The 964,868-nt window shown below is 23.3% G+C and overlaps 21 protein-coding genes, 1 long non-coding RNA gene and 1 other non-coding gene across 41 annotated transcripts; 10 read left to right on the top strand and 13 right to left on the bottom strand.

Annotated features, from left to right (window-relative positions):
* Window positions 1–6,289: 6,289 nt before the first annotated feature.
* On the bottom strand, window positions 6,290–16,780 carry LOC122498790 (prolactin regulatory element-binding protein-like). The gene is made up of 4 exons (XM_043606701.1): window positions 16,276–16,780; window positions 12,281–12,657; window positions 9,169–9,863; window positions 6,290–6,767 (listed from the first exon to the last, which is right to left on the bottom strand). Exons 1-4 carry the CDS (start codon window positions 16,411–16,413, stop codon window positions 6,682–6,684), a joined length of 1,296 nt encoding a protein of 431 aa, XP_043462636.1. The 5' UTR covers window positions 16,414–16,780; the 3' UTR covers window positions 6,290–6,681.
* Window positions 16,781–16,995: 215 nt separating this feature from the next.
* LOC122498788 (NADH dehydrogenase [ubiquinone] flavoprotein 1, mitochondrial) lies at window positions 16,996–27,303 on the top strand. Its single transcript, XM_043606700.1, has 6 exons — window positions 16,996–17,264; window positions 17,441–17,508; window positions 20,064–20,732; window positions 23,578–23,810; window positions 24,542–24,745; window positions 26,822–27,303. Exons 1-6 carry the CDS (start codon window positions 17,216–17,218, stop codon window positions 27,006–27,008), a joined length of 1,410 nt encoding a protein of 469 aa, XP_043462635.1. The 5' UTR covers window positions 16,996–17,215; the 3' UTR covers window positions 27,009–27,303.
* Window positions 27,304–35,996: 8,693 nt separating this feature from the next.
* LOC122498765 (RNA pseudouridylate synthase domain-containing protein 2-like) lies at window positions 35,997–522,410 on the bottom strand. Of its 2 annotated transcripts, XM_043606677.1 has the most exons (9): window positions 522,242–522,410; window positions 512,260–512,436; window positions 195,525–195,629; window positions 161,793–161,880; window positions 131,743–131,965; window positions 74,535–74,622; window positions 44,622–44,798; window positions 41,669–41,978; window positions 36,001–37,467 (listed from the first exon to the last, which is right to left on the bottom strand). In XM_043606677.1, exons 1-9 carry the CDS (start codon window positions 522,353–522,355, stop codon window positions 37,001–37,003), a joined length of 1,749 nt encoding a protein of 582 aa, XP_043462612.1. In that variant the 5' UTR covers window positions 522,356–522,410; the 3' UTR covers window positions 36,001–37,000. The 2 variants fall into 2 exon arrangements, with proteins under 2 accessions (XP_043462613.1, XP_043462612.1); XM_043606678.1 differs by lacking the exons at window positions 512,260–512,436; window positions 522,242–522,410 and adding an exon at window positions 407,345–407,952 and having other exon boundaries at window positions 35,997–37,467.
* LOC122498766 (pre-mRNA-splicing factor CWC25-like) lies at window positions 59,160–61,626 on the bottom strand. The gene is made up of 2 exons (XM_043606679.1): window positions 60,265–61,626; window positions 59,160–59,194 (listed from the first exon to the last, which is right to left on the bottom strand). The coding sequence occupies exon 1, from the start codon at window positions 61,512–61,514 to the stop codon at window positions 60,267–60,269; it is 1,248 nt and encodes a 415-aa protein (XP_043462614.1). The 5' UTR covers window positions 61,515–61,626; the 3' UTR covers window positions 59,160–59,194; window positions 60,265–60,266.
* Window positions 339,434–340,504, top strand: LOC122498767. The gene is made up of 3 exons (XM_043606680.1): window positions 339,434–339,564; window positions 339,648–339,810; window positions 339,920–340,504. Exons 1-3 carry the CDS (start codon window positions 339,514–339,516, stop codon window positions 340,192–340,194), a joined length of 489 nt encoding a protein of 162 aa, XP_043462615.1. The 5' UTR covers window positions 339,434–339,513; the 3' UTR covers window positions 340,195–340,504.
* Window positions 486,183–486,256, bottom strand: Trnai-aau. Its single transcript has one exon. It is a non-coding gene; the product is annotated as a tRNA-Ile (tRNA).
* LOC122498770 lies at window positions 509,390–509,733 on the top strand. Its single transcript, XR_006301255.1, has 2 exons — window positions 509,390–509,540; window positions 509,612–509,733. It is a non-coding gene; the product is annotated as an uncharacterized LOC122498770 (long non-coding RNA).
* A 3,006-nt stretch (window positions 522,411–525,416) lies between the features above and the next one.
* On the bottom strand, window positions 525,417–529,836 carry LOC122498804 (oxygen-dependent coproporphyrinogen-III oxidase). Its single transcript, XM_043606719.1, has 2 exons — window positions 529,552–529,836; window positions 525,417–526,703 (listed from the first exon to the last, which is right to left on the bottom strand). The coding sequence occupies exon 2, from the start codon at window positions 526,690–526,692 to the stop codon at window positions 525,538–525,540; it is 1,155 nt and encodes a 384-aa protein (XP_043462654.1). The 5' UTR covers window positions 526,693–526,703; window positions 529,552–529,836; the 3' UTR covers window positions 525,417–525,537.
* Window positions 529,837–530,118: 282 nt separating this feature from the next.
* On the top strand, window positions 530,119–548,900 carry LOC122498798 (phosphatidylinositide phosphatase SAC2). The gene is made up of 12 exons (XM_043606709.1): window positions 530,119–530,331; window positions 531,368–531,744; window positions 533,845–534,108; window positions 534,304–534,458; window positions 534,835–535,007; window positions 535,243–535,435; window positions 537,464–537,791; window positions 537,884–537,954; window positions 541,503–541,724; window positions 544,394–544,707; window positions 544,885–545,094; window positions 547,604–548,900. Exons 1-12 carry the CDS (start codon window positions 530,235–530,237, stop codon window positions 548,569–548,571), a joined length of 3,372 nt encoding a protein of 1,123 aa, XP_043462644.1. The 5' UTR covers window positions 530,119–530,234; the 3' UTR covers window positions 548,572–548,900.
* An 11,284-nt stretch (window positions 548,901–560,184) lies between these two features.
* On the top strand, window positions 560,185–637,571 carry LOC122498829 (actin-binding LIM protein 2). 8 transcript variants are annotated; one of them, XM_043606781.1, is made up of 16 exons: window positions 571,872–572,350; window positions 597,501–597,661; window positions 600,249–600,414; window positions 600,738–600,966; window positions 603,922–604,240; window positions 607,846–607,917; window positions 608,229–608,415; window positions 610,812–611,071; window positions 611,191–611,452; window positions 614,580–614,663; window positions 618,435–618,539; window positions 622,219–622,316; window positions 622,467–622,536; window positions 629,389–629,429; window positions 630,364–630,567; window positions 635,501–637,571. In XM_043606781.1, exons 1-16 carry the CDS (start codon window positions 572,245–572,247, stop codon window positions 635,612–635,614), a joined length of 2,478 nt encoding a protein of 825 aa, XP_043462716.1. In that variant the 5' UTR covers window positions 571,872–572,244; the 3' UTR covers window positions 635,615–637,571. The 8 variants fall into 8 exon arrangements, with proteins under 8 accessions (XP_043462713.1, XP_043462716.1, XP_043462710.1 ...); XM_043606778.1 differs by lacking the exons at window positions 571,872–572,350; window positions 622,219–622,316 and adding an exon at window positions 560,185–560,379 and having other exon boundaries at window positions 618,435–618,535; window positions 629,389–629,471; XM_043606775.1 differs by lacking the exon at window positions 622,219–622,316 and having other exon boundaries at window positions 618,435–618,535.
* On the bottom strand, window positions 636,416–664,195 carry LOC122498827 (26S proteasome non-ATPase regulatory subunit 2-like). The gene is made up of 15 exons (XM_043606772.1): window positions 662,900–664,195; window positions 662,693–662,749; window positions 660,281–660,639; window positions 659,864–660,040; window positions 658,475–658,661; window positions 658,085–658,390; window positions 655,346–655,428; window positions 655,029–655,264; window positions 654,146–654,284; window positions 653,953–654,073; window positions 651,481–651,716; window positions 651,278–651,368; window positions 641,794–642,081; window positions 641,319–641,513; window positions 636,416–637,953 (listed from the first exon to the last, which is right to left on the bottom strand). The coding sequence occupies exons 1-15, from the start codon at window positions 662,945–662,947 to the stop codon at window positions 637,744–637,746; spliced, it is 2,733 nt and encodes a 910-aa protein (XP_043462707.1). The 5' UTR covers window positions 662,948–664,195; the 3' UTR covers window positions 636,416–637,743.
* Window positions 664,196–665,845: 1,650 nt separating this feature from the next.
* On the bottom strand, window positions 665,846–701,409 carry LOC122498830 (facilitated trehalose transporter Tret1-2 homolog). Its single transcript, XM_043606782.1, has 6 exons — window positions 701,145–701,409; window positions 680,472–680,670; window positions 678,626–678,797; window positions 677,894–678,166; window positions 673,358–673,666; window positions 665,846–667,189 (listed from the first exon to the last, which is right to left on the bottom strand). The coding sequence occupies exons 1-6, from the start codon at window positions 701,392–701,394 to the stop codon at window positions 666,761–666,763; spliced, it is 1,632 nt and encodes a 543-aa protein (XP_043462717.1). The 5' UTR covers window positions 701,395–701,409; the 3' UTR covers window positions 665,846–666,760.
* A 24,470-nt stretch (window positions 701,410–725,879) lies between these two features.
* Window positions 725,880–734,459, bottom strand: LOC122498831 (facilitated trehalose transporter Tret1-like). The gene is made up of 5 exons (XM_043606783.1): window positions 734,160–734,459; window positions 730,951–731,480; window positions 727,977–728,282; window positions 727,527–727,729; window positions 725,880–726,831 (listed from the first exon to the last, which is right to left on the bottom strand). The coding sequence occupies exons 1-5, from the start codon at window positions 734,239–734,241 to the stop codon at window positions 726,540–726,542; spliced, it is 1,413 nt and encodes a 470-aa protein (XP_043462718.1). The 5' UTR covers window positions 734,242–734,459; the 3' UTR covers window positions 725,880–726,539.
* A 12,226-nt stretch (window positions 734,460–746,685) lies between these two features.
* On the bottom strand, window positions 746,686–786,935 carry LOC122498833 (protein Star-like). Of its 3 annotated transcripts, XM_043606789.1 has the most exons (7): window positions 786,743–786,935; window positions 769,587–769,770; window positions 762,123–762,311; window positions 755,757–755,976; window positions 752,367–752,531; window positions 749,099–749,293; window positions 746,686–748,170 (listed from the first exon to the last, which is right to left on the bottom strand). In XM_043606789.1, exons 3-7 carry the CDS (start codon window positions 762,275–762,277, stop codon window positions 747,985–747,987), a joined length of 921 nt encoding a protein of 306 aa, XP_043462724.1. In that variant the 5' UTR covers window positions 762,278–762,311; window positions 769,587–769,770; window positions 786,743–786,935; the 3' UTR covers window positions 746,686–747,984. The 3 variants fall into 3 exon arrangements, with proteins under 3 accessions (XP_043462724.1, XP_043462723.1, XP_043462725.1); XM_043606788.1 differs by lacking the exons at window positions 769,587–769,770; window positions 786,743–786,935 and adding an exon at window positions 768,681–768,819; XM_043606790.1 differs by lacking the exons at window positions 769,587–769,770; window positions 786,743–786,935 and adding an exon at window positions 762,508–762,664.
* Window positions 786,936–787,198: 263 nt separating this feature from the next.
* On the top strand, window positions 787,199–843,614 carry LOC122498832 (serine/threonine-protein kinase 32A). 3 transcript variants are annotated; one of them, XM_043606784.1, is made up of 10 exons: window positions 799,095–799,188; window positions 799,719–799,806; window positions 806,185–806,522; window positions 819,731–819,786; window positions 821,212–821,380; window positions 824,532–824,729; window positions 837,005–837,094; window positions 839,190–839,637; window positions 842,311–842,514; window positions 843,142–843,614. In XM_043606784.1, the coding sequence occupies exons 3-10, from the start codon at window positions 806,474–806,476 to the stop codon at window positions 843,305–843,307; spliced, it is 1,380 nt and encodes a 459-aa protein (XP_043462719.1). In that variant the 5' UTR covers window positions 799,095–799,188; window positions 799,719–799,806; window positions 806,185–806,473; the 3' UTR covers window positions 843,308–843,614. The 3 variants fall into 3 exon arrangements, with proteins under 3 accessions (XP_043462720.1, XP_043462721.1, XP_043462719.1); XM_043606785.1 differs by lacking the exons at window positions 799,095–799,188; window positions 799,719–799,806 and adding an exon at window positions 787,199–787,349; XM_043606786.1 differs by lacking the exons at window positions 799,095–799,188; window positions 799,719–799,806 and adding an exon at window positions 798,763–798,821.
* Window positions 843,615–847,041: 3,427 nt separating this feature from the next.
* LOC122498795 (methenyltetrahydrofolate synthase domain-containing protein) lies at window positions 847,042–857,191 on the bottom strand. The gene is made up of 5 exons (XM_043606707.1): window positions 857,051–857,191; window positions 854,708–855,102; window positions 852,021–852,367; window positions 851,368–851,599; window positions 847,042–848,570 (listed from the first exon to the last, which is right to left on the bottom strand). The coding sequence occupies exons 1-5, from the start codon at window positions 857,097–857,099 to the stop codon at window positions 848,139–848,141; spliced, it is 1,455 nt and encodes a 484-aa protein (XP_043462642.1). The 5' UTR covers window positions 857,100–857,191; the 3' UTR covers window positions 847,042–848,138.
* Window positions 857,192–857,752: 561 nt separating this feature from the next.
* Window positions 857,753–863,434, top strand: LOC122498803 (isocitrate dehydrogenase [NAD] subunit beta, mitochondrial). Of its 2 annotated transcripts, none has more exons than XM_043606718.1 (6): window positions 857,753–857,850; window positions 858,439–858,498; window positions 858,987–859,196; window positions 861,671–862,062; window positions 862,272–862,461; window positions 862,756–863,434. In XM_043606718.1, exons 1-6 carry the CDS (start codon window positions 857,809–857,811, stop codon window positions 862,984–862,986), a joined length of 1,125 nt encoding a protein of 374 aa, XP_043462653.1. In that variant the 5' UTR covers window positions 857,753–857,808; the 3' UTR covers window positions 862,987–863,434. The 2 variants fall into 2 exon arrangements, with proteins under 2 accessions (XP_043462653.1, XP_043462652.1); XM_043606717.1 differs by having other exon boundaries at window positions 857,755–857,850; window positions 858,439–858,516.
* A 747-nt stretch (window positions 863,435–864,181) lies between these two features.
* LOC122498815 (vesicle transport protein SEC20) lies at window positions 864,182–888,879 on the top strand. The gene is made up of 5 exons (XM_043606746.1): window positions 864,182–864,343; window positions 864,769–865,183; window positions 867,617–867,800; window positions 868,707–868,907; window positions 888,451–888,879. The coding sequence occupies exons 1-4, from the start codon at window positions 864,263–864,265 to the stop codon at window positions 868,714–868,716; spliced, it is 690 nt and encodes a 229-aa protein (XP_043462681.1). The 5' UTR covers window positions 864,182–864,262; the 3' UTR covers window positions 868,717–868,907; window positions 888,451–888,879.
* Window positions 868,214–872,172, bottom strand: LOC122498814 (Kv channel-interacting protein 2-like). Of its 2 annotated transcripts, XM_043606744.1 has the most exons (5): window positions 872,015–872,172; window positions 869,787–869,912; window positions 869,164–869,494; window positions 868,697–868,895; window positions 868,214–868,372 (listed from the first exon to the last, which is right to left on the bottom strand). In XM_043606744.1, the coding sequence occupies exons 2-5, from the start codon at window positions 869,902–869,904 to the stop codon at window positions 868,322–868,324; spliced, it is 699 nt and encodes a 232-aa protein (XP_043462679.1). In that variant the 5' UTR covers window positions 869,905–869,912; window positions 872,015–872,172; the 3' UTR covers window positions 868,214–868,321. The 2 variants fall into 2 exon arrangements, with proteins under 2 accessions (XP_043462679.1, XP_043462680.1); XM_043606745.1 differs by lacking the exon at window positions 869,787–869,912.
* On the bottom strand, window positions 888,720–909,611 carry LOC122498811 (phosphoinositide 3-kinase regulatory subunit 4). 2 transcript variants are annotated; one of them, XM_043606736.1, is made up of 17 exons: window positions 909,474–909,611; window positions 908,874–909,054; window positions 908,067–908,210; window positions 907,707–907,861; window positions 906,391–906,584; window positions 904,784–905,484; window positions 904,278–904,586; window positions 901,211–901,594; window positions 900,612–900,935; window positions 900,075–900,404; window positions 897,590–897,743; window positions 897,281–897,418; window positions 896,871–897,063; window positions 896,618–896,783; window positions 894,217–894,487; window positions 893,517–893,847; window positions 888,720–890,251 (listed from the first exon to the last, which is right to left on the bottom strand). In XM_043606736.1, exons 1-17 carry the CDS (start codon window positions 909,563–909,565, stop codon window positions 890,026–890,028), a joined length of 4,293 nt encoding a protein of 1,430 aa, XP_043462671.1. In that variant the 5' UTR covers window positions 909,566–909,611; the 3' UTR covers window positions 888,720–890,025. The 2 variants fall into 2 exon arrangements, with proteins under 2 accessions (XP_043462671.1, XP_043462672.1); XM_043606737.1 differs by having other exon boundaries at window positions 897,281–897,394.
* Window positions 909,612–909,779: 168 nt separating this feature from the next.
* On the top strand, window positions 909,780–936,049 carry LOC122498812 (shootin-1). Of its 4 annotated transcripts, none has more exons than XM_043606738.1 (11): window positions 909,780–909,930; window positions 912,517–912,826; window positions 919,035–919,526; window positions 923,808–923,921; window positions 928,087–928,181; window positions 928,342–928,495; window positions 929,507–929,635; window positions 929,735–929,880; window positions 932,063–932,600; window positions 932,886–932,944; window positions 935,680–936,049. In XM_043606738.1, exons 2-11 carry the CDS (start codon window positions 912,646–912,648, stop codon window positions 935,821–935,823), a joined length of 2,052 nt encoding a protein of 683 aa, XP_043462673.1. In that variant the 5' UTR covers window positions 909,780–909,930; window positions 912,517–912,645; the 3' UTR covers window positions 935,824–936,049. The 4 variants fall into 4 exon arrangements, with proteins under 4 accessions (XP_043462673.1, XP_043462675.1, XP_043462677.1 ...); XM_043606740.1 differs by lacking the exon at window positions 909,780–909,930 and adding an exon at window positions 912,285–912,425; XM_043606742.1 differs by lacking the exon at window positions 909,780–909,930 and adding an exon at window positions 917,195–917,521 and having other exon boundaries at window positions 912,695–912,826.
* Window positions 936,050–936,314: 265 nt separating this feature from the next.
* On the bottom strand, window positions 936,315–941,385 carry LOC122498813 (protein BCCIP homolog). The gene is made up of 3 exons (XM_043606743.1): window positions 941,040–941,385; window positions 939,042–939,302; window positions 936,315–936,909 (listed from the first exon to the last, which is right to left on the bottom strand). The coding sequence occupies exons 1-3, from the start codon at window positions 941,154–941,156 to the stop codon at window positions 936,367–936,369; spliced, it is 921 nt and encodes a 306-aa protein (XP_043462678.1). The 5' UTR covers window positions 941,157–941,385; the 3' UTR covers window positions 936,315–936,366.
* Window positions 941,386–956,075: 14,690 nt separating this feature from the next.
* Window positions 956,076–960,265, top strand: LOC122498802. Its single transcript, XM_043606715.1, has 3 exons — window positions 956,076–956,969; window positions 957,056–957,235; window positions 959,044–960,265. Exons 1-3 carry the CDS (start codon window positions 956,076–956,078, stop codon window positions 960,040–960,042), a joined length of 2,073 nt encoding a protein of 690 aa, XP_043462650.1. The 3' UTR covers window positions 960,043–960,265.
* Window positions 960,266–964,868: the final 4,603 nt, after the last annotated feature.

Raw genomic sequence — 964,868 nt, 5'->3', positions numbered from 1 at the left:
TTGTCTATTGGGCATTTGGGCGTGACAAAACTTATCACCGCATTGCGTTGGGAATATTATTGGCCCGGTATGTGGTATGACATTCAACAGTTTGTCAAGGGCGTGTGTCGATTGTCAACGTTTTAAAATGTCTCAGGAAGGGCCAGTGGGTTTAATGGGCCAACGGATTGTAGGAAAATCCTGGACGTGGTTGCGGTGGATGGTATGGAGTTTCCACCCAGTAAATCGCGTTGTAACATTTAGTGGTTTTTCAAGACCTTTTTACTAGATGGATTTGAAGTCAAAACCTTTGAGGGCGGCTGACGGAAAATCAATTGCAAAAGCATTCGAAAATTAGTTATTTTTCGTTGGGGTACGCCTCGTTATTTATTGACTGACAATGGTAAAGAATTGATAATCGTGTTTTAAAAACTACTTTAGAAGAATATGGAGTACAACACTTGACCACCCCCCCCTATCACCCCCAAGCTAACCCTGTTGAGCGTAGTATAGAACATTGAAGACCATGATAGCGACCTTTGTGGGACAAGATCATAGAGACTGGGACAAGCACGGTACATGAGTTTCGTAATGCGGTTAACACTGCAGTCCAAGCGAAGGACTAAGGTGTCACCGGCATTTTTAACATTTCGGACGACAACCATTACCTGTTAAAAGCTTGCGAAGAGAGTTGGAAGGTAATCAAGAGGTCATGCGAATTATGCCGGAAATTTGGATAGAAGAATGAAGAGGACTTGATGCGTTGAGAGACCTAGTTTCGCGTTTTATAGACCAGCAAAGAGAAAAACAGAGCCTTTATTACAATCGTAATAAAAGAGTTGCTTCTTTTAATGTGGGTGATTTGGTGTGGTGGCGTGCTCATAAACTTTCTAACGCGGGTCGTAAATTTTCAGCAAAATTGGCCCCTAAATATGAGGGACCATTTGAAATTTCGCGTTGTGTTTCTGATAATGTTTTTGAATTGATACGGACAATAATCGCCGTATTAATAAGGTGCAATATATCCGACCTTAAAAGATTTGTGCCCCCTTGTGGTCAAAAACATTAAGTTTTTTTATTTTGTTTTTGTTGTTTATTTTAGTTAGTTTCAGTTCTCAATGCCCAAGGTGTCTAAGACTGCGGAATCAGAGTCCAAGCCTCGTATCCGTAGTGTGGTGGTGTTAAAGGATTCCAGTTGTATGATGAGACGCGTGGTATAGGACGTGGTAGAGGCAGACTTGTGAGGGAACAGGTGAACGCTATGAGGGAGTTGGCTGACAATCCGTTCAGAGTCATCGAGCCCATTGATAATGCGGAGTTTGATGCGTTTGTTCGATAGAGTTATGCGAACGGGAGAGCGTATGACCGGAGTGAGCACATGGAAGTAATGATTCAGCTATGGCGTCTACATCAGGGTTTGTTGAATCTTTGTCGGTCAGACCTGACCATTGGGTGAGGAACAGCCTTTCATTCCATCTGAAAGTCAGGAGGAATTTGAAAGTTGGTTGGCAGTACGTGAATTGGAAGATACGCTTGGGGAACCAGTTGGTTTAAATAGTCCGGGTTATGCCGCCCCCCAGGCCTATTTTTAGGGAGAATCGTCGTCGGATACGAGATTGGGACTATGTTAGTTCTCAGACTAGTAACGATCTTACCCCAATGGTTAATTCATCATTTGCCCGCCAATGCACCTCCTCCGGAGTCGGTATTGTTGAGTTTACAGACTGATTCTGTTCTTTCTCAACCTTCAGCCCCCCCTTTGGTCAGCGACCCCCCAACCTCTATCAGCGACTCCCCAATCCCTATCAGCGACCCCCCGATTACTATAGGTGATTCTCCGTCCTTGATCAGCGACGCCCTTTCCTTGTCTGGTGACCACTCATCTTTCTCCCAAGATTTTTCTTTGGGACCATGGCGACCTTTTTCCCTCCTTGAATTCATTATCTGTAACAACACGACCTTCTCCTTTGTTACCAAACATGGCAGTATCACCGTTACCGGTGCGTTTAACTGGCCGTATGTTCGGTGGTTTGGATCCTATTCCTACGGATCCATCTTTGGATCCTCCCCCAGGAGCTTGCTTTAATTGTTGGCAGCGAGGGCATAGGTTGAAGGATTGTCGTCGTCCACTGTGTATGTTTTGTAACAACTGTGGACGTTTAGGAACAACCCTGCTCAACTGCCCTCGTTGTTCGAGGATCCATAGGGAGATATGGTCCACCGTTTTGGTGAGGTTGGTTATGCTCGTTTTCGTGAGCAGCGTGCCCGTCGTCTTGACAGTGTACATCAAGTTGTTGCTGCAAGTTCGTTGTCGTCGACTCTTTCACTCTCAAGCAGTTCTGGCCCATTGCCTGACACCGGTAATGAGACTTTGGAGGTTGGTTCATTAATTGAACAAATTACGAGATTGGAAAAATTTATTTCTGATCTTCCGCTTGAAATGGCTAGGGAGATTAAGATGCAGTTTTGGCGCGATAGAAGAAATGTATGAATTTAATAAATTTTTGTTTAAATTTAATTTTCTTTTCTTTTTCTTTTTGTTTGACCTGAGACCTATTATCGGCAATATTAATTAAATTAATATTGGCCTAGGGAGGGGGTTTGTAACGAAGTAAATCGTTACTTATATTTTAATTCTACTATCGTTTGCAACGTGCTATAGTGAGCGAGTTCTGTCTTCGTTTGCTATAGCTCTGTCGCCTTTTTTCTAATTTGGCTATAGTGCGATCATTCAGCGACTTGTTTCTGTTTCACGACCGCCAGCGTATTGTTAATGCGCATGATTGTAGTGACGTTTAGTTGTCACATGGTTTTAGCGACCCTTTCCCTCTTTTAGATTTAGGCTCGAAAATTGAAGAAGGATGGACTCATGGAAAATTCGTTGGTTTGATAAAGGAAGAGTTTTCACGAAAATTCGACGGTGATTTACTTCAGATGCAAGGATTCATTAATCAGTCGTTGACGAATATCTGATCACCTCGGTTTGGTTTTGAAACGGTTCCGGCGTTATTGTTTAAAATTAATTAATTTAATTTTATTTCTAAGTTTTCTTTTTGTTATTTTAAAGACTATTTTATTATAGTAATTTATTAAGTTTGCGTTATTAAGAATAAATATTTTTTTAAAAAGGTTTTTTTCTTTGGTTGTTTATTTAAAATCAATTGTGGAATTTGTCCGTTGGATTTGGAGAGGCGTTATTCCGTTGGAGTTTTCATCAAAGGTTTGATTTTAATTTTGAGACCACTGGAGATCGTTGCATCGCGATTTATTCTCAGTTAATTCCCCTTTAATGAGATTAATTGTTTTTTTTTGGAGTTTATCGAAATATTGAAGTTGTAATTTAAGCGTTTCGGGTAACGATGCATTTATTTGGAATTTTTTTCTAGTTGATTAAATTTAAAGTATAAAACACCCGTCACAAAGGTTGTAAATTAAAATTTAAAAAAAATTTAAATTCCTGTGTAAAAATAACTTTTTTCACGGATCCTAAAGCCAATTAATTGAATATTGTATATTAACAATAAACAATTAACTATTTATTTTATAGGAAATTATTGATGTTTGGAATAGGTGTATTCCACGTCAGTTCAACACAAAAAATTTTATTAGGTTTTGGGATTCGGTTGAAATTGGGTAGATTATATCCTCTGGTGGTAATAAATAAATCCCCAAGCGATTTTAAAAAATTTCAAAAATTGGCGGACATATTGGATTTTTAATTTTTTTGTACCTTTTTTTTTAAAAATATATATCTCTGCTTGTTCTTAACGGATTTTAGTTTAGGACCTCTTAAATTGTTCGTATTGAAATATAAATTTATTTAAAAAATTAAAATTAAAAAAATTATTTAATTTTTTTGTTTAAAAAATTAATTTAATTTTTTGAAATCCATAGAAAAAAATATGCTACCTTCAATTTTGATCATTTTTTTACCATTTGTAGCCATAAATGTGTTGAACTTGTCCTGAAATTTTCATCGTGGGACAGCCAGTAGTTTTTGAGAAAAAAAATAAAACGTAAATCCTCGCATAGCGCTGTAGCGCTCAGTTTAATGCCGCACGATTGTAAATGGAATTTTAATGAAAGTACGAGTTTTTATTAACCCTAGAACTAAAATATGATTTTTTTATAGACTAACGAAAAACTGGGGTGGTTTGGTACCCCAGATTTGAAACAATTGTAAAAGGTTACCTTTTTTGTAATTTTTTAATTTGTCAACAATGTGGCTAATTTGAAAAAATTAAACGGATTTTAAAAGGTAAATAAAGAAAAACTGTAAGACCTCGGAAACTCCCCCGTAAAAAATAGAAACCTCCTTTGCAATAAATGATTTTTATTCTATTTTAAAATCATTTAACATTTGTATATATTGTAAATAATATTTAAATTTTCAAGTTGCCTTAATCAAAATAAAATTGTCTCTATTTACCTTTGAAAATCCGTTTAATTTTTTCAAATTAACCACATTGTTGACAAATTAAAAAAATTACAAAAAAGGTAACCTTTTACAATTGTTTCAAATCTGGGGTACCAAACCACCCCAGTTTTTCGTTAGTCTATAAAAAAATCATATTTTAGTTCTAGGGTTAATCAAAACTCGTACTTTCATTAAAATTCCATTTACAATCGTGCGGCATTAAAACTGAGCGCTACAGCGCTATGCGAGGATTTACGTTTTATTTTTTTTCTCAAAAACTACTGGCTGTCCCACGATGAAAATTTCAGGACAAGTTCAACACATTTATGGCTACAAATGGTAAAAAAATGATCAAAATTGAAGGTAGCATATTTTTTCTATGGCTTTTCAAAAAATTAAATTAATTTTTTAAACAAAAAATTTAAATAATTTTTTTAATTTTAATTTTTTAAATAAAAGTATATTTCAATACGAACAATTTAAGAGGTCATAAACTAAAATCCGTTAAGAACAAGCACAGATATATATTTTTCAAAAAAAAAGTACAAAAAAATTAAAAATCCAATATGTCCGCCAATTTTTGAAATTTTTTAAAATCGCTTGGGGATTTTATTTATTACCACCAGAGGATATAATCTACCCAATTTCAACCGAATCCCAAAACCTAATAAAATTTTTTGTGTTGAACTGACGTGGAATACACCAATAACTTTACAATATTGAAAATATTCACAAATAAATATAAATAAAAATATAAAAATAAAATTTATAAATTTTAAGAGTGTATTAGAAAATTTTGTATTTTAATGGGTAAAGTTTTAAGAAATTTTTAATATAGGAAACAATTCAATATTTTTAATGGATTATCATTATTTATTTTATTATTTTAATTTTTATTATTTATATATTCAATATTTGAAGACCGTTTTTTTCTAATTGTAATGAATTATATATTAAGTAATTTTACCTTTTTTATTGCAGACATCCTTCTTGATATGTTTGCAATGTTATGTGGATCTAATAGAAAAATTGAAAAATTTTCACGAAATATATAGGAGTTCCTATATTTCCCCTTCTTCATACTTTCGTGACAACTCTTTTGTCACAAAATTTTTTTTGCCACGTCTTTATTAGTCATAACAAAATATTGAGGGAAAAAATGTGCGATATGACAATTTTTTATGTTTGCAATTATTTAAATAATATTTTGAAAAATAATGTATTTTTTAAGCAAAATTTATTGTAATTAACACAATTACCATTTTTAAATATAAAAGTATTTTTAAGGAATAAACTGAATAATGTAATCAAATAATGATTGTAAAAGAAAAATGAAAAAATTTTAATATATTAAAAAATTGTAATTATTGGAATCTATTATTGCTTAGAAAATTAATGTACAAAATTGGAGAGGTGTTCAAAAAATGAGGTTAAGTTTATTTACATCCAGAGAAATGTTTGTAAGTTCAAGAAATGTTTATTCATATAAAATAGGTTTATATTTTATAAATCAAATATAATATATAATTTACATTTTTATGTTAGTGACCGTTCAAAATTAATTTTTGAATAAATTATTTGAGGCTCTTCGGTCGATTTAACATATTTTTGTCTAAATTTTTTCTCTCTTGGAAAGAAAACCTATAATTTAAGTAAAATTTCGAAATAAAAATTGTAATTATAATAAGAATTTTTCGAATTATTTTATTAAAAAAAATTTTTGTTTAAAGATATTTTAAATTGCAAAAATTTGTGTTTGAAGAAACTCTTTATTACTAATTCATTACTAATAAAAAAGACTTCTCTTAATTTACTTTTCGTGAACAAAACATTAAAAATGTTTTTTTAAGTATAAAATTTATAATGATAAACTGGTTTGGTCGAGTTTGTCTATTAAAAAATATTTTTATTACTAAAAAATATTTCTATTTTCTAAACATAAGTTTACAAAATGCAGTTTCAGATATTGACACAAAAAAAACATACAAGAAAATTCCCACAAGAAGCATAAATATTTTTTTTTTTAATCGCACACTTTACGAAATTTTTTAAAAAGAATTTTATACAGAATAATAACAATTTAACTAGTTTTTTTTAAGAAAAACAAATTTCCACAAATTATTTTTCTATAAATACCTAAAAATTAAAGAGTTTTTAACTCTCTTATTTCACCATTATTTAATCTAATAATATTTTCAATTTCTAAATTTTAATAATTTTGCATTTTTTTATAACGACAAAAAACTATTTTTAAAAAAAGATTTGTCACTATAAATAATTATAAACTATAAACCCATGTAACTGCAGAATATAAATGCACAGCCAATACTCAATATTATGAGGACTATTACCACCCAAATGGGAATTGTATCTGAAAAGAAAAATATATTTAATTAACGATAATTATAAATAAATTAATTAAATATTAAGTTTTAATACTGCAGATAAATTTACTTTGCGAAATAATTAAATTAATTTTATTAATTTAAAAAAAACTTAAATTTTAATTTCATGCAAAATTTGAATATAAAAGACAAAAAGAAATTTGGTTTTTTGAAAAATTTGCATGCCTCCTTTTATACTGTTTTGAAATTTAAAGTATCGAATTTCTATTAAATGAAATTTTTCAAAGTAATTTCTATCAATAATTAAAGCTCAAATTGTTCAAAATTTGGTCAATTTTACATTTAAATTAAAATCAATTAAAAATTGCATTACTTTTATTTTGAATAATAAAAATTATGATTAAAAAAAGTAGGATCACTTGCAATTAAATTTATCAAGAAAATCATTTAAATATTCCATAAAATTGTATTTATAGTAATTTTTGAGAAGCATTCAATGGAAAATGGATTTTTGTTAAATATCTGATAGAAAAATTAACATTTTTTTTTGTCATTAAGGTGTCATTTTTTTCAGAGTTCAGGCCTTGGATCGACTTTAACGATAAAAAAAGTCGCTTTAGTCGATTTAAAATAGAAAAAAAGTCGAAATAGTCGTTTATTTAATTCAGTGTCATCACAAAAATTTAATTTTTTATTCTTCTGATCTTTCACTGATTTCTAAATTTAATTATTTAAAACTTGAATCATTTCGTTAAATAAATATTTAAATACTTCTTGTTTGTTTTTATACGGAAATAAAATTTAAAAAATTTCTATTTAAAACCTTCTGAAATTTAATAACTTAAAAATTACAACTTTAATTCTCTTAAAATTCCATTATTTTCTACAATTTTTAATCAAACTTCTTCTTGAAATCAATTATTTTTAATACTTTTCCGAAAGTTCTTAAAGAATTCAATTATTTAAATACAACTTAGAATGTTTTCAGGACCTTAATTTTTGTCAAATAAATCTGTTCATATTGTGACAATAGGCCACAATATAAACAGATTTATTATTTAAATACAAAAATCCAGTTCTTTATAATGATTCTAACTGTTCATGTTTTTTAAGTTATTAATTAATTTTCAAAAAATTATAATAAAGAAATTCTTAAAATTAATTTTTCAAAAATATTTTTAAAATAATTTGTGAAAGATAATAGTTTTTCAATTATATAGAATTGAAAAATTTCCAAACAATTGAGATTTGGTAAATTCTATTAAAAAAATAATTGAATTTTTAAAGAATTTTAATTATTAATATAAACACGATTTCTCCAAAATTTTAATAAATCTAAAAAGTTCATATGTTGTTAAAATGTTAAAAATAATTGTAAAAAATTCTAATGTTATTATTTTTTGTACGTATTTGAATTTTTGGAAATTTGTATTTGAAAATATTGAAAATAATTGAATTTTAAAAAAATTAGAATGCAAAAAATTCTAAGAATTATTTTTTTCAAAAATATTTTAATATAATTTTTTTGAAGCTAATTTTCATTAATTAACATTTTGAAATTTACACTCGAAGATTTTTCATTAAAATTTTTGAGAAATCAATTATTTTCAAATATTACAATTAAAATTCTTTTAAAGTTTATTTTCAAAAATTTTTATCAAACACTTTGAATAAAATCAATTATTTTCAATTAAATTTTACAAAATTTCAATTATTGAAACTTTTTTTTATTGCAAATTTTGAAAATTTATTTAGTATTTATAAAAATAGTTGAATTGTGTCGAAGAAATTATTAAAAATTTTAGGAAATAATTGAATTTTATGGAAATATTTGAATTCTTCCGAGAAATTCAATTAAATATGTTTTGAAAATAATTGAATTACTGCAAAGAATTTTACTATTTATAAAAATAATTTAATTCTTGCGAATAATTTTGCCATTTATAAAAATAATTGAATTGTTTCGAAGGATTTATTAAAATTTTAGAAAATAATTGAATCTATTCGAAATATATATTAAAATTTTTTTAAATATTAAATTCTTCTGAGGAATTCAATTTCAATTATTTTCAAAATTTGCAATTAAAATTCTTCAAAAGTTGACTTTTAAAAATTTCTATAAAACACTTTTAAAAAAATCAATTATTTTCAATTAAATTTATTACAAAATTTCAATATTTATTGAAACTATTTTCAATGGTAAATTTCGAAAATAAGTTGCATTTTATATTAAAAATTATTGCAATATTCGGAAGAAAAGTCGAAAAAGTCGAAAATGGTATAATATCCGAGGCATGTAGTCATGAAAAAAGTAGAGGTCGCACTATTACCGTCCGTAGTGTATCGTTTTTCTTTGCAAGGCAGTTTTAAATCTTGAGAATTATTAAAATTAATCCCCTTTCGCCTGTGATAAAAATGAAAACTTACATCTATATGGCAAGCTGTGAATGCAAATCCGGTTATCAACGGATATGCTGACAACAGCCGCTTCAGCGTTGCTCGTTATCGTTGGACCATCATTTTTGGTGGGTAAAAATTCAAGACCAGTGACGAACATACTGTGCGCACCAGGAATATGAAGAACTCTTTGTAAACTAAATGCAATGAACATGTCGACACTGCCAGAGAACATTGTTCCCACAGCTACCAATCTTCCATTATCGGAAACTGCCAGCGCTGACAGTGTCTCTTGAAATGGCACCGACTTCATAATAACACCGGCATCGACATTCCAAAGTTGAAGGAAACTAGGATTTTTCCCAACTGTTGCATTCGACAATGTTAATAATTGTGTTTTAGGAACTTTTTCATCGGGATCCCTGAATCGACATCTTTTGTATAAATATTTCATATTTCCAGGCACATTCCAAGTGAGTTCTCTTTTTTTCATTTCACTTTTTATATCCCAAACAAAGGCTTTTCCATCTTTGGCTATTGACACCAGTAAATTACCCTCGGCATTAAAATCTATATCGTCGATTTCTTTTGTGTGAGCTTCTAAATCGTGGAATTTGATAAGTTCAGGGAATTTCCAGAGTCTAATTCGTCCGTCTGTGCCTCCGGTGGCCATTAATTCTCCTTTTGGACAAAGTCGCACGATTCTTTGCAGTGGTTCCGGTTGTCTAGAAAATAATTCTTCAATAAATACGAGTAAAATTACATATGTTCATTAAAATTCCTATCTATATGAATAAAATCAGATTTTTGTCTATGAATTGCTTACAACTAATGTTATGGTACCTTTTTAAAAATTCGCAAATTCAAAATTTTCAATTTTTTCATATATTACAATCAATTTTACTCAAACTTGGTACAGGGTTAATTTTAGTGTTTGTTATCAAGATTTTGTCGCCAAAATAGTAAAATTGCGAAATACAAATTTAAAATTTAGGATTCAAATATTTAAGGGTCAGAAAATCTAAAACTCAAAAATTGTTTTTTTTGTACTTTGGTACATATTGAAATTTTAAACTTATGAAATTTTTGAAAATAAGATTTTGGTTCTAAGAAAAACACATTTATTTTTTTTATTTTTATTTTTCAAAATTTTTTGGTGAATTCTTCTTGTGAGAAATTTTATTATTTTTCAAAATAATTGAATTCTTGCAAAGAATTTTATTAAAATTTTTGAAAATCCTAATTAAATTTTTTTGAAGAATTTCTTTGAATTTTTTTTTAAATAATGGAGTTTCTGAAAATTTTGAAAATAATTGAATTTTTTAGAAAAATTTTATTAAAAATTTTTAAGAAATTGAATTGTTTCGAAGGATTTATTAAAATTTTAGAAAATAATTGATTTTTTTCAAAAAATATTATTAAAAACTAAAAAAAACTGAAGTCTGTCATGAAATTTTATTAAAATTGTTTTAAAAATAATTGAATATTGTTGCAAAAGAATTTTACTATTTATAAAAATAATTGAATTGTTTGGAAGGATTTATTAAAATTTTAGAAAATAATTGAATTCTTTTGAAAAATTTTATAACGAATGAAAAAAAAAATTGAATTCTTTCGTAAGATTTTTTTGAAAATTGAATTTTTCCAAGATTTTACTATTTAAAAAAATAATTGAATTGTATGGAAACATTTATTAAAATTTTATAAAATAATGAAATTCTTCCGAAGAATGTTATTATTTATGAAAATAATTAGATTTTTGCGAAGAATAACATTAAAATTTTTGAAATTCTGATAAGAATTAATTTTAAAAAATTTTCAGTTGAAATTTTAGTAAATAATAATTGAATATTAGAAACGTTATAACAGGAATTTTAACAAACAACAGTTTTTAAATGTTTTTATATTGAAATCTTTGAAAATTTTAATCGTTGTAAAAGTAGAATAATATTTAAGTGTTTATTATAAAAATAAGAAATATATTATTTTCCTCTAAAAATTATTAAAGTTTTGAGTAATTTTATTCAAAAATTTTATTAAGAGTTAAATTTTGAAAGAATTGCAGTTGTAATTTTTAGAAATAATTAAATTTGAAAGGGTTTTGTTTATTTGAAATTTTATTTCTATGGAAAAATTAATAAAAAACAATAAGTAACAGTTAAATATTGATTTGACAAAAATTGTATTAAATTTCTGAATAATTTAATTTAAAAATTCTGAAGAAATTCGATTTTTTTAATAATTAAAATATTTTTGTTTTAATTTAAAAAAAAACAACGCAGAAAGTTTTTTAAAGTAACAATGGCCATTAAAATTTTACGCACGTGTAGTTATGCTAGTCTGAATGATAAGAGAGAAATTTAAAAAGAATTCAAAAATTTTTAAAATACAATCAATTGTTTGATATGAAATATATCACATTTTATGATAAAACTCCTTGATTTCAATTTTTCTTTAAAAGAAATGTATCGAAATGACTTTATTTGAATGAATTTGAAATTAATTTTAATTTACATTCCTTTATTGTCAGAGTTTTAGTTTTGTAAAAGTCATTTCCATACATTTTTAAAAAGAAAAATTGAAAACAAGAAGTTTTATCATAAAAAGTGATATATTTCTAATTAGTGTAATTAAATGACAATTCCACGTGAATCGATCAAGTAAAAATGTTTACTTTCTAGAATTAGCCTGAAACTCTGGAAACTTGTTTTTTATTCAAATAATAAAATTCTAAAATACTGTTAACTTTTTGATAAATAAATTATGTAAATTATGGAGAGCTAAATTTTTATTTTCAAATCCATATAATTTCAACAAAACTTTGACAGATTTTAAATTTTATATAGTGAATTTTAAACCATTTTTTGTATAGTTTTTAACGATAAATATCTTTTGTCAAAAAATAATTTTTTAATCTCACTTTTCAAAAATAAATCTTATTTTTCCATTTTTACAAAAACTACCAATATTTTAAATTTTTTTATTATTTTGATTAGAAAGCTGAGACTTTCTTTAATAAATTATCTAAAATTTAAAAATGAGACAATGCGTTTTCAAGAAAAAAATTTTTTTTTAAGTTTGTTTTATCTTTTCAAAAGTATATTGTTATTCTATTTTCAAAATTTACATAATTATTACTCACCCGAAATCTGTTTGTATACTGTCCATGGGTTTAATAATTAATTGTAATCGTTTACTTTTGAAATTTGAATTATTGTCTTTAACTTCTTCTATTCTTTCGTGATTATTCGATTGTTCATCACTTTTTTCACTCTGTTTTCGTTGCCTAAGACCTGAATTAAAATTAGCAGATTTTTTCGGAATTTCGCCATTCTCGACAGTGATGATTTTCGAATGTACATTGTATAATTGACAGTGACTCTCCTGACCAGCTGCAATCCAGGATCTTTTCTTATCACTGAATGTAGCACAATTCATCACAACACTTGGTCCTGTTTCATGACGAGTCACTTCTTCGGCAATAAATTGATAACCATCGTGTGACAATTCAAATATTTCCTGTAAAACATTTGGTAACTTGTAAATTTTCGGTTTATTCAACAAAATTCAATAGAATTTTAAAAAATAAAATATAAATCAAACTTCTTGATTATAATTTGTAACTATATTGTATTTTTTGTTATTAATCTTTGTAAAAATATTTATTCAGGGTTGCCACAAAAATTACTTACGAATTTCTTTAATTGTAAAATTATTTAAAAACATCAATTACTTCTTTTTTAAATAAATATTTCATCATTTATTATTATTTTTCCATAGAAATGAAGATTTTAGAAAATTTCAAATTCAAATCTTTTTGAAATTCAATAAATTAGGTATAAGAATATTATTATTAAAAAATTATTATTTTCTGCAATTTTTAGATAAAATTCTTCTTTAAATCAATTATTTTTAATAATTTTAAAATAAATTTGTTTACAATTCAATTTTATGAAATTTCGATTATTCGGAAAATAAAAATAAAAATAAAAATAAAAAAACTTCAAAAGAAACTAAAAACTTCAAATAATTTTAAAAAAATTTAATTAAACTAAATAAAAAAAACTTAATTCTACAAAATTGATAGTTTTACAATTCGATTTTACGAAATATACATTAGAAAATAAAAACTTGAAATAATTTTTAAAAATTTGGATTAAGCTTTTTGAAAAAAATAGTTTCATAGAATTTTTAATTAAAACTATGATAATAATTGAATGTTTCTTAAAATTGAATTCTCATAAAGCATTTTATCAACAAATTTTTAAATAATTGAATTCTTTCCACAAATTTTAATAAAAATTTTAAGAATCATTACATATTTCGAGAAATTCGATTAAAATTGTATTAAAAGTAATTGAAATCTTGCGAAGAATTGAATTTTTTTTGAAAATAATTGAATTAATGCGAAGAATTTTATAAAAAAAAGTTGCAAACAATTGATTTTTTTCGAAAAAATTTATGCAAATTCTATTTTTAATAATTGAATTTCTGTAAAATTTTCATTATTTTAGAAAATAATTGAATATTCGTGTAGAATTTTGTTAAAATTGTTTTTTTTGAATTCCTTTGAAATTACATATTATTATTTTGAAAAATAATTGAATGTTTGTGTAGAATATTATTAAAATTTTTGTTTAATAATTAAATTCTTTTGGAAAATTTTATTAAAATAGTAGAATAATGACAATCATTGAATAAAGAAAATTTTTTGAGAATAATTGAAATTTTGCCATAAATTTTATTAAAACTTTTGAAAATAATTGAATACTTGTGATGAATACTATTATTTATGAAAGTAATTGAATTTTGTAATGAATTTGTATTAAAATTTTTGAAAATAATAATTGAATTTCGGCAAAGAATTTTGCTATTTATAAAAATAATTGAAATGTTGACGAGAATTTTTTTTTAATTTTTGAAAAAAAATTTTGAGTTAAAACTACCTAGCGTTGATTACACAGTTAATATTGTATAATATAAGTTGCGGTTTCAACTTTTAGATTGTAAGAGTACTATGTACGAAAGGGCTTGTCCCGTATACTTGTTAAATAAATAAATAAATAAAATAATTGAATTTCTACGATGAATTTTATTAATTTTTAAATATAATTTAATTCTGGCGATGAATATTGTTGTTTATGAAAATAATTGAATTTTGTCATGAATTTTATTAAGATTCCTGAATATAATTGAATTTCGGCGAAGAATTTTGCTATTTATAAAAATAATTGAAATGTTGTCGAGAATTTTTTCTAAAATTTTTGAAAATAATAATTTAATTCCTGTGAAATTTTCATTATTTTAGAAAATAATTGAATATTCGTTAAGAATTTTGTCAAAATTGTTTTTAAATAGGGTAAGTGCGTCAATTGCTGCGGGTGCTTTAGTTTCTGCGGCATTTTAATAATTTAAGTGAATACATTTGTTCAGGGCACAAATAATTTTGAAATTTTTTTTAAAAATTACTTAACGATGTAAGTTTTAAAATAGATATAGGAAGTATATACCAAAACATAATATTTATGTATTTAATTTTAATTAAAAGTTGACGTGTTCAAGGTTTTATTTATTTTCATTGCTAACTTTGCTGGCGGTGCAAAAATACCCACATAAAAAAGGCTTTATTATTGTTTTTAGACTTAAAGTGGTTATTATTATGATGATTTTAGATAAAGAAAACCTTGTTTTAAAAGAAAAATTAAACTTTACTTTATTTTTGTCTGTTATTATATTTTATTTTTAAGAGTAGTAATTAACACAGAATTTGGGCTTGATTTAATTTCTGCGCCCTCAGAAAATCAACTAAGACTGGTTACAATAGACTATCTATTTTGAAAAAGAGCAAGAAAAAATTATTAAAATGAAAGAAAAAATGAAGATTATGGAGGAAAAACTGAATAAAATTTAATAAATACATAAATTAATTAAGGAAGAATTCTGTTATTAAGTTTTAACTAAATATGTTTCAAAAATGTGATAATTCAGAAATTATTTGTTACTTTTGTTAATATATGATATATATTTATTTTTAATAAATTTATATTCTATTCAATTAAACATTGATTAAAATCATTGTCCCATTTTGATTTCATAGTAGTTTGCGGTATTATACACATAAACACGAAATTATGCGCAGAAACTGACCCACAGGAATTAAATTCGCGCAGCAACTGATGCGCAGCAACTGACTCAAACGCGCAGAATTAAACGCATTGAATATTATTTTTAATTCATTAAATTTATTAAAATAAATTATATTTTAGAGATGTTATTTATTGTAAACATATCTTAATAACACAAACTACAAATTTAATAAGACATAAGTTCAATTTGATCAATATAAAAATTATATTTTATAGTTAAAAGACGTCTTGACCAAAATACCGCAGGAATTAGTACACTTACCCTAATTGAATTTTATTACTTTTGAAAATAATTGAATTTTGTAATGAATTTTATTAAAATTGTTGAAAATAATAGTTGAATTCTGTCGAAAAATTTTGCTATTTATTTATAAAGATAATTAAAACGTTGACGACAATTTTTATTAGATTTTTTGAAAATAATTGAATTTCTGGAAAGAATTTTGATATTTACTAAGATATACTTAGTTGAATTCTTTCAAGGAATTTCGTTAAAATTTTCAAAATTGAAATTAAAATTTTTCAAAAAATACTTCATTAAATGAAATCATTTAAAATTATAAATATAAGTAATAACTTTATGGCATTTCTTCAATAGAACGAAGTTATTTAAAAATAAATTACGAATTCGAATAAATTATTGTCAGAAATAGAAAAAATTTATGGTTTTTTTTAGAATTCGTGGTAATTTCATAGTTTATGAGTCAAACAAAAAGACACGAAAATTCAGAATTATCTTATGAGTTTTAAACATTTAATTTTTTCCAGTACTTTTAATAAAAATCCCTGACCAATTCTACTTTCCCTGACTTTTTCTTCAATTCCCTGATTCTCCTGATCTGTGGCAACCTTGTTATTTAAATTTATATTATTTTATGCGAAATATTTATTATATTTACATAAAAATCAAATAAACAAAAAGTTGGAAAATTTGGAGCAATTTGACAATTTGACACACTTTTTAGAGGTTATGTTTAAAAAGACAACTTACAAATCCATTGGCAACTCCAGTTTTTGCGGAACCACCTCCACCTCCGACGAGAATATGTCTATTTGTTAACATTTGTACAGAATATAAGGGAAAATTAACCCTGGCCAGCAGGCCACCTTTATTTTTTCTCGGTGGCATATTGGAGTTGAAAAATCAACGTGTCACTCTTGTAATTTGCTCTACTAATTTTTTTCCACTTTAATCACAAACTTTTTTAGTTTCTTAAAGCACCATACGAGTAAATATTAAAAAAAAGATTGGATATATCAACCTCAGCTTCCACGTATCATGTTTTGAACTTTATTAAAATGTTTCCAATTGTTTAACATTATGTATGTTAGTCGAGAAAATCTATACGACCGTCTTTAGGTGAACGAAATGCTAAAAGCATTACACCTACTAACACACATATACAAAATGCAATTAGAATGAACACCAGCAATAATAAATAAATGAAGGTCTGGGAATTTTTCCTCATCATTTATTTATCAAGTTCAATTGTTATTGAATTTACTCACCTGTCAATTCGACCGATGGTAATAAGTCAATTCTTATGTCGATAAAACAGATTATTTATTTTTATTTCTTTTTTTATAAAAACAGGCAATGGAAAACGTATTTTTACTAGTAAATATCTGTCAATAATCTATTTTTTAAGAATAAATTAGAAGAAAATTAATTTAAATCTAAAATTCCATTTATAAGTTTAACAGATTTCCTAACCTCACTTTTGATTGTGACTTTTGCGATATAAAATTTTGTTGTTGCAAAAAAGTCACATTGTTATTATCCGACTAAATTCACTATAGTTTAGATTAATTACGTTTAATAGCAGAGGAAAATATATATAACTGTTAAATTATACATTTGATTGCATCGTTTTCTGGGTTTTCTGTAATAATTTTGACGTCACCGCGCAGTGAGCGGCGGAGTAGAGAAAATGGCAGGAGCGATAACTCGTTATTTTCATGTTCCAAAGAGACAATTAGGTGAGTTATGGATTTCTTTTATTTCCCTAAACCCTCCTGAATGAGTAACAAAACATTACGTATTTTTAATTGTTTGAATATTTGCCGTACTGTCAGTAAACAGTGAGACTATTCAACATTCATTATTTTGACAATCAAGGTTATGTAATTGAAAAAGTGAATTTTATTGTTAAAAGGACTCCTTGCACCTTATTTAAATGGCCAACAAACGAGAACACTTGCTGATGCTGCTCCGGAAGGAAAGGTAAATAATTTTTCTTTAAAAAGTACCTTTGACTATTGTTTTTTCTCACTACTGTCTGTTGTCATCGTTTCTTACGTGCCTTTTTTTTAGTGCTTTTTTATAAAAATATCTCTTTCTGCCTCTTTTTATTTCATTCAACATATTTCATTTAAAATCAAGATTTTTGTTGCTAAGTATGAAAAGCATTATTTATTAATTTTTCTATAATTTTTGAAAGACAAAATTTTATATGTTAGAAGTTTTCTTTAAAACCGAAATTTCTTTTCTGAGAATTTTTATTTACTACCTATGCTATATTTTATTTATTATTCGTATTTAAACGAATTTCCATAGTATAACATTTTTTCATAATCAAAATTGTATTTGACAGAATTTACATTACGTCGAATTTTAATTTATCGAAATTTTCATTTGCTAGAATTTTTATTGAAAAGAATGTCATTTATATGACATTTTAATATAGAGATAAAAATATTCAGGCCTCGGATATTTTGATTTTTTCCAAATATTTAAAAAAAAATGTGCCTTTTTCGACTTTTCTTCCAAACATTGCAACAAAATTCCACATTTTTAGTATAAAAAGCAACTTATTTCGATTTTTATAGAGTGGGAAAAATAATTTTAGACAAATCTTTCAAACATTATTTTTGAATTACTTTTCTAATTAAATTTTCAACCTACAATTAAAAAGATTTTGAATAATTGAAATTTTGTAAAATTTAGTTGAATGTCATTCATTTTTTTCAAGTATTTTATTATGTAGGCAATATAATTATTATACAAATAAATTATGTTGCAAATTTTTAAAATAATTCAATTCTTGAAAATTTAATTCAATGTTTTTCAATATTCTACTATTTTAATAAAATTTCCCAAAAGAATTCAATTATTTAAAAACAATTTTGATAATATTCTACACAAATATTCAATTATTTTCCAAAAAATAAAAATTTCACAGAAATTCAATTATATAAAATAAAATTTGGATAAATTTTTTTAAAAAAATCAAATGTTTTAAAATTTGGCATTAAACTCTTCGCAGTAATTAAACTATTTTCATATATTTTTAAATTCTTTTCAAGGATTTAATTATTTTCATAAATAATAAAATCATTCTGAGGAGGTCAATTATTTTCATAAATAATAAAATTATTCTGAGGAGATTAATTATTTGTATAAATAACAATATTTATCGCAAAATTTAATTATTTTCAAGAGTAATGAAATCCAATTATTTTCAAAAATTTTAATAAAATTCATTGTAAAATTTCAATTATTTTCAACAAATTTTTCTTAATTCAATAATTTGTATATCTATTATTTTAATAAAATTTCCCAAAAGAATTCAATTATTTAAAAGAATTCTCTACACGAATATTCAATTATTTATTTTTAAAATAATGAAATTTTCACATGAATTCAATTATTAAAAATAGAATTTGCATAAATTTTTTCGAAAAAAGTTTAAAACTTTTTTATAAAATTCGTCGCAATAAATTCAATTATTTTCATAAATAATAAAAATTTTTCTACGGATTTCATTATTTTCAAAAATAATAAATATTTTACAGAGATTCAATTATTTTCATAAATAATAAAAGTTAACGCAGAATTTTAGTTATTTTTAAAACAATTTTAATAGAATTTCCAAAAAATGTAATTATTCATCTTAATTTTCTTTTAATTTGTCAAAAAATTCAGTTATTTAAAAATTTGTTGATTAAATTCTTCATGAGAATTCAATTTTAAGGAACATTCAATTACTCAATAAATTATTTATTTTTGTATTTAAATAATTGAATTCTCGTCGAATTTTCTAATAAAAATTGATTTAAAAATGAATTTTTGTTAAAATTTGAGATAATAATTGAATATTAATTAATATTCAATTAAAATAATATAATATATTAATTAATATTTAGCATGAATTTTTAGAAATATTTGCATTTTCAAAAGATTTCAAATTAACATCTTTGAAAATCTGAATTTTTCATAATTTTAATTAAAAATTCTATGGAACTAATTTTTTTCAAAAATTTTAATTCCAATTCTTTTGAAATTATTTAATGTTTATATTTTCTAAAATATTATATTTAATTGGAGAATTTCCAAATAATCGAAATTTCGTAAAATTGAATTCTAAACAAATGGATTTGAAAATTCTCAAAAAACTTTTTGAAAAATTATGTATTGAAAATAATTGATTTAAAGAAGAATTTTAGTTAAAAATTTTGGAAAACAATAATTGAATTAAATTGATGAAAGTAATTTTGAATAAGTTACAGTAACAATATTCTTATAATATAAAATAATGATTTTATCGCTCGGTCATAATTAATTATTATCATAAAACATAAAGAAATCGATTACTCCGAGTCTTCGACTCGGAGTGATCTGTTTCTTCATGTTTTCTGTTAAATATTCTTATAATTTTTTGAATAAGTTTGAATAAGGGAAAAGGCAGAGGAAAACAAAATAATTTTTTTCCTAGCAACCCTGTAAATATAATTAAATATCACAAAATATGAAAAATAATTTTTTTGGTTTTTCGACAGAAATTCGGAAGTCCTCTGGCAGACCAGGACAGAATATTCACAAATTTATACGGCAGACACGACTGGCGATTGAAGGGTGCCCTGAAACGTGGAGATTGGTACAAAACAAAGGAAATCTTGGATAAAGGCGCCGACTGGATTATCAATGAAGTAAAAGTTTCTGGTCTCAGAGGACGTGGAGGCGCTGGTTTCCCCTCGGGAATGAAGTGGTCCTTTATGAATAAACCGTCTGATGGAAGACCAAAGTATTTGGTGATTAATGGCGACGAAGGAGAGCCAGGAACTTGCAAGGATCGTGAAATTCTACGTCACGATCCACACAAACTTGTCGAGGGCTGTTTAATCGCAGGACGTGCAATGGGAGCGTGTGCCGCCTACATTTACATTCGGGGAGAATTTTACAATGAATCTTCGAATGTACAACTTGCCATTGCCGAGGCCTATCAAGCGGGCTTGATTGGCAAAAATGCTTGTGGTTCGGGTTATGATTTTGATATTTTCGTTCAACGTGGAGCGGGAGCTTACATTTGCGGTGAGGAGACAGCTCTCATTGAATCGATCGAGGGCAAACAGGGAAAGCCAAGATTGAAACCTCCATTTCCCGCGGATGTTGGTCTCTTTGGTTGTCCAACTACTGTCACCAATGTTGAAACCGTTGCTGTGGCACCTGTGAGTTTTTCTTTATTTTTTTCTCTTTCATTTTCAAAACACCTCATTATTATTTTCATTGTAAAATAATTTTTCTAAATGAGGGTTGCCACAGGTCAGGGAAGTCAGGGATAACTCAGGGTAATCAGGGAAAAGTCAGAGATTTTTATTAAAAGTACTGGAAAAAATTAAATGTTTAAAATTTATAAGAAAATTCTGAATTTTGGAGTCTTTTTTGTTTGCCTCATAAACTATGAAATTACAACAAATTTTTTAAATTTTTTCTATTTCTGACAATAATTTATTTTTAAATACCTAACTTAATTTTAAAAAACTATTCATAAAATTATTATTTAGAAATTATTTAATGAATAATTTTACTTAAATATTTCAAAATTAATTCAATTTTAAAAGAGTTGCGTTTAAAATTTCCATAAACAGAAACTTCAAAGGGTTTCAATTTGAAATTTTAGAAAATATCAATTTTTAATGAAATTAAATAGAAATTTTAAGATTTCAAAGTTTTTAATAAAGTTCTTGACAAAATTTCAATTATTTAAAAAAAAAAAAATTATCCGAAATTCAATTATTTTAAAAACTTTTATTGAAATTCTTGTCAAAATTTCAATTATCCTTATAAATAATAAAATTCTTCTTCGAAATTCAATTATTTTCAAAAATTTTAATAAAATTCTTGACAAAATTTCAATCATTTTCAAAAATTTTCCTCATTTCAGTTATTTTTAATATCTATTTTAATAAAATTTTCCAAAAGAATTCAATTATTTAAACAAAATTTTAATAAAAATTTCACAGGAAATGAATTACTTACCAATTTTTTATAAATTGCTTCGAACCAATTCAATTATTTTTAATTCTTTAATGAAGTTTCTCGAAAGAATTCAAATATATTCAGAGAATTGAAAAAAATAGTTCTGAGAAATTCAATTACTTCGAAAAATTTAAATAAAATTCTTTTAAAAATTCTATTATTTAAAAAAATGTTGACAAAATTCTTTACAAGATTTAAGTAATGAAATTGCAATAAATTTTAATAAAAATGTTTCTTATACAATTCAATTATTTTCAATGCCATTCTTCTTAAGAATCCAATTATTTTCACAAATAATATTATTATTATAATAATTATTTTCATAAATAATAAAATTTGTCTCGAGAATTCAATTATTTTAAAAAAATTTTGATAAAATGCTTTATAATCTTTATTCTTCTCTTTTTATACGATTTTAAATAAAATGATAGAAAATTGTATTTATTCTTAAATTTTTTTTAAAATTCTCCGAAAGAATTCAATTATAATTACAATATTCTTATGATATAAAATAATGATTTTATCACTCTGTCATATTAAATTTCTCATATTCTCATAAGTTATTGAATTTCGGAAGGTTTAAATTTGAAAATTTTAATTCCTATAAAAAAATAATAATGATTAAATATTTATTGAAAAAACAAGTTATTAATGTTTTCGAATAATTTTACATTTAAAGAAATTCGTAAATAAATGTAATAGAACATATTTTTGAGTATCTAATAATAATTTTTGGAGTTAATCTGAATATTCTTCAGGGTCAGAGAAAAAGTCAAAATTTTGTCATTGTAAAATAATTTTCTTCTAATTTTTGTTATTTTTTTAATTTTACAAATTTTGTTAAAGTTTCTAAATTGTTTATAAGATTTTACTAGTTTTTATTTATTGTTATTTTAACTATTTTATTTTATTTTCTAAAGTTATTTAAAAACATGTATAAAGTGAAATTAATTTTTGGACTTTCTCCCAGTATTTTCAAAAGAGGATATTTTTTTCCAATTATTATCAAAAAATGCAACTTGTTCAATTTTTCATTCAAATATTGTAACAAAATACCACTTTTTTGGTATAAATTGCAACTTATTTCGATTTTTATAGTGTGAAAAATATAATCATATTTTTCCAAAATTATTTTTGAATAATTCTTTTAAGATAATTTAATTTTCGAAATATATAATTAAAAAGGTTTTAAATAGATACTTCTAAATCTTTGAAAATCTGAATTTTTAATAATTCTAATTAATAATAATTCTGTCGAACTAATTTTTTTGAATAATTGTAATTCAAATTTTTTTGAAATTATTTCAATTTTTTATTTTCCAACAAATATGTAATTGAAAAATTTAAAAATAATCGAAATTTAGTAAGTTGAATTTTAAAGAAATTAATTTTAAAATTCTCAAAGAATTTTGTCGAAAATTATTAAAAATAATTGATTTAAAGAAGAAATTTAGTTAAAAATTCTAGAAAATAATAATTGAATTAAAAGCATGAAAATAATTTTAAAGAAGTTAGAGTAACAGTATTCTATTAAGTTACCTATTGAATTTCAAAACGTTTGAATTTGAAATTTTTAAAAGTCTTAATTCCTAAGGACAAATAATAATAATTATTTATTTTAAATAAAGGTATTGATGTTTTCGAATAATTTTATATTTAAAGAAATTCGCAAATAAATGTAATAGAACATTTAGAGTTAATCATTTTTAGAGTGAAAGTGAAAATTTTTTAGAGTCAGGGAAAAAGTTAAGATTCTGTCTGAAGTTCAGGGAAAGAGAAAATTAAATTTTTGTGGCAACCCTGTCGTAATATTTCAAAAACTAATTAGTTTTTCAAATTGTATAAAATTCGAAATTCAATTATTTTCGAAAAATTACATTACAATATTTTCCAAAACTTAATTCTCAAAATTTTGTTTATTCTAATTTTTTATAATTAAAAATTATCTTCAAAAGAAGTAAATTACGGTTTTTAAAAATTCATGATTTTTAGATTTATTTAAATAATGATTATTAATAAGAAATTTGGTTCTAGACGATCTGCCGACGAGGAGGTTCTTGGTTTGCGTCATTTGGACGACCTCGTAATAGTGGAACTAAATTATTCAACATTTCCGGTCATGTAAATAATCCTTGCACTGTTGAAGAAGAAATGTCTATTCCTCTGAAGGAATTGATCGACAGGCACGCCGGTGGCGTAATCGGAGGCTGGGACAATCTTTTGGGTGTGATTCCCGGAGGATCTTCCACGCCCGTTATTCCCAAGAGGTGAAAAAATTAATAACGAATAAATTAATCAGAGTTGTTAAAAATCATGATTAAAAAGTAATTCGATTTTTTTATTTTAATCGAATATTTTTTATTTAAATCAAATTTTTTCTGGAGCCTAGTTTTTTTTAGTAATGATAAAAAAAATTAATTTTATAATAGAAGCAACAAAAAATAGCAACTTTTATTTAAGAAATTATTTAACTGAACATGTTGTGCAACAATTTAAACAATTAAAACTTGCATTTGAATAATAATTACAATTTTTTGACAATAAGAAATATTTGTTAAATATTAGGTAGAATTTGTTATTTTTATTCAAATGCAACTTTTAATTGTTTAAAATGTTGAAAATTTAATTCCGATTCTTTCAGATTCTATGTTGGATTCTTCCTGAAATCAAAGTTGATTAAAAAACCTATTTTTATGTAAAAATTTGATTTAAATAATGATTTGAAAAGAAACATGTCTTTGATTTAAATCATGATTAAAATAGAAAATTGTCTTTGATTTAAATCATAACAGCCCTGAAATTAATAATTAAATTTTATCATCTAAATATATAAAAGTAACATGGAATAAATAATAAACAACAAAAAAGATTTAAAAAATAAAAATTTAATGCATTTGTAATTTTTTGTTGTTGAAGAGAGTTGTTAATAGGAACAGCACTTAAAGTAATGAAAACCAAATGGATTGAAAAGTAACATTAACATTTTGATTGTTTTCAGTGTTTGTGACACAGTTTTGTTGGATTTTGATGACCTCGTGAGGGTGCAGAGTTCTTTCGGCACAGCTGCCGTAATTGTCATGAATAAACAAACAGATATAATTAAGGCGATTGCTCGTCTCATTAGTTTTTATAAACACGAGTCCTGCGGGCAATGTACACCGTGTCGTGAAGGAATTGGCTGGATGTACAAAATCATGAAGAGGTATTTTATTTATTAATTTCATTATTTTCATTTCTTGATTTACCATTTTTTCAATTTTCTAAGTTTTTCTTTGCATTAGACCGCAACGACTTTATTCAAACTGTAATGCAGGTTTCGTACTCATCTACTAAAGCCTACTATTTACTACTTTTTTTTACGATTTACTACTATTTGGATACTATTATTTTAGATTTGTGATACTAAAAGCTACTTTTTTCTATGTACGAGAATTTGCACTACTTTAAATTCGCTAAGAGTTGGAATAAAAAAATTATTCTAAAAAATTCTAATAAAATTCTTAGAAACAATTCAAAAAATTCTAATAAAATTCTTTCAAACGTTTCAATTATTTACAAAACTTTTTCAAAATTCAATTATTTTTTTAACTTAATAAAAAATTTCTTAAAAGAATTCAATTATTCAAAAACAATTTTTATAAAATTCTTCTCAAGAATTCAATTAATGTTATAAACAGAGACCGACACGGAATTCATTTATTTTAAAAAATGTTAATAAAATTCGGTGCAAAAATTCATTATTTTCATAACTAATAAAACTAATCACAGTATTTCAATAATTTTTAAAAATTTTAAATGAATTCCTCAAAAATTGCAATTATTCTTAAAAAAATGATGTTAAAATTCTTCAAAAAAAAAAAAATTAATTATTTAAAAAATTTTGATATATAATTTGTTTATTAGAATTTAATAATTATTTTCAATGCATTTTTAATTAAATATCTTGAAAAATGTAATTATTTTCAAAATTTTTAATGAAATTCTTTATAAATTCTTCGTAGAATTTTATTTAAAAAATTTGTCGGAATTCAATTATTTTCAACATCTACTTATTCAATAAAAATTTCCAAAAGAAATCAATTATTTAAAAAAAAAATTAAAATAAAAATCGTCGCAAGAATTCAGTTGTTTTTAATATATGTGACTGTCCGCGACAAAAGGGACCTTAGCTCCTATGTATTTACATGGAGCTAAGGTCCCTTTTGTCGCGGACAGTCACATATACAATTTGAATAAAATTTCTTTAATAAAATTTAATTATTTTTAAAAAGTTTAACAAAAATTTGTTGATGGAATTCACTTATTTTTTAAAATTGTGATAAACTCTTTAGAAGAATTAAATAATTATATTTTCAGTTCAATTTTAATTAAATTCGTCGAATAAACTTAAATTTTCTTTGAAACGATTGAATTTGTATTTTTACAATTTTTTTTTCTTTTTTTTATCTTTTATTTTCATAAATAATAAAATTTTCTCAGGAATTCAATTATATTTAGTTAATTTAATTTAATTTCGATTATTTTTAATACAATTTTAAATAAAGTCTTCGAAAAATGCAATTATTTTTACGAATTTTCACAAAATTCTTCGAAAGAATTCAATTATTTAAAAAAATTTCGATATAGTTCTTTATAAGAATTTATTTTTAAGAAATATTTAATTGTTTAATAAATTATTTATTTTTGTATTTAAATGATTGAATTCTCATAGAATTTTCTAATAAAAATTAATTTAAAATTGAATTTCAGTTTAAATTTTAGATAATAATTAAATATCAGAAGCATTTATAGTGTAAATTTTTAGAAATATTAAAATTTTTATTTTCAAATGAAGTGATTAAAGTTTTGAATAATTTTGTTTAAAAATCTCATCAAAAAATGATTATAAAAAAATTGAGTCGTTAAATTTAATTTTTCGATAGCTAAGTATTCTTTTACTACTTTTCTCACTCTGAAAACTAGGTTTTGCTATTTTATTAAAATTCATTATCGAGTACGAAGGCTATTAATGGTTTGAACCAATTTTTAAATGTCACATTAAATCTCATAAAGAAATGTTATTTTACTCTTGAATTATTCTTTAAATATTGTGAATTTATTTCCACTACATAATTTCCTTTAATTATTCTCGTTGAGAACGGCTGTGCCGTTGGAATTTAAAGGTTACTGTTTTTAATTTGATTATTATCTGACCCGGAATGAACGACATCGTCTATTCTATTCTAATTATTAAAATAAGTGTTTTATTATTTTTCTCTTTAATTACTTTTTTTTGCAGATTTATCGAGGGAAATGCAGAACCACACGAAATCGATATGTTGTGGGAATTAACAAAACAAATAGAATTACACACAATTTGTGCGTTGGCTGATGGTGCGGCTTGGCCAGTTCAGGGTCTCATTAGGCATTTTAGACCGGAAATTGAGGAACGAATGAAGAAAAATAAGAGTGCAGCATCTGTTTAAAGAAGATGGATAAAGTAGAATAAATAATCCCTAATTAAAAATTACATAAAAGCATCTAGAGAACTGTATTTATTTTCAGTGTATATAGAGGAGACTAGATAAATTTTTTGATTTCATTTTTTACACCCACAAAATAATTAATTAATTAATTAATTCGCGTTTTTAGTCCTTCTTGGACTTTGAATATTATTCCAATTTCCGAGAATTGAACGAAAATTATAGGAATATATGTTTCTTTGTAAAATGTACAGCAAAATTAGTTTTATTTATCTTTAATACATTTAAGTAAAACAAATTATTTGTCTTTCTCTTTTGAGTAGTAAAACTATTTAATATTAGTTTATAATTTAAAAAAATTTCTATTTTCTGAAAATAAAATTTAAAATATATGAAAGAGATTTTAGTAACTTTTTGATAAGTTTAATAAATTTGCAATTGTGATTTTAACTGAAGTTGTTGATAAATAATAATTAATTATAATTATAGGTATTTAATTCTCAGATAATACGCCTCTTTTCTTTTTTAGATCATTTTTCAAAGCTCAACTAATTTCAAATTGTTCATATGATCAAATTGAAGAATTTTTTAAAAATATAGTTTAAACTCTGTAAAATAAGTGTTTACAATTTAAATTCCTTATTAAAAATTTTAAAATGTAGATAAAATGCTTTTTGCAAAAAAAAAGTGTTAATTATTGATTTTAGTTTAAATCATGATTGAATATTTATTAATACCGCTTTATATTGTCAAAAATGCGGAAAATTTCTTTCATTCATTTCATGAATTTTTAAACAATAAAAATAAATTATATTTAAAAGCGTTATGAACGTATTCAAAAATTTATTTGTTATAATCAAAATTTCTAATAAATGTTTCAAATAGTATATCAGCGGGGGTATAAATTTCTCTACTCTTGTAGTTTTTAATTACGTTTCAGTTTGCCGTTTAGCTCAAGTGAACTTCAGAATCAAGGAAATGGAGAATCCTATTCGCTTTGAAAAATACAACACTAAACGTTTTTGAAAAACCTTTGATCTCTTCTTCAAGGAATTGTAAAAAAACCAAGAAATCGATTATTTAAAGGGAAAGTTCGCCTATATTTTTAACTATATTATGAAAATGATTTAAATATTCCATAAAATTATTGTTTTTATAGTAATTTTTTGAGCAGAATTCAATGGTCTGAAAATATTTGGACCTTTTTTGAATTTGTACTTTTTATAAAAATTAATAGATTTTAAAATCTATCAGTAATTTTGTAGAAAATATGATTTTATATCCACAAACAAATTTCCAAATGAAAAATTGATTAATAATAATGAATTTATAGAAGAATTTTAATTAAAAACACTAAAAAAAAATTGAATTTTAGAGAAGTTACAAATTATTGCAGAAATTCAATTATTTATTCAAAAGTAATAAAATTCTTCACAAAAATTCAATTATTTTCAAAAATTTAACAAAATTCTCTTAAAAATTTCAATCATCTTTATAAATAATAAAATTTTTCTCCAAAATTCAATTCAAACATTCTTCGCAAAAAATGCTATTATGTGGAAAATTTTTTTAAAATTCTCATCAAAATTTCAATTATCTTTATAAATAATAAAATTCTTCTCCGAAATTTAATTATTTTCAAAAAGTTTAATAAAATTCTCGTCAAAATTTCAATTATTTTTAAAAATAATAAAATTCTCCGAAATTCAATTATTATCAAAACTTTTATTGAAATTCTTGTAAAAATTTCAATTATTTTTTAAATTAATAAAATTCTTCAAAATTCAATTATTTTCAAAACTTTTATTGAAATTCTTGTCGAAATTTCAATTATTTTTGAAAATAATAAAATTCTTCTCCAAAAATCAATTATTTTCAAAATTTTTACTAAAATTCTTGTCAAAATTTCAATTTTTTTTAAAAATAATAAAATTCTCCTAAATTTAATTATTTTCAAAACTTTTGTTAAAATTCTTGTCAAAAAATTTCAATTATTTTTGAAAATAATAAAATTTTTCTCCGAAATTCAATTATTTTCAAAACTTTAAAATTCTTGTCAAAACTACAATTATTTAAAGAAATTAGCCTCAATTAAATGATTTTCAATTTCTACTATACTTTAATAATATTTTCCAAAAGATTTCAATTATTTAAAAAGAATTTCGATAAAATTATTTTCAAAAATGATAAATATTTCACTGGAATTCAATTATTTAGAAATTTCTTAACAATGTTATTTTTATAAACAATAAAATTTATTACAGGAATTCAATTATTTTCATACATAATAAAACTCATTGCACAATTTCAATTATTTTTAATACAATTTTAATCAAATTCTTCGAAAAATGTAATTATTTTTAAAAATTTTATTAAAATTAGTCATAAGAATTCAATTATTTCAAAACTTGTTAATCAAATTCTTTGAGATTTCAGTTTTAAGAAAAATTTAATTATTCAATAAATTATTTCTTTTTGTATAATTAAATATTTGAATTCTCGTAGAATTTTTTAATAAAAAACGGTTTAAAAATTAATTTCAGGTAAAATTTTAGATAATAATTGAATAATAAAAGCATTTTAGCGAGAATTTTTTGAAATAATTAAATTTTGAAAAAGTTTTAAATTAAAATCTTTGGAAATCTGAATTTTTATTTATTTTTTAACTAACAATTCTGTAGAATTAATTTTTTTGAAAAAGTTTAATGGAATTTTATTTGAAAATATTTGAAGCTTTTATTTTTTAATTTAATATTTTATTGAAGAATTTTCGAATGATCGAAATTTCACGTAAAATTGAATATTGTAAACAAATGGATTTGAAAATTCTCAAAAAAGAACTTTTTCGAAAATTATTAAAAATAATTGATTTAAAGAAGAATTTTAGTTAAAAATTGTAGAAAATAATAATTGAATGGAAATGATGAAAATAATTTTGAAGAAGTTAGAGTAACAATATTCTTATGATATAAAATAATGATTTTATTACTCGGTCATCTTTAATTATTATTATAAGATGTTTAATTTCAAAAAGGTTTGAATTTGAAATATTTAAAAATCTTAATTCCTATGGAAAAATAATAATGATTAAATAGTTATTGAAAAAGAAGTTATTGATGTTTTCGAATAATTTTACAATTAAAGAAATTCGTAAATAAATGTAACAGATCATTTTTTTAAGTAAAATTTTTTCCTCTATATTCTAAAAAATCAGTAACTTAAATTTCATTTTCAATTAAAATTTGTAATTTGACAAAAAATAGAATTTATAAACATTTTTGTTCTTTTTTTTTTAAAAATCTTTGAATTTTATTAAAACAATATTGTAATTAAGAAATAGAAATGCAGCAAATTATTTCCTTATGAAAATTGAGAATTTTCTACAAAAATGTTAAAAAAACGGAAATATATGTAACGAAAACAATTTTTCTTATAAATTTTCTATTCAAGAAAATTTCGTAAACTTTCCAAATTCGTAATATTTTTAAGAAATGGGTAAAAGGAGTAGAAAATAATAACTCGAGTAAAATATAGCGAACGATAATTTTTCATTTCGTTCATCATACAAGAAAATTCTCTATTTCTATCGATCCGTCGACTACAGCTCAATTAATACAGTACAATGTGCGTATACAATATATACAAAAGCGCTCGCTGAATTTACAGACCGATGTCTTCTTTGTGCCTCTAATCGGGACTGTCTTTTTTTTCATTTAAATATCGTTTAGTACAATAAATTATACAAATCTCAATATACAAAAACTTTTAATTTCTTGATTGCATTTCTAATTAATAAAGTCGAATTTTTGCAAATGTACTAAAAAAAAATAAAATGCCGAACAAAGTTGAAAAAATTATTTAAACACAAATAAATTGAAGAACTTTTGAATTTTCTTGAATAAATAACTTGTCATTTTTTATTCAAAACGAGTCAAGACAAAACTGTTTAATTGGTGTATTTGAATAAAAACTTATAAATTATTTTCATAATAGTTTATAAATTATTTTCTCTCGAAAATTTTAATAATAATAAATTATTCGCAAAAATATAAATTATAAAATATTTGCAAAACAATTTTTAATATTTCGAGTAAAAAATATATTTGCTCCGAAATTATTTTAATTTGTTAATTTTATTTCTTTCAACTCTGAATATACAGTTGAAAGAAATAACGAATTAAAATATTGAAAAAAGTTATTTTTAAAAAATAGGAGAAAATAATTTTAAAAATTATTAAATCTTTACAAATTTTTAGAAAAATTGAAAATTGTTGAAAAAAATTAAATAAAATTCGTAGTTTGAAAAAATAGTAATTGCATTAAATCATTAGAAAAACTAATTTTAATACAATATTGCAAAATTCCTCTTCATTTTTATAATAATTAATGAAGATAAACATATGTCTAGTAAAAAAAAAATTCTAATCACTTAGAACAATAAAAAATCGTTAAAATTTAGTTGATAAATTCGCATTCACATATATTTGAAAATTTTGACATTAGAATAAAAATTTATCAATTTAGAGAGAATTTATTGTACCACGTGAATTACTTACAATTAATTTAGCCATTACAATTGATGCTTCTTTATGAAGTATCATGTAGGTTAGTAAGCACACACACTGTCTTTTATAATAGGTCCGTTATTAAACGAGCATTATTTATTTATTTATTTATTTCTCTCTTTTCTTTTCTTTTCTTTTCCTTCCTCTTTCTCAAATAGTTTCGCTCTTATACAATTTCATAATTCTTTTCTGCCAACCGTAAAACTCTGATTTTCTTTCTAATAATCTTTTAATTTTATCAAGACGAACACGATTCATAATAAAATAAGATATTTCTAGAATAAATCTTGTAAATTCTAGGGGTACCTTTTTTGTCGCTTTCAAAAAATTGATTTCACTCGTAAAAAATTTCGCCGCACATATACGCAATCTCTAAAATTGGAAACAAAAATTTTACATCTATCCACTAATTTATTGAAAAGCTTTACAATTTTTTTTTGTCTGTGTCAAAGGCAGTTGAATTAATTTTGTCAGGAGTTCATAGATTTTCCTCATTTTTTTTTATTCTTTTTAGCCAGTTTTATTCTTCTTAAAGTGGTGTCTTTATTTTTTCAGTTAGAAAAATAACGAGAAATAAGAATTAAAAATATTAATTTTTAAATTAAACAGTTACTGTTTTTGTATTTATTTGAATTTTTTTGGAATAAATATGAGTTCCTCCTCTTTGCCGAAAATAAAATTGAAAGACGCGTAATTATTATTGTTTTACATTCTAGTAAAAATCTAATTAATCTTATATACATTCTCAAGTTTCATTTTAACTGATTAACGACGAAGCCAAGAGAATAATAATAAAATGATGAAATTGAGAACAAATAGTAGATGACAGGTGATTTTTTTAAGAAACTGCTTTTTTTATAAGCACTCAAATACTTTTATTCGTAGCATCTGATCGTGACGAGTAGAAATAACTATCAAACCTTTGGAGTGCAAATGGCACCTTAAAAATAGTCAAATCTCTTTTTTATCCTATTATGTAATTGTGAATGAATAACAAAAATTCGAGTCGATTTAAAAAATTTGTTTCTAATGGAGCAAAAAATAAAAATTACGAAATAAAATAATTTTAATCAATCGAGCGCAATTATTTCAACTGAACCTGAGAAATTTATCAAAATTTTCCATATTTCAATGAAATTCAGTTATTAAAATTTAATTACATGAAAATTTTTTTTAATTTTTCTGAAATTTAAGTATAAACTAAAAATTCGAAAATTTTTTAACGAAGAAATGAATTTGAATTTATTTTTGAGTTTTTTTTTAAAACACTATATTTATATTGAATCATGAACTTCGTGGAACAAATTTGGGCTAATGGATAATATTTTCTTTTTTTGTTTTAATAAAATGTACGCATCATCGAATTCATGGTGAGAAAGACCTTTTGCATTTTTTCTTCTTTTGAATTTTAAAGGTACGCCTACGATATGATTGGGCATGATCATTAGCTTACTATTTGCACGATCATGCTGATTGTTGCGCCATTAGTTCCTGTACATCTGCCATAAAAATAGATGCGGTTCTATCGCACAGTTTCGACGTCAGCTTCCTGCGTTTACTCGAGAAGCAATTTTTTTTTTCAGCCGCGGGTATTTTCGGTTCAATGGACATTTCAAAAGAATTGCAAAAAAAAATGTAATAATAGTAATAATAGTAATAATAACAATGATAATAAAAATATAGAAACTCTCAGGATTGACAAAATATTTGGTCCTTTTTTACAACAATTTATATTTATCTATTTTCAATATAAATTCGTTCATGTTTTTTTTTCTGAAATTTCTTTCTTTTAAGGTGATTTGCAAAACTGGTCATCGTACATTTACAATTATAATTTCAAATTAGAAAAGTAGAAAATATTTTTTAGTGAAAATTAAAATATGTTTAAAACAACTAAATTATTTTTTTATCTTTTTTCTTTTTATAAGAAATTCATATAAAAAAAAGATAAAAGAATGATTTAGTTCTTTTTATAAGAAATTCTTATAAAAAAAAAAAAAGATAAAAGAATAATTTAGTTGTTTTAAACATATTTTAATTTTCACTAAAAAATATTTTTTGTAAAAATACATTATTATAATTTCAAAGCTATAAGAAACATTTCTTACAATTTTGTATAAAGTTATGAATATTTCTTGTCATTCTAAATATAACATATTTTCAAAAAATTAACTATATAACAATAAAATAATAATCGACATATTCTGCCCTCACGTGAAATAAGGGTTTTTTGATTCGAAATTGTTTTACAATTAAAAATTGTCGTGTCAAAAGTTTGACAATTAATTTGTAAATAGAGTGATTAGTGTTTTAGTGCAATTAATTCCCCTTGAATTTTGCCAATAACAGGATTTTCACAGAACAGTAAATTAAGGAAATTTTATCAAAAGTATTAAAAAATTATCAAATTATTCAAAATCTTAAATACTAAATCTATGAATTTTTTTTCGAAAATTCAAAAAAAAAATCCGTAAGTAGTTACAATTGCAATATTTAAAAATAATCAATTATTTATTTTTGTACTTAAAAAATTGAATTCTCGTACAACTTTTTGATAAGAATTTATTTGAAACAGAATTTCAGTTACAATTTTAGAAAACATTTCAAAAATTGTAATTTTAATTTTTAGAAATAATTAGATTTCAAAAGGTTTTACATTCAAAGTATTTTCAAATTTTCATTCCTGCTGGACAAATAAAAAATAATAAGTATTTTAATATTTATTAAACAAAAATTAAGTAAATTTAAAAAATTTTATTTAGAAATTCTGAAAAAATTATATTTTTAAAAAATCGTAATCAAAACTTTTTGAAAATAACTGAATTTCCGAAAATAATTTTTAAAAAAATGAAAATAAGAAATTTTCTGTAATTTCATTAAAATAAATTTTATGTTTCAAAGAATTTTATTCTCTATCTTTCAAAAATTATTTTTAAATACCTATTATTGTATTTTTTTGAGAATTGAAACTAAAAATAAGAAAAATTATTTAAAAAATGTTTGTATTTAAATAATTCAATTATCGTTCAATTGTAATGAGAATTACAATTAAAATCTTGAAAAAAATTTAATATTGAAAAAAATTCAATTATTTTCATAAATAACAAAATTCTTAGCAGAAATTTAATTATTTTTAAGAATTCCTTTCAAGAATTCAATTATTCTCATTAATAATAAAAATGTATTCAGAAATATAATTATTTTCAATAATTTTAATAAAATTCTTGGCAAGAATCAATTTATAAATAATAAAATTCTTCTCCAAAATTCAATTATTTTAAGAATATTTTATTTATATTATTGATATTTAATTTTAAGAAATAATTAAATTTTAAAAGGTTTTTAATTGAAATCTTTTTAGCATTTTAATCGCCGTAAAAGTAAAATAATATTTCAATGTTTATTTAAAGAAATTATTAATTGTTTATTATTTTCCTTTAAAAATAATTAAAGTTTTGAATAATTTTATTCATAAATTCTAAAAACTAATTAAAAGTCAATTGACTTTTCAAAAAGTTTTACATTGAAATTATTTTAAATTTCAATTAAAAGAAATAAAAAGTTTTGTCAATATTTTTTTAATAAAAATTATTAAAGTTTTGAATAATTTTATTCATAAATTCTAAAAAATAATTAAAAGTCAATTGACTTTTCAAAAAGTTTTACATTGAAATTATTTTAAATTTCAATTAAAAGAAATAAAAAGTTTTGTCAATATTTTTTTAATAAAAATTATTGAAGTTTTGAATAGTTTAATGTAGAAATTCTAAAAAAATTAGGTTTTTGAAAAATTCTAATTAAACCTTTTTTTGAAGATAATTGAATTCCCGAAAATAATTTGAAAAATTGAAACAATTAAAAGTTGTGGTAAATTTAATTCAATAAAATTTGCCAAGAGTTTAATATTATTATTTAAAAATTTTTTTTTGAAATATAATCGTATTTTTGAAGAATTATATTTCGAGAAACTATATTTTTTAAAAAATAATAAATATTCATTGAATTTCAAAAAGAAAGTTTTTTTTAACTAACAATCGGTTTTATTAGTTACGCTAGTGAAACGCTAACAACTAGTTATGTTAGTTATTAGATAATGTAAAAATTTTAAATACATTTTTTTTTATTTTGAAAATGGCAAATCTTTGCTTCCTTCTTAGTAAAAAAATAAAATTATTTGATTTTCTACAAATTTTGAAATAAAATTTCCTCTAAAAGAAGTACGGAGTTTGCTGATATTCGTTAGATCGATTCTCTAACAATTATTTTCAAATTAGGAAAAAATATATTTCGTATGTTTTTTTTTTTAATTTTTGAATGTTTGAATACAGAAATATTTAGAATTTCGTTGCAATGATAAAAATTAACTTTCTCTGTTTTGAAATTACAATTTTTGCATGAAATTACATTGAAAAATTTTATTTTTATATTTTAAAGCACATAGAAATATTTTCTTCAAATTTGAAGAATTTGTCCATTCTTTTATCGATAAAGAAATAATTACATAATTTTAAATCTCTACCATTTCTTAGCCTACAAATTACAATTTATGTTTCTATCAAATAATTTGTCTAATTAATTTTATAATTAAAAATTAATTTTAATTTGTATACGTAATATTATTTATATTACTTGTTAATTTATAAAATATTTTTATTCTTAATTGAAAATTTTTAATTTTACCGTAATTTTATAGATAATAAAATTTTCAAAGTTAAATGGCTTTTAGTTGAAATTTAATTTATTTGCTTTAAAATTATTTCTCCAGTTAAGAGAGAATTGCAGCCGAATCACCTTAAAATTGAAGAAATAAATTTTATCCATTGAAAAATGTTTCACTTGAAGTTAAATGCTTACTCGAATTAATCCCACGGCAATAATTTTATGTTCTCGAAATAAACGCGGGTGCAATTAAAATCCTTGATTGCTTGTGTAAATTTCTTTACGACAAGTTTTATTATATTATTTTTTTTGTCATTCTTTTTTGTTTATAAAAAAATCGTTAAAATCACTTTTTTCCGAGTTTATATATGTAGTTATTTAGCTAAAAAAGAGAAATATATTTCAGTCTTTCGCCCTTTGCATTGATGGGGGAGAAAGAGAAAAATTTTTTCCGATTTTATAGTTATTTAGCTAAAGGAGAAATATATTCAGTCTTTCTTCTTCCATTGTTGGGGGAGAAAGAGAAATTTTTTTTTCCGATTTTATAGTTATTTAGACTGAATATATTTCAGTTTTTCCCCTTTCCATTGATGGGGGGAGAAAGAGAGAAAAAAAAACGGAAATTTCTAAACACGTATTGTATTAAAAGAAATTCGAACAAGCAATTAAGGTTTAGCGTGACTCGCGAATTGATGGAAGGCACGGGGTAGGATATCAAAAGGGTCAGAGGGTTTGTAATTCTCGACAGCTTTCGGGAATTAATGATTGGAACTATCGCTCGTCACCAATCCAGTCGCTGGACGCCCACGCCGGCAGGGGGGTCTCGTACTCCCAGCCGGGGCCACAATAGCGCCACGCGTGAAGATACATCACCAGATCCGAGGGCTTTGGATCTCTGTATTTGACTTTGCACTCGTAACAATGTGGATCGACGGTTATCTTATCGTTTGCGAATGTACTGTCTGGTGGCTCGGAGCCTGTCTGTGTGCCGACAGTAACTTTCAGAGATTGTTGAATTTGCGGCTGTTGCTGCTCGGGCGTCGTCTGTTGCTGCTGTTCCTCCTCCGAGTGGCCGGGAGTTGAAGAGGGCGAACCTTCTTTGTCGCCTGGCGTTAAAGCACGCTCTAAATCGAGTTTTGGCTTGAAGAGACTCATGTCTGAATCACCGTCCATTCCCAACCAATTCTCTGCGTTGTGAATTCCTATTAGATCTCTCACCAATTCCTCGTCTGTCTTGCCTAGAAAATAAGAAAAAATTTACTTTTTTTCACTATTCAATTTCAGAAAAAACACCTTTCAATTACGAAGAAAAAATGTGAGTAACTAATTATAAAAACCAAATTCAAATTGTTGAAAACTTCTTAACCAGAAATTTGAAATACATTTACAGAAAATACACCAAAATTCAGAATTTTCTTATGAATTCTAAAAATTTAATTTTTTTGGAGTAGCTACATTTCAACATTTTAATTACAATTAAAAATTGAGAGGAAAATTTTATAATTTTTATACTCTCTTATGACGTACATAATAAAAACATCAATAAATCAGGGTTGCCACAAAAATTTAATTTTCTTTTCCCCTGCTTCCCAGACTAAATTTTGACTTTTGCCCTGATCCTAAAAAATATTCTGCAATTCACTCTAAAAATTATTAGATACTAAAAAAATGTTTTATTACATTTATTTACGAATTTCTTAAATTATCAAATTCTTCGAAAACATCAATAACTTTTTTTAAAATAAATATTTAATTATTATTAGTTAAATAATCATTTAACGTCCGAGATCCTTTAGAAATTAAGGAGTCTATCCAAAAAAAATATACAAAATTAAAATAATAATAAAAATTATATAGGTATAGTAAAATAATAATAAAAATAGTTTAACAATAAATAAATAAAATAAAAATTAATGGATAATTATCTTACCAAAAAATAATAATTAAAATATACGAAGAATATACGAAGAGGAAATCATTTAGATTACGAAACGTTGGAGTAAATAAATATTTTATTCATTGTCCAAATGCTTTCGTTTAATTTGCCTTAATTATTATTATTTTTTCACAGGAATTAAGATTTACAAAAATTTCAAATTCAAACCATTTTTAAATTCAACAACTTATAAGAATATTTTATTATAAAACATGAAGAAATTGATCACTTCGAGTCTTCGACTCGGAGTAATCAATTTTTCCATGTTTTATAATAACTAAAGATGACAGAGTGATAAAATTATTATTTTAAATTATAATTTTCACCATTTCAATTCAATTATTATTTTCTACAATTTTTAACTAAAATTCTGAAGAATTTTAGTTAAAAATTGTTTAAATCAATTATTTTTATTAATTTTTGAAAAAGTTATTATTTGAGAATTTCTAAATCAATTTGTTTGCAATTAAATTTCACGTAATTTCTATTATTCGAAAATTTTTCAATTACATAGGCATATATTAGAAAATAAAACTTCAAATAATTTAAAAAAAAAATTGAATTAAACTTTTTGAAAAAAAATATTTCTTCAGAATTGTTAGTTAAGGGCATTTGAACCATGATGACGTCACAGATTTAAAACTAATGCTTTGCACAAACTGTGACGTCATCAAGGTTCAAATCCCCTTAAAAGAATGTAAATTTAAATTTTAAAAGATTTTAATTTGAAACCTTTTCAAAATTCAATTATTTCTAAAAAATTCACGCTATAATTCCTCTAATATTCAATTATTATCTAAAATTTCAACTGAAATTCATTTTTGAATTAATTTTTATTAAAAAAATCCTAAGAGAATTCAATTTTATTTAAATAGAAAAATAAATAATTTATTGAATAATTGAATGTTTCTTAAAATTGAATTCTCATAAAGAATTTTATCAACAAATTTTTAAATAATTAAATTCTTTTGACGAATTTTAATATAATTTTTAAGAATAATTACATTTTAGAAGAATTCAATTAAAATTGTATTAAAAATAATTGAATCCCTGTAAAAAATTTAATTATTTCTGAAAACAATAAAATTATTACGAAGAAATATATAAAAAGTTTGCGAATAATAGAATTACTATGAAATTCTTGTTAATTATTATTATGAAAATAATTCAATTTTTTAAAATAGTAGATATTGACAATCATTAAATTCAGGAAAATTTTTTAAAATAATTAAAGTTTTGACAATAATTTTATTAAAAGTTTTGAAAATAATTGAATTTTGGAGAAGAATTTTATTATTTTCAAAAATAATTGAAATTTTGACAAGAATTTCAATAAAAGTTTTGAAAATAATTGAATTTCGGAGAAGAATTTTATTATTTTTAAAGATAATTGAATTTCGGAGAAGAATTTTAGTAAAAATTTTGAAAATAATTGAATTTTGGAGACGAATTTTATTATTTTTAAAAATAATTAAAATTAGGCCAAGAATTTTATTAAAATTTTTGAAAATAATTGAATTTCGGAGAAGAATTTTATTATTTTTAAAGATAATTGAATTTCGGAGAAGAATTTTATTAAAAGTTTTGAAAATAATTAAATTTCGGAGAATTTTATTATTTTTAAAAATAATTGAAATTTTGACAAGAATTTTAGTAAAAATTTTGAAAATAATTGAATTTTGGAGAAGAATTTTATTATTTTTAAAAATAATTAAAATTAGGCCAAGAATTTTATTAAAATTTTTGAAAATAATTGAATTTCGGAGAAGAATTTTATTATTTTTAAAGATAATTGAATTTCGGAGAAGAATTTTATTAAAAGTTTTGAAAATAATTAAATTTCGGAGAATTTTATTATTTTTAAAAATAATTCAAATTTTGACAAGAATTTTAGTAAAAATTTTGAAAATAATTGAATTTTGGAGAAGAATTTTATTATTTTTAAAAATAATTAAAATTAGGCCAAGAATTTTATTAAAATTTTTGAAAATAATTGAATTTCGGAGAAGAATTTTATTATTTTTAAAGATAATTGAATTTCGGAGAAGAATTTTATTAAAAGTTTTGAAAATAATTAAATTTCGGAGAATTTTATTATTTTTAAAAATAATTGAAATTTTGACAAGAATTTTATTAAAAATTTTGAAAATAATTGAATTTCTGCAATCATTTGTGAACTTCTCCAAAATTTAATTTTTTTAGTGGTTTTAATTAAATTTCTTATATAAATCCATAAATTTTTTAATAACTAATTAAATTTTCTTTTTTCTAATATAAATCATTTTCTAAAAATTTCATTTTCTAATAAAAATACCTACATTTAAAAATTTTTTTTTCTAGCAATATTCAATTTTTGTAATTAGGTATATTTGATTAAAAATAAAATTTATGAAAATTTTTGAATTATTCAAAAAAATACTTGAGATTTCGTTAAAAATTGTAGTAAGAAAATAGAATTTATGGAAATTTTTTAACAAAGTTTTAAAATAATCTCGTTAAAAATCGTAATTAACATGTAGAAATTATAGGGATTTTTTCCTAAAAGATGTTTAAAATTTTCTAAAAAAAATGTTTTATAAATATGTTAATTTTGGAAATATTGGTATAAAAATGATGCAAATTATTGTTTTCTTTTTTCAAGAAGAACAGAATTTTGTTAAAAAATTGTGATTAAAAATAAGAATTTTGCAAAGTTTGTTCTCCTTTTCGAAAAGAAACTCATAATTTTGTGAACAGAATTGTGATTAAGAAACAGAAAATATGCAAAATAGTTTCTATGTATTTCCAAATCTTGATTTTTTTAAACAATTTTCTAACTTTTATCAAAATTATAGAATTTTACAAATTTCAGGAAAATAAATATTAGAGATCATAACTTTTAGGAAAAACTTTTTTAGAACTCAAAACTTGTTAGAAAAACTTTTTTTAGACAACAGATTTCATTAGAAATCGCTTTTTTTAGACAAAAAGGATTAGAAAATATTTTTTATAAAAAGTCACCACATCTTTTTAAATATTTAAGTTAAATTATTCATTAAATTATTTATAAGTAATAATTTTTCGATACTTCTTGAAAAATTAATTTACTTAAAAAAAAATTATTGTCAGAAATAGAGAAAATTGGAGATTTTGTAAAAATCTAATTCTAATTCTAATTTTGTAAAATTAGAATTGATGGTAATTTCATTGTTTATGAGGAATAGAAAAAAGGCAACACAATTCAGAATTTTCTTATAAATTCTAAAAATTAAATTTTTTTGGAGTATTTTTAATAAAAGTCCCTGAATTTTCCCTGATTTCCCTGACCTCTGGCAACCCTGATATATGTAATCTAACTTTAGTCTTTTTATGCTGTCCCCAAGAGCCACTTTCGGTGAAAAGCTGAAAGCCGTAACTATTACTGTTTAAGAGACACTGTAGGACAAACATTTATGGTCCCATCCTCCCTATTATACTCATAAATAATAAATATAGTATAATAATAATTATACGAAATATATTACCTATATTGCCACCCTTTCCTTTCTGTGGACCAAAAACTACGTGATTATAAAGAGGATCGTTAACGACCGGATAACCAAGGTATTGAAGATGGACTCGAATTTGGTGCATTCGCCCTGTTTGAGGTTTACAAAGGACCACGGATGATTTTCCATTGTAACTGAGACGTTTGAACCTTGTCATGCAGTCCTTGCCCTTCTCGGATACTTTACAAACGCCTATTTTGTATGAGACGACCTCAATTGGCTCCGAACAGACAACCTCGTCCTCTGGGAATTCACCTTCAACTCGACACACGTATTGCTTGTGAACCTAATAAACAGGAAAATTTTATTATAAAAACATCATTGGCTAATCAAATCACCATCATTTAAAGTTCATTTTCTTTGTTTATTTTTAATTCAGACTTTTAAAACGTAATCTATAATTTTTAATAATTACAATAATTAGGAATAAAAAATACATTCAAACTGAAAATATCAGAAAACAAAACTTCAATGAATGAAGAATTAAAAAATACAAAAATGCAATTGTTTTGATAGAAAAAAAAATTTTTTAAAAATAAAGATTTAGATAGTTGTAATTAGTGTCGGGATAACTCAAAACAAATTCTTTCTATGTTAATAATCGTTGTATTCCGGTAATCTGTTCGCAGTTTAAAGTTAATTGTTGTTTGCTTTTTTGTTTCTTAACTTTTTAAATAATTATTTAAATATTTTCAATTTTAAAATTAATGTATTGAAAATCAACGAATTAAAATTTTTTAAGATAATTAATTTTAATGAAGAATTTCTTTCAAGTTTTTAAAATAATCGTGTTTGTTAATAATTGAATTATACATTTAATTATTAGATTTTATTAAAATTGTAGAAAATAATTAAATTCTTTTGAAAAATGTTAAATGTTAATATTTTAGAAAATAATTGAATTTTTTCGAAAAATAGGTACTATTAAATATTAAAAAAAATTGAATTCTTTCATGAAATTGTATTAAAATCCTGTTAAATATAATTAAATTTTTTCGAAGAATTTATTAAAATTTTAGAAAATAATTGAATTCTATTCAAATTTTTTAAAAAGAATTAAGAAAAAAATTGAATTCATTCGTCAAAAATTTTTTTTTGAAAATAATTGAATTTTTGCAAAGAATTTTACTATTTACAAATATATTTGAATTTTGCGAAGGACTTATTAAAATTTTAGAAAATAATTGAATTCTATCGAAAAATATTATTAAAAATTTTTTAAAAATTGAATTCTTTCATGAAATTTTATTAAAATTGTATTGAAAATAATTGAATTTTTTCAAAAAATTTATTTAAATTTTAGAAAATAATTGAATTCTATTCAAATTTTTTAAAACGAATTAAGGAAAAAATTGAATTCAATCATAGAATTTTTTTGAAAATAATTAAATTTTTGCAAAGAATTTTACTATTTATAAATATAATTTAATTTTGCAAAGGATTTATTAAAATTTTAGAAAAATAATTAAATTTTTTCGAAAAATATTATTAAAAATTAAAAAAAATTGAATTCTTTTCTGCGAAATGTTATTAAAATTGTATTGAAAATAATTGAATTTTTTCAAAAAATTTATTTAAATTTTAGAAAATAATTCAATTCTATTGCAATTTTTTAAAACGAATTTAAGAAACAAATTGAATTCTTTCGTGAAATTGTTTTGAATATAATTGAATTTTTGCAAAGAATTTTACTATTTATAAATAAGTATAATTCAATTTTCTCGAAGGATTTATTAAAATTTTAGAAAATAATTGAATTTTTTGGAAAAATATTATTAAAAATTTTTTAAAAATTGAATTCATTTCTGGAATGTTTGTATTGAAAATAATTGTATTGAAAATAATTGAATTGTTTCGAAGGATTTATTAAATGTTTAAGAATAATTGAATTTTTTCGAAAAATATTACAAAAAATAAAAAAAATTGAATTCTTTTCGGGAATGTTATTAAAATTTTAGAAAATAATTGAATTTTTTCGAAAAATATTATTAAAAATTAAAAAAAAATTGAATTCTTTTTCTGGAATGTTGTTAAAATTGTATTGAAAATAATTGTATTGTTTCGAAAGATTTATTAAAAGTTTAGAAAATTATTGAATTTTGTCGAAAAATATTATTAAAAATAAAAAAAAATTGAATTCTTTTCTGGAATGTTATTAAAATTGTACTGAAAATAATTGAATTGTTTGGAAGGATTTATTAAAATTTTAGAAAATAATTGAATTCTATTGAAATTTGTTAAAACGAATTAAAAAAAAATTGAATTCTTTCGTAAAAATTATTTTGAAAATAATTGAATTCTTGCAAAGATTTTACTATTTTTTAACAAAAATAATTGAATTTTTTTGAAGGATTTATTCAAATTTTGAAAGTAATTGAATTCTTTCATGAGATTTAATTAAAATGTTGTTGAAAACAATTGAATAATTGAATCTTTGCAAAAAAATTTTTATAAAAATAATCGAATTCCTACGAAGAATTTAATTATTTATGAAAATAATTGAATTTTTGCGAAGAATTTTAGAAAAATTTTTGTAATTAATAAACAAGAATAATTAATTAGTAAATTAGTTAATAATTGAATTTTTTGAATTTTTTAAAAGTTTGAATTTGAAATTATTTGAAAATAAAAAATGTTGTAATCTACATAATAATAATAATAAAAGAAATATCGCGTTCCGCGCGCGTAACATTTGCTATTTAAATAATAATTTCTTTCTAATGTATTTATTGACAACTAAGAATAAATTTAAATTAATTGTTAACCTACTTTCAGTGACTGATAGTTATAATAAAATTCTTGACAATTTAAGATAACTTTGACTACTTAATTATTATTTATCACCTATATATATTTGAATAGGTGTTTAAACTGTTTACATAATTATCTAAAGTGCCTACATGTGAGATAATTTGTTTAATGGAAATACCTGTCGATTGCGAATCTGATGTTCCATTTGCCTTGCCTTCTTGGGTGTTCTTCCAAAGAGAAGAATACCGCTGGTTAGTCTGTCAAGCCTGTGAATTGTTCTGAGATTCTTCAAATTGTACTCCTTGGCTAGAATGAAGACCACGGTATTGTGCCGATATCGACCGCACGGATGAACCTGTAATCACAAGATATCTCTCTGTCAACATAAATTCCCACTTCATTATTATTATTATTATTAACTATTTATTGCCAATAAATCTTATATCAAAATAATTAACTTTTCTTCAAAAATTATTATTTTATAAATGTAATAAATATTTAACATAATATTAATTAAGTCTTTCAATTATAATTTTTCTATAGAAAAACTTTTTTCTCTACGCTTTAAAAGTAGTATATTTCAATATGTCCTGATAATCTAGACAATTTGTTCAATAATATATTATTATCTTATTTAAATTTGCGACATTTTGATAAATTATCAAAATTATTGAATATACTTAACAGAATTCTTTCTTTTTTCATTTTTTATCCAACAAAACAAAAAATTGAACTAAATTGGTTTAGATTCAAAAAATTCAAAATGGTGGATCTAATATGGCGGACAATTTTAAGATTAATGCGATTCAATCGAAATTAATTTCTCGGGGGTTTATTTGAGGTCACTAAATCCAAATTTGATGTCAAAATTAAAAAATTCAAAATTGATGTCGATAATATAGTGACAAAAATTTTAAAAATAAATTCAAATTTGATGCCATGCGTGACAAATTCAAAATGGTTTGTAAAATATATAATTATAATTAGAAGTGTAGCGTACCTACACGGTTCAGTAATTGAGAAAAAGAAAGAGATGCAAAAAACAACTTTTACAATTTACATTTTCACATTAAATTCGAATTTTGTAACTTTAAAAACTGCGAAGTAAATATTTTTAGAGAATTCCCTCACTTTTAAAGCATATGGTCGACATTTTTAATTTTGAAAATTTCGGTCGAAACGCATCAATTTAAAAATTATCCGCCATATTGGATCCGCCATTTTGAATTTTGAAAAACTGACCTCAAATTTGAATTTAGCGACCCCGAAAACCTTCAAATATATGATAAAATCATATTTTTTAGGAAACTTTTTTTTGGACGTTTTAGGCTACAAGTGATTTTTAACTGGACGTATACTGTATTTTTTTAACTCTAAAGTGTGTATTAATTAAAATAGATTATCATGTCTGGATGTATGTGAGTTTCAATTATACAATGTAAAAACGATAAGTGAGGTGAAATATAGATCCTTCTAACAGGTTCTGCTGTTGGGTGTATAATTATAGCAGATTTAACTCTTAAGTGCTGCACGTTGAGGTTTATGCACCAATAAACAAATTTGTAATTAATTATATAATTTTATTTCCTCTTATATGTCTTATTTGTATTGAATCTTAACACATTTAAAGTTCCAAATTATTTTAAATGCGACAAAGAATAGAACAAATTTATATATTTTATGTAAAAAAGATTTTATGTTATAAAAGAAAAAGTATTTTTTTAAACTTTTATATTATGTGTATAAAAGTCTTAGATATGGACGGAAAGTGGGTTACCTACGGAAAATTTTAATGTAAATATTTCTTAAAATTGCGATTTTTACTTTTTATTATTTTCAGTATTTAATAATTCATGTGAGAAATAATTTTATCCCTATATATATGAGAAAGCAGTGCGTTTACAAAATGAACCCCAATATGTAACACACATAACATGAACGTTAAGGTAGTACCACTTGGCAGCGGTTTTATTATTTATTATCGTGTTCACGGACAGTTTTCGCGAAATTTATTCATTTGTCATAAAACTTGACGTTGTGGCGTAAAACTGAGTTCAGATTCAAATTCAGCGATCCAAAAATAATAAAAAAAAACATAGTATGGTCAATACTTTCAAAACAAAAGGCTTTTGTGGTCGTGTCAATATTTTTACGTAATTGTTTTTTTTTTCATAATCATGGTTGTCACAAAAATTAAATTTTATTTTTCCCTGACTTCTACATGATTTCCAGACAAAGTTTTGACTTTTTCCCTGACCGTAAAAAATATTCTGATTCACTCTAAAAATTATTAGATACTAAAAAAAAATTCTATTACATTTACTTACGAATTTCTTAAATTATAAAATTATTCGCAAACATCAATAAACTTCTATTTTAAATAAATATTTAATCATTATTATTTTTCCATAAAAATTAAGATTTTCAAAAAATTTAAATTTAAACTGTTTTGAAATTTAACAAATATTATTATAAAACATGAAGAAATTGATCACTTCGAGTCTTCGACTCGAAGTAATCAATTTCTTCATGTTTTATAATAATTAATGATGACCGAGTGATAAAATCATTATTTTAAATTATAAGAACATTGTTACTATTATTTCTTCAGAATTATTTTCATCATTTCCATTCAATTATTATTTTCTACAATTTTTAACTAAAATTCTTCTCTAAATCAATTATTTTGAATAATTTTTGAAAAAGTTTTTTGAGAATTTTCAAATCCATTAATTTGTTTACAATATTCAATTTTACGTGAAATTTCGGTTATTCGTAAATCCTTCAATTCTAATACCTATATATTAGAAAATAAAAACTTCAAATTAATTTTAAAAAAATACAATTGAACTTTTCGAAAAAAATTAAATTGTTAGTTAAAAGTACGAAAAATTCAGATTTTCAAAGATTTTAATTTGAAACCTTTTCAAAAGTCAATTATTTCTAAAAATTCATCCTATAATGTTTCTAATATTCAATTATTATCTAAAATTTCAATTAAAATTAAGTTTTGAATTAATTTCTATTAAAAAAATCCTAAGAAAATTCAATTTTATTTAAATAGAAAAATATTTTATTGAATAATTGAATGTTTCTCAAAATTGAATTCTCTCAATAAAGAATATTATCAACAAATTTTTAAATAATTGAATTCTTTTGACGTATTTTAATAAAGTTTTAAAGACTTATTAAATATTTTCGAGAAATGCGATTAAAATTGTATTAAAAATAATTGAATCTCTGTAAACAATTTCATTGAATTGAGAAAAGTTTTTGAAAATAATTGAAATTTTGCCAAGAATTTTATTAAAATTTTTGAAAATAATTGAATTTTGGAGAAAAAGTTTATTATTTATAAAGATAATTGAAATAATTAAATTCTTGAGACAAATTTTTTAATAATATTTCTTTTTAAATACCTAATTGAATTCTATTGCGAAAATTTCATTAAAATAGTAGATATTGAAAATAATTGAAATTTAAGAAATTATATTGAAAATAATTATATTTTCACGAAGAATTTTATTAAAATTATTTTGAAAAAACATTGAATTTATATTGTTAAAGATAATTTCATTAAAATTTTTGAAAATAATTTAATTCTTTCAAGAAATTTAATTGAAAATAATAATAAAATACTTAAATTCTACCAAATAAAATTATAGGAAGGCTTTTTAAAATAATTGAATATCTTTGATGAATTTTAATAAAATTTTCTAAAATAATTACATTTTTTGAGAAATTCCATTAAAGTTGTATTATAAAAATAATTGAAATTCTGCGATGAGTTTTACTATTTATGAAAAAAATTGTATGCTAAGAATTTTATTTTATTCATGAAAATAATAATTGATTTATTGCGAAGAAATTTATAAAAAATTTGTAGATAATTGAATTCTTGTGAAATTTTTATTATTTATATACAATAATAATATTGATTTTTGGAGAAAAATTTTACTTTTTATAAAAATAATTGGAATTTTACAAATTTTTGAACATAAGTGAATTTCTGCGAAGAATTTTATTATTTTTGAAAATAATGGAATTTTTTGTATTTGTAACTTCTTTAAAAGTCATTTTTTTAGTGGTTTTATAGAATTTTATGAATTTTTTTTTTTTTTAACTATTGAATATTCTTTTGGACAGTTTTATTAAAATAGTGGATATTGTAAATCATTAATGATTTTTTTTCTCAATTTATATAATTAAATTGAGAAAAATTTTTGAAAATAACTGAAATTTTGCCAAGAATTATATTAAAATTTTTGAAAATAAGAAAATAATTTCGACGAACAATTTTATTATTTATAAAGATAATGATTTTTTTAAGTTTGAGTAAAGTTTTAAAATTATATTGAATATTTAAAAGCAAAATATGAAAAATTCAAGGACAATAGTTGAAAATCCAGGACATTTAAGGACATTTCATTTTTAACTTTTCATTTTTTGTTTTAATATTTTATTATCTATTTCGTATTCTTTTTAATTTTTCAATTTCTTCTTTGATACTTTGTATTTTTATTAACCCTTGAAGTACCCTATAGGGATCTCTCAGACCCTGTGTTTTTCTATAAAAAGCATTTTATCCATATTTAAATATTTTTAATAAGAAATTTAAAGTGTCCTACATAGACTTATTTTACAGTTCGTTTAAATTGTATGTATATTTAATAAAATTCTTTAATTTGATCAGATGAACAGTTTAAAATTGGTTGAGCTGAAAAAAATGATCGAAATAACAGGTGTGTGCTCCGGGGGTTAATTGATTTTCTTTCTAATTAGATTATATTTTTTCTTTCTTTTTGAATTTTTATTATTAGTTAATTAATTTTTTTTTATTCAATTCTCAATAACAATAATTTTTAATAATAATAATAATAATAATAATAATAAACATATAATTTTTTTTATTTAGTGTTTTTAATATAAACTTCTTTAAAGTTTTAAGAGAATACAAATACAATAATAAAAGAATATTTTTTATTTATTAATTTATATATAATTTTTTTCTAGGTCTCCTTGAACCTTGTGATAAACTTCTTAGCTTATGTTGGCTTTAAAATTTATTATTCATTTCTTTTTTTTTTTTACAAAATGACACAGTGGCCTTGATAAAAAATGCATTTCTTCTTGTGCAATAAAAAAGCTAGCAATATTTCTTCCTTTTTTAGAGAATTGTCATGGCCATTTGAGCAAAGAACATAAAAATGCTTATTTTCTTATCTACTAATAACCTGTCTTATACTCGAAGATTTTTTGTTGTTTAGTTTCTCTATACTATGTAATATTTTCAGCCGACGTCATACAGATAATAAAATTCTAAAAGTGAAAGTTGTTTAAACTACTATTTTCAAATGACCCGTTAAAACTAATGCGAAAATTTTTTTGCAACATTATTTTGTTACAGCAAAACCGTAAATTTTCAATTTATCCCCTTTTTTTGTTGAGAAAATAATTTGTTAACAAGTAGCAAAGAAAAAAATCAGTTAGGTTTTTATTTATAAATTACTAATATACGAAGTGTTAAAAAATGTATAATTTCTTTTAAAAAAAATTTTTATTTCTTTCTTTTGCAGAATTATTTATGAAACACGGTTTTAGATTAAAAATTAAATTTTATGAAAATTCATCAAAGAAATTCAATTATTTTAAAAAGCCTTCCTATAATTTATTTATTAGAATTTATTGTCAATAAATTTTCAATTTAATTTCTTGAAAGAATTAAATAATTATTTTTAAAAATTTTAATGAAATTATTTTTAACAATTCAATTTTTTTAAAAATAATTTTAATAAAATTCTTCGCGAAAATATAATTATTTTCAATAATTTATCAAAATTCAATTATTTTCAATATCTACTATTTTAATAAAATTTTCGCAATAGAATTCAATTAGGTATTTAAAAAGAAATATTTTTAAAAAATTCGTCTCAAGAATTCAATTATTTCAATTATCTTTATAAATAATAAACTTTTTCTCCAAAATTCAATTATTTTCAAAAATTTTAATAAAATTCTTGGCAAAATTTCAATTATTTTCAAAAACTTTTCTCAATTCAATCAAATTTTTTACAGGGATTAAATTATTTTTAATATAATTTTAATCTAATTTCTCCAAAAATGAAATTATACTTAAAAATTTTATTAAAATTCGTCAAAAAAATGTTAATTACTAATTTAAAAATTTGTTGATAAAATTCTTTATGAGAATTCAATTTTTTTTTGTATTTAAATAATTGAATTCTCGTAGAATTTTCTAATAAAAATTGATTTAAATAATAAAACTCATCGAAAAATTTCAATAATATTTTTAATAATAAAATTTAAATCACACTTCTCGAAAAATTTAATTAGTCTTCAAAACTTCATTAAAATAGGTCAAAAGAATTCAATTATTTAAAAATTTGTTGATAAAATTCTTTATGAGAATTCAATTTTAAGAAAGATTCAATTATTCAATAAATTATTTATTTTTCTATTTAAATAAAATTGAATTTTTTTAGGATTTTTTAAATAAAAATTAATTCAAAAATGAATTTTAGTTGAAATTTTAGATAATAATTGAATATTAGAGGAATTATAGCGTGAATTTTTTAGAAATAATTGAATTTTGAAAAGGTTTCAAATTAAAATTTTTCAAAATCTGAATTTTTCGTACTTTTAACCAACAAGTGGAATTAATTTTTTTGGAAAAGTTCAATTGTATTTTTTTAAAATTAATTTGAAGTTTTTATTTTCTAATATATATTTAATTGAAGAATTTCCGAATAACCGGAATTTCACGTACAATTAAATATTGTAAACAAATGGATTTGAAAATTTTCAAAAAATAACTTTATAAAAAATTATTAACTATCACAATAAATCAATTATTTTCATGAATAATAAAATTCTTTTAAGAAATTCAATTCAATTCAATTTTCCAATTCAATTATTTTCATAAATAATAATTTATTTAAAATTACAGAATTTAAATTATTTTTAATATAATTTTAATCGAATTTCTCGAAAAATGTAGTTATTCTTTAAAACTTGATTAAAATACGTCAAAAGAATTTAGTTATTTGAAATTTTTTTGATAAAATTCTTTATAAGAATTTAAGTTTAAGAAACATTCATTTATTCAATAAATTACTAATTTTTGTATTTAACTATTTTAATTATTTGCAAAAGTAATAAAATTCAATTACATATATTAAAAAATTTAACAAAATTCGTATGAAAATTTCAATTATCTTTATAAATAAAAATATTCGTCTTCAAAACTCAATTTTTTTTGAAAAATTTTATTAAAATTCTTGTCAAAATTTCAATTCCTATTTTAAAAATTTTCCTGAATTCAGTGATTTTTAATGATCTTTTTATTTATAATTTAATAAATAAAAATTTATAAATTTCTTCGCAATAATTCCATTATTTTCATAAATAATACTTTTTTTTTACAGAGATTCAATTATTTTCGTAAATAATAAAACTCATCGCCGAATTTTAATTATTTTAATACAATTTTAATCGAATTTTTAGAAAAATGTAATTATTCTGAAAAACTTTATTAAATTTCGTCAAAAGAATTAAATTATTTAAAAATTTGTTCATAAAATTCTTGATAAGAATTCAATTTTAAAAAACATTCAATTATGTAATAAATTATTTATTTTTGTATTTAAATCATTGAATTCTCTTCGAATTTTTCAATAAAAATTGATTTAAAAATGAAGTTCAGTTTAAATTTGAGATAAGAATTGAATATTAAAATCATTATAGTGTGAATAGTTATAGAAATAATTGAATTTTTAAAAGGTTTCAAATTAATTTTTTTGAAAAAGTTTAATTGAATTTTTTTTAGAAATTATTTGTTGTTTTTATTTTCTAATATAATTATATTTAATCAGATTGTAGAATGTTCCAATAATTAAAATTTTTTAAAATTGTATTTGAAAATTTTCTCAAAGAACATTTTAAAAAATTATTAAAAATAATTGATTTAGAGAAGAATTTTAGTTAATAATTGCTGTAGAAAATAATAATTGGAAAAATTGAAAATAATTAATTTTTATTTTATCACTCAGTTTTCATTAATAATTATTACAAAACGAAGAAATTGATTACTTCGAGATCAATTTCTTCATGTTTTATAACAATTTTTTATAAGTTGTTTAATTTCAAAATCAAACGATTTTGAGATTTTTGAAAATCTTAATTGTTATGGAAAAGTTATGACTAATTATTTAATTTTGTAAAATATAAATGTAATTTTAAAAACCAGGAAAATATTCCGTTTTTTAACCTGGAAAACCTGTAAATGGCAGGTAATTTGAAATGGGCGAAAGCGTGGCAACCCTGAGTTAGACATTTATATTTTAATGAATGAATCAATTAATTTTTTTTATATAAACTCTTGGGTATAATTTTTTTTCTTAAACATCAAGTTTAATTACTTTTCTGACAAAAAAAAAAAAAAAAAAAAGTAAACACGAAACACGTAAAGCAAGTTTTTATTGTATCTATAACGGTTGGTATTTTAATAATCTACATAGTCGAGAAACACGAATGTTGTACCCTGCGAGTTTGAGAAGTAACACCCTGTCTGTCTCGAAATATGAACAGTTATTTCCATGTAAAAGGGGATGGTTATAACGCAACACGCAAAGTAAGATCGTGAAGAAAACCTGTCTTCATTTTTTTTCCAACTGTTTTACTTTCTTACAGTTTAATGAAATTGAAAAAGAAAAAACAAAAAAAAAAAGAAAAAGAAAAAGAAAATAAAAAATAATACATTCAGGAAAATAAATACAACTTGAAAATTACTTGTTCTTTCTTAAGATCACTTAACAGCACCTTTTCATATTTTCATATGGGTATTTTCATTTTCATTTTCATTTTTTTTTTTACTTTTCGCATCTTGTGTATACATAATATTATATTATAAAAGAAATATTGGCATTCATATATATGAAACGGAAACTTCACAAAGAAAATTTAAATTTTACTGAAACGGAAAATAATTTAACGCAAAAAATATATAAGCAAAGAAATTTTAATAAAGAGTTTGCATATAAAATAGACAATAAAATTTTTTGGAAAATAAAATTTTGTAAAATGAAACTTTTTTTCTTTAAAGTAAACTACCTATTAACAATTAAAAAGAAATTATCACCCTTATAAACTATATATTCAATTAATTATAAATTATAAGTTTTATAGAAAATCGAAACTTCTTGTATAAAAGTTGAAATTGTCAACTTTTTGAGAATCAAATTTAATTTGATTAATTAAAAAAAATAATATAAATCGGTATTTACTATTTTTTTAATTTTATTCAACATTTTTTTATTATAAACATAGATCACAGTTAGTCCCCCTTTTATTCCATATCCCCCTTTTTTGTCGAAAATAATTTTAAAAAATTGAAAATTTTTGTCAAATTTCATTGAAATAAATTTTATATTTTAAAGAATTTCATTTTTTTTAATTTTAAAACTTTTCCCCTTTTAAATTAATAAAATCCCCTAATCATACATTCCCCCCCCCTACCTTATTACCTTATTTTTAAGGAAAATTTTTAAAATTACCATTTTTTGTAAGTTAAAAAAATGTTTAGTTTTGCTTGAAGAAACAAATTTTCACTTTTCGCAAAATTTGGAAAAATTTTATTTTTTTTGAATCTTAAAAATCTTTTTATATTATTTCTCAGAGTCTTTAAACTCAGAAATTTTTTTATAAAAGGAAACAAATATGTAAAATAATTTTTACTTTTATGAAAAATCCAAATTGTTTGTAATTTTTGACAAATTTTACTAATTCCAGAATAAATTTTACTAAATTCAAAATATATTTTACTAATATTCAATATTTATTACGGATATTAAAAAATTTACTCTGGAAATATCGATTTTTAAAAGCAAAATTTACTATTTATAAAGTTAATTTTTTTTTTATAAAAATTATTCAAATTTTCCTCGAACATTACAATTAGGTATTAAAAATTCTTATTTTTAGAGTAAATTTGACTATTTTTGAAATAAATTTTTCTAATTTATACAAAAAAAAATTGTCTTTGAAAATAGTAATAGTTATTCCGGAAACAACAATTTTTAATATTAAATTTTAGCATTTTTGAAGAAAATTTTAGCAAGTCCCAAGTTAATTTTACTAATGTTTTTCTGAAATTTACTACTATACGTATTATAGTAAAATTAATGAAATTTTAAAATAAAAGTACCATTGTAATAAAAATTTTGATTAAAAATTTAAGAAAAAGTTAGACTACGGAAAAAGATGAAAAAATATCAATAATTAACTGAGAAAGTTTAACAAAAAAAAAATAATATAATTAAAATAAGCTGAAAGAGAAATAAAAGTAGAAAGAAAAAAAGTTAAAAAATCTTTAAAATAAATTTTTCATTTTTATAAAATTATAATACAAAAATGTTGACTTAATTTAAAATTTCCCCATTTTTAAAACTGAATCCCCTTTTTTTGCTAATATTACATAAAAAAAAATCACTATGATCCCTGTTATAAGAAAAAATTACTAAAAATGGGTAGTAATTTAAAAAGTTTTAAGTAAAATGTGGACGTATTTCCACTAATTCAAATTTAGAGAAAAATTAAATTAAAATAACTAAAATGCAAACAAATAATTTTTTAATTTTAATTTTATTTTTTAATTGAAAATTTGTATAATATGCAAAGAACAGTTTTGTAAAATGTTTCAAAATTTTCAGTATAAATCTATTGAACGCAGTTTAAAGTTACTTTGAATAATTTTGCACTTTGTGCTGAAATTTTCGAACATTTTATACGAAATTGCTCTTCAAATCAAACGAATCTGAATATTGTAAATCGATATATATTTTATACAGTAGAACTATATTTATCAAGAGTAGAAAAAATTGTGAAATTAAAATTAATTTTTTGTACCTTTTGTATTGAGAATAAGACAATTGTTAATTTGTTGAAACTATTTTTAAACATTTTTTATATGGCTAATTTAAATAGAACAATTGTTTCTGAAATGACGAGTCAACGAGGTGGACTTTTTGTTAATTGTTACTGCGGTGTTAAATTTAATAAACAAAAAGTTTTATCATCCGGGGAACAACGTTGGAAATGTGCAACTTCCAAATGTCCTGCATTTATTAGAACTAATTTAACATCTTCATACGTTTTAACATTCGAGTCATTAATTCACATGGAGAAAAATATAAAGTAACTTTTACTACTTTCATATAGTAAAACATTTCTGGTAAGAATTTTTAACTAAAACTCTTCTTTAAATCGATTATTTTGAATAATTTTCGAAAAAGTTCTTTGACAATTTTCAAATCCATTTGTTTACAATAGGTATTTAATTTTACGTGAAATTTCGGTTATTCGTAAATTCTTCAATTAAATAAATATTAATACAATATATATATTATTATATATATATTTTATTATGTTTTTATTAGAAAATAAAAACATTAAATAATATTAAAAAAATTCAATTAAACTTTATCAAAAAAATTAATTTCAAAATTCAATTATTTAAAAAAAATTTAACTGAAATTAATTTTTAAATCAATTTTCATCAGAAAATTCGACTAGAATTCAATTATTTAAATACAAAAATAACAATTTATTGAATAATTGAATGTTTCTTAAAATTCAAATCCCATAAAGAATCGTTATCAACAAATTTTTAAATAATTAAATTCTATCAACGAAATTTAATAAAATTTTTAAAAACATTTACATTTTTCGAGAAATTCTCGAAATTCTTCTTCGATTAAATTTGAATTAAAAATAATTGAAATTCTGCAATAAGTTTTATTATTTGTGAAAATAATTGAATTATTGTGAATAATTTTATAAAAAAGTTTCAAACAATTGACATACTGCGAAGTATTTAATTCCAAAATTTAAAACATTTGACTTTTTCGAAAAAATTTATGCGAATTCTATTTTAAATAATTCTGTGAAATAATAATCCTGTGAAATTTTTATTTTTTTGAAAAATAATTAAATGTTCGTGTAGAAATTAGAATATTATCAAAATTTTTTGGAAAATTTTATTAAAATAGTAAAATGTTGAAAATTATTGAATTCAGAAAATTTTTTGAAAATAATTCAATTTTTGTCATGAAATTTATTAAAATTTTTGAAAATAATGGAATATTATTACTTTTGAAAATAATAGAATTCTTGTGATGAATCCTGTTATTTATGAAACTATAATTGAATTTTGCAGTGAATTTCATGAAAATTCCTGAAAATAATGGAATTTTGTCAAAGAATTTTGCTATTCATTTAAATAAAGATAATTGAAATGTTGACGACAATTTTTTTTAGATGTTTTTAAAATAATTGAATTTCTGAAAAGAATTTTATTAATTTTGAAAATAATTGAATTCCTAAGAAGAATTTTATTACTTTTAAACAATATTTAATTTTTGCGAAGAATATTATTACTTTTGAAAATAATTGAATTTTTGCAATAATTTGTAACTTTTGAAAAATTTAACCAAACATCTTCAATAAAACCATTATTTTTATTAATAATTTTTGAAAAAGTTCTTTAAGAATTTTCAAATTCATTTGTTTACAATTCAATTTTACAAAATTTCAATTATTCTCAAATAATTAAAAAAAAACCGCAATTGAAGTTTCTTAAAAAAAAATTAATTCCACAAAATTGTTAGTTAAAAACATGAAAAATTCAAATTTTCCAAGATTTTAATCCGAAACATCTTCGAAGTTCAATTATTTCTAAAAATTTACTCACTAATGCTTTTAAAATTCAATTTTAATCTAAAATTGTAACTGAACTCCATTTTTAAATCAATGGTTATGAGAAAATTCTACTATAGAATTCAATTATTTAAATACAAAAATAACAATTTGTTGAATAATTACATATTTCTTGAAATTCAATTTTCATAAAGAATTATATATATATTTATATATATTTAAATAACTGAATTCTTTCGACGAATTTTAATAAAATTGTTAAGAATAATTACATTTTTTGCGGAATTTGATTAAAATTGTATTAGAAATATTTGAAATTCTGCAATGAGTTTTATAATTTATGAAAATAATTGAGTTCCTAAAAACAATTTTAATATTTACGAAAATAATTGAAAGATTGAACGAACTTACCTAAGTGAAGTTCAATCAGAATTGTGCTAGCTGCCTCGTCCGAAGAGATCAATTATTTTGTAGTAATGGAATTACTATTCGTTTCGCACAGATATTTTAAATTCAAACTAAAATAAAAAGGATAATTCCCTTGCCACTCTGTAGATGTCGTCTCTTCGCCGCCATAACACTTTCATTAATTTCAAAGATATTGTATCATAAATCGCAACCTGGGATGTGGGTGATTTTGTTTACATGATTTGGGTGGGTGTGATCTCTTCGGACGAGGCAGCTAGCACAATTCTGATTGAACTTCACTTAGGTAAGTTCGTTCAATCTTTCAATTGTACTACGCTGCCTCGTCCTCGAGATAAATTATTTTGTAGTTGTTCAAAGATATAATGGTTGTGATTTTGTACTCTATGTTACTTTATTTGGTTTATACAGATTTGTACTTTCGTTGTTTAACATTCGAACAGAATTGAGAAAATTGGAAATAACTGAATTTTTTAGCTCGATTTACGCTTAACAAAAATAAACTTGATGATTTAAGAAAAAGAGAATAAAGTGAAAATGATAAAGAAAAAAGAAAAGTTAGACATGTTATTAATCTGAATCGCTTTCTTCAAAAATCGCTTCTGCAAACGTTTTTTCTTGCCTCAGTGGTAAGTTATAAAAGTTCGCATAAGTTTTCGATTGAGCAGTCCATCCAGCCGCTTGTCTTATCGTTTCAATGTTTGCTCCATTTCTGAGCGCTGCCTAGGTCGATGCATGTCTTGTCGAGTACGCTGTGAATCCCGAGTCCACTCCACCTTCGTCCAAGATTTGTTTTATCCACCTGCTAATCGACTGCACAGTGGCTTCCTTGTGTGGCTTTTGGTAACATAAAAATAATTTTTGGCTGCTCGTATTTCCTGTCCTCAGTGCATTTGTCCTTTCTATATATGCTTGGAGCGTTGATGCCACACATATTTGTGGTTGTTTTTCGAAAAACGGTATGTTGAGCAGCGGCTGCTTCCTGTTTCTGCCCGAAGTTTTTATTTTATCTGGTATTTTTATTTGTATGATATTTTCGCGAGTTACGTTTATGTATTCCAATCTGATTTTATGCAATGTTTGCAACCTCTGTCCTGTGATTAAAGCCATAGATGTTGCTAACTTTTTTGTTAAATTTTCCAACGTGATATTTTCGTTGGGATATAACGTTATCAAATGATTTAATACTAACTGCGGATTCCATGTTGTGTCGTATCTCGGTGCCTGAGGTTTTATGTTGGACACTCCTTTGAAGAACCTGACTATTTGTGGGTTTTTGCTGTGCTCATTATTCATTATCAATGACAACGCTGCCCTATATACATTCAATGTACTGTAGGATTTCACTGACTCCAGTGTTTCGGTGAAGAATCTCAGAATCATTGGTACTGGGCTGTCGTACAAAGAGTTGTTGTTTAGTTGGCAGAAGCTCCACCAAAGATTAAGTCCTCTATTGTACTGGTTCAACGTTCTATCGGATAACGACGACAGCATGATGTTGGCGGTCTCTTCCGTGTGTCCTCTCATCTTGAAGCCTTCCTTGATAACAGTGCGGCCACCTGGATAAGTTTGACCGCGAGTGGGTGTTGCTCTCTGTATGGACATGACAACAATTTTTTATTAGGCTCAAAATGAATGACTTCGGACGCTAAAAAAGATATAAATAACGGATACCAAGGTCGTGATGGCCAGTAGGGTACCACCACAACCCCTTCCGCCTGCTCGCTTTGGATTTCGGATAGGATTACTTGCAAATTCCAATTTCGAAAGCAACCAATTTAGGTCAGTCCGAATTTTAATCTTACATTTTTTTTTTTTTTTTTTTTTTTTTATTCGAAAATCTTTTATTAATTTAAACGACCCTTGTCTTTTTTCGTCCGGTAATACTACACTCATTTTTATACTATCTATAATTGAACCTAGGAATCTGCATTGAGTTGAAGCGACAAGTTTACTTTTTTTTCGATTAATAACTAAGCCAAGAGTTTTTTAAAAGTTCTAGGGTTTTTCGAGCACTTTCGTTATACTCCGTTTCAGTTTCGGCAATTATTAGTATGTCATCTAAATAAATGACGAGTGTGATACCTAATTCTCTTAGATTCTGAACTACCGGTTTCAGTAATTTAGTGAACGTGTATGGTGCAGTGCAAAGGCCGAAAGGCATGCACTAAAACTCAAATATGTTCCCGTCAAATTCGAATCTGAGGAATTTTTTGTGTTTACTTGCGATTGGAATGTGCAAGTATCCGTCTTTCAAATCAATTAAAATCATATAGTACCCTTTACTTATTAAATTTAAGGTGACTTTCAAATATTCTAATTTAAAGTGGGGGGGATTCAAAAAAATTTTTCAGTGATTTTAAATTCAAGATGAATCTGTCACTGCCATCTTGTTTTTGACGCAAGAAGTACGGGGACAGAAACTGTTTTTTGTCATAAGGTTTTTGCATTACTGCTCCCTTTTCCTCTAACACACAAATTGCCTTTAACATCTTAGTCTTTTCCTCTCGTGACATTTTTTGTTCACTGGGTTTATTTGACTGAGATGGTTTGTTTACAAAAGGCAATGCGTAACCGGTGACGCAATTCAAAATATGAGGGTCCGATGACAACAGTTTCCATGAGTCTATATGATATTTTAGCCGACAAGCAATTTTTCTTACCTCTATTTCCTGGGCGCTCGCTGATGGTAACTCCGATTCATCATTGGCCCTCCTTGTTGCTGTCTGTTGTGACTGCGCCTGGGAGGGCCCCGCCAGTTTAAATTGCCGGACTTGAAGTCGTTCCTTCCTCTCGTGGTGTTGGTGCCTTTTTTGACAGTCGAAGTATTCGTGGCTTTGGTGACATCCTCTCCTCTTTTCTCCACCTCCTTTGCGGCTCTTAACTTCTCGGAGAAGGTTTCCCCGAACAATAGGGAATCGACTTCTGTAGTTTCGGCCACTTCACTGACTACAACATTTAAACATGGTTGAATAATGGCCCTTCTTGCCATTGAGATGTTATGATGTAATGTTGCCATTATTTTTCCCGCGTCACTTAATGTTTCGAATAGTTCTTTGTGTTCATTGCGGTTTTCGGCATTTAATATTCGAGTCAATCCCGTGCCAATTGCCGCCAAAGCCGCACTCACTTGATTCTGGTAACTGGTTTGGTATGATTCTCTCTTCAAGGTTTTTGGGTGTTTTTTCAAAGCCGTCTTTATTTCCGGATTTAACTTTGGTGTGGCCATGAGGGTACAGTTTTCCGCTGGCGGATATTTTTCGAGGAGTTCCTTCTCTCGATCTTTTTTGAAGCCTGTTTTGAAAATGTTCGACCACAACTTTGACACGGAATCATTCACGGGCGCCCCCGTCGCTTTTTTCTCGAACTCCGTAGAGTCCAGTTGGCTCAACAGGGGATCTGCATTATCGACTTCCACTGACGCCTGTTTGTCAATTTTCTCCTCTGTTCCAGGCTGATTTTTGCCGGATTGTGTCGTTTCGTGAGCAGGTTTTTCTGTTTCATCCCGAGGCGGACTGCTCGAGCTCCGCTCATCGGGTGTTCTGTGTGATGATACAGAACTCTCACTCACTGAGTCGTATCTGTTCCTGTCGAGGTTAGAATCATTGTACCTGCTTCGTTTGCGTGGCGCACCGCGTGGGTGACGCTCGCCGCTCCGACTTGCAGGTAATGTTCTGCGTGGCGTTTCTCTGCGTAAACGCTCACTATTTTTGGTTCTTCGGCTGAATTCCCTTGATCCTCTTTCTGTAGAAGATGAGCTGCTACGTGAGGATGTGGATGGGGGTCGTTTTCTTGAACGACTTCGTCGTTTCACTTTTTCCATTGATTTTTCCCGTTTTTTCGGAAAACGATCACCGCTGTGTTGTCTCCTCCGTTTCCCAGCACGCTGATACTCATCCGATGATGAATTCATTCTTCAAGAACACTTAAAAATCACTTTAAATATAACTTTTCCGAGACGAGAATTTTTCGCGATGTGCACGAAACACACAGAAACTCCATAATGAAAGTGTCATGGCGGCGAAGAGACGACATCCACAGAGTGGCAAGGGAATTATTAGAGGTGTGCAAAAAGCTCGAAAAGCCGAGCCGAGCCGGGTCGCAATTTTTTCGAGTCGAGCCGAGCCCGAGCCGGGCTCGATGTATCGGGTACCCGAAATTTTCGAGTACCCGAAACATTCGGGTACCCGAATTCACTCGAGTACTCGAATATTTCGGGTACTCGAATGAATTCGGGTAACCGAAATTTTCGAGTACTCGATTTAATTCGAGCTTTTAAATTAAAAAAATTTTTTTTTTGAAAAAAAAAAAATTAATTAAAAATTAATGTAGAAAATTTTGGATTTTCTCAAGGGCTCGAATCAAATCGAGTACTCGAAAATTTCGAGTACCCGAAAGTTTCGGGTACCCGAAAAATTCGAGTACCCGAAATTATTCGAGCTTTTTATAAAGCTCGGCTCGGCCCGAGCTCGGCTCGAGCTCGAACTGAATAGGCTCGGCTCGGCTCGGCTCGAAAAATGAAAAGCTCGAAAATACCCGCTCGAGCTTCGGGTTTCGAGCTTTTTGCACACCTCTAGGAATTATCCTTTTTATTTTAGTTTGAATTTAAAATATCTGTGCGAAACGAATAGTAATTCCATTACTACAAAATAATTGATCTCGAGGACGAGGCAGCGTAGTACAATTGAATCCCCGTAAAAATTTTATTATTTATGAAAATAATTGAATGATTGCGACGAAATTTAAAAAAAAAATTTGTAAATAATGAAATTCCTGTGAAATTTTTAATATTTTTTAAAAAGAATTAAAAGTTTGTGTAGAATTTTATTAAATTTTTTTTTAAATAATTGAATTCTTTTGGAAAATTTTGTGAAAATAGTAGATATTGAAAATAAAAAAATAAAATAAAAAATAGTAGATATTGAATTGAGGAAAATTTTTGAAAATCATTAAATAATAATGTTAGTGTAATCGTGGAAAAAGAGTATTTTTAATTGGTGGTTTTAGGTTTAATTATGATAAGGACTTATCCTTTCTGGGTAAAAAAGATGAAGATGTACAACAAGAACTGTCTCGGCAAATTTGCATACTTCAAATCAATCTTCATTTACAATAATTTCTTCTTCTTTAAATCATAATCATGACGAGTTAAGTGAAAATATTATTCAAAGAAAAAATATTTCTTAAAGTGTTAAACAAACAGCAACAGAACTTTTGAGTATGAAACCTTACTTCTAAAATTGTACACAACCACATTAGCAATAAAATTGACAAACTGTAGTCGACACAGCTGCCATATTGATATTTTTATCAGGGCCAAAACTATTGTTAATCTTTAAATTTAAACAAATAATATTTTTGAATCAAAGAAAGTTTTTTTGTATAGTTTAACTACACGGAGAAACTTTTAATACCAATAATTCTTAAAACTGGTGAGACATTTTAGTATGTTAGGTTAGATTCAAGGGAAAAACGACATAGGTTATAGAAATTGCTATTGAGACTATCAAAAACACTCATTCAGTATATATTTTACAGTTCTTCATAAGGAAACTAACGAAAATTAGTATGTTGTTTTAGAAAGAAAATAATAATTTTTGCAAAGTTGGGAAAGCCATGAATTAAAAAGAAACACAACAAATTAATTGTCTATAGATACTCATAGAGACGATAGTGATACTTGGATCTGATGGTAGATGGCATTAGTGTATGTCACTGTAACTGTAGGTAAATATATTTAACACGACGTAAGAACCTAACCTATATTAATAACGCACACACGCACACGCAAGTAAAGACACGACGATTGGTCACGGAAACCGAAAGATCGCACGATTCGTTAGAAGTACACAGCTGAATCGTCCTTATATATTAAACGAGTGGAAAAATATGTGCCTTCGAGAGAGAGCATTTTTTAAAATAACTTACTAATCAAATTATGTAAATAAGTAAAAGTCGTGAAAAAAATTATGTTATATTGAGGAACAGTTCTTGAATTTAATTTGGCATGAGGAGACATTCACGTTTATTAATAAAAGGTTTTTTTCTTTCATACACGTGTGAATTTCAACTTCGAAAACATTAGGGTTAGTTCGCGACGTCAGGTGATGGACTCGGTGATGCTCGGGCGAAATCGGTTAAGTCCGCCCGCAGTCCTTCCAAAATTGGTATGTTACGTTAGAATGTCTGGTATATATTCTATCTATATGTGGAAAAAAGGTTAGAATTACCGTATTATTTCACAAACAAAAACTAGCATTTTATTCTTTTCTAAAGAAAAATAAGACTATTTCTAATGCAGATAGTAATTTTTGTACACCGAAGGTTGCTTAATATATAACGAACTTATCATATTTTCGTATTAATGTTGAAATTATTAGCACAACGCACGAAAAATCCTCACATTCTAACGTACTTTTAGAATAAACATAACCAAATATATTTAATATTATAAGAAAAAGTTTCTCCGTGTATACAAAAAAACTTTCTTCTATCTAACTAAATAAGATAAAGATGAATTTAATCTATAAGATCAATAAAAAATTCTAGAAAATGGATTAATTTTTAGAAGTGTAAAGTGGTATGAATCCTTAAAAATTTTGAAACTTTGTAAACTCGGTCAGAAAGAAGAAAGAAATAATAAAGCATGAAATAAAATATACGACAGTAAATAAATATAATTAAAGTGAATTTTTCTATATAGACGGCAAGTATTTCACTGGTGACCCACAAGTTATTTCACCTGGTAGGATATTAAAGATAGTCATTGGTTGTCCCATGGGATGAGCAGAAAGTGTGAGTGGAGGAAAAGGAAATGGTCGAAAAAGAGTTGTAAGGACGTGTTTCAAGAGAAATATGAGTATTTGAGAATTTATAAATGTGTGTGTGTGTGTGTGTGTGTGTGCGCGGATAAACTCATAAGTATTTGTGTGTACACTCGACCCATTTCTTCTGGCCATTCGAGGAAAAAGCAATCGTTTTGACAAAAGACAACCGATTTGAACCCAAGTGTTCGAGGATGTTTTCCAGACTACAATGGATTTTGCTTTCATCAGATACGGATACATTCACCAAAATCAAAAAACTCTCTCTCTTTTACAATATATACAATAAATTATATTTTATTCTATGCAATCAACATTTAGGTAAAATTTTTTTACTTTTACCCCAACTTCAATTCTATATAATTAACTCCTTCGTCAGTCCAGTTAAAAATCGCTTGTGAGCTTAAAACGGTCCGAAAAAAATTTCTAAAAAAATACGAATTCAGGTTTTTGGGATCGCTGAATTCGAATTTGAGGTTAGTTTTTCGAAATTCAAAATGGCGGATCCAATATGGCGGATAATTTTAAAATTGTTGCGTTTCGATCGAAATTCATTTCTCGGTGGTTTTTGGGGTCGCTGATTACGAATCTGAGGTCAGTTTTTCAAAATTCAAAATGGCGGACCCAATATGGCGACCAAATTTTTTAACAGTTGACGGATCTAAAAATATTTACTCGGGAGTTTTTAAAGTTACTAAATACAAACTTATAATGTGAAATTGTAAATTGTAAAAGTTGCTTTTTGTTTATTTTTCGTTTTTAAATAATTACTGAACCTTACGCTACACTTTTAATTAGTTATTTTACAAACTATTTTGTATTTTTAAAGTCCGACGTCAGATTTTAATTCTTTTTTAAAGTGTTGATCGTCATATTGACATCAATTTTTAATTTTTTAATTTTGACATTTTTGGATTTATTTACCCCAGAAACGCCCAAGTGAACATTTTAGAAAAATCTGGCAACATTAAAAAAAAATTTGGTCGCTAAGTTTGTAGAAAGTAGAAAGTAATAATTGAATTTCAAAATTCTATTATTTTCATAAATAACAATTATTCATCACAAGAATTCAATTATTTTCGAAATTAATAAAATTCTTTTCAAAAATTCAATTATTTTTAAAAAATCTTAAAAAAAATTGTCGCCAACTATCTTTATCGCCAATAACTATATCTTGTCGACAATTATCTTTATAAATGAATAGCAAAATTCTTCGACAAAATTCAATTATTTTCAGGAATTTTAATGAAATTCACTGCAAAATTCAATTATAGTTTCATAAATAACAGGATTTATCACAAGAATTCTATTATTTTCAAAAGTAATAATATTCCATTATTTTCAAAAATTTTAATAAAATTCATGGCAAAATTTGAATTATTTTCACAAATTTTTCTGAATTCAATGATTTTCAACATTCTACTATTTTAATAAAATTTTCCAAAAAATTTTCATAATATTCTACACGAACATTCAATTATTTTTCAAAAAAATAAAAATTTCACAGGAATTCAATTATTTAAAATAGAATTTGCATAAATTTTTTCGAAAAAGTCAAATGTTTTAAAATTTGAAATTAAATACTTCGCAGTTATTCAATTGTTTGAAACTTTTTTATAAAATTATTCACAATAATTCAATTATTTTCACAAATAATAAAACTTATTGCAGAATTTCAATCATTTTTAATACAATTTTAATCGAATTCCTCGAAAAATTTAATTATTCTTAAAAAATGCTACTAAAATTCGTCGAAAGAATTCAATTATTGAAATATTTGTTGATAAAATTCTTTATAAGAATTGAATTTTAAGTAACATTCAATTATTCAATAAATTATTTATTTTTGTAATTAAATAATTGAATTCTCGTAGAATTCTCTAGTAAAAATTGATTTAAAAATGAATTTTAGCTAAAATTTTCAATAATAATTGAATGTTAAAAGCATTACAGCATGAATTTTTAGAAATAATTAATTTTTCTCATATATATTTAATTGAAGAATTTCTGAATAATCGAAATTTGATTACAGGACAAGAAATCCAATTCAATAAATCCAGATCGGAAAGTCCAAGAAAAAAAGTCCAAAGTACAAAAAATCCAAAATAAAAATGTCCAAAGTCAAAAAATCAATAAAAACGTCCAAAATAAATAATGGAAAATGTGAAAAAGCCACGTTTTTACTTTTACGCTATAAAATCGGAATTATTTTTAACATTTTTGATAAAATTCTTTACAAAAATTCAATTATTTTGAAACATAAAAAAATTCTTCATAATAATTCAATTATTTTCATAAATGAAAAAATTTCCAGAAGAATTACAATTATTCTATAAAATTTTTAAAACAAATATTCCAAGAAATACAATTATTTTCAACAATTTTCATGAAATTCTTTTCAAAAATAAAAAATTTCTAGAAGAATTTCAATTATTCTATAAAATTTTTAAAACAATTATTTCAAAAAATAATTATTTTCGACAATTTTCATGAAATTCTTTACAAAAATTCAATTATTTTCAAAAATAAAAAAATTCTTCACAAAAATTGAATTATTTTTTTAAATAAAAAAATTTCTAGAAGAATTTCAATTATTCAATTATTCTAATTGTTTTAAAATTTTTAAAACAATTTTTCGAAGAAATACAATTATTTTCAACAATTTTCATGAAATTCTTTACAAAAATTCAATTATTTTCAAAAATAAAAAATTTTTTCAGAAAAATTGAATTATTTTATAAAATGTTTTAAAAAAAGGACTCATTCAAGGCAACCATCTAAGTTTTTATATCTGAATTTTTTTCATTGGATTTTTAATTTTTTTGTACTTTTTGACCAGGACAAAAAATAAAAAAAATAAATAAATCCGAAGTGAAACTATTTTTTTTACTTTTTTAGAATTTTTGGTTTGGACTTTTTGTTTTGGACTTCTTGTCTAAGTTAATTAAAAAAAATTTTTTTTTTAAAAACAAAAATTGAAAAAAAGAAAGAAAATAATGAAAATAGTTGAGAAAAAACAGTGTCAACATCTGTTTATAACAAACATTGAAAATATTTATAGAAATATTATCATGGAAAATAAAAAGATGAGGTTTATTAAAAAAGGAAGAAGAAAAAAAATTATACATCGATGCGGCAAGAGTCGACTTTGCAGTCGGGTAATTTTTAATTGCATCTGTGCTTAAAAAAAAAATCTTGTCAAAGGAAATTGCATTTTCATTTCTCTGCAAGAAATAATCAAGGTTCTTCTCCAACGTTATTTAAAAGAAAACGCATCACTTTACGGTATTAATGAGGGGAAATAGAAAAGTGAAAATTAGAGAGAATTTCAAGAGATTTAATTAAAAAGCTCTGTATACATTATATATATATTACTTTCTTGAATCAATATTTTAACGCATTTGCACATATATTTACGTTTTTTTTTTATTCGTCCGATTTTTAAAAGAAGTAATTTTTTGAGAAGATGAAATAAATGCACACGAGAGAAGCTAAATCCAATTTAAATTAATGCGTTTCATGCTTTTAGCACCTGTTTTAATTCAAGGTAATTAAACCACCGAAATTGAAAGTGAGAAAAAAAATATAATCCCGGATAAAATTACTTTATATTCCTTTTTAAATTGCTTTCTTTATTATTAAAAATTTAGATTTGAAAAATGGTTTTTAAATCTTTTAATTGTTAATTGTATAATAAATTAATAATATTTATTCTCATATTTATTAATATTTATTTCCATAAAATTCATTAACTTAATTAAATTATTAAATGTATTAAATTCATCAATCAGTGTTTCCGTAGGAAATATTCATTTTTTTTAATTTGAAAAAAATATTTACCGAAATAAATTTTGAACAGAAAAGAAATCATTATTTTGCTATATATATAGATCGCAATTTGTACTTTTTTCCACGAAGTCGAAAAATACGAAATTTTCACTGAATAGATCATTATATACTATAGGAAAACCGAAGAGTAGCTTTTATCTGAATATTCTGAAACATCCCGAGTTTCTTTTCGCTTTTTTCTTTTATTTTAAAAAAAGAAAAAGAAGCAGAAAGAGAAGAGATGGAAAAGTGAAAAAGGTACTTAACGGGAATAATATCAGGAGTAGAATACGTAATAAAAGTCAATTTTCTATGATCAGATTTATAATTAATGGCAAATAAAAATGAAACATTTCATTAATAGATTCATTTAGTTTGCAATTTCCTTTAACGAGTATAATAAAAGAAAATACAGTTTATAATTGGGTCTCGCGAGTGAGTTTTATTTATAATTTTATATTTTAATATTCCTCGCTTTGTAACTAATCATTTTAATATTGCATAATGTTTCAAAATATCTTTGAGAGAAAAAGCAAGGAGGAATAAAAATTAATGATAAATGAAAGCAAATTAATGTAAAAATATGTTTAGAATTACCTATAAATTTTACTATTATTATGTGATAAAAAGTAAATTTTACGGTTTTTTATTTGTAAATATTACGAACTGGAGATTTTTATGTACGAGATGTTTTCTTATTTTTCTCTTATTAGTTGCTAATAAATACATTTTATTAATGTTTTGTTGCCTTTTTTATTTGTTTAAAAGTTGTTATTAATAATTTATAACCTTACCAAGTACATAGCATTTGCAGATTTCTAGTTTTAAAATGGATTGTTTGAACAAATAATTATTGATATATTTTTTAGCACTTATCATGATGTTCCTAGAAAGTTTCAGTTAATAAATAGTATAAATTATAATTATTTATTTTTTTTTATTATATTAGTATAAATTATAAAAATCGAGACATAAATATCTACACGGAGAAACAAATATAAAGTAATAAAAATATAAAAAATAATAATAAATATAAAAAAAATAATAATAAAAATAAAAGAAAATATATAACTTTTACAGGCCTCATATCGACTGTAAGGTGCAAAAAAAAGTCGCTTTAGTCAATTTAAAATAGAAAAAAAGTCGAAAAAGTCGTTTATTTAATTCAGTGTCGTCATAAAAATTTTATTTTTCATTCTTCTCATCTTTCACTGATTTCTAAATTTAATTATTTAAAACTTGAATAATTTCGTTAAATAAATATTTAAATACTTCTTCTTTGTTTTTATACGGGAATAAAATTTTAAAAATTTCTATTTAAAACCTTCTGAAATTTAATAACTTTTAAAAATTACAACTTTAATTCTCTTAAAATTCAATTATTTTCTACAATTTTTAATCAAACTTCTTCTCGAAATCAATTATTTTTAATAATTTTCTGAAAGTTCTTAGAGAATTTAATTATTTAAATACAACTTAGAATGTTTTCAGAATCTTAATTTTTGTCAAATACATCTGTTTATATTGTGACCTTAAGGCCACAATATAAACAGATTTATTATTTAAATACAAAAATGTTTTTTAAGTTATTAATTTTCAAAAAATTATAGGTAATAAAGAAATTCTTAAAATTAATTTTTCAAAAATATTTTTAAAATAATTTATGAAAGATAATAGTTTTTCAATTATATAGAATTGAAAAATTTCCAAACAATTGAAATTTGGTAAATTCTATTAAAAAAATAATTGAATTTTTAAAGAATTTTAATTATTAATATAAACACGATTTCTCCAAAATTTTAATAAATCTAAAAAGTTCATATGTTGTTAAAATGTTAAAAATAATTGTAAAAAATTCTAATGTTATTATTTTTTGTACGTATTTGAATTTTTGGAAATTTGTATTTGAAACTATTGAAAATAATTGAATTTTAAAAAAATTAGAATGTAAAAATTCTAAGAATTATTTTTATCAAAAATATTTTAATATAATTTTTTTGAAGCTAATTTTCATTAATTAACATTTTTTAATTTACACTTGAAGATTTTTCATTAAAATTTTTGAGAAATCAATTATTTTCAAAATTTACAATTAAAATTCTTTTAAAGTTTATTTTCAAAAATTTTTATCAAACACTTTGAGAAAAATCAATTATTTTCAATAAAATTTTAGAAAATTTCAATTATTGAAACTCTTTTTTATTGTAAATTTTGAAAATTTATTTAGTAATTTATAAAAATAGTTGAATTGTGTCGAAGAAATTATTAAAAATGTTAGGAAATAATTGAATTTTACGGAAATATTTGAAAATATTTGAATTCTTCCGAGAAATTCAATTAAAGATGTTTTGAAAATAATGGAATTCCTGCAAAGAATTTTACTATTTATAAAAATAATTGAATTCTTGCGAATAATTTTACCATTTATAAAAATAATTGAATTCTTGCGAATAATTTTACCATTTATAAAAATAATTGAATTGTTTCGGAAGGTTTTATTAAGATTTTAGAAAATAATTGAATTTATTTGAAATATATTAAAAATTGTTTTAAAAATTAAATTCTTTCGAGGTATTTAATTTCAATTATGTTCAAAATTTGCAATTAAAATTCTTCAAATAATGTTGATTTTCAAAAATTTTTAAAAAACACAAAAAATCAATTATTTTTAATTAAATTTTACAAAATTTCAATATTTATTGAAACTCTTTTCAATTGTAAATTTCGAAAATAAGTTGCATTTTATACTAAAAATTATTGCAATATTCGGAAGAAAAGTCAAAAAAGTCGTAATTTTTGAAAATAAGTCGAAAAAAGTCGCATTTTTTGAAAATTGTCGAAAAAAGTCGAAAATGTTATAATATCCGAGGCCTGCTTTTACTGCTTTTATAGTAAAACATTTCTGGTAACTTTTACTACTTTCGGAGTAAATTTTGCTGCGTTCAAAGAACATATTTGTAAAAAATTAGTAAAATTTACTTTGAAAGTAGTAAAAGTTACCAGAAATGATTAACTAGAAATGTTTTACTATAAATAAATAGCAACAAATCTGTTTAAACAAAATTGTAGAATTAATAATTTTCAATTAAAACTATACCTGTCGTTTCATATTCAGCTTAAGAAATTGCAAAATTATAGAAAAAACTCCATTTTTTTCTAAATGGACTAAAAAAAGTTATTAAATAACGAAAATAAATTTTTTTAAATAAATAAAAAATGCAATTTAACATTTGTAAAACATATTAATTGACACCATATAGAGCACCTACTGATTTCAAATCTTTTATTTATTTATTTATATATATTTAAATATTCTATCGGTAATTATTATTTGCAGTATATACCCCAAATTAGTATCTACATAAATTCAAAAATCAACAGGTAATTCTAAAAAAATTATATATAAAAGAATTTGTAAAAGAGTTATCGAATTATAAAACTCTAGCTCTCTGTTTATTTTGATTTTATAAAATAACACTTTGACGAAGTCCATAAAGTACATGATCAACAATTCCGAAGAAAACATATTTTTCTATGCAAATTTTTGTAAATTTTAGTCTGAAAATATTATTCAACAAGTTTCTTTATGAAACATTTTTAAAAGAAAAATTTTTAAACAAAAAATTTTGTTTTCTATTTGAAAAATAAATTTTTTGTCATTTTTTAAAAATTTTGTTGAAAGAGAAATAATTTTAAAATCGAAACTTTCTATTTTGGAGAAAAAACACTTTTTAAGTTTAATTTTAATTTTTCGGGCATTTCCATCCACCATCGTTTGTGATCATATATTTGGGATGGATTAAAATAATTTTCATTTAAGAAAAAAGAGAGTTAGCATTGGTTTCTAACACTTCCTTACCTAGAAAAAAATTTTGAAAATTTTCCTTTTTTATTCTAATTTCCAAAATATTTTAAATCATAAGTTTCTTGAAGATTTTTCCAAGACACAAAAAGTTTTTAATTCTTTATAAGGTGCCGTTCACAAACGTTAAAAATTAATTAAATTATAATATAATTATAAGAATATTAATCACAGTAAATCGTGAGGTATTAAAAAGTGTTGCAGATTAAATTAACACCAAAAAAGATTAAAATAATCAATTTTGGTGTTATTTTTTACAATGAATGAAATTTTAGTTCATTAAATTTTTTTATAACTATAAAACATGAAGATATCGATAACTCCGAGTCTTCGACTCGGAGTCATCGATTTCTTCATATTTTATAATAATTAAAGATGACCAAGTAATAAAATCATTATTTTATATTATAAGAATATTATACTTCTTCAAAATTATTTTCATTTTTTCAATTCAATTATTATTTTCAAAAAATTTTAACTACAATTGAACTTTTTATCAATTATTTTTAATAATTTTCGAAAAAGTTCTTTGGCAATTTTCAAAACTACTTGTTTACAATATTTAATTTCACGAAATTTCAATTATTCCTAAATTCTTTAATTAAATGCATATTAGAAAACAAAAACTTCAAATAATATAAAAGAAAATTCAATTAAACTTTTTCAAAAAAAAATTAATTTCAAAATTCAATTATTTCTAAAAATTAACACTAATTGCTTTTAATATTCAATTATAATCTAAAATTTTAACTGAAATTCATTTTTATAAAATGAAAATAAATTTTTATTAGAAAATTCTACAAGAATTTAATTATTTAAATGCAAAAGTAAATAATTTATTAAATAATTGAATGTTTCTCAAAATTCAATTCTCATAAAGAATTTTATTAACAAATTTTTAAATAATTGAATTTTTTTGTCAAATTTTATTAAAACTTGCATGAACATAATTACTTTTTTCAAGAAATTCAATTATAATTGTATGAAAAATAATTGAAACGCTGCGATGAGTTTTATTATTAGTTAAAATAATTGAATCCTTAAGAAGAATTTTATTACTTTTGAAAATAATTGAATTTCTGCAATAATTTCTAACTTCTCTAAAATTAAATTTTTTTCTAGTGTTTTTAACTAACATTATTCAATAAATCCATTATTTTTAATAATTTTTAAAAAAAGTTCTTTGAGGATTTTCAAATTTATTCGTTTACAATTCAATTTTACAAAATTTCAATTATTTGGAAATTCTGCAATTAAATATATTTATTAAAAAATAAAAACTTGAAATAATTTCAATAAAAATCCTATTAATTAAACTTTTAAAAAGAATTAATTCTACAGAATTTTTTTTCAAAAATATGAAAAATTAAGAATTTCAATGATTTTAGTTTGAAACTTTTTCAAAAATTTAATTATTTCTAAAAATCCACGTTATAATGCTTGTAATATTTAATTATAATCTAAAATTTTAACTAAAATTCACGTTTACATAAATTTTTATTAGTAAATTCTACGAGAATTCAATTATTTAAATACAAAAATAAATTATTTATTAATTTTATGTTTCTTGAAATTAAATTCTCATGAAAAATGTTATCAACAAATTTTTTAAATCATTAAATTCTTTGGACGAATTTTAATAAAATTTTTAAGAATAATTACATTTTTCGAGGAATTCGATTAAAATTGCATTAAAAATAATTGAAATTCTGCAATGAGTTTTATTATTTATGAAAATAATTGAATTCCTAAAAGAATTTTATTATTTATAAAAATAATTAAATCCCTGAAAAAATGTTATTATTTATGAAAATAATTAAATTATTGCGAAGAAATTTATAAAAAAAAAAATTGAAAATAATTGAATTCCTTTAAAAATTTTTATTATTATTTATGAAAATAATTGATTGTTTCCGTAGAATTTTATTCCATTTTTTTTTTAATAATGGAATTCTTTTGGAAAATTTTATTGAAATAGTAGATTAATAATAGGTTATTTTAATCTTTTCTGGTGTTAATTTAATCCTAGAGGGATTAAACTGTTGCAGATTATTTTAATCCATTCTGGTGTTATTTTAACACCTCACGTTTTACTGTGTATAATTATTCAAATTAAGAATGAATTATTAAATAAATCATTGCTTTTGTGTCTTAGAGTCGTTCATTGGCCTGTAATAAAGGTAATAATTATTCAATAATTCAGTGTGAGTTATTAGAAAAAAAATCATTCAATACACCCAGATGGAAAATTTGTAGAAGAAAAGAAAGTATATTAAAAGAAAAGAGCGAAGAAATGGTTAGTAAAAAATGAAGAGCATGCAAAAGTAGAAAGAAGGGAAGAGAAGAGAAGAGAAGAGAAAAAGAAAGAAGCAAGAAATATATAATTGGCAGTACAGTGTCCTGGCAGTACACCACTTACAGGGATGGAGGCGGGCTTGTTGACCACAACGACGTCCTCGTCCATGTGTATCACCGTGATCGGCTCCGAGGTGACAGGCACCTCGTGTCTGTAACACACCAATCGCAACCAGCTTAACGTGGCGTTGTTCTATAAGGCTTACGTTCATTGTACCTTTAGATACACTCTCACACACACTCAGACTTTTCACTACATGTATCAAAAAATCACGTCATTATTACTTCTTTTCTTCATTTTCCTATATTATATCTCTAAAATTCATTTTGCATTTATTTTTACAACTTCACTCAACTTTACACACTTATTGTCTAAATCTTTTTTCAAAAGGTTAAGGTGATCAGAATTTTTTCAAGTTGAAAATAAATAAGAATCGAATATTTGTCACCTCTAGCTGGAAATTGATGCTATTATTAAAATACGTTTTACATACCTAATAAATATGCATTATTTTTTGTTCCATACCATCTTTTCTGAACAATCAGCTTGCTTTCTATTTTATTATTATTATTATTATTATTATTATTATTATTATTATTATTATTTCATTTCAATAAATAACATTCCACTCTCGTTACTATTTCAAACATTTTCGCTTCTGGGTTTGCTTTTAAATGTTTGCAATTTTAATTAACAATTGCTTATTTTATTGAGAAAAAGGTTCTCCATAACTTTTCCGCCATGACTTTCTCAAAAAGTTTACTATTTTTAAAATATATGTATTTTACAAACGAGAAAATTCTTTTTCAGTTTTTTTTAAAACAAATATTCATATTTGAAAAATAAATTAAAAAAAATTCAACGCGATAAAGTTGTACAGAACCTTTTTCTTAATAAAGTAAGCCATTAATAATTAAAATTGCAATCGAGATTGCAATATTATATATAGCATTATATAATTCACCAAATTGGTCATATTTGTAGGCACTGTGTGCCATTAGTATTAAGTGCTTCTGTACGAAAGGGTTTATTTATCGAAACCCGTTTATGATTTAAAAAAAAAAAAATTAAAAGAAGACTCGGAAGGGAGAATATTAGACACAGTAATAAAAGTAAAATGTTATTTTTCCCATTGAAATGAAATAATAACCGAAAGCAAGCTAATTATTCAGAAAATAATAAAATAAATAATAGTAAAATAAAATACTAAAATAAATACTAAATAACACAGAGCGATAAAATTCTGGAACAAGATAATATTAACATCAATTTTCAGCTGGTAGTCACGCAACAAATGTCTTAAGTTATTTAAATTAAATTGTTATTTTGTCTCAACTTCTATGGTTGTATTTTTGATTTAAAAATTTAGTAAATTGTTTAAAGAAACCTTAATTATCAAAAGAAGCAAATTGCGGTTACTTTTTCCTGTTTTGGTATAATGTTTCCTTGAATATACTGCTGAAAATTCCTTTATTCCTTACAGTTGTCCTATGTATGATCCTATATATAAAGGATATTATGGAGGATCCTACATATGACAACTGTAAAGAATCTTCAAAGGAATTTTCAGTTTGATATTTTTGACATATTTAATAAAATATATAAATACTATTACTAATTATTAATTGTTAATGAGACTAATAATTTTTATAAGCAATCTACTTAATCAGTTAATTCACTGCAATTACTAATAAATACCCAGTAGGCACAGGGTCATGTGATGTCTAGATATGGATGTCTATGTAGGTTCAAAGGATCTTCTAAAGATAAATTATAACCTAGAGACATCCTTAGGACATAAGATGTCTTTCGGATGTCTTTCGAACGGACATAGAAGTCCTAAAGATGTCCTAAAGACATCCCATGTCCTAGTATGTCTACAGGGATAGTATAATATTATAATTTATAAGTATACTAAGAATAATAGTACTAAAATGAAAAATATTCTACATTTTAGAAAATGGATAAAAATAAATGAAGATGAAACAAATTAAAGAAATTATACTAGCTATAAGTTTGTTAATGAAACTGCAAAACAACTTGATCTGATTAAAATAACATTTTACTTAAGTAGCGTGGGTAGACCAGGTTTTTTAGGTGCAGCATATTTTTTAATTTTTCATACTCGAGTGTTTTCCAATGTATTTTTGTCTGCTGAACATGATTCCAGATCCCAAAATTATGCTTAGTACGTCAGGATTTTTTTTAGAAAAATGGAGATAAATACTTATTAAAAACATGAATTTGAAGATCGATCAAAGAAAAATAGAGGATTTTGATTTTGAGAAAAGTGGGGGTAAAGACTTTTAAAAACACGATTTCACGGTCACTATGACGATATTTATCTCAAAATCCTGACGTGCTGGGCAATTTTAAAACTTGAGATCATGTTCAACGAACAAAAAAAAAAAATTAGAAACCAGTTCGATATCACAAATAAAAAAAGTCAACATCGTGACTAAATGAGTCGATATTGAAAATTTCAGGCATATGGACCTCTATAGCTCAGTGGAAGAGCAATCAACCAGCAATTGATAGGTCCTGGGTTTCAATCCCCAGCAGAGTTAATCCCCCATTTTTTCATAGTTTTAATTTTCAATTTTTATCAAAGTCTATATAGTTGACTATCGCTTGTAGGACTAAAAAAATGTAAAAATATGTTCCGAAAAAAAGTTTCCAAACAATATGGTTTCATCATATATAAGGTTTTTAGGGTAGCTGAATTCAAATTTGAGGTCAGTTTTTCAAAATTCAAAATGTCGGATCCAATATGGCGGGTAATTTTAAAATTGATGCGTTTCGACCGAAATTCGTTTCTCGGGGGTTTCCGGGGTCGCTGATTATACGAATCTGAGGTCAGATTCTAAAAATTCAATATGGCGGACGAGAAAATTAAAAATCCAGCGGATTTGCTTAAAACTTGTTACTCGGGGGATTTTCGGGTTCGCTGATCATGAATCTGATGTCAGATTTTCAAAGTTCAAAATTGCGGATCTAATATGGCATCCAAATTTTAATATTTGATGGATTTATCTAAAACATTTCATTTCGGTTAAAAATGACCATTCGTTAAAATGTCATTTCGTTATAAGTTCAATTCAGCTGAACGACAATTCATTAAAATGGCAATAGGTTAAATGCAGTGCTGATAAAATGTCAGTAGTGTCAAATCTTACACTATAGCAGATGTAGCATTTGGTGTTAGTTTTTCAAAATTCAAAATGGTGGATCCAATATGGCGGTTAAATTCAGAAAATTTACAACTGATAATGAAATTAATGAAATTAATGAAATTTCAGGTTTGATTTTAAAATTCATGACTTTTTCGGGATTTCCAGGTTCTGCACAGCAACCCTGGATATATCTATATACAAAGACCGTGCCATGTGCACATGTGAGATTTGACTAATTATAATTACATTATATAGTGACAATGCGAGATGGGAATTTTTTGATAATGAGAAGGAGGAGCTAATAAGTGATCGAGATTGATCGTAATTGATTGGACATTGAAACTAGTTGCGTGATAATGGTTCCGCGATTTGAAATCTATTTGATCCCATTGTGATTCGTGAGTGTCATTTTGGTGCACCACAAAGCCAATATTGTCTAATTGCAGCAATGCATTTCAATAAAGCCTAATTGAGCCATTTCAATTGACTGACCACAATTGACAAAATATTGATTTTATCGACAGATATGTATGTATGTATATATATATATATCTTTTTTTTTCTTCTTCAATATACTTTTATTTGCTCCATTGAAACTTGATATGCTTCCCACAACTGAGCTCTCAGCGGGTATTCATTAATTAAACGATAACAATTCTATCCTATACGTAACAATTATTAAATTTTAATTAAAAAACTTTTCTTCAAACAATAGATTATGCTTTATTAATCTTTATTTTTAATTTTCGTTTATTCGAAAAAATATATTTATTACCGATAAAAATACTTTGTGAAAAGAGAGTGAACTTTGTAAATGTTTTATACTAATGTAGATAAATGTAAATAAAAAAAAGTACAATTATTAATAAACTGAAAATGAAAAATTCCACTTTTGATGATAATGTAATGAATTTATTTCGCCCTATATATTATTGTAGGTTCTTTGTCTCGTAAATGTTTGCTCCTGGAGGAAGCAAATCGCATTTGTTACACGAGAAAGCACAAGACTAACAAACTTACAATCAAAGTTATTTAATTCACATGAAGTAACTGTAACTCAAATTTGTTTATTTTAGCAAATAAACGCCAAAACAATGTTTCGAATTAGATTTATTGTTTCTATACCTTATCATACTATAAAATCATCCTTAATTAATTATAAAAATAAAATTAATAAATTCAAGAAATACGAAAATTATACAAAATTATTCCAAGAGCTTGCAAATAGAAAAAAGTTGCAAATAATAATAATAATAGAAAAAGAAAAATTATATAAAAATTTAATTTAAAAAATAATGAATTTAACAATTAAGAAAATAAATGCGAAACAGTAAGAGATATAAAACTAAATATAGAAGACTATAAAAAGAAGAAAAAGTATAAAATAATATAAGATTTGAAATTAAGAGGAGAAATGCATTTCTATTCTCTCCGCAGTGATATTTAAATATATAAATAATATTCAACCTCTATTTTAAAAGAATATAAGGAAACAATAGAGCCAGATATAATAGTCTTTTTAATTTGCTCTTTTGCAATCTCGTCTGGCCTTTTAGATCTATATATATAATGCCACGGCTATAAAAGTGAACTCTCGAACCTGCCGAACGGCATTTTCCGACAGGTGTCCGAGCAATATCGATTACGAGATTTCTTGAATCTGACGTCGCAACAAAAAGTAATATAAAAAAAAAAATAACAGACATTTTAGCTTTCTATAGAATTCCAACCAAAATTACTCTTTCATTGAAAAAAAGCAACAACAACATAAACTTTCATTTCAAAAATTTTTTTTTTAAATCATTTTTTTTTTATTCATTTTATGTAAAGTTTGACAAAATCCACATTAACGGCGTAGAGTTTGGAGAAATTTCATTTAATTAATTACAAGTAATTTCGACTGTTCTGAATAAAATCGTGCTCAATTTTACAAAAAGAAAATAATTAAAATCTATATGAGGCATTCTATTTCAAAACCGTACCACCTACAAATGACTATCGCGGGTACAGCACTTTTCATATCTGATTTATTTTTTTTGAAAAAACTTTAAACAATGCTTTTAATAGAGAATTTGTCAACCTTTACGATGGTAAGAAGCTTTTTTTTTTTAATGTGTCGGGTTTTTCTGTATAACCCAGCTGGTCAATAAAGTACCCATTATAGCCCTAGGGCAATAATGAGTACTTTATTAACCGCTACTCACAGACCAATAAAGTACTCATTATTACCCTAGGGTAATAAGGAGTACTTTATTGAAGTTCTGAAAGCCCATAACATTTTATGCAAATTCTAATTTAAATAATTGAATTTCAGAGAAATTTTTATTATTCATGAAAAGAATTGAATTCTTACCAAGATTTTTACAAAAATTTTTTTAAATAATTGAATTCTGTTTGGAAATGTAATGAAAATAGTAAATATTGAAATTCACTGAATTGCAAAAAGTTTTTGAAAATAATTAAATTTTACAAAGAATTCTATTAAAACTTTTGACAATAATTATTGAATGTCTGTGTGTCATTTTATTAAATTTTTTTGAAAATAATTGAATTCCTAAAAAGCATTTTATTATTTATGAAAATAATTGAAATTCTTTGATGAATTTTATTATTTATGAAAACTAGCTCTACCGACGGCCGCAAGCGGCCGTCTACGGTGCTAATTTTAATATGTCCATTGTCCGAGTCCATTATTTCATTAATAATAATATTCAAATTTTTTCAGTTCATAATTTGCTTATTTATATTTGAAATGTTGACGTTTTTTTGACAATGCAAAATAAAATTTATTATGAGTACTTTCTCTTAACAAAAATAAAATTTATATATTCGCGCTCTTTTTAAATAACATACGACTGCAGCGCCACCTTCACATGTACAAACAATTTTAAAAACACCCTTCTATTAAGATTTTACATTCTCATTGCCCATTCTTTACTTCGATACTTTTCGATACATTCGACCTTTCCACTCCATGTCTTTTTTAAGAAAGATAATTGAAATTCTTTGATGAATTTTATTATTTATAAAAATAATTGAATTTTATTAAAGAATTTTATTAAAAATTTGATTAAAATTTTCAAAAATAATTGAATTCCTGACAAGAATTTTATTATTTATGAAAATAATTGAATTATTGCGAAAAATTTTATTAAAATGTTTAAAAAGAATTGAATTTCTGTGAAAAAATTTCTTATTTTTGAAAATAATTGAATTTTTTATAAGAATTTTATAAACGATATTTTAAATAATTAATTTTTTCGAAATATAATGAATATTATGAAATTTTTTTTTTTTAATTATTGAATTCTTGTGGAAAACTTTATTGTGAAAATAATTGAATTTTTCGATTAATTAACTTAAAATAGTATTAAAAATAATTGAAATTCTTCGATGAATTTTATTATTTATGAAAATAATTGAATTCTTTCTGAAAATTTTAATAAAAATTTTTTTAAAAAATTGAATTTCCATGAAAAATGTTATTATTAGTGAAAGAAATTAAAATTTTTTCAAAATTTTTTCAAAATGCTATTGTAATTTTTGTAAACAATTGTATTCTTTCAAAGAATTTAAAAAAAAACATTTTTTAAACAATTGATTTTTTTGAGGAATTGAAATCAAATTTTTGAGAATAATTAAATTTTTTGAGCAATTCTTCTTAAATTGTATTAAAAATAATTGAAATCCTGCGGTGAATTTTATTATTTATGAGAATTATTGAATTATAGCGAAAAATTTTTAAAAATTTTATTAAAATGTTTTTAAAAAAAATTAAATTTTTGTTAAAAATTTTGTTATTTTTAAAAAGAATTGAATTCTTTATAAGAATTTTATAAACATTGTTTTAAATAATTAATTTTTTCGAAATACTTGAAATATGAAAATTTTATTTTAAAGAATTGAGTTCTTGTAGAAAAGTTTATTTGTGAAAATAATTGAATTTTTCAATTAATTTAAAATAGTATTAAAAATAATTGATATTTTTCGACGAGTTTTATTATTTATGAAAATAACTGGATTCTTGTCTAGAATTTTATTAAAAGTTTTTTTGAAAAATTGAATTTCCATGAAAAATGTTATTATATTAGTGAAAGTAATTGAATTATTGTGAAGAAATTGTAAAAAAATTTTTTCAAACAATTGATTTTTTCGAAACTTTTTTGAAAATGTTATTCTAAATTAATTGAATTCCATGTAGAAATTTTATTATTTATGAAAATAATTTAATTTTGGATGAATTTTATTAATTTTTTTTTAAATAATTGAATTCTTTTGCCAAATTTCATGAAAATACTAGATTTAATTAATTTGTTGTTACTTATATTATTAATATAATGATATATATACCAAAGAGATGCATAACTAAAAATTTCTTTTTTTACCAAGAAATTGGTTATAAAAATTGTCATTGTTAGTTTTTTATAAAAAAAAATAAAAAAAATAAAAAAACTATTTTTAATAAGACTTAGAGAAATAATTTTTTTTATTTTAAAAGAGTCACTAAAATAAAAATTTTTGTTTAAATGAGTAAAATTTTGCTACAAAAAAGAAGAAAGAAGGAAAAATTTTGTTCGCAATTTGTGAAAAGTGTGATATTCCTATTTTGTGGAGCATGAGTTATAATGATATTTAGTTCAACCCCCTTGGGTTTGAAAATGACCTTACTCTGGTTATTTGACTTGTAGAAATCAGAGGCATGCACAATCAAGGCGTGACTATCACTCATAAGTTGCGACTAAAGTTGTTGTTAACCGAATGGGTACGCGAATTTACTTATACAAAGACACATATGACTGGTGCACACGCCAGTCTTTCCTTCAACAGTTCGTTATATCGATTATGTGTCCTCCAACAGTCAAATTTCCCTCCACAGAATATCAACTTTCATTCAACTTCCAAAATTCTTCTCTAATTAAACTTTTATTTTTTTATTTTTTTTATTTTATAAATTTTATATTATAGTCCCCATCGTGGACAAACGTGGATTTTTGACAACCCCCTTCCCTTTCCGATAGCTGTCCGCCTTTCACTGATTTCTAAATTCAATTATTGAAGTTTTTATTTGTTTTTCTATTAAAAGAATTTCAATGTAAAACATTTTGAAATTTAATAATTTTTAAAAATTACAACACAACACTTCTACAAATTCAATTATTTTATACAATGTTTAACTAAACTTCATCTGTAAATCATTTATTTTTAATAATTTTCCGAAAGTTCTTTGAGAATTTAATTATTTAAATACAAAAATTGAATTTTTATTATAATAACAGTAACTGACAATCTTTGTGGGATGTTTGTTTTAAAAGTTATTAAGGTATAATATTTTCAAAAAATTAATAAAGAAAATTAATCTTTCAAAAATGTTTTTAAACAATTTTTGAAAGATAATAGTTTTTCAATTATATACAATTAAAAAATTTTCAAACAATTAAAATTTCGTAAAATTTTTTAATGATTGAATTTTTGAAAAATATAAAAAAATTAAGTTTTTGAAACTTAATTTTTTTTTTAATTAAAAATTTTGAAAGTGATTGTTTTCTTCAAAATGTTAAAAACAATTCTAAAAAATTGTAATGTTACTTATTATTTATTGTATGTATTTGAATTTTAGAAAATATATTTTTATTATTTTTTTTATTTTTATTAGTTTTAATAGGTATTATTATTATTTTTAACTCTCGCGTAGCTGGTTAAAATTATATTCAACTTTTTAAAAGTTTCTCAAAATATTATTTTCCGCGAAAATTTGTTGAAGAGTAACAATTAATATACGAATTGTATAAAAGTGTTTTACAATTTCTGGTATATGAAAAATACTAAACTTTAAAAAAAAACTAATGTGAAATTTAGTACCTATAGTTTACAAAATATCGAAAACATTAATCAAATTTTAATTGTAAAATATTTCTACAAAATTTTATACTTATTTCCTTTCTGTGTATATAATTGAATAAAATTTTATTATAAGTATGAATAAAAATTTTATTTTTGTCTTTTATTTGTTAGAAAAAAATTTTAATATTGAGTTTTGTTAAGAAAAGATTTAAAGTTGCGTAAAGTATTTATTTACAGGAGTAAAGGTGACTATTAAATTTTTAAGTAGAACAGTCAGAGTTGCCAGCAGACAAAACTCGTCTTTTAAGGAGAAAAATATCGCTTTGTCAGACGATATCAACGATTTAAGTAGAAAAAACGACATTCTGTCAGACAGTGCACACTACTGACAATAAGCACAACAAATTCTTCTGCACAAGTACTTGAATATTAACTCTCGTTGGGAATTCACTATTAAAATTAAATTTTACCTTAAATTTACTTAAATACTTCATTAAACTTTTTGCTACTGGAGAGTTATTTTCTAAATTTTCTTTCTAAATTGTTTTCTACATACAAAATTCTGTCACATCAAATTAAATTTAATATTCCAGTGATTGTTGATGATCACAGTGATTTATTCATGTAGTAATAGAAAAAAGGGGATTTTATTTTTCAAAAAAGGGATTCAGTTTAAAAAAAGAAGAATTTTTAAATTAAGTAAAAATTATTGTACCTATTATTGTGATTTTTATGGTCAATAATTATGGATTTAAAATCACAGTAAATCGTTTAACACGTGAGGTGTTAAAATAACACCAGACTGGATTAAAATAATCTGCAACAGTTTAATCCCTGTAGGATTAAATCAGTACCGGAAAAGATTAAAATAATCTATTTTGGTGTTATTTTTAACTATGAATGAAATTTTACTTTAAAAATAAAACACCAAAGTCAACGATTTGTAAAAATTCAACGAATTCAGCTTCTCCAGGGAGAATAATAAGTTAGTAAGTTAGTTACTAACTTAGTTACTAACTTACTAACTAACTTAGTAACATCGTTACTAAATTCAATTGTGTTCAAAAATTTAAAAAAATTCTCGTCAAAATTTCAATTATCTTTATAAATTAATAATAAAATTCTTCTCTGATATTCAATTATTTTACAAAATTTTAATCAAATTCTTGTCAAAATTTCAATTATTTTCAAAAACTTTTCTAAAATTCAATGATTTTCAATATCTACTATTTCAATAAAATTTTCCAAAAGAATTCCATTATTAAAAATAATTTCAATAAAATTCTACGCAAACATTCAATTATTTTCATAAATAATAAAATTTTTATAGGAATTCAATTATTTACAAATTTTTTTATAAATTTCTTCGCAATAATTCAATTATTTTTATAAATAATATTTCTACAGGGATTCAATTACTTTTATAAATAATAAAATACTTTTTTAGGAATTCAATTATTTTCATAAATAATAAAATTCATTGCAGAATTTCAATTATTTTTAATGCAATTTTAATCGAATTCCTCGAAAAATGTAATTATTCTTAAAAATTTTATTAAAATTCGTCCAAAGAATTTAATGATTTAAAAAATTTGTTGATAACATTTTTTATGAGAACTTAATTTCAAGAAAAATGAAATTAATAAATTATTTATTTTTGTATTTAAATAATTGAATTCTCGTATAGAATTTACTAATAAAAATGGTTTTAAAAATGAATTTCATTTAAAATTTTAGATTATAATTAAATATTAAAAGCATTATAACGTGGATTTTTAGAAGTAATAAAATTATAAAAATAAATAAATAAATAAAAAAATAAAATATAATAAAAATAAATAAAAAGTTTCAAATTAAAATCATTGAAATTCTTAATCTTTCATATTTTTGACAAACCATTCTGTAGAATTAATTATTTTTAAAAGTTTTATAGGATTTTCATTGAATTTATTTCAAGTTTTTATTTTTCAATATAATTATTTAATTGCAGAATTTCCGAATAATTGAAATTTTGTAAAATTGAATTCTAAACGAATGAATTTGAAAATTCTCAAAGAACTTTTTTTAAAAATTATTAAAAATAATGGATTTATTGAATAATGTTAGTTAAAAACACTAGGAAAAATGTAATTTTAGAGAAGTTACAAATTATTGCAGAAATTCAATTATTTTCAAGAGTAATAAAATTCTTCTTAAGGATTCAATTATTTTTAGTAATAATAAAACTCATCGTAGCGTTTCAATTATTTTTTATACAATAATTATAATTGAATTCCTTGAAAAAAGTAATTATATTCATGCAAGTTTTAATAAAATTCGACAAAAGAATTCAATTATTTAAAAATTTGTTAATAAAATTCTTTATGAGAATTGAATTTTGAGAAACATTCAATTATTCAATAAAATATTTACTTTTGTATTTAAATTAATTAAATTCTTGTAGAATTTTTGTAATAAAAATTTATTTTCATTTTATAAAAATAAATTTCAGTTAAAATTTTAGATTATAATTGAATATTAAAAGCAATATAGCTTGAATTTTTAGAAATAATTGAATTTTGAAATTAATTTTTTTGAAAAAGTTTAAATTTTTTTTATATTATATTTGAAGTTTTTATTTTCTAATGTATATTTAATTGAAGAATTTAGGAATAATTGAAATTTCGTAAAATTGAATATTGTAAAGAAATGGATTTGAAAATTGTCAAAGAACTTTTTCGAAAATTATTAAAAATAATTGATAAAAAGTTCAATTGTAGTTAAAAATTTTTGAAAATAATAATTGAATTGAAATAATGAAAATAATTTTGAAGAAGTATAATATTCTTATAATAATATAAAATAATGATTTTATTACTTGGTCATCTTTAATTATTACACGGAGAGAAATTTATAGTAGTGGGTAACATAATTGTGGTTAGGGTGACCATCTTTAATGCTACGTATACAGACAGCTATCTAGATAGTCACCGTTACCATCAATATCATCAGGAGTAACATCTTGGTAGTACGGGGTAGCATAACTATATTTTTTTTAGGATGTGTGATGGTTGGGAGTAGCATAATGATAGTATCGTGTAACATCATCTTTTTAACATCAAAATCTGACTATCCATTTCTCTCAGTGTATAAAATATGAAGAAATCGATCACTCCGAGTCGAATCACTCCGAACTCGGAGTTATCGATATCTTCATGTTTTATAGTTATAAAAAAATTTAATGAACTAAAATTTCATTCATTGTAAAAAATAACACCAAAATTGATTATTTTAATCTTTTTTGGTGTTAATTTAATCTGCAACACTTTTTAATACCTCACGATTTACTGTGATTGGATCATAACATTGATGATTTGCTATGAGAAACGTAAACGTATCACTCAGCTATAACAGAATATGATTATTTAATTGAAAAGTAGTTGTGAAATCATCAATAGGTAATTATAATGAAATTATTAAGGAGTGCGAACTTTGAATTATTTTGAACTTTAAGTCATTTAAGATTTAATTTCATCCTCTAAGCTGAAAATAAGATTATTTCATTTAAACAGCTTTGTTAACAAAATGTCGTAAACATGTTTATTACTTATTTGAAGAGCTTTATTTCCTGAGTTGAATGCAAAACACAAAACTCCATTATCCTTTAATCGTTTAAAAGATATGAACAATTTAAAAATTTTCAGCAACTGTTGTATCTTATATAAAATAAACCGTTATTTTGGCTGAAAAAGTTGATTTTTTGAAACTTTATACGAATAAATGTAATGAAATTATTCTCCTTGTTAGGTTAATTAAATGAGAAATAATAAAGTTGAGGGAGCAATATAATTATATATATTTTGGAAAGAAAAGCAAGAGAACTAACGAAGACTCGACGAGCAGCTCTTGAAGAATGGACAATCGATTTTAGTGAAGACATGTGTGCCTATTTTGCATTGCATTGGCGTGCTGCATGGCACTAGTGCGTAAACGAAAAGAGACAAGTAGACACGCAAACATGTAGATGAAAGTGAGAAATAGAAGGTGCATAGATTAACCAACTAAATGCAGAAACGGAAGTGTGGAGGAAGGAAGAGAGAGATAAATATACACAACGTGGAAGATCAACAGATTAGGGGTCGGGTCGCAAAGAGAAAGGGGCAAATAAAAAGAAAAGGAAGGAATTAACAAAGGGAATGATAATATGCTAAATTATTTCGTTTATATATTCAAACAAATACATTTTATCCCCTTCTCTCTCTTTAATTATTTAACAAACAATTCATTGAAATTTTACTTTTTAAAAATTCATAAAAAAATGACAATTTTTTTTTTTTTTAATATTGCTTTTAAATTGTTATTCATTCATAATAATAGTAAAAACCTACTGTATATCTACAAAAGTTTTCCATAAATTGTAATCAATTTTACGCAAACTTTGCACTAGGTTAATTTTTAGTGTTTTTTTAAGATTTCATCGTTAGATATTAGTAATATTTCGAATTACAAATTCAAACTATGTCGGATTCCAGACTTCGAACTCAATAATTAATTTTAAAAAAGTAGCTTTCAAACTGAAAAAGTAGCTAATCGACTAATTTTATGCAAATTCTAATAAAAATAATTGAATTTCAGAGAAATTTTTATTATTCATAAAAAAATTGAATTCTTGCGAAAATTTTTACAAACATTTTTTAAATAATTGAATTCTGTTTGGAAATTTTATAAAATTAATAGATATTAAAAATCATTGAATTGCGAAAAGTTTTTGAAAATAATTGAATTTTACAAAGAATTCTATTAAAATTTTTGACAATAATTGAATATCTGTGTGGCATTTTATTACATTTTTTTTTTAAATTAATTGAATTCCTAAAAAGCATTTTATTATTTATGAAAATAATTGAATTTTTGTGAACGATTTTATTATAATTTTTAAAAATAATTGAATTTCCAAGAAAAAATTCATTACTTTTAAAAATAATTGAATTCTTGTGATGAATATTGGTATTTATGAAAACAATTATTTAATTTTGTAAAGAATTTTATTAAAATGCCTCAAAATATTTGAATTTTCGGGAATAATTTTGTTCTTTATCTTTAATAATTGAATTCTTTCGAAGAATTATTTATGTAAATAATTGAATTCTTGGGAAGAATTTTATTAAAATCTAAACGAATAATTGAATTATTTCAAAAAAATTTAATTAAAATTGTATTTATTCTTTCTTTTGTACAATTTTATGAAAATATTTGAAAATAATTGAATTCCTGTGAAAAATTCTAATATTTTTGTAAATTAATTAAAATGTTTCAAAGAATTTAAAAAAAACATTTTTTTAAATAATTGATTTTTTCGAGGAATTGAAATTAAATTTTTAGGAATAATTACATTTTTTGAGCAACTCATGTAAAATTATATTAAAAATAATTGAAATTCTGTGATAAATTTTATTATTTATGAAAATAATTGAATAGTTGCAAAGAATTTTATTAAAATTTTTCAAAATAATTAAATTCCTGAGAAGAATTTTATTATCTATAAGAATAAATGAATTATTGCAAAAAATTTTATTGAAATATTTTAAAATAATTAAATTTCTGTAAGAAATTTTGTTATTTCTGAAAATAATTGAATTCTTCATAAGAATTTCATAAACATTGTTTTAAATAATTAATTTTTTCGAAATATAATAAATATTATGAGAATTTTATTTTTTAAATAATTGAATTCTTGTGAAAAACTTTATTTGTAAAAATAATTGAATTTTTCGATTAATTAATTTAAAATAGTATTAAAAATAATTGAAATTCTTCGATGAGTTTTATTATTTATGAAAATAATGGAACTTTTGCTTAGAATTTTATTAAACTTTTTTTTTAATTTGAATTTCTATGAAAAATGTTATTATTAGTGAAAGTAATTGAATTATTGTGAAGAATTGTATAACAAATTTTTTTAATAATTGAGTTTTTGGAAAATTTTTTGAAAATGTTATTCTAAATTAATTGAATTCCCGTGAAAATTTTATTATTTATGAAAATAATTGAATTTTGGACGAATTTTATTAATTTTTTCTTAAATATAATTGAATTCTTTTGCAAAATTTTATGGAAATATTAGAAATATTAGCTTTTAGTGGCTGAAATATAAAAAAAGTACCCAAATACCCTGAGATTCTAATATTTAGGGGTCGAAACATAAAAAATTGTCATTTTTTTATTCTCAACTTAGTTTAGTAATTAAAAGAAATTATCTTTTTTTAATAAACAGTTACAAAAGAATTCGAATAAGAAAAAAGAAATTGAAAAGGAAGAATTCAGAAACTTTAAAAATACAATCAATTGACTTTGGATTATAAAAATCATTTGAAATTAATGTCATTTGTCTTCCTGGTATAATATCTGATTTGTTTCTATTAAAATTCGCGCTAATATTTTTATGTCAAATGAAATTTATATTAAATAAATTTTATGTCAAATAAAATGTACGCCAAATTAATTTTATGTCCAATGAAATTTATATCAAATGAATTTTTTTAATATCCAGTGATATTTAAGTTAAATGAATTTTCTGTCAAATGAAATTTATGTTAAATGGTTTCATGTCAAATAATCATTGAAATATTTTTAAAATCTTTTTTCAAAAATAATGTGAAGACAAAAATTAAATTTTATTAAAAGTTACTAAAACCCGTCCAATACAGATACGACAGCTATTTTTTTTAATAATAATAAATATACAGATAAAAAATTAATTTATCATTTTATTAATTTACTATCTTCTAAATTACATAATTATAATTATTTTTTAAATTATTCATAAATTTTCTTTCTAATCACACATTTAGATTAATAAATTCAATTTATTCAAACCGCAGTAGCTTTCTTTAAAAAAAGTCCCCGACAATTTCAGATCAATTTAAAATAAATTACTATAAAAAAAATCACCTTGAAATACCTAAAATAAAAGAAAGTTCCCTTTAAAAAGAAACGATTTATGAAATACACTTTTATTTCAATAAATTCTTTTTTTTTCTATGAATAAAAGTACATTTTGCAGGTTTAGAATATTTTGAACTGGAAAAGCTTTTTCTGGTATGAAAAGCATTTGCGGTAAAGAAAAAAAGAATATGAGGAAGTGTGAAATAAGAAAAAAGAGGACTTTTGAGATAAAAGAATAGGGGTTATATAATAGTGAAGAAAAGAGAGAGAGAGAGAGTAGATATGCTAAAGGAGACAATGTGAGTGACTCAATGTATTAGAACCATTTCTCCCTTTACGATAAGCTTTGACCTGATACACGCATTGCAAGGTGTAACCGTGGTGCAAACTTCCGATATCTCATGCACTATGCTCCGAGGCAATAAATCAACCTGCCATCTAAAACCTCAAGAAAACAACTCCACCTTCTCAACACTTGTGTGCAATTTTCTTATATATAATTTCTAATTGAAACTCAAAACTAAAAACAAGTTTCATTTTCAATTTCTAATGTTTATATGGAAAGTGTGTGGAAAAACTTTCTTTTTATTTTATTTACATTTTTAAACAAAGATTAACCTTAACATTCATTTTCAAATTTTCCAGGAATTTTACAAATTACAAAAAAATTATGAGGCGCATGATTATTCCCAAAAATGTCATTTTACCGAACTGTCATTTTAACGAATTGCATTTATTCGAATCGACATTTTTACGAATTGTCACTTTTACGAAAAGTCATTTTTTCGAATTGTCATTTATGCGAATCGACATTTTTACGAATTGTCATTTTTACGAATTGTCATTTTTACGAATCGTTATTGTTCCGAAATGTCATTTTTTCGAATTGTTATTTTTACGAAATATCATTTTTGAGAATTGACATTTTTACGAATTGTCACTTTTGCGAAAGGTCATTTTTGCAAATTGTCATTCTTACGAAATGTCACTTTTGTGAATCGTCATTTTTACGAATTGTCACTTTTGCGAAAAGTCATTTTTGCGAAATATCATTTCTACGAATTGTCATTTAATGCGAACTGTCATTTTTTCGAAACGTCACTGTTGCGAATTGTCATTTCGTAAAAATGACAATTCAAAAAAGTGGTAGTTCGCAAAAATGACAATTAAAAAAAATGACTTTTCGCAAAAATGACAATTCGTAAAAATATCAATTTGCAAAAATGACATTTCGTAAAAATGACAATTCGAAAAAATGACATTTCAGAACAATTACTATTGGTAAAAATGACAATTCATAAAAATGACTTTTCGCAAAAGTGACAATTCGTAAAAATATCAATTTGCAAAAATGACATTTCGTAAAAATGACAATTCGAAAAATGACATTTCAGAACAATAACTATTGGTAAAAATGACAATTCATAAAAATGACTTTTCGCAAAAGTGACAATTCGTAAAAATATTAATTTGCAAAAATGACTTTTCGCAAAAGTGACAATTCGTAAAAATATCAATTTGCAAAAATGACATTTCGTAAAAATGACAATTCGAAAAAATGACATTTCAGAACAATAACTATTGGTAAAAATGACAATTCATAAAAATGACTTTTCGCAAAAGTGACAATTCGTAAAAATATTAATTTGCAAAAATGACATTTCGTAAAAATGACAATTCGAAAAAATGACATTTCAGAACAATAACTATTGGTAAAAATGACAATTCATAAAAATGACTTTTCGCAAAAGTGACAATTCGTAAAAATATTAATTTGCAAAAATGACATTTCGTAAAAATGACAATTCGAAAAATGACATTTCAGAACAATAACTATTGGTAAAAATGACAATTCATAAAAATGACTTTTCGCAAAAGTGACAATTCGTAAAAAGATCAATTTGCAAAAATAACATTTCGTAAAAATGACAATTCATAAAAATGACTTTTCGCAAAAGTGACAATTCGTAAAAATATTAATTTGCAAAAATGACTTTTCGCAAAAGTGACAATTCGTAAAAATATTAATTTGCAAAAATGACATTTCGCAAAAGTGACAATTCGTAAAAATGGCGATTCGCAAAAGTGACATTTCGTTAAAAGAACAGTTCGGATAAATGCAATTCGGTAAAATGACAGTTCGGTCAAATGACATTTGGGGAATAATCATGCGCCTCAAAAATTTTTAGAAAATAAAGGAAAAAATTTTACTCATAAAAATGTTCTGTTACATATTTATTTACGAATTTCTTTGCTTGTAAAATTATTCGAAAATATCAATAACTTTTTTTGTAAATAAATATTTAAATATTATTTTTCCGTAGGAATTAAAATTTTTCAAAACATTCAAATTCAAATTTTTTTAAATTCAATAAGTTATAAGAGTATTTTTATAAAACATGAAGACAGCGATGTCTCCGAGTCTTCGACTCGGAGTGATCGATTTCTTCATGTTTTATAATAATTAAAGATGAGCGAGTGATGAAATCATTGTTCTTATATTATAAGAATATTATTACAGTAACTTTTTCAAAATTATTTTCATCATTTCAAATCAATTATTATTTTCTATAATTTTTAATTATTTTTTTATGAAAATAATTGAATTCGTTAAAAAAAATGTTTGAATTATTGCGAAGGAATTTATAAAAAATTTGTAAATAATTGAATTCCTGAGAAATTTTTTTATGAAATGACACCTTCCATTTACTATAAAAGAATAAAATAAAAAATTTTTTTATAGAAGTAAAAATAGCTTATTGGAAAATTCACAATCAACAAAATTGAAAATTTCAACTACAAATTTTCACTCTAACGATTCAATTTCCGCTTTCAAAGAATGAAATAGAATTTTATATATATATATAAAATCCCTTGAGAATCGATTGAAAAATTGAGCTTCTAGTGTATAATTTAAAGTTAGCCAAAAAAAAAAGAGAATGACATTTTTCTTTTTGTCATTCTATAAATAGTCATCAGAAAATGCTGTGTGGTTTAAAATTTCTGTCTCAAGAAAACTGAAACTTTACATTTGGTGAGTTTCTGAAAATTTTACATAAAGGAAATGAATTTATTTTTAATCATTTTTTGTATGTATATAAATAGTGTTAGTTTTTTATTCTATATTTACTTGCGTTTATAATAAACATTATTATAAATAATATTGTTTAGTATTAATTTAAATTAAAATAAACAAATTTTTTAATAAATAATGTTCTTAAAAGGTTTAAAAATTTATGTTCCCCGCTGAAAAAGTTGCTGGATTTTTAGTAATTAAGTAAGTAATGGAAAAAATTGAATTTTTAAAATTCATATGAAAACTCTGAATTTTGGTGTCTTTTTTGTTTGCCTCATAAATTAGGAAATTACCACGAATTCTAATACAAAATCTTAAAATTCTTCTATTTCTGACAATAATTTCTTTCTAAATTAATTAATTCTTGAACAACAAACTATCATAAGATTATTACTTGTAAATTATTTAATGAATAATTTTACTTCAATATTTCAAAATTAATTCAATTTTAAAAAAGTTACGTTTACAATTTTCATTAATAGATGAACTTCAAAAGGTTTTAATTTTAAATTTTGCAAAATTTCAATTTTCAATGAATTTAATTAGAAATTTTAAAGACATTTAATTTTTGGAAAATTTTAATAATAAATTTAAATTCTTCTCAAATTAGTTACATTTTTTAATATATATTTAATTAATTATTAAAAATAATGAATTTTTTATTAAAATTCGTCAAAAGATTCAATTATTTAAAAATTTGTCTTCAAAATTCTTTATCAGAATTCAATTTCATGAAACATTCAATTATTCAATAAATAATTTATTTTTGGATTTAAATAATTGAATTCTTTGTTGAATTTTCTAATAAAAATTAATTAAAAAATGATTTAAAAATATTATAAGTAATAATTGAATTTTGAAAAGAATTCAAATTAAAATCTTTGAAAATCTAAATTTTTTATTCATTTAACTAACAATTCTGTATAGAATTAATTTTTTTGAAAAAGTTTATTTGAGATTTTTTTTGAATTATTTAAAGTTTTTATTTTCTTAAGTTATAATATATTTAATTGAAGAATTTACGAAAAATCTATTTATTATTTATGAAAATAATTGAATTCTTACAATCAAATTTATTACGTCTTCATTTTTTTTTTTAAATAATTGAATTCTTTGAGAAATTTTATTAAAATAGTAGATTTTGAAAATATTTGAATTTCAGCGAAGAACTTTATCCTATTTGTGAAAAATAATTAAATTTATTCTTGCAAACATTTTTCCATAAACTTCTCAAAAATAATTATACATTTTTCGAGAAATTCATTTAAAGTTGTATAAAAAATAATTGAAATCCTGTGAAAAATGTTATTATTTATGAAAATAATTGAATTCTTACAACGAATTTTTTTTTTTTTTTGAAAAGTTTTATGAAAATTGTATTGAAAATAATTGAATTTCTCAGAAAAATTTTATTATTTATGAAAATAATTGTTGCTAAGAATTTTATTATTTATGAAAATAATTGAATTCTTGCAAAGAATTTTACAATTCATAAAAATAATTGAATTGTTTCAAAGAATTCGATATTGTGAATTTTTGAAAATAATTGAATTTTTTTTAAAGGAAATTTATTAAAAATTTTGAAAATAATTATTTTTTGAAAAGAATTTCATTAAAATTGTCGAAAATAAAAATAAATAATTGAATTTATATTAAAAAATTCTTGAAAATAATCGAATTTAATTAATATTTTTTAAAATAATTGTATTCTTTCGAGAAATTTTATTAAAATTGTATTGACAATAATATACATTTTGCTCTAAAAAATATTATTTATAAGAATAATGAAATTCTTGCGCAAAATTTTAGTAAAATTTTTTAATAATAATAAATTTATTTCGTAATAAGTGAATTCTTCAAATTTTGAATCTGTTATCATTCAAAAATTAATTTTTATTTTTGAAAATATATGAAGTTTTTTAATTTACAAAATAATATAATAAATTGAATACCGCGTTCCGCGCTAGTATTTTTTATAATATTATAAAATAATAATATTACCATAATTTAAATTTATATAAATGTAATTTGATTGTGTTTTGATTATCCAAATGCAAAATATTGTGTAGAGCTGGTGAAAAATAAAATAAAATAAAGTCGGATTGAAAGGTGCGAGAAGGGTAAAACTTAAACCTTGAAGTCGATTTATCCGCAACAACGTGGCGTTCATTATCGAGCGCTTAGCGTCGAGACGCCTCGCATTGAAACTCCTTTTAAGTTAATAAATCAACCTGTCATGAAACCCTCGAAAAGCGGCGTCTCCTTTTTAAACTAAAACCTCCCTCCCTCTTATATATATACACCATATCCTTTCACCCTTTTCGTATTCTTCATTCCCGTGTATATTTCCCTTCTTATTCTCTTAAAATCGTTTGTACGTCAAAAATCTCTCATAATCATCGCGTCTAAAATTCTTCATTCTCAGAAGGTTTAAACGTAACCGAAATTTTTTTTTCGTTAAAGAGAAGAACTCGGAGAAAAATATTCTTTTTGCTATATAGTAAAAGTTCGTCTTACGATGAATAAAAAAAAAAGAAAAAAAAACTATATACTTGGAAAAGAAGGAGTTTTTTGCTTAAATGACGCATTTTCCTGTTTCTGGCAAATTTAATCAGCAAAATGTCTCGAAACTTTTCTTCAGCTATTTCTCATTGAAAAAAAAGTTGTCTTTTTTTTAAAACTTCATGGCGAAAGGAATTTGATTTTGTGCGGAAATATTAAGTTTCGATTCAAAATATAGGATAACTTTTTTATACTGAATTGTCACTTGAAGAAACTTAAATGTATGATCAGTAATGTAAGGTTTATTTTCTTCGTTTTTACTGCGAAATTTACGTGATTTTCCTATTATCAACTCTTCGTATTTATAGATTGTAAATTTATTTAAAAATTAAAAAAATAGTTTTAAATTATATAAATTATCCTCAATTGAGAATTAATTTTCGTTGGTAAATTTAGTAATTTAGTTCTTAATTTACCTAAAAAAAATTTTAACTATGTTTTCTGTCTTAAAAAATTAATTGCAAATTATGCAAAAAAATTATTGCAAATGCTTCAAAAATACGAGATTCTATTTCTAAATAATTTTTAAAAGCAATAAATTCAAATTCTTTAAATTATAAAATTTATTTCAATTAAATCTAACAAAATTTACAATTGTTTCAATTTTTTTGTATTTTTTCCAGAAAAAATTTTTTAATTTAATTTTTTTTGCAAAAAAATTTTAATTACAATTTTTCAGAAACCAATTTTTTTTTTTTAGAATTTCTACATTAAATTACTCAAAAGTTCAATAATTTTTGTTAAACAAATATTTAAAAACTTATTTTCAATTATTTTAATTGAAATTTCAAATAATTTAAATGTAAAACCGTTTGAAATTTAATTATTTCTATATTTCTAAAAATTACAACCACAATTTTGTTAAAAGTCAATAACTTTTTAAAATTTTTTGTACAAAAATTATTCAAACTTTATTCATTTTTAAAGCAAAATAATTCATTAACAATTTTTTTAAATAAACATTTAAATATTATACTTTTACAGCAATTAAAATTTTAAAAAGATTTAAGTTTAAAAACCTCTTTTAAAATTTCGAATTAAAATTTCTGTTCTGCTTGCACTTCTAATAATTAATTATTTTTCTAAATTTTAACTTAAATTCTTTTTTAAATAAATTTTTATTGGAATTCAATATTCAACGATAATTAAATTATTTAAATAGAACAATTTTCGTAAAATTTAATATTTTTCCAAATTTTTAGTTACGATTCTTCGAAAAATACAATTATATTTAAAAATAATTTTTTAAAGTGAGAAAAGAAATGAGAAAATTTCCTATTTTTGCAATTTTGAAAATTATTCTCGGGAATTCAACTTTTTCAGAAACAATTTAATTACGATTTTTTTAAAACATCATTTTTTCAGAATTTCTAAATAAAATTTTTCAAAGTTCATTAATTTTTGTTTAACAAATTTTTGGATTCTTATTGTTATTTATTTGAGGAGAAAGTTTTCAAAATTTAATTAAAAAAAAAAAAATAGGACGTTTAAAATATAAAAACATTGTTATAAAAATAAATTATTACAAATTTTATATTTTAAAATTATAAGTACAATGGCTATGTGAAAAAAGTCAATTGTTTTAATTTCTCATTTTCTCGAAATAAGAAAATAAGGATTTTTTATATGTTTTGAAATAAACTTGCTCCAAATTTATCCAGCAGGAATTAAAATTTCAAAATACTTTCAATGTAAAACCTTTTGAAATTTAATTATTTTCAAAAATCTTAAATTGCAATTAATCAAATATTTTCTAAAATTTTAAGTCAAATTCTTTTTTAAATCAACTGTTAAATATATAGAAATAGGTGATGCAATAATTTATTATTTCTAAAAATTGCAAGTGTATCTCTACTTTATGGATTTTTTTTTAAATTTAAGAAAGAAAATTCATAGACTATTTAAGATTTTTAATAATTTGATATTTTTTTTTAATTTTGTGGATAAAATTTTCTCACTTTACAGTCCTGTGAAAATCTTATTATTGTAAAAAATCTAGGGGAATGAATTTATTTTTAATTTAATTTAATTTAATTTCAAATTAATTGTAAAACTTCTGACATGACAATTGAAGCTGTAAAACAAAAATAATTTATAATTTATTGCAGAAATTCAATTATTTTCAAAAGTAATAAAATTCTTCTCATAAAATTCAATTATGTTTAAAATTAAAAAAAAATTCTCGTCAAAATGACAATTATCTTTGTAAATAACAAAATTTTTCCCCAAAGTTCAATTATTTCCAAAAATGACAATAAAATTCTAGTCCTAATTTCAATATTATTTTCAATATCTACTATTTTAATAAAATTTTCCGAGAAAAATTCAATTTAACAAAAAATTTAATAAAATCGTACACAAACATTTAATTATTGTCAAAAATAATAAAAATTCCACAGGAATTCAATTATTTACAATTTTTTTATAAATTTCTTCGCAATAATTCAATTATTTTCATAAATTTTTAATTATTATAAATTATTATAAAAAATGAAGAAATCGATCACTCCGAGTCTTCTCTTTCTTAATAATTGAAATTAAGCTTGAATTTTTGGAAAATAATTGAATTTTTTTGAGAAATTTCTTTAATTTATTGAATACAATCGAATTTTTTAAATAATTGTATTGAAAATAATTGAATACCTGAGAAGAATTTTATTATTTATGAAAAATACTTTAATTCTTGCCATGAATTTTAATAATATATTTTCTTTTTAAATAATTGAATTATTTTGTGAATTTTTATTGAAATAGTATATATATATTAAAAATAATTGAATTTTGATATTATTGAAATTAATTTAATTCTACGAAGAATTTAATTCAAATTATTTTGAAAAAAAATTGAATTGTTAAAAATTATTTCATTAAAATCTTTGAAAATTAATTTTAATAAAAATTTTAAGAATAATTACATTTTTCGAGAAATTCCATTAACATTCATTGTACCAAAAGTAATTGAAATTCTGCGATGATTTTTATTATTTATGAAAATAATTGATTTCTTGGTAGAAAAAAATTTTATTCTTCATGAAAATAATTGAATTATTGCGAAGAAATTTATAAAAAAAATTTGTAAATAATAGAATTCCTCTGAAATTTTTATTATTTAATTCATTCATTCAAAATTGTCATTTCCTAAAATTTCAAATTAAAATTTTTTTTAAATAATTAAATTTGTTTTGGGAAATATTTTATTAAAATCGTAGATATTGAAAATTATTAAAATTAGAAAAATTTCTGAAAATAATTTAACTTTGGAGAAGAATTTTGTTATTTATAAAGATAATTGGGATTTTTACGAGAATTTTTTTTTTAAGATTTGAACATACTAGTTGAATAGAATTTTATTTTTTTAAAAGAATTTTTGCAATTATTTTTAAATTCTACAAAATTGAATTTTTTTACTATTTTCAACAAAAATTTAAATTAGAAAATTTTCAAATTTTATTATTTTTAAAATTGCTAATTTTATTTAAAAAAAGGTAGCAAGAAGTTAGCCGCGCGCTTTAGCGCGCGATTTGTTGCTAGTTTTTTTTTAAAGAAAAAGAAAACAAAAGAATACACAAAAACTAACTTCAGGTGTGGACAGAATGAAAGAAAGAATAAGACGATTATTATAGTTCACTATTGTACAATATATATAATATATTATTTTCTTTAAAAATTGCTAAAATTTTGGCCGAAATAAAAGGAAACTCGAGGAAATTTTACTAATTTAGGATTTTAATTAACTAAATTTAAAGTAATTTAAAGAATTTTCTATAATAATTGTTTTGAATAGATATTCATTCGTGAACGTAGGCCAATATTGGTAATAGGAGACATTCCAATATGTAGCCAATGTCAGTTTTGGCAATTTTCCACGGCGTATATTTGAAGATGCACGAAATGTCTATTCTGATTTAACGGCTAGATGCGTAAATATATTTTTGAGAAATAAAATACATTTGTTGTATGTGTAAACTAAAAGCAACTAAAAGTAAAAATCGAAAAATGTGAATACCCGATGTCAAGAATTTGCTTCTCAATGAGACAGGCAAAACAGACTTCCGAGTGATATAAGGAAGAGGGAAAGGTTAACTGTTAACATATATGAGGCATACGGAATGAAAGAGGCACGTTAGATTTGTAAAGTTCTCGCCTCCATGGACCATAATCTATTTAGAGAATGAAGAGAACCTCCCTCTACGATGCCAGTCAAGAACTCAAGATTTCTACAACTCTTGACAGAGTTGACGTAAATAACTGCTTAAGATGGAAGGCTAAAATTAAGGGATTTTAATCATATTTTAGAATATGCTTTATGGGAATTAATTTTAGCCACTTGTCTAGTAACTGGTAACTTTTTCAAACTTTCATTTCATTGTACGGCCTCCTTTGAAAATTCAACGTCAAGATGATGACATTTACAAAATGTATTCATTCGCACATAAACTTTAGACATTAGAACACGTACAACTTCTCTTAACAAACTTATTGTATTATACACTACATTAACATCAATTAAGTTGAGATTTAATTTATATCCGACTTCTTCTAACATGTTTACACATGATGCATTCTAATAAATTATAATCCAATTGGATGTGAATCTTCAGCTTCGTTAGTCTCTACTTTCTAATAGGTTCGTTTTTTAATTTACTTTTTCGAACTATTATGTCATTGTTGTTATTTAAATTCATGTACAAGGCTTAAAGCAATTCTTTATAGAGCATATGTGTACCAAATTTTAACTCTAGCTTTATAAAACTACGAGCGCTAGGAGAGGAGAAACACAATATAAAAATGATGATGGACAACCGAGATTTCAATAAAAATCCCATAGTTGAGTAATTTTCTATAGAAAAGAAGTTGTTTCCTCGGGTTTATTATAAGAAAGTATTTTTAATTATGCCAGAAAAAAATAATCAAGAGCAAGGGGAGGAAGCTAATATCGAGTCAATTCTGTAAAAAGTAATTTAAATTCTCTATAGATACTAACGGGCATCGCAGCATCTCTTCACATACATTTTTTTTTTTTTGACTTCGCTACTGAATTACTCACTGGCACTCTGTGTAGGTTGTGTACATTGAACACAGGCTGAAAAGTACGTAGGGCAAGTGGCCGTCGATGAGCTCAAGAGGGTTGCGGCCCTCAATATTCAGTGTGAGTTCATTTCCCGTTACCTTGGAAAATTGTTTGTAGAAAAGCCCAATTAGTCGTTGGGCAAATTTTTAATCCGATGTAGCAAAAAACCGTACATACATATATGTATGTTTGCAATAGAATGAGAGGTGTACTTACATTCGTATGTATATAGTATTCAAACAAAAAAAAAATAAATAAACGAATCCAAAAAGTTCTTTCATTTGTAGAAAATTTTTTTTTCTCTTTTTGGTAAATTCTAATGAAGCTAAATTTTACAAGTGGAATATATTTTGAAAGAAGAGTTTTTTTTTGGTAAATTCTGTAGTATGACTAAAACAGAAAAAAGGGAAATTTAATTTAAAAAGCCGCATTGAGAGAAATTAATAATATAATAGAGCAACTATTTATTAATTTATTAATTATTAACTACAATAATCTTCGTATTTCATTCTTTTATTCTGTCTGTACACTTTGAAGTTAGTTTTTGTGTATGCTTTTCTTTTTGTTTTTTTTTTTTTTTTGTTTAACCAATGTTGTTTGACAGATAGAAAAAATGCCGGTATTTTTTCATGATTTATAATAAAACAATATTTGAAATTAGAAAATATAAAAAAATTATGATTAATAAATAAATTTTGTTTATTATTTGCTTTTTTCTATAACAAATTTCGTTTGACTGATCTAAATAATTATGGAAATTTTTCTCCTGTTTATTTATAAAAAATAGAAAATTGTTCATTTTTATAAAAAAATTATTATTAAGAAATAGGAAATATTTTATGCATAATTTATATTTTTCAATAACAATATTGTTCAGAAACTCATTCTTTTCTTTTGGAAAAGAAACATTACATATTCTATTCTGTTTGTCAGTTACAAATTTTAATTGAAAATGAAATTGAAACTTTCTTAAATTTTTAGAAAATAAAGGAAAAAATTTTACTCAAAAAAATGTTCTGTTACATATTTATTTACGAATTTCTTTAATTGTAAAATTATTCGAAAACATCAATAACTTTTTTTTTTAATAAATATTTAAATATTATTTTTCCGTAGGAATGAAAATTTTCCAAAACATTCAAATTCAAATCTTTTTAAATTCAATAACTTATAAGAATATTTTTATAAAACATGAAGACAGCGATTGCTCCGAGTCGAAGACTCGGAGTGATCGATTTCTTCATGTTTTATAATATTTATAGATGAGTGAGTGATAAAATCATTGTTTTTATATTATAAGAATATTACAGTAACTTTTTCAAAATTATTTTCATCATTTCAAATCAATTATTATTTTCTACAATTTCAGGCCTCGGATCGACTTTGACGAGCAAAAAAAGTCGCTTTAGTCGATTAAAAATACAAAAAAAGTCGTTTATTTAATTCAGTGTAGCAACAAAAATTTTATCTTCTTGTTTATAAATTTCAAAAATATTAATAAAACTCTTCGCAAGAATTCAATTATTTTCATAAATAATAACATTCTTCGTAAGAATTCAATTATTTTTAAAAATTGTAAAATATTTTGCAAAAATTCAATTATTTTCTAAAATTTTAATAAACTTTCACGAACGAATACAATTATTTTCCAAAATTTTAATAAATCCTTCGAAACAATTCAATCATTTTTTTAATAGTAAAATCTTTGCAAAAATTCTATTATTTTCAAAAAAAAAAATTTTTGACAAATGAATTCAATTTTTTTCTTAATTTGTTATAAAATATTTCAAAAGTATTCAATTTTTTAAAATCCTTCGAAACACTTTAAACTATTTTACTATTTTTATAAATAGTAAAATTATTTAACAAAAATTTTATCTTGTAACTGTAATTATTGTCCATGTTTTTTTTAAATTTATTACTATTATTTATAAAATTTTTAAAAAATTATAATAAAGAAACTCTTAAAATTAATTTTTTAAAAATATTTTAAAATAATTTTTTAAAGATAATAGTCTTTTAATTATTATATATTATACAGTTTAAGTTTCCAAACAATTGAATTTTAGTAAAATCATACAAAAATAATTGAAATTTGATAAAATTTTTTTAAAACAATTTTATTTCGATAAAATCGTTTAAAAATAATTGAAATTTGACAAAACCTTTTAAAAATAATTTAATTTTTGAAAAATATAAAATAAATAAATTTAAAAAGAAATTTAATTTACTTTATTCGATGATAAGTAAATATCTTAAAACATTATGACAAAACAATTCTAAGAATTAGTTTTTTAAAAATATTCTAATGTAATTTTTCGAACATTATTGAAGAATTTTTGTATAATTTAAAAAAAAACTAAGTAATTTTTTGAAGAATGTTAATTAAAAAATTTCATAATGATTGTTTTCTCCAAAATGTTAAAAATAATTCTGAAAAATTTTAATGTTTGTATTTTTTTTTATACCTATGTATTTTGAATTTTTGGAATTATATTTTTGAAAATATTGAAAATAATTGAATTTTTTTTAATTTATAATAAAAAAAATTCTAAGAATTACTTTTTAAAAACAAAATTTTAATATTATTTTTTAGAAGCTTATTTTTATTAATTTTCATTTTAATAAATTTACACTTGACGATTTTTCATTAAATTTTTTTGAGAATTCAATTATTTTCACAAAATTTGCATTTAAATTTCATTTAAAAATTGATTTTCAAAAAATTGTAATAATAATACTTGAAAAAAATCGATTATTTTCAATTAAATTTTAAAAAATTTCAATTACTCCTAATCTTTTTAATTGTATATTTGGAAAATGTAATTAGAAAAATTATACAAAAATAATTTTTGACAGATTTGTCTATAGTTATTTTTCACACTAGAAAAATCGAAATAATTTGCAATTTATAATAAAAATGTGATATTTTGTTGCAATATTTGGAAGGAAAGTCGAAAAAAGTCGAAAAACTCATAATATCCGAGACCTGCAATTTTTAATTATTTTTTATGAAAATAATTGAATTCGTTAAAAAAAAGTTTAGTATTTACAAAAATAATTGAATTATTGCGAAGGAATTTATAAAAACTGTGTTAATAATTGAATTCCTGATAAATTTTTATATGAAAATAATTAAATGTTTGCTTACTATTTTTGGGAATTTGAAATTGATTTGAAAATAATTGAACTTTGGGGAAGAATTTTGTTATTTATTTTTATTTTTATTTTATTATAATTAATTTTTATTATTATTTATAAAGATAATTGGAATTTTGACGAGAATTTTCTTTAAATTTGAAAAATAATTGATTTTTATGAGAAGAATTCTATCACTTTTGAAAATAATTGAATTTCTGCAATTATTTGTAATTTTTCCAAAATTTATTTTTTAGTGTTTTCAACAAAAAATTGAATTGTAAATTTTTAAATTCTATTATTTTTAAAATTGATAATTTTATCCTAAAAAGTTAGTCGCGCGCTTTATTCTGTGTTTATACACACGTAGAATTCTGAGGAGTATTCATAATTAGAAATATACAAAATAAAACTAAAAGTCGGAAAAGAATGAAATTTTCCAACTATCGAGATGTATTATTTTAAATTTTAAAAACTCTGTTAAGTGTTTTAAAAATACTTCAAAGTCGGAAGATTTTCGTACGTTCTAGAAAAAGAAGTGCATTTTTTTATTTCCTTACGCATCGTAAAAAAATTAGCGGCACAAAACTGTTCAGTACAAAATACAACGATGAGAGCGCATCACAAGTGTAATAAAATTCTTGTCAATAAAATTCGTCATTTTTTTATCGATACTTTAGCATATTATATCTGTAAAATCACACTGGGGTATAGCTATCGCACTGATTTTTTTTTTTTTTTTTTATGAAATACATTAAAAGTGCTCAAGAGGACATTTTGCATGCTTTTAAATAAACGCATAAACTATAAAAATAATCTTAAAATTGCATTTCACGTGCAACACTGTGAAATATGTTGTCGTCGTCGATAAATTACAGGGAACTTGACAGAAAAACGCTAATTTTATCAAGTATTTTGCATTCGATATTTTTTTCAATCGCTGGGATAAAAAAAAATTTTACAATTTTTTTAAAATGAAATTTTATTCCAGCCAAATTTGAAAATTATTTGTTTGGAGTAAAAGATAATTATCTATTTTAAATGAAAATAAGTATAGAAAAGAGTTATATTTCAAAATTTTATTTTTAAAAGTTCCTAATTGGAAATTTTTTAAATTAAATATTTAGTTTAACTAATTAAATAAATTAAGTTTATTTGAGAAATTCAAATAGAGTAAAAAGCTATGCGAGTGAAAAATTTCCGAGACTGATGATTGACTAAATATTGAATCAACTCTTATTGGTTGTATTGGCCTATATTCTGGCAAGTGTACAAAAAATCTTTTATTGAACTAAAAACGGTCTCTATTGTCACGCGATGAAAATTGTCTATACGAATTTCAAAAATATTTGCATAAGTTTGACTCCTCAAAATAAGCAATGGAAAACTGCGTTCGACTTCTGTCTAGGACCATTTCGTAGAGGATCGAAAAATATTTGATATACGTATTTTTTACTTTATCAGAGAAAACTTCGCACTTGATAATTAATTTTAAAAATTAGCAAAAAGTAGAGATAAAAAGTAGCGTTAAAAAAAAGTACTAAAAAAGTAGTTATCGAAAAATTAAACATGACGACCAAAGAAACTCGTTTCAGACACTTCACAAATCTGACAAAAATTCCATTCTATATTTTATTTTCCTGACTTTTTCCTAATTTTCATCAAAAACATTTACTTCTTTCTTAACCTGCTAATAAATTGAATTCCTGCAACGAATTTTATTATTCATAAAAGAATTTAAATATTTATAAAAGAAATTTAATTCTTGCGAAGAATTTTATAAAAATTTTTATATAATTGATTTCTTTCGACTAATTTCATGCAAATTCTAATTTAAATAATTAAATTCATAAGAAATTTTTATTATTTGTGAAAAAAATTCAATTTTTACAAAAAATTTTTTAAATAACTGAATTCTGTTTGGAAGTTTTATAAAAATAGTAGACATTGAAAAAAAAATTTTTAAATTTAAATTTAATTATTTAATTAAAAAATTTTTTTTTTCAATTTTTTAAAAATATTTATAGTGAAGAAGAATAAAACGAATTTTACAAAGAACTCTATTAAAATTTATGGCAATAATTGAATGTCTGTGTGGTATTTTATTAAATTTTTTTGAAAATAATTGAATTCCTGAAAAGCATTTTATTATTTATGAAAATAATTGAATTCTTGCGTACGATTTTATTAGAATTTTTAAAAATAATTGAATTCTTGTGATGAATATTGATATTTATCAAAATAATTGAATTTTGCAAAGAATTTTATTAAAAGACCTCAAAATAATTGAATTTTCAGGAAGAATTTTGTTATTTGTCGATATCATTGTATTTTTTCGAAGCATTATTTATGTAAATAATTGAATTCTTCGAAAGAATTTTATTAAAATCTAAAAGAATAATTGAAGTATTTAAAAAAAATTTAATTAAAATTGGATTTAAAATAATTGATTTCTTTCGAACAATTTTATTAAAATCTTTGAAAATAATTGAATTCCTGTAAAAAGATCTAATATTTTTGTAAATAATTTAATTCTTTTAAAGAATTTAAAAGAAACATTTTTTTAAATAATTGATTTTTTCCAGGAATCGAAATTAAATTTTTAAGAATAATTACATTTTTTAATCAATTCCTGTAAAATTGCATTAAAAATAATTGAAATCCTGCGATGAACTTTAATATTTATGAAAATAATTGAATAGTTGCAAAGTATTTTATTTAAGTTTTCAAAAATAATTGAATTCCTGAGAAGAATTTTATTATTTATGAAAATAATTGAATTATTGCGAAAAATTTTATAATGTTTAATTTCTGTGAAAAATTTTGTTATTTTTGAAAATAATTGAATTCTTCATAAGAATTGTATAATCATTGTTTTAAATAATTAATATTTTCGAAACATATAATAAATATTATAAAAAATTTTAATTTAAATAATTGTATTCTTGTGGAAAACTTTATTTGTGAAAATAATTGAATCGTTGTGAAGAATTTTATTAAAATTTTTAAAAATTAATAATTGAACTCCTGAGAAGAATTTTATTATTTATGTAAATAATTGAATTATTGTGAAAAATTTTATTAAAAAGTTTTAAAAAAATTGAGTTTCTATGAAAAATGTTGTTATTTTTGAAAATGATTGAATTCTTGCTTAGGATTTTATCAAAATTTTTTATAAAAAATTGAATTTACATAAAAAATGTTATTATTAGTGAAAGTAATTGAATTATTGTGAAGAATTGTATACAAATTTTGTTAAAGAATTGGATTTATAGAAATTTTTTTGAAAATATTACCTACTATTCTAAATTATAATTGAATTCCTGTGGAATTGTATTATTTATAAAAATAATTGAATTTTGGATGAATTTTATCAATTTTTTTTTAAATAATTCAATTCTTTTTCAAAATTTTATGAAAATATCAGATGTTGAAAATAATTGAATTTTGAATATTTTTTGAAAATAATTGAATCGTTTTAAAGAATTTGATTATAGTTTTTGAGAATATTTTGATTTCTAGTGTTAGCGAATTTAAAGTAGTGGAAATTCTCAAAAAAATAGAAATAGTAGCTTTTCGTATATTATAGTAGCCTAACGTAAAAAAGTAATAAATAGTAGGTTTTAGTTTTTTTTAGTAAATAGCTATTTTAGGGGTTGAAAATAAAAAAAATTTTTGTTAAAAACATTCTTGTTTTTTCCCACGATTTTCTAGATTTTGACCATGATTTGCATTTTAAAAAAAGCCTGGGTTCAAAATATTGGTGAAATGTTTAATTTCAAGAGTTGATATTCGCAATATGGCTGGATCTATATCTAAGCTGGCATTTAAGATTTGTCCAGTACTTTTTCCATACTGGATTTAATGCGCGGCTCATTTCAATGCCAAAAATAAGTGCATGCATGCATCTTTGATAATAATGCGTTCACTGTCAGTGAAGAAGAAGTTTATGATGAGATTTTAACGGGGTCAAAAGTCTATTTTGTAACCAGACTCAAACCTATTCTTATACGACAATAAATGTATATTAGTGTGCAGGTTATATATTTTCTATTAAGATTTAAAGCACATTGCGTGGGTGAGTGGGAATAAATTTTCGCAGCGACAATCTCGTCCTTTTGTTGTATTATGAATTACCGTGCATATAATTTGTACGAGGGAATTCTAGTTAAAATTACATATTTATAAAGGAATTGCTATTCACAATAATAACTGAGAAAATAACGAGGTAATTTAAAAAAAAAAATGAGATGCCTGGCCATCTGTTGTTCTTTTTTTTTATGCTTTAAAAACACAAAATATAATTAATTGCAAAGGGAAATTTCGAGTTTCAACGAAATTTTAAGTTTTCATATAATTATTATTATAAAAGTTTAATAATAATAAAATAAAAAAATAGTTTTATCATTTCTTCGCTCTGATTATCGGCATCTATAATAATAATTAGATAGGTATACAAGAATCTTTAAATATAAAACGTGAAGTTATTGAAAGTTGAAGGAACTCACTGCGAGCGAAAGCTTATAAGAAGAAAATCAATGTAGACTCAATATTGTGTACTTGACTGAAAAGTAAAATATACACTTGGAATGTTGTTCTAGCTAAATTAATTTTCTCAAGCTAACACATATATACATTCTCGCGGCTCCTATATAACAAAGCTTGTAACCGACTAATGAAATCCTTTTGATTCCCTCTCTATAAGCTACTTATGCTCATTTGCACGTTATTTCAATTGTCTCGAGTAGCTTTTCGAACGATGACGTATATATAAGCGTTAAAGGAGATAATAAACTTCGTCCCAAAATAATGCATTGCGCAAATATATCTCCTCAAAAACTTTTCAACGGAAATTCACTAATAATAATAATAACAATATCAGAAAAGGGAATTTCTATTCGTCTCTACATTTCATCAATAAATTCAGACTAAATAAATAAAAAAATCGAATAAATTTTTTTTTTCTATAAATTTTACGATTTTCTTCTATCAAAAATCGCAAAATAAATATTTGTTGAGAGCAATTTAAACTTCTTTTCAAGACAGAAATTTTTAAATAAAAACCCAATATTAAAGTCCAATCGAATTTTAAATATATATTATTAAAATTTATTAATAATAAATAATATAATAATAGTAATTAATACAGGGCTTGAACTAGGTCCGTAAATCCTGTAAAAGTTTAAAGTTTTTGTTTAAAGTCCGTAAAAGGCAGATTTTTTTACAAAAAAATCCGTAAAGTCCGTAATTTGATTGAAAAAGCAAGAAAAGTTCGTAAATTTAACGATATAATTTGGAGAATTTATGAGAAGTTACAAATGATTGAAAAAAAATTCAATTATTTTCAAAAGTAATAAAATTCTTCGTAAAAATTCAATTATGGCCAAAAGTTTAGAAAAATTATCGTCAAAATATCAATTATCTTTATAAATAAAATAAAATTCTTCTTCAAAATTCAATTATTTTCAAAAATTTTAATAAAATTCTTTAAAAAAATTCAATTATTCAGAGAAGTAATAAAATCTTTCAAAAATATTCAATTATTTTTATAAATAGTGAAATTTTTTGCAAAAATCCATTCAACTATTTTTAATACAATTTCAATGAAATTTCATGAAAGAATTCAATTTTTTTAAAAATTCAATTACTTTGAAAATTTTTATAATTAATATTATTAAAGAAACTCCATTATTTTATAAAAAAAATTCAAATTCTTCAAAAGAATTTAATTAGGATTATCAAAAATTTTATTAAAATTCATTCCAAAAATTCAATTATTTTCATAAATAATAACATTCTTCGTAAGAATTCAATTATTTAAAAAAATTTTGATAATATTCTCGGCAACATTAAATTTCAATAATTGTTTTCGAAAAAAAATTTCCTTAATTCAATGATTTTCAATATCTGCTATTTTAATATAAATTTCCAAAAGAATTCAATTATTGAAAAAAAATTTCATAAAATTCTACGCAAACATTTAATTATTTTCATAAAATAATAAAAATTTCATAGGAATTCAATTTATTTTTTACAAATATTTTTATAAATTTCTTCGCAATAAATCAATTATTTTTCATAAATAACAAAACTTTTACAGAGATTTAATTATTTTCGTAAATACTAAAATTCTTTAAAGGAAAATTAATTTTATTGAAAATTTTAATTCAATTTAATTTAATTTAAAATTTTTATTTAATTCATTCAATATTAAAAGCATTATAAAGTGCATTTTTAGAAATATTTGAAAATTTGAAAAGGTTTCATATTAAAATTTTTGAAAGTCTGAATTTTTCATACTTTTAAGTTTTATCTATAACAATTCTATAAAAGAATTAATTTTTTTGAAAACATTTATTTGAATTTTACTTGAAATTATTTTTTTTAAGTTTTTATTTTCTAAAATATGTACATTTATTTGAAGAATACCTGAATAATTGAAATTTTGTCAAATTGAATTGTAAAATTAACGAATTTAAGAATTCTCAAAGAACTTTTTCAAACATTATTAAAAATAATGGATTTATAGAATAATAAAACTCATCGGAGAATTCCAATTATTTTTAATACAATTTTAATCGAATTTCTCGAAAAATGTAATTATTCTTAGAATTTTTTTTAAAAATTGTCCAAAGAATTAAATTATTTAAAAATTTATTTGATAAAATTCTTTATGAGAATTGAATTTTAAGAAATATTCAATTATTCAATAAATTATTTATTTTTGTATTTAAATAATTGAATTCTAGTAGAATTTTCTAATAAAAAATTGATTTAAAAATTAATTTCAGTCAAAAATAATAATAATTGAGATAATAATTGAATATTTAAAGCAATATAGCGAGAATTTTAAGAAATAATTGAATTTTAAAATTAATTTTTTTGAAAAAGTTTAATTAAATTTTTTTATTATTATTTGAAGTTTTTTTTTAATATATATGAAGAATTTACCAATAATTCAAATTTCGTAAAAATGAAGATTGTAAAATTGAGAATTGTAAAATATTGTAAATATTTGAAAATATTTGAAAATTGTCAAAGAACTTTTTTGAAAATTATTAAAAATAATTGATTGAAAGAAGAATTTTAGTAAACATTTTTTTAAAATAATAATTGAATTGAAATGATGAAAATAATTTTGTAGAAGTTACAGTAAAATAACTTATAATTATAGTTTTGGAAAAATTTAATATATATAGTTTTAAGTAAAATGTTCTCTTATTTGACTAGAACTGCTTCTGGTCCGAATTTTTCATTTTTGGTCCGTAAAGTCCGTATTTTTAAATACTTTCACTGGTTAGAGCCCTAATTAATATTAATTAATTATTAATTCTGTTTTTTGTCTTCACACGGTAAATCGTTAGGTATTAAAATAACACCAAAATGGATTAAAATAACACTACATTGGATTATTTTAATCCTTTTTGGTGTTATTTTAATACCTAACGATTTACCGTGCATTTAACAAAAAAAAATGAATACAAATAAAAAAAAAAGAAAAAACAATTGAGGAAAGAATAATTACTATTTGAATGAATAAACAGAAAATTTGTTCCCACTGACATGACGAAGTTTGTTTTAAATTATAATATTCAGACGTTGAATCAGATTTGGTCCATATATTAAAATAGTCATTCAACAAGTTGATATCTCCTTGGCCTTATTTTAGTCTAACGATTGTTTGTTAAAAATAAGTGAACTATTATAATATCAAAAGCAAATATTTGTCAGAAACTATCTACTTCCACCTTTAATTGTTTTAAAAAGATGGGAAAAAAAGTTTTTTTTTCTTATTTATACAAAAGACTGCATTTCAGAATAGCATAATCTTTCAAAAGGTATTTTTTACACTTCATTTTTTTTACTTGAAGGAAAAAATTTATTGAATAAAGGTGTTGCGGGAACTGTCGGAAATAATATACAATTATTGATTAGTCAAATTTTAGTATTTTACACGCGACGCTGAGACCGAATAGGACGGACAATTTGAAAGCTAAGCGCGAATAGCCAAAGACTGGTTACACTATGCGGCTATTGCGTAAGAATATATCTTACGTAAGAAACACATGTTCTCCGCTCGCACTTTGAGTATTCAACCGAAAATGTTGTTTGAAGTTTATTTTTAATTATTTTTCATAAAAATTTGGTTCACTTCATGAATTAAATTAAAATAATTATAATTAATAATTGATGAGAGTTAGAATAACGATAAAATAATAAATTTCGTGAGAGTAATAATACAATTTTTACTTCAATTGAATATTCATTCAATTTTAGCTCGCAACTTAATAAAATTTTAAAAGAAAAATAGTGGAAAATTTGTTAAAATTGAAACGCCTTGGGTAAAATATTTTCAAACTGATTGCTAAATACGCAATAATATTTCTATAACAATATTTGTCTTCTATTAACAATATTAATTTATTTATTTATTAAAAAACAATAAAGTCAAGCAAATAATAATAAAATAAATAATAAGTTTAAAAATTGTAAACAAAAACTATAGTAATTAAAACTAGTAAACTATACATATAGTAAATTGAAAAATAATAGTAGCGACCAATTGATAATCGTTTCTTGTTCATAATTTTAAAAAAAATGTTAGGACATCTATAAAAATGTTTCTTTACTTTTATAAAGTTTTTTCAAACGCTTTTTTCGACTACCTTATTGAACATTTTTCGTACATGTTAGCCTGAGATATTAAATTTTTAAAAATATAAAATTTCGAAAAATAAGACTTTTGAAAATTTTGTTAAAAAATGTAGAAGTAAGTTTAAAAGTTTCAAACGCTTCGATTGAACTATTTTTGAACCTAATTCGTAAGGAATTCAATCATATGATCATAAAATAAAATGGGCCATAAAATATTGTGATCCTTTTTGAATTTTTATTTTTCTTACAAAGTGGATTCTGAAATCTATGCGTAATTTTGTAGAAAATATGTTTTTGAATTCATAAAGAAATTACCAAAAAAAAAAAAAAAATTTGATTTTCATAATTTTTGAAGCCTTTTTTTTGACAAATGTCTTTATTTTTAGGCTGAAAATACTAAAAATATTATTTTTATTCAGTTTTTTCGTATGAAAATTCATTTGTTTATTTTTTTAAACTAATTTTTAATTTTTATATATAAAAATACAAAAAGATGAGGATAAAATCTGAAATTAGTTAGAAAAATAAACAAATAAATTTTCATATGTATGAAAAAATTGAATAGAAATAGTATTTTTAGTATTTTCAGCCTAAAAATAAAGACATTTGTCAAAAAAATGCTTCAAAAATTATGAAAATCAATGATTGGAAAATTTATTTCTTTATTTTTCTAACTAACTTCAGATTTTATCCTAATTTTTTATTGTATTTTTTATTATATAAAAATTAAAAATTAGTTAGAAGAATAAACAAATGAATTTTCATATTAAAAAATTGAATACCTAATAATAGTATTTTTTAAGTATTTTCAATCTGAAAACAAAGATTTTTTTTCAAAAAAATGTTTCAAAAAATTATGAAAATAAATTTTTTTATTTGTCAATTTTTTTTGGTGGATTCAAAAACATATTTTCTACAAAATTACGGACATGGATTTTAAAATCGACCAATTTTTAAGAAAAATAAAAATTTAAAAATGGTAAAAATATTTTCTGATCGATTTGATTTTATCACCATTGAATTCCTCTCAAAAAATTACCTTAAAAATAATTTTATGGAATATTAAATAATTATTTTCTTAATACAGTTAAAAATAACGGTGTACCCTCCCCTTAAAAACTTTAGTTTAAGTTTAATCAAAATTTTTCAAATTTTTTTTTTTTTGCATACTATTAATTTGTTTTATGAGGAAGCAAAGTATTTATGAAGTGTACACAAAAACCTATAGTTTAATTTGTTAACGGTTTTTTTATTTTTTTTAATCATAATATTTAAGTGTTTTTAAAATTTAACACCACTTTTGGGAAAGTTGGTTTTTTACTTTTAAAAGTGTTATCGGATTCTTTAAATATTTAAAACATTTAAGATTAAAAGCAATTTTTAAAAATAATTAAGATAAAAGAACATTTAATTCCATTAATAAAATATTAGATACTTTACCATTTGGGATGTTAAAATTTCATTTACTATTTTAAGTGATTTAATGAGAATATGTGATTTTCATTGTTTAAATAAATATTCAGAAAGTTAGAAATATATTATAGGAAATGAAAATTTAAAAAAATTTTTAATTATTTAAGAGTTGAGTCGAAACTTTATGATAAGTTGAAATTTTAATTTTAAAAGTTTTATTTAAATATTAAAAATATATGGGATTAAAAGCTTTTTTTTAAAATAATGTAGGTGAAATTATTGTACCTACAATGTAGAATTTTGCATTTTTAATTATACTCTCTAAATTCGAATCCATTGCAATGGACTAATTTAATTTTAAATTTAATTTTTTTTAAATTTTAAATTTTTTTTTTTTTTTTAATTTAATTTTAATTTAACTAATTTAGAAGCAAAAAGTCATTCACTATTAATACTTATTTTTTTAATTTTGAATATTTAAATGTCGCTTAATAATTTATGTGGAGAAGAAAAAATTATTTTTGCATTCAAATGGAAATTTGAAAAGTTATAAAATTCATAGGTACAAAGAGATGTGAGGAAAAAATAAATATGAACTTTCAACCTCTCACGTCATTGTAAAGGCATCGTATCGTTGATTTCGAGAGATCATCATTTGGCCTTGACTACATAATCAAGGCGTACACTGCTTATTTAGCAAGAAATTTAGTTAATCTAGGTAGCAATTAACTATGCAATCTGCCTGAAGAGATCTCTCGAATAAATGTTAATTTGCAATTCATTTTTTCTTCTCGCTTCTTTATTTCTATTTACGTAAAATTTTAAAGGTCGCACCGAACACTATAAAGATTCTACTATAAAAATACATTTTAAAAAATTGTTTAAAAAAGTGTAAAATTATTTTAAAATAATTGTTTTAAAATTATTTTTAAATTTTATAGTTTTAAATAATTTTTTTAATATTAGTTAATTAATTACAATTATTGTTTAATAAATTTTATTAATAAAATAGATGAATTATATCATCAAAAGAAACGAAAATTGAAAGAAATTTCCAAGTCTAAATTTATTTAAAATGGAATAATTTTATTTAGTATTATTTTAGCAATATAAAGAATTCAATTTTCTCCGCTATTACGTTCCTTCAGTGTTTTAGAGAGAAAAAAAATTAGCTAGCAGTTGTATACGAAATAAACAATTTCGTATTTTAATAGAGTATAAAATAAAACGACTTAAACTTGTTTCTACAATTCGTATCAGGTTCCTGTAAACAAAGAGTTTTTCCGTCCTCCAATTTCAAATGAAAGAAAAATGAGAAAAGAAAAAAAAGGAGGGAAATATCATTTGTATGCTTGTCAGTAGCATATCGATTTCTTAATAAGTAAACGATAGGTTTGACAGCTAATGTTTCCGTATTTGAAAATCCGTCAATTTAACATTGAATAAAATACATTTTTTTTCGGAGAAAAAAAAGTGGAAGTTAAAATATAAGTGCTCTACTTTTAAAATTTTTTTTGTTTTTTGTTATAAAATTTAATAGAATGAAACTAAATTGGAATATAGTTTCTTTGGAGAAAATATATTAAGTTTCTTTTTGCTAATTCACTGTATTTCTAAAATTCTCAAATTGAGACCATTATAATAATTAAAAACCTAATAACATATAAGATGGCCAAAAATATTTAATTTTAATTGAATTTTTTTCTTCTCACCTATTGAATATTATTGAAAATCCATGCGAGAAGTTGTTTTAGAAATGTAAATTGTGCATGGAAAAAAATTGGCGTTGAAAAATATTGTAAACTGTAATAGAAAAACGATTTTTAATATTTAAATCTTTAAATTTAGCCGAAATTTCGAAAATCCTGAACCTACAATTTTTTTCAATTTGATGCATTAATTTTTATGGTTTTACCTTGAAAATGAGCTAAACGTCAATTTTAAGTATTTTTTTTTAGAATCAGCGCATCAAATTGGAAAAAATTAAAGTTTCAGAGATTTTGAAATTTCGGCTAAATTTAAAGATTTGAATATTAAAAATCGATCTTCTGTTACAGTTTTTAATATTTTTCGACAACAATTTTTTTCCATGCATATTTTACAATTTTAATTAATTTACAATTATTAATCTTTATAAAGAATAAAATTCTTCTCCAAAATTTAATTATTTTCAAAAATTTTAATAAAATTCTTGAAAAAATTAAATTAAAGAAATAACAAAATTCTTCAAAGAAATTCAATTATTTTTATAGTGAATTTGCAAAAATTCAATTATTTTTATAAGTAGTAAAATTCATCGTTAGAATTAAATTACTTTTCATAAATAATAAAAATCCTTTTCAAGAATTCAATTATTTTCAAGACAATTATTAACAAATTCGATTGTATTCAATAAATTTAAGAAATTTTTCGAAAGAACTTAAATTGTTTTCTAAAAAATTTAATAAAATTCAAGAATTAAATGTTTAATTTCAATTATTAAAAAAGACGATTATTGTAAAAACTTGAAAGAAATTTTTCATATAAAATTCAATTACTTTGAAAATTTTTAATTAAAATTATTAAAGAAACTCCATTATTTTCAAAAAAGAAAAAAATTCAAAGAAATTCTTAAAAAAAATGTAATTAGGATTAACAAAAATGTTAATAAAATTCTTACCAAAAATTCAATTATTTTCATAAATAAAAAAAATTTTTTTAAGAAATTCAATTATTATCAAATTTTTTGATAAAATTCTTTGCAACAATTCAAGGATTTACAAATTTTTTGTATATTTTTTTTGCAATAATTCAATTATTTTCATAAATAATCAAATTTTCACAGAAATTTAATTATTTTCAAACACAATTTTCATAAAATTTTTCGAAAAAAGTCAATTACATATTATTTATAATGATTTTTATAAAACTCTTCGCTAAAATTCAATTATTTAAAAAAAATTATTAAAGTTTTTCGTAAGAATTCAATTATTTTTGAAAATTTTAATAAAATTGGTTGCAAGAATTCAATTATTTTTAAAAAATTTGATAAAATTCTCGGCAAAATTTCAATTATTTTCAAAAAATTTTTCCAATTCAATAATTTTCAATATTTATACCTACAATTTGAATAAAATTTTCCCAAAGAATTCAATTATTTAAAAAAAATTTAATTTACAAATTTTTTTATAAATTTCTTTGCAATAATTTCATTATTTTCATAAATAATATAATTTTTTATAAAGATTCAATTATTTTCATAAATAATAAAACTTATTGCAGAATTTCAATTATTTTTAATACAATTCTAATCGAAATCCTCGCAAAATGTAATTATTCTTAAAAATTGTATTACAATTCGTCAAAAGAATTCAATTATTTAAAAATTTATTGATGAAATTCTTTATGAGAATTCAATTTAAAGAAACATTCAATTATTCAATAAGTTATTAATTTTTGTATTTAAATATTGAATTCTCGTTAAATTTTCTATTAAAAATTGATTTAAAAATGAATTTCAGTTAACATTTTAGATTATAATTGTTTAATAAAAGCATTATAGTGTGATTTTTTTTATAAATAATTGAATTTCGAAAAGGTTTCAAATTAAAATCTTTGAAAATATGAATCTTTCAAATTTTTAACTAACAATTCTGTGAAATTAAGTTTTTTTAAATAAGTTTAAATGCGGATTCTTTAAAAATTATAAAAAGTTTTTATTTTCTAACATATATTTAATTAAAGAATTTCCGAATAATTGAAATTTTGTAAAATTAAATATTGTAAAGAAATAGATTTGAAAATTGTCAAAGAAATTTTTCGAAAATTATTAAAAATAATTGATTTAAAGAAAAATTTTAGTTAAAAACACACAAAAAAATTGAATTTTGGAGAAATTACAAATTATTGCAAAAATTCAATTATATGTTGAAAAATTTTTAAATATTCTTCTTAGGGATTCAATTATTTTCTCAAATATTAAAATTCATCGCAGAATTTCAATTATTTTTAATACAATTTTAATCGAATTTCTTGAAAAATTTAAATATTCTAAAAATTTTTATTCAAATTTGTCAAAAGAATTGAATTATTAAAAAATTTACTGATAAAATTCTTAATGAGAATTTGAATTTTAAGAAACGTTCAATTATTCAACAAATTATTTATTTTTGTATTTAAAATTTTAAATATTAATCGAATTTTAGTAGAATTTTCTAATAAAAATTTATTTAAAAATGAATTTTAGTTAAAATTTTAGATAATAATAATTGAATATTAAAAGCAATATCGCGTGCATTTTTAGAAATAATTGAATTTTGAACTTAATTCTTTTGAAAAAGTTTAATTGAAGTTTTTTAAATATTATTTGAAGTTTTTATTTTCTATTTATTTTATTGTGAAGAATTTACAAATAATTGAAATTTCGTAAAATTGAATATTGTAAACAAATAGATTTGAAAATTGTGAAAGAACTTTTTTTTTGAAAATTATTAAAAATATTGATTTAAAGAAGAATTTTAGTTAAAAATTCTTGAAAATAATAATTAAATTGAAAGGATAAAAATAATTTTTAAGAATTTGCGGTAACAATTTTCTTATAATATGAAATAATAATTTTATCAATTTGCCATTTTTAATTAGTATAAAACATGAAGAAAGCGATCACTCCGAGTCGAAGACTCGGAGTGATTGATTTCTTCATGTTTTATAGTTATGAAAAAATTTAATTTACAGTTTTAAGTAAAATGTTCTCTTATTATATTTTTGTCAATAATTGGTCCGTAATTTTTTATTTTTGTTCCGTAAAGTCCGTATTTTCAAATACTTTCACTCGTTCGAGCCCTGAATATCTTTTACCATCTTATATATATTTTTAAGTTAAAAATAATGCAGGAAAAAAATATTACCTCGTTTCTTTAACAATTTAATTTACAGAAATTTATTTTAAAATTTTATTTTGAAATAAAATAATTATTATTATTTATTAATTTATTATTATTATTATTAATTATTATTAATTATTTTTATTTTTTTTTAATTTATTTAAAATTTATTTTTTTAATTTAATTTTAAAGGGGTCAAAATAAAGGTGGTGGTGTCTCTCCTTATAAAAGATCAGGAAAAGTTCAATGCTAAAGTTCAAGCAAAGGCGTAAAGTTTTGGAAAAAATTTCAAGCTCCACACATCGCTTGTTACCGAAATAAATTTTCAAAATGAAGTACATGGAAGATAATAAATAGTGATGCAAGAGGGTAGGGAAATTCATGGAGTGGGTAATTCAATAAAGCGAATAAAGCTGAACGCTTTGGTTGGCACGATTGATTTGGAAATACGTGACTGGTCTGATAGCAGTCTTGCTTTGCAGTATATAAGGTTGGATGAAGTTGCTTTCAAGAGCAAGTAAAGGCCGACGAGATTACACCAAGTACTTCAAGACTACAAGTTAACCGAATCATCCACTCGATATAACGAATAAATAGCGAAGAGCGAGTTTTCAAAGAATTAAGTCAAGATAAACAGAAAACGAAAATGAGACACTCTAAACGAACAAGAAAAGCAGTTCACAAAATTTATAGGAGACTAATTTTTTCCTTTTAAATCCTATTGCCAGAGATATAATTTTGCCTTCCTTTTTAAATCTACATCATTATCTCATTTCTCTCTCTCTCTCTCTTTCAACTCCTCTTTTTTTCCCTCTTCCACTGAACTGACAAATTCATTTATTTTTTAAACGAAATTAATTTTTCAATTTAGTTTTTTAATCTCTTTTCCCTGCTATAAACACTTTTCCGGAAATTGTTTCTGCATAAAAAGGGGAAAATATTTCATTAAACTTTTATCATCTTATGAATAATTGTAATTTTTTGTACATATTGTCTTTCGCTTTATTTGAGTATTTTTCGAATAAGAAGCAAATTGTTATAGGGATGTGATGATGAAGAAAAAAGTCATTAATCAAAGCGTAAATGATCAGATTTGAGTCAACTAGCCCTTTGAAAAATAAACTTCAAAGTATTTAAAAAAAGCTTTGATGTTTAAAAGCTTTCAATTATACGTTCTTTTTCCTTCCCGTTTTAAAGAACTCGAGTTGAAAAACTTTTATTTTATGTGATGAAATTAAAGTTCACGGTATTAAAACAAAAAAAAAAGAAGGTGAAAAATTTATTATTTGGAAATAAGGTTTATTATACAAGCAAAAAATTAACCACTAAGGTATCAATTATTTTGAGTCTCTATCAATAAAAATTAATAAAATATTGTTACACTTTTTCGTAAAAAAATATAATAATAGAAAAAATTATTTTATGGTGTACATAAAATACACTACTTTTTTCATCACTGAAACAAATAATTAATTTTTTGAAATTTATTAATTAAAATTGAAATTAAAATATGTTATTATATTATGCAGATTATACAATTTTTTATTTTCAAATATGAATTTTTGAATAATTTCAGATTCAAACTTCAAAAAAATTTAATTATTATAATTTACCAATTAATTATTCTTGTTTAATAATTTCAAAAAAGTTTTAATAAAATTCTTAGCAAGAATTCAATTATTTCCATAAATAATAACATTCTTCGTAGGAATACAATTATTTTTAAAAATAGTAAAATTTTTTGCAAAAATACATTTTTAAACAAAATTTTAATAAAATTTTAATAAAATTTTACGAACCAATACAATTATTTATTTTCTAAAATTTTAATATAAATCCATCGAAACAATTCAATTATTTTTTTAAATAGTAAAATCTTTGCAAAAATTCAATTATTTTCAAAAAAAAAAATTTCACGAAAGAAAATTTATTTCTTAATTCGTTACAAAATCCTTGCAAAAAATCAATTATTTTCAAAAAAAATTTCACGAAAGAATTCAATTTTTTTCTTAATTCGTTATAGAAAAATTTCGAAAAAATTCAATTATTTTCTAAAATTTTAATAAATCCTTTGAAATAATTCAAGTATTTTTTTAAATAATAAAATCTTTGCAAAAATTTAATTATTTTCAAAAAAATTTCACAAAAGAAATTCAATTTCTTTTTAAATTCGTTATAAAATTTTGGCAAAAATTCAATTATTTTTAATGCAATTTTAATAACATTTCACAAAAGAATTCAATTTTTTTAAAAATTCAATTACATTGAAATTTTTCAATTAATATTATTAAAGAAACTCCATTATTTAAAAAAAAAATCAAAGAAATTCTTCAAAAGAATTTAATGAGGATTATCAAAAATTTTATTAAAATTATCTCCAAAAATTCAATTATTTTCATAAATAATAACATTCTTCGTAAGAATTCAATTATTTTAAAAATTTTTGATAATATTCTCGGCAACATTTCAATTATTTTCAAAAAATTTTCCTTACTTCAATGATTTTCAATATCTATTATTTTAATAAAAATTTCCAAAAGAATTCAATTATTTGAAAAAATTTGATAAAATTCTACGGAAACATTAAATTATTTTCATAAAATAATAAAAATTTCACAGGAATTCAATTATTTACAAATTTTTTAAAAAATTTCTTCACAATAATTCAATTATTTTTTCATAAATAATAAAACTTTTACATTCAATTATTTTCGTAAATACTAAAATTCTTTATAGGAAAATAATTAAAATTATTAAAGAAAATTCAAAGCAATACAAAATTTACTTAATTAAAATTTTCAAAAATTTTAACAAAATTTTTCTCGACAATTCAATTATTTTCTTAAATAAAATTCTTCGAAGGAATTCAATTATTCTCAAATTTTTTGACAAAATTATTTGCAAGAATTCAAAGATTTTCAATAGGTACCTACATTAATTTTAAAATTGAAAATATTTAAAAAGAAAAATTATTAAAAAAGTTAAGAAACAAAAAAGCAAACTGCGAACAGATTACCGGAATAAAACGATTATTATTAGTGTAGATTTTTCTCTAGCTCTAATACATTCATTAAAATATTAGAAAAATTTAGCAAAAAATGTGCTCTAGTGAAAAGAATTTGCTTTAATTTTTATAAAAAATTGTTAAATTCTCATGTATAGAAAAATCTCTTGAAAAGTGATCCCTGGAATTTCTATGGAATCTCCAATGAAAAATTCTATAATAGAAATATCATAATTCTGTGGAAGAAAGGCATAACAGCATAACTGCATTTGTCATGATTTTGAGATAAATTAATTTTAATGTTCTCTCACTTCTGTCAATTCAGAAAATCAACAGATTTGTTCGGTCTTTTGCATTTAGTATTATTATTTAATATATTTTCAAAATTCTTTTATAAAATTTAATAAAACACACGATTTGATATAAATTTTGATAATTTCTCATCGGAATCATGAGTTTTATTGCACTTATGCGGTTATGCAAGTTCAGATTGTATATGAGTCCAACTTCAGACACTTTTAATGACACAATTTGTTTTGGTTTGATTTGTCATAATAAAAAAATTTTTCATACAAAGACAAATTAAACTATTAATTCGTTAGAAAAAATTATAAGAGTTTATTTAGTTATAAAATTTATTTTTTTATAAAATGTTTTTAATTTATTGAAACGAGAAAAAAATTTACTTTACTGTTCAACTTGAAGAATTTTTCAATTTATTTTTTTAAATACTTTCCAAAATTTTTTAGAATAGAAATACCCTTAAAAATAAGTACATAATTAAATGCACAATTTATGCTATAAAAAATTTGTTCCAGTCTTATTAAAATAAATATATTTAATCTAAAGTACAAAAATGTATTTTACTAAAAACATTAATTTTATTGCAACATTCTTATTGTTTTTATTCATAAAGGTTATTTTCATTTTTAATTATGTCAATTGTTTTTTAAGCTGAATGCAGTTATGTTGTTATGCTGGTCTCCTTTTGTCAAAAACGCAATTATGCGATTATGTTTTCCATTATTTTCTACATTAATAACCATTTTAATGATTTTTCAGCTATTGAACTTTGAAGAGCAATATTAAATATATACAAATCTGATGTTATCTCAAATTTGATAAAAATGTCAGTTATGCTGTTATGCCTTTCTTCCACAGAATTTATGTACATGAAATTTTCAATTTTGGTAAAAAATTTAAATTAACAATTTTGCAATGCGCAATATATAAATTGTTAAGTTTCACATTGCAGCATGTGAAAATTTTTTTTACAATTTTCAGATTAATATACTTACGAAAATTTCAGAAGTCAGTTTCAAAAAAATTTTTCAACATAAATTTGAATTAATTATTAATTAATTATTAAGATTTCAAAATTTGTTTAAAAATAATTAATATTTTTTAATGTTCTTAGGATTTTATTCAAGCAATTTTTATACCAAAGAATATAGAAATTTTAAGGTTTTAAATTATTTTTGTCGTTGACCATAGTTTGCTAGATTTTGATGAGAAAAAAAAATATAGAAATTTTGAGGGTTTAAAATAATTTTGTCATAGTTCGTCAGATTTTTTACCAGTTATAAAATATATAAATTTTTAGGTTTTTTAAATATTTTTGTCGTTTGCCACAGTCAAAATAAAAAAAATGTTAAGCTTTTAATTTATGTTTGCCTTTGCTCTTTTATTTTAAAGAATATTTCACATTCTTGTTTTTTCAATGATTTCTCAGATTTTGGTCATAATTGAAAATTGTAAATTTTGAATATTTAAAGAACCTAAAGTTCTGAACGTTCAAATGAACGAAATTTATTTATTTCTTCTCCAAATTAAATTTTTATTGCAATTATTTTGCGTTACTATCCAAAAAATTAATTACTGAGTTTCTGAACGTAAATATTTAAGTTTTTAAATTTGTTTGTAATAAGTAATTTATTAAAATATCTTCAATAAAAAATATTTCGTTCATTTGAACGTTCAAAACTTGGGGATCATAATATTTAAAAGTATACCTACTAGAAAATTGAATAAAAACATAGATTAATTATTAAATTATAAATGTTATATTTAATACTATTCAGTATAATAATTAGTAAATTATGAAATGTAAACGAAATAAAAAATAAAAAATTGAAGAGTTTATAACAGTGAAAGAGATAAAAAACAAAATTAAAAATTTCTAGCACAAATATACCAAAATGAAGTTAAGTGTATAATTAAAATGCTTTATTTAAACTGAAAAAAAAGAAATAAAATGTTTTAAAGCTTCTCACTGTTTTTTCCCAATTGCAAATTCATTTTTAATGTAATAAAAATGAAATTCTTTTTTCTCTCGTACACACATAATAGCAATTATAGAAAAAATGCATAGCTCGTTTATCTAAGAGAGTAAAATCAACACAACCTCCACATAAAATGCAAAAATATGAAAATTAAAGGAACACAATTAATTTTCCTTTTTTTCGAATTACGAATATCTTTCTATAAAATTTGAACTTTTTAAAATTAAAACCCAATTGAAAATTATCCGAGAAATGATCATTAAATGAAATTGAACTACATATTCAAAACACTATTTATATAAAAAAATATATAAATATAGAGGGAGAGAGTTGCAATTATGAAATACAATTTTGATCCAGAATAATATACAGTGTAATATTTTTTCATGTTTTCTGGTGAGATTAATCTCGTAAATTACTCATGAAATGCGAGGGTAATATACGAGACGTAAATAGTGAGTTGCATGTAACATTCGTTTCAATAATATACTTTTTCAAAATAGTACAATCCAAATTATATTTGTATAATGACTATATAAATAATTTATATATATTTGTGTATAAATTATTTTTAAAGGTATTTTAATATAAACATAATTTTAAATTCATCTTTATTGATTTAATTAAGGTGAGAGTACATTGACATTTTTAATTATATCAAGAAAATGATATAATTTCAATCTTCTGTAAAATTATTTTTAAAGTAATTTTTTCAGAGGAATTCAATGATTATAAAATAAAATCGGGCAAAAAATATTTTGATCCTTTTTGAATTTCTATTTTTCTTAAAAATTAGTCGATTTTAAAATCCATAAATTTTTATTTTTCTTAAAAATTTGTGGATTTTAAAATCCATCCGTAATTTTGTAGAAAATGTTTCTGAATCCACAAAAAAATTTCCAAATGTAAAAAAATGATTTCTACAATTTTAGAAGCATTTTTTTTTTTTTTTTTTGAAAAATGAAACTTTGTTTTTAGGCTGAAAACGATAAAAAATACCATTATTATTCAATTTTTTTATTTGAAAATTCATTTCTTTATTTTTTTAAACAATTTCAGATCATAATTTTTATAGGATAAAAATAAAAAATACAAAAAAATTATTATAAAATTATAATCTGAAATTAGTTAGAAAAATAAACAAATGAATTATTAATTATAATAAACTTCGTAGTTCATTCTTTCATTCTGTCTGTCCACACATTGAAGTTAGTTTTTGTGTATGCTATTGTCTTTTTGTTTTTTTTTCTTTAAAAAATATTGTTTGACAGATAGAAAAAATGCCGGTATTTTTTCATGATTTATAATAAAACAATATTTGAAATTAGAAAATATTAAAAAATTATGATTAACAAATAAAAAATTTATCCATTTTGATTATTATGCTTTTTTCTATAACAAATTTCGTTCGACTGATCGAAATTATGCAAATTTTTCTCCTTCATATTTATAAAAAATAGAAAATTGTTCATTTTTATAAAAAAATTATTATTAAGAAATAGGAAATATTTTATGCATAATTTATATTTCTCAATAACAATATTGTTCAGAAACTCATTCTTTTCTTTTGGAAAAGAAACATTACATATTCTATTCTATTTGTCAATTACAAATTTTAATTGAAAATGAAATTGAAACTTTTTTAATTTTTAGAAAATAAAGGAAAAAATTTTACTCAAAAAAATGTTCTGTTACATTTATTTACGAATTTCTTTAATTGTAAAATTATTCGAAAACATCAATAACTTTTTTTTGTAAATAAATATTTAAATATTATTTTTCCGTAGGAATTAAAATTTTTCAAAACATTCAAATTCAAATTTTTTTAAATGCAATAAGTTATAAGAGAATTTTTATAAAACATGAAGATAGCGATTGCTCCGAGTCGAAGACTCGGAGTGATCGCCTTCTTCATGTTTTGTAATAATTAAATATGACCGAGTGATAAAATCATTGTTTTATATTATAAGAATATTATTACAGCAATTTTTTAAAAATTATTTTCATCATTTCAAATCAATTATTATTTTCTACAATTTTTAATTATTTTTTTATGAAAATAATTAAATTTCTTAAAAAAATTTTTTATTATTTATAAAAATAATTGAATTATTGCGAAGGAATTTATAAAAAACTTGTAAATAATTGAATTCCTGAGAAATTTTTATATGAAAATAATTAAATGTTTGGGTAATATTTTTGTGAATTTGAAATTGATTTGAAAATAATTGAACTTTGGGGAAGAATTTTGTTATTTATAAAGATAATTAGGATTTTGACATGAATTTTTTTTTAAGAAAGATAATTGAATTTTATGATGAGAATTTTATCACTCTTGAAAATTATTTAATTTTTGCAATTATTTGTAATTTTTCCAAAATTGTATTTTTTTAGTGTTTTCATAACAAAAATTTGAATTACAAAATTTTAAAATTGCTAATTTTATCCTAAAAAGTTAGCCTTTTTTTTGCTAGTTTCTAAATGAAAAAGTTGAATAATAATAGTGTTTTTTCATTGTCAGCATAAAAACAAAGATTTATTTTCAAAAAAATGCTTCCAAAATTGTAATATCAATTTTTTCATTTGGCAATTTTTTTGTGCATTCAAAAACGTATTTTTCTTTACAAAATTACGCATGAATTTTAAAATCTATCAAGTTTTAAAAAAATAAACATTTAAAAAGGGTTAAATTATTTTCTGATCAATTTTATTTTATAATCATTGAATGAAATTAAAAAATATTCGAATTAAATAAAGAATAAATTAAGAGAAACCAAATTAAAAAATCCACTTTTTAATTATAAATTACTTTGATAATTAAATATCAACTCAATATTCTTTTAATTTTGTGTTGAAAATTAATTATTTTCAATATTCTTTGGAGACTCAGAAAGAGAATTATTTTTTGCAGATAAAATAACGATTAAATATTTACTATGCATTTCAATAATGAACAAAATTTTTATAAGAGGGAAACAAATTGTATAAATATTATTAATTTTCTGTGCACAAATCCTTTTTTTTATTTTTTAATTATAATTTTGTATTTATTTTGTATTTATTTTTTACTCATTTTTTATTCGTTTTTATTCATTTTTTATTAAGTTTTTATTTCTTAAGAATTAAAAGAATAACTTTTTCAGAACTTTCACTCGTTTTTTTTTTTTTATCAAAACTCTATTTTGTGTATAGTATGCAATGGAATACATTGAAAATTGAGCGTCTCGTTGAGTGACGTGTATGAAAGCGGTGAGACGATATAAAATTTTTTATCAGAATTTAATCCATGCCAAGGATACTCTGTGTGGTTCTATTCAGAAAGCTTGCTCTGTGCGATAGACAGGTCGACCTAGACCTACCGGAGAATCAACATTTAATTATTTCTCATCACGATGTTCTTTCACCTTTCGTCTCTTCACAAGGAGAAAATAAACTCAATTATAATATAGAATAAAAGAAAAAAAAATTACCACAATTTGCATAAATATTTCACCTATTATAAAACAAGTTGCAATTCTTTTACGTCAGCGCAAGATTTTTCATAAGTTGCGAAATTATTTAAGAAGATGTCTATTTAAAAGATTTACTCCAAAGCAGAAGTCAATTTTTTTATAGTGTCAAAATCGGTAATTACTAAATAAATAAATAGGTAGAAATTCTTGAAAAATGAAAAATTTTGAAAGTAGTTATTTAAAAAAGTAAAAAAATGTAAACCTTTGCGACACTGAAGTCAGACTTTAAAAATTTTAAATGGCCGATCCAATATGGAGGACATTTTTTAAAAAATTGTTTCAATTCGATTAAAACTAATCACACTTCTTTTACTTTTAGTTTTTTTATTCACACTAGTTTTTTAAATCGTTGATTACGAATCTAAAGTCGACCCCGAAAATTACTGAGAAACTAGTTTCATTAGCAAATCAATTGAATTAAAAATAGTGCTCCATATTGGATCAGCCATTTTAAATTTTACAAATTCAGGGTTGCTACAATAATTTAACTTCCTTTCCCCTGATTTCCAGACCGAATTTTAATTTTTTTCTCTGATCTCTATAAAAAAAAAATTCAAGAGAACTTTAATTACAAAAAAAATAGTTTTTATAAGAAAAAATGGATTAAAAATTTTTAGGGTGTCTACTTTTTTAACCTTAAAACTAAAATTAGTTACTGTGGCTAAATTCTCTAAATTATTTTTAAAAATTTCAATAAAATTCTTTAAAAATTGAATTATTTTTTATATAATTTTAGGGAACAATTAATCGTGAATTGAGTTTTGAAGGTGGAAAAAACCCTGAAATTTGACTTTAAATTTATGTTAACGGCGACCCTAAAAACCCTTGAGTAAATTGTTATTCAATTGTTTCAATCGTTTATAATCAGTTCCCTTATAAAAATTCGTCCGCCATATTGGATTGGCCATTTTGAATTTTAAAAATCAGACTTTAGATTTTTAACAGACTTTGCAATCAAAAATTAATTTTTAAAAATTAGCAAAAAGTAGCTTTCGAACGAAAAAAAAGTTGTGAAAAAGTAGCGAATGATTTTATTAGAATTTTTGAAAATAATTGAATATCCAAAAAGAATTTTATTACTTTTAAAATTAATTGAAAATTTTGTGATGAATATTGTTATTTAAGAGAACAATTGAATTTTGCAAAGAATTTTATTAAAATGCCTCGAAATAATTGAATTTTTGGGAATAATTTTGTTATTTATCTTTAATAATTGAATTCTTTCGAAGAATAATTTATGTAAATAATTGAATTGTTGGGAAGAATTTTATTATAATCTAAAAGAATAATTATATTCTTTCAAAAAAATTTAATTAAACTTGTATTTAAAATAATTTAATTTTTTCGAACAATACCTATTATTAAAATATTTGAAAATAATTGAATTCCTTTGAAAAATTCTAACGTTTTTTGTAAATAATTCAATTCTTCCAAAGAACTTTAAAAAAATATTTTTCTAAAAAATTGATTTTTTCTACAGAAAAAATTAATTATTTAGAAAAAAGTTTTTTTTAAATTCTATGGAAATTCTATAGAAATTTGAACAATTTCTGTAAAAATATATTGAAAATAATTCAAATTCTATGATGAATGTTATTATTTATGAAAATAATTGAATAGTTGCCAAGAATTTGATTAAAATTTTCAAAAATAATTGAATTGTTGAGAAGAATTTTATTATTTTGAAAATAATTGAATTATTGCCAAAAATTTTATTAAAATGTATCAAAAGAATTGAATTTCTGTGAAAAAATTGTTATTTTTTTAAATAATTGAATTCTTGTAATGAATATTGTTATTTGTGAAAATAATTGCATTTTGTAAAGAATTTTATTAAAATGCCTCAAAATAATTGGATTTTCGGTATTCCCGAAAATTATTGATTTTGTTATTTATCGACATAATTGAATTCTTTCGAAGAATTATTTATGTACATAAATAATTATTGAATTCCTTGGGAAGAATTTTATTAAAATCTAAAAGAATAATTGAATTATTTCAAAAAAATTCAATTAAAATTATTTTTAAAGTAATTGATTTCTTTCCAACAATTTTATTAAAATATTTGCAAATAATTGAATTTCTGTGAAAAATTCTAATATTTTTGTAAATAAATTAAATTCTTCCAAAGAATTTAAAAAAAAACATTTTTCTAAATAATTGATTCTATTTCTATAGAAAAAAATCAATTATTTAGAAAAAAGTTTTTTTTAAATTCTATAGAAATTCTACAGAAATTTGAGCAATTCCTGTAAAAGTATATTAAAAATAATTGAATTTCTATGACGAATTTTATTATTTATGAAAATAATTGAATTCTTGAGAAGAATTTTATTATTTTAATAAAATAATTGAATTATTGCGAAAAATTTTATAAAAATGTTTAGAAAAAAATTGAATTTCTATGAAAAAATTTGTTATTTTTGAAAATAATTGAATTCATCATAAAAATTTTATAAACATTGTTTTTAATAATTAATTTTTCGAAATATAATAAAAATTATGAAAATTTTATTTTAAATAATTGAATTCTTGTGAAAAACTTTATTTGTGAAAATAATTGAATTTTCTGATTAATTTACTTTTTAATTGTATTAAAAATAATTGAAATTCTTCGATGAGTTTTATTGTTTATAAAAATAATGGAATTCTCGCTTAGAATGTTATCAAAAATTTTTTTTAAAAATTGAATTTCCATGAAAAATGTTGTTATTAGTGAAAGTACATAATTGAATTATTGTGAAGAATAAGTATACAAATTTTGTTAAATAATTGATTTTTTTCGAAATTAATATTGAATTCCTGTGAAAATTTTATTATTTATGAAAATAATTGAATTTTGGATGAATTTTATCTTTTTTTTTTAAATAATTGAATTCTTTTGCTAAATTTTAGGAAAATACATACTAGATATTGAAAATAATTGAATTTCAAATATTTTTTAAAAATAATTGAATCGTTTTAAAGAATTTTATTGTAATTTTTAAGAATAGTTTTTTTATTTCTAGTATTAGCGAATTTAAAGTAGTAGAAATTCTCAAAAAAAAAACAGAAATAATAATCTTTAGTGGCTAAAATCTAAAAAAGTACTCAAATAGTATAGCATAACGTGAAAAAAGTAGTAAAAAGTAGGTTTTGTGGATGAGTGCGAAGCCTGTTTTAAGTAACGACTCCTAAAATCTGATGTTTTCTTGATTTCAGATTTAAAAAATTTTTCTTAAAAAATAATTAAATTGAATTTTTTTGTACTGCATTATATTAGACAATTGTTGTTTATTTATTGCAGTTTTTGAGCAAACGCGGTGTTGGAAGCTATTAAGAAACTATTGAACAGTATTTCTCTAGGTAAAATGAAGAAAAGAATTTTCAAAAATGAAATGAATTTTAAAAAATGCCAAAAATTGTTGAAGAAGAAAATCATTTCTTGTTAAAAATAACAAGAACATAAATATAATTTAAAAAAAGAACAAATTTTTGACAATAGATGGAAGAACTATCTACAAATAATTATTATCTAATGATTTATTAGTAGCTACGAATAACTTATCTTTATAGAAACTATCCTCGTTTGTTGTAAATATAAAAAAAGCTTAAGAAAGAAATTCTAATGTAGAATTTTCCTAAATCTCATCGCTATATATAAAATAAAAAATATATAATACACTCTCTGTATATAAATATAGAACTGAAAGTCTCTCTCTTAAATAATTTACAATCGTAGGAGGAGAAAAAATAGAAGAGAAAAGAATTCGACTCACCTATGCACTACGTTCGCTAAAAGGTCATTGTGTCTTAATCTGTAGTCGACATCGACCTTTTGATAGTTGACAGTCAAGGTACCAGCTCGAATGCATCTCTCATATTCTTCAGCCGGATGTGCTCTGAATTCCCTCGCAAAAACCTCAAGAATTTTTTCGCCGACCCATCGACCCTTCGTGAATGTTGTGAAAGTAAAATAATATGGATATACTTTCCGTAGACCTGCAAAAAAAAGGAGAAAAAATTCCACATTGTATATATTTGTATTCGATATATCGAATATTTTTTTATAATTTTAAACTTTTTTTCATTCAATCGAGAGTTTTTAAATTAAATTATTGAAACTATATTATAGTATTATATAGGTTTTATTATTTTTCACATTTTTTTATTTATTCAACGAAATTAAAAACGTTATTTACATTTTCACTGAATTAAAAATTTTAATATGCATTTTCTTAATTTGACGACCAAATAAAATAGTTTTAGATACTTCACAAACCTGACAAAAATTCCATTCTATATTTTATTTTCCTGACTTTTTCCTAATTTTCATCAGAAATATTTACTTCTTTCTCATCCTGCTAATAAATTCAATTCCTGTAACGAATTTTAGTATTCATAAAAGAATTTAAACATTTATAAAAACTGTTTAATTCTTGAGAAGAATTTTATAAACAAATTTAAATAATTGATTGGTTTCGACTAATTTTATGCAAATTCGAATTTAAATAATTCAATTTCTGAGGAATTTTTATTATTCATGAAAATAATTTAATTAAATTATTGAATTCTTACGAAGATTTTTACAACAAATTTTTAAATAATTTAATTCTGTTTGGAAATTTTATAAAAATAGTAGATATTGAAAATCATTGAATTTAGAAAATTTTTTAAAGATAATTATATTTTACAAAGAATTCAATTAAAAATTTTGACAATAATTGAATTTTTTCAAACGATTTTATTAGAATTTTTTAAAATAATTGAATTCTTGTAAACGATTTTATTAAAATTTTTAAAATAATTGAATTTCCAAGAAGAAATTTATTACTTTAAAAAATAATTGAATTCTTGTGATGAATAATGTTATTTAAATGAAAATAATTGAATTTTGCAATGAATTTTATTAAAATGCCTCAAAATAATTGAATTTTCAGGAATAATTCTGTTATTTATCGACATAATTGAATTCTTTCAAAGAATTATTTATGTAAATAATTCAATTTTTCCAAAGAATTTTAAAAACATTTTTTTAAATAATTAATTTTTTTCAGGAACTGAAATTAAATGTTTAAGAATTTTTTTAAAAAATATTGTGAGCAATTCCTGTAAAATTATATTAGAAATAATTGAAAACCTGATATGGATTTTATTATTTATGAAAATAATTGAATAGTTGCTAAGAATTTTATTAAAATTTTCAAAAATAATTGAATTCCTGAGAAGAATTTTATTACTTATGAAAATAATTGAATTATAGCAAAAAATTTTATTAAAATATTTTAAAATAATTGAATTCCTGTGAAAAATTCTAATATTGTTGTAAATAATTGAATTTTTCTAAAGAATTTATAAAAAAAAATTTTTTCAATAATTGATATTTTCGAAGAATTCAAATTAAATTTTTAAGAATTCTTTTAAAACATTTTTTGAGCAATTCTTGTAAAATTTTATTGAAAATAATTGAAATCCTGCGATGAATTTGATTATTTATGAAAATAATTAAATAGTTGCTATGAATTTTATCAAAATATTCAAAAATAACTGAATTCCCGAGAAGAATTTTATTATTTATCAAAATAATTGAATTATTGCGAAAAAATTTTATTTAAATGTTTAAAGAAAAATATTTATTATTATTAATTAATAATAATTTAATTTAATTTAATTTTTTTTTTTTAATTTTTCGTTTTAATTTATTTATTTGAATTTCTGTGAAAAATTTTGTTATTTTTGAAAATAATTAAATTTTTTATAAGAATTTAATAAACATTGTTTAAAATAATTAATTTTTTCGAAATATAATAAATATTATGAAAACTTTATTTTAAATAATTGAATTCTTGTGGAAAACTTTATTTGTGAAAATAATTGAATTTTTCGATGAGTTTTATTATTTATGAAAATAAATAAAATTCTAAGCAAGAATTCAATTGAATTTTATCAAAGTTTTTTTTAAAAATGGAATTTCCATGAAAAGTGTTATTATTAGTGAAAGTATTGAATTATTGTGAAGAATTGTATAAAAATTTTGTAAAATAATTGATTTTTTCGATATTTTTTTTTTTGAAAATGCTATTCTAAATTAATTGAATTCCTGTAGAAATTTTAAAATTTATGAAAATAATTGAATTTTGGATGAATTTTATCATTTTTTTAAAAATAATTGAATTGCTTTGTGAAATTTTATAAAAATACTAGATATTAAAAATAATTGATTTTCGATTTTAGATTCACTTTGATTTGCAATCTGTACGTTTGGCATAATTTTAATTTGAAAACTTTTACGTTCAGGAGCAAAAATAACATGAAAAATTGATCCATAAACAAACAAAACCTAAAAATTGTTATTTAATTTTTTTGCTAACTTCTTCCCTCTTTAAAAAAATTTTTTTTACATTAACTGTTAGAAACGTAAAATTAAATTTTAATATCCAATGAAAAAAATTTATATCAAATTGAATGAAAAGTGTTTTCTCTCTCATTTTAAAAAAGAGTAAAATGAATTGCATTTCGAAATTGAACAAATCGTTATTCGTTGAAGGAAAACCATATACATATGCACGAGAGGATTTTAACAATGAGATAGGAAATCTTAATATCGTTGGGTGTAAGTGGAAAATATATTTTAGATAAAGTCACCTTTGTCTAAATTTGCATATTATCCATTATACACGCAATCTAGTACAAAAAAAAAGAATGTGGCTAGAAAATTATATCGTAAATTAGACACAAGTAGATATAAGTTTTTTAGCAACACCTGAGAAAAGTACATTAATAATTGTCATTATATTTTCAAGAAAAGTGAAAAAAAAATTAAATCTCCATTGCAAATGAGCCATTAGAGACAAATAATGTTAGGGGTTAATTTTTCATTTTTTCATTTTTTTTTTATTCCTATAAAAGAAAAGTCTGTAAAGCAAATGAGTTTATGTAATTATGCATTCGTTTCGTGTCGAATGAATTAGTTTCTTACCTGAAATTCTAAATGTAGAAAATGTACGGGATAATTTAAATTAAATTTTTATGTATATATTTTCCGGCCACTTTAAATAAGAATAACAAATTTCAGTTAATCTCTATTTAATAATCAATCTGTTCTCTCATTTTTCGTGCATATCAATGAAACTATCTATTAAATTAAATGTTTAAGTATTAATTGCAGAAAATTGAAATTCGATTTTAATATAGTTAAATATATTGTTATCAGATTTAATTTTATTAAAAATTAAAATTTTATATTGAAGCTTTTATTGGATAAGAATAATTCAATAACGTTTCTGTTATAATTAATTTTCCTATTTATAGAAATTTAATGTAACTTCACACTGATTAATTTTGAATGTGCAAATTTGCAATTTTGAGATTATGTTCGCATTCTAACCTGTAATCAATTTTTAAAGGTCACCTTAGTATCTTTATTTATAATTCTTACCTAAACATAAAATTGATAAAATTCATACCTTCACCTAAAAAAAATAAAAATTTTTAAAAAATAAATATTTTTAAATAATTAATTAATAATTAATAATAATAAAAAATAATTAATAATAATAATAATAATAATAATTAATAATTAATTTTTTTTTATTTATTTAAATAATTTTTTTTTTTTTTTTTTTACCTAATTAAAACCCTCACTTTTGTCACTTTTTACCTAAATTTCAAGGTTATTTTACTTCTTGAACTGTGATTGGTAAATTGGCATATCATGAAAAGGACAAAGACAAAAAAAAATTTCATTTTCATTTGGCTAAAAATGAACTAATTCTATACTGAATCATGGAAATAATATTTAATTGAACTTTGGGCAAAAACTTTAAAAAGGAAAATGGTAATAAAAATGGTAAAAGTAAAATTCTTCCCCTCGATAAAACTTTTCGCTTTTATAAAGAAAATTTTCCTTTTTTTAAACTGTGGACAGAAACTTGAAAACAATGAGAGAAAGAAAAATTCTTCCTTAAATTTTTTGACAAATTTTTAGTCAAATAATAATCAAATTTTAAACAATAGATAAAAATCTAAAAAAAATCAGGGAGACAAATATAGTATTATAAGATTGAACTGTGACGAATTTCAAATTTTTTTATCATATATTGAGATCGCAATAAAAAAATTAATCATTTAGTGTCAAAAGCCCCATGTTATTTAAATGGAAAATTTAAATTTTTGGTCAATTTTTCCCTAATTTTCATCAAAAATATTTACTTCTTTCTTATTCTGCTAATAATTTCAATTCCTTCAACGATTTTTATTATTCATCAAAGAATTTAAATATTTATAAAAATAATTTAATTTTTCCGAACAATTTTATAAAAAATTTTAAATAATTGATTTCTTTCGACTAATTTTATGCAAATTCTAATTTAAATAATTGAATTCCTGAGAAATTCAATTCATTTTTATTACTCATGAAAATAATTGAATTAAATTGAATTCTTACGAAGATTTTTACAAAAAATTTTTTAAAAATAATTAAATTTTACAAAGAATTCTATTAAAATTTTTAACAATAATTGAATGTCTGTGTGGTATTTTATTAAATTTTTTTGAAAATAATTGAATTCCTAAAAAGCATTTTATTATTTATGAAAATAATTGAATTCTTACGAATGATTTTATTAGAATTTTTAAAAATAATTAAATTTCCAAGAAGAAATTTACTACTTTTAAAAATAATTGAATTATTGTGATGAATATTGTTATTTATGAAAATAATTGAATTTTGCAAAGAATTTTATTAAAATGCCTCAAGATAATTGAATTTTCGGAAATAATTTTGTTATCTATCTTTAATAATTAAATTCTTTCGAAGAATTATTTATGTAAATAATTGAATTCCTTGGGAAGAATTTTATTATAATATATAAAAGAATAATTGAATTATTTCAAAAAAATTTAATTCAAATTATATTTAGGTATTAGGTTATATTAGGAACAATTTTATAAAAATATTAGCAAATAATTAAATTCCTGTGAAAGTTTCTAATATTTTTGTAAATAATAATTTGAATTTTACCAAAGAGTTTTATAAAAACCATTTTTATTTAAGTAATTGATTTTTTCGAGGAATTGAAATTAAATTTTTAAGAATTTCTTTAAACATTTTTTTATCAATTCCTGTAAAATTGTATTAAAAATAATTGAAATCCTGCGATGAATTTTATTATTTAGGAAAATAATTGAATTTTTTTCAAACGATTCTATTAGAATTTTTTAAAATAATTGAATTTCTGAGAAAAATTTTATTATTTATGAAAATAATTCAATTTTTGCAAAAAATTTTATTAAAATGTTTAAAAAGAATTGAATTTCTGTGAAAAATGTGTTGCTATTTTTGAAAATAATTGAATTCTTCATAAGAATTTTATAAAAAAATTTTAATTAAAATTGTATTAAAAATAATTATTGAAATTCTGCGATGAATTTTATTAATTATAAAAATAATTGATTTCCAGAGAAGAATTCTATTATTTATGAAAATAATTGAATTCCTGAGAAGAAGTTTATTATTTATGAAAATATTTGAATTATTGCGAAAAATTTTATTAAAATGTGTAAAAAGAATTGAATTTCTGTGAAAAATTTTGTTTATTTTTAAAAATAATTGAATTCTTTATAAGAATTTTTTTTATAAACATTGGTTTAAATAATTAATTTTTTCAAAACATAATAAATATTATGAAAATTTTAATTTAAATATTTGAATTCTTGTGGAAAATTTTATTTGTGAAAATAATTGAATTTTTCGTTTAATTGATTAAAAATAGTATTAAAAATAATTGAAATTCTTTGATGAATTTTATTATTTATAAAAATAATTCAATTCTGGCTTAGGATTATATCAAAAATTTTTTTTTTAAATTAAATTTTCATGAAAAACGTTATAAGTGAAAGTAATTGAATTATTGGGAAGAATTGTATAGAAACTTTGTTAAATAATTGATTTTTTCGATATTTTTTTTAAATGCTATTCTAAATTAATTAAATTTCTGTGTAAATTTTATTATTTATGAAAATAATTGAATTCTTCCAAAGAATTTAAAAAAAACTTTTTTTAAACAATTGATTTTTTCGAGAAATTGAAATTCAATTTTTAAGAATAATTATATTTATTGAGCAATTCCTGTAAAATTGTATTATAAATAATTGAAATCCTGCGATGAATTTTATTATTTATGAAAATAATTTAATAGTCCTTAGGAATTTTATTAAAATTTTCAAATTCAAAATTGAATTTCCGTGAAAAATGTTATTTTTGAAAATAATTGAATTTTTTATAAGAATTTTGTTAACAAAATGTGTTAACAAAATGTGTGAAAATTTTATTATTAATAAAAATAATTAAATTTTGGATGAATTTTATTAATTTTTTTTTAAATAATTGAATATTTTTTAAAAAGATATTTTTATACATACATAATAATTATGTATGTAATATAAAAGTAAAAAATATTTATTAGTTGACAAAAATGAAATGTTATAAAAGAATTCAAAAAAGAAATTTTTTGACCACATTTTTTTTATATTAAATTTCAATAACAGAAAAGAACTGACTAATATGGTGAATTGTTATTTTTCGACTACATAAGAAAATACATTTTATTTCAAGTGTTTGGAATAAACAATAGAGTGCGAGAGATAAATAAGGATATTTGGAAGTAACTTGTGAGATGAAATCTTCTTGATAGAAAAGAGGGACACTTGCAGAATCAAGAATCGGAATATGGTTGATAGGAGGAAAAAAAGGGGACGTGTTAAGAGTCGAGTGAGAGTGGGTGGAAGAAGTGTTTCCGATAGGTTTTGTAGAAGCTTAGGGAGACAATACGTCGACCTGGTTCTCGCCAGCTTTTCAGGGAAACTACCACGTTTTTCAGTTAGAAAAGAATTTCTTTCCAAGGTCCAGTAGATTTTTTTTTTCTTATCAGCATCCCTTTCGCAAAAAGAATCTTTCTTTTTTCATTCTAATTCTCTATATTTTATTCTATTTCCCTCTCTATAGGTAGGTAGTAATAAAACATTAAACTAAAAAATATTTTCTAAATTATTTGAAAGAAAAATAAAAATTTAAAAAAAGAAATTTAAAAAAAATTAAATTTATTTTTTCATTTCTCGCTTGATACGGTGAAAAACTCAATAATTGTGAATATTGCCTGTGGTGCAGGAAAAAATTAATAGAGAAGAGAAAAAAAGAGAAAATATCATGGTACAGTAATTTTTTTTCCCAAATATTTAAAAGTAGAAATTTTTTTTGCGTAGAGAGAAAAAAAATTGTGTCACATTTTCTGATAAGGTCCAGTTATTATTATCGAATTTTTAAAGTTTCCAGCAAAACGAAAGTGTGAAATAAATTTTATTTTCATTACTTAGTCTTATATTAAATCTAAAAGCGTCCAACCGTGTCTAAAGCTTTCTACGTGGAAAGAGTGTGAAAGAAGTTGCTTTAGTTTTGTCCTTATGAATGAAAGGTCAATAAATCTACAACACTCACACACGTATACAGACGCTCAAGTCTAGTTCTTGGTTTATAGTCTGGAAAATTCTAGACGAACTTGTGACTGCATTTAATTGATTTTTAATTACAGTATATATATATATATATATATAGTAAATTAGAGAATTAATATTCACAGATTTCATTCGCGTATTGGAAAACACTTATTTCCGTAGGAAAAATAGTAATGCATAAAATTCGAGATTTCCGAATGTTTTTTTTCTGATTATAACAAGAAATTCACTAGAAGCATTTTTCAATTTTTTTTCGTTTCAATTACAACATCCTTTTTTCGAAGCAAAATTAAAAATTTCGTAAATAATTCATATTTATCTAAACTGTGATCCTTCTCTTGAACAGTGATTTTTGACCCAATTTTAAGGCTATGTTTTTGTCCTGATAAAAAAGTTAAAATCAAAATTTAGGTCAAAAGGTAAAAGAAATATTTAAAAGTGTAGATCAAGTATCTAAACAGCATTGCCACAGGTCAGGGAAATCAGGGAGAAGCCAGGGATTTTTATTAAAAGTACTAGAAAAAATTCAATTGTTAGAATTTATAAGAAAATTCTGAATTTTTGTGTCTTTTTGTTTGCCTCATAAACTATAAAGTTACCACGAGTTCTAAAAGAGAAACATAACATTTTTTCTATTTCTGACAGTAATTTATTTTAAATAAATTAATTCTATTGAAGAACTGCCATAAAGTTAATAATTTATAAATCATTTAATAAAGAATTTTTTTGAAAAATTTTAATTTCAATTCTGTTAAAATTAGTTTCAATTCTAAAAATTTTAACGCAATTCTTTGCAAGAATTCATCTTAATAAATATTACAATTCTCTCAAAAAATTCAATTATTTTTAAAAATTTGAAAAAAATTCTCGTCAACATTTCAATTATCTTTGTAAATGAATTGCAAAATTCTTCGACAAAATTAAATTATTTTTAGGAATTTTAATAAAATTCATTGCAAAAGTCAATTATTTTTATAAATAATAGTATTCATTACAAGAATTCAATTATTTTCAAAAGTAATAAAATTCTTCCCAGAAATTCAATAATTTTTACAAAACTAAAAAAATTTGTCAATATTTCAATTATTTTCATAAATGAATAACAAAATTCTTCGACAAATTTCAATTATATCCAGGAATTTTAATAAAATTCATTGCAAAATTCAATTATTTTCATAAATAATAGTATTCATTACAGGAAATCAATTATTTTGAAAAGTAATAAAATTCAATTATTTAAAAACAATTTTGGCAAACTTCATCAAGAATATTCAATTAATTTCAAAATTAATAATATTTTTCGTAGAAATTCAATTATTTTTAAAAATTCTAAAAAAAATGGTCAACATTTCAATTATCTTTATAAATGAATAGCAAAATTCTTTGACAAAATTCAATTATTTTTAGGAATTTTAATAAAATTCATTGCAAAATTAAATTATTTTTATAAATAATAGTATTCATTACAAGAATTCAATTATTTTCAAAAGTAATAAAATTCAATTATTTAAAAACAATTTTGGCAAACTCCTTCACGAATATTTAATTATTTTCAAAATTAATAAATTTCTTAGCAAAAAATTCAATTATCTTCAAAACATTTAAAAAAATTGTCAACATTTCAATTATCTTTATAAATGAATAGCAAAATTCTTCGACAAAATTAAATTATTTTTACACTGAGAAAATGATTTATTTGATTCAAATATATTTTGTTTAAATCAAACTTAAAATATCTTTGCTATATCCAGTCAAACATATTTAAGTTTAATTGAAACATATTTTTTGGTTCATTTAAAGAAATAATATATTTAATTCAAACATAAGTTATGGTTGATTTTAAATTATTTATAATCAACTTTTAAGTTTGAATTAAAGATAAAATTCTTAAACATAATTTTTGTTTAAATCAAAATAGAAAATATATTTAAATTAAACATAATTCTTCAAACAAATAATATTTTTAAATCAAAGCAGTACCTAGATATTTTCTATATATTGGGATTAAGCTTACAAACTAATTTCAATTAAACAAAATCACTTAAAATTATTTTTCTATTTGAATTAAGTATAATGTTTTCTCAGTGTAGGAATTTTAATAAAATTCATTGCAAAATTCAATTATTTTCATAAATAATAGTATTCAATAAAAAAATTCAATTATTTTCAAAGTAATAAAATTCAATTATTTAAAAACAATTTTGACAAAATTCTTCACGAATATAAAATTATTTTCTAAAATAATAAAAATTGCACAGGAATTCAATTACTAAAAATAGAATTTGCATAAATTTTTTTTGATAAAAATCAATTGTTTGAAACATTTTTTATAAAATTCTTCGCCATAATTCAATTATTTTCATAAATAATAAAACTCATTGCAGAATTTCAATTATTTTTAATACAATTTTAATCGAATTCCTCAAAAACAGAATTATTATTCTTAAAATTTTATTAAAATTCGTCGAAAGAATTCAATTATTTAAAAATTCGTTGATAAAATTATTTATAATTTAATTCTCGTAGAATTTTCTAATAAATATTGATTTAAAAATTAATTTCAGTTCAAGTTTTAGATAATTATTGAATTTTAAAAGGTTTCAAATTAAAATCTGTGAAAATTTGAATTTTTCATACTTTTAATTAAAAATTTTATGGAATTAATTTTTTCCAAAAAGCTTAATCGAAATTTTTAAAAATATTTTAAGTTTTCATTTTCTAACTTATATTTAATAGAAGAATTTTCGAATAATTGAAATTTCATGTAAAATTAAATTGTAAACAAATGGATTTAAAAATTCTCAAAGAAAAACTTTTTCAAAAATTATTAATAATAATTGATTTAAAGAAGAATTTTACTTAAAAATTGTAGAAAATAATTATAATTGAATTGAAATGATGAAAATAATTTTAAAGAATTTGCAGTAACAATATTTTTATAAAATTAAAATAGAAAATAATGATTTTCTCACCCGGTCACTTTTAATTATTATCAAACATAAAGAAAGCGAAATCGTTATCTTCATGTTTTGTAACAATATTTTTATAAGTTGTTGAATTTCAAAAAGGTCTGAATTTGAATGTTTTGAAGAATTTTAATTCCTATGGAAAAATAATAATTAAATATTTATTTAAAAAAGAATTTATTGATGTTTTCGAATAATTTGTCATGTAAAGAAATTCGTAAATAAATGTAATAGAACATTTTTTATTGAGTATCTAATCATTTTTAGAGTGAATCAGAATGTTCTTTAGGGTCAGGGTAAAAGTCAAAATTTTATCTGAAAATCAAGGAAAAGTCAAGGAAAAAAAAATTAAATTTTTGTAGCCACCATGTATAGGTTTAAAAATACACCGTAACCTGATACTGATACTGTCGCCGATTACGAATCTAAAGTCACATTTTCGAAATTTAAAAAATTCAAAATGGCGGATTCAATATGGCGGATTTTTTTAAAAATTGACCACATTCGGTTGAAACTTGTTACTCGGGGGCTTTCAGTGTCTCTGATTACGAATCTGAAGTCAGATTTTCAAAATTTAAAATGGCGACTCCAAAAACCCCCGGGGCGCATGATTATTCCCCAAATGTCATTTTTCCGAAATGTCATTTTACCAAACTGCACTTTTGCGAATAGTCAATTTTGCGAAAAGCCAATTTTGCGAAATGTCACTTTTGCGAATTGTCATTTTTTCGAAAAGCTATTTTTGCGAATTGTCATTTTTGCGAATCGCAATTTTTACGAATTGTCAATTTTCCGAAAAGTCATTTTTGCGAATTGTCATTTTTACGAAAAGACATTTTTGTGAAATGGCATTTTTGCGAAAAGAGATTTTTCTGAAATGTCATTTTTACGATTAGTCATTTTTGCGAAAAGTCATTTTTGCGAATTGACATTTTTGCGAATTGTCATTTTTAAGAAATGTCATTTTTGCGAATTGTCACTTTTGCGATTTGTCAATTTTTCGAAAACTCATTTTTGCGAATTGTCATTTTTACGAAAAGACATTTTTGTGAAATGTCATTTTTGCGAAAAGCCATTTTTGTGAAATGTCATTTTTGCGAAAAGCCATTTTTGCGAATAGTCATTTTTACGAATTGCCATTTTTGCGAATTGTCAATTTTCCGAAAAGTCATTTTTGCGAATCGCCATTTTGACGAATTGTCAAATTTCCGACAAGTCATTTTTGCGAATTGTCATTTTTGCGAAAAAAACAATAGAAACTTGTAGGTATCTATAAATTCACTATTGTATTTTTCGCAAAAATGACAATTCGCAAAAATGACTTTTCGGAAATTTGACAATTCGTAAAAATAGCGATTCGCAAAAATAACTTTTCGGAAAATTGACAATTCGTAAAAATGTCGATTCGCAAAAATGACTTTTCGGAAAATTGACAATTCGTAAAAATATCGATTCGCAAAAATGACAATTCGCAAAAATAACAATTCGTAAAAATGGCAATTCGTAAAAATGGCGATTCGCAAAAATGTCATTTCTTTAAAATGACCATTCGCAAAAATGGCAATTCGTAAAAATGACTTTTCGCAAAAATGACATTTCACAAAAATGTCTTTTCGTAAAAATGACAATTCGCAAAAATGAGTTTTCGAAAAATTGACAAATCGTAAAAATGTCGATTCGCAAAAATGACAATTCGCAAAAATGAGTTTTCGAAAAATTGACAAATCGTAAAAATGGCGATTCGCAAAAATGACTTTTCGGAAAATTGACAATTCGTAAAAATTGCGATTCGCAAAAATGACAATTCGCAAAAATAGATTTTCGTAAAAATGACAATTCGCAAAAGTGACATTTCGCAAAATTGGCTTTTCGCAAAAATGACTATTCGCAAAAGTGTAGTTCGGTAAAATGACATTTCGGAAAATGACATTTGGGGAATAATGATGCGTCCCAAACCCCCGAGTAATAAGTTTCAATCGAATTTGATCAATTTTGAAACCAGAGCCAGAGGCACGAAAGGTTTAAAGAAACGTTAATTTAGATTTTTGGTTTCATATTCTTTTTTCAAATAATTAAATTTCTATTAAAAGTTTTCTCTTGTTGCTATAATATGTATTTATATTGTTCTACGAGGGAAACTCTCTTTTACGCTTTTTATATGAAAAAACAAGAGTAATTAAATAAATAAATAAAATAAATAGTTAATAATGATTAATTATTAGTCAAATTCACTTGTATGTTATGTCAAAGTAGCTAAAATGTTTTGTATCCAATTCAATTAATTAAATTTGACTATTTTCGTAGTTATATTTATTTACTAATAATCATTTAAATGAATTACTCATAATTTGCAGTCTTTAGTTATTTTTAGACAGTGTACAAATATAATTATTATCTAGATAAGAAACAATAGTTGTAAGTGAGAATAAGCATTTGTTTGCTTGAAACTAACGAAATTCAATGTCAATTAGGAAAATTTTGGTAAAGCAAAGTTATGTATATACAGGATGGGTAGGTACAGCATTAAAAGTTTTCGTTTAATTATATAGATACACAGTAAATATTAGAGGGTTACCTCCTATAATCTAAGCAAGGTTGATAATTACGTAGGAGTAGCACGTATATATGTATAGGAAAGAGCATGGGTAGTTATTAGTACAGTAATTGCTGCTGCCATTGAAACTTCTTTTGCGATCAAAGCCACCCTCGAGTCCTCTTTCTCTCTTTTACGCCACTACATACCAACCACCTTAATCAATCACAATTTCAAAGCAAAATTATATTAAATATATAGGTAATAAAATATAAAACCCAATTGCTTTCTTGTTTCCAGAATTAACACTCAATTTATATCCCAGCAATTTAACACTTATTTCATTAGCAATTTATTTCATTTCTTTACATCGAGAGAAGGATATTTTATTATTTTTAGATTCTTTATCGAAGCGTCATTGTTTTCAATTAATTAATTTTCATTGATAGTTATTGATTCAATTATTATTATTCAATTGGGGAAATGCGGACGAAGCGGCGCTTAATTTTCTTGACAAAAATCGAATAAGTCAAAACATAACTAAACTTTTGTTAATAATGCGCCTCGCCGCTTCACCCCAACGTCCCCTGTTAATTAATGATTCCTAAATAATAAATTATTAATTAATTAATAATTATAATAATTAATTAAAAACGGCTAAAACTAGAGGACTCGATCTCGCATCTTAAAAGATTCAAATCACTTATGATGATTTTACATTTACAATCATATTAATGCTAATATAATCGAATTAAAAGAACATAACATGGTTGCCACAGATTAGCGAATTCAGGGAAAAGTCAGGGATTTTTATTAAAAGTACTGTAAAAAATTAAATTTTTAAAATTCATACGAAAATTCTAAATTTTTGGTGTCTTTTTTGTTTGTCTCATAAAATATCAAACTTATCACGAATTCTAATACGAAACATTCAAAAAATTTTTTATTTCTGATAAGAATGAATTTTTTAATATTATTTAATTATTTCAAAAGTTTGAACGCAATTCTCTTGATAGATAACAAAATTCTTCACAGAAAAAAAATTCTATTCCAAAATTCAATTATTCTTATAAATAACAATATTCATCAGAAGAATTCAATTATTTTCGAAAATAATAAAATTCTTCGAAGAAATTCAATTATTTTTAAATATTTTAACGAATATCTAGCAAAAATTCTAGAATAGCAAAAGTTTTCGCCAAAAATTCAATTATTTTTAAACATTTCAATAAAATTCTTTGCAAAATTTCAATTATTTTCAAAAGTTTTCCGCAATTCAATAATTTTCAATATTTATTAATTTCATAAAATTTATCAAAAAATCTAATAATTGAAAAAAAATGTTGATACAAATTCTACGAAAACATTCAATTATTTTCATAAATAATAAAATTTCATTTAGGAATTCAATTATTTTCATGATAAAATTTCAATTTTTTTTAATACAATTTTAAATAAATTCCTCGAAAAATGCAATTATTTTTAAAATTTTTATTAAAACTTGACGAAAGAATTCAATTTTAAGAAACATTCAAGTATTTAATAAAATTTGTTGCAATAATTAAAATATTTTCATAAACAACTTTTAATTAACAACGTTTCGTCGCAAGAAATCAATTTATTTAAAAAAAAATTTTAAGTAATAATTCTTCAAAAGAATTTAATTATCATCATAAACAACAAATTTTTAAAATATTTTAACGAATATCTAGCAAAATTCTAGAATAGCAAAAGTTTTCACAAAAAATTCAATTATATTTAAACATTTCAATAAAATTCTTTGCAAAATTTCAATTATTTTTAAAAGTTTTTCGCAATTCAATAATTTTCAATATTTACGTATTTTCATAAAATTTATCAAAAGATTTTATTATTGAAAAAAATTTTTGATACAAATTCTACGAAAACATTCAATATTATTTTCATGAATAATAAAATTTCATTTAGGAATTCAATTATTTTTATGATAGAATTTCAAATATTTTTAAAACAATTTTAAATAAATCCCTCGAAAAATCCAATTATTTTAAAAATTTTTATTAAAACTTAACGAAAGAATTCAATTTTAGGAAACATTCAATTATTTAATAAAAAGAATAAAATTTTTTGCAATAATTCAAATATTTTTATAAATAACTTTTAATTCGTCGCAGAAACTCAATTATCATCAAAAATTTTTAAGTAATTCTGCAAAAGAATACAATTATCTTGATAATCAACAAAATTCTTTCCATAAAATCAATTATTGTTTAATAAAAATTTTTTCCGAAATTCAATTATTTTCATAAATATCAAAATTAATCAGAAAAATCCAATTCTTTTGAAAAGTAATAAAATACTTTGCACAAATTAAATTCAAGTCAAGAATTAAATTATCCTTATAGGTAAATAGAAAGATAGCGAAATTCTTCTCAAGAATTAAATTATCATCAAAAATTTTTATAAAATTCTTGTCAAAATTGCAATTATTTAAACAAAATTTAATAAAATTCTTCGCATGAATTCAATTTTTTTTTTATAAATTATTATTTAAATTCTTCTCAGAGGAATTTAATTTGCATTTTTAAAAGAATAAAATTCTTTAAAAAGTTCTCATTTATTTTCATAAATTGTTATAAAATTCTTTAATACAATAAATTTCAGTAAAATTTTAATTAAATTCCTCAAAAGAAATTAAGTATTTTAAAAAGTTGTTAAAAAAAAATCTTCGTAAATATTAAATTTTAAGAAACATTCAATTATTGAATAAATTATTTATTTTTGTATTTAAATAATTAAATTCTCGTAGAATTCTCTAATAAAAATTGATTTAAAAATGAATTTCGATTAACATTTCAGATAATATTTGAATTATTAAAATCACTATAGCATGCATTTTTAGAAATAATTGAATTTTGAAAAAGTTTCAAATCCAAATTTTTGAAAATCTGAATTTTTCGTACTTTTAACTAACAATTCTGTAGAACTAATTTTTTTTAAAAATTATTTCAAGTTTTTATTTTCTAATATATATTTATAATTGAATAATTTCCTAATAATCGAAATTTCGTAGAATTGAATTGTGAACAGATGAATTTGAAAATGCGCTCAAAGAACTTTTTCAAAAACTATATATTAAAAATAATTTATTTAAATAAGAATTTTAGTTAAAAATTCTAGAAAATGTTAATTAAAATTTTAATTGAAATGATGAAAATTATTTTCGAAGAAGTTACAGTAACAAAATATTTTTATAATATAAAATAATGGTTTGTCACTCGATCAACTTTATGTTTTATAATAAAATTCTTAGATCTTAGGAGTTGTTCAATTTGAAATTTTTGAATTTGAAATTTTTGAACATCTTAATTCAAATGGGAAAATAAGAATTATGAAATATTTATTGAAAAAAGAAGTTATTGATGTTTTTGCTTAATTTTACAATTACAGAAATTCTTAAATAAATGTAGTAGAACATTTGTTTCAGTATCTAATAATTTTTAGAGTGAATCAGAATATTCTTTAGGGTCTAGGAAAAAGTCAAAATTCTGTCTGGAAATCAGGGAAAAGCCAGAGAAAAATAAAGTTAATTTTTTGTGGCAACCCTGCATAATCTCAAAAATAGTTTATAGTTAAAGGTAAAGAGTAGCATCTTAAAATTCTCTTATATCAAAAAGGGAAAATTGTCATTAAATTGTGGACGTACCTACCTAATATCCCTCTATAAAAATAAAATTTATTTTCAAGTGCCTAAAAGTAATATTTTTAATTTGGCTAGATATAAAAACGATAAGTACCAAAATACCAACAAAAATAAATTTATGTAAATTAATTGAAGCGAAAAAAGTTTCTCGATCAATATCACGATCTTTATATAAGTTTGTCCACTGAAATAGCCGCAATGCATTCATATAGGTACATAGAACGAAAAAAACAAAGGTAAAGTTATTTGAAAAAATGGGTTTTAGTGTGTTGGTTTTTCTAATTTGTGAGCGTTCGTGCGAATAGTCTGAAAACTAAACTGCTCCATATACGCGTCCATCAGTCGATGGATTGTAAACGCAAAAGGATAGCAATGGAACATGTTGTTTTACGATGTGAACAACAACCCCCCTGTAGTGCTGTGCTCATAAAAGAAAGAAGAGCATTTTCTCCCGGTTTATTTTGCTGTTTCTATTATCAGAAGAGTGAAGGTGACTACTCTTTTCTCTCCCAATATATATACAATATGGGCAATTGAGAAAAATTAAGGAGCATTACATGTTCCGGAATTTTCCAGCATAAAACTCTTCCTTTATATATACAATATAAGAGTTTGAAGGTGAATTTATTTTTATTCGAAAACGATGCGATATAAAACTGAGCCTCAAACCAATTTCTTTAAGCAATTTTCAAAAAAGAATTCCACCAAGTTTTTCATAATAAATAATTAATTTACAGCTACATGAAACTTTTACAATATTGTGTGTGTGGTTTGGAAAAAAAAAAAATTTGAGCAGCTTTTTGCGAAATTAGAGGAGAATGTTTTATTTATTTGTTTGGTCTAAATAAAGGGTCAAAAGCATTGTTTTCATTTTAAAAAAAGTTTGGTATACTTTTCAATTAAAAAAAGATGACTTTTTTTTGTTTGCAAAAGTGAAATCAAAATTGTCTGAAATATTCGCTAATTTCTGATTATTTTCTGCTTTAATTTTTATTGCATTATCGGAGTAAATTTTTTAAAATTATAACTGAAATTTACTAGTGCAATGTACTCAGGGCTCGAACTAGGTCCGTAAATCCCTTAAAAGTCCGTTTTTTTGAAAAAAAGGTCCGTAAAGACCGTAATTTTATTGCGAAAAGACGAAAAGTTCGTAAATTGTAGGATATAATTTAGAGAATTTTAAAGAAATTACAAATGATTGCAGAAATTCATTTTATTTTCAAAAGTAATCAAATTCTTCGCAAAAATTCAATTATGTTCAAAGATACTTAAAAATTCTCATCAAAATTTCTATTATCTTTAGAAATATAATTAAATTCTTCTCCGAAATTCAATTATTTTTCAAAATTTCTCTCAATTCGATGATTTTCAATATACTACTATTTTCAAAATATTTTTCAAAATATAATAAAAATTTAACAGGAATTTCATTATTTACAAATTTTTTCTATAAATTTCTTCGCAATCATTCAATTATTTTCATAAATATTAAAATTTTTACAGGGATTCAATTATTTTCGTAAATAATAAAATTTCTTTTATGAATTTAATTATTTTCTGAAATTTTAATAAAATTCTTGTAAAAATTTCATTTATATATTCAAAAATTGTCCACAATTCAATGATTTTCAATATCTACTGATTAAATAAATTTTTCCGAAAGAATTCAATTATTTTTAAAAAATTCCGATACAATTTTACGCGAACATTTCATTATTCTCTTAAATAATATAAAAATTTCACAGAAATTCAATTATTTACAAATTTTATTAAATTTCTTCGCAATAATTTCATTTATTTTCATAAATATATTCAATTTTTCAAAAAACTATTTATTTTTCTGTTTAAATAATTGAATTCTCGTAAAATTTACTATTAAAAATTGATTTAAAAATGAATTTTAATTCAAATTACTAAAAAAAATTGAATTTTAGAAACAAATTACAAATGATTGCGGAATTTCAATTATTTTCAAAAAGTAATAAAATTCTTCGCAGAAATTCAATTATGTTTAAATATTTATAAAAATTCTCATCAAAATTCCAATAATTTTTTTAAAAGCAATAAAATTCTTCTCCGAAATTCAATTATTTTTCTAAAATTTTAATAAAATTCTTGGCAAAATTTCAATTATTTTTACAAGCAATGAAATTTTTCTCCGAAATTCAATTATTTTCTAAAATTTTAATAAAATTCTTGGCAGAATTTCAATTATTTTCAAAAATATTGATAAAATTCTATGCAAACATTTAATTATTCTTATAAATCATAAAATTCTTTTTGGAAATTCAATTATTTTTGTAAATAATAAAATTCTTTTTAGAAATTCAATTAATTTTTATAAATAATAAAACACATTGCAGAATTTCATTTATTTTTAATACAATTTTAATCGAATTCCCCGAAAAAATTCTTAAATATTTTATTAAAATTCGCCAAAAGAATTCAATTATTTAAAAATTTGTTAATAAAATTATTAATAACAATTCAATTTTAAAAAAAATTCAATTATTCAATAAATTGTTATTTTTGTACTTTAAATCTTGGAAAATTGGAATTTTTCATATTTTCAACTAACAATTCTGTGAAATTAATTTTTTTTTGAGAAACTTTAATTGCAGATTTTTTTTTATTATTTAAAATTTTTATTTTCGAATATATGTTTCATTAAAGAATTTACGAAAAATTGAAACTTTGTAAAATTGAATTGTTATGAATTTGAAAATTCTTCAAAAACTTTTTCAAAAATTATTAAAAATAATGGATTTATAGAAGGTGTTTAGTTAAAATCACGAAAAAGAAATTTAATTTTGGAGAAGTTACAAATTATTGCAGAAATTCAATTATTCTCAAGAGTAATAATATTCTTTGCAAAAATTGAATATTGTTCAAAAATAATAAAATTCTTCTTAGCAATTCAATTATTTTCACAAATAATAAAACTCATCGCATAATACAATTCTAATCGAATTTCTCGAAAAATGTAATTATTCTTAAAAATTTTATTAAAATTTGTTGACAGAATTTAATTATTTGGAAATTTTGTTGATAACGATTCCTTATGGGAATGGAATTTTAAGAAACATTCAATTATTCAATAAATTATTTATTTGCATTTTTGCATTTAAATTTGTATTTAAATAATTGAATTCTAGTAGAATTTTCTAATAAAAATTGATTTTCATTTCATAAAAATGAATTTCAGTTAAAATTTGAGATAATAATTGAATATTAAAAGCAATATAGTGTAAATTGTTAAAAATAATTAAATTTTGAAATTAATTTTAATTGGTCCGTAATTTTTTATTTTCGGTCCGTAAAGTCCGTATTTTTAAATATTTTTTCACTGGTTCGAGCCCTGAATGTACTTGAAAAATAGTGAAATTTGACAGAAGGTTAAGGTTTTACTATAAAGTATAGTAAAAGTTACTTTACTCAGTTTTTCCCATATTTATTGGCATATCTTAATTGAATTAGCTCTCTAGAGTGATGAAAAATCAATTTTAATTATTCAACTGAATGAAAAGAGAAAGAATTGATATTTAATTCGCTCAGATTTTTTTTGGCACCCAGCCGTATATCGAATTCTCGAAAACCACGTTTCAAACAACTGTTGCTTCTAGAATTTGGCACAGACTCTCCTCTTAAATTACCTTAAAGTGCTAAGAGATCTTTATCGACATTCAAAGAGATAGCTATGAAAGAATTATAATAAAAGAAATCTCCAGTTTAAAAAAGAAAATCCTACAAAAGACATAGTTCCTCTCAAATAGGAATAGAAAATCAATATCGATTTTAAATATGGACAAGCTGAATTTTAAATTTATAGTTTCAATTTTCAATCGTGCAATTTAATTTATTTTACTTATTTTAATCTTCTTATTATTATTTGCGTACCTATATTATTTATTTATTCTGTTATTCAACTTTAATTTAAACTAATAACTTCTAATTTATTGACAATATATTAAAAAAATAGTTTACTAATAAAAGAAATTAAGAATTAACTAATACGATTTGCAAAATATATAATTTCAAATTAAAAAAAAAAAAATTACATAAAATACTAAAAATTTGAGAAAAAAATGTGAACGAAATAAATGTGAAAATATGAAAGTATTTTCCTTCAAATGTTTCGCATACAGTGACGCGAAAATTTTTAATGTATTGATTAAATTGGCGAACGTGTAGGATTTTGTAGAATTAATTAACAAGTGAAAAGGCTTTACGTAAAGGAAATAAAAATGTAAAAGCTCCAATACTAAGATTGCCGCCATAAATTGCGTCCAGAGACGCAGCAATAAATTATTTTTCACTTCGATAAGACCTCGTAAATTTATTTATTGTTTTTTCTTTTTTAGATTAGCGAACTGTTTCAACTTGTTTAATTTAAACAGATAATACTCAGCGAATGGAAAAAGAAAGAAAGTCATCCCTTTTTTCGCTTAATATATAGATAAATGAAAATTATTTATCAGTCTACATTCAAACATCATTCTACTTCATATATCTATCCTCTTTTTATGTTTGTTTATCTTTATAGATTTATTTTTTATCCATTCAAATAATATAGAATTATTTATGTAAACTATATAAGACATTCACGATTTAATTATTATTAATTTATTAATTTAATAGTTGGTAATTAATTATTTCCTACATTTCCTTAATTTTTTTTTATATTTCTTTACATTTCCTATGCAATTCTTTCTTATTCTGCTAATAAATTTAATTCCTGCAACGAATTTTATTATTCATAAAAGAATTTAAATATTTATATAAAAATAATTTAATTCTTGCGAAGAATTTTAGAAAACTTTTTAAATAATTCATTTCTTTCGACTAATTTTATGTAAATTCTAATTTAAATAACTGCATTCCTGAGAAATTTTTATTATCCATAAAAAGAATTGAATTCTTACCAAGATTTTTATAAAAAATTTTTTAAATTATTGAATTCTGTTTGTAAATTTTATGGAAATAGTAGATATATTGAAAATCATTCAATTGCGAAAAGTTTTTAAAGAGAATTAAATTTTACAAAGAATTCCATTAAAATTTTTGACAATAATTGAATGTATGTGTGGTGTTTTATTAAATTTTTAAAAAAATAATTGAATTCTTGAGAAGCATTTTATTATTTATGAAAATAGTTGAATTCTTGCTAAAGATTTTATTAGAATTTTTGAAAATAATTGAATTTCCAAGAAGAAATTTATTACTTTTAAAAATAATTGAATTCTTCTGATGAATACTGTTATTTAGAAAAATAATTAAATTTTGCGAAGAAATTTATTAACATGGCTCAAAATAATTGAATTTTCGGGAATAATTTTGTTATTTATCTTTAATAATTGAATTATTTATCTTTAATAATTGAATTATTTATGTAAATAATTGAATTCTTGGGAAGAATTTTATTAAAATCTGAAAGAATAATTGAATTATTTTTAAAAAATCTAATTAAAATTGTATTTAAAATAATTGATTTCTTTCGAACAATTTTATTAACATATTTGCAAATAATTGAATTCCTGCAAAAAATTATAATATTTTTGTAAATAATTGATTTTTTCGAGGAATTGAAATTAGATTTTTAAAAATTTTTTAAAAATTTTTTTAGCAATTCGTGTAAAATTGAATTAAAAATAATTTAAATCCTGCGATGAATTTTATTATTTATGAAAATAATTGAATAGTTTCTAAGAAATTTATTAAAATTTTCAAAAATAATTGAATTTCTAAGAAGAATTTTATTATTTATGAAAATAACTGAATTATTTCCAAAAATTTTATTAAAATGTAAAGAATTAAATTTATGTGAAACATTTTGTTATTTTTGAAAATAATTAAATTTTTTATAAGAATTTTATAAACACTGAAGTAATTGAAATTAAAGAAAATATTTTATTAGTGAAAGTAATTGAATTATTGTGAACGAATTGTATAACAATTTGGTTAAATAACTGATTTTTTCGAAAATTTTTTGTTAATGCTATTCTAAATTAATTGAATTCCTGTGGAAATTTTATTATTTATGAAAATAATTGAATTCTTCTAAATAATTGAAAAAAAAACTTTTTTATAAATAATTGCCTTTTTCGAGAAATTGAAATTCAATTTTTAAGAATAATTACATTTTTTGAGCAATTTCTGTAAAATTGTATTAAAAATTTAAAAATAATTAAAATTCTGTGATAAATTTTATTATTTATAAAAATAATTGAATTCCTGAGAAGAATTTTTTTTATTTATGAAAATAATTGAATTATAGCGGAAAATTTGATTAAATTGTTTAAAAAGAATTGGATTTCTGTGATAAATTTGGTTAGTTTTCAAAATAATTGAATTCTTTATAAGAATTTTATAAACATTGTTTTAAATACATAATTAATTTTTTTTAAAAATATAATTTATTATATTTTTAAAAAAAATTAAAATTTTATTAAAATTTTTTTTTAAAAAATTGAATTTCCATGAAAAATGTTATTATTAGTGAAAGTATTTGAATTATTGTGAAGAATGGAATAAAAATTTTTTATAATAATTGATTTTTTCGAAAGTTTTTTAAAAATTATATTCTAAATTAATTGAATTTCGGTGGAAATTTTATTATTTATGAAAATAATTGAATTTTGGATGAATTTTATCATTTTTTTTTTAATACATAATTGAATTCTTTTGCGAAATTTGATAAAAATACTAGATATTGAAAATAATTGAATTTCGAAATTTTTTGAATATAATTGAATCGTTTTAAAGAATTTCATTATAATTTTTGAGAATAGTTTTTTAATTTCTAATTTTAGCGAATTTAAAGTAGTGGAAATTTAAAAAAAAACAGAAATGGTAGGTTTTAATGGCTGAATTATCAAAAAAAAGTGTATCATTACGTAAAAAAAGTAGTAAATAGTAAATATAATAAATAAAAGGCCTGTTTAAAGTACTTTTTAAAATTTTATAATGAAATTTTAAAACTTCTCTTCATTTAAAATTTAATTCCTTATTCCTGGCTAATCCTTATTGAATTGAAATAATCGATTCTTTGAATCAAAGAAATCATGATTAAAAAAAATTCCACATTAGCATTGCTATAAAAATTTTCTTCATTCAATTAAATTAATTCTTTAAATTAAAAGAAACAATTATTTTTGTATTAAACAATTATGATTTTTCTTCGAATCAACGAAAAAATATTTTGTTTTTGTTTAAATAAATAAAAATAATTAGTTTTCTGAAGAAACGAAAAATATTCTTTTTCTAGAAGTATTATATAAAATCTTTCTCTGCGTATTATGGAATAACGATAAGAAGAAAAATTGTCAAAGATTTTATTCCACATTGTGCCATTCATTAGATTTTGCCTATTTGAGAAGAGAGAAACGTCTGGAGTTGGAACGACAGTGACAATAGCCTTAATGGGGGATGTGCTAGAAACTGTATTTTATGGTAGATATGCACATAAAAAAGAATATATATATATAAAACTCTTTTTCACTTCCCCCATACAACGAAAGGATAGAAGCTATTCGTTGTGACTTCCAACATTGCTCGTGGCTACACGACCGAATTACGGAGGCCCAGGATTTCTAGGCCGATAACACACGGAGCTTCTTGACTTGGGGCTCAAGAGATAGCATCGAATCTAGATTTGAATCACGTAGCCCTGTTCTATCCTGGAGTTAGTGGAAGACAAGCTGCCTACCACGCATGATTCTCCCTTTTCTTCCCTTTACTTCCCTTTCTCACCTTTATACTTTATCCAGACTCGGATTCTCGAGCTGGAAAATATTTTTAAATCCGCTCTACTTTTAAAATGTAAAATAGCAAAAGAACCATTTTTCCACTTGATAGCGGAAAAAAATCCTTATGTCTTACTTGTAAAATAAAAAAGGAGAAAAAATAGAAAAAATTAATCAAAAAAAGAAAAAATGTACGTAAAGTTTTTTTTTTGTGTGATAAGGTGAAATTGACGAGCATTTCTCGAAAGCATTCAAGAGAATAGCGCGAAGACGATTGAGTCACTCAGTTCAACTCTAAATTTCTTTTTAATATTTCAATTAGAAGTGGTGTTTTAAAACAAAAATTACAATTTTCTGTCAATGACAAATAATTTATGGAAAAATAGCCAAAAAGGTTTAAATAGATAGTTTTTTAAAATTAAAAACAAAAAATTATGAAGATGGAATAATTTTTGTTTTTACTGCCTGTCAAGTATTTACATAAAAATTCTCTATTACAATATAAATATAAAGTTTCCACAAAATGATACTATAAATAAATAAATAAATATTATTTTAGTTATATATATAAGAGAAAACACCTTTTCACATATTTTTAATAAAATTTAGTTCCACACGGAAAGAAAATAAACACAAAAAATCGCTACCAAAGTTAAAAGATAAATATATATTGTGTTCATTTCATGAACACTTTGCTTCCTCATAAAGATTATTTTCGATTAATTTATTTTATTTTGTTTATTACATAAATTTTTATTACGATAAACACTTCTGCTTTTATGAGATTTTTTTTAACTATAAACTAGCAACCATTCAAGGCTATAACTTGTTAGGATGAAATTAGCAATTTTAAAAATAATAGAATTTAAAAATTTTGTAATTCAAATTTTTGTTGAAAACATTAAAAAAATCCAATTTTGGAAAAATTACAAATAATTGCAGAAATTCAATTATTTTCAAGAGTGATAAAATTCTTCTCATAAAATTCAATTATGAATTTTATCTTTCAAATTTAAAAAAAAATTCTCCTCAAAATTCCAATTATCTTTACAAATAACAAAATTCTTCCACAAAGTTCAATTATTTTTAAATCAATTTCAAATTCCTAAAAATAGTACCTACACAAACATTTAATTATTTTCATATAAAAATTTCTCAGGAATTCAATTATTTTTTATTTACAAATTCCTTCGCAATAATTCTATTATTTTTATAAATACTAAAAAAAATTTTAAGGAATTCAATTCGATTTTAATGAAAAATAATTAAAAATTGTAGAAAATAATAATTGATTTGAAAGGATGAAAATTATTTTAAAAAGTTATATTCCATTATTATAAAACATGAAGAAATCTATCACTCCGAGTCTTCGACTCGGAGCAATCGCTATCTTCATGTTTTATAAAAATTCTCTTATAACTTATTGAATTTAAAAAAATTTGAATTTGAATGTTTTGAAAAATTTTAATTCCTACGGAAAAATAATATTTAAATATTTATTTTAAAAAAAAGTTATTGATGTTTTTGAATAATTTTACAATTAAAGAAATTCGTAAATAAATGTAACAGAACATTTTTTTGAGTAAAATTTTTTCCTTTATTTTCTAAAAATTTAAGAAAGTTTCAATTTCATTTTCAATTAAAATTTGTAATTGACAAATAGAATAGAATATGTAATGTTTCTTTTCCAATAGAAAAGAATGAGTTTCTGAACAATATTGTTATTGAGAAATATAAATTGTGCATAAAATATTTCCTATTTCTTAATTATAATTTTTTATAAAACTGAACAATTTTCTATTTTTTATAAATAAAAAGGAGAAAAATTTGCATAATTTCGATCAGTCGAACGAAATTTGACAATTTGTTATAGAAAAAAGCATATAGCAAACAAAATTTACTTGTTATCATCATTTTTTTATATTTTCTAATTTCAAATATTGTTTTATTATAAATCATGAAAAAATACCTGCATTTTTTCTATTTGTCAAACAATATTTTTTAAAGAAAAAAAAAAACAAAAGCCTACACAAAAACTAACTTCAAAGTGTAAACAGAATGAAAGAAAGAATATTTTAAAAAAATTTTTAAAATAAGATTTTTTTTACAATTTTTGGTTTTTAAAATTCTAATAATTTTGTAATTTCTAATTAAATTAGGTTCAAAAATAGGTCAATCGCAGCATTCTTTAATGCTCTACAAGTTGGTTATGCGACTTTTAAAGATAATTTTACATTTCTTAATAAAATTTTTAAAAAAGTTTTATTTTCAAAAATTTTAGATTTTTAAAAGTTTTATATCTCCGGCTAATATGGACGAAAAATGTTCAATTAGGGCTCAAAAGATGCGTCTAAAAAAACTCTATAAAATTATGGAAAAACATTTATAGGTGTCCTAACATTTTTTTTAAGTTATGGGAAAAAAACGATTTTTTGGAAAATTAAAAATCCAAAAAAATATAGTTAAACTTTATTAATCTATCTCAAAGTACTCTTATTTTATGTCCGCACGTAAGACCTATAATTTAAAAAAAAATTCATTCCCAAAGCTCTTCATCATCTCGAGATATTTATGAAAATGTAATGTTTGCATACTTATACGGAATGACATTTTTTAAAAATGTGATTTTTCAATTCCTGAGGTCAAATAACAATGTGGCGAGAAGATGGTATAAAAAAAGTAAACCAAAAAAAAAAAAATGTAAAATTTTGCTGTTGTTTAAAAAAATATAAACATTTTTTGTTAAAATTTATTTATTTATTTCGAATTTTCAAAACATTTTGTATTCGTATGAAACTCGTTACTTGGGGATTTTTGAGGTCGCTGATTACGAATTTAACGTTACAAAAAAGTAGTTTTTTTTCAAAATTCAAAAAAGTAGTTCCAATATGGCGAAAAACTTATTTGAAAATCTAATTTAGGTAATTCACTTGAAATTTGTTATTTTTCAGTTTTTTGAGTCGTTGACTGCAAATTTAATGAAACTGTCTCAAAATTCAAAAAGGCGGATGCACCATTTTGAATTTTGAAAATCTAACATTAGATTCGTAATCATCGACCTCAAAAACCCCCGAGTATCAATAAGTTGCAAGCTAATTCAATGAATTTAAAAAACATGTTCGTCAGATTGGATCCGCCATTTTGAATTTTGAAAAACTGACTTCGAATTCGTAATCAGCGTTCCTATAAACCTTTAAGAACATTTGTGGTTTTTAAAAATTTTCCCCTCCCTTTTAGGGGGTGTTAAAGGTTAAAGGGTAAAAGTTTGATTAATATTTCTGAATAAATAAATATTCTTGATATTTGACATAACTTTACGAAATTTCACATAAGTTTTTTTTAAAGTTTAATATTTTTTATAGTAAAATTTCTCATTGTCGAATTTTTTTCCTAAAATTTGTAAAATACTATCATAAAATTTAATATTTATTTCCTTTCCGTGCAGGATAATATTTTTTTAACAAATATGAAAAAAGTTTTATTACAAGAAAATATTTTATACAAAAAAATTGAAATACTTCCTCTAAATTTAAAAACAATTCATAATTGGAAAATATTAAATTCAAAAACTAAGGAAAAGCAGAGTGTAAACAATGAGAGTGAGAGAGATAAATCTATATAACATCATATCTACGTTATACGAAGTTTTACTTTTTTTAACTTACATATATTTTATTAAAACAAAAACAAGCGAAAAAATATTGCTTTTCTCTTTAAAAACTAATATAATAATTAAAAAAATAACAAACATTGCTGGCACTGTAGAAATAAAAGTCTTAAATTAAAGTAATTTACAACTAAAAAAGTAGACTAGCCCTCTGCCCGTCTTTTCATGCTCTCAACTCGAATGCGTGTTTGTATGTTTTCACATTTTTGTCTGTGAAAACTTTAAATTTCTGCTAGATAACGCTGTACTTTATTATGCAAAATTCTTTCTTCTTTTTAGATGAAGAATTCTGAATTCTAATGATGAAAAGGGAGGGTATTTTTTAATTTGTTTTCCTTTGTATAAATATAAAGTTAATTAATTTGACATATTATTTTTTAATCTAAAGAAATGAAAAGTTTATTTGAAATTCAAAGTATTTCGTTGTAAAGTTTCTAATTTTTTCTTCACTCTATTGCCCTAAATTTCTAGTAAAATGAAGTCAGATTGTGTTTCAGTTTAAATAAGAATTTGTAAGACCCATTTTGTTTTAATTTAAAATTTTTAAATACCGAAATCAGCTATAATTTAGAATCTTTTTTTCACAGTGTGACTATAAAAATCAAGTGAACATTATAAGATTTCAATGTTAATGTAATATATATATATATATTTATTATAATTACTTTATGTGTGAATAACAAAATTTTTCAAACTTTAAAAAATTCAAAATGGCGGATCTAATATGGCGGACATTTTTTTGTAAAATTGCTCAAATTTGCATAAAATTTGTTACTCGGGGGTTTTCTGTGCCGCTGATTACTAATCTAAAGTCAGGATTTCAAAATTTTTAAAATTCAAAATAGTGGACATTTTTTTAAATCTGCTCAAATTTGCTTGAAACTTGTTACTCGGGGGTTTTTGGAGTCGCCATTTTGAATTTTGAAAATCTGACTCCAGATTCGTAATCAGCGACCCCAAAAACCCCGGAGTAACAAGTTTTCTGCAAATTTGAGCAATTTTGAAAAAAATGTCCGCCATATTGGATCCACCATTTTGAATTTTGAAAATTTTGAAAATCTGGGTTTAGATTCGTAATCAGTGACTCCAAAAACCCTTAAGAAACAAGTTTCAATAAAATCCACTGGCTAGGGGGCACGAAAGGATTAGAATGAAAAAAATATGTATTTTTATTTGGCTTAGAATAAAAGTTTAAGAGATTATTTTTCTCCCCTACTATTAAATGATGCGGCAAAGGCTGTTAATGCAGGAAAAAGTGATAATAGTCATTCATAATCGCTTACTTGTTTCAAATAAATTTTTTTTATTTTACGTTTGAAAAAAAATAAACCTTCGGCCCTGTATTTCTATACCCTTCCTTTAAATTCTCAAGCGCACCCCTTTCTAAAGCTCGTATCTAAGCTTATTAGAAACTGGGATTTTGGTGAGTTAACATTTTCAACGAAATTACCAGATAAGCAGAAAACAAAGTCGAAATAATTTTCCCAATTTAAAAATATCAAAAACTTTACCTAGATCATAATTTTTGAAAACGTCGCAAACCATAGAGTCTCATTATTTAATAATACATTTTTTAAATTGTTTCCTATATATACGTGGAATACCTAAAGATTTTTCAAGTATGAAATAAACCATTTTATAAAAATGAAAAAAATGAGACAAACTTTATCTAGATAAATTCTCCGCAGTTTGTCGATGAGAGAGAGAGAGAAAAAAAATGATACTCACCATTTTCCACGTAATAACTCGTCTCGTTGTAACGTTCATCTGTGAAGCCTGGCCTTTTTGCCTTAAGCGCTTTGGTTTCCAATTTCGCCTGAAATCAAAAGTGCTGATGAATTGATGAATGAAATGATTGTTTTTCAATTATTCTTTTATTTTCTTATGGCTCGAAAAAAAAGACGAAACAAAACTCAGTCTCAGTAAAAATGAGAATTGCGAATTTGCATTTGAATAGGTACGTTCAATATATATTTTAACGTGGACTTATAACGTTTGCAAAAGCCGCAAATAAATAGATTATTAATTAAATTGGTTTAAACAATATATAAGAAGATAATTTTTAAAAATGATTTTAATAAAAATAATTATTAAATTAAAAAATTAATTTTACGTATTAAATTAAAATTAATAATTTTTTGAAATTATTTTATTTATATATTCAGGTATAACAATAGAAAAAACTATTTTTATACCAAGGGCAGAAAAATGTCGGTTTTTGAATAGCAGACGACAGGGATTAAAGCCATTCTTTTTAAATTTTTGGGATCGTTGATTTTGAATTTGAAATTAATGTTAATTACAAACTTTCTTCGTAGAAACACAAAACCTTTTAATTTCTTAAACCATGGACTCAAAATATTTTTAGATTTACTAGAAACAAGTTATTTCACAAAAAATGGAATTTTTCGGTCAAAAGTCAAAATAATTCTTATTTCCAAATACGTAAAGGCCCAACATTTTCTTTCAAATTCAAACTTGAAATTCAGAAACTTTTTAGTGCTGCATTCCGTCACTTCTAAGAATTATGATAAACAAAATGGCGGCGGACAAATAAAATAGCTGATCCACTTGAAATTTTATAAATTCGTCTAAATTCCAAATGAAACGGAATTAAATGACAATATTTTTTTGAAACAGTTTCTCCCAATGGCATAAATGTGTTTCATGTGTAAATAGCATTATTAAATATAATTAAAGTTAAATCATTTGATAGGATTTTATTTATTAAAAATTTACTATTTCATTAATATTTTTTATTTTAATCATTTAGTTATTAATAACATGTGCTATACTGTTAATAATTATTGGGGCGCATGATTATTCCCCATATGTCATTTTTCCTAAATGTCATTTTACCGAACTGCACTTTTGCGAATAGTCATTTTTGCGAAAAGCCAATTTTGCGAAATGCCACTTTTGCGAATTGTCATTTTTTCGAAAAGCTATTTTTGCGAATTGTCATTTTTGCGAATCGCCATTTTTACGAATTGTCAATTTTCCGAAAAGTTATTTTTGCGAATCGCCATTTTTACGAATTGTAATTTTTTCGAAAAGTCATTTTTGCGAATTGTCATTTTTGAGAAATGTCATTTTTGCGAATTGTCACTTTTGTGAATCACCATTTTTACGAATTTCCATTTTTGCGAAAAATCATATTTGCGAATTGACATTTTTGCGAATTGTCACTTTTGCGAATCGCCATTTTTACGAATTGCCATTTTTACGAATTGTCATTTTTGCGAAAAGTTATCTTTACGAATTGTTATTTTTGCGAATTGTCATTTTTGCGAAGAGTTATTTTTACGAATTGTTATTTTTGCGAATTGTCATTTTTGCGAATCGCCATTTTTACGAATTGTCAATTTTCCGAAAAGTCATTTTTGCGAATCCACATTTTTACGAATTGTCAAATTTCCGAAAAGTCATGTTTGCTAAATGTCATTTTACCGAACTGCACTTTTGCGAATAGTCATTTTTGCGAAAAGCCAATTTTGCGAAATGCCACTTTTGCGAATTGTCATTTTTTCGAAAAGCTATTTTTGCGAATTGTCATTTTTGCGAATCGCCATTTTTACGAATTGTCAATTTTCCGAAAAGTTATTTTTGCGAATCGCCATTTTTACGAATTGTAATTTTTTCGAAAAGTCATTTTTGCGAATTGTCATTTTTGAGAAATGTCATTTTTGCGAATTGTCACTTTTGCGAATCACCATTTTTACGAATTTCCATTTTTGCGAAAAATCATATTTGCGAATTGACATTTTTGCGAATTGTCACTTTTGCGAATCGCCATTTTTACGAATTGCCATTTTTACGAATTGTCATTTTTGCGAATAGTCATTTTTGCGAAAAGTTATCTTTACGAATTGTTATTTTTGCGAATTGTCATTTTTGCGAATTGTCATTTTTGCGAAGAGTTATTTTTACGAATTGTTATTTTTGCGAATTGTCATTTTTGCGAATCGCCATTTTTACGAATTGTCAATTTTCCGAAAAGTCATTTTTGCGAATCGACATTTTTACGAATTGTCAAATTTCCGAAAAGTCATGTTTGCGAAAAATACAATAGAAAACTTGTAGGTCTATAAATTCACTATTGTATTTTTCGCAAAAATGTCATTTCTTTAAAATGACCATTCGCAAAAATGGCAATTCGTAAAAATGACTTTTCGCAAAAATGGCTTTTCGCAAAAATGATATTTCACAAAAATGTCTTTTCGTAAAAATGACAATTCACAAAAATGAGTTTTCGAAAAATTGACAAATCGTAAAAATTACGATTCGCAAAAATGACTTTTCAGAAAATTGACAATTCGTAAAAATGGCTATTCGCAAAAATGACAATTTGCAAAAATAGCTTTTCGCAAAAATGACAATTCGCAAAAGTGACATTTCACAAAAGTGACAATTCGCAAAAATGACTATTCGCAAAAGTGCAGTTCGGTAAAATGACATTTCGGAAAAATGACATTTGGGGAATAATCATGCGTCCCATAATTATTATTGTTAATGTAATAATATATTTTTTATTTACTGATTCTTTTCAAATTAATTCAATTTTTATTATGTTGTCACTTACGTGTATTTTGAGATTTTCAACATTGGGACTTATTTAATTTTGGAACAACATACTTATTTGTTATTTTAGAATTTTTTTAAATTTGACATTTTATATATTGGAACTTTTGGATTGGAACTTTTAGTTTGGAACTTCCGATTTCGAACTTTTGTCCTACAATCGAATTTATCTACTTGGTTTTATGGATATATTGTTCAATTTTCTTTAATTTAGAGAAAATTTTATGTTTTTTTTTTGGCTTTAGTTCTTGCAAGTATTGCATGTTTTTTCCAAATTAGTTGACAACCATCTGCTAATTCAGATTTAGGGTAAGTGTACTAATTCCTGCGGTATTTTGGTCAAGACGTCTTTTAACTATAAAATATAATTTTTATATTGATCAAATTGAACTTATGTCTTATTAAATTTGTAGTTTGTGTTATTAAGATATGTTTACAATAAATAACATCTCTAAAATATAATTTATTTTAATAAATTTAATGAATTAAAAATAATATTCAATGCGTTTAATTCTGCGCGTTTGAGTCAGTTTCTGCGCATCAGTTGCTGCGCGAATTTAATTCCTGTGGATCAGTTTCTGCGCATAATTTCGTGTTTATGTGTATAATACCGCAAACTACTATGAAATCAAAATGGGACAATGATTTTAATCAATGCTTAATTGAATAGAATATAAATTTATTACAAATAAATATATATCATATATTAACAAAAGTAACAAATAATTTCTGAATTATCACATTTTTGAAACATTTAGTTAAAACTTAATAACAGAATTCTTCCTTAATTAATTTATGTATTTATTAAATTTTCTTTAGTTTTTCCTCCATAATCTTCATTTTTTCTTTCATTTTCATAATTTTTTCTTGCTCTTTTTCAAAATAGATAGTCTATTGTAACCAGTCTTAGTTGATTTTCTGAGGGCGCAGAAATTAAATCAAGTCCAAATTCTGTGTTAATTACTACTCTTAAAAATAAAATATAATAACAGACAAAAATAAAGTAAAGTTTAATGTTTCTTTTAAAACAAGGTTTTCTTTATCTAAAATCATCATAATAATAACCACTTTAAGTCTAAAAACAATAATAAAGCCTTTTTTATGTAGGTATTTTTGCACCGCCAGCAAAGTTAGCAATGAAAATAAATAAAACCTTGAACACGTCAACTTTTAATTAAAATTAAATACATAAATATTATGTTTTGGTATATACTTCCTATATCTATTTTAAAACTTACATCGTTAAGTAATTTTTAAAAAAAATTTCAAAATTATTTGTGCCCTGAACAAATGTATTCACTTAAATTATTAAAATGCCGCAGAAACTGAAGCACCCGCAGCAATTGACGCACTTACCCTAGTGAATATTTTTTAAAGTTCCATCAACAATTAAGGAATTTGAAACATTATATTTGTGTTTCCAGTTAATTATATTTTACAATTCCAAAATCACATTACAAACTGAACTATAAATGTTGCTTTGATTTATGTAATTGAGTTGAGAGAAAATTGTACATTGGTTAATGGTGAATGTAATTACCACTAAATCATTAATTTGTTGTGATACATAAGGGGAGGGATTTGATATGCGGATTATGAGATTACTTCTCATTGATGTAACAATGTTGAAATTGACAAGAACAAAGGAAATATACACGTATGTGAATTTTGATAGATTTAACTCTTACTAATACTATTCGTTAAAATTCATGAAATTTCGAAATAAATAAAAAAGAAAACATTGAATTAAATTTCCAATAAGAAATTAGAGGGGAAAAAAATTTTTTTCTAAAATAAGATATGGACGAAGATTTTCTACTCCTTCATTAAATTTGATGTTCGGTAAAGAAATTTTTTTGATTAATATTTATGAAACATATAGAAAAAAAAATGTGAATGTATATATGAATATTTATTAGAGGACTTTTCTTTATTATACAGAATGAAAAAGGGGGATAAAATAAAATGTCATGAAAATGAATAGGGGGTTGAAAATGAGGTAAAATTATCCTTGGGGAAATTTTCTCTTCTTTCGTTTATTTATTTTTCTTTTTTGAAATGTGTTTTAATTGTCATCATTCAACGCCGAGAAGATTTTAGAGGGTAGCGGAAATGTGACCCAGGACCAGGTGTATTATATGATAATGGATCCAAATGCACGTACCGACCAGTACGTTTTAATTAACACGATGATAATTAGTCGAAACGACCGACGCCAACGGTCCAGTGATTCCAATTATGTTGCTGCGACAAAGCGTTCGGTAAGTGCGACGCACATACAATGCTGCTTGTCGCGTAGCACCAACGCTATAAAAGAAAAGAATTTCGAATAAACTTTCTTCACATCATCCCCTTCTTTTTCGCTCTTTGGTCAACTTCTTTTTCTTTAATTGCATAAAAGGGGCGAGAAAATAGTCTGTATTACTGTTAATCCTGCCCACCTCCCCCTCCACCACTCTCTTTTCTTTTCTTTTCTTTTCTTGCTAAAAAAGGGTTGAACACTAAATGGCACAATTAGGAGACGTCAAAACTTTTCTTGAAACGCTCCTCAATTTCGCTCCGGCTCGAGTTAAACAAAGTTGAACTAGTTGAAGGAATTTTACGAATTATTAATTTTTATAGTACAGTGCCGTCCACAATTGTTGGTCTATTAAGGCAAAAATCGTTAAATAAAGACCTAGTTTACGTGGAAGAAACGAGTAAGGATAGTTTTAGTATCTTCATAGTAAAACATTAACTGTCTGCAATTTCCACGAATTTCTACTATTTCTATATAATTATTACATTTTAGTATTTGTGAAGTTAATCTCAGTACAAAAAAGTAATTAATTCGTCTGAATCTCACTTACTAATTCTTCCGACGAATTAAGGTCCTATAATTAAGATAATTGCTAACAATAAATTATTTTTAAAAGTAATAAAAATCTTCGCAGACATTTAACATTGTTCAAAAATTTTAAAAAATTCTTGTCAAAATTTCAATTATCTTAGTTTTAGAAATGTTAAAGTAATAATATTCTCAGAGTTGTTGAAAACTCAACATTCTAGGTAAAAAGGTAATAAAGTAATATAATTTAGGAAAAACCCAAAGTCTAGACAGGGAGTACGAATTTTATTACTCAGGTAAATGATGATCGGTTCACCGAGGTCTGTTGTAGGCAAAGGGCTTGGTAATAAGTTAGTTGGTTTTGGCCACTCGTTCGAGATTGTAAGAACGTGTGCTCACTTGTTCCAGAATATTGAATAAACATTTATACTTATATATCTAAACATAATAATTGTTTTCATTTTTAAAACATAACCCTTCAACAGGTTATGGGCCCAGAGTGACCGTGCTATAGTTTTGATATATATATAAAAGTTTTTTTTTGTTATAAGTTCAGTGCAAAATGGATTCGATGAATCTGAAAGTTGAAAAGCTGCGTGACAAAGATAACTGGTTACAGTGGCGGTTTATTGTTCGGACATTACTTGAAGATGACGAAGATCTTTTGCAAGTTTGTGAAGGTGATTTGGTTCGCCCAGTGGAAGGTGTTGCGTCATATAATAGTGATTTAAAAAGATTCTTGAAAGCGGACAAATCTGCAAGGAAGTTGATTGTCACGTCAGTTGAAAGAAAACCATTAGATTTACTTCTAAGTTGTTCAACGGCCAGAGAAATGTGGAAGAAGCTGAACGCAGTGTATGATATGAAATCGGATGAAAATTTGTCGATGGTGCAAAAACAGTTCTTCGATTTCAAGTGGGAACAAAGTGAAAGTGTGGCACACAATTTGTCGAAAATTGAACAGTTGTCGACAAAAATGAAAAATCTCGGTAGTGAAGTTCCGGAATCAATGTTAATGACTCGCATCCTGTCAATATTACCGAAATGTTTTAATCATTTTCACAGTGCGTGGGATTCCGTGGAAGAGAAGAAGAGAAATTTAGAAAACCTGACTGCAAGATTGATGTCAGAAGAAGTGAGAAACATAGATAAAGACGAAACTCAAGATACGACTGTAGCTCTTATGATGAAAGCTAAGTCGGGGAACAACAATTTTTCGAGGCAAGGACATCAACAAAAAGGAGTCCAGAACAGTGAAAAAAGAAATCGAGACTTTGTTTGTTATAATTGTGGCAAAAAAGGTCACAAAAAGAGAGACTGTTTCGGGTGTTATACGTGTGGTGCAAGAGGACACATGAGCAGAAATTGTCCCAAAAAGGATGGAAAATCAGACGACAATAAGGATACAAGTACATCGGGAAAGTTGGCTCTAGTGGGAAGTGACAACATTGGTGGCAACGATTGTTGGGTGATTGATTCAGGTGCATCAGATCACATGTGTCATCGAAAGGATTGGTTCAGCGTTTTTCGTGAGTTCGAGCAACCAATGAGTATAAAGATAGGTAACGGTTTTGAAATATTTGCGTATGGTAAAGGAGATATAGAAATTGAAACCTTTGTAAAAGAAGAAACAATAATAGGAACTATGCATGATGTATTGTTTGTACCAGAATTAAAACAAAATTTGTTTTCTGTAAAAGTTGTCGCGAAAAAGGGGATAAATTTCTCAATAACAGATACGGGGAAAAATTGTTATTTTACTCGCGAAGATAAAATTGTAGCAACGGGTTCTGACAGTGGAAATTTGTATAAAATTGATTTGAATGTTTTATTACCGAAATTTTGCAATTTAGTTAACAAAGAAAAGCCCATGCTCGAGTCAGATAAATTAAATTCGCTACAATTATGGCATGAGAGATTTTGTCATCAAAATAATAAGCATGTTAAAAATGTTTTGGGAAATTTAGGGATTCAAGTCAAAGATGATAATTTTTTCTGTGAAGGTTGTGTCTATGGTAAGCAACATAGAATTGTTTTTCATAGAAAAATTGAGCGCGCGACAAATGTTTTAGGGGTAATTTATACAGATGTTTGTGGTCCAATGGAGCATGAATCTCTTGCAAGGAAACGGTATTTTGTTATATTTAAAGATGATTTCTCAAGTTTTAGAAAAATTTATTTTTTGCATCGAAAGTCTGAAGTAATTGAAAAACTAAAATTGTTTTGTTCAGAAGTTGAAAATCAATTTAATGAAAGAATTAAAGAGATTCATAGTGACGGCGGAAAAGAGTTTAAAAATAAGGATGTTGAGTCTTTTCTGAATAGTAAAGGTATCAAACATTCTGTATCGATACCTTATACTCCTGAACAGAACGGTGTAGCAGAACGAGAAAATCGTATTATAGTGGAGGCCGCACGATCAATGTTATATTCAAAAACAGATTTGCCTTTATTTTTGTGGGCCGAAGCTATGAATACAGCTGCTTATGTAATAAATAGAACAGGACCGACTAAACAATCAGGTAAAACTCCCTATGAGTTGTGGTACGGAAAACCACCGAATATAAAGAATTTAAAAATTTTCGGGACTGAGTGTTATGTTCACGTGCCAAAAGAGAAAAGAAAGAAACTTGATAAAAAAGCGATAAAGGGAATTTTAGTTGGGTATGTTGAAGATTACAAAGGCTATCGAGTTTACGTGCCGAGTTTGAGAGATGTCGTTTTAAGTCGCGATGTAATATTTAAAAGTGAAGAAATTTCCCCAAATTTGGTCGATATAAATAATGTCAGCGTTAATTCTAATGAAAAAGAATGTAAAGAAGCAGTGTGTGATGATGAAACAAAAGAACCACAAGGACCGTTGCACTCTTCAAGTGCAAATGAAAGTGGTAGACAATTGCGTGATAGAAGTCAAATTCGACCTACGGATTTCTATGGTTGTCCAATCACATATCTGGCTGAGGCATTGCCACAAAACTATAATGACGCGATTAATTCAGATGAAAAGGTTAAATGGACAGAAGCAATGCAGGATGAAATTAATTCCTTGAACGAAAATAAGACGTGGGTTTTGGTTGAACTGCCCCGAAATCAAAAGGTTATAGGTAGTCGTTGGGTTTATACGCGAAAAATTAATCCTGATAATTCAGAAAGGTTTAAAGCTCGATTAGTAATAAAAGGCTGTTCACAAAAGGAGGGAATTGATTACAATGAAACTTTTAGTCCAGTTGTACGATTTGACACTGTTAGAGTTTTGCTAAGTATCGCAGCCAGATTTGGATTGAGTCTCGGTCAATTTGATATAAAAACAGCATTTTTATATGGTAGTTTAAAGGAAGATGTTTTTATGAAACAACCGGAAGGGTTTGACGACGGGACTACACGTGTATGTAAATTGTTTAAAAGTTTGTATGGATTGAAACAAGCTCCAAGATGTTGGACGGAGCATTTTACTACCTTCATTGTAAACTTTGGTTTTAATAAAACTACAGCTGATTCTTGTTTATATGTGTACAACGAAAATGGTAAAAGAATGTTTTTGGCAATTTATGTAGACGACGGACTTATAGCAGCAACGCATGCATGTATGATTGATAAATTGTTTGATGCATTAAGTAAAGAGTTTGAGATGACATCTACGAAAAATGTGAAAAGTTTTCTAGGATTAGAAATTTGTCAAATGAATGATGGTTCTATTTTTGTGCATCAAGCTAAGTATGTGAGAAAAATTTGTGAAAAATTTAATTTGTTTGAAGCAAATTGTGTTTCAACACCGATTGAAACAAATTGGCATGCGAATGACTTTGGAAAAACATGTATAAATGCACCTTATCGAGAAGCTGTCGGTAACTTAATGTTTTTGCAAGTCGTAAGTAGACCAGATATTAGCTTTGCAGTAAATGTAGTGTCAAGAGTACTTGACAAGCCAAGCGAAGTTCACTGGATGATTGTTAAAAGAATAATAAGGTATTTAAAGGGCACTGCAGATGTTGGTCTATACTATTGTAAAGAAAATAACTTCGAAGTTTATAGTGATGCTGATTATGCTGGTGATAATGTAACGCGAAAATCAACTTCGGGTGTCGTTTGTATGCATGCAAATGCGGCAATCATATGGCAAAGTAAAAGACAGCAGTCTGTTGCTCTCTCAACGACAGAAGCAGAATTTGTAAGCGCGGCTACAGCAGCCAAAGAGGTACTATGGTTAAAGAAATTGTTTTCCGATTGTGAGTTGAATGATATGAATTATGTATTGTTCATAGATAATATGAGTGCATTAAAATTAGTTAAGAATCCTGAGTTTCATCAAAGAACGAAACATATAGATGTAAAATATCAGTTTATACGCGATTTGTATGAAAAAGGTACAATTAATGTAAAGTACGTTAAAAGCGAAGAACAGGTAGCAGATATATTAACAAAAGCGTTAGCGAAACCAAGGTTTGTGTATTTGAAAGAAAGATTAGGACTTAGGAGCAAAGCAGAAATTGATAATTCATCTTCATAAAATGTAAGAACGTTGAGTTTTAGGGAGAGTGTTAAAGTAATAATATTCTCAGAGTTGTTGAAAACTCAACATTCTAGGTAAAAAGGTAATAAAGTAATATAATTTAGGAAAAACCCAAAGTCTAGACAGGGAGTACGAATTTTATTACTCAGGTAAATGATGATCGGTTCACCGAGGTCTGTTGTAGGCAAAGGGCTTGGTAATAAGTTAGTTGGTTTTGGCCACTCGTTCGAGATTGTAAGAACGTGTGCTCACTTGTTCCAGAATATTGAATAAACATTTATACTTATATATCTAAACATAATAATTGTTTTCATTTTTAAAACATAACCCTTCAACAAGAAATAATAAAATTCTTCTCCGAAATTCAATTATTTTCAAAAATTTTCTTCAATTCAATGATTTTTAATATCTGACATTTTATAAATATCTTCCACAAGAATTTAGAGCTATTTTAGTGTGTCTAACATAACCCTAAGAAGAGTTTTCCGAAAACTATACCATACCCTTAAGGATATTTGAACCATTATGGCGTCACAGCTTAAAAATACATGCTTTGCACAAACTGTGACGTCATAATGGTTCAAATGCCCTTAACTTCAAAAAAAAAAAAAAAAAAAAAGTAAAAATTAAATAAAATTATTTTTTGTTGCTTTAGAATTTGATTTGATTTTTTATATTTTTGTTTTAAAAATCTCTTCCACATGAATTTAAATCTAATTTAGTGCTTTAACACAGCGCTAAAAAGAGTTTTCCAAAAACTACCATTTACCTCGCAAAAACTACCACTGAAAAATTAAAAAACTAATAAATGTTTTAAAAATTTCTTACACATGAATTTTTTTCTATTTCTGATAATAATTTATTTTAAATAACTGAATTCTTGAAGAACTGACATAAAGTTATTACTTATAAATTATTTAATGAAGTTCTTTTTTGAAAAATTTTAATTTCAATTATGTTAAAATTAGTTTCAATTTTGAAAATTTTAACGCAATTCCTTCAAAGAATTCAATTATCTCAATATGTAAATATCAAAATTCTGTCCAGAAATTCAATTATTTTCAAAAATTTGAAAAAAAATTCTCGTCAACATTTCAATTATCTTATATAGCAAAATTCTTCGCCGAAATTCAATTATTTTCAGGAATTTTAATAAACTTCATTGTAAAATTCAATTATTTTCGCATAAATGACAATATTTACCACACGAGAATCGAATTATTTTCAAAAATAATAAAATTCAATTATTTAAAAACAATTTTGACAAAATTCTTCACAAATATTCAGTTAGTTTCAAAATTAATAAAATTTTTCGCAGAAATTCAATTACTTTTAAAACATCTAATAAAAATTGTCAACATTTCCAATTATCTTTATAAATGACTAGCAAAATTTTTCGACAAAATTCAATTATTATTTTCAGGAATTTTAATAAAATTCATTGCAAAATTCAATTATTTTCAAAACTAATAACATTCAATTATTTGAAAATAATTTTGGCAAACTTCTTCACGAATATTCAATTATTTTCAAAATTAATAAAATTCTTCGCAGAAATTCAATTATTTTCAAAAAATCTAATAAAAATTGTCGTCAACATTTCAATTATCTTTATAAATAAATAGCAGAATTAAAAAAAAATTAAATTATTATTTTTTGGAAATTTAATAAAATTAATTGCAAAATTCAATTATTTTCATAAATAAAAGTATTTATTACAAGAATTCAATTATTTAAAAACAATTTTGACAAAATTCTTCACGAATATTCAATTATTTTCAATGAGAATAATGAAAATTTCATAGGAATTTAATTATTAAAAATAGAATATGCATAAATTTTTTTGACAAAAGTCAATTGTGTGGAACTTTTTTTATAAAATTCTTCGCAATAATTAAATTATTTTCATAAATAGGTAATAAAACTCATTGCAGAATTTAAATTATTTTTAATACAATTATCGAATTTCTCGAAAAATATAATTATTCTTAAAAATGTTTTTTAAAATTCAACAAATAAATTCAATTAAAAAAATAATTTTAATTTGAATTTTAAAAATTTGTCGATAAAATTATGTAAAATAACTTCAATTTTAAGAAACATTCAATTATTCAATAAATTATTATCTATGTTTGTATTTAAATAATTGAATACTCGTAGAATTTTCTAATAAAAATTGATTTAAAAATTAATTTCAGTTCAAGTTTTAGATAATAATTGAGTTTTGAAGAGGCTACTGATAATTGAAATTTTTATAAATAATTGGATTTTATGAAGGTTTCAAATTAAAATCTTTGATAATCTAAATTTTTCATAATGTTAATTAAAAATTCTATGAAACTAATTTCTTTCAAAAGCTGAATCGAATTTTTAAAAAATTATTTCAAGATTTTTTTTATTTTATTTTATTTATTTTTATATTTATTTATTTTATTTTATTTTTCTAATCTATATTTAATTTGAAAACTTCCGAAAAATTGAAATTTCGTAAAATTGAATCGTAGGTAAACAAATGAATGTGAAAATTCTCAAAAGAACTTTATCAAAAATTATTTTTAAAAAATTTATTTAAAGAAGAATTTTATTTAAACATTGTAGAAAATATAATAATTGAATTGAAATGATGAAAATAATTTTGAAGATGTTAAAGTTTGACAATATTTTTATAATATAAAATATAAAAGAATGATTTTATTAGTCGGTTATTTTTAATTATTTATAAAACATGAAGATATAGATTGCTCCGAGTCGAAGACTCGGAGTGATCGATATCTTCATGTTTTATAATAATATTCTTATATCTAAGTTATTGAACTTTAAAAGGTTTGAATTTTGAAAATTTTATTTCCCATGGAAAAATAATAATGGTTAAATATTTATTTTAAAATAAAGTTTAAAAGTCAGAGATACCAATTCTTTTATTTTTCTGAAGTTATTGTATGAAACGAAAATAAAAAAAAGTTTCTCGTCATAAAACTTAAAAATGACTTTAATTTTTTTTTTTTTTGCTGCAAAATATAAAAATAATACTCTTTACGAGAGAAAAAATAAATATTGTCCCTCCTTATTCTTCAAGTGTTGAATAGAACCAAAAATCCCCCGGTGAAATTCTCCTCGCACAGTGAAAGTAGAAATACGGAGAGTTTATTCCGACAAGTGCATTAATCTTAGTTCCAGAACGATGAACTAAATTGTAAAAGGAAAGAGCAAACGCGGACATAATCGTTTATCAATGAATAAGAGGCGTTGGAGTGCACAAGAGAAAAGAGCTCCATTGTCAAGAACATAATTAGTCGTTATTCCTTCTGGGATTTTCTCCTCTTGTATATATGTATATTGCATCTGACATTCTCGACAGGAAAGAAATAAATTAACAAACAATCTATTCGATTGCTTTTCTTTTTTTGCATTCTTCGATTTCGACGGTTGACAAAAAAAAAAGAGGGGAAAAAAATGCCCTGTATTTTTTTTTGTTTTCTAAAACGTCGACCTCGAGTTTCGGGCTGTATTGACAAAACGTGAAAAGCATCTATATATTTCTCTTCTATTCACTTTTCTTCTAATACTTTTTTTTTTATTTTTCTTTCTCCTATAAACTTCATTTTTCGAAATTCATTCGAATATTTTTAAATTTATTACTTTTCAAATGCTTTATAATATTATATGTAAAATTTGTTTGTCTAAACAATTTGGAAGCGTTTTAATTTTAGTAATTAAAAAAATATAGTTATTATAACTAAAAAACAAATTATAATGAAATTTTCAAATTATTTTAAACTTTAAAGTTTATATAAATTTTTATTTTACATATTTCGAGGTTATTATACCCAGTAAACGAAAACTAATTGAAATGAATTAAAAAGAATTCACAAAGAGCTTTCGTGAATCCCGCTTTGTGACAAATACGAATTGGAGCCATGATGCAATTTTCCTGAATTCGTGAAACTGTATTGAACTTCCGAACCTTCTATCCGTACCAATTCACTGGACAAGTTTTGAGCCTTTAATTTTTTTCAATTCGTTAGCACGAATTCAATGCATTCCTTGGCCATTTCTTTCGAATGCGAATTCGTTTGGACAAATTGGTACATATTGAATTAAATTCAATTGAATATACAAAGAGCTTGAGTGAATCCCGCTTTGTGACAAATACGAATTGGAGCCTACCAAAAATGTTAATTCGTTTCAATTCATTTGAATTAGTTTTTTTTTACTGGGTAATAAATTACAAATCTAACATCAGTTTTTCTACATTCAAAATGCTAAATCGAATATGGCAATAAATTTTTTGAAACTTTGCTAAATTCACAAAGAAACCGATAAATGTTAATAATATTTTATTATACTCTTAAACATATTTTTTGTGCTGGAAATAATTTTTTTCGCAAACATTTTTATTTGATAAAATTCAAGGTGGTCACAAGTTTCAGTTTATCAATTTCCCTGACAATTTACTGACATTAAAATTACTTTCCCTGACAAAATTCTTTTTTATAGGAAAATATTAATGTTTACGGAAAATGAGTAAATGAATTTTAATAATTTCTAAAAGTTACAACTTACAATTATGTATAACTCTTCCTGAATTTAATTATTTTCTACAATTTTCAAGTAAAAATGGTCAAATTTTTAAAGAATTTTAATTATAAAAAAACAGGACTATGATTTTTAAAAAATTTTAATAAGTTCAAAAAGTAAATTTTCATAATTTTGTTTTCTACATCGTTTAAAGATAATTGAATCTTAAAAAATTATTATAAAACAATTTTAATAATTAGTTTTTAAAAATATTTTAACATAATTTTTCGAAAATAATTGAATTTCTTAAAGGAATTTTTGTATAATTCAAAAAAACTAATAAATTTTTTGATGAATTTTAATTAAACATTTTAAACATAATTTTTTTCTCCAAAATGTTTTAAAAATAATATTTTAATGGAAATATGTAGGTAAAATTGAAAATACTGAAATTATTGAATTTTAAAAAATTGAAAGCTAAATTTCATTAATTTTCATTTTTTAAATTTAATTAAATTTTTCATTTTTGATAATTTAATTATTTTCAAAATTTGCAATTAAAATTCTTTAAAAGTTGATTTTAAAAAATTGTAACAAAATACTTGAAATAAATAAATTATTTTCAATTTCAAAATTGAATAGTTAAATTTCAACTATTCAAAAAGATTTTTCATATATAGTTATTTGAAAAATTTAATTATGTTAAAAAATGATTCAAAAACAATTTTTGAAAGATTTGTTGCTTCAAAGTTAAAATAATCGTACATAATAATTTTTTTAGATTTTCTATTGTTTAGAAGAATTAAAGTTTTTATTTAAAGATGTCATTTTTTTTTTTGGATTGCTCTAAATTAAAGTTTTTGTTATTATAATTACAAAACTTGTAATTCTTCTAAACAATAGAAAAATTAAAAAAATTATTACATTTAACTTTTTAAACAAAGAATTCTTTTTTCTATTAAAAGTATATATAATAATTGCAACAAATTAAATGAATTTAAGCAAAATATAGTGAGAAAGTTAAATAACTAATAAATTTTTGCTTGCAATTCTATAATTCAATTGTATCTGAAATAAAAAAAACTGACTGTAATTTATTGCATTAGTCATTTTATTGTAATTTGTATCTTAATTTTTAGAAAATAACGGATTTTTTCTTAAAAAAAAAATAAAATTTAATAATTTTTATTAGATTTTGAAAATTTATAACTTTAAAAAAATTTTTTTTTACATAAAAATGTAAAGTTATGGTATGAATTTTGTCATCATTTTAAATTCTTTAAATTATTCAAAATACTCCTCTTTTTAAGGTAAATTTGAACACTAATTACGAATTTGAAGTTAGATTTTAAAAATTAAAAATGGCGGATCCAATATGGCGGACAAAAAAAAGTTAATAATCAAACGGATTTGCTTCGAATTTGATTAAAAAATTCGTAGAAAAATTGTAAGAAATATGGTCATAAGGGTTTTTTGTTGAACTAATCAAATTGTTTTAAAAAAAAAAATTTCGATATATTGGATCCGCCGTTTTAAAACTGTAAAAATATGACTTCATATTTGTCATCAGCGACCCCAAAAATTCCCTAGTAACAAGTTTAGTTTCAAGCTAATCAAATTGATTTTTTATTTTTTCGTCCGCCATATTGGATCCGCCATTTTAAAATTTGACGTGTTCGAGAAAATCTAATGAAATTCGATAGAAAAAAGCAAAAAAAAAAAAAAAATAATATTTGATTTTAACATAACCGTTAAAAAGTTTGACGTTTAAAAAAAATAAAAAGTGGCAGTAACCAACAAAATTTAATTTTCAAAACAAATAAATGAGTGCAAATAAATTTGCGAATGGAATTTGAATTTAGAATGTTTATATTATAACATTTAATAATATTTTATAACATTTAATAACGTTTTATAACATCTTATAACATTTTATAACATTTTATAACATTTAATGACATTTTATAACATTTAATAACATTTAAATTTAAATTGTAATATAATTTAAAAATTTAAATTCCATGCAAAAATTAATATTGAGGTAATAAAAAAAATGCATTTTTTTGAGATTTTAATTGTTAAAAATTCGCAAAAAAAATTAATATCTTAAATTTTATAAATTTAATCCAAACGTAGGAATTTTTTTGTTTAAAAGCTCAGAATATAGGCGAGCGCTCACATTGAAAGAGGGAAACTGTAGATAAAAAATTTCCACGTTTTTCACTCGCAAGGTTGTTCAACTAATTGAAATAAATTTAACACAGAAAAAGATCTATTTAATCAACTCAAAAGTTCCTCGAGAAAAATGTACGTAAAGCTTTTTATAAACGAATCGTTACAGATGCAAAGAAGAGGATATTTTAAAAGTATTATGTTTAATTTAAAAGAATTTATAAATTTACAAAACTAGTTTAAATTTTTTTTTCCCACAATTTCGCATGCGAAAGTAGATTATGCGCAAAGATTAAAGTTTACAGTGTAAATAATTATAATGAATTTGGATTGAGATTGTCAGATTGCGGGTGCCGCGCATGTACTAGTGATAGTAATGGTGAGTCAAGTTAATTATAAATTATATACGAAAGTAAATTTGGAGAAAAATTTTAGTTACTTTTATATACATGTACATTTTATTCGTTTGATAAGAAGTTGAAAAATGTTGTCAGTATAAAGTAGGAAAACGGAGTGTAATAAAACTCAGCATAGCATGGCTAATTTATGACAGCCACTATACGAATAGCAAAGCTCAGAAACTTTCTGCGAAGTACCCACGTAGGAAGTTTCTACCTAGTAATTGGGCCATCATTGGCTAACTTGATATAAGGTTATTAGATTATTAATCTCCATTTCCTTTTCTTTGTGAGATTAGAAACTTTTTAATAATAATTAGAATGTTAAGTAACAAATTTTAAGGGTCATTTACTTATCAGTCACTGTAAATTTTAGAGAAAATCATTCAAAGTTCCTACAATATCTGGAAATCATGGAAAAAATATCGAATATATTAAAAACTTTCTGGAAAATCATGGAAAAGACTTAGAATTTCAAAGTTTTATGTTTTCTGCAATTTCCAATTAATAATTTAAATTTTTTTCTATTCCTAATATTATTGCACATACGATTCGGCATCATTCTCAACATAGTTTCATTTTAGTATAAATTATTCAATAATGATTTTAAAAAAATTTATAAAAAGAAAATGAATAGGACATTTTCAAAAAAATCAATTATTTAACAAAATTTTTATACAATTCTTCACAATAATTCAATTACTATCCCTAATAATAACATTTTTCATGGAAATTCAATTTTCTAAAAAAGTTTTTGATAAAATTCTAAACAAGAAATCAATTATTTTCATAAATACCAAAACTCATCGAAGAATTTCAATTATTTATATTACTAGGTATTTTAAATCAATTAATCGAACAATTCAATTATTTTGAAGAATAAAGTTTTTTAAAAAATTAATTGTTTAAAACAATGTTTACAAAATTCTTATGAAGAGTTCAATTATTTTCAGAAATAACAGAATTTTACAAAAAAATTCAATTCATTTTAAACATTTTCATAAATTTTCACAATAATTCAATTATTTTCAATTATTATTATAAATAATAAAATTCACCGCAAGATCTCAATTATTTTTAATACAATTTTACAAGAATTGATCAAAAAATGTATTGAAAAATTCTTAAAAATCTAATTTCAATTCTTCGAAAAAATCAATTAATTAAAAAAATGTTTTTTTGAAATTCTTTGGATGAATTCAATTATTTACAAAAATATTAGAATTGTTTACATGAATTCAATTGTTTGCAAATCTATATTAATAAAATTATTCAAATAAAACAATGATTAAAATTTTAATGAAATTTTTTTTGAAAATAATTCAATTATTCTTTTAGATTTCAATAAAATTTTTCCCAAGAATTCAATTATTTAGATAAATAATCCTTCGATATAATTCAATTATGTCGATAAACAACAAAATTATTTGCGAAAATTCAATTATTTTGAGGCATTTTAATAAAATTCTTTGTAAAATTCAATTATTATCATAATTAACAATATTAATCACAAGAATTCAATTATTTTTAAAAGTAATAAATTTCTTCTTGGAAATTCAATTATTTAAAAAAATTCCAATAAAATCTTTCACAAGAATTCAATTACTTTCATAAATAATAAAATTCATCGCAGGATTTCAATTATTATTAATACAATTTAAATACAATTTTTTTAAAAATAATTCAATTATTCTTTTAGATTTTAATAAAATTCTTACCAAGAATTCAATTATTTACATAAATAATTCTTCGAAACAATTCTATTATTAAAGATAAATAATAAAATTATTCCCGAAAATTCAGTTATTTTGAGGCATTTTAATTAAATTCTTTGCAAAAAATTCAATTATTTTCATAAATAACAAAATTCATCACAAGAATTCAATTATTTTCAAAAGTAATAAATTTCATTTTGGAAACTCAATTATTTAAAAAAAATTCAATAATTAAAATCTTTCGCAAGAATTCAATTATTTTCATAAATAATTTTTGGAAAGAATTCAATTATGTCGATAAATAACACATTTATTTACGAAAATTCAATTATTTTGAGGCATTTTAATAAAATTCTTTGCAAAATTCAATTATTTTCATAAATAACAATATTCATCACGAGAATTCAATTATTTTTTAAAGTAATAAATTTCTTCTTGGAAATTCAATTATTAAAAAAAAATCCTAATAAAATCTTTCGCAAGAATTCAATTACTTTCATAAATAATAAAATTCATCGCAAGATTTCAATTATTTTCAAAAAAATTTAATAAAATTCCACATACACATTCAATTATTTTTAAAAATTTTAATAGAATTCTTTGTAAAATTTAATTATTTTTTAAAACTTTTCGCAATTGAATGATTTTCAATATCTACTATTTTCATAAAATTTCCAAACAGAATTCAATTATTTAAAAAGTTGTTTCTAAAAATCTTCTTAAGAATTCAATTCTTTTCATGAATAATAAAAATTTCTCAGGAATTAGAATAATTAGAATAATCGTTTGAATTGTTCCTAAATTAATCAAATTAACGAGATTCTTAAATTTTCAAAAAATGTAATCAAATGTTTTTAGAGGCTATAGCTACTGTTTAGTCATTTTGGTTTTAAGATGTGAACTGGTTCAGACTTTATTCTTTTGTGAATGGAAAATTCTATTCATGACGTAAGCATTTTTATTTTGATAAACGATTGTGATTCACTATCATTTTTTTTTTCTTTGAAAAATGTGAATAACTATTCATCACATGCAAGAATTTCCTGAAAGTTGAAATTAGCTCGCACCGTGTCATTTGGAGTCTTCAGTTGAGAAGCTAATAAAACAGTGAGTCGTTAATAAAGTGTCCACACGTGAGAAAACGTTTAATGCAAAAGTTAACTGAAAATAGTAAAAATTGAAAAAAATATTCGTTTTTTTATTATTAGAAAAAAATTATTATATTCATTTAAGATTCTAAGTTTATTCTTGAACTGATAAATTGCTTAATTATGCATTTGTAATTTCATAATTTAATAAATTTATTGCTTTCATTAATAAATAAATAATTACGAATGAATTATACATAAGCCACGAGAGAAACATAAATTATTCTTAGATGAATACTGACCCTGAGAAAATAATGCCAGTATGTTAAAAAATTAAAGGTATATTTAACTTATAAAATTATAAAAAAAATTAAAAAAGATAAAATTAAATAAAAAATGTTTTGAAGAAGGCACCTAAAAATATTATTTTTCTCTAATATTTACTAGATTTCGAAAGAAAAACTTTCGAACTGAAATTTTTTTGCACCTGTTTTTTGATTCTCATATATATATTATAGGTATGTTTGCTATTTGATTCAACTTATATCTTGTGTGTCTTGAGTGTTTGGTAATTTAACTGTTAAAATAGTGAATACCCACCGATATGAGCAAGTCTTGCGATCAAATTTTCAATAAAAAAAGAAAACAGAAAACGAGAGGAATATAAATAATGAAAGCCATTAACAAAAAATTCCTTATGACAATGATAAATATTATGAACATTTTGTCATCATTATCATCAGAAGAAATTAGTTGAAGCTCGTTGAATTTTTTAATTAAATCCATTTCAAGTTATAATAAAGCCAGATGTCCGCTATTAATTTGCACATAATTTTTATACCAATTTAACATTACAAGACTTTTCAAAGAGGAAGCAAAGTTAATTATGAGAATAATGAGAATACAGAAGCAAAATTTTTGAACTATATATAAGACTCTGTTATTATTATTAATTAAAAAAATTGTATGAAAATGAGTAAATGGACTTAAAATTCGTTTTGTATATATACGTTTGTGTTTAACATCAAAGAAAAATAATCTGCTACTGACATTTGTAAAATTATTATTATTATTATTAGTATTATTATTGTGAATTCTTTAAGAGCTTTTGGGACAACAATTTTTTTAGTCATCTTTCTATAAATAGAAAATTGCGAAGAATTTTATAAAAATAATTAAATTTTACAAAAAATTATATTAAAATTTTTGACAATAGTTGAATGTCTATGTGGAATTTTATAACATTTTTTTTGAAAATAATTGAATTCCTAAAAAGCATTTTATTATTTGTGAAAATAATTGAATTCTTGCGAACGATTTTATTGGAATTTTTTTAAATAATTGAATTTTCAAAAAGAAATTTATTACTTTTGAAAATAATTGAATTCTTGTGATGAATTTTCTTATTTATGAAAATAATTGAATTTTTTGAAAAGAATTTCATTAAAATGCCTCAAAATAACTGAATTTTCGGGAATAATTTTGTTATTTATCTTTAATAATTGAATTGTTTCGAAGAATTATTTATGTAAATAATTGAATTCTTGGGAAGAATTTTATTCAAATCTAAAAGAATAATTGAATTATTTTTAAAAAAATTGTATTTAAATTGTATTAAAAATAATTGAAATCCTGCGATAAATTTTATTATTTATAAAAGTAATTGAATTCTTGTGAAAGATTTTATTGGAATTTTTTTAAATAATTGAATTTCCAAGAAGAAATTTATTACTTTTAAAAATAATTGAATTCTTGTGATGAATTTTGTTATTTATGAAAAAATTTAATTTTTTGCAAAGAATTTTAATCAATTTTTATTCAAAATAATTGAATTTTCGGGAATAATTTTGTTGTTTATCGACATAATTTAATTGTTTCGAAGAATTATTTATGTAAACAATTGAATTCTTGGGAAGAATTTTATTAAAATCTAAAAGAATAATTGAATTATTTTTAAAAAAATTGTATTTAAATTGTATTAAAAATAATTGAAATCCTGCGATGAATTTTATTATTTATGAAAGTAATTGAATTTTTGTGAAAGATTTTATTGGAATTTTTTTATATAATTGAATTTCCAAGAAGAAATTTATTACTTTTAAAAATTATTTAATTCTTGTGATGAATATTGTTAATTATGATAATAATTGAATTTTACAAAGAATTTTATTAAAATGCCTCAAAATAATTGAATTTTCGCAAATAATTTTGTTATTTATCTTTAATAATTGAATTATATCGAAGGATTATTTATCTAAATAATTGAATTCTTGGGAAGAATTTTATTCAAATCTAAAAGAATAATTGCATTATTTCAAAAAAATACTATTTGAAATAACTGATTTCTTTCGAACAATTTTATTAAAATATTTGAAAATAATTGAATTCTTCCAAAGAATTAAACAAAAAAATTTTTTTTTTAATAATTGATTTTTTAAAGGAATTGAAATTAAATTTTTAAGAATAATGACATTTCTTGAGCAATTTCTGTAAAATTGTATTAAAATTAAAAATAATTGAAATCCTGGGATGAGCTTTATTATTTATAAAAATAATTGAATAGTTGCTAAGAATTTTCAAAAATAATTGAATTCCTGAGAACAATTTTATTATTTATAATAATAATTGAAAATAATTGAATTATTGCGAAAAATGTTATTTATTATTTGTTTAAAATGAATTGAATTTCTTTCAAAAATTCTGTTATTTTTGAAAATAATTGAACTCTTTATTAGAATTTTATAAACATTGTTTAAAATAATTAATTTTTTAGAAAACTTTATTTTTCAAAATAATTGAATTTTTCGATTAATTAATTTAAAATACTTAGTATTAAAAATAATTGAAATTCTTCGATGAGTTTTGGTATTTATGAAAATAATTGATTTCTTGTTTAGAATTTTATCAAAAACTTTTTTAAAAAATTGAATTTCTACGAAAAATGTTATTATTTGTGAAATTAATTGAATTATTGTGAATAATTGTGTAAAAATTTTGTAAAATAATTGATTATTTCGAATTTTTTTTTGAAAATTTTATTTTAAATTATTTGAATTCCTGTGGAAATTTTATTATTTATGCAAATAATTGAATTCTGGATGAATTTTATTTTTTAAATAATTGAATTGTTTAGCGAAATTTGATGAAAATACTAGATATTGAAAATAATTGAATTTCAAATATTTTTTGAAAATACTTGAATCGTTTTAAAGAATTTGATTATAATTTTTGAGAATAGTTTTTTGATTTTTAATATTAGCGAATTTAAAGTAGTGGAGATTCCAAAAAAACCTGAAATAGTAGCTTTTTGTGGCTTAAATCTAAAAAAGTACCCAAATAGTAGCATAACGTAAAAAAAGTATAGTAGTAAATAGTAGGTTTTAGTTGATGAGTGCAAAGCCTGAAATTAAGAGTCTTCATTTTTAATTCTTTTTCGTGAATGAAGAAGAATGTTTTCGAAGAAAAACTTGATTCCCTTTGCAGAGAGAGAAAAGTTTCGGAAAGAAAAACTATTTATTTTCTCTCCATATACAAAAAAGAAAGAAGAAAAAGAAAAAAAGAAAAAAAATTTGGTGAATTAAAGCGAAAACTAGGAAGTGCATGTTTTGAAGTACATCAGTGGAATAAACCAACACCCTAAAGACTGTTCGTCGCCGAAACTTCTGTTTTCCACCCGTGCCCCCCCTTCACCCCCCTTACTTCAACATTCTCTCCCGCAAAAACGAGCGTGGCTCTTCATCTGTTGCTACAAGTTTCCAAGAGGAGGAAAGATAGTTTCCACCACATTTAGGAATTCGACATTTTCAAGAATGCGGGCAGAATTTTGTATATAAACGAACTGGGTCAGATAAAAGAGCAAAAGAAAAAAGTGGACAGTTATTTTTTGTTGCACTTCTAATTTAACATAAGAAAATCACGCAGAGAGTGGCATTACTGTCTATATAGTATGTATAAGACAGCTAGGTTTCTTTTTATTACATTTCCCCTTTGCGCAGCTCAAAAACCTCTTTGCATAATTCTTATATATTCTTTCTGTATATGAGAAGAGAAGAGATGCAACAAAAATAACATTTTTAAAATGTAAAAATGGATATAATAAAAGTTGCAAGTTGGAACTTTAATGTAATATTATGTGCCACTCAAAATTACTGTCATTATATTCTTATTATTAAAACAAAGAGACGTGGCCGTTTTAGTTAACGAAAAACATTTCCTGTCATTTTGCTCTGTAACTTCATTGTTTTCTTTTTCTCCGCTAATGAAGAAAAATTTAAATAAAAAGTCCATTTACCTTCAGGAAAATTAACGAATACATACTTGACTTACTTATCTTAAATTTTTCTATTAGTCTAAGATCCCACTGATGCATGGTTTCTACCCTTATATAATATGTTTTATATGGATGAAATTTATTTTAAATAAAAGAACTATTCATTCTGTTAAAACTTAAAATTAAAAAGCAAATTAAATCTGTTGGGTTCAATATTCAGTGTTTAAAATCAAGAAAAATATATAGATGAGTTAACAAACAAATGTTCATGTTGTTGTTGCATGAAAGCATCATAGTCCTCAGGATTAATATAATATGTAAAATTAAAAAAAAGAATAAAAGCTTATAAATAAATCAAAAATACTCTTTACATTTTATAAAAATAACCTGACCATAAATAATTGATTAAGAAAAATCGGAAATTCAACTATGAAATTATGAAATAAGAAGAATCAACTATCAATTCTATTATAGTTTTAAGTGCTAATCGGTATTTTTAAAACATTTCAAAAAATTATAATATATGTGACTTGTATTTTTAAGCAAAACGTTTCTTTATACTTCCAAGTTATGAGCTTACTTTGCATTATTAATTTTTCATAATTAACAAATTTCGCATTACAAATAACCATTTCGAATTAAAAATTTAAACTCGCCTTTTGTAATTTATTTTGAGTTCACATGTTGCGCTATTTTTGCTATGCATAAATGAATATTTTCAATTTTATTGTCTGGAAACAAATTTTCCAGACCATATTTTTTTTAAGCAACCAGAATTTTTTTTTTATAACCACTTTTTCTTTGCAGTATTTTGTTTTTACTTTTATTTTCACTCTCATTTCCATTTTAATATATTTTTATCTTTCTTCTTACTTTTCACGTATTTTTATTTTTATTTCTTAAAAGAAAACGAAAAAATGAAAGTGAGAATAAAAATCTATCAAAATTAATGAGAAAATAAGAATAAAAATAAAATGTCAAAGTGTACTTGAAAGTAAAAATAATCATACCAAATTTAAGACAAAGAGTGCAAATGAAAATGGAAATAATGTGTTATAATAGTGAAAATGAAAGTGAAAATCTTTCATAGTGAAAGTAAAAGTGCGAATAAAATGAAAATAAAATAAACGTCTGTCAAAGTGAATGTGAAAATGAATGTGAAAGTGAAAATTTATAATTGTCAAAGGTAAAGTGAAAATGAAAATCTGTCATAGTGATAGTAAAAGTGCCAATAAAATAAAAATTAAAATCCGTCAAAGTGAAAGTGAAAGTAAAAGTAGAAATTTGTCAAAATGAAAATGAAAGTAAAAATATAAATCTGTCAAAGTGAAAGTGAAAATGAAATTACGTAATCGACCCCCAATTTAAAATTTTTTACTATATTAATCATGTCACCATCGTGCTTTATTTTCCATGTCAATGTAAGTTGTATTATGTAAAATAATTTTAATATTCAGAGAAGTATTTAATGTGATTAACAAAATATACATTTTGTTAACTAATATTCTAGTGTTACTGGAGATGATCAACATTATGTGATCGAAAAGCTTCTACCTAATAATTAACAATAATAATTTTCGTATTTCATTCTTTCATTCTGTCTGTCCACACTTTGAAGTTAGTTTTTGTGTTTGCTTTTGTTTTTTTTTGTTTTTTCTTTTTCTTTAAAAAATATTGTTTGACAGATCGAAAAAATGCAGGTATTTTTTCATGATTTATAATAAAACAATATTTGAAATTAGAAAATATAAAAAAAATTATGATTAAAAAATAAATTTTGTTTATTATATGCTATTTTCATAATAAATTTCGTTTGACTGATCTAAATTATACAAATTTTTCTCCTTTTTATTAATAAAAAATAGAAAATTGTTAATTTTTATAAAAAATTATAATTAAGAAATAGGAAATATTTTATGCATAATTTATATTTTTTAATAACAATATTGTTCAAAAACTTATTCTTTTCTTTTTGAAAAGAAACTTTACATATTCTATTCTATTTGTGAATTACAAATTTTAATTGAAAATGAAATTGAAACTTTTTAAATTTTTAGAAAATAAAGGAAAAAATTTTACTCAAAAAAATGTTCTGTTACATTTATTTACGAATTTATTTAATTGTAAAATTATTCAAAAACATCAATAACTTTTTTTTTAAATTGAATATTTAAATATTATTTTTCCGTAGGAATTAAAATTTTTCAAAACATTCAATCGCTATCTTCATGTTTTATAATAATTAAAGATGACCGAGTGATAAAATCATTGTTTTATATTATAAGAATATTATTACAGTAACTTTTTCAAAATTATTTTCATCATTTCAAATCAATTATTTTTTTCTACAAAAAAGTCGTTTATTTAATTCAGTGTTGCAACAAAAATGTTATCTTCTTGTTTATAAATTTCAAAAATGTTAATAAAACTCTTCGCAAGAATTCAAATATTTTCATAAATAATAACATTCTTCGTAGGAATTCAATTATTTTTATAAATTGTAAAATTTTTGGTAAAAATTCAATTATTTTCTAAAATTTTAATAAACTTTTACGAACGAATACAATTATTTTCTAAAATTTTAATAAATCCTTCGAAACAATTCAAATATTTTTTTAAATAGTAAAATCTTTACAAAAATTCTATTATTTTCAAAAAAAAATTTTTGACGAATGAATTCAATTTTTTTTTTAATTCGTTATAAAATATTTCAAAAGTATTCAATTTTTTTAAATCCTTCGAAACATTTCAATTATATTTATAAATAGTAAAATTTTTTCACAAAAATTTTATCTTGTAACTGTAATTATTGTTATGTTTTTTTTACAGTTAATACCATTATTTATAATATTTTTAAAAAATTATAATAAAGAAACTCTTAAAATTAGTTTTTTTTAAATATATTAAAATAATTTTTTAAAGATAATAGTTTTTCAATTATTAGATATACAATTTAAAAGTTTCCAAACAATTGAATTTTAGTAAAATCATTCAAAAATAATTAAAATTTGATAAAATCTTTTTAAAACAATTTAATTTTGATAATATTGTTTAAAAATAATTGAAATTTGACAAAACCTTTTAAAAATAATTGAATTTTTGAAAAATATAAAATAAATAAATTTAAAAATAATTTAATTTACTTTGTTCGAAGATAAGTAAATCTTGAAAAATTATGACAAAACAATTCTAAGAATTAGTTTTTTAAAAATATTCTAATGTAATTTTTCAAAAATTATTGCAGAATTTTTGTAAAATTTAAAAAAAAAACTAAGTAATTTTTTGAAGAATTTTAATTAAAAATTTTCATAATGATTGTTTTCTCCAAAATATTAAAAATAATTCTGAAAAATTTTAATGTTTGTATTGTTTTTTATACCTATATATTTTGAATTTTCGGAATTATATTTTTGAAAATATTGAAAATAATTGAATTTTAAAAATTTATAATAAAAAAAATTCTAAGAATTACTTTTTAAAAAAAAATTCTAAGAATTACTTTTTAAAAAAAAATTTTAATATTATTTTTTAGAAGGTCATTAAAGTTGACCGAGTGATAAAATCATTGTTTCATACTATAAGAATATTATTACAGTAACTTTTTAATAATTATTTTCATCATTTCAAATCAATTATTACTTTCTACAATTTTAAATTATTTTTTATGAAAATAATTGAATTCGTTAAAAAAAATTTTATTATTTATAAAAATAATTGAATTATTGCAAAGGAATTTATAAAAAATTTGTAAATAATTGAATTCCTGAGAAATTTTTATATGAAAATAATTAAATGTTTGTGTACTATGTTTAGGAATTTGAAATTGATTTGAAAATAATTGAACTTTAGGGGAAGAATTTTGTTATTTATAAAGATAATTGGGATTCTGACCAGAATTTTTTTTAAATTTGAAAGATAAAATTCATAATTGAATTTTATGAGAAGAATTTTATCACTCTTAAAAATAATTGAATTTTTGCAATTATTTGTAATTTTTTCAAAATTGGAATTTTTTAGTGTTTTCAACAAAAATTTGAATTACAAATTTTTAAATTCTATTATTTTTAGCGCAAGAATTGTTGCTAGTAAAGAAGATAATTATATATAGACTTGAAAACATACTAATAAAATTTAAACCCTTGCCGAAAAAAAAAAATTTTCTATTATGTTTTTTGTGAAAGACAACTAACAAAAATCGGTAAAAATTGTCTTTCCTTAACCTAAATCAAAGAATATTTCAAAGTGTTTATTCTCTTCATTAAAATATATGTATTTGTACAAAGAGGAGTTTAAAAGGTTGCAAGCAAAAGAGAGAGAGAGAAAATAGTGTGAGAGTGATGTTGACATATAGGAAATTGAAACAAAGTGCAATGCCGGAAGCAACGTCGGTAGCGCGTCAGAAGAACGTCGTCGTAACGCCCATCAAATATCGACGACGAGACCAAAAATAAATGCCTTCGATTTTCTTCTATATACCTTTTCTCTTTTCTCATACTCTCTGCTTTTAAATACTTTCGGCCCTGTCAAGAGAGAGAAAGACTTCTTTTTCCCCAAGACTACATTTACGTCTCGGGGAAAAGCATTATCGTGGAACGCTGACGGCTTTAATGACGATCATTAATCGAAAATAGGAGCGCGCCAGTGTGCACGTCAGCAAACTGAACAAGCATGTCGAGTGCTACTCAGTTTGCGATTTCAATTTTTCAATACACGTAAACTACAAACTCTAAAAATATAAATAAAACTTTTTTTCAAATGTCAATCACATAAGATTTCATGAAATAAAATTAAAGATCGCGCTGTTTTCTCGAAAATGTTAATAAAAAATTTTGGGTTGGTTCTAATGGTATTAATTATAGAATTATAGAAGAAACGATTAAAAAAGTCAAAAAAAAAGCGAGACTTCAAAAAAAAAAAATTGTTCGGATCCAAGTTTAAACGAGTTCTCTGTCTTTTTTTGGATTTTTTGAAGAACAGAATGATAAATGAACTGTTTTAATTTAAACATGTGCCTTAATTGAATTCTTTGTGAATATTGTGTATAAGCTGAGCATTTAGGGAATTAAAAAATTTAAAGTGCGATATCCCTTCGGGGTGAAGGGGAGAATGAATTTTCTTTTTTTTTTTTTGCACAAAACTAGTGGGAGTACATGTTCGGGAGTTCAATATTGATTGTTTTAAAATTTTCAGAAGCTCTTTTGCGACACGTCCATTGAGTGTCCTTGGGCCAAAAAGAATTTAAATTAAAAGATATAATATCTTGATACATATGGGGTATAAAAGTCCGGGAGAGATGATCCGCAATTTAAATATTTTACAGAATTTGCGCAGGAAAATATCACTTATAATCAGGTTTTTCTTCTTCCTTTCGTGACTATAAATTAATGTAAATTTTAAGATTGTTTCCATGACAATATTTTATTTAATTTTTCGTTCTTTTAAAGTTACGTGATTAATGCTTAATTACCAATCAAAGTTTAGAAAAAAAATCACTTATTTAAAATTTTTACAATCCTCAAATGTTGACAAAAAAATTTTCGTTTTTCCCTGACTTTTCCCTGATTTCCAGACAAAATTTTGGCTTTCTCCCTGACACTGAAGAATATTCTCATTCACTCGAAAAATTATTAGATACTCATAAAAATGTTTTTAAATAAATATTTAATCATTATTATTTTTCTATAGGAATTAAGATTTTTGAATTCAAACCTTTCGAAATTCAATAACTTATGAGAATAATATTACAAAACATGAAGAAATTTAAGATAGAAAATAATAGAATTCTTGCAAAAAATTAAAAATTTTTTTAAACAATTGAATTTCTATGAAAAAATTTATTTCTGAAAATAATTTAATTCTGGAGAAAAATTTTATTATTTATGAAAAAAATTAATTTCTTGTGAAGAATTTTATTCAAATTTTTTAAAATAATTGAATTTCTCAGAATTTTTTAAAACTTTTTGAAAATATTTAAATTCTATTGAGAAATTTCATTAAAAAATTGAAAATAATTGAAATCTGACAAAGAATTTTATATTTTAGGAAAATAATTGAATTGTTTCGAAGATTTTTACAAACATTTTTGACAATAGTTTTATTCCTGGGAAGAATGTTATATTTCTCGAAAATAATTGTATTCTATGATCAATTTTATTATAATTTTTTCAAATTTATATAATAAAAGAATTTTATGAAAATTTTGTAAAATAATTGAATTCTCGAGAAAAATTTTATTATTTATGAAAATAATTGATTTCTTGCAAAGAATTTTATTCCAATTTTTTTAAATAATTGAATTCTTAAGAAGAATTGTATTAAAAATAATTGAATTGTATAGGAAATTTTTATTAAAATTGCAATTTTATTAACTAAATCTTGTAAAGAACTTTGTCAACATTTTTTTTAAATAATAGAATTTTTAAAAGAATTTTATTTAAATTTTTCGAAATAGTTGAATTTCTCAGAACTATTTTTTTTCAATTCTCTAAATATATATTTGAATTCTTTCGAGGAACTTTATAAGGAAATTAAAAATAATTAAATTGGTTTGATGAAATTTATAAAAAAAAATTGGTAAGTAATTGAATTCCTGTGAAACTTTTATTAAAATTTTGTTTGAATAATTGAATTCTTTTGGAAAATTATATTAAAATAAATATTTAAAATAATTGAAAGGAGGAAAATTTTGGAAAATAATGTAAATTTTGCCAAAAATTTTATTAAATTTTTTGAAAATAATTGAATTTCTGTGAAGAATTTTATTACTTTTGAAAATAATTGAATTCTTTTTTAGAATTTTATAAAAATTCATAAAAATAATTGAATTCTTGTGAAGAATTTTTTTTTAAAATGATATTCAAAAGAATTAAGTAAATCTGAAGAATTTTGCTATTTATGGAAATAATTGAATTCTTGAGAAGAATTTTTTTACAGTTTCTAGAAATAATGAAATTCTTTCGACAAAATTTAATCAAATTTTTAAGAATAATTACATTTTTCGAGAAATTCGATTAAAATTATTGTATTAAAAATAAATGAAATTCTACAATGAGTTTTACTATTTATGAAAATAATTGAATAAATATTGCGAAGAAATTATTTAAAATAAAATTATAACTACGTTGACTAACTTCCCTTGATTATTTTTGAAAAATTTAAATAAAATTCTTTAAAAGAATTTAATTATTTTCAATAGAATGTAAAGAAATTTCAATTATTTTAAAAATTTTCAATTATTTGTTTATAAAAATTCAATTATCTTGAAACAATAGAATTGAAAAATTGTTAAAATCTTATTTTTCAGAATTAAAAAAAAATTTTGCGAATATTCAATTTTATTTAAAAATTTTAAGTGTGTATTTTTTTAAATTAACTTATAAAAATTTTAATTATTAGCTATAATCTTCGCTCTAAGAAACATGAATACATTAGAATGTCACTCTTTATAAAATTCAATTATATTTATCAATAATAAGATGTAAAAGTTGTTGATCGGTGTTAATTTTTAAATAGTCAAAGATGTATATTTTCTCATATTTTATTCGTCTAATCATGAAAATAATATTATAATAAATTGATAAATATTTATCAATTATTAAATTCAGATACTTTGAAAATTCGATTTGTTAAAAAGTTTTTAATGAAATTTTTTAACAAATTTATTTATTTTCAGTTGAATTTAAAAAAAATTTAAATTGTTATTCGATAATTTTTTTAAAATTTAATTATATACTTTATTTGAATCAGTGACTGATTTCTTACTATAAAATTAATTATTTTTGACTAATTTAGAGAAGAGTATAAAATATCTATAAAAATTGGAATTTAAAAAGCGATTGTTTAAAACAAAGATTAAAATAACAGAACTTTTTTAATTTGGTGAAAAAATTCCCGGTTTGTCATAAAATTCCTGGTTTATTCCCGGCTATTTCCCGATTAGTAGACACCCTGAAATCTGTTCAGAGAACAAAAGAAAATATTTCAACAACAACCGAAATTTGTTTCGTCAAAATTAACAATTCTTTTTTTTTCTTTAGACACAATGAGTTTGGAATCAATTTTTGAACACAAGATTCTAATATAAAATGTTATCAATTCTGCTTACAATTATTTTATCAGTTCAATATGTTTGGTAAGTATATATTCAGAGCGAAGCAAGAACAGATGCCGAACCCAAGAACAAGTTTACCGATTTTTAACTCTAAAAACAGGAAGTCAGAGTCGCAGGCAAGGATAATGCATGATAAAATGATAAAAAGGAAAAGTTTCGTACGATATACTTGGCGAACCTTTATATGTATGTTTCGAATTAAGACATTTCTGATTCGTATATTATTAAAACTTTCACTAAAGTACATATTTTTTTAAATATACCAAGAAACGCATAAACTCGAAAGTATTAGAGAAAATATTTGGTTTACATTTACGAATATTTCAATATTCATGAAATATTAAAGAAAATCGAAATTTGCTTCTTTTATTATAAGATTATAATTACGTGGGGTTACTATCAATGTTATAATTACTTGTAACATATTTTTTTAGGACTTACACCCTAAAAAACAATAAAATAATATAAATTGCAAACAATAATTGAAATTGACATGTTGATTGCAGCTAAGATGCTAAAAATAACCGAAACCACGAAAATTTTTCATTACCATAATCACCTCTGGAAAAAAAATATCGTTTCTAATTATCATCAATCAAAAGTACAACTATAGTTGAAACTACCATTAATTATGAATACAAACATCATTCGTTCAAGTTATCAATTTTCGGAAACATTATCGTCATTAATTAAATCTATCACGTGGAAAAATGATTGGTTGTACTGTTAAATTTGTTAGACTATGGAACAACTGACGTTCAAGTGTGATGTACACATAGAATAACCTAACAATAAAGTGTTACGCGATACAAATTAAGTTAACTTTGATTTGATGAATAGAAGTGTTGCACGTCGGGCAACACTTGTACTCTAAAAACCCTCTAGTACCAAGTCTCAACCAAATCTGATGAATTTATATGTTCTTTTGTATTGATAATTTCTTACGTTTTTTAGCCAATTTCGTTCATCTTTGAAGTGTGTTTGTAAAAAATCTAATCTAAAGCGTTTGCTGTTTATTTTGTTCAAAAAAACACATCTCCTTCTGTATAAGAATCAATTTTCTTCAGATTTAAACTTACCAGGTCACATATATTTACAAATTCTTCTGCTTCAAAAACTTGGAAGAATGATATCTCAGGACCGAATAAAGGTTTATTTTTAAAGAAGAAAAAAGTAATTGATGTTTATATGACTTGAAAAATAACCAAAATGTAATATGGACTTGAATAATAAACAGAAAAAAAGTAAATAAACAAGAGAAGCAAGTTTACCTTCTTCAGGTCTTTGCTGGCGTCGGCTTCTTCGATCTTCCTCTTCTCTGAGACCTTCGGTGTAAGCACAGCAATACTGGCTTCCCGCAAAGGTTTTAAATCCACCTGAAACACGGAAATCGATCGGATGGTTAGTCGGCTATTAGAAAGGAGTCGATGACTGTGATATCCTATATCTTTAAGACACGATAGGTACGATTATTGGGCGAGACTCTCGCAGACTTGGGAGTTTGACCTCCTCCGTTATAGTGCAAGTGGCAAACTATAAGGGTCACAAGGGTCGCCCTGACAACGCCCTTACCTGCAATGCAGTGCCCAACATCGTCTACTATATGGTTTTCATCGTTTCCTAATTTCATCAAACATCAACCGATATAGTAGTTATTATAGCGAGACTTTAAAACATCGACCCTGAATTTTAGAAATTCGCGCTCCCGTTCCAAAAGTGACAATTTATTTTGCATGACATCTTATTTCTCAACACGTGAGGAATAAATTACATCAACTATAGGAATTAGATGTCCTATAAAAAGTAAAGAAATTTTTTTTTTCAAAATATAAAAACTGTCTGGAGAAATTTTATTTTTTGGAATTTTAATGATTAGAGTAAATTGAAGACCTCCACTGAATAACGATCCATGGTACAATTAAAAATACTTACAATTTTCATCTGTGATACGATCTACACCTGGAAAGTTACAATATGTATTTTATGTAACACAAGAATGATTACGCATCTTTTAACGACTGTTTTTAATGTGTAAAGCAGTGCAGAATAACTAAGAGAAAAATGTCGAACCGTTAGTGGTTATAAAAGAAATTTATAAACATCTTTTTAAAAAGTAAACGAATTCAATATCAATATATTCGTGATAAAAATTTATAATTAAGTACCTACTAGACAGTTTTTAGGATTAGCTCTAACGCATTTTTTATTTTCGAAGTCTGACATCAGATTTCAATTCATTTTTAATATTTTGGTCGTCATATTATTGACGACATCAATTTTTAATTTTTTGACATCAAATTTGGATTTAGTGACCCCAAAAACCCCCGAGAAATAAATTTCGATCAAACCGCATCAATTTTGAAATCATCCGCCATATTGGATCCGCCATTTCGAATTTTGAAAATCTGACATCATATTTGTAATCAGTGACCCCAAAAACCCCCGAGTAACGAGTTACAAGCGAATTTAATATTAAATTTTTTAATTTTTGTAGTCGCCATTTTATCGCAATTTTTAGTTAATTTTCATTAAATTAACTTTCGTGAAAGTAAATAAACATGTGAGGCGCATGATTATTCCCCAAATGTCATTTGACCGAACTGTCATTTTACCGAATTGCATTTATTCCAACTGTTATTTTCACGAAATGTCACTTTTACAAATCGCCATTTTTAAGAATTTGTAAAAATTGCGATTTTTCAAATTGTCATTTTTACGAATCGTTATTGTTCCTAAATGAAATTTTTGCGAATTGTCATTTATACTAAATGTAATTTTTGCGAATCAACATTTTTACGAATTGTCACTTTTGCGAAATATAATTTTCACGAATTGTCATTTATGCGAACTATCATTTTTTTGAATTGTCATTTTTACGAAATGTCACTGTTGCGAATTGTCATTTTTGCGAAAATTGCTGTAGTAAATCTACATATGCATACAAGTTTACTATAGCAATTTTCGCAAAAATGACAATTCGCAACAGTGACATTTCATAAAAATGAATAATTCAAAAAAATGGCAATTTGCATAAATGACAATTCGTAAAAATGACAATTCGCAAAAATAAATTTTCACAAAAGTGACAATTCGTAAAAATGGCGATTCACAAAAATTACATTTAGTATAAATGACAATTCGCAAAAATGAATTTTCGCAAAAGTGACAATTCGTAAAAATGTCGATTCACAAAAGTGACATTTCGTAAAAATGACAATTCAAAAAAATGACATTTCGGAACAATAACGATTCGCAAAAATGACAATTCGAAAAAATGATATTTCGCAAAAATGACTTTTCGCAAAAGTGGCAATTCGTAAAAATGTCGATTCGCAAAAGTGTCATTTCGTTAAAATAACAGTTCGGATAAATGCCATTCGGTAAAATGACAGTTCGGTCAAATGACATTTGGGGAATAATCATGCGCCTCGATGGAAGCAACGAAGTCGACGAGGCGACGCTAGCGAATTTTTAAAAATTCAAAATGGCGGATCCAATTTTTCAACCGAAAAATTCAAAAATTATCGAGATTTGCTTAAAACTTGTTGGCCAGGGACGTTTACAGTTGGCAAATTTAATTAATTTTGTCCGACTACATAATATATTTAATGGTGTCACTAAAAACTTAAATTGGACATTGAATATCTGTAAAAATATTGAACCAATCAAAATTAAAGAGCTGTTAATAAAATGCATCAAGAATTTTTTTTTAGAAATAAATTTTTTATTTTCATTTTCACTTTCTAGATTTTGAGGGTATTAATTTTAGAAAACAAAAGCTGTGGAATGCAAATTAGTATTTTATATTTTATTTGAAAAATTACCCCCTTACAAAGGAAGGTAACAAAATATAACTTTTTTTTTTGAAAAATGTTGACGGACGAGTATATTATTTTAATGTGTGCTCACAACGCTAGATAAAATTTGCATTGTCGCATTATTTCCTCGCATTTCAATTAAAGTTTATAATGCAAAGTTTACATTCAATGCTCTTATCACTGAAGCACCAGCTGAACAATATTAAATTTATATGTAATTTTTAAACAATTATTTTTTGGCATTTATGGTAAATATTTAAATTAGCTTCAAAGAAAGAATTTTATTCATTTTTTTTTGTTCAATTTTCGCAATTACACATTTCATTTTATTGCCTCATGTAAAAAATAACAGAATTATGAAAGTATTTTCGTGTTATAAATTTTTCCCGGAGTGGTTTATTTATATTAAATATATGCCCGTGTTGCAGTTTTAGGAACAAAAGGGAGAATATCTTTTTATACCTTTTTTTGGATTTAAATTTAATGTAGTCAACTGTGAAGGTATTCTCGCGATTCAACAAATCTTGGTATGAATATTTTACTGCTGAAGTAGTGCGCTTATACATAAGGGAAATATTTTAAGAATATCATGCGGTTAAGTGTTGTAAAAAATGGAAATTTTTCCTATATATGTCAGGAAAGATTGTACGGTCAGTATTCGCGGTATAATATCCGCCGCGAGGATAAACGTATTTGCCATGTCTCTTCGTTTTTTTTTTTACTGCGTTCCGCTATATTTGTAAAAACTGAATGTCAAATGCAATCGATTTAATAGGTGAATACACATTTTTGAAGAATAAGGGGGAAAAAAAGTGTTTTGACACTCTGCCAAAAGTTGTTTTTTTGATTCTTTTTTTGTTGTTGTTGGTTTGCGAGTGTAGCGTTGGGGAAGCTTCCGCATATCACCATAACGTCGAGCGAGATTTTGTCGTGGAAAATGAATAGCTCTGGATCGCCGACCCGTAAGTTCCGGATATCCTGGAGTGCGGTATAGGCATCGCTTTCGAGGACCGCAGTATGGAGTGCATGTAATTTTGAACAAAATGAATACATTCTCACACGCTAAACTGCAAATACTGCAATCTCTCTCTCTGTATGTATAAGTGTACACAATGAACCTATAAATTACGGTAACACAAACTCTGCGAAATTAAAGTATCTTTTCAAAAAATTGTAAAACCTAATGGCATTTTTTTATTTACTTTTGTAGGGGTGAATAAATAATAATAATTTATGCAAGCAAAAGTAAAAAAAAGAATTGTCCGCTTTTAAATCCTTTGCAGTTTAGTTAAAAATCGCTTATGGGCCTAAAACGATCCGAAAAAAAAGTTTCCTAAAAAATATGAATTCATCGCATATAATTAGGGTTTTTGGGGTAGCAAAATTTATATTTGAGGTCAGTTTTTCATAATTTAAAATGGCGGATCTAATATGGCAACCAAATTTTTTAAAAGTTGACGAATTTATCAAAAATATTCACTCGGAGATTTTTAAAGTTACGAAATTCGAATTTAATGTGAAATTATTGTAAATTATAAAAGTTACTTTTTGTATCACTTTTTTTTCCAAATTACTACATTTCTAATTACAGGGTTGCCACAAATATTTTATTTTATTTTTCTCTGACTTTTCCCTCATTTCTAGACAAAATTTTTACTTTTTCCCTGACCCTAAAGAATATTCCAATTAAAAAAAAAAAAAAAAAAAAAAAAAAAAATTTCTCAAAATTATTAGATACTCAAAAAAATGTTCTATTACACATATTTACAAATTTCTTTAATTTTAAAATTATTTAAAAACATCAATAACTTCCTTTTTAAATAAATATTTAATTTTTATTATTTTTCCGTAGGAATTAAAATTCTTCAAAACATTCAAATTCAAAGCTTTTTGAAATTCAACAACTTATAAGAATATTATTACAAAACATGAAGAAGGCGATCACTCTGAGTCAAAAGCTCAGAGTGATCGCCTTCTTCATGTTTTGTAATAATTTAATTTACCATAAAATTTTTTTAAAAAAAGTTAATTATTTACAAAAATCCTAAAAAATCCTTCGCAAAAATTCAATTACTTTTTACAAGTTAGTAAAATTTCTCAAAAAAATGCAATTATTTAAAAAAAAATGTAATAAAATTCGTTGCAATAATTCAATTATTTTCATAAATAGTAAATCGATTATTCGGTAATTCATTTTTAAATCAATTTTTATAAGAAACTTCTAGAAGAATTCAATTAATTAAATTAAAAAATAAATAATTTATTGAATAATTGAATTCAATTCAATTTTCAATTGAAAATTGAATTCTCATAAAGAATTTTATCAATAAATTTTTAAATAATTGAATTCTTTTGACAAATTTTAATAAAATTTTTAAGAATAATTACATTTTTCAAGGAATTCGATTAAAATATTGTATAAAAAATAATTAAAATCCTGCGATGAGTTTTATTATTTATGAAAATAATTCAAATTTTCCCAAGAATTTTATTAAAATTTTTCTAAAATAATTGAATTTCGAAAAAGAATTTTATTATTTATAAAGATGTTTGAAATTTTGACAAGAATTTTTTTAAAAATTTTCTAACATAATTGAATTTCTGCGAAAAATTTTATTACTTTTGAAAATAATTTAATTCTTCCAACGAATTTTATTCAAGTTTATGAATATAATTGAATTTCGGAGAAAAATTTTATTACTTTTGAAAATAATTGAATTCTTGAAAAGAAATTTGTTAAAATTTTTTAAATAATTGAATTCTCGCGACGAATTTAATAAAAATCTTTTTAAATATTTTATAATTTTATCGAAAAGTTTTATGAAATTTTGTACTTTTAATAATTGAATTCCTGTGAAAATTTTATTACTTATGAAAATGATTGAATTATTTCGAAGAAATTTATTTAAAATTTTGTAAATAATTGAATTCTTGTGAAATTTTGTCAAGAATTTTATTAAAATTTTTCTAAAATAATTGAATTTTCGAAAAGAATTTTATTATTTATAAAAATACTAGAAATTTTTATAAGAATTTTTTTTTTTAATTTTTGAAAATAATTGAATTCTTTCAACGATTATTATTAAAACTTTAAAAAATAATTGAATTTCGGTGAAGAATTTGATTAATTATAAAAATAATTGAATTTTAAGGAACAATTTTATTATCTATAAAGATAATTGAAATTTTGACCAGAATATTTAAAAAAATTTTTTAACATAATTGAAATTTTGTGAAGAATTTTTATAACTTTAGAAAATAATTGAATTTCTGGAATCATTTGTAACTTTTCCAAGAGTATTCTCATGAATTTTAAAAATTCAATTCTTTCCAGTACTTTTTTTTTTATTTTTTCCTGATTTCCTTGACCAATTTTACTTTCCCTGACTTTTCCCTGAATTCCCTGACATGTGGCAACCCTGAATTAGTTATATATTTTACAAACCATTTTGCATTTTTGACGCTTGACAACAGATTTTAATTCATTTTTAAAATTTTGGTCGACATGTTGACGACATCAATTTTTAATTTTTTAATTTTCACATCATAAATCATAAATTTTTTAACTTTTGTAGTCGCCATTGAGCTGAAATTTTGTACGAAAGTCTAAAATACAATATAGAAGGGAAGTGATACTTATTACTTACATTAATTAATAAATTTATTTACTTGTTTCTTTGGCTTCCGTTCAATATTTTTGACATCAGAACCTCAAAAAAATTGTCTTGTTTTATCATTAACCACCAAAGAATAAAAATATTCTAAATTCAAATGATATACTTTTGTTTTAAATGGAAAAAAATGATAGGATATTAGAAGAGGATTTTTCCTCTAAGTATGAGCTTACTTTTTTAATGGTGAAATATTGACAAGTTTGCAAAGAAAGGCAGACGAAAGAAGGAAGAAAATACTTAACAAATTAAAAGAAGTCGATCTATGAAGACTTTTTATTCGACTTTTTTTATTTTAATAATAAAAATTCCACCAATTGTTTTTGACCATAAATAATTTATAGACTTAAAAAAAAATAAAAAATTAGCTTTAGAAATACTAACCACAAACGATGAAAGGTTAATTTTATTAAGCCTATCCAGCCCTGACGTTTAAATTTAGAATCACACTGAAAGCTTGTTTCTCTACCTTTCAAACCACATTAGTTTACTTTATTTTAATTCTGGATTTATCTTAATTTGTGCTTTTGGTAAGAAACACCTGAGTCACTTTCGTTCTGTCGCTTCCAATCCTCAACATAATTTAAAATTAAAACATTTTATTATGTTATACTAAAATTAATCCATTTAACTTTCATTACTTTTCTTTTCTCTAAAACTATATTAAAGAAATAGGATTACTAATCCCTAATATACTACTAAATCTAAAACTTCAAAAGTAGTCACATTTTACAAATAAATGTCATATTACCGAATTGCATTTATTCGAACTGTTATTTTAACGAAATGTCACTTTTCCGAATTGCCATTTTTACGAATTGACACTTTTACGAATTGTCATTTTTGCGAACTGACATTTTTTCGCATTGTCATTTTTGTGAATCGACATTTTTACGAATTGTCATTTTTGCGAATCGACATTTTTACGAATTGTCATTTTTGCGAATCGACATTTTTACGAATTGTCATTTTTGTGAATTGTCATTTTTACGAAATGTCATACTGTTGTGAATTGTCATTTTTGCATAAATGACAATTCGCAAAAATGACTATCCGCATAAGTGACAATTCGTTATAATGTCGATTCACAAAAGTGACATTTCATAAAAATGACATTTCGGAACAATAACGATTGGTAAAAATGACAATTCGTAAAAATGACTATCCGTATAAGTGGCAATTCGTTATAATGTCGATTCACAAAAGTGACATTTCGAAACAACAACGATTTGTAAAAATGACAATTCGTAAAAATGATATTTCGCAAAAATAACTATCCGCATAAGTGACAATTCGTAAAAATGTCGATTCACAAAAGTGACATTTCATAAAAATGACATTTCGGAACAATAACGATTGGTAAAAATGACAATTCGTAAAAATGACTATCCGTATAAGTGGCAATTCGTTATAATGTCGATTCACAAAAGTGACATTTCGAAACAACAACGATTTGTAAAAATGACAATTCGTAAAAATGATATTTTCCGTAAAAATAACAATTCGAAAAAATGACATTTCGGAACAATAACGATTCGTAAAAAATGACAATTCGAAAAAATGAATTTTCGCAAAAGTGACAATTCGTAAAAGTGACATTTCGTTAAAATAACAGTTCGGATAAATGCAATTCGGTAAAATGACAGTTCGGTCAAATGACATTTGGGGAATAATCATGCACCTCTATTTTGATTTGTAGTAACAATTGCTCAAAGTAGGTAATAAAAAAATAAAATTGCAATTGTCTCAAAATCCTGACATGAATTAAAAAACTGATTGTGTATCTCATTGTACTGACGAAATTTATATAGTTATCCGCTTATGGTCCTTAATAGACTGCGGAGATATGCATCAAATAAATAAATAAATTGATTATATACCATAAATTACATAGTTTCGGTGTGGGGAGATAGTTTTTGGTGTGATCTAGAGGGAGGACCTCTTGGAGATTTATTGTATTTGTGTTTATTGAGAAGAGGCTACGTGCCAAAATTCAAAACTGTGGACTATCTCCAAATAAATCGCAGATTTACTCCGCCTGCTGCTCACAACACATATATATAAAGAAAATGTATGTCTGATACTCAGCTTTTATTTGTAATTTTTCAAGTAAAACATTAAAATTTATTATGTTTTGTGTTTTTTGCGAGAGTCATTTTATTCTTCGTTGCAGTTTGTAAATTTGATTTGCGTGCTTTTCGATTATTACACATGGAGTTTCATCGCTAATTCTTTAATATTTGTTATAATTTCTATGGTTGAATTTCAAAATAACTATAATGTCAAAAGAATTGATAAATTATTTCACAAAATTTGAATAAACTATTAATTTGAGGTAAAGAAACCGATAAAAAAAACTGTAAATTTTTTGCCGTTAAATCTTTTGGAAAAAATTTTATCTAGGCTTTTAAAATAAATTGAACAATGTATCATGTGAGTAGACAAATAACATTTTTTTGTTACAATTATATGAAATATCTTTTGATACAGTGTTAGATGAAATATACCTTTGGTACGTGTTAGGGTACAATAAGTGCAGATGGTCTTATCTCCTATTGTTATTACGAACGTTGCTCAATATTTCTCGAATAAAATATTTTCTCTATAAATTTATGAATAATCTGATAAAATTATTTGCCTGGCATTTGCGTATTTATATCTATAGATATGAATGTTATACTGATAATAGTCTCCGCAAGATAATTTTTGAGAGACTATTAACACTGCGCTTAACTGCTCTTCGCCGTCAGACTTTCGAGTTTTCTGTTTATTACAAACAGCATAATTAAGATCTTTGCGCATAAAAAAATAATCAGCAGAGTTACGTCTTCAGTGGTAAAGGAATATGACAATGCCGTGGTTGAAAAGGGGAAAAAAAGGGAATCAAGCACGTTCACTGAGAACGATATGCCACAATATCTACCTCTACTTATACATTTAAAGGGCTCATTGTTTCAGGTACTCTCTCTTTCTCCCTCTTTTGCTTCCAAATCGTAGTCGCCATTTTCCCGCATAATTTCACAAAGTAAAGAATATCAAGTCTTATCAGCGACACAATGAGCTATGTTACTTTGTAATAATTATTTCATTTCAAATTTTTATAAGTACTTTTTATTTTTTAATTATGTGTATTGTACAGTTGAAGAGATAAATGGTTGATAAAGTTGTAGATTACAAAGTAAAGCCAAAACTGTCTGGAACTTCTGCGAATTTCTGTCTACTTTTACTATTTTCAAAGTGAATTTTGCTACGCTCGAACTAATTTTTACAAAACTCTGATTGAAGTGCACTTCAATCATAGCAAATTTTAATCCAAAAATGGTAAAAATTGTCAAAAAATGCGCAGAAGTAAACAATCACCAATTTTGTTTTTCTTTTTAACTCTCAGAGTACACACTAGGTCAATTTGATCTACAAAAAATTTTTGAAAAAAAAATTTCGTGTGAACTATTTCTATTTATTCTTAAAGTATACACTAAAAAATTTTGAGAAATCTACATTTTCTCAGGAAAATGCTTTTCCTTAAAAAGCTGGTGAAAATTACCAAAAAATTTAATGAAAATCACACAAAATTCTAATGAATCTATTTTTCACAAAAAATTGGTGGATATCATTTAAAAAAAGTTAGGGAAAATTACCATGAATTCTAATGAAAATGTTTTTCCAAAAAAAAAATTAGTGAATATTATTTCAAAATAGTTAAGAAAAATTACAAAAAATTTTAATGAATATAATTTTACTCTCAAAATAGGTGAATATCACCCAAACATGAATAAAAATTTCAATTTTTCAATTTCTAGGGATATAAATATAAGATTATTGTTAGTGTGAGTTATAAATTAATGTAATTTAGATACTATTTTATTAATGTTCTTCATAATTGTTTATTATGGTTTGTAAACAAAATCTTGTAAATTAGATTTGTAATCAAACATATTTTGTGAAAGAAAAAAAATCTCTATAGACTAAAATTATTTTCTTCAATCTTGATAAATATTCATCATAAATTGTAAAATTCACAAAAAAGAAGGAATTCCCAAATTATTAGGGAATATTTTCCCCTAAAAGTTTAGTGAATATTGAAATATTTTCTCAAAACTTTCGGGCAAAATTCAATAAATTAAAGGAAAAAATTTTTCCCCAAACCGATTGGGGAATATTTTTAAGAAATTTTTGGAAAAAATTTTCTCTAAAACAGAGTTGCCACAAATATTAAATTTTATTTTTCATTGACTTTCCCCTGATTTCCAGACAAAATTTTCACTTTTTCCCTGGACCATAAAAAATATTCTAATTCACTCTAAAAACCATTAGATACTCAAAAAAAATGTTCTATTACATTTATTTACAAATTTCTTTAATTGTAAAATTATTCGAAAACATCAGTTATTTTCTTTTTTAAATAAATATTAAATCATTATTTTATTATTCCGTAGGAATTAAAATTCTTCAAAACATTCGAATTCAAATCTTTTTGAAATTTAACAACTTATAGTCGAATATTTATACAAAACATGAAGAAAAAAAACGATGAAAAACGATGAATAAAACGATGTTTTGTAATAATTTAAATTACCATACAATTTTTTTTTAAAAAAGTTAATTATTAACAAAAACCCTTATAAAATCCTTCGCATGCGAAGGATTTACTTCTTGCAAGAATTCAATTATTTTTAGAAATAGTCAAATTTCTCAAAAACAAAATTCAATTATTTAAAAAAAATGTAATAAAATTCGTTGCAAAAATTCAAGTATTTTTCATAAATAATAAATCGATTAATCGGTATGTAATCCACTTTTAAATAAATTTTTATTTGAAAATTCTAGAAGAATTCAATTATTTAAATTAAAAAATAAATAATTTATTGAATAATTAAATTAATGTTTAAATTTTTAAAAAGAATTTTTAAAGAATTGAATTCTTTTGACAAATTTTAATAAAATTTCTTACAACTAATTACATTTTTTTGAGGAATTCGATTAAAATATTTTTAAAAAAAATAAATAAATAAATATAAAAATATAATAAAAAAAAAATATAATAAATAAATATCAAAAATAATTAAAATCCTGCGATGAGTTTTATTATTTATGAAAATAATTAAAATTTTTCTAAAATAACTGAATTTCAGAGAAGAATTTTATTATTTATAAAGATACTTGAAATTTTGACAAGAATTTTTTTTTAATATTTAAACATAATTGAATTTATGCAAAGAATTTTATTATACTTTTGAAAATAATTGAATTCTTGTAATAATTAAAATTTTTCTAAAACAATTGAATTTCGGAGAAGAATTTTATTATTTATAAAGATAATTAAAATTTTGATGAGATTTTTTTTAAATTTTGAACATAATTGAATTCTTGCGACGAATTTTATGAAAATCTTTTTAAATAATTGATATTTTTCGAAAAATTTTATGAAATTTTGTATTTTAATTTGTAAATAATATAGAATTCCTGTAAAAATTTTATCACTTATGAAAATAATTTAATAATTTCAAAGAAATTTATTAAAAATTTTGTAAATAATTGAATTGCTGTGAAATTTTACCAAGAATTTTATTAAAATTTTTTTAAATAATTGAATTTCGAAGAATTTTATTATTTATAAAGATAATTGAAATTTTGACGAGATTTTTCTTGTAAATTTTGAACATAATTGAATTTTTGGGAAGAATTTACATAACTTTTAAAAAAATAATTAAATTTCTGCAATAATCTGTAATTTCTCCAAAATTAAAAAAATTTTTTCGTGTTTTTAATTAAAATTCTTCTATAAATCTATTATTTATGAAAATTGTAACAATTATTCATTAAATAATTTATAAGTCATAATTTTATGATAGTTCTTAAAAATTACGTTATGTAAAAAGAAATTATTGTTAGAAATAGAAAAATTTGAATTTCGTTCAACCGAAAATTAAATATGGCGGTTTTAATTTCAATAAACAAAAAAATTTTCACTTTTTTAAGTTTTTTAAATTTTTTTCCTTATAAAACGTATGTGAATAAAATTTAATTCTCAACCATAGGTGTATAAAAATTGTATACTTTTAGGAAACCTAAACTAGAATTAAAAATTTTAAGATGGCGGATCAAATATGGCGTCAAATATGAAGTGAAATTTTAAAGTTTTGGTCACTATATTTCAACATACCAAAATGTTATTGAATTCGCTTAAATTTTGTTACTCAGGGATTTTCGCAGTCGCTGATTATAAATTCGATATTATTTTTCAAAAATTCAAAATGGCGGATCCAATATGGCGGAAAAATTAAAAAATTTATTTAATTGACCTGAACTTCACAGCGGAATCGAAAAGAGGACACTTAAAACCTATAAGAAACATACTTTTGGTATAAAATACATCATCCGTTTTATTCATAAGAGCATAGGCCACCATTTTGATTTTCGAAAAAATTAAAATGTCTAATAATGCCTAAATGAAAGGTCATTCATTTTGGACGCGACAATTTGTCATTTCAAATTTTTTCTCAAGCAAATAAGCGATTTTCAATCAAAAATATAGTTTTGATGGAAAAAAACCCAAAAATGTGTTTTTTTTAAACAATCATAACTTCTAATTCTTAAGTCGAAAGTTAGATTTTCTTGCAGATTCTGAAAGAGGACTAAAAAATACATAAGAAGCACTACGTGTAAATTTTTTTCATCCCACCTTCTTTGAAAATTGTAGGTATACAAATGTAAAGTGAAGAAAACGGACTTCTCTTGGGTTATGGTATGCTTTTTACTTTTTTATGTTGGTGTATACTAACAGACAAAAGTTTATTACATAAATATATCATTTAAATATCGTGACCTCTAAAGATTCATTGAATAAATTATATACTTTATTTTGACTAATTTTTCCTTTGTGTAAAAAAAATCAAGCATTTATTATAAAGTTCTTGGTGACAAACTTTTTCAGCTTTTTGTGAAAACTTGGAAAAAAAGAACTTATCCGAGAAAAGATGAGAAAAAAATGTATATTGTTTCAGTTGCAATGCATATAATTTCTCATTAGTCGCTATAAAGGGGGTAGTGTTTGTTTTATCTCGTTTTTCTGAAATTTCGCGAAACTTTATGTATATACAAAAGGCTGGTATTTACTCCTCGACGTTGAGAGCAGGAAGAAGAATAAAGTTTGTACTAATGAAATTGCCAAATTAACGGGAAAAGTACACTATATACTGTCACATGTTGAGAGAAAGAGAGAGAGAGTCAAAGTCAAATCTTTTCCTACTATATATACTACTACTTTTTCCTACTATATTCGTGAAACCTACTCTCCCCTATCTAAAGGCTTTATACAAGTTTAATGATACACTTTATAAGCTCCCGAAGTTTCGAAATATGCGCACACAGAACAAATTTTGTGTTCACGGTTCACTTGATTTCACGTTTTCTGAAATGAGCCTTATAAGAGAAAAGCAATTAAAGAACATTTCTCTCTATCTCTCTCTCTCTTTCCATATTATACAACAGAAGATAAGATAGAGTCGTAAAATGTCTTCGTTCATCTGATATTCAGACAATATAATACATCTCGTCAGTTTCATCTGCAAATTGCAACTGATGTCACACATTTATCACTAATGAAAGTTCAAGCCAAGATATTTCTTGTAAATGCTAGAGGGTAATTTTCACCTTGCAGAAAATCTAATTCCATCATTAAAAATTTACGCTTGGTACGATGTTTCATTAGCCACAGCCAAAATTCTCCTAACGCTATATGGCTATTAACATATTTTGCATTGCACAGATTTATATTATGTACTTTCTCTGATACATTCCGAAATATGTACTTCTAGCTTTTACTTGAAATTGCTTTTCCGACGGAAAAATTAAAGAAAGAAAGAAAGGTTACTAAAAGTTATTAGAATTGTTTCAAAAAGCGTTCTTCTTGTACCCAAAATCAAACTGTTATGTTGGTCAATTGTGTTTTTGATTTTTAGTTACATACATGTGAAATGAGCAAATTCGAATATGTGTACAAATGTAATTTATCGATGACAAACAACCGAGTGACGGGTTGAAATTAAAAGTACATGAGAAAAAAAAAGATTTACAAACCGTTTATATATATACATGTAGTGTGTGCGATGTTAAATCTACAGTTCCAATATTGGTCGATCAGAAATACGCGCATGAATGCATTTTCCAACAAAATTCGTTTCGAAAACATATTTGACACGAAACAAAAATTGCTCTACGCGAACTTATATTTCCTATTAAAAAATACAGTTGGAAAAAATTTCATAAAAATATTTCATAAAAATATTTCTCTCGAAAAAAATATTCCTCTCGTTCTTTTTCACTTCCAAAAAGAAGTATATATTATAATAAATATAATACTTTTCCCAAAAAGTCTGTTGACGCAAAAGACACTATACCTTCTGTTAATATTCCCCACAAGTATAGGTTGAAATTGATTAAAGAATTTTCTTGTTTTGGGCGTTAATGGGTTAACAATATTTTAAACAATTTTTATAAACAAATTGTTTTTTAAAAGACACAAACATTGAAAAAAAGTTCGTTTCCATATGGCTCTTATTTTTATATTTGCAAGATGTGAGCTGAAGATAAAAATTCTTTAACATTATAATTTAACAATTTTATAAACAAGTTTATAAACAAATTAAGAATTGATAACAATTGAAGCTGAAAAATAGTGTCTTCTTCCACCGATTTTTTTCATTGTTCTCTTAATGAATCTTTGAGATAAAAATTATTGACCATAATCATTTAACAATTTCATCTTTCAGATTTATATTCATTCATTTTCATTTTCAATAAACTTTATAAACAATTGTTATAAACAAATTCCAAACTAGCAACAAGTAAAGGTGTAAAAATTTCGTTTTTTCTTTTAATATTTTTTTCTAGAGGATTAATGAATCTTGAAACTTTAATTTACCTATTAATATTTTTTAATAACGTTTTAAACAATTATTGTAAACAAAGTACATATTATTAACAATAATTGAATTTAAAAAAATCTTTTTTCTTCCAATATCCTTTTTCCTGCACGGTTAATATATTTTGAAACTTAAATGTAATTTTTAATATTTTCCAACAAAGTGATGAACAATTCTTTTAAACAAATTATTTATCTACAATAAATAGTAAAATAAACAGTGAAATATTTACACCTTTACTTGTTGCTAATTTGGAATTTGTTTATAATAATTGTTTATAAAATTGTTAAATAATTGTGGTCAATAATTTTTATCACGAAGATTTATTAAGAGAGAACAGTAAAAAAGTCGGTGAGAGATGACACTATTTTTCCGCTTCAATTATATATTGTCAATTCTTAATTTGTTTATAAAATTGTTATATAAACATATAACATTGTTAAATTAAAATGTTAAACAATTTCTATCCTCAGCACACATTGCAAATATAAAGATAAGTGCAATATGTAAAGAAAAAAATTTTTTTCAATGTTTGTGTCTTTCAAAAAACAATTTGTTTATAAACATTGTTTAAATTATATTGTTAAATTAGTCATATGGATAAAATTTTATCATTGATGCCAGTTTTATACTAATTTTAAACATTTGTGATGAGAAAATGTGTCTGCAATTTGTTTTTCAGACTATTAAAATTTTTAGATATTTTGTCCGACATTTTTAAGCCGCCATTTTGAATTTCGGAAAAATTACAATTTCTAATAATGTCTAAATGAAAGGTCATTCATTTTAGACGCAATATTTTGTCATTCCAGATTTTTCCTGAAGCGATTTCCAATCAAAAATATAGGTTTAATGAAAAAAAAACCAAAAATTTTGTTTGTTTGTTTGTTTAAACAATCATAACTTTTAATCTTGAAGTCAAAAGTTAAATTTTCTTGTAGATTCTGAAAGAGGGCTAAAAACTACATAAGAAGCACCAGGTGTAAATTTTTTTTAGCCCACCGGTTTTTTTTCATTTCTAAAAGGGAAAAAAGGGACTGCTCGGATGAAATGGGTAAAAATAAAGTAAAAAGAAAATAATAGTAAATTTTATAAATTATAATTGGAGACATTATTTAAATATTTATGATGGTATTACAATTATTTTCGGCAAAATTACAAAAAGTCGTACAATTTCGTATCATATTTGAAAAGAGCCTTTGAATCAATTAAAAACCCCTTCTCATCATTCACCGCTTCTATTTATCAACTCGTTTATCTCTTATGAAAACGACAAACAAGAATATAATGTTGCATATTTATGAATTAATGAATTTCACCGCATTTAATTCAAAATTCCCGTCAATTTTCTCAAATTGTTAAAAAGCATTTTCTAAATTTAAAAAAAAAACTGAGATTTTGAAAAAGAAGATAAAACATCTAATTACAAATTCCATTTACAGTAAAAAATTGTACATTCTTGCTAAAAGCAGATCAAATATTATATTTATAACTAACATACATTGAAAAAAAAAAATTGTCATTAAAAAGAAAAAAATCATTACATTCAAAGCGATTTACCTTTATTAATTGACTTTTTCAATCTTCATTTAATGCCACAGCAATTAAAAGCATTCGTTTCTCAATGAGAGAGCTTTAAAAGTGAAAACGTTTTCATCAGTCATCACAATTAGTGTTGATTAGAATGGAGAGAAATTTTAAGTGAGCAGAATATAATGAGATGGAAAAAATGTGTGTGTGTAAATATAGAGACTGTGGTGAGAAAAAGTTGAGGGAAAAAAATTTGAAAGATATGCCCGAGTAAATGAGAAAACAAGAAAATAGAAGATTTAAGAAGGCAGAGTGTGATAATAAAAAGTATAAAAAAAACTTATAGTGTTGTATGTGAGAATTTTTCATTAACTAATGGTTTATATATCTTACTAGATTTTGCCTTTTGATGTTTGTCTTTTTCCAATGTATAATGTTGTTCCAAAATACTCCTCCTTTTAATTATATTTACACATGAAAATGTTACGTTTCATTTTTGCCTTAATTTCATCAAATTAAAATCCAATTTGACAAAATTATACGTTCAATTGGACAAATTTGTACACGCACATATTAACGTTACAATTAGCAATTTCAGATCAATTCGCGTGAATTAATTGCAAAAATAAATGACGAAATAGAAAATAATTTTTTTTTTAAAGGAACTTCATAAAAATATATTTTAGCTCTTAAAAGGTATAAAAAAAAATATTTTCAACATCAGTAAACATTAATATATTTCAAAGAAAGCAAAATATACATTTTCAAATACCTACTCAAAATATAGGTCAGGACCGTAACCGAGCGCACTTTCAATATATTTTGAAAGAAGGAGAGAGAAAGACAGGCCAAAAGTTTAGAGACTAACTTTTTGTAACGAAAACTATATGTCTTTCAAAGTTATTAGTTTTCTTTATACCTGTATATTAGATGTGACTGACATTTTTCCAATTATTAGAATGTATTTTTTCGCATTCGTTTCATTGGATTTTCTTTAAATTTGAAAAATGTTATGTATACTATTTACTACTTTTATTACGATTTGCTACTATTTGGATAATTTTTTTTTATTAGTTACACTAAAAGCTACACCGAAAAAAACAAAATCTCAAAGTGAGAAGAAAATTCCGCGCTTAACAATTATTTTTACATTTTATTTTTAATATGCGAATATTTATTTACAAAAAAGAGGAATTTTTGTTTATATTTAAAAGTTTTTTAACTAAAAGATGAATTTTAGTTAAAAAAATTTCTTTCTTTCTTCTTTGATTGGAATTATTCCTCTCAAATTGAAATATATAAGAGGAAAAAATGCTGCAAAAGAAGAGGAATAGTCTAAAATTGAAATTATTTTTTTTTCGGTGTACTTTTTTCCATATTTGAGAATCGAATATACACTACTTTCAATTTGTTAACAGTTGAAATAAAAATATTACTTTAAAAAATTTTAATCAAGTTATTAGAAAAAATTCAAAAAATTTTAATACTGTTTGTTAATTGTGGCCTTGGGTCCTTAAACCCAAGGCCACAATTAACAAACAGTATTCGACAAAAATTAAAGTCCTTGAAAAAAATACCAAAATTAAAAAATATTTTTAAAATTATTTAATTATTTTCACAAATTTTTCGTAATTCAATGATTTTTAATATCTACTATTTTAATAAAAAAAATTTCCCAAAAGAATTGAATAATTTAAAAAAAAAAGGTTTATGAAATTCTTCGCAAACATTCAATTATTTTCATAAATAAAAAAATTTTCACAGGAATTCAATTATTTAAAACAGAATTTTCCTAATATTTTTCGAAAAAAATCAATTATTTAAATTGAGTTTCATAAAATTCTTCGCAAGAATTCAATTATTTTTTATAAATATAATAAAATTCTTCTCAGGAATTAAATTATTTTTAAAAATTTTAATAGAATTTTTTGAAAGAATTCAATTATTTTCATAAATATATTAAAACTCATCGCAGGATTTCAATTATTTTTAATACAATTTTAATTGAATTCCGCAAATAATGCAACTATTCTTAAAAATTTTAATAAAATTTTTTGAAAGAATTCAATTATTTTCCTAAATATATTTAAATTCATCGCAGGATTTCAATTATTTTTAATACAATAAAGTGAATTCCGCAAAAAAATTTAAAAAAATTTTAATGAAATTCTTAATAATAATTGAATTGTTTTCAATATAATTTTAATAAAAATTTTTGAAAAAGAATTCAATTATTTTCATAAATAATACAAAATCTCCAAAGAAATTCAATTATTTAAAACAAAATTTTCATAAAATTTTTTGAAAAAAATTATTTCATTAAAAAGATTTTTTTAAAATTCTTCTCAAGAATAGTGTTATTTTAAAAACTTTACTAAATTTCGGTGACAAAAATTCAATTACATTCATAAATAATGAAACTCATCGCAGAATTTCAATTATTTTTAATATAATTTTAAATAAATTTCCCTAAAAACGCAATTATTCTTAAAAATATTATTAAAATTCTTCGAAAAAATTCAATTTATATTTAAAAAAATTTAAAGAAATTCTTTATAATAATTGAATTGTTTTCAATATAATTTTTTTAAAGAATTCAATTATTTTCATAAATAATAAACAATTTTCAAAGAAATTGAATTATTTGGAACACAATTTTCATAAAATTCTTTGAAAAAAATAATTTCTTTTATAAAGATTTTTTTTAAATTCGTTCTCAAGAATGCAAATATTTTAAAAACTTTATTAAAGTTCGGTAACAAAAATTCAATTATGTTCATGGATAATGAAACTCATCGCAGGATTTCAATTATTTTTAATCTAATTTTAAATTTAATTTAAATTTAATTTAAATTTTTTTTTTTTTTTTTTATTCTTGAAAATTTGAATAAAATTCTTCGAGCAAAATTCAATTATTTAAAAAAATTTGATATAATTTGTTTCTTAGTGTAATAATTATTTTCAATTCATTTTTAATTACATTGACTGAATGAATTTAGTTATTGGCAAAAATTTTACTGGAATTCTTCGAAAAAATTCGATTATTTAAGGGCATTTGAACCTTGATGACGTTTCAGTTTGTGCAAAGCATGTGTGACGTCATCAAGTTTCAAATGCCCTTAAAAAAATGTTAAAGAATTCAAATTTAAGAAATATTCAATTATTCAATAAATTATTTATTTTTGTATTTAAATAATTTCATTCTCGTAGAACTTTCTAATAAGAATTGATTTAGAATATTGACGAGTAAAATAAAATGATTAAAGTTTTGAATAATTTTATTTATAAATTTCAAGAAAAATGAATTGAAAAATGATTGAATTTTGAAAGAATTACTTTTGTAATTTTTATAAATAGTTAAATTTCAAAAATGCGTTATACATTGAAATCATTTGAAATATTTTAATTCCTGTAGACAAAATAACGAGGTATTTAAATATTGATTTTAAAAAATTATTCTAATTTTGAATGTAATTAAGAAATTATCAAAAAAATGAGTCGTCAAGTTTAATTTTTCTTTAATTTAATTTTAATATTTTAATTTTTTTTATACTTTTTTATTACTTTTTTCTGTCTTTAAGAAACTTTTTGGTACTTTTTAAAAATTAATTATTGAGTACGAAGCCTATTATTTTTTTTATTTAAAGAAAAAGAAATTCAGGATGAATTGTCTGTTGAAAAATTGGACCTAAATAGTTATTCTTGCAAAGAATATTTTTTACTGTCATCCTACAGTTTTATTTATTATAATATTATTTATATTATTATCATTATTATGTTATTATATAAATTTCAAAAGTTCAAAATGTCGGATCGAATATGGCGGACGAAAAATTTAAAACTTAAACTTAATTTTCTAGGTAATTTTATAAAAATTTAAATTTACCGTAATTGCCAAGAGTCAAAATCGAGGAAAAAATTCAGAAAAAATAATTAGTGTATTTTTAGCTTTGTAACAGAATATTTTAAAACCTATTTAAACTTTTTTTTAAATTGGCAACGTTTTTTTCCAAATTTAATAAGCTTTCCAACGCTATAAAGATAAAGTCTCTAGCTTCATTTTTGTCGAAGTAATCTCCATTTTAATACGAGCATATTTTTCAATGTCACGCAGTGTTTGCACAATTTCCGCCGGTAGTTAAACACATTATAGTATATAAACGTTAAAAAAAATTCGTCCAACATACTTTAGCTCCGCAATTTACATGTTTATTTTTATTGTTTCCTACTTAATTGTAATTATTTACAATTTTACAAAATTTTATTTTTTAATTATATTTTTTAAGTTTGACAGTTTATTTTTTAATTTTATTTTTTAAGTTTTACAATTTTATTTTCTAATTTTATTTTTTAACTTTTTCAATTTTATTTTCTAATTTTATGTTTTAACTTTTTCAATTTTATTTTTATATCAATAAATAAATTAAAAAAGATAACTTATTTATACTTTTTCAAAATATAATTTCCAATTTTTATAATGAAAACCTAAAAAGAAATCTAATTATGCATTAATAAAAATGCACATGTTAGTAAATATTTTTATCCCTTTGCGAAAAGTACACATCACGATTACTGTATGTTGAAAAAAATTGTTTAGTTTGCTTATACTTTTTTTTTCCTTTTGTGTGAATTTCACATCAGAAAATTCTACCATGAAATATATGAGAGTTTAACACAGCACGGCGCAAGAAAATGATTTCTAAAAAGGAAGTTTTCAAGAGAAATACGAACGTTTGATGAATAATAAATCTGACTGCTTTTTGGTGGACTATATAAAGGAAAGTTTGTAATGTCTGAACAGGTGAAATTTCATGAATTTCATGTAAAAATATAAGACTATTGAGAGCGAAAGAATAGTTATATTTATGCGTAAGGGCTTTCAGTATTTCGAAAATATACGTATTTTCAAGAAATGCATAGTGATGTCAGAATATGCAAAAAAAAAAGTTTGAATTTCAATGCATATTTTGCAAATTCTATTTCTCACGCGTGAAACTTCAATATATATATGTGAAGAGTTTGCAAACATTTATATAAATTATACAGAAAGCGAAATTAAAATAAATGAAATTCACATTTTCCGATTGTAAATGAAATTATACCTTCTGTTTATTGTGGAAATTAAAATCGAAAAAATTGTAACAAAAAAATAATCAGAAAATAAGTAAACAAAAATACCTTCTCGCATGTGATGAGAATGTAAATATAAAAAGGAAAAATGATAAATTTTAAAATTAAATGATAAAAATAATTAATTGAGAAATAAAATATTAATAAAAAAAATATCTAATTATATAATTATAAAAATAATAATTATATGCATTTTCAAGCATGGTGACAGATAATAATTTTTTTAACAAAAATGCCGAAAAAAGCATTGAGAGAAATTATTTTCCAATATTCTAGAAATATAAATGGAACTGAAAGCAAACCCATTAAATCTGAAATTTATTTTTTCTGTTATAGATTTTTATTGCTTTTCAATTTAAATTGCAAATGACATTAAAAATTCATTGCAACTCTTAAACATCAAGTAAATAATTTGTTTTTTTGTACAATTAATATTAATAATTTTGTTACAATAAAATTTTGTCTACATAGATAAATTAATTTTGGAAATGATGGAAATGATTTTTTTTTCAAAAATGAACAGAATTTTGTTAACAAATTGTGATAAATAGTAATTTTATAGAAAAAAATTCTACTTTTTCAAAATCTACTATTTTAATAAAATTTTCCGTAAAGAATTCAAATATATCTAAAAACATTTAATAAAATTGTACACAAACATTTTAATTTTCAATAAAAATTTCACAAGAATTCAATTATTTACAATTTTTTTTAAATAAATTTCTTCCCAATTATTCAATTATTTTTATAAATTTTTAATTTATAAAACATGAAGAAATCGATCACTCCGAGTCTTCGACTCGGAGCAATCGATATCTTCATGTTTTCTAACAATACTTTTATAAATTGTTTAATTTCAAAAAGGTTTGAATTTCAAATTTTCGAAAATCGTAATTCCTTTGAAAAAAAAATAATATTTAAATATTTATTTAAAAAATAAGTTACTGTTTTTGAATAATTTTGCAATTAAAAAAATTCGCAAATAAATGTAACAGAAAATTTTTTTCAGTAAAATTTTTTCCTTTATTTTCTAAAAATTCAAAAATTTTCATTTTCAAGTAAATTATAAACATTTTTTTCCTTTATTTTTAAAAAAACTTTGAATTTTATTAAAAACAATTGTAATTAAGAAATAGAAATTATGTAAATTATTTCCTTAGGAAAATTGAATATTTTCTTCAAAAATATTTAGAAAAGGGAATATGTAATGAATTATTTATAAATCATTTAATGAAGTTTTTTTTTTAAATTTAAGTTCAATTTTGTAAAAATTAGTTTCAATTATGAAAATTTTAACGCAATTCCTTGAAAGAATTTTCCAACTTTTATCAAAATTATGGAATTTTACAAATTTTAGGAAAATGAATATTAGAAATCGTAACTTTTTAGAAAAACTTTTTTTAGAAATCATCATTTGTTAGAAAAACAGTTTTTTAGAAAACAGATTTCATTAGAAATCGCTTTTTTTTTAGACAAAAAGGATAATAATAATTATAATTTAATTAATAATAATAATTAATAAAATTTTTTTTAATTTTTTTTTTTTTTTTTTATTTAATTAATTAATTAATAATTAATAATAATTATAATTTAGTATATAGTATTCAAGTATGTATAGCTATACAAAATAGAGCTGATAATGTTTATTTAGAGCAAAAAAAATAAATGAATATAGTAATAGTAAAAAGTCGCTTTGGAATGTAGTTGCGGTGGTGAATCGTTTCCATTGCGCAAGGAAAGCAAAGAAAGCAAATAAAGTGAATATAGGTAGAGAGAAGAGCGAGAAGGGTACTTGTTTGTCGGGTGCATATAATACAACCATTACCAACTCACAACGACAAGTGGGAAGCTTCGTCGTCGACGTCATCGTCATCGTCTTGTTCCTACGGGAGTTTTCGTCGCGTGAGTGTGGTAATATTTCAGGACACCGTTTTCACGCTAAATTACACAAGAATAATTATCAAACAGGCGCTCGTCTTGAGAACGCTCTCATCAAATTCCCTCATCACGATATAGGGAAGTGTAGCTTTTATCATTTTTCCATATCGTCAGGAATCAAAGTTCCCTCACTGTACATTTTTTATTCATAACTTTTATTCACATTTCTATCAAGTATTAAAAGTCATATTAAATATTAATTAAATTAATTAATTTTTAATTCAATGAAATTAACCTACTTTACTTTACTTTACTTTCAATATTGAAGTTGTAGGTTTTATTCGAATTGTCATTTTTACGGAATGTCACTTTTGCGAATCGACATTTTTACGAATTGTCACTATTGCGAATTGTCATTTTTGCGAATTGTCATTTATGCGAACTGCCATTTTTTCGAATTGACATTTTTACGAAATGTCACTATTGAGAACTTGTATGCATCTATAGATTTACTATAGCAATTTTCGCATAAATGACAATGCGTAGAAATGATATTTCGCAAAAATGACTTTTCGCAAAAGTGGCAATTCGTAAAAATTGCAGTTCGCATAAATGACAATTCGCAAATATGACTTTTCGCATAAATGACAATTCGTAGAAATGATATTTCGCAAAAATGACTTTTCGCAAAAGTGACAATTCGTAAAAATTGCAGTTCGCAAAAATGACAATTCGTAACATTGACATTTCGTAAAAATGACAATTCGCAAAAATGTCAGTTCGCATAAATGACAATTCGTAAAAATGATATTTCGCAAATATGACTTTTCGTAAAAATGACAATTCGTAAAAATGATATTTCGCAAAAATGACTTTTCGCAAAAGTGGCAATTCGTAAAAATTGCAGTTCGCATAAATGACAATTTGCAAAAATGACAATTCGAAAAAATGCAATTCGGTAAAATGACAGTACGATCAAATGACATTTGGGGAATAATTATGCGCCTCCCTTTTTTTCATACATCAAAAACACTCAAAAATTATTTTAATAGATTTTTTGATTAATTAATTTTCTTTGATTGTTTATTTTGTTTTTTTTAATCAATTTTCATTCATTGATTAATTTTCTTAATCAATGACGATAAAAAAATATTTTACGATTTTTTTAAAATACTTATTGTTATTAAAAAATGTTTAAAAATAAAAATTTAAAAATCGGGCTCGAAAAATCGATAGAGAATTTAATTACCTACGAAGATTTAGAAAAAAAAAGAAAAATCGTTTCGTTTAAAAATTGTGGCCTGTAGAGTGATTTGAAACAAAAAAGAAAATTTTTTCGTCACTGTGGAGCGTTTGCACGTCGCTTTTTAAAATTATGTCATTTACTCAATTTTTAAAAGTTCTAAATTTTTTTTTGTAAATTAAAGTGTAGAAAACATAGATTTTTGTAGTTTTTGAATTGTTTTCATAATTATTCCAGAAGTCAGTTAAAACTTTAATTTGTTTAATTAATTAACAATTTATTTTGCATATAAATAATCATGAATTTTTAAAATTCTTTCTTGTTATTAATAGAGGCATTATTTTTGTACATTTTTTTTACCAAATATTATTAAATTTTATCAAAAAACAACGAAGCAATAGTGAATTTTCTAAAAAGGTGCTTTAAAGTTAAATTGCTTATAACTAATTGAAAAATTCAAACCTTTTCAACATTTCCAAAATTCAATTATTTCTAAAAATTCACATTATAATGCTTTTAATATTCAATTATTTTTTAAAATTTTAACTGAAATTAGTAAATAATTTATTGAATAATTGAATGATTCTTAAAATTGAATACTCATAAAGAAATATAACAACAAATTTTTAAATAATTGAAAAATAATTGAATAACATTGAATTTATTCGACGAATTTTAATAAAATTTTAAAGAATAATAACATTTTTCCAGGAATTCGATTAAAAATGTATTAAAACTAATTGCAATTCTGCGATGAATTTTATTATTTATGAAAATAATTGAATTCCTAAAAAGAATTTTTATTATTTATCAAAATAATTGAATCTCTGTAAAGAGTTTTATTATTTATGAAAATAATGAAATTATTGAGAAGATTTCTGAGAATAATTTTGATATTTGAATTCATTACAAGAATTTCATGAAAATTTTTAAAAATAATAAATTGATTTGTGAGAAAAATTTTATGAAAATTTTTGAAAAAATTTAATTCCTGATACAATTTTTTTTTTCTTTGGAAAATAATTAAATTTCAGCTTAGAACTCAATTACAGTTTTTGAAAATAATTGAATTCATGTTGAAAATTTTGTTATTCTTGAAAATAATTGAATTTCTGGGAAGAATTTTATTATTTATGAAAATAATGAAATTGTTGTGAAGAAATTTATAAAAAATTTGTAAATAACTGAATTATTTATAAATTTCTATGTGGAATTTTTATTATTTCTGAAAATAATTAAATGTTTGCGCAGAATATTATCAACATTTTCTTTTAAATGTGTGCTTGTCGAAAATTTTATTAGAATAGTAGATATTAAAAATTACAAAATTCAGACAAATTTTTATGAAGGATTTCTGTATTCCAGACAAGAAAATTAAAATTTTTCACGGAGAGAAGAGTTGCAGTAAATGTGACAGAACGCGTTTAGTAAATCATTTAGTGCACCGGTTAGTGGCGCCAACTGTATGTTTAGTATAATACACTACGACACCTCTCTGTTTAGTAGAATATACTGTTTGCTCAGTGTATCTTACTATCTTACTAAACAGTGCAGTAGATGGCACTCTCTGTACCGTCAGTCCAAACCTAACGATTCTGTTTAGTAGATTTAACTGCCATGTCAGTAGAATCTACTACGCCCTTCTCTCCGTGTTTATAATAATAAAATTTCTGAAAATAATTTTGATATTTGAATTCATTCCAAGAATTTCATGAAAATTTTTAAAATTAATTGAATGTGTGGGAAAAATTTTATGAAAATTTTTGAAAAAATTTAATTCATGTTAAAAAGTTTGTTATTCTTGAAAATAATTGAATTTCTGGGAAGAATTCTATTATTTACGAAAGTAAATTCTTTTCAAGAACTTTATTTAAATGTTTTGAAAATAATTGAATTTCAAATAAAATTTGATAAAATTTTTGAAAATAATTAAATTTCGGAGAAGAATTTTATTATTTATATAGATTTTTAGATAAACGGGAAAAAACCCAACTATATTTTGTAAAAAAAATTTTTTTTTGTTGATTTCCAAATGAAAAACTAATTAACTTAATTGAAAAAAATATCCAAAATAACGAAGGATTTATCTCTTTTTAAATTTAATAACTTTCACGAACTATAAATAAAAAAAGAGGAAATCCTAAAATCAGATTATACGGTAATGAATAAAAAATAGAGGAAAAAGCGAAAATGACACAATATTTTTTTATCTGACAAAAAAAGTAAATAGCAGAGGATTAATGAAATTGCAAAAAAAAAAAAAAAAGAAGAAGAAAAAAGAAGAAAAAAGAAAAAAAGAATGAAAGTAAAATAAAGGTTTGAATGATGAAGGTAGGTCACGTTATATGATTTGGTGAATATTTGGCAAGAGGAGGCGCTTCTAGTTTACAAGAAATATAACGATGAAAGTGGAAGAGCAATATATCGGTGTTACGTTGGCGCTTAACGAGTTCAACCCCTTATTATTACAATACTCGTGCAGCCGCATCGCAGAGTCGGGAGGAATGCATAATAGCTTAATAAAGTAAACCTCTATACGGGATGAACAAGAGGTAAACAATTGTATTTGTCCTATATCTTTTCCAACGAGCTTCTCTGGAGAGAAGCAGCTTATAAATTAATATCCATACACAGAAGAAATTTTCAAATTGGTATCAACGAAATAGAAACTCAACACACACTATCATATATGTATGATGTATAAAATTCGCAATTTCCATTTATTCGACAAAACTTTCTCTTCCCGATATTTGTCGATTAACAAAATTGCCTCGCAAATGAAAAATATTTAAAATAAATTGAAATCATTTCTTTTGCACAAAAAAACAAATAAAGATACTTCTTTTACTATATAAATACTTGAAAGGTAAAATACCTGTAGTGTTCGAAATTTCTGTGTATTTTCCTCAATTTTCATTATATTATTGAAAAATATAATTAGAACTACTAAAAAATAAAATTAACTTTGTTATTGAAAAGTTTTATTTTAAATAAAGTTTTACTAAGATTTACTCTTCGGTCGTTATAGTATGACAGGAAAATAAAGGATCAACTTTTGGACCCGGAAAAGTAAGAACGTTTTTTAAAGTATTTTTTTACCCTGGATAAGAATCTGTCGTTAGATTTTCGCTCACACATCAAAATTCAAAATGGCGAATCCAATATGGCGGGAAAAAATAAAAATCAATAGCATTTGCTTGAAACATGTCACTCAGGGATTTTCGGGGTCGCTGATTACGAATATCAAGTCATATTTTTACAAATCAGACTTCGACACTCGATGATTAATTTTAAAAAAGTAGCAAAAAGTAGCTTTCAAACTAAAAAAAAGTATTAAAAAAGTAGCTTTAAAAAAATTAAACTTGATGACCAAAAAAACTCGTTTTAGACACTTCAAAAAACTGACAAAAATTCCATTCTTTTATTTTCCTGACTTTTTCCTAATTTTCATCAAAAATATTTACTTCTTTCTTATCCTGCTAATAAATTCAATTCCTGCAACGAATTTTATTGTTCATGAAAGAATTTAAATGTTTATAAAAATAATTTAATCCTTTCAAATTCTTTCGACTAATTTTATGCAAATTCTAATTTAAATATATCAATTTATAAGAAACTTTTATTATTCATGAAAAAAATTGAATTCTTACGAAGATTTTTAAAAGAATTTTTTTAAATAATTGAATTCTGTTTGGAAATTTTATGAAAATATAGTAGATATTGAAAATCATTGAATTGCAAAAAGTTTGTAAAAATAATTAGATTTCACAAAGAATTCTATTAAAATTTTTGAGAATAATTGAATGACTGTGTGGTATTTTATTAATTTTTTTTTTTTTGAAAATAATTGAATTCCTAAAAAGTATTTTATTATTTATGAAAATAATTGAATTCTTGAGAAAGATTTTGTTAAAATTTTTTTAAATAATTGAATTCTTAAAAAGCATTTTTTATATATTCTTCCAAAGAGTTTAAAAAAACATTTTTTTAAAAAAATTGATTTTTTGGAGGAATTGAATTTAATTTTTTAAGAATAAATTATAATTTTTGAGCAATTTCTGTAAAATTGTATTAAAAATAATTGAAATTCTGCGATGAATTTTATTATTTATGAAAATAATTGAATAGATACAACAAATTTTATTTAAATTTTCAAAAATAATTTAATTATTGAGAAAAATTTTATTAGATATTTTTTTAAATAATTGAATTCCTAAAAATCATTTTATTATTTATGAAATGAATTCCTGTGAAAAATTCTAATATTTTTGTAAATAATTGAATTCTTTCAAAGAATTTAAAAAAAACATTTTTTTAAAAAAATTGATTTTTTGGAGGAATTGAATTTAATTTTTTAAGAATAAATTATAATTTTTGAGCAATTTCTGTAAAATTGTATTAAAAATAATTGAAACTCTGCGATGAATGTTATTATTTATGAAAATAATTGAATAGTTAAAACAAATTTTATTAAAATTTTCAAAAATAATTGAATTATTGAGAAAAGTTTTATTAGAATTTTTTAAAATAATTGAATTCCTGTGAAAAATTCTAATATTTTTGTAAATAATTGAATTTTTCCAAAGAATTTAAAAAAACATTTTTTTTAAATTGATTTTTTGGATGAATTGAAATTAAATTTTTAAGAATCAATTACAATTTTTGAGCAATTTCTGTAAAATTGGATTAAAAATTATTAAAATTCTGCGATGAATTTTATTGTTTATGAAAATTATTGAATAATTACAAAGAATTTTATTAAAATTTACAAAAATAATTGAATTATTGCGAAAAATTTTATTAAAATGTTTAAAAAGAATTGAATTTCTGTGAAAAATTTTGTTATTTCTAAAAATAATTGAATTTTTAATAAGAATTTTATAAACATTGTTTTAAATAATTAATTTTTTCGAAATATAATAAATATTATGAAAATTTTAATTTAAATATTTGAATTCTTGTGGAAAACTTTATTTGTGAAAATAATTGAATTTTTCGATTAATTAATTTAAAATAGTATTAAAAATAATTAAAAGTCTTCGATGCATTTTATTATTTATGAAAATAACTGAATTATTGTAAAGAATTGTATAAAAATTTTGTTAAATAATTGATTTTTTTGAAATTTTGTGTTTTTAAGGGTTTTTCTAAATTAATTGAATTCCTGTGGAAATTTTATTATTTATGAAAATAATTGAATTTTGGATGAATTTTACCAATTTTTTTTTTATAATTGAATTTGTTTTACGAAATTTTATGGAAAACTAGATATTGAAAATAATTGAATTTCGATTTTGGAATTAGCGAATTTAAAGTAGTGGAAATTCTAAAAAAAAACAGAAATGGTAGTTTTTAGTGGCTGAAAACTAAAAAAAGTACATAAATAGTAGCATAACTTAAAGAAAGTAGTAAATAGTATGTTTTAGTAGATGAGTGCAAAGCCTTCAAATTTAAAATGGCGGTCCCAATATAATGGACATTTTTAAAGAAAACAATTTGAAGCAAATCCGTTTGATTTTTAATTTTCGTCCGCCATATTGGATCCACCATTTTGAATTTTTGAAATCTGACTTTCCGCACGGTCTTAATTCAGAAGCAGTTTAAAAATTTTATTGACAAACATTAAAAGTAAAAGCAAAACCATTTAGAAACAATAGGCAGTATAATTTAATAAAAAATCTCTAAAATTATGATCTGTAATTTAATAGATAAAGCGGAAAACATACATTTAGTTTAATTATTTTTGCAGTTTATCTTCTTTGCACTGATACATAACGAAAATTATTTTCCGTCACGAGAAAGCATTCAAATGAAGAGTGTAATACAAGAACAAAGAGTTTTGTTTCTTAATAAACAATTTTACGATTTTCAAAGAAGAAGAGAGCTGATAAGAAATTAAAAAAGCACTCTAAACGAATTGAAAATCCCCAGGAGCATCGACCGCACTTTTATACAATATCCTGGGTGTGGAACGGGTTGGGCTAATTGAAATGGAATAAAAAGCAAAGGAACAGAATGGCCTAACAACACGCGATGTCCTTTTGATCAGTCGGCGTTTTGGCTCGCGTGCTTGACGGGCATGTATGTTTGGATTCATAATTTTCACCTCTAAATTCAACACGCACGCACAGTACCTTCTGCAATGTTAATCATCTATATCCTATTCAAAGTTTACTTCTAATTCTTATTTACAGCCCCCAACCATTAATTGGCAAATTTTCTACGCTACTTGGGGTAACATTATTTTTCTTTTTTTCTCTTAAAATAATGGTGGCGAGGCAAATGTAAAATGCAAATGAAAAAGCGCTGCCCCGCCGACTCACAAGGAAAATAGGGGAAACGAATGCATTTCTGGAATTTCTGGATCTTACTCAAGAGATTGGAGCTTTCATGCTCTGACTCTTTTCATAAAAATTCCGAATAGTGGTCACTCACTGGGATTTTTTTCATTAAGATGAAGGATGTCTGAATATATCTCTTACATGGGACTACTTAATAGATTCCACAACAGGAATGAACTTGTAATTTCAAGTGTAATTTTGGAATAGGTCCAACATTATCTATATATCTGCTGTTACTTTTAAGGTGTTCATTATAGTTCCACAAAATCTAATTTTAACATTTATCGTTTCCGTAACGTGTGAATATTTGGTGGTAAACATTAATTCACATATAATCACCCAGTGGGCAAAAAATACATTGACGTTTAAAGAACGTTCCTAAGATGTTTCATGTCTGCCAAATTAACATTTTAAAAACGTCTAATGTTCTAAAAACGTTTGTCGAACATTAAACGTTTTTGAAATGTTAATTTATCAGACATGAAACGTTTTAGGAACATTTTTTTCCCCCACTTGACAGTCTAGTATTAATTCAAAGATGGTTCTATTTTTAATGATTGGTGTAAAGAAAACAACTTTCCTAAATGCAGTTTATCAAATTTTGGCTCACAATAATTTGTTCGTGGAAGTTGTAATAATGCTTAATTAAACTGACAGTCTTGTCATGTCAATGTATGTCCCGTGTGGAAAAATTTTAGGGCGCTGACCAAGCGCTTAATAGACTGTCTAACGTCTTTCTAGACCCAGGGCAGACGGTCTTGTCGAGCGGCTGTTCAGAATTGAAACGAAACTTCCACGCTATCGTCTAGAATAGACCAGCGTTTCTGGTCTGATCAGCAGTGCTAGTAAATTCTAATCTACGTCTATTCAAAATTTCTCATTATATGTTATGACAACTATTCTTAGAATGATAAAACTTAATTATATTTGAAATAATTTTAATGACTTTTTTTTATATAAAATTATTAAAAAATATTTTAACTTTCTGTATTTTTCACTTCAACTTTCTTTAAGCGTAAGGCTTTGTGTCCCTCCTAATCTTTGGCATTGGAGATAGTAGTCTTTTTGTAAAATAAAATTTACTGCAAATCAAAACAGCCGGATGAAACTAGCAGTCGTACTCAGCACCAATCTTTAGGCGTCAACCACTAATTAATGAAATTATTAAATTAAAACTTACTAAATTTGCTATTTAGTGGATATTGATTCTCAAATAACAATACTCGATGGTTTTTTAAATCATTAAGTATTACAAAATTTGAAGGAGAGGCATATTGGTAGATGACACCTAAACATTTATGCTGAGTACGACTGATAGCTTCAGCCGACTAGTCAAAACACATAGAAACACATCAAAATCTATTTTTTTCAGTGCACATTTAAAATTAAATTATACAGAAAACAACAACAACATAGCACATTATTATTCACGTAAAACAGAAACCACAACAAATACTATAATTCACAAACAAAATGCATCACACACTGACTGATCTAACGACGCCAAACGACGCGACGCCATTAGGCGCCATGTTACTTAACAGCTGGGCATTCATCGACGCATGCGCATATAACATCCTAGACCAAATCTAGACGGTTTTAATAACACCGTACTAGACGGACATATTTGACTTAGATTTTTTCTAATAAGCCAATCTGTTAAGTCACTGATTCGGGACTTGATGGACCGTCTAGAATTAGACGGACTTGATGATTGCTAATCGGGAAATCATTGGACTCTAGACTGCCACAATATTTTTCCACACGGGGTGGAGGGCAAATTATAGTAAGGCGCAAAACATACTAAATCTCATTTATAGAAAAGTTTGACTAACTTTAACTTACATAAACTGTATTATGCTGTCCTGAGCAAATAACAGATGTTGTGCCTAATTTTTCGATAATATCGGTTAGCCGAAAAGACAGTTATTGGCCAAAAATTTTTGGTTAGCCCACAACACGAACATCCTGCTTAGAAAATACGAAGAAAAACTTGTTTGTTAATTTACCATCATCCTAAATAAATGCACTTTTTAGTAACCTAACGAGTACGTGCATTGAATTTAACAATAAAATTAGGAACTCATGGCAACCAATTGTAACGAACCCTACACGAAAAAAATGGTGGACCAATAACATAAAGCAACCGTTTTTTTTTTAAATCACGATATGGGGGAATGGAGAATCAAAACAAATATCCACGTGAACACAGTAAAAAATCTCTTAGGTTTTGTTTAAAAAAACAAAAAAATTAAAATTTTGTACCATTGTTTTATTTTACCTTTAGAGGGCCGGTAAGTTTGCACAGATTTTAATAGTTTTTTATTTAAAAAAAAATAAATAATACGTCAATTCAATAAAAAGATTCGTCAAAATAAATGGTGGCCACTCGGCCCTCTAAAGGTTAAAGTGGTTCTCTGGCTGCCACTCTTGAAAAAATCGATTTTCTTCGAATTTTCTTTGAATTTTGAGAAAATGTTTCTTCGAGTGCGCTTTAAATGTGGTGAAAAGTTCAAAACCCTTTGCCATGTTTAATTTTGAGTTATTCAAGTTCAAACTTCAACTTCTACATAATTATACTTATGCAATTATGTTATAAACATTAAAAATGTCAACCACATTAATACCTCGTTTTTTGACATATCAAAGGGTTCTGAAATTTTTACCACATCACAGTTTTCTTAAAACTATCAAATTGATACTAAAGTGAGATCAAATTCATGCCAAACATTTGGATTAATTTTTGATTTTATCCACATTTTTGGTATATCAATTCGTTGCAATTTGATACTTTCAAGTTAACAGTGATTTAAAGTGTACACAATTGAAACATTTTTTTCAAAATTTGAAGAAAATTGATAGATAATCGATTTTTTCAAGAGTAGCATCCGAAGAACCTCCTTAATTATAAAAAGATAAGTTATAAAAAAAATTCTCGAATAAATATTTTTAATAGTAACGATTTTTGAATATTATGACTTTCTCGAGGCGCATGATTATTCCACAAATTTCATTTGACCAAACTGTCATTTTACCGAATTACTTTAATCCGAACTGTTATTTTCACGAAATGTCACTTTTGTGAATCAACATTTTTACGAATTGTCACTTTTGCGAAAAGTCATTTTTGCGAAATATCATTTTTACAAATTGTCATTTTTACGAATAGTTATTGTTCCAAAATGTCATTTTTTTGAATTGAAATTTTTACGAAATGTCACTTTTGTGAATCAACATTTTTACGAATTGTCTCTTTTGCGAAAAGTCATTTTTGCGAAATATCATTTTTACGAATTGTCATTTTTACGAATAGTTATTGTTCCAAAATGTCATTTTTTTGAATTGAAATTTTCACGAAATGTCACTTTTGTGAATCAACATTTTTACGAATTGTCACTTTTGCGAAATATCATTTTTACGAATTGTCATTTTTACGAATAGTTATTGTTCCAAAATGTCATTTTTTTGAATTGAAATTTTCACGAAATGTCACTTTTGTGAATTAACATTTTTACGAATTGTCACTTTTGCGAAAAGTCATTTTTGCGAAATATCATTTTTACGAATTGCCATTTTTACGAATAGTTATTGTTCAAAAATGTCATTTTTTCGAATTGACATTTTTACGAAATGTCATTTTTGTGAATTAACATTTTTACGAATTGTCACTTTTGCGAAAAGTCATTTTTGCGAAATATCATTTTTACGAAATGACAATTCGCAACAGTGACATTGGGGCCGTCCATAAATTACGTAAGACATTTAGGGAGGAGGGGGGGTCAGCAAGATCTTACGAACAATAGGAAAAATGGCGCTAATGTATGTAAAATATCTTACGAGGGGGGGAGGGGGGGTCAAATTTACCCAAAAAATGTCTTACGTAATTTATGGACAGCCCCATTTCGTAAAAATGACAATTCGAAAAAATGACAATTCGCAAATGTGTCAATTCGTGAAAATGGCGATTCGCAAAAGTGGCATTTCGTTAAAATAACAGTTCGAATAAATGCAATTCGTTAAAATGACAGTTCGGTAAAATAACATTTGGGGAATAATCATGCGCCTCAAAGATGTGTACCATTGGAATAAAAATTTGTAGGTAATTCATTTTTTAAAATATTTGTTTCGCAATTCCTCCTCTGTAAAATATTAAAACCAGTGATTTTTTTTTTTTTTTTTGAAAAAAATATACATGTCTAGCAGAAGAGGAGAGAGAAAAAATATCACTGGGTGGGTAATACCACAAATGCGAGGAGCATCTTTTTCGTACTTTGTTGCACGGAATTGAAATGCAAGAAGCAGTACTGGTTTTATCTTGTTAAAGCGGTAGAAACTAAGAAGATCAAAGAAGTATGCTTTAAGTCTTTACCAGTGCAGCGTATATACGATCTTTCTGACATACAGTCATTTTTGGAGCGTTGCGTTGCGTTGATGTTGCGCGGGTGGTTTAGTCTCGGAACATCACTACGACGTTAATTAATGCAGCTAGTCGCTCCTGGCACCGTTACTATTACCAGCGTTAAAGGTCGTTTTCAAAGGGTAAGAATAGCTGTCGAAAACAAAGGGACGAAATCGTATCCAAGGTTTTTTTGTAAGTATTTTCAAATAGCAGGATACGCAAAAGGAAGGACTTGCTCGTTTGAGTTTCATTCTGGGAAATTTTTTTTTCTTTTTTTTTTCATTTCCAAAGCCTTTTAGCACTGCTAATAAGTAGAGAAAATATCCTGGTAATAAGCTACTTTTTAATTAGTCAATTTATTTCATGCTCAGAGTTGATAAGTTTATGTTAATTCCATTTTTACACTATTTTTCCCGTTACGTAATTTTTAATAAATTAAATTAATAAATCAGTTTTGCAGTCATTCACCCAAGAAGTCAAAAACTCAAAATAAATTATTTATATTTACTAAAAAGGAATAAATTTTCTTCGAATGTATTTTTTATTCCCAGGGCTCGAACCAGTGAAAGTATTTAAAAATACGGACTTTACGGACCAAAAATGAAAATTTACGGACCATTTGCGGACCAATTACTGATAAAAATATAAACGCAGTCCAAGTCGAATAAGAGAACATTTCAAAGAACATATTCGAAAATTCTTTATAATTAAATATATTTTAAAAAATAACAACTTCAAAAAATTTCAAAAAAAAATTTAATTAAACCTTTATAAAAAAATTAATTTCACAGAATTGTTAGTTAAAAGTATAAAAAATTTCAATTATCAAAAATTTTAATTTGAAACCTTTTCAGAATTCAATTATTTCTAAAAATTCATGCTATAATACTTAATTAATATTCAATTTATTATTATCTATAAAATTTTAACTGAAATTCATTTTTAAATCAATTTTTATTAGAAAATTCTACGAGAATTTAATTATTTAAATACAAATATAGATAATTTATAGAATAATTGAATTTCCATAAAAAATTCTATCAACAAATTTTTAAATAATTGAATTCTTTCGACGAATTTTAATAAAACTTTTAAGAATAATTACATTTTTCGAGGAATTTGATTAAAATTGTATTAAAAATAATTGAAATTCTGCAATAAGTTTTATTATTTATGAAAATGATTGAATTCCTAAAAAGAATTTTATTATTCATGAAAATAATGAAATTATTGCGAAGAAATTTATAAAAAAAATTGTAAATAATTGAATTCTAGTGAAATTTATATTATTTTATGAGAATAATTAAATGTTTACGTAGAATTTTATTAAAATTTTCTTACATAATTGAATTATTCGTAAATTCTTCAATTAAATATATATAAATTATAAAATAAAAAACTTCAAATAATATTAAAAAAATTTAATTATTTTAAAAACTTAACGCTATTTGAATAAATTTTTAAGAATAATTACATTTATCGAGAAATTTGATTAAAATTGTAATTAAAAATAATTGAAATTCATCGCAGAATTTCATTATCTATGATAGTAATTTAAATGCATTATTTTTAATAATTTTTAAAAAAGTTCTTTGAGACTTTTCAAATTCATTTGTTTGCAATTTAATTATACAAAATTTTAATTGGTCAGAAATTCTTCAATTAAATATTATATTAGAAAATAAAAACTTCAAATAATTGCAAAAAAATTCAATTAAACTTTTTCAAAAAAATTAAGATTCTCTACAGAAATTAGTTTATTAATTTTAATTCTCTACAGAATTGTTAGTTAAAAGTATGAAAAAATCAGATTTTCAAAGATTTTAATTTGAAACCTTCTTAAAATTCAATTATTTCTAACAATGCACTCTATAATGTTTTTAATATTCAATTCTTATCTCAACTTGTAATTAAAATAAATTTTTAAATAAATTTTTATTAGAAAATTCTACGAAAATTCAATTATTTAAATACAAAAATAAATAATTTATTGAATAATAGAATGTTTCTTAAAATTGAATTTCCATAAAGAATTTTATCAACAAATTTTTAAATAATTCAATTCTTTCGACGAATTTTAATAAAATTTTTAAGAATACTTACATTTTCCAAGGAATTTCATTAAAATTATTGTATTAAAAATAATTAAAATTCTGCATTAAATTTTACTGCTTATGAAAATAATTGAATTCCTAAAAAAGAATTATATTTACGAAAATAATTGAATCCCTGTAAAAATTGTAACATTTATGAAAATAATTGAATTACTTAGAAGAAATTTATAAAAAAATTTGTAAATATTTGAATTCCTGTGAAATTTTATTATTTTATGAAAATAATTAAATGTTCGAGTAGAATTTTACTAAACATTTTTTTAAATAATTGAATTCTTTTGAAAAATGTTATTAAAATAGTAAATCTTGAAAATCGTTAAATTGAGGAAAATTTTTCGAAAATAATTGAATTTCGGAGAAGAATTTTAATGTTTCTAAAGATAATTGAAATTCTGACAAGAATTTTTTATAATTAATGCAAAAAATTTTCACTTTCACCAAAAAAATGTTTACTTTTCCTGTCAATTAAAAAAATTTTCAATTTTACCCAAAGAATTTTCACTTCTAAAAGATTTCTAATTTCAATTTTGCAAACAAATTTTCACTTTCAATTTCACGTAAAATACTTTCACTTTCTATAAAAATATTTTTTCTTACAATTTCATACAAAAAATTTTCACTTTCTTCTAAAAGATTTTTAATTTCAATTTCGTCAACAAATTTTCAATTTCATTCAAAATATTTTGACTTTCAATTTAATATAAAATATTTTTACCTTCAATCAAACAAGTTTTCACTTTGAATTTCACGAAAAATATTTTAACTTTCATTTTTTATAAAAAATTTCTTCAATATATGAAAAAAAATTTCCACCTTCAACCAAAATTTTTTTATTGAAAGTGAAATGTTTTTTTTGGGCGAAATTGTAAGTGATAATTTTTTGAGTGAAGGTGAAAATTTTTTGTTTAAAAGTGAAAATATTTGAGGTCTAATTTAATGTGAAAATTTTTTGCGTTAAAGTGAATATTTTTTTGGTGAAATTAAAAGTAAAATCTATTTTGACAAAATTGAGAGTGAACATTGTTTGAGTGAAATTAAAAGTATAAATTTTCCGCGTGAAAATTTGTTGAGTGTAAGTGAAAGTTATATTTATGATCCTACCTCAGTATACATTTGAAAAAATGTTCTCTTGACTTTTAAAGGAAAACTATATTTAATTCAAAAATATTTCTACATAATTAAAAAATAAATCTTTTCCTAGTTAAAAAGAAAATTTTCTTTTCTTTGTCTTACAAAAGTAGAATTTGTTAAACGAATAATAATGAGTAACATTCCTCAAATCTCATTTAAAGATTAAAAATTTTACCGAGCTGAGAATTTTAAATACCCTATTATCAGTGCGAGCTCATACAATTTGTCACGATTCTCTTAAAAAAAAGAAAAATAAAAAAAATAAAAACATAACGAGAAATATTTGAAAATCTTAATTAATTGCTGGTAATTTGCAATTTAAAAAAAAAATTATTAACGGCAGAAACATAAAGCAAAACACGCAGTTTCGCGAGAAGACAGAAAAATGTGTGAAATAATAAATTAACAGTTTCAAATCGCGTGTAGAATGCATAATGCATCTTGTCCAGTTTCTAAAGGGGAGCAAATTTAATGCGGTTTGTGGTCAACCTCCGAAACATGCAACGCAGATATTAAAGTCCAAGATTATTTGCCATTCACGGGGTGAAATAAATTATAAAAATATTTGACATGATATGTGTTACCTTTGCGCTCAATATTAGTTATGTCGCTTCCTCTATTTTTTCATGAAAAAAAACATCCATAAAGCAAAAAAAAAAAAAAATGAGAATTTAAAAAAAGCTTGTGAAAATTCGCAAAAACAAAATATATAATGCGATTCTTTATTTCGTAAGTAGAATTTGCGTGCGGCAACCATTACTCTCATTACAAACGGGAATTTTCTCTCATTTGTTTCTTGTTTTTTTTCTTTATTGTATACGTGTAAACTGAAAACACTTTGGGTAGGGAGCTTAACACGTTAACTGGATTTTGCTTAGTTTGCGTTTGTAGAAATATTTTTGAATTTTTTTCTTTTATTTTTGTCTATTATATAAAGGTACTTTTATATAATCATCTCGTCATTCTTGTTAATTTCTGAAGAGTTTAGCTCGAGTCTGTGCGGTTTTGTAAATTTGTAAAAAAAAGAAAAATTATATTACGAGTCGTAATATATATCCCTTGACATGCATAAAGTCATGCTAATGTGAAAAGATGACGTTAATACGTATAAAGTCAAACGGTGGGAAAGTGTGCCTTCGGGAAATTGAACGTAGGACAGTAAAATTAAATTAGAAAAGCCGTCTATCTCGAGGGAATTTTTTACTTATTATTAGAAGTACCACTTTCTTTTCCACTGACCAAATATTACTTTTTCTAAATTCAATTGTGGTTAAATTTTCAGACAGAATTTTTCAAGTTTAATTATTCTTTAATTATTATTATTTCTAATTTTTAATTATATTTTTAATTTTTAATTAAATATTCTATTTTTATTCAAAAATATGTATTAAGCAAAATTCCTTTTTATTAAAATTTTGAAATTTAAAGTAAAAACAAATTTTTTTAATAGAAAATTACACAGGAAAATAAATTTGGATCAACTTTTGAAACCTAAAAAGTTAGAACGTTTTTTAATGTATTTTTTTACGCTGAATTTGAATCTGTTGTTAGATATTCTTTAGGACGTCTAATTTAAAAATGGCGGATTCAATATGGCGGAAAAATTAAAATAATAGCATTTGCTTAAAACATGTTTTTCTCGGGGGTTTTCGGAGTCGCTGATTACGAATTTGAAGTCACATTTAAAAAAATTTAAAATGGCGAATCCAATATGGCGGACGAAAAAGTAAAAAATCAATTTTCTTTAATTGTAAAATTATTCTAAAAGACTAAAACACCAATAACTCCTTTTTTAAATAAATATTTAATCACCATTATTATTTTCCATAGGAATTAAGATTTTCAAAAATTTCAAGTTCAAACCTTCTTTAAATTCAACAACCTATAAGAATATTTATTATAAAACATGACTGAGTGATAAAATCATTATTTTATATTATAAAAATAATTTTACTGTAACGTCTTCAAAATTCAGATTATTATTATTTTTTTTTATTTTTATTTGAAACCTTCTTAAAATTTAATTATTTCTAACAATTCACTCTATAATGTTTTTAATATTCAATTATTATCTAAAACTTTAACTGAAATTCATTTTTGAATCAATATTTTTATTAGAAAATTCTACGAGAATTCAATTATTTAAATACAAAAATTAATAATTCATTAAATAATAGAATGTTTCTTAAAATTGAATTTCCATTAAGAACTTTATCAACAAATTTTTTAAATAATTGAATTCTTTCGACGAATTTTAATATAAAAATTTTAAGAAAACTTATATTTTTTAAGGAATTCCATTAAAATTGTATTAGAAATAATTAAAATTCTGCATTAAATTTTATTGTTTATGAAAATAATTAAATTCCTAAAAAAGAATTATATTTACGAAAATAATTGAATTCCTGTAAAAATTGTATCATTTATGAAAATAATTGAATTATTTAGAAGAAACTTATAAATAAAATTTGTAAATATTTGAATTATTTTCATCAGTCCAATTCAATTATTATTTTCCTAGAACTTTTTAGGTAAAATTCTTCTTTACATCAATTATTTTGAATAATTTTTGAAAAAATTCTTTGAAAATTTTCAAATCCATTTCTTTCCAATTCAATTTTACGAAATTTCGATTATTTGGAAATTTTTAAATTAAATATAATTTAGAAAATAGAAACAGACAATAATTTGAAAAGAATTAGAATTAAAATTTTTCAAAAAAATTTGTTCTACAGAATTGTTAGTTATAAGAATATCAAAAATTCAGATTTTCAAAGATTATAATTTGAAACCTTTTCAAAATTCAATTATTTCTAAAAATCCATACTATAACGCATTTAATATCTAAAATGTTAATTGTAATTAATTTTTAAATCAATTTTTATTAGAAAATTCTACGAGAATTCAATTATATAATTATAAAAATAATTTGTTGAATAATTAAATGTTTCTTAAAATTGACTTGTCAACAATAATTTTGTTATCAAATTTTTAAATAATTGGATTCTTTTAACAAATTTTAATAAAATTTTTAAGAATAATTATAGTTTTCGAAGAATTTATTAAAATTGTATTAAAAAGAATTGAAATTCTGCCATGCGTTTTATTATTTATGAAAATAATTGAATTCCTAAAAAGAATTTTGTTTATGAAAATAATGGAATTATTGCTAAGAAATTAAAATCGTAGATATTAAAAATCATAGAATTGAAGAAAATTTTTGAAAATAATTAAAATTTTTTTAAGAATTTTAATAAAATTTTTTATAATAATTGAATTTTTGTAAAATTTTTCTAAGAATTTTAATAAAATTTTTGAAAATAATTAAAATTTTTCTAAGAATTTTAATAAAATTTTTGATAATAATTAAATTTCTGTGAAATTTTTCTAAGAATTTTAATAAAATTTTTGATAATAATTGAATTTCTGTGAAATTTTTCTAAGAATTTTAATAAAATTTTTTATAATAATTGAATTTCTGTGAAATTTTTATTATTTGTGAAATTCATTAAATGTTTGCTTAGAATCTTGTTAAATTTTTTTTAATAATTGAATTCGTTTGGAAAACTTTATTAAAATAGTAGAAATCGAAAATTATTGAATTGAGGAAAATTTTTCGAAAATAATGGAATTTAGGAGAAATTTTATTATTATTAAAGACAATTGAAATTTTGACGAGAATTTTTAAAAAATTCGAACACAATTGAATTTCTGCCAAGAATTTTATTACTTTCGAAAATAATTGAATTTCTGCAATCATTTCTAACTTCTCCAAAATTCAATTCTTTTTAGTTTTTTTTTAACTAAAATTCCTCTATGAATCCATTAATTTTAATAATTAATTAAATATAAATTGACAACTAATTTCAAAAGAATTTGAATTATTAAAAGTTTTCAAAAATCTAAGTTTTTATTTATTTATTTTACAAATTTACGGGCAGTGCCCTTTCGTACAGAAGTTTTTTAAAATTTCTAATTAAATTCATTCAAAATTGAAATTTTACAAAATTTCAAATTAAAACCTTTGAAGTTCATCTATTTATGAAAATTGTAAACACAACCCAGGCGCGAAACATCAAGTCCTTTTGATTTTTAATATTTTCGTCCGCCATATTGGATCCGCCATTTTGAATTTTTAAAATCCAAGTCATTTACCTTAGAAACAGGTTTTCGTTGCTCGGGTCCAAAATCTTGTAAACTTTGTGTTATTTTTTTAAATGATTGAAATTTTTACGAAAAAAATAATTTCTTTTGGAAAAATGAAATAGTTGAAAATTTTCTATATTTAGAGAGTAAACAAAAAGAAGAGGTAAAGTGCCTTTAATGAATGTATAAAATTTCCAAGTTTCTTATAATATATATAGTGATAGGTTGATTAGTAATACATTGACAAATAGGCTTTAAAGTAAGAGCTTTTGAATTTTTATGCTGAAAGGAAAAGCTTTAGAAGATTTTGCGGAAAATCCGGGATCTGTACTTTCTTTAAGACAGGAGTATATTTAAGTTATCCTAAGCCAGCATAAAGTTAAAGCTCGTTTCATTAATTCTGAAAAATGACTTCAGTAAATATTGACTTTAATATTTATAACAAAAAATAATTAAATTTAAAAGAACTTTTTTTAACAGTGTTATTAGATTCTACTTGGAAAATTAAAATTAAATTAATTGCAAAGAAAAAAATCAATATAATCTTATTTCGCATTATAAAGATAAATATCTTATATTATTTGAAAAGTAGGTTTAAAGTGGAAGATTTACTACTAATTATATTGTTAAAATGAAAATAATTAATTAATAATAATTAATAAAAATTTATACATACTTATAAATATAATATTCATTATACTCACAATAATACCATGATGAATGTAAGTTAATGGAAAATCATACCTGGAACAAAAATAATAATTAAAATTTTTATTATGATTATTAAATAATTAATTATAAAAATTTTAAAATCTATAAATAAAATTATATAGATTTGTATTTGTTAAAAAAAGTTTCGACAAAAATATTTATTTGAAAAATGATTATAAATTTTGAAAATATTTAAACTTTGTCGGTATATATATGTAAATTAATTGAATAAAATTTGAAAATATTTTCTACCTTCACACGTGAATCGAAAATGTTTGTTTTTTCATTGACGATTATAATAAAATTTTCAGCACTCGCAGTTTATATTGTGAAATACAATAATTTGATAAAAATTTTATTGGAAAAGAAATTTTATACCAGCCGTATTTTTAAAACAGTAAAAAAACAAGAACAATAGATATGCTTTTTCACCTATCATTTAAAAATTATTTTATGAATAGAGAATCACTAGAATTTTTTTGTGAAGAATTTTTTTTTTTCTAAAAACATTTTTTTTTTTCAATAAAATATTTTCTCGTCAATAAAATTTATATGAATGCTTGTATTGTATAAGTAGATTAATCGAAGTTGCTATATTATATTTAGAAGAAGAAAAAAAATCAAAATGAAACATGAAAATTAATGGAAATTTTTATTTAGTGATTTCGTTCAAAGGTTTGAGAGAATAAAAAAAATTTACAAAATTCATATACAGATAACAAGAATATCTAGAGTATTGTGCGATAGGAATGAAAATTTATATGCTCAAAAGTATTTTATTCTATTAGTCGAGTGAAACTCGTACTTTTAATTAAAATCGTGTTACTCAAAGAGAAAATATATTATTAAACGAATCTTAACTGTTTGAAAATCCACCAATTAAAATTATTAATTGAAAATTATTTTTAGATTTCAATTTTGATAAAGGAAACAATTATAAAGATATAAATTTATATTTTTGTAGAAAATTCTTAATTTTTCATAAGGAAATAATTTGTATCTATTTCTTAATTACAATTTTATTAAAATTCAAAGATTTTGCAAAATAAAAGGAAAAAATCTTTATAAATTCTATTTGTCAATTATAAATTTTAATTGAAAATGAAATAGAAAATTTTTAAATTTTTAGAAAATAAAGGAAAAATTTTACTTAAAAAATGTTCCATTACTTTTACAAATTTCTTTAATTGTAAAATTATTCGAAAACATCAATAACTTCACAAATATATAATTATTATTATTTTTCCGCAGGAATTAAGATTTTCAAAAAAAAATTCTATTAAACTTTTTCAAAACTTTTTACAATTCTACAAAATTGTTAGTTAAAAGAATATCAAAAATTTAGATTTTCAAAGATTTTACTTTGAAACATTTTCAAAATTCAATTATTTCTAAAAATTCATACTATAACGCATTTAATATCTAAAATTTAAACTAAAATTTATTTTTAAATCAATTTTTATTAGAAATTTCAAGGAGAATTCAATTATTTAATTGCAAAAGTAAATAATTTATTGAATAATTGAATGTTTCTTAAAATTGAATTCTCAAAAGGAATTTTATCAACAAATTTGTAAATAATTGAATTCCGGCGAAAATTTTATTATTTTTGAAATTAATTAAATATTTGTGTACAATTATTTTATTACAATTTTTTTAAATAATTGAATTCTTTTGGGAATCATTTTATTAAAATATATAGTAGATTTTGAAAATCATTGAATTGAGGAAAATTTTTGAAAATAATTGAAATTTTGACACGCATGTTATCAAAATTTTTGAAAATAATTGAATTTTGAAGAAGAATTTTATTTTTTATAAAAATAATTGACATTTTGACGAAAATATTAAAAAAATTTTGAACATAATTGAATTTCTGCGAAGAATTTTATTACTTTTGAAAATAATTGAATTTTTGCAATCATTTGTAATTGCTTCAAAATTCAATTTTTTTTAGTGTTTTTAATTAAAATTCTTCTATAAATCCATTATTTTTAATAATCAATTAAATATATATTGACAAATTTAATTAATTTCAGAAGATTTTGAATTATTAAAATTTTTCAAAAATCCAAGTTTTTCAAAAACTTTTAACTAAATTCATTTAAAATTGAAATTTGATCAAATTTTTAATTGAAACTTTTTGAAGTTCATTTATTTACGAAAATTGTAAACCCAACTCTTTTAAAGTTTAATTCATTTTGAAATATTTAAGTAAAATTATTCATTAAATAATTTACAAGTTTTATAATTTGTATGAATTTTATATTTGTAATTTTATAATTTGTATGATAGTTCTTGAAGAAGTAAGTTATATTTAAAAATAAATTATTGTAAAGTCAGGGAAATGTCAGGGAATTGTTTGTAAATCATTTTTTAATATAATTAAATTTTTCAAATATTTTTATAATCATAACCTTTTTGAGTAGTTGAACTTTTGTAAAATTTAATTGCAAATATTTAATTTATTTCAAGTATTTATTTACAATTTTTAAAAATCAATTTTTGAAGAATTTTAATTGCAAATTTTGAAAATAATTAAAATACCCAAAATTTTAATGAAAAATCTTTAAAGGTAAATTTAAAAATGAAACTAAATAAAAATTAGTTTCTAATTTTTTAAAATTTAATATTTCCAGTATTTTCAATTACATATTTCCAAAAATTCAAATACATACAAAAATAATAACATTTTGAAAGAAACAATCAAGTTTAAAATTTCTAATTAAAATTCAAAAAAAAAATTAATTAGTTTTTGAAATTATACAAAATTTGTTTTAAGAAATTCAATTATTTTTGAAAAATTACATTAAAATATTTTTAAAATCTAATTATTAGAATTGTTTTTATAATAATTTTTTAAGATTCAATTATCTTCGGACAATGTAAATAAAAATTTATAAAAATTTACTTTTTGGACTTATTAAAATTTTTGAGAAATCATGGTCCAGTTTATAATTAAAATTCTTCAAAAATTTGATCATTTTTATTTATATTTTTTAAAAATTCAATTATTTTTAAAAGATTTTATCAAATTTCAATTTTTTGGAAATTTTTCAAAATTAAAAAACTATTATATTTACATAATTACAATTATTATAAAAAATTGAGTTTTTGTATTTAAAATTTAAATAATTGAATTCTAGAAGAAATTTGTGAAATTATTTAAATTAATTAATTCCAAAGATGAAGTTTAGTTGAAAATTGTAAAAAATAATTGAATTCAGGAAGAGTTATAATTGTAATTTTTAGAAATTATTAAAATTCATAAATTTTATTTATTTTCCGTTAACATTAATATTTTTCCTGTAAATAGAATTTTGTCAGGGAAAGTAATTTTAATATCAGTAAATTGTCAGGGAAATTGATAAACTGAAACTTGTGGCCACCCTGAACATTTTTTCTTTCATTATTCTCATATCCTGAGGTTTTTAACGAATTCAGGAATTTATTTATTTATTTATTTAAATGTACAGACGGGCATAAAAAGCCCTTTACTAATAAAACTAAATAATGCAGACTAAAATTTTGTCTACAATTAAATACAGAAATGAGTCTAATTAATACATTAAGGGTTCATACCACTTTGTCATCTTCAAAAAAGCAAAAAAAAAAAAAATTCATTATGGATTTTGAAAGTAAAATATGTCAAAAATGTGGTGTAAAATTTTTAGAAAGATCCCAGCACTCAAAATATATTTTTTTCAATACTATTTGAGCGCGTACATGGTTATGTAAGTATAAAATACAAACTTTAAACGCGTTTTTCTCAAAACCACATTTTTCCATGCTGCGGGATGGTTTTCTCGGAAACTACTGGACCGATTCTCAAAATTTTTTTACGAAAATCTTTGTCACATGGGTGGGTATCGCCGGAACTAGAATTATTTAAAAATATTAATTTTTACTATTTTTTTAAACCGAAAAACTGCCAAAAAAAACTTTGATTTTCGAAAAAAAAATTTTTAATTGCCGCCATTTTGTTATTTTTGCATAAAAATTAAAAATTCTAGTTCGGGCGATAGGCACTGTCCTACTGAAGATGAATCAATTTGAACTTTGTGTTTTAGATTTTTCTAACCTGAGAAATCAATCCCGCAGCTGGCATCGGTATTTTTAGCAGTTCTAAAATTATTGTTAAATTTTAAATAAACAAATAATATTTTTTAAATAAAATAAGGTTTTTTATAAAGTTAAAGAGTGTATTTATTGAACTAAAAAAATGCAGATTAATATAATCCATAGGAATCGTAAAAAAAATTCTAGAAAATAGCTTCATTTTCAAGCGTGTAAAGTGGTATGAACCCTTAACAGTTTTTTATATCAATATTTAACATTTATCTTAAGACATGTGCGCAATCTGTGAATAAATTGTGCCAAACTAAAATAAATAATAAAAATAACATTTTTTCGTGTTGTATTTCTTTTATTACCATTAACATTTACAAATCGTATTTTTGTTCCTTTTCTTTTCTTCTTGGAGGAATCAATACAAATAAACTGAATTGCGATGGATAAATTTAGATTTATTCGAAAGCAATATTAGAGGCTAGGCGCAGATGAACCGGACGAATAGAACTGAGAACATGAGTTAGTGTTTCTTTTTATTCTCCTTTTTTCTTTGGTACAATGAGAGTGTGGCATTAACTGGATCTATTAAGCTGGCTCGGCAGGGAGATAAGAAAACGTATAATAGGAAAGTTGGGAGCGTATCAAGAGACCCAAGGCACGTCATGTCATTCAGCGAGAGAGTGTGTGGGTGGTTCACCGAGAGACGAGAGAGAGAGAGAGAGGCTCCTAAGGGGGTAGTGTAGTCATTTCCAGAGGCTGAATACGTGGGAGGACACTCTACGCACAAACAGCCGATCGATAAGGGCCTGTTGCTGCTCTCAAAGCGAAACGCTGCTTTATACATTTAATAAGATTACATTACGAAGAGGGGCGCATGAATATTTCACTTTTAGCAATTTTTGTTTGCTGTATCTAATTCCTAAATATCGATTTTCAATTTAACTGATTTCAGGCCTCGGATCGACTTTAAGAAGCAAAAAAAATCGCTTTAGTCTAGGGGCCATTCATAAATTACGTAACGCTTATTTTTGGTCATTTTAGACCCCATTCCCCCATGTAACAAACCTTTACATACATTAGCGCCATTTTTATAATGAATGTAACAAATATCTTGACCCCCCACCCTATCCCCCTGAAGCGTTACGTAATTTATGAACCGCCCCCTATCAGGGTTGCCACGCTTTTGCTCATTTCAAATTCCCTGACTATTCCAGGTTTTCCAGGTTAAAAAACGGAATTTTTCCAGATTTTTAAAACTACATTTAAATATTTTCAAAAATTTTTAATTCAAACCTTTTTGAAATTAAACATCTTATAAAAAATTGTTATAAAACATGAAGATATCGATGACTCCGAGTCTTCGACTCGGAGTTATCGATATCTTCATGTTTTATAATAATTAAAAATGTTGGACTGATAAAATCATTATTTTATAATTTTATATTATACCTAAGAATATTGTTACACTGTAAATAATTCAAAATTACTTTTATCATTTTAATTCAATGATTGTTTTCCAAAATTCTTCTTTAAATTATAATTATTATTAATTATTACAAAGCTGTTTAATGTTGTTGTTCAATAATTCACATTTTTTATTAATTTAAAAAGCGAAGCTTTTCATCCATACACGATGGACCTCATCAGGCATTTCATTCAATTTGTGGATTACTTCCTTCACATACAGATTTTATACATCTCAAACATAAAAATTAAAATTAAAAACAGAAAAATACATTATGGTTTGTTTAGAGATGAGCGTTTGAAATTTCAAACTCAGAGCCATGGTTGAACGTTGTAAAATGAACATAAATATAAACCATGTGCCCTTTATGATAAACGAAAAAAAAAAATTAATTATTATTAATAATTTTTAAAACATTTCTTTCAACATTTTCAAATCCTTTTGTTTACAATTCAATTTTACGAAATTTCGTCGATTATTCAGAAATTCTTCAATCAAATATTAGAAAATAAAAACTTTAAATAACTTAAAAAAATTCAATTATTCAACTTTTTCAAAAAAAAAAATTAAATCTACACAACTTTCAGTTAAAAGTATGAAAAATTCAAACATTCAAAGATCAAAATTCAATTATCTAAAATTTTAACTGAAATTCATATTTGAATCAATTATAATTAGAAAATTCTACGACAATTCAATTATTTAAATATAAAAATAAGTAATTTATTGAATAATTGAATGTTTCTTAAAATTCAATTCCCATAAAGAATCGTTATCAACAAATTTTCAAATAATTGAATTCTATCAACGAATTTTAATAAAATTTTTCAGAATAATTACATTTTTCGAGAAATTCGATAAAAATTGTATTAAAAATAATTGAAATTTAGCAATGAGTTTTATTTTTTATTATTTGTGAACATAATTGAATCCCTAAGAAGAATTTTATTACTTTTGAACAATATTTAATTTTTACGAAGAATATTATTATTCTTGAAAATAATTGAATTTTTGCAATAATTTGTAACTTTTACAAAATTGAATTTTTTTTCGTGTTTTTAACTAAACATCTTCCATAAATTTATTATTTTTAATAATTTTCGAAAAAGTTCTTTAATATTTATAAAAATAATTAAATATCTGTGAATATAATTTAAATCTTTTTGAAAATAATGGAATTATTGCAAAGAAATTTATTTAAAAAAATTGTAAATAATTGAATTACTGTGAAAATAAAATAATGAAAAAATAATTCATTTCTTTTGGAAAATTTTATTAAAATAGTACATATTGAAAATCATTGAATAATTGTGAAGGCAACTCTTTTAAAATTGAATTAAGATAATTGAATTAAAGAAAAATTAGATTTCAAGAATAAGCACAATAACTTTAGAAAACAATAATTTTCCAGGATTCCAATCAAAATTCCCTGACTTTTCTAGGTTTCTTAAGGTCACAAGAATTTTACATTGTACTCTCCTGATTTTTCCCTTTCGTTGATTTCTAAATTTAATTTTTCAAAACTTGCATAATTTTGTTAAATAAATATTTAAATAATTATTATTTGTTATTTAACGAGAAATAAAATTTGAAAAATTCCAATGTAAAACCTTCTGAAATTTAATAATTTCTTAAAATTACAATTATAACCGTTCCAAAATTAAATTATTTTCTACAATTTTTAACTAAACTTCATTTCCAAAACAATTATTTTAAATTTTTCTTCCAATTATTTAAATAAAAAAATTCAATTTTTCATAATAATTGTAACTGTAACTGTTTATGGTTCTTTTTTACAAAAGTTATTAATATTAATTTTTGAAAATATTTAACCAAAAATGTTAAAAGTATTTAATTTATTTTTAAAGAAATATAATTTAAAGAATTATAATAAAGAATTCTTAAAATTAATTTTTAAATATATTTTTAAATAATTTTTGAAAGTGTATCAGATTTTTAAATTATACAATTAAAAAATTCCCAAATAATTGAAATTTGGTAAAATCTTTTAAAAATAATATAAAAAGAAATAATCAAATTTTAATTTTAAAAATGAAAATGATTTCTCTAAAATTTAAACAAGGCTAAAAAGGGGAAATTTAAAAAAAATTTATTTATTTTGTTTTCTTCTTTCGTATTTTTCGGAATCGAAAGCAATATTCTCTTATAAAAAGTGTATTTTTTATTATTTTACCATTTTTTTTCATCTTGTTTTTAGAAATTGTATTTTTTGCAAAAGTTAAGAATGTTTTAAAATTCATACGGTTATTTGTTCAGAACCATGTAAAAATTCTAAGAATTTGTGTCGATTCTCAATAAAGCGGTCAATAAAGTACTCATTATTACCCTAGGGCAATAATGACCACTTTATTGACTAGCTGGCTTTATATGGGGGAACCCAGCATACACCAGCACAGGTAGCATAGAGTGACCACAATACGCCTTTGTTCTGGTAAAACCTTTATTCTTTAAATAGGCCAATTTCTACACCAGGAGTTGTTTTTTTCTTATTGTTATTAGATTCGATATTAAATTTTAAAAAGAAATTTTAATTTATAATAGAATGAGGGGAAAAATTCTTTTTAATTTAAAAAACTTTCTGAATCAATTATTAAAATTTAGATTAAAAATTTTATATTTATTAAACTTGTATTCCTTAAATTTCTCTGATAGAAAATAACTTGTATTTCTTAAATTTCTCTGATAGAAAAAAACTTTAATATTAAGAAAGTTTTGAAAAATTTACATCACATAAACAATAAAAAAAAATAAAAGTGTTTCCGATACATCTTTTTTATAAACTTTTCTATTACATCGGAATGTTGTAGCCATTTAAGAAAGTCGATCCAAAGAAATACGGTCATTAAAAATAAACTGCTGCCAAGTTAAGAGATGAATTTATTGTGTTCATTTTGGTTCATTTCATGAATACTTTGCTTTCTCATGGAGATTTTTTTCTATTAATTTACTTTATTTTTTTATTATTACATAAATTTTTATTACATAAATTATATTTTATTAAACATTTCTGATTTATAAAATTATTTTTACTATAAATTGTGAAAATGATATTTTCCGCATAAGTTTTGGTTTTTAAAATAATAATTTCGTATTTCTGCGGTCGAGTTAGGGTAAAAAATAAGTGAATCAATGCGATTTGTAAAGTTCTACAAGTTATTTATAAGTCATTAAAAGTTACTTTAGCTATTTGAAAAAAAATTGGAAAATAAGACTTTGTTTACAATTTTGGTCTTTAAAATACCAACAATTTCGTAATTTCTAGTCGAATTAGGTTCAAAAATAGGTCAATCCAAGCGTTTTTTAATGCTCTACAAGTTGGTTATGCAACTTTTAAATTTACTCAGCTACATTTTTTAACAAAATTTTTAAAAAAGTCTTAGTTTCCAAAATTTAAGAACTTTTAAAAGTTTAATATCTCTGGTTGATATGGACGAAGAATGTTTAATAACGGCTCAAAAGATGCGTCTATAAAAACTCTACAAAATTGGAAACAAAATTTATAGGCGTCCTAACATTTTTTTAAAGTTATGGGCAAAAACTTTTTTTTTGCAAAATTAAAAATCCCAAAAAAAACTATATAGTTAAACTTTATTAATCTGTCTCGAAGCACTTTCATTTTATGTCCACATGTGAGATCTACAATTTTAAAAAAATGCATCCCTGAAGGTCTTCATAATCTCGAGATATTTATGAAAATGTAATGTTTACACACAAACATACGGAATGCCATTTTTTAAAAATGTAATTTTTGAATTCCTGCTGAGGTCAAATTTACAGTACTTCCTCCATGGGAAAGCAATAATCAATTAAAATTTAAACAATTGAAATTTTATTATTAATAAAATGTTCTGGAAGAATAAATTAAAGTTTCAAGAAAAAATATTTAAACCTACAAAAAATTATTTGTTTATACAATTTCTATAGAATTTTTTGAAAATGATTCGATTTCAATGCAAAAATGTTTATTTTCTTCAAAAAATGACTTTAAAAATATGCTTATTTGTTTAAACAAAGTAAAAAATTTCTTTTAAACAAAAAATAAGCATATTTTCAAAACGACATGCTTCTTGAAAAATCTGAGCGGTAACGTTGTAGAAAATTGTTTTTTTTTTTTGAAGAAAATACGTAAGTACCTAATATTACATTAAAATCGAAACATTTTTAAAAAATTCTATAGAAGCGATATAACACATTTTATGATTACACTTTGAAGTGTATTTCACAAAAAGTGAAAAACTCTTTTACTTTTTATTAGAAAAAGGTGAAAAAGGGGACAAATCAACAAAAAAAAAGGGGAAAAAAGGTGACAATTCATCAAAAAAGGTGAAAAAGGTGAAAAAGGTGACAAAATTGAAAAAAGGGGTCAAAATGACCCAGTGTGCCAACGGAAGGTTAAATAAATAAGAATTGATTAAAGATCAATTTTGTAGAAATTCGCTAATGTGAAATGAGATAACCAAAAAAATAAAAATATGATATTTTGTTGAAAAATAGCACTTTCTGGACTATTCATGCGCGGCCAATGACAAAAAAAAAAGAAAGCAAATTTCACACAAGAGAAAAAAGTAAGTCGAGGTCAAAATCTGTCCTCTCTCAATGCTATACACAATATTATATTGCGAGGAGGATGATAAAATGGAATCAAAGTTTGAGTGGGGGCTGTATTTTTTGAGGTAGAGAGAAATTGAGGTTTACGAGCGTCTGCTCACTTACTTTCGACGATACGTGTGCGTATAACTATCAAGGGAAAGTTGGGGTTGAAGACAAGGTTAGAAAACCTTTTTTGGTAATGCCTTGTCGAGGAGCAATGACCAGACACGAAAAGGGGATGCTCCGGGAACAAAGACAATTTTGGCATGTGTGGGTGTAGCCCACGCCCTTTTCCAGAAAAAAAAATTTCCTCTATAATAACACATGCAATATAGGGATATCCACTACCCAGTGCTACCCAGGGGTGATATTTGTATTATAAAGCATTTTACCAACTTCGATCTTATGAATCACGTACCTATATATATATTTTACAAACGCACAAGACAAAGGGAATCGAAACTAAATTCATTTCAAACTATATATATACGTAGGGTGATTTTTAATATCATTTTTATATTTTTTTCACTTTTGTAATAAACATAAATTAGCAGAAATCTGGGGAAAATGTTTAATCAACTTTTAACAAAACTATTTGATTGATTAATTATTTGCTTTTCTTAAAAGAAATCCATGAAATCGACAAACTTTTTTCATTAAAATTGCTTTATGTTGCCATTATTTATTTATTCACTTATTTTCGAATTTAACTGATATATACATTTCGACCTTAATAACACAGTTTATCTAAGGATATAAAATTGAGACAAAAAATGTATCAAAACTATTGCGGTGCAACGTTTACATATGCTATAATGGTCTCAATTTGGAAATCTTAGAAAAACTGTCAAAAAAATTCAATTAGAATAACCATAAAAACAATGCATTGTTTCTTTTGTATTTTTGTTAGACTTATGAAAAATGCAGACTTCGCACTCGATAATTAATTTTAAAAAAGTAGCAAAAAATAGCTTCTAAATTCAAAAAAGTGGTAAAAAAAAGCTATCGAAAAATTAAACTTAACGACCAAAAAAACTCGTTTTAGACACTTCATAACACTGACAAAAATTCAATTCTTTTATTTTCCTGACTTTTTCCTAATTTTCAGCAAAAATATTTACTTCATTCTTATCCTGCTAGTAAATTGAATTCCTGCAACGAATTTTATTATTCTTAAAAGAATTTAAATATATATATATATATATATAAATAATTCAATTCTTGCGAAGAATTTTAGAAAAATTTTTAAATAATTGATTTCTTTCGACTAATTTTATGCAAATTCTAATTAAATAATTGAATTCCTCAGAAATTTTTATTATTCGTGAAAAGAATTGAATTCCTACGAAGATTTTTACAAAAAATTTTGTAAATAATATTGAATTCTGTTTGGAAATTTTATGAAATTAGTAGAATTGAAAATCATTGAATTGCGAAAAGTTTTTAAAAATAATTAAATTTTACAAAGAATTTTATTAAAATTTTTGACAATTGAATGTCTGTGTGGTATTTTATTAAATTTTTTGAAAATAATTGAATTCCTAAAAAGAATTTTATTATTTATGAAAATAATTGAATTTTTGCAAACGATTTTATTAGAATTTTTTAAAATAATTGGATTTTCAAGAAGAAATTTATTACTTTTAAAAATAATTGAATTCTTTTGATGCATATTGTTATTTAGGAAAATAATTGAATTTTGCAAGAATTTTATTAAAATGCCTCAAAATAATTGAATTTACAAGAATAATTTTCTTATTTATCTTTAATAATTAAATTCTTTCGAAGAATTATTTATGTAAATAATTGAATTCTTGGGAAGAATTTTATTAAAATCTAAAAGAATAATTGAATTTTTTAAAAAAAATTTAATTAAAATTGTATTTAAAATAATTGATTTCTTTCGAACAATTTTATTAAAAAATATTTGCAAATAATTGAATTCCAGTAAAAAAATTATAATATTTTTGTAAATAATTGAATTCTTCCAAAGAATGTTACAAAACATTTTTTTAAATAATTGATTTTTTCGAGGAATTGAAATTAAATTTTTAAGAACTTTTTAAACATTTTTTGAGCAATTCCTGTAAAATTGTATTAAAAATAATTGAAATCCATCGATTAATCTTATTATTTATAAAAAAAAAGAATAGTTAGAAAGAATTTTATTAAAATTTTCAAAAATAATTGAATTCTTGTGATAATTATCGTTATTTATGAAAATAATTGAATTAATGTGAAGAATTGTATTAAAATGACTCAAAATAATTGAATTTTTAGGAATAATTTTGTTATTTATTGACATAATCTAATTCTTTTGAAGAGTTATTAATAATTGAAATAATTATAAATAATTATAAATAATTATAATAATTATAAATAATTGAAATCTTAGGAAGAGTCTCATTAAAATCTAAAAGAATAATTGAATTATTGCAAAAAATTTTATTAAAATTGTATTTAAACAATTAATTTATTTCGAACAATTTTATTAAAATATTTGCAAATATTGGAATTTCACTGAAAAATCCTAATATTTTTGTAAGTAATTAAATTGTTCCAAAGAATTTAAAAAAAACATTTTTTTAAATAATTGATTTTTTCGAGAAATTGAAATTAAATTTTTAAGAATAATTATATTTATCGAGCAATTCCTGTAAAATTTTATTAAAAACAATTGAAATCCAGAGATGAATTTTATTTATAAAAAAAAGTATTTATTTATGAAACTAACTGAATTATTGCGAAAAATTTTATTAAAATGTTTAAGAAGAATTGAATTTCTGTGAAACATTTTGTTATTTTAGAAAATAATTGAATTCTTCATAAGAATTTTATAAACATTGTTTTAAATAATTTTTTTCGAAATATAATAAATATTTTGAAAATTTTATTTTAAATAATTATTGAATTGTTGTGGGAAAACATTATTTGTCAAAATAATTGAATTTTTCGATTAATTAATTTAAAATAGTATTGAAAATAATTGAAATTCTTCCATGAGTTTTATTATTTATGAAAATAATTTAATTCTTGCTTAAAATTTTATCAAAAAATTTTTTAAAAAAATTGAATTTCCATGAAAATTGTTATTGTATGAATAAATTGTATGAAAATTAGGTTAAATAATTGAATTTTTCGAAATGTTTTTGAAAATGCTATTCTAAATTAATTGAATTCCTGTGGAAATTTTAATATAATTTTAATTAATTTTAATATTTTTGCCAATACCTATAATTGAATTTTGGATGAATTTTATAAATTTTGGTTTTAAATAATTGAATTCTTTTGCGAAATTTCCTACTCGATATTGAAAATAATTGAATTTCGAGTATTTTTTTAAAAATAATTGAATTGTTTTAAGGAATTTGATTATTTTTGAGAATAATTTTTTTATTTCTAGTATTAGCGAATTTAAAGCAGTGGAAATTCTTAAAAAAAAACAGAAATAGTAGCTTTTAGTGGGTGAAATCTAAAAAAAAGTATCCAAATAGTAGCGTAACATAAAAAAAGTAGTAAAAAGTAGGTTTTAGTAGACGAGTGCAAAGCCTGAAAATGGGCAAAATGATTCGATTAATAAAAATCTATTAACAAATTGTTTAATATTAATATAATCAATTTTTGGTTTCCATCACTTAAATAAAGAAATAGATAAAAAATTTTACATTACAGGACGTCGAAGAAGAAAAAATGTGTATGTAAAAAAGTCTGGAAAATTTAATAAAGAAAGTTGAAAGGACCCTAAAAAATGCAACAGCGCTGATGTAAACTTTAGAGGCATTTAAGAGGTCTTTAAATTTTGGTGGTAAAATATAAAAGAGAAATATTTCCATAAAACTTGACATTGCATATGTAATATATGGTGTCCTCCTAATTATGTGTACCTTTTATTATTATAAAAATATATATTATTATAGAGATTTAATCTGAAACGACGAGCAATTTATCATAAACAAAAGGTGACAACTGTACACACAGTATCAAAACGAACAGTAATTATAATTAATAAGACACTATATATAGTGTTATGCTGTAGAATCTGAACTTAATCTGGGACTTTACCCCCAGAAAATAAACTCGCGAATTTACGGAAGTAAACGGCAACGAGGAGCTCATAAAGGGATTCCAGACACGTATGGACGGTTTATTACCGAAGGAACTTCATAGAGCTGAAGCTGAAGGAACCATGAACGAAGAAATAAACCTCCGTTTGAGTTGAGAGAAATGGTGATTGCTTCTGATGATACAGGCCGGAAGACAAAGGATAATCACCAATATTTGTGCGACAACAGAAAGTGCAGTCGCAAGCAAAAATTGCATATTTCATATACTATAGATAATAAATTAACATTTTTTGTTTTTCAATTTTACAAGAAGATTTTTTAGATAAATGTACAGGAAGAAAAACAAATTATCTTATAAAATTCAACTATGTTCAAAATTTTTTTTTTTATAATTATGTTCAAAATTTGAAAAAAATTCTCGTAAATATCCCAACTATCTTTATACATAACAAAATTCTTCTCCAAAGTTCAATTATTTTCATAAATGTCAAAACAATTCTTGTTCTAATTTTAATTAATTTTCAAACATTATATTATTTATGTAAATAATTGAATTCTTGTGAACGATTTATTAGAATTTTTTAAAATAATGGAATTTCCAAGAAGAAATTTCTTACTTTTAAAAATAATTGAATTCTTGTGACGAATATTGTTATTTATGAAAATAATTAAATTTTTCAAAGAATTTTATTAAAATACCTTAAAATAATTGAATTTTCGGGAGTAATATTCTTATCATTCTTTAATAATTGAATTCTTTCGAGAAATTATTTGTGTAAATAATTGAATTCTCAGAAAATTTTTTATTAAAATTTAAAAAAATAATTGAATTATTTCGAAAAAATTTAATTAAAATTGTATTTAAAACAATTAATTTCTTTCGAATAATTTTATTAAATTTTCGAAAATAATTATTCAATCCTTCCAAAAAATATAAAAAAAAACATTTTCTTACATAATTGATTTTTTCGAGGAATTGAAATTAAGTTTTTAAGAAGTTAACAATTTTTTAAATTTCAGTCTTTTTTTAATTCTTTTTTAATGTCAAACTTTTCAACGGTTAGGTTTATAAAATTTAGGAGCGCATGATTTCACATGATTGTCATATAAATTTCGGAATTTGTCTATAATTTAATGTTCACATTATTATAATATTGAGAATAAATATTTGTTATAAATTATTTTTAATCCAATTTTTTTATACATTTTCTAAGTATTATAAATATAAATTACAATAATTTACACACTATTTAAATTCTATGTATAATAAATTTTTTAAGTATAATAATTATTTTTCATAATTTCTATGGAATTTAATTATAAAGGAGCATAATTTTTAACTTGTGAAATGGAAAGTAATATTGTTAAAAATATAATATGTATTTCTATTATTTTTTATGAAATCTAATTATTATTTGAAATAATTCATGTTTTGAAGAATTTCTTTCAATTTAAAAAAAAATGGTATTTCTTTAATAATTTTAATTAAAAAATATTGAAAATAATTGAATTTTATAAAAAAATTTCTTTCAAGTTTTCAAAAAAATCGTGTTTGTTAATAATTGAAATTAAACATTTAATTACATAACAAATTTTATTAAAATTTTAGATAATAATTGAATTCTGTTAAATTGTTTTATAACCAGTTAAGAAAAAATTGAATTCTTTCGTACAATTATTTTAAAAATAATTGAATTTTTTGAAAGGAATTTATTATTTATTAATACAATTGAATTGATCATAATTGAATTTTAGACAATAATTGAATTTTCTCGAAAAATATTATTAAAATTCAAAAGGAAATTGAATTTTTAGAAAATAATTGAATTCTATTGAAATTTTTTTCAAAGTAATTGAATTTTTGTAACGAATTTTAAAAAATTGAATTCTTTCATGAAATTTTTTTGATAATAATTGAATTTTCACGAAGAATTTTATTATTTATAAATATAATTAAATTATTTTAAAGGATTTATTGAAATCTTAAAAAATAATTGAATTTTTGTAACGAATTTAAAAAAAATTGAAGTCTTTCATGAAATTTTTTTGAAATTCTTTTGAAGTAATTTAATTTTTGTAACGAGTTTTAAAAAATTGAATTCTTTCATGACATTTGTTTGATAATAATTGAATTTTCAAGAAGAATTTTATTATTTATAATATAATTGAATTATTTCCAAGGATTTATTAAAATTTTGGAAAATAATTGAATTTTTGTAATGAATTTAAAAAAAATTGAATTCTTTCACGAATTTTTTTTTATAATAATTGGATTTTCACGAAGAATTTTATTATTTATAAGTATAATTGAATTGTTTGTCCGAATATTCTTATTGATCTAATAAACTTTTATCCGAAATGCCATTTGACATAACTTTCAAACCTTTGAAATATTGCAAACCATAAATTTCATTTTTCTAAATTTTATTTTTCACAATTTTTATTTATGCGAATATTCTCGCATGACCTATAATTTGACATTTGACTAAATTTCAAAACATTTGAAATATTGTTTTTCATCAATTTCTTTTTTATAAATTTTATTTATCATTATTCTCATTTGTCTGTATGCTTACATAACCCAAAGTTTCTTTTTACTGAAATTGACATTTTTGATAAATTCTAATTTTTCAAAATCTTGTATTTTATTTCCCTTTTCTGAATTTCATTTGTATTAAATTGTATCATGGCACTATTGATGATCGACTGTTTCATCGTTTAAAAAAAAGTTCAAATTATTAATAAATTAATAATGCAACTAATTAATTATTAATTATTTTTACTAAATTAAAGTGTCGATAAAGTATTAGTTAATAAATTAAATACACTCATTGTGAACTAAATTTAAAAATTAATTTAATTTAATGAAAAATAAAAAAATCAGTATTTCTAAATACACAGTATTTTGTTATAATTTAATTCTCTTTTTGTAGTTATTTTAGTTCATGTAATAAATTTTTATTGGGAAATAATTTAATTTGATTGTAAAGAAAATAAACTCCGTTGACAAATTACTTTTTAATGAATTACGAAACTAAAAGATTGAATAGAACTTGGGTATAAATAAGAAGGACAAATATTTCCTCAATCTACACGACTGTCTGACCACACGTCAATTTTACTACTTAAAACTTTTATTAAACGCTGATGACCTGATTTTTGCAGTATTTCCCAAACTTATTTTTATTTCCCTTCCAAACAAATTCAACTTTTTTCGAAAATTCAAAATATTTTATTATAATAGAATATTTTAAGTTTAATAATATATTTAAACAGAAATAAAAAAAGGTAATGAAATTAATAATATTGAGTGGAAAAAATATAAAAGACAAAAAAGTTTTCATTACAAAAAATCATTATAGAAAATCTTAAAAACATCACATTAAAAAAATATTAACTAACAAACTATTTGTTTAGATAATTTTGATTGTTTAAATTTGAATTTAAATTTTTTAGAAACTTTTGTTCAAAAAAAGTTTATAAAGTTCAAAACGTTTAGAATGAACGATTTAATAGAAAAAATATTTTTCCTTTCAAAGTTTTGATTGAAAACTTTTCAGTAACAATATTTCTTCATCAACAATTAAAAAAATTAAAAATTTGTAAACAAAAACTATTGATTTCGGCGTAAAAAAAATATTTCTTTATTACAATCCTCGTGTCATAAACATTTTAAACTTGACCCACATTCTGTTTTTTTTTAATCTTTTGATTGACCAAATTTTTTATAAGACAAGAAAAAAGTTAAAAAGAAGAAAATTCAGTCTATTAAAGGGGAGCCTTAATATTTCATAAAGCAATTTTTTGAAAAAAAAAATTGTATACACAATTTTTGAAAGACAGAATTTTATATGTCAGAAGTTTTCTTTATAAACAAAATTTTTTTCTGAGAATTTTCATTTACTATAATTTTTATTTAAACGAATTTCCATAGTGTAACATTTTTTCATAATCAAACTTATATTTTTATTTTATTCGTCTAAATGACATTTTGCATAAAAATTCTAGCAAGTGAAAATTTCGATAAATTAAAATTTGACATTTTGTAAATTCTGTCAAATAAAAGTTTGATTATGAAGAAATGTTGTACAATGGAAATTCGTTCAAATGAAAATTATATATCTAGTGAATGAAAATTTGTATAAAAAAATTTCGAGTAAAGAAAAATTCTGACATATATAAAATTGTGTCTTTCAAAAATTGTAAATAAAAATTGCTTTCATGGAATAATAAGGCTTCAGAGAAATAATAAGAATAATTAAACTTATTTTTTCAAATAAATACAAACGTTTAATTTGAGATTTTATTAAAAAATTATAATAAAAAATATAAATTATGCAGATTTTGTAACAAAATTTTAATATAACCTAGTTAAAAATCATAACAAATAGAAATTATAGGGTTTTTTTTCCTGAAGATATTTAAAATTTTCTAAAAAAATATTTTATAAATATATTAATTTGGGAAATTTGTGTATAAAAATATTGTTATAAAACATGAAAATATCGATCACTCCGAGTCTTCGACTCGGAGCAATCGTTATCTTCATGTTTTATAATAATTAAAAATGTTGGACTGATAAAATCATCATTTTATACCTATTATAAGAATATTGTTACTGTAACTTATTCAAAATTACTTTCATTATTTTAATTCAATTATTGCTTTCCACAATTTTTAACTAAAATTCTTCTTTATAAAGTGTAAATTAATTATTATTAATAATTTCTGAAAAATTTCTTTCAACATTTTCAAATCCTTTTGTTACAATTCAATTTTACGAAATTTCATCGATTATTCAGGTATTCGGAAATTCTTCAATCAAATATATATTAGAAAATAAAAACTTTAAATAACTTCAAAAAAATTCAATTCAACTTTTACAAAAAAATTAAATCTACACTTCTTTTCAAAACTCAATTATTATCTAAAGTTTTAACTAAAATTCATATTTGAATCAATTATTATTATTAGAAAATTCTATGACAATTCAATTATTTAAATACAAAAAAATAATTTATTGAAGAATTGAATGTTTTTTAAAATTCAACTCTAATTTAAAGAATTTTATCAACAAATTTTTAAATAGGTAATTAAAATTCTTTTGACGAATTTCAATAAAATTTTAAAGAACAATTTCATTTTTCGAGAAATTAGATTAAAAATGTATCAAAAATAATTGAATCACTGTAAAAAAAATTTTATTGAATTCAGAAAAGTCTTTGAAAATAATTGAAATTTTTTTAAGAATTTTATTAAAATTTTTCCAAATAATTGAAATATTGCCAAGAATTTTATTAAAATTTTTGAAAATAATCGAATTTTAGAGAAAAGTTTTAATATTTATAAAAATAATTGAAATTTTGACTATAACTTTTATTAAATTTTTGACTATAATTGAATTTCTGCTAAGAATTTTATTACTTTTGAAAATAATAAATAATTTATTGAATAATTGAATATTTCTCAAAATTGAATTCTCATAATGAATTTTGTTAACAAATTTTTAAATAATTGTATATAATTGTATTACTTATTTATAAAAATAATTGAATCTCTGTAAACATAAGTTAAATATTTTTGAAAATAATAGAATTATTGCGAAGAAATTTATAAAAAAATTTTTAAATAATTAATTTCTTTTGGAAAATTTTGTTAAAATAGTAGATATTGAAAATCATTTACTGGAGGAGAATTTTTTTAAAAAAAAATTGAATTTATTAAAAAGAATTTCATTAAAATTTTTGAAAATAATTGAATTTTGGAGAAAAATTTTAATATATTTATAAAGATAATTGAAATTTTGACGATAAATTTTTTAAACTTTTGACGATAATTGAATTTTTGCGAAGAATTTTATTACTTTTGAAAGTAATTGAATTTCTTTGATGAATTTTAATCAAATTTTGAAGAATAATTATACATTTTTCGAGAAATTCCATTAAAATTGTATTAAAAATAAAATTGAAATTTTGCGATGAGTTTTATTATTTATGAAAATAATTGTAAATCTATAAATTTTTTGATTATTTATGAAAATAATTGAATTATTGCGAAGAAAAATTGTAAAGGAAACTCTTTTAAAATTGAATTAAGAAAATTGAATTGAAGAAAAATTAGATTTCAAGAATAAGCACAATAACTTTAGAGAACAATAATTTTCCAGGATTCCAATCAAAATTCCCTGACTTTTCTAGGTTTTTTCAAGGTTTATAAAAATTCCCTGACATTTCCAGGTTTTCCAGGTTTCCAGGTTGCGTGGCAACCCTGTTAATATTAATTTTTTAACAATTTTCCAACTTTTTTCGAAATTATGTAATTTTACAAATTTTAGGAAAATAAATACATATTAGAAATCATTACTTTTTAGAAAAACTTTTTTTAGAAATAAAAACTTGTTAGAAAAACTTTTTTTAGAAATATCAAAACTTGATAGAAAAAACTTTTTTTAGACAAAAAGGATTAGAAAATATTTTTTAGAAAAAGTGACTTGGAAATCTAGGGTTAAAAAAACATTCTTGTAATCATCAAAATGAAAGATAGTTCAAAAATTTTATTTTCTCTAGCAACGTTTAATAAATTTCCAATATTGTATTGCAACAACTTATTGAAATCACTGGGTATGCTTTCTTCCACCCTATATACGCGTTAAAATAAGGCCTACGATCTACAATTTTTTTTAGCCTTGAATTATATTTCGCGTATATTTTATTAGTTCGTTTTTTACGTTAAAAAATATACCAACAAAATAAAACCCGACACTTATGTCCATATTTTAGTGCATTATTCCCAGTTTCTTGAAAACGAGAATGAGAGTAAAATTTAACACGTAACTGATCAATGATTTGTGGCGAAAACGTTTTTCGCTTCTGCAAAGCTGATATTGAGTGGAGTTTTGTGAAAAAAAAAAAATGTCGGTACTAAAAGGTTATTGATCAACCAGACGGAATTCACGATATTGAACATGCCATAACACTTTACTGGAAAATATGTGTATTGCTAGTTTTACATTTATATACATGAGTTTCATACCCCGCATTTCTACTTTCAAGAAAATTTTATACACCTGAAATGATAGAAATAGCGTCTCAAAAGGAACGGCTCTTTTTTTAATATAATATTATCATTAGCAATGATCAAATAGAACCTTTGGAAATTTTTATCATTTCTCACATTTCTTTTTTTCTCATATCGAATAACTATAAATAACGTTAACAAATTCGATTGATTTTTTTTTATATATCTTTATAGCGGAGAAAATGAAGGCAAAAAATGGTATATGGCACGTGACGGTAAAATGAATTTCCACAACTTTCGGGAGTAACGTGAAATACTCTTTATGCTAAAATATGAAACATTTTAAGCCCTTTGGCGAACAGTTGCGAAAACTTTTTGCATTTAAATAGCTGCATCACGCATAGCAAACACTTGACTTCAAACCGTGTTTCGAAACAAGTTTAAATTAAATATAACTCACAAATTATATCTTAACACATACATATAGCATGGATATTTTCCTACAAAAACTTTCTTCTTATTCAAATCTTTCCAAGAATAAGAAACAAATCACAATGTAATGGAAACAATACAGACGAGATTCAAATTTCATTTCATTTCATTTCACTTTATTCATTTTCATTTTTCAGACTAAATTTTCATTTCTTCGAGTTTTTCTTTCATTTACTTTACTCTGTAAATTTTAATCAGTAAAAATATTTGCTAATCTCTTTCCTTTCCTCTTCTCCCCTTTTTTATTCCCTTAAATTAATAAAATCCCTAAAAAACACCTAAAATCGTAAATTTTTCCCCTTATTTAAAAAAAAAACTTGTAAAAATTGTTATTATTACTTCTCAGTTGTTAAACTTGGAAATTTTTTTCATAAAAGGAAATAAATGTAAAATAATTTTTACTTCTACGAAACATTCTAATTGTTCGGGATTTTTGACAAACTGTATTAATTTCAGAATAAAGTTTACTATATATTCAAAGTACATTTTACTAATTTTCAACAAAATGTGGATATTATAAAATTTACCTACTCTGAACATAACGATTTTTAATAGCAAACTTTATTATTTTCAATGTTAATTTTTTAATAAAAATGATTCAAATTTTCCTTGATCATTACAATATTAGCTATTAAATATTCTTATTTTTAAAGTATAAATTTTACTGTTTTGATAAAAATTTGTTACTTTTTGTAAAAAAAAATTGTCTTTGAAAATACTAAAAGTTATTCTGGACATAACAATTCTTAATATTAAATACTTTATAATTTTAAAGGAAATTTTTTCAAGTCACGAATTAATTTTATTAATTTTTTTCTGAAATTTACTTCGTATATCATAAAATTCATGTAATTTTAAAACTAAAGAAGCGTTGTAAAAAAAATTTTTTTTTATTATAAATTTAAAGAAAGTTACGGATTACGGAAAAAAATATGGCAATAATTAATAGAAAAAGTTTAACAAGAAAAAAATAATAATAATTTGATTTAAAAAAGCTGAAGTTAAAAGAAAAAGGAAAAATATCTTTAAAATAAATTTTAGGCGCTACAATTTAATAATTTTTACTCAATTTAAAAATTTCCCTTTTTTTAAACTTTTTGAAAAATAAAATCCCCTTTTTCACCTAATATTACATGAAAAGTCACTGTGATCCCTGTAATAAATATAGTAATCTCTACTAATTTATTATTAAAATTTTTATTACATAAAAATTCTTTTAATAAAAAATTTGCTCTCTAAATTTGAATTAGTAAAATGTTATTAATAAATTAATAGAAATTTCTATTCAATTAGTAAATCTTACTAATAAATTAGTAGAAATTACTATTTATTAGTAAGATTTACTAATTCAAAAGCAAAAAGTCAGTCACTAATTCAAATTAGTAAACGTTTTTACTATTTCAAATTTAGAGAGAAAATTTTTTATTAGAAGAATTTTAATGCAATCAGTAATTTTTTACCGTTCAAGTGAACAAAATTTTTTGCCTAACTAAACTAAATATTTTCAAAATTTTAATTTTCTTCAAGAAGAAATAAATAATTTCACAATTAAAATTTTGTTTTAAAAATATATTTAAAATTTTTATTTTCAATGTAAAAGAATTCACATTCAACTGAATTTCTATATCTAAGTATACTTGAATTTTTAAATAATGTAAAAATTGCCATGTCATGGAATTTGTCCCAGTGTTTTTTTTACGAATCGCCATGTTGAAAATAATAATTATGAAATGTGCACGGAAATCTTTGGATCATTTACAATTTCAATCAAATGAAAATTCGAGAATTTAAAAATTTAAAAATTCTATCAAATAATGATTACGATTAGTAAAAGTCGAAATTCGGTCAAGTGCGGATTCGATGGAATGAAAATTTTGACATTTAAAAACTCGACTTACTTAAAAAAAAAATATTGAAAAAATGGATTTTTTATTGACTCTAACTGGTCATTTTTATTTTCCATCAAAAAAAAAAAAAATCGAATTTTAAAGAAATTTATCGAAATTAAAATCAGTAGAAATAAACATTCCGAGAAATAAAGATTTAATAAAATGAAAATGATGACATTTTAAAATTCGTCTAAATATAAATTCTATAAAATGAAAATTTTTTCAAATAAGAATTCGTTTAAATAAAAATCCCTGTACATAAAATGTTGCTTAAATAGAAATTATATTAAATAAACATTCTACAGTATTAAAACATTTTTTAAGCAAATATTCGGGTTAATTTAAAGTTCAAAGAAATTTAAAAAAAAATTAAATTAAATTACATTTAAAAATGTTTAAAAGATGAAAAAAATATTTTATCAAATGCAATTTAATCAAATGAATATTCTCATAAAAGAATTTTACACTGGAAATAAAATAATTTATTTGATTCAAGTAATGGTTTTCTGGACAAGTAATCAAATAAATATGTATTTACAACAAATAGTTTTTGTTCAATAAAACAATAAAGGAAACGATCACTTCCAGTAAATTGTAATATTATTAAAAATAATTTTTGCATTAAAATAAAATTACATTTAAATACATAATTTAATTTTAAATTATGAATTACTTTTAATTGTTTTATGTGTTTTTAACCGTTATATCATAATTTAAAATTTAATTATTTTAATTCATTAACACTTGATTAATTAATTAATTAATTACTTTAAAGATATAAATTATTAGATTGAAAATAATCTATTTAATTGAAATAAATTCTCTTTTAGTCTATAGGGCTTATTCGTATACCCCATCAAATGGACAAGTACTCGAAAAACAGTAAATTAAAACAAATTATGCAATTATATGTATCGAAAGAATGTAATAAAAACTTGAAAAAAAACATCTATTTACACTTTCATTTGTGACAACTTTTTAGTTCATTTAAATTCAGAGATTACAAGGTAAAATCTCTAGAACAAAAGATAGTAAAGAATAAAGCTTCGAGTCGTAATCCGATCAAAGCATCAACTTTCAAAGAACTCGGAATAAAACTCTAATTTGAATATATGTGACGAAAAAAAAAATTTTTTTTCCAGCTACGAGAAAAGGATTATTTTCTTAATAAAAATGAAAAATGCGATTCATTTTTTTGTATTAGGAAAAAAAATTTAATATATTTCTTTCACTCCTCGCACAAATAATAATAATCAATTTTTCTCTCACAAGCAGAGGAGAAAAAATTAACTAGCTTTTTTGGAGATTTCACGTTTCCTTTTTTTTGAACCTAGCTCTAAAAATATCCATTAAATTTAAGGTCGTTTGGTTTTGTTGTAATGGAAACTAATTCGAAAAAATTGTCAAAGGAAATTCTTGTACGTGCAGATTGAAAGTAAGGAAAAGTGCAAAAAGGATACCCTTGTGGCTCTTCGGGAGGAGACTGTTCAATATAAATGTAGCAAGTACTTCGGTAATTGGATTCGAGACCCTCTGCGCTGCTCTTCTTCTTGAAAATAAAACGAGTAGAGTGAGAGTGAGAGAGAGAGAGAGAGAGCGTCGTTCAGCATCCCAAGGTAGTTGCTCACAGCAACAGTGCAGAGTCTGCGATAATGAGAGGAACAGTTGAAATTAGCGTAGTTAGTAGTTACGGGGTAACGAAGATTTCGAACTGAATGTGGCGCGTCACGTCGATGGAGCGTCGTTCGCTCGCCATTTAGAGTTACCGCGAGCTGTGCGGACTTCTCTCTCTCTCTCTCGAACCAGAAATTGCTTTCAAGGAGTAAAATATCTCGAGAGAAACTAAACCCTCTTAGACTTACTACTACTACTGTTATCCACTACTACTACTACTACTACTACTACTACTACTACTACTACTACTACTACTACTACTACTACTACTACTATATAATGGACACGATAATAGGTACTCTATTCTAATCTTTTCTTCTGACCCACAGTTGTCAATTCTTTGCACTTTTACAGAGAGAAATTTTCATTGTGTTGGTCCAACTTTATTACAAGGATTGTGTTATCAAAAGATTAAAACTTTACAGCATAGTCTCCGATTTCGAAACACTGTATCTTTTATGTGGCAACTTCATGGTACTTTCTGTATAGCAATTTTAAGATGTTTTCAAACTGCGTTTTACACCATTTTTATTAAAGTTTGTGACAGTTTAAAAATGTCACCAAAATCATCGAAATGATCATTAAAATTAGGTAAGATGTCCCATATACCAGAATGCTTTTTGCTATTAAAGAAAAATACAACAAAAATGTAACAACAAAACTTTTGTAAAAGGATAAAACCTAATTTTAATATTTAAGGGGCGACCCCACCTTAATTTTGACCCCTTTAAAAAAAAATTATTAAAGGAGGTAATATTTTTTTTCTTGCATCATTTTTAACCTAAAAACATATAAGATGGTCAAAAATATTTAATTTTAATTTTTGAAGAGGTTAGAATTTTTTTTCTTCTGACCTATTGCATATTATTGCAAATCCATGCGAGAAGTCGTTTAGAATGGTAAAATATGCATGGAAAAAAAATTTCGTTAAAAAATATTAAAAACTGTAAGAGAAGATCGATTTTTAATATTCAAATCTTTAAATTTTGCCGAAATTTCGAAAGCCGTAAATCTTTAATTTTTTTCCAAATTGTGTATATTTACGCAATTGCTATTATTCAAAAAACATTGTTAAAATTTATATTTAGCTCATTTTCGTGGTAAATTCCATAAAAATCATTGTCCGAAGCTTTTATGGTATACTTTATATATATACCGAAATAAATGCAAAAAGCCATGATTTTTATAGTTTTTACCATGAAAATGAGCTAATCGTCAATTTTAACGATGTTTTTTCGACTCAGAGCATCAAATTGGAAAAAAATAAAGGTTCAGGACTTCCGAAATTTCGGCAAAATTTAAAGATTTGAATATGAAAAATCGATCTTCTCTTACAGTTTTTAATATTTTTTAACGAAATTTTTTTTCCATGCATATTTTACCATTCTAAACGACTTCTCGCATGGATTTGCAATAATATGCAATAGGTCAGAAGAAAAAAATTCTAACCTCTTCAAAAATTAAAATTAAATATTTTTGACCATCTTATATGTTTTTAGGTTAAAAATGATGCAAGAAAAAAAATATTACCTCCTTTAATAATTTTTTTTTAAAGGGGTCAAAATTAAGGTGGGGTCTCCCCTTAAATTTCAATTTAATTATCAAAACAAACTGTTAATTTCAAATTTCCTGACTTTTCCAGGTTAAAAAACGGAATATTACCAGGTTTTTAAAACTACATTTATATTTTACAAAATTTTTAATTCTAACCTTTTTGAAATTAAAAAACTTATTAAAAATTGTTATAAAACATGAAGAAATCGATTACTCCGAGTCTTCGACTCGGAGCAATCGGTATCTTCATGTTTTATAATAATTAAAAATGACCGACTAATAAAATCATTATTTTATACTATAAGAATATTGTTACTATAACTTATTTAAAATTACTCTCATTATTTAAATTCAATTATTGTTTTTCAGAATTTTTAACTAAAATTCTTCTTTATAAAGTGTAAATTAATTATTATTAATAATTTCTGAAAAATTTCTTTCAACATTTTCAAATCCTTTTGTTTACAATTCAATTTTACAAAATTTCATCGATTATTCAGGTATTCGGAAATTCTTCAATCAAATATATATTAGAAAACAAAAACTTGAAATAACTTCAAAAAAATTCAATTCAACTTTTTGAAAAAAATTAAATCTACACAATTTTAAGTTAAAAGTATGAAAAATTCAAACATTCAAAGATTATAATTTGAAATCTTTACAAAACTCAATTATTATCTAAAGTTTTAACTGAAATTCATATTTGAATCAATTATTATTAGAAAATTCTATAACAATTCAATTATTTAAATACAAAAAAAAAATAATTTATTGAAGATTTGAATGTTTTTTAAAATTCAACTCTAATTTAAAGAATTTTATCAACAAATTTTTAAATAGGTAATTAAAATTCTTTTGACGAATTTCAATAAAACTTTTGAGAATAATTTCATTTTTCGAGAAACTAGATTAAAAATGAATTAAAAATAATTGATTCTCTGTAAAAAAATTTCATTGAATAGAGAAAAGTTTTTGAAAATAATTGAAATTTTGTCAAAAATTTTATTAAATTTTTTTTTAAATAATTGAAATATTGCCAAGAATTTTATTAAAATTTTTGAAAATAATCGAATTTTAGAGAAAAATTTTAATATTTATAAAAAATAATTGAAATGTTGACTATAACTTTTTTTAAAACTTTTGACCATAAATGAATTTCTGCTAAGAATTTTATTACTTTTGAAAATAATTCAATTCTTGAGACGAATTTTTTAATATTATTTCTTTTTAAATACCTAATTTTTAAAATAATTCATTTCTTTTGGAAAATTTTATTAAAATAGTAGATATTAAAAATCATTGACTGGAGGAGAATTTTTGAAAAAAAAATTGAATTTGTTAAAAAGAATTTCATTAAAATTTTTGAAAATAATTGAATTTTGGAGAAAAATTTTAATATTTATAAAGATAATTGAAATTTTGACGATAATTGAATTCTTGAGACGAATTTTATTAAAATGTCTTTTTAAATAATTGAATTCTTTTATGAAATTTTATTGAAATAGTAGATATTGAAAATAATTGAATTTTGATAAATTATAGAAATTAATGAAATTTCTACGAAGAATTTTATTAAAATTATTTTGGAAAAAAAGTTGAATTGTTAAAAAGAATTTTATTAAAATTTTTGAAAATAATTTAAATCTTTCAAGAAATTTAATTAAAAATGTATTGACAATAATACTTATATTCTAATAAATAAATTATAGGAAGGATTTTTAAAATAATTGAATTTCTTTGATGAATTTTAATAAAATTTTTAAGGATAATTATACATTTTTCGAGAAATTCCATTAAAATTGTATTAAAAATAATTGAAATTTTGTGATTAGTTTTATTATTTATGAAAATAATTGTAAATCTATAAATTTTATTATTGTAATATATGAAAATAATTGAATCTTTGTAAAAAATTTGATTATTTATGAAAATAATTGAATTATTGCGAAGAAAAATTGTAAAGGCAAGTGTTTTAAAATTGAATTAAGAAATTTGAATTAAGAAAATTTGAATTAAAGAAAAATTAGATTTCAAGAATAAGCACAATAACTTCAGAAAACAATAATTTTCCAGGATTACAATTAAAATTCCCTGACTTTTCCAGGTTTTTTCAAGGTTTATAAAATTCCCTGACATTTCCAGGTTTTCCAGGTTTCCAGGTTGCGTGGCAACGCTGATAAATAAACCTTTTTTGAGTGTAAATAAATATGGTCTATGAGGATTCTAGGATGAATAGAATAAAATTCTTTATAACAGGCAATGCATGAATTGTACTATTTATAATTTAAACTACAGTCGATATTAAACTTCTCCGCTAATTATTTATAGAACATAATCTATGTTGCAGCTGGTATTTAAGTACCATGTAGAATATAAATGGTGAATGGCTGGAGGAGAAAGGTACCAATTTTAGAATGATTTACAGATAATGCTGAACGGATTGATTAGTGTAAAAGCTAATTTTCGTTTTGTACTATGAAAGGACCGATATTTTTAATTGATGTCATAGGAAGTAAATATAACAATAAATTGATTTCATGATTTGAAATTTTAATCGTAAATGACGCAAAAGGGTAATGTTTCTTGGAACCATCTTGAGTTGTATTTATAAATACAAAACGTGGTCTAGAGAAATAATTGTATTGTATTGAATTTATTGCTAAAGGTGTGACATGATGTATAAGAAAAATCGTTACGAAACAAACAACATTATTAAAAATAATCTGTTTTGATAAATGACACTAAACACATTACACTAAACGAATTGTCCAGCACAAAATCCGAAATGTTGATGACATTGAACAGGTGGTACTATACATACATAAACCTAATCTACAATGTAGACTAAATGAATTTCACAATTTACAATCCATTTTGCGCACGGCATTCACATAAATACACCGAAAATACAATTATAACCAAAATAACCATTATAACGACAAGTGCTTCGAGCAAATGTAACCAAAAATAAAATCAATCACATGCTTCAAAGCACTTAGAAATTCAATTTTATGTAAATTAGTATAAATACTATATTCGCAAAGGCAAAGTAAAACTAATTTCTCAATTTGAAATATAAATAGGTTTTTGATGACTAGAATTTCTTGTGTGCATTACTAGCTCTATAGATGCAACGCAATTATCAATAGAGATTAGAGTCGAAACTAGATACATCTTATAGTGATGGGAACGGATGGTTATATGTCTCAACTAACAGTTCCACATTTGCTGTAACTGGTTTGTGGTACTGTAGCTCTGAGCAAACTGTCATGAAGAGAGAGAGAGAGAGAGAGAGAACAAAGTTTTGATATGTCGGCGGTGGAGGAGGACTATTCACTCTCATGGAGTTGTCTTCATGAATGGTGTATAACTCCAAACCAAGTGTACTATGTACAAAGTATTTTAATCAGTACACAGAATTTCTGATAAAGCTTCTAGACATGACTAAGATTACAAAGAAGGACAAGTTGGAAGGATATATACCTACAGTGATGTGTAAATTTGCCCCTGGGAAATAGAAATTTGGATGTGTCCTATAACTAAAAGTGAATGGACTTTTGCCAAAGATAAACTGATTTCAAGTGACACGCTCTCATTGACGATAAATATCATATGCTATATAATGTTGATCAAACATTTTTCAACCCACAATTTTATATTCACGCGACTGATATCAAACCATATTCGAGATGTGACGCTTCCAAAAAAGATTGCGAAAAGTGGGAGCATAGCCAAATAAAGATTTTTATATTTTTCACATGCATTTTCGAGCAGAAGTCAGAAAAAATGAAACTAGAGAAAACAGGGTTGTGACAGGTCAGGGAATTCGGGAAACAGTCAGGGAAAGTAGAATTGGTCAGAGAATTCAGGGAAATGTCAAGGATTTTTATTAAAAGCAGGGGGAAAAATTAAATTTAAAAAATTAAATTTTTAAAATTCATAAGAAAATTCGAAATTTTTGCGACTTTTTTGTTTGCCTCATAAACTATTAAATTACCACTATTTTTACCGCTAATTCTAGTACAAAACCTTAAATTTGTTCTACTTTCTTAAAAACATTTCTTTTTCAATAACTTCATTCTTGAACAACTATTATCATAAAATTATTACTTATAAAATATTTAATGAATAATTTTACTTAAATATCTCACAATTAATTCAATTTTAAAAGAGTTACGTTTACAATTTTCATAAATAAAATGAACTTCAAACGGTTTCAATTTAAAATTTTATAAAATTTCACTATATTGAATGAATTTAATTAGAAATTTTAATAAACTTAGATTTTTGAAAAATTTTAATAATTCACATTCTTCTAAAATTAGCTAAATTTTTTTTTAAATATTTAATTAATTATTAAAAACAATGGATTTATAGAAGAATTTTATAGTTAAAAAACATAAAAAATTGAATTTTGGAAAAATTACAAATATTTTAAGAAATTCAATTATTTTTAAAAGTAATAGAATTCTGCGCAAGAATTCAATTATGATGTTCAAAAATTTCTTAAAAATTCTTGTCAAAATTTCAATTATCTTTATAAATAATAAAAATATTCTCTGACATTCAATTATTTTTAAAAAATTTAGTACAATAATTCTTGGCAAAATTTCAATTATTGCCAAATGAAAAATTTTCCTCAATTCAATGATTTTCAATATTTACAATTTTAATAACATTTTCTGAAAAATTAAAAAAAAATTTTTAATAAAAAGTCACCCAAACATTTCATTATTTTCATTAATAATAACAATTTTACAGATATTCAATTATTTACAAATTTTCAATAAATTTCTTTGCAATAATTTAATTATTCTCATAAACAATAATTTTTTTTTGTTAATTCAATTATTTTCATAAATAATACTTTTTACAGGAATTTTTTTACTTTTATAAATACTAGAGAACAAAGTGCAGAATTTCAATTATTTTTAATTCAATTTTAATTGAATTTCTCGAAAAATGTAATTCCCTATACTTAAAAATTTTATTAAAATTCGTCAAAAAAATTCAGTTTTTCAAAAATTTGTTGCTAAATTCTTCATTACAATTTTGAGAAACATTCAATCATTCAATTAATTATTAATTTTTGAATTTAAATAATTGAATTCTCTTAGAGTTTTCAAAGAAAAATTCTTTTAAAAATGAATTTTAGTTAAAATTTTAGATAATAATTGAATATTAAAAGCATTAGAACTTGAATTTTGAAAAGGTTTCAAATTAGAATTTTCAAAAATCTTAATTTTTCATACTTTTAACTAAAAGTTCTGTATAATTAATTTTTTCGAAAAAGTTTAATTGAATTTTTTAATGTTTTCATTTTGTAATATATATATTTAATTGAAAAACTTCTGAACAATCGAAATTTCGTAAAATTGAATTGTAAACAAATTGATTTAAAAATTCTCACAGAAGATTTTCAAACATTATTTAAAATAATTAACTTAATAAAGAATTTTAGTTAAAAACACAAAAAGAAATTTAATTTTGGAGAAATTACAAATGATTGCAGAAATTCAATTATTTTCAAAACTAATAAAATTCTTCACAGAAATTCAATTACGTTAACAAAATTTTTTAAAAATTCTCGTCAAAATAAAATTCTTCTTCGAAATTCAATTATTTTTCAAAATTTTAATACAATTTTTGGCATAATTTCAATTATTTTTAAAAATTTCCCTCAATTGAATAATTTTCAATATTTATTATATTTTAAACAAATTTTTCAAAAGAATTCAATTATTTAAAAAACAATTTTATAAAATTCTACGCAAACATTTAATTATTCTCATAAAATAATTGAAATTTCACAGGAATTCAATTATTTACAATTTTTTTTATAAATTTCTTCGCAATAATTCAATTATTTTCATAAATAATTGAATTATTGCGATGAAATTTTTATCTATCTTAATAGAAATATTAAAATTCTTTTTCGAAATTTAATTAAATTTCAAAAATTTTAATACAATTCTTGGCATAATTTCAATTATTTTCAAAAATTTACCTCAAGTTAATGATTTTCAATATCTATTATTTTAATACAATTTTCTAAAAGAATTCAATTATTTAAACAAAATTTTAATAAAATTCAACGCAAAAATTTAATTATTTTCATAAAAATTTAACAGGAATTCAATTATTTACAAATTTTTTTTATAAATATCTTCAAATAATTCAATTTTTTTCATAAATAATAAAACTCATCGCAGAATTTCACTTATTTTTAATACCTTAAAATTTTAATCAAATTTCTCGAAAAATGTAATTATTCTTAAAAATTTTATTAAAATTGCTCAAAAGTATTTAACTTTTTAAAAATTTGTTGATAGTATTTTATGAGATTTTAGTTATAATTTTAGATAATTATTGAATATTAAAAGCATTACAGTATGAATTTTTAGAAACAATTAAATTTTGGAAAGGTTTTAAATTAAAATTTTTGAAATTTTGAATTTTTCATACTTTTAACTAACAATTCTGTAGAATTAATGTTTTTGAAAACGTTTAATTCGATCTTTTTTGAAATTATTTGAAGTTTTTACTTTTTATTTTCTATATTATATATTTAATTGTAGAATTTTCGAGTAATCGAAATTTGTTAAAATTGGATTCTAAAAAAATGGGCTTGAAAATTCTCAAAGTACTTTTAAAAAAATTTTTTAATAAAATAATAAAAAAATAATTATGAAATAATTTTAATCAAATAATCGGTTTAATGAAGACTTTTTGTTAAAAATTGTAGAAAAGAATAATTGAAATGAAATGCTGAAAATAATTTTGGAAAAATAATAATGATTGAATATATTTGGGTGATTCTTCAATCAGTGGTCACTTTTGCTTCCCCACTGTTCCCTATTTTATATCTTGAAAAATTGTTATCAAATCTACTTCAACCTTTTGCATAATTAATCTTCAATATGTTTTTTAGTAATATCATAATCGAAAAAAAATTTTATTTTAAAACAAAAGTTGTAATTCAATTGCAAATGTTTAAAAAACGCACATTTGTCGTTTCTCCACACATGAATCATGAAGTTTAATATGTTTTATTTTGCACAAACTTTATTTTAAACGTTTTTTTATTTATTCTATTCGAAAGTTCATCTCAAAAACTAAGTTTTTGTGTGTCGTTTTCTAATTTCCATTAACAAATCTGTGTAAAAATAATTTTTTAATATTTTCTCCACTTTTTTTTATTTGGAACTGGAGTTTACAATTTCATTGATTTTCATTAATTTTATTCCCTTTTTTAGTGCGATTTTATTTGCCATTAATATTATTAAGTTAATAAGTTGTATTTATGTTAAATTTGCAAAAAGAAATATAATTTTTAGATTTAAAACTACAAAAGTTACTATTATTTTATAGCGTATTTTAATGGTATGTAAACTCCAGTTCCGCCAAAATTACCGAATTCTAAATGTATAAAAAAAATAAAAATAATAGTGATTTAGAGTAAGCAAATCTCTTTAATAATCTGCAAAAATTGTTTATTTTTATGAATTTTTACGGTTTTAATGAATTTTTTTCTTTGATTTGTAAACTCCAGTTCCTGTAAACTCCAGTTCCTAATTTCGTTTCGCGTAATGTAAGTGTTTTGTTTTTTTGAATGAATACAATTAACCTCGATTAACCTGTATCAAAACATGTAATTTCAATAACAGGTATGAGTAAAAATATTATTTATTGATTAATTAAAGCAGTTTAAAGTAATTATTTGCTTATTTACACTATTTATAATTATTAACAGTCGAAAATTAACTTTTTCAAATAAATTATTTAACCTTTAAATTACAAATTTTTAAATTGTTTGTATATAAAACTAAAGAAAGAATTAAGCTCAAATATCTATAAAATAATCATTCTCAAGCTTTATTAAAAAGATCTAAATAAAAAATTTCCAAAAAATTTAATTAAAAAAAAAAATTTTAACATATTCAAAAGTTACCACTTTGTGGAGAATCACCCATTTATATAAGATGTTTTTGTCTTTTGGATTAAATATTTAAATATTTATTTAAAAAAAAAGTTATTGATGTTTTCGAATAATTTTACAATTAAAGAAATTCGTAAATAAGAAAAATAGAACATTTTTTTTGAGTATCTAATAATTTTTAGAGTGAATTAGAATATTTTTTGAGTATCTAATAGTTTTTAGAGTGAATCAGAATATTTTTTAAGGTCAGGGAAGAAGTCAAAATTTTGTCAGTGAAAATGAGGGGAAAAAAATTAAATTTTTGTGGCAAACCTTTGGAGAAGAAAGAGCGAATCTGAATAAGTAAAATCTATCCAATTAAAAGTAAATAATTTTTTCGTGGGTTCGTGTAAAATTAGTCAAACGAAATTTTTTCGGAACGACCTATTCAAAAAAAACGCCTGTTAACTACCCGTTATAATTTTCTGCTTGGAAAAATTTATACCTGAAGAGCACTTCATTTAATAATTAAAGAACATTTTTTTTTGAATACTTATGATAAAAAGAAATTTTTGCATATCTTGTAAAATTTAATGACTAGGTTTCTAATCTAGATATACAAAACAATCAATTACATACATTGTACCATGGAAATTATATTTAAACTATAAAAGGAAAATATTTGCGAAAAAAGCAAGTAAGCAGGTGGAAATGCAAATAGCAGATAGAGCAGAGTAATCAATAAATCCTAAAGTAACCATAGTATTTAAGGGCACTAAATAATATAATCAATATTCTCTTCTTAGCTACTTGAATAAGCCAACCTGATTATAGCATCCTAATTGGGTAGTGGCCTTGACTACAGCCAATTCTAAAGGTGTGAGAATCTCCAATTAAATTTCGCCAATTAATTTACTCAAGGGTTTCGATCGTTTAAGCAAATCGTGATAAGGATTATTTTCCAATATCCTTATTCAAATATAGCAAGCAATGTTATTACCAGCAAAAAAGGAAAAAAAAGCATAAAACACTGAATGAATGAGTAAAATGTACTTTTAAGAGTGTGCAGTTACGTGACATTCATTTACATTTTATCGACACACAGCCGCCAGGTGCTTTTGGATGAAAAAAAAAAAGAAGTCACAGTCTCTGGTCTACCTTGACTCTCTCCATGTATTTTAATTTATAATAAACATTCGAAACGAGAGATATAAATCATTGAAGTCCCATTGCAAAATCGTTTATTCTTTTAATTGATGATAAATTGACGAGTTTCTCAGAAATATAAATTGACATTTTTTTTTATGGAGTAAGAGAATTCTTTTAAAGTAGTTGTAGCAAAAGCGTAATTATTAATTAGTTTTCCACAAGGGAAAAAAAAAGAAAAGAAAATCAATGAATCGCGAGTCCATTCCAGTAATAAGAATTGACCTAAATGTGGAAATCTTTATATTATACAAATATAGCCTTCAGTATTAGTAGCACGGATTCAATAACAAAATTGAAATTCTGCCAACTCTGGAATCTCCGATGCAAACAGTAAGAGTTGCGTTCGAGACCCAAATATCTGCCATCTGGCACTCAGTATATCAACCCTAAAATATCTTTAAACAACGTACCATAAATCGTTTCTTTCTTTCTCTCCCGGAAAAAGAATCGAATTTTATTAAGAGAATTTATCTTTACTGTTTAGATATAATTTATTTTAATCTTGGTTCACAAATATCCATAAACTTCTCGAAACTTAACCGCAGAATACCAATAATGAGGGCATATAAAAAACCAACGAAACGAAAAAAGAAATAATTTTCAAGAAGGGTTCCTAAAATGGAATTTAAAATTCCAGCATTGTTAACATAAAAGTATCAATTTGATCCAATCTGGTATCAAATAAAATACCTTCAAGAAAATTGTGAGGCATTTTTACAGATTCTCCAGGTGCAATGTTCAAAATCATAAATCATCTATAGCTAGTAAATTTCAACCGAATTTTATTTTTATTTTATGGAAAATGCTAGGCTAAAAATTCGTAAAATTATTGTGAATTTTTAGAATTTTAAGTATTAAGTAATTAACACCTAATAAAAAAATGCCTTTCTCAAGTGAACCTAAAATTAGCAAAGGTTAAAAATTAAAATTTATCAATGTAAATGTGCGCAAAAAAATAGTTCACCTCTAGTTACAAAAAATCTGTAAATTTCATTGAAAAATAATCAATTGTTTTATAAACAATTGATAAATGTTTACAAACAATTAAAATTTTATAGATAACATTTTTCAAAATTGCATAACTTCGATAATAATTTGATGAAACAAGATAATTTTTTTTCTCTGCCAATATAAATTCAAACTATCTATTGAATTTTAAGCATTAATTAAAATTCATGTGCCTTGAAAAATGGTATTTTTATTTGGAGCTTTTAGAAAACAAACAATTGAATTTAAAACAAATGATATAAAAAAACTTTTAAACTGATAAGAAGTTTGCACAATTAGTCAAAACAAAAATATATAAAAAAAATTTGTTGCTACCATAGTTAAACCAATTAGGAAAATTGAAAGTGCAATTAGATGGATTTTACCGATTACGTTCTTTTCCCGCACTAACTTGGGTTATTTTTTCGGCACAAAACAAATCCCTTGATGAAGATTAAATTTTTTTTTTTTTTTGCTTTTTCTATATAAACATCAATAGATGTTACTGTCAATTATCTGTTACATTTAGAAAATCAATTTATTAAAGCAAATGAATTTTTCTATATAAATTATAATAAATTTAAAATTTTCCAAACAATTAAATTTTGGTAAAATCGTTTAAAAATAATTGAAATTTGATAAAATCTTTTTAAAACAATTGAATTTTGGTAAAATCATTTAAAAACAATTGAAATTTGACAAAATCTTTTAAAAATAATTGAATTTTTGAAAAATATAAAACGAATAATCAAATTTTTGAAGAATTTTAATTATAAAATATAAATATATAAACATGATTTTTCTGAAATTTTAATAAGAATCTAAAGCAGTAACGCTAGAATTAAGGCAAAAGACGAGTGTATAAATAAATAAAAATAAAAAAATAAATTAGTTTTTTGAAAATATTCTAATGTAATTTTTCGAAAATAATTAAATTTCTTAAAAGAATTTTTATAGGGTAAGTGTACTAATTCCTGCGGTATTTTGGTCAAGACGTCTTTTAACTATAAAATATAATTTTTATATTGATCAAATTGAACTTATGTCTTATTAAATTTGTAGTTTGTGTTATTAAGATATGTTTACAATAAATAACATCTCTAAAATATAATTTATTTTAATAAATTTAATGAATTAAAAATAATATTCAATGCGTTTAATTCTGCGCGTTTGAGTCAGTTGCTGCGCATCAGTTGCTGCGCGAATTCAATTCCTGTGGGTCAGTTTCTGCGCATAATTTCGTGTTTATGTGTATAATACCGCAAACTACTATGAAATCAAAATGGGACAATGATTTTAATCAATGTTTAATTGAATAGAATATAAATTTATTAAAAATAAATATATATCATATATTAACAAAAGTAACAAATAATTTCTGAATTATCACATTTTTGAAACATTTAGTTAAAACCTAATAACAGAATTCTTCCTTAATTAATTTATGTATTTATTAAATTTTCTTTAGTTTTTCCTCCATAATCTTCATTTTTTCTTTCATTTTCATAATTTTTTCTTGCTTTTTTCAAAATAGATAGTCTATTGTAACCAGTCTTAGTTGATTTTCTGAGGGCGCAGAAATTAAATCAAGCCCAAATTCTGTGTTAATTACTACTCTTAAAAATAAAATATAATAACAGACAAAAATAAAGTAAAGTTTAATTTTTCTTTTAAAAAAAGGTTTTCTTTATCTAAAATCATCATAATAATAACCACTTTAAGTCTAAAAACAATAATAAAGCCTTTTTTATGTAGGTATTTTTGCACCGCCAGCAAAGTTAGCAATGAAAATAAATAAAACCTTGAACACGTCAACTTTTAATTAAAATAAAATACATAAATATTAAGTTTTGGTATATACTTCCTATATCTATTTTAAAACTTACATCGTTAAGTAATTTTAAAAAAAAATTTCAAAATTATTTGTGCCCTGAACAAATGTATTCACTTAAATTACACAGAAAAAAGTGAGTGTCATTTTAACACTGAATTCGGTGTTAAAAGTGTCTGCATCAAACTTTAGCTCGGAAGTGTTATTTTAACACCGAAAATAAGGTAAATTTTCTATTATAGAAAATTTATCCTCACTAAAATTACCCTACCAAAATTTACCCGCATCAAAAACAACACTCGCTTTTCTCTGTGTATTAAAATGCCGCAGAAACTGAAGCACCCGCAGCAATTGACGCACTTACCCTATATAATTTAAAAAAACTGAGTAATTTTTTGAAGAAAAAAAATTAAAATTGTTTTCTCCAAAATGTTAAAAATAAGTCTGAAAAATTTTAATGTTTGTATTATTTTTTGTACCTGTATTTGAATTTTCGGAATTATATTTTTGAAAATATTGAAAATAATTGAATTTTAAAAATTTATAATGAGAAATATTTTAAGAATTATTTTTTAAAAAAAAATTTTAATATTATTTTTTAGAAGCTAGTTTTTATTAATTTTTTATTTTTATAAATTTACACTTGAAGACATTTCATTAAATTTTTTTAAGAATTTCATTATTTTCACAAGATTAGGAATTAAATTTCTTCAAAAGTTGATTTTCCAAAATTGTAATAATAATTATTTGAAAAAAATCAATTATTCCAAATCGTTATAATTGTATTCTTCGAAAATTTAATTAGAAAAATTATTCAAAAATAATTTTTGAATGATTTATTAGATATAGTTATTTTTCAAACTAGAAAATTTGAATTATTATTTTTATTTCTTAATCACAATTGTTTTAATACAATTCAAAGTTTTTTAAAAATAAAAGCAAAAAATGTTTATAAATTCTATTTGTCAATTATAAATTTTCATTGAAAAAGAAATTAAAAATTTATGTATTTTTAGAAAATGAAGGAAAAAATTTTACTCAAAAGAAAGTTCTGTTACATTTATTTATAATTTCTTTCATTGTAAATTTATTCGAAAACATCAAAAATTTCTTTTTTTTTAAATAAATATTTAATTATTAGTATTTTTCTGCAGGAATTAAAATATTCAAAAATTTCAAATTAAAACCTTTTTTAAATAAAACAACTTATAATATATAATAATAAAATTGAAGATGATCGAGTGATAAAATCATTATTTTATATTATAAGAATTTGTTGACTGTAATTTCTTCAAAATTATTTTCATCACTTCAATTCAATTCTTATTTTTTATGAAAATAATTGAATTTTTTTAAAAGAAAATATTATTTATGAAAATAATTGAATTATTGCAAAGAAATTTATAAAAAAATTGTAAATAATTGAATTCCTGAGAAATTTTTATTATTTATGAAAATAATTAAATGTTTTCATAGAATTTTATCAAATTTTTTTTAAAATAATTGAATTCTTTTGAAAAATTTTATTAAAATAATAAATATTGAAAATCATTTAATTGAGGGAAATTTTTTAAAATAATTGAAATTATGCCAAGAATTGTATTAAAAATTTTTGAAAATAATTGAATTTCGAAGAAGAATTTTATTTTGACGAGAATTTTTAAAAAATTTTTTAACGTAATTGAATTTCTGCGAAGAATTTTATTAGTTTTGAAAATAATTGAATTTCTGCAATCATTTGTAACTTTTCTAAAATTAAATTTCTTTTAGTGTTTTTAACTAAAATTCTTTATTAAGTTAATTATTTTAAATAATTTTTGAAAAAGTTCTGTGAGAATCTTTAAATCAATTTGTTTACAATTCAATTTTACGAAATTTCGATTGTTCAGAAGTTTTTCAATTAAATACCTATATATATTACAAAATGAAAACATTAAAAAATTCAATTAAACTTTTTCGAAAAAATTAATTATACAGAACTTTTAGTTAAAAGTATGAAAAATTAAAATTTTAAAAAATTCTAATTTGAAAACTTTTCAAAATTCAAGTTCTAATGCTTTTAATATTCAATTATTATCTAAAATTGACATTTTTGAAAATAATGGAATTTTATGAAAGAATTTTGTTATTTATAAAGATATTTAGGATTTTGACAAGAAATTTTTAAAAATTTTGAACACAATTGAATTTTATTACTTTTGAAAATAATTAAATTTCTGCAATTATTTATATTTTCTGCAAAATTCAATTTTTTTAGTGTTTTTAACAAAAATTTGAATTAAAATTCTTTAAATTCTATTATTTTTAAAGTTGCTAATTTTATTTTAAAAAAGTAAGTAAGAAGTTAGTTATTGTTGATAGTTATATAAATAATTTAAGAGATATTTGTTTAAAACATTTTTAATGTTTATAGTATCGATTTTGGAATTACTCGCCACTTTTGGAAATGGCAATCTCAATTTGATGAAAAATGAATGCAAATGTGGTTACTTGAATGTTTAAAAGGTACATTAAAAAGCGGAGGAAAATGGTGAACTATTTTTATATTTACCTACATACAGAAAAAGACGTTGGTCTCACTATGAGAAAACAATGGTACACTGAGAATGTTAGAGGAAACGTCTAGTGTATAAGTCAATTCAGAATTTTCATTCACGCGATATATGCGAGCAGACAACGCCTACCCGTTTTATGCAGCGCAGTCACACATCAGTTATAATGTCTTGGCGTCACTTTAATCCAAGACTAACAACAGTAACGTCAATTACGACAGTAACTGTTTTCAAACTCGTATTTCTAAATTTAACAAAAATTTATTTTTGACTCGTTTCACAGCTTTAATTTTTTTAAATTGAAACTTAGTAATTATTTATGCAATTACAACAGAAGAAGAATTAACGTATGTCACTTTTGTATGTTTATTTATAGAAACTTCGATCTAAGCTACAATATGTGATTTACGTTTCTTCTTCTATTCTGTTGTAGAACAGAATTAAAAAAAAAAAAAAAAAAAAATTAAAAATTTTGAAGAGAATAAATTAATATTAATAAATAAAATATTTTAAACAAACAACTTTTTCTCCAATTAATAAATTTTCATTTTTAATTCCTTTATAATATTTATTTTTAAACCGAATGTACTGTAATTAAACATCTCTATTTCACCAAACTCAAATATTCGTCTGACCGAGAAAGAAAATAAGTTATTAAAATCTACTTTTATATGCACGTGGAAAAAAAAGTAAATACATTTATTAAAAATTTAACTCTTTCCCGATTATTTTCTATATATACAAAAGTAGGTAATTTTATGTAGGTACACGTTTACACTAATTCGATAAGCGCATAAAATAAAATACGACAAAAGGTCAAGTCAGGACCCCACTCGTAACTCTCATTCCAACATGACCTAAATTTTCTTGTCACGTATTATAAAAATGTAATATGCAAACACGTTTATTCTACACTCTGTTCATAATAATTATGACAGTTTTCCTTTTTTTACCCCCAAAGTTTACTCTACATGAAAAAAATAAAAATTAAACAAAATATTAATTTACTCGTTTGAAAATCTACTCGTTAAAATTTTAAGTTTCACATTGTGCCATTTTTTTATTTCCTAAATTTGCAGGTTCCTGATAATGTGCACCTATACGTTAAATTTACATATATAAATTTACATAATTGTAAATCACTTTCTTTTTAACAAAATTACTGGTGTAAAATTAAAACATTAAATATTAATAAATTAAATTAAGGGTTAATTTTTATACGAAAAATTAAATGACAAATAAGTAAATAAATATAAATTAATAACAAAATTATTCATTTTTCCTGATATTAATTTTAACGAATAATAAATAAAATGTTTAATACGATTCCGAATTAATTAACAAATTGCAATTTAGAAACATTTCGAAATAGTAACTGAATTTGCAGGAAGCTTACGGCAAGCTTACCGTGCAATATTTTAAAACTTACAACGCAAAATTGCCCCAAGCTGGAATTAGTAAATTTTACTAATAAATAGTAATTTTTACTAATTTTTTTTAATTTTTATTAAGCGCACAAAAATATCTCAGACTTCGCACTCGATAATAAATTTTAAAAAAGTAGATAAAGTAACTTACAAACATAAAAAAAATTGTAAAAATGTTGCTATCGAAAAATTGAACTTGACCAAAGAAATTCGTTTTAGACACTTCATACAAATCTAACAAAAATTCCATTCTATATTTTATTTTCCTGACTTTTTCCTAATTTTCATAAAAAATATTTACTTCTTTTTTATCCTGGTAATAAATTGAATTCCTGCAACGAATTTTATTATTCATCAAAGAATTTAATTATTTATAAACAGAATTTAATTCTTGCGAAGAATTTTATGAAACTTTATAAACAATTGATTTTTTTCGACTAATTTTATGCAAATTTTAATTTAAATAATTGAATTACTCAGAAATTTTTATTATTCATGAAAAAAATTGAATTCTCATCAAAATTTTTAAAAAGATTTTTTTAAATAATTGAATTTTCTTTGGAAATTTTATGAAAATAGTTGATATTGAAAATCATTGAATTGCGAAAAGTTTTTAAAAAATAATTAAATTTTACAAAGAATTCAAGTAAAATTTTTGACAATAATTGAATGTCTGTGTGGCATTTTATTAAATTTTTTTGAAAATAATTGAATTCCTAAAAAGTATTTTATCATTTATGAAAATAATAGAATTTTTGCGAACGATTCAATTACAATTTTTTTAAATAATTGAATTTCAAAGAAAAAATGTATTACTTTTAAAAATAATTGAATTCTTGTGATGCATATTGTTATTTAGGAAAATAATTGAATTTTGCAAGAATTTTATTAAAATGCCTCAAAATAATTGAATTTCCGGGAAAAATTTTGTTATTCAGCGACATAATTGAATTCTTTCGAAGAATTATTTATGTAACTAATTGAATTATTGGGAAGAATTTTATTAAAATCTAAAAAAATAATAAAATTATTTAAAAAAAAAAAATAATTAAAATTGTATTTAAAATAATAGATTTTTTTCGAACTATTTTATTAAAATAGTTGAAAATAATTGAATTCCTGTGAAAAATTCTAATATCTTTGGTATTAATTGAATTCTTCCAAAGAATTTTAAAAAAACATTTTTTTAAATAATTGATTTTTTCAAAGAATTGAATTTTTGAGCAATTCCTGTAAAATTGTGTTTAAAATAATTGAATTCTTGCGATGAATTTTATTATTTATGAAAATAATTGAATAGTTGATAAGAATTTCATTAAAATTCTCAAAAATAATTTAATTACTGAGAAGAGAATTTTATTATTTATGAAAATAATTGAATTATTGCGAAAAATTTTATTAAAATATTCGCTAATAATTGAATTTTTGTCAAAAATCTAAATATTTTTGTAAATAATTGAATTCTTCCAAAAAATTTCAATAAAACATTTTTTTTAAACAATTGATTTTTTCGAGAAATTGAAATTCAATTTTTAAGAATAATTACAATTTTTTAAGCAATTTCTGTAAAATTATATTTAAAATAATTGAAATCCTGCGATAAATTTTATTATTTATGAAAATAATTGAATAGTTGCAAAGAATTTTATTAAAATTTTCAAAAATAATTGAATTCCTGAGAAGAATTTTATTATTTATGAAAATAATTGAATTGTTGGGAACAATTTTATTATTTATGAAAATAATTGAATTGTTGGGAACAAATTTAATTAAATTTTTTAAAAAGAATTGAATTTCTGTGAAAATTTTTGTTATTTTTGAAGATAATTGAATTCTTTATAAGAATTTTATAAACATTGTCTTAAATAATTAATTTTTTTTTAAATATAATAAATACTTCCTCTATGAGGAAGTAATATTATAAAAATTTGATTTTAAATAATTGAATTCTTGTGGAAAACTTTATTTGTGAAAATAATTGAATTTTTCGATAAATTAATTTAAAAATTAAAAATAATTGAAATTCTTTGGTGAGTTTTATTATTCATGAAAATAATTGAAATTTGGATGAATTTTATCAAATTTTTTTTAATAAAAAAATTGTTTTGCGACATTTGATAAAAATAGTAGGTATTGAAAATAAATGAATTACGAATATTTTTTGAAAATAATTGAATCGTTTTAAAGAATTTAATTATATTTTTTGAGAATGGTTTTTTGATTTTTAATATTAGTGAATTTAAAGTAGTGAAAATTCTCAAAAAAAAAAAAAAAACAGAAATAGTAGCTTTTAGTAGATGAGTGCGAAGCCTGATACCTGTACTTGATTGACAAAAAGCATTTTTTATTATTAAAATCATATCAGAATTTTCTATCTTCACTAAAAATATAATATTAGGTACATACAGTCACAAATTCAAATTCGTAAACTTTTTTTTGAATTCAAATTTAAAGAGTGTAATTGGGTATAATTAAAATAAAAAATAAGTGTAATAATTAATACGTGATCCAGTAAAAATTAATACTATATTTTTAGTAAAGATAAAAAATTTTTTATGTTTTTAATAGTAAAAAATTTTTTTCCATCAAGTATACGAATTTTTTGTAATGAATGAAGAAGATAATTAATGAAATTCCTTTAAAAAGCTTTTCCTTAAGAAAATTATGATATGTTTATATAATGTATGATAATATATTGCTGAAGTTGTCACAATATTATTCAACTATTAGTATTCTGGGGTGTTGAATTTTCATCTATAATATCCCAATTGCGGTAACTATTGTAGTGTGAAACACCAATGCATGTTGAAAACTGATATGCCAGTAGTAACAGTCAGTTATGGGTTAGACGCCCAACTCAAACATCGAGAATTGAGTCTTCTCTATAATGCACCACAAAACTTTCTACCTATATATTCAAGTATAATTTATTCATACTAAACCTTAATGAGAAAATGACGTTAATTTTATCTCCGTACTGGTACAAAATAATTCTAATAGTTCTCCTTTAGAAGCTATAAAGTTAGCCCTCTACTTATTTTCCAAAATTTGTTTAGTAATTAAATTATTAAAAAAAAAAAATCCAAGTTCTCCAATGGCTAACGACCGTATAAAATTTTACCAGAGTTCTTTTTTATAGAAAAATGTAAAAATTGTTTTTTAAACATATTAAACGATATTTTATTAGTCATCAATACGATTATAAGATTAATTTTACAATCTTCTGAATATGTTTGGAAAAATATTATAAAATCGAATGTATTTTCTTTCGCTTCTCAGTATAAGCCCCATTATAAGCTTTAACTGCAAATGAGTAAAATTCGCCCTTCAAGTTGCATAAAAAGGAAATTCGAAAATTATTGCAGAAGCCATTTTTTCCCACTATATATTTGTCTGCTGGCAAAAAAAGGCAATAAGCATTTTACGAAGAGATCGCAAATTGCCTTGAAGGGTAATTTTTTACAGCCCTGGAACTTCAATAACTGCGTGAACTCCCGCGGGGAAATGGAAGTATGGCAAACTATGGGAAACTATGGGGTGAAGGATGTCAAAATTTTTGTCAAATCAAATCAAATGAAATAAACACAAAACACAGTAAATCGTGAGGTATTAAAAAGTGTTGCAAATTAAATTAACATCAAACAAGATTAAAATAATCGGATTACTTACTAACTTAGGTAGTTAGTTAATCCCGTGTAGAAAAATTTCTTGGCGCTAGCTAGCAGTGCTAGATACATGGTAAATTTACATGCAGTCTAACGCTGCTAGCTAGCGCCAAGAAATTTTTCTACACGGGATTAGTTAGTAAATATGTTACTAAGTTAGTTAGAAAGTTAGTAACTAAGTTAGTTAGTTAGTAAGTTAATTAGTAACTAAGTTAAGTATAGTAACTAAGTTAGTTAATTAGTAACAGGACTTGAACCAGTGAAAATATTTAAAAATCATTTTTTACGGAATTTACGGACGAATTACTGACAAAAATATAACCAGTCAGAGTCAAATAAAAGAATATTTTACTTAAAACTAGAAATTAAATTTTTCCACAACTATACACTCGGAGTGATCAATTTCTTCTTTTTCAAAAAAATTAATTTCAAAATTCAATTATTTCTAAAAATTCACGCCATATTGCTTTTAATATTCAATTATAATATCTAAAATTTTAACTGAAATACATTTTTAAATCAATTTTTATTAGAAAATTCTACGAAAATTCAATTATTTAAATGCAAAAGTAAATAATTTATTGAATAATTAAATGTTTCTCAAAATTCAATTCTCATAAAGAATTTTATCAACAACTTTTAAATAATTAAACTTTTTTGTCGAATTTTATTAAAACTTGCATGAAAATAATTACTTTTTTCAAGGAATTCAATTAAAATTGTATGAAAAATAATTGAATTTCTGCAATAATTTCTAACTTCTTTAAAATTAAATTTTTTTTCTAGTGTTTTTAACTAAAATTCTTCAATGAAACCATTATTTTTAATAATTTTTAAAAAAGTTCTTTGAGAATTTTCAAATTCATTCGTTTACAATTCAATTTTACAAAATTTCAATTATTCGGAAATTCTTCAATTAAATATATTATATTGAAAAATAAAAATTTGAGATAATTTCAATAAAAATCCTGTTAAACTTTGATAAAAGAATTAATTCTACAGAATTGATTATGAAAAATTAAGAATTTCAATGATTTTAATTTGAAACTTTTTCAAAACTTAATTATTTCTAAAAATCCACGTTATAATCAAATTCTTTAAAAGGCTTCAATTATTTTCAAAAAATATTCAAAATTCAATTATTTTTTGAAAAATTGATAAAATTCATAAAAAATTCAATTATTTTCATAAATAATAAAATTTCCACAGGAATTAAATTAATATAGAATAACATTATCAAAAAAATTTCGAAAAAATCAATTATTCAATTAATAATTCAATTATAATCTAAAATTTTAACTGAAATTCATTTTTAAAACCATTTTTATTAGTAAATTCTACGAGAATTCAATTATTTAAATACAAAAATAAATAATTTATTAATTTCATGTTTCTTAAAATTAAATTCTCATAAAAAATGTTATCAACAAATTTTTTAAATCATTAAATTCTTTGGACAAATTTTAATAAAATTAAAACTGCATTAAAAATAGTTGAAATTCTGCGATTAGTTTTAGTATTTATGAAAAAAATAATTTAATTGTTGCCAAGAATTTTATAAAAAAAGTTTCACATCATTGATTTTTTTCGAAAAAATTTATGCATATTCTATTTTTAATAATTGAATTCCTGTGGGATTTTCATTAAATTTATAAAATAATTGAATTTTCATGTAGAACTTTGTCAAAGTTGTTTTTAAATAATTTAATTCTTTTGGGAAATTTGATTAAAATAACAGAATACACAATTTATTAAATTAAAAAATTTTTTTGAAAATAATTGAAATTTTTCAATAAATTTTACTAAAATTATGGAAAATAATTGAATCCCTGTAAAAAAAGTTATTATTTACGAAAATAATTGAATTATTGCGAAGAAATTTAGACAAAAATTTGTAACTAATTGAATTCCAGTAAAAATTTTTATTATTTATAAAAATAATTGAATGTTTGCGTAGAATTTGATGTAAATTCTTTTTAATAATGGAATTCTTTTGGAAAACTTTATTGAAATAGCAGTATATTGAAAAGCATTAAATTTTTAAAATCTTTTGAAACACGGAGAGAGAATATATATTAAATTTTGTAAAAGTATTTTACAAATTGGGGAAAAAGTGCAACAAAGCGAAATTTTGATATAGAAAATACTAAACTTTAAAAAAAGTTTTGTGAAATTTCTTAAAGTTATATTAGAATTTAATTAATATTCTTGATATTTGATATAATTATACTAAATTTTATATAAGTTTTTTTTAAGTTTAGTATTTTTTATATCAAAATTTCGCTTTGTCGCACTTTTTTCCCAATTTGAAAATATTTTTACAAAATTTAATATATATTCTCTCTCCGCGAAATAATTGAAAAATTGACAAGAATTTACTTAAAATTTTGTAAAATAATTGAATATCAGAGAAGAATTTTATAATTTATAAAGAGAATTGAAATTTTGACGAGGATTTTTTTTTAAATTTTTGAACATAATTGAATTTAGTAACTACGTTACTAAGTTAGTTAGTAAGTTAGTAACTAAGTTAGTTACTTAGTAAGTTAAATAGTAACTAAGTTAGTTACTTAGTAAGTTAAATAGTAACTAAGTTAGTTAATTAGTAACTATTTTACTAAGTTAGTTAGTAAGTTAGTAACTTGCCCATAGTTTGAAAACATGAAAATATTTTTTTTTTTTGATTTAATGAAAAATTAATTTTTGTTGTCGCAATTCATTTAACCTGGGATTATTGAGAACTTTTCTCACAGATCAAAATTTCTCCAAATAAATATAATGAAAACGTTTATTTAATCGCTTGACAAAGCAAATAAAAATATATTCCTGCTTTAAAGAAATACTTTTTGAATTAAAAAAATTTTTCTTTTCCAAAATGTCCTAAAGCACGCTATATGTAGGTTGAAATTTATAAGGGGGGAAAAGAAGGAAATGAATCCAATGACGTCGAGTGTTGTACTTGAAATTGCAATAGAGTAGGTATCGGATAATCTCATTACTATTATAAAAAAAAGATAAGTGGATATAAAGCAATCACGATAGCAACAGGAGCAGCAAGCAGAGGAAATGAACAACATGATCAAGTAAACCACTTTACCTACATAATCCAATCGCATTTCGTAAGCTCGTAATAACCATTTCGTTACGGCAGGTGTATATTCCCGTTTCGATACTATGCGAATACGTCATAATCCCTGCCCTGAATTATGTAAAATTCAAGATAAGAATAAAAATAAATTTCTAGCCATGTAGGTGGGTCAAATTTCATAAAGCTCCTACATGATAATCTAACTTCAAAATTTATACTTCATTTATTTTAAATGTAATGTTATATTGTAAATTTTGTTTTCCTTATTTACAGTAAGAACTGTTTGGTATCTGCAGCAAAAATTTGCTTTTCCTGATTCTCACACAGCACCGCAAATTTTCTGAAAGTTGAAATTAACTTGAGTGCAAACTTCTGAATCTTTAGCCCCGAAGCTCATGAAAATTGAAATATATCTTTAAATGTCCGCATTTTTTAAAATTGGGCGCAAAAGTTGACTGAACATTACATGAAAGTTAAAAAAGTTTTTTAAAACTTTTTTTACTGTTCTTTAAACTTACATTTTTGATTAAAAATTCATTTAAATTTAAAAAACATTTTTAACTTTCATGTAATGTTCAGTCAACTTTTGCGCCCAATTTTAAAAAAAGCGGACATTTAAAGATTTATTTCAAGTTTCATTAGTTATGAAATTACTTATGCTACTATTACGGTACTTTTTTTAGATTTCAAACACTATAAAAGCTACCTACTATTTCTGTCTGTTTTTGAAAATTTTCACTATTTTAAATTCGCTAATACTCGAAATCAAAAACTATTCTCAAAAATTATAATCAAATTCTTTAAAAGGCTTCAATTATATTCAAAAAATATTCAAAATTCAATTATTTTTTGAAAAATTGATAAAATTCATAAAAAATTCAATTATTTTTATAAATAATAAAATTTCCACAGGAATTCAATTAATATAGAATAACATTATCAAAAAAATTTCGAAAAAATAAATTATTTTACAAAATTTTTATAACAATTCTTCACAATAATTCAATTACTTTCACTAATAATAACATTTTTTATGTAAATTCAATTTTAAAAAAAAAATTATAATAAAAATCTTTGCAACTATTCCATTATTTTCATAAATAATAAAATTTATCGATGAATTTCAATTATTTTTAATTAATTTTAATCGAAAAATTCAATTATTTTCAGAAATAAAATTTTCATAATATTTATTATATTTCGAAAAAATTCATTATTTAAAATAATGTTTATAAAATTCTTATGAAGAATTCAATTATTTTCAAAAATAACAGAATTTTTTAACAGAAATTCAATTTTTTAAAACATTTTAATAAAATTTTTCGCAATAATAAATATTAAAATTCTTCTCAGAAATTCAATTATTTTTGAAAATTTTAATAAATTTTTTTGGAACTTTTCAATTATTTACATAAATAATAAAATTCATAGCAGGATTTCAATTATTTTTTAATACAATTTTACAGGAATTGCTAAAAATATGTACCTAATTATTCTTAAAAATTTAATTTCGATTCCTCGAAAAAATCATCTATTTAAAAAAATTTTTTTTTTAAATTCTTTGGAAGAATTCAATTATTTACAAAAATAATAAAATTTCTCACGGGAATTCAATTATTTGCAAATATTTCAATAAAATTGTTCGAAAGAAATCAATTATTTAAAACACAATTCTAATTAAATTGTTTAGAAAAAATTCAATTATTATTCTTTTAAGTTTTAATATAATTCTTTCCAAGAATTCAATTATTTTTTTAAATAATTCTTCAAAAAAATTCAATTATGTCGACAAAGAACAAAATTATTCCCGAAAATTCAATTATTTTGAGGCATTTTAATAAAATTCTTTGCAAAATTCAGTGGTTTTCTTAAATTACAATATATACATCAAAAGAATTCAATTATTTTTGAAAGTAGATAATGAATTTTTGCTTTGAAATTCAAGTATTTAAAAAAATTCTTTATAGCATTTAATTATTTTTAAAAACTTTTTGCAATTCAATTATTTTTAATATCTACTATTTTCATAAAAGTTCCAAACAGAATTCAATTATTTAAATTAGAATTTGCATAAAAATAAGTTCAATTATTCTTGAATTATAATAAATTTCTTCCCAAGAATTCAATTATTTACATGATTCCCATAAATAATTCTTCGAAAGAATTCAATTATGTCGATAAATAACAAAATTATTTCCGAAAATTCAATTATTTTGAGGCATTTTAATAAAATTCTTTGCAAAATTTAAATATTTTCATAAACGACAATATTCTTCTTTGAAATTCAATTATTTTTAAAAGTAATAAATTTCTTCTTGGAAATTCAATTATTTTAAAAAATTCTAATAAAATCGTTTGCAAGAATTCAATTATTTTTAAAAATAATTTAATAAAATTATGTTTCTATGTTATGTTTCTAAAATAAATAAATAAAAAAAAAAAATTCCACACAGACATTCAAATTATTGTCAAAAATTTTAATTGATTTCTTTGTAAAATTTAATTATTTTTAAAAACTTTTCGCAATTCAATGATTTTCAATATTTACTATTTTCATAAAATTTCTAAACACAATTCAATTATTTAAAAAAATTTTTGTAAAAATCTTCATATGAATTTGATGCTTTTCATGAATAATAAAAATTTCTGAGTATATCAATTATTTAAATTAGAATTTCCATAAAATTGTTCGAAAAAAATAAATTGTGTATAAATTTTTATAAAACTCTTCAAAAGAATTAAATTATTTTTATAAATATATTTAAATTCTTTAATGAATAATAGAATTAGTTGTAGGAATTCAATTTATCAGCAGGATAAGAAAGAAGTAAATATTTTTTATGAAAATTAGGAAAAAGTCAGGAAAATAAAAAATGTGGAATAGAATTTTTATCAATTTTGTGAAGTGTATAAAACGAGTTTTTTTGGTCGTCAAGTTTAATTTTTTGATAGCTACTTTTTTACTACTTTTTTTAGTTTGAAAACTACTTTTTCATACTTTTTTAAAATTTATTATCGAGTGCAAAGTCTGCTACATTGTTTTTTTTCAACAGAAAATTGTAGTTTTAGCCAATCTATAAACAAATTAGCAAAAAGTTGCATAAAAGGAAGAAGATAAAGAGATAATATCTAAAGTCGCAACTCGCAACAATATGTTCATTGACAGGAAGCTTTTACGAAATGCATGAAATATTTAATCAAAAACAGAATACACTATTGCTTAAATGTCAAAAGTTTTCGAAAATATACAAGTAACTTATGGATTAATGTTTATTAATATTCATTATAAATTACAAACTCATATTAAATATTCAATAGTGAATTTTCATTCCACTAAATGTACAATGAGGATATTTATTAATTACCTATCTATAGGTATGAATGTATACCTAATAGTAATTTTTCTCCTTTAATAAATTTAATGAATTTTTCTTTTCTAGGTAATAATATTTTAAAGTGATTTTATAATGAAATTTTGTGGCTTTATAAAATATATGCGAATAGTGTTGAAATAGTAATCAGCTGTAATTTTGAATACTATTGGTGCACTAAACCCTCACGTTATAAACTCTCGCGTTGATTTACGGCTGGCTACATATTCATGTGTGTAGCGACCAACAATGCACCGAAAACACTTCACTGTCCATATAAATAGAAGGCAATAGTGCGTATAAATGGAAATCTTTCAATAAGATTGAGCCAGTCAATCCCCGTCAATTTATAAAATGGAAAAATAAAAAAAAAATTGTTTATTTAAATAAAGGAATTGCATTATTTTTCGAAAATTATTGAATTTTTAAAGTGCAAATTAAAATTTAGATAAATTCAAATATTCCAAGACAAAATTTTTATCAAACGTTGATAACAACAAGCATAGTATTGCATAGTATTTACTTTTGGTGTTAAAATAAACACTTTCTTCTTTCTGTGTAATATATAATATTAGAAATCGTTTTTCGATCATGTGCAAATAAATTATCATTCACAAAATAATTCCACAAAATACAATAATGGCAAAAGTAAAATACAATTTATTTGCATCGAAAGAGCTTGATTTACTGTCACATTTCTTTAAATTATGAATAATGATCAATAATTTATTCATGAACACGTTCGTTTCATAGCTGATACGAGAATATACGGATAGTTTTGTTTAAGCACTCAACCATTACCATAATAATAAGTATATTATGTTTGTAGTAAAGAAAAGCGTACACAAGTCAAAAAAGTATGCAAATTATAGATTTTGTATAATTTTACGAAAAATTCAAAATCTCTTACTCGAAAAATGCGCGTAAAAATATTGCAAACAATATGTACTTACATGCGCATGTTTGCAGTTCTTTTGCCTTGTTATTTATAATTATACTCGTATATTGCTCAAGACTCACCTGTAACATAAAAAAAGAAAGTTTTATTAGTCTCCCCAATATGTACCTGTAAATCTTAATTAGTGAACAATCATCAAATAATTCAAACATTTCAAACTATAGAGAAAAGTTCTTTTAAACTAAAAAAAAATAAAGATAGAAAAAAAACAAATTCAAATCTTTTTTCGAGAGAAAACTAAAATATTTACAGGTCTTTGATTGAACTGTAACACATACAATAAGAAAGAGAGGAGAGAGAACAAGGATTATCACACACGCCATCAAATAAACGTTATGTAACTATATCAAAATGCAACTATGTTATACCCATCGACGGCAAGTTTGGCAAATTTCGAGGAATCATTTGAAATGTAAATACAATCGTGCGTTTGAGTAAATTTCAATTTTCACAAATTCTCTTAAATTCATCATTTGAATTTAGAAAACAATGGTATTGAATTTCATTTATTGTTATGAATGAAATTCAATTTTTGAAAATAAATACAATTAAATATTATATTACAATATATTTAATTGTTTTTATTTTCAAAAATTGTATTCTCTAAATTTGAATTGATAAGAGTTTTAACTGATTTGAATAATTAATATTCCATATAATTAATTTTAATTTAGATAAATTTTATCATAGTACAAAAGAATTTTATTTATTAGCAACATTTAAAATAAATCGAAAGTAAAAAGTCAATCACTGGTCCAAATATAGTAATATTTCCAGTAATCATTTAATAAACAATACAAAATGACGGATAATATTTCAAAATTAAACGGATTCGCATGAAAAAGGTTTTCGAAGTCGCTGATTATAAATTTGACATTAGTACTTTAAAGTTTTAAATGGCGGATGCAATATAAAAAGCATATTCTGGTGTAGAAAATTAAAAAAATTTTAATAAACAATAAAATGTAAATTCACCAACTAATGTCAAGGAATTTAAATAAATTTGATTTTATAAAAAGCATTAAATCAGCTATTTTGGATTTTTAAAAACTGATGTCAGATTCGTCATCAGGGAATTCGAAAACCTCCGGGTGACAAGTTTCTAGCCAATCCGGTTAATTTTAATTTCGTAGTCCGCCATATTGGATCTGCCATTTTGAATTTTGAAAAGCTGATGTCAAATTCGTAATCAGCGATCCCGAAAACCCCCAAGTATGCAATTTTCTCAGTAAACATTTTATCTCAAAGAATTTTTACTAACCCAAGCGAATTAATTCTTCCTCAATTTTTTTAAAATTCTTATTTTATAAAAAGATATTGAAATAATCTCTCTTAATTTGAATCAGTTAAACTTAAAAATCATGGTTCTAACTGACAATCATTGACTGACTTTTTGCTTTTGAATCAGTTGAAAATAACTTATTTTAAGTGAGAAAAATAACTGATTTTTAGTCAAAAATAACTGAAAAATTAGATAAACTTGACAAATTGATTCAGTCAAAAAAAAAATTTACTAAAACATCAGTTATTTTTAACTAATTGTCAGTAGAAATATTAACTATTAAAAATTAATCACTGACTTTTTGCTTCTAAATCAGTTATTTTTAACTGATTTATATTTAGAGAGACAGTTTTTAAAAAGTTTATTTGTCTTCAGTCCGGAGAATTATGTTTGAATCTGAATTTAATTAATTTAATTTTCTCCCTGTGAATTAACAGTTTTTAGAATAGCTAATAACTTTAAAAGCGTGAAAATTACTTTATACATTAGGGGTATATTAAAAGCAATTTTCATTCACATGCTGTAAGAATTATATGAATGGAAAGAATATTATTGTTTGAGTTTAAAGGGACATTGTCTCCAAATTTAACGATTATCATACAATGGAGCACGTGCCAAACTATATCAACAGACAAGATTGTGTTTTCAAAATATTGCGTTAAATTCTTATTAATGAAAGTACTTGAATGAATAACCTAAAGAATTAAATTTTTTTCTTTATTACTTTCATTTTCATTTTTAAATATTAACCCCCTCGTAATCCAGCAAACATAAATTTTTTGTCACAAATGTTGAAAACAACTTTTTTTTATCTACAACGAAACCAAGTTTCATTAAAAATCTATCAGTTCACAGTAAATTGCGAGGTAATAAAAAGCATTGCAGATTAAATTAACACCAAAAAGGTTTAAAATAATCAATCCGTTTTGGTGTTATTTTTTATTATGACTGAAATTTTACTTCAAATCAAAACCAAGTCAACGATTACTAACTAACTAATTAACTTAGTTAAAAACTAACTAACTAACTAGCTAACTACCATACAAACTTAATTACTAATTAATTTACTAACTAACTTACTTAAGTTAGTTACTAAATAACTTACGGTTTTATTAACTAACTTTCTAACTAACTTACAAACTTAATTACTAATTAGCTAACTTACTTACTTAACTTAGTGACTAACTGACTTACTAACTAACTAACTTAGTTATTAACTAATTAACTTACTTATCTTAGTTATTAACTGACTTACTAACTAAATTAGTTACTTACTATCTTACTAAGTTAGTAATTTGATAAACTAGTTAGTAAGTTAGTAAGTTAATTAAGGTAATATTAATTAAGTTTGTAAGTTAATAAGTTAATAAGTTAATAAGTTAATAAGTTAATAAGTTAATAAGTTAATAAGTTAGTAAGTTAATTAAGGTATTAGTAATTAAGTTTGTAAGTTAGTTAGAATGTTATATAGTAAGTTAGTTAGTAACTAAGTTGAGTAAGTAAGTTAATTAGTAATTAATTTTGTAAGTTAGTTAGAAAGTTAGTGAGCTACTTAGTTAGTAAGTTTGTTAGTAAGTTTGTTACTATTGTCTCTGGTGAAGCTAAAGTCGTCGAATTTTTACAAATCGTTCACATGGTGTTTGATTTAAAGTAAAATTTCATTTAAAGTAAAAATATGTAATACCAAAATGGATTATTTTAATTCTTTCTAGTGTTAATTTAATTCTAGAGGGATTAAACTTACAGGTTATATTAATCCATTCTAGTGTTATTTTAACACCTCACGATTTACTGTCCCGTGTAGAAATCACCATGCTATGCCTAAAATGATTATTGGCCCTAGCTTGGACCTAACTTGGCAACCCCTTTTTATATATCCTGGGCTGGTCCTAACTTGGTACTAGCTAGGAGATCCAGTTATGACTTAGAAAAATTTTTAGGAAAATAAAGTGTCAAAATTGATACATGAAAAACATGTAAAAATTGATAAATATTTTCAATTAATATATTTATAAAATTAATTGATAATCATATTTGTTTAAACAATTTATTGTTTGACATAAATCAGAAAATTAGACAAATACTATAAAATAAAGTTAATTTATTAATTTATTAATTCAGCAATTGTTTAAGCAAATAATTGTTATTTACTAACTTTTTACACAATCAACCTAGAAACTAGCAGTTTTTTCTAATTTTGCAATAAGTAAATACTCAGATTAGTTAATTGCAAAATTTTAAAAGACTACAAGTGTCTAGACGCTTTATTGTCTTAAGAATTAATAAATAACAACAATTTTTTGTTTAAACAAATGCTGAATTGTTAAAATTATAAATTATCTTCATATTTCACTACTCAAGTGTAATAATCGCGAAGTTAGATAAAAACTGCAAATTTTTAAGTAATTTGTTACAAAAGTTAATATAACAGCAAAATTTATTTATTTATTTAAACAGATACAGACTGCAATATAATTATCATTAGTAAAATATATTTCTAATTTCGTTCGCTGATTTTCAGTTTCGTTTAAGTTGGTGCTAAACACTAAGAGATATTGCAATTCGAATGTGGGCTGACCCACCCAGGTCCAACCCAGGATCTACCTGGGCTTCCTAGTTTCATTAGCAAAAAATTCTAAGTCCAAGTCTAAAAAATTTTTTGCAACAAAAAATAAATGCTTAAAATGATTTAGAACAATGAAAAACGTGTTTTTAACATAAATTTTTTTGACATTTTTTTAAAAAGTGGATCACCCGCTTAATTAATTAGAAAAAATTTCCAAGTCCAAAAGACGAATATTTTTTTTAGACCAAGAAATTAATGTTAAAAATGATTGAGAACAATGAAAAACCTGTTTTTAACGAAAATGTATAGATATTTTTTTTCTTGATATAATATAAAAATATTAATTTTTGAATTTTTATATTTGGATATTATTTTATTATTATTGTTGTTGTTGAACTATTTTTTTATTTATTATCGTGTATTAGTGTCAATAATTACTATATTGAATCATCAAAAGCAAGTCCACAAGTCACTGACAATAAAAATTTTGATCTCAACTAGTTTAGCATAGTGGTTAGGGCGTTAGTCTCGTAGTCCGTAGGTCGTAGGTTCGATTCCCGCGTGCGTTAGATTTTATTTACTTCTTAGGTTTGCGTTTATTCCGATTTTTCTGCATTGTATTCGTATTAGTATGCAATTTAATGATTATATATACTGTAAAATAATTTAATTAACAAATTTCTAATTTTTTTATAATTTTTAATGTATATATTAGAGGAATATATATTAATCTCTACATATACTAACATTATTTATGAATTCGCTTTTGGTCATCATTTAATTGAAAAAAATAATAATTAATTAAAACTAATACTTATTATTAATAATTTAGGTTATTTCTTTAGCAAATATTATAAACTAATCAAAATCATAATAAAGTATATAAATAAACTGGTCATAACTAGGCTCCCAAGTTAGGACCAGGCTAGAATCGCATCACCAGCCATTGTTGGTCCAATCTACACTGCCAACCTAGGACCAAGCTATTAACAGGGCAAAATAGGTAGGACCTGGCTAGGACCAATTTTCATTTTCCACACGGGGTGTTAAAAAGTATATGTATATGTCTGCCATCTTAATTCCGACATTTTGAATTTTAAAAATCTGCCTTGAGATTTGCAATTGGATATTAATTATATTATTTAATATATTATATTTATTTAATTGGATATTATTATATTATTATTTATATTATATTGCTTATATTTATTATAAAAATCCAAAACCCCCTATGTACCAGGCTAAAAAAAATCTTAGCGTTATGGAGCAAACCGGACTTTAGATTTGTATTTAGGGCAACCAAATTACATGGGGGGTAGGATATTCCGATCTAAGGTACAAGACCCTCTTTTTGTGGGGCTTTATTAATATTTTCACGACTGATTTAATATAGGTATTTACCATTTATTTATTCTATCGATGTCGCAGTTTGTTTGCCAGGTATTTATATTCTTTATTTAAATTCCATCTGAATTGCATTATTTGTTGTACTTGTAATATAAAATAGCTTATAAAATAAAATATTTACTCTACATTGAATATTTTAATTTTCCACAACTTTCTTTAGTTATCTCTAAAATTTAATTAATTCACTCTTTTAATAATAAATTAATGCAAGTATTATGGTTATTGTGTTTTTTAGCAGAATACAATAAATTAAACAACTTTTATCCATTTCCTCCGTTACAATTTATGCATAACTGTTTTCTCCATTTCCTTCGTATATTACATTTACGTATTTATTGGAAATTATATTTAAACTCCAATAAATGCATTAAATAATATATGATGATGTAAGAAAAAACAATAATTGTTATTTAATGAATACCATGTAATTCATAGTATTAAGTATATAATTAAGTATTTATTCATTTTTATAATTTCTACCTTGTTCGACGTAATTTGATTTTATTAAAATTAATGTTTTATTTATTTATTCAGTTGCTTCCATACATATAGAGATGATGAAATTTGCAATTAATAATGCAAACCTCATAATAATTGTAATAAAAGATGTGTTTTTAACTTTTTACACATGTAAAAAGCTCACTAAATGTCGCTAATGATTAAACAAGTTGAGTCACGTAAAATCGGATTCAGGTGTGGCTCTCTCCCCTCATGACAAACAATCAGGCTTGAAAGGAGTAAAGGGTATACAGAGTCATAATAGGGGTGTGTCATGTTGTCTCACCCCAATGTAACCTTTCTGACTCATCGTTTTTATGTCACTTTGTTAATAAATGGCCGTATGAAAGCGAGATAAGGTCAGACATAAAAGACAAATTTAATTTTCATTTAGATAAACACAAATGTTAGGTACCTCTCCCTTTATACTAATGTATTAATTGGTTTATCGCAGAGAGTGTTGAACAAATAATTACGCTTTTGTGGAAAAATAATAAAATATACTAGAATTTAGTTGATAATGATTTTCTTCTTTTTTTACATCCCTAAGCACTGCATAAAATATAACTATTAAAATTAAAGCATATTTTTCAATTTAAGAATACTGAGTGTTAAAAATTAAAATATCAATAAAATTAGTAATTGCAACTTTTAAAAGAACTTCTATATGGAATTTAGTGAAGTTTTATTAAAGTTTAACAAAGTATTTAAAATTAATTATTAAATTAACACCAGAAAGGATTAAAATAATCCATTTTGTTGTTATTTTTGACTATAAATGAAATTTTACTTTAAAAATCAAAAACCAATTCAACAATTTGTCAAAAATCGACGATTTTAGCTTCACCAGGGACAATAGTTAGTTATAGCAATTAACTTACTAGCTAATTTACTAACTAACTTACTAACTTAATAACTTTGTAACTAACTTATTAACTTACTAACTGACTAACTTATTAAATTACTAACTTAGTCAGTTAGTTCGTAACTAAGTTAACTAGTTAGTTATTTAGTTAGTAACTAAGTTAAGTAAGTTAGTTAGTTAGTATCTAAGATAAATAAATAAGTTAGCTAATTTCTAAGTTAATTAGTAAGTTAATTAGTAATCAAGTTTGTAAGTTAGGGGAGTGTTCACAAATCTCACGGTTTTCGGGGTCGCTGATTACGAATCTGATGTCAGATTTTCAAAATGTCGAATCCAATATGGGGACCAAATTTTTAAAAAGTTGACGGATTTGTCAAGAAGGAGTTTTGAAAATTATGAAATTCGAATTTTGATGTGAAATAGTAAATTTGTTTTTTCTATTTTTCCAATTACTGAACCGTACGCTACACTTCTATAATTAATTATATATTTCACAAATCATTTTGCATTTTTGAAGCCTGACATCATGTTTTAATTCATTTTAAAAATTTTTTTTTGTCATATTGACATCAATTTTGAATTTTGACATCAAATTTGGATTTAGTGACTCCACAAACCCCCGAGTAAACATTTTAGACAAATCAGGTAACATTAAAAAAATTTGGTCGCCATATTGGATCCGCCATTTTGGATTTTGAAAATCTGACATCATATTCGTAATCAACAACCCTGAAACCCCCCGAGTAACGAGTTACAAGCAAATCTGGTAATTTAAAAAAATTTTGTAGTCGCCATTTTAAATTTATTAAATCTGACTTCAAATTCGGATTCAGCTATAAACTGTCAAGGGGTTAAATAAAAAATTCTGTAAATATTCTAAGTATAATTCAATATTTAATTATAAATGAAAAGTGAGAACATTTGTCATTGTAGTTAACGTTTGTTGCAATTAAATATTTATTCTACTTAATTTATTCATCTTAAAAGTGGATATTGTATTAACGTTTACAAGCATGGTATAAAATTAAAAAAAATTTTAAATATTAAATTTATATTTATAGAAAATTCGTTTATTTGAATGTTTAGAGTTTATGGATTATTTGTTTGTAATATAGTATAAAACCTTACATTTAAGAAATATTCAGGAATCACAGTTGAACCCTTTTTCTTCCTGATCCTGTTTTTCCCCATTTTCCGTTTCTTCTCCCCTAAGTTCTGAAAATCATTGATTTTCTCTTTTCTCTTTTTTTTTTAAATTCACTAAACATTTTTCAAAAAATATTCAGTTACGTAAAAATTTTAAAGAAATAAGAAATTAAAAAAATTTAATAAAAATTTTTAAAAATAATTGAAAACTTTTTCAAGAATTTTAATAAAAATTTTTTAAAATAATTAAATTCCTGAGAAGAATTTAAATAATAATTTATGAAAATAATTTAATTCATGCGAAGAATAAAATTTTATTAAATTTTCACAAGAATTTTATATTATAATTTTTGACAAGAATTTAATTTATGAGAAGAATTTGACTATCTATTTATAAAGATAATTTAATTATTCCTTAGAATTGAAACAAAATTTTGAAAATAATTTAATTTCTGCAAAATATTTTATTACTTTCTAAAGAATTGAATTCTTCTGATGAATTTTGATAATTATAAAAATAATTAAATTTTGGAAAAAGAATTTTTTTGAAATTTCTTAAAATAATTGATTTTATGGCAGAATTTTGTTGTTTATCAAGATAATTGAATTCTTTTGCAGAATAACTAAAAATTTATGGAAAATAATTGATTCTATGCGACGACTTAATAGTTACTTATTAATTATTAATAGTTTCTTAAAATTGAATTCTCTCGACGAATATTAATAAAAATTTTTAAGAATAATTGCATTTTTCGAGGAATTTATTTGAAATTGTATTAAAAATATTTGAAATTCTGCGATGAAAATAATTAAATAGCTATATAAAAGTTTATTATTTATGAAAATAATGGAATGTTTTCGTAGAATTGAATCAACAACTTTTTTCAATAACTAAATTTTATGATAAATTTTATGAAAATAGTAAATATTGAAAATCATTGAATTGCGAAAAACTCTTTTGAAAATAATTGAAATTTTGCGAAGAATTTTATTTAAAATTTTGAAAATAATTGAATTTCTTCGAAGAATTTTATTACTTTCGCAAATAATTGAATTCTTGGGATGAATATTGTAACTTATGAAAATAATTGAATTTTGCAATAAATTTTATTAAAATCCCTAAAAATAATTGAATTTCTGTGAAGAATTTTTGTAATTTATCAAGATAATTGCGTTAAAACTTTTTAAATAATTAATATAATATTAAAAAATTCATTCTAGTCAGAAAAAGAAAAAAATTTTGAAGGCTTTGTATTAAAATTCATAAGTAGTTTCATAGTTTATGAGGCAAACAAAAAAACACCGAAAATTCAGAATTTTCTAATGAATTCTAAAAATTTAATTTTTTCCATTACTTTTAATAAAAATCTCTTATTTTTCCCTGACCTGTGGTAATCCTAAATTAGTTAGTGTTTTTTTCAGAAGAATAAATGGATTTCTCAAAAGGAATTAAGTAGAAAGAGCATAATTTTTGAAGTTACGAAATTTATAATCTCCAAAGTATATAAAAATCCTAGAAATTCTAAATTGGAAGAAAAGCCTATTTAGCTTATTTACTACGAGAAACACAATTTGTAGGGTTAACTAAGTTCAATTTAATTTTATTATTAAAGAAAGAGTTACGACTTTTAGTATATGGGTCCCTCAAGGCTTTGATAATTTTTCCAATGTCTGATAAAAGATGTATTTTCTTAAAAGAATAGAGTCAAGTTACACAAGTAACAAATAAAAAAATAATTGTTTTTCATAAAAATAAAATTGTATGTCAAGAAATTAGAGACGTACGCAAGCAACTTCTGTAAATTTTTACTATATTCAAGAGAAAACAAGGTGCTTGAAAGAAAATTCACTTGTTGAAAAAGTTTTTTAGATAAAAATGTTGTTTTGTTCGAATATATATATATACATATATAGCGAACTTACCGCTAAAGCTGGAAAAGTTACGTCCACGGACAAAGTTTTACGATATTATGGTGTCTGGCTGAAAAGTACTTCTATGCTGAAAATTTTATACTTTTTAAAAACGAGAACTTGGATCGCGCACATCAAGATATTGGGACGTCATAAAAAAAGAACCAAATAGAACGTTGAGTATTAAACTTTTTCCCACAAATGTTTGTTACTTTTAAATTTACCAAAAAAAAAAAAAGAAACTTATTAACAATTTAATTTAAAAACTTTTATCAACAAATTTGAAATTATTCATCGCGATGATGAGTTTTTGAAATTTATTATTATGGAAAAGTTTGAGAATTTTAAATGTGTAAAAGTTTCTAATTTTATTAGGTAAATTTTATTAGGTAGTGTTTTTAGTTTAGAAATTTTTTTTTCAGCCAAATATAGAGTACTAATGAACTCAATTTTTTTTTTTTTGAACGAAAATAAATCTGATTGTGTAAGGGAAAATCGTTAAATGATCTATGTTTGGGAATTTGTGTCAATATCCATAAATGTAAAAATTTAGAAAGTTCGGTGCGTGTATAAAAAAAAGTGTGCAATTTCGTACGTGTGGTTTTAAAATTATTTCATGATAAGTAATATATAAAATAAAAATGATTGACTTTCGCTTCAATAAGCAACAGTTTGAGAGTGAAATTATGATCATTAAAGTCAGATTTACTCTGTACTAGTATCTTGTTCGTGATTATTATTAGCCATTAAATTGTGCATTAGTTGTTTTCATAAAGTCTTAAATGAGTCGATAAAATTTTTAAGAGAGGCTTTCCCTCTGGAAAATCATTTTATTGAAGAATATTAAAATCGTTAATTATTTCTAAAGTTATTAGGTTTATAATTTTATTATAGATTCTTAAAATCAGTTTTATCACTTCGTGGAAATTAATATATTATTTAATGCAATATGAGTCCACTTATTATTCATTGATATAATGTGTATTTTTGACAAATTGAGATTTTAAGTGTAATTTGTTTTGGTACAACTGGTTAAAAATGTATTTTTAAAAGAAGCTGTCTCATTGTCAGCCGATAAATTTTGTACGCAAATTTTCCGATTGCATGACAGAAGAACATTTATAATAAAAAATGTAAAATATGACAAAATAGCATAAATTGTATAAGGAGATAGGTCACGGATTCCATTGTGAGTCAAAATAAACTTCCTTTTTGCATGTTCTTTCAAAATATTAAATTTCAAACCGTGAAATGAGTACCTAATTGCAATTATAGAATTAAATTTATATGATCAATTTTATAATTTAAAAATTTTTTTTCCTGTTTTAATAGAAATTAAATTGTTGTTTATCAAATAGGGAAGAATTTTCTTTGATAAAAATTCAGGGTTGTCACAAATATTTTATTTTGTTTCTCTCTGACTTTTCCTTGATTTCCAGAGAAAATTTTGAGTTTTTCCTCAAACCTTAAAGAAAATTCTGATTCACTAAATAAAATAAATATAAATAAATATTTAATCATTATTATTTTTCCATGGAAACTAAGATTTTTCAAATTTGTAATTCAAACTTTTCAATTTCAATAACTTGTAAGAATATTATTTTCTAGAATTTTTAACTAAAATTCTTCTTTAAATCAATTACTTTTAATAATTTTAGAATTTTTTTTTTTTTTTTTTTTAGTCTTCGACTCGGAGTAATCGCTTTCTTCATGTTTTATAATAATATTCAATTATTATTTTCTAGAATTTATAACTAAAATTCTTCTTTAAATCAATTATTTTTAATAATTTTTGAAAAAGTTCTTCTTGGAGAATTTTTAAATCCATTTGTTTACAATTCGATTTTAAGTAAAATTTCAATTATACGAAAATTCTTCAATTAAATATATATTAGAAAATAAAAACTTGCAATAATTTAAAAAAATTTTGATTAACATTTTTGAAAAAAAATAGTTCCATGGAATTTTTGATTAAAAGTATGAAAACTTCAAATTTTGAAAGATTTTAATTTGAAACCTTTACAAAATTCAATTATATCTAAAAATTGGAATTATTAGTAACTTCTCAAAAATTCAATTATTATCTAAAAACTTTAACTATGAAATTAATTTTTAAATCAATTTTTATTAGAAAATTCTACGAAAATTCAATTATTCATAATTTTATCAACAAATTTTTAAATAATTAAATTTTTTCGACGAATATTAATAAAATTTTTAAGAATAATTACATTTTTCTGAGGAATTCGATAAAAATTGTATTCAAAATAATTGAAATTCTCCAAAAAGTTTTATTATTTATAAAAACAATTAAATTATTGCGAAGAATTTTATAAAAAAGTTTCTAACAACTGATTTTTTTCGAAAAAATTTATGCAAATTTTATTTTTACTAATAATTGAATTCCTGTAAAATTTTTATTAAATTTAGAAAATAATTGAATATTCATGTAGAACTTTGTCAAAGTTGTTTTTACATAATTGAATTGTTTTGGAAAATTTTATTAAAATAATATACATAGATATACAAATTATTATTGAATTAAACAAATTTTTTTAAAATAATTTAAATTTTTCAATAAATCTTACTAAAATTTTTAAAAATATAATTGAATTTTATTACTTTTGAAAATAATTGAATTCCTGCGAAGAATTTAATAAAAAATTTTAAATCATTTGCCTTTTTTGAAAAAATTTATGAAAATTCTATTTCAAATAATTGAATTCCTGTAAAATTTGTTATTATTTGATAAAAATAATTGAATGTTTGCGTAGAATTTTATTCAATTTTTTTAAATATTATTGTAATTCTTTTGGGAAATTTTATTAAAATAGTGTAATATTGAAAATCATTGAATTAAGAAAGAATTTTTGAAAATAATTTATTTATTTGAAATTACAAAGCCCAACAGTATAAACCAATTATAGGGCTACAAAAATGATACATAAAAATTACTGTAGATTGTAGGCAACTAATCTTACAAACTATTTTGACTAACATAACTCCGAACTGCTTTTATAAATTCATTAAGTGACATAAAAAATAGATCAACATTATCATCTTCCATTTGGAAGTAGAGATTATTTACAAGAGAACACATTCTGTATATTGGTGACTGTTTATTGAGAACTGATGGTAGATAAAAAGGAGCATAATTTCTTATAGTATATTGCGGAACATTAAATGGAAGTAATTGTAATATAAACGGGCAGTCAATCATACCTTTTAGAAGCTTAAAAATAAAAATAATATTTGAAAATTTTTGTCTGTCTTCCACTGACCAAACTCCGAACCTATTCTGCAAAATTTTAAAATCAATTCCTCTAGGAGGGTTAACTTTATCTTCTCTCCAAGCTAAGAATTTTATAAACTGCTTGTGGCATTGATTAATTGCATCAATATATTTTTGAAAACTAGAGAACCATATAATATTAGAATAATTAAATTTTGTTAGAACCAATGTTTAAAAGAGTACAATTAAGGTCGATTTATTCTTAAATTGTCTACATGATCTAATTAGGAATCCTAAAGTCTTATCAATTTCACTAATATGGTCCTTAAAAGACAAATTAGGTAAGAAAGTGACTCCAAGATCCTTAATTCTATAAACCCTCTCAAGCACAGTATCATTAATTTTATACTGGTATTCCAAAATTGACAAACTTCTAGTAAAAGATAAAATCTTGCATTTAGTAGCATTTAGATTAAATTTATTGTCACAACACCAATTATTAAAAATGTTTAGGTTATCTTGAAGAGATAAGCAAGAGTTTAAATTAGAAATAGGTGTATATAATTTAACATCATCTGCATAAAGAAGATGAGGGCAGCCTAAATGCATTGATACATCATTCATATAAATTGAGAACAAAAGTGGTCCCAAATTGGATCCTTGAGGAACACCAGATGACGGGAAAAATGGTTTTGAAATATGTCCATTATACTGTACTTGATTAGGTCTATTTACTAAATATGATTTTATTAGTTTTAATAGTTTATCAGAAATATCAAAAGTAAGAAGTTTATCAAGCAACAAAGTATGATTAACTTTATCAAAAGCTTTTGATAGATCTGTATAGATTACATCAACTTGTTGGTAATCATTCAATAAATTAAATAAATCTTGCGTGAACACCAACAAATTTGTAGAGGTTGATCTTTTTGAAATAAAGCCATGTTGATATATTGATAAATTAGCAGATACTTTATCAAGCACAAAGTCATAAATGCACTTTTCAAATATTTTGGAAAAATTGTTTATAATAGAAATTGGACGGTAATTTGTTATCTCTGATTTATTGCCACTCTTATAAATAGGACAAACCTTTGTACCCTTCCAAACAAAAGGAAAAATGCCATTATTAAGAGATTTATTAAAAATTATCAATAATGGTTCAATTAGCGCTTGAGAAAGTTTCCGTATAGCAAAGGCAGGAATTAGGTCAAGTCCAGATGTAGTTTTGAGAGAAATTTTAGTCATTGCCTTTTTAATCATACTCTCATCAATTCTCAAGAAGTCACCTAAAAGCTGTAAATTATCTGTATTAGGAGATACTGTAGATGCACATGAGACTTTATCATACACACTATCAAAATATTTCGCAAAAATATTAACTATAGTAATTGGTTTATTATAAGTTATTTCCTCAAATTTCATTACACCTGGAATTCTTGATTCACGTTTTAATCTGTGTATATAATTCCAAAATGTTGATGGCATTTTAATTAAATTATCTTCAATAGACCTATTATATTTTTTGAACGCTACATCAATACTTGTCTTAATGTTTGATCGAAAATTCTTATACATTTCATTAAAATAACCATTACCAGATTCAATATATTTTTTTCTATATTTATCTTTTAATCCAATGTTCTTAATAATATCAGAAGTATACCATATTGGATAATTAACAGTATTCCGATTATGATATTTTGGAGTATTTTCAGAGATCAAAGAAAAAAGAATATCATAAAAAATATCACAAGCATTATTAACATCAGTACATTCATTTAAAACAGACCAATCCATATCATACAATTGTACGAAAAGAGCATTCCAGTTACAAAGTTTCCAATTAAATCGTTCAAATTTTAAATTACTAGTAATGAAACTTTGCCACGAATTTTATTAAAATTTTTGAAAATAATTGAATTTTTGTGATAAGTTCATTTTTAATAATGAAAATAATTGAATTTCGTCGAAGAATTTTGCTATTCATTTCTAAAAATAATTTAAATGTTAACCATTTTTTTCAGATTTTTTTGAAAATAATTGAATTTGTTTGAAGAATTTTTTAGTTTTGAAAATAATTGAATTTGTTTGAAGAGTTTTTTAGTTTTGAAAATAATTGAATTTGTTTGAAGAGTTTTTTAGTTTTGAAAATAATTGAAATCTTGTGATGAATTATTTATGAAAATAATTGAATTTTGTCGAAGAATTTTGCTATTCATTTCTAAAAATAATTGAAATGTTAACAATTTTTTTTAGATTTTTTGAAAATAATTGAATTTGTTTGAAGAGTTTTTTAGTTTTGAAAATAATTGAAATCTTGTGATGAATATTGTCATTTATGAAAATATTTGAATTTTACAATGAATTTTATAAAAATTCCTGAATAATAATTGAATTTCGACGAAGAATTTTGCTAGAATTCTTAAAAAATAATTGACATGTTAACGATAATTTTTTTCAAATTTTTAAAAATAATTGAATTTTTGGATAGAATTTTAATATTTATTAAGATAGTTGAATTCATTCAAAGAATTGTGTTACAATTTTTAAAATTGATATTAATTTCAACTGAATTGAAATGAAAATTTTTCAAAAAAAATAACTTTATGGCAGTTCTTCAATGGAATTAAGTTATTCAAAATAAATTATTATTGTCAGAAATAGAAAAAATTACAGTATTTTTTTAGAATTCCTGGTAATTTCATAGTTTATGAAGCAGACAAAAAAGACACAAAAATTCAGAATTTTTTGATAAATTCTAAACATTAAAATTTTTCAGTACTTTTAATAAAAATCCCTGACTTTTCCCTGATTTCCCTGATCAATTCTAATTTCCCTGACCTGTGGCAACCATAAAATTTGAATAATTTGATTAAAACTTGATCAATGAAAGTTTGGAAGAAACATATGTTTTTTATACAAACATTTTCATAAGTATAAACGCTTGCATCATGTATGTACTTACAAACCATTTGGCACAAGTTCACCACCTCGCATTCATCTTTCGTAATCGAATTAAATCACCACTGGCCAAAGCGTTCAATTCATAGACTCTTACCCTTCAACCAAGCTATTTGTTTGGCAATTAATACATGCCATCTTGTTGTCTTACATCTGGACACAATGCTAAATATGCGACATTAAAATTACACTCGCTATATATTTATTTCACATTGTCTATTTCATTTTTAATTTAAATAAATAATATCTAAAAAAAACTTGATATACAGTAATAGGTTCAAATTATTCTGAAAATTACAAAAAAATTGTTGCCAGTACTTTCACACTTTATTCTCTCAACTGGAAATTTATTATCAACCAGACTTTCTTTTGAAATTTCTGGCACCTTTACTTTCAATTTTCATTGTCTAACATATTTAAGATTTTACTTTTGAAAAATTAAAAAATATAAAGTTTAACTTATTTTCTCTCAACCGAATTTAAAATCAATCAAATTTAAATTTTGTGGTAAAAACCATAAAAACACTATAAAATTTTGGTCTTTTTAATTTTTTTATAGTAAAGTTTAAAATGATTTTTTTTTAATTTTTTAAAAAAAATTTCATCAAAAGTAGAATGAAAGATATTTTTAATTTTTTTTTCATAGTAAAGTTTAAAATGTTTTTTTTAATTTCCTAAAAAAAATTTAATCAAAAGTAGAATGAAATATATTTTTAATGTTTTTATAGTAAAGTTTAAAATGTTTTGTTTTTAAATTTAAAAAAAAAATTATATCAAAAGTAGAATGAAAGATATTTTTAATTTTTTTATAGTAAAGTTTAAAATGTTTTTTTTTTTTTTTTTGAAAAAAAATTATGGTCAATTCGAAAAATAAAAAATTTGATATCAAGATCATTCAGTTTTTTTTTCTGTTAACTTTTCTTAGAATTTCTTTTCATGATTATAAAATAAATTATGTATATGAATGAAATAATTACGTTTGTGAGCATAATGTATAATTATTTTTTAAATTGAATATAGTAACTGGGCATTTATTTCTATATTTAAAAATAGAACATTGTTCGCAGTTAATTATTTTCCCATTGTCTCGCAGTCCAAGAGTACTTAAAATTATTAAAAGACATTTACCAAGAGCTCAAAGTTACTTCTGGGTTTAAAAAGTGTTGAGCTGTTATGCCAATTGTCTCTCTTCGCGATAGTGTTAGTAATGTTGAATACAATTTGAAACAGCTCCAAAATTGTTTGATTTTAACTGCTACAATTTACTGCTTGAAAGGTTTATTGCTGTCACTTCTGCGGGCGAAAGGGAATGTGACACTTATTATTTTATGATATATTTGGTGTCAACAATGCACATCTATAAATACATTCTTTTTAGAGCGAAAAATTCGTTTTGTTATTTGAAACCTACCATAGAGTGTCCGCCGCTTCTCAAATTTAAATTGTCGTTTATGGCTTTTTCAAGTTATTATTAACAATTAAAAATACAATTTGAATAATTCTTTGGAAAATTGAAGATTATTTCAATTTTAGAAGTAATGTGCAACTTGTTTTCGAATAAACCGAGTTCGTACGAAATAAATAAAATAAAAAGTCGCGAACGTGCAAGTATTATTAGGTCCAATTTCGCCAACGTTGATTAAAAGTTAATCAATGATTAAATCCTGAACTGACCAATATAGTTAGCTTTTAAATTGACATTAATCAATGATTAACTCTTAATCACGGTTCGTGAAATTGGCTCTTAATTTTTAGTATATCAAAGGTTATAGTATTCAATTTCTATTCTGACAAATTTAGTCACAGACGTTATACATTTTTCATTGAAACGATTTTTTATAAATTTTTGAACATTTTAGGGTTGGCACAAAAATTTAATTTTGTTTTTCCACGAGTTTTCTCTGATTTCCAGAAAAAATTTTGACCTTTTCCTGACCCTAAAGAATATTTTGATACATTTTAAAAATGATTAGATATTTATTAAAAAAAAAATGTTCGATTACATTTATTTACTAATTTCTTTAATTGTAAAATTATTCGAAAACATCATCAATAACTTCATTTTCAAATCAATATTAAATATCATAATTATTTTTCCATAGGAATAAGATTTCAAAAAATTTCAAATTCAAACCTTATTGAAATTAAACAACTCATAAAAAATTTTTCAGACGACTGACGTCAAAATATAATAATAATATAGTAATAAAATCATTAGTTTATATTATAAGAATATTGTTACTGTAACTTCTTCAAAATTATTTTCATCATTTCAATTATTATTCAATTATTATTTTCTAGAAATTTTATCTAAAATTCTTCTTTAAATCAATTATTTTTTTAATAATTTTTGAAAAAATTTTTTGAGAATTTTCAAATTCAATTATTTACAATTCAATTTTACGTGAAATTTTGATTATTTGGAAATTCTTCAATTAAATATACACTAGAAAATAAAAGCTTGCAATAATTTTAAAAAATTTCGATTAAACTTTTCGAAAAAAATAGTTCCATAACCTTTTTAATAAAAAGTATGAAAAATTCAAATTTTCAAAGATTTTAATTTGAAACCATTTACAAAATTCAATTATTTCTAAAAATTTGCAATTATTAGTAACTTCTAAATAATTGCAATTATTATCTAAAACTTTAACTATGAAATTAGTTTTTAAATCAATTTTTATTAAAAAATTCTACGACAATTCAATTATACATAATTTTATCAACAAATTTTTAAATAATTGAATTTTTTGACGAATATTAATTAAAATTTTTAAGAATTTAATTACACTTTACTGAGGAATTTGATTAAAATTGTATTAAAATAAAAATAATTAAAATTCTGCAATGAGTTTTATTATTTATGAAAATAATTCAATTATTGCGAAGAATTTTATAAAAAAAAATTCAAACAATTGATTTTTTTCGAAAAAATTTATGCAAATTCTATTTTTAATAATTGAATTCCTGTGAAATTTTCAAAAAATGTAGAACATAATTGAATATTCGTGAAGAACTTTGTCAAAGTTGTTTTTAAATAATTGAATTATTTTGGGAAATTTTATTAAAATCAAAGAATACACAAATTATTGAATTAAAAATTTTTTTTTTTAAATATTTGAAATTTTGCAATAATAAAAAATTTCAATTTAAAAATCTTTTGAAATTTAATTATTTCTAAAAATTCACACTAGATAACAATTCTAATATTCAATTATTATCTGAAGTATAAACTAAAATTAATATTTAAATCGATTTTTATTAGAAAATTCTACAAAAATTCAATTATTTAAATACAAAAATAAATAATCTATTGAATAATTGAATGTTTCTTAAAATTGAATTCTCATAAAGAACTAAATCAACAACTTTTAAAAAATTAAATTTTTTCGACAAATTTTAATAAAATTTTTAAGAAATAGAGAAATTTGATTCAAATTGTATTTAAAAATAATTTAAGTTCTGCGATGAGTTTTATTATTTATGAAAATAATTGAATCCCTAAAAAAATAATTTAGTTTTTATGGAAATAATTGAAAAGCTTTATTAAAATATAGTAGACATTGAAAATCATTGAATTGAGAAAAATTTTTGAAAATAATATTGAATTTCAGAGAAGAATTTTATTATTTTTAAAGATAATTGAAATTTTGACGAGAAGTTTAAAAAAATTTTGAAGTTTGAACATAATTCAATTTCTGCGAAGAATGTTATTACTTTTAAAAGTAATTGAATTTCTGCAATTATTTGCAACTTTATAAAAATTTAATTTTTTTGTGTTTTTAACTTTAAATTTCTTATTTTGAATAAATAATCAAATAAATATATTAAAAAATTTAACTAATTTTAGAAAAATTTAAATTATTAAAATATGTAGATTGAATTGATCACTCGGCAGTATTTAATAATTAGGAATCAGAATTTATCGATCCTGTTGTTCAGAACGTTTGAAAATTTACAAAAATTCTCAGAATGTTATACTTTTAATATTTGAATAATTTTTTTGTTTTAATTTTCTTTTTTTGTTATAATTTTTGGAAATTTTTTTTTTTTTTTTTTACTGGTAATTATTTTTATTTTACAATTTTTAATTTTGTAAAACGTCATAATTTTATGTATATATTTGTATGCAAATTGTTTATATTTTTTTTCAAAATTTGTTAAATAAATTTCTAGTTTCTGAAGAGGAACTCTTTTAAAATTGAATTCATTTAAAAATATTTCAGTAAAATTATTTATTAAATATAATTATTATTATATGTGGTAATTTTATGATAGGTCTTCAAGAATTAAGTTATTTGAAAAGAAATTATTGTCAGAAATAGATGAAATTGAAGATTTTCTATTAGAATTCATGATAATTTTATAGTTTATGAAACAAAACAAAAGAAACCATAATTCAGAATTTTCTTATTAAAAATTTGATTTTTTTCAGTACGTTTAATAAAATTCCTGACTTTTCCCTGATTTCCTCACTTTTCCCTGAATTCCCTGACCTCTTGCAACCCTGTATTTATCAAGATTTATTATTGCACTGAATTTTTATATCGCTGAAATTTTACTACACCGACTTTTTGTTTAGCATTATTTACAAGCAATCAACATGTTTTATTTAAAAGGTTAGAGGCAGCCACAATTTTCAAAAATTCGATTTTTTTTAATCATTTCCTGAAAGTCGTTCATCTAGAAAATATGTCTTGAAAATTTCAAGTAAATGTTGATTCAGTAAATAAAAGATGATTCAATAAAAACTTGTGATGGTCATTTCAAAGCAGTACACGTTCAATAGGGTCACACAAATGTGCATAATATAATTTATTTAAAAATAAATATTTTTGTCTCCACGTGCCCCATATACTTTACTATGGAAAAATGTCACCTTACATATTAAAAATATTATTTAATTCATTTTATGAAAAAACTCACCTAATATCAACAAATAATAATGGAAAAAATTATTAAAATTGTTTATTTTTCATTTTCTAACCCTTTAACAAACAATTTTCATTTAGTTAAAATTTTTGCCTAATTGAAATTGAAGTCCGTAAGAGTCCGTTTTTTTAAAGGTCCGCAAAGTTCGTAATTTGATTCAAAAAGGATGAAAAGTACGTAAATTGTACGACATAATTTGAATAATTTTAAAGAAATTACAAATAATTGCAGAAATTCAATTATTTTCAAAAATTAATAGAATTCTTCGCAGAAATTCAATTCTGTTCAAAATTTTTTTTAAATTCTCATCAAAATTTCAATTATCTTTAGAAATAATAAAATTCTTCTCCGAAATTAAATAATTTTCCAAAATTTTATTAAAATTTTTGGAAAAATTTCAATTATTCTCAAAAATTTTCCTCAATTCAATAAATTCTCAATATCTACTATTTTCATAAAATTTTTCAAAAGAATTCAATTATTTAAAAAAAAATTAATAAAATTCTCCACAAACTTTTAATTATCTCCACAAAATAATAAAACTTTCACAGAGAAATTTCATTATTTACAAATTTTTTTTATAAATTTCTTCGCAATCATTCAATTATTTTTATGAATAATAATAAAATTTTTACGGGCTCAATTACTTTTCGTAAATACCCAATGGGAAATTTACAACTGGCGTAGTACTGCGCCAGCACTGGCAGCACTGGCGGCAAGGCTGAGAGCCAGCACTGGCATGGCACTGGGATGATAACGCCGTCTGGCGCTGCCGAAGTACTGTCTGTCAGTGCTGCCAGACAGCGCTGGCGCAGCACTGGACCAGTGCTGGCTGAGAATATTGCTGCAATAAATGCCGTATTGTTATTAATTAGTCGTAAATTCATAATTATAAATAATTTAACAACAAAATGGTAAATAATATTAATAAATAGTTATTATTCATCAAATATTTCTCTTCTTAAAGAAATTTTATTAAAGATGGAGACTAACAATGGATATAGTAAATGAAGTAGAAAAAAATTGTTTATAACATTTAAAAATTAAATAATAAACAATTACAGTAAGTGTGCATTAGATTTTCATATTTTAGTACCTAACGATTGGAATCTAGAAATATCGCAAACCTATGAAAATAAACAAAATTGCTGACTAGGGGAATCGAACCTACGACCTACGGACTAACAGACTAACGCTCTAACCACTATGCTAACGACACACGTGTACAGTAAAGTATTAATATCCCAGTATCATTCAGACATACAATTATTGAGTCAAAGATGAGAAAAAAATAGGGATACGTTAAAAATAATAAATTGAAATAAAATAAATTAAACTAAATTTTTAATAATTAAATTAAATTACTTTACTTATTGCATTTAACATTTTACGTAATTCTTAAATTACGTGGTAATTTTTTAATAATTTTTTATTCATAGTAAGAAGTATAATAGTATTTTAATAGGAACCAAATTATTATTGAGATTAAAGTTAAAATTTTGTTTATAATTTTAGTTTGTTTAAATAATTTATTATTTACAAAATTAGACAATTGTGTTAAATTGTTATTATTAAATTTAATAAGAATAAAAAATGAACAACTGAAAAGTAAAATATTAATTTGTTCAATAAATTTATATTTATAAACATTTATAAACTTTTTTTATAATTTTTTTCAAGTTTATGTCAAAAAAGCAATGTTGGCAAAGAGCGTTGTGAACAATTTTTCTATACTCAGCCAGCACTTGCCGCCGTGGCTTGTCCAAGCTTTGGCGAAACAAAAATTCTGTACTGCGCCAGCACTAATTGTCGAGGCTCGGCTAGACTACGCCGAACAATCGTCTGAGTACTAAGCCAGTGGTGAACATCGGCACTACACTGGCATTTCCCATTGGGTAATGAAATTCTTTTTAGGAATTCAATTATTTTCATTAATAATAAAACTCATTGCAGAATTTCAATTATTTTAACAGAATTCAATTTTAATCGAATTTCTTGAAAAAATTCTTAAAAATTTTATTAAAATTCTTTAAAAGAATTCAGTTATTTGAAAATTTGTTGATAACGATTTTTTATGTACGGAAATTGAATTTTCAGAAACATTCAATTATTCAATAAATTGTTTATTTTTGTATTTAAATAATTGAATTCTGATAGAATTTTCTCATAAACATTGATTTAAAAATGGATTTCAGTTAAAATTTTAGATTATAATTTAATATTAAAAAGCATTAGAGCGTAAATTTTTAGAAGTAATTGAACTTTGAAAAGGTTTCAGATTAAAATCTTTGCAAATCTGAATTTTTCATATTTTTAACTATAACAATTCTGTGGAATTAATTATCAATTAGTTTTTTGAGAAACTTTAATTGCGTTTTTTCTTTAAATCATTTAAAGTTTTTACTTTCTAATTTTTTTTTTTTTTTTTTTTTTTTTTATTCTTAAAAATTTGATTAAAATTCGTTGATAGAATTTAATTATTTGAAAATTTGTTGATAGTGATTCTTTACGGGAATTTAATTTTAAGAAACATTATGCAATTATTCAATAAATTATTATTTATTTTATCTAAATTTTTTCATATTTTTAACTAACAATTCTGTGGAATGAATGTTTTTGAGAAAGTTTAATTGCGAATTTTTTTTTGAAATTATTTGAAGTTTTTATTTTCTAATATGTAATATTTAATTGAAGAATTTACGAATAATTGAATTTTTGTGAAATTGATTTGTAAAAAAATGAATTTGAAAATTCTCAAAAAACTTTTTCAAAAATTATTAAAAATAATGCATTATTACATTTATAGAAGAATTTTAGTTAAAAACACGAAAAAAAATTTAATTTCGGAAATTTTACAAATTATTACAGAAATTCAATTATTTTTAAGAGTAATAATATTCTTCGCAAAAATTAAATATTGTTCAAAAGTAATAAAATTCTTCTATTAGGGATTCAATTATTTTCACAAATAATAAAACTCATCGCAGAATTTCAATTATTTTAAATACAATTTTAATCGAATTTCTCGAAAAATGTAGTTATTCTTAAAAATTTTATTGAAATTCGTCATAAAGATTCAATTGTTTAAAAAAATTTTCATAACATTCTTTATAAGAATTCAATTTTAAGAAACATTATATCATTCAATAAATTATTTATTTTTGTATTTAAATAATTGAATTCTAGTAGAATTTTCTCATATAAATTGATTTAAAAATCAGTTTCAGTTAAACTTTTAGATAATAATTGAATATTAAAAGCAATATAGCGTCAATTTTTACAAATAATTGAATTTTTAAATTATTTTTGTTGAAAAAGTTTAATTGTAGGTATATTTTTTTATTATTTTAAGTTTTTATTTTGTAATATATATTTAATTTAAGAATTTACAAATAATTGAAATTTCGTAAAATTGAATATTGTAATCAAATGGATTTGAAAATTGTCGAAGAAATTTTTCGAAAATTATTAAAAATAATCGATTTTGAGAAGAATTTTAGTTAAAAATTTTTTAAAATAATAATTGAATTGATAATGATTTTATTACCCGGTCATCTTTAATTATTATAAAACATGAAGAAATCGATATCTTCATGTTTTATAGTTATGAAAAATTTAATTTATATTTTTAAGTAAAATGTTCTCTTACTTGACTCATATTACAGGAGAATTAGAAATTGGATTTGCAAACTTAAAAATACGTCTTGAAGCGAATCTGATAAACTTTTATAATTTTAATCCTCACATTAGATCCGATATTTTCAATATGAATTTCTGTAAATGAAATTTCGCTACGTAGAACTTTGGATAATGAGCAACTTTATTACTTCTAAATGTGGGTGAACAATAATAATTTATCACGTCGAATATATTTAGCTAATTGAAAATTCCACTGTAAATTCCACCATATACCCTAGTAGAAATTTGTCATAGTATCTTTAAGGGCACTGGACAGTTCCACTGGAAAATTTCGAGGCACTTTACAGTTAAACTGGCTAAAAACTATAAAGTGATGTCACGCTAATTTCTTCAAGTTATTGTCCAGTCAAATTTTACAGTTTCTGATCATCAGTCCTGTAGAAAAACTATACAAAATAATTCACTTGGAAATGTCAAAACTTTCTTTATATTGACGTTACGTATTAAACACGTACAAATTTGAAAATATAACGTTAAATTTTTTTGTCAACAAATTAAATAAATTAAAATTTTACGAAACTATATTTTTACTGTTGGTGTATCTATTGTTCCGTATAATAAATGATTTATAATAAATTATCTGTAAAATTATTTTTAAATAACTACATAATTAAAAAAAAATATAAAAATTACTGATTCTTGAACACATGTCATTTTTTTACATTAAACAACATTCACTTTTTCCTTTAATTAAGCACAACACTGAAATAAATATTATTATTTTATCACACTACAAACTTATAAGTAAACCCTAATATGAAGAATTAATTCAGTTCAAACGAAAAATATCTAGCGGTTTCGGGGAGCGAACTCGGGTCACACTGGGACGAAATACCTAAACGCACGCTTTACGCATCACGGCCGTTCTAGTCGATGGACGATTCCGGAAAAATAAGAACCATACTCTACCGGCAGGTAAAGCAGTTCCCTTTTTCATCTTTTCTAGCTCAACTGGCGAATTACTGGACAGCTACTGCATAACACTCTAAAGTTGAACTTATTGATTATTACTGTATAGAAGTTCTGTCTGTCCAGTTATTCTCATGGTACTGTCTAGGCGTTCCGTGAAATTATGTTTCAAAGTTTGTCGTGGCGTTAGCGCTACCGTCAGTCCAGCAACTGAACAGTGTTGTGTAGACATTTTCCATAAATACATCAGAGTATACACTGAAAGAAATAATTCGCGGGTGTAACTAGAATTATGTCTATTTTTTCCGTAAGGAATTAGTAATAAATTGTTACTGTCTACTGTCATTAATTATAGACAGTTCTGTTATTCAGATCGGAGAGCTATACATATGTCAACGTCAATTCATCAATGTAAAACATAACCTCACTTTATTGGACCAATTCTAACTTTTTGTATGTAACAGGTTTGTTAAATTAATATTTATACATATAATAAGAGTATATAATCTTGAAAAGAAATTGTCTTCTGAATTTAAAAAATTAGTTATTTTAATTAACTCAATTAATTGAAGCGAATTTTAAAAAAATTTTTTTTTTCTAAAGGAATTGTCATTAAAAATAAATTTTGATTGAAAAGAAATTTTTATTATTAAATCAAAATTTTAATATTAAATAATTTAAAAAATTTGTTATTTAGTTGTCAACAGTAAAATAAAAGAACAAAATTAAAATTATAAAAACTATAAACTGTAAAACCAAAAGATTTATTTTATAGAAAATATTTCGAAAATGTCAATACACAACTGTTTAGTTACTGAAACTGGCGGTAGCGCTAACGCCACGACAAACTTTGGAACATCATTTCTCGGAACGCCTCGACAGTGCCATGAAAATAACTGTACAGGACTTCTATGCAGTAATAATCAAGTTCAACTTTATATTTTCTTTAACAGTGTTATGCAGTAGCTGTCTAGTAATTCGCCAGTTAAGCTAGATTAAACTTCCATGACTAAAACTGTACAGTAACTTGAATAAATCTAGTCATGCCACGACAAATTTCTACTAGGGTAGAGGAAATTTCGGCACTAAATGGAAGTTTGGCAAGATAAATAAATCTCCCATATGTTGGTATTTAATATTAATATTCTATTAAATAAATATTTAGTAAATTCTTCCACAGTTATTTAATAAATTAATTTTTTCGATTTTTTGAAAACGTATATAAAAGGTAAAAGAAAAACACTCTTTTATATACGTTTTCCAAAAATCGAAAAAATTAATTTATTAATATTCTATGTCTATGCACTCGAAATAACGTACGATACATTGTTTAGAAAATTAGCGAAGTTACAAAATGTATAGAACTGAAAAAAAGAGCGCAGAGGAAAAAGAAAATTAAAATAACTGAAAATTTTGCAAAACTACTTTTTGAATCTTGAGAGATAATCAGGAGTTAACATCTTCATTACCGCAGAAGTTTCGGCGAAAAATACTCATCTTGGATTTTCAGCATCGTCAAGTCGGTTCATACTTAGGATTTAACAAATCCCACCCAACCATCAGTGTCGAAATTCTAGACTCAGCGCGCGTTTAGCAAGCTGGCTAGATTCGTATATGTATGTGTATAGCGTGTATAGTAAAACTTGTGGCCCTTATGCTATCGTAACCTCTAAAGTTTTGACTTTCACTATATAGATGATATGGCGCGATGGGAGGAATCTCGGGCTTTGACTCGAGTTTTCGCATTTAGTGGTCGTCAGAGGTAGGTGGAAGGCATGGAAGGTTTCGTATAACAGTTCGCGACTATGACAGCGTAGAGGTTTCCCGTCGAATCGTATTATCCCTACGTGGCTGTGTAAAAGAACTTTTTTGGCCATGTGACTCGTTAAACTCGAAGAAATCACCCCGTTATTGGATCAACTCGATATTGCTGGAGGCAAGAGATATAGGGATGATTATGGTGCCTACTTTTTTTCCACGCCCTCTTATTCTCTCCGAGAAACCTACTTTTCTCCCCCGTTTTCTTCTTCTTCTTCTTCTTTATCACGTTCGCACGAAAAGCCTTTAGACATGTACGTAAAGGGAGTTCTAATTTGCCATACTACGCACAAGTATTCATTTCGATAGAAAAAATAAAATAAAGTCGATATACAGGGTTGCCACAAAATTTTAATTTTGTTTTTCCCTGACTTTTCCCTGATTTCCAGAAAAAATTTTCACTTTTTCCCTGACCCTGAAGAACATCAATAACTTCTTTTTTAAATAAATATTTCATCATTATTATTTTTCTATATAGAAATTAAGATTCTCAAATTCAATAACTTATAATAAATTTAAGATGGCAGAGTGATAAAATCATTATTTCTTATCATAAGAATATTCTAACTACAAATTCAAATTTTCAAAGATTTTAATTTTAACCCTTTTCAAAATTCAATTATTTCTAAAAATTCACGCTATAATGTTTCTAATATTCAATTCATATCTAAAACCTTAACTGAAATACATTTTTATATCAATTTTTATTGGAGAATACCCCAAGGATTCAATTATTTAAATACAAAAATAAATATTTTATTCAATAATTCCATACTTCGTAAAATTAAATTTTTATGAAGAATTTTATCAAAATTTTTAATAACAATTGAATTCTTTCGACAAATTTAAGAAAATATTGTAAAAATAAATGCAATTTTTTATCATTTTATTTAAAATTATATAAAAAATAATTGAAATTCTGCGATAAGTTTTGTTATTTATGAAAATAATTGAATTCTTGCAAAACGAATTTTATTAAAAAATTTTTTGAAGAATTGAATTCCTCTGAAGAATTTTATTTGTGAAAATAATTGAATTTCGGAGAAAAATATTATTATTCATGAAAATAATTCATCTTTTGTGAAGAATTTTATTCAAATAATTTTAACAGCATGTGACTGTTACAGAAATCAATGTTAATTTTTTCGACCATTTTTCTCTTAAAATATTAAATAAATTAAGCTAGTTTTTTGTGAATAACTCTAAAATATAATAAAGAAGAGCAGTGATGTGCAAAAGTTTTAATAATTCTAAAATAAATTATAAAAAAATACTTTGAAATCGGAAAAGACGAGAAATTGATTAAAAGTGATTTTGAGAACTGATAATTTTAAAGTTATTTTTTAATAAATAATTTTAAAAATATTAAAACTTTTTCACATCACTGCCCTTCTTTATGATATTTTAGAGTTATTCACAAAAAACTAGCTTAATTTATTTAATATTTTAAGAGAAAAGTGGTCGAAAAAATTAACATTGAATTCTGTAACAATCACATGCTGTTAAATAGTTGAATTTTTCAGAATTTTTTAAAACTTTTTAAAAATAATTTAAATTAAATTTCATGAAAATAATTAAAATCTGACAAAGAATTAAAAAAAACATTTTTTTAAAATAATTGAATTCCTGTGAAAATGTTTATTTTTGAAAAGAATTTTATTAAAATTTCTTAAATAATTGAATTGTTTTAAAGAATTTTTATTTTTTACGAAAATAATTATTTAATTGTTTCGAAAATTTTTACAAAGATTTTTGCCAATAAATTGTATTCCTAGGAAAAATGTTGTATTTTACGAAAATAATAATAATAATAATAATAATAATAATTGTATTCTATGACCAATTTTATTATAATTTTTTAAATTTATAAAGTATTTTATCAAAATTTTTTTAAATAATTGAATTCTCAAGAAAAATTTTATTATTTATGAAAATAATTGATTTCTAGCGAAGAATTCTATTCAAATTTTTTTAAATAATTGAATTCCCATAAAAAAATGAATTATCTGTGCAAATAATTGAATTCTTAAGAAGAATTGTATTGAAAATAATTGAATTGTATAGGAAAATTTTATTAAAATTACAATTTTATTAACTAAATTTTGTAAAGAATTTTGTCAAAATTTTTTAAAATAATAGTACTTTTAAAATAATTTTATTTAAATTTTTTTAAATAATTGAATTTCTTGGAACTATTTTTGTCAATTCTCTGAATTGAAAAATTAAAAATAATTGAATTAGTGCGAAGAAATTTATAAAAAATTGGTAAGTAATTGAATACCTGTTAAATTTTTATTAAAATTTTGTTTTTTAAATAATAGAATTCTTTTGGAAAATTTTATAAAATTAGTAGATATTAAAAATAATTGAAATTTTGCCAAGAATTTTATTAAAATTTTTCAAAATAATTGAATTTATGCGAAGAAGTTCATCAATTTTGAAAATAATTGGATTTCTGTAATCAGTTCTTCTTCAAATTTCTATATTTAAATTCAAACAAAAAAGACTCAAAAATTCAGAATTTTCTTATAAATTCTAAAAATTAAATTTTTTCCAGTACTTTTAATAAAAATCCCTGACTTCCCTGACTTGTGGCAAACATGTACTCTTTTCAATGAAGTAAAAAATTCGAGAAGGTAGAAATTTACAAGAATTTCAGGCTTCGTACTCAATACTTAATTTTAAAAAAAGTATCAAAAAGTAGCTTTAACAGCATCTTTCTGTTAGACCTAATTTTTCGACTATTTTTCTCTTAATATATTTAGAGCCAGATTTACCAACTCCAATTAAAAGTTGATCAATGATTAAAGTCATTTTAACCGCCCATGATTGGTCGGTTAAGGATTTAATCGTTGATTAACTTTTAATCGGAGTTGGTGAAACTGGTCCTTAATAAATTGATCTGAAATTTTGTAAGATTGTCTAAATTATAATAAAGAAGGGTATAGATATTCCAAAGTTAAAAAATTTTTTTAATTAATTATTATAAAATACTTTAAAATTTGTTGAAAAAAGAGAGACTTGAAGTAACCGCCTCAACTGGTAACTTTAAAGTATTTTATATTAATTAATCTTAAAAATATTAAAATCTTTGCACTTCACTGATCTTCCACATAACATATTTTAGAGTTATTCACATAAATGAATTTTATCAACAAATTTTGTTTAACTTCTTTAAAATAATTAAATTTCATCAAGAAATTTAGTTAAAAATGTATTGAAAATAATTGTTAAATTCTATAATAAACAAATTATATCAAATTTTTTTTTTAAATAATTGATTTCTTTAGAAGAGTTTTTATAAAAATTTTAAGAATCATTACAATTTTCGAGGAATTGATTTAAAATTATATTAAAAATAGTTGAAATAAAACAATTTTTAAATAATGAAATTCTTTAAAGAAATTTAATTAAAAACTAAAATTTCAATAAAAATCAAAAACATTTTAATTATTCCGAAGAATTTTATTACTTATGAATAAAAATTTCAACTATTTCTAATATAATTTTAAATTCCTCGAAAACTTAAATTGTAATGATTCTTAAAATTTTTATAAAAACTCTTGTAAAGAAATCAATTATTTAAAAAAATGTTGATATAATATGTTTATTATAGAATTTAACAATTATTTTCAATACATTTTAAACTAAATTTCTTGAAAGAATTTCATTATTAAAATTTTTTTTTTTAAATTTCGTCGAAAGAATTCAATTATTGTCATAAGTAATAAAATTCTTCGGAATAATTCAAATGTTTTTAATAGAATTTGAATAAAATTTCTTGATGAAATTTAATTATTTTAAAGAAGTTTAACAAAATTTGTTGATAAAATTCACTTATTTTCAAAAATTGCGATAAACTCTTTAGAAGAATTCAATATTATTGTTAGTGCAATTTCAATTAAAATCCTCTCGTAAGAACTTACATTTTCTTCAAAACAATTGAATTTCTATTTTTATAAAAGTTATTTTGTTTTATTAGTTATGAAAATAGTTGAATTTTTGCAACGAATTTTATAAATTTTTTTTTAAATATTTGAATTCTTTTGGACAATTATATTAAAGTAGTTAATAGATAATGGAAAATAATTGAATTTCGAAAAATTTTTGAAAATAATTGAATCATATTTGAAAGAATTATATTAAAATTTTTAAAATTTTTTCGAAGAATTTTATTTAAATTTCTGAGGTTTTTGCCTTTTTGAAGTCGCTAAAAATAAGTCTGGTATCAAATTCTTAAAATTCAAAATGGAGGATCTAAGATGGTGGACAAAAAAATGTAAGTTTTAAATAGATTCACTTGAATCATTTTGTAAGTTCATCAAATTTGTTTGGTGCTCGTTTCTCAGGAGTTTTTGGGATCGATGATCATGAATCCTAATTTTTAATTTGGATTTTAATTTGATTTATCAAATCTGATAAATTATTTAATTTTATCCACCAGTTTGAATTTTAAAAATCTTATACCAGATTCGTAATCAACGATCAAAAAAAAATCCGAGTAACAAGTTTCAAGCAAATCTAATCATTTTTAAAAAACCCCTCCGCCATATTAGATCCGCCATTTTGAATTTTAAACATCTGATACCAAATAAAAAATTATCAAATCGAAGAACCCCCAAATAACGAATTTCATGCTATTTCCACAAAATTATCCAATTCTTTTCGTCATGATATTTAAAGAGTTGTTTTTATAAAATTTTGCAATATTTCTAGAACATTATTTTTATCGTCGGTAAAAAACCCATTCTTTTAACAATAGCTTTTGAAATGTTTAAAAATAAATATACAATATTGCTAAAAATTTAGATAAAAGTAATCAACCTGTTTTATAAAAAAGTGGAACGAAAAAATTCGTGAATCGGTAGTTAAAGATATAAAAGCAACTGAGTGATTAGTTGAATAGTTAACAACCGTGCTGGCAAAATAATGGTTCTTGCACGTTTCCATTTTCTAAGTTGATTACAAGGCAAGCTATATTGAAAACGGTTAGTCTACAATTTTAAATTGCGTACTTTCATCGTCATTGACCACCGCGCGAGTTTCAAATGCAAATTATCCGTCAGCTACTTAAACTATTATTTTAATTTTCTTTTTTCATTGAAATATATATATTGATAAAATGATGATGAATAATCATTAATTTTCTCCTTCTGAGATGTAGTTATTTAATAGAGAGAATTAAATAATTCTCTCTCGTGAATAAATATTAAAATATTCTTCACGCCGAGAAAACATTTATTCGAGAAATTATTCTTTTCGTCGACAAAACGCTTCTTATAATATAGTAATTAGCTTTTAATTAAATTGAAAAATTACCTGATGTTTTTTTTTTATTATGAACTATGATATACGGTGTCAGGTTTTAATATCTATGTCCAACTCAATGAGAATTGATGACCCGTTGCTGTGATGTGGCAACAGTTTTTTTCAGGATTAAGGAAGCATTTTATCATGATTTTTAATTTACATTCAATTGCGATGAATGAAATTTTCGTTTGATTCGAAACATAAATATTTTTGATGTACGACCAAAGACATGTTATTGGTGCATTTAAATTACAAAAAGTATGGAAAATAAATCTTTTCATTTTTATATAGTAGAACAACTTTTCTAAACAAAATGTATCGTACAGGCATTGACAGAAATAAAAACAGCATCACTAGAATAATAGATTTTTTTAATTTTCCCACAATTTTTCAATGAAACAATTGTCAATATTGGGTTATTTTGGTAGAGTTATTTTTTTACAGTTTTAAATTTATCTTTCAATAACAAATTTTATTTTTAAAACGCATTTACATGTATTTTTAAATGCATGCTTAAATATACATATGGCTAAATCTAACTTCATCACCAGTTGAGAAAAAAAAATTTTTTATAAACTTGAAGCGATACTCTCTCGTGAGAGAATGTCATTAGGCTTCTTGATAATATGACCAGTTCGTAGAACATTGGCGTGTTCAATCATCGAGTCGATAAAATCAATGCGAATGATCAATTATTTGAATTTCACAATGTATATATTTTTTTATGATTATGACTGATTTTTTTCTGACACTAATAATCATTTTTGAAATGTAAAAATAAATAGTAAATAATATAATAAAATAAATAAATAGTAAACCATATTCCATACATAGTTCACAACAGAAACAGATATGAAACATTATATCGCACTTCTGTTTATTTGCTTGAAAAATAACTTTTAGTTATGATTAATAAACCCATTAATAATATAAATAGGAAATAATTCCATTCATACTGAGTAACATAATGATTGTAACAAAAACCATCTTTACAGACACATATACGCTCAGCAATCAATATTGTAATGGTTATTATCAAATAATTGTAAAAAATTCGATTCTACAGGTGGTCTTGGATGTAAAAGTTTATTTGCGAATTCGCTGACGTTATTTATAATTTTCATTGTACCGGACTCCAATCATTAGCTAACATATTTTTGTGGCCTTTGGTAACTTGTATTGGATAGTAAAATATTGATAGATTATAATCAGTTGCATAATGATGGTACCCTATGGGATATTTCTTTTCACTTTCCATTTCTCTCAGTGTTGCAATCTGCGAAAAAGCCTTGGCAACATGACCTTGACTACGATCGATGGTATTACAACTTTAGGAAAAATACATTTTATATTCTAGAATTTTAACAGTCAAAGATATTACCATCGTTCTAAAATTTGAATCTCAACTAGGAAACAGTTGTAAACAGTCAGTAAGAAATTTTGACAATTAACTAACACTTCGACTGAATAATAGTTATATAGATGAAACAACAGTTCTGCTAAATGGCACTTTAAATATAAATAGTAATTCGGTTTACGAACAATTTGGTTAAATATGCTATTTATATTATAAAGTTACTGATAATATTGTTAAGTACTACTGTTAGTGTCGTTAGTCAGAATTTATACATTATTTCGAGTGTAGACATGAACAGGTACTTTATTCGATAAGTAGCCTATTACCCAAAGTTATATAGTTGACATCGTTACTTGAATGATTGACTAAACAGTAACTAATCCTTTGACTTCTAGAAACTTATTTTTATCAATAATTAGTCAAAATTCAAAGCATTTCTAGATTCAGGGTTGCCACGCTTTTACTCATTTCAAATTCCCTGACTTTTCCATGTTTTCCAGGTTAAAAAACGGAATTTTTCCAGGTTTTTAAAACTATATACATTTATATTTTACAAAATTTTTAATTCAAACCTTTTTGAAATTAAACATCTTATAAAACATGAAAATATCGATCACTCCGAGTTTTCGACTCGGAGCAATCGATATCTTCATGTTTTATAATAATTAAAAATGTTGGACTGATAAAATCATCATTTTATACCTATTATAAGAATATTGTTACTGTAACTTATTCAAAATTACTTTCATTATTTTAATTCAATTATTGTTTTCCACAATTTACAACTAAAATTCTTCTTTATAAAGTGTAAATTAATTATTATTAATAATTTCTGAAAAATTCGGAAATTCTTCAATCAAATATATATTAGAAAATAAAAACTTTAAATAACTTCAAAAAAATTCAATTCAACTTTTACAAAAAAATTAAATCTACACAATTTTAAGTTAAAAGTATGAAAAATTCAAACATTCAAAGATTATAATTTGAAATCTTTACAAAACTCAATTATTATCTAAAGTTTTAACTGAAATTCATATTTGAATCAATTATTATTAGAAAATTCTACGACAATTCAATTATTTAAATACAAAAAAAATAATTTATTGAAGAATTGAATGTTTTTTAAAATTCAACTCTCATTTAAAGAATTTTATCAACAAATTTTTAAATAGGTAATTAAAATTCTTTTGACGAATTTCGATAAAATTTTTAAGAATAATTTCATTTTTCGAGAAATTAGATTAAAAATGTATTAAAAATAATTGAATCTCTGTAAAAAAATTTCATTGAATTGAGAAAAGTTTTTGAAAATAATTGAAATTTTGTCAAGAGTTTTATTAAAATTTTTTTAAATAATTCAAATATTGCCAAGAATTTTATTAAAGTTTTTAAAAATAATTGAATTTTAGAGAAAAATTTTAATATTTATAAAAATAATTGAAATTTTGACTATAACTTTTATGAAACTTTTGACTATAATTGAATTTCTGCTAAGAATTTTATTACTTTTGAAAATAATTGAATTCTTGAGAAGAATTTTTTAATAATATTTCTTTTTGAATACCTAATTATTTTTAATACAAAAATAAATAATTTATTGAATAATTGAATGTTTCTCAAAATTGAATTCTCATAAAGAATTTTATTAACAAATTTTTAAATAATTGCATTATTTTGACGAATTTTAATAAAATTTTAAGAATAATTACATTTTTCGAGAAATTCGATTAAAATTGTATAAAAAATAATTGAAATTCTGCAATGAGTTTTATTATTTATGAAAATAATAATTGAATCCCTGTAAAAAATTGTATTACATATTAAAAATAATTGAATCTCTGTAAAAATAAATTGAATATTTTTGAAAATAATAGAATTATTGCGAAGAAATTTATAAAAAAAATTTTTAAATAATTCATTTCTTTTGGAAAATTTAATTAAAATAGTAGATATTTAAAATTATTGACTGGAGGAGAATTTTTGAAAAAAAAATTGAATTTGTTAAAACGAATTTCATTAAAATTTTTGAAAATAATTGAATTTTGGAGAAAAATTTTAATATAGGGTAAGTGTACCAATTGCCGAGGGTGTTCCATTTGTCGATGTTACCATGGTAATAACCAAAAAATATTATCTAAAATGTCTCATTTGTTTGTTTATATAATATTAATATATGTTTTTCACATTTATAACGCATAAAAAAATTAATATTTATTACTTTTTTTCATTTACAATGTGCTACACTGTTTAAATAAAATTCAAAGTTTGTTTACTCGACAACAGGAACCATCCTCGACAATTATTGGTACGTTTACCCTATTTGACGGGTTCCACGTCAAGTGACCCAGGTCCAAATTTTAAATATTTGGGATCGGGTTAAAAGTTTGCACAAACAGTAGTCCTATTCGATACAATTAAAAATACCAAATATTATTAATTTATTTAAACAAATATAAAAACTGGAGGGGGTCAAAGTTTAAATTTTTGGTCTAACATGGAATATTTGAAAAATTTGTAGTTTCTTTAAAACAAAACGAAAATACATTTTCTATTTTGGGTTTTTCTGCTGTTTTTCAACACTTTCTAATGGTGTAAACAAATGTAGAAAAAAAAAAATTTTGACCTTGAAAAATTAAATTAAAAAATAAAATTTCATTTTTTCATCAAATGGACAGTTTTTATTTTTTTAAAAAAAATTTTATCATAAAGGTGAGGTTTTTTCCTAAAAAAAAGGATAGGTCAAAACGTGGGACAAGAACTTTTAACTGGTCAAAATAAACATTTACTTCTGCAATCCACCGCCCCTGCGCGTTGTTGGGCTGTATATTGTTTATAACAATTAAAATAAATTATTTTATGCTTTATTAATTATCTGGTGGTCATATTGGATGAATTTAAATTGATTTAGATCATGTGCATTAACGGAATAAGAAAATAAACGTCCTTTTTTAAAAAAGTGTATTAATTTGTTAACTTTGATTTAAAAAAAATTATAAATAATTAAAATCCCCAAAATCGGCCTCAAAGGATGTCTTAAGAATTTATTCCCCTTTAATTTAAGACAAAGAACACTTAAATCGGTTAAAAATTGTAAGCTATAGACATTTTTTAATAGGAAATTGTAAAAAAAATTCCACTGTGGGCCGGTGCAGTGCAGATGTAAATGCTTAATTTGACCAGTTAAAAGTTCTTGTCCCACGTTTTGACCTATACATTTTTTTTAGGAAAAAACCTCACCTTTATGATAAAATTTAAAAAAAAAAAAATAAAAACTGCCCATTTGATAAAAAAATGAAATTTTATTTTTTAATTTAATTTTTCAAGGTCAAACAATTTTTTTTCTCTACATTTGTTCACACTATTAGAAAGTGTTGAAAAACAGCAGCAAAACCCAAAATAGAAAACGTATTTTCGTTTTGTTTTAAAGAAACTACAAATTTTTCAAATATTCCATGTAAATTTTTGACCTTGGTCACTTGACGTGGAACCCGTCATTTATAAAGATAATTAAAATTTTGACGATAAATTTTTTAAACTTTTGATCATAATTGAATTTCTGCGAAGAATTTTATTACTTTTGAAAATAATTGATTTTCTTTGATGAATTTGAATAAAATTTTTAAGAATAATTTTACATTTTTCGAGAAATTCTATTAAAGTTGTATTAAAAATAAAATTGAAATTTTGCGATGAGTTTTATTATTTATGAAAATAATTGTAAATCTATAAATTTTTTGATTATTTATGAAAATAATTGAATTATTGCGAAGAAAAATTGTAGAGGAAACTTATTTTAAAATTGAATTAAGAAAATTGAATTAAAGAAAAATTAGATTTCAAGAATAAGCACAATAACTTTAGAAAACAATAGTTTTCCAGGATTCCAATCAAAATTCCCTGACTTTTCCAGATTTTTTCAAGGTTTATAAAAATTCCCTGACATTTCCAGGTTTTCCAGGTTGCGTGGCAACCCTGCAGATTTCATCAACACACTACATAATTGTAATCACTCATATCCAACGCGTATGGATAAAAAGTAATCGCAACCACTTTACTTATCAACAACAGAGGGACGATACTTCGATAAATTTTCGATGAAAAAAAGTTATAAAATAAATTATTGGCGTATGAATTCATTAAGAAGAAAATAAATTATGTACATTAGAATTGGATTCAACAAGTTCCAAAAGAGTTGTAAAAAGCTTCCCTATGACAACAACGTAAAAACTTGATGAATTTAAATCGTCTTTGCAATACATAAACAGAAAAACTTTTTTCATAGTTCTTAGTAGTTCACGTCCACAAAAAGTAGCCGGTAGTGCGAAGGTTAAAAGAGCAGAATTGGTTTGATAAATTTTGGATAAAGAACTGTTGTTAATAAGGAAATCATACCAAATAAGGAAAGATACCTCACAAGGTACATTTACTGACGTGGATTTTACGATTCATATATTGACTAATTGTAAAAGTTTCACTTTGAAAAAAGTAATAAGCTACTTTTCTGAATTGCAATTTTATATGTAAAATTATTTTATTAGTATGACTTTATTTTATTATTACTCGAACTTGTTTCTGTACATACACATACAAATACACATTAATATCAAATATCAACATTGGATTAATTTCAAATAACATAACTAAAGCTGATTGATTTCATCATATAAATTAAAGTCCGTAATGTCATAAAAAGGGATTTTATTACATCTCTCTCTCTCTCTCTACTTATTAGGAACAGTTAATTTCATTATGTTAAATAACTATTGTATTTTCATACATTATAAAATCAAGTCATTATAAATATTTAATTATATCAATCTTATATGTTCTAGTTTCTTGGGGAAATTACAAGTTTAATAAACTGGAATTCAAGCGTACTCTTATTTTAACAGCACTTTATTACATTATCTGTCACACAACTGTTTAAGCTTCTTCGTTCATTTTAAATAGAAGTACCGCTTACTCGAAATTATTCAACTGTTAATATCTGAAGAAAAGATCCATTACCTATTAAATAAATTTTTATTGACAAGCGAAAAATCGGGTTTACTAAGGGTTAATTACTTTTAAAATTTTTTAAATAAATTCCATGTTTAATACTTAAACTGAAGAGGAAATCTGTGGATTTCGAAACGTTGGAGTAACATTAAAAGAATCTTTGTCTGAATGTCTTCGTTTTTCTGTCTTATTATTAAAACCACTCGGACGTTAAAGAATTTACTATATAAGAAAATTAAATTATAAGTCTAAGATCACGTTGTGGGTCAACGAAGTAAAAGCATGACATCTCTGAGGTAAAAAGATTACAAAAAGGTTCGTGCTGGTGGTGAATGTTTCGTTCAAAAAAGAAAAAACTAGACATGGGTTTTAGAACCTAAAATTTAAAACAAATTTAAAAGTAGAGCATGTGATTTTGAATGTAAAAAATAGAAAAAATTTCTTGTTTTACAGTGAAATACTAAAATGCTTAGCAAAATGTTCGTTCTCGAAGCCTATTTGAAGGTATATTAGAAATAAAATATTTAAAATTTATTTGCACATTTTTGTACGAAAAATTCTAATATAGAAATACATGCGTCACGTGAATAAATAAGTAATAACGAACCTACGTTGTTATAGTATAGAAGTACATAGAATTTCTTGGTTTCCCTTGCACATGTAAATATGTATATACACATATAATAGTATTCATTCAAAGACCTGAGTACAAACAGAAACCTTTAAAATCGTTGTCACCGGACGTCTTACAAATACTTAAACCTCCTTCAATACCTGAGCATGAAAATATTATCACATCGGATTTGTAATCAGTGACCCGAAAACCCCCAAGCGACGAGTTTTAAGATGGGGAGAGGGTAAGATATTTAAACATTTTTGCATTTCTTAAAACTTTTTTAAATGAATGCATAATATCTCCAGAATATTGTGTTAAAATTTCAAGTAAATCGGAACAAAATTGACGGAGTTATGAGTAATAATTGACCAATCGTTTTGCGAAAAGTGACAATATTCGTAAAAATGACGATTCGCAAAAGTGACATTTCGTTAAAATAACAGTTCGGATAAATGCAATTCGGTAAAATGACAGTTCGGTCAAATGACATTTGGGGAATAATCATGCGCCTCTTACCTTGTCTAAAATCATTAGCAATAGTCTGCTAGAATTTTACATTTTTCTATTTTCACCCGGGGGTGACATCAGCTTCGTAATCGGCGACTACTAAAACTCCCGAATAAAGAGGTTCCAGACGATTACTTTATGTCCTTTTTTCGATTTGGTCCCACTGTGCTCCGCCTACTCAAGTGACAGTTACCGCCAAAAAACGACAATTCGGTCGTCCGGTGGGGTCTATGGGAATTACATTTAAAAGCGCTAGACTGGGGTAGACAGAGGGTTAAGATATTTAAAACACAATATCCTTAAAATTGGTACTCAACGTTTATTATTAATTGTTTAGTATGATTAGATTACGATTTTATCATACAGTATGTGTGAAAGATATTGAGGAATTAATAAGCAATGTTCGCCAAGGTCCCTGGGAACAAAAGTATTAAACCGTATTTGTATTAATCTGTATAGATTAAAGCGAAATTAATTAGGAAATATGTTACCTTCGTTGACAAGAGAGATCTAAAATGACGATCATAATTTCCTAGGGCGCACATCTCTCTCGCATCTATCTCCCGTGGGTAAACCGATAGCATAACCAGAGAGGCGTCCTGCCAGCCGCAAGGTTGGGTTATAGACAGTGTCGACGTGTTATGGCGACGAGATGTTGTACATTCTACACTGTCCCACACACGCTATACACGTTCGGCCTGTCTAGGCAATGTAAGATTTCCTCGGGGGCTACTAGCAGAACTTAGAGAAGGAAATGGAAGTTGAAAGGCCCAGAATCGTATCAAAGGGATCAGTACCACGAAAGTCTATCCTCCTCAGCTTCACATACAATCAACAACTCCAAAATTCCCACCAATTTTTGTTTTTCAATTCAATGTCAGTTTAAATTTCCATTCTGCATGACATGTAAGAAAAATTGATCTAATACCGTCAACTTGTGCCTGGCGTAAATATTTAATTTATGATTATAGCTTTGGAACCTTAGGGGTTAGGGGCACTAAGACATATAGAAGCGGGAGACAAAATTTCCTTTGGGAGATACACAGATTATGTGATGAGGAGCCTGGAATGATAAGGAGAATAAGATGTGTCAGAATCTATCAGATTCGAGAATAAGGATCCTTTAGAATCCATTTATCATATTCAAATACGCGAGGGACATGAATAACATTTCTTTCTAATGTAAGTTCAAATTCATTCATATATTGAGATATGTCTCTGAAATGCTACATCATTATGCTAAAGTATCATCTTTGGATACTTTACTGAATTCAGGAATAAATGCTGGAAATGCGACAAAATATAGTTTATATTTCCTGAACTAATTTTTAATTTCCCTCGAATATTTTTACTTTCTTTTTTTTATTTATTGTTTGAATAAAGTTTCGTCTCTAATCGAATAAGGGACGATCCGTTAAAAGGCAAGGGACTCGTTTATCGATTAAAGTTTAAACCGTCAACGGTGCTTACAAGTCACGCCCTTCGGTTTGAAAGTACACCTTAACTGACCCGGAATCGATTTCATTGAAAGAGAAGGAGAGAAAGAGAGAGAGAGAGAAGTAAAATAAGAGAAAAAAAAACGTTTAAGGGATGAGAAACCGCTCTTGAACAAGTCGTGAATCCGATTGCAGCCTTTCTCGACCGACACAGAAAATTTCTCTAGAAGAACAGTTTACTGTTAAAGCTTGTAAGCTACTTCTCTTACAACTTCTCGTCAGGTCTGAATGAGATCTCATATCCAAGAGGACGCATTGTGATTTTTTTTTTAACAAGTCGCCAAGTTGGACAAATTTTCAATTTTTACAGCAATTTTTTTTTTTTAAATTCGAACCATTCTGTTTGTGTCTATTTTAATCAAAAATATTCGCTTGTGGTCGGAGCATCATTTAACTAAATTGACATTTTTCCAAATTGTCATTTAATCAAATTTTCATTCAAACAAATTGTCGTTCTATCGAATTTTGGTTTTTTTCAGAATTTTTATCTCGTGGACGGACAATAATAAATTTTTAACTAAATAATTGTTTCATTTATTTTCTGTTACATTTTATTAATGTGATTTTTAGAAATATTTAATTAGAACATAAATTCTTTCATTGAACGTTCAAAACTTGAAGTAAAATTGTCAAATGACGATTCGTACAAACATGGCTCGAAGCAGTGAAAGTATTTAAAAATAAATATAATACGGACTTTACGAACCAAAAATTAAAAATTACGGACCATTTTCTTAACAACTCAACGGCCAATCAATTCTATATTTTAGTAAATGCTGTATTATCCTATCGTTTAAAATATATTAATTTTTTGCAAAGATCTGTAAAGCCGTTTTCTTTTAATCAATAGAAACATAGTCATTTTGCATGTTTTTTCACTGTCCCCATTGAAAACTTCAAACTTTATAAATTTATATCTTGAAAACGGTACGGTTAAATTCAATAAAATTTTAACCACACATGTAAAATAAAGCTATGAATATGTCTTTAAAATTTTATAAGAATCTGTAGAAAATCGATTTTGGGATAAACCTCCTTAAGCTAAATGATGGATTTTTCTACTTGCCTACATGGAAATTGAATTTACTGCCGACGCAGAATCAAATGATTCAAAAGGAACAAGAGTGAGGCATCAGAGAGTATAGCAATAGCACAGAATGTAAACTTAAATGAATTTCATAAAACGCAGAGGAGTTTAAAATGTACTGATACATCAAAGTGGATAAATGGTCGACAGATTTTACATATAAAAGTAAAGGGTACAGTGAATCCATGGGGAAGCTCAGAAAGGATATTATGAACACCTCCTTTGGGAAATACCGGATACGTCTGTGTTCCGGTGGCAAACAAACTCGGTTGTAATATTTACAACGCAATTAATCTTAATAGCAATACTTTATAGTTCCAGCACTCCTGGGTGGTTTAACTTATGGCGATACTTTTATATTATTTGCTAAAAATCTTTTCATTTCTTTTTTAATATGGTATGTGAATGCGTTAATGCAACTCTTGTGATTTAACTCGCTGGAAATTGGATTCAAAAATAAATTTCAAGAACTTTAACTGAATTCCCACAGAAATATGTATATTAAAAGTTTAAAAATTTGTTCTTTTGTAGGTCGAATTTCAGAATAATGCAGTGAAACTTAAAATATAATTTAGGCTTTATCTTACATTCGTACTTTAGTGATTAAAATTTTAAAAAAATTTTTTAAGGATTAAATTTTTATTTAAAATTTTGGCCAACTGTCATTTTTTTTTGTAAATTAAGGGAGCTTTTATAAATGATGTATCACGCACTTTCTCATATTTTCAAACCCCTACCCCCTTGTCACACATATTTGCTGACTTTCGCATGAGGAAAATTCCTTGTGTCACGTTTGGTGGAGACCCCCGTCCTACCCCAAAAACGTGACATCATTTATAAACGTTCCCCGAGGCAACAGAATTATTTATATATTGATTCAACTTTTTTGTATTGAAGTCAAACTTCTTATTAGAACTCTCGTAAAACTTTAATACTTTAAACTCATAAAACTTAAAATTTTCAAAATTTCAAACTGCTGTAATAATTATAATATCATAGTTTGAAGAAGGCTGCTTATAAAATGAAGAAGAAATAAAGTCGACTATTATTTAGGTACCTAAGCAAGACGTAATAACGATGGCTTCCGTTCATAAAGTGCGCTAACTTAAACAAAACAATTCTATTTGGAAAATAAGTGCAATATCAAGATATCTAAACGAGTTGTGCAAGAAAATTCTATTTCAGTATATTCACACGGAAAAAAATTTAGCGATGCGAACGAGCGATTTTGGAAATAAAGCTAAAATGAAAATACATATAACTCATTTTTGAAATCAATTCAGCTATTGTCAATAAATTTTTTATAAAGAATTGGCATTCTTGATGTTATTGCTGAAACGAAAAATTTCATATATTAAGAAATTACGCATTATTTTTAAATAGTAGAAATAAACAAGACTTTCGAATAAAGCAGCTAAATATACCTCTAGAAGCGCCATACGTATAATCGCTTTGATTTTGTGAACATCAGTGATTTGGCGATATTCAAAATCCCTGATATATATAGTGCATTGATATACAGCATAAGTTAAAATGGCCGTCATCAGTCGTTAGTGGTCGTTAATGTGACACTAATAGCTTGTTTTTTTCGAGATGTGATTGTGGATTAATTTTTGTGATTTTAAAGAACAAGTAAGTGTTGTGTTTTGTAATGCAATAAGAATACTATTTTTCTCATAATAATCAGTGCATTCACAAATATTGACGGAAAATAGTGTAATTATTTCTTATGTTCAGCACGTGATTTCCATGCTTTTAACCTTTTGAATAATGCAATATTTTGTTCTAATTATTTGAATGTAAAAAATGTTTACAGAATTAAAAATTAAGATGGATTCTTTCGTCAAAAATATTCTAATTGCCTGGAAATTGGAAAAGTATATACCGGCTTTTGAAGGTTAGGTTAATATATGTCATGCACTTTATTATATATTGTGTATATATATACTTGTGTGTATATGTATAATTAAAATATCCTAAAATATTAAATTTTAGAAAAAAGAAAATTAGTTTAGATAAAATTTTACAGAAGAGGAAATAGACGAAGAATCATTTCGAGTCATAAGTCCGGAAACAGTCGAAAAAATTTTTCCTAAGCATGGCCCACGTGATAAATTTTTTGCTAATTGGAAAAGAGAATTTGCAGTTGTAAATGTCATTATATCGGGTGATCATCAATTTGTAAGTAAAATTTTATATTATGAACTCATTAAAAGTATTTATATATTTATAGGTTATGTAATATGTTGCGAAACCAAAACATTTTGTTTATTGTTATTATAAGATAAGCTATAACTGTCAAAACTTTTTTTTAGTCTTTCGAAAACGAAGAAATAAATGAAGATAATAATTTAAGAGCATCGAGTGACGCGAGAAATCAAGCAAATTCGAATGAGGCTGAAAAATCCAATGATAATTTAAGTAATCCTCTATCAGGTATAAAATTTTTACTCTTATTAAAAATAGAAACAGTTATATCAATTATAATAAGGCAGAGTTATTTTTATACAGCTAAATATATATTTAGAATAGAATAATACTTTTGCACCTAATTTTTACTAAGTTAAATTTTTTTAAAGTGAAATTTCATTTTCATTTATTTAATCAAGTGTTTTTAACAAAAAAATTTACCTATAATAAAATTCTCATTACATAAATTTTTATTGCATTCAATTCTTTTAATAGTTTCTGCTTAGTAAAATTATTAAATTAAAAAATTTCTAATTCACCAAATCACTTGTGATGCAGTCTCTTATTATTGTCATACATTGTTATTTTTTTGGAACTTTTTAATTTAAATTTTCATATGCTAAATCTTTTAACTGTCAAAATAAATTGACAGGAATAATATTTAAGTACAAATCATATTATTAGACCATTAGAAATGCAATAAATAATACATACAATTTAATATTTAAACGTAATTGGTTTAGATACTAACATCGAAAACATCTTAAAAAATTCTTTGGAGGGGATTGCTGCATTAAAGTATTACAAGGAAAACAACATTTTGACAAATGAACAACGTCTCGACATTGCAGACATTTTAATTCGCAATGAGTTAAATGCTCAAAATGATTATACGTAATTATTTTTTATTAAAATGGTTTTAAGGTTTAATGGCGAAACAAAAAAGCATACAACAGAATTTTCAAGTTAATCTTTGCCTAATTCCATTTTAAACTCTTAAATTTTTTTTAATATATATTAATTATTTTTTTAGCATTCATTCGAAAAGATTAATTGAACTTGCTGATTGTATTGTCAGCACGTTTCCTACTGAAAACGCTTCGACCTTTTACATACCATTTAAAATTAATTCCGTCACAAGACAACCATCCTTAGCAAAAGGAAAGCTTCAAAGTAAATATTATTCGTTGAGAACTAAATTAAAAAGGTCTGGAATTACAATCGGTAACATTAAAAGTATTAAGCCGCCAGGAGTAGAAAATTTGTTAACGAGATCACGTAATGCTATATTAGCAAACCCTGATGAACTTCAATTGCAAGGTATATTGATTAATTAGAAAATACTTTTTGATATAATTGAAATTAAATTGCACTAGGCCTACACGAAAAGAAAAAAACAATTATTATTTAGGTTATCTCTATAATTATTCTTAAATGTATATTTTATTTTATAGAAACAGAGGAATTAAGCGCATCAGTGCAATGGTTGAAAAATCACATAGGCCCTTGGGAACAAGTAATTGAACAATGGATTTTAACCTCAAAATTAAGAATCAAAAATCTAATTGAAAGTGACCTAACGAATGTAATGTACATGTCTGTGTACAAAGTACTACAACAGCCTTTAGGATTTCAATTAGTGCGTAACGTATTCTTATTAAATTTTTTAATTTGCAATTATTTATTTTATAAAGTTAATTATTTTTTGTTTATGATTTTTAGATCGATGAGGATTTTAAACAAATGCATCAAAATAAAAGTGATGCCTTGAACAACGAGTGGGACTCTTTTGAAAAAGAAATAATAGGTTGCGCGAAAACTAGAAAAAGTTCTGAAATATCTGCTTTGCTTGCCGTGTACAATTTGATCAACGATGATACTGATGGTTAAATTTTATTTTTATCAAAATTTGTTTTATAAAACTTCCTAATATGTTACATTTTTAACTACTCTTGTTTGTGTGTTAAAGATTATTTATTCTATTTATTTCTCAGCTTCAGTGGCTGTCATCTTTAGACTAATCCCTTTACTTCTACCTACTTTAAACGTAAGAGGATCGTCTAAAAAACGGGTGTGGAAATTAAGTAAACCAGAAGTTCAAGACGCTTTTGTAATGCACATTACTGTAATAATATTTTTAATAATATTAATATATTTTTTTTCATATGTATTTAAAATTTATAAAATGTTTAAGTTTTCATTTAATAAATTTCATTTACTTTTTACAGAATATAACTCAATTACAAGGCAGATTGGAAAATCGTCGTAAGAAACTCGAAATGCATGGTCTTACCGAGCAACCATTACTTGTTCTTGTTGGCGAAACGTTACTTCAAATAACTGCATCGTATGTATGTATAAATGATATACGATATCATTTTGACTCACCAAAGAAAGCTTTCGACATCACATTCAAAAGTTTTTATGCTTTGCAATTAAACTACCCAAAGGAAGCAGAAAATTGTTGGTTAGTAATTCAGAATAGAATTTATAGTATAATCGACAGAACTGAAGATTCTTTAGGAGAATCTGTTTTGACTCTGCTCGGAGACATGCGAAACCGTGGTACATTAAACATTGAACAGTCTTAAATATTGTTCAATAATGTGATATTTAAAAGTAAGACATTTCTTTTTTTGACGAAACTGTTATATTTTAAAAATATATCAACTAACTAAAAGACTGGTAGTAGTCTGTGATACGAAGAAAATATTGAAGTATTAATTAAAGTAAAATAAATATATACAATATATTTAGAGTGTATAAAAAATATATTTTATACAATTGTAATACTTTAAAAATAATTAATCTTTTTTAAATACAAACAATTTGTCACCATGCCGACGTGCTTTTTGTGCAAAAGTGTTATTGTAGATCTCGAAATATACAAGAGTCACATTTACGTTGATCATGGGTTCGAAAAAAGAGGTTATATATTCTGCGGTGAGTTAAATTGTCATCGACAATTTTCGTCATTTAAAACATTTAAGAGACATTGGGGTACAGAACATTATAATTTACATGAAATTAGTAGCAACACATCTAACACTCAATCTCAGCCAATTGAATCTGCAAAAGTTAATAACATCCCTAAAAATAGTGCATCTACTTCCGATACAAATGAAGCATCTACTTCCGATATTAAAGCACAAAAACACTTATCTGATTATCGTTTAGATTTAAAAAACATGTTTGAAATAGAAAAATTAAAAGAAGAATTGCATTCAAAAGCATTAAAAAAAATAACGGAGTTATACGCAGACTCTACTTTATCTAGAAATAAAGTGGGAATTTTTATTAATATGTTCAATACAATGGTTAGTGAAAAGTCAGAAATTTATTCTTTGATTTTAGATCGTTTGAAAACTTTAGGCGAATCCGAAGAAAATTTAAAAAATATTGCAGATGCTTTAATTTGTACTCAAAATCCGTTTCAGAAACTCGAAACTGAATATTTAAGGTTCAAACAATTGGAAGATATTGGTGTTTTAATTCCTCCTGTTAAAAAAGAAATAGGCTGTAAATATGTGCCTTGTGCTTCTCACAATTTAAATGTTATAGAGTCTCATAAAGAAGTCCACGCAGAGTTCATTCCATTAAGACAAGTATTAAAATCTGTTTTTGAAATGAAAGGGGTTTTTCAATCAGTGATGGCATATAAAGAAAAATTAGAAAATGAAAATAGTATACTCTCCAATTTCATACAGGGAACTTTATGGAAAAATTTAACCGAAAGATATTATGGAACAAAATTGGTCCTACCACTGTTCTTATTTTTTGACGACTATGAGACGGGAAATTGTTTAGGTAGCCACGCGGGAATGTACAAAATAGGTGCTTCTTATATTAATATTCCTTTATTTCCTCCAGAATTTGGATCTTCCTTAAGGAATATATATCTTGCTGAGTTATTTTATTCCGACGATAGAAAAATTTGCGGTAACCATTTCTCATTTTTACCCTTAATTGAAGAATTTAAATTTTTACAAGACACGGGCATCGAATTAAATCTCCCTGACTGTAAAGTACAAGTATATTTCCAACTTGCATTAATTACAGGTGATAATTTAGGATTAAATTCTATTTTCGGAATGACAGAATCTTTCAATTCAAATTTTCTTTGCCGAATGTGTAAAATGTCCAAATCGGAATTGCAATATTCAAATAGAGAAGATTCAAGTAAATTAAGAACAGAAGAATCCTATGATGCTGACTTAATACTTGATGACATTTCTAAGACTGGAATTAAAGAAGAGAATGTTTTTCACAAAATTAAAGGATTTCATATGACTTCAAACATTGTTGTGGACATTATGCACGATCTGTTTGAAGGTGTGTGCGACACAGATATGGCGGAAATTTTGATTTATTTTATTTTTGAAAAAGAATATTTTACTCTTAATGACTTAATTTATAGAATGCAATTCTTTGATTACGGGGCAATAGATAAACAAAATATTCCTCCTCCGGTTTCCGAAAAATTTGGACCTAAAAACACTTCTATTAAAATGTCAGCTAAAGAGATGTGGATCTTTACACTCTCTTTTGGTCTCATGATGGGTGACGTTGTACCTCATGACGATCCAGTCTGGAGGTTTTATTTAACTCTTCGTCAAATTATCTGTCTTGTAACTACTCCAAGTATTCAAAATGAATGTACTTACTTACTAGATACTCTTGTCGAAGAACACAATTCTTCATTTACGAAGCTTTTCAAGAAACCTTTAAAACCAAAAGCACATTTTATGACACATTACGGTAGAGTCATTAGAAATTGTGGTCCTTTAGTCTTTTTTTGGGGGATGAGAAATGAAGCCAAACATCAAGAGTCAAAAACGACAGCTATTATTTCATTCTGTAAAAAGAATCTTTTATACACTCTTGCTCTCAAACATCAATTGAAATTAGCAAATATATTATTGTCTAATGAAGGTCTTGTTGAAAAGTTTGAAGTTGGTCCAACAAAATCAACGAATTTACAAAATTTAATTATTTTATATGAAATCAGCAATTATAGTTTTCCGTCCATTCAGGAACCAATATTTCAATGTAATTGGGTTAATAAGTCTGGCGTAAAATACCAAGAAAATTATGTAATATTGTTAGAAGAAGCAAATGAATGTTTACAGTTTGGCAAAATCCAACTTGTCATTATAGATAACGATAATAAAATTTTTTTTCTTTGTAGAAAGCTTCAAATCCTTGATTTTGATGAACATTTTGACGCATATGAAATAGAATATTCGAATGCAAAATGCATTGTGAACTATGATTCTCTGTTAAGTCCTTTCCCGTTGAACATAATAAAAGAACATGGTAAAAAATATATTTCGACAAAACACTTACCGTAGAATAAATAACTTTCTTTTCGAGAGAAATATTAAGTTAAATATACGTATTTACTGATTCGAAACTTACTTGTAGTAGATATGATCTACAGCTTTTGTACGACAATTAAAATTGTATATCGCATAATATTTTTTATTTCCATCTGTTATAGTACGAATAACAATTCATAGTTTTAAAAATTGTTAAGTTTCTTTCGAAAATAGTCAATAAGTTCTTCAATACTCTTGTAATAATTATAATTTTCACGACTAAACAATTCCTGAATTTTACTTTTATATTCCACCTTTTGTATAAGGAGAAGATTTATAAACTTGTATTTTTTGCAATTCTAATTATATTATAATTTAATATATTTAAAGTTTTCAGATTTTTAGTTTAGTATAATCAGAAAATGTTCGAAATGTGTAATTGCAAGACTATATAGTGATAAAAAGCTGTTTTAAAAATGGTATTTAGACTATTTTAATTTTCGATGCAAAAATTGTTTAAGTTAAAGAATAGTACCAATGATTATTTCCAGTTTTATATTCGACAGCAAAAATTGTATTAAATATATTCCGATTATTCATGCATGTTAAAAGAAATTTTATGTTTTTCTCTTACGTTTAAGTAAAAAAGGTTTTGTATTATTTGAAAAAAAGAGTGTAAACTTTTAGAATGTAAAATGACTTCAAATGTTCACATTTTTTAAAATTTGGCTGCTACAATTGTAGACCAAAATCTGTTCAAGTTTTCAATACATTTAATGTATTTTTGTTTGTATATTCGTTCATTGTCAATAAATTTTTTCTAAATACACAGAATGTAAATCAAAGTTTATTTTTATTATAAGAATTAATTTCCAAGGACTTTGTTAATAAATATTTTTCAGCCTATATTAATATTTAAATATAACAATACAATATGATAATAGTTAAATAATAATAATAAATAATATAAAAATAAAGTACAATTATAATAAACTTTTTATAGATTACATATTACTTATTAAGATTTAATAATTAAATATTATACTCTAAAAAGTTTCCACATATTGTAACAATTATCAGAATGTCTATTATTAAAAGAAAATTTTTTTCTAAAAGCATTTTTGTGCGTTATCAATAAAATTATTACAAGAAACTTGAACTGACATATTAATCATTTTTTGTTTATATTATATTTCCCACACCGATTCTAAATTAAATTTTTTCAAATTTTAATTAAATAATCAGGGTTGCTACGATTTCAGCATTTCAAAATTCCCTGACTTTTCCAAGTTTTCCAGGCCATTTTACTTCGAATTCCCTGACCAAATTAATAGTTGTTGTTTGCTTTTTTGTTTCCTAACATTTTTAATATTTTTTCTTTTAAAAATTAATGTATTGAACATCATTGAATTCTTGCAAAGAATTTTATAAAAAAATTTGAGAATAATTCAATTCCTTCGAAGAATTTTATTATTTACAAAAGTAATTTAATTTTTGCGAAGAATTTTATTAAAATGATTGATAATTCTAATTAAATTCTTTGAAGAATTTCTTTTAATTTTTTTTTAAAAATGGAATTTTTTTAATAATTTTAATTGATAATTTTTAGAATAATTGAATTTCATTCATTCTTTCGTGAAATTTTATTATAATTGTATTGAAAATAATTGAATTTTTGAAGAGATTTTTACTATTTAAAAAAATAATTTAATTCTTGCAAAGAATAATATTACAATTTTTGAAAATATTAGCTTATATGTTCTTAGGAAGAAAATTGAACAATATTAGGCAATAAAACATTTATATAGTTATTTCCAGGTTTTCCCTGACTGAGAAAAAATTTCCTGACAATTCCAGGTTTTCCCTGTACTGACCGTAGCATCCCTGATAATATTAAAATACGGAGGAAAAGTATCGTATATTTTCAGTTCTTTAATTACTATATAAATTGTGCCTCTTTTTAATCATAAAACACTACTGATAAACAAAAAAATGTAAATAACATAATCTCAGATTTTACAATCAGTATTAGATTATATTTCGTAAACACAAAAGGTGTGTTTTAATAAAATTGAAATTCACAATTTGGCATTACATGATCATTTAATTAAGGGGTTACGCCACCCTGAAATTTTCAAAAAAATTTATTTTTTTTTTTTGCTTAATTTCAAAGTTTATATTCTAACGAATATTTTGAGATGTCGCCGAAGACAATGTCTCACTAATTACAAAAGTTATGGTCATTAGAAGTCAGCGCGGTGGGGACGCGCCGAGAGCTGCTGGAAGCAGCGACTTTCTATTTTCGAATGGTCTAGGGGGCCCTTTCATGATTTAGGAAGGGTCCTTTTCATTGTATCCCTTCCATTCTTAAATAAAAAAAATTATGGCCCAGGAATTGCTGATTAAATAGTAAATTGAAAAATTTTCAAGTTATAATACACTAAAGTTCATTTTTTTCTTCTTTTGCGTTTTTCTCGAAACCACAATTTTCGAGACGGTGTACACGATAACTCAAAAACTATTCAATCGATTGACTTGAAAATTAATATACATCTTCCTAAATAGATTTTCCACAGAGTGACGTGGGATTTTTTTGATTGAATAATTTGAAAATTTTTTATCCAATTTTTTATACGGTAATTTTAGCCAAAAAAAAAATGTCAATTTTTGAAGTGCTTCCATTTGCGTAAAAAATTTTTTTTTTTAAAATGGCTTCGTGACTCTGTTCAAAATTTATCACTTTTTAAGAAAAATATTGTTTTACTTGTTTCTGACAAAAATTGAACTGCCAATCATGTACACCATCAAGGAGTGCTCCGGAAAAATTGATCCACGCCAATAGTTATATCTCCGCCATTTTTAATTAAAAACAATTTTTTTTTAAATATTTATAAAGCTCAATATATGTACTAAAGCATCAATAAATGTAAAGAAGTCCTACCTGAAACAGTTTTATCAAAAAAATTCCTAAAAAACCATCCGATTTTCATGCGTTCAGGGTGGCGTAACCCCTTAATATATTTTGTGTTTTACATAATTTTATAAAAACTGCACAAATTTTATTTGCTTTTAGTTTAACTTTTATAACTATTCACCAGAATTATGATTTTAGCTATACATTTTGAATACTTAAAGCGAAGAATTTCAACATCTTTCTTTTAAACTGACATAAAGTATAGGTTAGCAATACACTTTCCCCAATATAGAGATATTGACCAAAGATTTTCACTTTAGCCAAAACAGAGATATTGACAATATCGCTCGCTCGTTTTTGACGAAATGTTTAGTTATTTTGAAGAAAAAATTCTCTGATGTAGTTGAATTTTTTTTTCCGTGCAGTGCAAGATAATTCTATCTGAAAAGTGCGTGCAAAATAATGCTTATAGTTAAGCTGCTTATAAAATAATTCTGTCTAATACTTGAATATAATAGCTCACGTTGAAAAATATTGACTATCTCAAAGTTTCCTCATGGCTTCTCTTCAAGGTGACCTTAAAGCTAGCTGAAGGGTACATCATAAGGTTACCCGTACGTACTCTTCAACTACTCTTCAGCTTTACTCTCGAAATTTGAATGAGTAAAATTTATTACTAGTTTGAATTAGTGGCCGACTTTTTGCTTTTGAATTATTAAATTTCACTAACAAATAGTAATTTCTACTAATTTCTTAGTAAAATTTACTAATTCAAAAGCAAAAAGTTATGGTTCTTAATTGGGCGATATTTCCAAATTTTTGCTCTTGGTTAGCAGTTATATAATAAATTTATTACGATTTTATATTAAATTATAAAGTGTATATTAATCAATTATATTTATATTTTTATTTGATGCATACAGTCTGATGTTTTAGTCATTACCTACAATTTTTCTAAAAATTCTAAAAAAAAACTTAGGTAACTTATTTATTTATCTAAAATTAATGATTTTTTAAAATTGCTTATAATTTGAGTTTTTAATTGTCATAAAATGATGTTATTATTTATTATACAAAATTAGCCTGATAATCCTGATGACAAACCATATCATCCAAACATTGCAATTTTAATTTTAGTCAATGAATGTTCAAAAGAGCAACATAATTAATTTTATGTTATTTTTTTATCTTCCAAGGATTTCAATTCCAAGGAATTCAATGTAAAACAATTATTCAATAACTTAAATATTTTGCTCATAAATAACTTTAAAATTAAACAATTAAACGTTTAAAAAATAATATTTTTGAAAATATATATTACAGATCGCATTATTTCATTAATCATTAATATTATTTTATAAGACAGTAAATTTACTTCAAGTTCGCAATGAAATGTACTATTTTATAAGAATTCTAACTAGATTTTTATAAAAAAAAAAAAATTAAAAACAGAAATTTAACTTATAAAATATAAAGAAAAGTTTCTTTTCTAAAATAATGATAATCGTTAAGCGTGTACCAAACTTTTAATGTTTCATAAAATTAATAAAAATTAATTTAATGATTTACTACTAAAAATAATACGACACGCATTTATAATTGTTACATATTAATAAAAAATTCTATCATATTAGTCATAAACACTAAGAACAAAACTAAATCTTTGAGGTTCAATGAGCATTTTTTTACCATTGTTGCATTAACCCCAAAGCTAAAATTATCTTTCATTGAAGAGTTTTTGATAGAATTGTTTTGCACAACTTTTTTAGTTATAACTTGTTATTGCACTATTCTTTTGCAAAAAAAAATTATTTTCCACTGACGTTTAAATTAGCATTTAATGACCCGAAGGCATCGATAAGATGTCAAAATAATAGACAAGAAAAATAATTCTTCAAAGTACACGAAACATTTTATACTCTTGGATATATCCGGATTTAAAAAATTCAGATTTGTATAATATAGAGAGCCAGTAAAGATTTTTGTAAAAAGTTCTAAATTCTCAGCACAATCCACTAAATAGTTTAAAATTACTTTTGAATAATTTTGCACTTTATGCTGAAAGCTAAAATTTCTCAACATTTTACGAAACTACTCAACATTATCGCATGAATCTAAATTTTTCAAATGAATATCAATATATCCAAGAGTACAAAAAGTTATTTATTAAGTTTAAAACAAAAATTGTATGTACTTTTAAAAGTTATAAATTGGATAAAATAATAATTTGAGAATATAATGAGAAAACACTTGAAAAATTTAGAAACTCTCTAAAAATTCAAGGTCCATTTAATTAATTTAATGATTTGACATAAGATATGAAGATGAGTTTATAAAATATTATTGTTATTACTTATATATAGAGAGGAAAAAACTTCTGCTTACATAATACTTGAATGGTCTTCTAATGATGAAAAATTGACTTTCGTCTAATTTAAGATCATTAATATTGTGTACTTACGTGTGAGATTTTGATAAGTGGAAAACTGTGCTTACCTGCAACAAAAAGAGAATATTACTTTTAATAAGCATTGCAATAATTATTATTCATTAATTTTATTAGAAGTAATTTTCTACGTGGGAATAAAAAATAAATTAAAATAACTTTTACTTTTATTAAAATAACTTTTTTTTAACTTATTAAAACCGAAACTGACTGAAATTTCTAAGCATCTTCATTTGCCAAATTTTACTATATGAAAAAATTTGTTTTTAAAAAATGAAAGATTCTTATCAAAATCTTTGAACATTTTTACCCTTTAAAAGGAGAATATTTTGTCTGTAAATGAAAATATTTTCCATATCTCTCATATAGGATTCATTAGGGTGCTCTTGAGTTTTCTATTTCAATAAATAAATATAGTAAAAATTGTATAAATTGAAAACATGAAAATTTTTATTCTAAATGCCAACATAATATTTCCTGACATGTAAATTTGAAGATAAGAAGAAAATTTGTGAAAGGGATTATTAAGGAAATAAAGAATAGAGAAGCTATCAGACCCAGGTGTTTTTATGGTTCTTTTTTCTCCCTTTTCTTCCCTGTTTTTGCCGGACGAGGATTAAGCTTCTTTTTCTTTCTCGCCCTGCTTGTGTCACACGAGAAAAGGAATCTTGAAGACTTTTCTAGTCTGGGGCTTGTAGAACAAGATCGAAAAGTTGGAACTCTTTCAAGTCCCTGTGGATCATCGTTCGTTTTCGTATAGTTTGAACTCGGGGGTTTTCTTCAGCATGAAAATTGCAATGGACGGAATATACACTTTTAGATGACCCATCCATGTGAAAACGGTTCTCGGGTCTATAGTTGGAAAATACCACGCGGCAAGAGAGAGAGAGAGGGGGAGGGGCAGGCTATATGTACGTATACAAAATTTGAAATCACCAACAGGAAACTAACTTTACGCGAATGGGTATTTGGTGCATCGCGGTGGCTTAGAAATTGAGAGAGTTAGTTTCTCTCTTCGATCGTCCGCAAGACGCAATGGAATGCAGCTTGTGTGTGACTCGAAATTGAAGTTTCGAAATTACTTGAACGGTAATTTCTGCCTAAAGTGCAAAGGCGAGGGGTCCACTCATGTCATGCACTTCAAGTACGCAACTAAACTACTTCCGTTTATATCATAATATTTCGTCCGTGAATTACTCGCCATTTCGAATTATGTTATTTTATGGTTTACACTAATATTTATTAATTGTAATGAATTTTACTTTACAGATATAATGTACTCTCTAAATCTGAATTAGTGCGGATTCGTTTACCAATTTAAATTAGTAACATTTTTTACTAATTTTTAGTAGTTTTTTACTAATTGCTAGTAGAAAATTACTAATTCAATTAGTAAACCGTATTTTTTACTATTTCAAATTAGTAAATTTTCTACTAATAATTAGTAAAAAAAACTACTAAAAATTAGTAAAAAACAGTTACTAATTCAATTGGTAAACGAATCCGCACTATTTCATTAGTAGAAAACTACTAATTCAGATTTAGAGAGTATAAATCTATGCAAAAAAAAACCCGAGTCGAAATATAAACCCTCTTTTAAGCCTTCTAGTAAAATTATTCGAAAACGTCAATAAATTCTTTTTTAAATAAATATTTAATCATTATCATTATTCCATAGAAATTGAGATTTTCAAAAAATTCCAGATTCAAACCTTTATGAAATTCAACAACTTATAAGAATCTTATTATAAACATGAATCATTTTTTATAATAATTTAAATTTCCATAAAATTTAAAAAAAATTAAATTATTTCCAAAAATTTTAATAAAATCCTTCGCAAGAATTCAATTATTTTTACAAGTACTTTCTAAATTTGAATCGCTTAAAAATAACTGATTTAGAAGCAAAAAGTCAGTCACTAATTCAAATAATAATATTTCTACTGACAATTTGTTAAAAATAACTGATGATTCAGTAAATTTTTTTTGACTGATTCAATTAGTAAAGTTTAACTGATTTTTGAGTTATTTTTTTTACTGAAAATCAGTTATTTTTAACTGATTCAGAAGCAAAAAGTCAGTCACTGATTGTCAGTTAAAACCACGATTTTTAACTGACTCAAATTAAGAGAGTAATAAAATTTTTCGCTGAAATTCAAATATTTTTAAAATCTACTATTTTAATAAAATTTCTCAAAAGAATTCAATTATTAAAAAAAAAAATTATTATATATTTAAAAAAAATGTAATAAAATCCTTTGCAAGAATTCAATTATTTTCATAAATAATACAATTCTTTTACAGGATTTCAATTATTTAAAAAAAATTGAATAAAATTCGTTGCAAGAATTCAATTATTTTCAAAAAAATAAAGTTCTTCACACGATTTTAATTATTTAAAAAAAAATGTAGGTAATAAAAATTCGTTGCAAGAAATCAATTATTCTCCTAAATTATAAAATTCTTCACAGAAAGAATTCAATTATCAATTATTTTTAGTAATTTTTAAATAAGTTCCTTGAGAATTTTCAAATCCATTTGTTTACAATTCAATTTTACAAAAATTTTGGTTTATTCGGAAATTCTTAAATTAAATATTTAGAAAATAAAAACTTGAAATAATTTTTTTTTTAAATTCAATTAAACTTTTAAAAAAAAAATAATTCTATAGAATAGTCAGTTAAAAGTATGGAAAATTCATATTTTCAAAGATTTTAATTTAAAACACTTTTAAAATTCAATTATTTTTGAAAATTATAATGATTTTAATGATTTTATGAACTATAATGATTTTAATATTCAATTATTATCTAAAATTTTAAATGAAATTCACTTTTAAATCAAATTTTTTTGGAAAATTCTACGAGAATTCAATTATTTAAATACAAAAATAAATAATTTATTGAATGATTTTAATATTCAATTATTATCTAAAATTTTAAATGAAATTCACTTTTAAATCAATTTTTATTAGAAAATTTTACTAGAATTCAATTATTTAAATACAATAATAAATAATTTATTGAATATTTCTCAAAATTGAATTCTCATAAAGAATTTCATCAAGAAATTTTTAAATAATTGGATTCTTTTGACGAATTTTAATAAAATTTTTAAGAATAATTACATTTCTCTACGAATTTGATTAAAATTGTATTAAAAATAATTGAAATTCTGCGATGAGTATTATTATTCATGAAAATAAATGAATCTTTGTCAAAAAAATTTATTATTTATGAAAATAATTGAATTATTGCGAAGAAATTTTGTAAAAAAATTGTAAACAATTGAATTTCTTTGAACTTTTAATAATTTGTGAAAATAATTAATAATAAATGTTTTGCGTAGAATTTTATCAAAACTTTTTTTAAATAATTGAATTTTTTTGAACAAATTTATTAAAATAGTAAATATGGAAAATAATTGAATTCAGGAAAATTTTTTAAATTTTGCCAAGAATTTTATTAAAATTTTGTTTGAAAATAATTGAATTTTGGTGAAGAATTTTGTTATTTTTAAAGATAATTGAAATTTAGACGTTATTTTTTTTTTAATTTTTAAACATAATTGAATTTCTGCGAAAAATTTTATTACTTTTGAAAATAATTGAATTTTTGCAATCATTTATAACTTCTTAAAAATTCAATTTTTTCCAGTACTTCAATAATAAAAATCCCTGACTTTTCCCTTATTTTTCTGACCCGTACCAACCCTGAAACTCTAACCTTTAATAAAATTTATCGTTTTTAAAAAAAAATTTTCTTTCTTCCAAATTAAAACCGTATATAAATATTTTTTATTTATTGGGATTAAGATCAGAGATGTTAAAAATGGGTCTCAAAACCTATTTAAAATGCTAAATACTAAATGGTATCACAAAAAGTATTTCAAATATAAAATAGTTTTCAAAAAGTTATTTCAAATGCAAAATAGAAAATACGCATTTTCAAAATGGTTTTACAAAATAAAATGCTTTTTTTTAAATGAACTTTATTTTTACGTAACTTTTTGACTTTTCCATAAAATAAGATTGTATCCCTTATGAAACTGTTTTATATATTATTCTATTAATTTGACTTTATACAATAAACTGCTTTTTTGAAAAAATTGTAAGAAAACTTTTTCAGCAATTAAATAAAATATCTCATTTTCGAATGCTTGATGTGAAATCCTATGTAAATATTAAAACTTTGAACCTGAAAATTTCTGTTTTTAGTATGTAAAAATTTTCTTATAAAGTTTGGTAAAATTTAAAAGAAAATGAATTAGCCGAAGAATCTCCTTAAGGGCATCCGGGAAAAATCGAGCCCAAAAAGTGTTTTCCCGCGTGTCGTCTCACTCCTAAATAATTAGAGATATTTAGTTCGGATTTATCATGATAATTAGGGGAATTCGTGATGATAAAGAATATTCTCGAAATTTGCAAGTAATTTTTGAAATAAATATTGAAAAACGAAATTACAAAAGTTGGATTTTGGGCGAAAGTGAGAGACAATATGGCGGCGAGCACACAGACAAGTGGATCTATGTGTCAGTGGTCAAGGAGGTGGCGCCAATTCTCGGAAGTGGTCGCGACTTGAATTAAGGAAATGTATTAAACTCAAATTACTCCACTTTCAATCGTTAATAAAATAATTTCCTCGCAAAATTATTGCAAAAACGGAGAGGGCCGCTCCTCGGAGAGTCTTCCTCTATCACCCCTCCAAATATGAACCCGAAATATTTTATCCTCTCAAAATGAGACCGTGATACTGAACCGTAAAAAACACCTTTTTCCGTATATTTAAACAATTTTTTTCTATAATTATTTATCAAAATTTCTCCAAATTCCGAGAGGACCGCTACTCCCAGAGCATTTCTCTATATTTACCAAAAAATCCCGACTCAAAATATTCTTTTCTTTTTAAATGAGACGTCTATCACGAAACCAGTATTATTTCCCGGATGCCCTTAAAAGAAAAAATTGCTACAATATAAAAAAAATTTTCTTGTATTTTGCATTTTCAAATACAAAATAATGAAAAAAACCATTTCAAATCAAAATGCAAAATGGTTTTCGGCAAATGCATTTAAAATGTAAAATGAAAATAGGCATTTTGCATTTTCTATTTTGCATTTGAATATAAACAAAATCTAAAACTATTTTTGTATTTCATAATTAATTATATTTTTAATGTAGCAAATAATTTTACAAAATTACCTGACACAAAATTCTAGTTATTCCTTTTATCAAAATTTCATTTAAATTAAAAAAACGATTGTTTTTGATATAATAATTAAAATTTTGACTAGAGTTTATTTGAAATTGCGCAATATATTTACTGCAAACGGTTTTACAGAAAAAAAAATTATTCTAGTTAATTTAACTTTGTAAATAATACTGGTTACGGTAATCAACGTTGTGGTTAGGGAATATTTAACTTAGCCACTCTAATTAAATTAGCCAGAATTACTTCAAGTAAATTACGGAATAATTAACTGCCTTTTTGGTATGAAACAAAATAATTATATTTTCAATTTAGTATTTTCTTAGAATTGTAATTTTTTAAAAACAACTATAAAATTATCTTTAATTTTTTATAAAAAATACCAGTATTTTGTTACTTAAAAATTAGAATGTTTTTAAGCTTTTAGAATTTCTAAATACGAGTTCAATAATATTTTAAAAAAAAATTCTAAATGTTGGTGCCAATTTAGTGAATCAGTTATTTTTAACACCGATAAAATTTGTATAAAACTAATTACAACTAAAAGTTTTTAGGATGGTCAAATTGAAATTTAATGTCAAACTCAAACTTATCAAAAACTAAATAAAAAAATCAAATCCTCTCTGTAGATTATTTGACAGTAAACTTTTCCGTATAAAGAAACAAAAATTTTAATAATTCAACTAAAATTATAGATTTAAATTCAACTGTACAGATTTAATTATTTCATAAAATGGGCTGCAGAATAAGAAACTTAATTTTAATATAACACTATACATTCAAAACAGAAGGAAAACAATATATCTTCTAATTAACAATTTTCCACATACAATAAAAATAAAAAGAATAAAATACAAAATTATATGTTCTGTTATAGGAGATAATGGTAAATACAGATGATACTATCCCATATTGAATTGATTGATAATTATAGACTTCATTCATATACTGTAGTTAAAGAATAAATCACCAGCCATCAAAATCTTTGATCATAACAAGATTATTATTTTTCTCCGCGTGAGGAGATGAAGTGATGTCTATCTTTAACATCCAAGTTGAGATTATATGTGAAACCTAGTGAATTACAAAATTACCACCTACGTAACTCGAGTACGTATTTGCCCTTCCACTTCACAGCTCATAAAAAGTTTCACTTCCATTCATTTCGTCGCTAATAATAATTCATCAACAGGCAATACATTAACTGTCGACTCTTATAAAATATACGTATATATATGGGTGATTAAATTTAAATTGTCATTTTCATGTCCTGCCCAAAAATCTGGAATACTAGTTCATATATAAAAGTTTTTCAAGTCAATTAATTTTCTTAATCACTCCTTCTACTTAAATTAATAATTCTTAGTCGCTAGAAATTCTCTGAAAAAATTTGGCAGAAGAATTAGAAGCAAATTGTCAGTGGTGTCCCCTCAAAATTCTGTTTCTTGCAGCTTATTATTTTATTTTTAATAAATTTGTGTTAAATTTACTCCTTATATGCAGTTAATGAAGATTTGATACTGGATTATAATTTATAAGCTGATTTTATTCTCACTATTCAAAAAAAATTATCAGTGAAATCTTTCAAAAATGTCAGTGGTGTCCCTCAATGTTCATATATGTCTTTTTGGTCTTCAAAAGTATATTAATTTATGGCAGAACTCATTGCAAATATTTTTTAAGTCATGTTGAAACATTCATTATTGTAATTTGAAATATTTTAACTTTTTAAAGTTGTAAGAATTTATTTGAGAAAAGAATAAACGAAAACAGAAAATTTCTTATCATTTCTGCCTATCGTTTTTCACCTGGTGAAAATTAAAATTTGCTTCCACCTGCTCGACCACTATTATTTTTGTCCATCATATATTCTAGTCAACCAAAATAGAGTATCGTTAAGTTCAAAATCCAACATCGAAAAATCAAAGTTAGTAGGATCAAAAATGACATTTTAAATTTAATCACCCATATAAGTTTATAAATTTCATGCATGAAGCTAAAATCATAACCATGATTGACAGTTTCGTGAGCATTTAATTGAAAACCTGTTTCGATCGAAACATGTATATTTAAAAGTATGGACATCGCTATACGTATAAAAAGGGATTTTGTTAGAATATTCCATTTGAGTTGTGCAAAATTATATAATGGATTTTATTTTTACCGAGGAAGTAAAATTTAAGAATAAAAATACCTACACTGTTACTATATTCGAACTGTATAACAGACTGGGAATAAAAATATCTCTTTTTTATCAATCGGGTAAAAACTGACGAGGTTGAAGACAATTAGCTACATATTGGACAAATGCTTGCTACTAATGTAATATGTAGCAAGAAAGTATAAAGGTTTTCGTTTCCGGTGCCGTTGAATTGTGCACGCGTTCGCAAAGGGTTAAGAGTTTTTGACAAAATTTGAAGTAATTAACGAAGGGTAGTTAGTGCAGTGTTTGAAGAGCGAAAGGAAAAGAGTTCTGGTGCAAATAGAAAGAGGGTATGTGAAGAAGAGAGTAGGTATGAGTGAGAAATGGTATTAAAGTGAAGCGTGATTTGTGAGGTTAGAATTTGAGAGCGTAAAGAGAAAGCAGTGAGAGAAAGAAATAGAGTGACAAGCGTGACAAGTAGCGTGAATTTTATGCGGATAAGGTAGGTAACTGGAATGTCTGATAAAAAGGAATCAAGTAGCTGTGAACATGAAAAAGCAAGTTAGAGGGCGAATTTTTAAAAGATGAATCGAAAAGAATGGAAAGATTATGCAATGTGAGGACTGTATGGATTTGATAGAGTTAATCGAGATGAAAACTGAATCAATGGACGATTGTTTTAGCCCTTTAACGGCCAGTGCGGCATATACGTCGCACCAAATTTAAAAAATCATAACTTTCTTAAATCTCCAGGGTTGCCACGCTTTTGCTCATTTCAAATTCCCTGACATTTCCAGGTTTTCCAAGTTTAAAAACGGAATTTTTCCAGGTTTTTAAAACTACATTTATATTTTACAAAATTTTTAATTCTAACCTTTTTGAAATTAAACATTTTATAAAAAATTGTTATAAAACATGAAGACATCGATCACTCCGAGTCTTCGACTCGGAGCAATCGATATCTTCATGTTTTATAATAATTAAAGATGACCAAGTAATAAAATTATTATTTTATATTATAAGAATATTGTTACTCTAACTTATTTAAAATTACTTTCATTATTTTAATTCAATTATTTTTATCCACAATTTTTAACTAAAATTCTTCTTTATAAAGTGTAAATTAATTATTATTAATAATTTCTGAAAAATTCGGAAATTCTTCAATCAAATATATATTAAAAAATAAAAACTTTAAATTAACTTCAAAAAAATTCAATTCAACTTTTATAAAAAAATTAAATCTACACAATTTTAAGTTAAAAGTATGAAAAATTCAAACATTCAAAGATTATAATTTGAAATCTTTACAAAACTCAATTATTATTATCTAAAATTTTAACTGAAATTCATATTTGAATCAATTATTATTAGAAAATTCTACGACAATTCAATTATTTAAATACAAAAAAAAAATTATTGAAGAATTGAATGTTTTTTAAAATTCAACTCTCATTTAAAGAATTTAATCAACAAATTTTTAAATAGGCAATTAAAATTCTTTTGACGAATTTCAATAAAATTTTTACCAATAATTTCATTTTTCAAGAAATTAGATTAAAAATGTATTAAAAATAATTGAATCTCTGTAAAAAAATTTCATTGAATTGAGAAAAGTTTTTGAAAATAATAAATTGAAATTTTGTCAGGAATTTTATTAAATAATCTTTTTTAAATAATTAAAATTTTGTCAGGAATTTTATTAAATCTTTTTTAAATAATTGAAATATTGCCAAGAATTTTATTAAAATTTTAGAAAATAATTGAATTTTAGAGAAAAATTTTAATATTTATAAAAATAATTGAAATTTTGATTATAATTTTTTTTAAACTTTTGACCATATATGAGGGCTCGGATCGAAGAACCGACGCTTCGCAATGTTCTGTGCGTTTACAAGCGTCGGTTCTTCGATCCGAGCCCTCAATTGAATTTCTGCTAAGAATTTTATTACTTTTGAAAATAATTCAATTCTTGAGATGAATTTTTTAATAATATTTCTTTTTAAATACCTAATTATTTTTAATACAAAAATAAATAATTTATTGAATAATTGAATGTTTCTCAATATTGAATTCTCATAGAGAATTTTATTAACAAATTTTTAAGCAATTGCATTACTTTGAAAAATTTTAATAAAATTTTAAGAATAATCACATTTTTAGAGGAATTCGATTAAAATTGTATATATTAAAAAATAATTGAAATTCTGCAATGAGTTTTATTATCTACGAAAATAATAATTGAATCCTTGTAAAAATTGAATTAAATAATTATAAAAATAATTGAATCTCTGTAAACATATATAATTTGAATATTTTTAAAATAATTCATTTCTTTTGGAAAATTTTATTAAAATAGTAGATATTGAAAATCATTGACTGGAGGAGAATTTTTGAAAAAAAATTGAATTTGTTAAAAAGAATTTCATTAAAATTTTTGAAAATAATTGAATTTCGGAGAAAAATTTTATTATTTATAAAGAAAATTAAAATTTTGACGATAAATTTTTTAAACTTTTGACCATAATTGAATTTCTGCGAAGAATTTTATTACTTTTGAAAATAATTGAATTTCTTTGAAGAATTTGAATAAAATTTTTAAGAATAATTAAACATTTTTCGAGAAATTCCATTAAAATTGTATTAAAAATAATTGAAATTTTGCGATGAGTTTTATTATTTATGAAAATAATTGTAAATCTATAAATTTTTTGATTATTTATGAAAATAATTGAATTATTGCGAAGAAAAATTGTAGAGGAAACTTATTTTAAAATTGAATTAAGAAAATTGAATTAAAGAAAAATTAGATTTCAAGAATAAGCACAATAACTTTAGAGAACAATAATTTTCCAGGATTCCGATCAAAATTCCCTGACTTTTCCAGGTTTTTTCAAGGTTTATAAAAATTCCCTGACATTTCCAGGTTTTCCAGGTTTCCAGGTTGCGTGGCCACCCAGAAATCTCTATAGATTAAGCTTAAATTTGATATTAATTTTTCAAAAAACAAAATGGCGGATCCAAGATGTCGGGCGACTTCTTTTTTTGCAAAATTGGTCGAATTTGTTAAAAAATGTTTACTCGAGGGCAATCGGGATCACTGATTACGCACTTGATGTTATTTTTTCAACAAAGAAAATAACGGATCCAAGATGCTAATATAATGAATTACTTTTTCCAGAGTTCAAAACAAATTCTACACAGAAAAAACGATAATCTAATTTTAAGAAGTTCCTACTTAAACAGGAGCCAAGAATATTCCCTACCAACCCCGAAAACCCCTGAGTAATAAATTTTAGACAAATTTAATCGATTTTGAAAAAACTTGTCCGCCATATTGGATCCGCCATTTTGAAATTTTGAAAAGTGACTTGGATTCGAAATTATCGACTCCAGTAGCCTTTGATGATTTTAGTAACTTTAGCGCCTAACTTAATTTTACTGTTTGCATTTTTGCTGCAAATATTGAAGGAATATCTCGAGAGATTTCATTTAGATCGAGTATTACTATCCGGGGGTAAGTATCTTCGTTAAGAGTAATTTTAAGGGGTGGAAATTGTTTAAAATTTTTTTTTCTTATATTGAATACTATAGAATAATTAAACTTGCTATATATTATATTTCTAAATTAACATTATAAAAAAATTTGGTCGTTAAAGGATTAAGGTAGTGATAGAGAATTTAAACAGAAAAAAATGCAATTGGTAAAAGTTTTTATAGGTTATTACAGCTACAATTTGTTACTGACGCCTCCTAGAACTACAAGAAATAGTAAAAAAGTAGTCAAATTTACCAGGTTTTTTTTTGTGTGTGATAAAGATGATGAAAGAGATAAAGAGAGTAATTATGGAAAAAGAGGGTAAAGTAGATGAGATATAGTGAGCAAGTGGATAAATTGGAGAAATATATAATAGAGAAGAAGGAAGAGAATGGAAAGTGACAGGACAGAAATGAGGAAGGAAGAGAGTGAAAATAAATATTTAAAATAAGAAATGAGTGATTTAGAGATTCGAATAGAAAAAGATAAAAGAAAGAGCGATTATAACGGTATGAATGCAGGACTGATGGAGAGAAGGAAAGAGGTGAAGAGGCTGCTTGCAAGAATAGGGGTTAAAGTTAACATCAAGCGGCTGCAAGTGATGGAAAATGATGCGAGAAGGATTCCGAAGATATGGTGTTCGTAGAGCTGAGAAGTGATGAGGAAAAAGAAGAAGTAATGAGGTTGAAGAGAGAGAAGGCATCTGATGAAAAAAAGAATGGAACAGAGATAAGAATGCTGGCGTATAAGGTAAAAAAAAGTCTATAACTCATTTGTTTTTAGGCTGAATTTAGCTTCTGAAATTACAGGAAAGAGAACCTTTAAAGCAAATGTTAGTAGTAGACGTTTTTACTAGCTTGACAGAATGGGTATGGATGAGAATAAGTTAGAATAAGGTTTCGAATAAGTTTCAACAAGATATTTCAAGTATAATTAAAAAGGCTGGGTATTAATGGCGATAAAGTTAGTATGGATCACGCTGAATTTTAGTCTTATCTCAAAATGAGACATTCTTTTACTTTGTAATTAAAATTAGACCGAAAAAATATAGAGTACCTTTTGTTAATTAGCATTTCTGTCAAGTTTTACTATTTCCGCAGTAAGGGCCAAAGTGATTACTAAATTTTGTTAAAATTTACTTTGCAAACGTAATATAATCATGAGCAGTCAATCTTATACCACGCCCATATTATCTCGTTTATGACTTTTATGAGAGTTTTCACACCATCTAAACGGCAATTACTGAGTTGTATTGGCGCGAAATTCAAAAATTAACGAAGCAAGAAAGCAAATCTAGGTAAAAATACTTCCTGAGCGCTAATATTTGAATTCAAGACCTGGAATTGGTTTTCTAGGTTATAAATACCAAGTCCGTATGTTTTCAAAAACCATGTTAATTCATTTCCAGTTTTTATGTTGCAATCGCTGTTAACTTAAAAATATCAAATTGCAATTAATTGTTACCAAAAATGTGGATTAAATCATAAACTGATTCAAATTTTCGATATCAATTTGATACTTTCAAGAAAAATTGTGAAAGTATTTAAAAATACGGACTTTACGCACCAAAAATGAAAAATTACTGACAAAAATATAACCAGTCCAAGTCAAATAAGAGAAAATTTTACACTTAAAACTATAAATTAAATTTTTCATAATTCTATAAAACATTTTATAATAATTAAAGATGACCGAGTGATAAAATCATTATCAATTATTATTTTCAAGAATTTTAAACTAAACTTCTTCTTTAAATCGATTATTTTTAATAATTTTCGAAAAATTTCTTCGACAATTTTCAAATCCATTTGTTTACAATATTCAATTTTACGAAATTTCAATTATTCGTAAATTCTTCAATTTAATATATATAGAAAATAAAAACTTAAAATAATATAAAAACAATTGAATTAAACTTTCTCAACAAAAATAATTTAAAAATTCAATTATTTCTAAAAATTCACGCTATATTGCTTTTAATATTCAATTATTATCTGAAAGTTTAACTGAAATTGGTTTTTAAATCAATTTGTATTAGAAAATTCTACATAGAATTCAATTATTTAAATAGAAAAATTAAAAATTTATTAAATAATTGAATGTTTCTTAAAATTTAATTTTCATAAAGAATTTTATCAACAAATTTTTAAATAATTGAATTCTTTTGACAAATTTTAATTTAATTTTTAAGAATAATTACATTTTTCGAGAAATTCAATTAAAATTATATTATAATTTAAAAATAATTAAAATTCGGCAATGAGTTTTATTACTTGTGAAAATAATTGAATCGCTAAGAAGAATTTTATTATTTTTAAAAAATATTTAATTTGTTCGAAGAATATTATTACTCTTGAAAATAATTAAATTTCTGCAATAATTTGTAACATTTCCAAAATTAAATTTTTTTTGTTGTGTTTTTAACTAAAATTCTTTTATAAAATGCATTATTTTTAATGATTTTCGAAAAAGTTTTTTGAGAATTTTCAAATTCATTTGTTTAGAATTCAATTTTACAAAATTTCAATTATTCGTAAATTCTTCAATTAAATACGTAGATATTAGAAAATAAAAACTTCAAATAATTTCAAGAAAAAAATCCGCAATTAAACTTTCTCAAAAAAATTAATTCCAAAGAATTGTTAGTTAAAAATATAAAAAATTCAGATAAAATAAATAATAAATTCTATCAATAAATTTTTAAATAATTGAATTCTTTTAACAAATTTTAATAACATTTTTTTTTTTTTTAAATAATTGGATTCTTTTGAAAAATTTTAATAAATAAGTAAATGTTGGAAATAATCAAATTTCGACAAATTTTTGAAATTAATTAAATTTTTACGAAGAATTTTATTAACATTTTTTGTAAATAATTGAATTGTTATGAAGAATTTCATTAAAATATTTGAAAATAATTAAATTTTTTCAAGAAAGGTACTAAATTCAAAATGAATTGAAAATAATTATTAAATTCTAATAAACAAATTATATCAATTTTTTTTTTTTTATAATTGATATTTTTTAAGAATTTTAATAATATTTTTAAGAGTAATTGGAATTTTTCAGGTATTTATTAAAAAAAATTTTCCAATTTTTTAAAATTGAAATCCTGTGATGAGTTTTATTATTTGAAAATAATTGAATTTTGGCAACGATTTTTAATAAAATTTTTTTAAATCATTGAATTCCTTTGAAGAATTTTATTATTTATAAAATGAATTGAATTTTTATTAAAACTTTTGAAAAATTTTAATAAAAGTTTTAAAAATAATTGCAATTTTCTAGGAATTCATTGAAAATTGTATTAAATATAATTGAAATTCTGCATTGAGTTTTATTATTTATGAAAATAATAGAATTCCTAAGAAGAATTTTTATTATTTACGCAAATAATTTAATCACTGTAAAATTTTTATTATTTATGAAAATAATTGAATAATTCCGAAGAAATTTATAAAAAAATTTGTAAATATTTGAATTCCTGTAAAATTTTTATTACTTTTATGAAAATAATTAAAGGTTTGCGTAGAATTGAGAAAATTTCTTTTTGGAAAATTTTATAAAAATAGTAGATATTAAAAATCATAATTGACTTGAGGAATATTTTTGAAAATAATTGAAATTTTGTCACAAATTCTAATAAAATTTTTGAAAATAATTGAATTTTGGAGAAGAATTTAATTATTTCTAAAGATAATTGAAATTTTGACAAGAATTTAAAAAAAAATTTTGAACAGAATTGAATTTCTGCAAAGAATATTGTTATTTTTAGAAAATAATTGAATTTCAGAAAAAAAAATTTGTTATTTTTAAAAATAAATAATTGAATTCCTGTCAAGTAGTTTTAGTAAATGTTCTGGAAATAATGGAATTTTTGCTAAAAATTTTGTTATTTTTTAACATAATTGAATTTCTGCGAAGAATTTACTATATATAGTTAAAATTTCTTTCTGAAACCAGTTGAAAAATGGAAAAGAAATTATTTCCGGCTTATAAATCTGAAAAGTAGAAATGTTTACATTAGAATAGTAAAATGAACCGTGAATATGATTATATAAACACGTGCGGAGTTGAACTTGAAGAATTGCGTAATACGCGAATAGTTCGCGGTTCAAAAGAAGAAAAATGTAAAAAAAGAGAAATAAATGAATCAGAAAAATGGCGTAGGTGATTGGCGTATACGTGTGCGTATCTCACGCATATAGTCGAATTCAAATATTGTCTATAGATATGTATATATAACCTTGTTCTGGCAACGAAGTAGACGCTTCTATCATCAGTCAACGGCGATGTGGTCTGTGTATTACGTAAACTCGTGTAGGTGCCGGAAAACTGTGTCTTGCCAATACGATCGAGTCATTGTATAGAGATAATTGAGCGCCCGGAATAACCTGTCCCTGCACTCTCCTATACCACTAATATACATATTTACATACACAGATGCGAATGTGTGCGAATGTGTGCGAATGCGTGAAACGCCCAAACTACTGGTCCCTATCTCTCCCTTCGGAAAATTATCGACGAACGAAATGCCGACAATGCGAATATAACTCGTGACAATATTGACTGAAGCTCAACCGCAAAGCAAAGATTATGCCCTCGATTCACTTTATTTCCTCCTGATGAACAACAGTTCAGAAACTGATTTCATCACGTGGATCTACTGAAACTACTAATTAATGGGATTTGCAAAATCTGCAATTTTTTTTTATTGCGGAAAAAAGATCTAATTATGGGCATTTTATATTTAATTGGAGAGAGGAAAACAAGCTTAACAACAAGACTAACAAAAGTTAGATAAATAGGTAAATGAGAGAAAAACCATAACTTTTATTCGGCTGCTTAGGTTCGTCAAATCGTTGAAAAAAACCTGGACTCATTTTTGTTGCAACCTAGCGATGCGTTCGAGCGAAAAATCTGTCATCTGTCTTTTTCTCTTCTTCTATGAAAGGAGAGATTCTCAAATGCAACACTAGTTGCAACTCATCTTGAGATCGATATCAAATTGAGTAAATAACAAACTTCAAGTTACACAAAATGAAACTTGCTGTGAAGAAAATTAATGGGTTTGACATTTGGGACGTATGCGTATATTCCATAAAGCAATTCTTCTATAATTTTTTTTTTTTTTTGAAAGATAGAATTTTAAATGTCAGATGTCTTTTTAACCGAAATTTCTTTTTTGCTAATTTTTATTTACTGTGATTTTCATTTAAACGAATAACCATATACTTCAAAAAGAAGTATTTTAATATTTCCAAGATGTTTTGGTAAACACAGGGCTCGGATCGTCTTTAAGACTCAAAAAAAAGTCGCTTTAGTCGCATAAATTTACAACAAAAGTCACAAAAAGTCGCATAAAATTTCCAAAAAAGTCGCATGAAATTTTAGAAAAAAAACGACAAAAAGAAAACAAGAAATTATCAAAATTATAAAAAAATCACATTTCTCGACAACAGATACATTAATATCAAACAATCAGGAATAAAATTTTTAAAAAATTAATAAAATTCATAGCAAAATTTTAATTAGGTATTTTTAACATTTTTTTAAAAATTCTCTTTAAAATGTCAATTATTTTTATAAATAATAAAATTCTTCCTTAAAATTCAATTATTTAAGAAAAATTTTAATAAAATTCTTGTAAAAATTTCAATTATCTTTATAAATAAAAAAAAAATTTCTCTAATATTCAATTATTTTCAAAAGTAATAAAATTCTTCGCAGAATTTCAATTAAATTAAAAAATTTTTTTTTAATTTTTTGTCAAAATTTTATAAATAAAATTCATCATAAAAATTTAATTGTTTTCAAAAGTTCTAATAAAATTCTTTGCAAAATTCAATTATCTTCAAAAGTAAGAAAATTCTTTACAGAAATTCAATTATTTTCAAATTTTTTTTTTAAATTCTCTTCAAAATTACAAAAAAAATCTGTTCAAAATTTCAATTATCTTTGTGAATAATAAAATTCTTCCCTGAAATTCAGTTATTTGCAAAGACTTTTAATAAAATTCTTGTAAAAATTTCAATTATCTTTATAAATAATAAAATTCATCCTAGAAATTCAATTATTTTCAAAAAGTAATAAAATTCGTCGCAAAAAATCAATTATTTTCAAAATTTTTTTTAAATTTCTCGATAAAATTTTTATTATCTTCATGCATAATAAAATTCATCAGGGGAAATTTTTTTTTTTGAAAAGTTCTGATATAATTTTTTGCAAAATTAAATTATCTTCAAAAGTAAGAAAATTCTTCACAGAAATTCAATTATTTGCAAAATTTTTTTTTTAAATTCTCTTCAAAATTTTAATTATCTTTTTAAATATCAATATTCTTCTGCAAAATTCAATTACTAATGTTTTATAAATTTCTTCACAACAGTTCAATTATTTTCATAAAAAATGATAAAAAAAATTTTTTTTTTTTTATAAAGTCTCTTATAATATAAAATAATGATTTTATCACTCGGTCATGTTTTATAACAATTTTTAATAAGTTGTTTGATTTCAAAAAGGTTTGAATTTGAATCTTTTGCAGAATTTTAATTACTATGGAAAAATAATAATTAAATATTTATTTAAAAAAGAGGTTATTGATGTTTTCAAAAAATTTGAAAAAAAATTTGTAAAGAAAAGAAACAGAAAATTTTTTTGACTCGAACTTTTTTCTTTAAATTGAAAAAAATTTTTTAATTTTTTTCGCATTTTACGAAAAAAATCTCGAAAAAGTCGATTAGTTGCATTTTTTCACAAAAAAGTCGAAAAAAAGTCGAAAAAGTTGCACAATCCGAGCCCTGTAAACATTGTTTGGTTATTTGAAACATCTCAATTTAAGATGTTAAAAGTATCTTCTGTCTTATCCGAATGGCCGCTGCTACAATTAAAAAAATAATAAATTACGTAGTACGATTATAATTATTATAAACAATAGATAAAATATTTATAGGAAAATGACGAAATCTAATTTTTTAAAATTTCCTCAAATTCGCTTAAAACTTCTTACTCAGGGGTTTTTGGGGTCGCTGATTACGAATCTGAAGTCTAAATTTTCAAAATTCAAAATAGTGGACATTTCTTTTCAAAACTTAAATTTGCTTGAAACTTGTTATTCAGGGGTTTTCGGGGTCACTATTTTGAATTTTTTAAATCTGACTTTAGATTCGTAATCAGCGACCCCAAAAACCCCCGAGTAACAAGTTTTATGCAAATTTGAGCAATTTTCAAAAAAATGTCCGCCATATTGGATCCGCCATTTTGAATTTTCAAAATTATAAAAATCCGACTTCAGATTCGTAATCAGTGACCCCAAAAGTCCCTGAGTAACAAGTTTCAAAAAAATCCTATCGCTGGGTTTCTTGGAGGCACAAAAGGATTAATAGGCATAACAAATATTAGAAAGAATTATTTCTTAACCGAATATTCATTTCTAAAAACATATTATTTAACAGAAATTACATTTATGAGCAATTTTCTAAATTGCATAAATTTCACTTTACTAAAGCATTTAATTGGACAGAATTTCTATTAAATGCAATGTTTACTTGTCAGAACGTTCATATGCTAGAAATTTTACTTGATAGAATTTCTATATATGTGACTGAATTGTCATAAGAGGAAATTTTCACTTTACCGACATTTCAAAATTACGAAAGTATATTGGACAGGAATTTAATTTGTTCGACAAAGCTCTATTAAAAAGACAAGGACAACATGTCAATCTATTTAGAAAAGTGAACGAATTGAATAATAAAGCAGAACAAAACAATTTAAAACGTAGAATCAAATATAAGTAAATGTAGAATGTAGTTTAAATTTTAAAAAAAGTTACAAGTAGGTTTTTATTTATTTTTGTACTTGTAGAGACTTTCTTTAAAAGTTAAGACATTTTCCTCTGTTGTTCTTAACCAAACATTTTGAAAATGAACAACTTTTAAGTCTAAGTAAATATAAATAAAATGGTTTTTTTATTAAGTTTTGATACGTTTGGTAAAAGTGGAGAAGAATTTGACTTCAATTTTAAAAGAGAGATTAAATATTTAAAGATCCAGTGAAAATCCTCCTGTAAAGTTTTTTAATGTTCAAAATAATATTTCTATATTTTTACTTACTTGATTTTAGAATTTGCATTTAGTTTTGAGTTAAATATATAAAGTCAATGCAATTTATTTCGACTAAAATCCTTTTCAACTAATTTAAAAAAAAATATTTTATTTTGCAGGAATAATTTTAAAAGTATTATCACGAAATGAAAAAAAGGAAATTGAGACTTTTTTCGACTTATTTTCAAAAAATGTGACTTTTTCGACTCTTCTTCCAAATATTGCAACAAAATACATACCACATTTTTTTAAATCACTTTTTTAAGATAATATAATTAAATTTTATAAATATATTTGTAATAAAAATTTTTTTGAATAATTCAATAATTCAAATTTTCTAAAATTTAATTAAAAATAATTAATTTTTTTCCAGTATTTTGTTACAATTTTGGAAAATCAACTTTTGAAGGATTTTAATTGCAAATTTTGAAAATAATTGAATTATTAAAAATGTGAATAAAAAATCTTTAAATGTAAAATTAAAAATAAAAATTAGCTTCTAATTTTTTAAAATTCAATATTTTCAATTACATATTTCCGAAAATTCAATAAACACACAAAAAAAATAATATTTTAGAATTATTTTTAACATTTTAGAGAAAAAAATTATGTTAAAAGTTTTTAATTAAAATTCATTAAAAAAATAATTAATTTTTTTAAATTATACAAAAATTCTTTTAAGAAATTCAATTATTTTCAAAAAATTACATTAAAATATTTTTAAAAACTAATTCTAAGAATTGTGTTATCAAACTTTTTTGATTTAATTATCTTCGAACAAAGTGAATGAAAATGTTTAAAAATTTATTTTTAGACTTATTAAAAAATTATAAGTATTTATAATTAAAATTCTTTAACAATTTGATTACTTTTGTTTATATTTTTCAAAAATCCAATTATTTTTAAAAGATTTTACCAAATTTCAATTGTTTGGAAATTTTCCTATTGTAGGTAGGTATATAATAATAAAAAAACTATTATCTTTCAAAAATTACTGAAAATTATTTTTAAAAAAATTAATTGTAAGAATTTTTTTATTGTAATTTTTTGAAAATATTTTACCTTTAATAACTTAGGAAGAAAACACGGATATTTACAATTATTATAAAGAATTGAGTTTTTTTTTATTTAAATAATTGAATTCTAGAAGAACTTTCGAAAAATTATTTAAAATAATTGCTTTAGAAATGAAGTTCAGTTGAAAATTGTAGAAAAGAATTGAATTCACGTAGGGTTATAATTAAAATTTTTTCAATTTATTAAAATTTATAAATTTTAGTCATTATTCGTAAACTTTTATATTTTCCTCTAAAAAGAATTTTGTCAGGAAAAATAATTTTAATGTCTGTAAATTGTCAGAGAAATGTCAGGGAAATTGATAAACTGAAAATTGTGACCACCCTGAGTAAACATATAATTTACTATAAAATTAAAAAAAAATTATTGGAATTTATTAAAAATGTCTTAACTTATTTTTATAAATTAATAAAAAACAATTAAATATAAGAAATAAGATAAGAAATTAAGTTTTTCTTAGCACTTTTCTTCTTTCATCTTGATAAATGTAAAAAAACATTAAATTAATTTGCCACTTTGCTGATTTTCACGATTTTTAAATGAAATTAACACTCTTGCAGAAAAATAAAAGATTACAAAACTCATCGGGGAATATCTAAATGAACAATAAATTCATACACAACAAAAAAATTCTTGTTGGTTCCGAAGCTACTTTTTGAGGTAATGTAGTTTAAAATTTTCATTATTTTCATCAGATTAATATGACATGTAATGTTTTTTAAAAATAATTCACTAAGACTAAGAGAACCTAACTTTGTTCTTAAAAAATTAAATGAATTAACCTTATGAAAATAGTAACAATTTTAAACTTCATTATCTCGAAAAGTAACTTTGGAACTAACGCAAATTCTTTTGCAGTGTGTGTAGGTATTTAGTGTTCATTTAGACATTCCCTGATGAGTTTTGTAATTTCTTATTTTTCTTCAAGAAATTTATTTCTATTTAAAAATCGCGAAAATCATTCAAGTTAAAAATTTAATTAATTTAATTTATTTAATTTAATTTAATTTTATTTAATTTAATTTATGGAAATTAGTGACATTTTCATCTCTAAAAACACCAAATAATAGTTTTCAACGCTAACTTCAGGGTCATGAAATATCTAAAATTTAAAATCAAATTTCTCTGTTCTTACAAATGAGGTTCGTCTTTACTTTCCTAAAGTGAAATATTTACTTTTTTCTGTCACATTCTCTAAACCGAGATACAATTATACAGAAAAACTAATAAAACACACCTTTTTGTTTAAAGCTGCTACTACTTTTCCAGAAGCAATAGCAGCTAGAGAAAATGTACACGCTGGGGATGAGTGAGGAATAAATGTAAAAACATGCAAATTACAAGTTTGTCCGCGTAACAGTTGTGCAGTTGAAATTGAGCAAATGGACAATTTCCTTTTGTGATGAAACGAAAAATTGCAATCGTAATTGCAGCGAGTGAAGGACGAAAATGATGAGTTTCCTAGGCAATATGGACTTGGAATCTGTACACTTAATTGAGACATGTGGAACACAAGTTACTCCATACAGTCCCTAAATCAGTAATATCCGTTGGTTACAGTTCGATGAACTGTTTTCATGTGTCAGATTTAATATGACTATGTTGTACGGCATAAGCGTATGTATAAAGGGGGTTTTAGCATATAGAGTACTGTCCATAAACTACCGATATACAGAGAGAGTTAGTGAGTGAGTATACACACATATTGCGGAACACCACCTCCAAGAAACAAGTATTGAACTAGTGTTAAAAAAAAGAACTTTCCAAGTAATAAATTCCCGAAGCAAGCGAGAACTCGGCACACAAGCCAGGGTCTTGACTCTAAATTACTCCGTGACTCTCTAAACGGCATCAGGAACTTAATAATGAGCTTTCGAGCGAAAAGAAATTGACTAGTATCGAGTGGCGCATACATAATGCTTCCTAAGTATATTTCCTTCATTTATAAACTTTTTAACGATTATTGAGGCATTCGCAACTACGTCCTTTGAGAGGAAGCTTTACGTTCGAGATGAAGGAGACGCGAAGGTGGAAGAAAGAAATTCTCTTCTCTTCGAGCCAAACACAAAATAAAAAAAAAAGTTCGATAAGTGAACATTTTCAATAAGTAGATTAAGCTTGTTTGCTTTAATCATACGACAGGAGTTGAAGATTACTTCAAGTTAATTTCGCTGATGGACTCTTCGAATCTCTATAAGTGAAAACTAAATTCTCCAACTTTTCAATTCATTTCAAACAATTCATAAACTTAAATTTTCGAAAATGTTTCTTATTTGTATTTTTCTGACAACTTTTGGAAGATTTCTGAAAATGACACTCGAGACGAGCGAGAGTTTCATCTTGAACGTGTACTGTACGCGATTTACGAGTTAATGCGGTAACGTCACGCATGGTATAAAATTCCGATTGTGGATCTCCTTGAGCCAAATCCTTATTCGTTTTCAGCGTTTGGAGCAAACGTTTGCACTATCGCAAACGATTCTCGCGGTTTTTCTTATCTCACGGTCTCACGAGGGCAAGTAAATTTTCATGCTGTCGCGCGAAGAAAAACCCCTCTGGTTTAAATGCAACGAAAATTCCCAACTCATATATATAAGAGTGCTTTCGAGTTCGAGAATAAAGAATATATATTTCGCGCTGATAAAACTAAACTACCTCTTCTCCTTAATTCCGAATAAGTGAAATTTCACTAAAAAATAAAAAAAAATCCACTTATTGACTAACTATCAAGATTTAGAGATTGAAGTGTCAATTGATTATTTTGAAGAACTTTTGGATTCTTTACATTCTATTAGGGAAATTGGGTCAAATAATGCAATTATTATTGGTGATTTTAATATCCCAAACTATATATTGTATTGTGAGGATAATACTTTTATTGATGCTAAAATTTTGCTACTTAATTCTTTTTTACAGACGTTAGAACTTAAACAAGTTAATAATGTGCCGAATTTATTAAATAGACTCTTGGACTTAATCTTTGTGAATTTTAACATTGACATTGAAAGATGCCTGTGCCCAATTTTTCCGGAAGATAAGCATCACCCATCACTAATTGTTCATTTGGAATTAAATCATAATAAAAAAACTACTAATACCTCGATTAATCAATCTTCTCTTCGTTATAACTGGAAACATTGTAATTGGAAGTTACTTTACTTAAAAATTTTTGATTTGGATTGGACTGTTTTTACTAGATGTAGCAGTGTAAATGATGCTTGTGATGTATTCTATGAATCTCTGAATGGTGCTATGTCTGAGTCTGTATCTATATTTTCAAATGCAGTAAATTGTAAATATCCAAATTGATTTACACATGATATTATTAATGATATTCGTTTGAAAGAAAAATATAGAGTTCGTTTTAGGAGGTATCATGATTTATATGATTATGAAATGTTTAAGCGCCTTCGTACGGATATTAAGAGGCGTGTTGATATTGCTTATTCTAATTATATTGGTCGAGTTGAGGACAGCATCTTTTTATCTCCAACAGTGTTTTGGAATCATTTTTATCGTTTGAGATCTGAGTCTAGAATACCTGGAATTATTAAATTTAATGGTATTGAATTTAATTCCCTTACTGTCATATCAAATTTATTTGCTGACTATTTTAATAGTGTTTATGAGAAGAATACTGTGGGATTATCTGATGCTTCCTCAACTAATGATCATTATCGATTTTTGGGTGTTGTTCTGAGGATTGAGGAGAGTGATGTAAAGAAGGCTATTGGAAGAATATCTGCTAAAAATACATCTGGCACTGATCTTATTCCTGCTTTTGTAGTTAAAAAAACTTTCAAATTGTTTAATTGAACCGCTTACAATTATTTTTAACTTAGCTTTGTTGTTGATCATAAGTTATTAATTGATAAGCTTCTTACATTTCATTTTCCTAATAACTGTATACAATTTATCAAGTCTTATTTGACTAATAGACCAAATTTTATACAATATAGTGGTTACGTTTCAAATCCTTTTTTTCCTTCATCTGGAGTTCCTCAGGGATCTAATTTAGGACCATTACTTTTTTCTATATAATATGAATGATGTTTCTCTTTTCTTAATCTGCTACCATCTTCTTTATGCTGATGATGTCAAACTCTACCTTCCAATTTCTAATGTTGAGTCATGTCAAGTTTTGCAAGATAATGTAGAAAATTTTTATAATTAGTGTAAAAATAATAAATTAAAATTGAATATTGGTAAATGCAAAGTAAAGACAATTGTGAGAGGGAAATCAATTATTCCATATCAGTATTCTATTGAGGGTCATGTCCTTGAAAGGGTAAATAAAATTAAAGATCTTGGTGTAACTTTTTTACCTAATTTATCATTTAATGATCATATAAGTAACATTGTTGACAGCGCTAGTAAAACCCTTGGATTCTTAATTAGGTCATGTAAACAGTGTAAAAAAATCTCAACTATAAAAATTCTCTTCCAAACATTCGTAATCTCGAAATTCATTTATGCGTCTGTTATCTGATCTCCGAACTTTCTCAAGTATTGTGAGGCAATTGAATATTGCCATAAACAATTTTTAAAATTTTTAGCTTGGAAAGAGGATAAAGTCTATCCTCCTAGAGGAACTGATTTTAAGATTTTACAAGCTAGATTTAGTGTTTGGTCGCTTTCTTTTTAAGATAATTCGTAATCTGACTGACTGTCCTTTTATTTTGCAATAACGATACCTTTCAATATACTCGGTTTAACCAAAAAAATATTTATGTACTTTCAATTTCACAAAAAAAAAATTCACTTTAACTGAAAAAAATTTTACTTTAAATTATACACATAAAATATTTTTACTTTCGAACAAAAGATTTTCAATATCACTTAAAAAATGTTCACCTCTATTCAAAAAAGTCTCTCTTTCAATTTCTTCAAAAAACATTTCACTTTCAATCAAAAATTTTATGTGAAATTTTAAGCTGAAATTTTTTTATAGAAAGTGAAAGTTAAAATATTTTGAGTTAAAGTGAAAATATTTTGGGTTAAATTAAATTGAAAATTTTTTCGAGTGAAAGTGAAAATATTTTGCGTGAAATTCAAATTGAAAATATTTTGGGTGAAATTGAACATGTTTTGATTGAAAGTGAAAATATTTTTTTTGAAATTGAAAGTGAAAATATTTTGGGTAAAATTGAAACTAAAAATTTGTTGGCAAAATTGAAATTGAGAATCTTTAAGAAGTGAAAATTCCTTTGGTATAATTGCAAGTGGAAATTTTTTCATGGAAAATGAAAGTATTTTGTGTGAATATGAAAATTTTTTAATTGACAGTAAAAGTGAAATTATTTTTTTTTGAAAATGAAAATATTTTAGGTGAAATTGAAAATGTTTTAATTGAAAGTAAGAATTTTTTGAGTGGAGGTGAAAATTTTTTGAGTTAAAGTGAAAATTTTTTGTGTTAAAGTAAAAATTTCCTGAGTAAAAGTGAAAATGTTTGCGTGAAAGTAAAAGTCAAAGACTCGGAATGATCGTCTTTTTCGTGATTTGCTATAATTTAAATTACTACAAAATTTTTGAAAAAAAAGTTAATTATTTACAAAAATCCCAATAAAATTCTTCGCAAAAATTCAATTATTTTTACAAGTAGTAAAACTTCTTAAAAAAATTCAATTATTTACAAAAAAATGTAATAAAATTTGTTGCAAGAATTCAATTATTTTCAAAAATAATTCATTTTTAAATCAATTTTTATTAGAAAATTCTAGAAAAATTCAATTTATTTATAATTTAAAAAATAAATAATTTATTGAATAATTGAATATTTGTTAAAATTGAATTCTGATAAAGAATGTTATCAAAAATTTTTTAAATAATTGAATTCTTTTGACAAATTTTAATAAAATTTTTAAGAATAATTACATTTTTCGAGGAATTTGATTAAAATTGTATTAAAAATAATTAAAATCCTGCGATGAGTTTTATTATTTATGAAAGTAATTCAAATTTTTCAAAGAATGTTATTAAAATTTTTCAAAAATAATTGAATTTCGGAGATAAATTTTATTATTTATAAAGGTACTTGGAATTTTGACAAGAATTTTTTTTTTAAATTTTTAAACATAATTGAATTTCGGTGAAGAATTTTATTATTTATAAAAATAATTGAACTCTTAAAAAGAACTTTGTTAAATTTTTTTAAATAATTGAATTCTTGCGACGAATTTTATAGAAATCTTTTTAAATAATTGATATTTTTCGAAAAATTTTATGAAATTTTGTATTTAAAAATAATTGAATTCCTGTGAAAATTGTATTACTTATGAAAATAATTGAATTATTTCGAAGAAATTTATTAAAAATTGAATAATTGAATTCCTGTGAAATTTTTCAAAGAATTTTATTAAAATTTTTAAAAATATTTGAATTTTGATGAAGAATTTTATTATTTATAAAGATAATTGAAATTTTAGCCATAATTTTTTTGAAAATAATTGAATTTCTGGAATCATTTGTAAACTTTCCAAAATTCAATTTTTTTTAGTTTCTGTAACTAAAATTCTTTTATCAATCTAGTATTTATGAAAATTGTAAAAATGATTCATTAAATAATTTATAAGTAATAATTTTATGATAGTTCTTGAAAAATTAAGTTATTTGAAAAGAAATTATTGTAAGTTATAAAAAAAATTGAAGGTTTTGTATTAAAATTCGTGGTAATTTCATAGTTTACGAGGCAAACAAAAAAAAAACATCAAAATTCAGTTTTTTCATGAATTTTAAAAATTCAATTTTTTCAGTACTTTTACTAAAAATCCCTGACTTATCCCTGAATTTCCTGATCTGTGTCAACCCTGTTATTTTAAACAATAGGACATGTTTTTCAAAATTTTTCATATTCGCTTGAAACTTGTCAATAGAAGTTTTTCAGGGTTGTCATTTTGAATTTCGAAAATCTGACTTCAGATTCGTAATCATCAACCCTGAAAAGCCCCGAGTAACAAATTTTATCCAAATTTGAGCAATTTAAAAAAAATGTCCGTCATATTGGATCCGCCATTTTGAATTTTGAAAATTTTGAAAATCTGACTTTAGATTCGTAATCAGCGACCCCAAAAACCCCCGAGTAACAAGTTTCAATAAAATCTACTGTCTGGGTTTCCGGGGGGCATGAAAGGGTTAAAGAAAAAAGGTTTTTGTACTGTCTAATTTTTCACTTATAATAACTAAAATTCTTGTTTAAAAACAATTAAAAACAACTGTAATTACATTAGACTTGTAATTTTTTCTAATTCATCAGAATTTAACTAAAATTCTTATTATTTTAACTATAACTTTTGTTAATTTTACAAAACATTTGAACTACTTTTCAAAATTCAGTGAAAATTGACAAAATTAACAGCAATCACGGTTCTGGTATATTTAGGTAGCCAAAATTCAAAACGTAAGCTAGGATTTTGAATTATTTAACTAAAATTGCGATAGAATTTCTACATGAATTCTAGTAAATATATAATATTATGTATTAGATCTAGAGAAATTTACACAATTATTTTTTATAAATATTAATTCTTCTCTGTTATTTTTTCAAAGAACTGTAAATATATTTAAAGTAGATGATTTCACTTTTTATAACAAAATTTCATGTGCATTTTGATATTTTCACATGTCAAAGCCAATAATAACTGCAGAAAATTATATTCAAAATTAAATTAATCCCAACAAAAACATCTTCCACGCATAAAGTTCGTCAAATAAATATTATAACTAAAGGTTTTGTATTGTTTGATTTTATTATGACTAATTACATTTCAAAATGGATTAAATGTTTGACATTATATTTTGAATTGTGGCAAATATGAAACGGAATTTAATGATTAACATAAGTAATTAATGAAATCCTTTACAACTAAATAAAAAATCTGAACTTTCGTCAATTGTAAAACTATGGCATCAATGCTTTTTTCAATTATAAGTTATAGTAATTTTAACTTTTCAAAAAACATTTTGGCCTTTAGTCTAATAATTAAAAATTCAATTCAGAGTTGTATAAAATATTTAATAGAAGAATATAATTCTTCACATTAATTTTTACATAGAAAAATTTATTCTCTACGCTTTAAAAATATTATATTATTATGTACTGATTCTTTAGGTTATTTATTTAATACTTTATTAACTCCTTTATTGAATTTTTTTTATTTTATTTTTATTTTTTTTAACAGTGTTGTCAAAATTAAAGTTTTTCGTGCCACAATGTGCTAAATTTGTTTTCTTTTGTTAAACATAAAATTCTTATATTGTATTTTTTAGGTCACTGAATCAAAAAGGATAAAAAGTTTTTGAAAAGTTTAAAAAATTAATTTATCATGTGTAAAAATAGACACTACTTTATATTAAAATTCTGGTTGCCTACACTTTATAACTGAAATTTCCTCTTGCCTCAGAAAACGATTTGGTCAAATATGTAAAAAATAAAATGCTAAATATACTTTAACGAGATTTTAGTTAAATCAACTAGAAGTGTAGGCAATTCAATTATAATAGAGTTATAATATACATTATCCGAGTTCTAGTCAAAATAACCAAAATTCAATTTCCAGAGACCAAATTTCAGGTCTGTTTTATCGCATCAAAACTTATCTAGATATAATTTTGGTTCAAAATTCACACTTTAACCATATATAGTAATTAAATAAATCGCAAATTTTGTTGCAATAACTGTTTTATTCTTCATTTAGCTTCAACTATATTTTTTTTGCAAATAAGAAAAAATGGAGCTGAAACTGGCATTTAATTTTGGAAATTAAATTTTAAAGTTAAATATTTTTTTGTTTACAACCGACATAATTTTCAAAAATTAAGTGCGTAACGATAACTGGATGATAGTTTCAGCTTTATAAAAAATATTTAACTTCAAAATTTAATTTTCAAAATTTAGTGGGTATACTAATAACTGGGTGGTTGTTTCAGCTTCATTGATTAACTCAACAAACACTGAGGAATTTCTACAAACAATGTTAAATGTACCCTAGAAGTTTCTATTTAAACAGAGCGAAAATCTGAATGTAATGGTAATCAAAATACAGTTTAAATTATTATTTAACTATATTTATATATTGATACTTTAAAAACCAAAAGTTTGTTTAATTTATTTAAAATTTACGAGTTAAATATTCTCTCTATCAAAATTAGTTAAAGTATTCCGGAATATTCGCTAATACTGAAAATCAATAAACTATTTTCAAAAATTATAATCAAATTCTTCAAAGTTTAAAACGATTCAATTATTTTCAAAAAATATTCGAAATTCAATTATTTTCAATATCTAGTATTTTCCTTAAAATTTCGCAAAAGAATTCAATTATTTAAAAGAAAATTGATAATATTCATCCGAAACTCAATTATTTTCATAAATAATAAAATTTCTACATGGAATTCAATTAATTTAGAATAGCATTTTCAAAAAAATTTCGAAAAAATCAATTGTTTAACAAAATTTTTTTACAATTTCTTCACAGTTATTCAATTACTTTCACTAATAATAACATTTTTCATAGAAATTCAATTTTTTAAACAGATTTTGATAGAATTCTAAGCAAGAATTCAATTATTTTTATAAATTAATAAAACTCATCGAAGAATTTCAATTATTTTTAATACTATTTTACATGAATTAAATTCAAAAATTAAATTATTTTCTCAAATACAGTTTTTCACAAGAATTCAATTATTTAAAATAAAATTTTCATAATATTTATTATATTTCGAAAAAATTAATTATTTAAAACAATGTTTATTAAATTCCTATGAAGAATTCAATTATTTTAAAAGATAATAAAATTTTTCACAAAAATTCAATTCTTTTTAAACATTTTAATAAAATTTTTCGAAATAATTCAATTATTTTCATAAATAATAAAATTCATTGCAAAATGAAAATGTTTTCCTATAATTTTACAAAAATTGCTCAAAAATGTAATTATTCTTAAAAATTTAATTGCAATTCCTCGAAAAAATAAATTATTTAAAAAAATATTTTTTTTAAATTCTTTGGTAGAATTCAATTATTTACAAGAATATTAGAATTTTTGAAAAGAATTCAATTATTTACAAAAATATTAGAATTTTTCAAAGGAATTAAATTATTTTCAAATATTTTAATAAAATTGTTCGAAAGAAATCAATTATTTTCCTAAATAACAATATTAATCAGAAGAATTCAATTATTTTTAAAAGTAATAAATTTTTTCTTGGGAATTTAATAATAAATATAATAAATGAATACAATAAACAATTCAATAATTCATTTTCATAAGTAGTAAAATGCTTTTTAGGAATTCAATTATTTTCAAAAAAATTTAATAAAATACCACACGGATATTCAATTATTCTTAAAAAGTTTAATACAATTCTTTGTAAAAAATTATTTTTAAAAACTTTTCACAATTCAATGATTTTCCATATTTACTATTTTCATAGAATTTCCAAACAGAATTCAAGTATTTAAAAATTTTTTTATAAAAATCTTCGTAAGAATTCAATTATTTTTATGAAATAAAAAACTTTTCAGGAATTTAATTATTTAAATTAGAATTTGCATAAAATTAGTCGAAAGAAATAAATTATTTAAAAAAAAATTTATAAAATTCTTGTCAAGAATTAAATTATTTTTATAAATATTTAAATTCTTTCATGAACAATAAAATTCGTTGCAGAAATTGAATTTATTAGCAGGATAAGAAAGAAGTAAATATTTTTTGATGAAAATTAGGAAAAAGTCACAGGAAAATAAAAAATATGGAATGGAATTTTTGTCAGTTTTGTGAAGTGCCTAAAACGAGTTTTTTTTTTGTCATCAAGTTTAATTTTTCGATAGCTACTTTTTTTTAAGTTTGAAAGCTACTTTTTTAAAATTAATTGTCGAGTTGCGAAGTCTGCAAGAGCAGCAAGGATCAGGGTTTGATTCTTGGCAACTGCGAATTTTGTTCCGCTTTGAAATTTCTTTAACAAATTATTAATTAAGTTTAAAGAAACTAAAAATTTTTTCAAATAGAAAACCAATTTTTAAAAAATCAAAAAAAGGCTAAAAATATGATAACATTTAGAAAAATTGTATCATATTCTAACTTCAGTTATAAATTTTTACTCTCAACATTTAATTCTTTGCTCTTTAATAGCCGCAAACTGAATAAGCTTTATATATGAAATTTAACGGATTTTTCGCTCCACTGAACTAAATCTAACAAAAAAGAAAAAAGAATGAATGAAATTTACCGTACCATATAACAAATTATGTCACACGTGAAATGTTTAGCTATTTTAAATAAATCCAAATTTAAATACAGACGAACGAAAATATCTTTTATTAAAAAAATTGAATTAAATCTATAATGAAAAATATCGTTTTTATATTCGATATATTAATGAAGATATTGTTTCGCGCGCGAGAAGAGCATTTTCAATTACCGCACTGCTATACACGTTATAATGATTGAAAACTTGAAAAACAATTTTAATGGATTTATGATACACCTTAACTTGGGTAAAATTTGAAAATTTTCATCAAATTCCCCGCTATGTATGTATATGTGCATATATATATCGACGTTGGTTTTGTTCGCACACCTCAAGTAACGTTGAGAAGTAATTGCATCGAACAAAGACGCGTTGGTTAAATTCAAGAGCTGCTTCATACCCTTCTTGTACTACCAAGGAGTGAGAAAGTCAAAGGATATTGATTTCATTCTCATCCAAGCCAAACTCTTCCCGCAATGATCCTATACATATACTTCGCCTTTCGATGAAATTGTATTACATTCCAGAAGCCCATGTACATAGTTCGATGCCGAGAGAGAGAGAGAGAGATGTAAACTTAAGAACAAATATAGAAGAGGAACACAATGTAAATGTTAAAATGAATCCGAATTTTTTAAACTCATGGTTCTTAAATGTATCATTTGGCAAATGGTGCGTGTTATATGGAAATGATGATTTTTTATTACAGGCATCACAGAACCTTTTTTTTTTTTTTTTTCGAGGCCTCGAAAAAGGTGAAAAGCGGAATTTTTATCCTCAAAAAGGGGATAAAAATTTATTTGTCTATACAACTTGCATTGATTCAAATTTTTTACAACATAGGGTAACTGCACCAATTGCCGAGGGTGCTCCAATTGTCGAGGATAATAATTTTCTTTTTTAGATAAATAGTATAATATATAATATTTAAGAACAAAAAAAATTTCTAAATAATCTTTGTATTTTCAACTGTATATTTATATATACAAATTTCGTAGCGATTCTACTGAAATAATTATTTAATTAATATTATAATTCACTGCTGTGAAATTTACACGAATCTCCATTTTCTTAATACTTCAGGTTGATTAAAACAGATTTTTATAAATGCAAATTAAACGTATTTATAATGACTTTTTGTGTACAAAATTATTATTATAATTTTGTACACGAACTAAATTAATTTTGTATGCATGTTTTTTTGTTAAAAAAAAATATTTAATATTTTTTAAAAGCAAATCATCGGTATTTGGTTCCTTTTTTTTGACAGTTCCATTTTTCGAGGAAATGACTCGAAAATTGGTGTAGTCACTTTTTTCGCTGATGCACCATTTATCGATGGTTAAGTGTTTATTTACTAAACGTCAAACATAAATGCCAAACATTTATAGGTACAGAGAAAAAGAAAAAAAATGCTCAAAAAATTTACAACCAACAGAAAATAATCAACCAAAAAAACGAGGAAAAAAGACCGAAAAAAAATTAATAAAAAAATGCATTATTTAAAACTAAAAAATTTTGTACTATAGTTTAATTATAATTAACCATTATATTTACAGTTCGTAATAAAAGTTTATTTTATTCGTTTACAAATTTAATGTGACTTAAATTAATTTATTTTTTCAATTAATGTCTGATTAACAAAATTGATTAAATTTAATTAACTTATATTTATAAAAGTTTAAAAAACAGTTAAGTAATTTTCTGTCCTGTATCATCTACTATAAAAATGTTTTATATCGATATTATAAATTATTCAATTATAGTTAAATAAATATATTTGTTTTCTGGTAATGTTCTATAATATTTTTATCGAAAAAATAAATATCTACTCGATTTTCTAATATCTGTACAGGTTAATTGTTAGGTTATATTGGGTTATATGTTTAAAAATGTCATACCCTCGACAATTGGAACAGACCCTCGAGAAATTAGCACAAGACCATCGACAAATGGTGCTTTTGCTCGATTGACTTTTAAATATATTTTTTGCTTAACAATTTAGTTTATATTAAAAAAATAAATATGAATATTAAACATTATTAGATCCTTCGTCCAAATATACAAAAATCAAATTTTAAAGTGCATTTACTTCCGAGAAAAAAAATGTCAAAGTCACATGTTGCCTAAAACCCTCGACAATTGGTACAGTTACCCTAGCTAACTTTTTAAAAATGATTCAATTTTAATCAGAGTTGCTACAAAAATTTAATTTTTCCCTGATTTCCAGACAAAGTTAATTTTCCATAGGAATTAAGATTTTCAAAACATTCAAATTCAAATCTTTTTTAAATTCAATTTATGAGAATATTATTACAAAACATGAAGAAAATAATCACTCCGAGTCTTCGACTCAGAGTGATTACTTTCTTCATGTTTTATAACAATTAAAAATAACCGAGTGATAAGATCATTATTTTCTACTATAAAAAATATGTTTACTGTAACTTCTTAAAAATTACACAGCCACACAAAAAAAAAAAAGTTCTGATCTGGGGGTCTCACTACCCGTGTGGAAAATGAAAATTGGTCCTAGCCAGGTCCTACCTATTTTGCCCTGTTAATAGCTTGGTCCTAGGTTGGCAGTGTAGGTTGGACCAACAATGGGTGGTGATGCGATTCTAGCCTGGTCCTAACTTGGGAGCCTAGTTAGGACCAGTTTATGGGTCCATTTTAGGACCTAGAAAGGACCATCTCAGACAGTATTTTCTATTTCATTATAATTTTAATTAGTTAATAATATTTGTTAAAGAAATAACCTAAATTATTAATAATAAGTATTAGTTTTAATTAATTATTATTTTTTTCAATTAAGTGATGACCAAAAGCGAATTCATAAATAATGTTAGTATATGTAGAGATTAATATATATTCCTCTAATATATACATTAAAAATTATAAAAAAATTAGAAATTTGTTAATTAAATTATTTTTCAGTATATATAATCATTAAATTGCATACTTATACGAATACAATGCAGAAAAATCGGAATAAACGCAAACCTAAGAAGTAAATAAAATCTAACGCACGCGGGAATCGAACCTACGACCTACGGACTACGAGACTAACGCCCTAACCACTATGCTAATGAAACTAGTTGAGATCAAAATTTTTATTGTCAGTGACTTGTGGACTTGCTTTTGATGATTCAATATAGTAATTATTGACACTAATACACGATAATAAATAAAAAAAATAGTTTAACAACAACAATAATAATAAAATAATATCCAAATATAAAAATTCAAAAATTAATATTTTTATATTATATCAAGAAAAAAAATATCTATACATTTTCGTTAAAAACAGGTTTTTCATTGTTCTCAATCATTTTTAACATTAATTTCTTGGTCTAAAAAAAATATTCGTCTTTTGGACTTGGAAATTTTTCCTAATTAATTAAGCGGGTAATCCACTTTTTAAAAAAATGTCAAAAAAATTTATGTTAAAAACACGTTTTTCATTATTCTAAATCATTTTAAGCATTAATTTTTTGTTGCAAAAAATTTGTTAGACTTGGACTTAGAAATTTTTGCTAATGAAACTAGGAAGCCCAGGTAGGTCCTGGGTTGGACCTGGGTGGGTCAGCCCACATTCGAATTGCAATATCTCTTAGTGTTTAGCACCAACTTAAACGAAACTTAAAATCAGCGAACGAAATTAGAAATATATTTTACTAATGATAATTATATTGCAGTCTGTATCTGTTTAAATAAATAAATAAATTTTGCTGTTTTATTAACTTTTGTAACAAATTACTTAAAAATTTGCAGTTTTTTATCTAACTTCGCGATTATTACACTTGAGTAGTGAAATATGAAGATAATTTATAATTTTAACAATTCAGCATTTGTTTAAACAAAAAATTGTTGTTATTTATTAATTCTTAAGACAATAAAGCGTCTAGACACTTGTAGTCTTTTTAAATTTTGCAATTAACTAATCTGAGAATTTACTTATTGCAAAATTAGAAAAAACTGCTAGTTTCTAGGTTGATTGTGTAAAAAGTTAGTAAATAACAATTATTTGTTTAAACAATTGCTGAATTAATAAATTAATAAATTAACTTTATTTTATAGTATTTGTATAATTTTCTGATTTATGTCAAACAATAAATTGTTTAAACAAATATGATTATCAATTAATTTTATAAATATTAATTGAGAATATTTATCAATTTCTACATGTTTTTCATGTATCAATTTTGACACTTTATTTTCCTAAAAATTTTTCTAAGTCATAACTGGATCTCCTAGCTAGTACCAAGTTAGGACCAGCCTAGGATATATAAAAAGGGGTTGCCAAGTTAGGTCCAAGCTAGGGCCAATAATCATTTTAGGCATAGCATGGTGATTTCTACACGGGTATGTAGACTTTATGGTTTTTGGGTCGCTGAATCCGAATCCGAGGTCCATTTAACCCCATCAGATCAGGATTTTGACATAACCTCAAAAAACCAATATGGCGGACACATTTTTGAAAAGTTTATCGGATTCGCTTGAAATTCGTTACTCGGGGGTTTTTGGGGTCGCTGATTACGAATCTGATGTCGGTTTTTCAAAATTCAAATTCGTAATCAGCGACCCCAAAAACCCCCGAGTAACGAATTTCAAGCGAATCCGATGAACTTTTCAAAAATGTGTCCGCCATATTGGTTTTTTGAGGTTATGTCAAAATCCTGATCTGATGAGGTTAAATGGACCTCGGATTCGGATTCAGCGACCCAAAAAACGTAAAGTCTACATAGTGAGACCCCCAGATCAGAACTTTTTTTTTTTGTGTGGCTGTGTTATTTTCATCATTTCAATTCAATTATTATTGTCTAGAATTTTTAACTAAAATTGTTCTTTAAATCAATTATTTACAATAATTAAAAAAAAAATTCTGAGAATTTTCAAACGTATTTGTTTACAATTTAATTTTACGAAATTTCATCGATTATTCGGAAATTCTTCAATTAAATACATATTTGAAAATAAAAAACAATCAAACTTTTTGAAAAAAATTAATTCTACAATATTTTTAGTAAAAAATATGAAAAATTCAGATTTTCAAAGTTTTCAATTGGAAACTTTTTCAAAATTCAATTATTTCTTACAATTTACGATATAATGCTTTTAATATTTAATTATTATTTTTATTTATTTATTTATTTAAGATTCCTATACGAGCAGAGCCCTTAATATTAATTATTTATTATGTGAAATTTTAACTGAAATTCACTTAAATCAATTTTTATTAGAAAATTATACGAGAATTCAATAATTATTTAAATAGAAAAATAAATACTTTGTTGCATAATTGAATGTCTCTAATATTGAATTCTCATAAAGAATTATATCAACAAATTTTTAAATAATTAAATTCTTTCGACGAATTTTAATAAAAAATTTTTAAAAATAATTACATTTTTCGAGGTATTTGATTAAAACAGTACAGAAAATAATTAAATTATTGCGAAGAAATTTATAAAAAATTTGTAAATAATAGAATTCCTGTAAAATTATTTTATTATTTATAAATATAATTAAACGTTTGCGTAGAATTAAGAAAATTTTTTTTAAATAAATTCTTTTGGAAATTTTATTAAAATAGTAGATATTTATTATCATTGAATTTCTTAAAATTTCTGCAAATAATTGAAATTTTGTCAAGAATTTTATTAAAATTTTGGAAAATAATTAAATTGCGAAGAAGAATTTTATTATTTATAAAAAGAATTAAAATTTTTACGACAATTTCTTAAAATTTTTGCAAATAATTGAAATTTTGTCAAGAATGTTATTAAAATTTTTGAAAATAATTGAAATTTTGTCAAGAATTTTATTAAAATTTTGGAAAATAATTAAATTGCGAAGAAGAGTTTTATTATTTATAAAAAGAATTGAAATTTTGACGAGAATTTCATAAAATTTTTTTAAATACCTAATTGAATTTCTAAGAAGAATTTAATTATTTATAAGAAGAATTGAAATTTTTACGAGAATTTTTTTAAAATTTGGAATATAATTAAATTTCTGCAAAGAATTTTATTATTTTTGAAAATAATTGAATTTTTGCAATTACTTGAAACTTCTGCAAAATTCAAATTTCTTTTAGTGTTTTTAACTAAAATTCCACGCTAATTTCTTTATTTTTAAAAATTAATTAAATATACATATATATTTCCAAAAATTTAACTAATTTCAGAATAATTTAAATTTTGAAAATTTTTGCAAAAATTTGACTTCTTTAAAATTTCTAATGAAATTCATTCAAAATTGAAATTTTATTAAATTTGAAATTAAAATCTTTTGAAGTTCATCTATTTATGAAAATTGTAAACGAAACTATTTTAAAATGAAATTAATTTTGAAATATATAAATAAAATTATTCATTAAATAATTTCTAAAAAAAAATTTTCTTCAAAAAAAAAAAAAAAAAAAAAAAAAAATTTCTTCAAGAATTAAGTTATTTTAAAGGAAATTATTGTCAGAAATGGAAAAAATTGAAGATTTTGTATTAGAATTTTTGTTTTTTTAGAAAAAATTATTAATAATAATATTTTAATTATTTGCATGTTAATTAATTATTTTTCTAGATGTCTGCATTCTGTTGAATGAACCACCTTATAATTTATAAAACTCTTTACAATATCTAAAATAAAACAAGTTGTTCATTTTATGACCATTAAGCTTCCTCAATATATAAAAATTGCGGTTTTGCAAACTTTTGAAAAATTATGTACAAAAGGGTTCGTCCAGAAGATTGGTTAAAAATAAAATTATATAAATCATTTATAAGTTGTTGTATAAATATTTGGTGAAATTTACACTTTCATTTGCCAATTGCTTCTATTTTATGATAGAATAATCATTTCAAAATATTAATATTAATATTAAATTAATTATGAAAAAAATACCAAATTTGAATTTTTTGTGAAAAAGAAAAATATTTATTAATTTTATAAATTTTGATAAAATATATACTTTGTATACATCAATCGATTCGTTTTCTTGCCAGGAATGTAATTCTGAGAATAATTAATAAAAATATTAACAAATAAAAAAATTATTTCAGAAAATACAAAAAAAAAATTTTCTGAATTTTAAAAAAATTGTATAAAAAAAAATTTTGTACATATTTTTGAAAATCCTTGTGTCAGATTTCAGGTATTAATGACTGCAATAAACCTGCAAAATTTCAGGACAATCCATCAAAATTTGTCTGAGATAATTTGTACACAATTTTTGTGACATACACACACACACACATACACACACACATACACACATACATACACACACATACATCTGGACATTTGCTCATAATTGAATATACATATGTGACTGTCCGCGACAAAAGGGACCTTAGCTCCATGTAAATACATAGGAGCTAAGGTCCCTTTTGTCGCGGACAGTCACATATGTTCTAGATGAAAATGAGTCCATATAACCTTGTTTTGAAAAATTGAAAATCGTCACCAATGCAAAGCTTCCTCATGAGGAAGCAAAAAACATTTATATTATGTTGTAATGTTAATAATCTTTATAAAAAATAAAATTCACTGAATTCTATAATATTGAGTCTAAATTTTATGATTCTTTTTGAAAAAGATTTCAAAAAAAAGAAAAACTTGTTTAGTTTTGATTAGAAAAAGGTGAAAAAGGGGAAAAATCAGCGAAAAAAGGGGAAAAAGGTGACAAATCGTCAAAAAAGGTGAAAACGGGTATAAAATTGAAATAAGGGGACAAAAGGGGACCAACTGTGATGCCTGTATATTATTTCACTCTTGGCGGCAGGAAAAATTGTTTCAAAGAGATATCGTGAAAGGAGCACTTAAAGGTAGATTGTACTGATCTTTTTATTCGAACCATAGGAGAGTTTGATCTTGAGAAAATTGGATGTACCCTTATTCCACATCATCCAGAGTAAACAATGTCGAAACCAAAGTACTCAGCGATTTTTATGTACGCAAAGGCATGCATTAAAAAGATTTGATAGAAACCATCACACACAAGATTCAAAATCCTGTTTCACTTTGAATTCAATTTCGCCTGGGAAATATTCACTTTCGGTAGAGAAATTTTCCTACCTTCTATCGATTTTCCCGAATGGCGATATTAAAAACATCTGCCTTACGTTTACATAAATAGAAACAGGATTCTCAGCTGCTCTCACTATATACATTTTATTGGGCTAAGTTAATACATTTTCGTTTTTCCTATTGTATTAGATTTTCATGTAATTCTGATATGGTATCTAATACTAATTGAATTTTTTCCAATGCCATAGGTACACAATTCTCCTCTGTTTCAACAAAAATTAACACTGAATATTGTAAAAATTGACAGGAATGCTAAAGTTAACTGAAACAATTAACTTTATTCGTGATTTTCGTGCTAAAATTTTATTAAAAATTATAAGTAGATATTTGTTTTAACGCAGCATATGACTGTTAGATCTCTAATTTTAATTTTTTAAATCATTTTTCTCTTAAAATATAAAATAAATTAAACTAATTTTTTGTGAATGAATAACTTTAAAAGATGATGAGAAAGGGCAGTATAAGGTGCAAAAGTTTTAATATATTTGAAATTAATTATTATAAAACACTTTGAAATATTATTAGTATGACGGTCATTTTTAAACTTATTTTTTACAAATTGAAAAGTGTTTTGTAACTATTACTTTTTAAAATATTAAAACTTTTGCACATTACTGCCCTTCCGGATTATATTTTAGACAGCTCACAAAATATCAACTCAATTTATTAAATATTTTAAGAGAAGAATGGTCGAATAATAAGCATTCCAGATCTGATATAGTCATATGCTGTTAAATTGTCTGAATTTTATTTTTCACCCTAAAAACTACTACAAAAAGATTTAAAAATTAACTATTTGAAAATTATTAAAATAATTAATTTAGAGAACAATTCTAGTTAAAATTTCTGGAACATTAATTGAATTTGGAAAGAGTTATAGTCTCTAAATTTAAAGTAGTAAAAATGTTTACTAATTTAAATTGTGAATAATTTAAATTAAAAATTCTGTAGAACTTCGTTATTTAAAAAATAGTAATTCAAATTTTTTTTTTTAAATTAATTAAATTTTTGAAATCGTATATAACATTTAAAAGTAATTATCATAGAACTGACTAAGGCGAGAATGAGATCTACACTAGGATTTGCAGATTGGCAAATATTTATTGTGGTAATGTAGATTTTTATAATTCTTCGTTGCACTCTTTTGTCACAATATTACGATCATTAATTCTGAACACTTCATAATTTGTTTAACTAGCATATTTGTATTTTTTGTAATTTAGACTAATGTCTAAAATTAAACAATAAATTATTATACTATAATTTAAAATTCTTCTTTAAATCAATTATTTTTAATAAATTTTTAAAACAGTTCTTTGAAAATTTTCAAGTCACTTTGTTTACAATTCAATTTTAAGAAATTTCGATCATTATTCGGAAATTCTTCAATTAATTATTTAAAATAGAATTCTTTATTTAAATACAAAAATAAATAATTTATTGTATAATTGAATGTTTGTTAAAATTGAATTTCACTATCTAGTATTTTAATAAAATTTCCCAATAGAAATCAATTATTTAAAAAAAAAATTAATAAAATTCTACGCAAACCTATAATTATTTTCATAAAATAATAAAAATTTCACAGAAATTCAATTATTTACAAATTTTTTATAAATTTCTTCGCAATCATTCAATTATTTTCATAAATAATAACATTTTTACAGGGATTCAATTATTTTCGAAAATAATACAATTTTAAGTAATCGAATATCTCAAAAAATGTAATTATTCTTAAAAATTTTATTAAAATTCGTCAAAAGTATTCAATTATTTAAAAATTTATTGATAAAATTCTTTATAAGAATTCAATTTTCAGAAACATGCAAGTATTAAATAAATTTTTTTTTGTATTTACATAATTGAATTCCAGGAGAAAAAATTCATTTAAAATTTTAGATTATAATTGAATATTAAAAGCATTAGAGCGTGAATTTCTAGAAATAATTTAATTTGAAAAGGTTTGAATTTGAAACTTTTGAAAATCTGAATATTTCATTTTTTAACTAACAATTCTATGGAATTAATTTTTTTGAGAAAATCAAAATAGCGGATTTTTTTTTGGAAATTGTAAACAAATGAATTTGAAAATTCTCAAAGAACTTTTAAAATATTATTAAAAATAATGCATTTATAGAAGAATTTCAGTTAAAAACACGAAAAAAAATTTAATTTTGGAAAAGTTACAAATTATTGTAGAAATTCAATTATTTTCAAGAGTAATAATATTCTTTGCAAAAATTAAATATTGTTCAAAAATAATGAAATTCTTCTTAGGGATTCAATTATTATTTTCACAAATAATAAAACTCATCGCAGAATTTCAATTATTTTTAATATAATTTTAATCGAATTTCTCGAAAAATGTAATTATTCTTAAAAAATTTTATTAAAATTTGTCGAAAGAATTCAATTATTCAAAAATTTGTTGATAAAATTCTTTACTGGAATTGAATTTTAAACATTCAATTATTCAATAAATTATTTATTTTTCTATTTAAATAATTCAATTCTGGTAGACTTTTCTAATACAAATTGATTTAAAAATGATTTTCAGTTAAAATTTTAGATAATAATTGAATATTAAAAGCAATATAGCGTAAATTTTTAGAAATAATTGAATTTTGAAATTCATTTTGTTGGAAAAGTTTAATTAAATTTTTTTTATATTACACTAAAAAAAATTAATTGATTCAAATAACAACCGATTAATTGACTATTAAAAAATTAATATTTAATTGATAATAATCAATTATTTGTTTATTTAAATCAAATAAATTTTCTTTTCAGTGTATTTGAAGTTTTTATTTTGTAATATATATATTTAATTGAAGAATTTACGAAAAATTAAAATTTCGTAAAATTGAATATTGTAAACAAATGGTTTTGAAAATTGTGAAAGAACTTTTTCTGAAAATTATTAAAAATAATCGATTTAAAGAAGAATTTTAGTTAAAAATTCTTGAAAATAATAATTGAATTGAAAATGATTTTATCACTCGATATTTAATTATTATAAAACATGAAGGAATCGATGACTCCGAGTCGAAAACTCGGAGTTATCAATATCTTCATGTTTTACAGTTATAAAAATTTAATTTATAGTTTTAAGTAAAATGTTCTCTTATTTGACTCGGACTGGTTATATTTTTGTCAGTAATTGGTCCGTTATTTTTCATTTTTGGCCCGTAAAGTCCGTACTTTTAAATACTTTCACTGGTTCGAGTCCTAAAATATTATTTCTACAAAGTATTATAATTTTTTAAATATAGTTTGAAATTAATTTCAACTTTGTTCGAAATATACTGGAGCGACTATTTCTTTTTTCTTTTACATATGTGGGACATTATTTCTCAGCAGTTGAGTTTATATCGTTTCGTTTGTTTAAAGATTTATGGTATAAAAGGGAGAACACGCGTTGATCGAAAAACTGATGAAATTAATCATGAGCTGCTCCGTAGCGAGATATCGAGGAAAAAAGAGAAAGAAAGTAGCAAGATATGTAAATTAATAGATTGTAGATGAAGGCCAATCAAGATGAAGTAAAATAGATTGAAGAGAGTACAGTGACAGAAGTTATTTGGCCTATAGCCATCTTTTCTATATGTATCTCTGCAGATACGCAATAACCACGTATCAGTCGATTGCACTCTATTATTCGATGTACCAAATCAGGTCAGTAGGAGTGAAATGAAAAAGAAAAATGAACCGTGTCGCGCGCGCCATTATTTGTTACCTCCATTCATTGGATTATAAAGGCGATAAAAGTCACTATCGAAATTCTAATTGTACCATATGTATAGGTTTTTTTTTTTGTTATTTTCGCTCTTTTACTCTTTTTCCTCTTTTTTTTTTTTTATTGCGACGCGCAATACATTTCAAAGGTTGAGGGCACAACGAGATATGAGTCATATATTAAGTTCATAAACGCTCAGCATTCAGCCGGTTGAAACTCTGTTGAAAGTTAGTTTAATGCTTTGGATCTCATTTTTTGAACTGGCGCTTTTTCATTTCCTCTCGCAGACATTACGAATTAATTCGTACACCGCGCGACTTGGCGCACGTGCGCCAATATGTACATTTTATACTCTACTGAAAAGTGGACGTGTTTCTAGTATTTTCCCTGTGGGTCTAATTTTCCATAAATTTTAAACACGATATTCACTTTTGACGCGGCGACTGGCTAAACGCATAAGAAGCATTTGACACGCGTTAGTAATTAATTGCGATATATTTTCGGTAAACAAAATTACTGCCCCGGTGGAAATTAAATTGCTGGATATTATAGGTTTCCGCATAGGCGAAAGCTTTCCAAAAATAGAGCTTTCTTTTATTATTCGGGGAATTTAGAGAACTTTCAAAATAAGATTTTCTTAATATTTTACAAACACTTTTTTATTATTTTTACGCCGAAAAAAATATTCTTGTTTGTCACGCTTTTGCTCTTTTCAAATTCCCTGACTTTTCCAGGTTTTCCAGGTTAAAACCGCTGCCAAGTTGTACATTTTTATAATTTTGGTGTTCATTTCATGAACATTTTGCTTCCTCATAGAAATAATAATAATTGAAATATAAGAATTACTTTTTATAAAAGGGTTAAAAATAATTAAATCTTGGTCCAAAAAATGTGTTTTTATATATTCTATAAGATAGTTATAATAGTTTAATAATTAGTAATTACACATAAGTTAATAAACAAGAATGTTGAAAAAAATGATATTTTCCACAATTTTTGATTTTTCAAATACCAATAATTTCATAATTTCTGCCCGAATCAGGTTCAAAAATAGGTCAATCGAAGCGTTTTTTAATGCTCTTCAAGTTGGTAATAATTTTTTGAAGTTACTTTTACATAATTTAAAAAAAATTTTTAAAAAATCTTATTTTCAAAATTTTAGACTTTTAAAATTTTTATATCTCCGGCTAATATGGACAAAAAATGTTCAATGAAAGCTCAGAAGATGCGTCTGAAAAAACTCTATAAAACTAAAGAAAAACATTTATAGGTGTCCTAATAAAATTTTCAAAAAAAATTATTTTCCAAAATTTTTGATTTTTAAAAGTTTAATATCTTCGGTTAATATGGACGAAAAATGTTCAATTAGGGCTCAAAAGATGTGCCTGAAAAAACTCTACAAAACTAAATACAAAACAAAACTAAACTTCTACATTTTTCAACAAAATTTTCAAAAAAGTCTTATTTTCCAAAATTTTTGATTTTTAAAAGTTTAATATTTCCGGTTAATATGAACGAAAAATGTTCAATTAGGGCTCAAAAGATGCGTGTGAAAAAACTCTACAAACCTAAAGAACAACATTTATAGGTGTCCTAACATTTTTTTAAGTTATATGGCCAAAAAACGTTTTTTTACAAAAAGAAAAATGCAAAAAAATATAGTACACACACACACACACACACATCGGCACAAATTTTTAAAATCCGTTTTTTGGACATCGGAGGTCAAAATACGTCGAAATTTTTTTTTATTTATTTAGAACATTTATACGGGCAATGCCCTTCGTATATAAAGTACTAAAAGATTAGGTATAATGAAAAAAAATTTATAAATATGTCAAAAAATCGCAATCGAAAATTTTGCTAATACAATCCTTCCTCTATGAGGAAGCAAAAACGAAATTTTTCCAGATTTTTCAAATACATTTATGTTTTAAAAAATTAAATAATTCCCTGATTTCCTGATAAAACTTTCACTTTTTTCCTGACTCTGAAGAACTTTATTTTTAAATAAATATTAAATTATTATTATTTTTTCATAGAAATTAGGATTTTCAAAAATTTTAAATTCAATAACATATAAGAATATTATTATAAAACATGAAGATAACGATCACTCCGAGTCTTCGACTCGGAGTAATCGCTTTTTTCATGTTTTATAATAATTAAATTTTGCTACTTTATTACTATAACTTCTTCAAAAATTATTTTCATTATTTCGATTATTTATTTCCAGAATTTTTAACTAAAATTCTCCTTTAAGTCAATTTTTTAAAAATAATTTTTGAAAAAGTTCTTTGAGAATTTTCATATCCTTTTTTTTACAATTTAATTTTACAAAATTTTGATTATTCTGAATTCTTCAATTAAATATATATTAGAAATTAAAAACCTGACATAATTAAAAAAAAAATTCATTAAACTTTTTGAAAAAAATTAATTCTGCAAAAATTCTTAATTAAAAGTATGAAAAGTTCAAATTTTCAATAATTTTAATGTATAACCTTTTGAAAATTCAATTATTTATAAAAATTACAATTATTAGTAACATTTCCCAAATTCAATTATTATCTAAAATTTTCACTGAAATTCATTTTTAAATCAATATTTACTAGAAAATTCTACGAGAATTCAATTATTTAAATACAGAAATAAATATTTTTCCAAATAATCGAATGTTTCTGAAAATTAAATTTTCATAAAGAATTTTACCAACATATTTTTAAATAATTGAATTGTCTTGATAAATTTTAATAAAATTTTTAAGAATAATTTCATTTTTCGTGAAATTTAATGAAAACTGTATTAAAAAATAATTGAAATTATGCCAAGAATTTTATTAAAATTTTTGAAAATAGTTGAATTTCGGTAATCATTTGTAATTGCTTGAAAATTCAATTTGTTTTTGTGTTTTTAACTAAAACATCTATACTTATGAAAATTGTAAAAGAAACTCTTTTAAAATTGAATTAATTTTGAAATATTTAAGTACAATTAGATTTTAAGAATAAATACAATAAGTTTCCAGGTTGCGTGGCAACCCTGAAGCGAATTTCTCTTATTTTGATATTTTCCACTGAAATATGGCTCAAAAAACGTTCTCTTATTTTAAGAGAATTAGTTCTTAAAAAAATGCATCTCAGGTATCAATAGGATACTTTAGAAAACATTTTATTTTAAGAATAAATATTTTAAATATTTTAAATATTTTAAGATATCAAGAAAGACACCTATTTTTGCAGTGTAAAAGAAATTTCCATGATACCTTAAACATTGTTTCTACAAAGTATTTTTAAAATTATTTTAAATTTTTTAAATTAGTCTCCAAGGACTTTGGTTGAAATATAATGAAGTCTCTCAAATGATTACTATTTATATTCAACATACGAATTTAAAAATAAATTCCACTTTAAAAAAACTGAGCACATTCGATGATTAAATTGAATTTCTTCGATAATAATCGATCCAAATGCGGAACTTTGATAAATATAAAAGCCGCAAATAAAGTTTTTTTTTGGCAATATCATGAGGAGTCGGTCAACAGTAATAAAAGCACTTTTTGAAATGAATTTCTTTTTGTGCTAACTTCTCAACTACTCTATGTGCGTAATATTCATCATCTCTCTCTTCTTTCAAATTACATACAATATCGAGAGGAACCTGTACCAAGCGTATAAGTATCTAAAAAATTAAAATTTCTTCCCATATCTTTTTAATTATTCCACATATTTCAAATATTTGAAAGTGCAGTATTAATATATGGGAAATAAATGACAAATAAAGTTTGCCAATTTATTCATCCGTAATGATGAATATCTCGGAATGAAATTGTAAAATATTTCCCCATAAAAAAAATCAATGATGGATTCAGTTGAATATTCATAAACTTAAAATTTTAATAATCTGCATGATATGTTGCAATTAAAATTCAATGCATTTTTTTTTTGAGATTTTTGCGATATTAAAAAAATGGGAAAATTTTTATGTTGGATTTGAAAATTTGAAAAAGCTTAACATGTGCTCAGTGAAGTGTAAGCCGCATGGAGTAAAGTGACTGCATTGTTAACACATGACACGCTATGTTAACGTTTGAGAGAATTCTAATCTGATTACGCTTATTTTGCAACAATTCACTTGAAAATTGTCAATTTATTTCAAAATGTCCTAATTCATTTTCCAATTTCGTTAAATTGAGGAAAATTTCATAATATGTAAATTCAAAACAGAAAGAAATGCGGAAAATATATATTGTAATTAAAGAAAAAATATGAATATTCAATAGTTATGAAATTTTTCATAATTTCAATTAGTAAACAACTTTGTACTCTTTCAAATCAAGTGGTATACATATTGTTTCTCCAGATTTAGAAAAGATAATAAAAAAATATACAATTGAACAAAGTCAGGGTTGACCCAAAAATTAATTTTTTCCCCTCACTTCAAATAATTAAGAAAAATTAATTTTACAGAATTATTATAGTTAAAAGTATGAAAAATTTAAATTTTCAAAGATTTTAATTTAAAACCTTTTTAAAATTCAATTACTCCTAAAAATTCATGCTATAACGCATTTAATATTCAATTATTAACTAAAATTCATTTTTAAATCAATTTTTAATAGAAAATTCGACGAGAATTCAATCATTTAAATACAAAAATAAATAATTTATTGAATAATTGAATGTTTCTCAAAATTGAATTCTTTCGAAGAATTTTAATTAATTTTTTTAGGAATAATTGCAATTTTGAGGAATTAATTTCAAATTGTAAAAATAATTAAAATTCTATGATGAATTTTATTATTTGTGAAAATAATTGAATTCTTGCTAACTAATTTGATGAAACATTTTTTTTTTAATAATTGAATATCTGTGGAGAATTTTATTAAATCTTTTTAAAACAATTTAATTACAATTGTATTAAAAATATATGAATTTTTATAAACAAATTTGATTAAAATCATTGACAATGATTATTATAATCGACTTCTTTCAGAGAATATTATAAATATTGTTTTAAATAATTAATTTCTTTCAACAAAATTTTCGAAAATTGTATTTTAATTTTAAATAATAATTGAATTTCGGTAAAAATTTTATTTTTTATTAAATTAACTGAATTTTTGGGAAGAATTTTATTAAATTTTTCTTTACAAATAATTGAATTTTGTGAAATCTTATTAAAATAGTCAATATATTGAAAATAATTGAAATCTGGTGAAAAATTTTCTTTAAAATGTTAAAAATAATTGAATTGTGTCAAAGAATTTTATTAACAATTTTAAAAATAATTACATTTTTCGAGAAATTCGATTAAAATTTCTGTTAAATAGTTGAATTCTTTTGAAAAAATTTATTAAAATAATAGATATTGAAAATCATAGAATATTGTGGAAAATTGTTTAAAATAATTGAAATTGTGGGATAATTTTTTACTATTTATTTATGAGAATAATAGAAAGATTGCGAAGAACTTTATAAAAAATTTGCAAATAAATGAATTTATGTGAAATTTTTATTATTTTATGAAAATAATTAAATGTTTGCTTAGAATTTTATTAAATTTTTTTTTTTAAATAATTGAATTCTTCTTGGGAAATTTTATTAAAATAATAGACATTTAAAATCATCGAAATAAGGAAACTTTTTGAAAATAATTAAAATTTTGCCAAGAACTTTATTAAAATTTTTGAAAATAATTGAATTTCAGAGAAGAATTTTATTATATATAATAAAAGATAATTGAAATTTTTAAGATAATTAATAAAATTTTTGAACAAAATTGAATTTCTGCGAAGAATTTTATTACTTTTAAAAATAATTGAATTTTTCCAAATATTAATGTAACTTCTCTAAAATTTAATTTCTTTATGGTTTTTTACTAATATTCTTTTATAAATCCATTATTTTCAATAATTGATTAAATAATTTGTTTAAAAAATATAACTTATTTCAGAAGAATTTGAATTATTGACATTTTTCAAAAATCTAAGTTCTTTCTAATGAATATATGAATGAATTTATTAAAAATTAAAATTTTATAAAATTTCAAATTAAAAACTTTTGAAATTTATCTATTTAAAAAATTGTAAATGCAACTGTTTTAAAATTAAATTAATTTAAAAATCTTTAACTAAATTTATTCATTGAATAATTTCTAGGTAATAATTTGATGATAGTTCTTGAAGAATTAATGTTATTTGAAAAGAAATTATTGTCAGAAATAGTGAAAATTGAAGGTTTTATGGTAATTTCATAGTTTATGAGGCAAACAAAAAAAGATACCAATATTCAGAATTTTCTTATGACTTCTAAAAAATTTAATAATTTTATCCAGTACTTTTAATAAAAATCCCTGACTTTTCCCTATATTTTCCTGATTTCCCTGACCTGTGGCAACCTTGAAAGTGTTAATTAATTTATTTTAAAAACAAAAAAATTGGCTCATTGAATTAGTAAAATTAAAATAAATCTACTTCAAATATATATTTATAGAGAAGTTTCACGCAGAATATTTGAGGAAGTCACCAGTTTCTTAATATCATAAACACCAACAATTAATTTAGAGAAAGTCTATTGTTGCAATGTAGTCTTTTAGTATAAAAATTAATTGCCCGTAACAATCTTGTATTTCCACATGAAGTTTTACAAAGAACTTCGCACTTCCATTTATAATATTTTACGCACAAAGTGGAAAAAATTATTTCTCAAAAATCATACCAAAAAGCTGATAGAGTTTATAAATAAACCAAAAAATAGTAAAAAAAAAAAACAATACCAATTGTAATGTGTATATTTATACATTTACACGATTTATATATGTGTCAAGGAGAAAATGTTTCCGCACTATTTGTGCGCGAATAAAAGAGAAGATTCGAAAAGTCAATTCTCATGAGATTAAATTGAACATGAAGTCTAACGAGTTTTTACAATATTTTGAATTTTCTCCAGCTTTGCTTGTAATATCTTTTCATGCAACAAGCATCCTTCTGCATTGCTGGATATATTGAAAATATTCCCCGAGAAAAATCTGTGTTTTCACTACTCTCACGATAGAATTCCTATTGTTGTAGTATATCGCGCCTGTCACATTTTACAATCATATACACACTCACACTCACACATACACAAACAACAAAACAAGAAAAATGAAAAAAAGTAGCTGAAATGAATTTGTGAGCACGACAAGTTCATGATAAAATAAAAGTAAATAAATTCTATACTTTTTTTTATAATACATAAGAAATTATACGAATCTTTACAATAAAGATAGTGATTGAAAGGATTTTTAATGGGACACTTTTCTCAAAATAAGATACTTTCAGATCCATTATAAAAATTGCAATTTGATCAAGTGTGTTAAATTAAGAAAAAAAATTTACTCTCTCTCTCTCTCTCTCCCACTCTATTATAGAAAACATGTAATGCAATTTTTTATAGTCTTCTTTACAGCATTTCCTTTTGTCATTAAATCGATGAAAATTGCAAACAAAAACATAAAGTTTACTACTTTAATAATAATTTCATTGAGTAAAAATAATTTATCGGATTTTTCTCAACCCTCACCAAATAACTTGAAACTTTGTAATATATTACATTTTATTTGTCTAAAGTTTCAGAAAATCGACATTTTGAGCCAAACGAATTCGTTTATTTACAAGATACAAATACAACAATTGATCACATCTTTTAAACAATTAAAGATAAACAAATTTTGTTTTTTGCATTCAACTCAGGAAATAAAAGACTTTAAATAGGTACAAACATATTTACCATATTTTGTTAATTAACATAGTTATCTAAATTATGAAAATTTTTCTCCTTTTTATTTATAAAAAAATAGAAAATTATTAATTGTTAAAAAATTATGATTAAGAAATAAGAAATATACTATTTTATGGATAATTTTTATTTCTCAATAACAATATTGTTCACAAACTGCGATTATTCTTTTCTTCGGGAAAGAAAAACATGAGATATTCCCGTTTCTTAATATTTTTGTAGAAAATTCTCAATTTTCATAAGGAAATAATTTTCATCATTTCTATTTCTGAATTAAAATTGTTTTAATAAAAATCAAATTTTTTTTAAACTAAAGAAAATAAAAATGTTTATATAAATTCTATTTGTCAATTAAAAATTTTAATTGAACATAAAATTGAAACTTTTTAAATTATTCGAAAATAAAGGAAAAAATTTTACTAAAAAGAATGTTTTTATTACATTTATTTACAATTTTTTTTTAATTGTAAAATTAATTGAAAACAACAAAAAATTCTTTTTTAAATAAATATTTAACTATTATTTTTTCACAAAAATTAAGATTTTTAAAAATTTCCATGATTCATTAAAGATGACCGAGTGATAAAAACATTATTTTATATTATAAGAATATTGTTACTGTAACTTCTTAAAAATTATTTTAATATTCAATTATTATCTAAAACTAAAAACTAAAAACTAAAATTCATTTTTAAATCAATTTTTATTAGGAAATTCTAGGAGAATGCAATTATTGAAATACAAAACTAAATCATTTATTTATTTAATAATTGAATATTTCTTCAAATTTAATTCTTATAAAGAATTTTATTAACAAATTTTTAAATAATTGAATTCTTTTGACGAATTTTAATAAAATTTTTTAGAATAGCTTAGTTTTTAGAATAGTTTATTCGTTTCAAATTGTATTTTAATACAATTTTAAACAAATTTCTTGAAAAATGTAACTACTCTAAACATTTTTAATCAAATTTATGAAAATTGAATTATTACGAAGAAATTTTTAAAAAATTTGTAAATATTTGAATTCCTGGGAAATTTGTATTATTTATGAAAATAACACAGGCACATTGCATTTTTCGAGGAATTTTATTAAAATTGTAGTTAAAATAATTGGTATTTTGTGATGCGTTTTATTATTTATGAAAATAATTAAATTATTGCGAAGATATTCATAAAAAATTTGTAAATAATTGAATTTCTGTGAAATTAAAAATTTTCTTTTAAATAATTTGAATTCTTTTTGGAAAAATTTGAAAAAAAACAAATGAAAAAAAACAAATGAAAAACAAATTTGAAACAAATGAAGTTGTAGATATTGAAAATCGTTTAATTGAGGACAATATTTGAAAATATAATTAAAGATGAATTTTATTATTTATAAAGATAATAATTGAAATTTTGATGACAATTTTAACTGAAATTCATTTTTAAATCAATTTTTATCAGGAAATTCTAAGAGAATTTAATTATTTGAATACAAAAATAAATTATTTTATTGAATCATTAAATGTTTCTTGAAACTTTATTCTCATAAAGAATTTTATTAACAAAATTTTAAATTATTGAATTCTTTCGACGAATTTTATTAAAATTTTTAAGAATAACAGGGTGTCTACTATTTTCGTTTAACAAAATTCCCGGTTATTTCCCGGTTTTTCCCGGCTATATCCTAATTTTTTCCCGGTTTTTTTTTCTTATCAAATGTAAATTTAAATTTGATTTTAAACATAAATAAATCATTAAATTTTCTGAAAATAATGTTTTTTTCAATAATTTTAATTAAAAACTTGGAAAATACTTGAATTAAACAAAGAATTTTTTCAAGTTTTTAAAAATAATCTTGTCTCTTTATAATTATAATTGAAAATTGGATTTTTCAATTTTATTAAAATTACATTGATAATAATTGAACTTCTGCAAAGAATTTTACTATTTATAAAAATAATTGAATCCTTCCAAAGAATGCTATTATATTTATGAAAATAATTTAATTTTTGTGAAGAATTTTATTAAAATTTTTAAAAATAATAAGCAGCAATAATTAATTATTTACTTAATATGTAATAAACATTTAATTTGCTCAAGGAATAAATAAATATCATTTATTTGAACATTCAGAAATTTAAAATGATAAAAATTTAAGAGAAGTTCAATAATTATAATTATTAAATAATAATAGAATAGTATAATTTTTAGAAGCAAAAAATTGATTTAAAACTGTAAGAGGGACTTAAAATTTTAAAAATAAAATTATAATTATGGTCACTAACTTCCCTTGATTATTTTCGAAAAATTTAAATAAAATTCTTTAAAAAAATTCAATTATTTTTCAAAAAAAGTAAAAAAATTTCAATGATTTGTTTAGAAAAATTCAATTATCTTGAAACAATAGAATTGAAAAATTACAACAATTTTATTTTTTAGATTTAAAAAAAATTTTGCGAAAGTTCAATTTCATTAAACAATTTTAAGTATGTATATTTTTTTAAATTAACTAATAAAAAATTTAATTATTAATCTTCGCAGTAAGAAACATGAATACATTAGAATTTTACTCTTTATAATATTCAATTATTAATCAATTATTAAATTAAAATACTTTGAAAATTCTATTTGTTAAAAAGTTTCTAATGAATTTCTTTAACAAATTTAATTACATATTTTCAGTCGAATTTCACAATATTTCTATTAACTCCATAATTTTTTTAAAATTTATTTACATAATAGGTATATTTGAATTGGTAACTGATTTTTTATCATCAAATTAATTATTTTTAAGTAACTTAAATTTAGAGAACAGTATAAATATCTATAAAAATTGAAATAAAAATTGATTTTTTAAAAACAAATTAAAATAATAAAACTTTTTTAATTTTTGTGAAAAAATTCCCGGTTCGGTATAAAATTCCCGGCTAATTCCCGGTTTTTCCCGGTCAAATAAAATTCCCGGTTATTTCCCGGTTTTCCCGGAATTCCCGGTTAGTAGACACCCTGGAATAATTACATGTTTTGTGGAATTCAATTTTATCAAAATTATTTTCATCATTTCAAATCAATTACTATTTTCTAGAATTTTTAATTATTTTTTATGAAAATTGAATTATTACGAAGAAATTTATAAAAAATTTTGAAAATAATTGAATTTCTGCAATTGAAGCTCCGGATCTTAAAAGGGCACTTTCCGCATAGACTTTACATGGTGAAAGTGCCCTCTTATAAGATCCGGAGCATCAATTATTTGTAACTTTTCCAAAATTCAATTATTTTTGTGTTTTCAATAAAAATTTGAATTATAAATTTTTTAATGCTAATATTTTTAAAATTGATAATTTTATCTTTCAGACTTCGTTTTTCCAGCATATAGAACAAATTTTCCTTCCCTTAATTATATTTCCCATAAGATATATCAATAATTTAATATAAAAAATCAAAAAATGTGGTTCAATATTTAAATGTATAAAGTTTGAAAATTGAATTTATAACAACATAGAATAAAATCGAATACAATTTTGTTGCAGATTCGCGCCTTTACTCCACCCCTTATATAAATTTACATAATAATAATAATAATAATAATATATACGTGAACGTCAAACTTAATGGGGCTATAGATCAAAAGCTTTATGGGCTAAATTTCGAAAAGTCATTCATATAAAAACGAATATCCTCAATAGAATAATATATATTAATTTTATTTAAAAAAAATAAAATACATAACGAAAGTTTATCATTAAATTCTTTATAACCATTATACATCCAAATATGAAAATTTTCACTGTAAAATTCAGAGAGAGAAAACATCGTTTCAATAATTAGGGAAGAAAATCAATGTTCATAGTTTACGTGCACAAGTATATAAAACTTGATTAATAAACTTCGAATTTTAAATATTTACCCTTGATACAGACAAACTTGTTCTAATAAATGCATTATAACCGGAAGAAGTTTGTAACTTTTATAATTTGATACACTCTCGTTTCATAATCTCGTAATGTTCATTACGGTTTCTTGTAATCTCGTTACATAATCGGATTTGCATCTATAAATATACTCATACTTTTTTTTTTTTTTTATTAACTAAAACTTGTCTAGGAAATTTAATCTTTATTTATATTCGCTAATTTTTAAAATAACAAATAAAATTTGTCATAAATGCATTAAATATCATATTTCGTCTACAATTTAATACGCGCGACTAAAATGAAAATTATTCTACTTTAGCATTTTATTAAATTTCTTTAAATAATGAATTCAGAATTTTTATGAAAAAAGATATGTTTTACTTTTATTTTATTTGTTTTTATTTAAAACAATTTGAATATGTATGAAGTTAAATATTGTTTAATATTGAAAAATGCATTGAGAGTTCTCTAATTTAATAAACTATAATTGTATAGCATTATTGGGAAAAATTTTACGCCAACAAGATAATATTTTTTTGTATTATTTTTTTTAAAACTTATAATTCATAAAGTTAGAAGGTTTAAATGAATTAAAAACTTTGTCGATATAAATTTCATATTTTTAAATTTGACAAACTCAATTATTTCACTGCAATAAAAAGGAGAAACTATTGAAATTTAAGTTGAATTAATTATTAAAATCATTATAAATTTATAAGTAAAAATATAATTATAAATAATAATTGTTATAAGTAAAAATATAATTATAAATAATTGTTATAAATTATAAACAATAAAATTGTATTTGTAATTCAATTACCTATAATTATAATGTAAATATATTTTTTGCATAATAATTTAAAAATTAAAACATCCCAGATAACCAGAGTACTAGTGCACTTTATTATTTCGTACTTATAGTATAAAATATGAGTATGATGCCAATGTGCCGTACTAAAAAATAACGATTATTACGCTTGGCTATCTGGGATAATTTAAAGAAATAAATAAAAATTTATTATTTTTTTATTATATTATTATTTATTATATGAAACAATAATATTAGAATAAAATTTTAATTTAGAATTAATTGCTATTTGATTTAAAAAATAACAATAATTTTGATTTTAGCTGTATTTTTTTTATATTCGCATACAGGGCTCCAACAAAAAACCTAATTTAAAATTGCAGGCTATTTCCAGGTTTTCTAGGTCAATTCTTCAGAAAATTCCAGTAAAATTTGAATATAATATTCATGTCATTTAAATTATAATTTCAAATTTATAATACAGGAGTACGTTACGCATACGTTGAAAATTTGATTTTATGTTGTTTTCGTCCGAAATTTAAAAGATTGCGGTAAAAAGTATAAAAATTTCAAAAAATATGAATCTCAAAAATTTCAAAATAATTATCAAAGAGAAAAAGAAAAAAAAATTGAAAAATTTGTAAACATTTAAAATTTTAGACTTTTTTTATGATTTAATTTCAGAAAACTTTTAAAAATCTCATGTCTTTTCCATGAATTCCAGGTTCTGTACAAGAATCCTGATATTTTATAAAAAATTGCAAAAAATGCATTGTATATCTAATAGTAGAAGAAGAGAAGTTTTTCTTGTTTTCATAATTAAATTTAACACTTTATTAAAAAAATCATTTTGAAACTTTATAACTTTATATTTTTTATGCGCGACATGCAAGGCGCAATATTACAATATATTACAATATACAATAAAATACAAAAAAATTTTAATCTTGTCCCTTGACATATCTTTTTTTTTAACCTCAAAAACTGAAAAATCCCATTTTTAAAAAATATCATTTTGTATGTGTAAACATTATATTTTTATAAATATTTTGAGACTATGAAGAGCTTTAGGGAAGATCAATTATACTGATTGCAACGAAAATTAAAAATTTAACTTTTACATTTAGAAACTTCACAATTAATTTTTTTATAGAGACGTAAAATATTATTCCAATACAAATTTTAGAAACATAACCTCTTATTAAACATTTTTCGTCCATAATAGCCTGAGATATTACATTTTTAAAAATCCAAAATTTTGAAAAATAAGACTTTTTTGAAAATTTTGTGAAAAATTTTGTTAAAATTACGAAATTATTGGTATTTTAAAAACCGAAAATTATGAAAAATCTTTCACAACTTTTTAAAAACTTTTCTTTCTGGGTGTCTACAACTAACAACGTTTGTCATCGTCGATTTGAAGAAAAAAAACGGTTTTTTATTTTTACTCAAAAAACATTTTACGTTTACAAAATTTTGTTTTTAACTTTTTGTTCAAAAAACACTGTTAAAAGTTTTATTAAGACAAAAGTTTGAATAAAAAAATTTTTGTTTTTCTAAATCGTTGTAAATGTCACCAACGTTATAAATGATGAATATAAAATGAAAATTTGTAAAAAATTATGTATTTTAAGAACAAATGGACTTATTTTAAGAAACGAATTTTTTCAATGCAATTATTTCTGCTTCAATTCATGCAGATTGGTAGCTTCATCTATATGACACTTTTCTTTAGATCTTTCAGAATTTTAAGTGGTCAATCTTTTTCTATTTGATTATATGTCTGTGGTTTATATTATTTATCAAAATAGAATAGAAATGCACTATTAATTTTATTATTACTATTAATTATTAATTTTTTTTTACTTTTTTTTATTTTTTCCTACTATTAATTTTTTACTAAAAATTTAAAATACTAATTCTAGGCATTAAAAATACTATGTTTAAGAGTACATTTGAAAGTCATGATGAAACAAATTCACTGACTTTCGAAAAAATTCCCTGACATTTCCCGATTTTCCAGATGTTGTAGACACCCTGGTAACTTTTCTTTAAGCAAAATTTTTCAAATTCAATTTTTTGGCATATTTTTATATTTTTTTCCTTGAGGAAGCAAAGTGTTCATGAAATGGACACAGAAACGTACGGCTTAACTTGGCAGCTGTTTTCTTATTATGTTTTAAAACAAACAGCAATTCAAAATTTTACTAACAATCATGTAGTCAATTTTCAAGAACTCAAATGTAGGGGAAAATCTTCAGTTTCAAAATTTTGACTTTTTCAAACTTGCTCCGAACTTTTAATAAACATTCAAATTTAATAAATTTAAAAAGTTAAAACTAATTTATCATCGTTTTAAAATCTGTCATTTAGAAGCACAATTTTTATCGTAATTTACTGTCATCCATAAATTTTTTGTTAGCAGTAAATATTTTATATTCTTATCATTTTCCAAGTTTAGAAAAAAAATCAATTTTACTTTTATGTGAAAATTTATCACCATTTGCAAAAATATTTGTCCCACTCAAATTCGCAAATAGAGACACTTTCCTATGGACCAACAAAAAGCAAATATCCCTTTTAAAGTGTTATTACTTTAAAAAAAAAAAAATCGCCTGATTGTAAAAACAAACTCTCCGAATTCCGCACGAGATCGAGTAGCTCTTTTTTTTTAACCTACATGTTATTTTTCCGAGTCGAATAAATCTTTTTCCAATTGAAATTTTGTATTCATAGTAAAATGAAATTCACCAGTATACTATTACACTGTCGCACAGTGAATATTTTTTTTTCCAGATTATACTGCGCCTTCCACTGATTTGAACAAAACAGTGCCTAGTGATATTCAGAACAAAACAGTGCTGATCGAATGTGCACAACAATGCACAAAACACACCGAGAGCAACTTGTGGTTATGTGTCTGTGTGTGGATGCGGAAGGAGGGGAGGGGGTGTCTAACAAACAAAAGCGAGTACATCAAGTGAACGAGAGAACAACTCGAATTCATCGCGCGCGCTTATTTCAACGGTTAGCGAAGCGAGCAAAAACGGATTTCAATTTCAAGAGTCATTTTCGAAAATAAAAACCCTTTTTTTTGTCCTACCTTGCGAGGCTCCGGTGCATAAATCCCCGGCAATGGTGTCAAAAGATGCAGTGGAGGATTTGGTATTCCGGAAGCCGGATGTCCAGGTGGTATCGGCAACGGTACCAACTTCAACCCCCAGGGCAAATACCAAGGCGCTGTATGATGCATTTTCAAAATAAAAACAAAAACACTAGTTTTGGGAAAATTATTCTTTTCTTCAAAAATTAACTATCTTGTGAGACAAGCAAAAAACTTGTATCATGAATCAAATGTTTCTTCCGTCTTCTTTGTGAAACAGATCCATAAAACTCAAGAGACACACAACACTTTTTTTTGTCTTCTTTTTTTTTGTAGAGACAATTGTTATTCCTCGGACATTTTTCTCACACCAAGGGATAGAAATAATTTTTCAAGAATAACACTGGAAAACATGGGAAGGGGGCGTTGCGACGTCCTTGCTAAAAAAAACTTTTTCCTCTTTTTGGTTTTATTCAAACATCACGAGAAACAAGAGGAAATAAACTTTTTTATGAAATTTAATATATTTTTATAAATAATGAAAATTCGTAATTATTATTATTATTTTTGAAGAGACACAAAAAAATTGACCCGACGTGGCCGCAACGAGCGCGCCGCGACGACTGAACGTTGATCGAGCGAGCACATGGCGGAGAGTCCTTTCTCTCTCTTTCTCTCTGTCTCGCTCCTCGTCTCCCCCACGATCATTTACCATCTTCCTTTATCTCTATGATATTCTAGTTGGAGGACCCTCCTCTGCTTGGAGCGTTTGCAACCCTAGCTCGCGCACGTGTTTCCCCCTCCTCTCTCTCTCTCTCTCTCTCTCTCTCTCTCTCTCTCTCTCTCTCTCTCTCTCTCTCTCTCTCTCTCTCTCTCTCTCTCTCTCTCTCTCTCTCTCTCTCTCTCTCTCTCTCTCTCTCTCTCTCTCTCTCTCTCTCTCTCTCTCTCTTATATTCTCAATTCCGTCACTCCTCTTTTTAATCATTTCTTCTTTTCCTCCTTATTTTCTTTCCTTATAGTAGGTACCTACACTTGTTTTCTACTGCTATTTTCTCAAAGCCACTATCTAACGTCTTTTTTATTGCTTTGACTTCTTTTTCCTCGCGGTAAATTTTACTTCTCCCTTATTGTATAGGCATACACACAACGCAACGCCAGTCGAGCGAATATCCAGATCGCGTGTTATGTGTAGACTGTTGCGATTGTATTTTTGATTGAACGTTGCACACGTCAGGAGAACAGATTTTTTTTCTACATGTATAAAAAGCTGAGTATCTAATATTTATGCGCATTTGTTTTCTCAGACTGAGGGAATATATAAGAATAAAATTGTGCAGATCTTATATACGCCATTAGGGAAAGAAAATAGTTCCATTATATTTTTAAAACTAGCTTTTATTGAATCAGAATATTAGGTACTTGAATCGAAGAAATTTTTACTATTTCTGAAACTAAAAATTGAATGTACTTGGGCGATACTAACACATTTACTCCAAAAACGATCAAAATTACTCCTAAATAAATAGTAGAAATTGTTAGAAATTAAAAACAATACAGATTTATACTATAAACGTTTAGTAAAAGTTACTACACAGATAGCACGTAATCTTGTATTGTGGCAATGTGTGCTATCTGGGTATGGATTTATAGTTTGTTTCTGTGTGAATGTGTAAAGATTTTTGGTTCAGGTAGAAAATTAACTTTGTAAGTTAGTTAGAAAGTTAGTTGGTTAGTAACTAAGTTAAGTAAGTTAGTTAGTTGGTAACTAAGTTTGTTAGTTAATTAGTATTTAAGTTAGTTAGTTAATTAGTGATTAAGTTTGTAAGTTAGTTAGAAACTTAGTAAGTTAGTTAGAAAGATAGTAAGCTACTTAGTTAGTAAGTTAGAATGTTAGTTAGCTCGTTAATTAGTAAGTAAGTTAAGTAATTAAGTTAATTAGTAACTAACTATTGTCCCTGTTGAAGCTAAATTCATCGAATTTTGACAAATCATTGACTTGGCGTTTGATTTAAAGTGAAATTTTATTCATTGTAAAAATAACAACAAAATGGATTATTTAAATTCTTTCTGGTATTAATTTAATCCCAGAGGTATTAAACTGTTGCAGATTATTTTAATCCATGCTGGTGTTATTTTAATTTTAACACCTCACGATTTACTGTGAAGTTGTATTTTTTACTAAAAATTAGTCAAAACTGTGACAAATTCAATTGGTAAAGGAATCCGCACTATTTTATTAGTAGAAAACTACTAATAAAAAAGATTTATAGAGAGTGTTAATCATTATGAATTATATTAATAAAATAGTAATTTGCAGCGCGGAAAATATTTCAGTGCATCATTGCACTATTTGTGGTACAAACGTTGAACTATATCAGATCTACTAATACTATATAGCTATGGCCAACCGCTCTCCCCTCACATGCTTTCTATCCCCTTTCACTATTAACCAGACAGATGAAAAACAGTCATTTTTGTTAGCACATTATTTTCTTTAACATCATGTGACTGTCAGACCTTCAATGCTAATTTTTCGACCACTTTTCTCTTAATATTATATTGAATAAATTGAGCTGAAATTTTGTAGGAATACTTATCTAAACTATAATGAAGAATGTCAGTGAAATTCCTATAATTTATTTATAAGAATTTAAGTATTATTTTCAATACATTTTTAATTAAATTTCTTGAAAGAATTAAATTATTTTCAAAAATTTTAATGCAATTCTTTTAAAAATTCAATTTTTTTTCGAAAAATTTTTAATTAAATTCTTTGTAGAAATTTCATTAATTTCAATAATTTATCAAAATTCAATTATTTTTAATATCCTACTATTTCAATAAAATTTCACAAAAAAAATTCAATTATTTAAGAAGAAATTTTAATAAAATTCGTCTCATGAATTCAATTATTTTCAAAAGTAATAAAATTCTTCGCAGAAATTCAATTATGGTCAAAAAATTTTAAAAATTCTCTTTAAAATTTTAATTATCTTTATAAATAATAAAATTTTTCTCTAAAATTCAATTATTTTCAAAATACTTTTTTCAATTCAATCAAATTTTTTACAGAGATTCAATTATTTTTAATACATTTTTAATCTAATTTCTCGATAAATGAAATTATTCTTAAAAATTTTATTGAAATTCGTCAAAAGAATTTTAATTACCTTTACCTATTTAAAAATTTGTTGATAAAATTCTTTAAATGAGAGTACAATTTTTAAAAACATTCAATTCTTCAATAAATTATTTATTTTTGTATTTAAATAATTGAATTGTCGTAGAATTTTCTAATAAAAATTGATTCAAATATGAATTTCAGTTAATGTTTTAGATAATAATTGAATATTAAACTCTCTAAATTTGTATTAGTAAAAATGTTTTCTAATTTGAATTAGTGACTGACTTTTTGCTTTTAAATTAGCAGATTTTACTAATAAATAATCGTCTCCACTAATTTAATAGTAGAATTTACTAATTCAAGAGCAAAAAGTCAGTCATTAATAATTCCAATTAGTAAACGCATTTTTAATTTTTTCCCAATTCAAATTTATACAGAAAGCATTAAATCGTGCATTTTTAGAAATAATTGAATTTTAAAAAGGTTTCAAATTATAATTTTTGAATGTTTGAATCTTTCGCACTTTTAACTGAAAATTGTGTAGATTTAATTTTTTGAAAAAGTTTAATTGAATTTTTTTTAAGTTATTAGAAGTTTTTATTTTCTAATAATATATTGCAGAATTTCTGAATAATCAAAATTTCAGGTAGAATTGAATAGTAAACAAAGGGATTTGAAAATTTTCAAAGAAATTATTGAAACATTGCTTTAAAAAATTATAATTTGAAGAAGATTTTTAGTTAAAAATTCTGGAAAACAATAATTGAATTGAAATGATGAGAGTAATGAAAGTAATTTTTAATAAGTTACAGTAACAATATTCTTATAATATAAAATAATGATTTTATCACTCGGGCATTTTTAATCATTATAAAACATGAAGATATCGATTGCTCCGAGTCGAAGACTCGGTGTGATCGATTTCTTCATGTTTTATTAACAATTTTTTATAATTTGTTTAATTTCAAAACGGTTTGAATTTGAATCTTTTGAAGAATTTTATATATATAAAAATAATAATTAAATATTTAGTTAAAAAAGATAAAAATAACAATGCGGAATACAGAGTTCCATGTATTTGTAAAAATTTATTGGAATTATTTAATTTTTGTAAAATATAAAAAATGTAGTTTTAAAAACATGGAAAAATTTCGTTTATTAACCTGGAAAACTTGGAAAAGTCAGGAAATTGAAAATGAGCAAAAGCGTGGCAACCCAGATGATGTATAAAATCCATTTTTTAACAGATTTCTAAACTTCTTTTTCATTTTCTGTTTATATGTATTACTTCAATCGAACAAATTTGTTGTGATTGTCGCAGGGGTTTGAAAAAGCCCTGGATTCTTTTGATAAGAAGAAACTAGAGCAAAATAAAAAAATATATTTTACGTATAAATGTATTGCAACTTTAAGGCCAGAGGAACGAGAAACCTTACAAAATTTCCGACTATTATTTGAGTCAGTGGCTTTAAATGAAGAAATCTTTTTTTCTTTTTTTTTTTTTTGAAAAAGAGAGTAAAAAAACATGGTTTTAAAACTTTCAATCTTTGGTACAAATATTTGAATATTTTTTTCATGTATAGCATCCGGAGAATATTCAATTTTCCATTCTTGAAAATTATGCGCCAAAACAGAATTACCTTATATTCTATATAGTTGGATTAAACAGAATGCGGTTCATAGCGCTAATAAAAAGATACACCCTCACTTTTTCCTAAATCAACATGTAAATTAGCCAATATAAAAGTTGATTTTTGAGATATCAGTTTTCATGGCATCATAAAAGATATTCATTAAAGGAGATTGATCGCACAAGCTCCCGCATCGAAATCTTTCAAAGCTGCGTTTCATATTACCATAAAACGCTATCAAAATTATATCCATATATAAATTCAAAGTTATATCGAATATTTATATGCGTACACATTCAACAACATTGCATCAAAATCACTTAAGGGTAAAAATGAAAATGTCTGTTTGGTAATAAATTTTCAATACCTTGTAATAATTATACATATATAGTGTTATTCTTATCTGCGAAAACGTTTCCTTTCCATCTACACAGTAATAATAGTAGTAATGTAATAATGTACTTATACATTTCATGCACTAATTAGGAATAACGCAAGTAGACAACTAAAGCTTGCGAGAATATATTTATACCTTGTATATGCGGGTTTGCGATTAAACCTAGTGCGATTATTCTCTAAAGTCGGATGCAGTACTCAGGAGTGACAAGAGGCTATATTGTAACGGGCCAGTAGCCAATTACATGCAAGCATAGATTTCGAAAATGTGATGTACCTCACTTGTCGGCTAAAAGTAAAATCGTCTCTATACTGCGGATTAAAACTTTATTTTTACAGCATAAATCATTATTCTTCTAAGTTACGAATTGCGTTGAACCAAAATTACATACCATTTTAGGCAAACAAATACTATTGCTTTCAAGTTTTCCTCTAAATTCAATCCATTCATTTGCAACAAACAAAATTCACTTCAACAGAATCCAATTAATCAAATTACATTCGTAAATTGTTCACATTAGATTGTTCTCGTTTCTATTATCCATTCAACTAAAAATGAAGGGATTTCCAATTAATGATTCAGAACTCGAATAAAAATACGGACTTTATACGGAACAAAAATGAAAAACTGCGGAACAATTACTGACAAAAATAAATAAACAGTCCGGCGATTCAAATAAGAGAACATTTTACTTATAACCATAAATTAAATTTTTCAAAACTATAAAACATGAAGATATTGATCACTCCGAGTCTTCGACTCGGAGCAATCCCTATCTTCATGTTTTATAATAGATAAACATGACCCATTTGAAAGCAATTGAATTTTATTAAAATTATATTGAAAATAATTGAATTCTTGCGAAGAGTTTTACTAATTATAAAAATAATTGAATTGTTCCAAAGAATTTATTAAAATTTCAGAAAATAAATGAATTTTCTGTTAATATTAACATAAAAATTTGAAAAATTAAATTCTTTCGTGTAAATTTATTTAAATTGGATTAAAAATTATTTAATTCCTGCAAAGAATTTTAGTATTTATAAAAATAATTGAATTTTTTCGAAATGTGTTAAATTTTTTTTTTTTAAATTTAATTCTTCCAAGGAATTCAATTAAAATTGTTTTGAAAATGCTTGAATTTTTGTAAAGATTTTACTGCTTAAAAAAATAATTTAATTGTTTAAAAGGCTTTATTAAAATTTTAGAAAATAATTGAAATCTTTCGTGAAATTTTAGGTATTAAAATTTTTGAAGATGTGAACAGTAATAATTAATTTTGTACTTAATAAGTGAATTTTTTAAATTTTAATTATATAATATAATTAAAATAATTATAATTAATTATTATATAATATAATATTTAAAATTATTTTCATCATTTCAATTCAATTATTATTTTCAAGAATTTTTAACTAAAATTCTTCTTTAAGTTAATTATTTTTAACAATTATCGAAAAAGTTCTTTCACAAATTTCCAATCCATTTGTACAATACTCAATTTTACGAAATTTCAATTATTCGAAAATTCTTCAATTAAATAATATATATTAGAAAATAAAAACTTCAAATAATTTAAAGAAACAAAATCCACAATTAAACTTTTTCAAAAAAATTAATTTCAAAAATTCAATATTTCTAAAAATTCAAGCTATATATATATTGCTTTAAATGTTCAATTATTTCAACAAATTTACATTATATTGTTTTTAATATTCAATTATCATCTAAAATTTTAACTGAAATTCATTTTTAAATAAATTTTTTATTAGAAAATTCTACGAGAATTCCATTATTTAAATACAAAAGTAAATAATTTATTGAATAATTGAATGTTTCTCAAAATTGAATTCTCATAAAGAATTTTATCAACAAATTTTTAAATAATTCAATTCTTTCGACAAATTTTAATAAAATTTTTGAGAATAATTACATTTTTCGAGAAATTCGATTAAAATTGTATTAAAAATAATTGAAATTCTGCAATGAGTTTTATAATTTGTGAAAATAATTGAATTATGGCGAAGAATTTAAAAATTTTTGAACATGATTGAATTTCTGCGAAGAAGTTAATTATTTATGAAAATAATTGAATTTCTGCAATAATTTCTAACTTCTCCAAAATTCAATTTTTTTAAATTGTTTTCAACTAAAATTCTTTTCTAAATCTATTATTTTTAATAATTTTTAAAATAGTTATTTGAGAATTTTCAAATTCATTTGTTTGCAATTCAATTTTACAAAATTTCAATTATTCGGAAATTCTTCAATTAAATATATTTTAGAAAATAAAAACTTCAAATAATTAAAAAAAAAACAAAATCCGCAATTAAACTTATTCAAAAAAATTAATTCCGCAAAATTGTTAGTTAAAAATTTTAAAGATTTTAATGTAGGAAATTATTTGCTGATTAAGAATTTTAATTAAGGAATTAAATTATCACTAATTGCTGATATAGTCGAAATCTTCCTTAATTTAAAGATTTTAATTTGAAACCTTTTCAAAATTCAATTATTTCTAAAAAAAATCACTCTTTAATGTTTTTAATATTCAATTATAATCTAAAATTTTAACTGAAATTCATTTTTAAATAAATTTTTTATTAGAAAATTCTACAAGAATTCCATTATTTAAATACAAAATTAAATAATTTATTAAATAATAATTGAATGTTTCTCAAAATTGAATTCTGATAAAGAATTTTATCAACAAATTTTTAAATAATTCAATTCTTTCGACAAATTTTAATAAAATTTTTGAGAATAATTATATTTTTCGAGAAATTCGATTAAAATTGTATTAAAAATAAATAAAAAATTGAAATTCTGCAATGAGTTTTATTATTTGTAAAAATAATTAAATTCCTAAAAGGAATTTTATTATTTACGAAAATAATTGAATCTTGTAAAAATTTCATTGTTTATGAAAATAATTTAATTATTGCGAAGAAATTTATAAAAAATTTGTAAATAATTGAATTCCTGTGGAATTTCGGAAAATTTTATTAAAATATTAGATATTGAAAATTATTGAATTGAGGATAATTTTTAAAAATAATTGAAATTTTGCTAAGAATTGTTTAAAATTTTTGAAAATAATTGAATTTCGGAAAAAAATTTTTGAACATAATTGAATTTTATTACTTTTGAACTTAGTTCGAGCTTCGAGCCCTGATGATTTCACAATGTCTGAGTAACATAACTCTTTTAAATTATAAAACTATTTTCAAAATTAGTTTCAAAGCTTATAAGAGTGTACGAAAAAACTTTAAATTTTACAGGCCTGTGTCTGAAATATCGTTGTATTATTGTAAGGTACATTTATAAATGATTGTATCTAATGGATGAATGTCGAACGTAAAGAATTTTTAAGGAGACTTTAATTATTTCAGTTCCGTTGCTCCACTTTTTTTCCCTGTCCAATATTCATAATATCTAATTTAAATGCATTAATACAAAGTTGCGACAAATATTTAATTTCTTCCTCCCCTGATTTTCCGGATAAAATTTTCTCTCGCTTATTTTAAACCCTATGATAAAAAACAGGCAGATATACATTTCATTAAAAATTTTATATTTTTATACTAATAATATAATAATATATGAATCTCATAGCTATTTCATTTTTCTAAAAATGAGACATTTACTTTTACTTTATTTTGAAACTATTCTAACTTATTTTTTCGAATATGGCAGAATAGTCAGGGTTCGAGGAACGTTCTTAAAACATTTCATGTTTTCCAAATTAACATTTTAAAAACGTTTAATGTTCAAAGAACGTTAAAAACTTATTTTTTAACATTAAACGTTTTTAAAATGTTAATTTGAAAACATGAAACGTTTTAGGAACGTTCCTCGAACGTCAAAGTATTTTTTTTACCACTGGGATGTTAGTTTCCAATCCAATCATTGTTCCAATAATGCCAAAATATGCATTGCCAGACGTTGCGCGCATTACAGAATCTCCCAATCAAAGAACCGTTATAATTTTTTTAAGCTCAAAATCATTGCCCCTGTAAATCAAAAATTAAAGTTTTCAATCCCAATTTTTAGAGAACTATTTTCGGTTATCTTTATACAATTACGAAACGTTTTCAAGAAATTGAAATTTTAAATCCTTTTTTATTTAGAGGTCGAGGATTTTGAGTCTTAAAAACTTTTTAATCAGGACCCTCAATTATGAAGCGTTCTGCAACGGAAATTTATTTTCTCACTTAAAGGAAGTGTAAAAAAATTTATTTCCATTGGAAAGAAGGAAAATACAAATATGCGAGAAATCACGAAATTCGGCCTACAGAAGAAGTTATATAGAGAAAAGTTCAAACTATGCCCAACACTGACTACTCTCGCCCCTACGAATAAATGAGGAAATTGATTAAAATACATCGCGAAGAATTCGTCAACCATCAATGAGCTTTGCTCGCACACCTTGAATCAATGAACAGGAGTTTAATAGAATTCTTTGCATTTGTGGCAAAACACCTGTGTGAAAAGAAATCCGGAGAAATTCCGGAAATGACATTCGAATAAAAAAAGGCAAATATATTCGATAACTACTGTCTACTGGGGCGTAATGGATCGTTTTTCTAGGGGTGTGGTAGCTCGTATGTTTATATATAAATTGATTCTCAAACTGACTGTTTTTAAAATTCCAACCCCTCTCACAGTCTGGTAAAAATCGTTTTTTTCACCAATGACGATTAAAAATTAAGTTTTTAAGAAAATTCAATTTAGTTACATATATATATTTAAGGATTTTTGGGTTATTGAATACGAATTTAATGTCAGATTTAAAAAATGCAAAATGACGGATCTAATAGGTTTCACCATGTTTTAATAGTAACTCTGGATAATTATTATTATTAAAATTTTTGGTTGACATAGTAGATCAGCCTTTTTGAAATCTGAAATCAAATTCGAACTCAGGGATCCGAAGAACTTCGAAGTTTCGATTTTTTTCGAATTGCACAACATACTGCATACACAACATAGCACAGTACATAGCAAATCGATAGTAAAAACTTCGAATTTAAAATTGGATGATTCGAATCGAAAGTAGACAGAGTCGAATTGTGCAATTCGAAATTCAAAACGCCGATTTCCGAATTGACTAGTTTGAATCGAATTATCTCCGATTCGAATTTTCTGTTGCGTCGAGTCGATTAATGTTCGGTTTGACTCGATTAAATGCACACCTCTAAGTTCCAGTCTAGATTCAAGGAAGTTCCAGTCCAGTTGAAGGAAGTTCTACCCATAAAATATTTGGACCTAGTTTCCAGTTCTTTAAGGACCTTTAAAGTCATTTTGGTGGAAGCAATCTACTTGGCACGTATCCAACTTTAATTATACAGGTAAAATACTTGTTCAATATTCATTTCTGTGTAATATCTCCTTAAAGCTTATTGATGGTTTGTTTCTAGTTACAGTGGGACTAACGGATCAATTCAGAAGAGAAAGCCTGACAATTTTCAAGAAGAGTGTGTTGCCCTTTCATTCTGACAAATAATAATCAATAAAATAATTCTTGACCTAAGTTCTGACCATTGATTTTCTTTGCTTTTCCCTTAGTTCGGAGCCTTCCGCTCCGTAAATAAAATAGGAATTTTTAAATTAGATTGGTTAATTACAATCTACTTCTGAGACGTACCTAACAATAAATAGTATTAAAAAGTAGGTATATGATCTTCTACGCCCCGGTCTTTCATATACATATTCAGGCTTTAACCTGTAAAGGGCCGGTAAATTTGCATAAATTTTAGTAGTTTTTTTTATTAAAAAAAAATTATAAATAAGAAGTCAATTCGATAAAAATATTCGTCAAAATAAATGGCGGCCACCGCGGACCACTAAAGGTAAAAGGTCAGAAGTTTAATAAAAATGTTTACAGGGATACAAAATCAAATCAATCAGGTTAGTTATGCCTATTTTATTTTTTATACTTTATATTTATTTTTCCTATTCTTAGTTTTTTGATACATTCCATTTTTCTGAATTTAATTTCTGAAACTGAATCCCTACATATGTGCCAATTTATTTAACTCTATATATAGGTAGAAAAAAAGGTGGACAAAAACTAAGGAAGAAGGAAATTTATTTAGAATTTTTCATTTTTGATTAAAAACGACTATTACAGTCAATTCCAATCACGTTCAATCTATTTTTTCTGTAACCTACATGTAAAATTGAACCTGTGTAACAAATTTCAACACTCCCGATATTAAAATATATAGCTGACCTCTAGGAGAAAAACACAATTTTTCAATGACTTTTTAATTTTTCTCTTCTCACATCGTTACATTGTTAAAACTGATCGTAAATTTAGTATTCACGTGTACCGAAATTAAATTCCAGTCACTAAAGATATGGAATTAAAATTCACTGTATGTAAAAAGATATACATATAAACATTTGTTACTATGACACTAGCGAATCAAAAGAAATACCACTAACTCCGCTTGTTGATATATATAGCAAATATTTAAAAACTTTAAACATTTTAATATAATCAGGGTTGCCATTCTTTTGCTCATTTTAAATTCCCTGACTTTTCCAAGTTTTCCAGGTTAATAAACGAAATTTTTCCAGGTTTTTAAAACGACATTTATATTATACAAAATTAAATAATTCCAATAAATTTTTACAAATTCATGGAACTCTGTATTCCGCATTGTTATTTTTATCTTTTAAAAAAAAATATTTAATTATTATTTTTATATATATAAAATTCTTCAAAAGATTCAAATTCAAATCGTTTTGAAATTAAACAAATTATAAAAAATTGTTATAAATAGAGGTGTGCAAAAAGCTCGAAAAGCCGAGCCGAGCCGAGCCCGAGCCGGGCTCGATGTATCGGGTACCCGAAATTTTCGAGTACCCGAAACATTCGGGTACCCGAATTCACTCGAGTACTCGAATATTTCGGGTACTCGAATGAATTCGGGTAACCGAAATTTTCGAGTACTCGATTTAATTCGAGCTTTTAAATTAAAAAAATTTTTTTTTTGAAAAAAAAAAAATTTAATTAAAAATTAATGTAGAAAATTTTGGATTTTCTCAAGGGCTCGAATCAAATCGAGTACTCGAAAATTTCGAGTACCCGAAATTATTCGAGCTTTTTATAAAGCTCGGCTCGGCCCGAGCTCGGCTCGAGCTCGAACTGAATAGGCTCGGCTCGGCTCGGCTCGAAAAATGAAAAGCTCGAAAATACCCGCTCGAGCTTCGGGTTTCGAGCTTTTTGCACACCTCTAGTTATAAAACATGAAGAAATCGATCACTCCGAGTCTTCGACTCGGAGCAATCGATATCTTCATGTTTTATAATGATTAAAAATGCCCGAGTGATAAAATCATTATTTTATATTATAAGAATATTGTTACTATAACTTATTAAAAATTACTTTCATTACTCTCATCACTTCAATTCAATTATTGTTTTCCAGAATTTTTAACTAAAAATCTTCTTTAAATTATAATTTTTTAAAACAATGTTTCAATAATTTCTTTGAAAATATTCAAATCCCTTTGTTTACTATTCAATTCTACCTGAAATTTTGATTATTCGGAAATTCTGCAATATATTATTAGAAAATAAAAACTTCTAATAATTAAAAAAAAATTCAATTAAACTTTTTCAAAAAATTAAATCTACACAATTTTCAGTTAAAAGTGCGAAAAATTCAAACATTCAAAGATTATAATTTGAAACCTTTTCAAAATTCGATTATTTCTAAAAATTCTCGATATAATGCTTTCTCTATAAATTTGAATTAGTAGAAAATTAAAAATGTTTAGTAATTGGAATTAATGACTGACTTTTTGCTCTTGAATTAGTAAATTTTACTATTAAATTAGTAGAAACGATTATTTATTAGTAAAATCTGCTAATTCAAAAGCAAAAAGTCAGTCACTAATTCAAATTAGAAAACATTTTTACTAATACAAATTTAGAAAGTTTAATATTCAATTATTATCTAAAACATTAAAAAATTCTTTTTATCAGAAAATTCTATGACAATTCAATTATTTAAACACAAAAATAAATAATTTATTGAAGAATTGAATATTTTTCAAAATTGAACTCTCATTAGAATTTTAGCAACAAATTTTTAAATAGGTAATTAAAATTCTTTTGGCAAATTTCAATAAAATTTTTAAGAATAATTTTATTTTTCGAGAAATTAAATTAAAAATTACAAATAATTGAATCTCTGTAAAAAGTTTTTATTGAATTAAAAAAAGTTTATTTGAAAATAATTGAAATTTTGCCAGAATTTTATTAAAATTTTTGAAAATAATTGAATTTTAGAGAAAAAATTTATTATTTATAAAGATAATTGAAAGGTGGAAAAGAATTTTTTTAAACTTTTGACCATAATTGAATTTCTGCGAAGAATGTTATTACTTTTGAAAATAATTGAATTTTTGTGATGAATATTGTTGTTTATAAAAATAATTGAATGTTGCAAAGAATTATTAAAATGCTTCAAAATAATTGAATTTTCGGGAATAATTTTGTTATTTATCGACATAATTGAATTCTTCAGAAGAATTATTTATGTAAATAATTAAATTCTTGGAAAAAATTTAATTAAAATCTAAAAGAATAATTAAATCATTTAAAAAATTTAATTAAAATTATATTTAAAGTAATTGATTTCTTTCGAAAAATTTTATTAAAATATTTGAAAATAATTGAATTCCTGTGAAAAATTCTAATATTTTTTGTAAATAATTGAATTCTTCCAAAGAATTTTAAAAAAACATTTTTTAAATAATTGATTTTTTTGAGGAAATGAAATGAAATTTTTAAGGATAATTACATGTTTTTGATGAATTCCTGTAAAATTGTATGAAAAATAATTAAAATCCTGCGATGAATTTTATTATTTATGAAAGTAATTGGATCCTTGCAACGATTATTATTTAAATATTAAAAAATAATTGAAATCCTGCGATGACTTTTATTATTTATGAAAATAATTGAATTCTTGCAACGATTATTATTAAAATGTTAAATAAGAATTGAATTTCTGTGTAAATTTTTTTTTTTTGATAGTTGAATTCTTTATAAGAATTTTATAATCATTGTTTTAAAATTTAAATAACTAATTGTTTTGAAATATAATAAATATTATGAAAATTTTATTTGTGAAAATAATTGAATTTTTCGATTATTTAATTTAAAATAATATTAAAAATAATTGAAATTTTTTTATTAGTTTTATTATTTATGAAAATAATTGAATTCTTGCTTAAAATTTTTATCAAAAAATTTTAAATAGATAATTAAAATTCTTTTGACAAATTTCAATAAAATTTTTAAAAATAATTTTATTTTTCGAGAAATTAAATTAAAAATTATATTTAAAATAATTGAATTTCTGTAAAAATTTTTTACTAAATTGAGAAAAGTTTCTGAAAATAATTGAAATTTTGCCAAGAATTTTATTAAAATTTTTGAAAATAATTGAATTTTAGAGAAAAATTTTATTATTTAAAAAGATAATTGAAATTTTGAAGAGAATTTTTTAAAACTTTTGAGCATAATTGAATTTCTGTGAAGAATTTTATTACTTTTGAAAATAATTGAATTCATGAGACGAATTTTATTAAAATTTCTTTTTAAATAATTGAATTCTTTTGTAAAATTTTATTGAAATAGTAGGATATTGAAAATAATTGAATTTTGATAATTTATTGAAATTAATGAAATTCCTACGAAGAATTTTATTAAAATTATTTTGAAAAAAAACTGAATTTTTAAAAGAATTGCATTGAAATTTTTGAAAATAATTTAATTCTGTGTCAAGAAATTTAATAAAAAATGTTATTGAAAATAATACTTAAATTCTTATAAATAAATTATAGGAAGGCTTTTTAAAAAAATTGAATTTCTTTGATGAATTTTAATAAAAATTTTAGGAATAATTACATTTTTTGAGAATTTACATTAAAATTTGTATTAATAAAAATAATTGCAATTCTGCGATGAGTTTTATTATTTATGAAAATAATTAAAAATCTATAAAGTTTTTTTATTATTTATGAAAATAATTGAATCTCTGTAAAAAATTTGATTATTTATGAAAATAATTGAATTTTTGCGAAGAAATTTCTAAAGAATTTGTAAATAATAGAATTCCTGTAAAATTGTTATTATTTAATTCATTCATTCAAAATTGAAATTGTAAAAAATTTCAAATTACAAACTTTTGAAGTTTATCTATTTATGAAAATTGTAAATGAAACTATTTTAAAAATGAATCAATTTTGAAATATTTAAGAAAAATTAGATTTTATTTCAAGAATAAGCACAATAATTTTTGAAAATTCAAATAAAACTTTAATAAAATTTTTGATTAGACGAAATTCAATACTAATCCAAGCTAATTGAACTTTGAATTTAATTTCCATCAATAAAAAAAGTTTTATACGACAGAAATAGCATTCTTTGAGAGCAAATTAGACGCTAGTAAAATAAAATTCTCAACTAAAAGGAAAATAAAAATTTAATCTACAACTCTAATAAAATGGACTTAATATATTGACAGCTCGAAATAAAAGTAACTCGAAAGCTGTATTAAGGTTTGCTCTTCGGGTATTAAAAGCACTTCATTCGACTCTTAGTTGATGAGCTTTAAATAATGCAAATGCAATTAAATTCTGTAACTCTAAGGAGAGAATCAGTTACAATCTTCTCTCGTCAAGAGAATTTCAAGTAATTTAAGTATTCACAGACGGTTTGATGCCGACGTTCTGCAAATACCATGGTTTGTTACTTCAAGTTAAATGCACAAAGTGTACGTCAGCTTTAATCAATTTGAATCATACAAAATCCTTTCGATTTTAGAAAAAATACACTTTCATTGTACACATCAATTCTATACATATATATATAAGAAGTGGTTGTATTTTTCCACTTTTAAAAATTTGTTTTTCCGATAAAATTATTGTTATTCTCCGTGTTAGAAGATGTTTGAGACAAGTTATAAAAGAAAGCCATCGTATACAACTTCTCTCAAAGCTATTTTCGTAAAGTGGAAAAATGTTATTAAGGGTTCGAGTACAATATGCCCTGGGAGAATAAGGTTTTCGGCCACTTTCATAAGTTTGACTCATCTTTTTGACTGTTCATACGCGACGAGAAATACATACATTCACATCTCTTGCGAACCATTTACAATTGTTTCGACTGCAAAAAATAATATTATAGAATAAAATCAGCTGACAAGAAGTATGAATACATCTTCAAGGAGGATGTATTTTTTATTCAAATACAAAAGAGTTATTTTAACACCGAATTTGGTGTTCAAATAGTATGCAAAAAACTTTATACTCTCTTAGATGCGCGTTCTATGGCTAATTTCACGTGAAACAAAAATTGAACAATTGAAAAATTTTTATTTTACAATAATTCCATGAGCAGACTTCGCACTAGGGTGTCCCAAAAAAATAAAAAGTTTTTTTTATTGGGTCTCATCCCCTAAAAATCTTTTAATTTGTGTAAAAATAAGAACACAATATTTGGAAATAAAATTTTTTAATATTAACCCGTAGTTCAGAGCCTTTGAACCATAAAAACGCTAAAAATGTAGTGTTTTTTCATTTTTAACATAAATATAAATGTCAAAATATAATGATTAGGGTGTCATTGTAAAGATAATTAAATTACCTTTCGATCCATATGTCACAGTATAAGATTCAATGAAAATTAAGAGTGTTACAGTCGATTAAAGATTAAATTTCATGGAAATTTTGATGATTATTAGACACTTAAGTAAATAGTACTTTTTTCACATTGAACAGTAAAAAATATTTAGATTTTAATTTTTTTATTAAGAGTCTAACATTACAAAAATCCGTAATTTAATCGTCGATTAAATTCGTCTCAAAATCCGTTACCCGATTTTTAGACGAATTCGATCGACTTTTATGAAGTTCTTCGCCATTTTGAAATTTGAAAAACTGACATTGGACTCTAAATCATCGACTTCAGTATTTCTTAATCACTGATTTTAGTACGTTTAGTGGTTATATCTAAACTTATTGTTTCAATTTTTGCTGCAAATGTTGAAGGAATGATAAAAATTAAAAAAATAGTTTCGTTCACTAAATCTAGTGTATAATTGTCATATTCAATCAAATCGAGGTCCACAAGGGCTAAAAATTTTCGTAATGTTAGACTCTCAATAAAAAAATTAAAACCTAAATATTTTTTACTGTTTAATGTAAAAAAAAGTATAAGTTACTTAAGTGTCTAAAAAATAAAAATCATCAAAATTTTCATAAAATTTGATCTTTAATCGACTGTAACACTCTTAATTTTCATTAAATCTTAAACTATGATATATGGATCAAAAGGTAATTTAATTATCTTTACAATGACACCGTATTCATTATATTTTGACATTTATATTTATGTTAAAAATGAAAAAACACTACATTTTTAGCGTTTTTATGGTTCAAAGGCTCTGAACCACGGGTTAATATTAAAATTTTTTATTTCCAAATATTGTGTTCTTATTTTTACACAATTTGAAAGAATTTTAGGGGATGAGACCCAATAAAAAAAAACTTTTTATTTTTTTGGGACACCCTACTTCGCACTCGATAAATAATTTTAAAAAAGTAACAAAAAGTAGCTATCAAACTAAAAAAAGTAGTATAAAAGTTGGCTATCGAAAAATTAAACTTGACGACCAAAAAAACACGTTTTAGAAACTTCTCAAAATTGACAAAAATTCCATTCTATATTTTATTTCTCTGACTTTTTCGTAATTTTCATCAAAAATATTTACTTCTTTCTTATCCTTTTGCTAATAAATTGAATTCATGCAACGAATTTTATTATTCATGAAAGAATTTAAATATTTATAAAAATAATTTAATTCTTGCGAAGAATTTCATAAAAATTTTTAAAGAATTGATTTCTATCGTCCAATTTTATGCAAATTTTAATTTTAATAATTAAATTCCAGATAAATTTTTAACATTTATGAATAGAATTGAATTCTTATCAAGATTTTTACAAAAAATTTTTAAATAATTGAATTTTGTTTGGAAATTTAATGAAAATAATACGAAAATAGAAAATTGAAAATCATTAAATTTTAAGTTTTTAAAAATAATTAAATTTTACAAAGAATTCTATTAAAATTTTTGAGAATAATTGAATGTCTGTATAGCATTGCATTAAATTTTTTTTTAAATAATTGAATTCCTTAAAAGCATTTTATTATTTATGAAAATAATTTAATTCTTGCCAGCGATTTTACTAGAATTTTTGAAAATAATTGATAATTGATATTGTTATTTATCTTTAATAATTGAAATCTATCGAAGAATTATTTATGTAAATAATTGAATTCTTGGAAGAATTTTATTAAAATCTAAAAGAACAATTCAATTATTTCAAAAACAATTTAATTAAAGTTGTATTTAAAATAATTGATTCTTTTGGAACGATTTTATTAAAATATTTGAAAATAATTGAATTCTTCTAATTCTAATTCTTGTGGAAAACTTTATTTGTAAAAGTATTTGAATTCTTACTTAGAATTTTATCAAAAAAATTAAATTTCCATGAAAAATGTTTTTAGATTTATTAGTAAAAGTAATTGAATTACTGTAAAGAATTGTATAAAAATTTTGTTAAATAATTGATTTTTTCAAAATTTTTTTTGAAAAGTCAATTTTAACTTATAATTGAATTTTTGTGAAAATTTTATTAGGGTAGGGTGGGGCATTACTATTCGCGGGGCGTAACTATTCTTTGTCCTGGAGAGAAAACTATTCATCCGATTAAAGTTTTTTTTACACTGTATACTTGTCATGTGAAATGAACATTGTACGCCACATTTGAGCTTCTGGCGCCATCTATCATTGGAGTTAGGTACCCAAATGTGATTTTGATATACTCGCTTACTTGTTTTCACTCATTTAGTCTGCCATTGTAAATAGTGATAAACGGTCGGAAAAATTATCGGAAAAATTATTTCTAAAGTCAAATTTAGTGCTGAACACGAATATCATAATGGATTTTTGATATTCTATTGTTCAAAAATTTTACAAGTGTTTTTTCAAAAAATGGGCGGATGGGGCGTAACTATTCTTCCACTGATGACAGCAAAAACTACAAAACAGTGTATTTTTTTGTGTGTGCTTGTTTCTAGGTTAGAATTGTAAGAAATTGGAAGAAAAAAACCAGAAAAAATCCTCCAATTAACAAATTAATTTATATATTTTTTTAGTATTATATCATTAATAGCTGCAAGAATAGTTACGCCCCTCGTTTTTTTCGACATCAAAAAAATTTTTTTTTCGTAAAATCGCTGTAGTTCGGAACAGAATCGAGTTACAGCAAAATGATACATGGCAAAATTGTAGCTAAGAAGTCAAGCTTTCAAACGGTTCTACTCATTTTTTTATTTTTTTTTATATACATTTTATAGACTCAAAAATCCAAACAAGAATAGTAATGCCCCACCCTACCCTACTTCTAAAAATAATTAAATTTTTGATGAAGTTTAACAGTTTTTTTAAAATAATTGAATTCTTGCGAACGATTTTATTAGATATTTTAAAAATAATTTAATTTCTAAGAAAAAAATGTATTACTTTTGAAAATAATTGAATTTTGCAAAGAATTTTATTAAAATGCCTCCAAAATAATTAAATTTTCGGAAATAATTTTATTATTTATCGACATAATTGAATTCTTCAGAAGAATGTTAAATTAAAATCTAAAAGAATAATTGAATTATTTCAAAAAAATCTAATTAAAATTATATTTAAAATAATTGATTTCTTTCGAACAAATTTTATTAAAATATTTGAAAATAATTGAATTTCTGTAAAAAATTCTAATATTTTTTGTAAATAATTGAATTGTTCCAAAGAATTTTAAAAAAACATTTTTTTAAATAATTGATTTTTTCGAGGAAATGAAATAAAATTTTTAATGATAATTACATTTTTTTTTATGAATTCCTGTTAAATTGTATTAAAAATAATTGAAATCCTGCGATGAATTTTATTATTTATGAAAATAAATTGAATTCTTGCAACGATTATTATTAAAATTTTCAAAAATAATTGAATTCCTGAGAAGAATTTTATTATTTATGAAAAGAATTGAATTATTGCGAAAAATTGTATTAAAATGTTTAAAAAGAATTGAATTTCTGTGTAAATTTTTTTTGTCTTTTTAAATAATTGAATTCCTCATAAAAATTTTATAATCATTATTTTAAATAACTACTTGTTTTGAAATAAAATTAATATTATGAAAATTTTATTTTAAATAATTGAATTCTTGTGGAAAATTTTATTTGTGAAAATAATTTTCGATTATTTAATTTAAAATAGTATTAAAAATAATTGAAATTTTTTTATTAGTTTTATTATTTATGAAAATAATTGAATTCTTGCTTAGAATTTTATCAAAAAATTTTTTTTTAAATATTGAATTACTATGAAATATGTTATTATTGGTGAAAGTAATTGAATTATTGTGAAGAATAAGTATGAAAATTTTGTTAAATAATTGATTTTTTTGGAATTAATTGAATTCCTGTGGAAATTTCAATATTTATGAAAATAATTGAATTTTGGATGAATTTTATAAATTTTTTTTAAATAATTGAATTCTTTTGCTAAATAATTGAAAATACTGTAGATATTGAAAAAATTGAATTTCGAATATTTTTTGAATATAATTGAATCGTTTGAAAGAATTTGATTATAATTTTTAAGAATAGTTTTTTGATTTCTACTATTAGCGAATTTAACAGCATGTGATTGTTACAGAATTCAATGTTAATTTTTTCGACCACTTTTTTCTTAAAATATTAAATAAATTAAGCTAGTTTTTTGTGAATAACTCTAAAATATCATAAAGAAGGGCAGTGATGTGAAAAAGTTTTAATATTTTTAAAATTATTTATTAAAAAATAACTTTAAAATTATCAGTTCTCAAAATCACTTTTAATCAATTTCTCGTCTTTTCCGATTTCAAAGTATTTTTTTATAATTTATTTTAGAATTATTAAAACTTTTGCACATCACTGCTCTTCTTTATTATATTTTAGACTTTCTTACAAAATTTCAGCTCAATTTATTAAATATTTGAAGAAAAAAGTTGTCGAAAAAATTAACATTGATTTCTGTAACAATCACATGCTGTTAAAGTAGTGGAAATTCTAAAAAAAAACAGAATAGTAGCTTTTAGTGGCTGAAATCTAAAAAATGTACCCTAATAGTACCATAACGTAAAAAGTAGTGAATAGTAGGTTTTAGTAGATGAGTGCGAAGCCTGTATGAAGAAGCAATAAAATTTATCAATTCAAGAGAATTAGGTTCTACATTGTACCTCAGAGAATATTTTCTAAAACCGATTCTGTTCCCCACAGTATTCACAAACTGAAAAAAGAAAAACCGCCCCTAATGATGCATGCAGGAAAAAAGAAAAGTCAATTTTGTGAATTGCATCAATTCGTATTGTCAAATTACAGCATCTCGGTCGTTTGGTATCTGAAAAGGAAAATCGAGACTCGAGAGGCATGCACAATTGTTCGTGCTGAATGTACAGATACTCATCAACTATTTACTTTAATTATTCGCAAAGTGAAATTTGTGGGGGAAAGTGTTTTTTCGTTACGTGAAACATTGTGTAAAATAAACAATAACTTCATTTTCCTTCTGATGCAATAAAATCTACATTTCCAATTTTGAAGATTTGATTGCTATTAAAGCAACAAAAAATTGATCCTCTTCTATTTTGTGTAGATAAAATTTTACACACAGAACAGAATAGAAGAGGTCCCCAAAGTAAAAATCATTTACAGGTGAAATATGCAGTTAATTTTTGGACGACACAAAATTAGCATAGACTTTATGCAAATAGTGTGATATTTTGAGAATTATTCTAAAATTTTCTACATAAACTCTGAAGATAAATGTAAAGTGCTTGTCAAAAATTTAGAACAAGATGACTCTTCCGTAATCGTCACGTTCCAGTTCCAGTTGGTGTGGCCAGTGTCAGCCAGACAATCTGGCTCGGACACGCACGGAACACTCATTCCTGCGCGAAATGCGAATGAAAGCGATCAGAGATACAACATCGAAATTAAAGACAGGAAAGAGAGGGACTTGCAGCAGCTGTCGTCGCTATGTCAGACGAACAGAAATTCGACGGCACTATGCTCCGCCGCAGGTAATTTACTACAGTTCGCGAACAGTATGCAGCAGCAGCAGCAGCACAAGTACAAGTTGCGATTTGCGATTTGCGATCGCTTTCTGCTCGATATAGCAATTTGTTCGATAAAGTGTCCAAATGCATTGGAGCCAATTCCTCCACTTCCAAGAGATAGACGTTGGGCGAGGCGAGCATAGAAAAATGTTTTATGTCTTGGCTGCGAATTCATTGAAAGAGCGAAGGCGAGAGAGAAAGAGAGAAAACTCCGCTTATCAATCTCAGAGGCGCCCTTCCATCGAATCTCAGAGCTGGATTTAGAATTTAGACTTGCACGTCTGGGTCAGTCGGAACAAAAATAAATACAAAGAATGATAAACGAAGATTGATGCGCATCACTAAAATAACACTACCGCTACAACGTGTCTCAGTGTATATTGTATATTGCGAAAAGAAAACTGTCAATTCAATTCATTCGTCATATCCATTTTAACAATTTTCAACCATAGAAATCATCAATATACCCAGGAATCGAACCAGTGAAATTATTTAAAAATATGGACCATACGGACCAAAAATTAAAAATTACGGACCAATTGCTGACAAAAATATAACCAGTCCAAGTCAAAAAAGAGAACATTTTACTTAAAACTAGAAATTAAATTTTTCATAACTATAAAACATTATTATTATTATTCTATTATTTTCAAGAATTTTTGAGACGCATGATTATTCCCCAAATGTCATTTTACCGAACTGTCATTTTACCGAATTGCATTTATTCGAACTGTTATTTTAACGAAATGTCACTTTTGCGAATCGACATTTTTACGAATTGTCACTTTTGCGAAAAGTCATTTTTACGAATTGTCATTTTTACGAAATATCATTTTTGCGAATTGCCATTTTTACAAATTGCCACTTTTGCGAATTGACATTTTTACGAATTGTCATTTATGCGAACTGACATTTTTTCGAATTGTCATTTTTACAAATTGTCATTTTTACGAAATGTCACTTTTGTGAATCGATATTTTTACAAATTGTCACTTTTGCAAAAAGTCATTTTTGCGAATTGACATTTTTACGAATTGTCATTTATGCGAACTGACATTTTTTCAAATTGTCATTTTTACAAATTGTCATTTTTACGAAATATCATTTTTGCGAATTGCCATTTTTACAAATTGCCACTTTTGCGAATTGACATTTTTACGAATTGTCATTTATGCGAACTGACATTTTTTTTGAATTGTCATTTTTACAAATTGTCATTTTTACGAAATGTCACTTTTGTGAATCGACATTTTTACGAATTGTCACTTTTGCGAAAAGTCATTTTTGCGAATTGACATTTTTACGAATTGTCATTTATGCGAACTGACATTTTTTCGAATTGTCATTTTTACAAATTGTCATTTTTACGAAATGTCACTTTTGTGAATCGACATTTTTACGAATTGTCACTTTTGCAAAAAGTCATTTTTGCGAATTGACATTTTTACGAATTGTCATTTATGCGAACTGACATTTTTTTTGAATTGTCATTTTTACAAATTGTCATTTTTACGAAATGTCACTTTTGTGAATCGACATTTTTACGAATTGTCACTTTTGCGAAAAGTTATTTTTGCGAAATATCATTTTTACGAATTGTCATTTATGCGAACTGTCATTTTCTCGAATTGTCAATTTTACGAAATGACAATTCGAAAAAATGACTTTTCGCAAAAGTGACAATTCGTAAATATGTCGATTCGCAAAAGTGACATTTCGTTAAAATAACAGTTCGGATAAATGCAATTCGGTAAAATTTACGAAATTTCAATTATTCGTAAATTTTTCAATTAAATAAATATAATATTAGAAAATGAAAACTTCAAGTAAAATTTAAAACAAATTTAATGAAACTTTTTCAGAAAAATTCATTTCAAAATTTAATTATTTCTAAAAATTTATGCTATATTGCTTTTAATATTCAATTATTATCTAAAATTTTAAGTGAAATTCATTTTTAAATAAATTTTTATTCGAAAATTCTCCGACAATTCAATTATTTAAATACAAAAAATAATAATTTATTGAATAATTAAATGTTTCTCAAAATTGAATTATCATAAAGAATTTTATCAACAAATTTTTAAATAATTCAATTCTTTCGACAAATTTTAATAAAATTTTTGAGAATAATTATACATTTTTCGAGAAATTTGATTAAAATTGTATTAAAAATAATTGAAATCCTTCGATGAGTTTTATTATTCGTGAAAATAATTGAATCCCTAAGAAGAATTTTATTATTTTTTAACAATATTTAATTTTTGCGAAGAATATTATTACTCTTGAAAATAATTGAATTTTTGCAATAATTTCTAACATTTACAAAATGGAATTTTTTTCGTGTTTTTAACTAAACATCTTTCATAAATTTATTATTTTTAATAAGTAATTTTTGGAAAAGTTCTTTGACAATTTTCAAAATGAAAAATTCAGATTTGCAAAAGTTTCAAAAAATTTTATTACTTAAGAAAACAATTGAATCCCTATAAGAGTTTTATTATTTATGAAAATAATTGAATGATTGCGAAGAAACTTATAGAAAATTTATAAATAATTGAATTTCTGTGAAATTTTTATTATTTCATGAAAATAATTTAAGGTTGGCGTAGAATTTTATTATATTTTTTTCAAAATAATTAAACTCTTTTGGAAAATTTTATTATAATAATAGGTAATGAAAACCATTGAACTGATAAGAATTATCAAAAGAATTTATCACAAAAATCAATTTGCTAGTTAAAGAAATAAAAAATTCCGATTTTCAAAAGTTTCAAATTTAAACCTTTTCGACGAATTTTAATAAAATTTTAAAGAATAATAAATTACATTTTTCGAGAAATTCGATTAAAATTGTATTTAAAATAATTGAAATTCTGCAATGAGTTTTATTATTTCTGAAAATAATTCAATTCCTAAAAAGAATTTTATTATTTACGAAAATAATTGAATTTCTGTAAAAATTTTATTATTTATGAAAATAATTGTATGATTGCGAAGAAATTTATTAAAAATTTGTAAATAATAATTGAATTTCTTTTGGAGAATTTTATTAAAATGGTAAATAATGAAAACCATTGAAATGAGAAGAATTTTTGAGAATAATTGAAATTTTGCCAAGAATTTTATTAAAATTTTTGAAAATAATTTAATCTTGTAGAAGAATTAAATTATTTCTGAAGATAATTGAAATTTCCATGCGAAGTTTTTTAAATTTTTGAACATAATTGAAATTTTTATGAAAAGTTTTTAAAATATTTTGAACATAATTGAATTTCTGAGAAGAATTTTGTTGCTTTGGAGTTTTGGACAATTCACCTATATTTTTCTCCGCCACTTCTAATTTAACGGAAAAAAGTCCACTGCACAGTATTATCATTTTCACTCATAAATGAATGCGCTCTTCATAATTTGATATACGAGCATGAAGTGAGCAAGGCTATAAACTTCTCTCAAACCTTTTGAAATATACGAGAGTATGCATTTATTTTATATAAACTCAGAACTGTCAGATTTTATTGACATTTTCACTCAGAAAGAGTTGAATTTCTTGAAAATTCAGTTCAGTTTTCATATAGGCACCTATAAACAAAATGCACATTGATAAATATTTACAATTTCCATAAAGTGGATCAAAATAAAATAATAAATTAAATTGAAAATAATATTTTACTTTTTGTGATTACGATACGAAAAAAAAGTAATTTCCATACTATTTATGATTCTTGTGTGGAAGTTTTCTGAAAATTTTTCCACGTGGATCGATTTTGATAAAGGGGTCTTTTATATAGAAACTGTACACATATGAAAGTGTGATAAAATTTTCATTCTCACGTGGCCTATAAACCAGTGACAATGAAATTTAATATTCTGAAAAATATATGTAAATTTCTGTGTTTGAAGACAAGGTCGCTGAGAACGAATCTGAAGTCAGATTTAAAAAATTCAAAATGGCAGATGTTGGGCTTTTTTGAAATATCATCTTAGACAACAAACTCAGATATCATTTTTTACACGAGATTACCAAAAGTTAAGAACTTTTGTTTGTTTGTAAAAATGATTCAATTAATCAAAAAAATCATACTTTTAATGTTTCTGAATACGAAAAACTATTTTTTTCAAATAGATTGAAGGTTTTACTTAAAAATTAATATATATCTTATATCATTTTTACAAAAAATACCTGAACGCTACCGAACTCGGAGCATCACTGCAATTTAAAACAAAAACTCAATGTGTGAAGGCCGCAGAACCATTCTCTTCCTGTGGTGTAGCAGACTAAAAGTAAATGAATTATGACAATGATTTTTAATAAAAATTATTATAATTATAAATTAACGAATTTCTTCACTTTTCAATTTTTTATTGGTCGCCATTTTGAAGCCGACATTTTAAATTTTTGACCACGGATATTGATTCAGTGACCCCAAAAACATACAATATGACAATATCATTTAAAAAAAAAAAAAAAATTTTCAACATTTATGGCACAAAAACTTCATTTTCACTGGACTGTGAAGGGGTTAAAGGTGACCGAGTGATAAAATCAATTCAATTATTATTTTCAAGAATTTTTAATTAAAATTCTTCTGTATAAATCGATTACTTTTAATAATTTTTGAAAAAGTTCTTTCACAATTTTCAAATCCATTTGTTTACAATATTCAATTTAACAAAATATCAATTATTCGTAAATTCTTTAATTAAATAATATATATAGAAAATAAAAACTTAAAATAATATAAAACAATTCAAATAAACTTTGTCAAAAAATTAATTTCAAAATTCAATTATTTCTAAAAATCCACGCTTTTAATATTACATTATTATATAAAATTTTAACTGAATTTCATTTTTAAATTGGTGGATTCCACATCAGTTCAACACACTTATTTTCATGACTTGTTGGGATTTGGCTGTACTTTTGTAAATTCATTACTTTTATAGTGATAAGCAACTCCACCAAATATTTTTTCAAAATTTTGAAAATTACCAAAAACATGTCATTTTCAAAATTTTTGTCTTTTTTTTGAAAGTGCTATAACTTTGGTTCTAATTAACTGATTTTGGATTTAAAAAAAAAGATTTCTTTGGTTTTAAGTATATTTTAAGTTAAAATTAATATAAAAAAAAAAATTTAAACAAATTTTTTTTTTGAAATTTTGAAAAATTAAAAATCCGTTTTTGAAAAAACATCATCTTTGATTTTTTTCAAAATTTTACTAAATGTTAGGGCAAATGTGCTTTACAAGTCCTGTAAATTTCATCTTGGGATCTCAAAGGGATTCGGAGTAAAAAAATAAAACGTAACCACAAATTACGAACATATGGGGCAAAATTCCTCAACTGCCCAGGTAAAAAAATGAATTTTCTCTAAACTTTGCTAAAATGTTACTATTATTAGTAGAAGTGTAGCTATTAATTTTTTTTGAATTTGATAAAATATTTCTTGAGGTATGGAGTTTCAAACAATTGATTTTTTTCGAAAAAATTTATGCAAATTTTATTTTTAATAATTGAATTCCTATGAAATTTATTCATTAAATTTAGAAAATAATTGAATATTCGTGTAGAACTTTGTCAAAGTTGTTTTTAAATAATTAAATTCTTTTTGGAAATTTTATTAAATTAATAGATATAAAAATTTTATTGAATTAAATAAATTTTACTAAAATTTTTGAAAATGATTGAATTTTATTATAATAATTAATCTTATGATGAATATTGTTCTTTATGAAAATAATTGAATTGCCCAAATAGAATTTTATTATTTACGAAAATAATTGAATTCCTGTAAAAATTTTATTATTTATGAAAATAATTGAATTCCTGCGAAATTTTTATTGTTTTATGAAAATAATTAAAGGTTTGCGTAGAATTTTATTAATTTTTTTTTTAAATAATTGAATAAAACGTTTGTTTAAACGTTTTGTATTATTTTTAATATACGAATTTCTTGCTGCAATACTATACGGAGAAAAATATAATGTAACTTTTACTAGTTTTATAGTAAGACATTTCTGTTAAAGCATTTCTGGTAACTTTTACTATACTTTTGGAGTAAATTTTGCTATGTTCGAAGTAATTTTACTAATTTTTTATAAATATGTTCTTTGAAAGTTTAAACGTAGTAAAATTTACTTCGAACGTAGCAAAATTTACTCCGAAAGTAGTAAAAGTTACTTGAAATGCTTTATCAGAAATATTTTACTATAAAAGTAGTAAAAGTTACTTTACATTTTTCTCCGTGTACAGTATTACTTGCTGTAAGCTTCCACGCTATCTGGGAATTTTATTTTGAAATTTGACAATTTATAAATATTTTTCAAGTATCATATATGATTTGAATGTAATATTTAATTTTTCTAAAACACTTCCAAAAAAATTCAGGTAATAATCTATAACAAAGTACTAATAACAATAAGGATTAAATGAAAATTTACTGTAAAATTTCTGACGAAGAAGAAAGTAATTTCCTAATGTTTTATGCAAAGTGATACTTGAGAGAGACATCAGCGATTCGCATTCCGCAATTGTCACGAATTAAAAGAGTGTTTTTTTCAACAAGTGCTGTAAACGCCTTTAGACAAAAGCGACGTATATGTATACAATGTTGGAAAGCGACTACTTGGAAAAATGGTCTATATTCACGGACAATTGAAAAATGTCTTGGCTACAGTCTTGGCGAGAATGGTTTATCAACGCTTCGTTGAAGCTCCGCCTACGTGGATGCTGCAGAATGGATGAAAAGACTATACACATAGACAGTCTGCAAGAATAATGAATTTCCTCTCAAGACAAAAGGTATAATTACATCACTTGTATTATTAATTTAATCAACAATTTATTCACCTTCTAAATATTTTTACTCGCCGCCTCACTATAAAATCATCATTAATTTAACCGCTCCACTGATATTTTCACCTCGCGTAAAAAAATTACAAGTTATTTAATACTTCAGGCGTAATTAACTTTTCTTGTCGCGTGAAAGTGAAAATAAAACAAAATAATCTACAAAAATTAGAAGAAACAATTTTTTTAGTTACACATTTTTACATTATTTTAAAGAAAACAAATTGAGAATTCACAAGACGAAAACTTAAATTTTTATATCTTTTTTCCCCTGCGCTGTTTTATGTGTTCCTCCATTATAGTCGTTTCAAATAAAACAAATTCATTTTTCATGTCTATTCTCAGCATAATCCTTCGTGAAGGTTCAGTACCTACAGTGACAATTCAAAGAGCATAAAATAAATGCATTGTGCTGCATTCAAGTAAAACACACACACACACACACGTGACCAAAGTTTGTGCGAAATAAAATAAAGTCGACAGGGGAGCTACATAAACAGCCGCTACGAATTATCCACGTTAAACTGACCAGATATATTCACGGTTTGCACCTGAATTTTAAGTGGAATAAAAAAATACTTAAAATACGGTTTTTAAATTATGTCACTTCAAAAAAGAAAAGAAAAAAAAAGAAAAGGAAAAGATTGATGTAACGTTCTCGTTTATAAAGCTGAATTTTATTACGAACAATGTGCGGAGACTATTCTAAAAAATCTATGCATATTTATTCAAATTTTTTCGACCGCAATATTCTCTCCTGTCATTGAGTAAGTAAATATCTGTGACGCTAATCAAAGCGGATAAAATTGTGAATCATGGTAGAAAATTTGACACGAGTACACGAATCACTTATATAACCACAAAAGTTTATTTTTCATTTGAGGAATATAGCTGTACCGATGTAATATTTGTGGTTTGTTATTTACTAATTGATAGTATAATGGAAAAAAGTAAACAGAGAGGAAAAATTGTAAAATAGAAATTGCAAAGGAAACAAATTTTTTAAAAATATTGTTACCATATCTCTTAAGTGAATGTCCCTCACGAGCATACAGCAGGGTTGTCATAAAATTTTAATTTTCTTTTTTCCTGATTTCCAGACAAAATTTTCACATTTTCCCTGACCTTGTAGAACATCAATAACTTCTTTTTTAAATAAATATTTAATCATTATTAATTTTCTATGGAAATTCAATAACTTATGAGAATATTATTATAAAGCATGACGAAATCGACCACTATGATCGATTTCCTCATGTTTTATAATAAAAATATGACAGAGTGATAAAATCATTACTTATTATAGCATAAGAATATTGTATAACTATAAATTCAAATTTTCAAAGACTTTAATTTTAAACCCTTTTGAAAATTCAATTTTTTCTAAAAATTCACGCTATAATGCTTTAAATAATCAATTATAATTTAAAATTTTAAGTGAAATTCATTATTTTTTTTAATCAATTTTTATTAGAAAATTTCCCGAGAATTCAATTATTTAAATAGAAAATTAAATAATTTATTGAATAATTGAATGTTTCTTAAAATTCAATTCCCATTAAGAATTTTATTAACCAATTTTTAAATAAATACTTTCGACAAATTTTAATAAAATTTTTTAAAATAATTGCATTTTTCGAGAAATTTGATTAAAATTGTATTAAAATTAAAAATAAATGAAATTCTGCGATGAGTTCTATTATTTGTGAAAATAATTGAATCCCTTAGAAGAATTTTATTATTTTTGAATAATATTTAATTTTTGTAAAGAATATATTATAACTTTTGAAAATAATTGAATTTCTGCAATAATTTGTAACTTTTCCAATATTAAATTTTTTTTCGTGTTTTTACCTAAAATTCTACTATAAATGCATTATTTTTAATAATATTTGAAAAAGTTCTTTAAGAATTTTCAAATTCATTTCTTTACAAATTCAAACAAAAAAACCGCAATTAAAATTTCTCAAAAAAATTAATTCTACAGAATTGTTAGTTAAAAAAATGAAAAATTCAGATTTTCAAAAGTTTCAAATTCAAATATTTCTAAAAATTCACGCTATTATGCTTTTAATATTCAATTGTAATTTAAATTTTTAACTGAAATCCATATTTAAATCAATTTTTATTAGGAAATTCTATTGGAATTCAATTATGTAAATGCAAAAAAAAAATTATTGAATACTTGGGTCAGAATTCGTGAAATTTTCACAGAAAATAAAAAGTATTTTTTTTAAATCGAAATGTTGAAAAAACATTTCTATTTGGCCTTAAGAATGTGTCCACCAAAAAACAGAAAAAAAAAAATTTTTTATAAAAGTTTTTGCAAAATTAATTTTTTTGCAACTTTTTAAACAAAATTTGATTTCTCCTAAATGAATGAACCGATTTAAATGAACCAAGCGGGAATATCAAGGGGATAAAATATACTTTCGTTTAGAATTAGAAAATTTTTAAAAAGTTTATTTTTTTATTAAATAATTATTTAATAAATTTTTTATAAACAATTAATTTTTTTTAATGTTCTACGCCTTTTAAAAATTTGAAAAAAATATTAGGGGAACATAGTCTAGGTCGGCCACCTTTTTGACTTTTGTTTATAACTTTTTTTTAAAAATAAATTTGGACAATTGAAGTATATGGTTGGAAAGTCCTGTTTAATAGGAACATTTTTTCTGTACAAAGTAAATTAACAGGTTTAAAAATGAAAAAGTTATAAAGATTTAAAAAAAAAAAAATTTGTAGTCCAGGTTGGCCATTACAGTCAAGGTCGGCCATGTTTAAAATTCAAAGGGCATTAATCGTTAAAAAATAAAATAACATGTTTGGAGTTACGGAAAATTGATTCTTTATTGTTTACAGTTTGTAACTTAATGAAATAACAAAATAATAACAATAAACAATATAAAAAAATAAATATAAATAAAAAAAAGTTTTGCACTAAAATATTAATAAAATTAAATAAAAATATTAATAAGATGATCAATTATATATTATGAGTTATACAGAATTGCAGTTTTTGCAAATGAAGTAGCTCGTCCTCATCTTTGCGCATTTTAAACACATAGTGGCCGACCTTGACAGTAAGTAACATTACCGAATTGTTGTAACCATAAAGAAATACGTTTCGGGATTCGATTTTTTACTTTGTTTTCCTTTCAACCATGAGTCCCACAAATTTTCTGCATACTTGCCTTGACGATTCAATTTGTTTTTTATCTTTTATTAATGGTTTTTCACATTATGCACAAAACTTTTTTTGAGCTTTTTTTGTACCGACGTCACAGAAAACACAATTTTCGATTCTCCGAAAATGTAATTGAACAAAAAGTTAGGTTTCACTAAGACAAGCTTCGACAAAAATGCGCGTAGGTGGCGCTAGTGAACTTGACAAAAAAACGCGAGTGGCCTACCTAGACAGTAGGCCAACCTTGACTACATTCCCCTAACATACACTTAAAACTATAAGAAATCAAAATCCGTTGAGAATATTTTGGAGCGACAATTATTTTAAAAGTTATAAACAAATTATATTAGCGCGGTGTTGTGCATCAACGCTGAACTTAGTTTTTGATCATTTTTATCAATTTTTATGGTTATATAATTAAATAAAAATGTTAATTTGACAGTGTTTTGTTCATTTTGTAGTTAAAAATAATGTTTTAATTCTTAAAAATCATCAAAATCGCATCTCCGTTCAATATAATTTGTTTATAACTTTTAAAATAATTGTCGCTCCAAAATTTTCTCAACGGATTTTGATTTCTTATAGTTTTAAGTGTATGTTAATATTTTTTTTAAAAGGCGTAGAACATTAAAAAAAATTAATTGTTTATAAAAAATTTATTAAATAATTATTAAAAAATAAACTTTTTAAAAATTTTCTAATTCTGAACGAAAGTATATTTTATCCCCTTTATATTCCCGCTTGGTTCATTTAAATCGGTTCATTCATTTAGGAGAAATCAAATTTTGTTTAAAAAGTCGCAAAAAAATTAATTTTGCAAAAACTTTTATAAAAAATAATTTTTTTTATGTTTTTTGGTGGACACATTCTTAAGGCCAAATAGAAATGTTTTTTCAACATTTCGATTTAAAAAAAATACTTTTTATTTTCTGTGAAAATTTCACGAATTCTGACCCACTTGCATGTTTTTTAAAATTGATGTCTCATAAAGAATTTTATCAACAAATTTTTAAATAATTGAATTCTTTCGACGAATTTTAATAAAATTTTTAAGAATAATTTCCTTTTTCGAGAAATTTGATTAAGATTGTATTAAAAATAATTGAAATTCTGCGATGAGTTTCATTACTTGTGAAAATAATTGAATGGAGGAAAATTTTTGAAAATAATTGAATTTCGAAGAAAAATTTTTTTATTTATAAAGATAATTTAAATTTTGACGAGAATTCTTGTAAATTTTTGGAATATAATTGAATTTCTGCGAAGAATTATATTACTTTGGAAAATAATTGAATTCTTAAGACGAATTTTATTGAAATTTCTTTTAAAATAATTGAATTCTTTTGTGAATATTTTTTGAAATAAAAGGCATTGAAAATAATAGAATTTTGACAAATTTTTGAAATTAATTAAAATTATGAAGAATTACATTTTTCGAGAAATTCGATTACTTAAAATAAAATCGATTTCCTCATGTTTTATAATAAATTTAAGATGACAGAGTGATAAAATCATCATTTTATATCATAAGAAGATTGTGACTTTTAGAAAATTTCCCGAGAATTCAATTATTTAAATACAAAAATAAATAATTTATTCAATAATTGCATATTTCTTAAAATTAAACTTCTTTGAAGAATTTTATCAAAATTTTTAATAATAATTGAATTCTTTCAGCGAATTTAAAAAAAATTGTAAGAATAAATGAAATTTTCTATCATTTTTTTTTTAAATTGTATAAAAAATAATTGAAATTCTGCGATAAGTTTTGTTATTTATGAAAATAACTGAATTCTTGCAACGAATTTTATTAATAAATTTTTTTAAAAAATAGAAGAATTCTATTTGTTAAAATAATTGAATTCCTGTGAAAATGTTTATTTTTGAAAAAAATTGAATTTTTAGGAAGAATTTTATTAAATTTTCTTAAATAATTGAATTGCTTCGAAGAATTTTCATTTTTTACGTGAATAATTGAATTGTTTTGAATATTTTTACAAACATTTTTGACAATAATTTTATTCCTAGGATAAATGTTGTATATTTTACGAAAATAATTTTATTCTATGACCAATTTTATTATAATTTTTAAAATTTATAAAGCATTTTATCAAAATTTTTTTTAAATAATTGAATTCTCAAGAAAAATTTTATCATTTATGAAAATAATTGATTTCTGGCGAAGAATTTTATTCAAATTTTTTTAAAGAATTGAATTCCCATAAAAAATGTATTGTTTGTGAAAATAATTGAATTCTTAAGAAGAATTGTATTGAAAATAATTGAATTGTATAGGAAAATTTTATTGAAATTGTAATTTTATTAACTAAATCTAATAAAATATTAACTGAAACGCAATACTCTTTTGAAATCCAATTAATTAAAAAAATTTTAAGTAAAATTATTCATTAAATAATTTCTAAGTAATAATTTTATGATAGTTCTTGAAGAATTAAGTTATTTAAAAAGAAATTATTGTCAGAAATAGAAAAAATTGAAGGGTTTGGATAACAATTCGTGGTAATTTTATAGTTTATAAGTCAAACTAAAAATACACAAAAATTCTGAATTTTCTTATAAATTCTAAAAATTAAATTTTTTCCAGTACTTTTAGTAAAAATCCCTGACTTTTCCCTGACTTGCCTGACCAATTCTGACTTCCCTGACTTGTGGCAACCCTGATACAAGAAATTAATAATGAAATTAATTAAATTCATGAAATTTACATGAGAGACATTTTACCTGACAATATAGAACGGACATCTTGGTTACATGCCCTTAAGGAACTAATATGCATGAACTCCAATTTCCCATTACACATTTCGTTGACCACCGCAGCGGTAACACAATTTCGCAAAATCGTCGTGACATAATTCTACTAAATATTCATCATCATTTTGTCAACTTGGTCGCATATAAAACTTAACACATAATAATAACTTGTATAGTTTCAATGTGTGATATGATTTCATGAAAATATTATTGTTCGGCATAAAACTAAAAACATTTAATATAATGATGTTGATTAAGTGGCGGAGTAATTCAAAATTAGAAACACATGCGGTGGAGAATTAAACTAATAGAGAGAGGGAGAGCGAGAGGTCTAAACTAATAAAGAGAGATTGAAGTAAAGAGGGAAGTTTGCAGACTAATTTAAAAGTATTTTTCATGTACCTTATTATAACCATCGTGTTATCATAACATATTCTATGTTTCAACGAAATTTAGCAGCTGCGCGGTTTATTAGGTGTCCGAGTATTACAGTGTCTGACAGTGAAATGAAATAATGAGTGCTTTATAGTCTATGCTCATCTTGTGAAATCAATCAAGTCAATCTGAAGCAGTACTCGAATAAAGAGGAATTTTAAGTAGACGAAAATTAATGAGAACTTATTACGTGTATCAATGTAAAACGCATTACGTAAAATGAGAAAGGCATTTAAATATAACATTGTCATATAAACTTGCTTTCTAAATTCAAGATTAGCGAGGAAATTTTAAATTTCTTTCGGCAGTGCCACATTGACCTTTGTTTTTGATATTTTTAGGTTATGTTCTCATCTTATGTGAATTTCGATGCACTTCACGAAATAGTATAAGGTTATTATTTTTAAGATATTCTTTCGAAAAGATGTAAATTGGTAACTTGAAAATTTGTTCCACTAACATAACACAGGCCGACAAAATTTTGGGCCATCTCAGAATCAAGAACCGAAAAATACTTTCCCGAAACTTTTTTTATTTTTTTATTTTATCCTAAAAGTGAAAAAATTACGTTTTTTGACCATATTTGAGGTCATATAACATCGAGAGATAATTTTTTCAAAATTCATTTTAAAATTGTTAAAAACCTGTATCTTGCACTGAGTTATCGTCATTTGAAGTTTTTGAGTTTGGTACCTTTTGTCAGTATTTGTAATATTAAGGAAAATCTGATAAAGTTTAAAAAAAAGCATAAAAAAGCACAAACATTTAAATTTAGAATTTAGGTATTGCAAATTTTTATTATTGACGATCAAGAATTTGAAGTCAAAATTGAAGCATTCAAAATGGCGGATCCAATATGGAGGAGGACTTTCTTTAAAAAATGTTACTAATTCAAATTGGTAAACGAATCCGCACTATTTCATTGGTAGAAACTTACTGATTCAGATTTAGAGAGCAGGATAAATGAAGAGTAAAAAAAACCATAGAATATCACCAAAAATTAAAGCAATGTTCGCTTTCAAAGGAGGATAATATAATATAATATAATTCTCTTTAAAATGTCAATTATTTTTATAAATAATAAAATTAGTTCTCCGAAATTCAAATTATTTAAAAAAAAATTTAATAAAATTCTTCTCTGAAATTCAATTATTTTCAAAAGTAATAAAATTCTTCGAAGAAATACAATTAAATTCAAAATTTTATAAATAATAAAATTCTTCATAAAAATTTAATTATTTTCAAAAGTTCTAATAAAATTCTTTGCAAAATTCAATTATCTTCAAAAGTACGAAAATTCTTTACAGAAATTCAATTATTTTCAAAATTTTTTTTTAAATTCTCAAAATAAAATTCATGTGAAAATTTCAATTATCTTTATAAATAATAAAATTCATGATAGAAATTCAATTATTTTCATAAATAATAAAATTCATCCTGGAAATTTAATTATTTTCAAAAGTTCTGTTAAAATTCTTTGCAAAATTCAATTATCTTCAGAAGTAAGAAAATTCTTGACAGAAATTAAATTATTTTCAAAATTTTTTTCAAATTCTTCTTAAAATTTCAATTATTTTTATAAATATCAAAATTCTTCTGCAAAATTCAATTATCTTTAAAAGTAATAAAATTCTTCTCTGAAATTCAATTATTTGCAAAGAATTTTAATAAAATTCTTGTCAAAATTTCAATTATCTTTATAAATAATTAAATTCATCCTAGAAATTCAATTATTTTTAATTTTTCTCTAAATATCTCGTTAAAATTTTAATTACCTTCATAAATAATGAAATACATCCTGGAAATTTAATTATCTTCAAAAGTTCTGATAAATTTCTTTGCAAAATTCAATTATCTTCAAAAGTATACTTTTAGAAAAATAAACATGACTGGGTACTGTCTAGACAGGAGTGGTTCCTGTCCAAAAAATTTTTGTAATTAGACAGTACTCTTTGCTTTCTGGACAGGAACCATTCCTGTCTATAAAGGAATCAGTAATGTCTGGACATTAATCGTTCATGTCCAAACAGCACTGACAGCTGCCAAACTCAATTGTTTTTTTGGACAGGAACCATTCCTGTCTGGACAGCACCCAGTCATGTTTATTTTTCTCAGTGTACGAAAATTCTTTACAGAAATTCAATTATTTTCAAAATTTTTTTTTAAATTCTCAAAATAAAATTCATGTGAAAATTTCAATTATCTTTATAAATAATAAAATTCATTATAGAAATTCAATTATTTTCATAAATAATAAAATTCATCCTGGAAATTTAATTATTTTCAAAAGTTCTGTTAAAATTCTTTGCAAAATTCAATTATCTTCAGAAGTAAGAAAATTCTTGACAGAAATTAAATTATTTTCAAAATTTTTTTTCAAATTCTTCTTAAAATTTCAATTATTTTTATAAATATCAAAATTCTTCTGCAAAATTCAATTATCTTTAAAAGTAATAAAATTCTTCTCTGAAATTCAATTATTTGCAAAGAATTTTAATAAAATTCTTGTCAAAATTTCAATTATCTTTATAAATAATTAAATTCATCCTAGAAATTCAATTATTTTTAATTTTTCTCTAAATATCTCGTTAAAATTTTAATTACCTTCATAAATAATGAAATACATCCTGGAAATTTAATTATTTTCAAAAGTTCTGATAAATTTCTTTGCAAAATTCAATTATTTTCAAAAGTACGAAAATTCGTTACAGAAATTCAATTATTTTCAAAAATTTTTTTTTTTTCTTAAAATTTCAATTATGTTTATAAATATCAAAGTTCTTCTGCAAAATTCAATTACTTTTAAAAAAAATTTGTTCAAAATTTCAATTATCTTCGTGAATAATACAATTTTTCTCTCAAATTTAATTGTTTGCAAAGAAATGTAATAAAATTCTTGTGAAAATTTCAATTATCTTTATAAATAATAAAATTCATTATAGACATTAAATTATTTTCATAAATAATAAAATTCATCCTGGAAATTTAATTATTTTCAAAAGTTCTGTTAAAATTCTTTGCAAAATTCAATTATCTTCATAAGTAAGAAAATTCTTGAAAGAAATTAAATTATTTTCAAAATTTTTTTTCAAATTCTTCTTAAAATTTCAATTATCTTTATAAATATCAAAATTCTTCTGCAAAATTCAATTATCTTTGAAAGTAATAAAATTCTTCTCTGAAATTTAATTATTTGCAAAGAATTTTAATAAAATTCTTGTCAAAATTTCAATTATTTTTATAAATAATAAAATTCATCCTAGAAATTCAATTATTTTTAATTTTTTTTTTAAATTTCTCGTCAAAATTTTAATTATCTTCATAAATAATGAAATAAGGTCTGGAAATTTAATTATTTTCAAAAGTTCTAATAAATTCTTTGCAAAATTTAATTATTTTCAAAAGTACGAAAATTCTTTACAGAAATTCAATTATTTTCAAAATTTTTTTTTAAATTCTCAAAATTTCAATTATGTTTATAAATGTCAAAATTCTTCTGCAAAATTCAATTACTTTTTAAAAAATTCTGTTCAAAATTTCAATTATCTTTGAGAATAATAAAATTCTTCTCTAAAATTCAATTATTTGGAAAGAATTTTAATAAAATTCTTGTCAAAATTTCAATTATCTTTATAAATAATAAAATTCATCCTAGAAATTCAATTATTTCTAATTTTTCTTGAAATTCATCCTGGAAATTTAATTATTTTCAAAAATCTGATAAAATTCTTTGCAAACTTCAAATATCTTCAATAGTAAGAATATTCTTGGCAGAAATTAAATTATTTTCAAATTTTTTTTTTAAATTCTCCTCAAAATTTCAATTATCTTTGTAAATATCAAAATTCTTCTGCAAAATTCAATTATTTTCAAAAAAAAATAATTAAAATTTTTTTTTATAAAGTCTTATAATATAAAATATTATGATTTTATCACTCGGTCATCTTTAATTGTTATAAAAGTTGTTTAATTTCAAAAAGGTTTGAATTTGAATCTTTTGAAAAATTTTTATTCTTATGGAAAAATAATAATTAAATATTTATTTAAAAAAGAATTTATTGATGTTTTCGAAAAATTTGAAAGAAATTTGTAAATAAATGTATAACAAAACATTCTTTTGACTCAAACTTTTTCCTTTAAATTTAAATTTTTTTTTAAATTTCAGTCGCATTTTACTAAAAAAAATCTCGAAAAAGTTGATTAATCGCATTTTTTCACAAAAAAATCGAGAAAAAGTCGTACAATCCGAGCTCTGAATCGGTTAGCAATAACAAAAATTTAAATTATAATGGGAAATATTCAAATTAATAAAAGTGTTACTATAGATTAAATCTATAAAATCGTCTAGAAAAGTGAAGGGTGACCAAAAGTATAAATAACAAGACTATAATAATTGTGTTCTTAATCAAGAAGAGAAAGGATTGTAGAAGTATAATGCCAATGAAACTTATAAAGTGTATACGCGGAAGTAACAACAAAGAATTAAGGAGTGTACAAAAAGGACCAGTTAGTAGTGTTTGAATAATAAACGAGAATGACCTTCACATAACCAGAAGGAATTTAAAAAAGTCACAAGCCCAATAAATCAAATGATCTGAAATAATTAGATTAAAATAAGAGAAAATACGATTACTGGGACGAGAGATTTTTTGCCCCAACAGGATTTGAGTTTAACGAAAAGGATGTGAGTAACCACATGAAATCTCCTCGCTAGTTTGAAACAATAAAGCTGAAATGTACAAATTTGTATTCTTTCAACGATCTCGTAGAATTCGTGAGCGTTGTAGAGACATTAAATTTTGTCCGACTATAAAACACGGGTATCGAAGTTTGCTCGCTGTGTGGGGGGGGGGGGGTGTGCACGTGCTTATATAAGGTGCATGGCGCATGGTGCATGATAGGCGAGCAGGAAGTGAAATACGAAGAGACGAGAAACGTAACAGTGGCACGCTTAAACGCTAAGGATTTTAGCCACTGCATTGCAGAAACCCGTGAATTTTGTCTTGTCGACCTCCGCACTATATACATTGCTCGACTCAAACAAGTTAAGGTAGGTCGTCCGCACGACAGTCACATCTGGAGACAGATGTTTATTTTTAAAACATAAAGACTTTTTTTCTCCCCGACAGTATTTTACTCCTCGAAAGAACACTCAATAAATATATTCCAGCGGTTATGCGCTCACACTGCGTCTGCAAGTGTCTGCAAGTCGCTGCAGACAATTTTTCAGCATTTTCATCATTTTCATCGCAGATCTTGTGAAAGAGATTTTGTGTCACCATATTTTTTCCCAACTCGAGGGATTTTATTTTCCAGTTCTTAATGTATGCCTATAGTCAATTTAAAGTCTTACACACATTCGTCAAAATCATTTGAGACTTTGCCAAAAATTTATTTTTAAAAGTTATGTAATTCGGAGAAAAAAAGGGAAGAATCAACTACAACATAAAATATTCTCAATTAAGAATCGATCATTTATTGTTTTATAAAAGAAAACCCCTATTATGTATCGTAAAATCTTATTTTATTTTAATCTTAACTAAAACACTTTACTGCTGAGACAGACAAAAAGATCTTATTTTAAGATACAGATAAAACGTGTTCTATTTCAAGAGTGCAACCTTTTAAAAGAAAAACAAGTATAGTTTCTAAATTTTGAAAGTTTACACAATATTTTGAAAAAGCTGGGAAAATTTTATCATATGAAACTGTGACAGACTTTACTGGATACGTTACGGAATATATACATTTATGACAATTGTGATAAATTTATGAAAACAGTGTGACATAAAATAGAGAAAATTGTGTCACAGTCATTATAATTTTTCAGCACATTTATCACAATTTTCTGTCACATTTAGCAGAAATACCTGAATGTGTGACAGAATTTTCTATACACTGGAAACTGTGGGGTATTATTTTAACACCAAAATGGATTAAAATAACCTGCAACAGTTCAATTCATAAAGGACTAAAATAAGCTGTATTGAAAGATAATTTCTTCAAAATGCTTACAAATGATCTGGTGTTGATTTAGAAACACATTTTTATCACAGGAAAAATTAATTCAAAAACGGATCATTTCAATCTTCTTTGATGTAAATTTAAGCTATATATATATGCGAAAAACAAGCTAAAGCTCTGAATTTGAATTAGTATCACACTCTTTAAAAATTAAAGCGTTGTTATATTACCCTAAAATTTAAAAAATGATTTTTTTTCATAATTTTAAAACCTACATTCTTAGGATTGTTTTCAGGCGTAATTTTTGAAAATATCTCAATAAATATAGAAGTTATATAGTCATTGGAAACCGGCGCTGCAGAGGAAACCCGACATCTGTTTTGAGTCTTTTGGCGCCTCCTAATGACCTTAGACTTCTGAATGATCCTGCTGGTCCTTTCATGATTCCTAAAGATTCATGACAGCCTAGTATTGCAGATTAATTGATTAGTTACAAAAATTCCGAGGTATAATACCGTAAAGTACTTTTTTTTTAACTTTTTCGCGTTTTTCTTAAAACCACATTTTCGAAGCTATGTACAACTTCCCTTTTTAAAACTACTCGACCGTGAGTGTTTGTTAATCTTTAGATACTCCAAGGTTATGAACTTTTGTTTCTTGTCATTCATTAATTCAACTCTTTATTAATTACAATCATTACTTAAAAACATTTTTAATAAGTAAAAATTGTTTTTTTGCAGAATTTTCAACAAACATTTTCTAAGATGTGTAAATCATACAGAAATCACATTTTCAAAATTCCTTGTATTTGGGTGATTCTTCACTCAGTGGTTAATTTTGATTCTCCATCACTTATCCCTATTTAATGACTTTAAAAATTACTAGCAACAATTCGCGCGCTAAAGTTTAATTCTCCACTTATCCCTATTTAATGACTTTAAAAATTTTAATTTATTCGCGCGCAATTTTAAAAATAATAGAATTTGAAAACTTTCTAATTCAAATTTTTGTTTAAAACACTAAAAAAAAAATTCAATTTAGGATAAATTACAAATAATTTCAGAAATTCAACTATTTAAAAAAAATAATTAAATAAAATTCTTCTTATAAAATACAACTATGTACAAAATTTAAAAAAAAATTTGTAAAAATCCCAATTATCTTTATAAGTAACAAAATTCTTCTCCAAAGTTCAATTATTTTTCTAAATGTCAAAAAAATTCTTGTCCTAATATCAATTATTTTCAAAAATAAAATGCATTTTTCTAATTTCAATGATTTTCAATATACACTATTTTAATAAAATTTCCCAAAAAAAAATTCAATTATTTAAAAAAAATCTTAATAAAATTGTATGCAAACATTTAATTATTTTCATAAATAATAAAAATTTCACAGGAATTCAATTATTATTTTTATGAATAATAAATTCTTTTTAAGGAATTCAATTATTTTCATAAAAAATAATTTAAAATTCTAGAAAATAATAATTGAATTAAAATGATGAAAATAATTTTGATGAAGTTACAGTAACAATCCAGTGGGCAAAAAACCATCATTGTTTTAAAAAAGTTCCAAAAAAGTTTTTAGAACGTTTCATACCTGCAAAATAATGTTCCAAAAACGTTGCATTGTTTTTAAAACGTTTTAAAATCATATAACATTTTTGGGACATTATTTAGCAGACATGAAACGTTCTAAAAACGTTTTTAAAACAATGATGGTTTTTTGCCCACTGGGAATATTCTTATAATAATATAAAATAATGATTTTATTACTTGGTCATCTTTAATTATTATAAAAAATGAAGAAATCGATCACTCCGAGTCTTCGACTCGGAGCAATCGATATCTTCATATTTTAAAACAAATACTTTTATAAGTTGTTTAATTTAAAAAAGGTTTAAATTCGAAATTTTTGAATGTCTTAATTTCTGTGAAAAATCCTGTTCCAAAAATAAGATTAAAAGAATAAGAATTTTGCAAATATTTTTCTTCTTTTTCTAAAACAAAATAATAATTTTGTTAAAAAAATTGTGATTCATAAACAAAAATAATGCAAAATAAATTGCATTATTATTAACTTTTTTATAATTTTTCTTTTCAAATATTTTCAATTTTAAAATTAATATATTGAAAATCATCGAATTGTTGCAAAGAATTTTATCAAAAAATTTGATGATAATAGAATTCCTTATCAAAGAATTTTATTATTTAGGAAAATAACTGAATTCTCACAAAGAATTTTATTCAAATTTTTTAAAATCCTAATTAAATTCTTTTGAAGAATTTCTTTGAATTTTTTTTTAAACTAATGGAGTTTCTTTAATAGTTTTAATTGAAAATTTTGAAAGCATTTGAATTTTATGAAGAAGAATTTTATTAAAAGTGGATTGAAAATAATTGAATTCTTGCGGAGAATTTTACTAATATTTATAAAAATTGTTTCAAAGAATTTATTAAAATTTTTGGACATAATTGAAATTTATGGAAATATTAAAAAATAGTTGAATTCATCCGAGAAATTCAATTAAAATTGTTTTAAAAATCATTGGGTTTTTGTAAAGATTTTACTATTGAAAAAAATAATTGAATATTGTTTAGAAAGATTTTACTATTTATGAAAAATAATTAAAATGTTTCGCGAGAATTTAAAAAAATTTTAAGAAATAATTAAATTGTTATGAAGAATTTTATAGAAATATTTTAAATATTTAAATAATGCAATTTTTTCGAGAAATTCAATTAAAGTTGTTTTGAAAATAATGGAATTTCCTTAAAGAATTTTATTAAAATTATGTATATTCAAAATCATTGAATTCATCACAAGAATTTTATTACTTTTTTGAAAATAATTGAATTCTTTCAATTTTTTTTGACGAATATATATTTAAAAATTGCATTGAAAGTAATTCAATTTTTATATGGAATTTTTTTTTTAATATTTTGAGAATAATTGAATTATTTTTGGAGAATTTTAAATTCTTGTTGAAATTGCATTTTATGGAAATTTTTGAAAATAATTAAATTATTTCATGTAATTTTATTTAAATTTGATTAAAAATAATTTAATTGTTGTGAAGAATTTTACTATTTATAAAAATAATTGAATTTTTTCGAAAAGGATTTATTAAAATTTTAGAAAATATGAACAGTAATAATTAATTTTGTACTTAACAAGTGAATTTTTTAAATTTTGATTATGAAATTATTTTAAAAATTTTCAAATCTGCTTAAAATTTTTTTTACAATTAATCTTCATTATGATTTTTAGTAGAGGGTTCATTTAGAAGTTCTAAACATTGTGGTAATTTGAATGAATATCGATAAAATTTTTTGATAACTTTTAAAAAATATCGTTTTGGCCCTAAGTTGTCCACCATGCGTTTTAATGTAAAATCACTTTTGAATTTTTTACAATGTAATATTTATCAAAATGTAAATTTTATCGATTTGGAAAATTTTATAATGAATAATAAAATAATTTAGTTTTCAATGTATAAAATAGGATAAACAGTTAATAATATTTTAGAATGTCTTTTTATAAGCAAAAAACAGAATAATGCAACTATTGATTCTGTGATTATTATATTTTATATTATATTTATTATATTTATTATTATATTTCAAATAAAATTACCTTAATATTTTTGCAACTATTTTTTTAACTGACATGTTTAAATATTTGATTTTTAAATATATAACTAAGAGACGTCAGCACTATCCAGTTGTCTCCGGGTAGTATCTTTCTGTCGGCTGCAGTTAACTTCTTTACACGATTAAATGCATAAGGCAAATTCAGTCGTAATATGCTGATAGTTCACTTTTATCATTTTTTAACAAACTTTCACAAATCCTCTTTGCACTCGTCACTTTTACACTTCAAAACACTCATATGCTTTTAACTTCTATTGTGGACTCTGATCATAAAACCTCTATTTAAACGTTACAAAAGAAAAGTATTCAGGGCAAGCAAAAAAGTATCGGCGTAAACCTCACAGTGCGGTTTAGTGTTGAAAACGCATTGAGAGCTTACAATTCAAAACGGCTTAGCCGAATACTTTTTTTTTACTGCGGGTAATTTGAAATGAATCAAGATTTGTTTTGAATAGCTACTAGTAAGAGTTTCTCCTGTTGCATATTGTCCAAAGGGGAAACTACAAAAAAAGTTATAATTCTTCTATCTATTAAAAAACTGTTGAACAATGAGGAACAAATGTGTTTGAAATGACGTCACTAAAACATAATGAAAGTAATAAAAGAGGCAATTTTATCAACTAATATGTCTTTTACAGCTGTTTAAGCATGTAACTACCCTCAAAAACTACGATCAGAGAATTTAGTTGACATATCGCGCATATAGAATTTTAGTAGAATATTTTACGGGACATCAGCGATTTTACGATATCACAAGAGATTTAACGAGAATTCAAGGGGGTATTAGATGTGAACTTTCCTTGACTTTCGGTTTTACGCACGAAGATGACGGAGAGATATATGTATACACACACCTACATTATATCGATCTTAAATATCCATCCGCATTTTGACGAGTCTCTGGAGGGCCTTTGACCGCGCGTGTAACGGGTCATCCATTTCATGCGTCTTTGAAACGCGACTGCCACACTTTGCCGCTTGCAATTGGCAAGAATGATAAATGTGGCGGTGCAGAAATTGGTCGTGGTATCGTCGCTGGAGCGAGCAAGAAAGAGAGAGAGAGACTGTTGAAAAGGGGGTGAAAAAGGGGGACGACGTGACAAAAGAGGGAAAAGTCACGAGTATAAGGATATCACGGAAAGTTGTGCCAACATAAAGTTATTCGAATAGTCTCGTCGTCTCACTTCATTCCACATGCCAGAGCCGACAGCTACGCCTGCGATGTGGTCCTATATTCATAGAATAAAGAGGCGAAACCGAAACATGAAGATAGAATATAACATATATATAGAGAGAAAAGGGGCTCATTATATGAGATGTCTACTGATTGAGTTCTGTGCCCGGCATGAGTTCATCTCAAAAATTGAACACGGTATATGAATAGACATATATATGAGCAAGTGTTATGTGGAAAATCTTCAATATTCTATTGGAAATGTTCCACACTTTTTCAATATACTCTCAAAACTTATTTTAAGAGACGAGGATTTCACAGCACGTATTTGTATTATTTCGTGCAGAAACACGATTTTGACAAATCGAGAATAGAAGAGAAAAATAGAAAATGTCTTGATTAAAGTAAAATAAAAAAAAACATTTCCGTCAATTGAGAAGAATATTTTCTCATTTTATCATTTTTAGTATAATTTTTTAATATTGGTAACTTTTTTCGAATAAATTTATTGGAAATAAAATCAAGGGTTAGTTTAGGGATTTATGTCATATGTTCTAAATAGGTTAGGAAATCATATTCGGATTGTGCGACTTTTTCGACTTTTCTAAGGAAATGTGACTTTTTTCGACTTTTTTGTGAAATAATGCGACTAATCTCTAATCTCGTGTTTCTTTTTTGTCGTTTTTTCTAAAATTTCGTGCGACTTTTTTCCAACTTTTTTTGGAAATTTTATGCGACTTTTCGTGACTTTTGTTCACTTTTGTTGTAAATTTATGCGACTAAAGCGACTTTTTTTGAGTCTTAAAGACGATCCGAGCCCTGCATTTTTAATACCTACAGTAAATAAAAATTTAAAAACTTAGGACATAACACTTGATTGGAACAATTTTGTCCTTACCTTTTAGAAGACATTTGACAGAATTGAGACTCACCTGAAACAAATAAGAAAAATTTTATTCCATTATAATTGTATGACATCAAATACATAGTTAAAATGCATATATAGTAGGGTGGTTCTTATTTTGGAAAAGTTGGAATTTCTTAGGTCGCCGGCCGGAATTTGAATTAAAATGTGAAAAAAATGAGATTCCCAAAAGAAAAGCCCATTTGATAAATTTTATCCCGTGCCGCAAAAGGGTTAAAGTTTAAATGGGGTTTAACATGGGTTTGGTGTACTTCTGCAAACTTTGTATTATAACTTTTACATTTTTTAAAAATTTGACTTGGGTCTATGTATTCCCATAGTTTTTCGTACGCTGAACACGAATATGATGTCAAAAATAACTTTTGACAGCTACCAGTTGTCAAAAAAGCTGTCAAATTTTGAAGATGAGAATTTTCTCGACTTTTACATTAATTTCTACGAATAAAAAGGTTTCTTGTGAATATTTCAGTTTATATTTAGCAATTTTATACCCTTTGACAGTTGCCAGCTGTCAAATGAGTTGTCAACTTTTATAGAAATCAGATTTCAAAGAGTTTTATAAATCAATTATCACAAAAAACTTCGAAAATTGCTAAATGAATATTTTTTTCTAAAAATAATTTTTTAAAGACAAATAAACTTTAAAATATATGTAGTATAAAAATATTAATTATTACGTGCCACTTGGGTACAACTTATTATATGTATTTACATATTTGATTTTCATAATTTAATTAATTAATTAAAAAATTATATTTTGTATTAATTTGTCTAATACATATATGTTTTTAAGTTTAATTTTTTTAAAAATTATTTTGAGGAGGAAATAATTTTTTATAAATTTTAAAATTTATAAGAAGTAATTGGGAACGTCTTAAAAATCCTATTTAATAGAAGTTGACTACTAAATTGACAGCTGTCAACTGCCAAAATATATTAAATACCTATATATGAACTAAATTTACCTACAGAACCGTTTTTTTGATAATTCATTTAAAACTCTTTGAAAACTGATTTTTATAAAAGTTGACGACTCATTTGACAGATGGCAACTGTCAAAGGGTATAAATTTGCTAAATATAAACTGAAATATTCACAAGAAACTTTTTTATTCGTAGAAATTAATGTAAAAGTCGTGAAAATTCTCATCTTCAAAATTTGACAGCTTTTTTGACAACTGGTAGCTGTCAAAAGTTATTTTTTACATCATATTCGTGTTCAGCGTACGAAAAACTATGGGAATACTTAGACCCAAGTCAAATTTTTAAAAAATGTAAAAGTTATAATACAAAGTTTGCAGAAGTGCACCAAACCCATGTTAAACCCCATTTAAACTTTAACCCTTTTGCGGCACGGGTTAAAATTTATCAAATGGGCTGTTCTTTTGGGTATCTCATTTTTTTCACATTTTAATTCAAATTCCGGCCGGCGACCTAAGAAATTCCAACTTTTCCAAAATAAGAACCACCCTAATATATAGTTTAAATTTACTTCCGAACGTAATCTATAAATTGCCAAAATGTAATGGTGCCTTTAATGTAAGTTCTTTCTGAGAAGTATTTAAAGTGGCAGAGTTCGGAAAACATTTCAAGTTCTCAGTAAACCTATATAATAGTCTGAGATAATAGGGGGAATAATTTGTGAAATTCTCATGCAATAAAAATAACTTAGATTATTATTTATTTCCAATAGCTTTCAAATATGTTTAAAGTTGCAATAAAAATTAGGAAGGTAATAGATAAAAAGATTATAGTGGCATTATGACTCCGCAAGAGAATTAAGATTTGTTAGCGACGGAATATATTTATACTTGTTGGATCTATACTCTATTCATTGATGAGCAAAGATAGCTTTTTATTACCAATTGCAGGGTATATTTTCTTTTCTAAGTCTATATAGTGAATCAGTGATTTACTGAAGAAAACATAAAAATTTTTGCTCAGTGAATAGAGTTAGCGATTCACCAGTCGTAAGACATCAGAAAGATCCATTTTGACGCTTAACAGTTCAATTTTTTTACATAAATTGATATTAAAATATTAAACTTCAATTTAAGAATCATTGTTACTTGAGAACAAAAATTAAAAATCAAAATTATTCCTGTAAAATATTACAATTTTTGAAAATTAGTAGTTAACCAGTTTAGCCGACATATGATAGATTGTTCCAAAAAGGAACAAATAATTAATTTTTATACTCTAATAGAGTCTATAAATTTTTAATCGTAATATTTTGCAAGCACATATTAAAATTAAATAAAAAATTATGTTTCCAAATTCAATTCAGAGAATTGAAGTCATTAAACCGTTTAAAAATGTGGAAATGTAGAGATTATGCCCACAGCGAGGAAGAAACTGAAGACAAGTGAAATTATATTTAGCGGCAGCACGTGGCAAGCCCGGGACGCGCGTGGAACAAAACCTTACGTATATACATACACGTACACAAGTCGTCAAATGTATAACCTGTTGCCCCTTCCTTCTTTCCACCACATCCATAATAATAATATTACAATAATGAAAATAAAAAAAAAATTATCTCGTCATTTTCCTCCACTTTCTTTCCATTATATTATTTTCCTTGACTCCCAAAAGCACTCTCCATTTGATTTAATTTTCCTTCTCGAGCATAATAATCCAACATCCCCTTTTTGAGAACGTGTGCTTCCGCATTTGCCTTCTGCGAAGGCGAGGAGGCAATAGCGCACATATGCAGCTGGCAAAATTATCCACATACGAATTCATCGGGTCAGAGCACAGACCGTTGGCCATGATCCAATTTACAAGTTTCCCGCGGGATTTCAAGTTGCATTTTGAAAAGCGCATGATTTTCTCTTTACATTATTATAATGTCAAAGCATTTTTTTCACGTTCTGCTTAACACGAATTGTCTTCAAAAAATCGCGACAAAAATAGGGGATTTTATTTTTATACTTGTCAGGATTTTAGACGAAGCTATTTTTGGAAGTGTATTTCAAGATGTATTCTTTAAAAATTAATTTTCACACTCAACTCTCCATTTCTACACGGAAAAAATTAATTTAGTACATTTTACGAAACTAATTTTGGAATAGCGGATACGGAGAGGAGTTTAGTATAAGATAAAACAGAATCAATAGTAATATATGATGACTGCGTTTCTCGAAAACTCAAAAAAAATTCTATGGAATTCACAAATGATCGGTTGGACGTTCTAATTCAAGAGTTTTGTAAAATGTTTAGCCTGAAGCGCATGCGCCACGGAAAAAAATATTCACGGAGAAAAAGCGAATAAAGCAGAAAAAAGAATTTCTTAATGTACCAATGAGCTCTCAAGACCATTTTTTCTCGTCTTCTATAGGAGATAGATGATTGGTTCGACACATGTGACTGCACTCTACAACGCAATGGTTCGCTTGGATTGGCTTATTTTATTCTGACACTAACTTAACGGAAATACGCATACATATAAACGAATTCTGACGCAACGCACATACAATATAACTCGCACTTGTAGATTAAAGAATTGAGTTTCTTTATATACTAACTGAGGAGATTAAAACTGCGCTTGCGAGAAATGTCAATATACTGAATATTAATTTTTAAAAAAATCATTTTTTTAAAAGTTATACAAAATATTTTATGGTTTTTAAAATAACATTTTTTGATTATAATTAGTTATAAAATCTCTATAAAATTTTTCAATTTTTAGAAAATAATTTTATTCTTAATTTTAAATTATAAATAAATTGACAAAAAATTTTCAAAATTAAATTCAAACTCAAAAAATGTTTATATTAAATTGTCTAAAATTTGAAGTAATAACAGTTAAAACTTGAGAAATTAATATATATATTGTCATCGGTAAATATTATGATAAACTATAAAATTTATTGGACTGTAAATTAAAAGAAATTAATAATAATTAAAAGTTTGGATTACAAAAGCACATAAAAAATGTTACGAATTTGGAACAATGAAATGTGAAATACGTAAAAGAAAACAATTATCCAAATGTTACCGGCAGGTAAAGCAGTTCTCTTTTTCCTTCCACATGATCTCTATATACAGCAGACAAGTTAATACCGACGCGACGAGACAAGCTTCAACATATCTATTTATAACGCGACTTTTGGTACACCCCGTATAGAATTTTACGAAACTTTGTGTTCGAGAATTCACGATAGACAGCGAAGTGGAAACTCAAACCACGCGTTTTTAGATTGCACGAAACATTTTTACCATTTTCTGATAAAATGTTCACCAGAAAATACGAAACATTTCTACATTCAAGCTTGTTTTATAAATTACAACACTGGTTGCAGTTTCTCGACAATTGTTCTGCTTAAAGTAGTGAAAGTTTCTGGGTTTTTGAAAAACTTCGTCTAGGAATCTTAAATATCCGCTAGTGCGAAATTAGTTTCGTAAAATCTGCTGAACTTATTTTTTCCGTGTAATGAATCTCTTCAATTTATTATTTCTCTTTGGGGAAAGAACTCGTTCAAGAATACTCGTTCAATCAAGCGAATCACTTTTCAAGCTATGCAAAAAAAAGTTTTAGTAAATAATCAAACTATGAGAATACTTTAGAAAAATAAATCGAAATTGAAGAGGCAAAGAATTACTTCAAAATTTAAGTTAAAGTGAGAGGTCAAGAGTTGAATATTATCTGAAAATTTTTAACAAATACACAGCTCAATAAGCAAAAATAACTTTTGAAATTAAGTATTGGAATATTAATATTAATATTGGATTTTTGTAACTTTTAGTAGAGATTTTATTTTGGTATAGAAATTTCAACTTGCAGGTGAAAATAATGACAAACAATCCAAAAATTAATGTTAAATTTCACAATATATGCAAAATGAGGTCATAAGTTTAAACTTTACATATTTTAATACAATATACGACGTATTTATACTTATAATTATTTATAAAATAATAGCAGATACGAAATATAGACATCTGTATTTTGTGACCATTCTATTAGGTCCCCACTTGTCTGATACAGATAGTTAAAATTTTGTGAGGAATCCATACACATTATTTTCATTAAGAGGGAAATTTCTAATTGATGAGAGAGGTGGTTTCACCAATTGGGCCCGAGGCTGGGAGGAGACTTAATGACAAAGAGGGGAATTTCTAGAGACACTGAGAAAATTTGGCACTATCATTTTACCTTTTGACAAAAACACAATTTTAATTCGTATGTACAAAAATTAAAAAGAACATTTACTTTTACTTGCAAGTTTTTCTTTCTATAAAAACAATTTTCGCCAAGCTTCGGCAGTTGTTTAATTTATATTGTAAAGTGGATCCACGTGACTGATCTTTGGATTGTTGTTCCAATAATATTTGTGATTGTGGACAATTTATGTGCTTTTTTGGATAAGTCTCTTTGTCTCTCACCACGATTGATTACCATCCTGTTGGTTGTGATATTCTCGAGGGACGCCTCGCACCATAATTTTACCTTTGAAGGAAGAGCGCTTCGATTACCCTATTGGAAGGAAGTTTAATCGTCACCGATCCGAGTCGCATCATCTACACCAAGGCCTCATCAAAATTGAGTATCATTTGAATATTGTTTTTTGTGAATGTGTGTTTGGATGTATGTGAGTCGAGAGTGTTGATCGAGAAATTTATGTATGTTTGTAGTTTGGTTTGATGACGCGTAGCCCTAGTCAAATTCGAGTCAAGGAGATGATTTCTACTGCAAGGCACATTTCTACTTTTCTAAGGACTTCATTACCTCGACATCATCGTCAAATGAATAATTCGGTCACTCCTAGGCTAAGGGGAATTTTATATAATTTACATCGACACCTGGACTCAGGACCTTCCATTTTGGCTGGCCCGAAAACAATTTGAGGGAAATCTACTGCATTCTTTGTTTTTGCTAGACAAAGTTATTTCCTCGACCTCGCACAAAAGCTTGTTGGGCCTACGACTCTAAGAATAATTTTAAAAGTTAAGTAACTAATACTTTTAAATTTTGTTCCCATTGAAATTCTCGATTGATTCCACAAAGTTCTAATTTTGTTTCAGTGTACCTGAAGACATCTGGATCTACTCTTTCTCTCTCATTCTAATTGCACAGGATTCAAATAAAAACTTTAATAATTTAACTTCAATTTAACAGTTACTCTTTCATAAAACCTGTACTTTAATACCAGAGCCTTCCGCTCTGTGAATAAATCAGGTATTGAATCACCGATGCCGGACAATTTAAATATATATAATTTGGGATATGTTTAGTTTCTTTCTGAGACATAACAGTGATTAATAATAAAACAAAACAATTTTTTTTGAAGCTCTGGATGTTAAAAACATTGAACTAAAATGGTATAAGTAGGTAAATCAATTTCTTAATTAATGTAAGTAATTAATTATATTTATTTATCTAATTAAAAACATTTAATTTATTTGACCATATGCATGAACAAAAACGTTATATACATTCAGACTATAAATAGCATATTTATGTATTAAAATAATAAAAAAATATTTCCTTTAATATGCATTTAATAGTGGGGTAAGTGTCCCAATTACCGATGCATTTAAACTTTTCCACTTTTTAAAAGCATTTCTATGTAACTATTTGACACAAAAAGTTGATTTTCATTTAATTTCTATTTCTGTGTATCAAACAGTAACATAAAAAATTTTTTATTGTGCTTAGGTCTTAAAACAAATCTAAAAGAATTTTTTCAATACAAAAAAAAAAATAACAAAAAACCTGACACCCCTTGATATTATGTACTCTAATAACACCACATTTGATACTCCGTCGTCTATTGTTAACGCCTTCGCTGACTTATTTTCTAAAACATTGTAAAGCTACTAAATAGCCTAGTAATAACATCACACATTAAAGCCAAATTTTGAATCAGAGTCAGATAACATCTCCAGTTTTATAATTAAGGACTGTGAAATGTCTTAGCTGATCCTTTAACTACTATTTTCAACTTAGCTTTAAAAACAAAAGTTTTCCCTCAAGAATGGAAGAATGTTAAAATCATTCCTGTCTATAACGCCGGGGAGAAATCTCTCGTGACTAACTATAGACCAATTGCTCTTATTCAGAATTTTGCAAAAGTTTTCGAACGTGCTGTACATAGTATAATTCAAACTTCTTTATCTACCATTATTATTATTGATGAGCAACATCATGGCTGCTTTAAAAATCGATCTATACAGTCACTAACTTAACTATTTTTACGAACATAGTCAATTCAACATTACAATAAGACTTACAAATCGATGTTGTTTATCTGGACTTCTCCAAGGCTTTTGACAAGATAGATCATGAGATTATTTCAAACAAACAATTTCAGCTTAAATTGCCTCACAATCTTAAAGATTTAATCCTAAACTACTTATTAAACAGGTCACGCCAGGTCACGGAGGGTGACTTCTCTTCCTACAAATTTTTTCCTCGTACGGGTGTCCCACAAGGCTCCTCTCTTGGTTCTCCACTCTTCACCGTCTACATAAATGACATTACCTTAAATATCGACTCCTACATCCTACTTTTCGCAGATGATGTGAAACTTTTTCATATAATAAAATCCTTCGACGATACCACTTCTCTTCAAGATGATTTGCTAAAAATCAACTCATGGTCCACATTTAACCTATTATCTCTAAATGTCATGTCCTTTCCTTTACTAGAAAAATCAATCCTTTTTATAGCACCTACAAAATCAACAATGTTGAACTTGAGAGAGTGTTTTCTACTTTTGAGTTTTGGAGGCATTATATAGGATTTTAAATAGAGATAATGAAGAAGCTCAAATTGGGTTATTAAGAACGATTTTATTGGGGTTAGTATTTTCAATAATTCAGTATACATATAGAATATTATGAAGCTTCTTTTTCTATAAGAGATTCAGTTTTTGGCGATTTTAGCTCTATTTTTTTAACTACAGGATTTCATGGAGCCCATGTTATTATTGGGAGAATAATAACAAATTATTTATTTTATTTCCAAAAAAATTGCTTTTGCGGTGGTCAAGATATCTTTTGACTGCTTCATCTAAAATCAAAATACAAAAAATTTTCTGCTAGTGGGTAAGTATATCTCGTGACTGAACGAAGGGTTTTTGAAGAAATTGAAATTTGGATTCTTGACAGTGTCTTTTGTCAAAAGTTACAATATTTAGAACCATTAAGACCATGTAAAATCGGTTTTAATTAACAAAAAAATATTCATTCATTCAATCACGAGCTATACTCATCCAACAACAGAAAATATTCGGTTTTTGATGAACCGGTCAGAAGATATCGTGACCACCGCTTTTTGGGAGGGTTCTCAAATTCACAAAGTACCTGTTGGTACGGGCCTCATTTTAAATATTTAAACATGAAACCTGATTTAGATTTATTTTTCTATTCTTTATCTAAATCTACTTCTACAGTTGAGCACTACATCGATATCTGCCTTAATAATTGTTAAATGCGACACTATGACAATATTTCTTCTATAATTAATATTTCTTCGTTTTCGTTATAACTTCAAATTATTTTTCTTGTAAACTTATCTCGTTACCCATGTATGGCCCAAAAGGACTGCGGGATCTTGATTTATAAATAAATAAATTATTTCTTATCACAATTGTTTTAATTATATAAAAGTAATTAGACCATCGGTGATTCGGTCAAGCTCGGTAATAGGGACACTTAGCCTACATTAAAATAAGGAAATAATCTGAATATAATTAAAGATGATTAAGAGAATGTTATCGAGCTCAATTAATATACTAAAATTATTAATAGCAGCATATTTGGACAATTGTATAAAATTACATATATAGAAACATTATATTTATCTTAATATATTATCGTGGAATCAAATTTTGCAATGGAAATCCGATTGCATCTGTTATTGCAAAATAAAGTTTGTAAATGATACACATGTCGGTAAAAGGTCGCAAAAAGTGTATCATGTTTGATAGATTTATTACGAAATACCCAGCGCGGTAACGCGTGTGTAATAGCACATTCCGTAACCTAGTGTGTAAAATGACTCGATCCTTAATGGTTTAACGAACTTTAGGCATGCACATAAATGTAAAATCATCGTCGATTTATGGACGCGACGAGTAAATATAAAACAAACACTATTACACACTCTATTAAAATAAGTCGAAAGTCATTACCAAACTAATTATCACTAATACTGTATATTTACACACTTTATTTTCATATTTACTTTTATCTTTCGTAATTTTTTAAACGTTTTAATATGTATTGAAATTTTTTAAAAATAAGATTTTTATTTTTTAGAACTAAATTTTTATGTAAATATTAAAAAAATTTCAAGGAAATTATACATAGGTAGTAAAGTAGTACAAAACATATGGTCATGAGAGAGAAATTAAAGAAGCGTTGCAGTTTTAGTTTACCATATCGCGTACTCTTGATGATGAAGCGCAGAGAGTAAACAAAAAAGACAAAAAAAAACCACAAGAATGACAAAGAGCACTTTTCATGTAAAAAGCTTTGTGCGGAACGTTACTGGCAAATCAACCTACGAGGACCAACAACTATTTCCGGAATATACTTTATTTTCAGTTTTCAATTTCACCTCTATTGCTTTTCACAGTGTATTGTGCAATCTGCAATTTTGAAAGTCTACCAAATGTTGTAATGAAAAAAAAATACTTAAATCCTGTTTTTTATGGTATCTTCAACAATGTTCTTTATGTTACAATCGACAGTAAATGAAATTTATTTTAAGAATTTTGAAAAAACTACAATACTTCGTTAGTTGCACTTTGCATAAATGGCAAGATTTTGTTCAGAAACTGATTATTTTTTATATTATTTTTAAAAATTAAAAATTCATTGATTATTTGATCAAAAAAGTGCGGTTTTAACTTATCAATTAAAATCGCACTTTTTTAAATTATTTAAACAATTTATGGTTTATGGGTTTTAAATTATTCTAATTTGAAATTAAATAATAGCTAGCTTATCATAAACTAAAATAAAAGATTTTCATGAAAATTTTTTCTGCATTAATTGAAGATCGAAAGTAACACTAAATAATAATAGACCTAATAAATAAGTACTGCTTATTTATTATGTAAAAAGTATTTTAATAATAGCATCAATTTTCAGCTATCAAACACGAGACAACTGTTCCATGTAAATTTTTAATTTAATCAAATATTAACATTATCGGTAAAATTTTGGTAGCATAAAACATGTATAAAACATAAATATTATATAACATTTTATTTTATCCTTAATTTACAGTATGTAAATAAAAAAAATTTATAATTTATTTTCTATTGCTGGAAAATGTTTGGGGGAAGTTTCTTAATTAATTACGTTCGTTTACTAATAAATATTGTAAATTTTACAAAAATTATTCTTTGTTGTATGAAAAAAAAAATTTTTTATTTTTATTAACAAATAAAAAATTTCAGACATTTTTTATGAAAAATCTGCCTCGAAGAATTAATGCGCAATTTAATAAGCTATAATTAAAAGAAAGTTTATTAAATTTCGTTAAAAATTGAGGCCTTAAACTTGTTTTTTCCAAAGTTGATTGATTTTTGTTAAACTCAAGAAGAAAAAATGTACACAACTCCTTGCGTACACAATATATGTTTCAAGTACTTGACTACATACTCTAATACATAAAATAATAATAAGTTTACACAGAAAAAATTTGATGACAAATACTTACTCATAAAACAAAACGTTTCTTTTTCCAAAAAATTTAATCATTCTTAACATTATGATGAGGCTGAGGTCCGCAACGTTTTTAAAAACGAATAAATAATGCGACAGTTTTTTTTTTAATTTTGAATTCTGAATCGCACATGAAAATTAGAGATGAATTTAACTTGAAAACAAATTCATTTTTCGTTTTTAAAAAAGTTGCGGGCTTCAGCTTCATACAATAGGATGACTCTTAAAATAATGGGTTTAATGTGCAGCAAAAAAGCGAACATTATATAACGTAATCAAAGATGAAAAAAGAATGCAAAAAATGTATTAAATTATATATTATAATTAGAAAAAAAAATTAAAAAAAAAAAATAACGCGTACAATATTGACTGTCGGCAAAAGTTCATACAAGGTAAATGTGACACAACTTTCCCAGACAAATCGACAAGAAAACACTTTTGTAATATCTATCTTTTCAGGACATGTCCTAAAAGAGTCAAAACGATGTATAAGATGAATTCTTCATGGAATAATTAATCAGAACCCAATTGCAACAGGTTAAATGTTCTTAATTAATCAATTTGCGGTTAAAGGTAAATTATAAATGAGAAGAGAATAAAATTTCTATTTAAACTTTGTTCTATAAATTTGTCATCACTTTAAATTTAACATCTAGTAAAATTAAAATTTTTCCCTTTTCGACATTCGCCACAATTATTAATTTAAAGATAACCAACAAAAAAAATTACAGAAATAAATCTTTTATATTTGAGCAGTTTCATTTTACCAATTTAAAGAAACAGCTGACTCAACAAAACAAGCAGAGAATATAGCAGAACATTTCACAAAATTTTCATGCGCGCGATTTCTATGCTTGAGAGGGTCACTTATATAGCAATCTCAACAATTCGTTTTTGAAGCGGAAAGTGTTGATAACAATAGTTCTATTTATATACAGAATTTGATATATTTTTCAAAAAATATCTTTAAAATAATAATAAAAAAAGTAGTAGTTCTCTTTAATTAAGAAAATTTGCATTTGCAAACAAGTATTAATTACAGCACTACACTTAACATATTCCATAAATTATGAATTTTTCATTATTTCACAAAACAAATATTGGGAAAAGTTAATTTATTTTTGCATGAAAAGCAGACTTATAATGGAAAGATGTTATCTGAAAGGTGGGTTATGTATCTCGTGAATCGGATCGACATTCGACTAATGGCATGTCGTCTTTCTGGTTCAAGGTCAAATTGTCGTTATTGAGGATCGAGAAGAATGACAAGACGTCTCAAGCAAGAATTGCGCAAGAAATGGTATAGACGAAGATCAAATGCTAGCCAAATGTAAAGAAAACTCATGCATCTACATACCACGACCCTGACATATTCATAAAAAAGTACAAATAACGATCCACCAGTAGCTAACTATAATTTTGACACATAGAAAATTATGCATGTCATTTTTTACGAACATATTAACTTTTTCAATAAGTCACCGGCCAAGAGGCAGATATGATGTAAAAATTCAAGTCAAAATCACAAATCATCATATATAACGTCATTGTTTAGGTCAACTTACTCAGAAAATGTACAAAATTTCGTAAAGTAGGTCCAAATTTAAAAGAAAAATCGAAACATCAAAATGCAGTTGAAATTCACAGGTCAAAAGTGATGACTAAAAATTAAGTCACCTAAGTTAAGTTAAATTAAGATGATTTTGTTTTATTTGTTGTTATAATTAAAAAATTGTTAATTCTTTATTACAATATAAATTTTTTTCACAAAGTACACGGAGAAACTTTTTCTTCTAATATTGAATATATTTGGTTATCTTTATTCTAAAAGTACGTTAGAATGTGAGGATTTTTCGTGCGTTGTGCTAATAATTTCAACATTAATACGAAAATATGATAAGTTCGTTATATATTAAGCAACCTTCGGTGTACAAAAATTACTATCTGCATTAGAAATAGTCTTATTTTTCTTTAGAAAAGAATAAAATGCTAGTTTTTGTTTGTAAAATAATACGGTAATTCTAACCTTTTTTCCACATATAGATAGAATATATAACAGACATTCTAACGTAACATACCAATTTTGGAAGGACTGCGGGCGGACTTAACCGATTTCGCCCGAGCATCACCGAGTCCATCACCTGACGTCGCGAACTAACCCTAATGTTTTCGAAGTTGAAATTCACACGTGTATGAAAGAAAAAAACCTTTTATTAATAAACGTGAATGTCTCCTCATGCCAAATTAAATTCAAGAACTGTTCCTCAATATAACATAATTTTTTTCACGACTTTTACTTATTTACATAATTTGATTAGTAAGTTATTTTAAAAAATGCTCTCTCTCGAAGGCACATATTTTTCCACTCGTTTAATATATAAGGACGATTCAGCTGTGTACTTCTAACGAATCGTGCGATCTTTCGGTTTCCGTGACCAATCGTCGTGTCTTTACTTGCGTGTGCGTGTGTGCGTTAATAATATAGGTTAGGTTCTTACGTCGTGTTAAATATATTTACCTACAGTTACAGTGACATACACTAATGCCATCTACCATCAGATCCAAGTATCACTATCGTCTCTATGAGTATCTATAGACAATTAATTTGTTGTGTTTCTTTTTAATTCATGGCTTTCCCAACTTTGCAAAAATTATTATTTTCTTTCTAAAACAACATACTAATTTTCGTTAGTTTCCTTATGAAGAACTGTAAAATATATACTGAATGAGTGTTTTTGATAGTCTCAATAGCAATTTCTATAACCTATGTCGTTTTTCCCTTGAATCTAACCTAACATACTAAAATGTCTCACCAGTTTTAAGAATTAGTGGTATTAAAAGTTTCTCCGTGTAGAATAAAGTTGTGGGTAAGGAAAAAAATATCAACAATTTAAAAATATGCAAAAATTAAAAATTTACCAAGAAGCTTTCTTCAATTAAAATATGTTAAAAAATATATTTTCTATTTAAAAGAAATTTTAAAAGAGATATGGTTGTTAATTTACATTTTTAACGTGCTTTTTTCAAGGTTGGACCACATAAATTTTTTAGTTTTTAAACTAACAGGGTGTCTAGGTCCTCAAAGTCCTAGAATTCCTGGAAATGTCCTGGAATTTGAAAAAATGTCCTGAAATGTCCTTACATGTCCTGGATTTTGAACTTTTGTTCTTGAATTTTCCACATTTTGCTTTTCAATATTCAATAATTAAAAAATTTTACTTAAATTTAAAAAAATAATTTTTTTGATCCATCAAAAAATAATTTCAATTTGTCATTTGATTAAAGAAACTGGTATCTACAATATTGATTTTTAACTCTTTTTATAATAAAATAAATATTTCTGTTCGAGTAGGTTAATTTAAATTATGTTAATCGTAATATGAAATAATATTATGCGCAGGGTTGCCAAAAATTTCAATTTTGTTTTTCCCTGACTTTTCCCTGATTTCCAGACAAAATTTTCACTTCTTCCCTGACTCAAAAGAACATTAATATAACTTCTTTTTTTTAAAAATATTTAATCATTATTATTTTTCTATAGAAATTAAGATTCTCAAATTCACTAACTTTTGAGAATATTTTATAATAAAACATGAAGAAAATGATCACTCCGAGTCTTCGACTCGGAATAATCGATTTCCTCATGTTTTATAATAAATTTAAGATGGCAAAGTAATAAAATCATTATTTTATTTCATAAGAATATTGTAACTAAAAATTCAAATTTTCAAAGATTTTAATTTTAACCCTTTTCAAAATTCAATTATTTCTAAAATTTCACGCTATATGTTTTTAATATTCAATTATAATTTAAAACTTTAAGTGAAATTCATTTTTTAATCAATTTTTATTAGAAAATTTCCCAAGAATTCAATTATTTAAATACAAAAATAAATAATTTATTCAGTAATTGCATGTTTTTTAAAATTGAATTTTTATAAAGAATTTTATCAAAATTTTTAATAACAATTGAATTCTTTTGGCGAATTTAAAAAAAAATTGTAAGAATAAATGTAATTTTCTATCATTTTATTTAAAATTTTATAAAAATAATTGAAATTCTGCGATAAGTTTTGTTATTTATGAAAATAATTGAATTCTTGCAAAGAATTTTATTAAAATTTTTTTTAAAGAATTGAATTCGAGTGAATAATATTTTATTTGTAAAAATAATTGAATTCCAGAGAAAAATATTATTATTTATGAAAATAATTCATTTCTTGTGAAGAATTTTATTCAAATTTTTTTAAATAATTGAATTTTTCAGAATTTTTAAAAATTTTTTAAAAATAATTAAATTCTATCTAGAAATTTTAATAAAAAATTAAAAATAACTGAAATCTGACAAAGAATTAAAAAAAAATTTTTTTTAAAATAATTGAAGCGTTTTCTGCAGAAACAGCATAAGTCCGTAATTCGCGAAATTGTTCAGGAATCAATAAAAACTGTTTTTCTCGTAAATGTTAAGATTTTTTTTAATTCGGCTTTTTGCATTATATTCTACTAACCTATAAGTTAAAAAATCCAATATGATTAATTAATTATCTACTTAATATAAAAAATTAAAAAATAAATTAACATTTGGACTTATGCTGTTTCTGCACAAAATGAAATGAAAAACACAGAAAATTTATTAAATCTAGTGAAATATCAAAGTTTTATGAAATATTTAATAACATTTATTTAAAATATTAAATTTGGATAATTTTGAGTAACATTTTATAAATAATAAAATTGTTTTAAGAATAAATTTAACCAATTTTCAATATTTTATAATTTTAAAATAATTCAGTCACCACTGTCACTTTTTGCTTCCCATGAGTGTTTTTATTTATAATATAAACGGTTTAATATAAATTATTAAAATACGTCAAAAATATCACAAATATATATAAAACTTATCATGGATTTGTGCTGTTTCTGCACAAAATGATATTTTAATTATTTTTTTTAAGGGTTTAGAGTTTAGTTACTTACGCAATATTTTACCAGATTGAAAAGCTTCATTTAAAGATAAATTTTCAATAAAAAAGTGATTTTCGAAAAAAATTGACTTTTGCGGTTTTTGCACAAAACGCTTCAATTGAATTTCTGTCAAATTGTTTATTTTTGAAAGAATTTTATTAAAATTTCTTAAATAATTGAATTGCTTAGAAGAATTTGATTTTTTACGAAAATAATTGAATTGTTTCGAAGAGCTGTTTTACAAACATTTTTGACAATAATTGTATTTCTAGAAAAAATGTTGTATTTTAAGAAAATAATTGTATTCTATGACCGATTTTATTATAATTTTTCAAGTTTATAAAGCATTTTATCAAAATTTTTAAAAATAATTGAATTCTCAAGAAAAAAAAATTGATTTCTAGCGAATAATTTTATTCAAATTCTTTTAAATAATTGAATTCCTATAAAAAAAAATGGATTATTTGTGAAAATAATTGAATTCTTAAGAAGAAATGTATTGAAAACAATTGAATTGTATAGGGAAATTTTATTAAAATTGCAATTTAATGAACTAAATCTGGCAAAGAATTTTGTCAACATTTTCTTAAATAATAAAATTATTAAATGAATTTTAATTACATTTTTCGAAATTTGAATTCTTTGGAGAAACTTCATTAAAAAATTAAAAATAATCGAATTGTTGCTAAAAATTTATAAAAAAAAACTGATAAGTAATTGAATTCCTGTTAAATTTTTATTAAAATTTTGTTTAAATAATAGAATTCTTTTGGAAAATTTTATTAAAATAGTAGATATTAAAAATAATTGAAATAAGAAAAATTTTTGAAAATAATTGAAATTTTGACAAGAATTTTAATAAATTTTTTGAAAATAATTGAATTTAGGAGAATATTTTTATTATTTATACAGATAATTGAAATTTGGACGAGAATTTTTAAAAATTTTTGAACATAATTGAATTTAAGCTTTTGTTTACAAATTCTTGGTTAGACATATAATGTGAAAAAGTGTAAAAAGTGTGTGTTTTATTTATTAAATAAAAGTGTAAATTATTTTTTTTATTTATTTACATTGCGAATTGTCACTGAAAAACACGAGTTTACTGTCTAGTTAAAAAATTGAAATGCGGTGGAAGTCAAAGTCAAATCAAAATCGAAAAAAGTTTAAAACGATAAAGTTGTAGAGAACATTTTTCTTAACAAACTAAGCCATTATTAATTAAAATTTCAACATAGTTTTAAAAACAAATTATAAGCAAGGATGTTAGTAAAAGTAATTATAGTGTTTGTTAAATTTCCAATTGAAATGAAATAATAATCATAGAGAGGAAGTTAATTACTCAGAGAAGATCGAAAGTAACACTACATAATAATAGACCTAATAAATAAGTATTGCTTATTTATTATGTAAAAAGTATTTTAATAATAGCATCAATTTCCAGCTATCAAACACGAGACAACTGTTCCATGTAAATTTTTAATTTAATCAAATATTAACATTATCGGTAAAATTTTGGTAGCATAAAACATGTAAAACATAAATATTATATAACATTTCATTTTATCCTTAATTTACAGTGCTTTACTGTTTGAATTTTTTTTTAATGAATTTATTACGCGAGTTTTGCTTTTGTGGATGAAATCTTTTAAATCTTCATGCAATTAAACTTAGCTAGTGAAAGTCGCAATTTAACTTTGATTTAACAGCAAATTACTTTGTTAACTAGAATTAAAATTTATTGCTAAAGTTATCTGTAACTTGAAATAAAAAGAAACCACCGAATTTTTTAATACATACATATACCCACATACATTTTTATATCGAACGGAATATTTTATTTATTATATATTTTATTTCATATTTTCAATTTAATTTTCATTTCTTCGACAAATTCTAAATTAAATTCTTCATTAAAATTTAATTAATTATTGAAATAAATCATACATCGAAGAATATTTTTTATAACACTTTTGATGAAATTGTTTTAAAAATGAAAAATATTTCACTCTGACAATAAAAAAATTTGTGATAAATGTTAACAATTAAAATATAAATCGAGAGAATAATTTTTTGCATATATCAGATACAGTTTGTTGTCAAGCTAAAAATTCACATCAGTCAATTAATTTTTCAACAAAAAAAAAACAATATATAGAGTATATTTTTATATTTATAAAATTTCTTCTTGAAATAAAAAATAATTATATTAATAAAACATATTCGGTATATTTGAAAAAAGTTAATAATTAATTTTGTTAAAGAAGAAAAGAATTTCCGTATTCAATAAGTAATTAAAACGCTGATAAACAACTCTTAGGTGTTAAAAATGACATCGATTATGATAATAGTTGGAAACCTATTGAAATATTCATTATATTAAAGAAAAGTGTTTAAATATCTACATCAGATTATTACTGAATGTTATAAGTTATAAAATAAAATGAGCAATATGACTTTCAGGAAATGCGTTCTAGGTGAATGTTTCATTTACAAGTTATAGTTGTGTATTTCGTGATTGCTTTGCCTAACGGGTTCGAGGTCCGACGCCCCGGATATTATGCTATAAAAAATACAAGAAAAGTGAATAGTGCATTACTCGATCACTGCAACGACCACTCACCAAGGGACTTTCACTTGAAAACGGCACAACGCGACGCAACGCAAGGCTGACCGGCACGCGTCGAAATCGAACTGTCCAAAAATCAATGCCTATTTTCACAAATAGCGAACGCTGAGTGCACAACTCGTTTTTCTCCATTTCCTTCGATGGAAATTCTAGGCGATAAAAATAGTTTTATTTTGAATCAACTGTCCCTTACAAGGTTAGAAAAAATCAATGGTGTTTATAAACTGCTAAACAAGTCTTGCTAAACACTATTAAAGTATATATCTCTAAATAGCAATTCGGGTATATTTATTATTTTTGCATTAGAATAATCAGAGAAAATTGAAAAATTATCAGAATGGTCTGACTTTTACTATAAAACCTTATTTCTGCTTTCTTGGGACAAAAATAAGGCGTTACTGTAATATTTAATAATGAATTAATATTATATTTATAATGATAGTAACAGATAGTATTTGCAACAGTTTAATCCTTCTAAGATTTTACTAACACCAGCAGGGTTGCCGCACGCTTTTGCTCATTTCAAATTCCCTGACTTTTACAGGTTTTCCAGGTTAAAAATAGTATATTAAGCAACAAGGTACGTAAAGGCAGCCATTAAGTCCCGTGTTACTTACGATATTTTTTATTCCAAAGGCACAAAAGTGGCGATTTCAGATAGCAGACGACAGGGAGTAAAAGTCATTCACTTGTTCGACTTGTATAAAAATGGCGGCCTTTTTTTCCCATGAGCACAAATAACGCATGGAACTAGCTGTTTTTTTTGCCCATGGAAAAAAAAGGTCGCCATTTTTATTCAAGTGGACAAATGAATGGCATTTAGTTCCTGTCGGCTGCTATCTAAAAGCGCCTATTTTGTGCCTGAGGTATGAAAACGGAATTTTTACAGGTTTTTAAAACTACATTTATATTTTACAAAATCTTTGATTCAAACCTTTTTGAAATTAAACAACTTATAAAAAATTGTTATAAAACATGAAGAAATCGATCACTCCGAGTCTTCGACTCGGAGCAATCGATATCTTCATGTTTTATAAATAATTAAAAATGACCGACTAATAAAATCATTATTTTATACTATAAGAATATTGTTATTATAACTTATTCAAAATTACTCTCATTATTTAAATTCAATTATTGTTTTCCACAATTTTTTAACTAAAATTCTTCTTTATAAAGTGTAAATTAATTATTATTAATAATTTCTTAAAAATTTCTTTCAACATTTTCAAATCCTTTTGTTTACAATTCAATTTTACGAAATTCCATCGATTATTCAGGTATTCGGAAATTCTTCAATCAAATATATATTTGAAAATAAAAACTTCAAATAACTTCAGAAAAATTCAATTCAACTTTTACAAAAAAATTAAATCTACACAATTTTAAGTTAAAAGTATGAAAAATTCAAACATTCAAAGATTACAATTTGAGACCTGCTTTTCAAAACTCAATTATTATCTAAAGTTTTAACTGAAATTCATATTTCAATCAATTATTATTAGAAAATTCTACGACAATTCAATTATTTAAATACAAAAAAAATAATTTATTGAAGAATTCAATGTTTTTTAAAATTCAACTCTCACCCAAGCAAAAATTGACAACTGGCGCAGTACTGCGCCAGTACTGCCCAGTACTGGCGGAGTACTGGCCGCCATGGTTGAACCAGTACTAGCATTTGACCGAAATGATAACGCTTTTCAGTACTGGTTCGATGTTACTGGCGCAGTACTGCGCCAGTACTGCCCAGTACTGGCGCAGTACTGGCAGCCAGTACTGGTTTAGTACTGGCGCAGTACTGGTTCAGTACTGGTTTAGTACCCGTGTAGAAAAATCTTCTGGCGCTGGCCTGAATCAGACCAGACCGTCTATTTTCCAATCTGGTGGAAAATTTATTAAAATTCAATATAAATATAATAAAAAAAAATTAATTTATATTTGCAAACATGTAATAATCCCCAACTTTTAACTTTTAATCAAATTAATGTTTACAACGCAGAATAAACGCAAACCTATAACAAAATAAAATTTGCCATTGTGGGGAATCGAACCCACGACCTACGGACTTTTAGCCTAATACTCTAGCCACTACCCTATCGAAGCTACAGGATAATAAATTTTAATTTTCGACACCTTTGACACTTACAATTAATAAAGAGCGTTTAACTGCGTAATTAAGTTAAATTATTATTTAATTGAATTAAATTCAAAAAAACCAAATAAGTAAATTACCTAATAAATTTCCATAAATTACCTCTAAAATATCCATAAATTACCATAAATTACCGACATTAAATATTTTAGGTCTAATTTGTGTTTTACATATTTTAATAAATTATCGTATAAATTTTCATTAATTACCGCATAAATTTCCATAAATTACCGTAAAATTTCCATAAATGACTGAAATCCAAAATTTTAATAATAATTTTTGCTTTACATGTCTTTACTATATTATTGCGAAAATTTCTATAAATTACCGCAAAAATTTCCATAAATTGCTAAAATAAAAGTTTTTAATTGTAACTTATGTGGAACATATCTTTACGAATTATTGCGAAAGTTTCTATAAATTACTGCATAAATTTCCATTAATTATAATTCCTAACTGACTATTGTCAGTTTGCCGTGTTAGCAATACTGGCACAGTACTGGCGTAGTACTGGTTTGCCAGTGTTGTTTTCGCAATACTGGCACAGTACTGGCATAGTACTGGCATACCAGTCTTAAAGGGCAGTACTGGCGTAGTACAGAAATTTTAATGAAACCAGTACTGAACCAGTACTGGCAAGCTAACTGCTGGCATGCCAGTACTGGTGCAATACTGCGCCAGTTGTGAATACTGGCATTTGACAGAAATTTTTGCTTGGGGCATTTAAAGAATTTTATCAACAAATTTTTAAATAGGTAATTAAAATTCTTTTGACGAATTTTAATAAAATTTTAAAGAACAATTTCATTTTTCGAGAAATTAGATTAAAAATGTATTAAAAATAATTGAATTTCTGTAAATAAATTTCATTAAATTGAGAAAAGTTTTTGAAAATAATTGCAATTTTGTCAAGAATTTTATTAAAATTTTTTTAAATATGTAATTGAAATATTGCCAAGAATTTTATTAAAATTTTTAAAAATAATCGAATTTTAGAGAAAAGTTTTAATATTTATAAAAATAATTGAAATTTTGACTATAACTTTTATGAAACTTTTGACCATAATTGAATTTCTGCTAAGAATTTTATTACTTTTGAAAATAATTGAATTCTTTTGACGAATTTTAATAAAATTTTTAAGTATAATAACATTTTTTGAGGAATTCGATTAAAATTGTATCAAAAATAATTGAAATTGTGCAATGAGTTTTATTATTTATGAAAATAATAATTGAATCCCTGTAAAAAATTGTATTACATATTTATAAAAATAATTGAATATCTGTAAACATAAATTGAATATTTTTGAAAATAATAGAATTATTGCGAAGAAATTTATAAAAAAAATTTTAAAATAATTCATTTCTTTTGGAAAATTTTATTAAAATAGTAGATATTGAAATTTATTGACTGGAGGAGAATTTTGGAAAAAAAATTGAATTTTTTAAAAAGAATTTTATTAAAATTTTTGAAAATATTTGAATTTTGGAGAAAAATTTTAATATTTATAAAGATAATTGAAATTTCGACGATAAATTTTTTAAACTTTTGACCATAATTTAATTTCTGCGAAGAATTTTATTACTTTTGAAAATAATTGAATTTCTTTGATAAATTTGAATAAAATTTTTAAGAATAATTATACATTTTCGAGAAATCCCATTAAAATTGTATTAAAAATAATTGAAATTTTACGATGAGTTTTATTATTTATGAAAATAATTGAAAATCTATAAATTTTTTGATTATTTATGAAAATAATTGAATTATTGCGAAGAAAAATTGCAAAGGCAACTCCTTTAAAATTGAATTAAGAAAATTGAATTAAAGAAAAATTAGATTTCAAGAATAAGCACAATAACTTTAGAAAACAATAATTTTCCAGGATTCCAATAAAAATTCCCTGACTTTTCCAGGTTTTTTCAAGGTTTATAAAAATTCCCTGACATTTCCAGGTTTTCCAGGTTTTTCCAGGTTGCGTGGCAACCCTGCACCAGAAAGGATTATTAAAATAATCCATTTTGATGTTATTTTTTACTATGAATGAATATTTACTTTAAATCAAACACCAAGTCCAAAGATTTGTCAAAATTCGACGAATTTAGCTTCACCAAAGACAATAATTAACTAACTAACTTAATTACTAACTAACTTATTAAACTACTATCTTAGTTACTGACTAACTTAGTAAGTTAGTTCGTAACTAAGTTAACTAGTTAGTTAGAAACTAAGTCAAGTAAGTAAGTTAGCTAGTTAGTAAAATAGTTAGTTAGTAAGTTAGCTAGTTAGCCAGTTAGTTAATTTGTAATTAAGTTTCTAAGTTAATAACTAAGTTAAGTAAGTTAGTTAGTAAATTAATTAGTAATTAAGTTTGTAAGTTAGTTAGTAAATTAGTTAGTTAGTTATAGTAAACGATGACTTGGTTTTGATTTGAAGTAAAATTTCATTCATATAGTAAAAAATAAAACCAAAATGGATTATTTTAATCCTGTTTGGTGTTAATTTAATCTGCAACGCGTTTTAATACCTCGCAATTTACAGTGTTATGAAACTGTAACTGGCACCTAGTTATCAGCACCCACTTAATTTTGAGCATTTATTTTTAAAGTGAAACATTTTTTAAGAAGCTATAACTAGCACCCAGTAATCAGCACCTACTAGTTAAAAGTGCTTATATAGGCCTAAAACGGTCCGAAATAAAAATTTCCTAAAAAATATAATTTCATCAAATTGTTACGTCCGAAGATAAAACATAGTTTCTATTTTTTATGAAAAATTAATAGTTAAAAAAAATGAGTCAATGTAAGTGAAACAATGAGTTAATTGTATAAAATTTATTTATTATTAATCACAGTGGTGTGATTCTACTTAGGAAAAAATTTAACTACAACAGTTAAGAATATTGCAAATTAAAACAAAGTTTAAAATAAGTCTTTCTGACTATTTTATAGCGTTAATCTTTTATATTCAAATTGTAAACAAGCAAAATTTTAAGGTTCTCTTTGTTTTCGTACATATACTGAAATGTAAATTCTTGAACAAGCAAGTTGTGTAGACCTATATGGCACTGAGTCTGTAGGCTTTTAATTTACATACGGTAGGCACATACTAGAATATTAAAAATATTTATGTGACACTTTTACTCTTATAAAATACATATTTATGTGCAAAATAATTTTAAAAAATATATAAAAAGAAGTGCAACAGAATTAGAAAAATTTAAATATATATATAGGAAAATGGCAAGATAAATGAAGTAACTAGTAATAAATAAGAATTCATAAACTAATTCCTATATAAAACCACACTATTGCAGCTGGAATAAATACCTATATGTAAACATCATCCGTAACTGCGCTTTTTTTCCTTCACGTTTTAATAGTTCCTAAAGACAATGGCAAGAAATAATAGATTGAGCAATAACAAGCTATTTTCTTTTCTGCAAAAATATTTGGCAGAGTCAAATGTGAGCTTTGTGATGCCAGAATGGTCATCACATGTCTAAGAGGAACTTAAAATCATTTTCTTCTGTTCTCACACATACATTCCCCCTTCTATTATAACTCACATTTGTGTATGTGTGTGTGTGTGTAAATAGAGACTGGAATCGAGCAAATTAGAGAGGTACAGAAAACCAACTAAGTTTATAAATAAATTACTGAAAATAATTGGTCACATACCCATTAATCAGTCAGGACATGTTGCCTTTACCAACTTTTACTGAAAGTTATTTCCACCTACATATTCAAGTCTCCCAACACAATTTTCATTATCAAAACTGTAGTATATTAAATTCCCTTTAATTAAATATATATAAATACATATTGTATAATATACTGATTGACCCAATTTTAGAATTTGTACTCGAGATTATTTTTTAAGATTAAACACAAAACAGAGAGAGGGTGTGTGAAAAAGAAAAGTTGGTCAAGAGCTATTGTAGCTTTAAAATAGAGTCAAGTAAAATTCTAATAAGTTGTTTGATATCATTTTCTAAATCAGTTTGATCGGTTAGCCAAAAGCGATGAAACTGATCCGTTCTTATCCTTCCATCACAGAATGGCTCTTGATCGCAATTTCAACTTGATCACACCGTCCGATAAACTTTAACTGGCGTGGAGCCGTTTCATAGACCACAAAGATGATATCGTAAAACTATATTTGGAAGAGTAAGGAGTCTAGCAAAACTATATACACGAAGAGAAATTTCTATCGAAAATTATTGTACTGCCACCTGAAGACAAATGCAAAAAAATACTTCTTAATATTTTCATAAACTTTTCTTTACTTACACGAGGATGAGTGAACAACTTCATTCCAAAAATAGGTGACACTTTTGATATCTTAAAATAAGGAGTGAGAGAGGAAAACAGTATCTTCCATTTTAGAATAAAATTGATTAATTTTGATACTTTTTTAAATTTTCTATAGCGCAACATAATTTCAGATACTGAAATATTTTTTCACCATTTTGAATTTTTTAAAACAAACTTTAGATTCGTAATCAACAGCTCCTTGTTTTAAAAAGAAATTAATCACAGGAATTTAAAAAAAGACAAAAGTCTTAAGGTTACAAATTAGATTAAAATTTTCATTCAGTGCTGCTATGGTAATAAATAAATATCTATTTTAATATTAATAATTTAAAATAGTACATTGGAATGTTTACCCACGTGACAAAGTTCCCGGGAATGATACCGAGAAATTTGAAAACGAAAACCAAAAATTCTTGGAATTCAATAACTTCTAGATACTTCATGTACTTCAAAATAATTTACGACATTTCAAGTACATTTCTAAATACTTTAATTACGAGTGTTTCAAGAAGCTTCAGGATATATTACACAGTAAACTTCAGATAACTCTAAATTCTGTTCAGAACAATGTATACTACAAGACACTTAATGTGCTTTAAGATATCTTAGAATATTTTAAAATAATTCCTAGTATTTCAAGGTAGAATATAGAGTGGGTCAAAACCGCCAAATTGCTTTTATTTTCGCGTCGTACGTTTTATAAACATTACGTTTGACATGAATGTTAGTTATGACAGTCTGAACATGTGTCTTCAGCCATTCGCTATACTGGCTACTATTACATTGTTATATAATTGAAAGTCAAAGGCTCCTTGGAACTTATTATTTCTCCTCAAATCTACTAATAAGAAGAAACAATTAACGCGATCCTAAAAGGAAAGAATCAACAAATTTCTGCGCCTTTCAATTTTTTTTCGAAATTTTTTTTTATTTAATTTAAGAAAAAAATATAATTACTTCCGAAACATTTAAAAAATTTCAAATAATAAAAAAATTGTTAAACTTGTTTCTATTTCACTTATGAAACTGTTATTCGGCAGTCCTTTTGGTAAACAGCTTGAAACTCCTAAGACGGGCGGAGAATGTCAGAACTACCATTCACGACGAATGTTTGGTCGTTAACACGTACAACACGAAAATAAAAGCGAATTGGTGGTTTCACTCCACTCTACTGTACTTTAGAATTATTTTCAATTATTACAAGTTAACCCACGGAGAAAACGCTGGATGAATTTGACCCATAACAAATTTTTAACTGATAAATTTGTAGATAAATTTGAAACAAGTGTGGTCCATTAGGCTCTGATACACAGGAAAAAAAAGTCTGACTCCGTTTACACCTTAAATTCAGCCCATGTATTTCACATAAGTCTGTCCTTGTTTAACGGGGCTGACTCCGTTTACACCTTAAATTCAGCCTCAAAAATAGGCTGAAAGTAAAACTTTTTTTTTAGTGTGTATATAATATAGTTAGAGTCTTAAACTATTGTGAATATGCCTTCTTTTTACAGTGATATTGGTAAAATGTACACTTTATATACGTAAAATCGATTCGTTTCAAATTTCAAAATAAATTCTCAATTTTTTAAGGAACGCTAAAGGACTATGTTTTTAATATTCTAGAACATATGTTTTGAGAGTATTCATTTAAATTTTTGGCTCAAAATATTAAAAATAAAAAAGTTACCATTTTCTTAATCCGAAAACAATTTATCACGTCAAAGAAACATCTCATAACAGGGTTGCCACGCAACCTGGAAACCTGGAAAACCTGGAAATGTCAGGGAATTTTTATAAACCTTGAAAAAACCTTGGAAAGTCAGGGAACTTTGATTGGAATCCTGGAAAATTATTGTTTTCTAAAGTTATTGTGCTTATTCTTGAAATCTAATTTTTCTTTAATTCAATTTTCTTAATTCAATTTTAAAAAAGTTGCCTTTACAATTTTTCTTCGCAATAATTCAATTATTTTCATAAATAATCAAAAAATTTATAGATTTACAATTATTTTCATAAATAATAAAACTCATCGCAAAATTTCAATTATTTTTAATACAATTTTAATGGGATTTCTCGAAAAATGTATAATTATTCTTACAAATTTTATTAAAATTCATCAAAGAAATTCAATTATTTTCAAAAGTGATAAAATTCTTCGCAGAAATTCAATTATGGTCAAAAGTTTAAAAAATTTATCGTCAAAATTTCAATTATCTTTATAAATATTAAAATTTTTCACCAAAATTCAATTATTTTCAAAAATTTTAATGAAATTCTTTTTAACAAATTCAATTTTTTTTCAAAAATTCTCCTCCAGTCAATGATTTTCAATATCTACTATTTTTAAAAAAAATTTCCAAAAGAAATGAATTTTTCTATAAATTTCTTCGCAATAAATCTATTATTTTAAAAAATATTCAATTTATATGTTTACAGAGATTCAATTATTTTTATAAATGTGTAATAAAATTTTTTACAGGGATTCAATTATTATTTTTATTGATAATAAAACTCATTGCAGAATTTCAATTATTTTTTAATACAATTTTAATCGAATTCCTCGAAAAATGTGATTATTCTTAAAATTTTATTAAAATTCGACAAAATAATGCAATTATTTAAAAATTTGTTAATAAAATTCTTTATGAGAATTCAATTTTGAGAAACATTCAATTATTCAATAAATTATTTATTTTTGTATTAAAAATAATTAGGTATTCAAAAAGAAATATTATTAAAAAATTCGTCTCAAAAATTAAATTATTTTCAAAAGTAATAAAATTCTTAGCAGAAATTCAATTATAGTCAAAAGTTTAATAAAAGTTATAGTCAAAATTTCAATTATTTTTATTAATATTAAAATTTTTCTCTAAAATTCAATTATTTTCAAAATTTTTAATCAAATTCTTGGCAATATTTCAATTATTTAAAAAAAATTTAATAAAATTCTTGACAAAATTTCAATTATTTTTAAAAACTTTTCTCAATTCAATGAAATTTTTTTACAGAAATTCAATTATTTTTAATACATTTTTAATGTAATTTCTCGAAAAATGAAAATATTGTTAAAAATTTTATTAAAATTCGTCAAAAGATTTTTTATTACTTATTTAAAAATTTGTTGATAAAATTCTTCAAATAAGAGTTGAATTTTAAAAAACATTTAATTCTTCAATAAATTATTTTTTTGTATTTAAATAATTGAATTGTCGTAGAATTTTCTAATAATAATTGATTCAAATATGAATTTCAGTTAAAACTTTAGATAATAATTGAGTTTTGAAAAGGTTTCAAATTATAATCTTTTAATGTTTGAATTTTTTATACTTTTAACTTAAAATTGTGTAGATTTAATTTTTTTGTAAAAGTTGAATTGAATTTTTTTGAAGTTATTTAAATTTTTTATTTTTTAATATATATTTGATTGAAGAATTTCGAATACCTGAATAATCGATGAAATTTCGTAAAATTGAATTTGTAAACAAAAGGATTTGAAAATGTTGAAAGAAATTTTTCAGAAATTAATTAATTTAAAGAAAAATTTTAGTTAAAAATTGTGGAAAACAATAATTGAATTAAAATAATGAAAGTAATTTTGAATAAGTTAGAGTAACAATATTCTTATAATAGGTATAAAATAATGATTTTATCGGTCCAACATTTTTAATTACTATAAAACATGAAGATATCGAATGCTCCGAGTCGAAGACTCGGAGTGATCGATATTTTCATGTTTAATAACAATTTTTTATAAGATGTTTCATTTCAAAAAGGTTAGAATTAAAAATTTTGTAAAATATAAATGTAGTTTTAAAAACCTGGAGAAATTCTATTTTTTAACCTGGAAAACCTGAAAAAGTCAGGGAATTTGAAATGAGCAAAAGCGTGGCAACCCTGCATAAGTTTCCAAATAAATCTCGGCAAAAATTATTATTTCACTTAACCCTCCTGTTATACTCTACTTCAAATAATTACAGACAAACGGTTAATTTTGTAAATTTATCAAATAAAGAATTTAATGTAAAGAACAACAAAATGTATTTTCCATTTTGATATGTTACTGCAAAAAATCTTTGCTTTATCAAAGATATATTCATATTGAGAATAAACATAATAAAAACCCCTATAAATATGTATGATGTAGATGTAAATAAACTTAAATCTACATAAACGATAAGGGGTAAAGAATCATTAAGATTTCCTTCAAAGTATATTTTTTCTTTGCAAAAAAGTAAATATATGGAAATATGGCGGAACGTAATGTCAATTTCGAGTTATTAACTGGTCACTATATACCAAACGAAAGATAGCTGAATCAGCGCGAGTACATTCTGCCGGTTGATAATAAACCGGGTTTCACTCCCCACTTTATATCTATATACACGTATATAGATCCAGAACTGGATCAACTGTTCGACGGGAGACTACCAGTGTGTGTAAGGGAAGTTCTTCGAAAGAACGATAACGGTTAGCAAAGTCGTTAAGCGAGGATGACCGCACTTCTTCCCTGGAGCGTTAAACCATGTTTCGCGAGATTCGCGGAGACGTAAAACGATCCAGAACACGGCTTTACAACTGGATATGTGCCACAACCAATTCTCTCATTCTATTGATTATTCAGAAGCAGATGATTGCAATCTACAAATGGTTTTAAACACATTTTTTTTCTCTTTTCAAATTTCCTATATAGAAAAAATATTTCCATCCAGTCAGTAATGAATATAAACAAAAAAATCACAATCAAATAATTATAAAACAAAAAAAATACCAAATCTTCAAAAAATGTAATGTATCTTTGAGTTAGAGATGAAATTTATTAGAAATTCTATAATCAATATGACTATTATTTGAAAACAAGATGATTGATAACTTCCTCTAGTGGAAAGACAAAGCATGTGTCACACATGGACTTAAAAATAAAGCTGCGGACAAACTATAACACTTGTCTCAAGAACTGTGTTATTTTAAAGCGTGGAAAAAAACAGGAATGAAAAAGGTGTCAAAAACAAAACACTTTCCGTTAAATTCTGTAATTTAGAAAATATCTCTTTTCAAATCCATCATATTCCATATAGTGAAAAGTTCCAGCTGAGAAAATATTACCAGCCATCGTGACATATTGTCTCCAGCTTGGTTAAAAATGAAAATAGACACGTCTTTAAGTATTTATGATTTATGGAAATCTATATGGTTCTTTGTATTCTTCTACAGAAAAACGGTGTAATTTGAGAAGGAGAGGACTCCAGGACTAGGTATTTTTGTGTCGTCGATAATGGACCACAGTTCTCTCTCTCTCTTCTCTAAAGTGGTAACGACTTGTTAATGTATAATATGGCTAACGAGCTTTGCTCTTTAACTTTCCCACAAAAAGCTCTTTAAGTATTAATATGACAGTAAACGTTGCGAAGTAAAACACGTAGCGTACGATGATATAAGGTATTTGCATAATTATGCAAATAAATATACACCTTAAATAAGATTTACTAAATAATACAAATTTTAATACAATTACACTGTCTCTTAAAATTTTGCTTCTTTTTATATTTGTAACTTAACCAAAAAATAATGATAATAAATGTTTTTTGTTTTTCATACTTGAAAAAAATTTGCAACATGCAGATAATCATAGAAAAAACATTGTACTTTCTGAGACTATTTTTAAAAAATGTCTAAGAGTTTGAAAAAAAACCATAAAAATTAATCGAGACATCAAAAATATCACTTTCAGAAGAGTCACCCATATATAAGAGGAAAATATGCATTCAATTTAGAGGAATCAGCATGAAATCAAGATTACTTTTTTTAGGGTGTATATTGTATGCTTCAAAAGTAAAGGATTTTCCTCTTGGAAAATTAGTAAATTACTAAATACTCTCTCACTCTTCAAGCTTTGCTTGAAGCAAGAACACTCACACATGCATTTGGTCGGCCACAGAGTACGCATCCACGAACTCCTCTGGCTGTGAGAACAAACACAGCCAAGCCTCTACACGTTACCTCGTCTCTTCAACTGAAACCTTCCCTTCTCCCCTTTGGGCCTACAAGCCTAGGGACTAGAGCATCATAACAAATGCACATGCATCTTGACGGCTGACTCAACGCTGTAAGATATATGTATATACATCTTTTATTTTGTTTCATGCATTATTCGAAACCTACAGAAGCATCAGTTTGACAAGAGCTTTAACAGTTTGTTGTAATTTCTCGTTTGCAATAAAATGACTAAAGACTGTAAGTTAGATACGTATATGCATATTTATATACATGCAAACCACATATGTATACCAGTACCTTACATTAATGTAGGTCAATTATAATCTTTATTTATTTACAAATTTTACAATATAATTATAATTTATATCTTTAGTTATTAAACAAGTTTCTGAAATGTATCAAATTCACAATTCCGTTCTCGCAAAAACTGCATTAAGTCAGAAACGTCAGCAAAATGCAATGTTCATTGGTCCCGAAAGATTTTCCCTACATCTAATTCTAAAAATCCTTATTAGACAAAATTACCCTACTTTCGCATCAAGGCAGAGAGAAGAGGCTTGTCACAAAATTTCAATCATTACTGTACAATTTTCCTCTTCAAGCGATGAACACCTACCCGCTTGTTCCCCAACCAGTTATCTTACAATAAATATAAAAATACAAGAAAATTTAATAAAAATAATAAGTTCTTAATTTATTGATTAAATATTTTTTAAAAAAACGAAAAAAAATTGGCCCGTGGGGGGATCGAACCCGCGGCCTTCGCGTTATTAGCACGACGCTCTAACCAACTGAGCTAACGGGCCTGGAGAAGTGGCCCGCACATGCTCTACTAGCCAGAGAAGGGACAAACTTATGTTTATAAACCAGATTTTATCCAGCTGTAATGCAAGATACAGAAAATTCCGATTGATGAATCGACCTACAGAAAGTATTTTATAATTATAATTTAAATTTCAGTTTTAAGATGCCGCGTACAGACGTTTGTAATGACTGTTTTGAAAGTGAAAGACATGAAGTAGAATCTGAGGAAATAGCTTATCACAAAAAAAAAGTTAAAGAATATCATAAAATGAATGAAAGGTTTTTGTGGAAAATATTGTTGCAAGTTCGATTACACAGTTATTTGATAATCACCCATAAAGTATTGAGAGCGAAAGGAGTTGTGTGATGAATTGATGAACGAAACTATACATATCTATTTTTATTCTACTAACCACTTTGGATGTATATTTATATGATATTTTTAAACTTGAATATTATAAAATTTCTTGATATATGAATTTTGAACTTAAAAATATTTGATTTTTAAAATGAAATTAAAACTTACTTATAGAAGTTTATGTAGGTACCAAACATTATTATTAGAGAAAAGAAATTGATTTGCAAATAATTTAAAAACTAATGTTGTTCCTGTAGTTCAGACTTTGCCTTTAAGACTTAAAATTTCTTATGCTTGATATGCTTGATACTATACTGCTTTTCATATATGCTTTTCAAACTGGAAGCTACCATACAAAAATGCGTTAATCACAACTAATCTACCATGTTCTCTCCGATTATACTCATTTATTTTGATCCTAACTTGAGTCGTTTCCACGCCATTAATTGGATAATGCTATAAATTCAAATTTCGTGTTAAAGTTGTTACAAAATTTATATTTTGAAGCAAACGACAAAGTGGAATCTCTATCTGTGTTATAAATTACAGTAATGCATTCGAGCGAGAAATTCTAGAATAAAATTTTCTAAATATCAGAGGTAATATAAATATTTCATATTTATCATATAAAAAGTATTTTAATAATAGCATCAATTTAAAACTAGCATCTACGCGAGAATTCTTATACAATTAAATTTTATAGTCTTATATCCCACTTCTTTTATGAAAGGAAAAAAATAAAAATTAGTACACCACTAATTATTTTCCCGTAAAGTTTAGTTTAGGAAAAATGATTGAAAAGATACGATCAATCTTAGTAAAAATTGTCTTCGGCTTCTGTTAGAAAATATGAGACCTTCAAGAAAAATGACCCCAGTTCTAAAAATATTTCCATTGAGCTGCGTTCAGTCAGAATCATTACATCGATGACAGACAACCAGGAAGCGCACCGATTCTATGTATTTGACGAGTCTTTTTGGCATTTGAACCAACAAAAATCGACTGTCTTAGTTTTAAGTTGTGACTCCTGTTGAATAACGAATCCGACATTTAACTCGAAAGAGTTAAATAACAGAAAGAAAACCTCACTACAATTCTTACCTTCAATTGAAAAAAATCAAACGATACATTTTAATGAAAAAGTAAATTAAAACTTACTCTCTCAAGTTCTTCGAATATTAATGCGGAATGTAAATTCGTAAACAGATTATAGGCAAAAACCTGGAATAATTTAAACGTTCAGAGAACTTCACCAAGAAAGAATCCACTTTAAAAAAATATTCTTTTCGCCATAACGTCGAGATGAAATCTCAAAATGGAAAAATAAGGCTTATAGATAATTTACACGTGGAGTTGTAAAAAATGACATAACACGTTGTAGTTTATGGGATTCTGGAGTCCTGAACTCGAGCAATGTTTCTTTATAAACAATTCCGTTCCATGGAGTCTCGTAAAGGGATAAAGTCAAGATTTATCTAGTTTCTTGAATGTCGACATATGAAAGATTAAAGGCATCGTTTTGGTCGACAAAGAGAGAAAGAGGAAAGGGGGGGATTGAAGAAAAGGACCGGGGGGGAGGCGGACCAACACACATCTGACGTACTTGACGCGGCGCGGCGTCTAGTATACAGAAATAGTCGCGTGGAACATAAGCGTCAACGCTCTTTGTGATGGACTGTATAACTGTGTATTATAGTACATTAGTGCACTATAACGTAACGGCCGGCACAGACTCGACTCGGGGATAATTATAAACGGCGAGCATTCAGAATGCTGCGGCAGAGGGTGCCACCCCGACAATACCGCAGAATTCATTTTGCCTATCGGTGCACTGCCATGCCGCGCGGCACGATAGATCATTGTGCTCCTGTCTCTGTCATGTGCGGGCTATTGTTCGCCACGCGATCGTCGACTTAGATTTTCCAGTCTCAATGGCGTCACCGTTTATATGGGCCATTCGCAAAACATTAAATCCACTTAACCTTCTGTCAAACAATGTACATTTCGCGAAAAAGACCGAGGTAATTTTACTCCCTTTTACAATCGCAACAGTAATGAGGGTTTTTTTCGATCTCATTTGGATCTTAAGATAATCCTGTTTTGTTTTCATTTCAAGATTTTATGAAATAAAATGAAATTACGAGCAGCATTTTATTTTGATTTAGAATATTATATAATCATCATCATCATCATGGAATTCTAATTCGATTTAGAAGCAAAACGAAACAAGTATATTTTACAGAAGACTTGGTTTTGTTAAAGAGCCGCAGTCCTTGAACAGGGTTGCCACGCTTTTGCTCATTTCAAATTCCCTGACTTTTCCAGGTTTTCCAGGTTAAAAAACGGAATTATTCCAGGTTTTTAAAACTACATTTATATTTTACAAAATTTTTAATTCTAACCTTTTTGAAATAAAACAACTTATAAAAAATTTTTATAAAACATGAAAATATCGATCACTCCGAGTCTTCGACTCGGAGCAATCGATATCTTCATGTTTTATAAATAATTAAAAATGACCGACAGATAAAATCATTATTTTATATTATAAGAATATTGTTACTCTAACTTATTTAAAATTACTTTCATTATTTTAATTCAATTATTCTTTTCCAGAATTTTAAACTTAAATTCTTCTTTATAAAGTTTAAATTAATTATTATTAATAATTTCTGAAAAATTTCTTTCAACATTTTCAAATTCTTTTGTTTACAATTCAATTTTACGAAATTTCATCGATTATTCAGGTATTCGGAAATTCTTCAATCAAATATATATTAGAAAATAAAAATTTCAAATAACTTTAAAAAAATTCAATTAAACTTTTACAAAAAAAATTAAATCAACACAATTTTAAGTTAAAAATATGAAAAATTCAAACATTCAAAGATTATAATTTGAAACCTTTTCAAAACTTTATTATTATCTAAAGTTTTAACTAAAATTCATATTTCAATCAATTATTATTATTAGAAAATTCTACGACAATTCAATTATTTAAATACAAAAAAAATAATTTATTGAAGAATTAAATGTTTTTTAAAATTCAACTCTCATTTAAAGAATTTTATCAACAAATTTTTAAATAGGTAATTAAAATTCTTTTGACGAATTTCAATAAAATTTCAAAGAACAATTTCATTTTTCGAGAAATTAGATTGAAAATGTATTAAAAATAATTGAATCTCTGTAAAAAAATTTCATTGAATTGAGAAAAGTTTTTGAACCCCATCCCTGAGGAGTAAAAGATGTGTTACCATCTGTGAAAAGATACTGTCGGCGCAGAGATCGATAACAACGCGTATCATCTCTGCATATAAGACGGTATCTACGAGTGCTGTGCAGGTCCTTGCAAGTGTCCTGCCAGCAGATCTCTTGGCGAGGGAAAGGGAAGAAATGTTTCTCTTTTCTAAAGAAAGCAGTTCCTGGGATGAGGAATTAAGACCAAGCAAGGGCCTGATCCGCAAAGAAGCGAGGCACAGGCTCATAGAAAGATGGCAGGAAAGATGGGATGGTGAGGGAAAAGGTCGATGGACCTATCGCCTTATCCCGGCACTCGCCACCTGGATAAATAGGAAACACGGTCAGGTTTCCTATTATTTGACTCAGGCGCTCACAGGTCACGGGTGTTTTAACTCGTACCTGTGTCGCTTTAAATTACGCGAGAACGAGGTGTGTGCATATTGCCAGTTCCCTGAGGACAACGCGGAGCACACCCTCTTCTCATGCAAAAAATGGGACTTGGAGAGGCGGGCCATGTTCGAAGGTGTAAACAGTCAAGTTACACCGGAGAATATGGTATCGCTGATGACCCAGTCGGAAGAGAATTGGCGGCAAGTCGAGAACTTCATAATCTCGGTTATGTCGAGGAAGGATCTCGACGGCCGCCAAAAAGCGTAATTTAAACAGCTTTTAATTTGTTTGTTTGTTTTTTATTAATTTATTTTGTGATTTATTTGTCCCTATACATTTTTTTTAATTTGTTTTGTTTTTTTTATTCATCTTTTTACAATTTTATGTTTTCAATATTTTATACGCGTTTATTTTTATTTTTTTTTATATATCCGTTTATAATTTTATCTTTTGACTTTTTAAACTTCTTAAAATTTTTGTTTTTTATTGTTGTTGTGCTGTTAATTCCGCTTTTATATTGAAATAGTTTTAAATTTTTTAACTATTGACGCAGGAGAACCGCAGACACAGAACAAAGTCGCAGCAGCGATAGAGTTGGAGCGCCTCCCTCGAAGGCTAAAGTCTTACGACAGTTCCGAGGGAGGGTAAAGGGCTCCAAAAGAAGGGTTACGGGTTTTAGTGGGTCGGGCTGGTAGTAGGTCGCCAGTTTATTAAATTTATTATAACATTTATTTATTTATCCTTTTTTTAAATTCCCTTTTTTTTTTATTTTACCAACCCCACATAACCTTGGAGTGCGGAATCCAAGTGTTACGGCCGAACTCCGTAACTTTTTATATTGTTAATAACTTTTTTAATTATATTTAAAACTAAAATTACATACAACAATCACACACAACATGAGATTTTGTTAAACACCACAAAACATTTACACAAAAACAACAACAAATTTCACAAAAGGGACATTCTTCTCTTTGAATATCTTAATCCAGAATATTCTAATTGGAAAAAGATCTAATTTTATATAAATAATATATATTTCAATAGATTTAACATTCCTTTAAGTTTCACAATTTGAAATGAAAAGCCTAAGAATAAAACACGGTATTTCTTAATAAATTCCTTTTCTTGGACAAACAGTTTATTGACCCTTTTGAAAATTAGTTAGAAAATATCAAAGTTAAATTGCTCAATATAAGGAGTGGTGCATCCAAGTCACTGAACTCGGATCACACCACTGCTTAAATCTGCAAGGTTGCAGAAATTGACTTGACAACAGTCGAGTACAATGAACTTAACATACGATTTCCCCACTAAATCGTCTTTCAATAAAATTGATTGACACTGGGAAATCTGGGCAGTTTAAGCCAGGCCGTTGTAGCCGGCAGTTAGCCCGGGCAGTTTAGGCCCGCAGTTTTAGTCCAGGCCATTGTAGCCTGAAGTTCTAAGTCCGGCATTTAGCCGTGTTAATCGTATCGAAAGTCTAACGGTTGAATAAAAAGTTTGTTTAAAGAAAGTGAATACAATTGAGAATAATATAAATAAATGAAAGTTAAAGAAGATTGAATTGAAAATATATATATTTGAATATAAATAATTAAAGTGTGTAATTAAAGGAATCAAAGAAATATAAGAAAAATATTGAAATATAGTGAAAGAAAATAAATAGAGAGAATTTACGTAATAAAAATTAAATATAGGGAATTGAAAAGAAATATTAAAATAAAAGAAGTGAAAATAAATTTAAAGAAATCATAAATTATATTAAAGAGTAAAAGAATTGAATTCTCAGCATTGTGCATTATCTAAGGAATATTAAAGTTCATAGTAAAGAGGATAAAAACAAGATTCGTCATTGGATTCGAATTTCGAAGTACAGAATACCAAGTAGTGAGTAAAAACATCTTACATTTTACGACACACACGATTATCTCATTCACACGTACAGATTCACACGTACTTTTTACACACGTAAAGATTAGTTTTATTTGTATTAGGGACTCATTGGGAAAATATATATCTTATATTGTTTAATCTTAATTTTGATGATAATTTAATTATTCCTAAAACTATCCTATCTTCTCCAAATTCAAGGGATAGGATTCTCACCCCTTGGTTGAACCAATAACCAAGTAGAGGGAAGAATCCACTACCCTTTACAAATTATTTTGTCCGAAGGACACGTTTAGTTAAAGTTTCTTTAAAAATTTGATATTATTAAATTAATTTATTTAATTTTTCAAATTCGGCTCTAACAAACTGGTGGCAGCGGTGGGATTTTTCCCCTTTATTCTTTGAAGGAAAGAGAAGATAGAAAAAGTAAAAAAAATTAACAATTAAAAAAAAAAATTTTTTTTTTTAAAGACATATATAAAGTTAAATTTTTACATACAGGGTTACACTAAGCACATTAACACAAAAGGTTAATATATTTTATGGGAAATTTATATATATATATATATATATATATATATATTGATATACATTGATTGTCTATTTTTATAAAAATTATCTATCTGTTTCTTCACAGGAGAAAATATATGCGAATTTTAAAGTGCGGTAAAAGAGATATTTTTTTTGTTTGTTTTGTTCACTAAAGTTGAACACAGGGAACAGTAACTACCCTTGCAACGGCATGCTCTGGTTTCTTTAATAAATCGCGCCCAATTCCCTGACATAACCTTGCCGGAAGTGTGTAGCCACTTGGGCAAGTGAAGGGATAAAAAAAAACCAAAAAATACAATCGCGTAAAACAACAATTTAAAATAAAAATTATCTTATTCGGTAATATAAAAGCTTTTACTAAAAAAATAAATAATACAATTTTTTATGTTTAAAAATAAAAAGAAATCGAAAATATAAGGGTATAGTAGAAATAAAATCGCGAGTAAATATTATTTAAAAAAATTATTGTTTTAATATAAGTAATATAAACTAAACAAAATTGATAAACGAGAATTGACATAAAGAATAAAAACCCAAGAAACAAAACGAGGTTCAAAGTTCGAAGAAATCCAGAAAAGAATCCTCCGTCTTGAAGAGCAACAATGAAGATAAAATTCGGGAAATGACAAAAATTATTTGCGAAATTAATTAAATTTATTTTTATGAGTAAATAAAAAGAATAATTGGAAATAAAATATAGAGAGACAATGTGCTAAATTAGATAGGTATACGAACTCAGTTACGCGACACTGTGTCAGGTTACACTTCAGGTGTGTAGGTCAGTAGGAAGTAGACATCGAAAGAAATGCTTATATAGACAATTAAAAGAAAAACTCATTTACTTCTGTATAATTTAAAAAAATATATACTTTTTTATTGTTTCTTTTTAATAAAATTCATATTTTTTACAAATAACAAATAAAATTTTAACGAAATTAAAAAAAAACCTAAAATTACAAATTGAATAAAAATCCTAGTTAAAACGGATAGAAAAAAATGGAGGAAATTTCAGTATTTTATTAAACTTCGAAAATTAAGAGAACTTAGGCATTTTATTAAAAATATTATAGCACAAAAATTTTGCAGATCATGACCTTAGTGAAATCAGTCTACGAAATAGAAGAATGAAAAATAACATATTGAAAATAAACTTTCATCAGTTGGAAGAACAATAAATAAATCATGCTGAATTAGCAGAAATACGCAAACAGAGGAATAACGTTTAAAAAAATGTCGGAAGTAAACCGTGAAGAAGATTCTCGAATAGTCAATCAAAGATTTAATCTTGCATTGTCTTTATCACTATTCGAAAAACAATTAAAATTTTTTGATGGATACAACATACCAGTTGAAGAATTCATAGAACAAATAACATTTGTAGCTTCACGAATGCCAATTACTTGTGAAGCCCTTATAATAACAATTATACTAGATAAATTAGAAGGTACCGCAAAAGCTAGCACTGTTGGCATCAAATTTAAAATTTTGATAGACTTATTAGATCATCTAAAAGAAAATTTTTCTCCAAATTTTCTATTCGACAACTCCTCTTCCTCTAACTACGATTTTTCGAGAACAAATTACAATGCCATTGACCATTACAACACGTATCAACCAAGGAACCAACGACAAAAATGGGGTCAACAACATAGAAGAAAAAATAGAGGCTACAATAAATTTAACAATCAGAATATGGACAAGAGTTTTAGAAAAAATGGACAAAACAGGAACATGGATTGGCAAGATTATGGAAGAGAAGACTTTTATAACTATGATCGGAATTTCGACGAGTACAATGTCGAATACGGAAATTCACAACACAGATTTAGAAACGAATATAAAAGATACAAGGACGTCCAGGATGGTTACAGTAGAGATGATCAAAAAGACCACAGATATAACAACTACGAAGGGTCTTATACAATGAGCTTTAACGAAATATATTCTAATATTTATAATTCAATGTGTTTGCAGAACTCACTCACAGACCAAAACTCCTTTAGGGTTGAAAATCAATTAAATTATAGTGTCTCAGCCCCAGCGAATGAGCCACAAGTTGTAAGCAAAAGCGAAGAATCAATTAACAAAAAGACCATTCAAAAAATACAAAAACCTGTGGAAGAAGAACAAACAGCAGTATATATGGATCCTATTATAAGTACTTTCGACGACGACAAAGAAGATATCAACATCAATGAAAAACCACCAAACAAGAAAAAGATGGACATACATGGAGATTTAGACAGAAAAATCAGTTTATCGTTAGAAGAAAACCAAACTTGTATTTTGGACAACAAAATGCTGGAAAAAGAGGAAGAGAATAGAAAGGAAACACTACAAATGCCAAGTTCGGAGAAAAGCAAAAATATAATCAAATTAGAAGAAGATAATGACTTAAAGAATTATAGTTGTTATCATCACGAAACTCCACAGCGAGAAAACAATTCAAAACCATCTGAAATTAGCCATGAATTGAATGAAACAAAATCAGATAAAAAAGATGAAGAAAAAATTATTGAGAAAAGTGAAGAATTTTTAGATATTGAACAAGCAAACAATGAGAATGTCGCAGTCATGGTTGATTCAAATTCATTAATACAACAAATGAATCCGGACAGCCCTATGAAAAAACTAAGAAAAGGAAAACCTCCTGGTAAAATCAAATCAAGAACTCAAGAACAATTAAGTGTTAAAAATGAAGAAGGAAGAAAAGAAGAATTAGGCGATCAGGTATCAAATGAAGACGTCATCATTTCAACAAATACTTATGCTGAGGTAGAAGAATTTGTCGTAAAAAAGATTCTATCATCTAAAAAAAGCTTAAATCGAGAAATGTTAGAAATGGTAGAATACTGTGTCTCATTACATAACCAATTATCAGGAACACATCAAAAATATTTTTGGGATACATTTTTACTTGGGACAAACGAGAAAAATGAAGTTATCTACAAATTCAAAGGGAATGAACTACTACAAAATAAAATACCTAAAATAGTAGTAACAAAAGTCTACTCAGAGAGGTTAGGAATAGGTTAGACGTATGTAAAATCAAGCAGGAGACAGAAATAATAACAGTGAAAGCACAAAATATCTTCAACGATTTTTTCCGGGTAAAATAGTTAATTTACTCAAACCTTACAAGTCTCAAGGACTTAAATGTAATATAAATATTAATTAATTGAGTTTATCATTCTCTTTCCATTACACTATATCTTTATTTTATGTTCTCATTTAGAGTAAAATATCTAATATACTTATAAAAATAAAAAAATAACATAAGATCGATAAAGTAAAATAATAACTAGAAAACACACAAATAAAAGATTAAGAAAATATCGAATAAAACAATAGTCCAAAAGAAAAAGGACATACAATGTTAAAAAAAAATATCGCCAACTAAATTCAGTAAAAAAAAGGAAAACAAGTTATTATAACATATTTTATAAATAGTAGATTACTAACATGTAAAAAAAATGTAAGCTTAATAAATGCTTTTAGTAAATTTAAAAAATATGATACGCTGCTAAAATAAATGAAAATTATCGTCATGAAGAGACGCATTAAAATGTCAAACTAAAATTTTTCTGCCTAATAAATTACAAAAATAAAACTAAGAAAATTCCAAACTAATAACAATAAAAATAAAATGATAAATAAAGTAAAATGATAACTAAATCAACACTTAAGTAAATGATTAAAAATATAGAATACAATTATCAGATTAAAAAATGAGACATAAAATGCTAAAAAATTCTCGCTTACTAATTTAGTAAAAAAAATAAGTTTTTTTTAATGCATTTAATAATGCCTGGAATACTAACACCAAAAATATAAGTCTAGTAAATGCTTCTAATGGAATAACAAATTTAATAAAATGGGATATATATGTTATAATAATAAACTAAAATTATAGTAATGAATGAAAACATTAAAATGTCAAACTAAAAAATATTTACTTGAAAAACAAATTTCAAAAAGGAAAGTTACAACATTTTTATTTAAAAAAAATGTAATTGTACATAATTTTATTATTATTAACCAAATTAACTAGATCCCTAAACAAATAGTATTTCAAAAATAAAAGTACTGCAATGATTTAAAATAAATAATAGTATTCGTTGAAATACTCAAAAATTTTGTTTCATTGATGCTCGAAACATGAAATTTCTAATTAAAATACGCTTTAACTACTTCTAGAATCTGCGACTATTTTTCTTATAACTCCTTAAAAAGACATGATGCACTAAATAATATTAAAGGGAATGCTTTAAAGTTCGAGCACAAATGAAACTGTTGTAACACCAATAATACTAATATAAATTAACAAAGTTAACACCCTTAAATTATAAATATGAATAAAATACACTTTGAAAAGATTAAAAAAAGAACAATTTATCTTAGAAAACGTAAAGCCATTTTTAATGTTTTTTTTCTAAAAAAAACATAAAAAACATGAATCAATGGAAACATAAATATTGAAAGGCAAATTCTTAAAAATATTTTAAACAGCCATTTTTGATTAAAAGTGCAGTTTATTTCTTCTTTTTTTTAAAAAAAAGTTAAAGTATGATAAATAGCATTTTTTGTAAGCATTTTTTTGTTATGCTTTACATTTTCTTCGTCTAAAAAAAAAGAAACTTATTCAATTTACACTAATTCTAACATGAATTTATATAAAAAATTTTTAAAGAATGAAAATTTTCAATACAAAGCACTATATTTAAATGCTCTAAATAAAATTTTAAGACGGATAAGCATAATAAATAATTTGAAAAGTTTTGCTTTATCAAAACTATTTGACCAGAATTACTATTAGTAATGAAATTAAAAAAAATCAGAATGTTCCGTTTTTCTATAATTTCTCAATATTGTTTACCAATTTCTATTTGATACTGCACAAAAATGTAATAAGGAAACAGAGTTAAATTAATACAATTTAACATTTTTTTTTCTTAAATGTTGCACATCTTTTAAAAGAACTACAAAACATTCACAAAAATTTTATAGTTAAAAAGACATTTTAAAAAAAATCTATTTTTGTTAACCACATATTAAAATCATTAAATTATATAAAGATAAAAAAAACATGTTATTACAATTCAAAATAAAATATTTTAAATCGAATTTTTTCAAGAAAACTATGAAAATTTACAATATTCCAAACTATGAAAGTATTTTTTTTGCGAAAATAAAATTTTTATCTTATTATTGTGTAATAAAAATATTCTGCAACCTATGCAAAATTATTTAATATCAGCATTAAGAAAAATTGAAATAATAAATAAATTTATCAATCTTCGTTAAAAAAAATTTATAATTATAAATTTCTAGCAAGAACAATTTGTTATGATAAATTCAAATTTTGATACTATGAAATTATGTTTTTTCAAATCATTAAAAGTAAAAATATTTAATGTATTCTTCGTTTGAAATTAATAGCACCATAAAAATTTGTATACTAAAATTAGCTATAGGTTTTGTAATTTACAATATACATTTAAAAATAAGGATCAATAAAAAAATACTTAAAATAATAAACGTTGTCACTCAAAATTAATAAAAAGTGAAATGAAAATTTAGAAAAATTACATATCTTGAAATAAACAAATGCCTACATTGGTTATATTATAGTTAAAAAGACAAGTTTAAGGAAAAAAATATAATAAAGCAGTTTTTTACCACTCTAGACCTTAAAATACTTAAAAAAACATCATAATAAATACAAAAATAATTTGTAAACCATCAAAAACCAGTTTTGTTTTTGCTTCTATTGTAAACTAAACTTGAAACTAAACTAAAACTCACAACAATAATTTACCTCTATTTATAACAAATCTTTACAACGCGAAAAGATTTAGAAAAATTGGAAAGAAAAGAAAAAACATAAGCATTTAGAAATGGCTGCCAAGGGACGTCAGCCTAATAAAAGGGGGGCATGACAACAGAATTGTCGTCACATTTTTTTTTTCTTCTCTTTTCGAAAATTAAAAAAAATTTTCTTTCATTATGACTATCACATACAATACAACTTAGGTAGACATCGTTACGTTAATTCATATGATACTAGGGGAAGACGTTGTCAGCGCTTTAAGTCAAATTCGACAATATTCTTTTAAAATTATATAACTGAACTAAAAATACCTTTATCAACGATAAAAAAAATTATAAAGAACACTTTAATCAAAGAACTTAGGCATACGGCATGTTGAATCGCATTTCATTTTGAACATGTTCTATAAATGAAAAAATATTAAAATTTGTAAGGCTAGTTTTTAAGAAAGATTAACATAATTACTCTCCAACATAAACTTTTGTAAAGCAAGATAACCAGGATACGATTTTTGTAAAACTCAAACGAGTTATATCTACAAATTTTAAAAGAGGATCTTCGATAACGCATTCATAGCAGCTGACAAGGGACGTCAGCCTAATAAAAGGGGGGCATTTGTTACGGCCGAACTCCGTAACTTTTTATATTGTTAATAACTTTTTTAATTATATTTAAAACTAAAATTACATACAACAATCACACACAACATGAGATTTTGTTAAACACCACAAAACATTTACACAAAAACAACAACAAATTTCACAAAAGGGACATTCTTCTCTTTGAATATCTTAATCCAGAATATTCTAATTGGAAAAAGATCTAATTTTATATAAATAATATATATTTCAATAGATTTAACATTCCTTTAAGTTTCACAATTTGAAATGAAAAGCCTAAGAATAAAACACGGTATTTCTTAATAAATTCCTTTTCTTGGACAAACAGTTTATTGACCCTTTTGAAAATTAGTTAGAAAATATCAAAGTTAAATTGCTCAATATAAGGAGTGGTGCATCCAAGTCACTGAACTCGGATCACACCACTGCTTAAATCTGCAAGGTTGCAGAAATTGACTTGACAACAGTCGAGTACAATGAACTTAACATACGATTTCCCCACTAAATCGTCTTTCAATAAAATTGATTGACACTGGGAAATCTGGGCAGTTTAAGCCAGGCCGTTGTAGCCGGCAGTTAGCCCGGGCAGTTTAGGCCCGCAGTTTTAGTCCAGGCCATTGTAGCCTGAAGTTCTAAGTCCGGCATTTAGCCGTGTTAATCGTATCGAAAGTCTAACGGTTGAATAAAAAGTTTGTTTAAAGAAAGTGAATACAATTGAGAATAATATAAATAAATGAAAGTTAAAGAAGATTGAATTGAAAATATATATATTTGAATATAAATAATTAAAGTGTGTAATTAAAGGAATCAAAGAAATATAAGAAAAATATTGAAATATAGTGAAAGAAAATAAATAGAGAGAATTTACGTAATAAAAATTAAATATAGGGAATTGAAAAGAAATATTAAAATAAAAGAAGTGAAAATAAATTTAAAGAAATCATAAATTATATTAAAGAGTAAAAGAATTGAATTCTCAGCATTGTGCATTATCTAAGGAATATTAAAGTTCATAGTAAAGAGGATAAAAACAAGATTCGTCATTGGATTCGAATTTCGAAGTACAGAATACCAAGTAGTGAGTAAAAACATCTTACATTTTACGACACACACGATTATCTCATTCACACGTACAGATTCACACGTACTTTTTACACACGTAAAGATTAGTTTTATTTGTATTAGGGACTCATTGGGAAAATATATATCTTATATTGTTTAATCTTAATTTTGATGATAATTTAATTATTCCTAAAACTATCCTATCTTCTCCAAATTCAAGGGATAGGATTCTCACCCCTTGGTTGAACCAATAACCAAGTAGAGGGAAGAATCCACTACCCTTTACAAATTATTTTGTCCGAAGGACACGTTTAGTTAAAGTTTCTTTAAAAATTTGATATTATTAAATTAATTTATTTAATTTTTCAAATTCGGCTCTAACACCAAGGTATCTGTAAACAGATTTCCCAAAATTCCCTAAGCAAAAAAAAAAAAAAAAAAATTTTTTTTAAATAATTGAAATATTGCCAAGAATTTTATTTAAACTTTTGAAAATAATTTAATTTTAGAGAAAAATTTTAATATTTATAAAAATAATTGAAATTTTGACAATAACTTTTATGAAACTTTTGACCATAATTGAATTTCTGCTAAGAATTTTATTACTTTTGAAAATAATTAAATTCTTGAGAAGAATTTTTTAATAATATTTCTTTTTAAATACTTAATTATTTTTAATACAAAAAGTAAATAATTTATTGAATAATTGAATGTTTCTCAAAATTGAATTCTCATAAAGAATTTTATAAACAAATTTTTAAATAATTGAATTCTTTTGACGAATTTTAATAAAATTTTTAAGTATAATTACATTTTTTGAGGAATTTGATTAAAATTGTATAAAAAATAATTGAAATTCTGCAATGAGTTTTATTATCTATGAAAATAATAATTGAATCCCTGTAAAAAATTGTATTACACATTTATAAAAATAATTGAATCTCTGTAAACATAAATTGAATATTTTTGAAAATAATAGAATTATTGCGAAGAAATTTATAAAAAAATTCATTTCTTTTGGAAAATTTTTTTAAAAATAGTAGATATTGAAAATCATTGACTGGAGGAGAATTTTTGGAAAAAAATTGAATTTGTTAAACAGAATTTCATTAAAATTTTTGAAAATAATTGAATTTTGGAGAAAAATTTTAATATTTATAAAGATTATTGAAATTTTGACGATAAATTTTTTAAACTTTTGACCATAATTGAATTTTTGCGAAGAATTTTATTACTTTTGAAAATAATTGAATTTCTTTGATGAATTTTAATAAAATTTTTAAGAATAATTTTACATTTTTCGAGAAATTCCATTAAAATGGTATTAAAAATAATTGAAATTTTGCGATGATCAATTCTATTATTTATGAAAATAATTGAATTATTGCGAAGAAAAATTGTAAAGGAAACTTTTTTAAAATTGAATTAAGAAAATTGAAATATAAAATAAAGAAAAATTAAGTTTCAAGAATAAGCACAATAACTTTAGAAAACAATAATTTTTTGGGATTCCAATCAAAATTCCCTGACTTTTCCAGGTTTTTTCAAGGTTTATAAAAATTCCCTGACATTTCCAGGTTTTCCAGGTTGCGTGGTAACCCTGATTGAATTTAGTCAACTTTCAGAACTCAAGAACCGAAAGTTTCACTAAATATCCCCTCGTGATAGCAAAATATAAATATAATGCTTTTAAGAAAATATTAACAAAATACAAATATCCATGTTAAAAACAATAACAAAACAAACTTAGTTCATCTATTCGTTATAATCTCGGTTAAAGAGGGTTAAAATTTAAGTATAATACAATATATTGAATATTAAAAGAAGGAGGCTTCAGATACTAATGTAGTTTAGGTTAATGAACCAAGATCATTTTATTTTACAGTGGTTCAAAAATGACTAAAAATGCGATTTTTTCACACTTTTAATCTCGTTTTTTGCGGGACTGACCAAGTGAAAAATATTTTTTTATCATATTCTTGTTCAGTGCCACCTAAAGTTTCAATAAACACAAGAATTTTTAAATAAACACTATACATCAACATTTTTTTGTAACCCAGAATTTTTGGAATTTTCTTGTAAAAAATCTGAATAATCAAATCGAGCAAACATAATATAATGAAATACTTAGTATATCGCACTAAACACTGTACATGTAATAACCAAAATGTTCATTCACTTTTGTTTTTGGCACTATACCTAATAGAAATTCATTTACGAAAATAAGATTTTCTTATATAGTTTTCAATAAATCAAATTATATTATAAGGGTTCAAACTTTTTGTATAAAAAAAACTTGTGGAAAACCTAGGATGTGTACCATTTTTTGAAAAATAAGATTTTAAAATCAATGAAATCGCAAAAAACCATGAATGAAGATTGTATTCCTTAAAAATTTTATTTATTTAAAATAAAATTTCAAGTTATCGACGTTAATTTTTGAAAATCTTGCGAATAGCAGATACAATATGATGCAATAGAAAATTCAAATACTGACTATTTGAATTGTAAGCTACTAGAAATCAGTTATAGTTATAGATAAACACAGTTATAGAATTAAAATTTGCTAACAAATGATCAAGAGCATTGCAGCAACAAATGGTACTTACAATAGACACGCTCAATAACAAGTTACAAATACTGAAATACATTCGCAGTTCAGAATAGATCAGAAAATTCGAACATCTCTCTAAAAAGAAAAACTGATAAATTTGAAAAGACATTTTCGTCCCACTTGTTTTGACGTGGCCTCTATATCTTCTAACATGTGTCCACTAGTTTAAACATCTATTAGCCTTTGAACGGCCATCAACAGCAAAAGTTAAGATCGACGCCTACCGTAGATCAGAAATCTTTGCGACGGACGATGCGGAAACGACAGAATAGACTGAAAGAGACATGAGGGGGTTGCAAACAAGTATAGTAATACAAAGTGTACACTATCCTTGGACCGCTCCAGCTGCCAGGTTTATTTCGAGCCTCAAACGACTACACAATCAATGTAGCGTGCAGAAACTGCACTTGGATAGAAGAGGGAACGTACACCTTCTTAAAGTCTATTCTCTCTTTCTCTTTCTCTCTCTCTCCCTGTCAGTTCTAGTCCCAATGCCACTCACAGTCCCAGACTGGATAAATAAAAAGCCTTCACTGGAATTACTCTTTTTCTTTTGTATATATACACACGCGACATTCACCTTGCATGAGACGAGAGTTCAATCAAAAAGTTCACTGCACAACTATACACACTCCTTAAGTGGAATCGTTTTCCACCTATAAAACATTTTTGAGAGAGTTGTAACTTTTCAACAAGTACAATGGAGGAAAACTTTGTGATGCCATTTTTTGATGATAAGTGAAAAAACTATATACATTTTGTGATTGGTCAAATCAAGATTTATAAACTGTACAAAGAATTTTGTCTTTTTAAATACATAAAAATAAGAATTTAACAATTTTTCCTCTTTGTAAACTAATAAAGACCATACAGAAGAAAGAAAGAATAATAAAACCGCTTACATCTTAAAATCGATATTATTGAAAAGTAGCCTATTTTTTATTATTCAAATTTTGACTTTTTTCCTGACCCTAAAGAATGTTCTGAATCACTCTAAAAATGATTAGATACACAAAAAAATGTTCTATATTACATTTATTTACGAATTTCTTTAAGGGGTTACACCACTTTGAAATTTTTAAAAAATTGAAAAAATTTTTTTTTCCTTAAAATACTCCTTATGGTCACCAAAATGATATGTCATTAGTTATATATATATCGATATCTCAATTCTCAAGTAAAAAGAAAATTTTCGAACTGTTCAAGCAGGGTCGCGCGCCAACGTTTACATTGTAATGAAAACTTTAAACGTGTTTTTCTCAAAACTGTATTTTAAAAATCGGTGGACACTCTGGATGCCACAAATTTCAATCGATCCTCTTAGTTCTTTTTTTATTTTGTTTGTGATATAATTATCTAGCGAAATACGTACATATTTTTCGAAATATTAATATTTAAATTTTCTAGACAACTTTAAATAATGAAATTTAGGCAAAAATATGGACTTTTTCCTTCAAATCGATGCCATTTTGCGAAAAATAAATTTTTTTTAAAACGGATACGTATTTCGCTAGATTTTGAGCTACAGAAACTAAAGCATTTTTACTTTTTGGTCTAGCTTAATTCTGGACCGAGTTATATAGTGTCCACCGTATGGCGATACATTTTTAAAGCACATTAACATATCATCTGTCAAACCGACAATTTAAAAAAAAAATAGAAATTTATATATATTTTTTTGTAGTTCAAGAGTAGTACAATACCCTACTGTAATTTAATTTTCCTAAAAAAATTTCTACTCTTCAATAAAAATTGTTGAAAAAGCTTATGTTTTGAACGGATCAAAGTGGTGTAACCCCTTAATTGTAAAACTATTCAAAAACATTAATAACTTCTGTTTTAAATAAATATTTAATCATTATTTTTCCATAGGAATTAGGATTTTCAAAAATTTCAAATTCGAACCTTTTTGGAATTCAACAACTTATAAGAATATTTTATTATAAAACATGAAGATAACGATAATCGCTTTCTTCATGTTTTATAATAATTAAAGATGACTGAGTGATAAAATCATTATTTTATATTATATAAGAATATTGTTACAGTAACTTCTTCAAAATTAATTTCTTCATTTCAATTCAATTAATATTTTATAGAATTTTTAACTAAAATTTTTCTCTAAATCAACTATTTTTAATCATTTTTCGACAAAGTTTTTTGAGAATTTTCAAATCCATATGTTTACAATTCAATTTTACGAAATTTCGATTATTCGAAAGTTCTTCAATTAAATATATATTAGAAAATAAAAACTTTAAATAATCAAAAACAAAATTTCGATTAATTTTATTTAAAAAAAAATTAGTTCCATATAGAATTTTTAATTAAAAGTATGAAAAATTCAGATTTTCAAAAAATTTAATTTGAAATCTTTACAAAATTCAATTATCTCTAAAAATTGCAATTATTAGTAACTTCTCAAAAATTCAATTATAATCTAAAACTTTATCTGAAATTAATTTTTAGATCAATTTTTATTAGAAAATTCTACGAGAATTCAATTCCTTAAATACAGAAATAAAAATTTTATTCAATAATTGAATGTTTCTTTAAATTGAATTCTCATTAAAAATTTTATTATCAAAGTGTTTTGGGGGTTAAGTGTGCAAAAACTGCCCCTGCATCTATTTTTCTTAAATTTTCTTAAATTCAATTATTTAAAAACAATTTTGACAAAATTCTACACGAATATTCAATTATTTTCTAAAACAATGAAATTCTCACAGGAATTCAATTATTAAAAACAGAATTTGCATTTAAATTATTTCGAAAAAAGTTTAAAACCTTTTTCCTTAAAACTTTTTTTCATAAAATTCTTCTCATTAATTCAATTATTTTCGTAAATAATAATAAAACTCATTGCACAATTTCAATTATTTTTAATAGAATTTTAATCGAATTCCTTTAAAAACTGCAAATTCTATTTTTAATAATTGAATTCCTGTGAAAATTTCATTGTTTTAGAAAAAAGTAGAATAAAAAAAGTAGAATTTTGTAAAAATTGTTTTTAAATAATTGAATTCTTTTTGATATACAAATTATTAAATTACTAAAAATTTTTGAAAATAATTGAAATTTTGCAATGAATTTTATTGAAATTTTTGGAAATAATTAAATTTTATTACTTTTGAAAATAATTGAATTCTTGTGATGAATATTGTTATTTTTGAAAATAATTGAATTTATGCAAATTTTATTTTAAGTAATTGAATTCCTGTGAAATTTTTATTTTTTTGGAAAATAATTGAATCTTCGTGTAGAATTTTATCAAAATTTTTGTTTAATAATTGAATTCTTTTAGAAAATTTTATTAAAAATGTACATAAAATATAAAAAATCATTGAATTAAGAAAAATTTTTGAAAATAATTGAAATTTAGCCATGAATTTTATTAAATTTTTTGAAAATAATTGAATTCTTGTGATGAATATTGTTAGTTATGAAAATAATTTAATTTTTTAATGAATTTTATTAAAATTCCTGAAAATAATAATTGAATTTTGGCGAAATTTTTTTGCTATTTATAAAGATAATTGAAATATTGACCATTTTTTTTTAGATTTTTTGAAAATAATTGAATTTTTGGAAAGAATTTTGATATTTTTTAAAATAGTTAAATTCTTTCAGTAAATTGCGTTAAAATTTTAAAAATTGAAACTAATTTCAACAGAATTGAAATCAAAATTTTTAAAAGAAATACTTTATTAAATGGTTTATATAAGTAATAACTTTATAGCAGTTCTTCAATAGAATTAAATTTTTTAAAATAAATTATTGTCAGAAATAGTAAAAATCGAAGGTTTTGTTTTAGAATTCGTGGTAATTTTTATAGTTTATAAGGCAAACAAAAAGACACAAAAATTTAGAATTGTCTTATAAATTCTAAACATTTAATTTTTTCCAGTACTTTTAATAAAAATCCCTGACTTTTATCTGAATTCCCTGACCTGTGGCAACCCTGTTATTATTATGATTTTTTAAACTAATTTCAAATTATTGAATTCTCTATTTCCCCTGATACAAAATTATATTTTCCTTGACAATATCCTTGACACATACAATTATTATAAATTACTTTTTATAATTATAAACGGTACATATTAACGAACCATAGAATCTTGACGATATGCTAATTTTTATACTTCATAAACTTTATTTCGTTTATCAACAAGAATATTTTCCTACTTAAATTTTGCATTAATAAAATCACGTGATAAAATGCATATTAATCACATTGTATATATTCTGTATTTGTCTTTCGAAAGGCTTGAAATTTAACTTTCTTTATTACATGCGAATAATCGTGTTTTTCTATAGAAAATTTCATTTTCGTTACTATTTTAATTAATATTAAGGGGGTAGGGGAAAGTGAATATTTTATGCATCATGTCATTCTCAAGATTCGATATCTGGCAAATTTGTCGCAAGTAAGAAGAAATGAATTTGGAAAAGTAAAGAAAAGTAGATCTAGTTTCAAAGATGCATGGATGTCTTTTAGGAAAGACTGATATGGCCTCCTGATTTGGTGAGACTCAGAGGGAAAGAGTGTTGATAAAAAATTACTCTATTTCCTGAACACGACAAAGAAAACGACCACAAAAGACTCGCGTTCCACGTTCCCCTATACACAATGGTCATTTTTATCAGAATGAGTACTATATACGACACACATACAAACATATATTTATTTATTTAAGAGCTATGCGAAATATTAAGAAAATTAAACGCGAGTATAAATTGTGTCAACAGAAATACAAGAGTTAAAAAAAATTCCAAAAGAAATAAAAATAGAAATGAAGTGGAAAATATATATTTTTTAATGCAAAACGAGGAAAACAGAAAAAAATTATATATCTGGAAAAATCCTCCCTTAAAACGGAAATCACAAACATTTATAATTTTATTACTACCCAAAAGATGAAAGACAAACAAATGATCAATATTTGTCTGTCTATCAAACTTTATTTCAATGAAAAGTTACTTCATTTCCGTGGAGTCTGTAAAGTTTTGATCACTATATTTATTCAGTGTGTTTCAAAGCAATGCACCACTCGTACGAATACGATATACTGAATTCAGTGCTAATTTATGCAAAATATATTTTTATATTTTACCCGCACTGAATTTCAACACATTTTCTTCTTTTTTAAAAAAGCTTGTAATTATTATTATTATTATTATAAATAATTAACCACAAGGGTTGTCAACTCCTGATTGGACCTATATATGAAGAATATATTTTCCAAAGGCATAAATAATAATTCGTCAATACAAACTTCGCACTCGATAATTAATTTTAAAAAAGTATAGCAACAAAACTGACAAAAATTCCATTCTATATTTTATTTTTCTGACTTTTTCCTAATTTTCATCAAAAATATTTACTACTTCTTTATCCTGCTAATAAATATTGAATTCCTGCAACGAATTTTATTATTCATGAAAAAATTGAATTCTTATGAAGATTTTTACAAAAAATTTTTTAAATAATTGAATTCTGTTTGGAAATTTCATAAAAAAAAGTTTATATTGAAAATCATTGAATTACGAAAAGTTTTTAAAAATAGTTAATTTTTACAAAGAATTCTATTAAACTTTTTATGAGAATAATTGAATGTCTCTGTAGTATTTTATTGAATTTATTAAAAAATAATTGAATTATAATTCAATAATAATATAATTATAATTGTGATGAATATTGTTATTTTAAGAGAACAATTGAATTTTGCAAAGAATTTTATAAAATGCCTTAAAATAATTGCATTTTCGGGAATAATTTTGTTATTTATCGACATATATAATTGAATTCTTTCGAAGAATTATTTATGTAAATAATTGAATTCTTGGGAAGAATTTTATTAAAATTTAAAAGAATAATTGAATTATTTCAAAAAAATTTAATTAAAATTGTATTAAAAATAATTGATTTCTTTCGAGCAATTTTATTAAATTTGAAAATAATTGAATTCCTGTGAAAAATTCTAATATTTTTGTAAATAATTGAATTCTTACAAATAATTTGAAAACAACCTTTTTTAAATAATTGATTTTTTAAAGGAATTGAAATTAAATTTTTAAGAATAATTACATTTTTCGAGCAATTCTTGTAAAATTGTGTTAAAAAAAATTAATTGAAATCCTGCGATGAATTTTATTATTTATGAAAATAATAATTGAATTTTGGAATAAAAAAAATTAATATATACAATTCGTCAAACATTTTAAAATATTAAAATTTTTACACATCTCTATAAAGAGTGTTTAGTCAAAAATAGAATAATTTTTTAATTATTCTGTAAGTTTTTAATTTGAATAAATTAAATTTTTTTAAATTTAACTCAATATTTTTATTAATTACAAGTGTACAATGAAATTTTTTTTAAATTCTTTCAATTTATATAATTATCTATACAACCCAATTTTAAAATCCGAGATAACAATGAATGGTTTTTTCAACCATCCATTGCCTTTCTTTTGAAAATCGTAAATATTTTATGTACACTAAATATAAACTCGATAAACTAATCTGTGTAAACTTTTCTGTTCATATTTTCAACTAAATATAAACTCATTAGAGTCGTATTTTCGTCATAGCTAAAAGAATTATACCCAAAAATGACTTTTAATGCCTTACTAACATAAGACATCAGCAAAGTAACTGTTGCACAGCACGGATATATCACTCTCTGTCTCTTTATACATACACATTACACTAAGAAATGTATTGTTTAACAAAAATTATATTTTCCATTGTAATTATAAGTTTGTTAATGTTTTCAATAAACGGTCAAGGTTGTATGCCGATGGGAGGTTATTGTCAAAAGGGTCTAGCCGAAAATTGTTGCTATCCAATGACCTGTAACGCTGAGTCAAATTCGTGTGAAGCCATGGGTGGCGTGATATTTTAATTTTATGCAAGTATAATTTAAAAAATTTTTACATTATTTGAATACATTTTTATGTAAAATAAGCTACAACTTTTTTAATTAAAAAATTTTTAAATTTCAGAAAAACAGTGATTCATTCATTTTCAACTTATTGAAGAAATTAAAAAGTTATTAAAGTGATAAAATTAAAAAATTTTAGTAATTTAATATTAAATTTTTCTTCAAAAAAAGTAAAATAAAAACGACTTTTTAAAATAATTTTTGATACATTGTTTAAGTTCGCAAATCAGTAAAGAATATTATTTAACATTACAATTGTTATTTAATCTTCTAGTTGAAAATTATTTTACTTCCATTCAGTAAAGTGATAATAAATAAGACATTTTATGAGTGAATAATAGCTGCTACAAAAAAAAAGTTTTGTAACAACAAAATATACAAAATATGAAAACGTGTCAGTTTTAATAAAATGTAATTAACTACTTGGTGGTAAATACAGAAAAAAAACTCGTAAGGAATGATTTTATATAATAATTTCTTTAACGCAAGTTTAAAATGAGAAAAAAGATCTTCAACATTTTAAATTAAATTAACAGAATGAGTAAAAAACTATCAAGGTATCGACTTTAATATTATATCGCGTCGGATCGAAAAATGCACAAAAAAAGTCGCTTTAGTCGATTAAAAATATAAAAATGTCGAAAAGGTCGTTTATTTAATTCAGTGTTATGACAAACATTTTATTTTGTATTTCCCTGACCTTTCATTGATTTCTAAATTAAATTATTCAAAACTTGAATAATTTTGTTAAATAAATATTTTAATTCTTCTTACTTGTTCTTCCACGAGAAATAAAATTAAAAAAATTTCAATTTAAAACCTTTTGAAATTTAATAATTTCTAAAAATTCAATTACTTTGCTCAATTTTTAACTAAACTTCATTTTTAAATCAATTATTTTAATACAAAAATTCAATTTTTTACAATTACAACTGTAACTGTTTATTTTTTAAAACCTATTAAGGTATAATATTTTCAAAAATTTTTAATAAAGAAATTCTTAAAATTAATTTTTTTTCAAATAATTTTAAATAATGTTTAAAAGATAATAGTTTTTCAATTATACACATTGAAAAAATTCCAAATAATTGAAATAAAGTTGAAATCTTTTAAATATAATTGAACTTTTGAAAAATATACAAAAAATGATGAAATTTTTAAATAATTTTAATAATAGATAGATATGAACATGATATTTCTCCGACATTTTAATAAGTCTAAAAAAGTAAATTTTAAAACATTTATATTTACTTTGTTCGAAGATAATTTATTGAATCTTAAAAAATTATGGTAAAACAATTTTAAGAATTAGTTTTTTAAAAATATTGTAATGTAATTTTTCGACAATAATTGAATTTCTTAAAAGAATTTTTGTATAATTAAAAAAAACTAATTTTTTTAAAGAATTTTAATGCAAAATTTTAAACATGATTGTTTTTTCCAAAAAGCGAAAAAAGTTTCTAAAAATTTTTAATGTTATAACTTTTGGTGTGTATTTGAATTTTTAGAAATATGTAATTGAAAATAAATGAATTTTTTAAAAAAAAGAATGAAAAAATTCTATAAGAATAATTTTTATCTAAAATATTATAATTTAAATTTTTAAAAGCTTATTTTCATTTTTAAATTTACACTTGAAGATTTTTCATTGAAATTTTTGAGAATTTATTATTAATTTCGAAATTTGCAATTTAAATTCTTCAAAAGTTGATTTTCAAAAATTGTAATAAAATACTTGCAAAAAGTCAATTATTTTGAATTAAATTTAACAAAATTTGTATAATAGAAAATCTTTTTAATTGTATATTTCGAAAATTTACATAATTAGAAAAGTGATTCAAAAATAGATTTTGAAAGATTTGTCTATAGTTATTTTTCTCACTATAAAAATTTTAATAAGTTGTATTTTATACTAAAAATGCTGTATTTTATTGTAATTTTTGAAAATAATTCGAAAAAATCGCATTTTTCGAAAATAGCAAAAAAAAAAGTGGAAAAATTCAATAGGTATATCCGAGGCCTGAAATTTTCAGTCCAACAAAAAAAAAAGCTTGGGCCCATTTTGAAAAACCCTTTTTTTCGATATTTTGAAAATAATATAATAAACACGTTTTTTATGAAAATAAATAATAATAATAATAATGTTGTTATAGGTTTAAATCGTGAAAAGGTTACTTTAAGGGTCATAACTTCGGCAGTTTTAAAGACAAATCGTTCAATGTTTTTTAATTTCCAGAAAATTTTATAAGTTCTGGTGCAATCAATTCTATTGATATTTTCAAAATGTCGAAAGAATAAGTTTTTTCCAAAATAAATATATTTTTAGAGTCGCGCTGAGACTTTTTCTAGTAATCTATTTCACTTGTTGTCTTGGGCAACCAATAAACTATTATTATTATTATTAAATACGTTGCATAATGAGTTGACATAAATAAAAAATCTAACTAAAGATTCTCAGAATACCTAAGAATCGAAAGAAGAAGAAAAACTTACCTCTTCATCTGATGCTGGTTCTTCGTAGTCCGAATTGGTTTCCTTGAAGACAAAAATGCTATCCGATGGATCCAATTGACGAGAGTTGCCAAACTGCGTTTGTCCGTCGGTGGAATTTATTACACTGTTCGTTTCAACCATTTTTCTTCTTTTTATTTCACACAATGCACTCCGGTTCTGTAATTACAATTAAAAGTACATGTTTTTAATTATTAATAAATTATTATTTTTACTTTAAACGTTTTAAACAATTTACAATTAATCTTTTTGTAATAAAAGCATTTCATTTGCAGGCCTCGCATTGACTTTAACGAGCAAAAAAGGTCGCTTTAGTCGATTAAAAATAGAAAAAAAGTCGAAAAAGTCGTTTATTTAATTTAGTGTTGTGACAAAAATTTTATTTTGTATTTCTCTGATTCTTTAATGATTTCTAAATTCAATTAATCAAAACTTGTATAATTTTGCTAAATAAATATTTTTTAAATATTTTTAATTTATTTTTTTATAATAATTGAAACCGTCCATTTTTCTTTTTAAAGATATTAAGGTAGACTATTTTCAAAAATTTTAATAAAGAAAATCGTAAAATTAACTTTTTAAAAATATTTCTAAATAATTTTTGAAAGACAATATAGTTTTACAATTAAATACAATTAAAAAATGTCCAAAAAATTGAAATTTGGTAAAATCTTTTAAAAAATAATTTAAATTTAGTAAAATCTTTGAAAAATAATTGAGTTTTTAAAAAATATTTAAAACATATTCAAATTTTTTAAGAATTTTAATTATAAATGATTTTTCAAAAATTCTGAAATAATAGTCAATTTTTAAAATTTTAATTTACTTTGTTCGAAGGTAATTGAATCTTAAAAAATTATTATAAAACAATATTCTAAGAATTAGTTCTAATTCTAAGAATTAGAATGTAATTTTTTGAAAATAATTGAAGAATTTTTGTACAATTTAAAAAAAAACTAATTTTTTGAAGAATTTTAATTAAAAATTTTGAATATGATTATTTTCTCCAAAATGTTAAAAATAATTCTAAAAAATGTTAATTTTATTATTTTGTGTGTGTATTTGAATTTTCGGAAATATTGAAAACATTGAATATCGAAAATTTTGAAAATAATTGAATTTTAAAAAATTAGAACCGAAATAATTCAGAGAATTACTTTTTTCAAAACTATTTTAATATTTATTTTTAGAATCGAATTTTCATTAATTTTCATTTTTACTAAATTCACACACTTGAAAATTATTCATTAAAATTTTTGAGAATTCAATTATTTCCAAAATTTTCAATTAAAATTCTTGAAAAGTTAATTTTTAAAAATTGTAATAAAATACTTGAAAAAATTATTTTTTTTTCCAAAATTTAATTAAAAAAATTATTCAAAAATAAATTTTTAAAGATTTGTCTATAGTTATGCTTTTCACACTATAAAAATCGAAATAATTTGCATTTTATACTAAAAATATGGTATTTTGTCGCAAAAATTGTAAAGAAAGTCGAAAAAGTTGCAATTTTTTAATATAAGTCGATAAAAGTCGCATTATTTGTAAATAGTCGAAAAAAGTCGAAAAAGTCATAATCTGGAGCCTCATTTGTAAAACAAAGGAAATCTTTTATTTATTTATCGGTCAGTTTTTTTTTAAAAACTTTTTTTGAAAATGAATTTTTGGATTAATTTTTTAAAACTAACTTTGAATCATTTGAATTCAATTAAAACGTGTTCCAATTAATAATATAACTAAATAAGCCGATATTAAGTGCTCGATAGCGATATACTTTATATGTAGCATCCTGAGGTACGATGCCCTCAGTGTCGTCAAAGGTACTTCATATCAAAGTGAAAGACGTAAGTAAATGCCAACATGCAATTCCATAACGGAAATTAACTTGAGATAAGTAATTACGGAATACAGACATGACTTTGAGATGGATTTGAATGTTCGAAAATTTGATTAAACATTAAACATACGTGGTACATAAGCGTGAATTTCATCACCTTCGGGTTCATCATTTTAAAACCAAATTTACAAGCATAACAAATAATTTATAAAAAAAACTGTTTTAATTTTTTAATTTTCATTATTAATAATTTTTTTACCTTCCTTTGATCGTTAAAAATTTATCATTAATAAAATAATGAAACAATTTTTCATTTTTATATTGTTGAAATAATTAATATTTTTTCAAAATATTGAGAAATGTATCAAAAATAAATAAATGTTTTTATCCTTCCACAATTATTTAATAAATTATTTTTGCGTTTTTTCTATCAGCTTTTACGCATAATCCAAAAATCGAAAAAATAAATTATAAAACTTCTAAAAATTTAATTTTTTTTCCATTTCTGAATGAAATTTAAAATTAAATATTTAATTTCTATTCGATTTCGATTAAAAATTTCATTCATTTCAACATTCAGAAATTATGGATTATAATTTCCTTTACTGAAAATTATGCTTTTTAACCCATTTCTCCAAGACCATTAACTATTTCGCGAATTTGCGAATGCAATAAAATCGTAATTTGATATTTTCCTACCCGTGTGTATATATTGGCACGAGTGATTTTCTATATTCATCTTCAAAGCCTCGTTATTTACTAAACAATAAAACACTTTCAAATATTATAATCATCCATATCAATTTTATGTAGAGCTAATCAAATTTAGTTCTGTTTTTATTTCAATTTTTTCCGTCTCTAGGTCCAAAAGATGATAAATATTATTTTCGTTTAAATAGTTAAATATATTTTTTTAAACTAATTTCAGACTTCGCACTTAATAATTAAGTTTAAAAAAATAACAAAAAGTAAGTAGCTTTCAAACTAAAAAAAGTAGTCAAAAAGTAGCTATCGAAAAATTAAACTTGACCAAAAACTGACAAAAATTACATTCTATATTTTATTTTCCTGACTTTTTCCTAATTTTCATCAGAAAAATTTACTTCTTTTTTATCCTGATAATAAATTAAATATCTGCAACGAATTTTATTATTCATTAAGGAATTTAAATATTAATATAAAAATAATTTAATTCTTGATAATTTAATTTTTTGAAATTTTTAAATAATTGATTTCTTTCGACTAACTTTATAGAAATTCTAATTTAAATAATTGAATTTCTGAGAAATTTTTATTATTCATGAAAATAATTGAATCCTGTTTGGAAATTTTATGAAAATAGTAGATATTGAAAATCATTGAATTGTGAAAAATTTAAAAAAAAAATTACATTTTACAAAGAATTCAATTAAAATATTTTGACAATAATTAAATTCTTGCGAACGATTTTATTAGAATTTTTTAATATAATTAAATTTCCGAGAAGAAATTTATCACTTTTAAAAATAATTGAATTCTTGTGATGAATATAGTTATTTATATGAAAATAATTGAATCTTACAAAGAATTTTATTAAAATGCCTCAAGAAAATTGAATTTTTGCGAATAATTTTGTTATTTATCTTTAATAATTGAATTCTTTCGAAGAATTTTTTATGTAAATAATTGAATTCTTGGGAAGAATTTTATTAAAATCTAAAAGAATAATTGAATTATTTCAAAAAAATTTAATTAAAATTGTATATTTAAAATAATTGATTTCTTTCGAACAATTTTAATAAAATATTTTTAAATAATTGAATTCCTATGAAAAATTCTAAAATTTATGTAAATATTTGAATTCTTATTCAAAGAAATAAAAAAAACATTTTTTTAAATAATTGATTTTTTCGAGGAATTGAAACTAAATTTTTAAGAATAATTACATTTTTTGAGCAATTTCTCTAAAATTGAATTAAAAATAATTGAAATCCTGCGATGAATTTTATTATATATGAAAATAATTGAATAGAGTTACAAAGAGTTTTATTAAAATTTTCTAAAATAATTGAATTCTTGAGAAGAATTTTATTATTTATAAAGATAATTGAATTATTGCGAAAATTTTTATTAAAATGTTTAAAAAGAATTAAATTTCTGTGAAAAATTTTATTTTAAATAATTGAATTCTTGTGGAAAACTTTATTTGTGAAAATAATTAAATTTTTCGATTAATTAATTTAAAATAGTATTAAAAATAATTGAAATTCTTCGATGAGTTTTATTATTTAATTTATGAAAATAATTGAATTTCTATAAAAAAAAGAAGAATTGTATACAAATTTTGTCAAATAATTGATTTTTTCGAAATTTTTTTTGAAGATGCTATTCTAAATTAATTGAATTCCTGCGGAAATTTTATTATTTATGAAAATAATTGAATTTTGGATGAATTTTATTAATTTTTTTTTAAATAATTGAATTCTTTTGCGAAATTTTATGAAAATAATTGAATTTCAAATATTTTTTGAAAATAATTGAATCGTTTTAAAGAATTTGATTATAATTTTTGAGAATAGTTTTTTGATTTCTAGTATTAGCCAATTTAAAGTAGTGGAAATTCTCACAAAAAAAAACAGAAAAAGTATCTTTTAGTGGCTGAAATCTAAAAAAAGTACCCAAATAGTAGCATAACGTAAAAAGAGTAGTAAATAAAAAAACTAAAAACTAAAACTTGATTAGTTTGAAGCCTATAATTTTCAACTTTGATATTAAAAATATATGTGGAAAAAGTAGAAAAAAAAGTGTTTTTTTACTGTAAAACAGGAATTAAAAAATAATATCACCACTTTTAAAAAAATGATCCATATTTTCATTTTTAATGCAGCTTTCGAGGAGTTTTTAGATTATAGATTGAAAAGTACAAACTTTTTAGAATTGACTGACGAGATTTTTTTAAAAGTAGAACATCTCCGAACAGTGTATTATCATAAATTGACCCATTTTACAAAACTGTTTACTAAACATTTTATAGAGAAGGGGGACGATACTTTGAAGAAGATTTATTAAACTTATAGTATAATCGGTGCTGCATGTCTTATAGTATTCAGAAAGTAATATATCAAGCTTCTAGGTCCCTTTAAAATTGAGTTAAACTTTACACCCTAACTTTGTACATTTTTTTCGATAAATAAAATAATATGTTTCACGATACATATATCAGTTATTTGAATATTAGAAAATATTCCGCACAAATACAAATATTGTTAATTTTAAATTACAAAATTACAAAAATTGTAATAAAATTCAGTTTTGAAATTAAAGAAACTTTGAAATTTTTGTTTAAAAAAATACGCTTATCTCGTATGTAATTAAATGTCAAGTACTTAAGAGATAAGTTTTAATACCAATAAAAAAACATTTGGATAGACACCAATAAAATCGAGCCTTGAAAAACAAACATGTTTTTAAAGTTATTAAAGTATATAAAAATTATAGAACAGAAAGATTCATTTAGTTTCTTTCCTTTGCCTACCTATGATGAAATAGATAAAAATAGAAACTTAATTTGTTTTTAACTCGCAAAATTTAATATATATATATATATTTATAGAATGTTTTACGCAAGTAGGATAAAAACGGAAGTAGCAAAACACTTGAGGATCGTACAAAATAAAAAAAAATATTCTGATTCACTCTAAAAATGATTCGATACCCAAAAAAAAGTTCTATTACATTTATTTACGAATTTCTGTAATTGTAAAATGAATCGAAAACATTAATAATTTCTTTTTTTTAATAAATATTTAATAATTATTACTTTTTCATAGGAATTAAGATTTTCAACAATTTTTAAGAATATTATTGTAAAACATGAAGAAATTGATAACTCCGAGTCTTCGACTCGGAGTAATCGATTTCTTCATGTTTTATAATAATTAATGAAAACGAGTAGTAAAATCATTATTTTGCATTATAAGAATATCGTTACTGCAACTTCTTCTAAATTATTTTCATTATCATTTCAATTCAATTATTATTTTCTACAATTTTTAACTAAAATTCTTTTTTAAATCAATTATTTTTAATAATTTGTGAAAAAGTTCTTTTAGAATTTTCAAATTCATTTGTTTACAATTCAATTTTACGAAATTTCCATTATTTGGAAATTCTTCAAGCAAATATATTTTAAAAAATAAAAACTTCAAATAATTTAAAAAAAGCCCAATTAAACTTTTTCAACAAAAATTAATTCTACAGAATTTTTAATTAAAAGTATGGAAAATTCAGATTTTCAAAGATTTCAATTTGAAACCTTTTCAAAATTTAATTATTTCTAAAAATTTACGTTATACTTAATGCTTTTAATATTCAATTATTATCTAAAATTTTAACTGAAATTTATTATTAAATCGATAAAAATCGAATATTCAATTATTATTTTCTAGAATTTTTACAGAGAGTGGTCACAAATTTCAGTTTATCAATTTCTTTGACATTTCCCTTACAAAATTCCTTTAACAGAAAGTTCCTAAATTCAATTATTTTTGACAATTTTTAACTAAACATTATCTCTAAATCAATTATTTTAAATAATTTTCCGAAAGTTTTTCGAAAATTCAATTATTTGAAATACCTATGCAAAAAATTCAATTTTTTATAATAATTGTAACTGTCCATATTTTTTTAAGTTTATTAAGGTATAATATTTTCGAAAAATTATAATAAACAAAATTCTTACAATTAATTTTTTAAAAATATTATTAAATAATTTTAGAAAAATAATAGTTTTTTAATTACAGGATATATACTACTTAATTTCGAAGCTACTTAATTGCCAATTGCCTATGTGTCCGTGTGGATGGTGTTTACTCTGAGATGTTTACGGCAACTTCTGGTGTCCCCCAAGGATCTCACCTGGGTCCCTTATTATTTCTTTTATTCATTAATGACATAAATTCTGCGTTTAAATTCTGTTCTTTTTTACTTTTTGCCGATGATCTGAAATTATATATGACTATTGGTTCTCATGATGATTTTATAAATTTTCAGTCTGACTTAGATCGTCTACATCAATGGTGTATTAGTAGTAAATTTCATTTTAATATTAATAAATGTTCTGTGATTTCTTTTTCTAAGAAAAAAGTTACTATTAAACATGATTACAAGCTTGATAATTTCTCTTTAACTCGAGTGACCCAGGTGAGAGATCTGGGAGTTGTCTTCAGTGATGATTTGACCTTCTCTAACCATATTACTGTTGTTGTAAACAAGGCTGTTCGATTATTGGGTTTCATTATACGAAATGCATCGGATTTTAGAAGTTTGGTTTCCCTTAAAGTTCTATATTATTCCTTTGTTTTATCAATCCTTGAATTTGCTTCTGTGATATGGTCTCCTTTTTACCTCATTCACATTGTTAGACTTGAAAGAGTTCAAAATCGTTTTTTGCGCTTTGTTGCTAGGCAACTTGGTATTGGTTACGATTTTTTTTCCCATAACTATGATGCTTTACGTTCGCAGTTAAAAATTCCTAAGGTGCACACAAGGTTTCGATATAATGACTTGCTTTTTTTGTTTAAAATTATAAACGGCATCGTGTACTGTCCTAGAATTCTCTCTCAGGTTAATTTTTATACTCCGGTTAGAGTCTTAAGAGGCTATAATTTGTTTTATATTAAAAAACATAGAACAAATTATGGGAAGAATTCTATTATTACTAGACTCTGTAGGCAAGCGAATCTTTGTCCTAGTAGCCTTGACTTTTTTGATATTAAAATGGAGAGATTTGTCGCCGCTTTACGAGCAATTGTTTTAAATGAAAATTTTTAATTACAATTTTCTGTTCTGGCCGATGTTTAATTTTTAGTTTCTAGATTTTACTTATATGTATATTATATTATGTAAAGGGTATTTTTCACCCGTTTATCTACCAAATAAATAAATAAATAAATAAATATACAATTGAAAAATTCCTAAACAATTGAAATTTGGTAAAATCTCTTAAAAATAATTAAACTTTTAAAAAATATAAATAAAAATGATTGAATTTTTTAAAAGAATTTTCGTATAATTTTAAATAACTAATTAATTTTTTATGAATTTTAATAAAAAAATTTTCAACATGACTTTTTTTCTCCAAAATGTTAAAAATAATTTTAAAATGTTATTATTTTTTGTAAGTATTTGAATTTTCGGAAATATGTAATTAAAAGTACTGAAAATACAGAATTTAAAAAAATTAGAAGCTAATTTTCATTCATTTTCATTCTTAACGTTTATTTAAAGATTTTTTATGAAATTTTTGATAATTCAACTATTTTGAAAATTTGCAATTAAAATTCTTAAAAAGTTGATTTTCAAAAATTCTAACAAAATACTTTAAAAAATTAATTATTTTCAATTAAATTTTACAAAATTTCAATTATTTAAAATCTTTTTAATTGCATATTTCGAAAATTGAATTAGAAAAATGATTCAAAATTAATTTTTTTTTAAATTAAATTAAAATAAAAATTAAATTTTTAATAATTTTTGAAAAAGTTCTTTGAGAATTTCTATTTGTTTATAGTTCAATTATTCGAAAATTCTTTAATTAAACTTTTTAAAAAAAATTAATTTTACAGAATTGTTAGTTAAAAGTATTAAAAATTCCGATTTTAAAAGATTTTAATTTGAAACGTTTTCAAAATTCAATTATTTCTAAAAATTCTTGCTATAATGCTTTTTATATTCAATTATATTATCTAAAATTTTAACATAAAATTCATTTTTAAATCAATTTTTATAAAAAAAATTTCACGTGAATTCAATTATTTAAATACAAAAATAAATAAATAATTTATTGCGAATAATTAAATGTTTCTTAAAATTGAATTCTCATAAAAAATTTTATGAACAAATTTTTAAATATTTGGATTCTTTCGACGAATTCTAATAAAATTTTTAAGAATAATTAAATTTTTCGAGGAATTCGAATAAAATTGTACTAAAAATAATTGAAATTCTGCGATGAGTTTTATTATTTATGAAAATAATTGAATTTCTGCGATGAGTTTTATTATTTATGAAAATAATTGAATTTCTAAAAAGAAGTTTTCATATTTTTAAAAATAATTAAATGTTTGCGTAGAATGTTATCAACATTTTTTTTAAATAATTGAATTCTTATGGAAAATTTTATTAAAATAGTAGATATTGAAAATTTTTGAAAATAATTGAAATTTTGCAAAGAAGTTTATTAAATTTTTTGAAAGTAATTGAATTTTAGAGAGGAATTTCATTATTTATAAAGATAATTGACATTTTGACAAGAATTTTTTTTTAATTTTAGAACATACCTAATTAAATTTCTGCGAAGAATTTTATTACCTTTGAAAATAGTTGAATTTCTGCAATCATTTGTAACTTCTCAAAAATTCATTTTTTTTAGTATTTTATCTCAAATTCTTCTATAAATCCATTATTTTCATGAATTAATTAAATCTTACATATTAAAAAATTTAACTAATTTCAGAAGAATTTGAAGTATTAAAATTTTTCAAAAATCTAAGTTCTTTCAAATTTCTAATTAAATTCATTAAAAATTGAAATTTTATAAAATTACAAATTAAAACTTTTCGTTTTTATTATAGTTCTTCGAGAATTAGGTTATTTAACAAGAACTTATTGTCAGAAATAAAAAAAATTCGTGGTATAATTTCATAGTTTATAAGGCAAACAAAACAAACCAAAATTCAGAATTTTTTTTATGAATTCTAAAAATTTAACTTTTTTCTATACCTTTTATAAAAATTCTTGACTTTGTTCCCTGATTTTCCTGACCAATTTTAGTTTCCCTGGCTGAATAGAAAATTTTGCAATTCAATGAATAACAAAAGATTTTGCAAAATGCAATTTTCAGAGGTTATAATTTTCTGCCAACCATGTGGTTGCAATATATAAAGTGCGTAGTGTAATGTGATAAAAACTAATGCAAACACGTTACTGCTCGAAATTTTACATATAATCAACGAAACACAACAATTAAACAATTTGCCGGTAAAAACAAATAAAAACGTGGATTCTCTGTACAATCGTGTGATGTTCGTATAGGTTAGGTAAGCTGATGGTCAGTGGTGTATTTTACTAATAAATATATAATCTTACCAAAAATTTGAATAATGATGATGAATGCACGGATCTAGACGAAACTATAGCACTACAGAATAACTTTAATTGTGTATTCAAAAGACAACAACCAACTTTTTGATAATTAAACATTCAGAAAATATATCAGAACTTCCCTTGTTTTGTTTAGTTGCCGAAACGAAATTGATCCGCCATCTGCCTTACAACTCGTGAACTAATGACTCAAATGTGTGCGGAATTCAAAACAGCGAATCAACGATTTTAAATTTTTAAAGCAATGAAAAGTGTAAAATAATAATAATTTTAAATATATTTGAGAATAAATAAATTTTTAGTAGAAAACGTAATATGAGGAAAATTGCTTTTGTATTAAAATTTGTTTTCTGTCAGCAAAATAAATACCTGTATGAACACAAATTTTTTTCAATCATTTTTGTTTTATTCTTTTATTCAAAAGTAGAATCAAGTTTGATCTTTTGAAAAATATTTACAATATTTATAATTTTAATTGTCACTCACTTTATTAAAATTTGTCAACTGATTAATTTTTATTTACAATAATTTCAAGTTTCCAAATAATTTGATAATTTATTGATTTATAAAAATTAAGAAATGGGTAAAATGCAAAGATTATTGTGTTTCTTTTTATTATATGGAATTAATACCTACTAATATTAAAATATTTTATAAAAAACTTCTGTCGGGCTAAATATGTCGACACTTGATTTAGAAACAAATGTTTTATTTTTATAGTAAATGTGAAATTTAATGAAAAATTTTTTAAATGTATATAAATTTTATTATGTATTATACAAAGAATTGTGAGCTAAACAAATAAATAAATTAATGAAATATTCACAAAAAATGTGCCTTATTTTTAAAATGACACAAAGCACGAAATTTAAATGCTTATAATATAAATTGATGTGAAAGTAAATTATTAAATAGAAAATTCAAAATTAATAAAAAAAAATGTTTGTTAATAAATATTGGAATTACAAAATAGCCTCAATTTTTATTTACAATGCAGTGTCAATTAAAAAAAACAAAAAAAAATCGAAAAAGTGGTTAATTTAATTCAGTGTTGTCACAAAAATTGAATTTTGTATTTCCCTGATTTCCCCCTTTCACTGATTTTTAAATTCAATTATTTAAAACTTCAATAATTCTGTTAAATAAATATTAAAATACTTCTCATTTATTTTTCCAGAAAAAAAAAATTTTTAAGATTTTAATTTAAAACCTTCTGAAATTTAATAATTTCAAAAAATTACAACTTTTTCTTCTTCCAAAATTAAATTATTGTCTAAAATTTTTAGCTAAACTTCATCTTTAAATCAATTATTTTTAATAATTTTTTGAAATTTCTTCGAGAATTCAATTATTTTAAAACAAAAATTCTATTTTTATAATAATTGTGACTGTAAGTGATAAAATAATTTTTTAATTATATTTATACAGTTGGAAAAATTTCAAACAATTAAAATTTGGTACAATCATAAATCTGTTTTTAAAACTAATTGAATTTTTGAAAAATATAAAAAAAATAGTCAAATTTTTGAAGAGTTTTAATTATAAATATATGAAAATGATTTCTTCGAAATTTTAATAAGTCTAGAAAAGCAAATTTAAAAGAATTTAAATTTACTTTGTTTCAAAAATAATTGAATCTTAAAAAATTATGATAAAACAATTGTAAGAATTAGTTTTTAGAAAATGTTGTAATGTAATTTTTCAAGAATAACTGAATTTTTCTTAAAAGAATTTTTATTAAAAATTTTGATTATATGATTGTTTTCTCCAAAATGCAAATAATGTTTCAACAAATTTTAATGTTATTATTTTTTGTGTATTTGAATTTTCGGAAATGTGTTATTAAAAATATTGAAAATAATAATTATTTGAATTTGAAAAAATTCTAGAAGTATAATTTTTGTCTAAAATATTTTAATATAATTTTTATAAGCTGATTTTCATTAGTTTTCACTTTTCATTATTAAATTTACACTTGAAGACTTTTCTGTAAAATTTTTGAGAATTCAATTGAGTCGTGAATTTCGAAAAGGGCTCAACTCTAAAAATCGTAAGAGTCATTTTTACTGTCATTTGTTATGTAAAAATGACACTTATGGTTTTTAGAGTTGTGCCCTTTTCGAAATTCACGATTCAATTATTTTCAAAATTTGCAAATTTGCAATTATAATTCTTCAAAAGTTGATTTTAAAAAATTGTACACAGAGAGAGAGAATATATTTTATTAAATATTGTAAAAATATTTTACAAATTGGGGAAAAAGTGCGACAAAGCGAAATTTTTATATAAAAAATGCTAAACTTTAAAAAAACTTATGTGAAATTTAGTAAAGTTATATTAAAATTTAATAAATATTCTTGATATTTGATATAATTATACTAAATTCCACATAAATTTTTTTGTAGTTTAGCATTTTTTATATCAAAATTTCACTTTGCTGCATTTTTTCCCCAAACTTGTAAAATAATTTTACAAAATTTGATATATTTATCTCTTCGTGTATTAAAATACTTGACAAAATCATTTTCTTTTCAATTAAATTTTACAAAACTTCAATTATTCACAAATCTTTTAATTATAGGTATATTTCTATATTTTAAAAATTTAATTATTTAAAAAAAATTAATAATAAATAATACTTGAAAGACTTGTCTGTATAGTTATTTTTCACACTATAAAAATCGAAATAAGTTGCATTGTAAACAAAAAATGTGGTACTTTTTTTGCACATTTTTCCGTTTGTAAAATTCAACTTTAGAGGTAAATGTTGTAAATAAATTTTTTTTTCAAAACATTCGAGAACTTTTCTTAAACAATTTAATAATTCCAATTTTTCCTATCAATTCAGATTAAAATTAATAAAATGTACCATTTACAATTTTTTTTTTCACTTTACTTCACCAAAACATCCGAACTGTAACATTTTATTTAATACAATCGAACATTTGCAATAAAATCTAAACACAATTTATCATTAGCCAATATTGATAAAGTAGTAAAAAAATATGTCGAGATTACGAAAAAAACAGTTCGGTTGTTTTAACAAAGTGAAAGAGGTTTTTTTTAACAAGGTATCTATTTCCTTTTTATACAAAAAAATGAACAAGAATGCTATTAGGACACTTAAATATGTCTTTAAAAAATTGAATATTTTTGCGAAGATATTTCAAAAATAAATATATCTATTTCCTTAGAATAACAATAAATTCTCCAAAACCCTATAGCAATTCTCTCAGCAAAAATTATTTCAATAAAAAAATCTATAATTACAAAATTATTATTTACTTTCTAACCCATTCTTTAGGTTTTTTTAAAACTTGTAATAATTTATCCTCGCTAGAGTCAGGTTTTGGTTGGTGCATATACTCCCATTTCGCCGTTGCGGGAAGAGACATCAATATACTTTCGTATCGTGCCCCCGGTGTGTACAATCCAAATTTCGTGCCACGATCGTATATCAAATTAAATTCAACGTAACGTCCTCTTCTCAACAATTGCCATTGTCGTTCAGCGTATCCATAGGGTTTATTCTTATTTTTCGTAACCAGCGGTATATACGATGGAACGACAGATTTAGCGCACGATTTAACAAACTCAAAAGCCGCCTCCTGATTGGGAGTGTCTAAATCGTCAAAGAAAATTCCACCCACACCTCGACTCTCACCTCTGTGAGGTATGAAAAAATATTCGTCGCACCATTTCTTAAATTTCGCATAATACGAAGAATCGTGTTTATCGCAAGCTCTCTTCAATGTCTCGTGAAAATGTGTTGCGTCCTCTTCGTTCAAATAATATGGTGTCAGATCAGTTCCACCTCCGAACCACCATTGCTTCGTTCCGTCTTTATTTTCAACCTCGAAATATCGATAATTGAAATGTATCGTTGGCACCATTGGATTTCGTGGATGAATCACTGCACTTATTCCAGCGGCAAAGAATGGCAACGACCCCTCGGCTAAGGACTTTCCTCTGGCTCGCATTTGTTGAATGGCTCCTGGTGGCAGTGTACCCGAAACCACGGAAACATTTACACCGGCTTTCTCGAAAATATTGCCATTTTGTAAAACGCAAGTTATCCCACCACCACCTTCTTCTCTTGTCCATCGATCGACTACAAATATATCGCCCATATCTTCTTGCTTCTCCAGCTGATTGCAAAATTCCGCTTGTATATTCAAAATGAGGAGTTCCATTTTTGTTCTCATGTCATCTTTGTTTTTTATTAAATCCTCTTCTTTAGTGATTGGTTTTGCTTTGAATCGAGCCCTGTCTATTCGCAATTCAGCGGCAAATACGGAATTATTTGATGTCTTGTATGTTACAATACCTGCTGTTATTATTCCTGCACCAACGAATTTCACCAGTGGATATTTTGTTTGATGAGTCACTAAAGTGTATAATCTGTTCCATCCCCGGAAGATTGTTTGGGAAGACATGATTTGTAAATCTGAAAAATAACAAATGTTTATCAATTTAAATGAATAATAAAAATGTTGATTCAATTATTGATTTAATCAATTCATAGAATAATAAACTAACAAAAATAGAAAAAAGCTCATTAACACAAACAGTTCTTAAAATTGAATTTTGTATTACAAAATAACAATAGTTATTATTAACCTCAATTTTTTATTATCAATTAAATTTAATTTTTCCCTAATTTTCAGACTTTATCTCTAAGCATAAAAAATATTCTGATCCACTGTAAAAATCATTATTATGATCATAATAAAAAAAAAATTATTTTATTACATTTATTTACGAATTTCTTTAATTGTAAAATTATTCGAAAACAACAATAAATTTTTTCTAAATAAATATGTAATCATTATTATTTTTTCATAGGAATTCAGATTTTCAAAAATTTCAAATTCAACAATTTATAATAATTAATGTTAACCAAGTATTAAAATCATTATTCTATATAGATATAATAAAAATATTGTTACTGTAACTTCTTCTAAATTATTTTCATTATCATTTAAATTCAATTATTATTCTCTACAATTTTTAACTAAAATTTTTCTTTAAATAAATTATGTTCAATAAGTAATTTTTGGTAAAGTTCTTTGAAAATTTTCAAATTCATTTGCTTACAATACAATTTTACGAAATTTCGATTATTCGGAAATCATTCTAATCAATATTAGAAAATAAAAACTTAAAATAATTTCAAAAAAAATATTCAATTAAAATTTTTCAAAAATATTAATTCTTGAGAATTATATTAGTTTAAAGTATGAAAAATACAAATTTTCAAAGACTTTAATTTGAAAACTTTTCAAAACTTAATTTTTTCTAAAAATTCACGCTATAATGCTTTTAACAATTAATTATGATCTAAAATTTTAACTGAAATTCATTTTTAAATCAATTTTTATTAGAAAAATTCTACGAGAATTCAATTATTTAAATACAAAAAAATTATTGATTGAATTTTTCTCAAAACTGAATTCTTTTAAAGAATTTTATTAACAAATTTTTAACTACTTCCTTCCTTTAATTAAATTTTTAAATAATTAAATTCTTTCAAGGAATTTTGATAAAATTTTTAAGAATAATTACATTTTTCGAGGAATTTGATTAAAATTAAATTAAAAATAATTGAAATTCTGCAATGAGTTTGATTATTTATAAAAAATTATTGCATTCCTAAAAAAAATTATATTATTTATGAAAGTAATTGAATTCCTAAAAAGAATTTTATTATTTATAGAAATAATAGAACCTCTGTAAAAAATATTCTTTTTTATAAAATTAATGGAATTTTATTGCAAAGAGATTTATAAAAAAATTTGTAAGTAATTGAATTCCTGTAAAATTTTTATTAGGTATGAAAATAATTAAATTTTTGCGTAGAATTTTATCAACATTATTTTAAATAATTGTATTTTTTTGGAAAATTTTATTTAAAAAATTGAATATCATTAAATTGGGGAAAAATTTTAAAAATAATTGAAATGTTTCCAAGAATTTTATTAAAATTTTTGAAAAATAATTGATTTTCGAAGAAGAATTTTATTAGGTATTTATAAAGATAATTGGAATTATTACAAGGATTTTTAAAAATTTTTGAACATAATTGAATTTTTGCGAAGAATTTTATTAATTTTAAAAATAATTAAATTTCTGCGAATATTTATAACTTCTTCGAACTTCAATTTTTTAAGTGCGTTTTCCACTAAAATTCTTCTATAAATTTATAAAAAAAATTGTAAATAATTGAATTCCTGTGAAGTTTGCATTATTTATGAAAATAATTAAATGTTTGCGTAGAATTTTATCAAAATTTTTTTTAAATTATTTAATTCTTTTGGAAAATTTTATTAAGATAGTAGATATTGAAAATCATTGAATTGTGAAAAATTTTTGAAAATACTTGAAATTTTGCCAACTTTTTATTAAATTGAACTAATTTCAGTAGAATTTGAATTAATAAAATTTTTCAAAATTTTTAGTTCTTTAATATTTTCAATTAAATTCATTGAAAATTGAAATTTTATAAAATTTTAAATTGAAACTTTTTTGAAGTTCATCTGTTTATGAAAATTGTAAACGCAACTCTTTTAAAATTTAATTAGTTTTGAAATATTTGAGTAAAATTATTTATTAAATAGTTTATAAGTGATAATTTTATTTATTATAGTTCTTGAAAAATGAAGTTATTTAAAAGGAAATTATTGTCAGAAATAGAAAAAAATTTAAGGTTTTGTATTAGAATTCGTGGTAATTTCATAGTTTAAAAAAAACCGGGTTTCTTTTCTTCGAAAATTTAATAGTTTAACCCTTTTTGATATTAAGAGGAAGACTACTATTTATTGACATTTATAAAATTTATTTAGATCTGTTTGAATATTTAACAGAATATTTAAGATCATCAGCAAATAAGTTTTCATTTTTCAATTTAAATTATACATAATTATATAAAAAATTTGTAACATTTTGATTTTTCATAATAATATTTATGCATAAATTAACCATGGTTAATTCTTGCAACGTGTTATAACCTTTACAACTTTCTATGATGAAATATTTCAAGAAAATTTCAAGATTATACTATAATTATTCGTTTTAGATATTTTTTGAAATTATTTATCGAATTTGATCCATTTCTTTTACATGAATTACGAAAATACATTAAGAAAATAAAATAAAAAATTTCGAAAAAGAAAAAGTGAGGTTAGGATTCAGAAATTAAAGCATAATTATAGTATATTCTATAATCTACCAACTGTAGTAAGATAAACAAAATTGATTCTAATAAAAAATTCAATTCCAATAATAAATATACTTACAATAAATATTTGTTTCCTTAAAATATACGAATTCAATATTAATGAAAAAGATCTACTGAAGAAGTGTGGAAACTTCCCATAAAATATGTAATATTACAGGAAAAAATTGAGAAATCTACTTCTTATTGTCTCCATACAATTACAAAGCATATTTTTTCTAACTGAAAACTCAAACACAAATACTTTTTCACGTAATTATTTTTTAATGATATTTTTAATGATATTATTACTGAAAATATATTATAGCAAAGTATTTTGCAGATTTGGGAAACGTCAGTAGCATGCAAAAAGTAAACAACACACGACATAGATCAAAATAAAAATAATTTTCTAAAATTTTGTTAAATTTATAAAATGTTTCTTATATTATTTCTTTATGGAAAAATACAATTGAATTCAAATTAAATATACCTATGTAATTTCGAACGAAAGTGAAATAATTGATTATTAATTTTATTCATTTTATTATAATTATTGAAAAGAAAAATTGATCAATTGACTAGCATAGTACAGAGATAAATTTCAACTCCCTCTGCTGAGTAACTTAGAAAGTAGAAAATAAAGATGGCGAAATGTCATCTGATTCCGTAAACGGGTAGTTTAAAATAATTTTAAATGTCACTCATGTCAGACGTTAAATTAAGTGAAAACGTTATAAAAACGTGTCACAGGATTGTGCAAAAATGGAGCTATTTCGTACCGAATCACATTACATTTTCGTAAAGGAGAGACATAGTCTGTGGTGTGAAAAATATACTGGAGAACTCTCAGCAAAATCTGGTCAGTTTACATAAAATTAAATTTCTTTTTCATATTTCAAAGAATAATTAAACTCTCGTTGTTAGTCTTCTTTTACAATAATATATTCTCTAAGTATCCTTGTTTTTTATCTAGTGTTTAGTTGAATATTTTATGTAGCAACAATGGGCGTATATAATTGACATTTTATTTATTTATTTCTATGTAAATATTTATTTTTCTCTTTAAGAAAATTTTTTTTTAATTATATTTTTGTTTTCTTTGTAATGCCACCGCCACAATTTTTAACGAACAAAGTCAGGAAGTTCAGGAAGGCGTTTCATTTGCATTGTACTGTAATATACATTTGATTTGTCAAGCACATTTCGTTTGACGTTTCCGTTTTACAGATATCCCTCTTCTCATGTGTATAGAACAAAAAATATATTTAAAGATTTAAAATATAGTCTCGAGATTTGCGTAATAAATTGTGACATTATTGAGCTTTAGATCCTATTATATTCGTATAAAATTCATTTAAATACGTAATTAAAATGTTTGAGAAAAAGTCAATCTAGTTCACATTCCCATATAAAGTAGATTCCTTTGTTTGTCTCTTGTGCTCCAATTCCCAATGACATTTTCCTTGATGAAAAAATACCTGTTTAATTAATATTTACATAGGAATTCTATTTCTAGGAAGCATTACGTAAAGTCCATTTTATAATCCATCTCTATAATTATTCATTCTGTCTTCAATTTATATTAATATTTTTTTAATTTAAAGCTCCTCGTAAAAAATTAATAAATTTAGAAATTCATTGTAATAGAAATTTAGATGTTACTAGATTAGTGAGAGATAATGATAATATAAATAATAAATCAGTTGACTTTCTGACATTATGATAAAATGTAATAATGATCCGAAATAATGGAATTTTAATTATTTGATGATTATTTTTAAATCTGTCATCATTTTCATTATCAATGTTATTCATATATTTAAGTATTATTGTGTGTTTATATGATTGTTAAGAATAATATTTGTTGAAATAAAATGAAAATTGTATTTTTCTAGATTGGGAATGGGCAAGTGCTATCGATTTAGAATGCCTTGGATTCTTTTACGGAATTGTGGGAAAAATCGAACAAGCCTCGGTTCTTGAACCTCGTTTGATGCTAATAAAAGAAGTTGCCCCCGTTGGAGAACTATATGGTGGACATGTGGTGTATAAAATAAAATCCATAGCACTTTTAAATTTATTATCCGATAACAACGATATAGGATTGCTTCCTTGCAAAAAACATCAAAATGTACCGAAAAAGAAAGGAATGGGTGGCATGTTTGACGTCTCTCAAAAAGCTGGTTTCGCCAAAACTTGGGGTACGATTAAAAGTGCCACGAACACAATTAAAAATACGACACAACAAGCCGCTGCTCTTGCCACATCTCAGGTAATTTAATCAATAAAAATTTTCAGGGTTGTCACAGATCAGAAAATTCAGGAAAAAATTAGGCAAAGTAGAATTGGTCAGAAAAATCTGGAAAAAGTCAGGGATTTTTATTAAAAGTACAGGAAGAACTAAATGTTTAGAATTCATAAGAAAATTCTGAATTTTTGTGTCTTTTTTCTTTGCCTCATAAGCTAAGAAATTACCATGAATTCTAATAAATAAAACCTTCAATTTTTCTATTTCTGACAATAATTTCTTTTTCAATGACTAAATTCTTCAAGAACTATCATAAAATTATTACTTATAAATTATTTAATAAATAATTTTATTTAAATATTTCAAAATTAATTAAATTTTCAAACAGTTGCGTTTACAATTTTCATAAATAGATCAACTTCAAAAGGTTTCAATTTATAAAATTTCAATATTCAATGAATTAAATTGAAAATTGTAAATCTTAGATTTTTGAAAAATTTTAACAATTCAAATTCTTCTAAAATTAGTTAATTTTTTAATATATATTTAATTAATTATTCAAAATAATGAATTATAGAAGAATTTTAACTACTTAAAACGCTGAAAAAATTCAAATTTGGAGAATTTACAAATGATTGATGCAAAAATTCAATTATTTTCAAAATTCTTTGTAAAAATTCATTTATTTTCAAAAAATTTAATAAAATTCTTGGCAAAAATTTAAATTATCTTCAAAAATTTTCGTCCATTCTATGATTTTCAATATCTACGATTTTAATAAAGTTTTCCAAAAGAATTCAATTATTTAAAAAAAAAATTTTGATAAAAATTAATTAATGGAAATTAATTAAATTTTAAAAGAGTTGCATTGAAAATTTTCATAAATAGATGAACTTCAAAAAGGTTTCAATTTGAATTTTTATAAAATTTCAAATTTTAATTGATTAGGTTCAAAAATTAAAAAAAATTCTCATAAAAATTTCAATTTTCTTTGTGAATAATAAAATTTTATTAAAATTCTAGGTAAAATTTCAATTATTTTCAAAAATTTTTCTCAAAATTATGATTTTCAATATCTACGATTTTAATAGTTTTCCATTAGGATGCAAATTTTATTTTTTAAATTTTGATAAAATTCTACGCCAACTTTTAATTATTGTCATAAATGATAGAAATTTTACATGAATTCAATTATTTACAAATTTTTGATAAATTTCTTCCCAATAATTCCATTATTTTCATAAACAATAAAATTCTTTTTAGGAATGAAATTATTTTCATAAATAATAAAACTCATCGCAGAATTTCAATTATTTTTAATACAATTTTAATAGAATTCCTCGAAAATTTTTTGAAAATTTTATTAAATTTCGTCAAAGGAATTCAATTTTGAGAAATATTAAATTATTATATATATTTTTTATTTTTGGAGTTAAATAATTGTATTCTCGTAAATTCTATTTTAATTGAATTCCTTTGAAATTATTTGCTGTTTTTATTTTCTAACATAATATATTTAATTGAAGAATTTTTGAATAATAGAAATTGCGTTAAATTTCATTGTAAAAGAACGGATTTGAAAATTGTCAAAGAACTTTCGATAGAATAATAATTGAATTGAAATGATGAAGTTAATTTAGAAGTTACAGTAACAATATTCTTATAATATAAAATAATGATTTTAATACTTGGTTAGCATTAATTATTATAAAACATGAAGAAAAATAGTCGAAAAATAGTAATGATTACATATTTATTTAAAAATGAAGTTATTGATGTTATTTCGAATAATTTGACAATTAAAGAAATTCGTAAATAAATGTAATAGATCATTTTTTGTGTATCTAATCATTTTTAGAGTGAATCAGAAGTTTCTTTAAGGTTTGAGAAAAAACTCAAAATTTTGTCTGGAAATCAGGGAAAAACAGAATTAAATTTTTATGGCAACCCTAATTTTGAAACTTAACATTGTACTGAATAAAATAAAGAAGAATATGTAATTCCAAAGAAGATTTTTTACATTATCATCGTTTTGAACAAGAATGAAATCGAAAGTTAGGAATTTGTTGTTTTATTGATACTTCTATGGAATAAAATGAATAAGAATCTTTTTCTTTGTATCAGGTGAAGTCAACAGTAACAAAGCGAAGCGGAGTGAAAGACAAGGAAAAATTTGAAAAACGAATTTTGGAAGAATTAAATAAAATATTCACAGAAACAGATTCGTTTTTCTTCTGTCAAAGCGGAGATATCACGAATTCTCTGCAAAGACTTTGTTTTAAAGAATCGGAAGCAAACAAGGCGGATAAAAATCAACCTTTATGGAAGAATGTTGATGACAGATTTTTTTGGAATAAACACATGTTATTAGATATATTTAATTTAAAGGTTTTTATAATTTTCTATGAATACTACTTTTTCAATTCAAATTAATGTAATTTAAATAATTGGATTTTTTAATTTTATTTTTGTATTAAAAGTCGATTTTTATTTACTTTCATTTTTGCCCTTTTTGGACTTCAAATACATTTTTTTTCATTTTAATAAACAATTTTTAATTATTTGTCTTTTTTCATTTTTTAGACAGAAAAGGCAGATTGTTGGATATTGCCAATAATTCAGGGATATGTACAAATTGAACAGTGTAAAGTAGAAGTAGGATTCGACGTACAACCACAACATGAAACTTTCAATTTGGCGATTATATCCAGGAGAAGTAGATTCCGCGCTGGAACTAGGTAAAAATTTAAACAATTTTATCTACGATTTTAGAAAAATGCGACTTCTTTCGATTTATTTCCAAAAATTGCGACTTATTTCAATTTTTATAACATGGAAAATGACTATAGACAAATAAGAAGTATTTAAATATTTATTTAACAAAATTATTCAAGAATTGACTTTAGCAATTAGTGAAAGGTCAGGAAAGTACAAAATAAAATTTTTCTGATGACACTGAATTAAATAAACGACTTTTTTGTAGTATTAATTTACTGAATTTGAAAACAAAAATTTTAGATTTTTTACTGTGCTTTTAATTTTAAAAATCTTAATTTTTCATTGAAATTGAAAATTGTATAATTTGTGGACTTCATCAATGATTATTTCTTTTAGATACAAAAGACGTGGTGTGGATGAAGATGGAAAATGTGCAAATTATGTTGAGACTGAACAATTAGTTTGGTATCACGATCATCAAGTTTCTTTCGTGCAAGTTCGTGGAAGCGTTCCAGTATATTGGTCTCAACCGGGTTATAAATATAAACCCCCACCGCGAATAGATAAAGGTATTGTATTATAAATAATAATAATAATATTACAAACTTCCTCTTTTTTTAAATCAATCGAAACATTGATTAATTAAAATTGTAATTGCTCTAAATTTAAATTTATTCTAATTCTAATCAAACTTAAATTTAATTAATCAGAAATTGAAATCTGATCACAATTTTAATTGAAATAAATTAATTTTGGAATATGTAAAAGATAAGAAGGAGATAATATTTATTTTTCTTTTTGCAGATGAAGCAGAGACACAAGTTGCGTTTGAGAAACACTTCACCGAAGAGCTCAATTGTTATGGGCCTATTTGTATTGTTAATCTAGTCGAGCAAGCTGGCAAGGAGAAAGTAATTTGGGAATCCTACTGTAATCACGTACTTAATTACAATCATCCTGATCTCACATATGCTACTTTTGATTTTCATGAATATTGGTAAAGTTTAACATTATATTTTACAAATATCAGGGTGGCCACATGTCAGTAAAGTCAGGGAAATGACAGGAAAAAAATTTTTTGTCAGGGAAATTTAAAAAATTGAGATTTTTTTCGACTTTTCTTCCAAATATTGCAACAAAAAATCACATTTTTCAGTATTAAATGTAACTCATTTCGATTTTTATAGTGCGAAAAATATCTATATAAAAAAAAATAATAATTGAAAACAGGGTGTCTACTAACCGGGAAATAACCGGGGATTTTATTTGACCGGGAAAAACCGGGAATTTTTTCACAAAAATTAAAAAAGTTTTATTATTTTAATTTTTTTTTTTAAAATTACTTTTTATTTTAATTTTTATACATATTTATACTGTTCTCTAAATTTAAATTAGTTAAAAATAATTAATTTGATAGTAAAAAATCAGACAAAACATATCATGCAAAAAAATTTAAAAAAAATTATGGAGTTAATAGAAATATTGTGAAATTCGACTGAAAATATAAAATTAAATTTGTTAAAGAATTTCATTAGAAACTTTTTAACAAGTAGATTTTTTAAAGTATTTTAATTTAATAATTTATTAATAATTGAATATTATTGAACTTCTCTTTAATTTTTATCATTTCAAATTTCTGAATGTTCAAATAAATGATATTTATTTATTTCTTGAGCAAATTAAATGTTTATTACATATTAAGTAAATAATTAATTATTGCTGCTTATTATTTTCAAAAATTTTAATAAAATTCTTCACAAGAATTAAATTATTTTCATAAATAATAGCATTCTTTGGAAGGATTCAATTATTTTTATAAATAGTAAAATTCTTTGCAGAAGTTCAATTATAATTATAAAGAGACAAGATTATTTTTAAAAACTTGAAAAAATTCTTTGTTTAATTCAATTATTTTCCAAATTTTTAATTAAAATTATTGAAAAAAACATTATTTTAAAAAAATTTAAAGATTTATTTATGTTCGAAATCAAATTTAAATTTAAATTTGATGAGAAAAAAAACCGGGAAAAAATTAGGATGTAGCCGGGAAAAACCGGGAATTTTGTTAAACGAAAATAGTAGACACCCTGCTAAAAATACTTAATTTTTTAAAAGTATTTTATTAGAATTTTTGTAAATCAACTTTTGAATAATTTTAATTGCAAATTTTCAAAATAATATTGAATTATCAAAAATTCTAATGAAAAATCTTTAAACGTAAATTTAAAAATGAAAATTAATGAAAATTAGCTTTCAATTTTTTAAAATTAAGAATTTTCAGTTCTTTCAATTACATATTTCCGAAAACTCAAATACACACAAAAAATAATAATAATTTAGAATTATTTTTAACATTTTAGAGAAAAAAATCATGTTCAAAATATTTAATTAAAATTCATTAAATAATTAATTAGTTTTTTAAAATAAAAAATTACATTAAAATATTTTTAAAAACAACTTAACTCTTAGAATTGTTTTATGATAATTTTTTAAAATTTAATTACCTTCGAATAAAGCAAATAAAAATTTACTTTTTTGGACTTATTAAAATTTCGAAGAAATCATAGTCATATTTATAATTAAAATTCTTTAAAATTTTAATTATTTTCATTTTTTTTAAATATTATACCTTAATAAACTGAAGAGAAAAACACGGACAGTTACAATTATTATGAAAAATTGAATTTTCGTATTTAAATAATTTAATTCTCAAAGAACTTTCCAAAAATTATTTAAAATAATTGATTTAGAGATGAAGTTTTGTTGAAAATTATAGAAAATAATTGAATTCAGGAAGGGTTATAATTGTAATTTTTAGAAAATATTCTATTTCATAAATTTTACTCATTTTCCGTAAACTTACGTATGTTTTCCTGTGAAAAGAATTTTGTCAGGGAAAATAATTTTAATTTCAGGGAAATTGATAAACTGAAACTTGTGACCACCCTGAATATTTCAAGTTATCTATTTATTATTATTTCCAGTATAAGAAATTGAATTGAAAAATGAATTTTCTCCTTTACAGTCGTGGAATGCATTTCGAGAATGTATCGATATTGATAGGCGCATTGGCGAGTGTCGTGACTGACATGGGCTATTGCTGGCGAGATAAACAGGGAATGATCTGTATGCAAAAGGGAATTTTCCGAGTAAATTGCATAGACTGCTTAGATAGAACGAATGTCGTTCAGACCGCATTGGGAAAGGCTGTCATGGAAATTCAATTTTCCAAATTGGGTTTGATTCCTCCTGACGGCACATTGCCTGCGAATATTCGACAAACTTTTCAATCACTCTGGGCTAATAATGGAGATATCATCAGCAAACAATACGCTGGAACAAATGCTCTAAAAGTAAGCACGAACAAATTTTAATTTCTCGGAAATAATTCACTTGATTTAAAATTTATTTGAATTTATAATTTATTCATTTTTTATTCATTTAGGGCGATTATACGAGAACTGGAGAACGAAAATTCACTGGTTTAATGAAAGATGGAATGAACTCTGCAAATCGGTGAGTTTAATAAACTATATAAAATTATCTTTCATTTTTACTTCCTCATAGAGGAAGTATTTTTTTATTGAGAAAGCGCCATTTTTCGAATTTAGTACATTTTTTTTAGTTACACTACACTTTGCGAATTATGATTTTCAAACAGACTGAGTCTTTTTTAAAAGCTCATAAAGTCTTCGTTTTCCTTTTTCAAATAGAAGACGTAATTTTGGGCACAAATCCCACAAGAAGTCCCTGACACTTTCCTCTCATTGTCCAATTTAGATATTATCAACAACACTTTTTGGATGATATACGTCAAGCGGCGATTGACATCTTACTCGGTTATACAGTCAACACTGACCAGCTCAACATCGATTGGTCACATTATTTAGATATTCTCGATAATTGTTGTCTTGAACTTATACCCGCGAAGCCACCGAAAATTGAGATTCAACTTAATACTCACGCGGATATTCTTTATGCTACTGCAATGTTTAATATGACAAGGTTCGTCTTTAATATTGAAAAACATGCAAGTTCAAATTTCTATAATTATTCACTCAATCATTTTGTTTTCTATTGTAATCTCTTTAACAATCAGAATTGTTACATTTCTCATTTTGCAACGTTTAATATTCACTGGCGGTTTAATTTTTTTTTTAAATATCAGTTTTTCTCTCTAATTACACGAAAACTTTTGTTTCACGCGAATAAGTTTTGAAAACCATTTGACCATTTTTTTAATGATCGATTTCTTTTTATGAAAAAATTTTAAAATGTTGATTATATCAAACAGTTTAGAGGTGGCATAATTTCTTCGAAAAATCATTTTTTCTAATTTCAATAAGAGCCAACCGTTAGAATTGTTATAATATTGTTGTAGTTTCAAACTTTTTTTTAAGTTATTCTCAAATTTATCTTATCCAGGCCTCGGATAATATGACTTTTTCTACTTTTTTTCTACATATTGGAACAAAATGTCACTTTTTTGACATTAAATGTAATTTATTTCGATTGTCATAGTGTGAAAAATAACTGTAGTTAAATCTTTTCCTGTAAAGAGTCTCACTTTTTTCAGGGTTGCCACAGATAAAAAAAGTCAGAGAATTCAGGGAAAAGTCAGGAAATTCAAGGGAGAGTCAGGGATTTTTATTAAAAGTACTAGAAAACTAATGGATTTATAGAAAAATTTTAGTTATAAACACTAAAAAATAATTCAGTTTTTGAGAAGTTAAAAATGATTGCAGAAATTCAATTATTTTTAAAACTAATAAAATTCTTCGCAGAAATCCAATTATTTTCAAAAAGTTCCCTCAATTCAATTATTTTCAATATCTACTATTTGAATAAAATTTCTATAAAAATTCAATTATTTAAAAAAAATGTTTTATAAAATTCTACGCAAACATTTATTTAAAATTGGCATAAATGATTCCTAAATATTTCACATGAATTTAATTATTTACAAATTTCTTCACAATAATTCAATTATTTTTATAAATAATAAAATTCTTTTCAGGAATTCAATTATTTTTAATAAAATTTTAATCGAATTCGTCAAAAAATGTAATTCTTAAAAATTTTATTAAACTTCGTGAAAAGAATTTAATTATTAAAACACTGGTTGATAAAATTCTTTATGAGAATTCAATTTTGAGAAACATTGAATAAATTATTTATTTTTGTATTCAAATAATTGAATTCTCGTAGAATTTTCTATTAAAAATTGATTTAAAAATTAATTTCAGGTAAAGGTTTAGATAACAATTAAATATTAAAAGCATTATAGCATGAATTTTTAGAAATATTTGAATTTTGAAATGGTTTCAAATTAAAGTTTTTAAAAATTGGAATTTCTCATACTTTTATTTAACAATTCTGTAGAATTAATTTTTTTCAAAAGGTTTCATTGAAATTTTTTTAAATTATTTGAAGTTTTCAAATACAATTTGACAACTTTTTTACAGTTAAACGTTTTTTAAAGTTTTTTTTACATTTTTTTTTAAGTTAAACTAAAAAAGAAATTTAAAAAGTTTGGTTTTAAATATTTTTAAAACTTATGTTTGAGTTAGACTTGTTTTTAACATTTTTATCAGATTTTTATGAATTTTGACAATAACAGAGTTGTCGCAGGTCAGGAAAATCACGAAAGTTAGAGAACTTTATCTATAAATGCGACAATAGTTCTGTTTTTTGATGTCATTTGGAAATACTGGTGAATTAAATTTTGGAAGAGTTGTAGTAAAATTTTTGAGAAATAATTAAATTTCAAAAGGTCTGAAATTAAAATTTTTGAGATTTTGGAATTTGAGTGATTTTAATTAAAAACTTTAGAGATATTAGTTCTTTTAATAATTTATAGCAAATTATTTGAAATTAGTTGAGTTTTTGAATATATATTTATTTAATTAAAACACTTTTTAAACTATCGAAATTTCGTAATTTTGTAAAAAAATTTGATTTTAATCGAATTATAAGTGAACATTATTTTTTTAAACAATTAAACTCTTGAAGAAGAATTTAAAAATCATTAAAATAATAGATTTAGAGAATAATTTTAGTTAAAAATTTGACAAAATAATTGAATTTTAATTATATTTGTTTAATTTAGAATTAAATAAACAAATATATTATTTTAATACAATTTTTATAAACTTATTTTTTGAAGAAAAATTTAGAAAAATGTCAAAAATATCAAAAATTGATTTGCAAATAATGAAATTTTACAAAAATTTAGAATTGAAGTTATTATTGGATTAAGAAAAAAGTTAAAGTTTTCTGAATACTAGGGAAAAGTAAGGAAAATTGAAAATCAAATATCTGTGACAACTCTGAATAAGATACGACTTTTTAGAGTTTTTTTGTACTTTGAATCGACTAAAACATTTTTTGCTCCTTAAACTCGAAATCCGATGCCTAATGGTTGACCTAAATTATAAAATTTGAGGCAATTATTATAAATAATTCTGTTATTTAAGAAATTTTTTGTTTGCAAATTCTATGACAAAACATTGTTTAAATTATTTCCCTTGACTCTGAGATTGATAACATTTTATGTACACTATACTATGTTTATTATTATTTTCTTTTTAGTTTTAAGTAGGTATTTAATAATTATCAAGATTACTTTCAGTTATTAGTGATATTAAATAATTTCAATGAACAATTTTTTTAATTATTGATAATTTCCTAAGTTAACGGTAGCTTCATTATCATTAGTAATTAAAATGTATAATATATATATTTTTGTTGTAAGTAATGGTAGTTTCAAATAATGGTTGTTTTTAGCAATGGTGTTTATTTTAAATTGAATGTTTTTATTAATTGTAACATAATAAAATAGTAGACCAAAATATTGTTAGTATTGATAAATAATAGTAGATCTAATTAATCTTATTATTACCAAAATAATATTTATATTCAATTCCTGTATAACGTTGCAATCATTATAAAAAAAACAACTCTTTTTCTTCTCTTGTCTTGCTTACATGTTTCTTAATTGACTTGTAACATTTGTGTATCTAAAAGTGATTAAACTTGTATTATTTTTTTTTTATTATTTTCAGGTATTATTTGAATAGATTCAAGGACGTTTATAGACAGTCAACAATCGATATGATGTTGGGTAATCCAGTTAGCGAGGACATATTCCAAGAGCGCACTGATGAAGAAGATAATGCAGCGACGGCAATTCATGTCAAGCTTTTAATTGAAGATTGTAAAAAGTTATTAATACCGGATCTAGATTCTGTTCTAGGAAGCTGGGGACTCATTGACGCTGACCCAATGTACGTTCTCGTGTTTATTTTTTCAAAATTTGCTTTCTAATTATTTTTTTATTTTTTTTATCTTCATTTTATCTTATCTTCTTTATTTCTTTATTTCTTACCTTCGATTTTTTCTTATTTGCCGTTTCTGTAATTTTTTCATATTTTATTCTTTCATTTTTTCTTAATTACTCTTTTTTAAATTTTCCACACATGAAAAAGTATTATTTTATTTTCTACCCCCTTTTTAAAAAACGTTATTATTTTCTATTCTATTAATCCTTTTTATTGTCTCATTTTCTATTGATTATTTTTGTAATAGATTTCTATTTGTTAATTTTATTTATAATAACAAGGTTGCCACGCAACCTAGAAACCCTGGAAAACCTGGAAATGTCAGGGAATTTTATAAACCTTGAAAAAAACCTGGAAAAGTCAGGGAATTTTGAACGGAATCCTGGAAAATTATTGTTTTTTAATTTGAAATCTAATTTTACTTAAATATTTCAATATTAAATTTTTTAACAATTCAATTTTTTTTCAAAATAATTTCAATAGAATTCTACGCAGAAATTTATTTAATTTCAATAATTTATCAAAATTCAATTATTTTCAATATCTGCTATTTCAATAAAATTTCAAAAAATTATTCAATTGTTTAAAAAGAAATTTTAATAAAATTCGTCTCAAGAATTCAATTATTTTCAAAAGTAATAAAATTCTTGGCAAAAATTTTAAAAAATTCTTTTCAAAATTTCAATTATCTTTAGAAATAGCAAAAAAAAAATCCTTCGCCAAAATTCAATTATTTTCAAAAATTTTAATAAAATTCTTGTCAAAATTTAAATTATTTTCAAAAAAATTTCTCAATTCAATCAAATTTTTTTACAGCGATTCAATTATTTTTAATACAATTTTAATCTGATTTCTCGAAAAATAAAATTATTCTTACAAATTTTATTAAAATTCATCAAAGAAATTCCATTTCTTGAAAGAATTAATTTATTTTCAAAAATTTTAATGAAATTCTTTGCGTAACAATTCAATTTTTTTTTTAAAATAATTTTAATAAAATTCTACGCAGAAATTTATTTAATTTTAATAATTTATCAAAATTCAATTACCTATTTTCAATATCTGCTTATTTCAATAAAATTTCAAAAAATAATTCAATTGTTAAAAAAGAAATTTTAATAAAATTCTTCTCAATAATTCAATTATGATCAAAAGTTTAAAAAAGTTCTCTTCAAAATTTCAATTATCTTTACAAATAAAAAAAATTCTTTTCTGAAATTCAATTATTATTTTTAAAAATTTTAATAAAATTCTTGGTAAAATTTCAATTATTTTCAAAAACTTTTCTCAATTCAATCAAATTTTTTACACGCATATATTCAATTATTTTTAATACAATTTTAATCTAATTTCTCGAAAATAAAATTATTTGTCAAAAGATTTTTAATTAGCTATTTAAAAATTTGTTGATAAATTCTTTATGAGAGTTAAATTTGAAGAAACATTCAATTCTTCAATAAATTATTTATTTTTGTATGTAAATAATTGAATTCTCGTAAAATTTTCTAATAAAAATTGATTTAAATATGAATTTCAGTTAAAATTTTAGAATATTTTTAGAATTTATTTAGAATATATTTTTAAATATTTAACTCTCTAAATTTGAATTAGTAAAAATGTTTTCTATTTTGAATTAGCAACTGACTTTTTGCTTTTGAATTAGCAGATTTTAGTAATCAATAGTCGTCTCTACTAATTTAATAGTAAAATTTACTAATTCAAAAACAAAAATCAGTGACTATTCCAATTAGTAAACATTTTTACTAATTCAAATTTAGAGAGAAAGTATTATAGCTGAATTTTTAGAAATAATATTGAATTTTGTAAAGGTTTTAAATTATAATCTTTGAATGTTTAAATTTTTCATACTTTTAACTAAAAATTGTTCAGATTTAATTTTTTTTAAAAACTTCAATTGAATTTTGTTTAAGATATTTGATACTTTTATTATCTAATATATATTTGATTGCAGAATTTCCGAATAATCGACGAAATTTCGTAAAATTGAATTGTAAACAAAAGGATTAGAAAATTTTCAATGAAATTTTTCAAAAATTATTAAAAATGAATGAATAATTAATTTAAAGAAAAATTTTAGTTAAAAATTCTGGAAAACAATAATTGAGTTGAAGTGATGAAAGTAATGAAAGTAATTTTGAATAAGTTACAATAACAATATTCTTATAATATAAAGTAATGATTTTATTAGTCGGTTATTTTTAATTTATTTATAAAACATGAAGATATCGATTGCTCCGAGTCGAAGACTCGGAGTGATCGATTTCTTCATGTTTTATAACAATTTTTTATAAGTTTTTGAATTTCAAAAAGGTTTGAATTTAAATCTTTTGAAGAATTTTAATTATTATGGAAAAATTATAATGACTAAATTATTTAATTTTTTAAAATATAATTGTAGTTTTAAAAACCTGGAAAAATTACGTTTTTTAACCTGGAAAACTTGGAAAAGTCAGGGAATTTGAAATGAGCAAAAGCGTGGTAACCATGTAATAATAATTATTAAAAAAATTAATAATATCTTTATATTTTTACTTAATATGAAACTAAAATTTTTCAGAAATAATATTATTGATGAATTACAATTGAATTTACAGAACTGGCGATCCTACGGAAACAGAAATAGATACGATTCTCATTTTAACACACGATAGTTATTATGTTGCTGATTATGATGAGCAAATAGATAAAGTTACCAATTATCAGAGAGTACCTTTGACTGACATCGTTTTAATGGAATGCGGACATCCTGAAAGCACTGTTTCTCTTTTTAAAAATAAGCAGCACTATTGCATCAGAATTCATTACAAATTAAATAATGACTATGGATATTATCACATGTTTCGCAGTTCAAACTTGAGGTTTTTTAACAATATGGCAATAGTGATAAAAAGCGAGGAAGAAACTATAGGTAACGATTTAGTTACTTTAAAAATAAATAAACTTTTTTATTTTTCTTTGTAATATTTTTAAATTCTTAGAATGATGATAAGAAATCAAGATTTAAATTGATTTCTTATTTATCATAAAAAAAAGAAAATACATAAAGTAAAAACTGAAAAAGCAATAAATATTTGATTTGTTTCAGAATCTTTGAAAGCGATCGGGGAAGCAATCACTGTAGCGATGGAAATATCAGCTTTACCAAAAGTACCAATAGCAATGAATGTAGCTTTAGACAAACGAAAGAGTAAATTGGTTAATTCAAAGGGTCACACTGGACTTTTGGATATTTCCACTTTTCCAGACTTGACACGAAACGTCTCGGAAACGCAATTGTTAGCTCTAAAAAATGCAGGTTTGTGTAAATATTAACATACATTTTTTTTACTAATTTTTAAATATTAAAGCGATTTTTAAAAAAATCAGACTTCGCACTCATATATTAAAAATTATACTATTTGCTGCTTTTTACGATTTGTTACTATTTGGATACTTTTTTTAGAGTTTAGGCACTAAAAACTACTTTTTTCATTTCTTTTTAGAATTTACATTACTTTAAATCAGCTAATAACTGAAATAAAGAAATTATTCTCAAAAATTTTAATAAAATTCTTTGAAACACTTGAAAAATTTTTAGTAAAATTTGTTTGAGACGATTTAACTATTTTCCAAAATTTTAACTAAATTCTTTCCAAGAATTCAATTATTTTCTAAAAAATAATGAAATTCTTCGGCAAAATTCAATTATTTTCAAAATCTACTATATTTAATAAAATTTCACAAAAAAATTTTAATCATTAAAAAAAAATTTGAATAAGATTCTTGTCAAAAACTTCAATTATTTTCATAAATAATAGACTTTTCACAGAAATTCAATTATTTGAAATACAATTTTCATAAAATTTTTTGAAGGAAATTAATTATTTAAAAACAATTTTATGAAATTCTTGAAATAAAATCAATTAATTTTAATAATTTTGATAAAATTTGTTTATAAAAATTAATTTATTATCAATGCAATTGTAATTATTTTCCTCAGGAGAATTTAATTATTTTCAAAATTCCTAATAAAAAATGTTTCTAAAAACTACAATTATTTAAAAGCAATTTTATGAAATTCTCCGAAAGAAATCAATTATTTTTAATAATTTTGATTAAATTTGTTTATAAAAATTCATTTATTATCAATGCAATTGTAATTATAATTAATTATTCTTGTTTATTATTTTCAAAAATTTTAATATTTCGCAAGAATTCAACTATTCTCATAAATAATAATATTCTTTCAAAGAATTCAATTTTTTTATAATTAGTAAAATCCTTTGCAAAAATTTAATTATTTTCCAAACATTTTAATAAAATTTAACAAAAGATTTCAATTATTTAAAAAAAAAAATGTTAATAAAATTCTTTGCAAGCATTCAATTATTTTCACAAATAATAAAATTCTTGACAGGAATTCAATTATTTTCAGAAAAAATAAAATTCTTCGTAGGATTTCAATTATTTTGAATACAATTTTAAATGAATTCCTCAAAAAATACAATAATTCTTACAAATTTTATTGAAACTCTTTAAAAGAATTCAATTATTTTAAAAAAATTTTGAAAAAATACTTTATAAAATTTCAATTTTAAGAAACAATCAATTAATTATTTTTTCATTTAAATAATTGAATTCTCGTAAAACTTTTTAACAAGAATTGATTTAAAAATTAATTTCAGATAAAATTGTAAATAATATAATTAAATAATATTAGTTGCATCATAATATGAATATTATAATATGAATTTTTAGAAATAATTAAATTGTAAAAGATTTTTAAATTGCCTGTCTTTGAAAATTTTAATTGTTGTAGAACTGCAGTAATTTTTAAATGTTTATCATAAAAAATTAACTATTTATTATTTTCCAAATAAATTATTAAAGTTTAGAATAATTTTGTTTAAAAATTCGAAAAAATTATTGATTTAAAAAGAAAATTACAGTTTTGTAATTTTTTTTTAGGAAGAATTAAATTTCAAAGAAGTTATACATTATTGGAATAATTAAAAATATTAATTCCTGTGGAAAATAAATATTTAAGTTAACAAATATTATTGAAGTTTTGGCTAATTTAATTTAGAAATTATGAAATTAAATCCTAATTAAATTTAATTTTAATTTAATTAAATAAATTAGCCTTTTGGAAAATTGTAATTAAAATTTTTTGAAGTTAGTTAAATTCATGTAAATAATTTAAAAAGATTAGATTAAAGCAATTAATTGAAGACTTTTTCAAATTTAATTACAATAAATTTTATATTGTAAAGAATTTTATTTTTTTTACTTTTAATAATTATTTTTAAATATACCTAATTGTATTTTTGGAATATACTAACAAAAAATTTGGAAAATAATTGAAATTTAGAAAAATTTGGAATTTAAGTTATTACGAGAATAAGAAAAAAATATATTTTTTTATAGAAATCAGGAAAAACTCAGGGAAATACTTAATAAAATTTTTGTCAATCAACTAAAACGAATTTTTTTCGTCTCAAATTTAATTTTTCGATAGCTACTTTTTGATATTCCTGAAGTTAGCGTCGAAAACTATTTTTTTTGGGTTTTTAGAGATAAAAATGTCACTAATTTCACTCTTTTTATTCACCTAAGAAATTGAAAAAAGCAGAGGTCAATTTTTTATTTCTAAAACTTTTGAAACAATTCTTTTTGATTTAGCGAAAAAAATGGTTTTTGACGTTCAGGGACCTACTTTTTGATACTTTTTTAAAATTAATTATCGAGTGCAAAGCCTGTAAAATTAAAAAAAAAGTTTGTTAATAAAATAAGAATAATATTAAAGTAAATTTTTTCCTATTCAGGAACAAAAGCCTTGAGCAATGTGTCCGAACAATTCAGCAAATTAAATAAATTCGGCCACAGCATCACTTCAAAGAATCCAATGAATTTGGCGAAAAATTTAAGTAACAAAAAATCTGATTCCAATAAACCAACATTTACCGTTGGCAGTCGTGACATTGCGGGGAATTCAACGAGAAAATCAAACAACAGTAGCAGCAGTAATAGCAGTAATGAAAATATTGAACTGGTGCCCGTACGTTTTGAGAAGCCCGACAATTTCGAGCACGACAAGAAACTCATGGAAGGATACACACCAGTCATTGGAATCATAATGGGCGTCAAGAACGACGCTCTCGTCGAGAATGGCCAGCAAAATCAACTAAAAATGGATAATTCAAATAATGATTCTAATCTAGCGGAAAAGACAAATCAGCATCCCATTGGTTTGAGTCTCATTCCACATTCACAATCTGGCTCTCACATTCTCGACAGATGTGACGCTGGTATATTAGCAACAACGCCTGAAATTACAATCCAAGGTGTTGACACTGCTACTTATGAAAATACACCGTCGAGTTTGAATCTTCCAAAGAACATCAGTCACTCGTCGGGCGAGGTTGACGGTCAAGTGGTGTCGTCAACAACATTGAAGGGCGCTTCATTACAGGCGGAAGCGAAATTAGATAAGAAGCGATCGACTTCGGAGCAAGATTTAATTTTGAGTATATCGTCATCGCAGAGTGAGTCTGCTCTCAAAACGATGAAGTCCGACATTACCAGTCCCGCGACCGCAGCGGCGAAAGATCTTTTCTCACCGTTCACCAAATTGGCCAAGGGTGTGCAAAATTTGGGCGCAAATCTAGATCCAAGAAAATTGAAGTCGGGACAATTGGGAATGACGAGAAATCTATCCGATCATCATTTGGAGCAACGGCAGAAACTTCAAGAGCGATGGGTAAAGTGTAAATCCAAATTAATAGCTCTCTAAAGAAAATACGTCAGAGGTTTGTTAAATAATTCCTTTCTTCTCCATACTTCTCGTTTTTAATTGCAACGTGGCTATAATTTTTCGTGAGCAACGTGTGTAAATATTTCCTAGATCGTATTGGAAAAATAGCAACAAAAAACACCAAGTTTTAAGATAGTTTGGAAAATTAGGAATTTCGGAATTGAAGATTGTTTATTCATATTATACAACGATTTTAATTACATTTCAGCAGGGTTGCCACAGGGTTCCCTGGAATTCAGGGAAAAGTCAGGGAAAGTAGAATTGATCAGAGAAATCAGGGAAAAGTCAGGGATTTTTAGTAAAAGTACTGGAAAAAATTGAGATTTTAAAATTCATAAGAAAACTCTCAATTTTGAAGGAATTTAATTAAAAAATTTTAAAGAATTTAGTTTTTTTTTAAAATTTTAATAATTCAAATTCTTCTGGAATTAGTTACATTTTTTAATACATATTTCATTAATTATTAAAAATTATGAATTAGAAGAATTTTAGTTAAAAACACTAAAAAAAATTTAATTTTGAAGAAGTTACAAATATAATTGCAGAAATTCAATTATTTTCAAAAGTAATAAAATTCTTCATAAAAATTCAATTTTCTTTATAAATAATAAAATTCTTCTCCGAAATTCAATTATTTTCAAAGATTTTAATAAAATTCTTGGCAAAATTTCAATTATTTTCAAAAAATTTTCTCAATTCGATCAAATTTTTTTACAGCGATTCAATTATTTTTAATACAATTTTAATCTAATTTCTCAAAAAATGAAATTATTCTTAAAATTTTTTTATTAAAATTCATCAAAGAAATTCAATTTCTTGAAAGAATTAAATTATTTTCAAAAATTTTAATGAAATTCTTTGCGTAACAATTCAATTTTTTTTAAAAATAATTTTAATAAAATTCTGCGCAGAAATTTATTTAATTTCGAGTAATAATTTATCAAAATTTAATTATTTTCAATATCTGCTATTTCAATAAAATTTCAAAAAATAATTCAATTGTTTAAAAAGAAATTTTAATAATATTCGTCTCAAGAATTCAATTATTTTCAAAAGTAATAAAATTCTTTGCAGAAATTCAATTATGATTGAAAGTTTAAAAAAGTTCTCTTCAAAATTTCAATTATGTTTACAAATAAAAAAAATTCTTTTCTGAAATTCAATTATTTTCAAAAATTTTAATAAAATTCTTGGCAAATTTTCAATTAATTTCAAAAACTTTTTTCAATTTAATCAAATTTTTTACACGCAAAGATTCAATTATTTTTAATGCACTTTTAATCTAATTTCTCGAAAATAAAATTATTCGTCAAAAGATTTTTAATTAGTTATTTAAAAATTTGTTGATAAATTCTTTATGGGAGTTAAATTTTAAGAAACATTCAATTCTTCAATAAATTATTTATAAATAATTATAATTATAATTATTATTATTTGTAAATAATTGAATTCTTGTAAAATTTTCTAATAAAAATTAATTTAAATATGAATTTCAGTTAAAATTTTAGATTCTATATGAATATTAAACTCTCTAAACTTGAATGTAGTTTTTTAAAAAATTTTAATAATTGAAATTCTTTTAAAATTATTTACATTTTTTAATACATATTTTATTAATTATTAAAAATTATGAATTTACAGAAGAATTTTAGTTGAAAACACTAAAAAAAATTGAATTTTGAAGAAGTTACAACTATAATTGAAGAAATTTAATTAATTTCAAAAATAATAAAATTCTTCACAAAAATTCAATTATGTTCAAAAATTGTTAAAAATTCTCGTCAAAATTTTAAGTATCTTTATAAATAACAAAATTCTTCTTTGAAATTCAATTATTTTCAAAAATTTTCCTCAATTAAATGATTTTAAATATTTACTATTTCAATAAAATTTTCCAAAAGAATTCAATAATTTTATTAAAAATTTTATTAAAAAAAATCTTAATAAAATTCTAAGCAAACATTTAATTATTTCCATAAATAATTAAAATTTCACAGTAATTCAATTATATTTACAATTTTTTATAAATGTCCTCTCAATATTTCAATTAATTTCATAAATAATAAAACTCATTGCTGGATTTCAATTATTTGCAAATTTTTTCGCAATAATTCAATTATTTTTATAAATAATAATATTGTTCTGAGTAATTTAATTATTTTCATAAATAATAAAACTGATTGCAGGATTTTAATTATTTCTGATACAATTTTAATCAAATTCCTTGAAAAATGTGAAAATTTCTTAAAAATTTCATTAAAATTCGTCAAAAGAATTCAATTATTTAAAAATTTGTTGATAAAATTCTTTATTTTGAAAAATTTTATGACAATCTAAATTATTATAAAACATGAAGAAATCGATTACTCCGAGTCGAAGACTCGGAGTGATTGATTTCTTCATGTTTTATAACAATTTTTTATAAGTTGTTTAATGTTAAAAAGGTTTGAATTTAAAATTTTTGAAAATCTTTATTTCTATGGAAAAATATTAATGATTAAATATTTATTTAAAAAAGAAGTTATTGATTTTTTTCCGATTTTGCACGTTAGTTTCGTTGAACCATTAGAGTAATTTTGTATTTAAATGTATATTGATTATTTCTTTTTATTCAACATTATTTATTAAAAGTTATAGATGTTTTCGAATAATTTTACAATTCAAGAAATTTGTCAATAAATGTAATAAAAAATATTTGTGATTATCTAATAATTTTCAGAGTGAATCAGAATATTCTTTAGAGTCAGGGAAAAAGTGAAAATTTTGTCTGGAAATCAGGGAAAAGTCAGGGAAAAACAAAATTAAATATATTTGTGGCAACCCTGTTCAGTAGTTGTAGTTCCCAAGGATTCTATATGTAATTCAAATTTACGATAGTTACCAAATTTCAAATTCACCTCAACGTTAGTTATTTAAGTAATAAAATTAATAAATTAATTAATTAATTAGAATTAATAAAATTAATTCTAGTGTACAGTAGCTGCAAATATTGGTATTTAGTATCAATTTTTTAACACAATATTTGCAAAAACAAACAAATTTTGCTTCCCATTTTAAATAATTTTAATTTAAATTTTAATTTTCTATTCTCCTCAATGTCAATTTATAAATTGAAAAGTCAATACGCCGATGGAAATTTATTTTCCAGAAATGAAAAATTTTCTGTGCCTTTATTTTTATAAGTGTCAGTTATTTCTCAATACAAATTTGCATATCTATTTCTTTTTTTTAAAAGAAAATAATTATATCCACGTTGCGTGCTTATTGATAAATGAGCTGACTTTTACTGAAAAGATTTTTTACTTTTCTAAATGCATTGAAAGAAAAGTACAATACAGTCAATATTGTTCCATTAAAGACGATATTTTACGTTAATTAATATTCCTCTATTTTGAAATTTTTTACCAATTTTTGCAAAAAAAAAAGAACAGAAAAAAATGAAAACTATAAATTTACCTGGAATTTCAGATTATAAAACAAAAATCTATTTTTACATTCTGTGGAAAGAAACGGGAACATTCTTCGAATTAAAAAGATAATTTTTTTTTTTTCGAAAATGCAAAATCTCTGCATTAAATATGGAGAATGTTGTTTATGAACAGCGCAAATTTCTTGCTGTATATTTAACAGATTTTAAGGATTTTTTTCTTGAATTGTAAATAAATAACTGAAATGATTTTTCATTGTTGGAATCTACATAATGGATAGATTCTAGATGTTAAATTTTCTTAGTTCCATTAAAAACTCTTTTTATTCTTACTAGGTATATGTATATGTTTAAATTTATATTATGCAAATGTTACGCGAGCCATCGCGCGAAACGTGGTATTCCATTCATTATTATTTTACAATTTACAAAATTTTACATTTTCAAATATAAACATCAATTTTTGAATTTAATTTAATATTCAAAATTTTTTAAATTCTCTTTTTAAGTGCATAATTAATTATTCTCATAAATAATAGCATTCTTTGAAAGAATTCATAAAATTTTTTGAAAGAAATTAACTATTTAAAGAAATTTTTATAAAATTCTTCGAAAGAAATCAATTATTTTGAATAATTTTTACAAAATTTGTTTATAAGAATTAATTTATTTTCAATGCAATTGTAATTATTTTCCTCAGAAGAATTCAATTATATTTCTATAAATAAGAAAAATTCTTCGCAAAAATTCAATTATTTTTCTAAATAGTAAAATTCTTTTCAGGAATTCAATTATTTTCAATGCAATTTTATTAACATTTCTGGAACGAATTCAATTATTTTTAAAAATAATTGTAATAAAGCATTTCTAAAAAATTCAATTATTCTCAAAAGTTTTTACAAAATTCTTTGTAAATTTCAATTATTTTCAAAATTTTCAATTCAAATTTTTAAAAAATCTACATTATTTAAAAAAAATTAACCAAAAAAATTTAATTATAATTTACCAAAATAATTTATAAAAAATTTAATAATAAAATTATTTATTAAAATTTCTAATAAACAGGATTATTTTAAAAATTTTAAATAAATGCTTTATAAAATTAAATTACTTTCAAAATTTCCAATAAGAATTAGTAAAAAAAAATTCATTATTTTAAAAAAATTCAAATAAATTCTTTAAAACAATTTAATTATTTTCAAAAAATTTAATAAAAATTTTGATAAGAATTAAATTATTTTCAAGAATGTTAATAACTTTCTCTGAAAGAATTCGATTATTTCCATAATTAATAAAATTCTTTTCGAAAAATAAAATATTTTCAATGTAATTTTAATAAAATTCTCGAACGGGTTCAATTATTTTTGAATATTGTAATAAAGTTTTTTTTAAAAAATTCAATTATTCTTAAAAATTTTGATAAAATTCTTTCTAAATTTCAGTTATTTTCAAAATTTTCAATTAAAATTATTAAAGAAAACTACATTACTTCCAAGAAATTTTTCAAAAAAATTTAATTATTTACAAAAACTCTAAAAAAATTGTGTAAAAGAATTTAATTTTCTATCAATAATTTGTATAAGATTTAATTATAAGATTATTAACTGCAATTACTAATAAACAGGATTATTTTCAAAATTTAAAATAAATTCCATTATTTTTTAAAAATTCAAGGAAATTCTTAAAACAATTCAATTATTTTCAAACATTTCAATAAAATTATTGCCAAGAATTAACTTATTTTCAAAAATTTTCATAACATTTTTTGGAAGAATTCGATTATTTTCACAAATAGGTAATAAAATTCTTTGTGAGAATTCAATTATTTTCAATGTAATTTTAATAAAATTTCTCAAACGGTTTCAAATACTTTCAAAAATTGTGATACAGTTTTTCTAAATAATGCAATATTATTCTTAAAAGTTTTGATAAAATTCTTTGTCTTCAATTATTTTCAAAATTTCCAATTAAAAATATTAAAGAAAATTACATTATTTTCAAGAAATTCATCAAAAAAATTTTATTATTTACGAAAACTCTAATAAAATAGTTTAGAAGAATTTAATTTTCCTATCAATAATTTTAATAAAATCATTTATTACAATTGCTAATAAACTCGATTATTTTGAAAATTTAAAATTAATTTTTTATAAAATTCAATTATTTGCAAATTTTTCAATAAACATCATTTTAAAAATTCAAATTAATTCTTCAAAACAATTCAATTATATTCAAAAATTTTATTAAAATTATTGTCAAGAATTTTAATTATTTTCAAAAACTTTGATAAAATTCTCCAAGAAAATTGAATGATTTTCAAATTTTTTGATAAATACTTCACAAGAATTCAATGATATTCAATAAATTAATTTTAAAATTCAAAGCATTTAAAAAGAGAAATTTTTAAAAAAAAGCAGATAATAATTAACTTTAAACTGCGAACAGATTACCGGAATACAACGATTATTAATATAAATTTAAAAATATACATTTATACAAAAAGCACAGAATATTCAAAAAAATTTCAATTTTAGGACCAAAACTCATCTCTGTAGAATCTAAATTAAACTTGTTTATTTATACAGCAAGTGGAAGAAGCAAAGCTTTGTAGTCAATTATGTAAATAAAATAATTACCAATTACTGAAAACTAGCCATAAATTACAAAGAAATGACAGATTCACTACATAAAAGTAGAGAAAAACAAAAGTTACCACTTTATATATATAATATAAACATATTGACTGCTTATCAACTTTTTATTTCTTTTAAGTTAAAAAAACTTAAATTTTGCTGTTTCATGAATTTTAGTAAAGAAAAGATGAGTGATACTGACAAAAATATGTGCTTTAATAGAAATTAAATATTCAAGAAAAAAAAATTTTTAGCCTATTTGAATTGTAAACATTGAGAATCTTTGCTTAGGTGAAAAATTGTATTCATGTTTAGAATAGACATATAAAAATGTAAATTATTGACAGCGTGGTATTAATATTTAAATTGTTATTCTGTCTTCGGTTCATTAGTTTATTTTCAACTTTCCTCAGTTTGTACGTTTAATTAATTTACAATAATTATAGTTTATTATTTTTATATTACACTTGATTTTTAGTCTATTTTTAGTCTCATTGTTTGTACTCGGATTTTTTTTAATTACATTCTCACCAGAAATGAGAAGATTTTGTTTTTAGTTTCATTAGTGGATGAAAAAGTAAAAAAAAATTAACTTGTTTTTTGGTTAATATTTTTATTTTGTCAACTATTTTTAATTATTTAGATTCTAATTTTTATTCACTTCGAATTAGTACTTTTAGTTTTTTTTTCATTTAATGGTTCTTTTTATCTATTCAGTATTTGATTCACTTTATTTGCAATCACACTACTTTTAATTTCTTTTTTTTTTTACAACGACAGAAGTATTACGATACCATAGAATGTATTTAATTGCAATCGAACTCTGCTATCGTACTTTTAAAAGAAGCGACAAAAAATAATTTCGCTAAATTGTCACGCGCCTTTTTCTATTGTTGACACTTTAGAAAAAAGTGATTATTCGACACAGGGAGATCTGGAAAATTATTTTCGATAATAACAATAACAATGATGATGAGAATTATTATCATTACTGATATTTTTATTAATATTGTTATACTAAAAATTACAGAAACAAATATTTATGTTTATATAATTGTTTGATGAATTTAAATAATTGAAATAATTTTACCTATAAAATGTGGAACGTAGGATCGCCCTGTAAAAATGGTTTTTAGTATTATAATTGAAAAGACTTGAGAAATTAGTTTCTTCCTTTAAATGCTTTGTTATACTTTTGAAGCTGAGAAAAATTCACTTTTGTACATTTTTGTTTTGATTTTGATTGATAAAAATAAAACAAAAAGGAAAAGAAATTTTGTTCTATAAAAGTATTATTATTTTTCGAAATAGGCACACAAAGTAAAGAAGGTAATTTAAAAAATGCTTTCATAAATATAATTTAATTTTTGATTTAACAAATCGTCGACATGTTTCTATAAGATGAAATCTGTGATAATTTTAGTAGGATATATATATATAGAAAGAATATATATGAGTGCTACGAAAAATTCTGTAATTCCTGCATTCCTATATAGATATTATCATTACCAAAATGTGATTTTTGAGAATTTATATGTGACGCGATCTGAAGAAAGGGACCTTAGAAGCAAATCATTTTAAGGTTGGGTTAGAGTTACTTTTTTCTTGTTTGAAAGTTTCTTTTTACTTATTTCGAATTAAAATCAGTGTTTATTAAATATTTTAGTTTTAATAAAGACTTAAACATCAATGATTTATATTGACAGTTGATCCTTTTTTTGTATTTTCATTTAGAAAATTTCAAACATAACCTATAATTTTTTGCTTCTAAGGTCCCTTTCTTCAGATCGCGTCACATATAGATGCGTACCCAATATTTATGCGTTATTGTATAATTATTTTAACAAAAAGTATTCATTCCTTAAGCTTTTTACGCCAATAGAATGTAATATTAAATTATTACACTTGTATAATTTTGTTTGTAATATTATTATTATGCAAATTAAGGTCCAAAAATAATGAATAAAGACAGACATGAAATGCTTATCAGAAAAACTCTTATCAATTATATAAAATATAATATAAAATAAAATACAATGCGTCTACAGTATTCTATATAATAGCTGAAGATGTAAGATAACTGATAAAAGGTATTAAGTCAACGCATGAACAATAATTTTAGTGTGTATTTTGTAGCCTAATAGGGGCTTTGTATGCCTTATAAAATGGAAATTCTATAGTTCGAATTATAGATTGTAAAAATTTCATTGACGAATATATGACGAAAAGAACAAGCACTTGTAGAAACTCGGCAAAAATAAAAAATGCATTCACATTATTTATGCAATTTTTAATTGGTTTTTTTTTCTTAAAAACAGGCCAAGGATATTGTGATATTTTTTTACTTTTTTCGACTTTTTTCGACTTATTTTGATAGAAAATGTCTTTTTCGACTTTTTCTCCAACATAGTTTTTCTAAAGAAATTAAATTGAGACAAAAAACGAATTAAAAGTGTTGCGAAGCAACATTTTGATTCGTTTTTTGTCTCAATTTGATATCCTTAGAAAATCTGTGAAATATTGCAACAAAGTTCCATTTTTTTGATATAAATAAATTTTTAAAATTAAGTTTTAAAATTATATTTCCAAATTTTTTATTGAACCTAGTAAATGTTACGCGCGCGAAACACAGTATTCAATTTATTTTTATTATGTAAATTACAAAATTTTTAATTTTTAAATATAAACTTCAATTATTTTTGAATAATTTTAGATTCAAAATTTAAAAAAATAACTTATTAATTCACATAATTAATTAGGTATTAATGTTTATTATTTTTAAAATTTTTAATTTTTTTAATTCTTATAAATAATAAAATATTCTTCTCAGGAATTTAATTATTTTCCAAAAAGATGAATAAAATCCAATAATCAAAATTTTTATTTTATTAACAGAAACGATTAATTTTAAAAAGAACAATAAATCTTTGTAAAATTCAGTTATTTTCAAAGTTTTTAATTAAAATTATTTTTAAAAAATTACATTATTTAAACAAAAACTTGAAGAAATTCTTCCAAAAAATTTTATTATTTACGGAAACTAATAAAACTGTTTAAAAGAATTTAATTTTCTACCAATAATTTCAATAAAGTTTAATAATAAAATTTTATAATAATTAACAAAATCGCTTATAATTAAAAAAAATTAAAGAAATTCTTCAGAAAAATTCAAGTATTTTCAATATTTTAATAAAATAAATTGAATTGATTTTTATAAAAAAAATTTTAATATAATTCGGAGAAGAATTTAAATATTGTCCAAAAATATTTAATAAAATAAATTCAATGATCAAATCTTTAATTACAATTATTAAAAAACAGATTATTTTATAAACTTTTAAGAAATTCTTCATAAAATTCTATTATTATTAAAATTATTAAAAAAAACTGAATTGTTTTCAAAACTGCATTGTTTCAAAAAATTCAAAACAATTCAATTATTTTCAAAACTTTTAATAAAATTCTTAACGAGAATTCAATTATTTTCATAAATAATAAATATTTTTGAGAAAATTTAAGTATTTCAATTTTATTAAAATATCTTTAATCCAATTCAATTTTTGTACTTAAAAAAAGTAATTGCATTTTCAAGTAATTTAAAAAGTGATTTTTAGAAATAATCAAATTACTATAAAGGTTTCAAAATTAAAATTTTTTGACATTTGAATTATAAATAATTTTAATTAAAATTTTTGATAAGACTAAGTTTTATGAAAAATTTTAATTCAAAATATTTTAAATAATTAGTTAAATTTTTTACTTATTTGAAAAATATATTTTAATAGGAAAATTTGTATTTAAAAATTTTTGAGAAATGAGGTTTTTGAAAAATTTTAGGAAATTAAAATGTTTTTTGAACATAATTGAATTTCCGAAAATAATTTTAAAAATTGAAACAATTAAAATTTTTGTCAAATTTTGTTGAATTAAATTTTATATTTGAAAGAAATTATTTTATTACCTTTAACAATTGTTTTGAAATATAATCGTTTTTTTTGGTGAATCATATTTCGAAAAATAATATAATATAATAAATAATTTAATTCTCAAAGAATATTCTCAAAATTATTAACAAATTTTAGTTAAAAATTCTAAAAAATAATTGAATTTTGGAGAAGTTGCAGTAGTAAATTTTGAAAAGTAATTAAATTTTTGAATGTTTCAAATTAAAAATTTTTTTAAAATTACAATTACTGTAGAAATTAAGTAAGATTTAAATTTTTATTTTGAAAAATTATTCAACTTTTACATAATTTTAATTAAAAATTCTAAGAACATAATTGAATTCCAGAAGAATTCAAATTGTAATTTTTATAGGAACAATTAAAATTCAAAAGGTTTGAAATTGAAATTTTTAAAAATTCTAATCCCTGTGGAAGAGCAGTAAATATTAAATTATTATCAAATTTTTGTTTATCAAAAATTATTAAAGTTTTGAATAATTTAATTAAGAAATTTAGAAAAAATTAGGTTTCAGAATCATCATTTTTTTTTTTTTAGAAAATATAATTGAATAATAAAAAAAAAATGATTGAATCATGAATTTCAAAAAGGGCTCAACTCTGAAAACCTAATTATTATTATGTGAAAATGACTCTTACGGTTTTCAGAGATAAAAGCTCTTTTCGAAATTTACGATTAACTTATGATTGAAAAATTTTTAAATTATTAAAACTTTTAAATAATTTTAAATTATATATTTAATTATAATTATTTAATATTTTAAATAATTTTTATTATTTATTTAAACAATAAAAAGTAATTTCGTCAAATTTAATATTAATATAAATTATATTTTTTTTAAAATTTTATTACAATTTTTAAAAGTAGACGTATTATTTTTTTGCTAAGAAAAATGTTAAAAAATATTAAAAATCTATTTGAAAGAATTAAATTTAACATAAACTTAAAATTGAAATTTTTATTCGGCCAAAGAAAAAAGTTAAAATATTTTCCGCCTTTTTTTTGTTCTTTGAATCAACGACTTTTTTTTACTCTTTATGGTCGATTTCAGGAATAAAATAATTACCGCGATATATTAATAAATTAATATATTGTATTAATTAATTTAATTATTTAATTATTTAAATAAATTTAATTTATGCTAAATATTAATAAATATTTTTTAATTACTTTTGTTTATTAACAATTAAAAAAAATATTAAAATATTTGTTAGAATTTATTTATTAAATAATTATTATAATTATAACTTTATAAAATTATTTAATAGTTAGCTCGTCTGTATTAAATAAATAAAAGAGATAAATAATTTTTTTATTTTTATCAGTAAAGAAATACATAAATTGCATAACAAAGTAATTTATACTGCAAGTGGAGTCAGGAATTGGAATGTGATTTATGGATTAATTGTACGTGACATCTATTTTGACCGATGTTGAATTTTAAATAAATAATTATTATTCATAAATGGAAGAAATTTGAATTCAAAGAAGCCCGCGCAAAATACACTTGCTGTTTTGGCGCGTGCGCACTCGTCAAAGCGATCGTGCACATGCGCATAACCTCCATGATCCACAATGTTCGCAGAAGCACTTGCTGTTCTGCAGATAGTTGTTCGGTTTTTCGCATTTTCCTAACAGAAGGAAAACTAATTAGTGCATCTCAGTGCCTCGATTGGAAACGTAATATGTTTGACCGAGTGTAAATCAAGAATTCAGTGAAGGAAAATAGCTTGCAAAAGAAAAGCATCAATCGAGAAAAAATGGGTGAGTAGAATTTTGTGATTTACTGCTGAATTCTGCCTCTCGCGGTGCCGGTTACCTTTTTCTCCGAATTCATCACTTTATTATATGTGGCCTCAACATTTGTCTATTTGCATACGTCTATCCGTAAACAGTAACAATAGTACGATGACAGATTTAATGATTCCAAGCGGTATTTGCCTTGGATTTTTCATGTGGGTTATAATGTGAAATTTTTGCTGCTCTCGATGGCGGACCAATGTTTTCGAGACGGTGGGAAATAGGGTGCAACGCGCCTCCTATACCTATAATTAGTCGTATCGTTGATTTGACGTTTTCTTGGCCGACGGTGGCTCATTCTTGTCTTGGAGTTTTGTTTTTCATTTTCATTTTGTAGTTGCGCTTTTCCTTAGCGCGTTGGTGTCGCGCTATTTGAGCGTGACCTGCATTTGCCGGCTTGGGCTGGGCTGCTTGGCTCGACTCCTCGTCGTTGCACTGACCGTATCCTCCTTCACAGCCCATGCACCGATCGTTCGATTCTCTTTGCAAACACTTTGCACTTGATTCACCCCTCGAGTCAGCGTTATGGATGGCCAGATGGCCTTTCAGTAAAAAAAAAAAAGGGAGGATTATCTTTGAAGAAACCTTAGCGAATTCTGAGCCAAAGTAAAATCCTCCTCGAATTATGTTTCTTGATATTTGAAATGCACTCCTACTTTTATAATTATTTCCTCATCAGGGTTGCCATAGGTCAGGAAAAAATCAGGGAAAGTAGAATTGGCCTGGGAAAAGTCATGGATTTTTATTGAAAGTACTGGAAAAAATTCAACTCTTAGCATTCATAAGAAAATTCTGAATTTTGGAGTCTTTTTTTGTTTGACCCATAAACTATTATATTACCACGAATTCTGATAAAAAAAATCCCTTCCATTTTTTCTATTTCTGACAACAATTTCTCTTTAAATAAATTTATTTTTCAAGAATAATAATTTTAATATTTCAAAATTAATTGAATTTTAAAGGAGTTGAATTTACTTAGAACTTAGATTTTTGAAAATTTTAATAATTAAAATTATTCTGAAATTAGTTAAATTTTTAATATATCCTATTTAATTAATTATCTACTAAAAATAATGGATTTGTAAAAGAATTTTAGTTAAAAACACTGAAAAATGGAATTTTGGAGAAGTAACAAATGATTGTAGAAATTTAATTATTTTCAAAAGTATTAAAATTCTTCGCAAAATTTCAATTTATTATGTTCAAAAATTTAAAAAAAATTCTCGTCAAAATTTCAATTATCTTTATAAATAATAAAATTCTTCTCCGAAATTCAATTATTTTTCAAAAATTTTGTATAAAATTCTTAGCAAAATTTCAATTTTTTTAATAAAATTTTCCAAAAGAATTCAATTCTTTAAGAAAATTGTAATAAATTTCTACGCAAACATTTAATTATTTTCATAAATAATGAAAATTTCACAAGAATTCAATTATTTACAAATTTTTTATAAATTGTTCTGCAATAATTCAATTATTTTCATAAATAATAAAAATCTTTTTAGAAATTCAATTTATAAATAATAAAACTCATTGTAGAATTTCAATTATTTTTAATACAATTATTTTAATCAAATTTCTTTTTAAAAATTTTATTAAAATTCGTCCAAAGAATCCAATTATTACCTGCCTCGAATATAATTTTACTGCTTTTTTTGATTTATTTTCAAAAATTGCGACTTTTTCCTCTTTTCTTCCAAATACTTCAACAAATTGAAATTAAATTTTCGAAATAAACAATTAAAAAGATTTTGAATAATTGAAATTTTTGTAAAATTCGTAAGTGAAAAAAATGGATTTTTTTCAAGTATTTTATTATACAATTTTTAAAAATCAACTTTTAAAGAATTTTAATTGCAAATTTTGAAAATAATTGTATTTTCGAAAATTTTAATGAAAAATCTTCAAGTGTAAATTGAAAAATGAAAACCAATAAAAATTATTTTCTAAAAATTATAGTAAAATATTTTTGAAAAAAGTCATTCTTACAATTTTTTCATTCTAATTTTTTTAAAATTCAATTATTTTCAATTTTTTCTCAATTACATATTTCAGAAAATTCAAATACATAGGTACAAAAAAATAATACAAACATTACAATTGTTCAAAATTATTTTTAACGCTTTGAAAAAAACAATCAAGTTAAAAATTTTTAAATTAAATTCTTTAAAAAATTAATTAGTTTTTATTAAATTGTACAAAAATTGTTTTACAAAAGTCAATTATTTTCGAAAAGTTACATTATACTATTTTTAAAAAAACTAATTCTTATAATTGTTTTATCATAATTTTTTAAGATTCAACTATCGACGAAAAAAATAAATTAAAATTTTTTAAATTTACTTTTTTAGATTCATTAAAATTTTAAAGAAATCATTTTCATATTTATAATTAAAACTCTTCAAAAATTGGAATATATTTTTATATTTTTCAAAAATTCAATTATATTTTAAACAGATTTTACCAAATTTCAATTGTTTGTAATTTTTTAATTTTACATGATTGAAATTTTAAAAATTCTTTTATCATTTTTTGAAATTATTATACATTTTTTCGAAACAAAAATCAATAATTTAAAATTTGTTTATAAAATTCTTCGCAATAGTTCAATAATTTCCATAAATATTGAACTACTTTTCAGGAATTAAATTATTTTTTAAATAATAAAATATTGTTAGGAATTAAATTCTCTTAATTAATTCATATTATTTTAAAATTTGTTGATAAAATTCTTTATAAGAATTGAATTTCAAGAAACATTCAATAATTTATTCAATTTTTTATTTTTGTATTTAAATAATTGAAATCTCGTAGGATTTTGTTTTAAAATTAAATTAAAATTAAATAAATAAATTATAATTAAATTAAAATCAAATTGATTTAAATTTAAATTTTAGTTAAAATTTTAAATAATAATTGAATATTAAATGCTTTATTAAATAAATTATTAGAAATAATTGAATTTTGAAAAGGTTTCGAATTTAAATCTTTGAAATTTTGAATTTTCTATACATTTTACTATAACAATTCTGTAGAATTAATTTTTTGAAAAAGTTTAATTGAATTTTTTTGAAATTATTTCAAGTTTTTATTTTCTAATAATATATTCAATTGAAGAATTCCCGAATAATCGAAATTTTGTAAAATTAAATTGCAAACAAATGAATTTGAAAATTCTCAAACAACTTTTTCAAAAATGATTATAAAAATAATTGATTTAATAAGAAGAATTTTAGTTAAAAATTCGAAAATGATAATTGAATTGAAATGATGAAAATAATTTTAAAGAAGTTACAATAAGAATATTCTTATAATATAAAATAATGATTTTATCACTCGGTCATCTTTAATTATTACAAAACGCATGAAGAGATTGATTACTCCGAGTCGAAGACTCGGAGTGATCGATATCTTCATGTTTTGTAACAATATTTTTATAAGGTATTGAATTTCAAAAAGGTCTGAATTTGAATGTTTTGAAGAATTTTAATTCCTATGGAAAAATAATAATTAAATACTTTTTTAAAAATTTAGTTATTGATGTTTGCGAATAATTTTACAATTAAAGAAATTCGTAATTAGATGTAATAGAACATTTTTTTTAGTATCTAATAATTTTTCGAGTAAATCCGAATATTCTGTAGGGTCAGGGAAAGTAAAAATTTTGTCTGGAAATCAGGAAAAAACATAAAAAAAAACAAAATAAAATTTTTGTGGTAACCCTGATGATTAATGATGAAAAAAACAAGTCTTCCTTACGCAATCATATTCACCGGCAATTATCTCCTTTAATCAGTGTCAATTAACAGACTTACCTCTCCCTTAGAGACTAGAAAACACTCTCCAACTGAATGTTATACCGTTACACCTGTTTTTTTTCATCACATTTTGATTAATCTTAATAATAGTATAGTATTTAGTATTTTCTAAACTTAAAATTACCTGGAAAAAATCTTATCTAGAAAGGTATATTGTTTTTGTTTCTCTTTTCTTAGAAACTCTTCTATAGGTAATAGTGTTAATTGTTTTTTTTTAACAAATGTACATTTCATAGAAAGCATCGATTGTTTATTTTTTAAAATAAAAAGAACGTTGTTATTTTATACATAGGAGATGTTTTGTAATTGGTGTGATACTACTCTCTTAATAAAACGCTTGTGGATAATTACTCCGTTCTTTCAATTCATTTATAGTTGGCAGCTACTTTATTTCCGCAACAACAGCTTCTTCTCTAGAGCCAATAAATTCAATATTGGTGCAGTCAAGTTTGTATAGTAGCTGCACTGACTCTCATCCGAAGTCGTCGCTTTAATCATTCAGGCAAAACAGACGGAAGATAAGAAAGAATGACGACTATTGTACTTTGAGTTCAATGAAACTTTTACGCACGTTTTGAAAAATAGAATTTGCAAGTTTTTTTTAACATAAAGACAGATTGGAATTTTTATAAACAAAAAAAATTATTTAGGTTCTTTGTCATAATTTCTTGGTTCCAACTCCAATTTTTAAGAATCGGAATTTTAATTAGTTTTAAACAAATAGAAGGTTCTATTCATTGTTTAGTTGCTTATTTTTGACCTATTTTTTTCAATCCACATGATGAAGAAAAAGAGCTGAATATCGGAATGAAGAAAGTAATTAAAGTTGTGAATAAATTTTTGTTTTTTACTTTTTTTTAAAAAAAAAGACATATGGCATATTTTGTATAGAGATGAAAGGAGAAAATTACCAAACAATTTCGTGTAAGGATACTCTGAAAGAACTTCAATTACATGGTTGATTTGATATTGATTTTTTCTAGCTATATACATTGGAGCAATAAACATAAGGGCGACTCCCTCTTAGAGTCATTCTCTTGATTGCCTTTACTTCATCCGATGATGTGCTGCATGCTTTACAACCTTGCAACCTTGGTTTTCGATTGGCTTGTGAACCTCTTGACCAAGCTTGAAAATTATTCACGAGTGCACTCTCAGTTTCTTTTTTCAAATTCCAACTAGAGCAAACTCTTTAAAGTTGATATCATATCTCTCTCATTGGCACGTTTGCTGTATTTTTTTTAGGGGAAAAAGATTTATTATTCATCTAAATTTTTTACTGTGGAAAATTTATAATATTCTAATCAGAAAAAATATCTACAACTTGAATTGGGACTTAATTTTGAAATAAATATTTTTAAAGCAGCATTTCTTTACGTAATTAAAATTTAAAAAATTTTGTGGCAACCACTGTATAATAAATTCAAATGTAACTTCATTATTCACAACAGTATTAATCTACTTATGTATTCTTAATTTCATTTCATATTTTTATTATTTTTGAATCGATTATTAAGGTGTGTGGTAGTCAGAAATGATCTTTAAACATTTGTCTAATGATTCATTCAATGAAATAAATTAATAAATTAATGCAGGTTTTTTCTCGCATCGTGTTTATTAATAGCAATAAATTCCTTAAGTCATGCTATCTTCACTTGAAAATAATATAATTTATCACTCAATCGAGAATTTGTAAATGGCACTTGACTTCTTAATTATTACCAAAGGTGAAAATTTCACATCTGCAAATGCTCCAAAGTTCTTATGTAATAGTCGAAGAGAACCTTCTTCTTCTTCTACTTCTACTTCTACTTCTTACCCAGAGATAGAATTAGATTAAACGAATTCCAGATTGACTAACGTATATATAGCTTAAAATACGTTCCATGTATTGAAATTATAATTTAAAAAAAGAAATAAAATATTAAAATACTGTTAATTTTTCAATATAATAATGATGAATATACAGATATAATAACTTTATGGTGAATTTTTAATTCAATAAATGACATTATTTCTCGATCTTGTACATTAAAATTTATACAGTAAGTGGCCCATAAATCAAATTCTTTTCTGGTGTATTTAACTTGACTTCTTACACATGTGGCCTGTTAAATTTCATAGTGGAATCAAGGCCGAAACGCACACACCTTTGTTATCGTCACATTGAAACACGTGTAAACAATTCGTGATAAAATCTTCTTAAAAATTTTCAAAATTAAATTATTATTGATCGTGTTGTTTTTCTTTAAATGTTGGAAAACTTGGCTTTCTTTAAAATATTATTCCCTTGAATTTTAATACCTATGACAAATTAAGAAATATTTAAAACTAGATCGTAATTAAGATAAAGATTTTGGTGCCTTTAAAAAGTATTTAGTTGATTTTTTGTCTTTGTTATTTTTACAGTTAAAATTAGTCTCTGAAAATTGTATTTTTCTACAATTTTTTCTATAGTTTTCGCCACCGTAAAAATTTTAATTAAAAATCTTTTAAAATTGCATTTTTGAAAAATTATTTGTAAAATATCTCATGAATTCATCTTTGTCAGATGGAGATTTAAGAGAAACATATCGCAGTTTCGAACACCGAATTGAAAAGCTTATCTCTTTTTTTTAAAGATAGCATTAGACTGTCTTCGCAACAAATCGCTTATATCAATATTAACATCATGTTGAACGTTTAATTTTTAATATTAAAACAGAAAAAACATGTATCGCCAAAAATATATAATAAATAAACATAATATAGATACCGAGTTTTTAAATTGTAGTAAAAATTTTAAACTCTAATCTTGTCAAAAAGAATTTATTGGAATGAGCAAACAGAAAATGATCAAGGATAATCTAAATTTAAAGAATTAATATAATACTGTGAGTTGTACAATTATTTTTATTCATTTTTTTGTTATTTAAATCGAAATCAGATTTCGAATCATTGTGAATCAGATTATAGCTTATAGCAATTGGAGCGAATCTATTAAAAATAAGAACTGTTTCAGTGTCAGATTATCGTTTATTTAGTGAACAGCATATATAATAAATAATGAAAAGAGCAATGCAATGCTGCTCGTACTCTCTAAATCGCGATCGAGAAGGGAAAATGGTTATTTTTGTTTGTTGAAAAACGTTGGAGAATTGATGCCAATGATCATTTAAAACTTGAAAGTCTGCTAAAAGCGAACAGACAACTGTTTTTGAGTTTTTATTTGTTGATTTCCCTCGATTACAATTCGAAAGTAATGAAGAACTACGTGCAGATCTGGTTTCCTTGTTTATTGCAGCAGTGAATGCTATGTATAGATAATAATGAATAATTCTAAAAGTTTTTTCATTAATTTGCAAATTTATAAACTGTGTTTGTTAAGTTATCAACAATATCAGATAATAGTGGGTTTATTAGCCAATAATGTTCTATTTATTATTAGTTTGAAATACAAATTGTTAGCATCTATATATTAGTATTGTTTTAAATAATCACTATTTGGAAAAAGTTGGTTGTACTTGTTCTAACTTACCAATGATAGAAATTAGGATTATTTCTTTGTGTCCACAAAGATTTTGACTGTTAACTCTAAAGTATCAAATTGTATCTAATTGATACAAAAAGTGTGGATCAAATAAAAAATTGAGTCAAATTTTTGGTATCAATTTAATACTTTTAAGAAAACTGTGAAATAATGGGTATTCAGAAATGACTTGTCAATTAATTATGAAAGAAGATTTCGATTAATTTTTTTGGTATAGTTTTCTATACATGTTTAAGTTTATCTGCTGAAACTTATGAGTTAGATTTGGGAAACAAATTATTAATGAAAAATGAAGAAAAGGAAAACGAAATCTTAGCCGACTCTGAGTATAAAAATGAGGTTGGAGTAGTGCACGTTTTTAAAAACGAAAATTAACTTACTTTTCTTTTATGTGACAGTTGTCCTCGAATAACTTGAATGACTTGAATTTATAGCCAAAATAAAGTATATTATTTTGGCATTACTTTTTTTATCATGGCATTACTTTTTTGTTTCCGTTTTTAAAATCGTTGCAGACTTCAAACTCATATACCATATATACCACTTTATTTATGTCCCAAAAAGAATTTATTAAACAGAGCTGTTAAAAATTATGGTTTGTTTTTTAAAATACCAAAAAAGATTAAATTAATTTTATAATATAGAAGCAACAAAGAATGGCAACTTTTATTTTTTTTAAAAAACTATTTCACCGAACATGTTGAAAAAAATGAATTACTATACCTTATTCATAATTAACAGAGTCTTTATATTTATTGGTTTTTTTTTATAAGTTTTTTATCTTTTAAATTTAAAACTTTAAACAAGAGTACTAGTAGAAGGAGAAAGAATTTAATTTCCAACAATTTAAACAAATAAAGGTTGCATTTGAATAAAAATTACAATTGTTTGTCAAGAAATATTTGTTAAATATTGGATTATGTTACTTAAATTATTTCTTATTGATAGAAAATTGTAATTTTTATTCAAATGCAACTTTTAGTTGTTTAAAGTGTTGAAAATTTTATTCTTTATACTTCCACTAAATCGAATTTAAAATTTATTAATTATTTTCATGTAAAATTTTGATTTAAATCATGATTGAAATGGAAACATGTATTTAATTTTTAAATCCTATGATTCAACTAATAAAAGTCATTGCTATTAAACAAATAATAGTTCGAAGTTAAAGCAATCAAAAATGCTAATTTGATGGGCCGAATTTAAAAATATGGAATTTCAAATTTGCTATGATATTTCATTTCTGTGACAAAAAAGTAGAAATTTTCTTGACGAAACGGTTAGCATGTAACTATAAAATTGACTATAAAATTAACACTTTTAAAGACCGTAGTTTTATAACTTATAAACTTTTATTGCATGAATAAATATATGTTTCAGAATATCAAAAAGACATATTTTCACGCATATCAACAGTAATTTTTCATAATTATCCGGCAAATCGTATAAATTCTTGCTTTGAAACAAAAGGAAATAAATAAGTTTTCTTTCATGAAGAAAGAGTAAAAAAGAAAACAGATAAGAAATTTTAGAAAATATATATCAAAGTTAATTATCCAAAAGCTTTAAATTTGAAATTTCTTATTAATAAACACCACTATTAGTGACAAATAAAATTATTGAAACTTATTTTAATGATGGGACATCGAAAGAAAAACATCGACATCGAAAATTCATAACATCTATGTTTCGATGATGATAATAATAACATTTGAAGTAGATTTTAAAAAGATTTAAGATAAAATGGTAATGAAAAAAATTGAATTCTATCAGTTAAATAATATTAATTAATATATTAAGACAGATATAGCATTTTAGGTCCGTAAATTTGCTTCAAGTCTGTAAAAGTCCGTTTTTTGAAAGAAGAGGGACAAAAAGTTCGTAAATTGTACGATATAATTTGGAGAATTTTAGAGAAATTACAAATGATTGTAGAAATTCAATTATTTTCAAAAGTAATAAAATTCTTCGCAGAAATTCAATTATGTTCAAAAATTTAAAAAAATTCTCGTCAAAATTTCAATTATTTTTAGAAATAATAAAATTCTTCTTCGAAATTCAATTATTTTCAAAAATTTTCCTCAATTCAATGATTTTGAATATTTGCTATTTTAATAAAATTTTCCAAAAAAAATTCAATCATTTAAAAATTTTTTAATAAAATTCAACTCAAGCATTTAATTATTTTCATTAAATAATAAAAATTTCACAAGAATTCAATTATTTTCATAAATAATAATATTTTTACAGGGATTCAATTATTTTCGTAAATAAAATTCTTTTTAGTAATTCAATTATTTTTATAAATAATAAAACTCAATGCTGAATTTTAATACAATTTTAATGGAATTCCTAGAAAAATGTAATTATTCTTAAAACTGTTATTAAAATTCGTCAAAGGAATTCAATTATTTAAAAATTTGTTGATAAAATTCTTTATGAGAATTCAATTATTTAATAAATTGAAAATAAATTTCACTTCAAATTTTAGATAAAAATTAAATATTAAAAGCATTAAAGTGTGAATTTTTAGAAAAAAAATTGAATTTTGAAAAGGTTTCATATTAAAATCTTTAAAAATTTTAATTTCGCATTCTTTTAACTAACATTCTGTAGAGAAATTAATTTTTTTGAAAAAGTTTGTTTCAATTTTACTCGAAATTATTTTTTTGAAAATTTTATTTTCTAATATATGTAATTGAAGAATTTCCGAATAATTGAAAGTAAAATTGAATTGTAAACAAATGAATTTGAAAATTCTCAAAGAACTTTTTCAAAAATTATTAAAAATAATGGATTTATAAAAGAATTTTAGTTAAAAACACTTTGAAAAAAGTAATTTTTTGAGAAATTACAAAATATTGCAGAAATTCAATTATATTTTTGTATTTAAATAAATGAATTCTATATGTAGAATTTTCTAATAAAAATTGATTTAAAAATGAATTCATTAAAATTTTAGCTAATAATTAAATATTAAAAGAAATATAGCGTGAATTTTTAAGAAATAATTGAACTTTGAAATTAATTTTTTTGAAAAAGTTTAATTGGATTTATTTCTACATTATTTGAAGTTTTTATTTTCTAATATTTAAATTTAATTGAATAATTTACGAATAATTGAAATTTCGTAAAATTGAATATTGTAAACAAATGAATTTGAGAATTGTCAAAGAACTTTTTCGAAAATTATTAAAAATAGTTGATTTAGAAGAATTTTAGTTACAAATTCTTGAAAATAATAATTTAATTGAAATGGCGAAAATAATTTTGAAGTGAGTACGATATTTTTATAATATAAAATAATGATTTTATCACTCGGTCATCTTTAATTATTATAAAACGTGAAGAGATTGATTAAACTCCGAGTTGAAGACTCGGAATGATCGATATCTTTATGTTTTATAGTTATGAAAAAATTTAGTTTATAGTTAACCAATTTTTACCAATTTTAACCAATTTTTAGTAGAGTTTCACTTTATTATATCACTGTTAACTTGAAAGTATCAAATAGTAAAGATTTGTTACCAAAAATATGGATCAAATCATAAATTGATTCAAACTTTTGGCATCAATTTGATCTACATTTGTATCAAGTTGATACTTTTAAGAAAACTTTAATTTGGTTTCAGTAAAAATTAATTAAAACTAGGAAACAATTTTAATAATTTAGATTAAGGTATGACATTTCTAATTCAGATTTAATGAGTGCTTATTGGAATAATATACATATTGCATATCGTAAAAAATTGGTTTATTATGTACAAACGTTTTAAAATTCAGCTTAGTCTTAATATTATTCCGGGAGTGTAATGTAATACTATGTCATTATAGACAGAATCTTAAAAATTTACATATACTATTTTTTTTGAAAAATAATTTTCTAATAATGGCGGTACCTCGAGAAAGAAATTGCTTTTTATGTTTAAAACAATAAAGCTTAAATGACCAAATGAATTCAGTAAATGATGCTCATGCAGTCAGATAACTATCCCTCTAGCAGTTTATTCCTGGAAACGTCATTTCGAACCAGTGACATCATACAACAGCACTTGAAATATAGTGGGGGGATCTACAGTGTCATGAATCTACCTTACTTTCTTATTAGTGTCGGTTCGCGTTTCAACTTATGAGGATCATTCAGTTCTTCCGTACAAACCAAACTCAATTCAAAATTAATCAATCTCAATTATTAATTTTCTTTCCACGCGAGTCTAAATTTCCACTTAAGGAAGCGTGGTTCATTGGAAAATTAATTATTTATCGAAAAATAAATTTATAAAATAAATAATAAAAATTTGTAAATTTTTAAATTTATCGAGTCAGTGATCTATTTATTATTTTCATTTTAAAAAAATTGTGAGAATAATTTCGAATTTTTGATTACAAATTATATCGTTAGTGATAATTGTGTTGTGTGCAAATTCAGCGTGAAGAATTTCTCAATTTGTAGTAAGCCTATAAATTTTTTTTGGTGGAATAATGAAGCCGAAAAAGAATGAAGGCTTTATAATGAGTGAAAAAAATGGGGTCATGAGCGATCCCGGCCCCGAGACACATCTTAAACAACAGAAGCAAATAAAAAGGGGTGAGGAGATGAAATTTTAATTAGATTATGTATTTAGTGGCCGAAGGGTTTTTAATTGATTACTCAGACCCACATGCGCAACACACCCGGAAATCAAAAGACAATTTTATATTTACAACTTCTTTTAATTTTACGACTGAAAAATAAATTAATTATTTGTTACAGAGTACAAATTTCTAAAAAAAATCTTGATTAACAGAACTTTTTCGTCACCTTGAATTTAAAAAATCATTTTTTTTTTGTCTTTATCGGTACAAAAATCTCATAAGTAAGGAAATTTTATTCTTTTCCGAACTAGGTCCTGCCTGAATTTTTTCGGATAAATCGAGGTTCCACCACTAGATTTCAAAAATATTAAAAATTTATAAAATAACTGTAGTTTTTCATTAATTAACTTGGATTATGATTAGAATTTTATTTAAACCCCCGTACCCTTGAAAGTATCACATGCTTTATGGATGACTCCTTATAGTTGATTATATAAGAATAAGAGCAAAAGTGAGTGTCGGGCAAAAATTATTATTGACGTGTCAATTATGACAATCTTTATTTTCGAGTGCCAAAGATAAGGTATGGCAGAGGTATTCATGAACCGCGCATAGCACGATAAAGAGTTAACCACAAAAAAGACGGTTCCATTACTTGCATAAAATCATTGAGGTTTCTATAATGTAACTTTATAGTAATGTCTATTTTTAAATCCTGCAAATTATAAATCCGGATTTATGACCACTAACAATTATCTCAGTCAGCACAAGAACATGATTAATTATTAACTTTTTACGATTTTTATTTTCTTGCTCTCGTAAAATAGGAAAAAAATTTTAAATTATTGTTTTTAAATATAATTTTGAATATTTAAGAAATGCAATTTTGTAAAATTATATGTTTTATGTAATATTTGAATTTTTTTACTAAAAAATTTTATCTTTTAAACTATGTAGGTACCTGCATGTGGTACAAAAACAAGTATTTTTTTTCTTTTTATTTAGTTATTTTATTTATTACTTTTTATTATAATTTTATTGTTTATTATTTTTATATAAGTTATTACATATAAGTTTTAATTTCATTGTTCATTGTTTATCAGTTTATTACTTTGATTATTTCTTTGAAACAATTTTGAGGCATATTTATATCTTATGAAACATGTCTGCGCATATATTTAGAAAAAAAATGTAAAAGTAATTATATGAAAACAATAAAATACGGTTTTAAGGACAAATAAATTCTTAAGTTTTTATAATAATATGAATAAACATTTAGTGATTTAATTGTTAAATTAAGAATATTAGTATGAGAAACAGTAATAGAGAAGTCAGGGATTTTTATTAAAAGTACTGGAAAATATTTAAGAATTCATAAGAAAATTCAGAATTTTTGTGTCTTTTTTGTTTGCCTCATAATCTATAAAATTACCACGAATTCTAACATAAATCCTTTAATTTTTCATATTTTTTTAAAAAACTATCATAAAAATATTACTTAGAAGTTATTCAATGAAGAATTTTAATTAAATAAACATTAATTTAATTTCAAAATGGTGCGTTTACAATTTTCATTAACAGATGAACTTCAAAGATGAGTTTCAATTTGAAATTTTATAAAACTTCAATTTTCAATGAATTTTCAATTTTCAATAAAATTTTAATAATTCAAATTCTTCTCAAATTAGTTACATTTAAAAAAAAGTATTTTTCATTAATCATTAAAATTAATGGATTTATAGAATGAAGAATAGTTTAGTTAAAAACACTTAAAAAATTAAATTTTGGAGAAGCTACAAATGATTACAGAAGTTTAATTATTGTTAAAAGTAATAAAATTCTTCGCAGAAATTGAATTTGTTCAAAAATTGAAAAAAATTCTCGACAAAATTTCAATTTTCTTTATAAATAATAAAATTCAATTTTTCAAAAATTTTTTATAAAATTCTTAGTAAAATTTAAATTATTTTCAAAAATTTTCTTTAATTCAATGATTTTCAATTTTTTTCATAAAATTCTCAAAAAGAATTCAATTATTTTAAAAAAATTTTGATAAAATTATAACGCAAACATTTCATTATTTTCATAAATAATAAAAATTTCACAGGAATTCAATAAATTACTAATTTTTTATTAATTTCTTCACAACAATTCAATTATTTTCGGAAATAATAAAACTTTGTACAGGGATTCAATTATTTTCAAAAGTAATAAAATTCTTCGCAAAAATTCAATTATGTTCAAAAATTTTTAAAAATTCTCGTCAAAATTTCAATTATTTTTAGAAATAATAAAATTCTTCTTCGAAATTAAATTATTTCCACAAATTTTAATAAGATTCTTGGAAAAAATTTCAATTATTTTCACAAATTTTAATAAAATTCTTGGACTAAATTTCAATTATTTTCAAAAATTTTCCTCAATTTAATAATTTTTAATATTTCCATTATTTTAATAAAATTTTTCAAAAGAATTCAATTATTTAAAAAAAAATTGATAAAATTATACACAGGCATTTTAATATTTTTATAAATAATTAAAATTTCACAGGAATTCAATTATTTACTATTTTTTTTATAAATTTCTTCGCAATAATTCAATTATTATCATAAATAATTAAACTTTGTAAAGGGATTAAATTATTTTTATAAATAATAAAATACTCATCGCAGAATTTCAATTATTTTTAAAACAATTTAATTTCAATCCAATTTTTTGAAAAATCTACTTAGAAAATTAAAAATTTTATCAAAATCCGTCGAAAGAATTCAATTATTAAAAAAGATGTTGACAAAATTCTTAATGAGAATTCAATTTTAAGAAACATTTAATTATTTGCAATAAATTATTTATTTTCGTATCTGTTTAAATAATTGAATTCTCGTAAAATTTTCGAATAAAAATTGATTTAAAAATGAATTTCAGTTAAATTTTTAGTTAATAATTGAATATTAAAAGCTTTAAATATCATGAATTTTTAGAAATAAAATTGAATTTCGAAAAGGTTTCGAATTCAAATCTTTAAAATTTTGAATTTTTCATACTTTTAAACAATAATTCTGTAGAATTTATTTTTTTGAAAAAGTTTAATTGAATTTTGTTTTAAAATTATTTGATGTTTTTATTCTACAATAAAAGTTTAATTAAAGAATTTCCTAATAATCGAAATTTCGTAAAATTGAATTGTGAACGAATGCGGATTTGAAAATTCTCAAAGAACTTTTTCAGAAATTATTAAAAATAATTGATTTAAAGAAGAATTTTAGCTAAAAATTGTAGAAAATAATAATTGAATTGAAATAATGGAAATAATTTTGAAGAAGTATAATATTCTTATAATATAAAATAATGATTTTAATTACTTGGTCATCTTTAATTATTATAAATCATTGAATTTCAAAAAAGTTTGAATTTGAAGAAAAGTTTAAAGGGGAAAAAAAGTCAAAATTTTGTCTGGAAATGAGGGAAAAGTTAGGGAAAACCAAAATAAAATTTTTGTGACAACCCTGTTTCAGCTGCTGATTAAAATTTAAAATATTTAAAATTTATTTATATTTACAGATTTAATATAAAGTGATAAAAAGAGTTATGATTTAAGAAAAGGTAGAAGATATTTTAAGATTTTAACTTTTTCTCCGGTTTTGAAAGTTTAATTTCAAAGGAATTCTATTTAACAACAGGATTTAAAAATCGCATAATACGAAAAGCCGTTCCTGAATGCAAAATAGCGTTGACGAAATTTTTGTTATCGTTGTGCGGCAATTATTTGTGAGACATTCTATTATCTTTTTTTTTTAAAAAAGCAACAGAGTCAATAACTATGTAACACGTACCGGCGTATTATGTAATCGATGAATGACGACTACCGCTTCCTTGCCCAGTGACTGATTAACATAAATGTAAGCGAAATTTATTCCTCTCGAAACAAGCGGAGCCCAAAACCTGTTACATTGGTATATTAGGACGGATATTATCATCATCATATTGCGACTATTGAAATAGTATAATGATCCATTGTTTCCGATTTGGGTTTTTCTCGTTTTCCTCTTCTCTGGCATGGCGCCACCCAGACTAAAGGCGACACATTTTATACTATTAGTGCGTGGAAATATAGTGGAAATATAGTGATGGAAGCTAGTCTAGTAGCAATTAGTCGAATTTGTATAAAGACTTTACTTCTAAACATATATATTCATTTACAGTGTCTCCTTCTCTCTCGAACTGCATAGAGCTTTGGGTCGTCACGTTTGACCCCACTTTGCGACATCCTATTTAACCCACTTTATGAATCACATTAACATATCGCACGAATACCACTTGGGGCATTGACAAAACGCCTACTAGGATCTCTGTCTCGTTCTAGAGTTTCATAGCTATTTATCGGATAGATTTTCTCTCAGTTCATGCTACTACTGTTAAGAGATTGCAATCGATAAGATTAGTGCTGAAGATTGCTTCGTTTAAGAGAATCGAACAAGTTTCGTACGTTTATCGCTTCTAATGCTATCAAATTCTTGAAAATGCCGAGAAGTTATTGATGCTCCTAAAAATTTATTTATTTCTTTTCAATCAATTATCAATTATTTTTTTAAATTAATATTACGTTACCTATTAAAGAATTTATTTTATTAATTAAATTAAAAGTTAATTTTAATTTTAAAAAATTAAAGAATCTTATTTTATTTATTTTATTCCATGTATACCTAGAAGTAAGTAAGTTAAAATTACATTAAATAAGATTAATTAAATTAATTTAAAATTACTACTATTTCAGTTTTTTTTATTTCCACTACTTTAAATTCGCTAATACTAGTCAATAACTAATCAAAAAACTATTCACAAAAATTATGATCAAATTCCACATACAGGAATTTAATTAATATTTAGAACAACATTTTCAAAAAAATGTCGAAAAAATCAATTATTTAACAACACTTTTATACAATTCTTCGCAATAATTCAATTACTTTTACTAATAATAACGTTTTTCATAATAAATCAATTATTTTCAATATCTTGTATTTTTATAAAATTTCACAGAAGAATTCATTATTCAAAAAAAAAAAATTAATAGAATTCATCCAAAATTCAATTTTTTTCACAAATAATAGAATTCCCACAGGAATTCAATTAATTCAGAATTACATTTTCAAAAAATTTTAGAAAAAATCAATTATTCAATAAAATTTTTAAACAATAATAATTCAATTATTTTCACTAATAAAACATTTTTCATAAAAATTAAATTTTGTAAAAAAATGTTTGATAAAATTCTAAGCAAGATTTCAATTATTTCCATAAATAATAAAACTCATTGAAGAATTTCAATTATTTTTAATACTATTTTAAATTAATTAATCGAAAAATTCAATTATTTTCTCAAATAAAGTTTTCCAGAAGAATTCAATATTATTTATAATAAAATTTTTATAATATTTATTATATTTCTAAAAAAAATTATTTAAAAGAATGTTTATAAAATTCTTTTGAAGAATTCAATTATTTTTAAAAATAACAAAATTTTTCACTGAAATTCAATTCTTTTTAAACATTTTAATAACAATTTTCGCAAGAATTCAATTATTTTCATAAATAATAAAATTCTTCTCAGGAATTCAATTATTTTTGAAAATTTTAATAAAATTCTTTGGAACTATTCAATTATTTTCATAAATATTAAAGTTCATCACAGGATTTCAATTATTTTTAATGCAATTTGACAGGAATTGCTCAAAAAATGTAATTATTCATAAAAATTTAATTTCATTTCCTCGAAAAAATCAATTCTTTAAAAAAATGTTTTTTAAATTCTTTGGAAGAATTCAATTATTTACAAAAATATTAGAATTTTTCACAGGATTTCAATTATTTGCAAATATTTTAATAACATTGTTCGAAAGAAATCAATTATTTTAAATACAACTTGAATTAAATTTTTTTGAAACAATTAAATTATTCTTCTAGATTTCAAAAAAAATTCTTCCCAAGAATTCAATTATTTACATAAATAATTCTTCAAAAGAATTCAATTATGTCGATGAATAACAAAATTATTCCCGAAAATTCAATTATTTTCAGAAATTTTTATAAAATTCTTTGGAACTATTCAATTATTTTCATAAATAATAAAATCCATCGCAGGATTTCAATTATTTTTAATACAATTTTATAGGAATTGCTCAAAAAATGTAAATTATTCTTAAAAATTTAATTTCAATTCCTCGAAAAAATCAATTATTTGCAAAAATGTTTTTTTTTAATTCTGTGGAAGAATTCAATTATTTTCAAATATTTTAATAAAATAATTCAATAGAAATCAATTATTTCAAATACAATTTTAATTTATTTTTTCTGAAATAATTCAATTTTTCTTTTACATTTTAAGAAAATTCTTCTCAAGAATTCAATTCTTAACATAAATCATTCTTCGAAAGAATTCAATTATGTCTATAAATAGCAAAATTATTCTCGAAAAATCATTTATTTTGAGACATTTTAATAAATCTTTGCAAAATTCAATTATTTTTATAAGTAACAATATTCATCACAAGAATTCAATTATGTTTGAAAGTAATAAATTTCTTCTTGGAAATTTAATTATTTTTAAAAATTCTAGTAAAATCGCTGGCAAGAATTAAATTATTTTCATAAATAATAAAATGCTTTTTAGAAATTCAATTATTTGCAAAAAAAATTTAATAAATTACCACACAAACATTCAATTATTGTCAAAAATTTTAATAGAATTCTTTGAAAATTTTAATTATTTCTAAAAACTTTTCGCAATTCATTTATTTTTTAATATCTACTATTTTCATAAAATTTCCAAACAGAATTCAAATATTTAAAAAAATTTGTTGTAAAAATCTTCGTAAGAATTCAATTCTTTTCATGAGTAATAAAAATTTCTCAGGAATTCAATTATTTAAATTAGAATTTGCATGAAATTATTCGAAGGAAATTAATTATTTAAAAATTTTTATAAAATTCTTCGCAAGAATTAAATTATTTTTATAAATATTTCAATTCTTTCATGAATAATAAAATTCGTTGCAGGAATTTAATTTATTAGCAGGATAAGAAAGAAGTAAATATTTTTGATGAAAATTAGGAAAAAGTCAGGAAAATAAAATATGGAATGTAATTTTTGTCAGGTTTGTGAAGTGTCTAAAACGAGTTTTCAGTCAAAAGTTTAATTTTTCGATAGCTACTTTTTTATTACTCTTTTTAGTTTGAAAACTACTTTTTGCTATTTTTTTAAAATTAATTATCCAGTGCGAACTCTGCTAGTCCAACTCCCTATTTTTAAATCAAAATGTTGAAAATTATACCTCTTTATACCCTTTCAGTAAATCGAATTTATAATTTATTTTATCTTTTTCTGTTAAAATACGAAATTATCACATTGGACTCTATAATTTTTGTTTTGACTGTCCGTCAGATTCATCTTTATAAAAGCGCGCATTTCTTTTGTTCTTTTAGAACATAAAATGGAAATGAGAAATTCCAGTAAAATATTTGCAGCAAATTGGAAATATTTGAAAAGTTTATTTTTGTAAATTAAATACACGAAAATTTCTCTGTTATTTTAACTTAATGGAACAACTATTTTTATTCTGCTTAAAAACGTAAATTGTTTGAGTTTTGAGAAAAATTCCATTTTAGTTTTGAAAAGTTTAAATAAATCATTTATATTGGTAAAAAGGAAAATAGTGAAACTGTTTTAAATTACAAACGTGAAAATGAAATGAAGTTTATCAAAGAACAAAAAATAACCATTTATTATTCAAGAATAGACGCACGCAATCTTGAGCAACTTTTTTTTATTGTACTTTCGCAGTTCAAGGAACTTTTTTTTTACTTTAAAAATATTGTATATAATCGTTTCACATTTCCACGAATTTCATCACTGTTTTCCATAAATTTATAAAAATAATTTCATTAATTGTTCTCTTTATAGTCATTTGGTTCACAGCTTCCTTAAAAAACACTGTATTTACAAAAAAAATTACAATTACCTTATTATTAAAATGAAAAATATAACAATACTTTTGTCACTTTATTTATGTGACTTGGTTTTTTCAAAAATTTGTGTTTTTTCCTTTGTTTACATTTTTTAAAATCATGACCTGAATGTAAATATATAATAATTAATTTACACTTTATTTCTGTTACTTTTGCGTAAGAAATGTTTAATTATATTATAATTACACTTGAGTAATTGAAAAATACGGAAATTTTGAAAAATACTAATAGCGTAATTTTATTTTCTTTGTTTGTAATCTAAAAGATTTAGATAACAATATTTTTTCATAGAATTTAATACAGTTCGATCAAATGTAATTTTTGTTATTATTTTTTAATGGTATCAACTTTTACGTAATAGTTAATTAGTGTTTTACTTCTTTATAATACCACATCTCTAAACAACAAAAGATTTTAAAAAATTAAAGGAAAATTGTAAAATTTAATAAATATTTTCAAATCACTCTTAAAAATTGTAAAACGTGCGATTTTTCAAAGTAGAAAAAGAAAATTTTTTTATTTCATTAGAATTTGAATTTCCTTATATTAGATTGTAATATAATCAATAAACAAGATGAAGTGATTGATTTGAATGAAAATGAGATTTATATTCAAGTTGTTTTAATTCTGAAGTATTTCAAGGTCTTGATTTTTACATTTTTTCCTCGTTTCTATATATTTCTCAGACAATTTACAATATTATTATATAATAATGCTGTAGCACATCTATAAAGATGGCAATGTTGTACCTATATATAAATTTACAAATTCCTCTCTTTTGCTTAATTTATTAACCGAAGGACCGTGGATTTCAAATGCTAATCATTTGTAACGGGGACATGACATATTTTCTCTGCAGAAAAACTAAAGCTGGAACAAAAGTTGAATTTATATTCTTAACATGAAGATAAATAAGTTTTTTGAAAAACATTATTTCATAAATCTTTTGTGGAACAAAACAATTTTAACTGTAATAAGAATCAGTTTTGTACGAGTGCTTCAAATAATGTTGTTGAGTTCAATCAATACAGTTATTTTATAGCATCAGGGGTTTGTTATTAGTATTTTGCCTTTTCGGTATGTTTATATATATTGTAAACAATAAACATAATAGTGCTTTAAAATGACTAACTTTTATGCTAAATTTATCATGAGACAAAGAATGAATGCGAATGAATGTGGAAATGGTGACTTTTAACATTATCGAGTTTTTATTTTTAAAAAGTTTGTTGAATTATTGAGTGTATTTTAGTGTATAGAAATTTTTATTTTTAAAGGCAAAATAATATAGTACAAAAAATTTCCCTTCTGTTTCCAATGAATGGCGAATTCTGTTTCTGCAAATTTCATCAAAATTCAGGCAAAGTAGTTCAAATTAGGAAACTCAATTTTATTATATTATTATCGCAAAGCTATTCAAACGTTTATATTTTTATCGCTTCATTCATCATTAGAAAAGCATTTTTATTTCAAAGAGCATAAAAAATTAATAGATGTTTTCTATATAGATTTTCGGTTTCTTAAAATATCCATAAATAAAAAGTTCCTATTTCTATCAGTATGATAAATTTTTGAAAGAAAATTGTGTTGAAAAATGATGTTGATGCATGAGAGTGAAGTTCGCAGCATTTTTAAAAACGAAAACGCAAAAATAATGCGACGATTTATTTTATTTTAGTTTCAAATTCATGTTATTTTTTACCATTTGTCTTTTAAATAACAGTTATTGAGTAATAATTTCTTAAAAACTTAGGAACATGAGAATTAAAGATGATTTCAAAATTTGAAAAAAATTCTTTCTCGATTTTTCGTTTTTACAAACGTTTCGAACTTCAGCCTCATATTGATGCTGGTCAACAAAACAAGACGTGTTTTAGCCAATATTTTAATTAATTCATCTGTCTTGCACTATAACTGTACTCCAAATCTGAATCAGTGGTTTTATTAATTCAATTCAGTATAGACTTTTCTTTGATGAATTTTACTAATATATCAAAAAATATAATTGATTCATTAAAAAATGGGGTCTGTTGAATAAAAATTAATGAAATTTTCACTCATAGAAATTTGGTCTTGGAGTAGAAAAGATGTTACAGTAGCATACTTAAATTATCTAAAAATGGAACTTTGGACCTTCTACAAAAATCCAGTATAATGTTACTTTAAGACCATGAGCTCAAGGTCATTGGTGATATCATTTTATTTATGGTCTAGCCAAAACATAAATTGGTAAAAGATCGAGTACCTTTAGCAGAGAAAGCGAAACAATCAAAACTTTTAATTTAGATTTTAAAATATAATTTGAAGCACATAATTTGCAATTCCTACAAAGGTTAACTTAGCTCCCCCACAGAATTTACCTAACAACTTCTAGATCTAGGCAGATTGAAAATATTTAACTTTTAATATTAAATTAAAATTCGAATAACTTTTCTGCTTCCATTTATTTTGTTCTCAAATAAATTTTCATTATTGTAACATGGTACATCAGTGACATTCTGCTCAAAAGTCTGTAAAATTTTTCAGAGTATTTTTAATCACTAGAAATTTTTAATTTGAACAAAAAATTTATTGACTGGAATTTTTTCGATATATAAGTTTATAGTTCAGTTTTTCGGTAGGACTGCAAAATTGCATTTTAAATTTAAGCACTCGTATAAAAGTTTTGTAGAAGCTTCTTTAAAGGATGTCGTAAAGGTTTAAAAATGTATTTAGGTAGGTTAAAAACGACTCTCATTGACCTTCAGTTCATGATTTTGAATTGACCTTTCAAGAGATTGTTTTTAAAGGTTCAAGGTTCAACTTAGAGCCAAAGATGTTCTATCGCCTTCCAGAGTTCATTAAATTTAAAACCCGGTTCCGCTGCATATATGTAAATAATTTGTTACTAGGCAACATTGATTAAACGAATGTTAAGTTTTAGTTATTAATATTCATTAAGTATGCAATGTTATTGTAATTAAAGTAATGGAATGTAAAATGTTTAGAGTAGTCAGTTATACAAAACGAAATCGTCGCGTTAATGATTGATAGTTTGACCCAATCAATTCGATCAAAAAGTTGCTAATTATCCTCTATTCTATTCTATTATTCTCTGAATTATTAATTAATAACAAGTTAGCTATTAAATTATTTGAAATCAATTCAATACATGAAACTGTCAGTTCAATACAATGGTAGTTTGCAAGAGAAAATGATACAATTTCTGCAATTCAAGGATGGTTTTGAGTTTATATATAGAAATGTACTATGTTAATAGTTTAAAGAATCTATTTCATTCAATTCTAATTTATGAATGGTTTTTTTTGTATTTTTTTGCAAATTTCGCAAAGAAAAATATTAAAATTCAATTAGTTTAGAATTAGTCGTACTGATTCGAATTAAGAGAGTAAGTTACTATTGATATAGGTATAAAGCGGTACTGAAAAAAGGAGAAAAAAAAATTGTTATCTTTTTTTAACATCGCAAACTACAGACTCATAAAAGTTTACATTTGATAGTATCTTTTATGATTATTGCTTTGAACACTATTCATGTTTCATATTTAGAATGTAAGCAGATTCTTATACTATAGCATTTCGTATAAAATTATTAGTCTGCATCGACTATATCAATGTGATAATAATTGGTTTAATATTACAAGATAATATTACCATAGTGTAATATTATTACATAACACAACAACTACACTTTTTAGAGAAAAAAATACCTGTGGTTTCTCTCTCATTATTATATATGAAAATAATTAAATAAAATTTACCTCAGACCTTAGATTTATTTTCATGTGATGATTATTTTAAAGGTTTTGTCTTTCATTTATAAATTAATTGAAATAAGTTAAGTGCAAAGTTATAATCAAAGGTCAAAGGAATGAGAAGTTTTAAAATATTTTAATCTTACAATCTTTTAATTACTTTTGATCTTTTAATCGTTTCGTTTTAATTTAATCTTACAGTTCTTGCAGATATTTTCTGCTATATTCAACAAATAGGTGGTTACACGAAAGTGTTGTTTTTAGAAAATTGTCCTAGTTTCATTTTGCTTGTTTAGAAATTTTGTACTGTTGTTTAGTCCTTAATTAATTTGTTTTGTAATAGAGCTAAGGTTAAATAAATTTTAACAAGCAGCAGATTTCTTTAAACCAAAAGTTTTTCCCCTTGTCTGTTTTACGGAAGTCATGGAAGAAGTATCGTACTTTGGGTAGAGAAAAGAAAAAAGTTTGAAACTAAAATTAAAAATTGGAAAGTGAAAAGTGCGACAACCAACTTCCTACTCTGAAGATGCCCACGTGCCTGCATCCTAATTTTAAAAGCCCATTATCCAGCAGCCACCCCTGATAATCTTCCTCCTCAAAAAATGATGAAACCTTCGTGACTTGATAGACATCAAGTAAAATGTGTATATCCGAAGTCTACATTGTATATGATGTCACAGAATATTTTTAAACTCCCTCATCGCATCGTCACGAGGGTTTTCAAAGTGCTTGCTGCTTCTGTTTACGTTTCTCAATCTTTTTTATTAAGTAGATAGACACGCATTGAAAATGTCTCTCGTACACATCAAGTCAACGAGGTTCAAACTTCAACAAAGGTGCCATTACCGTCCTCATTATAATACAGTTTGTGCATATAGCGAACCGTTATATAGATGACATCTCGAGTTACTATCTTTCTGGTTCTCGTCATTACTATACTTAACTTGTCTCTATCATTATGTCATTTTTCGAATAATACCAACAATATCCCGAAACAGAAAAAACTTTTATTCTTTTAGTCATTGTTTCAAAATATACATTTTTATTTGGTTCAATGTTGGTATTTATTTGCGCCAGATAAGTTTTTATTTAAATTATTTTATATTCGGACCAATAATTTTTGTATTTTACCTTTTTCACCTTTTATCAATTTTGGCAACTATTTTTCAGTTACTCTGTTAATTTTCGCCTTTATCTCTAATATTTTGTACCTAAACTATTCTAATATTTTTAATACACACTTTAGTTGCTCAAAATTTTAATTCATATTGTAACAAGTCATTTAACTTTAAACTTAAAATATTAACTTAACTTAACTTTAAATTTTGAATTTAAAATTTTAAATATTTAATCTTGTTTTATTATTAATGAAAATTTCAATTTTAAATACAAAAACCGCTGCAAAATTAAAACTCCAATTTTTGCGTTTGTTATAAACACTTTGCTTTCTCATAAAAATTTCATTTTATGAATTTCATAAATTGCATTATTGTCATATATTATTGTAAATTTAGAACCGAGAAAACACACAAAGTTATTTTTTCCAAAATTTCTAATTTTTCAAATGTCAAAAACTTTGGGTAACGTGTCCAAAAAATTGTCAATAAGAGGTCAAAGTATACGTCTTAAAAAGTACTAGAAACTTAAAGAAAAAGAAAAATAATTACCAAATGACCAAAAAAAGTAACTTTTTTAAAAAGAAATTTGATTTTTTAAAATATTAATAACTTTGGCTGTTACCGAAAAGTGTTCAATAAAGGTTCAAAAGATGCTTTTTTCTCAAAAAGCGATGCAAAACTAAGAAAAAAATATTTATAGGTCTAGTAACATTTTTTCAAAATAATAGCAAAAAACTTTTTTTAAAAAATTTTAAAACGTGACTAAAGAGGTAAATTGTTACAAATTTTTATTTTAAAATTAAATATAGTGGTTTATAGAAAAGTCATTTGCTTTAATTTCTTGAAATAAGGAATATGCATTTATCAAGTTAATATGCCTTGGATATTATAACTTTTTCGACTTTTTTCGATTACTTTCAAATAATGCGACTTTTATTGACTTATATTAAAAAATTGTGACTTTTTCGCCTTTTTTTTTACAAATTTTGCGACAAAATACCACATTTTTAGTATAAACTGCAACTTATTTCGATTTTTATTAATGTGAAAAGTATACCTAACTATATAGACAAATTTTTAAATAGTTACTTTAGAATAATTTTTCTAATTAAATTTTCGAAATATACAATTAAAAAGCTTTTGAATAATATTGAAATTTTGTAAAATTTAATTGAAAATAATTAACTTCTTTCAAGTATTTTATTAAAAAATTTTGAAAATCAACTCTTGAAGAATTTCAATTTGTAAAATTTTGAAAATAATTTAATTCTCAAAAATTTTAATGAAAAATCTTCAAGTATAAATTTAATAAAATTGAAAATAGTTTCTAAAAATTATATTGAAATATTTTGGAAAATAGTAATTGTCAGAATTTATTCATTCTAATTTTTAAAATTCAATTAATTTTCAATATTTTCGATTACATATTTCCGAAAATTCAAATACATACAAAAAATAATATTACAATTTTTTAGAATTATTTATTTAAACTTATTTTATAAATTTAATTATTTTCGAAAAATTACATTAGAAACCTTCGAACAAAGTAAATTAAATTTTTTTTAGATTTTTAGATTTATTAAAATTTTGGAAAAATCATTAATAATTATAAAATTCTTCAAAAAATTTGATTATTTTTTCATAGTTTTTAAAAACTCAATTATTTTTAAAAGATTTTACCAAATTTAAATTATTTTTTAAAAGACTACCGAATTTCAATTTATATAATTGTAAAACTATTGTCATTCAAAAATTATTTTAAAATATTTTTTAAAAAAATATTATAAGAATTTCTTTATTAAAATCTTGGAAAATATTCTACTTTAATATCTTTAAAAGGAAAAATTGAAACTATATAAAGTCGATCCGAGGCCTGAGTTATTGAAAACTTGCTCCTCAAATATTTTTTTAACAATAGTCATGTAATCAATTATTTGAATCATACAAATTTTCTCTCAATTTTTTTTTTATTTCAAAAACTATATTGATAATAAAATATCCAAAAGTTGAAACTTGTATAAGGAATTTGAATCCTTAAAAAGTCTTATAACTCTTGAAGATTCATATGATTTGAAATTTATAGCATTATTTAAATAAAATTACATTATTGTGTTAACTATATATAAAATCGTTTCATTAATTTCGATGATTTTATGTCTCTTACCCATATAAGTAATAATTTTGTATTATCTTGATATTTCCTTTGTTTGACTCTACAAGTTCTATTGAATGACCTAACGGTATCTATTTTTAAAGTGGAGATTTTTTTCTCATGGAAAATTGAAAAGTCACATTAGTCGTTAACGATCCAATAAAAATATTTTAGATTTCCTGAGAATTTCCTTATCTCTACCAAAAATAATTTCAAATAATTTATTGAACTCTTCCGCTTTTTGTCTTTATTTAGAAAAATATGTCTTCTTTCTACATTTGTATTCTTTTCTATTTCAAATATCATTCTGAGATCATAAAAAGAATTTATTTTCTATTCTATTTTTATTATCTTGAGCGTGTTCTTTATTAAATAATTTATTTGTTTATTTAAAGCATAAATAACGGTTTATAACAAAAAAATATTTTGTACGCCACGTGAAAAGAGGCGAGAAAGAAAATATAAAAATGACTAATTATAATTATGATTGGATTTTATAGATTTTGAAGAAAAAATTTAATTTTCTGTGTTCACACAAGGAATGTTAGAAGAATAACAATTTTTATGAATGTCATGAAAATTCATAAATTGATTACATATATAAATTGAATTTTTGATAAATACGATAAATTGTTACTTATAAATTATTTAATGAATAATTATTTTATTCATAAAAATATGAACTTCTAAAGGTTTAAATTTTTAATTTTATAAAATTTCAATTTTGAATGAATTTAATTAAAAATTGCAAAGAACTTAGGTTTTTGAAAAATTTTAATAATTCAAATTCTTCTGAAATAAATTACATTTTTTAATACATATTTCATTAATTATTAAAAATTATGGATTTATAGAAGAATTTTAAAAATTTGTTTTTGTAAAAACACTAAAAAAAAAAATTGAACTTTGAAGAAGTTACAAATATAATTGCAGAAATTCAATTATTTTCAAAAGTAATAAAATTCTTTACAGAAATTCAATTATGTTAAAAAATTATTAAAAATTCTCGTCAAAATTTCAAGTATATTTATAAATAATAAAATTCTTCTCCGAAATTCAATTATTTTCAAAACATTTCCTCAATTCAATGATTTTAATTATCTACTAATTTTAATATTAAAGTTTTCCAAAAGAATTGAATAATTTTATTAAAAATTTTATTAAAAAAATCTTTATAAAATTCTAAGCAAACATTTAATTATTTCCATAAATAATTAAAATTTCATAGTTATTCAATTATATTTACAATTTTTTATAAATGTTTTCTCAATAATTCAATTAATTTCATAAATAATAAAACTCATTGCAGAATTTCAATTATTTTTAATTTTAATAGAATTTTAATTTCAATTCTGTTGAAATTAGTTGAATTTTTTAATATTTTATTTAATATTATTTCCAAAATTTTAACGCAATTCTTAAAAAGAAATCAATTATCTAAGCGCGCTGAAACTAGCAGTCGCAACCAGCAGCCTCCCATAGGCGTCCACCGCTCATATTTCAAGCATTTGCCCCTCCACTTAAAATAGCTAAAAAAGTACAATAAACATACGTCAAACCTTTTGAAAATTACACAGGGCATATCCCTAAGTAAAAAAAAATAATAAACAATTATAAACAATCCTAATTGTTTATTATAATGTACAACAGTTGAGATTTTTTTTCCAAAAAAATTCTACATTCACAGAAAAGTCTAATTTCTGAAAAATTTAGGCGGGTAGAAAACGAGAAGATAATTTTTTTCTTACTCTAGATATGTCTATCAGTAATAAAAAAAATATAAACAATCCTATTTGTTTATAATAATGTACAGCAGTTGAGATTTTTTTTCTGAAAAATTATAAGTTCACAAAAAAGTCTAATTTCTAAAAAATTTAAGGGGGTAGAAAACGACGAGATAATTTTTTTCTTACTCTACATATATTTCTCAGTAATAAAAAAAATATAAACAATCTTATTTGTTTATAATAATGTACAGCAGTTGAAATTTTTTTGAAAAATTCTAAGTTCACAAAAAAGTCTAATTTCTGAAAAATTTAAGGGGGTAGAAAACGACGAGATAATTTTTTTCTTACTCTAGATATGTCTATCAGTAATAAAAAAAATATAAACAATCATAATTGTTTATAATAATGTACAGCAGTTGAGATTTTTTTGAAAAATTCTAAGTGCACAAAAAAGTCTATTTTCTGAAAAATTTAGGGGGGTAGAAAACGACGAGATAATTTTTTTCCTACTCTAGATATGTCTATCAGTAATAAAAAAAATATAAACAATCTTAATTGTTTATAATAATGTACAGCAGTTGAGATTTTTTTTCTGAAAAATTCTAATTTCACAAAAAAGTCTATTTTCTAAAAAATTTAGGAGGGTAGAAAACGACGAGATAATTTTTTTCCTACTCTAGATATGTCTATCAGTAATAAAAAAAATATAAACAATCATAATTGTTTATAATAATGTACAGCAGTTGAGATTTTTTTGAAAAATTCTAAGTGCACAAAAAAGTCTATTTTCTGAAAAATTTAGGGGGGTAGAAAACGACGAGATAATTTTTTTCCTACTCTAGATATGTCTATCAGTAATAAAAAAAATATAAACAATCTTAATTGTTTATAATAATGTACAGCAGTTGAGATTTTTTTTCTGAAAAATTCTAATTTCACAAAAAAGTCTATTTTCTGAAAAATTTAGGGGGGTAGAAAACGACGAGATAATTTTTTTCCTACTCTAGATATGTCTATCAGTAATAAAAAAAATATAAACAATCATAATTGTTTATAATAATGTACAGCAGTTGAGATTTTTTTTCTGAAAAATTCTAAGTGCACAAAAAAGTCTAATTTCTGAAAAATTTAGGGGGGTAGAAAACGACGAGATAATTTTTTTCCTACTCTAGATATGTCTATCAGTAATAAAAAAAATATAAACAATCTTAATTGTTTATAATAATGTACAGCAGTTGAGATTTTTTTGAAAAATTCTAAGTGCACAAAAAAGTCTAATTTCTGAAAAATTTAGGGGGGTAGAAAACGACGAGATAATTTTTTTCTTACTCTAGATATGTCTATAAGTAATAAAAAAAATATAAACAATCTTAATTGTTTATAATAATGTACAGCAGTTGAGATTTTTTTTCTGAAAAATTCTAATTTCACAAAAAAGTCTATTTTCTGAAAAATTTAGGGGGGTAGAAAACGACGAGATAATTTTTTTCCTACTCTAGATATGTCTATCAGTAATAAAAAAAATATAAACAATCATAATTGTTTATAATAATGTACAGCAGTTGAGATTTTTTTTCTGAAAAATTCTAAGTGCACAAAAAAGTCTAATTTCTGAAAAATTTAGGGGGGTAGAAAACGACGAGATAATTTTTTTCCTACTCTAGATATGTCTATCAGTAATAAAAAAAATATAAACAATCTTAATTGTTTATAATAATGTACAGCAGTTGAGATTTTTTTGAAAAATTCTAAGTGCACAAAAAAGTCTAATTTCTGAAAAATTTAAGGGGGTAGAAAACGACGAGATAATTTTTTTCTTACTCTAGATATGTCTATCAGTAATAAAAAAAATATAAACAATCATAATTGTTTATAATAATGTACAGCAGTTGAGATTTTTTTGAAAAATTCTAAGTGCACAAAAAAGTCTATTTTCTGAAAAATTTAGGGGGGTAGAAAACGACGAGATAATTTTTTTCCTACTCTAGATATGTCTATCAGTAATAAAAAAAATATAAACAATCTTAATTGTTTATAATAATGTACAGCAGTTGAGATTTTTTTTCTGAAAAATTCTAAGTGCACAAAAAAGTCTAATTTCTGAAAAATTTAGGGGGGTAGAAAACGACGAGATAATTTTTTTCCTACTCTAGATATGTCTATCAGTAATAAAAAAAATATAAACAATCTTAATTGTTTATAATAATGTACAGCAGTTGAGATTTTTTTGAAAAATTCTAAGTGCACAAAAAAGTCTAATTTCTGAAAAATTTAGGGGGGTAGAAAACGACGAGATAATTTTTTTCTTACTCTAGATATGTCTATAAGTAATAAAAAAAATATAAACAATCTTAATTGTTTATAATAATGTACAGCAGTTGAGATTTTTTTTCTGAAAAATTCTAATTTCACAAAAAAGTCTATTTTCTGAAAAATTTAGGGGGGTAGAAAACGACGAGATAATTTTTTTCCTACTCTAGATATGTCTATCAGTAATAAAAAAAATATAAACAATCATAATTGTTTATAATAATGTACAGCAGTTGAGATTTTTTTTCTGAAAAATTCTAAGTGCACAAAAAAGTCTAATTTCTGAAAAATTTAGGGGGGTAGAAAACGACGAGATAATTTTTTTCCTACTCTAGATATGTCTATCAGTAATAAAAAAAATATAAACAATCTTAATTGTTTATAATAATGTACAGCAGTTGAGATTTTTTTGAAAAATTCTAAGTGCACAAAAAAGTCTAATTTCTGAAAAATTTAAGGGGGTAGAAAACGACGAGATAATTTTTTTCTTACTCTAGATATGTCTATCAGTAATAAAAAAAATATAAACAATCATAATTGTTTATAATAATGTACAGCAGTTGAGATTTTTTTGAAAAATTCTAAGTGCACAAAAAAGTCTATTTTCTGAAAAATTTAGGGGGGTAGAAAACGACGAGATAATTTTTTTCCTACTCTAGATATGTCTATCAGTAATAAAAAAAATATAAACAATCTTAATTGTTTATAATAATGTACAGCAGTTGAGATTTTTTTTCTGAAAAATTCTAATTTCACAAAAAAGTCTATTTTCTAAAAAATTTAGGAGGGTAGAAAACGACGAGATAATTTTTTTCCTACTCTAGATATGTCTATCAGTAATAAAAAAAATATAAACAATCATAATTGTTTATAATAATGTACAGCAGTTGAGATTTTTTTGAAAAATTCTAAGTGCACAAAAAAGTCTAATTTCTGAAAAATTTAGGGGGGTAGAAAACGACGAGATAATTTTTTTCCTACTCTAGATATGTCTATCAGTAATAAAAAAAATATAAACAATCTTAATTGTTTATAATAATGTACAGCAGTTGAGATTTTTTTGAAAAATTCTAAGTGCACAAAAAAGTCTATTTTCTGAAAAATTTAGGGGGGTAGAAAACGACGAGATAATTTTTTTCCTACTCTAGATATGTCTATCAGTAATAAAAAAAATATAAACAATCATAATTGTTTATAATAATGTACAGCAGTTGAGATTTTTTTTCTGAAAAATTCTAATTTCACAAAAAAGTGTAATTACTGAAAAATTGAGGGTGGTAGAAATCAACGAGACAATTTTTTTCTTACCCTATATATTTCCTTGAGTAAGAAAAAAATTGTATAGTCGTTTTCTACCCCCCTAAATTTTTCAGAAAATAGACTCTTTTGTGAAATTAGAATTTTTCAGAAAAAAAATCTCAACTGCTGTACATTATTATAAACAATTAGGATTGTTTATATTTTTTTTATTACTGATAGACATATCTAGAGTAAGAAAAAAATTATCTTCTCGTTTTCTACCCGCCTAAATTTTTCAGAAATTAGACTTTTCTGTGAATGTAGAATTTTTTAGAAAAAAAATCTCAACTGTTGTACATTATAATGAACAATTAGGATTGTTTATAATTGTTTATTATTTTTTTTTACTCAGGGATATACCCTGTGTAATTTTCAAAAGGTTTGTCGTATGTTTATTGTACTTTTTTAGCTATTTTAAGTGGAGGGGCAAATGCTTGAAATATGAGCGGTGGACGCCTATGGGTGGCTGCTGGTTGCGACTGCTAGTTTCAGCGCGCTAATTATCTAGATAAATATCAAAATTCTTCTCAGAAATTCTATTGTTTTCAAGGATTTTATTAAAATTCTTTGCAAAATTCAATTATTTTCATAAATAACAATATTAATCACGAAAATAAAATTATTTTCAAGAGTTAGAAAATTCTTTTCAGAAATTCAATTATTTTCAAAAATTAAAAAAAAAATTCTCGTCATGATTTCAATTATCTTTATAAATAGCAAAAATCTTCGCTGAAATTCAATTAATTAAAAATTTTTTAATAAAATTCTGCGCAAACAAATTGTTTTTATAAATAATAAAAATTTCCCAGTATTTCAATTATTTACAAATTTTTTCGCAATAATTCAATTATTTTTATAAATAATAATACTGTTCTCAGTAATTTAATTGTTTTCATAAATAATAAAACTCATTGCAAGATTTTAATTATTTTTGATACAATTTTAATCAAATTCCTTGAAAAATGTGATTATTCTTAAAAATTTCATTAAAATTCGTCAAAAGAATTCAATATTATTTAAAAATTTGTTGGTAAAATTCTTTATTTTGAAAAATTTTAGGATAATCTAAATTATTATAAAACATAACAATTTTCTATACCTAAGTTGTTTAATTTTAAAAAGGTTTGAATTTAAAATTTTTGAAAATCTTCATTTCTATGGAAAAATATTAATGATTAAATATTTATTTAAAAAAGAAGTTATTGATGTTTTCGAATAATTTTACAATTTAAGTTTTGAAATAAATGTAATAAAAAATATTTTTGATTATCTAATAATTTTCAGAGTGAATTAGAATATTCTTTAGGTTAAGGGAAAAAGTGAAAATTTTGTGTCTGGAAATCAGGGAAAAGTTAGGGAAAAACAAAATTAAATTTTTGTGGCTACTCTGTCAGTACAATTAATATTTCTAAACTTTGAATTCTATATATGGTCAGTTTTGTCAGAATCAATTTCTAAAAGTAAAAAAACATTTTGCGACAAGGTTCACAGACACGAAAAATGATTTCCGTTCGGTTAATTTATAAATAATTGTACAGTAAATACACTTTGAAGGAAATATAAAAAAAACAAGACAGCAGAGTAATTTAGCTTTAAAATATTCAACCGCTGGTTGTAAAAGCTGTTACTTTCGCACAATAAATTCCTTTGTATTAGGCCCACGTCCGGCCACTGACATTGAGATGCAAAAAGCGGAATTGCCTATAAAGAAGTGAAAAAGACTATTTTTTGTTTGTAACTTTTACATCACTATGTTGGAAACATAAACAGCACTCTCTCTTTTTTCTTGTCGCTTATTTATTTACGTGATCGTTTTGGTCGGAAGGAAATTGTAAAGAGTTAAACTGGAATGTCGTGTGATATGACTCATGCACCTGGCTAGGCTGACCGTGCCCAGTCAAGAAAATCATCTTGCACTTTTTATGAGATTGCCAACTGTTACGTGCTCTGCATGCAACATTCAATCGATGATGCATGAAGACAATAGAGGATTGACCTTAATTCGAAAACACTTTTTTTTTTTTTGACAAATTTTTACTTTTTTCTTGCGCGGAGTGCCAAATTGAAAATATTTAATTAGGAGTCATTTTAATTACGCGATTTGTACCCATATTATATCTCGCTTATTCGATAATTCAATTATAACTTTTCTCGCTTCGAGTTATTGCACCATTACAATTTTCATCTCCTCCACTTTTGACTAATTAAATTAGTATCTCTGCCATTTGCTGAATACCATTAATCTAAAAAAAAATTATTTTCAATTGTATGTTTCATTTTTAAATTTTATTAACGTCTGTGTCAGTGAAAAATAACTTAATTCTATTGAAGAACTGCCATAAAGTTATTACTTATAAATCATTTTATAAAGTATATATTTTGAAAAATTTTAATTTCTGTTGAAATTAGTTTCAATTTTTAAGATTTTAACGCAATTCTTTAAAGGAATTCAACTGTCTTAATAAATATTAAAATTCTTTCCAGAAATTCAAATATTTTCAAAAATTAAAACAAAATTTTTGTCAACATTTTAATTATCTTTATAAATAGCAAAATTCTTCGTCGAAATTCAATTATGTTAAGGAATTTTTATAAAATTCATTGCAAAATTCAATAATTTTTAAAACTGAAAAAATTCTTCGCAGAAATTCAATTATTATCAAAAAAATCGAAAAAAAATTGTCAACATTTCAATTATCTTTAAAAATGAATAGCAAAATTCTTCGACAAAATTCAATTATGTTAAAAATTTAAAAATAAATTCTCGTCAAAATCCCAATTATCTTTGTAAATAACAAAATTTTCCCAAAGTTCAATTATTTTAAAAAATGACAATAAAATTTTTGTCCTAATTTCAACTATTTTCAAAATCTACTATTTTAATAAAATTTTCCGAGAAAAATTCAATTATTTAAAAAAAAAATTAATAAAATCGTAGACAAACATTTAATTATTGTCAAAAATAATAAAAATTCCACAGGAATTCAATTATTTTTAAAAGAAATAATTATACCAAAATACTTTTATAAGTTGTTTAAGTTCAAAAATGTTTGAATTTGGAATTTTTGAATGTGAAGGAACCCGAACATTTTTTTTTAGTAAAATTTTTTCCTTTATTTTCTAAAAATTCAAAAATTTTCGTTTTCAATGAAAATTTGTAATTGACAAATAGAATTTTTAAACATTTGTTTCGTTTATTGTTAAAAAAACTTTGAATTTTATTAAAACAATAATTGTAATTTAAAAATTGAAATAATGTAAATTATTCCCTTATGAAAATTGAAAATTTTCTACAAAAATATTAAGAAACGAGAATATATGTAATGTTTTTTCCCCAAAATAAAAGAATGAGTTTGTATACAATATTGTTATTGAAAAAAAAAATTATGCATAAAAAAAATTTTGATAATATTTTACACGAACTTAGATTCAATTACTTTCCAAAAAAATTTAAAAATTCACTGGAATTGCATTATTTAAAAAAAAATTTGCATAAATGTTTTCGTAAAAATCAAAAGCTTTAAAATTTGGCATTAAATTCTTTGGAGTTATTCAATTATTTTCATAATTTTTAAAAATTCCTTTCAGGGATTTAATTATTTTCATAAATAATTAAATCATGCGGAGAAAGTCAACTATTTTCATAAATAACAATATTCATCACAAGAATTCAATTATTTTCAAAAATTTTAATAAAATTCATTTCCAAATTTCATATTTATTTTCTAAAAGTTTCCAAAAGAATAAAATTATTTAAGAACAATTTCGACAAAATTCTACACGAATATTCAATTATTTTCTAAAATAATGAAATTTTCACAGTAATTCAATTATTAAAAATAGGATTTGCATAAATTTTTTCGAGAAATATCAATTGTTTGAAACTTTTTTTTTTAAATTCTTCGCAATAATTCAATTATTTTCATGAATAATAAAACTCATCGCAGAATTTCAATTATTTGAAAAATATCAAAGAACTTTTTTGAAAATAATAATAAAAAATAATTGATTTTAATAATGTAGAATTTTAGTTAAAAATTGTAGAAAATAATAATTAAATTGAAATATTCATTATAAGTTATTGAATTTCAAAAGGTTTGAATTTAAAATTTTAAAAATCTTATTTCCCATGGAAAATTAATAATGATTAAATATTTATTTAAAAATTAAGATATTTTTTATAATTTAAAAAAACGAAAAATAACTACTTACCTACAGTGTTTATAATTTCGAAAAGAATAAGTTTTCAATTGTAAAAATTATCTGGTTATATATTAAAATTTACAGGAAAAAAATATAAAATATTCAACCATCGCCCGCGTGCTACCTAATAACACAAATTTCAAAATAAAATGACAATGCTTAGATAATGTGAATATTTTTTTTCTTTAATTTAACGTTCATATTATTTTGTATTACATTCATTACGCCTTAGCAGACAAACACGTTGAGAATTTTAATCATATTGTGATTCATTCATTGAATCGCAAATGCAAATAATTACACTTGCTTTATAATGTGAATTAACGAGTGACAAGTGTTTTATTTATTTACGAGGATATTTTTATTTTTTAATGAATTTTTCTCTTCTTTTTCTAGCGTTAAAATTGAAAAATAATAATCGTCTCCTTGTGAAATTATTCTTTTTTTATCTGATATATTTATATATATATATTTGACATCTTGAAATGTATCGTTGAGTTATTATTTATGATTTTACAGCTATTTTCAGTCATTGTTTATCGGAATTATTGTTGATAACATTGTTTCTGTTTCAGGAAAGACCTTCTGTCAGTCTTGCAAGAAGAAATGCAGCGGGGAAGTGTTACGTGTACAAGATAAATACTTTCACATCGCGTGCTTCAAATGTGCGCAATGCAATTCGAGTCTCGCGCAGGGTGGATTTTTTGCAAGAGAAGGTTCCTATTATTGCACCAAGGTACTAAATTGCTTTTAAATTGCGTGTTGAATTGTTAAAACGAAGCTATTTCTTCAAAAAAAAATATTTTCTAACATTTAAGATAAAGATAAAAAATCGAATAATTTTTGGTTTTTTAAAATTGGTTTAGTAGATTTCGAGAAAAGTGTCTCCCCGTTTTCAAAAAAGTGTTTTCAAGAAAAACGCGTTTAAAGTTTTCGAAGCGTTTTACATTCTATTTATAAAAGTTGCTATAACTTTTTTTTTGCATATTTCTTCAAAAATGTTTTCGGACAGTAATTTTATGAATATTGTAAAGCAAAGAAAGAAAAATCGAATTTTTTACAATCCTTGACCAGAAAGTCCCCTTAAACTTTCTTTTATTTAAAAAAAATTAATTCTTAATTACGCAAATATTTCATTCCCATCATTTTTCTTTTTTGTATAGTAATTTTTAAAAATGTTTAAATAGAAAAAAATGACACTAAAAACTACTTTTTTATGTTTGAGACTTTGCACTACTTTAACTCCTCTAATGGCTAAAATAAGAAAATTCTCAAAAAATTTTATAAAACTCCTTCAAACGATTTAATTATTGTCAAAAATTTTCGAAATTCAATTATTTTAAATATCTACTATTTTAGTAAAAAAATTACTAAAGGAATTCAATTATTTAAAATAAATCTAACAAAACTCTTCGCAAACATGAAATTATTTTTACAATTAACACAATTTTAACGAGAATTCAATTATTTACGAAAGTTTTTATTTATGTAATTCTTGGCAAAAATTCAATTATTTTCACAAAGTGTAAAATTTTTTCAGGAGAATTCAAATAATTTGTAATTTTGAATAACAATTTAATGACAATTTGTAATAAAATTCTTCGCAATAATTCAATTATTTTTATAAATAATAAAAAAACACTTCTCAAAACTTCAATAATTTTCGAAATTTTTAATAAAATTCTTTGCAAGAATTCAATTATTTTTATTAATAAAAAAACTCATTACAATATTTCAATTATTTTTAATACGATTTTCAATAAATTTCTCGAATAATGCAAATATTTCTAAACATTTTATTAAAATTCTTCAAAAGAATTGAATTACTTTAAAAAATTTCAATTAAACTCTTTTTGAGAATTAAATTATTATCAATACAATTTAAATTCAATTCAAAAGAATTTAATTTTTTTCAACATAATATAATTTTCGTCGAAATTCACTTATTTTCGAAAATTTCGATAAATTTCTGGCCAAGGATTCAATTATCTTCATGAATAGTAAAATTCTTTCTAGAAATTCAATTATTTTTAAAAATTTTATTAAAATTTTTAGTAAAGATTCAATCACTTTTATAAATAACAAAATTTTTCGCAGGAATTTCAATATTTTTAATACAAATTTTATAAAATTTGTTTACAAGATTTAATTCATTTCTAAAATTTTAATGAAATTCTTCGAAAGAATTCAATTATTTTTTAATACAATTTAAATTAAATTAAATTAAAATTCTTTAAAAATATTTAATAGCAATTAATTTTTTAATAAATAAAAAAATTCTTTGCAAGAATTGAATTATTTTCCTTAATAATAAAACTCATTGCAAGATTTCAATTATTTTAAACACAATTTTAAATGAATTTCTCGAAAAATGCAATTATTCTTAAATATTTTATTAAAATTCTGCGAAACAATTTAATCATGTTAAAAAAATTTGATTGAACTCTTTGTAATGATCCGATTTTCAAAAATATTCAATTATTCAATGAATTATTTACTTTTTGTGTTAAAATAATTGAATTCTCGTAGATGTTTCGAATAAGAATTGGTTTAAAATTGAATTTCAGTTAAAATTTTACAAAATAATTAAATATTAAAAGCGTTATAGTGTGAATTTTTCGAAATAATTAAATTTCAAAAGATTTTTAAATTGAAATCTTTAAACTTTTTTAATTGTTTCAAAACTGTAATAATATTTTGGAAGATTATTAATTTACTATTTTTTATAAGAATTTATTGTGAATAATTTTATATTTCAAAAATTTCAACCAAAAATATGATTGAATTTTGTAAGAATTGCAGTTGTAATTTTTAGAAACAATTAAAATTTATTTGTTTTACTTTTAAAAAATATTTTTAAATCGTATTGTTGAAGAATTTAAAATTATTATTTAGAAAATAATTCCATTTTGCAAAAATTTAGAATTGAAGTTATCAGCAGGATAAAAAAATTATAAATATTTTTTATGAAAAGTAGGAGAAAGTCAGGAAAATGAAATAAGAAATCAAATTTTTGTGAATCATCTAAAACGATTTTATATTTTATTTTATAAATTTAATTTTTCGATAGTTACTTGTTACTGCTTTTTCTCAGTCTTAATGCAACTTTTTGCTGAGCTTTAAAATTAATTTTCCAGTGCAAAGCCTGTGTTAATAATTTATAAATGCTCGAGTAATGAAATTGAAATAGTTGATAATACTACAACAGTGATAAAAGTGATACATAGTAATAAAAATAAATTATTTATTAATAGCATAATGGGTCATAAATATTGCAACAGGGAATTGACGCTAAAAATAACTGAAATTATTTTCCCTTTCAGGATTATCGCGAGAAATGGGGTACGAAGTGTGCAGGCTGCGGGGAATACGTTGAAGGCGATGTAGTCACTGCAGGAGAAAAACATTCGTTTCATCCAAATTGTTTTCACTGTCAGAGATGCAGGAAGCCTCTTTTAGGACAAGGAACTAAAGTAACTTTAGTTCAAGGTGAGATGAACGAGAATAAATTTTTGTTTTATAGTTATTTTTCGTCTCGAAAGAGAAAGAAAAGGAGAGAAGAAGAAAAAGAAAAAGTATAGTTTGAATTTTTTTAAGATCTATTTTTTAATTTTGATTGTCATTAATTGGATGACAATCTAAATTTGTTGTCACTTTAGATTCAAGTGGAAAAAAATGTGTGACAATGAAAATTGAATTGAAGGAAGTAATATTATAGATGGCATTGAATTTGATTGTTTAGAAATTTGATACTAATCGATACGTAATTATCGTGCAGGGGGTGATTAAATTTTGTTGATTTTTGTTTGTAGGACAAGCTCTGTGTCATCGATGCGTTAGTATTCCAATACGTGAAGCATCAACTCCAGTAGGTAATTCGCAGGCTACAGGTAATGGATCTAATGATCCTGGGGCATGCGCTGGTTGCAGGCAACAATTACGAGAAGGTCAGGCCTTGGTTGCGCTTGACCGACAATGGCACGTCTGGTGCTTCAAATGTCACAGCTGCGATACCGTTCTTCACGGGGAATACATGGGAAAGTAAGTTTCAACCCTCCATCAACGTCTTATCAAACACATTCCTCTTCATTTTTCCTCCTCACATTTCAATTTTCCTGTCTGCTAATTCTCACTTTATGTACGGAAAAGATAAAATAACTTTTACTATACTCACAAAATAAAATCTTTACTGTTTGAAAATTTTTATAAACTTTGACTATTTCCGGAGAGTGAATTTTAATCAATCCAAAGTTAAATTTAGTATTAAAATTTGATAAAGTTTCCACAATAATTAATAATAATTTATTTTCATTCTATTTCTTACAAGGATTTTTCAATATTTTGTTAAATCTATTATAGTTGAATTCTCCATCTTCTAGCTAAAATGCTTGATTGCTAAAATGGATATTTTTTCATCCTTAGTAAAAAGTGATAAAAATCCCAGACCGTTCAGGTTTTTCTTTGGAAATAGTAAACTTACTTTATATTTTTTTCAATTTACTCAAGTTTTTCCTCTTTGGAATGTTTCTCCATTTAAGACAAATATTACCCTATTTTATAAAGTTTATTTAAAAAAAAAGTCTTCAATTTGGAAAATGTTTTCCAAGTTTGTCCACTTTCTTTTTGTCAATTATATCAAAAAATTGCGTTATTTTAAAATTACAGACCTCGGATAGTGTTACTTTTTTTTGACTTTTCTTTCAAATATTGCAACAAAATTGATTTTATAAAGTGTTTCATTTAAATGTTGTAAAATCAAATTTTGAAGAATTTTAATTGCAAATTTTGAAAATAATTGAATTCTCAAAATTTTTAATGAAACATCTTTAAATGAAAAGTTTTAAATTTTAGAGAAATTTTATTAAAAGTGTATTGGGAAGTAATCGTTACAAACGATTACGAAAATAATTTTTAAAACAGTAATTCTTAGAATTTTTTTATTCTAATTTTTTAAAATTCAATTATATTTAATATTTTCCAATATATTGTCAAAAATTATCTGTTAAGAAAGTTAATTACTTTCAAAATAATACATTACAATATTTTTAAGAAATAAATTTTTAGAATTTTTTTATCATATTTCTTAAAAATTCAATTCCTTTCAAAAAAAGTAAATTATAATTTTTAAAAAATCTACTGTTTTAGATTCATCATTACAATTTCAGAGATTTTCATATTTGCTGTTAAAATTCTTAAAAACATGATTTTTCTTAATATTTTCCATAAATTCGTTTTAATAATTCAATTATTTCCATAAAATTTAGATAAATATCAATTATTTGGATTTTTTTTACTTAAATATAATTTAGAAATCTATTATCTTTCAAAACTTATTTTTATATATTTTAAAAAAATTAATTTTAAGAATTTTTTTTATTTTAATTTTTTAAACACCAACAATTTTTAAACTGTTTCAATATTTCTGGTTATATATTTTTAATAATTCACTTTAACAACTTCAAGAAAAAACCATGAAGAGTTGCAGTTACAATTATTATAAAAAATTGAATTTTTGTATTTAAATAATTGAATTTCTTGAGGAAATTTGAAAAAATTGTTAAAAATAATAATTATAGTAAAAATCTATTTGAGTAAGAGTTTCAGAAACGTGCCACCCAAAGCTTGAAAATTGTTATTTTTTTCTAAATGTTAATTTTCATGTAGCATTTTATATGAAAAATTGCTATGTAAAAGGATTTTGCAAAACAAAATTTTTTGCTCGTGTTATTATTAACAATTAAATAATTTTACTACTTTAAAAAAAAAAAAATTTAAGAAAAAATTGTTGACCGATTTCAATTTTATCCATGAAATTTCAAGTAAAAAAAAATTCTACTTATTTTTTAAACCTTTATGAATATTATTCCGAAGAGAGGAGAAATAGCACGCATTGAGAAGTAGATAAAATAAAAATTTTTTGATTACCGCGTATGAAATAATTCACACTTAATACATTTATTCGCATTCGCCAAGAAAAATTAGACTTTTTTTCAACTGTAAATTTCGTAGGTAAAGAGGTTTTTTTACATATTTTTTTTTTATAAATAAACAACTTTTTTGTTTATTAAAATTCAATATTTTTCAACAAAAAAATTTTCTTTTAAAATTAAAATCGGCCAATAATTTTTTCTAAAATTTATTTTTTAAATAAAAGTATTAAAAATATTCAATTGTTAATAATACGAGCAAAAAAAAAAAATACTTTTTTTTGTCGAAATCCTTTTACATGGTGATTTTTTATATAAAATGCTACATGAAAATTAACATTTAAAAAAATAATAATTTTCAAGTTTTTGGTGGCGTATTCATTTAATAAAAATTAATTAATTATTTATTAAATTTATTTGTCAAAAATAATTGATTTAGAGGAGAAGTTTAATTCTAGAATATAATGAACAAAATTTTAAAAAGGGTTATAGATGTAATTATTAGGAACAATTAAATTACAGAAGGTTAAAAATTGAAATTAAAGAAATTTCAATCCCTGTGAGAAAAAAGGAGTATTTAAATATTTATTTAACAAAATTATTGCAGTCTTGAATAATTGTATTTAGAAGTCAGTAGTAGGTCAGGGAAATATAAAACGAAATTTTTTGTGAGAATACTAAATAAAATAAATGACCTTCTGAATCTCTTTTTTATATCTTTAATCGACTAAAACGACTTTTCTGGCGCCTTAAAGTCGATCCGAGACCAGAAATTGAGATAAGAAAGTAATCGAATAAGAAGTTCGGAAAATGATAATGAATAATATACCCACCTATGCTAATTAATTAAATTAAATATTTGATTATTGAGTAGAGTTAAATCCTTCCATAATTTAGTTGATATTATTAAATAAATGATCATAGGAAGGTGGAAAATTGAATAAAAAATGCAATGTTATATTATTTTATTAACGACAAAATTGAATAAATTAATTACTAAATTTGTTAAAAAATATACTTTAATTGATAAATTTATGAATTTAATTACAAAAATGAAATGAATTTTCAGAGATGGGGTGCCTTATTGTGAGAAAGACTATCAAAAGCAATTTGGCGTGAAGTGTGCCTATTGCAATCGTTATATTAGTGGAAAGGTACTTCAGGCTGGTGAGAATCATCATTTTCATCCAACATGCGCGAGATGTACGAAATGCGGCGATCCTTTCGGCGACGGAGAAGAAATGTACCTTCAAGGTGCTGCAATCTGGCATCCACGCTGCGGTCCCGGTCCCACCGGTTCCAATGGAATTGTCAATGGTCATGGCGAACCTCACACACCACAGCACAGAGAATCCGAGCGTATTTCTAGCAGTGCTTCGGAAATGCAGGTAAGAAATACCACGAAGGTCAGTTTATTTATTGTAAGTCACGTTTTTTTTTCTTTTTTTTTCAACAGAATTTCTAAACGTGCTTCTTTATGTCATATTATTATTATTATTTTTTAAGAAGTCAATCACCTTCTCAAGAAATACCCTTTTCAATATTGAATGGCAATTCCTTTTATTTAAAAAAAATGGATTAATTTATTTACATAGTTCTTGAAATAAGATCAAAAACGCTTTTTCCAATTTTTAATATATGTTGAGAATTTTTATATCTGGTAATTTTATTATTCCTATATTTTTTAATGTCAACATGTTTTAAAATTGTGAATTATTTTTTGAAAATTAGGTTTTTAATTATCAGATTCTAGATTTCAATTATTTAAATATTCAAATATTAAGTAAAAATTAATTAGAAAATCAATTTTAATCTCAGCTAAATATAAAAAATTTTTTGAAATTGGAATATCTTTTTGAGAAAATATATAAACCTAATAAATTTTTATGAAGTAATTTAATTGTGTAATTTATGGGGAGATTCCACTGACTTTTAAGTTTTTTTCAGAGATTTTTTTTCATGTTAAAAAAATATCTATTACTAACATTTTTTTATAATAAATCATAAGCATTAAAGTAAGCGAAAAAAATTGTTTTTCAAAATGAAGTCTCAGAAAGTAGTTGCCGAAAGTGGTCCTCTTTAAAAGTTTGTTCTCAATTTTTCTCTGCAACGATTAATCAAAAACGAAAAAATTAAAAAGTTTCTTAATCTGTACCGTTTTGGCTATCGTTTTGGCTAGAATCAAAAATATTTATTTAGAAAAAACCGAATGACTGACTTTTTAATTTTTCGACCATAATTTTGCAACTTAAATTGTTCATAGCTTTTTTCAATATTACTGGATTTTTAAAATCCTAAACGACTTTGAAATCACCACGAATTCTTATACAAAACCTTCAATTTTTTATCTTTCTGATAACAAATTTCTTTTGAAATAAATTAATTCTTGTAGAACTATCATAAAATTATTACTTATAAAGTATTTACTCAATAATTTTACTTAAACATTTTAAAATTAATTGAATTTTAAAACAGTTGTGTTTACAATTTTTCTAAGTTAATTATTTACAAAAGGTTTCAATTTTAAATTTTAGAAAATTTGAATTTTGGATAAATTTAATTAGAAATTTTAAAGAATTTGGATCTTTAACAAATTTTAATAATTTAAATTCTACTGAAATTAGTTCAATTTTTTAGTATATATATTTAATTAAATATTCAAAATAATAGATTTATAGAAAAAAAATTGAATTTTGGAGAAGTTACAAATGATTGCAGAAATTCAATTATTTTCAAATGTAATAAAATTCTTCGCAAAAATTCAATTATGTTAAAAAATTTTTTAAAAGTCTCGTCAAAATTTCAATTATCTTTATATAAATAATAAAAGTCCTTCTCAAAATTCAATTATTTTCAAAAAATTATTATAAAATTCTTGGCAAAATTTCAATTATTTTCAAAAATTTTCCTTAATTCAATGATTTTCAATTTCTACTATTTTAATAAAATTTACCAAAAGAATTCAATTTTTCAATAAATTATTTATTTTTGTATTTAAGTGATTGAATTCTCGTAGAAATTTCTAATAGAAATTGATTTAAAAATATATTTCAGTTAAGGTTTTAGATATTAATTGAATATTAGAAGCATTATAGGGTGAATTTTTAGAAATAATTGAATTTTGAAGAGGTTTCAAGTTAAAATCTTTAAAAATCTGAATTTTTCATATTTTTAATTAACAATTCTATAGAACTAATTTTTTTTGAAAAATTTTAATTCCAATTCTGTTGAAATTAGTTTAAAATGTTAATATAGTATATTTAATTATTTAATTACAATTACTAAATATAATTGATTTAGAGAAGAATTTTAGTTCAAAACTAAAAAAGAATAATTGAATTTCGGAGATGTTACAAATTACAGCAATCTTTAGAAGTAATTTTATTTTTATTTTATTTATTTTTATTTATTTTTATTTATTTTTATTTATTTTTTTTATTTTATTTTTTTAGTTTTTATTTATTTATTTATTTTTTTTATTATTTTTTTATTTTTTTATCTTTGAAAATCTTAATTTTTCATATTCTTAACTAACAATTCTGTAGAATTAATTTATTTATAAATTGAACTGAATTTTTTTTCAAATTATTCAAAGTTTTTGTTTTCTATATTTGATTGAAGAATTGAAAATTGAAGAATTTTAAAAAATTGAAATTTCGTAATAATCGAAAATTCGTAAAATTGAATTGTTAATAATGTAAATAAATGTAATAGAATATTTTGTTGTGTATCTTATCATTTTGAGAGTGAATCAGAATATTAAAAAAAGTCCATATTTTTAAATACTTTTGCTGGTGCGAGCCCTTTAAAAAAAATGTGTGACAAAAGTTTTAGAGAGGACCGAGGCAGACATTTTCATTTTGAAAAAAAAATATTTTTCGATTACTTTAAGACATGTATTTTATTATAAAAAAATTTTTAGTAATAAATATTTTTTTTTTGCTATTAAAAAAACATCTCTGAAGAAAACCTCAAAGACAGTGTAATCTCTCCGTAAATTCTTATAATTTTTTTACTTTCCAATTAGCTTGAAAGATTAATCATATAGGTGATAAGTCAAATACTAAATAAAATTGTCGCGTTTAGTAAAATATTGAATATTACTAAAACATGTCAGAAGAAAAAAAGTCTCGATTTCTTAAGTCGCTAGAAAATCCCGAATTTGAAATATAAGCTTATCAGCTTCATTTTAATTACTTTTGTAGAATATTGCAATCGCGATTTAAAAAAAACTACATATATGTAAGTGTGTGTAAATAAAAATAAAAGTGTGTGCACTTTTATCAAAATCAGTAATTGGCTTCTCGAATCGATGCAATGACGATTTATTTATATTGTCAAAGTGCCAAGCTGTAAAATAAAAGCCTCAATTCAAATATTTATAATATGAATTTTTCGAAACGCGTCTTTTCAAAATTCACAATTTGAATCAATAAGTGCACGTTACTGTTTTTTTATTTGATTTTCATACATGTATTTTTCAGTATTTTTCCTTTTTTTTCACCCGGTTTATTTTTGAATATACATATCTTTAATTTTTATACGTATATAATATGTTTTCCAAGTATTTTTGAGTGTATTCTTTTCTCAAGTATTTCGATTTTTTGTGTACAATCTTCACCTAAGGGTAATTTTAATTGTTTTATATGCATAGAGGAGAGTGTATAGCACGCTTTTTACGAGAGATTTTTCACAATTGAAGAGTTGGTAATATTTTGTTAGAAAAAGTAAAATTTCCTTCTTTCTTTATTCAAGTTTGAAAACGAAGTTTTTAAAAGTTTAAAAAATAGTTTCTGTAATTTTTCGGTTTTATAGAAAATTAAAATTGATAGTTTTTGAAAAAATGTTTGTATCTATATTTGAATTTGCTCTTCAATTGCGTTACATAAGAGTTTATTCTTTTTTTTGTTGATATATTATATTTGATTTAATTTATGTTATTTATTGCTTTGTTAATTTATTCGTTTATTTTTCGCATGATCATTGTGTATAGTTTTCATTGAGGTCACGCACGCCAAGCCTGAATGGATCTCTGTGCAGCCCTTACAGCAGCCTCAGTCGCAAGGTATGCCATTGTGCCTATTTTTTATTTAAGCAAAAACTTGGAAAAAAATATATGATCACCAGTTCACACTGCTTTTCTTTGCGTTCTTGGTTACAAAGTTTTGTCGATTTATATATATATAGAAAGAGAGCGCGCTCGTTTGCTTTTTAGTTTTCATTTTGCGCAGCCTAGTCTTTGAACTAGTATTTGAAAAGAAAATAGTAGTAGTTTTTCAATATAATTGTTTTTTTATTATTATTGCATTTAGGGAATTCTTCTAAGCGGAGGGTAAATTTTGAATGTTTTTTTGTTAATTGCATTAATTCCCTCAGTACTATCCAGCGAGAACCGGAAGTCCTGGCTTGATTCTACGAGAATATGGACGCGGTGGTCCCGAAGATGTTTCTAGGATTTATACGTACTCGTACTTGACTGAAACTCCTAGTCAAGGATATTTGAGACGTCCAATTCAACCGTATGATAAACCTCCCACGAGTCCTCATTTTCACAGACCAAGCTGTAAGTATTTTTAATATTTATTAAATTATCAACAAACTTCAGACAGTTTTTGAATATGATTTTGCAAAAGATGAATCTATTCGAAAAAACTAATTTCTTTCTATGAAATCTGAGTTATTTTTTGTTTGTTTTTGTATCTAAACAACGTTACCACAGGTCAGGGAAAACAGGAAAAAGTCAGGGATTTTTATTAAAAGTACTGGAAAAAATTAAATTTTTAGAATTTATAAGAAAATTCTGAATTTTTATGTCTTTTTGTTTGCCTCATAAACTATGAAATTACCACGAATTCAATTTTTTTTTCTGTTTCTGACAATAATTTCTTTTTAAATAAATTTATTTTTCAAGAATGATCATAAAATTCTTATTTAGAAATTATTTAGTGAATAATTTTACTTCAATACTTAAAAATTAATTGAATTTTAAAAGAGTTGCGTTTAAAATATTCATAAATAGATGAATTTAAAAAGGTTTCAAATTCAAATCTTTGAAATTTGAATCTTTAATACTTTTAATCAACAATTCTAAAGAATTAATTTTTTTTGGAAAATTTTAAATTTAATTTAGTTTAAATTAGTTTAAATTCTATATTTAACTATTTTTAAAATTTAATAACGCAATTCTTCGAAAAAATTCAATTATATTCATAAATAACAGAAATTGATCCAAAAATTCAATTATTTTTAGAAATTTTAATAAATAAATTCTTTGCAAAATTCAATTATTTTTGCAAATAACAATTTTCTTCAAAAGAATTAAATTATTTTTAAAAGTAATAACATTCTTAAGAGAAATTCAATTATTTTAAAAAATTTGAAATAAATTTCTTGGCAAAATTTTAATTATTTGCAAACTTTTTCGAATTCAATGATTTTCAATATTTATCCTACTATTTTCATAAAAATTTTTCAAAAGAATTAGATTAGTTAAAGAAAACTTTAATTAAATTTAAAATTAATTAATAATTATAAAATATTAATAACATAACATTAATTATTTTCATAATTGATAAAATTTTCACAGGAATTAAATTATTTAAAACACAATTTTCATAAAATTTTCCAAAAATAGTGAATTATTTGGAAAAATCTAAATAAAATTCTGTACAAGAATTCAATTATTTTCATAAATAATAAAATTTTTTCACTGGAATTCAATTATTTAACAAATTTTAATAAAATTCTGAACAAGAATTCAATTATTTTCATAAATATTAAAATTCTTCTCAGGAATTCAATTATTTTCATAAATTATAAAATTCTCATTAGGAATTTAATTATTTTCATAATTCATAAAACTCATCGCGAATTTCAATTACTTTTAATACAATTTTAAATAATTTCCTCAAAAAATGCTACTATTCTTAATTAATTTTATTAAGATTCGTCGAAAGAATTATTTTAGAAACTTGTGATAAAATTCTTTATAAGAATTCAATTTAAAGAAATATTCAATTATTTAATAAATTTTTTATTTTTGTATTTAAATAATTGAATTCTCCTTGAACTTTGAAATAAAAATTTATTTAAAAATTAAATTTAGTTAAATTTTGTATGATAATTGGATATTAAAAGCATTATAGCATGAATTTTTAGAAATAATTGAATTTTGGAAATGTTTCAAATTCAAGTCTTTGAAAATATAAATATTTTGTATTTTTAATAAACAATTTTGTAGAATTAATTTTTTTGAAAATTTTTAATTCCAATTTTTTTGAAATTATTTGAAGTTTTTATATTCTAATATATATTTAATTGGAGAATTTTCGAATAATCGAAATTGTGCGTAAAATTGAATTGTAAACAAATGGGTTTGAAAATTTTCAAAGGAGTTTTTCAAAAATTAAAAAAAAATAATTGATTCAAAGAAGAATTTTAGTTAAAAATTCTAGAAAATAATAATTGAATTGAAATAGTGGAAATAATTTCGAAGAAATTTCAGTAACAATATGCTTATAATATAAAATAATAATTTTATCACTCGGTAGTCTTTTATAATAATAAATTCTTTTATTGAATTTAGAAGTTTTAAAAATCCTAATTTCTGTGAAAAAATAATATTTATTTAAAAATAAAGTTATTGATGTTTTCGAATAATTTGACAATTAAAGAAATTCGCAAATAAATGTATTCGAACATTTTTTTTTTTGAGTGTTTAATAATTTTTAGAGTGAATCAAAAAAAGGGAGAAAGTAGGATTAGGGAAAAAGTGCAAATTTTGTCTGAAAATCAGGAAAAAGTCAGAGAAAGACAAAATTTAATTTCTGTGGCAACCCTGTTAAATTTAGCTTTGGAATTTTAATTCAAAGAAGATTTTTCGTATTATTTGTGAATTTACTTGACTGTCTCGTATAAAAAAGTACAGAGAATGATAAAAATGAATCTTGATATGAATAGCCTCGCGTTCGATAAGAAGTAGCGGTGGACGTAGCAGTCGATCGGGAATGAGAGCTTTAGTTGATGCACTTAGCGATACGAGACCAAAATCACCCGTGAGCCAAGTAGATAACGAAGAACCAATCGAATTGGCGCATTATCCTGATGCAATGAAACCGTCGCCCGGCTCTCAACCGCCGATCGAAAGAGATGATTTCCCGGCCCCACCTTATCCTTACACTGATCCTGAGAGACGAAAACGATGGTCGGATACATATAAGGTATTATTTCCTTTTTCTTCTTCTTTATACAAATACATTATTATCTACAAATAATTTAGACTTCAATTTAGATATTGAAATACCATTATTTATTGAAATGAGTGTTTGTATTATTCAAGGGCGTACCTGAATCTGACGATGAAGACGAAGTAGATCATAAAAGTTACATAAAGGAAGTGGAGCAAAAATTGAAAAAGGAGCATGACGAGTTGAGCAAAATTGACACGGGAATTGCTAAGGTCTTTTTACAAGATCGAGAGAAAGATCGGGAGAATCTTAGACATAAGGCGGCTAATGTTGATCCTAGAAATGCCTCGAGAACGCCATCAGCTGCTCGCGAACCGACCTATCGATTGCGATACGAGAGTCCTGTTGGTGCCTGTAAGTATTTTATCAGTTTTTTTCTTACATTTCTACTCTTTTCTTCATTTCTTGTATTGTTTTAATGTTAAACAGGCCTCGGATATTATGACTTTTTCGACTATTTTCGAATAATGCGACTTTTATCAACTTATATTAAAAAAAATTGCGACTTTTCTTTCAAATTTTCCAACAAAATACCACAATTTTTATATGAAATGCAACTTATTTCTATTTTTATTTTTATATAGTGTAAAAAGTATAACTATAGACAAATTTTTAAAAAGTTATTCTTGATTCATTTTTCTAATTAAATTTTTAAAATATACCATTAAACAGATTTTGAATGATTGAGATTTTGTAAAATTTCATTGAAAATAAATCATTTTTCTTCAAGTATTTTATTAGTTTTTAAAAATTATTTTTAAAGAATTTTAATTTAAAATTTAGAAAATAATTGAATTCCTCAAAAATTTTGATGAAAAATCTTCAAGTGTAAATTTAATAAAAATTAAAATTAATGAAAATTAGATTGTAAAAATAATATTAAAATATTTTTTTAAAAAAACTAATTCTCAGAATTTTTTCATTTTAATTTTTTAAAATTCAATATTTTCGATTACATATTTCCGAAAATTCAAATGCATACAAAAAATATTAAAATTTTTTAGAATCATTTTTAACATTTTGAAAGAAATAATCGTATTCAAAATTTTTAATTAAAATTCTTAAAAAAATTAATTATTTTAAATTATACAAAAATTCTTTTTAGAAATTAAATTATTATTTTCGAAAAATGATATTACAATATTTATAAAAAAAATGTAATTGAAAAAATATTGTCTAGTGTCTTTCAAAAATTATTTAGAAATATTTTAAAAAAAATTAATTTTAAGAATTTCTTTATTCAAAATTTTGAAAATTTTCTACCTTTATTAAATTTATTAAATATTCTATCTTTAAAAAAAATTTACAGTTTCAATTATTATAAAAAAATTGAATTTTTGTATTTAAACAATTGAATTCTCGAAGAAATTTCGCAAAAATATTAAAAATTAAGAAAGATAATTGATTTAGAGATGAAGTTTAGTTAAAAACAGTAGAAAATAATTGAATTTTTGGAAAGGTCATAGTTGTAATTTTTAAAAATTAATAAATTTCAGAAGTTGAAATTTTTTTAATTTTATTTCCCGTGAAAAAAGAAATAAAAGAAGTATTTAAATATTTATTTTGCAAAATTATTCGAGTTTTGATTAATTAAATTTAGAAATCAGGGAACTCTATTTTTAATCGACTAAATCGACTTTTTTGACTCATTAAAGTCTATTTGAGGCCTGTGTTAATTTTGATCTAAATTTCAATAAAATACAAATTTCGATCGCTTCTACATAATTAGTTCGAAAAAATTTAATTTTTCAATTCTATGTTTTTGATGATTTAAACTGCAATGAATCTACTTTTTCATATTTTACTACATGGTTCATTCATCTAAATAGTAATGTTCATTGACCTTTTCATAAAGATAATAATTGTTTCTAAATCTTTTACAAATGACGAAATAGGAATTTTTTTCGAATATTAAATTCCAATTAAACTTTAGATTTGACTTTTCTTATTTTTGATTTGAATATAATAGCTATTTAATATTCTGAAGAAAATATTCTTTAACTAAACTAATTATATTAAGTGGATGTAAATTAATTGAGAAATATCGGAATTACAAATTTTACATTTTTCTTATGTGAAAGAATTAATTGATTCATAAGTTCTCATTTGTCATTGAATTAAAGTTTAATTCATCAAAATTTCAATCAATTTCAATTTAAATTAATTAACGCATTTTATTGATTAAAAAATGTCACTTTAATTTTTATTGGTCGAAATTCCTTTTATTTTATATTTTAATTAACTAATTTTTTTATTATCAGATATCACTAAAATTTTCTATTTTCTATGCATATTAATGTATTGAAAGTTTATTGAATTATTTGCTAAGAATTTTAAGAAAAAATTTTAAAGTAATAAAATTTCTTATAAGAATTTTATTATTTATGAAAGTAATTTAATGCTTTTGAGAAGAATTTTATTAAAATTTTTGAAAATCCTAATTAAATTCATTTGAAGAATTTCTTTAAATATTTTCAAAATAATAAGTAGTGTTTCTTTAATAATTTTAATTTAAAATATTTGAAAGAAATTAAATTTTATGAAGAATTTTTTTCAAGTTTTTAAAATAATCAAGCTTGTTAAAAATTTAAATTAAATATTTAATTATTAAATTTTATTATACACTAGCAAATGTTACGCGCGGAACATGATGTTCAATTTATTATTATTATGCAAATTACAACATTTTTTAATTTTTGAATAATTTTAAATTCAAACTTTAAAAAAATGCAATTATTAACTTATTTACTAATTAATTATTCTTCTTTATTAATTTAAAAATATAATATTAAAATTCTTCGCAAGAATTCTATTATTTTCATAAATAATAACATTCTTCATAAGAATTCAATTATTTTTATTTAAATAGTAAAATTTTTTGCAAGAATTCAATTATTTTTAAACAAAATTTTAATAAAATTTCACTAACGAATACAATTATTTTATAAAATTTTAATAAATACTTCGAAAGAGTTCAATTATTTTTTAAATAATAAAATTTTCAACAAAATTTGACGAAAGAATTTTTTTTTATTTAATTATGTACCTAATAAATGAATTTTTGTAATTTTGAATCTTAAATTATTCAAAAGTTGAAATTTATATTTGAAAATAAAAAAGTTTGTAAATTGCATAATAATAAATTGAATATCATATTTCTAGTGTATCATTCGCTAGTGTAAATAATATTAGGCTTTAATAATATAATTCAATAAATCCTAAAGCCCACGGATATGATTCCAATGCAGTATTTTAAATTGAAAAATGAGAATTTTACATTTATGTATGAACTTGAATTTAAATTTAAAGAAATATTAACTAAAAATAAAATTGAAATTTAGATTAAACAAAAGTTTTTCTTTAATAAATCTCGGATTTGTAAAATTTTGTTCAGACCAGATATGTAGAAGTAGAAAAATTATAAATAGTTTTGAAGTATATAATTTTCTTATCTTAATAAACAATTTTTTTTTACTTTTAGCACCATCAAGAAATATAGATCACGCTAGACCCTGGGAAGAAGAAGATGGACTTAGTTATAAATCAAGTGGGCCAAGTTACAATGGTAAGTTTCTCTAAAAAGAAATCGAATTGACAATTCTTTTTATCATTTATAAACGTGTCATCTCATACATGTCCACACGTTCGCACATGACACTAACATCTCACTCTACTGATTTATATTACTGCCATCGGCTAAGCTCTCGAAGGATAGCGGGGTCTCTATGGGTCAAAAAGCACGTTTTTTTCCCAACCCTACTAAACGAAATTGGCTTTCTAGTGGTTTGTCAAAGTCAAGCAAACAAAACAAATGGGCAAAATCAAGTCGCGAATTGGAAAGAACCACATTCGTTAAGTAAACGATTTCTAGATGCTGTTCTTGACAAGGATATATAGTTTTTTTTCAAAAACAAAAGAGAAAAGAAAAGAAAAAAAGTAGCATTATTAAATCAGTCACTCTGGAAGTTGGAAGAGAACAGGTGACGTATCTGGCTTTTTGCATGATTCTCCTGTTATGGTACGTGGTTTCATCTTTTGTTTTTGTTTCTTTTTTTTTCATAATTATACTGAAATTAAAAATTTAAAGAAGGAAAAAAACATAACAGGACAATGTTAACGATGAAAAATTGTATTTTCTGATGTTTCATTTAGCGACCGAAATGGTTGCCCTAGACGCACCTTGCTATCTCTTTGCATGCTGCACCAAAATTTTTACGTCACATTCATGACACATACACGTTTTTAATTATTCCACTAATTTCTTTTCAATGTTGGAAGATATTTTTAATTTTTGGCCCTGTTTGGTTTTTCTATTTTTTTCCTACTATTTCTAAAAGAATTTTTTGACGTTTGAAAAAGGAATGAAATTCTATAAAGAAATTTTAAAAAAGTGATTTTATTTTGTCAAGGTTGCCACAGGTCAGGGAATTCAGGTAAAAGTCAGGGATTTTTATTAACAATACTAGAAAAATTAAATTTTAGAATTCATAAGAAAATCCTGAATTTTGGTCTTTTTTGTTTGCCTCATAAACTATGAAATTACCACGAATTCTAATTCAAAACCTTCAATTTTTCCTATTTCTGACAATAATTTCTTTTTAAATAACTTAATTCTTGAAGAACTATCGTAAAATTATTACTTATAAATTATTTAATTAATAATTTTACTTAAAAACTTCAAAATTAATTGAATTTCAAAAGAGTTGCGTTTACAGTTTTTATAAAAAGATGAACTTCAGAAGGTTTCGATTTGAAATTTTAAAAAAATTTAATAATTTTCAATGGATTTAATTAGAAATTTTTAAGAAAATTTTAATAATTAAAATTTATCTGAGATTAGTTAATTTTTAAAATTCATTTAACTAATTATTAAAATTAATGGATTTGCTTGTAGAAGAATTTTAGTTAAACAATGATTTGCAATACCTATATACTCTTTTAATAAAGTTTTCCAAAAGAATTCAATTAATTTAAAAAAATTTTAATAAAATTCTTCTAAAACATTTAATTACTGTCTTAAATAATAAAAATTCCACAAGAATTCTGTTATTTACCAATTTTTTATAAATTTCTTCGAAATAATACAATTATTTTCAGAAATAATAAATTTTTTTACAGAGATTCAATTATTTTCATAAATAATGAAATTAATAAATATTGATAAATAGCAGAATTTCACCAGAAATTTAATTATTTTCAGAAATTTTAATAAAATTCTTTGTAAAATTCAAGTATTTTCGTAAATAACAATATTCTTTACAAAAATTCAATTATTTTCAAAAGTAATAAGATTCTCAAGAGAAATTCAATGATTTTAAAAAAACTTGATAAAATTCTTGGCAAAATTTCAATTATTTTCAAAATTTTCGAATATTTAATAATTTTCAATATTTACTATTTTTATATAATTTACTAAAGGAATTCAATTATTAAAAAAAAATTATTAAAACTAATAAATTAATTAATAATTATTAACTAATTAATAAATTAATTTAATAAAGTAATTCTACATAAACATTTAATTATTTTCATAAATAATAAAAATTTTACAGGAATTCAACTATTTAAAATCGAATTTGCATAAAATTTTTCGAAAAAAGTCAATTATTTAAAAATTTCTAATGACATTCTTTACAAGAATTCAATTATTTTCACAAATAATAACATTTCTCACTGGAATTCAATTATTTAAAAAAATTTATAAAATTCTTCTCCTAGAGAATTCAGTCTTTTTCATGAACATTAAAATTCTTCTCAAAAATCCAATTATTTTCATAAATTATAAAAATCTTTTTTAGAAATCCAATTATTTCCATAGAAGATAATAAAACTCATTGCTGAATTTCAATTGTTTTTAATACAATTTGAAATGATTTCGTTGAGAAATGCAGTTACTCTTAAAAATTTTGATTAAAATTCGCCGAAAGAATTTAATTATTTGAAAATTTGTTGATAAAATTCTTTACAAGAATTCAATTTTAAGAAACATTCAATTATTCAACAAATTATTTATTTTTGTATTTAAATAATTGAATTCTAGTAGAATTTTCTAAATTCTAATAAAAAATTGATTTAAAAATGAATTTGTGTTAGAATTTTAGATAATAATTGAATATTAAAAGCATTCTAGGCGTGAATTTTTAGAAATAATTAAATTTTGAAAAGGTTTCAAATTAAAATCTTTGAAAATCTGCTTTTTTCACACTTTTAACTATAAAAATTCTGTAGAATTGATTTTTTTTTTAAGTTTAATTGAATTTTTTAAAAATTATTTCAAGTTTTTATTTTCTAATATAGAATATTTAATTATTGAAGAATTTTCTAATAATCGAAATTTCGTAAAATTGAATTGTAGACAAATGGATTTGAAAATTCTTAAAGAACTTTTACAAAAATAATTAAAAACAATTGATTTAAAGAAGAATTTTATTTAAAAATTCTAGAAAATAATAATTGAATTAATGAAAATAATTTTGAAGAAGTTACAGTAACAATATTCTTATAATATAAAATAATGGTTTTATCACTCGGTCATCTTTAATTATTTTAAAACATGAAGATATCGATTACTCCGAGTCATCGATTTCTTCTTGTTTTATAACAATTTTTTATAAGTTGTTTAATTTCAAAAAGGTTTGAATTTGAATCTTTTGAAGAATTTTAATTCCTATAGAAAAATAATAATTAAATATTTATTTAAAAAAGAGGTTATTGATGTTTTTGAATAATTTTACAATTAAAAATAAATTTATAAATAAATGTTATAGAACATTTTTTTGAATATCTAATCATTTTTAGAGTGAATAAGAAATATTCTTTAGTTTCAGGGAAAAAGTGAAAATTTTGTCTGGAAATCAGGGAAAAGTCAGGGGAAAAAAAAATTAAATTTTTGTGGCAACCTCTGTTTTTGTTGATTTTAAAGAAACTTTTTGTTTTAAAAAATATTTTTAAAAAACGTTAAAAATAAATTTTTATCAATCATTAAAATTGATTGAATAATATTGCTTCATTATCAAAAAATTAAAAAAATGTTGTCACCCTTTTTCTTAATAACTATAAATTTTTGAAGTAACAGTTTCTAAATAACAAACTTTAAGTTATTTTTTGCTTTGTGGAGAATTTTTCAAACGTCGTAAAATTTCGGGATTGCATGCTTTTATTTAATGGAGTTTGTTTGAAAAATGCATTTTTTGAATTTTCGTTGTCTTCCAACATTGCATTTAACAGTATTATCAATAATTATTTTTTTCTATGAAATTCAATAAAAAAGCTGTCTTGTATCACCGTGTTTCTATTTGTGTATTTGTATTTGTGTTGTGATTGCGTTGGGCGTCAGCTGGGAGATCATCGACTCGTTCCCCGGCTCCCAGAAACTATCCAACTATTGGTTCACAGCGCGCCTTCACTCTTCCGAATACTACTAGAGATTATAATTCGGTGAGTTCACCAAAACTCTCCAATTCTCATCTACCGTGTTAAAGCATCGCAAATTGTCATTTTCTTCATTTCTGTATTTTGACAAAATAATTTTATTAAAATTATCATTTATTTTGTGAAAATATTTGAAAATTAAAATGTTTGCTTTGCCAGCACGGAAGATGATTCTTTTTAGTCCCTTGGTGCTGGTTACATTGGATTATTTCTTATTAAGCTACTATGCTTTTTACATCTTATTTTCTTAGAATTCCAGGACTGAGTAATTTTTCTTTTGCAATAATAGTATTCAAAGGAGTGGATAATTTTTCTATAAATTTGATTCTATTATTTTTTTTGTTTTGTTTTTCTTATATTGACTGATTAAAAATTCAGTTTTAATTGGGACTTTTAACATAAGATAATATTAACTTTTGAAAAATTAGTAAGAAAATATTTAATACATTATCACAAAAATTGAAGAATTATTTGATATTTGCTGTAATGGTGTTCATTTTATTTTTGCATCTTTCTGTGGTTATTCCACTTTTTTCTACCAAATTATTTTTTACTGAATGTATTTAATTTTCTATGTTTTCTAATTCTCATTGTCTTTTATTTATTAATCTCCATTATCACAGGCTTCGTACTCATCTACTAAAAACCTAATATTTACTACTTTTTTTTAGATTTGTTGAATTAAAAGCTACTTTTTTCTTTTTCTGAAAATTTGCACTACTTTAAATTCGCTAATAGCTGAAATAAGAAAATTATTTTCAAATATTTTACAAAATTTCTTAGAAGCAATTCTTCCACAAATTTTTATAAAATTATTTCAAATAATTCAATTATTTTCGAAAAATTTTTGGCCTGATTTTTGTCATTCAAAAGTTTTTCGAAATTCAATTATTTTCAATATCTACTATTTTAATAAAAACTTTCCTAGAGAAGAATTCAATTATTTAAAAAAAGTTGTTTATAAAATTCTTTGCAGACATTCAATTATTTTCATAAATAATAAAAGTTTCACAGAAATTCAATTATTTAAAATTAAAACACAATTTTCATAAAATTAAAAAAAAGTCAATTATTTCAAAAGATTTTAATAAAATTCTTCGCAAGAATTTAAGTATTATTTTCATGAATAATAACATTCTTCGGAAACATTCAATTATTTAAATCACAATTTTCAAAAAGATTTTAGAAAATAATCAATTATTTTAAAAGATTTTGATAAAATTCTTCGTATAAATTCACTTATTTAAAAGAATGTAATAAACTTCTTCAGAAGAATTCAGTTATTTATGAAAATAATAAAATTCTTCTCAGGAATTCAATTATTTTTAAAAATTTTAATAAAATTTGTTGCAATAATTCAAATATTTTTAAACTATAAATAATAAAATTTTTATAAGAATTCAATTATTTAAAACACAATCTTTATAACAGTTTTTAGAAAGAAATCAATTATTTAAAATGATTTTGATAAAATTCTTTGCATGAATTCCAAAATTTAATAAAGTTTTTAGGAAGAATTCAATTATTTTAGAAAATAATAAAAATTTTCTCAGAAATTCAATTATTTTAGAAAATAATAAAAATTTTCACAGGAATTCAATTATTTTAGAAAATTTTTATAAAATTTGTTGCAAGAATTCAATTATTTTCATAAATAATAAAAGTTTTATAGAAATTCAATTATTTTTAATACAATTTGAAATCAATTTCTTGAAAAATGCAATTATTCATAAAAAATTCATTAAAATTTTTCGAAAGAATTCAATTATGTTAAAAAATTCTGAAATTTATTAAAATTTAGTGATTATTTTAAATACATTTTTAATTAAATTCCTTGTTGAAAGAATTTAATTATTTTCAAAAATTTTAATGAAATTCTTCATAACAATTTAATTATTTTACAAAATTTAGATAAAGTTCGTTATAAGAATTCCATTTTAAGAAATATTCGATTATATTCAATAAATGATTTATTTTTGTATGTAAATAATTGAATTCTAGTAGAAGTTTCTTATAAGAATTAATTTGAAATTGAATTTCAGTTAAAATTTTAGATAATAATTGAATATTATAGAAGCAGTGAATTTAATAGAAGCGTGAATTTTTAGAAGTAATTGAATTTCGAAAAGTTTATAAACTGAAATCTTTGAAAATTTTAATTGTTGTAAAACTGTTTTGCTACTTTTTTAAAATTATTTATTGAGTACAAAGCCTCTTATCACTATAATATTTTTGTTTTATATATTGCATCCTAACACTAATTTACAATTTCCATTGTTCTTAATTTTTCAAGTTTCAAATAATTACATTTTATAATTTTTAGAGAACTATCCACTAATTTTTCTATTTTCTAATAAATATTTTTATAATTGTTAATAATTTAAAATTTTTGTTAAATTTCTCCTTCACTCTTGTCGAAAATACTTTGTAGAAACTCAAAGAACATTAAATACTTCATAAACTTGTTATGCTTTTTGTTAATATTTAATTAATTTTTTTGTAGAAATTATACTTTTCAGTTATTTTCTCTCAAATTTTCGAATTCTTGTCAACTATGATTTAAGAATTGAAAAATTCAATAGTATTTTTAGTTTACTTTCTTGTTACTTTAATAAATTTATTTTTTCCAAATTCATAATTTTTAGTATAAAAAATTAATGGTTCGAAAAATTAGGACTAGTTAATAATTTAAAAAAAATGGTATACCTTAATTAGGAAAAATTTCAAAATATAAAAATTAGTAATAAATTCGGAAAATTGATTTATAAATTTTTAATTTCTAATTTCTAACTTATAAAATTTCGAATGAAAAATGCCAAAGAATTAAAAAAAATTTATATCATGAAATAAAAGAAGATAAAAAGAATTTGCTTTATAATTAATAATGATAATAATTCGAAAACTTATAAATTAGTGAATAATAAAATTCAAAAAAAAAAAAAAAAAAAATTTGGGAAACGTTACAAATTAGAACAAAAATTTAAAAACCCTAATTTAGTGGTAATGGAAATTTTAAAAGGAATATATTATTATTAAACAAAATGTAAAAGTAAAAATTGTCAACAAAGATAATTGAAAATATTAATTGGAAGATATTTAAAAAAAATGAGATGCAGAATTCCGTAAAATGTTAATATAATAATTTATTTCCATTTCATTTTAAAAGTGTTGAAAACAAATGAATTTTGAATCAACTAAATCTCCTCATTTTTGTACGAATTTAAAATTATTATAATTAATATATAATTAATTAGAATTAATTATAATCATAAAACATTTTTTCATTAAGTTCCAACTCGTTCTCAGTCCTGCTCCCTTTTTTTAAAAAATTACTAAAAAAATGACATATATGCTTAAATCCTAGTAACAATATCCGGCAAGAATTATGTGCGTTCAATGCTTCCAAATTGCAGCTTGAAAGCCCAGAAAAATAGCACGTTGCGAGACCTATATAAATATGTATTTATTTATATAAACTAGAAGAAAATGCTCATAGAAATGTTGAATTTAGCGAGAATAGTCGGCTTGTCTTTTTTTTTCTTTGAAAGCAAATTAATTTACAAACAGAAGGGTGGTACGGTGTCTTCTGCGAACGTTGGTCAAATACACACGTATGGGAAATGAAAACGTGAGTTTTGCATTTGAAACTAATCAGTAATATTGTCAATTTGACATGAATTTGAAACCAGTTGTGAGCTCTCTTCGGCACATCCCAAAACCGGGATATGGTCTGGCACCGCGAAGTCACACCTTCTCTTCGACTGGCGGTTCAGTTTCTGCTCTCCCTGTAAGTCTTGCACCGCGTCTCAAGCGAGAATAATTTTTGCACCTCTTTATTATATCTTTTATAAATAATATATTCAACTATTATCATTTTTTTTGTCTCCAAATTTTTTCACTATTTTATTAATTAAAAGAATTAATTTTTGTCGTCTAGGGCGATTATTCGTTCAGCGGGATGGGAGACAAGACGCACAGCACTGACTTCTCTTCTGGCAAGTCTGATAGTGAGTAGAAAAAAGAAAAAGCGAGGAAAGTCGAAATTTCTTTTTGACGCCTTGCTGAAAAATTGCTTTTTTAATATAAACAATTATTACTAATCTCTCCCTCTTTGCACTGCACGGGGCGTTTTGGAAGCCCTGATATATACGGTCAAGTAACTTTCAAAGACAAAAAAAAAGAGGCATCAACTTTTATTATTCAAGAATAATTGAGTCTACCTGCAATTTTCTTGAGCATGCTTTACTAATTACGAAGAGCTTTTTTATTTTCATTTTTCGTTGAAATGTTTAATATGTATAGTCTTTTCTTTTTTTGTCCGAATCTATGATGTCTAAACTTGAGCCGCCGAAAAGTAATTCAAATGATTAAATTTGTGGTATCCAGACAAGAAGTCCAAACCAAAAAATCCAAAGTAGATGAAATCTAAAAAAGTAAAAAAAAAAATAGTTTTACTTTGGACTTATTTTTTTTGAATTTTTTGTCCTGGTCAAAAAGTTCAATAAAAAAAATTGAGATATAAAAATTTAAATGGTTGCCTTGAATGAAATTGTTCTTTTCAATGACTGTGAATCGAAAGTAGATGAACTTAACATTTTAAATTTCTGAAAATAATTAAATTAATCGAGCAATTAAATTGGAATTATATTGAAAAAAATAATTGAATTTTTGTAAAGAATTTTATCAGAATTGTTGAAAATAATTCATGGTTGCCACAGAGTCTGAAAATTCTGGAAAACTTGGAAATGGAATTGAATTTAGAAAAGGGTATGGAAAACCTGGAAATAGAATGGAATTTAAAAGAAATTACTGGAATTTCGCCTGTTTTTAAAGATTTTTAACAAAATTTTAATTCAAAATTATTATTTAATGATTTTCCTAAATAATAAAATTTTTTACATGGTTTCAATTATTTTCATAATTTTATAACAAAACTCATCGAAGACTTTCCATTTTTAAAAATTTTTTAATACAATTTTAATGGAATTCCTCAAAAAATGTAATTATTCTCAAAAATTTAATTAAAATTCAGCAAAAAAATTCTTCGTAGAAATTTAATTACATAATTTCAAAAATTTGTGAAAATTCAATTATTTTCAATGTCTACTATTTCAATAAAATTTCACAAAAGAATTCAATTATTTAAAAAGATATTTTAATAAAATTCGTCTCAGGAATTCAATTATTTTCAAAAGTATTCTAATTCTTCGCAGAAATTCAATTATTTCAATTATTTATTATTATTCAATTTCAATTATTTTTAATACAATTTTCATCGAATTTCTCAACAAATGAAATTATTCTTAAAAATTTTATTAGAATTTGTCAAGAGAATTAAATTATTTAAAAATTTTGTTGATAAAATTCTTTATATGTATTATGAAAATTCAATTTTTAGAAACATTTTATTTAATAAAATATTTATTATTGTAGTTAAATAAATTGAATTCTCGTAGAATTTTGTAATAAATATTGATTTAAAAACCAATTTCAGTTGAAATTTTAGATTATAATTGAATATTGAAAGCATTATAGCGTGGATTTTTAGAAATAATTGAATTTTCAAAAGGTTTCAAAGTAAAATCTCTGAAAATTTGAACTTTTCATACTTTTAATAAATTAAAAGTATTCTGCAGAATTAATTTTTTTCAAAAAGTTTAATGGACTTTTTTTTAATTATTTAAAGTTTTTATTTTCCAATACATTTAATTGAGGACTGTCAGAATAATCGAAATTTCATAAAATAAAATTGTAAAAAAAGAAATTTTTAAATTCTCAAAGAACTTTAATCAAATTACTCGAAAAAAGATATTATTCTTAAAAATTTTTATTAAAATTTATCAAAGAAATTTAATTATTTTAATAACCTTTGCTACAATTTATTTATTAGAATTTAAGTATTATTTTCAATACATTTTTAATTAAATTTTTTTAAAGAATCAAATTATTTTCAAAAATTTTAATGAAATTCTTTGCGTAATAATTCAATTTTTTTCAAAATAATTTTAAAAAATTCTTCGCGGAAATTAAATTATTTTTAAAAGCTTTTTTAAATTCTTCTCAAAATTTCAATTATTTTTATAAATAATAAAATTTTTCTCCGAAATTCAATTATTTGCAAAACTTTTAATAAAATTCTTGGCAGAATTTCAATTATTTGTAATACAATTTTCATCAAATTTCTCGAAAAATGAAATTATTCTTAAAACTTTTATTAAAATTTGCCAAGAGAGTTCAATTATTTGAAAATTTGTTGATAAAATTCTTTATGAAAATTCGATGTTAAGAAACATTTAATTGTTTAATATAATATTTATGTTTATAGTTAAATAATGCAATTCTCATAGAATTTTCTAATGGATATTGATTTAAAAATAAATTTCAAATTAAAATCTTTGAAAATTTGAACTTTTCATACTTTTAATTAAGAATTCTATAGAATTAATTTTTCTCAATAAGTTTAATAGAATTTTTTTTAATTATTTAAAATTTTTAAATTGTAATATATTTAATTGAAAAATGGCAGAATAATCAAAATTTCGTTAAATGAAATTGTAAACAAAAGAATTTGAATATTCACAAAGAACTTTTTCAAAAATTGACTTAAAGAAGAATTTGAGTTGAAGTTTTGAAGTTAGTTAGTTTTGAAGAAATTACAATAACAAAATAACATTTTTTATAATAATATTCTTATAAGTTAATGAATTTCAAATTTTTGAAAATTTTAATTTCTGTATGAAAAAATAATAATGATGAAATATTTATTTAAAAATGAAGTTATGGATATTTTCCAATAATTTTCATATTAAAAACCTGGAAAAACTGGAAAAGTCAGGGAATTTGAAAAGAGCAAAAGCTTGGTAACCATGTAATTGTATTTTTTGGAATAATTATCTAAAAAATTTTATAGAATAATTGAAATTTTTCTAGAAATTTTCTTATTTATAAAAATAATTGAATTTTTATGAAGATTTTTTTATTTTTGAAAATAATTGAATTTTCGTGAAGAATTTTATTATTTATGAAAATAATTGAATTTTTATGAAAATTTTTTTTGTTTATAAAAATAATTGAATTTTTGGGAAAAATTTTATTATTTATGTAAATAATGAAAATCCTGCGATTTCAAAAATAAGATTTTAAATTCCTATTTTATAGCGTAAAAAGTAAAAACGTGGCTTTTTCACATGTTTATTTATTTCGGATTTACTGTGTACTTTGGATTTTTTTTTTGGATTTTTCCGTCTGGATTTTTTTTTGGATTGGATTTTTTGTCCTGTAATTTAAATTTGTACAGGCATTTTCATTGGTCCCTGATGCCTGGAAAATCAATGTGCAAAATACAAATTTCAGTTTAATTTATTTTTTCTCTTTTCAAAAGATAAATTTGACTAAAATTTATATTTGAAACATTGATTTTTTAAATATTATTACAGACCAATGAAAACGAGTGAAAAAATTTTATAAGTGGTTTTACTTTCTGGCGGCTCATTTATAGAGAAAGATTTTAAAAATCGATAATTTCAGTTCTTGGAACATTTGCATGATTCGTTAAGCTACTTGAAGATTCTTTTTTTTAATTATTTAGTTTAACGAATTATTCATTCGAAATGATAGATTATTAGGATTTTTCTGTAGCAATCAAGGATATGCTTACGTGATTTTTTAAAATAAGAAATTAATAATTTGAGTTTTAACAAAATATGTTTTAATTAACCACAGTTTTGTAATTGTTAACTAATAATTTTTGTCGGATTCAAAAATGAACGTATGCAATCCTGCGCATGATGTCTATATTTAACTGGAAAGAAAACTTTTTTCATACTCTTCTGAACTTTATTTTTTTAAAAATAATTTTCACATTCACTTGTAAATAGAATGGAATTTTCATTGATTGACTGTTTTCCAGTTATAATAGCATCTTGCCAATTTTCTGCTCTTGCTTCGAATTATTCATTTCTTTTGATTATAATTCTATTTTACTGAGTAAAATTTTTATTTCAGATAGAAAGGAAATTTGTATTCACTTTTAATTGAAGTTTCTGGGGGAAATTTCGTCTTATAAAAACTGTAATTTAAAGTCTTGTATATTTTAATTTAAAATTAAATGTTTAACGAGTAATAATTTTAATTATTTATTATTATTACCAGGGATCACATTTTCACTCACCTTTTCACTTTTTTTAAACTTTCTCACCTATTTCACCTATGATGTTTATTTTCACGTATTTAATTTACTATTTTGTAAATTTTTCAAACATTTTTAATCCAAAATTTATTTTCTACAAATTTTTAATTATGTTATTTATTTATTTAATTTATTATCGGGACAAGCTGATTTTTAAAGCCTTAATTACTTTATATTTTGATAAATCTTAATTTTAATTCGACAACAATTTTTAATCTCTTCAAATTTAATTTTTCTTGTTTCTAATTAAGGTCAAACTCAGTTGGTCTAAATTTTAAATTCTAATAATGTTTTCTTTTTATTTTCTTAAACATGATTTTTATGAATTATATATTTTATGCATACGAATCATATTTATATGATTTATTCATCTAAAATAAATGATTAAACGAACTTATCTGTACAGTTCAATCGTTATTATATAAATGCATTTTTTCGAAGATAATGATAATCATAATGAACAAGTTTTAAAAATAGATTTATCAGTTCTTGTAACTTTGCTATTTTCCGAAAATTGTAATTTATTCTCAGCGTAGTATAAGAGAAATATGTTTTTGAACTTGTAAATATTTTCAAAAATTATTAAACAAAAAAATCAATCAAAATCTGTTATTAATTAAAATATATATCGATTGATATGAAATTAATATAAAAGTACCTTAAAACGAAATTATTCCGCTCGTTGTGGGTAAATTCGTTTACCGATTTATCTACTTTAACTATGCTTTAAAAGTTTAAAGTAAAATTTGATACTCCTGTTAACAAATTCAATATTTGGACTTGCTAATAGGGGTATTAAACTTTATTTTAAAGTTAATTTAAAGCAAATAAATTGGTTTGCGAATTTACCCACATTGAGCGAAATAATCCCGTCTTACACTACTTTGTTTTTTTAATGAATTATTATTATTTAAATTTAAAGTAAAACAAATGTTAATTAGATATTGAAAATTAATTTTTTTTATGAAATTCCTTCATGAACAAATTAGTTTTGATTCAATTTTAAAAATTTAATTATTCGGAAGAATTCAATATTATTCTTATAAATAGTAAAATTCGTTGTAGGAATTCAATTATTTTTTAAAAATTTTTAATCAAATTTTTAGAAAAAACTTAATTATTTTCTAAAATTTTTAAAAATTTTCGAAACAATTCAACTATTGTTATAAATAGTGAAATTCTTCGCAAGAATTAAATTATTTTTATAAATAATAAAATTCTTCTCGGGAACTCAATTATTTTCAGTACAATTTTAATAAAATTCAATAATCAGTTTTTTTAACTATAATTATTAACAGACACGATTATTTTAAAAAGTTGAAAAAAATTCTTTTTTTAATTCAATTATATTAAATATTTTGATTGAAATTAAAAAGAACATTATTTTCAAAAAAATTAAAGAAATTCCTCAAAAGAATTTAATTTGTCATTAAAAAAATAATTGTAATAAAATTTAATAGTAAAATTTATTTATAAAATTATAATTATTTATAACGTTTAAAAAATTAAAGATTTTTTTGAAAGAATTCAATTATTTTTAATATTTTAATAAAATTCCTTGAATTAATTAAATTATTTTCAAAAATTGTAATGAAATTAAACAATAAAATGTTTAATTTCAATTATTAAGAAACAAGATTATTTTAAAAATCTAAAAGAAATTCTTCATAAATTCTTTCAAAATTTTTAATTAAAATTATTTAAAAAAACGCCATTAATTTTAAAAAAATTCAAAGGAATTCTTTAAAAGAATTTAATTAGGATTTTCAAAAATTTTAATAAAATTCTTTAGAAGTTTTTAATTATTTTTGAATCTAAATAATAAAATTCGTCGAAGGAATTCAATTATTTTTAAATTTGTTGATAAAATCTTGCAAGAATTCAATGATTTTCAATAAATTAATTTTAAAATTGAAAAAATATAAAAAGAAAAATGATTAAAAAGTTGGGAAACAAAAAGGCAAACGAATTAACTTTAAACTGCAAACAGTTTTAGCGAAATACGATTATTAATATAGAAGGTTAATTAAACTTTCACTATTAAAAATTTGTAAGTCTTGACACATTTTTTAAATATTTTTATTTTTTTTTATTTATTATTTATTTTTATTAATTAGTTCGTGTAAAAAATTTTAAACTTGAAGATCTCAAATTAATTATGTACATTAAAATGTATAATTGAAAACGATTGATAATTCATTCTTAATAACAATTTCAACCTTTGTGTTTAAAATAGACCGTAAACAATAACTAAACAAAACATTTGAACTGTAGTTGGAAATCGAGAATTTACTGAATTAATTTAAATTATTAAATTGAATTATTTTAACTGAATTTGTTACTATGTAGGTAATTATTGGAAATTAGTAATTCATCGTTTATTCCACGTTTTTATAAAATAATTTAAATAAATTCTCATGAACTCTCTCGTTCAGGTACAAAATTAAAAATTACTTTTAACAGTTTTTATATTTAGACGAAATTTTCCTTAAATTTCCGCTAGTAATAATTTAAAAGATTTTTGAGGAAAAACATGTTTTGTTAATTAATGAAAAATTTGAAATGCAAGGATGAAAAAAAATTGTTATAATAGTCTCTAGTTGTTAAAAAAAAGATGGTTTGTGCAAAACAGTTTTGACATGGTGTTTACCCGTTTTTCCTCCAAATTTAGTATCAACAGGCAGCATCACGGATGTGGACCGGCGGGCACTGGTATGTACCACAGCCCCGTACTTCTCCCAGCGAATTAGCATGGTTTGTAGCTCGCACTTGCATCTTTATTGCAATTTTGCTTTTTTTATATTTCAAAACTTTTCATTTTAGAGTTTTCAGTTCAGTAAAAAAATCAGTAATTTCATTAATGTAAATTGAACATTATCATTTTTTTAAAATGAACTTTTGTGTAAATTGTATCGTAATAATTTTGTACAGAAAAAGCTTTTTTATTAAGTTAGTGATTAGAAAAATTTGTCTACTTAATTTGATATTTTAGTTCAAATTTTGACACGTTACTAGAACGCATGTACATTAGCTTATTTATTTCCACAAGAAATTTTTATTACACTTGTCATTTTTGATACAGAATTCACTTGTGAATTACAGTTTAAGTGAATGTAAATAGCACTGTAAATTTTTCGCATGGACGCTTTACTGTTAATTCATAAGAATATTTATTTTCTCACATTAAACATTTTTATTTCATGTATTTCTTTATCTTTTTATTAATTTATTTATTTGGAGTGAGGCATTTCACAGATTTGGCACTAAAGTAACACTGACTGTTTTGCCAATTTTCTTTTTCTTAAACTCTACCTAAATGTTTGTAATTTAATTTTTTACCTGGCAATTGTTTCGCTATTTATGAATAAAGAAAATAAAATTTGTTGTTCTATTATCGTGAAAAATATTGAGAGGCAGTTTATTTTTTTATTTTTTGCTTGATTGCGTTTTGCATATATATTTTTCTAAATTAATGTTTCTAGTTACGTGGTTATAATTATATACTATATGTCGAGACGAGAATGAAAATAAATTTTTGTTTTTAATTAATTTTATTAATTTGATATATTTAAAGTGTCTTCGTGTTTCGATGTTAGGAATTTTGTGATGTGAATTGGCGGAAAATTGATTTTTATTATTGGTTTAGAATGACGGTGGAATCCTGCCATCGTCAACCACCTATACAGGCGGACTGGGATCGGTAGTAGTAGGTCACAGTGGTCATCATGTGAGACGTTCTCTACCGGATATGGGTGCAGCACCGACCGAACCTCCAAAACTTTATCCTTATCACCTGCTCACAATCACAAATTATCGATTGCCCGCTGACGTCGATCGCTGCAATCTTGAGGTAAGTCCTAGTGAATTCTTTTTTTTTTTTTTTTTGAACTTGAACTCTTTTTTTAACGGAAAATATATTTTCACTTTTCTATTTGATCGAAATGGAACCATGTGAATTTTCATCATTTTCACGTGTGTTGGAAATCAAATTTTCTCGAATTTCCAATTAACTGACATTTCATTTGTCCGGAAAATCATTTGTCATTCGCATTTTTAACGTGAATTCAGACATCATGCAGATTAATACCTTTTCTTCTTTTTTTCAACTATTTTAAATTTTACTATCATTTTTAATAATTTGATGAAATTTTCTTCACTTATTTGAAAAAATTTAAATTTAAATAATTTCATTTCATAATTCGTAAAGGTATTTCTAAAACAGTTTTTTTTTTATTGAAGAATAATTTGAAGTAAAATAATTAAAGTAAAATTTATGTTAACAATAAATTCCTCTCGTTGCTTTACAATCAAATATTTTTTAAAAATACAATTATTTCTACAAGTGCTATACTACTTTTATTAACAAAATTTCAAAAAATTCACAATGTAGATAGAAACAAGGTCACTTTAAATATTAAGTTTTTTATTTTAAGGAAGACTTCGACAAAATTTTTAACTATATCTAGAAAATGATTTAAATCTTCCATAAAACTATTTTTATAGTAATTTTTAGAGAGAAAATGAATAGTCAGAAAATATTCTGTCCCCTTTTTGGATTTATATTTTTCTTAAAAAATAATTTTTAGTACCTATTCTTGAAGTATTTTTTTGAAAGCAACATTGTTTTTAAGTTGAAAATGCTAAAAAAATATTGTTATTCAATTTTTTTTTTATGAAAATTCACTTGTTTATTTTTCTAACTAATTTCAAATCAATTTTTTTTAAATAAAATGTATAAAGTACAAAAAAATTATAATAAAATTATGATCTTAAATTAGTTAGAAAATTAAACAAAGAAATGACTTTTTTTAAAAAAGAAATGCTTCAAAAATAATAAAAATAATTTTTTTCATTCGGCAATTTTTTGGTGAATACAAAAAACATATTTTCTACAAAATTACGGATGGATTTTAAAATCTGTCAATTTTTAAGAAAAATAAAATTCCAAAAAGGTTCCGAATATTTTCTGACCATTGAATTTCCTCTCTAAAAATTACTATATAAAAATAATTTTATAGAAGATTTAAATCATTTTCTTGATATATCTAGTTAAAAAATAATGTAGTCGAAGTCTCCCATTAATCAAATTTGAAATGAACAGAAAATTTCAATTCATTCTATTACACAAATTCAATCGGAAGAAACATAAAATATCACCTTCTTGTCATTTATTTTTGAAAAATAATAAACATTTTCATTTATTTTTAGGTGAAGAAGTATTTTTTTCTAAATAAAACCTAATTCCTTAAAATTATTGAAGTTTAAACCGATTTATGTTTTAATTCATTCAAATTCAATTTATCTAAATTTTTTATTTAAGTATTTAAATTTACAATTTTAATAATTGATTTAAATTTGATTCATCTTAAATCTATTTGAACTTCAAATAAGCCGCTGGATCATAGGACACGTAAAAATTTTTCTCAACCGAAATCTAAGTCAATGATACAAAAAAGTTATTTTCTTTATAAACAAAATTGGTATTAATGAACTTTTTTCTCTTTTTATCATTCGTAGAATATTTTAAGACGTATTTTCTTGTTTGTTTCATTGAAAAATTTTAAAAATCTTCGAGTTGAAGAGAAAAATGTCATTAAATTTGCAGTTTAAAAAAAACACAGTTTTTACCAAATATTTCAAAAACTGTAATAAATGAAAAAAAAATTTATAAGAAAAAAGGATGCGCAATGAAATTTTCTATAAGGATAAGTGTTTAAAATATTTAAATTCAGAAGTTGAATTTTGAGTGTCCGGAGGACTTAGATTTCGGTCGAGTAAAATTTTTAAGTTAATAAAAACATTACAATGAATCAAGTTTTTAATTAATAAAAATTATTTTTTCATTAAAAAAACTACTTTAATTTCTAGGAGTATTAAAATTGACCCTTTACAATGTTCTTAATTGGGTAATTTCAAAATTCAAGCTAAAATTCCTTGTAACAAACGATCGTTCGATTGAACTAAATTTTGGGCAAATAAAATTCCTGCTATAGATAGATGCAAAATCAACTGGAAATTTGGATAAATTTAAATTCAAATAAAGGAAATATGTGATAAATTTAAATTCAAATAGAGGAAATATTTGATAAATTTAATTTCAAGTGGAATAAAAAGTGTAAGAAAAAAAATTTTACATTTCGTAAACTTTGGAAAATTTTAGTTTTTTGAAACTTAAAAATCTTTCTCTATTATTTCTCAAAGTCTTTAAACTTAGAAATTACAAATTGTATTATTTCCAGAATACATTTTACTAAATTCAAAGTATATTTTACTAATTTTCAATAAAATTTACGACTGATGTTATAAAGTTTACTCTAGAAATGACGATTTTTAATAACAAAATTTACTATTTTCAATGTTAATTTTTTTGATATAAAAATTATTCAAATTTTCCTCGAACATCACAATTAGCCATTGAAAACTATTTTTCAGTAAATTTTAGGCAGATACTATTTTTAAAGTAAATTTTTCTTATTTTTATTAAAAATAATTTTCTTTAAAAATAGTAAAAGCAATTCTGGAAATAACAATTTTTATTTTGAAATTTTACTATTTTTGAAGGAAATTTTTCCATGACCCAAGTTAATTTTACTAATTTTAAAACAAAAGTAAGGTTGTAATAAAAATTTTGATTAAGGGGAGACTTTGTACTACATTTTTGACTATATTAAGAAAATGATTTAAATCTTCCATAAAATTATTTTTATAGTAATTTTTTTAGAGGAAACCAATGGTTAGAAAATAAATTAGGTCAGAAAATATTCTGACCCGTAATTTTGTAGAAAATATGTTTTTGTATCTCCAAAAAAATTACCGAATAAAAAATTGATTTTTACAATTTTTGAAGCATTTTTTTTAAAAAACTTTTCCAGATTAAAAATCGGAATTCTCCAGGTTTTTAAAACGAAAATTATTCGAAAACATCAATAACTTAATTTTTAAATAAATATTTAATCACTATATTTTTTCATAGAAATTAAGATATTCAAAAATTTGAAATCCAATAACATATAAGAATATTATTATAAAACATGAAGATATCGATCACTCCGAGTCTTCTGAAATATATGGTTTTTGAAAATCCGCGTAAAAAATCAAAATTACTGATTTCCCCGACTTCGATCTTTTGAAATTTTTTTAAAGGGGTTCTAACATTAAAATAAATAATTATCAAAAGAAAAGATTGTCATTGGATAAACGTAGGTATCTTCAGTTTCATAAAATGTTATTAAAATGTTTAAAATACTTGGTTAATTGTGAAAAATTCTGAACTAAACTAAATTTTTAAATTTAAAGAGATTTGCTCCTCACCTTTCTTCGGAGCGTTTCTCAAATAATCTCACAAATTTTAACTTAAATTTTTGTTATTAATAAAATTAAAAATTAATAACTTATTTTATTAACAATTTACTTGAAGGAGTTTATATTTTTTGTCGTAATTAGCTAAAAACATACCAAAACAATTTTATTTTTGGGTCTGGAATTTTTTAAAAAATGGTCTGGAAAACCTGGAAAAGTCATGGAATTTTAAAATCGATGTTTTGTGGCAACCTTGTTAGAAAATTCTACGAGAATTGCATTATTTAACTATAAAAATAAATATTATATTAAACAATTAAATATTTTTTAACATTGAATTTTCATAAAGAATTTTATCAATAAATTTTTCAAATAATTGAATTCTCTTGACAAATTTTAATAAAAGTTTTAAGAATAATTGCATTTTTCGAGAAATTTGATGAAAATTGTACTAAAAATAATTGAAATTCAGCATTGAGTTTTATTATTTATGAAAATAATTGAATTCCTGTAAAAAATGTTAATATTTATGAAAATAATTGAATCCCTGTAAAAAAATGTTATTATTTATGAAAATAATTGAATAATACATATGAAAATACTTTGTAAATAATTGAATTCCTGTGAATTGATGTATAAATTTTTAATATGGAAATTCACTTATTTATTTTTCTAACTCTTTAAATCATAATTTTTTAAAATATAAAATATGAAAAAATTATGATAAAATTATAATTTGAAATTACCTAGTTGGAAAAATAAACAAGCGAATTTCCATATAAAAAAATTAAAAATAATGGTATTTTTTATCACTTTCAACCTAAATACAATGTTTTTTTTCAAAAAAAGCTTCGAAAATTGTAAAAATCAATTTTTTCTTTCAGTAATTTTGTTATTGACACAAAAACATATTTTCTACAAAATTACGGATGGATTTTAAAATCTGTCAATTTTTAAGAAAAATAAAATTCTAAAAAGGTTATGAATATTTTCTGATCATTGATTTCCTCTCTAAAAATTACTATAAAAATAATTTTATGGAAGATTTAAATCATTTTCTTGATATAGTTAAAAATGTAGTCGAAGTTTCCTGTTTCCCCTTAAAAATTTAAAGAAAGTTACAGACTACGGAAAAAGAGAAAAAAAAATATCAGTAATTTATAGAAAAAGTTTAACAAAAAAAAAATATTTTGATTTCAAAAAACTATGGCGAAGAGAAAAAGCAAAAAAAAAAATTTAAATAAATTTTGTACGTTATCCTAATACAATAATTTTTACTTATTTTAGAAATTCCCCTTTTTAAAACTGAATCCCCTTTTTCTGTCTATAATATTACATGGAAAAATCACTGCGATCCCTGAAATCAAAATTTAGGTTAACTTTCGATAAATATAAAATAAAAAGTACAAAAAATAAATATTTAAAAATTTACAGCAAAATGATAAAAATAAAAAATAAAAAAAATAAAATTTTTCTATTTTTAGCGGCATTTATCCGACGCTGAATTCGAAGCTATTTTACAATGCTGTCGTGCTGAATTCTACAGACTGCCACAATGGCGTCGCAACGAAATCAAAAGGCGTGCACGTTTATTCTAACTGCTTTTCTCGCAGTTGTTGTTCTCGTTTCAATTACCAAAAGCGCCGTATCACGTATCGGTACAGGGTAAACATTCCTTCAGAAGCAGTTATCATTGTTTATCACTTTTAAAAACATTGTTCGTCGATTCACACTTGTCACGATAAATAATTTTTCATCACTGCGCATTTGTTGCTAAAATGGAAGAATGAAAAAAAGGAAATTAAAAAAAAAAAGAATAGAAGGAAACCCCACTCCGAATAATACTGCCGTTTAATATTTAAAAAAACAGTCGAGTCAAAAGCGTTTGTCAATTTTAATTGTTTTACCCTTTTTATATAAATATTTATAAAAAAAAATTGAATACTAATGCTGACTAAATTTTCAGCAAAGCATGTAGAATTTTTCTAAAAAAAAACAATAGGGAAACTTTGTCTCCTTTTTGAGCAAAAAAAAAAAGGAATTAGCTTTTTCAAAATTTCCTAAACAAGCACAAGTATCAAAGTGATGTTTAGATATTAAAATTTGAGAACTATATTTATATTAGAAATAAGATTCTAATTGCCTAAAAAATTTCATTTTAGAATATTGTCAAGAATCAAAAAAAAAAAAAAAAAGAAAGGTAAATAAAATTACCTTAAAATTTGGACAACGCATGTTTATTATTGATTACTTTGAAAAAATGAAAATAGAGTGAAAGAAACGCTCATTTAGAAACTAAATCTCATCATTCACATTGAGCTCGAGTTTTTCATTTTTATGACTCGTTTTCTATAACTCAGCTGATGATGATGTTTTTGACAATGGCAGAAAAGGGGACGTGCTTGTTGCAATATATTATTGTAAATAAGAACAAAAGTATCAAAATAAAAACAAACAAACAAAAAAAAGAATAAAATTATTAAATAGAAGTTAGGTGGACAAAAAAAAATATCTATCAATTTAATGAGCGAAAATTCAACACTTAAACATGCTTAGTTCAGTCACGAATATTCATACTCTATGAGATGTTTATAACTTCGTTAAACAAATTTACAACAGTAAATTGTATTTGAAAAAAAACTACTACGATTTAAACATTTTAATAAAACTATTATTGTATTATTATATTTTACTATAAGCGAAAAAATAGCATGTAAAATTTAAGTAGCTAGGAGCCGTGTAGCTTTCTGAATGAGAATAGTTTATAAATAATTATTAATATCTGTATGAAATTCATTATATTATAATTATCAGCGCGCAGTTTACATCTTTTAAGAAGAAATTAATTGTGCCCTTGTTTCTTTGAAATGAGCGATTTTTAATTAGAAGAATAACTCAATAATTTTTTTAGATGCATGAAAAATGGTAAATTGATTTTTAAAATGGAAAAAAATTAGTGTGTGGAGAGAAAGAGAGGAAAAATAAATAATTCGTATGGAATCGATTTTTGAGGTGAGAGGAGATAACGAAATCAATTTTTTTTTGCGTGGCAGCTTGATTTGATCTTTTTTTTTGAACGAAACTTTCCAACACTATTTCATTGTCTTTTTTTAATGCCCCACCGTGCCTACGCGTAAATGTCTCCGGGCATTTAGATAATTTTTTCATTTTTTGAAATTGTTTTCACGCAATTTTCCGTAGTAAGACCTTGATGAGAAAAATAGTGAATTGAATGTTTGAAAAAAATACTTCCGCTTTCCTGCATAAAAAAAACAGCTAAAGCATGCATTGTGTTTTTGGGAGGTGAATTTCTGTGGTAGATAAATAATAATCAAAGTATAATTATATTTACCTGTAACATAAAACAAGCTTTGAAAATCTGTAACTATCACAGATATTGTAAAAGAAAACTAAATAACGATACACGGTGCAAAGTTTTAGCTTTTTTCTCCCAAAATTTAAGATTTTTACCTGTGTATTTTTTCTGTTGTATAAAGCACATCGCTTCCGCTAGTCCCTATAAAAAGAAATAAATGCAAACTACTGAGTAGTAAATTTAACATTGTAATTTATTTATAGAGTTGAAATTAATTTCGACGATAAATTAATTTTAGTTTTTAATTAAATAAACTTAATCTAAAATAATGTTTTTTGTATATTTTAAAGGAGAACATTCACGAGATAAATTGATTTATGGAGAAGAAATATTTCATAATGTTTTTTTTTCTTAAGGTTTGTTAACTTTTTTGCGTAAAATAACAAATCCTTCCATAATACTCGAGAGAGGTTCATATTCATCGGCTACAAGTTCGGCTCTTTCGCCGACGGACATTAATACCGGAGTTGTGTGAACGTGACCACCAGCGATGCACTTGGGATTCCCGACTTTACCAATTGTGTCCACAGCTTGGCCGACACGAACTGATACTGGAAGAGTCTGAATCAATTTCTTTTTTTGATTATTTTTATTTTATTGGTACGTTCTTTTTATTAAAATAATTCTTTCTTTATAGAAATTTAAATTCTACAAATTTTTTATTTCTGTATTTTAAGATATGTAATTATTTTTGGTACTGAAAGTTTTTTTCTGGGCAAAAATATATTCAATAACACGATTTATAAAAATGAATATTTTTATTAATATAAATTATTAATTAATGAAACGATCATGTAGAAATTTTTATTTTTTGAGATTAGCTTGAATCTCTGGTAAATTCTTGTATTTAAATTTAAAAGTAATAAAATCCGAAAATATCAACTTTTTTTAAAATAAGTTGTATAAATTATGGGGATTACAGTTATGTTAATTAACTAATTTATTAAAATTGTTAATTTCAAATTTGTGCAATTTCGAAAAAATTTGACAAATTTTATTTTTTATAATTTTAATCAATTTTAAAGGACTTTTTGTCTATTTATACAAAATACTGACTTTATGGACCAATTGCTGACAAAATAAAAATCAGTCAAATAAAAGAACATTTTACTTAAAACTATATAAATTAAATTTTTCATAACTATAAAACATGAAGAAATCGATAATCGGAGTTATCAATTTCTTCATGTTTTATAAACTAAAAATGTCCAAGTGAGAAAATCATTATCAATTCAATTATTATTTTCAAGAATTTGTAACTAAAATTCTTCTTAAAATCGATTATTTTTAATAATTTTCGAAAAAGTTCTTTGACAATTTTCAAATCCATTTGTTTACAATATTCAATTTTACGAAATTTCAATTATTCGTAAATTCTTCAATTAAATATATATTAGAAAATAAAAACTTCATATAAATTTAAAAAAAAATCCGCAATTAAAGTTTCTCAAAAAAATTAATTCCACAGAATTTTTATAGTTAAAAATATGAGAAATTAAAATTTTCAAAGATTTTAATCTGAAACCTTTTTAAAATTCAATTACTTTTAAAAATTTACGCTGTGATGCTTTTAATATTCAAATATAATCTAAAATTTAAACTGAAATACATTTTTAAATCAATTTTTATGAGAAAATTCTACTAGAATACAAAAATACAAAAAAAAATAATTTATTGAATAATTGCACGTTTCTTAAAATTGAATTCTCATAAAGAATTATATCAATAAATTTTTAAATAATTGAATTTCTTTGCTGAATTTTAATAAAATTTTTAAGAATAATTACATTTTTTCGATGAATTCGATTAAAATTGTATTAAAAATAATTGAAATTCTGCAATGAGTTTTATTATTTATGAAAATAATTAAATTCCTAATAAGAATTTTATTATTTACCAAAATAATTGAATCCCTGCGAAAATTTTATTATTTATGAAAATAATTGAATGGTTGCGAAGAAATTTATAAAAAAAATTTTTAAATAATGAAAATAATTAAAGGTTTGTGTAGAATTTAATTAATTATTTTTTTTAAATAATGGAATTCTTTTGGAAAATTTTATTAGAATAGTAGATACCTATTAAAAATCATTCAATTGAGGAAATTTTTTGAAAATAATTGAAATTTTGACAATTTTATTAAAATTTTTGAAAAGAATTGAATTTTGGAAAATAATCTAATTATTTATAAAGATAATTGAAATTTTGACGATAATTTTTAAAAAATTTTTAACATAATTGGATTTTTGCGAAGAATTTTCTTAATTTTGGAAATAAAAAATTTAAAAAAGAAAAATAATAATTTTTATTACTATTTTTAAAAAACTTGTTGTTGAATATATTTTTGTTCAAAAATAGTATTTAAAATGAGATCATTTAGTAAATTTATTAGGTTTGCAGGTAAAATTTAGAAATTATTAAACTTTTTCTTACTTAAATTAATTTAATTTGTTGCAATTATTTAAGTTATAGAACAAATTTCTCTGTTCAAAAATTTAAATATAATAATTTTTTAACATTTCAATTTTTTTCGAATAACTACAATTTTGGTAATTAGAATTATTTTTAATTTCGTAATTATTTTGTAAATGATATTATCAAATAGTTTTCCCAGGACAAAAGTAAGTTGAACAGTAATAATAGTAATAATAAAATTTATCGGATTTTTTGAAAGTCGTTTCATTATTCGTCATAAACGAATATAACTTTAAATTTCATAAAGTCGGAATGAAGATTCCAATTTGAATGTGACTTGAAATTTAGATTTGGAGACGTTCTAAAAATCCCTAAATAACTAGTTTTAAGGGAATTTGGTAAAGTTTTAAAAAAAATTATTGACAAATTGAATTCGCCATTTAGAATTTAGAAAACCTGGTGTCAGATTTGTAATTAGTCATCTCGAAATTTGTTAAAGATTTTTTAAACTTTACAATTTTAAATAATTAAAAATTTAATTTTAATTAGTTTTTAGTTATGTTATATAATAATTATTTTTTGTGAGGAATTCAATGGTCATAAAATAAAATCAATCAGAAAATATTTATTAGAATTTATTATTATTTATTAGAAAATCTATTTTTGAATCCATAAAAAAATTGCCAAATAAAATAATTCATTTTCATGATTTTCGAAACATTTTTTTTAAACTGAAAATACTAAAAAATACCATTGTTATTCAATTTTTGTATAGGTATGGAAATTCATTTGTTTATTTTCCTAATTTAGTTAAAAAAAAATATAAAGAAGTTGAATAATAATAGTATTTTTTTAGTATTTTCAGCCTAAAACAAAGATTTTTTTTCAAAAAAATGCTTTAAAAATTATGAAAATCAATTTTTCATTTGGTAATTTTTTTGTGGATTTAATTTCTACAAAATTATGCCAGGATTTCAAAATCTACCAATTTTGAATAAAAATAAAAATTCAAAAAAGATCAAAATATTTTCTGACCAATTTTATTTAATGACTATTGAATTCTCCACAAAAAATTACTTACTTTAAAAATAATTTTGTGGAATATTTAAAATTATTTTCTGGACATAGTTAAAAAATAACGGTGATAAAAATTACTTAAATTAAAATGGTTCCAAACTGTTTAGAAAAATAAGTGCAATATAACATTTTCACTCGCTTGCACGTGAATAATTTTGCTAGTTTATAATAATTTTTTTCATGATAAAATTTCTGTATAATAAACAACATTGATTTATGCAAAAATAAAAATGTTTCAAAGGGTTTTAAAAATATTTTAAAACTGTTAAAAATAGTAGGTATAAGTACTTTTAATATTTCGAAAGCATAAAAATTGTTTTTAGAGCATTTTGAAATTATAAAAAAATACTCACATTGGAAATGATTTTTTTAATTTAGAATAAAATAGATTAGAATGTCAATTACTATAGAGGATTTTAAATTGAAAATCGCACCTTTAAATCCTCGTCGAGGGTGATAATCCATCGGGGTTCAATCGCAGTAGCCAAACAGTACAGCAAGTAATGCGATTTGCTTAAAATTAGATTTCTGCAGTCCAAAAAGGCGACGAAAACAACCATTAATCCAGCCAGTGCCGTGTAATCCAAAACTTTAGAAGCAAATCTCAAAGGACACAAAGATAATGTTCCCTGAAAGAAACAAATAAAATGTACCAAAGAAAATTAGTTTTCCCAAAAGTCTCGTAAAATTTATCTTCATTGTTAACTTTTAAAAGTATCAAATTGCAACGAATTGATACCAAAAAAGTGTATCTCAAATCAAAAATTGATCCAAATTATTTTAGGCATCAATTTGATTCGCTTTAGTGTGAATATTTGATACATTTCATAAAATTGTGATTGTAAATTAGCATTTTTATTGAAAATTTGAAAAAAAGGAATAATTTTGCTGGGAATTAATTAATTTTACTTTTCCAAGATGAATGAGTCCTTGGGATATGCGAACCAAAAATAGATGATTAGAATTTTTCGCATGATAGGCAGCAAGTTGTCGCAACATTGTCGCTAATCGGGCATTATTCGTTCCAGCGCCGACGAGACCTAGTCCAAATATTGCGTTTAATGACACTTCTGAATCGTTATCGTGACTGTATTTGTTTAATACGTCGACTAATGCTGGATCGGGATTCGATATTGATGACAAAGCCAGAGCAAGGGGAACGGCTCTTCGTGCCTGAGGAGGTCCATACCTTCCAACCTGTTCCAAATTATTATTATTATTCTTATTCTTATTATAAATTTCCTTCAATTTATTATTTTTCTTCATTATGAAATGTTTGCAAAAAATTTTATTTTTTACCATTTCAGAATAATTCACACAGTTTTTTAATAAATTATATTATTTTGTACTAGCAAATGTTACGAGCGCGAAACATGATATTCAATTTATTATTATTATGGAAATAAGAAAATTTTGTATTTTCAAATATAAACTTCAATTTTTGAATAATTTTAGATTCAAAATTCAAAAAATTAACTTATTAAGTAGATAACAAATTATTAAAATTGTTTATTACTTTCAAAAATTTTAATAAAATTCTTAGCAAGAATTCAATTATTTTTTATAAATAATAACATTCATCGGAACAATACATTATAGGTAATAATCGTAAGTTTCCTTTCCGTTAGCAAATTATCTGCATTCATTTGTTTGTTTTGAAAATTTAATTTTGTGGGTTAAGTATTGGCATTTTTTATATATTTTTTAATGTCAAACTTTTTAATGTGGAAAATACTTTACTTATTAAATTGTCTCCACTCTTTGGTAAAAAATCTAAAATTATCAAAAATTCGAAAAAATTCAAAAATCCGATTTTCTTAAAATTCAACATTTTTTCTTCTTTTTTATGGGATTTAGCTTCATTATTTTTGTGCTTTTGGAAAATACTTTACATATTTAATAGTCTCGACTCTTTGGTAAAAAATCTAAAATTATTAAAAATTATCAAAAATCCGAAAAATTGAATTTCTTAAAACTCAACATTTTTTCTTCTCTTTTATGGGATTTAGATTCATTATTTTTGTGCTTTTGGAAAATACATTACTTATTAAATTGTCTTGACTCTTTGGTAACAAATCTAAAATTATCGAAAATTATCAAAAATTCAAAAATCCGATTTTCTTAAAATTCAACATTTTTTCTTCTCTTTTATAGCATTTAGCTTCATTATTTTTGTGCTTTTGGAAAATACTTTACTTATTAAATTGTCTCGAGTCTTTGGTAAAAAATCTAAAATTATTAAAAATTATCAAAAATCCGAAAAATTGAATTTCTTAAAATTCAACATTTTTTCTTCTCTTTTATGGGATTTAGATTCATTATTTTTGTGCTTTTGGAAAATACTTTACTTATTAAATTGTCACGACTCTTTGGAAAAAAATAAAAAATTATTAAAAATTATCAAAAATCCGAAAAATCAAATTTCTTAAAATTCAACATTTTTTCCTCTCTTTTATAGGATTTAGCTTAATTATTTTTGTGCTTTTGGAAAATACTTTACTTATTAAATTGTCTCGACTCTTTGGTAAAAAATATAAAATTATCGAAAATTATCAAAAATTCAAAAATCCGAATTTCTTAAAATTCAACATTTTTTTCTCTCTTTTATAGGATTTAGCTTAATTATTTTTGTGCTTTTGGAAAATACTTTACTTATTAAATTGTCTCGACTCATTGGTAAAAAATCAAAAATTATTAAAAATTATCAAAAATCCGAAAAATCAAATTTCTTAAAATTCAACATTTTTTCTTCTCTTTTATGGGATTTAGCTTCATTATTTTTGTGCTTTTGGAAAATACTTTACTTATTAAATAGTCTCGACTCTTTGGTAAAAAATCTAAAATTATCGAAAATTATCAAAAATTCAAAAATCCGAATTTCTTAAAATTCAACATTTTTTCCTCTCTTTTATAGGAATTAGCTTCATTATTTTTGTGCTTTTGGAAAATACTTTAGTTATTAAATTGTCTCGACTCTTTGATAAAAAATCAAAAATTATTAAAAATTATCAAAAATCCGAAAAATCAAATTTCTTAAAATTCAACATTTTTTCCTCTCTTTTATAGGATTTAGCTTAATTATTTTTGTGCTTTTGGAAAATACTTTACTTATTAAATTGTCTCGACTCTTTGGTAAAAAATATAAAATTATCGAAAATTATCAAAAATTCAAAAATCCGAATTTCTTAAAATTCAACATTTTTTCCTCTCTTTTATAGGATTTAGCTTCATTATTTTTGTGCTTTTGGAAAATACTTTACTTATTAAATTGTCTCGACTCTTTGGTAAAAAATCAAAAATTATTAAAATTTATCAAAAATCCGAAAAATCAAATTTCTTAAAATTCAACATTTTTTCTTCTCTTTTATGGGATTTAGCTTCATTATTTTTGTGCTTTTGGAAAATACTTTACTTATTAAATTGTCTCGACTCTTTGGTAAAAAATCTAAAATTATCAAAAATTATCAAAAATCCGAAAAATCAAATTTCTTAAAATTCAACATTTTTTCTTCTCTTTTATGGGATTTAGCTTCATTATTTTTGTGCTTTTGGAAAATACTTTACTTATTAAATTGTCTCGACTCTTTGGTAAAAAATCTAAAATTATCAAAAATTATCAAAAATTCAAAAATCCGATTTTCTTAAAATTCAACATTTTTTCTTCTCTTTTATGGGATTTAGATTCATTATTTTTGTGCTTTTGGAAAATACTTTACTTATTAAATTGTCTTGACTCTTTGGTAACAAATCTAAAATTATCGAAAATTATCAAAAATTCAAAAATCCGATTTTCTTAAAATTCAACATTTTTTCTTCTCTTTTATGGCATTTAGCTTCATTATTTTTGTGCTTTTGGAAAATACTTTACTTATTAAATTGTCTCGACTCTTTGGTAACAAATCTAAAATTATCAAAAATTCGAAAAAATTCAAAAATCCGATTTTCTTAAAATTCAACATTTTTTCTTCTTTTTTATGGGATTTAGCTTCATTATTTTTGTGCTTTTGGAAAATACTTTTCTTATTAAATTGTCTCGACTCTTTGGTAAAACATCTAAAATTATCGAAAATTATCAAAAATTCAAAAATCCGAATTTCTTAAAATTCAACATTTTTTCCTCTCTTTTATAGGAATTAGCTTCATTATTTTTGTGCTTTTGGAAAATACTTTAGTTATTAAATTGTCTCGAGTCTTTGGTAAAAAATCTAAAATTATTAAAAATTATCAAAAATCCGAAAAATTGAATTTCTTAAAATTCAACATTTTTTCTTCTCTTTTATGGGATTTAGATTCATTATTTTTGTGCTTTTGGAAAATACTTTACATATTTAATAGTCTCGACTCTTTGGTAAAAAATCTAAAATTATCAAAAATCCGTTTTTCTTAAATTTTAACATTTTTTCTTCTCTTTTATAGAATTTAGCTTCATTATTTTTGTGCTTTTGGAAAATACTTTACTTATTTAATAGTCTCGACTCTTTGGTGAAAAATCTAAAATTATCAAAAATTCGAAAAAATTCAAAAATCCGATTTTCTTAAAATTCAACATTTTTTCTTCTTTTTTATGGGATTTAGCTTCATTATTTTTGTGCTTTTGGAAAATACTTTTCTTATTAAATTGTCTCGACTCTTTGGTAACAAATCTAAAATTATCGAAAATTATCAAAAATTCAAAAATCCGATTTTCTTAAAATTCAACATTTTTTCTTCTCTTTTATGGCATTTAGCTTCATTATTTTTGTGCTTTTGGAAAATACTTTACTTATTAAATTGTCTCGACTCTTTGGTAACAAATCTAAAATTATCAAAAATTCGAAAAAATTCAAAAATCCGATTTTCTTAAAATTCAACATTTTTTCTTCTTTTTTATGGGATTTAGCTTCATTATTTTTGTGCTTTTGGAAAATACTTTACTTATTAAATTGTTTCGACTCTTTGGTAAAACATCTAAAATTATCGAAAATTATCAAAAATTCAAAAATCCGAATTTCTTAAAATTCAACATTTTTTCCTCTCTTTTATAGGAATTAGCTTCATTATTTTTGTGCTTTTGGAAAATACTTTAGTTATTAAATTGTCTCGACTCTTTGGTAAAAAATCAAAAATTATTAAAAATTATCAAAAATCCGAAAAATCAAATTTCTTAAAATTCAACATTTTTTCCTCTCTTTTATAGGAATTAGCTTCATTATTTTTGTGCTTTTGGAAAATACTTTAGTTATTAAATTGTCTCGACTCTTTGATAAAAAATCAAAAATTATTAAAAATTATCAAAAATCCGAAAAATCAAATTTCTTAAAATTCAACATTTTTTCCTCTCTTTTATAGGATTTAGCTTAATTATTTTTGTGCTTTTGGAAAATACTTTACTTATTAAATTGTCTCGACTCTTTGGTAAAAAATATAAAATTATCGAAAATTATCAAAAATTCAAAAATCCGAATTTCTTAAAATTCAACATTTTTTCCTCTCTTTTATAGGATTTAGCTTCATTATTTTTGTGCTTTTGGAAAATACTTTACTTATTAAATTGTCTCGACTCTTTGGTAAAAAATCAAAAATTATTAAAAATTATCAAAAATCCGAAAAATCAAATTTCTTAAAATTCAACATTTTTTCTTCTCTTTTATGGGATTTAGCTTCATTATTTTTGTGCTTTTGGAAAATACTTTACTTATTAAATTGTCTCGACTCTTTGGTAAAAAATCTAAAATTATCGAAAATTATCAAAAATTCAAAAATCCGATTTTCTTAAAATTCAACATTTTTTCTTCTCTTTTATGAGATTTAGATTCATTATTTTTGTGCTTTTGGAAAATACTTTACTTATTAAATTGTCTTGACTCTTTGGTAAAAAATCTAAAATTATCGAAAATTATCAAAAATTCAAAAATCCGATTTTCTTAAAATTCAACATTTTTTCTTCTCTTTTATGGGATTTAGATTCATTATTTTTGTGCTTTTGGAAAATACTTTACTTATTAAATTGTCTCGACTCTTTGGTAACAAATCTAAAATTATCAAAAATTCGAAAAAATTCAAAAATCCGAATTTCTTAAAATTCAACATTTTTTCCTCTCTTTTATAGGAATTAGCTTCATTATTTTTGTGCTTTTGGAAAATACTTTAGTTATTAAATTGTCTCGACTCTTTGGTAAAAAATCAAAAATTATTAAAAATTATCAAAAATCCGAAAAATCAAATTTCTTAAAATTCAACATTTTTTCCTCTCTTTTATAGGATTTAGCTTTATTATTTTTGTGCTTTTGGAAAATACTTTACTTATTAAATTGTCTCGACTCTTTGGTAAAAAATATAAAATTATCAAAAATTCGAAAAATTTCAAAAATCCGTTTTTCTTAAAATTCAACATTTTTTCCTCTCTTTTATGCCATTTAGCTTTATTATTATTTGAATTTTTATTCAAGAGAAAAAATGAAAAACTGAAAAAATTTAGAAGCCTTTTAAAAATTCCATACTATTTCCATGATTTCCATGATTTCCAGATTCTGTAGGAACCCTGCTTTTGTCTGACTTTCTTCTAAATTATCGTATTCAGTGATTTCTGGGGTGAATTTGGTTAAGTTGTAAAATGACTAATTTCTTATTGAATTCGTTTTTTTTGAATGTAGAAAATCTGATGTTAATTTCATTCTTTTTTCGTTATGCACGGCAAAAAATATTTAGCTGGATGAACTACAGATTTCACTTTAGTATAGCGAAATTTTTCAGTGCTTCAATTAATACTTTCCTTATTCTAGAGAAACTTATCGCTATTTCAAGTAAAACTTTTTTCATTGTGTAATAATTATTATTTCTTTGAAAAGTATTTAATTTAAAATGGCTTTATAAAATAAGCAATGCAAAAGATGACCCAGATACTAATTGTAATTGTTCTAGCCATAGTTTAAGTCTAGTAATGTAAATTCTATTTAAATTGAGACCATTGAGTGAAATTATTTAAATTTTAGTTAGTTAAATCTCTTTGTTATGTAGGTTATAATAATTATTTCTTTAAAATTTTTTAAATTGTTTAAAATAAGCAGCCCCATACAACATTCCCGCGCGCTTGCGCGCGGATAGTTTGGCTAGTTTAATTATGTTTATAAATAGCATAATTATTTGCAGAAATTCAATTATTTTTATAAATAATAACATTCATCGGAAAAAATTCAATTTATAGTAAAATTTTTTGCAGAAATTTAATTATTTTTATAAATATAGAAAAATTGTTTGCAAGAATTGAATTAGGTATTTTTATAACTAATAAAATTCGTCCCAGGAATTCAATTATTTTTAATACAATTTTAATAAAATTTAATAATCAAATTTTTTATTATAATATTATTAACAGACGGGATTTTTTAAAAAGTTGGAAAAAAATTCTTTGATTAATTCAACTATTTTCAATTAAAATTATTCAAAAAACTACATTTTTATCAAAAAACTGGAAGAAATTTTTCAAAGAATTTAATTATTTACAAAAACTCGATAATAAAATTATTTAAAAGAATTAAATTTTTTATCAACATTTTTAATAAAATTTAATAGTAAAATTATTAATTTCAATTGTTAACAAAGACGATTATTTTAAAAACAGTGAAATTTTTCGCAAGAATTAAATTACTTTTATAAATAATAAAATTCTTCTTAGTAATTTAATGATTTTCAATACAATCTTAATAAAATTCAATAATCAAATTTTCAATTCTAATTATTAACAAACATGATTATTTTAAATATTTGAAAAAAATTCTTTGTTTAATTTAATTATTTTCAAAAATTTTAATTTCAATCTACTTATTAAAAACACTTAAAGAAATTTTTCAAAGAATTTAATTATTTACACAAACTAATAAAATTGTTTAAATGAATTCAATTTTCTATGAATAGTTTTATTAAAAGTTAATTACAATTATTGACAAAATCGATTAGGTATATTTAAATAATTAAAAAAATTTGTTGAAAGAATTTATTTACCTAATATTGTCAAAACATTTATCATTTAATAGTATGTATTAATTTTTCGCAATAATTGAATTATTTTCTTAAATAATAACATAATTCTTTGTAAGAATTCAATTATTTTTATAAATAATACATTTTTTTGCAAAAATTCAATTACTTTTATAAATAATAAAATTATTTGCAAAAATTCAATTATTTTTAAATAAAATTTTAATAAAATTTCAAGAACGAATACAATTTATTTTCTAAAATTTGAATAAATCCTTCAAAAAAATTCAATTTTATTTATAAGTAATAGTAAAATTATTCGCAAAAATTGAATTATTTTTAATACAATTTTATAATAACGTTTCATGAAAGAATTCAATTTTTCAACAATTTTAAATAATATTTTACGAAAAAATTCAATTATTTTAAAAATTTTTAATTAAAATTATTCAAAAAACTCCATTATTTTCAAAAAATTTAAAGAAATTTTTCAAAAGAATTTAATTTGAGTTTTCAAAAATTTTAATAAAATTCTTCGCAATAATTCAATTATTTTCAATTTTTTTTGATAACATCCTTTGCAAGAATTCAACTAATTTTAATATTGAAGAAATCTAAAAATGAAAATGATTAAAAAGGAAGGAAACAAAAAAGCAAATAAAAATTAACTTCATACAGATTACCGGAATACAACGATATAGAAGCTAAAAGATTTTTATCATTTTTAGTTGTTTTAAATTTTTAATGAAACTAATTTTCATTTATTCAAATTATTATTTGCTCCAGGTTTTATTAATTATGTTTAATTTACATCGAAGTTTCACAGTTTTTCAATGAATTGTGAATTTTTTGAATAATAGAATAGAATTCATTTCTTGGAGCTATACAAATTTTGATATACATTTTTTATTCAATTTATCAAGTTTATTTTTTTGGAATTTGTAATGAAACCAGTTTTAATTTTTTTTAAAAGTTATCTATTGCTTCGAGTTTTAATAATTATGAATTAATTTTCAATTAAATTATGGCTAATTTAAACTCTAGGTTCATTTTATAACAAATTCTCCACTTTTATGAACTTTTAATTGTTATGATTTTTTCTCTTTGTAATTTTTATTACATTTTTTTTAATTAATTACAAGGCAATTTCAGGATATAAAAAGTCAGAAATAACTAAATAATAAATTAAAAATTGTTTCAAATTACCGTAAGTGAGGCTAAATTCGCTCATGTAGGGTAAATTCGCTCAACCGATGTCTCTTTTTAAAATTCGATTAACATACTTTTTAGACAGAAATATTTAAGATTTACAATTGTTTTGGTTAATATAAATGGTAAACTTTAATTTAAAATTTATTTGCAGCAAATTCATTGGTAACTTTCAGTAGAAATTATATTTAAAACACAAGTGAATAATTTTCATATTGAACAAGTAGTATGAAAAAGTAGGAAATAAAGCTTTACTTCAAAGTTTTTAAGTTGAATACTTCTGAACAATACATTTCCTGTATCTCCAACATGATTTTCATAAAGCACAAAAATTAAAGCAATAAACAGATTCTGCAAAAAATCAATTTAAAAAAAATTCAAATTTGTTGTGTAAATTCGCTCAGGAAATAAGTCTACAAAAAAGATGTTTGGGCCTGGATATTTTAAGTATGTTAATTACTATAATTTATAATTCGATTTTTTTAAATAATAGTACTCTTATAACTGAAAATTAAACGATTTAAAACGGTTTAAGCACTAAACTGTCAAACTTAACCTTGTTTTTTATGGTTATGAGTACGTTTGATTGAATGATTGAATCTAATTACTTATTGATAAAACAATATTAAATATTTATTCCAATAACTTTGTATATTGTTCTTAATTTTTTTCTTTATTGATTCTAAAGAATATTTAGTTTCATTTTTGTAGATTATAATATATTTTGCCAGAATAATAATGGTGAGCGAATTTACCCATCATTTAAAGGTAAAGTCGCTCACAAAAAAACGGCTTATAAATAATTTTCTGCAACATATTTTAATTTCTTTATGCAGTAATAGGAAAGATAAAGGGTTAAAGATTATATATTTTCAGTGCCAATGTTTATTTTTATCGTTTCCCGAAGTTATTTAAAAAAGAATTGAAAAATTGAGCGAATTTAGCCTCACTTACGGTATTATTGAAACTTTTGTGTTTTTTTGACGATCTTTTTATCAAAAAAAAAAAAAATGAAAATTGAAAAAATTTTTTTTGTCAAAAAAATACAACAAAAATTAAATTCGATGTGATTTTTATTTTGAACTTTCGATAAGATAGAAATTATGTGAAACAGAAATTCGGAAATTTATCAAGACCTCATTTATTTTATTCATATTTCCATTCATATAATTATGATAATTTCCTTTCGTTCAAAAATGAAAATGAATAAAATCTGAGGTTGACTTACTTGTCCAAATATTCTTGAATTTTCTTTCCCCTCGGCTAAACCGACAACTCCAACTCCCAGTGAAGCAATGGCTTGAGAAAGACCAATGAACCTGAAAATTAAATTTTCAATTAAATTCTCCTTCTTTTTTTGTATATAAATTTTTTGAATTTTACTTTTGAAAATTAATCTTTTCAAGAAGATGTGTAAGTTAGTTTGTTTACGATGAAGTCTCTTCTTTATTGGTTTCAGAGGAAGTTTTGCTTTTCGAAGAATTACTATTGTCATTGCTTCCTTGAAAGTTGAGACTCAAAGGGAGAGTGGGCGCATTACAGCAATTATCCGGTGTTACACTGTTTGTCGATTTTGTCGAAAGTTTATCAGTTCCCACTGGTTCCGAGCAAATTTGCAATAATTCCTGAACTATCAATACATCACCAGTACCGGCGTATGAGCAAACCTATTTAATAAATTAAAAATAATCATTTTTTTTTAAATTCGATTTTTAGTAAGTACATTTTATCACGACAATAAAATCGCTTTTTGTGTAATTTTCTGCAATTTTTAAAATGCATTTTTAAAAAATTCTTTCACTACACTGTAAAAAAAAGTGCTATACATTAGCGCTGTTTTCGGTATTAAAAATTTAAAATAGAACAAAATTATGATTTTGTACTAAAATTGGTACTACAGAGTTGCGACAAAAATTTAATTTTGTTTTTTCCTAATTCACAGACAAATTTTTGACTTTTTCCCTGACTCTAAAGAATATTCTGATTCACTCTAAAAAAAATGTTCTATTAAATTTAATTACGAATTTCTTCAATTGTAAAATTATTCGAAAACTTTAATAACTTCTTTTTCAAATAAATATTTAATCACTATTATATTTCCATAGAAATTAAGATTTTTTTCAAAAATTTCAAATTCAAATCTTTTAAAATTCAATAACTTCAAAAAGTTTCTATTTGGAATTTTATAAAATTTCAATTTTGAATGAATTTACTTAGAAATTTTTAAGAACTTATATTTTTGAAAAATTTTAATAATTCAAATTCTTCTAAAATTAGTTACATTTCTAAATATATATTTAAATAAACATTAAAAATAATGGATTCAGAAAACAATTTTAGTTAAAAATACCAAATTCTTCACAGAAATTTAATTATGTTCAAAAACTTTTTAAACATTTCTCGTCAAAAATTTCAATTATCTTTATATTTAATAAAATTCTTCTCCGAAATTCAATTATTTTCAAAAAATTTTAATAAATTTCTTCTCAAGAATTTAATTATTTTTACAAGTAATACAATTTTTCACATTATTTCAATTATTTAAAAAAGTGTAATAAAGTTTTTTTTGTTAAGAATTCAATTATTTTCATAAATAAATAATATTTTTAATATAATTTAAGTAAATTCTTCGAAAAATGTAAAAGTTTTAAAAAACTTTATTAAAATTCTTCAAATGATTATCAATTATCAATTATTATTTTTAATAATTTTTCCAAAAGTTTCTTGAGAATTTTCAAATTTATAATTTAAAGGAAGAAGTTAACAATCTATCTTCCTTTAAATTAAAAATGAATTCCGAATGATAAATTCCTTTCCTTAAATTTTCAAATTTATTTGTTTACAATTCAGTTTTATGGAATTTTAAATATTCGGAAATTTTTCAATTAAATATATATTATAAAATAGAAAATTCAAATAATTTTTAAAAAATTAATTCTACAGAATTGTTAGTCAAAAGTATGAAAAATTCTAATTTTCAAAGATTTTAATTTGAAACCTTTTCAAAATTCAATTATTTTTAAAACTGAAATTCATTTTTAAATTAATTTTTATTAGAAAATTCTACGAGAATTTAATTATTTAATTACAAAAATAAATAATTTACTGAATAATTTAATGTTTCTGAAAATTAATTTCTCGCATAAGGAATTTTATCAACAAATTTTTAAATAATTGAATTATTTTGACAAATTTTAATAAAATTTTTAAGAATAATTCTTCTTTTGAGGAATTCAATTATAATTGTATTAAAATTAAATGAAATTCTGCGATGAGTTTTATTATTTATGAAAATAATTGAATTTTTAAATTTTTATTATTTATGAAAAAAATTAAATTTTTGCGTAGAATTTTGTTACAATTTTTTTTTTTAATAATTGAATTTCTTAAGGATCATTTTATTAAAATTGTAGATATTGAAAATCATTGAATTGAGGAAAATCTTTTGAAAATGATTTAAGTTTTGCCAAAAATTTTGAAAATAATTGAAATTCGGAGAAGAATTCTATTGTTTATAAAGAAAATTAAAATTTTTATGAAAATTTTTAAAAATTTTTGAACATAATTGAATTTCTACAAAGAATTTTGTGGATAGTTCTTGAAGAATTAAGTCATTTAAAAAGAAATTATTGTCAGAAATATAAAAAATTGCAGGTTTTGTATTAGAATTCGTAGTAAGTTCATAGTTTATGAGGCAAACAAAAAATACACCAGAATTTAGAATTTTCTTATGAATTTCAAAAATTAAATTTTTTTAGCATTTTTAATTAAAAAAAAAAAAAAATTTTTTTTTAAATCCTTGACTTTTCCCTGATTTCTATGACCTGTGGTAACCCTCTACGAAATTAGTACTTTTTTTAGTGTATATTGTCTGTAAATAAATTATATTAAAATTAAAAATACTTGAAGCATTGTTTGTGAAGCTAATTTGTAAGGTTCTGGTAAAACTTCAAGAGCCGCTGAAAGTGTTTCAATGGCATCGCGACGACCCATGTAAATTAATCCCAAAGACAGTGGAAGAAATCTGGAAAATTCAACACAAAAGATAATAAAATTGTAAAAAACTTTTTCTTCTCAAATATCAGGGTATTCGAACCTGGAGTGTGTGTCTGATAATTCTTGAGGTGTAGATTCCAAGAGTTTTTGGAGAATTGTCGAAGAAGCTTCGGAATTAGTCGAGCCAACATTTATTAAACCCAATGAAATAGCGGCAAGTGATACAATTTCCCTAGAACCTATAATGGAAAAAATAAAAAATAAATTAAATAATAACACGAGTTCAGATTAAATTTGTTTAAATCAATTGATTAATTGATTAATAATAAATTGATAATAAATTAATAATTAATTGATTAAGATTAATAATTAATTGATTAATCAAATGATTAATTTTTAAATAAAAAAATTTAATAATAATGGTATTTTTAACATTTTCAGCCTAAGAATAAAGTTTTCATTCAAAAATCTGCTTTAAAAATTATGAAAATCGATTTTTTTATTTATCAATTTTTTTGTGGATTCAAAAACATTTTCTACAAAATTACGCATAGATTTCAAAATCTACCAATGTTTAAGAAAAATTAAAATTCAAAAAGGGTCACAATATTTTTCGTCCCCTTTTATTGTATGATTATTATTGAATTCGTCAAAAAATTACCTTAAAAATAATTTTATGGAATATTTAAGTTATTTTCTTGATACAGTAAAAAATATCGGTGTACCCTCCCCTTAATTGAATATCCTTACGGAATATACTTGAAGAATATTAAAGAAATCTTCGTAAAGAATATTATTCGAAAATTTAAAGAATATTCTTGAAAAATATTTCCTGAATGAATACACTTATTGAAGTACTGGAAATTGGACAAATTACTTTTGCAAAATTATTCTGTGCTTTGTGCATTTTTACTTTTAAAAAAAAAACCTCTTTTTTTTGCTAATTTAATAATTAGATGAATAAATAGAAGATATAAAATTACTTTGCCTGTCCAGTAATACATTGATCATTAATTGCGAAACGTCTGATCTTTGGGAGCCAGCGTAAGCTAATCCAAGACCCAAAACGGCACCAATTCGCAATTTTTGATTTTGATTCATCACATATTCGTTGAGGAGTGCCAAGGCTGGATCACATTCATTACGAACGCCACAGTTCACCAAACCAATTGCCAACAGAGCTCCAGATTTGATAAAGTCTTCAGTTGAATAAAGATATCTGTAAAAAATAGATAGTCAAATTTCACTTTTTTCCATTTCACTATTTACGTCCGTTAATTAATTAGTTTTAAAAATTAACTTGTCGATTGGTACGAGTCCTCCATCAACGTCCCACATGTGAATCAAGCCCAAAGAAGCTGTTGCCGACAGCATTCCATGTTCCTTGTCGAAAAAGGTCCAATAATTATTTATAATATTCAAAGAATCTGGTTTTCGTTTATTTATTTATTCTTTTAACAAGAGGTTTATGAATTCGGGGTTGCCACATATCAGGAAATTCAGGGATTTTTATTAAAAGTACTGGGAAAAATTAAATTTTTAGAATTCATAAAAAATATGAATTTTTGAATAATTTCAAATTCAAACTTTAAAAAAATTCAATTATTAACTAATTTACTGATTAATTATTCTTGTTTATTAATTTCAAAAATTTCAATAAAATTCTTCGCGAGAATTCAATTATTTTCATATAAATTTTAAAATTCCTTCCAGGGATTTAATTATTATTTTCATAAATACTAACATTCTTTGTAAGAATTCAAAATTTTAAGAATTAAAATTTTAATGAAATTTCAGGAACGAATATACAATTATTTTCTAAAATTTTAATAAATCCTTCGAAACAATTCAATTATTTATTTAAATCGTGAAATCTTTGCGAAAATTCAATTATTTTCAAAAACATTTCACGAAAGAATTCCATTTTTTTCTTAATTCGTTATAAAATATTTCAAAAAAATTCAATTATTTTCTGAAATTCTAATAAAATTCAATAATTGAATGTTTAATTTCAATTATTAACAAACACGATTATTTTTAAAACTTGAAAAAAATTGTTCATAAAATTATTAAAGAAACTTTATTATTAAAAAAAAAAATTTTTTAATTCTTCAAAAGAAAATAGATTAGAATTTTCAAATATTTTATCAAAATTCTTCCCGAGAATTCAATTATTTTCCTAAATAATAAATTTCTTCGATGGAATTCTATTATTATCAATATTTTCAGATAAAATTCTTTGCAACAATTCGATGATTTTCAATACATTTAATTATAAAATTTTTAAAATTTAAAAAGAACAGTTATTAAAAAATTTAAGAAACAAAGAAGCAAGCAACAACTAACTTTAAACTGCGAACAGATTACCGGCATACAACGATTATTATTAATATAGATAATTTTACTTAAATATTTCGAAATTAATTGAATTTGAAAAGAGTTTCGTTTACAATTTTCATAAATTTTGAGAAATTATAATAATTCAAATTCTTCTAAAATTAGTTAAATTCTTTAATATAATTATATTTAATTAATTATTAAAAAAAATAGATTTTCATAAAAATTTTAGATAAAAACACGAGAAAGAATTGAATTTTTGAGAAGTTACAAATAATTGCAGAAATTCAATTATTTTCAAAAGTAATAAAATTCTTCGATGAAATTCAATTATGTTCAAAAAGTTTTTTAAACTCTCAATTATCTTTAGAAATAATAAAATTTTTTTCAGAAATTTAATTATGTTTCAAACGTTTTAATAAAATTCTTGACAAAATTTCAATTATTTAAAAAAAATCTTTTTTAATAAAATTCTTGGCAAAATTTCAATTATTTAAAAAAAATCTTTTTTAATAAAATTCTTGGCAAAATTTCAATTATTTAAAAAAAATCTTTTTTAATAAAATTCTACGCCAATATTTAATTAATTTTATAAATAATAAAAATTTGAATTCAAGTTTTTTATAATTTCTTTGCAATAATTCAATTGTTTTCATAAATAATAAAATTCTTTTTAGGAATTTAATTATTTTCATAAATGATAAATTTTGAAAATTAATCGAATTTCAAAAAGATTTCAAATGGAAATCTTTGAAATCAGAATTTTTCTTGTGTAAGAAATTACGAATAACTGAAATTTCATAAAATTGAATTTTAAACAAATGAATTTGAAAATTCTCAAAGAATTTTTAAAAAATTATTAAAAATAATAATTGATTAATTTAAAGAATAATTTTATTTAAAAATTGTGGATACAATATAATAAATAATAATTGAATTGAAATGATGAAAATAATTTTGAAGAAAATAAAAAAATTAAAAATTCTTATAATTAAAAAAAATGTAATAGAACAATTTTTTTTCGAGTATCTAATGATTTTTAGAGTGAATCAAAATATTTCTTAGAACCAGGGAAAAAATAAAAACTTTGTCTGGAAATCAGGGAAAAACAAAATTAAATTTTTGTGGCAACCCTGATGATATCAATTTTTTTAAATATTTCCTCTTCGAGTGAGTCGTTCATATTCGAAAAATAAAGTATAAATTTTTAGAATCGAAAAATATTAATTTTGGAAAATTTTCATCAAAAGGTAAATTTTGCATTGTTCTCCTTTAAACTCATTAAAACCATTTTAAGTGGTTATAAAATGGAACTATTTTGGAGTCACATAAAATATTTCATATATTACACTAACAATTTGGGTGACATTTATTAACATGCCACAAGGTTTATGAGTTCTGTTATTATGAATATTTAACTCTGAGCACCTAATCCCAAATTTATTAAAAAATATTTTTAACAAACAATAAATTAACAAGAAAGTAAAATCCTTTGATGAAAAAAAATTTTTTTGAAAAAATGACAGAATTTAACATTTTTTCGTTTTGTTATTCGAGCTAAAAAATTTCCATAAAACGAGAAAAATTTAATACTAATAGAATATAAAAAATATTAATTTATTATAAAAAATATGTTTTAACTTTTAACATAAAAATGTAAATAAATAAATAGATTATTTTTTAGTTATTTTAAAATCCGTACCTTATTTTTGTAAACCCAAGATTCTTCTGGATCGGACATTAATTTATCAACTCCAAATCCAGTGTGCACAAAACCGGAAGCAAAGCTAGCGGCCAAATTTGCCCTCGCCGAATCGTGTTCTATTCGTTTTAAAATTCCTGTTGTTTGCTCCAGCCATGATTTATAAATTTCGTCAGGAAGCTTAGGCTCTAAAATGTCCAATTCGCGAGCCAGCATTTGAAAATGTTCGTTCACATGTCCGTTGCTTATTATCGTCTCAATATCATTAGCTTCTTCACCTTTGTAATCCTTTCTCAATGGTTTGTCCTTGAAAAATAAATCATTTTTCAAAATACTAAAGTTTTTTTTTTATTATTTCATTTTTATTATTTATTTTTAATTTTATTAAACCTGTTGTCTAGCCACAAGAAACGCTAATTGCTTCCTCATTAAAGAATCCGGACAATTTGCAAAACACTCGAAAACTAGATCATAATCTTGAAGTTGCATGGCTATTAATATTGCTTTACAATAATCGGCGAATTTTAAATAATTATTTGCCACTGATTGCAAAATTTTTTGTCGATCAAATTCTTCGCTTCAATAATTAAAATTAAAAGATTTGTTAGTCGTTTAATTACCATTAAATATTTTACGTCCAATTGCAATTAAAATATAATTGATTTTTCAAAAATTTTTAGTCATTCAATTTTTTCAGAAACAAAAATTTTATTATTGTTAAAACTAGAATAACAAGTCCGTGAAATTTTTAGGCTCTTTGTTAGTAACAAAAACTATCTTTTTGAAATTTAATGAAAAGTTATTATTTTTAAAAAAATATAATTTTTCGAAATACAATTCTTCAAAAAATACGATTACATTTCAAAACAATTTTCAAAAGTAATAAAATTAAATTGTGTGAAATGTAAAATGTATTTCAACAATAAAATTTGACAAAACTTCTAATTGTTTCAATTTTTAAATTATTTTCGGGAATTCAATTCTCTTCGAAAAATTATAATCACAATTTTTCAAAAACCTTACTTTTTAGAATTTCTACAATTATTCAAAACTTAAATATTTTTTATCAAAGAATAAATATAAATTTTAAGAAAAAAAATTTTTTTTTTAAAGAAAATGCTTCAAAAATAGTAAAAATAAAAATTCAGAGTCGCCAATTTTATTAGAATTCAACGATAAAATATATTTAATTATACAAAAATTTTTGAAAAATTCAATTTTTTTTTTTGTAAATTTTCAAATTTTTAGTTACAATTTTATTCTTTAAAAAATATAATAATATTTAAAAATAATTGTTTAAAGTGAGAAAATAAAATTCTTTAAAAATATAAAATTTATAAAATTTATTTTAATGAAATTTGAGAAAATTTCCTTTTTTTCAAATTTTTAACATTATTTTCGGAAACACAACTATTTTCAAAAAATGTTTGTATTTTAATTTTTTAAAAACCTCATTTCTTAGAAAAAAAACTAAATTTTTGTCTAATAAATATTTGAATACTTATTTTTATTTATTTTTTCACAAGGATTTAAAGTTTCAAAATACTTTCCAATGTAAAACCTTTTGAAATTTAATGAAAATTTCTAAAAATTAAAACTGCAATATTTAAAAAGCACATTTTTTGTTGAAATTAAAAAAAAATTTAATTAATTATCAATATCTATAACATTTTTGATAGTTTATATATTTTTATAATATTTAAAATTAAAAATATACTCGTCGAAAATAAAGAATATAAAATAATAAATAAAAAAAATAAAATACTATAAAAGAATTACCTGTAAACAGCACAACTTGCGAGATAATTGCAAACTCTTGAGTAATTTGTCGAGTCTAAGTGACTATCCAATAATTCTATTTGATCGATTTCTAAACTGAGATCGCATGCTTGTATTTCCGCATTATCCTTCATATCGAACTTTATTATATTCCTTATCAATGGCATTATATGTTCTCTAAACAAAAAAATTCATTTCTCGTCAAAATTTACTTCAAAATTAACTTTAATCAGAAATCATCGTCTTTTTTTCTCAAATATTAAAATAAAGTAAAATTTATTCTTCAATAAAAGTTTCTAAAGTCGATCTAAAGTTCTAATTGAATTTATAATTGTTTTTTGTAAATAGTGTATAAAAAACTGTTTTTTTCATTTTATTTTTAGTTAATTCAAGAAATGAAAATAAATTTCTCCTTACTTAATGACTTGTTCGTTTTCAATTGGCATATTTGTCCATTCATCAATAATTTCCAATTCCAATCGTCGAACGTATTCGTGACCCCAGTCGCCGGGATCAATCATTGTTCCCTGAAGACAGAAATCTAGACATTCCCTTGACGCGGAAGTGGCACCTGCCAATGCTAAAACACTGAGAATGTCAGCAAAAAGGATTTTAACTTCCCTCGTTATAATCTTGTCATAAATTCTTTTCAAAAGCTCATAAGAGTTTCTTAAGTATTTCAAAGGCTTTGGAACTGATGTCATTGACGTCGTTGAAGTTTGCATCAATTTTTTCAATTGTACCAGAGATGTCATCAATTCATTTTCATTTTTGTTCTTTAATAGAAAAATCAAATTCTATAAAACAGCAATTTTTTTTTAATAAAATCCAGGCTTCGCACTCCTCTACTAAAACCTACTATTTACAACTTTTTTTTTTGTTATGCTACTATTTGGGTAGTTTTTTTTAGATTTCAATCACTAAAAGCTGCTATTTCTGTTTTTTTTTTTTTTTTTTTTTTTTTGAAAATTTCCACTACTTTAAATTCGCTAATATTAGAAATAAAAAAAACTATTCTCAAAAATTATAATCAAATTCTTTAAAACGATTCAAATATTTTCAAAAAATATTTAAAATTCAATTATTTTCAATATTTAGAAAAAAAAATTTTTCGCAAAACAATTCAATTATTTTAAAAAATTGATAAAATTCATCAAAAATTCAAATTATTTTTAAAAAATTAATAAAATTCATCTAAAATTCAATTATTTTCATAAATAATAAAATTTCCACTGGAATGCAATTAATTTATTTATTTGACAAAATTATTATACAATTCTTCACAATAATTCAAATAATTTCACTAATAATAACATTTTTCATGGAAATTCAATTTTTAAAAAAAATTTTTTATAAAATTCTAAGGAAGAATTCAAATATTTTCATGAATAATAAAACTCATCGAAGAATTTCAATTATTTCTAATACTATTTTAAATTAATTAATCAAAAAATTCAATTATTTTCACAAATAAAGTTTTCTACAAGAATTCAATTATTTTCAAAAATACCAAAATTTTTCACACAAATTCAATTCTTTTTAAACATTTTAATAAAATTTTTCGCAATAATTCAATTATTTACATAAATAATAAAATTCTTTTCAGGAATTCAATTATTTTTGAATATTTTAATAAAATTCTTAGCAACTATTCAATTATGTTTCATAAATAATAAAATTTATTGCAGGATTTCAATTATTTTTAATACAACTTTACAGGAATTGCTTAAAAATTGTAATTATATATATTTCTTAAAAATTTAATTTCAATTTCTCGAAAAAATCAATTATTTAAAAAAATATTTTTAAAAATTTTTTGAAAGAATTCAATTATTTATAAAAGAATTAAAATTTTTTAGAGGAATTCAATTATTTTCAATTATTTTAATAAAGTTGTTCGAAAGAATTCAATTATTTTAAATATAATTTTAATTACATTTTTTTGAAATAATCCAATTATTCTTTTAGATTTTAATAAAATTCTTCCCATAAGAATTCAATTATTTACATAAATAATTCTTCGAAAGAATTCAATTATTAAAGATAAATAACAAAATTATTCCCGAAAATTCAATTATTTTGAAGCATTTTAATAAAATTCTTTGCAAAATTCAATTATTTTCATAAATATCAATATTCATCACAAGAATTCAATTATTTTTCAAAGTAATAAATTTTTTCTTGGAAATTCAATTATTTTAAAAAATTCTAAAAAAATCGTTATCAAAAATTCAATTATTTTCAAAAAAAATCTAATAAAATACCACACAGACATTCAATTGTTCTGAAAATTTTTAATAGAATTCTTTGTAAAATTGAATTACTTTTAAAAAACTTTTCGCAATTCAATGATTTTTAATATCTACTATTTTCAAAAAATTTCCAAACAGAATTCAATTATTTAAAAAGTTGTTTTTAAAAATCTTCGTAAGAATTCAATTCTTTTCATGAATATTAAAAATTTCTCAGAAATTCAATTATTTAAATTAGAATTTGCATAAAATTAGTCAGAAGAAATCAATTATTTAATAATTTTTCTAAAATTCTTCGCAAGAATTAAATCATTTTTACAAATATTTAAATTTTTTCATGAATAATAAAATTCGTTGCAGAAATTCAATTTATTTACAGGATAAGAAAGAAGTAAATATTTTTGATAAAAATTAGGAAAAAGTCAGAAAAATAAAAAATATGGAATGACATTTTTTTCAGTTTTGTGATAGCTACTTTTTTTAGTTTGAAAACTACTTTTTGCTACTATTTTAAATCGAGTGCGAAGACTGTAAAATCTTTAAAATATTTCTATTTGTCTTTTTTTTCATCACTTACTGATAAATCTTCGACTATCTGCAAAAGATCTTCTTCCAAACACGTGTCGTCTTCATTCTGTTAATTAAAGTTTAATTATCTATTTAATTTTTCCTTTTTTCAGAGACAAATAAATTTATTGGTTAAGTTTAATATTTCTGACATATTTCGATTTTAATTAAATTTTTCAGTACGAGAAATAAATTTATTTTACTTTTAGTTTCTTACTTTATGAATTTCACTCTCTGCTTTAGACTTGTTAACGCTCTGAGACATTTTCGCCAATTAGATAATTAAATTTGTTGTCTAACAAAATTCTACCTCTGAATTCACATTAACTGCACATCACTGCACATTAACCAAACAAGGTGAAAAGAAACAGTTAACAACCGAAAAATTACTGTTTGAAGTTAGTCAAACAAAGTGGTGAATAGTGGTGAATTAAAAAACGAAATTAATTTTCAATTCTTTATTTTTAAACATTTTTAAACATTTTTAATTTTTATTCAACAATTTCTTATAATATAAACTTATAAAGTATCATAAAATATGTATTCTTAACAATATTTACAGTTTTTTTTATCAAGTGTATAAAATTGATTATATAATTTCTAGATAACAAATATAATAAAACTTGTTTATAATCCTTTAAACTTTGAGTCGGTCAACAAAATTGAAATCCCAATATTAACGCAATAAAATAATTTATATTTTCTTTGATGGATAAAAAAAATATCGCTCAATCGTAAAATATAGGATTAGAGTGATAAAAAGGCTTAAATTATAATTTTGATTAGAACAAGTGATTTGGAATAATATCTTTATAATCATCAAAAATTATACTGCGATATAAAGTCATTAGATGAAAATATAAAAATTAAATTTTATTTTTGATAGAATCAAAATAATATAAAATTTAACTTTTTAATTCTCTTCTATGTATTCTATAAATAATAATTAATAGTAATAATAATATTTACAATTAACGGATGAATTAATTAATACTACATTCAATTATAAACGGAGCCGCTCGACAATTGAGCCCATTGATCATAATACGTATATATATATGTCTAAGCGCTTTGTGTATTACGACTATTATCAATAATTACGCATCTCTGTCTTCCTGAAGAAAGAGTATCATATAAATGTGACATTGTTTTAATTATTTATTTATCAATAAATTATTTTACTTTAGTTCTCGATATCAGTCTTCTTCATTCCTTTATTGTTATTAGTAACTCTTTTTTTGAGGTATTGCAGTTTATTTGTCGTGAGTAAACAATAAATTAAGCAGAACGAAAACTGTTTTTAAATTCGACAATCTTGGTAACTATTTTATATGAATTTAATTTTTTTGTTCGAATTATCGTATTTCCTTTGGCTTTGCAATTACTTTTCTCAATAAAAAATTATTTACATTCATCAGGGTTGCCACAAATATTTAATTTTATTTTTCCCTGACTTTTCCCTGATTTCCAGAGAAAATTTTCACTTTTTCCCTGACCATAAAGAATATTCTGATTCACTCTAAAAATTATTAGATACTCAAAAAAACATTCTATTACATTTACTTACGAATTTCTTAAATTGTAAAATTATTCGCAAACATCATTAACTAAATTTTTAATTAAGTATTTAAACATTCAAATTCAAAAATTTTTAAAATTAAACAACTTATAAGAATATTATTATAAAACATGAAGATATCAATTACTCCGAGTCGAAGACTCGGAGTGATTGGTATCTTCATGTTTTATAAAAATTTTAATTTCCATAAAATTCTTCAAAAAAAAAAAATTAAATTATTTACAAAAATTATAATAAAATTCGTTGCAAGAATTCAATTATTTTCATAAATAATAAAATTCTTCACATGGTTTCAATTATTTTTAATACAATTTTAGATAAATTTCTCGAAAAATAAAATTATCTTCAAAAATTTTTTGCAAGAATTAAATTACGTACATTTCACAAATAATGAAATTCTTCGCTGAAATTTAAAAATTTTAAAAATTTACATTTTAAATACAAGTTTGCAAAAGAATATAATTATTTAAATAAAATGTAAGAAAATTCGTTGCATAAATTCAATTATTTTTACAAGTAATAACATTTTTCACATGAATTCAATTATTTAAAAAAAATTGATAAAATTCGTTGTAAGAATTCAATTATTTTCATAAATTATAAAATTTTTCTGAGGTTTTCAATTATTTATAATACAATTTAAAGTAAATTCCTAGAAAAATGGAATTATTCTCTTAATTTTTTTGTAAGAATTTAATTACATTTCACGAATATAATTAAATTCTTCGTTGAAATTCAAATATTTTCACAATCTCCTTTTTTTAATAAAAGTTCTTAAAAGAATTTAACTATTTAAAAAAATGTAATAAAATTCGATGCAGGAACTCAATTATTTTCATAAATAATAAGATTCTTTACATTATTTTAATTATTTAAAAAAAAATTTGAAAAAATTCATTGCAAGAATTCAATTACTTTTATAAATTAATAAAATTCTTCACAGCATTTCAATTATTTTTAATACAATTTTAAGTAAATTCTTCGACAAATGTCACTATTTTCAAAAATTTTGTTAAAATCCTTCGAAAGAATTTTATCAACAAATTTGAATTTTTTCAAAAATTTTAATAAAATTTTCAAGAATAATTAAATTTATCGAGAAATTCAATTAAAATTGTATTGAAAATAATTGAAATTCTATGATGAATTTTATTATTCATGAAAATAATTGAATTTTTGTAAAAAATGTTATTATTTATGAAAATAATTGAATTATTGCGAAGTTTGCTTAGAATTTTATCAAAAATTTTTTTTTTAAATAATTGAATTCTTTTGAAAAATTTTATTAAAACTGTAGATATTGAAAATCATTGAATTGAGAAAATTTTTTTGAAAATAATTGAAATTTTGCAAAGAATTTTATTAAAATTTTTGAAAATAATTGAAATTTTGGAGAAGAATTTTATTATTTTTAAAGATAATTGAATTTTGACGAGAATTTTTTTTAAATTTTTGAACATAATTGAATTTTTACGAAGAATTTTATTACTTTTGAAAATAATTGAATTTCTGCAATTATTTATAACTTCTCAAAAATTCAATTTTTTCCAGTTACTTAAATAAAAATCCCTGACTTTTCCCTGACTAATTTTACTTTCCCTGACTTTTCCCTGAATTCCCTGAATTTCCTGACCTGTGGCAACCCTGTTCATGATCAATTTAGAAGGAAAAATATTTTTTCCGAAATTTTTAAACAAAAAACTTTATCGTGAAAAATTTCTCACTTTCAATCGTTGACCATAAACATTGTAAACTTTACAATTTATTAGACAATTATTTTTCAATTAAAATTTTTTTATAAATAAATTAATAAATTAGTTAAATTAAATTTTTAACAATATCAAAGTATTAATATTTTTCCCATAATTATTTAAAAATTGAAGTTCTTTTTAATAAATAAAAAATTGCAAAACCGTAGCTTTAAAGTTACGAAAAACGTATCTGCTTGAAATGCATTCGTAAAAATTTTCTAATTACTTACAATTTGTTAATATAAAATTCTAAATTCATTTAAAATATTCATAAATCACTGGGATTGTATTTTAAGTTTGAATTTCGATAGATGACTTTTTTATGAACATTATTATTTTGTATAAAAATATAATAGAAACTTTGTTGCAGTAAAATCTACCGCAAAATACTATAAGTGAGTTTATAAAAACGAGTCAATGAAATTATTTTGCCTTTTTATGAAAAAAAAAGTGCAAAACATATTTCACAACACATCGACCCGTAGTCAAATGATAAATTATTTTTTTAAATTCTCTAATCTTAAAATTACCTTATATACCCGCAGAAATGCACAAACAGTATAGGAAAAATTTCGCAAATTTCTTCAACGTCAACTTTAGTGTAAAATTATGTTAAAAACTTTAAAAAATATTTTTATGACTCAAATTTCAAAAAACAAAAATATAAAAAAAAAATTGAAAAAAAATTTTTTTAAAAATTAAAATTTGGTAAAAAATTGGAAAATAAAATATAGATTTTCTGAATATCTTATAATTTGGATGAGGGTCCTCCTTCGAGATTGGGAACAGCGGGCCTAATTCCATTTAATTCGTCTTGAATTTCTTGTAGGGATTTTCCCTTGGTTTCGGGTAAAATTAAAACGGCGAAAAGTACGGCTACCACGCAGCACGCGCTGAATATCCAGAAGGCGGTGTGAGTGCCAAAAGCAGATTCGATGTTGCTGAAGAATTTCGTGATAATGAAGGCGAGTCCCCAGCATACGAAGACCGTAATTCCGGATGCTTTTGCCTTGACGTCGGATGCGAACATTTCACCCATCACTGCCCATGGAAGTGGTCCCCAGCCAATACTGTAGAGGGAAATGTAAATCACCAGCGAAACTACTGGTAGCCACGAGATACTCTCCACGTCGTCGTGTTGCACGTCCTTCAGGAAGAAAAACAGACCCAATGCACCCTGAAATCAACAATTTTTATTTTTAGTTTTTTTTCTCCTTGTGAACATAGTTTTTTTTATTGTATAATTTCTTAAATATAGACTTTGGATAGCAAAAAATTCGACAGTCATTTATTTTATTTAGTGTTTTCATAAAAATTTCATTTTGCTTTTCCCTAATTACCAGACAAAATTTTTACTTTTTCTCTGGTCCTAAAAAATATCCCGATTCACTCTAAAAATGATTAGATACTAAAAACAAACTGGAATTAAGATTTTCGAAAATTTCAAATTTAAACCATTTTGAAATTAAACAATTCTTATCAGAAATTCTTCTTTAAATCAATTATTATTTTTAATAATTTTTTAAAAACTTTTTTGAGAATTTTCAAATTCATTATTGTTTACAATTACAATTCAATATTACGAAATTTCGGTTATTCGAAGATTCTTGCAGAATTGTTAGTTAATTTAATTTCTTTAAATGTAAAATTATTTGAAAACATCAATAGTTATTTAAAATAAATATTATTTGTCGATATGAATTAAGATTCTCAAAAATTTCAAATACAAATCTTTTAGAAATTCAACAACTTATAATAATTAAAAATGACCTAGTCATAAAATTATTATTTTATGTTAGTAATAAGAATATTGTTACTGTAACTTCTTAAAAATTATTTTCATCATTTCAATTCAATTATTATTTTCTAGAATTTTATAAGTAAAATTCTTCTTTAAAAAAATTATTTCTAATAATTTTTGAAAAATTTCTTTGATTATTTTTCAAATCCGTTTGTTTATAATTTACTCAATTTAAGGAAATTTCGATTATTCGAAAATTCTTCAATTAAATATTGCAAAAATGCAATTTCAAATAATTTTTAGAAAAAATTCAATTAAACTTTTTCAAAATAATTAATATTTTATTATTATATTAATTATATTAATTATCTATATTTTATTAATTTTTAGTTAAAGCAATGGAAATTTCAGATTTTCAAAGATTTTAAATTGAAACCTTTTCAAAATTCAATTATTTCTAAAAATTCGTGCTATAATGCTTTTAATATTCAATTATAATCTAAAATTTCAACTAAAATTCATTTTTAAATCAATTTTTATTAGAAAATTCTACGAGAATTCAATTATTTAAATACAAAACTAAATAATTTATTAAATAATTGAATGTTTCTCAAAATAGAATTCTCATAAAGAATTTTATTATTTATAAAAATACTTGAATTATTGCGAAGAAATTAAACAAAATAGTGAATTCCTGTCAAATTTTTATTATTAATGAAAATATAGTTAAATATTTGCGTAAAATTATATTAACATTTTCTTCGAATAATTGAATTCTTTTGTAAAATTTAATTAAAATAATTGAAATATTGCCAAGATTTTAATAAAAATTTTTGAAAATAATTGAATTTCGGAGAAGAATTTTATTATTTATAAAGATAATTGAAATTTAGATGCGAATCTTTGAAAATTTTTGAAAAATAACAATAAATTCTAAATTATACTATTGAATTGAAAAAATTCTAAATAATTGAAATTTAATAAATTTTTTTTGAAATTAATTGAATTTTTAGAAAGTATTTAAAAAATTAAATTTTCAAAATAATTTTAACTACAAATATGAAAATACCTAATTTCTCCAAAAATTTTAATGATATATCTAAAAAATTATGATAAAAACTTCTATGAATTAGTTTTTTTAAAAATATTGTGATGTAATTTTTCGAAAATAATTGAATTTATTAAAAGAAATTTTCGACAGTTTAAAAGACGAATTAATTCATTAATTTTCATTTAAAGATTTTTTATTAAAATTTTTGATAATTTAATTATTTTCAGAATTTTCTATTAAAATTCATCGAAATTTGAATTTGCAACAATTTTAATGAAATATTTTTAAAAAATCAATTATTTTCAACAAAATTTCATTTATTTGAAAACTTTTTAATTATATTTTTCAAAAATTGAATTATCTTTCAAAAATTCTATTTATTTATTTATTTATAATTAAATAAATAAATTTTTGAAAATTATTCACACTATAAAAATGGAAATAAATTTTACTAAAAAATTTTGTTCTAAGAATTAGTTTTTTAAAAAATATTTTAATATAATTTTTGAAGCTAATTTTCTTATTTTCATTTTTGAATTTTTAGTTACAGATGTTTTATTAAAATTTTTGAGTTTTAAAAATTTAGATTATCTTGCAATAATTATTCAAAAATTATTTTTGAATTTTACTTTTTTCGGCATTTTGTGACAAGAAAGTTTATTAGAAAATATGTGGAAGTTGAAAAAGTCTTTTTTCTCAAAAAGAAGTCGAAAAAAATCGCCTATTTTGAAAATAATTGAAAAAAGTACAATAATAAATCATTATTATCGCCAAGGCCTACAAATACACTTTTTGGAAAAATCTTCTTCATCAATATTAATTTTTATCTATAAATAAATTTTAAATATAAATAATTTTTAAATTATTCAAATCTAAATAAATTTTCTATAAATAAATATTTACATTTCTTTAAAAAAAAAAAAATCTTTTCATTATAAGTAGTAGTTCTCTTTAAGGTGAAGTAATTGGTATTAATAAATATTATTCAAATTATGTTCCATTAACGAAGTGCTAATATTGCGGATAATTTAAGTCATTTGAAATGAGTCACGTTTTTTACTCGAGCGTATTAAATATTCTTATAACAGGTCGATGTAACAATGATTGACGGAAGTTCTTCTCAAGGATCAAGATCAAAGTTAATGAGCCTTATATACGAATTACAATGTGCGATAACAATTTTATCATCGCATTCTAAACATTCCACAAATGTTACTTCATTCGTCGTGTTTTTTTCCTTTTTCAGTTCAACTATTGTAGAAATTGTAAACATCAAACTTGTGCCAAATATTTTTTAAACTCTTTAAAAGCGCGGAATATTACATTAAAAAACTACATCTAAAAAAATTTTACAATTTCACTGTAAAACTATTTCTGAAAAATAGTCCACCAACATTTTTTCTATTTTTTTTGAAATTATTTCCATGTAAATTATGTACTATTATAGAAATAGATTTATTAAATGTGAAATTAATTTTAGGAAATATAAAAAATAGAAATATATTCTTGTGGAATATTTGTTTCGATTTATTTTCTTGAAAATATTTCCCGCGGTCGATATAATAGAATAGAACAATTTTTATTGAAGAAATTCTTGCAAAAAAAAATAAATATTCTCAAAAATTAGTTCTTTTTATTTTATATAGATATAAGTTTACACATCTGTGTAATATTTCAGTGATACGTAATCGTCAATGGTATTACATAAATCGAGCAGTCATAAAAGTGCGGCTTTAATTAATATGCTTGGGAATCTCGGAAATTCCATTCCAAATAAGTCAAAAGAAATAAAAACAATACCTGAATTGCAGACTAAAGTGCATTTGCACCTATGAAATTTTAATCGTTTCTCTCAATTTCAACCAGAAATTTTGTTCTATATTTAATTTCAACATGAATTACACATTACCAGTCGAATTTTTTTTTTGTATATATGCAAAAATGTTGAAAAGTCGATGAAAATTATTTTAGAATATTTTTTAAGAATTTTTAATGAATAAATAAATAATAAAATATTATTTTTAAAAGTAACAATATTAAATTCATGTAAAATTTATTTTAATGAAATTTAACAACATTTTTAATTGTTTCTATTTTTAAAATTATTTTCAGAAATTCAATTATCAAAAAATAATTAAAAAAATGTTAATTACAGTTTTTCAAAAACCTAATTTTTCTCAAATTTCTACATTGGAATTATTCAAAATTTCAATAATTTTTAAGCAGATATTTAAAAATTTATTCTTATTTAGTTTAATTAAAATTTCAAATAATTTCAAACTGTAATTTTTCCAAAAGTCAAAGATTTTAACAATTTACGAATTATTATTAATAATTTTTTTACATACGCATTTAAAAATAATTTTACTTTTACGGCGATTAGAGTATTAAAAAGATTTCAATTTAAAAAACTTTTAAAATTGAATTATTTCTTCAAATTCCTGTTATAACGCTTGTAATATTCAATTATTTTTCTAAATTTTACCCGAAATCAATTCTTATTAGAATTCAATGATAATTGAATTATTCAAATAATTTTTTGTAAAATTTAATTATTTTCCAAATTTTTAGTTACAACTCTTTAAAAAATAGAATAATATTTAAAAATAAAATTGAGAAAAAAAATTTGTTAGACATAGAAAATTTATTTTAATGAAATTCAAGAGAATTTTTCACTTTTTCAATTTTTTAAAATTATTTTCCGAAATTTAACTATTTTCAAAAACTGTTTGTATTTTGATTTTTTAAAAACCTCATTTTTTCAGAATTTCTAAATAAAATTTTTCATATTCCATTAATTTTTGTTTAATAAATATTTGAATACTTGTTGCTATTTATTTGCTCACCAGGAATTAAAATTTTAAAATACTTTCAATGTGAAACCTTTTGAAATTTAATTATTTCTAAAAATTTGAACTGCAATTGTTGCAATTTTTGAAATATTTTCTGAAATTTGAATTGAAATTCTTTTTCAAATCAATTGTTATTAAAACTAACTCTACTTCTGAATTTTTTTTCAAATTTTTAATATGAGAAAAAAAGTAATAGACTATTTATCATAATAAAAATTTTAAGAGAAAACAAATCATTTTTTTTTAAATACTTCAAAAATAGTAAAAATAGAAATTCAGAGTAGACAATTTTATTCGAATTCAACGATAAATATTTAATTATACAAAAATTTTTGTAAAATTCAATTGTCTTTAAGTTTTTAGTTACAATTCTTCAAAAAATATAATAATACCTAAAAACAATTTTTAAAGTGAGAAAATAAAATTCTTTGAAATATAAAATTTATTTTAATGAAATTTCAGAAAATTTCCTATTTTTCAAATTTTTTAACATTATTTTCGGGAATTCAACTATTTTCAGAAAAATGTTAATTACAATTTTCTAAAAATCGCATTTTTTCAGAAAAAAAACTACATTTTTGTTTAATAAATATTTGAAATGCTTATTGTTATTTATTTGTCGAGAAGGAATTAAAATTTAAAAATACTGTCAATGTAAAACTTTTGAAATTTATTTATTTATTTATTTATTTAATTAATATTTTAGAAATTTAATTATTTCTAAAAATTAGAACTCCAATTCTTTTAATTCTTGAAATATTTTCTAAAATTTGAACTGAAATTCTTTTTCGAATCAATTCTTATCAAAAAGTTGTACTAGAATGAAATTATTTAGAAACAAAAATAAATAAATGATTATTTATAAAACTGCAAGTGTAACTCTGCTTATTTATAGATTTTTTTGAATTTGAGAAAGAAAATTCAAAGACTATTTAAGATTTTCAATAATTTAATATTTTTTGAATAACATTTTCTTTACTTTACTGTCCTGTGAAAATTCTGTTATTGTAAAAATTTTAGGGTAATTAATTTCACTAAACAAAATTAATTGTCAAATTTTTGACCTGACAATTTAAGCTGTAAAACAATTTGAAATTAAAAAGTCCTAACTTTACGTGAGGACAGAATATCTTGATTATTATTATACAATACAATAATAATTGCAATTCCGTTTGAAAAAGTAGAAACTATTTCTTAACATAATTTTTTTTCAGAAATATTTTAACTTCGTTTTTATGATGTGTATTAAGTTATTCTCTCTAATTATCATTTATATTTGCGAATAATTAAAAAAATATTTCCTTGATTCTAATTATAGAATTTATTTTTTAAAAAAGTACCAAATTTGACTAATTAAATTTTTACAGGTAACAGAAAGTTCGTCGGAAATGAAATTAAATTAAATTAAAAAAAATCTCCTCAACGAAATCTATTGAATTTTGAAAATATAATTCTCAGATAAAATATATGAACTGCAACTCCATTGTATTAATTTTATTCAGTGTTTCTGAATTTTGATGTGAATAATAAACGACCTTGCAATATTCAAGGCCTCTTTGAATTTATTATACGAAGCATAATATGAATACAATTACAAGGAATATGACCCTTTAATATACCTCATTCGAATATCGTATTATCGATCACACATTCACACGTATCTAAATATTTGAAATTGAAATAAAATAAAGCACAACTTACCAAGGTGACTGCAGTTCCAACACCGGAAATAACCAGAAGAATTCTTCGTCCCAATCGCTCAATGACGAGCGGTGTCACTGCCGATGCCAACACTTGAACAACTCCAAGGATAATTGTCGAAAGTGATGTGCTCAGGGAAGTGCCGGTACTTTTGAAAATGCCCTCGGCATAAATTAAAACAACATTTATTCCAGTCAGTTGTTGAAAGCTCACCAATGCGCACGTGAATAATAGTGCTTTGAAATTTGCCTTCACTTTAAACAGATCCGCGAGAGTCGTTTGCGTTCTGAATGCAGCGTCTACTGTCGCCTGAGAAATTCAAAATTTATTTTTATTATTATATATTATTAATTTATTATTTTATTCATGTCATACTAGCAACAATTCGCGCGCGACTAACTTCTTACTCACTTTTTAAAAAAATAAAATTATCAATTTTAAAAATAATAGAATGTAAACATTTTTTATTCAAATTTTTTTTCATAAAAATAAAATATGATTTTGAATATATACATAGTTTTAATATTTTTATAACTATAATAATCATATATTCTGACATAGAGGATTCAGGGAAAAGTCAGGAATTTTTATTAAAAGTAACTGAAAAAAATTAAATTTTTAGAATTCATGAGAAAATTCTCAATTTTTGTGTCTTTTTTGTTTGTCTCATAAATTATGAAATTACCACGAATTCTAATACAAAACCTTTAATTTTTTTCATTTCTAACGATAATTTCTTTTTAAATAACTTAATTTTTCAAGAACTATAAAATAAATAATAAACTATAAAATAAACTATAAAATTGTTAATGAATAATTTTACTTAAATATTTCAAAATTAATTTAATTTTAAAAGAGTTGCGTTTACAATATTCATAAATAGATGAATTTCAAAAGGTTTCAAATTCAAAACTTTGAAATTTGAATTTTCCACACTTTTAATAAACAAATCTATAGAATTAAGTTTTTTTTTTAAATTTTTAATTCAATTTAGTTGAAATTAGTTTAACTATATTTAACTATTTTGAAAATTTAATAACGCAATTCTTCGAAAGAATTCAATTATTATACTCACAAATAACAAAATTGTTTCAGAAATTCAATTATTTTTAGAAATTTGATTAAAATTCTTTACAAAATTCAATTATTTTCGTAAATAACAATTTTCTTCACAACAATTTAATTATTATTTTTAAAAGTAATAAAATTCTTAAGTGAAATTCAATTATTTTTAAAAAATTTGAATTAAATTTCTTGGCAAAATTTCAATTATTTGCAAAATTTTTCAAATTCAATATGATTTTCAATATCTACTATTTTCATAAAATTTACCAAAAGAATTTAAATAGTTAAAAAAAACTTTAATAAAATTGATAAATTAATTAATAATTATTAAATAATTAATAAAATTCACATTCAATTATTTTCATAATATAATAAAATTTTCACATGAATTCAATTATTTAAAACACAATTTTCATAAAATTTTCCAAAAAAAAAGTTAATTATTTAAAAAATTTTAATAAAATTCTGTCCAAGAATTCAATTATTTTCATAAATAATAAAATTTTTCACTGGATTTCAATTATTTAAAAAAAAATGTAAGAAAACTCGTCGTACAAATTCAATTATTTTCATAAATAATAAAATTTTTCACTGGATTTCAATTATTAAAAAAAATATAAGAAAACTCGTCGTACAAATTCAATTATTTTCATAAATAATAAAATTTTCACAGGAATTCAATTATTTAAAACACAATTTTCAAAAAATTTTCAAAAAAATCAATTATTTAAAAAATTGTAATAAAATTTTGTACAAAAATTCAATTATTTTCATAAATAATACAATTTTTCACTGATATTTAATTATTTAACAAATTTTAATAAAATTCTGAACAAGAATTCAATTATTTTCATAAATAATACAATTTTTACTGAAATTCAATTATTTCAAAAATTTTTGTCAAGAATTCAATTATTTTTATAAATATTAAAATTCAATTATTTTTATTAATAATAAAAATTTTACAGGAATAGAATTATTTATCAATTTTTTATAAATTTCTTCGCAATAATTCATTATTTTCTTAAATAATCAAAGTTTTTTATTCGAAAAATGTAATTAGTCTTACAAACTATATTAATATTTGTCTAAAGAATTCAATTATACCTTATAATAATCGTAAGTTTCCTTTCCGTTAGCAAATTATCTGCATTCATTTGTTTGTTTTGAAAATTAAATTTTGTGGGTTAAGTATTGGCATTTTTTATATATTTTTTAATGTCAAACTTTTTAATGTGGAAAATACTTTACTTATTAAATTGTCTCGACTCTTTGGTAAATAATCTAAAATTATCAAAAATTCGAAAAATTTCAAAAATCCGATTTTCTTAAAATTTAACATTTTTTCTTCTCTTTTATGCCATTTAGCTTTATTATTATTTGAATTTTTATTCAAGAGAAAAAATGGAAAACTGAAAAAATTTAGAAACTTTTAAAAATTCCAGGCCTTTTCCATGATTTCCCTGATTTCCAGAAGCCTTTTAAAAATTCCATACCATTTCCATGATTTCCATGATTTCCAGATTCTGTAGGAACCCTGCTTTTGTCTGACTTTCTTCTAAATTATCGAATTCAGTGATTTCTGGGGTGAATTTGGTTAAGTTGTAAAATGATTAATTTCTATTTGAATTCGTTTTTTTGAATGTAGAAAGTCTGATGTTAATTTAATTCTTTTTTCGTTATGCCCGGCAAAAAATAATATTCAACTGGATGAACTACAGATTTCACTTTAGTAGCGAAATTTTTCAGTGCTTCAATTAATACTTTCGTTATTCTAGAGAAACTTATCGCTATTTCAAGTAAAACTTTTTTCAGTGTGTAATAATTATTATTTCTTTAAAAAGTATTTAATTTAAAATGGCTTTATAAAATAAGCAATGCAAAAGATGACCCAGATACTAATTGTAATTGTTCTAGCCATAGTTTAAGTCTAGTAATGTAATTGAATATTAAAAGCATTATAGCGTGGATTTTTAGAAATAATTTAATATTTTGAAGAGGTTTTCAAATTAAAATCTTTGAAAATTTGAATTTTTCATACTTTTAATTAACAATTCTGTAGAATTAATTTTTTTAAAAAAAGTTTAATTTCAATTCTTTTGAATTTATTTCAAGCTTTTGCTTTCTAATATTTATCTAATTGAAGAATTTACGAATAATCCATGAAAGGTAATAAAATATTGAATTGTAAACAAATGGATTTGAAAATTCTCAAAGAACTTTTTCAAAAATTATTTAAAACAATTGATAGAATTTTTGCTAAAAATTTTAGAAAATAATAATTGAATTGAAATGATGAAAATAATTTTGAAGAAGTTGAAATAAAAAAAAATATTGAATATTATGAAAATATTGAAAATTTTGAATTTGAATTTGAAAATCTTAATTCTTATGCAAAAATAATTAATTAAATATTTATTCAAAAAAAAGTTATTGATGTTTTCGAATAATTTTACAATTAAAGAAATTCGTAAACAAATGTAACAGAATTAATAATTAATTATTTTGAGTAAAATTTTTTCCTTTATTTTCTAAAAACTCAAAAATTCTCAATTTCATTTTCAATTGAAATTTGTAATTGACAAATAGAATTTACAAACATTTTTTCCCCTTATTTTTAAAAAAATTTGAATTTTATTAAAACAATTGTAATTAAGAAATAGAAATGATGCAAATTATTCCCTTATGGAAATTGAGAATTTTCTACAAAAATATTAAGAAACGGGAATATGTAATGTTTCTTTTCTATAAAAGAAAAGAATCAGTTTGTGAACAATATTGTTAATTTGAGAAATAAAAATTATGTATAAAATGGGTATATTTCCTATTTCTTAATCATAATTTTTTAAAAATTAACAATTTTCTATTTTTTATAAATAAGAAGGAGAAAAATTTGCATTATTTAAATCAGACAAACGAAATTTGTTTCAGAAAAAAGAACAAAATGGATATATTTTTATTTGTTAATCATAATTTTTGTAAATTTTTTTAATTTTTTAATTTCAAATATTATTTTATTATAAATCATGAAAAAATACTTGTATTTGTAGAACAATTTTTTTTAAAGAAGAAAAATTACAAAATCATACACAAAAACTAACGTCAAAGTGTGGACAGACAGAAAAAAATGAATGAATGAATACAAAGATTATTATATAGTTAATTTCCAACCAGTCTTTTCTGGTAAACATATTTGATGTAAAAAATTTTGTTGAAAAAAAGTAGAATTTTTATTTTTTTCATTGATTTTTATTATTATTATTATTATCATAATTTCCGTGGATAAGAATCAAGAAAATTGGATTATTTTTAAAAAATTTTCTACGTCATCGATTAGAATGACGCACATGATATTGGTTCGTTAGCCTTTGAGAAGCCAAGAATCTTGTGACCTTCCGCATAGTATGACTGAATGTGATAGGCATAATAAATATAATAAAGAGTAGTAAAATCGTCATAGTATATACTAACCTGCATCTCGTCGGCTTCCTTCTGTACACTCGTTGTACTTTTTCCTCGTAATCTCGCCAGAGCTTTGATTGCATCCTCTTTTTGTCCTTTCCCCAAAAGGAAATAGGGCGATTCTGGCATAAACAAAAAAGAAATGAAGAAGATTATTGGCAATGAACCGCACGCTATCCAAAGAACCATGTACGACACGTACGGTCCGATTGCGTATGAGAATAGTAAACCAATGGTTATGAACAATTGCAGAAACGATCCTAATGAACCTCTAATTGACGTCTGGAAAAAAGAAAATGATTTTTGAAATAAGACTTTTATTTTATGCACTAAATAAAAATAATAAATATAATTCAAAGGAAGGGAATTTATCATTCGGTATTTAATATTAAAGGTGGTTTTTTCTGAGTTCTTTGATAATTTTGAAATTATTAATTAATTTCGAAAAATATTTTTCAGAAAAAGCAGGTTTCTGTATTAGGTCAACTGTGCTGTCGATACATGAAATTTAAAGAAGCTTTAAGTGAGAAATGATTCGGAGAGATTGTTAACTGCTTCCACCTTTAATAATAAATGTAATTTAATATTTATTTGGAATTTGATTAAAATAACGAAATAATAATTTAATAGTTAGACGAATAGAATTTTAAAATTAGTTAATTTTGTTTAATATTTTGTTGAAGAGACAACATTTTTTTTTTGTAAATTAATGTGAAAACTAGGAAGGGGTTTGAGACTTACTTCAGCAATTTCACCGATGTACATAGGAAGAATCGTGAACGGAACTGCGAGAGCAAAACCGAAAATTAACCTAGCTACATAAAGTTGATATATACTTCTTGCACTTGCTACCAATATCCAACCAATTAAAAACGGTACCGTGCTGAACAAGAGACCTTTCTTTCGACCAATTCTACAAAAATAGTAAATTGTTTGTTTTATTAATATGTGTATTTATTATTAATGTATCAGATGTTCAAAAAGAATGGAAGCGCTATAGTTTTTCTGTACGAAATCCAATTAATCTCGCTTTTTGGCAAAATTACAGTTTTTGCTCTAGAATAAAAACTACTTGTCTGATTGTCTTTAAATTTGGTATGGACATGCATTTTTTAACGTAGAATCTAAAAAAAATATTTAAAATACGATTGGAATTAATTAAAACGTATTATTCCCCGAAAAATGAAAAATTTCGAAAAAAGTGGTCACCAAATTTAAATTTTTCCATTTTAGACTCCGTCAATTGGGAAGTATGGTTTCTGGTGTATTTTTACGAGCCAATTTTGAGAAAATTATACAGGATTGCCACAAAAATTTAATTTTGTTTTTTTCTGACTTTTTTCTGATTTACAAACTAAATTTTGACTAAATTTTGACAAGAATATTATAAAATTAATAATAATTAAAGATGACCGAGTGATAAAATCATTATTTTAAATAATCAGAACATTGTTACTACAACTTCTTTAAAATTATTTTCATCATTTCAATTCAATTGTTATTTTCTACAATTTTAAAATAAAATTAATTTTTAAATCAATTATTTTCAATCATTTTTTGATAAAGTTTTTTTTGAAAATTTACAAATTCATTTCTCTACAATTTAATTTCACGAAATTTCGATTATTCGAAAGTTCATCAATTAAATATATATACATTAGAAAATAAAAACTTGAAATAATTTTCAAAAAATTTCGATTAAGCTTTTTGAAAAAAAATTAGTTGTATAGAATTTTTAATTAAAATTGTGCGAAAAATTCAGATTTTCAAAGGTTTTAATTTGAAACCTTCACAAAATTCAATTATTTCTAAAAATTGCAATTATTAGTAACTCCCCAAAAATTCAATTATTATCTAAAACTTTAACTAAAATTAGTTTTTAAATCAATTTTTATTAGAAAATTCTACGAGAATTCAATTATTTAAATACAAACATAGATAATTTATTGATTAATTGAATGATTCTTAAAATTGAATTCTTATACAAAATTTAAATTTTTAAATAATTGAAATATAGAATTTTTTCGACGAATTTTAATAACATTTTCAAGAATAATTACATTTTTAGAGCAATTCCTGTAAAATTGTATTAAAAATAATTGAGCTGCAATAAATTTTATTATTTATGTGAATAATTGAATTATTGCGAAGAATTTTTTTAAAAAAAGTTTCAAACAATTGGTTTTTTTTCGAAAAAATTTATGCAAATTCTATTTTTAATAATTATTGAATTTCTGTGAAATCTTCATTATTTTAGAAAATAATTGAATATTCGTGTAGAATTTTGTCAAAATTATTTTCAAATAATTAAATTCTTTTGGGAAATTTTATTAAAATAATCGATATATTATTAAAGTAAGAACAATTTTTGAAAATAATTGAAATTTTTCAACGAATTTTATTAAAATTTTTGAAAATAATTGAATTTTGAAAAGTGTTCGATTTTTTTAAACTTTACAAACATTTTGAGATACTTAATATTTTTCATACTTTTCGAACATCTTGTATATTTATTTATACGACTGTAGAAAATTAAATAGGTAATATTTTTTGTGCACGTGAGTAAAAAATGAAAAAATGTATTTACTTTTCTACTAAAATTCCTGCCGCAAAGCAGCCGAAAATTGCTCCCATCGGTACCAGTGACCCAATCCAGGAAGCTTCTTCCTTTGACACTGGGTAATTTAAAGGGTTATCGGGATTCAAGGGGTTGTCTTCCTGTAATCGTGGAAGGATTGGACTTGTCCATCCCAGCATAGCTCCTGTGGCGACAATACATAGGTTACCTGGAACAGAAACATTCATTCGAGAACATTAGAAAACTCATTTAACAAGTTTCATTTAATCTATTGAAAGAATTTTTTTATTACGAAATAAAACGATTGCGAAATTTTTGTTTGTTTTATGTGAAATATCATAGAACAAATTACGGTACGAATTCTATTATAAATAGACTATGTCACGAATCTAACTTGTACTGTGATAGTTTGGACTTTTTTGGTGTTAGTTTGGCACAATTTATTCACAGATTGCGCACATGTCTTAAGATAAATGTTAAATATTGATATAAAAAACTGTTAATGTATTAATTAGACTCATTTTTGTATTTAATTGTAGACAAAATTTCAGTCTGCATTATTTAGTTTTATTTGTAAAGGGCTTTTTATGCCCGTCTGTACATTTAAATAAATAAATAAATAAATAAATAAATTACAGAAGTACAAAAATACAAACTTTCAATATATTTTATAGTTTATAACTAGCATTAGATCAGAGTCAGTTATTGAAAGAATACAATTGATTCATTAATTATAACTATACAATTTATATTCTTGTTTATTTTCATTATTAAATTTAAAAAAATAATTAAAGAAAAAATTAGTTAACTGTACCAAAGCATTTATTAAACTTTTAGTATTTTTAATCTTTATGAATAAAATCAGACTTATGTCAGTACAAATATAGCATAACAAACATTATGATTATTAAATAGAAATTAAGTCAATTTTTTTTTATTTATTTCTTAAAAAAATCAGAATTTTCTTCAAAATTTTGATTGAAAAATAAGAAATTATGCAACATTTTTCACATTTTTTAAAACAAAATTTAACAATTTGTTGACTCATTTTCAAATTTTTTTTAGCTAAATAAATAAAAAAAAATGTATAATTTCGATTTGTTAGACAAAATTTATATTTTTTTTATAGAAAAAATGAAAAAAATTTGCATCATCATGATTTATTAAGTATTATTTTTACATTATATTACAAGATTATATTTTTAAGAAAAAAATTTGTAGAATTTCTTTTTCTCAATGATAATTTTTTAACAATATTTAAAGTTTTAATTTATTAAAAATAAAGAAAAAAGTTTGCTGATTTTCTACTTTATAAATGTTTCAAATTTGTATCTCATTTCAAAATTTGACGCAACAAAGCAAACAAAAATAAATAAAATCAATAATTGTTCTAAATTAAGAAACAATTTTTAGAATTTTTAAAAAATAAATAATAAAATACAACAGAAGATAAGTGCACATTCTAGGTCAATTATTAAGAAAAAATACGAAATAATTATTTCTTGTCAATTATTAATACTTATTAAAAAAATTAATATTGAAATTTTGATAAATTATTGTGATAAAGAAAATAATATAAATTATGCAAGAAAAATGCTACAAATTTTGTAAAAACAATGTGATTGACAAATTGAAAGTATGAAAATTATTGTTTCCCATTATTTTATTAAATTCTTATAACATTTTACTTTCAATTAAAAATTACAAATTATACAAATTTTTAAACTCTTTTTAAAAAAATACTTGAGATTTTGTTAAAAATGATGACGAAAATATAGAAAGTATGCGAATTTTTTTTATTTATTATATGAAATACTCTCGGAAATACTTAAAAAAAATGAAAGTTTTGTTAAAAAATTGTGATAGATTATTTTTCTTCTTTTTTTAAAAAAAAAAAAAGAAAAGGAAATTATGAAATAGAAATTATTCCAATTTTTTTCATTACTTTCCAAGAAATATTATAATTTTGTTAAAAATTGTGATTATAGAAAACAGAAATTATACACATTTTTTTTCGAAAGAAACTAAAAATTTGTTAATAACAAAAAAATACTGAGATTTTGATAGAAAATTGTGGTGAAGAATATGAAATTATGTAATTTTTTTTTTTTATTACTAAAAAACTGGAAGATTTGTTAAAAAATAATAATTGTAATTGAGAAATATAAATGGACCAAATTTATTTCTTTTTTCTTCTCTTTCAAAAAGAAAAATAGGATTTTGTATAAAAATTATAATTTTGAAATTGGATTTAAATTAAACACAATATTGAAAGACTCTATAACTTCAAACTGTGGTGAGAAAGAATGAATGAATGAACAAATGAATGACTGACAGAATTAGCAGATTATTATAATTAATAATTAGTAAAATTTTAATGAAGCAAATATCAATTAAAAACTTAATGTTCTAAATCGATTTTTAGAAAAAAAACAAACAAACAAAAATAATTGATATACTATTAAAAAGTATGATGTTTATTTTGAGTATTAAAAAAAATAACAATAAAAAAAGCAGATTACCATATATATATAGATGTTTTGGCAAATATGTGGAAATGATCAATTTTGAAAGGTAATTTTAGTTGGTATATATTTGAAGTCAATTCGAAATGAAAATTAACTTTGGTACTACGGAATATCGCGCGTCTACATTGAAATCGACGTTTCTGAGATCAATACAAGCGAAGATATTATATAACTATCAGCTCTCTATTTCAAAAGGTATTCATTTTTATCGTTACAAAATTTGTTTTACACATTTATAATTTAAATATTTTTTTATTTTTTATAAAAAATAATAAAAAGTAGGTATTAATTATATTTTTTAAAAACCTGTTCCTTTCTTAGAGAATAAATTCTGTATTTGAAAAGAATATTCTTCTTTGTAGCAAACAATAACAATTTTCTTCTTCGAGAATATGAATAGAGTACTTCTAACTTGGAAAAAATCATTACATTTAAAAATATTTTTTCTCATTCACTATTTTATTATTAGATCTCAGAAAAAATCCACGAAATTAGGTCAATACTTTTTGTTATTTCTTTTCAATAAAAACTTGAAATAAAATCGAGAAATTTTTTAAACTAAAAAATTTTATTTCAATCCCCAAAGAATTTATTTTCATTGCGTAAAAATAAACAAAGTGCTTTATTCAAACCTTTTTTTAATTTTTCTTTGGTGGTATAGAAATATTTTTGATAAACAACGTTTTTTCATTAATTTACAAAAAAAGTTCTTCTTTTTGCTGAATTAGACCATTTTCATTTGATTCAAATATTAAATTAAAAAAAATTGTGTGAAAGCAGAACAAAGATATGAAATAATGTACGATTGCAGACTAAATTAAAAAATGAAGATGACCTCAATGATTGTTTAAGAGAGTAATTCTAAAACAAAGATAGAATTTATGTTTAGCATATTTTATATGAACCAGAACAAAATCTTGATATCAATTTATAAATCGAAGGAATAAGGAAAGTAAAACTTTCTTTCATGGAAAAGTCTAAATAATTACTCGCACTCAACGTACATATATATATATATATATAAGAATTGAACCTGTTTTAAATATTTGCAACATTCTTCAATAATTGATATTGCAAGAATAACCAGTTTGAAATCTACTTGTTTCATTCTGAAAATCATTATTTTTTTCTAGCTTATCAACTTTTTGTTATTTTTTCAACTTTTTTTCAACTTGTACTGAAAAGAATATAGAACACATTATATTAATATTTATTAAAAATTCAAATTTTTATCATGCAATAATTTTTATTTATCTTTTTTTATTCTCGAGACAGTATAAATACCTCCGCGTATATATATTTTTTCTTTGATATCCATTTCTTAGTTTCCTGTTCCTTATTGTTTTTTTCGAAAAGATTACAATTTTTACTGAGATACTTTGCTTAAGAAGCTATAGAGAAAAAAAGAAATATCGGAAAAAGGATTATATACACTTCCTGATTTATATTTTTATTATTTTTCCATCGCAACGAGTATATAAAGGAAAAATACATTGTTTTTATTGCATTTTTTTTTTTTGGTTGATATTACTATTATTATATATTTAATTATTATACTCGTCAAAGAAAAGTAATGGATTTATGTAGTTCGAGGAGAGATGCACAAAGTGATTTATTTAGAAATATTAAAATTTACATTAAGTTTCTAGACCGTAACGTAATTTTCCATCTTGTCAATTTTAATATATAAAGAAAAACCATTACCGTTATTGAGTTTCTTCTTTTCATTTGTTGTTCAATATCATAAAAGTTGTAATTATATTTATTACAGGCCTCGAATTGACATTAAGACAGAAAAACTGGCGTTTTAGTAGATTCGAAGTGCGAAAAAAGTCGGAAAAGTAATTTCTTTTATTCTTCATCAAAAATTTTAATTATTAAATCCTTGAATTTTCTTTGATTTACAGAAAAATTATTAACTTTTTACCCTAGGCCATTATTAATTACTTCAATTTTAAGTTTTAATAAAATTCAATTATTCTCAAGTATACGTTACTCTTATATTTTTTATATTTTACTTTAAAAAAGACGATTACTTTTTAAAAATGTAATAAAATTTCTTAAAACATAAAATTTATATTAACAATCAAAATTTAGTTATTTCTTAAAATTACAACTGTTTCTTCCAAAATTCAATTATTTTCAGGAAATTTTAACTAAATTTACTCAAAAGTTCAATAATTTTTTAAAATACTAAATAGAATTTAAATATTATTATTAAATTATTATCAATTGGAATTTTCAAAAAATTTTAATCTGAAATCGTTTCCATTCATCAATTTATTTATCTTTGAAATTTAATTATTTTTAAAAATTTGAACTGCAACTTTTATAAAATTCTATTATTTTCTATTATTTTGAACTGAAGTTCTTCTTTATTTCAATAAATTTTATTAATTTTGAGAATGTTCTTTAAGAGTTTAATTGATATAGTTGGTCACTTTTTCTAAAAAATATTTTCTAATCCTTTTTGTCTAAAAAAGCGATTTCTAATGAAATCTGTTTTCTAAAAAAAGTTTTTCTAACAAGTTTTGATTTCTAAAAAAAGTTTTTCTAAAAAGTTATAATTTCTAATATTTATTTTCCTAAAATTCGTAAAATTCCATAATTTTGATAAAAGTTAGAAAATTTAAAAAAAACAAAGATTAAGAAATAGAAACTATTTTGCATATTTTCTGCTTTTTAATCGCAATTCTGTTTACAAAATTATAAGTTTCTTTTTAAAAAAGAAAAAAAAATTTAATAATTAATAATTCAATTCTCGTAGTTGAATTCTGATAGGAATTGATTAAAAAAAAAATCAGTTAAAATTTTAGAAAATAATTGAATATTTAAAGCGTTATAGCAAGAATTTTGGGAATTAATAAAATTTCGAAAGATTTTTAAATTAAATTCTTTGTATTCTAATTAATAATTATTTTTTTAAAATATTTAAATATCATTTTTGAAGTGAATTTTCTTACAATAATTTTCATTTGAAGATTTTTAATTAAAATTTTTGAGAATGCAATTATTTTCAAAATTTGCATTTAAAATTCTTCAAAATTTAATGTTTAAAGATTTTAATTTAATAGGAAAAAAATCCATCATATTCAATAAAATTTTACAAAATTTAAATTATTAAAAAACTTTTTAGCTATAAATATATTTCAAAAATGTTTTTATGTATCTAAAAAAATTGATTCAAGAATAATTTTTGAAAGTTTTGACTGCAGCTATTTTTCACACAATATAAATCGAAATAAGTTTTATTTTACACCAAACAAACGGTATTTCGATATAATATATGGAAGCAAAGTCGAAAAAGTCACATTTTTCCAAAATAAGTTGAAGTATGTACGTATTTTAATTTTAACTTTATTTTCCATGAACGTAGTTTTATAAATTATACTTGACATTCATTTTTATATTATATAAAGTTTATCTTCATTTCGCACAAAATTTTAATTTAATTATCCATTAAATTTTACCTTCACATGATATTAAATTTTAACTTTATTTTCTGTTAAATTTTAGCATTATTTTGTAATAAAAGTTGATTTTATACAACATTGCAATATTACATTAATTAAATTTGACATTATATTTTATCTCATTTGTTATAAATTCAGTCTTTTATTAGGATATAATATTATTGTTTGTGCTTAATTCTTATCTTTTTTTGTTTATTTGTTTTTTTTCGTGTTATTTCTCTAAAATTAATTTATTTTTAACGCATTCTTCTCTTTTGATAAGAAAATTATTTCTGAGTGATAAAAATCTTTGTCAAGAATGATTAAACAATTAAAATAGTCAACAAACAAATTAATTAATATGTACAAAGAGATCAATGGAGAAATCGCAGTGTATTATGTAAGAATAATCCAGCGCCAATCGATGGACTTTAAAAAAGCTTCCCTCTCGTCTTTAAAATTTCATTTTATTCACACATAATAAATTTGTAGATTAAAAATCTTTTATCAAAACCGGAAAGCACTCGTGAATGCCTGTTTAATAGTTTGCAAGACAATTCAAAAATTATCTCTAAAGTATGCGGTTCAGTCACCATAAATGTAAATTTTCATAACAAAATTTTCTCAATTTTTATCAAAACAATTTCATTTCTATGACATAATGATTTAAAAGTGCATAGATAAATTAAAATTTAAGACTGGATGACAGTTTGACAAATTTTTTGATTTAGGAATCATTTTACCTAAAAATATTGTTAATTTTATAAGATATATTTTGTCATAGATTTTTAATTAATAAAGTTATGTAAATAAAACCTGTTACCAATCACTAGGAGTCGTCAAAAGTAGACAACTCAGACTTCAATGCATTCCTTGTATTTCACTATTTTCTATTCAATAAGAATTTCAAATCAATTGAAAGTAAATCGTTTAATACATTATAATAATAATAATCTTCTTCTGTTTTTATGGCTTGGCTTCGACTAGTCAGGCCAATTCACTTTTAATGGTTAATCACTTTTAACAGGTCAATTTATCACTTTTAATTTTAATTTGATTTTTTAGATTCTCGATGGTATCAATTGTGGATACTGTCTAATATTTTAATAATAATTGTTGACAATTTGATAGTTATTTTTCTCAAGAAGAATCGGCTGCTATGGTTAGAAGACATACGTCACTTCCGACTGGGAAGTAAATCAATGTTACAAACCATACTAACATATGATTCAAAAAATGAGGTTATATTTATCATGGCAGTTGATAATGTTGTTCAAGTATTATGTTGGTATCACTGATTACTATAGCTTGGAACCGGAAGTAAATAGAAAAGTAATTCTGTATACCACCGTAGCAGTCATAACAGCAGTAGTTGCGATTGTTTTGCAAAATAACGAAAATAACTGACAAATTGTCAAAAATTATTAAAATTTTGTGCGATTTTTGTGAGAATTTTCATAATTGTCGACTATAAGTAAATGGTTTAAATTTGACAAACATTAGTGAAAGGTAAATTGTTTTATTTATATATCTAATTTTGATAATTAAAAATGAATAATATAAGAAAAATGCATAACCATAACCTATTTTAATCGTCTTATATATATTTCTACATTATTTGCAAAAAACTAACTTTGTTTTATATTTTTAGAAACAATTACTTTTACTTAAAAATCAATTTGACTGAAATTTTATGCTAAATAAATACAATTAAGAATTGCTTGCCAGGAGAAATGTAAACAATTTACTTTTGATCAACAGAAACTTTTTATACTATAATCCACAGTTCCAATAATAAATTTTTTACATTTTCTCAGAAAAACACTAAAACTAGGTATACTTTTTTATTTAAAAAAAAATCCGATTTTTCCAACTTTTCTTCCGCAAATTGCAACAAAATACCACTTTTTTGGTATAAAATGCATATCAAGTTACTAATCTGCCAAATTTTTATACAATAAAAAGGAAAATTATTTTTCAATAAAATAAATCAAAAAATTTAGTTTTATATATTTTTCAAAATTTACTTTTGAGTTAGACTTATATTAATTTTAAGAATTTTGACAATAAGAAAGTTTTGTCACAAGTCAGAAATATTCGGGAATTTCATCCAAAGTATAATAGAAAAATATAAAATTTCTAGAAATGTTACAAAATTATGGAAAATAATTTAATATTGGAAAAGTAGTAGAAACTTTAGAAATAATTAAATATCAAAAAGGTTTCAAATTAAAATTTTTGAAAATTATAATTTTTAATAATTTTAATTAACAATTCTGAAGAACTTAGTTTTTTGGAAAATTTTAGTTCAGAAAGTTTTTATATGAAATCAGTTGAATTTTTGAAATGACTTTCATCGAAATATAATAAAAAAATCGAAAAAAAACTTGAATTTTAAGTGAACTTTCATTTTTTAAATACCTAATTAAACTTTCGAAGAAATTTCTCAAAATTATTAGAGTAATTGAGTAATATTGTTTTAGAGAAAAATTTTAGTTAAAAATTCTAAAAAATAACTGAATTTTGGAGAAATTTAGCAATTTTTTGAAATAACTGGATTTTAGAAGGCTTCGAATTAAAATTTTTAATTTTTAATATTTAATAATATTTAAATTTCTATTTTAAAAAAATTGTTAGACTTTTGAATAAATTTAGTTAAAAATTTCAGAAAATATTGAATTTTAGAATTGTAGTTATATAATTTTTAAAAATATCTAATTAAATTTTTGTTATTGAAATATTACTCAACATGAGAAAAAAATTTATAAACTAGTGTTATGATTAAGAATGGTAGTTTTAAAAATCATCACCGATGTTTAATTAATAATATTAAAACAATTTGTTATAAAATTTCCACACCCTCCCAAAATTATAAATATTTCAAATAAATACCGTATAAAAATTGACGATAAATATTTTAGTATTTTTTTTCAAGTTTTCTACAAAAATAATAAAAATTGGTATTGATTTGCCTTTTCAAGGTTTATGTATTATTGCACTGTCTGCATATCTTAATGAATATTATTTTTCGCCTCTAGAATAATATTTTAGAAGTTAGAAAATGTGTCATTCGAAAGAAAACTGTTTCGTACGCTGAGAATAGAACAAAAATTAAAAAGTTACAATTATTTAAATGAGGTTTGTTTTTTGTAAAACGCAGTGACACACTGCGAGTCATTTTGCGCCTGTTTTTTTTTTTTTATCAAAAAAGGAAGTCAAATAATTGGAGGATGGAGGTGCACAATTTCATGTCTTAATAATTTGCTTTTCGTAAAAATGTTTACATCATGAGATTCAAATCGTGTAACTGAAATTAAACTCTTTTTAATTACAAAAAAAAATAATTCAAACTGACATTTTAATTTCCGTTCGGTCGATAAATTCTCAAAAAAAAATCATATTTGCAAAACGTGTGATGTGTTTGTAAATATATAACACAAGTTTTTTGAAGAAAATTTATTATCAATGCTAATATATTATTTACATAATAATTTTTTATTGTAAATATTTTACTTTTATATGTAAAATTAAAATATTTACAGTATTTATCGTTTTATTGAAAATTAAAATATTTACAATATTTATCGTTTTATTGAAAATGAGGAATTTAAAAATTTTTCAGAAGTCATTTTGACGGAATTGATGACGTAATGCAAAAATGCGGTATGTGATATATGTAAACGTGTATTCTTCTAGTTCAGGATGCAAACAATTTTGTTTTGTGTATATATTTTCATTGTCGTTTTCAACAAGAATACTGCAAAACTTTTTTTTTTACCAACTTATTTCTATTGTTCCACTATTGATATATGGTCGTAAAACACGCAAGGTCACCAGTTTTCTTTAAGTTTTAAAATGCCAATAAAACGTAAACATTTGAATAATGAAAAATGTCACTTTCAAGTTTTGTTTTTTCAGACATGCATTTTAAACGGAAAAAAAAAATTTTTTTTGCTTTATTGTTTTCTCAAGAAACGTTATTACATCTTTTTTTAATTTTGTTTCTAAACAAAAAAATAAAATTTTTTAAATTCTAAAACAAAAGTATTTAACAATTTAGGAAAAAAAATGATTTACATTTATTTGTTTACAGTTCCACCCCGTCTATAAATTTAATATAAAAAATAAAATAATTTTTATGTTCCGAAAGTTATGAACGAAATTTATTTTTTCCTCCTAAAATTTAAATTTTATTATACAATAATATTGCGTCACGCATAAAAAGTTAATTTCCAAAAGTGGAAAAATGTTTTAATTACTTTTTTTATTTTTTTTTTTTTTATTTTTATAATGCAATCAATAATTTTTGAAAATATTTTTAGCGAAATAATATTTCCTATTCATTTGAACACTCAGAAATTTTGAAACATTTTTTCATTGTTTGAAATAGTTTTTCCTTCCATTATAATATTTATAAAGAAAATTTTTTCGATTTTTGGAAGATGATGGAAAAATTAAAAATTATTTTTCTTTTTTCCATCATCATCCAAAAATCGAAAAAATTTCTTTATAAATTTTTTCATTGTTTTATGAATTTAAAAATTAAATGAAAAAATAAAATATATTAAAAATTATCGTAAAATAAATTAAATCAGTATAAATAATCTAGAAAATTATTTATCAATTTTTTAAACTCTTTTTCAAAAGACTCTACCCTAATTTATTTTTAAACTAGATGTAAAGGAACTGGTGGAAAAAATATTATAGGTCATATACGATAACTTAGTTATGAGATTAGAAATGACTTTTATTTAATGGAAATTTCTTGAAGTGAACGAATCGGAAAATTTGCCATTGAACTTGCTGATAATTTTACAAACGCGATTGGTGTCTGACAAATCAGGAGAAAAAGTTAATCTATCAATAATTCTATATAAAAATATTTCTCTCTATCACTTCAGTTAGAATTTAATAATTATATTATAAAAAGTGAGAAAATGTATCGTTCGATGTTTTAATTACAAAAATTACAGATAATTCCGCACAAACAATTAAAATGCAATTTACCTTCTTTTATTTATAATTTTTTTTATCCATATCTTCTCAGAACAATTATTCTTTATTCGATAGTTTTCAAGTGTAGTTTTTTTTGTTGTTTAAAATTAATTTTACCATAGTGTAATTAATGTAGCTCTATTTATGATATAGGTCTAATTTATACATTGCGTTTTGTAATTAATTCTTATTATTAATAATGAATTAATTAAGTAGAAAACTAAATAATTTTTCGCCCACAAAGTAAAAGTGAAATGATAGAAAATATGATTTATAATAAGAGATTATTTGTACTTGATTTAAAATAATAATTATATATTATAAATATATGATTAATTAATTAATTTGTTCATTTGTTGAAAAAAAGCTTTTTCAATTTTGCATTTTACAATATTATCATAGATCAGTGATCCAAGAGAGGTTGTTGAATTATTCTTTGACCTTTATCTTATAAAAAAAATCAGTTTCCTGCCTCTGCAGTTTCTTTTGAATGTTAGAAAAAGTATGAAATTTTCATTCACAGCATTTTAATCGAGGAAATATCGTTTTTGCAAATATTTTTAAATTTATTAATTACACCAACTGTCGAGATGGTGATTGTATATTATCACTTTTTTCTAATAAAAAAGGTGGGCGGTGACTGCTTTAACAGATGATCCGTCATTATAACGGGGATTGTAACAACGTAATTATTAGAAGGTATATACCGATTTTTAATATTGTATACCTTTAAATATATATTATATACTACATATATTTTGTTATTTATATAATTATAATAATAATAATAATTTATTTTAATGCGTATCTTTTTAAAGAATCTTTACATTTTTAATTTTTCAAATATATTTATAATATATTTAACGCATGCGTGTTAAAATAAACACTTGATAAAATGTCTTCTATAAAGGCATTATAAGGATTAAAATTCCAGAAAATGACAGAGTGGATAATATAAATGTCATATTACGATAATTATTTAATGCCGACAACATTGATAGGCATTTTGATTTTACAGCTCTTATTAATATTGATATATTTTATATTTAATAAAGATACTATATAAAAAATGTTATATACTATCGATATTTCTAGAAATGTGATTTAACTTTTGCTGATAATAGTTCTTTTTTAAATTTTTAAAATATAATGATTATACGATTATATTTCCCTTTCTTATCACTTTCTTCATTTTTTAATTTTGACTTTGCTTTGAATTTTTAAAAAAATAAATAAAAATAAAAAAAATTAGATAATAGTATAACTACATGATTAAAGTTACATGTTAATTAAAATTATAAATTTAATATTATTTAACATTAATCTATTAACAAGAAAATATCTAATGTGTATTGTAAATTATTTAATTTTATCTATTGATTATTACCTAAAAATTTTAATTACCATTGATTAATTAATATTTAATTAGTAATTAATATCAATAATTAATTTGAATCATGTGAAATTTATTACTTTAAACTATGGTTTTGCTTTATAATAATATAAAGTAGGGTGGGGTGAAAAAGACACTTTTTTACTTTTTACGCTATAAAATCGGAATTAAAATTTCTTTTTCAAATTTTCAGTTGGTACTGAAAGTTTAGTTATTAAGCTGAAAATCCTTGTCGGATATTTTTTGCATCCCGTGAAAGTATCAAGTTATAAGAGTTTTACGAAAGCACTGCAAGTGACTTTTTTTTTGCATAATTAAGGATTAAAAAGTATAATACTTCCTTAACATTTTTCTATTTAAAAATAAAAATTAGGAATAAAAAAATTTGCATGAATTGAAATTTAGATTATTTTAAATACGAAGCAAGTTATGTTCCTAAAGTTGTGAAAATTTAATTGACGATAAAACTAGTTTTAAATTTTTTTAAATATTAAAAATGTGGCATGCTCCCAAGAAAGGTAATTTAAGAAGCAAAAGATTTTAGGCTATGTTTACAATTTTTGAAGTAAAAATACAGAAAGAGAATCAATTACTATTAACCAATAATTGATGTTCAAGTATTCTTTAAATCCAAAGTATTCAATAAAAACTAGTTTCAAATTTATAAAGTTAAAAAAAGCTTTTAATTAAGCTAAAAATAACACAAACATAACATTAAAGTATGATTATTCATTCAAATATAAATTTTAGCCACAAAATAAATAATAATAATAATAGTATACTAGCTACAATCGAAAAGTAGGTTTTTTTTTTATTTGATAATAATTTGTGTAGTTGCAGCATCAATAATAGTGATAGTTTTTAAATATATTGATGTAGCATATTCTATGGCTAGAGCATAAAAATAATTTATTTATTTACTACTTTTTAGTAAACATAAAAAAAATGAAATAAAAAACTTTACTCTTACATACAGTAAAAATTCTATTTTTAAAAATTCAGACTAGACGTTATACAAAATTTATTACGCGAACAAATTATATACCCGAAAGGTTACTGGATTGAAGTAGTTGTGGTCTAAAAATTAAAACGTGTATGTCACGTTGTACAACATGTGTTCGTGAATTTTCTAAAAAAAGAATTCAATAAACAATTAGAGGTGTGTTTGAATAAAGACTATAATCGCTGTGTGGCCATTCAAGCAGCTAATCATATAACTTAGTTTTTTCAAATTTTAAAACTTTTGCAGGTAACTGTAAATATAGTAATGTAAAAAGTCCAATTATATAAATACTGTTGAGTGAATGTGAATAACTGTATTAATAAATTTATGTAAACAATTAAATTCCAAAGAGTAAACAAATAAATAAATGCAAGTAGTATTTGTAAATAAAGAGTTGCATTAAGGTTCTTGAACTTTTTTATTTTTGGAATAAAATATAAGATGACTTCTATGAGATAATAATTAACACTTTAGTAAGTTAAACGATTGATTTTCACATCCGCACCTTCAACAGTGTGAATGTATTATCACGTCGAAAGATCAACAATACATATTTGTTTCTCGAAGGCGTGAAAGCTTCCTGATTAATTATCTCATAAAACTTTTCTTTTCAAAGTAGTATTACTAATTTTAAAATTGTCACACTTTTTATTTGCGGTTGAAAAATATTACCATCATCGTTATTAGCATCTTTCTCTCGAAACAAAAAGAATCGATATGAACAATTTCTGAATAGATATTTTATGATTTTGTATTAAAAAGTCTATATTGTAAATTTTGCATAAACATGAAAAACGTACTTTAAAACATTACAATTATTTAAAAGTTATTTTTGAGTTAATTTTAGGTATCTTACATTTAAATCAATAACATATTTTTAAAGTAAATTTTTCTAATTTTTATAAAATTGTCTTTTGAAAGTATAGGGTAAAAGTAATTCTGAAAATGACAATTTTGAATAGTAAATTTTACTATTTTTAAAGGAATTTTTCCCACGACTCAAGTTAATTTTACTTGTTTTAAAACAAAAGTAAGATTGGAATAAAAATTTTGAATTAAAAATTATTCTTTTTTGTTAAACTTTACAAAATCACTGATCCCTAAAATTGCAATTCATAAAGTGAACGGAGTGAACGTTCATTTGAAACCAAATGCTTTTTATTTCATTCAAATAAATAGCGTAGAAATGAATTATTTTTATATTTAAATCAAGTACACAATATCATTGGCTCAAATATAATTGATATAAAAAATAAATATTTATTTGACAATAGTCAAGCATAACCGCGATATTACTTGAACTAAATGGGTTCAGCAATTTTGTCAATTGAATTAATTTGAAGCGCTGAGAGAAGAAGAAAAGCATGCACAGGAATTTGAATTGCGAATTATTTCTTTGACACGTTCCTCGTCAAAAGAATTATTAAAATACAAAATATATACCTACTTTTTAGTTTATTTTTATTTTCTCCATCTCCAACAAAATTTCTATTACTCTTGATAACATTTTTCTGTTATTTTAACCGAAATTTTGTTGCCTCAAATAAACTTGAATTTAAGGTTTTAATAACATTTCAATTTCTTATAATTTTTGTCATTAAATTAGTTTAAATGCATAATAGAAGTTTTATTGATCAAACTAAAATATTACTTGCAGGCGAACAAGAAAATTGTTGCACGAATATCAACAACTATATATGTTTTTTTCAAGGTTAAAAATGCCAAAAAATATGAATTACATATAGAAGTTATTTATTAGAAAATTAAGTAATAAATTCTTATATTTATTTATTTTTAAATAAATATAATTTTTATTTACCTAGAAAATATTTCCACGTAAATTTATTATCATAGTGATGTAATTATTTCATGAAATAAGTAAACAAACATAAGGTACAAGTTTAAAAGAGATAATAATTTTTTAAAAATATTTTTTGTTCAATCCTATATATAACCGTTTATTAATAAATAAATAAATAAATAACAATTTATTATTAATTAATTAAAGAATTTTCAATTGTTTAATTAATACAAGCATCATGAACATTATTTAAAATTTTGAAAGTAGAATCAAAATGGTACCCGAATATATTTTGTAAGTTAATTAAAAAAAATTAAAGTATTTTTTTGATAATAAATGATAACGTCAGAAATATTACTACAAATTGCAATTCTGCACTAAAATAAAATAACAATAATTGTTGTATATATATTTTAATGCAGAATTGGTAAATAATTATTGTTTCACAAAATTTTTTGTGTAAACAAATTGTTAAAAATTATTTTGTAAATAACAGAATTTGTTTTCTTATTTTTATAAAAACTTACTCTTTAATATGCCAAAGTACGTTTTTGTATAATTAGAATTCACGTGTATAAAGAATTATTTACCTTCTTCTCTTTCTTCTTATTATTAACGTAAATCGCGTTACAATCGATTATAAATTACAATGAAATATAAATTGTGTGTAATTAATTCATCAACCGTCTATATTGAAGTTAAACGACCCTTTGCATATTTTTTTGCTTAACGCATGTTGGAAAAATAAATACATTTTTTTCTCTGTATAATGTATATTAATATATGGAAAAATACACCATATCTAGTAAAAAAGCTGTATTTTGAGATAAAGGAATTTATCATATAAAAAATGAAATTGCGCATTTTTTCAATTTTTAATTAAAACCATTAGTGAGTTTATAGATATATGACATAATATATAGTGCCACTTTATCACTCCTATATAAAGAAGGATAGTATCATAAAATACATGATCCACTTATAGTACTTGATTAAATGGAAAAAAGTAGAATCATTGACTAAATAAGACATAAATTATTTAAACGGATATCAAATTCTAAAATTTTCACATTTTATATAAATATATCATTGGAAAATGAATTAAACTTGAATATTGATCAATCTGATTAAAAACTCGTTTTTTTTGTTTCGCGATTTAAAAAAAGCGTTTTTTTCTTATATTAAAATTTTTGCATGAGCGATCGAAAAAAAATTTATTGTCAACATTATAATGTTCCTTTAGAATAATGTTAGAAATATTCTATCAATATATTGTGAGAATATTCCATTAGAATTTTGTAAAAATATTTTTTTTATCATTATTAGTATTATTGATGATATAGTAATCAATTTTCGCTCCATTTAAATAAATTCATTCATTTCTTTTGAACAGAGAAAGTTCATTAAAAAGTAAATTTAAAAAGCAATATTCCAATGGAATATCCCTGTAATATTTCAATGAAATATCCCTACTAATATTCAAATAACAATATTCCAGTGGAATATTCCTATACATTATTCCAAACACTTAAGGATGGAATATTTTAGGAATGTAAATGAAATATCCCGTGATATTGGAATGGTTTTTTTAACAACAAATCAGTTGATTACTATAGTAGTTGTAGAACTATCATTTTTTGTTTTTCTCTAAATCTGAATCAGTTAAAATTTTAAAAGAGCTGTTTTAAAAAATCATGATTTCTTTAAAAATAAAAAAAATTCGATTTAAATAAAACAAAATCGGATTTTTTTTTATTTAAATCAAATTTTATCTGGAGCTTTGTTTTAAGTAATGACAATGAAAAATTAATTTTATAATAGAAGCAACAAAGAATATCAACTTTATTTGTAAAGAAACTATTTAACCGAACATGTTGAAAAAATAAATGACTACCTTCTGTTTAATTAACAGTCTTTGTATGTATTTATAAGATATATTGGTTTCCTTATAATTTTTTTATTTTTTTATAAAACTTTAAAGAAAAGTACTGGTAGAAGGATAAAGAATTAAATTTTGAACAATTCAAACAATGAAAAGTTGTATTTTAATAAAAATTACAATTTTTTGGCAAAAGAAATATTTGTTAAATATTAGGTTTAATCGTTTTCTATTAATATAGAAAATTGTAATTTTTATTCAAATGCAACTTTTCATTGTTTAAAATGTTGGAAATTTAATTCTTTATGCTTCCACTAAGTCGAATTTTAAATTTATTAATTTATCATTTTCATATTAAAATACGAAACCATAACTAATATTTTTGCAATGAAACTGAAGTTACCATTATTTTCGTTAACGCAAAATGTGAAAAATTTTCTTTTTCAAGACCAAGAAGCAAGTAATTTTTGATAAAAAGAGCTTTATTATTTTCATTACAACCTGAACAGATTATCAAGCCAATCGGGGCGGGAAAGACAATAGTTACTGAAAAATTTAAGGTTTTTTTAAATTTTATTTTGTCGGCGTAAACTTCTTTAGTTTCATCTTTTGTTCCGATTCTTTCAGATTCTTTGTTGAATTCTTCTTTGAGTCAAAGTTGATTAAAAAAACTTATTTTTAAGTAAAAATTTGATTTAAATCATGATTAAAACAAAAACATGTTTTTGATTTAAATCCTTATTTGAATTATGATTAAATGTAGTTCCGATGATATATTGGTTTTACTTTTCAAGAGGTTTAATTTTCTGTTATTTTTAAGATGGTTCATGTTGAGAATATGTTCAGAGTTGTCCATCGTTTTTCGAATCCACCCGGAAAATTAAAATAAAGCAAAAAAATTTGTTTCATAGTTTGAATGATTTTGAACATGTTAGTATTGTTCAAATTCATATACCCACACAGTACTGAAGATTTCCTGAAACTTGACAGGACCTCGCCCATCGAGGTTAAAGATGGTTATTTAAATGTCCGCATATAAGGAATATTGGAAATCAAACCAGATCGAAAATTATATTGCAAATATTGACTTGCGATGTTCAGGCTTAAGGTTGATATTTAATATTTCCTCACATGTGGACATTTAAACAACCACACAGCCTTCGCCATGAGCTTCGACACTCAATATTTCTAACCTCGCTGAGCGAGGTCCTGTCAAGTTTTAGGAAATTCTCAGTCCTGAGTGGGTAAAGTATAGGTCAACTTCCTATTATATTTTACCTGAAGTTGTTGTAGCCTATTTTTAGAAAAATTTGATACTTCGTATTAATGATTTGCAATATCCTTACAATTTATTTTTGCCAATTATTTAAAAAAAATTTTTGTGTTTAATTTGGAATTTTTTAATTATACATTTTTCTAAGTAATTTTGTAACTATTTAAAAATCTACTATACTTTCAATGTGCTTTCATAATTTTATAATGTAGAACTGAAAAATTCTACCTTATTACTGTATTGAGTCTTTCAAGCTTTTCGGCGATTTTAATCTCTTATGACTTTTCAGGCGCAAATCAAAAAATCTAATTTTGTTCTTAATATTTAAGTTAGACCTTCTTCTTCTACCTTGTTAAAATTCAGTTGATTGAAGGAACACGTGTTAATATTGTTACCATCAAACTTTCAGGAAAATTTTTTTTTAATATCTTGATTAATTTTTTGGGGTGGGACCAAAGATTTGGAAACATAACCCAAATAAGAACCATAAATTTATAATTACCCAATAAATAAATAGTAGGTAAAAAAAATTATAAAAAATAACCAAAAACTTAAATACTAACCAAATGATTTGGTTGGTTGGACCAAACATTTTTCAAAGTAATAATTAGTCATAACAAAGACAATTAAGTAATAGAAGTTTTAATTATTGTCAGCTTTCGAAAAATTGTACTTGTGATCGCTGATAGTAGGACTATTATTAATGATGATAAAAATAATTGATAATTTCAAGAATTGGAGGTAACAACTTGACAATTATTGCATTGTATGATATAGATAATAATGTATTTTTGTATTGGTTGTTCTATTCAAATGACACGTAGTTTGAACAAAAAGAATACAAAACTTTGACTGTTAAATTTTACTATTTATGCCCACACAGCACCGAAACTTTCAAAAAAAATTTATTAAAGATTTACTTAATCTTTACACAATTTTACTAAATACTTTGCAAGCATGAAAGCATCACTAGTGCTCAAAGGGTTAAGAGAATGTTATTAGATAAAATTTTCATATATAGTAGAACCTCGATTATACCAATTAATTTAGGCAAGGTTCGGATAATAGAAAATGCAATTATTTTTGTTTATATTCGCATTGAGAAATGATTGTTTTGAAAATATGTTGTATACTATTAAACGGCATTTATATCTTCTTTTATGTATTTACAGTAAAAATCAATGGTTAGTCAATAAAATTTCTTTATTTTCATGAGATTTTAGTACCAGTAGATGTAAAAATTAAAAATTTGTGTTTAAGATGACAAAAAAATTCGGATAAAATAATTTACAGTTCGGATAATTGAGGTTCCACTGTAGTTGAATTTAAAATTTCTGAATTAAAATTAAATTAAATTAAATTATTCTTTATCCAAATTCTGAATATCCAAAACTTCAACTAACAATCTTTTTATTTACACGAAATCAAATTAAGTCGAATTTTAATTTAGCAATTATAATTTTTTAATAGAATCCAAAAAATGTTAAAATATCAATTGCCAGAATTTCTCCAACCAAACATTCGACAGAAATATGATAATGTTTGTTCGAAAAAATGACAATTCTTTCAATTGATATTTCGACATTTTAAGGGTTCTATATCAAATGACAATTTGTGCAATTTAATTTTATATCAAAAAATGTGTTCAAATAAAAATTTTTAAAAAATGAAGATTCGATGAAATGGAAATTCTGATAAGTAAATCTACGACTTACTAAAATTCTGTTAAATGCATGATATTTCCGCTAAATTAAATTTCGAATAAATTTGATTTCTTTTAAAGAAAAAGTAGATAAAATAGAGAGAATAGATCGAAATCTTATCAAATAGAATGTCTGTTAAATAATAATTTGGTGACCTAATATTCTGTTATGTAAACTTTTCGTTAAAAATTTGCGTTAATTTATAAATTAAAATTATTACCTATATTTACTGGAAACTTTTTAAAATATTTTTTTATAATAAATATTCAAAATAATAATTTTTATAGGGTATACATGCTGCCTTATTAATATTGACCATCAAATTGTTAGTTTGAATAATGGTATCATTTAAATGTTAAATTTAAAAATTAAATGTAAGCTTCATTTGTAGCATAGGACTAAATACAACCATTGGTTTATGGTGTTTCAGTTAAATTCCGCTGACTATTATCAATGAGAAACCATTCTTTATCAATTCAAACATATATAAACAATTTTTAAATTTAAAGTTAATCAAAATTTTTATTATAAAAGAAAAAGATTTTTGGTGCTTTTTTTAAAAATTGTATGTGAAAGGTGTTTGAATAAATAAATAAAAGTGTGCGATGAAAATGAATGATAGAATTTGAAAAATAGTATTTTTTTTTTGACTTACCGGTAGTGGCAGCAAGGTACTGAAGAAATTTTGAACCCTTCTCTGCCATTTTTTTTGCTTGTGAAATGTGATGGTAACCTTTATTATTAACGCACTGGGACTCTTTGCTGGTATTGTTTTTATAAAAATTAGTGAGTGTGGTGGTGGGATGGTGCACTGCTGAAGTAGAACTTACTGGTACAGGGCTGTAGACATACTCTTTATATGGTTGCCCCTCTATTTCCTCGTTGTTACGATTGGTGGGGGTCATTATAACTTTACGTTTACGAATCCGCGGACCCTGTCGCCTGTATTCGCGCTCTTTTTTCACGACCTTGCCACTAGAAAATGTTATAAAAAAAATCACATTATTCAGTGCGATTAATATATCAATGCAATTATAGTATAAATAAATCTTCAGTTTCAATGTCTCCTCTTTATACGTTGGGTTCAAAATATTAAAGATCATTGAACTTTTCATTCAATCAACTTATTCGCACCCAGACGCACTAGACACATAGCATGTACAACTTCTCGTCAATTATTAATGTTGTAGGTATACATTGTCTGTAATTGACAAACGCTATTAATAAATAGTAATGAATAGTTTAATCGACTATTTTTAATTTTCAACTTTTTATTTTTGCAAAAAATCTTTTTCTTTAATTTTTATTCGTCATTCATAAAATTATATCAACTACTACCTATTTTCTTTTATTTCAGAAATATTTTCAAAAATTAAATTAAAACCAAAAGTTTAGAATTTTTTTTTTCATTTAATGTTTATTTATTGTAATTCGTTACTTAATTGTATTAATATAATTTAAATTATTAATTAAAATATTAATAATTAATATAAATCATAATAATTATATTAATAAAAATAAAGGTTCTTCAATACTTTAACTTTTTTTATCAGTAAATATTTGTTATTGTTTTCAGTTATAAATATTTGCTAATAATAAATTGTTGTCAATCATACAAAACCACTTTTGAAATCATTTTTTATTTTAAAAAGTTTTAGTTTCTGTTCTATCAAAACCCAAAATAATATAATTACACTACATTAAAAGAATATTTAGTATTTTATATAAAATAAACAATTTTAATAATGATAGAATTTAAAAATTTATAAATTCATATTTTTTCATAAAAATTAAATATAAATATTGGAATTTAATTTTATTAATATAATTAATAACTATAATCAATTGTACAATTGTGCAATTAAAAAATCTTAGTTATATTAAATTCTTTCTTACGGTCCTTATTTATTAAAAATAAATTTAGATAATTTAATTAATTGAAATTTATTATTAAATTTTATGACTTTGAACAAACAATTTTAACATTTACAAATAATACAGGAAAAATTAAAAATAATTTTTCTTTTACTGTCGAACCTTTACAATTAAAATTTTTAATTAATTAATTATTTTCAAAGTTGTCAATGAATTAATTGTTAAATATTAATTTTTCATAAAGTTGGTCTTAGTACCTACAATAAGCAAGAAAAAATAATAAAATTATTACAAAGAAAGATTCAATATTAAATTTCTAATAGAAATAAATAAATAAAAATATAAGAAAATTTTTTGGTGACTTTAAATAATATCCATGAACAAAAAGTTTTGAACGTTCAAATGAACGAAATATTTTTTGTTAAAAATATTTTCATAGATTATTGATTACAATTCAAATTAAAAACTCAAATTTTACATTTAGGAACATTATAATTAATTTGCTTAATAGTGACGCAAAATTATAGTAATAAAAATTTAATTTGAAGAAGAAATAAATAAATTTCGTTCATTTGAACGTTCAAAACTTTAACCTCCTTAATATCCCTATTAAAAATTTCTACTTGAGTACAGAAAAATAATAAAAAATTTTGAAAGTTTGATGCTTTTGGCCTTTTTTCTATAAAGAAACAGAATTTATTTTACAAAAATTGTGATTATAAAATAGTAATTATGCCAAATTTTTTTATTTATTTCTATAAAGAAATCAGAATTTTTGTATAATAATTGCTAAAAATAGAAATTCTGCATGTTTTTTTTAAAGAAATACTTGAGATTTTTTAAAAAAAATTGTGATTAATAGATATTGAAAAATATAAACTTTTTTCATTGTTTTAAAAAAGCTCAGAATTTTTTACAAAACTTGTGAAAAACAAAATTATACACAAAGACAAACTTCAGATGTGGACAGAAAGAAAGAATACCACGATTGTTATAGGTTATTATAGGTTAATTAATAATAATAATAATAATATGCAATTCTTTTAATAAAAATAATTTTTTAAATATATTTGTTAGTCAACAATTATATTTTTTATAATATACAATGAGCGTGTCTGGAGCAAAGTCTAGTCAACAAAATAATGAAAAGATAATATTTTCTTCACTTGGAAATATATGGGCGAATCTCTGGAACTTTTAACCTTTATGTCCCTCACATTATTTTCACTTAAACAGCCTAAATATAAAAACCAACGATTTTTAAATATTTACATGTTTTTAAAAAGAAAATAAGGATTAAGATTTAACCATTGATATAAATTATTTTGTTTATTTTTTCTATGTTTTTCTTTATTAAAGTTCACAATACCATGATTTTGCAAGTGTCACTTTCACTTTTTCTAAAAGTATTTTAACTGTTTAAATAAGATTTTTTTGGAAAACACGTTTTTACTGTTATAAACTATTTAAAAATATCTTAAAAATTCCATAAACAAACTTAAAAAAAATAAAAAGTAAAAATTATGAAAGATATAATCTTCTAAAAAGTGTCCCTCAGTTTTTGTGTCGCTGGTCAAATCAAAATGGTTTTATAAAATAAACATTTAAAAACTAAATGAAAAAATTTGAAATAAGAGGCACAATTGAATAGTAATTCAAATTTTATGTGCGTGATTTTTATTTTTATTTTCAACTATATTTTAAGCAAAATAATTGTTGGATACTTGTGATACTGGTGTAGTACGAAAAATATGTCGCTGGTCAAATCATTAATTTCTCCAAAGTTTCTTATTTAATTTGCTCCAAAATTGGGGCACATATTACTTTAGATGTATTTAAAACTGTGCATATGTTTTTATTTATTCTAATTCTTATTTAATTATTTTTTTTACGTGGATATTCAAATTGTCGCTCGTCAAATATGTCGCTTGGTCAAATCAATAGTTTTCCAATCAATCTGAAGTTTCGCATTTATTTGTTCCGTGTCATTTATCACGAAGTAACCAAAAATGTAATAAAAAGTGACAAAATGAAAGAAAATCAAAGAAAAGAAAATAAAAAGCGAGAAAAAGGAAACGCGGAATGAAAAATTTATCAACGGAAGGCACTTAAGTAATATTTATTTATTTTTTATTAAACGTTCATGAAACTGTTAGTGTTTTTTCAAGGTTATATTAAGATCCTCGATATTTCTTCAAAACAATTCAGCCAATCAAATAATTAGAAAATTTCATGTTACTAATTCAAATAATTATACGTAAAAAATTTTCATTAAATTTTTTTATTGGGATTTTGTCCTTATTAGTTGTATTAGACGTTTATTATATTTATTTTCATGTTTAATTATGTTTTTGTGATACTGAGAAATAACTTACTTAAGTGTAGGAGATAAAATGTTTATGTATATCTATTGTTACAGATTTAGATAACCTAACATTATTTTCTTTCCAAAAATTTATATTTTAAAATAGAAGGCAACCAAATAATGGTTGTACAGTAATTAAAATGAAATTTATTTTGGTCGAAGATGTAAGACCAAAAATATCAAAATTGTGCACACAAAAAATTTTTTTAAAAAATTAAAACTCGAATGTTAAAGTTTCCAGAGATTTGCCCATATACCCTCCAATGTAGTAAAAGAAAACAAAAGTTTATTTCGTATGCCATACCCATCTCATTTTTTTCCCCACTGAAAAGAACTTTTCATTTATTAAACAAAATTTTCAACTAAATCGATTTATTTAACTTATGATAATTTTTAACTAATAAAATTAACGATGAGAGAAAGACATATACATGCAAATGGTATTAAGAAAATAGAAAAAAAATTATAAGAACGCCTTTTTATGACGATCGTAATTATCGATAATAAATGATAAGGAAATGATTACGCTCACCATGACGTATATTATGTCTTTTGCCGATCCTCCAATTTTGCAATATTAAGCATAAATCAAAGGTTAAGTTCATGTACTATAAGTTAGGCGTTGGTAAATAAAATTGTTATCTTCGCTGATTTTTAATTTCTTATATAGTCTGACGAGATGATAAATTTTCACGTTTTCCACTTTAACACGTAATGTATATAAAATATTTGTTAAAAAAAGTTTCTATGACACTTGTATTTTATAAATTTTTATCTTCGCACTTTATACGTTGAAAGATAATTGCACTTTTATTTATTTCTTATAATTGTTTGTGCGCGCATATTTCCATAATATTGATATTATATATTTTTGCTTATAATGAAAATTTTTCTTAACCGTGAACTTGAAATTTAGATTTCAAATTGTAAATATTGTCTAAACTTGAATTTATAAAAAATTAGCTATATATTAGTAAGAATTTTTAATAACTTATTAACATTTATTAGTCAGTTTTTACTAAAAGTTTAGTATAAAACAAATCATAACTTCCAAAAAATACCTATATTTTACTATAAAAATTGGTAAATCTTCTTACAACATTATTTAGGGTTCACTTCCCATTAATTATATTTAGAGAGTATACTGTCATTAGCCAAAATTACACTGAAAAAGAGAATTTATTTGATTCAAATAACCGATTACTTGTCTATTATCAATTAAATGTTTACTTGAATCAAATAATGTTTGATTAAAACAAATAAATTGTATTTAAAGAAATAATTTAACAATATGAAACAAAACATTTAATTGACTCAAATTAAATTGATGCTTTAAGTAGATATTGTTAGTAGAAAACTAGATTTTAGAATAGAATTAATTACTAAAATTTGACTGTTTCTTTCAGTATTTTAAATTTTCTCTTTTAAAGAAAATACTTACAAATTTTTGTAATTTCAAATCTTGTTTTTAAACGTTTTAAACAAGACGATCTCTCATTAGTTTTGAAAATGAATAATTAGCGGAAATTCTCACTTATTTAAATTAGTAGACGACTTTTCACTGATTCAAATTTATATGGAGAGTTGAGTCTTGATTTATTGAGTCGAGAATCTTAATCCGGAAAAACTGATGTTTTAAGTAGAAAAGGCAGTTTTGAGCGAGACAAACTTTATTTTTAAGTAGAAGTAGTATATAAAGTTCTGAGCCACGACTCCTTTGTGAGTGGGATTTACTTTTTCAATCGGAATTATTACAAACATTATTTTTAAATACATAACAAAAATTGTCTTCTGAAAATACATTAGCTGCAAAATAAATAGCATCTTGTCAATTGTATATTTTTGGCCAAGGAAAATATTTATTTTAATAAAGGAAAATTAGATTTTAAAGTGAAAAAATAAATGTAACAAATACTTTATATTTATAAATAAAAGTGAAATTTTTAATGTTTTAATATTTTTCCTAGGTAGCATTATTTTTAAATTGTTTTAACTTTGAAAGTGAAAAATTAAAAATAGCGTGTCCTGAATGGCATCTGTATTTTTTAGAATTAATTGAATTCAGTTGAATCTTGATATAAAACTTGTATTGATTAGAGGTTAAAATTCGTTATCTATTCACAATTACAAATATTTTAAATGGCGGATCCAATATGGCGACCAAATTTTTTGTAAATCCTTTGGTTTCCCTTTTGATATATTTGTTATTATAGGGGGTTTTCGGTGTCGTTTATTACAATTTTAGTATAAAATTCGTAATTAAAGATCCCCTAAATAAAAAATTTTAAGCAAATTAGGTAAAGTTAAAATATTGGTTACATATTAAATCCATAATTTTAAATTTCGAAAATTTAAAATGTCAGATTTGCAAATAAACGTCTTGAAAACTCGAGTAAAGATGTGTTTTCAATTGCGAGTTTCCTACGCAGGGTTTATATTTTTGAATTGATTGTCTTAATTTTTATAAATTTTTTTATAAAAGTTCAAAGTTTGAATATAATTATATTGAAACTTTGGACTTGTCAATAAATATGGATGATTAAAATATATTTATTTTTTTAGCAATTTTTAATTGAATCCACTTTAATTAATTTAATTTGACCAATTTTTTAAATATTTTTAATAATTTTACTATTTTAATGTTATGTCAATTTATCAGTTTGAAATTAAGTAATAAATTGAGCTACAAGTTTAATTTTAGATACGTTTTTTGAAAATTTGATTGCATTATTTCTGCAAGTTTCCATTCGCATATAGGTATAAAAAACGTTATATTTATATAATTTGTATAATTGGCGCCTTCCATACTCTTGGAAGGTCAAGTTCAATAAAAAATAAAATAGACTTATTTTGTAATTGTGTCAGGATTATCGTGTTGCATTTATAGTTATACGTATACATATGTATATATATAATACGAAATGTCTGACAGTACAAGCTTATCGACCTTTTCACTTGGCGCCTTGATATACAAATCAGATTATTTTTGCTTTTGCATGATACCAGAATTATTCACATTGAGTAACATATATGCCGCACTTTCTTGTAATATATACATATAAAGTAGGCCATTGGACGATATAACTCGAAAAATAGCGGAAAAGAAAAGAATAAAAATTGATAACTTTTTGACATATTTAAACAATATTATCTATATATTATAGCGAATAAACCAATCTATAAGTGTATTTAAGTTTTGTTTTATTTAGATTAATAATATGCCTTCGTTCGCAAAAAACTACGTCACATATTTTTAGCCCTCTTTCTCTAATTGTACATACTCCCTATACAAAAAAAGCGATCGAAATGTTTTCTTCGGCAAAATTTTTATTGCATTTTAATACCCTTGCGCTTAAAATATAGCGTAACCCCTTCACAGTCCAGTAAAAACAAAGTTTTTGTGCCATAAATGTTCAAAAAAACTTTTTTTTAAAAAAACATGACATTGTTATATTGTATGTTTTTGGGGTCAGTGAATCAAAATCCGTGTTCACAAATTCAAAATGGCGGCTTTAAAATGTCGACCAAAAGATTTTTAAGTGAACGAATTCTTGAACTTAAAAATTGTTTTGGTTGATATTTTGAAGCCGCCATTTTGAATTTTGAATTTTCGACCACGGATTTGGATTCAGCGACCCCGAAAACCCCCGAGTAGACATTTTCAGAAAGATTCCTTAACTTAAAAATTTTGTAGTCGCCATTTTGAATTTTGATTTTTCCTCAACGGATTTGGATTCAGCGACCCCGAAACCCCCAAAATATTTTTATATAGCTTTTTTTACCCTTTTCCACTTAAGTTGTTTGGGGGTCCTGGATTAGGAATGTTGCATTACATTTTCAATATTCAAAATGGCGACTAAATTTTGAAAATTCATCGGAACTGCTTGAAACTTATATCCCGGGGTTTTTATGATCGCTAATTATGAATTTGGCATTAATTTACGAATTGATTGCGAATTTGGTCATAAGATATTTAAATTCAAAATGGCAAATTCAATGTGGAATTTACATAAAAAATCTAGCAGTATCAAAATATAGTCGAAATTCATCAGGCATTAGAAAAAATTTTCCAAATTAAATCAAAAGATTTTTATAATTTCAATGCATTTTAAGACAACTTATCAGACATAATACCGTGTCTGAGAAAACGGTGTTTATGACCCAAAAAATTGGTCGCTATATTGGATCCGCCATTTTGGAATTTGAAAATTTGTATGCCAAATTCGTAATCAACAATCATAAAAACCCACAAGAAACATGTTTCAAGCAATACCAATGATTTTTTTAAATTTAGTCGCCATATTGGATCCGCCATTTTGAATATTGAATTTAGAAAATGTAATGCAAATTTCTTAAAATTGTTAAAAATTGTTGAAGTTTCTCAAAATTTCTCAAAATTCAATCCTTTTTTGACAGTGCACAGTGGCCAATTTTTCGAAAAACCTGGCCAAAATTATAAATGAAATTTTGGTAAATTCATATGAATTAGTATATCAAATTGTCTACCAACTCTCAAGTGCTAAAAGATAATAAATAAATAAATGCGTGTACACAAAGTTTGGTTATAATAGTTTCATTTTACGAATGTAGTCCAGGTTTTTTTAAAAATGGACGGGCATTTTGAGTCCGCCATATTAAATTTTCAAAAAATAATGCGAAATTTGAAATCAGTATCCCATAAAACATATATACACAAAGTTTCGTTGCAATAGTTTTATTTTTCGAATTTTAACAAAGTTTTCGTTAAATTGTCCACTGTGCAGTTTTTAAAGCTATGTAAAAAAAGCTATATAGGTTAAGTGAAAAAGTCGCAACTATGTCTTGTGTAGTCCTACATGTAAGCTATATTTTAAGCACAGGATATTAAAAAGCAATAAGAATTACGCCGGAGAAATAGTTTTGACCGCTTATTTGTCTACTGTGTGCCGGTAGACCCCTTGAACGTTCTATCATTTACACTTTTATGTGTAACTGATTGTGAGTCATGACAAAATGAAAGAGATAGCAATCATATTTTACTAAACCCCTTCCTTCTCTAAAATAAGTGACATAATTCGTGGATAAAGCCTAATAAATAACTCAGGAAACAAGAAAGTGAAGATTGTATTGATTTTTTTTGCGAATTGAGACAAAACAATTATTTTTAACTTTATTTTTAATTTGAGTAAAAAAGTACGATAAATTTTTGTAGAGTGGATGAGAAAATCTTGAAATATAGTAATGATGATAATATTTCGTTGTAATATATAGAGACGTGATAATAAATAATATTGAAGCTACTTTATTTTATTGAAACGTTTGCAATTTTGGAGTACATAAAAATCTAATATTGAGGAGATACATTCTCCCCTAAAAGTGATGGAACCTAAATCTTTTTTTATTTTATTTGAGGCCTAAAATAAAGTGGGTAGACTTATAAGTTTTTTATCTTTCTATCTCCCAAGGCTTTTATTTTTTTCTTAAAGTTGTTCTTTTCGCTGTTTTTATCCTCAAAAAGCTTTTTTGTTATTTCTTCAAAAAAAAAAATAACAGCCTTTTAGAAATGTACGGGTTATCAAGACAGAAATTTTATAACAAAAAATATATTTGCTTTTTTCTTATTATTATAATTCAAATATATTTATTACAGAATTTTATTTTAATATTTAGAAAAATAATTTTATCCTCTTTTTCCTTGACCACGGCCAGGAGCAGACGTGCTGTTAAGTCTCAACGAAAAATGTCTAAAGAATACAATAAAGCGGGGAGGAGGAAGAATTAAGCATCCAGTTACAACAATTGTATGACACAATTAAAATCCTTGAAAAGAAGAAGGATAACGGTGATAAAAAAAATGGGAGCGATCAAATGTGGGGGAGACAACAGAAAACAATAAGGACGTTGACGAAAATTGTTCGGGAAATCAAAAGAAGACCATCGATGAAAATATTGTGGCCGGTTGCAGTAGAGATTCGATTGACAATAACCAGCAATCAAATGTGGGGGACACGACTGAAAACCATAAGGATGTTGCCGGTGGAGCCTGTTGCGCTGCTACCGATGCAGCTCCCTTAATCTACTTACAGTCTTCCGATAACGAAGAATGGATTCCCGTCCATAATAAAAGAAAGATTCCCAGGAAGGGAGCGGATTCTGCAAAAAATGTGGCTCGCAGAAAAATAAATCTTACGCTCAAATGGTACACACTAATTGGGCCTCTGATGTAGAGGAGGATGATGATGTTCCAAAACATAAAAGAAAGTCGCCACGAAATGAAAGCAACAACAATTATCTACATTTGGAGGCGTTATTCAGGAAGAGGGAGGAGGTCTGGAATAAAATTAAGGAAATAAATGCTGAACTGAAGAAGTGCGTGCGATGCTAGAGACTGTTATCCTTACGGCAGCAGGCGACCGAAAGAAAGGAGTATGCAGATAGGGAGATTCAAAGATTGTTGCAATAAATTTTGTAATACATTCATTACACCTTTTTTCAAAACATTTTGAATTTTCAAATATGAACAGCTATAATGCTATATTTTTATATTACAATAAGTAAAAAAATAATATAGCCATTCATATTTGAAAGTTCAAAATTTGTAAAGTATTAATAGATTTAATACTTCATATACATCTCATCCCTGGAGAAGATTCAAATCAAATCATTCACTTCATTCAAAAGCAAATTTCTTTTTTATTTTCTAAAATTATTTTTAAAAAAGTATTATTTGGTTTGCATCAAAACTCTAGGTAGATTACTATATTTAACTTTTCTTTCTTTTTTTCATTTTTTTTCTCTGTATCGCTGTCACCAAAAATTGACGTCATTTCACTCATTTTTTTACGTCTTAATCCTTATCTTCAATGTCAATTGAATGAAATGTGATATTAGTTTTGTTACGTTTAGCATAAGGAAAATAATATATTTGTGATACATTTATAATATTAATTGTTATAATAAATAATACAATTCGACGTTTCTGAATAATATAATGCTTTTTGGAATTCTTGTTTAACTTTTAGCGCAAGACAATTCTTTTTGGAGTTTTCGATCAATAAAATGTTTTAAAATAATTGTCTTGCACTAAAAGTTGATTGGGAGTCATCTTGTATTCGTTTTTCAAGACGGGAGGCGTCGAATTTTATTATCATGTACTGTCGAAAAAAGACTGAGCATTTAAAATACTTTAAATCTATTTTAAAAATTTAATTTAATTATAAATTTTATAATAAAATGGATATTAAACACTTAAAAAAAGAATTTTATATAAATATAATTAATTATTTTCTTATAATTTATCGAAAGAATCAAAAATATTTTTTTTGGAACAAAAGATTTATCCTTAAAGAAAAAGTGTACATGAGAATGATTCCTTTTATTCGTTTCTTGGTTATTTCTTTCCCACGAAATGGCCTTCTTTTCTGACCAATTGTTCCGCAGTTATACACTGACTTTAATCAACTACTTGATCCGAATTTTTAATATACTTCATCTTCACAACGTGCTATCAAGCACACTCTGCATTTCATTAAACGCATTCCTGATCTCATTTTTAAATTTTAAATTTCATTTTAGGAAAATTAAATTTATTATTATTTATCAAATGAAAATTATTAAATTAAAATATAATTTTAATTTATTTATTTAGTAATTTAATTTTTACAATGACTATTTTCTATTTAGAAAAAAATGTCCTGTTATAAGGTGAAAATAGATAACGTAGTTTCTTTTTCAAAATAATTACATTGAAAGGGAACTTATTTTAATTTCCTAGAAATCTGAGTGAATCAATAAAACTTTTGCAGAATATAACTAATTCCCATTAACAGACGTTACATATTTCTTTTCTTACCGGAACAAGCTTTTATGCATTCAATCAATTGCAAATACAGTGACGACTTTTCTTTTCTCGAGTACTAATGGCAAATTCAATATTTAACAGTAAAATTGTGAATTAGTATAAATTAACCATTGACATTATCTTGTGCGAAGAAAAACAGTTTTATTTAATTAGTATTAATGATTTAATAGTCTTAAAAATCAAAACTTTCAACTAAAAAATCCTACAATTATTCACTTTCTTAAGAAGCTAATGAATATTATTTTTGCTTGAAAACTGTAATTGTATTGTAAGGCCAAGAATTTGTTTTACTGATAAAAAATGTTGCTCTGGTCAAGAATACTTTTATCGAGAACTTTTAAAGTAATGATTAATTCATCATGCTTGGTGGAATATTGTAACGTCAATAAAGATTAATCAGAAGCACAAAATCTAACTATATGGTATCACTTTCTAAATACATTTTATCAATAAACTGCTTTTTAAAGCGTTCAAATTTGTATTGTAAAATTTTTAAAAAAGTAAAATTTATTAAAATTTGATACTTGTTCTTTTTAAATAATTGGGAAACACAATGATAATAATAATTAATAAAATCGATCAAATGTCATACAGGATATTGTTGACGACTTTTACCTTCATTTTTTTCAATATTCCAATCGCGAATTAAACAAGTTAATGAAGTGTTCTTTTACGTCACAGTGAAATAAATAAAAATCTTTATTAGTCACTAATGTAATCTTTTCATATACAGTTCACGTATATATTTTATTTTTCTATGAATTCCTTTATCTCAAGGCTAAAAAAATATATCTTGAGATAGAAATGCAAAAAAATATATTTTTACATATATAATAAAAAACGTTTTTATGGTTTAAAAAATATTTTTTTATCTTGTTTAATTTCATTTAAAAAAGATGCTTTGTAATTCAGTAATGTATGTAAATTAGCAGGCTAGCAATACTTTCAAGAATTTTGAAATTAATTTTTAACAACCGTCTGAGATGTCAGATTAAATCCGAAAATTTAATATAGTTTAGAATAGGCATTGCATGTTTTTGTTGAATTAATAAATTTGAAATTTAAAAATATACTAATATAAAAGTAAATGTCTAATGTATAGGTGATTTCCCAAAAACAGTGATTTTTCAGGTTCCAATATTTTTATACTTTTGAATAGTAAATTTGTATTAACAGTATTCCACTTATATTTGTTAATCAAATGATTGGCAAAAGTCATTGTACTACAAAGTTCAAATTCACAAAGATATTCTAGAAATAGTTAATTAGTGATGCCATGGTGGTTATCTAAAATCCACAGTAGTAACAACACATTGTTTATAGAGGAACATCCCAGTGGGCACATCCTTTATACTAAATTCGTTTGAAAATAGTTACTCGGGTGTTTATAGGGTCGCTGAAAACAAATATGGAGTGAGTTTTTAAAAATTCAAAATGGCGGATTCAATGTGACAGATATAGAAATTTAAAATCGACTGAATTCGCTTGAAAATAGTTACACAGAGATTACTGGATTATTGTCTGGTATATGATTTATATATGTGACCTGGTCTTAACATTTGGAAGGGATCACTAGAAAATTATTTTTTTATGTAAAGGGGACATTTTTTCTGTTATCCATTTATTTATAATGATTTTATTATTAATAAATTGTGATTTAGCAATTTTTATAAAATTTTACTAAAATATCTTTTAATCCATTGATAAATTTGAAATAGATATGCAGTAAACTGCGAAAGAATAAGGAAATTTTAAAGAATTTTTAGGACGTGATTTGAACATTCTCAGAACATTAAGACATTTTTCTTTGCTGTTTGGTTGCCCTTTAGTGAAAAGCCCCGCCACCACGGCAAGGTCTACCGAACATATCCATGATGTCAATCATGTCTGGCAGTGGATAAGTATCCACTAATCCCAGCATATCAAAGACATCGATGATGTTCGGCAGTGGACAACCATTGTCGGGGTCCTAAGTATGCCTAAAACACATCCTAAACATGTCCCAAAAATGTTTCAAATATTTCCAAAATACGTACCTAAAATGTCCTAAGTTCGTCCCAGAGATGTCCTAAAAATGTTTATATTTTACCCTTTTCTCCAACGCCATGCGAGGAAATTTATTTGATCAATCCAGAAAAGAATTATGATTCTTTAAAATGAACAAGATTTTATTTTTTAATATTAAATTAAATTAAGAATGATTATACAACATTGGTAATTTATTTTTAAAGTTAATTAAATATTTTGTAAAGATTTATAATATCATGCTAATAATTTATTAAGGGGAGATTCCACTGATTTTAAGGTTTTTTCAAAGTTTTTTTTCGTAGAAAAAAAATATTAATTATATAAAAATTTTTTACAATAAAATACAGGTCTTAGAGTGAGTAAAAACATTTTTGATTTATTTATTTTTTTAATTATGTCTTAGAAAATGGCTACCTAAAGTGGTCCTCTCTAAAAGTTGTTTACACTTTTTTTAAACGGTTAATCCGAAATACAAAATAAAAAAGTTTTTTAATCTATACCATTTTGGCTATCGTGTGAACTAGAAACATAAATATTTATTGAAAAATAACCGAACGACAGACTTTTTGAATTTTTCGACCATAATTTTGCAACTTCAATTGTTAATAACTTTTTTAAATATTAGTGGATCTTAAAAATCTTAGTTTAAACAAAAACTACACATTCAAGGAACATGCTGTCCAAATTTCAAGTTATTTCGTTGAAAAGTGTCAAAATTAGAGTGTAAATAATAGATCTAGTAAACAAGTTGAAAATATGCAGTTTTAAAAAAAACGCGTTTAAAGTTTGAAGGACCAAATATACAAAAATTTAACTTAAAGTTATATGCATAACCTTTGTTATGAAACAATAAATATTTCTTATAGTTTAAGAACTACTCTTTTAAGTGGTGCACAAGAAAAGCTGTAAATTAAAAAGTAAACAAATTACAGTTAGTTAATTAATAAAAAATTGGACAAGTGCGAGTTGTACTCGCACTGCAATGGCCCCAGTAAACGAAAACTAATTGAAATGAATTAAAAAGAATTCACAAAGAGCTTTCGTGAATCCCGCTTTGTGACAAATACGAATTGGAGCCATGATGCAATTTTCCTGAATTCGTGAAACTGTATTGAACTTCCGAACCTTCTATCCGTACCAATTCACTGGACAAGTTTTGAGCCTTTAATTTTTTTCAATTCGTTAGCACGAATTCAATGCATTCCTTGGCCATTTCTTTCGAATGCGAATTCGTTTGGACAAATTGGTACATATTGAATTAAATTCAATTGAATATACAAAGAGCTTGAGTGAATCCCGCTTTGTGACAAATACGAATTGGAGCCTACCAAAAATGTTAATTCGTTTCAATTCATTTGAATTAGTTTTTTTTTACTGGGGCGGGTTCCGCACACAAATATTAAAACAATACTTGCAACATTGATCGGTAATTGGTAGAATTAAAATAAACAATTATAAAAATATATTAAAATCATTTGATAAAAAAAAATAACTAAAAAAAATTAAAGTATTGTATATATATAATATTGTAAACAATAATAAGCAGAGGAACAAAATTTTCAAAATTTATTATAGTTCCTCTGCTTATTATTGTTTACAATATTAGATATACAATACTTTAATTTTTTTTAGTTATTTTTTTTTATCAAATGATTGTAATATATTTTTTTAATTGTTTATTTTAATTCTACCAATTACCGATCAATGTTGCAAGTATTGTTTTAATATTTGTGTGCGGAACCCGCCATTGCAGTGCGAGTACAACTCGCACTTGTCCAATTTTTTTTTATTTTTAGTTAAGAAATTAAAGTCAGAAAATAATCTCTCATTTATTCTCTTAAAATTTCACTCTCTTCCTTAAAATATTTAATGCCACGTGTTTAAACTAAAAAAAATTTTAAACAAATTTTTTTTGATTTTTTTTCAAAAAGTTTCTTAAATAAATTTTTTGTCGTCAGACTGTAATAATACACTAGGATACCAATTTCCAGCTCATTAGGTCAAATAATGTAAAAGTTAGGGAAAACAAATTTCTTTTTTTTAATTTTTTAGTTTTTCCTTGACAACGCTATGGCCATCATTACATATCAAGTTCTCTATATTTTTCCTGTAATATTCGAGTAAAAATACACCAGCATGCAAAATTTCAGCTCTCCATGTCGAATAGTTTAGAAGTTAAGGGGGGGGGGGGGGGAATGGTCACTTTTTATGCATTTTTGGCCAAAAATCTTGTTATTTCCTTGACAACGCTATGCCCATCACGTCCAATCACATTCGCTATATTTTTCCTGTAATCTACGAGTGAAAATACATATCTGGACCAAATTTGAGCTCTTTAGGTCAAATAGTTTAGCCGCTAGGGGGGGGACACGATTTGGCTACGGACAACAGAGTCTCACCAATAGGGTTCCGCCGATACACCGTAGGTGTACGGAACCCTAAAAACATCAATTTTCGAGGTGGGGAGGGGGATGTTTTTTCTACCCTCCTGCTCGCTAGACTATTTTTATCGTTTCAGACTTTTTTTCCCGTATTCTTAGATAATAATATAATAATATTATACTAACCAAAAATGAAAAAAAATCAGTGGAATCTCCCCTTAACTTAAAAATTTGTTACTGATATTAATTGAAAACAATTTTACAATTATTACTGTAGCGGTTGAGATGTTTTAACCGTTTATTTATTTAGGTTTTTAGGGTTAAATTGTATGAAGAAATTTATGATTTTTTTCAATTTTATTTTCCTAAAACTTTCTATTTTATTTAACCAAGCAAATGTTTTACACATTTTACCATAGGGTTTTATTACCGAATGTCGGCCGTCTCGAGTGTAATTGCTTTTTCTACCCGGATTAACGCTCGGGCGACATTAACTTCTGATACTACTGCAGTATCAGGCGCGATTTCGATTGTTGAAGGCATAGCAATTGATGCAATTTACTGTTTCTCCCGTTTTTTGTCTTAAATGACATGGAGTCTTCAATATATCCTTTAATTAACAACTTTATTGGACTTCCATCCTACATGTCTTTTTAACGTAGTGATATCTGCGTATGTAAGCCTGCGTATGTAAGCAGGCGATTGACATTACTCAAGGTTTCAATAAGCGGAATCTCTTCTATTTTTTTTTCTTTATTTAGAACAATCGACATGGACCTAGCTCAGCCGAATACAAGCTGTAATTTTTCCTTGCTTAACAACAATTCTGCAGTCTCTACGCAAACAGGCTTGTTTGTAAAATATCCAAGATTTGAAGCAAGTTCTTGTAAATCACCCAATACTTATCATTTTTTGATTTTATCTTCCATAATTATTCCGAAAAATTTAACAAAATTGAGCACCTCTGATGCGGACACTTTACGAGTTGAGCCATATGTTTTGACATAACATAAAGGCACACACCTTCCAATAAATCATGCATAAAATCTACAATAATGCTTTCTGTTACATGAAAGCCTATCACTTTATGAAAAACACATTCCTCTTTTATTCCACTTATCGACACATCTTCTTGTAAATATGTATCGTAATTATTCCTATTTCGTAATTTTAGTTTCTCCCACACATTGCTCTGCATTTTTTTAATGTTGCTTTACATATTCGACAAAAAAATATTTTGTGTTAAAAGATTTGGGAAAGCCTAATATTCCATTCAAACCCGCTTGTCTCCAATGATCAATATCAACTGAAATTTAACACGAACTAAAGAATTTTCTATTTCTATCAGGACTCCTTACTGGATTAGAAAATTTGATTCTTCAAGTAAATTATATAAAATTTTCTCATTCTCACATTCAACGTCATCAAAGAAGTATAACAAACTTAAAACAATAAGAATCGAGCAAAATTTACTTGTGCCAGCATGACTACTAAGAGGATTTCCAACTTCTAAGTCATAAAAAAATGTATAACGGAAGAAATATGTCGCTTAATCTATCAGAATACTTGTTTTTCCATAAATCTCCCTGTGTGATATGTGATGTGCTTCAAAGAAAGGTACCTAAGAAGCCAAAAATTTGGGTATATGTTTGTTATTTGTTTAATAAAATTACATAAAGAGGTTCAACACTGAATATATAAATAACGGATGTTTCAGTTTTAATTACATCAGAAATATTTAATGAAATCTAATTTTAGCTTAGAAAAAAATTATGAATAAAATAATGACATCGTCAACTACTTGTCTTGGTAAATTTGGATCAGCATAAAAAGATAAGATTATCTCTTATTCCGAATAAACTAATTCCCGAAAACAGATGTGTCAGTGAATAACCAAACAAAATTGCAGATAAATGGGAAAGCTTTTAAAGCAGTAAGACACTTATAACAGCTTTTAACAGTGTTAGATGATTTCTATAATTATATTGACTTCCATTAATTGACACAAACATTTTTGGAGCTTTTAAATCTCCTAGAAAAAGAATATACAGATAAATTTCTTGTTTTAATGTTTTGAGACACTTTTCAAATTCTTCTAATTCGCTTTTCACGCTTTCTCGTTTCTGTTAAGAGAAAAAGTTAAAGGAAGGAAATTTAATTAAAGTACATTTAATTCAATACACAGCCGCACAAAAGAAGTATCCTGTGCGGCAGACCACAGTACCCTAAGTTACCCCCAAGTATTTTGGTGCGGTTAAGACGAATCCGAGGTCAGATTTGTTCTATCAGGTCAGGATTTTTTTCTCACTTCAAAAAACATGTCAGATATTATGTAGTTTATGCAACATAAAATTTTTTTAAAAATCCATTAAATTTACAACTGTTACAACTAACTTCTACATGTGTTACAACTCACCTTGGTACTAGGTGAGTTGTAACACCGGGAACTGTTTTGGATTTTGCAATTTTTTCTTATAAACCCTTATAACTTTTTTTATTTTTGATTCACACACTACACAAAACTATTTATCTAAAATTATAAAGTTCATAAAAATAGGACAATTTTTGGCTGTGTTATAGTGGATAATGTAAAAATCGTTTCAACTCACCTCGGTCTTCCCTAAATTTCCCCAGTTTCAATTTTTTTTCGAAGAAGTTGGATTTTCAACTTGGATTTCAAAATTGGTTCGATTGCAACAAGCAAAATGCAATATTAATATTTTTAAATCAAATATAGCTAATTTGTTAAGTCAGATTAATACTTAAAAAACATGTATATAATATACATGCATACGTATAGTCACAAATTTTCTTAATGATATTTTTGGATTCTCTGTTTTTAAATTAAAACTACTGCAAATAATACAAGAAGATTTTGTCTACTTCCCAGTGGGCAAAAAATCATCATTGTTTTAAAAATGGTCCAAAAACGTTTTTAGAACGTTTCATGTCTGCTAAATAACGTCCCAAAAACGTTATATGGTTCTAAAACGTTTTAAAAGCAATGGAACGTTTTTGGAACATTATTTTGCAGACATGAAACGTTCTAAAAACGTTTTTGGAACGTTTTTAAAATAATGATGGTTTTTAGCCCACTGGGTTGTCTTCAATTTGCTCTGTAAAACTTAATTAACTGATTAAACAATTTTTTTTAATTTAAACCTAATTTTATAATTATATTTAACTACTTAAATATTATTTGCATTCAATAATGACAATGAATTTAATAATTAAAAATAACAAATAGAAATAAAAGATATGTACCTATTTCGAAATTTAAAACCAGGTACTCACTGTAACTTAATATCCAGAAAGAAATTGTCAAACTAATTCGCACATTGATTATAACTGACTTTTTTATTTGCTAAATATTGATAAAATATTGACCCAATTATTTTATAATATTACTTATCAAAAAATTTACTCATGTATTACACAGTGATTATTTTATTATCCGACAAAACAATACTTTCATATCTTTATTTATATTATATCTTGTATTATTTTTATTACTCCACTTTCGATTTAATGTCAATTTATATTTTCGTTATTAATTAATGGATAATAAAATTAATTACATTTATCAATTTAATTTTTGAAAAACTTCCAATTGAATTATATTTCAGCAAAGTAAGGTGTCTAATTTTAATTCTTTAAAAAAAATTTTTTTTATTTTTTGCGCATAGTAATTATATTTTGTTACTTTTTTATTTTATCGACTATTTCCTGTCACGGAAATAACTGAACAGAGAATAATTTGTAAAAATAACAAGTCGTCAATTTATCCTCTTACATTATATGCATACATACATACTTATGTAAAAACAAATTTTAAACCCCATTATTTATTGTATCTTTATCTTTTAACTATAATTATAAAGCTTTTACTAATTTTCAGTTCTTTAAAAAATGGAAATAATAATTCAAAACTGAATATAAAAAAAAATTTTGAGAAAATATAAACTAATCTTTTTTCAAATGGGGGGGGGTTGTTATTTAGGGACCATCCATAAACCACGTTGTCTGCTTTGGGGGGGAGGGGGTTCGGTAATGTGCTACGTTAGACCACATGGGGGGAAGGAGGGTTTTGAGTCTGAGCAACGTAGCTTTGTATTTTTATTTGACATACATTTTTTTGAAATTACGCGGGCAGCTCGAAAGTCAATTCGAGAGATATATGTGGACGTCCACATGAAAATGGCCCATTTTGGCACTATTGGAGTTATCTATATGGGCGTATTCCTGGCAAAATTTGGAAAATTTTATATGTTCTTAGAACTTTTTTGGTTAAAAATTCGCTGAGTTACGGAAATTAAAAGTTTAGAACGCCAAAAACCTCATTTCGAGAAAAACGGTTACCTTGAAGATAAAAAACCAACAGGTTTTAAATTTTTCAAACCATCCCCCCCCCCCTCTTAATTTTGAAAATACGAAAAACTTTTTTTTTCTAAAAAGGACAGTTTTTCTATTAAAGAACCATTTTTTACAAGTTTAATGATTAGGTACAATTTTATTGTGTCATTTGAAGAAAAAGGATAGATATTAAACTTATTTAAAAATTTTTGACAGTTTCTATTATGAAAAAATTAACGTAATATCCAAATTTTCATTTCGACAATTACGAAAAAAAGACTCTAACATCAATATCTCTGGTTCTTCTGGGAAGTTATTCAGATAAGAATTGTTTACAGTCCAGGACACCTTAAAGATGAAAAATCAAGAGGTTTTAAATTTTTTCCACACCTCTATTTTTAAAATACGGATTACTTTTGCAAATGACCGCCAAAATGGGCCCTTTTCATTTCTCTAAAGAACCAATGAAAACAAACAGTTAAATTATCGATAAATTAATGAAAACCGCATGATTCGACTTGTCAAAACATGTAGATTGATAATAAAAAATCTTTTTTAAATTAAGATTTTGCTCCAAAATTACTAAATTGCGATTATCTCGAAGACTAGAACCGACAATATAGGCCCTTTTCATGTGGACGTCCACATATATTGATAAAAATATATAGTGATGAAAAAATTAACATATATATATAAATATTGATTAAAATTAAGAATTAGTCTTGTATCAAACTCTTACTTGTCAAAAAAAAAAAACTGTGATTTAAAAACATTTAATATTGTTTACTATGTTTCAATACGATTTTATTGATTATTTTTAGAAAAAAGATTTTAATATTCAAAAAAAGAAAAAAGCTACGTTCCATTAGGTAGGGGGGAGGGGGTTTGGTAATATGCTACGTTAAGCTACGTGGGGGGGAGGGGTCGAAAAGTTCAAAAATCGGAGCTACGTGGTTTATGGATGGTCCCTTATGTAAGAACCCGAATAGAGTATACATGAAGAACAATAATAAAACAAACTAATCTTTTTCACAAGAAGGCTAGAGACAGGAGGTGAAACTTCGGTAGTGGGGATGAGTCAAAACCCTTTCATTAACCAGGCGTTTTTCGTTTCGAAAAGTCGCCGGCGCGGTGCTTCTGCACATCACTCACACATTCAAATTCTTGTATACCATATGTTTTACATATGTGTATGATATGATTTTAATTTGAGGTTAACTATAAAGTGCAATCAGTGTAATCGAGACACAATTGACAATGTGTGTCATAACGGATATATAGAAATAATGTGAGTGATTATTAAATTAAGTGTTATTCAAATAGTTAAAAATTCCGAAAACGTGCTGTGTGAAAAGTTGTAGCAAGAAGAAAGATAAACCTACACAACACTATGACTATTACTTTTTGTTAACTTTTAATACACTTCATGCTACAGTTTACACATTTTTTTGTTTTTAAAACGTTTTTTTAATAACTAAAAGATGTTTGAAAATATAAACACTTATATTTCATATTGTATTTGTATAGAATATATTTTCCTGTGTTTACGTGTGTAGCTGCGCAGAAGTCCGTGTGGTCTATTGCGGCGAAAACTTTTTTTGAAAGTAAACGCCTGACCATACATCAGCTGAGCGACTCAGCATTGCCATACCCCCACTACCAAAGTTTTACCTCCTGTCTCTAGTCTTCTTGCTTTTTCAAAATAATAATTTAAAATTAAACATATTAAACATTATTAAAACTAATTAATATTGAACAATTTAGTATTCAAAAATTTGGAAAAATAAAAACTTCGACTTTGAATGAATTTAATTTAAATTACGCAGTAACTTCAAAGTATCTTATATATTGTAATTAATTATCTACAGATAAGTATAAAGTATACATTGTTAATGGAAAGATGATAAAAATGGAATTCTTTAATAATCACCTTGCAAGCTAGAAAAATTTCTTATCACTCTTTTAGCCCTGATTTCATAATAAATTGATGATAAAAGGTAATTTTTACAATTTCAAAAAGTTATTTTAGTGATTTCACTAAAAATTAAAATAAAATTTATGGTAATTTAATACTTGATTATCAAGAAGCCAGAGGTTTCCGTTTTTATAAAAAGAAATTATTTATGCTTTTCTTTGATGTGACAGCTCAATTATTGAATTATATTTCAGGAAAACGTAATAAATTAAATGTTTAAAAATACCACTATCGTAACTCAATTACTGCAAGTTTTAAACAAAATTTACATAAGCAAAAACATTATGTTCATTACAATGTTATAATATATGAGCGATTCCACGTCAAGTGATCAAGGGGTCTTACGGTGCAATGTTTATTTCGATAATTTTTTACTCTTAAACAATTAAACATAAAAAGTTGGCCAAGTACAGTTTCGAAAGGTTTTTTCATGCTTTTTCAATTGGAAATAAGCATTTTAAAAAAAAAATTTTTTTTGACTAAAAAAAATCAAAATTAAAAATAAATTTTAATTATATATACATGTCCTTTTAGTAAAAACCCTCAGCTTTCATTTAAAAAAAAATCGTATCCTTCCCCCTCAAAAATTAAAATTTTTTTTAAATTTTTTTTTTAAATGCTTATTTTCAATCGAAAGAGCATGAAAAAACCTTTCGAAACTGTACTTGGCCAAATTTTTATGTTTGATTGTTTAAGAGTAAAAAATATCAAAATAAGCATTGTACCAAATACCCCAAAACTTTCACCCCCTCCCCCTCGGAAAATATTAGACTAGGTAAAAAAATATTTTCACCAAAAATCACTATCCACTAGTACTACAAAAGCCCCAAGTTTAGGCACGATTGGAGAAAAATTTTTGTCCGCCTTGATCACTTGACATGGAATCGCTCATATATAAAGTAATTATATATTTTTTAATATTTACTATTATTATTATAACTTTTATATTACAGAGCAAATTTTTAAAGATAACTTTTATCTATCGATAATTACGTAACAAAATAATCGCAAAGGTTTTTATAAACCAACAAAAATTGTATTTCAAATAAAAAGTTTAAAATAATTTAATGATTTGCAAATTTTTTGGATTTTTGTTTTATGTACTTTATTACATTTTTTATATTCTCTATATTAAAAAAGACATGGAGTGGAAAGGTCGAATGTATCGAAGTAAAGAATGGGCAATGAGAATGTAAAATCTTAATGGGTCAGTCCATTGACTTTCGTCTGAGAGTCGTTGCGACCATATTTTAAAAAAATCTAATTTTCATATATGTGAAACTCGATGATTTTCTGAGTTCATTAATCATAATATAATGTTACAAATTTTATTCCGTATAATAATATTAATTATCAAAAGTAGGTGGTTCACGATGTGATTTCGTAACCTTAAATTTTTCAACTTTTTAAAAGACGTTATTATTCAAAAACTATTAAATATTAGGGGTTGGTACTTACCACAAATATAAATCTTTCCATTCTGCACGTTCTAACCACAAAAATGAACTAAAAATTCTATTATTTGTGGACGAAAATTGATTTTAAAAATTTTTTTATCCAAAAAAATTACACTTTTTGTTTCACTTACAACTTTTTTGTCGGGCCTCAAAAAAATTTGGGGTTTTGCAAATATTTCTTTAAGAACATAATTTATCTTCTATTGAAATTTGACGAAGGTGTTTTTCTTCGTTCTCAAAATAATAATTATAAAAAATTTTGTTCAAAAAGGTTAATTCTAAGACTTGAAGTTGATATTGACATTAAAATAACAATGCTTGTTGTTTATTTCAAGCATTATAATTAACCTTTTTGAACAAAATTTTTTATAATTATTATTTTGAGAACGAAGAAAAACACCTTCGTCAAATTTCAATAGAAGATAAATTATGTTCTTAAAGAAATATTTGCAAAACCCCAAATTTTTTTGAGGTCCGACAAAAAAGTTGTAAGTAAAACAAAAAGTGTAATTTTTTTGGATAAAAAAATTTTTAAAATCAATTTTCGTCGACAAATAATAGAATTTTTAGTTCATTTTGGTCGTTAGAACGTGCAGAATGGAAAGATTTATATTTGTGGTAAGTACCAACCCCTAATATTTAATAGTTTTTGAATAATAACGTCTTTTAAAAAGTTGAAAAATTTAAGGTTACGAAATCACATCGTGAACCACCTACTTTTGATAATTAATATTATTATACGGAATAAAATTTGTAACATTATATTATGATTAATGAACTCAGAAAATCATCGATCATTGATCATTGTTTGTACATGTGAAGGTGGCGCTGCAGTCGTATGTTATTTAAAAAGAGCGCGAATATATAAATTTTATTTTTGTTAAGAGAAAGTACTCATAATAAATCTTATTTTGCATTGTCAAAAAACGTCAACATTTCAAATATAAATAAGCAAATTATTAACTGAAAAAATTTGAATATTATTATTAATGAAATAATGGACTTGGACAATGGACATATAAAAACTAGCACCGTAGACGGCCGCTTGCGGCCGTCGGAGGAGCTAGTATTCTATAAAATGAAAATTTTATCTAATTTTTTAAATAAAATAATTAAAATTAGTACTTCATAATTAATTTGATACATTTTATGATAAATTTCGAGATTTTTTTATAAATAAATTATTATTTATAAATAATTTAAATAAATACTGTTACTCATAATCAAATCGACATTACAAGATTAACAAACACATCGATCATTACATTACACTCACAAACATAATCGTATATTATGTATCTCTGCGAATTACATTGAGTCAATTTGTAAATAAAACTGATAAAATGATAAATATCGGTAGCTTATGTTATCGCAAGGATATTTGTTTTAAAATCACTTAAAAGTTCATTACAAGGTATTAAAAGAGAATACCAAGATTTCCTACTTATGAATTTTTTTGCACTCTAAAGGTAATAAAAATGATGAAAAATCTTAAAATAACTTTACAAACGTTTCACTGTATGTGAAATGTGACGCAACATGGAGAAAGGGACCAACTGGATTAACTTTCAATTTAATTTAATTTAATTATGTTTAAACCTTTATTGGATCTAATAAAAATCTTATAATCAAGGTAAAATCTTCTCTTTGCTTCTTATGTCCCTTCCATCCTGGCGTGTCAATTATATATGATATAAAAAATAGCTATAATGAAACATGGGAGATGCACTCTTAACTAACCTACAATTAATTAATTAATTATACTATTTTGAACTATCATGCAGATCGTGTTCTGCTTTTAATACCATTCAATTCATTTTGAATAGTTTCTGTGCTCTTGCCCTTCGTTTCGGGAATGAAGAATAGAGTGAAGATTGTTGCAAAAACCATGACACCAGCAAATATCCAAAATGTTGTTGCTGATCCTAATGCTTTACTCATATCGGAGAATGTCTTTGTCACCAAAAATACCAAGAACCAATTAACCATAACAGCCAAACTTGTGGCGATTCCCTTCAACTCCACAGTGTATAATTCGCCCATTAGCATCCACGAAATTGGCCCCAGCCTTTAGGAGAAACAAAATGTATTTTTTAGCGTGCTGTGGAAAGTATTTCAGTACCATCATATCCCATTCATATCTTTTCCTATCGCTTACATTTTGAATTATTTAAAGTTCTTCATTTAACAATTACTTATCCCACGCGGCACCGAAAGTTTCCTAAAAGTTGAAATTAACGACTGCAATCATCAGAAAGTTTAGTTACGAAACTCGTGAAACTTGAGGGAATTCTTCAAGTGTCCACTGTTATTTAATGTTTGACACGGAAGTTTAAACACTTTATAAAAGTTTAAAATTTCTTAAATTTATTTTAAATAAACAGTGGATATTTACATGAGTTACTTCAAGTTTCATGAGCTTTGCAAATAAACATTAGGTAGTTATGCAGAAGGACTTTAGCTAAAAAATGAAAGCTTTTCCAAAAAGGATTAGGTAACCATTTATCTTTAAAATTGGGAAAAGTCCTTCTTCTGCATAATTACCAAACATTCTTTTAGGAATCTTTCGATGCTGTAGAGAATGTAATTTTATTCAAATATTTCTACTTTATTTCAACATTTTTGATCTTCCATTAACTATCTCTTAAGTTATGTGGTATCGAACTATTTTTGATAACACTGTAGATTGATACTTTTACTTTTGGCACCTCACTTATAAAATAGCTAAACAAGACTATTTTAAGGTGTCACATTTATACTTACCCTACTGAGAAAGCAATCATGAAAACGACTAATGAAGAGAGTGGAATCCATCCTAAGGAACTGACATCCTTTCCTCCATCCTTTAGAAAAAAATAAGCCCCAATTGCTATTAAACTCAACCCACATCCTGCACAAGAAACCATCAAAAGCGGTTTTCTTCCAGCTTTGTCAACAATTACAGCTGCTACTCCAGCCATTACCATCTGCATAATTTATAAATATTTGTCACTCAAGTACATCAGGTCTTACTTGATAACTTATCGGACCCAAAATTCTAGACTTTCTTTTATCTTAAATTTTACGAATTCGAAACTATTTCCTCAATTAACTTTTTTAAATCAATTGAAGAAAATGAAAAATTATACATTACCTCTGTTGTAAAACTTTCAGATCCGATAAGATAATTAATTTAATGAATATTTCTTATGTAATAGATAATTAATCAATAACCTGCACTAATCCAACTAATATTGAAGCTAAACCGGAATCCATATCACTTCCTGCATTGCTAAAAATCTGACTTGTGTAAAAGATGACGGCATTAATTCCAGACAATTGTTGAAATACCATCACAGCTAAACATGCCAAAGTGGCTTTTCTTGCTGCAACACTGCCAATCAAATCAAATATAGAGCTTCTTCTTGAAGAGGAGTCTTCAACTTCTCTTTGTATACTACTTAACTCAAGAGTCTGATCATAAACGTCTCCTCTCAAAATAGTCATAGAAATAGTTGCTTCTGGATTTCTACTCCTGCCCTAAAAATACAAAAATCATAATATTCATTATTTTCAAATTGTTTACCAATCACTTTATTTATTAGTTCTAAAATGTTATTGGTGCTATAATTGCATTTTGTATGGAACTATTTTTATCCTGTACTATTGTAATAAAGTATAATAGATTTCTTTTTATAAATTTTTACGTTGTGCACCAAATTTATTCTTGATTCTTCCAATGCATCTAAGACCTTAAAAAATATTACCTACACTTTCTCATTTATTGTTAAATAAGATGTCAATTTCAGTAAATTACATTTACAAAGTTTTCAAAAAATTCCCTATGAGCACAGGGACATGTAATGTTTATAGGACGTCCTTAGTAAGTTCAGCATTGATAGTCTTAAAAATGTTGCATCTTAATTTAAAACTTCCTTCATGCTTTAAAATAATATAACTTCTTTCATTTTACAGTGTCGCAATGTAACAACACTAAATTACTTGTCATAATATAATCTTATCTAATGTTTTAATGCTTAATTTGAAAAAGAGAATGGTGTAGAGGAGGGAGAAGACAAAAACTATTCTAGATAATAAGAAAATGTCAATGAACGTATAATGATGTGGATCTGATAACTAAAGATGTCAAGAAAATAAGATTCAAGAGGAAGGAACGCATGAATATTTCCCTGTTGACAAATAACTGAATTGTTGTTTAATAGAAAAGCATAAAACATCATTTAAATTTAACATAAATGCCATTTAGATTTTCGAAAAATTTATTAATTTTTAAATGTATCACATCAATTTAAATAATTTAAATAAATTTAAAAAGTGTTATAGTGGTTAAAAGCTTATTGTGTTGAAATACACTAATATCCGTGGGATATCCTTCTTAGGAAGTATTTGGGATGTTCGTAGGAAATGGTGAGGACGTTTTTAGGACATTTTTAGGACATATTTGGGACATTTTCAGGACACACTGAGGACATTTTTAGGACATTCTCAGGATACGTTGAGAACATTTTTAGGACATATGAGACATTCTCTGGAGATGTTTTTTTTTTTTTTTTTGCTTAGGGACTTTTGGGAAATCTGCCTACAGATACCTTGGATTCCGCACTCCAAGGTTATGTGGGGTTGATATGATAAAAAAACAAAAAGAAATATAAAAAAAAGAAAAATAAATAAATGTTATAATAAATTTAACAAACTGGCGACCTACTACCAGCCCGACCAATTATAAATTATATGAAAATTATATAGTCATCATATTAAAATAGACATAGACGTCTTAAGGACGTCTTGAAGACATCCCTTGTCCTAGTGCCATCAAGGAATTAAGTGAAAATCGTGAACAAAAATAAGAAAGTGTTATTGTAACCCTGAGATCATTTATCGAGATCCGTCAAGGGTCCTGGTTTCAAGTTGAGTAACTAAAGAATTCCATTTGTAAGAGAAGGACAGAAATATGTCCGTCTTGTTTTTACTAATGTTAATTAGTTACACTGAAAAACTGTTGGTAGAGCAGTTCCGCTATTGACTGTTGTGCAGCGCTACTTAACTTTAAACTCACAGCTCTATCAAAATTAGGCGAGTTGCTCTCCTAAACTTGACTACCAATGGCGTTGGCGAGCGGCTGCTTGACAAAAAGGTCAGCAGCTCTATCAAAAAGGAGAGTTGCTCGCCCAAAAAGGAGAGTAACTCGCCCAAAAATAAAGTGAGCTGTGCGTTTCTTTTTAACGCAGCAGTTCACCGCATTGGGCGAACAGCTCTACCAACAGTTTTTCAGTGTACTTCAGTTGAAATTAGGACCTTCGCCGGAAATATGTAAATTATCTTAGGTACACCCAGATGCTTTAATGATATCCTTCAGGTTTGACGCAATTTTGAAAAGTCGTATGATTTCTGTCAAAATGTTTTTTAGTTCATAACATATTAATAAACATTCGTTTATCACGAACTAAGAATATTTGATAGAAATAACACGACTTTTTACAAATCCGTCTAACCAGAAGGACAGCATTAAAGCATCTGAGTGTATTTAAAAAATTTTGTAACATATTGAACTAAGTAAAAATTGCGAATAGAAATAAAACAATTGTTTCATGTTTATAAAAATTGTAAGAATTATAGTGATTAATCAAAGTGGAATAAATATATGGATGATAGAAATTTGATGGACAAAAATGGAATGAATATATTAGGAATCCGAACTGTAGTAAGTTACACGTGACTATTCGGTTTTTCAATTTTGCTTTATGCTTTTGTATTAAATTAAAACCGGAAAATAAACAGAAGGAGATTGAAAGAAGTAGATGAATTTTACTATTCAGAATATTGTTTTACAGTGGAGTACCAGTAAAAATAAATTACAGGGCAAAAATTAGATGTGGATGGAAAAAGGAGATTACTATTTAGTTATAGTTTCTCTAGCCGATTAATTAGAGTCCATGACTATTCCTAAAGATAATTACAATTAGTGATGTAAGATGAATATGACAGAGGAAAGTGTTTGCTAAAGAGGATCATATTTAAAAAGTTTAACCCTAATAGGATTAGAATAGATAAAGGATAAACAGAAAGGAAACAGTAGAGTAAAGTTAATAATTTGGATGAAAATAAGGTATACATACATTGGACGATAATGGACAAGGTGAATGCATTTTTGAAAATTGAAATAAAAAATACTGAATTTGTCACCTACCACTAACCACACTGGTGATTCAGGCATCCAAAAGAAAGAGGCCAGAAAAACTATTTCCACCAATCCACAAGCTAACGTAAATCCAGTGTAAGACAAGAGAGTTCCAAAGAGGAAGGAAAATACAATACCGGCAGTTAAAAATAATTGAAAAATTGATCCTAATGTACCGCGAACAGAAGCTTCGGCAATTTCAGAAATATACGTCGGTACTAAAACACACGCGGCACCAACTCCAATGCCAACTATAAATCTGGCGATACAAAGAATAATCGCCGAGTTCGCAAACAAAATAATGGTCCATGACAGAAGAAATGGCGCTGCCAATGCAAGAATCGACTTTTTTCGTCCTATTAAATCCGCTACTTTCCCCGCGGGAATAGCGCCGACAATTGCTCCAATTGCACACAAGGATCCAATCCACGATTCCTCTCCTATTGTCAGTTTTACAAATGAGTCTTCTTTCTTCAGCATATCAAATACTGGCGATGACCAAGCCAACGCAGTGCCAACTCCGAATGACAAAATTGATGCTGAAAATTTTAGAAAAACTTGTAATAATTTTTTTTTATTTCGATATTTTGTTTTATTTTAACATTTCAGAATTAATTTCTAATTTCCATTTATAATTTTGCTTGAAATATCTCTTTATTATTAATTCAGATTTCATTGAGATTTTAATTTTAATTCAATAATAACTTCATTTATAATGAAAGGGGAAAATTAAAAAGTTTAATTGGAAACTTCTCGCTCTTCAAAAATAGTCCATTTCCGTTCAATTAAAGTATCTTTATATTGTCAAGTCTATAGAATCAATTTTTATTATGTACATATTTCGATTATCGTGTTTTATATTTAATTTCTACTGTGTTAAGGTTAACCTCAGCTATGAGGAAGATACACAATAAATATAGATTATTGTTACACAATTAGAAGATAAAACATTTTTTTCAATAATTTTTTTAGTTTATAAAAAAATATCACTTTCAAAGTCACTGGCAATAAACAATTTCAATAATTATTTTTAAGTTATTGTCAAAGAACCTTCAAAATAGTGAAGAAATTGAACATTTTTTCATATCTATCATATGGTATTTAAAAAACAAATCATCTCTGTAAATAAAAATGCCTCTTAAATAAAAAAGTTAAATTAATTATTAATACTGCGTAAGAATTATAATAAATTTCATCAAAATTGATAAGAAGGAAAAGTTTTATTCAAATTAAAGTTTTGTTAATTTTTTTTTATTTTTTTTAAGGTTTTATTTATATCTATTAATTATAATCACTTTATTATAATTATTACAGTATGTAATTAAGGAAGAATCTGACAAACAGTCAAAACAAAAGTTAGTCCAATGTCAGAATTTCGTAATTGAAAAAGAAAAGATAAATTAAATTTTAAATTCGTTTTGGTGGAAAGGCAAAGAATTTAATTTTCAACAGTTTAAACGATTGAAAGTTGCATTTGAATAAAAATTACAATTTTCTGTCAATAAAAAATGTTTGTTAAATTACTTAAATTATTTATTATTGACAAAAAATTATAATTTTTATTCAAATATAACTTTAAAAATGTTAAGTAAGTAGAAAATTAAATTCCTTACGCTTCTACCAAAAGAAATTAACATTTTTTAAAATTAAATTTTTATTAAATTAAAATTAATTTGACCTTTTCTTTTAAAATACGAAATTATGACATTGAACTAACTTTTGTTCTGATTATTTGTCGGATTCTTCATTTAATAATTAATTTAACTTTTTTTTATACACCTATAGTAATTATTGTAATAAAATTCATAACAGTTCCCTGCGTTTTAAAAATCTTCTCTAATGTGTTTTTAATAAAACTATAAAAAATTCCGGATGACAAATAAAATAAAAAAATAATTTTTAAATTTTTCATTTATTGGTGTAAATTTATTATTTAAAAACAAGAAAGTTTAAATTTACATTGAAGATCTTAAATTAAAATACTTTATAAATTAACCTTTAAATACTTAAAAAAGAAGTTTAAGAAATAATAATTAAAATAATACCTGTTAATAAAAAATAAATAAAAATTTTACTATCAAAAGTGAAGAAGATGGAAAGGAAAATTAAATTGTTAAAAGAAGATTGAAAATAAAAATTAATAATTAATATAAAAAATATAATGAATATTAAATATAATAACACAGGCCGACAAAATTTTGGCGAATCTCAGAACCAAAAACCGGAAAATACTTTTCCGAAGGTTTTTGACGTGCTGAATCCGAATCTGACCTCAGAATTGACCCATCACGTCAGGTTCTTGAGATATTCTAACCTAAAAGTGTCAAAATCATGTTTTTTGGGCATTTTTGAAGTCCTGTACAATCAACAGAAAATTTTTTTTCTAAAAGTTATTTACGGCATTTGAAAGTACTATATTCTTTTTACTATTTACTTTATTATTTACTTTATTTACTATTTACTTTTTACTTTTTTACTATATTCTTTTAAATGTGATAAATTGGTCAATATTCGCATACTGACCAGATTCAAAAATTTCAAATGACGATATCTCAGTGAAAAATAAAGATTTTTTCAAGTTTCAAAAGGCTTATTAAAGGGGAAGAATAGTACTTTCAAATGCCTTAAATAACTTTTAGAAAAAAAATTTTCTGTTGATTGTACAGGACTTCAAAAATGCCCAAAAAACATGTTTTTGACACTTTTAGGTTAGAATATCTCAAAAACCTGACGTGATGGGGCAATTCTGAGGTCAGATTCGGATTCAGCACGTCAAAAACCTTCGGAAAAGTATTGTCCGGTTCTTGGTTCTGAGATTCGCCAAAATTTTGTCGGCCTGTGTAATTTTATTTCTTATGTTTCTATTTAATTTTGTAAATTAATTTATTGTTACTACTTATACAATTAAATTCAATAAAATTAATTTAAAAATAAAATTAAAAATAATACTCTAATTTTGAATTATTAGTGACTAATTTTTTGGCTTTTGAATTAGTAAATTTTACTGATAAATTCGTTACTATTTATTTATTATTTAGTTTTTTTTATTTATTATTTATTAAGTTACTATTTATTAATAAAATTTACTAATTCAGAAGTAAAAAGTCAGTCACTAATTAAAATTAGTAAACATTTTTACCAATTAAAATTTAAAGAGAAAACGATCAGAAAAAGGAAAATTGTGCAAAACTTGATTAAGACACTTTTGTAAATTTTACCAGAGCATGCAGCGAGATATTGCCAAAGTTTCTTTCCATCCTGTTTAACTGGAACATTGTTTAGAATTCCAGTTCCCTCCATAACTGATTTTAATATTTTATAAAATTGACAAATTATTTTTTCTTCTCTTAAATTTAATTTAACATTTATTTTTAGTCAAAATAAAAAAAAATTAAATGAAGATTCTAAAAACTGTGCAGAATAGAAGTGGAAAATTTTTCTATTCTTTGTTTTTTTTGAAGGTACGACAAATCGAAAGAGAATGATCATAAGAAACTAGAAGAAATTGTGGACTGCACTAATTACTATGGAACCATCGTTTTATTATCTTAGAGACATTATCTCTAATCTTCAACTTATCTACGCTAATTGAAAAAATAAAGTTATGATAACAAAAGAATCAATAGTTATTCCCTATATATGTATTAAATCCACACCCTTTTTCTAAAGAAATTTTTACGATAATATAGCGTCATTCACGAAGCGAAGGATGTAATCTTATATTATATGAATTCGCCATTAATTGATAAATCAAAAAAATTTCTGGAATTTTTATTTAATGTTTATTTTCCAGTACAGTGAATTTGATTAGTCAAAAAAAAATCTTTTGATATGAATTTTTCAATTCAGTTTCTATTTTTTAATTTTCCTGAATATTTTGTTAATTTTTTGTTAATTAAATGTACATTTTGATAAATTTTTAATACTAATAATAAAATTATAAATCTCCAAACAGGTGTTTATGTTCAAATAGAATAAATACTTACATAAAATATAAAATATCGTAATATAACTTGAAGATTTCAAATTTGTTTGTATGGCTTGGAAATTAATTTTTGTGGTTTTTATTGTCATTATTTTTTTTAAGCATTAAACCTTTTTATTTTTTTGTTTGTTTCATTTTGAAAACTTATATTTTATTGTTTTCAACAAGAAATTCTTTATCCTCTAAAAATTAAGACAATTACAATTAAATAATGATTACTGTAGCGTCAAAGTAATATTACCATGTAATGTTACTGTAACATTACTTGTAATATTACCTTGGGGTGGACATTTTAATATTAATATTAAAAAGTAAAAAAAATTTACTAACATCACTTGTAACATTACACTAATGTTACGTGCTACTTGGGTTGTAGAAAACATTAAATTAGAAAGGTAAACTTTTGAATATCTCGAAACACGTTATCTCAAATTTTACTGCAACTTATGTCAAAATAAAGATAAAATTTTCTGTATTTAATATTTATTCTTGTAAATTCGTATAGGAGCGATGTCTGGAATTATCGACAATGCTCTGGAACATTTACCAGTGTTAAAAAAATCTTTGACAATACCCGGGTAATGTCAACATTGCCCACTCATGTATTTGGGGAATGTTTATCATGCTATTCAATGCCAGAAATTCATAAAAGCAAAAGTAATTATTTTATAATATGATACACTACTGTCAAATTTGGAATTGCATTTTTAATCTATTTTTAAATATTAGCAATTTTATAGACTTTCGATAATTATTATTCTGTGTCTACCCAGATAGCACAACAATTTTCAGCAATTTTTCAATGCATATATTAACATTACCTTAACCCATTAATGCCTAAATGTACAATTTTTTGTCACAAAGTTTGACACTATATTTTAACATAAAAACTCTATAGAAACAATTCTGCAATAGTCATTTCTTATTGTCCCAAAAACCGCTTTTTTTAATGGCGTGGCAAAAAATTTTATAAATTTATAATTTTATAGTTAATAAATTTAAAAAAACATTGTACTTAAAAAACCATTTTTCAAATTTTTATTGACACTTTTTTCTTTGATTACAACTATCTAAGGTTATTTAAAGTAAAAAATTTGAAAAAAAACTAATTCCGCTCAGTATTCTTTACACATTACCTTTGAAATGCTTGGAAAATTTATTTTATTTCTCAAAATCCTCTGAATTGGCTATCATAATCTTTTATGTAATAAAAATAGAATATATTCATCCTTTACTTTGATGAGTTTCATTAAAATTTAAATTTCGAGATATTCAAATGTTTATCTTTCAAACTTAATAATATTTTATCCAAATCACATAATTTTTTTAAAAAATCTTTCAACCATCATAAAGTTGAGAAATTTTTCTTTTGTAACCACTGATAGTAAATAAAAATTGGTTTTATTAAATGGGAGAAATAATTATTTAAAAACTGCCTCATATGTTGGCAAATGTTTACGAGAGGGGTCGTTTTCAAATTGAATGCCTTCATTAATACAAATAATAATCGTAAGTTCCTTTCCGTTAGCAAATTATCTGCATTCAATTGTTTGTTTTGAAAATTAAATTTTGTGGGTTAAGTATTGGCATTTTTTATTTTTTAATGTCAAACTTTTTAATGTGAAAAATACTTTACTTATTAAATTGTCTCGACTCTTTGGTAAAAAATCTAAAATTATCAAAAATTCGAAAAAATTCAAAAATTCGATTTTCTTAAAATTCAACATTTTTTCCTGAATTTTATGGGATTTAGGTTTATTATTTTTGTGCTTTTAGAAAATACTTTACTTATTTAATAGTCTCCACCCTTTGGTAAAAAATCTAAAATTATCGCAAATTATCAAAAATTCAAAAATCCGAATTTCTTAAAATTCAACATTTTTTCTTCTCTTTTATGGGATTTAGCTTCATTATTTTTGTGCTTTAGGAAAATACTTTACTTATTAAATTGTCTCGAATCATTGGTAAAAAATCTAAAATTAGCAAAAATTCAAAAATCCGATTTTCTTAAAATTCAACATTTTTTCTTCTCTTTTATGGGATTAACCTTAATTATTTTTGTGCTTTTGGAAAATACTTTACTTATTAAATTGTCTCGAATCATTGGTAAAAAATCTAAAATTATCAAAAATTCAAAAATCCGTATTTCTAAAAATTCAACATTTTTTCTTCTCTTTTATGGGATTTAGCTTCATTATTTTTGTGCTTTTGGAAAATACTTTACTTATTAAATTGTCTCGACTCTTTGGTAAAAAATCTAAAATTATCAAAAATACGAAAAAATTCAAAAATCCGATTTTCTTAAAATTCAACATTTTTTCTTCTCTTTTATGGGATTTAGCTTCATTATTTTTGTGCTTTTGAAAAATACTTTACTTATTAAATTGTCTCGACTCTTTGGTAAAAAATCTAAAATAATCAAAAATTCGAAAAAATTCAAAAATCCATTTTTCTTAAAGTTCAACATTTTTTCTTCTCATTTATGGGATTTAGCTTCATTATTTTTGTGCTTTTGGAAAATACTTTACTTATTAAATTGTCTCGACTCTTTGGTAAAAAATCTAAAATTATCAAAAATTCGAAAAAATTCAAAAATCGGATTTTCTTAAAATTCAACATTTTTTCTTCTCTTTTATGGGATTTAGATTTATTATTTTTGTGCTTTTGGAAAATACTTTACTTATTAAATTGTCTCGACTCTTTGGTAAAAAATCTAAAATTATCGAAAATTATCAAAAATTCAAAAATCCGATTTTCTTAAAATTCAACATTTTTTCTTCTCTTTTATGGGATTTAGCTTCATTATTTTTGTGCTTTTGGAAAATACTTTACTTATTAAATTGTCTCGAATCTTTGGTAAAAAATCTAAAATTATCAAAAATTCGAAAAAATTCAAAAATCCGATTTTCTTAAAATTCAACATTTTTTCTTCTCTTTTACGGGATTTAGCTTCATTATTTTTGTGCTTTTGGAAAATACTTTATATATTTAATAGTCTCGACTCTTTGGTAAAAAATCTAAAATTATCAAAAATTCAAAAAAATTCAAAAAATTGATTTTCTTAAAATTCAACATTTTTTCTTCTCTTTTATGGGATTAAGCTTCATTATTTTTGTGCTTTTGAAAAATACTTTACTTATTAAATTGTCTCGACTCTTTTGTAAAAAATGTAAAATTATCAAAAATTCGAAAAAATTCAAAAATTTGATTTTCTTAAAATTCAACATTTTTTCTTCTCTTTTATGGGATTTAGCTTCATTATTTTTGTGCTTTAGGAAAATACTTTACTTATTAAATTGTCTCGACTCTTTGGTAAAAAATCTAAAATTCAAAAAAATTCAAAAATTTGATTTTCTTAAAATTCAACATTTTTTCTTCTCTTTTATGGGATTTAGCTTCATTATTTTTGTGCTTTAGGAAAATACTTTACTTATTAAATTGTCTCGACTCTTTTGTAAAAAATGTAAAATTATCAAAAATTCGAAAAAATTCAAAAATTTGATTTTCTTAAAATTCAACATTTTTTCTTCTCTTTTATGGGATTTAGCTTCATTATTTTTGTGCTTTAGGAAAATACTTTACTTATTAAATTGTCTCGACTCTTTGGTAAAAAATCTAAAATTATCAAAAATTATCAAAAATTCAAAAATCCGAATTTCTTAAAATTCAACATTTTTTCTTCTCTTTTACGGGATTTAGCTTCATTATTTTTGTGCTTTTGGAAAATACTTTATATATTTAATAGTCTCGACTCTTTGGTAAAAAATCTAAAATTATCAAAAATTCAAAAAAATTCAAAAAATTGATTTTCTTAAAATTCAACATTTTTTCTTCTCTTTTATGGGATTTAGCTTCATTATTTTTGTGCTTTTGGAAAATACTTTACTTATTAAATTGTCTCGAATCTTTGGTAAAAAATCTAAAATTATCAAAAATTCGAAAAAATTCAAAAATCCGATTTTCTTAAAATTCAACATTTTTTCTTCTCTTTTACGGGATTTAGCTTCATTATTTTTGTGCTTTTGGAAAATACTTTATATATTTAATAGTCTCGACTCTTTGGTAAAAAATCTAAAATTATCAAAAATTCAAAAAAATTCAAAAAATTGATTTTCTTAAAATTCAACATTTTTTCTTCTCTTTTATGGGATTAAGCTTCATTATTTTTGTGCTTTTGGAAAATACTTTACTTATTAAATTGTCTCGACTCTTTTGTAAAAAATGTAAAATTATCAAAAATTCAAAAAAATTCAAAAATTTGATTTTCTTAAAATTCAACATTTTTTCTTCTCTTTTATGGGATTTAGCTTCATTATTTTTGTGCTTTAGGAAAATACTTTACTTATTAAATTGTCTCGACTCTTTGGTAAAAAATCTAAAATTATCAAAAATTATCAAAAATTCAAAAATCCGAATTTCTTAAAATTCAACATTTTTTCTTCTCTTTTACGGGATTTAGCTTCATTATTTTTGTGCTTTTGGAAAATACTTTATATATTTAATAGTCTCGACTCTTTGGTAAAAAATCTAAAATTATCAAAAATTCAAAAAAATTCAAAAAATTGATTTTCTTAAAATTCAACATTTTTTCTTCTCTTTTATGGGATTTAGCTTCATTATTTTTGTGCTTTTGGAAAATACTTTACTTATTAAATTGTCTCGAATCTTTGGTAAAAAATCTAAAATTATCAAAAATTCGAAAAAATTCAAAAATCCGATTTTCTTAAAATTCAACATTTTTTCTTCTCTTTTACGGGATTTAGCTTCATTATTTTTGTGCTTTTGGAAAATACTTTATATATTTAATAGTCTCGACTCTTTGGTAAAAAATCTAAAATTATCAAAAATTCAAAAAAATTCAAAAAATTGATTTTCTTAAAATTTAACATTTTTTCTTCTCTTTTATGGGATTAAGCTTCATTATTTTTGTGCTTTTGGAAAATACTTTACTTATTAAATTGTCTCGAATCTTTTGTAAAAAATGTAAAATTATCAAAAATTCGAAAAAATTCAAAAATTTGATTTTCTTAAAATTCAACATTTTTTCTTCTCTTTTATGGGATTTAGCTTCATTATTTTTGTGCTTTAGGAAAATACTTTACTTATTAAATTGTCTCGACTCTTTCGTAAAAAATCTAAAATTATCAAAAATTCAAAAATTCGATTTTCTAAAAATTCAACATTTTTTCTTCTCTTTTATGGGATTTAGCTTTATTATTTTTGTGCTTTTGGAAAATTCTTTACTTATTAAATTGTCTCGACTCTTTGGTAAAAAATCTAAAATTATCAAAAATTCGAAAAAATTCAAAAATCCGATTTTCTTAAAATTCAACATTTTTTCTTCTCTTTTATGGGATTTAGCTTCATTATTTTTGTGCTTTAGGAAAATACTTTACTTTTTAAATTGTCTCGACTCTTTGGTAAAAAATCTAAAATTATCAAAAATTATCAAAAATTCAAAAATCCGATTTTCTTAAAATTCAACATTTTTTCTTCTCTTTTATGGGATTTAGCTTCATTATTTTTGTGCTTTAGGAAAATACTTTACTTATTAAATTGTCTCGAATCATTGGTAAAAAATCTAAAATTAGCAAAAATTCAAAAATCCGATTTTCTTAAAATTCAACATTTTTTCTTCTCTTTTATGGGATTTAGCTTCATTATTTTTGTGCTTTTGAAAAATACTTTACTTATTAAATTGTCTCGAATCTTTGGTAAAAAATCTAAAATTATCAAAAATTCGAAAAAATTCAAAAATCCGATTTTCTTAAAATTCAACATTTTTTCTTCTCTTTTACGGGATTTAGATTCATTATTTTTGTGCTTTAGGAAAATACTTTACTTATTAAATTGTCTCGAATCTTTTGTAAAAAATGTAAAATTATCAAAAATTCGAAAAAATTCAAAAATTTGATTTTCTTAAAATTGAACATTTTTTCTTCTCTTTTATGGGATTTAGCTTCATTATTTTTGTGCTTTTGGAAAATACTTTACTGATTAAATTGTCTCGACTCTTTGGTAAAAAATCTAAAATTATCAAAAATACGAAAAAATTCAAAAAATTGATTTTCTTAAAATTCAACATTTTTTCTTCTCTTTTATGGGATTAAGCTTCATTATTTTTGTGCTTTTGGAAAATACTTTACTTATTAAATTGTCTCGAATCTTTTGTAAAAAATGTAAAATTATCAAAAATTCGAAAAAATTCAAAAATTTGATTTTCTTAAAATTCAACATTTTTTCTTCTCTTTTATGGGATTTAGCTTCATTATTTTTGTGCTTTAGGAAAATACTTTACTTATTAAATTGTCTCGACTCTTTGGTAAAAAATCTAAAATTATCAAAAATTCAAAAATTCGATTTTCTAAAAATTCAACATTTTTTCTTCTCTTTTATGGGATTTAGCTTTATTATTTTTGTGCTTTTGGAAAATTCTTTACTTATTAAATTGTCTCGACTCTTTGGTAAAAAATCTAAAATTATCAAAAATTCGAAAATTCGATTTTCTAAAAATTCAACATTTTTTCTTCTCTTTTATGGGATTTAGCTTCATTATTTTTGTGCTTTTGGAAAATACTTTACTTATTAAATTGTCTCGACTCTTTGGAAAAAAATAAAAAATTATTAAAAATGATCAAAAATCCGAAAAATTGAATTTTTTAAAATTCAACATTTTTTTTCTCTTTTATACCATTTAGCTTTATTATTATTTGAATTTTTATTCAAGAGAAAAAATGGAAAACTGAAAAAATTTAGAAACTTTTAAAAATTCGAGGCTTTTCCATGATTTCCCTGATTTCCAGAAGTCTTTTAAAAATTCCATACTATTTTCATGATTTTCCAGATTCTGTAGGAACCCTGCTTTTGTCTGACTTTCTTCTAAATTATCGAATTCAGTGATTTCTGGGGAGAATTTGGTTGAGTTGTAAAATGATTAATTCCTATTTGAATTCGTTTTTTTTTTAATGTAGAAAATCTGATGTTAATTTAATTCTTTTTTTGTTATGAAATTTTTCAGTGCTTCAATTAATACTTTCGTTATTCTAGAGAAACTTATCGCTATTTCAAGTAAAACTTTTTTCAGTGTGTAATAATTATTATTTCTTTGAAAAGTATTTAATTTAAAATGGCTTTATAAAATAAGCAATGCAAAAGATGACCCAGATACTAATTGTAATTGTTCTAGCCATAGTTTAAGTCTAGTAATGTAAATTCTATTTAAATTGAGACCATTGAGTGAAATTATTTAAATTTTAGTTAGTAAATCTCTTTGTTAGGTTATAATAATTATTTCTTTAAAATTTTTGAAATTGTTTAAAATAAGCAGCCTCATACAACATTCCCGCGCGGATAGTTTGGCTAGTGTTTTTATAAAACTTGTTAGTGAATATAGTTTTTCCAAAAATGAAATTATCAAATAAATATTTTTGCAAAATTGTTGATCAAGAAATATTGTAAAAAAATTTTGGTATAACAATTTGAATGGGAAACTATGTTTTAAAAATCCCTGAAACTAGTTAGTTTCAAAATTTAACTGAAGTTCGCAACGATTTTAAAGTAACAACTATTTTTTTGAAATATTTACTCGCATAAAAATTAGAAATTAAATATTTTAAAAAAAGTGATATTATATTCGACATTTTAAATTTAGATAATTTAAGATTTATAAATCCTGGCATCAGATTTTCTAAATTAATCTCGAATCTCAAGATTTGATAAAGAATGTTGTTATATACTTTAAATTTGAAAATAATTAAAGATTTAATTCTAATTAGTTTCATATTTAACTGCTTCAAATTAGTTAGAAATAACAGCGCAATAAGTACTACAACATTCCTAAGCGGATAATTTTGCTAGTTATGTACATGTTGCTAATTAAATATAATTTATATTAAAAAATTAAATACAGATGATATGAAATAAAAAAAATTAAATATTCAATTAATTATTTACATTTAAGAAATATTTCATTATTATTAATAACATTAATAATTAAACAAGTTATAATGTTGAAATTTAGTTCACACAATTTTATTTTTTGTAAGTTTTATTCATCATATTTATTTAAACTTAAGTAGAAATAATGAAAAAAACTTTTGTCTACTGAATAATTAAAATGTTTAATATATATGGAAGCATCTCTAGGAAGAGGATTTTTTCTCACTTATCAACTCTTTTAAATAACACTTTAAAACCTCACCCAAAAGAATTTAATTTTCTTCCTTCGCTTATTTTTCCACTTTTAGAATTTCTGAATCCCTCCTCTTTTTTTCACCTAGTTAAATATTTCCCTATCAAGATGCTTTGATGCTTTTGAATGTTATTTACTTTATTTTACTTTCATAAATTATAGGATCAATTTAATTTTGGTTACACATCTTTAGACGATTTTAAATATTTACTGAAGTACGTTAAATATTTATTTAATCAAAACATTATTTTAATTCTTTACACAAATTTTTACTAAATTTTGCATTTAAATTTTCCAAGAATTGTAAGTACATATTTAATAAATTTTCAAAAAATGTCCAGTGCTGTGGGATCAATTAATAAATTTATTTCTAAATTAATTATATATTCAGTCCGTGAGAAATTAAAGAAAAAAATAAAAAATGTAGATTAAAAGAAGGTTCTAATTAAATTATAATTTCTTTTCTCGCACCTATAATCATTTTTATGAGGGTTTACTTGAAGATTATTTTTCATTTCTCGCGAGTATAAATGTCGCCATAACAAGATGGAAATTAAATTGCACGGGTATTTTGTTCCAAAGTATAAATTTATTAATATTTTCTTTTTCCTCCTTTTTATTGAGGGAAAATTAAATTCCCTTTAAAAAAAGGAAATGAAAGTAAAAAAAAATAAAAAAAAATTCAACAGCATTCTTACCGCTAACAGTGTTAAATCGAGCATAAAAATCGAATCACGTGTCTTCCTTTACAGATCTTATTCCACTTCCTTCTATTGATCGTGACCTGAATATATTTTAATTGAACTTCCTGTATCTTCCTTAGTTATTCCATTATTTTGAATTAAATAAATAAAATTCACAAATTCGATAAAATTACATATAAAAATTTTATCATTTTAATTATTATTTAATCATTTCATTTTTAAATTTTTATTAAAATTTTATTTATTATCAAAAGATTTTAATTGCAATTTTCCAATAGACTAATTTACTTTCATAATTTCTAAATTAATTCATTCAAAGCTTGAATAATTTTTGTTAAATATATATTTACCTATTTATTTCTCCTCAGAAATTAATATTTTAAATAATTCCAATGTAAAACTTTTTTGAAATTTAATTCTTTTAACAAATTACAACTGTATAATTGTTTTAAAATTTAATCGTTTATTTTGAAATTTTTAAATAAAATTATTCAAAACTTTAATAATTCTTTTTGAAATTAATAAATAATTATTTTTTTATGTTAGTATTTGAAAATTATTTCATTTTTAGAAAAATTAAAAATTTCAAAGTCAGTCAATTTAGAAATCTTTTAAAATTTAATTATTTCTAAAAATTCATATTTTAACGCTTCTAATATTCAATTATTTTCTGAAATTTGAACTGAAATTCATTTTTAAATTAATTTTTGTTAGAAACTTCTACGAGATTCAATTATTTGAATACAAAAATAAATAATATACTAATTGATTATTTCTTAAAATCGAATTTTTATAAAGTATTTTAGCAAAATTTAAGAAAGTAATTGAATTCTTCTTTCAGAGAATTATAATAAAATTTTTAAGAATAATTGCATTTTTCGAGAAACTTATTTATAATTGTATTCAAAATAATTGAAATCCTGATAAGAATTTGATTATTTATAAAAATAATTGAATTTTTACTAAGAATTTTATTAACATTTTTTAAATAATTGAATTGCTACGAAGAATTTTATTATTTGTGAAAATAATTGAATGCTTGCAAAGAATATTATTAATTTTTTTTATATAATTGAATTTCTGTGTATTTATAAGAATTTTATTATTTGAATAAATAATTGAATTTTTGCAAAGAATTGTATTAAAATTTTTCCAAGGATTTTCGTTAAAATTGTATTAAAAATATATATGAATTCTTATAATAATAAATTTTATTAAAATCCTTAAAAATAATTGACTTCTTCTGAAAAATTTAAAAAAAAATTTTTTGAAATTATTTATTTCTTTCAAAAACTTGTATAAAATTTGAATTTCTGTAAAAATGTTATTACCTATTTATGAAAATAATAAATAAAATGAAAAAAGTTTTTTGGAAAGAATTTTGTTCAATTTTTTTTTATAAATAATTGAATTCTTTTGTGAAATCTTATTAAAATAGTAGATATTGAAAATAATTGAATAAATAAAATATTAAATAAATAATTTGAAATTATAATAAATGAATTGCTCTTTAATGTTTAAATTTTATGAAAAGTGTATTTCAAATAATTGAATGTCTGTGAAAATTTTATTATTTATTTATTTTTATGAAAATAATTGGAGTTTTTGTAAATAATTTTATTAAATTTTTTTAAATGATTAAATTTCTTTTGTGAAATTTTATTTATAGATATTGAAAATAATTGAATTTTAGCGAAGAATTTCATTATTTGGGAAAATAATGTAATTCTTGCTAAAAAAATGTTCCTTCAATTTTTGAAAATAATTGAATCTTTTCAAAGAATTTTATTAAAATTTTTAAAAATAATTTCTTTATTTTAATTATTAGTAAATTTAAAGTAGTGTAAATTCTAAAAAAAGAAAAAGTTTGATAAAGAATATTTGATAAAATATATCAAAAAAATGTATAATAATAATTAATACCTTACATGTCAATTTATTTAATTAAGACAATTTTTTAAACTGAAAAGTTAATCATTATTTTTAACTTAAACCACTTGTCAAAATAAAAATAAAGACGACAGAAATAATACGTTTATATAATTTTGCCAAAGAAATTAGATTTAGAGATATTTTCCTCAAGAAACTTCAATAACACTTGTACTCATACTGATTAATTAAAAACAAATAAATTTTTATTTCTCTCAAAAGTATGCACAGTAGAGTGAATAAAAAAAAAAATATGTCAAGAATTTCAAAAAGAAAACCTCATTAATTAATGTTTATATGATGACCCATTCATAATTCTAAATCTACAGTCTTAAAGCAATTTTCATGTCATCAAATAAGCGTGGGTCAATATTTAACAAGTTCCGATAATAATTTTCTTCATTCTTTGGCTATACATATAACAATAAGGTATTATTTAAACTTCTCACACTTCGATAGAAAAAAACGTGAAGCAAGAAAGAACAAGAAAAATAGAAACGTAAAACTGCATTGGAATTCAATTAATTAACAGCACTTGAAATATTTTTACATTAAGAGCTCATCTTTAAGAAATTAATTATTCAAAACGATTACAATCATCAACACATAAAATTTATTCAAAAAAAAAAAAGAAAAAATGCAAAAGCAGATTAAAAATATTCTCAAGAAATGGCATCCTTTTTGTAATTAAAAGAGAAAAAATTTTATTCTTAAACGAAAGAAAGAAATATTTTTTGCTTCCATAATAAATTTTTTAATACTGAAATATTTCATCATTTAATCCCCTCATGGTTTTATTTTGAATTACCTTCTTTGAAAATTTATAAGTGAATTGCTGCAATTTTAATTTCTAACAATATCCACTTGCGTAGAGAAAACCGCACTGTGGTTATCAAAATCAAATAATGTATTAATTAATTAAAAAGGCATTTTCATTTATTCAAAAATGTGTAATATTAAATTTTATTCTTTCTAAAAAACCAAAAGAAAAAGATCGTTACATTTCAGGTAATAAGTGGAGTGAGATACTCGTATTATCCATTTATCCAATCACGAGTATTATGAAATTTGTTGCATAATTCTTATTTTAATGAAAATATTTAACATAAAATATTAAAAAAAAAAAATTAACCTATATGAAAATATGAGATTATGTTCTTATTGTATATCGGAGATCTATAAAAAAAAAGACCCTCGTGGACGATTGAGTTAATATTCGCTCAATTAATTAATTACCATCATATCAATTAAACGAAAATCTCATTTCAATTGTATGAATCACGCAATTTTACAATTGTTTATATTATTTAATTATGCAAATTAACTTACAAATCTAATAACTTTATTTTATTGTATAAAATAGTCTAATTTTCTTTCAATAAATATAAAAACAGACAAAAAATTATTTATTTAAATAAAATAAATTCACATTGGAAAAATAATAAATAGTTTGAATAATTAATGAACTTTTTCAGTGAATTATTTAAATTTTTTGCTTTTTGGAAAATATCGAAAGATTTTAATAATGATTCGAACTTAAATCGTTAATGACTCTACTTTAATTGCTCTTATAAATTTAAAATATTTAGTTTCAAATTTTTCTATTAAACAATCGATTCTCAATTGTCCACGAGAAAATAATCTATTTAATTGATAACTAACTTAAAGCTAAACGGAAGTTTAAGTATCAGTCACAGAATATTTCGTATCTCTACTTGGGCGTTAATTATTACTTAATTATTAAGATATACTCGCAATACTATAAAATCTCCAACGAAAAAAAAAAGAAAAAAAATATCTTACTTACTAGTAAGGCCCTTATTACAATTTATTTTCACTGGTTATCACTACGTGACACGTGGCACGTCTTTTTCGTGTACAAAAAAAAATGCGCTCTTTATATTTATAATATTTCGTTATTTTCATTATAATACTAATATTATTCATATTAATAAAATAATTTACATTTTTTTCCCCGAAATTTTTTCTTATTTTTGTTCTTAACTCGAGTTACAGAACTAAAGACGAATTCAAAACATAAAAAGTTTTCTTCGAGTTTTCTTTTGAATAATCCTCAAAAATAATTTTGTGCTTGAATTCATCGATTTGTGTTGCTTTTATAATACTAGAATTAATATCATAAATCTTAATTTTCTAGAGAGAGAAAAAAGAAAGAGAAAGAGAAAGAGAATCATTCACGGATTCCACGCAGTTGAAGAAAACTAATATAAGAATTATATTTTCAAGAGTCGGGTGTAGTGGAATATTAGTTTGCCGTTGTCTGAAGATGGGTGAAGCTTATATCTTCTACTGGATAACTTCTCGATCAAACTTTTTGTCTCAGCTTCACCATGATGTGAACTCCAGTGGATCGATAGCACCGAGATTCGAATTTTATCCCAAGGAATTGTGTCCAGCACCTGCAAAAAAATTCATGTTTTTAGATTAAATATTGTATACTTTTCTTCTCACGATGGTAATATACAAACACACATTATATCTTTTATCAAGAGTGGAAGCGTTAAGAAAATTCCATAGAAATTGAAATCGGAAAAAACAAAAAGAAATTGAAAAAAACGTAAAGATAAACAAAAATAAAATATAAAATTATTCAAAAATTAAAGAAATAATATAAACAAAAAGAACAAAAATTTTATTTGATTGAATTTTGTTGAAAATAATTAAATTCCTAAAAAAACATTTTATTATTTATGAAAATAATTCAATTCTTGCAAACGATTTACTAGAAAAGTTTAAAAATATAATATAATTTGAAAATTTAATTCTAATTACTTTTTCAGTTATGTGTCATAATAAGTATTTCTTTAAAAATTACTTAAATTAAAATGACTTGAAATTGTTTACAATAAACAGTGCAATACAACATTCCCGCGCGCTTGCGCGCGGATAATTTAGCTAGTGCCTAATTAATTTAATTCATATAAAATTACAAATCGTAAAAATTTATATTTTTAATGTAATTCCCAATTTTCGAGAAAACACTCTTAGCTAATTTCCAATTAATTTAAATTCTATTCCTCATCCCTCCGCTGATTAGAAGACACGCGGAAAAATAAATTTCAATCCCTTTAAATAGGTATTTAACTCCGAACGATTTTGTTTTCATTCGCATTCTAAAATACTAATTAAAAGAAATTGAATTGATTCGGAATGAAATAAAATGCAGTTTGGAAAAGAACACAGATTCGCTTTAATATAACATTTCGAATTGAGATTTAGATTCGAACAGAAACTATATAATTGGATCGGAAATACTTTGAAATTACCTCGAAATAATATCCATTATATTATCCTGAATAATAAAAAAAAATTAATCACCATAATTACCTGTTGTTCATCTTGAGCATCGGAACTATCCAAGCTGAGATAATCTATAAGCGTGGCGTTATACGCCAAAAGAACACTGTATAAAGGAAAGCACTTAAGTCTCGTGGTTGGAAAACTTTCATCAGGAGTGATGAGACTATTTGGCCCCTCGCCCAATTTTGTCACTTGCACCTCACTTTCTTGATGATATGGTATCTGAAATCATACAAAGGAAAACATTTAGAAAAAAATTAATTATTAATTTCATTTTCACTTGTAAATATTGACACCCCTCATTCATAAAATGCTAAATTAAACATCAATGCAAAACAATTCTTTTTGGATTGGAAAAGAAGTGCAAAATGAAGTTAACTAAAAGATTTGTGAAAGAAAATTCTATTTCAATACTTAGTGGAAATTTTCTAAATTAAAAATTCGAGTCCATAAAGAATTTTTTTCAAGTACTCAATGAAATATACTATTTTATAACACTAACTGGATTTAAAAAAAATTTTATTTTCTAAAATAATTGGTATTAATTTTGAATCAATTTTAGGTTTTAAACTTTTGTTTTATTTTAACACATAAAAACATCTTTGATTCGAAACCCCTTGGCCCTTTATACTCAAATTTGTCAACTTCTTTTACAGTGCTAGAAAGAGAAATTAACTATTCATCAAAAAACGAAAAAAATTTTGAAAAATTAGTTTTAAATATTTTTAAAACTTTATTTTCGAGTTAAACTTGTTTTTACATTTTTATGAATTTTGACAATAAAAGAATTGCCGCAGATTAGGAAAAAGAGAAAAATTAGGGGATTTTATCCAAAACTTCAATAATTGTTAAAGAAAAATTAAAAAACTTATTATTATTTATTTTTCCATACAGAAATTATAATTTCAAATAATTTCACAATGAAACACATTTTGAAATTTAATTTTTTGTAAAAATTGCAATTATAATTATTCCAAAATTCAATTATTTTTTAAAAATTTGTGAATAAAATTATAGGTACAAAACTTTAAAAATTTTTAAACAAAAATAATGTAATTAATAACTTTTAAATAAAACATTTTTATATTTTTATACTTTTGTTAGTTGCTTCCCTTAAATTTTCAAAGAATTTAATTTAAAAATCTTATTAATTCCTAAAATTCCTCTTATAACGTTTTCAATATTCAATTATTTCAATTTTTTAAAAATCATTTTCGAGAATTCAAGTATCTCCTCAAAAAAATGTTAATTACTATTTTTCAAAAACCTAATTTTTTTTTCATAATTTCCAAATTAAATCTTTCAAATTTCAATTATTTTTTAAAAATTTTTGAATAATATTATTCAAAACTTTTAATAAATTTTTTAGGAAGCTTACGAATTAATAATTTTTTATATTTAAATATTATAATACTTTTATAGCATTTAGAATTTCAAAGATTTCAATTTAAATACTTTTTAAAATTTAATTATTTCTAAAGAAATCTTATCACAATTCAACTACGAGAATTCAATGTGTGTATAATTTTGCTATTTGATTATTAGAAGAATTCTAGTAAGAATTTTTAGAAATAATTAAATTTTAAAATATTTCAGATTAAAATTTTTGGAAAATTGCATTTTTGAGTAATTTTAATGAAAAATTCTAAAGAACTTAGTTTCTCGAAAAATTTTAGTTTAAATTTTGTTGAAATTAGTTGAATTTTTTGAATATATCTTATGAAATTAGAAACTTTCACGAATAATCGAAATTTCGTAATATTGAATTAAAAACAATTAAAATTTTTGGTAAAAAATTTAAAATTATTAAAAATTATCAAAAATTCCAAAACCGAATTTCTGAAAATTCAACATTTTTTCTTCTGTTTTACTGCATTTAGCTTCATTATTTTTGTGCTCTTCAAAAATACTTTACTTATTTAATAGTCTCCACCCTTTGGTAAAAAATAAAAAATTATTAAAAATTATCAAAAATTCGAAAAACCGATTTTCTTAAAATTCAACATTTTTTCCTCTCTTTTACTGCATTTCGCTTTATTATTTTTGGGCTCTTCAAAAACACTTTACTTATTTAATAGTCTCCACCCTTTGGCAAAAAATAAAAAATTATTAAAAATTATAAAAAATTCCAAAATCGAATTTCTGAAAATTCAACATTTTTTCTTCTGTTTTACTGCATTTAGCTTCATTATTTTTGTGGTCTTTAAAAATACTTTACTTATTTAATAGTCTCCACCCTTTGGCAAAAAATCAAAAATTATCAAAAATTTGAAAAACCGAATTTCTTAAAATTAAACATTTTTTCTTCTCTTTTACTGCATTTAGCTTCATTATTTTTGGGCTCTTCAAAAACACTTTACTTATTTAATAGTCTCAACCCTTTGGCAAAAAATCAAAAATTATTAAAAATTATCAAAAATTTGAAAAACCGAATTTCTTAAAATTAAACATTTTTTCTTCTCTTTTACTGCATTTAGCTTCATTATTTTTGGGCTCTTCAAAAACACTTTACTTATTTAATAGTCTCCACCCTTTGGTAAAAAATCAAAAATTATTAAAAATTATCAAAAATTCCAAAACCGAATTTTTGAAAATTCAACATTTTTTCCTCTCTTTTACTGCATTTCGCTTCATTATTTTTGGGCTCTTCAAAAACACTTTACTTATTTAATAGTCTCCACACTTTGGTGAAAAATTTAAAATCGTGTTTTTTGAAGGAAATCAGGAAAAAGTTCGGGACTAAAAGCATTTTTTTTGCTTCCTAAAGTCGATCCAAAGCCTGATAATGTTTATATTAATGAAAAATTTTTTCAAATTTTTTTTGGAGTCAATTAAATGGTTCAATTTATATTTGCTTCAAATACTGAAATTATTGTTTCAAACTTCAAATACCTACCATTTAATTGACTCCAATAAATATTATTTGACTCCAATAAATATTATTTGATTCAACTAAATATTTAATTGATAATAGTCAATTAATCGGTTATTTAAATCAAATAAATTTTTTTTTCAGTGTTCGCAACTTTGAGATAGAATTCTCTTGCACTGAATATTAAAATAGAATTTGCTTGCACAACTTTTTTTTAGTTTTTAGAATTGTTTTGCATTGACGAAATGTCAATTTCCTGATTAACTGGACTGTTTGAAATACTTTGACATTGTTTTTCCATAATATTCTCATCAACCGATCATTCATCATGCAATACATAATTCTCTCTTCTATAAAATAATTTTAGCTTGCACTATTCGAAAAAAAAAATGTTTGCAGTGGTGTAAAATAGTTTTAGCTTACCTCTTTAGTGTCTTTGTCGGTGCTAAGACAGGCGTGAAGAACCCTTGTTTTCGGGTTTCTCTTGCTCTTTCGAACATGAAAGGAACTTCGAGGATCCGTCAGCACTATCACTCCTCTCCAATTCAGGGCCGATTCTAACCAGGTCGTTGTTGATGCTGCTCCCATCTGATATGAAAAAGAAAAAATATAATACACTTTTTAAAAAATTTCTCAATTTCACATTTATTTACAAAGTTTTTTCATACCTCGAAGAAGTTTAACAGAATAATCAGAAATATTTTTCAATTCAAATTAAAAAATTTCTACAATTTCTTGATTGACATTGATACAGAAAAGCAAAATAAAATATTTTTCAGCGTAAAAACTATTTATTTTCTAAATAGATGAAATAATTTAAATGCAAGTCTGAAATTCTCTTTTTATTATTTTAATCACAACTCCGTTGAAACTTAGAAATTTCAATATATAATTCAACGTTTGATGCTAGAAAAGTGGTTTTACTTTATTGCATTTAATTTGAAAACATTGGGTAGGATTTTAGCATCAAAGGATTTAAATTAGATTTCCAAAGTGTAGAGAAGGGTTTAAAAGTTTGTCATTTATCGCGGGAGAATTCAATAAAACTTAGAAGTATTTAATTGCTTTAATTTCAGAAATTGAATACACGATCAACAAATTTATGAAATTACTTCTCATCACGGCTCTCATAACATAATGTTTATTTATTATTCCCCTCTATCCAAAAAAAAATTTAATTTATTTTTTATTACTTAATTAATATCCAAACACGACACATTTTTTCTATAGAGGCTAATTAATTAGCAGAGGGTAAATATTGTTTTTCCTAAGTAATTTAATTTTAAAAAGCAAAGAAAAATTCATTTATAATATCAAATTATTTAATTAATATTTTATTTATTCAATTATTTTCAATATTTATTATTTTAATGAGATTTCACAAAAGAATTCAATTATTTATAAAAAAAAATGTAATAAAATTCTTTTCAAAAATTCAATAATTTTCATAAATAATAACATTTTTACATAAATTCTATTATTTAAAATACAAATTAAAAATATATATGAATTCTTAAAAAACCAAATTTTATTAAAATCCTTAAAAATAATTTACTTCTTCTGGAGAATTTCAAACAATTTAAAAAAACAAAAAACAATTCTTTCAAAAAACTGATTCTTGAAAGGAATAAATTGTTTCAAACAATTTTTTTAAATTCTCCAGAAGAAGTAAATTATTTTTAAGGATTTTGATTAAATTTGTTATTTTAAGAATTCATATATTTTTAATACAATTTTAACTAAATTCAATTCATTTAATACAATTCTTTGCAAAAATTCAATTATTTCCACAAAAACTGAATAAAATTATTCACAGAAATTCAATTATTTAAAAAAAAATTTTAATAAAATTCGTTTCAAGAATTCTATTATTTTCATAATAAAATTTTTTGCAGGACTTCAATTATTGTTAATCCAACTTGAAATAAATTCCTCGAAGAATGCAATTATTCTTAAAAATTTTTATTAAAATGCTTCGAAAGAATTCAATTTTAAGAAATAATCAATTGTCCAATAAATTATTTATTTTTGTATTTAAATAATTGAATTTTCGTAAAATTTTGTAATAGAAATTGATTTAAAAGTGAATTTTATTTAAAATTTTAGATAATAATCGAATATTAAATTAAATTTATTTTAAATTTTTATAAATAATTAAATTTCAAAAGATTTTTAAATTAAAGTCTTTGAAAATTTTAATTGTTGTAAAATTAATAATATTTCAATATTTTATTTAAAATAAATTATACATATTTTGAATAGTTTAATTTAGAAATTATGAAAAAAATTATTCTTTTAAAAAATTGTAAATAAAACTTTTTGAAAATAGTTAAATTCTCGTAAATAATTAAAAAAAAGATTTAATTGAAGAATTCAAGTAAAAAAATGGGAAAATAATTGAATTTCAGAAAAATTCAAAAAAAAAATTGAAGTTAGATAAGAAAAAAAGTTAATATTTTTTATGGAACTGAGGAAAATACAGAATCAAATTTTTGTGAATTGACTAAAATGAATTTTTTTAGGCATAAAATTTAATTTTTCGATAGATACTTTTTTCAGTCTTAAAGCTACTTTTGCTACTTTTTTAAAATTAATCATCGAATGCGAAACCTGTAGTATCAATTTTTTAATTTAATTATAAAAGTGATTGAAAGTAATTTTCTGCCTATAAATTGTTTATTAAAATTAAAATTTCTAAGTTTCGAATTCACTGAATAAAACTGAATAATTTAATTTTAATAGAAGACAGTTAATTTTTTTACGAGGATCTTGACATATTTTTTTGAAAATTCTAAACTGTTTAGATAATTTCTAAAATGTGGAATTACAATTTTAAGTGAAAATAAAACAAAACATTGAATTAATTTTTGTTAGGTAATTATAAATGTAAAAAGGGAAACTTTTTTTCGCCGACTTTTCTCTTTAAAAATGGGAACATATTTTCTAGTGACTAATTAATTTTAAAAGAAAAAAATTCTCCGTTCAATTTTTTTAAGAAAAGTAAAAAATTTGTTTAAAAACGAAGCTAAAATCATGTTTTTCTAAATAAAAAAATACGATTTCTTTTATTTAAATCAAATGTTTTCTTGATGTTGGTTTTTTAGTAATGATAATAAAAAATTAATTTTATAATGGGATAAAGAATTTAATTTCCAACAATTTAAACTATTAAAAGCTTTATGTGAATAAAAATTCTAATTTTTTGTCAATAAGAAATATTTGTTAAATATTAGGTTTATTCGTTTCTTATTGATGTAGAAAATTGTAATTTCTATTCAAATGCAACTTTTCATTGTTTAAAATGTTGGAAATTTAATTCTTTATGCTTCCACTAAGTCGAATTTTAAATTTATTAATTTATCATTTTCATATTAAAATCTATAACTAATATTTTTGCAATGAAACTGAAGTTACCATTGTTTTCGTTAACGCAAAATGTGAAAAATTTTCTTTTTCAAGACCAAGAAGCAAGTAATTTTTTATAAAAAGAACTTAATTATTATTTTCATTACAGCAAAAAAAAAAAAAAAATAAAACAAATTTTCAATCCAGTCTGGACAGGAAAGACAAAAGTTACTGAAAATTCCTTTGTTGGATTGTTCTATAAGTCAAATTTGATTTAAAAAAACCTATTTTTAAGTAAAAATTTCATTTAAATCATGATTAAAATAAAAACATGTCTTTGATTTAAATTCAGTTGCTTTAAATCATAACATTCATGTTTAAAAAAGAAAAAATTTAGTATGAAAAACTGAACATGAAAACTTACAGAAAAGAGACTTAAGAATTCGTTAATAAATAAATGTTACCCACTCGATTAATATATTCTAAATAAACTCCGTCTCGTTTCGCCTGAAGAAGTTGAGACACTGCCTTTTCCTCCTCAGTTTGTGTAACATTTAAAGAATCTTGTCTAGTTGTAACCTTCAATTGGACTTCACGAATGTATGCGACCAATTGGGGATTATCCATTGAAACACGGTCCAGCACGTAATCTCTGGTTAAATTTGCATCGAATGCCTGCCTCCTGGAACTAACAATACAATTCATTCGACAATGTTTCACTAAAATCTTAACATTTACAAAAATTCTAAAGGCATTTGAATTATTTCAAAATCAAAATATTCCTAAAATCAAAATTTAAGAAAAATGTAAAATTTTTAAAATAAAAAATTTCGAATTGAATTAACATTGTAAAAGATAAATAGGTATTCAAAATTTTATAACAAAAAAAAACCAATAAAAGTCAATTAAACTTATTTAATTTGAATCGAATTTGCTTTTCAACCAAAATATTTTAGGAAATTTTAATTTTATATCAAAAAGTGAAAAATTTGTTTAAATTACATTTCTGCATGCGAAATTTTTTCGATTTGATTCTTTTGAAATTTTTGCATTTTATCCAAGTGTCATTTGCATAAGGAAAAAAGGCGAAAAAAAAACCTTATTCGACATCATTTTCTTTTCTCCTCTCGTGAGTGTGCATTTCCATTAATCGTTTCTCTAAATTTACCATTTTTCCAGTTCTTTTTTCTAAATTAATATTTTTTGCTTGTATAATATTTTCCTCTTTCTCGTCTTTTTTTCTTCATTCTATTCTCCTTTTGTGTATTATTAAAATGAAAATATGCTACTGCTTCATTTATTTTCTTTTAGTAATTTTTTTCTCTTCGGTATTTCCATTTCATTTTTATTTTTCACTTTATTTCTATACGTGTCTTCGAGCTTGCTTTCTCATTTGAAATATTTTACATTTTTTATACACTAAAAATATGAAAATTTATTATCCGTTTGAAAGGAGTGAAAAACATTGTTTTTCTTTTTGAATGATGAATAAAAAAAGGAATATAAAAAAGAAATATGTTATACAGGAATATTTGGGTGTAGAAGGGTAAATTTTTTATAGCACTGGTTTATTCGATTGCGCACAACACTGAGGGTAAAATAGGTTCGGAAACTCGGTCAGATTAAATTATGAAGTAGCTCTCTTGCTCTGTAGCACTTTTATCTCTTGAAAAGATGAGAGCAACCCTCGACATCTTCGGTTCAAGACCAAGCAGACCCTTTTTTTGTTTTATAACTTCACTTCCGTGCTTTTAGTTAACAGAATTTTCCAGTCTTTTCTTAAATGAAAATCATTAAAAATTACATTTTAAAAAGGTAAAATAAAAAGAAAATGAATATTTCATATATCTCATGAATACAGACGACAAATTAACATTTTTTTATTTGTTTCTCGCTTTCTTCTTTCTCAATGTGTGGAAAACTCTATTTCAACAGAGTAAAGATTGTTTTAAAATTATTTTTGTAATGTATAAACTTATATTATTAATCTTAATTGCAACATTTGAAAAAAACCTACTTTTAGAAAATTGTCAATTCAAGATAAGAAATAAAAGTTATTGAAACACGAAAAGTTACTTTTATCGATAGTTCACATTTTTTTCGAAATTCAAAATCCCTGACTTTTCCAGGTTTTTCAGGTTAAAAAATGTAACATTTCCAGGTTTTTAAAACTACATTATTTGTTGACAACAAAAATATAATTTTGTTTTTCCCTGACTATTCCTAGAATTCCAGATCAAATTCTTACTTTTCCTTCACTCTAAAGAATATTTTGATTCAGTTTAAAAATTATTACTCAGAAAAATATTCTATTACTTCTTTTTTAAAAAAATATTTAATGATTATTATTACCTATTTGAAATTAAACAATTTTGAAAAATTTCTTTGAAAACTTTCAAATTTTTTTGTTTACAATTCAATTTTACGAAATTTCACAGATTATTCGGAAATTTTTCAATCAAATATATATTAGAAAATAAAAACTTCAAATAATTTCAAAAGTTCCAATAAATTTTTTTAAAAAAATTAAATCTACACAATTTTCAGTTAAAAGTATCAAATATTCAAACTTTCAAAGATTATAATTTGAAAGCTTTTCAAAATTCAATATTTACTTCTAAAATTAAATCAATGAAATTATAAATTAACTATTAAATTAGTAAAAACGACTATTTATTAGTAAAATCTTCATATTCTAAAGCAAAAATTCAGTCACTAATTCAAATTAGAAAGCATTTTTACTAATTCAAATTTAGAGTTTAATATTCAATTATTATCTAAAATTTTAACTGAAATGCATATTGAAATAAATTTTTATTAGAAAGTTTTACGAGAATTCAATTATTTAAAAATACAAAAATAAATAATTTATTGAATAATCGAATGTTTCTCAAAATTAAATTCTAATAAAGAATTTTATCAACAAATTTTTAAATAATTAAAATTCTTTTGACAAATTTTAATAAATAATTGAATCTCTGTAAAAAATTTGATTGAATTGAGAAAAGTTTTTGAAAATAATTGAAAGAATATAGCCGGATAAGTATGCAAAAAGTGCCCCCGCATGTATTTTATTTATAATTTATCCATACATTCCTACCCACTTAAAGATAACATTCTGAAAGTTTGAACTCAAAATTCGCTTTTTTGGGGGAGTTATGGAGGGGGAAAGAAAAATCAAAAAATGCGTTTTTCTCGAAAACTACTAAACCGATTTCAATGAAATTTAAATATGTTATAAATGTCAACAAAACAGTTTTAAAAAAAAATTTTCAAATTTTTTTTTCAAAAAAATCCAAAAAAATTTTTTTTTGAAATTTTCAAAAAAAAATTTTTTTTCTTTTTTTAAGAGCGACACCTGCCATTTTTGTACTATTTACTCGTTAAAGTGTCTATTTTCAGAAAAAAATTTTCCTCAATTTTTTTTTGAGGTGCGTGATAGTGAAAAAATATAAAAACCACAAGTGGGTTATGGAGTTATAGAGGGGGAACGAAAAAACAAAAAACTTATTTTTCTCAAAAACTACTGAATCGATTTTAATAAAATTTTAAGAGGTTGTAAATATAGATAAGACGATTTTAGTAAAAAAAATCAAAATTTTTTTTTCAAAAAAAGTCAAAAAAATTTTCTTTTTGATATTTTCAAAAATTTTTTTCAGGGTTATTTTTTGAAGTGAAAACTTTTTCTTTTATTGTAAAAAGTACCTTATAATGTCCCCTTTAACATATATTTTTATTAAATTTTTAAGAAATATAGTTTTTGAGTAAAATGTCAAAAACCATGGTCATGCTATTTGTCACGTACGGTAATGCACATATATGCATATGGGCATTTTTATGTGATAGGGTATAGCCGGATAAGTATAGAAAAAGTGACCCAAATATATTTTTCCTATTCATTCTACCCACAAAATAACTTTTTGAAATTTTTAACTCAAAATTTTGAGTTTTTTGAACTTATGGAGAGAAAAAATCAAAAAACGCATTTTTCTCTAAAACTATTGTATGCATTTTTATCAGTTTTGGATTTGTTGAAAAGACAATTAAAGAGATCAAAAAAAAAATTTCAAAATTTTTTTCAAAAAATCCAAAAAAACTGTTTTTCAAAAAATCCAAAAAAACTGTTTTTTAAAAAATTAAAAAAAATTTTTTTGGTTCTATTAAAGTGACATTTTTATGTATTTTCTCATTTCAGTCTCTTATGTGATCTACTTAATAAAAAAATTTTTCCTGACATGATTTCAGTGTGTGTCACGGTGAAAAACCAGATAAAAATGTACCGGGTAGGGTTTTTGAGTTATTTACTGTTACACACACTGAAATCATGTCAGGCAAAATTTTTTCATTAAGTAGATCACATAAGAGACTGAAATGAGAAAATACATAAAAATGTCACTTTAATAGAACCAAAAAAATTTTTTTTTAATTTTTTAAAAAAGTTTTTTGGAATTTTTTAAAAAAAATTTTGAAATTTTTTTTTGATCTCTTTAATTGTCTTTTCAACAAATCCAAAGCTGATAAAAATGCATACAATAGTTTTAGAGAAAAATGCGTTTTTTGATTTTTTTCCTCCATAAGTTCAAAAAACTCAAAATTTTGAGTTAAAAATTTCAAAAAGTTATTTTGTGGGTAGGAATGAATAGGAAAAATATATTTGGGTCACTTTTTCCATAGTTATCCGGCTATACCCTAACACATGAAATTGCCCATATGCATATATGTGCATTACCGTACGTGACAAATAGCATGACCATGGTTTTTGCCATTTAATCAAAAACTGTATTTTTTAAAAATTTGGAAAAAATATATGTTAAAGGGGACATTATAAGGTACTTTTTACAATAAAGGAGAAAGTGGTCACTTAAAAAAATAACCCTGAAAAAATTTTTTAAAAATTTGAAAAGATTTTTTAAGCTGTACATTGTACCCACTTGCGGTTTTTATTTTTTTTCACTATCACGCACCTCAAAAAAAAATTGGGAAAAATTTTTTTCTGAAAAAAAACACTTTAACGAGTAAATAGTAAAAAAATGGCGGGTGTCGCTCTTAGAAAAAGAAAAAGAAATTTTTTTTTGAAAATTTCAAAAAAAAAATTTTTTTGGATTTTTTTGAAAAAAAATTTAAAAATTTTTTTTTTAAACTGTTTTGTTGACATTTATAACATATTTAAATTTCATTAAAATCGGTTTAGTAGTTTTCGAGAAAAACGCATTTTTTGATTTTTCTTTCCCCCTCCATAACTCCCCCAAAAAAGCGAATTTTGAGTTCAAAATTTCAGAATGTTATCTTTAAGTGGGTAGGAATGTATGGATAAATTATGAATAAAATACATGCGGGGGCACTTTTTGCATACTTATCCGGCTATACCCTTTTGCGAAGAATTTTATTAAAATTTTTGAAAATAATTCAAATTTTGCCAAGAATTTTATTAAAATTTTTGAAAATAATTGAAATTTTGCCAAGAATTTTATTAAAATTTTCCAAAATAATTGAATTCTGAAAAAGAATTTTATTTATTTATAAAGATAATTTAAATTTTTACGAGAATTTTTTTAAACTTTTAACTAGAATTGAATGTTTTTGATGAATTTTATTCCTTTTGAAAATAATTGAATTCTTGAGACGAATTTTTAATAATATATTTCTTTTTAAAATAATTTGAATTAAATTAAAAATTAAAAATGTATTGACAATAATAATTAAATGCTAATAAATAAATTATAGAAAAGCTTTTTAAAATAATTGAATTTCTATGATGAATGTTAATAAAATTATTAAGGATAATTACATTTTTCAAGAAATTTCATTAAAATTGTATTCAAAATAATTGAAATTCTGCGATGATTTTTAATTATGTTATTATTTATGAAAATATCTAATTGAATTATTGTGAAGAAATTTATAAAAAATTTGTAAATAATAGAATTCCTGTGAAATTTTTATTATTTAATTCATTCAAAATTGAATCTAAAATTTCGAATTAAAACCCTTTAAAAAATCCAACTTTGGAATATTTTTAACTTTAAATTATTTTATTCAATCCATAGTTCTGAAAATAAGCTTTTCTTATTTAAATAAATTTGTTAATTAACAAAATATTGCAAACATGTTTATTATTTATTTGAAGTGTCTTATTTCTTGAGTTGAATGCAAAAACAAAATTTGTTATAATCATTAATTTTCTTATTTCAATTGGTTCTCATAGAAAATTTTCTAAAGTAATAAATCGATGAAAATAATTAAAAGAATACTTTTAAAATATAGAAAGATTTGTCAGTAACATGAAATCGACCGGTTATGTAGATTAACGCATATTTTAATTTATGTTGAAACATAAATTTGAACCTTTAATTAATTTAAATGATTGCTTCTCACACATCACTGAAAATTTCCTGAAAGTTGAAATTAATTATTGACTGCAACCTTCTGAATCTTTAGTCCCAAAACTTCTGAAACTTGAAATAAATTTTTTAAAAAAATTTCTAAGTTTTTTTGAAAAACTTTTTTAAAGTTTCTTTAAACTTTCTTTTTTTGTTAAAAAATTCTCTTAAATTTTTGAAGTAATTTAAACTTTCTTGCAATGTTGAGTTGATTTTTGCGGACAACATTGAAAAACTGCTGATATTTGAAGATTTATTTCAAGTTTCATGAGCTTCTCGAGACTAAAGATTCAGAAGGTTGCAGTCAAGTTGATTTCAACTTTCAGAAAATTTTCCATGCTGTATAGGTTGAAATGTTAGTGGTTTTTTCCTTTAAAACAAAAATTTAAAAATTGTCCATGTTTACAATTATTTTCCATTTTAGTGATTTTTTGAATATATTTATTACACTCACCTAAATTCGGCGACTTGATTCCAAATAAACAGCATGGCTAAAATAGTCGAAAATGGAGCGAGGCATGCTAGATAAGGAATAATCTTCCGTTTCCAAGATTTTTTCTTACATCCTATAGTGCTTTTTGGTAAAGAACTTCCTGGAACACGTGGCATCGATATGGATGGTAATGCACCAGCCGGAGGGATTCTGCAATAAAAAAGATAAATTTGTCTTTTAAAAAAAATCAGTAAAAAAGAAGAAAACAAATTTTTGTCAATAATTTATTACAATAATTTATGACAATTATTAATTTTCTACGTATCTATAATTATTTATAGAATATTTCTATAATATTTCTATTCTGAAGAGGTTGCTATTTATCAATGATTTATTATAAACTCACTGTGCGGTTATTATATTCAAACACTATTCGGTAATTATATAGCAATTAAAAGCAAATAATTGAATTGCCCATATAAATTTTATAATTTTCTTGTTGATATAAATTCGTGAGAAAATGTATTATAAGAGAGACGGGCGTTTTGTGTGCGAATTACTCTATACACGTCGAGTTTGTTTTGAATTCGAGTTCTCAAACTCTAGTAGACACAGTTATTATCCCCTGCCTGTAATGCTCTGTTTTAATTTAACGCTTTAATTAAATCGCCTCTGCTTCAACCTACTTTTATGCGTTTATCACGAGAGAGTGTATGAGAGGTGTTTAAATAGATTTTTATTGCAAAAGTAGTCTTTCTTTTCCGTTTTACTTCTATTTTATAAAGACAAAAAAAAATTCCAAGATTTTTACCTTAATCGTTTAGCTATTTTTATTAATTTTTATTTTAATTAACATTTTTTTTACTTAGTCTATTTATAAGTGCTTTGCACTTAATTTTGCCCGTCTCTGTAGAGACAAGAAAGATATCAAGAAAGATAGGTATACCTGAGAAGCAAACAAATTATAGGTTATGTTTGACTTACATTTAACTTGATTAAAATTTCCTTTTTAATTATATAAATTTGAAAACAGTTTTTATTGAACATTTTGCATATACTAAAGACTTGAACATCAATAATTTGTAGTAAGTAATTGATTCTATTTCTGTATTTTTACTCCAAAACTTATAAACATAACCTAAAATTTTGTAAAAAAATTTCCAGATTTTTTAGTCATAAGTAAAAAAATTTGCATACTCAGAGTGTTCACAAATTTCAGTTTATCAATTTCCCTGACATTTCCCTGACAATTTATTGACATTAAAATTATTTTCCCTGACAAAATTCTTTTCACAGGAAAATATGAGAGTTTACGGAAAATGAGTAAAATTTATGAAATTTAACAATTTCTAAAAATTATATTTATAATTCTTCCTGAATTCAATTATTTTCTATAATTTTCAACAATACTTCATTTCTAAATCAATAGTTTAAAATAATTTTCCGAAAGTTCTTCGAGAATTAAATTATTTTAATACGACCATGATTTCTCCCAAATTTTAATAAGTCCAAAAAAGTAAATTTTTATTTGCTTTATTCGAAGATAATTAAATCTTAAAAAATTATGATAAATTCTAAGAATTATGTATTAGTTTTTAAAAATATTTTAATGTAATTTTTCGAAAACAATTGAATTTCTTAAAAGAGTTTTTGTAAGTATTATTTAAAAAAACGAATTCATTTTTTTGATGAATTTTAATAAAATATTTTAAACATGATTTTTTTCTCCAAAATGTTAAAAATAATTCTAAAATATTATTTTTTGTATGTTTTAAATTTTCGGAAATAAGTAATTGAAAATACTAAATTTTTAAAAAATAAAAGCTAATTTTCATTGATTTTCATTTTTAAATTTACATTTTTAAATATTTTTCATTAAAATTTTTGATAATTCAATAATTTTTATATTGAAAATAAAACTGAGAAGTTCAAAAGATTTTTACAGAGTGAAGAAAAGAAATTTTCATAATTTTTATTTGTCAATTATATTTTTTTGTTAAAAAATTTTTAGTTTCTCTTGGAAAAAGAATTTATATGCCTAATTTTTCTGTTTTTTAAAGACAATTTTTAACGAAATTAGAATTTTTTTTAAAAGTTAATGAAAAAAATGTGCATAATTTCTAAATTATTTTTCATTTTTTGAAAAAGAAGAGAAAAGAAATAAATTTGGACCATTTTTTTATATTTCTCCATCACAATTTTTTAACAAAATCTCAAGTATAATTTTTTAAAAAAATTTAAAAAATCTATATATAATTTCTATTTTTTACTTGAAAATTAAAATTGGAAATTTTAAGTTTTAAAACATAATTGGAAAAAAGTTTCGTAATTTTTATTTGTCAATCATATTGTTTTTACCCAAATTTTCAGTATTTTTTCCATAATTTCTATTTCTTTATTACAATTTTTTAACAAAATCTCAAAATTATTTTTTATAATAAGGTATTAAATTAAGAAGAATTTAGTATTTTCTTATTAACTGACCTGATGCTGTATTTTGTACTATTATTTATTTTTTAATAATTCTAAAAACCGGTTTATTAATTTAAAACAATTATTGATTTTTTTTTGTGATTTCTATAAATTATTGACTTTATTTGTTTTCTTTGTTGTACCAAGTTTTGAAATAAAGTACAAATTATTATAAACATTTACTAAGCAGAAAATCAGCATTCCTTTCTCTTTATTTTTAATGAAAACTTGGAATATTGTTTGAAAAATTGACAGTGTGAAAGAGAAATAAATTAAATGCTACTTTTCCTTTTTTTAAAAAATATAATTTTGTAATAATGTAAAAATAATACTTGACAAATCAAGATCATACAAATTTTTTTCATTTTTTTCTATAAAAAAATTTAAATTTTATTAAAAACCTTTTTTGACAAATTGAAATTATTATATTCATTTCTGAAAAAAATTCGAAAATTATTTAACAGAATATTAAATATTATTTAAAAAAAAGAAAAAAAAATTTGAATATTTTATTTTTTAACGAAAAAATGGACATAATTTATATTTAATAATAACAATGTTTATAGTTATGTTGTGTTTGTACTGAAATAAGTCTGATTTTTCTTCACAAAGATTAAAAGTTCACTGATAATAAATGTTTTTGGTACAATTAACTAATTTTTCTTAAATTACTTTTTTAAATTTAATAATAAAAATAAACGAAAACATAAATTATATAGTTTTAATTAATTATCAATTGTAGTCATTCAATAAAGAACGTATCTAATGCTGTATTTTTAATAAAATTAATGAATTAAAATAAAAAAATTTAATTAATTTATTTTATTTATTACTATTAATAACATTATTACTAGAAACACGAATTAATTAGACGTAATTTACTTAGGAACGCATAAATTTAGCTCTTTTCAGCAAAACATCGTTGCAAATGAATATTGAAATGAAGATTGTACTATGGGTATGGTATGGAATGAGAACCAGTGGCTTGATTCCTTTGAAAACCACCTGTGCTGTCGCCTGGAAAAGCTAAATGTGCATATTATGGGTTATTAAACCGAGCAGACACTTGTTCAACAATCAGTCAGCTTCCTGCATTGTGCTATGATATAAGAACAAAGGATTCTCGCACCACAAGTGCCTAAACATGATCTCACTCAAATGCACATATTATTATTACTCTGTTATTATTGTTTGCATATATTAGTATTCCATCTACTTTTCTACTTCTACTTTACTGAAAAATTGACAATTTCAGAATTTGCGAATTGAAAAGCAACTTTCTAATCTTGAAGAATGTTTATTTTGTTGTAATACTTCAGTTTATAACATATACAATAAAGAAATGTGAATACATAATCGGAAATTCTCTTGGAAATTCTTTACATATTTCTCTGTATATGGGATTACACGTTTCCTAGCGATTCCATGGACAAAGGAATCACAACACATAAATTTTTATCTTTTCTTAAATGCTTTACGGAAGAAAACCTTTGTGCTTTGCCGCTCTCTCTTGTAAATTTCATTCCACAATACAATATTTTTCTGAGACAATTTTAAATTTTTCCAAATAAATTAATTCAAAAGATTCTTTTTCTTTGCGATTCTTTCTATTTTTCTGTAAAGTAATTTTACATTTTTCAATAAATTAAATTCCAAATTATTTTTTAATTTCAATTTTTTCACAATTATGTTTATAATCAAAATAATGAAAGAAAAAATTATTTGAGATTTTTGCTTAAATTACTTACTAAATTAACCAGTTTTTTTAATTCGTAGAATTCTTTTATGTAAACGAATTTTTATTTGAGGAGCAAGTTTTCAAAAGCTGACAAATCAATTTTTTTTAAATGAAAATATTTTATTTAATGTGGAATTTTAATTTGGTCGAATGTTTATTTCTATACATTTGTCATAAAATAAAACTCTAAAAATGTAGAAATATCAATTGTTGAGAATTTCATTTCTCTAAACAAAAATTTTTACAGAAAAATGTAAAAATTGAAAACATTTTTTCTTCTAAATTATTGATTATAATCATTATGAACTTCACGAACGTAATTTTTTCAATAAATTGATTGTTCAGTCTTTGTATTTTTTTTGTTATGAAATATAGAGACTTGTCAAATACATTTCACTTTTATAATTTAGCTTTGTCAACAAATTGTGTTTTTTTGTAGAGCAAACAATAATTTTGTTGTTTCAAAATTTTCCCAAAGTTTTAAAGTCCAAATGAACTAAATTTGTTTTCTATTTAAATATTTTTAAAAATACTATACAAAAAAAAGGATGAAAATTAAATATTTACTTATTCAAGAATTGATTTTTTTAATATACAATTATTAATTATTTCTTTTTATAAAAAAATACAAAATAAAGGGACTACATTTTTAACTATAACAAGAAAATGATTTAAATCTTCCATAAAATTATTTTTATAATAATTTTTATAGAGGAAATCAATAGTCAGAAAATAAAATCGTTAAAAAAATATTCTGATCCTTTTTGGATTTTTATTTTTCTTAAAAATTAATAGATTTCAAAATCCATCCGTAATTTGGTAGAAAATGTGTTTTTGTATTCACAAAAAAATTTGTCGAATGAAAAGAATGATTTTTATTATTTTTGAAGCTATAAAAAAAAAAAAGAAAATACACGGAGACAACTATAAAGTAACTTTTACTATTTTTATAGTAAAACATTTCTGGCAACTTTTACTACTTTCGGAGTAAATTTTGCTACGTTCGAAGTAAATTTTACTTCGTTCAAAGAATATATTTGTAAAAAATTAGTAAAATTTACTTCGAACGTAGCAAAATTTACTCCGAAAGTATAGTAAAAGTTACCAGAATTGTTTTACTAGAAAAGTAGTAAAAGTTAATTCATATTTTTTTCCGTGTAGGTTGAAAATTCTAAAAAAAAGAAATTGTTATTCAATTGTTATATATGGAAATTCACTTGTTTATTTTTCTAACTATTTTCAAATCAAAATTTTATCATAATTTTTTTGTATTTTATACTTTTTATTTAAGAAAATTATGATTTTTTAAATAATTAGAAAAAATAAACAAGTGAATTTTCATATAAAAAAAATTGAATAACAATGATTTTTATAGCATTTTCAACCTAAAAACAATGTTTTTTTTTAAATAAAAATGCTTCTAAAATAATAAAAAATCATTTTTTCATTCGGCAATTTTTTTTTCTCTCCGTGTAACAATACAATGAAAAAAAATTTATTTTATTCAAATAACTATTTAATTGACTATTATCAAGTAAATATCTACTTGAGACAAATAATATTTATTGGAGTCAATTAAATCGTATTTGAACCAATAATTTCAGTATTCGAAGCAAATATGAATTGAACCATTTAATTGACTCGAATAAATATTATTTGATTCAATTAAATATTTAATTGATAATAGTCAAGTAATCGGTTATTTGAGTCAAATAAACTTTTTTTTCAGTGTATAAATTTATTAATTTTTTATGGAACATAATAATAGTAATAATGAATCAAAACGCTTAATAATTAGTTTTAATTTTGAAAGTTTATTTTTCTGCTTCTATATAGGCAAAATAGAATTCTATTTTAAAAATATGAAAACTGTCTCATAAATGTGCAAATAGCAAAAAGTCATGTGCAGAAACATTTTGTTTTTGCTTTTGCATACATCAGAGAAAATTATAATTTTTCCCGCCAAGGGCCTGCTGTTACTTAATTCTTAGTTTTTACTGCATTAAGTGTGCGATTAAGAAATTGCAAATAAGTACGATATTCATGTGTCTTGCATAACCAAACAGTTTGCAAGGTCATATATGTAAGTTTGTTAGAAAGTAAACTAATCGAAAATTGACATTAATTTTACTTATGATATTAAATAGTGTATTTGAAGCACCTTACAAAATTTCAAGTTGTAATTAAATTCAAATCCAATCAGAAAATTCTATTCTAAATTATTATTAAGTTACAAAAAATACAAATTTTGTTGAGGTTTTTTTAGAAGTGATTTGAATTTGAAAAAGTTGTGACTTAAGTTTGCAGGAGCATTTCAACTGCACTAAAGATAGCAAAGCATGTTTTTGTTCTTTTTAAATGCAACTTACTTTTTACTGTCCTTTGTCTGATCCATCTTCATTTCTCTTCCAGTATGCCACCTCTGAAATCAGCGTGGATCTTCGAATGCCTCTTCTCTTCGCAAAGAAATTTCAATTCCATACACAAAATGTAAAATTCCAATAATTCTGCGAACAACTATATTTCTCTTAAGGCACCACAAGTTTCACTTAAAATTTTGAACCCAATTTTCCCAGCAATAGTTGCATAAATCCTTGATTGATCCTTCTTCGCGAGAAAATCGATTTTTGTATTTTGAAAACACTCATCAGACTCGACTCGAAAAAACCTCGTCATCGAAAGAAAAGAAGAAAGAAACGATCTCTTTATTGTTTATAAGAAGTAATAAGTAATATGGAGTTGCAGCCGCACAAGTATCCGCATTGCACGCGGGTCTACTATTGTGGAGTATCGTCTGGTCTTGTGGGTCGTATCCGTGGTGACTCACATGCCTCACACACCGACACACTCGACCAACACACTTTGACCACTTTGGCGAATAGAAGCGAAACGAGAAGAGAAAAAAAAGTATCACACACGTGCCGAGCCTGAGGCAACAAAACAAAAAGGATAAAGTTAATTTTTACACACTGGGTGAAAATCGACACTCACGATATGGAGGAGGAAATTTTGAGTGTGCTGCAGTTGAATATTCGAGAGGGGGAAGAAGAAAAAATACAATATATGTGTTAGTGTGTTTAGCTTCACTCAGTGTAAGTCTCTCGTGTGCGACTGGCTTTCAGCTTTCAACAGCACCTGGAACCATGCCTGGAACGCATGACGGCTGCGACGACGAGTACAATGCCTCCTATATCGGGTGTCTTTCTTTAAACTTAAAGTTTATAGATCCTTCCCTATCCATCCCCCTTAAAGGTTTCAATTTTCCTCTCACTCACCTCACTTTTAACAGGACACCGAGGAAGGTCTCTCTCTCCTATTGGCCGAGCCGAGCACAGGTAAATGCAGAGGCTCTCATTTTTCAGCAGGTATCACACAAAGAGTCAGAGAGAGAGGTAGAAGTGGTAAGAGAATCGATCACTTATATGATATACGCCTTTGCTTTCCTAACGGTTATTGATCCTGGAACATAAAATTTACGTTAATTCTGTATTCTATTCTAGGACATGCACTTGCCAAGAGGTCGGATAGGTCTATACTCTATATTGAGTCATGAACCTGAGTTATTTACGGGTTTTCGAGTTATTACATGCTTCTCCAACATGTGAATTTTATTGATATATATTTTATAAGTACTCTGCTACAACATGTGTGAGAGTAGATTAATAATAATTTCTGATTTTTGGATAGCGTACAATTTTTTTTGGTGTTTATAGTTTTGCTAGAATAGCTGCAAAATTATATAGATACTAAAGGTTTTTAAATTAAAGTGCATCGAGAAAAATATTAAGTAACTTTTACTACTTTCATATAGTAAAACCTAAACTGTCAGAAACTTCTGCGCATTTCTGGTAACTTTTACTATACATTCGGAGTAAATTTTGCTAATTCTTTACAAATATGTCCTTTGAACGTAGTAAAATTTACTTCGAATTTAGCAAAATTTACTCCGAAAGTAGTAAAAGTTGCCAAAAAATGCGCAGAAGTTGCAGACCTTTTAAAAATGAATTAATTAACACTTAAATAATTAAAATATTAGTATTAATGGTATTGTCTAGTAAAACAAAAATAAAATTGACAATCAAAAAATGTATTTGTTTGTACTATTTACATATGATCCAAATTTTTGTCATATCGCTTCTATAGAATTTTTTAAAAATTATTCGATTTTAATGTATATTATTTGTCTTATGTTTTTCAAAGAATTATTCTCTATACAAAGTCATCGTTATTTTTAAACAAGCACACTCTTTAATTCTAGACCATAATCATTCACAAATATTCAGTATTTTCTTTAAATTCTAAAAAAATAATGCCTTACTCTGTAAATTTTTCAAAGAATATAAATTGCAAATTCGTTGTTTCCGTTCATTTGTTTTATCAATTAACCATTCTTTTAGGAAAATATAGAACCTCTTGATTGTTATAAATTTAAGATATTTATATAAAATAATATCTCACTCTTCTGGTAATGCAACAAATTTTAAATCTGTCATTATTACTTATTTTATTTCTAGATGACATTTTTCTTATTTCACAATAACAAAGAGGTACATATTTCACAAAAGTGTGATTAATGAATAGAAACGACAAATTTGCAATTTATATTCATTGAAAATTTTACAGAGCAAGACATTTTTTTAGAATTTAAAGAAAATTCTGAATGATGACTTTGGTCTAGAATTAAAAAGTGGAATTTGTAATTCATATTGTAAAACCATCAAATCTAAAAAAAAAATTTCTTTAATTGGCGTTTGCTTGAACTCAAGTTATCGAAATCGCAATTTTCACAAAAAAAAATCTCCAACTTTAAAGAACTTTATTTTCATATTAAAATGATTAAATTAGTTATACCTTGTTCCAAATCTCTAACTTTAAAGAACTTTATTTTCATATTAAAATTATTAAATTGGTTATACCTTGTTCCATTTGACTCTAAATTTATTGAACTTTTAAATGACCCTAATTTGATAGCTTTTACATTTATTTTTACAGAAATATTTGAATTTGAAGTGAAGCGAGCATTAAAAGTAATCAGTCCAAATGTATTAAAACTTTGCGACCCGAGTTTAATAAATTATATAAAGAAATAAATGTTTTGATTGTCAAAATTTTTTTTTTGAAAATTAATACTTCTGTTTTTTTTAAAGTAGACCCAAAAAGATGTGAACAAAATTGCATTTGAGAGGATATTAACATCATTCGGTAGGAATTTATCAAAGGTGGAAGAAGTTAGCAATCTCTCTGAATCAATTTTTCTTTGAAGCTCTTATTTTCATGTATGGACAGTACAAGTATCCTTACACAGAAATCGGCTTTTTCTGAAAAATATTTTTGAAATTAATTCATAATTTCTGAATTATCAAAGAGCTTAGAAAAAACGGGGATATGGTGGGAAACGAACCCACTACCTTTCTATATTGCTCAGTGCACTCTATCGACAATAGAAAGGTCGTGGGTTCGTTTCCCATCATACGCACCTTTTTTCTGAGTTCTTTGATAATTTAGAAATTATTAATTTCGAAAGTATTTTTCATAAAAAACAGGTATCTGTAGAAGGACAGTTGTTCTGTCGATACATGGAATTGAGAGCTTCAAAGAAATATTGATTCGAAGAGATTGCGAACTTCTTCCACCTTTGATTTAGGATTTTTGTTTCAAATTTTCTACTCTGCTCTTATTTTTTTCAAAGAAATCCCAAAAAATGGCGCTTTCCCCTTAAATTCTAAAATTATGGACCTAGGTAGTAAATTTTCATTTACGTTTATTGGTAAAACCACGGTTTCTGTACACGGAATTAACAACAAATATACAAAGTCTGATTAAAAAATTTAGCAAATACCTTTAGGTACAACTTTAGAGGAACCAAATAGGTTAAAATACTTATTGTGATGAGAATAAATTCAAAAAATATACTTAAAAGTTGAAATTTTCTTTTACGTAAAAATTTACAAATGGACATCACAAAAATGAACAGAATGTCACATAACTATGGACATTTATTTAGAGTGATAAGACCCTTCTATAGTTAAAACTAGAATCCTCTAACTATTTCCGTTCAAAAGATAATGAATTTTAACTGTTTTGACTGTTTAACATTTAGCTCCAGTCTCCCTACTCTAAAGCATTAGTAAATGTCTTTTCATGTACAGCCAACCATTCTTCTTTTTAACTATTTCTCCGTAGATAAAGTAGGGTTGTTGTAACTTCTAATAATTCAGGCCAATTTCCTATTGGTAATCGTATGTAATACTAAGTTTAGTAATCTCGCAGGAACCCGCCAGCAGTTAACCAGTTCATCCATGATCTTGTCAGGGCGTAACGCAGTAAAAGCTCCCTTCAGGTCCAAGGCAAACAGCGCAGCCCCTCTTTTTTTATAAAAACCCGCCATAACATCAGTGGCAAGTATTGCCGTGCAGTCCAGGGTAGAGTGATTTCTCCTAAATCTAAATTGAAACGATGGAACAAGTCTTTTATTTTCAATAGTGTTCCAGCCGACGTTGGACGAGTCTTTCGATGAGCTTTCCAGCATTGGATGTAAGGGAGATAGAGCGATATCCCTTATTCCCTGGTTTTGGAATAAATTTGATAAGGGCATTTCTCCAAGGATTCGGGAACTTGGACGTTTCAAAACATTCGTTAAAAATTTACCTCATGCATTCCAAACTCTCCTGTTGCAGTTTTCCTAATGCATCATAAGTATAGTTTGATCAAGTCCTCTTTCGAAAAAGGAGCGTTAAATGGGTTAGATTCTTCCTGGGGTGTTATCATAAGTATTCTTGTTGGTACAGGTGTACGGTCCTTTCCCATAAGATCATTCTTGAAGTCGAAAAATTCTTTGCATTGTGGATCACTAGATGCATTCACCAAGAGTGTCCATTTTCCTTGGAACGCCTTAACTAAACCCCATATTCTTTTTGAACCCATAAGAGGGTTTATCGATTGTCATAATTCCTTAAATGAATTGCTCTTAGCTTCCTTTAGAACTTTGTTCGCTTTTTTCTTCTTCTTTAAGACTTCCTCGCATTCCACCAAGCCGGCTTTAGCGTCGTTTGCTTCTTTGTTTTGTTAGGAACGTATGCTCCTGCTATCATAAGATTGTCAATTAAGTCCCCCGAAAATGTATCATATCTTTCTACGGAAACTGAAGCCGAATCATATCCTGTGTTATGAAGAAACTTTTTTGTTAGATCGCCGAAAAGGATCCAGCCAATGAGCTTTGCAAGTTCCTCAATTTTGCAATTTTTATACTGTGTCTGGTTTCGAGAATTCCGAGTACCCTGATAGTCCTCCCTCTTTAAATTCTAGCTCGAGTAGTTCTTTTTTTGGGGAGGGGCTCTCTAGTTTAAATGAGCCTTTATTCCTGAAGATTTACCTTTCGTATTTAGGCTGCTATTCGATTGATGTTGAGATGTTTTAGAAATATCTTTTCCTGACTGACTGTTTTCTCTTCAGGAGCGCCATTTACAAGTAGTTTTAACAGCTGTTGATAATTTAATTTATTTAACCAACTGTTGATCTGTTCTATTCAAGACCATTTCAATTCAAATCACCTTCCAGTTTTACTAAAGGCGGATACAGCACCCGATCATATTCCCCAACTACACACACCTCTCCATTCTTCAAATGAGTGTCTTTACCCCGGACAAGAAAGCATGGCTCACTCGTCTCTGGTCATACTCAAAGTGAGACCTATCGGGGCACAGATACTTCTCAAGAGTATCATTCAAATCAGCTAGGCCATGGTTTCGAGATCTCAACCTTCCGAGGAGTTAAATAAATCACTGACAAGTGAGCACCTTGCAAGAATCAACTGGTTCGGAGCGGCATGCTGCGATTGTGGGTGGTAAAGAACGTCGATCTATGAATCATGTCTTAAACAGCCTAAATATCGGAAAACTGATCGCACAAGTAATCAAGGGAAATGGAAGAATTATTATAAGTGGCCGAAATCAAATTGAAATTTGGTGCAAAGAGAAGAAAGATGCAAAGTGCCTACTCGCATCGGAATATTTAGTTAAACGGGCTTATAAAACTTTTATCCTGGAAACACTGTTATACAAGAAGGGTTTTATCAAGATTTTACCAGAACACTCTGCTTCAGATGTAATGGAGAATGTAGATGGGGAACAAAGGGACTTAATTATGTATCAGTACGCAGGAGGAGAAACAGGAAGGATGTTCAACATTTGGATACTATTGATCTAGTATTCAACTCCCTGTTTGTACCTAGATCTTTATTTGCTGGAGCGTAAGAATTTTTATTACACTTCTCTTCCAACCCCCAAAAGGTGCTTTAATTGTCAACACCTTGGATATGTCACGTAATAATGCAAAGCCACTTCAGCAAACTGTGAACACTGCGCAGGTAGACACATTACGAATCAATGTAATGTTCCTCGATCTACCAGCAAATAACAGCAATATCCAGCAAGTAACTATGGTTCTGAACGACTGAACTTCAACGTTTGGAATGCCTTGGGGTCGATTTAGTGCTCTTGATCTGGTTTTGGTTTCCTCTTCTCTTGGTTACATTTCTGAGTATTGGACGTCTTCGGACTCGTATGTAAGCGATCATCTTCCAGTGTTTATAAATATTTTCACCAAAGTTTCAGATTCATGTGACAGTTCCAATAAATTGAGACTAGAGACAGTGGATTGGATCCATTTTTGTGACTTAAGAAAAAATCTCTACATAACATACAATCTGACCCGGCTTTAAATTCAGTGGAGAGATACAAACAATTTGCGGGGACATGATTGATGACCCCTTTGGAATATAGATGAAAACTGATCTTAAATAAGTATTCTCTTCGAATTTCATCATGGAGAGACAATGTAGTTGCGCTAAAATTGGGAGGTTTTTCGTTATTTAAAATTAAGAAAAAATTTGATATTATAAATTTTTTTTCAATTTTAGAATGAAAATGTAACATGAAAATGTCCATTTTAATTAAAATTAAATTCTTTTAAATACATCAAGATTTATGTTTGAATTTCTTCTGACATCAAAATCAATTGAAATAGTATTTTTACGATATTTCGTCTCACTAATTTTCAAATAAAAAAACAGTGAAACATTTATCATCATTGTTACAATTTACAATAAAGAAAATATTTTGATGGAAAGTGAGAAAATATTTCTCAGAAATATTATTGGATCTATGTGTGAAAAAAAATTCAAAAAAGCATTAAATTTCGGCTCAAAATTTTCATTCAGTTTGATTGCACCTCCAAGGTAAACATTTTCTTACAGAAAATTTGAAAAAAGTAAATTTTTTGAAAGAATATTAATCAATATAAATGAAATTTTTTTTGGAGCGAGGTACAATATGTACACATAATGTAAATTGAATAAATCATTTTTCCTTTTCTCTACAAATATTCTATCAACAGTATAGAATTCTAAACTGTAGTGCACATATATATTTGAGTAGAGTGTGCGGAATATGAAGTGTATGTTATACGAAACACGTTGCAAGGGTATAGTCTCTGAAGTAAAATCGATGAGGCCAATGCTCCCAGAATTTAGATTTAGAGATAGATATGGAACGAGATGCGATAGCTGGATTAGTGTTATATCATAAGGGTAGGCTTATAAAGGTCCAAGTCGTAGAACTTTACACACTATATCAAATGGATTTTGATGCTGGAATTATGTTTTTTTCCTTATAAAGAGAGAGAACTAATGGTAAATATTGAGTAAATATATCATTTCAAATTTTCGGATATTACTTTTCGTTTAATCAATCTTGTGATAGTGATCCATCATTATTCTTTATATATACCAAAAACTCAAGAATCTTTGCACGCACTAATGGCCATTTTCGCATCATTGTAAAGCATTCAATCAAACACATTCTTATTTAAGAATAAGATTTTTCGATTTGTCACAAAAAAAATGTAAAATACAGAAAATTAAAAGTACTTTCTAGGGTTCCGTACATTTAAGATGTTTGAATAAACCATATTGGTGAGACTCTAGTCAATTTCTTGACCCCCCCCCCCTATCGACTAAACTTTTTGACCTAGAGATATTTACCTCTATAAACAATAACAGGGAGTAGAAATGTGAAATGTGAAAGATTTGTTGGTTAGTTTTTTAGATAAAGAATCGTATAGTTTTTTATTTTTTAAAATCGGTTCGATAAATTTTGATAAAAGTGCCCCTCACCCAGTTTCAGAAATGTGTTTTTCGATAAAAACACTCTTTAAAGTTTTCGTAACGTACTACAGTGGTTAAGATTTAAAGCACGGTCATAAAAATTTCTATAACTTGATATTTTTGTTACACAATTGTAATAGAGTCACAAGAAAAATGTCACAGCGAAAAGAAAAGAATATAATACTAAGCATTTTCTCTTCTTTTTGCTGTAACAATTTACTAGTGACACTATATTAACCCTCTGCCTACTCATGTGACCGTTATCGTCTAAAATCGTCTATTTGGACGCCTGGTGGGGACTATGGGAATTACATTCAAAAGCGCTAGAGTGGGGATAAGTCAGCGTAGGCAGAGGGTTAATATTTTTTAGCAGAAACCGAATAACTTAGGTTTAATAATCTGTTTATTAAAGTTTATTATTAAAGTCTGCTTAAAGTTTTCTGAAACGATCAAAAATACATAGGTGAAATAAAATGGTTTGACATATGTCATATTTTCTGAAAGAACAAATATTAAGAATGAGAAAAAAATTTCTGTCATATTGATTCTATAAAAATTTTAAAAAAAATGTTACATATTTTTCTTTTAGAAAATGATTCTTTACTACTTTACTGAACGGATTATTAAACAAGCACGCCGTTTTGAAAATCCGTAAACGATGAATTGTATAGAGAATCATTTTCTGAAGAAAATAAGTCATAATACACTCAAATCTAATCATTTTAAAAAAATTCGATAGAAACGATATGAAAAGAAATTGGTTTTCAAAAACTATGTACTTTTCAAAAGCGTTTTTCTACGTTAATATCAGAAAATTGAAATGCTATACGAAATTTGTTGGAAATAATTTGAATTTTTGAAATATGCAATAATGTCTTATATTTTTTGTTGTATACCATACGATAGCACTATATTATAAAGATTTTATACAAACAAACACTGTAAAAAGTCCTCAAAATATTTTACAAAATACATTCGAAAATGAAAAATACAAGATGTGATTTTACTAAACTTGAATATTTATATTTTCAATTTCGATAATTTATTAATTTCTAAATTGATTAATAATAATTATATAAAAAAACCATGACAAAATTTTACATTTCAGAATTCTCCCGAATGAATTTACCCAAAAGTATTTTTCATCGAACGACCAAAATCAAAAAATTGACCATTTCTCCGAATACAATTTTACCAAATGCATTTTGACCGAAAGTATAACATTCCGAAAATATTATGTTGTGAAAATTATTAAATTCAATAAATTTTCGCAAATTTATCATTGCTTCTCTCTTAATTTGAATCAGTGGAATTCACTGGGATCCAGTTATTGTAAGTATATTTTTCATACCACTTTTACTGGTAATCAGTTAGAATTCACTGGAAAACCAGAAAAAGTGGTCTACTTATGATTGGATCCCAGTGAATTTTAATGTTAGATGATAAAAAATTGTGTGTTAAAAGGGTTAGTAGATAATGAAAACAAAAACATTAGAGATTAATTTTATGAGCGATTGCACTTGAAAAATGTAATTCATGCCTGTCTTAAAATTTTGATCGCAAATCAAAAGTTTGTATATTTTAAACTTGAAACTTTTGATAATAAAAAAATTGATATTGAGAATACAAGGAGAAAATTTGTTCCCTATATTTTACAGAATTTTTTAATCAAGTTGAGATATAGCGGCATAATTGTAATTTTTAAATTATTTTTTCAGTAATAATGTTTAAAATGTAATGTGTTATCTTTATTCCTTACGAGCTAGTACTGTAAAAGTTGATTGGTTGTGTGGCTCATACCTTCCAATTATTAATTGAAGACATTGCTAATTGTATTTCGGTAAAAGAATTATTTCAAGATGTAACGTACATCGTGTCTACAGTAAAAAATTCAGAACGTCTAAGTGCGAAACTGAAAAGCATTGACTTAGCCCAACCAATCGAAATGCAAGAGAAATTTGTTCTTCAACATCCGGAAAAAACACGATGGGGTTTACATTTAAGGTCAGCAGACAGTTTGTTAAAAAACAAGTCAAATCTTCGAATGCTGGCTGTATAGATGTGAATGCCCAAGTGCCAGAAGCACTATACAAGATTTGCTACTGTCTAACAACTTTTGGAAAAATCTTGAAGATATCATCAAGATTTTGAGACCCATATTGTCAAATGGATTTATACTTTGGAGGGAGACGAGAAAAAATTGCACAAAGTTTATGTAGCTTTACACGACATCAAAATTATGTTAAAACAAATACTGACAAATTGTTTTCTCCACCAGGAAGAAAAAGAGTATATTCTTGAGTCAGTTAAATTTGGAAATAAATTCGCTCTAAAGGAGGTTCACTTTGCTGCATTTTTATTAGATTCAACTAATATTGAAAATGATTTTGATGATGGCAGTTTATTATCTAAACCACTTCTGTCAGTATAGATGAAAATGCCAAAGCAATTGAATTTATTACTAAAGTTGCAGCTTATTTGGATAATGTCGACGCTGCTCAAACACTTATTGAAGTAACAGAGTATACTTGTAAATTAGGTGCTTGGGCAACAATTTACCCTTGGGGCGTAATTCATAAAATTCATCCGCTTCAATGGTGGAAAACCTTTTTTAAGGGAACAGAGATCTCAAAAGTTGATCTTCGAATCTTGAGTATGCCAGCAACGTCTGCTGCTACAGAACGTTCATTCAGTACGTTCGGTAGAAATTCATACTAAAGCGAAAAATAGGCTAAATTTCTCAACAGCAAAAAAAAACTTTGCTATATAGCACATAATTGGAAACTCACACATAAAGAAAAAATTATTGTTCCCTCAACATCAGCAGAAGATAGAACTGAATCAGAAGAAGATTCAGATTCTTCTTAATTATTAATTTTCATTTTTTAAACATTATTCTCTTGTTAAATTAAATCTTATTGAAAAAATACATTGAAATAAAAATATTTTATTATTTCTTTTTTAAATAAATATTTAAACATTATTATTTTTCTATAGGATTTAAGATTCTCAAATTCAATAACTTATATGAGAATATTATTATAAAACATGAAGAAATGGATCACTCCGAGTCGAAGTCTCGAAGCAATCGATATCTTCATGTTTTATAATAATGAAAATTGACTGACTGATAAAATCATTATTTTATGTCATAAAAATATTGTAACTGTAAATTCAAATTTTCAAAAATTTTAATTTTAACCCTTTTCAAAATTCAATTAATTCTAAAAATTCACGCTATAATGCTATTGTCTCTCACTTTCGCCAAAAATCCAACTTTTGTAATTTCGTTTTTCAATATTTATTTCAAAAATTACTTGCAAATTTCGAGAATATTCTTTATCATCATGAATTCCCCTAATTATCATGATAAATCCGAACTAAATATCTCTAATTATTAGAGGTGTGCAAAAAGCTCGAAACCCGAAGCTCGAGCGGGTATTTTCGAGCTTTTCATTTTTCGAGCCGAGCCGAGCCTATTCAGTTCGAGCTCGAGCCGAGCTCGGGCCGAGCCGAGCTTTATAAAAAGCTCGAATAATTTCGGGTACTCGAATTTTTCGGGTACCCGAAACTTTCGGGTACTCGAAATTTTCGAGTACTCGATTTGATTCGAGCCCTTGAGAAAATCCAAAATTTTCTACATTAATTTTTAATTAAATTTTTTTTTGTAAAAAAAAAAAATTTTTTAATTTAAAAGCTCGAATTAAATCGAGTACTCGAAAATTTCGGGTACCCGAATTCATTCGAGTACCCGAAATATTCGAGTACTCGAGTGAATTCGGGTACCCGAATGTTTCGGGTACTCGAAAATTTCGGGTACCCGATACATCGAGCCCGGCTCGGGCTCGGCTCGGCTCGAAAAAATTGCGGCCCGGCTCGGCTCGGCTTTTCGAGCTTTTTGCACACCTCTACTAATTATTTAGGAGTGAGACGACACGCGGGATAACACTTTTTCGGCTCAATTTTTCCCGGATGCCCTTAATCTAAAATTTTAAGTGAAATTAATTTTTTAATCAATTTTTATTAGAAACTTTCCCGAGAATTCAATTATTTAAATACAAAAATCAACAATTTATTCAATAAATGCATATTTCTTAAAATTGAATTTTCATAAAGAATTTTATCAACATTTTTAATAACAATTGAATTCTTTCGGCGAATTTTATTAAAATTTTTTTAAAGAATTGAATTCCTGTGAAGAATTTTATTTGTGAAAATAATTTAATTCGAGAGAGAAATATTATTTATTTATGAAAATAATTAATTTCTTGTGAAGAATTTTATTCAAATTTTTTTAAATAACTGAATTTTCCAGAATTTTTAAAAACTTTTTAAAAATAATTAAATTCCAACTAGAAATTTCATTAAAAAATTGAAAATTATGGAAATCTGACAAAGAATTGAATAAAATTTTTTTTAAATAATTGAATTCCTAGGAAGTATGTTGTATTTTACGAAAATAATTGTATTCTATGACCAATTTTATTATAATTTTTCAAATTTATAAAGCATTTTATCAACATTTTTTTAAATAATTGAATTCTCAAGAAAAATTTTATTATTTATGAAAATAATTGATTTCTAGCGAAGAATTTTATTCAAATTCTTTTAAATAATTAAATTCCCATAAAGAAAATGTATTATTTGTGGAAATAGTTGAATTCTTAAGAAGAATTGTATTAAAAATAATTGAATTGTACAGGTAAATATTATTAAAATTGCAATTTTATTAACTAAATCTTGTAAAGAATTTTGTAAAAAATTTTTTAAAATAGCAGAGCTTTTAAAATAATTTTATTTAAATTTTTCGAAATAATTGAATTTCTCAGAACTATTTTTTTCAATTCTCTGAATATATTTGAATTCTTTGGAGAAACTTCATTAAAAAATTAAAAATAATTGAAATGAGGAAAATTTTTGAAAATAATTTAAATTTTGACAGGAATTTTATTAAATTTTTTGAAAATAATTGAATTTCAGAGAAGAATTTTATTAGTTATAAAGATAAAAGATAATTGAAATTTTGACGAGAATTTTTTTAACATAATTGAATTTATGTGAAGAAGTTCATCACTTTTGAAAATAATTCAATTTCTGTGATCAGTATTGTTCTTAAAATTTCTAAAATTTTAAATTGAAATCTTTGAAGTTCATCTATTTATGAAGATTGTAAACGCAACTCTTTTGAAATTCAATTAATTTTGAAGTTTTTAAGTAAAATTATTCATTAAATAATTTATAAGTAATAATTTTATGATAGTTCTTCAAGAATTAAGTTATTTAAAAAGAAATTATTGTGAGAAATATTAGAAAAAATTGAAGAATTTGTGGTAATTTTATACTTTATGAGGCAAACAAAAAAGACACCAAACTTCAGAATTTTCTTATAAATTCTATGAATTTAATTTTTTCCAGTACTTTTAATAAAAATCCCTATTTGTAAAAACAGTAATTCGCAAAAATGATAATTCACAAAAACGCCATTTCGCAGAAACGATGATTCACAATGAGAAAAAAATTCGGATTTTTCGGAAAAATAGCAATTTGGTTAAATGTCATTTCACTGTAATATACAGTAGACAGTTCGGTCAGATGTAGTTCCGTAAAATGTCAGTTCGGTGAAACGACATTCGTAGAATAATCATACGCGCTGAAAAAGGTTTAGAGAAATAGATTAAATATAAACATTTCAAAGTCTAAACGGCTTAAAACAATGGAGACGCAGAGAAACATGAATATTGAATAGAAAACACATTGTATGACGATGAAATGGAAGTTAAAACGGAAACTCTAACTATATTCAAACATAGTTAAACTTTAAAACAGTTATTTTCCTTGTTACAGTTACATATGTACGATTTATTCATTCATAGATCAAGGTTAATTTATTATTTTATAATTATTTAGTCCTCAAATTTGAAAAAAAATATATTTTAATTGTAGGGCGAACAATACTATTGTGCTGAATGCAGAAATTGCTTAAGGGCATCCGGGAAAAATCGAGCCCAAAAAGTGTTTTCCCGCGTGTCGTCTCACTCCTAAATAATTAGAGATATTTAGTTCGGATTTATCATGATAATTAGGGGGATTCATGATGATAAAGAATATTCTCGAAAATTGCAAGTAATTTTTGAAATAAATATTGAAAAACGAAATTACAAAAGTTGGATTTTTGGCGAAAGTGAGAGACAATATGGCGGCGAGCACACAGACAAGTGGATCTATGTGTCAGTGGTCAAGGAGGTGGCGCCAATTCTCGGAAGTGGTCGCGAGTTGAACTGAGGGAAATGTATTAACCTCAAATTACTCCACTTTCAATCGTTAATCAAATAATTTCCTCGCAAAATTATTGCAAAAACGGAGAGGGCCGCTCCTCGGAGAGTCTTCCTCCATCACCCCTCCAAATATGAACCCGAAATATTTGATTCTCTCAAAATGAGACGTCTATACTGAACCGTAAAAAACCCCTTTTTCCGTATATTTAAACAATTTTTTTCAATAATTATTTATTAAAATTTCTCTAAATTCCGAGAGGACCGCTGGTCCCAGAGCATTTCTCTATATTTACCAAAAAATCCCGACTCAAAATATTCTTTTATTTTTAAATGAGACGTCTATCACGAAACCAGTATTATTTCCCGGATGCCCTTACCCAGCAAACACGTTACGTAAGTGTTACATAACAAATAAAGCACCTTGTTATGTCTCACTGTGACAATATTGTTATGTAACAACTACATAATGAGATAGTAACAATATTATATAACACTGTTACTGAATGGTGATATAATAGTTACATAATTTTTTCAAATAACTATTATATAACTGTGTGATATATTCATTACATCACAGAGTGATAATTTTTGTCTTGTTAGATTGTTCTCTAATTGTTACATAACTGTTACGAAACTGTGTGACATAACAGATACATAATTTTGTTATAATTAATAAAGTAGGTTTCATTATTATATCACACTGTGACAATATTATTATGTAACCATTATATAATGAGATAGTAACACTGTTATATAACACTGTTACTGGATGGTGATATAACAGTTACATAATTTTTTCAAATAACTATTATATAACTGTGTGATATATTCATTACATCACAGAGTAATAATTTTTGTCTTATTGCATCGTTCTCTAATTGTTACATAACTGTTACGAAACTGTGTGACATAATAAATACATAATTTTGTTATAATTACTAAAGTAGGTCACATTATTATATCACACTGTGACAATATTATTATGTAACTATTATATAATGAAATATTAACACTGTTACTGGGACGTGATATAACAGTAACATAGTTTCATAACATACGTATTATACAACAATGTGATACATTCTTTTAAACTGCACTTAAATAAATAATAGGCAGAATGTGTTTTTTACATAGGCAATTTTTTCCTAAAAACAAAAGCAATACACGCAAAGCAATTGCTTATTCTTTTTAAAAAGAAATTTTTGCTTTAGTTCCTAAGGTTAACATAACAAGGCAAATTTTAATTTGAATATTTAGAGAATACTATATTAAATAATAAATTTATTTATTCCAATATTCACAACTAATCCAATGAAGAGATTAAACCTTATAAACAGAATTAATATTATATATATATATATATATATATTCATTTTTACTATCGTGAATATAATGATAATGTATTTTTATAGTTTATTATTTAAAAATTAAAAAATTATATTTTACATTTTTATTAATTATATGTGACGCGATTTGAAGAAAGGGAACTTAGAAGCAAAAAATTGTAGGCTATGTTTGCAATTTTTTAAATGAAAATACAAAAAAGTAACAACCGTCAATATAAATAACTGACATTTTAAGTCTTTATTACAACTAAAATATTTAAAAACAAATTATTTAAATAGCAAACATGTTCTGTAACTGTTACGTAACATTTCTGTAGTAATAAGAGCTAAATTACGTAACTGTTATGTAATTGTTATGAAACATAAAAGTAACAATGTTCTGTAACTGTCGTTACAAAATTGTTACGTAAAATTGTAGTCTCTCTGTTACGCAATAAAATTATGTAATTGTTACATAACTGTTATGTAACATGAAACACTATTTTATAATTATTGTTTCGAATAAATATTTTTGATTAAAAATCTAGTTTAACTGTTTAAGTTTATTAATTTACAATAAATTATTATTAATAATTATTATCAGTATTATTTATTATAATTATTAATGTCCAAAACTTTTAAAGAAGTACGTAAAAGTAAAGTGGGGTGAAGAAGCCGACTTTTGGAACATTTTACGATATTTAATATAATATCACTCACTTTTAATTTTATTTAAAATTTTTTAACGTACTCTGAAAAGTTTGTCTATTAATAATTTAAAAAATATCTTAATTTTTTTTGTAAAAAGTTGTCAGAAATTAATAAAGAAACATTTTAATTTGAACAAATTTATTTAAAATTAATTTAAAGCTTATAACTCTCAAAATTTATGTGAAGAAAAATAGAATTTTCAGAATAAAATAAAAATTTGTAATCCCGATTAGTATAATTGTAATCGTTTCTTTTTGTTACTCACATGTGTGTGACATTGTTATGTGAATGCTACAAAATTGTTACTTATATGTGTGTAACATTGTTACGTAAATGTTACAGAATTGTTACTGAACACTGTGACTAATATGTAGTAGATATTTTTATTAACACGTTAATCGTATATTAGAAATAAAAAAATCACAAGTTTGTCTTTGTTACGTAATAGTTACATAACAGTAAGTAACAGAATATACGGCACTGCAGTTGATATAGTAGATTAGGAGAATTCTCATCCAGCCTTCAGTGGCCGTGCGGTTTAAATGCGTTGCGTCGGGTCGTCAAGGGCGGGGGGACGTGAGTTCGATTCCACATGCGAGCGGATATTTTTCATTCTAAGCGTTATGTAAAATAATAAAATTACTATTTAATCTGTATATAAGTGTTGTGAAATGTGAATAAAATAAACTTGTGAACATGTTTATAAATAATATTAAAGATCTGTAAAAAAATCAAGTTTAAAAAATGTACTAATTAATAAATCAGTTTTTTACTAAAATTATTTTTGGATATTACCATGTCAAATGGCATTTGTTATTATCTATTGAATAAAAATAATAACAATAATTTTCACGTAGGTCATAATAGTGATGTTACAATTATATAACAAGCTCATCAAATTATGTAACAGAATCTCATAATTGTGATATAATAATAAGTCACAACGTGATATAAGTGTGATATAACAATTATGTAACATATTTACATAACTGTGATATAATAATAAGTCACAACGTGATATAAGTGTGATATAACAATTATGTATCAAATTCTTCTAATTATGTAACATATTTACATAACTGTGATATAATAATTAAATATCACGCTGCAACATAATTGTTATATCACCCTTCTTGTAACAATTATGTAACTGTGACCCTCATGTTACGACATTTCGTGTCACATGTTCATATCATGTTATATCACGTGTGATATTCTGTGACATAACTGTTACATAACTGTTATGTAACAATGTTTGCTGGGTAATTATTGTAATATATATTGTGATATTGCATTGAATAATTATAGAGAAAGAAACGTAAAAAAAAGTAATTTTTAAAAGAAAAAAATACGTCACTAGAGAATAGCTCTTTTGTTCTATTCACGTTACAAATTGTCTTTCTGCAATTACTTCATACTTCTTTTGCATTGTTGCGAATCCTCTTTACCCCCTTTGTTGGGCACCTCAAGAATTTGTTAAGTACTTTTGTAATTAGACAATTAAAGTAATGAAAATATAATATAAAGAGAAACAAAGCCGTGGACATGGAGATAATTATTAATGCTTCACATTAATTCAAGACGAAGCGAGAAAAATAGTGAGTTTTGATTAAATACAATTTTAAACATCGAGAAAATATTGTTTAATAAAGTTGCTATTTTTTTGTAATTATTGAATGCATGGAAAACAAAGTTTATTATAGGTAGTTTTTCTTTGACAATTTAGGTCGGAATTATGAGAATGTAAATAAATATAATAAGTTTTGTTCTTTGTGCTTGATTATTAGAAGTTATTTTTGTTATATTCTCAATCTTGCTTTTAGAAAAATGACGAGTCCATCCGGGTTAGAAATTTTTAATTTTGAGGTTATAATGCAAAATCATCAGCATCATTAGAATCACGAAGTAGTATGAATAATTTATGAAATTAATAAATAATTAGAAATTAAAAATGTTACCTTATATAAAATGTATTCCTTCTTTCAACAAGCAAGATAAGTTTTTTATTAAAAGGATTATGGTTAACATTATTATTTATTATTATTTGTGACACTTATTCCTCTTTTTTGTTGTTTGTTTATACAATCCTTTTAATTTAGTCCCTGATTCTTGAAAATTTAAAGGAGCATTCTAATTGGTAAGTATTATTAGCTCTTCTACAATATTCTGTGCTCCTGTTACTTTTTCCGTAAAATAAACCTCGAGTAGAAATATTGATATCGAATCAAGTATCGAATGTCAAAGTCGAAATGGTCGAAATCAACTAATTTCAGATCGTTTAAAAATTATACTGATCTGTCAAAGTCAAAGTGTCATAGAAAAACAATTTTTTGACATTTTTGGTCACTTGAATTGCAAATTAATAAAACTTAGTTAAGAAATTCATGTGTTAAGAAGGTTAGAATATAGTCCTTTGATTGTTTATTATGAATGGTGCACTTAATTTTGAGTGAAGAAAAATTGAATAATATAAACAAATATAAAATGGTATCCTAACCTTTAATCGCAATATAGAAATTTAAAGTTTAAACTTGTAAGTTTTTATACCAACAGAATTTTAAAATGGTAAGTATATTTATTATTATATATTTATTTATTATTTTAAAGTTTTATCCAATATAAAAGAAAAGACGTACCATTCATTTTTTGTAAGTTAGAAAATTTTTAGTTATGCTTGAAGAAAAAATTTTTTCTTTTCGCATACTTAGGAAAAATTTTAGTATTTTGAAATTTAAAAACCTTTTTATATTATTTCTCAGTCTTTAAACTTAGTTAAATACTTCATAAAATGTAACAAATATGAAATAACTTTTACTTCTAAAAAAAATTTAGAAATTTAGATTTTCTTCCAAATATTGCATCAAAATATCATATTTTTTATTTTTAGTATTAAATGTAACTCATTTCTATTTTTTAGTGCAAAAATAACTATAAACAACTGTCAAAAAATATTTTTGAACCATTTTTCTATTTTAAATTTTCGACTTGAACGAGAGCTTTTGAATAATTAAAATTTTGTAAAATTTAATTGAAAATAATTAATTTTTTTCAAGTATTTTATTAGAATTTTCGAAAATCAACTTTTGAAGAATTCAATTGCAAATTTTTAAAAAAAAAACGTAAATTTAAAAACGAAAATTAATGAAAATTAGCTTATTCTAATTTTTTTAAATTTATTATTTTCAAAACTTTTAATTACATATTTCCGAAAATTCAAATACATACAAAAAATAATAACATTTTAAAATTATTTTTAACATTTTGGAGAAAAAAATCATGTCAAAATATTTCATTAAAATTCATCAAAAACTTAATTAGTTTTTTTAAATAATACAAAAACTCTTTTAAGAAATTCAATATTGTTTTCGAAAAATTACATTAAAATATTTTTAAAAACTACTTAATTCTTAGAATTTATCATAATTTTTTAAGATTTAATTATCTTCGAATAAAGCAAATAAAAATTTACTTTTTTGGACTTATTAAAATTTGGGAGAAATCATGGTCATATTTATAATTAAAATTATTCAAAAATTTGATTATTTTTATTTTTTGAAAATATTGTACTTTACTAAACTTAAGGAAAAAGATGGACAGTTACAATTATTATAAAAAATTGAATTTTCATATTTAAATAATTTAATTCTCGAAGAACTTTCGGAAAATTATTTTAAACTATTGATTTAGAGATGAAGTTTTGTTGAAAATTATAGAAAATAATTGAATTCAGGAAGGGTTATAGTTGTAATTTTTAGAAATTATTAAATTTCATAAATTTTACTCATTTTCCGTAAACTTTCACACTTTGCAGTAAAAATAATTTTGTCAGGGACAATAATTTTAATGTCAGTAAATTGTCAGGGAAATTGATAAACTGAAACTTGTCACCACCCTGAAAAAATTTGTTTCAATTAAACTTAAATATGTTTCACTATATAGCGAAGATATTTTCAATTTGAATAAAAAAAAATTTGTTTGAATCAATAATAAATCGTTATTCTCAGTGTTTTATCACCTATTTTAAGAAAAAGAGATTCTGTGATCCTTGAACTGAATTTAATATTTTAATTAATAAAATATTCATTACTTCAATAGTTTCATTTTCACTTTTTATTTACATTTTTTAAACTTGTTATTTATAATTTCTAAAGGAATCTTTTCTTCTTTAATGTTCAATTATCTAGAAAAAAAATGCCTTATTAAGTAAAATAGGGAGAAACAATCGAAATACTAATAATTGAGTATACGCCTGTTCCACTCAACCGCAACAGTACAATTCGAGTATAATCAATCGATTTTACTGCACTATGCAAACTCAGTTTTAATTTTCTTTTCATTCTTCCAAAAAAAAACAAAACAACAATTTTTTAAGCAATACAGAAATTTTACAATTATATATTGTGTCAATATTACAATCTTTTTGAATTAATCTCTTAATAACTAATAACTAATTACAAAGTAGCAAAGCAAGTAGAATGTAAGAGGCTTGCTTACAATATTCAATTAGCACTCTATAGCTGTAGATTCTTTTTCCGTCAAAAGGAACAAGAATCTAGTGTAATAAAATATTAATTTTAATGAAAAGAAAAGTCTCATTTACTTTGAGAAAGATAATTATGAATAAATTTCAAGGGAGAATTCAACCTTGTAGACTCAATTTAAAAGGAGAGACTTAGGGAAGAAATTAAAAAAGTTTAATGAAAAATGGCAATAAACAGAAATTTTTTAAATAGCTACATATCTATGTATATAACTACTAACCGGGAAATAGCCGGGAAAAACCGAGAATAAGCCAGAAATTTTATGACAAACCGGGAACTTTTTCATTAAATTAAAAAAGTTTTCTTTTTTTACTCTTTTTTTAAAAAATCGCTTTTTATTCTAATTTTTATAAATATTTATACTGTTCTCTAAATTTGAATTAGTTAAAAATAATTAATTTGATAGTAAAAAATCATTCACTAATTCAAATATAGTTAGTAAATAAATTTAAAAAAAATTATCAAATTAATAGAAATTTTGTAAAATTCAACTGAAAATAATTAAATTTATTAAAGAATTCTATTAAAAACTTGTTAACAAATCGAATTTTCAAAGTATTTTAATTTAATAATTGATAAATAATTGAATTTTATAAAGAGTCACATTCTAATGTATTCACGTTTCTTAGTGCGAAGATTAAAAATTAAAAATTTAATTTAAAAAAAGATACACACTTAAAATCTTTTTCTATATATTATAATAATCGTCAGTTTCCTTTCCGTTAGCAAATTATCTGCATTCATTTGATTGTTTTGAAAATTAAATTTTGTGGGTTAAGTATTGGCATTTTTTATATATTTTTTAATGTCAAACCTTTTAAGGTTGAAAATACTTTACTTATAAGATTGTCTCGACTCTTTGGTAAAAAATCTAAAATTATCAAAAATTCGAAAAAATTTAAAAATCCGATTTTCTTTAAATTCAACATTTTTTCTTCTCTTTTATGGGATTTAGCTTCATTATTTTTGTGCTTTTGGAAAATACTTTACTTATTAAATTGTCTCGACTCTTTGGTAAAAAATCTAAAATTATTAAAAATTCGAAAAATTTCAAAAATCCGTTTTTCTTAAAATTCAACATTTTTTCCTCTCTTTTATGGGATTTAGCTTCATTATTTTTGTGCTCTTGGAAAATACTTTACTTATTCAAAACTCTCGACTCTTTGGTAAAAAATCTAAAATTATCTAAAATTCAAAAAAAATTCAAAAATCCGAATTCCTTAGAATACAACATTTTTACCTCTCTTTTATGGGATTGAGCTTTACTATTTTTGTGCTTTTGGAAAATACTTTACTTATTCAAAACTCTCGACTCTTTGGTAAAAAATCTAAAATTATCTAAAATCCAAAAAAAATTCAAAAATCCGATTTTCTTTAAATTCAACATTTTTTCTTCTCTTTTATGGGATTTAGCTTCATTATTTTTGTGCTTTTGGAAAATACTTTACTTATAAGATTGTCTCGACTCTTTGGTAAAAAATCTAAAATTATCAAAAATTCGAAAAAATTTAAAAATCCGATTTTCTTTAAATTCAACATTTTTTCTTCTCTTTTATGGGATTTAGCTTCATTATTTTTGTGCTTTTGGAAAATACTTTACTTATTAAATTGTCTCGACTCTTTGGTAAAAAATCTAAAATTATTAAAAATTCGAAAAATTTCAAAAATCCGTTTTTCTTAAAATTCAACATTTTTTCCTCTCTTTTATGGGATTTAGCTTCATTATTTTTGTGCTCTTGGAAAGTACTTTACTTATTCAAAACTCTCGACTCTTTGGTAAAAAATCTAAAATTATCTAAAATTCAAAAAAAATTCAAAAATCCGAATTCCTTAGAATACAACATTTTTACCTCTCTTTTATGGGATTGAGCTTTACTATTTTTGTGCTTTTGGAAAATACTTTACTTATTCAAAACTCTCGACTCTTTGGTAAAAAATCTAAAATTATCTAAAATCCAAAAAAAATTCAAAAATCCGATTTTCTTTAAATTCAACATTTTTTCTTCTCTTTTATGGGATTTAGCTTCATTATTTTTGTGCTTTTGGAAAATACTTTACTTATTAAATTGTCTCGACTCTTTGGTAAAAAATCTAAAATTATTAAAAATTCGAAAAATTTTAAAAATCCGTTTTTCTTAAAATTCAACATTTTTTCCTCTCTTTTATGGGATTTAGCTTTATTATTTTTGTGCTTTTGGAAAATACTTTACTTATTTAATAGTCTCGACTCTTTGGTAAAAAATCTAAAATTATCAAAAATTCGAAAAATTTCTAAAATCCGATTTTCTTAAAATTCAACATTTTTACCTCTCTTTTATGGGATTGAGCTTTACTATTTTTGTTCTTTTGGAAAATACTTTACTTATTTAATAGTCTCGACTCTTTAGTAAAAAATCTAAAATTATCAAAAATTCGAAAAATTTCTAAAATCCGAATTTCTTAAAATTCAACATTTTTTCCTCTCTTTTATGGGATTAAGCTTTAATATTTTTGTGTTTTTAAAAAATACTTTACTTATTGAATAGTTGGAACTCTTTGGTAACAAATCTAAAATTATCAAAAATTCGAAAAAATTCAAAAATCCGATTTTCTTAAAATTCAACATTTTTACCTCTCTTTTATGGGATTGAGCTTTACTATTTTTGTGCTTTTGGAAAATACTTTACTTATTCAAAACTCTCGACTCTTTGGTAAAAAATCTAAAATTATCTAAAATCCAAAAAAAATTCAAAAATCCGATTTTCTTTAAATTCAACATTTTTTCTTCTCTTTTATGGGATTTAGCTTCATTATTTTTGTGCTTTTGGAAAATACTTTACTTATAAGATTGTCTCGACTCTTTGGTAAAAAATCTAAAATTATCAAAAATTCGAAAAAATTTAAAAATCCGATTTTCTTTAAATTCAACATTTTTTCTTCTCTTTTATGGGATTTAGCTTCATTATTTTTGTGCTTTTGGAAAATACTTTACTTATTAAATTGTCTCGACTCTTTGGTAAAAAATCTAAAATTATTAAAAATTCGAAAAATTTCAAAAATCCGTTTTTCTTAAAATTCAACATTTTTTCCTCTCTTTTATGGGATTTAGCTTCATTATTTTTGTGCTCTTGGAAAATACTTTACTTATTCAAAACTCTCGACTCTTTGGTAAAAAATCTAAAATTATCTAAAATTCAAAAAAAATTCAAAAATCCGAATTCCTTAGAATACAACATTTTTACCTCTCTTTTATGGGATTGAGCTTTACTATTTTTCTGCTTTTGGAAAATACTTTACTTATTCAAAACTCTCGACTCTTTGGTAAAAAATCTAAAATTATCTAAAATCCAAAAAAAATTCAAAAATCCGATTTTCTTTAAATTCAACATTTTTTCTTCTCTTTTATGGGATTTAGCTTCATTATTTTTGTGCTTTTGGAAAATACTTTACTTATTAAATTGTCTCGACTCTTTGGTAAAAAATCTAAAATTATTAAAAATTCGAAAAATTTCAAAAATCCGTTTTTCTTAAAATTCAACATTTTTTCCTCTCTTTTATGGGATTTAGCTTCATTATTTTTGTGCTCTTGGAAAATACTTTACTTATTCAAAACTCTCGACTCTTTGGTAAAAAATCTAAAATTATCTAAAATCCAAAAAAAATTCAAAAATCCGATTTTCTTAAAATTCAACATTTTTTCCTCTCTTTTATGGGATTTAGCTTTATTATTTTTGTGCTTTTGGAAAATACTTTACTTATTAAATTGTCTCGACTCTTTGGTAAAAAATCTAAAATTATTAAAAATTCGAAAAATTTCAAAAATCCGTTTTTCTTAAAATTCAACATTTTTTCCTCTCTTTTATGGGATTAAGCTTTAATATTTTTGTGTTTTTAAAAAATACTTTACTTATTGAATAGTTGGAACTCTTTGGTAACAAATCTAAAATTATCAAAAATTCGAAAAAATTCAAAAATCCGATTTTCTTAAAATTCAACATTTTTTCCTCTCTTTTATGGGATTTAGCTTTATTATTTTTGTGCTTTTGGAAAATACTTTACTTATTTAATAGTCTCGACTCTTTAGTAAAAAATCTAAAATTATCAAAAATTCGAAAAAATTTAAAAATCCGATTTTCTTAAAATTCAACATTTTTTCCTCTCTTTTATGGGATTTAGCTTTATTATTTTTGTGCTTTTGGAAAATACTTTACTTATTTAATAGTCTCGACTCTTTGGTAAAAAATCTAAAATTATCAAAAATTCGAAAAATTTCTAAAATCCGATTTTCTTAAAATTCAACATTTTTACCTCTCTTTTATGGGATTGAGCTTTACTATTTTTGTTCTTTTGGAAAATACTTTACTTATTTAATAGTCTCGACTCTTTAGTAAAAAATCTAAAATTATCAAAAATTCGAAAAATTTCTAAAATCCGAATTTCTTAAAATTCAACATTTTTTCCTCTCTTTTATGGGATTAAGCTTTAATATTTTTGTGTTTTTAAAAAATACTTTACTTATTGAATAGTTGGAACTCTTTGGTAACAAATCTAAAATTATCAAAAATTCGAAAAAATTCAAAAATCCGATTTTCTTAAAATTCAACATTTTTTCCTCTCTTTTATGGGATTTAGCTTTATTATTTTTGTGCTTTTGGAAAATACTTTACTTATTTAATAGTCTCGACTCTTTAGTAAAAAATCTAAAATTATCAAAAATTCGAAAAAATTTAAAAATCCGATTTTCTTAAAATTCAACATTTTTTCTTCTCTTTTATGGGATTTAGCTTCATTATTTTTGTGCTTTTGGAAAATACTTTACTTATTAAATTGTCTCGACTCTTTGGTAAAAAATCTAAAATTATCAAAAATTCAAAAATCCGATTTTTCTTAAAATTCAACATTTTTTCCTCTCTTTTATGAGATTTAGCTTCATTATTTTTGTGCTTTTGGAAAATACTTTACTTATTTAATAGTCTCGACTCTTTGGTAAAAAATCTAAAATTATCAAAAATTCGAAAAAATTCAAAAATCTGAATTTCTTAAAATTTAACATTTTTTCTTCTCTTTTATGCCATTTAGCTTTATTATTATTTGAATTTTTATTCAAGAGAAAAAATGGAAAACTGAAAAAATTTAGAAACTTTTAAAAATTCCAGGCCTTTTCCATGATTTCCCTGATTTCCAGAAGCCTTTTAAAAATTCCATACCATTTCCATGATTTCCATGATTTCCAGATTCTGTAGGAACCCTGCTTTTGTCTGACTTTCTTCTAAATTATCGAATTCAGTGATTTCTGGGGTGAATTTGGTTAAGTTGTAAAATGATTAATTTCTATTTGAATTCGTTTTTTTGAATGTAGAAAGTCTGATGTTAATTTAATTCTTTTTTCGTTATGCCCGGCAAAAAATATTTAGCTGGATGAACTACAGATTTCACTTTAGTAGCGAAATTTTTCAGTGCTTCAATTAATACTTTCGTTCTTCTAGAGAAACTTATCGCTATTTCAAGTAAAACTTTTTTTAGTGTGTAATAATTATTATTTCTTTAAAAAGTATTTAATTTAAAATGGCTTTATAAAATAAGCAATGCAAAAGATGACCCAGATACTAATTGTAATTGTTCTAGCCATAGTTTAAGTCTAGTAATGTAAATTCTATTTAAATTGAGACCATTGAAATTATTTGAATTTTAGTTAGTTAAATCTCTTTGTTAGGTTATAATAATTATTTCTTTAAAATTTTTTAAATTGTATAAAATAAGCAGCCCCATACAACATTCCCGCGCGCTTGCGCGCGGATAGTTTGGCTAGTATTTATAATAATAATCGATGTATTCCGGTAATGTGTTCGCAGTTTGAAGTTAGTTATTGTTTGCTTTTTTGTTTCCTAACTTTTTTCATAATTTTTTTTTTCAAATATTTTCAATTTTAAAATTAATGTATTAAAAATCATTGAATTCTTGCAAAGAATTTTGTCATAAAATTTGAAAATAATTGGATTACTTCGCAGAATTTTATTATTTATGAAAATAATCGATTTCTCGAGAAGAATTTCTTTGAATTTTTTTTTTAAGGATTGTCACCGGCAATATAAGGAAATGAGAGAAAATTATAAAAATTTGACAGTTTAATCTTTATATTATTTTAGAAACATATGATTTTTTTCATAATTTTTTACCACGTAGTTTTTTCTTAAAAAAATAAAATAAATTTGCAATTTAACATAGGCTCTTATGGGAGCTCAGATAAATCTTAGAAAAAAAGTGTGAAGGAAATGAGAGAAAAATCTGTGGTTTTGTATATGGATAGACAATGTCAAAAAGTTTAAACTGGAAGATTTTAGAAAAAGTTTACCACAGATTTAATGAATAAATAATTATTAAAGTTTTAGTTTTCAGAACAGTAATAATTGTATAAGTATCAAACACAAAAACACATGAAAATGTGGCAACATCGCAACAACACACAACCTCAAAAAAATACAAATTTGATCTGTACATTTGAAATTAATAATATTCCTTAAACATAAGTTAATAACTTTCATGTTTCTTTTGCATCATAATTATATTTTACATTTGTTTATTGTAATTTTCGTGTTCTCAAGGTTCTCAACACTAAAAAATTTGAGGTTAACCTTTGACAATATACTATATTCCAGTCGTACCAACCATATGTCGACTATGTTGTGTAATGGTTTTTAGCACTTTTTCAAAAGATTAATTAAATACATTTTTTAATGTTTTAGTCTTGAAAAAATTTTATCATTAATTTTTACATCTTTTTTGAATGTTTTTTTCTTAAAATAAAATAAATATTTAGGATTTTTGATTAAAATTATGAAACTGAAATTTTTTTTTGAGGTTGCAAACATGCAAGATTTTACATGGGAGTAATGGGAACAATCCCTTTGCCCCTCACCACAGCTGTGACAATCCTTAAATAATGGAGTTTCTCTAATAATTTTAATTGAAAATTGTGAAAGAAATTTAATTTTATGAACAATTTCGTTCAAGTTTTTAAAATAATCGTGTTTCTTAATAATTGAAATTAAACATTTAATTATTGAATTTTATGAAAATTTTTCTAAAATAATTAAATTCTTCTCAGAATTTTATTACAATTTTCTAAAATAATTTAATTCATTCAAGGAATTTTATTAAAATATAGAAAGTAATTAAATTCTTTTGAAGAATTTCTTTGTACTTTTTTAAATAACTTAGTTTTTTTGAATAATTTCAATTGAAAATTTTGAAAATAATTGAATTGAACAAAGAATTTTTTCAACATATTAAAATAATTTTCAAAATAATTTTTGCCATGAATTTTACTTCGAAAGAATTTCTTGATAATAATTTATTGCAAATTTTTGAAAATGATTGAAATTCTGTAAAGAATTCAATTATTTATGGAAAAAAATTGAATTCTTGACAAGAATTTGTTTCAAATTTTTGAAAATAATTGAAATCCTCCGAAGAATTTTATTATTAATGAAAATAATTGAAATATTCCAAAGAATTTTATTTTTTATGATGATATTTGAATTCTTGCGAAGAATTTTATTAAAATTTTTGAAAATAATTAAAATCCTCCGAAGAATTATTTTATTTAGGAAAATAATTGAAATCTTCCAAAGAATTTTACTTTTTATGAATAAGATAATTGAATTTTTAGGAAAAATATTATTAAAATTTTTTAACACAATTGAAATCCTTTGAAAAATTTTATTATTTATTTATTTATTTATTTATTTAACATTGGTCCCGCAGTCCCTATAGACCATACATGGGTAACTAGATTAAAGAATATAAAATATTATGTACTTAAAGTGATTTTTTAAAATTTTAATTGTGAAATTATTCAAAAATTTTAAGTTTGAAATAAAAAATTTTATAATTTGCATAATAATAATTTTTTAATAAAATGGAATTTTTGATATTCTTCAATTCTATTGTTTTAAGATAATTGAATTTCTATAAAAAAATAATTGAAAATTTTTGAAACAATTGAAATTTCTTTACATTCTATTAAAAATAATTAAATTCTTATAAATAATTTTATTTAAATTTTTCGAAAATAATCAAGGAAAGTTTGTCACCGTAATTATAATTTTATTTTTACAATATAAAGTCCCTCTTAAAGTTTTAAATCAATTTCTGGCTTTTAAAAGTTATATTATTTTATTATTATTCAATAATTATAATTATTGAACTTCTCTTAAATTTATATTTTTTTAAGTTTCTGAATGTTCAATTAATTTATATTTATTTATTTATTTCTTGAGTAAATTAAATTTTTATTGCTTATTAAGTACATAATTAATTATTACTGCTTATTATTAAAAAAAATTATAATAAAATTCTTCCCAAGAATACAATTATTTTTTTAAATAATAACATTCTTTGGGAGGATTCAATTACTTTTAGAAATAGTAAAATTCTTTGCAGAAATTCAATTAGTAATTATTTAATAATTATTATTATTAGTAATTATTTATTCAATTAGCAATACATTTTAATAAAATAAAATTAATCAAATTTTCAATTATAATTATGAACAGACAAGATTATTTTAAAAAATTGAAAGAATTTAATTCAATTATTTTCTAAATTTTTAATTAAAATTATTAAAAAAAAAACATTATTTTCAAAAAATTTAAAGAAACTCGTCAAAAAAATTTAATTATTCATAAAAACTCTAATTCAAATTTTTGAATCCATTGTAGATTTATTTATATTCGAAATCAAATAAATTTAAATTTGATGCTAGAAAAAAAAACCGGAAAAAATTAGAACAAAGCCGGGAATTTTGTTGAACGAAAATAGTAAAAAACTCAAGTGAAAAGTACTCGAGCAAAGTGAAATAGAAAAAAAAATTTCAATTAAAAAATTTTACGTGCAAAAATATTCCCCGAGAGTTGATTTTCAAACTTTTAAACACATTTACAATAAATTGGAAATGATATAGTTTAATGTTTAATAAAAGTGGAAGTTTTAATTCAGAAAAAGGAGTAGAAAAAAAAAGTTTTAAAACAAACGCCAAAAAGCAGAGTTTATTAAAAGAAAAGCTAGTGAAAATAAGTTGGAAAATAAATTATGTATTAACGTTTATGTAATGTATTTGTATATGTATACCTATGTGTCTTGCCTGACAAAAGGAGTTGGTCCTCAGAAGTTACTAACTTTAGCGCAGACGCTTTAAAGCTGCAAGCTTCAACTTACATATAGAATATCTGGCTTTTCTGTGTTCAGAGCGCGGTATTATACTTCAGTGCGGCTCGCACAGCCGGCTAATGTTCGTCGGTTCATTATTCTCGCTGTGCTTTTTAAGATACGTAAACAGCACGAAAGTTTTTTTTTTTTTTTTTTAATAAATGACAGTTGAAAAAAAATTGTTTTTCGAATGATATTTGTTTATAATAAATAATAATTATTACACTGTTAACACAAAATTTGTTTTTCATTTTTAAGTGAAAGTTTCTTCGAAAGAAAAAAAAAATGAAAACAAAATGTGATTGACGAGGTAATGGGAATTTATAAATAGCGTTAGAGTATTAAAATTTAAAACTCATTTGAACTTGAATTAAACAAAATTTTTTTTTTATTTTTCTTTTTTATGATTTTTTCCGTGCTTTATATTAATCATTAAAGACATCTTCTGTTTGTGTTAAAAATGTTACTTTTAAATTTTTCTTTAATTTAATTAATAAATTATTTATTTTTTTAATTAATAAATTAGTCCGAACTTTAAATACATCAATTTTCCTTTTTTTTTTTTGCTTTATAGGATAAACGTAGGAAAATCTAAACATAATTCACCGGACAAAATCAATTTCGGAAACTTATGATGATCCAGAAACGTGAAAATTGGCAAATTGTTATTGAATCGAGTAACGTGATAATAAAGTTTGATTACTTGGGAAACACATTAAAATACATGATCTATTAATTTTGATAAAAGGAAAAAGTCGTTTAAAAATCCCAATGAATTTCATTCATAATAATAATATCTAAAAAGGGAAAATAAATTTAAAAGTAAAAATAGAGAAATAATATATAGATTATTAATTTTTTGATAAAGATGTTCACTCCATTTCTATATTTTTTTTTTTTAATATTATTGATGGAAACAATGAAATTCATTGCGATTTTTAATAGATTTTTTTTAAATAGATTATTAATTTCTTTATTTTTAATATTAATTAATTAAATGAGTTTTAATTAATTCAAAAATAAATTTAAAAGTAAAAATAGAGAAATAAAGTGAACTTCTTTTTTAAAATATTAATAATCTTTAGGTATAGATTATTAATTTTAAAAAAAAAAAAGTTCACTTTATTTCTCTATTTTTACTTATTTGGAAATTTAATTTTGTCTTTTTAAATACTATTGACGAATGAAATTCATTGCAATACTGAAGAAAGGAATTCAAATTTTTTAAAAAGTTCATTTTGGTGGAAACGCACATTCATGACAAATGACAAGAGCTTATTTCAAAAATGTAAAAGGTAGAAGCATTTTGTACTTTACGATTCTCTATTTTGTTTTTTATTTCGCTTTTTTGTTCTTTCATTTTTTATTTTCCCTTTAATTAGCAAAATAAGAACAATTTTCCATTGTCACCTTTTAAAGAACAATACACGTACTTTTTTCTTACTTTATTTTAAAGAAAATTTTTCTATGAAATTTTTATTTTTGAATGCTTTTTTTTAGAATTTATTTATATTTTATAAATTTATTTCCATTTCGGGTATGTTTGCAAATAATCTGAAAAGTTTCAGACAAGTTTTTAATTTATTTATCACCTTCTGGAAACTTGTCAACGGGAATAACATTTGCTCAACATTATATTATTATGTATGTTCCTAAAGTTTTGAACGAAATTATTTTGTTTCCATTTAAATATTTCCATAAAAACTTTTTTTCACCAATAAAAAAGTAAATTCACTTATATCTACTTTTTTTTAAAAAATTTTTTGCTTTGAAAAACATTTTTTATATTTAGAATTCAGTTATTAATTTATATTTAGAAAGAGATCAAATGGAAATTTTGTCCCATTTAACATTTCAAATTGCAAAGTGCATTATATTATGTAATTTAAAAAGGGGAAGAAATACATTGAGAAATTTATACGATTCAAATTATTCGAAATTATAAAAAAAAATTATTATTTAAAGTTAGTTTTCATGATAACAATACTATATTATTCTGTCGGAAAATGCTATTGTGATACTTTTTGCATTGAAATTTAAAACATATATACAGTGTGGAGAAAAATGGAAATCCAATTTATTGTAGTAGAAAGTGATTGTGACCAGTATGTGGTTTCAGAGTAAAAGGAACAGATATTTTAAAAAATTGAATTCCATTGTTCTCTCACGCTGTTGTTAGAGTGCGAGCAATTTATTCATTTGTTTTTTTAGACCACAGTAAAAAAAAAGGAAAAGAATGGAAGAGACAAAAAATAGTAGGTATATAGAGAAAAAAACGTGTCCAAAATTCGTTTATCGTACTTTTTAATTGCAAGCACTTTCGTTCAAGTGGGGAAAAAAATCATATTTCTTTGCAAACTTTAACGAAAAAAATATGTTAATGATTTAAAACTTCACATACAAACTTTTTATATCGTATTAAAAATCAAATAAAATTTTTTAAAAAAAAGAATTTTATTTTTTTATTTTTTAAAGAAAGTTAAAAATTTTAATATGCAATTTAGATGCCACTAATTTTTTTATATCTTTATTAGTTTCTTAACTAGCAACAATTCGCGTGCGGCAAACTTTTTACTCACTTTTTTAAAAAAAATTTTAAATAAAATTAGTAATTTTAAAAATAATACAACTTAAATTTTAAATAAAATTAGCGATTTTAAAAATAATAAAGAAAAATTTTAAATAAAATCAACAATTTTAAAAACAATACAACGTAAAAATTTTTAATTCAAATTTATTTTTATAAAAATAAAATATGAATTGGAATATAGTTTTAATTTCGAAAATTTTCCTCATTTCAATAGTTTTCAATATCTCTATACTATTTTAATAAAACTACCCAAAAGAAATCAAATATTTAAACAAAAATTTTAATAAAATTGTACGCAAACAGAATTCAATTATTTTCATAAATAATAAAAATTTCACAGGAATTCAATTATTTACAAATTTTTTTTTGTAAGTTTCTTCTCAATAATTCAATTATTTTCATAAATAATAAAACTCATCTCAAAGAATTTTATCAAAAAATTTGAGAATATTTGAACTCCTTCGAACAATTATTTTGTTATTTAGGAAAATGATTGAATTCTCGCGAAGAATTTTGTTAAAATTTTTGAAAATTCTAATTAAATTCCTTTCGAAGAATTTCTTTGAATTTTTTTTTAAATAATAGTTTCTTTAATAATTTTAATTAAAAATTTTGAAAATAATTGAATTATTATGAACAATTTGTTTCAAATTTTTTAAATAATCGTGTTTATTGAAAATTGAAATTAAACATTTAATTATTGAATTTTTTATTAAAATTTTAGGTAGTAATATATTGAATTCATTTGAAAAATTTTATAACGAATTAAGAAAAAAATTCAGTTCTTTCGTAGAATTTTTTTTGAACATAATTAAATTTTTGCAAAGAATGTTACTATTTATAAAAATATAATTTAATTTTTTCTAAAAATATTAAAATTTTTTTTAAAATTAAATTCTTTTCTGAAATTTTACAAAGATTTTTACTATTTAAGTAATTAAAAAAATAATTAAATTGTTTCGAAGGATTTATTAAAATTCTAAAAATTAATTGTATTCGTTTGTGAAATTTTATATATTTTTACAAAAAAATTTACTATTTTTATAAAAATAATTAAAATTCTTACGAAGAATGTTATTATTTATGAAAATAATTTAATTATTTTCATTATTTTTAAAAAACTTCGAATTTTATTAAAACAATATTGTAATTAAGAAATAGGTATGAAAATTGAAAATTTTCTACAAAAATATTAAGAAACGGGAATATCTAATGTTTTTTTTTCCCAAAATAAAAGAATGAGTTTGTGAACAATATTTTGTTATTGAGAAATAAAAATTATACATAAAATGGGTATTTATTTACTATTTCTTTTAATCATAATTTTTTAACAAATTTTCTATTTTTTATAAACTAAAAATTATTTTTCATTTGTTAATCATCATGTTTTTAAATTTTCTAATTTCTAATATTATTTTATTATGAATCATGAAAAAATACCTGCATATTTTCGATTTGTCGAACAATATTTTTTAAAGAAAAAAAAAAACAAAAGCATACACAAAAACTGACTTCAAACTGCATAGAGAATGAATTAAAGAATACGAAGATTAATTACTTTCTTAATTCTTAATTTTTAATGTAACATTTTTGAAATTTTTTTTAACTTTTAACTGCTTTAGAAAATATTTGACTAAACAAAATTGCCAACGATTAACATTTATTTTTATTTCCTTTTTTTTTGAAGAAAAAAGCAAAATGTTTTTTAAAGAAACATAGAAAAAAGGAAATTTTAAAAGTTTAATAAATTATTTAAGAATAATGAATGCGTGTGAGAGGCAATCGATATCAAAGTCACGAAGAGAAAAACTGTTAGTTTAGCCATAAAAATAATGGGTTGAAAACATTGAAAATTAATATTATACACGGAAAAGATTTATTCCTTTTATTTTACCGAATTAAATGAATTTTTCTATAAAGTTGAGATATAGTGGCATAATATCTATTAACTATATAGATATGGCTAGTACTATAACAGTTTGAAAACAGTTCAAACTGAACGTTTAATATGAATTAAACAGAAATTAACGTTTATTTCGAACACCTCCTTCCTGAGCATTAGTATTTTAGGAATAGTTCGGTAAAACTTCCTTGACTTGCCTGACGTGTTGGTTTTCAGGATAAATCAATATTTTCTTAAAGAGCTATGAGGTTGTAGAAGATCTCTCCAAAATATAAATAAAATCGAATTTATATGCTATTCACCGAAGGGGATTTAATTTTGCCCTCTAGTTGCTCTTCATTCCTCTGACCTGTTGAATAATAATATTCAATATATTTTTAATGTAGGGGGAGATATTTATTAAGCATCCTACCGATTAACTCAATCAACACCTATATTGGGAATTTCTGATATAATTTTTTGTCAAATAACATTATTTACAGTAAAAATAAATGTATATTTAAATTGAGATTCAATTAGCGATTCACAACCTGAGTCGTCATTCCTCTGAACCAAATTAAAAACAAAGCATTAATAGATATAAATTATTTAAAATTTGTTTACTATAAAAGTCATCTACGAACATGATAAGGCATTTTAAGTTTGCAGAAAATCGATTGCTATTTGGCTTTTTCATATATGGTGGCTCCTTTTAGGTTCCAATTTTTGAAATACTATATTTTTTCCAGAGTGTCAGTGAAAAATAAACCTAGGTATACATTTTTTTGGTGAAATTTAAATTAAAAAACTAATTAAAATTATTTTTTATTAATTTTCTCCATATTTGTTAATTTTGAAAAGTTTTATTTTTGTAAATCGAAAAAACTTACTTCCTTTTATTAATTTTTTAATTTGAATGATACAGAGTTGTCTTATTATATTTTGAAAAAACACCTGCTACAACTTTTAATGCTTTAGAACTTAAGAAATTAAAGTTTTCTTTTTTTTCCAACTATAATAAAAATGAATCTTTCTGGAGAATCACCCTTATACTTAATTATTAATTAAATTAAAACATTTTAAACACTTATTAATTATTAAATATGTAATAAATGTTTTTAAATCATACAAAAGAACATATAAAATAGTAATAACATACTTAGTTTTTTTGGCTTGGGATACAATTTTTCTAAAATGTATTTTCTAATTTTTTATTTTCTAAAACTTTTTTTTTCTAATAAAGATTAATTTCTAAAAATCTTTTTTCTAATGAAGGTGATTTTCCAATTTTCTATCTTTTAATAAAGGTAATTTTCTAAAAATTTCTTTTTCTAATAAAGATAATTTTCAAATTTTTTTTTTCTAACAATATTCAACTTTTGTAATGACGATCAATTTGGTATATGATTAAAAATAAAATTTATGAAAATTTTTTAATTCTTTAAAACAATACTTGAGATTTTGTTAAAAAATTGTAAAAAGAAAATAGAAATTATGCAAATTTGTTAACAAAATTTTTAAATAATCCAGTTAAAAATCGTAATTAACAAATATAAGTTATTTTGGAAATTTTGGTATGAAAATAATGCAAATTATTATTTCTTTTTTTCAAAGAAGAGTAGAATTTTGTTAAAAATTTGTGATAAAAATAGGAATTTTATAAAAAAATTTTCCGCTTTTTCAAAAAGAAACTCATAATTTTGTAAACAAAATTGTGATTGAAAGACAGAAAATAAGCAAAATAGTTTCTATTTTCTAATCTTAATTTTTTAACAATTTTCTAACTTTTATCAAAATTATGGAATTTTGATTTCATGAAAATTTTATGATTACAATAAATATTAGAAATCATAACTTTTTAGAAAATTTTTTTTTTAAAAACAGGTTTCATTAGAAATCGCTTTTTTTAGACAAAAAGGATAAGATAATATTTTTTAGAAAAAGTAACTACCTACCATTTTTTGAATATAATTTATTCAATTAAATGTGAATAGTATATTATCTAATATTTCAGAAAAATTAGCTTTCTATTAATTCATTTAATATCCTCAAATATTATTTAAAATTTTTTTAAATTTTAACTTAAAAATTTGAAATAAGAATTTCAGTATAAATTATAATTCTTTTATTATATTTTATTAGAATATCTATCCTTTGTAATAATAAAAACATAATTTGAAAACAGTTTATAAATTGATCTTAAATATATATTTAGAAATCATTCATTAATATAAATATCACTTTTTGTTTTGTACAACAATAGTTTATTATTTGAATCTTTCTCACAAGTGGTGAAAAAAAATTCAAATTAATATGTATAATTTGTATGTTTTTAAATAACTTTTTTCCTTATAGAAATTTTTAATTAATTCTTGTCAAAATTATATTTCTGGCACGAAAACGAATCGATTGATGTTTATATAAAGCATACTTGAAGCGTGTTCTTCTAAAATTTCTGTTTTGGCCTTTCATTCCAATTTTACCAAACTGAATTCAGTAAAATATCAGGAATAAATTTTCTCCGTGTACATTTTTATTATTAAAAAATCCATCTTTAAATTTTTAAAGTTTTTGATATATTCTGTTTTTTGTTACATTTTTGAATTTTATTTCATTTTTTAATTATTATACATACACAATGGACAAAATGTTATATTCTATTAAAAATCGTTATTTTAAATTAAATATAATAAGAAGAAAGAAATAGCGAAATATGAAAATAAAAACTACATTTAATAGACATTAAATAATAATTGAATTATCTCCTCCAGTTCATTAGTTGTTAATTAGCGATTTTTAAAGCTTGTTAAATTAAACGTGTTCATGATCCGAGTTTGCCGATAAATTTTGATTCATAAAATGAATATTAAGGAATACAATGCAATTGATTATTATTTCAATAATTGCCAGCACAAAAATATGTGATAAATGAAGATCAAATTGTATTATCAAATAATTTTATTTGTGAAAGAATTTTAAAAATAAAATTGAATAAAATTATTGGAAAACAAAAATAAATCACTAAATAATTAATGTTAATTGAAAGCTTTCATATAAATTTCCTCTTAATTTATGAAATTTAATGCTGACATTTATTTTTTGCGAAAATTCCTGAATTATCTATATAATTAAATAAAAAAAGAGGAGGTGTGAAATATTCTAATTATTGAAATTGATCATTTTACGTTTTTTTTTTTTCAGCTGGAAAATGATTCACGACTGAATACATACATAACATATGGAGATTTGTATAAAAGTTGAACGAAAAGGGCTCACAATGGATGAAAAACAGAAGTGGAATTAAAAGCTCACAGCTTCTGAATGGGATTAGTTGTCTCTTGAAGCGAATTCAGCCGTTGAAATGTGGGTTTCCGCAAGTACAAGAGAAAATGTGGAAATTAAGCTACTGGGAGCAAGTAAGATTGAAAGACAAGGAAATAGGTACCACTTTCGAAAAGCTCGCACTTTATCGTGAAGAGCTATTAGGAAAATGGGTGCAAAGCAATCCGCAAGAAACCTACCAACTACTGGAGAGGAAGGTAAGAAGTTGCAATCTTCTTCTATTTTTGTTCTTTTAATCTTTCGTAATAAAAAAGAACATTCTTTTTTTACAATTTTATTCGATAGAATTCAAATCGCTTTTATAATGAAAATATAATTTTCTAAATAGTAAAAGAAAAAAAATTATCTACAACTTTTAAAGTACGAAATTTCATGGAGAAAATAAATTCATCTGGTTGAATGGAATTTCATTAACACTCCACAAATATTTTACTTTTTATTCTTCTTTTCACGCTTTTTACCCTAAAACTATACTTTTTTTTCCTAAACATTTAATGAAAAACTTTTATATGTATAATTTTTTTTTAATTTATGTGAAAGCAAATTTTTCATCAAAGAAATAATTGTACAGTCATTTTTAGGGTTCCTTATACACTTGGTGTACCGTACGGAACCCTATTAGTTACGCTTGTTAACGAAATTACAATTCTTGCTCTAAAAAACAAACTATTTGACGACCGATTGTGTTCAAATTTAGTAGAAATATGTATCTTTCTCGGTAGAATTTAGACAAAATGTGCAAAACATGATTAGATTCGATTATCACAATTTTTTTTTTTTAAGATTTTTGTACTAAAAATGCTGTTTTCGTTCTCTCCAAACTCAGCATTTTAAACGGATTTTTCTGAAACTTTGTATAAATAAGGTAAATTGATTGATTAACCCTTTTGTCACTGATGTCTATAGGCGTCATTTATAGATTCGCTTGAAATTGGTTACTTGAGGTTTTTCAGGGTCACTATAGTTACCAATCTAGTGTTATTTTTTCAAAATTTAAAATGGTTCGAGTAATAAATTTAAAGCAAATTTGTTCAATATTTCAGAAATCTTCATTTTTTTCCTGACACGCAGGAAGTCGAGCTCAACTCGATGTATAGAGTACTCGAATTTTTTCAAGTTCTGAGTGAATTCGAGTACTCGAGTATTTTTTCGAGTGAAATCGAGTACTCGAGAAGATTCGAGTTTTCAAATTATTAATAAATTATTAATAACAGGAAAATTATGAAATTTATTCTATGTTTCGAATAAATTAAATAACTTTTCAATTTCGAATAAATTAAATAACTTTTCAATTTCGAATTTTATTTCAATTTACTAATTATAACATATATGTGCGGCGAATATTCGAATTCACTTGAGTGCTCGAAGTTGTTCGAGGTTTTTATACAGCTTACGAACTCGCCTCGAGCTTGAACTGATTAAACTCGACTCGGCTAGAAAAAAAAGCTCGAAAAAATTTGATCGAGTTTCGAGCTTTTTGCACACCTCTACTATTTAATATAAATACCTACATTGAAATCAAATGAATTTGATAATTTATTTATTTATAATAAAGTAGAAAATCAATAGAACCTGTCACGTGCAGTGGTTCGAAAACGTAAAAAAATTTAGTGCACCACTTATTTATAGTCAATGAAAAAATTGGAAATATATTTTTTAATTTTTTTCAGTGAACATTTTATTTTTCTCAAACTTTTTTTAGTGTTTCTAACTAAAATTCTTTTATAAATTCATTATTTTTAATAATTAATTAAATATTTATTATTTTAACTAATTTCAGAAGAATTTGAATTGATAAAATTTTTCAAAATTCTAACTTCTTTAAAATTTCTAATTAAATTCATTCAGAATTGAAATTTTATTAAATTAAAACCTTTTGAAGTTCATTATATCTATTTACAGGCCTTGGATTTTATGACTTTTTCGACTTTTTTCGACTATTATCTAAAATGTCAACTTTATTCGACTTATTTTTAAAAACTACGACTTTTTCTACTTTTTTGCCAAAGATTGCAAAAAAATGCCTTAGAATTTTTTAATTTTAATATTTTAAAATTTAATATTTTTAATTACTCATATATATCGGAATATTTAAATACATATAGGTACAAAAAATAGTACAAATATAAAAATTTTATAGGATTATTTTTAACATTTTGGAGAAAAGAATCATGTTTAAAATTTTTAATTAAAATTCTTCAGAAATTTGATTGTTTTTTTATATTTTTCAAAAATTCGATTATTTTTAAAAAATTTTATCAAATTTTAATTATTTTAAAAACATTTTACCAAATTTCAATTATTTTTAAAAAATTTTACTGAATTTCAATTATTTTAAAAAGATTCTATCAAGCTTCAATTAATTTTTTGAAAGACTTTATAAAATTTCAATTATTTTAAAAAGATTTTAACAAATTTCAATTATTTTTAAAAAATTTTACTGAATTTCAATTATTTTAAAAAGATTCTATCAAGCTTCAATTAATTTTTTGAAAGACTTTATAAAATTTCAATTATTTTAAAAAGATTTTAACAAATTTCAATTATTTTAAAAAGATTTTAACAAATTTCAATTATTTTAAGAAGATTTTAACAAATTTCAATTATTTTTTAAAGATTTTACCAAATTTCAATTACTTTAAAAATATTTGATCAAATTTCAATTATTCTAAAAAGATTTGATCAAATTTCAATTATTTTAAAAACATTTTACCAAATTTCACATATTTTAAAAAAATTTTACTGAATTTCAATTATTTTAAAAAGATTCTATCAAGCTTCAATTATTTTTTCAAAGACTTTATAAAATTTCAATTATTTTAAAAAGATTTTAACAAATTTCAATTATTTTAAAAAGATTTTAACAAAATTCAATTATTTTAAGAAGATTTTAACAAATTTCAATTACTTTAAAAATATTTGATCAAATTTCAATCATTCTAAAAAGATTTGATCAAATTTCAATTATTAACATTTTACCAAATTTCAATTATTTTAAAAAGATTTTAACAAATTTCAATTATTTTAAAAAGATTTTAACAAATTTCAATTATTTTAAGAAGATTTTAACAAATTTCAATTACCTACTTTAAAAAGATTTGATCAAATTTCAATTATTGTTAGAAGATTTTATCAAAATTCAATTATTTTTAAAAGATTTTAACAAATTTCAATTATTATTTTAAAAAGATTTTAACAAATTTCAATTATTTTCAAAAGATTTTATCAAGCTTTAATTATTTTTTAAGATTTTACCAAATTTCAATAAATTAATTAATGAATTATTTGAAAATGTTTTAATTGTATATAATTGAATAATTAATTAATTTATTAAGTTATTTAAAAAGAAATTATTGTCAGAAATAGAAAAAATTGAAGATTTTGTATTAGGGAATTCGTGGTAATTTAATAATTTTTGAGGCAAACAAAAATTAGATACTTCAAGCGATTTCGATTGATTTTTTAAAAATAATCGACCATATTGGATCCGCCATTTTGAATTTTTAAAATCTGATGTTAAATTCGTAATCAGCGACCCCGAAATCCTGCGAGTAACAAATTTCAAACGATATTTTGATCAATTTCTGGAAAAAAAATTTAACCACCGGCGAAAGCCTAAGTATAAGCTGTACGTGAGTTTGGATCTTATCATTACATTATTTATGAATTATGAACATAATATGTCTAATAAAGTCGATCAAACCCCGGCAGTCTAAAGGTTAATTTTATGGAATTTTTAACGAAATATTTCATTTGGATTTTCCGATAAATATTGAGATTTCTGAAATTCAGAGGAGAAAATTGAGTGCCAGCTTAACTATTTAGAAGTTCGAAGGAACTATTTCAGTGTAAACTGTATATAAAAACCATTTAAATAATTATAACATTCTATTCACCTAATTAATAAAAAAATAAAAGGTGACATTTCTCCAGGAAATGATATCATGAAGCAGATAAGTTATTTGACTAGTAATTCTAGAGATGATATCAAATTACAAATATTTCCAATTAAATTTTTTTTTTTACTAAATTAATTGAATTAATTAAGTAAAAATAATTAGACAAATTCCTGAAGGATTTCCTTTCTAGACATTCAACATTTTTGGGATATTTTCCAATAATTAATAATTAATATTTAATAACAATTAAATTTAGAGTTAAAATAATTCCAAAACGAAATTATTTTCTCCATGTTTGTGTTTAAAAGCTTTTTTTTACTGCTAGATTTTATCATCAGTGAATAGAAAAGAGATTTAAATTCTTTACACACTATGCTTTTATTTTTAATTTACTTCAAAGCCTTGATGGGATTCTTGTTCCGGCAAGAAATTCTTTAAAGGAAACGAAATTGAGGCTTTAAACTTTAAATGGATTTCCAATATTAACAGTGTGCCTATAAAGAGTGTGGTTTAATGATTTTTTTTTAGAAAGTGATTGTTTGCCTTTTTCGTGTATAAAAATTCAAATTTGTCGTATTTCTGCTTTAGTAGCTGGTAAAAAAAATTTTTTTCCCTTTAATACTAAAGTACCGTGAGATTATCGTCAATTTTTACGATGCATCAATATAAAATGCTTATCGAAATTATTTTTCATGTCAATCGATAATAATAATAAATTACATCATTGTTATCGTTGCATTTAATTTTTTGGTATTGAGTGAATATTTGATTTACATTCCCTTTACATGAGAAAGTATTATTTTCTATTGTTTTCTTGAATTTAATGTTTTAATATAATAACTAATTTGACTTCAAGTTTTTTAAAAAATTGTTTTTTTTAATTGAAAAGTTACTATTTCTGTTTTTTTAGAATTTCCACTACTTTAAATTCGTGAATACAAGAAATCAAAAAACTATTCTCAAAAATTATAATCAAATTTTCAATATTTAGTATTTTTCATAAATAATAAAATTTCCACAGGAATTCAATTAATTTAGAATATCATTTTTAACAAAATTTCGAAAAAATCAATTTTAACAAAATTTTTACACTAATTCTTCACAATAATTCAATTACTTTCACTAATAATAACATTTTTCATGGAAAATAATTTAAAAAAAAAAATTTTCGATTAAATTCGAAGAAAGAATTCAATTATTTTCATAAATAATAAAATTCTTCTCTGGAATTCAATTATTTTTTAATTCTATTTTAAATTAAGAAAAATTCAATTATTTTCACAAATAAAGTTTTCCACAAGAATTCAATTATTTAAAATAAAATTTCATAATATTTATTATACTTCGAAAAAATTAATTATTTAAAACAATGTTTATAAAATTCTTATGAAGAATTCAATTATTTTCAAAAATAACAAAATTTTTCACAGAAATTCAATTCTTTTTAAATATTTTAATAAAATTTGTCGCAATCATTCAATTATTTTCATAAATAATAAAATTCTTCTCAGGAACTTATTTTTGAAAATTTTAATAAAATTCTTTGCAACTATTCAATTATTTTCATGAATAATATAATTTATCGCAGGATTTCAATTATTTTTAATATACAATTTTACCGAAATTCCTCAAAAATTGTAATTATTATTAAAAATTTAATTTCAATTCCTTGAAAAAATCAATTATTTAAAACCATGTTTTTTTAAAATTCTTTAAAAGAATTCAATTATTTACAAAAATATTAGAATTTTTCACCGGAATTCAATTTTTTGCAAATGTTTTAATAAAATTCTTCCCAAGAATTCACTTATTTATAGAAATAATTCATCGACAGAATTCAATTATTAAAGATAAATAACAAAATTATTTCCGAAAATTCAATTATCTTGAGGCATTTTAATAAAATTCTTTGCAAAATTCAATTATTTTTATAAATAACAATATTCATCACAAGAATTCAATTATTTTTACATGTAATAAATTTCTTGTTGATAATTCAATTATTTTTAAAAATTCTAATATAATCGTTTGCAAGAATTTAATTATTTTCAAAAAAAAAAGTAATAAAATGCCACACAGACATTCAATTATTGTCAAAAATTTTAATAGAATTCTTTGTAAAATGTAATTATTATTAAAAACTTTTCGCAATTATTTAAAAAAATTTTTTGTAAAAATCTTCGTAAGAATTTAATTCTTTTCATGAATAATAAAAATTTCTTGGGAATTAAATTATTTAAATTAGAATTTGCATAAAAATTAGTCGAAAGAAATTAATTATTTAAAATTATCATAACATTCTTAGCAAGAATTAAATTATTTTTATAAATATTTAAACTCTTTCGTGAATAATAAAATTCGTTGCAGGAATTCAATTTATTAGCATCAGGATAAGAAAGAAGTAAATATTTTTGCTGGAAAATTCGGAAAAAGTCATGAAAATAAAATATAGAATGGAATTTTTGTCAGTTTTGTGAATTGTCTAAAACGAGTTTTTTTGGTCGTCAAGTTTAATTTTTCGATAGTTACTTTTTGCTATTTTTTTAAAAATTATTATCGAGTGCGAAGTCTGTAACCGTAAAATAAAATCTGTCAGAAAGTATTATAACCCTTTTTGAATTTTTATTTTTCATAAAAATCGATAGATTTTAAAATACATCCGTAATTGTGTAGAAAATATGTTTCTATCAACAAAAAAATTGGCGAATGAAAATAAAATTGATTTTTATTATTTTTGAATCATTTTTTTGAAAAAAAATTTGTTTGGTTGAAAATGCAAAAAAAATACTATTTTTATTTAATTTTTTTATTATGGAAATTCACTTGTTTATTTTTCTATAATATCTAATTTCAAGTCATAATTTTTTAAAATAAAAAAAATAAAAAGATTATGGGAAATTAGTTAGAAAAATAAATAAGTGAATTTCCATCGAAAAAAATTAAATAACAATGGTATTTTTTGCATTTTGAACCTAAAAACAATGTTTTTTTTAAAAAAATGATTCAAAAATAGTAAAAATCAATTTTTTTTCATTCGACAATTTTTTTATGGATACAAAAATATGTTCTACAAAATATTGCGAATGGATTTTAAATTCTATCAATTTTTGAAGAAAAGTAAAAATACAAATAAGAGTCAGAATATTTTCTGACCATTGAATTACTCTCAAAATGTTACTTTAAAAATAATTTTACGGAAGATTTAAATCATTTTCTTGATATGGTTATAAAAATACAGGCGATCCATTTTTATAAATCGCTTTGAATTTAAATAAATTATAAATTTTATTCCAATTTACTCTAATCTAATAATTTACGAAATAAAATTAAAATTTGAATCGATAATCGTCAAAATTGTCGATAATGAAATTTCAACACTCGAATTAAATTTAACACGTGTATATACTATATATTGTTGTCAATTTCCCATGATCAGAATAAATTACATTAATATTAGGACACTAACTCCATTAATGTCAGGCTAAAAGCTTCCAAGGGATCAAATGATATTAAATCGTAAACTACGTAAGCTTTTAATACTCTTCAACTCGTGTATATATAAAGTTTCGATGTTTATTATCAATATATTTGACGAAAGAAAATTATTAGAAATACTTTTCAAGTCATTTGAATAATATTTGTTACTTTATCAAAAGTTGAAATTTCCCATTGAGTTTATATGGCAAAGAGGAAGAAATTACAAGATGATTTATATATATAGAGCTAAAAATTTGAAAACAAGGTCCTTTTCTACGACGCATATATGGAGGTATATAAAAAAGGAGGACGTTAAGCTTGTTGTGAAACTTGTTTAACGAAAAAGCATAAAATAATTTAGAGCTTTATTCCCTGCTGTGTGTAACGTAATTTGCTCAAGTCACGTATTTTCTTTCCTATCGGGGTGTACAAGACATAAAATAAAAGTTTTTATCCTATTAGAAAGAGCATCACACTTGACTCATAAAATCGTTTCCGACAAGACTATTATATTTTCTTCACATATATATTCAAAAATAAGAAACAAAATTCCAAAAAATATTTTCTTTTTTTTTTCAGGGTTTCTACGTAACCTGGAAACCTAGAAAAATTAGGGAATTTTGATCGAAATCCTGGAAAATTGTTGTTTTCAATTTTAAAAGAAATGCGTTTACAATTCTCATAAGTAGATAAACTTTAAAAGATTTTGATTTAAAATTTTAAAAATTTTTAATGAATTTATTAGAAATATAAAAAGAATTTCGATTTAAAAAAAAATTTTTAAACTAAAAATCATTCTTCTGAAACTAGTTAAATTTTTTAATATATATTTTATCAAGTTTTATAAAAAATAATGGAATTATAAAAGAATTTTAATATTAAAAACACTAAAAAGAATTGAATTTTGGAGGAATTACAAATGATTGCAGAAATTCAATTATTTTCAAAATTAGTAAAATTCTTCTCAAAAATTCAATTATTTTCAAAAATTTTAATTCCTAAAAGAATTCAGATAGTTAACAAAAATTTTCATAAAATTCTACGAAAACATTTCATTATTTTCATAAATAATAAAAATTTCACAGGAATTCAATTATTTACAAATTATTTTCATATATTTTTCAATTATTTTCATAAATAATAAAAAATTTCACAGGAATTCAATTATTTACAAATTATTTTCATACATTTTTCAATTATTTTCATAAATAATAACATTTTTTACAGGGATTCAATTATTTTCATAAATAATAAAACTCAATGCTGAATTTCAATTATTTTTAATATACAATTTTAATTGAATTCTTCGAAAAATATAATTATTCTTAAAAATTTTATTAGAATTCGTCGAAAGAATTCAATTATTTGAAAATTTGTTAATAAATTTTGTTATAAGAATTGAATTTTGAGAAACATTTAATTAGATATTTAATAGATTATTTATTTTTGTATTTAAATTATTCAATTTTCGTAGAATTTTATAATAAATTTTGATTTAAGAATGAATTTCAGTTAAAATTTTAGATAATAATTTAATAAAAATTAAATTTTTAGAATTCATAAGAAAATTCTGACTTTTAATGTCTTTTTTGTAGAAAAAAATTGAATTTACGAGAAGTTACAAATGATTGCAGAAATTCAATTATTTTCAAAAGGAATAAAATTCTTCGCGGAAATTCAAATTGTATTCAAAAAATTTCGTCAAAATTTCAATTATCATTATAAATAATAAAATTCCTCTCCAAAATTCATTATTATTTTCAAAAATATTAATAAAATTCTTCGCAATAATTCAATTATTTTCATAAATAATAGAAATATAATAGGAATTCAATTATTTACAAGTTTTTGATAAATTTCTTTGCAATAATTTAATTATTTTTAGGTATAAATAATATAAATTTTTTTTTATAGAATTCAATTATTTTCAAGTATAAATAATATAAAATTTTTTTTAGTAATTAAATTATTTTTTTCATAAATAATAAAAGTCATCGCAGAATTTCAATAAATTTTTAATTAAATTTATTTAAAGAATAAAATTATTTTCAAAAATTTTAATTAAATTCTTTGTGTAACAATTCAAATTTTTTCAAAATAATTTCAATAAAATTCTTCGCAAAAATACAATTATGTTTAAAAGTTTAAAAAAATTCTCGTCAAAATTTCAATTATCTTTACAAATAATAAAATTTTTCTCCGAAATTCAAATATTTTTAAAACTTTTAATAAAATTCTTGTCAGAATTTCAATTATTTTTAATACAATTTTCATCAAAATTTCTCGAAAATTTCTCGAAAATGCAATTACTCTTAAAAATTTTATTAAAATTTGTCAAAAGAATTCAATTATATTATTAATTATATTTATTTTTATAGTTAAATAACTGAATTCTCGTAGAATTTTCTAATAAATATTGATTTAAAAATGAATTCAAAATTGAAATCTTTGAAAATTTAAACTTTTCATACTTTTAATTAAGAATTCAATAGAATTAATTTTTCTCATTAAGTTTAATGGGATTTTTTTTAATTATTTAAAGTTTTTAATTTCTAATACATTTAATTGAAGAATGTCAGAGTAATGGAAATTTCGTAAAATTAAATTGTAAACAAAAGAATTTGAAAATTCACAAAGAACTTTCTCAAAAATTATTAAAAACAAAATGGAAGAATTTTAGTTGAAAATTCTAGAAATAAATAATCGTAATGATGAAAATAATTTTTGAACAAGTTACAGTAAGAAAGTAGCAAGTTTTATAATAATATTCTTATATGTTATTGAATTTCAAATATTTGAAAATTTTAATTTCTATATGAAAAAATAATAATGATTAAATATTTATTTAAAAATGAAATTATTGATGTTTTCGAATAATTTTCGTTTTAAAAACCTAGAAAAGTGAGGGGAACGTGGCAACCCTGTTTTTTGTAAATATTTTTTTTTTATTTTTGGTCCAATTGCAGGGATCACAGACTGTTATGAGATTTCCACAGATCGGAGAATTCGAGAAAAAGTCAGGGAATTTTATCAAAAGTATTGGAGAAATATTAAATTTCTAGAATTCATATAAGAAAATCCTAGTTTTTGGTGTTCAACAATCTTTGAAAATAATACAAAAAATTTATTTCTATTGAATTTTTTAACGATTTAGAAGAAAAAATATTTTTCTATTTAAATTTTTACAAATTGCTTTTCTATAGTGGAAAATTTTCAATATTTTGACTTCAACATCTCAGAGCCAAAAATAGCTAAAAGCTTCAATTTTTTTCAATTGTAGGTCTCCTCGGGAGATATAAAATGAGAGTATTTTCAGCCAGATTCATAAAGTTGAACTTTATTTTATTTTTTTCATTTTTAATTTTGTAAAACAAAGTTTTTGACACATTTTAATCCACACATTCACATAATCTTTCCTTTCCATCTTTACCAAAACATTTAATTAAAAAAAAAATTTTTTTTCATTTTTTATAAAAAACGAAAAAATTTTTTATTTTGTGTTTATAATACAAAATATTTTTTCTTTTTTTATGCTTAATTAAAAAAAAATTAAGTGTTAAGATGGGGTCAAAAGTGACAATGCTAAATTTTAAAAATTATTATTTTTTCAATAAATATTTTTTCCAAAATTCTTTTTTTTCAGCAGAAATTTTGTTTCAAAATAGTGGGAAATTTGAAAGTCAATATAGTAGTAGTGGAAAAATTTAATTATTGTTATTAATTTGCCAGTATAGCATTAACTATCAAATTGTTTAATCGTTAATTAAATTTTCGGTTCATTAAATTAAATTTTCTGTGAAAAATGTCAAAAAATTTAAGTTGTGACCGAATTCTAATATTTTGTACTCAAGATAATTATAAACTAATTATCTTTTAGTTACTAATTAATTCAAAATAATTGAATTACTGCAAAGAATTTTATAAAAATTAGAAAACTTTGTGAATAATTAAATTCTTGTGGAATTTTTATTATTTATGAAAATAATTAAATGTTTTGTGTAGAATTTTATCAAAATTTTGTTTAAATAATTGAATTCTTTTGGAAAATTTTATTAAAATAGTTGATAATAGTAGATATATTGAAAATCATTGAAAGGAGAAAAATTTTCGAAAATAATTGAAATTTTGCCAAAAGTTTTATTCATATTTTTGAAAATAATTGAATTTTGGAGAGCAATTTTATTATTTTATAAAAATAATTGAAATTTTGACGAGTATTTTAAAAAATTTTTGAACATAATTGAATTTTTGCGTAGACATCTGGAGTAATTTTTTTTTAAATTATTTGTCTAACATTTATAATATTGTAAATTTTTATACATTTCATTTCTTTTATAGGTATTTTACCTCATTATTTTGGAAATATTTTACTTTGGAAATTTTTTTTGAAATTTTTTCCTTTGAAAAGAAGAAAATTTTGCTTTATTATTTTCCAAATGAAAATTTTTTTTTCTTCGAATCATTATAATAATAAACGTTGTGACCTCTTTTCAAAAAGTTGCTTTTGCAATTTTTATAAAACATTTAATTTCAGGTCTTTGAAATTTTAAAAAGTCTTAATTTTTGTGTAAAAAAAATAATAATATTGATTAAATATTTAGTTTTTTGAAAATTATTGATATTTCGAATAATTTTTCAATTGACGATATTCACAAAAAGATGTACTAGAAATATTTCTTTATTTATCTAATTATTTCGCCTATTTTGTAAATGTTTTATAAAAAATTTTATTTCTAAATAGTTTGCAATTAATTTTATATTTTATAACAAATCTAAATACAATCTTGTTTAAACTTTCATCGATTGAAATCTAAATTGACTCTGAATTTAATTCAACGAAAGTTTTAATCTTTGAAAATCCAATGCATCTTATTTTTAATTAAGGTCAACGTCAGTTGATCTAAATTTCAATTTACCGAAATTGTAAACAATATTAATTTCCAATTCTAATCCTGATAAATCTCAAATTCAATCATTTTAAACTTGAGTTTGTGTATTTCTTTTATTTATTTATATTTTAGGAACAATTTAGCAAAATCTGATAAACTATTTTTTTGTAATTTTATAGACATGATTTCATGAATATATAAATTATATTGTAACTATTATGCATAACAATAATTTAGAAAACATGTTTCAAAAACATTTATCAGTTTTTATAAACTTATCCTATTTTCCGAAAATTTCAAACATTTTTCAAAAATTATTGACTTTAATAAAAAATATCAAAAAGCTGAATTAAATATTTTCAAAGTTTATAAATTATTTTTCAGAATTGACGCAATAGTGTTATAAAAATTTGAAAAGGAAAAAAATAAATTTCAAAACTTTTGGAACATAACTCGGCTTCGTACTAAAAAGAATAAAAAAATCTAATTGAAATTTTATTTATTCAAAATTGTTATTGATAAAATATTTTACTATCAATAAATTTTAAACTTTTTAATTTTAAATTATTATCAATGAACAAATAAAATTAATCATAATCTCAATAAATGCAAATTATTTATTTTATATGTAATTTTTTTGTCACTTCTTGTCACCTTTTTCTAGAAAATAATTGAATTTCAAAAAAAAAAAAAATTCTATTTAAAAGAAAAAAGTCCTGTGATCCTACAATTGTTACAATTTTGAATTTTTAGAAATTTTATAATTGACATGAATTCTCTTATAATCTAAAAAAATATCTCTCCATTTTTTTATACGCAAGATAAAAGAAATTTTAAAAGTTGTCTAAATTTATACGTTGGCTGAATGAAACGTGATAATGGGGAAGTGCAAAATATTGTTATAAAGAAAAAAAAAGTTTCATATAAAATGTTGAATTTACGAGAAAGGAGCATTATTGAAAATGACTTTTTTTTCGAGATAGAGGGGAAAATTCATAAAAAAATGTCATTTCTATATTACTTTCAAACATATTCTATCAGAAATCGTGATGAAATAGAATTGAAAAAGGTCAAACAGAGAAAATGACATTTAGATTTCGATTTAATGTAAAAAAGCAATAAATTCTGTTTTGCTTGCAGTGAATTTCGATCATTTCAAAATACTCAGAGCCATTGGAAAGGGGAGTTTTGGAAAGGTAATAAGTTTATTCTGCGAATTTACTTCCGTTTAAGTGTAAAATTAGTTTGCCAATATTTTATTCAACGTAGTAATAAAATAAAACTGTTTAACCGTAACTATTTTTCGAATATTTTTATTTCACTGTTTCAAAAAGTATTTTAAATCTAGTTTCAAATTTAATGAGGTTTTTTTCAAAAAAAAGAGACTTCATTAAAAATTTTTCTCTTTTTTTGACGTTTTTTCGAAGTTTAACATTTTTTAATTATTATTCACTTTATTGTTTATGGAAGTATTTCACAATTTACTTAAGGGGAACGTATACCGATACTTTTAATTATATCAAGAAAATAATTTAAATATTCCATAAAATTGTTTTTAAAGTAATTTTTTGTGAGGAATTCAATGGCCATAAAATAAAATAGGTCAGAAAATATTTTGAACCTTTCGAAATTTTTTTTTTTTAAATTGGTAGATTTTAAAATCCATTCGTAATTTGGAAGAAAATATTTTTTTACATCCAAAAAAATTACCAAATGAAAAAATTGATTTTTACCATTTTTAAAGTATTTTTTGAAAATATGTAAAACTTTGTTTTCAGGTTGAAAATGCAAAAAAATACCAATTATTCAATTTTTTATTTAAAAATTCGTTTGTTTATTTTTCTAACTAATTTTAGACCATAATTTTTATATATAAAAAATAAATGCAAAAAAGATACCAATTATTCAATTTTTTATTTGAAAATTCGTTTGTTTATTTTTCTAACTAATTTTAGTCCATAATTTTTATATGTAAAAAATAAAAAAAAATTATTATAAAATTATAATTTGAAATTAGTTAAAAAAATAAACAAATAAATTTTATAAAATCATTGAATAATAGATAATAATATTATTTTTTGCATTTTCAACCTACAAACAATGTTTCTTTTCAAAAGAATGCTTCAAAAATGGTAAAAATCAATTTTTTCATTTGACAATTTTTTGTGCGTTCAAAAACATATTTTCTACAAAATCACGTTTGAATTTCAAAATCAGAAAATTTTTAAGAAAATTAAAATTCAAAAAAAGGTCAAATTATTTTCTGACCGATTTTATTTTATGATCAATTGAATTCCTCACAAAAAATTTCCTTAAAAAGAATTTTGTGGAATATTTAAATTATTTTTTTGATACAGTTAAAAATAAAGGTTTATTCTCCCCATAAAATATAATTAACGCTTTTGCAAAAAAAATCCAACTTTCATTAAAGGGTTTTATTTCTTTTCCTTCTTTCAAATTTCTTGAAATAAGGGTTTGTGGTTTCGATTTTTTTTTCTTATTTCAGTTTTCACGCTCAATTTTAATTAAATAATTCTACATTGTAAAAACTTGGCATTTTTCTAATTTACTAACGAGATTATTATTGAAACAAAAAAATGTAATTTTTTTTCTCTTTCAAGGTTTGCATCGTGAAGAAAAAAGATCGCACCGGAAATATGTACGCTATGAAGTACGTTCACAAGTGGGAATGTGCCGAAAGGGGTGCCTTGACTAACGTTGCCAGAGAAGTTGAGATCCTTTCGAAAGTGGAACATCCTTTTTTAGTGAATTTATGGTTCAGTTTTCAAGGTTTGCAAAATTTCTTTCTTGATATTCTCCCATTATTTTTAATCGAGAAAGAAGCAAAAAAAAATTTTTTTAATTAATTTTCCATTCTTTCTTTTTTTTTTGAGAATTTTCTCGCTCAACAAAATCTCTTTTTTTGCGAGTATTAATTTCATGTAAAAGAAGAGCCCACAAAGAGAAAACGAGAGATTTATAATTCTTTTTATAAAAAAGAAAAACGAGATGAGAAAATGCTCTTTAATTTTTTTTTCTCAACACGATGCAAAATATTTAACATCATATTCTCAAATGTAAAAGACAGTTTTTTCCGAGAGAAAAAATTTCGAGGACTTCTGTCCAAAAGGGTAAAGGTCCTTTTGAATATAATATTAAGAATTTTTTAAAAATTGTTACTTCTTTTGAGTTTTAATTGCCTCTTATAATTTTATTATTATACGTTTTTTTCGTATAAAGAGGGAAAATTTTTTTAAAATAACGTTTTTAAAAGTACAGTTAAAAAGTTGAGAAATCACAAATCATTGGAGAAATTCAATTATTTTCGAAAGTAGTAAAATTCTTAGCAGAAATTCAATTATGTTTAAAATTTTTTTTAAATTCTCGACAAAATTTAAATTATTTTTAGAAATAATTAAATTCTTCTCCAAAATTCAATTATTTTCAAAAATTTTAATAAAATTTTTGTTAAAATTTAAATTATTTTTAAAAAAAATCTCCTCAATTCAATGATTTTTAATATATACTATTTTAATAAAATTTTTCAAAAAAATTCAATTTTTTCCCAAAAATTAATTAAATTCTACACAAGCCTTTAATTATTTTGATAAAAAAATAAAAATTTTCGAAAGTAATAAAATTCTTCGCAGAAATTCAATTATGTTTCAAAAATTAAAAAATATTCTCGTCAAAATTTCAATTATCTTTATAAATAATAAAATTCTTTTCTGAAATTCAATTATTTTCAAAAATTTTCCTCAATTCAATGATTTTTAATATCTACTATTTTAACAAAATTTTCCAAAAGAATTCAATTATTTTCCAAAAATTAATAAAATTCTACGCAAACCCCCCCCCTCCCCCCAGGAATCAATTATTTTACAAATTTTTTACAAATTTCTTCGCAATCACCCAATTATTTTCATAAATAATAACATTTTCATAGGTATTTAATTAATTTCGTAAATAATAAAACATTGAATTATTCGATGAATTATTTATTTTTGTATTTAAATAATTGAATTCTATAGTAGAATTTTCTAATAAAACTTTTAGCTTATATGTGAATATTAAAAGGAATATATATTGTGAATTTTGAGAAATAATTAAATAATGAAAAGGTTTCAAATTTAAATCTTTGAAAATCAAAATTTTTCATATTTTTAACTAACAATCCTATCGAATTAATTTTTTTTACAAAGTTTAATAGCAATCTTTTTTTTTAAATTATTTAAAGTTTTTATATTTTCTAATATATATTTAATTGAAAAATGAACGAATAATTGAAGTTTTGTTAAATTGAATTGTTAACAAATGAATTTGAAAATACTCAAAGAAGTTTTTCAAAAATTATTAAAAATAATGCATTTAAAGAAGAATTTTAGTTGAAAACACGAAATAAAAATTGAAATTTTTAAAAGTTACAAATTAATGTAGAAGTTAAATTATTTTCAAAAATAATAATATTCTTTGCAAAAATTAAATATTGTTCAAAAATAATAAAATTCTTCTTAGGGATTTAATTATTTTCGCAAATAATAAAACTCAACGCAAAATTTCAATTACTTTTTATACAATTTTAATCAAATTTTTCGAAAAATATATAATTATTCTTAAAAATTTTATTCAAATTCGTCAGAAGAATTGAATTATTTAACAATTTTTTGATACAATTCTTTATGGGAATTGAATTTTAAGAAACATTGAATTATTCAATAAATTATTTATTTTTGTATTTAAATAATTGAATTCTCGTTCAATTTTTTAATAAAAATTGATTTAAAAATGAATTTCAGTTAAAATTTTAGATAGTGCGAAGATTAATTTAATTAAAACTTTTAATAGTTAATTTAAAAAAAGATATTGCTTAAAATTTTTTTTAAAACTTTTTTCGCAAAGTTTTTTTGAAAATTCTGAAAAATAAGATTTTTGAAATTTTCCAATTCTATTGTTTCAAGATAATTGAATTTTTATAAACAAATAATTGAAAATTTTGGAAATAATTGAAATTTCTTTACATTTCATTAGTTTAAAAATAATTAAATTCTTTTAAAGAATTTTATATAAATTTTTCGAAAATAATCAAGGGAAGTTAGTCACCGTAGGTATAATTTTATTTTTAAAATATAAAGTCCCTCTTAAAGTTTTAAATAAATTTTTGCTTCTAAAAGTTATATTATTATATTATTATTTAATAATTATAATTATTGAACTTCTCTTAAATTTATATTTTTTTAAATTTCTGAATGTTTAGATAATTGATATTTATTTATTTTTTAAGCAAATTAAATTTTTATTGATTATTAAGTACATAACTAATTATTACTGCTTACTATTTTCAAAAATTTGAATAAAATTCTTCGCAAGAATTCACTTATTTTTATAAATAATAACATTCTTTGGAAGGATTCAATTACTTTTAGAAATAGTAAAATTCTTTGCAGAAATTCAATTAGTAGCAATACATTTTAATAAAATTGAATTAATCAAAATTTCAATTATAATTATAAACAGACAAGATTATTTTAAAAAATTGAAAAAATTCTTTGTTTAATTCAATTATTATTTTCCAAATTTTTAATTAAAATTATTAAAAAAAACATTATTTTCAAAAAATTTAAAGAAACTCGTCAAAAAAATTTAATTATTCATAAAAACTAATAATAAAAAATTTTGAAGCCATTTGTATATTTATTTATGTTTGAAATCAAATAAATTTAAATTTGATAAGAAAAAAAACCGGTAAAAAACCAGGAATTTTGTTGAACGAAAATAGTAGACACCCTGAAATTATTTGAAATTATTTCTAAATTTAATTAAAAGTAAAAAACAAGCGGACAAGTTTGATATTTTAGGGATGACTAGCGGTGAACCGAAGTGAGATATACAAGAAGTGAATTAACTAGACAATGTAATTTACATGTGAAATTACTCTTACTAGATGAAGAAGATTTATTCATGGTGTCCGACCTACTTTTGGGTGGAGATCTAAGATATCACATACAACAAGTAGTAAAATTTAGTGAAGACAGCATCGTTCTATTCGTCGCTGAAATTGCCCTCGCTCTCGACTATCTACAAAATCACAAAATTATCCACAGGGATATAAAACCTGACAACATTGTCTTGGACGAGGACGGTAAGATATTTTTTTTCCAAATAAAATAAATTGTTAATTCTTTCATTTTCTTTTAAAAATAAAAATCAAATCTAGTTTTTGTTTTTCAGTTATATTAGGTACAAAAATGAGTCATCTAAAAAACATTTTTAATTCAAGTATAAAATTTTATAAGCTTTTTGTTAAAAAGAATATATTTTTTCACGAGTTTTTTTTTTACTAGGTACTCAGGTGCGATTTTAAAAATGAAAAAATATTATTTTGCGAAATATTTACAGGGAAAAGACAAATACAAATAAATATTGAAAATGAACCAGTGAAGATAAATTATGAATTTGAATTAGTGTCTTTCTTTTTAAATTTAGAGAGGATTTTACTGCTTGCTTTCTACAATAGCCATTTTATGGCAAAGCTCGTACAACCTATAAAAGTCAAAGGCGAGTTTTCATTAAGAATTTATTCCCCGTCGCAAATATAAAAGAAAACACTTTATAAGCAAATGCGTTTAAATAATTTTGTCAATTATGAAAAATTTAACTGCTTTTAGAAACTTGAGGACAATCTTAATATTATTATCTAAAAAAAAATAAACACGAAAATAAATTTGTCACTTTGTTATCAATAATTACTAATACAAGGTTGATACAAGTCTGGGAAAAGTCGGAGAAAGTAAAAATAATCAGGGAAAAGTCAGAAATTTTTAAAGTACAGGAAAAAATTAAACTTTTATCATTCATAAGAAAATCCTGAATTTTTGCGTCTTTTTTGTTTGCCTCATAAAGTAACAAATTACCACGAATTCTAATACAAAACCTTCAATTTTTGGCAAATATTTCAAAAATAATTTAATTCTAAAAGAGTTTCGCTTACAATTTTCATAAATTAGATAAACTTCAAAAGGTTTCAATTTGAAATTTTAGAAAACTACAATTTTCAATGAATTAAATTAGAAATTTTTAAGAACTTAGATTTTTGAAAAAATGTTAATAATTCAAATTGTTCTGAAACTTGTTCAATTTAAAAAAAAAATATTTAATCAATTATTAAAAATAATGGATTTATATATAGAAACATTTTAGTTAAAAACGCTAAAAAATTGAATTTTGGAAAAGTTAGAAAAGTTAGGAATAATTGCAGAAATTCAATTATTTTCAAAAGTGATAAAATTCTTCGCAGAAATTCAATTATGTTCAAAAGTTAAAAAAAAAATTCTCGTCAAAATTTCAATTATCTTCAAAAATAATAAAATTCTTCTCCGAATTTAAATATCTTCAAAAATTGTAATAAAAATCTGTGCAAAATTTCAGTTATTTTCAAAAATTTTCCAAATGAAATTAATTATTTAAAAAAAGTTTTTTTGGTAAAATTCAACGCAAACATTTAATTATTTGCATAAATAATAAATATTTGACAAGAGTTTAATTATTTATAATTTATAAATTTCGTCACAGAAATTCACTTACATATGTTCAAAAATTAAAAAATATTCTCGTCGAAATTTCAATACAATTATAAAATTCTTTATAAAAAAAAAATTCTTTTCCAAAATTAAATAATTTCAACAATTTTAATAAAATTCTTTGCAAAGTTTCAGTGATTTTCAAACATTTTCCAAAAGAATTCAATTATTTAAAAAAAAATTTGATAAAATTTTACGCAAACATTTAATTATTTTCATAAATAATAAAAATTTCATAGGAATTCAATTATATTTACAAATTTTTTATAAATTTCTTCGCAATAATTTAATTTTTTTATTAATAATGAAATTTTTAAAGGGATTCAATTATTTTCATAAAGAATAAAACTTATTGCAGAAGTTGAATTATTTTTAATACAATTTTAATCAAATTCGTCAAAAAATGTAATTATTCTTAAAAATTTTATCAAAATTCGTCAAAAGAATTCAATTATTTTCAAAAATTTTCCAAAAGAATTCAATTAAAAAAAAATTTTTTTTAATTAATAATATTCAACACAATACCTGTTTAATTATTTTCATAAATAACAAAATTATTACAGGGTTCAAAAATTTAAAACAATTCTCGTCTCAATTTCAATTATTTTTGTAAATAATGAAATTCTTCTCAAAAATTCAATTATTTTAAAAATTTTAATTAAATTTTTTGCAAAATTTCAGTTATTTTTAAAAGTTTTCCAAAAGAATTAAATTATTTAAAAAAACTTTTGATAAAATTCTAGGTACGCAAATATTTAATTATTTTGATAACCAATAAAAATTTTACAGAAATTCAATTATTTACGAACTTTTTATAAATTTTTACGCAATAATTCAATTATTTTCATTAATAATAAAACTTTTTACAGGGATTCAATTAATTTCATAAAGAATAAAACTTATTGCAGAAGTTGAATTATTTTTAATACAATTTTAATCAAATTCGTCGAAAAATGTAATTATTCTTAAAAATTTTATGAAAATTCGTCAAAAGAATTCAATTATTTTCAAAAATTTTCCAAAAGAATTCAATTATTTAAAAAAAAATTTTTTTAATTAATAATATTCAACACAATACTTATTTAATTATTTTCATAAATAACAAAATTATTACAGGGATTCAATTATTTTTATAAATAATAACATTCTTCTTAGAAATTCAATTATTTTCATAAATAATAAAACTTTTACTTATCGCAGAATTTCAATTATTTTTAATACAATTTTAATCAAATTCGTCAAAAAAAAATATAATTATTCTTAAAAATTTTATCAAAATTCGTCAAAAGAATTCAATTATTTAAAAATTTATTGATAAAATTCTTTATGAGAATTCAATTTTCAAAAAAATTCAATTATTCAATAAATTATTTATTTTTGTATTTAAATAATCGAATTCTCGTAGAATTGTTTTAATAAAAATTGATTTAAAAATGAATTTCAGTTAAAATTGTAGATAATAATTAAAAATTCTATTGCAAGAGTTATTGTGTGAATTTTCAGAAATAATTTAATTTTGAAAAGGTTTCAAATTAAAATCGTTGAGAATTTGATTTTTTAAAACTTTTAACTAACAATTCTGTAGAATTAATTTTTTTTGAAAAAGTTTAATTGAATTTTTCTTTGCAATTATTTCAAGTTTTTATTTTTTAATATACATTTAGTTGAAGAATTTGCGAATAATAGAAATTTCGTGAAATTGAATTGTGAATGAATGGATTTCAAAATTCTCAAAGAACTTTTTAAAAATTTATTAAAAATAATAGATATTTAAAGAAAAAATTTTAGTTAAAAATTGTAGAAAATAATAATTGATTTGAAATTATGAAATAATTAACAGAAGTTACAGTATATTCTTAAATAATATTAAATAATGATTTTACCACTCGGTATTTTTTAATTAAATTATAAGTTGTTGAATTTCAAAAAAGTTTGAATTTAAAATTTCTAGTAATTTATAATTTTCCAATGAAAGAAATTCGTAAATAAAATTTAATAGAACATTTTCTTGAGTATCTAGTTATTTTTAGAGTGAATCAAAATATTCTTTAGGGTCAGAGAAAAAGTGAAAATTTTGTCTGGAAAGCAGAGAAAAACAAAATTAATTTTTTTGTGTCGCCCCTTTTATAGAAAAGCACAAGAAACAAATACTTTTGATCAAAGTGGGAAAAAATAGAAAGAAAGAAAGACAAATTTATGAAAAAGAATATGAAAATGAAAAAAAGGAAGTAAAATAAATAATACTGAAAACCTTACTTTTTGTGAATTGCATATGTTTGAACACGTTTGCCCAGTACTCGCATTTTGACGGAAAATAATAATAGAAGGAGAAAAATAATTGTGAGAAAAATGGGAAAATACCGGAGGCGGAGGGTAGAAATCGACTGACAAAGTTCAACAGGGGTTATGAAGCCACAAAGGATCTATATTATAGTTCACTGTGGTTTCAGAGCGAATTCATTTTCTACCTCGAACCAGCTCGTTTATAAATGCACTTTTTATGGCGGTTAAACAGTAATCTCAGCTGTTATACATATATATAAATTCTCCATTATGTCTTTCAGAACTTAAAAAGGACCAAACTTTTATTCAAAATCACATTTTCAATTCTCTTTCTCACGGCGTTTTTCAACAGAAATTTTTTTTTACTTTTTGTCTTTATTTACAACTTCTTTCAAATTTATGAAATTTATCATAAAATTTCTTTTTTTCTTTTTTTCTTAAAAAAAAGTTTGAAAATGAATTTTAAAACATAGAAACTGACAATAAAAAAACTTCAATTAAAATGTATGTAATACAATTATTTTGATTCTATTTTTTAAATTTCTGAATTCTTTCTTATTTTGAATTCTCTGTTTAAGTATAAAAAGAAGATAATTTCTCCTCTTAAAAAATCTTTGATATTTATATTACAATAAATGTTTGAGTTTCAAAATCTTTAAAAAATTTTTTTGTTTTTTACAAATTATAAAAATTTGTTAATAAAAAGTGCGCAGAAAATGCAAGTAAAATAAAAGTGTATAAATAAAATTAAAAAAAGAAAAAATCTGAGAAGAAGACTAAAGCACAAAAAATGAAATGTATACATTAAAGATAATTACATTATTTTGTTGTACTTTTTTTAGAAAGTTATATATGAAAAGAAATTTATACTCATTGTATATTCTTTATTACTATTAAAATGTGATTTTTGAAAAGATGAAAAATAAACATCCAGTTGTATAGAAGAAATTAAGGGTGGCATGACAAAAGGGGTCAAGCGGTAATTTTATGATATTACAGAAAGCAGGAAAAAAACCAAAAATTCTGCTAAGTCATTAAAAAAAATAATTTTAAGAAAAACGTTTTGAAATCAAATTAAATAAAATTTATCAATATTTCAGGTTTATATTCGAATAATATACTGTAAAAAGAAAGGTACAAATTTAGTACCAAATTTGATGTCAGATTTACAAAATTTTAAATGTCAAACGATTTTTTAAAAATCAGGCTTCGCACTCATCTACTAAAACCTACTATTTACTACTTTTTTACGCTATGGTACTATTTGGATACTTTTTTTTAGATTTCAGCCATTAAAAGTTACTTTTTTCCATGTTTGAGAATTTACAATATTTTAAATTCGCTAATACTTGAAATCAAAAAAGTATTCTTAAAAATTATAATCAAATTCTTTAAAACGATTCAATTATTTTCAAAAAATATTCGAAATTCAATTATTTTCAATATCTAATATTTTCATAAAATTTTGCAAAAGAATTCAATTATTTAAAAAAAAAAATGATAAAATTCAATTATTTTCAATAAATAACAAAATTCCCACAGGAATTCAATTAACTTAGAATAGCATTTTCAAAAAAATTTCGAATAAATCAATTATTTATTAAAATTTTTTACAATTCTTCACAATAATTTAATTACTTTCACTAATAAAAACATTTTTCATAGAAATTTAATTTTTTTAAAAGATTTTTGATAAAATTCTAAGCAAGAATTAAAAAAAAAATAATTCAATTTTTTTCATAAATAATAAAACTCGTCAAAGAATTTCAATTATTTTTTACTGTTTTAAATTAATTAAACGAAAAATTCAATTATTTTCACAAATAATGTTTTCCACAAGAATTCAATTATTTAATAAAATTTTCATAATAGGTATTTATTATATTTACATAAGTAATTCTTCGAAAGAATTCAATATTATATATCGATCGATAACAAAATTATTCCCGAAAATTCAATTATTTTGAGGCGTTTTAATAAAATTTTTTGCAAAATATAATTTTCATAAATAACAATATATTCATCGCAAGAATTCAATTATGTTTAAAAGTAGGCAATAAATTTCTTCTTAGAAATTCAATTATTTAAAAAAATTCTAACAAAAACGTTCGCAAGAATTCAATTATTTTCATAAATAATATAATGCTTTTTAGGAATTCTATTATTTTCAAAAAAAATTTAATAAAATGCCACACAGACATTCGAATATTTTCAAACATTTTAATAGAATTTTTTGTAAAATTGAATTATTTTAAAAAACTTTTCTCAATTCAATGATTTTTAATATCTAATATTTTCATAAAATTTCCAAACGGAATTCAGTTATTAAAAAAATATTTTGTAAAAATCCTTGTAAGAATTGAATTCTTTTCATAAATAATAAAAGCTGCTTTTTGCTAGTTTTTTAAAATGAATTATAGAGTGCGAAATCTGAGAAATTCATCAGATGAATCCATTGAATTTTTACACTCGCCCTACTTTTGGTCCTCCATATTGGATCCGCCATTTTGAATTTTTACATTCGGACTATAATTTCGTCTAATTTTTGAACATTATTATCATTATTATTCGAATATAAATTTAAAATTTGACATAAAAGAAGTTTTAAAATTCGAGGTATGAAAAATGGACATTTTTTGCGGAAACTGTTTTTAAATTTAAATTATAATGAGGAATGTACAATAATTAGCAAAAGAATAATATTCAAATTGTTTAAAATTACATGTTGAATAAAGCGCGATTTCTAAATGCACATAAAATTTTCACGCTAAGTTTAACAGCAAAATTAGAACAATATTTTTAATCTTATTAAGCTATTCATAATACAATTCGAATATTCCAATTTTTATTAAAAGCGAGATTAAAAGCGCAATTGAGAAGAGATTAAAATCCTTTTACAAAAATGTGTAAATGAATTTACTTGATTTTTTTACGAAAAAATTCCAATTTCGAAAAATTGGCACGATGCTTTTTGTCATGTCATCTTTCAAATATATGAAAATATATTTCTTTCACTCTTTTTTATAATTTTTCGTACTACTTCACAGTATGTAATTTAGAATTATAATTAATATAATTAATTAATACAACACAATTATTATAATTCATTATAATTAAATTAATAATTTAGAATTATTTCAATTTTTAATTAGAAATTAGGATAATGTTCACTTTTTATAAATTAAAGTAATGGAGCAATTCCACGTAAAACGATCAAGTAAAAAAATTTAATTATCTAGGATTAGCTTGAAACTCCAGTAAATTGTTATTCTATAGGTATAAAGTACTAAAATCCTAAAATATTAAATTTTTAAAAATAAATTTTGTAAATTATGATGATTGCACTTATGACGTTTTAAGAGAAATAATTAATTTTGAATCTGTATGATTTCGACAAAACTAGACAGATTTTTGTTTTTATAATATGATGAATTTTAAAGCATTTTTTGTCTACTTTTCAATTTCGAAAGTCTTTTTTCAAACAAAAATTTTTTAACTCCTCTTTTTGAAAAGTAAGCCTTACTTTTTAATTTTATCAATAAAAATACCTCTTTTTCAATTTTTTATAACTTTCATTGGAAAGCTCAGATTTTTTCCAATAAACTATGTAAAGTTTAAAAATTGGACAATAAGTTTTCAAGAAAATTAAAAAAAAGTGTTTACAAAGTTAGTTTTTTTCTTTTTCATAAAATATTGTTGTGAAACTTTTATTTTTATAATTTATTTTATTGGAAAAAATCTCAGCTTTATAATAGAAGTGATTTTTAAAGAGTAAAAAAGGGATAGTTTCGTAAAAAATTGAAAGAAAGATTTTATTTTGATAAAAGAGGAGTTACAAATTTTTTTAAGAAAGATTTTTGTCATTGAAAATAAGTACAAAAAAAAATGTTTTAAAATCATATAACAAAGTCCCTGAATGTCTAATTTTTTCGATTTGATTATTTCACGTGGAATTGATCAATATTGTCCCAAAATTTTAGTTTCAAAAGTTTCATAAAACTAGAAATTCAATATTCGAAAATTTTAACAAAACTCTTGTCAAAATTTTAATTATTTTCATAAATAATTAATTATTAAAATTAATGGATTTATACAAGAATTTTAGTTCAAAACACTAAAAAAAATTGAATTTTGGTAATAAAATTCTTCACAAAAATTAAATTATATAAAACAATTTTTTTTTAAATTCTCGTTAAAATTTTAATAATCTTTATAAATAATAAAATTCTTCTCCAAAATTCAATTATTTTCAAAAATTTTAATAAAATTTTTCAAAAAAAAATAAATTAAAAAAAAAGTTTTAATAAAATTCTTTGCAAACATTTAATTATTTTCATAAATAATAAAAAAAAGTTCATAGGAATTTAAGTATATTTACAAATTTTTTATATATTTTTTCCCAATAATTCAATTATTTTCATAAATGATACAATTTTTACAAGGATTCAATTATTCTCATAAATAATACAATTTTTTTAGGTTTTCAATTATTTTCATAAATATAGTTAAACTCATCGTAGAATTTCAATTATTATTTTTAATATAATTTAAATCAAATTTTTCTTAAAAATTTTATTAAAATTCATCGAAAGAATTCAATTATTTAAAAATTTGTTGATAAAATTTTTTTTGAAATTATTTGAACCTTTTTTTAATAAATAATATAACAATTTAATAATTAATAATATTAATAAATAATTTATTTAAGGAAGAATTTTAGTTAATAATTCTAGGAAATAATAATTAATAAAAAATAAACTTTATATATTTTATTGGAAAAAATCTCAGCTTGATAATAAAAGTGATTTTTAAAAAGGGGAAAAGAGGTAGTTTTCGTAAAAATTGGAAAGTAAAATTTTATTTTGCGGAAAAGGAAGGGTTACATTTTTTTTCAAGAAAGATGTTTGACATTGAAAATAATTCGTCAATGTTTGTAAAAGTTATATTTAATATATCAAAGTCCCTTATATAGTTTCAAAAGTTTCATAAAATTATAAATTCATTTTTTTTAACTTGAATTTCCGACAAGGTTTTTTTAAAATTATTTTAAAATATAACTCACAATTATTTTAAAAAATAAATTAAAAATGCAGTAACAATCTATCAAAAAGTGGATAATTTCAAAATTTTTTTTTGATTTTTAATATTTCACGAAATAGTGAAATATGCCTTTGATCAGTCGGGCGGACAGATAAACAGTCAAAATTTTTATTTATCGTATATTTAGAATCTCTTCTACCTAGAACGTTATATTATGAAAAATGTTTCAAGTTCTATAAGCAAATATACAAACAAAAATCTGATTTTATTTCTACAGGTAACATTTATATAAATTTGTAGAGATTTGTCGAAATGAAAAATAATTTATGGAACCAAAAGTGGTTTTTAAAAAGAAAGATGGGAATGGTAAATGCAGTGAAGAAGAAACTTTTTTGATTAAAAGAAATTTTCTTGAGTGCGCGAAAACTTTTTCCGAATCTATACATATATTGAGAAGGAAAATGTGCACTTTAAAAAAAAAAGCTTCAAGTCGAAAAGTTTTTAAATTCATGGTGAAATATACAGTTATTAATTTTAAGGGGATCTTCTATCCCTGCTTGATTCTGATAATAGATAGCTAAATTTTCATAATGGCTGGAAGCTTCAGGCTATTTGACGCTCGAAATTGCCTTTGAATTATTTAAAATTTTCTCTTCGGGTCCTACTCGTTATTATATCGTTGTTTACGTTTCAAGTGTATTGACAAATATTTTCTTTCTCAAAAATCATTTATACGTTTTATACAGCTACAATACGCGACAGTTTTTTTCAATTTAAATTAAAATTCTTTGTCAAATAATTTCAATATAAACAAATTTTATTGTTAATTAATGTCAAATTAGAAAAATTATTATTATTATATAATAATAATAAGAGATAATCTGTCCTTACGTGAAGTTAATGTTTTTTTAATTCCAAATTGTTTTATAGTTCGAATTGTTATGTCCAAAGTTTGACAGTTAATTTGTAAATATAATAAAATAAATGTAGTAAGAAAATTTAACCCAAATTTCAAAAACACGATTGCTTTTAAAAATTGCAACAAAGTTTTTTAAAACAAAACATTTATTTCAAAAATTCAACTAATTTACAAAAAAATGTAAACTATAAAATTTTTTAAAAAACTAAGTTCTTTAGAATTTTTAATTAAAGTTACTCAAAATTGAAAGTATTTTTTTTTAAATTGAAACAATATTGGTCAATTTTATAAAATTTTATTAAAATGAATTTTATATTTTAAAATTTACAAAAATTATTCTATTTAAATAATTAAATTCTCCTAATTGAATTCTGATAGGAATTGATTTAAAGAAAATTCATTTAAAATTTTGGATAACAATTATTGAATATTTAAAGCGTTATAACAGAAATTTTAGGAATTTATTAAATTTTAAAAGATTTTTAAATTAAATTCTTTGAAAATTTAAGGGAAGCAAAAGTATAAAAATCTTTAAATATTTATTTTTAAAAATTATTATAATTTACATTATTTTTCTTTGAAAATTCTTAAAATTTTGAATAATTTTTTATTCAAAAATTCTAAAAAAAATAATTGAATTTTGGATGAATTACAGTTTTAATTTTTAGAAATAATTAAATTTCAAAAGGTTTTTCATTGAAATTATTTGAAATATTAATTCCTGTGGAAAAATAAATAAAAATAAGTAACAAAATTTGTTTCTTGAAAAAATATAATAAAAAATTTTTTTAAATAATTATATTTGCGAAAGTAATGTTGTTAAAAATTGAAACCATTGAAAATTTTGGTTGGGTACAGTTTTTCTAAAACGTATTTTCTAATTTTTTATTTTCTAAAAAATTTTTTTTCTAATAAAAATTTTCTAAAAAAAATGTTGTACAAATATATTAATTTTGGAAATTTTTGTACAAAAATGATGCAAATTATTATTTTTTTTTTTCAAAGAAGAACAGAATTTTGTTAAAAAATTGTGATAAGAAAAAGGAATTTTATAAAAATTTTTCTTCTCTTTCAGAAAGAAACTTACAATTTTGTAAACAGAATTTTTTTCCTGTTTGAAAAAAGATAATATGTAAAATAGTTTCTATTTTTTAATCTTAATTTTCTAACTTTTATGAAAATTATGGAGAAAACTGATTTCATTAGAAATCACTCTTTTTAGACAAAAAGGATTAGAAAATATTTTTTAGAAAAATGACCACCTATGAAAATTTTGTAAACTTTCATTGAATTAAATTTTCTATTTTAATAGAAATCGTATTTTTGAAGAATTCAATTTGATAGATATAGTTGAATTTTAAAAAAATTTAGAATTAAACTTATTACCAGATTCTTGCAGTGATACTCGAAAGTTCAATTATTTAATGAAAAATATCTTACATTCAAGTTGTTAGAAAAATCTTGTCGATTTCTACACGAGTATAGTTCAAATAATTCCTAATTTGTTTTTTTAGTTCGAAGAAAAACTGTTAGATAATAAAAAAATATTAAATAGGAATTAAGGAAAATTTTAATATTTTTAAATAAAAGACTAATATTCTTTTTTCATTAAAAAAAATTTCAAAACAAAAATTTAGTATGTACACATGAAATGGTTTTTCTATTTAAAATAAAGTTAGGAAGAAAAATTCAATTTATGGAAAACAAGTTTTCCAGACTTGAGTGACAAATTTGTGGTGCAGTTTTTAAAAGTTACAAATAATGAACGATCAATTTGAAATAACTAAATGCACTTTGCGCTTATTATTCTGACAGTGGAAAATGATCTTTATGAGACATAAAGAGAAGATTGCATTCGAAATAAAAATGGAAGATCGCCAACGATGGTTTTCTGAAAAGAAAATCACTCAACATGTCAACATTTAAAATTCCTCGAGAAAACTTTTCTCTTTAAGAAATTGTAATCAGTCTTTGGCTTGAATCCAGATGTATAATACATAGTGACGTGAAAATGCATTTTTCATCATAGGTTTTTATTGAAAAAAAACTCAATTTAGATAAAATATTTGCTATTTTGCGCGCAAACTTTATTTTTGTTTATTTTTCTCGTTTTTTTACAAAACTTTTTGTTTCCACTTTCAGTTTTCCGTTAATAAACTTCAACTTTTTCAATATTTGAAAATGCAAAATTGTAACAATCCTGATTAATGCACTTTTACATTCTCCGAACTCTGTAGTTTTCCATTTTTTTTACAAGCAAACAAAACATATTTGCAATAAACACTTTTCGAAAAAGCAAACACGAAATTTATCAATATTTACCAAATTCAGTATTTAATCACTGATAGCAATAGAAAATTAATTTAGTAATTTAATAATATATTATCAATAATATATTATTGAAAATGTACGATCAATTAATATTTAGAGAATATTTTGACAAAAAATAATCAAAAGGCTTTTCTTGGAATGTTTTATAATTACAAAAGAGTTTATTTATTTTTCGATAGTAAACAAATTAAATATATTAAAAAAATGTAGTGAATTAGATAATGAAAATAATTTTTAATGAAATTGTAAATATTTCTTTTTAAGGGCACGCTCATGTAACGGATTTCAATATCGCCACTAAAATAGAAGATGGACAATTGGCAACCTCCATGTCAGGAACAAAACCTTATATGGGTAATAATTGCATTTTTTAATTTTCTGGCATTAATCCTTTAAAAACTGTAATAGAATTGCAGATTAAAAAAGCAGGTGATTCAAAATGCGAAAAATATAGAAAAATTCGTTTATTTTATTCAGAGTCAGAAAAATTTGATTTTTTATTTCCTAGCTTCTTTATTATAAATAGCAAAATTCTTCGCCAAAATTCAATTATATATTCAGGAATTTTTATAAAATACATTGCAAAATTCAATTACTTTTATAAATAACAATATTCATCACAAGAATTCAGTTATTTTCAAAAATTAAAAAAATTCTTCGCAGAAATTAAATTATTTTCAAAAAATCTATAAAAAAAATTGTCGTCAACATTTCAATTATCTTTATAAATGAATAGCAAAATTCTTCGACAAAATTAAATTATTTTCATAAATAATGGTATTCATCACAAGAATTCAATTATTTTCAAGAATTTTAATAATTAATTTATTGCAAAATTCAATTATTTTCAAGAATTTTAATAAAATTCATGGCAAAAATTTAATTATTTTCAAAAATTTTTCTTAATTCAATGATTTTTAATACTCTAGTATTTTAATAAAATTTCTCTAAAGAATTCAATTATTAAACAAACGTTGTTGAAATTCTTTACAAATATTCAATTATTTTCCAAGAAAATAAAAATTTCACATAAATACAATTATTTAAAATAGAATTTGCATTCATTTTTTCAAAAAAATAAAGTGTTTTAAAATTTGTCATTAAATTCTTCGCAGTAATTCAATTATTTTCATAAATTTTAAAATTCCTTCCAGGAATTTAATTATTTTCATAAATAACAATATTCATCATAAGAATTTAATTATTTTGAAAAATTTTAATAAAATTCATTGCAAAATTTTTTATAATTTAATAATTTATATATCTATATTATTTTAATTAAATTTCCCAAAAGACTTCAATTTTTTTTTATATACAATTTTAACAAAATTCTACACGAATATTCAATTATTTTCTAAAATAGTGAAAATTTCACAAGAATTCAATTATTTAAAATAGAATTTGCATAAATTTTGTCGAAAAAAATCAATTGTTTTAAAATTTTTTATAAAATTCTTCGCAATAATTCAATTATTTTCATGAATAATAAAATTCATCGCAGAATTTCAATTATTTTCAAAATTTTTCCAAAAAAATTCAATTCTTTTTAAAAATTTTAATAAAATTTTCCAAAAGAATTCAATTATTTTCATAAGTAAAAAATTTTTTACAGGTATTTAATTATTTTCATAAATAATAACATTTTTTTATAAATTCAATTATTTTTCTAAAATAATAAACCTCATCGCAGAATTTCAATTATTCTTAATACAATTTTAATCGAATTCCGCTGACAATTTTCTAAAAAATTAATTAATTAATTAATTTAATTAATTAAAAATTAATTTTAGTTAAAGTTTTCGATAATAATTGAATTTTGGAGAAGTTACTAATTTCAGTTATTTTCAAAAATTTTTCTTTTTCAATATCTTATATATCTATTATTTTAAGAAAATTTCCCAAAAAAATTCAATTATTTAAAAATTTGTTATTAAAATTATGTAGAAAGATTTCAATTTTAAGAAACATTCAATTATTCAATAAATTATCTATGTTTATATTTAATCTGAATTTTCCATACTTTTAATTAAAAATTCTATAAAACTAATTTTTTTCAAAAAGCTTAATTGAAATTTTTTAAAATTATTTCAAGTTTTTAATTTCTAATGTATATTTAATTGAAGAATTTTCGAATAATTGAAATTTCACGTAAAATTGAATTTAAAAAAGATTTGAATTTGAAGTTTTTGAAAATCTGAATTTCTGTAGAAAAATAGTATTGATTAAATATTTATTTAAAAATAAAGTTGTTGACGTTTTTAAATAATTTTTCGTAAATAAATATAATAGAACCTTTTTTTGAGTGTATAATCATTTTGAAAGGCTAATGTTTTGCACAATGAATCGTAATTTATTTGAATAATAAAAGTTGTAGAAGATTAATTTGCCTTTGTACTTATTTAAAAAAAATTAATTTGCTGTATTTTGTTTTCTGTTGTAAAATATTCAGCTCCAGAAATTTACATGTGCTCTTGCGATGAATCTGGAGTTATGGGCTATGGATACGCGGTGGACTGGTGGAGTTTGGGAGTTTTGGCATGGGAAACGCTGGCGGGAAATCGACCATACGCAGTTCACGCGGCAACGTCACACCGCGAAGCCTTAGAAATTCTCCAGGATGAAAGACAAGCGCCGGAGCAATGGAGCTCATTAATTCGCGAATTATTGGATCGACTATTAACATTGGCACCTGGCGCCCGTGTGTCAACACTCAAAGAACTCAAGTACATTACAATTATGAGCGAATTGGATTTCGATATGGTATTGAGTAAGAAAATCAAACCCATATTCACACCACCCAAGGATCACTTGAATTGTGATCCAACTCATGAACTTGAAGAGATGATTATTGAGGAGAGACCGCTTCACAAAAAGAAAAAACGCCTAGCCAAACAAAGGCGAGTTTCCAGTTATTCTAATTCTACTTTATTCCTTCCATTCATTATTCTCTGCAAAGTCCACTTTTAATTCAAACAAAAATTTATACGCCTCGGCATAAAAGAAAAGAAAAGAAAGAATCGTCACGAGATGATTTTCATTAAATTTTTTCGAAAAAACCAATTATTTAAAAGTATTATTATAAAAATTCTTCGCAGGAGTTCAATTATTTTCCGTGCAATTTTAATAAAATTTCTTAAAAGAATTTAATTACATACTTTCAAAAATTGTAATGCAATTCTTTTCCGAAATTTAATTATTTTCAAAAATTTTAATGCCATTCTTTTCAGAAATGCAACTATTTTCAAAAGTTTTAATAAGACTCTAAAAGAATTGAATTATTATTTTCAATAACATTTTTATTAAATTCGTCGAAAAATTTTGTAAGAATTCAATTTTATTCTCATAAATAATAAAATTTTTCTCGGGAATTCAATTATTTTTATAAATAATAAATTACTTTAGACAAATTTAATTATTTTCATACACAGTAAAATTTTGACAGGAATTAAATTATTTAAAATACAATTTGATTAAAAAATTTTTAAACCAAATTAATTATTTTAAATACATTTTAAAATAAATTTCTCAATAAATGCAATTATTTTTAAAAAATTTATGAAAAATCTTCAAAAGATTTCAATTATTTTGAATACAATTATGATAAAATTTCTTTAAAAAATGCAATGATTTTCAATAAAATTTTTATTAGGTAAATTCGTGGAAAAAGTTGTAAGATTTCAATTATTTTCATAATTAATAAAATTCTTCTCTGAAATTCAATTATTTTTATAAATAATAAATTACTTTAGTCAAATTCAATTATTTTTATAAATAATAAAATTTTCACAGCAATTCAATTATTGCAAAGGTTTAAAATACAATTTTCATTAAATTTTTCAAAAAATATCAATTATTTTAAAGTATTTTTATAAAATTCTTCGCGTAAATTCAATTATTTTCAATGTAATTTTAATAACATTTCTTGAAAGAATTGAATTATTTTCAAAATTTTTAATAAAAATCTAAAGAAATTGAATTATTATTTTCTATAAAATTTTTATTAAATTCGGCAAAAAATTTTGTAAGAATTCAATTATTCTCATAAATAATAAAATTCAATTATTTTTATAAAAAATAAAATTTTCGCAGGAATTTAATTATTGCAAAGGTTTAAAATACAATTTTCATTAAATTTTTCGAAAAAAATTATTTCTTTTAAAGTATTTTTACAAAAATTCTTCGCGGGAATTCAATTATTTTGAAAAATTTTAATTAAAATCTAAGAGAATTGAATTATTATTTTTAGTAAAATTTTTATTAAATTCGTCGAAAAAGTTTTTAAGAATTCAATTATTCTCATAAATAATAAAATTCTTCTCTAGAATTCATTTATTTTAATAAATAATAAATTTTTCACATGAATTCATTTATTTAAAATACTATTTTCAAAAAAATTACGAACAAAAGCAATTATTTTAAAATACATTTATTTCATAAATTCCCCGAAAAATGCAATTATTTTTTAAAAAATGTATGAAAATTATTCGTATTTTTTAATTTTCTATTCACATTGATCTTTTTAATAAGAATTGATTTAATGATGAATTTTATTTGTAATTTCAGACAATATATAATTGAATATTAGAAGCGTTATGTAATAAATTTTTAGAAATAATTAAATTTCAAAAGATTTTTAAATTGAAATCTTTGAAAATTTTGATTGTTGTAAAACTGTAATATTATTTAAATCCTTATTTATAAGAAATTATTAATTTATTATTTTGTTAAAAAATGATTAAAGTTATGAATAATTTTAATTAAAAATTTAAACAAAAGAATTATTGAATTTTCGATTGCAGTTGCAAATTTTTCAATATTTATTTAACAAAAATGATTGAAGTTTTGAATGTAATTTAATTTAGAAATTATGAAAATAAATTACATAGTCTTTTGAAAAATTGTAATTAAAATATTTTGAAAATAGTTAAATTTCTGTAAATAATTTGAAAAGATTAAATTATATATTCAATTATTTGGAAATTTTTTCAAATTTAATGGAAATAAATTTTAGGTATATTTTAATGAATTTTTTTTCTACTTTTAAAAATTATTTTCAAATATAATCGGATTTTCTAAGAATTTTAAATTAAAATTTAGAAAATTATTGAATTACATACGTAAAAATTGAGAATTGAAGTTATTAGCAGTGTATTAAAAAATCAATATTTCTGATGAAAATGAGAAAAAAATCAGGGAAATAAAATTCAGAAAGAAATTTTTCTGAATCGTTGAAAACGAGTTTTTTTTAATCGTCAAATTTAATTTTTCAATTAGCTATTTTTTTAGAACTTTTTCGTTCTCAAAACTACTTTTTTTTACTACTTTTTTGGTCTCAAATCTACTTTTTTACTAATTTTTTGAATTATCGAAAATTATGAAAAATTAAATTATTGAGTGCGAAGCCTGAACTTTTTTTTTCTTTATTTATTCAAATATTAGAGAATAAAAGTGATTTCAATGATATTCGAGAAAGATTGAGGAAAGTTCACTAAACATTTTAGCTGTTTGGTGAACTAAGAAAACCAAGCGATAGATTATAATTTTTTCAGATGACCTTGCATATAATTCAGATCGCTCGAGGTGAAATCTCTGACTCAAGAAGTACTAGCAGCAGAAAAGGGTCCAGTCCAGGAGTACAGGAAGCTCGCCTGCATACCAGAATATCTCAATTTTAATCGAGAATGGGAATTAGAGAGGCGCGAAAGAGACAGGAAGGAGAAGCAATGGGAGGAGGAGCTCAATTCTGCTATGAGAAGTGCCGACCAAAGATTGAGGTAAACAAATAAAATCGACACAAATTATTCGTGTCATTTTTTACCTATTATTTCACACATAAATGTCAGTTTCAATTTTTCAATTTTTTCTCTTACAAATAAAAGTTCGCAGTAAAAATCGATTCTATTCCTAGACATTGGAAATCATGAGGGAGAAAATAATGTTTCACTTTATAAAATGAAAATTTTAATTATCACCATCGAACATTGAAAGTAAAAATATTTTTCTGCAGAAATTAAAAAATATTTTTTTAGAAATAAAACAATTCATAAGATTCTTAGATTTTATTGTAAAAATTAATACTTTACTTTCTTTTACTTTTTTATTGTAAATTTAATCAAAAAATATGCCCATCATGATAGAAGTACAAAATGTTACGGATTTTTTAATTTTTACTATAGAAAAAGACAAAGAAAATATTAAAAGTTATCTTTAGAAAAATAAATTATTAAAACTAAAAGAAGCAAAAGGTTTTAAACTAAAATACTAAAAACTAAATACTGGAGAATATTAAAAGTTTTCTTTAAAAAGTGTCGAATGGAAAGAAAAATAAAAATTGTAAAAGCAAAATAAAAAAGCAATTTGAATTCTGAAAATAAAGTGATATTTAAATTATCAATTCGCAGGCTAAAGCAGCAATCGTTCCCAAAGACTGCCAATCGCTTGAGTGTATCGAATGCGAACGTGAAAGCGCGAATTAACGCATCTCCACTACAAAATCGACGTAAGAGTGCGACGACGTCGTCAGATATTGATTATATTGATGCCAGTCCGGAGCCTTCGACATCGTAATTCGTAAATGACACCCCTTCTTTTGAAAAAAGAGATCCTGAGAAAAATTATAAGCCTTTTCATCGCGAGAACATATATAGTGAATATTCCCTATTAGCAAACATTATATACATAGTGAAACATTCTAAAAATACCATCTTTCCTTTTTTTCCTACTTTTATACAACTTTATTCACAATTTCTTTTTATTTTCATTTCAAAAAGTTGAAAGAGAGTTTTCTCTAGACGACAAAGAACTATTTTATTTTCAATTTATTTACGTTCCTTTTATAGTTTTATAATTTACTTATTGTAATTAATTTATATTGAATAAATAGTTAAATAAATAGTGAATAAATAGTTTCTAAATATTATAAAATTTATAAACTTTTAAGAGATTTTAGAAAAATGTTTATTTATTTGAAAATCATCACAAAAATTTTTGAATTAATTTCCAAACGTTTAGAATATAAAGAGAAATGTTTGTAAAATATTTCCAAAATTCCTACTAACATAACCTTTGTATGTAATTGAAAATTCCAGGCGCTTTCCAAATTTTCAGGTCTATTTTCAAAAAAATATTTCAAATAGAATTAAATATAATTTTCGCGTAGTTTAAATTAACTTCAATACTTCGTGCATGGGTCGAAAATGAGGAAAATTTTAAAAACAACTAAAAAATTTAATTATTGAAAGAAAAACCGAAAAACTGGAAAAAATAAACTTTTAAAAATTCCAGGCCTTTTCGATTATTTATGGAGAGTTTTTAATAATTCCATCAGACTTTTTCTATGATATTCAAATTCTGTAGGAATCTTGATTTCGTAAATGATTCGTTTGTGTTTTTATTAGAAAAGTGTTGTTTCTTAAAATAAAATTTTATAGTGAAAATTAGTTAAAATTATTTACAGGATTACAGGTTTAAAAAGTAATTTCTAATGAATATATAAATATTTCAAAGCAATATATATATTTACGTAAGAAAAAAGAAAGAAGAAACAAAGTTTAACTTTTAATTTTTATGGAACCTGAGATATTACAAAAGAAGAGTTTGTAATTAGCTCTAAAAAGTTGAAAAAAAATTATTCTATAAGGACTTCTCTCTTGCGGTACATATTTATCCAACATTATAAATATGGAAATTTCCCCAATTTGAATTTTCTGTTTTTGAAAAATTTCAACCCGATTGAGAAAAGAACTAAAGTTACTGCTTTTATATATAACTTTTATATAAATTTTAATCTAACAATATACTATATATATAAAATTTTTAGCTTTTCAATGAAAAATGTAGAACCTTTTTGAAAATTTGTCCATAGTTATAGAATTAATATAATAATTATTTATAAATAAATTATTTAATAATAGAAAAGTTTAAATAATGCGCTACTAGAACAATATTAAATCCTTGAATCGTTTATTGAGAAAATTCTATGAAAAAAATATTATTGATGAATAATTGTTAAATTTATTCAAAATATTTCCACTTTGTTAGGAATCGCAAGTATTAGTTCTTCCATTGACTGTGATTCAGTGTCAGATCAATATCATTTGATATTTCAGTTCTCATTATGGCAAGAATGTTAAAAAAGAATTTATATTTAATACCGTTTCAAAAAATGAATATTTTTCAAACGAAATGTTAATGGAAATTTTTTAACGATTTCCGATTTTATTGAAAAATAGTAAATTATTAAATAAAGGCGAATTTTTCGAATTTTAGTGGTTTTATTATTAAAAATCACTGCTATTCATACATTATTAAATTTTTATTTTTCAATTGAAATAAATAAATTAATAATAATTAATAATTAAAATAAACAATTTTCATACTTATTCTTTTTCAACACAAATTTAATTAAATATTGAAATTAATTAATATTTTAATAATAATTTACATTTTCAGGGTGACCACTTTTTTATAAAAAATATATTTTAAAAATATAGGTATAACTTAATTTAAAATAAAATGAGAATTAAAATGTTTCAAAAAACTAACTTATTGAGAATTTTTAATTAAAATTTTTTAAAATTCAACTTTTTTGTAAAACTTTAATTTAAAACACTTTGGAATCCAATCTTTATTAATAATATTAATAAATTATTGTAGAAAAATGAATTGATATTAATGCAAAATGGTTCTTTAAACATTTATTTTCTAAGAAAAACAAAATTTTATTTATTTTAAAGTTTCGTTCTATTTTCTATTACAATTTCGTAATTTTTTATAATTTTGAATCTGAAATAATTTAATTTTTGCTTAGAATTTTATTAAAATTTTTGGAGATAACTGAATTCTTTCATGAAATTTCTTAAAATTTTATTGAAATAAAATGAATTCTTAAGAGAAAAATTTAATTTTTTGATAAATTTCTTTGAATCTTTTAAAAATAATGGAGTTTTTTTTTAATAATTTTAATTGAAAATTTTTTTGATTGTGAATTAAATTTTATAAAAATTTTCTTTCAAGCTTTTAAAATATTTCCAATTTTTTAACATTGTAATTAATAATTCTATTAAAATTAATTGATGAAAATAGTTAAATTTTACGAAGAATTTACTTTAACGTTTTAAAATACTTATGATTTTTAATAATTGTAATTAAAGATTTAATACTTTTTGAATTTTATGAAATTTTTTTTAAAATAAATCTTTTGAATCTTTTCCAGAATATTAATAAATTTTTGAAAAAAAAATTAAATTCTTTGGAGAAATTTTATGAAAATTCTACTGAAAAGAATTGAATTCATACAAAGAAAATGAAAATATTATTAATTCCTTTCAAAAAATTTTACTAAAATTGTATTGAAAATAATTGAATTCCTAAGAAGAATTATATTATTTATGAAAATAATTTAATTCTTCCGAATAATTTTACAATTTATTATAAAAATAATTGAATTGTAGCGAAGAATTTTATTAAAATTTTGAAAAATAATTGAATCCGTAAAGTTTTATTAAAATTGTATTAAAAATAATTAAATTCTTATAAATGAATTTTTTTCGAAAAATTTTATTAAATTTACATTGAAAATAGTTGAATTTCTGTGAAGAATTTTATTATATGTATGAAAATAATTGGATTCTTGCAAATTTTTTTGACGAATTTAATCATTTAATTAAAATTGTACTGAAAAGAATTAAATATTACCTATGTGAAGAATTTTATTAAATTTTTTGAAAATAATTGAATTCTTTTAAAGAATTTTAGTAAAGTTGGACTTTTTTAATTTTTTACCAGGTTTCCCGGTCTAGCGGTAAACCTGTATTTAAAAATAAATTGCAAATAATTTATTAAACATTCTATTATTTTTAATTAAATTATGAAAAAGTGAACTAAATTAGACAACAAAAATGGTTTGACATTTGTAAAGAAACTAACTTGCGATTTCCATGTCTAATGGACCAAAATGTAAAAAATATACCTACTGATTACAAAATAATATTATAAAGAACTTATCTTCGAAATTTAATAACAATTTTTTCATTCTTTACAGTTTGAAAAATTTTTAAAATTTGATAAGTTTTAATAAATGTTAAAAATGTGTTATTGGTAACAGTTTTTGAAATAATTATAACGGGCCTACTAGTTAATTACTATAACTCTTTGTAATTACTATTACAAAAAAATATTATTTTTCAAAAAATTATAAGGTACATCAAAAATGTTATTAAATTTAAAAAAACAAATATTACTCGAAAACCGAATTTTCAATAAAGGCAATAAAAACTGTACAAAATAAAGAGAAATACAAATTATTCGTCAAATATTTGTATTCAATAAAAATACATTTACTTGGAAGAATGTTAATATCGAATTAACACACTGTTTATACAGGAATTTCGAAAATTACAGTTTTTTCATCTTCTTTCGCTTCTCGAGATAAAAAAATACTTTCATAGCATGTTTTTTTTTTATTTTTGCTAATTCGCAAATCCAGTCAAAAAAAAATCACATGCTTTTTGTGAAAAACCAAATTCAACGGAAAAGGTGTCTCTTTTCGAAAAAATTTCATACTTATTCTTTTCCAATAACAATTGTGTAATAATGAAAATGTACTGAACAATCATCAGTGAACATTCTATCGACGAATGGAAAATAAATAAAAAAAAAAACATTTTTTATTCCATAATTAATTCTCGTATACCATTTTTTATAAAATGATAACCTTTATCGTATATAATCAAATAATATCACACAAAGTATTGCATTTTCATACTTTTATACACTTTTTCTTACGTAATTAGATTATATTTTTTTTCTTTTTCGAAAAAATAGATAACTAATTTACTGAATAAAGAATCTATTTCCAAAAACCTTTTGGAATTTCTTCATGGGATTAATTTCTCTATTTAGAAATTTTTTTCTTCTCTTAAAACATTTTTCAGTCTATGTGATTAAATGTCCTGAGCTAAGGATCAGATTTTCGTTTTTCTTTGAGACACCGCTTTTGTTTTTTTTCTCTCTCATTATCTTGCTAACTTTTTTTTTATTCACTAAGCTCAAAGTTTTCGAAAGTTTTACTTTTTTCTGAAAAAAAATAAATGAAAAATAAAAAAAAACCACGTATTAATATACGTGAACAAAACTTTACGAAATTTACAGCATTGTGACTTCTCATCCTCTCTCGGATATCGTTTCAATAATAAACTAAGACGTGCAGTCAATGCAAAATTCGAACTAAAAAAAAATAAATTCTTCATAGGATTTCTATATCGGTATCGATATAATCAAGACGCGATCACATCGCTTAAAAGAAAAAAAATGAATCAGACTAAATCCGATAAAGCAGAACAAATAACCAGCAATGCTGTAAAGTGAGCTTTTCTTTTTTTCTAAATGATAAATGAGATTAAACCGACGTTGCGTCGGTTACTTCGATTTTTGTAATCGGTTTTGCCTCCTCGACTACAGCAACTACTTCGGGTTTTCCTGCTGGTTTTGTTGGTTCAACAACAATAAAAACATTATCCATAGTTTCAGGCACTTCACCGATTTTCAATTGTTGTAAATTCGCTACAACAGAATCAACTTGCACTGGTTGATGCTCCTCGTCCGATTTGGCATTTCTCAATTTGCCAAAGTGAAGATAGCAAAAACCACGCTGTCCTCGCCAGGTGATGTCATTGGGTTTCACTCCACGTTCAGATAAAGCGTTTTTTAAATCTCGTACTCGAACAGTAGACGAGATATTCGAGAGCTTCAAAGAAAAATCTATTTGACTTCTTGGACGTGATTTGTAAAAGGGACGACGGGGTCTATCCTTATTCGCGGATATATCAGTCTGTAAAAAAAAAGATCGATATGTTTTATCAGATTCAGTTAATTATTGTGACTGTTCACTATTTGAATTCTTAGAAAAATTTATTTATTATCTTTTCTCTAAATCAGGTAAATTAATCACAAAAATTTTATTTTGTTTTTTTCTGATTTTTCCCTGATTTCCATAACAAATTTTCACTTTTCCCCTGGCCCTAAAGAATATTCTGATTCACTCTCAAAACAATAACTTTATCAATATTTTTCACCAATAACTTTATTTTTAAATAAATATTTAATAAGTATTATTTATTCATGTGAACTAAGATTGTCAAAATTTCAAATTCAAACCTTTTAAAATTCAATAACTTATACAAATAAAAAAAATTTAATTGAAAATTAAAATTTTTGAATTTTTAGAAAATAAAGGAAAAAATGTTACTCAAAAAATGTTTTGTCACATTTATTTACGAACTTCTTTAATTGCAAAATTATTCAAGAACATCAATAACTTCTTTTTCAACTAAATATTTAATTATTATTATTTTTCCATAGGAATTAAGATTTTCAAAAATTCCAAATTCTTAAACAACTTTAAAAATATTGTTATAAAACATGAAAATATCGATCGCTCTGAGTCTTTGACTTGGAGTGATCGATATCTTCATGTTTTATAATTAATTAAAGGTGACCGAGTGATAAAATCATAATTTTATATTATAAAAATATTGTTACAGTAACTTTTTCTAAATTATTTTCATCATTATACTTCAATTATTATTTTCTAAAATTTTTAACTAAAATATATCTTTAAATCAATTATTTTTAATCATTTTTTGCTAAAGTTCTTTTGAGAATTTTCAAATTTATTTGTTTACAATTCAATTTTACGAAATTGCGCCTATTGGGAAATTCTTCAAATAGACATTAGAAAATAAAAACTTGAAATAATTTTTAAAAAATTTCGATTAAACTTTTTGAAAAAAAATTAGTTCCATAGAATTTTTAATTAAAAGTAGGAAAAATTCAGAGTTTCAAAGATTTTCATTTGCAACCTTTACAAAATTCAATTATTTCTAAAAATTCAATTATTAGTAACTTTTCCAAAATTCAATTATTATTATCTAAAAATTAAACTGAAATTAATTTTTAAATCAATTTTTATTAGAAAATTCTACGAGATTTCAATTATTTAAAGTAAAAAATTAATTATTTATTAAATAATTGAAGGTTTTTTAAAATTGAATTCTTATACATAATTGTAATAACAAATTTTTAAATAATTGAATTCTTTCTACGAATTTTAATATCATTTTTAAAAATAAATAAATTTTTCGAGACATTCGATTTAAATTGTATTAAAAATAATTGGATTGAATTGAATTCTTTTAGGAAATTTTATTAAAATAATAGATATAGGTATAAATTATTAAATTAAGAAAATTTTTTAAAAATAATTGAAGTTTTGTAATGAATTTTATTAAAATTTTTGAAAATAATTGAATTTCATTACTTTTGAAAATAATTAAATTCTTGTGATGCGAATATTGTTATTTATGAAAATAATTGACTTCCTCCAAATGATTTTATTATTTTTGAAAATAATTAAATCCCTGAAAGGAATTTTAAAATTTATGAAAATAATTGAATTACTGAAGATTTTAATGCCAAATTTTAAAAGATTTGATTTTTTTGCAAAAGTTTATGAAAATTTTATTTTAATTAATTGAATTTCTGAGAAATTTTTATTTTTTTTACAAAATAATTAGATGTTCGTGTAGAATTTTATCAAAACTTTTGTTTTATAATTGAATTTCTTTTTGGAAATTTAATTGAAATAGTAAAATATTGAAAATCATTGAATTAGAGAAAAATTGTTGAAAATAATTGAATTCTGATGAATTTATTTACTTATTTATGAAAATAATTGAATTTTGCAATGAATTTTAAAAAAATTCCTCAATATAATTATTTTATTATTGATAGAAAATAAAACTTCTTCTAAATCATTTATTAGAGTTTTCGTAAATATTTAAATTCTGTTGAAGTATTTCTTTATTTTTTATTAAATAATGGAATTTTTTTAATAATTTAAATTGAAAATTATGAAAATAATTCAATTTTACGAATAATTCCCTTCAACGTTTTAAAATACTAATGATTGTTAATAATTGTAATTAAAAATTTAATACTTTTAGAATTTTATAAAAATTTTTTGAAAATGTTTGGATTTTTTTCCAGAATATTATTACAATTTTTGAAAAAAAAACTTAAGTTCTTCGGAGAAGTTTTATGAAAATTCTACTGAAAATAATTGAATTCATGACAAGAAATTTATTATTTATGAAATTAATTGAATGCTTTCTAAAAATTTTGTTAAAATTGGATTGAAAATAATTGAATTCCTAAGAATAATTGCATTTATAAAAATAATTGAATTTTTGTGAAATTTTTTTTCAAATTTTTAAAAATAATTGAATTGTATCGAAGGTTTTTATTAAAATTTTCGAAAATACTTGAATCCGTAAAGTTTTATAAAAATTGTATTGACAATAATTTCAATAAGTGAATCTTGTAAATTTTGAATCTGAAATTATTCAAAAATTGAAGTTGATATTTGAAAATAAAAAATTTTATTTTTGGTTTCATTGAACAGAGTTAATTCATTTTTTAAAAATGTCTGTTAAATCTGAAGAAAGAAAAAATATGTTTTGTTAAAAATAAATCGTGGGTAACCTATCAGTAGGAATTAAATAATTTTGAAAATGAATGGAACTTAAATTTAAAGAATGTCACATAATATTGTAAACATTTTTACGTACCTCAATTGACACATTATTGTCTCCATCTCCTCTACGTTTGTGAGATGAACGTCGTCTGACAAATCGTTTTTTGTCTTCTTTGTCACCCTCTCCGCTTTCTATTGTTGAATTCAAGAGATTACGTTTGATCTTTAGTCGAACCTTTCCAATAACGCGTTTAAGTTTGGTCCTCTCCTGGTAAATTGCGTCTTCATCAGAATCATCTTCTTTCAATACAACCTCTTTTCCTTCTCTAAATAGAAATTTTATTTGTCAGATACTTCGATTTTTTATTTCTTCAAAAATTCAACAATTGATGCTCCAGATCTTAAAAGGGCACATGCAGCATTGATTTTAAATATGGTAAAAGTGCCCTTTTAAAATCCGGAGTCTCAATTATTAATATTTTACTATTATTTCGGAACATTTCTTGGGAAATTTTAGAAATCAAATTTCTAAACTATAATTCTATCAATAAAATTATTGTTTTTAAATAGTAATTAAAATTCATTAATTTTTCCATTTCAATTAATTATGAATAATATTTTAATTAATATTCCATTTAAATTAATTATAATAAATATTTAATAGTATATATTTTATTTACTGTATTTTAATTTTTTTTATAAATTTTATTTCTTTCAAATAAATCTTGAAAATTGAGGAAAACTTACTTCTCCTCTTCTTCTTTCAATTGCTGAAGAATTGGCATGGATTTTAATCGTCTATTGCTGAGGATGCTCCAAATAACTGAATCGGGCTTTTTAAGCTTCTCACTGACTATAATGGTTTGAGTTGGCGTGACAATAATGTCTACAGGTAAATCGTGCGATTGAAAAAGATGAGACGGAAGATCCTCAATTATTTGACAATCGTGAACAGTGGTGACGACAATGGTGTCAGCACTCACAGCTCCCATCCTTGACATTAATGCAAATTCCAGATCTGCATATCCTTCGCCATCGCCAACTCTGTGTCCTGTAGGACTCACGCACACCGAACCCAAAACTACCAGATCCACCTTTAAAAAACACAAAAAAAAATATTACCAACAAATAGAAAATATTATTTTATTTTTTTTTATCTCTAATTATCATTACTTTTATCTTTATTCATTCCTCTTGAAATATTTTATCAGGTTTCGTTGAAATATTATAAAGCTAAATTTTATAAAAATTCAATTAAAAAAAATGAATAAAAATTAAAAATTGTCACTTTAGTGAGTAATTTCAATTATTAATTTTTGTTCTAATTATTATTTTATAAAAAGAAATAAAATCATTCAGGTTTGCCATAAAAATTAAATTTTCTTTTTTCCTGACTTTTTCCTGATTTCTAGATAAAATTTTAATTTTATTTCCTGAGCCCAAAAAATATTTTAATTCACTCTAAAAATGATTAGAAATTTAAAAAAATGTTCTATTACATTTATTTACGAATTTCTTTAATTGCAAAATTATTCAAGAACATCAATAACTTCTTTTTCAACTGAATATTTAATTATTATTATTTTTCCATAGGAATTAAGATTTTTAAAAATTTCAAATTCTTAAACAACTTTAAAAATATTATTATAAAACAAGAAGAAATTGATAACTCCGAGTCTTCAACTCGGAGTGATCGATTTCTTCATGTTTTATAATAATTCCAGATGATTGAGTGATAAAATTTTTATTTTTTGTTATAAGAATATTGTTATTGAAACGTCTTTAAAATTATTTTCACCATTTCAATTCAATTAATATTTTCTACAATTTTTAACTAAAATCCTTCTCTAAATCAATTAATTTTAATAATTATTGAAAAAGTTTTTTGAGCATTTTCAAATCCATTTGTTTACAATTCAATTTTTACAAAATTTCGATTATTCGGAAATTCTTCAACTAAATATTTTATTAGAAAATAAAAGACTTAAAATAATTTCAAAAAAATTCAATTAAACTTTTTCAAAAAAATTAATTTTACAGAATAATTGTTAATTAAAAGTATAAAAAATACAAATTTTCAAAAAATTTAATTTGAAACATTTTCAAAATTCAATTATTTCTAAAAATTCATGATTTAATGCTTTTAATATTCAATTATAATCTAAAATTTTAACGAAAATTCATTTTTAAATCAATTTTTATCAAAAACTTCTACGAGAATTCAATTATTTAAATAGAGAAATAAATGATTAAATGAACAATTGATTATTTCTTCGAATTCAATACTTATAAAGAATTTTATCAAAAATGTTATTTATATAATTGAATTCTTTCGAAACAATTTAATTAATTTTTTTTAAGAATAATTGCATTTTTTGATGAATTGATTTCAAATTGTATTAAAAATAATGGAATTCTTGTAAACGAATTTTATGAAATTTTTTTTTTTGAATAATTGAATGTTTTTATTAAAAATATATGAATTTTTATAAACAAATTTGATTAAAATCATTGACAATAATCGACTTCTTTCGGAGAATTTTGTAAATATTTTTTCAAATAATTAATTTCTTTCAACAAAATTTTCGAAAATTGTATTTTAAATAATTGAATTTTAGTGAAAATTTTTTTTTTTTTTATGAAATAAATTGAATTTTTGGGAAAAATTTCAATAAATTTTTTGTTTATAATTTTTTATAAATAATTGAATTATGTGAAATCTAATTAAAATGATAGATATTGAAAATAATTGAATTCTTGTGAAAAATTTTCTTCAAATTAAAAAATAATTGAATTGTTTCAAAAAATTTTATTAACAATTTAAGAATAATTACATTTCTCGAGGAATTCGATTAAAATTGTTTTAAAATTTCTGTTAAATAATTGAATTCTTTTGAAAAATTTTATTAAAATAGTGAGTATTGAAAATCATTGAATTGTGGGAAATTTTTGAAAATAATTGAAATTGTGCGATGAGTTTTATTATTTATAAAATAAATTGAATTCTTGCGAAGAAATTTGTAAATAATTGAATTCCTGTGAAATTGTTATAATTTATAAAAATAATTAAATGTTTGCGTAGAATTTTATTAATTTTTTTTTTAAATAATTGAATTCTTCTGGAAAATTTTTGAAAATAATAAATTTTAAACGCAACTCTTTGAAAATTTAATTAATTTTGAAATATAAAGTAAAATTATTCATTAAATAATTTGTAAGTAATAATTTTGTGATAGTTCTTCAAGAATTAAGTTATTTAAAAAGAAATTATTGTCAGAAATAGAAAAAATTGAAGATTTTGTATTAGAATTCGTGTTAATTCCATAGTTTATAAAGCAAACATAAAAGACACAAAAATTTAGAATTTTCTTATAAATTCTAATAATTAAATTAAGTGTCACGCAACGAAAAATATTTATTGATAAAATACTTACTTTAATATCTGAATGTAAACCGACTGCTTCTTCGATTTGTTGGATGCCATGTTTCGTTATAACTAACTTTTGTTCCTCTTCCGTTGGGTCAGTTACGCGAGTGACAAGATTGAAAAGACCATTTCTCAATCTTTGTTTCGGCAAAAGAACTTTCTTGTCATTTTCCAACGCCAAGTTCTTCACAGTCTCTTGCGGCTTATCCGGACTAATTTTGATGATTTTAGCTTCCTTAAATTCTTCCAATTCCGTTAAACGTTTAGCTGCTTCAGCTGCACCCTTAAAATTTGGTATCCTATTGTGCGATTTGTTAGACGATAAAATCACCGCTTCTTTCCTGGTTAAATTCACCCAAACCTTCCGACGAAATTTTCGCTTCGTATCTCCTTCCACTTCGGCTAAAAACAAGACAATAATTAATTATTTTTTATTATTTGACTCTAAGAAATAAATTTATTAATTATTATTATTATTAATTATTATTATTCGACTCTAGGTAATAAATTTATTCATTATTAAAGTTGTTTTTAATAAACTTAAAAACTATAAAATAATTTTGAATTCAATTCATCTTCATCGAAAATTTGCCATAAATTATTATCTAAATAATAATTTTAATGTTAATTTTAAAATTACAAATCAATTTTTTTTAATTACAGGGCTCGGATCGTCTTTAAGACTCAAAAAAAGTCGCTTTAGTCGCATAAATTAACAACAAAAGTCATGAAAAGTTGCATAAAATTTCCGAAAAAGTCGCATGAAATTTTAGAGAAAATGACAAAAAAGAAACACCAAATTGTAAAAATTGTAAAAGAAATCACATTACTCGACAATACATACTTTAATTTCAAAAACAATCCGGAATACAATTTTAATAAAATTCTAAGCAAAATTTTAATTAGGTATTTTTAACATTTTTTTTTAAAATTCTCTTTAAAATGTCAATTATTTATCCTGGAAATTTAATTATTTTCAAAAGTTCTGATAAAATTAATTAAGTGTTAAAGTTAAAAATAAAATTTCTGATAAAAATCTTTGCAAAATTTAATTATCTTCAAAAGTAAGAAAATTCGTCTCAGAAATTCAATTATTATCAAAATTTTTTTTTAAATTCTCATTAAAATTTCAATTATCTTCATAAATATCAAAATTCTTCTGCAAAATTCAATTACTTTTAAAATTTTCTAAAAAATCTGTTAAAAATTTCAATTATCTTTATAAATAATAATATTCGTCTCTGAAATTCAATTATTTGCAAAAATTTTAATAAAATTCTTCTCGTAATTTCAATTCTCTTTATAAGTAATAAAATTTATCCTATAGAAATTCAATTATTTTCAAAAGTAATAAAATTTTTCGTAGAAATTCAATAATTTTCAAAAAAAATTTTGTTAAATTTCTCGTCAAAATTTTAATTATTTTTAGAAATAATTAATTCAATTATTTTCAAAAGTTCTAATAAAGTAAGAAAATTCTTTGCAGAAATTCAATTATTTTCAAAAAAATTTTTTAAATTCTCCTGAAAATTTCAATTATTTTTATAAATGTCAAAATTCTTCTGCAACATTCAATTACTTTAAAAATTTTTTTTTTTAAATCTGTTTAAATTTTAATTATCTTTATAGATAATCCGAGCCCTGTAATTATTAATTAGTTTTCCAATTTTATTTCTAGAGGAGAAAATTTTTCTTCTAAAAAGAATTAAATATATTTTGAAGGTAAAACTTGATTTTATATATTTGTGATTTGTAGAAGGTTCTTAGGGGTAAACATAAGAATCGTGTATTTATCCAAAAAAAATGTAAACAGAAACACTTGGACAATAGATAACAATATTGTCGTGTAGCAATTCTGCCACCCTAAGCACGTGTGACTCATTCAATTTTAATCTTATTAATACAAAATTATTTTCATTAACGTAATTAATATTACACAAAAATTAAACAATAAATAAACATAAAAAAGCTCCAAAATTTTTATCAGTAATTGATGAACAAATTGAACCAATTGGAATATAAATTGATTCAATCAATATAAATTCAATTTAATAAACAATTCAATCAATATTAATTTAATTAATTCCTAATCGTATAAACTAATTAAAAGATAATAAACAAACCTATAATTAATAATTAATAATTAATAATAGAAATCTAGAATAATAATTTTCAAAGAAAAACAATTATCGAGAAAAATCGTAATCAAATCATAACGTAACAAATATTAATCATATTTATAAATAGAAAAAATAATTAATAAACAGAATTCCAATTTAATATGTTAATTTTCAAAGAAATAATAAAAAAAATTATTATAAATTGAGAAATAATTTGAAATTTTACTCACGACTCTTTTCCTCGGGCATCGTGACTTTCTGATCAAACGTCTTCTCCATAAAGTTATCAGCTAACTGATTTTCAATCAAATGAATTTTACTGAGAGATTTTCCGCAAAAATATAAATACGCGCTGATTATCCGTATTTTTCCCCACTTTATTTCTGTTTCTATTACGACGAGCACAGCCGGTAAATTTACCACTGAAAAATCACCAAAAGTTTGACTTACCCAATTTACATCATCAACATTTTATGCACAGAAATTTCAAATTAATAAAAGAAGGAAAAACTGTTAATATCTGTTATAACGACATGATCGTCTTTTTTCTATTTCTATGAAATATATAAATAATAACAAAAGACGAGAAATAAAAAACATTTGTTATTTTGAGAAAGTATGCGCGCGTCAAATAGTTACTTTTGTATTCATCAGTTGGCACTCACTGTTTTTGCGGAAAACGTCGAAAATACCCGATTATAACAGGATCGTAGCTAGAAATCAGCTATACATACAGATTATTTGTTTAAATCGTTTAAATACATAAAAGCATACTTTTATATTAAAAGAATTAATTAGTAAAGAAAATTACCCCGACAGGTAACAATTTAGGTTGAAAAGTGAGGTTATGTCACTTCAGTCCAATAATCACGAAGTGTCAAATTTTCCACAATTTTCAAGAAGAGAAATTTGATATTGAACAGAATGTATAGATACGTTCCTGAAATTAAGTTCATTAAACGTCGACTGCTCCGATCCGTCGTGGAAAATGGCTTTACTGGCAAGGAACGTCTGCAGGGTATTTTCCCAGGTGAGAAAATCTATTAAAATCTTGGCAAATACAAATATTTGCAACATTGTTCAAAGCTTTTGATAATTAAGAATTAATTAATACACGGTGGGGTTAATTTTGAAATGCCTCACAAGTTATGTCGAGAAACGAGAATTTCGGAAGTCTTGTATGAAGATTTTTTTTTACAAGGGCATTTTAAATACTCTCGAATTAAATTTACATAAAATTATACAATTAAGTATTATTTTCGATTTACTATTGAAGTTGCAGTAGAACTCGTGATGTAAGAGAAGTATCATTTTTATGTTTGTTCGTAAGTTTTTTGACACTGAACAAAATTGGTACCTATAGTTAACTAATCAGATGATTGAGCAATGTATTTTTTTTTTTGCTGTGACTAACTTGTGATAAAAAAAATTGCTTCTGGCTGATTGAAAATTATCAGAAAATAAAGAAAGTAAAATTAAAAGAGAATGCTTGAGAGAATCTTGTGATACTTGTGATTAACGCATTTAATTTTGATATAAATTAACCTACTTTTTGTGTGAAAATTTTTGATTTCTTTTTTTGTGTAAAAACATATTAAATGGCAATTGTAATTTTCAGGCAACTCAAAAAGGATCTTCGAGAACATTTCACGTAGGCTCCGTTTGTTTAAGCGAGCCGGTTGGTACTTCAGAAGCTGTATGTTAACTAACAGAAGTTGGCAGTAAACCGACATTCTTTCTTTTATTCTAAATTAATGAAAAATATTGGCTAAATAAATAATTTCACAGAAATGGTTGAAATTTGTCAAAATTGTTATTTCGGCTCGATTCGAATTCAAAAGAAAAGAAAAACAATTACTGCAAATTTTTTACGTGTGAAGACTAACTTGTTTTATTTATTCATTTTTTGATTTCTATATATATTCTTTTGTTTATTTATTATTTTTATTTTATGATTTTGTGTGTATTTTATCGATTTTTATTTATTTTTACTTTTACTTTATTTATTTTTATGATTTATTTTATTTTTACTTCTACTTTATTTATTTTTATGATTTGTGTATTTTTTATTTTACTTTATTTATTTTTATGATTTGTGTATTTTTATTTATTTTTATTTCAAGACACAGTGTTTCACTATTTTAATGGAGAAATTGCTTTTTTTAGACTGTCGAACGTCAGGGAAAGACAAAATGTACCTTGATCCCTGGAGATGGCGTGGGACCAGAATTGGTGGTCGCAGTTCAAAATATTTTCCAAGCTGCCGATGTCCCAGTTGAATTTGAACCATATTTTCTCTCTGAAGTAAATCCCACGTTAAGTGCTCCATTGGAACAAGTTTCAAATAGTATTGCAAGAAATGGAGTTTGTCTCAAGGTATAATTTCAACTCAAATTAAGATTATCTTAAATCTTTGATTTTCATAATAATTGAAGTCTTGTGAAATTAATTTTAAAAGAATTTTTTAAAATTAATGTAATTTAGGATTGTAAAAATGACTATTTTCGATTAATCAATTTAATACAAGAAAAAGCCTCTGATATTATAAATTTTTTCGACCTATTTTAAAAAATTGCTACTTTCTCGACTTTTCTTACAAATATTGCAATAAAACACCATAATTTTAGTATAAAATGCAACTTATTTCGATGTTTATAGTGTGAAAAATAACTGTAGACAAATCTTTGAAAAAATATTTTGAATAATTTTTTAAAAATAATTAAACTTTTAAAATATGGCTACAATTAAACATTTATTGAATAATTCAGTGTTACCACAGGTCAAGAAATTCAAGGAAAGTAAAATAGGTCAGAAAAATTAGGAGAAAGTCAGTGATTTTTATTAAAAGTACTGGAAAAAATTAAATTTCTAGAATTCAGAAGAAAATTCTGAATTTTTAAGTCTTTTTTGTTTTCCTCATAAACTATGAAAAAATTACCACGAATTCTAATACAAAACCTTCAATTTTTTCTATTTCTGACAATAATTTCTTTTTTAATAACTTAATTTTTGAAAAACTGTCATAAAGTTATTGTTTATAAATTATTTAGTGAATAATTTTACTTAAATGTTTCAAAATTAATTGAATTTCAAAAGAGTTGCGTTTGCAATTTTCATACATAAATAAATGAACTTTAAAATAAAGGTTTCAATTTCAAATTTTAGAAAATTTCAATTCTGAATGTACTTAATTAGAAATTTTTATGAACTTAGATTCTTGGAAAATTTCAATAATTCAAATTCTTCTGAAATTAGATTAATTTTTTAATATATATATTTATTTAATCATTAAAAATAATGGATTTATAGAAGAATTTTAGATAAAAACACTGAAATAAATTGAATTATGGAGAAGTTACAAATGACTGCAGAAATTCGATTATTTTCAAAAGTAATAAAATTCTTCCCAGAAATTAAATTATGTTTAAAATTTTTTTTTAATTTCTAGTCAAAATTTAAATTATCTTTTATAAATAATAAAATTCTTCTACAAAATTTAATTATTTATTATTATTATTTAAATAAAACTATTGATGTTTTTGCTTAATTTTACAATTACAGAAATTCGTAAATAAATGTAATAGAACCTTTTTTTGAGTATCTAATAATTTTTAGAGTGAATCAGAATATTCTTCAGGATTAGGAAAGGAGTCAAAATTTTGTCTAGAAATTAGGAAAAGTCAGGGAAAAACAAAATTAAATTTTTGTGTCAACCCTGTAAGTGCAATTTGGTAAAATTTAATTACAAGTAAATTTTTAATTAAAATTCTTCAGGAAATTAATTAGTTTTTTAAACTATACCAAAATTCTTTTAAGAAATTCAATTATTTTCGAAAAATTATATAACAATATTTTGAAAAATCTAATTCTCAGAATTCCAATCAATTATGTAACAGAAAAATAATTCTTAGAATTGTTTTATCAATAATTTTTTAAGATTCAATTATTATCTTCGAACAAAGTGAATTAAAATTTTAAAAATTTTCGCTTTATAATTATTTAAATTTTCTGAGAAATCCTATTATTCATTATTTTTTTAATTTAAATTCTTCAAAAATTTGATTATTTTTTAAATATTTTTCAAAAATCATCCAATTATTTTTTAAAAGAGTTTACCGTTTTTTAATTGTTTGTAAATTTTTCAATTGTAAATAATTTTATTATTTTCCAAAAATTATTTTAAAATATTGTTAAAAATTAATTTAAAAAATTTCTTTATTATAACTTTTTTGAAAATATTATATCTTAATAACTTTAAAGGAAAACTTGGACAGTTACAGTCACAATTATTATAAAGAATTTAGTTTTTGTATTTAAATAATTGAATTTTGGAAAGGTTATTGATGTAATTTTTAGAAATTATTAAATTTTAGTAAGTTTTAAATTGCAATTTTTTTAAATTTTATTTCCCGCAGAAAGCAAATAAGAAATATAATTAAATATTTATTTAAGGAGATTTTCTGGTCAAGGATTTTAAAAAAAATCGATCTTTCTTTTTTTGCTTTAAAATATTCCTTAGTATCATAAAATTACTGTCCCAAAACATTTTTTAAGAAATATTTAAAAGGAAAAAAGTTATAGTAATTTTATGGCCGTCTCATAAATTTATGACCGTTTTTAAAAAACCAAAAACCATTCGATTCTTTATCTAAAAAACTAGACAACAAACATCTAAAATTTTACATTTACAATCCCTTTAACAAAATTATTCAAGTTTTGTATAATTCAATTTAGAAATCAGTGAAAGGTCAGGGAAATACAAAATTAAGTTTTAATGACAACAGTGAATTTAAATAAACTACTTTTTCGACTTTTTTCTATTTCTAAGCGATTTTTTTTTTATTTTCTAGGGAATTTTAGCAACTCCGGATCATTCGTCGACAGGAGAATTACAGACCTTGAATATGAAATTGCGAAAAAGTTTAGACTTGTACTCGAATGTAGTGCACGTGAAATCCCTGCCAGGAGTGAAATCTCGTCACAGCAACGTGGACTGTGTAATTATTCGTGAACAAACGGAGGGCGAATATTCCGCCTTGGAACACGAGTCAGTAAGTGGTGTCATCGAATGTTTAAAAATTGTCACTGCAACCAAAAGCCAAAGAATCGCAAAGTTCGCGTTTGACTTTGCCGTCAAAACTCATCGCAAAAAGGTCACATGTGTTCACAAGGCGAATATAATGAAACTAGGCGACGGTCTCTTCTTAAGATCGTGCCAGGAAATAGCTAAATTATACCCTAAGTAAGACAATGCTCTTCTTATTTGAGTAAATTTAATATTTCGTACTTTATTTGTTATTTTTTTAATTCAATATAATTCATTTTATTTATTGACGGGATAAATGTTTATTAAATTAAATTATCTTTTCCATTGAATTAAGAATTCAACTTACTATTCGAACTTACATTTTTTATTTCATTTCTAATACTTGGATCTTTTTTCAAGAACAGAATTAAATTCGAGCCCATGATTGTTGACAATTGTACAATGCAAATGGTCTCTAATCCACATCAATTTGATGTGATGGTCATGCCAAATTTATACGGAAATATTGTCGACAATTTGGCATCAGGATTAGTCGGTGGTGCTGGAGTTGTTGCTGGTGCTAGTTACAGCGCAGAATGCGTTGTTTTTGAACCGGTAAGAATTTTTTCCCCAAATAAGAATTTAATTTTTAATTCATTTTTACATCTATTTATTTACTTTTTTCGAATTAAACTCAAGACTTTCTGGATTTATTAAATTGAGAAGTTTCAACACTGACGTCGGCGTTGAAACGTCTCAATTTAATAAATAAGAATAATCCAGAAAATCTTGAGTTTAATTAAAAATTGTAATATTACTGGATGACTCCAAATAATTTTGGAAAAAACTTGAAATATTTATTTACTGAAATTATTCTATGTAAAATAACAATTCTTTTCCAATTTCAAGGGAGCGAGGCATACGTATTCAGAAGCTGTGGGAAAAAATGTTGCAAATCCAACGGCAATGATTTTGTGTGGTGTGAAACTTTTGAATCATGTAAATTTGAAACGTTATGCGGAGAAAATTAAGGACGCATTAAATCGCGTACTGAACGATGGAAAAGTGCGCACGAAAGATTTAGGAGGTCAAAGTTCAACGACTGACTTCACAAGTGCTATAATTCATAATCTTCAATAGAAAGATTTCGATGACAAGTTTTTTTTTTCAAAGAAATTATAACCAATCTGTAGGACAACCTAGGATGTTCCTCGTCAAGTATTGGGCAATATTTTTGCCTTTGTCAAAGTCAATTTGAATGAAAAATGTTTTTTATGACGAACTGATTGATTTTAAATTATATATATGAAATTCAATGACAATATTTTCTTCAAAAAGACTTTGATAGCTAAAATACAGGTATATACAGTATCTATGACAATGCCATTTTATTTATTTGTAATTCTATTCGTCCTACTGAAGAAATGTAGTAAAAATACAAATCGACTCTTTTTATTCTGTTGAAAGGATACGAAACACGAAGGAACTTGCGTGTGTTGTACCATAGACAATTGTAATATAATTAACTTATACCACTTACATGTAATAAATTGAAGTTCGTTAAACATTAAAAATGTTTTTAAACGTATTGAATTAAAATTTTCTTTTATAACATTACTTTAATTAGATAAATTGATTTTCCCAATATTTGCATTTTATTTGTAACTTATAAAATTCGATTCTTTCAAATATAAAATATATTACAATGAAATTTGAGAAAAATCCCTACTTTTTTCAATTTTTAAAATTACTTTTCGAGAATTTAATTATCTTAAAAAAAATTGAATTAATTACGATTTTTTAGAAACCATATTTTTCAGAATTTCTATTATAAAATTTTTCAATTTTTCATTACTTTTTGAATACTTATTGTTATTTATTTGTTCGGAAGGAATTAAAATTTAAATATATACTTTCCATGTCAAATTTTTCGAAATTTAATTATTTATAAAAATTAGAACTGCAATTATTCCAATTCTTCAAATATTTACTAAAATTTAAAAACTGAAATTCTTTTCCAAATCAATTCTTATGAAAAAGTTGTATTTTTTTATTTAAATAATTGAATAATTATTTAAATCAAAAAATAAATAATTTATTATTTCTAAAAATATATTTTTTGAAGCTCTACCTTCACGTGAGGACAGAATGTCTCAATTATTATTATATAATATAATAATTGCTTGTACCTAATTTTTATTTATTTTTTTTTTATTTTTCGTTTAGAAATTTATTTTAATGTATTTGTATTTTAGCGCCATAAACTACAAATGAACCGTGCAATCTGATTGGTTGTTTTGGCTACACAGCTGTTTACTAACCTAACCTTGTAGTGTTTATGATAAAATTATTGACATGTGACGCATGTGACGTTGACACAAAAATTGAATATTGAACATATTTTTTCGATAAAAAAATGGTTTCTGACAATTATGAAATTGAAACAATTCGACAGGAAATTGTTACAAATCATTTGGAAGTGACAGCTTTGATACAGGTAGAGATTGAACCAGTGTAAATATTATTTTACTGACGAACTTTTGTTTCTAACCTATATTTTACAGATTCAAAACATTCAAAAAATTATTGTATTTACAATAAAAATGTCTATAAATATGACTTAAAACATTAAAATATCTTATATTACTTGTGTAAAAACAATTGTATTTATATTTAGTTTTCTTTTGCCTTTTTTAAGTAAAATTAGAGTTTAAAATTTTAGTCCTTCAACTGTCAAATATTTAATTATTTATTTTTTATTTTTTAACACAAATTTAATTTGTCAAGTAATTAAAAATTTTATTAAACAATAAAATAGTTAAATAATAATGGTAAAATGGGAAAAAAACCAAAAAAGGTTGAATATAAGTAAGTCACGTTTTAATTAAATAAAGAATCTTTATTTTATACTTAATTTTCAAGGATATACAACAATGTACAGGACCCCTGGAATTTTTAAACGAATTGAACACGGAGGGAAGAGGAAAAATTGCCGCCTTAAGATCAAGTATCGATAAGCTTGTTAATGCAACTGAATTAGAAATCAATGAGAAAAAAAAGTCGGAATTACTCCTGGAAATAGAAAATCATCGAGCGCAAATGTCGACAACAATGAAGGCTTTTAGAAAAGCGAATGTCATTAGTTCGTGTGTCATTGATAAAATGTCAAGGGGCGATTTGCTGGCATCATCTGAAGAACAAAGTAATATTTTACGAAAAAGAAAAGACAAAAAAGTTCTCGTTGATACTTCGTCTCAATTGACTGAAAAATTATCGAGTATTTCGAGGCATTTAGCTGAAACGACACAAAGGAGCGCCGATACACTAGAAACGCTAAGTAATTGATTAAAACTTTTTATAATTTAATTTCTAACTTAGTAACTTGGTTTGTATTTGCTTTATTTTCTTATATTAAAATAAGGCAAATAAAATGACAACATTTGGACAATGAATAATAATTTATATTTACTCCAACATTTCGAAATCTAAATGATTTCCTCTTCACAATAATAGTTCACAATAAAATAAAAATAATTTGTCAAAATAAGTAAAAACATATTGCAAACTGCAAAGTCAAATTTAAAACTCTTAAATTTTATCATTCATTAAATTTAGTTTAGTTTTTTTCCAAAGTAGTAGAAAATTATAAAATTTCTAAAAATGCTACTAAAATACTGGTTTTTGTTTTTTGAAAATCTTGAAAACTTTAAATTGTCCTTGAATGTTTTGATATACTTTAAAATACTTTAGTTATACTGTAAAATACAGGTTTTCTACAGAACTTGGAAATTATGGGAAAAGCCTGGAATTTTTATCAATTTATAAATTTTACAAGTTTTCCTTTTTTCTCTTTGATAATTTCCAAATTTTTCAGATTCTATTTTTTTAATTTTTATATTTTGTTCGTAAACATAAAAAATTATTTTTAACGTATGCGTGAGATATTAATTTAAATCACATGAAAATTGTATTCAAAATTTTACTGAAATTTTCTGAAAAATGACCTAGAAAACCTGGAAAAAGCCTGGAATTTTGAATTAGGAATTTTAAAAACAGATCATAAATAGTTGCAATTGCAGTTTTTAAGAATACTTGAATTTTTTTATTTAAATAATTAAATTCTAGAAGAACTTTCAGAAAATTATTAAAAATAATTGATTTCTCCACAATATTTTCATTCAAAAATTATATTTGGTTCGAACAATTTTTTTTTGATTCTGTGTCGAAAAAAGATGAATAGGTTGCGACATAATTCAAGAAACCCTTTATCGAGAATAAATAATTATAAATTAGACAATTTGTAAATTATGTTGACACTTTTGTCAAAATAAATAATATTGATCACCAAAAAATAAACAAATTTCCGATTTTATAGCGTAAAAAGTTAAAACGTTGCTTTTTCACATGTTTCATTATTTATTTTGGATTTTTTGACTTTGGACATTTTTATTTTGGATTTTTTGTACTTTGGACTTTTTTTCTTGCATTTTTCGGTCTGGATTTTTTGTCCTGGTAATCATAAAATATAGCATATTTAAAAAATTCACGAAATTTGCAACAAATTTCATGTAGAATATTATTTTCTGTCTTCTGATATTGAGGGAGAAAAACTCTTTCGAAAAGTACACTGTTTTTGAAAACATTAAGTTTCAATAATTCGTAACTTTTGTAATTTTCATCAAATCTCAAAATAAAAAATACGTATTCATTTTTTTTCGATACAGATTCAAAAAAAGAATAAATTATTCTAACAAAATCCAGTTTTTGAATGAAAATATTGTGGAGAATGCCCCATATATAAGAATTTTGCATAACAATTTTAGAAATTACAATTTAACAGTTGCAGAAGAGTAAATTATAGGTAGTAGATATTTTTAGAAATAATAACATCTTAAAAAGTTTGAAATTAAAATTTTTTGAAAATTTGAATTCTAATTTTTTTTCAAAAACTCTAAAGGACTTACATAATTTTTCTGAAAAATTTTTATTCATATATTTTCTGAAATTAGTTGAATTTTTGAACTCTCAATTATTAAAAAATGTTTGAATAGTCGAAACTTCATAAAATTGAATTTGAAACAATTTAATTTTAGTCGCACTTCAACTAAACTATCCTTTATTTTTGAATAATTGAATTCTGAAAGCACTTTCTCAAAATTATTAACATTAATCGATTTAGAGAAGAATTTTAGTGAAACGTTCTTGAAAATAATTGAATTTTGGAGAAATTACAGTACTTAACAATTCTGAGAAATAGATGCATTTCAAAAAGTTTTTGGAAATTTTAGTTGATGTTGAAAAGTATATAATAATATTTAAATATTTAAAAAAGAACAATTTTTCGAAATAATTAAATTTCAGAAGGTTTCAAATTAGAAATTATGAAAAATATAAATAAGTATTTAACAAAAAAAAATTATTTAACAAATTTATTGAAGTTTAAAGAATTTGAATACCCACAATTTTTATAAGTAATTGTATTTTTGAAGGAAAATATGAAAAAGAAGATGAAATCAATCAGCAAGTGATAGATCCTCGATTTTGCTCTCCAGCATAGTTAATTCCCCATTTTTTCAGTTTTAGTTTTCAAACAAAATGAGGAAAAAGACATTTTTAGAAAAAATTTTTTTCATTATTTTTGTTAAAATAAAGTGACCTGAAGATTATGTCAAACTGAGACATCGAAACATTGTAAAACTGAATTAGTGTTTTCATTTACTTTCAATAATCGAACAGAATTAATCTACAATGCATTTTTTTATTTTTTTAGTTACTTCTTCGGAAAAGGTGACTGGCACAGAAAGGGAGCTGGTAGATCAAAGACAAGTGATTGTTCAGTCGGGAAAACTTTTGGGAAAATACGGTCGACGTGAAATAACGGACAAAATTTTATTGGCTCTTGCTTTCGCATTTTTCCTCGCATGTGTGGGATACATTTTACAGAAGAGACTTAGGTGAGCTTTTATTTTTTATAAAACCAAATTTAAATATTTTTTATGGTTCTTGTTTCATTGAGTTTCTTACACTCTTTTTTACATTTAAGGGCATAGGTTTTATGAGATTTTAATTTTATCAAAAGTTACAGTGTTTTTAATTTTGTTCTAATATAGTTGAAAATTCTGGCGTGGATTCCCTTAATTAACAATTATTAAATATTATTATTAATGTCAAATAGTATAAAAAATAATTAAGAATCTTAATTAAAAATACTTAGTATAAATGTATAAACTTTTATTTCCATTAAATAGACATTACGAATACACTAAAATAATGAGATCAATAAATATTTACAAGCATTAGTATTTTGTTAATAAATGACAAAATTTATTATTAAATTTAATTTATTTTCAAACTATATAATTTAGTTATTATAAATTAAGTCATAATGCCTCATTTAACTTCAGTATCTAAATAATTTTTATTTCAGTAATAATTAAACGAATTTTTCAGTTTCTCCTATACAATTAACATACAATTACCACCATATGTCGTCGAATATCGTTAATTGGTTGCAAATTAATTGATCCTGCAAATGAAGATTCGATTAATTACAAAGTTTTGAAAATAATAAATTTTTTAATTCTACTTTGAAATAAATAAAAAAATTGTAATTACAATATCTAAAGTCTAATTGTATTATAATTATAATATTTTATTTGTAATGCATATTTTTAAATATTTTGTTTATCTTTTTAAAATATTTTGTTTTATTATAATATTCAACTGAAAATCTTTTTTTCAAATAAGAATTAATTAATTTAATCAAAAGGACTAATTGACTGAATAGTCACATTCTAATTTAAATTCCTAATTTATTTTAATTAGTAGTATGAAGTTAATTGAATAATACATTTTTACAGCTGGTTATGAATTCTTCTTTGGATATGATTCCGTCTTTGTCAAGATCCATTTTTTCGAAAATGCGATTTACATGCCTGTCAACGGCGCGCTCAATCGATCGGGTGTTTTCCACGACTTCATAAATGGCACTTACAATGGACATCATCTCGTTACGTGTTATGTGTCCATCACCATTCAAATCGTACAACCTAATTAAAATCGTAAGTGCATTTACCAAAAATGACAAATATTCCATCTCTCTTTCTTTTATTTTTAATGAAGTTGTGACTTTATTTCAAATATGTAAGTGTTTTTATTATTTATATTTATTTACATAAATTAATTAAGTTTTAGTATACGAAGCAAGAAACAATATTTATATTAATAAATTATTATTCAGGTGCAAATTTTCTTTGTAAACTTTGGGAAGTATAGAGGATTTTTATAAAGATATATTTTTAAATATATTTTGTCTACCTGAAAATCCACGAAAGCTTTTTGTCAGTGTCACCTTTTACTATTGACGCTATTCCATTAATTAAATCGCTAAACGTAATTATTCCGTCTTTATTTTCGTCAAACGTGTTGAAGACAATTTGAGCATATTTTCGAGGATCGCCCAAGGGAAATAATTTTGCGTAAACTGGTCTGAGATTATTCGTTGTCACAACACCGCCAGGACAATGTTGCTTAAAGGCACGATAAAATTTACGTATTTCATGCCTGGAAAATCCAGTTTGATATTCCAGGTGTTCTAAACGCTCGGGGATTATATGCGTTGGTTGTTGCACCTCGTCTTGCATTTCCTCTATAATAAAGATCAAAATTGATAATGATAAAAATAAAAAAATATATAAAAATATAAAATATAAAACTCAAGAGTAAAAAAAAACAAAAGAAAATTTATCAAAAGGTAATTTTTTTATGTTTAATATTTTTGCTTTTTGTAATAATCTATAAAAAACAGTTTAAAAATTAAATTAAAGCACAATCGAATTTAATATTAAAATAATCAGGGAAAATAGTTTCTAATTTTCTCTAATTAGAAAATTTTGAAAAATTTGTTAAAACTCATCGCTGCGGGGAAAATTGAAACGTACCAGCTATCTTCTTCATGCTCTGCTTAACTTTTGAAATGCTGTTTTTCATTTTCCGGGTAAAGCTAAAATGCTTGTGCTCCGAATCATTGGGATCTTCAACACTTTCGTTTTCTGACATTTTCAAATCTTTATAAATAAATTCAAGTGTAGTTAAAAATCTATTTTTTTAAACTCTGTAGTCAATTTTAAAAATTAGTCATCTACGTACGATTTTATTTTAAAAATTATTAATTGATTGTTTAAAAAGCAAGGGGGGTCTATGTTTCTAATTATGATAAGAAGCTAAAGCTATTTTTTTTAGAAAGCGCAAAATCGAAGCTACCAATTCTTTTGTTAAAATCTTAACATATATAGATAATTAAATGTTTTAATTTAATAAATGAAAACGCAGCATGAGAAAGTTATTATATTTTTTTAAAATGGAGTGGTCAAACTAAAATTGAAATTCTACGCATTAATAATATGATAATTAATAATAAAAGTTGCAATTTTCTTATTTTTAAAAATATCAGTATTTTTTTTATTTTCCTTTTTTTGTTGAAAGTAGAAAATTTTTCGTTCTTATTAAGATAATTATTAAATTTTGTTTTCTGTTTATTTTAATTAAATTTCAAAAATTTAGAAGTCAAATTTCAGAATCAGGAAGTAATAGATAAAAATTCTGCTTTGTCGTTTTAATTATATTTTTATTTTATTTTTTATTTTTCAGGCTTACCACAGGTCAGGGAAAACTAAGGGATTTTTATTAAAAATACTGAACAAAATGAAATTTTTAGAATTCATAATTCTGGTTTCTTTTTTGTTTGCATTATTTACACATTTTCTATAAATTTCTTCGCAATAATTCAATTATTTTCATAAATAATAAAACTCATTGCAGAATTTCAATTATTTTTAATACAATTTTAATCGAATTCCTCGAAAAATGTAATTATTCTTAAAAATTTTATTAAAATTCGTCAAAAGAATTCAATAATCTTCAAAAATTTGAAAAAAAATGTTCACAAGAATTCAATTATTTTCAATATCTATCTATTTTAATAAGATTTCACAAAATTCAATAATTTATAAAAAAAAAAAATTAATAAAATTCTTTCCAAAAATTCAATAAATTTCATAAAAAAATTTTACAGAAATTCAATTATTTAAAATACATTATGTTTGAAAGAAATTAATTATTTAAAACAATATTTTTAAAATTATCAGAATAAAGTCCATTATTGTCAATGATTTTAGTAAAATTTGTTTATGAGAATTAATATATTTTTCATAGTATTGTACATAATTAAATTCTTTGAAAAAAAAATAATAAAATTATCCACAGATATTAAATTATTTAAAAAAATTATTATAAAATTCGTTGCAAGAATTCAATTACTTTCACAAATAATAAAATTTTCTCAACATTTCAATTATTTTTAATACCTACAATTTGAAAAAAATTCCTCGAAAAATGCAATTATTCTTAAAAAAATTCATAAAATAGAAAGAATTCAATTATTTCAAATTTAAAAATTTGTTGTTAAAATTCTTTATAAAAATTCAATTATTTAATAAATTATTTATTTTTGTATAAATCATTGAATTCTCGTGGAATTTTCTATTGAAAATTGATTTAAAAATGAAATTCAGTTAAAATTTTAGATAATTGAATATTAAAAGCATTATAGCATGAATTTTTAGAAATAATTGAATTTTAAAAAGGTTTCAAATTAAAATCTTTGAAAATTTGAATTTTTCTTAATTTTAACTAATAATTCTGTAGAATTAATTTTTTTTGAAAAAGTTTAATTGAATTGTTTTTTAAATTATTAGAAGTTTTTATTTTCTAATATAGATATAATTTCTGAATTATAAAAATTTTATTTTGTAAAATTTTGTAAAATTGAATTGCAATCAAGTGGATTTGAAAATTTCCAAAGAACTTTTTCAAAAATTATTAAAAATAAATTATTTTTAGAGTGAATGAGAATATTCTTTAGGGTCAGGGAAAAACAAAATTAAATTTTTATGGCAACCCTGTTTTTATATTTAAATTTTAATATAAAATTCAAATATTTAATTTAATTTAAATTTACGAACAAAAAATAAAATAAATTAAGAAAGAAATAGAATTAATAGAACTGAAAAACAGAAAATCAAAAGACAAAATTTGAAAAAGGAAAAATACTAGTTATGCAACTTTTATTATTATTTTTAAAATTACGATTAATTTATAAAAGTCTTACTGTTTATTCCAGTGAGTTGTTAACGTTTTGTTTGTAACTTTTCTTTTCTTTTCTTAAAACATAATTTTCTTTTAAAATTTTCATTTGTAAATTTCCATCTTTTTTCTATTTTTCTTTTTTTTTTTGCTTCTGTAAGTTTACTTTTTCTTCTATGTATATTTTTTACCGTGTTTTCCTCAAATATTTTTTTCTATTCTTTTTTTTAATAATTTTAATTCCCTTTCTAGAATCTTTTTTCAGTTCTTTTTTTTAATTGTTTACAATTTTAACTCTCTTTTTTGTAACTATTCACTTTTCTGTGCAATATTGAACTCTTGTATTTTATTAATTTTTGTTTTTTGAGTTTTTTTTCAATTTTGTATTTTACTTTTGAAAAAAAGATAGACACTTTAGTTTAAGAGATTTTTTCTTTGTGTCGTTTTTTATTTGAATTTTTCAATCATCATACACACGATTGTTAATTGATATATAAAGTGCAAATTGAAAATGACGGTAATCATGAAATGCCAAAATAATGCGATAGAGGAGAATTTCGAAACTTCCTCAATCACGTACAAAGAGGAACTGACGAATGTAGAGCGTGAAGACCCTTGCTTACCGGCCAAGGAGCGCAACATCATGAAGACTATATTCAAAATATTTAGATAATTGGCCAGGTGGCTTGCTACGAAAATTAACATCAAATTCTGGATATAGAATATTTCCTGAAAATTACAGTCAAATTCAAATAGAATATGTTTTCCTCACATTTTTCTTACCTCACAATAATCTTCAGCTGAATTTAAACAAACATTCAATAATGTCAATTCATTCGAATTTTAATTTCAATTATTGTTTATTAATTTTAAGCTTCAAGAATATTTCAAATAAACTAAAGAATTAAAAAAACTTTTTTAAATTTTTTTAAATTAAATTTAAATTGAATTTTGTATTAATGAAACAACTAATTTTTGTCGATTGGTTTTTTCTTCATAAAAAGAAGTTTACTAATTATTCAAAGATCTTTTTCAATACGAAAAAGATTTTTAGTGAATAATTTATTTTATTGCAGGAATATTACTATTTCTCCGTCGTTTTGTTTTTTTTATTACTAAAAAAAGGGGAATTCAATTAAAGAAATGTTATCGTTCTCAAAATGAAATTGAATCTTTCCAGAAAATTGTTGTTCAGAATCTGTTTAAGAACTTCAGTTAGAGTCTATTTCGCAAAAATTAATTTCTTATTACAAAACGTTGTATTTAACGAGACGTAATTTAAATTCTAGTGCTTGGAAAAAAAAAATTTTTTTTCTATTTACATAAAAAGAAATTGAAAAAACAGAATTATACTAAAGATTACTATGATTTTAAATAATTGTCATTTAGTGAGGAATTAAAAATATTTTGTAACATAAAATTCAAAATTGTGAAATTCGTTTTACGAATTCATAAAAAAATACTGAATTAATCGATAAAATAACTTAATATCAGAATTGGAGATTTTAATTGTGATTTAATGAAAAAAATAATTAAATATAAAAAAGTAGGGTTGTGATTAAGGGCATATGAAGAGCACTTTTTTTTATTGGTTGTGATCATGTTGTAATTAAAAAATAAACTTGTCTGAAAGTTGCTCACTCTTTTGTTTAAAAGAACAAAGCTCTACTCGGTGCTCCGTTTGTGTTTGTCATTCTCCGATCTTAATATCTCATTCATGTCCTGAGCATTGTACTTGCATTTCAAATAGTCAACTTACTTCGAAGCAATTTTCAGAATGACGTCTGTTATGTAAAAAAAAAAGGAATTTGTTATCTCAGTATATTCAAAGTACAATATTTTATTGAGAATCCTTATTTCTTTTCGAACAAAGGACAATTTTTTTCTGTAAATTTTCTAATAAACGAATTTCTTTTCATTTCACTATTCAATACCGGCGAATATATTTTTTTGAACACTTTTATTTTGCCAGAGTCTTATTTATAGTTATTATTATTATTTTTTGTAATTTTTTCAATATTGTTCAAATTTCACTTCATTACCAATTTTTTTTTGTGTCTATTTTATTTTCATCAAAAAAAAAAATTAATTTTTAATTTATTTTTCTTTACGTTCAAAAATAGTTGCCGGAAAATTTCTTCTCAATTTTTATTTTAATCAAATATTGTCTGTTTTCATGATTTAGTTAATTAATTTATAAATTTATGCTTTCCAGGTCCATTTCATTAACTTATGTTAAGAACGAATATAACGAAGTTTCTTGTTAAAAATATTTAATTGTTTTTTAAAAATTTTTTTTCGAACAAAATTTATCAGAAAAAGAAAAAAAATAGAAAAATTAATAATTGAAGAATTCAATATTAAATAAAAATAATTTTCACTGCGAAGATGAAGAAACGAAAATTTACATCCACTAAGTGATGATCATTTACTTAAAATAAATAATTGTATGTAAAAAGAATATAAAAAGGGGAACAGGCTTCGCATTCGATAATTAATTTGAAAAAAGTAGCTTTAAGTCTGAAAAAAGTAGTAAAAAGTAGTTATAGAAAAATTAAATTTGACGTCTAAAAAAATTTATTTTTGTTAGTCGATTCTCCAAAATTTGGTTCTGTATTTTCCCGATTTCCATAAAAATATTCACTTTTTCTTATTTTATTCACAATTTAAAATTTTTTAAAAACTTAATTATTTTCCAAATTCAATTCTACATTTTTCTAAAATTCAATTATTTTCAAAGACTTAAATTTAAAAATCTTTTGAAATTCAATTATTTCTAAAAGTTCACGCAATAATGCTTCTAATATTCAATTATTATCTAAAATTTTTACTTAAATTCAATTTTAAATTAATTTTTATTAAAAAATTTGACGAGAATTCAATTATTTAAATACAAAAATAAATAATTGAAAATGAAAAATTGATTAATTATTCAAATTCAGTATTTATAAAGAATTTTATCAAAAATTTTCTTTATAATTAAATTCTTTTGAAGAATTTTAATGAATTTTCTTTCTGAGTTTTCGAGGAATTTATTTTAAATTGTATTAAAAATAATTCAATAAAAATTTTAATTAAAAATAATTTAAATACTGGGAAGAATTTTATTGTTTATAAAAATAATTGAATTCTTGCAACGAATTTTATGAAATTGTTCTTCAAATAATTGAATATTTGTGAAGACTTTTATTATTTGTGCAAATAATTAAATTCTTGCAAAGAATTCTATTAACATTTTTCTAAGAAATTACGATTTTATTAAAAATATATGAAATCTTATAAACAAATTTGATTGAAATCATTGAAAATAATCGAATTTTTGCGGAAAATTTTATAAAATTTTGTTCTAAATAATTAATTTCTTTCAAAAAATTTTTTCCAAAATTGTATTTTACTTAATTGAATTTCAGTAAAAATGTAATTTTTTATGAAATTTATTGAATTTTTGGAAAGAATTTTATTAATTTTTTTTTAAATAATTGAATTTTGTGAAATCTTATTAAAATAGTAGTTATAAAAAAAAATTGAAGTCTTGTGAAAATTTTTTTTCAAATGTTTGAAAATAATTGAATTTTTTTGACGAATTTTAATAAAATTTTCAAGAATAATTACATTTTTCGAGGAAAAAAAAAGATAAAAAAGGTAGAAAATATAAGAAGAATTTTAATATTTGTAAAAATAATTGAATCCCATCTGTAAACATTTTTATTATTTTTGAAAATAATCAAAATAATAATAAATTCTTCGCAGTAATTGCGAAGAAATTTATTAAAAGAAATTTAAAAAATCGAATTCCTGTAAAATTTTTAATATTTCTGAAAATATTTCAATGTTTTCGTAGAATTTTATCAAAATTGTTTTTAAAAAATTGAATTCTTTTGGAAAATTTTATTAAATTCGTAGGTATTGAAAATCATTTAATTGTGTGGAAAATTTTTGAAAATAATTGAAATTTTTACAAGAATTTTATTACAATTTTTGAAAATAATCGAATTTCGGAGAAGAATTTTATTACTTTTGAAAATAATTGAATTTTTGCAATAATTTGTATAACTTTTTCAATATTAAATTTTTTTTAGTGTTTTTAACTAAAATTCTTCTATAAATCACTTATTTTGAATAATTAATTAAATATAAATATTTTTTAATAATATTATTATAAAAAATTTAACTAATTTCAGAAGAATTTGAAGTGAATTCTAAGAATTTTATTAAAACGTTTTTAATCGTTTCTAAGAATTTTATTAAAATTTTTGAGAATAATTTTTTGTTTCAATTATTAGAGGATTTAAGTTACCACCAATTTTCAAAAAGAAGAAAAAAGTTACTTTTAGTGTCACAAATTTAAAAAAAAATATCTTAATAGTAGCAAGAAGTAAATAAAAGTTAAAATCGAATTAAATAAAAGATTAAAAATCTGATGAAAGAAGGAACGTAAAGTAAAAATAATTAATAGAAAAATCAGAGAAAGAAGAAAAAAAGATAGAAGGTACAAAAAAAAAGTTAATGAAGCAAAAAAAGAAAGATGCAAACAATTTATGAAAAACGAATCTACACTTGAATTCAAAACACTAGCGAAATACAAAAAAAATCGTTTCCTTCTGAAAAGGTAATGAGAGTAAAGAATTAAAAAATTTGTACTTTTCTTTTATTTTCTCGACAAATAACAAGTTTACAACATGACCCTGACCGAAATTGCTTATCATCTTCTGTGAATGTTTTGTGAGATAAAATTTTTGCGAGGCAAATTGACCTCTAATAATTTCATAACAATAACAATTTCTCTCTATAATATATTTATGTCCGAACGATTGGAATGCGCGGCAAATGATGAAAAGATTTCCGCAATTTTCCCCGGCTTTTGGAAGATGTTAACTTGAACTTTCTCTGCTTCCAATACTATTAATAGAACACAAGAAGCCAAAGAGAACGACTATTACGGTAAAAGGGAAATGATGTAATAAATGTACGGATTTGTAAATGTGTGCTAAACAAATTTAGCTCCCAGCTTGTCTTTGATCGCTCTCCATACTCATTTACTGTGCTAATTCGACGATAGAATTTTATGTCTCAAACTAATTTCAGAGCTCAACCAAGATCAGTAAGTTGAACCAGTGCTTGACCCTGACATGCTTCATTCCTCAATCTCTGCAAGATAATTGAAAGACCATTTTTTTTTTTTTTTTTTTTTTTTTTTTTTGCTTTCGAGAAGACAAAATAAAATTCTCACTTTATACTTGAGGGAAATTATTAGATTATTGAAAAAAAATTGTTTTTGTCCAAAAAATTGTACTTTTTCAAAAAAAGATTCGGAACAAAAGATATGAGAAATTGGGAAAAAAGTTCTTCGTTTGAATTATAAAAATCCACAGGAATAAAAATATTATTCTCACAAAATTTAACAAGAAAAAAAATTTTTTTTAATTAAAAAATTATAAAAATTAAAATTAGAAATTTTTTTCTGTAAAAAATTTAAAAGAACTTAAAAAAATGTAAAAGAAATTTTCCTTATTTTCAAAAAATCGTAAATTATATCAAAAGTCAACGAAAATTAGAAACAAAGAGCAAAATTGAACAAGGATAATATTTAATTATTCTCCAAGTTGTACCAGGAATTAAAATAAGTGTAATATATTATGTAAAAAAAAGTATTGTTGATTAGACAAAGGAAATTAAAAAAAGAGACGATAAAATGTGAACAAACGTGAATCATGAATCGTGAGATGATTATAAACAATATAAATTAGAGCTACGTGCGCAATAGTCTGACGGATCTTCCCCAATAGTCACTTTCCAAGTTCAATGTTACTAACAGTAACTCATTCGCAGTTTAATATCCTTCTTCAAGGGGAAAAAAATTACTGTTAAAAAGTATCGAAACAAAAGGATTTAAATAATTAACTTCAATCAAAAAAAAAAAAAATTAATAATTTATTTATTAGAGTGGACAAATATTTATAATAATCAGTAAATAAATTCTTAATATAACAATAATGATGATAATAAGAATAACAACAATAAAAATAAAAATTATAATAAATGGCTTGTCTCGTTTATGAATTCATAAATAAATAAACAAAATAATGAAAATAATAATAACAAAAATTATTAATAACAATTTATTATTAATTTAGCAAAAATGAATTTAAATTTAAAAACTTTGTAGAACTTTCAAGAGTAATAATAACAATAATAATAATAATAATAATAATAATAATACAAAAAAATAATAATACAAAATATTATTAATAACAATTTATTATTAATTTAGTAAAAATGAATTTAAATTCGAAGACTTCGTATAGAACTTGCAAAAGTTAAATTTAAAAACTGTTGTTATATTTTGATTTATAGAATAAATTTGAAATTGCCATAAAATTAAATATCCCATCTGTTTCCCACAATAAAATTGGAGAATAAAATTCCTTTTAAATTGCAATTAGAAATGTTAAATTGTAAATTGTGAAATGTAAAGGTAATACATCAGAAGCCTCTTGCCTAACTCAATTGAAAACCACATGTCAATTCAAACTAGATTTCACTGTAAAATCTATATAAATTTGCTCCTTTTCACAAAGGTTTTTAAATTACAAAGAAATAATCATACAAAGAAATTTTTGTTTAAATCTTCAAATAATTAAATGACAAAATTCAAATAATTCATAAAAAAAATTACAAAATAATTTATTCAGTTCTCTAGAGAAAAAAATAGGGTTGTCACAAGGTCCAGAAAATCGGGTAATTCAGGGAAAAGTCAGGGATTTTTATTAAAGTAGGTACTGGAAAAAATTGAATTTTGGAAAATTTACAAATGATTTTAGAAATTCAATTAGTTTCAATAAAAGTAATAAAATTCTTCTCAGAAATTCAATTATGTTCAAAAATGAAAAAAAAATTCTCATCATAATTTCAATTATCTTTTAAAATAATATAATTCTTCTCCAAAATTCAATTATTTTCAAAAATTTTATTAAAATTCTTGGCAAAATTTCAATTATTTTCAAAAAATTTCCTCAATTCAATGATTTTCAATATCTACTATTATTTTAATAAAATTAATTTTCAAAAAAAATTCAATTATTTAAAAAAAAGTGTTTATAAAATTCTAAACAAACATTAAATTATTTTCATAAATAACAAAAATTTCACAATAAATTCATTTATTTACAAATATTTATAAATTTCTTCGCATTAATTCAATTATTTGCATAAATAAAAAAATTTTTTACAAACATTCAATTATTTTCATGAATAATAAAATTCATCGAAGAATTTCAATTATTTTTAATACAATTTTAATCAAATACCTGGAAAAATGTAATTATTTTTGAAAATTTTTTTCAAATTCGTCGAAAAAATTAAATTATTTAAAAATTTTGTTTATAAAATTCAAAAAATTTGCCTAAAATTGTATTAAAAATAATTGAAATCTGGTGAAGAATTTTATTATTAAGGAGAATAATTAAATTCTTGCAACGAATTTTTATTACATTTTGTTTAAAGAATTGAAATCCCGTGAAGAATTTTATTATCTATGCAAATAATTGAATTCTTGTAACGAATTTTATTGAATTTTTTTTAAATAATTGAAATTCTGTAAAGAATAATTGTATTATTTATGAAAATAATTAAATTCTCGCAATTAATTTTATTACATTTTTTTAAAAATAATTGAATTCTTTTGAGAAATTTTTGTAAAATAGTAGATTTTGAAAATAAAACTCTTCATAGAATTTCAATTATTTTTAATACAATTTTAATCGAATTCCTCAAAAATGTTATATTCTTGAAAATTTTATTAAAATTCGTCGAAAAAATTCAATTATTTAAAAATTTGTTGATAAAATTTGAAAAATTTACTTAAAATTGTATTAAAAATAATTGCAATCTTGTGAAGAATTTTATTATTTAGGAGAATAATTGAATTCTTGCAACGAATTTTATTGATTTTTTTTAAATAATTGAAATCCTGTAAAGAATTGTAATATTTATGGAAATAATTGAATTCTTACAATGAATTTTATTACATTTTCTTAAATAATTAAATTCTTTTGAGAAATTTTATTAAAATAGTAGATTTTAAAAATGTTTGAGTTTCAGCGAGGAATTTCATTATTTGTCAAATGTAATTGAATTCTTGCAAAAAAATTTTGAAAATAATTACATTTTTCGAGGAATTTAATTTAAAATTGTATTAAAAATAATTGAAATCCTATGAAGAATTTTATTATTTATGAAAATAATTGAATTCTTACACAACGAATTTTATAACATTTTTTTAAATAATTGAATTTATGTAAAAAAATTTATTATTTGGAAAAATAATTGAATTTTTGCGAAGGATTTTATTAAAATTTTTGTAAATTATTTAATTTTTCTTTTTTTAATTCTATGAAAGTTTAAATTATTATAAGTTATTGAATTTCATAAAGGTTCGAATTTGAAATATTTGAAAATCTTAATTCCTATGGAATAATAATAATAATGATTAAATAAAAAAAAAAGAATTTAGGTATTCATGTTTTCGAATAATTTTACAATAAACAAATTTGTGAATAAATGTAATAAAACATTGTTTTCAGTATCTAATAATTTCTATAGTGAAGCAGAATATTCTTTAGGGTCAGGGAAAAATTCAAAATTTTTTCTGAAGAAATCAGGGAAAAACAAAATTAAATTTTTGTGGCAACCGTAAAAAAGGAAAATTTCAATTCTTCCAAATTTTTATTGATTATTTTTTTCAGACACTTTTTGAAGGATTTATTACCACTTTGAGAAAATTAAAGAAAAAAATCAATTTCAGACTTCTTTAAGGAAATGAAAATGTTTAAAATCCATCTTAATGATGGTGCGAGAATTAGTTTTCTTTTTAATTTTAAAATTGAAAAAAGTAATTCAAACTTTAATATTTTCAACAAAAATAATGTTAGCTAAAAAATTGTCGACAAAGAATAATATTAAAATTTAGACAGATTATAATCAATAGCAATTTTTAATTCTTGATCACCATTTTTTTTTTGTTTTTCCCAACTTTTATCAATTTAGGGAAACTAAAAATTATTTAAAAAAAAATTATTTAGAAAAGTTTTTCAATGAAAAATTCGGGAAAACTTTCTCACGAAAACAATGTAAATACTAATTTGATGAATTAAAGGATTTCCTTATAGAGCATCTCATTTTCGTGAATTGCTTTCGCATAAGATGTTAATCACATTTTTCGTCACGTTTGTTTCAAACTTCTATAAAAAGCAAGACACATAGTAATGAAATATTCATTTATTGAGTCTGCACGTGCACACCCCAAAGTAATCAGGCATTAGCTGTATTATTTTTCTCAGCGGGGAAGGGAGGTTCTATAAAACAACAGAGAGCATCCAGCATCTCTTCATTCAAGGAGTAGTGCGTTTCTTTAATATATACTATATATATTACATAGTTGTCTCCAAATTGTGCAATCATTTTTTACTTTCAAATCTAAAAAAAGGATTATAATAACGTCGTGCTAAAACAGTTAGTAAATTTTCATTATTTTTCTTTGTCATGTATAAATATTTGATTTTTGGAAAATTAACACTCATCAAGTAAACTTGAACGAATTTTTAAATTAAATTGAATTTTACAGTAAAATACTTAATTGGCTATTAACTATAAAAATATATTGTTGAGCTCTAATAAGAAAGCGATTTAAAAAAAAGTTAAAACGAATTTTTAAATTAATTAAATTTTGCAGTAAAATAATTAATTGGTTATTAATTATAAAAATAAATTGTTGCTCTAATAAGGAAGCGATTTAAAAAAAAATTAAAACGAATTTTTAAATTAATTAAATTTTGCAGTAAAATAATTAATTGGTTATTAATTATAAAAATAAATTGTTGCTCTGATAAGAAAGAGATTTAAATAAAAATTAAAACCTTGATAAAATCGGAAAAAATGCATTTCCTTTTTATTTCAAGGTGACTTGGTTTCGAAGGTTTAAAATTAGCAGTTAAATAATTTCCTTATAGATCAAGATTTCATATAGTGACATCAAAGAAATTTAATTCAATTTTATTTTTCTTTGTCTATTCTTATAATTTATATAAAATATTTTATTTTAAAAAATTGCTTTCTTTACAATTCATTCATCAACATTTCATAATTAAATTTTATTGATTGTCTTGTTTATTTTATAAATATTTATAAATTATTTTTAGTAATTAACAAGAATGATAAATATTGTGAGCAATTCCACGTGAAACGATCATGTACAACTTTTAATTTTCTGGAATGGCTTAAAACTTAAAACAGTTTTCAATTTTTTATAGTGAATTTTAAAGAATTTTTTGTGTACTTTTCAATTCAAAAACTCTTTTTTCGAAAAAATAAATTTTGTGACTCCTCTTTTTCAAAAATAAATTTTATTTTTTAATTTTAACAAAAACTACTCATGTTTTTTTTAATTTTTTATCATTTTCATTGGAAAGCTGAGATTTATGTAAATTTTAAAAATAAAATAATGAGATTTAAAAAAAATTTTTTAAATCAAAGTTTTAAAACACTTTTTGTTTACTTTATCAGGGTTGACACAGGTCAGAGAATTTATGAAAAAGTCAGGGATTTTTAAATACTGAAAAAAATTAAATTTTTAGAATTCCTAAGAAAATTCTAAAGAACTGTCATAATATTATTTATTATTTTAAAATTATTTAATGAATAATTTTACTACTTCAATATTTTAAAATTAATTGAATTTTAAAAGAGTTGCGTTTACAATTTTAATAAATAGATGAACTTCAAAAGGTTTCAAATAGAAATTTTATATGTTTTTAATTAATTTAACTAGAAATTTTAAAGAACTAGAATTTTTGAAAAATTTTAATAATTCAAATTCTTCTGAAATTACCTAGTTAATAAATATTCTTCGCAGAAATTTAATTAGGTATATGTTCAAAAATTTCAATTATCTTTAGAAATAATAAAAATAATTCTTCTTCTTCTCTTCTTGAAAATTCAATTATTTCCAAAAATTTTCCTCAATTCAATGATTTTCAATAACTTTTTATTTTTATAAAATTTCGAAAACAAATTCAATTACTTAAAAAAAAAATTGATAAAATTCTACGCAAACATTTAATTATTTTCATAAATGACAAAAATTTTACAGGAATTCAATTATTTACAAATTTTTTACAAAATTTCTTCGCAATGATTTAATTATTTTCATAAATAATAAAATTTTTACAGAGATTCAATTATTTTCATAAATAATAAAGCTCATTGCAGAATTTCAATTATTTTTAATTCAATTTTTATCAAATTCCTCGAAAAGTGTAATTATTTTTTTTAAAAAATTGATTAATTCATCCAAAGGATTCAATTAATTAAAAATTTGTTGATAAAATGATGTATAATAAGAATTTATAAGAAATATCCAATTATTCAATAAATTATTCATTTTTGTATTTAAATAATTGAATTCTCGTAGAATTTTCTACGCAAACATTTAATTATTTTCATAAATATCTAATAAAAATTCCACAGAAATTCAATTATTTAAAATTTTTTTATAAATTTCCCCGCAATAATTCAGTAATTATTTTCATAAATAATATAAAACTAATTGCATAATTGCAGAATTTCAATTATTTTTAATACAATTTTAATCAAATTCCTCAAAAAATGTATCTAATCATTTTTAACCAATTTTATTAAAATTCGTCAAAAGAATTAAATTATTTAAAAATTTATTGATAAAATTCTTCATTAGAATGGAGTTTTAAGAAATATGAATCTGTTATTCAATAAATTATTTATTTTCGTATCTAAATAATGAATTCTCGTGGAATTTTCTAATAAAAATTAATTTAAAAATGAATAATTTTATTTAAAATTTTAGATAATAATTGAATATAAAAAGCATTATAGCACGAATTTTTAGAAATAATAATTGAATTTCGAAAAATATTCAAATTAAGATCTTTCAAAATTTGTATTTTTCCTACTTTTAACTAACAATTCTGTAGAATTAATTTTTTTTTTTTGAAAATCTTTAATTGATTTTTTTAAAAATTATTTGAAGTTCTTATTTTCCAATATTTAATTGACGAATTTCTGAATAATTTAAATTTCGCAAAATTGAATAGAAAGCAAATAGATTTGAAAATTTTCAAACTTTGTCAAAAAGTATTGAAAATAATTGATTTAAAGATGAATTTCAGTTACAGTAACAATATTCTTATAATTTAATTAATTTATTTATTCATTTACGGGCATTGAGTAAATAATATAAAATATGTAATGATTTTATCACTCGGTCATCTTTAATTATCGTAAAACAGGAAGAAATTGATCACTCCGAGTCTTCGACTCGGAGTTATCGATTTCTTCATGTTTTCCAATAAATAATTTTTTTTAAGTTATTGAATTTCAAAAAAATTTGAATTTGAAAATCTTAATTCCTATGGGAAAATAATAATGATTACATAATTTATTGGAAAAAATCTCAGCTTTTAAATAAAAATTATAAAAAAAATGAAAAAAGAGGTACTTTCTGTAAAAATTGAAAAATAATGTTTTTTTTTTTAAAATGTGGGAATAAATATATTATTTCTCAAAGTTCTATTACCTATTCATATTTTAAAAATAAATTTTACAAATATAAAATTTTTTCTAAAATAAATCCAATTAGAAAAATTTTGAATTTAGAGAAAAAAAATTTTGTTGTTTCTAATTTGTTGATTAAGACAAATCACTTGGAGAAGTTTATAGAAATATTCTAATATGAAGTATTTTATTCTAGTTTTATCATACCTAGTATAATTATTATCAACGAAGTGAGCCGTGAATTTAATTATTGGACCGTGAAGAGAGTAATAAATTTTTGCAAATACTACGAGTTTGGTGTTCAGAAAGTGTGAAGTTGGAAAGGATAAACAATTCAAAATATGAAATAGTATGACGTAGTAAATGCTCGATGATGTAACGTCCTTTATTTTAACAAGACGAGAGTAAACATTGCACGCAAACTTTAATGTCCGTGATATTACTTACTCTCATCTTACGAGTTCTACTTTTAGTTCCACGTGGGGCCGGGCGATTCATTGATACTTTTGATTCAGTAAAGTGAGGTGATCCAATCCGTAATGTTTTCTTGCTTTTTTCTTTCAAACTTTTTTATTACCTACTTAATTAACTATTTATTTTAATTGTTAAATTATATTTTTTTTCTAATTTATCTTCAGATTTTTATTTATTTATCAGTGTAATCATTGTTTCGAATTGATTCAGTATTTTTACTCTCTTCGACATTAATTGAACAAATTTAATTAATTATTTATCTAAAATTTGTATTATTCATTTAAATTCTTTATTTTAATAATGAATTATTTTTATTACATGCCTTTCGGTTTTTAATGTGTAAAATTAATTTATTTTCATTAATTTTAATCATTAATATTAAACAAAAAAAAATTCTATTTTCATAAGTATTTTTATCTGTTTTTGACAATTTTTAAACAATTTAACAATTTTTTTTAGATATTTGCATTATTTTTCGTAAATAAATCTTAATTATTTAAGTCCTAATCTGTTCCTAATCTGTTTGATCTTTCTACGTTTGCAACTTTCTTTCCTTGTTTTAATGCATAATTATCAAATCATAATTATCTATTTTTATTTTTTTTATCTTCATTTTGTAATTCTTTGTACAGATCAATTTTATTATTTATTTAATATTAATTATATTAATAAATTGAAATTATATTAATTTGCTTATTATATTAAATTTTCTGTTATTTTTCTCTTCTTTGTTATTATCTGCATTATTTGAAATTCCTCAAAATTTATTTCATTTCTTCTTTGAAAATATTTTTTTGATTCTACATATTTTTTTAATTTTTGGTATTTTTCCGAATACTTTTTTTTAGATTTGTGACACTAAATGTTACCTTTTTGCTTTTTTTTTGACAATTTGCATTACTTTCAACTCGCTAATAGTTGAAATAAAAAATTATTCCAAAAAAATTTTAATAAATTTTTTTGAAGCGATTAAATTATTTTCAAAAATATTCCGAAATTCAATTATTTTCAATATTTACCATCCCAATAAAATTTCTTCAAAGAATTAAATTCTTTACCTAAACAAAATTTAGATCAAATTCATCAGAAACATTCAATTATTTTTAATAGTATTTTAAATACAATCACTAAATAATTCAATTTTTTCCAAAATATTAATAAAATTCTTTGAAAGAATTCAATTTTATTTACAATTTCCATACAATTTATAAAATTCAAATATTTTTAAATTTTAGGAAAATTTTCCAAAATTCAATTATTCAATTATTTTCGTAACTAATTTTACTAGAATTAAATTAATTTCACAAATACATTTAAACAAATACATTTAAACAAATTATTTAAACAAATTTTAATAAAATTCTTCTTTAGAATTAAATTATTTTTAAAAATTTCAATAAAATTCAGTCCAAGAATTCAATTATTTTCATAAATAATAAAAATTATCGCAGGAATTCAATTATTTTTAATACAATTTTAAAAGGATTCCTTTAAATAATTCAATTATATTTACAATTTTCATCCAATTTTTATAAAATTCTTTCTCAGAATTATGAATTTTTAGAAAAAATTAAATTTTACTTAAAAGGTTTTTAAATTGAAATATTTGAAAATTTTAATTGTTCTAAAACTGTAATAAGTAATATTTAACTTTTTATTTTGGACATTTATTAATTTATTATTTTTTCAAAAAATGATTAGTTTTGTAGAATTTCATTTTAAAATGTCAACAAAGAAATGATTGAATTTAGAAAGGATTGCAGTTGTGATTTTTAGAAATAGTTAAATTTCATTAAAAATATTTTAATTCCTGTGAAAAAATAAAAAAGTATTTAAATAGTTATTTGATAAAAATTATTATTCAAGTTTTCAATAATGTAATTTAATTTGGAAATTATGAAAAAATTAGACTTTTGAAAAATAGGTAAAATAATTGAAAAATTATTCTCTTATTATTATTTTTTTATTAAAGATTATTCTCTAATTATTTGGAAATGTTGACAAATTTAATTGAAATAAATTTTATGATTTAAAGAATATTATTTATTTTTACAGGGATTCAATTATAAATATAATAAAATTTATCAAAGAAATTCAATTATTTTAAAAACCTTTGCTACAATTTATTTATTAGAATTTAAGTAGATATTATAATTTCAATACAATTTTAATTAAATTTCTTCAAAGAATCTAATTATTTTCAAAAATTTTAATGAAATTCTTTGTGACAATTCAATTTTTTTCAAAATAATTTAAATAAAATTCTTTGTAGAAATTTGATTAATTTCAAAAGTTCGTCAAAATTAAATTATTTTCAATGTTTTCTATTTCAATAAAATTTCACAAAAGAATTCAATTGTTTAAAAAGAAATTTTAATAGAATTCGTCTCAAGAATTCAATTATTTTCAAAAGTAATAAAATTCTTTGCAGAAATTCAATTATGTTCAAAAATTTACAAAAATTCTCTTTAAAATTTCAATTATCTTTATAAATAATAAAATTTTTCTCCAAAATTCAATTACTTTCAAAAACTTTAAACAATTCTCGTCAAAATTTGAATTATTTCCAAAAATTTTCCACAATTTAATGATTTTTAAAATCTTTTATTTTAATAAACTCTTCCAAAAGAATTCATTTATTTAAAAAAATGTAATAATATTCTACGCTAAACGTTTCATTATTTTTATAAATAATAAAAATTTCACAGAAATTCAATTATTTTCATAAATAATAAAACTCATTGCAGAATTTCAATTATTTTTAATACAATTTTCATCAAATTTCTCGAAAAATGGAATTATTCTTAAAAATTTTATTGAAATTTATCAAGAGAATTCAATTATTTAAGATAAAATTCTTTATGAAAATTCAATTTTGAGAAACATTCAATTTTTTAATTTAATTAATTTTTACTTAATAAAATATTAATTTTTGTATTTAAATAATTTAATTCTCGTAGAATTTTCTACTAAATATTGATTTAAATATGAATTTCAGTTAAAATTTTCGATTATAATTAAATATTGTAATGATGAAAATAATTTTTGAAGAAGTTACAGTAAGAAAGTAGCAAGTTTTAATTATTATAAAACATGAAGATAAACTCTTCATGTTTTAAAATTTAATATTCTTATATGTTATTGAATTTAAAATTGTTGAAAATCCTAATTTCTATGAAAAATAATAATAATTAAATATTTATTTAAAAATGAAGTTATTTAATTTGGTAAAATATAAATGTAGTTTTAAAAATCTGGAAAACCTGGAAAAGTCAGGGAATTTGAAAAGAGCAAAAATGTGGCAAAGCCTGGAATTGTGTTTTTTCCCTTTGGAATTATCGATTTAATTCCAATTAATTAAATTCAATTAATTAAATTAATTTTCAATGAATTTTTTTGCAGAATTTCCACAATGGGAGTTGAGAAGAAATCCACTTGTTTCAATAAAAGTTTTCAATAGAATTAAAGGCGAAAACTAAAAGTTTTTTTGTTTGAAAACGTCTCCATTGTATAATTATTAAAATGAAGACAATTTTCGTTTTTCTGATGATGATTGTTTGCGTTCTGAGTGCACCTTGGCTCGATTTACTCTTTGGAGAGCCATATTACAGAAGTGAAGGAAGACAACGACAGGGCAAAAGTGGTGGCGAACGTTGGAAAGAAATTTGCCGAACAATAAATCCAGACAGTTTTGCATATCCAGGTCGAGTTCCCTATCCTTCAGCACCAGTTTGTCCCTGGTAGGGAAAAATACAATTAAGCAAAATATTTTATAAGCGAAAAATTCCAAAAATCTGTAAAATAACGAAATAATAATTAAGTTTTTTTAAATTACTGTTTACTTTTAATCATTATTTTATACGAAAATTTGTATTTTTTTTCTTAGTATTGTAAAAGAGTTTTTTTTAAAAATATTTTTGTATATGTACTTGTATATTATTTTTCCATAAAAATTTTTTTCTGAAAATTCCAATTTTACTAACACAGTAACATTAGACCTAAAAGTATGAAAAGCAATTTTCTTTTTTGAAAAATAATTATTTATTGTAACAATTTTGTACAGAATGTAGTTATTTACTCTTGAGTATATTATTATCAGTCGTCGTGTGACAGTTCCTTGAATGTAAAATGAATTTACATATATGTAATTATGTATACTCTCGTGCAATGATTCTACAGTCTACCAATGATTATTTACACGCCAAGCCAAAAAAAAAGGAAAAAAAACAAGTAAATCAAGGATGCTTTGACACAATTAGGATAATTAAATTTCATCACTGGAATATCTATAAAACAATCTGGTAAAAGTACATTTTTCATTTGTAAGCAACTCGAATAATTCAAAAAAATCAAGCCAACAATTGTAAATATCGATAAGATCATTTTTTACTCAATTATACTCTTTTTCTCTTATTAAAAATTTACAAGAATCTATTTATTTTTCCTAATCTAATCGAATCCGAGAATCTATTTAAATATTTGTTAAATAAACTATTAAACAAAATTAATAGAATTTATTGCAAAATCTACTGGAAAGAATAATAATTATTATTATTAAAAATCTAAAAATTCATTCGTAATTAAATACGAAAAAAGACTGGATGCTTTGTTTTTAAATATACTCATGTTAAAAAATTTACTACTTCATTATAAACCTAATTTATAATGATAAATAGAAATAATTAATTTATGATAGACAGTAAATTATTGCTTGACAAAATTCTCCCCGAAAATTTGAAGATTTGTTCAGTTACGTCAATATAATCTTAGGTATATTATTATTATTATTTACAATTGATAAATAATCACAGCATTTATGTTCAGCACTTAAAAGCCATTATACATACCTCTGGGAAGACTTTTTGAGTGCTTGAATTTTACAGTCGATGAATGGAAAATAAATAATAATGAATACATACGTAGCCACTGTGTAAGTACTCTCCGACTAATTGTCGAGAATGAAAATTGAATTAAAAATCATTTCCAAACTTGAATGAGACCATCAGTACTGCCAGTGAGGATACATGTATTTGACATGGCAACTGCAGAAATTGTATCGTGATGACCTGACGGCGGTGTCTCCGGGCCCTGGCCTCCTTCTTCCGTGTTTCTTCCTCTCATTCCGCTTCCGCCCGACGATGGTAGAGGAACACCTCCAGCCAGCACTTCTTGTACTACGTTTGTTCCGTCGATTAATCTCTGTCTGTTGGATTCAAATTCAATTGAAAATTTGAACGACTAGAAATCGCCAAGATACTTTTAGTTACAAATTAAATTAAAAAGTTAAATTCTAAATTTTTTAAAATTAAATTACTTTCCAAATTTTCAATTACAGGGATCTCAGTGATTTTTTCATGTAATACTAGGTAAAATAGGGGATTTTATTTTTCAAAAGATTTTTAAATTAATAAAAATTATTGTATTTTAGAGCATAAAATTTATTTTCAAGATTTTCTTATATTTTTTCTTCTAACATCAGCTTTTTTAAGTAAAATAATTTTTTTAGTTAAATTTTTTCTGTTAATTATTGATATTCTTTTTATTTTTTCCGTAGTCCGTAACTTTCTTTAAATTTTTAATCAAAATTTGTATTGCAACGCTACTTTTGTTAATTACATGCATGAATTTTGTTAAATATGAAGTAAATTTCAGAAACAAATTAGTAAAATTAACTCGGGACTTGGAAAAATTTCCTTTAAAAATAATGAAATTTAGTATTAAAAAATTTTATTTACAGAGTAACTTTTACTATTTTCAAAGACAATTTTTCTTATGAAAATTAGAAAAATTTATATCAAAAATAGTCAAATTTACTCTAAAAATAAGAATATTTAATAGCTAATACTAATTTTCGAGGAAAATTTGAATAATTTAATTTATAAAAAAAATTAGCATTGAAAATAGTAAATTTTGCAATTAAAAATAGTTATTTCCAGAGTAAATTCTATATCTGAAGTAAATTTTATTATGAATTAGTAAAATAATAAATAAGTAAAATATACTTTGAATTTAGTAAAATTTTAAATTTATTCTGAAATTAATATTTGACAAAAATTTCAAACAATTTGGATTTTTCCTAGAAGTAAAATTTATTTTATTTTAGTTACCTTTTATGAAAAGATTTCTAAGTTTAAAGACTGTAAGGAATAATATAAAAAGATTTTTAAGTTTCAAAATAATAAAATTTTTCCAAAGTTTGCAAAAACTAAAAACTTTTTCTTTAAGCATAATTAAAAATTTTTCTAATTTACTAAAAATTACAATTTTTACAAGTTATTCTTAAAAATAAGAGGAAAAGGGGAGAAAATTTATAATTTTAGGGGATTTTATTAATTTAAAGGCCTAAAAAAGGGAAAAAGAGGAAAAAAAAGGGGACCAACTGTTATCCCTACAATTAGAATTTTTCAAAAATACGATTAACCTTCAAAATAATTTTCAAAATTTTTAAAAATAAAATTTATTTCAATAAAATTTGATAAAAATTTCCAATTGTTTAAATTTTTTAAAATTATTTTTGGAAATTCAATTATCTTCCAAATTTTTTAATAAAATTTTTTTGAAAAACAAATTTTTTTGGAATTTCTAAATTAAAATTTTCAAAACTTCAATAACTTTTATTAAGCAAATATTTAAAAACTTATTCTAATTTATTTTTTCCACAGGAATTAAAATTTCAATACTTTCAATGTAGAATTTTTTGAAATTTAATTATTTCTGAAATTTACTACTGCAATTCTTCAAAAATTCAATTATTTCTTAACAATTTTTGAATAAAATTATTCGAAATTTAAATCATTTTTATGGAAATATAATATATATTAATAATTTTTAAATATTTTTATACCTTTACAGCCATTAAAATTTTCAGAGGATTCAATTTAAAACTATTTTAAACCTAAAATTCCTGTTATAAACTCTTTAAATATTCAATTATTTTCTAAAACTTTAACTGGATTTTTTTTAAACCAATTCCTATCAGAATTCAACTACAAGAATTGAATTATTTAGACATAATAATTTTTTTGTAATTTAATTATTTTCTAAACTTTTAGTTGAAATACTTCAAAAATACAATAATATTTAAAAATAATTTTTTAAACAGAGAAAATATAATTCTTTGAAATAATTTCCTATTTTTTGAATTTTTTCAAATTATTTTCGGGAATTTAACTATTTTCAAAAAAATAGTAATTACGATTTTTTAAAAACTTTATTTCTTCCGAATTTATAAATAGAATTTTTTAAATTTGATTAAAATTTATTTAATAAATATTTGAATACTTATTGTTATTTATTTGTCCATCAGGAATTAAAATTTCAAAATATATTCAATGTAAAACCTTTTGAAATTTAATTATTTCTAAAAATTTGAACTGCAAGTTTTTCAAAATTAAATTATTTTTCAGATTTTTTGAATAATTGGTACTATAGAAAACTTTTAACTTATAAAGAAGTCAACAAATTAATAATTTTTTATATTTAAATATTATTATACTTTTAAAGCAATTAAAATTTTAAAGATTACAATTTAAAAACTTTTGGAATTTAATTTTTTCTAACTAAAAAATCTTACTTTAACACTTCTAATTATTTTCTAAAGTTTTAACTAAAATTCTTTTTGAAATCAATTCTTATCAGAATTCAACTATGAGAATTCAATTATTTAAATACAAAAATAAATAATTCATAAAATAATAAATTATTTTTAAAAATTGTAACTGTACCTCCTTATTGTGTTTCTGAAATTTGGGATAAATTGCTTTACTTCACTTATTTTATTATTTACAAATTAATTGACAGACTTTTGGCATAACAATTCAATTATTTTTATATAATATACTCGAACGCCGGTTTAGCGGACTGTCATAACATTTTTATATTAACTTTTGAGAATAAAAATTTCTATTTTATGAATATAAAGAAAAAATAATTTCTTAAATGATTTAAAACATTAAAATATAACAAGACCACTTTCTTCATACTGTACAGAGGTAAAATCAGACCTCCGGTGGAGTCCTTTCGTACCTCACAATCCAAAAAGTCCGCTATATCGACGTTCGAGTGTATTTGATAAATTAAAAAATTAAATTAGATTTTGTTGTGTAAATTAAAATTTGTATCACTTAAAACTAAAATTAATTAAAATTTAAAGAAACTGAAATTCAAATAATTTACTATTTGAATTGATTAATTTTTAAGAAGATACAATTTTAATAATTTTAAATTTACGGTTGATTGAATTTGTGTTTATAAATTTTTAATTAACAAAATAGGTAAATTAAGTGACAAACTGTGAGATCTGTAGTTCTATACAAACTTCTATGGAGAAATTACAAAGAAATAAAATAAGAATAAATAAATATTGCAATAAAAAATGAAAATTACACTCAACAAGAAAAATTATCCTAAAGTAAAAATTGGAAGACTTGAAAATCAATGGAATTGAAGAAAGTAAAGTGAATACTTACTCGTAAGCTAATGAATTTGGAGGTATAACATCATTCGCGGCTGGCAAAGCAACGTACGATTCATTGGGATTATTAAGATTCCAGTATCTCAATCTCATGTCTGTGCCGCTGGCTAATAAAAATCCTGATCGATCTATAGATCCCGAGTGCATAGCACAAACATTGTGACCTCCTTGTAGATGACTCAAAGGTGGCGCACTCGAAGCCCAAAGAACCATTTGTCGAAAGCCAGTCTCCAGATTCCACATTGATATTTCATTGTTTCCTTGAACCGCCGAAATAATCCACGAGTGCTCTGTTGGATGAGTTATAACTTTTCGAACTCTGGCGCCTAGAAATAACATTCATTTATTTTATTAAGAAAAATAAAGTAAATCTTAAAACTTAAAGAAAAAGAAACAAAGACCAAAATTCCTCTGAGAAACAAGATAAATAATTAAATAGTTTAACTAGATAATAATAATAAAGTATGAACATAAAAATATAACTATAAAAATTAATGGTAATACAGATAATTTTATTACTATTGTACTTTTACTTCATAGTCAATAAAATTGTGATAAATTTAAAATACTGAAAGTCTGAAACTAAATTTTAATTAAAAGACAAATAATAATTCTATAAAGAGAAAAATTAATTATTAGAATATTTTTATTCTGACGAAAGTAGAAGTATTTAGAAAATCTATAAAATAAGTTACCTGTGGGATGCTTTATAATACTGATTGGAAGTTGAAACCTCAAATCCCAGCAAATGTGAACTCCTGAACTTGTACCAAGTGTTAGCCATTGTTGATAATTGTTCACACAAAAGGAGGTTATCACGCCGTGCTTTAAATCGTTTTCCAATTTCCAAACAGTTCCCGGACATCGTAAATCCCATCCGACAAGGAAACCATAGAGAGACGCGTAAACGAGAACCGACTGCGATCCAGAATCCAAATATTGAATGTCAACAGCGCAACCTTCCTCCTACAAAAATTATAGAAATTCTTTTTAATTCATCTTAAAAGTTTTCTTGTATTTTTTAATTTATTTTTTTACTCTCTTCTTATATTCTTTTTCACTCATTTTTCTCTTCTATTAGTTTTTACTTAGTTTTTTTAGATATTTTTCTTTTATGCATACATTTTTAATTTTAACCTTTGTTTATATTATTATGTAATATACAAGTATAAATTTAAACCATATTTTTAATTACACTAATTTTATTTATTCAGAGTTGACACAAAAATTTAATTTTTCTTTCCCTGATTTACAGATAGAATTTTGACTTTTTCTCTTACAGTAAAAAAATATTCTAATTCACTCTAAAAATGATTAGATACTCGAAAAAATGTTCTAATACATTTATTTGCGAATTTCTTTAAATGTAAAATTATATGAAAACATCAACAGTTTTATTTATAATGAATATTATTATTTGTCCATAGGAATTAAGATTTTCAAAAATTTCAAATTCAAACCATTTGAAATTCAATAACTAATAAAAATATTGTTACTGTAAATTCTTCAAAATTATTTTCATCATTGCAATTCAATTATTATTTTCTACAATTTTTAACTAAAATTTTTCTTTAAATCAAATATTTTAAATAATTTTTGAAAAAGTTCTTTGAGAATTTTTAAATCCATTTGTTTACAATTTAATTTTACGAAATTTCGATTATTTGGAAATTCTTTGATTAAATATATTATATTAGAAAATACCTAAAAACTTCAAATAATTTTTCAAAAATCCAATTAAACTTTCTCAAAATTTCAAAGATATTAATTTGAAATCTTTTCAAAATTCAATTATTTATAAAAATTACTATTATTTGTAATTTTTCAAAAATACAATTCTTTTTTGGAATTTTTAACTAAAATTCATCTCTAAATCAATTATGGTTAATAATTAAATATTATTTTAAAAGGATTTGAATTAAAATTTTCCAAAAAACTAAGTTTTTTAAAATTACTAATTAAATTCATTCAAAATTCAAATTTTCTGACATTTCAAAGTGAAACATTTTAAAATTCAAGTATTTCAGAAATTTTTCATTAATAGAGTTGCCACAAAACTTTAATTTTGTTTTTCCCTGACTATTTCCTGATTTCAAGACAAAATTTTGACTTTTTCCCTGATCTCTAAAGAATACCTATTCTGATTCATTCTAAAAATTATTAGATATTCAAATAAATGTTCTATTACATTTATTTACAAATTTCTTCAAAAATAAAATTATTCGAAAACAAAATTATTTTCAGCATTTCAATTCAATTGTTATTTTTAAAAATTTTTAACTAAAATTCTTCTATCAATTATTTTTAAACATTTTTGAAAAAGTTCTTTCAGAATTTTCAAATCCATTTCTTTACAATTCAATTTTATGAAATTTCGATTATTCGGAAATTCTTTAATTAAATATATATTAGAAAATAAAAATTTCAAAAAAATGCATAAAAAATTAATTCACAGAATTGTTAGTTAAAATGTGAGAAATTCAAATTTACAAAGATTTTCATTTTAAACTTTTTTAAAATTTAATTATTTTTAAAAATTCATGCTATGTATATTAAATGCCTTTGATATTCAATTATTATCTAAAATTTGAACTGAATTCATTTTTTAATCAATTTTTATTAGGAAATTCGACTAGAATTCAATTATTTAAATAGAAAAATAAATAATTTATTGAATTACAATGTTTCTCAATAATTGAATTCTCATAAAGAATTTTATCAACAAATTTTTAAATAATTAAATTCTTTCAACAAATTTTAATAAAATTTTTAAGAATAAAAATCTATATATAATTCTTTGGAATTTCTAATTAAATTCATTCAAAATTGAATTATAACCTTTTGAAGTTCATCTATTTATGACAACTTTAAACAAAACTCTTTTAAAATTCAATTAATTTTGAAATATTTAAGTAAAATTATTCAGTATATAACTTATAAGTTAAATTGTATGACAGTTCTTCAGAACTTTCTTATGAATTCTAAAAATATAATTTTTTCCAGTACTTTTAATAAAAATCCCTTACTTTTCCCTGACCTGTGGCAACCCTGATTAAATAATTTATAAGTAATAATTTTTTTTATTAATCGGTTCACCTGAAGGTCCAGTTGACGACTGTGAGTGACGGACATTTTATTTGAATTTGATTCAATTCGAAGAACAAAAACAGTCCCCGATTGAGTAGCTGAACTCGCTAAAGATTGTCCTTGTTCGCAAACTGTCAATCCAACTAAAGGACCGCCTCGATGAATGTAAGTTTGTCTGAAATAAAATGAAATATTAAAAAAGAATTCACTTTTACTTTTGAAAATACTAATATACGTTTGTAATAAGAAAATATTGTCGTACCTTGATCGGTTGACTATATTTCTGCCTTCCATTTTGCTTGCATCCCAAATTCGTACGCATCCATCAGCCGCACTGCTTCCAAACAAACTTGTGTCTGGAATTGACACCAGTCGATTAATCGCCGCTCTATGTTCGTGAAGATGTGCCACAAGAGCTCCACGTGGTCTCCATCCATTAGGAAGTAATCTCGAACCTTTTAATGTATTTTTTTTAATAAGTCAACGGTTTATGTGAATTTTAACTTTGAATTAAATTAAATTCGATTAAAATTAAAATAAAAAATTTTAAGTAAATTAAATGCTAATTAATTAAATAGGTGAAACGTAATAAAACGTAATTTTTCTTTTCTGAAATTAAAAAGATTGTCTAAAGTAAATATTTATTAAATTTTAAAAACGTTCTTTCTTTACCATTTTGCCAGGCGATATTATCTGCCCAATGCTGTGCCCTCATAGCCGCAGCATGTTGCTCCTGCTTTCTGTACGTCAGTTGTCTTAATTCCAATCTACACGGAGCGCACCTGTCTGCGAAACCATAAAGCGTTGCAACTATTGCATTGATTAAAAATATTCAGTCATGCATCAAAGGCAAACAAATGATTAGCAATTAACACTCATCACTTACAAAACTTTCATTATTGAATTAAATAAAATTAATTCGTAAGTGATAATTGCATAGGCAGAAGAGTGATAAAAAATGTAATGACAAACAAAACTCACATTGAATGTATGATCGTTCATGCAGTGAATGATCATTTATACTGTTTATATCCGCTAAACTGTGCTGCGGCGATAAATGAATATCACCTCCATGAATACTTTGACTCGGACTTCCCGTACTTCCAGTCATTTCCGGAATTTTTACAATTGTGTGCTGAAATTGAGAAAAAATTTATTTATAAACGAAATACCTCCAAAATCGCCAATTTTTTACGTCCGCAAGAAAAAGACCCATTTTGACAATTTTATTTTAGGAGATAATCGCAATTTTCTAAAAGTGGTTCAGATTATTGATTTTTTTTTTTGTTAAATTAAATTATAAATTAACTCATTAATGGATTAATAATAGGATGTATTATTTTTTACTGTTGACTAAATTGTGAAATATTATTTAATATTATTACAGGCTTCGCACTCGATAATTAATTTTAAAAAAGTATCAAAAAGTAGCTATCGAAAAATTAAATTTGACGCCTAAAAAAATTCATCTTTGTTAGTCGATTCGCCAAAATTTGATTCTGTATTTTCCCAATTTCCATAAAAATATTCACTTTTTTTCTTATCTAATTTAAATTCTAAATTTTTCTAAAATTCAATTATTTTCCAAATTTTTAGTTAGAATTCTTCAAAAATACAATAAAAACGATTTTCAAAAGTAATTAAAGATAAAATTCTTTATTATTTAAAATTTATTTCAATAAAATCTCACAAAATTTCTAATTAATGGAAAATTTAATTTAGTAATCGTTTTAAATTATTTATGGGAATTTAACTATTTTCCTAAAACTTTAGTCACAATTTTTGCAAAAGACTAATTTTTTTCATAATTTCTAAATTAAACTGTTCAAAAGTTGACCAATTTTTGTTAAATGAATATTTTAACTGATAATTAAACAATTTTTAAAAATGAATAATTAAATATTCAATTTCACAATTAAAAAATTCAGACTTTAATTTAAAAATCTTTTAAAATTCAATTATTTCTAAAAGTATACGCAATAATGCTTTTAATATTCAGTTATTATCTAAAATTTTAAATTGAAATTTATTATTAAATCAATTTTTATTAGAAAATTCAACAAAAATTCAATTATTTAAATACAAAAATAAATAATTAAATGAATATTTATTCAAATTCAATTCTTATACAAAATTTTATCAATTATTTATAACTAAATTCTTTCAAAGAATTTTAATGAATTTTTTAAAGAATAATTGCATTTTTCGAAGAATTGATTTAAAATTGTATTGAAAATAATTGAATATGAGTTTTATTCTTTATAAAAATAATTGAATTTCTGCAAAGAATTTTGTTATTTTTAAAAATAATTGAAACTTTACGAAGAATTTTATTAAAATTTTTGAAGATAATTAAATACTTTTAACGAATTTAATTTAAATTCTATAGAAAAATAATTGAATTCTTTCCAAGAATTTTATTACAATTTTTAAAAATAATTTAATCATGTCGACAAATTTTATAACATTTGTATTGAAAAAATTTTAATTCCTGTAAAAAATTTTGTTATTTATTTATTTATTTTTATTTATAGAAATTATTGAATCTGTGCAAAAAATTTTATTAAAATTTTTTAAAATAATTGAGTTTCTACAAAGAATTTTACTATATTTATAAAGATAATTGAATTCTTGCCAAGAATTTTATAAAAATCACCGAAAATAATTGAATTTCTGCGAAAAATTATATTATAATGTTGCAAATAAGTAGATTCTTTTAAGGAATTTAATTTTAATTGTAATGAAAATAATTTAATTCTTATAAAGAAATTAATCGCCATTTAAAAAAAAATTCAATTGTTTCGAAGAATTTTAAGAAATTTTTTAAAAATAATTGCATTATTCGAGAGATTCAGTAAAAACTAATGAAAATAATTGAAATCCTGCGATCAGTTTTTTTATTTATAAAAATAATTGAATTTTGGCAAAAAATTTTATTAAATAATTGAATTCTCATAAGAAAATTGTATTATTTGTAAAAATAATTGAATTCTTGTCAAGAATTTTATAAAATTGTATTTTAAATAATTGAATTCCTGTTAAAATTGTGTTATTTATGTAAGTAATGGAATGTTTGCAAAGAGTTTTATCAATTTTTTTTAGAATAATGGAATTTTTTGGAAAATTTTATTAAAATAGTAGATATTTGAAAATAATTGAATTTGGAAAAATGTTTTGAAAACAATTGAACAGTTTAAACGAATTTTATTAATATTTTTTTAGAATAATTTTCTTATTTTAGCTATTAGCAAATTTAAAGTAGTGCAAATTCTCAGAAGAAAAAAAAAGTAGTTTTTAGTGTCACAAATCTAAACAAAAATAATTCAAATACTGTTAATAATTAATATTATTTAAGTTTTTATTTCATATGAAACAAATATTTCTAGTTGAAGTAAAAAAATTAAAAAACAAAAAAGTTTGAAAAGTTGTGCAAAAAATTGTAAATATTTTGATACTATAAAATTACCTGAACACTGTCTTGAGTTGAAAACATTGTTCTCCATTCTTGATTCATTGAGGCATAGGATGCGGAATTGTCGGTTGTTTTGCGGTCGACTTTTTTAAAGGACGACAGTCCTAAATCACCTTTTGTATCCGGATAGAGAACAACGATATGATGACTTAATTTCCCTTTCATCATACTAAGTTCGATTTTTCCGTCAGCAGATCTCGAAACTCCTTGCTTCGCCTCCATTGAATTACGGTACTTGTTTATTTTTATCAAATGAGGTTTCATGACAATGAGTTGATCCTCAACTGTTTCCGTCATCAATTCTGAACTCAAACGCCTGAAGAGCTAAAATATGAGAAAGAAATATAGATAAAATAATATTATCTTGAAACTAAAAACAAATATTTAAAAATAATAATTATTTTTTAATATTTTATTTAAATAAACTAGAATATTTTAAATAACAAATTTTACCAAAAAGAAAAGTAATATTAAAGGAATAGAAAAAATAATTACTGTAATTGACAGTAAAGTAAAATTATGAAAACTCACATTTCGCAAAGAATTACTCATGTCATTGTAAGGAGGAACAACTCCAGTGTTTGCTTTTGCTCTTGCTATTTGCCTCTGTTCAAAAGTCCGAAACAATTCTTCTACGTCATTATACTTTATCACAGTGTCGTAAACAACTCGCGGAATGGGACCCACCAGAGCTTCGAGAAGTAAAATTTCTTTTTCGATCTGAATGATCGGATGTTTTAAATATGGCATGATTATTGTTTGCACTTTACACTGAACATCGACGATATTTAACGTTCTCGCTGCAGCGGAAATGAATCCAACAGTCGCATGTCTTATCCAAAGATTCGGGTGTACCTGAAAAAACATCGAAATTAAAACCGCTGAAGAGAATAAATTACTTCAACAGTTTAATAATAAAAATGTAATAAATTTTCTTATCTACGAATTTTTGATTTAGAAAAATCAAATTCATTACTTGAGAAATGAATTACCAAATTTATTTTTAAAAATAAAAACTATAAATATAAAATAACTGTTAAACTATTTAATTTTAATAGTATTAGCATAAATAATATTAAAATAAAATTATAATTTTAGAAAATTTGTTAATATTCAATAGGAGTATTTACCAAATAAATGACGGTTTCTGACAAAAGCGAATAGAGCGCTGATTTGTGAAGAAGACCGAGTTCGGTGAGAGTGGCCATTGCATTGATAGCCTTTCTCGTAACAAATTCCTCGGGATCGGTTAATCCTTGCTGAAGAAGTGGCATTAAAATTGGACTACTGTGCCAGCCGACATAAGCAGCAACACCCACAATGCATTCAAAGAATGATCCCCGCAATTGTTTATCATCCTTGTCATTGAGGAAAGTTATAACGTGACTGAGTAAAACATCATTCGCTTTCTGTTTACCAAAAAAAACGCACAGCTTGTTGATTCCATTTTCCATCAGCGTTTGCTTCACTAAATTTTGCGTGTCAGTCAGCAACATTGACACCGATTGCTGAACCTAAACAGAAACAATTAGTTCTCAGTTTTAAGCTTTTACTTTTTTACTCTTCTTTTCAAAAAATTTGCAAACTAATTTTTTTACACACAAAAAATTAAATACAGCTTTATTATCAAAAAACAAATTTAATGTAACTGAAAATTATTCATTTACCTATTTATATAACGCAGGCGTGCGTAAAATTTTTTGTTACAATAAAAGATTTTCTTTTTGAAATTTAATAAAAATTCTTCATTTTTTAAAAAAAATATAATTTTCCAACAGTTTTTCTTAACAACTTAAATGTAAGATCTTTTTGATTAAATAATTAATCTTTCGAGTACTATTTGAACAATCATGGTAAGAAGTTTAATTCTAAATTTTTAAAATTTAATTATTTTCCAAATTTTCAATTAGAAGTCTTCAAAAATACGATTATATTTCAAAATAATTTTTAAAATTAAACAAATAAAATTAATTAAAATATAAAATTTATTTCAATGGCCAAAATTTTTAAGTGTTTCAATTTTTTAAAATTATTTTCAGAAATACAATTATTTTTTAAAAATTGTAATTATATTTTTTCAAGAAACAAATTTTTTCGGAATTTTTAAATTAAATTATTCAAAACTTCAATAATATTTGTTAAACAAAAATTTAAAACTTTATATGTATAAAATTTAAATACTTTCAATGTTAAACAATTTGACAAATTTTTTATAAAAATTTGAACTGCAATTCTTCCAAAATTAAATTATTTATTTCTTTACAATTTTTGAATAAAATTATTCAAAACTTTAATAATTTTATAAAAAAAATAATATATTCATATAGTTTTACAATATTTTTATACTTTTACAGCGATTAAAATTGTCAAAAGTTTCAATTTAAAAATATTTTAAAATTTAATTATTTCATAAAATTCCTGTTATAACGCTTCAAATATTTAATTATTTTTTAAAAGTTTAACTCAAATTTTTTTATAAACAATTCCTTTCAGAATTCAACTACAAGAATTAAAGAGAATAATTTTTGAATTATTTATTTATTTTCTAAACTTTCAGTTGCAAAACTTACAACAAAACAATAATATTTAGGTAAAAATAATTTTTTAAAGTAAGAAAATAAAATTCTTTAAAATATGAAATTTATTTAAATGAAATTTAAAAAAATTTCCTATTTTTTCAATTTTTTAAAATTATTTTCGATAATTCAACTATTTTTAAAAAATTTAAATTATGATTTTTCTAAAACCTAATTTTTTCAGAATTTCTAAGTACATATAATTAAATTCAAATTTTATTAATTTTTGTTTAATAAATATTTGAATACTTATTGTTATTTATTTGTCAAACAGGAATAAAAAGTTCAAAATACTTTCAATGTAAAACCTTTTGAAATTTAATTATTTATAAAAATTTTAACTGATATTCTTCCAAAATTCAATTATTTGTTAGAATTTTTGAATAATATTATTAAAAACTTTCAATTTTTAAGGAAGCTAACAAATTAATAATTCTTTATATTTATTATATTTCAGTTCAAATTTTAGAAAATATTTCAAGAATGGGAGGAATCGCAGTTCTAATTTTTAGAAATATGTAATTAAATTTCTAAAGGGTTTTACATAAAGTATTTTGAAATTTTAATTCCTAGTGGACAAATAAATAACAATAAATATTTAAATATTTATTAAACAAAATTTAATATTTGAAAATTTTTATTTTTTTATTTTCCAAAATTATTTTTAAATGTCATTTTATTTTTTGAAGAATTGAAACTAAAACTTTGGAAAATAATGATTCAAATAATTCAATTATAGTTGAATTCTAATAAGAATTGATTTAAAAAAAAAATTTTACTGAAAATTTTGAACAATAATTGAATATTAGAAGCGTCATAACAGGAATTTAAAGAAATAATTAAATTTTAAAAGGTTTTTGAATTGAAAGCTTTTTACATTTTAATCGTTATAAAAGTATAATAATATTTAAATGATTTAAATATGTATTTAAAAAAAATTAATAATATTTTAGTTTCCTTTAAAAATTATTAAAGTTTTGAATAATTCGAAAATTCTAAAAAATAATTAACTTTTGGAAAAATTGCAGCTGTTTTTTCTAGAAATAATTAAATTTCAAAACGTTGTTTAATGAAATTATTTGATATTTCAGTTAAAATAATAAATATCAATAAGTTTTTAAATATTTGTTTAACAAAAATTATTGACGTTTTGAATAATTTAATGTAGAAATTCTAAAAAAGTTAGATTTTTTAAAAATTGTAATTTAATTTTCTTTTGAAGATATTTGAATTCCCGAAAATAATTTTAAAATAATTTAAAACAATTAAAAGTTTTCTCAAATTTCTTTGTAATAAATTTTATATTTGAAAGAATTTAATTATATTACTTTGAAAAAGTTTTGAAATATAATCGTATTTTTGAAGAATTATATTTCGAAAAATTGTATTTAAAAAAAAAATTTTCAATAAAATTTCAAAAAGAAAGTTTCTATAACTAACAATGGGCTAGAAAATTTCATGCTCGCTTGCGTGCATGTAGTTAAGCTACTTACATAAAAAATAAAAATTTTGGATATATTTTTACTTTTAATTTAATTAAGCTAATTAATTTTTAGAAAGAGTTAAAATTTAATTTAATTTAATTATTAAATTAAGTTATTAAGTTTAATTAGAGCGTTACCATTTCTTGAAGGGTTTGCAGTTCACTGTCGTAACTCGGCCTGGGACCTTCCTTATTCCCTAAATTCGAAACATGTGAATTCTCCAAATATCGCAGAGCAATGTGCGCTAAATGAGCAATATTTTCGGCGTAAGCTGCCCTGACAATAACCGCCTCGTCCTGCGTAAGATGAGCCAAACCTGGTAAAATATATTCTGGAAATATATTTACATCCGATGGAGGAATTGATTTAACGAGATACAAACACTTCGTTAGTGTGTGAATTGCCGAAACTCGTACTCTCGGCGCTGGATCGTGAACCAAGAGAAACTGTAATAAAAAATTATCAATTATAAACATAAATCAATTTTTTTTTACTTCCTATTGAAATAAATTAATCACCAAATTAACAAAATTCAATAAATTTTTAACTTTTTCAAAATTCTTCTATGAAAAGAGTAGATAATAAATTAAAAATGGTATTACATTTTTTTAAATTTGTCAATAAACGAAAAGTAAAAACTTACGATATATGGCAAAATTCGATCCAAAATAGTTTCATCCGATGTATTTTTTGCAAGTTCCAATAATATTTCTAAACTCTGCAATTTCGATTGTGAATGATGTAAACCTCTGATGCATGAGGTTACAAGCTGCGTAACAATGACTAATCCTTCCAAATTGTCCACGGATTTAGTCGAATCCTTCAATTTTTCACTATCTTCTTCCTGCTGTTCTTCGTTTATACTTTCTTCGTCTTTTAGACTTCTTTGGTTCTCTAATTTAACAGAATTTGATTCGTCTATCTCCAATTTCTGATTACTGTCATTATCCATCACAGTATTGCTATTCTGATTATCATTCTCGTCATCACTTTTAATTTCAATTTTTACCACACTTTTAACTTCGTCATTTTTCTCAATTTCCGTTTTCTTCTCCTCCTCCTCCGTCTTTAATATGTTGATGATATATTCAATGTCTTTTTTTAATCTAATAATTTTCTCATCGGGCGATAAAATCGGTGCAGCAGAAAACATTAACATGTATGATTGTAGAAATGAGTAGAAATATTCGGGAAAAATATTTCCTCGTGCTTGTGAAAGATAAATTTCGGCACTTTTTCTTTTTGTCGGATTCTTTTCAATCATCGAGGCCAAAAGTTCTTTAACTCCGACATCCTCAATTTTGTCGAGGTGTTTATTTGCTGAATAATCACCGTTGCGGTATGCTTTAAAGGATGAAATTTAAAAAAAGAGAAATGTATTAAATAAAGAAAATGATTGTGGAAAATGGAATAAGAATTAATTAATTAACAATTACAATAGATTGTTAATTATTCAAATTTCTAAAAAAATTGCCACAAAAATTTGATTTTGTTTCTTCCTAACTTTTTCTTGATTTCCAGAATTTTGACTTTTCTCCTGAACTCCATTAAAAAATTCAATTATAAAAAAATGATTTTTAAAAGCAAAAATTTAATTTAAAACTTTTAACCGTCCACCTATTTAAAAAAAATATTATAGTTATTTTCATAATTTTTTACCAAATTTTTTTTTAAATTGTCAGGTATCTTTAAAAAATTGAATTAAAATTTTTCGAAAACCCATTTTTCAGAATTTTAAACAAAAGGAAACTTAACTGAATAATTTTCTAAATAAATTATTATTAAGTTCTTCACAGAAATTGAAATTTTCAAAAATTTTACTTTAGAAACTGTTTAAATTTAATTCCTATTTCTGAAAATTATTACTGTTTCTAACTTAAATCTTTTATAAGTTAATTATAATTAATAACTTTAAGAAAGTTACTCTAGAATTAAATAATTTAAAAAAAATAATTATTTATAGAAATAAGAAAAATCATGGTATTGCTTTAAAATTCATTGTAATCATGAAAAGTTTTTATGGTGAGAAAAATTATTGAGAATTTAAGATTGAGTTTTTTAAAAACGTTTTTGGAAACCGAAAACTAGAATTTTTGCAGTAATTCTTGAAATTTTATATTTTTCTAACATTTTTGATAACATTCCATGAGATTTTTCTAATTTCCCTGCACAATTTCATTTTTCCCTTATTTTTCTTTGATTTTCCTGCAATGTGACAACCCTGATTAAGGAAAATTTTTGTTTATTTACCTAATAACTGTGAATAATCAAACAGCGGATGACCCTCATTGTAAAGTTCTATTAAAGCACAGCCTGCGGAAAATATATCCATCATTGGATTAAGATCTCCTGTTTTTAATTCTTGTTCTGGCAGTAAAAGTGTAGTATTGCTCACTTCAGACGTAAGTAGTTTAATAAATCGTTCAGGTGCTGTGTAACACGTTCTGAAAATATAAGTAATATTCATTAATATTAATTGAATTGAATAATATTTTTAAAAATTATTTTCGGGAATTTAATTCTTCAAAAAAATGTTAATTCCAATTTTTCAAAAACCAAATTTTTTTTTAGAATTTTCTATATTAAATTACTCAAAACTTCAATAATTTTTGTTAAATAAGTATTTAAAAACTTACGTGTTATTTATTTGTATTGAAAATTCAAATAATTTGAAATTTAAATTTCTAAAAATTACAACTGCAATTTTTCCGGAAGTAAATTTTTTTTTTAAATTTTTGAATAAAATTATTCAAAACTTTAATATATTTTAAGCAAAAATGATACATTATTATTATTTTTAAAACATTTAAATATTATTATAGGTACTATTACGGCGATTAAAATGGTAAAAAGATTTCAATTCAAAAAACTTTAAAAATTTAATTAATTCTTAAAATTCCTGTTATTAATGCTTCTAAGATTCAATTATTTTCCAAAATTTTGACTGAAATTCTTTTTAAAATTAATTCTATCAGAATTCAATTACGAGAATAACATTTTTCAAATAGAATAATTTTTGCAAAATTCAACTATTTTCCAAACTTTTAGTTACAATTCTTAAAAAAATACCTACAATAATATTTTAAAATATTTTTTTAAAGTAATAAAATAAATAAAATAAAATAAAAATAAATTTCTAAATAGAATTTTTCAAATTTGATGAATTTTTATTAAATAAGTATTCTAATACTTATTGTTATTTATTTGTCCACCAGGAATTACAATTTTAAAATACTTTCAATGTAAAACCTTTTGAAATTTAATTATTTCTAAAAATTAAAACTGCAATAAATTTTTCCAATTCTGCAAATATTTTCTAAAATTTAAACTGGAATTCTTTTCCAAATCAATTCTTATCAAAAAGTTGTACGAGAATTCAATTACTTAAATAAATAAATTAATTCTACAGAATTGTTAGTTAAAAGTATGAAAAATTCAGATTTTCAAAGAATTTAATTTTGAAACCTTTTCAAAATTCAATTATTTCTAAAAATTCACTAGAATATCGCTAGAAATTTAATTCCAAATTTATTTCAAATATGTAGTAAAACTTTATTGATTCTCACCTTCTTCTAGACGTGTCAAAAAAATACGAAAAGTCAGCAGGATTATCTTCGGGTAAATATGTGGGTTTAAAACTCGCAAAGTCAGTTAATAAGACCCAATTCCAACTCGTTATCATTATGTTCTCCAATTTAATATCTCCATGACAAACTCCGAACTGTAACATTTTTGTATGTTTAAACATTAATAATATAGTACTTATCAAGTATTTGTTTAATGATTACATGCGCATTTAGAGTAAAGAAATTTTCAAAATAAAATAATTGAAATTAAATGTATTACTACTAATAATCAATATAATTAGTTTAATAATTAGATTCAGTAGTTATTTATAATTACAGAAAAAAAATTGTTTACTTTACCTTGTGTGCTTGATGAAGAGCGTAAAGGACTTGAAAAGTTATCCATTTTTTCTCGATACTGGATAAAAATGGTCTGGTGCTAATGCGATCGTAAAGAGAATATTTCACATATTCTCTCATTATAAATCCAGCTTTTTCTGTAAGCTGCACAAAAATTAGAAAATACATTACTTTTTTTTCAAAAATTAAAAGTGTTTTCAAAATATTAGAGTCATTCCATTTTATCTCGACTTAAGTCGTCGCCGACTAGTTTTAAAAAATTATTATTTTTTGCAGGAATGATTTTAAAAGTATATTAGGATCACTGAACCCTAATACAGGGTGTCTAACAAGGTTTGAGAAAAAAATTCCCTGACTTTTCCCTGACTTTTTACTAAGTTTATTTTTGCTTTCTTGGGATAAAAATATGGTAACTAACATATTTAACAATAAATTAATATCTAATGATAGAAAGAAACGATAATAAAAATCTTCTAAGTTTTGTTAAATTAAAAAAATTTTTTATTCACAAAAAATTTTAATTTTTATATAAATTTTTAGAAATTTTTCGGACTTTCAATGAAATTTTCTGCCATTTCCTGACTTTTCCCTGACCACAAAAAATCCCTGACTTTTCCCTAACTTCCCTGACCGTTAGACACCCTGCTATACCTTTAAAATCATTCCTGCAAAATATTATAATTTTTTAAAATTAGTCGTCGACGACGACTTTAGTCGAAATATAAAGGAATCACTCATTAAAAATGTTTTAATCTTAAAAGTAAAGAGACAGTGGATGAAAGTAATTTTGATATAAAGGCAGCTTACTATCATTCTCTGGAAGGATAAGCAATTAACAGCGGAAGCCAATTTTGATCTAATTTCCTCTAATTTATCTTTATACGCAGACAAAGGCAAAGTTGGATCATGAATGGCAAATACTTTAACAACAATCAATCCTTCTTGACTACGAGCACGAGCCACTTTGAAAAATCTCGTACTTCCCAAACTGAAAATTATTTCCACATTAATTTTATTACAAAAATATATAATTTAAAAATATAAATATAATAATATTATAGACACCTTTAAAATAAGACGTATTTCAATAACTCATAAGAATATAATAAAATAATAACATAAAATATTTACAAATTATTTGATTTTCAATTTGTACTTAGAAAATTGAATTATTATAGGAATCTAATAGTCTTACTAAATAAATAAATTTTTATAATTATAATTATGACGTTATCATGTATATAGTATATTAACAATTTTTAAAAATATTTTTTTAACATTGACAGAATTATCATTTATTAGAATACTCATTAGACATTACAAGATTTTGAAATAAGTAGTAAAAATTTTTTGGAAAATCTATAATTTTTGTTAATTGAGGTAAACAAAAAGTGATTGTTGATTTACCTGATGTCAAATAGCAAATCACTGTGATCTGTCAAATAATGTTCGACAGGAAATATTTGACTTGGAGCAATTCCCACTAGTTGATTTCCCATTTTAAATGAATTTTTGTGCACTACTTATGAATTTAATACTTAATTTGTTAAAAAAAAGATTGTCAATATTCTAAAAAAAATCCATTCTGGAAATGTCAGAATCACTCTGGAATTTTGAGGTTAGATTTAACAGCTGGGGAAAAGACAGTGCAGCACGGATAGCACGCAAGTTCCCACAACCACCCACGATAAGGCGGTTTAAACAAAAACGTCGTGTGTAACGGATTCTGCGAAAGAAGATTTTTTTATTGTTCTGAATGCAAGTGATGACATTAATTTTGTGATTACTTATAGTTCAATAAGTTTGTTGACGTTTCACTTGCTGCGTTGTACACGCAACCTCTAATTTCAAAGATTTGCTGCAGGTATATTAAATTTCTTTCTGACTTTCACTTTCTTTATAATAATTAACTAATAGTGTTCTACTTACATGAGAATTTATAATTTTTATAAATTTTTAGCGTTTTATGAAGGTCTTTGTTTTGGTGCTTTTTAACCTCAAAAAATTACCAAAACAAACATCAGTGAATTTTTTGGCGCCAGCACATAAATTATATAATATAAATTATAAATATATTAATTAAACGCAGTTATGATGTTTTTTTTATAAATAATAAAATTCTTCTCCAAAATTCAATTATTTTCAAAAATTTTAATAAAATTCTTGACAAAATTTCAATTATTTTTCCTCTTCGAAGAAAATCTTCGAAGATTTTTAATATTTATTATTTTAATAAAATTCTCCAAAAGAATTCAATTATTTCAAAAAAATGTTAATAAAATACTACGCAAACCTTTAATTATTTTCATAACTAATAAAAATTTCACAGGAATTCAATTATTTACAAATTTTTTAGAAATTTCTTTGCAATACATAATTAAATTATTTTCAAAAATTTGAATAACATTCTTGACAAAAATTCAATTATCTTTGTAAATTAACAAAAATTTTAATAAAATTCTTGTCAAACATTCAATTATTTTCAAGAATAATAAAATTTTTACCAGTAATTCAATTATTTTCATAAATAATAAAATTTATTGCAAAATTCCAATTATTTTTAGTTTTTTATAATACACAATTTTAATCGAATTCGTCGAAAAATGAAATTCTTAAAAATTTGTTTATGAGAATTAATTTTTAAAAAACATTCAATTATTCAATAAATCATTTATTTTTGTATTTAAATAATTGAATTTTCGTAGAATTTTTTAATAAAAATTAATTTAAAAATGAATTGCAGATAAAATTTTAGAGATTAATTGAATATTAAAAGCGTTTTATTGTAAATTTTTTGAAATAATAATTGAAAATTTCAATTTCTCATACTTTTAAGTAACTAAAAATTCTGTAGAATTAACTTTTTTTTAAAAAAAGTTCAATTTAATTTTGTTTTAATTCTCCCAAAGAAATTTATTATTTATGAACATAATTTAATTCTTACGAAGAATTTTATAAATTATAAAAAAAAATTGAATTGTTCTAAGACTTTTAATAAAAATATTTGGAAATATAGTTAAATCCATTCAAGGATTTTAATTAAAATTTCATTAAAATTAATTGAATTTTTTAAAAGAATTTTATGAAAATTTTGTTAAATTGAATTTCATAAAGAAATTTTATTGAAAATAATTTAATTTCTCTGAAGAATTTTAGAATTTACGAAAATAATTCAATTCTTGTCATAGTTAAGAATGGTTAAGAACTTTATTACAATTTTTGAAAATAATTAAATTCTTTCAAAGAATTTTATTAAAACTTTTTGAAAATAAATGTCTAAATTCTTAAAAAGAAAATTAATTAAAATTGTATTGTAAATAATTGAATTCTTTAAAGAATTTTATTAAACGAATTATATTATTTATGAAAAAAATTGAACTTTTGAGAAAAATTTTTTTAAAATTTTTGAAAATAATTATTAAATTGTTTCAAAAAATTTTATTGTTATTTCAGAAAATAATCAATAGTAATAATTAATTGCCAATAAATAAATTTTTAAAAAATTTCAAACAAAAAAGAAAATGTTATCATTTTTAAAAAACATGATAATCGCTTCAAATTGACAACTCGTATTTAAATAACAAAACATTTCATTACATTTAAATAATTTTCTTTGACTGTTTCGTTTTTTTTGTTCATCGCAAAAAACAACAATAGACAATTGTTGATGAGTCAGGGATATTTTAATTGCATGTATATTTGCATATTAATTTTTAGACTCGTCAAATAAATTTTGTCACACATTTTATTTTATTCTGAAATAAACTATTTTTAAATGTAGGTACTAAACAAATTTTCTTTGCTTGAAAAATCACTTTAATATTAGCAATAAATTTTTCCAAAGAGTCGTTCGTTATGAAAAGTAATCGCGTATGTGGTATGAGTCACGTTTCTATTATAAATTATATTGTGAGAATAAGAATGAAGGATTAATAATTTAAGACAATAGGTCATCCTTGCGATCATGATATATGTTAAAGATTTTTCTCTCGAAACTATCAGATCGATTTTACTTTTTACCTGTAGATATTTATTCTATATTGTATGTTTATTTATTTTCATATTCCTCATCTTTGTTTTGGGATCAAAATCCATATACTCTCAGGAAGTAAGAGGCAAGTAAATAAAAAAACCTCTTCTACGTTGCGAAAACTCTTTACTCGTGAAAGTACAACTCACTTTTGCACTTATATTGCGTTTCTTGAACAGTTATATTAGTATTTTCCGCTTGTATACGAGACGTTGTTTGTCGTTTTTTCTCTCTCGAGGAAAAATAATTTTCCTAACAATTAAAACATAAGGGAAAATTTTTTTTAGTGTTTCTGATAATTAGAAAAAATTTTTAAGTTTCCTTTGAAAGTAAATAGTGAAATTTTGAAAAATATTTGTTTTGATACTAGAAATTTGTTTACAAACAGTTTTGTGATATAAAATGTTTTATTATTTACAGACCAAATAAATTGATGATGATGAGGAAAAAGTATCTTTCCCAACATTTCTAACTACATTTGTCACCGGATGCGGTTATAGTTACTTCGAAATATCGAACAAAAACTCCAGAAATGATTATTCAGAAGTGATGACTAATGTGTGTATGCGTATTATCAAGGTACTACAGGTGCGAGAATACAATGTCATAATAACTAATCCCTCGTTCCACATTCTGGATTACTTTATTATAAATCATCGTCGTAAAGTGCTTCTTTCAATCTACTTTCACCTCATCGATGACGAGATTTCTTCAATTTTTTATTTCAATGGTAATTTATTGATTAATCATTGCTGAATCCATTTTTACAACAAAAACATTAACTCAATTAGGAATTAATATTTATTTACAAACAATGAGAGAAGTTCTAGCATTTTATTCTCTATTTATGGATAAGAATGTATTTCTTGTTTCTTATTTTTATACAAATTTTTAGAATTATTATGTTATTATTTTTATTATCATAATATTTTTCCTTATTAATTTTTTTAACACTCTCTTATTAAATTGTTCATTTCGTGAATTTAACTTTATTTAAAAAAATTCATTTGATTCAAGTTTGAAATTTTCCAACTTTTTTTTATCAAATTAAAACTTTTTTCACTAATGGTAACAAATCCAAATTTAAGTAATTTATTTAGACATTTATTGATTTTGATTAAAGTGTGATCAATCCAAAGTTTTGTTTATTAAAATTCAGAGTTGCCACAGGTCAGAGAAAAGTCGGGGAATTTTTATCAAAACTACTTAAAAAATATTAAATTTTTAGAATTCAGAAGAAAAATTTGGATTTTAATTCCCAACAGCCTTTTGAAAATAAGTAAATATTAAACAAATTTATGTAATTCTTTTTGAATTTTTTTTTTAGTTACATTATAAAACTTTGAAATTATCGCGAATTTTAATCCAAAGATAATTGAATTTTAGAAGAGATGCGTTTACATTTTTTATAAATAATTAAATTTCAAATTGAAATCTTAGATTAAAAGTTTTAAGAATTCACTTATTAAGTACATAATTAATTATTCTTGTTTCTTATTTTCAAAAAATTTTGATAATATTATATATTCTTTGGAAGAATTCAATTATTTAATTTAAAAATAGTAAAATTCTTCGCAGGAATTCAATTGTTTTCAAATAAATTTTAATAAATTTTCACGAAAGGATTCAAGTATTTTTAAGAATTTTTTTTAAAGAATTCAATTACCTAAAATTTTGATAAAATTCTTCGAAGCAATTCAATTATTTTTATAAATTTTAAAATTCCTCTCAAGAATTCAATTATTTTCAATACTAATTTTTGAGCTAATTTTAAAAAAAATTTTCGAACGGTTTCAATTATTTTTAAAAGTTGTAATAAAATTTTACTAAAAAATTCAATTATTCCCAAAAGTTCAGAACTTTAGGATCGCTTTTAATAAAATTTCTCGAAAGAATTCAATTAATTTCAAAATTTTAATAAAATTGTTCAAAAAATTCAGAACATTTAAAAAGAAAAATTATTAAAAAAAATTAGGAAACAAAAAAGCAAAATTTTTCTAAAAAAAAGAAAAAACTTAATTTTTAAAACATTTAATTCTTGAAAATAATTTTGAAGAAGTTACAGATAGTAGGTAATTCTTATAAATTACTGAATTTCAAAATGGCCTGAAATTAAAAATTTTTTATAAATCTTAATTTTTATTGGAAAAGTCATGGAAGAACAAAATAAAATTTCTGTGGCAACTCTGAAATTAAAATTTATTTAAATTTAAATTTTTTCAAACTAATAAATTTCTATTTGATATAAATTTCAATCCTATTCAAATTTTGTGTTTAAATTTATTATTTTGTTTTAAATGTTCCTAAAGTTTTGAATGTTCAAATGAATGACGATATTTTTTTGCTTCTTTTAATTTGTATTTTTTTATAAAGAAAATAATTTTGTTTCTTAAAAAAATAAATTCTTGAATAAGTAGGTAAATATTTAGTTTTCATTATTATTCTTTTTTGTATAGTATTTTTTAAAAAAAAATTTAAATAAAAAACAAATTTCGTTCATTTGAACGTTCAAAATGTTGGGAAAATAAGACTTTTTTTATTTTTTTTTTATTTGTCGAAAAAAAGGAAAAAAGAATTCAAAGAGTATTTCTTTAAATTATGAACGATATAAAATTAATTGAAATTATTTTGTCGAATATAATTCTCAGCTCAATTAGTAAATTTTAATTGGTTTAATTAATGAAGCATGTCAACTGATGGTGACAATGTGCATGTTACTCAGGACTTGTACAGTTGAACAAACAATGCAAGTGTGGGTTGCAATTTCATGATTTTAAATGAATGTCGCCAAATCCGTCGGTATAATTCGTTGAGTAATTTTCTGAAGGCTAAACCACATAAATTGCATTCTCTTCAGTAAACTATTTGAATTTCTACTCCAACACAAAAAACAAGTTTTACACGATTTTTGTCTTTAAGAAACTTTGTTCTATATAAAAGTTTAGTCTCGAACCCTTGTGTGAGCAGGGAGAGTAAATAAATAAATATACTATATAAAAGTTTATAATTTCAGTTTATGAACTAATTTTCCAGTTTTTCAAAGTTATTTCTTTGAATTCTTCAAACACTATTTATTTTTCTTTTTACATTTAAAATTGCGTTTAAATTTTCGTGACGTTTGCTCTCGCTCGATTTTTAAAATTTCGTTTCGATTTTTTCAGGAAATTTTGTTATATTTTATTTATTTTCGAGTTTCTCGAACTTTTTGTTTCTACAGAGTTGGCACAGGTCAAGAAATTCAGGAAATTTAGGGAAAAATCAGGGAAAGTAGAATTGGACAGGGAAATGATTACAGAAATTCAATTATTTTAAATAATAATAAAATTCTTCACAAAAATTCAATTACGTTCAAAAAATTTTTTAAATTCTCGTAAAAATTTAAATTATGTTCAAAATGAATAAAATTCTTCTCCGATATCCAATGATTTTCAATACCTTCTATTTTAATAGAATTTTTCAAAAGAATTCAATTATTTAAAGAAAATTTTGATAAAATTTTACGCAAACATTTTATTATTTTCATAAATAATGAAAATTACATAGGAATTCAATTATTTACAAATTTTTTATTAATTTCTTCTCAATAGTTCAATTATTTTCATAAATAATAAAACTCATCGCAGAATTTAAATTATTTTTAATACAATTTTGATCGAATTTCTCGAAAAATTTTACTACAATTTGTCGAAAGAATTCAATTATTTCAAAATTGGTTGATAAAATTCTTTATAAGAATTGAATTTAAATAAATAATCAATTATTCATTCAATTATTTATTTTTGTATTTAAATAATTTAATTCTCGTAGAATTTTTCAATAAAAATTGATTTAAAAAGGAATTTCAGTTAAAATTTTAGATAATAATTAAATATTAAAAGCATTAATGTAAATTTTTGGAAATTAATTAAGTTTCAAAAAATTTTTAAATTGAAATCTTTGACAATTTTATATAATTCAATTCCTACCGAAATAATTGAATTCCGGCAAAGAATTTTATTAGAGTTGTTAAAAATAATTGAATTATTTAGAAGAATTTTATTAAATTTTTTGAGATGAATTGAATTGTTTTAAAGAATTTTATTAAAACTTTTGAAAATATATGTAATAAATTCTTTAAAAGAAATTTAATTAAAATTGTACTGTAAATAATTGAATTCTTTTAAAGAATTTTATTAAAATTTCTAAAAAAAAATTGAATTTCATCAAGAAATTTTATTAAAATTGTTTTAAAATAATTGAATTCTTCTGAAGGACTTCATTTCTTATCAAAATAATTTCAATATTTTAAACGAATATTATTCAAATTTTTAGAAATAATTGAATTCTTGTGTAAAATTTTATTGAATATAATTGAATTCCTGCAAAAAATTTTATTAGAGTTGTTGAAAATAATTGAATTGTTTCGAAGAATTTTATTACATTTTTTCAGAAGAATTGAATTTTTTCAAAAAATTGTTAAAAAAAACTTTTGAAAATAATTTATTTGTTCAATTTTGTATTTTACAAATGAAAAAAAAAAATGTTATCACTTTTTAAATTTATTTGTAGAAAATGTTTAATTGAATTTTTTTTTTAAATTAATACAAGTTTTTATTTTCTAATAACAATATTCTTTATAATATAAAAAAATAATTTTATCGTTCGTTAATTTTTAAAAATTGATTACTCCGAGTCGTCGACTCGGTGCAATCGATTTCTTCATGTTTTATAACAATTTTTTATAAGTTTAATTTCAAAAAGGTTTGAATTTGAATGTTTTGGAGAATTTTAATTCCTACGGAAAAGTAATAATGATTAAATATTTATTTGAAAAAGAAATTATTGATGTTTTCGAATGGAAATTCGTAAATAAATGTAATAGAACATTTTTTTGAGTATCGAATAATTTTTGGAGTGAATCAGAATTTTCTTTAGACTGAGAGAAAAAGTCAAAATTTTATCTGGAAATCACAGAAAATTCAAGGAAAAAGAAAATTTAATTTTTGTGGCAACTCTCTTCTAGTTTATTTTTCATGGAATGAAATCCGTTTTATTATTATTTTATTTTAATTTTTAAACTTTGTGAAATTAATTAAAAAAAATTTTTTTTTGTCCACAGGTGGAAAAATAAGAAAATAAATTTTCTTTTTGGTAAAATTGAATCAAAGCACAGTTGCGTGTTTGCATATATATATATGTGTAAAGGAGTCTGAGTAGTTAAACCGTTGAAGAAACGACACACATTCTTGGGTATCCCTCATGGCATTGGAACGCTTTAAGATAACGTAAAATTACAGAGAATTAGTGACAGTCGTAGTTCGACCGCGGCGCGTTGAAGCCTTTCGCGCCACTTCTAAAACTCCCGCAGCATTGAACAATCTTCGACAAATGTCTATAAACAAGTGAAAGTGATTCTTAACCGTGACATTATGCAAAAATTTCAATAGTACGTGAAATTTCAAAAATTTTAATTCACTTTTAAAATGCAATGACAAATTTTCCAATTCAAATTTCAAATTTACAAAGAAATTGAAAAAAAACTGAATATAGTTTTTGTGTAACGTATTTTTTTCTTTTTCGAAAATGAAAACAAGTTTTTTATAATTGTGATTTGTAAAGGATCGTCGTGATCCAAGGATATTTTATTATTTAATCGTCTTGAAGGAGGTAAATATTTGATTTTTAAATTCTAGTCAAACGTGATTCGATTAACAATAAATTACAATAATCAATAAAATTTTTTTCCTTAATTTGCTAAAGAAGGAAATATTTCGATATTAATTTAAAATTTGTTAATTAATTACTAAATTTTTTAATAAATTAATTATTAACTTATAAATTAGTAAACTAGAAAAATAACTAAATAACTGAATTCTTTTCAAGTTCAAATTCAATTTCAATGTAACTTGACTTTTTCTCTGGAAACTGAAAATAAGTGTGAACATCACTATATCGAATAATGGAATTCGCGACTGTCGATTATTATCAATTAAAACTTTAATTCTATAATTGTAGTAAAATGTTCGAAATCGTTGAATAGTGTACCGGCTTTTTTCTTCTTTGGAAAAAATGTGTAATTATGGAAACAGATGGTGTAGAGATTAGTAAACGTTTTGACAGAGTTGCTATTTCGAACGCCGTCTAGCTAGGGGGGCGAGTCTGATAAATTTATTTTTAGAGGACTCAGCAAGTTATTAACCCTTCGTGGAAAGTGCGGTTGGGTGGAAATGTTTGTGTTTCTCCATCCCCCAATAATAAGTTATAAAATCATTTTTGAACTTGTGCCCAAAATTATGAATTTCGCCTCAAACTTGACAATTTTCGTATTTATATACTAAAAGATCTGAGTTTAATAAAGAAAAACATGAAAAGTAAATATTTCGGAAATAATTTTCGAAAATTATTTCTGAAATTTACTTTTATTTTACTTTCATTATTTTATTAATATTTAATTATTATTATTTAATTCATTTGCATTAATTATTTACTAACGAATATATATTTGATAAACTTCTATCGGGAAAATTATAAATTTCCCATTTAAAAAAATACTAGAATGAAAAAAATCGTCGATTCACAAGTGACCTAAAAAAGTAATTGATAAATAATTCACTTGGTAATAAAACACACGATAATCTTTCTTATAGGTAAAAAAGTTTATTTTGTACTGATTATGGTTCCTTGACCCCGCGAAAGGCAATCGATAAGCCACTGTTCTCTGATTCAATCGAAAAATATCCTTTCTATTGTCGTCGCAAAAATACAAGTTAAAATTTAAAAATAGAATCAAATTAATTGCAATTGAATATGAAAAAAACAATCATTGATAAGATCGTGGCAATAAATATTTAAAATTTACAATATTATCAGATCAATAAATTTTAGTGTATATTATAATTAATGGTCTCTCGACAGAGTGTAAAAAAAATAAAAATAATTGTTAAAATTTATGATTTCAGATAGGATCAAGGATACGATGAACAAAGCAGAATTAAATATTGTCCTGCGGGCGGAATCCCCGAGAAGTTCCACGACCATGAATCACTCTCATATTCCGGTTCCAAAAATTTCGAGTACAATAAAGTTGCACGACCGTCTACCGCCAAGGCGTGAATCATTGGAGAAATCATCATCATCATCGGGAAAATCAATATCAGTGGCGGCGCAGCGAGCGGCTTTTGAAAAATTAGACGCTAATGCAACTGTTTGTCAAAAATTACGTAACAATTTGAATTTATCTAATGTTGAACTACGACATTCCGAGGGGAGATCGTCGCCTGCAAGGAAATTTGAATATAGTCCACTAAGTCCAAAATTAAATAATTCACGTCTCAATGGGCCGTGCAGTCCAACTTTAAATCGAAGTAATAGCTTTTTGGAGAATAAATGGAAAAATAAATTTGAGGACTCGGAAAAGCGGCGGAAACTTTTGCTACAAAAAAGCGAATCTGGTAAAAAGGGATTTTGTTCTTCTTTTAATGATTAAAATTTAATTTTATTTACTAATATGGTTCAAATTTGAGAAACGTTAATCGAATTGCTTGAAATATTTAATATTATTATTGAATATAGATAAATAATAATAATAAATAAATAAAACAAGAGAAGAAAATCTATTTTTGATTTTTTTCATCTATATTCCATAATAAATTGAACATAGAAGAAAAAAATCAAAAATAGATTTTCTTTTATTGTTTTATCAAAGTTTCAGTTCATATTTTCAAATTTAAATTTGAAAATTTTTAATTATTTATCAGGAAAATTAGATTTTCTTATCACACCTCGGGTAGAATGATTTTTTCGAGTTGAAACGGCTTTGTTTCTAATTTAAAAATTTTTTTTACAATGCTAAAAAAAGAAATTATTCTTATTTAAACAAATTTTAACAATTTAACTTTAAACATTTAGAAAAACTTTTTTTTATTTAGACTAAGAGTTAAACTTGTTTTTAGATTTTTATAAATTTTGACAAGTAACTTAAGAATTAAAACAAAATAAACTATGGAGAGTTGCAATTTTTATAAAAAAAACAAGCATAACTACAAACGCGCGTAAAATTTTAAAGCTAGTTAGTTACAAAAACTTTCTTTTTAAAATTTAATGAAAATTTATTTTTAAAAAATACAATTTTTCAAAATATAATTCTTAAAAACATGCGATTATATTTCAAAACAGTTATTAACTGTAATAAAATTAAATTCTTTCAAATATAACATTTATTTGAATGGAATTTGACAAAATTTTTAATTGTTTCAATTTTTTAAATTATTTTCGGAAATTCAATTATCTTTTTAAAAAAAATTTTTATTAAAATTTTTCAAAAACCTAATTTTTCTAGAATTTCAACTTATTAAATTATTCAAATTTTAATCATTTTTGTTAAACAAATATTTAAAAACTGATTGTTATTTATTTTAATTGAAATTTCAATGTAAAACCTTTTAAAATTTAATTATTTCCAAAAATTCAATTATCTTTCAAAATTTTAACTGAAATTTTTTTTAAATCAATTCTTATTAGAATTTCCTATTTTTCAGTTTTTTAAAATTATTTTCGGTAATTCAACATTTTTTAAAAAATTTTAATTACGATTTTTTAAAAGCCTCATTTTTTTAGAATTTCTAAATAAAATTTTTCAAATTTCATTAATCTTTGTTTAATAAATAGTAGAATATTTATTGTTATTTATTTTTCCTCTGCAGGAATTAAAATTTCAAAAATACTTTGATTGTAAAACCTTCTGAAATTGGATTTTTTCTAAAAATTATAACTGCAATTCTTCTAATTCTTGAAATATTTTTTAAAACTTGAACTGAAATTCTTTTTCGAATCAATTCTTATCAAAAAGTTGTACGAGAATTGAATTATTTAAATACAAAAATAAATAATTCATTATTTCAAAAAATTTCAACTATAATTCTACTTATGGATTTTTTTAATTTGAAAAAGAAAATTTATAAACTATTTTAGATTTTGAATCATTTTATATTTTTTGAATACTTTGAATAAAATTTCATTCCTTTACTGTCCTGTTAAAATTCTGTTATTGTAAAAAATTCTAGAATAGGGGAATTAATTTCACTAAAATGATAATCATTCTGTTTGCAAATTAATTATCAAACTTATGACATGACAATTTGAGTTAATTTATTGAAAGATGAGTTTTATTTAATAATTCACGAAAATAATTAAAACATTACAGATGAGTTGAGTTAGTAGAAACTTTTATAAATAATTACCTAACTTTCAAAAGGTTTCAAATTAAATGTTTGAAAATTTCAATTTTGACTAACTTTAATTAAAAATATGATAATTTTTTAAAAATTACAGTTATAGTTTTTAAAATAAATTTGTTGAAATTGGTTGAATTTTTGAAATTAAAAAACTGTCAAATAGTCGGAATTTCGTAATATTGAATTAAAAACAATAAAATTTAATACAAATTTTAAGAGAATTTTTCTATTTTTAATTAATTAAACTCTCGCTTGGAGAACTTTCTAACAATTATTAAAAATAATTGATTTAGAGAAAATTTTAGTTAATAATTCTAGAAAATAATTAAATTCTAAAATAGTTGCAGTATCGATTTTTGAAAATTAAATCCCAGAAGGTTTTAAATTAAAATTTTTAGAAAATTTCAGTTGAAAATATTTAACAATATTTAAATACTCATTAAAAAAAATATTAAACCTTGGAATAAATTTAGTTAAAAGTTTCAGGAAGTAGGTAATTGAATTTCAGAACAAGAATCACAGTAGTAATTTTTAAAAATTACATTTTTGTTATTGAAGTATATTTTGTTATAAAAAATTGTATTACAATTGTTGAAAGTAATCGTGTTTTTTGAAGAAGACTGTAAAATATCAGAAAAGTGTTTGAAAATAATTAAGTTTTACAGAAAATTAAAGTTATATTGGGATAAAGGAAAAACATTTTTCGGGAAACAAGGGAAAAGTCAGGGAAATAAAAGATCAAATCAAAATATTTTGTGACAACTCTAAATAAAAGAAACTACTTTTTTTATTTTTTCTATACACTTTGAATCGACTAAAACGACTTTTTTTGGGTCTTAAAGGCGATCCTAGGCCTTTTCTTTAAATGGGTTTTAATTTTTAAATTTAAAAAAATTTTTGAAAAATAGTTTCAAAGTCAAAGTAATTTTGTGTTTAATAATCAATATCAAGTTTGAAATGTAAAGTGTTAATTTTGACTGTTTTGACCTTAGTTCGAGTGAGTCGCAGTAATTACTAATATAGAAGGGCACAGATCAAAATTGTAGTTCATGGTTACAAATTGATACAGGCATCTTGGTCATTATAGTGATTCATTCGCTTATGCAGATTGAAAGAGCAATATCGTACATAAGCTTAGTCACAAAGTTCATGCGTGGTCAAATAACAAATGATAAATGTTATAATTAAAATGTAATTCCATATATTAGTTTCCTCTACATCGTGAAAAATTCGATTCAATCATTCTTCCAGTAATTAATTTATGACACATAATTAAACGTTTTATTTTAGTATTTACAATGAAACTTTACCAATTTTATCGCAATTTTCCGCTATTTTTATTTAGTTTTAATTTTTTACATTCTCATCTCCAAGATCTTGGTTTTATTATACAACAAAAATTGTAAGTTTAAAATGTTATAATTAGAATTTAATTTAAGACATTTGTTCTTTTTCAAATTTATTTCTCAACTTTTTATTTAACCTAAATTTTTTACACTATATCATCTTCAAGATCTTGGTTTTATTAATAGAAAAAAATTGCAAATTACTAGAGAGAAAAATAAATTTGAAAAATGACAAGATATAAATGTAAATTTGTGGTTATTTAAAATGATAATTAGAATTTAATTTAAAATAGTCTAGAAATAAAGATGTGTAAAACGTTTTTCAAAAAGTAAATTGTGTCAATGCAAAAGAATAAATTTTAGCGCACTTGTTATTCATTGAGTGATTGTAATCGCGTATGTGATTCTGCCTATTGCATTTTTTGAAAAAGCAGAGTTACGCCCTTCTGTCAATACTCCACATTATAATATATTATAATTAGATGAATCATTTGTACTTGAAGCGTTAAATGTATAAGTAAACAAAATTTTCATTTATTTTTTTTTCAATAACAGTCTATTTTTAAAAATTCTTTCATTATTTAAATTTTTGTTATAATATACAAATTGAATTCTCCAAGTTTTAAATATTTAAATAAACACAGTTTTCATTAACTTTCAATAAGCAATCTATTTTTAAAAATTTATTCATTTTTTCTAAAATTGTTAAAAATTATAAATTGTATTTTTACTATTGCATGGAATTTTTATCTAAATATAGAAATTTATATTATTTCTTGATTAAAGATTAGTTATTCATTAAGATTACAAAAAATTGGATGAATATTAAAAAAAAAGAGAATTTTATCTTGATTATTTTAATATTTTTGTAATTTACCTTTACGAGTAAAAATTACAAAATTTCTATTGATCTCTAATTTTTTTAATATAATACAAATTCCATGAATAATAAAAATTTAAACTATAAATTATAACAATTGAAACTAATGAACAAATTTTTAAAAACCTTTTTATATAAGTTTTTGTGCAAACTTAATGTTAACTAACGTAGAATTAAAAATTTTAATTGTATTGAACTTAATTTTTTTTTTAAATAAGAAAACACTATATATTAATAAACTTTTTCTAATTTTTGATATTTTACGTGTTTCAGTAAATAAAGAAAATTCCGATTTAGAGAAGAAGTATCAACAATTGCAGAGGCAGAATAGTAATCTTCAATCGCAAGTACATGATAAGGAACAAAAACTCCAAAAGTTGCGGACAGGTAATTTGATTTAAATAGTTTGCAAAAACTTTATTTTTCTTCTATTAAAAATTAATAAGGAAATTGAAAACCTTCAGCTACTTTCAAATTAAAATTATTAATTACATTTTGTTGAAATTGGATTTTTTAAAAATTCATTTTGTAATTAATTTTACAAGAGATTATTAACTAAATAATAACACAAGTGTTACAAATACAAAGAAGGAAAATTACTTTTAACCGAATCTATCATTACTTATTCTTCTTAAAAAAACTTAAAAAAAAATGGTACGTTTTAAATCAAAAAATTTAATTTTTAGAGCTAAAAACCTTTTTTTTAAGTTAATGCATAAAATAGCTTGTCACTTTGTCTTTTTTAGTTTCAACTCAGTTTTCATTTTAAAGCTAGAAAAAGGGGTTTTAAAGCCTAATATGTGTTTTTAAAATTTTTTATCATTTCCATTGTAAGGATGAGATTTTTTCTAATAAATTATGTAAATTTTAAAAGTGGGACAACAAAGAGTTTTCAAGGAAATAAAAAAACAACTTTTCAAATACTTTTTATTTATTTTATTGAAAACTCATTTAACTTAACATAATTTACTAAAAAAAATCTTAGCTTTCTAATAAAAATGATAAAAAATTAAAAAAAGAGGTAGTTTCTGTAAAAATTAAAAAATAACGTTAATTTTAGAAAAAAGGGACTCAATAAAATTTTTTTTGAAATTAAAAAATTTTTAGAATCGAAAAATACACAAAAAAATGATTTAAAATTCACTATATAAAAAATAATATCGTCTTATTTTTCTATAAGTTGTGTCAATTAATCAGGGATCACAGTCCCCTTTTTTATCCCCTTAAATTAATAAAATCCTATATATAAAATAAGAAAAACTTGTAAAAATTGGCATTTTTTGTAAGTTAGAAAATTTTTTAGTTATGCTTGAAGAACAAATATTTACTTTTCGCAAACTTTGGAAAAATTGTAATATTTTAAAACTGAAAAATCTTTTTTTTTATAAAAATTATTCAAATTTTACTCGAAAATTACAATTAACTATTAAATATTCTTATTTTTAGAGTAAATTTTACTATTTTTGAAATAAATTTTTCTAATTTTTATAAAAAAAATTGTCTTTAAAAATAGTAAGTTATTCTGGAAATAACAATTTTTTATATTAAATTTTACTGTTTATCAAAGAAATTTTCACAAGTTTCAAGTTAGTTTTACTAATTTTTTTTCTGAAATTTACTTCACATATTGTAAAATTCATGTAATTTACAACAAAAATAGCGTTGTAATGAAAATTTTGATTGAAAATTTAATAAAAGTTACAGAATACGAAAAAAGATAAAAAAAATATTAATAATTAACAGAAAAAATTTAACAAAAAAAATAATTTGATTTAAAAAAGCTGAAGTTAAAAGAAAATTTTTTAGAGTAAATTTTACTATTTTGAAATAAATTTTTCTAATTTTTATAAAAAAATTGTCTTTGAAAATAGTAAGTTATTCTGGAAATAACAAGTTTTTATATTAAATTTTACTGCTTAAATTTTAAATAAATTTAAATACTTAAAATTAAATGTTTAAGTAAACAAAATTTTCATTTATTTTTTTTTTCAATAACAGTCTATATTTAAAAATTCTTTCATTATTAAAATTTTTGTTCTAATATACAAATTGAATTTAAGATTTTAAATTTCTGAAAATAATTAATTAATAATTAATTAAAAATAATTAAAAATAATTAATTAACTAATAATAATTAATTTATTAGAGTCATTCCATTATATTTCGACTAAAGTCGTTGCTGACTAATTTTAAAAAATTATAATATTTTGCAGGAATGATGTTAAAGATATTAGGATCACCGAACAAAAAGAATTTTTTAAATATTTTTTATATTTATTGTAAAATAAGCATCTAAAGTATATGAAGTCGTAAAAACTGTCACATTTTCATCTATTAGAAAATATTAAAGAAAACACATAATTTACTATAAAAATGTAAAAAAGTTATAAGAATTTATTAAGAATGAATTGTTTTATTATTATAAATTGATAGAAACAATTATTAATAAGAAATATTAAATAAAAAAGGATTTTAAAGTTCACCTGCCAAATAACCTAATTTTGCAAATTTCATTCACTAAATGTGAGAAAGAGAAATCATTAAATTGAATAAAACCTTATGAAATATAAAGAACCTGTGATTAACTTTTAGTTTTTCTTATCACTTTCTTCCTTTTTTCTTCATAAATGTTAAAAAATAAGCAATTAAAACTGGCACTTTGCTTATTTTCACGATTTTAAAATGCAAATAACTTCTGCCCAGAAAAATGAAAAATTACGAAAATTGGACAATAATTATTTGATCACTAAATACACTCACTGGAAAAAGATTTTCTTTGGTCCCGAAGCTATTTTCCGAAATAATTAATTTTAAACTTTTCACTATTTCTATCAGGTTAATACATGTGATTTTTTTAAAACTGAAGTTGGTTCAAAACGATTAAACAAGAAGAGCTAACTTCGTCCTTTAAAAAACACATGTATTAACCTGATAAAAATAGTAAAAAGTTTAAAGTTAATGAATTCGGAAAATAGCTTCGGGACCAAAGAAAATCTTTTTCCAGTGAGTGTATCTAGTGATCAAATAATTATTGCCCAATTTTCGTAATTTTTCATTTTTCTGGGCTGAAGTTATTTGCATTTTAAAATCGTGAAAATAAGCAAAGTGCCAGTTTTAATTGCTTATTTTTTAACATTTATGAAGAAAAAAGGAAGAAAGTGATAAGAAAAACTAAAAGTTAATCACAGGTACTTTATATTTCATAAGGTTTTATTTAATTTAATGATTTCTCTTTCTCACATTTAGTGAATGAAATTTGCAAAATTAGGTTATTTGGCAGGTGAACTTAAAAATCCTTTTTTATTTAATATTTCTTATTAATAATTGTTTCTATCAATTTATAATAATAAAACAATTCTTTCTTAATAAATTCTTATAACTTTTTTACATTTTTATAGTAAATTATGTGTTTTCTTTAATATTTTCTAATAGATGAAAATGTGACAGTTTTTACGACTTCATATACTTTAGATGCTTATTTTACAATAAATATAAAAAATATTTAAAAAATTCTTTTTGTTCGGTGATCCTAATATCTTTAACATCATTCCTGCAAAATATTATAATTTTTTAAAATTAGTCAGCAACGACTTTAGTCGAAATATAATGGAATGACTCATTATTAATTTAAAAAATTCAAATCTTTATAAATTCAATAACTTATAAGAATATTTTTATAAAACATGAAGACAGCGATTGCTCCGAGTCGAAGACTCGGAGTGATCGATTTCTTCATGTTTTATAAAAATTAAAGATGACCGAGTGATAAAATCATTGTTTCATTTTCTAAAAATATTATTACAGTAACTTTTTCAAAATTATTTTTATCATTTCAAATCAATTATTATTTTCTACAATTTTTAATTATTTTTTTCTAAAAATAATTGAATTCTTTAAAAAAATTTTATTATTTATTAAAATAATTGAATTATTGCGAAGGAATTTATCAAAAAATTTGTAAGTAATTGAATTCCTGTGAAATTTTTATTTTTTTTTATGAAAATAATTAAATGTTTGCGTACTATTTTTCGAAATTTAAAATTGATTTGAAAATAATTGAATTTTGGGGAAGAATTTTGGTATTTATAAAGATAATTGGGATTTTGACGAGAATTTGTTTTTAAATTTGAAAGATAATTGAATTTTTTGAGAAGAATTTTATCACTCTTGAAAGTAATTGAATTTCTGCAATTATTTGTAATTTTTCCAAAATTTGATTTTCTTTTAGTGTTTTTAACAAAAATTTGAATTACAAATTTCTAAATTCTATTATTTTTGAAATTGCTAATTTTATTTTAAAAAGTTGCTAGTATAACTAATAATTAATCTAAAAAGTAATTAGAATGTTTGAAGGAAAATTTCTAAAACAAATGATTGAGAGATTAATTTATACCGTGCATTGTTATTGTCATTGAGAAAAATTAACCTGAATAATGAATGATGTAAAATATTTGAAGATTTCCTTATAAATTTTTTTTGAAGATGTCATGGCTTCGTTCATTGCTAAAAGAAATTTGTGTTTATCATACAAATAACGTATTTCCTTCAACAGTTTCCGAGGCGGTCTGTAAAGAGTATGAGCAGCTTAAGAGGCAATATGACGTCGAGACAGGAGCAATGCATAAAGCTATGCAGCAAGCATCTCAAGTAGGGCGAATATAATCACTCTTATTATACTTACAAGTACTTCCGTGATGTTAAATCGGATTACATACTCTACGTATATTGTATTTTTAATATCAAACTATACACTTGAAACCTTTATTTTATCACTCTTTTAATTTTCAATTTTTTTTCTTATTTCCAGTGGTACAGACAGAATCGAGAACTTAAAAGAAGATCTCAGGTGATAGCACAAAAGATATTGGAATCCAATCCGGAAGGACTGCCGGATGTCGATTTGTCCGATGAGGTTGACTCAAATAATGAAGATCTTGAACAACTTCGAGAAACTGTTCGAGGTATTGAGGGAATTTTCTACTTCTCCATTTTTTTAAACAGTAGAAACAAAAAATAATTCTACTATCTATCTTTCTTTTCCTCTATCTTCTTCTTCTTCTTTCTATTCTATTCTATATTAATAATCGTTGTATTTTTATAATCTGTTCGTAGTTTGAAGTTAGTTGTTTTCGTTTGCTTTTTGTTTCCTAATTTTTTTTTAATCATTTTTCTGATTTTTCTTTTTAATGTTTTGAATTTTAAAAATAAAATTCTAATTTAACACTTTGAAGATTAAAAAATACTGAAAATTACTTAAATGAAATTGTTTTCAATTGCAAATATTGTTTTTTTATATTAGGGGCTGTCCATAAATTACGTAACACGTTTAGGGGGGAGGGGGGGTTCGAGAAAATGTTATCATATGTTACATGGGAGGGGGGGGGGTCAATCATCATTGTTACGTAATATTTATAAGGAACTTAATCTCTTTATAATGGATATATTTTTGAAAAGCTGTCCCTTGCCGCCACTTCAATATAAGTAAAAATCGAATCATTTCGCGAACCGATTCTTGGGAATAATATACAACTTTTATTGTTAAAAAATCAATGTTATATTTTTGGTTGTTCAGTATGATTAATAAAATTATTCCTCTAAATGTTTTTTATATTTAACTTAATTTTGTATTGCTATTGTACGATATAAATACTAAAAATAACAGTAATAAACAAATTTGTTTCGAAAAACGTTAGTAAAAAAATATTTTTAAAAATTACGTAACATTGATAAGGAGGGGGGGGTGTAAAACGATTTTGTTACAACTTGTTACATAGGGGGAGGGGGGGTTCAAAATTTCACTAAAAACGTGTTACGTAATTTATGGACGGTCCCTAAGAAAGGAAACACTGCGTATCGCGCGTAATTTTTAATATTTCTAATTTAAAAAAATTAAGATGATCTTGTAAATATTAAAAATTAGATAATTATTTATTTTTTAAAATAATTTATTAATATTTCACAATTTCTTTCAGATCTAAGTCAAGAAGTTGCAAAATTACAAACAGAATTAAATTCAGCTCGTTTACAAGAATTCGAAGCTCAAGAACAAGTTACACTTTTAACTTCTCAACTCGAAGAGGAAAGAACAGCTCGACAGAGTGGTGAGTTTATTGAAAACTCTGAAAGTTGTTTCTTTTTCTTTCTCTCAGTTGTATTTATTCCTTTTGTTATTATATCGATTTTTTTTCGTTAATTCACAGAGGAAGAAAAAATGAGGGAATTAAAGCAGCAAAAGGAAAATATGGAACGTATTACAAGAATGGTTGCCGAAGAGGTGCAGACTTTAAAAACTCAATGTGATAGCGAGAGAGAAAACGCCAAATTGATGAAAATAGAAGCAGACAGAGTAAGTTTTTTTTAAAAGAATGATTTCTTTTTGTAAAAAATAATCAGGGTTGCCATAAGAATTAAATTTTGTTTTTCCTTGATTTCCAGACAAAATTTTGACTTTTTCCGTGACCCTAAATAATATTCTGAATCATTCTAAAAATTATTAGATATTCAAAAAAATGTTCTATTACATTTATTTACGAATTTCCTTAATTGTAAAATTATTCAAAAACACCAATAACTTCATTTTTAAATAAATATTTAATCATTATTATTTTTCCGTAGGAATTAAGATTTTCAAAAATTTCAAATTCAAACATTTTGAAATTCAATAACTTCTTAATAATTATTTTCATAATTTCAATTCAATCATTATTTTCTTCAATTTTTAACTAAAATTCGTCTTTAAATCAATTATTTTTAATAATTTTTGAAAATATTCTTTGAGAATTTCTAAATCCATTTGTTTACAATTCAATTTTACGTGAAATTTAAATCAATTTTCATTAGAAAATTTTACGAGAATTTAATTATTTTAATACAAACGTAGATAATTCATTGAATAATTGAATGTTTCTTGAAATTTAATTCTCATACAAAATTTTATCAACAAATTTTTAAATGATTGAATTCTTTCGACACGAATTTTAATAAAATTTTTAAGAATAATTACATTATTCGAGAAATTTGATTAAAAATGCATTAAAAATAATTGAAATTCTGCAATGAGTGTTATTATTTATAAAAATAATTGAATTATTGCGAAGAATTTTATAAAAAAAATTTCAAACAATTGATTTTTTTCGTAAAAATTTATTATAATAATTTTTTGAAAAATTTTGCCATGAATTTTCTTAAAATTTTTGAAAATAATTGAATTTTATTACTTTTCAAAATTCTTGTGATGATTACAATTATTTATGAAAAGAATTGGAATTTTGCCATGAATTTTATTAATTTTTAAAAATAATTAAATCCCTGAAAGGAATTTTAAAATTTATGAAAATAATTGAATCACTGGAAGAATTGAATGCCAAATTTTGAAATATTTGATTTTTTTTTGAAAAAATTTATACAAATATTCTATTTTAAATAATTAAATTCCTGTGAATTTTTTTTCTTTTGGAAAATAATTGAATATTCGTGTTGAATTTTATCAAAAATTTTGTTTAATAATTGAATTTTTTTGGCAAATTTTATTAAAATACTAGAATATTGAAAATAACTGAATTCAAAAAAATTTTTGGAAATAATTGAAATTTTGACCTGAATTTTATTAAAATTTTGGAAAATAATTGAATTTTACTACTTTTAAAAATAATTGAATTCTTGTGATGATTACTATTATTTATGAAAATAATTAAATTTTGCAATGAATTTCATTAAAATTCCTGAAAATTATTGAATTTTGTCGAAGAATTTTGCTATTCATTTATAAAAATAATTGAAATGTTGACAATTTTCTTTTTAGATTTTTTGAAAATAATTGAATTTCTGCGAAGAATTTTATTAATTTTGAAAATTATTGAATTCTTGTGATGAATATTGTTATTTATGAAAATAATTGAACTTTTCAATGCATTTTATAAAAATTCTTGAATATAATTGAATTTCGACGAAGAATTTTGCTATTTATAAAAATAATTGAAATATTGACGAGAATTTTTTTTTTTTATTATTAAAAATAGTTGAATTTCTGGAAAGAATTTTGATATTTATTACTAAGATACTTAGTTAAATTGTTTCAAAGAATTGCGTTAAAATTTTTAAAATCAAAACTAATTTCAACAGAATTGAAATTAAAATTTTTCAAAAAATTATTTCATTAAATGATTTAGTAATAACTTTATAGCAGTTCTTCAATGAAATTAAGTTATTTAAAATAAATTATTTTTATTTTAAGAAATAGAAAAAATTTAAGGTTTTTTTTAGAATTAGTGTTAATTTCATAGTTTATGAGTCAAACAAAAAGACACAAAAATTCAGAATTTTCTTATAAATTCAAAACATTTAATTTCTCCAGTACTTTTAATAAATTCCTGACTTTTCCCTGATTTCCCTGAACAATTCTACTTTTCCTGACTTTTCCCTAATTTTCCTGACCTGTGGCAACCCTTATAATAAATAATATTTATTGGTTATAAAAATAGTTGAGAAATTGGAATTAAAAAATTGAATAGAAAATGATAATTTTGCAGGTTCAAAAGGAACGTAATATCCTTGCACATCAGTCGGCGCTTCTCATGGCAGAAATAGGCGACGAGCCGGGAGGAAGGATGATGACCGTCCTTCAAGAAGTCGAATCTTTGAAAAGGTTGTTAGAAGAAGAGCAACAGAGTCACGCAACTCAGATTCAACTTCTTCAAGATAAATTGGAGGAGAAGGAGTCGAATGTAGAATTTGAAATTGTCGAAGAAAAGTTGAAACTCGCCGAGTCGGAGCTTGAGATGGTTATGCAGAAAGCGGAAAGAGCTGAAAAGAGAGCCGCAAACTTGGAGGAAGTCGTGAAAGATTTGGAAAGCAAAATAACTGTAATGGAGGAAAAACGGAATCAACCGCCACCACCACCACCTCCGCCTCCACCTCCTCCACCACCGCAAATGCTTTCCAATAATCAATCGTCTCTTAAATTAATTACCAGGGAGAAATTAAATAACGATAGAGAATCGGCCGTTACCGATATGGAAAAAATGCTCGGCATCACCAAGAAGCCGACTACAATTCCCCAGCAGCCAGGTATTTTTATTTTCTTCGCCATTTCTATAAACATTCAGCTTTTATTATTGTAATTTAATTTCATTCTACTTATTCATATTATTATGTAAGTTCTTCTTACAATTTTGTAATTTAAAAATAATTTTATCGTTACATAAATTTTAATGGTAAAATTATTTTTAAATTACAAATCAAATTACAAAATTAAATTACAAATATAATAATTTTGTCAATCAAATATATTATTTTTATCACTAGTTTGTGATTTACGAGGACAAATAATAAACAATTTCTGCAATGTTTCAGCCATTGATGACATCATCAACCAGATAAAAGGAGGAAGGTTCACTCTCAAGCACACAGAGGTAAGTCTATTAAATAGTAATAATAATAGTATAATAGTAATATAATAATAATAATATAATAGTAATAATACATTTTTATGGTATCCGGACAAGAAGTCCAAACCAAAAAATCCAAAGTAAATGAAATCCAAAAAAGGAAAAAAAAATAGTTTCACTTTGGACTTATTTTTTGGATTTTTTTGTCCTGGCCAAAAAGTCCAAAGAAATTAAAAATCTAATGAAAAAAATTGAGATATAAAAATTTCAATGGTTGGCTTGAATGAAAATATTCTTTTTTTTAATTGCTCATTTCGATGACTGTGAATCAAAATTAGGTAAACTTAACATTTTAAATTTGTGAAAATAATTAGATTAATCCAGTAATTTAATTGGAATTATATTGAAAAAAATAATTGAAACTTTGCAAAGAATTTTATCAAAATTGTTGAAAATAATTGTATTTCTTGGAATAATTGTTTTTCAAATTTGTTATTTATGAAAATAATTGAATTTTTGTGAAAATTTTTTTATTTATGAAAATAATTGAATTTTTGTAAAGAATCTTATTATTTATGTAAATAATTAAAATCTTGCGATTTTAACATTAACATTTTAAATTCCGATTTTATAGCGTAAAATTTGCTTTGGACATTTTAATTTTGGATTTTTTGTATTTTGGACTTTTTTTCTTGGAATTTTCGGTCTGGACTTTTTGGATTGGATTTTTTGTTCTGTAATCCATTTTAATTACTATAAAAAATCACTTAATTCCTAATATATATTAATTAAAATTTTTCTCTTAAACTTTTTAAATTCTATTACAAGACTCGCAGTAGGTTTTTTTTAAAAATAGGTGAAAAGTGGATTTTTTTTTAGAAATAAGTGAGAAAAGATAAAAAATTGTACGTACAACAAATTGACGTGAAAAATAATTTTTATATATTGGAATTTTTATAAATCGCAATTTTTCAATAACAATTGAAACATAAATTGTTTATATTTTTCAATCGAATAGAAATTTCAATAAAAATTTGTACAAATTGAATTATTTTAGCAAGTGAGACTTTCGGTAAATCGGTTATAATTGGGATAAATTGCTATTATCGAATAATTTAAGATTCTCAGTTACGAAAGGAAATTTGAATAGAATTGACATTTATATTGAGATTTGAATTAATTACGATTCAAAATATTTTAAGATTTGAATGATTGAAATATCGTGATAAATTAAAATTTAGAAAATTGAATTTGATTAGAATTACATTTATATTATGAAATGCAATTTAGAATAATGATAACAATTTTAATGCTTTAACTAATTTTGTTTAACATTGATTGTAATTTTCATTAAGTAACTGTTTTTAACAATGAAGAATTTTGATAAATTCAAGTCAAAACTAATTCAGGGTTGCCACAAAAATTTAGCTTTGTTTTTCTCTGATTATTATTTGTCTTTATAGGAATTATGATCTTCAAAAATTTTTAATTCAAACTTTTTGAAATTCAATGACTCAAAAGAATATTGTCACTGTAAAGTAAATTCTACAAAATTATTTTCATGATTTTAATATCAGAATATTATTTTCTATTGTTTTTAATTAAAATTCTTCTTTAAATCAATTATTTTAAATAATTTTTGACAAAAAGTTCTTTGAGAATTTTGAAATCCATTTGTTTACAATTCAATTTTACAAAATTTCTATTATTGGAAGATTCTTCAATTGAATATAAATATTAGAAAATAAAAACTTTAAATACTCATTAAAAATTTGTATTTTCAAAAGATTTTAATTCAAAGCTTTATCAAAATTCAATTATTTTTTTAGACTTTTTAACTAAAATATTCTTCTCAAAATGAATTTTTTTTAGTAATTAAATATATGTCTAAAAATTCAATTTATTTCAAAAGAATTAGAATTAAAATTTTTCAAAAAATTAATTGTACAGAATTGTCAATTAAAGGCATTATAAATTCAGATTTTCATAGATTAAGATTAAAAGCCTTTTTAAAATCCAATTATTTCTAAAAATTATTTTTATTTGTAATTTCTTCAAAATTCAATTATTTTCTGATTTTTTTTTATCAAAATTTGAATTAAAATTTTTCAAAAAACTAAGTTTACTTAAAATTACAAATATGAAACTCATTAAAAATTTAAATTTTCTAAAATTTCAAATTGTAACCTTTTAAAATTCAATTTCTTATAAAAATTGTAAACGCAACTCTTATAAAATTCAATTATTTTTGAAATTTTTAAGCAAAATTATTTATTAAATAATTTGTGAGTAATAATTTTTTGACAGTTCTTAAAAAATTAAATTATTAAAAGTAAATTTTTGTAAAAAAATAAGAAAAAATGTTAGGTTTCGTTTTAAAATTCTTGGTAAATTTATAGTTTTAAGGCAAACAAAAAGGACACAAAAATTACGAATTTTGTTATGAATTCTATAAAGATTTATAATTTTTTCTAGTTCTTTAATTTATAAATTTAGAATTTCGCGATTCTTAAATTAATCGCAATCTTTTGGTTAAAAATCCGTTTTTTGTACAACTTTAATAGGTTTTAGTATAACTTAAAGAGAAAAAATTTTAATTAAGTTTTATATATTAGGAAATAAATGATTTTTTGCAGTAATAAATGAAAGAGTTACTTACAATTTCTGGTTGTTTATAATCGAATTTTAATAAATTAGATAAAATTTCTGTTCTAAAAAATTCTTTAATTAAATTGTATATTTTTCTTTTCGTCCAATAGAAAGAGAGAGATGAGGAGCGAAAACGAAAACAGGAAATGGAAAAACCGCCAGCAGTTTCGGAAATGTTAAATATTTTAGGAACCATGAGGAGACGAGCAAAGCCATTAAGACAGTCTTTCAAATTTTTAAATGATTCGTCATAATATAATTTTTAATTTTACAACACTCGTGCCAAGAATTTAAATAATAATAATTTAATAATTAAGATCCTTAGGTTAAGGAAAATTAAAAAAATGAAATTTATAAATAAGTTGCATTCAAAATGCAGTAAATAGTTATTTTTTACATTGTAGTCTAAATACAGACTTGGGATTTTTCACTTTGAAGATGGAAGTCTAAAAATAAAACAACTTTTTTTATGAGAAGCAATATAAAAAGCATTTTATATTCTTCAAAGTATACAAATATATATATAACGTAATTACTATAAACGCGTTGTGAAAATAATTTATTTTTCCATTTATATATATATACTGTATATATAATATAGATAAATCTTTCTTGCTGTAATTAAAATATAAAACTTATGATTATCCGCAATTATTTCGTCGTATAAAAACGTAGAAAATTCTTTGGGATTTCTTAAAAAGAAAAAATCATAATATATATTTTAAATAGGATTAGCTTTTTTTTCTTTTTGAAAGAGTATATAAGAGTTTTCTTCATTTTTTTTCGCGAAAGATCATTCATTGAATTTCTTGCTTTATCTTATCGACGATTGTCTGAAGTTTTGAGGCGTCAAACAAAAGAACTCGTCTATAGGGAGTCATCTCTTTATCTGATTCAGTCCAAGCACCGGAAAGACCACTGTCAGACTCTAATTCAACGGAAAACTCAAAACTACAAGTTGCTTCATCATTGAAAAGTTCCTCCTCTGGATTACTCCAAAATATTTCCGGCTCTTCGTTTGCGTTTCGACGTTTATTTTTGTTTTTCTTCATTGTCACATCCTGCTCGGATGGTTTGTATAATTTGCAAATTAATATGAAATGTGAAAATTCAAATGGCATTCGTTTATTGGTGGCACGCTTCATTTCGGAAATTAAATTCTCCATGAGTGGAATGGAAATTTGTGCGGGAAGATTAACGAAACGTTCGTTGATTAATAAGCCAAGTGGCGCTGAATCATTTTCAAGGACATTTTTAATCATTGTATTTGTCGCGTCAGTTGCATGATCGTTGGCCATTTGTTTCAGTAAATCGCGTAATTGCTGAATACATTGTACATTCTGAAAAAGTAATTAATTGCGCATTAATATTCAATTTCATTTTATATTTTTCAGGGTTTCTACATGATTTCTCCTTGAAAAATTCAATGATTCTATCATGATTTACAGGTGATAAATTTCTATGATACAATTTTTTTGATAATGCCTGATTGGTTAATTTTCATTTTGAATAAATGAAAGATTCTTTATGAAATAAAAATTTGGCATTTTAAAAATTCTATCAATCGATAACGCGCGTGCACATTCTGAATTAATAATTTATTGAAAGAATAAAATTGACTATTAATTAAAACTACCTATACAAGTTATTTTCTCTCTTATTTTCATTACTAGGTAAATTTAAAAAATTAATTAAAGAAAAAATTAGTTAATTGTACCAAAATATTTATTAAACTTTTACTATTTTTAATCTTTATGAATAAAATCAGACTTATGTTAGTACAAGCATAGCATAACAAACATTGTGATTATTAAACAGAAATTATGCCAATGTCTTTTTATTTATTTCTTAAAAATCAGAATTTTCTTAAGAATCGTGATTAAAAAATAAATTATATAATTTTTTAACCTTCAATTTTTTAAATAATATTTAACATTTTCTTAAATAATTTTCGAATTCTTTTAGAAATAAATAAAAAAAATGTATAATTTCGATTTGTTAGACAACATTTTTCAACAAAACATTTATTTTTATTATTATTTTATATTGTTTTTATTGTAGAAAAAATATTTTCCTGTTCTTGATTTTCCAATTATTATTTTTACATTACAAGATATAATAATATAAAAAATATAATAATAAATAAGAATAATATTATTAAAAAAATAATATTGGCATTTATTTTGTTAAAAATTGTGATAGAGAAATATAAATTACTCAAAAAAAAATACTTAAAATTTGGTAAAAATTATGTGACTGACCAGTAGAAATTATGAAAATTTTTTGACATTATATTAAAAAACTCTTTTAAAATTCTTAATTTTATTTCTAATTCTTAAATAAGAAATTGGTTAATTAAATATTCTTTTGAAATGAAATTTCGATAACATATTTATAAATACGATTTTATGAATTTGTAAACACTGGAAATTCAATTCTGTAATCATATTTACAGAATTTTCATGCACTCAAAAATTTCTACGATGAAAATTCCATGATCTCCATTTTTTCCATGGATAGTTGAAAATAAAAAATATTATTGAATTTCTTTAAAGAAAGGACCATTAAAACTACTTTTGCTTAATTTTTTTTTTATAAAATATATCATTTTTTATTAATTTTTATTAATTAAATAATTAATATCTCGAAAACGAAAACAAACTTCATTTTAATTTTGAAAAGTATTCGTTTTAAGCTATATTTTAAGACTAAAAAAATAAAAAAGGGTCTTTTTTCAAAAAATGTCAAAACAAATTTTTGATTTTCAAAAAAATGGTCAAATTTTGAATTTTTAAAAGATTCTTTTTCCGCATTTGAAAAAACAAGGAAAACCCTTCTGAAAGCGTATAGGGCACAATTTTTTTACATTGTTATATAATAGCTATGATTTTTTGAAAAATCTATACTGATCAAACTGAATCAAAAAGTTAATGGAAATATTAATCCGATTTGACAACTTTTACTTTTGAGATTAGTAGGTACACTTGAGAAAATTTGGGCCACAGATATTATTCAAATCATTTCTTGATATTATGTAAAAGTCTTTTTTAATTAAAATAATTGAATCTTGGATTTAAAATTTTTTTTATAAATTAAATATATATCTTTTTAAATCACCAAAAATTATTATTAATTTATTTTTTTTAATATTAATTTTTTAACACCCTTTTGATAATATTTTATAAATTATCCAGGTAAATATGATTGGGACAAATTTCGAATGGATTTTGTTCAGAAATCCTATCGAATTCGTGTGAAGTTACGAATAAAATCTATGGGGTGTTTCGGACGAATATTCATGGGGATTACACACGAATTTTTAATGCGGATTCCGCACGTAATTTATGATAAAAATTTTGTAAAAAATTTTCGGCCACATTTGAAATTTCAGAAAAGAATGTAATAAATTCAAGTACTTTTTATTTTTAAATAAATTTTAGAAAATTTGTAAATATTTAAATAATATAAATACCTGTCGATTGGAAATATTGATTACAGTTGTAATTCCAAAAACATCGTTGATGTCATCATCGTCGTCTTCGTCGTCAGAGGCTGCGTCATCTTGCGATTGTTTCACGACTGATCCAATGTAATTTTGTTCAATTATCAAATTTGTGAGATTGCTCAAGTCCACATGTGCTTTTAGGAAAAGTTGTTGCAAAAGAGTTTTGATCCCATGAAAATCAGGATCCGTTGGGCTTCGTCCTTCAAAATCGACAGTAATTTCCATTCCCTGAAATTTCAGCGCATATTTATCAAATTTTTCTAAAAATATTAACTTTAAAAGTTTAATAGTTTTTTTTTTGTTTCCTAACTGTTTTAATAATTTTTCTTTTCAAATATTTTCAATTTTAAAATTAATATTGTATTCAAAATCATTGAATGCTTGCAAAGAATTTTGTCAAAAAATTTGAGAATAATTGAATTCCTTCGAAGAATTTTATTATTTATGAAAATAATTTTTCAAAATCCTAATTATAAATCTTTTGAAGAATTTCTTTGAATTTTTTTCAAAATAATGGAGTTTTTTTTAGTACTTTTAATTTAAAATTTTTAATTAAAGTAAATGATATTTATGAACAATTTCTTTCAATTATTTAAAATAATCGTGTTTCTTAATAATTGAAATTTAACATTTAATTATTGAATTTTATTACAATTTTTTCGAAATAAATTAATTCTTCTCAGAATTTTTTTACAATTTTCTAAAATAATTTAATTTTTATTCAAGAAATGTCATTAAAATATAAAAAATAATTAAATTCCTTCGAAGAATGGAAACTATTAAAAGGTTTTGACAATAATTGTATTCTTTCAAGAAATTTCTTTAATTTATTGAATTTATCATGGATTTTGTTAATAATTATAATTAATTAATATATTATTAAAAATTTTTTTTTAAATTATTGATACAAAATTAAACTCTTAAACAATTTTATTAGACTCAAGATCTTTATTATTTAATTTTATTAGAGTTTTTGTAAATAATTAAATTCTTTTGAAGAATTGCTTCAAGTTTTTATGAAAATAGTTTTTTTAACAATTTTAATTGAAACTTTAGAAAATAATTGAACTAAACAAAGAATTTTTTTAAATAATTGTGTTTGTTAATAATTATAATGAAATATTTGTTTATTGAAGTTTATTACAATTTTATTGAAAATAATTAAATTCCTGAGAAGAGTTTTATTATTTATAAAAAATAATATAAATCTTGTGATGAATTTTACAACTAATAAAAACAATTGAATTGCTTTGAAGAATTTATTAAAGTTTTAAAAAATAATTGGATTCTTTCAAAAAAATTTTATTAAAAATTAAAAAAGATCACTGAATTCTTTCATGAAATTTTATTATAAATAATTAAATTTTTATATCTTAACATTTTACTATTTAAGAAAATAATTTAATTATTTCAAAGAATTTATTAAAACTTTAGAAAATAATTGAATTATTGCAAAAAATTTTACTATTTACAAAAAGAATTAAATTCTTCCAAAGAATACATACTTATTTATGAAAACAATTGAATTTTTGTGAAGAATTATATTAAAATATTTGAGAATATAAGCAATAATAAGTAAATTTTAATTAAATTAAAATATAAATGAATTACATAAATTTGAATGTTTTTTTTAACAGTTTTACATAAACTTTCCGCCCTTTTTCAAATTTGCCATCCCTGCAAATAGATAACCCGCAATGCGCAGCAGTTGTGCGCGGTGAAAAGTCATAGTTTAGAGCACGAGGCAAAATAAATCAGTTTCACAGTAGTTTACAGTCAGATGGCCAATATTACACAATATTATTGCTACTCTAATATTCATTTGTAATTAAGAGACGAGACATTAACGAAATATGTTAATTGAAACAGTAAATTAATGCAAATCTGACCCATGCTTAAAATTGAGGTTAGAATGTCATTTAAGCGACGTAACAATCACTGTACATGAAAATTGTTTCTAATCACCTGCTCTTTAGAGACAACATTCTCATTTTCTTCATTTCCAGATGAATTGCCGCTCTCATCATCTTTAGTTTTGCCAAAATTTTGTTGAATTTCACGTTTTTTCACCGGACCTGCCATTGTTTTTCACACGTGACAAAAACCGATCCCAAACACTTGACTATTTAGTTCCTAATCACAAAATGCTTCTTTCCAAGTAAGTGAATCTCTTTTATATATTGAAAATGAAATATCAAGGATCGATTTAATGATAAAACTTGGTAAATATAATGGAAATATTTTCCCGAAATTCCCCACTTGAAAATTGATGTAGGCCGGAAGTTTAATACTTGGCCTGTAGTTGTCGCTGGCAACCTTTTTAAAATCGATAGTGATGCAAAAAGATGTTTCTTTTTTTTTATTAAAGAGAGAAAACCTCTTTTGCATAATTACTAGTGTTTTGTTATCTAATTAGCCTTCAATTATGTTAAAGTGTGCTTGTTTTTATATTTCCCCTCATTGTCCTCTGAAAAAAAGCACAAATTACTCTCTTGAATAATGAGAAAAAGGTAGAATTGAAAAAAGACAATACAAAAATGTTTTAACAATGTAAACATGGGAAAGTTGATATTTTTTTAAGAAATCGATTTTATTTTTGAGAACTGAGTATACTTAGAGGAATGGGACTGGAAATAAGAAATTGCGAAGTTGGGTCAATAATTTTCTATTCGATACAATATCAGTTTTCGATGGCAATGTGTTACTGCATCCGGTGGGGGGGTGGAAAGTGGTCCATTGTCGCTACCGTAAGCGACGAAATTCGATTAAAGTTCTCGCGCATGGTCGAAGGAAGTTCCAGTTTTCTCGCGGATTTCTCAGGGTCTATCAGGTGGCACTAGAGCCACGCTAGGTAACATCTTTTGGTGAAGCGTATAACACACATAAGCACGACGAGAACTAGTGCGCTTATAAATATCGCGGTTTTTTTAATATTCTCAATTGTAAATATAAATAGGTTTCTTTGTTTAGAAAAAGTAATAATAACTACGTAAAACAGGGTGTAAAGATTTTTTGATAATAAACGACAGTTTCTTGACTTTTGTTGTGATTTTTCGAGTGCCGAAGGCCCCTGGTGGCAGGCGGTGAGATAGCTGTTTTAGATGTCCGCGTAGATGTTTCGATTTCCAATTCGATGTACATGTACATTCTATACACGTGTACAAAAGCGAGCGCGACATCATACACATTTATCAAAAAATATACATATATACCTACACCCTCAGAAAACAAGTTTACATTTCAATTTCCCCTTTTTTTGTTTTGTTTTTCTAACTTTTTCATTTCTCTCGCATATAAATTCCCCTTTGTTTCTATACTTTTATATTCATCTTGAAAATTAAAACTTTTTTAATTAGTTCTTATTTTTAAATACTAGGTATATAAAATTACATTTTCAATAATTCAATGTTATAATTAACTTGTTTATATTTTTTACGATTCTTAACAAATTTGTTTGTCAAAATTTTTTTTTATTTTTTAAAAATATTGATTAATTATTTAATCAGGGTTGTCACATGTCAGGGAATTCAGGATAAAATCGGATTTTTATTAAAAGTTCTTGAAAAAATTAATTTTTTAGAATTCATAAGAAAATTCTGAATTATTGTGTCCTTTTTGTTTGACTCATAAACTATGAAATTACCACGAATACAAAACCTTCATTTTTTTCTATTTCTGCCAATAATTTCTTTTTAAATAAATTTCATTTTTGAAGAAATATAAAATTATTTCTAATCAATTATTTAATGAATAATTTTACTTAAATATTTTTAAAGTTAATTCAATTTTAAAAGAGTTGCGTTTACAATTTTCATAAATAGATGAACTTCAAAAGGTTTCAATTTTAAATTTTATAAGATTTCAATTTTCAATTAAATTAATTGAAAACTTTAAAAAACTTGGATTTTTGAAAAATTTTAATAATTCAAATTCTTCTGAAATTAATTAAATGTTTTAATGTATATTTAATTATTTATTAAAAATAATATATTTATAGAAGAATTTTACTTAAAAACACTAAAAAAAATTTAATTTTGGAAAAGTTATGAATAATTGCAGAAATTCAATTATTTTCAAAAGTAATAAGATTCTTCGCAGAAATTCAATTATGTTCAAAAACTTTTTTAAATTTTCGTCAAAATTTCAATTATTTTTATGTAAATAATAAAATTCTGCTCCGAAATTCAGTTATTTTGAAAAATTTTAAATCAAATTCTTGGCATTCAAGTATTTTCAAAAATTTTTCTAAATTTAATGATTTTCAATATCTATTTTGATAAAATTTTCCAAAAGAATTCAATTATTTAAACAAAATTTTAATAATATTCTGCGCAAACATTTAATTATTTTCATAAATAATAATAATTTCAAAGGAATTCAATTATTTTCATAAAAAATAAATTTTTTTACAGAGTTTTAATTATTTTTAGGAATTCAATTATTTTCACAAATAATAAAACTCATCATAGAATTTCAATTATTTTCAATAGAATTTTAATTGAATTCATCGAAAACTGTAATTATTCTTAAAATTTTTATTAAAATTCGACGAAAGAATTCCATTTAAAAATTTGTTTATAAAATTCTTCCTGAAAATTCAATTTTAAGAAACATTCAACTATTCAATAAATTATTTAATTTTCTATTTAAATAATTTAATTCTCGTAGAATTTTCTAATTAAAATTGATTTAAAAATGAATTTCTGTTAAAATTTTAGATAAAAATTGAATATTAAAAGCATTATAAGCATGAGTTTTTAGAAATAATTGAATTTTGATAAGGTTTCAAATTCAAATCTTTGAAAATCTTCATTTTTCACACTTTGAACTAACAATTTTGTAAAATAAATTTTTTTTAAAAAAGTTTTATTGAATTTTTAAAAAATTATTTAAACTTTTTTTTTAATATATATTTAATTAAAGAATTTCCGAATAATCGAAATTTCGTAAAATTGAAATGTAAACAAATGGATTTGAAAATTGAACTTTTTCAAAAATTATAAAAAAAAATTGATTCAAAGAAGCATTCTAGTTAAAAATTCTAGAAAATAATAATTGAATTAGGTCTTCTTTAATTATTATAAGTTATTGAATTTCAAAAAGGTTTGAATTTGAAATTATTGAAAATCTTAATTCTGATGAAAAAATAATAATGATAAAATATTTATTGAAAAATGAAGTTATTGATGTTTTCGAATAATTTTACAATGAAAGAAATTTGTAAATAAATGTAATAAAACATTTTTTTGAGTATCTAATAATTTTGAGAGTGAATCAGAATATTTTTTTATTGTCAGAGAAAAAGTCAAAATTTTGTCTGGAAATCAGGAAAAATCAAAATTTAATTTTTTTGCAACCCTGTTAATGATTTTCTCTCTCTTTTTTTTTGATTCGTTAATGATTTTATTTTTTTAATTCATTAACGATTTAATTTTTTTTCCATTTTCAATTTAATTCTTTTGAAAGATATAATTTATGGAAATTTTTTTTTAATTATATTATACATTAATATAATTAAAAACTACTGTTTGAAATTTGCATTTTGTAAATGTTTCAAGAATTCAAAAGAAATTTAAAAATTATGTATTGCAAATTAATTACTTCTTTGGAAAGTTAATTTTTCTTGGAATAATAAGTTAATTGTCAATAATGTGGTATTTTTTAATTGTGCAAAACATGTATTCGTATAATTGTTATTAAAATATATGTATAGTTATTTTTATTTAAATATTCATTTGCATACTTTCTAAATATGAATTAGTAAAAATATTGACTGATTTGAATTAATGACTGACTTTTTGCTTTTAAATCAGTAAATTTTACTTATAAATTAAAAATTAGTATAAATTACTATTTATTAGTAAAATTTACTAATTCGAAAGAAAAAGTCAGTCAGTCAATAAATTTTACAAATAATTTAGTAAATGACTATTTACTAGTAAAATTTTCAAATTCAAAACCAAAAAGTAATAAATTAGTTAGAAGTTATTACTTATTAGTAAAATTTATTAATTTAAAAGCAAAAAGTTAGTCACTACTTCAAAGTACAATAGTAAACATTTTTACTAATTAAAATTTAGAGAATATAAAATTTCCATTATTTTGAATTTGAATGTTATTTATTAAATATATTTTTTGAATGATAAATTATTTGATTTTGATTTTAATCTAAATAAAAATTATATTTTTCAAAAACAGAAAAATTCAGAAATATAGAAAATATTTTATAAGCAAATTGCAGCGAGACGATTGTTGCGTATCTGCTTTAAAAATCGATTCTGCTGTTTGTTTTCTGTTTTTATTTTGGAGAAAAAAGAAATTAATTTTTTCTTTATGGATATTAAACAATATTATTTTTTATATCTGAAATTATAACATTTAATTATATTGATTCTTTAAAAATAATTTTCTTTTTTCGCGTCAAAAAAATTTGTTTTCCTTGAAATAAAATCTTTTATTTTATTCTCAATAACATTTTACATAGAACGCAGTTTTATAAAAATGGTATTGAAACTTTTTTTTTAAAAGCTTTATTTTCCTAGGAAACTTCTTTTTTTATCATTTTTTTAAAATCAGTCATGTAATAAAACTTGGATTGAACACATTTTTTATACAAAAGTATCTCTTGAAATCTGCTTTCCATTTTGGCTGCTCGGTGTTTAGCGATGTTTCCCTAGAAAGCTGTCTCACCTGCCTTTATAACTACCTTCTTTTATTATTATTATTATCAACATATTATGTGAATTTCGATTCTCGCTTTTTAGATATTACATCCGTATTTGCATTTTTATGTATAGTCAAATTTTTAGATGCATTACTATTTTTATATACTATTATAGATCATGTTGTTTTTGAATAAAAAAATCAAAACGCTGAGAAATGAAAAACAGTTTATTAATTGACATATATATTTATTAAACAGAAATTATTTATTAAGGGAGAATAAAATTAAAATCTAAAAATTAAAGTAGATAAGAAAATAATAAAATGGAATATAAGGGAGAAAACTAATAAAAAATATAAATAAATTGCAATTTATTGTTAATATTCCTTTCATAAGAAGAAAACTGTATTTTAAATTTCATATTATTCTTCGAATTTTATGAATATATTTATTTACTTTTATTTATTTATATATTTGAGAATATTTTATAAATGTATATTTTTGAATTTGGAATGTATTGTTAAATTAATTCTTAAATAATAAAATGATTGCATTCATAATTTTGTTATTATTAAATTTAGAATATCTTTTTATTTTTATAGAGTAGAATAAACTGAATTTTAAAATAAATTGAATTATATTATAAATGAAATATTCAAGGACAGATGTCAAAGATTTGTTAATTGATTTCAAAATTTTTATTTCGATATTCATATATGTATGTATTAGGATATGGTTGTAATTTTTGGTTAATTAAATTTTACAATAAAATTGAAATATTTCCTTTTACGTTTACGAAATGTCTCGAATAAATTTTGTATTTCTTTTATTTAGATGCAAAACTAAATTATTCCAACCATATACATATAGACTTTACATATTGAGATCAAACTTTTCATACGTTTTGAGAAAAAAAAACTTCAAAAGAGGACAAAAGTATTTCTATTAAATTTTGTAAAATTTAATTGAAGTATTTTATTACAATTTTTAAAAATTAACTTTTAAAGAATTTTAATTGAAAATTTTGGAAATAATTGAATTCTCAAAAATTTTAATGAAAATTCTTCAAATGTAAATTTAATAAAAATGAAAATTAGCATCTAAAAATTATATTAAAATATTTTTGAAAAAAGTTTCTAAGAATTTTTTTTACTCTAATTTTTTAAAATTTAATTATTTACAATATTTTTGATTACCTATTTATTTCCGAAAATTCAAAGACATAGCTGTACAAAAAATAATACCTATGTACAAACATTAACATTTTTTAGAATTATTTTTAACATTTTTGAGAAAATAATCATATTCAAAATTTTTAATTGAAATAAGTCAAAAAAAATTAATTCCTAGAATTGTTTTATCATAATTTTTTAAGATTCAACTATACTTTTGAATAAAGTAAATTAAAATTTTTTAAAATTTACTTTTTCAGACTTATTAAAATTTTGAAGAAATCATATATATAATTAAAATTCTTCAAAAATTTGATTTTTTTTTAAATTTTTAAAAACTTATTTATTTTTCAAAGATTTCATCAAATTTCAATTATTTTTCAAAGATTTTACTAAGTTTCAATTATTTTTTAAAAGATTTGACCAAATTTCAATTTTTTGGACATTTTTAATTATTGTATTTAATTGTAAAAATATATTGTCTTACATAAATTATTTTAAAAAAATTTTTTAATAATTTTAAAAAAATTAATTTTAAGAATTTTAATTAATTTTATTATATATAAAATTTAATATCTTTAAAAAGAAAAATGGACAGTTAAAAATTGTAGAAAATAATTGAATTTTGGAAGGGTTATAATTGTAATTTTTAAGAATTATTAAACAAATTTCGGAATAAGTTGAAATTTTTTTAATTTTATTTTCCGTGAAAAAAGATAAATAAGAAGTATTTAAATATTTATTTATCAAAATTATTCAATTTTGATTAATTAAATAATTAAATTAAATATTTAGTTTTATGAAAATTCTATGAAAACTTAAAAAAATATTTCTGAATAATGGTTGGTACCGAAAGTTAAATTGTTTTGCTAGAAAGCGTAGAAATTTATTTTAAACATGTTCAAGACGTGGAAGCTGAAGAAAAAAATTAAATTAAATTATTATTTTTTAAATATTATATTATTTATTATTATTTTTTAAATTATTTAAAATCAACTTTTAAGTTACAATCAAACAACATTTTTATACTTATTTTTTAATTTAAACCAAAACAGAATATATTTTCGAATTAAATCATATTGTTGTTAAATTGTCTTTGTAATGGAATTGGAATTCCAAATTAAAACAATTTAATTTAAAACAGTAGATGTTTTATATTTTGATTAAGCTTATAAACTGACTTTCATTGTCCAAAAAAAAAAAAAATTAAAAATTATTTTTATATTTCAATTAAGTATAATTTGTCAGTGTAAAGTCAATATTCCATTAGAGTGTTTTTGCGAAAATATAGACATTATGTTGATTGTAATTGAATAAAGGAGATAATTTTCATTCCTCTGTTATTCTTTTAAAGAAAGGCAAAAGAAAATGTGAAGAAAATGCGGGAGGTTGATGAGGGGGTGTCGAATTTAAAATTATTGTCACCCTAAAATCCGAGCACGTATTCTTTTAGTTGAGACAGAGCCGTAAAAGTTTTTTGCCGCTTAAAACCCAGACTGGCAATGAAATTAACCCATCTGACTACATCGTAGGGGCGTGCTAGGCCGATGCTGCACAACTGGTTGATTTATCGGTGCTTTCGCGCACTGAAAACTAGCTATGAGGCTGAATTAGATTACGGTCCGTGCACAAATTGCTTTATTCAAATGCAATTTAAGGGAATAAGACGTCTTTATATCGATTACAAAGTATACTCACGCTGATGGCATGATCGGGAAATTATAATTTTAAAAATGAAAATTCAACACTTCTTTTTCTTCTCTTTTCTTAAATATATATACATACATACATTACTGCTACTCCTTCGCTTATTATCAATGCTGCGAACGAGGAGGGATAAAATTTAATAGGGGAAAGCTTTTCTTACACTTTATATTGTTAATAAATCCTTCTTTAATTGACAATTATTGCTCCGCGAAAATCTTCTTTTATAACTTGCATAACCAAATCTATTGTTGAACAGTTATTTCTTCGTGTTCTATTTACAAATTTTAATAATTTTTTTAAATTAATTTTTACCAAGTACTATAGTATTATGGATAATAAAAAAAATGTATTTATAAAATAATTAGAGTGGAATGGGGTAAGTTGAGCCATCATTATGTTTATTTACTCGGTGGTTTCTGGGGTCTCTGATTATGAATCTAACAGGCTTCACAGTCTGTCCTCTATTTCCCTAAAAGTCCCCTTTTTTTTAATTTTGGCCCCTAAACGTACCCTATTTTGAAAATTTCCTCTATTTTTTCTTTTATCTTTTAATCATGAATTTACACCAAATTTAGCAAAGTGCCGTTGAAACTTTCAATTGGAAACTTTTGTTTTGAAAGTTTCAAATCTTGAATGAAATTTATATGATCGATGAAATTTTTCTCATGAAATTTATAAAATTTGTAAGATTAGTATTTTTGGTGAAGTAAAGTCTCAATTATGTTTAGAAGTTGGTTGTATTTTAAATTTTTATAATCTGCACAAACTTGTTATGACCTATATTATTTTTAAAAGACAATATTCACCCCAAGAATTCAATTATTTTCAAAAGTAATAAAATTCATCGAAGAAATTCAATTATTTTTAAAAATTTCCACGAATATCTTGTCAAGAATTCAATTATCTTTACAAATAGCAAAATTTTTCGTCAAAAATTCAATTATTTTCAAAAATTGATAAAAATCTTTGCAAAAGTTCAATTACTTTCGAAAGTTTTTTGCAATTAAATGATTTTCAATGTATTTACTATTTTCATAAAATTTCTCTACAGATTTAATTATAGAAAAAACTTTTTGATATACAATTCTACGAAAAGATTCAATTATTTTCATAAATAATAAAATTTCATTTACGAATTCAATTTTTATTTTTAATTGAATCATCGCAGAATTTCAAATATTTTTAATACAATTTTAAATAAATTCCTTGAAAAATGCAATTATTATTAAAAATTTTATTAAAACTTGAGGAAAGAATTCAATTTTAAGAAACATTTAATTATTCAATAAAACAATAAAATTCGTTGCAATAATTCAAATATTTTCATAAATAACATTTAATTCGTCGTAGAAAATCAATTATTTTAAAAAATTTTTAAGTAATTTTGCAAAAGAATTCAATTAGCTTGATAAACAACAAGATCGCATAAATTCTTCCCATAAAATCAATTATTCTAATGAATTTTAATAAAATTCTTTTCCAAAATTCAATTATTTTGATAAATATGAAAATTCATTACAAGAATTCAATTCTTTTGAAAAGTAATAAAATACTTTGCAAAATTTAAATTATTTTCAAAATTTTTTAAAAATTCTCGTCAAGAATTAAATTATCTTTATAAATTAATAGGGGAATTCTTCTCAAGAATTAAATTATTGTCAAATTTTTTTTTAAATTCTTCTCAAAAAGTCAATTATTTTCAAAAATTTTAATAAAATTCTTCTCATGAATTCAATTGTTTTCAAAAATTATTATTTAAATTCTTCTCAGGAATTCAATTATTTTTCAAAAATTTAATAAAATTCTTCAAAAAGTTTTCAATTATTTTCAAAAATTGTTATAAAATTCTTTAATATAATAAATTTTATTAAAATTTTAATTAAATTCCTTAAAAGAAATAAAATATTTTCAAAAGTTGTTAATACAATTCTTCGTAAAAATTAAATTTTAAGAAACATTCAATATTATTTATTTTTGTATTTAAATAATTGATTTCTCGTAGAATTAAATTATTATTTTTCGTACTTTTAACTAACAATTATGTAGAATTAATTTTTTTGAAAAAGTTTAATTGAATAATAATTGATGTTATTGATTTAAAGTAGAATTTTAGTTAAAAATTCTAGAAAATGTTAATTAAATTGAAATGATAGAAATAATTTTGAAGAAATTACAGTCACAATATTCTTGTAATAATAAAATAATGATTTTGTCAGTCGGTCATCTTTAATTATTATAAAACATAAAGAAACGGATCACTCCGAGTCGAAGACTCGGAGTGATCCATTTCTTCATGTTTTATAATAATATTCTTATGAGTTGTTCAATTTGAAAAGGTTTGAATTTGAAATTTTTGAACATCTTAATTTCAATGGAAAAAAAAAAATTAAATATAAATTATTTTTAATTTTTAATCAGCCATTATTATCTTCACAATACTGGCGAAGTAAAGAAGGAATACTTGCATGTCAGTATAGTCTAGCAACTTTTGTTTGGGTTTGATCTTAATTAGTGATTTGGTATGAGATTTGATTTTAATTTTTGAGTTTATTAGTTACAACCTGTATTAAATACAATTTATTTCAATTGTTGAAATTCGTTTTATTTTCATTATACGACTATGCAAGTGTTTTTTTTATTGTTATTATGTTTGTCTCTTCACGGAAATATTGATTTTCCCTCCGGTTGTAAGCTCTTAGTATATATACACAGTATATATATCTCCAGAGGTTGTGAATTTTGAAATTTTTTTCGCGATTTTTTCAGTTTTTGCTACAATTTTTTTATTATAAAAAAACAATAGTGTGTACATTTTTTGAGGTAGAAATCGAGAACTTATACACTGCTATAAAAGAAATATCTTAATTCAAGACGTTAAAAGTATATTCATTAGAATGTTTTTTTCGAAAAAGACAGATGTTAAAGATACTCCAATTTGAATTTTTATAATTCGCCATTTTGGATCTTTTTTCTTTTTCGGTACATTTACCCTATAAAAAATTTTAAAAATTTAGTAGAATGTCCTCTATAAAGGAAAATAATATATTTTTTACAATATCTAATTTCGTATCGTTTACGTATTCTTTCACTTTTTCGGATGATAAATTTTCAATAAAAAAAATAGTTAAACAATAATTTTCTATATGGAATTAGTAAAAATGGAAATTGATTTTTTTTATTGGAGTTTTGTTAAAGTGAGAATTATGTTTTGTTGAACGAAAATTGAAGAAAATTCAGACGTCCTTTCTGAGGGAAAATAAGTAGAACAAACTGTCGGATAAGACGATGGGCTGTCTGACGGTTTCTTCTACTTAGCCTTCCCGTCTGACCAGTACACCCGTTACTACTGACATGCTTTTGTTGAGTTCTTTAGCTACTAACTGGAATTTATTTTCTATTTTCAAATAATTAAAAGCGTCGAGAGTATTGTTTCAAATTGAATATTTTTGTGTCAAGGCAGTGGTCGGTAAAATTTTTATTAAAATACGTGTCTGTTGTAATTACAACGATAATTATAAATAATAATAATGTTAGAAATGAATCTTGAAGGAAAATTTAGGACTCATTAAGTTCAACACATTAGGTTAATTAATTAATATACATAATTACACTGAAAAAAGTGATGCGGCAAATCTTGACATACGAGATGGTTGGAATTTTTGTTTGTACTATATAAATATGTATAGAGTCTAATAATATTTTGGATCCATTTCAATCTGCGGCTATAGAAATGGATTAAATACTCAAACACTTTTACTTAGGATTACTGATGACATACCTGATGCTGTTGGTAATAGGAAAGTAACTAGAATTATTATTTTGATTTTAGCAAGGGTTTTGACATGGTTCTTTATACTTTTTTGTTAATAAAATTGAATTCTTGTGGTTTGTCAGCGTCTGTTGGTTTGCATCCTATTTGTCTTGTAGAAGGCAGTCTGTTTATGGACAGAATGGTAAAAATCTGAATGGTGTCCTATTGGAATAGGCGTCCCACAGGCCTCGGTATTGGGTTCCTTATGTTTATATACTTTTACAAATGATTTCAAAAGTGTTCTTCAGCATACATTTAAAATAAGTTTTTGAATCCAATTTTAAAAAAAAAATTTATACAATATTGTATATCTTTAAAACTAACGTTAGCAATAGGTAGGCACTTGGTGAAATAAGATTTGGGGATACTGCTTACTAGCAGAAGTCTATAAATTCTTATGCTTGTTGTAATTTCTGGTATAGCAATTAAGTATGAGTTCATGATACAGCTGAATATGAGACTTTTATAAAAGGGGTAACGCTTAATTACTAAAGGATAACGACGAGTTGAACACCAAATTAAGACTAACAAGTATAAGGTGGACCACGAAATTTAATGCAGGGGGCATTGTAGTGCAATGGCTCTACCGACCAAGCAAATGAATGGAATTACTTGCCGTTAGTGTGGTAGGTTTATGCGGTAACAAATAATGTTCTCGTTCATCATAATATTTTATGCTCGCGACAGGCGAAATTGATGTGATTCACAGTGGTCGGAGAGAGAGCTTATTTTATGCGAAAAATGGTAATTTTCAAATTGCGATAAATTAAACTAGATAAAGCGATTCTTTCTCACAAGTGTGCAGCATTGATTTCAGAACTGATCAGTACCTACAATGAAATCAATTGGACATTTTTGTTTCTTTAGCCCAACTACAATAGTTGTTCAAAATAACAAAAAGTGGATTATAACGCACTAATTCATCTAAATTTCACTGATTTAAATTTAGCAGTGGAAAATGTATTTTTGTTGATGTCAGATATTTAATTTAGAATGAGTCATGATTGGGACAAGTTTAGCAATTTGCACATCGCCAGGAATATTCAAGGTTTTTTTGGAGAAAATAACTGAACGTAAAAAAAGTAGGTTGAATGTTGCACCGGTCGAAAAACCAGCGAAAAAAGAAAAGCATGATGAGCTCGAACCGTAATGCGGAAGCTTTAGAAAAGAGATAAAAGAAGGCTCGCAAATGCAATTAATCCCTTGCGGAGTAACTCTCAAGGGTAGAGTTTTCCCATATATACATTTGAAAGTGTATACATACATATATGCGTAAAAATGAGTTCGCAGAATAAAAGTCTGTTGAAAATGATGCGCGATCTGCGCCCTCCTTTCTCTCTCTCTCTCGCACTGATCGAAATGAATTTACTGTTTACTCAGGAACAGTTGAGATTGCCCCCAGGGTTCGTTTCTTTATTCGAGAAATATACTTTATGCAGACTAAACTCTTATTCTAGAAGAGGGAAAAACGATTATTTCGAAATCTTCCCTTTTATATATATATATATAATATATAAATATACATATTTTAAATAGTTTAGGATTATTTAAATCCTTCGATAATGCACAATCAATAAAAGATATATAGGTCCTTGCGTTTCATAATGAATTCCTTCCTTTATATCTAGAAATTCCTTCATAGTAAAATCTCAATATGTACGTTTCTAAATATTTCATTTTTAATAATTTTATCTTAAGTTATTATTTCTCGAAATAATGCTTAAGTTTGGTTAAAAGGCACTTCTCTAACTTTCAGGCGGAATTATATTGTAGTTATTGGTCCGTAATATTTCTTAAAAATAAAGAGTAAAATGTTAAAAAATGGAAAATTAATAAACAGCTATACTATAATAGTAGACTTGAGAAATATACATAAGTATTTAAATTTTAATGTAAACTACTCGCTTGAAATTCTAGTACATGACAAGTAAAGGGAGTGGAAAATACTTCAAGTGCGCGCTATACGCATTAAAATTCAACTAGTGTTTTCTTGCAGAATACTCTCCGGATTACACAAAATATTTATTATCTTGAAAATAACAATAAGTAGAGCAGATTTCGCGAGTAAAAATAAAAATATTTATAAAAAGTATTTTTAATTTTTTTAATTTAGATTATTAATAAATTTAGGTCTCATTATATTCTTATATAAGAAGATATAAATCGTAAAATGTTTATTATGAGCTAAGATTTGTTTAGTTTCTTAATATTTCTTAATATCTTTTCTTGAAACTTGGCAAATATTAGCCTAAATATGAAGTGAGTAGCCGGTCTATTATATCGTAAATAGACATCACTTGTAGGCTCACGTCAAAGGATATTGCATTTCTGTAAACAGAACGTTCCCTATTCAAGTCAGTTGTGATTGCAATATACAAAGAGTATAACAGGGATGAAAAAAATGAATGAATATAACAATTTCATGACCGCAAGTAGAAAATTGGTTAATAAATTTTCAGTTTATAGTTAGTTTAATAAAGTTAAATTTTTGTTTGTTAGAAATATAGTTTCCTTCTTATAAAAATTAAATTTTTTCTTTATTTTTACTACAGATAATAAACAGGGTTGCCACAGGTCTTGGAAGTCAGAGAAAAGTCAGGGATTTTTAGTAAAAGTACTGGAAAAAATTGAATTTTAAAAATTCATGAAAAAACTCTGAATTTTGATGTTTTTTTGTTTGCCTCGTAAACTATGAAATTACCACGAATTTTAATACAAAACCTTGAATTTTTTCTATTTCAGACAATAATTTCTTTTTAAATAACTTAATTTTACAAGAACTATCATAAAATTATGACTTATAAATTATTTAATGAATCATTTTTATAATTTTCATAAATTCTAGATTAATAAAAGAATTTTAGTTAAAAATACTAAAAAAAATTAAATTTTGGAAAAGTTACAAATAATTCCGGAAATTCAATTATTTTCAAAAGTAATAAAATTTTTCGCAGAAATTCAATTATTTTTGAAAATTAAACAAAATTCTGGTCATTTCAATTATATCTTTAAAAATAATAAAAATCTCCAAAATTCAATTATGTTCAAAATTTTTTTAAAAATTCTCGTCAAAATTTCAATTTATATCTTTATAAATAACACAATTCTTCTACGAAATTCAATTATTTTTAAAAACTTTAATAAAATTCTTGGCAAGATTTCACAGCAATTCAATAATTTATAAGATTTTTAATTAATTTCTTCGAAATAAATCAATTATTTTCATAAATAATAAAATTTTCACAGGAATTCAATTATTTAATATAAAAAATTTCAAAAAATTTTTCGGAAATTATCAATTATATAAAAAGAATTTTATAAAATTCGTCGCAGGAATTCAATTATTTAAAAAAAATAATTTAACAAAGTTTTTTTCAAGAATTCAATTATTTTTAGAAATAGTAAAATTCTTCAACGAAATTCAATTATATTTCGTCTTCTCGTCCTCTAGGTCAAAAGATGTAGTAACGTTAGTTGCTCGGTCCATTCCACAGATTTTTAAAGTTTCGCGGTTTTTTGTTCCTTACTTACAATTCAGGTGGCGTGTCGACTCCTGCTTACTTCCTGTTCCGTTTTCCTCATTACGTTTTTCTGTGCGGTCCACGCCACATTGTGAATTGTAAAGAATCAAAGAAAATCAAGTGAAAATGAATTCATCCGACGAAAGTAACTCGAGTTATTCGAGTGTTGATAAACGGAGAAAAAAGAAAAAATCAAAGCGTGAAAATAAAGTGTTGTGGAAAGAGATAGATAAGTTAAAAAGAAAATTGAAAAAGAGGCGTCGATCACGTTCTCGTGATTCATCTTATGGAGAAGAAGATAGGAAAAGGCGTCGAAAGGATCATCGTTATTTCTCAAGATCGAGTGTAACCTCTGATAGAGACAACGGTGAGCTAGCTCGTAGAAGTTCGCCACGTTGTAGTCAGAATTCTCAGAATTCTCAAAGTCGCTCGAGAAGCAGAGAAGGCAGCCATCTTGAAAATAAAAGCTTTTCAGAGAAGGACAGAGAGAGCGTTGAGTATCGTCCTAGAGAAATGCCGCGCTCTAGTCAGGTCTCTAAAAGTGATAAAGGAACCAATAATGAATTGAAAGATTCGATTCTCGCATTATTAGGAGAAGACCCTGCCAAAAATACTTGTGTAGGACCTCAGATCCATCGAGCAATAGTGGACCGATGGACAGACATTTTGCAGAACGGATTACCTAAAGACAAAAAAGAGGAAATTTTAAAAAAATATTCACCAGCAGAAAATTGCTCTATGCTTCAGGCTCCTAAACTAGGACCACATGTCCAATCTACGATGAGCACTATTTCAATTAAAAGAGATGCGTATCAAATGTTAGCTCAGAATCAACTTGGCAAGGGTATTTCGGTGTTAGGTACAGTGTTGACAGAAATGGTTAACCTGAAAGATGAAAAAGAAGACCAAGGACAAATTGCTCTGTTCAGTGATGCTGCTCGTATTCTCACAGATCTTTACCATACAATGTCGACGTCGAGAAAATATTTTATTATGTCAGGTTTTAATTCTGCTGAAAAAGCAATAGCGAATGAAAGTAAAATCGACGAATTTTTATTTGGTAAAGATTTCTCCGAGAAAGTAAAGGCTTTTCAGTCGGTTGAAAGGTCAACCAAGAAGTATCCATCGCAGTCATCAACAACAAGCCGTCCAAAAACTGTCACCGGTCATTTAAACTACCAGGGCCCCTCCAGGAGGACTCCGTTCAACAGGAATCAACGGGGGGGCATGGACAGGGGCAAATCGAATTATCGCCAATACAACAACCGGCCGATGCGACGTTAAGCGTAAGTACACCAGGTCGTTTAAAACTTTTTTATAATGATTGGAAGTGCATCACCTCTGACAAATTTATCCTGCAAACAGTGCAAGGATATAAAATTCCTTTTTTCAAAGAGGTCGAGCAAGTTAATCCACCAATCTTGCCAAAGTTTTCAACTGAAGAATTTCAGGATATTTCTCATGCAGTAAATATTTTACTAGAGAAAAAGGCAGTAGTGTTGTGTAAACCCTGTAAAAATCAATTTTTGTCGTCCTATTTTTTAGTTCCGAAACCAAATAATTTAAAAAGGTTTATTCTCAATTTAAAGAAGTTAAATGTTTTCATTGATCCGCCACATTTTAAGTTGGAGGATAGAAAAATAGTAGAGTCATTAATGTTTAAAAATTGTTTTATGGCTAGCATAGACTTAAAAGATGCTTATTTTCTTGTCCCGGTAGATAGAGATTTTAGAAAATATTTAAGATTTGAATTTGATGAAAAATTGTACGAGTTTACATGCATACCATTTGGCTTGTGCGTAGCACCATACCTTTTTACAAAGTTAACTAAACCTGTCGTGCATTATTTAAGAGAAGAAGGTATAGTTTTGGTCATTTATTTAGACGATATATTGATAATTAGCAATTCTTATGATGAATGTATTGATGACATACAAAAAACTAGAAAGTTTTTAGAATCTCTTGGTTTTATATTAAATTTAGAAAAGTGCTCATTAAAACCATCAAAAAGATGCAAGTTTTTGGGTTTTAATTTTAATTCAGAAGAACAACAGGTTGAATTAACACAAAAGAAAAGGGAAAAAATTATTAAAGAATTAGTAGAATTAAAGGCAAATAGTAAACCAAAAATTAGAAATGTAGCAAAATGTTTAGGTTTGTTAATTTCAGCTTGCCCTGCAATAAAATACGGAGTTTTATATACAAAAATATTAGAAAGGAATAAATACTTAGCCTTGGAAAATTCGAAGGGTAATTTTGATAAATGTATGGTACTATCGGAAGAGGCAATGCAAGATGTAGAATGGTGGATTAGACAAGTTAAAATTGCAACAAACCCTATTAGAAAAAATAGATTTGCACTAGAAATTTTCTCAGATGCCTCGTTATCAGGATGGGGAATTTCATGCAACGGCAAAAAATCTCATGGTTGGTGGGATAATAATGAGAAAAATGAACACATAAATTTATTAGAATTAAAAGCTTCTTTTTATGGTCTAAAATGTTTTGCGAAAAACTTAAATTCGGTGGAAATATTATTAAGAATCGACAACACCACAGCCATTGCTTATGTGAATAAAATGGGTAGTGTAAAATATCCTAAATTGAGTAAATTATGTAGAGAAATATGGCAGTGGTGTGAAAGACGAAATATATGGATCAAGGCTTCATATATTCCGTCTAGCGAGAATAAAGAAGCTGATTGTGAATCGAGAAAAATTTCTGAAGACACCGAATGGGAATTAAATGATAAAGTTTTTCGAGAAATTATTCAAGTTTTTGGAAAATTTGATATAGATTTATTCGCATCAAATATTAACTTTAAATGTAAAAAATTTATCTCGTGGTACCCAGATCCAAAAGCAATAGGTGTTGATGCATTCACTTATTGCTGGGAAGATTGGTATTTTTATGCTTTTCCGCCCTTCGCGCTCATTCCGAAAGTATTACGAAAAATTATAGAAGATAAAGCTGAAGGTGTTCTGATTGTTCCGAATTGGCCAACCCAACCATGGTTTCCCCTATTTTATCGTTTAACGATTTCAGAACCAATTTATTTTAACAATATTAACAATTTATTAATTTCTCCCTTCAGGAAGGAATATCCCATGAACCTTTCCCTGGTGGTAGGGAGGTTATACGGAGGGCGTTTGCTGCAAAAGGAATCCCGAAGGATGCCCAAGAAATAACTTTGGCTTCTCTAGCTGACGCAACGCTTAAACAGTACGAAAAGCCGATAAGGAATTGGTGGGAATTTTGCAGAGATCACCAGCTTCATATTTTCGATGCGACGGAATCAAAGATAATCGAGTTTTTAACAAGCAATTTTCAAGAAGATGCTTCCTATGGAACCTTAAACAACTATAGAGCGGCAATTTCGTTGATTGTGAAGGCAGATATCACGAATAATCTAGAGATAAAACGATTTTTTAGAGGAGTTTCAAATTTAAAACCGCAGAAACCCAGATACGACTACATTTGGGATCCGTCTCCGGTACTGAAATTTATTTCTTCGCTAGGCTCAAACGATAAGCTAGACCAAAAACAATTAACAAAAAAGTTAGTGACCTTATTAGCTCTAGTCACTGCACAAAGGGTGCAAACTTTAAGCAAAATCGATATAAATAATATAATTGAAACAGAGAAATATATTCAAATCACAGTACCGGAAAGAATTAAGACATCGGGGATAAATAAAATGCAACCATTGTTAAACATTCCCTTTTTCGAGAAAGATGCCTTACTTTGTGTAGGTCAAACATTGAAAGATTATTTAAAACTGACGGAGACTATCAGGCCAAGAGGGGAAAAAAGGATGTTTATAAGTTTCAAGAAGCCTCATAGAGCAGCGTGCAGCCAGACCATCAGCAGATGGATAAAAGAGACGTTGGAGGAAGCGGGTATTGATACACAAGTATTCACATCGCATAGTACCCGTCATGCCTCTACATCCGCAGCGTTAAGGAGTGGAGTCAATGTAGAGGAGATCAGAAAGGCCGCTGGATGGACACCGTCCTCAGAAGTATTTGCACGTTTCTATAATTGTCCACTAAAGGACCCTACTCAGTTTGCAACAAGTATTTTAAATACTTAAGTTTATTTAGTTTGTTAACAGACTCAAAAGTGTTCTAAAATAAAAATAAAGTTTTGTTCTTTCGAAGGTAAAAAATTCTTTTTTAACTCGCAACAGATCCTCTGAAAGTCTACATCTTTTGACCTAGAGGACGAGAAGACGAAATATAATTGTAAAATCAAACGAACTTACCTAAGTGAAGTTCGATTTCAATTATATGAGTCTTCTCGTCCGAATAGGTCAAACCCACCCTCAAAAATAAATAAAATAACCCAACCCTTTATAAAAATTATCTGTCGCGAGTTCAAGACTCTAAAAGTAATGAGGAAAACGGAACAGGAAGTAAGCAGGAGTCGACACGCCACCTGAATTGTAAGTAAGGAACAAAAAACCGCGAAACTTTAAAAATCTGTGGAATGGACCGAGCAACTAACGTTACTACATCTTTTGACCTATTCGGACGAGAAGACTCATATAATTGAAATCGAACTTCACTTAGGTAAGTTCGTTTGATTTTACAATTATTTTTATAAACTTAAATAAAATTCGTTGGAAGAATTAAATTACATATTTTCAAAAGGAATAAAATTCTTCGCAAAAATTCAATTATGTTCAAAAATTTAAAAAAAAATTCTTGTCAAAATTTAAATTATCTTTATAAATAATAAAATTCTTTAATATTCAATTATTTAAAAAAATTTTTTAAAAATTCTCGTCAAAATTTCAATTATTGTTATAATTAATAAAATTCTTCTTCAAAATTCAATTATTTTTAAAAACTTGAATAAAATTCTTGTTAAAATTTCACAGGAATTCAATAATTTATAAAATTTTTAATAAATTTCTTTGAAATAATTCAATTATTTTCATAAATAATAAAATTTTTACATGAGTTCAATTATTATACAAAATTTCATAAAATTTTTCGAAAAATATCAATTATTTAAATAGATTTTTATAAAATTCGTCGCATGAATTCAATTATTAAAAAAAAATTAACAAAGTTCTTTTTAAGGATTCAATTATTTTTATAAATAATAAAATTCTTCACTAAAATTCAATTATTTTAGAAAAATTTTTAATCACATTTTTGGGAAAAGTTTTAATTATTTTCATAAGTAATAAAACTCATCGCAGGATTTTAATTAATTTTTGATACAATATTTTAATCAAATTCCTCGATAAATGTAATTATTCTTGAAAATTTCATTAAAGTTTGTCAAAATAATTGAATTATTTAAAAATTTGTTGATAAAATTCTTTATATGAAAATTCAATTTTAACAAACATTCAACTATTCAATAAATTATTTATTTTTTAATTTAAATAATTGAATTCTTCTAGAATTTTCTTATCAAAATTAATTAAAAAATGAATTACCGAATAATCGATTTATTATTTTATGAAAATAATTTAATTATTGCAACGAATTTTATTACAATTTTTTCAAATAATTGAATTTTTTTGAGAAAATTTACTACTTTTTAAAAATAATTTAATTCTTGCGGAGGATTTTATTAGGATTTTTGATTAGAAATATTCTAAGTTATAAATTTTTTTTTATTTTTTTTTTTTTGTAAATAATAAAATTTTTTTTTGAAAAATTTCATAGTAATTTAAATTATAACAAAACATGAAGAAGGCGATCACTCCGAGTCGAAGACTCGGAGTGATCGCCTTCTTTATGTTTTGCAATAATATTCTTATAAATTGTTGAATTTCAAAAAGGTTTGAATTTGAATGTATTGAAGAATTTTAATTCCTACGGAAAAATAATAATGATTAAATACTTATTTAAAAATTTAGTTATTGATGTTTTTGAATAATTTTACAATTAATGAAATTTGTAAATAAATGTAATAGAACATTTTTTTTGAGTTTCCAATAATTTTTAGAGTTAATCAGAATATTTTTTAGGGTCAGGGAAAAAGTGAGAATTTTGTCTGGAAATCAGGGAAAAGTCAGGGAAAAATAAAATTAAATATTTGTGGCAACCCTGATAAAAATTTGTAGTTCGCTTGAAATGTAAAATGTTAAATGATTTCTCTTAATTTAGCAAAAAGGAATACTAGAATTTTTATTTACAATTATTCACTGTAGGAATGTATTAACTATTGTAGGTCAGTCTCCTCTATATCTTATTTTAAATTAAATTTCAGCTAAAACATCTTTTTATTTGGAAAAAATATCAAGTCAACGGTTTGACACCATTAGAGGGCATTAAAACGAAGTGATTAAGAAAGATATAATCTATATATGTTACAATGAAATATGATGCATAAGGCAATTGAAACCACTGTGTAATAATTTTAGTTGCCTGCATAAAAGTAATTTATCTCTGTGATTTAATATAATTAATTATAGTATTTTTCTATTTTAAAATTTACGTATTAAACAGATCAATGTTTTCATTACTATACAGAGACACAAAAGGGGCCATCATTTATTAAAAATTTAATCTCGTTGTTAGTTTTCGTTTTAAAATCAGTTTTTGAAAAAGTATCACAGTTTTTCTAAGGATATCAAATTGAGACAAAAAAAACGAATCAAAATTGTTGCGAAGCAACATTTTAATTCGTTTTTTGTCTCAATTTGATCTCCTTAGAAACATTGTGATTCAAATAAAAATTAATTCATCGCGTTATGTGTTTAGAAGAATATGTTTATTCCTTATTTAATTTTTTTATATTATAAATTCTTTTAAAAAAAGTATATAGAATTTATTAATTTTGAAGTCGCATTTTCTTTTTGAAATCTATTTTTAAAATATTAGCCAGAGCAAATGTATAGTAAATATACATTCGTTTTTCATTACGTTTATTGAGAACCACGATCGATATACATTAAAGTAGACAATTGTTCACAAATAGGCTGTCACATGTTATTGCAGAAAGTATTTCGTGGAATTATCTCGTTGTAAAAAATGAATTGAACCAGGACAATTTTGTATCTTTTAACGATAATAAATAATATACAATTATTGCTGCTTTTAACAACTTAAATAGAAAAATAATAAGATTCAATTGTCAATTTTCTTCCTTTTGCACGGAAAGACATTTTATGTTAAAAAGCGATAGAAATGGAAGTATAATTTAATATTGTTTTATATTAACCTTTTGGTGCCCCCGAGAAACCCAGCGATTGAATTTTGTTGAAACTTATTACTCCGGGGTTTTTGGGGTCGCTGATTACGAATCTGAAGTCAGATTTTCAAAATTTTCAAAATTCAAAATGGCGGATCCAATATGGCGGACATTTTTTTTTTGAAAATTGCTCGAATTTGCATAAAACTTGTTACTCGGGGGTTTTCGGGGTCGCTGATTACGAATATGAAGTCAGATTTAAAAAAATTCAAAATGGTGACTCCGAGAAGCCACGAGTAACAAGTTTCAAGCGAATTTGAGCAGATTTAAAAAAAAATGTCTAGCATTTTGAATTTTAAAAATTTTTTTAATCTGACTTTAGATTCGTAATTAATGACCCCGAAATCCCCTGAGTAAGAAGTTTTAAGTGAATTTGAGACAATTTTGAAAAATTAGATTTCGCTATTTTCTTATAAATATTTTACCTATTGTTTATAATAATTATAATCGTACTATGTAATTTATTATTTTTTTAATTGTAGTAGCGGCTATTTGGAATAGAAAGAAGTTTACCGCAAATTAATTGGTTGATTTTTATAAGAATAATATACATTTTATTAAGTGGGACATGCATGTCCCGGAGACATGAAAGGTTTGTCCCACCTACAAAAAGCTCAATATCTATAAACAAAATAAATATTTTTCATTCAAATTTAGGGTATTTTCTTCAGCAAAGAGAGGGCTTCAAAAATAGGTATCTAATGTGACACTCAAAAAAATGTTTGGTGTTATCAAAAAAGTTTTTGTAGTCCCTAATATGAATTCTTTATTCATTATAGAAGCAATTAAACCGTTTGGCTCAGACTGCATAATATTCTTGATTCAATACTTTTTGGGACATTAGACTTTATTTTTGTAGTATATTTACGTTTTAAGTGATGGATAACATTGTGCATTATATATATTATTAATTTTATTTCTGAGTTTTCGAGTTTGAAATTATCAAGTTAAAAATTTAATTTCGTATAAACTCAAAACTTTTGATATAATTACATAAACTTGATTATAATAAGCGGTCATTTTGTTTTCCCCTTTTATGAAATTGATCATTTCGCATCAATTTTAATTATCATGGAACGCACATGGTTTATTATAGCAGAAGACTGACGGCAGAATAGACCAGCCGCAGGCTAATCAAAATATCGAAAGCTTGACGGCGCTTGATTAAAGTGATCTTGTTTGATTAGATTTGATGAAGTCTGATATTGAGAATAAAAAAAAAACTGAATATCTTGATTACGTTGAGCTTTACTGTGGAATTTAATAATTAAAGGCTTTTATAAAAGTGACCAATTAAATTTTTGCCTCTTTTCGCTCTACTTTAAATTCCAAATTTATATTTTTATTGATATTGATTTAGCCGCATTCACTCTAATGATGATGCTTATTTTTACATTTAATTTAGGTTCATTTTGAAAAATAGAATTGTGATTTTCAAGTTGAATGGCCTTCCTTGGCCGAAAGTCTTTTTCCTTCATTTTTGAAAGATTTCATATCTGTATTTTGTAGAACGGATAAAATCGGAGATTACTAGGAGCTTCTATATGTATATAAGCTCCTTGTCCGTTTTCAAGTTGTCCCTTAGCTTTCATCCCTTTTTCTTTTTCACTTATATACACTTATCTGTTCTCTTCGAATGGAACAAACAGATTCAAGTGCACACTTTTATACTGTCGGTACGTTGCGCATTCTCAAGCACCAATT

This window comes from Leptopilina heterotoma, unplaced genomic scaffold (assembly GCF_015476425.1).
Source record: "Leptopilina heterotoma isolate Lh14 unplaced genomic scaffold, ASM1547642v1 Lhet_16, whole genome shotgun sequence".
NCBI lineage: Eukaryota > Metazoa > Arthropoda > Insecta > Hymenoptera > Figitidae > Leptopilina > Leptopilina heterotoma.
This window is presented reverse-complemented; position numbering and strand designations above follow the sequence as displayed.

What these genes read in the sequence shown, in the direction of transcription:
- LOC122498790 (XM_043606701.1), bottom strand. Translation starts at nt 16,413, where the DNA reads ATGCCACCGAGAAAAAATAAAGGTGGCCTGCTGGCCAGGGTTAATTTT. An exon ending in AGTATACAAACAGATTTCGG is followed by an intron (nt 9,864 to 12,280) that starts GTGAGTAATAAT and finishes ATTATTTTCTAG; the next exon opens with ACAACCGGAACCACTGCAAA. An exon ending in TCACAGCTTGCCATATAGAT is followed by an intron (nt 6,768 to 9,168) that starts GTAAGTTTTCAT and finishes TTTTCTTTTCAG; the next exon opens with ATACAATTCCCATTTGGGTG.
- LOC122498788 (XM_043606700.1), top strand. Translation starts at nt 17,216, where the DNA reads ATGGCAGGAGCGATAACTCGTTATTTTCATGTTCCAAAGAGACAATTA. An exon ending in TGTTCCAAAGAGACAATTAG is followed by an intron (nt 17,265 to 17,440) that starts GTGAGTTATGGA and finishes TATTGTTAAAAG; the next exon opens with GACTCCTTGCACCTTATTTA. An exon ending in AAACCGTTGCTGTGGCACCT is followed by an intron (nt 20,733 to 23,577) that starts GTGAGTTTTTCT and finishes ATTTGGTTCTAG; the next exon opens with ACGATCTGCCGACGAGGAGG.
- LOC122498766 (XM_043606679.1), bottom strand. Translation starts at nt 61,514, where the DNA reads ATGAATTCATCATCGGATGAGTATCAGCGTGCTGGGAAACGGAGGAGA.
- LOC122498767 (XM_043606680.1), top strand. Translation starts at nt 339,514, where the DNA reads ATGTACATGTCTGTGTACAAAGTACTACAACAGCCTTTAGGATTTCAA. An exon ending in AGCCTTTAGGATTTCAATTA is followed by an intron (nt 339,565 to 339,647) that starts GTGCGTAACGTA and finishes TATGATTTTTAG; the next exon opens with ATCGATGAGGATTTTAAACA. An exon ending in GATCAACGATGATACTGATG is followed by an intron (nt 339,811 to 339,919) that starts GTTAAATTTTAT and finishes TTTATTTCTCAG; the next exon opens with CTTCAGTGGCTGTCATCTTT.
- LOC122498765 (XM_043606677.1), bottom strand. Translation starts at nt 522,355, where the DNA reads ATGTTTAATTATCAAAAAGTTGGTTGTTGTCTTTTGAATACACAATTA. An exon ending in AACCAGCATCAGATGAAGAG is followed by an intron (nt 195,630 to 512,259) that starts GTAAGTTTTTCT and finishes TCCGTGTTTCAG; the next exon opens with GTGGATTTAAAACCTTTGCG. An exon ending in GAGTTATTACGTGGAAAATG is followed by an intron (nt 131,966 to 161,792) that starts GTGAGTATCATT and finishes TTTTTTTTGCAG; the next exon opens with GTCTACGGAAAGTATATCCA.
- LOC122498804 (XM_043606719.1), bottom strand. Translation starts at nt 526,692, where the DNA reads ATGTCTTCCCAAACAATCTTCCGGGGATGGAACAGATTATACACTTTA.
- LOC122498798 (XM_043606709.1), top strand. Translation starts at nt 530,235, where the DNA reads ATGGAGCTATTTCGTACCGAATCACATTACATTTTCGTAAAGGAGAGA. An exon ending in TAGATATATTTAATTTAAAG is followed by an intron (nt 534,109 to 534,303) that starts GTTTTTATAATT and finishes TTCATTTTTTAG; the next exon opens with ACAGAAAAGGCAGATTGTTG. An exon ending in CCCACCGCGAATAGATAAAG is followed by an intron (nt 535,008 to 535,242) that starts GTATTGTATTAT and finishes TTCTTTTTGCAG; the next exon opens with ATGAAGCAGAGACACAAGTT.
- LOC122498829 (XM_043606781.1), top strand. Translation starts at nt 572,245, where the DNA reads ATGAAGCCGAAAAAGAATGAAGGCTTTATAATGAGTGAAAAAAATGGG. An exon ending in ACAGAAGCAAATAAAAAGGG is followed by an intron (nt 572,351 to 597,500) that starts GTGAGGAGATGA and finishes TTTCTGTTTCAG; the next exon opens with GAAAGACCTTCTGTCAGTCT. An exon ending in ATGTGGACCGGCGGGCACTG is followed by an intron (nt 629,430 to 630,363) that starts GTATGTACCACA and finishes TTATTGGTTTAG; the next exon opens with AATGACGGTGGAATCCTGCC.
- LOC122498827 (XM_043606772.1), bottom strand. Translation starts at nt 662,947, where the DNA reads ATGTCTCAGAGCGTTAACAAGTCTAAAGCAGAGAGTGAAATTCATAAA. An exon ending in TTCTTGTGGCTAGACAACAG is followed by an intron (nt 658,391 to 658,474) that starts GTTTAATAAAAT and finishes TTATTTTTCAAG; the next exon opens with GACAAACCATTGAGAAAGGA. An exon ending in CCCTCGACGAGGATTTAAAG is followed by an intron (nt 637,954 to 641,318) that starts GTGCGATTTTCA and finishes AAATTGATTCAG; the next exon opens with ACTCTTCCAGTATCAGTTCG.
- LOC122498830 (XM_043606782.1), bottom strand. Translation starts at nt 701,394, where the DNA reads ATGACCCCCACCAATCGTAACAACGAGGAAATAGAGGGGCAACCATAT. An exon ending in GCAGGAATTTTAGTAGAAAA is followed by an intron (nt 678,798 to 680,471) that starts GTAAATACATTT and finishes CTATTTTTGTAG; the next exon opens with AATTGGTCGAAAGAAAGGTC. An exon ending in ACATCGGTGAAATTGCTGAA is followed by an intron (nt 678,167 to 678,625) that starts GTAAGTCTCAAA and finishes TCTTTTTTCCAG; the next exon opens with ACGTCAATTAGAGGTTCATT.
- LOC122498831 (XM_043606783.1), bottom strand. Translation starts at nt 734,241, where the DNA reads ATGGAGGGAACTGGAATTCTAAACAATGTTCCAGTTAAACAGGATGGA. An exon ending in AATCACCAGTGTGGTTAGTG is followed by an intron (nt 728,283 to 730,950) that starts GTAGGTGACAAA and finishes TTGTATTTTTAG; the next exon opens with GGCAGGAGTAGAAATCCAGA. An exon ending in ATGATTGCTTTCTCAGTAGG is followed by an intron (nt 726,832 to 727,526) that starts GTAAGTATAAAT and finishes TTTCTCCTAAAG; the next exon opens with GCTGGGGCCAATTTCGTGGA.
- LOC122498833 (XM_043606788.1), bottom strand. Translation starts at nt 768,712, where the DNA reads ATGAAGATGGATCAGACAAAGGACAGTAAAAA. An exon ending in CCGACAAAGACACTAAAGAG is followed by an intron (nt 749,294 to 752,366) that starts GTAAGCTAAAAC and finishes GTATGATTTCAG; the next exon opens with ATACCATATCATCAAGAAAG. An exon ending in ATGCTCAAGATGAACAACAG is followed by an intron (nt 748,171 to 749,098) that starts GTAATTATGGTG and finishes ATTTTTTTGCAG; the next exon opens with GTGCTGGACACAATTCCTTG.
- LOC122498832 (XM_043606785.1), top strand. Translation starts at nt 806,474, where the DNA reads ATGGGTGCAAAGCAATCCGCAAGAAACCTACCAACTACTGGAGAGGAA. An exon ending in AAACGCCTAGCCAAACAAAG is followed by an intron (nt 839,638 to 842,310) that starts GCGAGTTTCCAG and finishes CATATAATTCAG; the next exon opens with ATCGCTCGAGGTGAAATCTC. An exon ending in AGTGCCGACCAAAGATTGAG is followed by an intron (nt 842,515 to 843,141) that starts GTAAACAAATAA and finishes ATCAATTCGCAG; the next exon opens with GCTAAAGCAGCAATCGTTCC.
- LOC122498795 (XM_043606707.1), bottom strand. Translation starts at nt 857,099, where the DNA reads ATGGAGAAGACGTTTGATCAGAAAGTCACGATGCCCGAGGAAAAGAGT. An exon ending in GATGCCCGAGGAAAAGAGTC is followed by an intron (nt 855,103 to 857,050) that starts GTGAGTAAAATT and finishes TCTTGTTTTTAG; the next exon opens with CCGAAGTGGAAGGAGATACG. An exon ending in ACAATAATGTGTCAATTGAG is followed by an intron (nt 848,571 to 851,367) that starts GTACGTAAAAAT and finishes TTTTTTTTACAG; the next exon opens with ACTGATATATCCGCGAATAA.
- LOC122498803 (XM_043606717.1), top strand. Translation starts at nt 857,809, where the DNA reads ATGGCTTTACTGGCAAGGAACGTCTGCAGGGTATTTTCCCAG. An exon ending in CGGTTGGTACTTCAGAAGCT is followed by an intron (nt 858,517 to 858,986) that starts GTATGTTAACTA and finishes TGCTTTTTTTAG; the next exon opens with ACTGTCGAACGTCAGGGAAA. An exon ending in GAAATGGAGTTTGTCTCAAG is followed by an intron (nt 859,197 to 861,670) that starts GTATAATTTCAA and finishes TTTATTTTCTAG; the next exon opens with GGAATTTTAGCAACTCCGGA.
- LOC122498815 (XM_043606746.1), top strand. Translation starts at nt 864,263, where the DNA reads ATGGTTTCTGACAATTATGAAATTGAAACAATTCGACAGGAAATTGTT. An exon ending in AAGTGACAGCTTTGATACAG is followed by an intron (nt 864,344 to 864,768) that starts GTAGAGATTGAA and finishes TTAATTTTCAAG; the next exon opens with GATATACAACAATGTACAGG. An exon ending in CGATACACTAGAAACGCTAA is followed by an intron (nt 865,184 to 867,616) that starts GTAATTGATTAA and finishes TTATTTTTTTAG; the next exon opens with TTACTTCTTCGGAAAAGGTG.
- LOC122498814 (XM_043606744.1), bottom strand. Translation starts at nt 869,904, where the DNA reads ATGTCAGAAAACGAAAGTGTTGAAGATCCCAATGATTCGGAGCACAAG. An exon ending in GAGCATGAAGAAGATAGCTG is followed by an intron (nt 869,495 to 869,786) that starts GTACGTTTCAAT and finishes TCTTTATTATAG; the next exon opens with AGGAAATGCAAGACGAGGTG. An exon ending in AAGCTTTCGTGGATTTTCAG is followed by an intron (nt 868,896 to 869,163) that starts GTAGACAAAATA and finishes GATTTTAATTAG; the next exon opens with GTTGTACGATTTGAATGGTG.
- LOC122498811 (XM_043606736.1), bottom strand. Translation starts at nt 909,565, where the DNA reads ATGGGAAATCAACTAGTGGGAATTGCTCCAAGTCAAATATTTCCTGTC. An exon ending in CTCTTCATCAAGCACACAAG is followed by an intron (nt 907,862 to 908,066) that starts GTAAAGTAAACA and finishes AAAATGTTACAG; the next exon opens with TTCGGAGTTTGTCATGGAGA. An exon ending in TTTGACACGTCTAGAAGAAG is followed by an intron (nt 906,585 to 907,706) that starts GTGAGAATCAAT and finishes TTATATTTTCAG; the next exon opens with AACGTGTTACACAGCACCTG.
- LOC122498812 (XM_043606738.1), top strand. Translation starts at nt 912,646, where the DNA reads ATGACTAATGTGTGTATGCGTATTATCAAGGTACTACAGGTGCGAGAA. An exon ending in CTATGCAGCAAGCATCTCAA is followed by an intron (nt 928,182 to 928,341) that starts GTAGGGCGAATA and finishes TCTTATTTCCAG; the next exon opens with TGGTACAGACAGAATCGAGA. An exon ending in TACAATTCCCCAGCAGCCAG is followed by an intron (nt 932,601 to 932,885) that starts GTATTTTTATTT and finishes GCAATGTTTCAG; the next exon opens with CCATTGATGACATCATCAAC.
- LOC122498813 (XM_043606743.1), bottom strand. Translation starts at nt 941,156, where the DNA reads ATGGCAGGTCCGGTGAAAAAACGTGAAATTCAACAAAATTTTGGCAAA. An exon ending in ATGTTGTCTCTAAAGAGCAG is followed by an intron (nt 939,303 to 941,039) that starts GTGATTAGAAAC and finishes CTGAAATTTCAG; the next exon opens with GGAATGGAAATTACTGTCGA. An exon ending in TCAATATTTCCAATCGACAG is followed by an intron (nt 936,910 to 939,041) that starts GTATTTATATTA and finishes TTACTTTTTCAG; the next exon opens with AATGTACAATGTATTCAGCA.
- LOC122498802 (XM_043606715.1), top strand. Translation starts at nt 956,076, where the DNA reads ATGAATTCATCCGACGAAAGTAACTCGAGTTATTCGAGTGTTGATAAA. An exon ending in GTTTTAATTCTGCTGAAAAA is followed by an intron (nt 956,970 to 957,055) that starts GCAATAGCGAAT and finishes GTCGGTTGAAAG; the next exon opens with GTCAACCAAGAAGTATCCAT. An exon ending in CGGCCGATGCGACGTTAAGC is followed by an intron (nt 957,236 to 959,043) that starts GTAAGTACACCA and finishes TTCTCCCTTCAG; the next exon opens with GAAGGAATATCCCATGAACC.